Source organism: Alligator mississippiensis, chromosome 1 (genome assembly GCF_030867095.1).
Source record: "Alligator mississippiensis isolate rAllMis1 chromosome 1, rAllMis1, whole genome shotgun sequence".
In the NCBI taxonomy this organism is placed as follows: domain Eukaryota; kingdom Metazoa; phylum Chordata; order Crocodylia; family Alligatoridae; genus Alligator; species Alligator mississippiensis.
In genome coordinates, this window is record NC_081824.1 from 161,347,438 (window position 1) to 162,495,491 (window position 1,148,054).

A 1,148,054-nucleotide genomic window follows, 5' to 3' on the forward strand; every position below is an offset into this window, starting at 1 on the left:
AAGAGAAGTGGTGAACATAATTGCTCTTGAGAGGTTGTCACAGAGTGACAATGCTCCTGAACCTGCTGACGGCATATTCCAACTGGAGTGTAGATCCCTGAGCCCTCAGAAGTTTCCCTCATCGACCCAACACAGCAGGGACCAAACTGTGGTGAAGGTTAATTAGCTCAGTCTTCAATTCAGAAGGGACAGGGGAAAATGCATAAGACCCCCTTGGACTAAATGTTTGGCTGGCCACGCACCCAAGGTCCAAAAAAGGCAAAACCTTCCCATATGGCTGACAGCATCAGCAGGTTGGAGACAACAGGAGGAGAAGAAAAGTCACCTAAATGTAGATTAACATGGAATTAGAAAAAGAATGGTACTTACTGGATGGAAAATAACTTGTCAGCTGCACCACAGGAACCCAGCACTGTTGCCACAAACATTATTCTCATTTTTGAGCACAATGGCAGGCATCTCAATTATTGAATAATGAAAAAGATTATTCCAATGGAACAGATTATCCATTAGCCCTGTGGTTAGTGACTTATGCTGCCACAGGGGGATGGGCAGACACCGGGCTCTGATGCCAGTGTTGGGGTTTCATGGCTGGGCGTGGTGCATTTGTCTGCATTTGGAAGGTTATCTGTACTGCCAGTTAAGATTCAGGAGCATACAGTGAAATCCATAGACAGCTTAATCCTTGGAATTTATAGGTTTTTCTGTGTCCATTGAGTTCTATTGTGACTGCTTATGAACTGGAGATAATGGAACAACTGGTACCAGCAAATCCTATTTTGTTTGCATTTTGAAAGAGTTGCAATTAATGCCAGTGGCACATGAGCAGTACCATGATGTAGAGCGAGAGAAGGTTACTCTCAGAAGCCAACAATACCTTGGCAATTAAAGGAAAACCTAGCTCAGCAAGGTGTCTTGCCCTAGCTCTTGCTTGTGCCGGGGTGGGAAGGGCAGGGGGTCAGTTACAGTCAGAGAAAAGAAGCAACAGAAATATTTATTCCCTGGAACACTAAGGCCTCAATTCTAGGAATTGTAGACTCATCCTAGAAAATATCTATTGGGCCAGTAAAGGATGTTTCAGGGCTTTCTGTGGCCCTATGTTTTGAATTTCCTAATTGCTTGTGTTTTGGCAATGCATGCCCTGACTCGGAGTAAACTTTTCCAAAGTGCTGAAGGGCCAGATCTACAAAGAGGCGGAGGCAGAATCTAGGTACCTCACATAAAGCCTGCTCAAACCCCTAGAACATTGACTACGGTCATTCAGTGGCCAAGGGACTGCCATGTGGCTCAGGGCTGTGACCACCAGGTGGATGGAAGTACTGCTGTGTAGCCCACACAACCTAAACAAAGAGAGGGGTGTGGTAAGCCTCATCTTATTGGCTACCTTAGGCAGCTGCCTGCTCATTGTGAAGGCCACCTGACCCTCCTGCTAGGTACAGACAGTCAAAAAGCCCAAGGCTGAATCTATTCAGTCTTTGCAGGTGGGTCTAAACTGAAGCGATTAAATTGAAATGGAAATAGACATTTACCTTTGATTCAGGAAATGCAGCCACATACCTACAGTGCCGCAGGCCAGAAGCCAGGGGACACTAGAGCACACCTCTCTGGCTGTGTGTTCACTTCCTCTTCCTGGTGCCCCTGAGCTCTCTGGGATTTGTAGTCCACAATCACAGTGCTCCGCAGGGTTGCTCATCACTTCCTCTTCCTGTTTCCAGGCACCCCTGGGATTTGTAATCCACAGTTGCAGCCAGCAGTAAATTTGAGCAGGGGAAGGGGTGTTTAACGCCCCCTCTCCCTGCCTGGCCCCAGACCCCAGCTGGAGTTTGCCTGGCAAGGGGCACTCCCTCTAGTAGACTGCGCTGCATCCCCAGCTGGGCTTGCACCCCTGCCTTTCAGCCAGCCCCCACTGCTCCAGCGAGGGAGCAGAGGGGCGGGACCAGCTGTGCTTTGTGGAGCAGACAGCCCAGTCCAGCCCAGGGCTGCAAAGCAGTTTGACCCAAATCACTTAAGTCTGAAACTAGACCAGGTTTATCATAAACCAGTTTCAGCTATTTTGAAATTGGTTTATGTGCACTAAGCTTCTGTTCTGTTACAGGGTTAAACCAGTTTCTGATCACTTTAAACCGGTTTACGTGAAACTCCTGTTTCTAGCCCCAGTGACCTATATAGGCCTCAGTCGGGGCCTTGTCATATATTTACTTGCAGCAGCTGCAAGTCATTGCAATGTAGTTACATGTTAAAATGGGTAAATGTTAGGCGATAGCCCTCACCTGAAAGGGACCACCTTAAATGCCACAAGGGCACTTATCACATACTAAACTACTTGCATGTTCATCTACTTTCATTTTAACTGCATTAAGTATTACATTGAACATGTGACACCTCCCCCCACCCCACTCAGGCCTGTAGCTTCCACACTGGGGGCGGGGGCAGGACCAAGGCTAAAATTCCTATTGGCTCTGGGCCAGGGTTTAGGTGCCCAACTTCCAAGGAGCAAGTGATTCCTACTGACATTGCACCAGCAGCCACAACCCACACAAGGTACCTGAAGTAGGTGCCTGTAGTCTTCATCTCAGCCTGTGAAGTTCTCCTAGCATCTGTACTACAGCTTCTGCCCCGGCAGAGCAGCGATTCAGGTGGTGTGTCCAGCTTCCATTTTAGCTTCACGGCGATTCAGAGTGTCGCTGGTAAGCACTTAAGCTCCCCAAAGGCCTCCATTGACAGGCAGCACCCCTCTGTCTTCAAACTCACATCCACAGCATTGACTTCAGCACACAGAAGACAAGGATGCTGGAGCTTGAATCCCCTCAGAGAGACGAGGGCCTAAAACCTAGATCTCTGAGCCCCTGGGCAAGTGCTTCTGGCACTAGGCTGCTGGGTGTTACCCCACTGGCTGCTGTCAAGAATGAGTGGAGAAGTTGGTGTGCTACATGTTGAACTCAGTGGTGCTGTGACTTAGGCATGCTGGCTCAGGTGGGTGCCTCTTCTCTGAGCAGTCTGTATCCCAAGGCAGTGGAGCCCCTAAACAGACCCCTAAGCATGCAGGGGGGAGGATGAGACTGCAGATACACCTGTGCCTTGCACTGCTAATAGTAGGCACCTTCCTGCTGAGTGGCTCAGCTATTTTCATTGCCCCAGGAAGGCATCTAGGTCTTCTGATTCACTGCACAAGAAGTCTGGTGACTAACTATTGACAGGGATCATCCTCCTGGCATGGGCGTACATTTTGAGGCATTTCAGTGGCTAAGTGGAGGTGCCTACAAGGTCAGTGGAAAGGCTCCCATGGATTTCAATGAGCCTAACTTACCTGAGTAGACAGTCGGAGAGAGTTAGTATTCCATCTCCACTGCCATCAGCTAGTCTCCACGATGCTCAGCCCCAGAAAGTGTTAGTAGGAGTCAGTAAAGAAGACCATGTCCTCCAGTATCTGCTACTTCCCCAAAACCCCAGGATAAAAAAAACCAAAACCACCAGGGAGAAAAAAAAGGAATGGCCAAGCTATGAAGCCAAGAGGAAAGATACAAGAAGGGAAATGGAGTGCTGGGAGGGAAGAGGAGCTTTTGCAGGAAGAAGGCAAACAGTCTGGGCCCACCACACTTTTCTGGAGGTGGGCTGGCTGGAACTCAAACCAAATCAGATTTCAGGTGACTGCAAATGCACCTGGGAGCCATTCAACCCACTCGTTATTGCTGCCCAGACTTGCACTCAGTAAGTGGCAAAAACCAGCTCTCAAACAAAACTGCCTCAACCCAACAGCAAAGGTCACCGTGAGAAGGGATTTTATTTAACAGGAAACGTATGTGCAAAATTGACCCTTAGTCCAAGCCATCTAGATTTCTTTGTAAGCTACCTCCCATAAATTGTGGAGGATGTTAGATTCCCTTATCTTGCTGGGCTTGTAAACCATTGATCTTTAAATTATTACCTTGACCCTCAAAATTCTTGCCTAGACAGGACCAAGGCCTAAGGATTTTTTTTTTTTTTTTAAATGGCACACTTATTTGGATTATCATCAACCCTTCAGGATTCAATGAGCATCAGACACTAAAGCTGTAAATCAAAGAATTTAGCAAATCACACACTTCGTGAAATACTAAAGGCTCTAGCCATTTTTACATGGCTTTTATGCAGACAAAACTCCCCTGGAAGTCCATGAAGAGCTGGCCTGCTCCTTTTTCAGTTGTTTGGTTGTACTGAGAAAAGTCAGTATCATTACATAGGCACAAGAAAATTTGAAGCTGAAAGAAATTAGACAGCATGCAATAGTGGTGAAAAAGCTGATCAATAAACCATTGAAACCTACTTGAGGCTAGTGCAGTATACCAGACCTAGGTATGCAGGAATGTCAGCCCCTTTCTAAAGATGATGAGAACTGCAGAACGCCCCCGCCCTTCCCCCCCCTCCAGCTGTGGAAAGGGGCAACCCTGATCCAGAGCCAATTTATGAGTTTAAGACTTGTCCTACTTAATTGCAGTCTAAGGTTTCATTCTCTGACACTTGCCAAAAAGGGAGCAGAAAGCCAAGCAGTTGCATGACTCCTTAGAAGTGACTACTTTTAGCACTTATTTTAAAAGCTGAATTTTGTTTTTACAGCTATCAGTTTGTGCTCAGGCCCCCTTGGCAGCCCCTCCTCCCTCTCTTCCCCCCCACGCCTTTCACCTCTCAAAATCAACACACCTCATATTTTTACAAAAGTAAATCCTGGGCAGTTTCAAGTGCGATGACCCTCAATTACAGTTTGTTTAACATTCAGTAATTGCAATCTGGCATAGCAGAAACCAAAGACTACTGCAAGCAATGCGGCCATTTACTTTAAGGTGTAGAGTTAGACCACTGGGAAGGAGCCTGCCATTTGGTCTCACATTGCAGCAAGGGAAGTTTAGCTAAGACACTAAGAAAAACTTCCTTACTAGGAGGGTAGTAAAACACTGGAACAGGTTACCCAGAGAAGTTGTGGACTCTCCATCCTTGGAGGTTTTTAAATCCCAGCTAGATAAAGCTTTGGCTGGGATGATCTCATTGGGGATGGTCCTGCTTTGAACAGGGGTTGGACAAGATGGGCTTCTGAGGTCCCTTTCAGCCCTCATTTTCTATGATTCTATGATTTAGAAGGCATTCAACCCTAGGTCAGGTCCCAAACTTGGGCTGCCTGCATGGGACCAAGTTCCCAACCTTTTTTTTTTTTTTTTGGTTTACTCTAAATGGCGCAATACACTGTTTGGTTGTATTTGGTTTTCTCTGGTTTTCCCACAGATGGGCATTACCTGAATCCAATTTACTAGAGGGACCAAACAGGATTTTCCCTTTCTTTAGTTCCATCGACATCGACTTCGCCTTCTCATCAAGCTGAGTTTAAACACAGTCCCAGCTAAATTACTTTCTACCAGGGTTGGGCATGAGGAAATAAAGCAAGGTTACAGCTGTATTGTTTAAAAATCACAGCTGAAACTCAGGGATGTATTTAAATAGGAGTCTGAGTAGAGCAACTCTTCCAAATGTACAGCTTTTCTAACTACCAGCCCAGGATTTCAAAGTCAAACAAGGTTCTAGGGTCGATACAACAACCCTCCCAGTTAGGACTCATCTTCTAGTGACCAAGCTTATTTCATAAGCGTTTCCTCCACATGCATACTGGTCTGTTCCTCACCAGTTTACAAGAAGCTTGGAAGTATCAACTTTAGCAAGGCCAGATACATCAAACCCTAAAGAGCCCGGCCTACATCCAAGCTGTCTGGCTTTTTGACAATCAGGAGCTGAATGATATTGTATCAGCTTTTATTCAGGAACTGCATAGAGTTGAACTAGCCCAAAGGTGCAGTCACTAAGAGAAGGGGGAGAACGAGATGTTTTGCTTGCTGTTTTAAAGGGCAGCTCCATTCATCTGCCAAGAACCTCACTCAGTTCCCTGAGGTCAGCCTTTAACCCATGCCTAGACCCATCCCAGGGATTATGAGGCTGCGCTGTGCTCTCCTTTGCCTCCAGGACACAGGGGTTGTGCCCCTTGCTGTCCAGGCATCTCCACTGCAGGCCTTTCTCACCTGTTTTGTCACTACGTGGCAACCTATAAGACACCTTCCTCTAGCCCTGATCTTCAGCTACTGCTGCTACATACAACCAGCACCCTGTTTCCAACCATACCATACCTGCAGCAATCGTTGCCCCCCATATTCAGCATCTACTTCTGATTGCTGCACCTTAACCACCCTCTGACACCCCCATCTTCTTCCATTGTTCCCACCGCCAGGCCCACACACTGCCTCTCCCCCAGTCCCATTCCCCAAAATTTTATCCTTCTCTCCCCACCCTCAGCCCACAGCCAACTTTTCCTTGACCCCCCAAGCATGGTCCTTCGCTCTACCTGCTACTTTGTAGCATAGAATATAAGTGTAGAATGCAGTACTCTAAATTAAGGAAGCCCTGGGATCTGCAAGTCCTGCGGATATAACTTTGACATAAATAGGTATGAGTGACATGACCCAAGTAGTTAACTGAAATATGGACCGTGTCACATGACTTCAGGGAAATGTGCTTAAAGGGCAAACAAGTGATCACAAACAGTGAGAGAGTTTAGGATATTTTTTTAAGAATGTACGAATTGGGATTAGACCCTTAAAAGTGGACGTGAATTTGAATTTCTAGTTTTAAAACAGGCTACAACCCCCCTACCTCTGTACCCCTCCAATCCTTTGTATATCCCAAAAACTTGTGTGCCCACCTTCCTCCCACATTGCCACAGAGCTCAAGTCCTTGACAAATGCACAATCCCATAATCTATTTCCTCTCACCCTCCCCACACACAATATCAGAAACCACCTTCCCCATAACCCCAACCAACTGACCCCCAACCCCATACAAGGTCCCTGGCCTACCTTCCTCATAGTCTTCTTGCTACTCATGCTGCAAAGTTACCCTAAGCTAGCTTTACACATGCTTGTACCAGAGCCAGAGCTAATTATCCTGGGTACAGTACTGCATAAATGTGGCCCTGGTTCCAGCATTAGTGTATGCAGTGTTGGCTTGGGTTATCTCTGTGATGCTGCTTCAAGCCAACCCATGCATTGCTAGGGGAAACCCCTGGCCTGGGAGACCAGAATGGTGCATATTAACCATATGTTAATGAGCTAAATATAAAAAGGAAGCTTACAAGAAGTGGAAACTTGGACAAATGACTAGGGAGGAGTACAAGAAAATTGCTCGGGCATGCAGGGATGAAATCAGGAAGGCCAAAGGGCAATTGGAGTCGCAGCTAGTAAGGGATGTGAAGGGTAACAAGAAGGGTTTCTGCAAGTATGTCAGCAACAAGAGGAGGTTACGGGAAAGCATGGGTCCCTTACTGAATGGGGAGGCAACTTACTGACAGATGATGCGGAAAAGGCTGAGGTGCTCAATGCTTTTCTCACCTCAGTCTTTACAGGCAAGGTCAGCTTCCAGACTACTGCACCGGGCAGCATGCTATGGGAAGGAGGTGAGCAGCGACCAGTGGCAAAAGAACAGGTTAGGGACTACAGCTATCCCTCACTTAACGTCATAGTTATGTTCTTGAAAAATGAGATTTTAAGCAAAACTATCTTAAGTGAATCCAATTACATCACAATAGTTACCTACTATCAGGTGGTGGCCAAACAACGTTATAACCAAACATTGCGCGGCTTTAAACAAGTATGTTCTCTAATAGGTCAGCGATGTAATGACGAAACAATATTAAGTAGGATGATTTTAAGTGAGGAGTACCTGTATTTAGAAAAGTTGGATATGTACAAGTCCCTGGGGCCAGATGTGATGCACCTGAGGGTACTGAGGGAGCTGGCTGATGTGATTACAGAGCTGCTGACCATCATCTTTGAAAGCTCATGGCAATTGAGAGAGGTCCTGGATGACTGAAAATGGGCAAATACAGTGACCATCTTTAAGAAAGGGAAGGAGGAGGATCTGAGGATTACAGACCAATCAGCCTCACTTTGGTCCCTGGAAAAATCATGGAGCAAGTCCTCAAGGAATGTATTTCTAAACATTTGGAGGAGAAGAAGGTGATTAGGAACAGTCAGCATGGATTCACCAAGGGCAAGTCATGCCTGACCAACCTGATTGTCTTCTATGATGCGGTGACTGGCTCTACAGATGCAGGGAGACCAGCGGATGTGATATACCTTGATTTAGCAAGGCTTTTGATACAGTCTTCCACAATAGTCTTGTAAGCAAGCTACAGAAGTATGGGTTGGATGAATGGCCTGTAAGGTGGATAGAAACCTAGTTGGATCATCAGACTTAAAGAATAGTAATCAATGGCTCGATGTCTCATGGTATCAAGTGGAGTGCCCCAGGGTCAGTTGGGAGGCTGGTTTTGTTCAATATCTTCATCAACAACTTGGCAGATGGGATGGAGTGCACCCTTGGCAAGTTTGCAGACGATGTGAGCTGGGGGGAGTAGTAGATAGATGGGAGGATAGGGTTAGGGTTCAGAGAGACCTCGACAAATTGGAGGATTGGACCAAAAGAAATCCCATGCGGTTCAATAAGGACAAGTGCAAATTCCTGCACTTAGGATGGAACAATCCCATGCACCGGAACAGGTTGGGGACAGCCAGCCTAAGCAGCAGCTCTGCAGAAAAGGACCTGGGGGTTACAGTGGACAATAAGCTGAATATGAGCCAACAGTGTGCCCTTGCTGAGCCTCGTCAGCTGTGGGGCTCACAGCAGGGGCAGTATCTTTGGCTGTGGGGCTTGCAGTGGGAGCAGCAGGAAGAATGCTGCCCCTGCTCTGAGCCTTGTGAGGTCGGGTTTGTGGGGGCAGTATTCTTTCCCATGCTCCCCTGCTGCGAGCCCTGCAATTCGTGTTCCTGTGGGGCTCACAGTGGGGGCAGCACCAGGAATGTTGCCACCACTGCAAGCCCCACACTTCATGAGGTTTGTAATGACAGCAGCGTTCTCCCTGTTGCCTCCACTGTGAACCCTGCAGCCCCTATTGCAAGTCCTGCAGCTGACAATGCTCAAAGAGCAGGCAGCATTTCTGGCACTGCCCCCACTGTAAGCCCCACAGCCTATGTTGGCTGTGGGCCTCACGGCAGCAGTGTGGGGAGCACTGCCCCTGCTGTGCACCCTCCCAGCTGTGGGGCTTGCAGCCACAGGACTTGGTGCAGGAGGAACCCAGGATCATGATCCCAGGCTCCCTGTGCACTGGAGATATGGTGCAATAGGATCTAATGTGCAGTCCCACAATTGCATCTTCTTCCGTGCACATGTAGAGGGGCCTTTGCCTTCACATTAAGCTCTATTGTGCATTACAGATTTTTTTTTAAGCAAAACAGCTGTTTTCTGTAAATACAAATTCAGCTTTGTGTTTATAGTTTTTCCATAAATTCCATAAATTCAGGCTAATCCCCAGGAAAGCAATTGGTAAGAGGCAAAAAATATTGCTTTGCACATCCTCTTTTCACTGACCTTTTTAATATTATTATGTATTGCCGCCTTTGGCCATAGATTATTCAGAAATGAACATCCCTGAGTCACAATAGATAATAGAATGAATTGTTTGCAGCCTAATATATATCCAATTTAGTATTAAGAAGATTATTCCCCAATAATGGTATTTTTATCATAGTCTTTTCTTTATAGGATTGAAACTGGTTGAGAGGATCCTAGTGCCACATGGGGTTTCAGTTCCAATGACAGAAAACAGAAGACAAAAAGGATAGGTATTGTCAGTGTGTCTCCCAGCCAGCTCAGCAGTTTTCTTGAAAAAGTTTTGAGTAGGAAATTGAGTAAATGTAAGAGGTCAAAGGGGTAAAGGGGAGAAACTGATTAATAGACAGAGGTTAAAAAGAAAAGTATAACTCATAAATAATTGCTCATTCTCATATAGCCCATCTGCCCCAGAGTAAATCCAGATCCCAGGACACTCTCCTCTCCTTGGCTTTGTGGGTGGCTGGGCCTGAGTCTCTTCTGTATAGCCTCTCATCTAGCCATGGTCATTCATTGCTGCTCTCTCCAAAGTTCACTGAATTAAAATTCTATGGATTTGGAGAAACTTTGGAGAAAGCTCATTCCAATGCCCAATGGGTATAAAAGGCTGCTACTGACATGAGTGATGGGGCGTACAGATGCTCCACTGAGGTACTAAGGTGTAAGATAAGTGTTGTAGCAACGACGTATGGCACCAGAGCAAAGCCCGCAGCGGCAGCCCACCCTCACCCTGCGCATAGATCTGATGGGCACACGCCCCCCCATGCTTGCTCGGGCATGCACGCAATGGCGGGAGCTGCCCTTCCCCCTTCCCTGCACCCCCCAAATGAGCCACTCACCACTCCATCCTGTGCCCTGCACCAGCTGGGCAATGCCTGTTGGCTCCCCTTCGCTTTGGCGCCTGGGGCAGTCGCTCTGCTCACCCCCTTTGCTACACCACTGTGTAAGATGCAAGGTGCAAGGCAAAGGTCAATCACATCCAGGGGCTCCTCTTGTTCCTATCACCACAGGAAGTTCAGTATCATGTCTGCCATCCAGCACAACACTAACAAGGGAATGACAGCCACAACACGTTACATGCATTCATTTAATGTAGGCAAAGAGGGATTGCAGCAGGAGAGAAAGGGCAAAAAAAAGAAGAATGGAGGAGGGGAAGAGTAGAGCTTGGCTAATTTCCTCTTCACACCCTCTCTACATTACCATTTCCTCATGCCTACTCTGAAAGTCAAGTGGAAATCTGAAGAGGAATCACCTGCATTTTAAAGTGCAGTCTTCCTCTCAGAAGTATGTGAAAATGCCACCTTCCTACTCTGGGGACTGGGAGTCAGAGGCATGAGCTTTTATGGAAAAAGGAGAATTTGCTATGTTTATAGCACTGCCAGCCCTGAAGAACCAACCATTAGTTAAAGGAAATTGGAACAGGAAGGGGAGCTCTCACTGCATCACTGCCAGGGAGTGTCACATTCCCACACTAAGGAGAGGAGGTGAAGCTGTTGCTTTTCTTGTACAGTGTTTCCCCTTTCCTAACAAATGCCCCTCTAGGAGCGTGAACTACGTTCTTTTCTGCTGTATGCATCATCCAGATTAAACAGTACTTCAAGCAGGCTGCTGGACACCTTTCATCTTTCCTACGTGCCCATCAAAATCTATTTACATAAACCTATATTTATGTGATTATCATATATATATGATACACACATATCTGTACCTATAGAGAGCTATATTTAAAAGAAGGTTAATTGGCCTCCTAGGAACTATAAAGGACTTTTTAGATTCCTCTATGTGAGCAGTGACTGTATGACGCCTAATTACTAAGCCTGAATTATTCTTTTTCTTTGAAAAAGGAATCTCCAAGGTCCTTATTAAAACCTACAAAAATCCTAAAGAATGTGGGAATTAGAATTGATTTGTCCATGTTGATCACAAACCCAGAGCAAATAAGGATGCTGAACTCAATTCATGAAACACTAATGGGGGGGTCATCTAGGCATGGTTTAACTACATACCACAGCTGTTACAAGAATGCACAGGGATGATTGTGTTTGGTACATGGAAATTATGGCAGCTTACACATGTGAAAAAAAACAGTACTTTACTTTAAGTTCAGTGCACCGAACACAGCACATGCCCAGAAGAAGCATTGTGTTAGTTTTACCTCTTGGCTGATAATTAGTCCTGAGAAAAAAAAGGCTGAATATGATAATCAACTCATTTCCTGCAAGCAATTCTTTTAGATCCATGGTCATTGACAGAGCCTATCATGGACCTGCAAATTTTAAACATACATGTAGGCAACCCTAGTTCCTTTATTTTTCCCTTTTTTGATAACAGAGGGACTAGGCCCAACTGTGAAAACAAGCATTCTCGAACCCTAGGTGATTTGCGTAAAACTCTGGCAGAGCTGAAAGTAGAACCAATTCTCCAGTCCCTGCCGTATCCAGAAGACCATCCTCTCTCTCTGCACCTGTGGGAAATTTGTTTCCAAACCTATGATCAATCTTCTTAATTGATGTATGAAGAACTATACCATGCTCATGAAGAGTCCCCCAATGATCAGAGATCCATCTGAATAACCTGTGCAAGAAATTAATCTCTACATTATTTGAATGGGCTGAAAAATAAGCAATGTTCAAAACCACTGACATCTTTAAGGAAAGTTGGCTTCAAATAAAAAACATCCATCAGAGACCAGGGAAGCAGCTAGAAGTAAACAAAGGGCTGATAGGTGGGAAGTTTTTGCTAGGAAAGACCAATTCACAATCATTATCTGCTGCACATGTTACTAGTAGAAAGTGCGACATTTTAATAAACTCTACCAGCTGTTAAGGGCAGTTGCAGTCTACTTGAAGAACGTCAAGCTGCGTGTGGATCCTAAAAGCCCAGCTCATTTATTTTTTTTTAACTCCACCACCACCACCATAACTGCTGCCACCACTTGAGCATTACAAATCTGATTAGGACAAAGCAAGCATTGCATTGTGATTTAAAAAAAAACAATAATGCATATTAGGAAAACAAATCACCTTTGACAAAGTTGGAGAGTTCCTTCTACTGGTGTTGAATACTCCTGGCAAAAGCAGAAACACACCCTGTAATTACTTCCTAACTACTGGTGCAGTTAGTTTTCCAAGTATCAGCTCCCTTACATCTATTCTCATTAGTGTATAACTCATGCAAGAGAGACTGCCAAGTCAATAGAACTCAACGTCTGTTTTAAAACCATAAGATGAACAGAAATATGTTCATGGCTTTTCAGAGAATACTGAAATAAACACCTGAAGGGAGCTAATGAACCATTGTGCAGCACCATACAAACTCTTGTTATACCACTTGCAATCTGGCAGCAGGCTCCCCATAGATGGACTTGGAAATAGTGTCCTTCACAAAGTCCTACTTTATTGTCTCCCAATATTTTTGATGTGGAAAGCTGATTTAAACTAAAAAGTTATCAGCTGTATTCTCAAGGCAGAAGACCATGCTTCTGCAAAGACTGAAGGCAATCATTGTGTTTGAATTACAGCCAATTAAAAAAGTATTTTAATTTGAAATGTCAGGCCGTTCCTCTGACTCCTTTTAGCTCCAATGATTTATAATTATAGAATCATATTATAGAACCATAGAGAAGTAGGGCTGGAAGGGACCTCCAGAGGTCATCTAGTTCAGCCCCCTGAGGCAGCATCAGGCCTACCCAAACCTTCCTATACAAATCCATACTCAAACCTCCTTGTAAAACTACCATCAGCCCTGACAAAATACAAGACTTAACAGCCTGACCTGCCACAGGTAAAGCAGGGGAACCATGGCAGCATAGGCAACGCGTGCGTCCCGAGGCTGGGGGGGCATGGCAACCACCTGCAGGTGGTGATGGCGGTGGTCCGCAGTGGGGTGTGGCAGCAGTGAGCGGGGACCGGCCACAGGTGGCTTTGCTGACATCGGGAGCAAGGGTGGGCTGAGCGGGAACTGTCTGCAGGTGGCCCCCACAGTGTCAGCGGCGGGGGGAACAGGGGTCCCCCCTCGGCTGAACTCCGAGCCCGGAAGTGCCAGTGGCACTTTTCAGGAGTGGCCACCAGCACTTTGCCTGCCCCCCCCCCCGGCTTGTTGTCTAAGCCAAGAGCACTTGCTGTTAAGGGGGGTACCAGTGGTCTCAGGCGGTGCACGTGCACTCCCTACATGTCACCTATGCATGGCAGCCAAAATCCTGATTCTATAAAATGTTGTTAATATATGCCCAAGAGATCATAGGTAGTGGGCCATGCCCCCTACTACAAAGGAAGGCAACCCCCCCACCCCAGTCTGTACCAATCTGACCTTGGGGTAAAATGCCTTCCTCACCTCAAATATGGCAATTGGTCTGGCCCTGAGTGGAGGGGCAAGACCTCTATCCAGGAACCTCTGGCTTTAAGTCTCAGCAAGAGCATTGGCACATCCCAGTCAAAATCTAATGGCATTAGTAGGAACATTGCCAGCAGATCAAGGGAAGTGATTCTTCCTTTCTATTCAGCACTGGTGAGACCACATCTGGAGTACTGTGCCCAGTTTTGGGTCCCCCACTACAGAAAGGACATGGACAAATTGAAGAAAGTCCAATGGAGGGAAATGAAAATGGTTAGGGGGTTGGGGGACATGACTTATGAGAAGAGGCTGAGGGAACTTGGCTTTGTCTGAAGAAGAGAAGACTGAGGGGAGATTTAATAGCAGCCATCAACTACCTGAAGGGTGGTTCGAAAGAGGATGGGACTAGACTCTTCTCAGTGGTGGCAGATGACAGAACAAGGAGCAATGGTCTCAAGTTACAAGGGAAGTTTACATTAGATATTAGGAAACACTCTCTCATGTGGGGGTAGTAAAGCAGTGGAACAGGTTAGCCAGAGAGGTTGTGGACTCTCAATCCTTGGACGTTTTTGAGACCTGGCTACACAAAGCCTTAGCTGGGATGATCTAGTTGGGGCTGGTCCTGCTTTGAACAGAGGGTTGGACTAGATGAGCTCCTGAGGTTCCTTCCAACCCCAATTTTCTATGATTTTATGATTTTGTGAATGAATGGAAAGGGTTAATTACATTCTTGGCCTCAGAGACTGTGGCTGAAGACTTGATACGGTGCTAATGCAGCAGTATCATTCCTGACCCTGGTGCATGATGCAGTGCCTAGTGAAGTCAATTACTACCTTTCCATTACTTTCAACAGGCTTTGGATGAGACCTCGATTGACCAAGACGCTATACTACATGCATGCTGATGCAGAGGCCTTCATGACTGCTACATAGATAGAAGACAGGGGAGAGATTAATTTCACAGACCAGTGGTGCTCAGTCTTTTGGTTTTGTGGGTCAGATGAGTGGTGTGGGGCCAGTCTGTAAGCCAGATCAAGCTCTGTGCAACAGGATCAGGCTTTCGGGTAACTGGCACTACCCCTCCCTGCCTGCACACTGGGTTTGGGCACAAGGGGCCTGGTATTGTCCCTTCCTACCCCCACAGGATTGGGCCCCAAGGGTCTGACACCGCTCATGCATGCTGGGATTTGGCCCTGGGGCCCAGTCCCACCCCCACCCTGCCCTACTCACTGGATTGAGCACCAAATCCTGCATGCAAGGTCTGGGGCTACCCATGAGCATGGAAATTTAGCAACAGGAGAGTGGTGCCACTGTTCCTACACCACCAAATTTCTAGACCCATAGGGAGCCCTGTGGGCCAGACAAGCTGGCACCCCAGGCCAGATCTGGCCTGTGGGCTGAAGGTTGAGCACCTCTGTTATAGACTAAATCAATCGGAGATGCATATAGTTTCTCCATCCTCTATCCTGTCGAGTAGTCATTTTGCTGTTAAAGATTCAATATAAAGCTGTCTGTTCCCAGTCCATACATCTCCCCACCATTAAGCAAGCCATCTCTCCTGGCTGGGCTTTAAGTGTAGATAGGAGTGGGCTAGAACATGGGTGGGGGGTGACCCTGAACATGTGAAATTCAGACATGTCTGTATGTACTGTATGTATCATGGCATGATTACTCCTCACATTTTTTTTAAATCCTGCCCTTGTACAAACCTAAAGTATTATTGGCAAGACAGCTAAGGATCATCTTTATAGAAATGATATGGTTTTTAAATGTAGCTATGTACTTTCAAAACCAAGAAATAGATCTGGAACTCTGGCACATCTGGAATTTTCTGATTGGCTGGCAATGATGCTCAGTTATTAATCCCAGTAAATTCCTGTGCCAGACCTTTTCTCCATATAATTTCCTTTTCACAACAGCAATAAGACACAACCAAGCAGTGAAATTCTGTGGGGATTATTGCACTTCTTGTATGGCTGAAGTGACTTGGCCTTTGGCTTTATGCCTGGGCTATGCAATCTAGAAATGCACTGAAGTTTGTATGTTATTATTTGAGTATTATTGCTGAGTAAATAGATGCTCCATACCCTGGAACAGTTTCAACTGTCTTGAAAGACAATCTTTCACAATGTTCGCATTCATGTGTTGTGGCTGTAAATTATGCCCTGAGTGTTCATTTTCTCTTTCAATACATTCTCATCTCAAGGTAATTAATGGTGTCAAGTTAGCAGTGTGAAAAAACCCTGACTTTACAACCACTAGGGATTAATGAAATGATAGTCACGACAGCAGTAACAGCAATACATTGTTAGTGAGGAGTGATGTACCTTAAATGATGCCCTGAAATTATTTTAGTTTATATATTTCTTTGTAAATGTTTGGTTTTGTTAACGTTTGTTTCTGTGTTAAAAATCAAAGGTAGCAGCACTGGCAATAACAACTCATTTGCTGATGAGCTTGGGAAAAGTGAAACGCTGCTTTCCAAGAAATGTTTTCCTTCCCCCAGTGAGCACTATGCAAAATGATCTCTTAATTCAGCTTCGTTCTAATGTCTTAAATGATTCTTTGCATACTGATGGGCAAACACTTCAGCAGGTTTTTTGGGTTGGTTTTTTTTGGTGCAGCAGGAGTTAAAAGGAAGGACTAGAGCTGTCCTGAAAGAAATGTGTCCTGAGAGTGTTGAAGTATGCATTAACGGTTCTGTAGGAACAATAAAATGGGTAGGGTCAGGTTTGCTGGGCCCTTTGAACAGGCTGATTGGTGCAGAGGGAACAGAATTTGGTTGCAGGTGTCAATGTGCTACAGAATACAGTTGTGCTTTTACAGTTGGTTTACCATCTTCTAGGGGTCACAGCCACCTCTCATAAGTTAGAGCTGCTTCTTATCTGCTCTAACTTGTCTCAGGGATGGAGCAGCTTCAAAATCAGCTTAAGAAACTGTTTTCTATGTTGATCAGAACATCGTGCTGGAGAAATGTTGACCCTCTCAGGTTACAATCTCCAGTTTGGGAAATGCTGTCCTATAGATCAAAGTCCCAGTTCCTCAAAGGCATTCAGGCTCCAAACTCCCATTGCAATTATGCTTAAGTCACTTGGGGTTCCTGTACACGAGCCAGGATGTGGCTCCGATTCACTATAATTACAGCACATCAGAGCAGACTTGATTAATCGAGTTTGCTGGAGCGTGGTAATTAGTGCACTCCAGTCAGCCTCCACGTCTGGTGTATCAGCATCCCTGCACTTCAAAATGGCGGCAGGGGTGCTTTAACTAAAGCTTGTTTGACTGCCAGCTCGTTCAATTGGCATTCATCTGAAGTGAATGCCAAGACTTTAGATAAAGTGCCCCCCGCCACCATTTTGAAGTGCAGGGACGCAAGTACACAAAACCCTCTGGGCACTTTAATTAGAGTGGCTCAAAGAGCCACTCTAATTAAAGCACCCCCTCCTCCACCCCCAGAGCTCATGGAAACACGCCTGTGGAAACTGTGACCTGGCCTCATAATCACTTCACTAATTTGAAAAGTTTACTCTTACTCAAAAACAAAAAAAGAAAGAAACTGTAGACACCTGTGCTCTTGGGTATTTGGTGTATTTCATTATTTTGATTTAAGACCTTTCAATATTTGAGAATTTAATAATGTTGTTAACAGCTAGAACAAGGACCCAATATAAATATGAAAGAACCAGGGGTCAAACCATATGAGTTTCCATAATAAAAGTGCCAAATTCAAGCCTACAGTAAAGCAGGTGCAACTCCACCGAAAGCAATGAAGCTCCTATTTCGCTCCAGGACTCAGTTTGCTCAAGGACAAGATTGTACAACTGGCTGGATTACATATGGTACTGCTGGGTCAAATGCCTCCATAATAAAACTACACTTTTTGCTCCTTTGTCTGAATTTGTAATTACAGTGTAAAACAGTAGAGCGCAACCTTGAAGAAAAACCATTTCATTGTAGAATTGCTTTGTGAAGAGTCCCATGTTCAAAACATCATGCTCACCTGCCAAAGAATGTCCTAGTCAAAGTCTACCATCTCACGCGAGTCCCTAGGGGCCTTACATGAATCGATGCAATGTTCAGTTCAGCATTCTGCATAGACAGTTGCAGACGATGTTGCAGATCTGCTCTGCGCTCCGATTAGGTGCGAGCAGTTAAGGGCAATCCAAGAGAATAAGGGCTCATAATATCTTTGAAAGGCACAAAGAAGAACAGCACAACAACCCTTCTCCAGCCCTCCCCATCTCTTTTGCATGGATCTTGAGTTCAGATTTCAGCCTCTTTCTGTGTGTAGAGGCATGTAGAAATGTCCTTTTTATTGAGGCCCAGTTAATAAAAAATAAAAATAAAGTCAGGCAATTTGACTAATGCACAATCACAGCTGAAAATAATTATGGCACAAGATCATTCCATAGAAATATATACTTTTATTACCCCCATCAAATACTAAGACATGTATACTAACACATTGCTTTGTAGATAGCCAGATCTCCTTGAAAATGGCATGTATTCCCCCTCAGTATGAATTCAGTAAGGAAAATTATATAGGAAAGCAGCTAAGCTAATGCACATTCAGCATTTTAGCAAAGCAAATAAGGCCTGATCAAAGGCCTAGCAAAATCAATGGGAATCTTTCCAATGAAATCAAAGGGCTTTGGCTCAGGCCTGGAGAGAGATTTTGCCATTCAGTGTCACGGAAAGAAAACATTTCCTTTCCTTTTCCTCTGAATGTCAGTCTCCCAGCTTGTGGGATTTCCTCACTGTGCTCTCATGCCAGCCTCACATTGTTCCTTAAGTTCCATCAGGGTTTGTACCAGGCTGTGGTCCATTCCATGTGTTACTTTCATAATGTTATAAGCCTTGAGAAGAGAGAAAAAAGGAAAAGTTAGATCAGCACCTCCTAAAGTAGCCTGTATCTTCCACTTTACATCTGCTTCCTCTTAGAAAACACAATCTGGACATGGAGCTGGCTCTGGCACCTGTGCTGAAGCTCTGTTCCATCAATGTCTAAAGATCCTTTGTCTTAGTAACTCATGAAATGCTCCCTTCCAAAACTGCTATTAAGCCATTAGTTCTCATAAGATACCTCCTTTCTCCTCCCATTCATTTCCTTAGGCAAAAACATGAACGCACAGCCACTGTTTACTGGATCAGATTATTGTATTCTGACTTGACAGTGGCCGCACTAGCTGCTTCACAAGAAGGTACAAAAGATGCCAAAGCAGGCTCCTCAGGAAAGGGTGCCCAAGTTCCTTCCTAACCCCAGGTTGAGGGCTTCCCCAGAACAGAAGCAACTTTCTGTGCTCAGAAGGCATTTCTACATGCTCATTAATGTGCCATAGTTACTGTGCATTAAGTTTAGCACTTGGTTAATCAAGTACTAAATCAATGTGCAGTAACTTGCACTACTGCGCAGTAGCGCTAGCACATGGCTATTTAGTGATGCCTACTGTGCAGTAGCCTAGTATGCAGTAGTGGATTAGCACAGTTTTTGCCTGGCCTGCTACTGTACAGTGTTATTAGGGTACTGCGCAGGTAGCGTCTTGTGTAGACACACCGAGAGATTCCTAGTTTGGTTTCCCACCAGGGAGACCACATTACAAGTATTCTCTTTTAAGGAAAAAAAATCTTTTCATTGAAAAAGAGTTGAGCAGCTTCAGTTAGGATTGAAACAAATCATAAAATTATAGAGTTGGAAGAGACCCCAAGGTCATTTAGTCCAAGCCCTGCACAGATGTAAGCTGCACTATTCCTAAACCATTCTAGACGAATCCATCTTCATCTTGAAAATTTTTGGTGGAGGAGAGTCTATTGTTTTCATATGCAGCTTACTACTCTCATGTAGTTCTCAAAGTTAAGGAGTTTTAGTTCTGAGATTTCATCTAAATCTCCTTTGCTGCAGTTTAAACACACGTCCTGCTCTCTGTAGTAAGTGAGAAGAGTTGTTCTACCTTCTTTATGGCAGCCTTTTAAATATGTGAAAACTACTATTATGTCTCCCCTTAATCTCCTTTTTTCCAACCTAATAAATAGATTCCTTTCCTTACACAGATTGCATTCCAACCCCTTTCCCATCTTCATTGCTCATCCATGGATCCTCTCCAGTTTCTCTACATTCTTCTTAAAATGTGGACACAATACTCCAGCTGAGGCCTAACCAGCACTGAGAAGAGTGGTACTATTACCTTCCATGTCTTGCATGCAATACTTCTGCTCTTGCAGCCCAAAACTGCACTGGCTTTTTTGCAAGTGTATTGCATAGCTGATTCATGTCTAGTTTGTGATCCAGATCCTTCTCAGCCTGTTATTCACTGCTCTGTATGTGTATATTTTATTTTTCTTCCCACATGTAGCACCTTACATCTGTCTTTGCTGAATGTCATTGTCCAGATCTCTAAGAAGTCAAAATCCTCTTGAATTCTAACACTAACCTCTGTAGTGATGCAGGCCTGCTGAGTTTTGTGTCTGTCTAGCTCACATTTCTCCAGATTACTTATGAGAATGTCATGTGGGTCTGCGGCAAAAGCTGTATTACATTCCACAAATATCATGTTCGCCATATTTTCCTTGTCCACCACATTAGTTACACTGTCAAAGAAGGAAATCAAATTGGACTGAAAAGATTTGTTAGCGATCAGGGTTTTAAGGTTTGCTTGAGTAGCTTCCCACACACTGAAGTCAGGAGATTTGTCTAGAATCCCCCAAAGTCCTCCTTTTCCCTCCCTTTTTAAAAGATGAGATGTATTAGCTCTTCTCCAGTCCTCGGGGCCCTTGCTGTAAAATCCATGACTGAAAATATATTATTGCAAGTGATTCTGAGATTTCTTCATGGAGTCTGAAGAGCACTCTGGGTTGCATTTTGTCAGAACCTGCCTCCTTAAATTCCTCAAAATTTGTCAAAAGTGCTCTCACACATTCTTCACTTACCACTATTCGTGGCTCTCCCCCTTTGTTTATGCTGATTTTGTTACTCACGGGTTTTTTTATTTGTGAAGACTGAGACAAAGTAGTGACTGAGTCAAAAAAGTGGCTCAGCCTTCCTTTTATCTTCTGTTAGTAGCTCACCATCACCACAGTGCAGCAGATGCTGTTTCACTGATCTTTCTTTTTGGTCTACCATATTAATAGAGCCCCTTCTTGTCATCTTTAACATCCCCTGCTGGTTGTATCTTATGTTTCATACCTTTGCTTTCCTGATATGGTCCCTGCAGGTTCTTGCTGTTCCTTGGTATACCCTTCCCAGTGACTCACCCTTCATTCCAATGCCTCTATGTTTTGGGTTTTTTTAATTTGAGCTACCTAAAAAGTTCCTGGTGTACACATATTGATCTCCTAATCCATCAGAGTAGAAGAGCTGAACGTTCAAGAAGAAGCTGTACCTCCTTTAGGAACTGCAAGCTTTCCTGAACCTGTCTATCCTTTACTCCACCTGTCCAAGCGTCTTTACCTACTCTTTCCCTGAAATGGTTTAAATCTGCCCTTTTGAACTTCAGAGTCCTTGTTTTGCTATTCTATTTATTGAAATAATTAATTCTATCATATCTTTCCAAGTTTACTATCATCTTATCATTCAAAACCAATTCGTCCTTATTGGATACAGAAAATTCAAAGTAGATGATAGTTAAAGTCTCAACTTTCTCAAACAGAAGCTTGTCTTCTACAAACACTAAGAACTTGCTGTACATTCTTGGCAGAATCCTGTTTTAGTTAGCAGATGATCAAAGTGCAGAGTGATGTGACTACTGTGTAGAAGCTATTCTATAACCCCCATCTGAGCAGTGCAATGCCTCCATTGTAGAAACAGGATCATCCTGAACACATGTTCAGGCCTCTCCCTGCTCCCATAATGGCGGCACTTGTGTGCCTAGAGGAGGCAATAGAATTGATCCTACAGAATAGTTGGGTGGCTCAGAGTTAGTTTCAAGCCACACTTTGGTTATTCGCTAAATGAAATAGGATTCTACCCTTTATGGTTTGCTCTGTTATTCTTCCAACAGGTATCAGGGAAGTTAAAAAATCCTCATGGGGTGCCTATATACGTGCATCGAGGCTGCTCTGATGCAGGTTTGATTAATGGAGTAGATTTGATTTATCCAATCTGCTGGAGCATGGTAATTGCCATGCTCCAGCAGACTCCAGCGTCAAGTGTATCAGTATACCCGTGCTAAAAAATGGTGACCAGGGCGCTTTAACTAAAGCTCGTGATACGCGTGACACTCTAATTAAAATGTCCCCCCACCACACTTCCCAGAGCATGTGTATAAACACCCAGTGGTAATATCTCATAAGCTTGAACGATTTTTGATGCCTGATTGAAGACTACATTATCAAACAATCTGTGTTATTGGATAGGATGAGAAAGCAAACAGAAATAGAAAATAGGCTTCTGTTTCTAGCATCCAGCAGTAACTGCTATAACCACCCTTATTTTTGCTTTCAATTGGTTGCTTTTTCAAGTGTGTGTGTGTTTGGTTGGGGGGGGCAGAGCAAGGATTGAAAGAACAGCTCGCCAAGCAGTCAGAAAGCAAATCACAGTGTGCAGAACTCCGCTGAGTGCAAAAGAGGTTCTGAGTTATTACAGGGCCCTGGCAGCAAAAAGGGAAGTATTTATTTCAGTCCAACAGAAGAATAAAAATAGTTTCATCATTATGTGAGGAGCCCAAGGTATCTGAAATGAAATCACAAATCTTTGCGTATTCCTATTTTATCACAAGTTGGTCATGTTTTTGCTCCATTCTGTTGCTTAAATGAATTCTATTCAAATGCATTGGCCACTTACGTGGTAAAGAACTATCTCAATAATGCAGAGTAGAACGGCTGAGTGTAGGATGCCTTGCCAGGTGTATTTTGCTATTTGAAAAAGTAGCAGTATGAGCCCATGGACAGCACAGGTTGTAAACTGCCTTCTCTGTGTCAACGAACGGTGGCTGCAGACTTGGACAGAACTAGGCCATGCTACTGCCTGTGGATCTAAACATGCCAAAGCTGCCTTCCCAGTGCTAACTGGCAATAGGCATGCCTGTGTTAAAGATGTTTTTCATCACCATCGCTAATGTGAAATAATGCCACTACTGATAAATATGCCACTTTGCTTTCCTCCCAGATACCTCACCCATTTCAATGGAAAAAAAAAATCTCTTAATGTATATTCTTCAGTGCAAGAAATCATTATATTGCAGACATTCCCACTGCAGCCCTGCATTAAGGATCAAATCGCAGGTCCATTAAAGTCAATATCAAGATTACCAGCGATTTTAGCATGCCCAGGATTTGGACTGAAATAGTGTACATGGCTTTGTGTAGGCCTCTTATACTAAGCACCAGCCTGCTCTCTTAAACCTCCCAGACTAAGCAACAGAGTTGAGTCTGAGTATTTCAGTCTGTGTGGTCTTCCTTTCGACTTAAGAAACAAATCTAATTATGAAGAAACTACTGTAATTGCAAGACAGCAATATGGGGCATGGTGTCATCAGCCACCCAGTTTCTCCCTTAAGAATATAAAAACCCATTAGAAGATTGGTATGAATGTGCTTCTGTGCATGCAAATGAAAGCGCAGCACATTCATTTGTGTCTGATTTGCATTGGGACTGGATGAGGTGCCTAGCATCACAGATGCATGTAACCATATGGAAATATACCACTGCACTGCTCCACCATGATGAAAGAAGAATGCAAACAGCACTGCACTGATGTGGCATAAAGTGAAGGCCAGTATATTAGAGAAATTATTTTATTTTCTCTGATGTTTCTTGATTAAAATGGGCTGTTGCTAGAAGAGTTAAAAGAAAAAAAAAAACATATGCCTTCAGGTTTATCCTCACTTTACAGCAAATACAACATGAATGCACCATGAGTCTTTTATTGTCTGAAACCAAAAATCTCTTCACACAGAGGGCAATTTACCTGTGGTCATAGAGATGTCTGGGGTATAAGGTTTTTAGGCCATTATCTTTTCTGCTTGCCCACAGGTGTGGATTACAGTCAGAAAGGACACATTAAAGCATCTTAATGATAATTCTACATCACCCTGGGCACGTCTATATGCAAAATTAATACACCTGAATTTTTCTCACTGAACATTCAAGCACTTTAAACTGTGCTCCCGCTCATATGTGACTGTGTGCCCATCAGGAGCAACAACTGCTGCATCCCAGCCACATGTGGAGATAGGGTTGGGGGAGCTCTCCAGGCTCCCCTGGGTGCCAGCCCAGGGCTGGCAGGAGGCATGGGGGCTAGTCCCAGTCTACATGGGGTGGGGGGAAAGCTGTGCTGGCAGCTGGGCAGCTGCATCTGGGGTGCTTGGTTGAGGCCATAACAGGGAAATCACGAGCAGAACACCTGTGCTGTGGGGGCTCTACACTGAATAGAATGGCAGAGATGATTTGTCAGAGGCAAGCCAGGGGAAGAACCACAGATGAGGTTGCAGAGTGACATGTCCTCAGGAAGAATGCCCAGCACAAGAAAAAGACCCATGAGGTGCTGCCCTTTAGTATGGGTTGGTGGGCTCTGTCCTGCATTGTCATCCTGTCACTTTGGTGGGGCCATGGAGCTCTCCCAACCTATTAAAGGAGCATGTGTATGGGGACTGTGGTCAACCATTCCCTGCTGCATACATGAGTCCTTTTATTCCTCTTCCCAATCCACCTTGTGCAGCCACACAAAAGATGGGCACCATCTGGCCCCAAAAGTCACAGAACAATTGAACAGTGGGTATGGAAGGGTGGCAGCTACTATTCCAACCCAGAGGATGGGGTAGAAGTCCAGGGGGAGAGCTTGCTACAGCCCTATGCTAGAAGCTGCATCCCAGCTGTCCTTCTTCCTTACCCTCTCCACTTAACACTTCACACCAAGACACACAGTGAATTGAATTTAACCCTCCCTGAGCAGCAGTAGAAAATAACTATATAGATTGTTTTGTATACCTTTGGTCAACCAGTGCCCTAAGAGCCAATCAGACTTTCTTCTATGTTGACAGAGGACTCCCACACACCCCGGCTTTTTGTCCATAAGTGACAGAGCTGTTTCCTCTCCAGGTGTATTTTTTCTTGATAGCTCATTAATTCACCTCCATTAGTGCCAGTTTATTCAAAACATTCCAGGCTCCTCAAACTAGAGCTGTGACTCAGGTACAGCTTTTTATTTATGTATCCATTTTTGCTGAAAAAGGTCTCACCAATAATCTAATTTCCCTACTGCATTCTGCAAATAATTTGTTGGTTGTATAATAAACAAAGTGGCAGTTTCAGATGATATTCCTGAAATACAGCCTTGCCTCCCTGTAATGTTTCCATGTCCTGCTGAAAGAGCTCATAATATTCACTTCAGTGTAGAGGGTGACTACTATGCCATTTGCTTCATGTAAGCCCCTGCCGGGAGCTGTGGAAAGATGAGATGAACAGTGAAGGGTGAAGTCCCAGTAGGGTGATAGTGGTAATGGTCTGCCATAGGCTGACATGGAGGGCAGTAAAAGGGGAAACAGAGGGGAAGGGCCATGGGAACAGTGTATGTTGTTGATCAACTAGTTTAAGCCCACTGCATACATGGTGCAGAGGGGCTGCCAATCTACAGGTTGGAGTAGTAACTCTGGGGATATGCCTGAGCCCACAGGATGCATGCTGATGCAGTGACTATTACTTAGATCTCAATTCCCTTCTGCAATTCCCACAGCCTTCTTAACGCTGAGACTACACTGAGTTTGACTGGGGTTCCAGCCAGGGTGTTAGGCAGTGGCAGAATGCATTACACAGAGTAATGAAGCATTACAGGTAATAGAGCTCTTTCTCCCAAGCAGATGCAGGATGCAGCTAACACAGCTAATCACATATGAAGAAATCCAGCGCTGGTGCAGCTAGAACTTCATCAGTGTTTCACCAGTGATGGATGTAGTGGAAGGAGCCACAATTACAGTAAAACCTGTGCATGCATTACAGGTTTTACTCCATATGCCAATCATACTGCCTTCCTTTTTGATAGGGGTTTCTCATGCAGTCAGGGTAAAGAGGGATCAAACTGAGACTGTCCTTAAAAACACTGCACAGGGAGGCAAGGTGGCATAAAGTCCTTTGAAGACTACCTTCATTACTGTGAATTGTAGTACAGGGGAGACCAGACTCCCTCACCTTCACACAAGTAGGTAAGAAGTGGGTAGGCAGGTCAGGGAATGAAAGGAGCATTAGGACCCCTCTACAGGTTACATTTATACTGCAATTAACATGTTAATCACAGCCTAAATGTGAAAGATGCTACAAGTGCACCTAATTTAAAGCAACATAAAATGGCACACCAGCCACAAAAATGTTCCACATATAATACAGAACATTTTTATAGATGGTTTTTATGGAGCCTTAAAATTGATGGTATAGCATGTCCAGAGCTGCCCCCAGCTTGGTACTGACAATCAGCTGATTGCCAGCCCCAGGACCACACTGGGGTCTTTAATCTGTCCCAATGCAGTGGATGACCCTAGTCCCAGATCACAGCAGGTACACTAGGTTGTGGGCACTTGGCTTTCAACTTACTGGTGCAAAAGCCCAGGCTCCCCCTGCACTGGCAAGTAGAAAGGGTGCAACTGGGGTCTGATGCATGTGTGGCATGGTGGGAGGCATGGTTGTTGGGATAAGGGCTCAGATCCCATGGTGTCTAAATGAATGTGAGCCTTAGTGTGGCCTCCTCAGTTCACCAGTCAATCAGCTGAGCTGGTAAGACCAAGGAAGTAATCAGCTAAAATACAGTTCTATAAGAGCAGGTCATTTTTTGGCTGGAGAAAGCAGGAAGCTAGACTGGACACCATAATTCTGTCATGCATAATTCTTTCCCTGGTCTGTTTCTGGGGCAGCACAGCTATGTGCCACCTTAGACTCAGGACAATCTAGTTATAAACATGTGGAACAAATAGACTACTTTGGCTACCATCAAGTAAGATACTCTGCAAGTTTTACTGAGATTATTTTGAGGGCCATTTCTATTCAGTTTCTTAAGTATCATCAGAGAAGAGAGGGTAAAATGTGTGCATGCCCCTTAAAGCATTAGAAAAATAGGATTGGTGATTCATTCCATCTCCTGAGGAGAGAACGGCTGTATTTGCAAGTTATAAATGTCATAGGGGAAATGGCAGCCCAGATTAATTGGCACATGAGACATATGGTTCACTTTTGAATAATGAATGAGAAATGGAATTGATTACTTTCTCATCAGCTTTTTTTAATAATCAGAATTGGCCACAATTTAAATTAAATGTATCAACTAAGAATGTAACTTACCCAGACTTGCTAAGGCACACATTGTATTAAGCACTAATTTATTAGTAAAAACAGGTGGAAGTTATCAGCTATTCAACAGACATACATTGTCACTCGTTAAGCCCTACTAGATTTGTTGTTTTTTTCCCAAAATAATACAAAAACACTAGTGTCACACATATAGGCAGTAAATAATGGGTATATAAATACACAGACTCTGTACTGAATAATATAGAGCTTAAATTCCTTGAGATAAATCAATTCCTCAGGGATAAAGCCATATGAAAGATGAATGGAAATGAAGGAAATCACATAAACCTTAACCTGAAAATGCTGTGTTACTTGCTTTCAGTGACACTGGTAACATTTGCATAAACCATGTGAGAAGAGCAGAATGGTCTTACGTGCATCTGCATCTTAAAATTCAAGGAATACATAGACTGGTCAGATTCTGTTCTTAGTTATATCAGTGCATAATCACTGTCCTTAATGAACACAATAGTAATGTTCTAGGTGATCATTAAATATTTTACGCCTGATTCATCTTCCATGTAAGTCAATAATTGCAATTGTCAGCTGTGCTGGGCTTTTGTTCAGAATTTGTAACATGCTCTACAGCTTAAAATTGGAAACCGAAGCAGTGAGGGGTGAGGTGACTTGCCTCAAGTCAGACAGGAAATCAGCTGCAGATCCAAAAGAGGTAGGATCCAGCAGTTAGGGCAGTGACCTGGGCCGTGGGAGATCTGGGCTCAGTTCCCAGTTTTGGACCTGCCACAAGTCACCACCTCTTTGTTCCTCAATTCCCATTTGGGGATATAAGCTCCCAGAAAGACGTTGTGAGAATGAGTTCATTAGAGATTGTAAGGTGCTGAGTATTAGGGTGCTGGAAGCAAGCTAAGGCTGTCAGCACCAGTGCCTGAGTGCCTTCACCATAAGGCTATCCTTGCTCCCCACCCCACCTTATTCTCTGCTGGTTGTAGTCCTTTATTGAAGTACCATTCATCTGAATTTATGATGCTCTTCTGCCCCTTTTGTATTGGAATAAGAACGTTTTAGGAAATCACATCCCATTTAACAATGAAAAGAGTTCTGGAGAGAAAGGAGTGGAGTTCAGCTTAAAAATAAAACAAAACAACCAATGGCTTTGTAGCAGGCGCATATGTTGATGACTTCTCTTTGTTTGCTAAGGTACCCATTTTAGTGCAAACAGGTTGTCATAAAGGTGCAGGTCTCCCAGGTACTTCAATAGGAGCTGCACATATATGTGCAAGAGCTTAGTTTGGTTGGGCAAATCAGGGATGGAAGAATGCTGACAGTCCTTGCTAGGGCTGTGCAAAGCTTCGGTCCTTGATTTGATTTGGTGGAGATTCAGCCCGAATCTGAATCGAATCAGAGGACCCTTTAATCTCTCCGAATTGAATCAGAACCCTCCAAATCAATTCGGAGAGATTCGGAAAGATTCGGAGATTCGGCCATAGGCACAGCTTCAAATGTTTTTTCTCAGAATCAGCAGCGAATCTTCAGATTCAAATTTGGCTGAATCAAATCAGAGACAGTGATCCGAATCAACGAATTGAATCACTGTCCCCGATTCAGGCTGAATCCAAATCGAATAGGGCCCACTTTGCGCACTCCTAGTCCTTGCCCTTTGCCTAAGGGAGCTGTGACATTATTGGCATGTTGCTTAAGCTTAATTTATCCCAGAATTCCACTAACCAAAGACTCCCCCTGGACCCAAGCCTACTCTCACTGACACAAGTAATGCAGCAGTGCTCCAGATTTACATTGGTTTGAGAGAAGAAGCTGGTGCATGGCATAAGCTATCACAGCTTGCTAAGCTACACTATAGCAGCTCCTGGGTAGTGCAAGGTCCCACCTGAACACAAATCTCAGAAAGAACATTATGTGAATGAGAGTAATGAAGCTGCTGCTTCAACTTGCCTTGCAGCAAAGCATACTAATTAGGGGCCATAGCAGTTCTGCTTTGCCATAGATCTGAACAGAAAAACTTGTCTGGTGTCAGCAATGAAGACTCCTCTAGCCTAGCACAGCAAAAGACAAGGGGAAGGGCCAGATGGCGTTCTGAGGCACTGAGCACAGGAAATAAGGAGAAAGTGTTAGGCACCGGAGATAGGGAGAGAGGCTAAAGTGGGACCTCACTGCATATCATCTGTGAGGCCTAATTCTGCAGATGGTAATATCAATAACACAAAGGAATAAACAGAAAACCTCCTTGTGGAGTGGTTTGGGGCAGCACTGAAGGAAAGCACTGAAGTCAGGAGCTGGGGCTCAGACTGGGAAATGATTCACAGCCTGTATCATGCAAGGTGCTGTGGAGCAGTCCCCAGTTGCCTGCATATGCATGTATGTGCTTTTTTCTTCTTCAGCGTTTTTACAAGAACAACAACAGTAATATAATAGCAGGACAGATAAGAGCCTGGGGTAGAAGGAAGTGAATATAAACTGAGTTCAGCCTGAATCCAGCTGGAAAGGAAGAAAAGGATCAAACAGAAAGAAAGGAAGGCTCGGAATGATATATAAAAATGATGTGAATAAACAGGAGCTGCTTGTTGATGTGAAGTGTGCTCCATAATAAACCACAAGCGTTAAACCAAAGAGCTCCTGTCTTAAAACACAGGGCCCTGACCCTGCGGGAAAGGTGGGGAAAGGTCTATGACTGAGAGCAGGGAGGGTGGGGAATACAGCCTGACTATTGCACATCTCTTTCCACAGCTCCTATGCTTGCTTTTGCTTTCATGTACCCTGGTAGGATGAGGAAAGCATCTGGCCATTTTAGGGTTACTAGTTTCCCCTTTATCCTTTGCACCAACTCTGGCACGGAACACCTCAGGACATATTCAGACACGAAGAGGGAAGAACAGTATAAGGCACTGTAATATTTTTATCTCTTCAAATTTAATAGCTGTTTTCCATTCAAGGTTAGGGGGTGATTAATGGCACCTTCAAGCTACTGAATAGTAATTAACAATGACTGATATTAAAGGAAGCTTGCTCAGGAAACACAGTAAGCAACAATGACCCATTACCACGCACTGCAGTTATTGCCTGGGGAGCTGGCTCTAATAGAAAAAAATTGTGGGGGGCTGAAGAGGGAGAAATTCAGATGGAACCAGAGCTGATTGAGGGAGGGCTGCATGGACAATCCATGGAAAGTAGTGGCAGAGGGGAGGAGAAAATCCAGTTGGCAATACTGACCTGCTTCAGGGTCTCCAGGGCTTGATGAAACATGTCTTGACTACACTGCAATTTGGCCACTCTCATCATCTGGACAGCCCTCAAAGGATGGAAGCTGGGATAATAGAATCTGTGGAGAAAAGGGGAAAAAAAACCCATAGAGTCACTATCACTTCTCACCTTCACAGTCACTGCCTCAGTGGAGAGCTATTAGGGTGGGGCTGCAAAGTCATTATGAATTTTAATAAGGTACTCAGAGAAAATTAGCTGCACTATTGAGAAGCATGAAATGCTGAGGGGAGTTAACAAATTATTACTCTCTGTCTCCATGGAATGCCTTTTACATTAGCCTGTTAGAAAATTACACGAATGGGATTATTTTATACACTGCTGTTGGATGACACAATAGCATTTGCCATACATGATGTTTAAAATAAGTCTCTCAGTCAGTCTCAATACTACCAAAGTAATATTATTATTTTGAAAGAAAAGTTGAAATATGGAGCCCAATCCTGGCTGTGATGCTGTGATCTTATGGCACACAAAGCATAGGTGGCTGGCAGGGTCACATAACAGCATGGAAATTATTTATCAACATACACTTGGAGTCTGGCGAATCTGAAAACTGGCCATGAAACTCCTTGTGCGTGAAATAATTGGAAGATAATGTGTTCAGGGAAGTGTCTTTTCACAGACTTGCATAACAAGGCATCAATAGCAGGTAGAATGCATTTGCATGGACAAAGCTTTGGTTCCTCCTCACACGTGCCCGACGCCTGCTCTGGTGTGTGCTCATGAGCACATGTTGGAGCAGACTTGATTATCGATCAATCAATCTTTAGTTAAAGCACCCCCACCACCATTTTGAAGTGTGTGACACTGAACACATGAGATGCTGTGGGCACTTTAATTAGAGTGGCCACCTGCCGACTCCAGAGCACATATAAAGATGCCACAGGTTTTACACAAGCAAAATTCTCCATTAACTTACCTGGAGTTACTTCTGATTTATATTTGCATATATGATAAAACAATCATACCCCTTTGGATTTGTGATGTAAAAGTGGACATAAAAGCACACTCCTACTTAATTATAATATATTGTAAATAAGTTCCTATTTTAATGGCAACCACTTTGCAGTTCTAACATTGCAAAGTATAACTTTATTGGAAAATTGGCAAGGGTGGAGCAGATGACTCGGTAAGGATAAGTATCATATTGGATCAAATATAAATTGACTTTCTCCATTCCACCAATAATGAACACTTAAGAATATTTCAGGAAATTTCAAAACCATAACAACTGTTGGAATCAGAGACAACACAATGGCATCATTTTTAAAACAATGGGCCAGTGTCTCCTACCACTTGTACCAGGTTTCAAAGTGATGGGTACTTCAGTGGAGTTATTTCTGCTTTATATTTGTGTAGATGAAAAAAGAAGGGTGCCCAGTGTCTGGAAAGAGACTGGTTGAACACCTGATAGATAGCCTGTTATATAAACACATTGGATGACTTGAGCATGCAAGGATGGAGAGGAAATGGATCGGAAACTCATGCAGAAAGGAGATAAATCTGAAAAGGCAACACACAGTAAATATAGTCAATCTTTTGAATGGAAGGCGCTCTTATTATAAATCCCAAATAAAATACAGAAATATGAAAGGTTTTCACACAAAAAATTCTTCTGATGCCAGAAAGCTGCAGTAAAGATATACAAAGCTACATAGCTAGTTTATTTCTAAGCACATCTGGATGAGACTTGACCACATCCAACAAACCCTCCACCTGATCCAAGTCATCTACAAAAACCTATCTTGATTCTGCAAAAGCTCCATCTTTAGGGACCACAAAGGAATGTGGGATACATAGGACTGCAAGATAATCTTTGGGCCATGTTGTGGCTTGCAGACCAAAAGAGGTTGAGAACCACTTAATTAAAGCACAGTATTAGCAGTATTTGTGTCTGTCTCCAGTGAATGTGTCAGTCAAAGACTTCAGGAAACAAAAAATACAGTCTGAACATGTGCATAACCTTTTAGTTTTCAACAAGAGTGTAACTTGGGAGGGTGGGGGCCTAAGCAGGACACCAGGCTTGGACACTAGCTTACTGAGGGCACTGAAATGGAGGCCTCTTCCAGGGAGTCTGCACCATAGCAGCTATCTTGCACTGCTCCTGTTGCAACAGAAGCCAGGTGCACAGATACTGTGATGCTGCTGTAGCAGCAACAACTAAGGTACGTAGGCCATGTGACAGCAGCTACAGGAGCCAGGACATTTTTTGAATCCCCAAAACAGGTAAGGTGCCTGCCCTCCCCACATCCCCTGTTTTTGGCTCCCACCCCTTTCCAGAGCTCTGCAGCACCTCATCCCCCCCGTTCCCCAACCTACGTTCTCCAACAGAGAGTTACACTTCTGTTTTTCAGTTATGATCATTATATCTGTTGACACAGGTACAGCCATCTCCTGTTAAAAGGAAACACAATGCAACTGAAGCTGAGTGGGCTAGAGATTTGGAGTTGAGTTACTGATAAGTAGTAGTAACTTTGATAATGATGATTAAAGGAATAGATGGGATTAAGTGGCACTTACAATGGCTTTGCAAAAACTGTCAATATTGGTATATAAATTGTACATATCTTCTTATCTCTCTCTCAGCCTTTCTATATCAATATGATTGTTGCACTGATGGAAAAGCATTTGGGGCAAAATGGGGCCCACTCCAGTCAACACCTTCTCCCAGCATCCCTAGACCCAAAACTGTTCAGGGGATGCTGATCCTATTCTAGGTCATTAAAATCCTAGAGATACCTCCTGCCTAAGATGTGGCCTTAGGATAAAACTGCATGTGGTAAAACTTTGGATACAACAGCCAGAGACTGCAGGCAGTAGGAGCAGTGGCAGCAGAAGTTTGGAGGACTTCTTCCAGTTTTGACTGACCCTGAACACATTGGACACACTCATTTTCCCTGTGTCACATCACCACCTAACTCTTCTATTCCCTTCTCTTCTGCTTTGACTTTTTCACTCTTTCCCCTCTGATGTCCTCTCTGCCATCTTCTCTCCCATCTTTCTATTCAGCCAATCTCCTCCTACTGAAACCAACTCCAACATCCATAAAATTCTGGATCCAAGGGTATCTCTGTGTTATAGTCATGCCTGGGACTGTGGCTCATATTGATGCAACTCAAGCTACCTCAGAACTAGCTATCTCAGAAACTGCCACTAGATTTACACAGATTTAGCTCAACTTAGAATATGCCCCTGCATTCAAATGGATATGATGTGTCCAGCTCTTAAACTAACTGGAGTCCATGAAGATTTAAGATTATGGCATGTGTGACACCAGAGGAAGCACAAGGCCATTTTATGATGTCAGGCACATAGGAAACTTCCAGCCATAAACTAAAGCGAGTGGAATTTTAAGAGGAGATGACAGAGGAAGCAAGTGTGGATATGGGAACCCTAAGTGCATAAATATTTACAAAGCTGTTTTCCTGTGTTGATTTATGTGCTGATCTTATGCGTATGTTTAGCTGCATTTTGCAAACCTTAATAATGACACTTTGAATCTCTCTTTATTGTCATTTTCTGTGATAAATCTGTTAGCATACTGGAACATCTTTTGTGTGGGCACATCTACTGAGCAAGCTTATTACAGGAGTCAGTGCAACTTGCAGCTCTTTGGGGAGAAATAAAAGGAAGAGAATGTTTCTGGCTTCTTCCAGGATTCTCCATGCTTCAGTACTGTCAAAAACTGATATGGGGAAAAGACTAAGAAACTGTATCAGGTAGTTGGGAAGCAACATGTTGTCCCTACTAATAAGTCTGATCTAAATAAGATGATAAAATTAAGACCGGGGGGGAAGTTCAGGGAAAATCCTCTTAACCTTGGTGTTCATTGACCTGTGGGGACGCATCTTCAGCTGGTGTGGTTAGCACAGCTACACCGAAGCCTACAACCCACAGAATCATACGGTTGCAGAGATGGATGGGACAGAAGGGGATCATCTAATCCTAGCGATTCTCAAACAGAGTGCCAGGGGATACTTTGAGATCCTTTCAAGGGTGCCACAGGGTGCCACAAAATGTTAGCATTGTTAAGCGTGCAAATATGAATCACAAGATAAATTCTGATATTTTTAATAGGAATCCACAGGATTGTAACCTTTGCGATCTGTTATGGTCTTCCTGAGTTCTTTGCAACAAAAGACAAATTGCTCTATTATTTTTCTGTAGTCAAAGAACAAGTGAAAACTAAGAGCTGGCATTTTCCTAGGGATGCCTCAAGTCCAATGAGAGGTGCTTCAAGTCTAAAAAGGTTGAGGATCATTAAATTAGGTCAGCTTCTGCCCCAAGGCAAGTTAAGTATAGTTGCTGGTTTAAGCTCTTCCCAGGAAGCCTCCAGTGCAAGTGATTCCAAAATATCCTGAAGTAGCATTTTCCAGTATTTCATCATTGTAACAGTCAGAATGATTTCCACAATATACAACCTACATCTTTACAAAATAGATCTATGCCCATTTATAACTGGTAAATATTCTGAAAAATGATACTTGATTCATCTAATCTTTCATGGTTTGAGATTTTGGGATTACCAGCTCCTTTTTCAGTTTAGTCATGATTTCAGCCTTGATAGTCCTCTGCTTCAGTAGCGGACTACATGCTTTGTGAAGAAATAGTTCCTTTGCCTTTTCTATGTATATCCATTCTTAATTTTTTCAAGTGGCCCACTGTGTTTTCATATTGTAGTATGGCACAAAAATGCAAAGCATGACCCATATTAGCTATGTGTTTCCTATTTTTTAATACTGAACTACAATCAAAGCCACTCAAATTCGTCCTTTTTTTCCAAGCTAAATAATCAGAACTTTTGCATTTCCTTGTGATGTCAGCTACTGCCTGACATTAAAAAGAAAAGGCCCAAGGTATACCGCTATACTACTAAAACCAGTATAATTTCTGATGCTTCACAGTTTAAAACAGGTCAACAGAACTGCAGTATTTCCTGTAAGTCAATTTGCAGGGCTAACATGTGCACCTTTGTCTTCAGCCTGATGTAATTTAAAACTCACAAGATTTGTAAATCTTGAAATAAGGGTTTAAAATAGGAATGTTTAAAGACCCATTGATATAGTGATGATAAAAGGTGGCTCTCCACATGTTTTTAATTTGGTCTGTAAAATTTCCCAGCTCAAGTAAATATGAGAGCAGAGAAGAGATGAAGAAGCAGTTTTAGGATCTCTAGCAACAGACAGGGAGTTAAGACTGGGCTACTAGGCTGCAGGAAACATGTTGAGCAGTATAAAAAGAAGACACCCTCAGTCTTCAGACAGAAAATATTCTAGCTAAAGTTGGTGGAATTATCCATTTTAAAGCAATTATCCAACAAGTTTGACCTCACTTTCTATTCTTGACTCAATACTGATTTGAGATTATGCTGATTATTCATATACATTCACCAAATTTCACCTGTGACTTTATAAATTGTTTGCTTCCATTAATTTGCTGTTCATTGTTTGCTGCATGAGCCTGATCATCTAATTTACATGTCATTTTCCTGCTCCTTGTTTGAACTCCTGAGGCTTTTACATCAGAAATGTATTTTTAAGAAAATTTACGGATAAATGATTACTTTGTGCTAGAGTTCATGAGACATTCAGAATCCATCAACATTTCCCCAAGTGAGCCAGCAGTTATATGAGTACTCAAACAAATTATATGACCCAAGGAATAAAAGTAGAGCAAACCAACTGTATTCATTTATAAATTCATAGATTTTAGGGCCAGAAGGGACTATTATGATCATTCAATCTGACCTCCTACACAACACAGGCCATAGAATTTCACCTAGTAATTCCCACATCAAGACCAGTAACTTGAGGCTGAATGAGGTTATAAATGACACTGCTCTATTTGTTGGAAACATTAAATCTCATCTCTACTATTAAACCAGTTCTAGGGCTTTTTACATCATTTAGGTAGAACTGTGCAAGAGTCCAGAAACGATGCTAGCAGGGAATGTAGATACAGTTTCTCTACCAGTGTACTGATTAAAGTGCTACAAAAAGAGATATATTGGAGGCATGTAGGAAAATATATTTGAGGCAGGACTACAACTTTTTGCTTGGTACTGGAAATGGCAGAAGTCTACAGGCAATGTATATATCTAAGGGCACTGTATATGTATAGAACCTTTAAGGCTTCCTGTGAAAGCCCTACACAGGAATACTGACCTGACCCACATGTTTATGGTGTGTTTATGCTGGGGAGCAGGGGCTCAGGATAATCTTCCTTTTAGAGGGTTATTCTTTCTGGCTTTCTTTTTTCTTTTGACCTTAACAACATCCCATTTATCACCGATGATCAGATAAGATTAAACTAGTTCAGGACTTGACATCTCCCTTTGCACTCTCTCTTGCAGCCGTGTCATTTTGGTGCATCAGATTGAATCCTTCATCTGGGTCAGGTCTGATACATTCCAGCTGCCCTGAAATGTTTATTGTCCATTTTATTCCCCTGTCTCAGTGTCTCACTGAAACAATCAGGGCAGCAGTGCATAATTTAATGCTGGCATCACCCTTCTTGATTCTTTCCTAAACTTAACCTCAGCTGATCAGGGTTGTGCAACTGGCCCTTTCACACCAGCAGCCAAGAGTTCCCAGAGATATCTGTAAGTGAAGGTCAAAAAGGCCTTACCTAACACCTCCACCAGCTATGATTTGGCACTGAAGGGAAAATATCCTAAGAATGTTTCCCCTTGAAAATCCTTCATAAGCGAAGAAATGGTGACTTTCTGTTGTTATTATTTAGTACATAGAGACCACCACAGTGATCAGGGCCTCATGAGGCTAGTCCTCATGTACAGATAGGGCCCAATTCACATTGAATGCCTTTTACCCAACTCCAGAAATTCAAAGACACCTTACACTGATTGTAAATTTAATTTATGCTCATGTTAAGGCCTCTCTATACTAAAAGAGAGGTGTAAAGCATCTTTAGTGAAAATGAAAAGTAGAATCAGAGCTTACAGTTCAGAAATCCCTGTGCCAAATCCTCTATTTCTTTTTCAGTTTTTAGCATGACCTTAACTCAAGAAAAATCATGCTGTTCAACTGGGACTTTCACCTGAATAGGAAATGAAAAATTTGGCTCTGCCAAATTATAACTCACATTCTCCTACATCATACACATATAGATGGCACTGTCCCACTACTCCTTGTTTCAGTTATTTAACTAAAATCAGATATCCAAAGATGCTCCCAAATCATAAATATTTCACTGCCCATCTCAGGAATATTATTATTTTGTTCTCAGGTCTCTGATCATCTTGCTGTGTTTCTCAGGTTAGTAATTTGTGTCATATTAAAATGCATAACTACTCAGATGTTGGCTCTGCTACAGTCTAAATTAATACTTAACGAAATGGCAAATAGGACACAAGTGATATCTAACTGCAATTTTCACCTTGATTCCCCATCCATCCCACTCATCATTTTAAAATCCTGACACTGCAGCTGAGTTGCCCTGCTCCCCACCTGTCAGTCTGAGCTGTCCACTTTGAAAGCTTTGTCTTCTCCTGGTGTCCATCTATATTGACTGAACATGTCAAGGAAAGACAGGATGCTGATTCAGGCTGAAAGATTTTCCTCAGATAGCCCTACATGTCCTGCTTGATCCCTGATTCCTTACAGCACCCCTTCATGCCCAAACTCCTGTCTACTGGCCACCATCTTTCTGGCTGAGGACAGCAGAATGGAATTGTTCAATGGTACTCAGTTTACGCAGTGCTCGGCTTTTCATCCTTCCAGTAGATGAACAGATTGCTTCAGTCTAATAAAAATCAGGTGAGCAGGTGACAAACTGAAGGATCTCCCATGTCAGGGCACAGCATTACCATTGGGCTGGTAAGTTAGTAACTCAGCAGCCTAGCACAAATATTTCTATCAAAGACATGGGGACAAATTGCAAATGGAACATCCTGGAAGAGTGGTAGAAAATGGAGGAAAACTAGGAAAGAGAATAAAGAGAGAGAAGGGGAATGACAGAGTATAGGAAAATAAACTCTCTCTCCCCATCCCCGTAACGTGCACTGGAGACAACGTAATTTGTGACAGTAACCTTGGCATTCATTTTCTCCTCTGACAGCAAATCAATAACTGGCATCTTGCATTAAGCACCTAGACTCCACTCTTAGCATGTTGTATCCCTTCAGGGTGAAACTGCAAGACTGGCCATATGAAGAAGCAATCCTGGGCCCTTAAATTTAGGGAGTCGGTCACAGAGTTGCTTTAACTTGGCAATTCACATAGTGCCATGATTTTTTCTCTTCAGCAACAATACTCAAGAATGACTGGAAACAATTGAAACTCACTGTTTGATCCCTTATCCTGTTTGCAAGGTCAGAAGGGATCTTTCCTCTCTACAAATTCTTCTGCTCTCTACTACAAAACTGGGCCCCTGCCAATTACAATGCCAGTTCTATATATACCCAACCACCCTCAGAGTTTGCTTCAGGGAGACCATGATTGAGAGTCTCAGAGAAGGACCTGACAAATCTGGTGCAACACTATTGTCAACTTCAGTCCTCAACCCTCAATAGCTTGTGAATGTCTTCTTTTCCGATATGACCAGCTCATGTAACCTAAGAATACAGATGTCTTGTAACCACAGGGATAGAAATTAAGAGTGCTGATGAATATGGCTACATATAATGCTGAGAGTTGTGTCCTCCCTCTAGTAATGATGAAGGAAATATTTTGCATCTTTCCTATTACAGATCCCGGGAAGCTGACTGGTGCTCCATTTTTATGGTGGCACAAAGGTGGGGAAAGGCAATGTCTGTTTCTACCCTGAATCAGTTGAGTTCTTGGTGTGCACCTAATGTAGCACAACTAGGCACTGATATATTTTCAAAGTGGAACAGATCCACCCAATCTATTCCTAAATAAATATGGGACATAACAATGTCTTAGGGGATACAACAATAGGCGTGGGACATGACAATGATTGCAGAGGTCAAACAGTCAATGTAAACATGCTGTTGGCACTACAATTTATGTATAAATAACATATATATATATATATGTTTATACATATAAACATGCTGTTGGCACTATATTTTTGTATAGAATATTTTGGTTTTTTGTTCTGTGTGTTTTAAATTATACTTAATAATCCTACAGAATGTAAAAGCAAAATCAACAGAAGTAATCCCTTGTGGTCAAGGCTGATCTCTCTTATGGGTCGAGGGGTTTGTAGATTAATCGGTTGATGGCTAAGAAGGCTGGTGGCTAAGAAGCCACAGACTCTCTGGCAAACACTACAGGTGGTGGTTAAAGGGAGGGCTGGACCACAGATGTCCTTTTTCTTCCATTTCTGTTATTTTTCTGCCTCCAGGGAGAGATGATTTTCCTCAAAGTAAGATGCGTCTTCTCTCACAAGGTGTCACTGCGTAGCCTTGTCCCAGGCTAGTTTTCCCCAGTTTGTGGTGTCAATGCTGCACTTCTTAACATTTGCCTTGAGGGTGTCTTAAAGTGTTTCCTCTGGCCCTCGTATGTCCTTTGTCCTTGGCTGAGCTGGGAATATAGCAGTTGTCCTGGTATACGTACGTCAGCCATGCTCACACAATGCCCTGTCCACTGCATCTGATGTTAAATAATCGGTGCTTCCATACTGGTGGTGTTAGCATCGGTGAGGACACTGGCATTTATACAATGATCCTCCCACTTTATGCCAAGGCTCTTCCAGATGTAGCACTGGTGATGGTGTTCCAGGCTTTTCAGGTGGTCCCTGTAGGTCACCCAAGCTTCATAGCCATAGAAGCATTGGTTAGGATTACCACTGCCTGATACAGCAGGAGCTTTGTTCAAGTCCTGATGTCATGACTGTTGAACACATGATGATTGTTGAACTCTGCCAGCCTGCAGAGAGCTCTTTGCAAAAGTGGAAAATACATGGGTATCCCCATTAAAATGAAACTCCGCTTTTCTCTCCGTTAAAAGGGAAAGTCTGTGTTTTTCTCCATTTTCCTCTGGGAAATGGAAAACTCAGATCCCTCCTTATCAGCAACCTTATCACACCCCAGCCTTCATTTTGCTAAATAAGGCAAGGCTTTTAAGGCAAAGTACTTGGGGGGTGGGAGAGAGGGCAAAGAGAGAGGTTAGATGGTGTTAAAAGTAGTCACCTGATCTAATTTAGTTCACCCAGGTATGGAACATACACTTAGTTCCAGGATGATCAGGTTGGCCATTTTCAGAGCTCTCTAATTTTCCTGAACTTCTGTACATAGCCTAGCATAGCCCCAAGGTTGGGAATGCCTGATCGCTGGCCTCAGGGCTGCACTTTTCCTTCCTATTCCCCTGGCACTGGGCTATCTTTAGCCCCTTGGCCCCTTGCCCCCTCGCCCTGCAAACCAGCCAGCACCTCCTCCGCAAACTTCTATTCCGCGAGCCACTCCTGGTGCCAGTTTTATCAGCGTTTACCATGCCGAGAGCTGAGGAAGTAAGTCCTGGTGGGAGGAGGGGTGGGAGGGATGGGGGTGTAGGTTTACCAGAGGGTAGACGCGGGGGGGGGGGGGGGGGGGGGAGGGGGGGAGCTAAAAATAGCTCCTTCATCCTCAACCCCCACCCCACAGATCCTGCAAACCCCCAATCCTGTCAAACCCTCCTGGACCCCAGCAACCCCCTACAAACCCTGCCTGCTCCCCCAAGATCCTGCTTGCCCCCTGATAACACACAGATGCTGCCTGCACCTCCAATCACTCCTGCCCCCCCGATCCCCCTACAGACCCTGCTAGCCCCCCCTCCCCCAATTCCTGATCCCCCGTGCCATCTACCCCCAACCCCTCTTCCCCCCTGATTCCCCCATGGACTCTGCCTATTCCTCCTGATCCCCTTGCAGATCCCCCAGTCTCCCCAACCACCCTCACTAGCTCCCCCATCCTAACTTACTTATATCAGATGGCAATATTTAACTCAATCTAACCTCCCCAAATGTCTGTACTTAGCCCATGTGTCTTTTACCAGGCAGGCTCTCCATTCCCCTGATTATCTTACTATCCCTTTTCTGCACCTCCTCCTGTTTGAATTCTTTCTTGAACACAGGAAACAAGAGATATGGACAGTATTCCAAATGAAATCTCATTAGTGCCTTGTACAATGGCATTCATACCTCCCCTCCTGCTACTGGAAATACCTCAACTAATATATATTGTAGGATCCCATTTGTTTCTTTCAGACCTGCATCCTCCTGGTGACTTATGGTTATCCTGCGATCAGTGAATACACCCCTGATTTTCTTTTCCTGTGTCATTTCCAATTGATGAGCTCCCAGCTTGTAACAGAATTTTTTGTCATTAGTCAGTAAGTGAATCACCTTGCTCTTTGTACTAGTAAATTGTGTCCCACTTCAGCCCATTTCTATTACTCTAGCTCTCAAGGACATCTAATTCTTCCTTCATTCCAGTTGTTCCTCTGTGATATTGTGATGCCTCTCAGTTTTGTGTTATCAGCCAATTTCATTAGCACAACTCCTACTTTGTGCGCCAAGGTCACTGATGAAAATATTAGATAAGAATGCTCCCAAGACTGAATCTTGAGGAGCCCCATTAGTAACTTCCCTCCAGCCTTTCAACATAACCTGTTGTCATTTCCCTTTTAGCCTATTCCTTAGCTTCCTTACAATTCTTACATTAAATACCCATCTTCTTCATCTTAACTAATAACTTTCCATATAGGGCTACATCCAATGATTTACTGAAGTACAGATATATTAGATCTAGTACACTGAGCTCTCTGAGTTTTTCTTTCATCTTAGATGTGGCAGTATCCATTTCCAACCCTTTATTCTCATTAGCCATCCTATCTTTGTTTCCCTGAACTCTCTATTCTCTAAACTCATTGCATAACAGACTTACTCCTTCTTTCTTTGTTGTCCATGTATTTTCATTTCCTTTGCATGATCTAACTCATCTTGACTGTTGGCAATTCACACTTTATTCCTCCACTTCCTGACCTCTAAATTGTAGCTTTCTGGCCTATGAAGTCCAATATAAGTACAAAGTAAGTATATTCTATTGTAATTGTTCATTATATTATCAGAAGCATATTTTCATGTTTAGCACGTAAAACTTGTTTGGTTTAAAGATATTTATTGCTGACAGATCTGCTTCCGTATAAAAACCACTATCAGGGGGGAAATGTTTATTAGTTTTTTTGATACACAATCAAAACAAACTGAAAAATACCAAATTACATCCCCTTTGAAATTCCTGTCACAGAATAATACCAGAGAGAGAGCTTGTCCATGTAGACATTATTGATGTTCTACCCAGTCAGTGCTAATGTAATTTGCCTGAAAAAAAGTCATGAAATAGCATCTTGTTTACTCTTGCAGTATTTCTGCAATACCCTATTCTATTTTCATTACTTTATATGCTTGCCATGCTTTACAGCTTAGTTTACTTGTCATTTGTGGATGTGTCTGTGCTCATACCTTTGACTCTGAAAGCTTAACATAGCCTGGAAAGTGCTATTACATTTACATTTGTGAAAAAGATGAGAACAATTCATCATGATTCCTAAAAAAGTGAGCACAGCTCATAAAATAATTTTCCTTTTACAACATTATCATCCATCCTCTCATGCTTTCAATATGGGTAGCTTTACATAGCCCTCATGTGAAATGACTTTGTGCCATTGGATGGTCTTAGACAAATAGTACAGCATCCAGCCAATCATGGCACTAATATGTCCTTATGATGTGGCCAGAACAACTCGATGTATTTTATTATTGGCCCTACCTATATTAGGCATTTGCTGTCAGGGACTTGGAGACAAATACAACTGTTATCCAACACGCCTGAAACACAGTGCCACTGTTCAGTGTAGACAAGACCTAAACAATTTAATGGAGTCTCCAAATTATGCTGAAGCCTCAGGTCTATCCAAGAAAGAACAGTATTTTGGCTAAGCCAGTGAAAAGTATGTTACAACCCACTTCCCTTAGCATGCTGAATTTACAATATAGATGGGAACACTCTCTTTAGCTAGATATTTACACTGACCTTGTCTTGGTATCTGAGCACCACTGAAAAGCCTAAATAATAGCAAAGACTAACTTCTGAGACACAAAAAGCAAGACAGTGGCTGGCACTGCATTGGTGCACTAGGTGCACTTGCTCTAATAAAAAGTACTGCTCCATGCTAGCAGTGCTAGCCCCCCTCACAGAGAAGGGAGTGATATGATGCTGCTCCCTCATGCCCCATATTAGCTACTAGAGTTAAGTGAATGAAGAGGGGTATTCCCCCATGCACCTGTTTAACTGGAAAATTCTCTTGGTTTTGAGACAACTTACTTCACAGTCTCTCCTTAATACTCCCTGCCCATCCTAACTACTAACCTGGCACTTGTCCTTTGCCTGTGAGTTTTCCCGAGTGTGTCATTAACAACTCTGTGGGCGAATCTACACGTGCGCCCGACTGCACACTTGTTACTGTGCAATCATTTAGTACTTGATTTAGCATTTGCTTTAGCAAGTATTAAATGACTGTGCAGTAACTGCCATTATTGCACAGTCCTCGTTTCTACTGTACAGTAGCATCGGCATCATTGTTCATGCCTGCCAACACTATGTCACCATAGCTTATTGGTATGGCACTATGGTGACACAGTATCTCGTGTAGATGCACCCTGTGTAGACTGAATACTGGGGATTACAGAAGAAGCTGGAAACTGGGACCTCCCCTTTCAGATAGCAAGGATGTCACTTCATTGATATACTCTCTACCATTCAAGTAGCAGGCATCTTGTATAGTTGCAAGTACAGAGTATTCTGGTTTGGTTATTTGGCGGTCAAACTATTTAGCCTAACTTCACATTGCCATGTTAGCCTCAGGATGAGTAATCACTCCCTCCAGAAACATTTGATCATGTGGCATACTCCCACGACTCTTCTCTCTGATAGCCTCTGGTTCCCTCATTCAAGTCTTGCTCTCAAAAGCTACCAGGCTTCACGACCTAGCTGGCTTCCTACTGAAAGTCCCTCACTTTTTGGGACTTTACCTGGCACTGCACATCCCTGCAAACTACATCCCTGAAGCCCAACAGCATGTGAATTGCTTATTTTGGGTTTCACACCTAGGGTTTCACACTAAGGGGAAAGAGCCAGAATGGCGGGCAGGTTGAAATGAACAGAGTGCGCCAGAACTGGAAATCACTGGAAATCTTGAAAGCCAGAAGAAGCACAACAAAAAGTTAAGTGCAACAGTTTTCAGGTGTCGTTTAGTGGTTCTCAGCCAGGGCCGCAAAAACCTGCCAGGGGTACTGAGATGCCAGCACTGCCCCTGCTGCTGAGTGAAACTGTGCCTTGAGTTTCAGGAGGCACGTGGAGCCCAACCAAGAAGTGGCTGCAACAGAAAGGGCGCATCTGTCTGTATTACATGATACAGGCAGGCACACTGCTTCCATTGCAGTTGATTCTTACTTCTCCACACTTCGGAGTCAAACCAGGAAGAAGTGCAGCAGAAGCAGCCCTTATTTCACATAATGTAATGCAGGGAAATGCACCACTTATGCTACAGTCACTTCTTGGTTGAGCTCCATGTGAATTAAAGCAGAGACCCCCAACTTGTATAAATACAATGTCTCTGCTTTAGAGAACAAGAAAAACAAGAAGAGAATAAACTTCCTTTAGTGGAAGAAGAAATGACAGTGCATCTGTCTTTAAATCACCCAGGAATTCAAGATATTTGCCAGAACCACCAGGCTCAATTGTCTCATTAATTATAATATTATAATCTTATGGTTATTCGTGTGTTATATTTCCAGTGTGGTTTTAAAAAGGTGCTTCCAGTCATATTATTTTTATGCACTGTAATAAATAGCTTTGTTTTTGAAATGGGGTGCCACTAAATTCTGAAAAGTTATGCAGGAAAGCCTCAAGTCCAAAAAGGGCAAGAACCACTAGTCTAGTTTACGTGAAAGGCTAAAGTGGGACTAAGAATATGTGCATCATGGATGTTGACAAGGGTTGGAAGAAGACAAATGAAAAGCTGAGGACCACATAAGGTGGGAGGTGAAAGAGGGAAAGGAGGTCAGAATGCAGCCAAAATTAAATAGGGTAAAGGGTGGCTGTCCACAGAGCTGAGGAGGCTGAACCCTGCACCAGAAGTGGAAATGGAGGGACAGAGTATGTATGTGGGGGATTGAATGGGAGCAGCAGGGGGAAAAGGAAAAAGTAGGCAAAACTACATAGAAACAGAACAAGAGGTTGGTGGTTAAGCCATGATGTCTGGGGGGGGAGAGGAGGAGACTTTCCAAATCTAAAACAGGTTTGTGTTACATTTTGGGGTTCCAGTATATTCTCAACTTGTCTAAGTCAATTTGCCCACTTTTGTTTCAAATTTGTACCTAAACTTAGGCCTGCTGAACTATTTGATATCTGAATCATTATAGTCTTTTTCTTTCTAATAATATTTCAGCAATGGAGATTGTATAACACAATAATCCAGAAAGAGACTTTAGTCCATAAACAGACTATATACTATAGTCCACAGGCTACAGACTGTAATCCAGAGACAATTTTCCAGATATTCACTGTATAACTTTAATGTCTAAAACACGGGCTTGAATCAGTTAATTTTCACTGACAAAAAAGTTACTCCTGCGAACTCTGTAAAATGATCACATTCTCCATCTCAATGAAACAACACTGTCTTACTGAATAGAAACCCCTCCCTTCCTTGCATCTGAATCCTCAACTGTGATAAACTCATGCTTAAGGCAGCTGAGAAGCGAAGGAGGTAATTATAAGCTGTCCTTCTGCTCCCCTGATCCTGTGGCCAGACAGAGTATGCCACAGTGGTGGTATTAGTCCTATGCTGGCTGAAGACTGCTTGAGTCTTGTGTGCTTCCAGCCTTTCCTTGAAAAGAAATAATAAGAGAAAATAGGGTTAGATGAGGCCTCAAGAAGTCATATACTCCATGCTCCTGCCCATAGCCAGCATCAATTATACCTGTGTCATTCCTGACAGATATTTGCCTAACCTGCTCTTAAAAATCAAGGATGGAGATTCCAGAACCTCTCTAAATAATCTCTACTCCAATGCTTAACGATCTTCACAGTAAGAAAGTTTTCCCCAGCGTTTAACTTAAATCTCCCTTGTTGCAATTTAAGTCCATTACTTTTTGCCTTTTATACCCAGTGGACACAAAGAACTATTTATAACCTTCTTTGCTGTAACCTTTTGCATATTTGAAGCCTGTTATCATGTCTTCCCTCAGTCTTCTGTTCACTAGACTAAACAAAACCAATTCTTTCAATCGTTCCTCATAGGGCATATTTTCAAGACCTCTGCTCATTTTTGTTGCTCTCCTCTGGAATCTCTCTGGTTGGTCCACACGTTTCTTGACATACAGTGCCAAAGAAACTGAACCCAGGTCTCCTGCTGAGGCCTTAAAATTGATGAAGAGAGTGGAAAGTATTACTTCATATGCATTGTACTCTTGCTTATACATCCCAAAATGATGTTCAGGGTATTTTTTTGTAACAGGATGACACTGTTGGCATATATTCTGATGCATTGGACCTTTTCTGCAGTACTGCCACCTGGACAGCTTTTCTCCATTTTGATCTTGCGCAGTCAATTGTTTCTAAGTAGGATAGTACTTTGCACTTGTCTGACTTCTCCCTCTAAGTAGTGGGGAGCAGGTATCATAGCTGGTTAAATTTGTTTCACACTACCCAAGAATTCTGTTATGCTGATATCAGTTATGAATAATTATTGCTTGTGACATGTTTCCACACACTTCTTTGCCAATAGGCCTCAAGAGACATGGTGATGCTAACTTTCAGCTACCTGGTTTGTGTGTTCTGGCGTTATTCTCTGTACCTCAGTTTTTCCACCTTTAAAATGAGGATATTTTACCTACCCCTTAGAGTTGATATGTAATCTAATTTATTAATATTTGCAAAGTATTTTCAGAGCCTCTGAAGGAAGATGTTCAAAATATCAACAACACTATCAGAACATAAACTGTGATGACTGAATGAGATCAGCTATCTTTTCTGGAGAACTTAATTTACATACAGTCATTTAGTTAGAAAATGTCCTGCATGTCCATTCATTCTTCTGATAAGCTGCTCAAAAGATTTAGCAGTGAATAAACTGCTAAGCAAAATACAAATAAGAAGGCTGGGAGAAGAGGGGGAAACATCACACTTCACACAGGAAGTTATGAGAAGTTACAGACTTCAGTAATCTCTCTTCGGTTCTAAAGTGCTGTCTTAAATGCTTATTAATGCAAAGGAGAGATTTATCTAGCTAACACATGACATGTAGAAGCTGTGCAGTAGTTCAAAAGATGGAGGCACTCTTGAACTGCCTGTCTGCAATCAAAAGTTACATGTTCTACTCCTAGGTATTTTTAGAGCAGATCTATCTTAGCTGCTTATTCTGTACACATTTAATGAATGTCTCTGCCTCTTGGGAGGACAAAGGGAGAAAAAATACTTTAAAAAAAAGATTTGTTCAGTGGGAACTAGACCCATGAAATGAAGATTTTAGTTCTTATCAGGTAAAGCAGTTTTCAAAATTTCATGCTTGGCATGGTATTTCATATCAGCAAGCAGCTATGGTCAGCAAGCTATCTCTAATGACTGAAACCATCAGAAATGATAGAGATGGTAAAATATCCTAAACCATATATCCTCAAATGCTCTAAACTGGGGAGCTCCACTGATTTCAATGCTTGATGCTGGGCTGTCCAGCTTCTGAGCAGTGGGGGCCTCATGCTCTGAGGGCCACACTAGCAAGGGCCACACCACATGAGCCACACTAGGGTCCCCAGGCTGTGAACTGTGCAGACCTGCCCCCACCATTGCACTTCATGCTTGCATGAGCACCTCCCTCTACTACTGCACCATGTTCCTGCAGAGGAAAGCCCTCCTCGCATATTATGCACCCTCATGGGTCCCCCTAACTGCTGTACAGTGCAGACAGCCTCTCTCCCCGCTCCAGCACAATGTATGCGCCTGTGTGGGTACTCCCATCACTCCACTATCCCTGCACTGTGCACACACATAGCCCTGGCCTCACTCTCCACTCCCTGTGTGCTGCACTGCCCTGGCCCTGGAGTAGATGCAGGAAGTGGCAGCTGGAGAAGGAAGGGGGAACCTGAGACATAGAGGGAACAACAGTCAAGCAGAAGACTGGAGGCTGCAACTTAACCCCTCACAGGCTGCAAGTAGCCCATGGACCAGAGGCTGGCCAGCCCTGGTCTGGTGTATTGACTGCAATGATTCAATTTAATAAATTAACAAGTGCACTTAGGACATACCAATCACACGCACAAATGCAAACTATGGAACAGCTCACTAGGCTACAGTACTGCAGAAAAAGATCTAGGGCTTATAGTGGACCATAAGATGAATGTCTGCTGTTGTTCGGGGGAGGGGGTAGGAGCAAGTAGCATACTGGGTTGTATAAATAGGAGTGTTGCCTGCAAATCAAGAGAAGTGATTCTTTCACTCTGTTCAGCACTAGTGAGGTCTCACCTGGAGCATGGCATCCAGTCTGGGACACCACACTTCAAGAAAGATGTGGACAAATTGAAAAGAGTCCTATGAAGAGCAATACAAACAATCTGAAGTCTAGGAATTATGATTTACAAGTAAAGGTTGAAAAAACTTGGATCATTTAATCTGGGGAAGAGAAGACTGAAGGGGATTCAATACCAGTCTTCAAATGGTTATAAAGAGAATGGGAATAGGCTACTCTGTGGCTGCACAAAGAGTAATAGTGTGAAATTGCAACATGAGAAATTTAGGTTGGGAGGGAGGATAAGCATGAAACAGATTACCTCAAAAGCTTGTGGAATCTCCATCCTTGGAAGTTCTTAAAAGCAGGTTAGACAAACACATGTCTGCAATCATTTAGACAGGAATGAGCCTGTCTAGAGCAGGTGTTGGAACAGATGACCTCCTGAGTCCCTTCCAGCTCTATTTTTCTATGATTCTATGATTGTATCAATTTGCCACAGCTGAGGAACTGTCTTGTTGCACACAACTCACATAACATGAACTATTAACAGTGAGATAACATATGGCAGTTTAAATTTCCAGAAGAAAGCAACTCCAAAAGCATTACACTAGTGACAATATGTTAAAAGTTGTTTTTCCATTTTTGTTTAAGTGCTTTATTCTTTGTAGCATGCACAAGGAATGAATACATTGCTACTCAGAGAATATTCAGAGAATATTCATGTGCATACTGTGGATTTCATCTGGGCTCAGATCTGCCTTTTTCACATCCTAAATTCAGATTCAGGACCATTCTCTTATCTCTGAGCTTTTTTGCCAAAAGAATGATATTCTGTATTCCATGTAGCATCTGACAAGGCCTAGCTGTTACTGTAAGTATAAATGCAAACCTTACTTAGAGATGCATGACACAGGAAGATGAAGGGCAGGATCCAACAAGTATTCCACTCAGAAATCCCCCAGTATGAGCTTTGCGTAAAAATCAGCTATAGGATCGGGCCCTGAATGGGCCAAGTCTCTAAATAATAGTGATGTATTTGCATAGGCAGGATAACGAATGAATAATTCATTTGTATAAGACAGAATGCTACGAGCCTGGGGACCTGCTGAATTTATCTGTTCTGCAGGATAAAAAGGAAGAGTTTGCAGAACAGTCATTGCAAAAATCTTTGAAACCAGGGGGGTACATTATGTGAGCATGCAGCACATTGGGACTTACTTGACCTTCCATCCACCTAATGGTTGCTACTGTAGCTATCAGTACTTGCATAATTTAGGAGGCTAATGAGTTCCATGTTAAAGGCCACCTGCTAGGGATTTTTGGTTTTTGGAACTGGAGATCCTGGAGGCATCAGAAGAATAGCAGAAGCTAAGCACCTGTCAAAATCAGTCCCACCATTGCACTCTGGAAGCAGACACACAATGCCAACAAGTACAGCCATCTCTTAAGCTGCAGGTAAAGACATGGGCTGGCACACTAGCCAGGGAAAACCCAAAGGAGTCTGCAGGAAATTCTATGAGCTTACTTGAGTATGGTCTGATCCGACATCCACTGAATTCAATTTAAGTGTTATCAGTCACTTCACTGGGCAACGGAGCTGGCCCAAAGACTTCCCACTCTGTTTCCCTCACCTGGGAGGAGTAGGGTAGACTCTCCTAACAGGCAAGATGTTTGTCTGCAGAGAAACTTGAGGATATTCCTGTGGATCCTGGGCTTTCCCTGCAGAGGACTGTACTTTTGTTTTTTCCTCTGCAGAACATTTTCCATAAAAGCCCTTCTGATATTGGCTATTCTTCTCTTCCCAGATACTCTAGCACAGGGGTCAGCAGCCTTTCAGAAGTTGTATGTCAATCCTTCATTTATTCACTCTAATTTAAAGTTTCATATGCCAGTAATACATTTTAATGTTTATAAGGTCTCCCTCTATATATATATAATTAAACTATTGTTGTATGTAAAGTACATAAGGTTTTTAAAATGCTTAAGAAGCTTCATTTAAAATTAAATTAAAATGCAACCAAAATCATCTCACATGTACCATAGGTTGCAGACCCCTGCTCTAGCCTATGGGGAAAATAGGCATGACAAGGATGTTATCAGCACTGATCTGAACTAGGGGCCTTGGTTATATGGTAATTGTGGGATGCTCCTGGTGCTCTTAACACCTGGACTGCCTGCACTCTTAACACCTGGAACTACTTTTAAGCACTCCTTATGCGGCTCACAGTTAGGCCACTACAGGGCAAGATTATCTCTGATCTGTGTTACCCAGCTCATGTTACACTAAGGTGTTGCCACTCTAGGCTGTTCCCCTGGCTCTGCCTACTGCCTGCTTTTGCCCAGCACCACTGAAGCCTCCAATATGTTGGGAATCTGGCAGACCATGCAGTGATATTACCAATCTCTTTTCCCTACCACTTTGAGGCCTTTTCTGTACCACAGCAGACCTGCTTCTTCAGATGCTGTGCTTTAGAAACCAAGGATAAGGTGCATTGTCTTCTCCATCAGGTGCCTGAATGGGTAGGTTGTAATATTTTCCATAAAAAACACAAACACTGGGCTACCGTGTTTCTGTGTTAGCGACACACAGACAATTCAGCCATTAACTGAGAGGCAGGGGGGCTTGGAATCAATTCAAGAGCTGGAACCTGGAGTCTAGCTTTCCCAACAAACATAGTTGTGTGCCACTGGGCTAAAGAAGTAGTTCTGCTGGCAGAGGCCTTCTTTTACTGGGCCCATGATGCTTTACAGCTGATTTCCACAAAATTAAAGGTGGTTTACATTTCTAATCAGAGATTACAGTCATCCTGTGTGGGAGGGCTGTAGGTGAGCTGCTGTGTGCATACAGCAACACTACAATATCACAGGTCCAGCTGCTAAGCATATCATCTCCTGCCCAGAACAAAGCCCTGTCAGCTGCCCAAACCCGCTGGCATCCATGTCCCATATTTCCTATTGGCTTCCCACTGCATGTACTATCATTCTGTCTTTGAGAATGATTCACAGAAACTAACCAAACTTCATTGGGCACCTATAAGACTCTAACATGGCTAAGTTTTGCTAGAACTTCTACGGAGGCATATAAAGATGAGCTACATGCCCAGACAAGTGTTTAGGTACTTATCTGATGCCTAAGCGTGCTGGGACTTGATCTGGTAGCTGTGCTCAGACCACAGTTACTGTACATTGATAATATTGAATTCAGCATTTAAAGCCATTCTCATTAAAAAAAACATAGCCGGAGGAGAACCTGGGGGCAAGAGAAGGTGGAATTAACTTTAAAATTCAAATTAGGAACGTTTTCTATTGTGTATTTGTATGACACAGTTTCCAAAGAAATACACTTTGTTAAGGCAAAACATATTATTCTCTAATCAAATAAAGAGCAACAGTTTTTTGGGCAAGACTTTATACCCACCAAATTTCACACATGAACCATTTCCCCTATCTATGCACTTTCAAGAGGAGTTATTAGTTTGTTTTCTTTTTAAATAATAAAGAAATATTTTCACTTCAGGGATGAAAACACTCAGAAAATGGGAATCTAAAAAACAAATGGCTTAAAAACTTGCAAGGATTTAAAAGCACACATTACAGTCTGATCTGATGTAAACAAGGAGTAACTTTACTCATGCAAATGAAATTCCAAAGACATAAAGCCCGTATGGCTGTGATCTGTATCAAGTGTAGAGGGACAGTTATAATGGAAACTGCTTTACAGTCTTAACTGTAGTGGATATTGCCAGGCACTGCTACGTTATATTTTTTTTCTTTCCCACAAAAATTGTTACAAAACTTTCCTATATATATGTTTTGAATAATAATAATAAAAAGACCTGAGTCTAATCTCACACCAGTGCAAAACTGGCAGTAAATCCACTGACTGCAATGGAATTAGAATTAGACCCAAACAATGGAGATCAGGTTCAGATCTGCTTCAGACTGTGCAGTTAATTAGCAACACTAAAGCAGAAGGACCCACTAGTTTGTTTATGCAAATGATCATTTTTTTACATTGCTGTAAAGCATAAATAACACTAACTGCGCAAGTAAATTTCACAAAATATATTTTTCCTTTTAACTGCTGGTTTGAGGCATGATATAGTAGGCTATTTAAACTGTATAGTATTAATTTCTCTGTGACATTTGTTTATGAATAGAGATGAGCCAAGGGGGAAATTTTGCTGCAGGAGTATGCTGGCAAGCTACATGCTATGCTATAATAAAGGCATTGCCAGCATGGAATAAATAGGTAGGTAGATCTGAAGGTAAGCAGACACATAACCTGGCTTGTATTTACAAAGATGACTCGAGTCAGAATTACAACATGTGGCTTCAGCATGTCACAGTGGTATATACAGCAAAGCATACATAATATACTGTAAAAAGCTGTATATGGCATATACTGTAATATACTGTAATTTCATGCCCACTGTTTTAAAAATATTACTTCACAAACAACACTGCTTTTCATGTAAAGTACACAAAAACCCACCAGAGCAAGCTGTATACTGCATACACTGTAATAATATAATTTAATGGGTCACAGCAATAGTGGCAATACTATATGTTACACTCTTTCCTTTTTTTTGCATCATTTTTTTTTCTTACTACCAGCCCATCCCCTGCTAAACTTCCCACCACTCAAACCACCGACTCCACTATCTCTGATGGTTCAACTCCTGTATCTCCTTGACTGCTCAACTTCCTCATGGTTCTCCTATATAGATGAAACTTGGCAAAGAGCAACAGACAAGATTTCTAATCTCTCAAGTGATCAGAGAGCTTATCAATTTAATCATGAAACTCACACATGGAGTGGAGCAGCAAAGCAGAAAAAAAAATGTGCTGGCACCCTACACTGAACCACTTCAACCTCTGCATTCCCTGTGTCAATGCTTCTGCGGCCCGACAGCTACTACACAGCTTCTTTTACTTAAAAGATGTGATTAGCCACGCTACCCAACAAGATATCATCTATCAGAATTGGGGCACAATATCTGGAAATGATTCAGTCATCTGATTTATATGTCCCTGCTACCAGATAACCATTTCAAAATGTTGATATTAATTACCATACTGTATGCATGTTACTGTATCACATAACACTTCAGAGTATAAACACTATCTAAAATGTTATTGAAACATCATGCCTTAACTCCAGATTTACTGTTCTAAACAGATTTACCTGTTTTGGCTTTAATCAATCATTTTTGCAGAGGACAAAGGGCTGTCCACTTGTAGATATGCCAGGCTATTAGGCACGTAGCACAAGGGTATAGAAAGTGGATATTCAGATTAATCCTGAACTTCTCAGTGTGCAGGTGGCTATCCCAGCAGGCACTCAGATTTATCACACAGTCACTGGCTGGATATCACCAACCTAGGCTGGCTCTGAATTTATGATCTAAACATGAAAGTCTCCTAGGTCATCATTTCAAGTTTACACCATTAAAATATGGGGCCATGCACTGAATTTTATAAGACTTAGGGATAACTGTAAGCTTAAGTAAACACGTACCATTTCACTTCTGTCATAAATGCTCTGCTCTTAGGGCCTGCATACATAGAGACACTCAGGAAAATCAATGTGGATAATTAAAGGGGTGAAAAACCACATTCAGTCCTGATCTGGACAAGTAATTTATAATTACAGTGGCCTTAGTTTTATTTAGCTTAATACATTTCTAAAGGGAATTAAGTTAAACCAAATTAAGGTCAGAGTGTCCACAAGAGGTTTAATACAGTTTAATTTATAATTTTGGATTAATTTTTTCTGTTTGTTTGGATTTTATCCTAGGGGCAATAAAAATAAAGTCTGCAAAATCTTTTGCATAAAGTGTGGTTGGTGCTCCCTGAAAATAACAAAGGTAGTATTTCTTAGGGATGGTAGTCCAATATGTGTTTTAAATATATATTACCATATTATTTCTGTAATATGATATGCATTGCCTTCTTTCACTGCTATATTTAATTATTTTAACAGCAGATTACATTTCATTATTGAACATCAACTATAAATTCTTTTAGCAGATATAAAAATAATGCCTGCTCTCTGATTATTTACTATATTTCATTTACATCACTAACATTCAAGTCTTTAAGTATGGCAGCAACTAATTTTTGCAAGAGGAACATCTGACTACTGTGAATGAAACTGAGACCACCAACTCGTTTTATTAAATCAATGAAGAACTCAGAGATGGAATGTACATCTGGCCACTAACTAAAAACTTAAAGGTTCCCAATCCTGTCACCAAACAGAAAGCCTTGGAAATGTGGAGATGACATAAGGGACTGCAAAGTTGCCTGTGTAGTTTTCATTAAATGGAAGGAAGGTAGTTACTTCCAGGATGCCAGAGGGATGTGAAAATGACAAGTTAATAGGAAGAAAACAAATGGGGAATCCATAAATTCTATCACAGGTGTGGGGGTTCCTGTCTCGGGGAAAACAGGGATATGTTCAGATTCGAGGCAAAGGTATGTCTCTATGTCTCAGATCCATAAACTGGTGGCTCTGTATTCTGATCTGAAATATATCGAGCAGTAGATATGAATTATCAACTATTAATTAAAAATGGCAGTCTGGGCTTAATGTACTAGCAAATGCTGAGCTACTGGCAAACATAATTGGTTGCTATAGCAATTTTGTCTCAGCCTGTGCCTTAAAAATCGTATCATTAAAGGCTAAGCTGAAACTCAGTCCATTACAGAATTTGTTTTTCCCATTACCAGAAATTGCAAATTTCCCTACCCAATCTCTGTGCAGATAGTGGAAATAGCACATAACTGCACTAGAATATGGACCAGTTTTAAATATCTGATTTGAATTTTTATTGAAGATTAACCTTTCCAATATGCATTTTTTTGTTTATATCTAATATACATCACAGTCACAATGTTTCCTTCACGCTTAAGCTGAGGCAGAAATGAACATGGCAGACAAATGACAGCAGCACAAGATGTTCAAAGCAAAATACAGGAGTTAATTATTTCAAGCCTACAATCTGGGTGAAATTCCCCTGTGTGCAAAGGGCCAGCACAAGTCCCATACATCAATTAGTTCCAATTAAACCCTGTTTTAAGGGCTTAGATAGGATTTATGTAGTGCCTAAGCCCTGGGCTGCCTTTCTGCACATGAATTAATTTTATCTTTTAAAAATATACTTGTCAATATGTCATCTGAACTTTAAGGAGGTTATTAGCAAATCCAAATCCAAATGATCATACAATTAGCACCAATGCTGCTTTTGTCAACCTTACTTCAGGAAGTAACATGCCCAAAATGAACAACCATAGACAAACGTAGCTCCACTCCTGGAATCTTAAAATTTAGCCTGCCTTAAAATGAAGACAGCATCTTTTTTATTTTATTTATACTGATTTTCCTTTTTTTCCCCCCAGAGGAAGTTAATTTTCAGTGAAATTCATCCTTTAGGTCAGGTATTCCAAGAGCAGGACAAGTGCTCTCTAATGCTCCAGGACTTAGTATGTGTGATGAGTTATTCATTTAATTCACACAAATGCAAGTCTTTAAATGCATAACTTAAGCAACTGTATCTGCTCTGGTCCCTGGTTCATAAAGGCAAGTAATTCTTAGGATTCATAAATTATTAGTAACCAAAGATAGCTCAAACTCTGCCTGTTTTTTCATTTAGCTAGACATGTCAAAGGAATAAGGGAGTATGGGACCTCTGTCCATCCCCTGAGCTGAACAGGAACTTAAGTGTCTCTTAAAGGTTCAAAATATTTTCAGAACTTCCCATTTAAAAAAAAATCCTCCAGTATTTCTTTGTTTTCTCTCGTTTTAGTCAGAGCAGAAATCAGCAATCGAAGGAGAAAAGCCTATCTATCCTAAAGTACAAAATACAGGAAATCTGATGGGAAACCCTTTTCTCAAAATTTCAAACCCAAAGAAATCTGGATTTGCTTAAGCTCTGTCAACTCCAAGTTTGATAAAATGTTGACTTGTAATATGGGGCTGGCAATGAAGAATTTATACAGCTCATATCTCATTTCCTACTGTGTTCTTCCCACCCAAACCCTTCCTGATCTACCAGTGATGCCAGTCTTGATGATGCATTTGTTTTATTAGCCCAGTTTTATCTCTATGCATTCTTACATGCGGTCTCCTATGATATAGCCCCACCTTCAAGCTGTCAGCCATCATCCTTTCCTTATTCAAGTTTTACCTAAGAATTTACTACCAGCCTCCAAAGAGCATACATATAAGGTAGGGGGGAAAAAAACTTTCGAATTTCCTACCACAACTTGTTTTCAGTACGTCTGTCTTTCAGACTGCTGTTTCCTAAGTCAAGAGCTATATTATGCAAGCACTTAATTTCAAACAAGTTGTCTTTTGCCCCATTGACTTCAATGGGACCTAAGCACATTTGTAAGTGCTTTCTTGTATATTGACCCCATTTTTGTTCTGAATTGACAATGAAGAATACACTCTGCTCTCAGTTACACACATGTAAGATGCATGGACTTTAAATGAATTGAACACATCGCTCACAGCAGAATTTGTCCCTGTATTAAGAATTCATAAAGGCTGGGGGGGGGGGGGAGGGATTTTCAACAAGGTTGAGACATAGCATCATGTCTATGGGTATAATATGCACTATACTTTGTTCCTCTAACATGAAATGTGGGTAACAAAATGATTAGTTGTACTTTACATTAACTGATCTTTGTCACACTCAGCTTGCTACATATACAGCACAAGCTGCTATCATACTTGCTGCAAGGACAAATTGCACCCACAAAGAGAGCCCACTTAGTTGAAAATATGACCCTACACATGTTGGATTTTCAAACATTATTGTCAACGATTGCATTTAATGAATGCTATAGCAGCAAATGCCTATAGATTAAGAGTACAATTCTCCAAGGGCCACAGATTCTAATTTCTTTGAAAAACAGACACAATCTACACCATGAAAAATTTAATTGCACTTTAATTACCAGTTAGCTGAATAGCATGAGATATGTATGCCTTCAGTTTTTAATAGCTTCTGCCACTTCCAGCAAATTGTGGAAAGAAATAATGGGTGCCTTAAGTATTATTTTCATCTGCTTCTACCAAAATTAAAAAAAAAAGAGAGATTAGAAAATCAAAATGAAGATTCAAATTCTTCTGGATCAGTCATAATCCAGGAGGAACACTAGCAATAATGAATATGAATACACAAACACAGCTGCAGTGCTCATGTCAGCAGCAAGCTAATGTAATATTTGCCCCTTTGGTTGAGTTCTGCTACATTAAACTGATAAAAGACTCCTGGCTGAGCTGCCTCAAGGTTGCTTCTTTATTTTCTAAGGTCATGGCTTTAAGACATAAAAATATCACTCTGTATATTGCAATAGTTTCCATGCTGCCCTCATTTGGGACCTTTTAAGCATTCAGTAAGAGCATAAACTGCATAAACTACTGTATGGACAGGCAATCCTAATGCATTTTGATAAGGATATATCAGTACCCCACTGGGTTTTATTAAGAAGATACTTAACCATTCATAAACATTAGGCTGGTTTTAGTGCTGATCTAGCTGGTTTTTTATGCCTCACCCAACATATCATACCTGAGAGCACACAAAACTACACTGATCCCCCGAGGCATCTATTAGTAGATCAGAATTTCTTCTCCAACTTTCTGAGAGAAAGATGAATTTTCAAGAACTTGATTCATTGACTATATCCTCCACTGTTTATTTTTATTCCCTTCTAGTTGAGACCAGATTAACTTTTCACTTTTTAAATGTGTTTTTCTTTGAGATTATAAAAACGGCAAGGTAAAAAGTCCTAGCATCTTGGCCTGAAGGTTTGTGGTTACCTTCAACTCTGATGGAGTGCTGTTCCATAGCTGGAGGCTGGCTGATTTTGCTGTAGCAGCTGTCTCCTTAGTACCTACCCAAATTCCTCTCAGAAATCTATCAATTTTTATAGGTCCTCTGGGGAGTTGCACTGAAAGAGACTGTAATACTGTTTGTGGGTGACCCTCTTGGAAACCAACCAGATACACGGATACCAGATACAATATTAAAGTAGTGAAAGCCAAGACAACTTATCAAGGCCATTTTCTTAAATGGACAAACATCCACCAAGTGGTATAGCTATAAACTGGCTAATGTAAATTATTTGGAGAGGCAGAGTCAAAATTGCTCTCTGTAATAAACTCTCCTTTTTGGTAAGGAGACACCTCAGATTAGGAGATGGTTGGCTTCCAATGCTGTACAAATATATATACTGCACCCATTTTGCTATTACTCCTGCGATTAATAATATGTTGAGGGCATAACTGAGGCACAACCATACATTTTACCCGCAACTATAGAGCAAACTGAAGATCTTAAAGGAAAAAAGAAGTATCTTGTACTTGTCTCATTTTCTTATATCACTTATTCCAATCTACTATGACTACCACTGTAATGTCCTTTTGGAATAAGGAACAAGAATGAAAGCTAGGTTAAAGAGCAGCTAATGTCTTAAAAGCAAATACCTGCCTGTGGATAAGATACCTTTCAAGGCAGTCATTATCCAACCAGTAGATGTTGCATCTCCCCTGGAAGCAAGGAATTCTGAAACTGCATTTCACATGTACAGATGTGTTTAAAGCCCCTGAGTATACTGTAATTATCATCACAAGATAAATGGAAGAATAAAAAATCTGCTATTGTATCTGTTTTTTTCCTGACAGATTTGAAATGTTGGCACTCTTGACTTATAAATAGCAAAATATTATTGTTTTTTAAAAAAAAATGAAGCACTAGGAAGACTTGGTTCTCCAGTGTTTTGATATGCATCTCATTAGAGGTGATGGGAGGTTAATATTGGTCTTGTCTGTTTTAGAATTCTGCTCCTCTGCTCACACGTATTTTACATATACAAATGCACTTGCAGTATACTCCAGTGAAAGAAGGAACTAGAACATTTGTAGATTAAGGAATACTGTTAGGAAGCAGAGAAAGAATAACCAACGCAGTTCAAGTATTTCTTTGAGTCTTTGCATCAGAGAATAACAATAAAAATATTCTTTCTGATCTGTCTCCAGTGTCTGGGATGACTAATCACAAAAGCAGTGATATTAAATCAGTTAGCACAGTTGTAACCCAGAACAATGTGTCAAGAGTAGATGAATTTAACCTTGCAGTAGTCAAGGAAGGGAAACTAGACCCTGGGGCATGTTTGAAAAGTACATGGATAGTAATTATCTAAAAGGAGATAACCAACATGGTTTCAGAAGGGCAAGAGCCTCCCTAACTAATCTATTTGACCTTTATTGGGAGGCTAAAGACAAGGTTGATAATGGCACTGCATATAAAAGAGTTTATTTGTATTTGCAGGAGGTCAGACTGATATACAGCAAATAGAGGGGACAGAGGTCTGAAAATGGAAAAATAATACATTACAAGATGCATTAAAAATTTGTAAGAAAACATATACCCTAGAGGAACATATTAAAGTCTATGTTATCCAATGTAATGTGTAGAAGAGGCAGAAGTACAATCCAACTATAGCAGTGGTCAGCTACATTTGGTGCTCTGGCCAGAACCTGCAACCAAGCTTCCTGCCATGGCCTGCAAACCCTACACAGCCCAGTCCCCCATTCTGAGAGCTCAAGCTGCCTGCACTTACCCTCACTGCAAATACTCAGTCTCTCTGCAAGAAGAATAAGCGCAGGCACCAGAGGGCAGAAGGAAGGGCTGCTGAGGATGTTGTGGAGAGGACAGGCAGCTTGGCACAGCTACGTGCCACTTGAACCTCTGTGCTGGGTTGAGTCGGACTTTCCTGGGCCAGATCCAACCTCTTTGTGAGCTGGATTTGGCTTGGGTGCCGAAGCCTGATCTACAGCACTTTAAAAATATGAAACGGTTGCCTAAATATGAAATGAGTTTGCATGGCAATGGAAGCAGTGGTTCATAGAGCTGTCTTTCATGAGAGCAGGTGGTCTTTATAAGTTTACCTAAATCCAGGAAAATATTTTATATTTTCAGGGGTCCCAACATGCATGCAAACTTGCTTTAACATACCTATTGAGGTATTGAAGAGGACTTCTGTTCTAAAAAAAGAAGTATTGCAAGGCAGCAGATAGTACTCAGACACAGGTAGTGATGAAGACAAGTAGCAGAATGGTTGGTGGGTAAGTGGGGCATGAGTCCCAGGAGCTGCCTAAAATGGGGTGAGGGGGCAGAACAGAGTAGGGGGTGCCTTACCTGCCCACCCTCCTCACTCCTCTTCCTCCTGCACCCTTCTGGCTTCAGACTTTGGCTCCAGCAGAACAGCAGTGGTGGTGCAGAAACGTGTTAATGAGTGAAGAGCACTCTGGAAAATGTTCTGTTGAACAACAGCAGAAGCAACAGCTGGAGTTCGCTACTGCTGGGGAGAGATGTTACCCCATTTATTGTTGCCAATAAATGATGGCTTTTGGCTGCCTGACATGGGTGTCTGCAGCAAAAAAATGAGGTGACATCTCCCCTTAGCAGCAAGGAAATGCAGCTGCTGCTCCCGTACCCCACTGCTAGACCCCCCCAGAGCCAGAACCCTGCAAAGAAGATAGAGGGGGAGGAGTGGGGGAACTTTCCCTGGTGCAGTCCTGGCCAGTTAAGCCTCTGATGGTGATGGTACAAAAGAAGGACAGCGGGTACATCTACACAAGATGCTTTACTGTGAATTAGCATAGTTTACTAAGCAGTAACCATGTGCATCTACACGTGCACATGCTTACTGTGCAGTAAACCCTGTTATTTGCAAGTATATTTGCTACCTGCAAATGCAAGTAGTAAATTTACTTGTGATTACTAACTGTGCAGTAACGCTTGTGTAGACATCTGACCAGAAGCAAAATTTGCTCCCGGTCAGCTGGGCACCAGGGGGTGGGAGATTGCTTCTTGCCCCCAGGAGCTGCCTGCTGCTGGGACGGGCTCCACCACTATGTCCCCCTGCCCCAGTAGCAGGGAGCTCTAAGCCCCACTCTCCGAGATTGTGATGGGGGAGCAGGGGTGGGAGATGCTTATCACCTAGCCTAATCTCTGTGGTTGTGGTGCTAGCAGTTGCAGGGCTCTGGCTGGAAGAGCCTTATGTCTTCCACATTCTCTATAGCTCTGTCATTTCCACTGAAGAAGGGGGCTATGAAAAAGAAATGCAGACAGACGATCAGAAGTGCTGTAAGCCGTGGTTCAGTAGTGGCAGGAAGATGAACTGGCAGACCTTACATATAGAGCTATTCAATCTCTAACTAAAATAATTGTTTTTACTGGGTGTGCCTACACGTGCATTAGATCCAGGAGCAGTTTACCTGCAAGCAAACTACTTGTAAGTGCTCCTGGGCAGGCATCTGCAACAAATATAACTTTTGTCCATGACCTGAGAGAGAGTGAAACACCACACTGTACCAAAGGGGAAGCGGTACTGTTATTTCATTGCTGCCTCTAGCTTGATGCCCTAATTCTCTATGCACATAAATAGTTCCTTCTCTAAATATTAATTTATCTCATCTTTCTTTGGTTATTTATTTATAGACATCTCTGCTTTATAGATATACACACAGATCTCATGTGCCTTCCTCAACAGCATAAGATACATTGGGGTCCTGCTCTTTGATTGGCGTAGGTAAAGGAAAAATGTAGGCAAAGGTGTAGGCATATGTATGGTGATATACACATGTGCTACTATTAGGTGTGACTAGGTTTAGCAGCCTTGAGACAGATTCCTTTTATAACCTTTTTATTCACTTTGGCAAGGAATTATGAGTGGATAGACTTTGACTCCAATAGCCATTGCTAGGGATAACAACAGATCTGGCACGAGTGAATCATATCACCATTCACCCCATGTTAATTTCAATTCAACTAATGACATGTTTTAATGGGTTGCTTATGGAAGTGAAGAGCATTCTGTAAGCATTAAAATACATAGATACCCAAGCTAGGAACACAGAAAAGAAATGAACTGAAATTTATGTTAATATCCTCTGCAAGTTACATTTTCTCTTAGTTGCCAATGATCTGTATTTCCAAAAGAATAAGTTCAATCTATTAAAATGTTTATGTACTTGACTCAAGCCTAGCAGAATTGGATATATAAATACTATACATTTCTGGTCAGGAAATATATATTTACTAAGCTTTTTTTCCACTTAACACAGAAGAGAGGTACAATCAGTATCCAATTCTCTGTTCCTAATTTTCAAGTGTAAATATCAGTTTGCAGTTTTAACTGAATGCACCTTGTGCCTGATTGTGCTCCTTTTGTGTTCTCATTCCATGACAACTTGAATTCCGCTAACATAGATGTTTGCAGTAAGAACATTTCCAGGATGCACGGGTACGTTTTGGTCGAAATTTCATTTTAAGGTTCAAATACGTTCCATGGTAAGGTTCAAATCCTGCAATGAAAACCATGAATGTGGACATTCACATGGCCTCTGGGGAATCAAAGGCTAAATTTTTATATGCAGGCTGTTTGCACAAAAGTTGAATTTGGCCACACAAGGTGCAAGACAGAAGTGCATCTCCCTTATCTAACTCATGGAACTTCACAGAAAGCACCAAAAGTTAGACCAATCCTCCCAGACCAACAGACGTTAGTTATTGGGGTCAGGAGGGTGGGAGATTGAGCTCCAAGATGGAGCTGATCCAGCAAGAGAGGCTGCATGTTGGCAGCCTCTTCCCCTACCCCCCACCCCCCACCCCCAGTGCTATCTCAGGATTGGGGGGGGGAGGGGATAAAAGAGGGGAGGAAGCTTGGACTGGTATTTGCTCTGCCTCCATGGGAGACAGGTGGATTGGATCCCCCTGAGCTGAGCTCCCTCCTTCCTTTCTCCCTCCCTCCCTCCCATCCTGAGACGGCACTGGGATCATGACTGGGTTGCAGCAGCCCAGCCGCTGGACCAGACACAAGTTAATGAAGGTGCTCCACTTTGGAGCACCTTAATTTGAACCCTCATACAATAAGAGTAAATCTGCTGTGCAATTGGAGCACTCTGCAGCTGTGTTCTTCTGTTGGGACACAGCTCTGGAGTGCTTTCAAGGGGCTGATAATGTCAGAAATGCAATTTCTGTCTGTGACTATAGTCATTAGGTGTGGTATAGCATAGCTTAAAATATGAAGGACTGCCTCATAAATTGTTTTGTTGTTAATTGCTTCTTTCTTTGTACTTCTCCCCTTATCATACAAATTACACTCATTTTGCAAATCAACAGAATGCCACTTATGTTTGTTTTTAGACTAGCTTCGAGCTGACCTGTAACTTATGCTGATATACATGTCTCCAGTGAATATAGCCATAAGCTTTCTTTGGGAGGTGCATGCTTAGTCCAGGCTTCTTTTAACCCTATTTAATAAGAAACATGCATTATTGCAGAGAAGTATCATTAAAGAAACATGCTCTGTAGAACTTTGTTTTGCCTGTTTCCCCTTGAAACCAGCCAGCTAGCAGCAAGCCCTCAAGGGACCTGTTTTTCTTCCTTACATTTAAAATCTTGCCTTTTTTAAGCCACAAGGCTCCCTGAAGTACTATCCACAAAAGCATAAGCATGTGTAAAAATTGGCTGCAGACCATATGTCCATATGTAGACTAATAGTTAAGAGACTGTAGACCCTTCAAAGAACAAGACTTTGGGCTGGAGATATGGTGCTGAGACCTCACCCTGTTCTTTCTTAGTGATCCCTTAATCCTTGGTGACATACAACAATCGTTCCTGAGACTTGTGGTAAATAATTCCATGACGAGGTCCTGTGTACTAGAGGCATAGGATGTTGCCTGTTCTACAAGCTAGCCTGTTGGTTCAAAAGTAGATTAACAGCATTCCCTGGCTAAGCTCTAGAGGTAAACTAAACAGATTTGACCCGTAAACAAATTTTCTGCACATAAGAGATCTGATTCTCTTCTTACATATGCTGATTTTAAACAAGTATACCTCCAGTGACTTACTGCTTTATGGTTCATATTATTGTAACATCTAAGAGCCCTGGTCATGGATCAGGACCCCACTGTACAAACACGGAGCAAACTGGTGTTCCCTGCCTCAATGACTTTACAATGTAAGGGAAACAGGTGGATATAGAGAAAGGGGAGAACACAAGTTTAAATGAGAGAAAGTCTAGCTAAGGATTTCAACAGTCCCTCCAGCCCTAAAGTCAATAAATATTAGTAAAAATGAGAAGCTGTGCACTAGGACCAGCCTTTTCAAGTTTTTTTGGTTTACTTTTTGTTTTTTTTGTATGAATCTTGACAAAGAAGAATTTTAAGGAGAGATTTGATGGAGGATAATCAAGTAGCTTTGGAAATGTTTTGGGGAACATCTCCCAAATGTGAGGAACAGCAGAGGTGAAAGCTTAGAGGGAGTTAATTGTTCCTCCTTTATGAAATATCAGAGTAGAATTGAGCCAAAGCTTTTGTTAGTGTCACTGGCACATGAGGTATCTTTTGCCTAATAACCTTTCTTACACATTAATGAACATTTTGCATTTTGCAAATTAATGCCTCTGAAGTTATTGCCTCCATGCCTGCTAAAAATCAGGTAAAGCTCCACTGCACTCAGTGTGGTGCATAAAGTTACTCACATCTGTGACTGTTGGCAGGATCATAACACAAGTTCACTTACAGTTTACTAGAGCTGAGCAAATAATGATAAACAATTTATTTGCCAAAGTTAATTTCTTCTCTGCTCTCAAAATATCTATCTACATTTTCCCTGATGTTCTTGGTATTCATTAGATGAAAACAGTTCAGAATTCATCATTACTTGAATTCATATGAATCATTGAGGTCATAGTTTCATAGTTGGTAGAGTCAGAAGAGACCTGAGCAGATCATCAAGTCCGACCCCCTGCCATGGCAGGAAAGAATGCTGGGGTCAACGACCCCGGCAAGGTGTCTATCTAGCCTCCTTTTGAAGACCCCCAGGGTAGAAGTGAGCACCACTTCCCTTGGAAGTTGGTTCCAGATCCTAGCCGCCCTGACTGTGAAGTAGTGCCTCCTGATATCTACCCTGAATCTACTCTCGGTCAACTTATGGCCATTATTCCTCATTACTTCCGGGAGTGCTCGGGGGAACAGGGACTCTCCCATAGCCTGCTGGTCACTCTTGGCCAGTTTGTAAACGGCCACCAGATCCCCTCTCAGCCTTCTCTTGTGGAGGCTGAACAGGTTCCACTCATAGGGCCTGCCCTGCTGCCCCCTGATCATGCGGGTGGCCCTCCTCTGGACCCTCTTGATGCTGTCCACATCCCTTCTGGATTGTAGCACCCAGAACTGGATGCAGTGCTCCAACAAGTTGGTCCAAGTTGAGTTCTCTAGTTAACATTGCTCAGGTAAGATCTGCTTTACTCCCATACTGAATGAGCTTACAGTGCAAATGCCTGCATATAAAAAGCCTATGCAAAAACAGTCTCCAGACAATTGATATACAACATTGGATAATGCAGTGTGAGGGTGGGGGGGCATGTGCTGCAAGTGGCATGGGCAGCCTCTGTGTGTGGCACAGATGGATCAGGGAGGGGACAAACAGCACAATGGCAGATAGGGCAGGAAGCAGAAAGCAGAGCAGCAGATCAGGCAGGAGAAGGGGATCAGAGTGGCACGCCTGCCAAATCTGTTACATGCCTGCCAAAAAGATTGGCCCCTTCTGGTGTAATGTACTACTGACTTCAGGGTTAGCAGGACAATATACATAGCATTCTTATGACAGTGTGCACAATTCAAAAAGAGAATGATACATTCTGACATCCTAGCCCAAATTATGTGAACAAGCAGAATTCCTTCCTGGACAACCCCCTCCTAATTGCTGGAAATCTACTCCATGTACTTTCTGTGCTGCAGCTACATTAAATGCTGCCATACATGGAATATAGGATACAAAAAAAATCCACATCCTCATGTGGCTTGTGACTCAGCTACTGATTTATCTTTAGTTACAGCTAGGCACCACTATGCCTCTGCTTGTCAAGGGAGCTGTGCACAGGAATATGGGCCTACCTCACCTTACTGTAATGCTTATTACTCCAAACTTGTAAATGGTGAGGATGAAAATGAAATCTGCTTTTCAGACACATGGTTTCTGGGGAGACCCTAGAGTTTTATGAATAATAATGAATAATAATACCCATTTTCCACAGAATTCTATAGTACACTTAAAAAAACCCAAAACAAACCTGTAGATTAGTGTTTTCTAATTAATGTTATGGGCATAGTCACAGGGTGACAGGCCTGAGGGGCTGGAAACCCCTATGCCAGGGATGGAGGGGTGGCGAAAGAACACCAGAGGTCCTGGCGAGTGGCCCAAGGAGGGCTGAAACTGGAGGAGACTTACCTGCCGCAGGTACAGCAGCTGGAGACACGGAGCGGCAACCAGCACCACCCATGTAGTTTTTGAGCATGCTGTCAGTGCAGCTGGGACAGCGCAGAGACATGATGTCACCAGCCTGTGCCAGAGACCAACTACAAGAGTCCATATGGGATGGTGAAAAGGCAAGCAGCCACGTGGCAGCTGCAGGCTCCCAGATGGCACGTTCAGGCATGCAACACCTCAGCTGTACAGAGGGGACACCTGGAGGGGTGCTGCCCCTATCTTGAGGACAATGTCAGCCCAGGGGAGGAAGAGCTTAGGATCCAAGGACCCAGCAATCTACAGCAGGGGCGGGAAATTATTTTGGGCAGAGGGCCACTTACCGAGTTTTGGCAAGTCATCAAGGGCCGCCTGGGTAGCCCCACCCCTTGACAGGTGCCCTGCCCCGGTCACCAGCTTGGGATTAGAAGTACCACCCCCAAATCCCTGACCTTTGCCACCAGAAGTCCCTCCCCTTGCCCCCCAGAAATACTCCTTTCAGCAAGGGGGTTTGTCATCTGTGAACCAGAAAAATACCAAATTATATTCTAAAAATCAAACATGTACTATAAAATTCATTAATTTAATTTGAAAAAATATTTTTGTCCTTATTTACATGCGTTTGTGTTGTGTACATAGAGGTGACTGCACAATAGCTTTAAACGAAGTCTTACTCTTGTATATTGTGGGAGGGTGGGTAAAAGTTTGTGGGTATGTGGGGTGTGGGGGAGGGTGTGGGTGTTTGTGTGGGATTTGTTGGGGCTGGATAGGCATGGGGGTGGGTGGGTGGGTGTGTGTGGATTGTACAGGGGTCTGAGAGTGTGTGGAGGGAGGGTGGCTGGGGAGGGTTGTGGCTTGGGTGGAGTGGGAGGGTTTGCCCATAGCCCACCACCCCATGGCAGGCAGAGTCCCCGCCATCTGCCACCGCTGTCCTTCTCCTGCCACTTCCACATCCCCTGCCCCCCCGCTCTCTGCTCCAGCACCATGTCTCAGCTGCTCCCAGAGTCCCAGTGATGCAGACAGAAACCAGGTAGTGCCAGAGCCATGGGAGGGTGAGCAAGGGGGAGGGGAAATGGCTGCAGCAGGTGGGGGGAAGGGGAAGCAAGCAGGAGCACAGAGTGCAGCAAAAGCTGGGCAGGAGTACAAGGCCCACGCCGGTGCACCTGGGCCAGTGCCAGCAGGGTCCAGAACAGGGCGCAGGAGCATGGGGTCTAGCCCAGCAGGCATCTGTGGAGCCAGGCTGGCTCCTCCTCTCCCTGCTTGAGCAGCACAGCCTAGCTCCATACAGCCCCTGCCAGACCAGACCCCGTGCTACTGGGCAGAAACTGCTGCTCAGCACAGAGGAAAGTGCCCCTTCTAGCCCCTGCCAGGCAGTTTTAGCTGTATACGTTGCGCTAGGCTGCATGGCAGCTCCATCATCACCACTTCTGTGCTTCCCAGAGCAGCAACAGTGACCGTGTGGAGCAGCTTCAGGGCAGCTTACAAGCTGCAGTGAAGGAGCCGCACTGAAGCCTAGCGTGGTGAGGGCTCCAGGCGGCCGCACCAAAACCTGCCCAGCACCATCAAGGGGGGTGCCGCTTTCTATGTGTGGAACAGCAGTTTCAGCCCAGGTTCTGCTGCTATGGCTTAGCAACAACAGGTGAGCCTGGAGCTGGTATGGGGCTCAGTCTCAACAGTGGCAGTGTGGAACGAAATGCTGCTCAGCGCGGGGGGGAAGTGGTCCCTCCGGCTGCTGGCACTCCCTGGAGCAGCCATTTGGAGCCCACACAGGGCAGGTATTTCCCTTGGCACAGGGAGGCAGGAACAGCCCCAAGCCAGAAGCCCCTGCTGCAGAAGCCCTTGCTAGGCAGAGGCTTCTGGCTGGGTTGGGTGGGGAGTGGGGCCGGGCGGACATGATGCAACAGCTTAGTTCTGCCACCGGCTCCCCTTGGGTCCTACTGCCCCAGCTCCTGTCATCTTTGACAGGCAGCTGGGGGCAGATAAATGTTAAATTTAAAAAAATTTTTAAAGTCCTCAAGAGCCAGATAGAATGGCCTGGCAGGTTGGATATAGCCTGCGGGCCGTATTTTGCCCACCCCTGACCTACAGAGACGCGTGAGTGGGAGGAAGAGTGCAGCCTCCCAGTTTTGTGTTTCTTTTTCATATTTGTTTTTGTTTGTCATTTTGGGGGACATAATTCTTGCAAGCCTTAAAACTGCCAGGGCAAGTAGGCCAGGACCTAGAGGGCCCAAAGTAGAGGACCAGACCTGCAATGGGTCCGATTGCTGGTCCTATCAGGGTGTGCAGCCCCTGAGGGATGGACTACGGTCTAAGGACTGACTTGAACTCCAAGTAGGATTTAAGTTTGGTTTAAGCTTCATTTATAGCATGGGGACAAGAAGCAATCCTGTCCACTTTACAAGAGTCCAATAATTGCATAGTCAGTCAACCGGCCCCATCTTAGGAAAGCTGTTGACCCGGTTGGGGTCATGGGGCAGGCCTTGCTAGATAAAAGCCCAGGCCCTTAATCACAATGGGTTGTAAGGGAGGAGGAACCACAAGAAATGTCCATAAGGAGCAAGCCTAAGGGAGCTGGTAACACACAAAAAACTTCTCTCACCTCTTAAGACCAAGGCATGGTGAGCGAGCAATGGGAGCTTCCCTTGGAAGGAAACATGCGGCGGACGATAGGGCCGAGAGTCCCAAATGCCCAAGTTTGGGTCACCCGATCCCGAGTCGCTCAGGAACGGTTGTTCGGGCTTAGCTGGGTACAGGCATGTTGAATTATTTCTACAGAATTCTACTATATTTCTATAGAACATAAATGGATGATGCTAGACTTTTAAAAGGAGCTTCTGATGGAGGTAGGTTTCCAAAGTCCACTGAATTCATGTAGGATTTGAGTACCTAACTCCCTGAGGTTGCTTGAGAAATCACAGCCTTAATCCCTATTAAATTTTTCAGGATGTTTCCTTAAAGACATTGTATATTTTACACAACTTCTAGATCTAGGAAAGACAATTTGGAATGTAAAAATCCTTCCCTGATAAAGTCCTGTACACTTGTTAATGCTGGTTTCCAACACAGCAGCTACTGATGCTTCACAAAGGATCTAAAAATGTGAGCCTTGTGTTTATATTGGCTAAACAAAGAAGCATCTAGAGAAGCTGATACAAACTGTGCATTTTCATGAATCAGTCTGTTACAGGTTCCATCTGCTCCTAAATGCTTCCCAGAGAACAAACTCTGTGTCACTATATTGCATATTTCCATTGCACTATCCCAAACACACTTAAGCTGCTGACAGATTAATGCTTAGTTCACTTGTGGCATACATTCTTGGGTTCTTACACATGTTCTTATAAGGAAATGGAACTCAATAAGCACTTAATCACAAGTTGGGGTAATGTTATTGCACGGAATACAATGCTCTAACTCTGTTTCAGAAACAGATTTAGGTATCTCTCTACAAGCCATTGCTGTCACTAGCACAGCCAAGGACCCTGGAAATTGAATAGTTCTTGTAAGCCTTCGACTAAGTAAAGCCAAATCAAAATTTGCCAAAGGGTAGCTACCAGAGCTAGAAAAGTCAAGGTGAGAAAAGTTCAGAAGTCACCAGATGAACTGTTGGCTCTGTTTACCAAAATGCAATTTATTTGGCCTAAAACCACATCTGTTTTCTTCTTTAAAATATATCTGTATCATTGGACCACAACACAGTGGGTACGAACATTGTGAAAGAGTGAGTTATTGGTATAAATGCCAGCTAAAGTCTTTGTCCCGAACACTCTACACTCAGGGGGATTATCTATTCTGTAGGAAGGCACTAGCTAGAGAAATCAATATACACTGCATGTGGACAAGTGTGTGCAGTGTGAATACCTGCATTTGTACTCATGAAGAGGTGTTGATTTACTGAATATCTGTGGACCAAATCTTCAACAGTGTAAAAACAGCATTACTCTACTGAAGTCAATTGGCCACTGCTGAGGATTTGGGTCTATTGCATTAATTACAAATATTTGTTTAGCTAAAGGTATGCACAGTTTGTAGAATATTATTTTAGGGAAAGGTGAACTTTAGCAAGCTTTTATGTTACCTTTTGAGAAAATGTTCCTTCCCATTCACATAATTTTAAATGAGAGTAAAAACCAGGAAAAATCATTAACCAATTGCTGTCCAGTCTAACCTTGGGAAAAGGTATCAAACACAATAGGGTAATGATTTTTTTCTCCAACTCCGTAATCAACTGTCCTTCATGTATCAAATGAACTGTATCATTAGGCCTCTGTTCTTCCATATACTCTGCTTCAGTTGCCACAGAAATTTTCTAAAAAATGGAGCAAATTTGAGCCTGACAAAAGAGACAATCCAATAAGACACAACAAAACTGGGTGCTTGATTTCAAAATGAGGCAGGTAATGCTCCTGAGCCATGGTCACCATTGATGGAGCCTGACCTCACCGATGGCAACAAGAGTTTGATCATTGACTACAATGATCCCCACAAGGACAGCCCAGCCTGAAGAAGGAGAACATTGGGAACCTGAAAGCCATGGGGAGACCAGCACTACAGAACAGGTAAGAAACGAAAAGGTAAGAAACAATGGGCCCCTTGGGACTCGGAGCGGGGGGGCAGCAAAGGCACCAGTCGCAGGGCTCAAGTGCCTATATACTAATGCTAGGAGCATGGGGAACAAGCAGGATGAACTAGCGCTCCTGCTTGCACTAAACACCTATGACTTAGTGGGGCTAACAGAGACCTGGTGGGATTCATCCCATGACTGGGCGGTACATATTGAGGGCTATAGATTGTATAGAAAGGACAGGTCGGGGAAGAAAGGGTGGGGGGGGTTGCACTTTATGTCAGTGAGCAATATACATCAACCCTCATCAAGACAGAATCCGAGGTTGAGGAAGTAGAAGGATTGTGGGTTAGGCTACATGGGGGGCAAGGAGAAAGGGATTTGGTGGTAGGGGTCTGCTACAGACCCCCACACCAAGGGGAAGAAATAGATGCGGGGCTCCTGAGGCAACTCTCGGAGACCATAAAAGCTAAAGAGGCGGTAGTCATGGGGGACCTAAACTACCCGGACATCTGCTGGGAGACGCAGACAGCAAGGTCCCATCGCTCACGCAGGTTTCTAACTTGTGTACAGGACCTCCACCTGACACAGGAGGTGCATGGTCCCACTAGGGGGAATGCCATACTGGATCTGGTATTGGCAACGGGAGATGACATGATAGGGGACCTCCAGATCGGTAGCCATTTGGGAGACAGTGATCACCTTATAATAGAATTCAACATAAGACGGCGAGTGGGTAAGGTAACTAGTAGGGTGAAAGTGCTAGACTTTAGGAAAGCTGATCTCAATGCACTCAGGCGATTAGTCAAGGAAGCACTGCAGAGTAGGAGTTTTGATGGGATGGGAGCCCCAGAAGGGTGGCTGTGCCTAAAGGAAACGATCCTTTGGGCACAAAGCAAGACGATCCCCGAGCGAGGCAAAAGAGGGAAAGGGGCCAGGAGGCTTCCATGGCTGACCAGAGAAATCCAGGGCAGCCTAAGGGCCAAAAGGGGAGCGCATAAAAAGTGGAAACAGGGTGAGATCACTAAAGATGAATATACCTCCTCTGCTCGTGCTTGTAGGGAGGCAGTTAGGCGGGCCAAAGCTACCATGGAGCTGAGGATGGCAACCCAAGTAAAAGACAACAAGAAATTGTTTTTTAGATATATTGGGAGTAAAAGGAAGGCCCAGGGAGGAATAGGACCCCTGCTAAATGGGCAGAAACAATTGGTGACAGACAGGAGGGACAAGGCTGAACTCCTCAACGAGTTCTTTGCCTCAGTGTTCCTAAGCGAGGGGCACGACAAGTCTCTCACTGGGGTTGTAGAGAGGCAGCACCAAGGCGCCAGACTTCCATACGTAGACCCTGAGGTGGTGCAGAGTCACTTGGAAGAACTGGATGCCTTTAAGTCGGCAGGCCCGGATGGGCTCCATCCGAGGGTGCTGAAGGCACTGGCTGATGTCATTGCACAGCCACTGGCGGGAATATTTGAATGCTCGTGGTGCACGGGCCAAGTCCCGGAGGACTGGAAAAGGGCTAACGTGGTCCCCATTTTCAAAAAGGGGAGGAAGGAGGACCCGGGCAACTATAGGCCGGTCAGTCTCACCTCCATCCTTGGTAAAGTCTTTGAAAAAATTATCAAGGCTCACATTTGTGAGAGCCCGGCAGGGCAAATTATGCTGAGGGGAAACCAGCATGGGTTTGTGGCGGGCAGATCGTGCCTGACCAACCTAGTCTCTTTCTATGACCAGGTTACGAAACGCCTGGACACAGGAGGAGGGGTGGATATCGTATACTTAGACTTCAGGAAGGCCTTCGATACGGTATCCCACCCCATACTGGTGAACAAGTTAAGAGGCTGTGATGTGGATGACTACACAGTCCGGTGGGTGGCAAATTGGCTAGAGGGTCACACCCAAAGAGTCGTGGTAGATGGGTCGGTCTCGACCTGGAAGGGTGTGGGCAGTGGGGTCCCACAGGGTTCGGTCCTTGGACCGATACTCTTTAATGTCTTCATCAGCGACTTGGACGAGGGAGTCAAATGTACTCTGTCCAAGTTTGCAGATGACACAAAGCTATGGGGAGAAGTGGACATGCCGGAGGGCAGGGAACAGCTGCAGGCAGACCTGGACAGGTTGGACAAGTGGGCAGAAAACAACAGGATGCAGTTCAACAAGGAGAAATGCAAAGTGCTGCACCTAGGGAGGAAAAATGTCCAGCACACCTACAGCCTAGGGAATGACCTGCTGGGTGGCACAGAGGTGGAAAGGGATCTTGGAGTCCTAGTGGACTCCAAGATGAACATGAGCCGGCAGTGTGACGAAGCCATCAGAAAAGCCAATGGCACTTTATCGTGCATCAGCGGATGCATGACAAATAGGTCCAGGGAGGTGATACTTCCCCTCTATAGGGCGTTGGTCAGACCGCAGTTGGAGTACTGCGTGCAATTGTGGGCGCCACACTTCAAGAAGGATGCGGATAACCTGGAGAGGGTACAGCGAAGGACAACTCGTATGGTCAAGGGCCTGCAGACCAAGCCCTACGAGGAGAGACTAGAGAAACTGGACCTTTTCAGCCTCCGCAAGAGAAGGTTGAGAGGCGACCTGGTGGCTGCCTATAAGTTCATCACGGGGGCACAGAAGGGAATTGGTGAGGATTTATTCACCAAGGCGCCCCCGGGGGTTACAAGAAACAATGGCCACAAGCTAGCAGAGAGCAGATTTAGATTGGACATTAGGAAGAACTTCTTCACAGTTCGAGTGGCCAAGGTCTGGAACGGGCTCCCGAGGGAGGTGGTGCTCTCCCCTACCCTGGGGGTCTTCAAGAGGAGGTTAGATGAGCATCTAGCTGGGGTCATCTAGACCCAGCACTCTTTCCTGCTTGTGCAGGGGGTCGGACTCGATGATCTATTGAGGTCCCTTCCGACCCTAACATCTATGAATCTATGAGCCAGGATTTAACAACAGGATCTGCACCCATTTAACCTACCCATGAATCTGTTCCATGGAATTTTCCATACAGATATTAGAGAGCGGTGATAGGAAAAGTCCTTTTTACACTCTTTTAATATGGATGAAAACTGTCATATTAATATCATTTGGATGTAGGCCATTAACAGAACTAACATATGCCAGGGAAACAAAGCAATGGGTGCCACAGAGACAAAGGGTCAGGCACAATAAGAGGACCATATTCCACTGCACCAGCTAATAAGAGCTGGCAGGGTGCAAATGTTGCTCTTCCCTTCAGAGTGATGCAAAAGCTGCACTCTTCTGTCCTCCATGAGAGTAGAAAGAGGCACAGCTTTTCCTAGAGACACAAGGCCCTCTGGAGTGCAATGATCTGGTGTGACTCTATTCTGCCCCTGCTGCAGGGCAGTGATTTGAAGGCACAAAGAAACCCCTGATATTTTTAAAATCTCCAGGAGTGTAAGAAATCACATACTTCTGTTCATTTCATGGCCTCTTTTCTGTGCTTACTTCCATAAAGATAGGAGAACCAATCTCTTGCAACTTTGCACAACTTGATAGCTAATACAGACATTCTCAGAGATGTCCAGCCTTGTTAGTGCTCACCTGTACTGCAAGCATGCCAGTAAGACAATACACAGATCAACTGTGTCCAGACAGAGAGAGATAAAAGCTGGAGTCTTCGTGCAGGATGTTATCTCACTACAACTATGTCACCAGGTTTTCATCTCCAAATTTTGAAACACCAAATGGGTAGAGGTAATGTTACTCAACTTAGCTTTACATTTTTTTAATATTTCTAAAAAAATGCGAGCCCTACCAGGCAACTACAGTGCTAAGACAAGTTATCTAAGATAACATATTTCTATCTATCCTTCTCATAAAGAATGGGCAACTAATATGCTAGATGTCACTCCTGTTGTAACTTTTTATAACATATAGGAAACTGCATATTACACAGGGTGAAAGGCGTATATGATGGGCCACCTTGTCCAATACAAAGTATGGTAATTTTCCACTTACTGAGCAAGACCTTGTAAGCCTCAGCAAAATATCACAAGACATATTGTGTGCAATTGTCTGAAAGGAGTTATCACATTTTTTGTGACAAATCTTGAAAATTCCCTGAGTAACTAAAAAATTAACCTCCCCAATGGTTTTCCTTTTCCTGATTACATGTTGAGCCTTTTGTTTCTTAGTGATGTAGGATGTAATTCCATTTTTCAAAGTCTGCTAAGCAAACTATTCCACTAAGAGATTTGCTTTTCTTCTCTATTTTATGTGGTATTTTTATGTAGAAAAAACTGTTTTAGCATGCTCCTACTTGCTGGCTGTCACTTTTGCCAGTTACTGAGAGATTTCTGAAATGCTGGCCAGCCTTAAACATACATTAAATCCTCAGTGTGCCTCATCCTTGGTAACACACCTGAATTAATATGGAAATATATTCATGATGTGACTGCAATGAGCATACTTTGATTCCAGAACTTTATCTTCACTTTTGGCAGCTCGTCGACCATGTCCTCCAAGAGTGCATTAAACAGCTGGAGAAAGCTGATTTTCCTCTTAGGCATGTGTTTGCATTTGTGCATGTGTGACAGTATTGTGTTTTCTTCTCTCATTTTGGAGGGAGGACATGGGGAGGCAGATAGCAAAGGGGCGGGGGTGGGGGATGGGGAGGGAGTGAGAAATTTTTTTCTCCAGACAGGAAGTTTTATTTTTCTCTTCTCTTTTGAAGCTTTTATTTGTTTCTCTCCTTAGCTGATCTTTGCTTTCCTATGTTGTTTCTCTTCTCCCTTTATTGGTTGAGTGTGCTGGATCCTTCAGTCTTCCTCAACGATGGCTGTATTTCTTTGCTGTATTCATTTATATTTTTTCTTTGTTCACTGGTGGCTTTGCATGTTTTTCTAGAGGTGATATGATTTTTCTCTCTTTGATATTTTTATTTTGCTGAGATTTCTGTCAGGTTAGGTGCTCCTTTAGGCAGATTCTATTTTCTTTGTGGTTTTTCCTGTATGCTCTCTCTGTTTCTCTTATTGATCCTTGCAATACATTGACTTGATTATTGTCCTTGTTTAACGCTCAGGTGGATTGCTGTTTTCTACCTATGGCCATTTCCGTTGTTGCTTTCTATTTGCTTCTTTCTTCAAAGTTGAGCTGATGCTGGTGCATCTGCCTGATGATGAAATGGCAAACTGAGAAACAATTTCAACTGTAGAAATCTGGCTATATGCTCAGTGAACACCAGGAAACAAGTTACTCAGGCACCAGCAAAGATCTCAGATACAATGTTAGGTAGCAGGAGGTAGTATGTGATATCAGGCCTAAAGGGAAGAGATTTTCAGAGTGCAAAGCTTTGAAACCTGTGGTAGAGAAATGGAGACAGGGAAGGTTTGGGTGGGGAGCATGAAGATGTGCAGGGGAAAGACGCAATAAATAGCATTTATTCCTTCCTCACATCTGCATCCTTCTTGTACATCTCACCATAAATTCAGTGTTCATATCTGGTGTTGGAAGGTAAAGAAAAACTTAGGCCAGGTCAGTATCCACGTGTATCAGTGATGCAGTTAAGCTCCATGTTCTTCTACTCACATACAGGAATCCCTGACTCCATGCAGCTTTGAGTCCTTGGATAAGGGACAATTTGTTTCTCTGCTATTATGGGAATTGTGAGGAGCAACAGGGCATGAGGTTGGGGAATGCTAGAACTGTAGCATGGAGGAGATGGTCCTTCAAGTATGTGAACACTGTAAATGTGGTTAGTGTCAGTTCTTCACAGAACATCTGGTTCCCCCCTTGGAAGGGAGGGAGCCTGACAGGCATTCAGCTTTTCTATTATTTTTAGGCGTTGTTTCAGTACATGATACCACTGTAGTTCTCTCCCACCAGTGTGCCAAAGAGAAGATGGGATGGCATCACTGCATTCCACCTCTCCTTTTTCTAATTATTTTACCTCTTTTCTCAACTCTCTTTTCAAGCTGCAGTGATTTACCTTCTCCTCTTGCACTGATGCCCAGCTTTCCCTTCCTCTTATTCCAGTCCCCCACCAGGATCCTGGGCCATTTCAACTTTCACCTGCACAGCACCTCTTCCTTTAGCTTTTAGAATGGACCAACCATTTCACCTATTGACTCGGTCACTTGCTTGACCTGGCTCTTATCTGGAACTGCTCTCTTTGACTTTTTCATCTCTGAATGTCCTTCCTCTGATTATCATCTTCCCATCACTCATCCTCCTGCTGCTCATCCCATCCATTACTTTTGCCAAGACCTTTACTTTCTCCACTGCCTTTGCTTATCTTTCCTGCTCCTCTAGTCACTCTTCAAACTTCCAATCTGTCTCTCTTGCCAGCAGCATCACCTCCATTCCACAAAATATGACAGGAAAACATCTCATTTCTCCTTATTCCACCAGCTATTCTTTCTTGCTTCAACTTTGCTCTCCGTCTTCCTACACTACCACAACAGTCTTTTCTTATCACCCTCCACTTTTCCACCATCTGGGACTTTCCATTGGCCTTCACAGAATTATTGCCCAATCTCCATTCTGCACCTCCTCCTCCTTCTCTGCCCAAGTTTGTGACCACTTCTTAAAGCACCGGTGAAAGTTTGCTTCTTCTTATCTCTCCCCACAGCCCTTCTCTGACCTTACACTTGTTCACTCCAACTTTTTGGTCTCTAGTCTGCTCTCTTCTCTCGATCCCTCCTCCACTCCATCAGAAATGATACTGCTAAGTTCTCCTTCCTTGCCTACAGTGCTATCTGTCTCCTATCCACTTCTTCTTGCATCTATAAAGAGGTTAATTCACAGAAAGCTCAAAAGTCTCCTCACCTTCAATGTAATCCATAACTCCATCTTGGCCTAAATCACCTATATTGACTTCAAAAAAGCCTTCGATCTGGTTTCCCATGATCACTTCTTGGAGAAACTGGCCAATTGTCGCCTTGGGTCCTCCACGATCCACTGGCTGGAAAATTGGCTCCGTAATCAGACCCAGAGGGTAGTAATTGATGGAAGTCACTCATCATGGTGCCCTGTGACCAGTGGGGTCTCCCAAGGCTCTGTCCCTGGACCCATACTGTTCAACATCTTCATTAATGATGTGGACACTGGAGTCAGAAGCGGACTGGCCAAGTTTGCCGATGACACCAAGCTCTGGGGCAAAGCATCCACACCAGAAGACAGGCGGGTGATCCAGGATGACCTGGACAGGGTCAGCAAGTGGGCGGATGAGAACCTGATGGTGTTCAACGCCGATAAATGCAAGGTTCTCCACCTTGGGAAGAAAAACCTGCAGCATCCTTATAGGCTCGGCAGTGCTATGTTGGCTAGCACTAAGGAAGAAAGAGACTTGGGGGTCATCATTGACCACAAGATGAACATGAGCCTGCAATGCGATGCTGCGGCTAGTAAAGCGACCAAAATGCTGGCTTGCATCCATAGATGCTTCTCAAGCAAATCCCGGGACGTCATTCTCCCCTTGTACTCGGCCTTAGTGAGGCCGCAGCTGGAGTACTGCGTCCAGTTTTGGGCTCCACAATTCAAAAAGGATGTGGAGAAGCTTGAGAGAGTCCAGAGAAGAGCCACGCGCATGATCAGAGGTCAGGGAAGCAGACCCTATGATGACAGGCTGAGAGCCCTGGGGTTCTTTAGCCTGGAAAAGCACAGGCTCAGGGGTGATCTGATGGCCACCTATAAGTTTATCAGGGGTGACCACCAGTATCTGGGGGAACGTTTGTTCACCAGAGCGCCCCAAGGGATGACGACTAGGTCAAATGTTCATAAACTACTACAAGACCGTTTCAGGCTGGACATAAGGAAGAATTTCTTTACTGTCCGAGCCCCCAAGGTCTGGAACAGCCTGCCGCTAGAGATGGTTCAAGCGCCTGCATTGAACACCTTCAAGAGCAAACTGGATGCTTATCTTGCTGGGATCCTATGACCCCAGTTGACTTCCTGCCCTTTGGGCGGGGGGCTGGACTCGATGATCTTCCGAGGTCCCTTCCAGCCCTAATGTCTATGAAATCTATGAAATATTCATCCTCTACCTGCCCATTTTTCCCTTCTGACTGTTCCTTTCAACTCATTTCCTCACCCTATCTTTAGAATCACCTTCTAGTCCAAACCTTTTGGTCACAGCAGTGCCTGCCATAAACATTCCCATTCTCCTTAAGAAAACTCTTAAAAACCCACTTATTCTGTGAACTGTTCCACTTGTAATGGCCATCCTTGCCATAGCTTTTGTCTTGCAGATCATTGGTCTGCATTCTTTTTCTGTTTTTTATCTAAGCAACAGCTCACCCAAAGTCCCTAAGTGGTTCTCCCCTGGGGCCCTCCTCGCACTGTCACTGTCTGACAATCCCAGGGTCTCTATGGAGAATGGCCCACGACCCACTGGCAGGGCTGCTCAGCCAGGGGGATGTATTGGGGCAAGTGGGTGGGGAGTGGCATTGGAGAGAAAGACAGGTAAGTGAGGCCAGGGCTGGGGCTAAGATTGCAGGGCAGGATCTCGAGGCAGTAACAGTATGGGGCCAGGGCCTAGGGCAGAGCCATGATCTGCTCCCTGCATGCCCCTGCCTTTGGAACCAGTGCCCATTGCAGGGGTGTGCAGGGAACGGATCACAGCTCTGTCCTGGGCCTCAGCCCTGCACTCTCACCACCCCATGATCCCAGTCCCACCCCAACCCCCGCTCACCTGTTCCACTCCTGGATGCCTCTCCCCACCCACCCGCAACCACAGTCCATCCCCTCGGGCTGAGCGCATCTTGTCCATGCAGGTCCCAAGCTGGTCTCCATGGAGACCCCATCTGCCTGCTCCATCTGGCACACCTGGCAGTGGGTGCAGGGCAGATGGGCCCAAGGTGCCGTGGCATCAGGGCTAGGGCTTCTGGAAAGCTAAGTCTGGTCACTGTGCCACCCAGCTCTGGTGTGCACTCAGGGGCAGCGTGACTAGCCACACGTGCAATGGTCCAGGCTGCCCACAGGTCATATAAACACCACGGCCCTTGCAGAGACTATGGCTGACAGTTCAGTCCTTTCCATAATGACAATTTGGATTCTCCATAGAAGTTTTATAATGGAGATGGAGAAAAAATGAAGAGTCACGACTGTGTCAGAGAAACATGAATCTCTGAGAATCTCCATGATCTAGTTAGAGACATATTTTCTTCAAAGAAGACCAGAGAAAAGTTAGTGTCAGCTAACAGAATCAAGGTTCATACAGCTCCTGGGAGCAAGTGAATGGAAGAGTAACATGTCTTACCTGAAAGCAGGAAAGAATGAGAAGTCTGACATGCTACACACAGAGTAACCACATAATGAACCAGAAAACCCATTTTGCATACTGACCAATGACTGGTGTTGAGAAAGATGCAGATATTTTGGCATTGATAAACTAAATGGTGAAAGCCTCCTTTCACTGTCCAGTCTATGTTTGGGTGGGTTTTTTTAGTGGGATGAAACTTTATATTGAAGTTCCATAGTTTCAGAAAAAGGAGGTACACCATTTGCAGAAGTAGTGAAAATATTCCTACAAATGTGTCAGAGCCTTTAGCTAAAGGATTCATCTATCAGTCTCCATTTTAACATTGGCTTCTCTGCAGAGACTGTCAGCAAGTGTGCCAATTGCTGTCAGTGGGTGCACACTTCCACTAAAATTTAGACTTAGAATATCAACCTATTTCACACAGCCCACAACCCAGATACTAAACTGTAGATTTTCACCAGTAACCTGGGGCTATGCCTTACATCTCTAATCCTCCCAGTGGTTCTCACCCATTTGGGCTGTCCCTCTTCTTCTGTTATCCTCCTTACAGGCCCTCCCATCCTGCCTGTTTGTTTATTATTATGGCTACTAGTCAATTGCCCGTCAAGAATGATGGATTTCAAAGGAGTGTTTACATGGCTAGCACCAAAGGGTGAGTTGGGGGGGAAGGAGGGGGTGGCCATGTAAACACTCCCTCTGCCACCTCCTCCTCCAGCCTTTGCCATGGGAGCTCCCTCCCCTCACCTGCCTCTGCCTCCTCCTCTGAGTAGCAGGGCTTTCCCCTGCCTCTGTGCCTCCCCTCCCCTCCCTGCTCCCCTTCCTCCCTCCTTCCCCACTGCCTCCTCCTCCCTGCCGGCTGTTGGTAATAAAAGTTGTGGGGTGCATGTGTGCATCGGGCACCCTGTCCCACCGGGCATGGGGGGGGGTGTTGGGGTGGGCGGCGGGAGGGCACTGCCTCTGTGCAGCCTGCCCCCTCGTGCTCACCCAGCCAATCGCTGCCCTCTCAGCAGCAGTTGACAAAGAGCGTTATGGATGGACAGACACACAGACAGACAGACTAAGCCCCTTATACACACAGAATGCTGGTAAGTCCTTTAAGGCCCTAGTCAGTACTGATGCCTTTTTCATATAAACAGATGCAGCTTCTGCTGTGAGGCATTAGTCACTATTCCTTGTTATTTATTAACCCATTTACCATTTCTGGATAACAAAACAACAGCATTATTCCTAAGTGTTGGTTAAAGTCCCCATTTTGAGTTCATTCAAAAATACTCCAGCCATAATATGATTAATTATACAAAGGAATGTAACATATGCCTCTCTCAGTTATCTTGTTGCTGATTTTTTAAAATAGTATGAAAGCATATCTCCTTCATTCATATTTTACCACAAATTGCATGACTTTTAGGCATACCTTTTACTTTTTTAAATAGCATTTTCAGTGTTTTTTCTTTTAATAAACACTGGGCTCTAAATATCAGTTATAGCAGTATACTGCCACTTTCTGCAAACCGTAAGAAGTTGGCAAAGTTGGGCATTACATTCTGCTCTCTTTTCTTTCATTCTTTGAGGCTGCATTCTTTACCTTCACATTTCTGTCCCGGCCTCAGGTGAACACAAGAGATAAGATTTATGGTTGCTATAGATGTTTTATTATCAAGAAAATACCACTGACTGTTGCTCACTAAATTATTATCAATGGAATCACAAATGCTTTAGCAGTCACAACTCTCTATGGGGCCTCCCACAACCATAAGATACCCATTGGCTCTTAGACTTTAACCCTTAAGCACCGGCACCCCCTCGTGGTCCTATGCATCACTGCAGTTTGCTTTGCTGCAGTGTTCAGAGGACTGACTTTAAATAATAAGTAAAAGCAGGGTGCCTTTTTAAAGCCATGTTATGTTGTGGGGTGGGGGAAATCTTTTGCCCCTCAGCAACAAACCCTACAGAGCCTATCAGGACTGGAAATAGCATTTTATTTTTAACTGTCTAGCTGCTCCATCTCTCACATGGCTATTATAAAAAATACCCACCTCTGAGTTCAGAGCTTATTTTTATGACACATTGAATGAAGAAAAGAAAATCAATGGCATAAAAGAATCTTTCCTGTGGAACATTCTTGGAGGCTTTAAAAGAAAAGACAGACACCATGCCTTTTTCTCACATTTTATGTTCCATGGTTATGTTCAGCTTTTTACATAAACATGCTTCATGGAAAAGAAACTGTAAAAGTCACAGATTTATTAATCTGTCTTCTGACGTAGTTCACGTATTTGGAGAATCTGGCAAATTTATTTAACAATAATTCTAAATTAGGAATATCTGCTCCACATTTCATTAATACTTCACAAAAATTCAACAATCTTCTCCGACAATATTGCAAGGCCTGCCGTGATCTATGCTGTGCACAAGTGTCTTTGAAGTGTGCACATATAAATGTGCATGAATGCCAGGTTAGAAAGAGACTGTCTAGTTAAGCCTTGGCTGTGGTCTTTACAAAGAAATGAAATCACACTGGACTAACTCCTTTCCCCTCTATACCCGCAAACTCTGAGTCTCAAGAGTTGGTACATAAGATTTCTGTAGGGACTGTAGGGAAATAATCTTTTTTCTTCAACTGTGGAACTGTGGAGTCCTAAGTCTGCAATAATTCACAGTGCTGTTGCACTGAAGACAAGGGACTGTTGATATAAATAGAAGCAATGTCCATCTGAAGTCCGTGGGACTTACAGTGAACTTAAAGCTAAGCACTTGATTAATGGCTACACAGAAGAAGAAAGAACTCAGCTAACTTCAAACATGTTCTTTCTGCAACTGAATCTTACTTGTTGCATTGCAGCTTAAACCCAGAAAGGAAAAAGCAGAATTTTTCTCAGTCACCTTTCCTCTGAAATCCAACACGTGAATTTTGTGACCAAATTTTCCCTCCATTTAGTTACAGCAGAGAGCAGATTTTTATATCAGGCACTTCTGGAAATACCCATATTAGAGGCATACTTCCTACATTTGTCTATAGGCTTGAGGCAGAAAAAAACCTGGAACACGTGTGATATGGCCAAGGTTTGGGGGCCAAATTAAGTGAGTGTGTGCCTGAGTAAATGCATGAGAATCAGTCCATTTGTGAGCAGGCACGAAAACTAAGTGTCCAGGTGTTAACTGAGACATGACAAATCTGATTAAACCCCCTTGTTGATATTCTGTTATTTTTGTGGTTAGGGCTCATGAGAAATTTTGTAAGGAAGTTTATTTTTGTAAGCTGCTGAGTACTGACCATGATGTAAAGTGGTTTTCTCTTAAATGCCTGCTAACTTTTGTTAGAGCTCTTGGACAGAAATTTGTTATGGTGAGAATTTCCAGAAAACATCTGTTCAATTGTTGGCATTAGAGGATTCAGTGAAAGTATATGTTGTAGATTTCAACAAATTATAGACAATTATGGTTTAGGGCAAAATAGTCAGTAGCTTTCCATTGTGGCAGCTGTCAATTCTCCCCTACCTACTGAAAGATCTAAAAATACTCAGCAACACGTAAACAACGTTCTCTACAGAATATTATTATAATTATCTGTAACCTTAAGGTAGGTTTTGAATACATAGGTTTGATAAAATCAGTTGTATGCAGTTTAACCAGCTGTCTCTTATCAGATAGTTACATGAAATGGGCAAGTCTGAAGAATCCGTAACTACTGCAAAAAACATATACATTATAATATAGTGTATTGCACACAGCAGTGAATATTAATCCTGCTGGTTAAATGATGGGAAACCTACAATAAAAACATTATCTGAAATTAAAAACTGTTTTTGATCAGTTCTTTGGAGCCTTTTAAAGTTGTGAAAATCATTTCCCATTTATATGGACTGCTTGAATTTTCAGGTGATTCCCTATGGAGAACAGTATGAATATTTTTTCCATAGCTGAGAAAAGGAAAATAGATAGCTGTAATGGAACTGCAGGAGCAGCCAAGCAGTAGATTGATTCAACAGGAGAAATTCAATGCATCCCAAAAGATTTCCTAGGATTTGCAATCCTGCTGCTTAAGGCGCAATTTGTTGTAATGAGAAACTGAGGATTTTCTTTCAGGTGCGTCAAAGCTTGCAGTCACGGCTTGAAGGTAAAATGAGGAGAACTACAACTGAAAATCTCCTTCTTCAGGGAATGCTTTTTGGACCTACAAAGACTAAGGACAACTTCCTCAAGGTGCAAAAGAAGTCAAATTTCTCATGCAAGTAACATCTCAGTAAAAATGGCAAGCTAATGTAAAGGGTGGGGCGAAAACCCCAATCCTACTGTATTAAATGGTTTGAAAACTACAGTACACATCACTGAACAAAAGGGGAAATTTTATTAAATGAACTGATAAAGTTACACTCTCTCACTGTAATCGTTATTTTGTAAAACGCATGCAGAAACCCACTCCATGTTGATGGCCTGAAGGTAAGTATTAGCAAGTTGTGAGATAAAACATGAGGGAGGATTTTAAAAGGACATTCAAATGGGTACAATATTGAGTTGGGGTGAAATTCACCCCTCTGCACAGGTTCTGGCACAAGCCCTATGTGTTACCAAATTTCCACTTAAGTCCTATTTTGAAAGGTTCAGTGGGATCTGTGAGATGCACATGGCATGAATGCTGCCCTTAAGGAATGGGACTATTTCAAAGCACTCATGCTCTATTGCTGTAACAAGTTATATTTGTAACATGTGCTTGACTTCTCTGCTATTCTGATCATCCACAATGTATGTGAAATCTTTTGCTTCCAACTGAAGACCTCACTGATGGGTTCTATCTAAATTCATGGTTTGAGCTTCATTCATAGATAGCATGGTAAGGGAACACTACTTACTAGAAGAAGAAGAATGCATTAGGCACAGGATGTTCACATTTGCAGCAACCTGCACTGTTTTGCCTTTTGTCAAGTGCTACTGTATGCTCACATGATACAGATAATACAGAAAACAGAGGCTGCATTGAGAAGCTTATTTGCAGCTTATGCTAATATAATGAATGATATGGTGAACAGGACCTGTGCCAATAGAGAGAAATTCAGTGACTCCTGGAAAGGTTAACACGCCCAGAGCCAAAAGACCTCAATTCAGCAGGGGAACAACAAGCAAGATCAGTCTGCTTCAGGACCTTTGCTGATACACAAAAGGTTGTTGATGTCAGAAACTCCTCCAGAATCAAGCTCAGCAGCAAGCATCATGAGGGAGACAATGTCAAATATCTTTACCTTTTCAGCCTCCTCATGTCAACAGAATAAACATTAGGCTGTTCACTCTCCATTCATTCACACCTCACACACAATTAATTGCATTCATTCAGTGAACTCTACACAGTTTGACTCAGCCTCCTACACGTGTACACCTTCCCACCATCAACTTCAAGTTGGTTCTGGGTAAGATACTGGTGAGCTGATGATGAGAGAGAGAGACTCTACAAACAAGCAAACTTTTGTGACCAAAGGATGGGAATGAAGAACTGGCAGGGGCTACTGTGTGTAAATGGAGCTGCCATTATGGTTTCCATTAAAATTTCTCTTGCTCTTCTTCTGACTAAGCAAAGAGGGATTTTTATTCCATATATCCACACAGGATACTGGGAAACTGAGGTTGAAGGTTTGCACCAAATACTTTTAGGAATAACAATGATAAGCATTCATTAGGCACGTTCCAAAGCAAACAACAATCTAGCCTTTAATGAGGGGACAATCACCATGGACCAGTTGAATAAAATAGTCTCACCGCAGATCTTACCTGTATGGTTCCAGTGTCCTGTTGCCATAATGCAAAGCTTGCTCCCAAAGTCCAAGATTAATACAGGCATCCATGGCACAGTCGAGCAGTTTTAGCTGATAGATGTTTGTGTCTGGGAGACGATCAGCATTGTTATTTAGAAGAGTCTGGCATGTCACCAGAACTTGCTCCCACTCTGTTATTAACCTGAGTTAAGGAATCTTCTTCATCAAACAAAAGTACAAGCTATTAGCAGGGAACAGGAGCTGCAGGCCATTAAGATAAAAAAGCTTCCATTATTCCAGGCTCTGCTTCAACTCTTGAAGTTCTTCTTCAAAATATAAGTGGTACGTTAGGTAAATACATTATATTTACAGTTAACAAACCAACTGCTAAAGCAGGTTATATTTTCAGCAGTAAGGGGTAAAAGAAAGGTGAGAAGATGAGATATATTATTATTTTTAATATATAGCTGAAGAAAAACTCAGGTACAATTATTCTTTAGCTATTTGAAACATTACTATTTTCTTAAAACACCCTTCCTAGTTGCAGAGATTTCTTTAGTGTTCTCATGAAATTAAGACCTAGTCTGCAGATACCTAATTTTCTTTTTATTTGAAACAGTTCTGAAAAGCAAAGGTTTTTTTCTATGATATAATTGGTTGCAAGAGAAAAGTAGCACTCCATGTTTCTTGGGAAACAGAGGAAGCATTGTAATTCCACTGTGTGATTGTAATTTAAGTTTAAGGACCTCAACAATAAAGAATATTTTAATCTCCAACATGATAAGAAGCTTCTTTTGTGCATTTGAAAGGGAGGAAAAATGAAATGGGGTTTTCTTTCAAATGAATCAAATGCTCATTATTGCAAAGCACCGATCTTCATCAGGTCTTAAAGAATGTCTTTACACATGCTCTGGGATGGGGGGGAGGCACTTTAATTAGAGCAGTTATTGGAAGCCACTCTAATTAAAATGCCCACATCATCTTGTATTTGGCGTCTCACACTTCATACGGGCAGCAAAGGTGCTTTAACTGAAGCTTATTCAACAAGCTTTAGTTAAAGTGCTCTCGTCACCATTTTGAAACATGGAGACACTGAATACATGTGACACCGAGGATGCTGAAGCGTGCTAATTAGAACACTCCAGCAGACTTGATTGAGTCCGCTCCAACGTATTCTAATGAGAACGTGTTGGAGCAGGCATTGGGCACATGTATGGGTGCTCAAAGTTACTTGATCTCACTGTATGCCCATTTTTCTTTTCACTGGTGTAAATCATGAGTGACGCGATCATTAATGGACATGCATTAACGTAAACCGAATCTAAAAGCAAACATGCAAAGAAACAGGCCTGGTTTTCATATTCTTCATCTGTAAATTGGGTATTATGAACTTGATCTGGCAAAAGTCTTTAGGTACAGCCTTAACTAGCACATGAGCAGCCAACTGATGTCTCATGTACCAAAACCTGCACTAGCAGACACCATGATGTGGCATGACGTAGCATCGTGTCACATCACAGCACAACCTTTTTTGCATTTAAATGGCATTTTGTATCGAAGAATTTCCAAAGTTTTAGAGAAATTCACTTAATACCACTGGAAAATATTTTAGGGTCCAATCCAGCAAACAATTTAAACGCATCATAATTCCATGGTGGAATAAGTAGGTTTACCTAACAACAGCAACCATGCCAGCAGCAATGCCAGCTGCTCTTTTTGAACACCGCCCAAGTTGGTGTTCAGGGCTCGTGCCCTGGTCCTCTCCCTCCCTGCTCCACAGTTATGCTACTGATACTTGCCCTTATAGCATAGTTATTACTAGGTTAAATTAACAGTTTGCAAAACTTGCTTTCAAACCCTTAGATCAGAGATGCTCATTCTCCAGCCCAGGGTCCAGATCCAGCCCATGGAGCCATGCCATCCAGCCCATTGGGAATGGTGGCAGAGTTAATTGCTGCTCCCTTGCTGTCAAATTTTCAGACTGGTTAGGAATCTGGCAGGTTGGATAGCATGGCCCTGCATGCTAGTTTGGGTACATAGGACTGGGGTTGGACAGAACCAGGCTGGAGTACTGTGGATCAAGACATGGTACATGGGGCAGGGCTGGGCTGGGATAGTGCTCAATCCCATGCACCAATCCAACAAAGGATCTGGCCTGTGGACTGGTTTTATACCTCTCATCTGTCCCATAGGGCCATAAGGTCGAGTACCACTGCCTTAGATGTAAAGCATTTTACAAAGGAAAAAACTTGTTTTTATTATTAATGACAACAATGAGGGGGTATGTGAATACAGATTATCTATATAAGATTGTACCACACTGAAAGTTTAGATAAAAGGATAAATAACAAAATGGTTAAATCTAACAGCATTTTGACATGACTTCTTATACTATGTCTTCTGAGAAAAAGATTAGAATAATAATAATGTTGATGTTAATTTAATGTAGGATTACAGAAACCTTTATGAAAACTCTTCAAAGGTTACAGACAGTCATTTCAGAATTGTACCTCAGCTTTTATCTCTTGGACACATGTCACTGTATCCTTTATGGTTGATTAAGATGAACAGGAGAATGCAAGATTATTTTCACTTGACATAGTTTTTGTAGTAAGCAGAAAGCAATGACATGCTAAAGAGATTAACATTCTAGCTGATGCTCAGTATCACTTGAGATGCCTTCCTAAATCAAGATATCGTTTCGTATGTTTTGTAGCATCTGATATGAAAAGTGTAACATCCTAAATCCTCTTGGGGCCTAATTCTGGCTGGTGAGGTACATATTTGCAAGCCAGAACACCAGTAGTCAGCAGTAAGAGCACAAAGAAGAAACCTGTCCAAATTCTGCCCCAGGCTAGGAAAGTGGCCATCAACTGGCTCTGCAACTGTGAAATGATCTGAGAGAGGTAAGGCTTCTTCTTCTCCCTTATTTCCTCTGCACCCAGTTTTATCTGCCCAATTTGTGTGTACAACCCCAGATTTGGGGTTCATGCGCTCTTTCAGGGTGCTTATGCACAAACACAGAGTACTGTATTAATTACTTCCATAGCTCACATTTGGAAACTGGTCATCTTCACAACACTCAATTTTAGAAACTTATTTTTGTTGTTTTTAGTTTTGGCTGGCTGGCTGGCTGTTTTAAAGAAAGTATAACATCTGCAGAAAACTGATGGGCAAATGCCTCACTCAGCAGGGAAAGTCTCCAACTCATTATACAACTGAGTGGACAAGTGTAGCTGTCAAGGCTGCCTCTCAGATACCACAGAAGACAACGCAAGCCAATTTACAGTACTGCAACACTGGGACTCAGCAGAAGGAGAGCGGAAACATTTCGAGTGGCAAATCCCTGACAGCAAAAAACTGAGCAAACAAACAACTAAGACTGCATTTCTAAGCCAGTTCTGATACCATTGGCTAGAGCATTTTCAAACAAACAAATAATTTTTGGTTTAAGATCTTATCAATACGGTCAGAATTTAAGGCCTAAATTTTCAAAATGACCTACATTTCTGCAGGTGCAATATTGTTCCCACATTTAAATACAGACTCATTACAATGCATTGTGCTTGCATTTGTGTTACTTTGGAAAACTAGCTGCATGTGTTAGGCATCAAAATGGCTATAACTGCACATGCAAATAAACATACCCACAATTTAGCAACCACATGAAATTGCGGGCTCAAAATTGTTCCTGAATTATTGAAGGTCTGCTTCAATTCTGACTAAAATGGTATGGCCAAGGACTTACTGACTGTCCTATGCTTGAACTTCTCTTGCAACACCTGAATAATGGAGTACAGGGTATAAGCAAAGGTATACAGGGTGTACCTTTTAACCACTTCAAAAGGGAGAGAAGGGGTGATGAGTGATGACGACACTTGGGAATGGATATCAGCTGTCACTATCTAACTGTTAGTCTGCAGGATCCTGTAGCGATACAAATTAGCTCGGTGAATGGTCCTTCTGAAATCAAGCTACTATGCAAGTACTATGCCACAACTATGCCTAATATTAGGCAAAAAACATAATAACAGGCTTTGTGCTAATAAACCGACTCCCTCTGATTAGGAGGAAAAATTGTGTTTGTCAAAGGGAAGTTGGGTCATTTGGCAAATATTATTGAGACATGTTGATCTGTTGGTTTCCAAGTCAGGGCATTTCAAAAGAAACCTGTTTTTTTCAGAGCTGAAAAGGAGATCTCAAAGACTCTTGCTTTTATAGTTCCCTAGCTGGCCACAGTGCCAGAAAACAGTAAGATATCTTGGTATTATCCATGAATTAAATTCAGACCTGTTGTAACTTCACTAAAATAATGGAGTAAAACCAAGGATGAGCACGGGTTAATATACCGTACCAAAGATTTGGCTACCAAAATCTTGAGTTTTGCGTTGTTTAGCTTTGCTTGGTCAGTTTTATGTTCTTTATATAGGTACAAGGAGGCCATTATGCCTTAACACAGTTTATCAGCAAACACAATCTCATTAAGTTTGGCTTATCCATTGTTCTGAGCATTATAATTACTCAATAATCTGTCTGAAGCTCCTATTGGGCTAAAAACTCTGTTAAAATAAGTACTGTAAAAAGAGTGAGGTTACCAGCTGTTTAGAGCACTGAGGACAAACAACCTAAGTGGTTTTATGAATGGGATATGTTGTGCTGGCCTGTGATGGCAGGGAACTCAATTCAGTGAACCAAAAGTCTCCTGTACTTCTGCGTCCTATGTTCCTAAGAAGCAGGTGTTATCCATGCTTTGAAAAAAATGAAATTTAAGACAACATGATCAATAGTACAATGAAAATTATGATTTGGTTTACTTACATCTTACCTGAGCATTTAAAAAATGTGAAAAGGAAAAGGTTAATAAAACAAGGCATTTCTACCTTTAAAAGATGTAAAACTTACGAGGTAAGCACTTGGGATTATTAACAATGCCAAGGAAGTCCTGCGACCTGTTATTGAAAGGATACCTTCTGGTGATTTGAGGTTTTTCACTTTAGTTACAGCATCTCTGGATTCGTTCCACACTTGCTCCTCACCTGCCAACATGTCAGCATCCTGGTTCAATAGGAACAAAAGCAACAGACAAAAGTGTTTGATAAGGGAAAGAGAGCTGATTCTGAATATGTAGGGATGCACAAGAGGGATGAGAAAGGGTATAAAAGAGACTTTCAGGACATAGAGAATTGAGTAAGTCTATCAAAACCTTTCCTTGGAAATAAAATTCTAGATGGAAAGCTCAATTCACATTGTGATCATGCTTTCTCTGTGCTTAAATGCCTGGAATTTACTAGTGATTGAATACACTAACAGAACATTCAAGAAATCAGCTAAAATTCTTTAAACTGTGCAGTGATCGAGGGTTTGAATTCATAATGATTGCATATTCACACAAGAAACCTGTATAAGAATTACAGTCAACTGATTAAGGAACAAAACCAATAACATGCTTTAGGTTGCATATCAAAACAGCTCAGATTCCAAATACTTAGAAAGAACTGTTTAACAGCAATCTATAGATCCAGAAATATGAGCAAAAATTACTTGACTAATCATTTTCAACTAACTTCAATAATGCTAAGCTGAGCACAGACAATCTATAAGCAGGAAGAGGCTAACTTCATTCAGTATGAAATTTAGAAGGAAGGACGTAGTGAACTAGTCTACTGCTAAGAAAGTATTAACACGAATTTTCTCTAATCACAGCTCATAATCCCTGCCCTGCCAGTAGACCAACAGCAGTAGACATTTTCACCTTGTTCATTTATAACATAGGATATGGAGGCAAAATACCAAATACCTTTAAAAATCTGGCCCTTAACCTACCCATGGCTATGCCTGAAGTTTCAATCTCCACATCTGTACAACGGAAAGAGCAATATCCACCTTTGTAAAACACTTTGACACTCTCAGATGAAAGTGTTATAGAGTTGTAAAATGTTTCAGGACGAATCTTCAAATAAGATCTCAAAAGCAGCCCTCCAAGGGGGGGAGGGGTGGCGGAGGAGGATTACATAAAGAAGATGGGGTATGGAGAACTAACCAAATACTTTTGAGCGCATATACACTCAATGGGGACCACAAGACTACTGCTGTTAAGAAGACTTTAATCTGTCTCTCTCTTGTGCTACATAAATAGGGATCAATAAGGGAAGAAAAGTAATTACTGTGGATTCAGAATAACTGAAAATATTTACAGCTAGCCTGTGCTCACTTTCATGTTTGATGTTATAGCTCTGTCTTTCCATCTATCCCGCAAGATAGTTGGGCTCCTGTATTGCCCAAGAGGTGATTTAACCTAAATTGGTCTCAGCTGCCTCATAATTCTGTAACATCCTGCATTAGAAACTTACAAAGAGGGCAATGTTACCTTACAGCAATTTGCAAATGTGCTTACCATAAAATCAGTTGTATGATCAAAAGGCTGACCTGGAAATAATTTTGTTCATAGCTAAATCTGCCACCAGAAAGAAAGAAGGTCAAGTTTGGAACAAAACAGCTCATATTACAGGAGTTATTTTTAGTAATTAACAGCAGACACCTAAACTCGTAACACTTTGCACCAGATTTACACCAAAAGCATTGATATAGCCCTACTGACTTAATGGTATTGCATCATTTCAACCAATATGCTGAATTGAGTCTGTTTGGTGTTTGACAAAACTATTCTGAATATTGGGTCTGATTCTATTCACGCAACACAGTAAAACTGGAGGTGCTGCAGCAATTTACACTGCTGTAAATGAAAGGCAACTGTAGCCCACAACAGGTAAATGATTAGATGAAAGTGGATTCAGTTAAGATCTCCACAGCCACCACAGTGCAGCTCCTTAACACAATACAACATTTGGTATTGTTGTACATGGACCTGACCAGGTCCAACAAGCACAGAGCTGGATTTAAAAGTGACAGTAAGAATGGTGTGCAAATTATCACACCAGTCAACGGATGTGAAGCATCCTTAGGAGGTTTAGTTTACAAATTGCAGGATGAAGTTGGTCCAAATCATGCAGCAAGGTAGGATTTTAACTTGGACCCTCCTGTGAGCTGCTTTTCCTAGTGCACCCCTCTCTATCTGTATCTCAGCATGAGTTATAGGAACACTGGGTTGGGTTCTTAGCCCTTACATTGGTGCACTAACTGAAATAATGCAAAGGGGTTCCTTCAATTGAAGTGTTCCATGAAAGGGCCCAGGATAGTGACACAATTGCATTTTGATGGAGGAGAGGAACTGCATCCTGTCTGCCCTTTGCCCCACCAGAGCCTAGAGGGGGTGGGTATATGGCCATGTCTCTCTCCAATGTGGATGCACTGGCATGGATGCAGCTCTGAGCATGGACTTGAGGATTAAGTCACTGGTTTTGTTGGAATATTTGCTTTTATTTTTCAGGACTAGGCTCTTGAGAGATTTTCTTGAGTGAAAGCTGAGTAAAGACCTGATGATGTGTCCTTTAAGCATCTCTTCTTTCTGGAAAGTGAGTCTTTTGTTGGTGGCACTGCTGTAGTGCCAAGCATCAGACAGGATGGAGAAGTCCCATCCCTTTCCAGACAACTGTGTCTGTGGATGCTGGCTGCCCCTTCAGTAGAATAAGTCAAGTGGAGGCTGAAGAAAAACTAGAAGGTAGATGTCACTAAGAAAAACTTCAGGCTGCAGCTTAATAAGCTTTTCCAAATAAGCTGTTTCTCTCACTGACTTGGACAATGCTTTGAAAGTCATGGCCATGTGATATGACTAAGCCAGCTAAAAATACAAAGCTGCCTTGGAATAGGAATTACGAAAATAACTGAAGTGATTAATAGTTATGCCAAACTTTAATTTCATCAAAGAGCATGGCAGTAACAGTATTTAGCTTTCCATGAAGTAACCCATTCAACATGACTTTTTCTTTTAGAGCATGTTCCCAGTCAAACTTACAGGTGTGCAGAGTTGCCAGCAGTACAAAGGAATGTGTTATTTCATCTGCTGAAAAAGAGAGCCCTCCTATAGTAAAGAAAAGGCTTTTGAACAGTGATGCAGATTTAGTGACATGCACCTAATTACTTCTCCCGCTGTCAACAATGGTGTTCAACACAAGATCTTATTCTTCAAAAGAATAAACTGATTTGTGCTTTGCTTTGGAAAAAAAAAATAATTTACTGCATCACAGAGATACACAGCAATCTTCCGACAGGCAAGGCAGAAAAGTTCACAGACTCAGGCTTTGCATGCTGAGAGGCATGGTGGGGAAGTGTGAATTGATATAGGTATATGTGTGTATATGTGGGGAGGGGGGTAAAACTGGAAGGAAAACGCACTCAGTTTCACTACATGCACTTTCCCCAGCAGGCTCTATGCTAAAATATGAGCGAACGCAGACCTAACAACAGCCTGTAAATGACTGGCAACAACTCTCTGGAGTCAGAGACTGCCACTGGACATGCTAATTGAGTTCCCAACTCCAAGCTTAAAAGGGATGCACGGTCTTTGTGTTGGTTTATGCCTGGGGAACAATAATCCAGGCACCTTCTTCCCCACTCCCTCATGCATGTATATGAAATACTCACATTTAGTGCTAAGCCTGTCTACTGATAGGGTAAGAAACGAAGTTAGAATAAAAATTCTACCCTGCATTCTTCCCTCCCCGCCTTCCTTGTGGACAAACTAGCAGAGTTGTGGCTTTCCAACTGCAGATTACCTGATGTTCATGGTCTCAAGTTGGCATTCTCTAGAAATACACAAGGACTGCCTCTGTCCCCTGGACTGCCCACACAGCTGTCTGAGACACCACACTGCTACTAAGCAGTATAAACTCAGTGATCTTCCTGCAAGGTGGTATTTAAGTTGCAATAAGAGAGCTAATGATGTAATAAGCATGGCCAGATTTGCTATATTACACAGACCTATATATTTTGGAAACCTGACATCTGGAATGGCTGCTTACTTGGCACAGGCTGTGTTACTGGTGTAGAGCAGTGATTCCACCTGGGGAGTCGCAAAATCGTCTCACAGGTGTTACAGAGCCTAGCTCCCATGTGATGAGGTAAGTGCTCTCCTCCCCACATCCCTGCCCCAGCCCGGCACCTGCTTCATCCCCTGCATCCTGTGGAGAAGCAGCTGGGTGGCTGCTCCCCTGGGAACTCGTGCTGCCTGTGCCCCACCCCTGGCACCACCTGCACCTGCCACTTGCCACCTTTCTGCTTTGCTGTAGGCTGGTAGCTGCTGGCTTGTCCCCTGCTCTCCCACAAGCTAACTTGTTCCCTGCTCTTGCCCAGGGCTAGTGGGAAGGGCTGAGAGGGCAGATGGTCAACCAGATATTTATGACAAGCTGTTAGCTAGTGGGCAGCAAAGAGCAAACCTTGACTAGTCAATCAAGAAGGCAAGCATCCCCCACTGGAGGCACAGAAATGTTTCTTTGAAAGAAGTCTTTTTTTCGGAGCATGCATCTCTTTTAGCAGTTTCAGGCCCTGGGTGTCACCATTCACAAGTGTACCTACTTGTGTCTCAGAACAGGCTCCTGTGCAGACAGGCAGATGCAAATCAAAATCTAAACTAGCAGTAATGGCCAAATGAGTCCCTGCTTAACGGGCCAACTACTTCTAATGAGCCTATAAAGGGAAGGGAAAGGCCTAATCATTCAAATGCTTTGTGCTGCTTGACTTGCCGTTTTCTAAAATGCTCTGGCTGATACCTAAGGCCTCCAGGCAGGTTTACGAGATCAAAGTGCAGCACACGATACGTAACTGAACAGCTTACTGCAAAAAAACGCACCCTGTATAACAGCTAGAATCCCAAGCAGTATGATGTGCACATTCATTTTGAATGCATACCACTTTCATCAACCTGTAGCTATTTGATGCAAATATGTGAAACCAAGGTAGAGAACAGAGGAAGCAGGTGAGGGACAGTGAAGAAGCAAGCGGCATGAGATCCTGGAGGAGAAGTCATGGTGGCAGGGGCTGTGCTCACCCCCTCAGGTACATCAGCATTAATGTTAACTAAAGAAGAGAACTGGGTAGAAATAAATGAAAAAAACCAAAGCAGCAATGGAACACAAGTGAAGCAGCAGAAAAGGATGGAGGAAAGGGGGCTCATCAGTGAGGGTCTAGACTAGTGATTCTCAACCAGGTGCCACAATAATATGAAAAGTTATGGAAGGTGCCTGAACCTAAAAAGGTTGTGAATCACTGGTATAAAGGGTGAGCTAGTGGCTATCAGTTAATGAGAGATGGCTATTAACCTCTCCACTCACTATAGTGGTCCATCTAGATTAAATATCAGGAAAAACGCCTTTGTTGCTAGAACAGTGAGGCAGTGGAATGGACTGCCAAGGGAAGTTGTGAACTCTCCATCACTGATGTCCAGGAAGAGGTTGGACAGACATTGATCAGGGATGATCTAGGAGTAGCTATACCTGTGCTCTACTATGAGTATTTCCCATGCTTCTGGGCTTTGCTGGTTGCCAAATGGGACCGGGAGGGAATTTTCCCCCTTTTTGTTGCTACATATGCCAGGGGGCTTTTTAAGCCTTCCTCAGAAGTACTGGATGTTGGCTGCAGCCAAGGCTGGGAATTTTGGCTACGGTGTGTCAGTTCTCCTGCTGGGACTAAAACTCGACTAGAGGGTCTTGCTCCTCCACTCAGGGTCAGAACAATTGCCACATTTGGCGTTAGGAAGCATTTTTACCCCATGGCCAGACTGGTACAGACTGTGGGATTTTTGCCTTCCTCTGTAGCAAGAGATGTGGCCCTCCTTTTGGGTGTATTTTAACCCTGCTTTACCTGTGGCAAGTTAAGGTGTTATGTCTTACGGTTCGGTTCTGCTATGGTTGACAGTATAATTTTGCCAATAGCTTGGACAATGGATTTGTACAGGATGGTTTAAATAGAGATGGTCCTGCCTCAGGCAGGCGGTTAGACTAGATGACATCCAGACGTCCCTTCCAGCCCTGCTTTTCTCTGATTTCTTTGATTTAATCAGTGCTTTTTCTTAAGCCAGAGTTAGCTTTTGTAGTAAAACAACATGTGATATAAATTCTTTCTACATGGTCTTCATATCTTCCCAACTCATTTTGGTTACTTAAAACTCAAAGGTTCCTGTGCATAAGTACAGGTAACCCAGATGTACATAACTACGGATCTGTGCATAACTACAGATAACCCAGAGGAAAAGGCATCCACCTTCAGCTTCCTCTCTGCAAAATGAAGTTTATTTTCTACCTATGGGGACTTTTATCATCTTTAATTTTCCCTCAGCCTGAAGAAGGGTGTGTGCGCCCAAAAACTTGCAAAGAAAAATATATTTTTTTTCCGATTTCTTAGTTGGTCTAATAAAAGGTATCATCTTGGAACCAAGAGTTCTAGAGTTTTGCAATTCTAACTACAGATAATACCTTTAAAGTCCATTTGACTGTTCATTGACGACAATAAGAAGTACAGGAAAAGGAAAAAAAGATGTAATGGCATCATACAGCAGAATTTTCTTTGGGCAAAGCTCCATTTTTTTTCCTTTCCCTGCAGCAGTAATATGGCAGATGGGTTATTAGTTCTGCCTTAAAAAGGCAGAACTAATAAAATCCCATATGCATTTGCCTGTACCTATAAATCTACAGTCCATAGGTCAGAACAGAATATTGCCTGTTGTTTTTCTTCAAAATATCCTGCTTTTAAATCCAGTTATCTTCTCAAGCAACTGTGAGTCTTGAGGTTTAAGTTTGCAGATACTCATCATCAATTTAAATTTAAGAAACTTCTAAGCAGGCATGCTCAGCTATGTTCACCACGTATGGAAAATGGTTAGGAAACAATCTACTGTATATAAGACACCACTAAATGTCAACACATGCCATAAGATATCACACAGTGTCCACAGTTCGAGTCCATTAGTCACATATCACTGATAACCAAAAAGAAGGGATGGAAATGGGAAAATGTAGGGCAATATTTGATTATGATGCTGATAATAATCTGTACTGTAGTAAAGCTTAGACTCCTGAACCACTGTGTGAGGCACAACTTGGACACATAACAAAAAAGCTGCCTCAGGTATTTACAGATATCAGTCACCACAGTAAAAAGCACTTACAAGTAAGGAACACGCTCTGATTTCTTTCCTTGGGTCATCAGATTCTGCACCTTTCATGCCATCTCTGCCACTCCCTGATGCCTTAATAATTCCTGAGGGTGGTTTCCTCATGCTTGGGCCTCCCTCTTCATTTTTTCCTTTCCTCCCACTCACCATCTCCTCCTTTTCTCTCTCCTTCCCTACTCACATCCTCCTTTTTACATATCAAAGTGCTCCCTGCTCCTACACTCCCAGAATTATCATGGGATGTGTAACAGACTTTGTTGACTACAGTAATTACCGTTTTCTGCTATAACCATATTTAAAAGGCTAGATATTAAAAATTTACCCACAAAGATAGCTCAGCCTCACAAGAGAAACACAATCTACCTATTCCCTGACCAAACTTTGCAGACCAGCTAGTCAACACCATTCTACCACACCGGTCACATTTGCAAACGCATACCCTGTCTCTCACCACCACTCTACTTCCATCAGTTATCTCTCCCCGTGGAAGTGTTAACCGAGGGTTTATTCTCCCCTTCCGCATTCAGGCTACGAGCTGGGATAGGGACTAGAATTCTCTATCCCTTGATAGGTATTAAAAAGTCATTCTTTAATTCCCTTCCCCCAGATCAGGGAAGGAACTAGGGCCTGTTGTTTGTTTCCTGAAGAGAGCTGCCAAGAGTTTGCCTTCTGTCCATACACAAAAAGGGGACATCAGGGCAGGACTCTGTCCAACAAATGATCCTTTTATCTCTTCCTTTTTAATCCTGCCCCAAGGCTAGGGGTAAGTTAAGGTGCTTCTTTCACAGCTGGAAGATGCCACTGGGAGATTTTCTCTTCTTTTCTACTCCTCTCATTTCCAGATCACAGAGTTGGATGGATGGGACCTTCTGTCCCCTCTACCTACAACACAGCTTGCTCCCTTGTGCAAATACCCAGCTCCTGAAGGCCAACAAGTAGTACAAGATGTGCATGATGCTCAGCACTGTGGAAGAGGCTTCTCCAAGACGTGTGGAAAAGATGGGTCAATACCACTTGGAACTGAATCAAAACCCAAATTGAGCTATTATTTCCTATTCTCAGTACAAAAGGAAATATATCTGTGTAGTAACTGCTGGTGAATGGTTCTTTATAATGTTATAAGCCTAAATGCTATAGCCCAAAGAGATATAAGGGATTTTAATATACAGAAAATATTAGATACAATTTTTTGGCCTGTATTATGCAGGTCAGATTAGATGACCATAAATGATCCTTTCTGGACATAAAATGTATTAACACAGAATGACAAGTATATGAGATACCATCCTGTAAACCTTTTCCATGAAAGCTTTAAAAAAAATTTTAAAGGACAATTATCTAGAGTACTCCATTTTAATACTTTAATGTCAGGGATACCCCGATATCTGAAGAAGACACACAAAGCGGCCAAATATCACTTTGTAATGTGCTCAATTTCTCCTGATTTTAATGGTAACTATACATGATCATCTTTAACAAAGGTTTTCCCCAAAGTGTTCAGAACTGAGAACTCGACTGTGTCCAAAGCAAAAAAGTATATTTTGGATTTCAGTTGAAAAGTTCTCAGGGGAGCTGAGGCCCATTTAAATGAGGGCAGGACATAGTTTTCAAACAGGTCTCTGATATCTCGGTCTTTGAAAGGATAAAATAATTCCATTTTCTGGTTTAACAGACCTGGAGGCCACTGAAAGATTGTTCCCAATGAAGTCATTAGCAGTTCATTGCTCTGCATTTGTCTGCAAGAGGAATACATTAAATGGAGAAATATAAGATATTGTATTGTGTTGCTTAAAGCACATTGGGGAAGAGCTGCTGCAGAAAGAGTACAAGTTGCTAGACTAGCACTAAACTGTATTCATGCCCTGAGTACTACTGATAAGCACTCACAGCTTCATCAAAACAAAGAAAGCAGGTGCATATGGGCATGGACTTGCCAAGAGAAAAGGTGCTTGGTTTACTGAAATATCTACAGTTGTATCATACAAGATCCAAAAGAGTTAGGGGCCTCCAAATTAGACGCTGCAATGCCTAACTTTCAGGCACCTGGCCTCTGTTTCCAGAAATGTTTATGCATTTTACATTAAACAGTCACTGGACAAAAACAGGAATAAAAATAATCCCAGGAGCAGGAATGAAAACACAGAACTATTGTCTCCCAGCTGTAGCCTAGTAACCAGTAGGCTATAGAGTCTGAATCCCTTCATGTTGAGGAGGGCCTAAAACCCAGGGGTCCCATTTCCTGAGTGCTCTCCCCACTAGGCTGTTATATAAAACAACAGCAGCAACGGTGTCTCCCTGGCAATGCTTTTTAAATGAAAATGGCTGAAATCAATGTTTGCCGTTCACCAGGCAAATCCTTTTTTTGCCCTCTTCCCCTCTGAGAGCCGCTCTAATTAAAGCAGTGCTGTGTCTCATATATCGTGTCCCCACGCTTAGAAATAGGGGGCACTTGAACTAAAGTTCATTCAACAAGCTTTATTTCAAGTGCTCCCACCTCCATTTTTAAGCATGGGGATGCTGATACACAAGACACAGGAGGCTGCTGGAGCACGGTAACTGCCATGCTCCAGCAGACTCGAGTAGTGGACTAATTGAGTCTGCTCTGATGGGCTGGAATTCCAGTGCATCGGAGCAGCCTCCGTGCTCATGTATAGGTGCCCTAGGTGTAAGACACAGGAGGTGAAAGTGCCTCTTGGTACTGGTTAGGCCTCATCCAGAATAGGGGTGTTGTGAAAGGTCCAGTCTGCAGGTCGGCTACAGAGTTCAGAGCTTTCTGGCTTGTGGGGCTGCCCACAGGGCCAGAAATTTGCCAGGGACAACATTATGTGTCACAGCTCCTGGGACTGCAGCAGCTGAGAAATTTCTGGCACCATGGGGATCCCTGCAGGTTGGATGACAAAGGATGTAGAAAAGTCAGAAAGAGTCCAGAGGTGGGTGAAAAAATGATAAAGGGCCATAAGCAGAGAGACTGAAGAAAACAGCATGTTCAGCTTGTAGAAAAGACAATTAAGAGGAGGCATGATAGAAATCTTCAAATATCTGAAGGTCTATCATATGGAGGAGAGTGAACACCTTTTCTCTGTTGCTGCAGAGAGTAGGATGTCTAGCAACAGCTAGAAATTTCAGCAAAGTAGGTTTAAACTGGATATAAGGGAAAAGCTTTTTCACTGTTAAAAGGGAGACAGTGGAACAGGCTGCCCAAGGAAACTGTGGCATCTCCATCATTGGAGACTTTTAAGAAGAGGCTGGATAGGCATTGGCCAGGGATGATCCAGGAGTGGCTATGCCTGAAGTATGCTGTAAAGAGCAGGAGTCAGAAGCCAGGATCCACGAGAAGAACTCTGCAGCCCACATCAGGTGGATGCTGGAGAAGGCTCAGCTGCAGGACAATGGAACAGAGCTTCACAACCAGTTTAGCTATAAAATAAGATTAAAGGGGCTGGAATAACCACATAGGCGACTCGTGTGTGCGTGTGTGTGGGGGGGGGTATGTTCCCCCCCTGAGATTGGCCGCCACTGCTGCCTTCTGCAGGCAGTTTCTGCTTCCCCCCACACACTTCCCCACCACCAGCTTCTGCGGGTGGTTGCCACTCGCCCCTCACCATTGCCGGCTTCTGTGGGCAGTCGCTGCTCACCACTTACCACTCACAACACCCCCCGCTGCCGGCTTCTGCAGGCAGTTGCTGCTCACCACCCCACTGCCAATGCCGACACTGGTGCCCACAAATTGCATCCCCCCAGTCTCAGGAGGCACCAGTTGTTCATGAATAACTGTATAGTGGGGATAGGATGGCAAAAAGGGATGTTCTGGCTCTCCAGTTATGGGTTGTGAAGGGTGGAGTTTTTTGCTGTTCCCAAGTTGCAGAGCGGAGTGGAAGGGTTTTTTCCCCTCTGGCCTTTGCTAATTGTCCAGAAAGATTTTTCCCCGTCCTATTGCCACAGGGGTCAGGGTTTTTTTCACTTTCCTCCTAATAAGTATTAGGTGTTGGTGTTAGCCAACACTGGATCTTGACTGGGGTGTGCCAGTATTCCTGTTGGAATTAAAACCCAGAGGATCCTTGTTAGAGGGTTTTGTCCCTCCACTTAAGGTCAGACCAGTCACTACATTTGGGTTCAGAAGTTTTACCCCAGTCAGATCATCCTGAACTGTGTGGGGTTTGCCTTCTTCCGTAGCAGGAAGCCTGGTCCTCTTCTTTAACAACCCTTATAGCAGCAGGACATTGACAGTGCCCTCATCCCCCTGTTTTATCAGTGACAGGTTAGGGCATTCCTGGTGCTTTGGGATAAGGTGCCTTGTACGTGTGTGACAGGGTTGCCATATAGTTTTAGGGATGGATGGAAGAAGCACTTGTATGGGATGATTTTGCTTTGAGTAGGGATTGTAATAGATGACCCCCTGAGGTCCTTTTTAGCCTTATTTTTCTATGATTCAACGAACATTTCTGGGAAGGAAATTAAGATTCTATTTAAAGAAAACCACTAGTGAATTTGCACAAGACAACTCAATTCAACCCAATGCAATGGGAGTTAGTTAACTTTGTTTCAATAACATACTAAACTTCATAGCATTGAAGGCCAGAAGGGACCAATTATATCATCCAATCCAACCTCTTGCATATAAGGGCCTTGTTACACAGTAATTTTGGATGGCTTCTGGGTGTCTTAATACCTGGATTGTCTGCACACTAATATCTGAAACTAAATTTTAAGCACTCATTATGTGATGCAGTTATGCAACTTTAGGGCAGGACTATATCTGAGCTGTGTTACCCAGCTCATGTTATACTAAAGTATAGCCACTCTAGGCTACACCTTAGCATAAACACCCTCCCCTCCCCACTTCCCCTGCTGGCCCAAATCGGGCCCACTGCCCTCCCCCACCTTCTCCAGCACCCCAGATCATCTCTCACTGCCTCCCTCCCCCACCACTTGCTTGCGGCTGCCTGGGCCGTCTGTCCCAGGAAACAGGCAGGGAAGGGTTAACACTGATACCACTCCTGCTCTCTGAGCAGGCTCAGTCCAGAGAACAGCAGCAGCCTGGCAGTGGTGGTAAGGCAGCCAGGTTAGCCCTTCCCTGCTTGTTCCTTTGGGACAGATAGAGTGGGTAGCTATAAGGTAGGGGAAGTGGGGGAAAAACCCCAAGGGCAGCGGTGGGGTGGGCCAGGGGGGAGCTGGGGGAGTCCCAGGAGGCAGGGATCAGGGAAGAAGCCTGAACTGGGAAGGGGGGATTCTTACCTTTCAGTCCTCCAGGCCCCTGCTGGCCTGAATGTATGACTACTCCAAACTTGACCTAGCACTACCACTGATCAACATTTGTGCAGCTCACAATATAACAAGGCCCTAACAAGCGCTTAAATTTCAACCAGTTATTCCCATAGCTTGAGTTTGGTGAAAGCATGTTTCTTATAAGGTAACTTAGTTTTGATTTGAAAATATCAGAAGAAACCACCCCATGTCCCTTGGTAGTTTGTTTGGTCACCCTCATCTGTTTTTAAAAAAAAATTAAAATGCCCAGCATTTTATTTTTATGGAGGTACTTATACACTGAAATGAAGTAACCTTTCAGTATGCTTTTGATAAGCTTAACAGATTGAGTTCTTTCAATCTTTTTGTAAAAAAATATTTTTTCTAGCTATCAAATCAGTTTTATTTCCCTCTCCCACAATCTCTGCAATTTCCAACCTAAAAGAGGGGTGGGCAAAATACGGCTTGCAGGCCACATTTGGCCTGCTAGGCAATTTTATCTGGCCCACAGGCGGGCACCCAACAATTAATTGTATCCAGCCCAGCCCATAGCTACACTCCGCATCAGGCTGAGCTCTGCCTGCTCCAGCACACAACTTCTAGACAGGGCTGCTGCTGCTGCTGCAGCTACAGCCACTTGGGGAACTGCTCAGCTCCAGTGGCTCCTCCTCCTGACACTGCTGCAGCACTCTGAGCAGGAGGCAGGGAAACAGTGGTGGCCAGGGGGGAAGCTGTAGTTGGGCGGAGTGTGGAAAGCGAGGCTGGGGCCAACAGGAGCCTAGAGCATGGGGTTTGCACTGTGCAGAAGGGCAGGAGTACAGAGCCCAGGTCAGCAGGAGCGTTGGGCCCGGGCCAGCCCAGTTCCAGCATGCGGGGCTCCCTGTGACTCAAGTGCAGCTCCCAGGACTCACGCCCCACAGGAGGGAGCCCTGTGTAATGGAGCTGGCATCTTTCCCTACTTTCTGCTGCCATGTGCAGCACCTGGGACTCCGCCAGGTGTTATCCAGCTCATGTTATACTTCAGTATAGTCACTCTAGGCTACACCTTAGTATAAACAGCCTTCCCTTCCCACCTCCCCCACTGGTGGGGACCTTTTTACCCCAGGAGCCCCACACGATGGAGCCAGGTGGACTTGGACCCATTCCCTGCTTCCTGGCTGAGTCCCAGGAACTGCACGTGGTGGCAGGGAGTGGGGCCAGGCTGCTGGCTCCATCACACGGGGTTCCCCCACAGCAGTGTGCGACTCTGGCTGAGGTCTGGGAGGTGTATATGAGCTGCAGGCAGCCCTGCATGATGAAGCCAGTCTGGCCTGGTCCCATTCCCTGATGCCACATGCAGCTCCCAGGACTTGGCCAAAGCTGTGCACCACGGTGGGGCTCTGTCTGCACGGGCCATGCACAGCCCAGAAGGGGCTGTGTGCTATTGGGGGGGGGGGGGGGGCAGCATGCATACCCCACCATACCCACCCCCCCACACACACACCACACAGCCTCCCCATACCCACACATGCATCCACACCCTCACCCACACCACCCTACAAACTCCCCCCACACCCACCATCTCCCCCACAAGCCTCCCACACACCCACACTTCCCCCACAACCACCCACCTACACCCCACATACACACACCCACACTCCACCACACACACACACACACACTATCATACCCAACACCCACATGCCCCCCGCACCCATTATACAAGAATAAGACTTTATTTCGAGATATTATGCAATTGCCTCTATATACATTATGCAAACACACATAAAATAGGAAAAATATTTAAAAAATAAAATTAAAATATTTTATATTATCGTAGATGTTTGAATTTTAGTATGATTTGACATAAAACAGTCCTTGGAGCTCAGCCAGGGAGATGTAGGGCTTCCTGCCAAACCTATACAAAGAGTCTTGCTTGGCTTGAGGTTCCATTGTGACTTCTAATATCAGCCCTGCAGACTCACAGCTATTTGGCTACACTGACATGAAGCTACTCAGATGAGTCAGCCTAGCAGGGGGAAGTGACCAGCGCCTAGCATACTCTGTACTATGTCTGACAGGCTGCCCCAGCCAATATTTTGTTGATAAAACCTCAGGGCATTTATACATGTGCTCCAGGAGTGGGGAGGGTAAGGGGCGCTTTAATTAGAACGGCTTCAAGAGCCACTCCAATCAAAGTGCCCAGAGCATCTCGTGTATCAGTGTCTTTGCACTTAAAAATGGCAGTGTGGACGATTTAACTAAAGCTCATTGAACAATCTTTGTTTAAATAACCCCAGCTGCCATTTTTAATCATGGGGATGCTGACACACAGGATGCTGCAGTCTGCTGCAACATGGTAATTACCAGGCTCCAGCAGACTTGATTAAACGCTGCTCGTGCATAGGCACCCTCAGTTGCTCTTGTCAGCCAAATTAGGGATTCTGGGGTAAATGCCTTTGTGTTGACATGAGGCACTTTGAGTGCAGAGAGCAGTATATGACAGAAGGGACACAGGCTCCCGATCTATCAAACCACTTAAGCCTTCACTTAGCATGAATCATATAAGTAATCTCAGTAATACACTTAAGCAGATGCTCAATTTTAAGCATGTGACTAAGTCGCTTTGAAATCAAAGGTACGTAAGCAAATGCTTAAGCACTTTCTTGAATAGAACCTATAGTTATTCATGGCCTTAAAATTATGCCTCCACTGAAATACTTTGAAGAACTGTGCCTATTCAGACTGCACAACTGTTACTGAATATAAGTTGGCCCCCACAGGTGTAACACTGGCCAGGCACTCTGGGTAGCTGCCACACACAGAGGCAGCAGCAACTTCTAGTTGTCACCAGCATGACTGCCCAACTGCAATATTATCTGTTTTTTTCTGCACCTCCTCCACAAGATGGTTGCCCTGGTTGCCCTACCCTAGTAACACCAGTAGTAGGACCAAGAGCTTAGTATTTAATCAGTTTTAAACAGTATCATCACCATAATGAATGCATGCATTTCTCTGTCCTGAAAGCAGCATACATTCAATGATACAGTTTCTAATGCTTTTGTGTGTAAAGTATAAAGTATTATACACAAAGACAATAAGCTAGACTTCATCTATTCCATATTCAAAATTATTTGATAAATCTCACAGGCAAAGAAATGTTAGCCTTTGGAGCATTCACAAAATCTCCCGTTTATATTTCTAATGAGGCACTGGTTACACCAAGTGACTTCAGTAACCAATGCCTAATTAAAAATATCCCAAGTCACTTAGTGGCCTATCCACACATATTCAGAGTCAAATGTATGTATCTGCCTGAATTGTGCAGACCAGTTTCAAAGCTTTTTGAATTCATGCATTCAAAAAGGCTTGAATTCCGCTGGATCACATCAAAGCTTTCAGATGAACAAAGTATTTGGAGGCCTTGCCTCTAGTGTCTGACCTACTCTAGTGAGAACTTTGATACTTTACAACCTGAAAAATTACTGGGCTGCAAACAAATAAGAGGGCTATGGTCAGCTGGTGTCTTTAAAATACTGTACTGCCTCTAGTAATTATAACAAAGCACTTTCACTTCAGAGAATCATTATGTACTACTCTCAACAATTAATACCAACTACTATTGTTAGATGTTCTTCTAATCTTTAAATGAAGCTGCTAGAAACAGTCTGTAAGCAAATGAGTACTTTAAACATTTGGTTTCCTGCACCTACCAGTATACCATTATTCTGTCTCAATATTGATGACATTTCAGTCATTATTATGTAAAATAGGAAAATGGTGCGTCCTGGAGCGTGAAGAAGACATTCTCTAAAATATCATAATACCATGGAAACCACGATAATATCCTTGAACATTTCTCAGTGCCTGTATTTAATGTTTCAATAGCTAACGTGCTCCTAGCTCCTGCTGACTACCATTATTACAAGATACTGTGCAGCTCAGTCCTCAGTAAAGAGAGGGTACAATGATGCAAAACATCTGGGGACATACAGTCCAAAATTTATAACTTGGGTGCTTCAAGTTAGATATCTCAATCTATACATAAGCATTAAACAACTAATGTGGCCTGCTTTTCAGAGGTACAGAGCACCTGTACCTCTGTGAGGACTTCTATTAGAGACCCTTTGACAGTGAAGTCAAATCCATCTTTAACATAAGCAGTTGTTTCTCCCTTCAACTTCCCAGAGTTGCTAACATACAAGAATATAAGTAGTACCATATTGGCTCAGACCAATGATCCATCTAACCAGTATCCTTTCTCCAACAGTGGCAGAAGTGGATGCTTTAAAGGGAAAGCATTACCCTCCTTGGCACCCACCACTATTAGTTTAGAGATGACAAAGGAAACATCTCCAACTGTTCTATGCAATAGCTATTAATAACTATCATCCATTAAATTGTCTAGTCCCTTTTTGAACCTGGCTACGCTATGCCATCACCTACTGTGGCAATGATTTCTAGAAGTTAACTACATATTGCATAAAAAACTATATTCTCTTATTAGTTTTAAGCCTGTCTCCTACTAATTTCAATGGGTGCCCTCTAGTTCTAATATTCTGGGGCTTAGATTTCATAGATTTCAGAGACGTGAGGGTTGCAAGGGACCTTGGAAGATCTAGGGACCTAGATCCCTAGATTATCTTGCAAGGGACCTAGGGTTAAAGGATCCCAGCAAGATAAGCGTCCAAATGCTTCTTAAAGGAGTCCAGGGGAGGTCTTGCACAACCTCTGGAGGGAGTCTATTCTATGTCTTGGGAACTTGGACAGTAAAGAAGTTTTTCCTTATGTCCATCCTAAAGCGGCTTGATGAATAACAGTTCCCTGTTCACTTTGTCCACACACTTTATGATTTTATAGACATCTATCATATCCCCCCTCAGCCTTCTCCTTTGTAAACTGAAGAGCCCTAGCCTTTTTAGTCACTCCTGGTATGGCAATTGATCATTTTGGCTGCCCTTCTCTGTACCTTTTTCAATTCTACTACATCTTTTTGAGCTGTGGTGACCAGAACTGTATACAGTACTCAAGATATTGCTGCACCATGGATTTATATAATGGTATGATGATGTTTTTCATTTTGTTTTCAATTCTCTTATTAATAACACCCAACATTTTAATAGCTTTTTTGGTTATTGCTGCATGCTGAGCTAATGTTTTTAGAGCACTATCTACAATGACTCCAAGGTCTCTTTCTTTAGTCAAAACAGCTAGTTCTGTACCCAGCATTACGTATGTATGTTTGAGGTTATTTTTCCCCAGGTGCATTACTTTGTACTTGTCAACACTGAAGTTCATTTGCCATTTTTTTGCCTACTCAGTTTGGTGAGATTTTTCTGCAGCTCCTCTCTATCATTTTGGGATTTGCCTACCTGGAATAATTTGATATTATCTGCAAACTTGGAGATTTCACTGTGCACCACATTTCCAGGTCATTGATGAACATATTGAACAAAACACCCAAGCATAGATCACTGTGGAATCCCACTTCTCACTTCCCTCCATCCTGAAAAGTGACCATTTAGCTTCACCGTTTGCTTCCTATTTTTTAACTAGCTCTCACTCCTCAAAAAAATATTTTCCCCAATCCTATGGCTACTCAGTTTTTCAAAAATCTTCTGATGAGGAGCCTCATGGAAAGGTTTTTGAAAGTTGAAATATGTCAGCTTGATCCCCTTTGTCCATGTGCTTGTTAACACCTTCAAAGAACTCCAGCTGGTTGGTGAGGCAAGATTTCCCTATACAAAAACCATTCTGGCTCTTCCCCAGCAGATTATATTTGTCCATGTGACTGCTAATTTTATTCTTTATTACAGATTCTACTAACTTGCCAAGAATGAAAGTGAGACTCACTGGGTGCATCTACACATGCAATTAAGGTGCATGAATAAGCTCCAGAGTTTATTCATGTACAGCATACTGAGCCAGGTCAGAGTAGCCCTGGCTGGTAGGAATCCAGGGGTTGCTCCTCCCAGCTCAACATGCTGTGAAGGGGCTGGTTGGGGCATGAGGGTGCTTCAGTGCAGGACTAGCTAGCAGGCAGCTCCTGCACTGAAGCATCCTTGTGCCCCAGCCAGCCAGGCAGCGTCTATACATGCTCACTGCTGCGGACTTTTTTATGAATACAAAGTAAATACAAGTACTTATCTTGCTGCAAAGTAAATTAGTTTACTCCAGCCTAAAGAGGAATGCACATGTAGGTATGAGATGTTTATTGCACAGCTAGCTAGTCAACTACGCAGTAAACATCTTCCACTGATTGGCAGTTCCCAGGATCAACTCTGGAGCCCTTTTTGAAGATGGGTGTTATGTTGGAAACCCACCAGTCCTCTGGCAAAAATGCTGTCTGTAATGATAAGTTATATACTGTTTCCAACAGCTTAGAACTCTCAGGTGAATGCCATCTGGTCCTTGTGCCTTATTAGAGTTTAATTTATCGTTTTGTTCTAAAACTTCTGTTACCACTTCTGTGTGGTCTAACTCTTCAGACCTATCTAACTAGGAAGGATTGATCCAGTATGTGAATTTCCTCAACATCTTCTGTGATAAAAAGTGATGGAAAGAATGCATTCAATTTCTCTGCTATGGCTTTATCATCCCTGAGCGCACCTTTTTACAGCTTGGTTATCGAATGATCCCACCAAATTTCTAACAGACTTTCAGCTTCTGATGTATTTAAAAAAGGTTTTATGATTAGTATCTCTTGTTAGATACTCCTCAAATTCTTTTTTGGCCTGCCTTATTTTGCCTTCACACATGACCATCCATAGTTTGTGAGCTTTCTTGTCTTCCTCATTTGGGCATACCTTCCATTTTTTGAAGGATGTCTTTTTCCTTGAATGGCCTCCTTAACTCTGCTGTTAAACTGTGCTGGGGTTTTACTAGACCTCTTGGTACCCTTTTTAATTTGTGGTATGCACTATTTCTGAGCCTCCAATATGGTTTTTGGAACAGCTTCCAAACTACCTGAAGGCCTTTTACCTTTTTGACTACTCCTTTTAAAATCTTTCTGGCTTCCTCATTTTTGTGTAATTTCTCTTCCTAAAATTGTATATTGGCATGGTGGATTTTCTTGGCTTACCCTCTCCGGCTAGAATATTTAATGTGATTTATGTTATGATTGTTATTTCAAAGTGACTCCCAACAGATACCTCTTGAACAAGGTACTATGTGTTATTCAGGATTAAGTCTAGAATTGCTTTTCCTTTTGTGGGTTCCCAGACAAGTTGTTCTAGAAAGCAGGCATTTATTAGATCCAGAAATTTTATCTCTACATCTCACTCTAATTAAGTTTTTACCCAGTCTATGTGAGGGTGGTTGAAATCTCCCATTATCATTGCACCACCAGGCCTGGAATTGTCAAGAGCTGTTTCTGTTTGTACACTGGAAAAGCAGTTTCTGCCTGGGTCTGTGCAAACCCTACTGAATTTTAGGGATTTATGAACTGAAACATGCAGTTTGAATAGCAGAGGTAGGAAGAAAAACAACCCCTGAAAATTCGCTAGGAAATTAGGAGTCAGATTCTGGCCTCTGCTGTTGCCTCCATCAAGTAAAGCAGTGATTCTCAACTGGAGTGCCACGGCACTGTGGGTTTCCATGAGATCTTGTAAAGGTTGTTGCAGGGTGCTTCGCAATATTAGCACTGACTGGTATGAAAACAGCTACACAATCCGCAAGGTAAACGAGAGATTTCAAATAGGAATCTACACTGTCAAAAATATTCTGACCTGGTATGGTCTTCCAGAGTTCTCTGCAACACAAGAATTGCTTTTTTATTTCTTGTAGTAAAAAAACAATTGAAAGCTATGAGATGGTATTTTCTGAGGGGTGACTTGAATCTAACAAGGTTGAGAACAACTGAGGTGGAGGCTTCAGCAGTTTTGGAATAATTCTGTCAATATAGGGACAGCTCAAAGGTGCACATACCAACCTAACACTTCTCAGGTCACAGTTGCTGATGCAGGGATCTGCTGGGAGATGTAAACTGAATAGCTGGAGTGATTTGGTCCCTGGTAATTCTGGACTGCCAAGTCCCCCTAGCACTACTACTCTTTTAATGTACATCAAAGGTCATGCAATCCCATGGAGCAGCCCAGAGTTTTTTAAACCAACAATGGCTTAAAGCCTGTGACAGCTGAAAATTATGTCTGTGTAATAAAAGTGCTTGATGAAGGCTCTATGAAGATTAGACCAAGTGTTTTTCTGTATTTGTTTAGATATTAAGCTATATGTTGTTGTTAAGTGCCTAATTAAAGTTTAAGATGTAGTAAGGCCTTGTATAAAGTAAGGCCTAGTAAATTTAGCAAAGCCTTGAAGTAGTAAGGCCCTGTGGCATAGTTAAAATTAACCTTATCAAAGGAATGCAAGGCTTGTATTGCTATTGGTCAGTCTAAGGATAGTTGAAGTAAAAAGAATCTGAATGGCTGTACCTTATCAGCACAGCTCAGAAATGATAAATGGGCTAAAACATCCAGAAATCATTCAGAAGGAAGATACAGCTCTGTGAAAAGTATTAGTTAGCTGGATCAGTGGGCCTTAGTTAGCTGTTGACCTGGATCAGTGGGCCTGTGGATCTCGAGGAGCACAAAGACTAAACTCCAGGGTCCTTCCTGGTACCTCTCAGACAGTGCTGATCAGGGACACTTGACTTCACTGAGCTTTGTGGAAAGAGAAACTTGTTGTACATCAGGCATCAGAGGGGACTGCCGATAAGTTGCGGATGCAAATTATTCTTGTTTGTCATTGTTTGTCTTGTTACTATGCATAGTTGTGTTTTTGTTAAGTCAATAAACCTTTCTTACTTTTCTACCCCCAACCGTACTCTCAATCCTGAACCCTCCGCAGGTGGCTGGGACAAAAGCCTTTTTTGTTACCAATCCCACAGACCTGGGCTATATCTTCTATACTGCATCTCCTGGCCCTGATTAAACTGAACCATCATTACACCCCAGAACTTTCTTTTTATTCCTCCTTTCAAATGTGTTTGAAGGCCAGTTATAACACGTTATAATGCCCTTCAATTTTAGTTCACTATATTATGAATGATTTCAAAAGAAAGAAAAGACCAGCATTTTGTTTTAATCTACAAAGACTGATGTTTTCTTCAGTTGTTTTCGGGACAGAGGGAATACATCTGGATGCAAGACCCATTCTTCTGTGCCATGGGTTTTCTACATCTTCTACGTTCTACTATGTTTATTATGTCATGCCTAGTCACAAAACTCTCCAGTTTATCAAAAAGTAAAATTGCAGGCAGAAGGAAGATTCTGAGGCAGTAAAACAGGGATTAATCCATTGCTAAAATTTTATTTAAACAACCTCCATAGCAATTGGAGCAAAATATTTTGGTATTTTGTCATCAGAGCTGTTTTCAATTACTTTTCTAAAAAAGAGCCTTACGCTAACAATGTGTTTGCCTGCATTCCAATGACCTTTAATTAAATGACATATCTTTCAAAATGTATTATACTTCTACCAAAATATTTGCAGAGACAGATTGATATGTGTCTTTCCTCTGAATAAGCATTTCAACTCTGTATTTGTTTTTCCTTCAGACTGGAGCTCATCATTGTATATACGACTCCCCATATTAATTAACAGAATACAATGTGCCAGTGATTCAGTGCATGAATAGTTTCCCCCCTATTCTGAGTGGCCATGATTTCAACTATTCTTATATTAAATGATAGCTGAAATCACATCAGCGCTGTCCAGCTCATATGGATTCCTTAGGTGCCTGGGAATTATGTTTCTGCAATGTAATATTTATGGGCAATAAAACTGAAAGTAAAAACTTGACTCTGTAATAAAGGTACAGGAGGTTGGGGAAATTTCATACAGCCCCTCACTTACCAGAGAGGGTTAAAACAAAGAGCAATTCCTTTCTAAGCAATATGATGTAGCAGCACATTTGACTTAAATTATTTTGGTACGGTAGATCTAGGCAGAGGCTTGTGAGGCACCCTGCGCTACCATTAACACTTTCTAATTTAAGTCAACACAACCATTGTTTTCAGTGAAAACAATAGCTCTAACAACCCAATCCACAGAGCAATCTTGTAGAAAATAATAGGAGATCCTGCAATGGGTCAGCAATTTACACATTCCACCACTATAACTCACATGGCTGGAGTTAATTCACCTTCAGCATGCTCTGCTGCACCTTAAAAAACAGAAAGTGCCCATTTATGACTAAAAATAAAGCTTGCAAGCAAATAATTTATAACTACAGCTTTAGTTACTGCTTTGTTGTGATATTAAGTTATTGGCAAGAAACTGATATACCACCATGTTTACCATAATAATATTTCACTCCAAAGCTGTTGCCTGGAGGTTTACAACCTCAGAAGTTATAGACTTGCTGTTCAAATGGTATCAGACCTGTTAATATAGCTCTAATTTGCAACAAAGGCTCTTGGACAAACTGCCCAAAGCTTTCTGATTTACAGCCTAGTTTGGGCTTCAAAGGATCCTTAGCTACAGCAAAGGATGCTAGGAGACAGGACTATATAAATTCTTCCTTATCCCCAAAATAGAGAGAAATTCAAAGAACTTGTTAAGAACCTTGAAAGAATGGCACAACCATGAAAAGGAGCGGAGAGCAGCTATAGATGAAAAAGTATTTTTGCAAGGGAAAACAGTCCCAGTGGACAGTAACTAAGGCTTTCTTACTGAAGGAAACTTGAAAATGGTATAAAGTTTTGGTGTGAATTGACTTGAGGCTGACTCTACAGGGAGAGCCTTACTAACTTCAGAAACTGTCAAAAGGAAAGACTTTGGAGGCTGATGGGCTTTTGTTTGCCTCAACAACCTAACAGTAACAAGCAATCTGCTGTCTGTTCAATTTAACTTGTTAGAACCACTGCAATATTTCAAAAGCAGTTTCACTAGCTTCTACCCCTAAACAACCCAGCAAAGATTCATAGTACCACATATTATAATGTAATTAAATATTAAATCTGTACTAACCAAGTATGGCAGGTGTCTAGTAATGCCATCCTTCAAGGATTTTGCTGATTGAAAGTCAGCAGTAGGCACCAGGAAGGAATATGTTTTTCCCTTCATGAAGGCTACTGACTTCTGGTGGTGGAGAGCAAGGGATTCATTTTCCTCTGAGGCACTGGGCCACTGGCACCAGCTAAAGGAGAGGGTTTTGGGGTGCACTGATGTTCTTGCTGGTACTTGGAAAGCCCAAAGGTTTCTGACTAGAAGATCTTGCTTTTCTGCTCTTGGTAATAACGATTACCAAAAATTGGGGTCAAAAATAAATTTCTCCCCTGGGTCAGACTGGCTAGGGCTGGGAGGAGACAGGAGTTTGCCTTCCTCAGTAGCATAGGGCATGGGCCTTTTTTAGTATGCTCTGAGCATATATTAATCAATGCTGGTGGCAGAGCTGTACCGCTACCCAGCGTGTCCACAGGTGACAAATAGTGAAATAACCTTCATGGAAGGTTAGCTGTGAAATTAGCACGGGTAACTGATTAATAATTTGCAGACTATGCAGTGGCAGCACCATCAAGATGCGGAGAACAGATGGCAATTCTTTCCCTCCTGAAAAGCCACATATATCTTTTGACAGTGCTGTTCATGTGGCAAGTTATAATGTCACCATTATAATAAGCCTCTCCACCCCTCCAGCTATGGGTCTACAAGTCTTCAATGGGGGAGCAGGCAGAAGAAGATGCTAGAATCTCAATGACTGCAAAGGTGGATGAAGGCTGCAGCAGAATGAGATCAAGATCCCATGCTGTCAAGAACCATGTGGAAGCTGATGTGCTGCAGCTTCTCTGTGATAAAATAAATCATGAACAGGCATTGTCAATGGAAACGTTTTTTCCAGCACATTCTTCAAGTCTTTTGGCAACCAGCTAGTGACGATGGGAGCAGAACTGGGAGGTCTGGAACTCCTAGTCACAATCCGCCACAAAGGTGGCAGTTACAAGGTCATCCAGCACTTGAACGAGGTAAACAGGAGTGTGATTTGGCAACTCTAACCATGACTGAACATGTCTCTTCAGCATCCCCACATGGGGAGGAGGCTAGAAAAGGTTCTCTAAACATTGACTATCTTTTTCCTAACTAGGTAACCATGTCCAGTGGGATCACCTTTACTGAGGTTGAAGTCACCAAGACACATGTTTAATTTTGGGATCTGGAATATCAAAACTGGAAAACCCTAGTAGTGAGCTCCCAGAGTGCCGCAATTGTGGCTCGAGAACACACACAACAAAACACTGACGTTGCTGCACTTAGTGAATGGCAGATGAGCAGGTCAAAGAACAAAGAGGCAGCTATAACCTTTTCTGGAAGGGTAAACCCGAAGGAGAATGTTAGCTTTATGGAGTCAGTTTTGTTATCAAGAATGAACTCATAAACCAACTCAACAAGTTTCCTATCAGAATTAATGAGCACTTCTTGACCTTCCGTCTTAAACTGACAGGGAGTCAATATGCCACCATCAGCAGCATGCATGTCCAGTCTCTTGACCCAGCCAATAAGACCAAGGAGGAATTCTATGTCAACCTTGACCAAGTCCTTTTTGAAATTCTGGAAGGAGACAGACTCATTCTTCTCAGTGATTTCAAGTCAGAAGGGACTCGAACCTCTGGAATGGAACCATTGGCAAGGAAAGAGTGGAAAAGGTCAGTTCCAATTCATAGATTCATAGATGTTAGGGTCGGAAGGGACCTCAATAGATCATCAAGTCCAACCCCCTGCATAAGCAGGAAAGAGTGCTGGGTCTAGATGACCCCAGCTAGATGCTCATCTAACCTCCTCTTGAAGACCCCCAGGGTAGGGGAGAGCACCACCTCCCTTGGGAGCCCGTTCCAGACCTTGGCCACTCGAACTGTGAAGAAGTTCTTCCTAATGTCCAATCTAAATCTGCTCTCTGCTAGCTTGTGGCCATTATTTCTTGTAACCCCCGGGGGCGCCTTGGTGAATAAATCCTCACCAATTCCCTTCTGTGCCCCCGTGATGAACTTATAGGCAGCTACAAGGTCGCCTCTCAACCTTCTCTTGCGGAGGCTGAAAAGGTCCAGTTTCTCTAGTCTCTCCTCGTAGGGCTTGGTCTGCAGGCCCTTGACCATACGAGTTGCCCTTCGCTGTACCCTCTCCAGGTTATCCGCATCCTTCTTGAAGTGTGGCGCCCACAATTGCACGCAGTACTCCAACTGCGGTCTGACCAACGCCCTATAGAGGGGAAGTATCACCTCCCTGGACCTATTTGTCATGCATCTGCTGATGCACGATAAAGTGCCATTGGCTTTTCTGATGGCTTCGTCACACTGCCGGCTCATGTTCATCTTGGAGTCCACTAGGACTCCAAGATCCCTTTCCACCTCTGTGCCACCCAGCAGGTCATTCCCTAGGCTGTAGGGGTGCTGGACATTTTTCCTCCCTAGGTGCAGCACTTTGCATTTCTCCTTGTTGTACTGCATCCTGTTGTTTTCTGCCCACTTGTCCAGCCTATCCAGGTCTGCCTGCAGCTGTTCCCTGCCCTCCGGCATGTCCACATCTCCCCATAGCTTTGTGTCATCTGCAAACTTGGACAGAGTACATTTCACTCCCTCGTCCAAGTCACTGATGAAGACATTAAAGAGTATCGGTCCAAGGACCGAGCCCTGCGGGACCCCACTGCCCACACCCTTCCAGGTCGAGACCGACCCATCTACCACGACTCTTTGGGTGCAACCCTCTAGCCAATTTGCCACCCACCGGACTGTGCAGTCATCCACATCACAGCCTCTTAACTTGTTCACCAGTATGGGGTGGGATACCGTATCGAAGGCCTTCCTGAAGTCCAAGTATACGACATCCACCCCTCCTCCTGTGTCCAGGCGTTTCGTAACCTGGTCATAGAAAGAGACTAGGTTGGTCAGGCACGATCTGCCCGCCACAAACCCATGCTGGTTTCCCCTCCGCATAATTTGTCCTGCCGGGCTCTCACAAATGTGAGCCTTGATAATTTTTTCAAAGACTTTACCAAGGATGGAGGTGAGACTGACCGGCCTATAGTTGCCCGGGTCCTCCTTCCTCCCCTTTTTGAAAATGGGGACCACGTTAGCCCTTTTCCAGTCCTCCGGGACTTGGCCTGTGCGCCACGAGCATTCGAATATTCCTGCCAGTGGCTCTGCAATGACGTCGGCCAGTGCCTTCAGCACCCTGGGATGGAGCCCATCCGGGCCTGCCGACTTAAAGGCATCCAGTTCTTCCAAGTGACTCTGCACCACCTCAGGATCTACGCATGGAAGTCTGGCGCCTTGCTGCTGCCTCTCTACAACCCCAGTGAGAGACTTGTCGTGCCCCTCGCTTAGGAACACTGAGGCAAAGAACTCGTTGAGGAGTTCAGCCTTGTCCCCCCTGTCTGTCACCAATTGCTTCTGCCCATTTAGCAGGGGTCCTATTCCTCCCTGGGCCTTCCTTTTACTCTCTATATATCTAAAAAACAATTTCTTGTTGTCCTTTACTTGGGTTGCCATCCTCAGCTCCATGGTAGCTTTGGCCCGCCTAACTGCCTCCCTACAAGCACGAGCAGAGGAGGTATATTCATCTTTAGTGATCTCACCCTGTTTCCACTTTTTATGTGCTCCCCTTTTGGCCCTTAGGCTGCCCTGGATTTCTCTGGTCAGCCATGGAAGCCTCCTGGCCCCTTTCCCTCTTTTGCCTCACTCGGGGATCGTCTTGCTTTGTGCCCAAAGGATCGTTTCCTTTAGGCACAGCCACCCTTCTGGGGCTCCCATCCCATCAAAACTCCTACTCTGCAGTGCTTCCTTGACTAATCGCCTGAGTGCATTGAGATCAGCTTTCCTAAAGTCTAGCACTTTCACCCTACTAGTTACCTTACCCACTCGCCGTCTTATGTTGAATTCTATTATAAGGTGATCACTGTCTCCCAAATGGCTACCGATCTGGAGGTCCCCTATCATGTCATCTCCCGTTGCCAATACCAGATCCAGTATGGCATTCCCCCTAGTGGGACCATGCACCTCCTGTGTCAGGTGGAGGTCCTGTACACAAGTTAGAAACCTGCGTGAGCGATGGGACCTTGCTGTCTGCGTCTCCCAGCAGATGTCCGGGTAGTTTAGGTCCCCAATGACTACCGCCTCTTTAGCTTTTTATTTTAGCAATGGTACAAGACATCATGGCAACACCCATTACCCAAGCATCAGCACTTGATTGACTACACCATTGTTTATGCCCAGGATCACAAAGATGTCCACATCAACCAAGCTATATTAGGAGCTGACAACTGCTAGACCAATCACCAAGTCATCCAGTCCATTATGTCATTCGAACTGTCTCCTAAGTGTCATGACCCAATGATTTTGTGTGTGCTTCGGCACTGCAGAATTATTTCCCGCCACATGGAGCTTTCTTTGCACGGTGCAATTCTCAGCTGCAGAGAGAAAAACCCCAGTGCAAAGGAGTTCCCGCCGTTCGCATGTAAATTTGTGTCCCATTATTGGTTGTTTCTAAATTATTCCCACGTGGCGGCTAGCGATTGGCTTGCTAGCCGTATAAGAGGCTTGAGCAGTTTCCGCCCAAGTCGGAGATCTCCGGGAAGGACCTCATTTAGGGGGACTCCGCATCCATCTCGTGGAGAACTCTGAGCCACATGGTAGAGCCTAACAAACTCTGCGCGTGTCTCGGAGCCAACCGGTGGTTTGATCAGCTACCAAGACTCTCTCCCCGTCGCTGCACGATCCCTCAACGTACCCTACCCTGCGCGCTCGTCGAGAATCACCTTTCGGACTCTCATTTTGGTCGTTCCACGGAGCCTAGCAAACTCCGTGAGTGTGTATCCAGAGCTCTGTTCGTGTTTGTTTTGTGGAGCCTAGCAAACTCCACGTGTGTCTTTTTGTAACTGCAACTCAAGAAAGTTTTTCCTGCCTGCACCGCGACCACCTACGGTGTAAGTAAAACAATCTTTAATCAACCTCTACGCATCAGTGCCTAATTCTAGTTCGCTGTGCTGACCTTCCTTTTCCCCGGCACACGTGCCCGGGCTGCTGGCCACAGTCCCTTGGCCCTGACACTAAGCAATGGCTTCATCAGAAGCAATGTCAAAAGAAGAAGATCAACATCAAAGGACTCAAGGACCTAATTGAGCAAGACTTCTTCCACCAGTTCCTTAATGGGAAACTGACAAATTCCAAACAACAACAATGCGAGAAAGTCAGCTGCACTCAGGGTGCCTATAACTCCACCATCATCAGCACCTGTGAAGAGACACTGGATTCTCAACCAGGAAACATCCAAACTGGTTTCATGAGAATGACCGTGAGATCCAAGAGTTGATCAACCACAAGTGCAAGGCCATTTGTGCTTGGCAGAATGACATCAACTCCAAGCAAAAGAAATTCCAGCAAGCAACTCCACCAAGAAGCCACTGCAGAGGTCCAAAGAAGGACCCGTGAAATGAAGAACAGATGGTGGAAAAGACAAGGCAAAGGAGATTTAACATCTCACTGATATCTATGAAAAGTATGTTTTTTTCAGTGCACCAAAGCCACCTATGGTCCAAGCACTCAGGGACCAACCTATTTGAGCCCTAAGAATGGAGGAGACCTGACCAAGGAAAGGTCCATTGAAATGAGCATTTTGAAGACTTTTTCAAATCAAGATTCTGTTGTTGATGAGAGTGGTCAACTCCATCGCACAACACCCAGTCAGACACAATCTCGGAATCCCTCCAAACCTTGACAAGGTAAGGAAAGCCATCAAGCAAATGAAAAACAACAAGGCACCTGGAGATGAGAGAATCCCCACCAAACTCTTCAAGCAAAGGGGAGAGGAGCTCACATCACAGCTCCATGCCCTCATGTTAAGGATCTGGAATGATCAGAAAATCCCAGAGAATCTCAGGGATGCCATAATCATGACAATCTTCAAGAAAGGACACAAGTCCAACTGTAGAAATTATAGAGGGATCACCTTGCTGTGCACCACAGGGAAGATCATTGTGAGACCCCTCCTGAACCATCTCTTTCTACTTGCTGAATAGCTCCTTTGAAAATCTCAGTGCAGGTTTAGAGCATCAAGAGGCACAACTGACATAATCTTCACTGCTTGCCAGCTGCAGGAAAAGTGTCAGGAACAACATAAACCTTTCTACATGGCTTTCTTTGACCTCATGAAAGCCTCTGACCCCTGTTAATTGAGCAGCACTGTAGACGATCTTTCTAAAGTATGGATTCCCACTGAAATTCATCACCTTCCTTTGCCTGCTCGATAATGGCATGTGACTTACGGTTCTCAATAACGGATCTATCACAGATCCCTTTGAGGTTAAGGTGGGAGTTAAACAAGGCTGCACATGAATGATGTGTGCCCCTGGAGGCTGGGGGGGCAGGGCCACCACCTGCAGGTGGCAGTGGCAATGTTGGTGGCGAACAAGGACCACCTGCAGGCAGCTGCAGTGACATTGGCAGCAAGGGAGGCTGAGCAGGGACCGCCCACAGGTCCAAGCTATATTAGGCTGGCTGCACCAGTGTCGCAATGTGGCAGTGGGGGAGGGGAGCAATATTAGGCCAGCTGCGGCAGTGTTGGCAGTGAGGGGAAGGGTGGTGAGTGGCAGGTGGCGAGCAGGGACCTCCTGCAGCTACTGTCCATGCAGTTGGCGGTGAGTAACAAGCTGGGACCACCCACAGCCACCAGTGGCTGTGTCAGCAGCGGAGATGGGGGGAGGCAACAACCTCCCACAGAAGCTGGCGGTGGCTTGGTGGAAGCCAATCTCAGGGGGATATGTGCCCCCCCTACACGCCACCTATGAGGCTGCATCATTGCTCCAATACTTGTCTCGATATTCCTTACTGCAGTGCTACATCTGATAACCAACAAGCTTCCTGTCAGAGTAGAGCTAAACTACCAAATGGATGATAACCTGTTTAATCTCAGCCAACTCTAAACCAAAACCAAGACTGCCGTGACCTCAATCATCAAGCTCCAGTATGCTGTTGATACTGTAGTGTGTGCTCACTTGGAAACAGACCTTCAGGCAATTGTCAATGTCTTTACCAAGGCATTCAAGAAAATGGGAATGACTTAGCATTCAGCAGACTAAAGTCCTCCATCAACAAGCTCTTAATGAGCAGACCCCAGCTCCAGTAATTCAGGTTCACAGTGAAACTGGAGTATGTTGAATATTTCCCATTCCTCAGAAGCCATCTATCACAGAAGGCTGACATCAATAAAGAAATTAAACACCACCTCAAATGTGCAAGTGCAGCCTTTGAATGCCTGAATAAATGGGTGGTCAAAGATTGCAGCATCAGATCTGAAACCAGGCTCGTGGTTTATCAAGTAGTTGTGATCTTCACCTTACTGTACAGAATTGTACAGATATTTCTGGTATGTTGCAAGAATGCCTGGAGAAATACCATCAATTCTGTCTGTGGAAGATCCATTGAATGCAGTGGGAAGACAGCTGTACCAATGTTAGTGTCTTGTTGCAAGCAAATACCACAAGCAATGAGGCGATGATCATCTGACATCAACTTCTCTTACCCAGCCACATCATCTGGATGTCTGACTCCAAATTCTCAAAGCAAATTTTATTTTCCCAGTTCAGTCAAGGCCTACACTCAAGTAAAGGGCGAGGAAGTGCTTCAAGCATGTCCTGAAGGCCAAATTGAAAAAATGCAATATTGACACCAGCTCATGGGAAACTATCACTCAAGACTGCCCCAAATGAAGAAAGAGCCTGCTGCAAGGATTTCAGCACTTTGAAACCTTACAATGACAACAGGGGATGGAAAAATGGGAGTGGAAAACGACATACCACAGGATGAATCAAGAACCCAGAGCCAACAACTTTGCACAGAAACATGTGCCCAAGCTGCAGCAGAGTCTATTGATCCTAGATAGGTTTCATCTTGTCTCCCCTACTTTTATGTGGCATGTTATAGAGACTTCTCAGTGTTTCAAGTATTGTGACTTGTAGTTGTATATGACAGTTTGAAAGATCAATTTTAGGGATTCCTTGGGTATATGACAGTCTTTGAACCTAATGACTCAATGGTCCAAGAACCACCTTCCAGTCTTATATTCCAAAAAAATATTCTCTTTACATGATTTTACCCATCTATAACTTATTTTTTATTTGTAGCATAGGCAACAGGTCAGATTTCAACCTACTGGTTACATAGATAAAAACAAATTTATACTGCAAAGCATTTTCAGATGATCCTTTAGACTGATCACAGCTTCCATAATTTAGTCAGCTAAAAAAACGTCCGTTATATCTACTCCATTTTAATGTGTAATCTTCATGAAAAATGAATGACATTATATGGGCTGAAATAAAAGTTCATTTTAAAAGGTTTAAACTCACTAAAGTAAAAATGATTGTGGAATTATTTAAATGTTACACTTATTTGTATTCAGAACTTCTGTTTCTGGACAACGAGGACATTTTTAAGATTGATGAGAAATTAATTAAAAATGGACTTCTGTGTGGTGTCTGCTAAATTGAACCAGTTACTCAGCTCCAGTTTGGTCAACCTTTGTCTGACAGTTAGCGACTGAACTTTTACTAAATTAATTTCTCCCATCTCTTCCACGTTTCTCTTCTGTGGCTTTCTGGTTTGGTGCATCCCTTCTAAGTCTGCCCAATGGGCTTCAACAAGAAAAATAAAGTTTGTTCTCCTTGAATGGCAGATTACAGACATGTCTCAAACAATCCCAGCTTCCTTTGACCTAAGCCTGTATATTCATGAAACGGGGCATGTGAGAATGGGATGGCATTGAACTAATAGTCTGTCTTAGAGCATGGTTTTGTTTGTTTGTTTAATCTGCTGCTGCTTTATAATTTAAGGGAAACAAAAATTAGATTTGCAATTCAATTGCTTCAAGACTGTATTGGTGCATTCTGTAGATTAGTAAGGCCCCGGCAGATATTACATATAAAACATGATTAACCAGTTAATCATATCTTAAGTAGTTACCTTGTCACATGTTCATGCAATTAATGGCATGATAAGACAGGGAATAATTCACAAAGTTGTTGCACAAAATATGGCTGTGGCTAGTTCCTATGAGAACTAAAATTGAACATGTGGCTAAGCTGATCAGCTGATTTGGGCTCCCAGCCTCAGGTACACATCCAACGTACACCAGGGCAGGGAGCACCAATCAGATGACTGCCGCTCCTAGCCTCAAGGGGACACCAAAGCCCTTTACTCTGATGTGCTCCCGAGGCTGAGAGAGATTATCAGCTAATTGGTGCTCGAAGCAGGGTGCACCAGGCACCCAGCTTGCTGCTTGATGGTGGTGGCTAGAAAATGCTATTTAGAGGTTTGCTTTTGGGAATTTATTTGTAGGTAAAGTAGATATTTCATTAAAAAAAATGATCCAGGGGAATGGCAAGGATTAATTGATTTGTAAAAGCCTGTTTGTGACAAAGTTTCCTTCAAGGCCCACTGTGTCTGAAGTCAGCAGACGCATAGACTGGGAAATTGAAGACACGTACCATACTGTTCCATAACATGAGATAAGGTGACATTAGGTCACAGTGCCCAATTGCAGAGACTTTTGGTTTTCCAGTTTTGGTGGATGGAGACCAGTAAATGCCCAAATTAAGATATGTGCATATGATGGGTTTCTTGTAACAAAGGAATATGCTGACAGAACAGAATGTGGACAGTATGATGACCACAGGGGGCGCATCCAGATGAGCCTGCACATGCCTCTTGCAGTGCCTCAAACCCCTTTGAGATGCTGCAAGAGGCATGTGCAGGAACAAAAAAAAGCAAAATTAGACCCTTGATATCCTGGGGTCAAAGAATACCCCAAGGAAAAAAACTGGGTCAGGGCATGGTCTGGGACCATGCCCTGAGGCAACCAGAGGCTCAGTCCTCCAGAGAGACACTCTGGCAGCCTGCCAGAGTGTTTCTGTGGTTGGCCCTTTCCCCAGTCCTGCCTGTCCGTGCTGGGCAGGTAGCGGTGCAAGCTGCAGGGACCCAGACCTGGCTTCTGCCAGGTAAGTGGGGCGGGGCTGGGGAATGTCTCCAGAGGCTGTCTCCAGCCCCCTGCTCATTCCTCTGCTGTCTCCAGTCTCCTGGGGCTGCAGACCAGCAGGACAAGGGGCAGGAGGCTGGAGACAACCCCTGGAGATAAGCTGGAGACTTACCCTGCTCTCTCCAGACTCCTGCTCATTCTTTGCTATTGCTGGTGAGTGTGGGGGGGGGCTGGAAGAGCAAGTGGGGAGCTGGGCAAATGAACAGAGGGAGGGGGGAATGAAGGGCAGATGGGGGGAATACAGGGGGCCGGGTGAATGAATGGGAAGCAGGGGAACAAACAGGGAGCTGGGGGAACCAATGGGGGTGGGGGGAATGAGCCTCCTGCTCGTTCTCCTATTCTCTCCAGCTTCCTGCTTGTTCTCTTGCTCATCTCCAGCCTCTGGAGGCTGGAGAAGAGCAGGGGAATAAGCAGAGGGCAGGAGACCAGCATGGGGGTTGGTGGGGAGCTGTAGCCCCTGGGGGGGCCTGGGACCCTTCAGGCAGGATAGTCTATGTGCTGTGGGGGGCAGGAGACCATTGGCAACGTGTAGGGGGTGCACACAGGTGCACGTGTACCCCCCAAGCATGGCAGTGCACCCCTCTCAGAAAAGGCACTGCCCTTCCCACCCCCTCCTGCAAACCCCCCATCCCCGCATCACACACCCACCATGAGATAAAAAAAACCAAAAGCAAATATTAAAACATACAGATATTTAGGATTTATCTTATTATGATGCTAGAGACACTGGTAGGCTTCCAAATTTCTTTAACATAGTAAATATAGCAATAAAACATTTCCCATCTGATCAATTCCCCTTTCTCTCTCTCTTTTGTTCTAATTGTAAAAGAATGTGGATTTTGGGGTATTTTAAAAAGTGAATTTGGGATGCTGCTTCAGCAGGCTAGCTGACACAGGGGGCTAGTGTCCCCATATACCAAGTGGCTGGGCCTCAGAAGTTCCTGAGAGCAAGTAGACCTGAGCTGCTGGCCAGGGCAAGTTTTTATATTGCTGGGGCCAGCACAGGTGCTCTAGCTCCCCCTGGCTGCAGATCCGGGAGGAGCCACGCAGGGTTATTTTGCCCCAAGTGGCACAATATGCTCCACAACAAAGTGCATGTCTGAACATGTGCGCTGAGGCAAAAAGCTCTGGCTCACATTTGCACCACTTTTATTTGAGCTGCTGCAAGCGTACGTGCTTGCATGCGTGGACGCACCCAGGGAGACCAATCAACAATGCCCAGAGATAAAGTCATCAGTCAGAGGGATTTCAGAGCAGCAAAGGGTCCCCAAGAGGGGAATCCAAGGCCACCACTGACAGAGGGCATAGCACCAGCCTGTCTCACCCTTCCCACTGTGAAGGCAGGGGGGAGCCTTGACCTCTGAGCTCCAGGCTGCTGACAACTGACATTCAAGAAAGAACCTCAGGGTAAAGCTCACATACTGGCCAGATGTACCTTCCCTCTGTGACAGCTCTAGGACTGGTAGATATAGAATTGTTTGCATTATTCCTATCTGCTATCACTGTGTATGAATAAAGTTTGCCTATTATCGAATGAAGAGGTCATAGTCAGTCTGAGGTACTAGGTACCACCCAAAACAAAGTATCTGGGTCATAAATCCAGTGCCAAGAGCTGGTACAGAGGGAGCCCAGGATTATTAGGGTTATGAAGGGATTATGAGGATTTTGATCCCTGGCTCGCCTGGCAGTAGGGTATGACTAGGATCTGATCCCTGATCCCACAATTGCACCTCCTGTCATGCACATGTAGCATGGCAGGAGAGACAGTTGTTGGGATCACAGATCAAACTCCATTGTACATTTAACTAAATGTCAGTGGCTACAATCTGCAAAGAATTCCCTTCCCTTCATGTTTATGAGGTCTGTAGACATAAAGAGATAAGAATATCTTTCTCGTCTTAAAAATGGAGCTGAAAGAACATCCTTTTCTACTGAATGTAGAGTCTTGAGTGTGGGAAAGAAATTCTATTTTAACTCAGAGCTCATCTAAACTATAGGGCTTTGTATGTACCCTCCTTGATCTTCAGTTAGGCTAATTAAAGCACATGCTATTTTAAATGACTCACAAATTTGCCTCCCCCTTCTCCTGTCTACCCATCTGTATGTTTGTGGCCATTATTACTGCTATTATATTTACACATCAGTAATGCATAAATCACCAATCTATGTTCTACCAATTTAGACTGTGCAAACACAGAGAAAAAGGTGGTCCTTGCCTCAAACTGCACATAATCTAAGAAGCCAGAAATCAGACAAAGTATAGACTGCAAAGGATATAACATGTTAGCACATGGTCAGTATGGTGATTGTCACACACACTGTTGGTGCTGTGACTTACGGTTTTCAGTGTAAATTATATCTCCGGCATTCATTCACCTAGCCATCAATTTGGTTTGTCATTTAGTTACAAAGTACATTATATGAACCAACTGGTTGGAGAGGGAAGACTTCTGCTGCTTTGGCAGAAAAGGTGGCATACTCCATGTGGCCATTTAGGACTACCTACATTAAAGTCTCTCTTCTTATTAGCTGCATGATTATAGCACAAACAGGATGTCGTTGTCATCAGTTTACCTTTTGATGGTAGAATAAACACGACTTTACTATGCATATAATTAGTATTCTTGGGATATGGACAAATGAAACAATTAAACAAATTAAGGGGCAGGACATGCCCCTTTTGAGAGCATGTCAGCTGATCCACAGTAACTATATTGTATGTCTCTTTTATCCCAGAGTAAGAAGGAAGGAGCCACATTAGGGTAGTTTATAGCTGCTACACTGACTGATTTACCTTTCAATTCCTGTGGGATACAGCAGGCACACAAAACAGTCACAGTCACATAAATCTCTGTCTCCCTCTTTTAAATTGGCATAATTTTCATCTGTCCATACTTTTGTAAAGAGACTATTTTATCTACTGAAAATGCGAATAGGCATCACCATGACGTGACAAATTTACAGATAATAGGACTGATTTTTCAAAACCATATTCAAGGAAGCAGTCCCAAGGAAGTCAGTGAATTCTAAGGAACTCTTGTAGGTTAGGATTTTATGTACTGTGTGTCCACATAGGCAATATGATATGTGGGTTTTTTACTTTGTAAATTATGAGGATAAATTCAATTAATAGAATCTATTAGTTAGTAAAACGATTTATTTATCCCAAAAACACCTTAGCTATAGTACCCTTAGATAATACAATCAATAAAAGATAATGAACTAATACATCACAGAGCTATATTCAAATCAGACTACTCCAGAAAGCACAGAAAGGTATAGCCATAAATGAATGAAAGAGAAGCAGATCTCAAAAGTTCACCGGTATGAAACATAATAGAACACTTCTGCTCATGTAAGAGGAATGTTTTTCGGTCATTCCTTGCTGAGTGTAAGTAGCAGTATCTAACTAAACTCTGATAAAGGGAGACTTGAAGTAGGACTGCTTGCAAAACTGAGCAAAGCAACACATTTTGAAACACTTAAGAAGATTAAAATAGTGTACTAGACTATAGCCTTGCAGATTTTACCCACTGGAAATTAACTCTTTTTCAGTCTAAGAATTGGATGCATTTTTGGTAAAATGAGTTTCAGCCCCTGGGGACACTCTAAGCTCAGAGGCTTAGTACAGACTACATGATGAGTTGATGAACCAATGAAAGAACTTTCAAGATAGAGCTAAGCAGGTTTCACTGAAGAACACTTTATTGGCTAAAATGTGCAGTTTTGGTTGACCTGAAACTATTAATTGAATTTCAATTCAGCAATTAATTTCAAACACTAGAAAAAAAGTAAACGATGGAAGTGTCCAAATGGTTTGTTTTGGCATTTCTTAAATGAAACATTTTGATTTTTCACACCAAACTGACTGGCATGCACAAAACTGACGGGAAGAAAGGAGGCCCTTGCCCCTTCTACTTTATGCTCCAGTGATCAGGACATTCACTTAGAAAGTGGGGAATGTGCGGGCCGGGAGCGATCCGGGGCCCTTTTTTCACGCCGCGGGCTGTGGCCAGCAGCCTGGACACGCTGGGTCGGAGAAAGCAGGCGACACGCTAGAATTAGGCACAGACGCTTAGTGGTTGATTCAAGATTGTTTACTTTCACCATAGATGGTCGCGGTGTAGGCTGGAAAGTTTCCCAGGTAAAGCTCCGCTTAAATCCCCATTTGAGGACTCGGATAAAACTCTCACTCTCACGGAGTTGTCGAGGCTCTGTGGATCCTTTTTTGCGCGCAGGGAAGAGGGATACGTCGAGGACTGCGCTTGGCAACGGGGAGAGGCGAGAGGCTGATCAGACCCTTGTTGCCTTCTTGATATTCACGCTGGGTCCAATAGGCTCCGCAGTGCTTAGAGATCTTCATGAGACGTGAAGTCTCCTCCTCCTGATGCTCATGGAGTCCTCCAACTTGGGCGGAAACCACCCAAGCCTCTTATACGGCTAGCAAGCCAATCGCTAGCCGCCACGTGGGAATAATTTAAAAACAACCAATAATGGGGCTCGAATTTAAATACAAATGGCGGGAACTCCTTGCAACGTGTATTTCTATGCTGCAAAGAAGAAATGCACCCTGAAAAGAAAGCCTCAAACGGCGGGAAAATAATTCAGTGGTGCCAAAGCACACACAAAACAGAAATCACACCTTTGGGTTGTGACAGGGAACTGGGGTTAAAATCACCTGTTTGCTTGATTCAGGTCAACCACAACTCATGAAAGTGTCCTAACCACCAGTCAATAGGATTGACTGCTCTTGATCTCTCCTGGTAAAGCTTTGTAATACATTCCTTGAAACAGGAACTGAAACTGGGTGTTCCTTTAACCACCAGGTTATAGTCATTCTTACATTCTCTCTAGCCCAATAAATATTCAAATATTTTATACAAAGTAGAACAGCTTTCACAAGAGAGACTGAGACCCTCATCTCAGAATACTCCAGAGACTACTGGTTATTGCAATCACTTAAAATATAGGAAAATCCTGATTTAAATCCCTGGCCTGAAAAAGGTAGGTTTAAACCACTGAAGTTTAAAAGGACAATGACCACTACTTCTTCCTCCATTTTGTGAAGCTCATCCTTTGTTTTATTTGAAGTACTCAAAATCACAATGGTTTGTTTCAAATCTCTCAAAATATTTTGTTCAATTGTAAAAAATGTTTTTTGATTCAGCAAAATGAAAAGGCAAGGGTGGAGGAGTTAGGGGTATATGTAAAATGCAACTCTTGTTTTGTTTTTTGGTTTTGTCACTGAATTGGTTATTCCCACAGACCTATTTGAGAAATTTATCCTCTTTAGGAGGGACCTTGAAAAGAAGGAACTGGTGTTCGGAATGCTGGCTGAGCCAGAGGAAAATACGCCTCTTTGGGATGGTAAGAAAGGATTGACTCCACAAAACTAAGGCTTGCTTGCTGAAATGTAACAAAGAAGTAAATGAACAACCTAGGAGGACTAGGAGTTGCCTACTGGATTAAAGCATTAAAATCTGATTAATTTTACACCCTCTATTGAGTGCCATGTCAATCTTCCTGGTTAATTTGGAAGTTGACGAGAAAATCAAGGAACGCAGACAATAGATCAGGGGTGGGCAATTATTTGGGGCAAAGCACTGCTTATCCAGTTTTGGCAAGCTGTCGAGGGCCGCATGGGTAGCCCCGCCCCTTGACAGGTGCCCCACCCTGGTCACCATCTTGCGACCAATGTCCCAGGGCCAGCACTGGTGGGGCCCAGAGAAGAGCACAGGCTGGCAGGGGTCTGTGGAGCCGGACTGGGCTGCACCAGCAGGGAGAGGGGGCAGCTGGCCCTGCCAGCCGTGACCCTGTAACCCTTGCTGCCCTGCTCTGGGCGCCGCCGGCACTGGCCCTGTGCTCCTGCGCCCGCTCACTCCCAGTGCCCCCTAGCCCCACGGTACAGGCACTGGGCAGTGCTCAGCCCCAATCCCCTGCTCACTGGCAGGGAAGGAGCTAGTGCAGAGCGCAGGGAAAAGCAAGTCCTCGTTCACCCTATGGCCAGCACTCCCTGCTGCAGCTGCTTGCAGCCTGCGTGGGGCTGTCCTGAGGAGGCACAGGCACCCCCAGGCAGGCTGCGAGCAGCTGCAGTGCGGGGTGCCGGCCACAGGGCAGGGAGGGGCCACTTTTCCTGTGCTCAGCACCATCTTGTAACCCGCCCCTGCTGCCAGCCTGGGCCCCGCGCCAGCTCCGGGCTGACCCATTGGCAGCAGCGCCTGTGGCCCCCCCGCTTGCCGTGCTGGGCAGTGTTTGCTGCTGCGGCCTGCCCGGAGCTTGTGCACTGGGCACCACAGAGGCAGTGGTGGCAGCCTCACTGCAGCCTACCGTGGTGCGAGCTCCAGGCAGGCAGCAGCAGCAAACACTGCCCAGAGTGCCAAGTGGTGGGGGAGGGCCACAGCTGCTTCCACTGCAGTGCAACACTGACGGGCGAGCCCGGAGCTGGCGTGGGGCCGGGTTACAAGCTGATGCTGAGTGTTGTAGAAAAACGGCCCCTCGCCCACCCCGTGGCCGGCGCCCCGTGCTGCAACGACTTGCAGCCTGTGTGGGGCTGCCTGTGCCTGCTCAGGAAAGCCCTGCATGGGCTGCAAGTGGCTGCAGCAGGGAGTGCTGGCCGTGAGGTGGATGAGGGGCTGCTTTTCCTCATGCTCCGCACCAGCTCCTTCCCTGCCCTTCCCCCACCCCCTTACCCGAGTTCCCCAGTGCTGGTGCAGCCATGTGGTCCCAGGCCAGAAGCCCCTACTGGGGCTTCCAGCTGGGGGGGGGGAGAGCGCGGGCTTGCAGGCCCTGCTGTTGTGGGAGCCCGCTGGGCTTCCCCTGGGTCCTACTGCCCCTGGTTCCTGTCATCTTTGACAGGAACCAAGGGCAGATAAATTTTAATTTTCAAAATTTTTTTAGGGTCCCCACAGGCCGGATAGAATGGCCTTGCGGGCTGAATTCAGGCCGCGGGCTGTATTTTGCCCACCCCTGCAATAGATCAAAATGGTAATGGATTAAAAACACAAGACAAAGAAACAGCAAAGTGTTACCTAGCTGTTGTTAGCCTATGATTGGATGGTTCAAGGAATAACATATGTATAAAAATGTATGTTTTCAGGGAAACTCTGGATTTGTGAACTCTGGAATTTATCTTTTTCTGTCAGATAAAGATAAGGTTTGACCAGCCTGCTGACAGTGAATAAGGGCTATTTGGTTTAGATGCACTATTGAATCCATAGCATTGAAGTTGACAGAAGTGTCCCTGGAAGTTACAACACAGAAGACTTCAGTTCTTTTATACTATTAGTATAAACTGTCATAGTGCTCTCAACATCTAGGAAGTTGAATGACCTGTTGGGGAATTTCAAAGAATTTGGGTGACAAATAAAGAGCATGACACGAATGAAAAAGCTCAGCAAGACATAAAAGGAAAGAATAAGTTGGAAAACCATCTGAACACTGTGAAAGATATCATAATAGGACTGAGAAAAAATACTGGAAAATTGTGCATTTCTCAGGACAGGGCAGAACTTATAGCTGAAAGAATTTTATGAGTAAATAGTTTCAGAAGAATGGAGACAAAGGCTAGGGACAGAAGTTACACATAAACCAGTTTAAGTGATTAGAAACTGGTTTAAACCTGTAACAGAACATAAGTTCAGTGCACATAAACCAGTATCAAAATGGTCAAAACTGGTTTAAGATAAAACTGGTTGAATGTAATATCAGCCTTAACTGATTTGGATCAAATCAGTTTATGCAATGTCTGTCCCACACACATTCCTGGTTAAGTTAAACCACAGTCCTCCAGCATCCCAGATGATTTGCAGCCCTGGACTGCTCCAATCCAATATCACTGCTCCAGCTGGCTGAGGGACTGCAGCATCTGCCAGGCTTCCCCCTGCACCAGCAGCTTGCTTAAGCAGGGATTCCCCCACCCCTGCCCCTCTCCATTTTTCTGTGCAGGGACTGGGACTCCCCCACTGAGATTCAGGATGGACTCAGGAGAGACTGCGCCAGGCAGGGAGGACTGAGTTAGGGAACTTCTGGAGGGGCTGGATGTATTCAAATCAGCAGGTCCAGATGCTCTCCACCCCAGGGTTCTGAGGGAATTGGCAGGGGTTATTGAGGGGCCCCTGGCATGGCTTTACAAGCACTCGTGGTGCTCTGGCCAGGTGCCAGATGACTGGAAGAAGGCCAATGCAGTCTCCATTTTCAAAAAAGGGAGGAGGGAGGACCTGGGCAACTATAGGCCTGTTAGTCTTACTTTGATCCTGGGGAAGCTCTTTGAGAAGATTATCCAGGAGCATATCTGGGAAGGACTAGCAGGGGGGACGATGCTCAGGGGCAACCAGCATGGGTTCATTAGAGGCAGCTCCTGTTAGACCAACCTGATTGCTTTCTATGATCAGGTCACAAAATCATTGGATGCAGGTGTTGCAGTGGGTGTAGTCTTTCTGGACTTCAGGAAGGCCTTTGACACTGTTTCCCACCCCATTCTCGTTAAAAAGCTAGGTGACTGTGGCATTGATACCTACACAGTCAGATGGGTTGTAAATTGGCTGAGGGGCCGCACCCAGAGATTGGTGGTGGACGGGTCCCCCAGGGCTCGGTCCCTGGGCCCGCACAGTTCAATTTCTTTTTCAGCAACTTGGACGAGGGGGTGAAAAGCACCCTGTTCAAATTAATTGACGACACCAAGGTTTGAGGTGAGGTGGGCACACTAGAAGAGAGGGACAGGATATAGCTGGACCTGGACAGGTTACAGGGGTGGGCAAATGAGAATAGGATGGGATTCAATACTGACAAGTGCAGGGTACTGCACTTGGGCAGTAAGAACCTGCAGCATACCTATAGGCTGGGGAACTTCCTTCTCAAAAGCACGGTGGCTGAAAGAGATCTTGGTGTCATTATTGATTCCAAAATGAACATGGGCCGCCAATGTGAGGACACGGTCAGTAAGGCCAACCGCACCTTGTCATGCATCCACAGATGCATCACAAGCAGGGCAAAGAAGGTGATCCTCCCCCTCTAGGTGACACTGGTCAGGCTGCAGTTGGAGTAGTGCATCCAGTTCTGGGCACTGCACTTTAGATGAGATGTTGCCAGCATCGAGAGGGTTCAGAGGAGGGCCACTCGGATGATCCAGGGAAAGCAGGGCAGACCTTGTGAGGAGAGGCTATGGGACCTGAACCTGTTCAGCCTTCGCAAGAGAAGGCTGAGAGGGGACCTGTTGGCCATCTATAAACTTACCAGGGGGGACCAGCGAAGAATGGAAGTGACCCTGTTCACCCGAGCACCTCCCAGAGTAACAAGGAATAACGGCCATAAGTTGTTTGAGAGTAGGTTCAGGCTGGACATTAGAAGGCACTACTCAGCAGTCAGGGCAGCTAGGATCTGGAACCAACTTCCAAGGGAAGTGGTCCTGGCTCCTACCTTGAGGGTCTTTAAGAGGAAGCTTGACAATTACCTAGCTGGGGTCACATGAGCCCAGTATTCTCTCCTGCCCAGGGCAGGGGGTTGGACTTGAAGATCTACTTAGGTCCCTTCTGACCCTACATCTATGAATCTGTGAATCCCATGTCAGGGACCCCAGTGGACCAGCATCTGGCCATGCCCCACCATGCTAGCTAATGCAGAGAGGTATCTGTTGGGTGGGTCTCCAATTTCACTGGAACAAAGGGCAGAATGCAAGTGGCTTGCAAATGCAAATGCACCCTGAAGACAAGAAGAGCTTGAAACTAATGAAAGAGCTGATTTCTTTTGTAGGAATTGATCGGCTGATAAACTTTGTTCTGATAAGCAACCTGATGGCTGCAATCTGTCAGTCTTCAAGAAGGGACAGAGAAATGTGTTAGAAATGACCTTGTTTGCAAACAGTATGAAGAAGCAGGGAGAGGGAGATTGAAAAGCTCAGTATCATCAACAGACAACACACAAGCAGTCCTGTCCCTGCCCTCTTGCCTCAGAGTGCTAGCTGGGGGCTGACAACATTCCCCACTCCTTGAGCAGCAAGTGGCGGGGGACAGGGAGAAAGCCTGCTGCTTCCTGCCCCCCTCCAGACTGGGGACCATGCAGGCAGGGTGGGGGTTCAAACACCCCCCTACTCAGAGGTCCTGCCAGGGCCTGGCCACGCCCCCCTCAGCTCAGCAGTGTGGAAGGGAAGGGAGGGCTGCTCTAGTGCCCTCCAGCTTCTAGCCTGAGCCACTGCAAGCATGTGTCTGCATTTCTGGAATAAAAAGGGAATGCCTATTCACCTTCAAATTGGTTCAAGCTCTTCAGGTTAGACAAACTTGCAAAGATTGAATCAATTCAGGCTCTGGCTTTTTGAATGTCTTGTCCCTACCCAAGAGGTTCAAACAAATAGATTTGTATGAGGCAACCAAATCAAGATCTAATAAAAAACTTTCCTAATAGCCTGACAGACATTAGCTACAACCTTGAAGAGCTGACACACAGACGGTGTCCCCTGATATAACATCTAGGTATAAGTGGCTCTGAGAATGAAGGGTTTCTGTCTTGGAGACAACTCAGGGCAATTTTTTATGGGAAGCCTTTTAAGAAATATCAAGAACACTGGAATGGAAGCCAACGGAAGGCTTTATGCCTCCCTTAAAATAAAATAAAAAGTTAAAAAATGTGGCATGTTGTCTAGATGTTAACAGTATGCTCAGTGATGTCTTAATGAAGATTAATGAGATCAATTTATGTCAAGCTATCAAGTCTAGGAACCAGAGGCTCAGATGAAGTATTTGACTCTGTGAGTATTGAGTGTTTGAGAATCTGGGAAAACAGCCACTGGTTTCTATGCCTATTTGGATAAGATCTATTAAAGGTGTGCAGAAAATTATTTGTCAGATCTAGTCTCATCTTTGTAATAACAAGCTCTGGTTCTCTCACTATATCCTGACAGCTATACATTTGTTTTGGACTAATAGCTCCCTGGGAGCAAGACTGTCTATATTTGTATTGTTCAGAGCAGAGCACACAGTTAACAGCATATGAATAATATATAAAAACAGACATAACAACAATGATAATTAGTGCTGACTGCAGTGCCATAGGAGCTGGACATATACAAAGAAACCAGAATGTTAGCCACCAGAGCCAAAACATTGATGGAAGCAGGCTCCATCCCCCTGGCAGGAAAGGGTTTCTGCTCAAAGCATCTGCCAAAAGATTTTCGTTTCCCTGTAGATGGCTGGATCTGAAAGTAATGAGATTCTTTTCCTCTTAGATGAGTAGAAGCTTGACTCCCAGGAGAGAACTACACTCCAAGTCCTACTTTGGCTATGAATGCAAACTTGTCAAACCAAATTAATATTGGTTTCTCTGTGAAAGAGTGCCTGGACCTGAACAGACCTCTGGCACACAACTCTGAGCTCCAGTCTATTTATATGAGCCACAATATATTTTTTGTGCCCTCTGGCAACCCAAGTGAATCTCCAGGCCACTTCAACAGATTTATGCCCATTGTGACTATAGCTCATGGTAGACAATGGTCTTGGAAAAAAATCAAGAGAGCTAGGTTGTCATGGCAAGAAGAATCAAAATCCATTTGTCAAAGTCTAAAATTGACACAGCCTGTGGTCCTGGGCTTTGATCAGGAAATACTATAAAGTCCAAAGATGGAACAAACCCAAATAACCCCTACAATAGAACTTCAAGAAACCGAAGAGATGGTGCCTTTGTTGGATTAACAACTGAGATGAAAAATTGAAAACGGTTGTTCTGGCTTTCACTGTCATTTCTGGCATTAGATAAACGCTGTCCTTGGCTGCTTTGCAGTGCAACCAGAATGATAAGAATGATAAGATCCCATGCAAAGAAAGAGGGATTGCTGGATTGATTGTCCAGTTTCAGAAACTGATCCAGGCTTCATTTCACTGCCAAACAACCTTCTAGAAGGGAGAAACTATTAGTAAGTCACATAGAAAAGGAAGCACTGATACATCCCAATGACTTACTACATACTTCTATTAGCTTTGCAAATGCTCCTGATACTAATGTTGTACTGATGAGGGGGGGATGAAACACTTCACCCTAGGATCCTGAAGGAGCTCAGATCAGAAATTGGTGAACTCCTAACTGCAGTATGCAATCTATCACTAAAAACCTTGGTACCAGAGGACTGGAGGGTTGCTAATGTGACTCCTATATTTAAAAAAGGCTCTAGAGGGGATGCTGGGAACTACAGGCCAGTGAACCTAACTTCTGTTCCTGGAAAACTGGTAGAAACAATAATAATAAAAAATTTCAGCACATGAATGAACATGACAAGGCTAGGGACAGAAGTAACACATAAACCAGTTTAAGTGATTAGAAACTGGTTTAAACCTGTAACAGAACATAAGTTCAGTGCACATAAACTAGTCTCCACCTCTCTCCCCTAGGGAGGAGGCTCTTCTCAGCCAGACTGGCTGACCTGCTCCACCGGGCTTTAAACTAAGCCCATTGGGGGACGGGGGGACTACCGCCACTGCTGGCCCGCTGAGCAATCCTTGCAAAGCCAGCGGATCATGGCACTCAAGGGAGCCCACCCCAGCCCCAGCCCTGGTAAAATCTGAGGGCAAGGAAGGAGCCCCCCAGGGGGCACTTGCCTGCCTGTAAACTAATGCCAGGAGCTTGGGGAATAAGCAGGAGGAGCTCATCCTCCTGCTCAGTGCAAACAATTACGATGTCATAGGGATAACGGAGACCTGGTGGGACTCCACCCATGACTGGACCACGGGGATAGATGGCTATACCCTGTACAGGAGGGATCGTGCAGAGAAAAGGGGCGGGGGTGTAGCTTTCTATGTTAAGGAAAGCTATGCGTCCCTGCAAGCCAATATTGGTGACCAGGGTGGATGGCTGGAGACCTCTGGGTTAAAATCCGTGGGGAACAAGGCACAAGGGACACAATGTTGGGAGTCTATTACAGACCTCCCACCCAAAGTCCTGAGCTTGACCAGGAGTTTGCCCGGGAACTGGCTGAGGCAGCTTGCTCCAGGACCATGGTTGTCATGGGTGACTTCAATTACCCAGACATCTCGTGGGAGGATCGCTCAGCAAAATCTGAGCGGTCGCAGAGCTTCCTCTCATGCGTGGATGACCTCTACCTGACTCAAGAAGTCTATGGGCCAACGAGAGGCAAAGCGCTGCTCGACCTGGTACTGGCTACTGGGGATGACCTAGTCGGCGACCTAGTGATCGATGGGAAGCTGGGTGACAGCGACCACGAGCTGATCACCTTCACCATCCGCCGAAAAGCTGGCAAGTCAGTCAGCAACACAGAAGTCCTTGACTTCAGGAAAGCCGACTTTGACAAGCTCAGGAGGCTTGTCAGTGAGGCCCTAAGGGACTGTGACCACAGGGAGAGGGGAGTTCAAGAAGAGTGGTTGCTCCTCAAGGGAGCGATCCTCCATGCACAAACTAAGTCTATTCCATCTCGGAGGAAAGGCAGCAAGAGGGCACAGCAGCCCCCCTGGCTCTCCAGGGATCTAGCAGACCTCCTGAGGTTAAAAAGAAAGGCCTACAAAGGATGGGAGTCACCTCCAAGGAGGATTATTCTGCGCTGGTCTGGTCCTGTAGGGAGCAGACCAGGAAAGCCAAGGCTGCAACTGAACTCCAGCTAGCTTTGAGCATCAAGGACAATAAAAAGTCCTTTTTCAGATATGTGGGGAGCCGGAGGAAAAGCAGGGGCAACGTTGGACCCCTGCTGAACCAGATGGGGCAACTGACAACTGACGCCCAGGAAAAAGCCAACCTATTAAATAGGTACTTTGCGTCGGTCTTTCATCAGCCCCATGGGACGCCCGTGCCCGCTACAGGGCCGGGAAGTCCTGGTGAGGGTGATCCCCTGCCCTCCATTAATGCTGACTTCGTGAAGGAACATTTTGAGAAGCTGGATACCTTCAAGTCAGCCGGCCCTGACAATCTTCACCCCAGGGTACTCAAGGAGCTGGTGAACATCATAGCCCAGCCTCTAGCGCGGATCTTTGAAAACTCTTGGCGCTCTGGTGTAGTGCCTGAAGACTGGAAGAAGGCCAATGTGGTGCCTATCTTCAAGAAAGGGAGGAAAGTGGATCCGGCTAACTATAGGCCCATCAGCCTGACTTCTATCCCAGGGAAGATCTTAGAAAAGTTTATTAAAGAGGCCATCCTTAATGGACTGGCCGACGCCAACATCTTAAGGGATAGCCAGCACGGGTTTGTTGCGGATAGGTCTTGCTTGACCAATCTCATTTCCTTCTACGACCAGGTGACCCATCACCTGGACAAGGGAGATAAAATTGATGTCATATATCTTGACTTCAGAAAAGCCTTCGATCTGGTGTCCCATGATCGTCTCTTGGAGAAACTGGCCAATTGTCGCCTTGGGTCTTCCACGATCCACTGGCTGGAAAATTGGCTCCGGGATCGGACCCAGAGGGTAGTAATTGATGGAAGTCACTCATCGTGGTGTCCTGTGACCAGTGGGGTCCCCCAGGGCTCTGTCCTTGGACCCATACTGTTCAACATCTTCATTAATGATGTGGACACTGGAGTCAGAAGCGGACTGGCCAAGTTCGCAGATGACACCAAACTTTGGGGCAAAGCATCCACACCAGAAGACAGGCGGGTGATCCAGGCTGACCTGGACAGGCTCAGTAAGTGGGCGGATGATTAAATTATTTAGGCAATTAGGGCAAATTATGCTGAGGGGAAACCAGCATGGGTTTGTGGCGGGCAGATCGTGCCTGACCAACCTAGTCTCTTTCTATGACCAGGTTACGAAACGCCTGGACACAGGAGGAGGGGTGGATGTCGTATACCTGGACTTCAGGAAGGCCTTCGATACGGTATCCCACCCCATACTGGTGAACAAATTAAGAGGCTGTGATGTGGATGACTGCACAGTTCGGTGGGTGGCGAATTGGCTAGAGGGTCGCACCCAAAGAGTCGTGATAGATGGGTCGGTCTCGACCTGGAAGGGTGTGGGCAGTGGGGTCCCGCAGGGTTCGGTCCTTGGACCGATACTCTTTAATGTCTTCATCAGCGACTTGGACGTGGGAGTGAAATGTACTCTGTCCAAGTTTGCAGATGACACAAAGCTATGGGGAGAAGTGGACACGCCGGAGGGCAGGGAACAGCTGCAGGCAGACCTGGATAGGCTGGACAAGTGGGCAGAAAACAACAGGATGCAGTACAACAAGGAGAAATGCAAAGTGCTGCACCTAGGGAGGAAAAATGTCCAGCACACCTACAGCCTAGGGAATGACCTGCTGGGTGGCACGGAGGTGGAAAGGGATCTTGGAGTCCTAGTGGACTCCAAGTTGAACACGAGCCGGCAGTGTGACGAAGCCATCAGAAAAGCCAATGGCACTTTATCGTGCATCAGCAGATGCATGACAAATAGGTCCAGGGAGGTGATACTTCCCCTCTATCGGGCGTTGGTCAGACCGCAGTTGGAGTACTGCGTGCAATTCTGGGCGCCACACTTCAAGAAGGATGCGGATAACCTGGAGAGGGTACAGCGAAGGGCAACTCGTATGGTCAAGGGCCTGCAGACCAAGCCCTACGAGGAGAGACTAGAGAAACTGGACCTCTTCAGCCTCCGCAAGAGAAGGTTGAGAGGCGACCTTGTGGCTGCCTATAAGTTCATCACGGGGGCACAGAAGGGAATTGGTGAGGATTTATTCACCAAGGCGCCCCCGGGGGTTACAAGAAACAATGGCCACAAGCTAGCAGAGAGCAGATTTAGACTGGACATTAGGAAGAACTTCTTCACAGTTCGAGTGGCCAAGGTCTGGAACGGGCTCCCGAGGGAGGTGGTGCTCTCCCCTACCCTGGGGGTCTTCAAGAGGAGGTTAGACGAGTATCTAGCTGGGGTCATTTAGACCCAGCACTCTTTCCTGCTTATGCAGGGGGTCGGACTTGATGATCTATCGAGGTCCCTTCCGACCCTAACATCTATGAATCTATGAGAATCTGATGGTGTTCAACGCCGATAAATGCAAGGTTCTCCACCTTGGGAAAAAAAACCCGCAGCATCCTTATAGGCTCGGCAGTGCTGTGTTGGCTAGCACTATGGAAGAAAGAGACTTGGGGGTCATCATTGGCCACAAGATGAACATGAGCCTGCAATGCGATGCTGCGGCTAGTAAAGTGACCAAAACGCTGGCTTGCATCCATAGACGCTTCTCAAGCAAATCCCGGGACGTCATTCTCCCCCTGTACTTGGCTTTAGTGAGGCCGCAGCTGGAGTACTGCGTCCAGTTTTGGGCTCCACAATTCAAAAAGGATGTGGAGAAGCTTGAGAGAGTTCAGAGAAGAGCCACGCGCATGATCAGAGGTCAGGGAAGCAGACCCTACGATGACAGGCTGAGAGCCCTAGGGCTCTTTAGCCTGGATAAGCGCAGGCTCGGGGGTGATTTGATGGCCACCTACAAGTTTATCAGGGGTGACCACCAGTATCTGGGGGAATGTTTGTTCACCAGAGCACCCCAAGGGATAACGAGGTCGAATGGTCACAAACTACTACAAGATCGTTTCAGGCTGGACATAAGGAAGAATTTCTTTACTGTCGGAGCCCCCAAGGTCTGGAACAGCCTGCCACCGGAGGTTGTTCAAGCGCCTTCACTGAACACCTTCAAGATGAAACTGGATGCTTATCTTGCTGGGATCCTATGACCCCAGCTGACTTCCTGCCCTTTCGGCGGGGGGGCTGGACTCGATGATCTTCCGAGGTCCCTTCCAGCCCTAATGTCTATGAAATCTATGAAATCAAAATGGCCAAAACTAGTTTAAGATAAAACTGGTTGAATGTAATATCAGCATTAACTGATTTGGATCAAATCAGTTTATGCAACGTCTGTCCCAGACACATTCCTGGTTAAGTTAAACCAGAGTTCCCCAGCATCCCAGATGATTTGCAGCCCTGGACTGGACTGGACTGGACTAGGCTGGGCTGTCTGCTCCCCAGCCAGAGCAATATCACTGCTCTAGCTGGCTGAGGGACTGCAGCGTCTGTCAGGCTTCCCCCTGCACCAGCAGGCACTGGCTGCTTAAGCAGGGATCCCCACTCCTGCCCCTCTCCATTTTATTTGTGCAGGGACCGGGACTCCCCCACTGAGATTCAGGAGAGACTCCGCCAGGCCTAGGGTCAGGGAGGACTGAGTTAGGGAACTCCTGGAGGGGCTGGACATGTTCAAATCAGCAGGTCCAGACACTCTCCATCCCATGGTTCTGAGGAAATTGGCAAGGGTTATCGAGGGGCTCCTGGCACGGCTTTACGAGCACTCATGGTGCTCTGGCCAGGTGCCACATGACTGGAAGAAGGCCAATGTGGTCCCCATTTCCAAAAAAGGGAGGAGGGAGGACCTGGGCAACTATAGGCCCATTGGGTCCCCTGCGGCAGGGCAACTTTGGGTGCCTGCTTGTAGCAGGCCTTGTGATGCCTGCCACTCAAAAGGCCTGAGTAGGCAGTAGAGCCAGCCAGCAGGTGGCTTCACTCCCCAATCAGGTGTCACATGGCTAGCAGGAGACTGCCTGACTGGGGAAGAAGGCTCAGCTGCTAGCACAAGAGCAGGCTTGAGCAGTAAAGCCATGCAGCAGTTGCTGCAAGCTGTCAGAGGCAGAACATCGCCTGGTTGGAGCTGCTGCTCAGGAACATCCAGAGGACATAGTAGGAACTATGGGGATGGCGGGAGGTTCCTAGTCCCGGGGAATGATCAGAACTACACCCTGCTAGGGTTGGATGATGTGGTGGAACTGCTTCTGGCAAGGCAGCTTTTAGGAAATGCCACACCTGTGCCTCCCCAGTGAAGGACAAGTATGGGGCACCAGAAAGCCTAAGCCCAGCTGCCTTGTGGGTTACTGCACGGAGGGGAAGGTTAGGGAGCGCACCCTGACAGAAAAGCACATAGGCCCAGGCCCACTGAGTGGGGCCTAAGCCAGAGTCCAGGTAAGTCAACAGGTGCCTGAGGCTCAAGGGGTATAATGCCCCAAAGGGTCCAGGTATGTCAACAGATGCCTGAGGCCTGCATAGCTATAGGCTGAGTTAGGGGGGCCCAGGTAAGTCATCAGATGCCTGAGGTCCAGAGACCCCAATGAGGGGGGAGAGTAGAGTTATAGGGACCCAGCGGTGGTGTACAGTAGGGCCTAAGATGGTCTGAAGGGCTGCACAAGATGTTGACTAGACTAGCCACACCCAGCAGCAGTGCAGAGTAGGCCCTGAAGATGGTCCAAAGAGCTGCACAGAAGGTGACCAGTACAGTTAGAGTAGGGGGCCCCAGTGAGGGGCACAAGTTAAAGGCCCAGGCATGTCTGAAGATGCCTGAGGCCTAGTTTAGGCCAGAGCAGCCCAGCAAAGGGCTGAGACAGTAATGGAAAAATTTGATGCCATCTATGAGGCATGGGACAGTATACAGGGAGGTAAAGAGCTGTGTAGTATGCCCTTGGCATTGAGCTTTAAAATGGGAAGCCTCCTGCTTTCAAATAACCCATTTATTGTTTACATCAAGGCATGGCAGGAGAGTGTAGGCAGGCAGACTGGCCAGACAGGGAATGGGCCAGCCGGGTGCCCAGGTCTGCTAGTTACCCTGTTACATCCCCCATCAGAGACTCTTAAATAAATTAGGTAGTCATGTGATTACAGGGAACATCTAGTCCTGGATTAGAAATTGGCTCAAAGATAGAAAGCAAAAGAGTAAATATACACAGTCAGTTTTCAGGATGGAAAGAAGTAAACAGCAGGTTCCCCCAGGGAACTGTGTTGGGACCAGCACTCTTTAACATATTCATAAATGATCTGGAAAAGCGGGTGAGTAGCAAGGTGGCGATATTTGCCAATGACACAAAATTATTCAAAGTGGTAAAGACCAAGGCAGACTGTGAGGAATTACAGATGGATCTGGCAAGATTGAACAAATGGGCAACCAAATGACAGATGCAATTCAATGCAGATAAGTGTAAAGAGATACACATGGACAAAAATAATCTGAACTATATCCATACTATGATGGGCTCTACATTAGCTGTTACCACACGGAGAAGAAAACTGGGAGTCATTTAGACACTTCACTAAAATCAGTAACTCAGTACTCAGCAGCCATCAAAAAGGCAAACAAAGTGATTATTAAGAATGGAACTATATGTCACAACCCAAAGTTGTGGTTTTTTGTTTGTGTGTGCTTCGGCACTGCTAAATTATTTTCCCGCCGATTGTAGCTTTCTTTGCACAATAGAGTTCTCTGCTGCGGGAGAGAACTCTGGTGCAACGGGGGATTTCCCGCCAAATTACAGCTTCTTTGCAGGGTGCATTTCTTTGCATACTAGTGATGCACGTTGCAAAGGAGTTCCCGCCATTTGTATTTGGATTTGCGCCACGTTATTGGCCAGTTCCAAATGTAGGCACAGGTGGCGGCTAGCTATTGGCTTGCTAGCCGTACAAAAGGCTTGAGTGGTTTCTGCCTAAGTTGGAGGACTCCACGAACTTCAGGAGAGAGAGGAAAACTGGAGAGAGGCAGAACTCGCCAGGAGGAGGAGACTTCGCGCTGTGTGAAGATCTCTAAGCGCTGCGGATCCTTGCAGACCCAACGCGCCTCTCTTAAGCAGGCAAAAGAGGCTTAATAACCGAACCCACGGAGTTTTCGCTTCTAGCCTCTCCCCGTCGCCGAGCACAATCCAAAGACGTATCCCTTTCCTGTAAACCCAATTTTCGAACCCACGGAGCCTAAACAACTCCGGGGGACCAGGGAACCAAACCGGACCTGTGGAGCTTAAACAACTCCGTGGGAGCAATCGAATTTGTCGTGGTCCTCCAGCGAGGATCTAAGCGGAGCTGTGCCTGGAAACCTGTCCAGCCTACACTACCATCTTTGGGTGCAAGTAAACAATCTTTTCAATCAACCACTACGCGTTTGTGACTAATTCTAGCTCGCCACCGGTTCTCTCCGACCCCGCGTGCCTGGGCTGCTGGCCACAGCCTGCGTGCGCAAAGGCGGGCCGTGGATCGCCCCTCCCGACTCGCACTTGGCGGCGGGATCGGGGCCCAGCCCACACACTATAAACAAACAGAAAGTATCATTGTGCCCCTTTGTAAATCCATGGTGCACCCACACCCTAAATACTATGCCTGGTTTTGGTCTGCACACCTCAAAAAGGATATAGAATAACCAGAGAAGGGCACCAAAGATGAATAGTGGTATTGAGAGCTTCTATATGAAGAGACACTAAAGAGGCTAGGCCTATTTAGTTTAGAAAAGACATGCGTTTTGGGGGGAGGGGGGAGGACATGATAAGGGTGTACAAAATTACTGAATAATGAAGAGAAACTGAATAGAAGTTTATTATTTATTCACACAATACAAGAACTAGGGGTCACAAAAGGAAATTAGTAGGTAGCAAGTTTAAAACTAACAAAATAAAGTTCTTTCACATGGCGTGCAATTAAAGTGTGGAAGTCATTGCCACCAGATGTTGAAGCTGACAGTTTAGCTAGATTCAAAAAAGGGATTAAACAAAGTCTTGAAGGAAAGGGGCATCAATAGCTATTGAGCATGGGAGTTAGGGAACTTCTTAGACCTTACTGAATTAAACTATGCTGCATACAGAAAACTGCGTAACTTAGATCAATTCCATCTCAGACTTGTTTAATGTCCATACCTAGCTTTAATGCTGGAGGCTGCAAGTGAAAGAGGAACAGCAGGGAAAGAAAACCCTGGTCATACCCAGTTAAATCTCCCTTTCAGCCTTCACTCTCTGCCACTGCGTGCCATAGGATATTGGGCAAGATGGACCAATGGTCTGACCCAGTAAATTGCAATTTTTATAGTCTTTGGATTCTTGCAGTGTACTGAGATCAATAATGTAAATTACCATGTCTGTGTTCTCTTGCAAAGCTGGTTCAAAAAGTATTTCTAGTAGCAAGCATGTAAAACTGAGAAAAAAAAATGGGTGGAGTCTTAACAGAAATCCATGATATTACTTTGTGGTAAAGGGCTTAAACTTGTGTTGTGACTTGACTACTTCGGTTCTGCAATGCTCACAGAATCTTGTAAAGAGCTGCAGGCCTTTCTCCTTTGGACTTTATGTTTTAGGGTTGCAGTCTTACATCTATTACCTGAGGTGGGAAAATTTTCAATGTTATGTGTTTCATGTTTTCCCCTCTTCATACTTTGGTTTGGGGGTTTTCATCTTTTGTATTGTAACCGAAGTGGAAGTGTAAATACATTTAAATAAATAAATATGCAAGCAAATATGAACGTGTGGAAAAGTCTGGATCCCAATGTCTGCAACAAGGCTAGTAATGAGGCTCATAGCAAAGGCAACTCACAATACATTGTGTTGCATTGTCTATCTACTTAGAATACAGTTTCCTTAAGGGATAGGTGGCATCTTTCCTTATATTTTGTTGAGTACCAGCACACCAGTGATTCTACTGAAAAGCCTTTCCATGCAGTAAATAACAGCAAACATGTTGTTGGAATTCTATTTGAAGCATATGTTGTAAAGTGAGAGGGTTGATGTCAAACATGAAATGTCCAACAGGAAAACACAGGGTAAATTCTACCACTGGCTATTTACAAGCAGTTTCCATTAACCTCATTGTGGAAAATCCATCACTAGCATACACAAGGAGTCTTCCTTACTTATCCCAATGGTAAATCTGGTCCAATAAGGCTAGTCCTCTCATTTAAGTGAAAAATGTAATATATTATTATTAACTGTGATGGAAGAAACCATATCAAAACTCCCACTGACTTCAGCAGGGCCAGGAACCCACCTAGTGTCTTTATATTAATCAGATATCAGGAGTTTAACAGTTGCAAGTGACATTTTAACACAGTCATAAAATGCTTGATTATTGATGGTGACCTACTTTTCAGTGTACTTGAGCTTAGATTCAGAGTGCCCACACCCCCAAACTTTGGGTGCAACGTGAATGAATGCTAATGAAGAAGGATAAACCACTTATTGCCATTAAATTATCATAATTTCTGGTGAATTTTTAATACTGGCCAAGTGCAAAAATGACTTGCAATTCAGATGGTCTCTGACCTTGACAGCACTTTGTATTAAATAAGAGCTTTCAACAAGGAAACTAGACTAAAACATTAAATCTTGGCTCCAAATGAGAAGGACGACTCTACAAAGTGATTCTTTCTATAAGCACAAATCTCCTGGAAATGCTTGGCTGAAAACGCAGAACATTAACAATACTTTGGCTCATGACAGTGGAAAAAAAAAACAACGTTCCTCATTTAAAATGTTTGTCATCACTGTAATCCCATCTTTAATTATAATTAATGTAAGGAGCTTTTATTTGCTGCAATGGTAATACATTGTCAAGAGTTCAGCTTCTAGGAAGGAACATGTTTCTGAATTAGAGTGAAGATTGCTCTTAAATGTCTGGAACAAATAATAATGTATAAAGCTGTCAGAGCTATAATGAACTGAAAGAAGTACAACAGCAATAACTTAAATGCTGACAATCAGCAGTCATCGTGTATGTTTTCCAAAGCCTTTTTTTTTTTTTTTATTACGTTTACTGAATTGCTCTTTACATACGGCCAAAATTGATTATTTTTTTAAATAAATGTTGCCTGTGGCATTATATTTGGCAGCAAACTGTCGCCAAATAGTCTACATTCTTCTTTGCTGAACATTGAGGTCAATATAAAATACACTAATTAGCTATTTTCAAAATTCAGATGATTAAAAAGTGGCCCAAACAGATTACATAATGTAATCAGTGTGCTCTTTACATGTGTGTATATTTAGGTAAAAGTGTGATACAGACCACTGTTAACATTTATTACAGTAGTGTGCAGAAGCTCAAGTTGGAATCAGGGCCTCCCTGTAGTTGGTTTTATATAAACACATGTGAAGACAAGGATTCCATCATAATAAACTTCAGATCTAAGGCCTATATAATAAAACTTGCACAAACACTGTGGAGATTTGTGCAGTTAGAAAGCCAGGGGTTCTGCTGTTCTATTCAATTTTGAGGGAAATTCCAGGTTTGTGGAAAATAAACAAATATTCTCTTATTAAGGCGATTTAAAAAAAATCTTAAAAGCAAAAAAATTCAAATCTCCCCTCCCCCCTGAAAAAAACCAGCCATTGCTCAGAGACCTGAAACCCTAAAAAATAAGTGAATAGTGGAGGTGGCCAAAAGTGAGTTTGATCAAGTGACTCCCTAAATGTCTAGCAGCAAAATGGAGGTGTAATTTTGCACAAGCTGCCATACCTGCACCAGCCTCATCTAGCTAGCACAGGTAACAAGAGCAGTGAAGATGGAGCATGGCTTTTAGCATGTGTTAACAGAGTATAAACTCACCAGGGCCCCTGGGTACATGCTCTAGTTCAAGGGCAGGCAATTATTTAGGGTGGAGGGCCGCTTACCACGTTTTGGCAAGCTTTTGAGGGCCACGTGGGTAGCCACGCACCTTGACAGATGCCCTGCTCCCTGGTCACCATCTTGTGAGCAGAAGTCCCACCCCCTAGACCCTGATCTTTGCCACCAGAAGTCCTTCCCCTTCCCCCAGAAGTACTCCTTTCAGCAAGGGGTTTTGCCATCTTGGAACCAGAAAAATACCAAATTATATTCTGAAAAGCAAACTTCTAAAACATTCATTAATTTAATGTCAAAAAATATTTTTGTCCTGCTTTACATGTGTTTGTGTAGTGACTGCACAATAGCTTAAAATGAAGTCCTACCCTTGTATATTCTGGGGGATTCATATAGGTTTGTGGGGAGTTGTAGGTATGTGGGTATGGGGGAGGATGGGTATGGAGTTTGTGGAGGGCTGTGTGTGGGTCTGCGTGTATGGCAGTGCAAGGGGGGCTGTAGGTGTATGTGTATGGTGGGGTGTGCATGTGGGATTCACCCTATGAACACACACACACGGCCCCTGCCTACACACACACACGGCCCCTGCCTACACACAGACAGACACTCTGCCCCTGCCTGCACACACAGACACTCCTGCATACACACACACACACACACACACACACACACACACACACACACTCTGCCCCTGCCTGCACGTGCACGCACACACACACACACACACACACACACGTACTAGCGTGGCCCCATGCTCCCCAGTCCGGCAATGTAGCCAAGTGTCGCATGGTGCCGGAGCAGGGTGGGGGCACGAAGAGAATGAAACTGCTGGGGGTGGGTGGGGCTGGGCTGCTCAGTCCTGCTGAGGACTCCCCTGGGTCCTACTGCTCCTGGTTCCTATCAGCTTTGGCAGGCAGCCAGGAGCAAAAAAAAATTAATTTACTAATTTTTTAGTCCTGTGGGCCAGACAGAATGGCCTGGTGGGCTGGATCTGGCCTGCAGGCTGTATTTTGCCTGTCCCTGCTCTAGTGGGTGCTAATGCTTGTTCCTCCATGTCCTCATTGCTATTGTTACCTGTGTAACACAGGTAAGCTAGCACATACTATAAATTAACCTTTGTTTGGCCATGGAGACATAAATCTATAATTTGTCACAGGAATACATTTCACTTCATGTGGGGCTGTAAGTAGTGGGCCAAATTCATGCTGTCTTGTGTTCTGTAATTCAGTGGTGTTGTACCCATGTAATGGAAGGGTAGGGTCCAATCCTGTATTTCATCAAGTGGCCTACCTCTGAACTTTGTTACATCAGTATAGATCTCAAGTAGGTCTGCTATAATCTACCAACTGCAAATGGGCCAGATTATTAATTTAATATAAGATGTCCACCTCTAACAGAAGATATGGTTGTCTCAAGCTACACTATAACTCTCAGGTCCCTGGCAGACATTCAGTTAAAGGCATGACGAGATCTGATGCATGGGTCCAATAATTATGCCTCCTACCATACTACACATGTACGACAGGAGGAGCAATTGTGGGATTGGGGATCAGATCCCAAGCACACCCTACTGATGGTGCAGGAAGAGCCTAGGATCATAATTTTCAGGAAGAGTCTAGGATCATAATTTGCTCATAAATTATGGACTCCTCTTCAACTGGGTAGCAAGGAAGCTATGTGCCCGGTGCATCCATAGCTCAGGGTTCTAGTCAGCTGATTTGCACTCCAAGTTGTGGGAGTGCACCACTGTCCTCCCAGCTATGGGAGTGCTCTGGGGTGAAGGGCTCCAACATGCTTCCATGGTTGAGAGCAACAATCAGCTGAATGACACTCCCAGCCTTGGAAGTACAGATCAGCTGATTGGAACTGGCAACACGTTTAATAGGAGCCAGCTGAAAAGTTATTACAGATATTTTATATAACAACTTTTGCAGCTTATTTTCAGTTGTACTGCACCATTAACTGCATGAACATGTGGCCAGGTTACTACTTAAGATGTGATTAACTAGTTAATCATGTCTTAAGTGTAACGTCTGCCAGGGACCCCAGAGTATAAAATATGTAACAAATGCTTAAAATGGCATAGATACAATTAAAAACCCTACTATTCACAAGTTAGGTACCTTCAAGTGACCATAGTGTCTTTTTGTACATGGAACAGGAGAAAATATTGTATTGCAAACACAGTGGAGCAATTTACATATACTGAAAGAGGTACTCCATCATTTTGCATGCTTACAGTGCATTTGTTCAGTGGATATCAAAAGTATGAATAAAGTTAAGGAATCACCATCTCCACTTTGCAAGGGTAGAAATAAATGCAAAGAGGATAGGACAATATTTGCGAAAGTAGACTTTGACTTTAGGGTCTGATTTTCAGAAGTATTGAGCACTTAAGGCTTCTCGCAAATAAGAGAATCAGATTCCTGATGGCAGGGAAAAACTGAAGCCGCTTTTGAATTAAGTACATTGTCCAAGATAAGCTAAAAATAGAACCCAGGACCAACTGAAGACAATGTTGCTGTCCTCTTCACTGGGCCACAAAAGCCCACTGAAAGTACCACTCTTTTAAAACTCATAAATAAACAAAATTTTCACCTGTAAAGGACCACCAGATCTTGCAAAATATCTCATTCCTAAATCTTACAATTCTCAATGTTCTGACAATGAAGCATTATAAATGGAACATGAAGAAATATTGCCCTTTGAAATCAAGGGTAAAACGTCAAGGTGCAGGATTACACTGTGGTTTTACAGTAACTTGCTGTGTGCCTCCCTTGAGTGAGCTCCCCACTCTCACTGACCCAAACAGGACTAGCCAACACTCAGCATTTTACAAGTGCAATCAGCACTTTTGAGAACCAGGACCTCAAAGCACTAACACACTAACCATTTGTAAAGAGAGAGTTAAATGAAACATGGCAGCTTCCTCAGTATGTGAATTACAACAGAAAAAAAATATTGAAGAGCTTATCTCAAGGAATGATAAGGTATTGCTCAGTCAATTTTGGATTTGCATTTTTACTCATAATAATATATGTTAGGGTCTAGATTGAAATATATTGCTGTATTTATGCCACTGTCTTTAGAGTGAAATATTTCTGACCCCACAGTTCTGTGGGAAATTGCTGTTGTTTGACTGAACCATATTCTCAGGAACTTTTACCCTTGTTGACCCAGAGATACAGCAGTAGAATATTTCTTTGCAGGATATTGCACCATATGGAGACTCTTAGCATACCCATGGTAGATACCAGTAGAGGTGACATTCTTGGCTGATAAAAGAAAAATGCACCACAACTTACACACCGTTATTTTCCAAGCATTCTGGAATTTGAAAATATCTCTAAAGTAAAGAAGTGGCTAAGTCCCTGACTTCTGCTTCTGATTTTTTGATACAATACTACACTATCTCCTGGATTACTGTGGATAATTGAAAAATATTTATACTTTCAAATCAGTTATATGCATCGTATTTATAAAATCCATTTAATAAATCATGGATTCCTCAATTATTATACTTTACCATTTTGGAGTACTGTCTTTAATGTACCATACAGTAGACCATACACTCTACCACACAGAACACTGTCTAAGCTCACAATGGTGGACAACTATTTAAGAAGACAATTTATATTAGAAACGTTAGATAATATTTTAAATCAGTAACACTTAAAAAAAAAAAAAGGACAAGGAATTCATGAGTGACATCACTGTCCTTTAAATTTGTATACAATTGGAAAATAGTGGTGATAGAAAACTGGTTAGCAACTGATTTTCCAAATAATTAGAGATATGAATTCACTCTGTTAGCTTAATGACAAAGACCAATATATCGATAGTGTGCAAAAGAGACACAGGAATGAATTACAGCACCAGGACTACTACAAAAGATGACATGTAATTGAGTTAGACCTGAGCCAAGGAGGTAGGTAGTTGTCTTCCTCATTGGCAGTGAGTGCCCTCAACTCTGAGTAAAGTCAATGGGAATTGCAACAACTCAGAAGCTGGCCTTGAGGTTATTGGCATCTCCCAGGACCATGCTTTTGCTCTTTTCGTTACAATAACAAGGAAAAATTGGGGAATTTCATGCGACTGGGAAAAGCTGGCTATAATATTTAGCACTAACCTTTTCCCAGATAAATTTGCTACTAGGCAAAATTATTTTTCTCTTACAAGTTTCACTCTTAAGAGGGTCAAGAAGGACTATGATTGAACAAAGTGGTTCCATTTAGAGGGTTTGATTGTTTCTATCAGTGGGATATTTCAAACTTACATTGTAGTGGTTGTGACACACAGACACACATGGTAGAGTATAACCCACTCTTCAGACCTTGCTTCTTTACTTACTCACTAGTTTTCAACATGTTTAATGGTCCTCACCATCCCCACTGTGCTGTGTCTATCAAACTTTTAAGATTAACTTGTTCCAAGGCATAAGCTTTCATTGGTGACAGCCTATTTTGTCAGGGACTCTCCACCAATCAGCACCAAGGAGCAGGGATGCCATAAAACATCCATAAAATCAGCTCTTTGGGCAACCAAGCTGTGAAAACTTTTGGTTTTCGTTTTTTTTGGCCGTGAATTAGGTAGTTCCTTACTTATGCCTCAAGCAGTTAGGCTTTACGGTGCGACTCTTCCCTGCCTCCTGCATGACTTCAGACTAATATGGGTTAACAACTTTTCTTTAAATAAACCTTTGATGACTTTTCAGGAAGTTCATCTTTCTTAAATATCACTGTACTTACTCCAAGATGAATTCAGTGGATACAGGTCCCTAAAACAAACCTCAATGATACTTGAAAAAAATAGATTTAAAAAAGGAAGAAACATACATCTCTTCCCTTCAGACTGATTTAATAATTTTACGTTGCCATCACTTTTCATGTAGAACTCCAGCTGATGTCAAAGAGTTCTGTGCACAGATAGGATTTTAGCATCAATTTAATATGTAAATTATTCTGCTAGGATCTGTTTTTTGTGAACTGTTGGCTAGAGTGCTGTAGGATTTGTTATACATTTCAAGGATCCAGCATGACTTTAGAGGAATTATGCTCACCAGATTCCCTTTCTCTGACACCAAATATTAAGAAACTTTACATAATTGAAATGTAAACTTTGAATATCTATCTCTGCTTTATCAAATACAAATTCCTTCTTGAATCACATTATATCATTGTGCTCCTTGGAATCAGACTTTCATTCAGTTTATGTCGTATTCTTTTTTGGTCTGATGCCAAGGTACATAATGCCAGTATGGGACAGACCTAAAAGTGGCACTACACAATGAAAAAAAAATGCTGTGTATAATTAAATGAAAAAATAAACACAGCTATAGCAACAAGCACTGCCTACACGATCTCACAACACAGGGAGTGAGCCAAGGCTTTTTATCTATGTCCATGTTCAAACCGTCAGTTGTGCTGGAACCAAGCTACAGAGGTGTGTTTGGGCAAAGAAGGAATCTTGCACTTAGATCTTATTTTGGTATCGCTTAGTCACCTGCTGCTCTACAAGTAAGTTTGTAACTACAAAGTGTTCATGAAGAGAGGCTGCAGGTAGCTAAATCTATTGTGAAAAGAGTTTCATGACACTGGGATAAACTTGGCTGCCATGGCATGAGAGGTATGACTTTGGATCTTCTTCAAAAATACCATATTTTCTCACCTACAACACACCTTGGAACAAAATAAGCACCTTGTGTTTGACCAGCAGAATATAAAAATAAAAATCTTTCCTTCTAGTAAGTAACTGAATAGCAGCAGCTAGGAAGCTAACCCTGTTTGCTGTTCTGCTCCCTATGAGCCTCATGCAAATTCTGCTGGTCACCAGCAGAACTGTTCTTGCTATATTTCTCACATATAATGTGCACTGCAATTTCCAGCAGCTGGTTTTTGAGTAAGAAGGGCTGTATGCAAGAAAATAAGGTAATTTAGCATTAGTACTAAGGCGCACAACTTTACGCAAAGCTTATACAACTGGTTTCAGCTAAGGGCCCTGGCAGACGTTACAACTGTTTCAGTCTATATGCCAGTTTTCTGCAACAAAAAGAAACCAGCAAGCTGTCTGTGATAGGATAAAAATGGCTGATCAGTCCCTAAAATGGGGTATCTGCAACAAGATGAAGGAAGGGAGGAAGAAAAGAAGGGGAGAGTGCCTGAAGCCCTGACAGCTTGCCCAGCAGTAAGCTGTCAGGAAGCCGAGAGTATGCTTCCCCCTGCCTGGTCCTGCCAATCAGCAACTGGGCAGAAGATATCTCTGTACCAGACTCAGGGGGTGGTACACCCTGTCCAGCCCCTCTGATTGGCTGATCAAACTTTGTTGCACTACAAAAACAACATCTCCTTGAGCCCTAACAGCCATGATTTTCTTTTTTTGAAATCTCTTATGTGTTATATTAACTCACAAGTTCAAAGGTCCTGGAAGCTCAAACTGGTCTGATCCATGGTATCAAGGACTGAAAAACATTTTCTGTTTCTCCAAGCAATAGAGACTTTAACAAATAAGCCTTCTTATCATGTAATTGACTTTTATGCTTTTCTTTCCTTCACATTTATCTTTCCCAGAAAAATAAACAGTAGAAAGGGCAAGGACATTTGCTTCTGGATTTTGACAGTCAAACAAGTAACAAAAGATAAGCTCTTACAAAAAGGGAAGGAAGAGACTTCCAGGCCTTGAAAAAGGTCTTTTTTACTCAACCTACCTTGTTCTGTGTTTGGCATTGAAGACAGTCACATTCAAAGCAATATTGGCGCTTCAGTTGTTTCTGGCGTTCATTGCTGGGCATCAGTGACTCAATATAGCTGATGGTAAGCTGTGTGCAACAGAGAAAAAACAGCTATTATATTTTGATAAAAACTCAGCAAATGTTAGAAACACAGCTAGTTGAAATTTTGACCCAAGACTTCTTGTCAAAAACATGATTTAAGTGCACATTTTCCCACAGAAAGATGTCAATTTGACAGGAAAAAAACCAGAATTTACTACTGAGAAAATATGCAAAAACTTTTTCATATCAACATTTCCTGAACAAAATTTTAATTCTGAGAAAACTTCGGAGATTTCAACTTTTCATCCTGCTTTAGGACAAAAACATAAGCTGAAAGGTCCACATTTCTGGGGGGATAGAAATTCCAACTAAATGTAAAAGAAAAGGACATTAGCTAGTTCTGGAGTCCTGTACTCTCCAATGCTGTTGACATGAGGAGGTGACTCATCCATTGTGAAATATAGTTTCCCTATAAATGACACCAAGGATCATAAGAAAATAGGAAAGTAGAGCTGGAAGGGAACTTACAAGGTCATCTAGTCCAGCCCCCTGCTCAAGGCAGGATCATATTTGACTAAACCATTTGAGCCAAATGCCTGTCCAACCTGCTCTTGAAAATTCCCAAGTTTAAAGATTCCACAACTTCTCTTCATAGCCTGTTCCAGTGCTTGACCAGCCTCATTGTCAGAGAGCTCCTTGTAATCTCCAACCTAAATTTCCTTTCCTGCAGCTTGATGCCATTGCTCCCAGTCCTATCCCCTACAGCCCCAGAGAAAAGCCTGTCTCCATCTTCTCTGTAATCACCCTTCAGGTAAATGAAGACTGCTCTCAAACCCAGCCTCAGTCTTCTCTTCTCTAGAGTCAATAACCCTAGTTCTTTCAGCCTTTCCTCATAAGTCTTGTTTCCCAGGCCCTCTGGAAATTTTAGTGCAGAGGACAAAATTGTTTATTTGCCTGCATCCTTCTTGAAGTCGGGGCCCAAAGCTGGACGCAGGACTCCAGGTGCAGCTTTGATAGTGCTGAACAGAGTGGAAGAAGCACTTCCCTTGATTTGCAAGTGACAGCCCTATTAACTTTTTTTTTTTTTTTTTTGGGGGGGGGGGGGAGGGATTGGTTATATTCAGCTTATGGTCTAGTGCAGGGCAGAGCAAAATATGACCTGTGGGCTGGATCCGGCCGACCAGACAATTTCACGTGGCTCGCGGGGCCCCTCCGTAAGCCGAAAGAATGATCACGGGCCCTAGGTCTCGGCTGCTCCTTCGAAAGCCAGCACCTCTATGCTGGAGGTGCAGATCTAGTTAAGTAACCAACACCCCACCCCAGCCTGGCCTAACCTGCCTCCAATCCCAGGGTAGGGGGCACTGGAGACAAGAAGCCTCTGCCTGGCAGAGGTTTTTGCCTGGTGACCCTGTGGCTGTTTCCCAGCCTTCCCTAGCTCCCATTTCCATTCTCGCAGGGAGGAACTCCCATTGGGGGGAAGGTGGCTGATAGCACAGGGACCTGCATGCTATGGGATCGGGCTTCCCCCACGCACTGCAGGAGCAGGGGAGCTGTGTGCTATGGGGCTGGGTGGGACTGTCCCTTCATGTGCCACCACATGTGGCCAGGAACTCGAGTGGGAGCACAGGAGCTGCGCGTTATGAGGCCAGGTGGGGGCCCACACACTGCCACCCTGTGCAGTCAGAGACTCAGGAGACAGCGTGAAAATGTGCACTATGGGGCTGGGCTGAACTGGTCCCAAGCACTGCTGCCAAGTGTGGCTAGGGACTTGGGCATAAGCACAGGAGCTGCACAATATGGGGCCAGGAAGGGCTGGCCCCATATGCTGCCACCACATAAGGCTCTGGGGACTCCGGTGGGAGGACAGGAGCTGCATGCTATGGGGCTGGGGGCAGGGGCTGGCCCTGCTCACTGCCACGAGATGAGGCTCTGGGGACTCGCACACTCCAGGGACTCTGAGGACCCCCCCCTCCCCCATACACACCCCACACACACCTACACCCTTCCACACACCCCACACCCCCCAAACCCACACATCCACCCATCTCTACCCCCCATACCTCCCACCCTTCCGCGCACACTCACACACTTCACCCACAATGCCTACACCCTACACACCCTCCATACCCCACCGCACACAAAAGAAACACAAAAATACCCCCATTTACACTTCTGAAAATATTGCTAAGTGCTCATAAGAAAATATACAGTAATCATCACTGAAATAAAACACATTTCTAACTCCTTAAATTCTTTAATACACAGAATGAATTATATTCAACAGTGAATTCTTTTATAAAACACACTCCCATTGCATTTGTTTTAAAAGCTTTGTAGTTTAAAGTACTGTGTGGACATCCATTTATGATAGAGACACTGTTACAAGCCCACTGCCTAGCTCTAGCCCAGACCAGCACTCTTGCTTAGTTGTACACACTGTGGAATATAGGATATTTACAGACCACTCAAAAACTCTAAAGCACCCAATTAGAAATTGAGTTGCATTACTTTTGATCTTAGACACAAAATAATAGAAGTAAATTCTCACATGGTTCCAAGTTACATCAGACTGAGCTCAAAAAGAAATTACAGAAAAACCTTACCAATTTGCACTAATGACTGCAAAAAGCATCATCAGTAACAGAATGTTGCAAATTAGTGGGTACTGTAATTAAAGAAACAATTAACAAGCATAGCTAATAATGCCGTTACTTTGTTCATTTGTTATTATAACTGTAATTTGATCGTATAATACATAAGAGTTAAGTTAAATGAACATTTTTAAGGTTGCTAAGTCAAGTACTCAACATTTCCACAAGCAGGGACTTGAGAAAAAATAGTATGTGATTATGTAATTAAGGACCATAATATAATACAAATACCCAAGAAGGCCAAATAAAGATTTCACAACCAACCTGAATTTGGGTATTGCCCAACTTTTGACTTTGAAACTTAATAAACGGTCTTTCAACATAGTTTGCATCTCTTTGTATGTGTGCCTTTCTGCTTCTGCCTGTTTATAATTTTGCAGATTTAAAAAGGTAAAACCAGAAAAATCTATTGAGTTAATTCGTATTGGATCATGCATACATAAATTGGCAAAATCCATGGGGTTCAAACCTGTAGATCCACTGCACAGACCTCTGTGGCTACCAGTCCCAATCTCCCTCACCTGGCACCTCATCTATTCTCAGTGTCCCCTATCAGTTCCTTGTCCCAGCCACTTTTCTCAGCCAGTTCCAGTTCTCTCCTCATCCCCCTGGGACTTCTCTTCCCTCCCCCCCCCCCCCCACACCTACTGGTTTCCAGTTCTGCTCTTCTTGCCCAGCCAGGTCCATCTCCTCCACCAGTCTCCAGTCCTGTCTCTTACCCCAGTCTTACAACCTTCCCCGAGCAAACCCAATTCATTCCTTTTTGCTCCTCTTCTCCAGGTCTGGTTTTTGTCCACTATGCTTTTGAATTAGATAGACCTGGCTCAGATACAGTCTGAGGTATCACAGAAATCTTCTGGGAGCAACCATTTATGTGGAGTCCATCATTCATGGTCAGAAAACTGCGAAACATTTATTAGATTTTGACGCAGGTGGGTCCAAATATTTGATGGGACGTTGTCTTACACCTGAATGAAAAACTATAACCATACCTAATAAATCACCTCCTGCTTTGTTTAACTCCAGGCCCTTTTAGTTGTTTACTCCTTTTGGTTGTTGTACTCTACACAGGAGTACAAAGTGTGATGTAGATATTTTCATAATATGAACTAACTGGAAATGACCAATTTATTTCTCATAGGACAGATGGTAATAGTTGCTACCAAACTGCTCTATATTTTAACATATGACCAAGAGGCAAAAGGTGTCATACTATTAATAATCCTTTTAGTGGAGCTTTAAACTCTCATGATTCTTTTGGTAGGTAAAGGGCCTCGTCCAAGTCCCATCAAAGTCAGAGGGAATATTTCCACTCATTTCAATGGGACATGGATTGAGTCCTCAGTAAAAAGGATTTTATCATTTCCAGATTGAACAGGAAAATGTAATTACAAATTTTAAAAACATGGCCAGCCTAACAGTGACTAAGTCTATACTAATCACTTAATCAGTTAAACATAACAACCTTTTATTAAAGTCTCCCTCAGACTCATTTTAATTTTGGATCTGTTCATTAAATGCAAGGCTCATTTAACTTATACATATTTATGAAATATTCCCATTTATCATATATTGCCCAAATGTTGTTTTGCATGTAGGATTAATATTAACACATTAATTTTGCTGACCAAAGCTTTGCCACTTTATTGTATTTCTTATAAGAAACATCTTTCCCATACAACTAGAAGAATATCTTAAATATCTATTAAAAATGCAGGAAATTATTTAATAGCTACAAGATTTACTGATGGTAGACTATTCCCTGTGAAACAGAATTGCTGTCTGGGTACACTTGCACCATCAAATTCCTAATCCACTTTTCAGCTTTTGGGAGGTATGAACTCTGTTGCTCAGTAGCATCACTAGGGTAGGGCAAGAGGGGCACCAACACCAGGCACCAACTTACATGGGGTGTCAGTTTGGCCCTGTTCCCCCCAAGGAATCCTTCCCATGGGAGGTACAGAGCCAAGCAGGCACAGTCCCATGCCCAGCAGTGCATGGAGGGGGAAGGAGATGAAAAAATATCGTAGGAGGCATAGCTCTGCCCTCAGAGCTGGGAGGGGGAGGAAGGTGTACCAGGAGCAGCTTCCCAGGGAGCCCATGTCACTGCCTCTCCCCCAGCTGCAGCAGCCCAGCCCATGCTACTAGGAGGTGGGCAGCAGCAACTGCAGCTGTTGCTGAAGTGAGAAGAGCCAGGGCATACAATGCTCCCCATGCTCTCCCTCTCTCTAGTGGTCAGCATCAGCACAGTTCCCTCCCACACTTGTCAGCTCTTGCCCTGGGCACTGGCTTGTTGTGCCTCTGGTATCCCTAGCTCTGGCACGGGTAAGTTAGCTAGCTTCTCTGAGAGTCCTAGTTTCCCAGTATTTAAAATGAACAGTATACTTTCCAATCCCACCTGATTATTGTTAGCCTGAATTAATTCACAACTCTATAACATGCTACCTGAAAAGAAGTCCTTGGGTGGAAGGTTCTATAGAAACTGGAACTCAATTTATTTTTATGTATGCAAACACAGGCATGCATTTTCACTACAGAGAAGCAGGCTATCCATCTTTGGAAACTGTTGCCTCCAAGGTCACAGTATAAATATATATCTAAAAGCCTTTTCATGGTCATTGTTATACCAGGTAAAATAAATGGTGACTGAGATGTGAACTTATTGTTTTGCTACTTTAGACAACCAGCTTCTCTGCCCCAAGGAAAAATTTAAATTAGAAAACTGCAATGTGAGAAACACCAGTTAATGGGCTACAGGCCTGTTTTTGGTAACAGAGACTGCAGCTGAAAATCAATCATATTCATATCATATGCTGTTGTAGTGATAGGAATTTGGAAAGTGTAAGTAGCAGATTTAAATGACCAGCTAATGGGCTGTCTTTAAGACTTGGGTTTAACAACAGGTCAAACAATGTACAGTGGAAACAGTGAGTCTACTTTCAAGTCATTACTTAAAGGGAAAATTGATAAGTGATCTTCAGAGCAGGTTTCTCTGAAGGTTTTCAAAATGTGCCTGAATAAAAATGAACTTGATGGCCCAGTTATCCTTGAAGAATCCAGGTAAATGATTCCTGCCTTGTAATCTCTTAGTCCAACCTTTTTATACCATTTTCTTGCTCTCAAAAAAATGGAAGTAAAATGTAGGGAAAAAATCTCTACATAATGTTAGGAGTTTGACCTAAAGTAACAAAAGTAATCAAAGCTAAAGCTAACATTATTGTGAGGAGGAGGATGGTGTTATAATTAATTCAGAGTGACTGGAAGCAGACTTTAGTGTCCTGTAGCCTTATTAGACATGCAGAATAAAAATTTCACAGCTGAATTCTATCATCGTTTCCTTCTTCTTGTTATTAAACTCAATTATGCTCTGAACCATGGTAAAGATTAGGGTCAAGAGAGCACTAGGTGACCTTCTCTAACTCTTGCTTTGACAGAGAGAGATTGGAGGTTGCTCCCAAGCGTGGTCTATTTTCCCTTCACGTCTCCTTCCCCCATGGTGCTCCCATGGCATTCCACCCTGCCCGTGCCTGCATCGCTGGCTTCACAAACACCAGTCAGCTTTGCTCTGAGGATCTCTCAGCCTAATGAGCCCAGGTGCAGACCCACATCAAAATAGTTATATTGCTTCCAGTTCCAGAGCTAGTACACACAATAGCTAACTCAGGTGTCTCTGTGGTTGTCTGCTTCGCACAGTATGGACACACCCTGAAAGCACAGTGTTTTTGTGTGTTTATTCCATACCACTAAATTAGTGTAAAGCTGGTATTCTGTAACTGAGTTCTGTAACTGTTCAATCCTGAAAACCTAGGATTGAACAGCTGGTTTCCTAAGCAAAACAAAGACCAAACAATTATCAGTGTGGCCAACTCTTGCAATTTTTTGTTAAAGCACCAGCTCTCAAAATCACAAGATTATACCAGAATCTCAGCTTTCACCCGGAAAAAAAAAAATCAACAAAACTAGTACGATAATTGTGGAGGCAAGCTTGAAAATATATATATCCTAAAGGCTCAAACACCAGATAGCAAAGAAAACAATCCAAAATTTTTCAATTAATATATGTACTATTTTTCACATAGGATCTCCTGATTTTTAAATTGTTCTTATGATTTGGAAGGACCTGACAGATGTTTTTAACACTTGGAAATGTCAATACTGTTCTCAAACTTATTTGAAAGTTGTTTTTTCCTATGTGATATTAAGCTCTATTAGGTCTTCAGCAAAGATACAGCTACATCAAACACAACAGTTTTTGCCAATGGAAATTTCGACAAACAATTCCTTCCTCTTTCAATCTGCCTGATTTCTCATATCCTAAGATTCCATTTGGCTTTGGGATTCGAAGAAACTCAAAAGCTCAAAGCAAAATTTGGTCAAAACCATTGAATGTTCAATGGTTTTTTTGTAAAAAATGTGCGAAAGTAAGTTATTCTCCATGGAAGTGATAATCCATGAAATGGCCCCAGTTAGCTCAAAAATTGGAACAACACCCAAAAGAAGGGAAAAAAGGCAAGCTTGTCATTTTTGAGGTTCATCTTAGCTGACCTTTCATTTTAGCTGATCCATTCTTTTTTTTTTTTTTTTTAAACTTACTTGGTCTATCATCTAATCAAAATTATTTGTACTTTAGGGCAAGATCTCGCCTTCATTCTGATCTGTATTATATTAAACTTTAATGAAGTCTCTCCTCCTGGCTTACAATAATACTTAGGCCCACTCTGCCCTCCTCTTTATATTATGCTCAGAAAAGCATATTGTTCAGCACCACTGACTTAAATTCCGTTTTTCCATTTCCCTTTTGGTATAATGGGGATAATAATTCATGCTTGTAAATTGATTTTAGACACCTCAGATGGAAGTCACTATAAAACTGAAACATAACTTTTATTTTGATTGGTCTAACAAAAACATAAAATGCTTTTGCTTGGTATTATCTTGGCAATGGCCCCAAGCTCCCAGCAAGCTTGTTATAGATGGATAATAAAACAACAGTGTCCCTTTTACTAGTCTTGCTGTGAGTCACTATTGTCATTCTTATTTCCAATAAGGTAATTTGATTATTCACACTTCTATTTACCACACATTCTGTCTTTAAAACTAGTTTAAGACAAGATCAAGATGTTTTTCTAATCCTTACAGCCCTGCTACATGTTCAAATTAAACCTCGATAGAAACCAGCTATAGAGTTGTTATAAATTTTGAAGCACGAACTTTATAGCTGGTTGGCTCTTTTTATAGCCAAAAGAGCCATTTTTATTGTGTGCTAATTACTTTGCACTTGTGGTGGGCCTAAATTTATTACACGATTAACCAGTTAATTGTGTGATAATTAGTTTGCACTTGTGGCCAGACTTACTTTGCACGTGTGGCTGATCTAAATGTACTGCGTGATTAACCAGTTAATTGCATAATATATGCCACGAGTAGCAGGGACCTTCGAACTGTTTTAGGGTTGTTGTTGCTGCAAAATTTGAAAAACTACCTCTTGTATGATCCCACATTCATTATGCAGAAAGCAATGCTTTTATCCAGAGACAGGGCCAGATTCTATAGACCCTGACATATTTTGTACTGTCCCACTGACACTGATTCCTTATCTCAGTTATGCCAGTGTAAGTTCTGAATAATTTATAACGGGACTAAGTGAAGAAGTAATGTAACCTGCACTGTCCTTATGTGTAGGAGGTGTGTACAACAAAGACAAACTGTATAACACAAGAGGAGAGGAGTGGAAATGTAAAACTGAGAAGAATATATTAAATAATGTTGGATCCTCACTTTCTCTTACATGCTCTTGAATATTATTCTCCTTTCCCTTTTTCTCCTCTCCAAAGGTAAATGACAGATGCCAAATATCACTATTTAAACATTTATATCCATTTTTCACAAATCCATTTTAATATGTAAATACACATCTGCTGGTTCTTGGTAACTGCTCATATGCTTACTCTTATCCCTCAGTAAATGAAAACTTAAACTGCTATAACTTACCTCTCATTTTAGCAAGCATGTAATGCCATCACTATTTTCAGGTGAACCAGGGGCCACCTGCTTTATTTCACAGCCTCTTAATTACTTTCTTGCCCCAATTGCTTTTCTCCCTTTTTCAGGTCTGATTTACAAGAGAGCTCAGGTCCCATTTAGACACTGTGGCCAGACTCTCAAGAGCCACCATTTTGAGAACTGAGTTGTCTGGAAAATCTAACCACCAAAAAGGTATGCTGTATTCATTAAGTGCCCAATCCTGCAGCTGTCAAAGTCACCACAAAGGAATTGGTATAATAACTTACAATTTCCATCATATTGACCTTACCTCTGACTTTGGCCAAGAGGCTTCCCTGGGAGATATGCTCATTTACACCAATTCTTCATGTGGACCACAGATCACAGCCATAGTGCAATTTATCCATGGGCCATACAAATATATAAATCACCATTTTATTCAGCTTCTACTACTATGCCTATCCCTGCAACAGATGAGCATCTTTCATGCTTCAAAAGAGCCACCTTTGTACAAAGGAACATTTGGGCTAGGGACAGACACTGATTCAATCTGAGCCTGAACTGATTCAATCTTTGCAGGTTAGTTTAATCTGCCTAGGCTGAATCAGTTTATAACTGCACACACATCCCAGAAATGCAGGCCCATGCCTGCAGTGGCTCAGTTTAGAGGCCGAGAGGTGCTAGAGCAGCCCTCCCATCCATTCCATAGTGCTGAGCTAAGGGGGTGTAGCCAGGCCTCAGCAAGACACTCTGATTACGGAGGGATTCCCCCCACTTCAGACCAGCCCAGCAGGAAATTAATAACACAGTGTTTATCAACCCAACTCAGTGTTTATCACCCCACTAAGAAAACAACAGAGGGACATTACCAGCTACCTGTTGATTCTGCCTTTGTCCTGTCTGCTACAGTACAGACCATAGCTAGCATGTGGTCTGTTAGCTAATGCTGAGAGGTGTCTATGTAAGGCAGAGGAGACAGGGCAAACCCTGCTTAGCAGGAAGTGGGGAGGGGAGGGAGGAGGAAGGGAGAGTAGGGGGAAGCCAGACAGATGCCTGCAGCCTCTGCTGAGCTCCAGTCAGGGAGCAGATGGGAGGGGCCAGCTCTGCTGTGGAGCAGAGAGCCCCACCCAGCCCAGAGAGCATGCTGGGGGAGTCTGGCTTAACTTAAACCATGAAGGGGTCTGGGACAGACATTGCATAAACTGGTTTGAGCCAAATCAGTTAAGTCAGATATGACATTCAACCAGGTTTATTTATCTCAGACTGGTTTTAGCCATTTTCAAATTGGTTTATGTGCACTGAACATCTGTTCTGTTACAACTTTAAACCAGTTGTTCTGTTACAGGTTTAAACCAGTTTCTGATCACTTAAACTGGTTTATGTGTAATGTCTGTCCCTAGCCTTGGTGAAATTTATCTGGGGAAAAAAAATCCCCAAATAGAAAATAACGAGCTCTAGAGTTTAGAGTCTATTTGTTGCATAGTCTAAGATGTCATTCATACTTATTCTACTCTTTTTGTGTATTTTAGTAAATAGGGAAGAAGGTTCATGGTCATGAAGTTAAAAAAAGGCAAAAAAATAAAGGCATACAAATATCAACAGGAATTTTCACTGGACTAAGATCTGCAGTTGGTAACACTGGATCCCAAAAGATTTCTTTTGTCTGGAAGAAAACATGTACTGCAAAGACACTTTCCTTGATTCTCCAGTGTAATTTCATTATTACAGGTATGAAGATATTTTACCACTCAACTACCTACCTTGCAGTTTATAGAGTGGAATTTTTTTTTTTTTTTAATTACATAGATAAAGCATTAGGTATTTCTGGAAAGCTGTAATTAGGGACTGTGTGTGCCCTACAGCTGAGAAAGTTATGAAGCACAGAAGTGGACTGGATTTATACATGGTCTTGGTTCTGCAAGACGTTCATATGTGTAGAGTCCTAATAACTTTAAACAAAGCTACTCACATGTATAAAGTTATGTAAGCACCTAGCCCTTCCTTAGTAAATCAAGTTGCTGTGATCAAGTTGTTGTTACCTGGAAATATTTAATCAGTTCCAAAATAATTTTTGTAAAGTACTACAAATGCAATCTAAAAAAAGAAGTTAGGAATGCCTTAGATTAAAACATGTAAATTACCCCAAAAGGGATTTCTCTGAGTCTTTTTTTATGAAAGAGACAAAAAAAACCAACCCTGCCTTGCTGCTTTCTTTTCCAATAAAAGGTTTACTGCTACAATGTGGTTGTAGTCTGACAAATGTTTATTGTTGTGATGACTTGGTGAACATTGCATTCCACCCAGAAATATTGTAAGTGTTTCCATCAGCCGAAAGGTGTTCAAATACTAACAAAATGAAGTGCCTAGAGGAAGAATGGAGGAACAAGAATTTATCAAGATTGTGTGTGATTTATGAGAAGTAATGATTATGGGGCCCAGGCAGTGTGAAGAGATGATTCTATTTATCATCTTTGCCCTGATAGCTGTATAAGAAACAGGCATCAATATATCATCAAAATATTAAGCTGGTGGCCCTGCAGTCTGGAATTTATTTAGGGAGATACCACTGCTGCAGGTGTCTGTGATAGAAGGGAGAACAAATTAATTACCTCTTCACCAATCTGGATCTCCCGGACTGAATGAAGTAGAAGCTGGTATCCCTCAAAAACAATCACACAGTTTGGGTCACAGCTGTGGTTCAGCAAAGACATGCTGTGGAGGGGGAAAAAAAGAGAGAACATTGAAGAAAAAGTGCTGATGCTGCTGGTGCCTACTGAACCATCTGAGATTACCTCCTGAGTCACTTAGAACTACTGTATCAAGCAATTAAATTATCAAAAAGGAAAATCCCTGATAATCAACTGTTGTTGGTTAGTTAAGGAAATTAAGACTTGCTATATTTATATTCAACAATAACAGGGTCCCCACCTTAAATGATGCATTTGACCTATGTACATGATCATTTCTCCTTCTCACTGTTCGGCATGAAAAGGAGTGGTTAGCTGCCTTCCTGTAAATTCTCTATGCAAAGGGCAGGAAGAGGACGTAGGACAGGTCAAGATAGAGTGTATAGTCTGGGCCAAAAACATACAAGAGAGGTCAGGATACCCATCATATTTCTGTATCATTTCCATGTCAGCAGGGCATTGGTGACATTAAAGGTGACATCCAATGCCATCCATTGCTTAATTTGGCCTCCAATGGAATCACAGCACTTGTGAGCCAGCAAGTGCAGCAAATCAGCGTGTGGTGAGAAGAGATATACACTGGGTGCAGATAGATGTAATAATCACATCAATATGAAAGGACACAGATGCAAGCCATTATGCTGTACCTGTTAAACTTGTTTTATTCTGCAGCAATGTATTAATGGCAAAACCATTCCAGTTTTAATCCTAATTCATCAAGGGTCAAAATTAGACTGATTTAGCTCACTTGCATTGCTACAGGATCATGCAGGCATAACAGTTATAGCATCACAGTGGCTGCAGACTCCTAAGCAGCAGGCCTCCCTCCTCTTTCAAAGCAACTAAAATATACAACTGTCCATACACACAAGCACAAACACACATATGTTGTGATGGAAAGATAAGTGAGGAAACTGTAAGGACTCTCACTGCATTTTTCTCTTCTTATCCATCCCCAGTAGAGGAGTTTTTCTAGAATAATATTTCTATACATCTGGCAAAACTGTGATGTGTCACATGACTGCTACTTCCTAGTAGTCACATGACTACTAGGAAGACCTTTTTCTTTTAATACCCAGGACCGGAGTCTAACCATTTTGGTAACAGTCTACTGAACTATTCACATAAAAATTCTAGCATAGTCATGACATATGGGATGGTGGCCATAACTCCTTAGTACACCTTTCTTTGCTTACATCACCCATACAGTGTCGAAGGAAGTGAACTTTAGCCACTCAAAATGGTGGCTGCTGGCCCTGGGGGCAGGCTTTGCTAAAGCCACATTGGTTTGGTTTCTGGTCCCAGTCCAAAAACTCCTATGTATCTTGTTAAAATCAAAGGGATTTCTTGTGCCCCGGCCTACTAGCTACCACTAAGGACCAGGCGGTATGGCTTCCAGAGGGTCCAGTCTTCTCTCATTTTTTGTCTGTAATCCTTGGGCAATTGCCCAAGGCTTCTTGCTGAGGAGCTTCCTTAATGTATTCCTCTCTCATAGTCATTCACCCTGCCTGGCAGCCTTTTGTCCCAACTGGTGGTCACAGTTGGGAAAGCAGTTCTTCTGTCCATTACCCTCCTTTCAGCTGTTAAAATATAGAGTCTCTCATCTTGACCATCATCCCTTTTTACCTGGCAGACAGTGATCATTAAAAGGACTGAACACTATTATCTAAGGTTTGGGTTAACAATCAGGGCACTTTCTCTTTGCCTGCTGTCTTGTGCTGGATGGAAGATAGCGTGAACCCTAGAAAGTGTGGGATAGGCTACAGGGAAGGAGGTGGTGGAAATGCCAACATCTCAGTCAGCTTAATTCACCTAACTTTGTGGGACAGGAAGCCTCATGTAGAAAGAGGGAAAATATATTATATGCAGCAAAACAGAACAAAATACATTAATTCTAGCTGTTTACAGGTACAACAGCTATTCTGTGAGCCCTTTTAGTGACTTCAACAGGATTTTCCCCATAAAAAAGTTTTACTGTTGCTAAAAATCTCTCTACCTCCTCTGTGCAGTGCTGCACCAAATTTGGGTCCTGAAGGGAAGAACCAAAAGAAGAAAAATGGGGACAGGGGATTCCTGAAAAGTCTATGCATCTCCCTGAAATGAACTGTAAAGGCAGTATCCTCTCTTCTTTCAAATCCTTTTTAAGTTTTTCCTTTTCGTGGGGATGAAAACTATCACCACCATAGTGGGCCACACCTGCAGCTCTCAATGTGTTATGTACGCTGCACCCACACAACTTACTTCCTGTGTATCCATTTAAAAACGTTTTGTATCTTATTTGACCATAATGCAATATAAATCAATATTCTGTAATACCGCTCATTCCTACATTGTCAAATGTCTTTACTTTTTTTTTTTTTAACAGGATATCACATGGGCTGCAGCAGCATGCTGACTGAGCCACATGCAGCCCATAGGCCACAGGTTGAGAAGCACTGCTCTATAGCCTGGTGGTGAGTATACTATGCTGGGATTTTGGAGACCCCAGGTCAAGTCCTCACTTTACCTAAATCAGACTGATCTGGAATGGAAAATTCTGCTTGAACCCGTCTCCCGCATCTCAGGACAGTTCCTTAACCACCAGGGCACATAACCTCTTCTCCAGTCACAAAGCTTAGGTTTTAATTTGGAAATGAATATTTTGACATTGCATTTTCCCCAAGCTTTTGAAAAGTTAAGGATTTTTTAAATTTCCCATATCAAATATTGAGTGAAGCTCCACTTTATTACATAATTCCTCGGGTCCTTCCTCCCCTATTTTTGTCTCTAAGTTCGTCACATGTACACCTTTGCAGTACAGGGTCCCTATTCTGGGTCCTGTAGACATTAATCTAGCACGGGTGCTCAATCCCCAGCCTGCAAGCCAAATCTGGCCCCACAGAGCCATATCATCTGGCCCACAGGGCTCCCCAATTTTCCAGAAATGTGGTAGTAGGGGAGTGGTGGCACAACATTAATTCCTGTTCTACTGCTGTCAGATATCTGGACCTGTGGGCCAGATAATGTGACCCTTCATGCTAGACTGTGCCAGTGTATGGCTGGATCCAGGCACTTGGAATCAAGGCAGCACATAGTTTGATTGGGACAGCGACATGGGGTGGGATCTGGCCTGCAGACTCACTCAGCTGCTGGGCCAGAAGGTTGGACACCACTACTCTAGCACAGTGATGCTCAACCTCTGGCCAGTGGAGCCATATTATCTGGCCCACAGAGCTTCCCATGGGTGTGGAAACTTGGCTATGGGAAAACGGTGGCAATTAACACTTTCACTGCTCCCCTGCTGCCTAATTTTCAAGCTATGTCAGATAATATGACTCTGGATGTGTGGCCAGGGCCTTGGGTGCAATCTGCCATGGGGCCCAATCTGGCTTGCAGAATTGGGGCCATATGCTGGGCTGGCCCCCATGAGCTAGATTGGGCCTTGATCCTGCATGCTGTATTGAGCCCACAGACTGACCACGTCACTCATCTGGCCTGCAGGGCCAAAAAGTTGGGCACCACTGCTATAGCACAAAACATTAACAATAACGCCAAGCTTATATATAAATAAAACAAAACCAGACAGATTCTTCCTCATAGTTAAGATTATATAGAGTGTTACAGATTAAGTAAGTATGAATATCTATGGATCAGTCTTTCACTTTATTAGTTTCTTGATTACTCTTAATGTTCATATATAACATCATGGCTTAGCTTTTGAAAGGCCAGTAAGAAAAACTCTATGCTGCAAGAAGTTTTTCTTTCAAGGAAACCCTGAAACAAATTTATTTCTATGCTTACGAAGCCCTGATCACATGGTAGTGTTCATTCTGTACTCCCACCCCCACATTGTATGGGAAAGATGAGGCCTCAATACGAATCAGATGTAGATAGATGCCCTATCTAAATTATTTCAAAACTTCGTAATTAGGAGTTTTAAACACAGTTTTAAAAACTCAGCAATATCTTTTATTTTCTTATAATTTATATTTGCATTTCCTAGTTTCTGATTCAGCTGTGGTACCTGCTGCTTCAATGGCCCCTCTAGCTACCAATAAAATAAAATAATTTTTAAAAACCCTCATGGTTTTTGCCTGTGAATGAAACAGTGTCCACAGTACCTGGGATACAGGCCAACACCAACATCCTGCATCTCTCCATTACTGATGGTGAAACAGTTACATGTCACCTGTGAAAACAAGAAAAAATCCAGGATTACCAGAGTCATTTAGAAACCTCATATCCAAGTGAAAGAAACTTGCAAAATAAAATACAGGGGCATTTTGGTAATTGGATTGGAGATATTCAACCCCAACACCGGCATTCTTTCATTTTAGAGTAATCACATCTGGGATACACACTCCTGTAAAACTGCAGTCAATTAACAACAGAAATATTAGTATCCTGCAAAAATGTGGGGTTAAACATATGTGGAGGCCCTACTTTCCTGTCCAGGGGGTAGAGGGAAAAACCTACACAGAGCTTGCAAAGGTCAGCATTTAGACACTAGGGCAGATGGTAGTGGCCCTTGATGAATATAGTGGCTATTTCATTTCCTGGGTACTGCCAACGTCAAACTGCAGTTTAGAAGTAGCAATGGAGCACTAAGAATGTACCATAGCTTTGCAGTAAATAACTACCTTGACCAGGGAACTATGGCTTGGGCACATATAAATATAAAATGTGCCCAGGAGCTGAACTCTTGCATGGCATTTTTTTTTTCACAAGTGCAGAAAGGAAGGATAATGCAAAATGGGGAAGCTGAAAAACATCTCTTTTGAATTATATTCCCAAGGACAGAGAAACAAACTTTCACCCCATATCATGTACTCAATTATGCAGAGCATATTTTTCTCTTAGACACTTCTTTAAAGCGGAACTGGTTTTAGAGAAGAAAGCTCAGAAAAGTAAGACTTCCTTGCACTTACAGATAGGACCAAACCAACTTGAATTGTGAACTTTTATGGTATATCTAAATCCAAATTTGGGTCTGTATTTTGAACTGACCCACTATCATTACAACAGAAACAACCAAAAACTAGTCTCCACAAGATGAATTTCAGTTTGTTTCAGATTTCAAATCTCAAATTTTGAGCTTGCCTCCTGGCATTTTTGGAATCTGTAGTAGGAATACTTTCAAATTATTGATAAATTTGTAGGATATATCATCAATGGCATACTAATAAAACATTCCCCTTATTCTTGCAAATATTCTACTTGGAGGAGCATGATAGGCTATAATATATTATAAAGTATACAAAAAAAGTCTCTGCATCTTTTTTTCTAAATTGATTATTAATTCTCTGCTGAGAAGAAATAGTGCTAATGAGTAGCTTTGGCAGGTGTGAAAATGAAATTTGAAAGTCAGACTTTTTTCCCTACAGAATAATTGCCCACAACAACAAAGGCACACCTCTAAAGAAACACACTGAATAATATATTTTTATATCTTACCTAGAGAATTCACAAATTAATATTTAAGAGTTTGTTAACCATAAAGTGAAAAAACAAAATCTTCCTTCAGAATCTTCTCATAAAACATGACATCAAAGTTAATTTAAATGAATATATACACAGCAGGGCATGCATTTTCTTTCAAATGCTTAGACAATACTTTGATTAGTCTGTTATTTAACTCATTCAACCTTCCTGATCAGTTACAAAACACATACATCTTAATTATGGCTCTCCTACTGATATTGAATATATTACCAGACTACACTTCTGGTATTTCAAGTCCATTTTAAAGTAACAATTATATTTGTTATAAAAATATTGACTTGATTTTGCTATATAGTGACAGAATAATGTCCTTTGGATAAAAAGAAAAGATTTTCAGTTTCGGCCAACCCTTATTCTCTATATGGGATTATTAAGTAGGATAGGTTTTCCTAGCAGACCTACATTAACCCCCACTCCTAGCACATTTACAACTGCATCTCACTCATGATTATTATAAGTTATTTATATTAACTATATGGAATCTTGAACAATGCAGAAAATGTACAAAATATTATGTTTCATTGTTTCCCAGAAAGTTTCATGATCATGCTGGAGCTATGTAAAGTTTTACACAGAAAAGGAAAATGACAAATTTCATGACTCTTTCCATAAACACACGCACATTTTCACAAATATGTATGTATAAGTTATTTAGCTATTCATGCCTGCATTTTTACATGAAGGTGAATAGAGATGCTCCAAGATTCAAACATCATAAACTTTGGAGAAGTCTGAACTCTGATATGAAATGTGGTGAATCAAAGAATACTGAAGTGCAATTTTCTGGGGGGAGCAAAGATGGAACGAAAGGAATTTGTTACAAACAAGCAAGTATAGCAGTACTGTCTTTGACATGGATAGAGATGTTCAGAAGAAGAAAGAGACACTCAGTGGATAGCTGAGAATTTGCTAGTAAGCTGAGCTGTACAAAGAGATTTTTTTCAGTGCTTAGATGGAGCTGGTCCCCATTCTCCCAATATTTAAATGCTATCCAAAACACTACTTTCCCCCTTTTTACATTTTACAAATGGGGAACTGCAGTCATAGAGACTGAATGACTTGCTCAAGATCACACAAGATATTTGAGATGGAAGAGGGAACTGAGCCCAATTTTCCTGAATTCAAGGGTAACACCATAAAGGGATCACCCCTTTTCTATCTTTAAAGATAAAAACAACACAGATGATGGAGATGCAAATAGAGGGCAGAAATTTTATTACCTAGTGGGCAAATCTACACATTCATTAATGCACTGTAATTATGGTGCATTAAGTTTAGTACCTGTAATAACAGGTACTAAACTTAATGGGCTGTAATCAGCGCTACTGCGCATTAGCGTAAACAAATGCTTTTTTTGTGATACTTAGTGCATACTGGACTAATTTACTGTGCATTAGCATAGTTTTTGCCAACTGCACTAATGCACAGTAGAATTAGTACAATGGCCATTAAGTGTCTTATGTAGACATGCCCTTTATGTGCCTAAATTGCAGTTTTCCAGCTGCATAGGCTATCTTTTTTACACTCATGCACATTTTGCAGTTCTATTGCCCTCTATTACCTGTACAGTGTGGACACATAAGAATCGTCACAACTACTGTGCATGCTTGGCAGGCTACCCACTCATGGTGCAGGTAGGTGGCTATGTATGCATATGAATCTCAAGGGGAGGAAGAGGGCCCTTCCATGCTGTAGGCCCAAGAGCTGAGCAATTAGTACACTTGTCCAGGGAGACCCAAGTTCTAGGATAGAACCCAAGGCCTGCTTCTTGTTCAAGCAGTATCCAGCACACTGAGCTACACGTACACTTTAGCTTGCTGTCCTCCCCTAAGTCGTCAAAGCTCCCTCACTTGGCTGCTCAGGGTGCCAGATTCAAATGGAATACTAGAGAAGAGTTAATGATTAAGCTGTAGCATGGTAGTTAGAGCACAGTGCTGGGATATCAGAAAGATTCAGGATTAAAGACCTCCAAGTGGAGGCAGCATAAAATCCAGATCTCCTGATTCCTGTGAGTGCCTTAACTTCCCAACCATCAGGGATTAAACACGGTCCTCCTCTGCTAGTTCCTAACCCATACAAAGCTACTCATGGGTTTTTGTCCAGCTACAATTTGGTGATTTGTGCATGTACATTGGATATGCATACGCAGTGGTTTGCCTGCTCAGCCAGTGGGTAGCCTACTAAGCATGCACAATAGTTGTGTGAACAGTCATGTGTCCACACTACATGGGTAATAGTCGGTAACAAAGTAATAAAGTCTAGGCAAATACCAAAAATGCCAGAGCTGGAAAACTACCGCATAAAGGAAAAGGGTAATATACACTACAAGTAATATACACCACCTGTAATATACACTACAAGTACTAACCTTTGTCAAGCTTTGCAATTTTCTGTTATCAGAATGAAGGGAATAAAAATCTTTTGGTTTGAAAACTATTGGCAAATTCTGATTTTACGATGCACAAAATGATTATCTTATTGATAGCCGCCCAATGCCACTGGTAGGTGTCAAACAACCTAAATTGTGCCTCTTGATTTTTAGTTCCCTGTTTGTAACCTGATAATAAAGATATAAGTTGTCTATGAAAAATCTCTACATCAAAGATACCTGATATGAGAAAAAAAAACCTGTAAGGGGATCAACAAATCAAAAGGTAAAGATTAGAGCCATTAGCATCTCTCATTTAGAACCCAATGTAATATTTGCAGAAAGAGAAGATGTAGAAGACAGTGTTTGCCAACTTTAACATGCTTGGCCCTCTCAAAGAACACACAAAAATTTTATTTTTGTATTTAAAAATTATATTTAATTGAATTTATCCAGCAACTGAAAAGCCCATCTCCCTGCCACCTCAGAATTCAAAGATTTTTGCAAAGCCTAGACAATAGCTCTACTCTACTAGCTCTACTGTGTGAATCTACATACTGCTACGGGGTGACAGTTGAGCTGCCTGTCATGAGACAATATGAAGTAACTATTACTGATCAAGACCCACTGCAACACATACAAAGAAAACTCCTGCTAATTAGTATATAAGACATTATTTCTTTCAGCTTGCTTTTTCATTTATTTGGAAGCTTATGTGCATGTACACTAATGACTACTGTTTTTCACCTTTTGTGATTTTTTTTAGTCAGTCATAAGAATCCAAGCACAGCACTTTACTATGCAGTCCCTTTGAGTGTGCATCAGGAGCTCTCCTACCTCCAATTTAAACAGTGTAATGCACCCAGGGGTTCCAGCAGATAAAAGTTAAGGTAAAGGGAATAAGTATGAAGAAAGGATACCTCACAAAGTATCTGGCATAGGAGGAATTCAAATGTAGACACAGCAATTCAGCTTTTTTATCATCCCATGCGACAGTAAAATTAACTTCATTACAGGAAAATTCAAGAGACATTTCTTTAGAGTGAGAAAAACCCTTTCACATTAATTTGTGGATATGCTGATTGAACATCTTAATTTCCACATATCAGTTATACTGCCTATATCTAACTGAGGATTGACAGTGACAAAATAACAAATAGAAGATAAGTATATCTTGGATGCCTATAAGTATTTGGACGCTTATGTTGCTGGGATCCTTTGACCATAGCTGACTTCTTGCCCCTTGGGCAGGGGGCTGGACTCAATGATCTTACAAGGTTCCTTCCAGCCCCAATGTCTATGAAATCTATGAAATTTATATATATTAGGCTGGAAATGTTCACCTTCTAATATAGTGCCTGGTACTAGAAGGTTATGAACAGGACAAGAACAACTTATTATTAGAGCAGTGAAAATAAATGACAATGAAGATAATAGATGGAACTAACACATCTTGAGGAAATAAGTGCAGGAAAAACTTCCAAGTGAGGGAGGAAATCCATAGTGCATTGAGACAAAAGCAGCTGCTTTGCTGTATTCCCCTTCCCACAGAAAGCCCTTAACCTGTTGGTGTTCTGCACATCAGAGGGGTAAAGCCAGGGAAATCTTTGAGTCAGTGAGCAAACAGTTAGATGTCCAAACAGAAATCAGCCAGCAAGGTTGTAATAATCAAATCAACAGCAACTTCTTTAACATGGTAGAAACCATCTTCTTCTTGTCCAGATGTTTGCGTATGCAGTCTGTATGCAATCCCTATCGTAGGGACTGCTTGGCTCCCCTCTATGCAAGAGAGGAGCCTGGCAGCAGCACCGTACCTAAACTCCTGGCAGTCCCAGGCGAACTTTCAGTATTGAGCCCTGCTTTGCCGGAGATAATGATTATAATAATGATTATACATATAAGTTATAAATTATAATAGTCATTATTTTAACCATTTTTGGGCCCCCTTTCTGTCTGGGCCACGGGAGGCCGCCCAGTTCGCCCATGCCTGTGTACGGCTCTGCCTGGCAGATTCCTAAAGCCACCTGTCATGACTACAGAGAAAACTATGCCTTAGACCACTTCCAATTGTTCTCAAGTGAACCCCTTATGGGACATACTTGGCTTCCTACACCTCATTCTATTTATAACCAAATGGTCCAACCACTTTTAGTCTGACTCTACATGTCACCGCTGCTTGTTTCAGAACTGCGTTGCTGACCGGTACAACTCAGAGACTTGTGTGAGGTTCCCTTCAGGAGCCTGAGACAATGTAAATGCCAGTGGCACAAAAACAACACCTTCAAAACAAGTAGTACCGACCCATTAGAAAGCCTACAAGCCTGGGCATTATTTAGACTTTTGCAAGTTCCCCTCAAGTCAGCTAACTTTTTGTCCCACAGGGAGAAAAAACAGCTGGACTCTCTCACCACATCTGTGTGCATCGGTGTCAGTCTTTCCTCAGTCTCATACAAGCCTGTTCCCTTTTCTTAGGTCTTTCAATTTTTTGATGCCAGGTTTTTATCTTAGGAAGAATAAAGCACTATAGCCTGGATGAAGCCAAACAGGTAGTTTCTTTTTACTGATAGCCCGGAGTTTGTTATCTCCATTCCTCTGAATATACCTTTTCTATTGCCATCACTATTATCTTTCATACTTGGATCCTCTTACCAATGCCATTGGAAGTAGCCCCATCCTAAACATACTAAAAGGCACACAGCGTATTCATGCAAATACTAATATTTCCTACTTCAACACACCATCACATCTGCAGCTGCAGAATGTAGCCAAGTGTCTACAGATTTCAGATTTATGAGGAATGAGGAAACAACATTGGCCTTCTGCTTGGAGTGCTAAGAGAAAATTTTGGACAGATGTTCATAACATTTCTAAATCTCCACATGGGAAAATGAGTCTTCCAGAGTGCCACCAGTGACTAACACTTGAAGTTTTACAAAACAAAAGAAAATTACAGTAAAAGCTCTGTTATCTGGCATCCCCCGGGAATGGGGAATGTCGGTTAATCAAATATTCTGGTTAATCAAATGTGTACCATGTGGTTGGCGTCAGTGTGCCAGGGGACAGGGAGGGGGCCCTGTGCAGGCTGCTTTGTCCTGTGCAGATTGCTTTGCCCTGGGCCGAAGAAGTGGCAAAGAAAAACAGCTCATGGTGGCAAAACCCGGAAATGGTACTTCCGGTTTCGCTTTTGCCGCGTCCCTCAGATGCCGGTTAATAAAGTGCCAGTTAACACAACTTTTGCTGTATCTAAGTAAAATGCATTATTAGTTTATAAAATGCAGCATACAGAGAGTGGAGAATAATTTCCTGACAGCTAGTATACAATTCCTTTCATTTTAACTTTCGTAACTACAAATACTATACACTGGCCAGACAATTTACTATTTTCAACATTTGACAACATTTCCTGCAGCAGTGAATTCCACAGGTTGATTTACTATTGTGTGAAACAGCATTTCCTTTCATGTGTTGTTTATACTGTTTCCACTTAATTTTTTTCCACTTTGAAAACATACCACCTATTTAAGAGAGAGTCCTTATATTCATATAGAACCACCAATCTTTTGTAAACTGATAAAAACATTTATTTTACTTATCATTATTTGCAAACATGCTTAAACAGTGGAAAACAGGTGTTTTAATCTGTTGTGTCTTTTAGAGAGAAAACTTGAGAGACAAAGGACTCATTCCTTCATATATTGATTTCTTGCCTTGTAAAAGAATCTTTTCTTAACAGCTTCAAAGATGCATGTTGTGAAATAGTCTATATGATTTTGTGTTCCTGCAAGACCAGAAATTCCTTGGAGAGCCATGAAGATTCAGGATGTCTTGACAACATGAGAAAAATCTGTATTTGACAGGTCAGGAGATCTCAGGCTAGTGGATACACTGAGACAGATTTTGCTTTCAGTAATCCCTATCTAAATCTGGAGTTATTCCATTGAAGAACAGAAAATGCAGCCACAATTTTGATCTCATTTACAATTTATACTCCAAATTTACACTGGTGGAAACTGGGTGCATCTACATGTGCAATTAACATGTAGCAATAAAAACTCAAGCAGTTTATTGCTCCTGGGCTCAGCATTCACACATGTGCCTGGGACCACAGCAAAATGAGCTAGGGCAGACGAGCCCCAGCTGGCAAGAGGCCGGGGGGAAGGGGACAGGAAAATCAGCCTGCCAGCCCAGGACTGCTCTGTCCCAGCTCAACATGTTACGGACAGGCTGAGTGGGGCACAAGGCTGCTACAGTGCATAGGCTGCCTGCCACCTAGCCCCGCACTGAAGCACCCTTGTGCCCCAGCCAGCCCCAGTCACCCTCTACATGTTCACTTAGGCACATGTAACTATTCCACTGCAGTTTAATATTTGTCCCAGACAGGTACTAACCTACAGCAGAGTTAATTAATTTACTTCACCCTAACATGGGCAACTATGTGTAGACAGCGATGCTTTACTGTGGAGCTAATTAGTCAACTCCACAGTAAAGTGCACGTGTAGATGCACCCATTGCAAATTTAGGCAGAATTTAGCCTGTTCCATTTTGGATTTCTACTGCTATAAGGCATTAGAGATTGGAAGGGAGAAAGAATGACTGCAGCAAACACTAAAACTGGAGTGTGACAGTTTGGTAAGCTCTAACCCACAAGTGGCATGAAGGAATAGCTAATATATTTTGTTCCTTGATACATGAAAATAAAATAGTACAAATTAAAGGCAGCAACACCCTAGTAATCCCATGGTAAATTATTCCTATCACTGGCATGGATTTAATAGTAGATTCTATAAGTCAAGTATCATACTAGTATGATTTTTTTTTAGTGAACTAAACTATATTATTAATAACTAAGTAGTATAGTACTAATATTTATTAATGAATTAATAATAAGGAATTAAAACTAACCTATAAATGCTGAAATACATATCTATTTCCTAATGTGTTATATTAGTTTGTTCTAACTGCTTATTCATTGGTTAATTTGACATTATTTTACTTCATACAACAGTGGAAGATGACATTAAACACTGATTGCAATGGTCCTGATCAAATGCCTGAAGTTAAGTGCATGTTTAAGTGTTTTGCTGGATCATGACCTTTGATTCCTATCCTGTTTTAATTATGTACCAAAAAAATCCTATTTCCATCAACAGGAGCTCTGAGTGCACCAGAAATACAAGACTGAACTGTCTGCCTCATTCTAGAGGCTAAGAGATGCAAAATAACAAGGAAAACTTCTCTTGCAGTATTTTGAGCTAAGCAGTCATCAGGATATACAAGACTATTTTCAAGAAAGCTTGGTCTCAGAAATTGGAATGCATCAACTAAACTAAACACCCGTGTAAAGGGCTTCTTTATGGAACATACTACAAAAACCTGAAAGCTAGCTCAGAAGCCAATTTACCCTTGGTGCAAATGTATGCAAGTTGACTGATTTCAAAGCTCCTTTTAAAGGCATGGCTGAATTTTCAAAGCCTCCATTTCACTTTAAGAACATTACATCAAATTAGTTTCTGGTGCAACTCCATTTACTTCATGGCTGAATTAAGAGATTATCATTCATTTTGTACCCTTACATTAAAGATTAATAAAGCTCATAATTTTTCTCTCTCTCTCATACCTCCAAAGACCCTTCTTCATATCAGCGCATCAATATTTCATTACCTTCTTCACAGCAAGAATCTGCAAAAAACCTCTGGTATTTACAAGTACATCAGTTCCTCACCAGCAGGGGGAGGAAGTGATATCAGGCATTGCAGAACTAGTCTCCCATGTGGAATTGTGTCATACTAAGGCTAAGCCAACAGACCAGAGACATATGGCTGGACTTTGGCAGATGATTTAGTGCATGTGTACTTCAGACATCTTTTTCCAATACCCAGTTAAGCAGTGCAATTTTGATTGGAATGGGATGAAAACAGGTAATGTCAAATTACATCCTCTCCTCTTAACCCTACAAATATTTCTGCTATGAGCTTTGTAGTGGAAAAAAAGACAACAAAACTCCACTTCCTTTTGCACGTACAGGGTATGGTTAAGAACAAAAGGCGTGCAAAGTTAGGAGCTAGAGATATGGAGGGTATAATGGGTTTTTTTTATTGTAGCCATGTTGGTCTGAGGACATAGGCAGGCAAGGTTCTTTGGGTAGATGTGATATCTTATTAGATCAACTCAGTAGTTGGAAAAAAGTTCTTTGCAAACTTTCGGGCACAAGCACCCTTCTTCAGGCATAGGGAGTCTCTGCTGTTCGGAGATCTCCAAGAAATGAAAGAAACTGAAAGTGTGATAGTATGTCAGTGAGAATGTAAATAGGTGGAAATTAGGAAAATTACATCCTGTCCTATTTACCCAAGAAACAAAGAGTACGGAAGGGGTAGGGAGGAATAATGCCAAAGGTAAGTAAGGGAGTATCCCTTACCTTTAGCTTCCTTCATTCCTTGGAGATCTCGGAGCATCAGGGACTCCCTATGCCTGAAGAAGGGTGCTTGTGCCTGAAAGCTTTCAAGGGGTTTGGGTTGTAGCCGTGTTGGTCTAAGGACATAGGCAGACAAGGTTCCTTGGGTGAATTTGATATCTTTTATTAGACCAAAGCTTTCAAAGAACTTTTTTCCAACTACTCAGTTGGTCTAATAACAGTTATCACAGCTACCCGAGGAAGCCTGCCTGCCAAGGGTATAATGGAGCACTTATGAAGTTCTGCAGAACTTCCACAACTAATGTTTTACCAAAAAGTTCCCCTGGCAGCAATCTGTAAGGTCCATTCTAGCATAGATGAAATTTCAGCTCTAGTATCCTCCATGGAAAAAAAGCCCTCTTGCTTTCTGGATTAAAATGCATGTTAGTTCTTCCTCTGAGCTAGTGTGAAGTAACTAAACTTGACTTAGGTAGGAACAGGGCACCTATCTATCCAAAACAAATTGATTGGCCAGTGGGTCAGATTAGACTTCACAGGTATTCTGATTGTAATATTTAAATTAATTTTAATTAATGCATCCATTTTTAAATTCTATAACCAGAAAATATTGACTAAAGTAAGATTAATTATGATAAATATATTTTTCTGTTTTTGCCTAGCTGCAATTTTAGTTTTTTCTATTAGAAGCTTGTGTTCAGCAAAACACTTAAGCATATGCTTCTTAAATGCCATTAATTTCAATGACATTTTGTTTTTAGAAACAACAGTATGTCCCTATATCTGCTTCATTTTATTTTTTATTCTCAACCCCCTTCCCCAAAGAGACGAACAAAGAAGAATAAAAAAAGAATCTCCCCAAATCCAAAAACTGATGACAGAAAAAAAATAAAATATTTTCATTTCCTAGAAGCTGAAATGACCTGAATTATAAGATTAAATTTTTATTTTGAAAAACTGTATATAGAAAGGAGGGTTTTCATTCTTAGATGAACATTTCAACTTTTTATGAATATAATGGAATGTCTAGAGATAACAGTTTCCAATATGTGAATCTGAATGTGGCCCTGAGTATGCCATGACATTAATGCAGCCTAAAGACATGAGAAGGCAAGGCTAAGCGCTCTGTTTCATACAAAATGGGCACAGCCCACAGGCTCTTGGCAAATTACAAACAGTTCTCACTTGCAAAGTTTAGGTACCACAACCTTAAGAATAGACTGAAATAATTGATTTTTTCATTAAAAACACCATGTTATTATCATTTCTTCCACACTCCCTCTCACCCATTATCTGGCTATCCTACTTTCTTTCCGACACACTGTCACAATTGTTCATTTTATTATTTCTTTAGAGCAAAAGCCCCCCAAAAAGTGAAACCTATTTATAGGTTCTCTCTCACATGACATAGTTCTTTTCACATAAATCTTTATCTTCTTCTTTACCTCACAATGCAAGTGATCTCTCATCCAAATTGGGCTGTTTTCCAACGTACTGATTATTACTTTTTTAATGCAATGAGCCAGATGCATCCCTTATTTAATGCTGTCAAGTTGGGTAGACCTAAGTGGGAGATAAAATTACCCCAATATCTATTTATTTTTTCCTGGAAACCCCCAAGTGACTTTCTTTGAAGCAGAGTATATATAGCAGACGTGCCTGCCGTTCTTTTTTCAGATAATTGGCAGATCTAATACCTGCCAGAAGCAGGTCATTTTTAATTGCATTTTTAAAAGCAATATATTTTAAAATGATACAAGCTGTTCATAAAATGCTGAGGTGGAATTTCATTAATGAAGTCGTCATCCTCTTAAAATCGGTTACCTGTTGATTACCATATATCTACAAAATTCCCTTAAACCCACCTGACTCCTTTTATCACAGAGTGTCTAAGAATAGGGTCAGCAGATATGAAGATTGGCACTGTATTGTACATTCCTAGGTGTTTGTGGCAGACAGGCTAGAGATCTGCAGCCAGTGTAAAACAGCAGCTTCCAAATCCAGATGAGAGTCATCAAATGTAAGAGAGCAGGTGGCAGTCAGAAGTTTAACAGGAAGAGGTAAAAATGTGAAACAGAAGAGCTTGGTATGTATTTAATAATGAAACATTTAAAGATGCAAGGGACTGATGTAAAAAGACATCTCTGAAACAAGCAGGCTAACCTGCAAAACACGGCTTTAACGATACATCCATGCCAGAGACGGCCGAGTCCAGAGCCATCCAGTTCTAGAACCCTGTTTCATTCACTCTGATAAAAAAGAAAAATGAATGAAATTATGGCTCTGTCCACTTTGATTGCTGGATATGCCTGGCTATATCATGAACAGATGTCACCCTTGCCCCTGGATATTTTTTTCCTCCTGGGACAAAGTGCGAGTGCTTGCTGAATAAGAAATGCTAACAGTTTGTCCCATGCTATTATGAAGGACATCTGAGTGGTTGACCAGTGATATCACCACAGGGCAAGCAGGCTGATAGGTCCTTCAGGCATCCCATAATGAACCGCTTTGTCCCCAGTCATGGCCTCTTTGGAACTTGTTGCAGCCACTCTGGCCCTGATCACAGAACTCCACTGCTCAGAGACCACAGGCAACAGAAGTCCCCCCCCCCACCTATTAACTGCCTTGCATGGTGACTTACAAGCCAAATAAAATCAGCAGTCTGTATCCACTGAACCAACCAGAAACACCAAAGACCAATGAGGATCTCCATCCACCTTATCATCTGGCCCAGTGAGGCAAGTTCAGACTTCCATACCCCCACAAACCCACTCATCCTTCTTCCACCATGGCCCCTCAAGCTGAGTGCAGCACTATGAACAAATGTGGTAGCAGCTGGATCAGGGAGGAGGCAGCGGATCTCATTGCCATCTGAGATGAGACTGGGAACCAGAAGATGCTCCTGTCAAGCCACCAAAAAAGGCTATAATGGATCATGAAGGAAATTGGGCGTACACAGGGTCACATATGCCCACTATGAAGAACTGTCCTGCATCTTCTCAGTCAGTGATACAGTCATGTCCAAAAATGCAGTGGCCATGGTGGCCTGTGCTGCCCAGAAGAACAATGAAGGCGCCAACACAATCATGACTGAAGACATGCAACCCCCTTACACTAATACAGCAACCCACGCCATTCTGCCAAGCCATGCAAACTTGTTAGCCATCCTCCCAAGGTGCACAGACTCCCTGACCATCTGCCCGAGCCATACTAACTTTGAAATGGACCCAAGCTCAGACACCGAGGGCCTGGAGTTCCCAGTCCTCCTTATCATCTTTAACATGTCTTCCAGCCCTCCCCTAACAGGGAGCTGGTGCCACAGAAGACCTACAACACAACACGACAAATCCCACTTTCAAGGATGGTAAGTGGCAGCCCACTGTTATGGTTGGGTAAGGAGAGGTTGGGCAACAGGGATGGTGGTGGGTGAGGAGCTGCAGCACTCCCATTGGAGCCTCAATGGCTTGGTAGGTGGTGAACCACAGTCCAATTTCCCTGGGCCCCAGAGAATTGTAGTTTGAGTCTTTGCTGGAACCACACTGCTGCACTTTCGGACTGTCCCACCATACTTCCCCTCCCCCCCACCCTCCTCCACACACTGTCCCCTGGGTAAGTTTGGTGTGCTAACCACTCCAGTCAAAGCAGGCAGCTATTGGTACCAACATTGTTTCTGAGGGGCATCCATAATGGTCACTGAACCTTCATTGTGTTGTGCATCCCAGTTCAATTAAGCAGTGATTGATAAGTTTTAAGGTAGGTGCCTACTTAATGTCTCATGAATTTCCCTCCCAAAGACACAACAGCAGTAATGTGCAAGTATAGGGAACCACCCTGCTGTCTCTGGCCTCATGGCCAGACCTTGAGAGAAGGCATTAGGTTTTGGCTTCACACCTTCAGATGTTAGGACAATGCACCACTCCCCCCACCCCTCCTTTCCACCCCCTGCTTGTATCTTCAGTTTTTCACCAGTCAGAGGCCAGTGCCCAGAATGCTTCCAGGCAGAGAACACTCCCCCTCCCCAAAGATGGACATTGCTGACAGCTGGCTTTGGCAGCCAGGTGCTGATCAAAAAAAAAAAAAAAAAAAAAAAAAGGCTGGCAGCAGCTGTTTTTATGTCCCTCCTTCCTCCTGGGTCCAGAGAAGTTTACAGCCTTGCATAGCCCTCCTTTTGTTATCCCCCTTCCACATCCCCAGGAGCATGGCTCAGCACCTGGTTGACCATTTCCCCAAAAGCTTACATGCCCACCCTGTACGCTCCCTCCATCTGATGCTTCCTGCCTGTGCTGGAGATGACCACATGAGACTACAAGTTCAGTTGATGGTGTTTAATTGTCTACATGAGCTATTTCTATGGTTCCAACCCTCAGCCCAGAGTCTGCAGTCAGTAGGCAGGGTTCCCAATTAGTAGCAGGGGTACAGTGACTCCCTCAACCTGGAAGTCAGGCATGCCAGGGGCAAACTCTCTCTACTCCAGAAGTTCAGAGAGGTGGGAGCCCCTAAATATCCTGACATCATGTACCCTGTCCAACCAGCTGGAATGAAATAGCTATGGTGATCCACAACTGCCCAAACCATGATCAAGAAGTAGCTCTTCCAGGTGATGAATTCATAGCCATGGCATGCAAGGGGAAAGGATGGCAATGTGTGTGCCATTAACTGGCCCAAAAACAGTTGGGGAATGCCAAGCTGGCAAGCCTATTCATGACCTCCTGTGTGACAGCAAATCATATGATGCGTGGAGCTATCACCCATTGGATCATCAGACACACCTCCTGCGTTGCCCCTCCGACTGTCAACTTGCCAACATCATAAAGGTTTGCCATGGACTGCAGGCCATCTGGGGTCATGGGCTTCCACACACTGGTGGCAACGTGCTTCTCCACAGATAAGGGTGTCCACATCATCAATGTCTGCCACTGTATATGTGGGGCAAACTTGACACAAATCTCTATGAATCGTGCCACTAGGCATGAAGATGTTTGTGAGCCACTGTTTATCATCCCGGGTAGCCATGACAGTCTGTTTCCACACATCTCTGCTTGCCTCCCTGGCCCAGAAATGCTGCCCCACAGTTTGGAGCCACTTCCATATCTGTCTAGTCACAAAGTGCTGACCTGAAGCCAAAAGATATATTCAAGGTTGCAGCTGCTATTGTGCCAGACAATTGATTGTTTGGCAGCAGGCACATGTTTCTTCCCCAAAAGTACTGTTCTTTTGCTTTTAGCATGAATGGAAGTAGTCATGGTGGTCACCAGAACCTACTGATATTGCTTTTTTCACTCAGTCTTGCTTATGAGTTTGCAGTGCTGGGCCAGCAACGTCTGCAAAGCAATGACCACATACAGAGTCACAGTGGCTGGTGGTGGTAGCAGTTCCAGGTCAAAGTCAGTGGTGGCAGCATAAATGCAGCAGGAATACAGGCAGGTGATCAGGGGCACAAATCACCTGGTGAATGGCACCAAAATCCTTCTCACAAAAATTTTGCCACTCACAATTTGAATCTCCACTGGGTGCTTTTTTCAGCGCTGGAAGAATCAGGGGAACCTATGGACACTTGAACAGCACAAGGCACACTGGGATGTATGCTCTTTGGCTACCTGCTGGCAGAAGAATGGTAGCTAACAAGGGTCCTTCCACTGGCTGTTCCTCCTGGGATTCTGTCCCATAGAGGTTGCACTCAGAAGTGCACTGAAAACCATCTTGAGCCCTCTAAGAGGACTAACCGACTTCTGTAGAGAGGGTTGATGTACACAGCACATCCACTTCTCCACACATGGAACAGTGGAGAATGCGCCTTGGAGGCAGCTGTATGGACAGCAAAAATGTCAATGAGAGAGACCTTTCCAGGTGTCTACTGAAGAGCAATGACCCAGCCCAAGTACTTACAACTTAAGAGAAACAAGTCCCCTGAATGGGTCAAATCTTAAAACTGTCGCCGAAGACAACTGGACCAAGTACAGAGTTGGATTTAACCAGGTAGTAGTTCATTTCAGAAGGCTAAAAAAGGGGAATTGGGCAGAAAGAAGTGGATGGCAGTGGAAAAGAATTCTGAGAGGTAGGGAGAGCAAAAGTTCAGCCAATCACATACAGAACATGGCAATAAGACATAAAAGTAAAGATATGCAATGAAAACAGTGTTTAGATTTCTATATATAAACAAACAAAAATAAAAAGAGACACCAGGGAATTATTACTCATACACCAAGCCTTAGATTAACACCAACAGATTAAGTAAAAAAAAAAAAAAAAAAAAAAAAAAAAACAGACAATGCAAATACTATTATTACTATTTTAATATTAATAACAACAACAACAGCAATGATAATGAAGAACTTTCTACCCTCTGACCTGCCTTTTTATTTTTCCCCCACTAGGAAAGAGAATACCTCCTTTATGAAACGTTTCTTCCAGATGTCTTGGAAATATTACAAAAAGAAGGCAGAGTTAGAAAAACACCACATTAAGCTCATGGTTCAAATGTTTGTGGGTAGTGGACCAAAGTGCAGAAACTTGTGAATAATCACTGTCTGCAGGAAATACTCTAATTAAAGCAAGAATTTCTCTCTTTGCTCATCCACCCTTTGCCTTTGTACTCATTCACCACCAATGAAGCATCCTTAAAATTCAGCATTTCTGAGCTGAGCACAATTATTTCTCCTTTATAAGGAAAATTAAACCTAACATCTAGGAACATAGTCAGTCAACTTTTCAGAAATATTATTCTAGCAAGTGATAAACTTATCAAGGAAATGGTTTTAAATGAAGGGCCTAGCCTTTGAAAAAAAAAAAAAAAAAAAAAAAAAATGAATTTTCTAATTTTCTTTCCCGGCTTAGGTTTCTTGAATGCTTCCTATCCTTTCAGGCAGTTGGGGCTTAATTCTTTTCTCATTTACACTGTTTTAACTTAGCAGCAACTTCACTGCTATCACATAAGTTAAAATAGCATAAAATCTGCATTAAGGCTAGGGACAGACATTACACATAAACTGGTTTAAGTGAACAGAAACTGGTTTAAACCTGTAACAGAACAGATGTTCAGTGCACATAAACCAGTCTGAAAATGGCTGAAACTGGTTTGAGATAAACCTGATTGAATGTAATATCAGACTCATTTGATGCGTCTCAAACCAGTTTATGCAATATCTGTCCCAGACCCCTTGCTTTTTGCAGTTAAATCAGAATCCCCAAAGCATGCTGTCTCGGCTGGGCTCTCTGCTCCACAGCAGAGCCGCCGCCCCCCCCACCTCTGTTTCCTGGCTGCAGCTCCAGCAGAGTCTTGCAGGCTGCTCCCCTCCTTCCCCCTTACCACTCCCTGATAAGCAGGAATTCACCCTCCCCTATGCCTTGCTGAGAGGTTTCTGTGCATTAGCTAGCTGACCACACGCTGGTTATGGTCCATGCTGTTGCGGATGGGACAAGGGCAGAATCAACAGGTAGCTGGTAATGTCCCTCTGTTGGTTTCTTAACGGGGTGATAAACATTGAGTTAGGCATGATAAACACTATTATCAATTCCCCAATGGGCTGGGAATCCCTCCCTAATCAAAGCGTCCTGCCAGGGCCTGGCCATACCCCACCTCAGCTCAGAACTGGGGAAGGGAAGGCTGCTCTAACAACCCCAGCTTTTAGCCTGAGCTGCTGCAGGCATGTGTCTGCATGTCTGGGATGTCTGTGGAGTTACAAACTGATTTAGCCTAGCCAGGTTAGACTAACCTGCAAAGACTGAATCAATTCAGGCTCAGGCTTTTTGAATGTCTGTCCCTGGCCTAAATGAGAGAATAAGCTGCTTGACAAAAGAAGAGTCAACAGTATTCAGAATGCTGGAAGTGCGGTGATTCATTCATCATTGTGTGCGTTTCAGACGCAACAAAACCTCACTGGAGTCCAAACCCTGTAAATTTTGTGATGCTCAAAGTTTGAACCTGCATAAGGAAAAGGAATAATACACAGTACAAATATCACTGTGATTACAATCAATAAACAAACTAGCTAAGCTTGGAATTTAAGCAAACATATAAAGAAGGGACAAATCATTTATGTTGCACCAACTTTTTGCCACCCACCTTAAGATATTTTTAAAAGCTTAAAAGGGGACAGTGCTCAAACCCGTTTAAATTTGAATTTGAACATCTAAAAACTAAAGCATTCAAATTCATCAGTCCAGTAATGCCAACCATCATGATAATAGCATGATCTTTGTGATACCTGGGTTTTTAAGGGGTCTCATAATACTCTGATTTCTGTTTCCAAAACTGCAAATTTTTGTCTCCACCCAAGACAGCTATAATATCAATGGAACTGATGCTACAAGCTGCCATCAGCTAGCTGGCTCCCACATCTCAATATTTTTATTTCATAATTTAAGGCCTGATTCATGATTTTCGTATGCTCATTGTTGACAAAATTATTCTACATTTTTCAAATTCTTAGCCTTAGCCACAGTCCTGAGGAAAGGATGAGGTTATGTTATATATATCAAGCATGTGATGTCTGTGCTAGGTTTGCAAAATTAAAATGTCTTTTGATTCACTGCATTTCTCTTCTCCTCTGTGTACAGTTCTCATTAATGCACAGAACACTTCATTCCACTATCAGCAAATCTTTATCTACCATTCTTGATGCCCTTGACTTGGGTCTTTTTTCATTCTGTGCAAAACAGATCACTGCAGATAACTTAGGCAAGCAATCCAACTAAACTAATAATGACATATTGGCAGGGAGCCAAAAAACCCGAAAGCTGCCTTAAGTAGCCTCAATTTCTCTCTTTTTGGCTTGAGTCATGGGGGCAAGGAAGCATAGATGAATGTTTGGTCACACAGCTAAAGATGGGACCTATCCTTACAAAGCTCCCAGATCTGGACTCGGTTGCATATCTTGAGTTAACATCTTGAGACTCTCTTAATAGGGTCCACAACAAAGCCAACAGGAAGTCTGGATTATGATTCTGAACCTAAAACATTTTGGCAAATTCAGGGGCTGGATACTGCCTGGTGTAAGCATTCATGGGTTACAATCTTTACAATCTTTTCTCCAGTGCTTGAAGATGGATGTTTGTGCCTGAAAGCTTGCAATTAAAGATTTTTTTTTGCAAAAATCTGGTTGGTCTAATAAAAGTACCTGTACCATAAGTCCTGATTCCTTTTGCCTCTAGACCAGTGGTAGATCTTGGAGCCTCTTGCAGTAGATCTTGGAACCTCTTGGGAGTTGATCTGAGGCTGGGGTCAGGGGCTGAGTGTCTGCATGCATGTACACGTGCATCCCAGGCCAGCAGGTTAGTCTGTGCGGGAGGGAAGGGGCAGGGTCCCTGAGGTGAGGGACAGTGCTGCAGAGGCAGGAGCAGTGGTAAGCTGAGTGGGGCCTCGGCCAGATGGGACCTACCTGCTGGGGAAGCGCACCCCCAAATAATCGATCTGCCCCCCCTTCCCTTCCCACAGACTTACCTGCTGGGCTGGGAGGGGGGGGGAAGGGTGGCAGCGGCGCATGGTAGAACTTAGGTTGTTTTTAAATGCCAAAGGTGATCTACCTAAAAAAGGTAGGCACTAGACTCTAATTATAGTTCTGTATCTGAACTTCCCTGTATCCAGTGTTTTGTTTTGGTTTTTTGTTCAGATGTTATCCAAAGGTTGTAATGTTACCATTACAGTGGTTTATCCCATCTGATTTATATTAGAAACTGGTGGCTGCTTAAACACACTTAGACACTTTAAAAGTTTTGCAAACTTCTTTAAAAGACTATTTTATTTCTAAGCAGCTTACCTGCCATGAGTTCTTTTAGGCAATCTCCTTGCTCTTTGTTATTATTATCATAAATCTTTAAAAGATTTTTTTAGCCTTTTCTGATTAAAAAAGTGTTTCAGTGATTTTTTCCCCCTCATGAATGAAATCACAGAGCACAAAAGGATATGCCAGATCCATGCATGAATCACTGAAACAGACCAATCCTTTTCTGCTCTCTGATAAATAAAGGTTACATTAAGAAAGTCATGAGCTGTTTTTTTTTTAAATAATACTACCAAGACTCAACTTGGTCAAAATCCTATTAACAACAATAGGAGAGTTTATTACTTTTCAGAACTGAACAACTCCAAAATGTAGTATTTTGATATCATTTATCACAATAGCTTTTAAGGTTCTACAGAAGTGGCATTTATTCATAAGAGGGCTTAGTTACACCAAAAGTACATATTAGATTATTTTCAGTCTCTGCAATCCATTCATGGCATACAAAAATCTATCCATCATAACATATTAAATTATATCCTTGTTCTTTAGGACAATCCCATTGTGTATATATATATTTCTTCATGTGACCTGGTAAGGCAGACAAGGTTCTTTGGGTAAATCTGATATCTTTTATTAGACCAACTCAAATAGTTGGAAAAAAATTCTCCTTAGCAAGCTTTCAGGTATAAATACCCTTTATCAGTCTGAGGTTATTATGAAGGGTATTTATACTTGAAAGCTTGCTAAGGAGAATTTTTTTCCAACTATTTGAGTTGGTCTAATAAAAGATATCAGATTTACCCAAAGAACCTTGTCTGTCTATGTCCACAATCTATACCCTGTGACCTGATAACAAATCTTTAAGTGGTTATTACTGTAAACTCCAAAAGGGTGACCCAAAAGTTCTTCAAAGTTAAAAAGAAAGATCTATGCTCACCAAAATGCCACTAAACTTTCTACAAACTGAATACCTGGAAACAAAATTTCCCCATGGTTTCTTATAATAATTTGAGTAGTTAGGGTGGGTCCTTCCAGCACTTACACCAATGCTTAGCTTTACATGAGTACTTTATTGACTTCAAGAGGCAGGTGCAGAAGACAGAGCAAAGACATGACTGACTGCTCCCTGTCTACTTTGCATGACTGCACCCACTGTTATGGAAGTGGGGAAAGAAAAGTAGCACATGCTCCTGAGCCCTTGGACTCTAATCATGCCAGGTCCTCCCAGGAACCCAGTACGGGGACAGTGCAGAAGGCAGACACACGCAAGGCACTGTTTATGCAAAAAAATTACCCTTGAGAGGACTTCCTTATCTTCCTCCCAGTCTTCCAGCTTGCTGTGCGGCCTGGGATACACAGCTATTTTTGCATGCCTTGCATACTGAGAGGGCAGTTCATCAAGTGGCAAGCAACTATATAGATTAAATACAACTCATTTCCCTTCAGAAGGACTGCATTCAAATGAGAAATGGAGTGAGGTACTACTACTTCTTGTAGTACCTATAGGATGATTTGTACACAGCATAAAACCTTCAGGCAGTTTAGTAAAACTGATCAGCCCTGATCCAGGAATAAACAGTAGTGAGGTGTGCTGCAGGTTAGGAATGAGTTACATTAGCAGTGCCATGTGTGGAAACTAATGCAGGCCTAATTCTGTCAAAACAAAAAGCAATGTTTGAACTCTCAGAGTAAGAGCTGATGTTAAACATGCCTTATTTATACAAGTCAGGTGAAATTGCATCAAGAAGCTATGCAAAGAGCTATTTGCCAGACAAAACTCATTGGTATCTGTATAGGATGAATTCTGCTTGTTGGAATTTTTTTTCTTTAATGCTGTCATGTTTCTTCATGCATTCTGGCAAAAAGGATTTGTTATTTAGCAAGATGGCCTTTAGCAGAAATGTTAGTCAAGAAGCTATGCATATTGCAATCCAAGTATCCATAGTAACTGCTGGTACAAGTAATTGAACTTCACTATTTATCAGTTTCAGAATTATTCACAAATAAAACTAACTGCTACAGATTTGAATTCATAAACAATAGAACCTGCTCATTTCCTTGATTTGCATGGATAAAAATGTTTATCCTAATTAGAGCTGAGCAAATAATTTGCACCAAATACTTTTCCCTACAAATTCAGCTTCTTTTTCTGCTTGTCTGCAAGAAGATTATGAATTCTTCACACCGATTCAAAACTTCCCAGAACAGCTCTTTTGCTATATTTTAACTGTCTGTATTTTTATTCTGACAGTACTATCTTATGGTGGTGTTAAGTAGTTTACTGCAGCCTAATACCATCCCACATGTAGACAGTGATGCTTTACTTTGCAGCTAATTAGTCTACTCCACAGTAAAGTGCATGTGTAGAGATGGCCACTGATTCCACGTGTTTTCCTTTTGATTCTTATTTTCCTGAATGGATGAGCATGTTGTTGTATCTAAAGAAGGTTTAAAGAAAGCACTGGGACTTGGGCTCTCTTGTAGAACATGGAATGTTAGGAAACACAATCCTTTCCTTTCTGGCCCAAATACAGAGACTGAGAAACATAAGAATTTTCAAAATGTTTGTGGAGTTTTCTTTTAATGCTCTCAAATTCCATTTATCTGTTTACTCCTCTTAATGGAAAATTCTTGATAACAGGAGTTGTGGTACCTACAAACAGATTACAATCCACTAGGCCTCCTTTGCCTTTTTAGAGCTTCTTTCATCCAAGGTCATCAAGCACTTTAATTAGAGCTTTGCTACATGTTGCACTTCAAGCTGCTCTGTGTTAGTGTTAGCACAAATTTGGAGAAGTTGCATCTTAAGGCTAAATACCTTCTCTGACTGTCCCCCCCCACCTGCACAGCTGGAGGATTGGCCAGTAGAGGGTTGATGAGCAGGGGCCCGAATAGGGCCTAGAGCTGTGAGTTGCCACTACACAAGGCTAGTGAGCTAGGACAGGCATCTAACCTTCTGTGGGGAGTGGTCACATATTGATGGAACAAAAGGTGGATAACACAGAGCACAGATAAACCTGCTCTGGAGTAGTGCAACTTTAATCTGCCTAAAGCATGCTTAAAACTAGTTTCAGATGCTAGCGTGTAGACAATCTAGGGGTTAAGAGTTCCAGGAGCTGCGTAAAATTAATGTATAACAAGACCCTTCAAGTCTCATAACAGCCTTGTGAAGTGCAGAAGGATAAGACTAAGTCATATAGGGTGCAGGCAGAAGTGACATTTTTTGCCCAATCTGGCCACAAAAAGCAGTCTATAGTCATGAGCAAACACAAGCACGTGACTGCAGACTGCTTCAACAATGGGCGATCAGGCAATCTTTATTGCATGAGGGTTCAGATGAAGACATTCCAAGATATAGCATCTTCTGTAACTTGAGTCTTCCTGCCTGCCAGCCTCCAAGCTGTTTTGTGGAAGGGGGGGGAGAAAAGAGGAGAAGCAGAGGAAGTTTCATAGATTTCATAGACATTGGGGCTGGAAGGGACCTTGGAAGATCATCGAGTCCAGCCCCCTGCCCAAAGGGCAGGAAGTCAGCTGGGGTCATAGGATCCCAGCAAGATAAGCATCTAGTTTCATCTTGAAGGTGTTCAATGAAGGCGCTTGAACCACCTCCAGTGGCAGGCTGTTCCAGACCTTGGGGGCTCGGACAGTAAAGAAATTCTTCCTTATGTCCAGCCTGAAACGATCTTGAAGTAGTTTGTGACCATTCGACCTCATCATCCCTTGGGGCGCTCTGGTGAACAAAATGTTCCCCCAGATACTGGTGGTCACCCCTGAAACTTGTAGGTGGCCATCAGATCACCCCTGAGCCTGCGCATTTTCAGGCTAAAGAGCCCCGGGGCTCTCAGCCTGTCATCGTAGGGTCTGCTTCCCTGACCTCTGATCATGCGCGTGGCTCTTCTCTGGACTCTCTCAAGCTTCTCCACATCCTTTTTGAATTGTGGAGCCCAAAACTGGACGCAGTACTCCAGCTGCGGCCTCACTAAGGCCGAGTACAGGGGGAGAATGACGTCCCGGGATTTGCTTGAGAAGCATTTATGGATGCAAGCCAGCGTTTTGGTCGCTTTACTAGCCGCCGCATCGCACTGCAGGCTCGTGTTCATCTTGTGGGCAATGATGACCCCCAAGTCTCTTTCTTCCATAGTGCTAGCCAACACAGCACTACCGAGCCTATAAGGATGCTGCGGGTTTTTTCCCCCCCCCCAAGGTGGAGAACCTTGCATTTATCGGCGTTGAACACCATCAGATTCTCGTCCACCCACTTGCTGACCCTGTCCAGGTCATCCTGGATCACCCGCCTGTCTTCTGGTGTGGATGCTTTGCCCCAAAGTTTGGTGTCATCGGCGAACTTGGCCAGTCCGCTTCCGACTCCAGTGTCCACATCATTAATGAAGATGTTGAACAGTATGGGTCCAAGGACAGAGCCTTGGGGGACCCCAAGTTCAGTCTGAGATTCTTCCAGCCCCCAATGGAGAGTGAGATGGGTGGACTGGAGCATCCCCCTGGATGTGGGGGGCTCCAATTCACCCACCCCACCCTCCAGCACCATCTGGGGAACCCCTAGAATGAGCTCCCTCTACTCCCTTCTCCCCCCCCACTCTGAAAACAGGGACAAGCTAGAAGGGAAGAGGGGCCATTGCTACAAGAAACCAACTACAGGCTGACAGCCAGCAGCAAGATTCCCCTCCCCCTTGGAACAGAGAGTGAACTTCTATGTGGCCTGCGGGATCGTTGCAACTCAGAATGCTTCCTGCAAAGCATTCTGAGCGACAGCAGGCAGCTGCACTTCTGACTGTGCCCAAAGAGGTTGGATGTACTGTGAAGGTCACAGAATGAGTCAGTGGGCAGTCTGGAATGCAATAGAAATTTGTTTGGTGTTTTTCTTTGTATACAAAAGGCTCCATAGGATCAACAAACAGAACCTCATTAAAGACAACTTTGGTAAAAAGCAAAACCACAAAATCCACATGCAAAACTGGGGCTCTGACATTGCATTTTACTGAACCACTGACCCATGATATTCTGTGGCAGGACTGGAACACAGACAGTGGCCCCAGACAGACATTCACTTCTAGCCCTAAATTTCAGAAAACTCTTCTCTGAAATTCTTACCCATAAAAAAAATAGCCCAGGATCAGAAGCACACATGCAGAGGCAGATCCAGGGCTGGTGCACTGGTGCACTTTCACCCCACTTTGATTCCTGATCCACTCAAAGTTTAAAACCAACTGCCTGGTAGCAGCAGCAGCATTTCTAGTCAGGCAGTACTGAGGGAGTCACTTGACTTCATGGCTCATTATAATTTATCTGATCCCTTCTAAATTCTTCATTCTGTAGGTGTTAATGACCCTCTCTTCTTTTTAATGATCTTGATGTTTCACCAATCAAGCTATCCTTTGCTCTGCAGTTCTGCTGTCTGTTAGCTGCTCCTGGTAAGGAAGCTTCTATTACACAGTACTGAAGATTGCTTTTAACTCGTTAAAATGAAGTTATATTCATTTTTGCTTCTTAAACTGAATAATACAGTCCTTTGCTTCTAGCATATTAGTAAAGCTTCTAATTCATTATTAACTGGAGATGTGGGGCAAGGTGGGCATGCTGGAGGGGTGGGACAGAATCCAGCTTGATCTAGACAGGTTACAAAGGTGGGCAGATGAGAATAGGACGGAATTCAATGGAGACAAGTACAAGGTGCTGTATCTAGGCAGAAGGAACCAGCTGGGGAACACCCCATCTATAGACTGGGGAACAGCCCTCTGGTCAAAATAGTGGCAGAAAGGGATCTTGGAGTCATTGTTGACTTGAGGATGAACATGAGCCACCAATGCAAGGAAGCAGTCAGTAAGGCTAACTGCACCTTGTCGTGCATCTACAGATGCATCACAAGCAGGTCCAGGGAGGTGATCCTTCCCCTCTATGCAGCGCTGGTCAGGCCACAGTTGGAGTACTGCATCCAGTTCTGGGCACCGCACTTCAAGAGAGATGTGGCTAGCACTGAGAGGGTCCAGAGGAGAGCCACTCGCACGGTCCAAGGGTAGTGGGGGAGGCCCTACAAAGAGAAGCTAAAGAGCCTGAATCTATTCAGCCTCCACAAGAGAAGGCTGAGAGGGGATCTGGTGGCCGTTTACAAACTCACCAGGAGGGACCAGCGGAAATTGGGGGAGGGTCTGTTCCCCTGGTCACCACTGGGGGTTATTAGGAATAATGGCCACAAATTGTTAGAGAGAAGGTTTAGGCTGGATATCAGGAGACATTACTTTACAGTTAGGGCTGTCAGGCTCTGGAATGGACTCCCAAGGGAGGCGGTGCTCTCTCCTACCTTGGGGGTCTTCAAGAAGAGGCTGGACAGATATCTGGCTGGGGTGTTCCTGCCTGGGGCAGGGGGCCGGACCTGAAGATCTGTTTAGGTCCCTTCTGACCCCAAGCACTATGAAACTATGGAGAAAAATGTATTGCTTTATATATGCACCTTACCCTCTGCACCCCCATCTTCAAAATTCTAGATCTGTCCAAGTATACGTGAGTTCCAGCTCTTTACACAGGCAAGCTCTCCAGCCAAGGGATACTAGAGGCTGCTCCCTGGGCCACCCCCACTCTTAGGGGAAACCATTAATTGACAGTCTTTCCTCCCCCCTGCCTGGGAAGGGGGCAGGCCGTCAATAGGAAGCCTGCAAGGTTTTAAATTGTCATGTGGGCCCCCTAACTGGGCAGCACATGGGTGATTTAAAGCCAGAGGTGCCAGAAAGTAGGTGGGGAGACCTTCTTTTGCCCCACTTCCCAACCGCATGCGTGGTTAAATCACCATATGTGCCACCAAGCTAGACTGTGTGGGCAGAAAGCCTTCCTGAACCTGTTTCCCCACATCCCTGGCTTCCCATCACTGCCCCAGCTGCCCAGTTGGCAGTCCCTGGTCTGAGAAGCAGGCAGCTGCTCCATTCCCCTGCCAGGCCAGGCTGAGAGGGGAGTGGAGCAGTGTACAGGTGTTCGTTTTTGCAAGAATAACACTCTGACACCTGGAAGATCTCCTGTGCAAACCTCAAAGATCTTTTTCACGGAGGAGAGAAAAATTGACTGAACACTTGTATATTCCTAATTTCTAACAGGAGAGCAGCTATTTTCTTGGTCTTTACGTGGCCAGTGTTAGCGGTGTTACGCTAGTAATCATTCCATACCATTTGTCCTAAGTAATATTCTGAAATAGTTTGGCAAGTGAGATCATTTCTCCAAGCCTAGAGCCTGTGTGACAGATCACCGCTCTGGGCTGCCCTCAATGTGGCCCGCACACCTGTCCCTGGGGCAACCGCCCGCCTACTCGCCTGCCATGCCTTGGTCTTAATTAATTAGTGTTAAACAGCAGGAGGCTGCCCTTATACTGCCCCGCTGCTAGGGGGCGCTACCTGCGGCTCCATTTCTCCCCTACACTGCAGTCCACACCTCGCCGATGGAAATCGCTGTTATCTCAGTTCTCTCGCTATTCGGCCCCTTACTGTTCTCCCTGGGCCTTCCTTCCGTTAGTGCACGCTGCCTGTGGTACTAGGGCTCCCTCCGGCCCTATCTCGCTCTGTGCCCTCTTCTCTGGGGCCTTATCTACAACGCTGCCCCCTCCTGGGACTTTCTGGTGCCCAGCTTGGGCTTCCCAATGATGCGGCCCCATTTCTGGGGCTCCCAGTGCCCACCTGGGGCTTCCCAATAATTGCTGCCGCTGTCTGGGGCTCACGGTGCCCAACTTGGGCTCCAATAATTGCTGCCCCCATCTGGGGCTCACGGTGCCCAACTTGGGCTTCCCAATAATGTGGCCCCCTTTCTGGGGCTCTCCGTGCCCAACCTGGGCTTCTCCATAGTGCTGCCCCCTTTCTGGGCCCCGCACGGGGCTTCTCAGTAGCGCTCCCCTCTCCGGGGCTTGCCACGCCCACACTAGGGCTTCTTAAACACCCCTCTGGGGCTGGGGTCTATGCATCCCTTGTGATGCACCCGCTGGTGCTGGGGTCCTCACACTCTGCTGTGAGTCCCCTATGAGGCCTCCTCCAACCCCTAATAGCCTCACCCAAACCACCGGTTTAACCAATAACAAAATACAAGCCCCTGGGCTGTAACATAAATTGAAGCCGCCTGGCCACAACAACATTGCTCGAGCATCTTTGAGCTGCCATACGCTGTACCTGCGGTCAGGCTTCTTCCTGCACCCTGGCTTAGAGAGCTCCTGCCTCTCTGGCTGCTGTCAGGGAACTGCCACTGGCCTCAGCTCCTGTGCTTTATAAGGGCCAGGTCCTGCCCCTTCTAGTCAGCTGACCTTCTTTGGTTGCCCTGGCAACCCCCAGCTGGGCTCCTTATTCCTTGCTAGGGCTCTTTTCCCAGCAGTTTCTCCTCTTTAGGAACAGGGCACCTCAGTGCTCTGTGACAACCTGTCAAATCCACACTGGGCCTTCCTAATTAATGTAGATTGGCAATATTGTTTTGTGGTATTGTTAATGAAGTAAATTCACACACACACACACACACACACACACACAGCATGAAAGTGAAAGTGAGGATGAAGAGAAGGACAAAGTGAGGAATAAAAAGATTCAAAAATTGTCTACCCACAATTTTTCTATCCCACTGCTGTGGCAAGAAGGGAATTTGTTTTTAAGCAACCCAGTGGAATTCCATGAACTCTACCCTGAACATCTGCAAATCAGTATAGGATGGGGAGGTTTAATTGCTGTAAGTTTGTTTTAATACATACAGCTATTTTTTTATCTGTCAGAAGCTGTAGTAATGGAGGGTTAACAAGCCCTGGAATTTAGGCCTGGAATAGTGGGATGTGGATTTGTAACTCTTAGATCTCCTCATGTTGAAGGGGAAAGCAGGATCGACTTTTGGGACTTGGCTCTTCCCTCGCAATGCTCTGTAAACTCAGGTAGTTTAGAAAGATATTGGATGAATTCTTCTCAGACCTCCTCAGGTATAATGGTGGGCTCAGCTTATCACCAGCCCCCCCCTCACGATTCAGTGTGGTACTTAGGAAAAAGCCAAACTTGAAGCACATTTGCTGTAGCTAGATTCCCAAATTAATGACATTGGCTAAAAAAAAAAAAAAAAAAAAAAAAAAAAAAAAAAAAAAAAAAAAAATTTTTGTTTTGTTTTTTAAATTCTGTTCTTTTCTGGTCACGTAGTGTTTTAGCTTTTAAGGTTTATGTTTTCAGTCTCTTCTTTATACCCATAAGGAATAGAAAACCACATTTGTTTTCCATTTGAGAATAGAGAATCCTGTATAATCACCTGACTCTAGCAGCCAGGGCTTTGTGAAAAACTTACATATTTGGAGATTTGCAATAAAAACAGTAAGAGCTGAAAATATGGGCAGTACTCCAATTGTAATCAATAAAGGGAACTTATCTGCTTAAATATTAGGCACGTCTTTAAGATCCTTGATGAATCAGGCCATGTGTGAGTTGATGTCAAAATGTTTCTATGCAGACATCCATTATAACATTTAAAACATAATCATAACAAAAATTAAATTGTACCAGACTGACAGCATAGATTAAACTAAACCTTTTAAAATCCCTTCCTTCTTTGTACATTCACATCAGAAACATTTCAGGGGAATGAAGTCTGGAAAGCAATTTTAGTTTAAGATAAATTCATAAACAGCTGAACTCGAAATAGCTGTCACAAGCAAACCATTTTAAATAGAAATGCTTAGGGTAACCAACTAAACTGACATGTCTGAAAAGCTAAAAAGACCTCTGTAGTAATAGAAAAAATGAAGAGGTCATCACAAAGATCTTTTCCAAAATGATACTTTTCTGGTAATATTGAAAGCATGTGCAACTTCTGGCTTCAATAAGCATTATTTATGATCAAATTTAGAAGAAGAGAGTATTATTTAGTTTGGAAAATTATCACACAATGAAAAGAATTCATGCCGATTGATTTTAACTGGGAAAGTAAATATGATTTTATGTTCATGAAAAGACCGATGGTACACAATGAAATCTGTCCCCAGTGGAGTTTTTCCACTAAGTTCAACAACATCAGGATTGGGCCAGTGACATGGTTTATATCTATGGCTGTTTTCACACCAGGCCCTGTCAAGATTCTCATTTAAATTTGCATGCATGTCATCTGTTTTCTTAAGCGTTTCCTCTTTTTTTTTTTCCCCCAGGGAGTATGTGTTGAAGTTTATCAAGAGGTTGCTACCTCTTGACTTCATATCATATCTGTTTTTCCATGCATCTTAATTTTTTACCTTGAAAAATTACATATGAGCACTAGGATTCCATTCAAATGATATATTTTATGATGGGTAACAAGTGAACCATACAAACCATAGTACTATATACATCATTTTACCTACATGGACAGCCCATCTGATACATCTCTTTCAATAAAAGCACAGGCCCCACTTCTTGCTTAATCATATTGATTGGTGCCACACTGGACATATAGTAGTCAAATCAATATGGCAAGCAGTGCTCAGTAAGGTATTTTCAAGTACAAATAAAAAAGGCAAAACCATAACCTGCAGAAAGTAACTATAGTACCAATGCTAGCTCTGACTCCTAGGCATGGTCTTTAGTAAGCCTCAGATAGCAACCGCAAGAGAAAGAGTATGATCCACCCAGTTCTAAGCAACTACAACCCTCTGGTCTTGTCACCAGCAGCACTGGCATCATAGCTCCCCTACATAATAGCTTCAGGACACAGTAATGACTTTGTTGGGAATCATAAGTTTAACTAGCTGGAAACTGAGGCCGTAGATTTAAAAATAAGAATTGTATAATTTATAAAAAAAAATTTTAAATGAGTATTGTATAATTAAAATGTGTAAGGCCAGACTGAGAGTGTAAGATGTATGTTTACACGTCTCACCTTAGCAGCTAATTTGGACTCTGTTCTCATTTTAGAGAACTTAGCAACTAAAGGCCAACACCCAGCCAAGTCACAGTAGAACATGCTTAGACGAAACCGAGAAGAAACAGGTTGTGCTCTCTGACAGCGTACACAGACAGCCTCAAAGATGGGGCTATTCAGAAATTTTCTGCCAAAAGAATTTAATCAAAAAGCGCTGATTCCTAAAACCTAAAACACTTTGCAGAAACATGAATTTCAGTCAGCAACTGCCAAGTTTCCCAAAAGCATAATTCATTTCAACACTATGTATTGGAATTTCCAGATTTTTAAATTATTTGTTAGCAGGAAATATTAGTTTCACAATGGGGCATGAACTGGAAATGCTGCATTTGGGGTAGCTTTCATTGTGGCTCACTATAAAGCAAGGGCAACCATAAAGGCTAAGGCTAAGGCTAAGCTAATTGGTATCATGATATGACAGTGTTTATTAATTGATCTTGACATTTGTTGAATTCTTTTTGTCTGACAGTTACTTAAGTCCTCCTTATGCTAGGGAGTTTGATTAAATTGAGTTCAAATTAAATGTTGTCAAAAAGAAAGAAAACAAGGAGAAAAAAAATAATTGGTAATTTCAGTTGACTCATGAGAGTACTTTTTAAAAAGGGCAGTAGTATATTTGCCAAAATACTGCTGCTCATCTGAAACAGAAGCTATTTAAAACATAAAACAAAAGGACAGTAAACCTCCCTGACCTCTTACAAAACAAAATTGAGCTGATCAAGACAAAATACAGAAGATGCAGCTTAGTGGCCCTTGACCTGAAGTCCATAGTGGTTTTTCAAGTCACTTGGCTTATTTCTTGAAAGAAAAGAACAATTTTCTTCCACTCAGAATCTCTGTGCAAGTGTATTTAAGATAGCTAGCTAGCTAGCTAGATCTCTCAAACATCTGTAAATCTCTCACACTGGTATGATGTCTCTAGTGTAAAATGCACTCTCTTGGTTTCTTTGAAAATTCCTCATAAGTACCTGATGGATGATGCAATTTCTACAATCATTTTAAATATTCAAATGAATATTCATAGTTACTTTCTAAAAATATACCAGGTGCACTCACTATCTGGGTTCCTAAACTGTCTAGTTATCTGTTGATCTTGGGCCTTGCATTGGCACTTGGCACTGAATACTGCAGTATCTGAGCAACTTGCAGACCTCGATGCACAATTGGAAGTGTTGTGGTTGCATGTTGTCCCAAAATTTCTTGGGCATCTAAAGGTCCCTTATCATGTTTAAGTCTCCTAGCCAGCAGTTTCACTGTATGCAAATACATACTTACAGTCTACTGGGACCTACTGGTGTTGTGACCTACTGGCGTTCCATCAGTGTCAATCAGAACGTTATGCAAGTGCATGTGCCCTCAATTGCATACACGGAGCCTAAATGAGTATTCTGTCAAGTGCAATGTCCTTTCCATTTGGTAAGCACTCCCCAAGCAAGTGCTGTAACATGAACATAGTTATTTCTAAAGGTTACGAATGATGGGTTGAAAATGCAATTACTGCTAATATTTTCCTTACAGGCTACAGCTACGTTTTTGGGTCATTGGGAAGAAACTTTGTGTTCAGCTTAGATTTGCACAGAGCAGAAGCAGGTTAGGAAGTACATTTACCAGTGGCTACTGCTGTTCGTTTAACCTTTTGTCAGGGGGGAAAAGGGACAGTCCACCATACCTCTCTGACACATTCCTTGTGGGGCTTTGACTACTACTGACAGAACTGGCACCTTTCCTTTTCTTCCAGGGACTGCAGGCAAGTGCAATGTATATCTGAGAGCAGTGGATGAGCAGTGACCCTGTTCCTTCATAAATGCAAGGAAGCTGAATAACCATCATGTGGCCTTCTCATGCTCTTAAGTTATTTACTTGTACTCAGGACTAAATATTCAGGCACAACCACATTAATTGGTTAGTAACAACAGATACGTGAAAAGGGATTGAACACCTGTAGTCAGCCATAAAAGTATACAGGGACTGTTCCCAAGGCCTAGTGAGAGCTGGGCCCCAAATGGCCCTCACAATACACTCTTAAAGGATACATCATATGCTGCTCCTGTAGTGTCTCATCATATACCACTGGCTAGCATATGGCCATGGCTTTGCATTAAACTCAGAAGTAAGATCTAGTGCCAACAGCAGTCATACAAGTAGAAGTCAATGCACAAGCCAGTTTCCAAGAAGCAAAGGCTCCAGCATGTGATCTTGCACTCTAGCTACCAGACACAGATGAGTAAAAGCAACTCTGTAATTAGTTTGCAAGGTGACTTCATGGATCAGGAGACTGAGTATTTTAGAAGACCAAGTTTTTCTTTGCATGACATTGCTTAAGCAAACAGATAAGTGTTGAGGATGACATCCAGGGACAGTCATTTATTAGTTAACATTTTAATAATGCGAAGCAGGAAAGACCACTGACTGTATTCAGTCACAAAGCATTATTCAAATGAAGGGGAGCATATAGAATGTGCATGCAAACGTGGGCGATATAAAGTTAGGGTGCCTTGGTCACAATATAGCAGATGTTGCCTTCCTAAAATACTGTATTTTCTCCTGTACCACAAGCCCCCAAATAAAAAACACACAGCTTGTTTTTGGAAGGCAGAATCTACAAGAAAAGATTTTTCCAGAGTCATGTTTGTCTGGATGACTGTTTCCTTCTGGGAACAGAGAGTGTCCAGGAAATGTGACATCCCAGAAAGCCTGATAAGGCAGCAGGAACTTCCTGGTGTGGCTTGACAGCAACAAGGCTGGGCCCTGGACCCATGCAAGGGTAGTAGCAAAATGGTTACTTCTTTACTGTAATTATTATTTACTAGAACTTGCAGAAAGAACTATGTATTGATTTTACACCACAAAACTCATTAAGATCCTACAGACTGCATGCAGCAGGTCACTCACCTCCAGCCAGCTCAGCTGCTCTTCTGCCAAAAGTTACTGTCTCACCAGCAGCTGCGAAAGGGCAAACCCGGGGTTCTGCACCTGCTGTCTTACAGCCTCAGGGAGAAGCAAGCAACCATCTTTGGAGCCAGGAGCATCTTCCTTCCCTATTCCACCCCACTTCTACCCCAGAAAAGATAAACCAGCTTCCTTGCTTAAAATAGGCACCACAATTTTGGAGGTCTGATTTTTGAGGGAAGGGTGCCTGTGGTATGTGAGTAAATATGGTATTTTTTTAATGCAATGTAAGGAAAAAATGGGTGAAAAAGCACTCAAAGAAAAGAAAGGAAAAGATACCACATGATCTGATTGGAGCTTCTTAGTCAAGAGTTATTCTGAAATATAACCCGTTAGCAATCACTAACAGTCTTCGTGAGGGTAATTTTCAGCACTAGTACTGTTCTAATTTTCAGCACTAGTACTGAGTCTAAGGAAGTTACACAAACACTGGACTGGAACAGTTTAAGCAGGGATGATCCTGCCTTGAGCAAGGGGTTGGACTAGATGGCCTTCAGAGGTCTCATCCAGCCTTATATCTCTATGATTTCTATGAAATGACTTAACCTCTCTGTGACCCAGCACTCTTCAACTAATGAAAAGATTGCCATTGAATTCAGACTTTGGATCTGTCCATTTCTCAAGTTTTGCTATTTTTTTTTTCCTCTCAATACAAGGAGGGTAAGATCTTTCGTCATACAGCCATCGTGTGAAAGTAGAAACTCAGATCCTTACCCAGCAGTCCACAAATCTCAAAACAATGGCCATGTTATCTTTCACCATATATTTTAGGCCAAAAGCTAATGTTTCACGCTCAGGATGAAAAAACAAACATGCTAAAAGGCTAAAACACAATCTTTCTGCAAAGAATGAACACAGATATAAATTAATCTGTTCTCATGACACTTGTCAGAGTGTAATCTCATTCCCCACACCCCACTCTGGTGCTGAACAGTATATCAATAATTCATTGGGATGCAGAATTATTGCTAAGCTGTTAAAAGTAAAATCTTGTCCCTGTAGTATATAAGGTCTGCATGAGGATAACATCTATCCATTTTGAATGTGAAAACTCTTCATCAGACATAAACCCAAGCAAACAAAACAGGCTTTTCAAATATCTATGGATTGCTCATCAAAACCCACTAACTACCAGGTTTCTTTATAAATAAGGAGCTCTCATTATCCTGCGTCAGACTTGATAAACACATACCAATTTCTAAAAAGAGCATTTAATAAAAAGAGTTAACTCTATGTGAAAAAGTACTGCAGCTCTTTCTTAAACAAAATATGGTATTTCTGTGTGTGGGTATGTACCTTGCTAACAATGATGCCCTTGTGTATCTCTGCTTAACCAAATGTTATCTTCAATTAGACAGAATAGAATCACTATGTTTACCGAATGAAGTTTTACAGGGTAGCAGCAGTTTGAGTTGCAGATAAAATTACTGTGGTTTGCGCCTATTGTAAATGAAGTATTCATCAGTGAAAGATTGTTTTAACTTAATTATACTTCCATATAGAAAAAAACCCTACACATTACATTTGGTATGCTTTGAAAAAGTCCTAATTGTTGTAAGATCAATCCAATGGCTTTCCAATCAGATATGCACATGATCGCTTATTCGCAAGGCCTGACTTTGCTCTTACTTGCATCAGTATAAATCAGAAGCAAATCCACTGGCACCAGTGAGTGGCATCGAACAGATTAATGAGGTCAGAGCCAGGCAAAACATTCTATATTTTTTTGAGTAACTGCAGTTGCATTTGGAAGAACTGGTCTCACAGATCTGGAATATAAAACCTCTGTTTAAACAAGCAAAACGGTATAGCAAAAAGAGTAGAATGGGCTTCCCACATAGCCTTGTTAACATGCTTCAAATGCAATACAGAAAGACCACTTCACTGTTGAAAGAGTAACTCAGTCTTTAAGGCCCATTTAATCCTTGTGTCATGGGATGGGGTCCCCAGGGATGGCCATGATACCCCTAGGGCTTCCTGACCATGCCAATCATGCCCAATAGGCATTTCTCACCTGTCACATCTTGGTGTACTATAGTAAATAGGGAGGCTGCCCTCAACTTGTATTTTGGGCACAGTCCTGATGGATCCCACTGAACCCTCTGGGTTCCTGGACCCCTTTTGGGTCCCGCTCCAAAATGAATGCCTCTCGGAACACTCTCAGCCTCATGGGCTAGATGCGTGGCTCCAAACTGCCCCTTTACCACGTCCCAAGCCTCTCAGGTGGCATTCACATGTTGTCTATACAAGGCCTTAATTCAGCTTGGCCTCTGGTCATGGCTGGGCTCTCCGCAGACCTGTCTCCCTCTCTCTCTCGGCGCCCCTTGGCACTGGGGCCCACTCACCCCCTTTGGCACTGCGCCCACACAGGCCCTGGGGGGTCTGTGCACCCCAAATACTGCGCCCACACTGGCACTGGGGTCCCCACACTATAGTGGGCCCCCAATGAAGCCTCCTCCTTCCCCAATAGCCTCAGCCCGATTCTCCGGTTTTATAAGACAGCAGCCAAAATATAAGTCCCTGGGCTATAACATAACCCGTAAATTCAGGATGTGCTCTGCCCCTTTAAAAGAATCAAACTTCTTCCCCAGCACTAAGTGCCTTGCAGGCAAGGGTACCTGGTGAGCTCCTGGAGCCCCATTAGCCCCAAGTGCAGCATATCAGGCAGCTGCAGCGTCTCTGGGCAATTTCTCCCTGAAGACTCCTTCCCCTTTGACTGCTAGCAGGAAACTGCCTTTTTAGTCCCAGCCCTGGGGTTTATATGTGCCCAGGGTCCTGCCTCTTCTGGTCAGCTGACTGGCTGCAAGTGCAGGCTAATTCCCTCCTTAAGCCTGCTGCCACAGTAACCTGCACCTGTGGGGTTCCTGACTGACTGCTAGGGCTCCCTCCCTAGGCAGTTTCAGCCCCTAAAGGAGCACACACCTTAGTGCCCTGCGACACCTTGATCTTGCTGATAAGCAGGCCCAGAAGCATTACGGGGGGCGGTGTGCAATACCACCACCAAAGGCAGATGCTCGGCTCCATTGAAGCTCTGATTTTATCCTGCTTTGAACTACAATCCTCCAGCCCAACGTGGGCCAGAAATACAAGGACCAGCACTACAGCTAGCCCCTGCAGAGACTGAACGAGTTGAACAGACTCTGTTATCCTGCATGTAGCCAGGCACCATCTACTTTCTCTTAGGTATGATTCAGTAAGATAAAGGCAAATAACTTTTGTCTTCATTTTCTGCTACTAATCCTGACAAAGTAGCAAAAATAATTCATACTCTGATGTGTTGGCAACAGACATTTTAAGCAATAAAGACCGGATCTGAAGCCCACTGCAGTCAAGAGAAACACTCCCTGTGACTTTAAAGTGCTTTGATCCAAAAGCCTTAAAAATAAATCTGAAATCTGGAGATTGGCAGAAGGACTAAGAAAGAAAAAAAAAATCAGCCTTGTGCTTCTATTTATTTGGCAGCATAGTATATGCTGGGAGTTCCTCTCAGGCAAACATTTCCCATCCCAGGAATTTTCTTTTCATGTTCTCTTCTACTTCAACATATTCTGAAATTTCATTATAAGGTATCTTTTAAGAAATAAGGAGGATCGTTCACCAAATGTTTGTCTCTTAATTAACTGGTGTTACAGCTACTAGTGCTAAAAAGAAAATAAAACATTTTAACAAGTCCACACACCCCCAAAAAAATTCCCAAATCCTATGAGAATCCAATACTTCTTAGGCTAAACCCATTCTAGCACAATTTTAAGGCTGTATCAAAACTCTACTTTATGAATACTCTAAATATAAATATTATTTTACTTCATATTCATCACTTTCAGTATTATTCCAACTGAATGTCCATTCAAAAGAATTTAAGATCATCAGAAAGCAGGACTGAAAAGTCTCCCACTGCTTCTAGTATAATTGTCTACATTTCAGTAGGAGACAGTATATGATCTAACTGTGTACAGTGCATACTCCGGTGATTAATACCATAGGCCTTCAAACTCTTACTGTCCTATTGCAAAATCAGGTTCATCATTTTACTCAAAGGCCAGGCCCATAAATTATTTTAATCATTTATTAAAACAGAGGAAGTTCATTCCACTTCGTGCTGTTAGTTCAGTTTAACAGCAGCCTCAGCAAAACAATGAGATGTTAGTTTTAGAGATGGCTATAAGCCACAGAGTTCAGATCTGTTTCTAAACTATCCCACTGTGCCAAGGTGTTGGATCCAGGATTTTCGTTCTAGTTAGTTAACTGCACATGGAGATAACAAACTTTAGAATCCAGAAGATGAGAGAGAACTCATTTTATTAAAGACATGCTTTGAGTCTGCAAAGATAATAAGCTCTTGGGAGTTTATTAAATGAGGAAAAGTTCATTAGTTTGTAAACTAGACACACATGCAGATTGGAACAGCCATAATGAAAATGTACACTTCACCCTCCAAATAATATGCTCCAACTGGCTGGTATTAACTCCTTTGCTCTGACTGCAACTGCATTTATCATCCAAATCTCACTATAAACATGATCATCTCAGCTTCTGGCCTTTCCTTACCTGTTCACCTCACCTAGCAGTCTTTTCAGAAGCACCCCTTCCAATTCTTTGCCCCTGGGGAAGGCTTGCCATAGTTTCTTCCCAATTTCCAATTCTTTATAGTACTAAATTTCTTTCAAGAATTGGGTGGGTTGAAAATGCTGGTTAGATGGAGGGTCGTATATTGTGGCATCGCAATAGGAAATTCTCAGTGCAAAAGACAGAGTTTGAGGATTTGCTCAGTCATTGTGTGGTTATGAAATCTACCCATCAATCAAAGGCTCCAGTCCAGAAACACTTGTACTTACTTTTACCTTTATGAAACAAAAGCAGTACCACTGACCTCACTTCAATCAGATTACTCACGTGTCAATTTAAGCATATTCTTAAATAATCATGCGGAATCAGAATCTGGGGGCTCCTATACGTTTGCATGGAGTCTGCTCTGGTGTGCTGAAAATCCAGCGCATCAGAGCAGATCCGATTAATCGAGTCTGCTGGAGCATGGAAATTGACACATCCCAGCACGTCTCTGTGCTGAAAAATGGCAGCAGGGCACTTCGAAATAAAACACATTCAATAAGCTTTAGTTCAAAGCACCCCGCCGGCATTTTTTCAGCGCCGGGATGCCAATATACGTGACACATGGGTGCTTTTAATTAGCACGGCTCACTAATTGAAGCACCCAATGCTGCATCCTGCGGTACATGTAAAAATGCCCTATGTGTTTAACTCTGCAATGACCATTCAATTCCCTGTGTTCTGCGTAAGTCAATAATGGCCCTTAGCCATTCATTGTTTATGGATTTGTTACTGAGAAACAGCTAAACAGTTATTAGGTACATTAGACACCCCCCCCCCCCCAGTCAATCAGAGAGCAAAGAACTGCATAAATGGTTAAAATGTACAGTTATGGGCCAGTAACTGCAATGCGGTCCCATGCTCTGACAGGATGAAAAAATACTTGGAATTATCAAGCAAAGGAAAGTGCTCATTACTACTCTACTCCACAGTTACTCTTTCAAGAGTGGAGAAAAAAATAAGAACTTGACATTCTCTCCCCATGGCCTCATTCCTGGCTTCATATCAGAAAAAGGATATCCCCACTACCATAATTCCTCCTTCCTTTCACCATATGAGCTGAAGACCCCTTGTATGGGGCTATGAATGATTCTTAGATTCTGTACAAGTTAAGAACATAGTAACTGAAGACGTGAAATGGGTTTTTTTCTCCTTAAGAAATATACATATATCCAAAGTTAATTTTGTACTATCAGGGGAGGAACAACTTTTAAATATACTGACACAGAACAATTCAGATTATATTCACAGATATGAGAGAGTATATTGCTTTTGTATTAGAACTCAAGCTTTATAAACTATCAACATAAGATATAAGCCTGAATGTTCAGGGGTCTTTTCATTTGGAAAATATTTTTATCCTGAAATGTCCCTGATCACTTAAAACTGGATTATGCCATGTACTGATGATAGACAGCACTTTACTCCTGGAGAAGAACCACTGATATCAATGTGAAGAACACAATCTATTCTTTAAGGAACTCTGGGTAAAATTCACCACAACTTTAAATTGCAATTTGTCTCTATTTCATTTAATGATCATTTTTTTCCCAAGATTCCATTTGTGCCAGGGAGAATAACAGCAACCCAGGCCCTTAAGCTGCATATCTCCATCCGAGTTAGTGTAGGAAAAAATAACTTTTTGTACTAAAATTATTCTCTAGACCAGGGACATTCAACCTCTGGCCTGTAGGCTCCTCCCCCAGTCACTCAATCCCTTCCCTCTGGGCTAGGGACAGACATTACACATAAACTGGTTTAAAGTGATCAGAAACTGGTTTAAACCTGTAACAGAACAGACATTCTGTGCACATAAAATAGTTTCAAAATGGCCAAAACTGGTTTGAGATAAACCTGGTTGAATGTAGTATCACACTGAACTGATTTGGCTCAAACTGATTTGACTTAACTGATCTGGCCCTGAGAGAAGCAAGGCGGGTAAGTGTGCTCAGAAACCCCCATGGCTCAGCAAGGGCATTCAGGAATGCCTGAGGACTAAAAGGGGGGCGTATAACCAGTGGAAGGGAGGGGCTATCACCAAGGAGGAGTCCTCCTCCTTGGCCCGGGAGTGTAGGAGGGCTATTAGGAAGGCCAAGGCAGAGATGGAACTCAGGCTAGCATCCAGGATTAAGGACAACAAAAAGTCCTTTTTCAAGTACATTGGGAGCAAGAAAAGGGCACCAGGCAATGTAGAACCCCTGCAAGACTCAAATGGTAACCTTGTGGCTATGCCAGACAAGAAAGCTGATATTTTTAACAGTTTCTTTGCCTCTGTTTTCCTAAACAGGGACCGGGACATCCCTCCTACCAGAGGTAGGGACAATCTTGGGGATAACTCTGTCAGGCCTTGGGTCAGCGCACATGTAGTTATGGATCTTCTGGAAGGGCTGGGCATTTTTAAATCTGCAGGTCCAGATGCCCTCCACCCAAAGGTGTTGAGGGAGCTGGCAGGGGTCATTGCTGAGCCCTTGGCCCAGCTGTATGAGCATTTGTGGTCATCTGGCCAGGTGCTGGGGGATTGGAAACTAGCTAATGTGGTCCCCACTTTTAAGCAAGGGAGGAAGGAGGACCCAAATAACTGTAGGCCCATAAGCCTCACCTCGGTCCTCGGGAAGATCTTGGAGAAAATCATCAAGGAGCCAGCAGGGGAGATCATGCTCAGGGGCAACCAGCACAGGTTCATCAAAGACAGGTCCTGCCTGACCAACCTGATTGCCTTTTATGACCAGGTAACTAAATCCTTGGATGATGGTGTTGCCATGGACATAGTCTTTCTAGACTTTAAGAAGGCCTTTGACACTGTTTCTTACCCCATCCTCATCAATAAATTAAGTGACTGTGGCATTGATGCCTACACAGTTGGATGGGTAAAAAAATGGCTGATGGGGCGCACCCAGAGAGTAGTGGTGGACGGGTCATACTCAACCTGGCGAGATGTGAGCAGTGGGGTACCCCAGGGCTCAGTCCTTGGGCCCACACTGTTTAACATCTTCATCAGCAACTTGGATGAGGGGGTGGAAAGCACGCTGTCCAAGTTTGCTGATGACACTAAGATGTGGGGCGAGGTGGGCACACTTGAAGGGAGAGAGAGACTGCAAGTAGATTTAGACAGACTACAAAAGTGGGCAGATGAGAATAGGATGGGGTTCAACGTAGACAAATGCAGGGTGCTGCACCTTGGGAGAAGGAATCCACAGCATACATACAGGCTGGGGAGTTCCCTTCTTGAAAGCACAGAGGCGGAAAGGGATCTTGGAGTCATTATGAACATGAGCCGCCAATGCCAGACCGCAGCCAGCAAGGCCAGCCATACCTTGTCGTGCATCCAAAGATGCATCTCAAGCCGGTCCAGAGAGGTGATACTCCCCCTCTATGTGACTTTGGTCAGGCCGCAGTTGGAGTACTGCGTCCAGTACTGGGCGCCGCACTTTAAAAAGGATGTGGCCAGCCTGGAGAGAGTTCAGAGAAGGGCCACCCATTTGGTGAGAGGGCAGCAGGACAGGCCCTATGAGGAGAGACTGAGGGACCTGAACCTATTCAACCTCAGCAGGAGGAGGCTGAGGGGGACCTAGTGGCTGCCTACAAACTCATCAGGGGAGATCATCAGCAAATAGGCAGAGCCCTTTTCTCCCCAGCACCACCTGGGGTGACGAGGAACAATGGTAATAAGCTGATGGAGAATAGGTCTAGGTTAGAGATCAGAAGGCAATATTTTACAGTCAGGGTGGCCAGAATCTGGAACCAACTTCCTAGGGAAGTTGTCCTCGCCCCTACGTTGGGTAAATTCAAAAAGAGGTTAGATGATCACCTGTCTGGGGTCTTGTGAACCCAGCATTCATTCCTGCCTGTGGCAGGGGGTCAGGCTAGATGATCTGTTCAGGTCCCTACTGACCCTAGCTACTATGAAACTATGAAACCATTTTATGCAATGTCTGTCCCAGACCCCAGTGTTCACAGACTCTCCACACACATATACATGCTCTACAGACATGTTTTTCCTTGGTCTCAACAATTCACCTCCCTGGCCTATACTTTGTGAAGATTCCCTCAAAATACGTGGAAATCTTACCCCAGTAAGATGAAATCTACTTAGGATCACCTACAGTACACAGGGCTAGAACCCAGCCTATGAACTTCACTTCATCAACCTCCTAGGTAGTGCATGCGGGCACGTGGTATGATGGGGCCACGAGCACCATGAGCTGCCTGAACCCTGGCTACTCAAATAAGGAGAAGGGCTGGCCATCCAGAGCAAGCATCTCCCCAATGCTCTGGGTGACCTTGCTTGCCCTGGGAACGCACCCCACTTTCCCTCCACCTTTCCCCCACTGGTCCAGGGTGGCCTGCCTCTGCTTCTGGGGGATGGGGGCTTTGGAGTGAGAGAGGGAGCATGCCCACTTCCCTTTGGGCATGCTCCCACTGGTGCCAGGCTGAGGAAGAGCAAGGGCAAGGGGGTGGTGCTTCCTGATATGCATCAGCATCCCCATTGTGCTGAACTGTTTCTCGTCCTTGCCCCAGCTGGTCTTGCATCAGCAGCGCAGGCAGATAGCATATGTGGGATCATCCGCCACCTCAAAATGATCCCACACTTTACTACCCCCTCGCTTCTGGGGTGCGGGTGCAGATCATGCCTTATCCCCCTCCTCAGCAGACAGAGGCACAACAACAGGAAGAGCTGACTCAGCTCAGCCACTTGCCTCCACAACCTCAAACTCCTCCAAGGTGCTTTCTGGAGAAGGAGACCTGCCTCTAGGGGAACTCTGAGGGCTGTGGAGCACAAACTCAGATTCCCCCTCCTTCCCCTAAATTTCTCTGGCTATGGCACTGAGCTCCCCTGGTTCCAGATCAAGCTCCTCCTCTGGCACTGGAAGGCTCAGTCTGGCAACTGAAATTGGGGTGGAAGAGACTGTCATGCTGGTGCTTCTTGTCATGCTGGTGGTACTGGGGGTTATTATTGCTGGTGGTAGTGGAGGTGGGGCAGGTGTAGACACTGCTCCCACCTCCTTGCTGCCACTAGCAGCAGAAACCTCATGCCTGCTAGGGAAGAGGGTGCATCTAAGTAGGGGGGGGTGGGAGGGAAGGGAACTTGCAGCTCTCCCTTTGCCCCCTCTTGCTCCCCTGCCAGAAGACCTGGCACCTGTCATTCCAGCGTGCTTCATGCTTGGTGTGATGAAAAAAATGTGTGTATAATTTACATGTGTTGTGCTTTCCTGCATTGCTATGGATGACACACTGCCATGCAAAGCACAGCTTTCTTTTTGTTTGGGGTGAAAAAAAAACCCCAAGAATAATGAAGAGGATTTTGGGGGTAGAAATATTTTAAAGGGATTAAGAATAGGGATGGTAGGCAAGGGTAAGTGGGAAAGGGTTGGCTAATGGCTGGCTATAACTTGGTAGCAACAGACTACCTACTGCTCCCAGCCTAGACCCTTCAGATGCTGTGCTCTGCTGCTCATGCTGCAAGAGAAGGTCTCACAAAAGGCAGTGAAAGCCTTCACACACAGCCTTATATGTTGTTTCTCTGTCCTTCTCTCAGAGCACTGAGACCGGAAGGGACCTCAGGGACAGACTGCAGACACTGGCCAGCTACAGATGTCAATATCAGACCGGTCCTCCCCGCCCCTGCATCCCTTCCCCCTCCTTCTCCTGAGTTTCTGTTTCCCTGCAAGCCCACCTCCAAAACATTCCAAAACATCTAAAACATTTTGGATGGTTTCGTTTAGTTTCAAAGATGTTTTGGAGCTTTCTGTTTCATTTCGGATTTGGTGTTTCAATCGCCAAAACACCTCTGACATGAAATGGCTGCAAAAGTTTTGCACAGCCCTAAGAATCAGTACTCTTTCCTTTTTGTTCCTTTTTCTCTGTCACCACCAATGGCTAAAACAAGCACCGAGAAAAAAAAGCTAGGGTCTTAGCTGGTTTCAGTGTTAGCAGATATAGCTTCATAGATATAAATAGAGCTGTTTCTTTTTTACATGAGTATTGAATTTGACTGAGATGTTTAGCAAAATGTATATTATTCCTTGCAGTTTGGAATGTTCTTTAAACATGATCACAATAGCCATGGCAGAACTGCTCCTTATAGATTTCTACACAATTGGATAGCATGTTGGTTTATGATACTATAATGCTTATAGTATCAGCACTGTGATATATTTTTCCCTATAGTCTTGTTCACATTTAACAGATTTTTTTCTTAAATGTGAACATGAAAAAAAATATACTGTGCTTGATAGAATCTGTGCAAGTCGTTATATTACATACTTGTGGTAAATGAGAACCTAGCTAGTATTGTATGGCTGATAAAACATTAAGCTCAGGGGTTCTCAATCCCTAGCCCACAGGCCAGATCCGGTCCCCAGCACAGTGTCATCCAGCTCACAGGGCTCCTCATGGATCCAAAAATTTAGTGCTGGGGGCTTATCCAGCTGCTAAATTTCTGGATTCTTAGGGAGCTCTGGAGCCTGCACACTAGATCGGGCTTGCAGGGTGGTGACAGGTCTGATCTTGGTGTACAGGGCTGGTTGGGTGGGCAGCATGGGGTCCCAGGGCTCCTGGTCCATGGGCAGCACGGGGCCCATAATTAAATACCTAGTCATGCATGTACAGATGGTTAAGCAGAACTGATTTCTTTCTTCCCTTATATCTAGCAAAACACATTAGACAGAATGGACCGAATGTATTCCTGATGTAAGTTCAGTGAAGTCAATGAAATTATAATGGAGATAAGTTTGGATCAATATATCAAACTTAGGGTAAAATTAAGTAAACAATTTATCCACAAATGGCATTCTTAATTCCGTCACATCTACATGTCCATAAATGTCATATGCTTATACTTGAACTCTCTTATAAAGCTTATAATAAAAAACAATTCTCTCCTACTGTTTTGACCGCATCACCTCCTCTTCAAACCTCTTTGCTGGCTCCACCTCTTTCTGTATCAGAATCAAACCAAAATTCCTCACTTTCAAGGCCCTAAGCAATTCTACTCTGCTTATTGTTCTGTTTTTATTTCATTTCCCTTTGGTCCTCCCAAGCCTTCCTTCTAACTTTTTGCTTTTATCTCTTCCTCCTATGTCATCCCCTTCCTCCACAAACTCCCTTTTGGTTCTTGCTCATAGGACATGTAACCATCCTTTTTTATTCCTTGGTTTCGATAGGCATGGTCCAGCCACAGGCAAGAGGTTGGTCTAGATCAGAGCTTTTCAACTGGTGCGCCGCAGCACACCAGTGTCCCTGGTGTGCCACAAGAACTTTGGAATAATGAAAAGAAAGTTCTCCAGCCGCCTAATGCTAACAAATAAGCTGTGCTGATGAGATATTCACAGAAAACTCACGCATGTGTTGGCTGTGGGGGAAAGAGAACCAGCCAAGCAGAAGGAAATTCATCTACTGCTTGTGTGTTAGCTGTGGGGGATGCGCAGTTCACAAGCCTCTGAACAGCTGTGCCATGGAATTCTGCTGCAGTAAAATGAGTAAAAAGAGAACATAAGTATGGGGATGGGAAATGCCTGAATGGGTGTGCTGCAGAAATTTTTTATTAATGTAAGTGTGCCTTGGGCTAGAAAAGGTTGGGAAACACTGGTTGGGATGACCACTTGAGGTCTCTTCCAGCCCTACTTGTCTATGACTCTATTTCAAACTATTCTTTAGACGTGCTTCTTTGATCTTCTTGACATTCTTGTTTCCCTTTCCATTAAAACCATTTAGTAGTACAAAGTATGAATGCAGGCTATATTAGTTTTTAAGAAGAGCTGCACAGAGAACAAGAATGGCTTTATCCAGAGCATGATCTTGGCTATTAGCTTTTCTAGAGTGGAGTTCTCAGTCTGTTTTACTGGAGGACTTCTACCTTATATGGGTAAGAGAGAGGTATTTAATCATGTTATTCTGAAGTCAGGCAGAAGGCAAGATATAGTTGCACCTCATAGACTAACTAATTCAGAGATTCACTCTATAGCCAGGTAACTAGGGCAATCAGGTGGTATGTGGGAGACCCAGAGGTAACTTTCTACTTTGTGTCTGTAATGCTGTATGTAAAGGCGCACTGATACATCAGTCCAGTACCGGATCAGCACCGATTTAAAGAAAATTTTCTGTATCAGAAATCAGCCCAATGTGGCCAATAATTTGTCTGATAAATGCCTATGCATGCACGCAGCCACAGCGCAACATGTAAGCAGTGAGAAGCAGAGCCAGCAGCATGGAGAGCTGTCTGCAGCTGGTAAGTCTAGTGTGGTGGGAGAGGGGAGGAAAGGGGCATGGTGGAGGCAGATCAAGGTCCCCATGGTGAAGGAGAGTGTGGGGCAGGGGCAGGGACTGTCCAGCCAGGGTGCGGCGGGCATGGGATGGAGCTGCAGCTAATTTAGGGGGCGCGGGAAGAGAGGGGTGGACAGCTCCTGCTGCTGAGCACAGCTTGTCCAGTGCTCATTTTCTGGCTCCCACCACTCATCTGGGAGGACATGGGAGAGCGTGTGCCTCCTGATCTGTGCAAGGCAGGCTGGAGCTGGGGCTGTGCAAGGCAGTGCCATGGGGCTGTGCTTGGAAGGGGCTATGGGGGAGCTACAGCTACTTTTTGGGTGGCTGCAGCCCCACCCCCATAACTCCCTCCCAGCACTGCTGCTGCCAATCCCATGTGCAGCCCTGCCTCTCCAGGAAGAACTTGGCGCAGACCTGGCCCCAGGCCAACCTGCCTCACACAGATCAGGGGGCACACGTCCCCCACCCCTGCCATCCTGGATGAGCAGTGGGAGCAGCGGTGGGAACCAGGTGAGTCACACTCAGCAGTGGGAGACTCCCCCCCCCCTTTACATGCCCCTCCCAGATGACCCGTGGCTCTGTCCCGCACCTGCCCCAGCCCCAGCCTGCAGCTGCAGCCCACCCAGAGCCGCACAGATCCAGGGGGCACATGCCCCCCCTGCCCCCTGAACGAGCCGCTTGTGACTCTGTTCCACACCCCTCCCCACCCCGGCTGGGCAGCACCAACCCCAGCCTCACTCTCTCCCTCACCGCAGGGGCCGTGATCTGCCCCCTCAACCTCCCTTCCCTCCTTTCCTCTCTTCCATCACACCAGACTTACCAGCTGTATGCAGCTCTTCAAGCTGAAGAGCTGTATATTGGAAATCAGATTGGTATTGGCCGATATGCCTCCTTAAAAATCGGCTATCGGTATCAGCCCCAAAAATCTCTATCAGTGCACCCCTAGTTGCATGTATTTATGACATTTTCAAAGACAAATACTATTAGTAATCAGTATAATCACCCTTCTAAGACTTAATTGAATAAAAAGATGCCTGCATTATTAAAGTTCTGAGGATGGAATTGTTGGATGTGAACAAGCAAAAAAGGGAAAACTTAAATTTCACGTTATGTAAAAGGCCACAACTGGAGTTTGAAAACATTTCTCACTTAGAGCATCTGTTATCAAAGAGAAGAAAGGTTAATATGAGTCCACTTAGTGATCTGTGCCTAGTCACTGAAGACACAGCATGTGGTAAATCCATTAGTTCCAAGGATTTTAGAAAAAGTATACCTCTTCACTAGCCAACATTCTCTGCAGTACCAGCTAGCTCCCAACATCTCCCATTTACTTGGCACAATCCTATTCTGAAGGAGACTGAAATTGCTCCAGAACATATAAAGCAAAGCAAGACTAACATCTGAAGCAGCCTAAGTTGTTAAGGTAGAGAGCAGAGCCCCAGTTACACAAAGTGTAATACAATTCGTATTCAAGTGGTTGGGGATTTGAGCTACAAATCCTGTAGTGATATAAAGAAGAAAGTTAAAAGATGATTGTGACCTATCATTATCTATGTAACAGGAAAATATTTGATACTAAGTAGATCTTTAATTTAGGAACAAAAGTTATTTGATGTTTAAGTCAGTAAAGTTCAATTTCTAACACTAACAATGGCAACAGATTTTTGAGGAATGTGGGAAATTCTCTAACACTTGAACAGCTTAAATTTAGAGTGACTATAACATTCCTTTGTAATCTCCATATCTGTGAAAAAAATAAAATCTTGATATCTCTTGTCTGGCTTTAGCAACTGCCTCAAAAATAAATCTGTTAACTGCAGTAATAAATTCTGTCCTTAACATATAGGTTCCCAACCATTAAAACATTAATATCTAGTCAAATAGTTGCAAAGTCAATATTAGAATAGTTTGTGCTTTATACTAAGCAGCAGTATAGTTTCAAATTGGGCTCATGTATAGTTTCTCATGGATTAAAATCTCTCTTTGTGCATTGATTATTAAAGTTCTTTTCTCTCTTTCCTTGACCCTGATCCCCTATACTCTACTTGAAGTTATTGTCACCATTAAATGTCTAAAAATGCCACAAACTTACTTGGAAAAAATGCAATACTTATCTTTATCTAGAATGATAAATATAGTATTTCATAGAAAAAAAGTTGTCTTTAATACACTGACTTCCATATTTTCATATTTTGTTTCTTTTAAGAAAAGGAGTCAAATTCTGCCATTGGAATGTATGTACAATTCCTACTGAATTTACTGGGAGTTGTAAAGAGGTATCTTAAAATGGAATTTCATCCAGTTTATTTAACTGAATTTCTATATGTTATGCAAATATAACATTAAAGAGAATGAATCAGTGTTTTAGCTGCTGCATTCCCTGAAATGTACAGATGCTACACATATGTTTCCATATCAACTTTATTTTTACCTATACTCAAAGAGTTATTTTTCTTGAAAACCTCATCATTTTGAACCATGAAACTTATTTTTGTCAAGTGCTGAGAGATACATAAGTACTTTAGCGACATCCTTAGGAACTCTGCAACTTTAATAGTGTTTTGTTTTTTACAAAATTATAAATCCTTCTATTTGTACACGCCTTCTATCTCAAGGTTGTTAAACACTTCCTGTTTAACATACTCACCAGGCATTTTGTTCAGTGCTGTAATTTGTACAATGTACATGCAATAATGTTCAGATTAGTCTGTGTTAAAAGAACTTTCAATCCATACAGTATTCAGTTCTGGCCAAGTAGCCACAGTGATCTCAAATAAAAGCATCCATGTCTCAAATTGCTATTTCAGACTTTGATTGGATTATAAAAATATTACTTCTTTCCTTCCCTCAATTTTGCCACCTATTCACTAAGGAAGTCTTGACAAGAAGCCTAGTTACATTTTCACTAAGTATTTCAAGTTCTTATCACCTAATATTCCTTAGCATTGCTATCTCAACCCTTTCTTCCTTAGACATATATATGACTCTGGAGTTCAAGGGCACATTGCAAAACCCACAGAAGCCAATGGTAAGATTCTCATTGACTTCATGGAATTTTACACCAGGCCCTAAAATGGTAGATCCTAGACCAGTGGTTTTCAATTTGTGGTCCACGAACCTCTGGGGGTCCACAGACTATGTCTAGGGGGTCTGCAAAAAAGGACTATGATCAATCAAAAGTATGTGAATGCCCACACTTACAATTCAAAGGGGTCTGCATCTCCATTCGAAATTTCCAACAGGGTATACACCCCCATTCAAAATATTTTAGGGTCCTGTAAATGAAAACAAATTGAAAACCACAGTGCTAGAGTGAACATGGGCCCAAACAAAAACAACATATCTGAATATCCTTAAATTTTGTATAGCTTGTAACTGAAATAGTGTTTCTAATTCCCCTGTCCTAATGTGCAACTGCTCCTTTTTCTTCAAGTCCTTGGCTTTTCTTGTGCCAAATCCATCCAACAAACAAAGAGAAATTATTTCAAACTAGCAAATTGCCCATCAAGAATGACCGGGGGGGGGGCGGGGATGGAGTACTGCCACCTACCACCCCATACCACCACTGCCTCCCAGAAGTGTGGGGGGAGGGGGGTGGGGGAAGCTTACATGTGGTGCCTAGTGCCACCACCCACTGCCCCGCGCTGCCACCACCTCATGCCTGACTGAGTGCTACCCCTCCCAGTGTCCTGACCCATGCCACCCCCGCCCCCCACCACTCCTATGCCACCCCCCTGCATCTGGCCCTGTGCCACCCCTTTCCCCCCTGCTCCACATCCACCTGGCCTGCTCCAGTGGAGCCATGCTCTGCCCATCATACTTGACAGGCATTCTTGACAAAGCACTGGCTGGAGCCACGCCCCCCAAGAGTGTTATGGGCAGACAGACAGACAAAGCCCTTTATATATACAGGCAGTCCTCGACTTACAACATTTTAAGTTACATTTTGCACTTACAACGTTTATAAATTGACACCGTTTCAACTTTCTGACATCAGTTTTGACTTTACAATGCTTGATCCGATGCGACGCCACACCAGCGAACAAGTTCGCTGCATGGCCCATCTCCCTGGAGAACATCTGTTCAAACTTCCTTGGACACTTTCTTTGAGAGAACAGACAAGACTCCAGAAAAACCTGCGTCCAAGACTCCAGAGAAGACTCTAGTCAAGAACCCTTCAAAAAGTCCAACCAAGAGCCTTTCAAAAAATCCAGCAAAGTCACCTCAAAGAAGTCCTTCCAAATCAATATGACTGCTATTTACAATATAAATACATTAATGTAGCTATATTACTCATCTATAATGAGTACAAAATCTCATTATAGATCGAGTACAAAATTCTAGGATATTTTTAGTGAAAATAGGGTATCAGGCTTAGTTCAAGAACCTATCCCCCATTTATACCTTTGTTTCTTATGAGAAAATTGGTTCCGAGTTACAACATTTCAACTTAAGACGTGGTTTCTAGGAACCAAGTGTGTCGTAATTCCGAGGACTGCCTGTATAGATGATTAACAGGCAGGATGATCACAGTATTATTCAATGTGGTCTTGAAAAATTTCTCAAAGGATCTGAAACTGGAAAGTTGTCAACTCACAGAAAAGAAAAATGATAACAGAAAGAAAGGATTCAGAGGTAGACAAAAACAATAGTGCTTTAAAACCAAACCAAACCAAACCAAACCTCAATCAGCTTCTAGAATATCAAACTGCCAAACCAAGGGCAGTTCAGAATTTGAACCCACTTGACCATAATACTTCAGACAGAAGGGCAGGCAAGGGAAAAAATAAGAAAATTATTCTGGTTTCAAACCATCTTTATAAGGATCAAGGTTAGGACAGATCTGAAGAGCCGCTGCTTCAGCAAATAGAGTGAAAGAGTTAAAACATGGTTCTGATATTCTGGTACAATGAGCTCTACATAGTGATCTGGCATCTGCATGGCACAAAATACCAAATTATCATTTTCTTCTTAAAATGGGAACTGTTTTGATTAGATAGACCTCTACCTTCATGCATATTCCTCACCTCACATCTTTAGCTAAAAGAGATTCTTTTTTTACCCCATTTTGTCAGACATCTTTATCTGCAACAAATTTATTGCAAAAAAGATAATTATCCTCCAAGTTATTTCTGACATCACTGGCTTCATAAAACAACATGACTGAAACTGAAAGTACAACAGCCATAGCATCTCAGCCTCATAAAGAAGAATTACAATGCTTTCCTTAAAGTCAAAACTAGATAAAAGTAAATGTTGCTTAAGACCCCAGTTCTGTAACAAAACACACTGTTGTCATAAAGGTAGGTGTGCTCTTTAATAAGTATTAATACCTAGATAATTAACATCTATATCTGGATCTATCACTAGAATGCTCTTTCTGTACAAATACTATTAATTAAGTTTTCCTAGTAGGAGACGAGAAAGGAAGCTCCAGGCAGGAAGAGGCTATTTATAACAAAGGCTTTAACACTTTCCCCTGCAATGGGAGATGTGACTGCAGCATATGTACGCTTACTCAAGCTGGTTATAACTCGGGCATCTATATCTGTGAAGCTGCACTATCACTGACTTGGGCACTGAAATAGTCTTCCTGTGCAGGCATGTACAACCTATTCTACTGCTCCCTCCCCATTGTCAATACCTATGAAAGCTGGACAAAAAGTTAGCCTAGGCAATCCTATAAATGTGGGAGTCTCAGTTCCCAACAGCAGGGAGTGCAGACGTATCCAAAGGCAGTCCTAATCCAATAGCCTTGTCAACAGTCCTAGCTCCAGAGCATTCCCCAACATGGCATGAACAGGGTGAGTTCAAGACTTCTGGACAAGAACCCAGGTCTACTAAGAGAGCAGTGTTGATTGATACCAGGATAAATTCCTCAGACTATCTCAAGGGAGAAGAACCCTCAGACACAAAAGAATGAATTGGTTTGCCTCTGTTTCTGTACCTGAGGAGGGACTCTTGACTAATTTAGCTCACAGATTTTAGATTAAACTGATTAGGCATGTATAGCTGTTTGTGACTTAAAACAATCCTTTTCTTCCTCTGATGTTCCAACTACCATAGAAAAACATTTTGTTATAAGGAGGAATTGGTCAACCTTACTGGTTAGTATAGTTCTGCATAGTACATAGTGATAGCAGTGTAGCTTGGTCCTGGCTTGCGAGCCAGAAAATTGAGGAATTCCACCTTGAGACAGGTACAAGACAGACCCGAGGCCTTAATAAGAAGTATTCAGAAAGACAAAGAAAGGCGCAGAGGAACCGCTAGCATCGTTAGTATGAGAACTGTGCAGAATTAAAAAGTATAAATATATATATTTTTCAAACGAAGAGATTTAAAGTCAGTTCTTTCACTTCAACACCAAGTTCAGAATTCCATTTTGGCACTGCAACAACATGGTTGCAGCACACATAAAAGGAAGTTCAGGGAAATGCTTTTTGCACTGCATTGTTTGGGGTTTAGGATTTCATGATGTCATCAAATGTTGCAGGAGACTTTAGAATCCTTAATCCAATATTGGTCAGGAACACAAAGGATGAATAGATTTTCAAATACTAAATTTAAAAATCAAAAGTTACTTTTTACTATTCAGATCTACACGGTAATTACTTCAATGAATTGAGGTCTTAAATAGTCCTTGTTAACATTTTTTTAACCAATGCCTTCTGCTTTGCCATTTTTTTTCTCTTTTATTTCTAGATCTTAGCAAAACGAATATTTATTATATAGACGGGTAAGTCTATATTTATTTGTGTGGGCCAATGCAATCTATTGAACAGATTCAAAATTTTTCAACAACCAGTTATAGGCCTTCTGGTGTTAATACTTAATGGAAATTTCCCATTAGATTTAGCAGTCAGGATTACTGCTTTGGAACAAGGAAATCCTAGTTTCTTCCTCATTCCTGGGTATGGTATAATGGCAACAGTAAAGCTCCTGATACAGAGCTTTTAACATAAATTTCACTAAAAAAATGTTATGTAGAAGCTTGCATTTCTGGTGCTTTAAAGCAGAGGTGTCAAATTCATTCAGCCCCACAAAACAGATTAATGGCATAGGACCCTTACACACTGGATCCAGCGCTCATTCTGGCCAGTCTGGGACTGTGTCGCACATGGAGCCCACCTAGACCAACTGGAACAGCTGCCACATGCAGCATGCGTCCCAGACTAGCCAGAGCAAGTCCTGGGGGCAAGCACCACATGTGGCTCATTCCCCAGACTGGCTGGGCTGTATGATGCATGCAGCATGCATCCCAAACCAGCTGAAATGGGTACTGTGTGTTGCCATACATCCTGGGCCCTGTGCACGGGACTGGTCCAGTGCAATGGGTCTACTACCCCAGGGGCAGCTCCAGGGGCTGGATAAGGAGAATCCACAGGCCAGGTTCAGCCCATGGGCCATATCTTTCATACCCCTGCTTTAAAGTTTGCCTACAGTTTGTGCTCTCTCATTACAAAGTTAAGACCATAATAGTTTCCAAGATTAAACCAATTTTGATATTGCATCCCAACTTTCACAAGAAAAAGATCCATTGCAGCCTGAAATTGCCCATGCCGAGTTGCAAGAGAACGTTCTTTGGAGAACTGTGGTACCCAAACGACTTTGATTTATGATTTGGAAAAAAAACCCCAAAACAAAACAAAAAATCCGGGCTTTATCAGTTTATGAAATCTCTTCTTACTCTTTTGGTAAATTCCAAGGGGAAATACAGGCAGTGGTATTAGAATCTGTCTTCTCTCAAGAAGGCTGACAATGAAGGAAAGTTAAATTCTGCCAGGCACTCCATAAAAGCCTCTCTCTGGAAAAATGGAGATGTTTAATCATACTTTCTCCAGCTTCTCTGCTGTGCCATCGACATTTGTGCTGTTCTGTCTTCCTGAAAGCCTACAGTGGATGCTTTATTCCATTTGAGGAGCTCTTGCCGTGACACCTCTCCATAGGGAAGTCAGGTGTGATAAGCCACCATACAGAATACAGCCCTCAGTTTAAGTTTCACAGTGATTATAGAAATTACTGAGAAATACCAAATGTTGTATAAACGTGTATCAATACAAATTAAACTGAAATTAGAAGTAGTTCAACTCCAACAGAAGAAATTAATTTCACAAAAGATTAAGCAAAAGATCCAAAACACTCCAGGGTGTAACCAAAGCAGTTTTGAAAACTTGCGTGGGTAACTGTAATTCGAGCAGAAGGAAAGCTTTAAAATGTATGACCAAACTTTGACGGGTTTCTCCTCCTCATCGTAATCAGAAACCTTGTAATATGGGATACATCTTGCAGCTCTTATTCTTTCAAAATTTTAATTTACATTAAAACAGTAAGCAACTGTAAGCAATATGTCTAAAGAACATATATGGAAAAGGTTGGCCTGCTACTTACAATGGGTGAAATACAATGGAAGCTTTGCCACTGGCTTTCAATAAAGCTGGGGTTTCATTCTGTATTTGTGGGTACTACTACACAGATGGCAAGTAACTTGCTGCCACAGCTGCTACAAAATGAGGATGAAGCAACTGAGGGTGGATCCTCAATTCAGATTAAAAAAAATAAAAATAAAAAACAGACCTACATCATTTTTAGGCAATCTTACACTGAATCAGCATTGGACAAGGTAATTCATTTCTTCTGTTTCTGTTACTATGCCCAAATCTCTGATCACCCCAGACCACAGAACTTATTCTGCATGAAAACTTAAACACCTAAGCACTTCTGCAAATAATTCCTGTCATCAAACAGCTGTGGTTCAATGGCTGACACAAGAAACCCTCAAAGCACTCACTAAAACTCTATGTGCAAGAATAAAAAACCCCAACCTATTTTAATGGTTATTTTCATCATATTGTGACTGAAATAGGAAGCATGTGGAGTTCATTGCACAGATGTATTTCTATTATTACACCACATACACGCACACACACTTTTTTCTTTATTTGTCCTATTCCTCATTATGGTAACTGTTCTTCTGATAAAAGAGTTATTTCAGACATGCCAGAATCCAGGGCCAGGATAAACAGTCAGGCAGCACAGGTGGCCGCCAAGGGCAGCAAATTGAAGGGGGCGGTAAAAACAGCATGCACACATCTCACACATGCTCACTGGAGATTGCCTTGAGAGCCTGGGCATATGCAGAAATGAGCAGGGAAGCTTTGGCTCTGCTGAGCTGCTGCTCCTGAGGTGCCCACCCTCACTAGGTCTCAAGTACACTACAAGGGAGGGCGGAAAATTTCATTTGCCTACAGCAGCAAAGATCCTTGTGCTGCTCCTGCTGGAATCTCACAGATAGCTCCATTCTCTCTTTTTAAAATGTTTTACTCTAGTTCATTGCCAAGGGCCTTGCATCACGTGAGCTTTCTCTTTAAAGACTGTTCCTTCTACAGACCATCACCACTTCTCTTAGTACCTTCTCAACCAGGGGTTTTCAAACTTTTTTGGTCGGGGTACTCGGCAGCCAGTCGAGAAGCAGGGAGTCCCCTGGTGGCTGGTCGATGAACGGTGTGGGGGCCTGACAGCCAGTTGATAAGTGGGGGGGAAGTCCCCTGCGCAGCACGTGGCAGCGAAACCAGAAGTGCCAGCGGCTTCTCCGTGCTGCTGCCATGTTCCCCCTGGGGCCTTCCAAAGTACCCCCAGGGGTACACATACCCCCGGTTGAAAACCCCTGTTCTAAACTAAAGGAAACCAAAAGAGAGCAATGAGAGATTCTATTTTCTCCAGACAGCATGAACATTTCTAGTCCCCACAAAGCAAAAATCAAGGACTGAATTTAGAATCTCAGTTTTAAAAAGTAGAACATCTGTTAAGTTGAAGGGGTATTAGGAGAAGTAATATAATACTTTAATTTCTGAAACTAAAGTATTCCTCTGCCTACCTCAGAAAAAGTAATCTTTCCTAAAGCTTGGAACTGGGGTAGAAAGAGGATGTGTGGATGTTCTGATCCTTGCTGAACAGCTTAAAAGTGAAAAAGGGCCCTATTCCCAGACACACCTTTGCTTGGGAAAAATCTTGGAAAAAAGGTCCTGATCTCTGACTTTCGGATGAAGCAATCGTCACCAGATGTATCCTAGATGGCTAACTAGTGAAAGGAAACAGATCTGACTAGCTTGAGAGGAGATATTGAAAAGAGTGAAATGAAATAACAGCTTCTGTCTGATGAAGTATTAGTTTCTTCCATTTAAAAAAAAACCTAGATGGGCTTCAAAGAGGCAACCTTCACAGTTTTTCCTTTTAGCCATTTTAGCTAGTCCTACACCCAAATCACTGGTATAAATTATAACAAAGAAATAAGCCTCTCTGGCTATAACACCAACTAACCTGCTGTGGGTCTGATCATAAATAGTAGGTACCTGTCTGCACAACCAGGCCTCCCCTTACCCTGGGTCATGTTCCTCTGCAAGGCAGTGACACTGTTTGCCGCCCCCAAAGTAGCATGGGTGCCAGCTAGGAGCTTTCCTGGCCCCTGTTGCTCTGTAGCTTCTTCCATTGTAGCATCCAGGGCCAAACTGCCTGTGTAGGCTCAGGCCCTGAGCTTATATACATGCTAGACTCTGCTAGGATGGCCATCATAGAGGACATTCCGGTTTTCCATTATTCTGCCCTCTAGTAATACGAAATCCCTGAGCATGGCGGTGCACCCCCTACAAAAAGGCACTGCTGACACTGTTGGCGGTGCCTGCAGGCAGTTGCTGCTTGCCACCTCCCCCACTCCACCACTGATGCCGCTGGCGGTGTCTGAAGGTGGTCAGCAATCCCCGCTGACTGCTGCTGACACTGCTGGCGATGTCTGGGGGTGGTCGCTGACTCCTGGTCGGTGTTCGCCACCCCTCCCCACCGCTGACAATGCTGGCAGTGTCTGTGGGAGCTCCCGCCGCCACACTCCTGCCACCCCTGTGCCCCTCCACGTGTTGCTCATGATGAAACCCAACACCTTTAGAGGACATAAAGGGGTCCGGTTTTGTATCACTAGAGGACAACCGGACTGTCCTCTATGATGGCCACCCTAAGTTCTGTCCCCTTCCAGTCAGGTGACTCGGCAGCCATCACCACAGGGTGTTTATCCTGACCCTGAGGACCTACCTGCGAATGCTTAGCTGCTGTTTGCAGCTCTTAGCCCAAGCAGCTTGTCTGTCCCTTGTGTCTGCTACTTCTGGCTTTTGGCTACACCTCAGCCAGCAAGTAGTTAGCTCATTAGTTGTGAGCTTTCCCTGAGCCAGTTCACCCTGCTGCAGTGTCCTCTTAAGTCACAGAAGCCTCCCTGTTACGCATGTACACATATACTATTTCCATTGATTTCAGAAATATTACTTGTTCTACTAACATTCCCCCTTTTAATATAAGGAATCTCTCTCAGCCTAACAGAAGATTTCCAAATGGAAGGCACTCTTTAGTTCACAACCTTTGATCTTGTTGTCAGAGACACACAGGGAGGGGAAGCTTTCTCTTCAAGGTCTAGGAATGTGAAACATCTTCTTTGAATAGGCAAAGCACTCCAGACAGCATCCATCAAACCAGACTAGTCCTAGTCCTGTCTCACCATCAAGAGGAAATTCAGCTCAATACACAATAGGATGGGGAGGATTAAAACTCATAGTACCATAGGTTAGCCATTTAATTTTCTGTTGAATTTTGAGCAGGCATTTATTCATTGCAAAAGAGGAAACAAATTATGTTCCACGTCATTTCCAAGATATCTACCAACAGTAAGCCAGACTGTCTGCTATCCTGTGAAAAAAGACTGAACTAAAACAACACAGCAACCAAAATATGCCTGAACATCTGCTTAATCTCCAGTATATGTACATGCCCCATCATAGTGAAAAATTCCATTCTACAGTCATGACAACACCTCACTCCTGAGGCAACCGCATGTAGAAAGGGGGAAAGCACAAGTTTCCACTTAAGCATTGTTGCCATAGAATAGAAGCATCATTACAGAAATAATGTTAGATATCGTCACCTACCATATCAAACCACAAAAGCTTCTTGGCCAAGTACTGCAGCACTATTATGCAGTACCCACAGTCCAGTCAAGAAGACCAAAGGAAAATTCACCACTACATAGGCAGCCAGTATAAAGCAAGGCTATCTCTTCAAAATAAACTGTTTGGGATTTAGTGAGTATATGAGCTTTCTAGTTCCCTCCTTCACACAGGTGAATTTAACCCTTCATGTGAAATTAATCCATTCCAATGACCAGCATAAGTCCTATGTGTCATATAAGTTCCATTCAAACCTTATGTACACACAAATATTAAGACCTTGGTAATACTCTGAATGTCAACAGATGGGGAATAGTACAAGTGATTATTCAAATAATCCTGGAAGACTCAACCTCTTATAAAGGAATGAAACATAGCATCTAATGATATCTGGAATGAGAGACTAATACTAAATTATCATATCTCCTTTGTTATTAACACCCCCGCCAACATCACAATATTCTAAAGTGAAGATCAAACTGGCTCTTCAAACAGAGATGCTGTAGATATCCCCACTACAGCACACGGATAACTTGGGCTTATTATCTATGAATTACAGTATCTGCAGTTTATTAGAATCTCGCTTAATAAACTCGGCTATTAAAATCAAAACTCCAAAACAAATGCCAAAATCATTGTGCTCCATGCATTTTCCTTTGCATATTAGAATCTTACTTCATAAAATTAACTGCTTATTATAATCAACATCCTAAATCTGTGCATATCAGTTGCCAGTATTAGGACCAAGTCTACTTCACTTCACATTACCTGTACACATGGGTATTCACTACACAGGTAGGTTGCTAAATTTATTGTAATAAATTATCTGTTCCGGTTTCAACTGATCTTTTTTGAACATAGGTGATCAGAGCTGTGCACAGTCTTCTAAATATGGTCTCACCAATGACTCACACTTCTGCCTCCACTAAAAATACCTTACTTAACATAGGAGAGGCAAGAATTTTGAGAGATGTTATCTTTTACTGGACCAACTGTATAGTTTAGAGAGTTTAGACAAGCTTTTGGGCACAAGACATCCTTTGTCAGGTCTGGGAAAGCGAAGCTAAGTAGCAATTAGAACAATGGCATGTGTAAAACTCTGTATTAAATAAAAACAAGCAGTTAGTTTCAAGTAGTGGAGGAGGGCAGTAAAACAGAAGCAAAGAACTGGTATCGGGAGTTAACAAGAGAAAACAAGAGAAATGCAGAAAACAAGAAAAAAGCAGTAGAAAGGATCCTAATACAAGGCTATCCAACTGGCATCCTGCACCCACATGCAGTCCCAGTGGTGTTAATGTGTAGTCTACAGACACCCATCTGGCCACCAGTCCTCTCTTTGCTCCTTCTGCTATGGCAGCAGGGTTCCCTGGGTTCCCCATCTCTCTTTTAGCTTTTTATTTCCTGCCCCCACTCCTAGGCAGGAAAAGCCCAGAGAAGGGTCTGAGCTGCCAGTGGGATGGGGCCCCAGCTGCCAGGCAGCTGGGACAGAGCCTAGGTTGCATGCATGGTGAGAAGGAGGGTGGGTGCCTGTGTAGCAGAGGGGACCTCAGGAAGACCACTGCTGCAGTGTCAGGTCCAAGCTACATGTGGCCCAGGGGACTGCAACCTGCAGGGAGTGCCATCCCCCACCACCCAGAAGTTGGACAACCCTGGCCTCATAGATAGATAGATAGATAGATAGATAGATAGATAGATAGATAGATAGATAGATAGATAGAAGGCCCTGGACTCATATATATACTAGAAGGCCATTAGCCTTTTTTACAGCCACATCATGCTGACAGCTTGGACCAGTCTATGATGGGCCAGTACCGACTATTACCACCACGCAGTAGTCCCCAAATGATTGCAGAAGGTTTTAAAGGCATGTCTTTGCATTTTTTACTGTAAAGTTTCATATTCTTTCTATTATTCCAACCCACAAAATTATGATTCTGGAGGAGGATCCAATTTTGTGTCACCATTGGTAACTTGTCTCCAATGTGACACCTGCACTTTCAGCACAATTTGCTGTATTCTTTCCTTTAGCCACTGCTGGTACAGCTTACGATTCTAGCATTTATCCCCACCTTCTCCACCTTAGACTATAATTTCTTTTCTAATTTCTTCTGCTTTCTAATTTCTTTTGCTTAAATCTAGATAGATTAGGTCCACTGCATTGCATTAACTAACAAGTGAATTACCTTATGGTAGAAAGTTTGAAGTGATCTACCTTGGATAAAACCATGTTGCATTTTATTCCATTTTCTGGTTACCTCAATGCCCTTGTTTATTCTTTCTATCAATATCTGTTCTAAAGAGTCAATTTAATTCATTAGGATTCTTTATGCAGTAGAAATTGCATTTTTATAATGATATTCCCTTACTCAAAAAAAAATTATGTACACAAAAAGTACTAGATTGTCAGACATGGGAAAGAAAGACCACTCTTATCAATGGACTATGTTCCACAAACAGTGCAGCCTATGATGGCACTGTGATCAAATGGTTAGTACGGCAGTTTGGGAATCGTGTAACTTAATTTCAACCAATAACTCACTGCTCTAACTCTGGCAAATTGCATGTGCTTTTGCCACTCTGAGTAATACAATCATCCTAAATTAATGTCAACAAAACTGTTACACCGCCATTATGTATTCTCTCTTATATTTAAATCCTGAGCATACAAACCAAATTGTTAATATATAGTTAAGATTGCTGCCACAGTTGCAACAAATTGCAGCAAATCACACAAATTACATAAACAGAACATTATAAGGGAAAATGCTAAGCTTTAAAAGTATGGAAATGACCAACTAATGTAGCGTATAAATCGTCCATTACTTTTACAATTCGGCTATTCAATCAACAAAAAAATATTCACAAAAAATCTTCATTCTAACCTGTCACACATTTACAGACCCCTTAAACCTATGCATCACAAACATATATAGATAGAAAGAGTCAGTCAGCTCAGCTATTAAATGGTTTCCTTCTAGTAATATACATCTTCAAGGAGACTAATAGAGCCAGTGTCTATTCCCAGAGCCCAGAACACCAGAGCCCAGAACAGTTGCCCATGAGGAGACCAGTTTATAGTTGAGCCACTTACATGCTTAAAATATTAGCCCATAAAATAGCACATAAACCTTTACAAGGGGGCTTTACTGAAAGAAAGCCAGGCAGTAATGATAAACAATGGGAATAACTAATATTTCAGAACAGTTCTCTGATGTAGTTGACTATGCACCAGGGTGAATGTGTGCAGATGGCAACTGTGAAGGACAGGGAAAGGGAGAACCATGAGAACTGTCATTAAAATGGGCAGTTCTTTTTATTTCAAAATAATTAATTTTAGACATACAAAAACTACAAAATCCTTCTCTACCATAAAATAATCTAAAAAATATTTACAGAAGCACCTTCTTTTTCTACTTAAACCAATGGGGCATAAGAAAAATAAAACTATAATGGACACTTCACTGAAATATGAACTAAGCACTTAAAGCAAATATCTCCATAATACACACATGGAGAGATTTATCCCATGCTCATTCATCCTTGACATTTGAAAAATGTTCTTGTAGGGTACTCACCTGTATACACAGAGGATATTAATGCATATCTTCAACAGAATAAGGGAAAGGTTATACTGTATTTTTTTGCATACGACATGTACCTTTCCCCAAAATCAGCCCCCCAAAATTGGGGTATATATATTAAGCAGAGAAGCTGATTTTGTACCTGGGATACAAACACGCTGCTTTGACTCTTGCTCCACAGTGCAGCAGCTGTGGCATTACTATTCAGGAAGCTCAGGGTGTCAACTGACTTAATAGCTCACAGTTCTTTGCTTCATGGGTTTTAATGACTGTCTTTCCTTTTTAATGGTCCTGATGTTCCATTAATCAAGCTAAATTGTCTTACAGAAATTTTGCTATCTGCTAGCTACTCCTGATCTCTCTCCTCCCTTTCATAGCCCTAGAGACTCCTTAGTACCTTTCAAAATCAAAGATCCATCTATACAGACAAGTCTTCAGCAGCAGCTAGTATTACAGGTTTAGTTAAGCAGGAAAGAGAGGGTAAGCCAGCTGAAGATTAGGCTCTTTTAGGCTCTTAGCCATAATTCTAGAAAAATCTTTTTTTTCCTCTTTCTGCTTTCAAAAACAAGGTGTATATTACATTCCAGATTATGTTCTATATGAGAAAATGTGGTAAATTCATAAAGTTTATATAATGTTCCCCTTTTGTATCTTAGCAGAGATTTGGTTAATATAGTCTAAATAGAAAACTGAGGGAAAAGCAATAAAATTATGGCACATCAGGTTTTCGTACTACAACACGACAGATACCTCAGCCTAGGGACTGCCATATGATTCTTGTTCTATGAGGTGAAAGAGACCAAAATCATCACAAAGATCATAACTTCTTCAGATTTCAAGAGAGGGGGTAATGCCCTCTATCGCAGAGCACTTAGGTGCCCTGCTCCTAAGAAGGAAAAAAACTGCTAGGGAAAGAGCCCTAACAGTGAGCGACGAGCCCAGCTGCTGGTTGTCAGGGCACCCAGAGGAGGTCAGCTGACCAGAAGGGGCAGGGCCTGGCTCCCATATAAAACCCAGGGGCTGAGGCCAGGAGGGAGTTCCCTGCCAGCAGCCAGGGAGGAAGGAGCTCTCCCTGAGCAAAACTGAAAGGAGAGGCCTGACCACAGGTACAGCCCCGAGCCGGGTAAAGGATGGAGCATCCCTGGGGTGTTTGGAGTAACGTAGTTATAGCTGGGCGGCTTCAGTTTATGTTATAGCTGAGGGGCTAGCGTTTTGTTTACTGTTTAAAACCGGTGGTTTGGGTGAGGCTATTAGGGGTTGGAAGAGGCCTCATAGGGGACCCACAGCAGTGTGGGGACCCCAGCACCAGCAAGGGTGCAGCATTCCGGGTACACTGACCCCAGCCCCAGAGAGGGGGGCAGTTGACAAGCCCCATAGAGGGGGCATTGATGAGAAGCCCCAGTGCGGGTATGGTAAGCCCTAGAGAAGGGGGCCACATTTTGGAGAAGCCCTAGAGAAGGGGCAGCGATAGAAACCCCAGAGAGGGGGCAGTGAAGAGCCCCAGAGAGGGGACAGCATTGACGAGCGCCAGAGAGGGCGCAGGGTGAGACCAGGGCCGCGCAGGGCCCAGAGAGGACAAGGGGACCACATTATAACAAGGCCATGGCCAAACAACGTCAATTCCATCTGCGAGGCTTGGGGTGTGGTAAAAGGGTGGTTGGAGCCACGCATAGCCCATAAGGCTAGGGTGCCCCTGAAGCACCCATTGCAGAGCGGGACCCAGGAGGGGTCTGGGATTCCACGGGATCAGATATTATTATAACAAACCGTGTCCAAGAGGATGAAAGGCTGCCTCCCATATATTTATTTTCCATCAAAGACGTAGTCAGCGAGAAGTGAGGGTGCCCTTTGGGCCATCTTGGCACAGGAAGGGAGCCTTGGGGAGATCACGGCCATCCTGCAGGACCCCGCCCCGTGACACCCTCTACCACTCCTTACTTTCAAAAGGCAGCAAGAACTAGCACAGATACAGGATAGCATTAAACAGGTAGAAAAGGGCAGTCCAACTACTGTATTTACATATATCCAAGACAATTTTGAATTTAAGATGACCCCCCAATAATTAAATTCTATACATGGAAAATTATAAATTTGTTTTACCATATTTACTCAATATAAGACAAAGTTCTTCCCATTCAACATGGGGAGGAAAGGCCTGTCATCTTAGATTTCAGTAAGGGGGCACAGCAGCTACAGCTCTGACTCCAATTCTGATCCTGAGCCTAGGGTCAGAGTTGAAGCTGCAGCTATTGCTCTTCCCCTCCCATTGTAGCCTTTGCTCCCCTGACTTTATTCTTCCCTTCCCTTCCCTTCCCCTTGACCAGCCCCTGCTCCCTGCCCCATATATCCCCCACCTCACCATCGCTTACCTTGCCCTTGCAGGTTTGTCTTTGGCTGGGGCCCTACTCTGGCCAGAGGCAAGGTGTACAGCGCACATGCCACCTCTGGCACCAGCCTGGCCACAAAGCAGTTATTGTGGTGGTGGCAGCTCTGTGCTCCCCCCCACTACCTCTCCCCTACTCTGGTAGGACCCCAGCCAGAGCCACACCTGCAAGGGGAAGGTAAGCAATGGTGGGGAGATGGGGAGAGACACATGGGGGCAGGCAGCAAGGGAAGTGAAGCAGGGGGGACAGACTGCAAAAGACAGGTGCCACAGGGGGCAAGTATAGGAAGCAGGGAGAGGCAAGTAATGCAGAGGGACAGGTGCCTGGAGGGATGCCAGCACCATGGGGGATGCAGGCATCAGGGGGTGCAGGCAATGGAAAGAGCACAGCGGGGGCAGAGGGGCTCAGTGGTGGGGGCAACAGCTGGCAAGGGGCAGAAGTCAGGCTACTTGACTCTCCTGCTGTATGCCCCCTCTGCCTTACCATAGCTTGCCCTGCAGTAGCTGTAGAGCAGAAGTTTAAAATGACCTCCAAAAATTAGATTACTGTATAGACATGGCAAGTTATAACAAAATTATAAGTTTCCCATGTCTAGAATCTAGTTATTGGGGGGGGTCATTTTAAATTCTGAGTCATCTTGGATTCAGGTAAACGTGATCATTTTCCATATACAGAATATAGTAGTGGAAGGCCATCTTACATTCATCTCCTCAGTGCTGTGGCAGGGAAAGCAGTGGCAGGGGAAAAGGGGCCAGACTCCAGCTTTGCCCCACTAGCTCTTTCCCTCCCTGCCTGCTCCTCCTGCCACTTGCCCTGCTCCAGTAACTGCCCCCATGCCACTTTTCCCCTACCTGCACCCTTCCCCCCCATGCCACCTATACATTGTGCCTCTTGCCCCACCTGCACCTGTACATGACTGCTACCTGTCCCCTCCCTGGGCTCTGCCCACCTTACCCTTTGCCCACCCTCTTGCCTGTGCCTGACCTTTGGCTCCTACCCCTGCCCCAGTGCCTGGCTCTCCCATTCCTGCACCCCTACCTACTCACATGTTGGTGCTCTGTTCTGCTCTGCCTCCAACTCTGGGTCCATCAATGGCAATCTAATTAGATTAAAATCTAAGGGTGCTTGTCCACGTAATTGGCATTTACCCACTAAAAATGCTCCTGGTTTAATTTTCTTTACTTAGTATATGACAACTAATTAAGTAACATGGACTTGATTTACCACGCAATGGCTTATTATGCTATAACTAGTAAAATGTGCTAGGTGGTACGTCAGAACAATTTTACCCTCTTGCCCTTTCAGTACTACTTTACTGCCAGGTGGCATTTTAGGACAAGATTTGATATTTTGGTTGGTTTATTTTCTCGGGTCATGCCAGGTTGCTTTTTGGGGGGGAATTGTTGGTGGTTTTGCTTGAGAACCCACCAGAATTCTCAAGCATTCGGAGAATTTGGGGTGGGGGGAGGTTGAGTTCAATAAGCAGTGCTGCCCACCTCCCCTGCAAAGCCTCCTGCTTTTTTCTGGGTGCCTGTTGCTTGTTGCACAGGGCGCTGCTGAGTGGGGAGGGAAAGCTTTTCATGCAAAGGTCCTCAAGAGTGAGCCTGCCTGCCTCCCCCTCACAAGTCTGGATTGATATTGGGGTCTGTACTACAGACCTCCCAAAAGGGCTGTCCCCCTACCCAAGCCATGTCCCAAAGCAGTTCTGTGCCCCCCCTGCCCGCTTTTTCTGCATGCTTCTTGCACCGGGCGCTGGGTGTGGGGTACACTTAGGGGTACACAAAGGGTCTGGCTGTCTCCCCTCCTCTTCCCCCACCACCTCCCTGTGTGTTGGCATGTGGGTATCATGTACCCAGGTACCCATACTAAAGCCTGAATGGAAACATTACTACAGGAATTTTTACGTAAAACAGAAAGAATCCTGTGCCTCCTGTCTGTCATTTGTATCCTCAAATAAAAAAGCAGGATTTTTTCTGAAGAGGAGAACCAGTGTGGGGGTGGTCTGGGGTTGTTACCGAGGTTGATTAAGATTCCTTGGGTATCCCTGTGCCCAAGACAGCTTCCCCCAAAGTGGGGTTGGGGGGGTGGGGGAAGCGTGATCAGCCTACTCCAACTCCCTCACCCCCACCACCCCATGATCAACCCACAGTAGCCGGCATGAGCTAAAACCCCCACCCCTGCATAGTAGGGGCATAGTGTGGGTTGAGGTGAAGAAAGAAACAGCCCAGGCTCAATGAGAGGAATTTTCTGATCACATAGTCTATTTTCATGTCAATCTTTTAACTGCTGCATTGGCAGATCAGCCTATTTTTGTCCCCAGCAGCATTTCCCTGCCCCTCTTTGAGCACCCTCTGCTTTTTATTGTTCTGCCTGACAGTCACATTGCTGCCTCTTTCTGGGGCTGTGGGCCAGGAGTGAGGGGCACCAGCTGGGATGAAGGGGCAGGGGACTGCATGTAAGAAGTGAGATGCACCCTGTAGGGTTTGGGGGGGAGGGGGGCTGGAAGGGCAGTGGGCTGCAGGTCAGGAGTGAGGGGCACCAGCTGGGCTGTGGGGCTGCAGGTTAGCTAGGAATGAGAGGCACTGGTGGAGCTGGGGGCTTTAGGTTTGGAGTGAGGGACACAGGCAGGGCTGGGGGGGAGGGGGTGCTCTCTGCACCAACCACCAGCCCCCCATGTGCTTGTGCCACAACCCCCAGGCCACTGCAGGGAGAGGAGAGTCATGCAGTCTTGGAGAGGCTTAGGTCCTGTGATACCCCCAGCTCTAGGTTGCAATGGCCACATATAACAGTGTATGGTGCGGGATGTGCTAAACTGCTGTCTGTAGCCATTGCACCCAGCCCTGGGGTGCATCTCATTCCTCCCCATACACTGTTATATGGAGCTGTTACACCCCAGATCTAGGGCCACCCCAGCAGGAGTGAGAGGGGTGAGGGGCACTGGCAGGGCTGGGGGGCAGTGGCTTGGCTGTAAAGCATGATCATGTTTTCTGAGTGATTGCTGTATGTTGTGCCTCCTGTAGGACTGAAAAGGACCATTTCCCATCCCCTCCCTCAGATTGTTACCTTAAGATGCCTCAACAGAACCTGTAAAACAAGTTGAGTGACTCTGGCCAAATCCTGGAGTGCCGACCCTATTTACATGTTCGCTGACATCCTGCCACACTTTTAGCTTCTTTCATTTCTTGGAGTCTCAGAACAGCAGACTCCCTGTGCCTGAAGAAGGAGGCCCAAAAGCTTGCCAAGAACTTTTTTTCCAGTGACTCAGGTGGTCTAATGAAAGATACCACATCTACTCAAAGAACCTTGCCTGCCTATGCCCTTAGACCAGGCTTGCCCAACATACGGCCCGTGGGCCCGCCAAGCCGCGGTGCTGCGATGAGAAATGAAAGTAAACACTGTTTACTTTTGTTCCCACCCCTTGTCCCTCCCCTGGCCCCTCAGCAGCTTCCTAATGGCTGCTGAAGGGCTGGGGAAGGGACAAGGTTCCCACGCGCACCGCGTCAGCTTGACGTTGCCGACACAGTGAGTGTGGGAAGAGGAATAGCCACGTGCCACTTGGGACAGGATGAGCCCAGCCGGAGCAGCAGGGGCAGAGCTGCACTTTCCCCCCACCTGCGCTGGTCAGTCCCAAGCAGCACATGGCTCCCCCACCGCCTCTGCCGGCTGGTGCCGACCTGGGCAGGTCTGTTCCATCCGGAGCAGCATGCAGCTGAAGCCAGATTCCCACGTGCTGCTGGGGCTGGGAGGAGCCCGGCTGGGTTGGCACCGGCCAGCAGAAGTGGCGGCGGAGCCATGTGCCACTCGGGACTGACGGGCGCAGGCAGGGGGAAAATGCAGCTGAGCCCCTGCCGCTCCAACCGGGTTTGTCCCATCCTGAGTGGCACACAGCTCCGCCGCCGCTTCTGCTGGCTGGTGTAGACCCAGCTGGGCTCCTCCCGTCCCCAGCAGCTCATGGGAAGCCGGCTTCAGCCACATGTTGCTCCAGATGGGATGGACCCAGCCGAGTCAGCACCCGCCAGGAAAAGTGGCATGCAGCTGAAGCTGGCTTCCCACATGCTCCTGGGAATGGGAGGAGCCCAGCCAGGTCAGCACCGGCCAGTAGAAGCGGTGGCGGAGCCATACGCCACTCGGGATGGGACAAGCCTGGCTAGAGCGGTAGGGGTTCAGCTGCATTTTCCCCCTGCCTGCGCCCGTCAGTCCCTAGCGGCATACAGCTCCGCTGCCACTTCTGCTGGCTGGTGCCAATCCGCCGGGCTCCTCCCATCCCCAGTAGCACATGGGAAGCCAGCTTCACATGCATGCTGCTCCGAATGGGACAGACCCGCCTGGGTCAGCACCAGCCAGCAGAAGTGGTGGCAGAGCCGTGTGCCGCTTGGGACTGACCAGTGCAGGTAGGGGGAAAGCGCAGCTGAGCCCCTGCTCCTCTGGCTGGGCTCATCCTGAGGTTCATTTCATGTTTGTAAAATGCTTGGAGAGCCCCACGTAGATGCACTGCATGGAAATGCAAAATATATTTTGACTTATTTGGTTGGCACCTTGGGCTGAGATTTTCAAAGCTGAGTCAAAAAGCCAATTTCCATTAAAATGAATGGGATTTAGAGGGCTCCAAATCTTTTATGACAACTTTGTAACATGCCTATCTACCCTTTTTGCAAATCTCAGCCATAGTTTGGAAGCTCAGCCAAAGAACATAAGAGCTTCTGAAGATTAGAGCATAAAAAGTGCCATGCTTGGTCAGCCCAGTGGTCCATCTAGCTCAGTATCCTGTCCCGAACAGTGGCAGAGGTGGATGCTATAGAAGGAGAGTTTTGAACTGGTTATTCAGACCCATTTCATTGTCACTTCCTGCAACTTCATTGGTGTCAAAGGTCACGTGACATCACTTCCTGAAGTGATACCACTTCCTGTGAGGTCTTTGAATATGGCTCGCCGGCCCACTGGGTGATAAAAAGTTCGTGATCCGGCCCCACATTCAAAAAGTTTGGACACCCCTGCCTTAGACCACCATGTCTACAACCAAAAACCCAGACCCCTTTGAATTGCTTTGTCTGAATTAACAGTGCTCCAGTGAAGCTGCTTTTTGGAGGGGGCCCTGGATGAGGGCACCAGCGGGGCTGGAGGGCAGGGCCTGCAGGTTGAGAGTGAAGGGCAGTGACAGCGCTGGGGGGTAAAGGAGGCAGGGTGGAAGTGAGAGGCACCCCAAAGCGTGACAAGTCAATGATCACCCTCTTTTTGATTGAGCAATTTAAAAAAAAATTTTTTTTTTTAATTTTCATATAGTCAGACATGATTTTGTCATGCTGTGCTGCAGAGTCCAAGGAACCCAGGTCTGCTTTTGGGGCGGAGGGGTGGAAACTTGAAATCTGACAGTACATTGTCCTATCAGCATTTCACAGTAACCCTATCTGCATGTCAATTCCAGTTCCCCCGCAGCTTAGGTTACAGTTCTCATCAGTCTGTGCCTTGAGGCACACCTCTGAACCTGGCTTTCCAGGAGTTTGAACAGACACCAGCCCAGTTCAATAAACCATATAGTTTCCTCTTCTAGAAGCAGGCTTCTGTGATGTGACTGTACTAGGGCCAGCAATATTATTTTCTTGTTGCTTACCCTGTTAGGAATAGAGGAAGCCAAGCCCTAGCAAGCAGTCCACAGAGACAAATCTCCATTCCTGCATTACCTTCCAGTATGCCAAAGGCCTATTCCATGATTTATTACCCAGAGCTACCCAACCCATGCCACATGCACCCAATGCTATATGCTACGGTTCTCCCCCAGAATTGGCAAAAGTCTGCTTAGATGTGACTTGCACTTGGCAAGCCATGCACTTTATTTGCTCCGTTCATCAGTCAACCACCCCCACCTTTCTAAGGTCCCAGGAACATTTATTTCACTTGCAAAATTCCTTGCCAGTCCCCACTCTGCCCAGGCCTGCAGCTGTGGGGGACTCCCTACTCACAGAGAGTGGCCTGCTCTCATCATCCACTGTTTTGGGGCACCCGAGGTCACATACTAGAGTTTGCTCCCCGAATTTCAAACTGCCTGCCTCTAGTGAAGGTCAAGGAACATCTGCACCATACAGCTCCACCCGCTCCGCCCCCTACCCCTCACTACCCCTGGGACCCTTCTCACCATCTACTGTTTTGGGGCGGCCAATGCCAAGGCTACATGCTATAGTCCATGAGGCTGCAGTTTGTTCCTTTAATTCCCAGGTCCTTATTCCTGGTTCCCAGTTACTTTTTCAAACCTAATCTATACCCAATAAAAGCTTCTTATTAATGAATTATACATTATAAAGCAGGGGTGGGCAAAATGGGGCCTGCGGGCCGGATGCAGCCCACCAGGCCATTCTATCTGGCCCACGGGGCCCATAAAAAATTTAGAAAATTAATATTAATCTGCCCCTGGCTGCCTGTCATATGGCCCTCGATGGCTTGCCAAAACTCAGTAAGCAGCCCTTCACTCAAAATAACTGCCCACCTCTGTTCTAAAGAGAGAATTTCATTAGCTATGCATATTTACCAAATAATATGTAAAATAATATCCTGCATCGAACATGCCTGTGTACCACCAGTGGACTCTCCTGGACACCTCTGACCAGAGTCTTGCATATCCCAAAGTGTGGCCTGCTTGACAGCCCCATGCACACTGTAATAAGTATATGGGCTCAAATAAGGAATTTCTTTCAGGCTGGGATTAGAGATGGAAATCCTTCTTAGGCCCCCCCCAACACCATGACTCTCTGCCACCGGGGGACTTTCCCAGACATCTCTGACTAGAGTCTTGCCTGACCCAAAGTGCTGTTTGTTCATGCCGGGCTGCCAACTCACAGCCCCCCATGCACACTATACTAAGTATATGGGCTTAAATAAGGAACTGTTTTTTGGGCTGGGATGACAGCTGGAAATCCTTCCTGGGCCAGCACACATGGTCAGGGTTATCTAGGAGAGTCCCCAGGGCTAGAGGTATGGCATGAGATGGCCCTAGCTCTAGGGTGTAATAGGCACATATAACAGTGTATGGGGAGGGCTGAGATACAGCCCAGAGATGGGTGCAATGGCCACATATAACATTTCATCACAGCCCTCATCATACACTGTTATACATAGCCATTACAATCCTGGGCTGGGCACTCCTGGGTCAGTCCTGGGTCGACACAGTTGTATCTGGAGAGATGAGGAGACAGTACCATGGTCTGCTACTGTGATCGGTGTCAGTGGGAGCTGTCCTGGCAATGCAGGAACTGCCTGGGTGACCAGTGGGGTCACCCTAAAACCTGCACCCCAGCAAGGCTGACATATGAGGTGCGAAACCCCTGGTGTGCACCCCCATTGCAAAGCCCAATGGGCTGCATGGTGCCAAAGGGTGGTAAAAGGGTGCGGGGACAGTGCTGGCATGGGCAGCTTCCCTGTCACCTAGCAATGTTGGTGACTCCATTATTCCCCAAAGTCTGTGAGTGCCTAGGCAAATCTGCAAATGCAAGAGTGCCTAGCTCGACTAGAACCCTGTTTTGGGACTTTAAAATAGGCACTGTCAAAAAGTGGGGGGAGGTAGGGGAGGAGGCAAGAAAGACCTGAGAAAGACCAGGTTTGGCAATGGTTTGGTGGCCAACCAGTGTAGGGTGCACCCCCAACAACAGAGGGTTGAGCTGCTTGCAAAAAGGAATCCCCACTGGGGAGTGGATTCCCCTCAACTCTTTTGCCCTGCCCCACTGGGGTGCCTATGCCTCAAATTTTGTGGGATCTGTGCCTCGTATTTTGGGAAACCCTACATCTTATACTTTGTGAACCCTGAGCCCAAGTCTGTTGTTGATTTGTCTCTGTTATATGTGTACGTTTACCTAAAATCCCTTTGACTCCCCTCTGCTCCCCTGGCTCCCCCGCTTTTCCAGGTGCCCAGACAGGGGGGTACCATTATCTCCCAGAGTCCCCTTGCCCCCTGCATATGTGTTATATTCCACCCTGTCCTATTAAATCCATATATGGTTAAGTTCCAATTGGTCTCAGTTTTACTCTACAAGGGATAGGAGGAGAGCTACTTCCCCGCAAGTGGCTACCCCTCCCATAGCACACTAACACCTGCTAAATCCCTTCCATTGGAGACGGGGTACCTCGTCTGAGTACCACCCAAGTTACCCCTACCCTCCCAGCCCTGCCAGTCCTCTTCACTCCAGCCCTGCCCCCCCACCCCCCCGGCCTGCCAAACCAAAATCCCAGTCTAAAAAAAGGTAATTTTAATTAGCCTGAGTCTTGAAATGCCTGACCCATAACAATTTGATCTTTGCCATGAAGTACACAAAAACACAGGGAACAATTTTTTTTTGGAATCCAAAAAAGTTGTATTTTTCATTAATATGAACCTTGAATTAAATCACCAGTAAAAATTTGCAAGATTAGTCCCTGGAGTTTTGTTGAAGTATTACAGTAGAGATTCAACGGATTTCCATGGATTACCAAATGAACCCAAACAGCACCTGGTGGTGTAATAGTTGCAAAGCAGGGAAAAAAAATCACATTTTTGGGAGTAAGTCAGATCCATATTGAAAATTTAAAATGATAAAACAAACCCTCATGGAAGAAGTTCAGGAGCTAAAAATAAAACATGTTGGAGCTGTTTTAAATTACCACAATAAAAAAAATCTAAAACGATAAAATCAGCTGACAATGTGGTTACACAGATGCTATTTAGCTATCTTAATGGCAATTTTTGTCACATGGGCACAGGAAAAGTGTGATGGGGTAACAGAAGAGGTGTAGCGTGGACAAAGTGCCCTAAGGGTGCCTGTACATGGGCACCAAGATTAATTGAGTCTGTTGGAGTGAGCTAATGAATACACTCCCACAGCCTCCACATCTCATATATTCAGCATTTATGAACAAGTTTTAGTTCAAGCGCTCCCACTGCCATTTTGAAGCATGGGGACACTGATACATGAGGCACTGCGGCACTTTAATTAGAGAGGCTCTCAGAGCTCACCCCCCCCTCCACCTCCAGAGCACATGTAAAAGTGCCCTGAGTGTCTCAAACAGAAAGCAAACCACTAAAGGTTAGTTGATGCTTTTCTACATAGTTATTTAGGTTTCCTCGAACAAGCATTAAAACTGTATCTTTCCAGTTAATAAAATATCTATATACTGTATTTTATAAAAGAAAAGAAATCAATCCCACTCCATTTTCTTTAATACGCTTAACACATTTTCTTTAATATGCTTAACAAAATCTTCAGAAGAACTTTAGATCTCAGTTTAATTGTATGAGAGCCACCAAAGTCCTGGGAGAATGCTGTGTGCACAGGGGAGACACGCCTGTGCAGCTTTGGTGGAGCACGGAGGAGACCATACAATTGACCTACCCCATACCATAAAAAATTCTGGTACTGGTCCATTTGTAATTATCATCATTCACAGTGGAAGACAGTTTTACAAATGACACAAAAGAAAAACATTTCTTATAGGTTCAATCTTATATTACAGCTGCTTCTTCAACTGATGTAGGTTTGGAGCTTTGAAAGACACAGGGGAGGACTGGCTGCCAGCATCTCTCCGAGTCTCTGTTTTAAAAATATATGAGTATGCCCACTAGGAAATCTCCACTCCTTTGATTAGGCTTCTCTTCATGGGAGCTTTGCCTCCCACACTGGAAGAGTGGGAGGACAGCATTGATATCTGCAGGGTGGCATACAACATGCAGTAGGGATCTGGCTCAAGTTCTAAGTTAGGGTTTTTGTTAGTTTTACGTTCTTTTGAGGAGTCAGAATTTGGCCCATGTCTGCCATGTCCCACTGCACCCACAAGGAGAATCTCAGTGTGCATTACAATTCTCTACAGATACTTGTTCAATTCACACATATCTAGCATGACGGAATAAAAGCTGCAGTGTGCTCTTCATCAACAATTATGCAGATTACCTTCTGCTCTACCACAAATATTGATTTTTATTCATCACAGAAACTTAATGGCTTACAGGTATGAAAGAAAACCAATTCAATAACATTTTTGTTGGTTTTCTCTTAGCCAGCATATGTATGAGACAGAATAAGGCATATGAGGCCCTTAGGCAAGTCTACAGGTAAACAGATGAGAAATTTAAGAGCAAAAATGATGGTAGTAAATAGGATATAGTGTTTTTTTTCAAATTATATTAATATTCCTTGAATATGGATTTCATTTCTGTGCCTCAGAAGATGATATTTAGCATGCAGAATGAGAAGATAGGTCCAGGAATCATATTTCCAGTAGAAAATTCAAAAGAGTTGTTTAGATGTTACAGAAAGATATTACATGTTGTGCTTTTCACCAAAAAAATTGTCATGTGGAAAATTTCTCATTCAGCACCTACAGTATATTTTTATTCATATGCACTACGCAATTTCACTTTTGCACTATTTCTATAAAAATAGATGAAGCATCACTGTATGATCCTCTGACCAATATAACAATTTGCTCTGCTTGGGGAAAAAAGAAATTACCTCTTCAATCTAGACTTTTTTATTTTGCATAAAGATTGTGTGTTCATTTTCATAGATACTCTATGCAAAATGAAAAATGAAAGAAGAACCTGATCTACCCCATGAAAGGAAAGTCCAAGTGCTTGATGTGTTGGCATAGCTGTTGTTGCAGGTGACACGTTAACATCCCATGCTATGAAAGCCAAAGAATGGTTGCTAGCCAAATTATACTGGAAAACATCAGAGAATACTATTTTGAGCTGAAATTAGGTTCTTATACCAACCATGTTGAAGTGTGCTAGTCAGCTGGGTGGTTGGGAACTCTTTCTGATGTACCATGCTACCATTACAAAGCACCAGCAATCTAAACTCCACTGGGGTCCATGGAATTATTTCTAGTAATGCATATGCCGAACCCGTCCTGTGAATTTCATCGACCTTTTACTTGGGTGCCTTGACCCAACAAGCCGGGGAGCTGCCCCAACAGTTTTTGCGAGCTAGTACCTAAATATCTGTCAGCAAATACACTTAACATCTTAAGTGACATAATTCTCCGAGCCCTTAGCAGTGGGTTGTATTTTGAAGGGGATTATTCAGTCACAAAACTGCCTCTGTCCCATCCAGTGATTCCATTTGCAGCAATGGAATCCCAAGGCAGCTGGTTCAAACAGATCTCCTCTATTGTTGCACTCCTCGAAGGAGCACAGTGCAAGAAGAAGGGAGGCAAAAATCAGCATCTGGGTCTTGGCAAAATAAACAGAAAGTTGTATGGTTTAATTTGCTATCTGGTTCTTAACCCCAAAGAGAAGGCTGTGCTACTCCCCAGTTCATTCAGTCCTAATCTCTGCATTCACTGCTCCCAGTCTGGCAGTACAGTTTACAATCCATCTCAAGCTTCTTTAACTGTTGAAACCAATCTGTTTTGCTAGCCCCTCCAGCTAAGGAAAATGGTGTCTTGTATTGTCTTTATCTTTGCTCTATGTAACCATGAATGTATCTTGCTGACAGCCTTGACATTTACAACCTATAGCTTCTGAAGAAGAGCTAAGACAGTTGAAAGCTACAAGGCTCAGCTGGATGAAGTTTATTTGTCTTCTTTTTATATATTGTATTAAAATAACCAGATGGCTCGCAAAGCCTAAGACATGAATATATGACTTTACCAATCTATTAAACATATAATGTAAAGCCTCAATTTTGCTTTGAGGTCCATCAACATGGGTTACTGAACCCCAATAAATGGCTGCTGACTTAAACAGGCTTTTTCTCTAGGGCAGAGGGATTTGCCTGGACAGATTTAGTGCCACTGTGGGACACAAAGTAGCTGAAGTCTGGTCTACTAAACTCCAACTGTGACTGCAGTCCCACAACCATTCTTCAGTTCCCTCATACACCATTAGAGAGGCTCCTCACTGTTTCCTGTCTGCAGGTGAAGTCTGATAGATTTTTTCAATTGACAGTAATTATGGAATAAGAATACTCAAAGGCATCATTGCTTGGAAGGTACCATATTTTTATCACATGCCATATACCCTTTAAATAAGACATGTGCTTTGTTTTAGGAAGCCAGAATGTATAAAAAAAAGATAGGAAAAGAAAAAAAAAAGATTTTCCAGAACCATAGCTGACAGTAACAGCTGAATCATGGCTGACAGTAACTTACGTCTCATGAAGAAGGCAGAGTTTACTCTTCAGGTCACTCTTCCTAGCAGTTGATGCTTTAGTCCTTTCACAGCCACTGCCGAATTCAAAGCAGCACAGGTTTCCTTCCCCACGTCTCCCCCACAGGCATTATAGCATCCCAATGCCTCCATTCTAGCATGGAAATCAGCTTCCTCACTTACGAGAAGGGGAGAAAGGAGGACTTGGGTAACTATAGGCTAGTTAGTTTCACCTTGGTTCTTGGAAAATTATCAAGGAACACATCTGCGGGGGGTGGGGGAGCACATCTATCAAGAAAATTATCAAGGAGCACATCTGAGGGGGCCCAGCATGGGAGGTAATGCTCAGGGGCAACCAACACGGGTACAATGAGGACAGATCCTGCCTGACTAACCTTGTTTCCTTTTATGACCAGGTCACAAAGTCCTTGGATGTGGGTGTTGAGGTGGATGTCGTTTATCTGGACTTCAAGAAGGCCTCTGACACCGTTTCTCACCCCATTCTCATAAAAATCTAGGTGACTGTGGCATTGATACCTACACAGTCAGATGGGTGGCCATTTGGCTCGATGGTCGCACCCAGAGAGTGGTGGTGGACGGGTCATTTTGGACCTGGTGGGATGTGGGCAGTGGAGTCCCCCAGGCCTTGGTCCTTGGGCCTGTGCTATTCAACATCTTTATCAGCGACTTGGAGGTGGGCATGGAAAGCACGCTGTGCAAATTTGCTGATGATGCAAAGATGTGGGGAGAAGTGGGCACACTGGAGGGGAGGGACAGAATCCAACTAGATCTAGACAGGTTACAAACTTCAGTAATTAGGGGAAATGCTGCAACATAACTGAGGAAGACAAAACATAAAATAAAGGTTCAAAATGCACTAGCTCCTATCTCTTCACGCACAAACCTGGGCAGTATGTACTTTTCAGTCCACAGTTGGTTACATTGGCTGGCAATTCCCTGGATTGAGCAAACCACTCCTTAGTCTCCTTCCAGAGCTCTGGCTCTGCAGCAGGCAGGAAGCATCACCATCTCTGTGGTGAAGCTCCACCCTGGACCATCTCCAAAGGTCTCAGCTTTGCTGCTGACCCCTTAGTGGGATTGCCTCTGCCCCACAGTTCCAGCCTTTCATGTGGCAGACTCCCTCTGTCTCCACTCTCTTGGGCTTCAGACACACGGGCTTCAATGGCCTCCAGCCGGCTGCAGGGTGGTGGGCACTCGCACACACTCTGACCTTCCAGGCTCCCCTGCTCATGTCTCTGCCCCCACATTCTCAGGAAATGGTCCTTTCCAAAAACCACCAGAGTCTGGATGAGCCAGACCACCTTTCCAAAACCTTCCTCCATAGGAGGGGCACCTTCTTTTTGTCAGTCCACACCCAACCTCTCTACAACTGAATGGTTCCCCATCAGCATCAAAACAATACTCCAAGAAAAAGAACGCATTCAATGTGGATCATCGGAGTCTTAAAAGGCAAGCCATACGGGGAAAGGCTAAAGGATCTGGGACTCTTCAGCCTGAAGAAAAGAAGGCTGAGAGGGGACCTGGTAGCAGCTTACTGCTACACTAGGGGCGTACATCAAGGGCTCAGTGAGCAACTGTTCACCAGGGCACCCAGGCGGAAAACCAAAAGAAATGGCCACAAACTCCTGCAAGACCGATTCAGGCTCAACATTAGGAAACACTTCTTCATAGTTAGGGTGTCCAGACTGTGGATTAAGCTCCCTCCAGAGGTGGTACAATCACCTACCCTGGAAATCTTCAAGAGGAGACTTGAAGGGGTCACCTGACCTTGCTGGGGCCACCTGACCCCCCCCCCCCATTATCTTTCCTGCTTGGTGCAGAGGGCTGGACCCCATGATCTTCCAAGGTCCCTTCTAGCCTTACAATCTATGAATCTATAGAATGAATCTATGAATCAAAACAACCAACAGAACCACATAATTGTCACAACTATCAACTACTGTATCAAGCCTTCATACTGGCACTATCTGAAAGCAGAAGCTGGCCCTCACTTTCCAGAAACACTGAGAAAAGAAATGCAATAAAATTGATAGTGTGGTACTGGTGCTTTGGTGACATTTTCATAATAGCACAAATGTACTCAAAGCCCTTTAACTTCCAGAATCAGTGAGTGGACATGAATTTCAGTCATGCCACTTTTTTGTAGAAGCTAAATTTAATTCTAATGATGCCACTTATATATCACACTCAACATGAAATAAAAATGTAGAGTCTCTAAATAGTTGAATGAATAGCTCTGCACCCCATTCTCCATTTGTGGATTATGTTCTTGCAAAAATGATCAACTTTTATGGTGTTTTCTGAGCTTGCTCCAGTTTTAAGATGTATAAAAGAAAGGGTAAATCCTCTTTCTTATTCTTTTTAGTAGCAAAAGACTAAATGGTTCCAATTTGGGGCAAGTTAGTTTTATCTGAAAATGTGAATACATAAGGCACTGCTATTGCAGCATTAACTATCATAGTGCAAAGAGAAAATGGTAAATTTGTTCATTCTTATACCTGTCCTAAGGTGGTAATGGCAATACTGACTTTTCTTAAAATAAAAAATGTAACAAGAAGGAAGAATAATAATGCAAGTTTAAAAACATTTAAGGATACTAGGCCAAATTCAAAGCAGGGTTGAATACACCTCACTGATCTCAATGAATGGCAGGTAGATTTGTGCAGATACCTTTTATGTAACCAGTAACTTACCTGGATCACTTTAGTTTCTTTGCACAAATCTAGGAAAAAATCAGAGATCATATTTCTAGCTACTGACACATGCAAATATATACTTAAAAGGCTGGGTCACATTTTAACTTCCCTCCAGAAATACACATATAGATTTCTAATACCAAGAGTTTACTGATAGAATAAGTGAACAAAATATATTAATACCTGGCCAGACGGAAGGCTTCTTCCAAAGCAAATTTTAATAAAAACATATGTTGGGTATCTAGGTAGGTGCATGGGGGCCAGGAGTAAGGGAGGATGCATCTGCTACAACTCTGTTCCCCATACACAGAGACTTCATATGACAAGGCTAATTCAAGAGAAATTAACAATTTTCTCATTGTATATTCTATTGTTTGAATCAAGAAGCAAATCAGTTAAGGTCAAGCACAGGCCTTAATTTAAAAAAAAACCCTCTGCTATGGCATACAATGCCTTAGGCACAAGTTGATCTGAAACAAAACATTTCAGCCCAAGACCGAACTGCACTTCCATTTTCCTAACATAAAATGTTTAAAAATCCAATAAAATAGGTTCAGAAAATTTTATTCATAAAAATAATTGTCAGCAATCTCCTGATCTCTCTACCTAGAGTCTATAGCTCATTGACTTTCAATGAAGTATAGGCTCATAAATCACAGAGCACTTTTGCAAAATTTACCCAGTGGCTACCAGTCAGAATTGGCAGAGTTCAAATTATTTTTTGTTTTTCTTTCCCATCTAAAGTGCCAATCTTTCATTCTGCTGACCTTTGCACATAATCAAGTCCATCATGAACCACATTTGCTCCTGGTGTAACCTAACACACTTTCACAGAAGTTAATGTAGCTGCATCAATTTAAATCAGTAAAGGGTTTGGACCAGCAAGAACAGACCTTCACTTTCAAAGAGCAGAGGATGATGATATCTTCTCAGCCAACTTTAACCTTGATAGATGTGACTATACCCATTTATCTCATTTGTTTGTCAGAAATGTATGTACAAGAATGCTATCTGAAAAGTAAGAATGCACTTCCCCAAATTACTACACAATACAGTGAACTAATTAAAACATTTATTTCTTTTCAACAATTCAGATAATCATATTTAAGAACTCAGAACAAGCTTATATAAAGTATCTCTACTCTATAAAATGACAGATACTGTATTATTTGTGAGTAACTGGAGCCTGTCACTTTATAAAATTTTCATGCATAATGTGTCATATATTATGCATGCATGTATAGTTCAGCATAGTCAGATATAACCAAACAATTAATAAAACAAACCAAGAATGCATAATTAAAATGCTAAATCTAAGGGTTCAAAACTAAATTCTGACTAGTAGAGAATTATTCATTTGTAGGAAAAGTATCTATTTGAACGTAATCAGAGAGCAGTCACTCAAGCAACCTACAGCCTTTTTTTAAATTAAGTATTACTATTAGAAATTGATTATAGTTTTTAATAGCAATAAATCCCCATGAAATTAGTTATTACTTACCATAGCTATAGCATTAACCTTTTGAGGCAAATAAACCAATTGCTAGCTAATGCTAATGACTGATTTCAAAAGGGATTATTGCTTAATTAAATTATACTGCATACAGTGTAGTTATAAGATAGGATCGTTGTAATTCTAGCTTCATTTTAAGGTGAGAAGTCTGTATTGCAATGAACCTTGTTAATTCAAGAAACAGTGTTTAGGCAGATTAGGAGCCTTCTACTTTGTTTTTGTTATTAATGTCCAAAAGTAAAGGCACATTTCCTTTAAGTTGGAGAATACAGGTTCTAAAAAATCATTTTAACCTCTTAACTACTTTTGCTAAGCTGTTGTCCTCTACAGTACATTTGCAACATATTTAATGGAACTTGAAATCAGAGCTTCCAGCAGAACAGGACAGATGTTCATTTGCAGAATGGATCCAGTTTGTTACTCAAGATGTAAGCTTTCTACTGAGCATTTGTCAAAAAAATCTCAACTACTTGATATGCTTGAAAAATAATCATAATTTTAAATACAGTAGATAGATTATACAGGAATCTGCATTACAGAATGAAAGCACCATTACAAATGGAAATGTGTGTGTTCAATAAACATATGTGCACAGATACAATATTAGGTTGCAAAAACGATGACGGGTTTTATCAGTGTTTCAACTCCAGGAAACAAGGGAGTTGAAACTACTACAGCATACTAATTTTCCTGCCCTTCTCCTTCAAGATGGGTTTTTGTTTTTTTTAAGGTTTCTTCCTTTTCAACTAGCTCTTACAACAATTTGAGTACTTAATATTTTTTCTGTAACAGAATCCCAAACAGCCTGTACATAAAGGCATACGAACTTTTTATTTTCATAACAAAATCAAAATAAGCTTCGAAGGTTTCCATTTCAGATGGACCAAAATAGTAGAAACTCTGATTGGGAAATTTAGCAGTCTTCCTAGTAAGGAGCAGTTTCTTTCAGCCATTAATAGATCTGAACACAATTGCCAAAAGTAAAATCATAATTTGGATGTCAGACACTTCCTTGTATTTAGAGCAGTCTGATCTGATGTGTGCACTGGAGCTTATCTCTATGTTAGTTGAAACCCATAATTCATCCTAGGTTCACTGAAAAGCTCACAAAACTTTGTAGTGATCCTAGGCCAATTTTTAATCCAAAGCTTTTGCCTTATGCAATCCAGGCCAGACCAGGGGGCATGTTTGGTATAGAAAACAGTTTTACTCAGAACCAGGCAAAAGTCAGCTCAATGTGGTCTTGAAAAAAGTCAGGCATGACTTTTTTTTGGTTTGTTTGTTGTTGGGGTTTGGGGGGAGGGGGGGCGGAAGGGGACACATGAATGTGAAATTCAACACAATTTGTAAAAACTAAAAAGCAAGCCTAGTGACATCAAAACAAACAAATTGTGTAATAATCTTCCCCTTAATTAAAACCGCTGGTAGTTACGCAGTGTCCCAATTCTAAAGTTAAAAAATTTTTTTTGAAATTTCTCTCTCATTTTTGTGCATAGTTGACACAGCAGAAACTAAAACCTGAAGACTACACCTGCCCAAACACTGGGAAATTTGGATTTAGTTCTGAACTCTCTGGCTGGCTTTCCCTATTTAATGGACAGAACCCAAATTCAAAACACCTGCAAACACTGACAGGGACAAGAACTTCCCCTGTTTTGTTACCCAAATGTAGCTTGAGAACTGTTACCATTCCTCTTCCTGACAGAGGCGTGGCTGTAAAAATGGGAAGAAAGACATGTACTGAAATATTCCCCCATACACCCTTTTTTTTCTCTTCTCCTCCATGGACTGACATATTTTTCCAAGCCTTGCCAAATAAGTACTCAGACTGGAATGTGTGCTGTCACTTAAACTAGGCAAGGGAAGCAGTTTTATTAGAAAAATTCTTCCTCTTCCTCTTTAGTTTTCCACCTTGCAACTAATACTGCAACTAATACTGCAACTAATGGCCTATCCATTCTCTACATTAGAGCAGCACCACAATGGAAGCATGAAAATTTATTGATACGGTTAAGTCTGTAGTATACAGAAAGCTTCACAGAGATGGGCTCCTGCAGATGGGCACAGTGGTCTTGAGTTCTGTGGGACTAAATGTGATCCAGGGGTCTGATCACATGAAGTTCCTTGCAAAAGCAGATTTATAGATTTAAACTGTTTGGGGTGCAGTCCTAGTGTTTTATTATGTGCATGTGCTTCATCTAACACAATGGGCCTACTTTTGTACAGAAAGGGTGTGGATGAATTGAAGAGCCCAGCAGAAGGCAATGAAAATGTTTACAGGGCTGAGGCACATGACTTATGAGTAGGGCCTGGCTTAAATTGCAATGTCACATTTTTTGCAAAAATCACAAAACCAAGTGATTTTCACAAAAAATAAGATTTGCAATGAAATACTATGATATAGCTGCTTGCTGGGGAATTCCCCAGCAGGTGGCCATATCCACGGCATTTTGTTGCAACAACGGCAGCAGCAGCAGCAGCGCATCACTGGGCAGGGCCAGACGGGCAGTGGGAGGGAAGTGCTCAGAGCAGCCCCAGCAGGGCTCCTGCAGGCAGAACAGAGCTGGGGACAGGGGCGGGGACAGCAGCAGGTGAGATTGAGGGGCAGCAGGCCCCACTGGGGGCAGTTGTGGGGGCAGCGGGGAGTGAGGCCACCTGCACTCTAGCCTCCCACACTTGCCTCGCAACCTTTTATTTCCACCCCCCCTCACCTTCCCACTGGGCACTCCTGAGCCCTGCCCCCAACCTGGCACTGAAAGCCAGGCGCAGCCAGCCAGATGGCCCTAAATGTGCCCCCTCAGCCAATCAGAGGGTTGGGAGGGGAGGGCACCAGGAAAATGCCCCCACAAAGATTAGGCCATGATAGTCACAAGCTGGGCCTGCAATTTAAACCAGGCCCTACTTATAGGGAACTGGGATTATTTAGACTGAAGAAGAGAAGATTGAGGCGGGATTTAATAGCAGCTTTCAACTACCTGAAGGATGGTTCGAAAGAGGATGGAGTTGGATTGTTCTCAGTGGTGGCAGATGACAGAACAAGGAACAATGGTCTCAAATTGCAGCAAGGGAAGTTTAAGTTAGATATTAGGAAAAACTTTCTCACTAGGCAGGTAGTAAAGCACTGGAGCAGGTTACCCAGAGAGATTATGGAATCTCCATCCTTGGAGGTTTTTAAGGCCTGGATAGACAAAGCCTTGGCTGGGCTGATCTAGTTGGGGATGGTCGTGCTTTGAGCAGGGGGTTGGACTAGATGACTTCCTGAGGTCCCCTCCAGCCCTAACTTTCTATGGTTCTATCATCCTATGATTCTTGGCTGAGGTCACTAATAATAAAGAAGAATGAGTGAATGTTGCCTTCTAATGAAGAAGTTATGTTTTTGTTCTTTTTTCTTACGTTGCAATAGAACAAAAATGCAACTGATGGTAAATGCCACAATGCTGCTTGCAGCCAACTGTTGTAAAAATAGGGTGCCTCGCAGCATGTTTACAAATCCCATGTACTTACGAGGGTATGATCTTCATACAGCTTCAAATTCTTGCTCACTAACAAGAAGCAATGGCTGGAAACTGAAGCTACATGGCTTGAAATTGGAAATAAGGTACACATTTTTAACACTGAAGGTAATTCACTCTGGAGAGAAACTACCAAGGGAAGTGGTGGACTCTCTCTCTCTCTTCTCTTCAGATCATGGCTGGATGCCTTACTAGAAGAAAAGGGGTATCAGCAATACTTTACTGTGTGCCAGGTGCTCTACAATAACTGCCTCCACGCACACGTCTGCCCTGGGGTACATGAACACTAACCTGCAGTACCTAAGCTATGTTTCAGCAAGTGTTAAAGTTACCAGATTTAGCTTTCATCTACCATGGTGTACAAGTGATCCCACGGGCAGTTACTGAGAAGTAGCTGACATACGGTAAGGCCTTCTTACCTTGCAGTTTTTCCTATGTCTTCACTTCACCCATGGCTTAAGTAAATGCAAGTTATTGGGCCCAATACAGGGGTAACTGGATGAATTGGGCCCAGACAGTTGGACCAGATCCAAACTGCAGGAGCTCCTCAGGCCACATCCACAGGGCTAGCAGCAATTGCAGTGGAGTCACATTTGGGCAACAGCACAGGTCTGGGGCCAGGAGGCAGCACAGAGCCACATGCAGGCAGCAGCATGGGTCCAAGGGGCTGCTGCAGATGGTCATGTCCATTGAGGTCCAGGGACCCTTAATTTTGTGGCCAGCCATGACCCCCAACTTCCAGTAGCCCATGGGACTACCAGTGGGCCAGACAAAATGGTTCCACAGGCCAGATTCAGCATGGGCCATACATTTAACACTCCTAGGCTATACAAGTTTTTTTTTAGCTTTAAATATTGTGAAACTATGAATTGCAAATTGTGTCAAAATAAGGTGCTGTTTGGGGACCAGAAAAACAGCATGATCTATATATAGTTGATAATTAAACACAGATCTTTGCCTTTCTTTCTTTCTTACTTTAGCTTGACTCATAGCAAAACTGAACTGTTAGTTGTTTAGATTCTGAGTGCCTATTTTTTTATGATAGAATCCTATATCCACTCCTGAAACAGATGCCTGAGAGTATAGTATTTTATTCTGTGAATTTAGAAGCTTTATATATAAAGACAAGGGAAAGAAGTGTGATTGAACTAATAAGGTAAAGCAAATGCTGCATTTCAGTTCAGAGACTGAAGCCATCATAAATTCTAAAAGGTGTGTGCTTATGCTGTGTAAAGAGTTACCATCTGTGTATAAATTCCCACAGAATGGGATAATGATATACTTCAAAAAGTGCATGAATTTGAGAAAATAGGAAAGAGGAAATCTTCCTCATTTCTGAACAAGACGTTTCTTCAAATGTTTGAATGAATGGGTGCATACAGGACAAGGACTAGATCCTGCAGTCTGTGCTCAGGCAGAAATTCCCAGTGGGAATTTTGTCTGTATAAAGATTTCTGGACTGGGCCGATAATTAGGTTGCATGTGCCAAGCTGGCCCTCTGCTGAACAATGACATTTTTCCTTACACACAGCTATAGAATCACATTTGGTATTTAAAAACGTATAATTCTGAGCACTGTTTAAAACTGCCAAGTCAGCAGCAATATCTTGTTAACATCGAGGCTTGTCTAATTCTCAAAGGATAATGAGTAGGTAACGTATTGCTTCCAAAATGTGAACACATTTATTCTGGTTACTCATTCCTTACAGCTATGGCTATAGTTAAGCAAAAGCTATACTTAATATCTTAATTGTTAGACTTAAACCAGATTTAGATTTTCCAGGAAGTGACAAGGCAAGAGACCCAGAGTAAATTATATGCTTATTGGTATGCAAATACAAATGGATCCTTCTGCACATTTGTGTTTTTGTCGCATGGTTTAGGGGTTTTTTTAATGCATTTTGCTTATTAATGTAACTTAATTTAAATTAATTACTTAATTTAATTTACTTTACTTAATTAATTTTACTTAATTTACTTATTAATTTTACTCAATTTAAATTAATTTAAATTAACTTAGTTTAAATTAATTTAACTCTCTTTTAAAAGTGACAGACTGACAGGACCAGACATGCAAGCCTTCTGCTTAGTCACAGAGCAGACTCAAGCTGATTGTACACTCTTCCATGAAAGAGGATCAATCCAGATCCAGTGGGACTATATTTAGGATATCTTTTCCAGAACCTACTGAGAGTGTCAATAAAGATGCCAATTAGTGCCAATTGTGGTTATGGCTTTTGTGATTCAGACAAGATCCATAGGGAATGTATAGACACTTTGGTTTACTTTTGGCTCATTTTAGTTGGTGAAACAAGACACTAGAAATCAGGCTCTCTGGGGTATTTGACCAGAGACAAGTTAATATAGCTTCTTTTTTTTTTCTTTGTGCCTCCAAGTCTCTTTTATGCAGGCAACCATGGATTTATTGTCTGGTTTTATCTGGACCTAGAGCAAATTTATATGATAAATGGACGAAAGAGCCTTACTACTTTCTTTTTCTAATCAAGCTATTAACCATTTCTTTTGAAAACAACAGGCTTTTGATCATTGGGATAGTCAATCCAAAAGCTAAGCACACATGTTCTGGATTTTCCGTGAGGAAGTCCAGCACAACTTTTGTCAAGTTCCTGTTGTCCACCCCTGAGATTTATCATAATCCAAGAAGGTAACTAGAGAGGCATCTAGAAATCTTTCCTTACCTCTTCTTGGTGGAAGGGAAGAAAGGAGGGGAGTGTGATAAAGAGTCAAGTAAAAATGAATCAGCAGAGCTACTACTAACCTCATCTCTGTGAACCATAGCACTTGAATGCAATATCACATGGGGACTACTCAAGGATGCTGTAGGCTGGAGCACTAGCCAATGCTATTCTGAAGCAATGTGTAACTGAGTTTGCAAAAGACTTATGCCATGGACCTTTCTGCTATTTTGTTTTTCAAGAGTAGTGTTTTTGTGATGAATCATACAATGAGTAAAATTGGGTTGGCAAATGTATAAAAAGATTATAAATTGAGAAGACAGGCAGGGGGATTCAGAATCATTTGAACTTCTGAAGAGAAGCAGCTGTTGAAGGAAAAGTACCCTACAATCCACAATCACCTGAACATAGCTTGGCTGTCCAGTGACAGAAAGTGTTGGTCAGTCAGGGCAATCATTTAGGTGACTGTGATTTTGGTTGTCTAGTCCTGGTGCTTCCTCTGTTAAATTATCTATTTAATAAGCTAGAGTCTTCTTTCTTTGTAAACTTGGAAGATTACACTTGAATCCTGAACTGAGTTAACAGTATAGAAAGGGTGGTATAAGAAAATGGCGTTTGAGACATTTGTCCTGGTTTAAAACATTTTGTGTGCGTCAAACCAGGCCTCCAGGTTCATAAACACCTTTAGTCTGGGAAAGAAGAAGACAACGCTTTTTCTGTTATTTGGCTCAATGGAAGAGCACTTTGTGACCAAAACCTTTTCTAACTTCTGTCCGAACTATACAGTGGGTTCAAAAAAGATATCACCAAAAACATCTTTGCCCCTCATATATTTCCTAGACCATCATTGCTACAACAATTCTTGATTTTCTTTTGGCCAATATGTATATGCTTTTGTTTCAGACCTAGTATGTGAGGTCCTTGTGAATCATCTAGCTCAACTGCCTGCTGAGGTATGGGATGCATTATTTACAAACTGTCCCAGACAGGAACATATACTAGCCTCATCTTGAAAAATGCAAGTGAAGAAGATCCCATGACTTCCTTATGCTGCTCATTCCAAGATCTTGTGGTTCTTACACCTAGGATTTTTCTTCCGAATTTTAATCCAAATCTGCTATAACGCATGTTAAACCTACTGCTTTGTGTCCCGTGCTTTGAGTCATTCTGTGTGTGCGCATTTATTTTCTTTTTCCATAGGTATAGCAGTTTATATTTCTCTTTTTTGAAATCCACTGCACTGTCTACAGCGTAGCACTCCAGTTTATCAAGGCTCTTTTGAATTGTTATCTTATCCAAAGCTCTTCTCAGTTTTCTGTCCTCTATAGACATAATCAGGAAGCTTTCTATTTCTGCAACTAAATCATTACTAAAAATGTTAAACAACACCAGCCCCAAATAAACCTCTATGAAATTTCACTTGAGACCTGACACTGATACATTTACAGGTACCCTTTATTTGTGGTTATTCAAACAATTCTGTATCCACTAAAACCTAATCTACCTAATAGTAATTCTACTATCTAGCCTACATTTCTCTTTTACTTATGACATATTGGAATGTATCAACAGTCTTACTGAATTCCACATATATATGACATCCACTCTTGTCTACCAGACTGCCCTTGTCGACCAAGCTAGTTCTCTCATCAAAGAAACAAATCAGGTTAGTTTGGCATGATTTGTTTTTAACAAACTTGTGTTCCCTGCTAAATTATCAGCCCTTTCTCTTCCAGGTGCTTACAAATTGGTTATACTATAATTTTCAATAGTAACTTCCAAGGTATTGAAATCAGATTTGCTGTTCTAGAAATTGCCTGGGTCCTCCTTTTTCCACTTTTTAAAGATGGATACTGTCAGCTCTTTTCTAATAGTAATACTGTACTACAAAGAGCTTTTCCCCTCTGGCAGCTGAATTGCTTCAGCAGCTGGGAATATACTTGGGAATCTTTATCTTTAGGCCACCAATTTGACTGGGTAAAAATTATACAAATTCCACTGACTTCAAAAGTATTGCAAGTGTTTGCACCATGACTGAATCTGCTCCAAAAATCAATAATTATCAAAAACAGCTAGCATCTGATGGATACATGAGATAAATTTTGTTCTCAGGCCAATCCCTAAGGGATTGGTATTTCCATCAGGGAGCATTTTTGGGCATAATTTTGGGTGAAGCAATCAGTGGTAGCAGCAATCCCGCACAGTCAAGGATGATTGTATTTCTTCCATGATTGTCTTATCTGTGGGTCTGAAGATGGCTGATGGGACCTATCCGGGATCAACAGACTCTGTTGCAGCCCGGGCATGTGTTTCCATATGGGGTGGGTAGCTCTGGATTCTTGGTTTGGTCCACGAGATGCTGTTTCTGACGCTCCAATTTTTCCACCTACTGTTGTCATCGTAAGATTTCAAAGTACTGAGATCCTTGCAGCAGGCTCTTCCTCCATTTGGGGTGGTCCTGGGTGATAGTTTCCAATGAGTTGATATCAATGTTGCATTTTTTCAATTTGGCCTTGAGGACACCTTTGAAGTGCTTTCTCTGCCCTCTTCCTGAGCATACCGTGACTAAGCTGGGAGAATAGAACTTGCTTCGGGTGCCTGGAATCAGACATCTGGATGACGTGGCCAGTTCAGCAAAGTTAATGTTGGTTGATCACCCCCACAATGCTCATGGTGTTTGCTTGCAAGAAGATGATAATTTTTGAGTGTCTATCTACCCACTGGATTCAAAGGATCTTCCACATGCAGCATTGATAGTACTTTTCCAGTAACTTGAGGTGTCTCCTGTGCATTGTCTACATCTCAGCTCCATACGCTAAGGTGAGGATCATGACTGCTTGGTAAAGTGTGAGCTTGGTTTCAGATCTGATGTTGCGATCTTCAAACACCCATTTCCTCAGGTGTCCAAAGGCTGCACTTGCACATTTGTGGCAACGTTGGATTTCTTCATCGATGTCAGCCTTCTGCAAGAGATGGCTTCTGAGGTACAGGAAATACTCATCGTTCTCCACAGTCTCACTGTGAATCTGAATTACCAGAGCTGGGGTCCGCTTACTAACCAGTCAGAAATATAATCAACTCCTCCAGTGGGAACAAAGTCGTGCACTTAGGACTTGATAAGGTAGTAGAGAAGGAGCTAATTTTAAAATACAATATTTTTTAATGAAATTGCTTCACAATGTTTAAATCTTCACATATATCCTACATTTGATTTTGGGATATGAGGTTTTCTTATAGTTTGGGCGCACTGCAGACGATTGATATGACAGAAAAGTCCCTAGTATGCTGTTTTTAAAATTTCCCAGCTGAATTCAGTCCTAATTTATTCCTCTGAGTCTTCAGAGCTTCTTTTGTGTCAAAACCAATACTTCAAAGTTGTTTTACACTTCACTGATCAGCAGATGGCAATTTACCAGGTGTGCACTAAAGCTGTTGCATTCAGGTCCAATCGCACAAGGAGCTAAACAACTTAATTCCATTGGCCCCGGAGTTCTGTGGGCTCAGCACATCAGTCAGGACCCGACATGATGATTTTACCACTTAACTTAAGCTTGTCTTGCCTACACTGTAAAATCTTGCATCTTGGTGGATCTGTTGTAAAAACTTCATAGATCTCTCTGAGATTCTGAGCATCTCAGGGATGGTATTTTAAAATGTTCTCAGCAAACAAATGCATTCAACCGATTCCTGTATCACGTGACAATACATGCCTCTTGCCTACCACTGATATCAAAGGTCATTTGTCACGAGGTGAACTGTTGGCAGAGATAGGCTTCAAAAATCGCATTGATGGGACCCTCTCAAGAAAAACAAAATCATTTTACTTCCTATTTCCCTCCGGTGGTGCTTGGCAGGTATAGGCAATGAATCTGTGTGCTTAGATTTTATACTTTTTCACAACAAAAAGCAACAGTGGTTTGCGAGTAATCCAGTCAGGAAGTAACACATTATTCTCCTATGAGGCCATTCAAGGGTCTTTGATTCTTTAATAATCAAACTACTGAATTGCTTAGCAACAGTGAAAATTAAGAATCTGTGATAAACAAAACAAAACAAATCTGCATCTCCAATGACAAAACAGTGTCATGAGTATTAGCACTTTCCCAAGGGGTTAACTTATCATTTTGGTTAGTGATATGCATTGTGCATACATCTGTCTGCAAAACTTCTCACAAACCTAGCTCCAGATCTGTTTATCCAGAATGCTAAAAAAGCCTCGTATGTATGTTGGTATTCTCACCCCTCAATACATTTCCTACACACATGTCCAGGGAGCACATTAAATCAGGGATTTACACCAAAAATGTTACCATGTCTGTCTGTGCTGAAAATGTACTTGTGAAAAGTGGAACTGATTCAACAGGACAGACTACCTACCTCAGGAGACACTATCCTAAAAGCAACCTACCCTAGAAAATCCAGTAGCCTGGTGGATAAAGCTGTCCCCACAGGGTGGGAGTAATGGGTTCAGATACCCCTTGGGGTGAGTCCCTGAATGCCAGGTTATTGGGAGAAAGGGAAGTACCATCCCCATACTACCATCTTTTCCTCCATCAAAATGGTGTCCTGAATTTTCACTGAACACTTTTTATTGAAAACATCCAACGTGGGAACAGAATGCTTCACTTAGCCAAAAATGAACTCTTTTTTTCAATATTTTGTTTTGAAGAAAAACTAAAAACATGTCATTTCAATTGAAACTGAACCAAATGTTTTGGATTTTTCAGTTCAGTCACCAAACCAAATGACTGTCAGTGTCATGATTGTGGCTGTGGTTGTTCAGAACCTGCCATGCCCCTTTTTAATAGATTACTGTACAAAGACCATGAAATAGGAGCTTTAAGACAATTAGACTCAAAAGGTAGATGTACAGACTCATGGCATGGTTTAGCACTTTTTGTCCAAAAATGAAAAAAAAACTGTTGTGAGTACTAATGTCATCTATTAGTCAGCTGTGTTACAGTACCTGAACTTAGAATATTTTGTGAGTTTATTCTAAGGTGGAAATATTCAAGTGTGCTCAAAACCTAGCACAGGAAAAGAAATGAAGGAAATCCAAACTGCTTTATGAAACTATTGATTGGTAGCTTGGTGACTTGTTGTTTCTTTGTATGGTTTTGGTTAGAAAGAACCGAATCATGCAATGGACAATGAGTAGATGACCATGAAGAATAAGGGACAGATGTTTTCTTCCTCTTAGCAGACAATTACTTGTGAATAGAAGCAAGCTCTCAAAAAACATCCCAATGGACTTCAGAATTCAAATATGGCCTCTATTTCCATAATCATCCACTGAAATCAAGCTGAAGTGGCAGTATACCTTAAACACAGTGCTACAGTATTTTACTTTCCTCTGTATGATCTAAACATTTTTATATGAACAGTATGTTTATGTCTGCCTTTTGCCTCTTTTAGCTTATAGGTTACATAGGATCTACAAATGTTGCTGCCTATATAACTAGAGTGCTTTCCAAAACACTTGATATTGCTTTGCTCATTTACAAGATTGCTTTTGATATGGTGTGACCCTAGTTCTTTGAAGTTAGGATATGCTTTCCAAAGAGCAAATACATGTTTGCATTATAGCACTACAAAGTACAGCAAGAAACACAGTGTTCACACGATGAAATCCCTCCAAGTGCTGACTTTGAAATTTATCTTGTGCATGTTTTTCCACAGAAAAACATGAGAAAATTAAAGTCTGGCATAAGATCACTGGCCCATGCATGGGTTTACAGTCTTGTTGATTTTGCCGTAATGATATTTCACTTGGGTTTTATAACAAAGTCATGTAATTCTCCCAAGTGTATAAACAAGAAAACAAATCAAGGTCCATGATATGACTATTTAATATCTTTATCTGTGCAGATTATCATTTCAATACAGCTGCAATAAAGCTGTCAATCCTGCTGTCATATAACCACATTTTTTCAGACATAGGTTTGCTCCAGGCTCAAATTTGAAAAATAATATTTTTTAAAACATTATTTCTACGTGCAACAAAAAAAGCAATATCTTTGAACATTTTTTTCCACTTGGCTAAATCATAGATGGATTTGATTTATTAATTCATATTGAGGACGTAATTAATCTATAATGAAGTCTAATCAATTTTGGTGTTTAAAAAGCCTTACAACTAAAACAACAAGGATATGTACATATTTGTATCTGAGACATGATGGGAGTACAGAATGCATGTTTTGCAGACTCCTTCAGGGACCTTGCAGTACTTGAATCCATAATAATGGAGGTAGGGTTTCAAATAATTTCATTAATAAAAATAGCCATTTTTAAAAATTGTTTCAAACAAGAACCATTACAAGAAAATATCTGTTTGGACTTAAGAGGTTTTAAAATTTTTGTTCATAAGGACTTAAAGGTTGAGGTCCTATACTCAAACATATCAAATACTTCATTCCACCAACTTTCAGTGAGCCTCCAGCCCTAAGTCATATTTTAAAATTAGGTTTAAGCTACTGAGTTACTGAAACCTTTATCTTATATTCAACCCTAGTCTACCCTAAAATAATTAGCAGTTCCTCCCTCTAGAAAAGAATGATTTCCAAAATGGGGCTGACAGAACCTCCAAATGGACAGGGCACTAACATCACAGTTAAGTGTTCAGTTAGGAAATACTAAAATTAAGGCTGCCTGTGCAACTTGATTAAACTTCTTTAGCTCAATAAGTGTATGCATTACAACATAGTCTTTAATTTTACAGTCACGCTGAATTTCCTCACCTACAACACATCCCTGAATTATACAGGCACTGTATTCTTGAAAGGCAGAATGAAGAAAAATATAAGTTTTTCTTTGAAAATACTGGTAGGTAGCAGTAAGTAGACAGAAAAGCAGCTCTGCATCAGGGTGAAAAGGAAAAGTAGCCACAGCCAGCATCTAGGGAGCCCCACGTACCGCACTGAAGCTTCGCTTTCACTTCCCCCTGGCAGACATAGAAACTGCTATTACCATATTTTCTTGCATACAATGCATATGCAGATTTCCAGCAATTGAATTTTGAGACAAAGGTGCCTGTTGTATATGCAGAAATACAGCAGTACACTTGTTCTTTGAATCTTGTTTTGCCTCCAAATGCAATTTTCTATATTTTTAAAATATAAAACTGAAAGAATAAAAAACCCTACAGGGATTTCATCACATGGAAGCCTACAGACCCCTACCTGGGTCTTCCTCAGGCTTAGACTCACAGAACCAAAGTTAAGGGCATAGATACTTGTACACTTGGAGGAGTAGCTACTGCTTGGGAGGGCATAGCAACTGTCAGGCTCTAACTGTTTCACATGTATGACCCTGAAGTGATACAAGTGAGCTAAAATCACCCCTTCTTTAGCCCTTGATGCAGTAGGGTTAATGTTGAAGCAGTTTTGCTACATGTGTCTTGTTACAGCCAGGTACACATGTAACTGTTGCATGCAACAACTGAAGCACCTCAGGAGCAGCAGCTCCTGCTTCCCTTTTGAAACTGTTCCATATGTTCATTTGCCCAAGCTGAGTACCTGTAAAAAGATACAGCAAACAAGCTACTACTCAGGGCGGTGCTGCACTGTTCCTCATGGACTATTCAAATGAAAGTTCTGCACAGCCATTGCTACTCTGCCACCTTTACAAGCTTCCTATTAGTAGTTGTCAACATATTAACTTAACCAGTGACTTACAATACATACTTATATATACATGCAGTAGCATATCAGTAATAAGGCAAGGAAAAGAAGTAAATCATTTCCCTGTTCCTGGCTAATGTAAAAGAGAAATAGCCTAATCTGCTCTCACTAATAATTTTCCTTTAATAATTCATCTCAAACTCAACCTGAGAAACAGCTTTAACAAGAGAACCATGGCAAACCTGGATGAGAGCTAATGTTCATTGAAAGAACTGGCAAAAGCGGTGAGTGCCAATGGCTGACCTTCAAAACAGCAGTTTGCAAAACATATGTGCTTTCATAAAATGACATTCAGTGCTCCCAGCAATGCTGCCTCTGCTAAATTCACTCTGAACTGCTCTGCGCTGCCCCACAGTTGTGCCCCATTCCCAAACTCAAAAGGGAATGATCTCAATCGCGTGTTATTCATTATAACTTCATCAACTTCACTGATGCTTTTAATTTCCCCTAGTATAACAGTGGTCAGTATTTTTCAAGTCAGCTAGCCACCTACAAAACTTTGCTCCCTTGAACCTGTTGACTGAAAAGGCAGGAGAGCAGAGCCGTCTTGCAGAAAGACTCTAAATAAGTAGAAGAGATCATAGGACCTTTAAACAAAGGCACAGGAGATCAGGCTGACAAAGGATGACTAATCACTGAGAGGGCCTTCAAGCTTCATTGTGATATATCTTTGTTAACGGTGTATTGTATGGCTCAGTTCACCTCCTGTGTCCAGAGAAGGAGGGGTTAAGTGCCAGGGCTAGCTATGTGCAGGAGGAGACCAGATGGACCTTCACTATCAACACAGCACTGAATAGCTTTGTTTACAAATTCAGAAAAGTGAGATACTTGGCATCCAAGAGATGTCCAGGGCAGATGCACATGACAATAGGAGAGCAGGCTAGAAACAAGCAGCCAGGCAGCTCCTGGCCGGAAGAGTCAGGGGACTGAAAGAACTGGAGAAACTTCAGGGAGCTGGAGAGATGGTGTAGTACAAATATGCTACATTTTAAACACAATGCCTAACTTTAAACATAATGCTTTATTTTGGCAAATGTGCTTCTGTATCCAGTATGGCTTGCAAGTAGCTTCTGCATATAGGTTAAGGCCTGCTTAACACTTAAAACTAGCACAATGACCTGGAATTACACGAAGACAGGGGGTTACTAAAGGACACCAAGTTTACTGCAGTACCCCTGTGCTAAGCACGCAGGTGCAACATATCCCATAATAAGTTGAGCATAGCAACCTTTGAACTTCAACATCCTGTAAAAGCTTAGATATGACCTTTGGAAACTATGACGTTTGAATGAAAATGTATAAAAATCATAAGACAACCAATAGTTGCAAGATTCTTTGTTTAGGTAAGCTTTAAAAGACCCCTGAACTGTACCTCGGGGTCGACTCTGCTTTGGGTTACTTAACCCCTTTGTCGATCGATTACACAATCAATAAACTTATAATGGACCCAGCCTGAGCGTGTGACTCCCTCCTTGAGGTGTTTAAAAAAAGCCTCCAGGGGCACAAAACTAGCAATTTGTGCAACAATGGGAAAGGGAACAGCTGAATATCACTGGGGGTGCTCAGGGCTGCATGGGCTAGACTGGGGACAAAGGGACTGCTTAACCCCTTTGGATGGGACAGACAACCTCTGGCTGGGTGGTATTGGCCTCATTAAATATCTTGACTGAAAAGACTGTCTGCTGTGGTGCTTGGATTTGTGGGCTGCACTGTGGCACCCCAAAAGGAGATGGAAGTTTCTCTCTCAGGGACTGCTGAGAGCCAAGGAGAACCAGGGAGAGTGAAGGACTGAAAGGCCAGGTTCTCAAAATGGGAAGAAGCTCAGTCCTTCTCCTTGCTCTAGAAGCCAAACCTGGGCTGGATTCCAGGGGTATCAGAGACCAGACGAGGCTGCAGTGGTTTTAAGCCAGCAACCCCTGGAGGGCACTCCACAGCACTCCCAGGACATGCAAGCTGAGCCCTCAGGGTTTGTATCAGGTTTCTTGGAGGGGATGTAAAGAACACAAAACTAAACCTACGAAACCTATGAAACTAAAGCAAATCCCAGTGACCTAAGTGTTAATTTTGAACCGCTAAGCATTGCAATCCCACTTGCATTACACTGATATTGCTATAAGCTTCTCTGTAAATTTGTCATGAGCGGAGAAACATTTTTTAGTGTCCAACATATTTGATTTGCTTCCTGTAGAAATAGAGCTTAATATGGACCTGGACACTTCTAGAAAGTGCCAAATGTACATCTCTGCTCAGAGTTTCTGAAGTGATTAAGATTCAAATCAACTCTTAAAGCAGGAAGCAGGAAGGAAGTGTTTGGTTTCTATTAATAAGATTTTGAATGTTTCAGCTTCCAAGAGATGCAGAAATCACAGTGATGGGCACCAAATCACAAAGAACAGTTTAGCCACCAGCACCAGTTCTTTAGTCCTGAGTGCCAGAGGCTTCCAAAACAATGACGACAAAACACACAAGAAAGTCAAAATTCTAGCTGAACTGTTAAACAAGGGTCTGCCAAATAAACAGCACATTTGATTAGTCTTTCTTTCTTTTTCTCTCTCATTTTTTCAAGTCTTGCTCATTTGTAGGATGGAGTTTAAATACCCAAGACCAAAATATTTCCATTCAAATATTGTTAAAAATATACTAGATATTGGTTTATTTCATAATAAACAAGATCCCGGACATATAACTGGCTATTTATTTAATACAGCTGATTATGACTACTTACATGAATTCATATACAGTAGTTCATTATGCTCCTCACATCTGCCGGAAGTATCACCTGTTAGCACTGTCATAACCCAAAGTTGTGATTTTTTGTTTGTGTGCGCGCTTCGGCGCTGCTAAATTATTTCCCACCAATTTGTCGCTTTCTTTGCATGGTAGAGTTCTCTGTTGCTAGAGAGAACTCTGGTGCAGCGGGGGATTTCCCACCGGATTGCAGCTTCTTTGCAGTGTGCATCTCTTTCTTGCACCGTAATGATACACGCTGTAAAGAAGTTCCCGCCATTTGTATTAGGATCTGCGCCAAATTATTGGCCGATTCCTAATTTAGGCACACGTGGCGGCTAGCGATTGGCTTGCTAGCCGTACAAAAGGCTTGGGTAGTTTCCGCCCAAGCCGGAGGAGGGAGGAAGAGAGAGAGATTCTGCGTGAAGATCTCCAAGCGCTGTGGACCCTCGCGGACCCGGCGCGCCTCCCCTAAGCAGGCAATAGAGGCAATAGAACCGAGCCTACGGAGCTTTCGCTTCTCGCCTCTCCCCGTCGCCGAGCGCAATCCTAGACGTATCCCTTTCCTGTAGCTTCGGACCCGCGGAGCCTAGCAAACTCCGGGGAAAACTTATCAGACCCGCGGAGCCTGAATAACTCCGGGGAAATTTTTCGAACCCAACTTAACCGGACCCGCGTAGCCTAGCAAACTCCGTGGGAGCAATCGATTTGTCAGAGTCCTCCACCGAGGGTTCAAGCGGGAGCTGTGCCTGGAAACCTGTCCAGCCTACACCAATGCCATCTTTGGGTGTAAGTAAATAATCTTTTCAATCAACCATTACGCCTCCATAACTAATTCTAACTTGCGTACGCTAAACTGCCCCGCAGTTCTCTCCCACCCCGCGTGCCCGGGCTGCTGGCCACAGCCCATGTGCACCTAAGACGGGTCCGGTACGACCCCGGTTTGCTCCCGGCTTGCCCATGGCGGCCAGAATGGGATCGGAATCACCGCTGCGCATGGCAACGAGGGCGGGATCGGGGCCCGGCCCGCACAAGCACTAGTGATTTGCTTCACTCTACAAACAGGCTCTCCTTTCAGTTTTTGTCTAGTTCTCTTGAACCTTTTACAAGTTCAAAGACAAATACTGCTCATGCTTGTGCAAAGGTGGTGGTAAACGGAACAGGGCTCCATTTTATTAGTGTGCCCATGCAGTAGGAAGCCACATGGCAGCTTCTTGTACTCCCGGCGTACAAGGAGAACATAGAGATCTACACTTCTCAAAGGGGACATTGTGTGATCAGTGAGACATGGCTGGAGCAAGGTAATGCTTGGAGTTACAGGTATACACACCACATCTCACTATGTAGGTGTACCAATGGGTGATGCTCCTGTTGTACCCACTCCCACTCTAGTACTCTTTAAGCCAGTCTACCTACCTCAGCCTGCCACATGTTTCATCTCACTCTTTGCCAGCAGGTAGGTGTGGTGGTCTGATTCAACCAACAACATTAACTCTACACAACCCAAACTGCAATTGCTGGACACTGGGTGATCACTTACATTAGAAAGGCATTTTCATCTATATCTCTTTGTATGGTTGAACAAATTAAAAGGACAAACAGTTTAACACTAATGTAAGTCACTAGTTCTTTACAAAAAGCCCAGCTAAAACTAGATCTATAAGAGGATTAATTTAAATAATTAAAATTAGGTTATACACTACTGCATAAAACAGCTGTATTATATTTTTAAACACTCCTGCTCTCAAAAAGCCTCACAGTAATATGTGTTTCTCAAGCTGTCCATTTGAGCTTATTTATTTTTAAGCAAAGAGGGAGAGAAAGCAGCTGTCACTTTAAAAGGTGTCCTGCAATTACTGTACCAGAATCAACTTTCAGCAAGTAAACATAAGGCTGCCATATTCAGAGGTCTAAGGCACAAAACACAATTACCGCATCATATGACTACACACATCAATAAGATGGCACACGATTAGACAACAGTGGGGAATCCTAATGATCCCTGGTGAGGATTGTGATAGTGCAAGTCTCTCATTTTCTGCTCCATGATGTGGAGATGAAAAGTATACTGAAAAAAAAAATACAAAACTAATTACAGTTCATTTCAGTGCAGATCCTAACATCATTTTCCTGATAACAGAGCAACTTAACAAAGGACTAGACTACAGCTATCAGTCTGAGGACAAGGGATATTGTTTTTAAATATCTCACTTAAGATCACGTTGACTTTTCTGCTTTCTTAGTCTGGCTTGATTTGCATTTTTAAAGCAACATGACAGAAACAAATAACAACAAAGCATTCTCTCTTCATTCTAGGATCATTACTTTTTTTTTTTTCCTTTGAAAAGGAAAATTATTTTAAACCCCCGCCCAAAAAATATCTCACTTCTACTAGGGCTCTGGAATCTCTATGGACAAATTATTTGTAACAGAAAAATACTACAAAGAACCAAAAGGATGAAGAGAGAACATTTTGGATATTCCAATACAGCAGCACTAGATTTAACAATGGGAGATTGTGGGGTCAGCCTCGTCACAAACAGGAACATAATTCCCGACTGCATGTTGGTTGATTTCTTTGACTGCCTCTTGCAAGAATTACAAAGTCCATATACTATTCTGGCAGTTTTTGTCTGTTACTAAGTGTATGTGGCACTTAGTAACATACAAACACTGTATAATATTAGGAGGACAAGTAAGAGAGTCCTTGCTAATTAACTTATAACACAAAACAAACTTAATTATTATAGGAAAAGTTAGCAGACTTTTCATCAGATCTCTGTTATCATTGTTCACAATCCATGTTATTTTGGGGGGTTCATGGCATGTCAATTGTTCTCTTCCATTTTATTGTACCAATACGGCATATATGACAATTGTTTTCTGCCATTTTATTGTACCAATACTGCATGTGTGGCCTCATTGGGCGGCCCATATTATGCTGTATCCATTTATGCTACTGCTATTACTGGGTGCATCTACATGCAGAATTAATTCGGCTGAATAAACTCCTGCACAGTTTGCACTGGAGTTTCTTGCTCCCAGGTGCTGTGTTTACACGTGACCAGGACTGCAGCATGTTGAGTCAAGTCGTAGCAGCCCCAGCTAGCCAGGGGCCAAGGGTCAGCCTGCCAGGCTGGGGCTGCTTCAACTGGGCTCAACATGCTGCGGAGGAGCTGGCTGGGCCACAAGGGTGCTCCAGTGCAGGACTAGCCAGCAGGCAGCCTCTGCACTGAAGCACCCCATGCCCCAGCCAGCCACTTCAGCATCTACACATTGCAGTGCATTACATAACACCGAGATAGGATACTACATGTGTTTACAAGTACTAAAACTACGGCAGCATTTATTAGTTTACTGTGGCCTAATAGGGCCATGCATGGAGACACTGAGACTACTGCAGAGCTAATTAGGAAACTCCACAGTAAACATCTTGTGTAGATGCACCCACTGTATGGATTGTTATATTGGCTGTGCATATCTTCATGGTTTTATGGATATGGTTTAGCCAGAGAACTCAGGGAGTGGGTGGAACTGCTAATTATCCCTTTCTATTGCATTCTAGGGTCAAGACAAATGCTGCCCACAATAGCAGATAAAAGGAGCCTAGCAAGGCCAGAATATTCATATTTGGATCTCAGGCTTTTTGGCATTCACTGATCCCAGTTACAAGGACTGGTGGAGTCCGCAGGAAGGCCAGTCTCTAGAACTCTGGCATGGACTCTCACGCAAGGCTAGAGGTAGCCAGATGAGAGGGTAAGAATCTGTACTTGTTTCTCTATCCTGCCCCCAAACCTATGATCTATTTGCACAATTGTCATGCTATGTAATAAATCCTTTTGCTCTTTGTCTCCTTTATAGTTGCCTGTGGAAGGAGTGACTTCTGGACAGATGATATTCCAGGCTGATCCTCTCCACAGAAAGGGGGATCTATAATTTCTTCTATAACCCTAAAGTGGGGACAACTGAGAGTTGGCAGAGACCCCTCACTGCAGCTGCAAAGTCCAGCATAAGGGCAGAGAAACTGAGTTGATGAGATAAAAGGCTATTTCAGGGTAACCTTGCTCTGTTCCTGGGGGAAAGTCGCAGTGCACAGGGCTGTTACAATATTATACCCGGAATATATTGCAATTTGATGATCAATCACCATATTCTTCAGCACTCCTGACTTTCTTTCATCTCATGTTCCACAATGACAGAGAGTATTTCCCTCTCTTACCCTGTATAGTTAAGTCAGGGGTCCACCTAGCACAATTTACACTTTTACATATATTCCAGAGATAGGAAGGGGCAGTTCTGAGAGCCACTCTAACTAAAGCACTGCAGTGACTCGTGTATCAGCTTCTCTGCACTTAAAAAAGGTGGCAGGGGTGTTTGAACTAAAGCTTGTACGATGAGCTTTAGTTCAAGCACCCCTGCCATTTTTAAGTGCAGGGACACTGATACACAAGATGCAGGAAACTGCTGGAATGTGGTAATTAGCATGCTCCAGCAGACTGGATTGATTAATTAATTACAGACTTGAGTAATTACAGTTTGTCAGAGCAGCCTCCCCACTCATGTACAAGCACTCGAAGAGATTTATGTAATGGATAAGAATATTATTCACTATTATTCACTATGCCTTTCCCTTGAGTCGTTTTCCTCCATATTAATTGGAGGAACAGAAGAACAAAGGCTGGCATTCTGGATAAAACAAACACCACCAGCATTGCAGCCATATTCTTATGGCACCAGCTCTGTTGCACAGGACATGCCAGACGGATGCCTGACAACTGGGTACCAAAACAGGTCCCGTACGCTCAACTCATTGATGGTCACTGCTGCAGAGATGGACAAAAGAAGAAATTCAAGGACACCTCAAAGGCCAATCTGAAGAAATACAATATTAAAATCAATACCAGAGAGACTCAAACACTGAATCCTCCCCAATAGTGCCATGATGAATGACAAGATGGACATCAATCCTTTTGAGCAAACTCACCTCAATATGGAGGCAGATAGGTGAGAAAGACCAAGGGGAAGAGCTGTGACCCAGCATCACCAGGATATATTTTTTCCTCTGGAACTATCTGCCAAGTCTGCAGTTGAACATGTGGATCTTGGATTGGCCTTCTCAGTCATCTATGGACTCACCAATGCTTTCCTTATTCACTGGAAGACTGTCACCCTCATATCTAGGGACTGGTGACAACAATCTTAAAACATCATTTTCTTTACTTTTTTTTGACAAGAGATGTGCATTAAGCAGGATGGTTTCAACATAAGAGATCCATTTAAAGTTAGCCCAATATTCTTTCATTAACTTCACACCTCCTGTGCTTGTAAGCTTCATTATCTCATTAATTGCCACCTCACTACTAAGATCTTATCCTTTCCTTACTCTTTGAAATAGACAATTCAATAGAAGTTTGTACCTTCTGATTGCTCCTCAATGGCAGGGGGCTTCTGAGTTAGTCTGAAACATATTCTGTGTTGCCTGAACTTTATGGATCAGATCCAGCTGTAAGGGTACTTGCATCTGGGGTGCAAACCATTCTTTAAGATGATTAATTGGCCTCTTCTGCAGTGGACCAGCAAGGGGAAAAGGGATGTGACTCTCCAGCCAAATGCAGACTGCTGGAATTGCATACGCAGGCATAAGCATTTTCCCTTTCCTTGCCCTCATCTACTAGTAAATGCATCTGGCTGGACAAGAGAAGCTGACCCTAAATTTACCTAGTATTTATACTAAATTAATGAATGTGATTAACTAAACTAAGCTGTGTACAGAAAGCCATTTGTTTTGGCAACCATCACTGAGGGCACCAATGCATCTAGTCCAAAAGGATATGTGAAAACTTCTTTTTAATTTGGGGGAAGCTTTAAAAAAAATCAAATTGCAAACATTTATTTATTTAGATATTTACAAATGATATTAAACGAGCAAACATCCAATGTGCTGGGTGATCCCTGACTATCCAGAAACACCCCTGTCAAGACGATGTACAGTACTGAAGGAGCAAAGAGTATAACATTACTTTCTGTCCCACCCCCATATTATTTTTCAGTAAATTCGGTCAGAAAAAATAATTTCAAAGGATTTTTGTTTCCCCTCACCACTATCTGATGAAAACTGCCGAAGCCACATTTACAGAGAGTGGTAATCATTAAACAAAACCCATTTGCAGGAGAGCTAAAGGCATTTCCAGTACTAATATGTGATTTAAAAAATAGAAGACACTTCAGAGTGCTTAAACTACAGACAAAACCCTGTTTAATTTCAAAGGTGCCAGGGTTACTAATGCATCAGTACTTCAAAGACGGAAAAATAAATTGCTTTTTTAAAAACATTGGCAGCTCCATCCAACACTATGGGAGATACATAAGGTTTACCAAATATGAAATTTCATCTGGACAGCTTGTTTAAAAGTTTCCTTAATTTGCATGAGCGAGCATAGCAGAAAGGCATAACTTATCATCAACCACAGCTCTGCTTTGAAAATTGCTATTCAGTTGTGAAACTCAGACAATGAACCCAGGAGGCCAACTTTCCCTGTTCTGTCCCTAAGTACTGGAAAAATAAAGTGTTGTTTACATAGCTAAAGGACTTTGCTTTATTATAAAGCACAAGTTAAGAGTAATTCATTTAATATTGTTATTTAGCATCTGAATGAAGAGGGAAAAGCAGATATGTGCCCTAGGGTTCAGGGCCTCACTAGTAATATTTTTAAACTAGTAACATAACCAAAAAACTTTATACATGCTGCAGCCAAAACAGGGTTGTATTTAAAAACAATCTATATGCATCTACCTAACAATACAACGAACACAATACATCAGCCTGCCAGTGGCTACTCATGAGAAAAACCAAATTGCCACTAAAGTAAATCCCTTTTCTCTATCCATGCCCACATACAGAGCCCTTCTTGAAATCTGCAACCCTGATCTCAAATTGATAAGCAACAGATACATTGCCATACTGACATCTTTATTCCCCCAAGAAACTAATTCCAGAAGATTCACTAGTAACAAGTCAAAAGTTACCATTTTTTCATATTGAAAATCCTATTGCATTAATCATTACTTAGAAAATTAGATGCTGCATCTAAGATACTATGGTATGGTAATCTGGTTTACTAATGACATCACTCCACCAGTACAAATGGGATCTCAGTAATACATTCAGATACTGTAAGAGCATTTGAGAAAGCCAAGATGTTTGGGAGAGAAAAGGAGGGTTGCAGACACCGGAGTCCATATCCAAGAGACCTGTCCTTGGGCTCTGGCACTAAAACAAGAATGGAACAGCCCAACCAGAAAGAGGCTTTCTGAAAGGGGAACGTATGTGAGCAGAAGATGAAAAGATGGTAAGTCTATTAGAACTGTGTTGGTTCTGCTAGAAAAGTCTGGAGAATAACCATGCTACCCTGGCACGTATAGTTTAAATGAATGAATACAGAAGATTTTGTGGGGGCTAAGGGAGCAGAAGTGTTTGTCTGGCTGAGAGACACTGATTTTTCACAACAGTACCAAAATACTGGCATATAGCAAAGGCCATTCTTTGGTAAAGAGAGCTAAAACAAAGACCACTTAGTTATTTCTCTGCATTTAAGTCAGCCTGCTCACAGAGAAATGAGCTGCAAGCTAGACTCCCTGAAGGAAAACTACAGATACATCATGTTCAGAGCATCAAAGTTATTGATCCATTTACAGAACCTACTCCAGAGGGTGATATAAGGACCTAACAGTATTTAAGAACAAATATATAGATTAAAGCAAAAGAGATGTCAGCAGTCCAGAATAACTTTCTATTGATTAAAATATTTTGTCTTCCTAAGGATCTGCCTAAGTGGTGAGGGGATGGAGCCTCCACCTCTCTCCCTGTCTTATTCCCCTGTTAAATTTTCACTGAACAGAGAATTTTTCAAAAGATCCAAATGTGTCCAGGATGTCTAGTTTTACACAGCTGCTTCAAAGGGGGTGTCCTGAGGCGGAGGACTCAGCAACTCACAGGATCAGTCACTCAGATTTTAAATCCTCAGTCCTACTCCCCCGCAGCAAGGTGTCTGAGTTCTGCTAAAGACTATGTAATACTTTTTTGTGCTGGGGCCTCCCAAGAATCTGAACAAGGAACTCTGCTCCAAATATACTAAATGAAGGTGACATTGCTGTTAGTCATGAATCTAGTAAAGTAGATCGTTTTCATTAACAAGATAATTACCTAAATTACTTTATTTAAATCAGCCCTTATTATTTTGTCAGAATTAAAAGCATATGTGCACAACAAACCTCTGGTATAGGATAAATAGGAAACAACTGGGATTTTAGAAAGTGCTTTGTAATAACATAACATCTTGGAGGGTCATGTGACAGGAAGCCAAATATGCTACATATTCCATCAATAAAGCCGTGGGTACTTAGCAGAGTTTGAAAACATTCAGCAGAATAAAGCATTCAGCATAATGGGCAAATGAGATTATGGTCGGTCCACTGGTAAGGATTAATTATTTGTACATACACTGCAAGACAATTTTTTAACCATAAATATAAAACATTGTATTAGCACAGTCCAACCCTGTCAAGTTTAAGATGGGCTGGTAGGACTTCTTCTGCATCTACTATGGTCTCAGTTACATACAACCTGGAAAAAAAAACACCTATTGAAAAAAAATCTTTAAAAAAATCTTAGTGATCTCAGGTGGCTGCTTTAGTTAATATTGTTCACGTGAGACCAAATTCTGCCTTCAGACATTTCCATTCAACTCCCACTGAACTCAAAAGGCCCTCGCGTGCACCTACCTGATAGAGGCAACAACGGTCAAGGCTGAGTTCAGACTTGTGTATCTCCAAACCCTCATGATTTTCGTATTTGGATTTCATTTCATCTATGAAAATGGAGATTCTTGAAAGTTCCTGTCCACCATGGGTCAGGATGGGAATGCATAAAACAGGGAAAGTGCCAACCATGAACACTTGGGGTTTGGCAATATTGTGCCTGCTTTGTTCTCTAGTCAGCATGTGCTGCAAGAGCAATGGAAGTGTGCCACAAGATCCTCCTATGTGAAGAGCTAAATGCTCTCCTCCCCATCTGGCACACTGTTCCTACCCAAGCTACCCCAGCAGCACCTACAGCTGCTCTTTTGGGAACTGCTGCTGCCACTGTCATCTTCCTCCAGCCTTCCCTGCCCCCAGGCAGCCCCTATGCCAGTCCCTCTACCTCCCATGCTCCCAGCAGCATACTGTGCTGCAAGCAGGCAGATGGACCGGTTGAGACATACTCTGCAGCCTGGCTTGCCCCTTCACTTTTCCCACATTCCCAGAATCCACAGAAGTGGCCCTGGGGCTGGTCACCAGCATGTGAGACCCTGCAAGAGCAGCCTGAGTAGCAGAAGCTGCCGTCACCCCTTGAGGTACAGACTGAGATTGGGAAGAGGCAGACAGTGGAAAGAGCAAGGCACAGCAAGGTGAGGCCCTGCCTCGGCCACGCTTATTAAGTGGCACCAACTAGATCAGTCTTTCTCAACATTTTAGCCTCAAAGCATCCTCCAGATGTTTTCTGAATTTAGATCCAGCTCAATGGTTTTCAATTGGGGTCAGAAAGCCTGAGGCTGAATTGATTCAGTCTTTGCAGGTAAAATGCACAGATTAAATTGAAACAGAAGTGAACAGACATTTATCTTTGATTCAGGAAATGCAGCCACATGCCTGCAGTGGCTCAGGCCAGAAGTCAGGTGGTGCTAGACCACAGCTCTCTGGCAGTGTGTTCACTTCCTGTTCCTGCCACCCCTCTCTGGGATTTGCAGTCCAGAATTACAGCAGCAGAACTCTGCAGGGTTGCTCATCACTTCTTCCTGCTTCCAGGTGCCTCTGGAATTTGTAGTCCACAGTTGCAGCCAGCAGTAAGTTTGAGCAGAGGAAGTGGTGTTTATTTAACCCCCCTCCTTGAACCCAGACCCCACCTGGGGTTTGCTGTGGGGGAGCAGTCCCCCCGCTATAGACTTGGCTGCATCCCCAGCCAGGTTTGCTCCTCCACCCCCCTTTGAGCCAGTCCTCACTGCTCCAGCTAGGGAGCAGAGGGGCAGGGCCAGCCCTGCTCTGTGAAGCAGACAGCTCAGCCCAGCGCAGGGCTGGAAAGCATGCTGGGGGACTGTGATTTAACTTGAACCAGGAAGGGGTCTGGGACAGAAGTTTCATAAACTGGTTTGACCCAGATCACTTAAGTCTAATACTACATTCAACCAGGTTTATCTTAAATCAGTTCCGGCACAGGAATAGAATATGTTACATGTTTGGAATACACACGTGTATGTGTGCGCGCGCACACGCGCACGTGCGCGCACACACACACACTCTCTCTCTCTCTCTCTTTTCAGATGAAAGAGTGAAGTTTGATGCCACTTTTAATCCAGAAAAAGACATGCCCCAGGTATCAAAAGCTTGGGAAACACTATCCTAGAAAGGATGCTGGATCCACTAGAGACTGAAACGACCAAAGCCTGACAGATTACTAGCCATTTATAACATTCTCTAACAGTAACAATTAGCCCGAAGGTGGAGTTGAAAGAAGTTTGCTTGCTTGCAGAACTCCAGCCAGGACTGACCTCACCCAGATGTCACACACATGGAGAGCGTGCAATAGTAATTGGTAACGCAATGCCAATGCACATTGTGACAAACCAGAGAGAAAATGCAGTCCAAATGTAGCAAACAGGCAATGAAGATATTTGATGGCTTTAGCACTTCAGCCACATGTGGTTTCTAACAGAAATGACAGCTCATGCAGGCTGGCAGCCTTTCCCAACCTTTGAGAACTCTTCATGACACTCCTTTTAAACTAGAGGCACATAGGGCTTGAAACAAACCCCACAATAGTTACCATGCAAGTGTGCCTCCATCTCTTCCTCCAGGGATTACTTAAGTCATACAGCAAACAACAGTTTTCACATTTCTCACACTCCTTATTCTAATAAGGTATGGGCATTTTGTTGAAAGTTAGGCTTATTTTTCAGCCAGAACTACTGTGGCTTCCCCAAAACCCATCAGGCATATCTTATGGTTTGCTGTGGTACAATTTACCATGGTGAGTATCTGTTTCTTGGTTACTTTTATCTCATTCTTTTTAAACAAAGGCACCTAATATGTCCATAATTTGGGATTTGGGGATTTTTTTAAAACATGACGTTATATAAATTGTACTTAGTGGAGATAATTTAACAGGGCAAGCAACATCTGACTGAAACATCTGACTATCAGATGTTTCTGACTGTGAAAGAAACATCTGACTAAATACAAACACTGTGCTTAGCCATAAGATGCACTGATGTTTTTACATTGAAATTATAATTTCTGAGGCTAGTGTTCATGGTGACAATCTTCAGCTCTAACAACAAGAAAGCTTAGTGTAAGATATAAAAGTAATTTCTATCAGTATTTTATACAGAAAAAAAACCTGAAGGTTATCACTAACACCATGTTCACCAAGGAGGGGCAGTATAACTATATGAAAATGCCACCACAGCATTGAGATGTGTTTCTGAACTGTGACCCTAGGTATAAGTCTCCTCTTGTTAGCAACGGGCAATCTTCCAACTGGTATCAGGGGGAGAGAAGAGAAACATGTGATCTAATTCTGTGGCATCAGTCTATGGATCCTAATTAAAACAGCAGACTTTTAATGCTCCTGGAAGGAAAGGGGCCTGGAGAAAGAAGCCTCTATGAGGATTCTTAAGGAGAGATTCCATTACTTCATGCTGTCAAGGGCCATGGCTTGTAAGCCCAGAGGAACAGACCTCAGGGCCTGCCCCCTCTTCCATTAGACTTCTAGGCATCTATGAAATTTGTGGGGGATCCACAGGAAATCACAATTATTTACATAGAGGCCCCATGCTTCCCTATGGGCTCTGCCTCCTGTCTGATCCCCTGGCTTCCTGACTGTGAGATTCAGGGTTGCACTGCTCTACCAAGGGGGTCCTCAGATCTGCAGCTGCCATCAATGGAGGAGGGGGAGAAGGGGGCTGCAGCCACCCCAAAATTTGCTGGGGCTGCACTGGACTCTTCCCAGCAGGGGCTGGCCCAGGCTGTACTCAGGGCAGGTGGCAGCAGCACTGGGAGGGGTGTTATGGGGGGAGGGGCTGTAGCCACCCCAAGATTTGCTGTGGCCCCCACCCACTGCCACCACTGCCTGCCCTGAGCTCAGCCCCGGCCCAATCCTCTCCCCGCCCACACACACACACCAGGAAGAGCCCGGCACAGCCCCATCCCCTGCCTGCAGCTGCAGGCCACCCCGCCCACACCCCCCGCAGATCTGGGGGCACATATACCCCCATGCCCTCCCGGGGTGTACACAGTGGCAGGAGCCTTCCCCAACTCCCCATGACCCCCGGACAAGCCATAGCTCCACCCTGCACCCCACCCCAGCTGAGCAGCGCCTGCCTCAGCCCCAGACCCACTCCATCATGTCAGGAGCCTCCTTGATCTGCCCCCACACACCCCTTCCCTCTCCTTCCATCACAACAGATTTACCAGCTGCACGCAGCTCTCCAAGCTGCCAGGATGTGCTCCTCGCCGCCTACGTGCTGTGCTGTGGCTACACGCGTGCATGGGGATTTATCGGCCAAATTATCGGTTGCATCAGGCCGATTTCCAATACAGTCAATTTTCTTTATATCAGTGCCAATCCAATGTCAGATCAATGTACTGATGCACATCTGATTAACACAACTTAAATTACCTAAACCTGTAAGTTTCAGATTCACAGACTGAAACTGATATTCACAGATGGTGTACTTACCAGCAGAATAAGATGCACTGCACAAATGCTTGTTGTAAATTTTTTGTGTTCTAAGAGTAGATATGATTGGTGTACTAAACCGGAAGGCGGGAAATGTAGCTGTTGGTATGGATAGTATTGCTGGCTTAATTAAATACATTGCGACACTGTGAAATCAGTTGCAAAAGGTTTACTCATACTATTTCAATGTGTGATATTGTCAAATATCACATTCTTGTTATATAATGATTTTAAAAAGCAAAATATGCTTTGCACATGGCACCCCACCCAACATTCCTTCATGCCCCACCAGGGAGGCGCACCCCACAGTTTGAAAACTGCTGCTTTAAGTGGTCACCTGGCTAAATGTTCAATCAATTAATGACATGATAAAAAGAGGTATAAGCAACAAGGTTATTCCACAAAAGATATGGAATAACTTTGTAACTGCTTCCTATCATGCCATCAATTGAATGTCTGACCAGGGGCCCCTGCAGCTGAGAGCCCCATTAGCTGATTGACAGGGCTCCCAGCCATGAAGGATCCCATGCACCCCTGCAGCTAAGAGACTGCAGCTGCTGTGATCCCCCGGAGAAAACAGACAGTACACAGCTGAGGGGGCTTCCAGTTGCAGAAGCTTTCCTCTTGTCAATGCAGGGGGAGCCCAGGATCAGACTTCCACTGCACTAGCAATAAAGTGCGATGGGATCACATTGGCTATAAAGTGTGATGGGATGCACACGTGGTATGGCAGGAGGTGTGATTGTGTAGACTGCATATTAGATTCCATTGTGCCTTTACCTGCAGGTGTAGAGGGGTCCTATGTTATCTTCTCCAGGAATTCTTTGTGGAACTGGGAGAAGGGAGGGCAGTGGTATCTCTCTCAGTTTACACACCACTCATTCTTGTCCAGGTCAACTCCCTCTCCCAATACAAAGCCCAAAACAGTGAAATGGGGTCTGAAGGGAACAGGAGGATGGTGTTGCAGAGATAACAGATCAGTATTTATGCAGAAAATATGAAGTCAGTCTATGCAGTAACCCTCTCCCTCCCCATATGTGCAAAGGTGCCAGGGTGCTGGTGGAGGTAATCTGGACTGCAATTCAACTAATTCCCCAGATTAAGTCTGACACCCTTGTTATATAACCAGGGAAAAATCCCCAATTTCTTCCAGCCTAGATAATTTCTTGGTCTAATTTACTACTTATGCAAGTAAGGGCTCACAATTCCAGTGACTTCAACAGAATGCCAGCAGTTTAATTGAATTTGTGCAGTTTTGCTTTGTTCTTGGGTACAAAGAGGCTCCTATAACTTGATTATGCAGAATATTTCATATACTTAATGGCACTGCTGTTTCTCTTTTTTAAATTAATGTTCTGCCTTTGTTTTTTTTAAGAAAGTAGAGGCAACATTTGAAGATGTCCCCAAATGCGATCCATGTAGAAGACAAAGTTTTATATTCCAAAATTTTAAGGCATTACAAGGAAGAGACCACATACACCAGTTAAAAGACCCTACCATCTCTAAATCCAATGAAATTGTACTGGAAAAAAGGGCATTCTTCACATTATATGTTGCCAGAGAAAAATGTAGGAACATGAATTCAGACAGATTAGATATGTTTCAATTATGGGTAACTGTACTAGGTTATTTGAGGACATTTTGGTTATTGATGCGTATCAAACAAATATTTTCTAGTATTGCAGGTCAAATTTTAGAAGCCTTTAGCTAACTTCAGGAAAAGTCAAATGATAGTTCTATACTATCACACTGCTATACCGGGCATTAACACCATGTCAAAAGTGATAATACATTCACAGAGTGGGAGGGGGGCCGAGAAGAGATCAGCATTGAAGTCCACAGCAGTGCTTTAGTATGAATCTGATAAATACTGTACAGAAATGCCCCTTACAACACAAGTTGTCAGATAATAAGAACAGCTGAATTAAGTTACTCATTTAAGCAAAAAAACCCACTATTATTGCAGCCAATCCTGTACGTCAAGAGGCTAAAGATTTTCCAGTGCTCTGCTTTGATTCTGTTGAAGAGAGAAGCTCAACATATTTTTTTCCATTGTCCATTTGCTTTTTGAAAAAAGGAAGATTTAAAAGCATGTCTAGCTGCCTGTTTCTACACAGAAGTACTTAACTACTTGTCATCTGAGACTGAGCATGCCGAATAGTGCTGAGCCCCTTCTACTTTTCACTCCTTCAAAGGATTAAGTTTGGAGATTAGTTGCAGCATCTCTCTACTACAGACACCTGCATACAAAATAACTACAGCACTAGAAAATTCAGCCTTTACGTATAAGTTTTGTACTTTATTCTAAGGAGTAGTGCTGTAGTAACAGCAGATCTCAGATGGTGCAGGGTACAGTAGCTGCCTGAGAGCTAGTTCCTCATTTGTTTAGAGGAAGGCCATGAGTTAGGGCTGGGAGAATCAAGGTCATACAAGAGAAGGTCATTATTTTGAAGGGTACGAAACACTCCAGCATGTCACAAGCTGACCCAAAGTGGGATGTATGCTGTGAAAGCTAGCTTGAAGGATAACTCTGCTGACTTAATTTAGTGCAAATATCTTGGGTGATATTTTAGTTCATAGGGGAAGGAGCCACTTCAAGTTATGTTTTTGAATTTTATGTTAATTATAAAGTCAAAATGAAAAGTTTGAATCATTTCCCATAGCAAATTTCTTTGAAATCGATACATTCCCATGAAAATTTGACCATGCTTTTTGCAGGGCAAAAGTGTTTCCTCAGAAAAGTACTGGTGCGCTCTAGTTGTAAATATTGAATACCGGAAGCCGTACTTGCCAAGAGTTTGCAATCAACTCACAGGCTTCCCCTCCATGGGCCCGTGCCTCTGTTCCCTCTCCAATATTTTGTCTTGTCTATTTAAATTATATCTTTGAGGTAAAGACCATCTCTCACTGTGCATTAGTGCAAAACCTAAGAAAAAGGGGCCCTGTCACAAGCTTAAGATCACTAGCTATAACTATAATATAATTACCGGGAATGTAGGGATATAATTAAAAGAAATGTAAAGAAAAAGACTAACATGTCTGTACAATTTCATAAGTTTCCTCCTGACATGTCCAGTACATTGTACATTAATATCCAGGAAGTCACATCGTCTCAAAGATGAAATATTTCTAATTCCTTAATCAATTTATTTTTCCAATTTCTTCCTGGTAGACCTTTTTTAATAATGTGATTCTCACAGGGAAAACAATTTTAACAGCTCCAAATATTTGTTTGATGGATTACCTAATATAATCTTATGAACTATTCAGAGAAATTAATGGTGTTGGCTGAAATGCTGTAAAATAAATAAAACTGCAGTCATGAGCTCTGCTTTCTTCTGTCTGTTTATTTTTAAATACCTCCATCAGCATCAGTGACTTTCTCTGAGATCTTCCATATGCTTTGGTAAAACCTATTTATATAATTATTCCTTCCCCAATCCCCTCAAATTCACTTGTCTTGGGCTAATATTTTAAGCAAAACGTGGTCTTTTCTTAAACAAGAAACATTCACCTTGAAGTGAGAAACCTGAGATCTATGCTTCTCATCACTTTTCCTGTTTTCCTAGCTTTTATGCAAAAAAAACTTTGATTTTTTGAATGATGATTTTAATTAGGTCACTTGAAATACTTCAGAACTGAAGGAATACACAGATTTACAGGTAAAAGACAAATAGTGAGAAGGGACCAAATCCTGTTCATCATATATAAGTCAGTTAAAGGACCTAAAATACTGTGCTTCTACTTTAGATAATACCTCCAGACAGCCATGGTATTCACAGGACCAAGTAACTCTGGTAGAGGCTCCCAGAGTTCTCTGACTTCCATAAGGAATCACACGGCTCATTAGAAGAAAATCCATATTGTACTACGAAGGCCTCCATTGGGGAGGATAGGGACCCAAAGTACAACTTCCACATGACTGTCTGCCACAACGGACATGCAGTTTAATTGGTTTTTATTAACTGATTTGAAAAAAAAGCATTTTGGATCCGTTTTTTTTAAATGAAATACTCCAATTGGAGTTGGGACAATCAGAAATTAAGAAATCATTCTAGTTTCCCCAAGAACAAAATTTTCATAAAAAAATATTGATTTTGTTGAAAATGATTTTAACTGAAAATCCCTCAGCAGCACTACTGAAAACAAACTATAGCAGTACCAGAATTGAAATGCCATCCCTTCCCTATTCCATTTATTTTGATGAAGGCTGATTTCAAAGTCTAATTGGGCTAATTCGAATGCTTCCTTCATTATTAAGTACAGACAGTTATTTGAAATAAAGGAAAGAAATGAAAAGTACTATTAATCCAACGTCCACGCTGCAAGTAAATATCACAGGCAAAATGCAAACAGAAAAGAAGTGTATCAAATAAGAAATGCATTATAATTCTGTTTATGGAGATCTGACGAAAAGCTGAGAGTCAGATCCCAGAAATATTTATACATGCTCTTCAATTTAAAAACATGAGTAGTTCCATTGATTCAATGGGGCTAGAAATTCACCCAGCCATTGTAAATGGTATTTTTCTAACAGTAATAGTAAAGCTGAGTCTTGCATTCTGGTGCTGAGGAGAAGAGTCACCACTGAATCTTTGGGATTTTTCACATGAATGAAACTCAGGTGCTTGAGTAAAAATTTGCAAAATGCCATCTCCAATACAGTTTCATTCTACATATGCTGAATTTTCTAAACCTGTTTTCCTGCTTACCTTCATTTGTACTTACAAAAACTTTGTATTTATTCAGCAGGCCTCCCCTACTTTGGACAGCTTTACAATAACTAGAATCACATCAATATCATAGCTGTAAATAAATGATTATTCACCTGCCACAAAAGCGTTCACTTCTGCACTGCTCCAAGTAACAATTAAAGGACCAAATAAAGAAGTATAAATATTCTTAGCTGTAAAACCCCCTTTTCCTATGTAGCTTGTGCAATGTGAACATGCTCAAGATGCTTTTCCTGATTTTGTGACTCTAAATGTCATTGCCTTAAATTCTTGTACTATTTTTGTTTGTGTATCATGGTTACTAGTTATTTCTTCCAAACTCTGTTGTAATCCACAAGGCCTTGCAAGGTCAGCACTATCTGAGATTGTGCAGTTGCCATCAGCAGACTTTTGAATGCAAGGTTTGTGTTAGTTAACCTGAAGTGAACATGTCCTTCAGATGTCAGAACGCTGTGTCCGTTTCCCCATCCTTCATTTCAGAAAAGCAAATTAAAAATGCTATTACTATCTACTTTCAACAAGATAAAATAAAATCAAAGCCCCGTCTCAAAAATGCAAAGTGTTCAGTGAAACTTAGATTTTCTTCTTCTCTTCCCTATCATCTTCAAAGTTTTATCAGAACATTTTGTCTTTTAATATGTATGTCACTATTTGCTTGGATTCATTAAGCTGTCCTCCCTAGAATGATAGAGAGTTAAGTCCTTTGAGAGATATGTAACCATAGTACAGCATAATCCAGCATTCAGTAACTTCAGGCTCCACTGTATTAGTCCTTCTTTCTAAGAGAGAACTATTCCAAGGCACCTCTGTTAGACACAAGTCCAAGTCACAAAGCTTTCATCTGGAGCTCAGCTTTCCTAAGTTCAAAGGTGATTAGAATTCAGTTTTTGGTTTAGCCTTTTAGAGAAAGAAATGGGTCATGACACTTGTTTCTGACCCACATCCCAAATCAGAAAAAACTTTTTAAAGATTTAGATCCCAACTAACATGTGGCTTGGTTCAAACCAGCTGCTATTGTGCCAACACAGGTCAAGAAAGTAGAAAGTAGTTTGGATGTTAATGAATCAGCCAGGCAATCAATCAATCTCCAACCAAAACCAAGACTGGATTACATTTGGAATTTATATGGAGTTTGATCATCTGATTTTCCATCCGTAGGTATTAATTTCTGTGCACCTTACATTTCCTTCTTTTAGTCTGGATGGGGAGAGAAAAAACTATAGTGCCATGAAATTATCCCTGAAGCAGGTCTAGTTAAAAGACATCTTCAGACATCTTCAAACAAGCGTTCAAACCTCCAAACCATTTGTTTTTTGCCAACTGTCCACTTGTTTCCATAACTGACAGATTTATGTGGGAGCATTTGAATCTATACATCAATTTCTTATTGCAGCTGAGTGAGCCAGGAGATTTAAAAACAAAACAAGGAGCTTAGGCATAAACACACAATTTACAAAGTAAAGTGAAAATGAACAGATGGAAATTATTCTTCATATATACATTCCCTGCTATGCTGGTGACAAGTGACAATATTGCACAGCACTTTATTTATTAAACACAAACAGTGGCCTACATACTCTTGTATCTTCTGAGAGAATTCTAAAACTTGCTTAATGGATTCCTGCATTTCGTAATTTTCCAAGAAACTAGAAAACCAGAACAGGCAATTTAATTACTGCTGTTCTGGGAGTTTGGCAGTCTACTGAGGGGAAGCATGTACTGGGTGCCAAGCAGCTGTGCCACCTGTTATTGGAATAGGATCTTGAGATAAGGCGTGAGGATGGTGTTCAGGAGACGGACACACCAAGGAGGGTGGAGGGGGAGGCAGGAGGGGTTAAAAGAGATGCTGGGATCTGAAGCAATCGTGACAGATGCAGTACCCTATGTTAAGACTCAAACTTAGAATTTATAGATATAATGTTTTAAGCATTCGGAGGTTTCAGGACAAACAAAAGGTTTCACTTCTTCCTGTCCTCTTCCCACTACTCTTCCCTCCTCCTCCAACCAACCGCAAAATAGCTTTTCCTCAAGCCTAACACAGACTTGCCAAGTCCAAAGACAGGGTGTCTCATCTTGACCTACCTCACATGACAGAACAAAGCTCCCCTCCAGTGGAGCATCCATACTAATTTGATTTAACCTTTGGTGCTCATTTGAAAACCTGAGAAATTGACAAAGTAGTCTTTTGAAATAAGTAATATTGCATGCATCTTTCAGTAGAGTCCCACAGGACCTGAAACTGATGTTGTAAAAAGTCTGTATCTTTAAAAAAAAACACAATAAATTGTAACCGGTATAAAAATGAACAATTATAGGATTCCTGTGGTTCCTCAGTGCCAGTTCAACAGTCCATTTTAACCCATCCATTTTACATCACATACTCAACTTTATATTTGCCCACTAAAGGTTGCAAAAAGAAGCAAAGGTTGCAAAGGTCAAAACGACAAATTATTTGTTTCTTGATGCCCCTCTCAATTAGCCAAGTTGCAATGCAATTTTGTGATTAATATACTGCAGTGGGAGTAATTAAGACTGTATTGTGTGCTGTCAATATTTTAATATGAGTTCCCAAAATAATCTGAGTCCCTGTCTGCCATAAACTTGAAGGGCTTGATGTATTCACAGGAAAGGACATTTTTGTCTCCCCATTTCTCTTAATTAAAAAACTCAACACCATATGGCAAATGTGCCTTCAGTAATGGTACTTGATAGATACATACGTTCACGCTTTCCTCCTGAAAAACTTACCGAGCACATGTTGCTAGCATAGTTCAATTCTCAATATTGAAATGGAGAAAACTGAAGATGTTGCATAAAGGTTGGTCAGTATCCTCCAGTTGGAATTTTTTAAAGAAAATTCCTACCTACCCATAGCTGCAGTTCTCAGGGCAATTCTCAGGGGCAAAAAAAAAAAGCCCAGCTGCTAGGTTCTTCACTAATGAGCCTAGGCCTACGTTCTCTCTCATAGGATGGTCTAATAGGAAAGAAGCAAGTCTCTTGGAAACAGAGAAATCTTTCCAATCCTCTTATGTCTGGGATGGAAACTTAACAAGGGGTTCCCAGTAGCCCCATTCACCATATCAAAGGGGTAAAGTATGGAGTAGCTATTCTTCTAACAGCCCAGCAAACACATGTAAGCAGGAGCAGATACAGTGCCAGGAGTCCCCAACCTTGACGGGCCAAAAAGTAACAACAGTGAGCAACAAATACACAGCAAAAAACATCATGTTTTACTCTCTGTCACCTCAGTTTTAACTTTTTTAATGTCCCAAGGCTGTAAGCAATGTCAAAGGGTCCTGCAGCCCATGTTATCCACAAGCCCTTGGTTGGGGACCAGTGGTACAATAGATATTACATCCTTTAAAAGGGGGCTTTGATGCTTGACTGCAGACTGCTATCCCATGCCTCACTTATGCCTTGCTAGGCATGAGATGATGGCTCTCTACAGCTTAAAATGTTTGGACAGTGCTTGCCCTTGACACTAGTGAAATATTTCTAATCTTCTCTCTGCTCTTTTCATACTTTCCATGAGCACACTTCCACACTTTCCATATTCAGGCCCTGAATTAGTTATGGTGCTGTGACTACACATGAGACTATAGTCAAGTAGCATAAGCAGGAAATGTACAACATAATTCACACTGTCACTATAAAGACTATCAGTCCATGAAGCTGAAGATTAAGGAAAATTATCCAAAACATAAATAATTATGTAGTGCAATGTCTTTGTTTAATAGAGCCATAATCAAAAACAAATATGTATGTGGCAATTCTCTGCTGCATGGAGAAAGGAATGTTTATTTAACAACACTATTACCTATTTATCCATCTATTTTAGGTACTTATACCGTATCCAAGTGCATCACACTCTTTTAATATGTTTATTGTCATAACAAAGATTGGGAAGTACTGCTCTACTCCATATAGATGGAGGCCTGTATAAAGAACACAGAATAGTGGGTATAAAAGACACAGATCAGCAGGATTGGGTGGGACCTCAGGAAGTTATTTAGAGCAATACTCTACTCAAGGCAGGATCATCCCTAACTAAACTATCACATTCAAGTGCCTGTCTAACCTACTCTTAAAAATGTCCAAGGAAGGAGATTCCACAAGTTCTCTGGGTAGCCTGCTCCAAATCTTAACCACCCTTACAGTGAAAAAAGTTCTTCCTAATCCCCAACCTAAATAATTTCCCTTGCAGAAATTCAAGTCCATTGCTCCTTGACTATTTATGTCCCCTGTAGCCACAAAGAATAATCTATCTTGATCTTTCAATTAACCATCCTTCAGGTATTTGTAGACTGTTATCAACCCCCGCCTCAATCTTCTCTTTTTCAGACTGCCATAAATAACCCCACTTCTGTCAGCCTGGCCTCGTAAGTTACATTTCCCAAGCCTCTAATAATTTCTATTGCTCTCTTCTAATTTGTCCACATCCTTCTTGAAGTGTGGGGTCCAAAACTGGACACAGTACTTCAGGTGAAGCCTAACCCCTGTTGAATAGAGCAGAACCACATCCCTTGATTTGCAAGAGATGCTCCTATAATACAGCATGCACTGTATTTTAAAGGATTTTTTTGCAAAAAAAACAAACAAAAAAAACACACTGTTGGCTCATTTCTAGTTTATGGTCCACTGTGACCCTTAGGTTCTTTCCTGCAGTATTGCACCCTAGACAGTCCATAGTTGTAAGCAGTAGTTTCACAGTCTCCACAAGTTCACCATAACTGTTTACCCCTTATCCATAAATGTACCACTTCCACGCCTATTAAATCTCTATGCACCCTCTTGTAGCAGCATCCTTGCTGCAGAAAGTATTATGACCCTTTGGAGGAAAAGTCAGTTTTGATGATGACAAAATTGTGTAGACATGACAATCTGTTTATATTAGATGAGTATTTATGTTTATGTTGATCATAATGATCTAACCTAACTTTATGAGCATCACATGAAGAAAGGACTCTTTGTGACAAGCAAATATATTTCATTTCCTCTGTTTGTTCAGTCTAGCATGGACCGTAACTGCACACAGATATAGCCCAAAAGAGAATATACTGTACACAAAGCAGTTTTTTTTCAGAATGCAGTAGGAGTTGAAGCAGCAGCATTACAGTTCCTGCAGTTTTCTGAGTTATAATCCTGGAACACCCTGATGTTAACAGAATTAGGTCAAATTTATCTTGAAATGGGATCAGAATCAGGCCCAGATTTGCCAGAGAATTAATATTTAATCTGTTTTATCCTTTTGTCAACCCAAACATATTTTCTCCCTAAAAATCAAAAAGAAAAAACATCAATGGAAAATGGATGCAATTTGTTGCAATAATTAGCTGCATCATAACCAAGATGGACTGAAACAGTGGTATCAATTTAGTCAAAATCTGATCTTGGGGAAGAGTGTGTGTGTGTGTGTGTGTGGTGTATGGGTGAACATGCACGTGTGCCCACATGTGCAGTTCTCTCTTGAACTGTTCAGTAGGGCAGCGCGAAGCTTTGGTCCCTGATTCGATTCGGCAGAGATTCGGCCCAATTCGGTGTCCGAATCTCTGAATCCAAATCAAATCAAAAGACCCTTTAATCTCTCTGAATCGAATTGGAACCCTCCGAATCAACTAGGAGAGATTCAGAAAGATTCAGCGATTCAGACATACACACAGTTTTAGATGTTTTTCTACATACCTCAAGGTTCTAAGGCGGCACGTGAATGCTGCGATGCTGGGACTCATGGAGTGTCCCACAGGAGCATGGGGGACTCCCCAGCACTCGGCAGCAGAACTGGAAGTGGACCACAAGCGCTTCTTGTCCACTTCCAGATCTGCCGGGGAGCACACTGGGGGGCACCCCTGCGTCCTCCTAGCTCGGCAACTAGTGCTTCCTGGGTTTGGGGGGGTGCCCAGGGTCCCCTCACATCTGATCTTTAAGCCAGGGGGAATCAGGGGGGGCCCTCCCAGTGTGCTTGGCCCCTTCTCTACTTCTGGTCCACTTCCGGGTTTTCCACCAAGCACATGCCATGTGCCCCCCACCCCAGTGTGCTCCTGTGGGATGCTCCATCCACTCCAGCATCGCAGCATTCATGAGCCATGCCTGGTACCTCGAGGTATGTAGAAAAAGCATTTAAAGCTGTGTCTATGGCCAAATTGCTGATTCTCCAAATCAGCATCAAATCTTTAGATTCAGATTTGGCTGAATTGAATCAGGGACAGTGATCCGATTCAGGCTGAATCTGAATCTAATATGGCCTGTTTTGCACACCCCTACTGTTCAGGTGGGTCTGAGGATGAAATTTTGCATATCTAATGCAAGTCAGGGTATTTCACATTGACCAAAAAAGTGATCAGTTCCAAGTTTTTCCTTTAATTCATTTCTCTTTAAAGACCCTTTAGAGGAGCTTTCTTTGGACTCTATAATGAAGGTGGGTTATTTGTTTCCACAAAGGCAGCAAGATGAATCAATTATATTATTCATTTTGCATGAGACTGATTATTGATCCATGCTGAGTTATTGTTGAATTATTTATTAAAAAGGTTATTAGAAATGGCAAACTGTCACTAGACCTTGTTGTTTTTCTAGCCCATTCATGTGTTCTGCGAAAAAACAGAAGTTACATTTAGCATTTCACACTTAAGAGTTGTACTTAGGTTGGAAAATATGGAAAGGAAACAAATTAAGATGACTTTGTGGACATTTATTTGTCAAGTTTTCTGTATAAAAAAAAATAAGTGCCTATACATTTTAAGTCTAAAACATAAATCTACCTCATTACATTCTTGTAGATAAAAAAAAAAATACTATTGACAATAATTCATTTTAACTAAATTTCCAAGGAACTGAGCAAATAAACCATAGCATAACTATGGCTGGGTGACTAGGGTATGAGCATTAAGGCACTGACTCTGGGGAAGGGGGTGCTGGAATGGAGGAAAGAGGGACAGAGTGTGTTGCTGGGCTCCGCACAGGCTCACTAAGGAGTTACCCACTCCCAGGGATGGAAACCAGAGGCAACAGCCCCCTGGCAGCCTCACTCCCCATTCCCTCAACTGTCCAGCCACCAGCTACTGTGTTAACCCTCTCCCGACCACCGCCCTTCTCACATGTATATCAGTGGCAGCTGTGACAGGGTTAAACTGGGAACTGATGCAGCACTAGTGTGCAGCAGGGGAGTGAGGCTGAGGAGGGGCCTCAGTCCTTGCTCCCCATGGTGACAGCCTCCAGTCTCTGGGTAAGCCTATGCAGCACCAGTTAAGAATCTGCCAACTCCTCCACCCCCACCCCATTCTGCCCAGGGTGCAGATACACCTAGTTGCATCTCTGCTCCCATACATCAGAGCCAGATTTCAAACCAACTTTGTTTGTGGAGCCCTTTTGAAATTCTGGCTCTGAATGATACAGTGAGGACTGTCAGATGCTGAGCATCTATGGAACACAGCCCTTTTCAAGCATCTCAGTGGAAGCTGACCTTTCAAGAAAGTTCATCCCTAAATGCTGGTTCTGAGCACTTGAGAATCTGGCCCTTACTACCCAGGGGTAGATAGGAACACACTGCATCCTGCAGGATCTCTGACGATGTACATTCTGCTATGCTTTGCGGAGTTCAACACAATGAACAGTCCAACACTTTAAAAAAATAACCTGGCAAGACAAGGACTTAGATTGGAGGCTGATTCCTGGTGGCCTGATTCTCCACTGCCTTGTGCTTTGTGTACTATTATATTTTCTCACATACACACACATCCCAAAATATAATGTGCACCTTATTTTTGAAAAGCAGAAAGTATTGTTTTTAGGGCTGTCAAATGTTTTAAAAAATTAATTGCAATTAATTGTGAGATTAAAAAATTAGTTGTGATTAATTGGAATTTCAATTGCACAGTTAAACAACAATAGAATCCCATTTTTATAAATATTTTTGAATTTTTTTCTATATTTTCAAAAAAATTGATGTCAATTATAACAGAATACAAACTGTACAGTACCCACGGACCCCTGGCCCTGCCTGTGCCCCTCACTTCCGACCTGAAGTCCCCTCCCCACCCCCGTCCAGGCTGCTGTCTCTAACCCCAAAATCTGGCCCACGTGGAGCTTGGCTGGCATGGGGACCGTGGTGCTGTAGCCAGCGGGGACCTTGGCTGAGGGAGAGAGGGGCAGGAGGGCAGGTCAGGGCACTTACCCCAGGCAGCCTCAGCAGTGGTGGGCAGGTGGCAAGGAAGCCCAATGGGGGCAGGTGGCAGTACTAGCCTGAAGCTCTTGCTGGGTGCGGGGGAAAAGTGGCCCCTACCCCTCACCACTGCTGGGTCCCTCCTGCTGAAGCCGCCCAGAGGGCGGCCCAGAGGCAATGGTGATGGCAGTAGAGAGGTGCCGCAGTGCAGCCCAGGCATGGGCTCCAAAACCATGTGCATGATTAACACATTAAAAAAAAATGTGTTAACTGGTATTTACATTAATCACACACATTAACACAGATTAATTGACAGCCCTAATTTTTTTCCTCAGAATTATGGCTGCAGAGAGCAAAGACAGAGCCTAACCTTCAGCTGACTCACTCATACTCCATACTACTTCTGACAATCTGCAATCTAGCGCTATTATGTGTTCATTTTAGTTAACCTAGAACACAAGGTTGTCTGTCTTGTGAAGAAGCTAATCCTGTACAGACCATTTACTTTTTCCTTGCAAAATAAATGCAATCAATGAGAAGTATTCATGGGATACATGATCTTAACCATACACTGGATGATCATTCATTGCCAAGACAAGAACATAGTATTTGTACAAATCTGAGAAAGAAATGCTTTTTTTTTTGTAAAAACAGATGTACTTCTCTGTCCCTGCTTTTTAAACAAAATGGGTAGTTTCCATGATCTGTTTATGTATTAAATCCCAGTTTATTCACTCATTTTCCAACTCTATATCTTGCTTGAAACTATCTATAATCACAAGGCTGTTCTATATTTCTATTTCCAACACTTTGAAGATCTTTTGATCCACAGGTTTTGATCACAATAATATTTCCATTGAGAAGAGGCACAAATGTGATTTGGGAGACATACAGGTAAGGAAATTACAGAATCAGCAGCTTTGATCTCGTTTTTTCAGTACACCACAAAACTAGGCATAAAAAACTGCTAAGAGTTCTAATACATGTATAGCTCATGAACTGTTCAGGCACTGTAAGCTTTGAGCGTTGTCTTTGCTAGGGCCCACAGCTGAATGAGCTATGACGAGAAATGAAAAACACGAAGAGGACAAATAAATCAGGATGCAAGACACTATGGGATAAACATTCATAACAATCAAGATTCCCCTAGAGTCCAAACAAATCAAATGCATCATTTGGAACTATAACAAACACAAAATGATTTGCAAACTAAAAGGTGAACTTAGCAAGGGCAATAATGCATAACGTCCTTAAGTCACAAAATCTATTGACGCCATAGCTTTATCTGTAAACCCGCTGCTCTCAATACATGTGCTTAACCTCTTCTGCCTTCTGCCACATAGATTATTCTATATGCAAAATAGGCAGAACACAATATTACTGGCTGCGAGTACTGGTTTTTTTTAACCGACACATCCTGGATTTCTGTCTTTTGTTGACAGACTTTTCATTACTGAATGTAAACAGGTGAAAACAAAGAACTAGATTCCACCCTGCTGAGGTTTATGCTGACTTCAGCTAAGGCAGTGTTGTAGTGGCAACATCTATTGGGGAATAAGATTGCCGCAGTACAAATTAACCATTACCTTCCCTATACCAGGTTGGCTGGGGGGGGGGAGGAGGGGAGGGAGGGGAATGTCTAAATGTCTAAAATGCCAATAATAGTAGGCAGTTGGAAGAAGTAGCATTAAAATGCCCTGCTTAGCTTAAGGAAATCTAAGGCTGTAAACAGACATCTCATTTAAGGCAGTCCTGATTGATCTGAGTCAAAATCCAGAACAAAAATGCAGCACAGCCTTTTACACGAATAGTCCTTCTAAGGTTCATTGCTGCACTTCTGCCAGTAGCTGGCCAAGGAAAGCACACAGCCTAACAGATTTGTCCCTGGAATGGTTGGCAATTAACTTATAGGCAACATTTTGTTTGTGGGGGTGGAGGGAGGGAAAGATGGGGGAGAGAAAATTTTATCTCCCATATTTTACAGGTACTTAAGGAGGGACAATGGACTGGTACATGTGTAGGCTCCCAGGACAAAAGGCCTTCTCTTGGGAGAAATGCTATATTTGTTTACACACCAAGAGACAGCAGCAGCAACATTAGACTCTGCCCTCCCTCAGGCAAAGCAGCCATAGAACAGACAGAGCCTCGCTTGCATGAAGAACCAAAGCCCCTTGGGCTAGCTCTCACTGACTGGATTCTCCTCCACCAAATCAGGAGTAACTTTGCGTTGTTGCACTGGTCTAAGTGAGAGAAGAGTCAGACTCTGCAACTCTGACTCCAAAAACCAAGGGTCACCATATTTCCAGTATCGAAAAAGAGGATACCTGTGGGGTGAAGAGGGGGAGGGGGAGGAGAGAGGGATGGGATATATGATTGTGGGGGGCAGGCAATGATAGAGGCGTGCCCTGCCTCTGCCCCTCACTCCTAAACCTTAGCTACAGCCCTGCCCAGCTGTCTCCTGACTGGAGTACCCCGCTCCCCAGCCCTGCTAGTGCCCCTCACTCCTGACCTGTAGCCCCCTGCCCTCCCAGCCTGGCTGGTGCCCCTCACTCCCAACCCGCAGCCCCAGCCCACCCCCAGCCCTGCCAGTGGCCCTCGCTCCCGACCTGCAGCCCCCTGCTCCCTCCAACCCTGCTGCCCATGCAGCTTGCACACACACCCATGCACACTCTCTCTCTGTCTCCATCTCTCTGTCTCTCTTACCTGTGAGCAGGTGCCCCCAGCAGCCAATTACCTTGTCCCACTGCTCCTAGCCCCAAGCAGCAAAACTGGAAGTGCCTGGGAAAAGCAGAGGCAGAGCAAAAACCCAGACATTTGCTTACATTTTAAAAACCCACCCGGACAGGGAAACGGGGCCAAAAAAGAGGACATATCTGGGAAAACCTGGATGTATGATAACCGTACCAAAATCTGTGGGATATAATAGGGCCATGCAAAACAGCACCAATTCCATTTCAACTTTCGTTTCGACAGAACAGCGTTTCATTTCAAATTTCATTTCGATTTGAAACCGCTATTCTGTTCTGTTTTGTCAAAACAGTGATGCTGTTTCAAGGCTGAGGTTCGAGGTTTTGCCCATAGGTTATAATGGGGAAGCTCAAAACAGCCTCTCTCATCTCATCCGGCAGGCAGATCGGGGGCCCACAACCCCAGGAGGGTTGCAGGGGTTGTGCCAGCTCTCCCGGGGTTGCAGGTCCCTGATCTGCCTGCCAGATGAGGGAGGGAAGCCAGGTGCTGCCAGCTGCAGGTCCAGGCAGCAGTACCCGGTTTCTCTCATCTGGCAGGCAGATCAGGGGCCACAACCCTGGGAGCGCTGCGGGGGCTGCGTGATCAGGCTCAGTTCCCTTCTCCAGTCTGATTGAGCTGGGGAAGGGAACTGAGCCCAACTGCTCAGTTCCCCTCCCCAGTGCTGTGAACCATCAGGCTGGGGAAGGGAACTGAGCCACATCGCTCAGTTCCCTTCCCCAGCACTGCAATCTATCGGGCTGGGGAAGGGAACTGAGCCTGATCACTCAGTTCCCCTCCCCAGTGCTGTGATCCATTGGGCTGGATCAGGGGACTCAGCCCAGCTGAGCTGAGTTCCCCTCCCCAGCCCAATCCTAGCACTGGGTCAGGGAACTCAGCTGAGCTGAGTTTCCTTCCCTAGCCTAATCAATCACAGCACTGAGGAGAGGAACTGAGTGATCGGGCTGAGTTCCCGTCCCCAGCCCAATCAACTGCAGTGCTGGGAAGGGGAACTCAGCTTAACTGGGCTGAGTTCCCTTCCCCAGCCCGATCCTAGTGCTGGGGAGGGGAACTCAGCCTGGCTGCTTTGAAAATCAAAATGTTTTGAAACTTTCCAAACGTTTCGACTGCCCTCATTGTGTTTTGAGGCTGTTTCAAAGCCCTTCATTTTGATTTCACTGTTCCAAGCTTGAAATGAGTTGAAACAGTGTCGAAACGAATCAGCCGGCAAAATTTTACACAGCCCTAGGATATAACAACGAATCATACCTCCTGCTCCAAAGCTACAAGTGCAAAACAATCAAACCCAAATATAAAGATCTGACCCTGTTTTGTTGCACTTTCAATATACTCTGTGCTGTCTATAGAAGGACAAATACAATTTAACCAATGGAAGAAGCAAAATGTAGGGCATTTTTAGAAACTATCCATTTTATAGTAAAACGCTCACTTTCTAAGGGGCATGCAAATGTTGCTAACACAATTCCATTAAAAGTGACCCACTTCTATTTATATCAAAAGTAAATATTCTTTATTTTAACAAGCAGGAGGAAGTAAGTCTGGAAGAGCTGCCTGGCAACCACAGCGTCAGGGTCCACTGGTGTAAACACTTTCCATTAGCAACAAATGCGCCTTCCTGCAGTAGTTTTGCTGACATTGGTAAAACTGAGGGAGGTTTTTAGCCATGTCAGTCTGAAGCAGAGGCACAGTTAGCACCCTGAGCAAACCTGAAGCACAGGATGCGGGGGAGGGGAAGGGGGAGAGTGCAAGATGGACATGGGTTCAGGGAGTCAGAGGAGGGGAGTACAGGAGTCTTACTTATGCCTGACTCCTGCTGCTGCTGCAACAACTGCCACAGCACAGTTTGCCAACCCCAGCTGTTGCTCTGTAGCGTGGTAGCTATGCACCCAGCTGCTACTGCAAAAGCAATGCTGTAGATCTGCTTTTGCTGCCAGGGTACAGGCTCTGCAAGGGCGTTGGGCAATTCTGGTGGCTCTATTAAGTTGGTGCTGCTAGTTATGTTACCGGTCTGAAGTTATGGAAAAGGCAATGTAGTGTGGTACCTTATAGATAGGGTGACCATATGTCCTGGTTTAGCAGGGACAGTCCCAATTTCAGAGGCCAGTCCTGGCCAGCTATTGAGAGTTATAACGGGTGTCTCAGAAATGCAAGGCACAGTATGGCTGAGAGTTGGAGCGGCATGGAGCATCTTGCAGGTGGGCAGGCAGGCACTGCTGCCTGCCCACCACATCACCTCACGCCCACCAACTTGTGAGAGGACACGAGAGGGGTCAGTGTCCCAGATGAATGGATTCAGGGAGCGGGCTCAGCTACCCTAGATTTCCTTATGGTTAGCCTACATATAGACAATTTCAGAGGCATAAACTTTTGAAAGCAATAGCATACCACCTCAAACAGAAACCACTAATTCAAATACAAAGGCTAGGGAAAGGGGAAGAAAGGAAGGGAGCACTGCTGAGAAAGTCAAAGGTAGTAAACAAAGTAGTAAAACACACAGAGGTGTCAAAACTAGCCAATGTAATGGGAAAAGAATCCATAGTCTCTGTTCAGACCATACTTAACGCAATCCAGTCTGTGGATGATTTTTTATTCTGTGATTACACATTCAAGATCCTTTTTAAAAGTTTTTCTGCTTAAGAACAGCTACTTGGAGGTCAGCAATTGAATGTCCAAGGAGATTAAAGTATTCTACCACAGGTTTGTGTCTTTCTGGAACTAATGCCGGCTGGGTGTCACTGGTGGAACTGGTTAGTAGGGGTATGCAAAACAGGCCGTATTTAATTGGGATTTGGCCCAAATTGGGGGACAATGATTCGATTAATTGATTTGGATCACTGTCCCGATTCAATTCAGCAGAATCGGAATTTGAAGATTCAATGCTGATTCAGGGAATCAGTGATTCGGTTATAGGCACAGATTTAAATGTTTTTTCTACATACCTCAAGGTACCAGGCACAGCTCGTGAATGCTGCAATGGTCGGGTGGATGGAGTGTGTCACAGAAATGCGGGGCACACTCCCTGGCAGATCCAGAAGTGAACTGGAAATGCTTCTGGTCCACTTCTGGGTCTGCTGCCAAGCATGCTGGGGACCCCCCCCCCACGCTCCTGTGGGACATTCCATGCACCCCAGCATCTCAGCACTCACAAGCCACCTGGTACTTTGAGATATGTAGAAAAAACATTTAAAGCTGTGTCTATGTCTGAATCATCGAACCTTTCCGAATCTCTCTGAATCGATTTGGGGGGTTCCAATTCGATTCGGAGAGATTAAAGGGTCTCTTGATTTGATTCGGATTTTGTCAGGGCTTTTTTTTTTTTTTTTGAAGGTGGAAGGTGAGTAACTCACAAGTCACACACAGGAGTCAAAGCAGCAAGTATAACTTTTATTGCTAGTTATTACAAGATAGTTTAAAGCTAGCAATTCCATACCAAGCCTACAAAGCTACTAGCGTGTCGGACTGGAGGAAAGGCACTCTCCACCCTGTCCTAAGTCATTACCTGACTTGTCTCGGGAACCCCACCCTAATTCCAGGGTGGCGAGACTGTTTCTTGTTATTGGGTTCTCAGATTTGTCCTTTCTGAAGTGATTTCACTCAGGGCCTAGTTTTTATAACCTTTATACCTTTACTCCCTTCTATTCCCTTTGGATTTTTCAATTACACAAAAGCTTTTAGCCTTATCACCTTTTATGGGTTAGAGCAAAGCTTTGTCGCACGCTGCAAGCAGGGTTACTTTGGGCCATGTCGCAGTTCCTTTTTCCAGAGCCGTTAGTTCCAGGACTTTCCAGAGCCGTTAGGTCATGCAAGAGCAGTCTTCCTTTTTAATATCAGCAGGTTAGCAGATGCATTAAGTCATTGTTTCATGGCTTTTGGCTTTCACAAAGCTGACCCCACCCCCTTCAGGATGCCAGATTAGCCTTCTCCCAGAACTCTTTTTGGGACAGGCCTTACAATCCCTCCCTAACCGGTCGCATCTGAATGTACTCGGGCTGATTAAAAGTACTCAGGGTTACATAACCATCAACGTAATTTATCAGGCTCTAAACTTGCCCATATAATCTTTGAGCATAGCAGGTAAGCATACACATAAGGCAGCACAAAATAACAATGCACAGTAAAATGATAACTACTGGATGTAGCACAAAGTTTATTACCCCAGTTCAGGTGGGGCTATAACCCAAGAAAATGTCATACTAATGGTGTCCAGACACTGATTTTAACTTGGCGGTTTACTTTAAGAGTTTTTCCTTTTCATAGATTCATAGATTCACAGATGTTAGGGTCGGAAGGGACCTCAATAGATCATCGAGTCCGACACCCTGCATAGGCAGGAAAGAGTGCTGGGTCTAGATGACCCTAGCTAGATGCTCATCTAACCTCCTCTTGAAGACCCCCAGGGTAGGGGAGAGCACCACCTCCCTTGGGAGCCCGTTCCAGACCTTGGCCACTCGAACTGTGAAGAAGTTCTTCCTAATGTCCAGTCTAAATCTGCTCTCTGCTAGCTTGTGGCCATTATTTCTTGTAACCCCTGGGGGCGCCTTGGTGAATAAATACTCACCAATTCCCTTCTGTGCCCCCGTGATGAACTTATAGGCAGCCACAAGGTCGACTCTCAACCTTCTCTTGCGGAGGCTGAAAAGGTCCAGTTTCTCTAGTCTCTCCTCGTAGGGCTTGGTCTGCAGGCCCTTAAGCATACGAGTGGCCCTTCTCTGGACCCTCTCCAGGTTATCCACATCCCTCTTGAATTGCGGGCCCAGAATTGCACGCAGTACTCCAACTGTGGTCTGACCAGCGCCCGATAGAGGGGAAGTATCACCTCCTTGGATCTATTCGTCATGCATCTGCTGATGCACAATAAAGTGCCATTGGCTTTTCTGATGGCATCGTCACACTGCCGACTCATGTTCATCTTAGAGTCCACTAGGACTCCAAGATCCCTTTCCACTTCCGTGCCACCCAGCAGGTCATTCCCTAGGCTGTAGGTGTGCTGGACATTTTTCCTCCCTAGGTGCAGCACTTTGCATTTCTCCTTGTTGAACTGCATTCTGTTGTTTTCTGCCCACGTGTCCAACCTGTCCAGGTCTGCTTGCAGCTGTTCCCTGCCCTCCGGCGTGTCCACATCTCCTCACAGCTTTGTGTCATCTGCAAACTTGGACAGAGTACATTTCACTCCCTCATCCAAGTCACTGATGAAGACATTAAAGAGTATCGGTCCAAGGACCGAGCCCTGCGGGACCCCACTGCCCACACCCTTCCAGGTCGAAGCTGACCCATCCACCATGACTCTCTGGGTGCGACCCTCCAGCCAATTCGCCACCCACTGGACTGTGTAGTCATCCGAGTCACAGCCTCTTAACTTGTTCACCAGTGTGGGGTGGGATACCGTATCAAAGGCCTTCCTGAAGTCTAAGTATACGACATCCATATGTCGTACGACATTTGTCCATACGACATTTTGATGTATTATGTGCAAGCTTGCTTGTTTTTTCTTATTCAAGGCAGTAGCATAACTGCTAATCATCTTTTTTAACTCCCCCAATTTTTGATAGACAGCCTTTCAAGAAAGGCCCAAAGACATTGTCCAATTTACTGGGAAAATTTTGGCTAAACTTAACGAATACAAATAGGTAGGTTGTGCATAAATTTGTTTTTCACTTTTTACAGCAGTAGCATTGCAATGGCACTCTCTAACAGGGGCCCGGGAGACATTTTCGTCGTTTTAGGTTACTGGGGTTACTAAAGCAACACATAGACACTCAATAGCATTGTTTACTACTACCGTGGTTTGGCTAAAGATTTCATTTAACACACAATCACTTACACTTTTTTGATGCAGACAACAAGGGTGTATTATGAAATTTTGTTGGTAACACATCCATTTATGGCGGCCCCATTGTTCGCATTTTCTGGGATTTAGGAATTTTCCAGTTTGAGTTATTCATTTAGCAGGGAATCTGGGAGCTTAAACCTTTTCTGCCAGAACTATAGGGATTGGAACATAGTTATACAGGGGCCAGGTTTTGTTTTTCACCTCTACCAATCTTACATGAATGTATTTTCTTAAAGGCTTGTTGATTCCTGAGGAGATGACCTTTGTGAAAAGGGGTTTACATTCAGGACACCATTCTGCATAGGAACTGGATATGACTGCTGGGTTTTCTGACTTGATTCAAAGCACCTGTCTTTCGTATTGGTGTAATACGAAAGTTTGCACGGTGACACAAGATACAACAGAGCCTGTCTTATTGGCCAAGTTCTGCATCCTTTTTACCACTGAATGCAGAATGGCGTGCAGTTGCTTGAGTAGTTGCATTGCCACCATTATAGTTTTAACATGATTTTTTTTATATTTCGTGTTAGCTACAATCTGACCTGTTAATGCCTGGCAGGTGAGTTGTCTTATTCTAGCAAGCTTATTACGCACTACTTCTATATTTATTTGGTTAAGTGCCACTTTGGCAGTTCCTACTGAACCCAGTAGGAACTACCTTGTAGTGGAATGTAACGTTCTCCTTTGGGCTCGATACGTGCACTTCATGGTGGGTGGCACTCCGCAGCTGTGCTCCCTTTGACCTCGTTGTGCTGATTTAGACACACCAATGTGCTCCATATGGACTGCTGATGGTATTTGCCATCTGCCAGGTTTGGAGGTCACTGGAATTTCAGGCGTGCAACAGAAACACTTCAGAGATATACCCTTGGCAAGCCATGGGGGGCAAGAGGCATTGGGCCATGTAGCCTTAGGAGGCTGCACACTGGAGGTTAGTTTTTAGAAGCCGGGGAAGCAAGGTGCGCCCCAGGTTTAGCTTAGTCCCATCAGCAGTCACACTCAGGCTTTTATGGTGTTTTTTGGAAAACAGCTTTTTGATTAACAGGGACCCAAGATTTATTTGTGGGGGTCCCTACCAATACCGTGTTGCCCTGTTTTCAAGCCAAGACCAAACTTTTTGTTCCCTTCTTTGACTTGGTTGGGAAGTGAATTTTACTTTTTCCTAAAGAGGGTCGGGACTGATTTTGATTTTTTTTGTTTCAGGCCCGATTCCACCTCCTTTTCCCACTGGAAACGCAGGGGTCAGCCCATCATCTGGGCAAAAGGGCTAGTTCCACACTCTTCCCCTCGCGTTTGCGAGACCCTTAATACCCAAGGAATTTGCTGGACCTAGCTCTTTCCAAAAATCTTTTGTGCTATTTTGAGTTCCCTTTTTAACTTTTGGTTTAAACGTTTTATCTTTTTCTGGCCTTGCGGATGGTAGGGAATGATGAACTGATGTTTTACCCTGGCATTCTCGCACCATCATCCTACTGCCGCATTTTTGAAGTGGGACTCGTTATCCATCTAAACGGCATGGTTTTCCAAAATGGGCCTTTATTTCTTTCAAGACTCAAACTACCGTTTTCTCAGTTGCCTTTGTAGTAGACCATATTTTTGGCCAGCCTGTAGCTACATCTATGGCCACTAACATATACCTTTTTCCTTTACTCACTTTTAAGGGTTCTGCAAATTGATCTGCCACTCCTTTCCTGGCTTTAGGGCTCAAATGTCTACTTGTCATTGTTCCATGGCTTCTGGGTTCTGCAAAGCTGACCCCCGCTCTGGGATGCCAGATTAGCCTCCTCCCAGAACCCTCTTCAGGAGTGGCCTTACAGATTTGAGATTTGGTCGCTGAATTGGGCTGAATCTCCACCGAATCAAATCACTGACCGAAGCTTCGCACAGGCCTGCTGGTTAGGTCAGTAAGCATTAAGTGACTAGAATTTCTGGAGCTTAGGTTGGGCAGTTGGACCCCTGCACCAGCCTCTGGAAATGCCAACCATTCAGAAAGTGGAGATTCAGCTTGTGTAAGAGGAAGCCTTTGTTCACACAGAGCCAGGACAGAACCATTGCTATCATACTATAATCTCTTCTCCTGGACCCTGGATTCCTGGGAAATGAGAGAATTTGCAGAATGCTGCTGCACTCGGGAGAAACCAAGCCATCAGGATACTCCTTTGGAGCAATGTGCAGTTAGGATCTTCTAAGACAGGGTGGGCAAAATACAGCCCATGGGCTGCATCCAGCCCACCAACAGATCCAATTCAGCCCGTGAGTGGACAGCCACCAACTCACTGGATCTGGCCAGTGGGCAGGAGGGGGCTCTGGCTGCTGCATGTTGCTGGGTGGGCAGCAGGCATTGCTTCCACCCAGCAGCATCAGGCATCACCTTGGATCTGGGCAGGGCTTCTGCTTCAGCAGGCAGGCAGCGATGTCAGCTGTAGATTAGTGTGGCAGTGCACAGGGTGTCTCTGCCACTTTAAGGGCCTGGAGCTGGCAGCCTCCCGGTGCCTGATTAGGGCAGCCATTTTGAGGCTTAGGCTGCATATTTAAACAAGGCAGTTTGGCTGCAGGAGGCAGGCAGCAACATCGCCTGGCCGTAGGGCTGCTGTGAATGACCCGGAGGTAAGGGGGAGCTGCAAGGGGTTGGCAGGAGGCTCCTGGTCCTGGGCATGACCTGAAACTGCACCCTGCCGGGAGTGGGTGGTCTGGTGAGGCTCTCAGTGGCGTGGGAGCCCCCAGGAAATGCCAGGTCAGTTACTACCCCGGTGAAAGGCGGGTCGGGGCACCTTAACCCCTAGCTCCCACCACCACCGGGTGGGTCACCCATGTGTTTGTTGGAGGGCCTAAAGGGCCAGTGTTGTGAGGGGCCCAGAGAGGGTGGACCCCGAGAGCGGGAGTGATGTGGGTGTGGTGCTGCGGTTGCCCCTGAGAGGACGGGGAGTAGTGGCACGGTGAGGCCCAGAGACAGAGTGAGCGGCTAGAGAGACCCAGCCCGAAGGGGAGAGTGCCCTCGACTGGCCCAAGCTGGGGCCAGGACCAGAGAGGGTCAAAAGGGCCAGGGGCCCACCGCGAGGGACGTCCATGAGCCGGGGGCCTGGGGTCCCGTCTGGCCTGGAGGTGGGCCAGGGCCAGGTAGCCGAAGGTTCCGGGGGAACCACACCCGAGAGGGGAACATGGCTTCGGGGGGGGCGAGGTAGCCCGGATGACGGTGGAGAGGCCGCCTGATAGGAAGGATCATAGAGGGTTCCTGTTAGGACAATTCTGGGGCCCAGTGTGGGGCCGGAGATAGTGTTAACACCGTGATGCTATCTGTGAGGCTTGGGCTGCGGTATTAGGGGAGGTCGGAGCCGCAGAGCGCCCCTTGGCATCGGGGCATTACAATGGGCAGCCTCCCGCTTAACTGACATCGATATATGAATCAATTATCATCAAAGGCATGGCGGGCGAGATAAGCAGGCGGTTGCCCAGAGACAGGTGGGCGGGCCACGAAGAGCTCGGCCCTGAGTAGGCCCCCTGTCACGGTGACAGGCGGGCGGGCCACAGAGTCCAGCCCCGGGAGGCCCCCTGTCACAATTAGGTTCAGAAGCCTGAATGCAGAATCTTCCACTGGTGTCTGAAGCTGATGTCACTGCTCTCCTGGTGCAGTGGAAGTTCCCGCCTGGAGCCCCAGCTCAGAACCTGTCAGTGGTGTCAGCTGTGGACCCAGGCAGGAGCTGCTGCTGCGCCAAGTGGGCAGCAGCATCAGCTGTGGACACCACTGGCAGGTTCTGTACTAGGGCTCCAGAACTTGCCAGCTGTGCCCACAACTGACAGAAAGAGACGGGGGGGAGAGAGAAGATAGAATAGAAGAGAGAGTGAGAAGAGGAGAGAGAAGAAACAGACAGAGAGACAGAGATGGATGTGGCCCTTGGCAGGTCCCCAAAACTCATTAAGTGGCCCTCCAGCTGAAATAACTGCCCACCCCTGCCCTGAGACCACCCCTGAGACTACTCCCAGTTGCTCTAGAGGGAAAACCAGGAGTGGGAAGGCACAAACATAGCAAACCTAATCTGCCTCTGCACCTCTATGTTAAGTATTGTCATGCAAGCCCAGATATACCTCTGGGCTTCAGTGTTTGGATTAGCATTGCTGAGGGAAAAGAGTGGTGGGAAAAATGAGCTGATTCCAAGAATCCCAGGAAAAGTCCAAAGGAGACATTGGCCTGACTCCAGGAAAGAACTACTTTGTATCTAGAGCAGTAGTTTTCAACCTGTGGTCCATGGACCCCTGGCAGGTCCGCAGATTATGTCTAAGGGGTCCATGAAAGATGACTATGATCAATCAAAAGTATGTGAATACTCACATTTACCATTTAAAGGGTCCACACCTCCATTTCAATTTCCAAAAGGATTCGCAAATTAAAACAGGTTGAAAACCACAGATTTGGGTCTGGGGCAGAATGACCCCCCTCTGGGGGTTTTGCTGTTGGAGGCACACCCTGCACTCAGAGGTTGAAAGGGGGGAAGAATGGGGCACCAAGAGGGGGCCCAGGAAGCTCACGATGTTGCCTGTTTCTCAGCAGCACCAGTAAGAGCCTATGCCACTGCAGAAGCAGCAGTCCAAGTGAGGAGAGCCCCGGCAGGTGAGACTCCACTCCCTACTCACCCCCACTCTCCAGTGGTCAGCATAATTTCCCCCCATACCTCCCCCTTACCCCAGGTGCCATAAGTGATCTCTGCACCTCTGGCTCAGTATAAATCAAGGGTGTCGGATTCTGACTAGAAGTGATTAAATCTGAACACTTAATTTATCACCAGCTTCAACGGATAATCTGACTCAAATTTTCTCTTACAAACTTTCGACATGGTGTTTTATCATTGTTGCTATCTTCACAATGTAAACTGTTTAAAGGATACTGACTCATTAAATAATTGCTATGTGTATTTGTAATCAAATATTTTCAAAAATAAAGTGACATCTGTTACAGGCCACATGTTTTTGTTGCGCATTAACTATACTTCAGGGAAAATCCAAATGGTTAGAAGATTATTCTGAATAGCTCCTCAATTGCTACACTCTTTCAGGATGACACAAGCTTCTCCAAATTGACGCAATATCACATCCACTCTAAATACACAATCTATGAGATATAAATATGGGGAATGATTACTTCCTCCTGAAAGCTTCCTAAAATAAATAATAAGGGTAACTAGACGTGATTTAATGGCTTGCTAACTTAGGCAAATTGTTGTTATGAAGAACCACTCAAGGAGTTTTGAAGCCTGAAATTAATGGTCAGCTGGCTACATACCATATCATTTTTCATTTTGCAGTTATTTCTTTCTTAGACACCTCCCTGATTGCATACAAATATAAAAGATCATAAAGGAATTGAAACTAGGTTTTTTTTAATTCATTCAAGGGTTTGAAAAATATGAATACAAGGAAAAATATTAATAAATTTTAAACCAATTATTAGGTGACTTGCAAATCTTGGTTCATTCCTCACCCCTTTGGTTAGGTTTTATCTTTGGGGCCAGATTTTGGCTTGCTCTTGCATAAGTGTGCAAGAGTGAGGAGGGTCAGGAGTCTTCAGGTCTTTGACCTTGCTCCTCCACTCAGCTGCCAAGCATGATTGCTGTCCTGTGCTTTCCTAAATGAATTTTTATCCTCCAGAATATTTGTAGATAACAAGTCTCCCAATTGCTCATGGATCCATGCAAAGGTTTAGCTGGAAGCAGATGGTTGAAACCATCCTGTTGATATCAAATTCCAGTCCTTCAGCCTGAGACTGGAAAAAATACCATGCAACTACACTGCCTGACCAGAAAATAAAAACTATAGTAAGTAGTTTTGTGTACAATTCAGCAGGTGAAATGTTTGCATAAAACATCAGATAGATACTTGCAAATAATGTTAGGCCTTGTAATACTCTGGTGGGTAAATACTGTTTAAGATCCAAATTCCTTCCCGAACTGGATCTACCTTAAACAAACCTAGAGATAATGAAAAAACAAATTTGATCCTAATGATTCTTCCAAAGCTTATCTGTTCCTGGGGTTCTTCATGCTAGTCTTCTTAGTCCCACACCTGTGATCTGTCAGCCTAGAGAGCCACTGCAACCTCCCTTATACCCCGGGTAGAATTAATGGATTTCACTTGTCACAGAGAGCCAGCAGGACTCAACTAAACATTTCATGCAGGGTCCTGTCAGCTGCTAACAAAGTGAGTCACCTGAACACCTTGCTTGTCACCATCAAACTTTTCACAGCTAATTCATGAAACGAAAGACACTGCCAAATTCATGCAATAAATTGTTCTTACTACATCTTCTGTATTGCTGGCATGTGTAGAAATAGTGCCCACACTTATCCATTTACATGTCAGCCAAGAAACTGAGAAATCTGCTCCAGTGAAGTATCTGCTTTGAATTTTGCTGAGCTTGTTTTCTACACTGGTCAAAGAGAATATGGTATTGATTTAAGTTTTGGCATTTGCTCTCCGCACTGATAGACAGTTTTGGTTAAATATAACATTTTAGTGGTTTCAAGACAATTAGATGCAGACTGCAGCATTTCTGGTCATATAAGATGTACCTGTTAAAATTAGGAGCCTGATGCACTGAGGATTGGATCCAAAGCCCAGAGCAGCCAGGGGAGGAACTCCCATTGATTTCAGTAGATGTTACATGGCGTCCTAAGAGCTCAGTACTGGAGTGCTAATCAGCAGAGCAGGAATTAATGACATGATCATCCTGCCTGGATCGATGTACAAAGCCCAGTGCGGCTCATGCACTGCCTTCACAGCAGCCAGAGAGTGCCATCCTTACTACACTTCCTCACTATCACCAGTCCCTACACAGGGCTCTAAATGGGGAAAAATTCCATACGTGGGGAAGTGAGCAACAAGTATGCCATGTACATCAGTCTTCGCCCTCCACAGAAACAAGCAGAGAATCTTCTAAAAAATGAATGCTGCCTCGGGTTTGAAGCTACATCATCTGATTTTAGTTACAGACATTCTTATGGCAAAAAGCAGAAGAGTTGCCTCTCAAACTCTGGGTACCACTGACAAACATTTAAAATTACATATTCTAAAACAAGCACACTCCAACAATCACCCAGATAGCAGCACCTTGGCAACAGCATAATAAACAGTACAGTGAACCTTACAAACAAAATCTCCGCCACAGTCATTCCAGCCATTCCCTAGCTTTCCCCATCTTCCCACTCCCCATGGTCCAAGGAGAAGAGATAAGATGAGCCTTTAGGAAAAGAAATAAAAAAAAAAAAAAAGCTGCCACACAATACAACCATCTTATCAAAGGCACAAAAACAGACAGCATGTGAATCAAGAATAATGAAATACTGCCATAAAAAACTGCATAGAGCAGTTTCACCAAGCAGCCAGCTAGATGACCTTGTCATCTTATTCCAGGCTGGGCAATCTTGTCAGTTTAAAGATTGCCAGATATTCAGAGCATTCAGCTGATCAGTACATGTTGCCAGTTTAAATTAATTCCAAAGTATAGCAATACTAGCCCATATTCTATAGTCCTCATTGACTTCAGTGGATCTTTTATCTAGGTTAAGACTGACTAAGAATTTCATAATTCAGCCCAATAGTTTGTTTGGTTTGTTTTGAATCATGGCAAATTAGAAAACAATATATGCAAAAGTTTTTTGATTTTGTATCTTAAGTTAAACAGACTCCAGCAATTACTGTAGAATCAGCACCTCAAGTCATGTCCAGCCTCACTGTTTGAAGAGTATCCACCAGTATTTTCAATAAGCTTTTATACTTAAAACAAAACCATTGGCACAATACAGAAGCATTCTCTTGGAAGCCACAAGAAATCTTTTTTCCCCTTCCTCATCTGAAATTTCCAAGGGCCCTGTTATATATGTTCATATTAAAGCTAGGTAGAAATCAGTTATAAAGTTGTTACACATTTTCAAGCACTAACTTTGTAGCCGGCTGGCTCTTTTTATAGCTGGAGAGTCACTTTTATGGTATAATAATTACTTTGCACATATGCCTGGTTGAAATCTATTGCACAATTAACCAGTTAATTGTGTAAGAATTACTTTGCACTTGTGGCCAGTCTTACTTTGCTTGTGTGGCTCGTCTAAATTTATTGCATGATTAACCAGTGATTAGTTGTGTAATATATGTGACATGTAGCAAGGGCCCAAGAAACAAGATGGGTTAACTTGTTTTTTCATTTTATTTATGAAAATTAATGTTGTATAGTACAGTACGGTACAGTACCTATATATATATATACTCCTTGCAGTGAGGGGGCCATATAATATTTTATATATACACACACACACACACACACACACACACATACACACAGGTACTCCTCACTTAACGACCTACCTGTTTAACGACCGCGCGGACTTACGACCAGCTCTCCGAGCAGTCGGTATTGTACAAAACGTATTGTGGAAACGGCAGCGCAGCGTCTCAAGCCAAGGCACACGGTATCAAGGGGCGGCTCCTCGCTTATCGACCAATTCGCTTAACGACCTAGTCACAGGAACGGAACTCGGTCGTTAAGTGAGGAGTGCCTGTATATGCAGTTCATTAAGAGTCCTAGAGATGTGGAAACTTGTTGGAATGTAAGTAACAGTACAAATTAAGTTTTGTTATCACATTAAAATAAAGTGAGTATCAAAAGATGCTAATGAGGTGGCTAAGTATCACTAAAAAGTCTCTGGTGAGGGCACAAAAAAGATTATAAACAATGTGCATGGTTTCATTTACTACTACCTTTCAACTTTTATGTTACATGCCTCTGGCTCCTCTACTCAAAATTTCTAGTGTGAATTAATTCTCTGTCAATCTGTCTTTATCAGTGACATTTAAAAATCTAATCAAATTTGAGAGCCAAATTTAGATCTGATGTAAGCGAGCATAACTCCTATTGTTATGCAGTGACAAAGCATACTGCAGTTTATTTTGTAACAAGCAAAGCTTTCCCACCAGGCTTGATTAGTAGATTAGGGAAAACACCACCATGTATCAGAACAGGCTTATTTCTATGCCCTAAATCATACAAAGTCTCCTCCATTCTCCTTGAGCTCCCTGACAATATGCCTCTGAAGAAGAAAGTGCCTCACAAAAATGCAGGCTGATGGGAGTGGTGCTTTTGTAGCATGAAAGAAGAGTCAAATCCTCTCCTATATACATGGCAGGGAGAAGAGTGAGAGGAAAAGTGGGGAAAGGGTGCTTTTGCCAAAGCCTGTCAATACTTATAGAAGTTCTGGGTATGACTGGAAACTGCATCGGACTGGAAGGCCTGGTGGCAATGTGGTAGGGCTACTTGTGCCAGGGTAGCACCTATAAAATACCACAATGTTGCAATCTCCAGAGTACGGTGAGTATAGGGAACTTCAAAAACCTAGCCTCCACTGTCTTGTGTGTACTCCTTGGTTGGAGAAAGGCTAAGGGACATCACTCTGACAGAAGCGTGCCCTTTCTGAGTCATTAGGCAGTCACACATCCTCCCCCCACCCCACCAGACTCCCCTCATCCCCCCCACATCCCCCTACCCCTGCCACACGAAAACAGTGCCAGTGACTTGGAAAGCACCGGGGGGGAATGACACCAAAATACAAGTTTGCTCAAGGTGCCATTTTCCCTAAGGCTAGCTCTTTTACCAACCCTGACGCAAGGACAACAGAATCCCATACTCATCACTTACAATCAACATTGGACCCATTATTAATGACCTCCAACTCTCTTAGCAAATTATAATAATCTCAAAATAGCCTTGGGCGTCAAGCCTGTTCTGGCTTAAAAGCAGCAGCCTAACTAAGTACCATCTCTCCAGCAACAGGCTATTTAACTCCACTTCTCACCAAGCCACCAGGCCTTGCTACAGACCTAGGCTGTATGTTTCCTGCACCCAGCCTATGTTCACATGGCTTACTTTAAGTTGTATGAATGTAGACTGGGAGTAGCATGTGCAGTTGTTTGCTGGTGCCAGGAGCCACATGAAAAAACTGGTGCAAGTAACTCAGGGTGGAACTAGCGGCCGGTAGGAGTGGGGGGGGATTAGCAGGTCTACAGAGGAAAGGAGAGATGTTGACAACTTTGGGGTGGGATTGGTAGGATTGGAGGGAGCTGGTGAGTTCACAAGAGGGGAGAGTTGCTCTGCTGGAGGTGGAGAAGGGTTGGAGGGCTAACAGCCCAGTCAGGATCGAGGGTGGGAATAGCACACACATACATGTGTTCAAGAGACTGGGTTAACCCGATCTCGATCTAAGTTAGTTCACTGCACTGGGTGAACTAACTTAGATTGGGTGCACCATTTTTGGGGTGATTTAAGCCCTCTGCATGCCTGTACAATTAGGCATTTAGATTGACCTGGCTAGGTTGATCTAAAAGTAATGCCTGTATATACCCCAGGATGCCAGATGTGCCCCCTCATTAACACAGACTACAACATCACAGGACCAAACAACACAAATTATAACAGCTGGGGTTTTTTCACCTGCACCAACGTCAGTGCCCCTCTGGTGACTACATTGGATGGACAGAGGTGATTCCTACCCGAACAAATGAACAGACACATATTCTAGAAAGACACACAAGCCTGTGGCAGAACACTTTAACAACCCTGGACGTTGCATCACTGATCTCAGAGTAGCTGTTCTTAAAAAAAACAACAAAAAAAACCCCTTTAAAAACCAACTCAAATGCAAAATTGTGGAACAATAAATCATCTACAGATTTGATTGCGTTAGCCATGGTTTCAACAGGGATGCCAGATTCTTATCCCAAACTGTCGGTCTAGTGTTCAGCATTCCTGTACTACTTGTGAATGAACACAAACCTGTTTTGGACCCATGTTCAATTTTCAAATGGACAACAAAATTCCTTCACAAAATCCATCTCATCTGTTTCTTACAGCTGATTAATATTCTGTGCATGTATAGTGCTAACCATCCTATTTAAAAATGGAAATAGCAATTATCACACAATATACATAATACACGGAAGCAATTACTGAAACTAAGAGCTAGATCTTCATTTGTCCCATAGGTTGGCCAAACAAAAATAGTGGAACCGTGACATTCATGCCCAAGTAATATTTTGATTCCCATTTCCACATTTGGAGGCTAAGGAAAACATATCCACGTAAAACATTCAAAGCAGTATCATGAGTACAACAAAAGGGTTTTAAAATATTCTGAGAAGTATGCATTGCTGGTATGATTTTTTTCTTTCAGAAAGCTGATTAGACAATCTTAATGCAACGTTCAAAATTTGAACAACAAAAATCCTCTGTATAGTTTAATGAGATCTTCAGGATGAAGAACGTTCAATTAGTTTTATGATGACGAGTTTTAGTCCCTTTAATTGCTCTTTCCTATTCCAATTAACCTCTCACATGCCAAGTCAGCCTTCTTTCTGGCATGTTCATTATCATGCCTTTAAGTCTGATCTACTTAAGCAACATAATACAATGTACAGAACACCATACATGATCCCCTGAGAAGGACATACTGTAAACTCTCTGTCTCAGGCACCTCTGCAGTATGTTCTATTGTCTAATGAGAAATCGCACATATATGCACTTCTATAAGGCACGATATGCATTTATTTTCAGTTTTTATAAGCTGTTTCATATTTTGTACAGACCATGACATAAACAAAATAGCTATTTTAGCATTTTGAATTCTTAGATTTCACAACCCAGTTACTGGCAGAAAAAAAGACTACCCAGGTGTTATACTTCAGTCTCGCACTGCAGTTGTTTAAATTTCTCTTTGACTGACTCAGTGCAGCTAAATTCTGCAGTAACTTGTCATTAACCTAATATATGGAGCATGAATTTGTCTCAAGTTGCCTTGCATTGACTGACTTTCTGAAGAAGTGCTAATTGATTCTATACACCCGTGAGGTAAGATTTGTTTTAAAAACACTCCAGAAGTTTAATGCCAGTTAGACCTAGAAGTTATAAGATAAAAGAAGGGGAATCTTGCCTGTTTACAGAGAAATGTTGAGCATAAAGGCTCTTTATAATCTTTTTCTTAATCTAAAATAGCTGACAAAGCTTCTCTTCCAGGACAATAAGCACCACTGCCCTGCAAAAGAAAAATGTTGGGGGTAAACAAGAAAGGCTCTAGATAGTTGACTCCAAGACGAACATGAGTCGTCAATGTGATGAAGTGATCAGTAAAGCTAACTGCACTTTGTCATGCATTAGAAGGTGCATCACAAATAGGTCCAGGGAGGTGATATTTCCCCTCTATGTGGCACTGGTGAGGCCACAGCTAGAGTACTGTGTCCAGGTTTGGGCGCTGTACTTTAAGGGGGATGTGGACAACCTCGAGAGGGTTCAGAGGAGGGCCACTTGTATGGTTGGGGGCCTGCAGATAAGGCCCTATAAGGGGAGATTGAGGGACCTGAATCTCTTCAGCCTTCGCAAGAGAAGGATGAGAGGTGATCTTGTGGCTGCCTACAATTTCATTGGGGGTGGGGGGAAGGCAGCAAGGGATAGGAGATGCTCTGTTTACAGGGCACCCCTTGGAGTAACTGGAAATAATGGCCACATACTGACAGAGAACAGATTCTGGTTAGACATCAGGAAGAACTTCTTCATGGTTAGGGTTGCCAGAATCTGGAACGGACTTCCAAGGGAGGTGGTGCTCTCGCCTACCTTGGGGGTCTTTAAGAGGACTCTGGACAAGCACCTGGCTGGGGTTATTTGAACCCAGTGCTCTTTCTTTCCCGGGCCAGGGGGTCGGGTTCGATGATTGGCTGAGGTCCCTTTTAACTCTAACATCTATGAAACTATGAATCAATGAATCTGTGCCTCCCATGTTCACCAGTGACAGAGTGGTGACTGTGCAGAGGTGAGGGACCAAACAAGCAGTGCAAGTCTATCTCTAAGCATATCAAAACTGCCCTAAAAGGAGCAAAAGCATTTTCAGATCAATTTTCATCAGGAATCCTGAGATAAACTATGAAATGTTAAAGCGAAGACATCCATAAAGAGCCATGTTTCAAAAATTCCTGAAAGAAGCATCAGGAGGTAGTAGCCAAAGAGGTAGAAGCAAGCCTCAAAACCTTTTCAAAGTCTTTGTCTCTTCACATGTGTGACAGGGCACTTGGCACACCAGTCATTTTAAGAGGAGAGAGGCTGATGGAGAAGCAGCCTGCAGGTGTGGCAGGGGCCATGAGAAAGTCACCTGACCAGAAGGGGGCTGGGCTTGAGCCATATAAAGCCCAGGGCCTGAGCTGGTCAGGGAGGCTAGCTGTGGGAGCCAGAGAGAGAGGAGCCCCTGGCAGCAGGGTTCCTGAGCTGGGGTGAATAGCACAGAGCACAGGACAGGCCTGGGAACACAGGTGAGCCCATAGCCTGGAAAGGCTGGCCTTGGAAGAGATAGGCCTGGGATTGAAGGTGGGGGTGAACCTGTGCCCAGGAAGGGCTCAATAGAGAGGGCCAAAGGCCTGAAGCCCAGCATGGGCAGAGGTTGAAGTGCCCAGGAATGGGTGGGTGAGACTGTAGCTTGGAGAGGCTGGCCTTGGAAGAGACAGGCCTAGAAACAGAGGTAGGTGAGCCTATAGGTCATAGAGGGGCAGAGCCTGGGGCCGAAGGCCCAAGCCCAGAGAGGGCCCAAGCTCAGAGAGAGGGCACTGTGTCAGCAGGGCCAGAAAGCTCAGCAGTCCAGAACAACAAGAGAGGTGACCACCAGCAGGGCCAAGGGAGTCCAAAGGTCTCAAGTGGCCTAAGAATGGGGCCAGGGTCTAGGGGGGACTCAAGGTCAGGGACCACAGCCAGAGACTGAGGGGGCCAAGGAGCCCATAGCCCACAAGGGGTGAGGACTAGGGCTGAGACCTCATAGTCCAGGAAGGGCATGTGTGAGCATGTCATCTGCAAGGCATAGGAGTGGGTATCGGGGAGGGTGGAGCCCATGTAATTAGCTGTTAAGGCACCTGTGGTCATGAAAGTAAGATCAGGCTCAGAAAGCCCTGGGGCAGCCTCCCTTTCCTCAGAAGTTTACAACATCAGGGCATGGTGGGCCTGATGTTGAGTTGAGCGCCCACAGGGAACCAGGTTGGCAAAGGCTGAGCGGCTAAAGGTTGAGCTGGCAAAGGCTGAGGGGGCATTGAAACCGCCCCGGGACACACACCTGCTACAATTTGCTTACCATGGCTCTTGCTAGTGCCATGGGGCAGGAGAAGGGAAGATCTCTACATATACTTTGCCTCTGCTTTTTTAACCTTGTTGTTACTCACTGACTAATTCACTTCTTATTTTAACTCCCTTGAGATTGGTGTTCATTCTGAGAAAACCTACCAGCAACTGTACCTCCCTATCAATATCTATCACCCACTGCCAGTTGTCTTCAATTAAGACTATATTTCATTAGCAAATTACAGAAACAGAGGAAGTAAGAAAGGCAGTTGTAACACAGTTACAACACATTTTCTGAAATGCTGGGAAGGTCTTGTATCTAAGTGCTGTAATAACATGTAGTAGTCCAAGTAAAAGCTTTGGTACAAGTCAGGGGCAGGCACATTTTTCAGGCGAAGGGCCACTTACTGAGTTTTGGCAAGCCATCGAGGGCCACATGACAGGCAGCCAGGGGTAGATAAATATTCATTTACTAAATTTTTTAGGGACCCCACAGGCTAGATACAATGGCCTGGCGGGCTACATCTGGCCCGTGGGCTGCATTTTGCCCACCCCTGGTATAAGTTGACTCAGCAGCAGCAACACTGTGCATTACACCTTGCCCCATGCATTCTAATGTACGTGGTGTCTCTTGGCCAACATATTTTTCATTTAAATTAGCATATGTGCTTAAGTCTGATCAATTTGAAACCAAGTGAGATGCTTCTTGTAAGTGACTGAAAGAACAGGTTCCTTAATGGGAGGAACTGAGTTTCGGCAAGTCATCAAGGGTCACATGACAGGCAGCCAGAGGCAGATAAATATTTATTTTCATATCCATCATATTGCTAACAAGTTTCTGTTTTAGATGCCAACTGCTGTTCCTAAGCATATATGAATGTGTAAGCACATATGTGTAAACTGTCTCCCTGCACCATCTTTTTTTTTCCAAATAAACAATGTTCAGTCTACCCCTCTGATAGTCAGCCTGGAAATGTTTTCTAGGTATCAATCCAAACCCAGCTAGGTGCCTATCAAAACAGCAGTGGCCACAACTGACTGGCAAGAGACCAGAGGCTGGAAACAAGATAAACAAGGATCAATGCCAGTCATTAGGGGACCTACAGGTGCCAGGACTGATTAAGGATAGGCCTTAGAGAACTGGCAGCCCCAAGTAAAAGGCAAAGACAGGGCAGGAAAAAGCCTGACACTGCAGGGCCTACACACACCTGCTGAAGTTTGACATTTGAAGGGGAAAATTAGCCTAAGAGAGCTAGCTACCCCTAAGAATTTCAGGAATTGTACATGATAGATCTTCCCAGACCTAGTAAGGCCATTAGCTGACTAACCAGGCTCTCTGGAACATAACGATATGCAATAAATAGAAATGAATTGTACACGATGAAGGGCCTGATCCAAAGGCCCTACTGGTTTGAATCAGACCCACAAAAAACATTTCTCCATAATTTATTAAAATGTTTGGAAAGGTCACAGGCTAACTCTGAGTAGGTCATAACTGGCATGCAAGTACAGGTTCATCAAATATTATAAACAGATAGTCTCGGAGTATTTTCATTATTGCATGAGAAATAGACTGGTGTTTCCACTATAAACCAATCACCATATTCAGGAGAGCTAGTACCTCCCTTCCCTATGACCCCTGCTGTTTCATGTATCCCTGTCCTTTCCTATGTAAACACCTTCAAGTTTGAAGTGTTCTTTTGGTTTCAATGAAATATGTTCAGTTTACATCAAACAAGGTCCTGAATTCTGTGGATAAGTATAGCAGCAGCTGGGTAAGAACCCAAGACATTCCCTTTCTTTTAAAGGTTAGGTTCAGCATAGGATTTTTTTTTTTTATAAGTATTTACTCTAATGCCTCTAATATTCTTTCAGGAATTCTTAACATTGTATGTATGTTTGCAACAAAGCTTTTGCATGTTTTGCCTGTCATCAATTTATGAATCCCAGATGGAAACAATTTATTCCTCTAGCACACTAATAAAAAGGCTGACCAAAATGAATTGAAATCATCTCTAATTGCTTATGAGATTAAGGAGACAAGATATTATCATTGCCTTTTCAGAAGTTTATCATATCTGGAGTGAAACACAAGCAACAGCTATGATAAACACTCACATTAAACATGGCATGGCTCATAGAGCATTTTTTTTTAAAGTGTGGACATTTTACACGCACACACACACACAATTAAATGTAATGTTTTCAGAGAGATCAAATGCAGTTTCTACTTTATACTTATATATACACTTTGGGAAGCATAGTCTGAACTTTATCCAAAGTTTGGTACTGTGTACATTTAATGTCTATCAGCATACAACTGCACTGTAAACACAACATGAAATCAAAAGGATCCTACACTTGGCTTTAAGTATGTCATTGCTTCTCTCAGCTGTACAGAGAGTAGAGAACAATTGTTTAGTTGTCATAATATTCGGAGACCTTAAGGTTTTATTTTCAGAACAGCAGTTTAGCTGTTCTTCCAGGAAGTGCCTTAGACCATGATACAAATAAGAGGTTTTAAAAATTCAGGGTCAAACTAGATAAAGTGCCTGAAAAAACACAAGCAGTTGTGCCAAACTCTTAAGATGATGTACCTATGATATTGATGCTCTCTTCTATGCTGTTGGGGGTTGCTTGCAATCAAGGCCTATTAATATTTTTTTATTAAAATGAAACGTGTGCTTGTGGGAACATAACAAAAACCAATTCACCAAGGAGATCATAATACTGATTTCTTTCTGTAGCATTTCACATGTTTTATATATAAAAGAAACACATGATGGGCCAGTATGAATGTAAATTATTTATAAATATTTACTTAAGTTGGCTGGACTACTCACAGGGTGCATCTGCTCACACCAGAGTTTATTGCTCCTGGGCACCACATTTACGTGTGTGCCCAGGACGGCAGTACGTTGAGCCAGGTTGCAGCAGCCCCAGCTGGCAGAGAGTCCAAGAAGTAAGCCTGTCAGCTCAGGGCTGCTCCAACCTGGTTTAACATGCTCCTCAGGGGCTGGTTCGGGCACAAGGGTCCTCCAGGGCAGGGCTAGCCAGCTCCCAGCCCCATCTGAGTCTACACGTGCATTGCTGCACACTAAAAAGTGCCATTGTAGGACAATACTTGGAAATGTTGAAGCATTTTGGTTTCAATATTTTTTTAATGAAATTAAATATCTGCAAATTCCCAAATCAAAATGTCTCATATTAGGGAAGCTCATCCCTGAGCTGCTCATAGCTGTAGTCAGCCACCACTTTTCCCTATAGACCAGGCTTCCCAATGGGACTTTATCAACCACAATGGATCCTGACTATAGGACTCTTGCAGTTTTTCTAGAGAGACCGCACTGCATCATGGGAAAAGTGTTCTGGCTAGGGAGCCTAGCAGGTCAAAAAGAAAGAGGGCATGAGGAGGCACCCAAACGACATCTCCCAAGAGAAACAGTGACTGCTCAGATAAAAACAAATACATGTCAAACTAATCAGAAACTAGACATCTGGACTAACCAGACATTTGACCCGAAACAAGGTATTTTGTTTTGATTTTACCCTTATGCCAGAGAAAAGAAAAAAATCAAAAGATTTGGGCACAACTGATATTTTCCTATGGGAATATCCAGCTTTATTTAAAACCACAGACAGAAAATTCCCATATTGCTCCAATCAGATTCTGTAATGAGGGTAACCATGGTTCTGGTCTTCTAAATGGGGAATGTGAGAGCCCTGCTGGAACCTCAGGTGCTACCACACCCGATTGCCTATACAAATAAAATAAAAACCATAAAGCAGAAATGTGGCAGGTATCACTGCAAAAAATCAAACATCTTCAAACCTGCTCCTGCCCTGTGGTATGGCCTCAGCTGCACCAGCACCTAGTACTAGTAGCACAACCTATTTAGATTTGGTATTTTTGGAAGTGACACTAAAGGTAAACAAACATTTATTGACTACAATACTTCTTATAACATCACCTTCCAGGAGCTTTGCTCTGGGACATGACTTTTCACTGTGGCATCTGCTGGTAAAAGAGAGAGCAAAGGGAAAAAGCTCCTGGTACACGCATAGTAGCTGGTACTATTAGGCATCTTGTTACCAACAAAACAATTGTGGTAATTCCAAGTGCTGGATGTACCTTCTTCTGCAACACTACCTTTTAAATTTGCTCCATTGCCAACTCATTTATAAAACCTCCACAGCTCATCAAACTTTTTTTGTTTTTGGCTGCTTCCTTATCAAAACTTTACAAAACTTTAATTTCAGCCTCATGAGCCCTGCAGCTGTAAATTAATTGAATAAAATTTACAAACATTATGCACTGATAAAGCACTTTAAAGGCTTTTCCCTATTCAGTTGACTTAGCTGTTTGGCATGACAGTTTTGCTTGACATGAGTTCAGAGCCTCTGGAAACCTTCCTAATCCTGCTCTCCAGGCCTTGTGCCTATTCACGGAACCATGTTAACCTAAATCCAGAAAATTAATAAATCTCAAATGGGTTTAAGCACTCCAAAATATCCCTTGATACAGCTTCCACACTCATTATAGTGCCGACATTTTTTTTTGCACTGGGAAATTCTTGCTCAAAAGACCTAAACAGAAACTGATGAAGTCCCCAAAGCTATTAACATTCAATAAAATAGCTCATTGAAGATTACTGTGGGTTGAAGCAGAAATGAGAAATTTGCTGCAGTCAATTTGCTTGTGTTTCACTGCAACATCCTAATGTCAGTTTTTAAGCAGAATCTTTTCAATACAACTTCAGGATACAATTTTTATAATTAAAAGAAGAGAGGCAAATAAAATACTTTTCCCCAATATATTAAATAAAACTCCTAAACCTACACATTTCTGCAAACTGTTCCACCTGAACCAGCAGTACAGAACTTTTTACTCAGCTACAACACCCTGGCAGAGATGGCAGACTAAAGACCATTCCTTACATGTCTTGCTGAAACAGGACTCTAGAGTTGGCTATACTATACATTAACGTTTTAGCTGAATACCAAAGGGGATTTTTTTATTTCATTTATCTGTTTAGCCTTTTGAAAGCAATTGTCAAGCAACTCCTAGGAATTATTTTTACAATGGAGTCCAGCAGATTTACGTATGTCACTACCGTTAATGCTCACTGGGTCAAACAGATGTAAATGTACAGATATGCCATATGAGGGTATGAGGTACATATTTACTTACATCCTTAAGTCAGTGAAGTTATACCATGGATAAATTTGGCCCAGTACCTCTACCCCATACAAACCTACCTTCATACATTGTCTCTGTATTATGTAGATTCATAGATTCATAGATGTTAGGGTCGGAAGGGACCTCAATAGATCATTGAGTCCGACCCCCTGCATAAGCAGGAAAGAGTGCTGGGTCTAGATGACCCCAGCTAGATACTCATCTAACCTCCTCTTGAAGACCCCCAGGGTAGGGGAGAGCACCACCTCCCTTGGGAGCCCGTTCCAGACCTTGGCCACTTGAACTGTGAAGAAGTTCTTCCTAATGTCCAATCTAAATCTGCTCTCTGCTAGCTTGTGGCCATTGTTTCTTGTAACCCCCGGGGGCGCCTTGGTGAATAAATACTCACCAATTCCCTTCTGTGCCCCCGTGATGAACTTAAAGGCAGCCACAAGGTCGCCTCTCAACCTTCTCTTGCGGAGGCTGAAAAGGTCCAGTTTCTCTAGTCTCTCCTCATAGGGCTTGGTCTGCAGGCCCTTGACCAGACGAGTTGCCCTTCTCTGGACCCTCTCCAGATTATCCGCATCCTTCTTGAAGTGTGGCGCCCACAATTGCACGCAGTACTCCAACTGCGGTCTGACCAGCGCCCTATAGAGGGGAAGTATCACCTCCTTGGACCTATTCGTCATGCATCTGCTGATGCACGATAAAGTGCCATTGGCTTTTCTGATGGCTTCGTCACACTGCCGGCTCATGTTCGTCTTGGAGTCCACTAGGACAATTAAACAATTAACATTATATTACAACAAATTTAAGTGACTTTCTATGATAGGAGATATAATTCTTTTAAATGAACAAAATGATTTCTGAAAGTATCAGGTGCTTAATGAAGGTAAGACCAGATGTTCATGGTAGTAATATACAATGAGAAAATTTCATAGAACCTTTGTGCAAGCAGCAAAAGAACATAATTCAAACAAAATTCATTACATAAATAAAATACTGGAATTTATTTAGACATAAAGCAGATGGAGAGAAGTCAAAACATTGTTAACGTTTTGGCAGACTAATCATTCTTGAGAACATCATTTACATTGCACCACTAGATAGACAGCTGTGATGATGTCATGAGACCCCCAAAAGAAATTGCCAGTATATTTTATAATCAGACCAGTAGCATGGAGTGCCAAAAAATAAAAACAAAATTACAAATCCATATATTTTAGCCTGCCATATGCAGATTTCCTGTACTTGAAATCAGACCTGAAGAAGGATTTTCAAAGACACAAAGGCACACAGAAAGCCAGTGAGATGCCTGTCATTTTTGCTTTTGAAAATCTCCCACTAATCTGTATGAATCAACTTTGTCTAAGATAGCAATTTTTGAAAGCAATAGCAAAAAACAAATCCATATAAATTTGCAATGATTAGTCAGACAGCCTCAGCTAGGAACACGTGGAACACATGGGTGAACATACTTCTGAAACAATGGGAATTAAATTCAGGACATCCGTGGAGGGAAAACCATGAAGATATCACTCTGTCTATCCCAGAGCCAATAAGATGCCTGGTGAAACACAGAGGAATTGGCAACATAGAAATAACTGATTGTGGAAAAGTTATAAAATCCAGCATTGTTTAATACAATCATTCTGATCTATGAAAACAAACAGTTCCTTGATTTCATAGATTTCTAAGGTCAGAAGGGACCTATTAGATCATCAAGTCCGACCCCCTGCTCTGGGCTGGAAAGTGCGGTGAGGTTAAGTAACCCCAGCCAGGTGCTTGCCTCTCCTTTTGAACACCTCCAAGGCAGGGGAAAGCACCGGCCCCTCTTGGAAGCCCATTTCATATTTTGGCAACCCTCAACATAAAGAGTTTTTTCTTGATGTCCAATCTAAATCTACTGTCCTTCAGTTTATGGCTGTTGTTTCTAGTAACCTCAAGGGGTGCCGTGGTAAAAAGAGTACCCCTATTGCCTGCTGATCCCCACGATGAGTTTGTAGACAGCCACGAGACCACCTCTCAGCCTTCTCCTGTTATGATACTATGATATCCCTAGTTACTGTAAGCCATCTTCTGGACTTCTTGCAAAATAATGGCAAATAGGATAATATTCAATTCTTAAACTATAATTATTAATAGGGATGCACCGATTGAGATTTTTTGGGCTGATACCAATGGCTGATTTTTAATGAGCCATATTGGCCGATACCAATCCAACTGTCAATATGCTGCTGGGCAGCTTGGAGAGCAGCATCTGGCTGGTAAGTCTGTTTTGGGGGAAGGGGGGAGAGAGGAGGGGAGAGGGGAGGGGCATATCGAGGCCCCAGAGGTAAGGGAGGGAGTGGGGCTGGGGCAAGTTCAGGCACTGCACAGCTAAGGCATGGCATGGGATGGAGCCACAAGGGAGAGCGGCTCCAACCACTGCATGCACCCTGGAAGGGTGTGGGGGGGGCATGTGTCCCCAGATCTGTGTATGGGCTGAGGGTGGGCTGCCACTGCGGGCTGGGGCGCTGCTGGGCTCTTCCTGGCAGTGGGGCTGGGCTGGGGCTGTGCTTAGGGCAGATACCAGTGGCAGTAGGAAAGGGGCTGGGGGGGGGGGGAGGACACATATCAAAAAAATTTGCCATAGTTCCCCTCCCAGTGCCACTGCCGCTTGCCCCAAGCACAGCCAGCCCAGCCTCCCGCTAGGAAGACTCTGGCACTGCCCTAGTCCCAGCCCACAGTGGTAGCCTGCCCTCGCCCCATACGCAGATCTGGGGGCACCCACCCCGATGCCTCCCAGAGTGCATTCAGTGGTGGGAGCCACTCCCCTCTGCGCTCCCCGGACAAGCCACTTGCAGCTCTGTCCCACACCCCGGCTATGCAGTGTCTGCCCCAGCTCTAGCCCCAGCCCCAGCCCCTCTTCCTCCCTCACCATGGGGGCCTCGATCTGCCCCTCCCAATCCAACCCCTTCTCTCACAACAGACTTACCAGCCGGACCTGGCTGCTCTCCATGCTGCCAGGCTGCACTCCTGGCTGTGTGTTGCGCTGCGACTGTGCGCATGCATGGGGCATTTATCATTGACATTATTGGCCACATCAGCCAAAAAAAGATGATTGCCAATACTGTCAATTTGCCTTATATTGGTGTCAATCCAATATGGGACTGATGTATCAGTGCACCTCTAATTATTATCTGTCAAGATTCAGTCCCTTAAAAATGTCCAGCTTCACCAACAGTTAGTATACTGTAAAAGTTGAGATACTAAAATCATTTCCAGTTATAAATGCAGAAGCTATTGGGAAATGTTGGAAATGTCATCACCATCATGTATCTTCTAATAAAGCATTATCATTCCTTTGCCAGGAAATAGCAAATTTGGGGGATTTCCCATGTGTCCGCACCCTGGTGGTAGAGACAACAGCCATACAGATCCAAGGTATCTTCTTATAGTATATTTTTATACTAGTATAGTATATTTTATTCATGAGATCTACCCTTCCTGTTTACCTTAATTAAGATGTTGAAAAGAACCACAAAATCCCATGCAGGAACCATAGATGACACCATTCTGTCTAGTTTGGTAGCCAGAAGACACACTGTACACCTTGGGCTCTCTGTCCTGTCCTCACCACAATGTCTGTACCACCTCATTGCTGGCGTTAGTAAGCAAAGGCTAATTCTGGGAGGCCTAAGCATTACCCTTTGGACAGGGCAGCTGTTTTTCCTCCCTTTCACAGATCCTTTGCTCAGAGCAAGGTATACCACATTACAGTAATACTAAAGGAAAATTTTGGAAGGCTTCATCTGGGAAAATATACCATGAGATAATTTTTCAGATTCACTGCTGTGACTTTGCTTTTCAAGTTCAAACATAAATGTGTTTTAAATGTTAATCTAAATCTGTTAAAAAGTGATAATCATCCTATATTGTGATGAGAGGACACTAAGGGTGAGCTGTGCATTTGGCCAGGAGCCGAAGCCAGACACCTTGAACGAAGAACACTTCCATAAATCTAGGACCAGATGTGTTATTAGCAGTTGAACAATGACTACTGCATGTACTGGGGATACATCTCTGAGAGCTATTTCCTCAGCCAGACCCACAAGTGGGAGATGAAAAATGAGAATTACTCAGAGTGATTGGCTACTTGTCTCGCATGCAAAGATCTACAGAAATAAGAAGATTCATCTAAATTATCACCTGATCACACAAATAAATAGAAGCTTCTAATTTTATAGTGGTAGAGTTGATTGAGGCGATCCAAAAATAGACTCCATTTTAAAGGATATATACCTGTACTGAAAGAAACCTTTCAAGAAGGCAAGAGCCCCCAAATCCAAAGCCTACACAATAGAAATAGAACATAAGGCATAAGATGCCGAAAAGTTATTTTAGTTAAGTCTATTTTCCCTAGTTGCCTTTAGCAGAAAGTAGAAAGAACAGTCTCTTTTCTTTGAATAAAAATGTAACATTCCTTCCAGCTTCTAAAACGTTCTTCACTTGCAATTTAAATATAGATAGAATTGAAGTAGGATGCAAGCAAGAAGCATCTTGGGGAGGGGTTACAATTTTAGTCAACGATTTATATTACAGGGGGAAAATCCACTTTCTGGCCCCATGCCCCAAGAGATAGCTTGTAAAAGCGATACTAGAAATACTTCCTAAAACTTGGTTAAAAATAGGCTTAATTTAAAAAAAAAAGAAAAGAAAAGAAGCAGCAAAGCTATTTTATAACCATAAATCCTGCCAAAGGGAATGCATATTTAAGGATCAAGTTCTATTGCTGTTCTGCTGACAGATTATTACCTATTTAATTACTGAGGTCTGTACAAATTATGAGAAGGCATGCAAATTTAATTAGGAAGTGTACCCTTTTAATGAACTAACGAATAAGTGTCATACGTAGCCAGACACTTACACATTGCTACCAGCAACACTAGGAGCTTTACTCATTAAAAAAGTTATATTTTGTTGAGACACAGTTTTACAAGGTGGTAAAAAACATGTAAAACTTAATATGTCTCAGTTATTATTTCTGTTCCTTGTTAAACCCTTCCTTACCCCAAAAACTAGAAATTGCTTCTCTTCTTCATGAACCCTTAGCAGAGGTAGAATATAAAATAATGACTTCCCTCCCTTGGCTCAAGAAGAGGCAAAGCCAATGAAGTACTGATAAAGTCAGCACTAGGAGATATTCCCGAGGTCAGGGCAAGCTCCATTAAAAGAAGGGTGCAGGGGGGAGGGAGGAGCAGGTGACAGATCTGGGCTAGGGACAGGCATTTAAAAAGCCTGAGCCTGAATTGATTTAATCTTTGCAGGTTAATCTAACCTGCCTAGGTTGAAATGGTTTGCAACTGAACAGACAATCTCTTTGGACTGAGGAAATGCAGGCACATTCCTGCAGTGGCTCAGGGTAGAAGTCGGGGGGGGGGGAGAGAAGAGCAGTCCTCCCTCGCTTCCACAGTGCTGAGCTGAGGAGAGATGTGGCCAGGCCCCAGCAGGACGCTTTGATTAGGGAGGGGTGTTAGCCCCCACCCTGCCTGCACCATCCCAGGGTTTTTCCCACTTGCTGCTCAAGGGGCGGAAGTGTTGCCAGACCCCAGCCCAGCACTCTGAGGCAAAGCGGGTGTGTGCATCGCAGTCATCTGTTGATGGTACTGAGCTTTTCAATCTCCCTCTCCCTGCTTCTTCATATTGCCTGCAAACCTGACAGGCGAGGGAGTCAGCAGGGGGCTGATAAACATTGTGTTATCAGCCAGTCAACAAAACCAAAGCCTCTCTCATTAGTTCAAACTCTTCTTAAACAGCTTTTTCCAAGGAAGGAATGGAGGGACATTACCAGATGACCTGTTGATTAGCTCCAAAAAGCCCTAAGATGACACTGTTCTGCCTGCCTGTCTCAGTGAAATTGGAGACACACACACATAGACACCTCTCAGCATTAGCTAGCATACCACATGCCTAGGGTCCATGGGGCTGGAGTTCATGCTGTGGGAGACAGGAGGGAGAGAGGCGGGAATCCCTGCTTGAGCAGCAAACAGTGGGCGGGTGGGGGGGAAGGCAGACCCTGCTGTGCCTGCAGTCTCCACTAGAGCTCTGGCTAGGGAACAGAGGGGTGGGGCCAGCCCTGCTCTCTGGAGCAGAGAGCACAGCCCAGCCCAGGGCTGCAAAGCATCTAGGATTCTGAGGGACTCTGGTTTAACTTAAACTAGGAAGGGGTCTGGGACAGAGATTTCATAAACTGGTTTGACCCAAATCAGTTAAGTTTGATACTACATTCAATCAGGTTTATCTTAAACCAGTTTTAGCCATTTTGAAGCTAGTTTATGTGCACTGAACATCTGTTCTGTTACAGATTTAAACAGCTTCTGATCACTTAAACAGGTTTGTGTGTAATGTCTGTCCCTAATCCTGGACACAAAGTGTGCCCTTAAGCAAAGCCCCAAACTGGGTCTAACACACAATGATAGCAATGTGATTTCAACTGGAATATACAATCAGATGTATTCCAATTTATGGATAGTCATCTTATTTGACCAGGCACTGCTAGCCAAGTAAGATTATGGAGTTACTTGTTACATAAAACTGTAAATATTTGAGCACTTACTTAACTTTATGGCTCAGAGTAGTTGCATCCACTTTAGCACATAAAAATAAAGAACATGCATAAACTTCTGCAGAACTCAGCCCCAAAACAGTTAAGAATGATATCAAAGCTATTTTAGTTGGTAATAGAGAACAAGCCTTTTAAAAAGTCTCCAGAGATGAAGGACAAATGCATTCATGAAAAGTACTGCGCACCACACCAATTTAATCCCCAACATAACTTCAATGAAAACAAAAATATTCCTTCAAAGATTAATTGAAACATCAGTTTCTATAGTATAATAGAAAATGCATAAAATAGCTAACAAAGCTAACTGTTTTGGACCCAAAGTAAATAAAAATATTTAATTTATCTGTTTTGGAGTCCACTGCAGAGTTTCAAGCAAAATGCAAACACTTTAACAACATCTGTTCCTACATCAGCACATTTCAGTGTGTCACAATTAGCTGCACATTTCGAATGTACAGGTGCACTGGAGCACACATATCACTTTTCACTGGTGTCACTTGCATTTCAGCATGTCAGTGTTGAATAACACCCTGAGTGTGATTTAAATTTGAATATTTATATTATTTTAGCTTTAATATATAAATATACTGATTTTAATTTTAATTTCATTAAGCAGTATTTGCAATTAGGTTTTCTTTTTTCTTAGCTAATAATGTGAAACTGGACTGGAATCTTGCTATTCTACCCATACCCTTTCCTGTCCCAATTGCTTAAACACAATCTACAAACCTTACAGTCAGAGGCTGAATTTGATGGCATTTTGGTACTATATGTTATTTCAATATATTGACACTAGCAGCAAAATTTGGCCCTAAGGCTTTAACCTGCATTAAAGTATAAAAGTAGCTCATTAAAATATTTAAAGAAATAAAATCTGAAATTTATCAAACCCTGTTCTTAACAACAGAAAATTTATTTACTTTAGCTCGGTGTTCCACATTCAGTAATCCATTTATACAGTCATACAGTGCTCTTACAGTGACTTGCTATGAAAACTATATTACCATTAGAACCTGATTGTGAGAAGGAGATCCATTATGCAGGCAAAAATAAACGTTAAAAACCACTTGGGTCACTTGTAGATGTATATAGTTCAGAGTACTGGGCACTGATTTTAAGGTCAAATTTTATTTTCTCATGAAAAAGTCAAAGCTGAGGAAGGGCTTCAGGAACATGCGGAATGAATAAGACTAGCAAACACACATGAGCATTGAAATCTTGTACCACCTAGCCATGCATATGCCTGTATATAAAAACTCTGTGCCAACCAACTGTAGACCTATTGTGTATAGCTGTAAAATACCGAAAAAACACCTGTACGAACATTAATGCACAACAGTTTCCTCAAGTGCATCTGCTCTCACCAATGTATAATACCAATTCTCACAGTGAATACTACCAACTAAAACTGCATTTCTTCCTGTGTACTTTAAAAAGATCCATATTAAACACAAACAGGTGATCTTTACCCTTGAAAAAAATTAATTTGTTTGCACTCATTTATTTGCAATATGACAGGTGCCCACATCCTAACAAATAACTGTCACATACATACTAATCAGTAGGGCTGTGCAAAGCTTCGGTAGTCAGTTCGATTCAGAGGAGAGTCGTGCCTGATTTGGCAGCCAAATCTCCAAATCTGAATCGAATTGGGAGACCAAACAAAAGCTCCAAATCAAATTGGAAGCTCCGAATCAATTCAGAAAAGATTTGGCCCAATTCAGAGATTTGGCCATAGACTAGAGGCAGCAGTCCTCAAGGATGCTGGACACAGCTGCCTCCAGCTGTTAAGTCTGTTGTGGGGGGCGGTGGAGGGGGAGAGAAAGGCATGGGGGGCAGATCAACACCCCCACAGCAAGGGATGGATTGGGGCTGGGACAAGCTGCCCACCTGGGGCGGGGGGGGGGGGGCAGGACTGCTGGAGAGGGGCTCCTGCCACTGCACGCCGCTGTGCACTGCCAGTCCAGGACGGCATGGGAGTGGGCATGCTCCCGGATCTGTGCGGGGTAGGCTGGACTGGGCTGCACTCTGGGAGGCTAGCCCCAGCTGCCCGCTGCCACACTGCACTCTGCGGGGCGGGTGGAGCCAGGACTGTGCCGGGAGAACAGCCCTGACTCCGCCCACCACACAGAGCGCAGTGGAACAGGGGGTGCAGCCACCCTAAAATTCCCCAAGGCCTGTGCCACCGGGCCAGGCCCGATCTGAGTGAATGCACCCACCCCCATGCCCTCTAGCTGCTTGGCCAGCCAGGGAGAAGCCACAGCTTGCCCAGGAGGCACAGGAAGGCTGGGCGAGCAGTGGGAGGGCACAGCCCCCACTCCCAGTGCCTTCCGCCCCCCGATCTGGAGCACAGCCTGACCCAGCCTGCCCCACGCAGATCTGAGGGCACACACTTGCTCCCATGCCCTCCCGGACTGGCGGCACGTGGTGGCGGGAGCCCACCTCCCTGAGTCCCATGCCCAGGACTGTCCCTAGGGGGAGGTGAATCGGGGTGACTGCCCCAGGCCCCATGCTTTGGGGGGGCCTGCAGATGGTCCCATACAGTTGCCAGCTCCAGCCACTCACCACCCCTCTCCCCCACTCTGCCGGCTCTGGACGCTCACCACCCCCTCCCCCGCAGGCCCCACACAGGCTGATATGCCCTGGGCCCTGCACACCCCTAGGGAAAGCTCTGCCTGTGCCCCCTCCCCCCCCAGCTGGGAAGCTTGTCCCAGCCCCAATCCCTCCCATGCAGTGGGGGCATTGATCTGCACCCCCCCACACACCCCTTCCCTCCCCCCTCTGCCCACAACAACAGACTTACCAGCTGGACACAGCTGTGTCCAGCATCCTTGAGGACTGCTGCCTCTTTAGTCTATGGCCAAATCCCCGAATTGGCACCAAATCTTCAAATCCAATTCAGCTGAATCAAATCATGACAGTGATCTGAATCACCAAATCAAATCACTGTCCCTCCAAATCCTCTGAATATGAAGCCAAAGCAAATACTTGCCACTTTGCACAGGCCTACTAATCAGCACTATTTCTACAGGATTTGCCCTGAAAGCAAACTAGTTTCTCACATTTAGAAACAGCTTCTTCATTTCTGGTTCAAAGAACATCAGCAAAGAAGCAGGATGGAGGCACTTCTAGGATGCTGATTACATAGTGGAACACATGGATGGGAAATACCTCTAGGGCCTCTATACTCCTGAGGATTGCCTTACATCACAAGACAAGAGGTTAAGTATCACATTAATCTCTGCTCGAATAGCGGTCATTATTCAGCTGTTTCTAGAGTCCAACCAAAGTATCTGAGGGGATGACCTCCTGCAGTGAATTCCACTGGAATGGAAAAGTTATTGGTTTCATTGGGACCAAAGTATGTTCTTGGGGACTAGAAATCTGACTCAATATTAACTTTTAAAATTGAATATTATTTCAATTATGAATATCATCATAAGAGGAGCTGATAAAAAAAATCAATGGAACAGTTTTCCGTTAGAAAATGTAGTATCTAGACCAAATGTTTCACATTGCCAATGAAATGTCAAGATGAAAAAGTTTAAATGGGTGGTTTTCTGTTTCATTTCAATATTATCAAAATTTGTCATCATTTTGATGTTATTGTTTTGATTCATTTAAACTATTATAGCAAACATCCATTTTATATATCTTACATATTAAGTTTCAACATTATCAAACAAAATGTTAACTCTACTATATACACCAACTGTTTCAATGTTTCTGAATTATTTACTTTTTCTTTTTTTCATTGCAGTTCCATATGAAATTTCAGTTTTTCCTTTCCAATTCAGGATGAAAAAGCATTTCAAAATGTCATAAATCTCTCATGGAAATACACTAGTTAATAGTAACTTTGGTTCCTGACAACTTACGTTGTTCTTCCATTCCTTCAGTAATAGTTAGGAGGAAGCTCTTCTCCCTTGGGGATCAATGCCAACACTTCAGGGAGCCAACTACAAAAATGAACAGCTGCATGAAATAAGTGAAATGTATGCAGGAATCTGAATTTAATGGAATTAATAATGAGGAATGAATAAGCAAGTATTGATTTGGTTCCATAATAGAGATAATTTTGTTGGTGATGTCAGTGACCCTCAAAGGATATAAGCATAAATACTCACAATAAAATTAGATCAAAACTCTGAGCCCTGCTTTCCAACAGGATCTTTTTGTTTGTTTATTTACTTGATGCTGCAAATCTGTATAACAAAATTCCTCTTAAAATCATTAATGCTATAAGAATAGCAGAGCTTGGTTATAAAGCCTGCATAATTCAGCTGTGGCATTGTGGAAGCTGTATTTGCCAACTCTTTTCTTTAACAGTTGGCAAGTATCCACTCTGAAACTTACGGAGCTGCCTCTCCTATGACTCTGGGTAGCTGTTTGTGCCATTCCATTGGTGCCAAGTAGCTTCAGACACAGTATATCCAACTTCCTAGAGCAGGGTTGGGCAATTATTTGGACTGGGGGGGGCACGGGGGGGGCACTTAGGAGTTTTGAGGAGCTGTTGTGGGCCAGAGGCGTGGGCACTGACCCAGCCCAGCAGGCTGGATGGAATCGTTTGGCAGGCTGGATCCAGACCGTGGGATGTATTTTGCCCACCCCTGACCTAGAGAATGATAAGCAACTGAGCTATGAAGGCAGACTACCCACCACTAGCCACCAGGGTTAGGATATTGCGAGTGAAAAACTATTGTATGTGTAGTTCCCTTGTACTCTAAAGATCTCCAGCTGTTCTAAGGCCCCCTTAACTGCTCCAATTCAAAAAAGGACACTGAATGGCACCAGGACATAACTGGAGGTTCAAAGCCACTATTGCATTATCTTACCCACTGAGCTGAGCCCACTATTGTTCAATAATACCTGAAAAGCTAGGCCTATAACTGAAGAAATGGGGACCCTTTATTTACGTAAGTAGCACTGTGGAATTTTGCTAGGATACTTGAAAAGTTACTTGCATGACTGTGTCTTGGATGTGTGCAGTTATTAAATAGCCTGTGATCACTGTTCTCAAATAATTTTCAGCCAAGTTCTGGCACACACCAATTTCACACCTTGAACAGGTATACAAAACACTAAAACCAGCACTGTAAGTAAGCCTTTTGTTTGGCCAGTTCCACCCATAGCTGACTGCACAGATTATTGCTGGAAGCAGGACTAAAAGAATGAGAATAATGAGACAGTAACATCTTTAAGATGCAGAGGTCTTACAATGTGCTGATAGTACATCTCTGACTTTTTTATTCCTGTCCTAAAATTTTCCAGGATTTTTGTTGCAGAACATTTACAAACCACCTGCCAGTCTCCCAACAGGTATGAATAAATCAGTAAAAAGCTGGAACATTTATAGTATCCATTCCTCCTCTCTCAGCTTCCCTGCAATGTCCACAGGCCCAAATAGAAACAATCTACTCAGTAGGAAAACAAAGTACCAATGTATACCTTTGGAAACCTGGGCCCTGATCCTGCTAACATTTACCAATGAACACAGTGCAAACTAATTATCAAGAGCAACTTCCACTTCTAAGTACTATGGCCTTTGCCAAAGAATAAATGTTTTCAGGGTCAGATAAATTGCTTTGATACTATTTAACTCAAAGTACTAGTTTGTTATTTATACAAACTAGCCAAATGCCCATCAAGAATGCTGTGGGGGTGGGGACAGAGGCCTGTGTCCGCCCCCTGCTCACACTTTGGGTCTGGCCCCTCCCCCTGCTGCAGTCTGGGCCCATTCCCTCTCCCACTTCAAGTCTGGGCCTGTTTGCCCCCTCCCCCGCCGCTTCCAGTCTGGGCCCGTTCCCCTGCTTTGGTCCTAGCGCTGATCCCCATACCCCCGTACTCTGGGTCCATCCAGCCTGCATCCACCTGCCTTCCCTCCCTGCTCCCCTACCTCCCTTCAAGCTGTTCACAGGGCCCAGTGGCAGTGCTGGTGGCGGGGCACCGTCACTGTGCCCCAACCTCCCCCTCCTGCTCCCCTCCCAGATGGCTTTTGTCAGGGCCCGGCAGTGGCAGGACAACGGTGGCAGCAAGGCAGTGGTGGCATGCTCCCCACCATCATGGCGGGCAGGGATGGAGTCTCGTGTTTGGCGCCGCCCCCACTTCTTGTCTGGTCAGGGGAGGAGGCGAACAGGACCGGGCCCATCCACCCCCACCCCTCACCCCGGGCTGTTGTTGGGGTGCAGTAGCAGGATGCTGTCACCATGCCCCCCCCCGACAACTTTTGTCGGGGCCTGGCAGCTCTGCGTCCCCATGTCCATCCCTGTCCCTTCTCATCCAGTCAGGGGAGTGGGGGAAAGAGCCTGCTCTCCCCTCCCCACCCCCTGCTGCCTGAGCTGGCCTGCTCTGCCCCCCACATCCATCCCCTGTGTCCCCGGCATCATGGCAGCACTCTGCTGCACCATCTCCTGTCCAAACATTCTTGAAGCACTCTGATTGGTTGTTTCAGTCAGCCAATCAGAGTGCGAATAAAGCATTATGGAAGGCAGACAAACTAAGGCTTTTATAATATTAGGATTAGTGAGAAAAAGCAGTTATGAATCTTCTCTCCATTAAGATTCAGTTAAATCAGAAAAGAGTGTTGTCCTTTTTAAATTAAAGCTTTCATAACATTCTTAATATACTTTATTTTTCTTCTATTTTTAGAGTTTCAAATCCTGAAGAAATAATATTGTATTATGCATTTAGTATTTTATTTATGCAACTGTGACTAGAATTGACTTTTTGACTTAAGGTCCCTTAAAGATATATTTTAGACCAGTTAGAGAAAAGAGAACACATAATTCTTAAAGATATAAAACATGAATTTTTCCAAGTTGGCAAAATCATTTTTTTTTTTTACAGATTACTAGATTATTTGCTGGTAACTGATAAATTACTATAGCTCAAGAGATCTACCATGAATTTCTATGACTATTTGCTAACCACTTATCCACATAACTAAAATGCTAATGAACGTCTGCAAATGCCACATTTTTTTAAACAAATGTACAGTGACATGTTAATTAGTCTAGCCAAAATGTGAATGTAGTATTCTGACAAAAAGGAGTCCTTGACAAAACTTCCATAGATTTTAACAGGCCAGGATTCCAGCTCTGTATTTTTCTTCATTTGAGCAAGATGGCATTTTGTGACATCCTCAGAACTGCAAAACTAATTCTAAAATACCCAAAGAGAATATTTCAAAGACCAATTCAGTTGAAATTTTGAACAGGAACATTAAACAGAAGGCAGTAAAGTCTGTGTTCTTAAAATTTTTACAATTAGAAGACGTATACTGAAAAAAAAAAAGCATAATCATTCAAAGGGAAAGCAGCAAATAAAGTTAATGTATGAAACACTATAGGAAAAATGGATGTCTTTTCATACACCTTTTCATAGAACTTGACTTGGCTAGGAATTTGTTTGAAAGTGGCTGAAAATTCAAGCAGGTGAAAGAAAATAAAACTGCAATAGCACATAAAGGGAAATTTCAGTGGGTGCTTGATAGAGCTCCCCAGAAATGCAAGAGAATAAAACATTTCTTGGGCATCTCTGAAAAAGTCTGTAACCATAGAATACAGTATACTTGGGTGATTAACATAAGGTGATTTAGCACTAAATAAATTCTAAATATTGTTATTCTCCTTCTCCTCATCTGTGACAAATACAGCCAAGCATAGATAGAAAGAACAGATTAAATTAAACTAAGGACCATTTAGCAATCCAGAAAGAAGAGAATCCAAGTGGCTAATCAATTTAAATTGGCGGGGGTTCTGAATTATACCCAAACATAAGTAAAGATGCCTCAGTCTGAAGAGTTCCATAAGACATGGCATCTTTCAAAAATGCCTATTTTTTCCATTTGATATCTTAATTCTATGTACAGAACAGTGTCAGGATACCTGAAACCTAATTGTACTTTGCTACAGAAATGTGCCATATATCTAACATACACCTGCAACAGGTTTTGGGTTTTTTTTTTGTTTGTTTGAGGGGAGGGATTGCTGAGTATTTTGATATGTTTCCTTGACCTGTTATCATTGCTCAGGAATGATTCTGATACGTGTCAGATGACTCCTATCATATATTAGTATAATATTAGTGTTACTATTACGGACAATTTGGGTCGGATGTTAAAGGCACTTTGCAAAGGTAAAGAGAGAAAAAGAAGCAGTTACCAATCTAATCTACATGCATGACGATGTAACCCCGCAAGCTGTACTAAGCTGTGTCAGCTACATGAGCCCCAAGGGAGTCTGGTGCAAAAAGAGAGATCCAAATTTTTAACAATTCGTATAGAGTGGAAACTGTACAATTTCACTACAAATAGAATCCCCATATTCATAGGAAAATAAAAAGCTCTATAATTACTATAGTAATGGGCAGTGAGCAATCTGTGTTTTTCATTTTCTGCTCTCAATAACGTTTTCTGTAATTTTGTTAAATATATATTTTCCAGTTTTCAGGGAAGTAAAATACAAGAACAGTGGTTTTCAACCTTTTTAGACACAAGGCACTCCTTAGGAAAATGCCACCTCTTAGCTTTCACTCATTTTTTGACCACAGAAAAATAATTGAGCAATTCTTCTGTTGCAAAGAACTCAAAAAAGACCATAATGGGTCAAGCCACATATTTCTGACCAGATGAATTCCCATTTGAAATCTCTGGGTTCTTCTGGGAATTGTGTAGGTGTTCACGCACCTAACATTGCTAATACTGCCTGGCACCTTGCAGCACCCTGAGGTACACCCTGGTTAAGAATCACTACAGAGATATTGGAAATGCTGTTTCCAGACAATGGAAGCTGGATATTCCAGACAGAAAAAAAAAGATTTTAGTCTCGTAGAACAAACAAACGTTGGCAAATAACATCAGGAAAATTAATTTTTTTATCATTCAATTTCAGGAAGTGAAAGTTGTGCAAACTATATAATGGGCATAACAAATCTGAGTTCAAAAGGATTCACAGAAAAAATTTGCAAACCAAAATAGTAATGCTTGTACGGTAAAACCAATGACGACAGATCCACAGCCTGCAAAATCCAAATGTCAGCAAGCTATTCAAAGGTAATCATCTCTTCAAAGTACCCCATGTCCTACAATCTCTTTGTTTTGCTCAGAAGTAGATGTAAACATGAACATACCTTTTTGTGTTTGCTGATTTGAAGTTTTGTATCACTGCAGCATTCAGGTAAGAAGGGGTGAAAAGAGGACACCTTCAACCCCATGGGGAAAATAGATCAATTTCTGAAACAGTAATAAAGTACCTAGAAGCAACCATCTGTTATGGACATTTAGTCATGAGGTTAATAAAACCTGTCCTCTACAGCAAAGCAAATGATTATCAACGCCATTAGAAACAAACTGCCTCCTGCACTCACTCATATTTTTAAAAGCTTCATTCTGGAGAACTGAAGCATGACAAAAGTCGTAAGATTTCAATATACCTTAAAAAAATTTTTATAGCCTTAATAATCTTCATGCCAGCAAGAAACAGAGCAGATTGTGCTGTATACCCAGCATCAGACGTATAGATTCACATACATAGTCTTTACATCCGTGCAATTTTTGTCTGCTATTGGGTTCTCAAGGCTTGAACAAGTCAAGAAATGGATTCCAGACCTCAGGGACAAGATGAAGAAATTAAGTAGAATTTGAAAGAATGATAGATGTTCCTCAATGCTCTTTTCATGATTTTGCAACAATGCTGAGATTTCTCTGCGCACAGGAGGCATGAAGGAGAAGTTCGGAACAAGAAAAATAAAGCAGGATAAAGATCCATTTGTTACACTGTAGGTGGGCCATGAAAGGAGCTTTCCAATTGGGAAATGGAGGAAGTTTAGAGGCCTCTTAGTCTCATTAAGCAATAAACTCACCAAAGTCAAGAGAGTTAAACTGGTGGGGGAAAAAAGAGGAAGTCCATTTCTGAGTTTGAGGTCAGGAACTGATTCTCCAACTTTTACCATTTAAAGCTCCATGGAGTTAGACACAGAATTGAAAGTCTGGACCCTACAGTATAAAAGTGTCATGAGCTGTCCCTGTAGCAATTTCATCCCTAAACAGCTGCACTTTCTTAAAGAAAGCCATTAGCAGGAGTTTTATAAAACCATCACAGGCTGGGTCAATATTTGATCTAGAAAAGAAACCCTTTCTGGTTTTGGATCAAACACTGAAACAAGGATAGGAGAGGAGCGATGGAGAGGCTGGCTGATCTAGAGATCTGAATCCAACTTTACTCCCTCCCTGCCCAAAACAGTAGGTGATGGACTCTATGGCAGTTGGATCCCTTGTTCAGCCAACTGTCACCATCCCAACAAAGTCAGATTCAAAATCCAGAAAGGGAGTCATTAAATAATAACACTGGGCACATCTACACATGCAATAAATGCAACTGAATAAACTCCAGCGCAATTTGAGCTAGAGTAAACTAATCCCGACATCACCATTTACACATGCATTTAAGTGAAGTAATTTACTTGGCTGTCAGTACCCATGCCTGATGGAAGATCAAGGGTAAGAACTATGGGGATGGTGGAGGTTCTTGGTCCTGGGACATGATCTAAACCTACACCCTGCTAGGGTAGGATGGTGTGGTGGGGCTGCCTGTAGCACCAGTGCTTCCCTAGTGAAAGGCAAGTATGGGGCGCCACATAGCCTCAGCTGCTACTACATGGTGGGTTACCCTGTAGCGGGGACAGGCGAGGGTCTAGACATGTTACCAGGCCTGAGACCCAAGGGGCATAAGGCCAGGAGTGCCAGTGAGGGTGGCGTAGTGGCTCCAGTGATAGGGGTATGCGAGAGAGTGTGCTGTGTAGAGTAGGGTCCACATTGGCAGGCTTGACAGATTGCGCATAGGCTGTCCTAAGTAGTGTGAGCTGTGTTTGAAGGGGCCCGAGAAGGAGGACCCATATGACCAGGAGAGGGCTAGCTGCCCAGGAACCTAGCCAGGAATTTGACCAGTCATGAAATGGCCCCCTGTCACATGGGACTATCCTATGCCAGGGTAAATTAATCCACTATATCTGAATTGCCACACACTTGTAGACAATGATGCTTTACTGCGCATGTCCACACGTTCATTAATGCACATTTAACACTTGCCTAATGAAGTACTACCTAAATGCACAGTAACTAGAGTTACTGCACAGTAGCACTGGTGAATGCCTTTTTAGTGATGCTACTGCACAGTAGCCTAAGAGTACTGCATAGTAGTGTATTAGCACTGTCCGGGCTGTGACACACTACTGCACAGTGTTATTAGGCTACTGTGCATTAAGCGTCTCATGTAGATGCACCCACTGTGTAGTAAATTAGTCTACTGTGCAATAAAGAGCACATGTAGACTCATCCATTGTGTGCTCGTTTCTGGCACATTTCAACAATTTGCACATGATGAGAATAAGAGTGATGAACCAGAAGTGAAGGGAGAGGAGGAATCAAAATTGGCCTTTGGTAGTTCCGAATTCCCTCTGATCAGTAAGGACAGATCCATAGATTGTAGAGTCAGAAGGGACCACAATGGATCATCGTGTCCGACCCCCTGCCCCTGGCAGGAAAGAGGACTGAGGTCAGATGACCTCAGCCAGGTGACTATCTAGCCTCCACTTGAAGACCTCCAAGTTAGGTGATAGTACCACCTCTCTTGGAAGCCCATTCCAGATCCTGGCCACCCTTACTGTGAAACATTTCTTCCTAATATCTAACCTAAATCCACTCTCAACTAGTTAACACCCGTTGTTCCTAGTCTCTCCCTGGGGCGCCTTAGTAAACAGTGCTTCCCCTATTCCCCATTGACCTCCCCTAATAAATTTCTAGGCGGCCACAAGATCTCCCCTCAACCGTCTCTTGTGAGGGTTGAAGAGATTCAGCTCTATCAACCTCCCCCCATAGGGCCCATCACGAAGACCACTAATCACACGAGTGGCCCTCCTCTGGACCCTCTCGAGATTCCTTGCGTCCCTCTTGAAGTATGGTGCCCAAAACTGGACACAGTACTCCAACTGCGGCCTGACCAGTGCCGCATAGAGGGGGAGCATCACCTCCTTTGATCTATTAGTCATGCACCTGCTAATGCATGACAAGGTGCGATTGGCCTTGTTGATGGCTTCGTTACACTGCTGGCTCATGTTTATCGTGGAGTCAATTATGACTCCAAGATCCCTCTCTGCCTCCGAGCTGCTGAGAAGGACACTCCCCAACCTATAGGTGTGCTGGGGGTTCCTCCTTCCCAGGTGGAGTACCTTACATTTATCTTTATTAAATTGCATCCTATTTCTCTCTGCCCATTGATCCAACCTGTCCAGGTCAGCCTGAATCTGCTCCCTGCCCTCCGATGTACTAACTTTGCCCCATAACTTGGTATCATCAGCAAACTTGGAGAGGGTGCTCTCCATGCCCTCGTCCAAATCGCTGATGAAGATATTAAATAATATTGGTCTGAGGACCAAACCCTGTGGGACCCCACTGCCTACCTCTCTCCAGGCCGAGAAGGAACCATCCACCACCACTCTCTAGGTGCGGTCCCTAAGCCAGTTGGCCACCCACCTGACCGTGTAGGCGTCCACTCCACAGTCTGCTAGCTTCCCAATGAGGATAGGGGTGCGAAACTGTGTCGAAGGCCTTCCTAAAGTCCAGGAAGATGACATCAGCCTCGGCTCCTGCATCCAGGCAGTGTGTGACCTGGTCATAGAAGGCTACAAGGTTTATCAGGCAGGATCTACCTGTGACAAACCCGTGCTGGTTTCCCCTCAGCATCGTTTCCCCTGCTGGGCCTGCACAAATGTGTTCTTTGATTATTTTCTCTAGCATTTTCCCAGGAATAGAGGTAAGACTGACTGGTCTAAAGTTACCCGGCTCATCCCTTCTCCCTTTCTTGAAAATGGGCACCACATTGGCCCTTCTCCAGTCCTCAGGGACCTGGCCGGAGCACCACAAGTGCTCAAACAGCTGTGCCAGTGGCTCAGCTATGACACTGGCCAATTCTTTCAGCAGCCATGGATGGAGATCATCCAGGCCTGCTGACTTGTACCCATCCAGCTCCTCCAGCAGCTCCTTAACTATTTCAGAACTAACCATAGGCGGATTGGTGCCATGTGGACATCTGTCAACGATCGAGGTGGGGGAATTGGCTTGGTCGGTACATAAAAATACTGAAGTGAAGAACTCATTGAAGAGCTCTGCTTTTTTCCCCGCATCAACAACCAACTGTCCTGATCTGTCCTGCAGGGGCCCTATGTTGCTCTGAGCTTTCCTTTTGCCCACTATATACCTGAAGAAAGACTTTTTATTGTCCTTGATTGTTGAAGCCAGCCTGAGCTCAAGCCCCGCCTTGGCCTGTCTAACTGATTCCCTCCAATAGCGCACCAGCGAGATATATTCCTCCTTGGTGGCTGCTCCCTGCTTCCATTGCCTATACATCTCTTTCTTTGCCCCCAGACTCTCCTGGAGTTCCCTGTTCAGCCAAGGGGGCTTTTCTGCCCCCTTACCTCCCTTCCTATGTAATGGGATAGACTCCTTTTGAGCCCCAAGGATCACTCCCTTGAGATACTTCCAACCCTCCTGGACCCCCATATGCTCTATGTTCTTGAGTTGCATCCCCTCACTAACTAGCCTTCTAAGCTTGCTAAAGTTGGACCTTCTGAAGTCCAACACCTTAGCCCCGCTAGTTATTTTACCCACCCTTCGCTGGATAGTGTAAGTACACTATGAGGCAGTGGCAATAGGTGATTTGATGACTAACTATACAGGGGCAGGAGTTTCCCAAAGCTATTGAGAGCCGCATGACATCTTACCCATAGAAGCCAGTGAACCAAGTATCACCTCAGAAGACAAAATTATAGCAAGAAAAACAGATGCCTTGCTGATCTGAGTGTATATAAAGCAGAGCAGAGTGGGACATGTTAGTCTACCTTCACCTTCACACACACTAAGGAAGTGCAAGTACTTTGGTTATCCTGACCAATTCTTACACCCCCTCCCAACCCCAGTCATGTTCTCCCTCTCCCCTGTTCTTCCCCCAAAAAAGAATGAATAGCAGAAAAAGGAACTTGCTCATTTTCCTTGAGCAGAAAAATACCCAAGATTATCCTCCATAGTGAAGCCAAATCTTATTTAAATGCAGTGGAATATGTTCTAGGATCAGAGACATTTGCACAATAACTACTGCAACCAAAAGCAGCTGGGTAGGTGTAAAGAACAAAATTTTATGTCAGCTAGTGTTGTGCTTGCATACCCCAACACACAATTTACACCATTGTGTTTACAACACTCCTTCTACAGTACAGGCTACATTTTGGTTTCAGTGAGCTAGAAGATTGTCTGGACAGACCTGATACCATGGAAGAAAGTATATGTATGAGTCTGAAGACAGAATCTGGGTTGATGTGTCAGCTTTAAGGACATATTTGCTTCATAGTTATTCTGGTACAAACCTGAAGTATTTACTGATTTTTATGGAGCTACTGCTGACTTGTACTGCTATAACAAATAGAAAAATATGATACTTAGTTGGAGTCGTGGTTTCTGTTATAAACTGTTTTCAGCATGTATAACTGTGCTCAACATATGAAAAAACTAATACATGGAGCTCTGTATGAGATCTCAGCGCAGGGGCAGATTTTTTGTTTTAAGTTTTTTACATGGTGGGGGAACAGCAAGCTTTTAACTAAATGCAGTTAGCCTGTGTTTAATTATGAATGCATAAAACAAAAAAGAAGTTACTAATCTCATATTTTATTAACCTCATGTAGCTGTAAATGGTTTCAATTTAAGAATGGGACTCTATAGTATATCCATGATGTAACCCCTTGCAGTGTGCTGAAAAACTAATGAAATACTTAGAATCTTAACCTCTGAAAAAGCACAAAGGTCCATTATATTAGCTTAAGAAATTTGATGCCTGCTGTGGAAGTGCTTATTTTAGTGAAAAACAGGTTGCCCATCTATACCCATTAAGTTATGTTCAAGCTCCAAGCTGCACTCCTGCTGATCAATGCTGTCACTATTCTGCTGTTAGAAATAATCACTGCAAATTAGTTTTCACTGTTTTTCAAATCAGTCTATAGCTTAAATAATTACATACTTCATATAATTCTAGTATATGTCCTATATTCTGGCTGTTGAGGTGGGTCCAAGGCTTCTGAGAATGTCAAAGAAAATGCTATACAGATCCAAGCCATTCTGCACTCCTGTTCCTTATTTGTAATTGGGGGGAGGGTTGTTTTGTTTTTAAAATATATTAATAGATGTTCTTAGGAAGATGACCAGTGTTCCTTAAAGGAAAATACCAGTTTTTGTTTCCTTCAACATTATAAATTATTTCAACTCTCTATTAGTACTTCAGCATTTACACTTACTGGAAATTCATAGATTTCATAGACATTAGGGCTGGAAGGGACCTCGGAAGATCATCGAGTCCAGCCCCCCGCCCAAAGGGCAGGAAGTCAGCTGGGGTCATAGGATCCCAGCAAGATAAGCATCCAGTTTCATCTTGAAGGTGTTCAATGAAGGCGCTTGAACAACCTCCAGTGGCAGGCTGTTCCAGACCTTGGGGGCTCGGACAGTAAAGAAATTCTTCCTTATGTCCAGCCTGAAACGATCTTGTAGTAGTTTGTGACCATTCGACCTCGTCATCCCTTGGGGCGCTCTAGTGAACAAACGTTCCCCCAGATACTGGTGGTCACCCCTGATAAACTTGTAGGTGGCCATCAGATCACCCCTGAGCCTGCGCTTTATCAGGCTAAAGAGCCCCAGGGCTCCTCCCCCCCTCCCCATCCCCACTCCAAAAGAAAAAAAAATCCTTCTTTCCCATTAGAGGTTTAAATTTAATCAAAGATGATCTTCAAGCATGAGATTATCTATTCTCTTTGCAGAGCTGTTCCATGTAATCTCCTTTCCATGGAAAACAGCTAGAAATCCTGATTCTTGTAGTCACTGGCAGTATTAGACACAATGTAGGTGGCAGGTAGGGGCCACAGTCCTGTTTTCCCTGCTCTTCATTAGTTAGAGAAGTGCGGTTAGTATAAAAAAGGTACAATGTGACATTGTCAAAATGAAGTAATTCGTAACATGATGTTTCCATTACCTGAGACGCTTTGTCTGCATATACCTAGCCACATATACTGATGATTTTCAGCAGTATGAGCACTAAATCTAGCCTTTATCTGCTATCATAACAGCTGTAGTCTATTACAGTTACCAGAGCTGCCTCCAGATTGTAGCCTGGTCTGAAGCCTGATGATCAAGCAGCTAATAGGTTGGAAGAAAACACATGCTGATGGAATTCAGTTGTCACTATGTTCTCAATGATTTTGCCTAGGTATAATAAGCTGGAAATGAAAGAAGAGATGAGAGAAATCATCTATACTGAGTGTAATTCACTTCTTTTTAAAACACAACTGGTAGAAATATTGACCATTGATATTAGTAATGGATGTGGTTGCTTTTACCTGACAACCAGGAGAAGAACAGATTTGTCCATTAGGTTTTAAGTTTCCATACTCCCATTACATATAATGAGGCTAAACTCTAACTGCCATACATCCAGTCCTACTTAAAGAGTCCCTTCCAGCTTATAAAAGGGAAGGGGAAGGAGAAGTACCCACAGCAAGCAGTGTGGGCTCAGTGTTTGGACTGTGCAATCCTAGCTGATTAGCTAGTTCACAGTGCAGTAAAGCAATTCCTCTCACAAACTGGTAATGATGGTATGATGGTATCTTTGCTTCCTTTACTGCCAAATCATAGCCTACCAGGAAGTCTTTATGCTGTTCACAGATGTATAGGAACCAGAAGTATACTGTTCATTGCTGAAGCATGAACTTTTTTGGAAGAAAAGGTGAGGTCACAATGACTGTGACATCAAGCAGTTACTCAGCTCTAGCAACTCATCTACTTTGTATTTGTGTCACTTGTTTTTCTAGGGCATGAAAAAAGCTATATGAATTTGTGGTTGTCCATAGGAAAACCAACTAGGATAGTTCATCCCATTAGAGGGATGGAAGAAAGACCATGGTCTTCACTTGAAATAAAAGTACTGGTCAGACAAGGAGGGTATCACAACACAACTGTTCACTCAGCACTTGTTCAGTCTCGTTTATGGGCTTGAAAATGGATAATTTGTGTGAAATCCATATTCTCCATGCAAGAGAAGAGATTGCCTGTGAGGAAAATGAAGTCAAGAAACTTGGGGGATTTTAACATTGTCCTGAGCAACAGGCTGATTACACTTTAAAGTCCTCATCTCAACACATCTTTAGACCTCTTTTTTACCGCCACACTCCAGATACACAACAATAATTTTCATTCACAAGCACTAGATTTGAGTTTGTGACTTTTAAAAATGACTTTGTACTTCAGAATAATGAATACAATACCACAGCATTCATCACCTAGCACACAAGCTGAGAGCTGGATCTGGTCAGTCATTTAGTTAATGGGATGAAATAATGAGAGTTAAACAACAACAAAAAAGCACCATAATAAACACATTAGATTAAAACAGCTTTTCATGTTTCACCAGTTTTTTCCCCCACATTTAAATTACAATTTGCATACATAAATGGTTTAATAAATGCATGTCTAGCTTGGGGCTCATGTGTAAGATAAACAATGGCTCACAAAAAATATAACAAACACACACTCCTTTGCCCCAGTGCAAAAACATGTGGCTTATCTGGATGTCATACTTTATTACCAATTTCAGTTCTGTGCTACAAACTGGTATTGTAGTAGCGTATGGGACCCTGGGTATTATGTATATATCCTTGTAAGAAAAATAATGTTGAGGTTTCCATTTGTGCTTTTAAAAATGTGTTGCAGAAATAACTGCAAATTTTCTAAGTATTCATTCCTATGTTGGTGAAAAAAAACTTTGCTTTAGGGCTGGAAGTGGCTCTACCTGCATTCCCCTCGATTAAGCCTTACTGATGTAAGTAAACACTACTGGAGTGATCAAGCACTCTACAGGATCAGGCCCTTAGAAGTCTCCCTTGAGATTCCCACTTTCTCAAGGTCTGATGCTGAAAGTTGGTGAAGATTTTAACATTCCTTGTCACAGAAACTTTTCCTTTTAATGTGTGTAGGTATTGCAGCAGTCCAAGCCTCTGTTAGCATGCTGTGGAAATACCTGAATGAACATTAACAAGCTTCTACAGTACATTCCCTTTTGGAATACAGAAGCACATAATGGCATGCCTATGAAATAAAATTAATACAACAAAGTGATTTTTAAAGGTTTTTCTTGATTTAACTTTTGGCAGTATTCCAAAATAAGGTCACAAGAAACTGTATTCATTAAATGAGTGACTGACAATACAGTAAAAGTCAATACTATAGAAAGCCTAGTCATACCATACCGACACTATAATATTGCACAGCAAGCAAAACCCCATCAGCCTACTATCCCTTAATAAGGCTGATATTGTCACATAACATCAGGCTAACCTCAGATGTGCGGGCACATCTGGAAATTATTTCAATGTATTTAAAGAAAAGTCCAATTTGATGTGTGTGTTCCCATGTATTGCATACATTTGGAAGATATATATACTAGCCATCAAATAGTATCTAAACATATACCACGTTCATTTGTCATAAAGAAACGTTTTGGTTAAAAGGGACCACAAGAAGATATGGTTAGATACCACATAGGCTTATATTAGCCAGGACAAAGAATATCTTTTGAGCTATGGTTGGAAAATTAGAAAAATATTATATATCCACAGTGTCTCTACATGAGAAACGGTTAAAAGTTCCACAATTTCTGCTTTAGTCCTATATAGTCCTTCCATTTCTTCAGGAGGGCAGGAGTACAAATTGAATGGAAAAGTTCTTTGTTTCCCAATATATAAAAAAGGGTTTGCTCCAAAAAAGATTGGTCAAGGATTTTTTTCAGGGGTTGTTCAAAATATGAACAGGATAAATTTTATCAAAAGACTTCTATATGTTGACCCCTATTCAGACAGGAAGCCAATGGACCCTAGGATCAGCTTATCCTGGATAAGTAATACAATTAAAAAACAAACAACCTGTTGATCTCTAAATTTGTTCTCCTTAGGTTTTTCCACTAATTTTCAGGTTGTGTTTTTCTTCTCTACTTTCAAGCTCATCCATCATAGGAGTACGGCATTTAGAGCTAAAACCTTCTACCCAGGTTGCAACAGGAGTAGCGGTAGCACCTGACACTTTCAGTACTATTTTGAATATGAGTATTTAGGAACCTGTCTTCATTTATATCGTGTACATGCAACTGTCAGACACTTGGGCCAGGTACAGAAGTTATACGTATTGCACGGTAGGTGCACAGAAAGCGCTCTACAGCCATAACCAACCAGACAGTCAGGGCCCACAGAGTGCTGTAAAACTGGTGAACGAACTCTAAGAGAACCCTGGATGGATGTGGTATCAGACGTCAGTGCTGCAAATTAGAGTGCCATAACAAACATCTGTACCATATCCCATCTCAACTCATGGTAGGTTGTATTCCATCAACACCTCATGGAGCACTGCGACAACCTGCTCACCCCAACTCACGAGGCCGAGGTCTAGCCTAGACCAGAGCTTCTCTCCTTTGCTCAAACGCTGGGCCAGCCCTGCCTCTGGGCTGTCACTGACAAGAGTCAGCAAAGACTCTGTCCCAAGGCCACCCAAGTCCTCCCTTTAAGTAGTATATATCCATCCACACAAAGAAAACTGTTTATTGCTGAATTTCTCTTATTGCATGTTGTCATGGGTAGAGGTGAGTAAGTGGGTCTGCTGCTATTTTGCCTCTGCTCCCAGTTAGCCTGTCTTAAGAACTGATTTATCTGCACTGACTTCTAGCAATGGACAAGTTCCCTAATAGAAGTAAAAAATGTACTTGAACCTGCCCAAAATCCACATCAGCATACCTGCACATACTAATATGCAGTATCACTACCTTCTGACCTCTCTGGGAAAATCAAATGTATATATAGAATGTAGATTGAGAGAAGCACTTACACTTCCTGTACTGAACACAGGATACGGGACCAGAAACTCATGAGTCCAGCTCACAGACACAAATTCCCAGAAACCTTGGATGCATGCAATGGCCCATAAAGAAGCAGGGAGTGTTTCTCTGTTCTCATGTCTTAAAGCTAATTTCTAATTATTCTGGTCACTTGAGTAATGGTTTAGAACCATGAGCACATGACAGAAAGCTGGTTCAGACAGTCTGTCACAGAGTTCAAGGTATGCTGCTGGGAGTCCCATAGATACGTATGTACGGCAACTAGCTTTTTTTGTTTGTTTTATTAGTTACTATTGTTCAGTTGTCACTTTTCCTGGCTATGTGAATAGTAATATCCAATGGACTTGTTAGCCTTAATGTAGTTCCCCCTTCTTAGACTCACTCAGTAATCAAAAAAAAACCAACACAAAAACATAAACCAAACAAAAAACCCAAACCCTGGGACAGCATCTATGACATTCTCTTTAGGAAAAACTCACATTCTTCAGTGGGAGGAGAGGAAACTTTTTCCCCACCTTCCCAATCTGCTGCCTGCAAAAGAAGCAGTGGTTTGATTTTCCCTTCTGAACCCAGTAGATTCCCTAAAATCTGTAAGAATTTTAGAGGCCACCAAACAAACAGGGTCACTCTCCTGAAGCCCTACTGAGTGGATGCAGTCGAGTTGTCCCATTTGCCAGCTCATGTCCCAGAAAGGATGACTTAGGATCACCAGGCATTTGGCACTGTGTCAATATTCCATCAGTTCTTTTTTAAATGCCTAATTAGCTGGCACCCTAACATTACCAGCCAATTGGAAGCATTGTGCATTTGCAAGACATGCAGCAGGCCCTCGATCCCATGGCCCAGGACAATACACTGTTTACCAAGAAACTGTTCAAGGATTTTAAAAAGCATTGAATTTAAAAATGCACTCAGGGCAATTACAGTTCCAAGTGTGTGTTTTCTGAAGCAGTCTAATAGATAGTTCAGTGAACCCTGGGAAGGAAGAGATTTTATTGTTTGTTCATTTGTTTAAGTTTATCACACAGTCCATCAGTCACATGCAAGTGTTTGAAATGCAGTAAAACTCAAATGTGAAATCGGGGTAATTTTCGCTTGATTTCAAGTAGAGCAGGATTGGGTCTTTGTATTGAACTGCTTACTCCATAAGGTACATCTTTAGCCTGCCCTTGTTTTGTCTCCTTGCAATGAATTAGAGAAATTGTGTGGGCTGGGTAGTCATTAAGAACAGTTACAAGTATGCAAAAATTCTGCAGTTTGGGGAAAGTGGGAGAGACAAGACAGCACATTCAGGGGTGAATGAAGCCAACTGAGCCTTATCAGGTGACACTGCTATACTCTATACATCTGTAAAGAAAACAGGAATGAGAGCCAGTTACTTCTGTCGGTATAAAATTAGGAAGCAAAATCTTTCCTAGAATATTTTAATAGTACTCCACCTCCACTTTCTTACTCCATCTGAAGGCTGTTGTGGGGGAATTTTTTAAAAAACAAACTATATTTCTTGTTTTCAGTACCTATAATTCATTATATTTGCTCTCACCATCCTGCATTCCCCGAAGTGATTTCAGCGGCATAATGTCCTGATGCAAAGTGTCTTGTTCAAACCAAGTTTGTGTTTGCCTGAGACTTTAGTTCTCAACTCTGAACCAACACCTTTCTGGCTTGCCTAATTCATTCAAAAAACACTTTCATGTACAGAACAAATAAAGCCTTGAATATAACATTTACATTTAGGTGTGTGGGGGAGTGTTTGCATTAAAGTCTTGGATCTGAACCTGTCATATGGTTTTGGTTCGAGCACCAGAATAGTTTTCTCATCTCTTCTTGAAGGGTTACAGCTCTGGATGATGGAAAGCAATGAGAAGAGATGATCTCTCCTTATCTCTGTCTCATACCTCCTTCGTAATCTCCTTCCTATTTTAAATGAATTCATAGTAATGCAAAGCGATCATTCGACAGTGTGTTTCCTTGTACCTCCTCACTTGTGACATCTATACTTATATTGAAATCTCCTCAAAACTTTATACAGTGCCACTTAAAGAATGGGGAAAGAAAAAGTAAAAATGAAAAAATGAAATCTAATACAATTTTGAAAGTATTATTCAGGGCTGAAAGTCATAACATGTTAGTAATAGAATCCTCTATATTGAAGTCATCCACCTTATAAGGACATAAAGTAAGGATGGGTGAGTTGGGCCCTAAATATTTGCCACCCCTTTTTTTTTTTTTTTCCGGAGTGCCATGTTCTTCATTCTCATTCAATGCAGATGGACTTTCCCTCTTCTTAACTCACTGATCAACTAACTGCCTAGTAGATCAGGACCCTTGAATTTTACAGCCTGGGTGAAGTATATGGTGTTGCCAGAATCACAGAGCATCTGCTGAAAGCCCCTGGGAATTTTGAGGTTGTGGAGGTGGCCTAAGCAGCTGAGTCCAGGTGAAGTGGGAGCAATGGCCCCAAGCCTCTGCAACAAAAATGAGTGTCCACATGCCCCAAACCACACCTTTGTGTATCCACCACTGCTTCCATTCTTCCATCCATCCATCCATCCACCCCTCCACCCACCCCCTTGCAGTGAAATCATCACCTACCCACAGACACCAAAACCCCAACAGGCACCACCATGGACCATGGACAAACTCGACCCAGCTGCCAACACCAGCCAAACCCAGGTACAGAACTGGCACTACAGGGAAATAAAGGATCTCATTGCCAACTTGTGTGAGGAGGACATCCAGCACCAGCTCCAGAGAGTCATTGAATCAGAGATGCATTGCCCAGCAGATGCAGGTGAGGGGTCACAATAGAGACTGGGAGTAATGCCTCACCAAGACCATGTTGAAAAGACACTACTATCATGGGCTTGACACTAGAAAGTGTTTTTTGGGCTGGGAGCAGCCCATGTTGTTCTACAAGGTCCTGTCCCATATCCTTGCCAAGACCAGGGCAGACACCACCCCCTATGCCCATGGGACCAGGGATATTCTGAAGGAGTCACTCGCAGGGACCCCACCAGAGGAGGACGATGCAGAGAGAGGCCCTGCAACACCATTTCTCACACAGGGACCATGGCTGCTCCAGATCAAGTCCTCTTACATGTCTCTGTGCCCCACCCAGAAGCATGGGGAGCATACCAGCCCCCCAGTACTAGCATAGCAGTTGCTCTGCTGGCAAAACCTGCAAGACCCATAGCCAGTTCTCCCAACACTTCTCCTGATGAGTCAGGCCACATGAGTGGACACCGTAAAACCTGTGATGGTAAGATCTGCCCCAGCTCCACATGACCATGAGGGGGATCCAGGTCCCGGTGGAGAGTCCCTGGGGCAGCAGGGGGAGCCAAAAGGGCAGCCGTGGCAGGAGACCCATGGCCCAGTGCCAGGGTGTGGGCATTCAAAGCCCTCAGGCCCTACTCATCAGGGAAAGGCTCCTGGTCCATTCAGGTGAGGAGGCAGCTGGCCAGGGCTTTGTGGATCCAGACAGCCTGATGTGGTTCAGGGCCAGGGCCAGGGCCATACACATGAGCAGGAGGGCTTGCCCTCTTTCCCATGCCTGGGCTTCATGTGTTCATGGTGCCAGGCCTGGTCTGTAATTGAAGTGTGATTCCATAGTCCAGCTGCCCCCCATAGGGCCTCATGAACCAGGACAGAAGGGGGTAGGCTGCGCCCCGATGAGAATTGGGGGGGAGGAGGTGCTTTCACATTTGTTTGCATATAAATACTATATAAACTAGACAGTATTAACAGTATTTATTCTATACTCACCACACAGTTAGTGCTAATCCAGATCCCACTTACTTCACTGAAGTGGACTAACTTTATAAGAAAATCATGCCATAAAGTCAGAAGTTAAATCCATCTTACATCAAACACCAATCAGAATTTTCTCTAGGGACTCCATCATATTGGATAGTTTAAAGAAATGTAATTGCTGCTATGCAATTGAAGTTATCGCATAGAAAATTATTTAAACAAGCAGCCAAATCTATGACTATAACCCGACTTAAAATATCTTTTAGATATATTCTTTGTTCTTTTCAACACAAGAAGGAATTGACTGCAGGAAACTATCATTCAGGATCCAGAAGTTTTATTTAAAAGATGTTTTACTATAGAAATTGACTGGATTATAAAATCCTTTATAAAAGTTCAGTTTCGTTCTACTCCCTGTGGTAATAATTAGAGTTTCCAAAGAGCATACTAAAAGCAAACCAACTTTTGATTATTTGGGTTTAAAAGCTTTGAGAACCTTAAAGTCAGGTGACAAAGTGAATGAAGTAACTAAAAAAATTCCAAAGAAAAGAGTTTCAGGCTCTTCAGCATCTTTGAAATAATATATGTTTATTGCAGGTGTCCTGACTTTTGGCATTGTTTTGAAAATGGCCAATTTATTGTTAAAATATCTCAGCATAAGTAGTCAGCTCAAGACAAAGGTGCTCTAAAACCTGAGCCATAGTGGTTAAGGTACACCAGTTTATGTCACCAACAACAGAGGAAGGAGTGATGCAGTAGCATAACCAGGGTGGGGGAAGGGTGGGCAAGTGGGGCAGTAGCCCCAAGCACTGATTTAGAGGGGACACTGGTCTGGTCCCCTCTACCCAGCAGTCTTTGCCACCCAGGTGCATCCCAGCCATAGGAGTCAGACAGGCGCAGCTCCATGCCTATCAGTGTATTGTGGTGGGGGGCCATGGGGCTGTGGGCACCCCAAAGGCTTCACCATGGGAGGCATAGCCTTGTCCCCCAGTGGTGAGGGAGGAAATGAACACCAGAAATATCCCCAGGGGAGCCTATGCTGCTATGGTGGCAGCAATAGCAGCTGCTGCCAAAATGATAAGAGCCCCAGCAGGTAAGCTCCTCTCCCTCCCCTGTGCCCTCCTCCCTACCCTCCAGAGATCAGCATAATTCCCCACCACACACCTTTACCCCCAGTCCTGAAAGAGCCTGCTATGATTCTGGAGTGATGTGGCTAGCATAAGATTTTATAGATTTCAGACATTAGTGGCTGGAAGGGACCTCATGAGATCGTCGAATCCGGCCCCCCACCCCCCCACACAGGCAGGAAGTCAGCTGGGATCAAGTGATCCCAGCAAGAAAAATATCCAGATTTTTTTTTGAAAGAGTCCAGGGTAGGTGCTTGCACCACCTTTGGGGGGAGTCTGTTCCAGATCCTGGACACACATACCGTCTCATTGCCTTTGGCTCCCCAGCCCCAAGGAACAGGTACACAGCTGGGTCACCAACAGTTTTCAGCATGAGCTCAAAGCAGGAAGGAGACAAAGTGCTTTTATATTTGTTTATATAAAAACAGTACAGATATTGAATGGTACAAGCATTTAACCTTTATTCACTTGAAATTCCTGCCTCTGGAGCCACAGCAAAGCATGTCTCCTGGGTCAAAGAGAAAGCTTGGATGTGGCAATGCTCAGCAGACAGGTGCAATGTGCCACAATGCTCTCCTTGGACCCTCCCCATATGTGTGAACAAAACACAACTTGGATTTTAATTGAGAAAGTTTGGATTTGGTTTAAGATTAGGGTTATGAGAAAGGCGTATGTGAGAAGAGGAGGAAAAGCCACAAAATTAAATAAATATCTCACTGTACCTGGTTGCACCAGCCAATGAGGGGCTTTTTGCTGACCCTTGGAATTTTCTTTTTTTTGTATTATAATTAATTTAGCAAAATGTCATCAAAGAGTGCTTCCACCATAAAGGAAGTTTAACTTACCAGAAGACATTCCCCTAGCCCCACATATACAGTGAGCCACCTTCATTTTCTCTTTTGATCATGTTCTCAAAGACTATTTCTCTTCATCTTTGCAAGCTAATTTTCTCATTTCAACCCCAAACATTATGCTTGCTTTCCTTATATTTAGATAGAGCGGTAGTTTTCAGTCATTCTTGATGCTAGGATTATATCATGGCAAAATAGAAACTGTACATATTGTAATTTTCCAAAAGCTTCCTGATTTTTATTTAGTTCACAAGATATGTAAGAAAGATTACAGGAGAGCAAATCTCTTAAGAGTACAGAGTACTGTTTAGACACAATGATTAAGTGCTTTGTTGATGTACATCACAGAGTTGGTAGAGATATCTCCAAGGGAAAAGGCTTTCTGAAAATCACTGAAAAAACTTAAGACTGTCACACCATAAATTCTGCCCCCATTTATCAGCTCTGAAATGGCAGGAGTGAAAACATACCTAATATAGCTGCATGGAAGTTCTTGCTACAGACCATGACCTGACCATTTGCACTTCTGAAACTTTGGTCTTCATAAACCATTGTGGTAGATTCTTACCAAAAGTATCGTAGTGATCATGTGCATCAAAATTTATTCACATATGAATGAAAGACTTGCAGTTTTGTGTTAAACAAGTAGTCCCAAACATCACCATATGGCTCTTGCATACAATTTGGAAGTTAAAGGACCAAGTACTGAACTCAATTGTAGCACTGTCAGTTCAAGGAAACTTTATTAAACTCAATGGGGATACAAAGCAGGATTTGGTCCAGTTTGTTCACAAGATAAATCTTCCTGCCACCTCAAAATGTACCATAATATTGTCTCACAACTGAAACAAGGGAAATGTTATTCAAATTGGAATCACCAAAAGTGAATTAGTTATAGTTCACTTAAGAACAACCACTGGGAGAAGATCTCACTGGGCTGTATGCGACTCTCTCAGAGTAAAATAGAAGCTTTTGTAATCTGGCATCACATCACATTGAATTAAACTGCTCTGTTTAACATTTTAAGTATGACATGCATAGCTCAAATTCTCCAGAATACGATACAAAGCATGAATTTATATTTAATTAATTTTATATTAGGCTGTCTTTCTTTTCTGGAAGCATTTAACCACGCTGTATTTACAACAGTTCTTCGATAAAAGACTGCCATGAAAAGTTACATTAAAAAAAGAAAACTGGCAAAGAAGTCTAAGAATTATTTTACTTTCAACATTAAATTACATGTTTCTTTTTTTTTTTTATGTGGAATGAAGAAAGTCAGAATGACGATAACTTTGAAACTTACTCATGCTAATTTTAACTGTTCTAAATCGTTTAATAAAAAACACTAATGTCTAGCCCTATTATGACTCTATTAGTCCATCAATCCCTTCACAAAGGCATCCAGAACAATATCCCTATTTTAAAATGGGAAAACTGAAGTACATGGACACGAGGTAGAGAGATTGCCCCCTGAAGTTCTTAACAAGCCCCTATCCTCCAACAGACTCCCAGTGGTTGCAAAGATAAAATGTAGGGCAAGGTGATACTTTAGGCTGTAAACAGATGTCACGCTTATTCTGGAAGAAAACCTTCCGTCCCAGGATGCTATCTACACACAAATCTATTGTCCTGCTGCACATCCCTCTGAACTATGTGGGATAAAACATTCTAACGCTTTCCTGAGACATAACTGCAAGCATCTGTAGGGTTATTGCAGGTCATTCCAGGGATAAGATAGTCAGACTGTGTCCTCTCACTCACCATCTATTAGCAAAGTGGCAGCAATGCAAGTTGGAAGGGCAACCCATGTAAATGATCAAGGTCAACCCCCAGGACAATTAGGTCTGCCTCAAATGAGAAGTCTATTTACAGCCTATAGAGGCTAACTGGTTTAGAGAGGCATGAATTGTCCTAGGTGACAGTTTAGTTTGTTGCATACTATAAGTCAACTTGCAGAAAGAAAAGGTTTAAAATTGAGATAAATTTAAATACAAAGGAAAAGGACAGAGGAAGAGGGCACTGCTAGGAGGCAAAAGGTGGGTTGAAAAGGACAATAATGCAAAGGTACAAAGAGACAGAGGAAAAAACCCTGGAAGAAATAAATGCCTTTCCCAAATGTTTATCTAACAATGATACTGACTTCAAAATAATGGGCTATCTGTAAGAATGGAATGTAGTTTAGGAATGTTAATCCTTCTGAGAAACTTCTGATTTGAAGGATATTTTCAAACACTTAAAATGGAAAAAAACCCTGATGCAACAGAAATCCAACACCATGAAAACTATCCCTAAACCCAGGATAGATTTGACAGCTGTTTATGACTGATGATTAAATATTTACATATTCACCATTTTAAGGATCATTTAGGCCCACAGTTTCACAGCTATACACAAAAAATGATTAACGTGTGCATATAAATCAGTTCTTTTGCATACACACACATAGCTAGTTACACACCCAGTGGGCCCCTGTGCATAAGCAAATCATTAGGGCTAGGGACAGACATGACACATAAACCAGTTTAAGTGATCAGAAACCTGTAACAGAACAGATGTTCAGTGCACATAAACCAGTTTGAAAGTGGCTGAAACTGGTTTGAGATAAACCTGGTTGAATGAAGTATCAGACTTAACTGATTTGGCTCAAACTGGTTTATGCAATGTCTGTCCCAGGCCCGTTGCTGCTTTAAGATAAACCAGACATCCCCAGCATCCTGGCATGCTCCCTGGGCTGGGCTCAGCGGGGCTCTCTGCTCCACAACAGGGATGGCCCCTCCCCTCTGCTCTCTGGATGGAGCTCTGGCAGAGACCTGAAGACACACAAGGGTCTGCCTGGCTTCCCCCTGCCCTATCCCCCAACCTCACTGGTTAAGCAGGAATTCCACCCTCCCTCTCTCTCTCCCATCTCCTACAGCACGCACCCCAGCACCATGGACCCTAGGCACATGGTATGCTAGCTAATGCTGAGAGGTGTTTCTGTGCGTCTCTCTCTCTAATTTTATTGGGACAGGCAGACAGAACAGTGACCATTTAGGCCTATTTGGAGCTAATCAACAGGCTAGCCAGTAAGCTATTTAAGAAGAGTTTGAACTAATGGAGATGGTCTATTGTTTTGCTGATGAACTGATAAACACTGTTATCCCCCTGCTGGCTTGCTCACCTGTCAGTTTGCTGCAGACAGTATAAAGATGCAGGGAATGGGAGATTGAAATTTCCATATCACCAACAGATACATGCACTGCACCCTCCCCTCCCTACTTGTCTCAGAGTGGTAGCAGAGGGCTGGGGTCTGGCAACACTCCCGCCCCTTGAGCAGCCAGCTGGGAAAAGCCTGGAACCATGCAGGCAGACCTCCCTAATCAGAGGTCCTGCGGGGGCCTGGCCACACCCCACTCAGCTCAGTACTGTTCAATGGAAGGGAGGGCTGCTCTAGAACCCCCCAGCTTCTAGCTTGAGCCACTGCAGACATGCAGAATTTCCTCAGTCCAGAGAGAATGTCTGTCCAGTTACAAACTGCTTCAGCTTAGCCAGGTTAGACTAACCTGCAAAGATTGAATCAATTCAGGCTCAGGCTTTTTGAATGTCTGTCCCTACCCTGGCACACAAGCTGGCTCAGCATAAAGGTATGTCTGCAATCATACATACCTAGATTTCAGCTGCTGTCCTTTTCTCTCTGCTTAGTGTGTAAATGTTTATTTCAACAAATATTGACAGACACAAGGCTCAGTGTTATTTGCTGAATTTAACATAAGATCTCATTATAATTCCCAGATGCAGGAGCCTCTATTTCTTACCTTCAGTAAGGGTAAGAAAGAACGATCTCAGCCTTGTTTTCCTGTTGTAGCCATGACTGTTGTCGATGTTGTTTTTCCTTTGTGATACTCAGTGAAATTAAACAAGCCTTGTGTGTCCTTGCTAAAATAAGGTCCTGCCTTATTCATCTTAAACTAGAATGATGGAGAATAGGAGGGCTGTCCTTTTTAATTTTTTTTTTTTTGCCAACAGCAGCTGTGAATTTATAACTGTCAATAAAAAACTGCTGAGGATTTTTATTTGCACATTAACAGGGTGGTTCAGTGTAAAATGGGATTCTTAATTCTTTTCACAGAGCATTAAATCATATTTAAAATGAAAAAATAAACCCTTGATAAGCTACCTACAGTTCTCCCTTCCCCCAAATCCTGTTTTTCTTGTTCTGTGTTCTTAAAGACCCCAAATGACAACCCTAATGACAAAGGAGGGGTTTTTTTTAATAGAAAATTAAAATAATAAGATCAGACTACAAATGACATGCAGTTCCCTTTCATTTATTCCAAACAGCCTAATGATCCCAAGCTAAAGATGCTTGGCTAGACTGGGATCCAAATATCATTCACCAGCAATGAAAAAGTCTTTCACTAATAACTTATTTCACTAAAGTCATGACTGTCTTTTTATTCCTCCTCCTCCTTCTCCCAACCTCATAGAACGTTAAGTCTTTTAGGGAACTCAGATGTTTTTATCTCTTGGTTAAGGGATGCCCCCACTTCTAAAGGTTTTGAAGCAGTGCTTTTCTCTGAAAATGAGAAAAAAAAAAAAGCAAATGGCAATAAAGCAAAACAACACCATCTCTCTCATGCCCTATATTGAGGCCAGTCTGTGCTAGCCTTCTCTGAAGCAAAACTATAAACAAATGGGCGGAAATAGCTTTAAACTAAAAAATATTGTAAATTAGATTGTTTGGCTGAATTATTTCATCCCATGCAAGATCTTGGTATAAACCAAGGCAGAATTCAGATGGCTGGGTTTATCTCAATCCCTTTGTGACCAGCAAAAATTACCAACACACGCTATACCTTCAGACTGTCATCTTGCTGACTACTCTTCTCTCCCCTTTCTTCTGCAGGTCCAACTTGTCTCCAGGTTGATAGGGCACAGCAGAACCTATAGTCCAGGCTGAACATCAACAGGGCCAAAAATGTGCCAGTTATCCCAAATATGTTGAAGTTGATATGGCATACCATCTTCTATTGCAATTTAAGTGCAGTATGTTTCATACAAGGCAGTAAACAGCCAGGGCAACGATAACTTTTGGAAAGAACCTGAGCTGTACGTGAACCAGTGACTAGCAATATTTTGGTAAAATGTTAGGGTAACAACAGGGAAAACTAGCTGTTCATGTCGCCAAATGGATGAATACAAACACCTGATGTCCAGCAGCTCTCCTAGCTATACAGTTGGTCCAATAAAGATATCACAAAATAGACGCATCTCTCAGACATTTTCGGGACCATCACAGCTACAGCAAACCTCCAACTCCAGTACAAGCACTACAAACAAACTCTGTTTCTTCCATTATGCATCTGCAGTTGCAGAGACACATGCTTCAGCCCTAGAATCATGAAAGAGAAAAACTACTATTGTTAGAAGGGGTTAGTGTTTTCCTCTGCCTCACTTTTGCATTTTTAACCATGCACCTTCTCTCCTTGCCACTCCTGCACCAAAACACAGTCACAGAAAACTAAAGCTGAAAGAGACCTTCAAAGGGCACCAAGCCCAACCCCTGCCAGAGGCAGGATCACCCTATCTAAATGATTATGTACCTAACCTATTAGTAAAACTACACATCAAACCTGACACAACTAAAAGGCAATACCTGCCACAGGTAAGGCAGGTGGACAAATGTGGCCAATGTCCTGTAGCTGTAAGGGTTCTTAAAATATACTTGAGAGCTCCAAGGAAGAGGGCCACACCTCCACTACAAAGGAAAAGACAAACCCCCACAGACTGTACCATAGAGTAAAATTCTTTTCTGACCCCAAATTTAGCAATTGGTCTGATTCTGAGTGGAAGGACAAGACCCTCTAGCCAGGAACCTCCAGTTTAAATCTCAGCAGGATCACTAGTACACTCCAGTCAAGATGGTGCTGGCTGCAGGCACAGCTCATAAATGCTTCCAAGGAAAGTGAAAAAGGAAAAAAAAAATCCATGATGTGTAGCAACAGGAGAGGAAAAACGTCCCTTCTTGGCCCCACGTAGCAACCATTGAAGCCCAGAAGTATAGGAAATACCTTAAGTAGAACATAGGCATAGCTACTATTAGACCATGCCTGACCACTGTTTGTCCAACCTCCTCTTGAATATATCTAATGATGGAAATTTCAAAATTTCCCTAGGCAGTCTATTTGACTACCTCACATAAAACCACTGGTCAGAAAGCTAACTGATACAATTCCCTTGCTGAGCTAACAGTAGTGCAACTACAAACCTCAGCCAGAATACTGCTGAAGGAGCAATTCACAGACCTCCCCACTGCTCTTTGAAAATTGAGAATGTTACATAGCTACTGTGGTACACTTAGCCTCGCCTCCCCCCCACCTATTCAAGATCTTGGAATGGCATCTGCTCTCAAAATCAGGTTTCAGAAATGGCAGCAATATGAAGCTATTAGACTAGCATCATTTCAATTCAATTTAATTCAGCTTATTGATGCAACAAGCCAATGAGATTAAGCAATGTGTGTTTAGCTTTTGAATCTCTTTTAGAGACAATGACAGTTTGATTGACCCATTATTACTCAACTAGTTTTTAATGAAATGCTACTACTGTACACCATTATGTCTATAACATATGCAGCTGCAAGTGATTAATTATACCCTGGAAGAACCTAATACCAGACTCTCCTATTTAAAATACATTATGGCAACTATTAATTTATTCCTCCTAATTATCAGAGTAGGGATGGCATAATGCACCCTCCTTTTCAGAACACAGTTCAAGAATTTGCTTTTCTTCTTTCCTTTTTTCTTTTTTTTTGCTTTCTATGGCTTTGTTAATGTAGAAGCATATCATAATTTATTAACTGACACTGATTTGTAATCTACACACTTCTTCCTAATTGGCATTTTCTCAGAGCAACACTATTAAATTCCACAACCTTTGAAAAGGAAGGACCTTTAGAAAAAGCAGTTGATTTAAAAGAAATAGGGGAAATCAGTCAGTCACTGTCCTTCAGATCCACGGGGAACGCTTAACATTTCAGATATTAAACAAGAACCCTGAGCCAAATAACTGTTTATAAAAGATAGTAGTCTAGGAATTTTCATCACATTTGATGCCACTTCCCATGATCTTCAGGCAATGCTTTTGCTTATATATCCCAGGATCCTCTTAACCCTTTTTGTGGTAAGACTGCACTCTGGATCCATATTCAGCTTGTGGTCCACCATAGCCCCCAGTGCCTTTTCTGCGGTACTACAGCCTATCCCCATTTTGTCTAAGGGCATTTCGTTGCTCCTTTCTAAACATAGTTCTTTGCCCTTGTCTCTACTGCATTTCATCCTATTTATTTCAGGTCATTTCCCCTATTATAAAGGTCATTTTGAATCCTAAACCTGTCATTTAGTGTGTCTGCTACCCCGATCAGTTTAGTGTCATCCACAAATGTACTAAGGTCCTGGACATATGAAACATTTGAAAACCTTTAAGCAGTGAGCAGACAGATGTAACTGCACTTCATGCGCTTTAAAAATAGCTAAAAGACCTAACAAACCGCAACTTTGAAGTGGTTTGAAATGCAGCATGACATAGGGTTGCTTGATCCTCTGGCATCCCACAATGCTCCCTTCTCCCCCTGTCCCCAGTCAATGAGTGATCTCCTGTGAACTTGGCTATGCTCAACAGTCTCTGGACCCCAAGAGCCATGCACAGGCTGGAGAGAAGCCTTCCTCATAATGCTCTCAGCTTCTAGAGCAGTGTGGGCAGAATCCAGCCCACAGGCCGGATCAGGCCATCTGTGGACTCCATTTCTCAGCAGTCCCTACCTGCGCTGTTCTGGCCAGTCTCCACAGAGACCCCAGGAGCATGACAGCTTGATATTCCCAGGCATAGGTGGAGGGAGAGAAAAAAATTGGTGAGGGCTGCAGGGCCTGCACAGCCGGGGCAGGCTGTGAGGTGGAGCCACGAGCAGCTCATCCGGGGGCTGCAGGGAAGGACTGGCAGCTCCCACCACTGCACACGCCCCCAGGAGGGCATGGGGGCGAGTGCCCTCATATCTGCACGGGGCAGGGCAGGCTGCCTCTATAAGCTGGGGCTGGGGCTATGCCAGGTTCTTCCCAGTGGAGGCTGAGCCATGCTGGACTTGAGGCAGGTAGCAATGGTGCTGAGAGAAGGAGTTGTAGGGGATATGGTAACCTTTGGGGTGGCTGCAGCCCTCCCCCCATAAACCTCTCTCAGTGCCCCAAGTACAGCACAGCCCAGCTCCCACCAGGAAGAGCCCAATGCACTTCAGCCCCAGCCCGCAGCAGCAGCCTGCCATGCCCCGCACAGATACAGGGACACAAGCCCCCATGCCTCCTGGGGTGCACTTAGAAGCAGGAGCCACGCCCCCTGGACAAGCCGCTCGTGGCTCAGTCCCATGCCCCGTCCCGCCCTGGCTGTGCAGCGCCTGCCCCTCCCTCACTGTGTGTGCACCCCTCCCTGCCCCTGCTGCAGCCACCAGAAGCTCACTGGCAGGCTGCCTTGCAGCCCTACTGCTACCCCGTGTTCGGGGGGGCTAAGGCCCGTTAGCCCTTCCCTTCCATCGCCTATATTCCGAGGGTGTCCAAGGAGACCAGCCTGAGCAGCACTGGAAAGGCATGCGGCTGGGCAGGGAGCTGCTCCGGGGCCAGGACTGGGATCTTGCAACAGTGACAGTGCGAAGCCAGAGCTCGGGCAGAGCTGCGATCCTCTGCCTTCATGCCTCTGCCCATGGAACTTGTGCTCACCCAGGGGTGTGCGGGCAGTGGATTGCAGCTCTGCTGCAGCTCCAGCCTGTGCTGTCACAATTGCAAGATCCCGGCTGTGGCCTCAGAGCAGTTTCCCACCCAGCTGCATGCCCTGCCAGCGCTACTCAGGCTGGTCTACATGGAGACCCTGGGAGTGCAGGGCTGTGTTGGTGCAGCTCTGCCACCGCTGAGGTCGCCATAAAAACCAGCCAGAGAAGCATGACCAGAGGCTGCTGGGAAATGGAGTCTGACCACTGATGGACCTGCCATTTTGCCCATCCCTGTCCTAGAACTAGGACTGCGGAGTCTGAACCCACACTGGCCATCCATCCAGCTCTCTCACTTTCCCAGCCTGAGGTGGGAAAGGAAAAGCAGAGCTGCAGGATGGAGCTGTCACTCCTTCTGGCTGGAGAGCACAGCACATCATGGCAATTGTGAAGTGCTTTCACAGGGGGCCACATCCAGGGGCTGCACATCTGTCCATCACCTGAAGTGCTGCAAATTTGAAGCACTCCAGTTGGAGCAGAATTCAGAGTACTTCAAACATATGTCTCTCTATGGCCTAAGCATGTACTCAGTTCCACTCTCCGAGTCATTAACAAAGATACTGCCAGGCCTAAGAGAAACCCCTGGGAAACTCCATTTGATATCTCTGCCAGTTAAACATTAAGCCACCAGTGACTACTATTTGAGCACAATAGTCTAGCTATTTAAGAATGCACCTACAGTAGGTTCATCTATACCATATTTCCTTAGCATACTTATAAGAATGTAATGGATGACAGTCCCACAAGCCTTACCAAAGTTGAGGTTTATCACAGCCGCTGCTCTCACCCCATCTGCAAAGCCTGTTATCTTGCTGCAGCAGGAAATCAGACTGGTTAAGTACAACTTGCCCTTGACAAACCCATATCAGCTGTTTCTTATCAGAATTATCCTCTAGGATAACTCAAATAGCTATCCTTAATAGACAGAATCTTAGAAAGATATCTTTTGATCATGCGCTACATCATCTTGTGAAGGTCAGGTGCTCCAGGCTCCAGCATGTCAGCACTCCAGCACCTTCCAAGGTAGATGTTGTGGGTTTTTTGGCACTCCAGCCAAAAAACGTTGCCTACCCCTGTTTCAGACTGACAGGGGTGTAATTCATGAGTGTGCCTTGTCTTCTCCTCTGCCCTCCCCTCCCCCCTTCTTCCTTTTTCTTTCTTTTTTTAAATATGGGCACTATTTGGTCCGTTTCAAGTCTTATGGTATTTCATGTGACCTCCATGACTTCTCAGAAATAAGAGTCAATGGCTCTGTGATTACCTTAGCCAATTCCTTGGGTACTCTAGGATTAATCTCACCTGACCCTGCTGCTCTGAAAAAATCCAGCATCTCTAAGCATGCAGACAGACATAACACTTGAACCCTTCTAAGAAAATTACTGACTGGGCACCAGTTCACAACTGTCCCTGGCCAGAAGTGCCTGCACATACATCGCTAAAGGTACCATGTAGAACCCTCAACCTTTAGGGACTGCACTGCTGTCCAAATGTCACCAGGGGTGGCAGACTGCCCAAATCATCACATCTTCCAGGGACAAGTTGCTGGGTGCTGGAGGCTGAGTTCTCTGCCCCACTTCCATCCCCCCAACAAGATCTCTGTGACTTTCAACACTTGCCACAAGTGAGCTTGGCACTGCAGAGTGCAGGCTCTCTAGCAGGGAGCACCACTTTCAAGGCAGGGTTTGAAAAGACATGGAGATCTTGGGGGGTCCGGGAGCATGCAGCCCCCTTAGCCCACAAGAAGGGGACATGCAGCATCCCCTAAGCATCCAGCAGAGTCGGCGTCCAGCAGAGTCAGACCTAGAGAGGGTGCACTGGCATGGTCACATGCCCCTTTCAGATCATGCTGTGGAAACAGCAGTCCCCAAAGCAGGTAGGAATCCCTATCCATCCTCAGTAACACCACTTCTCCCTTCCCCTCCCTTCCCTTCCCCCTCTCCCACCTGCTGCTGCCACTGTTCCCAGCTGAATGCTGGAGAGGAGGCTCCAGAGCTCCTCCTGCCCTACTTGCTTGCTCCCAGGCTGGCAGAGAACACCCAGGAGGGAGGGGTGGCAGAGAGAAGGAACCTGCCCGCCACCATAGCAGGCAGGATTCTTACCTAATTGGGGACTTTAAAACAGCCCCAGCTTCTGATCCTGTGGGGGAGTCTGCCCACCACAAAGTAGAGAAAAGCTTGGACCAGGGGGTTTGGACGACAGAGTCCTGGCTGCATGTGTTTGGCGGGGAGTAAGGAGCAGTGCAGTATAGGATACCTGGAGGACTGACTAGACGATGGGCACAGATGTCCCGTGTCCCCACATAATACTGAGCCACAGAGGATTGGCTAAAATTGTACTTGATTTTCCCACAGTCCTTTTGAAACATTCCAGGAAGTTTCAACTGGTCTAAAGTGTCATGCATGTCTAGACGTTTGGTGTTTAAAGAATATTTAGAATGCTCATATGTTACATATGTCCAAGCCTAAGTCATCTTTACGCAGCCTCCCTACTCTAGGCTGACTGCCTGTTCCCCTACCTTTGTTAACTCAGTTTGTTGTCCCAGAGTTGATCTTTTTAGTGAACATTTTGGGCCCAAAATGTTATCTAACAGCTCCCACAATGACAGTGTTGATCCAGTAAAAGACATTATCAAGTAAACCTTATTTCTTATTGTTTTGTGAAGACTTAACTAAAAAAGGCACTAAACATTTCAGCTTTCTTCACATCAAACATTAGCTAGCTTCCCCTTCCTATTTTAGTGAGGATCCTAACACCTCCCTTGGCCTTTCCCCCAACTTCTAGCACACTGAGAGAATGCTATTTTGATGTCCTTTGCTGTACCTCAATAACTTCTAATACCCACAAAATAAAAACCTACTAACAGACATACAGGTTTAACCCATCCTTTTGCATGCATCTTATGTCATAACTGAACCTAAAAATAGTATTTTAATCACAGGCTTTCCTAGTGCCTCCTACTTTCTGCAAGCAGGAAAATAAGCAACTCCTTCCCATTTAAAGTGGTGTAACACATTTGCTCTAGGGTCACAAGTTTCTCTTTCCACTAATTTATCAAATTATTCTTTTTTTAAAGGAACTTACAACCCACCGTTTCAGAAACATGAAGGATAAGCTTGTAAAGATGCTGCCCACGCAAAGTCAATTTTTCAAAGTTAGCAGAGCTGCTCAGAAATTGTCCATGAAAACATGATGATTTGTCAGATGTGAAAGGTTTTACAGAAATGTGGTGATTTCCAGGAAAACCAGCTTTGAAAGAACTGTGGAAAATCATTTTCTTAAGGCTGAAATGTTCTGCTTCAACCTTTTCAGAATGGAATGTTTTACTTTGCTTTCCATGTTCTGGAATTTTTTGTGTTTTATTTTATAGCCTAAAGTTATAAGAAATTAAAATGCAGACAAAGTATTTTGAATACTTTGATATACTTTGAGATATATATAACAAGAAAGAATGTGAGAAAGACAAAGAGGAATTATATTTCTTCAAAATTTTCACATTTTTTTAAATTATGCCTTTGAATCCAAGAGATCCCCAAATCATGAAGTTCCCTATGAAAAGAAAAAAAAAGACCTTGCCTAAAAGATTGGTGTCTGAACAGAAATGGACTGATTTTCACAGGTGCCAAATACCTGCAATTCCATTTAAAGTCAATGAGAACTGCAGCTTCAACAGTCCTGAAAATCAGCCCCACACAGCTAACTTCAGATACGCAAATTTGAATGGAGAGGTTATTTGTTACCTTCCAACCAATCTGAAAAGTATAACAGTATTGTCTTTTAAATACTATTTTGTTAGGTAATGTGTGGAAATAGCATTTTAGACATGGCATTGCTTTGTTGAGTACTGGAAGACAATCACATCAAATCGGGCCTTTTCTTTTTCTGCTTTCCTTTCCTTTTTTAAGGAGCAAGGGAGGAGATTAACCTGGAAATCTGACCCCTGGTTCCTTGGAGAGGTTAGTTTTAGTAGGTGGCATGTATATCTACTCCAAACTTGATTCAATAGGTTTACCCACCCTCTTATTTCCTTTTTCTTTCAGGCAACTTATCACACTGTGAAACAGCTCTTAGAAATGTTTAGCACTTAGAGCAGCAAGTGTAGTGTCCTAGGTAAGTGCAATCCAAAACTATTTCTGCTGGCTTTCTCCAATATCCAACCCAAATAATGCTGACTAGCAAAAAAATTCAGTGCCTGCCTCTAACTGCTTAAGGAAGTTCATTCATCCTCTGTGTGTGCGTGTGTATACAACCTCCCCCCATAATATATAAAATGGGGGGGTGTATATATATATAAGTGTGTGAGGATAACTGTGGGGGTGTATGTATATATATATATGTATGCATATATATGCATCAAATATGGAGTGTGTATACACACACGCATGCACACACACACACACAGAGGATAAATGAACTTCCTTAAGCAGTTAGAGGCAGGCACTGAAATGTTGTTGTTAATCAGCATTATTTGGTTTGAATATTGAAGGGGTGTGTGTGTATGTATGTGTGTGTGTGTGTGTGTGTGTGCGCGCTCACGTGCACATACATGAATATATATATATATATATATATTTTTTTTTTTTTTTTAAAGGGAACTGTAAATTAATGAGTCAGACCTTCATATTCATGTGTTGCTGGTTAAAAAAAAATTAAAATTTATGACATTATTCAGAAGTCCTCAAATTATTTTCAAGTTTAAAAGCTTTGCTTTTAACTGCTCAAGCATAATAATGACAACTGGCTCAGCAAACAGCTGTGTGTGTTTTGCATGGTGTTACATGCACCATGTTGTCTTGTTAATTTACAAGTGCAGGTGTTGTTGGTTGGCAGAGGAAAATTTCCTCAAGAATGTTACTTTGTATTTTACCTCTTGTGCTGGTGGGGAAGCTGCATTCAAGTCATTTAAACCATTTTATAGTTGCTTCCATCTAAAACCATATACCTGGAAGATCAGGTTAATACTAGGTTTGCACACATTTCTATTGTAAATATATTTGCCTTTGCAAACCCATTGGGATATTTTTTTGAGGAAAGGGAATATGGTGAGTTCTGCCATTTCCTCCTACGAAACATGGCTCTCACCTCAAATCCTGCCTCCTCAGGAATGATGAGTGTAATGATGCTTTATTATTTGAGAAAGCCACATGCCCCCAGAGAATTGATGTCATAAGCTATGAGTATGGCTAGCAGAGCAGATTTTATTTAAGCTTTAATGAAAGAGGTGGAAAAGAGAAGCAGAAAAAAACACCACAACAAAAGATGCTTTTGTTGCATGTTGAGATGAATCGGAGTCAAAATGTGCTCACAGTTATAATTTCTTTTAGAACTGGGAAAACTGCCAGTAAGACTAGCACGATTTTACCTTCCAGTGCCGCTCTAATTCCCATTCCTATCAAAGGAAGCTGAAAAAAATTGCCAAGTTATTGCATTAGGAAAAGCAGCTAATTTACAGGCACAGTAATTTTTCCCCCACAAAATTGTATAATGAGCTTTAAACTCACCAAATTACGGGTCTGCTTTCCTAGTGATTATACCTAATTTACACAGGAATTAATGGTGCCTGGAACCCCCTTTTCAGTAGTACCTTTGTAAGAACTGCATTTACAACACATATTTCAACAGCTCTGGAAAAGCTCTTCCAGCCCTTAGGGTTAATAATATGTTTGCGTAACTGTGTACCTGGATATATATCTACAAAATTGTTTCGTTGAGTCCAACACAGTCCTAAAACATGTGTTATGATCTAGCAAATCAATAATGTCATTTTTCAGTGGCCAGCCTGATGCATACATTTTAGAGATATCCACCTGTTTTAAAACTTCAGTCCCTGTATTTCACATTTTAAACCATTAAGCTGATATCTGCAGGTTTGGGTGCCTAAAGGATAGACACTTACGTTTATATTTAACCATTTTGGAAAAGTAGCCAAATTTTAATGTAATTAAGTAGGGAACTGTACAGACTGACTATCTGTAAAAATCAGGCTGCTTATTTAAGTACCTACATATGGATGTCAGCTTCAGCTGTCTGTCCTGAGAGCAGGTTGTGCTTTCAGATCTGTTTATGTAATACAAAACAGTGCCCATTTGTAACAAGAGACAACAAATATGGGTTGGAGGCCATGCTAAAGTTTAAAACAAAACAAAACAAAAACCAAAAAACCTCACTAAACATTGCAAAACCCATGATAAAATTCTTAAGAATTGGCAGCTTTAAGTTTGTGCTGGACAGAAACAGTTGAAATTTCTGGCTTTAGTTCAGGAGTATTCAGAGTCATGGCAAATGCACTAATTTTATTTTAGTGCAGTGACTAGTTTCCACTTACTGTTTCCATATAAGAAAAGGAAGTTGCTAAATCTAGAAGTCCAGAACATAGCATTATGCTGATCTAGCTTGCGTTTCTGCAAGACTCAGGACATGAAACTCCATAATATTTCTAGAAAACATTTCTAGTAAAGCATTGATATAGTATCCCCAACCAAGGCTCAGCATGAGAACGCAGCACCTCCTGTGACATTCACACTTCACTCCCTCAGCACCTGAAGAAAGAGCTTTATGTACAACAACTCTAATGCTAGAGTGTTACAAGGGTGATAATTCAAGGATACTGCAAAGATATCACTGAAATCCAAGACAGAATTTCAGAAGTCTGTCTTTAGAACACCAATGTGTTGGCAATAAAAGCTTAATTTAATGTAGAGAGATAAAATATGCTGTTAGAAATGTGTAAAAAAAAGATTTAGCGCAATGTACCAAACATGGGAATCTAGAGTAGCTACATACTTGGAATTAGAATAGTATTTCCTCCGATCAAAATATAGATGAAACAGCATTTTTAATATACTACCACCATCTACTGGACACTGTAGAGAATACAGTTCAGAAATAGGTAACAGCTGAGAGAAGATATCAGCGCAGCAACTCTGGTGATCAGTATTTAAAAGTGCTGTGCTTTCCCTGCATTTCTTCCTACACCCGCCCCCATTCATCTATAAACACACACTCTCCATCTCGTGTCTCCCTGAAAATCTGAAGAAAAATTCTCATGGGAGAGCCCAGGAAAGGCATGAGAATAACACCCAAAGCTACTGTATTGTCTATGCTCCATGGAAGAACCATCAATAAGGATAAATCTGAACCTGCACTGCAGACCAAAGCCAAGTGTTCTCAAGCAGTGAGACACTGTGACTGAAATAAACCCTTGGCCTGTACTTCTGACTAAAAGTTACAGGGCAGTTTCCCAGAGCTGTTTTATCACATCTCCCTCAGCCTGGGAGTCACTGGTACATTCCAGATCCAGACCCTGTAGAATGATGATACATGGATTTTATCTTAGTAGTAAGTGCTGCTCAGTACTACATTTACTCAAATACAAGATGAGGTTTTTTTCCTCCCAAACAGCATGGGAAATAAAGCTCCGCCTCTTACATTCATATACAAGGAAATCTCATTAAATACATTGTCTATCATTAAACTGCTGCCAAAAGCAGCATGTGCTCAGCAGTGGAAACCAACTGTGAAACTGATTAAATGCAGCCAACACTGACCAAGACTGAAACATGGCCCATATTGGGCACACATACTGATGTGAACCTACCACAGAGATAGGTTAGTGCAGTCTATCTAAATAAGATATAGGGCAGTGCCCATCACATTTAGTCCTCCTCAGTACCGACTCTTCTTCAAGTCATGGAGTGTGCCAGTGAATACATTTCAACTTCCTCTTTACTTCCATAGCTAAACTGTGCTTTTCCTTCCCATTTCCAATGATTCCTGTTTCTTCACCAGCCTTAAATGTCTGGCAAACATCACCTGATCCCTTAGATTTATTTTCCCTACTATAGCAGTGGAAAGGGGACAAATTCAGGCCAACTTCCAATAATTAGATTATATACTTGGAAAAATTATAACACATTTACATTTTTTCCATATATAGAATCTAATTATGGAGGGCATCTTATAGTCCAGATCATATTTGAGTAAACATGATACTATTGCCACCGCTACTGTTTGTTCAGGCTCCCTTGCAGCCAACAGTACTGAACAAAAGCAACTTTGCATGTGTATAAAGGGCCATTGAATTCAACAGGACTATTTGCCTGAGGAAAGTAAGCTTGATGTAAAAATGTTTTCAGGATTAAGATTGAGGTTTATTGAACGAACACAAATCATTAAAATAACGAGATGATAAATAGCGTATCAGTGAATGTAGAATGAATTTACCCACACAATCTAAGGAAAAATACACAAATCATTATTTTTCTTCAAGGTGATTGTTTAACAAGTTCTAGATATTGGACTGGAACAATGCATGAGCCTTTGCCAACAAACACTGAGGCTTACCCACCCTGAAGGGCTGACCAGAGCCACAGCTTTATTCCCCCATGATGGCAGATAGCAAAACTACAGGTGCTGCAGCCTCCTAACCAATGCATCAGTAGTTGATTTCATATGCTTGGATATTGCAGGAAATAAAGGGGTATTGCCTATATGGAACAAAGCAGCCCCAACCAGGGATACCCAAGTTTGCTCTGGCACTAGAAGCAGCAGCACCCAGGCTGATAAGCAGAATCCAAGCTCTGGAACTGGTTCCAGTTCTACAGTTAGCATACCAGAGCTGCCACCATGTCACATACACGCCGTGACTCCCTGATGAAGCTTAGCTCCTCCTGGACTATCTCCCATATCATAAGGGCACATTCTGACACTTGCTATTTCTTTGCCCACAGTAGCTACAACATTAGACTGGGACAGTATTTCCAGATCTGAGTGCCTCTGATCTGTTAGGTGACCATAGCAAGTCACCTCATCTCCCCATGATTCAGATTCTTCTCATGGTAAAAATGGTGGTAATGATAGCAATCACCTGTGTTAAGCACTGAGCTCTACAGGTTTTAAAGGGCCTGTGTAAGAGCTAGGTGCTGTTATTATCAGCAGCAGCAGTAAGCTACTGAAGCTTTAGTACTGATTTAAATAGAACCAGTTTTTAAACCGTCTTTAATACCCTTCTTTGGGAATATTGTTCTGCTATTAGCTACAAATGCCTATTTAAAATTCTTTCACCTCTCCTGTTTTTATTAACAATTTTTTTCTATAATTTTCTTCTCATTTTACTAACAGCCTCTTCAGTACTACCTTCAGTTATGCTTGTAGTGCTCACATCATCGTGACACTCTCCCATGGAGTTCAATCATTTTGGCCTTTCTTCAGAAATTAAATGTGCTAGATAACTAACATAATGTTACTAATATAGCCTCCCCTCTTGTACGGAAAGGTGATGAAGTGTTGGATAACATTTGGACTGGGATGACTGAAACACCGACAGTAGAGTCACTTCATGCTAAAAAGCATGCACAAGTCTAAAACACCAAGCAATTACTATTAAGCCACAAAGATTTTTTTAAGAATAATGACCATCTGGGGGGTCATGATCATGGCCACGGATGCCAACTGAGGGTCAATATGAGTGCACAGTACCTACTGTGACATTTAGCACACTTTACTCCCTCAGAGCTTTATGCATAACAACTCTAATGGCTGGGGTGTACCTGTAAATGCCTTTGCCAAGTGGAGGGGGGAGGGATTAAAATATACTATAATACAGGTTTACTCACTTCTTAGAAATAGATTTCATAGATGTCAGTGCTGGAAGGGACCTCATGAGATCACCGGGTCCAGCCCCCTGCCCAAAGGGCAGGAAGTCAGGTGGGGTTAGATGACCCCAGCAAGGTGAGCATCCAGGCATTTCTTGAATGTGTCCAGAGTAGATGCTTATACCACTTCTGGGGGGGGTCTATTCCAGACTCTGGAGACTTGGATGGTAAAGAAGTTTTTCCTTATGTCCAGTCTAAAATGGTCTTCCAGCAGTCTGTGACCACCAGACCTTGTCTTCCCTTGGGGTGCCCTGGTGAACAGATGTTCTCCCAGTTCCTGGTGCATACCATGAATATACTTATAGGCTGCCACCAAGTACCCTCTGAACCTTCTCTTCTCCACGCTGAAGAGTCCCATGCCTCTCAGCCTCTCCAAAGGCCTGCTCTCTTGACCTCTAATCATGTGCATGGCTCTCCTCTGGACTCTCTCAAGCTTCTCCATGTCCTTTCTAAAGTACGGAGCCCAGAATTGGATGCATCCTCCTGCAAGTGGGAGGATGATTTCTTGGGTCTTGCTTGAGATGCAAGCCAGAGTTTTATTTGCTTTGCTGGCTGTGGCATCTAAATGGTGGTTCACGTTCATCTTGTGATGAATCACAACCCCAAAGTCTCTTTCAGTCGTGGTGCTAGCGACTGTAGCACTGCTGAGCCTCTAAGTATGATGTGGGTTCTTTCTTCTGAGGTGGAGCATCTTGCATGTCTCTGGGTTGAATGTCATCAGATTTTGATCCGTCCACCTTGCAAGTCTGTCCAGGTCAGCCTAAATCTCCAGCCTATCCTCTAGCATGACTGCACTTCCCCATAATTTGGTGTCATCTGCAAACTTAGCCTATCTACTTCTGACACTCAAATCCATATAATTTATTAATATATTAAAGAGTACTGGTCTAAGTACTGAACCCTGCGAGACATCACTGGTCACCATGCGCCATGTTGACTCAGTTCCATCAACTATCACTCTCTCGGTCTGACCACAGAGCCAGTTCCCCAGCCATTGGACCGTAACATTGTTGAGGCTACAGTTCCTGAATTTTACCGTAAGGACATCATGGGAGATCAAGTCATTTATTTGGCTTTTTTGAAATCCAAGTAAATGACATCAACCACTCCCCGCTTGTCCAGGTGATGCATCACCTGCTCATAGAAGGAAATGAGGTTGGTCAGGCAAGACCTAACCACAACAAAGCCACGTTGGCTATCTCGCAGAATGCTACCTTCCATTAGCCTGTTGTTGATGGATTTTTTGATCATTTTTTCCAAGATCTTTCCAGGGACTGAGGTCAAACTGACTGGCCTGTAGTTCCCTGGATCTTCCTTCCTTCCTTTCTCGAAGATAGGCACCACACTGGCTCCTTTCCAATCTTCTGGAACCTCTCCTGAATGTCACGAATTCTCAAATATCCTTGCCATTGGTTGTGCTATGATGTCAGCCAACTCTTTTAGCACTCTTGGGTGCATTCTGTCCAGGCCAGCTGACTTGTGGATGTCCAGCCTCTCAAGGTGTTCCCTCACAAGATCTTCATCAATACTTGGTATATGATTGCCCTTACCCTGGTAATCCTGCATCCTGTCAGGCAGGGTGATCCCCTTGGGCTGGTGGAAAACTGACGCAAAGTAATCGTTGAGGAGATTCGCTTTTTCCTTGGTGTCAGTTGTCAGCCTCCCCATTTGGTTCAACAGGAGTCCAATGTTGCCCTTGGTTTTTTCCCAGCTTCCCACATATCTGAAAAAGGACCCTTTATTGTCCTTGATTCCTGTAGCCAGTTTGAGTTCAATTTCAGCCTTGGCTTTTCTGGTCCACTCCCTACAGGTGCGGGCCAGTGCTGTATAATCTTCCCTAGTGGTATTTCCCAACTTCCATCCCTTATGAGCTTCTCTTTTCAGATTCAGGATGTCCATGAGTTCCCTACTGAGCCAAGAGGGTCTCCCAGCCCTACAGGCTGGAATGGACTTCCTTTGAGTTGTTAGGATCGTGTCCTTAAGGAGTAACCACTCATCACAGACTCCCCTCCCTCAAGGCCTCAACAAGGATCCCCTCAGGATCTCTCAGGGCCTTGACAACCAATCTCCTGAGCTTGTGAAAGTCAACTTTCCTAAAGTCAAGGATTTCTGCACTGCTGACTGATTTGCCAGCTTTGGGATGGATAGAGAAAGTGATCAACTCATGATCACTGTCACCTAGCTTCTCTTCAATCCTCAGGTCCCTCACTAGATCATCCCCTTTGGACAGAACCAGATCCAGCAGCACCTAACCTCTTGTTGGCCCATAGACTTCTTGAGTCAGATAGAGCTCATCAATGCAAGTGAGGAAGCTTTGCAATCAATCAGATTTGGCTGAATATTCTTCCCATGAGATGTCAGGGTGGTTGAAGTCACCTATGATGACCATGCACCAAGAGCATGCAGCCTCTGCCAGTTCGTTCCAAGTTCTAAGTGAAGGGCACATTTAATTAGATGGCTATTTTTCAGACTTATAAAATCACAGTCAAATAGGGCTAGAAAGCACCTCAAGGAGTCATCTGCTCTAGGCCTCTGCTCAAGGCACAATCTAAGACCAATTTTTTGTCTAGCCTACAGTTAAAAGCTTCCAGTTATCAAGATTACACAACCTCTCTGGACATTTGGTTCCGCTGCTTTACCACTCTCATAGTTACAAAGTTATTTCTACATCTAACCTAAATCAGGCTTATTGCAATTTAAGTCCTTTATTTCTTGTTCTAGTTGCCCAGAGAACAACTGATCACTAACAACTGATCCTTTTCATAACATCTCTTTTGGAAGACTTAGCTATCTTTTGTAAACTACCTTTCTAGGTTTCAAGTTACTGAAGACCTTGTGGTTTAGCCGAGAAAGGTTTCCTGGTATTCTTCCTATAGTATGTTTGTATCAGGATAGTATCTCTTCAATGATCAACCAACTCTCTTGAACTCCTTTCCCCTCACAGAATTTCCTCCCATAGAATCCTGTCTGCCAGATCTCTGGTATATGGAAGATTACACATTTTAGAGAAATGGTAATGGGAAACAGTATTTCTCAAAAGGTGGCTGACCTGAGTCCAGCCAGGTAACCCAGTTTGACCATTACTGAAAGTTACCATCATCCACTTGCTGTTTAGTGGTCTCCACAGGATGATCTTGATAATCTCAGGCTAGGACAGAAGTAGATAAAGTCCCAACAACATCATAACTAGCATTAATAACTGCTGGCACTAGTTGGCAACTTTGGGACAGTATCTGCAAATAAGTTAATGAACAAAAGTAATGGGGACTAAATGGGGGCTTGCTGTCCAAGTCACAGTCCTTCAGACATTTTGACAAAGCAGCATAGGTAAACTTCCCCTGTTGCTACCTATGCTATTCTTGTTCTGTTCCTAACTGGGCTCTTTCTCTAGGTATGTCCATATGGCACCTTTAGCTAGCATTAAAGTTGCCCTTTCCCATTCTTCCCCCCAAACGTGAAACTACTGAGTATTAAGAATCTACTAAACAATATTAAATATGAAAAAACTCGTATCTGTTTGAAACAAGATTCAGCATTCAAACAATTAAAAACAATTACTGTTTTGGAGGACAAGGTAAAAAGGAAATGTCCAAATAATGCTAGAGAATTTTTCTAAAAACCAAAAGCTTGTTAAATTTCTGTAGCTTTATAGCTTCAAAGGCATTTAGTATTTTGTGAAGAAATTACTAAAACAAACAAACAAACAAAGTAATCCTCTGATTTTAGACTAGTAATTGAAATTTTCTGGGGGAAAAAGGAGAAAGTACCATAATGCCCGATCCTGTGCCTTTGATAAAATGTTTGTTTTCAGTGGAAGCTAAGTGAAACTAAGCATTACCATTCTCCAAACCAATCCCTCATACTACACACCCACAACCTTACTACCACGGTGGGGGTAGCCTATTACACTATTATGTAACACACTGTAAAACTATGCAATATAATATATAAAAGTTACATTGCCCAGTCCTCATATGGTATGCTCCATGTTCCAGCAGGACAACATTTTTTCTGACAATATGGAGCTCTAGCAAGAACTTACAATTTAAACTTACTAATTTCCAGGCTGTTATTTATCAGGAGCCAAAAGAAAACAAATGATCCTATAAATAATAGAGGTCAAAATTAAAAATCATACATTTGATTTAAGTATGGCAGAAATACTAGGTCAAGTGACCAAATATCCCCAAAATATCGATCGCATTTAAGAGTAAATAACAGCATTTGGTTTGCCTATGGGACCTACCTCTAAGGGAAAAGAGATTTACAGAGATATGACTGACTGAGACTACATTTAGCAACAAAACAAACAAAACAAAATTCCTTCTTCAACAAAAGGAGCTAAAAATATCTTCAGCAATGAAGGAGTTACCATGTCTGGGATATGACTGACAGGTATTAAAATAAAGGGAAGCAAAGATTAGCTGTTTTTTATTATTATTTTAATAAATTCATAATCTATCTGCTTTACTCAGATGAGACATGAATGTGATGCACTGATCCAGTGTAATCATTTTTATGGAAGTACCCTGATTAGGGTTCTTGCTGCTATATCAGAATGAATCCCTTCTCCACCAAGCAGATAGGAGCTCAAAATTAAGGTCTGAATTTTGATTGCCCTATAAAGGAGAAAATCCACAACTGCTGGAAAGAAGGGAAAACGTATTATTTCCATGCACTTCACTCTGCTGAAAGGAATACCGACGATATGCTTGGAAAAATTTAAAGTCACGTTAGTAAATGAGTTCTTTTTATACCATTTAGAGAATGAGTATTGCAAAAACAAGCAATCCCTTCAAACAAGAAACTAAACCAAATAAAAGATCATACACTGATCAAAGCTAGAATGGCTAAGACATATAGCACATGAAATTTACCATCAAAGCAAAAATGGCCATAACTTCCCATTGTTGTCAGTAGGAGCAAAACAAAGTTGCTCTCAGGAAGAGGTAGAGAAAGTATGCCTATGATCTAAATCTTATTCAGAAAAGGCAAAGGAAGCCATTTTAAAGAGGGCAATGCATTGTGAGCTTCTTTGAAGAACTTTATTCTTTTTTCATTTTATATGAGATAGTCATTGGTTAAAACCAAAAACGACCCCAGTCTACTGTTTGCAACTTAGGCATATGAGTTCTGTTTAACTGTCTACACAGTTGATTTAGACGTGGTGCTAAGTCTCACATTATGGTGTAACCAAGACAATAACTCAACTAAGGGTGTGTTGTACCAGGATATACTACCAGATCCTCAGCTCTCCTGAAGATAGTGCCTCTAAAATGAAATGATCACAGCTATGCATAACATATATCTAAGAGGTTACTAACTAGGGTGACCATATGTCCAAGTCTGGCTCAGGACAGTCCTGGCTGGGCAGTGAAAATTAAAATGAGCATCCTGGGCTTGGGGCGTGGGTTGGGGAGATAGAGCAGCATGAGCTGTGAAATAGGAAGCCCTACCAGACAGCAAAATAGCCCCAAAACAGGTTAGCTTAATTAATGGAATGACCATTAAAAAGTGGAGATGATTGTTAACACCTGTGAGGTAAAGAATGCCAGGACATTAATGGGCCGTTGACTTCCTTGAACAGTTATACCAGAGCTGCACCACACCATCCCGTGCCCGCCTCTGCCTTCAGCTGTGCCACTGACCTGAAGGACGGGCAGTGTTCCAGACTGCACATTGTCCCATACGGTCGCCCTATTACTAACAGTTTTTTTTGTAGACATTTCAGGTATCTGTATCTCTTTTGAAAGATGTTAGTAGAATATATTTAAAATATACACCATTAAATGTAACCATGTGAACAGATTTAATTAGCAAACTAAAGTATGTTTGAGTCAACCAGCACACGCTTGTTCTGTTCAAGTAAATGTTTCATCATAAAAAATTGCTAAATGTTCTGAGCTAAAAGAGCAATTGAAATCCAAAGTGCATTCAACAATTGCTTCCTCTTTTCAATCCCAGCCTGGACACATGATGCTGACTACTCTGATTAGAAGACAGACTGCCAAAGAGAACTATTGTGCCTATTAGCCTCAATAAACCCTCCCTGCACCTTGATGCAGTTGTTTGGCTTGCATATTCCAATCACCCCATGACTTATGTGAGTAGAAGTTGTAAGTTCTGGCAGGGTTGCCCAAAATGGACAGGTCAAAGTGTGGTGACCAGATGAAAGGAAGTCAGTGGGCCTCCAGAAGTGGGCTTAAGAAGCCAACAACCGAGACTCTTAAAAAAAGTTCATTTAAAGAAATGCAATGTTAGTCATTCAGGTAAAACAGCCTACTAAACCAGGGATCGGCAAACTACAGCCCAGGAAGAGGGCTGCAAATAGGTTCCATCTGGCATGGTGAAGTCTGCTGCCCTACCAGATCTCTGCTTCCCTCTCCACAGAGGGCTTGAGGACCTGCAACAAGAGCGAGGGCAGGGAAGTGGCCACTCCAGAGAATGGAGGGTTCCAGCCAGCAACCAGGCTGCTAACCCCGAACTAGTAAAAGATGGCAAAGCTTCATTCATACTCTAAGAATAGTTTGATGGTGTAGAAACGATTGGGAGTCAGCCACAATGCCCCTTATACTCAGTAAAGCTGAATCCCATCTATGGTTTGTCAGCAAGGCTCTCTGCACCACGCAATCTATCTGTTACAAACAGGCACACATCCCTCCTAAAAATCCACTTGCTTGGTTGCAGGATCTACATAGCTGAGGAAAAGGCCAGGCTCTTGCAACAATGCTCCTGCAGCAAAGCGGTGGTTCACACCTTTTTACACACCAAGACTATGAAATGAAAGATATCCAGGGCTCCCACACACGCTCATACTAACTTTGACTATAAAAAAGGCAGAATATTTGTGATCTCCAGATGGAGAACACAGCCTAAAAGCCAAGCATATATTTTTCATTTATTCCCTCTCCTTCCTAACCTATTTAAAATCTCACTGGCAAAAAATAACTCACTCTTGTGCAAACATTTTACCAAAAAAAAAACATTTAGAAGAAGCCAAGACTTGAAGGGGGTCCAAACAAGGAGAAAATATGCAGAAGCAGACCACAAAAAATAGGCAGTCCAAAAAATATAAGCCTCTGGAGGAGGCAAGATTGCTACCTCCTACATGGCAAAAAAAACAATAAATCATCATAGATTCAAATAATTCAACTACTGGTGTGACATACAAATCTGAGAGCCCCAAATAAAGAAACTAGATCACAAACATTCATCTTTGTCATACCTTGATGAAATCTGTAAGAGAGAACCTCCATGAATGAAGGAGGACAGTTGCCTGACCAGGTATGCAAGAACAATATGAATCCAAAAGAAAAGTGTTCCAGGAGGAACAACAGGACCTAAAAAAAATAAAAAGGAAAGAAAGAAAAAAAAACCATAAGAATAATGGGCTTTTTAGTAGTACTCAAAACAGCATTCCTAGTAAGCACTGAAAGGGCCTACCATGGCTACGTGAAACATCAGACCGTGTGCAATTATAAAATTCCAAACATTTGGGGAGAACACAAGTTTCAACTGTTTCTAGAAAGACTGAAAAATAAATGAAGCTGAAAGCTGACTCTTCAATTTTTCAAGATCCCTTGGCTTGCATTCAGGAAAGACTTTACACTGATGAAGAAACTACTGTGTACTCACAAAATTAAGTCATGGGCTCATGAACAAGTTACTGCAAAATACATGAAGATGGGGATTTGTGGTGTGTCAGGTGCTCTCTAGTAACTGCCTGTATGAATGCTCCAAGCCTACAGCAGATGAGAGCAAACCTGCAGAAGTTTAGCCCTCTTTCAGTGAGGCATGACCCTGGGCACACTCTTCATCTTGCAGTGCCTCAGTTTCCCTAATTTTAAAATGTAAATAATGACACATCTCCTTTATATAGTGTTTTGCAACCTATTGATGAAAATCTTTACATAAGAACTAGATACTATTGTTATCATCAATAACAACAATACTAACAATAACACTCATAACTATAATGAAAATAATGATGATAGTAATAATTATCCCATCCTATCCAGAAAGTCTCAGAGTGGTTTACAATATTATCACCAGCACCAAGTTAGAGCAGAGCTGCAGCAAAGAAGGTTCTGAGAAATCTTTTGCAAACCACATGTGGTCCTCTCACATGCTAAAGGAGCACCAAGAGTTTATACATCACATTATCTATCTGACATTTTCATGTCATGCGGTTATGATAGCTGAAGACAGATGAAGGAAAATGTCTTTGATCTGTACTCTTTCAGCCTCCTTAGTTAGTTCCCTTTATGCATGTGAGATTCTTTCACACAGTGCCAAAGGGAACAGAACTTTAAAATGTAGAAAAATGCACCTGTAATCCAAAGCAAGAGGAAACCCAAACCAAGAGCAAGGGTAGAATGAGAAACTGCTTCTTAAAAAAATCATTATATTTTCAGTCATTAGCACTTCCTTAAAGAAAGAAATTAGTGCATCTATTATATTTTTATTATTTTTAAATGCAAGCAGTACTTACCAGAAATAGGCTGACAAAAGGAGGTAACAGGTACTTACCTGCAAAAAAGTAAAAAAAAACCCATTTAAATAAGAATGCATTAAATAAACAACAATGAAATACTGGATAAAATACTAGACAATTTTAACATCTGCGTAGAATGAAATGTAAGGCTGAAATGACAAATATTTGACAGCAAAAGCCTAACTCTAAATTGGAGGTAGGGTTACATACTGTGGTGGAGCACATAGATGATAGACATGACCTCTGCTGCTACTTATTCTTTTCATGTTAATATAAATAAACAGAAGCAAATCATTTCAAATAGTTGCGTTGCTGCTCAAGTACCAGTTTTAGAAGTAGGTACACTTGTGAATCAGAACACTAATCCCCTTCTATTATTACACAAGGTAGAAGAAAGTTGCCTGAGGTGGGACTGAGCCACTAAAGCTAAATTAATACTGATCTGGCATCACAAGCAAAGAACGATAAGTTAGGCATAGAAACACTTCTCTGACCCTTTAGAAATCTTGCAGGTTTTGTGATACAATCAAAGAAAGACAAAATAATAAAGTCTTTGGTCATTCCTTTCAGGCAGCTTAAGTCTTTGTCAAAGCAAACATGAACAAGGAAGCTCTTATTTCCATTTGGTTGGCATGACTTCATAGGACTGCAGGACATTAACAATAATTTCAAACATTAGAAGACATTCTCATCTGCTGTTTCATGTTACACAAAATAACAGTTGGTGACAATCCATGATTTACTGGTGCCATCTTGAAGTTCAACAGTAAACTTTTTCAGTTGACTACCATTTCGTGAGAAAAGTAGACCAACTGTCCAGCATAGATATTTTTTTCAAGTAAACAGGAAGAAATATGTTGCTACCTTGTCTCAGGGTACCAATTTCTCCTATGCCATTAGAAAGGGTTTCTTCTTAAGCTGACCTGTACTTTTGGTACATGCACCAAGCCTAATATCCCTGGTGGGGGATCTACTGACACAAGGTAACCTAGGAGACAGTGACTACCACTTGACTGAATTCACCATCTGGCGTAGGGTGGGAAAGGGCAGTAGGGCTGAAGTGCTAGACTTCAGAAGGGCTAACTTCAGTGTGCTCAGATTAGTTAGTGAGGCACTGAAGAACAGGAGCACTGGTGAGATGGAAGTCCAGGAAGGATGGTCGTTCCTAAAGGGAGCAGTTTTACACGCACAGATGGAGACAATCCCATTGCATGCAAAAGGGGGCAAAGGGGCCAAGAAACCCTCCTGGCTGAACAGGGAAATTCAGGAAATCCTAAGGGCAAAAAAAGAGGCATACAGGCTGTGGAAGCAGGGTACTACCAACATGGAGTACACCTACTTGGCCCACACTTCCAGGGAGGCCTACTTGGCCCACACTTCCAGGCTGTGGAAGCAGGTACTACCAACATGGAGTACACCTACTTGGCCCACACTTCCAGGGAGGCAGCAAGAAAGGCCAAAGCAGAAATGGAACTTAGGCTGGCAACAAAAATTAAAGACAACAAAAAGTCCTTCTTCAGGTATATAAGGAGCAAAAAGGCGGGGCAGGGTAGCATAGGACCCCAACAGGATTAACTAGGCCAATTAGTGACAGGTAAGGTGGACACGGCTGAGCTCTTCACTGAGTTTTTTGCCTCTGTATTCCTGAACATGGATCAGGACAAATCTCCCAATTGGATTATAGGCAGGCACAAAAGGGGAACCAGCCCACCAACTGTTAGTGCTGACTTAGTGAAGGGACACTTGGAGGGGCTGGATGTATTTAAGTCAGCAGGCCCGGATGATCTTCATCCAAGGGTGCTGAAGGAATTGGCCAGTGTCATAGCAGAGCCACTGGCACAGCTGTTTGAGCACTCTTGGTGCTCAGGTCAGGTCCCAGAGGACTGGAAAAGGGCCAGTGTGTTCCCACTTTTCAAGAAGGTGAGGAAGGAGGATCTGGGTAACTACAGATCGGTTAGTATTACCTCTATCCTCAGGAAAACCTTTGAAAAAGTTATTAAGGATCACATTTGTGGGAGTCCAGCAGGGAAAACAATGCTGAAGGGCACCCAGCATGGATTCATAGCAGGTAGATCTTGCCTGACTAACCTTGTTTCTTTTTATGACCAGGTCACAAAATGTTTAGATGAAGAAATTGAGGTAGATGTCATCTACTTGGATTTTAAGAAAGCCTTCGATATGGTATCTCATCCTATTCTCACAGATAAACTGAGCAGCTGTGACATAGATTATACAGTCAGGTGGGTGGCAAATTGGCATAGGGGTCGCACCCAGAGAGTGGTGGTGGATGGGTCAGTACCAACCTAGAAAGATGTGGGCAGTGGAGTCCCACAGGGCTTGGTTCTTGGACCAGTGCTGTTCACTGTCTTCATCAGTGACTTGGATGAGGGTGTGGAAAGCACTCTGTCCAAATTCGCAGATGGTACCAAATTATGGGATAAAATTAACACACTGGAAGGTAGGGAATGAATCCAGGCAGATCTGGACAGGCTGGAAAAGTGGGCGGAACAGAATAGGATGCAGTTCAACAAGGACAAGTGCAAGGTGCTGCACCTAGGGAGAAGGAACCACCAGCACACTTACAGGCTGGGGGGATGACCTTCTCATTAGCACTGCAGTGGAAAAGGATCTTAGAGTCATTGTTGACACCAAGATGAACATGATTTGTCAACGTGATGCAGCAATCAGTAAAGCTAACCACACTGCATCATGCATTAGCAGGTGCATGACAAACAGGTACAAGGAGGTGATACTTCTCCCTCTATGCAGCATTGGTCAGGCTGCGGTTGGAATACTGAGTCCAGTTTTGCACGCCACACTCTGAGAGGGATGTGGACAACCTCGAGAGGGTTCAGAGGACGACCACTTGTATGGTTAGGAGCCTGCAGGCAAAGCCCTATGAGGAGAGATTGAGGGCCCTGGATCTCTTCAGCCTCCACAAGAGAGGGCTGAGAGGCGATCTTGTGGCTGCCTACAAATTCATCGGGGGGGAAATGGGGGGAAAGCAACATGGAATAGGAGATGCTCTGTTTACCAGGGCACCCCTTGGAGTAACTAGGAACAATGGCCACAAACAGAGAGCAGATTTAGGTTAGACATCAGAAAGAACTTCTTTACGGTAAGGGTGGCCAGAATCTGGAATGGGCTTCCAAGGGAGGCGGTGTTCTCCCCCTACCTTGGGGGTCTTTAAGAGGAGGCTAGATATGTACCTGACTGGGGTCGTCTAACACCAGCGCTCTTTCCTGCCCAGGGAAGGGTGTTGGATTCAGTGATCTGCTGAGGTCCCTTCCAACCCGAATATCTATGAATCTTTTAAACATCCTCCTGAATATCATTGTTCCTCAAAAAGCAATATAAGGCATCTTTAGCACTCCTCTTAGATGTTTCATTTTCTAAATCACCTCCATACGTATGCTTGGACATCTTTCTCTGATACTATAGGGTTGACCATTCTGGTGCCTTTGAACACCTTGTCCCATCTAGGACAGATAGCAACCCTTAAACTGAGTTTAGCATTTGGGAATATGCTGTTCTAACCACTCACCACTCTGTGCTAACAGCTTAATCATTTTCTAAAGGAGTTGTGCTAAAACTCTGGCAAACTGTCAATATTTCAACCTAGATCAGACAGGTTATTTTTTAACTGGATTCATATAGGCAATATGTAGCTCTTAAATTTGCTCCATTACCCTTTTGTCAAATTCTCTAGAGTGTATGTTTATGCACTAAATCTCTCCCAGGTAAGCACTCTGTTTGCAAATCATACATTTATAACTGAAAAAAATGTCTATTCTAGGATAAGGAAGCATCTGACATGGCTCTTTCAGCAATAATTTATGGTCACTTTCGGCTAACACTTGTCTCCCATAAATAAGTATATGAAACATTATACCCATGGTCAAAGCACAAAGATTTGACTACCTCTATTAGACCAACATAGACATTTGGTTTTGTTAGCACTGATGCAGCACAAACCACTGGTTTTCAGTTTTTAACATACTGTTATAAGAGAACTGTGCCAATTTCGTCACTGGAGGCAGCTGTGGACAACTTACATTTGTGTTTACTGAAATAACAACTCAGTACAAGGATTTCCATAATTAACTCCTTCTACTTCCCAAACTCTTAATTAAGATTAGCTTCCTATATCCATTGGACATCTTTCCACAACAGTCTTCTCAGATTACTTCTTTATCTGTTGGGACAGATGCACATGAATGAGGCCCTTATTGTGACCCATCTATCCATCTTGCTAGATTAACTTCTCTCCCTGCTAAAGTCTGCCTGGGCATCTACAATTTTGAAAAGAGGGGTGCAGATGGTTTGGTACATCACTGCATATAACAAAACAAATATTTTTCTCCAGCTAAAAAGAAACTAGAAGCTTTAATGATTCAGCAGGAGCCTAGTGCTACATTATTCAGTACAAGATCAAAGCAAAAGTAAATCCAACTTTATTGGAATGCACACTGATTTCTTAGTCTACATTTAGCTTAAAAATGGAGGAAAAGTAGGCAAAAGGTATGATTTCATCAATCCTGTAGTTATTACAGTTAAATGTACATCTCTTATTCAGATTCATAAAATAAATTCTAGTCTTCTTATGTGTCTTCACACCACAGCCCACCCTAGAAGGGTAAGGGGCCCAGGGCAAATCAGCCTGTGCAGGGCCCCCTTAACACTGTGTGGGACCATGGTACCCCCACCTGGGGAGAGGGGTGTCTTTGTGCTTCTTCCACAGCGTGGGGTGAGCCACCAGCTCTAGCCAGGCCCCACAGGAGCTAAAAACAGTCTACAGGGCTGTGAAACAGAAAACATTACCAGGAATGGCTAACAGACAGCAAGACTGCAAGAAAAAAAGATAGTTTGAATAGCAGAACATCGAGACCATTAACAAAGAAAGAGGGTCATTAACACCTGTGAAGTGAAGAGAGTTTAGCAGGAATCTGGTAGATTCAACTAACTCACTCAGTGTTGCCTGAACAGAAAGGCCACTGCTTCTCCCATGCAGTTGGTTTTCAAATCTGGGTACAGCAGGAATCAAAGCGGGGTACAGCTGCACCACTGAACACCCCCTGGATCCACCTTCGAAAGTCTGCCACTTTTTCTTTTCATTCCATCCAGGAAGAGCACGCACCAACTGCTGAAACTTCCTTAGCCTGAAAGGGTTTTTGAACCCAAAAGCTTGCTTAATAACTATTCTCCAACTATTTGGGTTGGTCTAATAAAAGATATCAAATTCACCAAAGGAACCTTGTCTGCTTATGTCCTTAGACCAACACGGCTACAACCTACACCCCTGCCATTTTTATAGCATTTTTGTTTGTTTAACATGAGCAAAGTAATTCTGGATCCTTCCTATCATAGAAAAAAGTCTCTGGTCATGCTGTTCTACCATTTGCTCTGCAAATCAAAACACATCCTTGATGTAATCCTTATCAATCCTAGCATTCCTGATTCCTCTCTCTTTTCTAGTGTAACACTGTAGGTGCTAAATATACCAGTACAGGAAAGTATCTCCCAAAAGGAATTCTGAATGTGCATAAACATGTAGACTGACTTTAAGGGAAGCCTCCCCAAATTTGCTGATGCATCCAGTCTCAAAAAATATTATGTATCCTCAATCTTTCTCCCTTTTCAAGTAGTATTAATCATTCCTTTTTTTCAATTTTTTTTTTTTTACATATTTAATTCTTCTGGATCTACATATAAGCAAATAATTTTTTCCCCTCCCATGTTGACCATTGAGCCTACTTGCTCTGTTGGTTCTCCAGCTAATAAAAATCTTCCATTCAGCTCTTCTTTCAGCCTCTGCCCTAAAGTGAAGGGAATTTTTGTAGGCATTGTCACAACCCAAGGGTGTGATTTTGTGTGTGTGCACTTCAGCACTGCTAAATTATTTCCCGCCATGAGAAGCTTTCTTTGCAGGGTGCATTTCTCAGTTGCAAAGAGAAAACCCCGGTGCAAAGGAGTTCCCGCCATTCGCATGCAAATTTGTGTCCCACTATTGGCCAGTTCTAAATTATTCCCACGTGGCGGCTAGCAATTGGCTTGCTAGCCGTATACGAGGCTTGAGCGGTTTCCGCCCAAGTTGGAGGACTCCACAACCATCAGGAGGAGGAGAACTTCACGTCTCATGAAGATCTCTAAGCGCTGTGGAGCCTAACGGACCCAGCGTGTACCTTAAGAAGGCTATAGGGGTCTGATCAACCTCTGGCCTCTCCCCGTCGCCGAACGATCCCTCGACGAACCCCTTCCCTGCGCGCAAGTTCCACGGAGCCTAGCAAACTTCGTGTGAGTGTATCCAGAACTCTGTCCGGGTTCGAGTCCTGCAGGTTTATCTTCCCGTCGCCGAAAACCCATTGCGATGTACCCTCGTGTCTTGCATCTTCACGTCGCCGAAAACCCCTTGCGACGTACTCTCGTGCCCTGCAGGTTCAAGTTTTGTTTTGTTTCCTGTCTGTAACTGCAACTCAAGCAAGTTTTCCTGCCTGCACTGCAACCATCTACGGTGTAAGTAAAATAATCTTTAATCAACCGCTACGCGTCCGTGCCTAATTCTAGTCCGCCGGCCTGCATTCCCCGACCCGCATGCCAGGGCTGCTGGCCACAGCCCTCCACGCGCCCCCGAGGGCCTCGGACCGCTCCCGGCCCACACATGGCGACGAGGATGGGGAAGGCACACTGGAGCTAGAATTAGTTAAGAACTGCCCTTGGTGCAGTGGAAAACGCCAAGTAGAAAACTTTATGGAACTGGAGGCGCATATCGCTTATCACCAGGCGGGCGGAACGGGTGAGAGGTTTATCAGCGGACGCCTTTCGCTGAAGGGAGAAGAGGGAGCTTCCGAAGACGGAGCCCCAAGAGAGAGGGAAGTGTATCTGCACCCCGCGGCATTCAGGTGTATAATGAGTGATGAGCGGGTCCTGTTCAGGCCCCTCGACACTGTGTCCATCGCCAGAGTCAACCCGGCGGGCACAGTAAACCCGACCCTCACCCAGGAGTGTGCCCGTTGCCTAAGATGTGCTCGGGAGAGTGAAGAACCGGTGCCGATTGACTGGTTCGCCCCCTTTATGCTGGTGTCTAGATTAAGGGGTCGCGAGCTTCCACCCGAGCTCCGCGAAGATCTGGAGACGGAGGAACGCACCGCGGATGAGAGGGTGGCCCCACAATATGACAAGGGGGGAGTGCTAACTGCAACTTTTCGCACTGTAACTGATCTAATGCAAAAGAATTTAAGTTTGAAAGCCCAGCTGCGTATGGCCGTTCAAGCGATCAAAGAAGCGGCTGCGAAAGAGAATCCTGAAACGCCATGACAAGATGGCGCCGAGCAAGAGGGAGACCGCGTGGAAGAACCAGAAGAGAAGGGTGGAGCTTTGGAGGAACCCGCGAGAGTTCGGCCAGCGACCCCGCCCACCGACGCAGCGTCACTTCCGGCGACCCCGCCCACCGACGCAGCGTCGCTTCCGGAGACCCGCCCACCGACGCAGCGTCGCTTCATGCCGATGGAAGGGAGAATCAAGCGGAAGAGTGCATCCTTCCCTCCTGCCTGAAGTAATAACTGCAGCAATGACTCCCGCAGCAGTAGTTCAGCCTGTAACAACAACTAACCGAATTGCTACTGCCTACTATGCTCACACCAGAACTGAACTACAGGATTTGTGCAGAGAATCAAGAATCCAACCTGAAGAAACTCTAGCTGTATGGTTGGGACGTTTGGTCGTGGAACTTGGATCCGACCTGCTAAACCAGGAAGAAGCAAGCTTCTTGGTCAGACAAGCTTTGTGGAGTAGAGGACATGTCACTGACATCGACATGGTGGCGTTTAATGTTCACTGGCCTATTCCACTGCCAGCGCTTGTTGCAGGACTGATCGGTCAGAAAGCCCATGCATGGCATGACGGACGGCCAGAACATACCGGCGCAGAACAACTTATGCTAGCGATCATCGGAGTCTCGTACTGTGCCTGGAACCCCAGAGCACGTGCGCTGGGACTGACATCACTCCAGCGAATAAGACCATGGCCTCACCGTCATCTACGAGATCCTGGAACCGTTCCAGTAACCATTCACAGCATAGATAGTTGTCTTGAGGTTTATGGGCAAAAGAACATAGTCGTCCTCCGAATTCTGCTTAACCCAATGGTGAACCAACCTGTGAGTAACCTACTTCCGTCAGTTGTCACGACTGCGTATCCTGATGGAGCCAAGATTATCCAGTGATCGGGAACGTCGACACCCGACTGAGGCTCAAGGTGCAAGACACCGCAAATCCGATCTTCCATCATTGCCACAGAGAACACCAGAGGAGCGATACATGTTTGGATTTCTCCTACAGCGTTCTGGACTCAATAAGCGGCAACTTCGGATTTTAGGGGACGCAGGCCAATGGCAACTGGCCTATGATTTAGGTTTCCATTATTTAGAAGAATCAGACGACGGCTCCTCGACGATTTCATCCAGTTGAGTGTGCAAGAGAGGGTAGTTTAAAGTAGCAAACACTTGTATTATATGTTTTAGAAATGATAGTGTAGTTCCATGGAAACTTTGTAAATATTTTGATATAAGTTAACTTATCTTTTGAGAGTTTTGTTCACAGATCCGGAATTCAGAGTGCGTGGTGAAGAGAAGCCCCAAGAAGGATAACATCATCGGAAGAAGTGAGGGCTTGACGCGTGACTTCGCCATGACACCCACTGAAGCCCTGATCATGCAGTTCTTTGTTATGAATCTGATTATGTGTATATGTATTTGTGCTGGTTATTATTTGATTCGATCCCTTGAGGACGAACTTCTCATGTTAGTGAATTTTGTGTTTACCCATTTAGTTCAACGACCCGTGGTAAGAGCTCTTGATCACCTGAGTGACGAGCGTGTGGTATAATTCAGCTGTGCCTTCAGCAAGGGGGGATGTCACAACCCAAGGGTGTGATTTTGTGTGTGTGCGCTTCGGCACTGCTCAATTATTTCCCGCCACGAGGAGCTTTCTTTGCAGGGTGCGTTTCTCAGCTGCAAAGAGAAAACCCCGGTGCAAAGGAGTTCCCGCCATTCACATGCAAATTTGTGTCCCACTATTGGCCAGTTCTAAATTATTCCCACATGGCGGCTAGCAATTGGCTTGCTAGCCGTATAAGAGGCTTGAGCAGTTTCCGCCCAAGTTGGAGGACTCCACAACCATCAGGAGGAGGAGAACTTCACGTCTCGTGAAGATCTCTAAGCGCTGCGGAGCCTAACGGACCCAGCGTGTACCTTAAGAAGGCTATAGGGGTCTGATCAACCTCTGGCCTCTCCCCGTCGCTGAACGATCCCTCGACGAACCCCTTCCCTGCGCGCAAGTTCCACGGAGCCTAGCAAACTTCGTGTGAGTGTATCCAGAGCTTTGTCCGGGTTCGAGTCCTGCAGGTTTATCTTCCCGTCGCTGAAAACCCATTGCAACGTACCCTCGTGTCTTGCATCTTCCCATCGCCGAAAACCCCTTGTGACGTACTCTCGTGCCCTGCAGGTTCGAGTTTTGTTTTGTTTCCTGTCTGTAACTGCAACTCAAGCAAGTTTTCCTGCCTGCACCACAACCATCTACGGTGTAAGTAAAATAATCTTTAATCAACCGCTAAGCGTCCGTGCCTAATTCTAGTCCGCCGGCCTGCATTCCCCGACCCGTGTGCCAGGGCTGCTGGCCACAGCCCTCCGCACACCCCCGAGGGCCTCGAACCGCTCCCAGCCCGCACAGGCATATGAATTGTAGAATGATTGGGCTCTTGCAACCCTTTTCCTTTCTCTGTTAAGAGCGTCTCTATCTCTTTGAGGACATCCCCAGACTCTTTCTTAATTAGTTTCCATCCTCCACACATCTAACAAACACATTGGTATTTTCGCCCCTCGTGCTACTATTACAAATTATATCCAAAGTCCTGACAGCCTGGCTCCCCTTACTGCCTGCTCTGTGTCAACAGCTACTTCATTAACCATTTCATAGTCACTGTCGAGTTAGGGGTTTTACAGCTATGATCTACGTGCAGATCATCCACACTCAGAGTTAGCAGAGGAGAGTATAAGTGAGGCTGACAAGGGGAACTCCACCCTGGGTCCCCACTACAAGTCTGTAGCCCCTGGGTGAGCCTATGCTGTGGCAGGTAAAGTCATGCCTGGCTCCTCTACACTTCTGCTCTCAGCACAACCCCCTCCACCCACCCCATTCGTTGTCATAAAATAACCAGTTGTGTTGCTGGGACACATGTTCTCAAATGAGGAGTTGCCAAATCGAGAAAAGTTATGGAGAGGTGCCTTGAATCTAAAATGGTTGAAAACCACTGCTCTAATACATGTGGCTTTTCTTTTACTGCCAATACCATTTGTGGGAATACAGTATGCCTGTGTCAACTTCAAAGCAATAAATGTCCCATTTATATTCAGTCTGATATATCTACCATCTTATCCTGCAACATCGTTCATCTGTGCTAGTGCTAGTGATGTAGTCGTCATCCTCTATGTCCACTCTGTGCACATCTGTCAACACTTAACAAATCTCCTGTAGTGATGTTATCCACCGCATTGTTTCTTTCTTTATTTTTTCTATACCTGTTATTGCCCCAGCTTATGCTGTTATCACACATGTGCAACAGCAATTTGTATTGTTCTTGCTTGACTGGCTTTGAGTTGGTGTGCCTCACTGTTAGAACAGTAGCAAAAAAAAACAGACTACAGAAGAAAGCTATAGAGTCTTCTCTGTTGAAGATTTACAATAAGCATCTACCATATTTACTCAAATATAAGACTACCCTGAATATAAGATGACCTCCCCCCCAAATTAGATTCTGTATAAGGAAAATGTATAAATTTGTTATAATTTTCCAAGTATAGAATATAACTATAGGAGGCCTGCTTGAATTTGTCCCCCTTCCACTAATACAGCAGGGAAAATTAATCTGGGGGGGGTTCAGGTGGCTGCCTTACCCTCTACCCCCAGTTTCTTCCCCCTCACTGTCAGACCCTGAACTCCATGAGCACACAGAAGTAAGAGGCACATTTGAAAACACTGACTTTAAAATAAACACGCCTGTAGTAATTGGTATATAGGCCAATTACTATGAGTACCCACAGACTTAGTTCATCTGGAATTGATGCATTGTACCTTTTTGAAACTGCCGCAAGTCGTAGTACAGGTACTCCACAAACACACTTTTAAGCACCACTTTTGTACCAACTTAGATATAGTACAAACTTTTTTTTTACATTTGAATCTAAGCCAAATTAGCCAAAACTAATTCCAAATCCAAGAGTGCAGAACCATAAGTGCCCCTACTACCAGCAAACATCCGCCACCCACACCTGGGGCTTCAGGTGTTTCCAAATCCTTTGGTGGGCATCCTATTTGAAGGCCCAAGCCTGGAGGCTTGGGGTTCAGAGGCCCCCAAGTTTTGCTTGCCCTCTGCCATAAGGCCCTCAGGGCAAGCAAGGGATAGTACAAATACATGGTATTAGTCCAAAGCCAAAAGACTCAAGATTCACCATACAGTTCACTGGTCTGGGTCCCAGCAGTTAAACATCATTGCAAGCCATGGTGACCCAACAGCTCGGCACTACTCAGTATGTGTATGAACTCCAGATACCCTCCAACAAAGTATCTATGTGCTAATTAGTCCCCCACTCATGGCTGGAACTGGATTACCTTGTTGTGAGTCCTGGGATGCTCCATAAATTTATATGCAGATGAGGCACAAGGCAAACTGGTCTGCCTTCACCTCAGGGAGAGCAGGGCCACACTAATCATATGCTGCAGGCTGAGAGAGGGGACAGCAGAGGGATTCTGAGTGAACTGTTTGGGACCCTGTGTGGTGATGTTTGCCAGACATTTAAGGAATTATTTAAGGTAAAGAAACAGGAATTATTGAAAATGGGAAATAAACACACAGCTCAGCTGTAGGAGTGAAGAAGAAGCTGAAATGGACTTGGGGGTCAAGACTGACCACAAGATGAACATGAGCCACCAATGTGATGTCGCAGCTGGTAAAGTGAGCAAAACTCTGGCTTGCATCCATAGATGCTGCTCAACTAAATCTCAGGATGTCATCCTCCCACTGTACTCAGCCTTGGTGAGGCCGCAGCTGGAGTACTGCATCCAATTCTGGGCTCTGCAATTTAAAAAGGATGTGGAAAAGCTTGAGAGAGTCCAGAGGAGAGCCACATGTATGATCAGAGGGCAGGAGAACAGGCCAGATGATGAGAGGCTGAGAGCCATGGGACTCTTCAGCTTGGAAAAGCGCAGGCTCAGGGGGACCTGGTGGCTGTCTATAAGTATATGAGGGATGTGCATCAGGATCTAGGGGAACGCCTGTTCACCAGAGTACCCCAAGAGGCAACAAGGTCAAACAGTCACAAACTCCTCCAAGACCATGTCAGGCTGGACATAACGAAAAACTTCTTTACTGTTTGAGCCCCCAAGGTCTGGAATAGACTCCCCCTCAGAGGTGGTGCAAGCACCTATTCTGGACTCTTTTAAGAAACATTTGAACATTTATCTTGCTGGGATCCTTTGACCCTAGCTGACTTCCTGCCCTTGGGGCAGGGGGCTGGACTCGATGATCTTCTGAGGTCCCTTCCAGCCCTAATGTCTATGAAATCTATTAAATGTATTCAGTGTAGTGGCTCATTCTGTTGGCTTAGAAATTATATTTTAAAGGTTTTCTTTTTGGGAATTGTCGTATAGGTATATGTATATGCATTAGAATGGTTCGAGATGGGCAGCAGGGGTTAATTGATTTTTAAGAGTCTGGGCACACAGTTGCACAGTTTCTCCCCAGCCTTGGAAGCAGACAGGCTGTCTAACACAACAAAGCCAACAAGCACATATAGTCTGAAAAACAGGGAGTATATACCATACTGCCCATACCATAAGATAAAGCGGCACCAGCTAACAAGGCCCCAGAGCAGGGGCAATCTGAGTCCCGGTTTTGAAGGAACAGACCACAACAGCAGGCCCCCCCCACCACAGCCAGAAGCCCCAGCCGGGGTTTCTGGGCTGGGAGCACGTGGCTGCTCCAGCGTGGGAGGCTCAGGTAAGTCGGGGGGGGGCACCCCAGGCAAGGAAGGAGCAGGGGCAGGGAGGGAAGCAGCCCCTCCCTGCCCACACCCGGTGCCAGGGGGTGGGGCACCTGTCAAGGGGCGGGGCTACCCATGCAGCCCTCGACAGCCTGCCAAAACTGGGTAAGTGGCCCTCCTCCCAAAATAATTGCCCACCCCTGGTTTAGAGCCTGAATTTGTACAGGTTGGTTTGGACAGAGCTGAACCTGCCTCAGGTAGGAGGTTGGACTCAATGACCTCCTTCTCTGTGACTCCTGTGTAGGCCCCTGCATGTTTTTAAAATGGCTGTGGGGCATTTTAACTAAACCGCATTGAGGCCTAATTACACATACACGGACTGGTGCTGTGATTGTCTTCTGATGGCTTTTAAATCATAAAACATAGTGACAACCACAACTATCCCTATAAACTAAGGAAAATCATCGTTCTTGATCTTTACATTAAAGTAAATTTAAAACATTGACAATTCCTCCCTCTTCACACCACCCCTCCTCCCCCAAGCCCCTTTGGCAAAAACAAAACACATATTTTGGGAATGAAAAAGAAAATATTACTTCAAGATTAAGTCAGCAATACATTCATTTAAAACTGGGAAATCATTCACAGAAGTTTAGAGCTGGAAGGGACCTCATGAGATAATCGAGTCCAGCCCCTCTGCTCTGGGCAGGAAAGACTGTTGGGGTCATTCAACCCTGATGGTTTTACCACTGATTATCTCACTGATCAACTTAACCTAAGTGATATTAAATACATTTTTCTGTAGCTTAAAATTAAAAATAATCCCTTTTGGTGAGAACTAAATAATACTGGAAAATGCTCCATATAAGCCAATTTTCTTAATTAATTGTCAGGAAAAATACTAGCATAGAGGTTCTCACTACATTTGTGGCTATAGACCAAACATCTAGAAGTCCCGTAGTGATATAAAGAGATTAATGAAATACACCATTCACAATATTATGACACGCTATAATTATGTCAGTGCATGCCAAAAAGGCATTTGACCACTGTGACGGACTGAGAGCTGTCCAAAGGAAACAATAACATAAATAAATGGTATGGAATTTAAAATATATGGGTACAGTATATTGCACTCTGATTGTGCTAGCAATTACGAAAAGGAACTGGAAACACATGGAACAGGAGAAAGAAAAACGACAAATGAATCTTTATAACTGACAGATCAGGTGGGGGCAAGGGAAGTTAACTGAATGTTATTCAGGCGAGGAGAAACTATCATGTAGGAGAAAAGAAATAGAGTTTTAAAATAAATGGTCATGGCCTTCATTGGAACTTAAAGAAACAAGTAACTTCAAGGCTCCTTTTAAATGCTTTGTTGAAGCTGCGGCTTTGAGGTTTACTTTTTAATAAATTTCCACCATTACTTTTTCAATCCATTGGACCACCATCAGCAGACATTAAGGACAAGATGTCTAAGGCTGTGTCCTAATAATGTGCTCAAAGCACACTGTGCTTCTCCAGTTTGTCGTCCGTGAGAGTAATCTGAAGGCTTAAGTGATAGAATTGTGCTCCTTGTAGCCCCCCCACAGCTATCTCTGCTCCACAGAGAAATGAGAGTTCAAACACATGCTTGGGCCCTATTATTTCCTATTGCTTAACTGTAGGCACCTTCCTGCTCCACACTGAAGCAAACAGAATAGCCCTTGGTCTCCCCATTCAGCATAAAGAAAATCCAGGCCACTAACCCTATAGACTGCAACTAACGCTTGGAGACAAAGCACGTAATGACTAAATGAGGGTGCTTAGAATATGATTGGGATCTGGCCCTAGAGGACTCTTTAAACACAACTCTTTAAATGGGCTACACAATGATTTTTCACTGGCAACTTAAAAGTGTACTGAAATTCAGCTTTGCTACTGCATGACAAATCCTCACCCCAAAGCTGACCTTGGAGAGATCATCAAGTGGATGGCAAAGGTGTTCTGCTCCTCCCACAAGCTCCTGAGCAGCTGTAACCCCTTTGGCTGGAACAATCTCTGCACCCGTGGAAAAGCGTTTGCTAAGAAATCACCACCAGTGATATATTTTAGACTCAGGAGGAAACACTTCAAATATTATGGCTTTTCCTATGTTTCTTTGGAAGACACTAATTCACTGTGTAGCCAGACCTAAGAGGATATCACATCTGTACCTTAATAGGAGTGCAAGGAGTAAAAGTACTTGCTGTCAGTGCACTCAGCATATTTGTCACTTGCAAAAAAAAATAAAAAAATAAAAAAAATCAGGATCTCTCTTTAAGCTGGCATTGCCAGACTGTTAACCTAACAGAGGTTGACTTTCAGACTTTTAGCTCCCTATATGCACAGGTTACCGGTGCTAACAATGTGCCTCCCTGTGAGAAAGAGATGCTTGTACTTGCATTATCATATTTATGGAGATTTCTCTGGGTTAAGGTAGGAAATAGTCCTGAAGATCTCACACTAACCTCCCATTGTATTTCAAGATTGTTTCAACCGAGGTCCACATGATTTGCCCCTTACTGAAAATCACTGAACACCCATTCCTCTGAGCCTACATAGGGTACAGAAATGTCCTTTTTCATGAAAGAGTATCTGGGGCAATTTCTAAAAGCAGAACCCTTAAAAAAGATTTAAGCCATCTCATAGCCCTAGCAGTACAAGGAAGCTCCAAGAAATTTTAATAGGCTTAATGGAAGATGAGCCTCTTCCACCTTCTCTTCCACCTAATGACTCTAGGCAGGAGAAAGAACCTAACTCTTTGAATAAGAACATAAATGCTGAGAAGAGCTAAAATCTGCTGAAGCAAATGCACTTCTGAACTCCACAGTATAGATATTATCCCCATGTGAAGACGGAATATTATTGTTTCCCCTACCAATGCTATAACTCACTGGATGCGTGCGTCTACACAAGACGCTTACTACACAGTAGCTCATTAGTATTGCTCAGGAGCGTCACAGGGCACAAACCATGATGTGATACTACTGAGCAGCAGTCACCATGAAACTGCAGAGACACTACTGCACAGCAATACCAGTTACTGTGCAGTGGGGCTGTGCAAAGCTTTGGTCACCAATTAAGTTTGATTCGAAGGAGATTTGTCCCGATTCTGAGGCCGAATCTCCGAATCCGAATCGAATCAGTGGGGACAGTGATTCCAAGCACTAAATTGAATCACTGTCCTCCGAATCGGCTGAATCTGAATCGAATACTTCCCTATTCGCGCAGGCCTACTGTGCAGTCAGCGTTTTGTGTAAATGTGGCCAGTAAGAAGCTTTATACTCAGACAACTGACTACAGCATGTAAAGGACTGGGGAGTGGTAAAGGGCTATGTAAAATAAAAAATTCCAAAATATAAACTGACTTTTCTTTCCAGGTTGCAGTAAAACAAAAAGTAAATATTCTTGAATAAAATGTTAGATCACAGAGTGAACAAAAATGAAACAAGAGAGTGATTCATACTCATATTTTTATCCCAGACCACCAGAATCAATGCTTTGCATTTAAATTGCTTCTATCCATTATCAGTAAACAACTTCCTTAGAAATCATCCGTTTTATAATGTCTGTAGTTAGGATGCAACCCTTCAAATTACAATGCATGGGGAGAGTGCCTCACCCATGTGCAGTCCTATAGACCAAACACAGACTACATTTTGTTATATTCCACTAGACTCAAAAAACTGTTATTTTAAAACAGACAATATTTTATAAAGTAAATTTCCTCTCTTCTCCTCCCTGCCCCCCCAAAATAAAAATAAAAACAAGTTATAGATTTCAAGTGGCCCCAAATGTAAATGTGTCAGTGGAATGGCATTCATTAATTCAGCAATGTGATAAGACACCTGTAACAATTCCAGCCTTCACCAACTATCGCATTTTGCTCTCAACTCGTTCACTCTGAATGATAGTTGGCCATCACACACCAATTAGAGATGCTATAAAACATATTAAGACTTAGATCATATATTGAAATATTGCTGGTCAGCAATAGTATTAATAATCGCTATTTATAGTTAGAAGGCATATCTGCAGACTGCAGTATAACAAAAGTAAACTTAATATTTATAATAAATACTGTACTTCATTTTTTTAAACAAAATTACTTGAATTGCTTACTTATAGAGCCATAACCTGTCATATATAGTTAGTTCCTCCACAGGAAAAAATAAAAAAATCTTTTGCCTAAGATCAAGAAAAAAAGAAACGGGAGAGGCCTTTTTGCTTTCAACTGTCTAAGTAATATCATCCTTCATCCACTAGGTGTGGCTTGACCTGCATCGCTCATTTTTCTTTCGGTGTTTACAGTAAAAATCTGAGATAGTGTAATTCTACATTTAACCTTTTCTTCATCTGATCTACTTTACGAGGTCTGACATACCTTTCCCATGTAGGTCCTTCATGCAAAATGACACTGGTATCAAGATAACAGTAATTACAATTAAATAGCATTTGTGATCACACTGTTTTAATCTGTTTCCAGTATCATCATGAAACAGTTATAGACTTGATTTTTTCAAGTTCTGTTCTCCAAACATCTAATAGTAAAATTCACATTAAACTTAGAATTGACATAGTTATAGTAACAGCTAGAATAATCCCTACAATAAAATTAAAAGATTCATAGCTTAGTTTTGAATATTGGCTACTACTTTATTACTTCTGCTTCCTTGCTGAATAATAATACAAGTTAAACTAAATCACTCATCCCTGTAACTCATGAGGTCTCGTTCACAGAAAATTAAAAAAAACAACCCAAAATGGCTGTTAGGCAGTAAAGCTATCATTTTACATTAAGACAGACTGCCATGATTAGCCAGCATCCAAAAGACTTCTGGAGATGGTAAGTAAAATAAGAGCGAGTTTTGCTGAATCAAAGGGGGGGGGGGGAATAGAGAGTAGTATAAACCAGTGTGAACCTCTGTAACTCTGTCCTGTGAATTGAAAAAAAGAAGAATTTGTCCAGAGATTTTTATCTACACCCTTAATCATAAATTATTACTTTTATTGCAAACTTATATCTATTTCTCAGAACTGTCTGACATCCTCTTTGTTTTTGTATACTGGAAATGAAAATATTCTTTTAAAAATCTCATCATTTTTTCCATCTTCTAGCTCTCCTTTCCCATTTTTTTAAGAAGTCCCTTAAAAGTCCCTCTAATATTTCCATTTTTCTTCCACTGTCATCCACTGTCATTGATATATTTCCTGTAGTATTTGCATGCTTTTCTACATTGGCATTCTTTTTGTTACTCCTAGCACATTCCTTGCTAGATGACAAACACAGATTATCAGTTTACATTTACATATCTTTTCATTTTGCCCATGCTCCCTCTCCTCATAGCTATATTCCATTCATTTTCAGAAAAGACATAATACAGTTTTAAAATTAACTGTGTAAAATAGAGATGTCTACAACAATAGAGTTTCAAATCATGACATGAAATGCAAACATCAGACGTGACTCTCAGACAAATCTCTGTGCTTCTAGGAAACCTTATCTTAAGTTTTTGACATTTTTAATCACCCTTTGGCACAAAATTCAATTTAACTTAACTGCATTAGAAGCAGGATTTCTAAACAAAAACATCTAATACTAGATTAACAAATGCACACTCAATGTTTGCTTCCCTGAATTCAACATATATATTTTGGAAGGGCATATAAAATTGCATCACTAAATTTAGGACCTCAAAAACTACATTTACTGTTCAAAGAAAATGGTCCCCTGCCTCTTAGATTAGTATCCATGGTGACAAAACTATCTGCCTCTGGACCAAATCCTATGCGAGTACTGAGGAGTCCGGGGGGTGGGGTGGCACCTGACATGCCAAACAGGGAGAGGCCTCTAAGGTCATTGAGTCTACATCATTATGACTTTATCAAGCTCCCTCTTAAAGCTAGTCAATTATGTTTACCCTTGATATCCCTACAGAAAAGCTGTTCTAGAACCAAATTTTCTGATTCCCAGCCTCAATGTATTCATATCCAAATTAATATCCATATGTTCTTGTGTACACATTGCCCATTAATAGCTCTTCTCGCTCCCTGATGATTACCACCTGACAAAAATCGGTTACAGACAAAAGTCATCCCCTCTCAATTGTAAATTTGCTAGGCTAAGTTCTTTCAGTCTTCCAAAGAAAGACTTCTCCTCCCCCAGCCACACCCAGTCATTCTCTGCACCTGTTCTAGTCTCCGTTCATCTTTCTTGAACATACATAACTAGAATTGTACACAGTATACCAAATAAACCATAGTCACATTAATACATTTCTCTGTCTGCTGGAAACACCCTACTCCCCCATCCTCAATACACTGCAAGATTATGTTGGACTGCTTCATGACCGCATCTTATTGATCCCATGATCAATTAATGTAGCCCCTTTCTTGTCCTCTTTTCTTTCTAAATGATGAGCCTATAGCTTCTAACAGAAATTCTTGCTATTAATCCTAAAGGCTACTGACAGACATAAAAAAAGAAAACCTGCATTTTACCGGAAGAGGCGGAGCATTAGTTCAACCTAGCTCTGCAGTGTCTAAATAGATTGGGCGGTTCAGCGGGGCTTTTTTGCCACTTTTATCTAAAACTGATTCAATCAGCTATTAGATTATATAGTTATCTATATAGATATAGATATGTATGTATCTCACAATTCTTGTACTAATCCCCATCTTTACAGCTTAATGAAAACTTCCATGAGATACCTATCAAATGCTTTACTGCAGTCTAGACAGATTAGACCAACCACAGTTCTCCTGTCCAGAGAATCAGTTATTTTACCAAATAAAGATATCAAGTTAGCAAGGCATGGATTAACATTTGTCAACTTATGTTGCATTTTATCCTGTTTTACACGTATCTCTAGGTTCCTTCAATGGTTCTTTACCTCTAAACCTTGGAAACTACTGAAGTCAAACTAATAGATCTGTAGTTGCCTGGACAGTTTTTTCCCCTTTCTGAAATACAGGTGCCAGCTTCCTGATCTCCAGTCACATGCTATGACACTGAACATAACATAATTATTAAAAATCACTACAACCAGACCTGCAATTTCATGTACTGATTTTTCAGAACCTGAGTTTATTTATCCATTGCTTCCACCTCAGCTGTAGTCGTTTCATTTCCATACCCTCATTCTATTAGTCATCCTGCTTTTTACACCCTTGTCCAACATCAAATCCTTTCATGAGACCAGAGACAAAGTAATCATTTAGTTTTAGGTCACGTCTAGCTTGATCCCAACCCTTACCCTCAGTACACAGTGGCCCCATTTCTTCTTTCCTTATTTTTTTATACAGCTAAAAAACCTTTTACACTTCCTTTACAAAATCTAATAACTTGATTATTGACAATTCTCACTCTATTCCTCATACTGCCTGACCCTAAATATATAGTTTTCCTTCGTGATCCATTCTTTTTCCCATTCCTGTAGTCCCTGTGCTTACTATAATCTTTATGGAGGTGGATATTCCAGCTGTGCCTGGAGCCTTTTTGTCTTTGGAGTCATTGGGTCTTTTGGTCCAGATGTCCTCACTACCGAAATATCTCCTCAGTTCTCAAGTTTTGTTCTTTCGAAATACATTTTTAGTTACAAACATATCCTTTATTTTGTTTGTTATTTAAACTGAATCAACTTGCAACCACTCAATGTGAATTTATCACTATAAATAGGTATGAGATGCAATTGCAGGGTCTGAAAAGCAGATCTAAAATAACATTGCCACTTGCTCATGTAGTGACTGTCTTGGGGATTATCACATACAGCAGGGTTCATAGAATCATAGAAAATGAGGGTTGGAAGGGGCCTCAAGAGGTCATCTAGTCCAATACCTTGCTCAAAAGCAGGACCATCCCCAACTAGATCATCCCAGCCAAGGCTCTGTCCAGCCAAGTCTTAAAAACCTCCAAAGGTGGAGGTTCTACAACCTTTCTGGGTAACCTGTTCCAGTGCTTTACTATAGGGCTGTGCAAAGCTTCCCTGGAGATGCCTTCCTATGTGTCCATATGTTGAAGGTATCAATATACCTTAAGTATACTTGAGGGATAAAGGGCAGCTGTGGACTTCAAGGTCCATCATATATATATTGGCATACTGGGAGGCTGTGTGTGTGCCCCTGGTAGTGCCACTCATATGCAGAGAGTCTCCAAATCTGAAACAGATGTGTGTGAGGACAAAGCAGGAGAGTGCGACAGAAACAGAAACAGTGTCATCATTGGGTATAATGTTGCGTATGGATTGTCATCTGTCTCCATAGCAGATATTGTCAGGGGCAGCTTTAGAGGCAGTACAGTGACATGGACGCATCCTGCTTTTGGAGCAAGCCACAGAGGCAGCAGTGGGGACTCTCTTTTTAAGTCCCTCCCCTACATTTTCCCCAGCCCCTCCATCTTCATCAGTAGGTCCCCTCCCTTTCCATTCCTACCATCCCCCACTTCCTGCTGCCACTGTCCCCAACTGATCTGAGGGTGGGAATTCCAGAGCTGCTCCTGTTCCCTGCCAGCCCAGGAACAAGTGCAGGGAGAGAGAACCTGCCTGCCACTGCCACTGCTACTGCTCAGCCTGGCCGCAGTGGCATTGGAGCCCCTCTCCCTCGTGAAATGAATAGGGAGGGCTGCACAGGAGCAGCTCCAGAGTTGCTGTAGTTGGGCTCACCCAGGGATAGCTGTACTGGGCTCAGCTCCTCCACCCCACACTTGCTCCTGGCTGACTCCCTCCTCCTCCCCCAACACACACACACACACACACACACACACACACACACACACACACACACACACACACACACACACACACTCCTGGGCTGGCAGGGAACACCCAGGGGGACTAGGCAGAAAGGAGGAAACCACCTGCTGCCCCTGCTGTTCCTAGCTGGAGCAAGGCAGGAGCAGCTCTGGAGCCCACCCCTCTCCGTGCTGCTAGAACAGCCAGGAACAATAGCAGTGGCACTAGAGGGTGGGGACCAGGGAAGGCAAATGGGAAAGAAGGGGACATGCTGCTGAAGATGGAGGGGAAGGGAAGGGAAGGAGTCTGCAGAAGGACAAGATTCTTACTTGATCTGGGGACTTTATAAAAGTTCCTGCAGCTGCTCCTGAGATGAAGTCTGCCTGCCCCAGTTGGGGGAGGGGGGAAGTTCAAACAAGTATGCAGCCACCCCTGTAGCCCTGGTTGCTGCTCCCACCCTTTACAAAATTCAGAATCTGGCCACAGATGTTGGTATACAGGGAGAAAGGAACTGTAACACAAAACAAATGTAATTTTGGTGTGGACTCAGTAAACTATCGCTATGACACAACATGTGCAATTATTACTGCTATTTTCTCTCTGTGGTGCCATCTGAAGGTGGTCAACTTAACTTAAAATGCATACCCAGGGGAGTCCTGACCAACAATAAAGTCCCCTCATCCTGGGGAAACTCCAGGAGAAGAGCTCGCCAAGGGTGAATGACTGTTGGTATAGACTTTACTGCAATCCCCTAAGCCATTGGTTTTCAACTTGTGGACCCCCTAGGGGTCTGCAGACTATATCTAAGGGGTCTGCAAAAGATGACTATGTTCAATCAAAAGCATGTGAATACCAACACTTACAATCCAAAGGGGTCCGCACTTCCATTTGAAATTTCCAAAGGGGTTCACAAATGAAAAAATGTTGAAAACCACTGCCCTAAACACACAAAGGTGAAGCAAGGTTCACAACATCCCAGTATATTAAACCAGTTCATGAAAATATAGGCTTATATTAATTCTTTTATCTTATACAGGGCTATGAACACACAAAGGGCTAAGTACCAGCATGGGCATCAGTACATTGCATCAGTTTTGATTGAATTCAAGTGGCTTGTAGCCAAAAAAAATACACTTTAATCCCAAGAGGTATTTCCACTGTAATCTCCACAGTCTTGTCTCTTTGCATAATTTCCAAGCACTGAAAATCAGTCAAAAAGGTACATGATTTTCCAAAATATAAGCTGGCATTATGATTTTTTTTTATTTTTTATTTTTAGAATTCCCATATTAAAATAATCAAACATGTACCGTTGTTAACATGTTGCCAGACACCGGGCTTACTGAATGCAGTGATCAAATAACTAGAAAGTGGGACATAGCAGCGAGACATTTGCTGAGCAACTCTGGACCCTGACTTAACCAAACCTGCTGTACGTTACCATTCCTTTCATGCCTTCATTCTATACAATTTTCTCATCTGGGGAGAGGATGAAGGCAGCACATCCCTGGGGAGAGGATGAAGGTTGCACAGTTGGCAGCACATCTCTGGGTGTATGGTTGGCTCACCCAGTGTTTTGCTGCTTGCCCTTGTGCATAACCCTTCATATATCTGCCACGGGTTACCCGTTTACAGTGAGAATACTAAACTTGTAAGTAAATATGAAAAAGCTCCATGCCTATTAACCTGACCTCTATAGGTCATTTCTGGCCACCTGTGTTAAAAAAAGTGATTAATTCAAACAGGAACATGTACAGAAAAGGGCTAGTAGATAGTGCAGAGACCCTGTTACCTGAGAGAAGAATAAAACAGCAAGGCTTATTTCACCTAGATCAGAGAGAGGATTTGAATGATCTCTCTAAACACACCAGGAGGATAAACACCAGGGGGGGAGAGAAGCTAAAGGACAATGACGACAGAAGATATAGGTATACATTTAGGCAGAAAATCAGAAAAAAATTATAACTACATGAGGACTGAGGTTCTGGCTCGGCCACCCACTAGGAGGAGTGGAAACAGAAAACAGAACTAGTATTACGCTGGAATCAGGCAGTTTTATGAACAAAGTATTACTCTTGGGAAAATATCTGATGCCCTTACTCCATCTCTCCAGGGGACAAAACTGTAACTTTTACACACGGGTTTGGATACTACCAGCAAGTCAGTTTTTGTTCTCTCTTACAACAAGCTTACAGGCTGTTTTAATCCTTGATCGGGAATAACACGGTAGTAGTATATAACACATACACTATGACACAGGATGACTGCTTAGATATAAACTCTATCAGACCTATTCTACTCCATGCTGGCTGCCTAGCACAGAGATGGCCAATCCACAACATTTGCATCACAAGTGGTATAGACAGCCTCTGCGTGTAGCATGTGGCAGATGAGGGAGGGAACAAAGCAGGGAGCAGAAAGCAGAACAGCAGATTGATCAGGGAGTACATAGCAGGAAGCAAAAGGAGAGCAGTAGATTGGACAAGGAGCACAGGGCAGAGAGGACAGTAGATTGGGCAAGGAGCACAGAGCAGGGAGCAGAAAGGAGGGCAGCAAATCAGGCAGGGGAAGGGGATTGGGGTGGCACTCAGAAAGGGTGCAAGACTTGTCTTGTAGCATGCTGCGAGGGAGAGGGAAGGGGCCCCAAGGAAAGCCCAGTCAGGACTGAGAGAAACTTATCCTGTGCCATGGGCATGGGGGCAGCGGCGTGCTGACAGTGGCAGCAAGAACCCCACTTTGTCAGCTCCTGCTCCGTGTAGATTGGGCATATTTCTGGCATGGGGGAGCCACCAGAAGGGGCACTAGATTGCGGGGGGAAGACACCAGGCCAGGCAACACCACCCAACACTGCGGCCAGACCCCTGGAGGACAAGGAAGGGAGCTGGCCTCAAACCCAGGAGCTCAGAGGAGCCCCCGATAATCCCGCTTGCCCCCCAATGAAGGCTACAGTGTCCAGAGGCTCTGGAGGAACTTCTCTGGACTTTGCAGCCAGAGAAGAGGAACATTGCTGAAAGGGATGGCTCCAAGAAAAGCAAGGGGTTTTTTTCTTTCTTTTTGTGGTCTTTTTTTTTTCTCCTGCTCCTGGCAGGGAGCACAGGCAAGGCCAGTCTTGACAACCCCTGTAGGGTGGGGAACAAGTAGTCTTCCCTAATTAAACCTTGACTCTTGATCACCCAGTGAGGCTCACTTCACACACTGGGAAAGTCTCATGAGTGTGAACCTGGGCTAATCAAATACTGGCATACCCGAGGACTTGCCCTCAGGTAGACAGTCTGTGGAACTGGTGAGAGTTCCAGGGAATTTTATTTGCTTCATTGACTGACTAATGAAAGGTGACGGGGCCAACTGACCAGGCTGAAGATTTTTTTTTAAATTTTATTATTGTTATTTGATCTGGTCACGGAATCTGGACAATAGAGAACCAGCACTGAAGTAGAGCCTGGATTAGCTCTAAGGGGGCCGGGACATTCACCTGATTAAATTTTTAGAAGTTTTACTGAGCAACAAAAGACAGACACCATTATTTTGGGGCAAGTGATACAATCTGTTAGACCTGGCTCAAAGATAACTCCAAGCCTAGTGGCAGGCAAGCCAGAATATGGGTCAACTTCAAACACCAGCATTGAGATAGGCCATTGTGATTCCATCCACTTGGTGTGTGGATGAGGTATAAAGCGATGTAGGAGCCCCGCAGGAAGGACTGGCCTGACGGACCCAGAGGGAGAGAGATTGGCTAGCAAACCACCTCCCAACTTAGTGATATGTAACATCTAGACATAGCAGTTGAGAAATGGGCAATCCAAGCCGAGCATCTGGACCAGGTGGGTCCAGGCCCCTCACAGCACACACCCACAAGGCACCTGGCCACCAAGGGCCACGGCCATACCCAGTGATGTGCTGACACATGCCTGCCAAAAAGGTTGGCCCCCACCGGTCTAGAGAATGGAACAGTATGATAAACCAGCTGCATAATAATACCTGGTTCCAGCAGCCTCCTCTCAGCTGACTTCTTCTCTTATTCTTTCTTTAAACTTTTACCGTGCGTTTCACTCTTCTACTTCTTGTGCTAATAAAGCATGTACAGATCCATGAATACCTTAGCAAGTATTCATAGGACTTCTCTAAATTGGCTCTACTCTTTCTCAGCAGGGAGGTCCCAGAAGGTGGTGATGGGAGAGTGCTCATCATCTTCTCAGGACCTTTGCTGTGGGGTGCCCCAGGTCTCCACTTTGTCCCCCATCCTGTTCAATGTGTATATGGGTGAAATTGTCGGGAGATTTGTAGTGAGGTGCCATCAGCATGCTGATGGCACCCATCTTTACCTCTCCTTCTTTTCTGACCCTGAACCTGCAGTCTCAGTCTTTTCCCAGTGCCTGGCTGTAGCTGGGGACTGGACGTCCGTGAACCAACTGAAACTGAAACCAGACAAGAAAGAGGCGATGGTGGTGGGCAAACCATGTGACAGGAACACCTATCATTTATGGGGATCAGTCTCCCCTTGTCACTGGGGTTTGGAGCCTTCAGGTGTTCCTGAACAGTCTGCTGTACCTGGATCTCCAGGAAGTGGTCACAGCTAGGAAAGCTTTTTACCAACTCTTCTTTCACATTTGGATCTGTCCACATTCATTCATGCTTTCATAACCTCAAGACTAGAGTCATGTAATGTGCTCTACACAGAGCTGCCTTTGAAGACCATCTAGAAGCTACAGCTGGTGGAGAATGCACTGGACTGCCTTCTGATGAGGATGGGTCACCAGAATCACAGTTCCAGGGCTCCAGAGTCTGCACTGGCTCCCATTAGCTTTCTGGGTGCAATTCAAGGTGCTAGTTTTGACCCATAAAATCTTAAGTGATCTTGGTCCTAAGGGCGGCTTTACATAGGCTCTGGGGTGGGAGTGTACTTTAGAGAGGCTCTTAAGAGCCGCTCTAATTAAAGTGTCTGCAGCATCTTGGGCAGTAGTAACCGGCAGCACACTTATAAGATGAGAAACTCCCTTCTTGAGAGCATAGAGGCAGAAAGGGATCTTGGAGTCATCATTGACTCCAAGATGAACATGGGCCAACAATGTGAGGTCATGGTCGGCAGGGCTAACCAGACCTTATCGTACATACACAGGTGCATCTCAAGTAGGGCCAAGGAGGTGATCCTCCCCCTCTACGCGACACTGGTCAGGCCACAGCTGGTGTACTGTGTCCAGTTCTGGGTGCCAGTTCTGGGCACCCCACTTCAAGAGGGATGTGGACAACATTGAGAGGGTCCAGAGGATGGCCACCCGCATGATCCGGGGACAGCAGGGCAGACCCTACAATGAGAGGCTATGGGACCTGAACCTGTTCAGCCTTCACAAGAGAAGGCTGAGGGGGGACCTGGTGACCATCTATAAACTCATTAGGGGGGACCAGAAGGGCTTGGGGGAGACCTTGTTTCCCCAGCGCCCCCTGGGATAACAAGGAATAACGGTCACAAGTTGTTGGAGAGTAGGTTTAGATTAGACATCCGTAAGAACTACTTCACAGTTAGGGTGGCTAGGATCTGGAACCAACTTCCAAGGGAAGTGGTGCTGGCTCCTACCCTGGGGGTCTTTAAGAAGCGGCTTGATGCCTACCTGGCTGGGGTCATTTGAGCCCAGTTTTCTTCCTGCCCAGGCAGGGGGTTGGACTTGAAGATCTACAAGGTCCCTTCCGACCCTACTTCTATGATTCTATGATCTTGTGTAATCAGCATCCCACGCTTCAAAATGACAGCAGAGGTGCCTTAACTAAAGCTTGTTCAGCAAGCTGCTGCCATTTTGAATCATGGGGACATTGAATACACATGACACTGAGTCTGCTGGAGTGTGCAAATGAATTGAGTCCATTCTGATGTATTCTACTTAGAACATATCAGAGCAGGTGTTGGGCATGTGTATAGGGTTTCTGTATGCCTAAGAGCCCCTACACCCTGTTGCAGATTGTAAGGTCCCATCAATACACCAAGTTCTCTTGGTGAAAACACATGGAAAGTGGCTCTCAGCAGTTGCTGCTCAGCATTGGAATTCCCTCCTTCTTGAGCCCAAGCCTGGACATCTTTCAGAAGCATTGTAAGACCTTCCTATTTGGACAAGCATTTCACAAACAAAGCTAAGCTTGGATATTGTTGGGGGGGAGGGGGTGTCTGATTTCTGCTGATATTCTATGTCCGGCTTAAGTAGCTTTGCTTTCTTGTCATTCACCTGTTTTGTAAGTCATTCTGTTCTCTTACATGTAAGCTGCCCTGTGCTTCTGTTGGGAAGGGAAGCTTATAAATCAAATAAGTAAATAAATAAATATTCTCCAGCCCAGCAAACTTACATTACACAACCTGGAAGCAAGACGTCAGCTGCACTGTCCCCACATCCATGACTACAGCACAGACACATCACTACATACCATGCAATACCATTCATTTTAATGCAATCCTGTCCTTGACCTTAGGTCCATGTTAATTGCTAAAGGATTAACATCTCACTCTCAGCAAGAAACAAGCATGCAGAGTATAATCAATCAAAAGAAAAAAAGAAATAAAACCTGTCATACACCAAATTGATTATAAGAGAAGAGGGATTAGACAAACTGTATAAAGGAAACAACACTAGCCTGGCAGTAGAAAGCTTTCAAAGAGTGGAAAAAGAGTTAAAGTAAAGCAAAAATTATTCCCTAATGCAAAGATTTTAAATAGCACTAAAGGTGGTGACACATCCCTCCTCAAGTTTTCCAAATGTTATACTAATGATGTTGAACCAAAGTAGACTCCTATTGCAAATTTTCTGTGAAAAGCCACTTACAAAACATACACAGTTCCCAGAAAACAGTGCACGTGAAATTAAAAATGTCAGAACTCCTTGTCAAATGGAAATTTCCACTCTGAATCAGCTGTACAAGACATTCAAATATAGGTATTGTGGACAGAAATGCCTCATCTGCTCTTGGCTGGCACAGTGGTATCTTGGAAGAGATTTTTTTTACTTAAGACCAAACTTTATACGGCTTCACAGATCAGTCATCACCTTGAACTGCTCCTAAAAATCAGCGATTAGACATTTCAACAAGAAGCAGACAAACGTATTCATTTTGCACTGTTCTGACCTTATAATTGAGGTTGTGGTTATTAAACACTCTACTGCATCTTACAAACATTTCTTTATTTTGCTACATATGATTACACAGTTTGTCAAGGGCTAGACAGCACCTGTTAAATACTACACATAATGAAACACAGACAAAAAACATTTGTAGTTCACAACCAACCAGAAGGTTTTTTCTTAGTCCTACAAACCCACAAACTACTAAACTTGATTAATATCTACTGGCTTCTTATCTATTAACAAATACACAGACATCTCTATTATAGAACAGAGTCTATGCTTTATGCATTCATGGAGGAACAGTGAAGAATAAGGCTGTATGAAACATGTAGACTTACAGGGGTTTGGGTTGTAGCTGTGTTGGTCTAAAGACATAGGCAGACAAGGTTCCTTGAGTGAATTTGATATCTTTTATTAGACCAACCCAAATGGTTGGAGACTTGGATACATTTTAGTTTGGGTGTTTCAAATACCCTGAGCTCCAGTTACTTCTCCAGGGAATGAGTGAGTAAGGTGGGATGGAAACCAGCTATGTTCTCTTTCACTTGCATTCACAGGTCAGGGACGCTGACCTGGTACTGGGAGTGAAGGGAAGCAATCTGCACAGGGTGGCCACTTGACACATCCCCAGAATACAGGTCATTCCCTTGATAAGAGGCAGGACCTCTCAGCCAATTAGTGGTGAGGGGTGGGACCACCCCCCTCAACCAATCAGCAGTGAGGGGTGGGGCCACTGGGCCCCTTGGCCAATCAGCAGCAAGAAGCGGGGCCACCACAACAAGACTACCTCCCTCCCTCCCTTCCTGGCTGAGAACCCTGTTCCTCCTGGCTGTGCACCACCCTACCTCTGGGCACAGTCAATAGAATCACGAGGACAAATTATTGACACGTTTCCAACAATGAATTGAAAAACAGGACACTTTGCAGTCTGTTCCTCATTTAGGACTGGACAGGGGACAAAGGGTTTAAAAACAGGATGGCCCAGTATAAAACAGGACCAATGGCCATCCTAAATCTACACCCTTTCAAGTGCTGCATTAACTTACTTCCTCCTCTTGGAGCAAAGGACAGCAGAGATGGAATTATAACCATGAATCCTCAGTTCCTTCCTCTAGCTCCTCATGGAGCAGCTCTGCATCATCCTTTACTCAGGGCTTGTCCTGAAGGCTCTGTCTGCTCCATAACTAACAAGAAAACATTTACTCCAATTTTCCATTGTTTTCTCTGACAAAAGGACAAAGCTGGGGCACTTTCACAAGCTGTAGGAGAACCATTTTTAAATCCCCCAAATCCTACACATTTCAGCATAAAAGCCATGCTACAAAGTGGTGGAGGAACAAAGCCCCTACTGCCCCTCCCTTCCTCAAAGTTTCCATATTAAAATCAACCTTTTACAATGACAATGTATTAGAAAAATGAAATCGGTGCCAATATGAACATTATACTTAGGCTACAATATGAATTAATGAGCTTGCTTTCCACCTTCATCCCACCCAAATAAATGAGCCGTGTTCTTAATAAAGTGCTTGAAAGGAAGGCTGAGAAATTTAATAATAATAAAAAAAAAAGCTCTCTGAAATTAAGTTCCTGGCAGTGCTTTAAAAAAGAAAATGTTATTACTTGGCCTTTTGCTTTTCCCCAAAGCAAATTTCAGTCCTTTGAGGATAGCTCAAACATAAAACACATAATTTATAAACCTTTTATTCTGCTATTTGCCTGGTCCAAATAAGCAACTATAATAAGCATTGCCAGTTGAGTATTTTAAAGATTCTAGTTATAGGAAGAGACAGCATTCTGCAAAAGAAGATAGTCTGAGCTGAAACTATCAAACACTGGACTTTCAGAAAAAAAGAGTAAAATGCTGAACACACTAGGTTACACATGCAGTACAAGAGAACATTAAGGCTGAAAACCCTTGATTATTGATGGAAATTTTTATCAAATAACAAGTTTTCTAATCTCCAGTCTTTTGCATATACTGTATTGAAGAAGACAAAGTAGGAAAAAAAATACTAATAGCTCATCCTAAATTACTCATTCAGCCAGAATCATAAATTGGTAGATTCTTAGCTAAATGAAGCTAGGTCATGCCCACTCCCTGCCCTAAAAAATAAGTCATTAAAATATTCTGACGCCTTAAAAATGGGGGGAAATTAAAACAAATTATACAAATCCTACTAAAATATGCAAACAGCAAGACTATTCTTTACCTTTCCAGTTTTCCCCAACACATTTGTCTTGACTGTATTTTTATAGCTTGCAGTGAAAGAATAAATGTGTGGAAATTCTGGCTCCACTGAATTTGATAGGCATTCTGCTATTGATTTCAGTGGAGACAGTGATTTCACCCTACACTAATGGACAGTTTGTGGATGCAATCAAAGAACTGAGGACTAGGTTTTGATGTCTTTACTCACAATCAGTACTTCCTCAAGGCTTGATGCCAAAATGTGACAAACACTCCAACCCTGCTCCAGTAAACAATTAAGCTGAGCTTAATTTTAAGAATATAGGTAGTCTAATAGGACCATTCAGAGAAAAATAGATCAAGCCCAAAGCACTTATCACTTTACAGGGCAGAGGAGCCCCTACTCCTCCAGTAATTGCACTGACTACTTGGGAATACCCATGGATTAAGGTACAAATTCCCATAAAGAAGGTGATCACAGTCGATCTCAATGTACAGTTCACATGGCAATGTCACAGAGTCAGTTCCATCTTCCATGGCAAAGGAGGTTGAAGTGTGTGAAAGCATATCATTAAAGGTTGCCATGCTTTTTAATCTCACCTGCAAGAACTATGTATAGGAAAAGAGCTCTTTACATTTGTGTTTATGATGCTAAGATCAGCTAGGGCCATCTTTGCTGTATTGCAGCCTACTCTCTCCTCTTGAAACAATGTCATTTGTAGCAATATAATTCAGTTCATATTGCTGCACCCATTATGCATTGTCAGTGTTCAGATAGGAGGTGATTTATTCACAAATCTGGGGGCCGGGGGACACCTAGAACTAGAGCCCAAGGTAAAGGCTTTCAGAAGGGGTTTGGTTCTTTATTTCAACAAGGACAAACAAAATAGCATGGATCCAGAGAGTTTTAGGGTGTTTGAAAGGGAGGTTCTAATTGGCTTCAATCTGTAATAAAAAAACCCTATCTTGGCTGACTAAATAATCATTTAGCCCTTAAATAATAAATACTTCAATGGGCATCTCTGGCTCATAAATGCAATGAACTTTCTAGGTCAGGTCTCAGTCAGAGGCATCTGCCACTATGCACTAGTTTCTATGGACGGTAGTCAACCATGCAGTCAGCCTGACATCTTCCACAAGAAATGAAGTTCCTTTGAAAAATAGGGACAGTGAATGAGACTATCACCATAAAGAAACAGTTTTTTATGACTAAGTACATTCTACCAGATTAGGCAGACAAACTGCAAAGCCTAGTGTGGCTCATACAGAACACAGGCAGGTAACTGAGTAAAACATTAAATAAAGGATTATCCCTATTTGTGAGGAATTCATTCCAGCAAGTAATCGAACTGAGGACCTCGATGTCAAAAGGCAATACAGGCTTCTGTTGAGCTCTAAAATCATCCACCTTTTTCTGTCAGGAGTAGGCCTAGGTGAGACCTGTAAGCAATGATGTGATGCACAAAAGATAAGAAGAAATTATTCTGAACAAGGACTAACCTTTGCCATGTTGGGATTGGTTGGCTAGAGCTTCTTAGGTCATGACACAACTCTGCAGATACTGTTAGTGAATGCTCAAAAGGATGGAAAGTAAAGTTTATCATGAGAAATGTTCCATACCAGCAAATTTCAACCAGGGTGCTGTGAGATTCTTTGAAAGGTGATACAGAAGGTGTGAGGAGATAAGCAGATACGGGCAAGCTCAGGTTCTCTCTGCCAGCACATTCCCTTGTCCCCACTGCCTGGTTCCTCTGCAAGTAGTTAAGCACTGTAATAAGTAAATACCAGCGGTGCACTGATACAGATTTTTTTTGGCCAATACCAATGGCCAATTATTAACCAGCCATATCAGCTGATACCGATCCAATTGCCGATATACAGCCTGGCAGCTCAGAGAGCAGTGTCCAGACAGTAAGTCTGTGAGGGAGAAGGGACGTGGAGGAGGGAAGGGGGATGGGGGGGCAGACCGGGGTCCCCATGTTGAGGGAGGGAGTAAGGCTGGGGCAGGCACGGGACGCAGCAGTGGGTAGCTCATCTGGGGGTCATGGGAGATGGGAATGGGGAGGAGAGGTGGCTCCCGCCTCTGTGTGCACCCTGGGGAAGGCATGGGGGGCATGTGCCCCCCAGACCTGTGCATGGGGTAAGGACAGGCTGTCCGCTACAGGCTGGAGCCAGGGGGTATGTCTGCCTCTTCCTGGTGGGAGGGCTGGGCTGGGGCAGAGTTTGGGGTGGGGGCAGGAGGCAACAGCACTGGGAGGAGGGGGCTACGGGGTGGGCTATAGCTACCCCAAAGTTTGCTGTAGTAACCCTGTACCCCCCTCCCAGCGCTGCCACCACCTGCCCCAAGTGCAGCCCCAGCCCAGCCCCCCCTGCCAGGAAGAGGCCAGCACAACCCCTGGCTCTCAGTCCACAGCAGGCAGCTTGCCCTCGCCCCATGAACATATCCGGGGGGGCACGTGCCCCCCATGCCTCCCCCAGGGTTGCACGCAGTGGTGGGGAGCTGCCCCCACCTTGGATGAGCTGCCTTCAGCTCCATTCCCTACCCCTGCCCTTCTCCCTCCCTCACCAGGGGGTCCCTCAATCTGTCCTCCTTCCCCCCCAGACTTACCGGCCAGATGCTGCTCTCCAAGCTGCCCAGCTGCATTCCTGGCCATGTGCATGCGGTATGCACATGGCATTTACCAGTGACATTATCGGCCACGTTGGCCAAAAAAAGCTGATTGCCAATAATGCCAATTTTCCTTTTATCTGATATGCTGATACAAAATGGACTGATATATTGGAGCAACTCTAATAAATGCATCATTTTTTTAAATGGGGATCCAACATAGAGTGGTGTTTTGAGTCTAACAAAGGTGCCTTGAGTCTGAAAAGGCTGGGAACCACTGGTTTAGACAGAATATAATACAAATCTCATATGCGACACTTAGGTTTTCAGCTCTTGCCTGAACCTGCTTAAAAGTCTTGTAAATCCTTATGGCCCTCATCTTTTCCCTGATTCCTTTCTGACCGCTAGTTTCACTCTCAATTACATCCTGCCTTCAATTAGACCATAAACAACTGCAGTGCAGGAACTCTCTTATAGCCTGGACAAGTCGCTGTAAAGTAATGAAGGCCAGGGTTTTACGTCAATTCATCTACTCAGTGGTAACTGCCTATGTGCAAGCTCCGGTCACAGAACAGATGAAAGGCTAGCACAGAGCAGCTCGTATCGTGAGGGCATGGGTGGATCCAGGAGGGTCAGTGGGGAGAAATGGTCACATCTACTTTTGGCCCTGTGGCACATGTACAGTGAGCTCTAGTTAGCATGACCCTGCTAGAATTGCTGCTTTGCAACAGTACCCAGGAGGTGAACACTGCCACCACTTGCCCATCTTTCCCCTGCCACCACATTTCATGCTAGACAAGGTGGTGGGGAGGTGAACAGCAGCAGCATTCATCCCCTAGGTCCCAAAGCTGCACCAAAGTGGAGGTTATAGCAAGGTCAATAAGTCAGTGAGCTGAGGGAGGTCGCTGAGCATGTGCTACACACCACATGCTGCACACACCTCCTCCAACTCCCCCTTCCCCCCCACCAACTCCAGGATCTGCTCCTGCCTGAGGGGTAAATTAATATGGCTTAGCTTCCCTTTACTGCCAGAAAACCATGCTCAAGGGCAGTTACACCAGAACAGCTGACATGATGCAAAGCCTCCCCTATCTTTAGCTCATAGTCACTTGTTAGTGTACCCCTCCCTTCACCAGATGTTTGCACAGTATCTATTACTACAAACAATAATAATGACAATCATAATCTCTGATGTCTACTAAATTAACTGTGTATATCTCATCTCCTTAGCTGCACACCAACAAGTACAGAGCTTTACACTTTCCCCCTCCCCAGGTAAAAATCCTATGATTTTCCCATTCTTGGACTGGGTCATATGTACCAATCATACTCAACCAGAAGGCCAAACTAGGTTCAGTTCCTTTGGGTGTGGTGACCACTAGTTAGCACAATGACCAGTCTGCTTTCCTACCTAAAACTTCCCATCTCCCTGGAAGTTTAGGAAGAAGGCCTAATTCCCAAGCAAGTATGTGTCTTGCAAGGTGGGCAACTAGCTCTAATCTCTGAGCAAAGGGCTTTTAGTTGCTACAGTCTTTTTGATAGTTTTATTCCTGATCTTAGAAAAACAGCTATGCAATTTTGGTTGGAGGCAGAAGGAAACATTTTCACAGGTATTTCTCCTAAAGCAGGACTGTATAACTTCCAGGCAGTGAAGGCCACATACCACATGGGCCAGAGTACCAGAGGCCTGAAGAACCCAGCTGCTGTGGCAGGAGCAACAGTGGCAAGGGTGACGGAAAGGGCTGGGAGAGAGAGTGGCAGGAGGGACGGGGTTGGAATAGTGGCAGCCAGGTGGAGCCCATGGGTTTTCAGCCCTGTCCTAAAGGAATATAACCAAACAGTATTCCTCAATTAACACACATGAACCCTTATGTGCTTCATAGCCCCAAGTAAGAAAAGCACTTAAACATGCATGGAACAGATAATGCATATACACTTGCAAATGTTGGGGCCAAGTCCTCAAGAGAAGTAGCAGTATATCATTCCATTGATATTAATGGAATTGGTGTAACTAATATACACTAGCTGACAAGTTTTGCACTTGCTTTAAAGGCACCATGCTAAAAATTATTACATTTATTGTTATATAAAATGACAACAGCATGTCAGGATTCAGTTTAGGCTACGGTTTGAAGTTCAACACCAAATCTGGGCTATCATTCAAGTTTGGTGTTGGAAGACCATTAAAATCTTGAAATCTACATGCGTCGGATTTTGATGCTAAATGGCAGGGGGCACACAGAGTTTCTCCCTTTTTGACGAAAGAAAATCTTGAGACATCAACAGCATTGAAAGCAGACTGTGTCCATTTGTGACAATGCTGTGCAGGAGGGAAAGATCAGATCTGAATGCAGCTGAACAAAAAGGGTCATATCCAAGGTGTCAATTCTAACTCATCTCCATTTCCTCACATGAGCGAGTTTGTCAGGAGGGCTGTTTTTTACCTGACAAAAGCACTAAAGTTTTTTTAACTATCCCCAAACAGTATTTTTTCAACCTCAGACAACTTCAAGAAATGGATGAATGGATTTTTTCAAATACTGCTTTAAAAAAAAGATCTAGAAGTTAAAGCCATACAGAAGACATTCAACCTATATTTTCTTTCTTTTTTAGAAAATTATACCTGTTAGAAAATGAGAGTTTTAACTTGAAATGGCATCTCAGTCTTAACTATCAGATCACATCTAGGACTCTTTAATGCAGTACAATACTATCCCTTTTCTTACAATACGTGAATATTATCATCACAATCTATATACAAAGCCTGTCAATTAAATACATATAGCTGATATTACTGAAACATTCTGTACACTCAATTTCCATCTCAATGTGATCTCTCACATGCAGAATCATGAAAAAATATACATAAAAGATCCCATCTGCGGAGCTGCCTCCAAGAGAAATGTTAAATAAAGAAATCACTGAAATCCATCTAAAGGCTTAGAGAAATCTCTCCATCCCATCAGGGAAATGTCACAGATCTGCAAGATACTCCAATGTAATACTTCTGCATACAGATTTCTGATTCATCTTGAAGTGGATTGTAACAACATACTTCTAGACAGTCCCCTACTCTATGAATCGGAGAAACAGGAGCATATAGGGCACTCCTCCTACCTCATGCAGAGAGCTGGGAAAGATCCTTCCAGATAGTTCTAGGGACCTGGCTACTACATCATTTTTGAGGGGAAACGATCTGTACAGTAAGCGTGTCCAAGTTACCAGCCTGCTAGCCTCAATCAGCAATATGTTAGCTGTGGTAAAGCAATCCCCCAGAACTATCCATTGCAACAGCCATATGGCTCCGGGGGAATGCAAGGCAGCCACCATTCCTGCTTAATTTAAGTAGCTCCCTCTGATAAGGGGCAGGATTTGCTTTTAAACCCTTAAATTATCCCATGTAATGGGATTATATTTTTCCCTGGATAAGTAACACCTAAAAGTGCTTTTATCATGAATGGGAGTTACGTTCTGTATCAAGAGCAAAAGAGAGCTCAGTGAAAATTGACAAGGTGTGCATAATCCTTGGATGAATTAGAGAAGCCACTATCCATGGGCAATTGTGTGCAAGATGGATTCCCAAGTGAAGAATCTCCTCTTGAATACTGCTACTCTTGAAGATGGAGGGGTAGAATACACAGATTATCCTCCTACAACTTTTGCATCGTTGGTATAAGATGAAACAGCTTTTTTCTTGATTTGTAGCTTATGGATCTAACACTGAGCTAAGCACATCCATAAACTGTCACTGTAGGAAAAGAAAATTGTCTTGATATGTAAAATAGCACAGTTAGCATTTTGATTTTCTTTGGAAAAATGGCCAGTTATCTGCTTTTAAGGGCGAATCATTCTAGCGTTTCTATCGCTGGAAAGGAATAGGAAGTTTACGTCACCTTTCAGTACCACCCCCAAGAGAAAACTTTAGATTCAGAAAACATTTCTTCCTTTTACAGCATCAGAAAAGTAATTCCACGTAACACTAGCTTCTGCTTTGTTTCCTAAAAGAAAGGGCAACCTGTCTCGTCAACAGTAAAAAGAAAGCACAAATAAAGAGACAAACCCTGTTTCCACTAAGGTCAATAGCAAAACACAAATTCAACAGATAGTGAAAGCCTTAAATTCTCTTTTGGAGCACAATCCTGTATTCCTCATTTCTTACAGGTTTTCCTAGGCATTCTGCCTGAGCAGGGAATGCACAATTGTTCAAGCAGGTTAACTATCATTGGGACATGAAATACAATGTCACTTCAATCCTCGGCTTTAATATAAATGGGCTTAAAGGCAAGCAAAGATATCTCTTGTGTGAAGTGTCTATATCACTGAAAAATCTTTGGGGCAGAAAGCAAGTGTGGTGACTCACTGATGGCCCTGGAAGCAGTGACTGAGATGTAAACTTAACAGTAATTTGGCTCTCTCTCTAAGAAAGGAAACTAGGGGCACATAACAAAGGCAATGGTGCATTTGGATGTGAAATCAGGACAGCTACTTGTTGGATGAGCACACATTCCTGATGTGCCTGAATCAGTACTATTCTACTCTGTATTCAACAATTCTTTCAGTATTTTCTATAGGCTTTGTATTACTATTCTCTCTATTTATCTGAATGTTACATATAAATAGAAAGCCAAAAGCTAATTAGAAGAGAAAAACCTCTAGAGAAGGAATGTAAGGTAGAAAACACTGAACTTTTTGTGAACCCGTCCTTAGCTGTGTAAATTGGTGCAGCTCCACTGACTTCAACTGAGGAGTACCAAATTATACTAGCAGAGAACTGTATTTACTGTTGAAAAATTGCTAGTGTGCATGTTTTAGTGTCCCTTCCCCTTCCTGCCCACATTTTCTTTATGCACACATATGAATTTTATAGTGGGCAATGGCTAAAGTGTTCTCTTTATCCCTCTAATAAATAAAACTTTCAGAACAGTCATGGAAAGTTTCCCCTTTGACTGCTGTGCCAATTTGCCTTAGCTTTCACCTGGAGGAGCATCTGCTTTCACAAGATGGCCAAGTAACCCAGTTTTCATATCCATGCAGTAGCTTTTAAGACTGCCAACAAGTCCATATGAAACAAGCACTAGTCCTGGAAGAAACAGGCAACTGTCTGCAATCCAGGCTGTGTGCTACATGGGAATATGACAGGGGAACAGTATTTTGCATGGGTTTAATTTAAGAATTTAATTTGAACTAAAAACAACAGAAGAAGAAAACCAACAACTTTTCAAAATGCTGTTGAAACAAATCAATCACCAAAAAGGGAAAAAAAATCAATCAATCCTAATGCCTGTATCAGAAGGACTGAATCTAATCCATCTGTCTAACAACCAATGAATTTACTGGTATAGTTTATACGGGAGCTTTCAGACACTATATATAGGAGCTTCTGCAACTTTCTTTTGTCTCTTTGTTTGGGTTTGCCCAATTAGAGTGAGACCTTCATTCAAAACCTGGATCAGATCCAGGTACAGATTTTAAAACCAATCAGTTTCTGGAGTGTTGGATTTCAAGGTCCAAGACACTATAATTATAATATTTTGCTATAGACATAATTACTGGAAATTATATTTTGCCCATTAGTTTTGAAACCATGGCCACTCGCAGCTCCTGCCATATATAAACCAAGACATGTTCAACGGTGACATCATTTGCACCTGTGAAACTTAAAGCCAGTCTTCTAAATTTGCATCCCTGTTGCAAACTAAGCAAAACTCAACAACTCTGTACTTTAAATCTGTATAATTGTTTCCCTGAATCAAGTTAATTCCCACATTCACAAATAAACAGTGCCTATGTTCCTGTGGTAGCATTAAACTTGATCACCTACTTTCTCTGTCAATAATCTTTTCAAATAGAAACAGGCAACTAGAGGAAACTAATTTTGTCCTGGTGTAATGCATATTAGAGAAATGCCAATAGAAAAGATGAATAAAATATTAAGGTGCCTTGTCTAAATAGTTTTTAGAAATACCTCTCATCAATTTAGTGAATGATGTCCTGTCCATGGGCATCTATACACATGTGTGACTGCACTACTACACCACTCTGGATCTCTAATCTGTATCCCTTGCAACTCTTGCTTAGCGGTCAAAGCTCTGATAACCCAAGATGACAATCTGTCAGACAGACAGCTGGTAGCAAGGTTGTGTGTCTGTTTTTCAGATATTTGGAATTGCCAGCTATTTGGAACTATGCCCAATCTTGTTTTACAGCAAGTTGTGTACCAGTCTGGCATCCAGCCACATTCATCATGGGAAACTGTGAAAAACTCAAAAGCAGCAAAAGATTAATTTTAATGGGAAACATTAAAAAAGTACTAGAAGTGAAATCCCCCTTTTGGGGAACTCTATCTATTTGTAAATCTCAGCAGACCAGCAGCTTATACTTGGAATAGATCAATAGCATTCCCTGAGCAGAATGGATCAGATCTTCAGCTAGACTTTACACTTTGGGTTACCACTCTTCAAAAGAGATGCAGCAAACGGTCACTAGGGCAAACGTGTCCAGCACACCTCATCCTGAGAGCAAGTGTTCGTAGTTCTTGGAGAAGTTGCATGGGCTCTGTTGGATTACTGAGGCAGGCAACTCATTACTTTCCAGTGTACAAGGGATGTAGCAGCTGCTCATTAGTGAAAGACAATCAGAGATGAAATCCTTACTTCACAGCAAGGACAAAATTCTCCGGTAGTGGAAAATAAGCTGAGCAATCCTGAGGAATGCAAACTGAAAAGTGCATTTTTTTTCTTTTCCACAGTATATAATTAAACTTGTGGAACTCTGCAGCGGACAATTATAAAATTTGAAAACACAAAAGAAATAAAAAGGATTGCACATGGTCATAGATAATAAAAACATGCACAAATGTTAGGCTAAAAAAACCCAAAACCCTAAGGAGGAATACATACCTTTTTATTTCAAGGCATAAGTCAATCATTGATGGACAGAGGGTATGTCTGCATGTGTGTAATAATGCACATGTATAAACTCTGAGCTTATCACTCTGGAATGTATTGTTCCCATGTGCATGTCTGCATGTGTGCCCACAGCACACCACATTGAGCCGGGCTGGAGCAGCCCTGGCTGGCAGGGGTCCGGGGAGTCAGCCTGCCAGCCCCGGACTGCTTCCCCCAGCTCAACACGTGTGCAGGGACTGACTGGGGCATGCGGGTGCTTCAGAGTGGGGCTAGCTGGCAGGCAGTCCCCACAGTGAAAAACCCTCAAGCTCCAGCCAGCTGCAGTGGTGCCTACATGCACGCTGCTGCAGAGTTTTTACTCCTCAGAAGGATAGTAATTGTATTCACAAATACTATCCTGCTGTGGAGTTAATTAATCTACTCTGGCCTAATAGTCCTGCATGTATAAATGTGTAACATTTACTGCACAGCTGATTAGTCAATTGTGCAGTAAACATCTTGTGTAAATGTGCCCAGCAATTAGGAAGAAACTGCCTTTATGGCCAAGTTTTTCCTTATTATTCTGTTCCTTGAACCTTCCTCAGAAGCTACTGGCACTGGTCACTCTCAGACACAGGATACACTATAAGACAGGCTGCGTCCAGACAAGCACGGCTGTGCAGTATGTGGCACCACAGATGTGCCTGCAGCGCCATATACCACACATACAGTTGTTCTCCATGCTGCAAGGGAGCAGTGGGGGGGGGGTCAAAAAAAATCCTCACAAAAAAAAGCAGAGCAGTGTACCTGGGGGCAGCGCACACTGCTCAAAACCAGAGCCGGGTCGGCAGCACAAGATGCACCACCGCTAGTTGTCCCTGGGGAACCAAATGTCCATGCACGTGTGGACGCAGCTAGGCGGTCTTTAGAGAACTAAGGGAATCCAACCTTGACTTCTCCAACTTGAGTAAGTCAATGAGAGTTTCTGATTTGACCCCAAAACATTTATACTGTAATTGAGGTCTCAGTTTATGCTAGCTTGTGCACTTGAAAACGTTTACAAATATGTGTGCACAAAAATAAAGCATACACAAACTCAAGCATACACAAATTATCATTTGCTGTGGTATAATGCATCCATCAGTGTGTATATGATACCCGCCATCAATAACTACAAATAATTTAAGCAGGTTAGACCCAATGCGCACTTCAAAACACAAACAAGAGGTTAGCAACAATCCCTTAAAGCAGAGACTGTCATCAAGCAGTGACAGGAAACAGAATGTGGATGGTTTCACTAGATTGACAAAGTAGTGAAAAGCCTAAGTGAGAACAGAACGAAAATTCGCCCCCTAATGATTATTCATGCATCAAGCAGTGTACATTGAAATTCAGTTTGAACTCAGAGGAAAGTTATTTTTAAATGAGGTGCTTGCAAGACTATACAGTTGTTCCTGAGAGTTACTACTACTTTTCAATATAATAAATTGAAAGCATACATCAGCTTTGCTGCTGGCATATTGGATAACTGTGTTCAAGTGCTGTTAAATTAACTGCCTGTGTCTGTATTTTACTGATTCCATGCACTGGCATCTGTCTGAAATGAAACTAACTTAAGATTTTCAGTTTAATATATAGAATGAAATGAAAACACATCAGAGTGACTGGGCAAAGCCTAACATAAGCATCCATTAGAATTTCGTTTCTTCGTTAATTGTCTCAGAGCTGGCCACATAAGTCTCATGACACTCTGGAATGGTCTGGGGAAGCTACCTTCTTACTGCAAAGGTAATCAGCCATGTCAGACTCCCAATGTCATTTGTGTCAATATCAAAACCCTGTACCTGCTGACATTCCCCAGTAGTGGAAGCATAAGACAAAGACTCCGGTGACTTTGTAATTAAAGTCACTTGAGGAAGTATTTTTTTTAAAGTTAGAGGTAGAGCCTCAACATTAAACCTAACTGCAGCTGCATAATTGTTGCTCTACAGGCACAGACAGAGCCGAGGTGTATGGCTCTGTAACTGTTTTTGGCAGTGGCTTCAGATTTATCGGGTCCCTCTACTATTCTATGCTTAAATAATAACCCAGGAATGGCACCATTCTGTCACAGGGATGCTCCTGGGTGTATATTCATGGATGATGAAAGAATCAGTGTAGTTGGCAGCTGCAGAATCAGACTGGAAGTGCAGCTGCACCTGTCATTCTTCCTGCAGTACTGCTAGGGCCTGGACCTCAGTCTGGGCACACAGCTGGTAGCACCACTACTTCTCATCTCTCCTCAATTCTTGTAGCTAGCTGAATCAGTTCTAGTCAGATCCTTGTAGTACATCTCATGATGATGTTAATTTTTTGAGGATATGAGGGAAGGAGTATTTATCCAACCAGTAAAAGAAGTAGCTCGCTGCTTGCTCTTCCTACACACACACACACACACACACACACACACACACCCTCCCTCTCTATCTGAGGAACTAGTTTTACAAACAGAACTTTTAGGCCATTTGTAATTCTAATTCATAGATTCATAGATGTTAGGGTCGGAAGGGACCTCAATAGATCATCGAGTCCGACCCCCTGCATTTTTCCTCCCTAGGTGCAGCACTTTGCATTTCTCCTTGTTGAACTGCATTCTGTTGTTTTCTGCCCACGTGTCCAACCTGTCCAGGTCTGCCTGCAGCTGTTCCCTGCCCTCCGGCGTGTCCACGTCTCCCCATAGCTTTGTGTCATCTGCAAACTTGGACAGAGTACATTTGACTCCCTCGTCCAAGTCACTGATGAAGACATTAAAGAGTATCGGTCCAAGGACCGAGCCCTGCGGGACCCCACTGCCCACACCCTTCCAGGTCGAAACCGACCCATCTACCACGACTCTCTGGGTGCGACCCTCCAGCCAATTCGCCACCCACCGGACTGTGTAGTCATCCAAGTCACAGCCTCTTAACTTGTTTACCAGTATGGGGTGGGATACCGTATCGAAGGCCTTCCTGAAGTCTAAGTATACGACATCCACCCCTCCTCCTGTGTCCAGGCGTTTCATAACCTGGTCATAAAAAGAGATTAGATTGGTCAGGCACGATCTGCCTGCCACGAACCCGTGCTGGTTTCCCCTCAGCATAATTTGTCCTGCTGGGCTCTCGCATATGTGAGCCTTGATAATTTTTTCAAAGACTTTGCCAAGGATGAAGGTGAGACTGACTGGCCTATAGTTGCCCGGGTCCTCCTTCCTCCCCTTCTTGAAATGCCTGACTATTCCACAGACCTTCTCAAGACTTCTTACAAAACCTATGCTGTCCTCTGCTGGAATTCAAATGCTTTCTTTTATTTCCACAAAGGTCAAAAGCATTGGGTGTAAAAGGCTTAGCTCTGGCAGTGGCCCCAGGAGTCTGGCAGGGAGGGCAGGGGTTAAACTTGCCTCCAGCTCCAGGCCCAGCCCAGTTCCCATGTGCTCCCCGGCACAGGTAACCCAAAGAGAAGCCCTCCAAAACAGCACTCAGGGTGTTGTAACACACATCAGTTTGCACATGCCATCTCCAAGAAATGTTAGGTGGTACAGTTAGCACGTGCTGTGACGAGTTGCATGTTAAGGATTAATACCCCCCTCTAAAATACAATGCATTTAGAGGGCTGGCAAACAAGGCCATGGCTAGGAGCTGCCAAGTTTGTCTGTCCTGTGCCTGCCCAGCTCTTCAGCTCTCCAGTGGCTCCCCACTCACCCATGGCTGTCCAGTTTTCCCTGGGTCTCTGTTGGTCTGGGGCCGTAGAATTCTGGATAACAGATTGTCCCCATGGGGTGAAGGGGGAGGAGCAGGGAGTAGTGCATCCTGGAATACTGGAGGACTGCAAACTGCCCCACGGAGCAAACTGGCATTACTGCAACAAGAGCTGCCTATCACCAGCTAGAGCTAATCCTCCCCCAGAGGCATCACTGAGCTGTTCAAACAATATGCAACCTGTTTTTTCCTGCCTTAACATGCAAATTCTACTGTCTTAAGGGTATTTAATGTGTGGGAAAATTAATATCTAACAACACCCTTAATGTTATTTTGGAACATTTCAGCCACTTTTAAGAACTTTTACAAGGGTTCGTATACGTGTCCAGCTGGCCATTTGAAACATTTTAAAGGAGTCTGAAACATGTTAATTGTTAAGTGTGTCCTTACCCAATTGCTTTAATGGACCAAAATAACATCCATGTTGTCTCTGTTTTCCTATAAACACTTTTTTCTCAGGTCTGGTGGCTCAGACCTGAAGTGATCCACAAGACCCACCAACTCCTGAATGCCAAATCCTGATCTCCTAACTTAAGCAAAAAGTCTGGAAACATCACCTAAGTGGGAAATGTAGTATTTAGTTCTTAATTCCTAAAAGCTATTGCAAATGTCACTTTCCTGACTGTACAGAAACACCAAACAGCCATGAACAAAAGGAGAAAATTCAGCTGCAATCATGGAGAAAATGTATATGTTGTAGAGGGTATAAAGGTGCTTTTGTTTAAACTTTTTGCTTTTTACTTCATGTAAAGAGCACAAAGGGACAACAGTAAAGTTCTCAGCAAGACATGTGGAACAGATGATTTAACTTCTGAGGAAAGTCATATTTTTGACCTAACAAAATCAGTCCTTTCACACACCTATATAACTGTTGCAAAGAAAGAAAGAATCAGGGTTAAAAAATGCTCCAAGGAGAAAAAAAATGTTCCTTTTATTATACTAAATTCAATGCAGATTAAAAGAGCACAGGTCTTTAAAATGTTGGTATTCCCTAAATGCACAGATTAATGCCTAGTGTTTAAGGGGCTCTGCATCTAGGTGAGAACAGGGACTTTCCTCTTTCAATCCTGAGATACCTGTCCTAGCACAGGTTATTAAACATATCCAGATTGTCTTTTGATATGGAACAAGATTAATACTCACTAAGGGTGTGTGAAACAGGCCATATTTGATTCGGTCCGAATTGGGGACAGTGATTCGATCTGTTGATGTGGATCACTGTCCCCAATTCGATTCAGCCAAATCTGAATCTGAAGATTCAATGCTCATTCGGCGAATCAGCGATTCAGCCACAGACACAACTTTAAATAGACACTTCTGGTCCAAAACTGGGAGCACACAGGGGGGCTCAGCAATCAGCAGTGGGGGGACCACAGGTGCCCCCCCGGACCCAGGAGGCAGCAGTTGCCGAGCCGGCAGGGCGCAAGGGGGCCCCCCCGGTGCACTCCCCGACAGACCCAGAAATGCTTCTGGACCACTTTTGGGTCTGCTGCCAAGCACGCTGGGGGCCGCCCCCCGCCCCCCATGCTAGTGTGGGACGCTCCATCCGCCCCACCACTGCTGTGCTGATGAGCTGCCTGGTACCTTGAGGTACGTAGAAAAAACATTTAAAGCTGTGTCTATGTCTGAATCTCTGAATCTTTCTGAATCTCTCCAAATCAATTTGGAAGGTTCAAATTTAATTCGAAAAAATTAAAGGGTCTCCTGATTAGATTCGGAGATTCAGCCACAGAAGCTTCACTATGGTAGGTGTTACATAGTGTCAAGTCCAGAAGAGCTTGCATTCTAAGTAGAAAAGGGTGGGAGAACAAAGAGACAAACAAGAAATGAAGTTTCACCCCAGGTCACACAAGGGATCTGTTGATAAGCCAATAGAAAAACCTTGTTTCCCTGACTCAGTTCTTTATTCTATCCACTGAAGAACCACATTGTTTCTGTCTTTCAGTCCCCAACATCTCCCCTACCTTAGAAATTCTGGTGGTTGTGTTTAGCAGGCTGATATTGCAAGGTTTCTGGTATGGAATAGGTACTAAAGAACTTCACAATTTGCCTCTGAAATCTCTGAGAACACTTAGGGACACATTTTACTAATCTGAAACTATGCGTGCTTTACTTGAAAACATAGTGAGAACTGAGTGCACAAATAGGGCACTGGGTTTTACTCCACCTTTTGCCACTTTTATTGAGACCAGATGAATGTGCAAATCTGGCTATGGATAATGTAATGCAAACTGTTCCTACAGCAAGATATCCATATTTATGATTTGAAGTGTTTTCAATTTTAAACCAATGTTAGCAGCATTTAACCCCTATATTGGATTCTCTCTGCCACACAAAAATATTTTTCCTGTTCAATGAGTTTCCTTGTTGTATTTTCACATAACCATCCCCATCATACTTTAATAGGCACCTTGCAGTTAATACATCACATGAAAGTAACCACAAATGGTCTATTCAACATACAGTACAGTCTTAGAGTCCTAAACTTCACCTGTTGCGCAGGGAGATTTCTCACTTTGCAGGGTGAATTCCAATAAATAACATAGAGGTCAGATAAAATCAAAAATACATTTCATCAGTCCTGTGTATCAAGTGAAAAAGGCTATTACTATACTATAGCTTCAATGTTACAATAGCATTTATCCATTTTGTTCTAGAAAATTATGTTTGATAGGTAGCAACAACATTCATCTATAAAGTGGGAACTTTTTCATAGTTTACACTTCATAATATGTAAAAAATATTTGACTTCAGACATCAGAAGACTACTCTGGCTGCATAAGAATGAAAGAATTAATAGCTATTTCTGTATTGCTATATTGCCTAAATTGGAAAGAGCAGAGTCTTTCAAGTTTTCTGACTGATCACAGCCAAGAAAGACATAATCATTGTCACAAAGGAAGATAAAATGGCATATAATAAAAAAATAGGAGCAGATTCTACAGTCCCAGGCAGTTTGACATTTACAAGCTTGGCCTGATTAAAGAAAATGACCTTGAAGATAATTAAGCTTACAGATTTATAAGTCTGGGACTCAGTGAAGTATGACAGTATGTTCACGTCTTCATAACAGTCTTAAATAGTCATGAAACAGAACACAGTCCCAATATTCTTTGTACCCAATTTACAGGTAAGCTATTTTATGGTTTAATGTCTCTGCTCCAAAATCTGTCTGAGAATCCATAAGGAGATTGTTTGTAGCAATCACCTTGCTCTCAGGGGAGGAGGTTTGTAGAGACAGCGGTGCCCTGGAGTTTCCAGGCCAGCACTGATTGCCTGATGGGTCATGTTAGCAGAATGGTTAAGCTCTCTCTCTCACAGTGAGAGGCCCAAGTTCAAGACTAGCTTTAGATTCATGGTAAAGATTGCCCTGCTCTCATTTGACTAAGATGTAAATACGTATCTATTAAATTGAGCTAGGGAGTCAAAAGCTGCTGGTCATGATGCTCACCACCTCACTCCCCCATGTACTATTGGCCATAGAAAGATAAGGTTTTTTTCCCCAGCTAGCTTAATGGTCTGCTAGACTTAGGTAGACCATTGACCTTGACACCTGGTAGATTCACAGATGTTAGGGTCGGAAGGGACCTCAATAGATCATCGAGTCCGACCCCCTGCATAGGAAGGAAAGAGTGCTGGGTTTAAATTACCCCAGCTAGATGCCTATCTAACCTCCTCTTGAAGACCCCACCACCTCCCTTGGGAGCCTATTCCAGACTTTGGCCACTCTAACTGTGAAGAAGTTATTCCTAATGTCCAGTCTAAATCTGCTCTCTGCTAGCTTGTGGCCATTATTTCTTGTAACCCCCGGGGGCGCCTTGGTGAGTAAAGCCTCACCAATTCCCTTCTGTGCCCCCGTGATGAACTTATAGGCAGCCACAAGGTTGCCTCTCAACCTTCTCTTGTGGAGGCTGAAGAGGTCCAGGTGCCCTAGTCTCTCCTCATAGGGCTTGGCCTGCAAGCCCTTAACCATACGAGTGGCCCTTCTCTGGACCCTCTCCAGGTTATCCACATCCCTCTTGAAGTGCGGTGCCTTAATTTGCATGCAGTACTCCAACTGCAGTCTGACCAGCGCCCGAAAGAGGGGAAGTATCACCTCCTTGGTTCTGTTCGTCATGCATCTGCTGATGCACGATAAAGTGCCGTTAGCTTTTCTGATGACTTCGTCACACTGACGACTCATATTCATCTTGGAGTCCACTAGGACTCCAAGATCCCTTTCCGCTTCCGTGCCACCAAGCAGGTCATTTCCTAGGCAGTAGGTATGCTGGACATTTTTCCTCCCTAGGTGCAGCACTTTGCATTTCTCATTGTTGAATTGCATTCTGTTGTTTTCCGCCCATATGTCCAACCTGTCCAGGTCTGCTTGTAGCTGTTCCCTGCCCTCTGGCGTGTCCACTTCTCCCCACAGTTTTGTGTCATCCGCAAACTTGGACAGCGTACACTTCACTCCCTCGTCCAAGTCGCTGATGAAGACAATGAAGAGTATCGGTCCAAGGACCAAACCCTGCAGGACCCCACTACCCACATCCTTCCAGGTCGATACCGACCCATCCACTACGACTCTCTGGGTACGACACTCTAGCCAATTCGCCACCCACCGGACCATGCAGTCATCCTAGTCACAGCCTCTTAACTTGTTCACCAGTATGGTGTGGGATACCGTATCGAAGGCCTTCCTGAAGTCTAAGTAAACAACATGTACCCCTACTCCTGCGTCCAGGTGTTTTGTAACCTGGCCATAAAAAGAGACTAGATTAGTCAGGCTTGATCTACCTGCTATGAACCCATGCTGGTTTCCCCTCAGCATAATTTTTCCTTGCTGTTTTTGAGGCCACTCCAAAAGCTGGAAGTATATAGCAGCCTGTTCTCAGTAGACAAGTACCAATTTCAGTACTGCACCAATTAATCATTCAAAAATCACAAATTACTCTACCTCCAAATTAAGTTAACTTTAAAAGTCACAAGAGTTTCTTTCTGAACTGATAAATTTGGGCTCCTTTCTTTTGACTACTGGTTTCCAAACCTTTAAGATTCTCAATTGATGTTTTACGGCCTTCTCTGCAACTAGGAGGGTTAAAAACTTTAATGAATACGGTATTTACTTGCATAATAGCCATGTTCACGTACTGAGTACTGCCTCAATAGTTTTTAAAAAGAACTTAGTTGTGTACTGGCTACACTCAAGTCTCTTAAGAAACAGGTTCAAAAGATATTTCTCTTAAAAGCTGAGTTTTGTTGGTAATTCACCCATAAGGAAAACCTGTACCACAGACTCGATTAGTTCCACCCTTATTCAGTCTCATCTGGGGAAGTACAGATGTAAATTTGAACGTGGTTACAACTTGCGTTAGGGTCCTTGGAATGGCTGTACCCTAATTTCTGGCAGCCAAATTTTGATAGAAAACATGGCTGGTACATAAGTATATTTGGTAAAAGCTGAGACTGCCATGTCTTCACATCAGTCCAGGGAACTAAGATTAAGGGAAATACTGAATGCCACAAGCCACTCAAAATCACATTGAGGAATTTGCCTTTGGATGGCCAACTGCTGGAAGTGCAGAGAATGAGCAAGGTTCATTCTCAGGAAGCACTAGGACAGTGTATATCCCCTATCTCCATGGATCCCATTTTGTTCACTCCTATGGTTCGAAACTTTGTAGGGTAAGAAGGGCCTTTCACTGGATGATCTTCACCACATTGAAGAAGATCACACAAGGCCCTATGACCTATTTAAATACCACTTAATGTGACTGCTAATGCAGAGAGCTGTAAAAAAATGTCATTGACTGCAAATCTGCTCTCCAAGTTCATGTCACAATGTTTAGGGACTCTAGGGCAAAGATATGTTTTGAGCTTCCTCAACATTGCAGCTCAATTCAAGAGTGCCAAGTTGAATTCTGCTGCCTCACATGAGAACTGTTAAGTAACTTTTATTTCCACATGTGCTGTTCCTGTTGCAACTTCCCCTCAGTTAGGATGGGCCTTCAGAGTCACACACGCAACCCAAAAGTATAAGCTTACCTGGCTTTAGCAGGGATGTGGCTAGGGTGGCTGGTGAATGCACCAATTCAACCTTTGCAATGTTCGTAGTACTCACCCCTTTCGCTGAGAAAGCTTAGGTATTGACTTGAGGTCTAAATAATTTCTGCTGGATGATACACTTCATCCTAAACTATGTCTGTCTTCAAGACAACTGAGCACTCCAAGTTCAGCAACTTATTTTAGTCTTATTTAAGCCACAGGTTAACTACTAATATAGTTGCTGTTATTTGGTGCCAAACTAAAAGTCCTTAAAGCATCTAGGAATGTTTTTTAAGTCTGCATGACATGATCTATATGTTTTTCCTTGTGGCTTTAAGTGTTCTTAAAACCTTCCTACCATTGGTATATTACAGTTTGTTTTGCCATAGTTCAAGTATTAACTTAGTACACACTTTAAAGGCAGAGAGCAATTTATTGGTCTATGTCATTGCTAGGAATCATAGGACTATTTTATGCATATCAGTTGGATAATAAACAACTGTCCTTCTGGTAGTATTTAATGCAAATGAAAAGTCATTAATTTGCTACACATTTTAAATGAGTTTCACAGAATGCTTTAAAATACAAAGTGAATTCATACTACAGTCTTCATTAAAATCCTTTATAAAAAAACATCATTCCATAGACAGTGGCAATGTAATTTACCATGAGCCATTGTTCATTTCATGACTGCATTTTTGCCTGTTGGAAATATACCCATTTAAAGAGGTGGTACAACAGCTGATGTACCAAAAACACCCCCTGGCAAACAGGGAGACGAATACTTCCAAAAGAAAAACTTTGAGTGATTCATGTTCTGTCTTGGATACATGCATTTCTACAGCCCTCCACCTGCATCATCTCAGTCCTATTAGCACTGTAATGTGAGGAAAGTCCAAACTGGAATCACAAATCAAGAATATTTTGAATTGGGCAGGGGAGGGGGGAGGCGGGGGGGAGTCTGTGCTCAGTGCCTCTCTCACTACTGAATTAAATAAAGAAATCCAGAACTGAACACTGTTCCCTTTTGTGGGAAAGGTTTAAAAGACAGAAACAAACTCAGATTGAAATTTTACTGCTCAAGCCAACATTTCATTGCAAATCATAGGTCTATTCTTTCCTGGTGTAACTCCACTGAACTTGAGAAATTAATTTGGTTTGCTAGAACTGAATCTGAAAACATTCAAAGCTTGAAGACATAGAAAGACAATCTGAGTGGCAACCTGTTTGATGGTCTGTTCCCAGTGCATGCATGCATTGGCCCATATGTAGGGAAGACTGCAAAATGGCAATCAGACCTGCAAAATGATAACCACGGTGATCGTGAGCAGAAAAATCTGGGGGTAAAGACAAGGGACAGTAAGAGAAACATAGAGGATAAAATGAAATAGGATTTTTTTTTCTAAATAAACTAAGCTCATTTGGATTTAGCAAGGAAAGGACAGTAAATTTTACCATAATAGTTACCAGAACAAAAGAAAGGTATGAGAGCTGCTATATTTGCTGAATTGGAGTTTGCTCAGGCTAAAATCCCATATCCAAATGTCCTCTGGACTTTGCAAAGGTTCAGAGGCACATCCAATTCTAAACCTTTTTGTTCAAGTCTATCTTTTCTTGTCTGCCTTTGAAGAAAGAGGTAAAAAGAATCTCAGTGGGTTTTTTTTTTGTTTTGCTTTTATGCTTTTACTTATCATACATCACTTAAAAGGGCATTTGTTAAAATCATTAACAGCCAGACTCCAGTTTAATCAACTTATGAAAGCTGTATTATATCCTTGCTAATGGGCTGCTTATTCAAAGTTAGTTTTGTTTTCCTAATTAGTCTTTCCAGGACTGATTTTTTGTTTAAATGCAGCCCTTAGCATATGGCCAGCTCATCCACAAAGCAATACAAATATCCTAGCAATACACTACGACATTGCATCACGTTGTTTATAAAGTAGTGCCTACTCTAAAACATATTTCTTTTTTTTTAATTATTCATTTAATAGAGTATACTAATAACCATAACAAGGAGGCAATGAGTTCTGCCAGGATTTATACTCCATGTCATCAAGCACATTGGATGATGCAGCAGGAGACACTATGGCCTGTAACTCACTCCACATACCAGTGGAGCATGTAACCATGAGGGGCAAGTAGTTATGGCCCATAGCCGTGTGTATTTTGATAGCCTGCTTTAAATATATATATACACACACACACACCCCACCTAAACACAAACCATATGCAATTCTTTAAAAAACAAACAAACAAACAAACAAAACAAAACTTATGTTCATAGACCAACTGAAGATCAATACAGGAACTGGTTTGGCAATCTCATTTTCTACTTAGTATTTGTGATGTATGTGTCTTGCCTTTCGCTCACTTAGGATATTAAAACTAGATTGGTCAGTTTGAGGCACTGATTTTATTTTTGCCTGTTTCATTTCTGAGCATGATGTATTCTGCTTTTTGATTCTCTTCTATCATCCCAGCTGCTCCCATTTTGGGGATCATGGCACAAGGCAGCATTAAAAACCAGAACAAACATTTTTTCACTGGAATTTTTCTTCTCCCAAGAAAACACATTCATTCACTTCAAGCGAAATTCAGAAGTGTGCATAAAACCCCAAAAGTGGGACTTAAGGATGCATGAGTCTTCTGAAGGATACCTATAAATGTCATTTATCCTAATTTCTAATTCTAGCCTTTTTATACTGTACAAAGAGTGACAACAAGGCTATTGCACATGGATGTTCTGGAAAGCAACACAATCTTTACAGTAGCTCAAGTAGGCTGCTGTAACTTAGTCCTCCAGAGCTGTCTATACTATGATTGTAGCTTTCCAGGTCTAAGAGAAGCCCAAGAGTAGAACAGTGTGTAGTTACAATGTAAAGCCATGTCTTTCCTAGGTTCTGAGTGTTGTGCTGTGTCTTTAAGAGCGAGGCGCAATTCGAAATATCACTCTTGGTGTTCTGTAAAACACCTTTTATTTTTAAAGCAAAATCTATATTTGGAACTGCAAAGAGGGAGAATAAGGAGGACAAGTCACACTGAAAGTTAATGGGAATTGTCCTCCTGAATTCTTTGGGAAGTCTTGAAAACCCCTCCCCAAATTAAAAGGACCTTTTAAATCTCTGAAAGTTAGGCACTCATTATACAATTCTTGTAAAGGGAAGGTTAATGGCATTTTCACCATATATCATAGTCCTAGCTACCTGTTTATTTACAATGTCACTGCTGCTTGAAATTAGGGACACTGGATGGAATGCTGGTACTATTGCAATATTTGGCGCAAAGATGATGATCAAGACTAAAGTCTCAGCAACAGGACATTGCAAATGATAAAAGAAAATGAAGGAGTTAAAATACACAGAGGGAATTATGTCTTGGACCATGAATTTGTTGCTGTGTAAATAGAATTCACACGGCACAACATCTGGGTATCAGAAATGGAGCTTGTTTCCACCTAGCCCAGGTAAATATAAATATATGTAGCTGAAATAGATAAATGTATGTGGCCCACATTACCATAGTAATGAATACTCTCACATGGCTCTGGGAGGTACAGAACTGCCACTAACCTAATTACACAGATGGAGAATTGAGGCACTCAGAGATTAAATGACTTGCCCAAGGTCACACAAAGTTGGTGGCTCAGCGGGGAATTTAAGCCAGGTTGTCTTTAACCTAGACTTGATGCTTCATCTACTGGACCACCCATCTCCTCAGAATTACCGACTGTGAATTCTAATGGGTGCTTTTTGTTTCATGATTTCCCACATTTATTCCTTGCATTTGAATGATCTTACTGAATATATATTCAACCTATACAAAAGACAAATGCCCTTGTGTAGATACTAGGAACCTGATTTTCCTTGAGGACCCTTTATACAACTCTACCATTATAAAGGGGGCTTAAAGTGAGTGCAAATTAAATCAATATACATGTAAACCCACTCAAAGCCTTCTTTATGGTGCCAGACATGAGTAAGAGGACATTCAATTAAATGAAAATCCAGATCAGAGCTCCATCATAGGTGCTTTGCATATTCACACTCCCAAAATAAAGTCTCTATCTGAAATAGTCTCCAAAACAGAAGTAAAAATTATTTGAATCACTATCTATGTTATGCCATGCCAAGTGACATAGAACCACAGAGTACAAGATGTAGTCTACCTGGTGAAGTACTGCTAGCTGTAAATTATAATTATTTACACTACTCCTATGATTTTAGCATATGAGGTTTTGGAGTTACTTAGGCAAGTTCCAAGGCACGGAGTAGTTAATTTGTTTGTCTGTTTGATCTTGCTAAAGTAAAAATCATCTTGGAGACCAAGAGTTAGCTCTTGATACACTGAACAAAACCAGGAACCATTTGTAATCTTTGAACTGGCAGCCCCAGCTTTGGAGTAAAGAATGACTCAACTGGAGGACAAATGACATAATCTGACCCAAAGGCACATATGTACAAGGAGGGAATGTTATCTAGTGCAGGGCTGTCCAGCTCACTTGGGTTAATGGGCCAGCCTGTGCCACAGGACTTCTTGTGGTCTGGATAACCTCTGGCAGCATTAACCTCACATAGATTCATAGATGTTAGGGTCGGAAGGGACCTCAATAGATCATCAAGTCCGACCCCCTGCATAAGCAGGAAAGAGTGCTGGGTCTAGATGACCCCAGCTAGATACTCGTCTAACCTCCTCTTGAAGACCCCCAGGGTAGGGGAGAGCACCACCTCCCTTGGGAGCCCGTTCCAGACCTTGGCCACTCGAACTGTGAAGAAGTTCTTCCTAATGTCCAGTCTAAATCTGCTCTCTGCTAGCTTGTGGCCATTGTTTCTTGTAACCCCCAGGGGCGCCTTGGTGAATAAATCCTCACCAATTCCCTTCTGTGCCCCCATGATGAACTTATAGGCAGCCACAAGGTCGCCTCTCAACCTTCTCTTGCGGAGGCTGAAAAGGTCCAGTTTCTCTAGTCTCTCCTCGTAGGGCTTGGTCTGCAGGCCCTTGACCATACGAGCTGCCCTTCTCTGGACCCTCTCCAGGTTATCCGCATCCTTCTTGAAGTGTGGCACCCAGAATTGCACGCAGTACTCCAACTGCGGTCTGACCAACGCCCTATAGAGGGGAAGTATCACCTCCCTGGACCTATTTGTCATGCATCTGCTGATGCACGATAAAGTGCCATTGGCTTTTCTGATGGCTTCGTCACACTGCCGGCTCATGTTCAACTTGGAGTCCACTAGGACTCCAAGATCCCTTTCCACCTCTGTGCCACCCAGCAGGTCATTCCCTAGGCTGTAGGTGTGCTGGACATTTTTCCTCCCTAGGTGCAGCACTTTGCATTTCTCCTTGTTGAACTGCATCCTGTTCTTTTCTGCCCACTTGTCCAGCCTATCCAGGTCTGCCTGCAGCTGTTCCCTGCCCTCCGGCGTGTCCACTTCTCCCCATAGCTTTGTGTCATCTGCAAACTTGGACAGAGTACATTTCACTCCCACGTCCAAGTCGCTGATGAAGACATTAAAGAGTATCGGTCCAAGGACCGAACCCTGCGGGACCCCACTGCCCACACCCTTCCAGGTCGAGACCGACCCATCTACCACGACTCTTTGGGTGCGACCCTCTAGCCAATTCGCCACCCACCGGACTGTGCAGTCATCCACATCACAGCCTCTTAATTTGTTCACCAGTATGGGGTGGGATACCGTATCGAAGGCCTTCCTGAAGTCCAAGTATACGACATCCACCCCTCCTCCTGTGTCCAGGCGTTTCGTAACCTGGTCATAGAAAGAGACTAGGTTGGTCAGGCACGATCTGCCCGCCACAAACCCATGCTGGTTTCCCCTCAGCATAATTTGTCCTGCCGGGCTCTCACAAATGTGAGCCTTGATAATTTTTTCAAATACTTTACCAAGGATGGAGGTGAGACTGACCGGCCTATAGTTGTCCGGGTCCTCCTTCCTCCCATTTTTGAAAATGGGGACCACGTTAGCCCTTTTCCAGTCCTCCAGGACTTGGCCTGTGCGCCACGAGCATTCGAATATTCCTGCCAGTGGCTCTGCAATGACGTCGGCCAGTGCCTTCAGCACCCTCGGATGGAGCTCATCCGGGCCTGCCGACTTAAAGGCATCCAGTTCTTCCAAGTGACTCTGCACCACCTCAGGATCTACGCATGGAAGTCTGGCGCCTTGCTGCTGCCTCTCTACAACCCCAGTGAGAGACTTGTCGTGCCCCTCGCTTAGGAAAAGGGACAGGCTCCACCAGAGGAAGGTGGGCCTTGCCCACAAGCTACCAGGTCCCAGACCACCAACCTGCCACCCATCCAGGCAGGAAGCACATCAAGGGAGCAAGCTGGTTCTACTGAGATTTGAACTCAGATCACTGGATTCAAAGTCCAGAGTGCTAACCATTACACCACAGAACCAGGTTCCTAGGCTTCCCTAGCAGAGATCTCTGACCAGAAATTCAGCAGCAAAATGACCAGAACCTAGAGGGTTAATGCCACCAGTGCTCACTCCACCACTACCAAAAGGCATTTCCAGTGGAGTCCCTAACCTAACAATTCTGCAGAGGGGCTATAGCAGTGATGTTAAGCCCTCCAGATACTTGCCCCACCAACACAGCAGCTCTGGCAGCTGAGGGTTAATGCTGCCACCACTTGCCCCACCACAGAATTTTCATCCTCATGGGCCACGATTATTGATTAACAGTTCATGGGCTGCCTGCACCCTGCACCTCTGGACACCCCGGTATAGTGGCAAGAGAAGGTACAAGTGTCCTACTCAAGTTCCACCCATGCTAGTTACTTGCTATATGGCTTGGGAAACTCATTTTGAGGACAGCTATTTCAATGGATACTGTAAATAAAAGAACGTGAATAAAACAGCATATCCACATTATTTCACTGTGGACAGAAGATTAATATTTATAACGTGGGATGAAAGCAATGTAACCTAAATCAGTAAAAATTAGATTGAAAAGCATTTTTTGTTGGCATGTTACAAATGAGGGGAAAATATAAGTAACAGCATAAATAAAGGGCATCCAGGCAGAGGGGAATTTGTCTGCTCACTGTTTCAATCAATTATTAACATTATTTTTCATGTGGTGCACAGGCTCTTCTCTTGGGCCTGATTCGGCAAAGCATGTAAGCAGGTGCCTAACTATAAACATTTAAACATTGTTACCAACCTAGAAAGAATGATTCTTCCAGTTCATCTCCCTCATGGTTTAGGATCTCAGTCAGTGCCCCCCAAATACTAAAGAGAGCTGTTGTCTGAAACTTTATTTGAGGGTCTGATCATACATGATACATATGTTCATATAAGCAGCATATATCACCTATGGAAAACTGAGTGCTCCACAGACCCAGTGCATCCGTAAACTAAAATAATGAACAACAGTGCCCCTGACAGCTCCACACAACACAGCCCACGCTTAGAAGCAGCAGCATCTTTTTTGCATGCAAAAAAGCTTTATTATATTGTTTCTTTCCACACTGCAACTGCTTCTTGTTTATGGTGTTTATAAAGGAGATGGTCACAGAGCTAAATAAAACATGTACTGTTCCTTCTTAGGTGCTGTCTTACAGAAACAATAAGCAATTAATTATTACAAACAATAGGAATTCTTGAGCATTAGAGGATTGTTTTGTTGTGGGTTTTTTTGGAATTCTGACTCCTGTCCCAAGTGCAGGGTATTTATATAAAAATTGTGTCTTCTCTCTTACCCCTCTACAGCTAATGATACTGTTACACACGACACACTAAACATTCAGGTAAGCACAAACCAAAGCAGACATCAAATAATATTGGCCTCAATCCTGCAGCCTCTATGCAAGCACAAGTCCCAGTGACATGAGTGCTGCAGAATAAAAGCAGAGGATGGAACCTGATTAGAAAGGGCTGAGTTGTTTTGTTACCACAGGGTGTAGGTTAATGTGTATTCAATAGCAAATACTACATTTTTGACTTGGTAAAGAAGATTAATTGGAAATTAGAATTGCAGTACTGGTCTAGTACATATAAAGGATAAAAAAAGAAAGAACAGTTCAGCAAACAATCTGCCAAAACAGATTACAGAGATGTATTGTATATAGATTATCCTCATCAAGAGCTCTGACAGCTGTAAGATCTTTTTGCAACAGAATATGTGAGTTAATAAATCCTCCTAAAACAGCTCATCACTGTTGTCTATATATCACATCAGCTCTCTGCTGAGGATAGATTTGAAGCATATTAGACAGCTTTTATTTTTAAAAATATCATATTGGTATACCACCAAATGTATACTTTGCGAATGTATTGGTTTATTATGATATAGGTTAATTCCAATGCTTCCCCTGATCAGTTGAAAGTGAAAAATGAGTCCCTGCCAGAAAAAAAACACTCCCTTTTTCTTGCCACTAGGATAGGAATGTTCTCTGAGACAGAATGTAGCATGGTCATAAATTGAACCATTTAAAAAACGGGCAGACGCTAGTAGAGTTCTACCTCCACTTAGGTTCTAAAAGAAACTCCACAGTCCTACACCACTAAATTCGTGTGTACCCAAATATTCCAGGTAGGGTTGGAAAGCTGGTCAACTGACTAGTTAAATATTGTCAATTAACTGGTCAATTGACTGCATATTTTTTGACCAAAGATTATTGCAATTTTACACAAAAAAAATAGATTTTTTTTGTGGTTTTCTTGACAGTCATTCATTTTTTGACACATTTCTTAATAGAAATTTTGTAGTTTTTTTCTGTGTATTATTTGGACCTATTGGTAATTGTTTACAAGTTTTCACCGATATTTGGTCAACTGACCAAACTTTATTTGACCAGTCAAATACCCAATTCTAATTCCTGGTGCATGCAATATGTATTGATAACAACTATCATCACTGAGGCCCACAGACGCATGAGCTACAGAATAACCTTTTCCTTAGCCAACCAACTGAATGAGTCAAAAAGCCTAAACTGATTCAATCTTTGCAGGTTAGTCTAACCTGGCTAGGCTAATCAGTTTTGTGACCAGGCAGACATCCCAGAAATGCAAGCAAATGCCTGCAGTGGCTCAGGCTAGAAGCCAGGGGGCGCTAGAGCAGCCCCCCTTTCCCTTGCACAATGCTGAGCTGAGGGGACATGGCCAGGGCCCGGCAGGACACTGTGATTAGGTAGGGTCGCCCCCCGACACACACACAGCTGAGCAGGGAATATTTATCACTTCTAACTCAATCAGGACTCATAGTAGAGATGATATATTTTATTAGACCAACAAGATTTTTGCAAAAAAAATTATTTAATTGCAAGCTTTAGGGCACAAACACCCTTCATCAGGCATTGGAAAAAAGATTGTAAAAGTTGTCCTGGGTAGAAATGAAACTTCATATTTCATAGGATTTTACAGAGGAGTCAATAAATGCAAAACTCCTCTGGGCAGTCATTTCATACCTGGTATGGAGCCTCTCACCTGACCGCCTGCCCAGAGGAGTTTTCCATCCAATATGGCTACAACCTGGATACCTGATCACCTCTAACTCAGAGTTTATCACCCCATTAGGAAAACAGAGGGACATAACCAACTATCTGTTGATTTTGCCTTTGTCCTGTGTGCCACAGCTTGGAAGTAGCCAGCATGTGGTCTGCTAGCTAATACAGAGAGGTGTCTGTGAGGGACGGGGAATGCCTGCTTAGCAGAGAGTGTGTGTCTGTGAGGAGGAGGGGGTGGGCAGGGAGCAGAAGCCAGGCAGGGCCTGCAGAGAGTGCTGAAGCTGCAGCCCGAGAGCAGAGTGGAGAAGCCAGTCCTGCTGTGGAGCAGAGCATCTCACCCAGCCCAGAGAGCATACCAGGATGCTGGGGGAGTCTGATCTAATTTAAATCAGCAAGGGGTCTGGAACAGACATTGCATAAACCGGTTTGAGTCATATCAGTTAAGTCTGATACTACATTAAACCAGGATTATCTCAAACTGGTTTCAGCCATTCTCAAACTGGTTTATGTGCACTGAACATCTGTTCTGTTACAGGTTTAAACCAGTTTCTGATCACTTAAATCAGTTTATGTGAAATGCCTGTCCATAGCCTAGGGGTACAACTCCTACTTTAGGAACCACTGCTCTAGGTTTCAAGCTAAAGGACTCAGGCACAGATCATCAAAGGTATTTAAGCACCTAACCAAAATCATTGGCACTTTTTTTACTCAGGTAACCAGCACAGTTGCACTTTTAGCTTACTGGCACCACCCGTTTTTCAGTTCAAATCCCTGTTAACCAGCACGAGTGGGGAATGGGATTAGACCCAGGGGCTTGAACTGAAAAACGGGTTTAAATCAGTAAAAATCAAATGATTAAAAAAAAAAAAATCAGGGAATTTATCAGTGAAAAAGAAAGTAAAAACTGACAATGCAGAACACTATAATGAATGGTGATGACAGCTGGATTTTGACTGTAAGGAGAGTAGTCTGTATATTTATCACTACATTTTATTTTATTTAAGGCAACAAATTAACATCTCAATTGTCTTTGCAATGAGATACAGTATAAAATATATCAGAATCAATATTACAGTTTTCCTTTAAGCATTCCTGAGTTGTAGTGCCTAATTTACTTTAGATATTTTGCAAACTTTGTTTTTCCGCGCACATTTTTTTCTAACTTGAATCATGTTAGGCCCCCACTGAAAACAAAGCATTTTGTCTTGGTCTGACCTATTCAAGTTAACAAATTTTAACAAACAGCAAATTCCAGACTTCAATAAAAATTATCAAAGCAAAGCCTTTTGTTGTTTCTGACATCCTCTTGAAGCCCTGGGAATTCTAGTTTTTCTGTTTATGCAGATGTCGTTAGCCTGATTTTCCAACCGAGAACAGTTGTACATGAGAGCAATCAGAAGCTAGTTTTCTATTTGGGATGTGTTGCCTTGAATGCAGCCACTAATGAATTACACATCCCAACTCTGACATAAATAGAGCCTGAGATCTAAGAAGCCATAAAGGAGATTTGATGGGCTCTAACTGCATTCGAATACTACATGAAGAACACATTCTGTTATAGTATGTACATCATATGGGTTCTATTTGCTTCCTGGTGATAAAGTGGTGACTTAAGCTGTGAAAATTACTATCATCCATCTCACCCCATGCATTCACATGCTTGGGAAGTGGAAGTGAATGAGGCACTACGTGTTTTGCAAACAAACTACTTCTGCTAAGTTGAAAGGAAAATGCTTTTATGTGTTTCACCAGAAATGATCAGAGGACATATGGGGAGGCATGCAGCTGACTCCAACCCATCAGAACTACGGTGACATTATAGCACTTAATGGAAGCTGAATCTTTCTGTGTAGAAGGCCAAATTCAGACCAGGTGTAAGCAGGTGCTCATTCTTTGAAGTCAGAGTTAGTTTCCACACAACTGAATTTGTTTCCTTAACACCAAATTTTCTCATCTCAGACTTACAGTGCAAGACATGTTCCCTTAAAACTATTTTTAGCTGTACTAGACTAATTCCTATGCCTTCATCTTCCCTCCCTGAGTGTAAGCGAAAAACTCTGTGATGCACTCTGAACTGTGCATCATATGATCAGCAATGTGAGTTCTGCTACCTATGCTCAATGAAGTACGTGAGGGTCTTGACCTGCGTCATGTAAGCAGCTTATATTAAAGAACACAGAACTGAGATACTGAATCAGATGAAAGTCCACTTCAGTTTAGAATTCTGTCTCTCAGCAGCCAAAACCCAAGGCTTTAGATCTATCAATAAACCCTACAGTACAAAGTTATGGAATAATCTAGCCACAGATAGTTTCTTACCTCCACATCAGTGCTTAGCACATGTTGTAAAACATGAGTATTTACATGTCTTATTTTAAAATTTAGTTTTAGCCCTACGATGCTTAAGTAGGGATGCTCTCCTTACTCTTATAAATGCCAAATCTTTCTTTAAACGTTGCTAAACCCAATGAGTCCCATATAACAGATAGGTAACCTGTGAATCAGTTTTAAAGTTGTTGCTATGGACAGCTCGCCTATCGCCCCAACCAGAAAGGACTGACACCTCATGTAAGTGTTTATCAGCAACTTCCACTTATTGAACAAAACACACAAACTTGCAAAATCACACAAAAGAAGACTCTTCTCCTGAATGAAGCAGGTTGCAGGTGAACCAAAAGCTTTTACGGTCCCTCTCTCGACTGACTCCAGAACCTGCTTCAGGCACTGACCTCCTTTTTTGCAATTCTACCCCCCGGGACACCCAGTCGAGCTCTTTCAGACCTTTACAGGACCACTAACTCCTTCCCAACAGGATCTGTTAATCAGAAAGCATAGGCTTGCAATACTTAAAGGAAGAAATAATTCGTGTTACAGCTGTCTTTCAGTTTCACTGAATATTATGTTGTTCTTTTATACACCTCTGTCACATCCCCTCTTCTCTGTTTCCTCTTTAAACTGAACAGTCCTGATTTTTAAGCTCACTCCCATACTTTCATTTTCTATCTCCAGAACATTTTTATTTGTTTTGCCACCAAGGCTAGGGACAGACATTCAAAAAGCCCAAGCCTGAATTGATTCACTCTTTGCAGGTTAGAAACTAAGTTGTGCAGCTTAAACTGATTAATAGCTGGACAGACATGCTCTGTTAAATTAGGAAATGCAGGCACATACCTGCAGCGGCTCAAGCCAGAAGCCGGGGAGCGCTAAAGCGTGCCTGCCAGCCACTGCCAAAGAGGAGGGAAGAGAGAGATCCTCCAAGACACTCACTCCTCTCCACTGCAGCGGAGGGGGCATGGTCAGGCACCAGTCAGGGCTAGCACACAGGGGACAGGGGAAAAAGTCCTTTCTCTGAAGCAAAGTATTGAACACAGCAATTTGCAAAGCACACAACAGGGAGCTACCAAAAATCTTCACCTAAGCTAAGATACAGCCCAGTAAAACACAGCATACACAACTTAGTCTAACTTAAAATGTAAACCAGAAAGACAAGAGTTAGTTTTACTAATCCTTACAGCCAGACATTCAGAAAGGATTTGTTTACATGTTCTGTTTTCTAAGCAGAAAAGGAGTTAAGTAAAAGTCCAGATGCAAACATCTTCAGTGTGCAAAGAGTTCAGATTCTAAACCAGAGTCCAGATTTTAATTTACAAATAATCCTTTCTTAATGGGTTTTTTTAAACAGACTGGCAATATTTGTCTGAAACACTCCACCCACTAATCAGCTATTGCTTTGGCTAGGGAGGGATTAACTGTTTACTTAAGTAATTGACTCTTTTCTCCCAAGTGAATAGAGAAGTTATGGAGGTAACAATATGAAGTGAGAATAGACGGCTAATGTTCCTGAACTGCGGTTCTACCTGAACTTACTGTGAAGCAAACCTGAATGAATGTCATTTTTTAACCAATGAGATTAGGGAAGAGCTGAGAGATCTGGGTTGAGCAGTCCTGAGAAAGGGACTCTGTAAACAGCCATGCAGTGGGACGATTTTTGAGACGATCATTATGTTCTCTTCTGATCTCTGGTTGCTTGGCTTATTAATAAAGACAAACACCAGCAAAGAATGAGTTTGGACTTTACTGACTCTGTGGACCACAGCATCAGGACAAACTCAGAAAGGAATGAATTGAGCTTACAGGGTTCAATCAAAACTCCAGATCCAAATCAATGGGGAATATTCAAAAATAAGATCTGAATTTTGCAACTTGACCACTTCTCTAGTAATGGGTATAAGAAAGAACACGCACAACTTGATCCTACAAATACTCATGCTCATACTTCATTTTACTCTTATGTGTAATGCTATTGACAGCAAGCAACTACTTATCTAAGTAAAGATAAGTACATGCATTTATAAAACCCACGCTGTAGTCAAGATAACCTTAGTGGGATGCTGGGAATAAGGGAATATATGAGACATTTTACTAGGCAAAGGTGAAAAAATGTACTGCTACTGAATTACTGATCTTTAATAGAACCCAATCATTTCCAGTTGTACCACCTATTTAAATCAATTTCTGGAAAGTTAATGAGGGAGAAAAACTAACTGGTAAAATATCTGAGAAAAAGCCCTTTCAGAGACATCTAAAAAGATGCAGAAAGAAATAATGATACAAGTTTTTAATGTGCATTTCTAAACATTTTCCACATTTATATGTGAAGTTTCACTTAACATAGTTTTCCTGGAAAATATGCCATCACCTCCTGCATGTAAAAACACACTGTGCATTCCTGCTTTAGCAATATTGATGTTAATAAAAGCTCACTGTCCTTGATCCTTTGAACTTAACATGGATCCATAGTCTATTATACAATGTTCAAAACATGTGCTGCACCTTTGTTGTTTTATATGCTCACTAAAAGCTGCAAAGATAAACAAAATCTACTCCTAAATTCATTCTCTCTTCTCCAGATAATAACTATCAATATATTAAGACACACACAGAGGCTATTTATAGCTGCCTTTTTTTAAATAATCAAAACCATTTTTCTCCTGGAACTAACCAGAGCCCATTATTTTTGCTTGTATTGAAAGTGGAATGAACAGTATATGAAGAGCAAAAATGGCTATTTTAAAAGGCATGAAAGATGTGTTGTATACTTTTAAAAAACTAACAGAGAAGTATTACATCATTTTAACAGGAACCTAAGAATGGTGAGTCTTAGATAACTGTAATCTATGCAGAGTTATGGAACCCTGAATTAAATAAGGAATCTTTAGATAAAATCATGAGTTTTAGATTATTTTGGATAGTAAGGTTACGTGAAAAACTGGTAATCAAAGAAATGTCCTAATTTATATCTAGAGAGCAAAAGCAATTTTTAAAATGGATTGAGAAATAAAAAAGCAACACTTTCAAATACCAGTGCTCTGAACTAGAACCCCTCATTTTCCTAACATATCCAGAGTAATTCTATTGGCAACAGTCATTCAAAAGAGTTATTTATTTTATTCCATTACAAGTATACTCATGAACCAGGCTCTTAAGTATGTGTCTAACTTGTATGACATTACAAGTTATGAATTAAAAGTACTTGTATGAATTACAAGTCCCATTTAAGTCATAGAAGAATAAAAATGTCCAGGTTGATCACAAAAATTGTGTTCTTCCTTAGCCCCAACTCTTCCTTAAATACTTGAACTGTCAATCCAGTCTACAATGTACTGTGAAGGGATTATCCATGCTTCAGAGCAGTGAGGGTCAGCCTTTTTGGCAGATGTGCCACAAATTAGTCCTGCACCCACCCCAAATGCCACTCTGAACTCCTTTCCCTGCCTGATCTACTGATATACTTTCTGCTTCCTGCCTTGTTGCCTCTGTGCTGATTGAGGCAGAGGGAGAAAAAATTATTTGGGGGTGCACCTACCCAGCAGGTAAGTCCTACCCAGCCGGGGTCCCACTCAGCTTACCCCTGCTCCGCCTCTGCAGCACTGTCCCTCACCACAGGGGCCTCAATCTAGCCCCCCACCCCTTCCCTCCCCCATGGACTAGGGCACACGTGTGCATGCACACAGGCACTCAGCCCCCCCACCCCGCCACAGATTGACTCCAATAAGCTCCAAGATCTACCACAAGAGGCTCAGAGATCTACCAGTGGATCGAGATCCATTGGTTGGTGAACATTGCTTTAGAGCTCCCACAGCCAAGATAGGGCCCCTGTTTGCAGATCTCTACACTGGATGCAAAGAGGTGGAACAGGACTTCTAGGCCTGCCCTGGCCAGAGCAAAGATGCAGCTATATCAGTGCGTTGCTTGGCTCCACTGAGTCCACACAGAGGGAGCTGTGAGAAATAACCTATGTGGAAGGAGCTGAATATTTTATTCCTCAGCTCCACTACAGCTTTATACATAGCAAACCCTCTTTCCTTGCCTTTTCCTCTATGAAATACGGTTTACTCTGCAGTGAGCTGGCTACATATCACAGTATGCTCCTTTCAAAAAGTGTATTTCTTCACTGGGCTTTATTCTCCCCCCCCCCCCCCAATGGGGCTGTACATTTCCATCTATTACTAGGGCAATGCTAAGGTGATAAAATCTGATAGAGAGGACAAATAGGCAGATGTAGGGTATGCCTGCACTGCTCCCACATGTATACCTTGCCTACCTGCTCCATATACAGTACACCAGCTGCAGAATTTAGGATGATCTGAGGGCTCTGCTGCTGACACTCGCAAGACTTCATCCCCAGGGTGGTCAAGAACAGCAGCAAGGAGCACCCGTAGGACACTATTCATTTCTGGGTCTGGTACATTTAGAGTAGAGTGTATATAGGAAAGAATAGCACAAGTAGTTTAAACAGAAAACAGTTCTTAGACTTTTCTTTTTCACTAATTCATGGAAATCAAGATACCTAATTGAAATGCTGGAACAGTTGTAGCATGGCACGGACTGTAATGTTAACAAAGCAGGATGCTTATGGAGTTCCTGTATTTTGTGAGATGCCAGGAGAGGAGGGAACTATGAAGAGGAGAACCACAGTCTACATCCTTTCATGATTTATTAAATGTCAGAATTGTGATGCCCTTTGCCATTTAAAAAAAATAAAATAACATGCACAATCATTTCCTGCTGCTTGTAAAGCAAGATGATTGAAAGCAAAGTACACAATTATGGTAAACTACAAAACCTGTCAGCAGAGGTCCTGAGTTGGTAATGCCAAACAAAATAGCAGATTTCCACCTGGAAAAAGAAACAAATCAGAAAGAGGGGTTGTGGGGTTCTTTTTTTTTGTTCATGTTTATAATGGGAGTAGGGGAATAACTATAGGAGTTGTTTAGCATATTTACAAGACACTACTGGAGGCATTTAGCATATTTACAAGCTGCAATGGCACAAATTACATGCCCAAGTTTAAATATTGTAAAATACATTCCTATCTTTGGCTCCTTTGATTTAAGGCATCTGTATCCACACATGTCATGATGAAATTTTCAGTGAAATCTTTTCAGTGATGAAAAACTCCATGTCTTATCAACTCTTCGTGCTTACAGAGAGCTGTCATAAACTCATGGCTGTGAATCTCACACTGGGAATTTTCTGGTCTTAAAAAAAAAAAGATGAATTAAAATGCACTTCATAATAATTTGTTTAAAAAAAAAAGTAAAAAAAGAAAAGGTCCCAAATGATAGACTGTGCTGTCACTTAGACATGCATACATCCATCTGATTCACTGCACAGTTCCTTCTGAGCACTTGTTAACCACTACTAAAATGATAACCTGGGTTACTGGAGCCACTGTGGTCACTGCTTCCTTTGTAGAGTAAGACTAAGAAGTCAATATTCTCTGCTTCCTTTGTACATCTGTGCAGGAGGTCCCTGGAAATGAATGGAAGGAAGAAGCTACAAGAAAGCTCTGGACCCATCCTCAACCTGTTAGGGTATGAAAAGGAGAATGGGTCTGGCCAAAGGTGTGCCCATAGCTGGGCCCATGGTTTGGAGGAAGTAATGATTGTTGAAAGTGAAGTTGTTGCGGGTAAGGATGAAACAGATGATCTGTGCAACATCCTGTTGCAAATCTGAGTGTACTCCATATTCTTGAGGGTATTTCAGACAGGCAGCTGTACGTTCATGATGTGGGGTGATAGTATACAGGCTGGTGACATCCATAGTTGCAAGTATGGGCTTCTCAGGGAAGTGGTTGATGTTTTGGATTCTGGTGAGGAGTCTGTGGTGTCTTGTAGAAAACTTGCTCTTTGAGTGACAAGTGGTTCCAGGATAGTTTCTATGAATGCTGACAGCTCTTCAGTGAGCAGACCATAGTTAGATACCATGAGTCTGCCAAGGCTACCTTGTTTGAGGATGTTTTGGAGCATATAGGAAGTTCCTGGGGTGGGAGTGGGGACTAAGTGGAAATAGTATTTCATGATGCCAGCATAGGAAGGATTTGATGATATTTTCCAGTTGCAGAGTGAATTCTGGCACAGGGTCCTCCCCAAGTTCTTCACAGTACAGACAGTCCTCGGACTTACGACACAATTGGTTCCTGAAAACTGCGTCTTAAGTCAAAACATTGCAACCCGGAACCAATTTTCTCATAAGAAACGATGTTATAAATGGGGGATTGGTTCCTGAACCAAGGCCCCATACCCTATTTTCACCAAAAATACCCCAGAATTTTGTACTCGATCAATTATAGATGAGTAATGTAGCTGCATTAATGTATTTATATTGTAAATAGCAATCATATTGATTTGGAAGGACTTTTTTGAGGTGAGTTTACTGGACTTTTTGAAATGCTCTTGGTTGGACTTTTTGAAGTGCTCTTGGCTGGAATCTTCTCAGGAGTCTTGGCCACAGGTTTTTCTGGAGTCTTGTCTGCTTTCTCAAAGAAAGCGTCCAAGGATGTTTGGACAGATGTTCTCCAGGGAGATGAGCGATGCAGCCAACTTGTTCGCTGATGTGGCATCACATCGGATCAAGTGTTGTAAGTGGAAACTGACGTCATAAAGCTGAAACAGGATTTCAATTTATAAACATTATAAGTGCGAAATGTTGCAACTCAAAACGTTGCAAGTTGAGGACTGCCTGTACTTGGTGTCAGAGAGTTGTCTGTCGGACACTTGAGAATGACTCTACCTTTGTCTACTGGGAATTTCTCTCACCTTCTCTCTCTGCTGTTTTTCACTATGCTATGCCTGATTCCCTGTGATGAGATGAAGAATATCTTTCATTCAAAAGCTTGCCTAATTTTATCCCAACTACACAGTTGGTCCAATAAAAGATATCATCCTACAAAATCTTTGCCCGTCACAATTTCTGGATCATCAGGCCTCAACATAACTCTTACACTATTCTATCTAAAGAAACAGTTAAAAAACTGACTCAAAATAAAATTCCTATTTTCTAGACTTGGGCTCTTTTTTCCAAGACAATAAGGAAGACAGAATCAGCCTTTCAATTGTAACTCATTTGAGTAAAATCAGAAGGAAAAAAATGTTTTAAGGCCTTAAGGTATGGAGTAATTGCTGGATAAAGTCAATGAAGGAGAATAGCAGTCCAAAGGCTAAATATGACCATGCTAAAACTGAATACAAACTTAGCCGAGACTTTTAATTCCCCCCCCACCCCCCATTTAAACAGGGCAAAAATTATGAAGAAAATCTCAAAACCACAAATCAGAGATGGTCAACTCCTAATGACTTACAGTAGGAACTGGGTATGCAACTGATATTTGCACCTTTGAAATTCCATCCCTTATACAATATGTGACAATGTTGTCAGACTAAAGCGGGTATTGATATATCTTCGTCCACCTAAACCTAACTGATGTTCAGAATTTTGGGGGCAAATGCTGCTACTGTAGGTACATGTCCAGCTACTTGATTTGGTAGACCTATATCAGACACAAATATGGTGCTGAAATTAAACATGGTTGCAAAATGAGAGTTTACATTAAAAAAAAAGTTTCTTAACTTTTGCTATGCTTGACAATACACTGTAGTTGGGCAACCAAGAAAATATCATTTTTCCATAGCTATTCCTTACACTACTTCTATTTCCCTCCCTTACACTCTCCTTCCTCCTGTGATTGTGTGCCTGTGCATGAGCATACATTTGTGTGCTGCTCCCCAGAAAAAGAAATTAAATATAAAATAAATATGTATTTCACCCATGATTATAAAATAGATTTAGACATGGCTGCAAAATGATAAGCTTGCTGATTACTAAACCAAGAACATATGAGCTTAGTTGGAATGTGTGAATGCTCCCCTTTGACATATATTAACCCTGCAAATGGAGCAGTCTGAATCAGAACTAGGTTCTGCCTGTGAGGAATACTCTACTACATCAGAGCTGTTGCCTGACTTCTCAGGATATATTGCTCAAGCTGTGCTAAATGACTATACCTGAGCACATATGTTCAACTGTCTGTATTATTTACTTTTGTAATACGTATCACTTTAGGAATGTTCCTAGTAGTTGGCTTTACTGTGTGTACACTTCATAATCAATAAATAAAAATACATTTTAACACGATTAAATGATGCTGATCTCCAAGTCTCCTCATATAGAACAATACTGTGACAGCATATGGTTTGATGGATAATTACTTAGCCTATGAGTTATTAATATGTCGTGAATTCCAAATATTTAACAATGAGTCTTCTGAATTGTGAATAATGGCCCAGAAAAATTTATCATTTATTACTGTTCCTATTCAGGAAACTGCTGCTATACATATTCTTGTTTGAACTGTGTTGTATCCTTCTTACGACTTTATAGTTTTATCTTACTACATCTGGGAGATGTTTTTAAGACTAATGGGAACGCGTTAAGTTCATTTGATTTCATCTTTGTGGTGTACAAATTGGTATGACTGTAAGTTTTCCAGTTCTCATTGATTTTTATAGTGCAACAAAGGGTATAAAATATATGCTTTGAGCTGATACAGCTAGGGGAGATCCACAAATGTGTGGGATTCATAGGTAACTTGTGCCGTTGACTCAGGACACTCTGCTTGGACTGTCCTAGGAGAGCTCTCTCCCTAGTGGCCAGACAAAAATAAAATGAAATAAAAACTACCCCAAACAACCCAAAGTTCCACCTCTCTATTCCCTCTTTTAAAGTCTCACAGGAAAGCTTCTTTGAACAAATGCTGCAACAACTGGAAAGAGTCAGTTTTGTAGAGCTTCCAGCTGAGCAACTTTGGTACTTTCAGTAAGCTCAAAATGAAGCAGCATACCTTCCAGGACTGCTGTAAATGCAATTTGGTGTGCAGGCTGCCAGGAAAAGTGACAGACTTTAAGGACTTCTCAGAATATAATGTCTGCATGGCCTGAGACCTTTCAATACTAGAGACCTCCTTGTCCCCACAGGTTCCTGTATTCTCACTGCTCTTGTCAGTTAAAGGTTCCACTGTCACCTCAAAAATGAGAGAAATTCAAATCTGTAGACATTTTGGACAGATGGAACCATTAGATCATTTGTTCTGACCTCCACATTAACAAAGGCCAGAGATTTTTTTCACCCAGTTTTTCTTCTGTACTGAACCTAGTGATAACGATTTCACTGTGCTGGCTTCTTCAGTGTGGAGCGCTGCAAGACTCACTCCCATATGCTCTCCCCACTTTTTTTTTTTTTACAAAACTGACCAGATTTTCAGATTTAAAATCAGTTTGGGCCCTTTGTGTAAAGTATCCACTGCCATCATTTATGTTTACAATTGCAAGTAACACTACGTCATTTGGCTTTTCAGTGTTGTTATATTCATTATTTATTAAATTTCAAGTAAAAAGCCTTGTACAACGTGGTAGCATAATATTATTCAGCAATCATAAGAAAACTCAAAGAATAACTTCCAGAAATTCTTTTACCATTCTTTAGATTATGAGTATAGCTATGAATTTAATTTCTAACAATATAACTATCAGAAAAGGAATGATATTGTGGGGGATTCATTTTAAAATTGATTTTAGGTTACATTCAAAATCAGCAAAAAAAATACCTCCAAAAACCCGACCCTGAATTTCACTAATAGTTTCAGTGCTCTTTGGGAACCCATTGTCCAGAATCCTCTCTATTTTACATCAGGAATGTTGCATAAAAAAGAGCAGCAAAATAGCAGACAACAAACTGAATACTAAACCGAGCCATATAGCAGCTATATCTATTTAAAAGGTAAATGGCTAACTATTATACTATAAAACCAGATCAATTATGGTTTGTGTGCACTAAACGTTAAAATCAAGAGGCCTTGATTTTACAATCAATAATTCCTTTAATAATAATCTTGTAAGACCAAGAAAACAAGGTCCAACTGACAGAAATCATTGTAGAAGGTGGTACACTTAAAACCAGCCCTAAAAACAAAATTATTGAATCTGATTCTGTACTCATATGAAAAAGTCCATTTGAGTCATTAGGATTTCTTCAAAACTTATGTGTAAAACCTTGGTTTTCTGTATTAAAATATTTAAGAACAGTTACAATTTTGCATAGTTGGTTTTTTAATTCTAATTTACACCATACTAAATACAATTAAAGCTACAAACAATAACATATTAACTCAAATAATGGCCCTGATAATAGGATGACCCCTCCCCCCACAATAACTAGATTCTATATATGGGAAATTTATAAATTTATTATAATTATTGGAAGTTTGCCTTGAGTTTGTCCCTCTCCCACAGCTACAGCAGAGAAATAAATCTGTGGGGTCAGGTAGCCCTTTTGCTCTCTGCTTCCCCGCAACTATTTCCCTTGTCAGTCCCTTCCCTCTCTCCTTACTTGCATACCCTACTCTCCCTGAGCACATAGAAGTGAGGAGCAAATTTGAAAACAAAAACCTTGAAATTAAAAATGGCTGTAGCAATTTGCATGTCACACCCACACACTTAATTCATCCAGAATTGATACAAGCTACTTAAAAAAAAAAGAAAAACTGATACAAGTTTCAGCAGAGGTACTCTATAAGCACACTTCTGAGCAGCACTTTGATACCTATTTATATACCAACTATGCATGATATTAGCCCAAAGCCAAAGGCTTGTGTTTTACCATCTAGTTCATTGGGCTGGCCCCCACCAGAGTTAACAGCATTTCAAGCCATGGTGACCCCACAACTCAGCACTGCTCAGTATGCATGTGTAGACACAACTCCAGCCAGGTGTGGTGAGGGCAGGGTGCAAGGGAGGTAGAGCCCTGTGAAAGGTCCCCACCAAACCTATGTCCACATACTGACAAAATTGACTACTGACCTCCCCATTCTTGTCTTTTTCTTTAGCGTCAAGGCATGGCAGGAGAGTGAAGAAGAGAACGGGGGCAGGGATTGGAATGGACGATAGCCTACCAGGCATACCCACCCACAATCATCTTTCCAAGAGCATCTAAACTAGTGCTGAGCCCAACATTCAATATGCTCCGAACCATGACAAGATACAACATTGTGACAGAGCAGCCCTGAAAGAAGGGTCTGCTCAGTGCCACTGTACAGCATAGTCTGAGGCCGGGGGCTGAGCTCCAGCACAGTGGAGCCCAGCAAAGGCTGGGCTCCAGACAGACTTACCTGCAGGGACACAGCGGGTGGACAGGGATCAATGAACTTCATCACCATGGTGCTTTATTAGCTCTTGTGTCATCCAGCTGACCCATCACCCAGTGGATGATATCAGCAAGCTGTGCTGCAGCAGAAAGTTTAAAAGAGGGATGGACCCAGTAGAGGAAAAATGAGCTGGAGACGGGAATGCCAGCAGGTGCCCAGTAGGCACAGGCTTTTCCCTGGGAAGGAGTGTCAGGTGGAAAAGCTAGGACGAAGAAGGGGTAGGGAACCCCAGCCAATTCAGCGAGTTGAGGGCTCGACAGAAAAGGCTCTGAAAGTGAAGACGTGTAGGCACAACTGCCAGACCTGCCTATCTGGAAGTAAGTACAGGGGGAAATATTAAGACAGGGAGGACTTAGGGTAAAGTCCCAGCCCGAGAAGCACTGGGCACTCAGCAGTGTTTCAACCTGAAATTAAGGGCAGCCCAGTTCATCCTTAGAGGCGCTTATCATTTTTGGAGATGATTACTTGTTTTGATTCTTTTTGGCATGGAGCTCCTGAGAGGCGATATCCCGCCGATGTCAGGCAAGCCATAGGATCTGATGTTGCAAACCAAGAGCAGCATGTGAACCTGGCTCATGGACAAGAGTGTAGGGGAGGCAGAGCTCCAGATGAACGGGACCTTGCACTGTGAGTAACCCCGTGGAACACCCCAAAATCACATAATTGATGCCTCCCCCTTTTTACTGTGTCAACTAAGTGTGGTGGGTGAGTGGGAGGTTTATTCCCACAGGAGGTAGATCCTTCATAGCCCCATGACAAACATAAGTAAAGTTTTAAAAACATCCCTGCCACATAAACACAGGGCTTTTTAAAACTCACATTTTATTTTAATCATTTATTTATTTTGGATACCTTTACATTACCATTCCTCTTCTTACAGTCAATTAGCAGTATGCATGTTCAGCTGTTCTAAAAATCAGGCAACAAGATGGAATTCTGAGTCCTACTAGAATCTCTCTGAACACAAACAACAGTAACAACCAGAACTTCCTTTACATGTTCTTGTAAGTTTTCTCTCTCAGGGCAGTCAATATATAACCTCTCTATAAAAAAAAAGGAAGACTCATACAATTTTCACTGAAAATTTTCAAAAAGGAAACAGTACAGCTGAATGCCCTTACGTCTCCAGGTTCTGCAACCTCCCTTGACCCTCTCATTGCTATATTGCTTACAGGCCCTCTTCCCTCCATTGCAACTTCCAAGACACCTCTCAACATCTCCCTTGTTACGGGCTGAGCTTCATCATCAGTGTTGCACCAGAAGAGGCTTTTATGCAGCTGAAATGAGGGCTTCTGTTCTAGAATGTTTGAATAATCATTGTTCTTTGACTTATTTTGAGCAAGGACCACTTTTCTAAATGCAAAGGAACAAAGAGTGGCGTGCTTGGCAGATATCCAAGTCCACAAGTAGTACTGCCAAGGGATTACCATGGTTGTTGCTTATGGTATAGAAGAGCCAATGATACAATCTTCCCAATAAAAGCTCTGGGCAACACCCTTCAACATATGGAAATATGATCCCGTTTTACTGAAACTATTGTATATAATGTAGCACTAGCTTCAAAAGAGTTTTCTGGTCTGCCTATCCAGTTCTCTGATAATGCACTTCATCTGGTCAGACTTCTTCCATACAGAAGCTACAGAGGGCCATGTGCTGCAGAGACTATGCAGAGTCAAATCATACACTATGCTCCTTCAACCAGGCAACAATCATATTAGGCAGAGATGGACTGTGGTCTACCCAGTTCACTGCAACACTTCTTTCTACTTCTGACCCTGCAGTACAATGAAGATCAGCCTACTTAGATCAGGGAAAGACAGGTCAGAGGAAAAAAAGTTACCCTGTGTGATTCTGTTCCCTAAGGGCCTGTTCCAAGTAACATAATCCTGAGCCTATTCTTCTCTGATACATGAAACTTCTGAAGGCCAGAAGGAAGGTAGTGGGGGGAGACAGGTAGCAGGGGGTAAGAGGTACGGGTCAGGCTACTTGACTCCCTGACCACCTGCCCCTCTACCATTGCTTACCCCACTGCACTGGTGTGGAAGATGAATTTAAGACTAACCTTAACAAATTTATAAATTTTCCATGTATAGAATCTAATTACTGGGGGAATCATCTTAAATTCAGAGTCATCTTGGATTTAGGTATATATGGTAACCCTTGTCTGTGACCTGAGATCTGAAAGAGAGCAGGCTCGCTGAAAGAAATAAGATTTGCAGTGTGCTTTAAGGCAATGAATAAAGGAGTCTCAAAAGAATCCCACAGCTAAGTGCTATCCCCATCTCAGATCTGACTGAATATAAGAATGGCTTACCCCAGCCAGCTATGAACATATACCCACTCACAAAGGGACTTGTGCTAAGAAGCGCTCACTCAGGACTACAGGCCCAAATCATGAAGGGATTCGTGTATTCAGTTCTTTGGTATGACAAACAAAGTCCTTTAAATAAGATCTTGAATCTTAAATAGTAAGCAGGTAATGTAGTAAATAAAAATAAAAACTTAAACTGGTATCATGGCAAAACTGAATCTGGATAACAAATAGTTGCACTTAGCTACTATAATGCCAAATTGACAAACATTTTCCATATGTTTACCAGCTCTCTAAAACAAAAAGATAGTTAAAAGTATACCATGAAAATATATCAGCACACAGCAGAGACAAACTATGAGCTGCTGTATAACAGTGATTTAGGAGAAGGGATTTGTGTTTCACACCCAGGCATGTCACATGTTTACCTAACATATGCTGCAAAAGCGCATGAACCATAATAAAAGAGGGAGGATCTCTCTCTCTCTCTCTCTCTCGTACATATGTGACTGGACAAAAGGCCAGGAAGTAAAATAGGGAACTTAAATAGCACTACCACATGCGGTGTATATATGGATGATCTGCTTAAATGAGACACATTCTGCTCTCCTCTAGGCCTACAATATTAAAGAAGGTTTGCTAATTAGTAGGAGAAATTAATAGCATGCCTTTGGGAAAAAAAAGTTTTGTATTAATATGGAAATATTTCATTCCCTACAGAGGAAAAAGTTAAATAGAAAACAAATGTATGAATACTGGTTGCATTAGTGTTGTAAGTTATAATAATTGATATGCAGGGATAGCTGTCCTAGCATATATTAGGCATTTGCTAGAATAAAGTCAGTCTTTATACTAGTAGCTCCCTTTTTTAATATAATTGCATAAGAAACACTGCTCCATTTTAAATGAATTCTAGAGTTTTTTTTAATCAAAATCTTTTTTTTTCTTTACTCTTCTTCAATTTTGATCATCTATATAAAACAAACAGCAATGATCTGAGAGCACTTCCCTCAAGGAAATTTACAAATCTAATAAAAAAACCCATAATAATTTTAAAAAGACATTAACCATTGCATTTAGCTAGCTGGAAGCCTTACTGTTTCATTGGCAGATAAGGTTCTTCAGGTGAATATGATATCTTTTATTAGACCAACTTAAATACTTAGAAATTTTTTTTATAGCCGTTTCATTGGCACATGTACTATATTAACACTTTTTTTTTAAACACAATAGGGTGCTTGCAGATATTAAAAAAGGCCAACCTCTCCCCCCCCAAACAAATGGCACTTTACTTTAAACTCGACATGTTCCTGCGCCAAGCCCCATGCATGCCCAGAAGATGCAGTGTTACTTCAACCTGGCTCGTCCAATGTCTGTAAAGATAGGGTGCTTTCATGGGGCCTTGTTAGCAATTTTCTCTGATAGCTGATTGAATCAGCTTTAGCTAAAAGCGCCAAAAAGCCTCACTGAAGTGCCTGATCTTTACAAAAGCTGCAGAACCAGGTTGAAGTGACATGCTGTTTCTTCTGGTAATGCACATGCTTGGGTTTTGTTTTGCTTTTTAAAATTTCTGCTGTGGTGGGCTTGCTGAGCTTTGCCTGGTGCTCTGGGCTTAGGAGACCGCGAATGCGATTAGTGGGGCAAACCTCACCAATCAGAGACAGGCAGGGAAGGAACCAGGAGGAGAGTCTGCTCCTCCTCTACTCTAAAGGGGTGGGGGGCAGGAGTGGACTTAATTGGGAACTGCAGTTGCAGCCCCCCTAATTGGTTCATTTTCAATCTGGGGGAGGAGCCCCAGAAGGGGATATAAGCAGCTGTGTGCAAGCATGCAGGGCAGTCGGCGAGGGACGAAGAAGAAGGAAGGGGTCCCAGGGCCAAGAAGAGGTGGGAGAGCTGCCCAGCGGGCATATCCAGCTGCCCAGAAGAGCCCGAAAGATTCCGCTGCTGGACGGAAGCAGTGGGAGTTGCAGGCATTGCTGCACAGAGGGTCTGCAAGGGACCGGGACCCTGGGAGCCACAGAAATGAGGTCAGGCTGCAGTGCAGGCATCACTGCACAGAAGGTCCGCAAAGGACTGGGATCCTGGGAGCCGCAGTGAAGCAGCTCGGGTCTTCAGTCATGACATGAGGCCAGGCACGGAAGTCAGTGCTACTGCAGGGTGAGTCACCGTGGGGTGTAAGGCCCAAGAAAAGGAGGGGCCAGGTGGTATGGGACCCATTCCCTGCAGTGGGTCCGCAAGGGCCCCAGGAACGGAGCAGTTCCCGAGCACGGGGGAGCAGCATTCAGAGCAGCACGGCCCTGGGTATGCACGAAGCAGCCCAGGCCCACAACTCCCCCTAAGAAGGATTGAGCCACTGGGATGCATGAGTGAGTCACGCTGCTCCCCTGAGGCCTGGACTGAGCCCTCCCTTAGAGAAACATTAGCCAGGCCAGGGAGCTTATGAAGCCAGGCAGCTCTTTGGGACACGCTGGTCAGTGTGGCAATGGGTCTTGCACCGGGGAGTGACACTCAGGGATGGTAGCCTCAATAAAAAGGCAGGAGAAAGAAATCCCCTAGAGGAGGGAAACCACTAGAGAACTCTTGCATCTCATATTTTGGAGTGTTTATTTATGGTTTGATACACGCTGTGCATTTTTGGAGTGTTTATTAATTGTTAACTGTGTGCATTGTATTTTAGAGTGCCATTTATTGTTATATTTACCTATTTGTATTGTTTGGGACCATTATGCTTACAGGTTTGTATTTGGGTGTGTATATAGTTATAGTCATATGCATTTATAACCTGTAAATGTTTGCTTTAGTTCACTACTTTTTTATATATATACCTATATTAAATTAGTACTTGGTTAAGACATCACTTTTTTGTCCCTCCTCTATCGAGACATGATAGGTGGGAGGGAACTGTGAGTGACTGCAGTTTCCACCCCCAGCTCGTGCATCCTGCTGGCTTTCCCCTTCTATTGGTGAGGGAGGACACTTATTTTGGAGACACCCGGGTTATAATGCAAGCAGCCATAATGTATAAGGGGTTGCTTAGCTTCTAAACAACTCAAAAATATATAGCATTAGAGACGGGTGAGCTGGCTTGGATCAAATAAGAATCCCAGGTCTGCTCTATCAAAGACTTAAATTAGAAATTCAGGAAAGTTCCAATTTTAAAAAAAATCCACAATTTTGTGCACAACTTAATCATCATTTCTTTGCAACTTAATCTTAGAACAGGACACTGAAATTACAAAATACAGAGAAAAAGAATGTTCTCATGATATTTCTGCGCACCAAAAATCAGGAAATAAAGAGAGATCTCATAAGGGAGCCCCTTCTTAGGGGACTATTTTCCTACTAGTTTGCCAAACAGCTTAGTAGAATTGTAGAAAGTTTCACTCAACATCTGCTGTGCTGTTGCTTCAAATTTAACAAACCTTTGAAGTTCACCTATAACTATTAAACGATAGAATGCATTTAAAACATGGAGCAGTGAAAAAGATTGTATACATGTTATGCACACACCATATATTTATATGCGTGTAGGATGAGCACATTATAACCTTTGTATATATTTTGACCTCTGTTCTCCATTTTAAAAAATGTACATGGCACATTTTCCTCTTCCTGTCCTTCCACTGCTCCTCTCTCCTTTTAGGCTTGCTTTTACTTTATTATTTTTTTTGTCAATCAGAGTCTGTTTCTGAAACAATTTCTCTACTGTAAGGCATGCTGGCCCATGCTTTGTTTCTTTTTTTCTAGCTATGAAAAAACAGACTTAATTCTTCTCTCATTTTCCCCCCTTTTCCATTGTTTTCTTCTTTATGTTCTTATCTTTCTTCAGCTCCTCTTTTCTCACATGGCTAAGATTTCATCTCCTTTTGTTATTAAAAAAAAAAACCAACAAACTATCTTCCTATTGTCACCTTTCCCCTAACTCTTTGCTGCCTTATCCTGATGGCCCTAAATTTCTCTTGGCCCTTTTCCTCCCTTCTTTCTTTTTCTCCTCCATTCTTTTCTCTGCTCCTTCTCTCTCCATTCCACTATCCCATTCCACTGTTTTATATTCTGCCCATCACGTTTCTCATCATTCTTAATTGAGATAAATGCAAATATCTAGCTCTTCCCTCTTAAAAAATGTTATTGTTGTCATATGCTCTAAAGCGTAGTTTACTGATCCCTAATTAACATTATGACTATAGTCCTCCCCTTTTCTCATGTAACTTCTTCAAGGAAAACTGGTTGGATTGAGAATGTTACTACATAGTGTAAACAGTACAGCAATGTGGAACAATAGTGATTATTTATGGCAGTATTTACAACATAGTGATTAGTGTATTTAATAGAAAGGCGTAGACCTAAGGTTGGCTGAAATGTTCCACAGTTTTAAAGATATTCTGCTTTGATATCAAGAATTGCAAACTATGCTACAAAATCTGAAACACTAGATTAATTACCAAATTAGAATTCCTGCTTAGGGTAAAGAGAAGACTTATTTTAGCTCAGTAGAGAATAGTCCTCAAGCTTTCCATATGGTTCATTGCTAATGAAATGTCTTTCTCAATGGACTTCTTCAGATAGGATCTCCCCTGAAAATTCTACATCATTTAGTTAACTACAGGAGTAATGTCAGATGCAATTAAGTTTACTACGTTGTCACTGGGAAGCTTCACCAGAAACTTAGGTTGGCCTGATTCACCTGATACAAATAATGCAAACTCCCATTGTACCTGTGTACCCTGGTTTACAGATACACAAAAAGATCTCTGTGGACACAACTGTCAGCTGTACTGACCTGTGGTGAATGTGCATCACATCCAGAAATTCATCCCCCAAAAAGTACAAAAAACACATAAACAGTGTAAGAGTTAATCAGACCCCATGATTTGTTGATGTGTGCTTACAGGCACACACTGACCACAGTAAAGCTCTGATTTTTCAGGTTATTCATTGATTGCCAAGAATCAAAAAGTGCAATGCAAATAAGGAATTCCTAGTCAATTAGTTCTTATCTCAGACTAGCAGTCTGTGGTAATAGGACGACATGCTGTTCTGCATAACAATGGAAAACAAACCTTTTACAGCCAGGTACCTGTCCTCAAAGGGCATAATATGTACCCTTTCCCAAGAACAGATGTAGCCAGCAACGTGATTAATGACTTTGCACATGACACAGGACTGATTTTTTCAGCTGTCAGCAATTTCAGATGGTACAGGCGGTATCTGTTCACTTATGGTACATATATGATGCTAATGTAAGTTTAGTCTTAGTCTGCATGTAGAGGGAAAGGCTGGCTTTATTTTGTTCTTTTAAAAACTACAACTGCTAGCTGTATTTAATGAAACTATTTGGATCAGTTTTAAATAACATGCCTTTCATTTGCCATATGTTAATTTAAGTTTTAACACGTGGGTTTGCACTTTATGTGATTTACAATTATTTGCCTTCCAATGTATGTTATTAAAATGAATATTCATGCAGCACTGCCAGTGGCTTTTAATATCATATCTAGCCTCATTATTAAAACCTTGTCATCACACAGCCCACCAGTGCCTCTAGCACTTGTAATTATTAGGTCTAAGCCTAAAACTGAAAGTAATAATCCCAGCACTAAACAGAAAAATAAATTCTTGGTATCAATTATCAAAGGTCACAATTTTCATCAGTAAATTAGGATTATTTAGTATCACATAGTACATCACTAATAAACTAGTCTGGACCAATCTAAACAAAGAACAAATTGCATTAACTATATTACGATTCTTATTAGACTTTTTCTTGAAATCTCCATTCATCTCGATTGTCTGCTAACGTGCACCTCTGTATGGAATCTCCCTGGGTCAAGTGGGGTGGTTTGTTTGTTTTGGGGTTCTTCTTTAATAAATTAAAAATCCAGGAAAAATGGTATTCAGCCTAGTTACCACAAGAACAACAACGGGGAATCAAGCCTCAAATAACTTGCATGTATCAGAAATGCACATGGTCCATAATATTGTCAACTATGTCATATTCCCAGTGATTCATGTTTCAAACTTCATGTTATGAAGGCAAGGGTTCTTAAAGAGCATCTGACTCCTTCAAACTATTCGAATTAACTGTACAACAAGGGGGAAGGAAGTACCCATTCCTCATTCACTGAACACTAAAGCCAGAATTTTCAGACTCTACAGGCTTCATAGAATCATAGAAGTAGGGTCGGAAGGGACCTTGTAGATCTTCAGGTCCGACCCCCTGCCTGGGCAGGAGGGAAACTGGGCACAAGTGACCCCAGCCAGGTAGGCATCGAGCCACTTCTTAAAGACCCCCAGGGTAGGAGCCAGCACCACTTCCCTTGGAAGTTGGTTCCAGATCCTAGCCGCCCTAACTGTGAAGTAGCTCCTACGAATGTCTAATCTAAACCTACTCTCCAACAACTTGTGGCCGTTATTCCTTGTTATCCCGGGGGGCGCTAGGGGAAACAAGGTTTCCCCCAAACCCTTCTGGTCCCCCCTAGTGAGTTTATAGACGGTCACCAGGTCCCCCCTCAGCCTTCTCTTGTGAAGGCTGAACAGGTTCAGGTCCTGTAGCTTCTCATTGTAGGGTCTGCCCTGCTGTCCTCGGATCATGCAGGTGGCCATCCTCTGGACCCTCTCAATGTTGTCCACATCCCTCTTGAAGTGGGGTGCCCAGAACTGGAAACAGTACTCCAGCTGTGGTCTGACCAGTGTCGTGTAGAGGGGGAGGATCACCTCCTTGGCCCTACCTGAGATGCACCTGTGGATGCACGATAAGGTCCGGTTAGCCCTGTCGACCGTGACCTCGCATTGTCGGCTCATGTTCATCTTGGAGTCAGTGATGACTCCAAGATCCGTTTCTGCCTCCGTGCTCTCAAGAAGGGAGTTTCCCATCTTATAAGTGTGTTGCCGGTTACTACTGCCCAAGTGCAGCACCCTGCACTTGTCCATATTGAAACGCATCCTGTTTTTGTTAGCACGTCCTTACAACCTATCCAGGTCTTTCTGCAGTCTTTCCCTCCCTACTAGTGTGCCCACCTCACCCCAAATTTTGGTATCAGCAGCAAATTTGAACAGGTTGCTTTTCACCCCATCATCCAAATCACTGATAAAGAAATTGAACAGCATGGGCCCAAGGACCAAGCCCTGGGGGACTCCGCTGCCCACGTCCCCCCAGGTCGAATATGACCTGTCCACCACCACCCTCTGAGTACGACCTGTCAGCCAATTAGCAATCCATCTGACCGTGTGGGCATCGATGCCACAGTCGCCTAGTTTTTTAACGAGGATGGGGTGGGAGACAGTGTCAAAGGCCTTGCTGAAGTCCAGAAAGACTACATCCACAGCGACACCTGCATCCAATGCTTTTGTGATCTGATTGTAAAAGGCAATCAGGTTGGTCTGACATGACCTTCCCCTAATGAAACTGTGCTGGTTGCCCTTGAGCATCATCCCCAATGCCGGCCCATCACAGATGTGCTCCTTGATGATCTTTACTAAGAGTTTCCCCAGGACTGAGGTAAGACTGACGGGCCTATAGTTGCCCGGGTCCTCCCTCCTCCCTTTCTTAAAGATGGGGACCACATTGGCTATCTTCCAATCATCTGGCACCTGGCCTGAGCACCATGAGCGCTCGTAAAGCTGTGCCAAGGGCCCTGCAATAACCCCTGCTAGCTTCCTCAACACCCTGGGGTGGAGAGCATCTGGACCTGCTGACTTGAACACGTCCAGCCCCTCCAGAAGCACTCTAACCCAGTCCTCTTCAACCTTAGGTCTTGAGGTGTTCCCCTTGAGTCCGTCTTGAAACACGGTGGGGGAGTCCCGGTCCCTGCACAAGAAAACGGAGGTGAAGAATTTGTTAAAGAGGTCTGCCTTCTCCTCTGGCGCAACCACCAGATTGCCCAGTGCATCTTGCAGGGGCCCCACATTTCCCAGTTCCTTCTTCATCCTTCCTATATATTTGAAAAAGGACTTTTTATTATCTTTGATCTTGGACGCTAGTCCTAGCTCTATGTCCGCCTTAGCTTTCCTAACAGCCCCCCTACAGGCCCGAGCAGTGGAAGTATACTCTTCTTTGGAGATAGCCCCCCCACTTCCACCGGGTGTATGCCGCCTTTTTGGCAACCAGGCATTCCCGGACTTCCTTGGTGAGCCAGGGAGGCTTTCGGGCACTCTTGCCCCCCATTCATCCAGAGCTGAATTTTCACGGGAAACTCAGCTCCATTTTAGGATCAAAATAAATAGCCATTTTTTTCCAAGAGTACAGGTGCACATTGAGTACTAAGACTTTGAAAACATGGTTCTTATCTACAAGGAAACTGAGTCCTTGTGAAAATCTAGCCCTGACACTGGGTTTTCTGCACTTGTAGACCTGGTCCTGAGGTCTTTTGAAAGGCTAGCACTAACTGTGCAGTGAAATAAGCTGTTACATACCACAACCTTTCTTGAAGTTCAGTTTGTAGGAGAGCTACTAAGACTCTCCACTTGTTCAAGGCTGCTGATCTCCACAGCAATGGACCATGGCTACATTTACCCTGCAGTTGAGAAGTGTGCTTGGCTAATGCTAACTATAAGCTAGCCTGCTCAGTAAGCAGCAGTAGTAAGCTGCATCAACAACGGTTGCAAAAATAAGCCCTCCCATGATTGTGGATAAAGCTTACATTGCTGCAGCTTCACTGCTACAGGTACCCAAGCTAGCCAGTTCACAGTTAGTTCAGGTAAAGCTACTACAGCTGCTCAAGAAAAGCCTGCTAGATTGGAACTGGAAGTGTGGTTTTATTTCCCCTCTTGTCCTAGTTCTCAAAATGGCTCAACTGTTTTCGGCTATGTATTTGTAAACACTCACCCTCCAGTTATGAAGGTGTCTGGAAAATTTCAGCAAAGGGAAAAGTTGCACAAATGACCAGACAGTTGAAAATGAAGTTTACAATGGAAATGCTTAGGCAACCTGAAGTACGGGTGTTCCTAAATATCACAAGATATTTGTGAGACATAAGACACACTCCAAGACATACACACTACATTAGCAACAATAATGGATCTAAAGGGTACCCCACAGCATCTCTCTTTTTGTAGACCATTAAACCCTATTCAAATTACACACTGCATGTTTTCAGAAGTGCTCCAGTTTCAAAAGTGAGCAGATGATGTGTGCTTTGAATTTTCAGCTGAATATTTTGTACATCCCTGCCATGAATGCCTTTGTTTTTTATTTCAGTCGGTTACTGTAATGGTAAACTAAGCAGATGGTATATGAGCTTTATGTGAAACATTTAATTAGGCCAGAGAAAGTACAGTAGGACCAGCTGTTTTGGCCTGCTGACCTTGCTGGAATCTAGATAACATTGAAGAAGCAATTCACATCATTGTCTTAAATCGACAACACAAAACGAAACGGAGGATTTGAGTCAGGAAAAACACAATATGTAATACAGTGTAAATGAACAAATATAAATGCAAGTAAATACATTCCACACTTTGTGGCTCACTCAAATATGCACTCAGCATTTAGGGGTGCAATGCACTATGTGAGGATTTACCCACAGCCTTCGTTTATCTTTGACTGCAGTCAACATGGCTTAAGACTCCACATACTGCATTGACTATTTATTTCTAAATGTTGCATATAAATTTTTAAGCTGAAACTATCTATCTCTACACATTAAAGGACAGATTGTAGAATTGTATTCAGACTCCCAGTAAAGGGAAGAGGTACAAGAAAGAGGCTTCCTCCTTGCCTTTGTGGTCTGTGCGGGCACTTCCTCATCAAAGAGCAACCAAGAGGAAAGGCAACAACGGAGGGTTAGGGAATAGTTAGAATCCTGGGCGGCCTTCTCCATCCTCCCCCCATCCTGCCACTGACCAACGGAGGACAGAACTTGAGGCATCACTTACAGGGTGCACGTCCAATTATTTCTCTCTCCCCAGACCTTTGGAACAAAGTCAGTGTTGTTATTTCTATCATAAAACTTGCAATGTTTACAATTTGTCTTAAAGCCCTGACTCCTGAAGTGGAGGGGCTTACTTCTCATTAGTAAGACAGACATTTCCAGGTTTGGGGTTGAAAAGCCTGAAATACTGGTAGTAAGGCAACCAAAACCTGAAGACTCAGGAACCAAGAAGCCAAGGAAAAAATCCAGAATACATCAACATCATCATCCTGCTGTTTTCCAGCGGGAATCATTCATTTTGAGGGCCTGGCTTAAAAAAAAAAGACAAATACAACTAATTCTAACCATCTTGTTAGCTCAGACATCCTTTTACTGAGCCAATAAGCCTCTACTAAGCTAAGCTTTACCTGAATTTGTTTCAAAATTATGTAAGCATCACATATTCTTGTGTACTAAAACAGTGAGTCTCTTGGTAATAATCTGTCTCTAGCAATTATAATAGTCTACATTTTCCTACTGCCTTTCATCTCACAAGAACCCCAATTCTTTCTCACCTATGGGCTCTGAACTGCAAACTCTCTCTCTCAGCCACAGTGCTGGCTAACAGCAGCATGCCTTCTGACCCACAGGTGCTCACAAAGGAACCTACAAATTCACTAAACCACAGCTGCCTCTGCATTCAATATGTAGCAAACCGTAAAAGTACAAAAATGAATGAAGAAAAGTGGAATAAAAATCTATTCTAAGAGAAACTGCTTTGTATCTGGAAACATTTTCACAGGGAAAACCAATGTGTCAACCTCAGGGCCCCACACAGTCAGCTACACCTCTCAGTTTATTCATTGTAGAAGAATGATTGTCTAATTGGCATCAGGAACACTAGGGCTAAGTACAAATAGTCAAAAAGCTCAAGGCAGAATCAATTCAATCTTCACAGGTTAGTCTAAGCTGCGTAGACTGAACTGATAAGCAAGTGAACAGACATTCACTTCTGAGTCTGAAAATGTCTGCAGTGGCCCAGGCCAGAAACTTGGGGCACTAGAGCATGCCTCCCTGCTCAGCTGGAGCAGACAGCTTAGGCCAAGGCTAGCCTATCCATCCTGCAAGGGGGTTTGCAGGGGAGGTGCAATGCATCCTGGGATACTGGGGGACTGTGAGTTAACTTGAATCTGGAAGGGATCTGAGACAGAAGTTCAATAAACTTGTATGGATGTAGTATCAGACTTAACTGATTTAGGTTAAATCAGTTTCTCTTAAATCAGTTTTGACCATTTTGAAAGTGGTTTATGTGCACTGAACTTTTGTTGTGTTACAGATTTGAACCAGTTCCCGATCACTTATACGGGTTTATGTATAATTTCTGTCCCTAAAGAATACTAAGCCACATTTTTAGCTACTGAATACATTTTTCAAAAGCATCTAAAATTACCTAGAGCTGTCTACACAGTACAAAATTTTAATGGTATAACTATGACTTGCACAGCTCCTCCTCTCCTCAGACTGCTTCCACACAAAACCTCCCACAAAAGAGAACTAACAGCAGCAATTACAATGCATCTAGAAGGGGTCAAAACTTGCTTTTACTTAAAAAAATAAAAAGAGCTTGTATGACTACATGTAATAGTTTTATTACGCATATTACATGTAATAGTCTTAGAACCATAGCCACTTAAATCAACAGAGCCAGACTCAGACCTGCTCCAACCTGCTTCAATACCAACTCCATGACAAGGACAATAACATCTCTTTGGCTATCGACTACAGCACCAAGCTTGAACACCATTCATGACCTCCAATCCCTCCTGGAAAATGACAACTATGTCAAGGTAGACTTGGGGGACAAGCTGGCTTACAGACAGCCCCACAACATCATAAGACATCTCTCCAGCAACAGACTACCTAATTCCAATTCTCACCAAGCTTTGCTCCAGACCCAGTTGCCAGCTGCACCTCCCATCAACACAGACCACATTATCACAGGATCAAGCAACACAGATTATAATGTCAAGAGGTTCATTCACCTGCTCCTCTGCCAAGCGTACCTATCCACCATCTGCTATGCACAGACAGGACAAGGGAATTTCTACCTGAAAGAATGAATGGATACCAATTTGACACTAATTCCAGAAAGACAAAAAAGCCTGTGGCAAAACACTTTAACGTCCCTGGGCACTCCATCACTGACCTCAGAGTAGCTGTGCTAAACAACAAAACTTTCAGATGTGAAACTGGGAAACAACAAATCATCCACAGACTGTTAAGAAGGGTCTCAACAGGGATCATGAATTCTTATCCCATTACCTGGACTAGTTTTTATAACCCTTATATGCCTCAGTGGGTTAACTGCGTTATTTATCCTCTTTGATCTCTTCATCTACCTTTGCCTCTCTCAGTAGTGCACCATCTCCATCGCCCTTCTTTTCCATCTCTCTATCCTTTACATTTAAATTATTGTATTCCCTTCCAGTTAGGAGCCCTGGTCTCTGCAAGTCCATAGCATCTGTGAAGTCAACTGATGCCTACAAAACGTATGCATTTCTGAATGAATTCATTTATAAGGTGCCACTTTGCCCTGCCTTTTGCCTGATTTCAGATTAACATAGCTACCTCTCTCTATGTCTAATAGTGCCAACTGGTAACACCAGCCAACACAAATCAGCTAAACCAAATTAAAAGAAATGCCCTCCTCAAACACTCCCCCTCACAAAAATGTCTGGCCAACCAAAGAAACCTTTGAAGACTTTGAGCTCTGCCAGGTAAAAGGAAAGGGGCAGGGTGAATTCCAAAAGTCAAGGTATCACCACAGAAAAACTTTGCTCAGGCATATGAACAAAGCTGTATTAGACATTTTCATTTAGTCTTTTTATTAAATAGAAGGAGTAATTATTCTTCTTTGTGCTAAAAACTGAAAAGTACTTTCTCCTTTAAAAATACTCCAGTCCCTTAATCCATGATCCATCCTTCTTTTAAGCACAGAGTGACAAAATGTGTCAGGGAAAACTATGATTTTCTATTGTTCTGTTCTATTCTATTTTCTATTGTTCTGAATGGTTCTAACTAGGGATATAATGGGAGCCCTTATCAATACAATGCATGAGTTGTATCTCCACTAAAATTATTCTATTATCTTGCCCATTTGAAATGGAAAAGCAAAAAGGACAGCATCACTCAATTTCTACTTCATTTCTCTTTTGCCATTTGCTAGATGATAACTGCAATTTACCTTATTGCGTGTAATCATGAACAACAGTGTATTGTGGTGGCATTATGGCTCTAGAGCAGGTCATTAGCAGTATACTTACATAACAAAATATTTATCACAGCTTCCTAAAGGGAAGTTGGCAGGCACAAGCTGCCTACACATATTGCCTGGAAAAATCCAGAGCCCAATTCTCAGTACAGTACTGGTTTTATTTTCACCGCTGTTTAGTGCCAGACCAGCCTTGTATACTGGGTCTGGGACATACACTGCACGCAGCACCCACTCCAGAACTCGCACTCCACTGGCACCTGCACAAGGCCAATCTGAAACCATCTCCCCCCGCATGCCATATCCAGCCCCAACTCTGGCTGGCCTAGGACCCCCACTGCATGTGGTACCTGCCCAAGAACAGCCAGAGTGGGCACCATGTGGGGTGCTTGTCCCAGACTGGCTGGAGTGGGTATCATGTACAATGCAATCCCAGGCTACCCCAAGCAGACACTGAGGATGCTGGTTCTGGCATTTGGGGCTGGGAAGGATCCATGGGCCTGATCCAGCCTCTGTGGACTAGTCCCACACTGCTCATCCAGCCTGCAGAGCCAAATGAATTTGACATCCCCATTTTATACCAAAGAAAGATCTTCCAATCATCAGCTGACTTAGAACAAGAATTCTCTAAATTCTGACTCCAAATCAAAGCCTCAAATGTTTGGAGAGAAGTTGATGCATCTGCACTCGTCATAGATTTGTCCTCTTCAAATAATTTCTGACATGTTTTATACTTTTCTCATCTAGGAGACTTCTTGCTGAGCAACTAAGAGGTTAATACAAATGTGGTGAAAACCATGATGACAGTCGTGCCATTTAAATTCCTCCAAGTGAAAAAGCATGTAACTGGTACAAAAAGTGAACTCTAGATCTGCACAAAAAAAACACAGAAAGACATTTTTGCATGTCATTAACTATGTAAATATAGGTTATTTATACAGCTTGCAGTTTCTGGTTCCTCATTATGGCTAGGTACAGACATTCAAACAGCTTGAGGCAGAAATGATTCAAGTTATGTGCTTTTCTGTAAGTGGCATAGTTTAGATCAGTAGCGAACAGAAAACATATTTCCCCTTTGGTTGGAACGTGGAAATCTTAGACCAGGTTCCACCATTTTAAACCAGTCTGTATGTATGTGCTGCAGTTCTGTTCTGGTACAGGTATAGACCAGTGTTGTGCACCAAACTTCTATTCTGTTACAGGTATAGACTGGTTTCTGATCACTTATACCTGTAAAAGTGTAATATCTGTACCTGGCCTATGTGTTTAGTACAAATAAATCACAATATATAGTATTAATGGCAAGACTGAGCTAAAAAATAGGACTATAAATCTGAACATCACCAAAAGTGAGGGACAATTACTGGGAGACCAGAAGAAAAACACCCATGCTGGAACCTTCTCCTCACCTGCCTTCTGCCTTCTCCTTCTCCTTCCTGACACCCACCTTGCTCTGTTCAAATCCATGTGAATAGCAACTGGCCCATCATTCTCAACATGCTGCTCCCATCTTGGAACCCTTCTATTACAGGGGTGCTGATCCAGCCCATGGAGCCATATCATCTCACCTGTAGGGTTCCTTGTGGATCTGGAAATTTGGTGGTGGAAGAACAGTAGCAATTAACACTGTCACTACTACCCCACTGCCAAATTTCCAAGCCCTGCAGGGTCAGAAGACAAGGTCCTGTGTGCAGCAGGGCCAGGGCTGCAGGCATGATCTGGCTCAGGGGCCAATTTGACTCCCACAGACCAGATCCAGTCTATGGGCCAAGCCCATATCACTCATCCAGACTATGGGGCTGAAAGGGAGTTGGATTTGGAATTGAACTTCAAAAAAAAAATCATTTAGAACAGCAGTGTATGGCCAACAGAACTGCTGGATCTGACCCACAGATATGAGTCTTCATTGGCATTTGGTAGCAAAGGCTTCAGCAGTGGAGGCTTCTTCCATGCCATGGTGAGAAGCAGCAGCAGTGGGCACCTACTCCGTGCCATGATAGAGAGAAGCAGTAGTGGTGGAGGTTGGGTCTTAGTACCCATCTGCTCCTGTGCCTCCGAGCAAAGCTGTGTCATTTGGGTCCTCAGCCTGAAAAGGTTGTCACCCGCAGACTCAGACCCTTGCTTTGAGTTAAAGCCTAATCTCTATATCCTGTAGAAACAGAAAACAATTAAAAACTGTAGAATCCAAATCATTCATAGGGTTAGGTCCCATAGCCCATGGGAAGAGGGGGGTTTGCAAATGGTGGTATATAAGGCCACAGCAAGCAGCTGCACAGGTCTACTCTGGTGTTCTAGCTAACTGCCATAGCTTTGACTTTGAAGAGTACTGCTTCTCCTTTGCTGTGGAGCTTGGCCTTCACTCAGCAGGCTGCTGCAAATGAAGTGGGTTGCAAACCATCCAGATACAAATGATCCAGGTTCTGATGTTTCTGATGAAACAACGTTGACTAAAAACAAGCATTCTCATTCTAGTTGCTTCAGAATTTATTTAAGAAAAGAAATAGCTTTTCTAAAATGAGATAAGAGAGCAAACGTATTAACCTCTGATGTTTTGTTCTAGGGAAAGAAGCCTTCTGTAAATCTCTGGCTGTAATAGTAATAGGTCATGTATTGAAGTTTACACGACTTAAGAGCCAGGATCTCCGCGGTTATACCACTAAACACACACAAAAAAAGAAACCACTCAACTAAACAAAAACTACACTCTAGGTATTCGGTCCCAATTTGAGACAAGGGAAATCTATTTGAGTAAGGGACTGAGCAAAAACTAAGGATGCCAGGTTTGATTCCGAGAGGGAAAAACCTGCAACAAGTTTAACAGCATATGAAATGACTTTGTGAACCAAATTAAGTAAATATGCTTCCAACTGGCCAGCAGTCAGCTTCTTGCAACTGGTGTGAAAAAAAAAAAAGAAAAAAAAAAGTATTAAAAAAGGAGAAGCTGTTCTGAAATGTGTATGCATGTTTTCTTGACACAAATAAAGAACAGATTAGGATCAGTTCAATAGTATTGAACAGATCAATACTATTTCTAAAATCTATTTCTAGATTTTTATCCATTGTCGTACACAAAAGCAATTTAGGTAGCAATTGCCTTGAATCCCTACTTCAGCATTTTCTGAGACAAGTAGATTTGTCATTCTCTCTGACAAATAACTAGTTATCTTATGGCAAATCAAGATCACTTTATAGATATTACTTAGCAAAAAACAAGAGTGCTATGGACAAGGCAAAGAGACTTTACAAAAAAATAGATATTTACACATTTTAACGTTTGATGCTAACGCACATTATCCACAATGCCTAAAAGATAGTATTAGGAGGTAAAAACAGCATCATCAATTATCAAATATCAAATTGTCTGAAGAAATCTGCACTATAGAACTTGGAAGCTTTCTTAAAACTTAAAGCAAAGAGCTTGGAAATGACACAGGAAGGCTGGCCACATGATTCACAGTCAACTCTAACTTTTAGGTAACCTTTACACATTCCACATCAGTGCATTCAATACCACTTCTACTACAATGATGCTAGGTACTTTTACCAAATGTTAACAGCATACAAAAATAGAAAATGATAGTCATTGGGTCAATGTTCTCCTGACCAGCAGATAAGATGTCAAGAGAAGTTCAAACCAGAATGTTTGCATCCAGATTCCAAACCCTTCTGCATTTTAGGATATCTGGGGTGCCTGTAGATGTGTGGGGAGGTCGCTCCAACATGCTGTAGTTACAGCACATCAGAGCAGACTTGATTATTCAAGTCTGTTGAAGCATGCTAATTAGCACACTCCAACAGCCTCCACGTCTTGTGTCGCAGCATCCCTGCACTTTAAAATGGCACTTGTGGCACATGTAAAAATATCCTTGGACGTGGGAATTTGACTCTGATCATCAGTCATCTGCAAAATTAAAAGCAGGAATTTTGAAAGCAAACTCAGACATATCAAAACTTGGAGGTACTTGGGTCTAACCTTTTAATACAGGCCCTCTTCTATTTCAATGATTTGTTCATGCAATACAATACTTGACTTCTGTTCTGTAAGCATTAGGATTTTTTCAGCTTTCAGAGACCTAAAATAAAACCTAAGGTCCCAAATCTACAGCCAGCTCCATCTACACAGACTTGTCCACATACAACCCCCAAAAAGTCAATGGAGATGGAGGCAGATGAAAAGGTCAGAGTTCACTGGAAAACTAAGACGATAAGCGGCAGCAATGGAGAACACATTCAGCACAGCCTTAGAGGATTTCCTGAAACTATTTACTGTCATTTCCCCCTCCTCTCCCCACATCCATGCCAACTAGAAAAAAGTTACTACAAGAAAAAAGCTGCCCCTTAATTCAGTGTAATGCTGTTGCTAGTGATGTTAGAGACACCTTCATGTTAGATACCTCACTTTCCATAAGCCACTTAAACCTCTATTAAATGGTTACAGTTCTTCAGGGCTGAGAAAAATTTCAGCTGTGAACTTCTTAATACCTGGATAACAGTGGAAATAAGACATAGAAAGCATCCAGTTTCTGAGACAGTTGCACTTCTCTGGTGGTTAAAGTCATTTGTCTCTTTAAACCTACCTGAGGCGTTAAATAATCATCATCTCAAAATTCACTGCATGTCATGTCAAAATATTCTGTCCTTAATCCACGTGTGTGATGCTCATTAATGTTAATCAAAGCTACATGTACTCATCAAGGGGGAGAACATATACCCTGAGACCAAGTCTGTATTACTCCATGCCAATCATCTCTTCTCCTCACAGTAAATAGAAGTCTATTATCATTGGTGCTGAACCACTGCACTGCTACATGTATGTCCACCAATTCACACTGAGATTATGTTAAGAATACTGTTCAGAATTGTTTTCTGACAGTATCATTCATGTTGGTTTTATAAGGCTTGAACAGTTGGGGCAGTGAGACCTGAGCACTAAAAGCTTATTTACTCATCACAACTTCATTATAGAACTGTGCTAAATGTCAATTTAAATGAAAATATTATTTAAATCCATCAATAAATATAATCTTATTTTAATTGTACAGCAATTTCTTTGCCCTAGCTTCAAGCTAGCTATCAGAAAAAAACTGAAGCAATTTGGAAAATATAAACAGACTATAAAATGTCTTCGCTACAGAGAACCTAAATTTCTACAGTCAGTTATACAAATGCAAACCACTATTCTTGGTACTCCCAGAGATGCATGTAACAATTTCCATTTAATTATGTAATACCATATTTACTTCACTAAAAGACTGTTTTCCCCCCTTTAACGTTGAGGGGGGAGGGGCATCATCTTAGAATCCAATATGAGGCAGTAGGGAGCAGGCAGCTGCTGCAGCTCCAGCTCTGGCCCCAAACCAAGGTTGGGGCCAGAGCTGCAGCTGCTGCCTGCCCCCCGCCACCTCTCCAACCCCTACTCTCCTCTTCTGCAGCCTCAGGCCCCCACCGCACCCAACCCCCACCATGTGCCGATTCTTCCTATCACTCCCCTGCTGCTGCACTCCTCCTTACCTTTGTTTCAGTGCCAGCAGGTTTCATCTTCACTGCAGCTTGGACCACAGAGCACAGCCCCATTTAAGATGATCCTCCAATAAGTAGATTCTGTATATGGAAAATATTTTTTTTAATTATACATTTTCCATGTAGAGAATCTAATTATATGGGGTCATCTTAAAGTCAGGGTCATCTTAGATTTGGGTAAATATGGTATGTGTCCATTTAACAGAACACTTATGAGAGATGAAGTACAAGGTCAGGAGTATTATTAACAGTAATATATCAAGAAGCTCAATTAATAACTTTTTAATATTTCAGTACATAAAACATCTGCACAGCCAATTCTGATGAACAAATAATAAAGATCTGTAGAGTGAGTTAATAATCAATGTGCACTGACCCTTACTTAGCTCCTAAGAAATATTACACTATCTGGAAGCAAAGCTGCAGTTGTGCTCAAATCTTATTACCATATTTATTTGTATTTAAAGTGTACAGACATAATTTTTCAAACTAATTTTATAAGTTAGATCTATTCCTATCAACCTGAATGATTTTTAAGATTGTAGCACAGATTGGTAGGTAAAAGTTAACAGAAAAGCCAATTAAACTCTGCCTTCCAAACACTGTGTTCCTTGATGTTAAAATACAGCTAGATCAAAACAAAATAAACAATGACTGCACCCCAGTGAATATGCAATCCCAATTTGAACTCTGATTTAGATCTGGATCTGGGTCAATGTGTATAGCCCTAGTTTTTAAGATGGGCAAAATCAAAATCTTAGATGTGATCTAGATTCCTATTACTTCATAGTTCACATCTCTGCAACTAGAAACTATATCTAAACATCCAATACAAATGAAGACAGAGCATCCCGTGATTTTCGTTGCCTTATACTAAATGTATTATAAAAAAACTACCATGGCATTGTGGCAAGCTTCAAAGATAAAGTTATGAAACAAATTTAATAAGTAAGTTTTATTCAATTCAGAAAAGTAATCCCAATGAAGTCTTGATTTACAAACTACATTTTTGTCCCTAAAATTCTCCCCTCTTGCTATCAGCACTGCAGCTCCATCTAGTATCGATAAGGCATTGGAAGCCACCTACATTTTTACCACAGCTTCAGCTAGACCAGCTTAGAGGTAGAGAATACAGTGGATAAAAAGAAATGCGCACCATGTCTATAACTAGATGGAGGTCTACCAATACTAGCAGTAATGGGAAGGTCTTGTAATATAGCAGTAAATTAGGTTGGGAGGGGGCACAACAAGCTATCAGCTACCACTCCACTGCCAAAAGTACAGGGCTCAAATTCTCCCGGAAGGCAGTTTATCTCCTCCACCTGCCTTTCACTGGCTGCTCTAAAAATGGCTCTTCAGATGCCACATGGGGAAGATGGAGCAGCATGACAAGTTGCTGCCTAGTGGGTAAGTCATGGGGCTTCCTGCCTTTCTCAACTGCATCTGACCACATGCAAGGGAGGCCAAAGATCCACAGACAGCTTATGTTCCTCTTAAGGGCTGAACTCATCTGCTGAATGAGATGGCTTTCATTATCAAGGAGTTGTCACAATACTTTCCTCATTAATAATGAGCATTTCAAACAATTTGAAATACAAGTTTTATCATATCTTAACTGATATGTAGCTCAATGGATATGTGGTCTAAGGGATGCAGGTATTCCTTTCAGCTTTCTAACTGATTTACTTTGAGGCTTTTGTAAAAGTCACCTAAACCTGCTGTGCCTCAGTTTCTTCAGCTATAAAATGGGAATAATGATACTTGACTTCTTCACTACTTGCTTTGAGAACTGTGGGTAAGAAGTGACCTATAACAGCATTTCTCAACATGGGGGGTCACAACCCAAAAGTGGGTCTAAAGAATATATGAAAGGGTCATGAACAAACTTTAAAAATGGATTCTCCTTTAAAGGAAAAACATGTAGGAAACCGTGGCTTTTCCTTTGCAGGCTGGCAGAGTTACGACCTGCAAGGGGCTGCTCAGGGCCCCTCTGACCCACACGCTGGAGGGTCAGGGCCTGGGGCAGGGAGCAGTGGGTTGGGCGAGAGAGGCACTAGGTTGGGATTGGCCATCAATGATTACAAATGGGATCCGGTACAAAAAAGGTTGAGAACTACTCTATCTATAATATAGTGTGTTAATGTTGCTACTCTTCCTCATTGGAAACTAGCTAGTATTGTTTATCATTACAAACAAATAAGGGAACGATAGTACAGGATTTCAGTTTTTTAATTGAATTCGATTTCAACTCTATTCTGCTGTTGTTGCATATTTTGTTGACAGACTCCAGTACTGTTGGCGTTAAACAATCAGGACTCCTATATACATCTGCTACGAAAAAGGTTGCCTAGCAACTGCAATCAAAGTGAATTTTGCCCTTACCATTCTACTGTAGATTAAGAGAAATCTCTCTACAATATTCGAGCACCTTACATTTCAATGCCTGTGTGTGTGTGTGTGTGTGTGTGCGCGCGCGCACGTGTATTGTTTTTTATTATTATTATTAGAGACCTGCTTTAAGTCCAGAAAATGGAACAGCCAGAGAAGATCACAATATGAAGCACAACAAGGTTTGGAGACTTGTTTGATGGGAAAAAATCTTCTTTGACAGCTCAGTGAGTTTATTTGCTAAACCCTTTTCTTCTGCCATTTCAGAGTCTATTTCTGTGGCCCCATGGGAGCTGGAAGCCATTAGCTTGAATTATGATTCCAAGTGAAAATTTCACAAGATAACAAAAAATTGTAGAGGTTTTTGAATCCTGGAGATATTGTGACACTTCTCTTTTAGAAAGGCCACAGGTTCATTATGCGTTTGGTTATTAGCAGCAATGATTTCTACTAAATTTCTTCACTAACAATATGCCATTAGCTTGTTAAATATGTAGTATGTTCAAAACATTATCTCTAAGTAAATGCTTACAGCACATATCAACACTTAAAACAGTAGCTGTACTGTAGAATATGTCAACATACAAAACAGAGAGAAGAAATCTGTGTGCCTGAGATATTAAAGATGCCATTCAACTGAAGTAATAAATCAATCAGCTGCAGAGCAAGAACACTGACTATCACTTAAGTCTTACCAAGTTCTATTTGCGGCAGTATTGCTATAGTAAAAATAAATAAATAAATAAATGATGATGTAAAAAGCCACTATATAAAGATACAGAGCCAAGAGGAGCTGGAATTTATATAAGAAAAATACCAGATATTAAAGGTATTATTTTTACCTTACTTTACATGCAGCTGTATGAGATTAATGGGCCTTGTGAGAGAGAATAAAGGAGATCCTAGTCCCAGATATAACAGGCCTCCCTATCCTTTTCTGTGGCATAAGCTATTTTAATGGTAAATCACTTCTAAAAGCCTGGGGCCCAATACTGTGAGCTCCCCCAATTCTCAATGTCACTGGGAGATGAGAGAACTCAGTACCTTGCAGAGGGCCCAACGTATTAAATACATAAGAAAGAACACTTAAGTACATGCTTAACTTTAAAGCACATCCCACGGTCCAACAACCTCAGTGGGACCTAAGTTCTTTCTTAAATGTGTTGCTGAGTACTTAAGCATGGCCTTACATGCACTGATATACCATGGCTAAGACTGAACTGCTAGCTTGAGAGCAAGCATCCAATCCATAATTTAAGGAAGTGAAGTAAGGCAGCAAAAATGTTTGTCCATGGCTGTTTTTCTAAAACTCATTTGCACCTTCTGCTCACTCTCTCTTACACAGATTGCTATTTATCCATAGCCTTTATCCTGCCTTCCCCAACAAATACAACATGACTGACCTTTCTGAATGATAGTGACCTTTCTTCAGTGAAGTCCAAAATCAAATGTAACCCTGAACAGAACAGTCAACTGTTTTCAGCTCTATTTGTCTTTGTTCAGAGGGTGAACAAATGCACAGGATAAATACTATTTTATCTTACACAAAACAAGCAGCACAATGGATACAAGATACAATTTTGTTCACTCAAGGTATTAGTAAAGAAAGTCACTACTCCCAACATTTGACTTATCACCGCACTACACTACGGTCTTAAAATATGCCACCACTGTTCCAGCTCCATCAGTGTGGGCATCAGAGGGATATTTTAGGAAAATCTAGTTGTGGGCAAGTATGGCCTTTGGCAGCAAATACAAATTAGGTACTGTGAAAGACCTGTAATAACAATATTCCTATTTTGTAGAAACATGAATGCAATAAGCAATTTTAACTGAACCCTGTTTTAAAGTCCTACCAAGGTTCTTTAAGACAGAATTAAACACGATTCACTCCCTTATACTGTATTTTCCGTCTGAAGGAATAACTCTGTAATAACTGCTAGACAGGAAATATTTATAACTATTTTTTTACAACCATCTTTGGTTCAGTGCAAGGCAGGACTCCTAGCCTATACAGATGAGGGAGGCAGAATAAAGTCAAATAGCTCAGGTTGTACTGCAATTACTGGGGAAGAAGGTGAAGTAGTTTAGGCCAAATTACTTTAGCCACTAGGTGAAAATGTAAGAAAGGAAAGATAAAGACACAGAGGAAAAAGAGCGGAACTAAGATAACTGTAGCTCTCTAGTGCTATAGCAGGTAGCACCCCTAGGAATGGCCATGCTCTAAGTGCCAAAGAACTTGGCTAGAAGTCTGAGTTGATAGGCCAGCTATTATTAAGACTGGTGGAGAGTATGAAATGAGAAAAAATAATAACAAATTCCTGATAGCAAAGGCAGCAGGAACATCCTGTAAAGATGTTTTTTGTTACTGAACCTTATTTAATTTGTTACCAGAAACATCTTTAATGTTATGCAAACTACCTTTTCTGTTCTCTTACAAAAGAACTAAAATATTATTAATTCTGAAAAAAATATTTTGGCAAGGCTGCTTTCTTTGGCAGCTAATCCCATGTGATGTCTGACTTCTGCATTCAGTCTGGATTGTGACTATGAAAATGCACCTTTGCAAGGGCATAGTGGCACAGATGTGAACAGGTGCTATGCACTTAATGTTCTGCTCTGACAATAGGTAGGCAAGGAGTGGTAGAGAATAGGCAGAGCTTTGTTTCCATGCCTGCAACATGACAGTCAGTACAGTTGGTATTGGAGGCAACGTAATTTTACTGCTGGTAAAAACCACAGCAAATTGACACACATGCAGAAGAGGAAGGGAAACCAGGGAATAAGCTCCATCTCAAAGGGCTCTCTTTGTGCAAATGTTTCCTGGGTCTCCTACCTTAAAGAGTACTATGTACTCAGAGATGTGCTAAAAGCACAATCTAACCATTTGTTTTGTGTGAAAAATGCTCTCAGACTTGAGATTCTGCCTAATGATTACTAATTTGTTTGTGAATCTGATGGGTTGAATTTCTTTCATCTTCCATCTGCATTATGTCAAGCATCACTTTGTCACTTACTAGGAAAGACAGAGGAAAAAAAACAACCACGCAACTCTAACTCATATCCAAAAACCCAAAGATGCCATCATAACAAGACTGACAATGAAAGCTGCTCCTTGTCAGTAATTCTGTTCCCTTTACACCTGACAATGTTTACTAATGAGGGCTTTTTCCTTCAGTATAACTTGATACAGCTTTGGGTATTAACTACCCCTGCTACCCATGTACTTCCATCCAAAGGAGATCTACTCTCTAATTTTTTTCCCCTATTGTGATAAAATATCTTCTAATGGCATCATGCATTATATTATTTATCCTTTTTCACAAGCAGTCCTTGAGGCATTTATACATCTCTGAACATTGGTGTGCAATTAAAATAAACTATCATCAACAATATTAACATCTAAAAGTTTCTTTTGTGGTTGGAGTAATGACAGAGCAAGTATCTTTTAAAAGGTACTTAAATGATGGATGTTTATGTTTGCAGAGTGTCTAGTACAAATGGAGGTAATTTTAGCAATGAAATTATGCTCTGCTGTCTTTCCACAATCATGGTAGCATGGAGTTCTGTAATGGCTTTTAACACTGGGCAGATTTTAGAAGGCACACCAGTTCTTTATGGTGTAACACATCTAATATTGAAGGCATGAATATAAATACATAACAAACTCTATAACCCAAATTTTTTAGGGCCTCCTCTGAAAAAAATCCTTGTAGGACTTCAATAAACATCCCACTAATAATAACTTGTGACATAAAATAAAAGGTTTTTTTTTAATTTCCTTCCAAGTGTGCATCTACTATTCCTATAGAAAAAAATATAACTCCTTTAGTAAAAATACTTAATCTGGGGTAAAATTTAAACACAAAATACACTATTTTCATCTAAAATACAATTTCCAACTTTAATTCAGGGATTAAAGAGATGTTCTCAAGAGTTTTTTAAGCACATGGGTGGTTTCTAATTCCAACTGGACTGCTCACATTTTTAAATTTATGCACCTGTTTCAGTGCTTTACTGGACTGGGGTTAACTCTTGCAAAGGGTATTATTTGGGCATATAAAACTAGTATAAATGTCAACACTGTGGCTAAGGACAGACATTCAAAAAGCCTGAGCCCAAACTGATTCAGTCTTTGCTAGTTAGTCTAACCTGCGGAGAGTGAATTGGTTTGCAGGTGGATAGACGTTTGGCACATGCCTGTAGTGGCGCAGGCCAGAGGCCCAGGGGTGCTAGAGCAGCCCTCCCTTCCTCTCTGACAGCTGGGAGCAATCCCGGCACACAGGACTGCCCGGCCCCAAAGGACAACTCTTCTCCCTCCTCCCTCTCCCCCACTGTTGCAGGGCCAGGAGGGGGTCCCTGTTTGGTGCTAGGGGGGTGCTCTTCTCCCTCCTCCTACCTGCCCTGCGGTGGGGTAGAGAAGGGGGCCTCTGTGAGGCTGCCTGGCCCCAGAGGGGTACTCTTGCCCCCACTCCTCCACCCCGCAGGGCAGAGGGAGGCTCTGTTCCATGCTGGGGGAAACTTGTCCCTCTCCTCCTCCTTCCCTGGAGCACGAAGCACAGAGCTCAGCTGGGCAGGGTGTGGGGGATGTAGGGACCCCCACACACTCCTCCTATGATGTGCAGTGCACACTGCCTGGCAACAGCAGCAGACAAGGAGGTCAGGGTGCTAGTGCCTGGTGCAGGCACACCTCTGGCCAGCATTGCGTGAGGGGAGGGAGCACATCAGGGAACACCTGCACAGGAGCCATCTGCTTCCCCTGCCTCCTGCTGTGCAGGTCCTGGCACTGTGCCGGGAGTGGAGGGAGCCCCATCCCCTGCTTCCCTGCAGAGTCCAGCACAGGGCTTCCCCACTGCAAGTGTGGAGCTGCAGGAGTGGTGCGGATCCACAATAGAGGCAGCCAGTGCTGTGCTGGGGGCAAGGAGCCTGACCAGCTGCTCCTAAACCTATGGTCCTGTGCCTTCAGCTCTACACTCGCAAAGGGGAAGCCCTGTGCTGGACTTTGCAGGAAATCAGGGAGCGGGACTCCCTCCACTCCCGGAACAGTGCTGGGACCTGCACAGCAGGGGCCGGGGGAAGCAGCTGGCTCCACTGTGGGGCTTCTCCCACTGCAGGCTCAGGGAGCAAAGCTACGATGATAAGGCAGGCTCCACTCCCTCCCCCCGTGCAACGCTGGCTGGAGCCACACTTGCGCCAAGCCCATGCACCCTGATCTCCCTGCCTGCAGCTGCTGCCAGGCAACAGGGGCTGCTCACCATGGGGGGAGTATATAGGGGTCCTTACACCCCACACACACCCACACCCTGCCCAGCTGAGCTCCTCACTCCCACTGCCCCTCTGGGGGGGGAAGAGGAGGATGGGGAAGAGTTCCCCCCAGCATGGAAAAGAGCTTCCCCCTGCTCTGTGGCTGGGCAGCATCTCATGGAGCTCACCCCCTTCCCCCCCCAGCCCCACAGCAGCAGCAGGGGAAGGAGAAGGGGAGGAGGAAGAGTCCCCATCCAGTGCCTCACAGAGTCTCCCTTCCCACCCTAGGAGGAGGAGGAAGAGCCCCCACCACAGCATGGAACACAGCCCCCTCCCACCCTGCGGGACAACCTACCCAGCATGGCCCCATTAAGGTGAAGGGGGCAGGGAGAAGGGTTAATTCCTCCCTCCATCCCTTCCCTGCAGCCAGGGTCTGCCAGCTTCAGGGGCCACCACTGCAGTCCCCTCTGCTCCCCAGCAGATGGGCTGACCCCAGCTGCAGTAGGGGAAGCAGGGAAGGAGGGAAGAATTAACCCCCTCCCTGCCCACTTCGCCTTAACAGGGCCATACGGCCAGTGTCTCTGCTAGGATCGGTCTCTGCTCTGGCTAGAGAGCAGAGGGGCAGAGGCAGCCCTGGGCTGGAGCAGAGAGCCCCACCCAGCCCAGAGAGCATGCTGGGATGCCGGTGGTGTCTAGTTTATATTAAACCAACAAGGGGCCTGGGACAGACATTGCATTTACCGGTGTGAGCCAAATCAGTTAAGTCTGATACTACATTCAACCAGGTTTATCTTAAACCAGTTTCAGCCATTTTGAAACTAGTTTACGTGCACTGAACATCTGTTCTGTTACAGATTTAAGCCAGTTTCTGATCACTTAAACTGTGTACGTATAATGTCTGTCCCTAGCCCGTAACATTACAAGTATATGTTTGTGCCTCACAACTTAACATTTCCTATTAAAGGATTAATTTGTCAGCAGTTTACTATAGTGAAAATAGATTTTTGTAGTATAGTCTCTTCCTACCTTTGTTATTTTGGTCTCATAAATAAAACAACAAAAGAAATAAAATAGCAACATCAGGAAAATGGGATTCTGCAATGAGCTTGTACTTATCATATGAAACTACTAAAATGTCTTGCTCAGTTGGAATTGTGCAAATTCCCAAATGGTTTATTGGATTATAATTTCACAACATAAATTTTTTAAATAGTTCTCCTTTCAATTTAATCCATTCAGAGGATTTTTGAGAGTAACACTCACAGGTCCTTCTGTCTGCAGAGGCCTCCTACACCTTATGTGCTATTATTTTCTTGTACTATTACAGAGTAATTATGTGTATAAAAATATCACCGAGTTTTAAAAATATTACTGGAATTTAAGAAAATATTACTGAGATTTCTGTTTCTATTATTAATTTCATATTTTTATATCAAAAGAAGATTTTCCGTCAACTTCAAATACAAGCCTTTTACTTTTCATTTTAACAACAAAGTAATGCTCTGTTGTATTTCCACACTACCAATTATTTTTCTAAAGGACCATTAATCTCCAGATTCTCTTCTGTGTCTAGGTGGTCCAAACATTTTGGCTATCAGTATAAGTTTGCATCACAGTTTATTCATCACATCCACACACACAGACTCTCAGCAGGCAAAAGAGTCCCCTACAGAAAAGCTGAGCAAAATCTAAAAACAACTTCATGGACTACAGTGAGAACTGAGCTGCACACGTGCCCTGTATCAGCTATTATGTCTTGGGGAATCTGTGTACAGATTATAAATTCTTTTTGATACTGAAAGTGGCATCTATGTCAGACTGCAGACTCCATTTTAAATGGGAGGTTCACTGCTTTCTCTGATGTCCTTTCACCTCCATGTTGGACTGAAAGTCTAGTGATTGGCAGCAAAGGAGCAAAAGCAGAGGGTCATTAACCAAGGTGCTCTCCACTAAAATGCAATTGCCCTGAGCAACAGCCTGGTTCATACCCAGAGAGCAGCTGCCTAGCAACAGTCACTTGGTAGGGGGTCTGTGAATCTCTTGGGGCTCCTTGGGAGACCTCATGACAAAAGGGACTGGAAGGTTAAAAAGGAAAAAAGGCAGGAGCCTCTTCACCTGAGTAGTTATTACCAGCTCAAGATGAAGGGATGTCCTGCAGGAGTCTGATGAGGAAAGGGAAATCCAACTTTCTTGACCTAGCGTGTTCTAGACTCCTGTAAAAGTCTGTGTGCTGGGTGTGATATCATTCACATGCACCTCTGATGAGGGGAAACTCAAAAACGCTAGAACTCAAACAAGAAAGAGTTAAACAGGTCAAAAGGTCCAGGTGCTGGCAGCTCATGGTTACAGTGCAGCAGTTTTTGTAGCCATCAGCATGAGATGAGATGATGGGCATCATTTCCAGCCACTTTTGACTTCCCTGCTACCCATGAACTGTTGGTTCAACTGCAGGTGGCAGTTAGTGGTGTCCAGAGTGAAGCTTGCTCCATATTCATGCTGCTGGAGATACAGCAGGACACTTTAGTCACCCTGCCCCTCTGTACTACCTTGAAGGCTACAAGTCTAAGAAATGGCGTTTTTAAACTACTGAGAAAGCTGACAGTCAGCAGTCATCCAAGGAGCATGCAGCAACTGGGCTGCAGCCTACCCAGAGAAGCTGAAAGTATAAAGAACCATGTATTGGGACTCAGCACAGAAATCTGGTGAGTATCACAAACTTACAGCCACAAACTCCTCCATGACCGTTTCAGGCTGGACATAAGCCTGTCTTTACTGTCCGAGCCCCCAAGGTCTGGAATAGACTGCCGCTGGAGGTGGTTCAAGCACCTACTTTGAATGCCTTCAAGACACATTTAGATATTTACCTGCTGTGATTCTATGATCCCTGCTTATTTCCTGCCCCTGGGGCGGGGGGATGGACTTGATCTTCCAGGGTCCCTTTCAGCCCTAGTGTCTATGTATCTGCCAGAAAGAGCTCAACCAGATTTGAGACAGGACTTCAAGAACAGAGGTGAATGTCACTCAGCATGAATACTAGCATTTCACCTGTTGATCCAATGGAGACAGGGTAGCAGAAGAGAGAGCTCCATCTGGTTCAGGATGCCCCTGGTCTCTTTATTGGATCCACAAGGTATCCAGGCACCTCATTCCTGGGAGGCATCTCAGCAAAGAAATTCCTGTGGAGAGTCTCTTCCCAAAATCCTCTACCAGTGGTGCATGTGTGAAGGGATAAGCTGATACTGATTTTTAGAAGACCTACACAACACAGACCATTTTGTTCCTGACTTCAGTAATACTCAGAACATATACCAGGAAAAAAGTGTATATAACTAAATTGGCAATTTAGTCAAGAGCACAACACAGCAGAGACCACTGTATGGCTATACTCCTGTCAGTGCTACAATCTACTATCCAAGAGCCACCTATGTTATCATCCCTTTGTTCTAAAATGTAAGCTCCTTTTTGATTCATTAATTTATTTTGTGTATCCAAAAAGAAAACTTTTTAGGTATCCTTCTGCAGTGGATATAATGCTGTCTAATTAATTTAGGTCATTGTTTCCCAGTAGTTTGGAGTGCAGCTTGTTTTATTAAAAACTGACATTATTTGTATGTTAAGGCAGATGAAAAATGATAATGTTAAACTTAGTGCATATGTTCAATTTATCTCAATTAAAAATACGATGGAGTCACTACAGTTAAGACCTTCTAAAATATTGAAAGGAAACACTGTTGTAATTTTCTCTGTCTGTGCAAAGTATTTAGCTTAGAGAAACAGAATTTCTGAGAAGCATCAATCTTGTTCTCAAGGGAGATGGGTAATGAAGTGAAAATAGCAGTACACTTTCAAAATAATTCTGCTAAATGCATGCCCACAAATGATACCCAGTTAAGGCTTCTAGTAAAGTACTGTCACTATGTGTATGCATAATCCCTCCAACCATATAGGAAATGACCACATTGCTGATTCAAGACACTGTTACAGAACACAACAAACAGAAAAATATACAAATGTGAACACATGCATCATTTGGTGTCATATGGTTTTGTAATCTGGGTAACATAAAATATACTGAGGAACAAAAGCAGGTGTATTCTCCTCTCCAGCCCACCACACATGCAGATAATTGGCAGAAGCTAAAGAATCACCTGCCTACCAGTGTATTGCTCCCCAGTGAGTTTTTGGGGAGTGAAAGATCTTAAAAACAATATTCTGTGATTTTGAGTCATTGTTCCACATAGTCGCTGCTGCCCACAAAATATCTTCATGGCAAAGGAAAGAGAAAGGCAAATAAGCTATTAATTGTGAATACCTGAAAGGTCTAATCATTACACGCTTTCTAATAAAGTGCATGTAGTCAAGAGAGTTAAACTGTCAGTGAAACATGCTGATCACTGAATTCAAGAAGTGTTGATGACTTAAGGAGCTGTATTTTCTCTTCCTTATTCTCATACCAGAGCTCTTGTGATTTGCCTGTGGTGTGCATTTATTCCCCTTCTTTGCAGTTTCCAGCATTTATTCTTTTCATTATTTACTCTGATCACTTAATACTATATATTTCCCTACTGGCCTTTTTTTTTTTTTTTTTTTTGAATGGTTACTCTAAAATAAATAGCAGAAAGAAGTTGGCTGAAATCTGTGGAGCTAAAGCCTTCGGTGTGTATCTAGCAATAGCAAATAAAGAGAAGTTAGTCACTTTAGTTCAGTAAATGGTATTTTTTTTGCGATGTATTGTCCCATGTGCATTGCACTGGGGTTGCAGCACATGTGCTTCTTGTGGCTAAGACTGGAGATTTGGCAAGCAGCAACTATTCAGTCCATACATGTGACTCACACAATGAGTCAAGGGAAGATAGGCAGTATAAGATCATGGGCAGATCCAGGATTAAGAAAATGTTGGTGCAACAGATGCCACCAGCACTGCCCTCAGACCATGGTGCTGTGGTGGGGGGGGTACATGGAGGCAATGCACAGCTGCAGCCTCCAGGATGGCAGGGGACACTGTAGGGGGTGGATTGTCAGGGAGCAGGGAAAGAGGGGCCACCTGTTGTTGCTGCTGTCCCCTGCAGAGCCTGGCACCCTGCGCAGATTTTTTGCAGCCTGCAGCTGGAGTGGCTCTGAGGCTCCCTCCACCTAAGTCAGAAGGGTATAGTGACATTATCTGGTAGGTCTCTCCTTCCTACACCTGGCCCCTGACTAGCCTGTTCCAGTGTTCCCCATTGACACAGGGGCCCCAGCTGTGGGAAGGTCCTGCCTGAGGTGCCAGGCTTGACAGTGGTGATGGCAGGAAAGTTCCTTCTTCCTGCCCCTGCTCTCTGCTAGTGCTCCCTCTGCCCCATGTTCTGCAGCCTCCAGGAGCAGGGGCAGGAAGAGGGAACTTCCCTGCCACTGCTGCTCTCCACACTGAGAGCATCAGCTATCGCAGCAGCTTCCCAAACCCAAAAGGGCCATACAGGGAGCAGAGACCCACCCACCACTATTGCTGCTGGCCCTGGCCAAGCTTAGCACACCACAAAATGCTCCTAGGCTGAGACAGGGAGATTGGCAGAGCCACCAGCTCATCAGCTACACAGTTGCTAGGAGGTGCGAACACACTGCCACACACCCCTGGATCTGTCCCTGTGTATGATAAACTGCATGCCACTGTGGGGAACTTCCAAGCAGTATGCCAAGGTGGAGACAGATGCTTGGCGCACTGATGCAGAATAGACTATAAAACTGCCCTGCTGATAAAAGACTGCAAAGCACATCCTTATCACAGGGTAGAGTGTTTAGAAAAGGGACTTGGCTACACAAGAAAATCAGCATGCAGTTGCACAGGTATGAATTTTCAGCAAGCTAGGTGCTCCAAGTTAATTCCCCTTATGGATAGTCTTATGGCATAGTATTTCTTCCCTCTGCTTTTAACTTGGAGGAAAATGCTGAGTAGCTAGTTGCTATAAATCTGCATCCTTCCTAACTGAGCATTAATTTTGACTGTTTATACAGGAAAGTACAAATAAAACTCCAGGCTGTTGCTCCACAAATGTCAGTAATTGAGGCTGTTTTGAAGGGAGGCCACTGAGGCAGCATGGGCACTAGCTGAATTGACTTTAACATTATTTGGAGCCTCAGTGTCAGTAAGACTCAGATCTGTTTTAAAGCCTATGAATAGAAATTGTCAAGAGACAAGAAAACTATTTCCTGCCCAGCTGTATGACATATGACCACATGCTCAATAAATTTCACCTAGAAGCAGCACTGCAGCAGAGAGGCTGAGACAGTTCAGCTCACTTGCTTCCAAAAAAAATATCAAGTAGGCAGACACAGAAACTAGTACAGTAACAAGCCATTAACAATAACAGGGCTTCAGCAGATAAATGGAGACAAAAAATGAAGCCGCAAAAACGGTGCAGTAATTGTACTCACTGACTTCAGATTCCCACAGAGCATAGAGACAGAGAATTTATTTTTCCCCTCTAGTAAAATTACTTTTTAAAGTAGCATGCATGCCAGCATACAACAGGCATAGATCAAGTACCTAACTGTGCCACCATTAACAAGGGAAAGATTAAAAGAAAAATCCACACTGACTGCAGTGCAATAAGCCTGTGACATCAAGAAATGTAGTTGCATAGGAGTCCAGTGTCAGCATGTCAGCAGCACACAAGCAGCAGTCAATCCAAGTGCTGATGTGCCAGGTTTTATTTAATAAGAAAAAAGACACTTGTCTTTTCTCTTTCAGTGAGCTAATGAAATCACTCCTGTCATTCACTGATCAGAAGTGCAGAGTATCTATCTTCTGGCTTGCCCACAGGATTGATAATGTCACTGTCACCACACATTTCACTCTCTTGCTATTGTCCTAAAAAGTTGCATTTCTTGTACTAGCTCCTTCATTCATTTTTTGATGGGGATTCCCTCCAAACAGGCATTTGCTTTTAATACTTTTCCTTAACTTCAGTGGATTTTCTTGGAAGTTTTGTCTTGAATTTGACATTTCTTGCATCGTGAATTTTGGGTCCATATACAATAGGCAGCAGATTATTTTCTTTTTCTTTCCTGGGTGTTATTGTGCATGCTGTCAAAATATGCACCATATTACATCACAGCCTGTTGTCTTGGCTGACTTTTAAACAGATGGACAGTTTTTGTTTATCTTGAATATTTGCCAAGTTAGAAAGGTGTAAAGCTTATTCCAAATGAAGCCTACATACATCCATAGAAAAATGAAAGCAGGAGTATGTATTGAACTTGGATTAGATCAGTGCTTGTAGATATCAAAGCTGGAAGAGAATAAAACTCCACAAAAAAGACTTTAAATCAACCTGAGTGTACACTTCCAAAGGATCACACAAGGTCCTCCTTTCTAAATTCCAATGAAAGACATGGAGAAAGCCAAGCTGTAGACTTAGAAAACCTAGGTAGAAAGCATTTGGTACCTTATAAAATATTTCATTCAGCAGAAAAAGATGTACTGAAGATTGTTTTTCTTTTGTATCTGTAAAAAAGAATGTGTCTGTCTTTCCTTAAGAAGGTATTTAGAGAATTTGTCAATGGCTTTGCATTTCTTAAGCTTAATGCACATTTCTTCCACTTGTCTCCAAGCAGACCAAGGCTAAGCATGGTACAAAAATAGATGTCTAGAATTCTTAAGTATAGCATTCTAACATCAGACTGTCATTCTGAGCTTCAAAATTTTTGAGGCATTGTTCAGATCACTGGGGCTGTCTCCATACATTCAGGACTTTCATGTATGCTATGGCAATGGGTAACATAAGGTAGCATGCCTTAAAAGAGAAGTGAAATAGGTAAGATGGAGTATAGGCATATCACAAAGATATCTGCTCTTAGCAAGATGAAGCCTGCACTTGTCTAGTTCATGTGAATTCAGCGAAGACACTGCGAGTTTCACTTCACATTAACTTGTTTGATGTTTATCTTTCCCCAAAATGGTAGAGAAGGTCACTGAAAAAAAGAAATTCAAGTTTTTCTATTCACTGATCAGAGCTAAAATAGATTCTTCTGGTTTTGGCCACTGGTTACAGTACAATTTAGAAACACAGTGTGGGGAAAAATGATTAAATGTTTTCTGGGAAATCTCACAGGAAAATGTTGTTCCAAATGTTTTCCCTGATCTTGCATCTTTCTAGGTTTCTCTTTCTGGAAGTGATTCCCCTTTGAGAACATAGAAAATTACATTTTTTGAGAATGCTTGTGTCCAGTAACATTTTCTCTCAACAATGGGTTAGTCTTCACTGAAAAAAGAGTCCATCTTCAAGGAAAAATTATGAAATGTAGCAATTTTATTTCAATTAAATAGATGTATTTGAAAATGCAATACCATTCAAATTTTAAATAGTTTCACCTTGGCTAAATTCAGACAGTCAAAAAGTCTAAGGCTGAATCGATTTACTCTTCGCAAATTAGTCTAAATTGAACAGATTAAACTGATGAACAAGTGAACAGACATTCACTTTTGATTCTGGAAATACAGATACATCCTGCAGTGGCCTGGGCCAGAAGCTGGGGTAAACTAAAGCATGCCTTCTTGTTCAGTGGGAGCATAGAGCTTGGGCCAAGGACAGCTCACTGACCAGGGAGGGGGGGAAGAGATGCAAAACAGCCTGGGATGCTGGAGGATTGTGAGTTAACTTGAATTTGGAGGGGATCTGGGATAGAAGTTCAATAAACCAATTTAACCTAAATCAGTTAAGTCTGATACTACATCCATCCAGGTTTATCTTAAATTGTTTTTGGCCTTTTTGAAAGGTTTATGTGCACTGAACTTCTGTTGTGTGACAGATTTGAACCAGTTTCCGATCACTTACACAGGTTTATGCGCAATTCCCATCCCTAACTCTTATGTTGATGATACTTTTTTCAATTATATAAAGTCTCATTTAAGACATCTTCTAGGTAACTGGCTATCATAAATTATAGCTGCTTTCTCAATTGCAGTTAAGGGTGCACCAATAGAGATTTTGGGGGCTGAAAGCGATAGCTGATATTTAAGGAGGCATATCAGCTGATATCAATCCAATTTCCGATACAGCTGCCTCCAGCTAGTAAGTTCATGTGGTGGAAAGGGAGGGAGGAGGGAAGGGGCGTGAGGGGATGCAGATCAATGCCCCCCCCCTCCCATGGTGAGAGAGGGGGCAGGGGCAGGCGCTGCCCAGGCAGCATGAGGGGGGAGGGGCAGAGCCATGGCCAGGGAGGGCGGCCCCCACTGCTGCTTGCACCCCAGGAGGGGGGCCAGGGCATGTGCCCCTGGATCTGCATGGGGCAGGGTGGGGCGGGCTGCAGCGGGGCTGCATGGTACTCTTCCTGGAAGGGGCTGGTCTTGGAGCAGGTGCTGGCAGTGCTGGGAGGATGCTGCACCCACCCCAAAATTTCGCAGCAGCTCAGCTCCCAGCGGCGCCACCGCCAGCCACCTAGCGCTGCTCCAGCTCAATGCCCTGCCTCCACCCATGCGCCAGGAAGAGTCGGGGCAGTGCCGGGTGGCTGGTGGCAGCAATGCTGGGAGCTGAGCTGTGGCAAAATTTGGGGTGGATTCAGCATCCTTCCAGTGCCGCTGGCACCTGTTCCAAGCCCAGCCCACACCAAGAGGAGCCCCGGCCCCAGGCTGCCCTGCACCACACAGCTCCAGGGTGCAAGCAGCGAAGGGAGCTGCCCTACCTGTGCCCACCCTGCCTGGGCAGGCCCTGCCCCCTCCCTCACTGTGGGGGGCGTTGATCTGCCCCCCATACCCCTTTCCCTTCTACCACAATGCACTGACCAGCTGGAGGCAGCTCTCCATGCTGCTGGCTCTGCTCCTTGCTGCCTGAGTGCTGCCTGAGCGCTGCGCCGCTGCTGCATACAGCACGAACATTTATTGGCCAGATTAGTGGTCCCATTGGGCTGATATTCAATACAGCAAATTTTCTTTATATCGGTACTAATCTGATATTATCAGTGCACCTCTAATTGCAGTAAAAATAAAATTACAATAAGGATACAATTACAAGTATCCTACTTAATGTTAGCTAATATCATATCGATATTTACACCCAAAAGTACCTGTACTGGTGTGCCACACATACACAGATGGAAAAATGGTTTGAATATGTATATATTTCATTGCATACTCTACCATTTTTATAAAAAGTATCTGGCTGCAAAAGGTTTTTTTTTTTAACTCTATTACAAATCATGTTTGCAGAATGCCTATAAAAGGAATCCCTAGAACTTTAAAATATCAGGTTTAAGCTCCTGAAGTCTTGTACATGAGCACACATGACTAAACTGAAGACTTGTAAGGATACTTTATTTCATATAAGGTTCACAAAGAACCAATCAAGATCTAAAAAAAAAAAAAAAATAAGTGTGGGGGGAACAAAATATTGTTCTGACCAGTGAGAAGTCCCTAGCCTAAAAAGTGCATGGAGGCTCAAAGCCCTGTTCCTTCCTCCCCCCTGCCAAACACTGCACTTCTGTCATGTTTAAGAGCACTGGAACTTTATAGTACTATAAAAAGTGCTCTAAATTACAGCATTGTAAAACATGCATACAGCATTTCTGTACGCACCCTCTCACACCAGTTTCATACTGCTGTAGCTCTACAAACTTCAATGAAGTAACTCAGTATTTAAACTGGGGTAAGCAAAAGGAGACACCTGCTTAGTTTCTACCCCAAAGAGCTTATAAAACATAACAAAATGAACCCAGATAACATACAGTGCCAAAAAGTAATAGAAAAAAAGGCAGGGGTTAAACAAATAGTTTGGGAAAACTTCACCACAAGGTGAATTCCCGTTTTTTTTCTTAACCAACTGCCTGAGCCTGCAGCTATTAAAGTCAATGACAAAACCTTCACTGAGCTGATTCATATCTGGATTATGCCTGCTTTGTGACTAAATGACTGCTAATTGCTATCTGGACTAACAAAGATTCTTCATGATTTTAGCACTTAAAAGAGAACTGGATTAGTATACCTGGAATAATTAGTTTTCTAAGACAAAAGATGTCAGACATAAGGGAAGCCTAAGAGAGAGGAAGGGAAGAGCTTGCTTTGTCCCCAGCTTCCTTCCCATTCATTTGTTCTCTCTCCTCACTGGTGACCTCCTGGTTATTTCCCTAAACTGTAATGGATAAATGAGTGTTAATGACATAATTCATATAATTATTAATTAACATTGCTCTTCTTGCTACTGCTTCTCTTTGATTTCTCAAGTTCTATAAGATAGGTGCACTGTGCATACCATAGGCAGATTAATGCATGGGCCAACTGGGTATGGCTACCAATTTGGGGCCCTGGGATCCTGATCAGCAGGGAACTGAAAGCCACAGTTTTAAACTTGACACGTTTCTGTCTCCCAGCAGGGAGGCAAAAATGGCACCAAGTTTAAAACCCCAGCTTTTGCATTTGCTTCCCTGCAGCTGGGAGCAGGGCCCCTCCCCCAATGGGGCTGGGGGGGCAGGACTGGGACCAGGCAAGCCAGGAGTGCCTCCCAGCACTGCACTGGGTGGGGGAGAGCACTGTGACTGTGAAAGCTGGCAGGAGCACTGTGGGGGGCATAGCCTGCGCAAATTCACCTTAGCCCCCCATAGCTACCCCTCCCCAGCACTGCCACCTGCACGCAGAGGCACAGTGCTGGGCTCCTGGCCTGAGCCTGCTTGTCCTGTGCATGTGTGTGGCCGCAGGGACACAGCCAGGCAGCAGCTCCCCACCAATCAGTGCAACAGGGGCTTGGTGAGAGTGAGATGGAGCCATGGGTGGCTCATGGGGGCGAGGAGGGGAGGGGACTGCCTCAGAGTGATGGAGAGTGGGGAGGGGGGGAGGCCCTGTGAGAGGAAGGTATGTGGCTGAATGCATTTGTGTGTGTGCATGTCTGTGTGCACATCTGCATCTGTATCCATTGGACTCTGTGTACGCACGTGTCTGAGCATGTGTGTGTCTGTGTTCATGGCAGAGAGCGTGTGTTTGCCTCTGTGTGTCCATGTGCAGAGAATGGAGTGGTGCATGCCCATCTGTGCACGCGCACGTGTGTGCGTATGTATATATTTATTTGGCCATAACTGAGGTGGGGTGGGGGGGGGCAGGTAGCAGGGAGAAGATGCAGGCATGTACCCACCCCTACCCCCAGCCCAGCAAGGTCCACCCAGCCTCCCCCACCAGCATCAGGAGGGGAAGAGGCCCCTCCCCCGCTGCAGGGGGCTTCCACTTTTTTGTTTGCCCAGGGCCCCAGTATACATTAATCCACCTCTAGTGTATATTAACTGTCACAATATATTGCTAGTGACTACCAAAGCTCTTTGGAACATTGGATCCAAACACTCTTATGATGGGAAATGCCGCTCTGCTAAAACAGAATGCTTTCTGAAACTGGGCCCCTGCCACACGTTACACTTAAAATGTGATTAACCAGTTAATCACATCTTAAGGTTTAACCCAGCCACATGTTAAAGCTATTAATGGTGTCATAGAGCAAGGAATCACAGGATCACAACTCCAGGCTCCCACTGCACTAGCAATACAACTTGATGGGTTATGATGCTTTATCTCACAATCACGCCTCCTACTATGCATGCGCTGCATGGCAGGAAGAGAGATTGTGGATAACACATGAGATCCTATCGGACCTTTACCTGTGCATCTCGCAGGGGCCTAGATAGATTTTCTTACTTGAAAAATTCTTAACAGTTTTCTGAAATGCAATTATTTCAATTCAAAAGAAAACTGCTTTCAACTGCTGCTTATTTTACAAATATATTTTTTATTTTTACATTATTTCATTAAGTCAGCAATTGTAAGTTACTGACATACTGACAAGTCACATTACTAGAATCAAAATATTTTATACATTTTTAAATATATGTGAATGGACTATTTAAGCTATGTTATGTCATAAAATAACATCAGTAGCAGTTGTATCATAAAATAATGTAAAACAAAAGTAATATTTTGCAGGAAGTTCTGAAACTATTTTGCATTTGTCAGAAAAACAATTTTCAAATTTCACCTGAAAGAGAAATTACACTTTCAACCTGCTCTTGGTTAAAGGAAGGGTGGGTGATATGAGAAGGGACCTTGGGCTCAAAACCCTTTATACAGTCCTCTTAGTAGGTTCAGTAGTATAACTAGGGTGGGGCAAGGGCAATACCAACCCCAGTCACCAATTTGGAAAGGGCACCAGAATAGCAGCCCCTTGGGAGTCTGCACACCAGCCACTGCAGCCAGGCAGGATACGTGGAAACAGTCCCAGCAGTAGCTGCCTCCACCATTGTGTAATACCCACCTGTGCTTGTCTTCACTCTCCCCCTCTTCCCCTGCCCCTCCTTAGCACAACAACCCATTTCCCCCACCACCACATCTCTGCCCCTAGCACAAAAATCACTAATTACTCCTCTAAGTGGGCTCTAGGATTCCTTTCAATTACTCTCTTCTACAGATGGCAGAAGACTATGAAGACTTAGGCTTCATCGACCAGCCACTGGTACAGACACACCAGCACAATCACTGGTGCAGTGGTTCTCAACCTTTTCAGACTTAAGGCATCCTTCAGAAAATGCCAGCTCTTAGCTTTCACTTGTTTGTTTGTTTTTGACTATGGAAAAATAAGAGAGCAATTCATCTGTTGCAAAGAACTTAGAAAGACCACAGCAGGTCAGAATATTTTTGACATCATCTATTCCTACTTGCAATCTCTGGGTTTATCTTGTGAATCACATATAGGCATTTGCATATCCAATAATGCTAATATTGTGAAGAACACTATGACACCCTTAAAAGGATCTCATGGTACTCTAGTTGAGCATCATTGTCTTAGTATACAAGAAAGGCAACTATTTATCCTGATGGGGTACAAAAATCTCAGGAGTGAAATTTTTTTCTCTTCTAAATTGTTTCAAATTACTAGGTTGCCTCCATGACCATAAGTCGTTTATGTCAGTCGCTCTACAACACATTTAATTGTCAGTGCTTGGTCACCTAGATACATACAGAACTTAATTTTAACAATCCAATACACCCATAGCATGTAGTTGTGCTGCTCTAAAAGACCAAGATCCAGTCTGCTTTGAAGAACCACAGGAATTTCACCTCCAGATTTTTCTTTGCTCCATAGGAAAATAAGCTGCACCAGCCCATTGTCATATACTGGCTGCATCTACACAAGACATTAACTGCGCAGTAGCATGCAGGGCAAAACCTATGCTAATACGCTACTGCCAGTAGTATTAAACTACTGTGCAGTTAACCTCACTAAAAAGCCATGTGCTGGCACTACTGGGCAGTAGTGCCAGTTACTACACACTTAGTACAGTAAAAGCTTTGTTATCTGGTATCTTCAGGGTAAGGGGATTGCTGGTTATGTAAAAATTCCGGTTATCTGAAATAACCTAGCAGAGGTTTTCAGATAACACGGAGTAGGGCAAGGTAGGGCAGCAAAACAGTAGCAGGCAGGGTGGCAGGCCCTACCTCTGCTAGGTTATTTAGGTAGCAGTAGTTTCCCCCCACGTCCAGCCAGCCGGCCCAGTTAATAGAACTTCCGATTACTTAAACGCCGGATAACAAATATTTTACTGTACTTGGTTATGCAAGTACTAAACTTAATGCACAGTAACTACAGTGCATTAATGAACATGCAGACACATCCACAGAGTACTTTCTCCAATTCTTATTGTGCCTGCTCAACTTCACTGGCAAGCATGAGGGGCAGATACAAGGCCCTATTTACCCCTTGCCCTTGCACACACACTTCCTGCCCACTTCTATAGGAGGCGTATCAGTCCTACAGAGACTCTTGTTGTCCCATGTCCCCTCCTTCCCCCAAGCTATAAACCACAACAGGGAAATAAGAGGGAACTTTACACCCTTGTATGTGCAAATTATTTTAAGATCAGAAATGACTTAGTCCCTTGATCAGACAAATCTGCCTCCAGGGTACACCATCTCAATTCTCTACAAGTACTGATGTTTGTCTAATATAATAAATCTCTCCTCTAATCCACCAGTCCATTTCTAGAATGTTGTGAAGGCAGAGGGGTGCTGGCACTGTCGGAGGGATATGGACATTCTCATTGTCATTACAGGCAGTTGTCCATTCATCTTTATCTGCCTCACTGGTTGTTGCCATTTTGCCCCTCAAAAATGTCTAATATTTCAATGTGTAAGATCTGAGAAGCATTTTCCAAGAATGACTACCATCCCATTTATCCAGCAAGGGAAAAAATGAAATAAAAGAGGATATTCCCCTCCTCCCCCTCAGGCCTGGCTGCTTCAAATCTTAAAAAAGCCCTTCCAGGAAAATGGAACCAGGATGCTAGGAAAAGAAATGTCTGCTAACCAACCCTGAAGTATCTTCTTCTTTCTCTCCCTACCAGTCAGAGAGATTCCTGCCATATTCTTTGGCCCATCACAAGTGACTGAGAGTGGAATGGAAAAAATGTTTTGTTTCTTTATGTCCAGTGGATCAATTCCAATTCCCATGAGGTCAATGGCAAAATTCCCAGTGATTTCAATAGGACCAATACATAACCTTACATCTTTAATGGCTTGAGATATGCACACCATTCACTTCCAATTTCTTTGGTCCTAGAGGACTATTAAAGTAGCAATTCCCAAGTTGAGTGCATGTGCTGGGCTTCCTCGTAGGACTTAGCAAGTTTTTCCTAAAAACCATATACAGGATCTTCTGCCACATGAAGATTTATAACTAACAGCACATCAGCTTATTATAAAGGAAACTAAATCCATCTCTCCTTCCACATTTGGGACTCAAGAGAATTCTTACATTTCTGGCACAAAGTTGGTTTGCTAAGTGCTTTAGACACTTGTCCATAATGGGGCTGCCTTTTTCTGAGCTTTTACCTCAGCAAAGAGTGATCAGTTCAGAGTTTCCACTTGCGTATCTGTTTTTTCTCACTGCTCCTCTTGTCTGGATAATTTTCAATGGATGCCCTTGCTTTTGGTCTCAAGGGAGGATACAGTTTTCTATAGATCATTTTTTTCCGCAATGCATGAAACAGAAGGTATAGCACAACCTGCAAAGCAACTCAAAAGAGCTGCAGGTACCCTTTCTCATTAAATTATAAGCTGCATTCATTTAAAATAATATTTCACCTCCTGTGCTTGCAGGTTTTAAGTTTACTGACCTTTTTTTTTAAAATTAGGAGCACACTTTCAAATACAATTTAACCAATAAGGTAACAACTCTTAAGTGTTTTATGTCACTAGTTCTGCATAAAAAACCCATTCCCTCTTGATGTTTTTGAATATACATTTTTTGTTTTCCTTGTACACACACTCTCAGCATACCCCAGGAATAGCTCCACTGCTCTCTGCCTTTAAATAAAGTTATCTTCATTATGCCTGTTCAGTCCATCTTCCCTGCATCCTGATGCAGATCAGACTTTGGAAGGCAGAAGTTAGCCTGGCCCTACCATTCCTCTGACAGCCACAACCAGGAGACAATATTCAGTGACCTCTGTCTATGCCTGCTCCTTATGTTCTCTTCTAACAGACAAGTCCCTGGGCCAGCCCTGGTGTTTGTCACCTACAATGCTATTCACTTCTATACACACACACAAGACTGACAATTAAACTCTTCCATGATGTAAGAATTTTCTAATACCCATTCGAAAGCCAAATTTATCCCTGGGACAGCATGACTGATGCCACTGAAGTTTCATTAAGGAAAAATATTTCCTGAAAGTCTTCCTTATAGGTCAGGAACAGAGAGAGAGAGGGAGGGAATGGATACTCAATAAAATGACAAGCAAGTTTTGTTTTGTTTTTATTGGAGCATATTTTTATTTAAAATGAATCTGAATGTTCAATATTTTTCACATATAGTAAAGCTGTACAGTGAAGTTACATGGAACCCTGGGATAACGAGTTTCACTCAAGCACGTAAAACTGAAAACATTAATAAACTCTGTGTCAGATTCTGACCTAGCACCAGAAAAGTGCATCATTAACTTAAATGGAGCTGCTCAGATTTTACAAGTAGCTAAAATCAAACTCTGAGGTGTTTAAAAAAAAGGGGCTATATCTGATTCACTTTTGTGAAACACAAATTCAAGATCTGTTTTTCTTTTATTCCTTTTTGACCATGGAGAGAAAAGCAGAATTCATGCTGTTTTGTGCTGGAAAGGACAGCCGGTAAGTCATTGTAGTTGAACTGCTGCCTATAAATATAGGTGGTACTAGGCCTCAGTAGACCAATAATGGGAATAATGGTAAAAGCAATGAAAAATAATGAATGAGTCTACTTTAAATATAAAAGGGTTTATTTTACAAATTATAGCCCCAGGGTACTATAAAGAAAAGCTTTATAAATTCTAATCCAGTAAAAACAGTCAATAATCATCATGATAAGTGGTTGTTCATCAATACTATGAAGTCAATTTTATTTAGCAGTTAGACATTTCTTCACCAATTGTCATATAATACTAATTCACTAGCATAGTCAGTTCTGGCAAAGGCTGTAAATAATGCAGCTGTTTAATGAATTGCCAGGCAGAGAAGTTGAGAGGATGGTATAGTGGTTTGCCATATGTTAGCCCAACTTAAGTAACTTCACAGTGTTAGAAACATGTTGGATCATAGGACCCAACATGGAAGTCCAGTCCAGCCCCTTCTCAAGGCAGGATCATCCCTGACTAAGCCATCCCTAGCCAAGTGTCTGTCCAACCCATTCTTGAGAACTTCCAAGGATGGAGATTCCACATTTTCTCTAGGTAGCCTATTCCAATGTTTGACTGCTCTCATGGTCAGAAAGTTCCTCCTAATCTCCAACCTGAATACATTTCTCTTGATGTAGCTAGAGGCCACTGCTCCTAGTCCTGTCAATTATGGTCAAAGAAAAAAGCTCATCTTCATCCCCTCTGTAATCGCTGTTCAGGTATTTGAGTACTGTTATCAAATTCCTCCCTCTGTCTTCTCTTCTCCAAGCTAAATAACCGTACGTCTTTCAACCTTTCTTACTAAAAGTCTTGCCTCCTGGGAGGCAAGTCTTGCCTCCTAGGCCTCCAATCATTTTTCTTGCTCTGTGCTGGACTCTTTCCAAACTATTCACATTCTTCTTGAAGTGCAGGGTCCCAATACTACAGGTGAGGCCTCACTAGTGCTGAACAGAGCAGAATCCCTTCCCTTGATTTGCAAGCGACACTCCAGTTAATACAACCCAATATACTGTTGGCTTTTTTGCAACAAGTGCACATTGTTGGCTCATATTCAGCTTATGGTCTACTGTAACCCCAGGTCCTTCTCTGCAGCCTAGTCATTCATTCCCTAGTCTGTGTTTGTGCATGCAATTATTCCATCCCAAGTGCAGGACTTTACACATGTCCTTGTTGTTGTTGATCTCATCTGACTGACTATGGAGCATTGCTGTAGTCTATCCAAGTCATTCTGGATCATCGCCTTACCCTCTGGAGTATGTGCAACTCCACCCAACTTGGTGTCACCCACAAATTTGATAAGCATGTGCTCAATCCTATAGTCCAAATCATTAATGAAGATATTAAACAATACCAGACCGAGGGCAGACCCCAGGAAACCCCACCTGATACCTTCTCTTAACTAGACATTTGAGCCATGGTGACTACTTGTTGAGTAAGATGATCCAGCCAGTTATGTATCCACCTTACACTACTTTGATTCAGTCTGCATTTCCTTAGCTTGTTAATAAAAATATTGTGAGAGACAATGTCAAAATACAAAAGCTAAAAATCAAGGTATATCACAACTACTGCTCTCCTCCCTTCCACTGAGCTTGTCACCTTATCATAGAAGGAAATCAGGTTGATCAGGCATGACTTGCTCTTGGTGAATCCATGGTGGCTGGTCCTGAACCTCTTGTTCTTCTCTACATGCTTCACAACAGATGCCTTGAGGACCTGCTCAATGATTTTTCTGGGTATTGAGGTAAGGGTGACTGCTTTGTAGTTTCCTGCATCCTTTTTCCCTTTCTTAAAAATTCCCTTTTTCAATCATCTGGGACCTCATCCAGCCTCCACAAGATCTCCAAGAGTGATAGCCAAAGGCTGCAAAATTACTTCAACTAATTCCTTCAGTACACTTGGGTGTATCATGTCTGGCCTTCCTGACTTGAAAGCATCTAGCTCAGGGGCAGGCAACCCCCAGCATGGATGCCAGAGCCTGGCACGTGAAGGCATTTTGCTTGGCACACACACCTTGGGGCAGACAGCAGGGAAGGTGCCAGGGCTGGGGCTGTGCTGCTACAAGAAGGATTGGGCCCTTTTTGGCTTCCCTACCATCTGCCCCGGCATGCCATCTAACAAGTTGAGGTTGTGGGTGTTTTTTGGTAGTCTACCCAAAAACATTGCTGACCCCTGATCTAGCTTCTCTAAACAATTCCTAACCTGTTCTTCCATTATTCTAGGCTGCTTGTCTACTTCCCTATATCTGCTGCCAGTTGCACTTATCATCTGATCACTGCCCTTAGATGTAATGGCCAATGTAAAAAAAGTATTAAATACTTCAGCCTTTTCTATATCATCCAAAACTAGATTGCCTTATGCATTCCATAATGCACTTATAGTTTCTCTGGTCTTCCTCTTACTTTTAATAGTAGGATCCCTTTTTATTGTCTTTTATGTTCCTTGCTCGCTACATCTCCAATTGTGACTTGGCCTTCCTAATTTTCTCCCTGTATGCCCATGCAATACTTTTCTATTCTTCCCCAATTACCACTTTTTATAGAATTCCTTTCTGAATTTTAATTCACTGAAGAGATTGCTTCCCATTCTTCTGTCACATCAAGATAGCTTGCTCCTGCATCCTTAGGAGGACCTCCTGAAAGGATGAAAGCTGTCCTGGATTCTTTTCCCTTGGACTTTCCTCCCGGGGATGCTGTGCAACACTTCTCCAAATTTGTTAAAGTCTGCTTTTTTCAAGTCCATTGTCCTTATTCTGCTGCTCCCCTTCCTTCCTCACCTTACAATCTTGAACTCATAATTTCATGGTCACTGTCATTCAAGTTACTTTCCACCTTCATACTCTCAACCAATTCTTCCCTGACTGTGAGCAGTAAATCGAGAAGATCTTCCCCCCTAGTTGGCCTGTGTAACAGGGGGGCTGCTCTGGACCGATCTCACTGTGGCCTGCCCACCTATTTCTGGGCTAACCCCCCACCTTTTTTCCCGCCACGCCTTGTTGGTAATTAATTAATGATGTAATTAAGTGGGAGGCTGCCCATTTCTTGCCCTGATGCCAGGGGGTGCTATCTGCGGCTCCGTTCCTCCCCTACACCACAGCCCAAGCCTCGCAGATGGCATCTAGATGTTATCACCATCACCGGCCCCCCACACTGGGCCCCAGAATCCTCCTAATTGAACCCCGCCTGGATTTCTCTCCTTGGGAGATCTCATCTGCCTTCATACCAGGCAGCATAGCTCCCTAAACCACTTCTCCTTCAGGCGTGGTCCCTGCCCTCCACCCAGGACCTTTGGCTCACTAGCCCTGGCCCACCTCCAGGCCAGTCGGAACCCCAGGCCCTCAGCTCTGGGCATTCCTCACAGTGGACCCCTGGCCCTTCGACCCTTTCGGTCATGGCCCCAACATTGACCAGTCAGGGGAAATCCACACAGACGTGAGTCTATGGCCTTTTCTCTCTCTCCAGGGGTCCACCCTCTAGGCCCTGTGAAGGGGTAACCCACCTGGTTTTGGGGGCTAGGGGTTAAGGCACCCCGACCCACCTTTCACCAGGGTGGTAACTGGCCTGGCATTTCCTGGGGGCTCCCACACCACTGGGAGCCCCATCAGGCCACCCACTCCTGCAGGGTGCAGTTTTAGGTCATGCCCAGGACCAGGAGCCTCCTAACCATCCCCTACAGCTCCTCCCTTACCTCCAGATGATACCAGCAGCCCTCCAGCCAGGCAATGTTGTTGCCTGCCTCCAAAAGCCAAACTGCCCTGTTTATATGGGCAGCCCAGGGCTCAAAATGGCTGCCCTCATCAGGCACCTGGCAGCTGCCAGCTCCAGGCCCTTAAAGTGGCAGGCACAAACACTGCCCTGCCACAAACTGTCTACAATCTGTATCAAAAAGTTATCCCCAAGACAATCCAGGAATTTGCTGGACTGCTTGTGCATTGCTATGTTTCCCTCCCAGCAGATGTCCCAATAATTAAATTCTCCTACAAAAACCAAGTCCTGAGATTTGGAAGATTTTATCTGTTGTTTAAAGAAGGCCTTGTTACTATAACATTTTTATGATTATTATGATTATTTTTATAACGATGTCTTGATCTGGAAGTGAAAACTTTTTAATATTGTAGCATAACGTTACTAAGCTTGAAAATAAACGGTAAAATGCACAACTGAACTGGAAAGGTACAACTCCACTGACTTCAGAGAACTTATACCTCCTTACATGGGGGTGACTATGTCCCTCAATGCAGAAAACATGGTGGTTCTCCTAAAATGATCCCAAACTAAAGGTGTGATAAGAAGAAAAACATTCAGAGTTAGAAACTCCAAATAGTAAAAATAAGCCAGGAAATACTTGCATCACAGATCACTTTGCACTGGTATAAAAAAAATGAAAGACAGCTGAGTTAGAGATAACTGTCTAGAGCACTTAGACAACTAACACATGCACCCTAAGTACCACATTTTCTCATATACCACATGCCCCCAAATAAGGCACAAACCCTGTTTTTTGGAAGGCAGTATGTTAAAAAAAGATTTTTCCAGCCTAGAGCTGCCTTTTTCATGGAGAGGCACTGCTGACAAATGGATGCTGTTTCATTCAGCCAAAAAATCTGCTGCCAATTTGTCCTTGGCTGTGAAAAGGTTAACACCAGACTCTGCTGCTCCTGTAGTTGGTTGCTGAAAGAGAAGCGGAAGCCATTTGCAGCATAGTCTCTCCATGCTTCTATTCTGGTGAAGAAAAAACAGCTTCCTCAGTTAAAACACACACCCCAATTCTGGAGAAATTAACTGTGGGAAAAGAGTGCATGTGGTATATTGCTTTACATTTATGTAGCCACAGTGCTAATCCATGACAGTGAGATTCTGTTCACACAAGAACTTGATAGTGACTTCGCTGAATGCCAACACTTTAGTTTGTGGTGGGATATAGAACCCTGAATTCTATTTGGAATGAGAAAGTTTAAAAGTTCATCAGATATTCATCCTCATTGAAGAGTTTTCCCACATTTTCTGCATTTGGAGAATGAAGCTGGGTAAAGCTGATGTTCATTTCTCCATCAGAAAGGAGAAAGATGTACATAAAGAGAAGAATTTACAGCCACTTGCTTCAGTGAATTGAACTAAGATGGTAACACACTCATCCTAAAAAATAAAAAGTGGATATGAAGGCCTTGGCTGCAGTAAGCTTATCTGTCTGTGCACACTTTGGCAGCAAGAAACATTATTTCCTTGTTCTACATGAAGTTTGACAGCAGTGAAAAGGTCTTTCCTCTGGCCAAAGGAAACACAATCATGCCACGCTCAAATCTAACCAAATGGCTCCTGTAAAGATCACCATCCTAGCCCCACACCTGGACCACATCACTTCCCTCTGTACATCCTAATACAAAATACAATACAAAATACTAACTATGTTCATCACGGGGGCACAGAAGGGAATTGGTGAGGATTTATTCACCAAGGTGCCCCCAGGGGTAACAAGAAATAATGGCCACAAGCTAGCAGACAGCAGATTTAGACTGGACATTAGGAAGAACTTCTTCACAGTTCGAGTGGCCAAGGTCTGGAATGGGGTCCCAAGGGAGGTGGTGCTCTCCCCTACCCTGAGGGTCTTCAAGAGGAGGCTGGATATGTATCTAGCTGGGGTCATCTAGACCCAGCACTCTTTCCTGCCTATGCAGGGGGTCGGACTCGATGATCTATTGAGGTCCCTTCCAACCCTAACATCTATGAATCTATTAATCCTTTCTTGGGCTCCTTCTTTGCTGTCACATCAAACTCTAGTTGCTTATCTTCACTTTAAAGCCATTCATGGTCTATCTTTTCCACACTGAAAAGAAGCAACCTACCAACAAGTACCTAAACAAACACTCCAAAGTACGTACAACTTTTCCACTGGAGAGGTTAAGAAAACAAGCCACACAATAGAGCTTAATTATATCACATAGTGTATTAGGCCCCCTCTAAACATTATACCTATTGTGCAATTACCTTGTCAATTGTACATAAATTTAGACTGGCTACATGTGTAACTATCCTGCTTTAAAAAGGTCCAACCAGCTAGAAAGTTATTGCTTGAAAATGTGTAACAACTTTATAGCTCTTTTCCGTCCAACTTTAATTTGCCTGTGCAGGCACTCTGTGGGGAGATGGCAGCTGCTACAATCACCCAGGACATTTATACATGTTTCTGCAGGAGTTGGGAGGAGGCGCTTTAATTAGAGAGGCTCAGGAGGCTTTAATTAGAACAGCTCTAATTAAAGCGCCTGGAACATTTCGTGCATCAGTGTCCCTGAGCTTCAAAATGGCAGCAGGGGCACTTTATCTGAAGCCTGGTGAACAAGTTTTTGATAAAAGTGCCCCTACTGCCATTTTGAAGCTCAGGGATGTTGATACACAAGAAGCTGGAGGCTGCTGGAGTACGGTAATTACCACGCTTTTGTATAGGTACCCCCAGGTGCCAGGAAGAACAATTACCCCCAGGGCTAGGAGATCACAGCCAATGCAGTCTCACAGCCACAGGAGTGTAAGGACTCTCCACACATCACCCTCCCTCCCCCTGCTGGAGCTAGGAGACCATAGTAGTGAACCACAGCTGACAGTGCAGCCAGGACTAAGATGGAGCTCTCAGTCCCCGCAGCTGGGAGCCCCCTCAGCAAAGAGGCCTCCAAGCCATGGGAGCCTGCTTCTTGCCGATGCAGGCAAAGCCCAGGGTTAGGCTCCCCTTACCCCAGCAATAAGGTGTGATTCAATTTAATACATGATCCTACAATCGTGCTTCTTACCATGTGCATGTGGCATGGCAGGAGGTGCAATTGTGGGGGATCATGCATTAGATTACTTTGCGCCTTTACGTTGCAAGTGTAGAGGGGGCCTGAATGTAGGGTGCTGAAATACCAGGATAATGCTAAGAATACAAAAATCTCCACAATGCACACCCCAGAAGAGGGGGCAATGTTATCATTCCTCACTAGCTGTGGGCAGGAGGGCATACTGGGAGTGCTGTCATGTCATTTGGCTTTGGTTGCAAAGCAGGCATTTACTGTGTGAGAGCTTTGGTTACAATAAATCTTGATGGAATTTTTTTTATTTCAATAAAAATATGGGGGGGGGGGGGGAAGGATGGCAACTGCCGACCGGTGGTCGGTGACCACCCGCAGACACTGCTGGCAGAGTCAGCCAGCAGCGATTGGGGACCACCTACAGATGCTGCCGGTGGCGAGGGGGGGTGGCAAGCGGCATCTGCCTGCAGGCGCCGTTGGCAGCACTTTTCACAGGGGGTACACCACCAATCTCAGGGGATGCACATGCACCTGCGTGCATCCCCTACACATCACCAATGATTTGTTACCTTGTCTGCCAGTTGTTTATTGTGCTGTGTCATGTCTAAACTTCAGATGGTAAGTTCTCAGGGGCAGAGGCCATAGCATAGCATTTTTCTTGTTCTCTCAAAACACTCTAGCATGCACATTTTGGGTATGGTAAAATTGTAATAATGTCATACAGCTGTATTGTAACATGCTAATGAGTACGTAACTGTCTTCTATACACCAAGTAACAAAGATGCCAATTTGAATTTTAAAGGAATATGTTTACCTTTAATGACACAGTCATAATACTGTATAGATAATAGTCCCTGCATTTTAATACTGTTTCAGGTAACTTGGGAGAAAACTGTTTATCACATAGTTAGTTGATAACTAATGGGGCTGCATGAATGAAATTTTTTTTCAGTAGAACATCTGAATAATTTCTGAAACAGACTATAACCTAGGTATATTCCATTGACTTTTTGCTGGCACTAATTATATTTTTAAGGCCATTCAAGAATCCCTGAAGTTTTCTATTATATGAAAAAGGAAATGTGAGGAGAGGCATTCTATAATTGTTTATCCCTCTGGTTTATTTTTTTTCTCACTGGTGTTGACTGGATTTTATTCAGTTTAATATAATTTTACTATGGCAACAGTTGCATTGCTTCATATTACACACTCAAGGATGAAACCCACAACCAACCTCCCTCCTCCTTTCCCTGCACTTTGATCTTCTTGGAGGTGGACTTAAAAGCTGCACTATTCCAGATTTTCATGCCTGTAAGAGTATACATATAAGATTTCTAGTTGATTGCAAGGATTTTTCCCACTATAATTAATCTAGTGAAAGCCTTTTGCTTTGAAAGCTCATTTGTGCTATACAATGTACAGTGGTTAGGGGGTTAATGCATGAAATGGATCACTGAGCTGAAAATAAAAACCACTGTTAAAAAATGCTACACCAGGAGAATTAGGCACAACATAATATTGTAACCACTGAGAATTCTCAACAGTAAAATAAAGCCTTGTACTCCCAGCATTTTCATTAGTTTTCCAGTAGTGCTAGACGCAGTGTGAATTACAATGAGCCAGAAACCGATGGTTGCTCCCTTTAAAGAACATGTACTGTATAGAGGGAAGTAATTTCTTCAAATCACACTGTGCTGGTTATTGGCTTGTATATGCCACTATGCATTTTAGCACTTAAAAATTATATTTTTCCCATTACTGTGTCGCACATAGCCTGCAAAACAATAAATGTTTAGCAGCTTACAAAATGAACCACATTGTAAGGTAAATATTTGCTTAAAAGTACACAGAGAACTATAAATCAGCTAAAGCAGAACTCTACAAGCAAATCTTTTGCCAGGAGAGTGTTCTTGAGTCCAGACAGGAGGTACTGTGTTTTCATTTTAACAAGCGACAGAAAAACAGAAACATAAAGATGACTAAAAGCTAGAAAGAGAAGAAAATACTGGCTGATATTAGCTCCTAATATATACAGTTGTCCTGGAGAGTGTAGGTAATTTATCAGCAGAAAAAAATGCAAGTAACTAGACTGGGTAAGATACCACAGTATAGTACATGTCACAATGATGTGACTGGATAGGCCACTGCATATAAGGGATGAATAGGCATATTTATTTCCCCTGAAATAACTATACCCAAAGATATTTTAGAACCAAGCATTTAATCAGCATTTTTAGACAAAGGCTTCAGTCACTGTGTGCTACTCCAAATCTCAGTTAAAACTCCTCAGCCCAAACACCTATTTGGAAGTCCTATGCCCAGTCCCACTGTAGAAATAGGCTTGAGGTGTTCTATTGAAATATTCAAGTCTGGATCCAAACTTTCCCATGGTTTTGAGGAAGGATCAGATCCAATGTCCTGATCAAGGATTCATTCTCTACTAAGAAATAAAATATAAGCAATAGCTTATGAGCCTGTGAGCCACTGCTCTTGTAAAATTTTTTGTCTCTGACTAATTGATATTCATTCCTAGCTGACTGAAGCTAGTTGAAAGCTGGCTGGATCAAGGACAATCTGAACAAATCAAGAAAAACCTAATACATACAGAAAGGAATCTCAAAGGCTCATTTCCAAGTGCAGCAGACAAAGTCAGACATTCTGCTCTTGGGAGGAGGTCAATGGAAATTCCCAGGACTGTTCATCAACAGTTTTAAATCATGGATATAACCCTCTCAGAACCTGGTTCTGAACCACCAGAAAGCCTGTAGAAATGCTATGGAACAGCATGTCCTTTTTCACAGGTTCAGTAGGCAAATGTTGCATCATGGACACCCTTCATTTCTATTATATCTAACAGCTTCAGTAATTGTAATCAATTCCTCCCTGACTACAGATACAGCCTGTTCCAGAAAAAGGCAAATGTGTTCTTGAAAATGGCTTACTATGGCATGGTTTTGCCAGCAGGTGATGTCACTTGTGGATAAAGTAAAACATTTAAAATATATATTGGGAAAGTCTTTTTGTGTTTGCCACAAAATTAAACAGAAGTTCTATGGTGTTTTTTAAAACTCTTCCCATAATTTTGCATATGGCACTAACATGCAAAATAATCCAAAATTTAAATTCAGATCTGGCATGTGTCTCCAAGGTGCTGAAGTGTTTGGATCTGGCGTTTTGGTGCAGGCCCATCTCTCACTATGAACTTTTTAAATCTGAGAAGTTTTCCTTCTAAGCACGGGAATACTCTATTGTGCACTGATGCTCAGATGCGTCTACATCACTTCTTAGAATCCATAAGTGATTTTGACAAATAATATTACAAACCATTTTGTGAGGTGCAGCATGACGTGCTTCTTATCGGATACAAGAATTGTGAAATCTTCACAGTTCTGTCAACATAGGTCAGCTGCACACAATAAATGCATAGTATTTTTCTGAAGTTTGAAGGTGAACTCCTGTTATTTAATAGAATATGCCAATGAAGCATACAATTAATATGCATTAAGACTTTTTCACTAATAACAATTTCCCATTGTTATTTTGTTTGTCTGTTTATTTTACAGAAACAGCAAGCTGCTTGTAAAGTAATTACATTTGAGTATTTACTGTAGAGAGATAAATATTATTCAACTAACACAATACTGCTTCTGGGTAGAAGTATTTCTTTTTTAAATGTTGTTTTCTCTTTTTTTCTAGGGCAGGGCAGGGCAGGGCAGGGCAGAGTGTGGTACTGCATTATGATCCAAGAGAACAGAACCCTATTCAAACTAGCACCTGCTCACATGAGTGTTCCTGCTATCATCAGTCAACCTCCCTGAAGGCTCGATTGTGGCCCAGTTTGCACAGATGAGGTGTATAAAGAATGGTTGGTGCCCCCAGATACCTCGGTCAGTTACTTTTACCAAAGATAGTAAAAGTACACAGGAGTAAGACAGCAGCAGAGCAGCTATTTCCATACCTTAGAATAGATGGACAAGAAGGGATGGAAAAGCCAGTAGGGCAAAAAGTGCATACCAAGTATAGACCTGGTGCAATTTTACTCCCACCCCAGAGTAGCAAAGTGCATCACAACCTGTCCCTTGGGCCATGCCAGGAGAAGGGATTTAATCATGGTCATCAGGTCATCCACTAAAGCACAAGTCCTATGTCCTGAATACAAGTACAAGGTTTCCACACATTTCTTCCAACCTGGAGGAAGTGAAGAACCAAAGATAAAGTCATGCCTGTATCACAATCAGGTTTCTGTTCAGCTGTACTCTGCTCCTTACTCAGGGCCTGTGGCAAACTGCCAGTTGCTCCCTAATATTGTGACTATGTGATTTAGGAAAATGTTGACTAGAGCCACAGGGGAAACTTAGATACAATGTAATTAAAACATCTGCAGTTTAGCCAGTACTAAAATGATTCCTAACTCTAAAAGCAGTGCCATGGGATCATTGGTGACCACTAATACGAGCTGTACCTTGGGTTTATATCCCACCTGAAAGATCAGTCAGTTCAGGTATGTAGTGTATATCAGATCTGAGTTCAAGTGAAAAGACTAGGGCTGGATTTTCCTCTGACCAGCAATGTTGCTTCTAACTCAGGTGAAAAAGCACTCATCTTCTAAAACAGTGAGGGCCAGCCTTTTGGGCACATGTGCCAGAAGTTAAGTCCCATGCCTTCCCCAAGTGCCAACCTTTCCCTGATCTACTATTGCTCCCTGCTCCCTCCCCGATTTGCTGTGCACCACACACAGAGACTGCCCACCCTACAAATTGGCTATTCCTGCTGTAATACACCAATGTATTGTGACATACGCTGCAAACTGGTGTTCCTTTCTAGCTGGAGAAGTTTCTCAAAATGTTCCCTTGCTAAAACATTCCAGGAGAGGGAGCAGTACAGGAGTTCGGCCTGCTGCTGCCCCTTCCCCTACGCTCTCTACACCTTCCCTAGGGTGGTGATCAGTCTGGGGAAGGACAGGGGAGCAGGCTGCTTCACTGCACCCAGCCCTGGGAGACTGCAATAGTGGGGCAAAGCTCTACGTACATTCCCCAGACTGGGGACCCCAGCAGGGCTACAGGTGGTGGCTTTTTTTTTATACAATTTTTTTTCCCATTATTTCATATTAAAGACAGCACCCACAGCACTACACGTGCTCCGCATGTGTTATCATGTGCTGCGTGGGTGAACGTGGTGTTTCTTCCCTATACAGCTGTCACGGCGGGGTCCTCGCGGAGGGCCGTGATCTCCTTGAGGCCCTCTCACCGCGCTACTTCGGCCCGAGGGCACCCTCCATTCTCGCCCGCCGCGTCTTTGCTCTTAAGGAAATGTAATAGGGAGGCTGCCTTGTGTTTCCTCAGGCACTTAAGCTCCTGGACCCCTCGTGGGTCTCCCCGCAAGATGGGTGCTACTCAAGCACCCCAGCCTTATGGGCTGTGCGTGGCTCCTACCAGCCCCTAATACCACGCCCCAAGCCTCGCAGATGTCATAGACGTTGTTAGGTCTGTACGCCCGCTCCCCGGGCCTCCTCTATAGTGTAGCCCACTCTGGGCTCTCTCTCTCGTGCCCAGCCTCCCGCTGGGCCTCCCCTGATGGTGCGGTCCCGCTCAGGGACCCCCTAGCGGGCCCCAGCCCTTCCCTGACCAACTGCACGGATACCCTCTCTGACCCCGGCTCACCACGATGCTACTCCCTGTCTTCTCGGGGCAACCGCAGCGCCCTGCCTCGGTCTGAGGGGTGTTGCTGCACTAGCCTGCGGCCGGGCTCGCTATGCCCGTCTCGGGCTCCTCAGTAATTGCCCCTCCAGGGCTCCTCAGTAAATCGCCCCGCTCTAGGGCTCCTCAGTAAAAATCGCCCCTCCCTGGGGCTGGGTTCAATGCTCCCCCACAAGTGATGCCCTTGCTAGCATCTGCTGCGCCCATCCTGGGCTCCCTGATCTGGCGCTCCCCTTCCTCGGGGCTCGCCGTGCCCCCATGGGGCTTCTCAATAACACGGTGTGGCGCTCCCCCTCTTTGGGGCTCGCCGTGCCCCCACGGGGCTTCCCAATCAAATCGCCCCTCTCCCTGGGGCTGGGGTCTATGTACCCCGCACGCAATCCGGGGTCTCGGTCCCCCATCTGCAACCTACCGGTTGCACCCGCGACCCACTGGCCGCGTTCCTCGCCGCCAGTTGCTCACGCACTGGCGTGCGAGCTGCGCCTTCCCTGGCGTTATGACAATAATGTGCCCTCGTGGCGCTAGGGCACCCCACACTTATGGGGTTCCTATGATTGAGGCATCCTCCAACCCCTACAGCCTCACCCAAGCCTCCGGGTGTAATAACAAAGTCAAACAAACTTAAGCCTCCTGGCTGTAACACAAACCTAAAGCCCCCTGGCTAAACCCTAGTGCCCATCCTCTCAGGGCTATCATGAGCTGTACTTGCAAGTCATGCTCCTTTCCACATCCTCACTCCCAGAGCTCCTGCCTCCCAGGCTGCTGGCAGAGAACTGCTAGCCTGGCTTCGGCCCTGGGCTTTATAAAGGCCAGGCCCTGCCCCCTTCTGGCCAGCTGCTTCTGATTAGTTGCCCCGGCAACTTGCAGCTGTGCTCATTAGGCACTGCCAGGGCTCTCTCTCCCTGGCAGTTTCTCCTCTCCAGGAGCAGAGCACCGAGGTGCCCTGCGACAACACCACTTCAAAGTCAGTACCCAAAGCCTTACACATGTGTTTGCAGATGCAGGGCTCAAGTGCCACATGGGGGAGAGCTTCTCCCCTGTTCAGCCCTTCAAAGCTGGTGCCCGCAGATCCCCCAAGAGCAGAGGGAGTAGGAAACAAAGCCCCCACTCTGCTCCGAAGACCAGGCAATCCCTGGTCTGGGGGAGAGTGGCGCAGCAGGGAGTTTTACCCCCTGCTCTCCTCCCAGACCAGTCCAAGAAGGGAAGGGAGCAGTCATACAAAGCCCCTAGAGCCCTGGACAATCCCTGCTGCTCCCCTCCCCTCCCAGACTGGAAGGACAGCCTACAAACTTTTGTTCTTGCAAGAGAGACCCCCTCAAAAGGAGACCTTCCAGGCTGTTCTCTGGAAATTCTTCTCCCGGAAGACATGTTTCCCCAGGAGAAACTGAACAAATGCTTGTACATTTGTAATTTCTACTGTGAGAAAGGCAGTTCTCCTGGTAGAAATATAATGCTTGCTACACTGAAGTCTCCCATAAGTAGTCTCATAACTTTTGATACCTCCTTGAAGACTGCCTCATCCACTTCTTCCTGACTTGGTGACCCATAATAAATCCCACCATTATATCACTGCTGTATCTTTCACCTTTTATCTTCACCAAAAACATTCTGATCTGCTACCTTCATTCTCCTGAACCAGGGAACAAACATGTGCAATTGTTGACAAACAAGGAAATGCCACCACCTTTCTTCAAATCCTGTCCTTCTGAAACAGAGCACAACCCTCAACATTGATGTTTCAGTCATAAGAGCTACTCCACAAGATCTCTGTGACACCAATCAGATCATAGTTCCTTTCACAGGTTGGGACTTCCAGCTCATATTGTTGGGTCCCTATGCTTCTTGAATTTGTGTACATACATGCGTTCCAACCTACTTGCTACTCTGTGGCTCTCTAGCCCTTTCCCAGTTGAGTTTCTTTCTCCAGTCCTTTCTTTTCTGGATTGCTTGCTCTGTTGCTCGAGTGTAGTTTTCACCATTTCACACTGAACCTAGTTTAAAGCCCTGCTTACTACTTTGGCCAAGGGTAGAGATTTTGACTGGGGTATGCCAATGCTCCTGCTGGGACTTAAAGCCAGAGGTTCCTCAGGGTCACACCAATTACCATATGTGAGATTAGGGAGGAAGTTTACTCCATGGTCAGATTGGTACAGGCTGTGGGGGTTTCTGCCTTCCTCTGTAGAGGGGAAGTGGCGGGGGGGTGGGGGGGGGGAGAGAAAGAGAGAGAGAGAATGGCCCTCTCCCTTGGAGAGCTCAAGCATATTTTAAATAACCCGCTCAGCAGCAGGACACTAGCCACCATTGTCCCTCTGCTTTACCTGTGGCAGGTTATGGCGTCATGCCTTGTTGTTGTGTCAGGGTTGACCGTGTAGTTTTGTTAAGACAATGGATTTGTATAAAATGCTTTGCATAGGGATGATAGTGCCTCAGGAAGAAGGTTGGACTAGATGAACTCTGAAGGTCCCTTCCAGGCTTACCTTTCTGTGAGTCTCTATATTAACTACATAATATGCAAAATATTCTTTCTACATTATATTTTCAATATAAGCCTTTGCCTAGGACTTAATGCTTTTTCTTCTTCTTCAAATGTTAGGAATAAACATGTGTACATTAAGGTAATCTGTTAAGAGTACTTGCTACGTTTTGCCAGGTGTTTAGTATGATTGGGGTGCTACACATTTGCATAACTTTTGCATTACCTAAACATTGAGAGAGAAGCAAGCATAAAGAGAAGCCTGTGATTTATCAAGTGGTTTTTCAGGAAGGAAAAGTAATTTTCCTTTACAAGCCATCTGTACAGTTTGCCATGTAAATAATTCTTCTGTTCAAGACAACAGAATCATATTTTACTTGTGGGTTTAACATACATAGCACATTCCCACTTCAATTCTGTTCTACCACCAGAGGACTCATTAAGAAAGAACTATCAATTAACACAACAGCTACGCTAGCAGGCAGAAGAATGAAAACACATTTATATCTAGCAAGTGATCTTTCTTATTCCTTAAATGTTTATCTAACATTACATACACCTACCGTCAAAAACATCTATATTATATTTCATATACACAAACATAGTATTATATAAATAAAAAGTTTATGGTTCTTGCTACAATGGGAAATCTAGTCACAACCAAACGCATTAAAGTCATTATGGTCAGAAAACTGTACCTTAATAAAACTCCTGAGTATTTATTTATTTGCATGAAATTCATCATAGTAGTGTTGAGGAACAAAGAAACTAAATCTTCTCTCTGTATGCAAGCCAAGTCATAACTGCTGACTTTATTCAAAAAAACAGCCCTGGACTGCATTGTTCTTTTACTTCTGCTAGCTGTGCAGATAGATCCACAAGCTAAGAGACAGTAGGCCAAGTTACATTCTTTTCTGTGCCTAATCAATAGAATTATTTACTTGAAGTCAGAGTCAAGGGATAATGTTTGAGCTGGAAAGAGTACATCTGGATTTTTGGATTTCTAGCTGGGTTGGCACTTAAAGAAAATATCTTCTTAACAAACTTGATATGAAGTAATATGTAGATAAGGAAGACTACAATTTTCAAAGAGTCACTTCTGAGAGAAAAACTTCAACTGAAAATGGCATACTATTGATATACGATAGATGCACCTTTCTTTTGTGAAGTAAGAATTTGATTCACTGCTACAAAATTCCATTATGTGCGTGTCCCCTAACCGGGTTCTTACCATTAATAAATTTCATTTTAATGACTTGTAATAGCATAGCTTGAATAACCTGGAGCAGTGCAGTCTTATTACTGCCAGCTGTGCATTACTCTGATATTGAGAGGATGTAAAAGCAGTCCAACAGATCATGAAGCCATGGAACAAAATTGAAGAATAGAAGGCCTTTCATGGAATTCTGATGCCTATTACCAATTATTATGCAGACAAACAAAACGACAAGGTCACAGACTTATTTCATAGATTCATAGATTCATAGATGTTAGGGTCGGAAGGGACCTCAATAGATCATCATTTCTGACAGATTTATCCACAGTGAGGAAATCTGGTGAGGCACCATCCCACTTACTATAAACTGGCTGTTATTAACATACATCTTTCACAAAAAACAAACACAAAAAACCAACACAGATTTTTTAAAATAATCAGGCAAAACAATGCTAGTAATCTGATAATACAATTTGCAATTTATTAAACTATGGGATTTAGGGCCTTCACCGTCCTTGGAACCATGTCAGGACCTGTGGCCTGCAAGAAATTACATGCTAGATTAATGTTCTCATTAGGAGTCTAACTATTAAAGCAGGAAGAAATGGAAGTCCTCACACAGTCATACCACTATAATGTGATTAGAATTGCAGAAATTTGCTAGAATGCCTTGCATGGCTGGAGTACTGTCATGGATAAGTAAAAAAATGTTCAGGAAAGACAGGCAAGGGAGAAGAGGAGTAGGAGTTGCATTTTATGTAAAAGAGCTCTATGACTGTCAATCAAGCTGGGTGTCAGCTGACAGATGACGTCAGCTGTCACCTCTGCCATGGGAGATTTAAAAAACCTGGCGGAAGCCAGGTGTGGGGGCGGGGAGGAGGCAGGACACTGAGCTCGTCAAGGCATTACCCGACAGAGCAGACCCCACACACAACTCTGCCCAGCCACAAATGAGCGAGGGTAGTAGTAGGCAGCCAGTCGAGACTTCCCGACTCTGGGCTCCTTGGGAAGGGGCTCGTGCCAAGTCAACACCCCTGGGTCACAGGCTAGGGATAATTGACCCCGAGACTGCAGTGGGCACCACAGACTCAGGTTCAGCATAGGGATGGAGCAGGGCCAAGGACTGGGAGTGAAGGGAAGGCTGCAACCTCAAGCCTGCATCTCAGGCAGAGGCCGATGAGGCTGAGACCCATTGGCGATGTCACGGAGCGAGGTCCTGCGGAATGGCCGTGATCTCCCCAAGGCCCCTTTCCCATGCCAAGTTGGCCCAAAGGGCACCCTCACTTCTCACCCGCCACATCTTTGATGGAGATTAAATATATGGGAGTCTGCCTTACTTTCTCTTGGACACGGGTTGCTGTAACATCTAACCCCGTGGACTCCTGGACCTCTTGTGGGTCCTGTTCTGCAAATGGGTGATTCAGGGCACCCTAGCCTTATGGGCTATGCATGGCTCCAACCACCCCTTTACCATGCCCCAAGCCTCACAGATGGAATTTATGTTGTTCAGTCACGGCCCTGTTACAAGGTGGCCCTCTTGTCTTCGCTGGGGCTCCTCAAGTGCTGCCCCCTTCTCTGGGGCTGGGGTCAGTGCACCCCAAATGCTGTGCCCTCACTGGTGCTGGCACCCTCACACTGCTGTGGGTCCCCTATGAGGCCTCCTCAAACCCCTAATAGCCTCACCCAAACCACCGGTCTTAAACAGTAAACAAAACGCAAGCCCCTCGGCTATAACATAAACTGAAGCCACCCGGCTATAACCACGTTACTCCAAACACCCCAGGGATGCTCCATCCTTTATCCGGCTCAGGCTGTACCTGCGGTCAGGCCTCTCCTCTCAGCTTTGCTCAGGGAGAGCGCCTTCCTCCCTGGCTGCCAGCAGGGAACTGTCTCTGGCCTCAGCCCCTAGGGTTTATAAGGGAGCCAGGCCCTGCCCCCTTCAGTCAGCTGACCGCTGGCAGGTGTGGGTCATTAATTACTCTAGTTGCCCTGGTGATCAACAGCTGGGCTCCTTACTCATTGCTAGGGCTCTTTCCCTAGCTGTTTCTCCTCTTTAGGAGCAGGGCACCCAGGTGCTCTGCGACAGGTGACATTTAAGAAGCCGGGGCTAGGAGCTGGCACAGCAGCACAGCGGTCCTCACAGTTGGCGAATGGACAGGGTGTAGGGGAGACAGAGCCCCAGGATCAAACCTCAATGAGCCAATGAGTATTACTGTCTCCAGGCCAGGGGCAAGAACACCACTGAACCCCTCCTTTCAGTTATAGTTCCATCAAGTCTTGGCAGGCGAGTCGGGAGCCTGGCCCAGGGAGCAGGAAGATACAGCGCAACTGAGGATGCCACATTTGGGCATGCAGGGATGAAATCAGGAAGGCCAAAGTGCAACTGGAGTTGCAGCTAGCAAGGAATGTGAAAGGTAAAAAGAAGAGATTCTACAAATATGTCATCAGCAAAAGAAAGATCAAGGCAAGTGTGGGTCTGATACAGAATAAGGGAGGCTGATATACAAAAGGCTGAAGTACTCAGTATCTTTTTCACCTCAGTCTTCACAAATAAGGTCAGCTCCCAGACCTGCATGGTGGTTTTTCCAGTCTGCATGGCCACATCCATGGGCAACTTGTATGTGGGGGTTTTTTTGTTTTGTTTTATTTTAACATTTGAGTACTGCAAAGAGCTAGTATTTAATAGCCTTGCCATTAACCTAGAAGAAAAACATTCAGTAACTACATTTTTCTGACCTATGGAAATGGTGTCCAAACTTATAAACGGGCTCTCAAGTAGTCAACAGAAAATGGCTGATATTACAGTGAAATACAGGAAGCCCAGAATTTTACCACTCTTATGAGAAAGTCTTTTTTTTGACAGAAATTAAATATAATTCAGCGGAATCTGCCCTTAAAGGAGAGGAAAATCCCCTGCAGGGCAGATAGGATTTCAGTGGTGCAGAAAACACTTTATGTGAGAATCTTGCTGAATCTAAGTACTCAGTCACATGAAACACACCACACGATGAGAAACTTTAAAATACTGTTACCTGCATAGGAAAAACATTTATTTTTTAATTATTTTACCTCAATACTAAAAAAATTTGAAGTTATTTGATAACAAGGAACATATGATATGAACTACATCTAGGGGTGAGGCAACATTTTACTGGCCTAGGCCACAGCTTACAACCCAGCTGTCCCCCCGGGCCATGAGTCTCCACCACCCCCTCAGTCCAAGCAGCTGGCTGCTAGATTCCCAACCTCTCTGCATTGCGAGAAATCTCAGACTTCGTAGCACACAACAGACTCTGCAGCAGAGATCAACACAATGCAGCTCCCTAAAACCAATCCTGCATCCCAGATCGGACCTCCATGGGCCAGACTGGGTCTCTTTGCAGGCTGTATCTAGCCCACAGGTCATAGCTTCCAATCCCTGAACTACACTAGTAAATAATGGAAATTAATGTAACGATTCATTTCTTCACTGAAAGAACCGAAATACAGCAGTGGATGGATACTTAATAGTGCTGCACATAAATGACCTAAAAGGCCCTCAGAAAAGAGAGAGTGGGATAAATTGTTTTACTAGATGTAGATGATAAAGAATTTTCCAGCAGAAATCATTTATAATTAATTGCAAATAATTACAAGACACTCCTGGATTGTGTTGACCTCATAAGAACAGGCTCTCACTAAATTTTAAAGACTCCCCATTTCCAGTTGGGCTAGAGATAATGGAAGACAGACATATAGCACCTCAGTTTTCAGATGAAACCAGAGCAGAAAAGGGGCATGGAAATCACAAGAGTGGGTGAGAGGAGACAAGGACTATCTTGTTTTAATTAACCTTAAAATATTTGCTGCAAAATCAAATCAGATATGAAGATTTGTTTCATATAGATGGATGGGATGATGGATGGAAAATAGGGGTATCAAAAATAGGGTCTGGCTCAAAGAGGTGTACAATCTGGCCCACAGTCCTGCCTGCCATGATGCGGCATGTGCACAGAAACCATCTAGCACAGGCTGCACACAGCATAGTACCAGTCTGGGGCACCCAAGCCAAACCAGCCATGTATGCTGGGTCTGGGGGCAGTCTGGATAAGGCCCATAGACTGGCCTCACATGGCAGATCCTGTGTGTAGGGCTGGTCCAGTATAGGCCAGTGTACCACAGACTAGCCCTATGCATTAGATGCCACGTGCAGGGCCGAGGCCAGCATACACTGCATACAGTATGCAGGGCTGAAGCCACCACATGTGGTGCAAGCAGCACACATGGCTGGTCCAGGGTGCATGCAGTGTATGGCATCCCTTGTGGGCTGCATCCAGAACATGGGGGCTGGTTTGTGAGCCTGGCTGTTCCTGACCGACTCCTCATCTGGTGCACAGGGCTGGATAAATTCTGACACCTCTGATATAAATTACAGGCCTTTTTCCATCATGGCATTGCCTAAGCAGCTCATGAACATAAATGAATTTACTCCCTCAACAGACTGAAGTAAGAAATCAAAACTTTAAAAGATTCAGCAACCTATCAGAATCCAAACAGGAAATCTTCAGCAGAGAGAGAAAAAAAGATTCAGGACCAGACCTGAGGAATCATTGGATCTCCTTTAAAAACCTAGCTCACTTTGGGATAGCATGCATCTTCCTTTGAGATCAATCAAGACTGCGAGAGGAAGCAAGAAAAGAGATTCAAGAATCAGATCAAGTGCAGGTGTCCAAGATAGAACATGGACAATAAAGGATCAAGTCTGTGTGTCATGCAGGAGCAGTAGAATCAGTCAACAAGCTCTGTGTGAAAAGGTCTGGGAGGAAAAATAAAAGAAGGCAGGCAGTGCAATGAGTCTGAGAAGTCAGAGTACCAGTGGCAGAAGTGCAAATTGGATCTGTTAAGGATCTACAAAACCAGCAGGAAAGGTCATGGAATCATGTCTTGGGGTTCTGGACTGCACTTGCAAATCAGCTTTGCTTTCATTCTTCCTGGTGCTAAACACCTATTATATATTTTATGATGCCAAGAAACTGTGGTTATACAAATGCTTTGCAAGTGGATGGTCAATGTCCCTGATAAGTGGGACCTCAAAGGTAATACGCCATTAAAGCGAATGAAGAAAATTCAAAGTTCTGCATACTATTGTTTTTCAATAAAAGTGCAGACACAGGAAGACTATACTACGTAGGTTTTTGTCATCAAAGCTATCTTTCTGAAATTCAAATGACAAGATTATTGTAGCTTGTTTTGGTTGGGAGGGGGTTCTGTGCAGAAAAGCTGAGATTCTAGACAAGAGAGCTGAATTACTGCAAAAAGCTAAATTCATCACCTTTCCATCCATTCCTGAGAACAAAGCTCCCTATTCCTACTTAAAGATGCACCTTAACCTGGATTCTCTTCCATGTCAGCATGTTTCATGATGCTGCCAAGCCCAAAAGCTGGCTTGTTTCAGATTTTTTGTATGCTCTATAATTTAGAGCAGCAGCAGCAGCAAGAAAATTTCATTAAATTGCCAAATCTGGCTCTGAAAATACCTCCCCCTAACTCGTTCATGTCATCAGTTGTTTCACTGCTGCTTGTGATTGAGACTTGGGTAAACGACTAGCTAATCATACACTACATATTTTTATGGACCATGCTCCATTCCCCTTTGCTGCATGCACTCCTGCAGTGCACAGAGGACAGGGACCACTGAATAAATTAAAATACCTAAAGTAATTCTGTAAACAGCTTTGTTACTAGCCCAAAAGGTTACAGAAGATGGAAACTGATAGGATACCTGATCTGAATTCAAGTTGCTGCACTACCATTGTAGCTGTACTGGATTGCTTTGCTCTATGCCCCAGTGGAACTGCAGTGAAAAATTAGCTGTTCCACATAACAAATTGCCTTGTGCTCAGCTACAGCAGGTAATGGCATTTCAAGGTGCAACTGCAGTCTGGAAGGGAGTGAGGGGAGAAAATAGAAAGAAGCTTGGCCTACCAGCCTCACAGTCTCTTTTCAGTTCATTCTCCAGACTCCAAGATAACATTTTACAATAATCTGGGCTTGCCCTCTCTTCCTTTTTATTCCTTTTGTTATTTACTCCTTTGGCAAAACAATAAAACTAAGTGAGATCTAACAATCAGCTTAATGTCATTTCTACTTCCCTACACTGCTTCTTTGTGCCTGCTTTGTTTGATAAGGGTTCACCTCATTATCATCACAGAACACAAAAGCTGCCAAGCCATACAGAGCAACTAATATGGAACATTGCCTCCAAGAAAATGGGCTACATTGTGCTAAGTGCACACTGTCCAGTAACTGTATATTGCATATAGGCATGAAGTCGAGAGGCAATATGAAGGACACATACATGGGAAGAAAACATTAGCCCACAAGAGAAGGGAAGTGATCTGAGACAACCATTTATAGTATGCAACTTTCTCCCTTTTTCTCTATGACCAACAAACACAGCTAGGCAATGAGGTGGGTAACACTGCACACTGTCATCTTCACTCTAAAATGCCCAAGGAGCAGACCTGGCTAGAAACCATGACAATTCCCCAAGTGCTCACAGCTGCATTTCAAGAGGTTCTAATACAGACCACATACGTGATGGAGATGAGTTCTTCCTGCTTTGACCAACCATGTTCCAGAAAGGCATAATTTAGCTTTGAACACACAAACCACCATCAATTAAGAGAAGTTCTACAACACAAAGAACAAGCCCTACCACTGATCCATGAATCATCTGGGAAAGTAACATTTAGTAGTGCAATCCATATGGGATGAATTAGTCTACATTTGTAACACTTGACAGGGAACTGCTGTTAATACCAACATCCTTTTTTTTATATCCTGACCTTCATTCCATCATTTACCCTTACTGGAGGCCATATTCTACAGCCCATGCTTGCAGTTCAGCTAGAATCAATGGGATTACTTGCAAAACTGAGTGCCACTCATCATGAATCTGGTCTGCAGACAGACCCTTTATCAGTTATATTCAATAATTTCCTTCATTTGCTTTTTTGCCATTTATCAGACTGGCTGTGGCTGGCTTCTGCAAGGGTGCACAGGGTAAAAAGTGTGCAAGGAAGAACTCCTTCCTTCCTTTGAATTTCATCTCCATTATCTCATTCTTCTGATGCATCCATGATCCAAAGGGAAAATCTTTTTACTTTTCTTCCTCAACTATTCATAAAAAAGAGGCTGGAAGAACAGGCCAGCTGCAGGGATATATACAGGCTGAATCTTCACAGAAGCATACACAGTGGCTATGCTTCCCAGGCACTGCCTGATGCCCTATACCTTCCTGAGCCACAGTATTACAAAGAATGTGTGGGGCTTCATCTGCTATTCAACAGCGTGCCTTACTGACAATCTAGATCTGTGTAATTAAACAACATTATTATATAACCTTAGTAGTTTTTGCAGGCTACATATATGTAATCCCCCTTTAATGTTCCTTTATAACCAATCATTGGTTGTCTACTTGCATTATGTCCTATATTACCTATATTCTTCCCACTGCTCTGCCCTGAAAACTTTTTAGCTTGATATCCCTTCTATGCGTAGTCTGGATGAGAGCATATTGTTCCAAGTAAGGTCTTAGCAGTACATCAGAGAGACAAAACATGACTTTCTTTGCCTCCCAAGAGAAACCGCTCCAGAGCCCTCACAGAAGTAAATTGACTTTTTTTTTTTCTCAGCTGCATTGTGCTAAAGATTCCCATTGAGTTTGTTATCCTCCACTACTCCCAAATGCTTTTTCTTTGTGAATGTTTTCTAGGTAAGATTTATAACTATGCGAGTAGGTTCTGATCCTCAGTTATGTAAACTTAGCACTTCTTTACATTAAACCTCATATCATTATCTGTGTTTAATAGATAATCTTTTTAATGTAGCTTCAGACATTTTAAGCTTTCCATATTTATACTGAAATGTTTCACCACATAAAGGAGCTTCTGAACATCTACATCTTTAGGTTGATCCAAGTCAGGGTCTAAACTGTCATTGCACAGTCATACACTGTACAATATAATAGGGTTGGAGTGATGATATAGAACAGGAGTCATCAACCTATAGGCAGCAGCTTGGATCTGGCCCATGAACATGGGGCCTTGGTGTCAGGAGACTTTGGCCACTCTCCCCAGGCCACTGAGGGTATAAGCAGGCCTACTGCCTGCCCAGCCCCCTAAGATTTGAGGTGGGTCATTCCAGCCTGCAGTCGATTTGCACCTTACAGACTAACTAAATCAGAGATGCACAAGCTTTTGTAAGCAGCAGTTTACATCATCAGATGATGTTATAACCATAATGGTCCAAGAGATATCGACAAGGTAAGGATTTTTTGGTGGCATCTTCTACTGAACCAACTGTTTGGCTGGGAGAGACGTTAGACAAGCTTTCAGGCACAGACTGCCTTTCCTCAGGTCACGGGTTCATTTGTGCTGAAAGCTTGTCTGTCTCACCCAACTATACAGTCAGTCCAATAAAAGATATTACTAGAAAAATCTTTGTCACAATGCTCATTTGGTGAAAATGTGTGCATGTCCTCCCTCAAAAAATAACATTTCAAGCCAACTTTGTTTATAGAAAACAAGATTTGGCCCGTGCGCATGCAATAATTATAGTCACATAACAATCTAAATCCCATTTAACTTTGTTATAATCAGTTTTAAAAAAAACTCAGTCACATTAATGATGTCTAGAAGCTTTTATGAAACTGTCTAAAGAATTATAACTTTCATATTCATTTTCAGTCTATATAAAATTGCATCTTCAGGAAAACTAATAAGGTGAATTCCCCTCTTATTTTGTCTGATTACACTTCATAATTAACAGTGTCATCAGAAAAACAGGACCCAGGGGACATGAAGGCAGTAACAGGAAGAACCATGACAGAAGAATGAGTACAGAAAGGGGGATTAAGAAATCTTTGGATACTAGCATTGCATTTTTAAGTGGGAGAGGGAAATGGGAGGATATGGAATATGAGGATAGCAATTCTTGGGGGAGAAGATAAAAGGTCAAGTGACAATAAGATGCACAGAGAGGGTAAGTGAAGGGAGGGAAATGGGAGGAGAGGGGAAAGGAGGAGAGAGGAGGGAAAAGGGTAGTGCCTGCTAGTGCTGTGCGAAACACCATAGTTTCATTTTTACGTCTGTTTCACCATTTCAAGATGACAGTGTTTTGTTTTGTCATTTCATTTAGTTTCAAAGCACTGTTCCATTTTGTTTCATCAAAATTGTTTCACTGTTTTGAGCATTTTGACGTTTCACCCATAGGTATAAAGGGGAATCATGAGAATGCCTAAAACCTTGTCATTTCTTGCCTGATTTGGATGAAAATTGAAGGGATGTTAGCCCCTTCTGAGGACATGAAGCCTGCCAAGTTTCAAGGAAATAGTTCTGGGGGTTTCTGGGAAACTGCACTTCAAACTCTTCAAAACACAACTCCTGACACTTGCCAGCTGTGGCAGCCTCCTCCCATCCAGCATGCAGATCCAGGGGCTTGTACCCCCAGGAGGAATCCAGCACAATCCGGCAGGCCTTCTGGGGGTGCGAATGCCTGGATCTGTGCCCCGAATGAGAGGAGGCTGCCTCTGCCACCTGGGACTGGAGTGGGGTTCAAGCTGCACCCAGCACTGGAGAAAAATGCTGCTGCTGCCTGTCCCCGGCAGCAGCAGCAGCCTCCTCTCAGCCAGGGTGCAGATCTGGGGGGCTCACACCCCCACGAGGGCTGCAGGGCTGTGCCAGACTGCTCCCAGGGGTGGGATCCCCCAGATCTGCGCACCGGATGAGAGGAGGCTGCCACTGCTGCCTGGGACCAGTGCTGAAGCCAAGTAAGCCTGGCTTCAAAACTCAAAACCTTTCAAAACGTTTTGAATGTCCTCATTTCATTTCAAAGCTGTTTCGAAGCCTTTTGTTTTGTTTCGATTTTGCTGTTTTGAGCTCAAAACGCGTCGAAACTGCTTTGAAACAAAACACCCGGTGAAATTTCACACAGCCCTAGTGTCTGCCTCCTCCCCACTCAGGATGCTGCAGCTATATCCCTGGGTAAGCACCATGGCTAAGATCCCCAACCAATTAAAGATTATCCAGCACCAGTGTAAAGTGATAGGACCTCAAGATTATAAAGTTTTCAGAACTAAGTTTAGAGTTTTCTCTCATGCAAAACAGAACATCCCAAGAGGACAGCCTCCCTATAACACATTTGGACATGGGCTTGGAACCAATATTGGGCATGGGCAAGCATGCACTTCAAGCAGCTTTAAAAGGGGAGGAGAAGCTGCTACTTGGGAGTGAGTTTGGCTCACTCCATCCTCTAGCTCTGCACAGTACAGGGACACTGGACCTCCTGGGCTGCCGCCACTGGTGCTGCTCCATCTCTGTGAGCCAGGAGCCTCTGCTGCTGCTGCCCAGGGCAGGTCTGAGCAGAGCAAAGGACTGGAGATGGGAGTGCTGCAAGCTTTCTTAGCATCCTCAGACTCTGCCTGCGATAACACTAGAGCTTAAAGCTGCAGGTAATGGGGGGGACACTGAGGGGAAAGTGTTGCAGCTACTGGGAGCAGGTATTCTCAGCACCATATCCACTCACTTGGCAGCAGCTGCCAAGAACCCAGCCCAGCCGAGTACCCAGCAGCAGGCAGCTCTTCCCCCCACCCCAGGCAAGAAAAGTAGTGGCCCACAGTGCAGCTGGGTTGCAAGCAGCTGATCTGCCTAAGGGGATGGGCAATTCTGATCTATAATGAGGGCCTGCAGTTCTACCCAAGTAAGCCACAGCTGGCACAAGAGACTAAAGGAACAAAGTGAACTTTCGTTATGGTGCCAGATGATAGAAGATGCACTGCATTGCGCTTATTTTCACATTATTGTCTGCAGAACCAAATGTGAGAATTTTCATGAGAACAATTTGTTGCCTCATTACTGCTCTTTTGAGCCAAATCTCACAAGAATAATCCATGTGGTTTTGATACCAGGTTTAAGTCTGGATTCAACTTTGAATCTGAACCATTATCTAATCTTAACCTGATTGAAATACAACTTCCCTGACCAATCTGCAGTTTTTGCTCTTTGTCTTTCTAAGAACTTGTCTGGTTTTGGTGACAAATTTCCTACTTTCTATTTCCTCTTCATCTCCAAAGGCCCCAAGACATCACATCCTGGGCCCTTTGAAATCTCATTTTCATGTCTGATACTCCACACAGTTTCAACTGAGAGTTCTAGTTGCTATAATGTAACTACTTAAGAAACAAAGGAGTATAAAAGGTTGTTTTTATTAGTTTGTAAATAGTGCAAACAAAATGCCAAGAGTGTATGCAACTTCACCCTAAAATGATGAAATATTTTTTAAACTTCATGGAGAAATCAAAAAGCGAAGCAAAATAATATAAGAATTAGCTTTGGAATACTTTAACAGTACATTGAACATATACATGTTATAGATACAACTATTAATAAAAATACTACTACTACTAATGTATAGCCAGAAAGGCTCAGAGCTGCTTACAAACAACCCACATACACTAAACAACATCAGACTCACCAAATGACTCTCCAAAACATAAAAACTGTATCCCACCCAATGCCCACTTCCCTGCCTATTATTCATAAAAGCAAACCCTCTGCCTAATCCCAACCATGTGGCCCAAAATTTCTATTTCACTTTCAATGTCTTTCTTGTCTGTAAGCCGCACAGGGCAGAGACTATCTTTTTTATTATATGTCAAATACACAGGATTGCCAACTGCCTTTAAAATTACAAACAGTTCATAAAAAACAAGCCTAAAAATGGAGCCATCCATAAAAAGCTAAAAAGCGCCAAGCTTGATTGTAGCTCAATGGAATGAGACCAGAGGCAAACCTGGATACACAGACAGAGCAAAGCAGTACCAACTGATCTCTCTGCAATAGCACAGCACCCTGCAAGGAGCATTCTCCCAGGGCTTTGCAGCCTGTAGGCCGCTCCCCCCTAACCACATACTACATTTACTGCTGCTCCTGTGCCTGTCTGTAACACTGCTGGGTCACAGATAGGCAAACATCAGTCCTTCTTTTGTGGTCCATGCCAGAATGGGGGAGAGGTAGGGCTGCAGGGTTAAGCAGCACAGTGCAGGGTGCTACTGGGGGTACCAGGATGTGGGTGTGAGTATGGAAGAGCCCTATGCTGGGGACAGCACAATGTAAAACCACTGCTGCAGTGAAGGAGGGTTGCAAACCTAAGACAATTTTTTTTACTGATGATCAGCAAACTTTTTACCAACAACATAACTTTTTTTTTTTAATTAGGTTGGTATTAAAACACCTGAATTTGAATCCATCCTTTGTCCAGGGTTGACACACGATTTACATTTATATTATGTAAAACATATGTCCATAAAAACACGTGTCATTAAAAGGTGATTGTTGGTAAAAAGTTGGCAATTGTCAGTAAAAAGAAAAAGAAAAAAAAAAGAAAAAGGTGTCTTGGGTTGAAAACCTGTTAATACATAATCCCTGATTGGCTATTCCATGCACAACCTACAATATAAATAGAAAGACTCTGACCTTCATTTCTTACACTGATCTCTATAATTATCATAAATGAAAGAGAATGATCTGCTTGTGAATATAACCTTTTACTACAACGTATAGCCCAAAACAAACATACTAAAATTAAGATTTTTCTCTACTAAATATTTTTACAAAGAGAAATTTGAGCTTTTCAAATTCAGGTGTCAGTGTAACAGTTTATTTGACTATAGAAATGATGGCAATCTTCATTTCCTTTTTAACTGAATTTCATTTTTCACTTAAAGCAGGAATTTGAACTCTATTTTGTATGTCAAATTATAGAGTACCCTCCTTAAATTTATATCATGTATTCTTTCAGTACAGAAAGAAATGTCTCAGATTTTAAATAAACCTATTAATTAGTTTAGGAATTTAAATAAAAGCTTTAAAGAAGAAAGTGTTTTAAAGAATTATGCAGACACTTCCATACAGTTGTTATTCAAGATTTCTATTAATTAATTAGATTGCAAATTAAACTTCATTATTATTTCTTGCTCTTTCAAATTATTTTAGGCTGGGCTACTAGTACCACCTACTATTAAGGTTGCAGGGCACTTCCCTTCCCTGTTTTCAGTCACTTATAACATTGTCAAACGTTAACAATATGAGCAGATGTTTTCTATGTGTAGCTGTCTGCCACAAACAAAACAGATTTTTCTTATTTCTTTTTTTTTTTAAATGTCAGCTGGAACAGATCAGTCATTTCTGCGAACAAAGAAAAACATTATTTTGTTCATCTTATAAAAAAAAAAAAAAAAAAAAAAGAAGAAAAACCTGGCAATTTTTTTTTTTAAATGCTCTAGTGCTTCATGCTTTAGAGCATTTTTTTGCCCTCCCCATTAAAATCTGTTCAGGTTTGGCCAAGCATTAAGCCTTTGAAAAACTGAATTTCACACCCCCTCATAAATGACTTCATGGAGCTTCATACTTAAATCTCTAAAAATTAAATCCTCACTCAATGTGTTTAACCTGCTTAGTGCTAACCAGACAGCATGCACACCATCTTCAACAAGCAATTTAGTACGCCCCAAAGGAGAGGGCCCAGAAGGACCCAGCTTATCCAGCCAGAGTTGGCCTTACACCAGAACTGGAAGTCTCTCTCTCCTATACTTGCAATGTGCTCCTGCTGGAACATAAGGAACATAATATTGAGTGCTAGAGAGACCTAAACAAATGATGAATGATGGGTTGGAGAGTATGACAGGGGATGGATTACACTGGACATGACCTGTACGTACACCCTTCCCCTAAAGCATCCACTGCTGCCACATTTAGAGACAGACCTATGTGTTGTATTCGGCAAACATAGGCCTAGGCCCACCATGAACTTCTATAAGCGCCTGTTAAAAAGAGAGGTCACTGAGAACACAACAACTGTTTGCCTGGAAAAGGTAAAAAGAAAACAGGAATGGGAGTGAGGGTTACAGGTTCAAAACAAGGGATCCAGAAGGGGCCACAGAGCACAGCAAACCAGCCAGCACCCACTGCCCCCAAAATAGTTCAAGGGAGCCTCTGGACGCTGTCTGCCCAGACACATGAGCAGAGGAGTGACAGGAAGACAGCCACACATTCACTCAAGTTCCCCCATGGTCTTGTAGTTGTCCAGCTTAGCCAGAGCCAGAAGAAATTTGACCAGAAGGCCCTAGGGGTTGGTAGGGTCATGGATGGGGAATGCATAACAAGAAAGTGCAACCGGAATCTCAGCTGGAGGTTCTGGAGGAGCTGAAAGAAAGACTGCATCACATTCAGAAACAGGCTACATGGACCATTTGTCAGACCCAGTATGGCACTTCTTATGACCTTAAGCCATCTGATACAAATGCAAAGTGGAATAAACTAGACTAGCATATGATATAAGTAAGTACGCTGGGACAAGGAATCTCAGGAGACAGCTTGTGAATGGGTATTGGAGGAAGAATGGTTGAGCAAGGAGACTGAATCTAGTAGAGAGAAGGAGTTCAAGAGCTAGTGGAAAAGGAAGCAAGCTGGCATTTGTTGATCATGAATATTGAGACTGCCTGAATAGAAAGGTTGGGAGTAGTACTGAGACTGGTAATCACTAAGGGAAATGGAATGAGACTGAGAGCAAGTTTCCTAGAAAAGCAGGGGGCATTGAGATTAAATAAGGAGCTGTAAATAAGACATATGGTAAGGGCAGCTGAATATTGCTCTGAGGATCTGGATTCCTATGTGAAGTTGGGGAAGTCACTTAAACAAAACTTTCTACCAATGGTCATTAATCATGTGTTCATATTATCTTTGCACCTGACTTCAGGCCCTGGAACCTGATCTGCAGAAGTGCCAGCTGCAACTCAAGTCAGTATGGGAGGCAGTTGGTTACAGTGCTATGTAATGTTAATGGTGTATGAGCCTCAGACTGGATGCCTGAAATTAAGAGATACTTTTATCCTTTCTCTTTCTGTACCTCAGAGATGGCATGGGAATACCATACCCTCATCTCACAGGGGCTTTGCTAATTAACAGTTGCGTAAAACTTTGGACCCATCTACATATTACACTTAAGACATGAATAACCAGTTAATCACATATTAAGTTGTCACCTTGATGCATATTCAATCAATTAATGGTGGGATAAAAGGAGGAATAAGCTACAAAGCTATTTCATAAAATATGTGCAATAATTTTGTGACTCCATCCAATCATGCTATTAACTGAATGGATGACCAGAGACCTCTGCGGCTGAGAGCCCCGTCAGCTGATTGGGGCTCCAAGCCAGTAACACATATGCATCCCAGAGCCTGGGAACTCATAGTTGACATGAACACACAGCCATGGGAACACTCCAGGCACCCCTGCAGCCAGGACACTGCAACTCACGTGGGTTTCTAGGGAAAGAGCTTGTACCTGGAGCACTCTCACTGCTAGAAACCTGCTTGAGTTACAGTTTCTTAGCCATGGAGGTCATGGAGCACCTCCGTGTCTAGAAGCCTGCATAAGCTGCAGTTTCCCTGCTGCAGGGACCCCTGGGGCAGCCCCACACTGGGAGGCCAAGTCAACTGATGGGGTTCCCAACTGCAGGAGCTTGCTACCTGCCAGTGCAGCAGAAGCCCAGGACTCTGATTCCAAGCCCCACTGTACTAGCAATAAAACATGATAGGATCTGATATTTGATCCCACAATCATGTCTCCTGCCATGTATGTGTGACATAGCAGGAAGTGCAATTATGTGGACTGTGCATCAGATCCCATTGTGCCTGTAAGAGGTGGCAGGGACCATTTATCTTGTCCAGGTCTACCAGGTCTCTGCCTCCACTGCCCTTCATTCTTTCCTGCTGTGTCTTATTGTTTAAAAAGTAGAGGACGATTAGATGCTAAGAAAAGAGCAAAAATCCGCCTGGCTCAGGGCAGTCCTCTTTGCAGGGCTCCTCCCCTCCTACACCCTGCTTCTTACCACTCAAGGTCACATGCCCAGAACTGTGGTGTTAATTCGTGAATTCTGACTTCCTCAGACAGTGACTGTCACCCAACCCTCTGTCAGGGACACCCACCATTCATACGTTCTGCAATACTCTGTTCATATCCAGCCTTTACAGGCTTCCAATCAGAGCATTTTGCTTGAAAGACCACTAGGCTTCCCAGGGCACTCAAGACTCCAAGTCCCGTTTTTCTTATGGCACTCTAGTCAGCTTCCACTTCCCCAGGGGACTCAACAATCACTTCTGCCAGACTCCCAACAGAGCACCTTCAGACTAGTTCTCCCCTTAGGGCTGACAACTGTTAGCTCACATCAAGCCTTTCTTGATCTAGTAAGGACAGCCTACCATCAGCTAATTTGCTTCCCACTAAAAGGCATCATCTTTCACTTCCTTTGTCCCAGTAACCTTCAATACCTTTGTCAATCCCCCTTGTTCAGAAAAGAACAATTAATTATCACTAACTTCATCAGTTCTCCTTTTTTATTATGCATGATCAATTTATTATCAATCAATTCATCAATCTCTCTTGATTAAAGATGACCAATCAATTATCCATAAATTCAGTAGTCTCTCTTGATCATAGGTGATCAATTAATTGTCAATAAATTCATCCAAGACATTAAATGACCCAAATCGATTTACCAATATTCTGGGGTCACTTACTTGCAACACCACCACTTGCCTGCTTCATCAAGTAAGGAGTCGGTTGGATTCCCCTTCCCTCTCCCAGTCCCACTCTCCCTTGTCCCAACCCAAGCCTTCTCTGGCTTACCAGGCACCACCACGTCTCAGTGCAGCTGCTGGGACATGGCAGCTTCACATATCCACATGGCATGCATGGCGCTCAAAGCCCACGGTGTGCTCCCCTCTCTGGGGGAAGTCTGTGTGCTGGCTCCTCTCTGATAGTCCACTGGGACTACCAGGTCCCAATGGAGGCTCATTCCCTGTGCACGTAGCCATGTACAGCTGGGATTCTACTCCCTCCCTGGGGGCTGCATATGAACCGCTTCTCCAGCTGCTCCAGCAGCCATGCAACCCCCCTGATTTTCTGAGGTAAATTTATTCTCCGACCCTGTCCCACCAATGTTTATTGCCCACAACAGGGACCGGAGCCGGCTCCCTGTTATAGTGCCCTTACCTGCATGTCTAGAGGGGTTCTTGGATAGTATAGTGATAAGCAACACAGAAAAGTTCATCAGGGAAAAATACAATTCCTTCTGCAGAGTAGGGTTTGAATAGTAGATAGCAAATAAGGCATGGTGCCACAAAAAGTAGCAATTAGATACTCATTAACTGAATTGCCCATTCTGTGCCCTGAATGGGGCAAGTGTTCTAGGGAAAAAAAAGATCATCTAGTTAAAGACCAATCCCCCATTTGTAATACTGTTCCTGTGGGAAAACTGGTTCTGTGTTATGGCGTTTTGACTTAAGACACAGTTTTCAGGAACCAATTGCGTCGTAAGTTTGAGGACTGTCTGTACAGACAACCTTATTTCTGATATTTGCTAACGTTTGGGATGCTCAACTTTGCAACCTTAACATAATTGTATGTTACACAGGCTCCTGGCAGACATTACACTTAACACACAATTAACCAGTTAAAGTGTAAACTGGCCACATATTCAGGCAATTAATGGCACAATAAAACAGAAAATAAGCCACAATTATACAAAAATCATGCAATAATACTGGAGCTAGTTTCCAATGCACCTCAAATTGAACATGTGGCTGGGTGGACCTTACCAAGGTCTCCAACTGGCCCTAATGTGGTCCTCACCAGCCCACAATCAGCTGTTTGTCAGCTGGCTCCAGGACTGCACCGGGGCTTAAAGTGGTTCTGGTGTGGTCCCTCAGCTGATCATTGGCCAGCAATCCCAATCACAGCTAATGGACACAGCAGAGCCAGTTTGAGCCCCAGTGCAGTCCTGATCCTGCTGACAATCAGCTGATTATTGGCTGGATTGGGACCATACCAAAGCTCAAGCCAGCCCCAGTTTTGCTCCCAATCATCTGATCTTGGCTGACTCTGGGGACTCACCAGAAGCAGTTTGAGCCTTGGTGTGGTCTTGATCCAGTCAACAATCAGCTGATTGTCAGTACCCATCTTTCATCTTTCCAGAGCCAGGGAAACCTGGGGTCATGATCCTAGACTTTCCCTGCACTGACAAATAGGGCATGATCAAAATCTGATCCCTTCTCTCAAAATTGTGCATTGTGCAATGAATGCCTGTCAGAGGCTTTAGACTGCAAAACAGGCAAAGGTCAGTGGCTCAGTTAAATCAACTGCAATTCAATCAAACACCTTCCTCTATAGTTAACTTACATAGAATGATTCTAGTCACTGTAAAGCATCAGTAATAAGAGGGAAATTGATCATACATTTTAAAAATTATGTTACTTTTCCTGGCCCTTTTAAAATTGCACAGTTGCATGCTAGTTGGGGCATCACTCCTTGAAATGTTCCCCACAGCACTACTGCCTCTGCTTCACTGCATACACATTGAGGCATTGTAGCTGGGGAGGGAGAGAGAAAGGCCCCTAAAGCACCGAAACTTTGGGTTTCAATGATTGAGCACTCCCCATCATCCCTTTACAGAAGAAGGCCAGTCCCATGAGCACAGCCTTAAACCAACAAATCAACAGCAAGTTAAAGGACAGATTAAGCAAAACACTTTGGCTGCTTTGAGCTGTTCTGGCAAAGCAAGACAGCTACAAACTCAACTTAACTAAACTGACTGGTGAGCTCCTGCACTACTGAATTTTTCCTTCAAGTTAAATACTTTCAAAAACAATTTCAGGTCAATACTACACCTTAATAATTGGAAACAGCACAACCATTGGCTTTCTGGCTTACAGTCAATATATGAGACTTTTAGTAACTAAAAAAATCCTGTAGACATTCCCAAACATTAAAACTCAGGCCATCTCTACACCATCTCTGAGCCACATCAAGGAGCACTGCCAAGAAGCATAATGCCTACCCAATTCCCTCTCCTGGCCCTCTCCATCTCCTATATAGCAGGAGTCAGCAATACAGAAGTCCTTGACTTCAGGAAAGCTGACTTTGACAAGCTCAGGAGGCTTGTCAGTGAGGCCCTTAGGGAACACGACCCCAAAGGGAGGGGAGCTCAGGATGAGTGGTTGCTCCTCAAAGGAGCAATCCTCAATGCACAAGCTAATGCTATTCCGTCGCAGAGGAAAGGCAGGAAAAAGATACAGCAGCCCCCCTGGCTCTCCAGGGAACTAGCAGACCTCCTGTGGCAAAAAAGAAAGGCCTACAAAGGATGGAGGATGGGATCCTCCTCCAAGGAGGAATATTCCGCACAGGTCCGGACCTGCAAGGAGCAAACCAGGAAAGCCAAGGCTGCAACAGAACTCCAACTAGCTACAAGTATCAAGGACAATAAAAAGTCCTTTTTTAAATATGTGGGGAGCCGGAGGAAAAGCAAGGGCAACACTGGACCCTTGCTAAACCAGATGGGACAACTGACAACCAATGCCCAGGAAAAAGCCAGCCTATTAAATAGGCACTTTGCATTGGTCTTTCGTCAGTCCCACAGGATGTCCCTGCCCACTATGGGACAGGGGGGCCTGGATGAGAGAGGCCTGGGTGAGGGAGATTCCCTGCCCCCCATCAATGCTGACCTCATGAAGGAACACCTTGACAGGCTGGACACCTTCAAGTCAGCCAGCCCTGACAATCTACACCCCAGGGTACTCAAGAAGCTGGCTAGCATCATAGCCCAGCCCCTGGCATGGATCTTCGAGAACTTCTGGCACTCTGGTGAAGTGCCTGAAGATTGAAAGAAGGCCAATGTGGTGCCTATCTTCAAGAAAGGGAGGAAAGCGGATCCGGCTAACTACAGGCCCATCAGCCTGACCTCTATCCCAGGGAAGGTCTTAGAAAAGATTGTTAAAGAGGCCATTCTCAACAGACTGACCGACGGCAAGTTCCTGAGGGATAGCCAGCACAGGTTTGTTGCGGGTAGGTCTTGCTTGACCAATCTTATCTCCTTTTACGACCAGGTGACCTATCACCTGGACAAAGGAGAGGAGATTGACATCATATATCTTGACTTCAAAAAAGCCTTCGATCTGGTATCCCATGATCACCTCTTGGCAAAACTGGCCAACTGAGGCCTTGGGTCCACCACGATCTACTGGCTGGGGAATTGGCTCCATGGTCAGACCCAGAGGGTGGTGGTTGATGGAAGTCAATCGTCATGGTGCCCTGTGACCAGTGGGGTCCCCCAAGGCTCTGTCCTTGGACCTATTTTGTTCAACATCTTCATTAATGATGTGGACATTAGTGTCAGAAGCGGACTGGCCAAGTTTGCTGATGATACCAAACTCTGGGGTAAAGCATCCACACCCGAGGACAGGAGGGTGGTCCAGGCAGATCTTGACAGGCTCACGAAATGGGTGGACAAGAACCTGATGGTGTTTAACACCAAAAAATGCAAGGTTCTCCACCTTGGGAGGAAAAACCTGCAGCATCCTTATAGGCTCAGCAGTGCTACGCTGGAGCACTATGGATGAAAGGAACTTGGGGGTCACGACTGACCACAAGATGAATATTAGCCTTCACTGTGATGCTGTGGCCAGTAAAGCAAGCAAAACACTGGCTTGCATCCATAGATGCTTCTCAAGTAAATCCTGGGATGTCATTCTCCCATTGTACTCAGCCTTGGTGAGGCCGCAGCTGGAGTACTGCATCTAGTTTTGGGCTCCTCAAGTCAAAAAGGATGTGGAGAAGAGGAAGTCCAGAGAAGAGCCACGCGCATGGTCAGAGGTCAGGAAAACAGACCTTACGATGAGAGGCTAAGAGCTATGGAACTCTTTAGCCTGGAAAAGTGCAGGCTCAGGGGTGATCTGATGGCCACCTGTAAGTTTATCAGGAGTGTTCACCAGGATCTGGGGGTACGATTGTTCACCAGAGCGCCCCAAGGAATGACAAGGTTGAACAGTTATAAACTACTGCAAGACCATTTCAGGCTGGATATTAGGAAGAATTTCTTCACTGTCCGAGCCCCCAAGATCTGGAAAAGCCTGCCACCGGAGATGGTTCATGCACCTACATTGAACGCCTTCAAGAGAAATTTGGATGCTTATCTTGCTGGGGTCTTATGACCCCAGCTGACTTCCTGCCACTTGGGCAGAGGGCTGGACTCAATCTTCTGAGGTCCCTTCCAGCCCTAATGTCTATGAAATCTATGACATTTCTGGGACTGGGCATGCACTCAGCCAAAACATAGAGGTACTTGCCAGGTGACATGCCTGGCGTTAGGGTAAAGGTTAGAATATACACCAATAATTTAAGAAAAAATTCCCAAGTGTTGCAAAATGAAGGAAATTCAGAGTTATCCTGACATCTACAAATGCTAAATTTTATAGCATTAGATGTCCAATTAAGAAAAACCACCAATCTTAACTCTGACCTCTGGTCATGCCACAAGGGAAAAAACTGAAAAAAACCCCCAAACCTAGTGTATTTAAAAATCACTTTAATCTAATCTGGGCTCCAAAACACTAAATAATTGGATGTTTTGCATAATGTCACTGGAGGTTTGAGCTAAGGTTGTGCACTTTTTATCTTAACATATTGGGATTTGTTTTAAATGTAAACTTAACTCCAAATGTCTTGGGTTTTTAGTGCTCATTTGGGGAATATTTTTTTCTTTTAATTTTAATATACTTACTCACAACCTTACCTCCATGTTAAAGGGGCTTTTTTGCCTTGGTTTTAAAATATATCTATCCCAATAACCAAAAAGAAAAAAATAAGGATATTTTTTCTAAATTTACTCTACAAAATAAACACCAACAGCTCCTAAGAAGTAAGGGAAAATATTTGAAATTTCTCAGACAAGAACAAATAAATCACTGTAAAGTCTTGAGGGACCTGGAAATGCAGTTTTATGATTTAACACTGACATTTATCTGAAACCATCAATTAACATTAATCTTGTTCAGCTACCACACAGCAGATCAGTTCTTAAAATTCCAGTTAGACATAACTTGGCAACACAGGGGCTCACAATAAAAGTACACAAGATAGCATCTCTGTTATTCACAGAATCACAGATTCACGGAAGTTTAGGGCTGGATAAATATACTGAGAACCAGAAAGCCTCCTATTACTCTCAGAAAAGATGATAGGTGTTCTTTGGCCATTCTTGAGGATGCTAGGCTTTTCTCAGTTTATACTTGGTTTGGTCATCTATAAGAATGTGAATGAACTGACTCTCTAAGGCTTTATTAAATGCAGAGGTGCTCACAAATGTAGGCTTCCTGCTGCAGCATGCAATAACTAAACAAATACAGTTCAACACCTTTTAAATGCTTGAGTGATGAAAAGACAAAGCAATACATTTGCAACAGTAGCCTCACTTGAGATTTACACATCTTTATACCTGGTATCTACGATAATGAACACATTTCAGTTTGATCCTTCTAATATCACCAACAGTTTGATTTGCTTGGATACTGGACTTCTATAGGTGATTTTTAAAAAGCACTTTGAAAGCACTCCTTTTTTTTTTTTTTTTTTTTTTTTTTTGAAGTGGCTCACCTGTCAGCACTTGTTAATGCATCAATGGCATATTTATTGAAACTAGGAAATCTCCAAGCACAATACTGAAAGTCTTGACTAGAGAGACTTGTTTTCCTCAATTTTTCATAACATTTTCTGTACAGCTAGGCATTGTGGTCCATTTTCACACACAGTTCCATTGAGAGTCAGTGTCCAGCAACATGATTAATCTCTAGCCTACAATGAATGTAGGAAAGTTCAAAAATCTGTGTTAGGGATGGCTAGAGTGCACTAGATAGGATAACTTAATATGCCCTCTTTCTGGGCCTTTGTTAACATCACCTCCATACTACTTTCTAGTCAGGAGGTGCTAGTGGCATGCTAATGTGATGGCTCAGTAGAAGTACTCTTCTGTGTTATGTGAGAAACCTGGGTTTGATTACTTCCCATGTTTTGTAGTTCTTGATCTTGAGCAGCCAATAGCCTACCAAAATCTCATATGAAGAGTATGTGGGGGGTTCTGGCACTTTCATGCCTAAAGCAAAGCCTTCACTTGGTTTCAGACCCAAACTGGAATCTGACCTGAATCTAAACCCAAATGCCACCCATCTCTTCAACTCATCTAGTAGTCTTAATGAGGACCAGACATACAAAGTATGAGAAAACTTAGAAGTACACTAAAATCTAACATTTGCTTAGGAATCTTCTAATAGACATTTATGCTGAAGTGCTACAATCACTATACACAAAAAACAAAGCCAGTGTTAACTTTTTCAGTTGTCAGAAGAAGCTATTTGCTGTTTTATATTATTTTGTACTACACAGCTTCCAAGTTTTATAGTGTTTTTCTGTTATTAATAAAAAGAAAATGTTTTTCCTCCTTTTTTTTTAAACTTATTGTACCTACTGTCTAATCAATTACCACCATCAAGATAAAGGCAGGGAAGGGAGGGAAAGGGGACAACATTCCCAAGGACTGTCTAATTTTCTTGGTCTCAATCACATTTGATTGTTTTTGAAAACCAGTGTGCATTTTATAGTATACTATTTACTGCACAGGGGACTTGTACACAGTCCAAAGCCAAGTATAGTACAATACATTAAAAACTGGCTTTACACCAACTAGCTCTACACAAATAATACACTGTAGTTATGGGAAATCTATCACCACCTAGGGAATCTAAAAGTAAGTAATATTGATCTTTTCCCAACTCAGTGGTCAACTCTTGAATGAACAACATCAATCAAGAAGGTCTTTATTGGCATTGAAGCAAACAGCTACCACACCCACAATAACCTTAGAATTTGACCCGGAGATCTTGCAAGTAACATGATTTCCAGTGACTTGCTTAATTGGAGCAGGCTGCGTTATGGGATTCTTGAAGGCACAGCTCCCTGTAAGATTTCTAAGTGACAGTACATAGTCAGTGGGTTGGGCTTTTTGTGTGTTTTGGGAGGGGGGGGTTGTTTTTTTGTTTGTTTGTTTGTTTGTTTACAGACACACATCTAATAAAAGGTAATAAAAAAATAAATCACTGCAATTTTTTTAGCACTGTCATAAACTGGTTGTGCTGATATTATTGTTTATTCAGTCAAAATCCACTTCTTTTTTCAGCCAGCACTTCTTTTGACTACAGGTAGAGCAGTATAATAGAGGCAGAAAAGGTGATCTTAGGTTAAGTACCAGCTTTTAAGAAATAGTGTCAACACTATTATCTTAAAACCTACTTAGAAGCTAAACAGTCAACAGGCTACAGGGCATGTGTGTAATGTGCTTCTGGTATGAAACAAAACAGAAAACCTAGTCAGATGCATAAGATGCACATAAGATATATATTCCCTACTTTAGGTTTCTGGAGGCTATCAAGTAAAGTTGATCAAAAATGTTATACTTGTTAATTGAATTTTGCAACAAAAAAATATCCGAGCACTGTGGTTCATCTATTACAAGTCAAAATGATACAAGTGAAACAATGTTCTTTGTCCTTATTGGAAAAAAGTATTTCAATAAGATCATTTAGGTATTTTTGAAATTACAGTTTTCAAAATTAGTTATATGGTAATTTAGATTTTTTCCCCCCAATTCTGGGTGAAAGGAAAAAATGAAATATTTTAATTTCCCACAAAACAGAAACACTAAATTTCAACCTCTAATCTTACAATGCAACCCCATATAGCACGTTACAATAAGCTAAAAGCTACTGGCTTCTTATCAAACAAATGCATTATTGGAAATAAGGGATTGTATAATGCATCATCCTTTCCTTATAACGTTGCCAGTAATTTTTATTTTAGGTTAAAAGTAGTCATGTTTAATTTCAATAAAAGCATTGCTTGACTTGTTTAAGTTATGCTGTTGCGCATAAAATAATTTTTAAAGCTTTTTTTTACTTTGAAAACTCGGGGTTAGTTCATACCCTGCTGACTCATGTTTGGGAGGGGGTGCAATTTGTACAGACATTTCACTCTGCAGAAGTCACTGCCATTTCCCTCCCCTTCTGGTAGACTACTCTGGGCAATTGGGAAGTTCTGGTTGGACATATGGAGAAGTTCTAATTGCTCAGACCAATATACTTCTAGTAACAGTATCCTGTAACAGATAAAAACCAGCAACAAATGCCTCAGAAGAAGGTTTAAAATCCTGTGTTAGACAGACATGAAGTAAGTTCCCCCCTGTTTTAGGCTGCATCCTGATAGGTTGATTTAAACCCTGAGGCATGGGATTTAATATCCCTCCTATGAGATTAAATTTAATTATAATATCTTATGAATATGCTTGATCTCCATATAAATAACCATCTCCTGAATCTTATTAAGTTCTTGGCCCAGCAGATTTTTGGGGGAAAGTCAGTTCTACAATTATAATAATATATTTTGTGAGTATTTCTTTTGGTCAGCTTTGAATTTGTTGCCTTTTGCTTTCATTGAATGTCCCTTTGTTCATGAGAGGAGGGAGCAGATGCTCTTGGGTTTACCTCCTCACACTTTTTCATTGTTTTGGGAGCTTTTATGGTGTTTCATTTTGTCTCCTTTTGAAGGTAACAATCCTATTTTTTTAATTCTCTCTTCACTTGAGAGTCTTTCTGCTGTCTAGTTCTTTCTCAGCACGTTCTTCAGAGCTTTCTCTAGTTCAGCAGTTGCCTTTTTTCACTTGCAGTGATCAGTTTCTTCCAGACCAGGCTGCACGAGTGGACGCTGTAAGGTTGTTACTGTGTTCTATCTATCTATTATCCACCATCCTGTCCTGTAGGAAGTCAAATATCTTGTTTGTCTTTTGACCACATAGGAGTAGAGGTTGCCCTGGAGCTACCTACAGCGATGCCAAGGTCCCTTTTTTGGGTCAATACAGTTAATATAGAGCCTTGCTATATGTCTAAATACTTTGTATATATTAATACAGAATTTCAGTTGTCACTGTGTTGCTCATTCACCTACTTTGTTTAGGTCTCTAAAATTCCCCACAGTAGTCTGGTCCAGACTAACCTAAAAAGCTGGGTGTCAATTGCAAATATTGTTGCCTCTTTACTGACACCCATGCTCTTTCCAGATCATCAATAAATATATTAAATTACATGACAGCCACTGTAGAACTATGGGTTGTCTGGATGTAACTTAAGCTGTAAGCCCTTTTCCCATTCAATCTGTCAAAGGTTTAGATTAGATTACTTCTAAAAATGAATATACTTTATTGAAAACTTATTGAACCAAGCTTGTTGCCTGTTTGAGTTACGAGGTAAGAGCAATATAGATACAAGGAAGAACAACAGCAGCAACCTCTTCCTTTGTCTTCACAAAGCAAGGAATAACTAATGAAAAATGCAAGCTAAGCCTGCACAGTAACTCTACTTGTGTAATAGCCTTATTGCATCATTTCATTCTTAAAAACTCAGCAAAAGAAATGAGCTTTTCATCAAGTCATATTGACTAACAGATTCAGGCTGTTTTGGACATCTTCCTAATAAACAGGATCTTTGTTCCTTAGGAGGTCATTTGCTTCTGAAGCTTAATTTTCCACCATAAGTCAAATTCATCTTCTTTTTTTTATGACATCTCTATAATCTCTTCAGCAATTAATTGTGATATCCCAAACTAGGGTTGTGAATTTAGGTGAGGAGTGAGCCTCAGGGACTGAAGAACTGCCAAGCAAGAATTAACATTCTGGTTTCTTGCAGATGTCCCTGGCAGGAAGAAAAAGGGGGAAATAAAGGAGAGAAATGTGATACTTCAGCACAGTAGCACAGTTGTCTGTAATGGAATGTATTTTGGATTTCTAGAAGGCCTCAATGGCTATTTAATGTTTTTCTTTACATGCTTTTCCCCTCTTTCTGATATGTGTTGCATTCGCGTAACAGCATGACTGAGTATTTTATACCTTTCCTGTTACAAAAACAAAGCAGGCAGACCCTCTGAAGAATGCTTTGTGTGCAGTTGTACACATCTCCACAAATATACCTGCTTGAATGCACACTTTTACACAGCACCATCATACCTTGTTATGTAGGAAGTAGAAAACCATATATGGTACATTTCTGTTCAAGGGATGGTAGTGATGGAGTAGTATGGATTTCTGTGCCATTTAAGGTGCTTTGTGTAAACTCTGTTGCTGTTTACAGAAAAATAAATTGGTACGTAGCACAAGGAAAGGAAAGATCTATATGCACTTCTTAAAATGACGCCTTCAAATCATGTCTTACTTGATGCATTTCCAAATGTATCTTTTTCCAGTGTTAGCCATTTTTTTGTTTTTATTCTAAATTATTCTGTACAGATTTTTAAACTTGCAGATTGATGACCTTGCTAGATTTAGTGAAAGTCTTTCTCTGAAGATTATTATATCTTTGATGGGAGAAAATAGGAAACCTATTTCAGTTAGTAACCTTATTGGCCTCATCAGCATCAAGTGATGAATTACTTGTGCAATATGATTTTTAAAAATTTATTATATTAGCGCTACTACTTTAGTCCATGCATTTCAGAATTGCTTTGAAATTAAAACTATAATGCCAAAATACATAAAAGATGAAAATATTATCAATTTTCTTCCAAAATTACCATGGCATTAAATATTAAAATTTAATTGATTTAATATTGCTAGTGTCACAATGATCCAGTATTTTGAAATGATAATTATGATGAATTCCTTTTTTTTTTCCTTTTTCCCTGAATCTGTAACAACCTTGACTCTGTTTTATATAGCTCAGGGAAGTTATTACACATTGACAGCCTCTTTTTTTTCTGTGACTGGCTGTTTTAGATCTAATTTATAAATTGCTTCTGAACTTCATATTAAAGATTTACTTGGGACAGGAGGTATTAGGTTTTCCTAGTGTTAGTCATTCCATTTGAATGCTCATCCCCCTATCAGGTTAAGAAAAGGGATTTGGCACTTTACCAGCTGTGAGCACACAGCTCATTTAGATGTGGGACAGAAGTTCCATAGACCAGTTTAACCTAAATCAGTTAAGTCTGATACTACATCCATCCAGGTCTATCTGAAACTGGTTAGGTTACAGCCATTTTGAAACCAGTTTATGTGCACTGAACTTCTGTTGTGTTACAGGTTTAAATTGGTTTCCAATCACTTAAACTGGTTTACGTACAATGTTTGTCCCTAGCATTAGTGATTTAAACTGTCTAATCCACTTTATTCTGCGATGCCCTATTATGCACCATTCTGATGACATCCTACCTACCATTCTGGCTGGAATGATCTTGTTGGGAATATTCCTGCTTTGAGAATGAGGTTAGACTAGATAACCTCCCAGGTTCCCTTCCAACTCTCACTTTCCATGATTTTACCAGGCAGGAAGAATCACAGTGAAGCCCAGAGCCAACCTATTAGATCAGCAGTGCTCATGGTTTTGGCCCTGGGGACTAGATGAATGGTGTGCGGCCAGTCTGCGGGCAAGATCAGACTCTGTGCATGGGGTTTGGGTGCCAGTGCTACATACCTGCCTCACCTGGTGAGGATCCAGCTCTGAGGACTCTGTGCTGTGCCTGCCTGGCACCTGTGTGCCAGGATCAGGCTGTTCATGCCCAATCTAGTATGCAGGACTATGGCCCACAGGGTTCCCACAGATTTGTGGGGAGTCCTGGGGGCCAGATGACACAGTGCTGGGGACTGGTTCTGGTCCACAGGCTGGGGGCTGAGTGCCAGCAGACAACCACTGATCTTTCAGATCATGATGTATGCCTGAGAGGTCCCCAGGACCTTTGTTGCACATGCCTAGGCAGCAGTATAGAGGAGTGGAGGATGCCCAGACCTTCTATCCCCACTTTAGACCTTTGAGACAGAATCCAAAATCCAGACTGAGTCCGGACGTTCAGTGCCTTGATGGCTGTAGGGTTGCCCTGCACAATTAACTATAGTTTTTACAACTGTCCTTTTAGAATGCATGTATGGTTTGAAGAAATGCAATGAAGGTCATATGTGTGAAACTAGACAACTCTCAGGAAAAAAATCTCACTTATAAGAAGATTTGGGGACTTTAAGAGGAGCAAATTACCTTTAAAAAAGACTCAGTGGGGAAACCAAGCTAGAGGAACTAGATCATTATTATTTCCATTAGCACGTGTCTTATTTTTAAACAATGCTTTAAAAAAAATCTGCAATGTACAAGAAACACCCATTCCTCATTATTTTGGTAGCCCTCGTATACGATTTGTTGTTTTGGTGTCTATGTTGTGATAGTACTTAAGAAATATAATCTATGGCAGGGGTTGGCAATGTTTTTGGGCAGAGTGCCAAAGACACCTGCAACCTCAACTTGTGAGATGTTGGCATGCCAGGGGCAGATGGCGGAAGTGTCTCTAGGGGCTTGATCCTTGTTGTGGCAGCACAACCCTGGCCCCTTCCCCACCATCTGCCCCGAGGCATGTGTGCCAAGCAAAATGCCTCTGTATGCCACGCTCTGGCACCTGTGCCAGGGGCTGCTGACCCATGCTGTAGAGTTGGACAGAATGCATCAGGTATACAAAATTTATGAAGATGTTGGGTGTGGTGGGAAAGATGTTACAGTAAAATAGAACTTATCAGAAAAGTAGAGGTTACAGCTTACTAACATACGACAGTTCATGGAGACTTGTAAACACTGCAGCAGAGGTATTAAAAGAAAGACTGAAAAGAAGATAAAGGTATCAGCTTTATATAGCTAGATGAGCAGTTTTTCCCATGGGTCAGCATGGCAGAATGCCTGGAGTACTTTCAGGCAAAGTAGGCAGGTCATTAGTGAGACAAGGCATGGGTCAACTAGTGGTGAGTTAGGCAACCTGATGGCTAGGGATGGCCTAAACAGTAAGGACCCTTAAAGGGGAAGGCTGGGGCTTTGCTTGATGTGGTAGGGGAGGACAGGCAGATGAATGTGATTTGTGGTTCATGCCATAAGCCAGAAAGATGACTTTGACAGCAGATTTTGTGAGGCAAGGGAGGGGGTTAGGAGGAGGAGTTGGGGCAGGTGTTGGTGGCTGACATCAAAAATAGGGAGAAGGGCATTGGCAGTCTGGACAGAAAGAAAAGACAAAAATCTTTGAAATGGTGCAATAGTAAAAGGTGGCCAATATAAACATGGCTTGGATGGGGAGGTGCACAGAGAATGTAGAGAAAAGTTATATGCAGGTTAGAAACTCGAGTAACTGGGAGCACCACGATGTTACCCACAGTGACAGAAAAGAAAAGTAGACGGTGAGGGAGGGAGGGAAGATCAGAAGCATAGTCTGAAACACATTGTGCTAAAGTTACTGGCTTGACATCCATGACGAACTGTCAGAAAGACAAATTAAGGTGTGGAGCTGAAAGGAGGGAAGAAGGTCTTTAACAGAGATTTAATGCACAGCTTCCCTGGCACTATAGTGAATGGGAACTAAGAGTGTTTGTGATTAAATGTTGCTGGATGTTAGTACATTATATCTGAAATTTTGCAAAATTATCCTTTGTCTCCAAAAGCTTGCTATTTAGCCAATTCCAATATTTTCCCTTTAAAATCATCCAGTGGTGTTTGTACTTTGGTACTTAATCCCTGAAGTGCATATGTTCCTTGCAGAGCATACATTAAGCTCTGAATAATTAAGACAGATTTGAGATGGTTTGTCTATGGTTTTAATTCACAAGCTTTCTTTTACATTTTGTAATGCATATGAAAGGTGCCAGTTTGGCAGTGGAAAATAATGTTTCCTATTTATCATAGACAACAGCAGGACTGGCATACTTCTCAAATGTCCTTCACAGCAAGGGGTGTCTCTTGTTTGAGTCCCAGCTTACCTCTCTTTCAGACAAATTTGGTGTCCTCTTTCTTAAAATTATTTACCCCAGAAATGCCATATCAGGAAATGATGACAGTAATATTTTTTTTCTAAGAGACTCAATCCCAATGCTTTCTACATATTTAGTTTTTGTCCTTCATTATAAGTCTTTGTTATATATAGGGACACAAATTTGTGCCTTGGAATATACAAAGGTGAGAGTGCAAGCTTCTCAAAGGTTCCTTGTGGTTGAGACACTCCTCACACACTCTTCACAATCGCATGTTTCACAGGCTCTCTCTGCCTGTCAAAAAGAGTACTTATTAATGCCAATTGTGATGGTAGTATGACGAAAAAAGTATGAAATGTTAGAAGATAGCAATGGGCAAATACTTTTCTTCCTTTATAGTTCTCTTCAGTGAGTTATGCAGGGTCCAACATGGGGCTGGTAGGTGAGTTAGTAAGGTAGCAGTGGTGGCTTGGTTTTACATCTTCATCTCCTGTATCTCCTGTGTAATTAAGCCTTGTTACTCAGTAGCTACTTGAGACAAGCGCAAATGAGCATCAGCTGGCTGGAGCTCTTCAGATAAGATGGGGTGATATTGAAGAAATAGCGAAGTTTAGATCTGCCCTTTGGTTCAAGTACCTGCCATTTGTTCCTTGGGCTTACAATAGGGGTGGGCAATTATTTCAGCTGGAGGGCTGCTTAACAAGTTTTGGCAAGCTGTCAAGGGCCAGTAGCCCTGCCTCTTGACAGTTACCCCACCCCCTATTCACCATATAGGGACCAGAAGTCCTGCTCCATAACCTCGTACCTTTGCCACCAGAAGTCCCTCCCCTTGCCCCCCAGAAATACGCCTTGTGGGAAAGGGGTTGCCATCTTAGAAACAGAAAAAAACCCAAATCATACAGTAGAAGTCAAACACCTAATATAACATATTTTATTTTTATTACAAAAAAAATTTGTCATGATTTGTGCTTGTGTACTGTATATAGAAGGGTTATCAGGAAAAGAAGATAGGGGTTTATGACCTTATGACCTAAGGTTCAATTCCAGTTCCTCACTGAGACAAACCTCTTGCAGAGAAGTAATGGTAAAAAAGTGCTGATTAATGGCTCAGTCCTGCTCTAAAGTGCAAAAAACAAAGCTATAGATCCTTAAACATATGCAAACTTATTCATAAGTAGGTTGAAGTGTGCAGGGTTAAAATAAGGGACTGATATTCTCATGGAATATTACGAGAACAACTAGAACATTCATTTTTCTATTGTTCCCTAGAATATAGACCATTTCTAGCAAACTTGCAGGCTTAGCCCTGCAATGAAGTCCTACATTTCCCATCTTCTAAGCATTACATGCTTGTTATGAGGTATTCACAACTAACAGTTACAATGCATATAGCGGGATAAATTATTGGCATTTTTCCTATTAAATGAATGCCTTACAGGAAATAAAGGATTGATATAATATACTGCAATAATATTAATTTAAGTCAGACTTATTGCTTTGTTTAATTCTCTATAAACACATATATACAAAATACTGGAAAACACAAGATTATAGCTGGCAAGAAAACCGTGCCTTATTGACTTTCTTCCGAAGATTTCCCTTCATGCAACTTATAATATTTCTTCATCCAACAGAAACAGAGTCTCTTCTCATAGTGCTACATAAGCAAAGCCTTTACATACAGACAAGAACAGATTTGAAACATATTTTGTATAAAAATAAGCCCTGCACTAATTACTGAATAGCATTCTTGTTCAAATTAGAAATAAAAGCCAAATAGAATGCATCAGATTTACAGATTCACATTAATAATTTACTTCCCAATCTCCTTATCAATTTACGGTGACTCTCCCATTGTTTTCAAAAGGGAAGTAGTAATACAAAATGCCCATGTCTATAAAGTCTTTTTTAGTGTTTTCAGAAGGGGTGCATCATCTGGCAACATACTGATTGTAAACTATCCAGCAAAAGAGAAACTAAAACCTGTAATTCACTTCAGGCCAAATCTCATTTTAAAGGATATGGTTAAAAATATTTATCACATATTTCAAGAAAGTTTGAATTAAATGAGTGTAGCCATTTTCTTGAAGGGGAATAACACTGAATTGGCACCATTTTCTTTTAATGTACTTTCCTAATTAAAACAATGTAGCAGTGACAGTTCTTCCTATACAGTCCTTGAAGGGACTGAACTCTCTCCACCTTCCATGGAGCTGCATGCCATTTTACAAGCTTGGGTCCTTAATACGTATTGTAATCTGATGCCTTTGTTAGTGTTTTGAGGAAAGAAAAGGCATTTAAGAGCAAGAAAGTGAGACCTAGTTACTGAGCATGTTCACTTCTTTACCCTTTATTCTATTCTTTGTCAACTATCACTTCCATTTAAAAAGGTTCATTACTCCAGAGTACTCTTAACAATTAGTACTTCATTGTACTGCGGATGAGGAAATTTGGCAAAATATTAATGGAAGAGATGAAGCAAAACAAACATTTAAACTTTGGTCTCTGATAAGAGGCTGTCTGTTCAGGTATGAAGAGTTTACACAAAACTGATGTGGTTCCAGAAGTGAATTGTGATCCCAGCTTTTGAGAAAACCTGAGTTTTATGCAACTAAGCCCTCTTTGCTCTTAAAACCAATTAGAAAGTCTAAGTTGCCATATCTTACTCCTAATGAAATAAATAGGTGGTTCTGGTCACAAAATCAAGATTATACTACAAATCAAGCCCCTCATTGCAGCATGTGCAAAAGACCTGGAAAACACAGTTTAAAATTTCTAATTTATGTCCCTCATACCCCTCCAGGTAGGCTGGGTTCTTGGGTAGAGTTTTACAGTAAAAAAGTGGCTGGTGACTGTACCAGAAACAATTTCTTGTACTATAAATAGGCACTCATGCCTGTGTTTTGCAGACCTCCTTTATTCTAAAGTATGACCATTCCTAGAAATTAATTAAATGTTGTTTTAATTGGCTTTTATGGTATGCAGTCTCCCATTAACATGATCTAGTCAGCCCATTTTTTTTTTTTAATGCAGAACAATTTCCACAATTCAAGGGAGCAGAGGTTTTCTTAGCACGTGCTGACCCTACTTTTTGGTTCCTCTACCAATAATGAGAACATTTGGCCTCTGGCCATACACAGCAATCGAAGTCCCGCCTAAGTCAGTAGAAAGGCATTACATTTGAGCTTCATCAGAATTGGATCAGGTCTCATTTGGGTTGTTAAGCTGCATGTGAGGTTGTGTGTATGTGTTTGTGTGGATGTGTCCAAACACCTTTGTATCTCTTTTGCACAACGTTTTTTTTTCCTCTGGGAAGTGCAACTCTTTCATATTCCTGCTGGCCTGTTAACTCTGTATAAAAATGCTGCCTTCTGAGGTTTTCATTAGAACAACTGACTCCTAAGAATCCTTTGACCCTTCAGTCTCCAGAAAATCATGTCAGACCACCTACACTGTGATAGCATTCTTCAGAACAAGTGGTTCCCTCCCACAGCTCCTCATTCTTCCAGGTATTCATGCTCTAGGGACCTGCATACATTTTGAATCAACATTTCCATCCCCACTTACAGATATAGTGGTTTCCTGCTTTTTGTTACAATATGTTATTAGCCTCAAAACATGCAGTTACAAAGCAATTGCTACAGAAAACTCACAAATTATAGTAAATTACTTCCATGTCATTTGTAGTGCTACACCTTTTGATGGGGTGGGAGTTTTTTTGTTTTGTTTTGGGTTTTTTTGCTTTTTTGATAATTTTCCACATCTTACAATATCCCCACATTAGGGTGTCTGACCATCAGAGACTGTGTGCAATAAACAAAAAAATGTTGCAACAAACCAGTGTTTGGAACACCCTGAGCAACTCAGAGCACTATTTCTCAACAGCATCCTGGGGTTCCATGAGATCCCTTTAAGCACCGGTGCTGTCAGGTGTGCAAACACCTACACATAATTCACAAGGTAAACTAAAAAATTTCAAGTAGGAATCAAGGGGCACTTGATTCAAATGCATCGGAGCAGACTTGCTTCATCAGAACACTCTAGCAGGCTGCAATGTCTCATGTATTTGAGCTTCAGTTAAAGCGTCCCCACCGCCATTTTGAAATGTGGGACACTGAATACATGAGATGCTGCAGGTGTTTTAATTAGAGCAGCTTCCAAGAGCCACTCTAATTAAAATGACCCCGCCCCGAGAGCACATGTATGGGTACCCATAGTGTTCAAAACATTCTTACCTGTTGTAGTCTTACAGAGCTCTTTGCAACAGAAGAATTTCTCTATTATTTTTCCATATTCAAAAAAACAGGTGAAAAAAGTTTTTTAAATGGGGTGCTACTAAATTCAGAAAAGTTCATAGGAAAGGAGGGCTGTAAAGGACCTCATTTAATCCAGCCCCCTGCTCAAGACAGGATCAGCCCTAACTAAACCATCCTGGTCAAGTATGTCTTAACCTGCTCTTGAAAATATCCAGAGATGGAAATTCCACAAGCTCTCTACAAAATGGAAGGATGTCTTGAGTCTGAAAAAGTTGAGAACCAATGGATTGCAGTACAGGTATAAAACCCATATGCCTAGGTCCCTGGACGCTATAATCATTTGATTCGACCAAAAAAGCACAGCTCTAGTTTTAAACACTTATGGTGTTAAATATATGTGTTTAAACACTCATAGTTATGAAGAAACTTCAAAAACTGCTAACAGAGTTGAAGTGGCACAATATCTTGCCACCACAACCTATCAGTGTGGCTCTGCTGGAGTGGTCTCAACCTGCATGTTATCATATCAAGTGTTCTCTGTGACAGTAGGTTAGGGCTGAGTTCTCCATCCTCTGGGATGGGCCCTAGCTTTCAGTAAAGGTCCCAGACTGTTTCTAAGAGTAATGTCTTGTTGAGCCAGCAACAGGCTCTTCCAACTGGCTCTGGCACTAATGCTCAAGCATGAGTGAGAACTTGATATGGAGACAAGCCCCTTTGCAAGCTACAGATCAACTTAATCTATTCATAGAAAAAGATATTGGAGAGAACTGATAAGAAACTCAAGGCAGAGAGAAAATATGAAAATTCTGTCCAACAAATGTCAATGAGTTATGACTTCTGCCCAGAGGGCCACTAAATTCATCTCAAGAGAATTAGTCTCTAGGGTGAAAGTATTTATCTGTTCTCTATATAGGCAACAAAGTACTATATACTATGGCTAGCCACACTTAATATATAAACTGCACTTCTCTTTCTGCTATGTGCTCTGATAGAAGCCCAGACCTAAAAATATGTTTAAATGACAGTGCATTTGGTATTGAAATAAGACATTCATCATTTAATTTACTTTGTGTTAAATTGAATTGAAATTCACGTGAAATTGTGTTACAGAATGCTGTGCTCTAACTTGGAAACAGTTTTGGAATACTCGTTCCCAGCGTTTCAAATGTTAACGTGGCATCACAGTTCACAGTCACAGAAAATATGGGTATGTTCTTAGTTACTTGCTATACCTATTAGTATTTAAACAATGGTAGCAATGAAGCAATTTAAAATAGGAGCATTAAGAATGGGAAATGTTGGGTTGGTCTGCATGTAAACAAAGACAAACCAATGAGAAGGAACAACAACAACCACCAGAAGTGGACGTTATATCCTCAGCTTGAGCACTGTGCTTGCTTCTACCTAATTAAGCTGTTTGTCTAATGTGCAGTCACAGCTACCTTATCCTAAAAATATAACCAAACAGAAACAGAAGTCCAGAGTATGGCACCAAAACTGATTTGGAAGCCTGAAAGGAAGATGTCTTTCTCAAAAGGAGAGAATAAAAAGTGCAAATGGTCCCAAGCAGCAGGTCTGCCCCTGAAGCCAGAAAGTAGTCTGGACTTTTCTAAAGCTTTAAGTTGCTTGGAGATGAAGTTTTTTTCATTTAGCCCAGTAGAGATAGTTTCCAGACAACAAGTTTAGTTCTGGATCCCCTGCTACATATTCCCAGTGACCTGGGTACCCTGATGCAAATTCTTGGTGTCTTTATTAAAAAGAGTCCCACTTCTGAGTAAAATACACTGACATAAATAGCAGAAACCACATTATAACAGACCTAGAGTATGTTATCTTTACCCTGACTAAACTAAGATCCAGTGATAAGACATCCAAAAGTGACAAAAATAAAGTGAGAACTAATCCTTTTTAAAGTTATTCTTCAAATATCCTCTCTTGATATCTTCACTGTTAGTATCAGTCATTAATTCCAACCCAATATACAGGCAATCAAAACTAAATAATGCTTCCTAACTCAAACATCTATAATTTTATTGGATGCTTAAAGCCAGTGTTGCTCAAACTTTTTTTGGTTAGTGTAGAAACAGCCTTTTACCTATTACTCAGCGAAGGACTGATCAGTTTTAAAGCTGAACTAGAACTGCTGACAGACATCACCTATAAATAAATCAAAGGAGTTAGACATTTTAGACTATATATTTTCTGAAGGGTAGCCCTTAAAATAAGCTCTTTCTTTAAATAAGAGTAGCTAATCTACATATATTTAGTGTAAATAGCTACAATTCAAGAGTTAGACCACTACTTAAACCCCTTAACTACAGTCCCAAGCAAGGGAGATTTTGCTAGGGAGTTTGCCTGGAAACTTTCTCTCTCCTTTCTTCACTGTAACTTGGTGAGAGGAACCGGGGAAAAAGGAAAGCAAGCAGCAGCAAACAAGCCAGCTTACAGGGGAGTTTGCCATGGAACATCTGCTTGGAAAGAGGGGCAGGAGGAGATTAAGAGAACCAGAGAAACGGCTGAAGGATGTTGCAATGCCAAAGCCACTGCCACTACCAGCTTTTCCTCCGACTGCACCTGTGAGGTGTCTGTCCAGGTAGGATTGCTCACTGTCAGAGCTTCCACGCAGGTCCTCTGTGGAGACTGAGACTTGCACGTTCCTTCCCATGACAGCCAGGTAGGGAAATGACTGCAATGTGAACAGTGCCTCCTCGTGGTGTCCCTTGGGGAGCAGGCAAGAGAGCTACAAGAGGAGGTGGCAAGGCTCCAAAGCATCTTCAACCATGAGTTGTTAATTGGTTTGATGCTGGAGGAAACCTCTAGGATTGCAGAGGAAGGACTGCCAGAGGCAGCGCTAGAGAAGGAAGAGGATGTAGATTCCCAGAAAGGTGGAAGCTGGGAGCCTGTGACCTCTGGCAGCAAGCAGAAGTCTTCATCTCCACTTGCCGTGGTTTGCCTGAAAAATGGATATGGAGCCCTAGCAAGAGAGGAGGAGGAGCATGTTCCATTGGTGGAAGAGGCCAGGTCAAGCCTCCCCAAGGTTGGGAGGCTTGAGATCACTGCCACCAATACAAAGTGACAGGTGGTGGTGGTTGGAGACTCCCTGCTGCAGGGGATGAAGGCATCCACCTGCCAGCCTGACCTGTTGTTTCGGGAGTTCTGCTGCTTGCTCAGAGCCTGGATCAGAGATATCATGGAAAGATATCTGATCCTCTAACTACTACCCATGTTGCTCATCCATGTGGGCACTAATGATACTGCCGGGGATGACCCTGAGCAGATCAAAACTGACTATAGGGGTCCAGGTGCAAGGGTGAAAGGGAGAGGGACATAGGAAGTATTCTCCTCAATCCTTCTGGTCAAGAGGAAGGACCTGGGCAGGAGTGGAGCATCCTGCAGATAGATGCATGGCTGTGCAGATGGTTTTGCCAGCAGGGCTTTGGCTTTTTCAAACATGAAATGTTGTTCCAAGAAGGACTACTAGGAAGAGACAGGATCCACCTGACAAAGATAGGGAAAAGTATTTTTGCAGACAGGCTCACTAACCTAGTGAGGAGGGCTTTAAACTAGGTTTGCCAGGGGATGGAGACCAAAGCCCTGAGAGGTAAGAGGGGAAATGAGTGTACTGGAGGAAGCACAAGCAGAAGAGTGCAATAGGGGAGGCCTTCTCATTCTTCTTCACAAAGTAGGACAAATGGCTAGTTATCTCAGGTGTCTATATACGTTGCACAGAGCCTGGGAAACAAGCAGGAAGAACTGAAAGTCCTCACACAGTCACGGAACTATGATGTGATTGAAATAACAGAGACTTGGTGGGATAGTTCACATGACCAAAGCACTGTCATGAATGGGTATAAACTATGGGAAAGACAGGCAAGGGACAGGAGGAGGAGTTGTGTTTTATATAAAAGAGCTCAATGATTGCTCAGAGCTCAAATATGAAACTGGGGAAAGGCCTGTTGAAAGGCTCTGGGTTAGGATCAGAGGGTAAAGCAACTAGGGTGATGTTGTGGTGGGTATCTGATATAAACCATCAGACCTGGAAGATGAACTAGATGAGGCTTTCTTCAAACAGTTAATAGAAGTTTCCTGATCAGAGGCCCTAGTTCTCATGGGGGACTTCAATCACCCTGATATCTGTGGGGAGAGCAATACAGCAGTGTACAGGCAATCCAGGAAGTTTTGGGAAAGTGCTGAGGATAACTTTCTGGAGCAAATGTCGGACAGACCAACTAGGGGCTGTGCTCTTCTTGACCTGCTGCTCACAAATAGGGAAGAATTGGTGGGGAATGTAGTAGTGAATGGCAACTTGGGCAGCAGCAACCATGAGATGATTGAGTTCAGGATCCTGAGGAAAAAAGGAAGGAGAGCAGCAGACCAAGGACCATGGACTTCAGAAAAGCAGACTTTGATTCACTCAGGGAACTAATGGATAGGATCCCTTGGGAGGCCAGTTTCAGGGAGAAAGGAGACCAAGAGAGCTGACTGTATTTTACAGAAACCTTACTGAGGGCAAAGGAATAAACCATCCTGTGGCGGAGCACAGGGTGCTCCTGCCACTTTAAGGGCCTGGAGCTGGCAGCCTCCAGGTGCCTGATTGCGGCAGCCATTTTGGGGCCTATATAAACTAGGCAGTTTGGCTGCAGGAGGACAGGCAGCAACATCGCCTGGCCTTAGGGCTGCTGTGAATGCCCGGAGGTAAGGGGGAGCTGCAAGGGGTTGGCAGGAGGCTCCTGGTCCTGGGCATGACCTGAAACTGCACCCTGCTGGGAGTGGGTGGTCTGGTGGGGCTCTCAGTGGCGCGGGAGCCCCCAGGAAATGCCAGGCCAGTTATCACCCAAGTGAAAGGCGGGTCGGGGCGCCTTAACCCCTAGCTCCCACCACCACCAGGTGGGTGACCCCTGAGTTGGATGAGGGCCAAGAGGGCCAGTGTTATGAGGGCCGAAAGGGCCAGTGTGTGTGAGGGGCCCAGAGAGGGCGGACCCCAAGAGTGGGAGTAAGGTGGGCAAGGTGCCGCGGTTGCTCCTAGGAGGAAGGGAGTAGTGGCACGGTGAGGCCCGAGGAGTAGAGTGGCTAGAGAGACCCAGCCCGAAGGGGAGAGTCCCCTCGACTGGCCCATGCTGGGGCCAGGACCAGTGAGGGTCAAAAGGGCCGGGGGCCCACCGCGAGGGATGCCCAAGAGCCGGGGGCCTGGGGTCCCGACTGGCCTGGAGGTGGGCCAGGGCTAGGTAGCCGAAGGTTCCGGGGGAACCACACCCGAGAGGGGAACAAGGCTTCGGGTGGGTGAGGTAGCCCAGATGACGGCGGAGTGGCCGCCTGTGTAGTGAAGATCATAGTGGGGTCTTGCATGGAGGATTCTGGGGCCCAGTGCAGGGGCCGGTGAGGAAGAACACCATGATGCCATCTGCGAGGCTTGGGCTGCGGTATTGGGGGAGGTCGGAGCCGCAGAGCGCCCCTGGGCATCGGGGCAGTCGAAGGGCAGCCTCCCGCTTAATTAACATCTTAATGGAACTTATTATCATCAAAGGCGTGGCGGGCGAGATGAGCGGGCGATTGCCCAGAGACAGGTGGACAGGCCATGAAGAGCTTGGCCCTGAGCAGGCCTGCTGTCACGGTGACAGGCGGGCGGGCCACAGAGCTCGGCCCCGGGAGGTCCCCCCTGTCACACATCCCAACACTTAGGAAAACTAGCAACTATGGCAGAAGAGGAACTTGACTTAGCAGGGAACTCTTTGGTGGCCTAAAACACAAAAAGGAAGCTTACAAGAAGTGGAAGCTTGGACAAATGACTAGGGGGGAATATAAGAGTATTGCTTGGGCATGCAGAGACGAAATCAGGAAGGCCAAAGAACAACTGGAGTTGCACCTAACAAGAGACATGAAGAATAATAACAAGAAGGGTTTCTACAAGTATGTCAGCAACAAAAGAAAGATCAGAGAAAGTATGGGTCCTTTACTGAACGGGGGAGGAAATCTAGTGACAATTGATGTGGAAAAGGATGAAGTACTCAATACCTTTTTTACCTCAGTCTTAACAGGCAAGGTCAGCTACCTGACTACTGCATCTGGGAGCACAGCTGGGGAGGCAGTGAGCAGCCAACAGTGGCAAAAGAACAGGTTAAGTACTATTTTGAAAAGCTGGACATGGGGCCAGATGCGATGCACCTGAGGGTGCTGAGGCAGCTGGCTGATGTGATTAAAGAGCTGCTGGCCACTATCTTTGAAAACTCATACCCATTGGGAGAGGTCCTAGACAATCAGAAAAGGGCAAATACAGTGCCCATCTTTGAAAAATGGAAAAAGAAGGAATTGGGAAACTACAGACTGGTCAGCCTCACCTCAGTCCCTAGAAAAATCATGAAGCGGGTCCTCAAAGAATCCACTTCTAAGCACTTGGAGGAGAAGGTGATTGTGACAGGCTCCCACGCTACTCTCCGTGGTGATGGCGTCCACATGGCCAGTCTGTGGGCAAGCTAGCCAACACCACACAGCTGGAAGGAGCGCCACCAGTTGGTCTGGCATCCAAAGGCTCTGGGCTTAAAGGAAGCCCAGAAAAGGAAACAAGAGAAGAACATGTGGGACCACCAGCAGCAGAGCAGGACACTCTTCCTGAGACTGGATGGGACCCAGCACATCTTGCCAGGGCCAGCATGCCCAGAGGGGCACTGCATGCCTGTCCCACTGTTGAAGCTCCCAGGGAGGACCTGTACATATGCTTTGTTGCCAGCAGAAAGCCAGTGGCTCTCCCCAAAGCTAAGTTCCCCAGAAAAAAAAAATGAAAGCCCCAATTGCTGACAGAGCACCGGGGACCCGACCAAGTGCCAGTTTCATTTCCGCAGCTGGTGGGATGAGTGGCCCATACCCAACACCACTCTCCAGCACCTGCAACAACCCCTGCAGGAGTATGCAGGCCAGCTAGGACTTGGAGAGGCTGGCCCAGTGGGCATTGCTAGCACCTGCTGAGGGGAGAACCTGGCACAGTGCCCCCTTCCTCCCCCCTCCCCCCCGGCACCACATGTGCCAGCCAAGTGACAACAGACCCAGAGTGCCCACTGGAGGAATGGCAGAACCGTGAGCTGCGTGCAGGTGCAGAGGGTGCACTTCACAGCATTACCATACTTGGCCAGATAGACCAGGAAACAGGCCCAGCAAGGGGCATCATTAAACTGAGAATCTGGGAGAAAAGGGTGTATCAGGCACCGAGGCACCCACATGCTGAAGGAAAAGTGCTCAGTACAGGGGCACTGTTATTCTGCTCGCTGCACCATCTGAGCTATTTTAGTTGAATTTGCCATTATGTTGTAATTTTCAAAGCGTACAGGTCTGCAGCCAGACCACCTGCAGTCATCATCGTCACCAGGCCTTAGCACAGGAGGAGAGGGCCCCATCGCCATATCTGGGCATCATCCAGGCTGATCCTAAACACCCAAGCAGAAAGGGGTGAGATGTAGGGGAGGAGGATCCCCATACTAGAATTTCCCTGGGTCCTACAGGAATCACTGAGCACCACCTCCGGAGGTAAAACCCAGTATGACAACAAGTCATGGCGGGTGAATAGACCCCATATGACATGGCCCAGGAGGCAGGGCATGCCCATCAGCTGGCATGGTGGTCATGAGCCTGTCACAGTGATTAGGAACAGTCAGCATAGATTCACAGAGGACAAGTCATGCCTGACCAATCTGATTACGTTCTATGATGAGATGACCAGCTGTAGGGATGCAGGAAGAGCAACGGATACCATATATATTAATTTTAGCAAGGCTCTTGTTGTCTCCCACAATAGCCTCACAAGCAACCTAAGAAAATAAGGGTTGCATGAATGGACTGTAAGATGGACAGAAAATTGATTGGATTCAGAGGATAGCAATCAATGGCTCGATGTCTAGCTGGCAGCCTGTATCAAGTGGAGAGCACCATGGGGCAGTCTTGGGGCTGGTTTTGTTCAATATTTTCATCAATGACCTGGAAGATGGCATAGAGTGCACCCTCAGCAAGTTTGCAGATGACACCAAGCTGGTGAGAGTAGTAGATACTTTGGAGGGTAGGGCTAGGATTAAGAGAGACCTTGATAACTTGAAAGACTGGACCAAAAAAGTCCTTAACCTCATGAGATTCAATAAGTGCAAAGTCCTGCACTTAGGACAGAACAATCCCATGCATCAGTACAGGCGAGGGACCAGGCAACTAAACAGCAGCTCTTCAGAAAAGGCCCTTAGGGGTTACAGCGGACAATAAGCTGAATATGAGCCAACAGTGTGTCCTTGTTACCAAGGCTAATGGCATACATGGCTGCATTAATATGAGCATTGCCAGCAAATTGAGGGAAGTGATTATTCCCCTCTATTCAGCACTGGTGAGGCCATATCTGGAGTACTGTATTCAGTTTTGCACCCTGGCCTTCCCCGCCAGAAAGGATGAAGACATTGGATAGAGTCCAACAGAGGGCAACAAAAACCAGAAAGGGGCTGGGGCACATGACTTGCGAGGAAAGGCTGAGGGAACTGGGCTTAGTCTTCTCTTCTTCAGACTAAATAAGAGGGGATTTAATAGCATCCTTCAAACACCTAAAGGGTAGTTAAAAGTTCCAAAGGGGATAGAGCTAGACTGTTCTCAGTGGCGGCAGGTGACACAACAAGAATCAATGGCTTCAAGTTGCAGCGAGGGAAGTTTAGGTTAGATATGAGGAAAAACTCTCTCACTAAGAGGACAGTAAAGCACTGGAATGGGTTACCCAGAGGGGTGGTGGAATCTCCATTCCCAGAGATTTTTAAGACCCAGCTAGACAAAGCCTTGACTGGGATGATCTAGTTGGGGATGACCCTGCTTTGCACAGTGGATTGAGCTATATCACTTCCTGAGGTCCCTCCCTAATTTTCTATGATTCTATAGCAAGGTAAACAGAAGTGTGTAAGCTGGCCTTAGAATAGATGTTTTTACATATTCAAGTAATGAAACTTGAACCAAACTGGCAAAATGGTCAAAAGAGAAGCAACAGAAAGGAATACATAGAAAAAGGAACTAACAGGAGGCTCTAAGGTAAGGTAGAATAGATTGTTTTATCCTTTTCCAATTTTGTGTTTAATTTTCTTGTTGCCTCCTCACTACAAGAATAAGACTAATTTTGCACATTGACTGCACATCAAGGCCAGATCCTGATCTTAGAGAAACCACTATAAATTCAAAATAACTCTGCTGCAGCTGAGTTGCTGCAGATTTACAGTGGTAAAACAGAATCTGACCTCTAATCAATATAAACTGTAATTCTTATACACTTATTTCTGTCACCACAGAACTTAACCCAAAGGGTTTCATTCACTGCATCAGGTCTATGGTTTGTGCCTGGATGGCAAGTAAATATTTGTCATACAAATTGTTTTGTTCCATGATGTAGTCAACAAACATACACTGGTTTTAATGGCCTTTTATTTAAATAAAAATCTCTTTCAGGTCTTTCACTGCTGACAAATACATTATAACCACAGCCTATAAACACAGTAGTAAGGTATCTCCCTTTACAAAGAGGAGCTGTGTCCAGAAAAGTCTTAATGGAAACTACAGAGATGATTTTAACAGCTGGTTACCAAATTATATACACAGTTCATTTGTAGTCTCTAAATATACAGGCTTCATGTTCATTCTAACTACTCAAGTGTATGAAATACTGCAAATGCAATTTCTGTTGGTACTAAACTGACCCCTGCTGGCATGATTTCTAGCCCCTGAAAATAACTGGATATTTTTAAAAGCTCTACAAGGATAGAAACATTTTTATTAGCTATTATTTTAATGGCACTCAAAAACATGCTATATGACTCCTAGTAAAAAGATCTCTTCTATCCCCAAAGAACTCTCAATTTAGTTTGATATGACTCAGGTGGGAGTAATCAGAAAAGGAAGAGAAAATGCAGGACAACAGCGGTAAGATTCCACAATTCTCAGCAAACCGAACGTAGGAAGTGACAGAATATTCCCTGCCCCAACCTGAAATTGTATAAACTCTGCACACCACAAAAAATATAGTAGGACATTCACATGGTAACTGAATATATACCAATGAAGGCCAGAGGCACTGGTCTTTATTTCCATTTGCATAAAATACAAGCCATGTCTACAGAAAAAATGCCGAAATGCAAATGAAGGATGGGATTGGAATTTAATATGCACAGTTAATATTCAAGCAGCATGTGATAGAAGAAATATAGTGATTTGACAACTTATTAGCTCTTTCAAAGAGCAACTTCAAAGATCAAAGCTTTCTAGCACCATGCTCATACCTGTGTATGCTTACCCTTGGCACAATAGGGGGTTCCTAGGCACCTCAGTATCCAACAGTCCCCCACTCTCCCTGATTATATTTTCAGTCAGAGTACAGAAAGGAGCAGTTTGTCTCTTCTTTCAAAAAGCAACTGGGGTAGGTGAGAACAGTCAAATGCACAGAGCCATGCAACATACCAATGAATTACTATATATTGTCTACATGCTTGTATAATATGCCAGCAACAATTATAAAAAGATCTAGGAAAACTGAAACATCCAAGCCATTGTAGCAGGTGTTATGTACTATTTAAGAGGGAGAAAATGGGGATATGGTCAAATCTTATACAATGGAAAATTCCAATAACTAAGACTCAAATAATCAAAATCTGTGTTGAATGTTATATACTCAACGTACAAAACACATTCATGAGTTCAGAAGAGTAGTTTTAACTAAATTCTGTTAAATTAGATAATAATAATAATAATAATAATAGTACATGAGAAGTGTTTTGGTAGCTAGGCAAGGATAAATTGTGGTTTTTGGCACCAGGTAGCGTAAGATTTGGGAATGCAGTTGGTAATTAGAGATTTTAGCACTTAGAAGAGCCTGCCTTTTTCCACTTCCTTCTGGAAAATGATGGAAATTTGAATTTTTTCAATTTCTAAAAAATGCATACAGAGATATTTATCAGCAACTGAGATCTGGACTCAACTAGCTTTCCCCAAACAAAGAAGACACACCTTGGGAGACATGTCTCTCATTCAGCTCAATTATACTACTCTTCAAAGGTAATCTCTATTTTTATTAATATATTAATTATCCATAATGACCTTATGTACTGATGGGAGTGCAGAAAATAAGGAAAACCTTTATTTACTTGTCAGAAGAAGTAAAGACCTTTAAGTAATGGAGAAATCCCTCAGGTTTCAGAGCTCAGCTGGCCCCCACCATTGGTGTTTTCCTATTTGTTTGCTGGTGGGATAAACTATCCCTCCCTCTCAGTGTAAGAAATGAAATAAAACCTCAAACACAGAGCTTTGAAGGGAGAGGTGTACTGATTGACAGACTGTCCTTTGGTCACCAACTCATCTGTCCCGCTCCACCATTTTACAGATTGTCTTGGTACCTGCACTTAACCCTCCCCCCCCCCCCAAATGTGTCCAATTTGTTTCAGCATCTGTATGCCACGAAGAAGCAGCCTGCTGCTTATTGGTGCTTGAAGGCTACTTCTCTGCCCATATTTGCTTCAATTCAAAGGACAATATTGTATCATGTACTCATTTTGGGAAATAGAATCATCAACAATCATTTGCGTAAAGCAGGGTATCAAACAGACAGCCCATGGGCCAGATCCAGCCTGTGGAGCTGTGTTGTGTTGCTCATGGAGTTTCCAAAGAGGCTGGAAATTTGGGGGCAGAGCACTTTTGAAGTCCACCACTGAAATCCAGGGTAGAGCCTCATTGGCGAGGCATGTTGGCAGCATGGGGCAAGCGACAGATGTGTTAACCCCCGTGGCTACTGCCACATCTAGATCCAGCTTGTGAGGAGTCCCATGATCCAAATCTGACCTAGGCAGTGAGGCAAGTTTGACATTTATGACTTAAAATAAAGAATGTGACTCTCCTCAAGGTTATATTAGTTTAAATAAATCACAAGTCCAACATCAATGCTTTTTCACTTTGGATAGAGCTGGTGGGAGGTAGGGGGAGGAAACCAAGCCCATAATCTAAAGGCATACTGCCTATCAAAATCTATTAGGTAAACTTAGTTCTATTCAATACTTAACAGATTAATTCAGCTTTATTTAACCAGGCCATGCACTTTTTAAAACAAAAGATAATGAGGCTATCTAGCCAATGCTAAAATTAAACATACCCAGTCATTCCTGAAGAACGTTCAGAATCCAGAACCCTTGAATTATAGCCAACTCTCCAGCGAATAGGTCTATTCAATATCATAGATAATACAGGCTGTTAATTTCAGTCCATCTTGAAAAGTTGGATACAAGCCTGCTGGTAGCAGCAAATCAGTATATACCACAGGAATCTGATGTTTCCTCAGCAAATGCTGGAGTAATTTGGCATGCAGCAGTTGTCATTTTGTTTGCAAAACATATAAGAGAAACCAATGAAGTCTCAGATTTGTATTCTGTCTTGACCAACTGCATCTACTTGTAAACTTCAACTTTGGGAGACTGGATCACCTACACAAACTAGTCTAATAATTATACAGAGACACAACGTATGCCTTGCTACCTATACCCTGTTCTGCAAATTTTTACTCGGTGAGTAAAGTTCTGATCCGCAATTCAAACTCATGAGAGTAAAGAGGAAGCCTGTGAACCTGTTCCGGGTGTAAAATACCAGCTTGCTGCCATTACTTACTAGCAATAAATTTTTCCTAGCTGCATGTCCATGAACCTCATCTCTACAAGGCAAACATTTTATATTTCTAAGCATTTGAGCGGAACAGTACATTACAAGGAAATGAATTAAGAATACTATAAAATAAGCTACTGCAGTTCAAGGAGGAAGCCAAAGTGTGAACAGACAGTGCAAAAAAACTGTATATTAAAGGTGTCGTTTCCATCTTAAAATCTTCTAGAAGCCATACTGTGCTGTCTTTTATTTATGAATGTTTGGATTATTTCCTTATGCAATTTAGCTATTCTTACTGCTTTTGTAGCTATGGAACCATCCCACATGGATTTGTCTAAGACAGAGTAAGATATTCCTTGAATTGCAGAAAAGAAATAAGTAAGTCTCTCACACAGGACTATGAGTAACCAGCCCTGAGTAGCAAAATAGTTAAAAACACAATTACTCTGAAGTATGTAAAACCAACAATATTATACACATGCCTAAATTCAGACGTGTGCTTAAGTGTCTTCCTAAATTATACAGGCCTTACACCTCAGACTGAACTTCTCATAAGTCAGATAAATATAACTCTAACCAAGGGAATTGAATCAACTTAAATCTGTCCAGACAAAACATTAATCATTCTAATAACTGTATACCAGCATATCATTCAAAATGTGTCAATAAAGTTACAGGAAAAAAGAAACGCTGATATTTCACCATTTTCTAAGTATATCCGAGTCCCATGCTAGTCCAAGTTACAGAAAGGACAGTCATCACTATAATGTTCCAACCGATGCTATTTACGAACTGTATGTATTAAATACAGTTTGCTAGCAGATTATGGAAATATTTCCCTTTGGCCCTCCTTTTGACTACTTATAAAGTAACATTGCCACACAGATTTGCAATTCAAATCTGATGTCTTGTAAGTACATTTTACAGATCATGTTCCGAGCAGTGATATGCTATGCTAGAAGTTGCACCAAAAGCTTAATTTGTCACTGGCATTTAGCCAGAAGCACTAGACCACATGTTTGGAGACCATTAGGAGTGTAAGAGGCCCACTGCATCTGGTTCTCTTTATGATATAGTTCTCACTGCTTATTTATATGTGGACTTCAGCTCAGTTTCAGATAAGGTAATTTCCTAAATGAAATGAATAAATAATGATTCTTTTACAATGTAGCAATTTTCTTTACAGATGGTGAGAAAAGTAAAAGAATGCTGCAAAACTTGGAATATTACCACATTAAAAATATGTAACCTTTTTGCTGACAAAGTTGATAAGAGCAGTACTAGCTTAGTCAACACAAATGTCCATATGTCTAGACCACAGAGTAAAACCATAATTTGCACACACAGAATGAGTAATCTATCTTATTTCCAAATGAGCAGGCACAGAAAATATCTTTGTCTAAATCAAGATCACCTTACCCACATATGTAGCCCACTGAAGTCAATGGGCTACTCAACGGCATAAAAAAGAAGGATTTTGTACTATAAGCTTTTCAACAAATTTGATCACATGAATTATTCCTAGTTCTCTTTAGAAGCTTCACCTGCAAGAACTTTTCTGTGAAAATGGTGAGACTTACTCTGAAGGTTAAAGATAATGGTTTCACCACAGTTTGAAGAAACTAGTTTTGACCTACAGGTAAAATGAGTTATGCTGATTTTAAAATTTTCATTTCTGACTCATTACTCACTGTGTCCTGCCCTTTCAAAGCCTTATACAGTTAACAGTTTTAAGAGGAACCTGGTATTAACAATTAGATGAAATTTTACCAGATAGTTACTCTGTTCCTCAAGTACTTGAATGTACTTTTTTTAAAACAAGTTTTTCAGACAGTATTCTCATTTACGAGATAAACATTTGCTTTCTGCAAAGATTCTGCAACATCCACTTAAATATAGGATCATAGGGAAATCGAGCTAGAAGCAACCTCACAATGTCATCGAGGTCCAGTGCCATAGGCAGGTGCATCCCTGACTAAATCATCCCAGCCAAGCATCTGTCAAACCCACTCTTGAAAACTTCCAAGGATGGAGATTCCACAATTTCTCTGGGTAGCCTGTTCCAACGCTTGATCATATAGTCAGAAAGTTCCTCCTAATCTCCAACCTAAATTTCCGCATTGCTACTAGTCCCATACTCTGTTCATCATTCACAACAGAGAGGAATATAAAAGGAATACGAACATAGGCCACATTAATTCATTTACACGTACAAACAAATACTTTTGTATGGAGTGGGGCTTGGAGCCACCACTAGGAAGCAGCTGCCACAGCGGCAAAGCCAGCAGAGGGGATGGGGAAGGGAAGGGAAGGCAGACGAGGCCATTCACGCCACCACTGTGACAGGAAGGAGCAGGCCCCCCAGCAGGTCAGGGCCCTAGGCATGTGCCTAGTTTGCCTATGCGTTAATCCAGCCCTGACGACCTTCCCCTCACACAGGCTACACCCCCTTCCCACTGTGCAACTAGTTCAGGGCCAGCCCATGCTTCCTTCTCTGACTCCCAGCCCCCCACTCCACACTCCAGGCCAGACCATGCCCCCTTCCCTCTGCCCAGCCATGGTGGGGCCAAGCCAAACCCCCTTCTTCCCAGGGGTCAGGCCATATCCTCTCCCCGCTTGGAACTGGGTCATGCCTCCTTTCCCAGCCTTGGGGCCAGGCTGTTACTAGGCTATGCCCCTTTCCCCTGAACAACTGGATTAGGGCCAAGCTGATCTTTCCCATCCTCTGCATGGCCAGATGGGGCCCCAGTGCACCTACTTCAGGCACTAAATTTGGTCCACCAGCCAGATCTGGCATGCGGAGGGATGGACAGTGCCCAGTCTGGCCCATCAAATGAAAAGTTTGAGCACCACTGTATTAAAGTATAGTCAATGGCCACTTTTGGAGCACTGAGGGCTAATATACCTCATTGAATAGACATACTGGTCACCAGGCAAGCTCTCTACTTGAAGAACAGAATTTAGATTTGAATTTCAAATCCAGCAGCATTAGCAACACAGCATGGCACCCAAGGCTGCTGCTGCACAAAGGGGCAGTGCCAACTTTTGGGTGCCACTACCACCACAATTGCAATCATGCGGCTGCAGCAAAAGATCATTTTTTTGCACCTCACCCTAGTTGGACAACTGGTCAAATCATGTGTCTTACAAGTATGCACCTTGTGATGAGTGCCATGAAAATCCCAAAAGAAAAATATTAAATTTTTTTTTTTGACAGTATGGTTTGATACTGTGCAATAAATAAAACCTTCAGGCACACTGAACCAATGCGGGTAAATACAAAACATCAAATAGCTGCACATTTAGCCAGCACCATTCATCCCACATACTGAATGGGACAGATGCCCTGTGGAACAAAAATAGTAGGTGATCATATAATTACAAATTGGATCAAAATTCATATGGATAAAGGCACAGAACTAAGCTTGCAGAGACCTTATAATTCAACCATTTCCTGACTTTGTAACAAGTTTAACATTCTTTTAATGTAGTTTTTTGTAAGTAATATAAATAGACCATAACAAATAAGACTTTTCCTAGAGATGATACCTGATGAAATCTTTTGAAACAAAAACAGACATTCCCTCCTGGAAGAAGGAACCCAGAAAACACAAAAGCCTTTAATTAGCTCTAAAACCAAAACCAGCATCCACCCAGAAGGCTTCCTCAGAAACAGCCTTACTGGGCTCCAGACTTCCCCAAAGCTGTGAATGTTGAAGTTGTATTAAGAGGTCTGTCTCTTCTGTCTCTGGTGAAAGAGTAGTTACAGCTCCCTTTCAATCACTCACATTGTGAGGGAAAGAGAGTCCTCCTTTCTGTGCTTTTTAAACCTATCCACAGGATATGTTGGAAACTTCTTTCCCAATAGATTCTATGGTTAGGTCTAAGAAGCATTGCTCACCCCAAGATTCCCCCTTTCCTCCTCACATTTCAAGGCACTGGTCCAGCACCTTGATGAAAGTTAACAGTCGAACAGGTTTCAATTATAAAAAGGGTGGGTGGCCAGCATCATCATTCAAACAATGTTAAAAACATATAAAATAAAGTGCTTGTTTTTACAGATATTAAACTTACACATTCTTACTGCACTGTAATACTTTTGCGGGGGGAAGGGTGGCTGCGTTCTCTCTTGAGTGCTTCCCCTTTAAGGGAGTGCTCCTATGTGCTTCTGAGCACCTGTTGAGGCTTCAGCTGTTGCAGCCTTGTCCCCTTTTTCTCTGGCTGCACCCCTAGCTTTGGTTCACTGTTTACAACTTCGGTTTCTGGTTAACAGCCCTGCCTTGGTGGCAGCCCCTCCTGAGGGTCCAGCCTCACCATGCCAGCCTCCAGGTTGGGGCTAGCTTCTTGAACCTATAGCAGGGGACCACAGCCAGGCTGCTTCATAAAACAGTCTCGCTCCCTCAGAGTATATGTTGTCCGCAGCCCCTACCTCCATCAGTGTCATCTCACCCCCAGCTCCCCTGGGTGGCTTGGGTGCCTGCCAGTCCATTTCCAGCAGCCCCTCTCTCCAGGGAGCTCTGCAGCTCTCCCCTGCAAGCAGGGGCTGCCACTTGCATGGTCAGAGACTGGGCTTATATTCCCCAAGCCCAGTCTCCTTCCAGCCATGTGACTGGGTCATCAGCACTCAGGCTGGGGACAGAAGTTGCACATAAACCAGTATAAGTGATTGGAAACCAGTTCAAATCTGTAACACAACAGAAGTGTGGTGTACATAAACCACTTTCAAGATCGCCGAAACTGGTTTAAGATAAATCTGATACTACATCCATTTGGGTTTAACTGATTTATGTCAAATCAGTTTATTGAACTTGTGTCTTAGATCCCCTCCAGATTCAAGTTAACTCACAGTCCCCCAGCATCCCAGGATACTTTCCACCTCCCCCTGCAAACTGACTTGCAAGGTGTGGGTAAACTAGCTTTAGCCTCAGGCTTTTTGTCTGTCTGTACTTGGCCTTAAGGACTAGGTGCAGCTAACTGCTTCATTAGCTGCCTGACATTTTTTATCCCTGGCTCAGTACACCTGGGCTGCTGCTTCTTGCTGTCTGCCTTGGCCTCAGGCCTTCCTAGTAACAGCAGCAGGGGTTGCCTGTTACATACACAACGAGTTAAAGTTCTATTCTTCTATTCAAAGATGGCAAATCCTATTCTACCTATATACAACCTAAGTATACAACCCAAGCTATGACCAGTTACCTAAAAGCTTAGATGCAGGTGTCAAGGTAGGTGTCATCTATTTGTTCTTCAATAAGGCCTTCAACACAGTTTCCCATCCTATTCTTATAAGCAAATTGAACAGCTGTACCATAGACGATTACACAATCACGTGGGTGGCAAATTGGCTTGAGGGCCGTACCCAAAGTGTGGTGGTAGATGGGTCGGTATTGACCTCAAAAGATGTGGGCAGTGGGATCCCCCAAGGCTCGGGACTAGGGCCAGTGTTGTTCAATATCTTCATCAGAGACTTGGATGAGGGCATGGAAAGCACTCTGTTCAAGTTCGCAGATGACACCAAACTATGGGGCAAAGCAAACATACTGTTGGGAAGAAACTGAATCCAGGTAGACCTGGACAGGTTAGAGAAGTGGGCAGAGAACAATAGGATGCAGTTTAACAAGGACAAGTTCAAGGTGCTGCACCTAGGGAGAGGGAAGCACCAGCACACCTATAAGCTGGGGGATGACCTTCTCAGCAGCACAGCGGCAGAAAGAGATCTCAGCGTCATTGTCAACTCCAAGATGAATATGAGTTGTCAATGTGATGAAGCAATTAGCAGAGCTAACCACACTTTGTCATGTATTAATAGGTGCATCACGAACAGGTGCAGGGAGGTGATGCTCCCCCTCTATGTGGCACCAGTCAGGTCGCAGCTACTGGTGCGTCCAATTCTGGGCACCGCAATTCATGAAGGATGTGGATAAACTTGAGAGGGTCCAGAGGAGGGCCACTCGTATGGTTAGAGGCTTGCAGAGAAGGCCTTATGAGGAAAGGCTGAGGGACCTGGACCTTTCTAGCCTCTGCAAGAGAAGGCTGAGGGGGGATCTTGTGGCAGTATACAGTTTCACCAGGGGGGGAGAGGGGGTGCAGCAGGGAATAGGAGATGCTCTGTTTACCAGAGCACCCCTTGAAAATACCAGAAACAATGGCCACAAGCTGATGGAGAGTAGGTTGAAGCTGGACATCAGAAAGAACTTCTTCACAGTTAGAGTTACCAGAATCTGGAACAGGCTTCCAAGGCAGGTGGTGCTCTCCCCTACCCTGGGGTCTTCAAAAGGAGACTGGACAAGCACCTGGCTGGGGTCACATGACTCCAGCACTTTTGCCTGCCACTGGCAGGGGGTCAGACTCGCTGATCCATTGAGGTCCCTTTCGACCCTAGCATCTAGGAATCTATTAATCTATTTAGGCTCTATAAAGGTAGAAAATGGGGAACTGAAAAGATGAAATCCAGATCTACAGCTGAAATTTATAACCGAGTCCTCTTATGTGGTTATTTCATAGAGATAAAATAAAGATATTTTAAAGCCTCCCCTATCACAACAAACTTTCCTATAGAGGCACCATGTTCTTAGCAAAACTAACTCTTTAGATTTAGATTAAAAAAGTATTAAAAACATGTGGTAAAGATCAATTAACCATCTAGACCAAATTCCGTGATTCAGTTACATCTGTTCTATTACTAAAATATATGGCTTTTGTCTTCTGTAAATACTCTTCAATTTAAAGGCAGTAGTAGGGAACCTATGTTAAACTCCTCATTCTCTGCTCGAAGTCTTTAACGTCATAAGCTTTTTGTTTTAACAAGAAAATCCTAATATAAAATCTGTCAAGTTGCCACAGTAACAATCAATTTGAAATCATGATGTTTATGGCCTTCTAACGTTATATTTCTGTCAAGAGAACTTAGACAAAATATAGCCAAAGAATTTAATAAAGAAACTGACAGACATAAACCCAAGATACTGTCATTTTGAGAAGACTGACAGGATTTAAATATACAGCAGCAGCCCCTGGGGTTATGGTACCAGCTCTACCTATAAAATTAAAAGATTTTGACCTTGACACCAATACTGGATGATGCCACAAGACCTAGATGGTTAGATTTTCTGAGCACTAAAGATAAATCGTGAAACAACTGAGATGACAGCCAAAGGAGTGGGGTGGAGGGAGGGACAAAAGGGAATCTGAATTCATAAAGGCAGAACAAAGACAATGCTCAAAGGAACCACAGAGGTTATAAACATAGGACTTCTTTAGATGAAAGTCAGAGCATAAAAGTTTATTATTGCCCTCTAAGATGTGCTTTTCAGCATTCAATTTCCCCAGCTTTCAAGGCAGACAAGGTTCTTTGGGTGAATCTGATATCTTTTATTAGACCAACTTAAATAGCTGGAAAACAATTATTAAGCAAGCTTTCGGGTTCAAAAACCCTTCGTCAGGCTTGGGAAGTTTCAGCAGTTAGTGTGTGCTCTTCCTGGATGGAATGAGAAGTAAAGAAGCCAGCGGCTGGGCTGGTATGCATACAAGACAGGTAGTCAGTGAAAATGTAGACTGAGGAGTCAATGGGTGAGAGAGAGGCTGGGGAGGGGGGGAAGAGAGAGAAGGGGGATACCTACACCCCAGTTTTCAAGTACATTTTGAAAGATTCAGAAAGGCATTTCTAAATGCACTGAGGCATTTGAGTTATAAATAAACGGAAGACAACCAAACTCATATTTACAAAATACACAATATGCAAAGTGAATGGTGACTGGAAAGGATATAACAAAGCAATCTGCTAGGTATCCTCATAGGTCTCATAGGAAAGCATCCAGGAACTGATCTCTGACTGATCTACACCTTCACTGCTAACACAATAATAAAATTCCTTCTCACCTTCCCGCATTTCTAATCCCCACAAGTACTTTCACTGGCTTTCTGTCCCTTTCCACGTCATCGTCAAAGGATTTATAAAGCACTCTTTAACCTGTATGTCTGCTCTTACTTTTCACTACCCATTTCTTGCACCTTATCTGCAGCACCTCTGCTCTTCTTTTCCCTACAACTGACCTCAACTCCAGTCTTACCTGTTCCTGCTCTGGTGCCCGACCCTTAAAAAAAATCTTTGCAACTAACAAAATAACTCCCACAAAGAGAGCAGCTCATGCCATCTGTTCAGCAAAATTCACACCTGCTATTTCTTTTCTTGTATTCATCTTATGTCATCATTTATCATGCATCGTATTTACTTGAATATAAGAACCCTGATTATAAGATGACCCCCCCTCCTCCTGGTAATTAGATTCTATATATGGAAAATTATACATTTGTTATCATTGTCCAGGTATAGAATCTAATTATTGGAGGTTTGCCTTGAACTTGTCCCCTTCCCACTGCTACAGCAGAGAAAATAAATTGGAGGAGTCAGGTGGCCCCTTTGCCCCCTCACCCCCTCACTTCTTTTGCCTGCAGCCCCTTCCCCCACACTATGTGTGTGTACTCCAGATACCGCCCCACAATGGATCTATGTACTAATTAGTTCCTCCACCCATAACTGGAACTGGATGTTCTTGTCAAAGGTCTTTTATATTTATATGCAGATGAGGCAGCAAGCAACTTGGTTCAGCTCCATCTCATGGAAGGCAGGGCCACACTAACCATTTGTGTAGGCTGGCGACACGTGCAAGGAGAATTGTGGCAGTGCTACATTTGGGAACCCCCAGGTAGGCAATACAACTAGCTTTAAAGTCCTTTGGCACTATCAGAATGTAAACAGCAGTTAATGAACTTGAAAGAATCACCTCTTTTGTTAGGAGCAGTACTCCTGCTCCTTTTCCTGCCTCCTCATGGATGGAGAGAGAACTCCTCAAAAAAAAAAAAATTTGTATTTATCCAAATCCAAGACGACCTCAAATTTAAGACAACCCCCCAATAATGATATTGTATACATTGGAAATTTATAAAGTTGTTACAACTTTCTATGTACAGAATCTAATTTTGAAGGGTTGCAGAGGCAAAGGGGCAGGTGGGGTGGGGGTCACCTTATCCCTGCCCCTTACCATTAGGCCTGTGCGAGTAGGCAGTTATTTGATCCGGCTTTGGATCCAGCCGCCTTGGATGCCAGGGATCCAATCTGGAGCTCCGGACCGGGTTCTCACTTTGATCCAGCCATAGGGTATAATGGGGAATCAATGAAATATCTATAACTTTGGGGGGTTTTGTCTGATTTGGATGAAACTTGCGTGGGTGGTAGCCTCTGCAGAGAGCATGAAGCCTGCCAAGTTTCAAGAAGATCAGTGCAGGGGCTTGGGGAGAACTGTACCCCAAATTCTTGAAAGCAAAAAACTCATGTCATATGTATGCATTACACCACAAGGGGGTGAAAACTACAGGGTTGGTAGCCCCTAGTGAGGCCACAAAGCCTGCCAAGTTTCAAAGAGATAGGTGCAGGGGTTTGGGGAGGGACTGCACCCAAATTTTTGGAAGTGAAACTCATGTCATGTGTGTATTACACCACAGTGGAGTGAAAACTGCAGGAGTGGTAGCCCCTGGTGAGGCCACAAAGCCTGCCAAGTTGCAAGGAGATTGGTGCAGGGGTTTGGGGGGAACTGCACCTCAAGCTGCTGACAGGCAAAACTCGTGACAAAGATGACCTGCTGTGTGTTAATGCACAGCGGGCGAAGCCAGACTTTGTGGCCTCACCAGGGGCCACCACCCCTGCAGTTTTCACCCCCGTGTTGTAACACATAGACATGACACGAGTTTTCTTTCATGATTTTGGGGTGCAGATCCCCCCAAGCCCCTACACCGATCTTCTTGAAACTTGGCAGGCTTCATGCTCCCAGCAGAGGTTACCACCCCTGCAGATTTCATCCAAATCAGACAAAAAACAACAAAGTTATAGCTATTTCATTGATTTCCCATTATATCTTATGGCCGGATCTCTGAGGCGGGTCCGAAGCTTTTCCGAAGTGCTTTGGAAGCTCTGAACCGCTTCGGAAAGCCTAACAAAGTGCTTCAGTCCAGATATGCTGCTTCAGACACCGAAGCATCTGAAGCTTCTCCGGACCCAAAGCACAGTTTGAAGCCTCGCACAGCCCTACTTACTACTTGCTTCTCCCACCACTTGCCCCTCCTGCTGCCTGCCCCCCTCAGTGCCCATGTGCCCCATGCCTTCCCCACCCCATAGTACCTGTACCCTTTGGCACCTGTTCCCCCCCACACACTAACTCCCCTCCTGCCTGCTCCCCTGGCACCTGCCTCACCCCTGCCTGGACCCGCTGCCCCATATGCCACCTCCACCATTTACCTTCCCATCCCAGCTTCGGCTCTGGCTGGGGCTCCTCTCTAGCCCACGGCAGAGCATGGAGCACATGCTGCTTCCAGCCTTTGCCTGGCCATGCAGCAGCCCTGGGGCCAAAGATGCTTCTGTCATTGTTTGTCCGGACAGGCCTAGAGGCAGCATGGCCAGAGCAGGTCCCAGCTGGAGCTGGAACTACTATGGAAAGGTAGGAGGAGGCAGGGCAGGGAGCAGAGGTGGTGGGGGATGGCAACAGGGAACGGAGGATGCAGGCAGCCAGTGGGTGTGGCTCCAAGTCTGCCCCTTCTCCTGGCTTGTATTCAAATCTAAGACAAGAGGCTTCCCCCATGTTGAATATGGGGGGGAATTTATCTTGGATTTGAGTAAATATGGTAATACGAGTTGGGATTTCAATAATGTTCTCCTGCACAGCTTCACACACCATCTCTGTGTGTGCATATTACTTCTCTTTGGCTACCTGTGTACCTGTTTGGCCCATGGATTTCTGACAGACACGTCGGTTCTGTTGTATTAAATCTGTCCTCCATGCTGTCCCACAGTACATTATAAAACAAAAAACCAAACAATTGTGAAATCAAAGGACCCCTAAAATTGGCAAGCTCCCATCTTATTTTGATCTACTTTAACTACTGATGTTCAGTCAGTTTCACCAGTTACTTAGACTTTCATGTTAAATTGAATGAAAATTGAAAGGTTAAGATAGCAAGTTTACCATGGCCTTTTAGTTGTATAAGCGACATAAACACAATGTGGTTCAGTGTCCTCTCTCTGTGGAAGTTTCAGTCTAAGCTAATGACAGACTGATCTTTATAATTTAGTGGTAGTAGAGATAGCTGGTTTAAGGTATAACAGTCCCACATCTGACCTTGCAGATAACCCAACAGGGGCATTTTTATAAGGTGAGTTAAACTGCTGTGGACCACTGAAGGTTTGGAAGAACTTGATTGACCAGAAGGAGTGTTCAACATAATACTGTTCTTAGTCTATCCCCTACTGACTAGACCAGCTATTACTAGTGGACCTATCCTTTAGCTCAAGCCATAGAGAAAGTTTCCTGCTTTTAGTTCTAGAAGCTTCAAGCTTAATCCTAACAAATGACCTGACAAGAGTTAAAAAAGCATCACCGCAGAAAGCTAGCAACACTGAAAGAGAGACTTCAGAAAAGTCCTACTCTTCACACAACCACCCAGTCTGACCCTGTTATTGCTAGTCTTATGTTATTTGGCGTTTTCCTCCTGGAGTCAGGCAATTACATGAAAATCTCAGCTTTCATTAAAAAATATGTTTTTTACTCATTGTAAGAAAATCCTGTGTGTGTGAACCTTAGACACTCAAAAACTGAAAGCAAATAAAAAGAAACAAATTCTTTAAAAACAATTAAAAACACAGGGTTTTAAGATAATCTCATAAGTTTATGAGGGGTATGATTCACGACCTCTGAGTGTTTGGCGCTTGCAATACCAAAAACTCAGGGGCCTGTATGTTGAAATAAACTCAAAAACTCTGACCTGCTGAGTCAGTAACTTCATAAAAGCATATGCTTTGATTTCCCACTGGTAAGGTCGAGGTGATGAGCAAGTGATCTCTTATCATCAGCCCAACTGCTGAGCCAAAGACATCACAAAAGCATCTTCTCTTCTCAGGTAGCTAGAGGTGCTGAGCCTGTGTTAAATTGAAAGCATGCTCCTTTTCCTAAGCCTGGGGAACACAGCTCCCATCTCATTAATAGTTGTTAAAGTGCGGATTCATTGAGTAAGAGAATCTTTGGCAAAAAATATCCTTGTATTCAAAGCTTGTTAAAACTCCGTGTCAGCTACCATATTTTCATATTAGTATTAATACAGGACTTTGAAAAAATGTAAAACAATATTAAAGTGCTAAGAATTATTTTATTACCATTTTAGTTATATTTTAACAAGTGTTTATGAATTTTATTTAAAAAATGCAGAGCAAATATCTTGCAGGGGTGTAGGTTGTAGCTGTGTTGGTCTAAGGACATAGGCAGACAAGGTTCCTTGGGTGAATTTGATATCTTTTATTAGACCAACCCAAATAGTTGGAGAATAGTTATTAAGCAAGCTTTCGAGTTCAAAAACCCTTCGTCAGGCTAAGGAAGTTTCAGCAGTTGGTGTGTGCTCTTCCTGGATGGAATGAAAAATAAAGAAGCCAGGGGCTGGGCTGGGGAGTCAGTTGCCAGGCGGATTATAATGTATCAAAAATCCAATGTCTATGTTTAGTCCATGATCTCTAGTATCCAGGAGGTTGATGAAATGGAGTTCATAGGCTTGTCTCTGGGAAGTGTTGTGTAAGTTTCCCTTGAGGATCAGGACTGAGAGATTGGAGAGAGAGTGGCCCTCCTGTGAGAAATGTGCCCCCACCGGTAATTGGGTGTTTCTGTCTTTGATAGATTTCCGGTGTGCGTTCATTCTGGTGCGCAGTTGTTGTTTGGTCTCTCCTACATATTTTCCATCAGGGCATTTGGTGCAATTATCTTGGCTTTTACAGAAGTATTATATAAACAGTGCAGCACAGTTCTGCTTATGTTGTACTCTTAATGCTTTCATATGCAGTAGTGCATTTTACTATGGATGTTTCATGAAAGAGCTTGAGTTTAGCACACACTGGGTCTGCCTAGAAAAACTTTTAAATCATTAATTTTTCATTAGAGGCAAGGGTTTGAAATGCCTATTTTATTCTAGCCAGCACAGTGACATTTAATCTTTCCTAATTCTTCCGCCATCAGATAAATTTCTTGGCAAAAAGAGATTCTTTTTCAGCTTTGAAAAGTCAAAATTTCATTTATTTTTTGGCTTGTACACACTGTTGGTCCATTATAATGAACTTTAGTGGGTTACAAAATTCTCCCTAGGATTAATTACGCTTTTAATTAAATTAAAAGATTCCTCCTTACATGACCTCTATATCAGTCCCAAGTACATATTATCTCAGACTCCTCTCATAGGACAGCAGTCTCCACATTGCAGCACTATATCGCTTTCCCTTTCTTGTGCCTGCCAAGAGACTGCTTGGAATTTAATTGCCAGCGTTATTTATGAATTAAAACCGCAGGAACATTTGTTTGTGTGACGAATATTCCATGATCTTTAATCTTTATTGTGATGGTTATTGTGGAAGAAATGAAGGCAAAACTATTTATTTTATGACAAAATTGGCTATCTTTGCTTTTAAAAAAAGTTCTTGCATGTCCAGGGATGGCTCTTGTATCTGAATGCCAAATTATAGAAGCAAGAATTTTCAGAGGCAAAATATTCATGGGAGGTAAGAACAAGCTTACCTAGATAAAAAGTAATTAGTATTTATTCCAGTGGGCATGAAAAGAAGAAACAAACTGCAGTAGAATGCTAATAATACTCAATGCTTCATATACAACAGGTTAAAAAAAAAGCCAGATTTTGTACAGTAATCTTCTTCTCTAGTGGAGGCTGAATAAATAAAAAAAAAGCTCCAAAACTAAATCTGACATGGTCTGATTAAAATGCAAAGCACACAGTGGAAAATGAAAGCTGTGAAGAACATAATGGGGTAGTTCCGTGTGAGCATGTTTGCAATACAATTCTAGATAATGTCACCTTTTCCCTTTCTGAGCCATCAGAGGAGCAGCATTGGTTTCTCATGGATGTGTCATGAAACACTAGGGGAGGGAAAATCAGTGTCATGAAACACTAGGGAAGGAGAATCAAAAAGTTGCACACTGCCAACAGATAGATTTCTGCCAGCCAACACATTTCTAGATTTCAGTATTGCTTCCAAAGAAACCTGGGGAAAAGGTCAGCTCTCCCATTCCTCTGGGCTTGGTCTGTGCTCTTCTTGTTCAGTTTTGGCCTAGCACAGTTTGATCATTTTATTTTATGAGCGTGAATAATAGGAAGGTGAGCACTGACATCTGAAATGAAAGCAACCGCCCGCTACAAACAACACAGAGCACATTCCAGTATTTCTCTGTAGAGGTTACAGCACTGCCTCAATGATAAATATGAACAGAGGGGCCATATTATTTTTCCATAAAGCAGAGAACTGGGAGTATGAAAAGATTACATCAGTGCCTCCAGGCCAGCTGCTGCATGGCCCTTCCCTAAGGTACATACCCCAGTTCAGAGATATCCCTCCCAAGGATCCCATACCATCCAGGCAGCTCCTTCTCTGCCAAATGAGCAAGAATTTGGCTTTGCTTCAGTCCTTTCCATATGCAAATTAGTAGGTTGTATGATAGGGCACTGGGATAGCACATCAGGATTGGGTACATATAATTTAAAAGTACAACAGGCATGGAAGCCAAGGGATGCAGTGCAATCCCATACTAAAAATTCACATATATTGTTGAAATAGCTTCTGCTATACCAGCAATATCACAGTGGCAGGATGAACGCCCAGACAATAAAATATTAATTTATTGTAAATAAAGTCTCTTTGTAGATTGACTGGTCTGAATCTCTCCCTGATGGAATTGCTGTGCTGGAATGTGCAGACAGGATGGGGAAAAATAACAAACTTTTTCCAGACAGAGCTCACTGTTCTGAAAATTTCACAACACAAATGCCTGAACAAAATGAGAGCACTTGTGACAAATGAAAGAGCATGTACTGGATGTTCCTAACAAGATGGTAACTAGAATTATTAGAATTATTGAGAATTTTTAATGGATGGGATCAATGGAACTGAAAATCATCAGAAAGTCTTCTACTGATAATCAAACAAGGGAAGCATTTATGGCAACTGTTGAGATAAAGCTGATCCATTTATTCTAAAAAGCAATAGATAAATGAAAGACCTTCCAAATTGTGCTGTTAGGCGGACAGTCCCTCATTTTGAAAGTTAATTTTAAGGCAGTTTTAAAATCTCTCTCCTACTGGTGAGGAGAGATTCTACAATGTGTTCGGTGATTCGTATTTTAAATCTTATTTACAATTTTTTGCAGCCTTTCCTATTTAAACTGTCAAAACTTGACAGCCCTGCATTGATCCCTTGGCACGTTCCATTACAATGACTTTATTTTGGTTACATCAAGTGGCTGATGCTTTTATTTCATGTGATGAGCACTAACATGACAGAGTGACATTTCCTCTTTATACCACTAATTACCTGTATGTTTGTCACCTGTACATTTATCATTGTAGTATCTCAGTCCCACCTGCAAAAATAAGAATCACTCTGTGCCCCCAGAGAACAAACTTCTTTTCCTCAATCGCTCTGATCCAGTACAAGGGACTAGGCCTCCATGGGTGAAGTGCTGCTGGTATTTCTGAAGTTTGTTACTATGAAAAAGCCTTCACTAAAAGAGCAGTCTGTGCCCTAAAAGTATCAGGGCTTAGAGTGACTGTAGCAACCTGCACACCCTTGTGACCTTAACTTTCCCCACCAGGCCTCAGGATTTTTCATTGAGGACCACTAAGCACAGTGTCCATGTTGACCACAAAGGCTCTGGAGGAGCAAAAAGAGAAAGGCAATTTCAGCAGGCACCAGCCTTTGAAGTTAAGGAATAGTGCCTTGAACTGGATCTCTTGAGACTAGGAACAGACGTTGTATTTGTCCTGGGACAAGTTCTGCCTTGTTTGTCCCAGACCCAAAATGTCCCGGGTTGGCATCTATACACATTGCCCTTCTAATCAAGATTTGGTGAGTAGTTAAATATACTGCCACCTTTCTGTCACTGATTCAATGTTGCAATCCCAAGACAGCCCTTCAGAAGAACTTTGTGATGTCCCAGGATAAACTGTTAGTAATTCTTATCCCAAGAACTTTTTAGGATTTATCCTGGGACACCAGACATGGATGACTGAATGAATGACACTTTGTCCCGGGATAAAATGTTTTCTCCTGGAACAAATGCAATGTCTGTTTATAGACAGAGTGGAAAAAAGGCAAATGTGCCGTTTAAAGGGGAAACCTCTCTTGTTTATGAAACAGAAGAGATTAAAGCTGCTTGGAAATTTTTTGTCAAAATGTTATCATCAAAAAAGCCTTTCAGACAAAACTAGTGTGCCATGAAACACTGATTTAAAAAAAAAATTCCATTACAGAAATTATTTTTTAAGCCAAAAAGAACTGTTGGGGTTTTTTTTGTTTTGGATTGTTTGTATTTAGTACAATATGAAGAAAGGGCGATACAGCTGCAAGGTATCATCAACACTGATGGAATAAAATTAATACTGAATCCTATACTTGTCCCTTCTAAATCTGTTATTTTTAATTTAACCTAAGGCTTTGGCAAAACATTGGCTTCAAAACCCATTTTTTAATAAAAAGCCTAACTCCAATTGTCAAGAAGGTATTCCAGCACATAAAAAAGAATTTTTAAAATTATTTTTCACTTTGCACTGTGTAAGAAGCCAGTCACTTAAAAATTACTACTTCATAATTAGTACATTATAAACATATGGAGATAGAAATAGCTCATATCCCTAATTGCTCTATGTAAACAAAGCAGTAAAAGCACAAACAAGAAAGAATCAACTACTGTGGACATGAGAGAAAATTTCTGTAAATTAATACTTTAAAAAGTTATTTGATAAGGTCATCAACATATAGATACTGATCACTTCTGAGCAGGATGTGCACTAACCCACGTATCTGAATAGACAGAGCTTGCCTGTTCCTAAAGCAAGGCCTATTTTTAGGCCCAGTATTAACCTACAACAAAAGAAATTACCTCCATCTGCCTGCTAAGATACAGAAGGTTGGAAAGGCCTATTCTCGCTTGTAACATGCTCATGAAATTCCACCCAGAAGCAGCATTCAACCATAACAAAGCCAAATTACTGAAGTTCTCATTACACTTAAGCTGGTGCAGAGTCACAGTTGATATATGAGTCAGTCACTCTCAGCATTGATTTGCAGAGACCTCTGAATCTCTCTCAGCAGAACTGTACCTTAAAGCATTTTTCTCTCACTGCCATTCATCATAACTCAAATTGTCAAGACTTATTTAAATCTCTTTGTTAAGTTAAAATATATTCAACAAATAAATCATGACATTTTAGTTATATGTCCCCTTTCCCTTAAAAAAAATTAAAAGCACAGTAAGTAAAGGTAAGAAAATAGCTGGTGCAGCTTCATAAATCTTTCACTACTGTCATAACAAGAATAGTTAAAAAAAAATACTGCAGCTATCTTTCTGAATCATGCCACTTCAGAAAAGGCTTTCCTGTGACACAGTATGTACTTTACACTTGTTGGGGGGTATCTGATAGGGCAAGTTCAAGGTATCTTTAATTAAACAGATCCATCAACCACATAAGCAGATCCAGCACTTTGTAAAGGAAGCAGAGACTAGAGCTGCAGGGGTGGCTGGATCCCTGTTCCCAGCTTCCCCTCCCCCCAGGATGGGCAGGCCATGCCATGGGAGCAGCAGCCAGAGCCTTTTTTTAAGTCCACAAACCAAGTAAGAATCTTCCCCCCTGACCTCAGCACCTACTCTCTTCTCCTCCCATGCTGCGAGGCATGTCCCATCCCCAGATCTGCTATTTTCCACCTCCTCCCATCTACAGCTGCCACTGTCCTCACTTGTCTCCAGCTGCCCAGGAAAAAAGAGGAGCTCCAGAGATGCTCCTGCCCTACTCCAGCTGGGCTGCATGGGGAGCCAAGTTTAGTCAGGGACAGCAGCAGCAGTGGCAGGGGCCAATTTCCCCCTCCCTAAGCTTATTCCCAGAATGACAAGGACACCCAGAATCAGACAGGGAGCAGGAACCTGTCTGCCACTGCTACCATTGTTATCCCTGGCTAAGTCCAGCTCCCCGTGCAACCCAGCTACAATGGACAGAAGCGGCTTTGGAGCTCCTCCTGCCTGCAGGCCAGCCAGAGACAAAAGGAACAGTGGCAGCAGCAGGTAAAGGAGGGGACATGCAACTGACCATGCCAAGGAAGGGAAAGGAGGAAACCTTATCTGCTTCAGGGACTTAAAAAACATCTGAAAGGGGGGCTGTGACTGCACCACCACACCCCATCTGGATCTGCCCCTGGTCAGTCTCTCCCCATGCACATAGACCAGGGCTAAGTACAGACAGTCAAAAAACATGAAGCTGAATTGATTCAGTCTTTGCAGGTTAGTCTAGGCTGCACAGATTAAACTGAGACCCAAGTGAATGCACATTTACCTTTGATTCAGGAAATGCAGCCACATGCCTTCAGTGGCTCAGGCCAGAAGCTGGGGGGCACTAGAGGATGGTTCTCTGGCAGACAGGCAGCATGGGCTGTGTGCTTGCTTCCTCTTCCTGCTGCCCCAAGGTCTCTGGGATTTGCAGTCCAGAATCACAGCAACAGGACTCTGCAGGGTTGCTCATCACTTCCTCTTCCTGCTTCCAGCTGCCTATGGGCCTTGTAGTCCACAGTCACAGCCAGCAGTAAGTTTAAGCAGGGGAAGGGGTGTTTAACCCCCCTCCCTGGCCCCAGACCCCAGCCAGGGTTTGCCATGGGAGAGGGGGTACTCCCCTCACTCCCCACCCCCCAGGAATTGGGCTGTAACCCCAGCAGGGCACCCCCACCTCCTTGCCAGACAGCCCTCACAGATCCAGCTAGGGAGAAGAGAGGAGGGGCCAGCCCTGCTCTCTGAAACAAACAGCACAGCACAGTCCAGGGCTGCAAAGCATGTTGGGATGTTGGGGGACTCTGATTTAACTTAAACCAGGAAGGGGTCTGGGACAGAAGTTTCATAAACCAGTTTGACCTAAATCAGTTAAGTTTGATACTACATTCAACCAGGTTTTTTTTAAACGAGTTTCAGCCATTTTGAAACTGGTTTGTATACACTGAGCTTCTGTTCCGTTACAGGTTTAACCCAGTTTCTGATCACTCAACCCAGTTTGTGTGTAATTTCTGTCCCTAGCCAGGGAGACTGTAGTGGGTGCAAGTAAACATCATGAAAGCTATAAAAGCTGTCTGCAAAAACTGTACCAAACATTCTTTTTTCTACCAGTGTTCATACTTTAGGAGGGGAAAATATTTAATGAAAAGAACAGGAGAACAACATTCTGTTTTATGAAAAATACGAACATGACAGGTAATAAGTGGTCAAACAGATTTGCTATTTAAAAGTGTATGAATTTGACCAGGAGAAAAAACTGATGAGAACTTAATAAAACCCAGTATCTTATGAAAATGGTTTTCCCATTATGAAAACCATTAATCACAACTATTTTACAGATAAAATAATATTTTAGCAAAACTACAGCATATAAACTCATCTGAATAATTAATCACATGCTAAAAAAGTTCTCCCTAGATAGGTAATAACTGTGATGTGATTTTGGTCAAAAGTCAGTTGTAAATAGGCGCACTCTCCATAGGAGGTAACGAAGCTGCTTATTCAGCATGTTTAACAAAGCTGTATGTGCCTGCACTAGGTCTTTACTGGGTAATTAAGTTTAATATGCCATGTCAAAGACCTGATGTGTGAAGCCAAACAACTGTTGGAACACTACTAAAGAAGGAAAAGCTGGTGTTATTCTTCACTTTTACCAACACAACATCCTGATAAAAAGGACCGAATAAACTTATGTCAAAACAGATTCTTGGCAAAGTTCATAATTATAGTTTATATGTAAGGTATAACAAAAATGAAAGACCTGGGCAGCTTAATAAAATACACTGTCAGGCCTCTGGCATATTCTTGTTTATAATTAACTTCACACTGAACTTTAGACACAAGGACTTTTGTTCTTTACCTCTTTTAGTGAAAGTTAGATATTCTTAAACTCCGATATAGTACAATACTTCATGGCAAAAAAAAAAAAAAAACAAAAACAGGAAAGGGTACAAATATAGATTTTTTCTGGTAGCCACAAAAAAAGGTAAGACAGAACTGGAAGACAGAACTGATTAACAATCCTTGCTTACCTCATAGTATGGATGAGTCCATTTCTTTTTCAGAAAGAAAATGTTATTCTCTTTATGAATACATCACTTTGACACAGATTTCCTCCCACACATAGTTCTATAGAGCTAACAGCTTTACTACACAAACAAAAAGCTTAACCTGCTCAGTCCCATCACAAACAACTCTACTGGACCTTGTTTTATTGAGGTTCTGGCGCAAAATTTCTTTGTCTTTAAATCCTTCCTTGGGCTTCCTTTAACCAACTACACAAACTCAATCCCAGTCTCTTTTCCATTTCCCATTTCATTGCTTAGCAAATACCAGCCTCCCTTCTGTCCCTTTTCATTTGCTGCTTGATATCTTGTTTATATAAAAGCAGCCATATATAATAAGGACCAACCCTCAATATTTTATTCAAGAAAATTGCTATAAAAAAGGGGTTTTGCTTAAGTAAGGAATTTAAGTTCATGTCCTGAAGTTGCAGTCTGTTGCATTTCTGCTGAATAGTATTATGAATGTGTATAATGCCCATGTATTAAACCAGGGGTTTTCAACTTTTTAAAATAAGTGTACCTCCAGTGGCAGGACATGGTGGGTGGTGGCATCAGGTAGGTGGCTGTGTGCATGCTTCCCCCCTGCCCGCGTCCGGCCTGCCGGGTGGCACCTGTGTGGCCTGCAGAGGGGCGCCACTGCCCTCGCCCCCCACCCCCAGCCATGCTCCTGGGAGGCGACGGCACGGGGTGGTGGGTGGCAGTGCTCTGTCCCCACCCACCTACGTGTACCTCCTAGGGCCTTCCCAAGTACCCCCGCGGTATGCGTACCCCTGGTGGACAACTCCTGTATTAAACTAAAGACAAAATTAATCATTTCAGCACAAGTGAATGTATTCAAATCCTGCCTAAAATTAACTTCTATAAGAAAATGTAAGACAAATATAACAACTGAGAATTCTCAAGATGCATGCATACCTAAACAAATTAATCATGTATTATGATAATATCACCATTATTCTCATTTGTCACACTTTTTTGTTTTCTTTTTATTACCTTCACCTGCTTCTAAATCCTTAATCCTTCAGTGCCTTGTGTCTTACATACTCACTACCATGATTATTTGGTAGCTGTTCTACGTCCACTCTGCACAAGCATCAACAACTTGACAACATGAACAGAATGGGTCAAGGACTCAATATGTAGATACTTAGGTGCGTGGGCCTGATATATTCAAGGCTCAGCACTTTGCTTTTATTATTGTTATCCCAGTGGCCAGAAAAAAAACAAACAAAAGCCCACACAACACCTTTTTAACCCACTGATTTCCACAGTTATCAATAGAAGGTTTAGGAAGCATCCTGTCATGACACCTGCATAAGAACAGGACCTGGGGGTCACAATTGACCAGTACAGTACATGAATGTGAGCCAACAGTGCAATGAAGTCACTAGCAGGGCTAACAGAACTCTGGCGTGAATCAGCAGATGTGTTGCCAACAGATCCACAGAGGTGCTTCTCCATCTCTATTCAGCATTGGTGAGGCCACAGCTGGAGTATCATGCCCAGTTTTGGGCGCTGTGTTTCCAGAAGGATGCTGATAAACTCAAGAGAGTGCAGATAAGGGCCACCCACATGATTAGGGGCCTAGAAGATAGGCCCTATGAGGAGAGACTATGGGAGCTGCATTTGTTCAGTGTGGGTAAGAGGAGGCTGCGCACTGACTTGATAGCTGCCTACAAATATGTCGGGGGAACACCAGGATTTGGGGGAGCAACTCTTCAGGAAAGCACCCCTTAGGAGGATGAGAACTAATGGTCACAAACAGAGGGACGATTTAGGCTGGACATAAGGAAGAACTTCTTCTCCATAAGGGTAACTAGAACACAGCCCCAGCAGATGTGATGCAGTTGCTATCCTTGGTGGTGTTCAAGAGGAGGCTGGATAATCACCTTGTTGAGGTAGTTTGAACTATTTAACCTCATGCCTATGGCAGGGGACTGGACTCTGTGATCTTACAGGTCCCTTCTGGTCCATTGACTCTATGACCTTTTTTCATTTAATTAAACCTGAGGCTCTAACTTTCAGGTTACAGTTATTTAACGTGGTGTCTACAAAAGAAAAAAGTCATTGGATGAAAAAGACTTTTTATGAGGTTCTCTTTGTCTTTAGGTAAAACATCATGCCACTGAAAATGTGTTGTTTAACCCTTTTCTAAATAAGTGAAATTCGATAAAAAGAAAAGCCAATCATGTCTGTTTCATAGATTCATAGATGTTAGAGTTGGAAGGGACCTCAATAGATCATCGAGTCCAACCCCCTTCATAAGCAGAAAAGAGTGCTGGGTCTAGATGACCCCAGCTAGATGCTCATCTAACCTCCTCTTGAAGACCCCCAGGGTAGGGGAGAGCACCACCTCCCTTGGGAGCCCATTCCAGACCTTGGCCACTCGAACTGTGAAGAAGTTCTTCCTAATGTCCAATCTAAATCTGCTCTCTGCTAGCTTGTGGCCATTATTTCTTGTAACCCCGGGGGCACCTTGGTGAATAAAACCTCACCAATTCCCTTCTGTGCCCCCGTGATGAACTTATAGGCAGCCACAAGGTCGCCTCTCAACCTTCTCTTGCAGAGGCTGAAAAGGTCCAGGTTCCCTAGTCTCTCCACGTAGGGCTTAGTCTGCAGGCCCTTAACCATACGAGTGGCCCTTCTCTGGACCCTCTCCAGGTTATCCGCATCCCTCTTGAAGTGCAGCGCCCAGAATTGCACACAGTACTCAAAATGATCTTCTAAAAAGTCCTCCAAGAACCTCATATGTGTAGGCACATGGCAAAACCCACCTTAATGCTCTCAACCAATGGAAGCTGGGGAGTGAGGATGCCAATCAGACCAATACAGGGCCTTGAGAAGCCAGAGCAATGAACTGCTACACCTAGCTAGAAGCCTTAACTGCCACTGACATTTCTTCCTGAACTTCTTTAAGAAGGAGAAAGATGCAGAGTAGGAATTATTACATTCGTATACATCATGGATATTATCCAGAAGAACTAACCATAGATTTATTTAACATCATTTTTCTCTAGTTGGCTTCTCTCATTCATTTCAGGTTTAAATACTGCAAAGGCACGTTAACCAATTGATTGATCCTAGCTGCAATCTTCTTACTGTCAAGCCAGCACCTCTCAGAAGCAAAAGGTAAACAGTGGAGAATTGATAATTCATAAGGATTCATCTCTTCTGTAAATAACCTGAAGGTCAGCAAGAATAACTTCTTATAATAGTCAACTGGAACCCACTGGAAATAAGTTACAAATGCTCCTGAATTAATTAGACAGTAGGCAAACAAGATATTTCAGAGAACCAAAGAGACAGTGGAGTTTAAGTGTTGGAGGTGAGTTTAGTTTAAAGGTGTGCTCCTGATGCTGTTTTAAAGGTGGAACTCACTGTTTCATACCTCACACACAGAAGCACAAGAGTAGTATCGTGTCTGTTGTCTGATAAAACAAATCAAATTTTTGCAGCTAAAACCTAACAAATCAACAGTATTTCTGAATCTGAAACCTAGTCAAATTTCACAATATGGACATGAGGACACATTGACATTTTACTCGTTTTTTACTATCAAATTGAGTGAATGGGATGAGTAAGACTGGATTTTTCTTTTAAATGCTTCTAACCCTTCTAATACTATGAACAAGGGGAATGGGGAAAGTAGTAAAAAAATATTTCCATTAAAAAGTGTATTTGAATGTCATCATCAAGTTGTTTGATTGGATAAACAGCTATTCCAGAGAAGCATAAGGAAGAGTTCTGTTACTAAGGAGAAATACATTATTTATTTTAAATAAATTAGAAAGGATACAGTTGAGCTTCTGTGTGCTAAAGAAGATTTCCCCAAGCCATTATTATTCCACTATAGCAATAAAAGAAAAAGACCTGCTCATACAACAAGAAGGAGCAAACTTTGTCTTTGCTGACTTATTTTTGCAGCATTTCTTTTAAAGGTATAAGAATCACATGAGGACTGGAAAGCTAAACATTCATTCATTTCCTGGAGAGCCCCCCTGGCTCTCCAGGGACCTAGCAGACATCCTGAGGCTAAAAAGAAAGGCCTACAAAGGATGGAGGATGGGACGCACCTCCAAGGAGGATTATTCTGCACTGGTCTGATCCTGTAGGACGTAGACCAGGAAAGCCAAGGCTGCAACTGAACTCCAACTACCTTTGAGCATCAAGGACAATAAAAAGTCCTTTTTCAGATATGTGGGGAGCCAGAGGAAAAGCAGGGGCAACGTTGGACCCCTGCTGAACCAGATGGGGCAACTGACAACTGATGCCCAGGAAAAAGTCAACCTATTAAATAGGTACTTTGCATCGGTCTTTCATCAGTCCCATGGGACGCCCATGCCCGCTACGGGACAGGGAAGTCCAGGTGAGGGTGATCCCCTGCCCTCCATTGATGCTGACTTCGTGAAGGAACATCTTGAGAAGCTGGATACCCTCAAGTCAGCCGGCCCTGACAATCTTCACCCCAGGGTACTCAAGGAGCTGGTGAGCATCATAGCCCGGCCTCTAGCACGGATCTTTGAAAACTCTTGGCGCTCTGGTGTAGTGCCCGAAGACTGGAAGAAGGCCAATGTAGTGCCTATCTTCAAGAAAGGGAGGAAAGTGGATCCGGCTAACTATAGGCCCATTAGCCTGACTTCTATCCCGGGGAAGATCTTAGAAAAGTTTATTAAAGAGGCCATCCTTAATGGACTGGTCAATGCCAACATCTTAAGGGATAGCCAGCATGGGTTTGTTGCGGGTAGGTCTTGCTTGACCAATCTCATTTCCTTCTATGACCAGGTGACCTATCACCTGGACAAGGGAGAAGAGATTGATGTCATATATCTTGACTTCAAAAAAGCCTTTGACCTGGTTTCCCATGATCACCTCTTAGAGAAACTGGCCAATTGTCGCCTTGGGTCCTCCATGATCCACTGGCTGGAAAATTGGCTCTGGGGTCGGACCCAGAGGGTAGTAATTGATGGAAGTCACTCATCATGGTGTCCTGTGACCAGTGGGGTCCCCCAAGGCTCTGTCCTTGGGCCCATACTGTTCAACATCTTCATTAATGATGTGGACACTGGAGTCAGAAGCAGACTGGCCAAGTTTGCTGATGACACCAAACTTTGGGGAAAAGCATCCACACCGGAAGACAGGCAGGTGATCCAGGCTGACCTGGACAGACTCAGCAAGTGGGCGGACGAGAACCTGATGGTGTTCAACGCTGATAAATGCAAAGTTCTCCACCTTGGGAAGAAAAACCCGCAGCATCCTTATAGGCTCGGCAGTGCTGTGTTGGCTAGCACTATGGAAGAAAGAGACTTGGGGGTCATCATTGACCACAAGATGAATATGAGCCTGCAGTGCAATGCTGCGGCTAGTAAAGCGACCAAAATGCTGGCTTGCATCCATAGATGCTTCTCAAGCAAATCCCGGGACGTCATTCTCCCTTTGTACTCAGCCTTAGTGAGGCCGCAGCTGGAGTACTGCGTCCAGTTTTGGGCTCCACAATTCAAAAAGGATGTGGAGAAGCTTGAGAGAGTCCAGAGAAGAGCCACGCGCATGATCAGAGGTCAGGGAAGCAGACCCTATGATGACAGGCTGAGAGCCCTGGGGTTCTTTAGCCTGGAAAAGCGCAGGCTCAGGGGTGATCCGATGGCCACCTATAAGTTTATCAGGGGTGACCACCAGTATCTGGGGGAACGTTTGTTCACCAGAGCGCCCCAAGGGATGACGACTAGGTCGAATGGTCATAAACTACTACAAGACCATTTCAGGCTGGACATAAGGAAGAATTTCTTTACTGTCCGAGCCCCCAAGGTCTGGAACAGCCTGCCACCGGAGGTGGTTCAAGCGCCTACATTGAACACCTTCAAGAGCAAACTGGATGCTTATCTTGCTGGGATCCTATGAACCCAGCTGACTTCCTGCCCTTTGGGCAGGGGGCTGGACTCGATGATCTTCCGAGGTCCCTTCCAGCCCTAATGTCTATGAAATCTATGAAATTTCAATAGAGATGGAATGAATGAATCTAAATTAAATTCAAGATATCAGCTGGACCCACCCCACATCACCAAGCCCATTCATAGAACCCAGGAGGAATTATTTCCAGCAAAAGTACCACTTGACAAGACTGACATCAAAGTAGAGAAGAAGATAATGGGAAAATTATGGACCTCTACAGGCTAAGGTAAGACTGATTTCTGAAGGACAGTAACTTTTGCAAAACGGAACTTGGGTTCTGAAAGCACTAAGGGCTACTTCCTGCAAACACTTAGGTGCCTTGCTGAATAGCGGAATCTATGCCTAGGCTCTTCGTACAATACAAGGGGTGAGGTGACTAAGAAGATTTACAAAAGCCATCAAATCAAACGGTGTGTGGGAGAAGAAGGGTTGGGGAGTGGGTTACGTAAGCCAGCCAATATGAATCATAGTGGATGGGACATAGTACGTGTTCTGGTGTAGTGTTACCCATGCTCCCCGACACAGAAACCTGGGAACTCCAAGTTCCAATCACTCCTCTGTTCAGACAGACTTGAAACTACACTGCTCACCTCCTAGGACATGGCTCTAACCACCATGGAATAAGGCAGTGGTGCCAAACTAAACCCCACATCCTCCATGAGTGCCACTCAGATCCCATTCCCCTGCCTGATCTGTTGCTCTGCTCTGTGCCCAATCTGCTGCTGTGTCCCCTGCTTCCTCCCTCATCTGCCAAGTGCCACACACAGAAGATAACTTTGTCACCTGTGGCACACAAGGCACAGGTTGGCCACCCCTAATATTCTCTGATGCAACTTTCTCAGAGTAATGGCACCTGAAATAGTCTATTCAGAAGCAGAACCCAGCAAGGGGTCTGAGACAGACATTGCATAAACTGGTTTGACCCAAATCAGTTAAGTCTAATACTACATTCAACCAGGTTTATCTCAAACCAGTTTCAGCCATTTTCAAACTGGTTTATGTGTACTGAACATGTTTTGTTACAGGTTTAAAGCAGCTTCTGATCACTTAAACCGGTTTATGTCTAATGTCTGTCCCTAGCCATTGTGGGCATATCTACACGTTAATTTTAATGTGTATTAGCCTATTTTAATGCATGTTAAAATATCACCAAAAAAAACACACTTTCATTAATGCACATTAAAATAGGCTAATGCACCTTTTTCCAGTTTCTCAGAATGGAGGTACTTAAATTTAATGTGCATCCGTATAAGCACATTAATGAACCTGTAGACGCTCTGTTTCTCTCTCCCTCTCAGCTCTCCCTCCAGCCAACTTCTTTTGTCTTATAGGATTAAGTTAAAGAACTACCTAAAGAGTTGTAACAGCATATACCAAGGCAATAATGGTTCGATGAATTATCGTCTCCTAAACAACAACCAACAGTAGATTATCTGCCTAAATTCACTACTGTGCAAAAGACATGGAACACTTTCTGTGTCTGTCAGAAAGTTTTTTGTTCACATCATCACTAAGGAGGGTGACATCTCCCCTCTGACCAAGCTGTATTCTAACATGGCAGAAGCACATCGGGCTGCCCATAAATCTGTTCGTTGAGAAAATGGGAGTGTTATGGCCTTTCCCCATATTCCAGTGCAACAGGACTGACCTCTGAAGATGTACACATGCTCAATGAGAGAATGGAAACTACGTGCTCTGTGACAGGGTGATAACAGGGCATCTATATTATTTTTATTTATATATATATCCTAATCTTGTATCATCTATTCTGGTGGCCCTGAGCTTATGGGCCAAACACATGGCTCCTTGCCTTCCCTACACTGTGTCCCATGCCTCACAGATGGCATTCTAATTGTCACATTCGATTCACATCACATCCAGTATATGCCCATAGCTGGGCTGGATCCCAACTGATGCCCCCAACTGGGCCACACTTAGCTGTCACATCCAATTACTCTATTATCACAACTGGTTCATTATATCTTCTTCACTACATAACTACTTCACAGTTAGGGCGGCTAGGATCTGGAACCAACTTCCAAGGGAAGTGGTGCTGGCTCCTACCCTGGGGGTCTTTAAGAAGCAGCTTGATGCCTACCTGGCTGGGGTAATTTGAGCCCAGTTTTCTTCCTGCCCAGGCAGGGGGTCGGACCTGAAGATCTGCAAGGTCCCTTCCGACCCTACTTCTATGATTCTATGATATCCAGTTCACTCTATTGTCTCATCTAGTTCGAGCCCCAAAAGGGCCATCTCATAACTCAGGTCTCCAACTAGATTGCACTCCTCAACTCTGGCCTCTCACTCATCTTGGGCCTAGCCACTCAACTCAGGTCTCCTAGCCCTACTCAGGACCCTCAGCTTCATCTACATCTACGTTCAGACTTCAGCCAGCCTGGTTCTGGTTTGCTCAGCCCTTCTCCACTTTACACTGACCTGGCTCTTCTTGCTCAGACCTATATCTACTTCACCCAGCCTGGCCCTGGTTTGCTCAGGCCTTCTCCACTTCATCCTTACCTAGCTCTATTTGCCCAGGCCTATGTCCACTGCACTCAGACCTGGCTCTGACCTGCTCAGACCTCTCTCCAGACTTAGCCCTGAACTGCTCAGGCCTCTCCATTTCCCTGCTGAGGCATCTGGACCCCCATGGCCCAGATTACCTTTTTTCCTGCCTCTCACTTTTCTGTTAGAGTGAGCTCCCTTAGCCTTTCCCCTCCACAGAGCAACCCACAAGGCAGTGGCGGCTGAGACTTTCCAGTGCCCCATCCTCACCTTTCACTGCAGAGGCTCACATGTGGCATTTCCTGGGGGCTGCCCCACCACAAGCAGTCCCACCGCACCAATGAACTCCAGCAAGGTACAATTTTCAGTCTTACCCAGGACCATCATCAGGCCTACCTGGTCTTACTATGTTCTCTCACAAGCCACCCCCAGAGATGTAACCCCTCTCTCTTTGGCTGGTGTTATCAAGCCCTCTGGCCCTGACTCCACCTCATAGTCCTCTTGGCCCTCATCCTCACTCAGACTCTCATCCATTAGTGCTACCCTTCAGATTACTCTAACTGTCATCGTCACATGGGTTCTGATGGCCTCTGCCTCTCCACAGTGGTCCCACTCCAATGGGACCTTTGGCTTCCTTGAGGCCCTGGCCCCATTACTGAGCCAGTGAGATGCCAGGCCCTCCACGGCACTGGCCACCCATCACAATGGGCCTCCTCCTTCAATCCTACTGCTGGGCCCTGACCCCCACTAGGCCAGTTGAGATGCTTGATACCAGTACAATTGGCCATCAGCTGTCCTCCATTGCTCCTTCAGCTCCTCTGGTATTGCGACCATCTTGCGGTACTCAGCCTAGGCTTATGCTCTGTCTCCACCCAGGGCCCTGCCACTCAGCTGCCTCCCTCAGCAGTCATACAAGGCCTAATTCACCCCAACTGCCAGCCTCTTAGTCTGCTGACTCCTTAACAGACTCTGTTTCACCTGCCCGGGCTCTGCATTCTGGCTAGCTCTCTTAAAATGGCAGGCACATCCAGTGCCCTGCCACAGCATCCCCAGGCAGAATTAAGAGAGTGCTTCCTTGAGGCAAGGCATGTATTTGTTGGCTAAGTTGCTGATAAGTTTTAAATATCTACTAGACAGAACAGGATCTAGGCCAAAGCATGTGCACATGCATACATACACACACATTCCATCTGTGCCTTACAAAAATTTTTTGTAGATGAAAAGCAGTGGAGGGCAAGAAGATACCCAACCACTAGATGCCTCTAACTCTAATCCTGCATTTGTCCAACATGTATACACACCATTATTCCCACACTTGGCTTATTGCCATTCTTAATGCATGTGATTCACAAAATGATGACAATTTATTTCAAGAAAAAAAAATACTATCAAGTCGTGACACAAATTCACCATATAGTAGAAGCCCAGATTTAAAGCATGCCACATTTCCAGTGAATTACAACTCTACAACCTAAAGAACCACACCAAATGCTCAGTTTGTATAGCTATATATTTCTTAGGATCATTAACAGGCAAGATGTCTTTGGTTTGAAATTTATTACCAGAGTAGTGTTATTAGCTTTTCATATATCCCGATTTTTTATTTTAAACATATAGAATACAAAGCAAAATAGAAATGAAGTGGTTTCTGTGTGACAAAGTTAATCAATCTTTCAGTGCTTTGTGATTTTATGGTCACCTGGAAAAAAAAGTAGTCTCAATACATAGTTCTAAAATGACACCAAAACTGTGACTTAAACAAATACTCCTCTGGAGACATATAGTGTTAATTAATCCCCAGTGGTGAATGTTGCTTTATTCCTATAACAAGTTAACTGAAAACTGTCAATTCAACTCTGTCATAATTAAAAAAACATTAGATGTATATCTAAAAATAGCACGCATTTCATAGTTGATTGACACTTTCTGTAATATCTGCCTACACTTAAAACCTCTTGGGATTCATCCATTATATTGAATACATTTGAAAAAAATCAAACAGAAAGTGCACTTTTCAATAGGATTTGTTTGTGATTTAGAAATAAGTTTTCAAGTGCAGACTATACTTTGATGTCTGGTATATTCAGTCCTTGAAACACACAATCTGTACAGCACATCCATATTTTATAACAAACTAGAAATTTCTAAGCAGAGGGGTTTTTTTATGAACAACAGGAAATAAACTCAATTTAGACAGTTCAGAGTGATTATTTTTAGCATGTAGTATATTAATCAGGAAAATACAGTTTCGTTTATCTGCCAGGACTCAACAGACCTGATTTCAATAAGTTATTCTTCTACAGATCTCACCTGCTTTGGTGTTATATTATCCCAGAGTGCATTCCAGACTATTCCAGGTTTGAGTTAACAAGAGACCTAACTGACAAATCTTCAGAAGTGTTAGAATCACTGACAGGAAGTAGTATAAGAACATGAGAAGTTGCAGGGAAGGGACTGAAGAAAAGATTTCAGGGCAGCTGGAAAGGTCTTAGCAGCCAGTCAGATGGAAATAACTGCAACCAATACAATTAAAAAGAGTGTTCAAGCACTTGTCATATGGAATAGAGGCCAGCATAAGAATTTTTTCACTTCTATTTCCCCTCTTTAGAAGTTGTGAGGAACTGAAAGGAGAGAAAGGTCTCTTTTAACCTTTACATTAGATATGGAGTTTGGTTTGAAGATGAATGAACATGCAAAATTTCTAATTGGTCCTTAAAATTAATCAATTAATTTCCCAATGTTTTACCCATTCTGAGCAAAAAATCTGTTTTTAATATTTTAATAGCTTAGTGTAGGGATGGTCAACCTGGGTCATACAAGTGGTATCTGCAGCCTCTATGTGGCATTCACCAGATCAAATAGGGACCATAGAACAAGGAGCAGAAAGCAGAGGAAGGAGATCAGATTGGTACTTGGGGAGGCCACAAACTTAACTTGTGGTATGCCTGCCAAAAAGATTGGTCCCTACTGGCTTAGTGCATTATTTCATGAACACCAACAAAAGCACATTTTAAAAATACTCATGTTGATGCACAAGCCAGTGGCTCACTAGAAGCCCCTCAGTGTATCTTAAAAAGCAAGCAAAGAATAATGCAAAGATTTTCTTTGGGGTTTTCCCTTATTCCATACACATTTTACTGTCCATCTAGTAAATGTCTTTTACTAGATGGATATGTAAAGAAGTATAGAATTTTTGTTGCAAATGCTTAATCACCTTAGGCTTAGCATAAGACATAGGAATAGTTAGCTTGTTACAGCATTTCCTGTAGTAATGTTGTACCAGTCAATGTAAGGACCAGATTGTAGATGGTCAAGCCTAGTGGTTAGGCCACTGGCGGGGGGGGGGGGGGGGCAGGAGCTAGAGACAGAGTCCAAGGTACTCAAACCAAGGAAGAATTTCAGGAGCAGAGTTTAAGTAACAGGCTAAATCAGATTTCTGGACTCAAGGACCAAATTACCAAAGCCAAGCAAAGTTACCAAAAACCAGAATCAAGCAGCAGAGCTGAGCCAGGTCAGAAGCCAAAAAGCACACAATCCAGAGAGGCTTACACACTTTGGCTAGGGACAGACATTACACATAAACTGGTTTAAGTGATCAGAAACTGGTTTAAATCTGTAACAGAACAGATGTTCAGTGCACATAAACCAGTTTGAAAATGACTGAAACTGGTTTGAGATGAACCTGGTTGAATGTAGTATCAGACTTAACTGATTTGGGTCAAATCGATTTATGCAATGTCTGTCCCTGTCCCCTTGATGGTTTAAGATAAACCAGACTCCCACAGCATCCAGGCATGCTCTCCAGACTGTGTGGGGCTCTCTGCTCCACAGCAGGGCTGGCCCCTCCCCTCCACTCCCAGAATGTAGCTCCAGCAGAGACTTGCAGGCATAGAGCGTTTGCCTGGCTTCTCCCTGCTAAGCAGGTATTATCCACCGCGCCACCCCCTTACGCAGACACCCCAACATTAGCTAGCATACCACATGCTGGCTACAGTCCATGCTGTGGGAGACAAAAAAGGCAGACAGGCTTTTTGGAGCTAATCAACAGGTAGCTTAATATCCTTCCTTGGAAAAAGTGTTTAAGAAGAGCAGTTTAAGACGAGCTTCATTAGTTAATGGACAGAGGCTTTGTTTTCTTAATGGGTTGATAAACACTGAGTTAGGGGTGACTCATTGCAGTTTCAGAGAGTAGGGGAACTAGGTGTCCAAGACAAGTGGTCGCTCCTTAAGAAGACGATCCTCTGAGCCCAAGGGGTGACAGTCCCAATGCAAGTCAAAGGGGGCAAGAGTGTTCAAAAGCCCCCTTGGCTTGCCAAAGGCATTCAGGAATGCCTGGAAGCCAAAAAGGAGGCGTACATCCAGTGGAAGGGAGGGGCTATCATGAAAGAGGATATCACTCCATTGCTAGAGTCTGTAGGGAGGCTGTTAGGAAGGCTAAGGCAGAGATGAAACTAGGGCTAGCAACAAGGATCAAGGACAACAAAAAGTCCTTTTTTAAATACATAGGGAGTAAAAAGAAGGCACCAGGCAATGTGGGGCCCCTGCAGGATATGCTTGGCAATCTGGTGGTTGCACCAGATGAAAAAGCAGACCTTTTTAACAAATTCTTTGCCTCCATTTTTCTGAGCGGGGACCGGGACATCTCCCCCACCAGGATTCAGGACAGACTCAGGAGAGACTCCGCCAGGCCTAGGGTCAGGGAGAACCAAGTTAGGGAACTTTTGGAGGGGCTGGACGTGTTCAAATCAGCAGGTCCAGACGCTCTCCACCCCAAGGTGCTGGGGGAATTGGTAGGGGTCATTGTGGGGCCTCTAGCACGGCTTTACGAGCATTCGTGGTGCTTTGGCCAGGTGCCAGAAGACTAGAAGAAGGCCAACATGGTCCCCGTTTTTAAAGAAGGGAGGAGGGAGGACCCAGGCAGCTATAGGCCCCTTAGTCTTACTTCAGTCCTGGGGAAGCTCTTTGAGAAAATTATCCAGGAGCACTTCTGTGAGGGACCAGCAGGGGGGATGATGCTTAAGGGCAACCAGCATGGGTTCATTAGGGGCAGGTCCTGTCAGACCAACCTGACTGCCTTCTATGATTAGGTCACAAAATCACTGAACGCAGGTGTTGTGGTGGATGTAGTCTTTCTGGACTTCAGGAAGGCCTTTGACACAGTTTCCCACCCCACTCTCATTAAAAAGCTAGGTGACTGCGGCATTGATGCCTACACAGTCAGATGTGTCACAAATTGGCTAGGGTGCTGCACCCAGAGAGTGGTGGTGGATGGGTCATATTCGACCTGGAGGGATGTGGGCAGTACAGTCCCCCAGGGCTTGGTCCTCAGGCCTGTACTGTTCAATTTCTTTATTAGTGACTTGGACAAGAGAATGAAAAGCACCCTGTTCAAATTCGCTGATGACACCAGGATTTGCGGCAAGGTGGGCATGCTAGAAGGGAGGGAAAAGATACAACTGGACCTGGACAGGTTACAGGGGTGGGCGAATATGAATAGGATGGGATTCAATACTGAGAAGTACAGGGTACTGCACTTGGGCAGAAAGAACCAGCAGCATACCTATAGGCTGGGGAACTCCCTTCTTGAAAGCACAGTGGCAGAAAGAGATCTTGGAGTCATTATCGATTCTAAAATGAATATGGGCCGCCAATGTGTGGACGCAGTCAACAAGGCTAATTGCACCTTGTCACATATCCACAGATGCATCATAAGCAGGTCCAAGGAGGTGATCCTCCCCCTCTGTGCGACACTGGTCAGGCCACAGTTGGAGTACTGTATCCAGTTCTGGGCGCTGCACTTCAGTAGGGGTGTGGCCAGCATCAAGAGGGTCCAGAGGGGGTCCACTTGCATGATCAGGGGGCAGCAGGGCAGACCCTACAAGGAAAGGCTAGGGGACCTGAACCTGTTCAGTCTCCACAAGAAAAGGCTGAGGGGGGATCTAGTGGCCATCCATAAACTTACCAGGGGGGACCAAAGGGTAATGGGCAAGACCCTGTTCCCCCGAGCACCTCCCAGAGTAACAAGGAATAACAGCCACAAGTTGATTGAGAGTAGGTTCAGGCTAGACATCAGGAGGCACTACTTCACAGTTAGGACGGCCAGGATCTGGAACCAGCTTCCAAGGGAAGTGGTGCTGGCTCCTATTTAAAAGGTGGCTTGATAATCACCTAGCTGCAGTCATATGAGTTTAAATTTACCAGGGCTCATATGAGCCTAGTATTCATTCCTGCCCAGGGCAGGGGGTTGGACTTGATGATCAGCTCAGGTCCCTTCCAACCCTACATCTATGAACATATGAGCCAGTCACAAAGAAACAAGAATGATTTTTGGAACCTGGAACATATGAACCTTGATGGACTGTGCAAATAGTGATTGCCCCGTATGGCAGTGGCCTGGTTGTGTCTCTTGGTAGTGAAGAGTTGTGTCTGCTTAAAAGAAATGCTTGCTAAGCGTCCTGTGACAGTTGAACCAGGTTTCTGTTGCTTATCTATGTATTGCAAGATGTGTTACAGCTAAGAAGTTTAGTTAGAGTTTAAAGGAAACTGTGGTAAAGTGCTTTCTAGGCTCCGTGATGTTCAGACCAGGCGTTTCCTATAATTTGTTGATGCATTATAAAATGTATGCCATAGCTAAGAGTTTAATTAAAGTTTAAAGCCTAGTTAAATCTGGCTTTGTTAGTGATGGCGCAGCTAAATTTAATCATATAAGGAAAACGCAAAGGCTTGTTCTGCTATTGGTTAATCACATAAGGAAAGTTTGCAGCGTGAAGACTGTGAGTGGCTGTGAGCCGACAGCATAGTTCAGAAGTTATAAATTTGCTAGCACATCCAGGAATCGACAGAAGGAACACACAGCGTAGTAAAGGACGCTATCACTCTGAGGAGCTGCTGACCTGGATTCTGTGGGCCAGTGGATTTTAAGGAGCCCAAAGACTGAATACCAGGGTTCTTCCCGGTACCCCCTTGGACAGCGCAGATTGGGGATGCCTGACTTCGCTGGATTTTAAGAGGCTTGTCATATACCAGGCATCAAAGGGGACTGCTGATAAGTTGCCGATTTTACTGTCATTGTTGTATTGTTATTGTATTGTTATACCTGACGTAGTTGTGTGCTTGTTAGATCAATAAACCTTTCTTACCTTTTCACTCCTGACCACTCTTTCAATCCCAAACCCTCCCTCCGCTGGTGGCTGGGACACTCCAAATGAAGGTCAGCAATCATCTCTCGTGAACTGAGGAAGTTAAACATCGACATTGCTGCCCTATTTGAAACTCTATGTGCTGGAGAAGGATATGTGAAAGAAGGCAGTGGAGGATGCATCTTCTTCTGGAGAGGAAGAGCAGAAGAGCCATGGACACATGGAGTTGGTTTTGCTATCAAAAACGAACTGGTGAACCTACGCTCAGAACTCCCAATTGGTGTCAATAAGCACCTCATGACTCTTAGTCTGAAACTCACCAAAAACCAACAGGCGACAATTGTGAGTGCATATGCCCTGACTCTCGATACCGATGAGATAATGAAGGAGAACTTCTATTCATAGCTTGACACCATCCTCTCAAATATCCCAAGGGAAGATAAGATCATCCTTCTTGGAGATTTTTAATGCCAGAGTGGGAAGAAACTTAAAATTTTGAAATGGGACCATCGGAAAAGAAGGCATTGGAAATTCAAATGCTAATGGGGTCCTTCTCCTGACAAAGTGCGCAAAACACGGACTTGTCATGACAAATACCCTGTTCCATAAAAGGAACAAGAAGTTCAAGATGTCCTGGAAACATCCTAGTTCGAAACACTGGCATTTGATCGACTATGTGATCGTTCCAACTCGCGATCATCAGGATGTCCTTATTATGATTGCAATTGGCTGAAGGGTCGTACTCAGAGGGTGGTGGTGGATGGGTCATATTCGACCTGGGGGGAAGTGGGCAGTGGAGTCCCCGAGGGCTCGGTCCTTGGGCCCACACTGTTCAATTTCTTTATCAGCGATTTGGACGACGAGGTGAAAAGCAATCTGTTTAAATTTGCTGATACCAAAATTTGGGGTGAGGTGGGCACGCTAGTAGGGAGGGAAAGACTGCAGCAAGACCTGGATAGGTTGCAAGGGTGGGCTAACAAAAACAGGATGCGTTTCAATACGGACAAGTGCAGGGTGCTGCACTTGGGCAGTAGTAACCGGCAGCACACTTATAAGATGGGAAACTAATCAGTTGCTGAGATGCTTTCATGTTTAGAGCTTCTTTCTTTTTAGCCCTCCTGTTTGAAATGTATGACTATTAAACAGAGAAGAATAGGAAAGAATTCATGGGTAACTGTATTTTCAGCACAGCCATGGTTCAGTTGTATCCAACAGTTAGAAAACAATTAGAAGATCCCACAGGTTCCTTCTGGCCTTATAGATATTTGAACCAGGTCCACTGGAACAAATGCCCCAGTGTATTACTAGGAGTTGGATAAGATTTGACTGTCTGAATCAGTCCTCAGACAAGACTAACATGTTGGGTAAACTGAGGGAAGCAACCTCAACAGTAGCTAAGGATTATATCAGTATTGCTGGCTGCCAGTCAATCACACAAAGTAATAATAGGCAACTGAAGTCCCTCTGAGGCAAAGAGTTCTAAATGCAAAAACAGACAGGTCCTGCAGGGAAAAACTCTAGGAAGAGTCAGGATCAGGAGATGGCTGTGGCAGTGTTGGGGCAAAATGATAGTTCTACCTGCTTTCAAACACATTTGCAAATAATAATTTGTTATTTCCTGAGCTACACCTATATGCTTGGCTAGCAGCTGTAGCCAAGAGCAGCTTTTTCTCATCTGCACCTTATGAAAAGATTGATTTTTTTTTATACGATCATCACTACACTCATCCATGACTGTCACATTAGGAGCAGATATGCACTTGCCTGATTTATATCGCTGAACATTGATAGAACAATAAAACTATTCTGTGCAAGTTGGCTTGGGTCATGTATTACTTTTCTCATGGCATTTCAGAGGTCAATTTGAAACTTTTTTTTACATTATAAACTGCTCTGATTGTGACTACCAGGCTGAGTTCACCCCAGCTAACATCTATTTGGTTAAAAAGAATTAAAATTATTGGCAAGCTGTTTTCCATCAAGGGCTCTCAACTCAAGCCTTCCCTTTGTCAAGGAGAGGTCCAACATGGTAACTCATCCAGGCACACTGCAAAGTTAGAATCACTTGTAAGGCCTATTTCACAGGCTGGGGCTATAACAAAGTGGTCAGATTGGGATCATTCTGGATACTATTTTTGTGCATGCCCTTCACAGTATATTTTGTGTTTTTTCTTTGGGGCAGGAGAAGGAAAGAATGTATGTATATTTTAAAGCAAATATAATTTTCTCTTGCTAGATCTATAACAAGATGATACCCTTAATCATGCACATTTCTAGCTCAGGAGACCTCCTGGCATCTGAAAAAAATCTGTTTGTCAGTTCAAGTGTCTGTTTTAAAGGTCTACACAAAATGGCTCTGTAGGCAGAGATTTATGATTATATAGGAAACGCCCAGACAATTTGATAATCAGAAAGAACATCAAAAGATGATTTGTTTTATGATCTAATAAAAATGACCCAGGCATTAAACTTCATCAGTCAGTCATCCTCAAGAGAAAAGAATTAAGGGAAAAGGGGCCAGAAGAGTCCTAGATACTCAAGGAGCCACGAGAAAGCATATACTTCTCTACATTTTCTTTCCTATGCAGCCAAGGTTTCCAAGCACTTTCAAAACATGCACCCAATTAGTTCTGTATCACACTTATTGTACAATCTTTGCTTAAATCTTTCTGCACTTTACTGGCATAAATGTTTACCCTCACGTGGCTCTACAACCAAGACTTTCAGTCACTTCTCCAATGCTGTTGAAACAGTTTCAGAGGTTTATCCGTATCCATTTATTGGAAAGGCATTTTTGACCTTATTCCAAAGATGAGATGCAAAGAATCTCTCTCTTTTGGGAGGGCGGGGGGGGGAGGGTGTTTGTGTGTTTGGGTTTTTTTGTTTTGAAAATAGGTTGCAATATGCAATGAGTGGCAAATACAAATCATACAGGAGGAGAGAGAGCAAGAAAGAAAATTCTTACAAAAAATTTAGTAAAACTTTTTAAAAAATCATGATAAAGTAACTATTCATAGTATATTTATTATTACAAGTAAAATTTAACCACATCAGATTCTATTTTTAAAAAGATATGCACTTGACAAAATTATTAAAATATTGTTTGAATATAAAAGTGCACAGTTACATTATTTAAAACTTCCACTGATCTCAATACAGAAAGCCTGTTGGGACTTGATACATGCTGGTAATGTACCATACAACATATGAAACAGAAACAGAATACAAGATGATCCCACCATTCTCTCAGAGTTTGTTTTACACATCTCCATCACCATCTAGGAAAGTGCCTCCATGGGAGCTCCACAACTTTTAGGCTGTGTGGATTTGGACAGAAGGTGGAGCTCTTCCACATGGACTTACCCAAATGCAGGAAAAATCAGCACAAGTTACTGCACTCTAGCACCACTGCAACTCCCTAAGAACAGGTTTGATGGCCACTCCCCATTACCAAATAACATCCCCTCTATCTTCTCTCCCAACTTCATTCATTATGGAATGGAGGGTAGGTATGGGAAACAGACACACAGAAATATAGTAGACCATGACCTTCACTGTTCAGGCCTTTCCCCCATGCTCTTCCGCATAAGCAAGTCAACAAAATACAACAGTCACTGGGAGCATATACATGAGATGTTTACTATGGAACTGCCTAAATTAGCTCTGCAGTAAAGTCTCAAGGTCTACACCTATGGCCCTATTAGGCTGCAGGAAAATAATAGGGCTGTACGAAACAGCACTGTTCTGTGTCTACTTCAGTTTCGAGGTTTCAATGGAACAGTGTTTCATTTTTAATTTCATTTCGAATTGAAACCACTGTTCCATTTCATGTAGTTAAAACAGTGATGCTGTTTCGACGTTTTGCCCACACGCTATAATGGGAAAGCTCGAAATAGCCTCTCTCATCTGGCAGGCAGATCAGGGGCCTGCAACCCCGGGAGGGCTGTGGGGGCTGTGCTAGTCCTCCCAGGGCTGCAGGCCTCTGATCTTCCTGCCAGATGAGGGAGGGAAGCCAGGTGCTGTTGCCTGGGACCAGGGAGCTGGGGAAGGGAACTAAGCCCAATCGCTGAGCTGGGCTGAGTTGCCTTTCCCAGCCCAAGTGTAGTGCTGGGGAGGGGAACTCAGCTCAGCTGGGCTGAGTTCCTTTCCCCAGCCCAATCACAGTGCTGGGGAGGGGAACTGAGCCCAGGCTCAGTTCCCTTCCCCTGCGCTGGGATCGGCTTCCCACAGCCCGGCCACGGGAGGCGGGGAGAGCCAGAGCTGTGCTCCGCACCCGACTGAGCCACATGGGGCTGCGGAGCCACTAGGAGCACAGGCTTGGTTCTCCCCCGTCTCTCACCACCTGCTTGCTTCGAAACTCAAAACATTTCAAAACTTCCGAAACTTTTGACTAGCCCTGTTTTGTTCCGACACTGTTTCAAAGCCCTCGTTTCAATTAAATTTCGCCATTTCGAGCTTGAAATGAGTCAAAAGTGTCAAATTGAAACAGCCAGTGAAATTTTGCACAGCCTTACTAATCAACTCCACCACAGGTTAGTGTTTGTAAATACAAGTGCTATCCTATGGTGGGGTTCTTTAGTGAACAGCAATGCACATGTAGACACTGACAGGGCTGGCTGGGGCACAAGGATGCTTCAGTGCAGAGGCTGCCTGCCGGTAAGCCATGCACTGAAGCATCCTCATGCCCTATCCAGACCCTCTGCAGCACACTGAGCTGAGTTGAAGCAGCCCTGGACTGGCAAACTGACCCCTGGACCCAATGCCACCCAGGGGTGCTCCAACCTAGCTCAACATGCTGTGGTCCCAGGCACACATTCAAACACAGCATCCAGGAGCAATAAACTCCAGCGTGATATACACCAGAGTTTATTGCTCCATGCTAATAGCACATGCAGATGCACCCACTGACTCCTACTGAACACTGTTAGTAGGCAGGGAAGGTGTCCATGCTATTCTTGTCATGACAGGCTAAGTCTTTGCCATATGCTTGTTTTATTAATTCTAAACAGGCTCCAGAAATGCTCTACTCTGTAGCCTGTAGGGAACTTGCAAAAAGAATGCGATGCTCTGAGCACATCTTTTTTGGTAGTGAGAAAGTCAGGAATCTCAGAACTGATTAAAGAATTACAGTATCATATCTGTCTGGTCTTTAATGCAGTCTACTCACAATAGAAAATCCTATTCCTTTGCCTGCTCCAGAAATAAAGTAAAAGGAGACTGCAATGTTTTAATGGTATTTAGAATACATGATGAATAATTTGCTCAATAAAAGAAATCTAAGGATGTAGCCAAAAAGCTAGGGGAACAGCAGTCCAAAAGTCAAGAAGGGAGATTTTTAATCCCTGAATTCAGATTAAACCACTGCTTTCGTACAAAGAGAAAATTAAATTCTAATGAACAAAAGGTTTTGAAAAGATCTGAGCGTTCCCTATACTTATTTCCAAATACCTAAAAATATGTTTTAAAAAGTAACCCTCCTTATTCCTTCTCAAGAAGCCATTAAAAGGAAACTTTAGCTTCGAAATCACTAACAGAGCTTCTGACCTTCATGTCATACTTATAAAGAAAAGTAACAATGTTGTCAAACTGTAATAAAAACAATTACACTGTAACATGAAAGGTCTTCCAAGGCATTATAAAGAAATGACAGTGATAAGGTATGATAGTCTTTTAATCTGTTACTTGAGGGGAGGATATGTCCTCCTTCTGACTAGCTTTTAACTGAAAAAATGATGTTCTGTATTTCATGTACTGTCTTGTTTAAATAATAATTCTGGTTTGTTTTTTTTTCAGAAAAGCCTTTAGTTCTCTATAAGTCTATTAATGAAAAACAAGAAAATGGGAAAATTTCTAAGTTTCTGATAACTGAAAATAGAAGCTGCCAAATGATAGACCTGTTCTGGAAACATAAAGGCAAGCTTGGGCAGGTAGCCCGCTATTGCCTTAACACAAAAATGGGGGAGGGAGAGGGGACCCATACCTGTCCAATAATTACCACCCATTTAAAGCTACATTTTAGGACCTGTCAGTAATCAGATTTGTCCCCCTTCAGTATGTACCATCTCAATTAAAATGTAACATGGTAACAAGTCAAATCACTTATAGAAATTAACTATACATCCAGTTAGTTTAACACAATCTACTTTAATGTGCTAACTCTTCATTGATGAAGTCCCACATCTGTTGTTATATTATTTAACCTAGGACATGCATCAGGCTGACAGACCAATAATTATCCAAGTAAATTAGATTTCTTCAAGTCGTCTGAAACTTCCTTAGTGTTGAAGGACTTCAAATTATATATGAATATGCCAGACAGCTCCTTTGCCAGTCCTATTAACACGCTATGGGTGTACATCCAGGCATGCGGGCACATGAGGTTTGTGGTGCTGCAAATCTCTTTGTGGCACTGCAAACTGCATGTGGTGAATGCTAAAATGTGCCCCACACTGCAAATTTTTAGCAAATTTTGGTCCCATGCTGCTGGGATTTCTCAGTAGCAAAACACCCAAAAAACCCAGCACAGAAAGTGGTGCACAGCATGCAAAGAGTGTGCACCAGGACAAATGTGAAGACAGGAGAGCAGGAAGCCCTGGGCTGCTCTCTCCCTTATCTCCATGCACTGTGGAGCTCCCATGCTGAGACATGCTGTGCCCCCACCAGCCACTCCACGCAGTGTGGGGCACAGCGTGCCTTGAGACAGGGGAACAGGCAGACCTGGGCTGGTTCCACTGTGAAATCCCTGCGCGGGGGCACACGGATACACGGGAGCAGCCAGCCCAGGGACACCTGTTCCCCCATCTCAAGGCACACTACTACACCCATCAGCCACTCTACTAGGTATGTTTAAGCTCCATGGTTGGCTGGGGCATAGGGCGTCTCAGCCCGGGGACTGCCTGCCAGCTAGCCCTGCACTGACATACCTTATGCCCCAGCCCTGGCCCTGCAGCACATGGAGCCCAGCTGGGAACATACAGTGAATATTTTTCAGAAAAGGCTCCTATCGGTTCCCAGCTGGCCATGGCCCAAAACAAAGGGCATGTGCAGGGGCATGCGCTGCAGCACAAAGCAGCAGCATGAATTCGTGCCGCTGCTACTTGGGTCACTGCAAGAATATGGCCTTGCTCATCCGGACGCAGCCTTTGGGGCAATTCATCATGATCTGCAGATTTAAAAACCTCTAATGTTACTGTTAACTAATATCTTCTTGAGTAATTGTTGGAATAGAAAGCATCATGAGATATGAATAACTCATATGGCTTTTCCCAAATTCAAAACAAAACAAAAAAAATCATTAAACACTTCTTTATTATTGACAATTCTAACATTTCCATCAGGAAAAGGATCAACGTCATGTTTAGGATTCCATTTGTTTCTAATATCCTTTAAAAACTCATTTTTAAATGTCCTTCAATGTCTCCACGTGTTCTTTTGCTTCCCTTATCAATTTTCAGCAAAGCCTTGGTCATGAAGAAATGCAATATTTACTGTATGTTAAGGAGCCTAAAAGCACAATAAAGTGACCATACTAACAGGGGTATTAAACATACCCAGAAGCGAGTCAGAAATAAGCAACATGTTTCAGTGTTTCAGTTAAAGTGTTTCAGATAGTTTTTCTGCTCCAACAACTGGAGTACCCCAGAGTGATTACCTTCTCCTTTCCTCGTAAGGCTCTCCAGCATCCATTCTCTCCCAGAATACTCTGGGGAATTGTGGTCAAAGGGATGCTGGAATCTCTACTCTAACCACCCAGCAGGGCTGCAATGCAGGCACATCTGCCTCAGCAAATTTTGAGAGAGTTTTGGTGGGAAGGGACTCCATGGGTGTGTCCAGATGAGCACAGATGTGCAGTATGCGACACCATAGACCCATCTGCGGCACCACACACTGCACATGCAGGCATTCTCCACGCTGCTACATTGTAGCATGGGGGGGAGAGGGGGGAGAATGATCCCAGGGTCAAAAAAAGTGGGGTGCTACACATGGTGGCAGTGTGCACCGTCCTAAACCGGAGCCATGCTCCGGGTGCCAGCCAGGCTTCGTACTGCAGCTGTAGCCCAAATAGACCCCTAGGATCCCAGGTAATGCTGCTGGGGCCAGCACAGTTGCTGGTCCCCGCTTCCCCTACCCCACCTGGGGTAACCTGTCATGCTGCAGAGAGTGCAGCACAGGCATTCCCCAGGGACAAGTAGCAGTGGCACAAGATGTGCCGCTGCTACTTGTCCCCAGGGAAACAAATGTCCATGCTCATCTAGATGCACCCTGTGTCTGTATGTTGCTGATATCTTAAACAATGCTTAAGATTCTGCCTTCATTTTTTAACCCTGAGTATAAAAACAAAAGAACTACAAGGGATCCTAATTCCTGCTTCTCAGCTGAACTCAGTGTGCTAGTTCATAGATGTGCATATGCTTAAAGGGGGAAATAACTACACCAACTAATCTGTTCTCTAGTCTTCCCATTTAAAAGCACACATACATATATTATAACATTTGTGTTACGGTCATCTGTAATTAATACACAACTTTCTATTAAGCAGCCACAACATGGGGGAAATGTTCATACTCTTTTCTTGAAAAACACATGGTGGTAAATCTTCACCTGATATAAGTGGAGATTTAATTATTTACATCAGTATTGCTATGACAATTTACACAAGCCAAGGACCTGACACAAAGTAATTATAGAGCACTACAGAATACTTGCTGCACTAGATATGGAATCTGGGTGAAGATTCTGGGGAGGACCCTGTGATTGCCCACCTCAGAACATTTTCAAATACTCACCACTCTAAAATGCCTGACCCATTTCAAGAGGGGAAAAAAGAATGCTTTTCAGAGCATTTATAAGGCACAGAAATATTAGATTCATTCAGGCAGGGATCATTTATCAGTATCCAGGCAGGTCATGAACTCCAGCTGATGCATGTTGTTCCAAGAAGGATTGCTAGGAAGAGAGGATCCAGAAAAGCATCTTTGCATACAGTCTCACTAACCTAGTTAGGAGGGCTTTAAACTAGGATCACTGGAGATGAAGACAAAAGCCCTAAGAGGTAAGCAGGGAAATGAGTGACCCAGAGGAAGCACAAGCAGGAGGGGGCAACAAGAAAGGCCTCCTCATTCTTCCTAAGGAAGTAGGGCAATCAGCTCATTACCTCAGGGTCTGTACATGAATGCACAGAGCCTGCGAAGCAAGTAGGAAGAACTGGAAGTCCCTGCATAGTCACAAAACTATGATGTGGTTTAGATTCATAGATGCTAGGGTTGGAAGGGACCTCAATACATCATCGAGTCTGACCCCCTGCATAGGCAGGAAAGAGTTCTGGGTTTAGACAGATGCTTATCTAACCTCCTCTTGAAGACCCCAGGGTAGGGGAGAGCACCACCTCCCTTGGGAGCCCATTCCAGACCTTGGCCACTCGAACTGTGAAGAAGTTCTTCCTAATGTCCAGTCTAAATCTGCTCTCTGCTAGCTTGTGGCCATTATTTCTTGTAACCCCTGGGGGTGCCTTGGTGAATAAATACTCACCAATTCCCTTCTGTGCCCCCGTGATGAACTTATAGGCAGCCACAAGGTCGCCTCTCAACCTTCTCTTGCGGAGGCCGAAGAGGTCCAGGTGCCCTTGACCATACAAGTGGCCCTTCTCTGGACCCTCTCCAGGTTATCCACATCCCTCTTGAAGTGCGGCACCCAAAACTGCACGCAGTATTCCAACTGCAGTCTGACCAGTGCCCGATAGAGGGGAAGTATCACCTCCTTGGATCTGTTCGTCATGCATCTGCTGATGCACGATAAAGTGCCATTAGCTTTTCTGATGGCATCGTCACACTGACGACTCATGTTCATCTTGGAGTCCACTAGAACTCCAAGATCCCTTTCCGCTTCCGTTCCACCAAGCAGGTCATTTCCTAGGCAGTAGGTATGCTGGACATTTTTCCTCCCTAGGTGCAGCACTTTGCATTTCTCCTTGTTGAATTGCATTCTGTTGTTTCCTGCCCATTTGTCCAACCTGTCCAGGTCTGCTTGTAGTTGTTCCCTGCACTCCAGCGTGTCCACTTCTCCCCACAGTTTTGTGTCATCCGCAAACTTGGACAGAGTACACTTCACTCCCTCGTCCAAGTCGCTGATGAAGACATTAAAGAGTATCAGTCCTAGGACCGAGCCCTGAGGGACCCCACTGCCCACACCCTTCCAGGTCGATACCGACCCATCCACTACGACTCTCTGGGTGCGACCCTCTAGCCAATTTGCCACCACTACATTTGACTGTGTAGTCATCCAAGTCACAGCCTCTTAACTTGTTCACCAGTATGGGGTGGGATACCGTATCGAAGGCCTTCCTGAAGTCTAAGTAAACAACGTCAACCCCTACTCCTGTGTCCAGGCATTTTGTAACCTGGTCATAAAAAGAGACTAGATTAGTCAGGCATGATCTACCTGCTACGAACCTGTGCTGGTTTCCCCTCAGCATAATTTTTCCTGCTGGGCTCTCGCAAATGTGAGCCTTGATAATTTTTTCAAAGACTTTGCCAAGGATGGAGGTAAGACTGACTGACCCTATAGTTGCCCGGGTCCTCCTTCCTCCCCTTCTTGAAAATGGGGACCACATTGGCCCTTTTCCAGTCCTCCGGGACCTGGCCCATGCGCCACGAGTGTTCAAATACTCCCGCCAGTGGCTGTGCAATGACTTCAGCCAGTGCCTTCAGTACCCTCGGATGGAGCTCATCTGGGCCTGCCGACTTAAACGCATCCAGTTCCTCCAAGTGACTCTGCACCACCTCAGGGTCTACGCATGGTAGTCTGGTGCCTTGCTGCTGTCTCTACAATCCCAATGAGAGCCTTGTCCTGCCCCTCACTTAGGAACACTGAGGCAAAGAACTCATTGAGGAGTTCAGCCTTGTCCCCCCTGTCCGTCACCAATTGCTTCTGCCCATTTAGTAGGGGTCCTATTCCACCCTGGGCCTTCCTTTTACTCCCTATATATCTAAAAAACAATTTCTTGTCATCCTTAACTTGGGATGCCATCCTCAGCTCCATGGTAGCTTTGGCGCATCTAACTACCTCCTGGTTGGAATAACAGAGATTGGTGGGATAGCTTGCATGACTGGAGCACTTTCATGGATGGATATAAACTGTTCAGGAAGGAAAGGTGGAGAAGAGGAGGAGGAGTTGCACTTTATGTAAAAGAGCTCTATGACTGCTCAGAGCTCCAGTGTGAAACTGAAGATAAGCCTGTTGAAAGCCTCTGGCTTAGGGTCAGAGGGGATCAACAAGAGTGTCTGTAATAGACCACCAGACCAGGAAGATGAGGTGGCTGAGGCTTTCTTCAAACAGCTAGCAGAAATTCCCCAATCACAGGCCCTGGGTCTCATGGGTACTTCAATCACCCTGACATCTAGGGAGGGTAATGCATCAGTGCAGAGGCAATCCAAGAAATTTGGGAGAGTGCTGGGGGTGACTATCTGGTGCAAGTGTTGGACAGGCCAATGAGGGGCGGTAATCTTCTTTACCTGGTGCTCACAAACAGGGAAGAATTGGTGAGGAAGGTATAAGCGGATGGCAACTTGGGCAGCAGCAACCACAAGATGACTGAGTTCAGGATCCTGAGAAAAGGAAGGAAGGAAAGCAGCAGAGCATGGACCTCACACTTCAGAAAAGCAGATTTTGACTTGCTTCGGGAATTGCTGGGCAGAATCTCCTAAGAGGCCAGTCTGAGGGGGAAAGCCCAGGAGAGCTGACTGTACTTTAAAGAAACCTACTATGGGCACAGGAACAAACCATCCCAATAAGCAGGAAGACTAGCAAGTATGGCAGAATACCATGTTAGCTTAGCAGAGAACTCATCAGTGAGCTAAAACACAAAAAGGAAGCTTTACAAGATGTAGAAGCATCGACAAACAATTAGGGAGGAGTATGACAGTATTGCCTGGGCATGCAGGAATGAAATTCAGGAAAGTGCAGTTAGAGTTGCAGCTAACAAGTTATGTGAAGGGTAACAAGAAGGGTTTGCACAAGTATGTCAGCAACAAAAGGAAGGTCAAGGAAAGTGTGGGTCCCTTACTGAATGGCAGAGGCAACCTAGTGGCAGATGACGTATACAAGGCTGAAGTACTCAGTGTCTTTTTTACATCCATCTTCATAGGCAAGGTCAGCTCCCAGACTACTGCACCTGACTACACAGTTTGGGGAGGAGATGAGCAACTAACAGTGGTGAAAGAACAGGTTAGGGACTGTTTAGAAAAGCTGGATGCATACAAGTCCATGGGACCAGATGTGTTACACCCAAGGGTGCTGAGGAAGTTGGCAGATGGGATTGTAGAGCCACTGGCCAATATTTTTGAAAATTCAAAGAGGTCCTGGATGATTGGAAAAGGGCAAATACAGTGCCCATCTGTAAGAAAGGGGAAAAATATCACAGAGCAGATCCCCAAGGAATCCGTTTCTAAGCACTTGGAGAAGAAGGTGATGAGCAGCAGTCAGCATAGATTCATCAAGTCATGCCTGACCAACCTAACTGCCCTCTATGATGAGATGACTGGCTCTGTGGGAGAGCAGTGGATGTGTCATACCTTGACTTTAGCAAGACTTTTGATACAGTCTCCCATAGCGTTCTTGCAAGCAAGTTAAGGAAATGCAGGTTGGATGAATGGACCATAAGGTAGATAGAAAACTCGCTGGATCATCAGGCTCAAAGGGTAATATTATCAATGGCTTGATGTCTAGCTGGCAGGTGGTATCAAATGGCAAGCTCCAGGGGTTGGTCCTGGGGCCAGTTTTCTTCACTATCTTCATCAAAGACCTGGAAGTTGGCATGGAGTGCACCCTTAGCAAGTTTTCAGATGACACCAAGCTGCGGGGGAATAATAGATATGCTAGAGAGTACGGCTAGGACCTAAACAAGTTGGAGGACTAGACCAAAATAAATCTCATGAGGTTCAATAAGGGCCTACACTTAGGACAGAACAATACCATGCACCGGAATAAGCTGGGGACCAGCTGGCTAAACACCAGCTCTGCAGAAAAGGTTCTGTGAGTTAAAATAAGCTGAACATGAGCCAACAGTGTTCCCTTCTTGAAAAGAAAGCTAATGGCATACAGGTGTTGCCAGCAGATGGAGGGAAGTGATTATGCACTTCTATTTGACAGTGGTGAGGCCACATCTGGAGTACTTTGTCCAGTTTTGGGCCCCCAAGTACAGAAAGGATGTGAACAAATTGAAGAAAGTGCAGTGGAGAGCAATGAAAATGGTTAGAGGGCTGCGGCACATGACTTCTGAGGAGAGCCTGAAGGAACTGGGCTTATTTAGTCTGGAGAAAAGAAGACTAAGAGGGGATTTAACAGCAGCCTTCAAATACCTGAAGGGTGGTTCCAAAAAGGATGAAGCTAAATTGTTCTCAGTGGTGGCAGATGACAAAATAAGGAGCCATGGTCTCAAGTTGCAGCAAGGGATGTTTAGGTTAGATATTAAGAAAAACCTGCTCACTAGGAGGGTGGCAAAGCACTGGAACAGGTTACCCAGAGTGGTTGTGGAATCTCCATCCTTGAAACCTGTCTAGCCTGGTTCCTAAAACCAGGCAAGACAAAGCCTTTGCTGGGATGATCTAGTTGGGGATGGCCCTGCTATGAGCAGGGTTTTTACTAGATGACCTCCTGAGGTCCCTTCCAACCCTAATTTTCTAGGATTCTATGATAAGCTCTCAAATCTTCCCTTTAGATTGGTGGCAAAAGTTTACCTAAGGCTCTGAAGAGCCCTTTCCAATACCTGAATGAAAAACAACAGCTGCTATATGCACAAGTAATCAGCTAAGTACTAGGATCCTGATTTGCAAAAGAGAACTCAGCATCCAACAGTTCCCACTAAGAACAAAGGAAGAAAATTACCATTTTATTTAGGAACTGGTGTAATAATTGGGGTCTAGCACTCCTACACCACTGCAATTTCAACTACTGGCAAGTAAACAAAATGTGCCTGTTCTCTACAAGAATAAAAGTTAGATGAGGAAGGTGTAAAAGTGATAGAAAAACTGAAATGGTTCATTAAAAAGGTTTACTGATACAATCAAAGGACTACCATGTCTGGTAAACAAGGAAGAAAGGGACTAGAAATCAATGAGCCAAAACCAGTGTGTCAGACATTAACTTTATTTGGTGAACACAGTAACAACAGGAAGAGCTATTCCACTCATCTGCCATTTTCAGGTGGATGGATTTAGAGGGAACAAAGGGCTGACGATGAGATATTCTTGGGTGAAAATAAAGGCCTAAAGCTTTCATTTGTATGCTTGAAGAATTGCCGCAGCATTGTGACATCCAAGATTCAATAAACCAATGTGCAGACAAGGTCTGCCTATATCTTTAGACCAACATGGCTACAACCCCATAAACCAATGAGTAGAGTACACCTAACTATCACTGCCGCATCATTGAGGATGTCAGCCTAAGACTTGTCAGATGGCACCCTGGTTCTCTTTCCTATGTGTTCTTTCCATCTTCTGCTACCTTCATCTCCTTTCCCTCCTCTTCCATCCTTTCTCTCTCTCAGCTTTTTACCTGATGCCAAGTCCAACAGTACTGTTCAAAACAAGCAGAACATAAGGAGACAGCATATCCAGCTCTTCCCAATATAACAGAGACAAGTAAAAGACAGGGATCTGATCAGCCTGGTCTTCTTACAAACTGGATTGAGGAAGTGAGCCAATGTCCAGTGTAACAACTGTCCTGACCCACTTTTCCGCTCAGAGCATAGAGCTGTGAAAAACTAGCACCTTGAATCCCAAGAATATCAACAAAAAGGCCTATTTCTCCCATTTTACTCTATCCCCCTTTGTACCATCTGTTTCATCAAAGGTAGGGAAATAACCAACATTCACAACCCAGAATTAAACAAGAAAACTTGCTTGCCTTTCCATAAAGAATGTGTATTTGACAAAGTGAGAGACTTAACCCCATATGCATCCATATGGGTTGATGAGTGGAAAGGATTAAGATTTGATTATATTTGTTCTGTATAGCCACTTGAGTTCAGTTGCAAAATACTCTACATGTTGTTTTGTTCTTTTTCTTTCACGTATTTTAATCAATACTTCCAAATTTCACATAAGTCTCCTACTATGTTTACCATGGTAACCAGGCAGGTCAAGGTCACTGTACTCAACACCCTGAGCAACCTTTAACTGTTTCAGGCTGTACCAAATCTAATATTGCAATGATACTTGTATTAATCACTTAAAAGTAATGTTAATTTGACTGTGTGGGTCTATTTATTCCACTGAAATTAACTCAATAGTGCCTAACTGGGAAACAAAGACTTTTTTAACGTGGCTAAAACAAGGGTTTTATAGTGGTTAATCCCCCAGTGATGGCTCTGTGTTCACCTGTGTTTGTGTGTGGAGCTTGGAAACTTAGTTTGCTTGTGTTTTGTTCTCTTCTTTAAAAAGAAAAAACAAAAAACCACACACAGCATATTTCTTTATCACAGGAGAGAAAAATACTTGAGCCCAAACACGCAAGAGTTTACTCTGCCTGGGTCTAGGTGAAGCAAACAAAACACTCGCTTAAACAACAATAGGAAAAGAATTAAAAATTGCTGCATTTCAACAACTTATTAACATGATTACATCACACTACACTAATCCAGTGAATCTTAGTTTATATAATTTTAACAGACCATTAGAGGTGCCAGAGCTTTGAAGTGAATTAGTTAGTCTCACCCCATTCACAGAGGTTGATTGTTTAGAAACAGAACAAGAAAAAACAAAGCTCTTCTTAACAAAGCAGTTACTGGAAGGATTCTTTAAATATTGGTTATATTATTCAGAACAACCCAAATTGGCTTGCAAGAGGTGGAGACAATCCCTCTTTAATAAAGGCAAAATGAGCTTGACAACTAATCTTTCAAATGGATTGTATTTCATCAAAAAAGTGAGCGTCATCATTATCATCCCTTTGAAGAAAGCCAAGAAGTCTGCCAACTTTTAACTCTCATGCATTGTAATCTGCTACATCCGGATTTCCAAATTTAATCCCATCCCTGTAATTATCCAATAGTCAAAACTAGCCTTGCTGACAAAGCTGAAGCTGCACTAAAAATACCAATTACAATAATTTTGTATTGAAATTCTTTTTCCTGTGTTTTCTAATAGCATAATGGAGAAAGCTCAGGGGAACACTGAATAAAATAAATAGAATAAGAGTGTGACAATAGCCGCAGACCCAGTTCAGGCCTAGCTTGACACATGATAGTCATTTCTTGTTTTCTGTTCCCCCAGAGATACACAGCTTGTTTAGCTTCCTTTGAAATCAATGGAAAATCTTCAATGGCTCTAATTTAAAAAGGAAGGAACATACCAACAGTTTTGTCCTTCCAGGTCCCAAACTAAAAGATAACAGACCCTGTTCTTTTAATTTTATAAATATGTTCTGTTTGCAGCAACACTTTCCTGCTGCCCATAAAATACAATTCTTATTTAACTTTTTTAAAACGTTTAAGTGCAGTGCAACTCCTATCACCAGGCCGAATTTAACTCACATGACTCAAAAGCAAACCACATGGAATCCGTGGGAGAAAAAAACAAAGATAAAGAGATAAACCTTCATAGTAGCATGCAACACACTGGATCCACCATTTGTTCTGTGAAAAAGATGGCTTGTTTAAGAAGTGTTCCCTGGAAAACTATTTTCTTAAGGTACTTTAGAAATCTTATTGAAGAAAGACATTATAATACACAGAAATCATTATTACCAAACACTTGATACTCTATGTTTATCAAATCAATGAATCATTGAAAAATATCTTTTAAACAAGCTTGAGTATTTCTTTTACCCAAACTAGCTTATTAACATATTCAGATTCTGGGTTCACGTATTTCAACTTCAAAAGAGGGGGTTTTTTGTCCAACCCTGCTAGTTTTTTCAGCTCCAATATTAATTTGATCTTCTGATTAATCAAAATACTGTTTTATCCAGGTGCATTCAGGAACTCGTGAAGAAGCAGAAATGAATGAACCTTCCATTTTGAAAGGATTTCATTCAAACTATAGCAGTAAGGTTCAAAGCCTACGTAGTTAAACTACTGTTTTTTCTCCCAATTAGTAGTCCAAAGAGCAGAAATTCATATATTGGAATCTAAATTAATTCAAGTTATCACTAAATGGGATTGTCTCAAATTAGAAGATGTAATTGCTTTTACAACCCTACTAGATACAGTAATAGGAGAATATCTGAATTCACTTTCCCTGGAAAAGCTCACCAGTATAAAAATGGATATAATCAAATTCTGTTTACTAGTTGGTCTTATAGTCCATTTGAATCGTTTTACAGTGAGCTATCTGCATTTTATGTCTCCTTATAAAAGTCTATGGACTTTCTCTAAATATTTAAAACTCAGAACCACGAACTACTCTGAATACAAATGCATCATCATCAATTACACAAACACATTCGGGCAACATTCCAGTGTCAGAATAAAGCTGCAGATTCTCCTGTTTTTGCTTTCATTTCTCTCAAAGTGTGGATCAGTGAAAGCTCCCTTGGTAACAGGACACATAGCAGCAGTGATTTGTGCAGTTAATCAAGGACAGACTTCTCAAGAGTGCTAGAGCTGCCTTTTACATCTCACTGGAATTCCAAGCATGTCCTACTCTCCTATAAAAATATCCAAACAACTAGAATATATGAGGACATATTAGAAACTGAAATGCTATTTGTTGTACAGTGATCTAATTACCATAAGGATGCATCAGGACAGAAACAATGATTATTTGAGATTTGTTCCCGAGATTTGGTTTTAAAAGTAGCTTGCATCTTAACTTCCTAAATAAAGGACTAGGTTTACGAGGTGGAGTGCTCTCTAAACCCACTAAGAGAAAGGACAGTACCAAGTAATGAGAATTCAAGGCTTGATCTAATGCCTCCCTGCCTATGCATGTTCTCACCTGCAGAATCTCAGCTAGATTCAGGTCCAGAGATGTATGCACTCTTTCATGTGCTCCGACAGCCATATAGACCACATGTGAGTTTATAAAGATGCAGTTTAATTATTTTATAAAGGTATTCTACTACATTATTGCCACACTAAAGCTAACACATCAAGCAATTCTGACTCCATTTACCTATCTTTTGCATAAAGGCACATTCCAGGACAAACTCAATTGTTATGCAAAACAACAACTACTGAGAGCTTATTATAATGTAAGATTACAGTGAAAAATTAATTAGTAACACTATCATAATAGCAATGCTAATTAAATCATCCTAAACCTAGCCTATAGCAATAATGTATGAATAATGCTATTAGTGTTAACAATTAGTCTGTGGTGCATCTCACATTCTTCGTATTCATTCACAATGCTTAAGACGGTTAAAACATAATGACTTCCAGATTAGATGGACCAGCCAAAGTACATACACTGTCTTTTTAAGAGTTCCTAACCTGTAAAACAGTAACCTGTGGGACCAAGCTGCCAAGCTATCACCAACATATATCAGATCAAGTTTGTGTCCTCCGCTTGATCTAAGCTCAGAAGCAGCATACTCAAGTCTTCTTCCTGCTCCATTAAATCACTGTGTTTGTCACTGATTCAGCAGTGCAGGATTCAAAACCTTAGAATCAAGTTCTGCTAGCTGCTGAGCATCCACAAAATCTACTGAAGGCAGCAGGGTGCTCAGAGCAAGTTATTAGGCCCTGGGTAGGAGGACACATTTTAGAGGCAGAGCACTTTCAGCCCAGCTTGGATACCTGTTGTGTAAGTTGAAGGTTGAAAGCAAAAGCCAGAGACATCACTCTGACCTCCCAGAACTCAGAGGAAAAATTCTGACCTGGTTTATATACTGTGACAGTGCAATTAAGCCCAGGATTTGGCTAATAGTAGAAGATAAATACAACTTTCTGGTTAATTTTATAAACAGTTTTCTGTGAGAATCTACTTTTGATATTTATATAATTTTTCAGAAAAATACATGGTTTTCCATTCAAGTTAAATGGAATTTTATAGTCTGAGGGCTATCCTAGGCTGGAGAGGCAATTTTCTAATGTATGTTGTGGTTACAGTTGACGAAGAGAAGCAAGAGAGGCTATTTACACTTTAAAAAGGAAAAATGAACTTTATAACCTTTAAGAATTTCATGCTTAGATCTTTTATGGGATTTTTTTCAATACTCAGCTTTCATTGAAACAATAAACTAAGAGCCACCATACCCCTTTATCCTAAATCCCACTATTTATCATTGTATGCATTTAATCAGTAACATTTGTTTGCATGAGTTGAAACAGTCATCTGCCCTCCAACTCTGATAGCTCTGGGCAATTTTAATCCTAAAAACTGAAGGGAAAATTATGCACTGAAATATACTGAGGGTTTCTCATTTGTTGACTGATAAAATTAAACATAGTAGTACTGTAATTATAGTCTGGTCTGGGAAATTTTTATCAGCCAAGTTAGCACTCAGTGCAGTCATGACTTTGTTATAGCATATTAATGCTTCACAAACAAAGAAGGAACAAAGATCTTTTCCTCTGCCTGACATGGACTACATGTGATTTGAAACAAATGAACAATTTTAAAAGTTTGGTTGTATTTGTAACTCAGTTGGTAAACTAGGTTTTCAATGAACCAGATAAGTAATTCATTACTACAAGGAATCTTGCAGATTAATTTCAATAAAATTATAAAATAAATTCCTGAGCCCTCAATTTATGAATTCTATTGTTCTATCTATATTTTAGGTCCTTGCAATCAAGCCCACGAAGGTAACATGAGAAAACTTTGCAGCAGTTAATTGAGCAAGTTACGTACAAAGGACGTGTCATTAAAAAATTATTCTTTAGAGTTTTTTTTCCAAGCATGCGGAACCACTGATACTATATGCCTTAAGGATACCAGCACTAACCTAATATTACTATAATTAACTCCTAGCCTAAGCATAGGAGAAAGAGGCAAAGGAATGCTAACTGTTGGACAGGGTTGCTAACTGTCTATAAATTTATGGTCACTCCATAAAAAAACACCTTAAAAGGCCCTGTCTGTAAATACATCGCAGGATTGTTGGTTGTAGCCATGATGGTCTAAGGCAGGAGTGGGCAAAACAAGGCCCACAAGGCCATTCTGTCTGGCCCATGGGGCCCCTAGACATTTTTTTTTTTAATATTTATTTGCCTCTGGCTAGAGTCAAAAGTGACAGGAGACAGGGGCAGTAGGACCCAATGGAAGCCACAGGAGGCCCCCAGAAGAGCAGGGCCCACCCTGCCCTGTCCGTGCCAGCCGAAGAAACCATGAGGCTGTTCCCAACTGTGCCGGAGCAGGAACCTCAGGTAAGAGGGGTCAGGGGGCACGCTGGTCCCTGTCTGGCCACAGGGCTGGGGCGGGGGGCTGGGAGCAAGGGGGCACATGGGAGCCAGAGCTGGAGGGGCCCAGAGCAGGGTGGCTCCCCTCTCTCCCATGTTCCAGGCCATATCCCCACTGACTTGTGCCACCCCCAGTGGCTCCAGGAGCCCCCCACACTGCCCCCCAAGCCTGACAGGCCCTTCCCTGGCAGCCCCCGGCCTCCTGGCAGCAGCAGGAGCTGCCGGAGTGCAAACGCTGCCATGAGGCTCGGGGCAGCAAGTACCCAGCTGGCTCCCCACTTGCAACCCTTCCTGCAAACCCCACAGCCACACCCTCCTCCAGACACAATCACACATCCCACATATACCACACACCCATACACACATCCACAGCTCCCCCCAAACCCCACATCCACTCACCCACCCACCCATACCCCTCAACACTGCTGCACACCCCACACACTATACAAGAGTAAGACTACATTTTGAGCTATTATGCAATCACTTCTACATATAAAGCATAAACACACAGGTATCAGGACACAGATATATTTTTTAATTGAACTAATACATAATATTATGGGTATTTGATTTTTAGTATATAATTTGGTTTTTTTCCCTGGCTCTAAGATAGCAAAAACCCTCTTCTCCAAACGAGTACTTCCAGGGGCAAGGGAAGGGACTTCTGGTGGCAAGGTTCAGAGGCCAGGGGCGGGGCTTCCAGTCCCAAGATGGCGACTGGGGCAGGGCACCTGTCAAGGGGCGGGGTTACCCATGCTGCCCTTGACAGCTTGCCAAAACTTGCTAAACGGCCCTCCGCCCAAAATAACTGCCTGCCCCTGGTCTAAGGACATAGGCAGGGAAGGTTCTTTGAGTAGATGTGATATCTTTTATTAAACCAACTAAATAGTTGGGAAAAATGTTCTTTGCAAGCTTTTGGGCACAAATACCCTTCTTCAGCCATTAGGAGACTACTGGTTTTTATGTGATCTCCAAGGTAAATAAGAGCTTCTTCTGTAAAAATAGAGTCATCACAGCTTGAAGCACCATGTCAAGAAAAAAGCTGGAACAGTGTTAAAAAGAAGATGGAGCACACTATCGTCACACCTCCTGTCTAAGCGGGAGCACAGCACCCTCTGCATACTGAGCCTTTGTGAGTGCTTTGCTGCTCCCGGGAGCCTCCTACACTCCTTCCCCCTCTCAAATCATGTGACACCAAAGATACAGGGAGGGTAACAGTGTAGCTGAGCCAAAGCTGCAGGCAGGGAGGGGGAAAGGCAGTGGGTGGAGGAAGCTGCAGGGTGCAATCTGCGGTGTGGGTTGATTAGGATAACCCCTGTGCAGGGGCAACAGGGTGTAAAACAACTGCTGTAGTCATACAGGACTGCCAACCCAAGCTTTTTTAATTTTTATTTATTTATTTATTTTTTAACGGCAGTAAAAACATCAATAAAAATGTTTTCCTGTCTGTAAGAAATGTTCAGATTGTCAGGAAAAAATAATTTCTTGGGTTGGCAACCCTGCTGCTGGGACAAGATAATTTTTTAAACATCATTATTGCAAACCTCTCTTATATTTCTCAACGTATTGCAGAAATCATGACAAGGATCATTGAGACTACAGATAGATCACTGTTATGTCTGACTACGATTTTAAACAACACACACATTGTTTCCCCCCCACCAATGTCAACAGTTAAGATTTCATAGACATTAGGGTTGGAAGGGACCTCGAAAGATCAACGAGTCAAGCCCCCTGCCCCAGGGGCAGGAAGCCAGCAGGGGTCATAGGATCCCAGCAAGATAAACATCCAAATTTCTCTTGAAGGCATTCAAAAGTAGGTGCTTGAACCACCTCTGGTGGCAGTCTGTTCCAGACTTTGGGGGCTCAAACAGTAAAGAAGTTCTTACTTATGTCCAGCCTGAAATGGTCTTGGAGGAGTTTATGACCATTTGACCTTGTCATCCCTTGGGGTGCTCTGGTGAACAGATATTCCCCCAGATCCTGGTGAGTACCCTTTATAAACTTATAGGCAGCCATCAGATCACCCCTGAGCCCCATAGCTCTCAGCCTCTCATCATAAGGTCTGTTTTCCTGACCCCTGATCATGCGCGTGGCTCTTCTCTGGACTCTCTCAAGCTTCTCCACATCCTTTTTGAATTGTGGAGCCCAAAACTGGATGCAGTACTCCAGCTGTGGCCTCACCAAGGCCAAGTACAACGGGAGAATGACGTCCCAGGATTTGCTTGAGAAGCATCTATGGATGCAAGCCAGTGTTTTGGTCGCTTTACTAGCAGCAGCATCTCATTGAAGGCTCATGTTCATCTTGTGGTCAATCATGACCCCCAAGTCCCTTTCATCCGTAGTGCTAGCCAGCGTAGCACTACCGAGCCTATAAGCATGCTGCTGGTTTTTCTTCCCAAGGTGGAGAACCTTGCATCTTTCAGCGTTAAACACCATCAGGTTCTCATCTGCCCATTTTCTGAGCCTGTCAAGGTAAGGCTGGATCGCCCTCCTGTCTTCAGGTGTGGATGCTTTACCCCAGAGTTTGGTGTCGTCGGCGAACTTGGCCAGTCCACTTCTGACTCCAATGTCCACATCATTAATGAAGATGTTGAACAATATAGATCCAAGGACAGAGCCTTGGGGGACCCAAGGTCACAGGGCAGCATGGTCACAGGGCACCATGACAATTGTCTTCTGTCAGCCACCACCCTCTGGGTCTGACCACGGAGCCAATTCCCCAGTCAGAAGATTGTGGTGGACCCAAGGCTGCAGTTGGTCAGTTTTGCCAAGATGTGATCATGGGATACCACATCGAAGGCTTTAAGACAATTAACATTATTTTTCTCTGATGCAAAGGGTGATGCACAGCAAATGTTCACTGAAAAGACGGCATATTCTGAGGGAAACCCTGTCAACTTTATCTACCTGCTTTATTTCATATAAATATAATCAGGACAAATCATTAAATGAAACCCAAGAAAAGTCCTAATTACCAGTGATAGCAGACACAAATTAATTGCCGAGTTATCTTTAACTAATTCAACATTTCTTACATAATCCAATTTAAATTAAATATTGACACTGGAAGAGATGCACAGAAATATAGAATGTGGCACTGGTTTACCAGTGCCTGCCACTTGATACCTCACAAATCTGAGAGAGATAAATACTAAATAGTAGTACCTACTTGTTCCAGAGGAAGACAACCCTCCTCTTTCCCTCCATCCATGCCAATATGCAATCTAAGATAATCCTCTCCCAGCCCTATGTTGAAAATCAGATGTCAGCACATCACTCTGATTATTAGCCATCTATTCTCATGTCTATTCCCATACCAAAAAAATGAAGTTCAGAGCAAGTCTGCTAGAATGTATAGCAGACTACACATGATCAGTTAAGCCATTCAATATGGGATCTACACTCTGCTCCTCTGTTTCCTCTCCCAACCTCAGAAACTTCCCTTCTGCCTCTTACAGTACAAATAACCCCTGATCCTCCAGCCTTTGGGAACTCATAATCATGGGTAGAACTGACAGAATTGGGCCCTTACTCAGAATGCTCTCAATGAAAGCTGCTACTTTGGTTTCATTTCCATCAAAGATCTCTCACTGTTCCCAGTGCTCAAACTAGGAACTTCACCATTAAAGAATCCACTTATGCCACGGTCACACCAAGCTGTACATAATTCTGTATTTCATGGTAGAAGAACATTAGAAGACACTGTGTGGTTCCAGTTGTAAACATTTGGAACTTCTAAATCAGGAGAGACTAAGAGCTGATCCACAGACCAGATCCAATTCATGTAGCCATGTCACCTTGCCCACGGGGATCCCCACGGGCGTGGAAATTTGGCAGTGGCAGAAATGGCAGTGTTAACTGTCACAGCTCCGGAGTCACAAGAATTAATGCTGCTGGTGTTTGTCCAAACTTCTGGACCCATGGGGAGCCCCAAAGGCCACACAACACAGCTCTACATGCCAGTTTGGGTCTGCAGACCCACCCCGCGCATTGGATCATGGATCAAGCCTATAGACCTACCCCAGGCCACAGGGCTCCCCAAAGGATTAGAAAATGCTGTTCTGAATGATTATGACCAGATGCTCCCCCATTGCCTGCTTCCATTCTTTTTTCTTTTGCTTTCTCTTCCACTCCTGATAATAAGAAGTCAAGCTGTAAGCATACCCAAATTAGGTATTTCTAGGGCACCTACCATATTATTTAAATCAGAGGTGTCAAATATATGGCCCATAAGCCAGATCTAGCCCACAGAGCCCCCCCAGCCCAGGTGCTGCCCTTGGGTCTGATCAAAGCCAAAAGGGGCATGGTACGCACCCACGGCATGGGGCCAGTCTGCAGGCCAGATCAGACCCACGGACCTCCTCCCCTTCCTCCTCCCCCAGCATACCTGATCCAGGGGCTACTCCAGTCAGTCTGGGACCTGCACTGCATGAGGCACAGTCCAACTGGAGTGGCAGCTGCACTACACATAGTGTCTGCCCCTGCCAGATGGTGCCACATGCCAGAATCCATTCTGCAATGCATGCCACACACAACATCATTCCAGCTGGCCTGAGATCTGAATCAGGTATGGTAGGTGAGGAGGAAGGGTAGACGGGGTCCATGGGCCTGATCCAACCAGCAGAATGCCCCTGTGCCATTCAACTGGCCCACAGGGCCAGATGAGTTTAACACTCCTGATTAATGTGCAGCATAATTACTAGGAATCATATGCCACTGTTCACAACAGATTCTGCTCTTCAATGTGGGCAGGTTCAGCAGCCTACCTTACTTTCACTGTCTTTTTTTTGGTGCTATGCCTTCGTTAATGAAGAAAGTTTTACAAAAGGCAGCCTAGCAACAGCCTCTGGAAGTAGCCATACTTGTGTTCCGTCTCATTCCTAGTAGTATGACATCCCATCGTTAAGGACTTTTGACTGAGAACATGCCCCTGACTTCCAAGAGCTTGGGCCACTGTTAGCTCCTTTGTCTAACTGGAGCTGCAGCAGTCTCCATGGGTTCCAATATTGCAATGTCCCACTGTTATCAGAACACATAATTAAAGTACACTGGTATGGTAATTTAAGATTCATCTGATGTTTTATACATTTGTATTATTGGAGAGAGTACATCTCTCTGATGTTGTCTCTGTGGGCCAGTAACAGACACTGCAGTTCTCACATATTCACTTGCCTTTGGCTTTGTGATGCACAGTTTACATTACAATTCATTATCCACTGGTACAGTCCAAAAAAGCAGTGCCTATTATGAGACATCAGCAAAACAACCCAAATTCAGCTACTTCACAAAACATGTAAGCACTGCAAACACCAACTGTTAATTACATGTGCGCTCCTACTCTTGAGGAGCACACAGGAAGTACCTCTTAGTTTGCGGTTTCTATATTCTTTTAATTTTGAGCACTGCTCAGATAATACCAAGATAATCATTAGATAAATGATAGAAAGCATCCTCATAGAAATTTTCACTGTAAAAGTTACAAGGCCAACCAAGTGAAATTATTTTCCAAAACTACAGTCAGCCCATAGGTATGGTTTTAATCATTTGTGATTAACACCTGCTAAGATAATGGGAAGTATCTAGCTATCATCTTTACTGGATCATCTCCATATGACAATCTTAAAAAGAAAAGTGTTTGACGATTTAGAGGCAGACACTAGGACATGAAAATGGGTCAAATTCTTCGCAGTTATCTTAGTAACATTAGTTACCTTAGCATAAATCCAAACTTGTTTCCCTGACTTCAGTAGAGTTACTCTGGATTTATACCAAAAAGAGAGGAAGTTTTCATTCCATACATCATCTCAAGCAAACAGACTAACACAGAAAGGCCAAGCTCTTGAGTTATTACACTGGGCCCCTGCTATACTTTTGCTATCAGAAAAGTTGGAACTAATAAAAAAAATTAGCAAGTTCAAGCTTTTGTTATACCTGAAAAGTTGGCTAAATGATAGGCAACCTGCCATAAAGTGGGAAGTAGCTGAAATAAGAAAAAAACCCTCATGTCATGAAGTCAACAGTTATGTTGATGGAAATGTCATTGGCAGAAAACCTCTACAGAAAAGTTAACAGCACTATTATAGTCTCTTTAGGGATCTTCTTCAAGTAGATCTCTTTTTTTTTTTTTTCTAAACGTGGATACAGCTCTCTTTTTTCATACATCAGAAATCACATGTTCATCACACGGAGTACTAAAAGTGAAATCTGGTGCAAGAAGAAACTAATGGATACTAATCAAAGCATATTTTTGGACTCATTCAGTTTCAAATATTTCCAAAATTATGTTAGTTAAATCCCTGGATATCTCTTGAGGCAAAAAAAAAAAAAAAAAGAGAGAGAGAAAATGTAGAAGGCCAAGGACAAAAGTAAGAGAAATTATAAACAGAAAAGAAATGCTGGCACAAAAGCAGCAGAGGAGTTTCTCTTTATGGATTTTTAACTAGGACCCTAATAAACTAAAAGCAAATGCAACTTTCAAAACATTAGAATATAAAGTACAAATGCACACAACTTTGTGTGATCTTGTTCTGGCAAGATCTTGATTTAATGGAGCCTCAGCAAAGCTCAATAAATGAATACAAAGATAACAGCCAAATTTGGCACACGTAAACATTATGTTATTCTGCATAATCCCTGTGTAGAAGAGGAGGCTGCTGCCTTGGAGAGAAAATATCCATCTCCTCATTCCTGCCCCTACCACATCTCCTTCCCCAATATCAGTTCCCTGGAGAGTCTAAATCCACAAATTATCTTTCACAGGGGCAGAAGAAAGAATGCCAATGACATGCTGCTCCTCTGCAACTACACACAATATTGTAACACACATCTTAGTCTTTTCCATTTTGCAGAAGCAGACCAGTTGCATCAGGCCTTCCATGATTTTGTAATGCACAAAAGCATCCATTGCTGCCTTTCTCTGAAAGTCAATGGAAGCTTTGCTGTTAATTTCAATGGACGCTGGAAAGAAATGGGGAGACAAAAGTCCTATGCTTGTAACTATAGGCAAAACGTAAAGCTGACAGCACATTAGAAATTAATCAGGTTTTTTAAAATCCCTATAGCTTTTCAGTAGCAAACTAGAAATAATACTGCCATTGAATTTACACACACAAATTTTCCTTAACTGAGGTTTTTCCTGAAGATGACTGCTACAAAGCCTTACTGAACAAATTGTATACCTTTACATTCAGAAATTAAAAATGTTCTTATTTAATCCTACCACCCTCAGTATGTTATAAATGCCATGGCAGCTGTCATGAGAAAATGTTTCCCCCACGCGCGCCCATGCCAGAACACACACAACTAGTACATTTAGTACATTTAGGAAGCTCTGATAAAGCCCGCCAAAAAAACACTCCAGAACTTGTCCATACATTAATATGGGCCAAGCAAAGTTCAGCTTTATAAAGAGACCTTTATAAACTGACCAAGCAAAAAGCTTTATAAACTGACCAAGCAAAGTTCAGCTTTATAAAGAGATATTATTCATGGTCCTAAAGGGACCTACCTGGGTTGGAGGACCAGATACATGGAGCTTGCTGTCAGAATATGGATGCATATTTGAATATGCAAGCGCTTACTACAGGAGCCAGAATTTGGACAGTCAAAATTTAGTTACAAGCATTAAATAAGTCTAGTTGATATTTATTATTTAATTAAAAGCATATAGTAAGAATGGTACAAACTGTAACTTTTTTTTTTTTAATTAAGGATTCAATACTATATGACACAATGAGAAGTTGTTTGTTCGGTGTATCAAGAGGGTCTCCTTGCAAGATTAATCCTGAAATGTCTCTGAAACTTTGTCAAAGTCACAGCTCTTGTTTGGAAACTCTTCTCTGAAATGCACGCAGCAAATGGACAAAAAAGAAAAAGGGTGTTCAGGCTTCTAGTAATGGGAATTTATAAGATTTTTCCTTTTGTTTAAAATTGTTCCCTCATGCTAACAGAATAAAATTGCCACATTAAGGTTAAACATTAATAAAACATTTTTAAAGGATTATAAAGCCTTATGGTTCAGGGATTATATCAATCTCCAGAGATCAACACAAAAAACTTTCAGAGATGGATTATCTCACATCTGCCTACTACACCATAGTGTGAATGTAACTGCACTAGCCTTAAACTAACAGCAGACTAGCTGCAGCACAGAGCTCTATACAGCCTATTTCACCCTACCTGTCAGGTGGGTTTTGCAACCTGTGCCAAGGTCTAGGCAGCTACAAGGCTGCCAGTGGTACCCAAGTTTACACCTAATTCATCAAAGCACACTTACCCAGGCTGGGAACAGCCATTACACATAAACAAGTTTAAGTGATCAGAAACTGGTTTAAACCTGTAACAGAACATAAGTTCAGCACACATAAACCAGTCTCAAAATGGCTGAAACTGGTTTAAGATAAACCTGGTTGAATGTAGTATCGGACTTAACTGATTTGGGTCAAACCGGTTTATGCAATGTCTGTCCCAGACCCCTTCCTGGTTTAAGTTAAACCAGAGTTCCTCAGCATCCCAGATGCTTTGCAGCCCTGGGCTGGGCTGTCTGCCCCAGAGAGTAGACCTGGCCCTGCCCCTCTGCTCCCTAGCTAGAGTTCCGGTGGAGACTGCAGGCACAGCAGGATCTGCCTGGCTTCCCCTTCCCCCACCCTTCCTCACCACTTGCTGCTCAAGCAGGGATCCTCCATCCCTTCCTGCCTCCCTCCCATCTCCCACAACACGGACCCCAACCCCACAGACCCTAGGCATGTGGTATGCCAGCTAATGCTGCGAGGTGTCTGTGTTTCCAATTTCACTGGGACAGGCAGACAGAACAGTGTCCACTTAGGGCTTTTTGGAGCTAATCAACAGGTCAACTTCATTTCTTCCTTGAGAAAAGCTGTTTAAGAGCTTGAAATAATGAGAGAGGCTTTTGTTTTGTTGATGGGCTGCTAAATGCTGTGTTATCAGCTCCCTGGTGGCTCTCACCTGTCAGGTTTGCACAGTATGAAGAAGCAGGGAGAGGGAGATTGAAAAGCTCAGTATCAACAGATGCATGCACTGCACACCTTCTTTGCCTCAGAGTGCTAGCCCGGGACTGGGGTCTGACAACATTCCCAATCCTTGAGCAGCAAGCAGAGAAAAGCCTGGGATGGTGCAGGCCAGGGTTGGGGCTTAAACCTCCCCCAGTCAGAGGTCCTGCTGGGGTCTGGGCATGCCTTCCCTCAGGGGTGACGTGTAGGGGGGTGCATGCAGGTGCATGTGCACCCCTTGAGCATGGCGGTGCCTACAAAAAGGTGCTGCCAGTGTCAGTGGTGCCTGCAGGTGGTCGCCGCTTGCCACCCGACTGCCAACACCACTGGTGGCATCTGCGGACAGTCCGCAATCCTCACTGGCCACCACCACCACTGTTGGTGGCAGCTGCGTGCAGTCACCGACCTTTGGTAGGCACTCGCCACCCCTCCCCCCCACCACCAGCAGCGCTGGTGGCATCTGCAGGAGCTCCCCTGCTTACTGCTGCTGTGCTCCCAACCACCACTACCATGCTCCCGCCACCACCATGCCCCCCCAGCCACCGAAGGCACGTGTCGTTCATGCCTCCCCTCAGCTCAGCACTGAGGAAGGGAAGGGTACCTGCATTTCCTCAGTCCAAAGGAAATGCAAACGGATTAAATCTAGGAAGATTAGACTAACCTGTAAAGACTGAATCAATTCAGGTTCAGACTTTTTGAATGTCTGTCCCTAGCCTCAGGGTCAGAACTTTGGATTAGTTGAACCGTTGGACTGAGACAGTATGCACTATTTCTTTCCTTTCTCTGGGTGGTCACAGTTTTGCCTTGTTAATGTAAAGGATGTATGTTGTTCTGAGAATTAAAGATTGACACCACAGCACAGAATATATTTCAACTGCTAAGCTGTGTCCCATATCTAAAATACATTCAACCACAAGCTTCCATAAGCACACCTGTGCTTCAAGCGCCCCGTGCATAGTCCCTGCCACCCTCTCCAGATGTATCACTGCAAGTGTACAGTGTGAGGAAATTAAAATGAAATGTGTCACAGCAGGTGTAAACAATGATGCCATTAAACACAGTACAAAAGGGCAATTAAACCACTTAAAAGGCCAACTGCATCATGTCTACAAGCACCCCTGGTCAACTCTCCAGCCAGGATGGGCAACAGGGGGAAGCATTGATCTGAGGCTCTGTTACCCACTACCCTCCATGGGAGTGGAGCAGACTGTCAGTGCCGAAGCACAGGGAGCATCAGCACCCCAAGTGCCAAGAGCCCCAGTGCCTAGAGTTCGTGGAAAAAGGGTGTCCTGAGTGCTAAAGCCCTAGGGAGCATCCAAATGCTGAGAGCCCCAGCACACAGGGCATGCAGGAAGATGGGAGGCAGGTAGAGCAGCCAGGCTGCTGGGAGAAGGTGCATGGAGGGGGGAAGGCAAGGGGGAGAGCACTGCATCTTGGGTGCTAGAGGACCAACAACCTGTACAGATGTACGATGGCACAAAATGGTACAAAACAATGCCAGCTCCCTGCACATAATGTTTTTTCATGATTAGGAGTGTTTTATCCTACCTGCATACCTGCACAGTAGCTTTTTAAAAAATTTCAAATGCTACATCTGTCCAAACCCTCAGAGTACTTCTTGATCATGAGCCAAATTACATATGCAAAGAAGTCTGAACTGTCTCTTCTGTGGGTCACCTTTATTAAAACAAAACTCCAAACCCAAAAATGGAAGTCTTCTATAAATGGCACTGCAAGACATATCAGGTATAACCTGTTTTATTCAGTCTTTTTTCACTCGACTAATGAAATCACAATTGCACCTTCTCATACAAGGCAAAGTGATTTCCTTTGTGCCAGCTTGACATGGAACTTGACGACGTTCTCGCAAAACTCCTCAATCCAGCATTTCCAATTGCTGTTACCACCACCATTAATTCAGCTGAACCACTGCTAACAATACTGGGAGTGCTAGCATATACAAAAATCTAGGCGAGCAAAGACTTCATAGGCACCACACCATCTATCCCTGCTCAGAGAGACAGTGTTTAAGAAGCTGGTGGTCTTGTTCACATTAGCATTACTACCACGAGGGAAGCTAACTAGTGGTAACAGTGGCAAGAAGTTTAGTGTAAAAGAGCCTAGCATATATAACAAGGCCACTGACTTCAACTGTGTCACTTCTGACACCAGAATGAGGAGAGAAATAGACCTGCTGCATAATGGAAGAAACAATTCATATTTATGGCCTTGACTTTGGATGTGTTAACTTTTACAGTACTTAATGCTTTGCATTCAAAACAGATTTGACCCACTGAAAATCTTCAAATAGTATTATTAACATTAAGGATCAAACACTTACTTCCTACTAAAAATAATCAAATTGGCACCGTTCCTGTCTACCTTCACGAAGAATGAAGTGACACTAAGGGAGAGCTTTTGTTCTCGCATCACCCCGCTCTTACTCATGAGTTCTTTTCACAGAGAAGGCAATTTGTATAGTGGACAGAGCACGAGACCAACAATCAGGAAACCAAGGTTCTACTCCCAGCACTGCTGTTGACCTGCTGCATGACTGAGAAAACCACCCATCTCATGGGCAAATTCTCTTCTCAAACTTATACCAGAATAAATTGAGATTCAAATGTACTGAAGTAATTTAAGTCTCTCCGCCTCCTTTTCCCTATCTGAAGGAAAGATGTGACAATGCCTTCGAGATAAAAGATATTATAGAGAGTGTTGTTCATCATCTTCCTCATCCTGTGAGCATGATAGCCATTAATTTAAAGTCAGCCACATGAGAGGTGAACACTGAATAAAATAGATGGAGCAGGAAAAGTGATTATTTTAAGCTGAAAGTCCTATTGTCTTCCCATGACAAACATTCCTACATGGCTACCAAACTTACAAAACCTTTGCTAAGAGACATCTGAGCTCCCTCAGCAAGCATTTCTCTACAAATGTCCACTCCAGCTAACATTTACCAGCCAATCAAGTTGTGAAGCACAAAGCTTCCCCAGAAAGCTGTTCTGTCCACAGTAGCTCAGTCCACTTTATGATTTATTTTGTTCACTTTAAAAAAAAATGAACTGAAAGAAGCCAGTTCCTCCATTGAATTGCTGGCAGCAAATGCCCCCCCCCCCCCTTTTTTTTTTTTTTAGGAAGCTGTGACTGACTGGCAATGAATGGGGGAGCACTCTGGCATGCCACTGGTATTATCTGCCAACAACACATTGCTGTGAGGACATTCTGTTAAATCATCTTACCAGATGTCCTGGCATGGAAGATCAACTGCTTTCCCCTCCATTTCACATGCATCTTCATGAAGATTCCATCGTATTTCCTGGTCTTCCCTCTAGGGTACAGACCATCAACTGTGAGATCTTCATTTCGAGGGGGCTGCACTGTATATTTCTCTGTGAAATTGCCTCCAGTTTCCTTTAAATGTAGTCTGTACTCAAGACTACTCAATTTGAACTACAGGAATCTTTCATTCTTGACTTTGTTAAATCTTGGGGTAACAGAGAGAGTCCAGAGTGACCATGGTTGCAATTTAAATTACATTTCATTTTGACAGAATGGTTATGATTTGATACTATTTTCTGGTACAATATGCTATCATTCCTATAAGCAACTATTGTAGCCAAAAGATTAAGAACACCGGTGTGGAAAAATTTCTCCCCTGCTGTAAATCATTGAAACAATAATTGGAAATTAAAAAAATATATATTGTATGTAGAAGACCAAACAAACTAGCACTTTATTTAAAAAATATGGATTCTATTTGGTATACTGTATGAAGAGCAGTCCTGGGGGAGTGCTTCACACACTGCTTTTTAGATTACTGCTACTATATTTTTTCCAGGCTTAGTTAGCATTTTTACTATTTTATTAACATCAATTTATGGTATTACTTCTCTGGCTAATGCATAGTGGCTTTATCTCCCTTGGCTGTCTTGATTTAAACAAAAAATTCAGCATATAATGTAAACAAAAGTTGTATGAATCATTGCAGCATTAAGCAGCTAGTTAAAAAAAAATTACAAAATTACATGCTGTAATATTTTAAAGCATAAGCTGTTACTCATGACTACTCCTATTTAAATTTTCTTTCTACACACAACCATAGCACCCATAGTGAAACAAACAGAATGGTCTTGTGATTGGCCTTCAGGACTCAGTAAGGTGATTCAAGTTCTATTCCTGCCTCTGCTGCATGATCTTGTACATGTTACTTTACCTCTTGGTACAGGGGTAGGCAAAATAGGGCCCATGGGCAGGATCCAGCCCACAGAGGGGCTTTGTCCAGCCCGTGGTGGGTTCCTTGGTCCTGCATGACCGAGTTGCTCCTGGCTGCGGCTTGTTTTGCTGCTCCTAGGGCATACAGCATGGCTGGGGCATCTCTGTGGCAGGACTCTTTCTAGGCAGCCTGTGTGGGGGCAGCTCCTTCCACCTGTTGCTGCCATTGCCCCCAGCCCCATGGTAGCAGCGGGTACCAGTGCACACAGCCTCAACCCCATGTGCCCTGTGCCAGCTCCAGGCTTTCCTGCCCAGGCTGAGCAGTGACAGTGCGGGACAAACTGCTGCTCAACGCAGGACAAAAGCGCCCCCTCCCTCCACCACTGCAACCAGCACTTCCAGGTGTAGCCGCCCAAAGCCCGTGCAGGGCTGCCCTGCATCTACACCACATTACTGCCACCTCCGGGCTGCCCCATGCAGCAGTGGTGGGAGCGCAGAGCAGATGCAGGGCAGTTCTGCATGGGTGCCGGGCAGCTACAGCGGTAAGCACCAGCAGCTGGACGGGGAGGGCCGCTTTTGCCCTGTGCTGAGTTCCTCTCTCGCACTGCCACTGCTGAGCCTGGGCCCCAGCACCTGCTGTGGACTCACAAACCTGGGCTCAACACCACAGCAGTGCCAGGAAGAAACTGTTGCTCAGTGTGAAGGGAAAGCGGCCCCTTCTCCTTGCCACCGCCAGGCAGATTTTGGTGCAGCCACCTAGAGACCGCACCGCACCTTGCTGTCCTACCATTCAGCTCCATCACCGCCACCTGTGAGCTGCCCTGCGTGTGACAGCGCAGAGCAGCCACAAGGCAGCCCAGAGGTGGAGGTGAAGGTAAAGGAGCTGCAGGACAGCCCAGCACAGTGTGGGCTCTGGGAGGCTGCACCAAAAACTGCCTAGCAGTGGCAAGGGGGAGAGCCACTTTCCCCCTACACCAAGCAACCATTTCTGCCCAGTTGCTACTGCCACTGCTCAGCCCAGACGGATGAGCCCAGAGCCGGCACAGGGCATATGGGATCAGGGCTGTGCATGTTGCTATCTGCCACTACCATGGGGCTGGTGGCAGCAGCTGGAAGGAGCCACCCTAACCACGCTGCATGCCCAGGGTTGGCAGGACACACCACAGCCAAGCAGTACAGAGTGGGCACAGGCCATGCTGCAGCTGCGTGCTGTTGGCAGTGGCAGGGGAGGCGCCACAGGGCACACGGGCTCTGGGCTCTTGTGGGGTGACGGTAGGGACAGGGACTGACTGCCTCAGGGGGGCACATGCGGGGGCTCCCATGCACACCTCACATACTCTCAAACCCTGCTCCTGCACACCCTGCCCCACACACAATCACACACCCCAGAAACACTGCACCCACCCACACTCACACCTGCGCACCTCTGGGGGGAGCCCTGCTCACTGCTACATGCACACACTATATACACACACCCACACACACACCTCTAGCCACCCTCCCCCTCCACACACCCCATACTCTGCCACAAACCCCATACCCATCCACACATCTCCATAAATCCCCCATACCCACCCACACACATACCCCCCACACCCGATACACAAACATCCACACAGTCCCCCCACAAACCCCATACCCACACACCCATACCCCCCACACCTCTCCATACCTCCCACAATATATAAGAGTAAGCCTTCATTTTGAGCTATTATGCAATCACTTCTATATATACACAGCACAAACACACACAAATCAGAACAGAATTTTTTTTTTTTTTAAATAAAATTAAATATATATTATTACAGATGTTTGATTTTTAGTATACAATTTGGTGCTTTTTTTCAGGTTCCAAGATGGCAAACCCCCTTCCCAAAAGGATTACTTCTAGGGGCAAGGGGAGGGACTTCTGGTGGCAAAGGTCAAAGGTTGGGGCTTCTGGTCCCAAGATGGCAACCACGGGGTGAAGCCACCTTTGTCACCTTTGAATTGTCATTTCGACAATTCACCAAAACTCATTAAGCGGCCCTCCAGCCAAAATAATTGCCTTCCCCATCTTAGTACCTTAAGTTTCCCTCATGATCTGTAAAATGGGAATAATGATATTTGCCTGCTGCACAAGGGTACTTAGAGAATTTATCAATGATTCATAGATTCATAGATGTTAGAGTTGGAAGGGACCTCAATAGATCATCGAGTCCAACCCCCTTCATAGGCAGGAAAGAGTGCTGGGTCTAGATGACCCCAGCTAGATGCTCATCTAACCTCCTCTTGAAGACCCCCAGGGTAGGAGAGAGCACCACCTCCCTTGGGAGCCCATTCCAGACCTTGGCCACTCGAACTGTGAAGAAGTTCTTCCTAATGTCCAGTCTAAATCTGCTCTCTGCTAGCTTGTGGCCATTATTTCTTGTAACCCCGGGGGCACCTTGGTGAATAAAACCTCACCAATTCCCTTCTGTGCCCCCGTGATGAACTTATAGGCAGCCACAAGGTCGCCTCTCAACCTTCTCTTGCAGAGGCTGAAAAGGTCCAGGTTCCCTAGTCTCTCCACGTAGGGCTTGGTCTGCAGGCCCTTAACCATACGAGTGGCCCTTCTCTGGACCCTCTCCAGGTTATCCGCATCCCTCTTGAAGTGCAGCGCCCAGAATTGCACACAGTACTCAAAATGATCTTCTAAAAAGTCCTCCAAGAACCTCATATGTGTAGGCACATGGCAAAACCCACCTTAATGCTCTCAACCAATGGAAGCTGGGGAGTGAGGATGCCAATCAGACCAATACAGGGCCTTGAGAAGCCAGAGCAATGAACTGCTACACCTAGCTAGAAGCCTTAACTGCCACTGACATTTCTTCCTGAACTTCTTTAAGAAGGAGAAAGATGCAGAGTAGGAATTATTACATTCGTATACATCATGGATATTATCCAGAAGAACTAACCATAGATTTATTTAACATCATTTTTCTCTAGTTGGCTTCTCTCATTCATTTCAGGTTTAAATACTGCAAAGGCACGTTAACCAATTGATTGATCCTAGCTGCAATCTTCTTACTGTCAAGCCAGCACCTCTCAGAAGCAAAAGGTAAACAGTGGAGAATTGATAATTCATAAGGATTCATCTCTTCTGTAAATAACCTGAAGGTCAGCAAGAATAACTTCTTATAATAGTCAACTGGAACCCACTGGAAATAAGTTACAAATGCTCCTGAATTAATTAGACAGTAGGCAAACAAGATATTTCAGAGAACCAAAGAGACAGTGGAGTTTAAGTGTTGGAGGTGAGTTTAGTTTAAAGGTGTGCTCCTGATGCTGTTTTAAAGGTGGAACTCACTGTTTCATACCTCACACACAGAAGCACAAGAGTAGTATCGTGTCTGTTGTCTGATAAAACAAATCAAATTTTTGCAGCTAAAACCTAACAAATCAACAGTATTTCTGAATCTGAAACCTAGTCAAATTTCACAATATGGACATGAGGACACATTGACATTTTACTCGTTTTTTACTATCAAATTGAGTGAATGGGATGAGTAAGACTGGATTTTTCTTTTAAATGCTTCTAACCCTTCTAATACTATGAACAAGGGGAATGGGGAAAGTAGTAAAAAAATATTTCCATTAAAAAGTGTATTTGAATGTCATCATCAAATAAATTTTTAAACCACCCTAATCATTTTGTTGGCTATAATCATATTTTCACATTTATGTGCTATTTTGTTTGCAAATTATAAAAACAACTTTAAAAGTTTATTTTACAATCAGCTTCAAAGGTCACAAATCAAAATGAATTTACTGGTATAAGCTTAGTTCCTAATGGCCAGTTATTAATAGTCATAAATCTAATACACAATTTTGCCAGAGTTAAAGCAATAATACATGTAGTTCTGAGTTACATTTACAGACCTGTGTTAAATAAACTTGCATCTGCTTAAAATAGTTCCACTCCTTTTTCAGTCTTGCTATTTTCATACTCATGGGAAACTACCTAAACTCCTTTAAAAGGCGAACTTGGGAACAACACTTGATAAGCTGGCTGGAAGCTAAGAACCAAGGACTTAACAGTGATATTGGTATTATAGCACATTATAATTTACCTGACTCCTGAATTTTTTCCACACATGAAAGGTAAGAATGACTTTCCTCCCATTCAATAAGCCTTGATCTTCCAGTAATCACGTTCTTTTCTTCTGCTAATTGTGTGTCTACTACCCCTGGCAATTTCTCACTCCCTTCTGCAATTGTTTTTTACTGTGCTGTGCTTAGCTTATTCTAGTCACACTTGAAGAAGAATATCTTGAACTTGAAAGCTGGTCTAACTCTATCCCAACGATACATTTGGACCAACAAAAGATACCACCCTAAGAAATCCTTACCTCACATTTATGGACCATCACAGATACACCACTCTTATGCTACTATAATAGTTCCAAAACTATTCAGAGTTTCATGACCACTGAAACATGGAGGATCTAAAGTCTGTAGTGTTAGAACAGAAACTCTGCAGCAGCAGAAGCTCACCCATCTCTCTTACTTTCACAAAAAAAAGTATTTATCCTTAAATATTTTTATCCAAGTTCTCCATTCTTGGTAAAAATAGCTTTTCTTTCTCTCTGCTGAGGGTGCTGACAGAAGTGATATTTGCCCTATGATCAGTCCCTTGAAAGTGCTCTACAGCTGTGCCCTGACAGAAGTAGACAGCTCCAGAGTGCCTTAAAAGTTCCCCATTGCACAACAAATTAACCCTCATCTAATGAGGGTTCAGATGAAGATGCTCCAAAGCAGATCACCTTCATTAACTTCTGTTTGCTCCTGTGTGCGAGCTCCACCCCCAATGCTATCTGCAGGATGGGAGGGGGAGAAGGCGGGGGAGAGCACTCCAGTCTAGGGTTTACCCAGCATGCACTGGAGGGGGCAGGTGGACTGGAGCCCCACTCCTCCAATCCACCCACTCCCCGCCTCCCAGCGCAGGCTGGGTAAACCCCAGATCAGAGCTCCCTCTCCTGTCTTCTCCCCCTCCCATCTTGCAGACAGCACAGGAGCTGGGGGCAGGGCTAGGAGAGAGAGGATGCAGAACGGCAGCCTCTTTCCACTGCATCAGCTCCAAAGTGGAGCCTAATCCTCCCCTCTACCCCCCTCAACAAACGCCAAACACCTGTTGGGTTGTGGGGATTGGTATAACTCATGGTGTATTCTGTGAAGAATCTATGAATCTATGAGTTAAAGCAGGGAGCTACACATGTGTCAGCACCCTAAATCTGGATGATTTATTTTGCCTCAACATGATGGGCCTAAGATGGTGATAAGGAACATCTTGAGTGAGGGGACACGTTTCCGTACAATAATCTCCTTGGAACCAATCACTGCAACCCAAGGCTTGAAAAAATGAGGGAGTGGTGGGAAAACAAAACACATTTGTTGCGTCACCCCACCAAACAGGGACATTTACTTCAATCAGAACATAAACATGAAAATAGATGATCACAAATTAAGACATTGTGTTCCCCTCCATTGCCATCAACAGTCCTCTGAGATGGCCACATGAAAACACTGACATCATTCTCTTTGCACAGCACAAAGGCATAATGTGTGCTCAAACCCCTTCTGATTAAAAGTATCCAGCCAGACAGGAGAGGGAATATTTGTTTTCTTGTTTAATGTAAACTGGATTGTGCACACTTTCTATGGGCACTGCTATAATTTACACTAAAGAAAAAAATCCTTCCAAGTAGCCAGTGAAAAACGGTCAGAGGCTGAAGGAACTATCAAGATGCAGTTAAACATTAAGATATGAGGGTAGGAAAGGATCCTGAGAAATATCCCATTAGGAGGGAGCAGTCCTTTAAAATCCACATTCATTCCTGACTGAATTACCAGTGCACACATTAAAAGACAGACATTTCAGGCAAGCATTACAAAATCTAACTACCAGGCAGACATTCTGGTTCTGAAGTAAAAACAATACACAGACTTTCACTAATGGCAGAACACCTATTACAACTCAATAGTGATACATGAAAAATAATCAGGACTGTCCAGCTAGCAGCCTGGGGGTCACATCTGGTCTAAAATGGGTTATAGCATAGCTCCTGCCTGGATGCCACTCTTGCCGTTGCTCTGGCTGCTGCGATGGTGGTGGCTGGGAGCTCTGGTGCTGGACAGCATGGCTGGAGGCCTGGTATGTTTGCTGCCTAGGTAGCAGCAAGAGCAGCAGCGGAGGGGACTGAGTAGGATGCTTGCAATGCTCGTGTGGCAGCAATGGAGTGGGAGGAGATTTTACCCACATGGTAGTAGCAGCTGGGAAGGGGCTTGCACACCAGTGGCAAAGGGGAGCAATTGCCCACATGGCGGTGGCAGTGGCAATGACTATCACCTGCACAGCAATAGCAGCGGGTGGGAAGTAGGGAGTGATTGCCCATGCAGTGGTGAAAGCAGGAGAGCTCATATGGCAGCATCAGAGGGAGGTTGCTTGTGATGACAGGGGCCCCAGGGCGCCTGTGTGGCCCTATGTCATACAATGCAGTGGAAGCCCATAAACTGCTCGGCATGCAGCCCCTGGCCCCTCTAAAGCCAGACAGCCCTGCCTTACATCAGCAGCAGTTCAATTTTTTCATTTTCATTTGACCTTGAGGTCAAGTACAGCACAAAAAGGTTAAGTGAACAAATATTTAGTTTGATATATATTTTTTAAAAGTGTGTATGACATCCTAAATTAAAATGACTTTTTCCCTGTTTAATATTCTCTTTCCCTCAATACCATTGCAAAAAAATAGCTCACAATTTTTCTGGTTCATTCTTATTAGGATCAACTGAAGTATAAAAAAAATGCAGGAAGACATTTTACATGAAATTAGTGGTTACTAATCTACCACAAGATAAAGAGGTATTGTGTGTGTGTGTGTGTGTGTGTGTGTGTGTGTGTGTGTGTATGCATGCACACACACATAAGCGCGCGCGCGCGCGCACACACACACACACACACACACACACACACACCCCTCCTGCTGAATTCAACAGAAGGAATGAGTATGCTTCCAAAGCTAGAGTATAGGAAACAGAGGATCGCACCCACTATGAGGATATTCTCCCCCTCTTTAATCACAACTAGAGTGTTAATGCAATCCAGAAAAGTAATGGAGAATTTCTGTTCTTCAGGAAATTCCAGGAAAAAATGTTGCTTTACTTGGCACAGAACTACAATTCCCAACGGTTTTTTTTTGAGAGAGAGAAAGTTGGGGAAAAAATAAATTTCAGAGTAATCTAAATCTGTTGTTGCTTTGAATTTTTTTTCCAAATAACATCAAGTCCGGGATCCTAATCTAAGACTTCCAAATCAACTATGGGCATGTAGGCGCCTAGCTCTGCCTCAGCCCACTAGAACTGACAAAAGCTTAAAAACATGGGTATCGTGGCTAAAATAGGGTCTTAGTCAACCTGAAGAGCTTTGTGGGAGGCAAAGTTCTTAGAAGCTCAGAGAGTCCTCAACCCTAGTAGATCATAAAAACCAGGAGTTCACTCGTGCTAGAATAGCTCACACGATACAGATCCTGTGAAGGCCTCACAATTCCCAAGCAGTCCACCATCCAAGCCAGCAGAAAACTCGGCAGGGATCCAAACTTTGGTCTACCAATGCCCAAAGTTATTCACCAAAACAAAAATGTTTCTCAGGAGCCTAACTGCTAGTTTCAAGAAAATCTATTTCACTGGTAAAATCCTGACCAGCTATAGAGATCAGTCACATTTTGCCCTCATTTCAAAATATATAAATCCAGTGATTTGCGGAGTGTAACTGAGGGCAGGACCTGCCTTGGATTATAAAAATGTAAACATTTGAGATTAGGAGACTATTAAAATAGTCACCACTATTCAGTTTACATCAGTTTCAGTCACTTCTATTATCATCATACTCCTTTAAGAACATTTTGAAAGATGCAAAGTACCACATAAACACTACTGTGTGGGTCAAATTTAGACCCAATGAATGTAGGTATGACTCCACTGAAACCACCAAGTCTTAATTTGTTGTAATACTTGCACAATTACTATGAGCCTCACTGTAGTTGCTGACAGCAATGGTTCTCAACTTTGTTAGCCTCAAGGCATGCCTTGGAACACGCCAATGTTTAGCTTTCACTTATTTTTTGACTACAGAAAAATAATGGAGCAATTCTTCTGTTGCAAAGTACTCAGAAAGACCACGATCAGTCAAAATGTTATTGACACTATGGATTCCCATTTGAAATCTCTGGGTTTAACCTGTGAATCATATGTAGGTGTTCAGACACGTAACAACATTAGTATTATGCAGTACCCCATAACACACTTAAAACGATGTTGCAACGATCTAGTTGCGAATCACTGACATCAAGATTTCAGTCAAATGTTGTAAATGTTTATTTGGTTGTTTTTGTCATTACTAAAAGCACCACAATGGTATAAAACAACAGACTGGCCCTCCATCTCTTCACATGAATAGTCCCACTGCCTGCATCAAAGAACTATAACAGATGACTCTCATAAATAAGTCACGGTCAACAAATCAGAATCCAAGACTGTAATTCCACCTCAAGGTTATACTGACACCAGTAAAACACAAGCTTTCAAGATTTATCTTGACATCCAAATTTCTCAATGGAACATAGAGCCTTATCGTTTAATTAATTGTACACAATCCTCTATTTAATATTGAGGGTGAGAAATACAGAGAAACTCTATTTTAAACACTCTAGAATTTGCAGAGTGAGCAGATAGCCAAAAGGATAAAAAGCAAATCACCTGCTCACCCCAAGAGCAATGTACCTGGGAAGGGATGGGTAGCTATAGAAAGCAAGAAAACGGCAAGTACATGATAAAAGCAAGTTTACCCTTCATCACACAGAATATTTGCTATTTTCCAAACTGCATATGTAAACTTGAGCGTAAACCCCAGAGAAACACATACCTGGAGGGAAATTCTGGCCTAACTGAAGTCAATACCAAATCTCCCTTTCACTTCAGTAGGGCCAGAATTTACACTCACTGATGAGAAACAGTTCTGCCCTTGGACTGCCATGAACATGTGAATAAACCTGCAACAAATTTTCATGGAGAGCGAATATCAGACAAGAATGCTTTTTTTTAAATCTAACTTTGCAGGGGTTCTTTTGACCTGCATCAGATTGGTACTTTTCCAAAAGATAGCTGGAATTCAATCATCTCACTGCAGGACTATTTTCTCTTTTGTCTTGCTGTCTGCTTATTTTCCTTCTTGAAGTTCCAGCATCAAGCAGATTGAAACTGACCTTTGACTTGTATGCTTTGTAGCATGCAATGAAAGGATTGATTCCCCCCAAAGAGTTCAATGTTAGAATGTTAGATTGAGCACCTAGTGAACTTGAAAGGAATGTTGGATGAGGATAGGAAAACAGCATCACATCCTGAGACCATGTACCCCTAGTCTTTTTCTATTCTACAACTATGCACGCAAGTTGGCACAGCTAGTCTTTTCAAAGTTATGCTGTAGAGAAAAGGCCACAAGCCTTTCATCGAGGGCTTTACAAGGCTAAAGCCTTAATTCTTTTTACCTGCTGTAAATGAGAGTCCTCTGTTTAGTTTTCAGTAAGAACTTATTACTGGAACTCAACCAGTATGGTTGAAAATATCCTCCAGGACATATGGATACAATTCTTTTTCTCACATGAAATAAAGAAATGTATTGTAAGATATTTTTTAACATACTAGTACATGACAATATGTGCAGAGACAATGAATGCCATGAATTAATGCCAGGTAAAGCCACTGTCATAAGGGACAGCAGAGGGGGGCAAATCTTAAAAGAAATGAGTGGAATAGAAGCAAGGAAACAAATGAGTGAAAACATATCCAAATGGTCTAGGAACCACCTTAAGGTAGAAGAGCTAGAGCAGGAATGGGCAAAATACGGCCCATGGGCTGGATCCGACCCGCGAGGCCCCTAAAAAAATTTAGAAAATTAAGATTTATTTGTTCTTGGTTCCTGTCCAAGATGACAGGAACAAAGGGCAGTGGGATCCAGGGGAAGCCCCGGAGAGCCCCTGCAACAGCAGGGCCTGCCAGGCCCTGCCCCCCAGCCGGAAGCCCCACTAGGGGCTTCCGACCTGGGACCATGTGGCTGCCCCAGCGTGGGAAACTCAGGTAAGGGGGACAGATGTGGGGAAGGGCAGGGGACTAGCTGGTGCTGAGCACAGGGGAAAAGCGACCCCTCCCCCACCAGGTGGCTGGTGCTCCCTGCTGCAGCTACTCGCAGCCTGCATTGGGTTGTCCTGAGCAGGCACAGGCAACCCCACGCAGGCTGCAAGTGGCTGCAGCACAGGGCGCCAACCACGGTGCGGGGGAGGGGCCACTTTTCCCCCATGCTCAGCACCAGCTTGTAACCCACCCCCGCTGCCAGTCTGGGCCCCAAACCAGCTCCAAGCTTGCCCGTTGGGGCTGTGCCACAGTGGCAGCAGCTGCGGACCCCCTGCTTGCCAACCCGGGCAGCGTTTGCTGCTGCTGCCCAGCGCGTGAGCTCTGGGTGGGCAGCAGCAGCAAACGCTGCCTGGCATGGCAAGCAGGGGGGCTGCAGCTGCTTCTGCCATGGTGCAGCCCCTACAGGCAAGCCTGCAGCCAGCTCCCCCCTCTCCCTGCTAGTGCAGCCCAGCCCGGCTCCACAGACCCCCTGCCAACCTGTGCCCTGCTCTGGGCCCCACCAGTGTTGGCCCTGGGACATTGGTCCCAAAACATTGGGACATTGGTCCCAAGATGGTGACCAGGGGGCAGGGCATCTGTCAAGGGGCGAGGCTACCCCTCTGCAGCTTGCCACAACTTGGTAAACAGCCCTCTCCTCGAAATAATTGCCCACCCCTGAGCTAGAGATTCAGGTCTTCAGGCAGCATCCCACTATCCAGCACTGGTATTTGGTAGGGTACATCATCATTCCTACTGCAGCAATGGCAACAACTAACAGCATTAGTGGTTTGTAGCATGTTCAGTACAGTAGAAACAACAGCAGTCAGGGATGCATTACAATATTTATTGAATATAAGATAACTCTGATTAGAAGATGTCCCCCTAGTAATTAGATTCTATATATGGCAAATGTATAAATTTGTTATAATTTTCCAGGTATAGAAACTAATTATTGGAGGTTTGCCTTGAATTTGTCCCTCTCCCACTGCTACAGCAAGGAAAACAAATCTGAGACGGTCAAGTGGCCCTTTTGTCCTGTGCCCCGCCACCACTTCTTCCCCCTGCAGTCCCTTCCCCACTCCTCTTTACTATCAGACCCTGATCTCCCTAAGCACATGAAAATAAGGGGCAAATCTGAAAACACTGGCTTTGAAATAAACATGCCTATAACAATTGGCATATAGGCAAGTTACTATGGGTACCCACAGACTTAGTTCAAACAGAACTGATTCTTTTGACCTATTTTGAAACTCCTACAAGCTTAACACAGGTACTCCACAAACGCATTTTCAAGCAGAACTTTTGTACCTACTTATAAATAGTACAAACTGGGTGCATCTACACATGCATTTGATCTGGGATCAGTTTACTTAGGAGTAAACTACTCACGAGTAAATGCTCCCGGGCAGGCATTTACACATGCAGGGACGTGGAAGCAGAGTTCCTGCTCATAGCAGCAAACTGCTTGCTCTTTCTGTGGCCTTGCTCCTCCTTCTAGGCTCCTCCTGGGTGCTAGCCCAGGGGCTGGCAGGGAACACCAGGCCAGGAGACAGCTATCTCCTGGCCAGGGCTGGGACATTGCTCCCTTCTCCCAGGGGACTGCTTGCCGTCAGGACAAGGACAAAGTCCCCCTGTCCCAGCAGGAGAGAGCTCCCAGACCTGGCTCCCCAATTAGGGCAAAGGACTTGGAAAGAGCTGCAGGGGAAGAGCAGGTCCCAGGACCCTGCCCTGTCTGCCTGTAGGGCAGCTAGTAGCAAGCCCCTGGCACCCAGAATCCCTGCCCAGCCAGAGGCTCACTGCTAGCTGCCCGCCGGCAGATGGGGAAGGGGGCTGGGACCTGCCCCACCCCTGTAGCTCTTTCCAAGCCCAGTGCCTCAATCACCTGACTGGGGCACAGGGCTGGGACCTGCCCCTGACTGGGAGAGTTCCCAGCCCCCACTCTACAATCACAAGGCAGGGGCTAGAGAGCCTATTTCCCACTCAGCTCCACAAGCACCAAGCTAGGTAGGGAACAGGCTGGGGAGCCTGTTCCCCGCTCAGCGCTGCAAGTACAGAGGTGGGTGAGTTCAGAGGATCAAGCTGGGGAACTTGTTCCCTGCTCAGCTCCGCAAGCACAGAGCTGTGTGGGGAACGTGTTGGGGAGGGGAACAGGCTTGTTCCCCACCTAGCTCCTTCCCCAGCCCGGGCCAGCTCCTTCCCCAGCCCGGGCCAGCTCCTTCCCCAGCCCATTCACGATCTCAGAGCAGGGGGCTTGGAGCTCCCTGCTGCCAGGGCAAGGGGACATAGTCTCCACTCAGGCTCCAGTGACGAAGCCTGCCTCGGGGCAGCTCCCAGGGGCAAGAAGCAATCTCCTGCCCCCTGGTGGCCAGTCAGGCATCTACACGAGCACTACCGTGCAGTAACTACTTGCAAGTAAAGCTGTTACTTGCATTTGCAGGTAGCAAATTTACTCACGATTAGCGAGGTTTACTGTGCAATAAGCATATGAACATGTAGATGCATATGCTTACTGTACAGTAAACTATGCTACTTCACAGTAAAGCAAGACACGCTCACTATGCATTATATTAATCTAAATCTCATGATTTATCATACAATTCATTGGGCTGAGCCCCAGCAGAGTCAACGGCATTTTAAACCATGGTGACCTCATAGTTCATCACTACTCACTATGTATGTATACTCCAGATACCACCCACAAAGGATCCATGTGCTAGTTAGCTACCCACTCATGACTGGAACTGGTTGTTCTTTTTATGAGCCCTGGGATACTCCAAATATATATGTAGATAAGATGCAGGGCAACTTGGTACGGCTCCACCTTGTGAAGGGTGGGGCCTTACTAACTGCATGCAACAGGCCAAAAGAGGGGGCAACAGAGGTATTCTGGGTAAACTGTTTAGGGCCCCATTTGGTTATATTTGCCAGACAGTTAAGGCTGGTAAAGGAACAGGAAACATTGGAAATGGGAAAGAAAGGCACAGCTCAGCTATGGGAGTGAAGAGGAAGTTGAAATGTATTCAATGTAGTGGCGCACCTGACTTAAGAAAGAGTCAACACTGAGGTGGACTGAGTGCAATGGCCACTACCATACTTTGTATTAAGATAGGCTGCACTAACCTATTGTTGTGGTAGGTTCCCATCAGTACTATTGCCCAATATGGGCCATGTGTTTTATAGTCATGCTCAGCATTGGCTGCATTTAATCAGCTTCATATTTGGTTTCTATGACTGAGTACATACTGCTTTTGGCAGCATTAAATACATAAACAATGTATTTAATGAGGTTTCCTTGTATGTTGTCGCCGCCGAGAGCCGCGGCGCGGGGTTCGGGGCCTTAAGAGCCCTAGTCGGCGGGCGGGTACTTGTGACGCTTGGAGTGGAATCAGGTACTGACACGTTCTGATTGAACAAAAAAGGTTGTTTACTTACACTGCTCGTACAGTGCAGGCCAGAAGCTTGCTTCGATTACAGCTGTAAACAAACTTGGGTCGGGCAGAAATTACAGAGTTCGTTTGGTCGGTCTGCAAATGTGTTCGGGCCAGCAGTCGTCTTACGTCTCAGGTGGGGGTGTGCTAGGCCCCCTTGGGTTGGTGATGGGGAGTCCTTAGTGGTTGATCAGGCCGCTAAGTTCGCTCTGAAACACGCGTGGAGTTTGCTAGGCTCCACAGTGTACTCAGAGTTCTCCACAAGGTGTGTGTGGGGTTCTCCAACTTGGGCGGAAACTGCTTCAACCTCTTATACGGCTAGCAAGCCAATCACTGTCTGCCAGATAGGAATAATTTAGAACAGTCCAATAGTGGGGTACGAATTTACATAAGATTGGCGGGAACTTTTTCTAGGTCATTAATATATAGTCAACTGGGCTCTGGAGTTTTCCACTCGTGACCTACTTACATGACCTACTTACAAAATGATTGACAGACTGTGCCTTCTGTATCAAATTATGGAATCCTCCACTGTACTATAGGCATATGAACAATGGGTTCTGACATATGTGAATGTAAGAAGAATTATCAGAAAAAATAAACCTTTTCTTATATTTGAGTAAATACAGTTAAAAATCTATTAATGTATCCTAGCACACTGGATTTTAATTATGTTGGACTCATCCACATCCTCTAGTTCAGGGGTTCCCAAACTGTGGCATTTGTACTCCTGGGGGTATGCAAGACATCTTTGCGAGGTACGAGGGAGAAGTTGTGTAAAGGTGGATTTAATTTTCATTATAATAATAACAATAACTGGCATTTAAGGGGTTAAAATATAAAATGTATGCTGGTAGGGGTAAGAGGGCAGCTGGTAAATCTGGAAAGGGGTACACAATAAGAAAAAAAGTGTGGAAACCTCTGCTCTATGAAACCTCTTAATGCAATATTGAGCCAGCTGCCTCCCTCCAGCTCCTGGGAAGAGACCTTTTTTCATTTTCTTTTTTTTCTCTAAGTAATAGCGTGTCAATGCACTGAGGTCCCAGTCACAATTGGAACCTTTCGTCCCTACCACAAATGTTAATAGCTACTCTCATTACTACTTTAAGCATTGCAGCACACACAAATAATAAATAGTGGGCATTTTGGGGCCCCTGAATACTAGTCATATAAAAATAAAAAATAAAACAACTCCCTACTTCTCCACAGCTTTCCTAAAATTTAACAGACACAAAAAAAAAACACACACCAGTCAAATAACTTCACTCCACTTCTGTGAAGTCTCAGTGCAAGCAAGAAGAAATACTGTAGAAAGTTTCATTAGGATCACAAGAACATAAGGATGTATGAACTGTTGAGATAGATAAAACCACTGGCCCAATTACATCAACATCCTATAACCAGGACAGGAGATGGTGCAATAAAACCTAAAGGGGGAAATTATGGAATTATCTACTCAGAAAGAAAGCATCTTCCCAACTCCTGTCTATAAGTATATACCCTATAGCAGGGGTGTTCAAACCCTAGCCTGTGGGCCACATCTGGCCCTCAGGGCTCTCCCTGGGTCTGAAAATTTGGCAATGGAGAAGCCGTGGCGATTAACACTGCCACCCCTCTCTAACTGCCAAGTTTCCAAGCTCCGTACAACTGTATCAGGCCCTGACCAGGCTGGCCTGGAGGGACTGGGCCACATTTTCACGTGGCTGGATTGAGCCAGAGCTGCACTGTTCCTGCATGGGTTCATGCATCAGGGCCCCAGCCCCACACAGCTGAATTAGCCCCCCCTCCCCATTAGGTTGTTTCCACAGAGCTGGATTGGGCCTATTTGGGCCAGCACTTGGAGCCATCTCAGGCCCACATCTGGCCCGCGGACCAACCTGACACTGCTCATCTGGCCCACAGGCCAAAAAAGGTTGATCACCACTGACTTGTACTGTGGAACACGAGAGTTTATACACTCTTCTAGAGGGAAAAACAGAAAGTCACATATACAAACAACTGTCTCCTATCGCAGAGATTCCCAACCCCCAGGCCACAGCCTGGTACCAGGCCACAAAGGGTTGGCTGTCGGTCTGCAGGAGGGTTGGCTACCAGTTCAAAGTCCAGAAGTGACTGGCATACTGTGGGGCAGCACCCAGCCTGGGCTGGCTGCCGCTCTGCAGTATGCTGATCACTTCTGGACTGCAGTTTGCCAGTCCTCAGTTTGCCGGTCTGCAGTCACTTCCTGCCCATGCCTTGCCAGTCTGCAATCTAAAAATGTTGGGAACCGCTGTCCTATATAATTTAAATGTGGATGCTTTCATTTTCCATGTAAACAATTAATGCTTCTTTGAGTCTTAGTAGGCAGGCAGCCTCAGTCATATCTTCAGACCATAAGTTCCATGGTTGTTAGGTATCATATACAAAAAAAAGGGGGGGGGGGGGAATTTATCAGTTTTAAAATAAATTGTCCCCTTGTTCTTATATTAGAAAATAAATAGAAGTCATGCTCGTCAGAACCATTTTGCAACTAGGTTACTACCTAATATCACTTGAGAGAGAAAAGTTACCCATGATTTATACAGGAGTACACTTCAGACACAGTGGTGACTGCCAAGGTCCCCTCCAGATTCAAAAAGAGGCATTCCCAGTATTAGGAAACAAGGGATCTCCACAGACTGTGAAAATGCAGTTTTGTCCTTAGATGAAAGAGTCTGTTTCTCTAGACCTATGCAGATATACATATATTTTGTTCTATTCTTCCCCCGCTAACTGTTATGTCACATAAAGATATTCTGGTGTCTTGTGAAAGCCCTATTTATTGGCATGCATTTTACAAGGCCCATAGCAGAGGAAGAAACACTTGGCTTTATATTTTCAACACACTAGAAACAGTATATTACATATGCTGTGTCTGCAGCTTGTTCATTCTCTAAAGTAAAAGCAGCAGAGAGCTACACAAAGTTAAATGCATGTAAAAAAAATGCTTAAATAAATAATGGAAGTTCTGTTAAGATTTCAGGAAGACATATTTCATTCTGTTATCTTATCATTAATAAAGAATTATATGGTCAGCAGTAAATCAATCAAGGAAAAAAGATGGGACTTTTGGAAGATAAATATTATCTTTTTTTTTACCACAGGAATGCATTAGATCTATGACTCAGATAAAATTAGAGATATATTCTTATTACTATCTCTGAAAGTGAGAACTGAGAAAATGTAAAAAATAGCTATCCCTCTTCTCTACCTGATACAGCCAACACTATTCTTCACAGAATTTGATGGGAGGATAACAGCCACCAGCATCAGTATCATTAGAGCTTCCACTTCAAGTTTCTTAAGATGCAGAAGTCAACAACACCATTTTGAGAGGATTCCTCACAAACTATGACTTGATTTGATCTATGAAATAAATACCTTCTTAGCTCCAGACTGACTTTCAAGGATGCCAATTCAGTAAGGCAAAATTAATATTATTAGCATATTCCAAGGGAAATTCCCCTGAAAATGTTAATGTCTAAAGGTCACCAAGGGTTCCTGATGGCATTTACACATTTCATGAAGGTTTTTAAGCAATACATAAGGCTTTGTATAACCCCTTTGCATCAGAGCAAATTTTGTTCAGCATGAGAAAACTGACGTTAAGTTACCAAATTCAACTATCTAAAAAAATTCCATTGTTAGATGAAAAATAATGTCAATCATCAAACAAAAAGCCAAAAAATAGAGATACTTCTATATATTCAAACTTCATTTTAAAAGGCACTACCTTTTTATTTCAGCAAAGGAATAAAGTCTGGGGGAAGACTGACCAAACAGTGAACTGTGGGCCAAATGCAGCCTGTAAATGGTTAAATAATAGCCAACGTATATTGGCCACACTGACACAGTGGCTCTGGCTGCCACAGGCATGGGGGTTAAGCCATGACAGACAGTAGCATAATGAGGATTGGGTGACCAGAGTGCCAGCTAGAGCACAGGGTGCAAGAATGGCAGCCACCCTGGCTGCCAGCCACTCCTGGCCCTCAGGGCACAGACCCTTGTGGTTATGTCTCTGACAGCAGCATTGACTCCTTGGCTGCTGAAACCAGCACAGAAATTCTGGCAGCTGTGGCCAGAAGTCCCATGGTCTGGATCTGAACCCTACAGAAGCCCTGCAGTCCAGAGTCCCTGTTGCACATCATAGTTGAACAATTGACAGTATGTACACATAAATCTAAGCCAGGTGAGTGAGAAATCTCATGTTGGGGTACATATAAACAAATTAGTCAATCTACAAAAGGCATTCTTAAGTAAAATAATAAGTATCTTCCATTCACAGTACTTCTAGAAGAACTGTTTACCAGAACTTCCCACAACCAAAGCAAAAAAAATATGAACTAGAAAAGCCAATGGTATATAAGACGCTTCATATTTTTAAGTGATATGAGAAAACGAAACGTTCAGACTTCTACCTCTAATCATCTCATTATGTTATTTCCATGATATCAAAAATCAAAATCTGTGAAATGCAACGCTATTAAGTAACATCTTAACACTTATTAGCAAAATGACTGAATATAAAGCAAAAGTAAGATTTTACTTTTTCAGAAATATTCTGGATGGAAGAATAATAACTGCATCCTCTTTTATATCTTTTCAAGGAAAGCAATATAACTGGAAAAGAAGTTACTCATTAATCATCCTACGTCATTTCCAATGCATCCATTTTTATTAAATTACACCAAAAATGTCAGTGTTCATGTAAAAAAAAAAAAAAAGCCTTTTGTTGCAATTATTTATTTTTAATTTGAGTAACAATCCTGTCAGAAGAAAACCTGCTGTTCAATGGAGAGGGATTTGCTTAAATAATTACTGAAGTGGAATAAAATTTACTGTTTAACCTGACATTGTCATCTATCACTGCTTTCTCAAAAAGGTTTCTGTTGTACACCCACCCAAAAAATAAATCAAGAATAAAAGTAGATAATTTATGGAGTTGTCAGAAATCAGTTTTAACACTTACTTTTGCGAAGATCTGAAAAATGTCTATTGCAGGTGACAGCTGAGAAGCATCCTGGACCTCTGCTTTCAAATAAAGCTGTAATGTTTGTGCAAGGTGCCCAAGGCCCTCTTTCATTTCTTCACTTAGCTTTTCAATATCTAAAGAAAGAAATAAAGATAAACCAAAGCATAAACAAAACCTTCTGCCAACATCTTGCAGACAACCAATGGCAGCTGTGCAGTCTAGACACTTCAAACCCGAAATTTAATTGTGAAAGAGGTCAAACATATTTCACTATTTTGACAGCCACATATCATCATAAAGCAGCATTTATCAGGTTGCTATTGGCAAAATATATATGCATTATGGTAATCAAAAGATCAAAGGCCTATAGATAAAACAGATGTGTAAACAGATGTAAGATGTTAGATAAAAAATTAGTCAAGGTGAGCTTGCTACATTAAAGATATGTTTGCATGTTATCCAATAGTTTGTCTCTCCTTACATTGGGGCATATTAATATTACATTCTTCATAGGAACTGGTCGCAAAGATGTTTTATGCTGCCAGACAGAAAACCAGAGCAATTTACAGAGTACAGAGATCATGGTATATAAAGTCAAGGATAATGCACCAAAGGTTGAGCAGAACCAGAAGTAGCTTAAGTAAATATTTCTGCATATTAAATAACACAATCTAAAATAAAATACTATGCACTGGAGCATAATTATTCCTGTTTTCAAGTGTGATCTGAAATACAGAGAAACTTACTCTATTTTCAAAACAGCTGATCACCTAACCCTGCCAGTGAAGGCACTGAGAGCTGTGTATTAGGTGCCCCAAAGTCAAACAGCAAGTGCATGACAGAGCTGGGAATGGAAGCCAGGTTTCTAACTCTGTTCAGTGCCCCATGACCTCACCTGCACTTCCTTCTTCCTTATTGCTTGTTATGGTGAAAGAAACATTGTGGGAGAAAAGAAATATGAATGGGTTTAAATATCAATCAGTGTAAAAAAGGCTTACAAGAAGATTTTAAAGTGGGAGTTTATTATTATACATTACAAAACAAATTCATCACTGTCACAGTCCCACTGAAATTGCAGCCACCTACACCAGTGGTGGATTTGATCCTACTGCTTTAGTATTCAGTATCAGTGCAAAATAAAAATGACTTTCATAAGAGAGGGTAGAATCAAAACGCTTTACAAACTGCAATCATAAGACGATAGGTATATACCAATATTAGTCTCCTGTAGAATACAGTGTTGGAATAAACACCATAATACAGGTTCCCTTCCACTTCCTCCAATTCTGAAATATTTCCCAAAATGCGAAATTAACAGTCCAAGAGAAAGACAATACTCTTGCTTTCTACTGAAGCCGCTATACCTCCAACAATAGAGATGTCCTATTATCACAACTGACGACAATTGAGTCAACAAACTGCCAATGTGTTAAGAACAATGTCTCAATACACTTACTTGGGATATATTGAAACACAAACACATGCATCTTATAAAAAACAAACAAGCCTTGACCATACTAGTTACTTTCACCCTAGAGGTTTACCTTACATTCTTACCCACGTGTTGACTAAAGTCTCCTACAAAATATCTCCACATACAAAACATTTAATCCCAGGCTCACTTGCCTAGCTAGATGTATGAGTTAAGGTTCATGTTTCACTTTAAAGACCAGGCTCCTTCTCACCCACTTTGCAGTGAAGATGCAACTGAAGCACATGTTGCTGAGCTTGTGGTTAGACAGTTCTGCACCACAGTCCCACAATTCCTGAGGCCTGAATGATCTACCCCTTTTCCCTATTAACTTCCCATTCATTTGCTATGCACAAAGGAACTGCGTGTTACTTTATATGCCCCTGGTTGGTACCAAACTCTTCATTCTACATGTCCTACTCCATTTTCTAAACTGCTTATTCCAGCTCAGCCTTAAAGATGCTTGCCCAGCGTGCTGTTAGCTAGCCCTAGGAGTATATTAGGGTTCAAGTTAACCTCTGGCATAACTACAGCAAGAAGCTCAATTTTGGAAGATATCTAAATTTGTTTGACAGTATCTCAGAGACAGGTGGAGATGAGGATCAAGTTGACATTGTTCCTTGTCCTTGAGAAGGGCAAACTATGAGCAAAGTGCAATCAATGGCTCCATCACAGTTAGGGGAGCCAGTATTCTTACAATCCATGACTATTCTGTCAACATTAGTTACATGGCTTACTCATCAGTAGCAGGCAGTAATAATCTCCTCTCAATTCTCTACCAGCTGACTTAACCAATACGAAGTTGGCGAATTTGGCAACTACAGACCTGAAGCAATCTGGGGTATTCCATTTCCAGATGACAACAGTAATTTATTTTTGGACTGATATGACTTTCCTCAGTTGCAAGATCCTCACACAGCTCCATAGAAGTCTGTGTAACAGGAAGGTCTGGCCCTTTAACAGGGAGCAGACAGCCCTGGTGTAGAAGCCCAGCTGCAGATGGTTATCTAGTGAGAGAATATCCCACTAGCAGTTAAAACTCCAGAGGAGAGAGCAGAAAGTAGTGAGCTAGGGCAGTGGTTCCCAACCTTTTTAAACCGTGGACTAGCAAACCAAAGATCAGAAGTGACTGAGGACCAGAAGTGACTGCAGACTGGTCCATGCACCGGCAAACCGCAGTCCAGAAGTGACTGGCATACTGTGAAGCAGCAGCCACCCCTTTTATACTTAGTGGTCAGGAGGAAGACTGAATCCCAGCTAAGCTCACTATCAGGAATGCCCATGCAATGGTACAGAGACAGAGCTAAAGGACCTCTCCTGCTGTCCAGGGAAGGGATGAGAATTTTTCTTTGTTCATTTATTTATTTGTTTAGTGCCAAGACTGTGTTTGCATATAGGAGGACTGCCTTAGAAGATCCCAAGAGAGCAAAAGCCATCCTTCAAGGCAGAAGGCACACAAACCCACTTACAGTCTGCTTCTTTACATGGACATTCTAGAAATACTGCTGGCCATCCCAAAATTAGCTACATGATGCGACTTAAGTCTATACTTGCAGTTTTGTACAACACCAGATTTACCAGCCAACCTATAGATAACCAGCAATGACCATATCAGGTTTCCACTCTGCTACAAATGAACCCCCTTCCAAGGCTTGCTATTACTTTCCCAGATTTAGAAACTACAACTGAAACCATTAAGTTCATTAAAAAAGGAGAAAGGTTTATTAACATCTGTAGAATGAAGAGTTGAGAAGGAATCAGGAAGATTATAATGAGCCATTAAGTTAAGTGACTCGATCACTGCAGGCACCGCCAGTTTTAAACTTTGGATGAACCACAAATCAAAGGTAGGGAGGAGAGGGTGTATTTGCACCACTGCAGCTCCCCTCAATCCTCCCCTGGACACAGCTATACAAGTACAGGTTGTGTGCATCACTGCAACAGCAAGGCACCTAGTAGACCTAAAAAAAGCTAAAAACATTTCAAAAGGTCACAAGCTTCATAAATGTTCACTAGTCTGAGCATTGAATTGTTTTTTTCCTTAAAGCTTTAGTTTAAAAAAAGAACCTAGTACTGTACTTTGCTCTTACAAAATGCCAGCTGTCCCATATGATGCACATACATTTTGTGGAATGTATGTATTTATTATAAAGATATGTTTCACTTCACCTAACACTGAAATGAAACCACCTCTGGGATGGAAAGCAGAAGCCATTTAACAGCACAGTGCAAAGGGATGCTACAGCTCAGGACAGATGTGAACAAGAATACTGCATCCAACTGAAACTTCAGGGAGAGTTTAGAGAGAGAAGCAGAATGCAATTACCCAAATTGGAATTTGTCCAGGGGTATCCCAGCTTACAATTCTGGCGAAAATAATCCCATGTGATCTTTAATGGCAAATGATCAAGACCTAGGTTTTTACATCTCATCATGAGACCAAAGCAAAAATCAAAGTAACACAGAATTTGTAAATGCTTTCAGTCTATGTTCTTAGAAATTTGTTTAATTGAGCCAGATCCTGTTATAAAAGGTTTGTGGAAAGTTTTCTAAACTATTCACAGGGTTTTAGTTATGCATCTTCTACTGATTCTAGTGGAAATCAGATAAGTACCTGTAAAAACTGTTACAAATGTTCTCTTTTCTGCATACCAAGTCTTACTTTATTTAACTGGGGTAGACTTCTGGAGACATCTTACACAGAAATCAAACCTGTAAAATCTTCAGTATTTTTAAACCTGTAGGTATGAATACCATTTTAGAATACAAGAGTAGCAAAAGCAGTAGAAGACAAAAGATAACACACTTCAGGCCTCTAATCTCAGATGCAAAATATACAAGACATTGTACAGATAATATAATTGGCAGAGTATACCTTCAAAAAGGAGGAAAAGGAGGAATACATCGGCTCTAAGAAATAAAATAATATAAAGCCAAACTAGTTATCTAACACTGTGGTGTATAAACCATATAGAAAATAAAGGAAAATATTTATCCATCTAAAAAAGCTTCTCATAATATTGAAAAGTGATGGTGTGAACTAAAATTAAACAACAGTAGTGGTGCTGCTGGATCATTGTAGCTCTTGGTGGAAAACAAAAATGTCAGTAAAATATTAATCTCTGTATTGATACTTGCTTGCAGTTGTGATGTTAAACATTAGATTTCTGTGCGTCTTACATAAAGGATTGCTAAGGGGTCTTGGTCTCCAGGACCAGACAAGGAAGAAAAAAAGCTCATTGTTCTGCCTAAGAAAATGTTTGAGAAGGGCTTTGACTCCATATATCGTGACCACCACTGATGTAAAGACTTCAATTTTTACATAAATTCCATGTCAAAAACTATTCAAATATTGACAAAAACAGTGTCAACCAGGTCCAACATTTATTTTGGGGCATTTACAGTGATATTATCTACAAGCTCTTTCTGTGAGAAGACATGAAAAGCAAAAAAATCTTCAAATCAAAGTGGTTTTCATTTTGAATGTAAGTTCTCTACCAGCACTAGCAATCTTTAGGACAGTAAGTAACACAAAGTATGGCTTTCGCTTACAAGTATCTGTCATGGTTTTTGGCGTAAGAGGGGAAACAATCAGGAATTGCTTTTGCTGGACCAGTGTCTGCATCCTCTCAAATAATCCAAATCAGCAAAGCCTCCAGCCATATTCAGGTCACAAAGGTTAGCTAGCTGAACTCTGAACAACAAGCCAACCTAAAACAGGGTAGTTGTGAAAGCTGTACGACTCAAGGTCACCATGATACCTTCTGGTCAATGCACCTGTAATGGGGCCTCTACCCCATCACTGAAGGAGAGAGGGAGCTAGGAAGCAGCCCCCAAGACGAACTGATAGGGGCAGAGGGTTCTTTAATAAAAAACCCACCTGCCCAGATGCAGCCAGCACAGGACAGTCAGTGATTGACACGTCTGAGGTAGAAGTTACAGATAAGTGACCCAAGGAGGGGTTTAGAGGTATATAAACCCAGGGCCTGAGGCAAGATTGTGAGTCTGTCCCTGCAGGCTGCAAGCAGCAGAGCTCCAGGGAAGAGAGGGACCTGGCTGGCTAAGGAAGAAGGACTCCAGACTGTAGGGAAGCTGCAAGGAGGAAGCTCCTGCACCACTGAGCAGCAGAGATAAGTATTTTGGGGCTTTGGGTTGCAGTTCATTGCCATGATGTGGTGCTGACCAAAAGTCAACACTTTGGGTCAACAATCCAAACAATCCACTTCTGTTTGGAAGTGGATGCTCATCTTTTTGTGTGTGTTAAGTTGAACTGAAGGACTAGACTGTGGCTGTAGGGGAGAAAGAGAACACTGAGAAAGGTGTTAGGGGCATCCCAGGTCCTAAACCCTTTGGAGGCGGCAGGGGACACTGCTGTCAGCTGAAGGACTGTGGTGTGAGACAGAAAAGACTGAGGGTATGAGTCCAGAGCCCACGAAGGGTGAGCCTGTGGCTGAGAGGCCCAGAGCCCACAAAGGGTGAGGTTGGAGCTGGGGCCTGGGAGCCTAGAGCCCTGGGACACTGGACCTCGGGTGGAGGGTCTCAGCCAAAGTAAAACAGGTCAAGGCCAGGAGTTCTCAACCCAGACAAGGACATAAGACCTGAAGTGAATCCCCCTGCCTTTCAGAGGCAGCCTCCCTGTCTAATAAACACTAAAGCAGGGCAGGTGAGACAACGGGGTGGGATCCTGAGAGGCTAGACAGGACAAGCAAGATGGGATCCAGGTGGCCACTAGGAGGTGTCTTTGCTGCCCGAGCTCCAGACCCATTACAGTACCCCATCACATTCTCTCAGGAAAGCAGCCAGATGCTTTCTAAAAGGTGACATCTGACCAAGTTCAGTAGTTGACTGCATCTGTGCATAGAGACACTTACTTCCAAGTGGAACTCTGAAATATTTGTTGCAATGCAGTCCCCTGACTGCTGTCTGATTCAGTAGTGCCCCTTCCAACAAAAAACACCAAACTTGGGCAGAACTAAAAGAAACTAACTCCCAAGAGCAAGCTGCAAGTCCTCCCAAAACAGGCACAACAGATCAACTTGCTATCTTTAAAATGTATTTTACAATAGGGACAACACTTTTTGTGATTTCTTTTATTGGCTCAATTGTATAGTTGGGACCACTCCAAATGGAGTAAGAGTCTGCTGCAAGGATCTCCATACTTTGAAACCTTATGATGGCAACAGGAGCTGGAAAAGCAGGAATGCCAGAAACAGCATATTGCAGATCAAATCAAGAATCCGGAGCCACCCACCCTGCATGGAAACACGTCTGAGTTACAACAGAGTCTATCAATCCCAGATTGGCCCCATCAGCCATCTTTGAACCCACAGATAAGACAATCATGGAAGACAACCATCATCCACTGTGAGGGACTGCCAAAGACGACAACAGTTGAGAGAGCTATTGGAAAAAACATTTGGGCATCAGGTGCTCTGGCCAACTCCTCAGCCCTAAAAATGCTCTAATCAATGCAACAGAAAACTATAAGGTCAAAAAAGTAAGCATTTCCTTAGCGCACAATTTGACTTAAGGTCGTAATTCATTTGGGTGCTATTCCAAAAATAGCAATTTTGGCTAGTACCTCATACCTTTGAAGGAAGCTTCACTTTTGAGTTTAAGTAGATTACACAATAGATGTCCTAGAATTAAAGCTCTAGAAGCAAACACGGATGAGACAGATACATTTTATCTGTATAATTTGTTACTTTTTAAAGTAACTAATAATGAAACCAATTTTCTGAAACCAGAGATAGTGCAGACACCACTGTGCAGTTCCTGAATTTTCTTGCAAGTGAGAATTTTATCATTAGGTTGTTGTTTTTTTAAAGAAGTTCACAAACTCTGCATCATTTTACTCACTCACAGCTCAGTTCTGTAGGATGCTGAGATCCTCCTGAGATTCACTGTTCAGTCACCTCACTAGAGTAACTGGAAATGCTGTTTTTCAGGTTCTACTGGCTGACTATGCAGATTAATAATTAATTCTGTTCCACATTTTTCACCTAAACTATTGCCTTATTAATGTTCCCTTGTCTTTTTATGAAGAGAGAAGATGAATATGTTGGCAGGGACTACAACAGGAAAACAGTAAGTAATATAATAACTGTTGGCTGACATGGCAGGCAAAGCTACAAATATAAAGTTATTTAAGGTCCAGACCATGGATTCTTGCCAAATTAGAACAGTTTTAAAAAGGAAAGAAATAGGTTTGTATTAATCTAGACAGAGTTCCTTTAAATTTTTATTCTGCTGTAATGGGCTAAATTAGGACCGTGTTTTCCTTTTACCATTATGATGACAGGGATTTAGAGTTAGTCTAAGCTTGAAAGGATCAGGAATGTCTACTTTAGCAGTAGTCTAACTTCAAAACACTAGGAAGCAGAACTACTAATGAGTAGCTGAAACCTATGGAAATACAAGAATCATACTGGCATAACATTTTTTTTTCCCCACAATTGAGTTTCCAGGTTAAAAAGAAAATCTTGAGAACTTCAAACAATCTTACTTCTCCTCTCATTAGAATTTCTGTTGAATCTTTGTCCAAAAGAAACAAACTTACGACAAACTGAAATAGATAGGATGAGGGAGGAAAGGAGGGAAGAATGGAAAAAGGACAACAAATATATTTTTAAATGAGTCAAATTTCTATATACTCCTGTAGGTCATGGAATGGGCATAAGATTGTCTAGCACTAGAGATGGATAAAATCTGCACCCTGCTTTTCTACAGAAATTTCAAGAATTGCAAAAGCTTTTTTTTCAGTACATTTACACTTTGCCGTTTTTTGTTTTCCATACATACAGAATGAATTTTCAGACAAGATGCAAACAAACAAGACTGTGTGTGTGTGTGTGTGTGTGTGTGTGTGTATGTGTGTGCGCGCGCGTGTGTGTATGCGTGTGTATAAATAGCAGAAGTCGAGACACATTTATAGCAGTATGGTTGGTGATGACTTACTTGACTGAAGATCAGCCAAAGTGTAGAGCTTTTCAGAAGGACATGCTGATTCTCTAAGCTAAAGATAAAAACAAATAATAAATAGATAGTTAGATAGATAATTAGCACTTGTATGGCTCAAACTATTGCCAAAACCCAAACTGATGCTTCATGCTGTACTCCTGTGAGGTAAGTAAAAGAGTAGCAGGATCAACATTAAATCTATTTAGTTCCAAATTCATTATTTTATAATCCATCATAAAAGTACTAAATAAAATTTCTGTTATGACATTTGCCCTAATTTATTTTCCTGATTTTGGCAGCTTGTCCTTAGCAATTTACTTTTGCCTGTGTCCTGTAACTGGAAACAATTTATGAGGCAAGAAATCTTCTCACTCCATGTGATTGTAATTAATGTATGTCTAATTGACCTTTAACATTGCCAAATACACTTACCAGTGTATGAAATAATATATCAGATCATACTGCAAAGCTTTAAACCATGCCAAACACATACTGTGTATGGGAATGAGACTGACTGAGACTGGCAAAAATGGCAAAACCCTTGCTGATTTGAACCCCGCAGTCAAAAGCAGATTGACCAACCATGGGATTTAGCCCACACAAATTAACAATGGAATCACAATTTCCAAAAAACTGTAAGCTTACTAGGGATTTCAAGGGAGTTAGAAAAATTCAACAAAGTTTAAGCTAACAAGGCTCACAAAGTATGGCACTATTCATCCCAAAACAAAATATTCACCACCACTAGTCCTTCTGACAAATCTTCTGTATTTGCTTCTGCTCAAATACAGCTTGATCCTAGTTCCATTAAAGTCAATGGCAAAACTCATAGCGGTTTTACTGGTAAAGGATCATGACAAAAAAACTGCTTTGACTTCCATTTCTCAGGCAGACAAATTTTGAGGCTCCATTATATGGCCATTGCATGAGAGAAAATCCCACTGGCTTCAACAGAGGCTGCTGCCCTACAGCAGTTTCATAAACAGGTCCCTGAAGCATAATTTTGTCCATTTTCATATGTCTCAATCCTTCCTGAGTTGCTGAGAATTAATTATTGATTTTGTAATGCAAAATTCATTTCGCATTTTGTTCATCTACCCAGTCATCTCCACTTTCTAATCTTTAATTACATTAAAAATGTAGAGCGCAAGAGTGTTTTTTGTGAAACTACAGGACTGAATATATTTAACACAATGTCACTTACTAGTTTAAAAACAATCCTTCCAACAAGTCTCACAGAGTCAGGAGGAATATTAGGCTCAATGCTCTTAAGACACTTGCATTCCCGTTTGTGGTCCTGCCAATCTTCTTTCTATATTAGGGGAGAAAAGAAAAAAAAGATTTAAAAAAAAACCACCCACAACCAACAAGATCACTGTATACTTTTAGACAAACACATGCACTAATGAGACAGGGTATAGAGCAGTGGTTCCCAACCTTTTTTTGCTGTGACCCGCTGCTGGGAGCAGAGTGTGGCAGCAGCTGCCCAGGGACCGGGGAGGTCCTGGCACATGACGCGGCTCATCTTGTGTGCGGCGCTGCCAGCATTGCCCCCACAATCCTCATGTGGGTCATGACCTCAGGTTGGGAACTGCTGCTATAGAGGGAACCAGTAGTAACCTCAACATTTTGGTCATTTAACCCTCTTGGTCATCTTTCAGCCTTTTCATGACTTGCAGCAAGCTGGTGCCACACACCAAGGGAAAGCCCTTGCCATAGGAGCCAAGTTTTGTTCTGTTCCATATAGAATGTTTTATGCAATTTACTTAATGACGTAATTCGTACGCTTATGGTCAACGCAGCTTGGCCCAAGCAATAGCAATGTTGGGTCACACAACTTGACTAATGTAGCAGTTGTGGCAGAGGCAGGTGCTTGAGAGCATCTGGGGATTGGGGCAAAGGATATGAATGGGAAGTTATTGGAGTAACTAGGCAGGTGGTTACTAAGGCTGATAGCACCGCTGGGGTTTGAGGTGCTGAGAACTCCAAAGGTTCTTCACTGAAATGCAGAAAAAGCTGGTGCAGATTCTACTGAGAGAGAGGTGAATGCAGGGAGAGCGGACAAGTGCTAAAGCTAAGTGGGAAGTCTGACGGTTGGGAGCACTGGGCAGCTAGTACCCCAAGTAGTGAGAGTGAGGGAGTCTGCAGCCAATATTGGGCTCCATACCTTACAACTACTCCAGCCCCTGCTTCTCGCTCTTTCTTCCTGGCATTAATCCAGCAAGGCAAGTAGCAATAGAAACAGCACCACAGAAGTGTCTACGTACCAAAATACAGAAATGCCTGCAATCATCCCCCAGCTCAGCAAAATGCATGACAGTTCAGCTGAAGTGAGGGAATATGCAGCAGCTTTGCCAAATGTACAAGCATCACCCAAAATGTGTGGCACTTGACAGCCCTGCCTCAGGCTAGGGAAGTGCTTTTCATTTGTCCCATGAAACTCCCATTCAGGAGTTTGCTGGAATTCAAACTGCTAGTGGCATTGAGGGGAAGTGACAAAACACATGTCTCTTCTACCACTTGTGCTGTCAGCAAAATTTGGTGGGCTGCCAAAAGAATAACTAAGTATTCTAAAGCACCAGGCCCTTCTCCCCACTAAAACTGCCTCCAGCCACCCACCCTCCCCTCTGGGACAACACACATATTTAAGTGTGTTGATCCAGTTATAAAGATCAGAGTTCAAGCCTTGATGATGCATGATGGGAATATTGCTATAGTAACACATTATAAAATTTGATTTTAACTTTTAAAATAAGAAGTTACAAACACAACATCAAAGGGGTATTTAGGTTGAAAGATCAAGTACTTGAAAAACCAGATTTAAGATCACTTGGGCAACTAAAGTCAGTTCCTTTGTACATATACATCATGGTCCGATCTTTAATTACATGATCATTTACTTCATGTCAAAAATACAGGAAGTATTTTTTCACTTTTGTCCATGCCTCATAAGCTTAGAACATCTGTATTTAAGCTAACTGTAAATCATAAACTAAAGCATCGAGTTTCTTACCTAAATCAGGCTAGATTCACAACTAATGCATACCTTAGACCAATAATTCTCAACCTCATTAGACTCATGGGATCCTGCCTTAACCTCAAGGCACACCTCAGAAAATGCCAGCTCTTTGTTTTCATTGTTTTTTTGACTCAAGAAAAATAATAGAGCAATTCTTCTGTTGCAGAGAACTCAGTGAGCCCACAACAGGTCAGAATTTTTTGACGTTATGAATTCCTATTAGAAAAATTTGAAATTTGTGGGTTTCCCATGTGTATATGTTCACACACCTATTAATATTGTGTGGCACCCTGTAGCACCCTTAAAAGGATCTCACAGCACCCCAGGATGGCATCCTGGCTAGGAATATATGTCTTTGGCAATAGCAAGATACTGAATATCTGGCTCTACAGATACTGAGAACATATACTGCATTCTGAATCAGGGTTTAATCATCTCAGACTGTTTGTTTGCTGAGTTTGGGATACTGTAGTCAAAACAAAGATAGAGGATTGGTCAAAACCAATTTTAGGAAAGGCAAAGAAACTTCTTGTCTGTTCAAACCAGATGGTAAATAGGTATATAGGCATCTCTGAACATCCATTTTGGAGCAGATTTCAACATGAGCAGAGCCACAGCACTTACTTCTGCTTGTATGTGTCCATCTCATCCACTAAAGTGGGCAGGCATCCTATGTCTTGGCCACTGGGACAATATGTATTAATATTTTGAGGTTCAGTATTGCAAATACTCAAAATTCTATCAATTAAATCTACTAGTACAAGGCAAAGACTTTACAAAGAGAGCATATTATTACTTCGAAAAGAAGTACTACAATTGCTTGTTGAAGATTCTTATATTTAAAAAGCCATCTCTTCAGTATCACACTATTGCTTTAGGCAATGGTTCTCAATATGTTTAGACTCAAGACACCCCTCCACAAGTTTTCAGAATTTAGCAATACCTCATTTAAAAAACTAATATAACTGTACTATAAATATTATTATATAAACATTATATTATGAATACATGTGTTATTAATTCATTCTATTACTATAATATAAAATGTAATATTAATAGTCACCCCTTCAGATTATTCTTCCCTGGCTCTTCTGGCCACGTGCACATTTGCTTCAAGTGTGGTACCTGGACTCCTTACACATCCAGGTCACTGCTCAGGACTGAGATCCAGTGGCCAATTTCCAGCCTTAGTTATCCCAGGATAAATCTAACTTGAACAGCCTCAGGTCCAAAATGGACAGAAAGCAAGGACACTGAGCTAGCAGAGACAAGGCACTGGGCTACACTGAGTAAGTCAGAGGGGCAAGGATGGGGCAGCAGAACACATGAAGGTGCAGGTTCAGAAGTAGAAGAGAAGATGGAGACCCCCTCTCTGCCCCTAGTCTGTACCTGATGGCAGCAAGCACAGTCCCCACCACTGCAGCTACTTCTCCAAGGACTCGCACACCAGCATAGGCAGATTAATGGTTGGGCCAGCTGGGCACAAGCCCAGGGGCCTCTACCAGTTCAGGGAGGGCCCCAGGATCCTCATCACCAGGGAAGTGAAAGCCGCAGTTTTAAACTCAGAGCCCATTTTTTACTCTCAGCAGGGAGACAAAAAATGGTGCCAAGTTTAAAACTGCGGCTTTCACATTTGCTTCCCTAGGAGCTGGAAGCGGAGCCCCTCCACCAATGGGGTTGGGGGATGGGAGGGAGGGAGGCAGGGCCAGGCCAGGAGAGCCATGCCATGCCTGGGGGAGAAAAAGAGAGGGGAGTGAGCTGAGTGGTGCTGCACCTGGGGGGAGGGGGCCAACCTGGGCCAGGAGAGCCGTGCCCCACCTGGCAGGGGCGGGGAGGGGATTTGGGGCTGGGCCAAGCCAGGAGCATTGGGCCGCATCACACCTTTGCAAGCGGTGGTGCTGGGAGGGCCTTGGGGGCTATAGCCCACAAAATTAATCTTAGCTCCCCCACAGCCACCCCTCCCAGTGTGCCGCTGCCCACCCACAGAGTCACGGCATGGCACTCCCAGCCTGACCCAGCCCAGCCCAGCCCTCTGCATCTGCATGGGACAGCTGGGCAGCAGCTCCCTGCAGGTAAATGTAACAGGGGCTGTGCGGGGAGCTGGACTGAGCCACAGGTAGCTCATGGGGGGTGGGCTGCCTCTGTGTGATCGAGAGTGGAAGAGGGGGAAGTCCTGTGAGGGGAAGTGTGTCCAACTGTGCATGCGTGTGCATCTGTGTGTGCATCTGTGTCTGTCTGTCTGTGTCTGTTTAGGGCAGGGAGGGTGCGTTTGCATCTGTGTCCATGTGCAGAGAGTGAGAGTAGAGTGTGCACGCCTACATGTGTGCGTACGTTGAGCCATAGTAGGGTCAGAAAGCAGGGAGAAGACACGGGTATGTGCCCCCCAAGCCCAGCAGGGTCCACCCAGCCTCCCCCAACAGCACTAGGAGAAGAAGGGGTCCCTCTCTTCCCACTGCAGCCCAGCTCCTGTGTGGGGAGGGGGCCTCCAATTCTGTGTTTGCTCAGGGCCCCATTACACCTTAATCCTCCTCTGCCCACCAGGGTCCAGAGCCATCTGAACCCAGAGCCCCAACCACTGGCTTGCAGAGGGCATGTGAGGAGATGCAGGATAGAGCTGAGCTGAAAAGTGTGGCTCTATCTACATGCCCGCCCATCCATCCATGGCAGAGAACGCTGCTCAGAGCAACACCCTTGAGGGGGTCTCGCAGAACCCCGTTTGAAAAAAAAAAATCACTGGCCTAACTGCATCGAGTGCAAAACTAGCTTGGGGTAGGCGACAGGCATTTTGGAATTATAGTTGACAGTCTACAATTAGCTTACTTAAAAACACTCTGGGCACTCAAAAACCTGCCTACCCATGCATCCTACAACAAACAACATCCACCTATATTTCTATCTAAAACTCCTAATCAAGAGGGTCTCCAGAACTCCAGGACTACTCATTTCTGAAGAGATGCATCTTTCTTGGGAGAGGTCACAATGTCAATTTCACTTTTCTGCAGAAAAATACATTAAATTCTTCCTACATTTCAATCTCAGAAAGAAATAGGCAAGGTGAAAAAAGACACTAGCTGCCAGAACTGATAGAATAATTCCTTTGGAATTTATGAGATTTCACTATGGCAATAAGATGAAGCGACCTAGACTTGGTATTTTCCAAACTCAGAGGAAGCTAACTAGTGACAAAAGATGCAGTTGACAAGCTTAAGTGAATCTGAGGAATTTCAAGATATAGTGTCAAAAGGTAAAAGTATAATCGGAATGGAGGAACATAAAATAATATCACGGGCCAGATCCTATGGCACCTATTAGGTGCCCAATGGGTAGGTCAGGTCAGCAACCTATGGCCCAAGGGTAAAGAGCAGATCTGGTCCGTATTTTACTAACCCCCTGCTACTTCACCAGACATATTTTACGAATGACTGTAACCCCTGATTTGTACAGAGGGCTTCCACTCCTCCCAAAACACATAGCCTCTGCTCATGGTTGCTGGCAAAAATCACAGCTCCAGATTGCTGCCTGCCACACTTTTAGGTAGCATGTTTTTGGTGGAAGATGCATTTGAGGGGGCAAGAGAGCTAGCTGCCCACCACAGAAAGCAAGGAAAGCAAAGGCAGCAGCAAGAGACTGCAGCCTGCAGCAAAGGCAAGTTCCCAAGGGGTGGCCTGCCATTAGTAAAAGGTCGCTGACCCCTGGACTATGTGCCTAAACATGGCCCTATTCAACTTTGCTCAAATATCTTTTACTTTAACTGCCTTTCAGAGAAGTCCTAAGATGACAACATGATATGGAAGTAAACACATTAACATTTTTTCAAGCACCTGAGCAGGGTGGAATGGGATCACACTTGGGCTGTAAACATGTCACATTTGCCGTGGGCCTGATTGTACCAAAGTTTGACCCAGACCAAAACAGGCACGGGGAAGTCATTTACACATCACTCTTCCAAGGTGCACTGCTGCTCCTCTCCCAGTAGGTGGCTGATGATAACACATATCCTGGCTAACTTATTTGGGGAATGACCCATGATAACTCTACAGGCACAAGCCACAATGTCCCAGGAAAAAATGAACAGCATATTTTATCCCAAATAATTTGGAAGGACCTGAAGCAATGCAATGAACTTATACATCTATAGGGTCATGGGACAAAATGCTTTCTCCTGGGAGAAATGCAATGTGCCTTAGCATCTAATAGGCAGAAAAGAATCTAGTCCTAAAGGTACCTGCCCCTCTTTGCCAAAATACAACTGCTTGAAAACAACTAAGGATTTTCCCTGTTTATAAAGCTTTCTACATGCTGCTGGTTAAAAACATAGCCAAACAGGAGGAGAGCCAGTGTTGTCAAGCCCAGACACCCAAGTAATGGACTTTTCACTGTGATCACACTTTCAAAAGGCAGAGATGTAAATTCTTGTATCCTAGTCACCATCTCCCATACCTCTAAATGTTTTCAAGCACCTACCAAAAAGAGTTGCACTATCTTGTTCCAAGAAACTGCTTTGCATATGTAAAGCACGAGCTTGTCAAAACCTTACATAGGTATTTTAAGACTTTAGTGGACAATGTAAATCATGTGACAGCCTATGGCATTCTTTGCAGAAAAATGAACAAATAGATTACCAGCGTAGAGAAGTGCTACAGGATGTGTGTGAATCATCATCTGTTTGAAAAGAAAATCAGTGGGGAAGAGCTGCAGGAATTAATCTAAACAAGACTCCATTTGAACATAGGGCTGATTTTCTTTTCTTTTGGTTTCCTTTTCCCAACTTACTTCACTAAGCTTGGATCTTCTTCTTTGGTATTTCATGAAAATCTCAAAACCTAATATAAAGACTCTGTAAATACGCATACATCTAAATAAGGCATTCAGAGCAGTGTGTGAAACCACTGAACTTTATTTCGGCTATTTTTTGTAACAGGGAAAACATCTAACATAAAAAGATACAGGAGTTAAGAAGACAAGGTTCCCTGAATATGGTTTAGGATGGGGTGTGAAACTCATTTGGCCTGCAGGGCTGGATAAGTGGCATGGGGCTGGTCCACAGTCTGTACCTGGAACTGGTTCCTGGACTAAATGAATAGTGCAGGGTCAATCCACAGGCTGGATCTGGAGCACACGAACATGTCATCTGGCCCGTGGGGCTAGATATTTGGCAGCAGCAATATTAGTTGTCATTGCTCCTCCAACCATCATATTTCTGACCTGCAGGCAGCAACACAGGCCAGGTGACATAGCTCCATGATACGCATTCAGCCCATGGGGTTCTCCACAGGTCTGGAAATTCAGCAGCAGGATAAACAGCAGCTGCATTCATTGCTGTAGCTCCAAGAACAGTCACTGAAGATGGGTTCCACTGTATTTCCTGTTTGCAGAATTCCTTTTGTCTAGTTATACGAGTGTCTCAGCAAGGAGAGAATATTCAGAATTGGGAGTGGTCAGTCATTCATCGTAATTTCAGGACTTGCCAACAACAAATAACCATCTATTTTGCATTGCATGTTATAAGACGATTACAAATGCTGTAACTTTACAAACAGTGACTGACATTTGTATTTCTTTTCAAAAGCAAGATGTCAGTATTAGGTACCCAGTGATTTATTTCAGCATACCTCTCTTACACCTGCATAAAACAGTTCATTATTTTTTCATCGATATGCGAGCCTTCTCTTATATATCGTAATTATAACACCATAAGGGAACAAAATGACACCAACTCAGACACTGAAGTGAAAGTGTCACAAAGTGTCTGACAAATAAAAGTTAAGGATCTACAGAAGAGAATTATTTTTGTCCACGAGAAACAAAGTCAAACTTGTAACTGTCCAGACATCATTGTGTGTAATGTAATTATATTGGTATTTTTTATCCCGCTTAAGCTAAAATTGCTCCTTGGAGTCCACCTTTATCTGTCAATTTTTCCTCTAACATAAATGCTGCATAGAATTTAAATATGCTAAAGGTGACATCAAAATGATTAATAGCTTACCCAACCAATAAAACACTAATGAGATGAGATATACAGTATCACACAGCATTGCGTGTCACAGTCTTAAAACATCACACTAGAATGATGTTAAGATCACATCTTTTCTTTACAATTGCAGGCAAACTGAAACTGATCATGGAGTGAATTGGTTTATTTCTTTTGCTACAGGAACACTGGAATGAAGACAGACATTCAGATTTCAGAGATTGGCCAGAAAAGCTTCTGCAGCACTAGCAGAACATGATAATGTAAAACAATTCATAACCCTATCACTACACCCACAACAGTGCTGCAAATTAAGTAATCAAGCTAAACCACTGAGTCATAGTGAGACAGGCCTACAACCTAGGATGACATTTCATTATTTGTTTAGTTGGTGCATTTAGAGTCTGAGGGTGCTTGTACACGTGATGAAAATTCCCCTTTTTTGTGGTTTAACTGCATCACGCTGTACACGTTTTTTTGGGGGGGCTGGGGGGGTTCACAATTTAAATGAGTCTGTCATGTTACAAACTAAACCACATTTGCATGTAGTAGCTATTTGTACTACGTTGCATGTAGTAGCTATTTGTACCACGTTACACCTTTTGACAGCTCGTCCTGCTGCGGGAAAGGTGGGCTAAAGGCAGAAGCGGTAAGGGATCCAATCTTTTTTTTTTTTTTTTTTTTGGCAGAGTCTGCCCACGTCTCCCATGGCCAGGGGGCAAGCTACTGGCAGGCCAAGTGGCCCCTGATCTACAGGGAGCCCCATTCCTTCCCTCTGCAACGTCAGTGCCCTCTGGGCCTGCCCGAATGCTGCCCCAGCTTAGGCTCAGGGAAGAATTGGATCAGGCTGGGTGCTGAGTCCAAGCTGAGGCAGCACCTGGGCAGCGCCAGGGGGCGCTACCATCACGAAGGAAGGACCGGGGCCCCCCACAACTCAGGGGCTGCCAGCAGCTCATTCTCTGGCCACAGGAGAGGTGGGCAGACTTTGTGGAGGGGAAAAAAAAAAGAAGGATTGGGCCCCTCTCCAATTTCCCCTCCCCCCCTTCCTCCCCCAGTGGAGCCTGCTTGTGCAAGCTGTTGTTGAGCCACACAGCCCCTGAGCTGCCTGGTCCTTCCCTCCGAGACAGCAGCATCCCCCAGAGCCACCCAGGTGGGGTGCTAGCGAGCTGGGGGCTGCCCCAACTCAGAGGCAGCACCCTGCCAGATCCAACTCTTCCCTGATCCCTCCCAGGGAGCAATGCCCAGTGGGCTTCCAACAGCTGGGGCAGCCTCGGCTCACTAGCACCCTGTCTGGGCAGCCACATGGGGGTGCCGCAACCATGGAAGGAAAGACCAGGCCCCCCCTGTAGCTCAGGGGCTGTGCAGCCTGGTGGCAGTTGGCACAGGCACGCTCTGCCAGAAAGAGAAAACAAACAAACATCAAGGGGCCTGAACCTCTCCTTTGTTTTCACCGAGCTTGCTCACCTCTCCCAGAGCTGGGGAGTGAGCTGCCAGTGGGCTCTAAGCTGTGGGGAGCCCCAGTCCTCAATGGCAGCAGCCTCCCCAAGGGCCACCTGGGCAGGCAGCTAGCAGGCGGGTACTGCCCTAGCTCAGAGGCAAGCCCAAGCTGGGGCAGCATCCAGCCTGCTAGCCATCTGCCTGGGTGGCCCCAGAGGGAAGGACTGGGGACCCCACCGGCATCTCGCCCTCCCCAGCCACAGACAGGCTCCACAAAAAAAGATTAGGCCCCTTGCCATAACAGTGATGGAGACCCCTAAATTGAAATGGCAGTTTTAACCATCACAATTAAAAACACACCGTTTCAAGTTAGGGGACTAAACTCCTATCACATATACAAGCACCCTCACATTCTGGGCAAGGGTGAGTAGCACTTAGCAGGATTATATAGCCACAACCTTCGTGTCATTTTAGAGATTTTTTTCATAGTGAATTTCCTCAGATTTTTCAATAGTTGCAACATGCAACTTCAGAGCAAAGACAGCAGAGGGTGAAAATGAGGCTGTACCCAACCTTCCCCCAGACTAAGGCTAGCAGCTTACCATAGCTGCAACACAAATACGTACTTGTCACCTATGCTGTCAAGTCCACCATCCAATGAAAAATGGGGAACCCTTGGCCCATAACTGGATAAGGAGGGCCAGAATGCAGCCAGTTTAGTATGATGAGTGGGCTTAGCCTCCATCAAATGAGAAGAGCTTCTCCCCTTCCTAAGATTGCTTGGCTGCCCTCCGTTTTGCAACGATCTGTGGATCCACAGTTACTGCAGGAAATGGAGTGATGGGGAGAGTATGTTGAGCTATCTGACTTGAGAAGAGGAATACATGGAACAGAAATAAAAACAGTCATAATAATACTAATGGGTACAGAAAGCCTTAATTTTCCTTGGAGAGTAATGGTCAGAAGATTTAGAATTGTATTAGAATGGTGGTGTAATGGAGGCAGAGTGGGAGCGGCCTCCACAGGTATGCTGGAGAACTAAGCTGTACTTCAGATAGCGGAGGAGGAAGGCAAGGCTGAATTTTGCCTAGGTTGTGGATAGGACAGGAAGCAGAAGGACTAGGAAGCTATGAAGACAATGAGTGGAGGCAGAACTCTTGTTTCCGTACTGCTCTGCCTGTTTGCACCACTCATTCCCATTTCTACCCTCAAAAATCTCAACTACTCTCTCCCCAAAATGAGGGGGGAGATCTGTCAATTGTCATCCATACCACAAAGCATGTCCATTTTCTTTTCACCACACTTCTGCATACATACAGCTACTCATCCTCTAAGGCACTGATTCTCAGCCAGGGTGCTACGAGGGTCCTTGTAAGGGTGCCACAGAATGTTAGGTTTGGAACCATCTCACATGATTCATGTGATAAACCCAAAGATGGCAATAGGCATTTTGTTCTGCTCTGGTCTTTTCCATTTCTTTGCAACAGAAGAAGTGCTCTATTCACAGATTCACAGAAGTTGAGGGCTAGAAGGGACCTCGTGAGATCGTCAGGTCCAGCCCCCCTGCTCTGGGCAGGAAAGACGGCTGGAATCAAATAATCCCAGCAACGTGTGCGTCCAGTCTCCTTTTGAAGATCTCCAGGATAGGTGCCTGCACCACGCCCACTGGGAGTCTATTCCAGAGTCTGGTCATACAAACCACAAGGATTATTTTTTTGTAGTCAAAAGATGAATGAAAGCTAAGCGCTGCAATTTTCCGAAGGGTACCTTCAGTCTACAAGGTTGAGAAACACTGCTCTAAGGGCTCCTACTCCCCTCAACCTGGGCAGCCCTCAGTCCTCTACACTGCTCCCAACTCTCCCTGCCTCACCCCCAGTCTCAATACCCTGAACTGGCAACTCCCCCCACCCCAGCTGCTATAGGATAAGGTTACCTTCCCAATGAGAAGACTTCATTCTCTTTGTAGGGTGACTAACTAGAGTCTTCTCTTTCTAAAAGTCCATTTTTTTAAATATTTCTGGATGACATTTATTAAATGATATATTATAATGAAGAAACATTTGGATAATGCTTCAGCGTTTTCAGAAATAAACACTTCTGATTTTTCAGGACAAAATATTTTAATTTTGTAATTTTTATTCCATACCATATGGCAAGGATTATTTACATCAACTCCTAGGATCTTGAGGACCCTTGCAAACCTACATTTCAACAATTATTTTAATAAATCAATCAATCAATAGAAGCTAAATCTAAACAATAGATGTTTTAAATGGCTTAAAACATTTTACAATTCCATTTTTAACAGTTAAATTAAATTTTAAACTTAAAAAAAAAAAAACATTAAAAGGGGCTTAAAACTGAACTCTGATAACAGCCCATTTGGAATGGGCATTTTAAACTGAAATTTAGTTTTAATCTTTTCTTATTTCATTTGACAGAATAGTCCAGAAACTTAGTTTTTCCTAAATCACTCAAGTGTTTACTAATATACGATTGATTTTTCAACCATCAAAATTTAATCAGGTCATTCTGCAGCTAATCATAAAATATAAACCCAGGCATACAATTCACATTCCTAAAGATTTGTAATTATCAATATAAAATAGAGTCCTTCACAGCTAATTTTTAAGCATGCAAACTGCAATTTGATTCAATGCCCAGCTGTTTATTTTGTGCAGCAATTAATTCAATTAAAAGTGCACATACTAATGAATCAGTGAAATCTAGTGAAGGAAAGTAAAACCTACTGCCTTTAACCTGGCTGAGGCAATCTGTATAAAAATTTTGCAGAACATAGGACAAAAATTAAAATAAGACCAAAGGAAACACTGTCAGACAGAATAGCCCTTTAAAAGGCTAGGAAGGCATTCTTGCATGGTCTTATTCTGAGTCTATTTTACCTGGATTATTTGCCAAGACTGGCATTAAGGACCATCCCAATAAAGCGGTTTTTGTGGCCAAAGAAGTGCCTCTCTATACTCTCCTCTTCAATTTCTTCAATTGTTATAAAATAGCAATAAAATGCATCATATTTATCACTGTTTAAAAAAAAAAAAAAATCAAACCCCACACCCCAAAACAAAACAAAGCAATTTAAAAGTAGGCTACTCAAAATCTTGCCTCACCAAGTTCAATGCTAGCTTTGCTACTGACTTCAGTGGCCGCATGGTCAGGCAATATTTTTGTTTGATAAACCTGCTTTTCAAGAAAAAAAAAGTTCTTCTACACCTGGTGATATTTTTCAATTTACTAACTCTATTCCTATCATCTTCCACAGGAAATCCAATTGTGACATTATTACTGATTCATAGATTCATAGATGTTAGGGTCGGAAGGGACCTCAATAGATCATCGAGTCCAACCCCCTGCATAGGCAGGAAAGAGTGCTGGGTCTAGATGACCCCAGCTAGATGCCTATCTAACCTCCTCTTGAAGACCCCCAGGGTAGGGGAGAGCACCACCTCCCTTGGGAGCCCGTTCCAGACCTTGGCCACTCGAACTGTGAAGAAGTTCTTCCTAATGTCCAGTCTAAATTTGCACTCTGCTAGCTTGTGGCCATTATTTCTTGTAACCCCTGGGGGTGCCTTGGTGAATAAATCCTCACCAATTCCCTTCTGTGCCCCCATAATGAACTTATAGGCAGTAAGTTACTGATGCTACAGTAAACAATATATATTGGACACACATTCACAGCATAATGAATTAAAGAGACATACCTACCCAACTTCCTCCTCCATATGTTCTAACACCAAAATTGGACTTTTTTTTCTAGTCACCAAGGAAAGACTATAAGTATGTATTATAATCTGGTCACAAAAATATTATTTTGGAGATCATCAAGACCAATTAAAAAGTGAAGCTGCATGGTCTTGCATCTTGTGTAGTCATTTATACTTTTGTACAACATACTACCACTGATATAGCAACATTTCTGTGCTACCTTCCATCACACAGGTATAAATGACAATAAAATGCAAAAGAGCATGGAGAATTAACCCTATAAGTTGGACACTAGTCAGAGGAATATAGAGCCCTAAGGCACCACAAATCACTTTCAAAAGATACCCATAGTACCCATAGTTTGCCAATTCATGCTAGGAATGATTTCTTAAAACACAAATTATTTTACCACAGAACTGGTTTAGCACACTAAAATTAATGTTAAATATACAGAAACAAGTTTTTCTGACCTTGTGTACCCTAACAAGCCACTGATTTCTACTTCATTTTTTTATTTGTTTGTTTATTCTACTGACCATATAATTTTAAAATAAAAATGAATAAAAATATTTATTTTAAGGAATTTTCATTAGGCTGATATTGATGAATACAACAAAAAATTCTTACATGGAAACCAGGGGCATTCAAAGGCTAACATTAACACATAACTCTTCTCTAAACAATTCAAAGAATCATAGAAGTAGGGTCGGAAGGGACCTTGTAGATCTTCAAGTCAGACCCCCGGCCTGGGCAGGAGAGAAACTGGGCTCAAGGGACCCCAGCCAGGTAGGCATCGAGCCGCTTCTTAAAGACCCCCAGGGTAGGAGCCAGCACCACTTCCCTTGGAAGTTGGTTCCAGATACTAGCCGCCCTAACTGTGAAGTAGTTCCTACAGATGTCTAATCTGAACCTACTCTCCAACTACTTGTGGCCGTTATTCCTTGTTATCCCAGGGGGCGCTGGGGGAAACAAGGTCTCCCCCAAACCCTTCTGGTCCCCCCTAGTGAGTTTATAGATGGTCACCAGGTCCCCCCTCAGCCTTCTCTTGTGAAGGCTGAACAGGTTCAGGTCCCATAGCCTCTCATTGTAGGGTCTGCCCTGCTGTCCCCAGATCATGAAGGTGGCCCTCCTCTGGACCCTCTCAATGTTGTCCACATCCCTCTTGAAGTGGGGCGCCCAGAACTGGACATAGTATTCCAGCTGTGGCCTGACCAGTGTCGTGTAGAGGGGGAGGATCACCTCCTTGGCCCTACTCGAGATGCACCTGTGGATGCATGATAGGGTCCGGTTAGCCCTGCCAGCCATGACCTAGCACTGTCGGCCCATGTTCATCTTGGAGTCAATGATGACTCCAAGATCCCTTTCTGCCTCCGTGCTCTCAAGAAGGGAGTTTCCCATCTTATAAGTGTGTTGCTGGTTACTACTGCCCAAGTGCAGCACCCTGCACTTGTCCGTACTGAAACGCATCCTGTTTTTGTCAGCCCACCCTTGCAACCTATCCAGGTCTTTCTGCAGGCTTTCCCTCCCTACTAGTGTGCCCACCTCACCCCAGATTTTCGTATCATCAGTGAATTTGAACAGGTTGCTTTTCACCCTGTCGTCCAAATCGCTGATAAAGAAATTGAACAGCGCGGGCCCAAGGACTGGGGGACTCCGCTGCCCCCCAGGTCGAATATGACCCATCTACCACTACCCTCTGAGTACAACCCTTCAGCCAATTAGCAATCCATCTGACCGTGTAGGCATCAATGCCACAGTCACCTAGTTTTTTTAAATTCTAAAATTAGTTTTAGGCATCCATTTTGAAAGCATTACCTTAAGTCAGAGCGTTAAGAATACGTTCCACAAGCTGGATCCAGCCCACAGTAATATTGTCTGTTCTGTGTGGCTACAGAAAGGATTGGGAAAAGCAGTGATAGGGCCTGATACCAAAATCTTGGGTACAGTGCCCTTTTGGGCACATGTGTCAGTGGTGGAGGGTGAGAGATGACTCTGTTAACCCCTACTAACATGTTCGGATTTGGCTTGTGAGAAGTGCCAGGTAAATCTAATCCTCCTGGTCTAAATCAATAAGAAGAGCCAGACCAGGAGTAAGTTGCATTGCAAATATATTAGTATAGGAGTGGTCGGCCTGTGACACGAGTGCCACAAGTGGAATGGACAGCTTCTGTGGCTAAGTAAAGACAATCAAAAAGCCTGAGGCTGAATCAATTCAACCTTTGCAGGTTAGTCAGAGCTATGTAGATTGCACTGAAAAGCAAGTGAAGAGAAATTCACTTTTGATTCTGGAAATGCAACCACATGCCTGCAGTGGCCCAGACTAGAAACCAGGATGGGGGGGTGGTAGAGCACACTTCCCTGCTTGACAGGAGCAGACAACTTGGGCCAAGGCTAACTCACCCACCTTGCAAGGGGTGGGGTGGGTTTGCAGGGGAGGTACAAAGCATCCTGGGATTCTGGGGGATTGTGAATTAACTTGAATCTGGAGAGTATCTGGGACAGAAGTTCAATAAATCGATTTAAGTTAAACCAGTTAAGTCCGATACTACATCCATCCAGGTTTATCTTAAACCATTTTTGGCCATCTTGAAAGCAGTTTATGTGCACTGAACTTCTGTTGCACAGAGAAGGGAGCAGAAAGCAGAGCAGCAGACTGGACAGGCGAAGTGCAGGGTCACACTTGGGGAGGGTTCAGGGCTAATTTGTGGCATGCCTGCCAAAAACTATATGAGTAGATTCCTTCCAGGGATTGCAATGCTGATGTTGTACTGATGTTAGTGCGCCACCTGTAACTCTAAGTGTGATGCTGTCATGAATTTCATACTCCTGGTAAGATTATCCATGACAGCAAGGTTGAAAGCAAGGTTCCAAACTAATAGTGATCCAAAAATAAAAATAAAAGTCCTCAACAGTGGAGCAGGCAGATTAAACAAGAATACTTTATAGTGGTCATGTCTACATGTGCCACTGTAACGCCATTGTTAGTGCACCATCATTTAGTACTTCATTTTGGAAGTACTAAAAGATGGCACAGTAACAGCTTGTCACAGAGCACGGAGGTGCCCTGCTCCTAGAGAGGAGAAACTGCCAGGGAAAGAGCCCTAGCAGGGAATAAGGAGCCCAGCTGTGGGTTGCCAGGGCAACCAGGAGGTCAGCTGATTGAAAGGGGCAGGGCCTGGCTCCTATGTAAAGCACAGACAGGAGGCCAGAGGCAGTTCCCTGCCAGCAGCCAGAGAGGCAGGAGCTCCCTAAGCCAGGATATGGGAAGAAGCCTGACCACAGGTACAGCTTATGGCAGCTCTTGAGGCTTGAGCAATGTTGTTATAGCCAGGCGGTTTATGTTTAGGTTATAGCCAAGAGGCTCGAGTTTCTGTTTTGTTTTTTGTTTTGTTTTTTGTTTTGTTTTGTTTTTGTTGTTACACTGGTGGTTTGGGTGAGGCTATTAGGGGTTGGAGGAGGCCTCATAGGGGACCCACAGTAGCATGGGGACCCCAGCGCCAGTAGGGGCGCAGCATACGGGGTACATAGACCCCAGCCCCAGAGAGGGGGCACTGTTGAGAAGCCCCAGAGTGGGCGTGGCAAGCCCCCAGAGAGGGGGCACTGTTGAGAAGCCCCAGAGCAGGCGTGGCGAGCCCCAGAGGAGGGGGCAACACTTCAGAAGGCCCGAAGAGGGGCCTGACTGCGATAAGGCTGAGACATAGCAGCTATTCCATCGGTGAGGTGTGGACTGCAGTGTAGGGGAGGAAACAGAGCCGCAGATAGCGCCCCCTGGCAGCGGGGCAGTACAAGGGCAGCCTCCTGCTAATTAACATCAATTAATTAATTAACAGCAAGGCATGGCAGGCGAAGGTGGGCGGTTGCCCCAGGAACAGGTGTGCAGGCCACATTTTAGCCTGGACCAGATCGGCCACTTGTTACACGGCTCATACTGCACTCTGCACGCTATGCATAGTTATTTTTAGGCACTGTCACCATAGCAACGCATGACACTACAGCAACACAGGTGCAGCATCATGGGTTTTGCCTGCATATCAGGGGTGGGCAATTATGTCAGGCGGAGTTATGGCTTACTGAGTTTTGGCAGGCCATCAAGGACCGTATGACAGGCAGCCAGGGGCAGATATATATTAATTTTCTAAATTTTTTAGGGGCCCTGCGGGCTGGATAGAATGGCCTGGTGGGCTGCATCCATCCCACAGGCCACATTTTGCCCACCCCTGCTGCAGATGCTACGTCGTTGTAGTGTATTACTACGGAGATGTAGTGTCACATGTAGACGCACCCACTGGCTGCAAAAGAGGAAGAAGGCTGCAGCAGAATAGAAACCTTCAGTTGTCTAGGCTTTCCTTGCCATTGGATTAAGGTTACCTTCCTGCAAAGAATCATGTGGTTGCCGATGCACAACAGTGCACATGGGAATCTTCCCTCAATAGCAAATCTAACAGCAAGAGGCAAGTGTTGACAGATGAATATGCTAGTGATTACTGGAAGCCCCTAGTAACAGACCTACACAGATGCAATGATTGCATGATTTTCTGAAGAAATGCAACGGTAACATCAATACCTGGAAGAATCGAGCACTGAGTCATCCCTAATGGCGCCACGTTGTACAATGTGGCATCAATTTTATGAAGCAAATTCAGCTCACCGTGGAGGCTGATAGACAAGAGACAAACAAAGAGAAAGATCTGTGACCCAACATCACCAGGATCTACTCCTTCCTTCCAGAACTATTTGCCATTTCTACAGTCCAACATGCAGATCTTCAGTTGGCCTCCTCAGTTATCTATAGACTTACTCCCTATTTATTAGATCAGTGTCACACATGTATCAAAAGATGGCTTATGACAACAATTAGTTGGTGCAACAAGAGGTGCAAACAAGGTGCAAGAAGAGACAAATGTATTTAATTGTTAGTTAATGACCTGTTGATTTAATGGATTCTTAATGGATATTAGTGGATAATGGACAATGTAATAAATGCATTATTAATTGATGATGAGTATTAATGGACAATGACAACCAAACAAATGCAATACAGGCCCCACAACTAAAGGATTAAGATGACTGTTTATCTTTAGTACTTCAGTTATTTTCAAAAGTTATCTTACCTGACAGCGTTTACCACAGTATCGGGCAATTTTACACTGAGAGCACCTAAGCAGGTCTTCATTCCTGAAAAAAATAATCTGTATTCATTATTCAAGAAAATATTTTCCAAATATTTGAAGGAAAAAGGTGTCATAAAAATACAATTTGCCTAAAACACATTTTACATGTACATGAGCCGCAGCACGAAGCTAGAATGTCAGATTCTGATCCTTTAATTTAGGGATGTTGAACATACGGCCAACGGGTCAAATCTGGCCCACAGTGTCATGTCATCTGGCCCACAGACTTGACAGGAGGGACCTTCCTCTGACTAGTCTAGCAGTCTGGCAAGAGCCAGGGCACCACAGCCCCAGCATCACAACAGGAAAAAGCCTGGTACCACAGCTTTTTCCTACCACAGACAGCCAAGCAGTTGGGATGCTGGACTTCTTCCTGCTGGGTCCTAGACCAAAAGGAAGCGTGGTCTGTGGCCCCAATCCAACCTGCAGGGCCAGCCTCTCACCATTCATCCAGTACATGAACCAGTTCTACACCACTCATCTGGCCTACCAGGCCAGACAAATTTTATACCTCTGCTTTAACTGATGTGGCACGTCCTATTCTTACTGGAACCAATAGGCTTCCTCTTCAAGAGCAAGAGTATCAGACTCTAGATTAGAAGGTCTCTGTATTCCCCAGTGAGATGGTAAAACAAGAAATATTTTTCTCCACTCTGCTGTCAAAGAATTAGATTTGGCCATAAGCTCAATAAGTAGAAACCTAATTAAAGCCGCAGAAGGACAAAAGGTTTTTGGTGGCCCACTTGCAGCACACAGAGGCAATTTCAGGGGCATTTTGCAGAGGCCTCTCCCCTCACTGCTGATTGGCAGAAGGGCCCCAGTGGCCCCACCCCTCACTGCTGATTGGCAGAGGGTGCCTTCATTAGGTCTACATCACTACCACTTTTATTTTGGGTGGTTTTACAAGAAATCACAGCCAGATTTCCCAGAGATCATGGACAACACTGTTTTTCTGAAGTTTCTGCAAACCATGATATATATAGGTACATCCCCATCAATAAGATCTCAGAGATGTTCTACAAAACACTGGGCAACATAGCAGTACGTTACGTTGCAAAGCAGAACTCAAAGAACCAGGATACCAATCATTACTTGTCTTTAGCAAGATCTCTGCTGCAAATCTGCAGTTGGGATGCTGAGGTATATTTTATACTTTAACATTAACCTATCAGTGGAAATTTCTGCCTTAGAAATAGGTATCTTGTGATTAGTGTTATTATATTCCAAAGTAAAAACCCAGTGTGGATAAAATCTTGGAGACGGGGGAAAGAGGGATGCATAAAACATTTTGATTGCACTCTCACAAATTATCACCTGGCTTAATTAAGACCCTCCACTACTTTCCTGATGCACAGGAATACAACTATGAGAATTCCACTTGTAGAGAAAATACAATTAATAAGCACCTTGTAAATTATTAGATGGTCAAGAAATATTATGTACAAAATAATGCAGAAAGTAAATCATATTTTCACAAGCCAAATACCGTTCTCAGTTGCACTGAATTTAATCTAAAATAACCCCATTAAAGCAAATGGATTTACTCCTGATGTAAACCAGTGAAAACAGGGAAGACGTTGGACTCCCCTCCTCTCTACTTTAAATTCTATAGATTACAGTAGTTTTTGAAGATCCCTATTACTTGTATGCCAGTGCTGGCATAGCCCAGAAAGTTCAAAGGTTTTCATTCTCTTTGTCAGTTTAAAACAAAGATACCACATTCCCAGTCCAATTTAACGTACCTCAAGCATATGGGTACAGAAGCCTTTACAGGTGGGAGACTACAGTCAGAGCAGACCCAAGCAGGGTGCAGGTCCGAGGCAAATCAGCCCATGCAGGGCTCTGCCCCCACTCCAATCCCATTGGGCCCCGGACCCGAAGAAGCTGCTGCAGCGGTGGTGGCAGGGAGGGCAGGGATAGTGAGTGGCTGGACATGGACGCACCGCTCCACCCAGCTCCATGCCACCACTGCTCCACCCAGCTCGACAGGACCCCCCCAAAGCGCAGGGCATAGGGCGGTCGCCCCAATTCACCACCCCCCCACCCCCAGAGATGGCCCTGACAACAGCAAGCCAGATTGTAAAATCCTCCTTCTTAGAGTGTGACAGTACTCCTACTAATAAGGAAAGCCAGTCACATTTCTTACACTAATGAACTACAGTTATATACAAAGATACAATGCCAATCTGATAAATACTTAGGTTTAAAAATCATTCTACCCCTGCTTATTCCTGGGCATTTTTTATCTGCAGTGCCTTCTACCTGAAGACTAAAACTCACTTCAGTCTAACACTGGCAATGGACCTACAAGGAAGATAGTCTTTTTTTTCTTTTCTTTTCTTTTTTCTTTTTTTTAAACAGGTGAGGCAAGTGATGCAGAAAGAAAGACCAAGTGATTTAATCAAGTCTATACCACAAGGACCTGACCATATAAGATTACCTAAGATTACTATTGCCTGTACAGGGATTCCATGATGCTGCAAGCGAGCTCTCTGAACACTCACTCCCAATTTCAAAAGCACAGTGGTAACCAGCAACCTGAAGTGACAATCTATCTCCAGTGAAAGCAAAGGGAATTTTATCATTGGACTTCAGCAGCAGTTCCCAGGTTTCACTCTTCTCACTTTGCATATGGCACTTTGACACATGGTCATTCTTTGTTAATATTTACATTAGTACATAGTCAGTTATCTCCTGGCCACATACTCTTCAATCCCATTTAATGCTCACAAATTCCTTGAACATCTCATCCAAATAAGGGAAAATGGTACCAACTGGCTGCAAACATCAGCATATATATTTTTGGGTGAAGCAACTGGATCCCTGATTCTACTAATTTAACTGACAGCTAAGAATCTACAGCTGCCTACAATAAATATAGAATGCCAAAAATGAAACAGACTAAGATCTTTTATCTTGTATGTGGAATTTCCAGTTGTGAGAGAGAAATTTTGTATGACAGTCAGGAGCAGAGATATGACACTTCGTTACTGCAGCACTGTTCACTAAATGCCCAAGGGTTCCACTATTACAGCTTATGAGCTTTGTCTGTTTAGAAGTTGTATATTTATTAGAGTGACCAAACATGAATAGCAAACAGTAATAAAGTAGTGTTAAAAATATAAGCATTGTAGTTATATGGAAAAACAATGGTAAATTTAATTTATAGAAAGAGTATGAAAGGATGGTAGGCTGCAGCTTAGAGACACAAATTTAGGTCTGCATTATTATTTACACAGCGTGAAGTCAGTACTTTTAGCCACAGTATAAAGTGGTATAAAAAATGTTATCTACCTCCACCTGGATGGCTCACAGATTGAGAGGGAAAGTAAGCTAGTCAAGTGCCAATCTTAAGCCACACCATATTTTATTTGTCTATATATGTTACCCAATTAGAAAGAAAAAGGTACTTTAAAAAAGTTTGTTTTACACACATTTATAGCTAATATCTTTCATAATCACTGCACCTACAAAGTGAGGGGCCTTAGTATCATGATCTATATCGTGTAAGAAAATAGGTAATTTTTCGAATTCTTTAAATGTTACCTAAATTCTCTTTTCCCATACATAATGGTGCCAAAAAAAAAAAATAATAGCTGTTTGGAGCTGCTCCCTCCAAAGTCTCTGTCTTCAGGATTTATGGTAAGAATGAATCTTTTGAGATGGCATTTTAAATAATAGTTTTACTTTCTTTTTGGTTCATTTTAAGTACGTCATTTTTAATTTAATGAATTCAGAAATAAGAATTCACTTTTAGAGACAAGTGATGACAGTTTAGATATCTTCTCTCCGGATCTCTCTTTTCCACTCTTTATAAAAACTGTTAGATAATTTATAAAATTGTCATCAAATAATGCAGGATACATTGTTTAGCTCTAATTATATGCAACAGAAGCAACATCAGATTACATATAAAGGTTGCATCCCCACAAGCAGGAACATGCATTTCCCTGGGGACAAGCAGCAGCAGCACAATATGTGCTGCTGTTACTTGTCCCCGGGGAACCCCTATGCACACGTGCTCTGGCACACAGCACATTGCCCCAGGTGGGGATGGGGTGTCTCGGGCCAGCACCTGGGCTGGGCCTAGCAACCGTACCTGGGGTCCTTCGGGGGCTGCAGCCAAGGCGATCCTGCAGCAGGGACCCTGGCCAGCAGCTGGAGCATGGCTCTGGCTGGTCAGGCTCTGGTTTCTGGTGGTGTGCACTGCCACTATGTGCGCCACCCTGCTTGTTTTAGGCAGAGGGACATCCTTAAATTTAATGAGCAACTGAATGCACGGCCACTTTGCTGCCATGGGTTTAATGATGCAGTCCTGGGACAACCATTCAGACACACTTTTGCAATGCTCAGGAACAAATTTCGCATTTCTTAACCCGTAAACCTTTCCAGGGTTTGTTACAGAAAAATTAACATCTGAACAAGCCCACTTTGTCCCACGAAAAAATGGTTTCCCCTGGGACAAATGCAGTATCTGGTTGTATTCTTAGATTGAGTTCCTATGTTTGCACCACTCAAGTTTCTCACTGTGGCTCTATCAATACAGTCAATTTTGCTTGGCTCTAATCACAGTGTCCTGCTGGGTCCTGGCCATGCCTCCCCCCCCCCCCCCCCCCCCCCAGCTCAGCACTGTAGAAGGGAAGGGAGAGCTGCTCTAGTGCCCCCTCGCCCAGCTTTTACCCTGAGCCATTGCAGGCATGTACGAGCATTTTTTTTCAGTCCAGAGGGGATGTCTGTGGAGTTACAAAGTGATTTAGCATAGCCAGGTTAGACTAACCTGCAAAGATTGAAGCAATTCAGACTCAGGCATTTTGATTGTCTGTCCCTAGCCTATATGACTTTGGACAAGTCATGCTGTCTCTATGTGCCTCAGCTTCTTTCCTGAAAATGGAGAAGGAGCTTTGTGAGGATAAAAATATGAACAAGGCTGCAAGCCACTCAGATACCACAGACAACGTGATCCACATTATCAATCCATTGAGGACTTTATTTCTGTCATTTTTATATGGTTATGTTTTCGATTGCATAAAGAAAACACTAGGGCCAATTTCCTCCTTTTTATAAGTTCACTAACATCAGTAAAGTTACACCAGGAAAGAATTGAACAAAAGTTCAAAGAGGTACTCATACTAAATTGTTATCATGATCAATGTATTTATTATATATATAGTTCTTCTCTGGCAGATCCCTGACAAAATGGTCAATACTATGATAAATCTTACAGAGTCTGAAAGAAAAAACTTAAGAAGAACAGCAGAAAATTAGGCACAGGAAAATCCAAGTTTGTAACCGCAATGAAGTCAGACCTGGTTTCCCTTGGAGCTATTTAAGTTTAAATAAGAAACACAGACATAAAGAGGGTGTGAAGGTAGGAGAACATTACTGTATATTAATAAGCTGTAACAAGAATGTTTGTCATTACCTTCCAACTAAATCAACCACTCTTATAAAGGTTATGTTTCAAAGTAATACATAATAATTTAAACCATATATTACAATAATGTTAATGGGAGGTACAGCTGAATCCTTTGGCCTGCTTTGAAAATGTACTCATTAGGAGTGTGGGAAAAGAGTCAGAAATAATCCTTTTTTGCTACTTATGGCACCTACTGAGATGAGTAACCCCATTCCAATGTTTATACTCTACCACAATATCTACTAAAAATAGTCACTCCTCAGTCTTCTTAAATGGTGAACAAAGCCAGTAAGTCTATAAAAAACAACAGTGTGCAAGATGACAGCATCCACACCCTCATTTTCACTTAAATCAAAGCCTCCTCCAAACAGACAGTTATAGTTTCATAGTTTGTAGGGTCGGAAGGGACCTGAACAGATCATCAAGTCCGACCCCCTGCCATGGGCAGGAAAGAGTACTAGGGTCAAACGACCCCAGCAAAGTGTTCATCTAGCCTCCTCTTAACGACCCCCAGGGTAGGAGCCAGCACCACCTCTCTTGGAAGTTGGTTCCAGATCCTAGCCGCCCCGACAGTGAAGTAGCGCCTCCTGATGTCTAGCCTGAATCTACCCTCTGCCAGCTTGTGACCGTTATTTCTGGTCACTCCTGGCAGTGCTCGGGGGAACAGGGACTCCCCCAATGCCTGGTGGTCCCCTCTGACTAGTTTGTAAACAGCCACTAGATCCCCCCCATAGCCTTCTCTTGTGGAGGCTGAACAGGTTCAGGTCCCTTAGTCTCTCCTCGTAGGGCCTGCCATGCTGACCCCTGATCATGCAAGTGGCACTCCTCTGGACCCTCTCCATGTTGTCCACATCCCTTCTGAAGTGTGGCGCCCAGAACTGGATGCAGTACTCCAACTGCGGCCTGACCAGTGTCGCACAGAAGGGGAGGATCACCTCCTTGGACCTGCTCATGATGCATCTGTGGATGCATGACAAGGTACAGTTGGCCTTCCTGACCGTGTCCCCACACTGTCAGCCCATGTTCATTTTGGCATCAATAATGACTCCAAGATCCTTTTCTGCCTCTGCATTGACAAGAAGGGAGTTCCCCAGCCTGTAGGTATGCTGCTGGTTCTTCCTCCCCAGGTGCAGCACCTTACACTTGTTAGTGCTGAAACCCATCCTGTTCTCATCTGCCCACCCCTGTAACATGCCTAGGTCCGATTGCAGCCTATTCCTCCCTTCTAGTATGATGCTGAAATAAATTGTAATTCTCAGCTAAACTGGTACCACAAGTAAAAAATATATATGCCATCTTTTAAAGATAGGATGGCAAACACATGCCATTTGTGGTATATCAGGCCTTTAGGTGTGGCACAACCTAAAATTTAAAATAGCATTATCTGTGGCATACACAGAAGTTTAAATGCGTGAATTAAAGAAAAGAAAGAACTATCAAAACAATTTTCCATCCGTCAGGCTCCTAACAAGGGAAAACTACAATGCATATTTGCAGCTGGCTAGCTGTGCTCTGCACAATGTCTGGTGGTGAAAAGCATAGGTTGTATTAAAGATAGCCATCTCTGTAGCTCCAAGGCAAAAAGAAGTTGAGAGAGAAGAGTCTTAGTAGGCCCCAACCAAGGCCTTGTCTCCTTTTTTCAAATGACTCATTGACTACATTAAAGGTGCATAAACCTGTTCATTAACAACTCTTCATTCTGTTTACAGGTCATGTAAGGGAAGGGTTGGGGGAGGGGTGGAGACTGGGTAGGCCTGGCCTAACCTAGTTGCCTCATACTAAGGGAGTGGTTAGCAAATATTTGCTCATCAATTCTAAGCCAGAACATTGGGTATATAATACAAAACAGCAATATGGACAAATATCAATCAGGATAGTGTGCTGCACAAACCCATGCTGAAATTAACATAAAAAAATCCCATTTGATCTGCCTTAAAATATATTAGAAAGACATCATATGAAAAATCATAACTACAGGCTCAAACAAATAATATTTTGTAGTAGTAGTAGTGAAGAGTCAGTTAATTTTGCTACATGTACCCAGGACCAGATCGTAATTTCATATAACAAGGTGATGAGAAAGATTGAAATCTCCAATACGTCAGCACAGTTTAAATGTTCAACTGTTGGAAGTAAATGTTTTTCTTTTGCAAAAAGTCGTTTTGCTATTGGCACTGCATGGTTAAGTGTTTTTGTTTGATGCATGAATGAGAGTTCTGTGCTGACTTATAAGGAGCCAAGAATTATTGGCAGTTTCTATCATCATGCAGTATCTACACACGCTATTAAATGCGCGTGAATAGACTCTGATGCAGTTCATGCCAGAGTTTATTGCTTCCAGACACCGCATTTACACATGCGCCCAGGACCATAGCACGTTGAGCCAGGTCAGAGTAGCCTTGGCTGGCAGGGGGCCCTGGAGGCTCAACATACTGCAGAGGGGCTGGCTGGGCCACAAGGGCACTCCAGTGCGGAGATAGCTAGCAAGCAGCCCCTGCACTGAAGCACCCTCATGCCCCAGCCAACCCCATCAGCGTCTACACATGCTTTGTGGTACACTATTTGTGGCGCACTAATAAACACCACCATAGGTTAATATTTGTAAACACAAGTACTATCCTGCACTGGTGTTATTTAACACTGCTGTAGGACAGTACTTGTGTTTACAAGTACTAACCTACGGTGCTCTTTATTAGTTTACTGAGACCTAATAGGGCTGCATATGTAGATGCTGAGACTTTTTGAGCAGAGCTAATTAGGCAGTTTAGACGTGCCTACTGACTACAACATGACTAGTCTAGAGTAAGCACCAAGCTGTTTCCAAACTTTAAGTGGGACATGACCAGGAAAACATAATCGTGCGTGATTCCATACAGAGGGAAACTGCTCCTGTGCCATCAATTAACAGAAGTTGGAGACATAACACCACTTCAGATAGTCCACAGTACTTGTTTCTGTGTCAGCTCTTACTCCTTGGTGAGGGCTAATTCAGGCACAAGATCCCCAGATTTAACAGAAATAAATTGCCCCAGTTCAGCTTTTATTTACCACAAGATAAGTACGAGCACAAGAGCAGGTGAAGCATATTAAGTCCTCACCCTGTTAATTGAAGGCACATAGGCTAGGGACAGACATTTAAAAAGCCTGAGCCTGAATGGATTCAATCTTTGCAGGTTAGTCTAACCTGGCTAGGCTGAATCAGTTTGTAACCATACAGACATCCCCTCTGGACTGAAAAAAATGCAAGCACATGCCTGCAGTGGCTCAGGCTAGAAGCCATAAACCAATTTGACCCAAATCAGTTAAGTCTGATAGTACATTCAACCAGGTTTACCTCAAACCAGTTTCAGCCATTCTCAGACTGGTTTATGTGCACTGAACATCTGTTCTGTTACAAGTTTAAATCCATTTCTGATCATTGAAACCAGTATATGTGTAATGTCTGTCCCTAGTCATAGGGTTATTGTGGACTCAGGAAATAAGAGTTGCATGGAACTTGTGACCCCTCTTACAAATGCCAGGACCCCCACAGTTGTCATCCATGGATCATTTACTCCATAAGTACCTGAAGTAGAGGGCTTTTTTCGCCCATGGATGCTGGGTGAGGAGGAAGGTGCTGACGAAGAGGCTCCTGCTACTGAAAAATTGGTTGAATAGCTCTGGGCTGAGGCAAGCTCTGGAGAACTCCTAAAGTCCCCAGAGGATGTTATTTTCCCCCAAATATGCTAGGAATGAATACTGCTAAAGTTTCTCTGATCCTTCCCTACATCCCCCAAGACAACATATACAGCTATTTTGGCTTCATACATTCAAATCCCCCAGTACATAGTGGAGCAATGAAGAGATTACACACGTGTAGACTGACAGCAACAATTAATCTCTACATAGTTTAATGGCCACAAAGGGAGGCAGAGCTCTAAGTAGCAGAAGCAGTGAATTGGGAATCAATAAGAAGAGTTTAGTTCTTAGGTCAGCTCTTCCTAAAAAAGCTGCACAACAAGACTTGGTTCTGCCTCAAAAGTTCTAGCACATGGACATACAACTTACAAATCCATCACTTTTAACAAACAGGTTTAAACAGAGTCCAGATGATATCAGTGGGGCCGAGACATATTACAGGACAATTGTGGCAAGCAAGACCAGTATAATAATTTGCCACCAATATCTGTCCATTAGCATTTATGAGTCAAATAATTTCTTGCTCTTGCTAGAATTAGCTGGCTTATGAATAAAGCAGATGCATCAATAATCTGATTCACAGCTCAACAAGATAAAGAAATGGCATTGAATTCTGATGTCTATGTTATAAAGAGAAAATATAACATGAAAAACCTATCTGAATATTATCAAACATTTTGTTCACAAGGAAAATCCATCTGTATATTAACCGTGGGTATCTGCAGCCTCAAAACAAAGCATCCAATGAGAAAAACTGCAAAAAAAAAAATGTCCTCAACTTATGACTTTGAGTTGCAACGAATGTCACTTGCAACATTTATAAACTGACACCCTGTTTCGACATTCCTACGTGGGTTTTGACTTTACAGTGGCCGATACAGCTGCATACAGCTGGTAAGTCTGTTGTGGTGGAAGGGGAGGGGGAAAGAAAGGGGAGGAGGAAGGGAGGGGAATGGGGCGAGGGCAGATCAAGGCCCCTGAGGTGAGGGAGGGACTGGGGCTGGGGAAGCACTGCCCAGCCAGGGCCGGGCAGGCATGGGGAAGGAGGGGCAGCAGCTCCCACCACTGCTTGTCTAGTGGCTCATCCGACAGTTCCCACTTGTCCGGGAGGGCATGGGGAGGGGTGGGGGCATGTGCCCCTGGATCTGCAAAGGGCTGGGCAGGTGGGGCCGGGGCTATGGCAAATTTTCAGGTGGCTGCAGCCCCCCCATAACCCCCGCTCTGCTGCCCACCCTGCCCTGATCCAGGGGCACCTCCCCCATGCTCTCCCGCTGCTTGCCCAGCTGGAGCAGGGTGGGCACAGGACAAAGCCACGGCTCATCCCGGGGGTGCAGGGAGGGTGGGACAGCTCTTGCCACTGCTTGTCCAGTGACAGCACAGTAGCTCCGTCCTGTGCCTGCCCTGCCCCAGCATAGACCCTGCTCCCAGAACAACTGCTGCCCGTCCAGAATGCTGCCCAGTGCAGCCCTAGCCCCACATGCCCTGCCCCACACAGATCTGGGGCACATGCTGCCCCATGCCCGCCCAGACAAGGGGCAGGAGCAGTAGTGGGAACCACTGGATGAGCCGCCAGACAAACAGCATGCAGTGGCAGGAGCCGACGCCCCCTCCCTTCCCATGCCTCCATCCAACGAGCTAAAATGCAGTCCCACACCCTCCCGGGCCCAGCTGGGCAGTGCTTGCCCCAGCTCCGGCCCCAGCCCCAGTCCCTCTGTCACCACAGAGAGTGTTGATCTACCTCCCATGCCCCTTCCGTCCATCCCCCCCTTCCACCACAATGGGTCTACCAGCTAGACGCAGCTGTATCAAGTGTCGTAAAGGAACCAATCCTCCAGGGGAACTGATAGGCAAACTGAAAGAGCACTATGGGAAATTCAGTATAGGAAGCCAGTCTCTGATGCTGGCTCCCTACACCAGCACTTGCATGATTGGAATTGAAAAAATTTTACCCCAATCCCAAAAATCACAGACCAGATCACATTGTTCCATTAAATTAACACCTACCTTTGGTCTTATTGAAGATCTCTTGATATTTGGCATTTTTCTTAAAGGCCAAGCTCCTATTTCTAGCCCTTAGGCTTCCTGAGAAAATTTTGAAAAAAGTGATCTAAGCATACCCTGCAACCTCAAAAAACAACCAAACAAAAAAAAAACCCAAACAAAGACAAATAAAGATCTCTTCCTTTTTAACCTCAACATATTTTAGGCTTGACTTCTGATTTTTGAATTCATGGAACTGGCTGTGCTGTATCCAGCTACAGGTAAGTCTTATATTTGGTCTCCAAGTATATTACAAACACCCTCAAGAGCCAATCCTGTTCTTCCTGGCTATATTTGGACTGCATAGTACTTTGCACACTGGGGGATACAGTAAAGGAAAATGGTATGGAAAAGGAATACCAGCACAGTTATCTGGTAAAGTGGCCCTAAAATGTTTAAAATACATATATATTTACTTCTGAGTCTCACTTTTAATTCAATATTTACTCCTATCCTAACATATCATGGAAATAAAAGGAGAAACTTTTCTTCACTATTAGAAGTGAATTCATTATTTCCTTCTGGTCAAGGGGAAGGGCCCAGGCAGAAGCAGATGCTGAGGAGGAAATTTAGGCCTGGAGTCATGAAGTTGGGTGTTAAGTGGGTCAAGCTGTAAACTCTACCCAACCCCACTGGTATCAAATGATGTCAGCTACCTGAAAAGGTTTAGAGCCAAAGTGCCGTGTGCACATCAGAGAGCCGTGGACAGTGGAGTTAGGTGCAGAGCACCTATATAAGCTTCTGTGATTGACAGTTCAGTGTGTGACTGGGGCTGTCTGGTGTGTGTTTGGGTGTAACTGGACTGTCTATGGCTGTGAGGGTGTGTGAGTTGACTGGGTGAGGAGGTGCTTGAGGGAGTGTGAGGATTCATGAGAGAGAGAGATGATGAAGCGGACTTGTCAATGTGCTGTGGAGGCATACTGATTCAGACCCTGGTGTCCCACAGGGCTCCAGCCCTTCAGTTTCTCCATCTATTGTAGTCTTCACTGAGGTAGAAAGGGTTGGCTCCCCAGCCTTCTGTCCCTACCGGATGTACTTTGCACATAAGATAGCAACCCTCTGCCTCCCTTAGTAAGTATCACCCCATCCTACCTTCTCCATTCTCTTTCCTTTGTCTGTGGGTCACCCGTTTCCATAACAAGAGTGGAGGGTAAGCCACTAGCCAGCAGCGGATCAAGGGCTGAGAAGACAGAGACCAGACTCAGTGATCAGTGGCTGGAGTACAATTAACCTCTTCCCCTTTAATAAAATTCCCATCCCTTTCACCTGATTCTGGATTATTCTGTTAATAATAAGAGTTGTTAGATCAGATAAGAGTTATTACTTAGACAAGAATAGGATTATTTATAGTAGGATATGCTATTAGTATTTATAGCATGAGTGTATTTTGAACTGTTATACTTACCTGTTGCTTGTGATTTGTATGATTTTACAATAAACCATTTCTATTCATTTCAGTTTACATCCTGTGCGAGTGTTCTAATTAACCACAGCTCACTAACTGCCAGGTTAACTAGGTGGAGATTAGATACGCCCTGATTAACCTGTTAACCGGCCTGGGGTCAAAAACCAGCCCTCGCTGACCTGGACTAGATAACAACTGCTGACTGTGCACTTAATTAGTCTCAGTTAAATCCAGGGTCAACACAAAAGCATCCTGAAGATCAATGCATGACTGCACAGATGGTGTTGCCAGCAGGGCTTTGGACTCTTCCTTCAATCATGGGATAGTGTTCCAAAAAGAAGGATTACTAAGAAGAGATGGGATCCACCTGACAAAAAGACAGGGAAAACTATCTTCACTGACAGATTTGCTAACCAGTTGAGGAGGGCTTAAAACTAGATTTGATGGCAGATGGAGCTGTATGATTGCTCAGAGGTACAGTACAAAACAGGATATGTTGAAAGTCCTTGGGTTAGGATCAGAGCAGAGAGCAACAAGGGTGATGTCATGGTGGGTGTCTGCTATAGACACCCAGACAAGGAGGATGAAGATAAGGTTTTCTTCAAACAGTTAGTGGAAGTTTCCCCAATCACATGCCCTTTTTCTGACAGGAGACTTCAATCACCCTGACATCTGTTGGGAGGACAATGCAACAGTGCACAGGCAATCCAAGAAATTTGGGAGAGTGCTGGGGACAACTTCCTAGTACAAGTGTTGGACAGACCAACAAGAGACTGTGCTCTTCTTCACCAGGTGTGCAAACAGGGAAGAACTGGTGGGGAATGTAGAAGTGGATGGCAACTTGGGCAGCAGTGACCATGAGATGGTTGAGTTTGGGATCCTGAGGAAAAGAAGGAAGGAAAGCAGCAGAGCACAGACCCTGGACTTCAGAAAAGCAGCCTTCAGCTTGCTCAGGGAATTGCTGGCCAGGATCCCCTGGGAGGCCAGTCCAAGGGGGAAAGGATTCCAGGAGAGCTGGCTGTACTTTAAAGAAACCTTACTAAGGGAACAAGAAGAAACCACTCCGATGTGCAGGAAGACAGCTTGGCTTAGCAGGGAACTCTTCAGCAGAGACATCCTTGGGGGTAGGCAGCATCAGGATTTGTGGGGAGGCTGGAGACAAATCAGGGGAGCAAGCAGGGGGCTGAAGACTATTCAGGGATCCACCACTCAGCACCAGCCTCCTGATCACTCCCCCACTCAGCTCCTGCCTCCCTGATAGCTCCCCCACCAGGCTCCAGTCTTCCACACCACCCACAGCTTACCGGCAGCAGCAATCAAGGCACTCAGGGTCTCGTGGTGTGAGGTAGCGGTGCTCAGCCCTGGCCACCTGACACCTGGCAGGGTGCCATACGCTGTCAGGCAGCTCGAGGGTGCTGCAGCTGTCACCTGGGGCTTGGTGCAGCTCATGCTGAGTAGCCCTGGGCTGCCAGACAGCATGCAGTGCAATGGGGCACCCTGCCAAACTGGGCCGCACCCACATGATGCGGCAGTGGCAGTGCAGGTACCAAGCAGATGGGGCCAAGCCCTGCTGCCCCCCGCTGCACAGGGGGGGCTGTGCAATGCGGGCCCAAGTGGCCCCGACTGCTGCAGCCGGTGAGTGTAGGCTGTGCAGGGGGGCTAGAGGAAGGAGAGGGGGTTGGGGGAATGAGCAGAGGCTGGAGGACGGATCAGGGAGCTGGGGGAAGGAGCTGGGGCTGGTTAGGGGCCCCCCCATGGTCCCCTCCCCCCTCCTCCAGGTCTCTCCGCACCTCCTATTTACCTGGCATGGAGCCCAGGTCCAGGTCCTGCAGCTTGCACTACTGCTTGCCCCACATGGGCAGGCAGCATGCTTCAGCATGGAGGCAAGGGCCAACCATAGAGACACTGCTCCAGTTGTCTCAGGGCACAGTCAGGCAACCTAAACTCCAGTTGCCTCAGGGCACAGTCAGGGACCACACCCTGTCCCGCTTTTTCCTCCCCCCAGGATATTTTTTGATACCTGGATCTCCAGGTACCATATTTGCAGTATGGGGAACTTTTTTTTTTGTTCCCTGCATGCATCTTGCAGCATCTCTCAGAGGAGTTTGAGACGCTGCAAAAGGCATGTGGGCATTCGTCTGGATGTGCCCTTGAAGTCCCTTTCAACCCTAATTTTCTATGACTCTCCGATTAGAAGAAAACTGAAGGATCCAAGCCCTCAAAGGCACTGGATACCCACTGCTCACTTTAACTTCAAATGGAGTGGTGGGTATATACTCAGGATCTCAAAATATTAAGCTTTTTTACTAGAAACATGGCTACAGAAAATAAAAAAATTCTACCTTACATATAAATATGCTAACATACAATTCAATAAAATATAAAGGTGCTCCCATTACAAATAAATAAGAATGACATTAAGAGCCAAATTCTGCACTTACAAATCACGGCAACACCACAGGTAATTGTTATCAAGAACCACAACAGTGTCTGGATTTAAGACCATTTAAAATAGTCTTCAAAATCTGTACACCATTCTAAAGCTATCTTGGGACCCTTTCCTCTCAAATCAAGCCCAGCTTTTTGCTAGTGGCTCTTGCATGTAGATGAGAATTAACAAGCTAACATGCCTTCAGCAGTTTTTTCAAGGCTTAAACAGGTTAATTTCAGCCCACACAACACATTTGCTACCTTGGAATTACCTCAAAAATGAAAGCCAAATACCTAAGAAAAGGAGGATTAATTTTTTTTTTTTTAATTCTAAAGGTCATCACTTCATAGGTAGCACAGACATATGTGAAAGCTACATCTGGCAGCCATATAGGCTCATTTATTGAATAAGCTAGTGGAATCAAATGAAACAAATACGAAACAAAATGCCAGAAATTCCTCTTTTTCTTATAAAAAAGGTCATTTTTGCTTTGCTGTATTTTCACATCCAACGATTTTATTTCTCTGACCTCTAAATCAGCCATTCTTTGAAAGAAAAAATGGTTCTCCTAAGAAACGTAATTCCTGCTATTCGTGAGAACCAGGATGTAATCACCTCTTTGATTTTCAGCACAAGATAAATTAAAGCCTTTGGACTCCATGATCCCATTTCAGCCTTGTCTACACTTCACATCACCTTTTAATCTTCTCCTCTCTTTTCACACCGGTGATCTTAAGGCAAGATTCTGTTTACATAGGTGCTCCTGTGACACCTTTTACCTCCTTTTTGTTCCCGTCTCCAGATATTAAACAATTAAACTTGAGACAGGCAAGGTTCTTTGGGTAAATCTGATATCTTTTATTAGACCAACTCAAATAGTTGGAAAAATTCTTCTTTGCAAGCTTTTGGGTACAAATATCCGTAGTCAGGCTGAGGAGTGTCTGCAGTTGGTCTGTGCTCTTCCTGGATGGAATAACTATTTTATTCAGGAAGAGCATAGACCAACTGCAGGCGCTTCCTCAGCCTGATGAAGGGCACTTGTACCCGAAAGCTTTCAAAGAAGAATTTTTCCAACTATTTGAGTTGGTCTAATAAAAGATATCCAGGCTGGGCCAGATGATCTCACGAGGTCCCTTCCAGCCTAAACTTCTGTGAAACTGTGAATCGGATTTACCCAAAAAATCTTGCCTGCCTATGTCCTTAGACCGACACAGCTACAACCTATACCCCTGAATTAAACTTTAGTGCACTTCAGCTCCTTCACAGGCTCACCTGGAAAGTGATGAACAAAAAAGAAACAGCTCCCTAGGAAAGGAATATGGGAGACTAGTCTATGAAGAGGAGCAAACAGGAAATCTTTCTTTTCACTGAAAAAAGTGCAGTTCTCCTCAGAAGGTAAAGACTTAAAAAGGAAGAAGAGTTTCCAGCATACCTGCCATCCGGCAGGACTATTTTAAAATTTGCTTTCAGCAACAGAGAAAGCTCTGCTTTTCCCTCACACCTTCATTTCATCCCAGTTGTATTTCATAAAGTGACTCAGTTAAAAAAAAATGGTATCATCAGGTCCTATTGTGTTTTTACAATCAATCTACAAGTAAAACAATAATAGTCCCCCACCACTGAGAGGCATTGCAAACTCAGCCAACACTCAAACTCAGCCAGAATTCTTTCCATCTATCACATAAAGAATAATGAAAGTGGCGCAGACCAAATTTAAGCCCTCGCTTTCACCTGTGCAGACCCTCTGTGTTCAGATGATGCCCTCAGTGACATCTATTCCACTCCTTTGCTTCAGTGGGCTTAAGCAGATGTAGCTCATTGGTACTTGGTAATCAATTCTGCTGATGATGCATCAAAAGGAACAGAATTCAGTTCATTCATCTCTCTGCAGAGACCAGCACAGCTGGGAAACAGGAGTGAAATGCAGAAAATCTTATTTCTGTCAAAATCAGCAGATATGACTGATGATACAGAGAAGCAGATTCACCTACGTGCTGGCACAGAGCCCAGAGGAGACAGCTTGTTCCTCCCTTATTCAGGTTTGATCTGATTTTGTGAGGTCTTGGAAGAAGTCCCCTGGAGAGTGCTTGTAACCAACCCAATGCTCAAAATTGTCTTTAATATTAACCAGATGATGTGTGGAATCACAGAACTAAGAAACTAGAGAACATTCTTCAGATCAATTATTCTATCTGCCTGTCAGTGCTGGACTTATGCCCCACTGTACATTTTCCAATGTTTTGTTTCATGGGCCAATATGCTCCTTGGAAGACTATTCTATTCTCAACTACTTACTGATACTCAGAGTCTAAATATTCCCTTTCTTAAAAGCATGTCAATAACTTCAACAATACCACTATTTACTATCCTAAACAATTTTTCTCTTTCCATACACATACAGGTATTATGGTGACAGGCGCTCAAAAAATCTTTAATACATATAAAGTTTAACTTTGTTAGATGCATGCAGACTTTTTTTTCACTACAATCATTGCTTAACCAAGATCCTTTTAAGCTTCTATGATAAATGAAATCATCCAGCCCCCTAACCATCTTAGATTATCCTCTCCAAAATATCCTAATGCAGTGGTTTTTCAACCTTTTTTCATTTCCAGACCCCAAAACATTTTGAATGGAGGTGTGGACCCCTGTGGAAATTTCAACTGGACATGCAGACCACATACTTTTGATTGATCATAGTCATCTTTCGTGGACCCTTTATACATATTCTGCAGAGCCCCAGGAGTCTACGGACCACAGGTAGAAAAATCACTGTCCTAGGATTTTTGATTTTCTTTCTAGTAACACAGTGTGTTTGTTACAAATATCTCCAAGGTTGTTTGTGCTATATTTCTGTTCTTATCACCAAGGTTCAGAGTTTCTCTCTATTTATTTCCCTTTTTGTATTTCATCTATGTGCCAGTTTGTTCCTTTTTTAAGTTATAAGGAGCCCGATTGTGTTATTCCTTATCAAAAAATGCCATGCTGAAGTCCTCTCCATTTAAAAGACTACGTACAATTTTACTGGGTACTTCTGTCTGCCCTCTACCAACTACACCACTCGTATGTTTGCATGTTAAAGAAGAGAATATAGCTGATCAGTTTAGAAATAAAGTCAAACAATCCACTTCTAAAACACTGGTATGTCAGTAAAGTATATATATGAGAAACCTCTGGAGGTATAAATAATGTAGTATCTTCCCAGCTCTGGGATGATTTTTTTTATGAATAAACATCTGGTACACGGTATCTGACCATCATAGCTACAGGTTTCCCTCACTTTATGCTGTACATGCGTTCCTGGAAAATGACAACTCGAATTTGCGTACAGTGGGTTCCCTTTATAATGTAACAAATAGGGATTCATTCCAAAAAGTTGACTGTACTGACCCCCAGACACATTTCTACCACTTTTTACAAGACAAGTTTGGTACTCACCAACAGCAGACAGTACACACAAGCACTGGGCGGTGGTGAATGTTACCATAATGGGGATGGCAATTACAGAAACACGTGTCACAGACAAAGAGCAAGGTGTACAGACCCAAACAGGAAACTAAGATCTTCCACCACGTCAATCACATAAGAGCAAGGGTGGGCAAAATGTGGCCCAGGGGCTGGATGCAGCCTGCCAGGCCATTCTATCTAACCTGTGGGGCCCCTAAAAAATTTAGAAAATTAATATTTATCTGCTCCTGGCTACCTATCATGCAGCCCTCAATGGCTTGCCAAAACTCAGTAAGCAGCTCACTGCCCAAAATAATTGCCCGCCCTTGCATAAGAGTGAACTTACCTTGCATATAACTTGTGCGATGACACTTTTTACACGAAAAATTAAAGTGAATTTGCACATACAGAACCCACATAAAGCGAGGGAAACCTGTACTCATTAATATGCTACTTCTTTGTGACATATGGGGCACATCTACACGTGCATTTACTGCTCAGTAACTTACTATGCGTGGTAAACGTTTTTTAGGCTGGCGTCTACACGTGCACGTTAAAGCTCAGTAACACTGTGTGTGTGGACTGACTTGAGACTAAAATTAGTCTCAAGTCAGTCCGCACACACAGTGTTACTGTGCAGTAAAGTCTACATGTATGTTACTGTGCAGTACCTATTCAGGTATAAATCTGATACTTAAATTTGATACCTGCCTCATAAATGCAAGCCCAAATTGGCTTAAGTTGCTATATCTACAGCACAGTAAGGGCGTGCATGTGTAGACGTGTGCCCTTACTGCACAGTAACTGAAAATTAACCTAAATTACTGCACAGTAAATGTGCATGTGTAGCCATGCCCGTGGACATCAGTCTTTTCTTTTTTTAAATTTCACTTTAGAGAGGACAAATCTGGTTCTGATTAGCAGCAGAACCAATATGGAACAGCTTCATTGTTTTTCTGGGAATTATTTCAGACATTCACTTATGCAACTGAGTGCAGAATCTGGCCTCTCTACTTTTCATATGTTTCAGAGAATGATACTTCAGAAAATGTCCAAGAAATTTCAAAATGTATTTTTAAAGTATTTGTTAATGTTAAAGTTTGTAACAAGTGAGATTCTCATGTATACCAAGGTCAGACTTGTACTTCAAAGTTTTGCTGGCATAGTTAAGTCACCTAGGAAAAGTATAAAGATTATAACCCACTCCCCAACTCAATGCTGTCAGCAGAATCTAGTATGGACACAGCTATAAAGACAGAAGGGGGCTTCTGTCAGTTTAGCACACATCATTCAGGGAGAATATATGCTATTCTGTTGATATAATTATGACAACAGAAAAACCCCTTCCATCAGCATGTGCAGTATCTTCATTTGGAAATTCTGCCAACATTCCTTTAGCAGCAGAGGCAGTATGAGCGCAGACAGAAGTTATATTTGTTGCGTTACTGGCCACTTTTAAAGCACTTTACAGCTGTGCCATGACACACATGCACAGCTGCAGAGCACTTTAAAGTGGCCAATCATGCAACAAATGAACCCTCACCTAAAGAGTGATCAGATAAAGGCACTCCAAAGTGCAGCACCTTAGGGAGCTTGTGTTCCCTAGGGTCAATCTGTCAGCACAATCGGAGCTGGGCTGATACAGCCCAGCCCTGCCCCCAGTGCTGTCTGCAGGAAGGGAGGGAGGAGAGGGGAAAGGGAGCTGCAGGCTGGGGCTTGCTCAGCCTGAGCTGGTGGGGGCAGGGTGGATTGGAGCTGCCCTGCCTTGTGGCCCCCTTCCTGCAACCCTTCAGCTCAAGCTGAGCAAAACCCAGCCCACAGCTCCCCCTTCCTACTCCCTTACTGCAGATAGCACCAGAGCTGGAAGAGTGGGTGGGGCTGCATCAGCCTAGCCCTGATCACAGGACTGGTAAGCAGGCTCAATTCCACCCCCACTACCCAACCCAAAAGGTGAACATCTGTTGGGTCAGAGGGGAGGGGTCATTAACTCATGGCACTTTATGCAAAGCATCATATGTTAGAGTGGAGAGCTGCACATTTGTCAGTGCCCTATAGGATAGGCAAGCCCTGAAGCTGCTTTTCTTCACTCAGGCAGCACAAAGGCCTTAAAAGTAGGTGTAAATGTTAAATCTCATTTATTCAGCTCATCCAGTGTAAAGGGGCCTTATATTAAAAGGATCTAGCTCTTAATATTTGCAATTGCAGAGCTACAAATAAGAGGTATAAGGCACTTTCCAATGCAGGAGAAGATCTCTCAGTACATCCTTGGTCTACATTGGTGCCCTTCTTAAGGCTACAGATCACATAGACATAGCAATTTCTAAATTAATTTAAACCCAGTACTGGCTGCAACCTTCTCCTAAGAAACAGGGTAAATGCTTGGGGTAGCTAGTCTTGTTCTGGATTCCATGCTACCATGGTACACTGCTAGCAGCATAGATAGCAGCACCTAGCTAACCAATTTAAAGCCAGCTCAGGTATGGCCACATGAGCCATGGTTTTGACAGCAGCACAAACACCTCTGCAGAAGCACAGACTGTCAGTCTTGTGATAAATCCTTTTAGAGCAGCCACAGAAATAGGCAGTACCATGTAGTGAGATTTACTGCTTTCTTGTTGTATCGTACTCCCACTGAATTCAGTGTCCATTCCTCACGTCATCTAATGGGAAGCAAGATCAGACCATGAAGGCACATGAGAGCTGCGAAGTGTTCAGCAGCTCCATGGAGGTGGCTATCCCTTTTGTCACTGGCTAGGCCTGGCATACATTGGCCAAAACAGTGTATAGTGGTGGTTCTCCACCTTTTTAGGTTCAGGGCACCCCACCATAACTTTTTTTATTTGGCAGAACACTGGTTGAGAACCACTGTTGTGCTGCCTCAGCTTACCTCAATGTTCCTCAACTAGGCTACTGCCACAACAGTCAGGTAAAACTGCCCCATGTGCTCCAGGCACAGCAAAACCAGAAAGATTTGGCTTCTGCCTGCCTGCCCTAGGTTGATCTGATAAACCTAAAGTAGTCAGGAGCACTCACTCCTGCTGCACCCCGCTCCTCGTCTGACCCTGCATGCTCCTCCCAGAAATATAAGCACACATAAGGACAGATCTTCCTGTCCCATGCATCTCTGTTTCTGTGATACGCCGTGAAGGATCAGACCAAGAAGGATTGTGACAAGCAGATACTCCTGTCTGTTTTATCAGATAACCCTAATACCAGCAAGAGCACATACTCCTGCTTTGGTTCCACATGAGGCAGTTTCACCCAGTTGCAGTGGTGATAGCAGCAACCATGTCACTGAAACCCCCAAAAGGCTGTCACTGCAGCACCTCAGTTGAGAACCATGGTGTACACAGACTAAAAAAAAGAACAAATGAGAACACCAGTTAGCATGGTTTAATTGAAACTGACCTATGTCCTCCTTCAGAGAAATTCATGGAATACAACAGATGTGAAGTTTTACTACCCAAGTTATTTATTATATACAAACTAAAATTCAAAAGCAGTGGAAGGGGCCACTAATTTAATCTATCTATACACACACACACACACACACACACACACTACATACTTGTGCCATTATATATTTCCTATCAATAAAAGATTTCTGTGGTTTACTACAATGCTGTTAATTCTGTATGGCCTATGCTAAAGTCAATGGACTACTCATGAAGTAAGAGTTTCCAGGATCAGATTAAGAGCTGAAAGTAAATAGCAAAGAAAATCATAAATCAGTTTCACATTACTGAATTCTTACTCTTTGTACTCTGGTGACATCCAATGGCTAAAAACAAACTTAACACAAGTTTTCTCAATTTTACAGTGTTTTTCAAACTCATTTTCTCTTTTTCAAAAATCTGTTTAAAAGAAAATGAAAATAATAAACCAATTCCAAAGTAAAAGAACATCTATAAAACATTTTCAGATGCAACTGTAATTATAACCACATAATAGCTACATCTTAACCAATAGCACAAGAGGATAAATTATCTTCACATGCCTTCCCGCCCTATCCAGATATTCAAGAACATTGAATCAAGAAAGCAATAACTACGTCCTCTACGGTTTCTCACTTCACTGGATTTCCAATACTACTTAGGTCTTTAAAAATAAATTGGCCCAACTGTAAGGAGTGACTGACAGTTCTAAATCACCATCATCTTAGTAATGAGTTTTCTTCCTTTGGGAACTAAGAACTTGATTTAACAAGGTATTTAAAAAAGAAAGTTCCACTGACTTCATTCATGCAGGTGCCTAGGAACCTTAGTGAATTGGGATCCTGTGTCATAGACCAGTTTCTAATCTTTACTGTAACCCTGGCTCTAATTTTAACTGATAACTACGTACAGAATCTCTATAGCTGCTTGTTCCTAGAAAGAAAATCATACCCACATTAATCTTCATGTTGTCAGATTACTTCATCCTTAATTTTCAACAAAACCTCCCTCTTATTATGGATTCTGCATATTGTGGGAGCCACTTGTAAGATTTAAATTTTTTTTGTATGAAATATAAAAGAAAAACGGGAAACTCCAAATAACAGCTTGTAACAACTAAATACTGAGAACTTTATTGTGTTCTATTTCAATTGCAAAAAAGGATCATTTTTAAATGCGTGGGAAACAATTCTCACGGTCAAACACTTTTACCATTTCTTGCATAATTTATTTAAATAATACATCGCTTTAATAAGAAAATCAAAAATAATGAAATCTGGACTCCCTGCTTATCTTTATTTGATGGGAATGAATTCTTCTCTGGAAAAGCCAGCTGAATTCCAATTTACAGCAATTTTTTCCCCGTATCCAACTACTGATTTTCAGTCTCTTACAATAGTGTCAACACACACAGTGGGTGAGTCTTTGAAAACACCTGGTTAAAATGAAGAGGTGCTGCACAGGTACAATATCTGTCATGAGATGAGAGACTGTCATTTACTTTCCTGCTCAGTTGGCCCAATCACATCACATCACTGCACACATTTCCATTTCAAAAATTACTACTGAAATTGAAGAGGCTTCAAGAGCACACCAATGCTGCAACAAGGACTGAACAAATATGAAAAATGACAAATTGAAAGTTGAGATTATAATTTTAAATGCATTTTGCATGATTATTCATATTAAAATTGTATTTTATGTCCCAGAAAATACTATATTTACATCACCATAATTTTTCAGTTAAATCTAATCTTGTCTAAGGCCAAGAGATGTGGGCCTTTAATCATCCTACTGCAGCTTCTGCAATGGGTCATGAGAGAAATAGGATTATTTGTTTCAGTTCAACAACCATGGAATGAGACTTTGTACAGCATAGCACAAGAAAATGAAAAATATGTTATTCTCTATTAGCACAGGGTGAGGGTGAAGGAATAGTGTGATGGGCAAGTATTGGGAGCAAGCTGGAGTTTCAGCTAACCTGTGTCAACGTTGACATGGATTACAAATATCAACAGACCCAGAAGCAGAATAAAAATGTTAAAATCAACAGCAATGCCATGCTTCACAGAATCAAATGAAATACCAAACATTGTACAGTTTGAAGGACATGGGTTTCTTTTAATTTTTGTAAGTCAGCCATGCCCAGTGCTGATAGTTTGAATAGGAAGTGATGAGAAGACCCATTCATCATCCTTCATTGTGGTTGCTACCATGTAAAAGCAGCCTCAAAATTAATGAAGACTCTGAAATACTAGCTAGAATATGAAATAAAGATCCTTGCCATTCAGAGTCACATGCAGTCTCTGCTACCTGAATGCCTTTGCTAGCTGAATTCTAGTTTTTCCCTTTTAAAAACAGCTTTTCAGAAGTGGCACAGGACCAGGGGTCCCACCACCACTCCCTACTCACAGATAGAGATCTTCAGATGTAAACTCAATTGATGCTTTGATATCCTGGTGATGAGCATAATACTAAAAAACCTAAATAATTACTAGTTTTGTGGTCTTGCTCAGGTCTCTTGTCCACTTTGCTACTCTTCGTGCTAAACTCTATTGAATGCTGGGAGGATGAGCACATATCACACCATCCTGTATGCTCAACACTGGTATTCAGTACTTTGCATCTACTTCAAGGAGCTCAATTTGATACGTAAATCTTTACAAGACTAAAATATAACTGTCTGAGATCACCTATCTTCATCCAGTTTTCACACCAGTATATTGCACAAGTTCACCCAGAACCTTTGCTGAAGCCTGTGCTACTTTGACATCAATGTTAGAAGTGCCCAAGCTAGCTAGAAGAGAGCCAATGCAGGTATGTCTACCAATTTTACATGTACAACTCTGAAAAAACAGGGAAACTGTCTCAGTTCCTGTGCCTCCCCAGCAATGAGAGAAGGACTCCACCCCTACTATTTACAGCCCCAGGGACAAACAGCAACCATCTTGGTTGACAGCTATGAGTCACCAGGCCAAGTTTGCTCTATTTTACCCTGCTTCTATTCCAGCAAAGAAAATCAGTTTTCCTACTTAAGGCATACCTCCTTCCCCCAGTTTTGAAAGGATGATGGTGGGGAAGGGGTAGAAGGTGTGTGTGGTATGCAGGTAAATGCAGTAACTAGGCTGGAACAATTGATCAGTAAACATCTGTCCCCATTTGGACCTATAATCAGCATGAAGCTCTCTCAGAGGAACAAAGGCTTGAAGAGGTGTTGCAGTTAAGCTACCCTCTTAGCCATTTGAGCCATCCCCTTTTTGCTTCAAATACATTAGAGTTAGTTTGAGGAAGCTTACACAGCAGTTGCACTTTTGATATCTCTTCTGGGGATAAATGATGGCTTTAAGTCTGTAGGACTATCAGTTCATAAATTTTAGGGTCGGAAGGGACCTATTAGATCATCGAGTCCAACCCCCTGCCCTGGGCAGGAAAGAGGGCTGGGGTCAGATGACCACAGCCAGCCAGGTGTTTATATATAACACTTCATAAAAACAGACAAGCCCACATTTGCACACTATCAGCTTTTGATACCTTGACTGTCACAGTTTTGCCAGGACCTTCTAAAACCCCTTAGCTTGCTAATATTCTTTTCTAGCTACTTACATGGCCTCAATTACTGTAGTATTTGAGAGCCTCACAATCCTTAATTTATCATCACAGTACTGTCTGGTGAGGGAATGAAATTTTACTTCCATTATACAGACAAGAAATTGAAAAGATGGAGTTCTGCTATTTAAAATATTCACTTGCAAAAAAAAAGTATTGATGCAACCAAGTTGGGATTGTGGTGTTGTTGAAAAAACATATGCGCTCTGGAAAGGGGGAATTGTAAAGCATTTGGAGTAAAGGGATTTCAGTAGAAATGCCAGAGAGGAAAGGAAAACTTTGTTTCCCTGACGCAATGAAATTGTCTACCTCAAATAGTAAAGCTACTTGTATAGAGAGACCTTTCTTGGAGTCTGTCCCAGACTGTAGAACCAAAGAACAGATCAGGGTCTTAAAGGGAGAGCAAAACAACCCAGCAATCCATTTAGTTTTGGGTTGCTCTGATTTGATTAGAAAGGAGTTACACTCTGAAAGTGTGGGAAATGGGAAATGTCATTATAAGGCTCCCTGTTGGCCTTCATTGCTATCGTATCTTCTAACAGAGCCTATTTGAAAATAAGTTGTTTTGGAGCTGCTTGCTTGTTTATTTAATCTAATTACCAACCCCTTAAACTTATTCTAGTCACCCCCCAGGCATTCTGGTGTGTATACTATAATCAAAGATCCTGGTTTTCTCTGTTTAAAAATCTCAGATTCTCTGATTTTTTTAAGAGGCGTGGAGGGGTGGACCCTGCAAATTCTCTGATTAAAACCCCCAAAATCCACACCTTGCAGGCAGGGCCATCCCGCCGGGGGGGAGGGGGGTGGAAAGGTTTGTGCATCAGGGAGAACACCCCAGACCCCACAGAGCCAGGTGGAGCAGCTGTGGCGACTCAGCACTGCTGCTGGCTTCATGTCCAGCTGCTTGGCGCTCCCCCTCCCCCCGCTGTCGGATCCGGCACCTTCGACCACTTGGCACGCCCCCGCCGCCAAATCCGCCACTGGCTTCCTCGCATCTGGGGGTAGGGACCCACACAGGCCGATTTGCCCTGGGCCCTGCCCCCTGCTTGGGTTGCCTCTGCTTGCAGGGCTCTCCGTGTGCCAGCTCCAGTCATCCGGCTTCAGCTGCCACGTCAGTTCTCCAGCTAAGCTTTCTGGCTCCTCTGAGCCAGCCTTAGTAGGAAGTCTTTTCTGTACAGGCTCCCACCAATCGCCCCTGCCAGGGCAAACCTTTACTGTACACGGCTCCGTACGGTGTGGGGAATTCAATTCTGGTTCCCCCGCTGTTTCACTCTGAGCTGTTTTTGTGACAGTGTGTCCATTCCGCCCACTCAAATCAGCGCCAACACACACTCAAAGCACTCCCACGCTGGTGCCATTTGTTTTGTTTTGTTTATTTTTACCAGCTCCGCTGCCGAGGACGCCATCTTACTCTTTGATGACTCCAACGCTCTAGGTAAGTTTCTGCTCAGAGCGGACACTTCCTTCCTGCCACAGCTCATGGCAGGAGCTTCTTCCCTGCGACAGGCAGGTTAGGGTGGGCTGCAGCTGCAGGCTGGGGCTATGCCAGGCTCTTCCCAGTTGGGGCTGGGCTGGGCTGCAGTCGGGGCAGGCAGAGGCAGTGCTGGGAGGAGGGTTATGGGATGGGGGCTGCAGCCATCCCAAATATCACCATAGCCCCGCCCCCCCCACAGTACCTCCTTCTAGCACCACTGCCACCTGCCCCAAGTGCAGCCCCAGCCCAACCTCCACCCCCCGTGTCCCCCCACGCACCAGGAAGGGCCCACCACAGCCCCAGCCCCAGCCCGCAGCTGCAGCCCCTCCCCACGCCCCCACTGTGTAGATCCAGGGTCACATGATCCTCCTGTGCCCTCCTGGGCTGCAGGTAATGGTGGGAGCTGCTTCCCCTGCCCTGCACCTCTGGACAAGCCACGGCTCCATCCCACACCCACCCCACCCCGGCTGGGCAGCACCTGCCTCAGCCACTGCCCCACTCCGTCCCTCACCACGAGGGCCTTTATCTGCCCACTGCATCCCCCTTCCCTCTATCCTCCCTTTCCACCACAACAGACTTACCAGCTCCACGCAGCTCTCCAAGCTGCCAGGCTGTGCTCCTCACTGCCTGTATGCCGTACTGCAGGTACGTACATGCACAGGCATTTATTGGCCAAATTAGCTGCCACATTAGGCCAATTTCTGATGCAATCAATGTTCTTTGTATCAGTGCTAATCTGATATCAGACTGATGTATCAGTGCACCTCCAGTGTAGAGTATGCATAGAAGTCTTCTGAAGTACCGCAATTCAAAGGTCTCACTTTGCTTTTCCAATGCCCCAGTGAGTGTCTACATCTTGCAGCCATAAAGAGATGTTGAAACGACAACAGCATATAGTAGGTGGAGTTTCGTTTTCATTGTGATGCTGCTAGTCCAGATTTTCTTCAGTTTTGCTAGTTGTCCAATAGCAATGGCTATTCTTGTTTTTACTTCGTTTTTCTGATGTAGCACATTCTGTGATGGTTGCCCCAAGATATTAACAGTGTGTTACTTTTTTAGCTTCTTATCATTATTTTTTACTGACGTATCATCATTACTATTGGTTGATGTTATCATTATTTTGCTCTTCTCTGCACTAATTTCCATTCCATATTTCTTTGTAGCCTTATGCAGCCTTGCTATTATTTCCTTAAGCTCTTTTGCGGTTCCCAATATTGTGAAGGTTGTGAATTTCTTGTCCTCCAAATTACACTGTTCCAGTGAAGTTTTCTAAGGCATGTCATGATTTGTTCCAAACATAAATTAAATACACGTGATAAGAGAAGACAACCTTGGTGTATTCCTACTGATGTTGCAAACCACTCCACAATGTGGTTCTCAAGTAGGACTCCACTACTTGTATTGTTATAGAGTTCTTCTATAAAACTTACAAATGTGGGACTGATGTCGCCAGACCCTGTCAAAAACTTTTTTAAAGTCTATGAAATTATGATGGAGTTCTTGTTTGGTGGTCCCAGTACTTTCCGCACATGATTCTAAGGTTGAAGATCTGTTCTGTGGTGATTTAACCGGAGTTAATTTGTCATGTGATTGAGTGTTTTTAAAAGACTCAGCAGCCATGCCCATGTATTAAGTCACAATTGTAGAGTGTTTTCAGAGGCCAGATCACTCAGAAACTGTCACTTCTGTCTGCACCAGTCTTTCACGAGGGAGAGAAACCAAAGCCCCAATGTACCACTGGTGTTCCTTAAAAGTCCTAAACATGTTTATAAAATGTATGAGTATTAACCCAAGAATACTGGGACTATTTCCAAGTAGAACTCTCTTGCTCTTTTCATTGGATGCTGCAAATCTCTCCACTTCCTCACCTGAGCTATTGTAATGTATTACTATGCATTGTTCAAAACAGCAGCTGTGTTGCAAGCTGGGGTGGCTGCAAAGATCCCTTTGTCTGCCTGACTGGGTTGTTGCAAATGTTCTATTTGTAAAGGGCTTTACGACTCAGATGAAATTTGAGATTAGCAAGTGCCAGGTATTAACCATTCTTGTAAAACTCATTAACTGTGAAAAATGTATGTGAACATTTAAACTAAATTATGAACTAAGATTGCAAGACAGTAATTTATGTTGGTAATACCCAAGACAAAAAGTGAATTACAAACACATGTTCTGGGACTGCCTGAGAGACAAAAGGATTCTGGGTTAAGACCTTATGAACAATTAATAAAATTGCCAAAGGAAATAAAAGTTCCTTTCTCTGCTGAACTAAAAATATATAAAAAGATGACCCTCACCTAAAATGTATATCCTATAAATATATCAAATGGATTAACAAACTTATTAGTGGCAGAGATTATTATTTTAGGACACTGAAGGGAAATGTCAGGGCCATTATTTTATAATGAATGGATGGCGGACTGAATGATACTGTCACATATGAAAACATAATATAAAAAGAAAAAAAGAATTTGGAATGTATTTGGGAAATATATAAACGTAGGGGAACCCACAACACAGCAGACTTGCCTAAGGAAAAGTAGAGATAGAGCTGACTGATGCACTATTCTATTCAGTGTCCCAAGTTCACATACTGTTAAAGGATCTCAACTTTTAAAGGGCTAGGAAGAGGCTGAACTCCACTCCTATCCATTACTTACGTGAGTTTTTGTCACACAATATCTGCTGTTTTACAAGTAACTCGTTCCATATAATGAATAAAGAGTGTAATGATTAGCTAACAGGCCAACTTTTATAATTACTGTTTATGAATTAATCAATTAATCAAGTTCCCAAACAAATACTTATCAACTTAGATGTAAAAACTGATCAAGAGTATTTCCTTACAATAATGCAGAAATTATACAAATCAAAAATGTACTTAGTACTAGATCCTACATCATCTATTAGATGTCTAAAGTGGACTTGGTAGAGTAAGAGTGATGGTCGTGTAGTCGTGATGGTTCAGAAACTATGGAAGAGGCAACGATTTCTTAGGGTGGTATCTTGTATTGGACCAATTATGTAGTTGGGATAAAGTTAGGCAAACTTTCAAATGCAAGATATTCTTCCTGAGGTTCAAAACACCAGGTCTGAGGAAGACTGTCTTACATTTAAAAGCTTCTCTAACTTTATCCCAACTACACAGTTGGTCCATTAAACAATATAACCCTAAAATATCCTTGCCTCTCACATAAAGTGGACTTGGGTATATAACACTGGAAGGTGCCCTGGGCCATCAAAACCAGTCTCCTGTCTTCTTAGGTGCTTCAGAATGACCCTCTTTCAGTCCACCTGAACTTCTGTGCATGTTCCAAGTGCAGCCCCAGGGCTGGGAAAGTCCAGCTACTGGCCACAGTCCTAGGGCTCCACTTTTTCTAAGCCCACAACCCAGCACCAGGCTAGTTTTAGACCCCCCGTCCCCACCGGCTCCTTCCCCCAACTCCAAACAACCTCCCACTGCAGATCAGCCAGCCACTCCCCCAGATCCCACAAACTGTTCCTGATGCCAGTTTTACCAGCACTTGTTGACAGAGACAACCCAAGCAGGGTGCAGGGCCCGGGGCAAAATCAGCCTGTGCAGGGCCTGGCCCCTGGACGCAAGGAAGCCAGTAGCAGATTCCTGGGGGGGGGCCAGCGGCTGGACAAAGCCAGCAGCAGCATAGAATCACTGCGCCGCTCTGCCTGGCTCTACCGCCTGGGGCAGTCACCCTGATTCCACCCCCCCAGGGCAGCCCTGCTTGTTGGTGCTGAAAGCTAATAGGGTGAGGAGAAGGGTGGCTGGGATCAGGGGATGGGGGAGACAGTGTTCAGCTGGGAATGGGGGTCAGGAGATTAAAAATAGCTTTTGGTTGAGGGGAGGAGAGCCCCTCCAAATCCCAAAGCACCCCCGCAAAGCCGCCAGCCCCCACCCATCCCTGTCCCCATGCAAGAAGTTCCCCATTTCTAAAATGGAAATTATTTTTCAAGGCTCAGAATATGTACTGGCTAGGCAGAATGGAAAAGAGTTTAGATATGCCATACAGTTCCTATTAAAACTAATTAAAATTCATTCTCTGTATAGACAATCCTGCTCACACCTAAAATACTTAAAATGTTAATACAAATAAAAGTGGTTTAATAGCCATTTTCAATACAAAACTCAATAAACCGTAACAATGGAGACACCATGGCACTTCAAATAAGTTAAGTAAATACTGTCAATAAAAATTAACATGGGTCTTCATCTCCTAGAGTGATTTAACAACTCCATCTGAAAGAGGATCGGACATCTATACATATTGATACCCTTGTGAGTTTGTGACATAGATCCCTCTATCCATCATAGCAAAAGGAAAGGAAAGGTTATAGAGGTTAACAGAGACAGAGCATCTGTAATTGACTTCTGTATTTCATTCTACACTCATTGAGCTACTTGGAATGTCCTTATGAATCAATGCTTCCTTCATGTTCACGATACCGTATAGAACTACAAAGCCATGAAGTCTACCTACACAAATTCTCATTAAGATAACCTAATAATAATACCTAAATTAGTAACAGTAATAAAAAAGCAGACAAAAACTAAATTACAGCATTCTGAATGGTGGTCTTAATATAATTCAGATCTAAGATGTAGTCTCATTGCCTGCTCCTACACTTGGGAAACAGAGAGATTTTTTTTTTCTGAGCTGTACCTGGAATCACACAGAATGGGTAGTAAATAGGAGTACCGAAATTTTAACAACATAGCTTGTTATTGATGGAATACTTTAACCTCCTTGGACATCCCATCACTGAGTAGCTGTTCTTAAACAATAAAACTTTAAAAACCAACTTAAGTGTAAAATTCTGGAACAAGAAGTCATTCACAGAGCTGGGTTAAGTATGGCCTCAACAGCAATTATGGATTCTTATCCCATTAGCTGAATGAGCTTTTATAAACCCTATGTCCATCAATGTTTATCCCCTTTGATTTGTTCAACCTACCTTTACCCCTCAGAGTAATGTCTCCTCCTCTCTTCCCCCTTTCCCTATCCTTTGTTTTTAAATGATCTATTTGGTACCCCTACTCTCTACAAGTCATAGCATCTGATAAAGTAGGCTGCAGTCTGCGAAAGCTCATGCCTCTCTGAACAAGTTAGTCTTTAACAGGTGGGCAATTATTTCAGCCAGAGGGCAACTTAGGGAGTTTTGGTAAGCTGTTGTGGGACAGGTCAGCACCCCCTCCCACAACAGTTCACCAGAGTGCCTCTGCTACATGCTGGGCCTGGTGGCTGGGATGGGGCCATGGGTGACTGGGGAGTGGCATCTGGGAATGGGAAGTGGGGCCAGGGCTGGGATCATGGGGCTTGGGCTCTGCACACCCCTGCAACAGACACCAGTTCTGCGAGCAGAGGCATGTGGAGAATGGGCTATGGCTCTTCCCTGGGCCCTAGCCCCACAATGTCACCACCCCACGATCCCAGGGTCACAACAGAGGCTGGCCAAGACACGTGCAGGCAGAGCATGTGGCCAGTGGACAGGATGGGGCTGCAGGTGAGTGGGAAACCATGTCCAGGAGCAAAATGAGCAGGTGGGGCCAGGGCCAGGATCTTGGGGCAGAGCTGTGATCAGGTCCCTGCATACCCCTGCCTGAGGAACCAGCACTGCCCTAGGCCCCAGCACCATGCTTTCACCGCCCTGTGATCCTGGCCTCACTCACCCATCCCACTTCCAGATGCCACTCCTTGCCTGCCCACAGCCCCATCCCACCCTCCCAGCTGAGCGCCCAGGCAGGTCCCACCTCTATTCCTCAGTGCGGGTCAGACAGGCCAGGGGACTCAGCAGCAGGGCCAGCAGCCAGAAGGAGCTGCCACTGCTGGGGCTCCCAGGAAGTGAATTCGGTGACTTCATTGCCCCAGCTCCGCTGTGTACCCAGGGACGCCAGGACCAGCAGCACGTGCCACAGCCTGGGCTGCCCAGCACATCTGGGCTGGGCAAGACCAAGGAACTTACCATGGGCCAGACAAAATTTTGCCCACCCCTGATCTATGATAATGGTCTGCAATTTTTTCAGGCTGCAGGCTGGACTGACCCAGTTGGGGTCAGAAGCAGGCTGGCAAACTATGGCCCACCCACTGCTGCTGCTTTTCCTAGTGGCTGCACTGGGAAAATGCCCACCACTGCCGCTGCTTTTTCCCTGTGGACATATGGGGAGAGTGTCTTCAGCCAACACTTCTCCCTGCATCAGCAAAGGGCTTTGGCAACAGTTGCCACAGGGACTAGCACAGGCTTCTATAGACTCTTTCCTTGTGAAGCCACTGGAAAAAAGCAGGGGCAGTGACTAGGTCCTAGTGCCTGTCTGCCATGTAACCGCCTGCCCCTGACCCAAATGGGTCAATCTGCCTGCTGAGGTCATAGGCTGCCGACCCTTGGTCTACATGGTGCCACATTGCTCTGCCTTCTGCTTAACTTCATACTAACACAGCTATTACCTCTTTATATCCATTATGTTTGTAAAGATAATGTGATTAGTAGTCCTACCCATGATGATGTACTGTTTAACCAATAAAAATAAATAAATAGATCAGAATACAAGAGTTTGTTACAAAAATTAGAAAAATTGCTACTTTATTTCAAACCCACTGCCACCCAAAAGTCCTAAGCTATCAGCAAATACAGATCACCCATGTATGTATGTCTCTAAGCCAAGAATAGCAACTACCCGACTCTTAATTTTTGTGCAAATTATTTCTGATCCAACCTCAAAATCTGTAATTCCATCATATATAAGTACATACTGCTTTAAAAAAACATGACTGAGCTGGCCCATTCATTTGATGCAAACGCTGAGCCCTTCCCAAATAAAGGGAAAAATTTTGGAATTGAACCTTTTCGTCTCCCCCTATCCTTCTTCCCCCCAGAAGTGGGAGACAGAAAGAGAGGGTAAACAAGGCAATCGTGGCTCAAAAGTTGGATAAGTTCAGGCAATGAATAGTCCTGCACCCAACCATTCCACGTATGTACCTTCTTGAGGCAGACATACGTACTAGTGACAACTAACTACTGATTACATGCATACAGACCCACAGTCTTCTGATACCTGCACTTAAGTGCTAGCTATCTACAACATGGCCACTCCATTAGTTTTGCAGAGAAGAAGAATCAAAACCTAATGTCTTAAAACACTGTGCTCTTCCTTTTTGCTGTGCATTTTCTACCATGTGTCTATACATGCTGGCTAGCCAACCTAGAACAATAGCTTCAGTTTCAAACCTCAAAACATTTGAGCTCATTTGAATAAAATGCCTGTCTGTAAATAGGTCAATTTACACTGAAAATATTGAATAATCAGCTCAATACCTGAATTGTTGTCCATGAAAACAACAGCTTCATGAAACGAACAGCATGCAGTAATGAGATGGCCCCTTAGATTTTCCATAACAGGATGAATAAGAATAGCATCAGCATGCCCACAATTTGCACAAACTTCCTTGCAAGAATTTCCAGTTTTCAGAACTGAAAAAAGTTGCGTTAAGCCTTTCCAAAAATATGTTCTGAATGTACAAGGAACAGAAACTATAATGTGAAATCCAATTCCTCTATTGGAAGCAGCCTTCAGTAAAGTGTTGCAATATGTACTCTTCCTCCCCTAGGAAGCAAACATCTGGTTTTCAGAGTCATTCCACCTGGATACTGAATTAAGATGTGTAATTCTCCAATAGGACTCCTTAGCATCTTACTGTTTGATCAACAGTATATCAAACAGATACAGACTGTGAAAGTTTTCAACCAAATGTAGTTGGCATTTATTCTTAAAACATAAAGCATAAATGTGCCACTTGGTATCATCAAGCTATTACATACATAGGGGTGGACAGCCGCTGTTCAAGTCAACAATTTGGGGGAGTAAGGAATTGGGGGGGGTTGTTTTGTTTTGTTTTGTTTTTTTTAAAGCCGAGCAGAAAATTTCCAGATCTTTACCATGCTGATATTAGATGGAAGAGACTAAGTCAAAAAGCAGAAAACTGCAAAGGAACCTGCAGAAACAGACTTTTTTTTTTTTTTTTAACTCATTCAGGCAAAACATCTCTGCCCACTGCTGCTTGTGCACTTCAACAAACTCCCCTTTACTAATATACCCCTCACACACTCAAGTACACATACATGTGCATGTGCATGCAGTTCCACCACCCAAACTGCACCATTCACTTGAAAGGACAGCAGAGCTGCTGTCGGTATTTCTGGGCTCACATTGACTGAGCCAGCAAAACTTCTCGCAGCGTTTCTGCCGCAGTGAATTCCTTCACGGGGCCATATCTGGAAAACCATTATCTGCCCGGAACCTACCTTCTCTGCCAAGATCACCAAATATATTCTCTAACAGACACCCAGACTTAGATATACTTTAAAAATATTTTTATAGAAGGAAGTGAGTATACAGATTTTCTGCATTTGAGAGTTACAAAAGCAAACACACAAGTCATGAAAAATAGATGTGTATATAGGCTTTTCAAGCATTTTAATCAATCTCATTTATGACCTATTCCATAATGTACTTTAATATAATTTGGCATGCAAATCCTCTGTCAAAAACAGGCAAACTATATTAATATGTCCCACAGGGATCATGTACAGACCAGTGCATTCACTAATGTATATAAATGATTGCCTGAAGGTTACACAGCTGCTCCATTGTACATCTGCACTGATAAAGTGGTCATTTTAAACAGCTCCCTTTCCTACTCTGTTACAGAATACCTGTTTCTAGTTTCCTGACTTTGGATATAAGCTTCACAATCAAATGGCTTGCTGATAATGGCCTCATGTGCAATCTGCTATGAATAAAATGTGGTTGATATTGCCTTAAGAAATAGTGTCACATAAACCTGTTGAAGTACTGACAGTAGCATTTATGCAAATAATGAACACGGCAGATTAATGGATTCAGGAACTTGTTCTCTCTCTTCTGCACAAGTCACGTGGCTTTTAACAGCTGATCTCTCTCTCTCCAACATAGATCAACTCCACTACCTCTGAGCACTAATTATAGAGCAATCAAATGTTAGCTAACAGCTCTTTTTAAACCAATTACAAAGAATGAATAGCAAAAGGCTGTTTTAAATATAAAATATCACGTTAACATCATATACTTTATTGTCTATGTACATAAAGGATCATGGAGAGTGACAAATTCATCTGTAGTTTCCCTGCCCTCTCCTGCAACACCAGGGATGATTTTAACCCTTGGCATCCATGTATATAAGCTTGGAAGCCAGGGGATTGTTACACGGACCTAGTGGATAGGAGAGAAAGTCCAAATAATTTCAACTCATTTTCACGTACAGTAAAATGACCCTCATGCAATATAAGGGCTTGGCATGGTTACAGAGCTTAAAACATATTCCTTTTACAGCACTGAACCGATCAGACAATTTTAGTAAGTGTGGGATATTCACATGCTGGAGGTAAAGGAAGATTACCATAAATAGAGTAAATATTGTGTACTGTACTTTTATTTGGTTTTATCATTGGAGGAAAAGGTGTTGTGTGTATATAAATTCAAACAATATTTAAAAATGAAGCTACATTGGATGAAATTAAAATGCTATTTTGTAGTAATTTTCAATGCAGGAAGACAGTTACACCTTTGTTGTATTCTAAGCATTTGGCACAGATTACTACTTATACTTTATACTAATTTCTCTAATGTACATTTCCACTATTTAAGCCTTTCACTATAACCTCATGTCATATTCTCTTGAATTTAAAAACAACAACATCAATCCAACTTTTCCAACTGGGACCTCTGAACACTACTCCAAATATGCCAATTGAGGACCATAACCTAATCCATGGTCAGCAACCTATAACACTTGGGCCAAATCCAGCCCACAGAGCTACTGGATCTGGCCCACAGAGCTGATGTCTTGGCAGCGTTAAGCAGTGGAGGCCTCAGTGGCATTCAGAGGCAGGGGGGTTTGCTCATCCTGTGCAACAGCTGGGTGCAAGCAGTAGTAGTAGCGGCAGCAGCAATGGCCAGGTCCTAACACCAGCCTCCCTTGGACCAAAGCTGGACCATCCTGGCCTGCCACTGGAAGACAATGCCAACCACTGACCTAGTCAAATTAATCACGTTAGCAATCTTGTTGAAGTTGATGGGAATATTTGTTTAAACCCACACTAATTCAGGGTGCCTACACCGTTAATTGTTGTGCAGCATAGAGATACCCAAGACAGTTTCAAACAGGCTAGCTCGAGCATCAGAAGTGATCTAGCTGCAGCAACAAAGAGCTCCATGCAGGCTCATTTATCCTGCCACAAATACAACCACAAAGAGGTTCATGAGTCCAGACAGCCTTTGTGTTCTTAGCACCAGATAACTTGGTTTGCAGCACTAGATACCTAAGCATTTTAGAACCAGGGGGGCCCAGTTTCAACCCTGATGTTGACAACCATTTTGCTACATTTTTAACATGACAGCTCTAAATGGATTATTGGCAGCAAGAATTGAATTAGTGATCTCTATGTCTTAAAGACCCATAACTGTAAACCATACACAAGTAGCAGACTACAAAAACCTCTATGAGGAAACAAAGAGCAGTACCGGCTCCAGATGTGCTATGTGTACACATACGAGACAAGCAGGGTCATCTGTCCTCCTGCTATTGCTACTATTTATTTGCTTTTTTTCCAACACACAGATGTCCTGTTATCCTGACTGCTGTCAGGGGCTAGAAGAAGGCTGTTAACCTAACTTTACAAAGCAAAGGTGTGATTTTAACCTTCTCCCACCCCTGCCAACTGTAAAGTGTAGCAGATACTATTTAAATACTGACAGGTAATCAAGTACTGTAGAGAAAGCAAGAGAATGTTTTTGGTGCCTTTCATGAGCATAGAAATCTGGGGTATACTAAACTTGGCAGGATTTGATTTTTTGTCAGCTAAATGGTGATTTCACCTCACACTCACAGACTGACAAAAATATTTCCATTGTTAATTATCAAAATTTACAGAAAGGGGATGTAAGAAGTGGCAGCTGCCACAATGCCCAGATGGCTCCTGCTGAGCAGCTGGAGGGAGGGCAGGGGGTTGGGGTGTGTGCATATGCGTGTCAGCCCCACCTCCCCAGCTTGGTATCTGTGGAGTGCCAGCCAGCTGGGTCCTCCCTTGCAAACTTGGGCAGGAGTGAGCCACTGTTTGCAGGGGGCAGATGCCAATTCAGCAACCAGTTTCCTTGCTGGGACGTGGCAGCAACCACTGCGGAACAAAGGAAAGCAGGCACTAAGCTTGGCGGTGTTGTGTACAAGGGCTGGGTGGTGAGCTGAGAGCCTGGCAGTACAGCAACTCCCCCCACACCTGATGTGTGCTGCGCTGGAGGAGGAAGCAGATGTGTTTGTGTGTACACATCTCTGTATGTACGTGTGCACACACACACGTGTGCACCTCACTCCCCTCATTCACGCAATCCTGAACATTTAAAACCAATACAACTAAAAATAAAAGCTTAAAAATAAAAATTAATATTATCTGTCAAAACTTTTAAAAAGTAAACGTTGAATTCTGCTAAGCCCAGGTATACCACATTCAACATGAAAGAGCTCGTAGGAGACTGGCTTGAAGCACCCTATGCTGCATGGCACATTTCATTACGCACATGATCTTTATCAAGAGCCAACAAAAATCCCTAGCTGAACATAGCGTTTCAGAAGAAAAAGGGAAAAGAAAAAGCTAAAAGATAAAAGCCCTGTGGTTATACAGCTTGTCCGACAGTTCAATTTTGATGCCTGACTAATCAATCACTGGTGATGAGAGGCAGATTAAGACAGTGCCTCAGAAATGCTCATGGGCAGTCGGGGGGGGGAGGGGGGAGGGAAGGCACCAGCTGCCAATTGCCAACGGGAGGGGTGGGGGACGCCCCATTCCTCAGCAGCTGATAGCCGACTGGGGGGGAGGGGCAATCCAATCCCAGCGGCCAATTGCAAACTGGAAGCAACGGCAGCAAACCGGAAGTGTTGCTGGTGCTTCTCAGGGGGGAGGGGAGGGGGCGGTCACTCCCCGTGCCCCGCCTACACGTCTCCTATGGAAACAATGAAGAACAATGAAACCCAACAAAACTCCCTTTCAGATTAACCAGTTTGATGACCCCCCCCCAAAATGTAGGCCCTTTCAGGGCACAGGGCTCAGAATACATAATCCAGACTCAAGTCAATCTGCTACTAATTATGCAAGTATAAAGTAGAACTCGGTTGGTTAGAACCTTAAACCATTTGTCATGTTGGTTTCATTTTTATTGTAGGGGTTCAGTTTCAGCACATGCATCTTTAGTGGTTTATGCAGAAAAATAATATATTGAGACCAGTTAGAGTGATATAGAATCTTTGGGCAAGTATAGATGCATATGAAAATACATACAGAAGCTTTATGGTTAAATTTAAAAATGTCATGATATTTTGTTTCCTTCAAATTTCTGCAGAGGCTTTGGGGAAAAGGTTGAGTCACCACCTGCACTCTTCTGCCATAACCAAAACAAAAACAAACAAAAAGCCAAAAGTGGGAGGCAAATTGATTTTTTTTTTATTTTATTTATTTATTTTTTACAGACACAGAGTGATTCAGAAGTGAACTAAGCTTTGAATATGACCACATTTAAGCACCAAAAGTATCACATGAAAACCATTTCTGGATTAATAATATTCTTGTTACTCAAAGAAGGTGTAGCAGTCACCAGATTTAAACTTGGATCAGGAAATGTCTGCAATTCTCCTTTGATATTTACATACAGATCAGCCAGTTTCTTTAAAGAGCTGATCATCATCATGCATTTTGCCAAGTGGTATATTACATCTATAGCACAGCAAACTGAAAAAAAATGATAAAAGTTAAATAAAATTAAAAAACAACCTAACAAAATATTACATTTTTCCCCATATTTGAAAAGCAATTGTCCAAAGTTCCACTGGGCCATTATTTTTTTCTGCCTCCTTTACTTGTCTACACACAGCATCATCATAATTAACATTATGTAACACCCAAAACATCAAACAAGATAATGCACATTATCACACCATGCCTGTATATTTGAAGGGACTATATTATACATGGATTACAGTGTGATTACCGTGTGTATTTAATTCACATATTATATTCCTTTAATACTATGAGGTTTTCTGTGACATTTTTGTTCCCGCTCAAAAAGTATTACTCATCCATATAAACAGCAGCTGTACAAGTAGTTAATTGAGAACAGTACCCAAAAATGCAAGGCAACATTTTTATATGTTTGAGAACTTTTTCAGTGACTTGATCACTACAGGTTGACTATACATCTGTATCATTTACTTTGCTCGCATTTTATTTAAAATCTGTTAATAGGATCATTTAGTAAGAGAACTGGCATGAACATGTATTAGGGCTGTGCAAAATCTTGACAGACCTTTCGTTTTGAAGGTGTTTCAACGCATTTCAAGCTCAAAACACCGAAACTAAAATGAAACACAAGGCTTTGAAACAGCTTCAAAACTAAACGAGAGCACTCAAAACAATTAAAACATTTTGAAAAGTTTCAAAGCCAGGCTTGCAGGGAAATACAAACTAAGAAGAAGGAGGAGGAGGAAGAGGAGGGAAGGACTGCTCTGATGTGTAGCTGGCCAGTGACTGATCCTTTCCTGAGGTCCCTTCTGCTCTGGGGGAGGGACAGAGAAGGAACATAAAAGCATTGCTTGAAATGAGCTTTGTCAGCTGCGTCTTTGTCAGCTTACTGAGCTGTGTCCTCCAGCAGCATCAGGAAAGCTCTCACTTCCTACTTGCTAGTTTGTTCCTAGCAAGTGGGATCCAAACCTTTCCAAAATATTCTAATACCCTTTCCTAATCCATTCCTTTCAATGTATTCATCCCCCAAAATGCTCTTTTTGTTATTCTCTGTAAGTCTTTCTCCACATAAAAGAAATCTGTGTTTTCCCTGACAGTCTGCACTGACTCTGCAGGAAAGCACAACATATATTACAGAACATATATTTATATTCTAAGATTATAAAAGCCTTAGTCTGTCTGTTGGTCCATAATGCTTTATTCGTGCTCTGATTGGGTGACTGAAACAGCCACTGGAGCTGGCCTCACTCCCCACCTTGCTCCTTGGAGGTGGCAGCAGTAGCATGGGGGGGTGGTTGGGACACTGTGGGGGGAGGGAGGGCAGCAGGAAAAGAGGCCCATCCCTCTCCCCTTCTGTCATCACTGCCTTCAGGGCCAACACAGGCCAACACAGTGGTGGTGGGGGGAGAAGTAGGCCTGACACAAGGGAGGGAGGAGCCAGCCTACTCCCCATTCTTGACGGGCAATTGGCTAGCATTACATAAATACATACGTTACATTACAGAAACACACACAGATTTTCCAGCACACCAAACATGAGGCATGCTGGAAAGGCAGACAGCCACTCTTCTGGCCAAGGCAGAAGAGGGGCAGAGGGAGAGCTCTAATTTTCCCCTGCAAAAAACTTAGAAGACAGCCTCTTTCCAACAACTAGTAGCCATGCCTCTACTGCTGTTAATGGCACCAAGGAGATGGGAGCAGTGTTTGCATCCCCTCCAATAACACCTGCCATAATAACAACAGTCCTGAGCACCACCACCATGACAACAAGCAGCACCAGCATTACAGTCTCCTCCACCCCAATTTCAACTTCCAGTGCGAGAGTGCCAGAGGAAAAGCTGGAGCTGGATCTGAGTGCCATAGCAAGGGAAATTCTGGGGAAGGAGGGAGAATCAGCTGCATTTGTGCCCCACACCCCTCAAGTTCTCTCTAGAACCAGGTCTCCTTCCCCATAAGGCACTTTGGAGGTTGAGGTAGAGGTTGTGGAGGCAAGTGGATCAACTGAGTCCGCTTCTCCTGTTGCTGTGCCTCTGCCTGCTGAGGAGGTGGAAAAGGCAGCATCTGCACATGCACCTGCAACCCAGAAGGTGTGGTCTGGCAGATGATCTCACATATGCTACCTGCCTGCACTGCCGAGTGAAAACCAGCCGCGGCAAGGAAGCGAAATGCACGAGCACCACAGGGATGCTGATGCATCTCTGCAGGCACCACCCCTTTGCCCTTGTTCCTCTTTAACCTGGCACCAGTGGGAGCATGCCCAAAAATAAGTCCCCCTTTCGCTCCAAAGTCTCCATTCCCCCGAAGCAGAGGCAGGCCACCCTGGAACAGTGTGGGAAAGGTGGGCACACAGAGAGGCACATTCCCAAGGCAAGCGAGGTCACTTAGAAAACTGGGGAGATGCTTGATGTTGGTGGCCAGGCCTTCCCCTTTGTTGAGCAGCCAGGGTTCAGGCAGCTCATGGCCTCACCCCACTGCCCTGCTCCTTGCAGGTGGCGACGACACACTACAACCTGCCAGACATCTGACTCCCCAGGTACCTCTCCACTTTTACTTGCTACATCCCCTTTCCCTCCTACCCCAGCCTGCTCGTCAACCCAATGCCTCCATTTCCATATAAGGTGGGTAGGAGGCGCCTTATAACCACCAGCCACTACAGACACGCAGTCCTGGCTGGGGAAAGCCCAGACCCCTAAGATCTTTTGGAGGCCTGAGGCTTGCTGGTTGCAGTGGAGTTGGAAGGCTCCAGGTGAGCTCAGGTTAGCTGCCCTGGATGCCATCTGTGAGGCATGGGCTGCAGTGTAGGGAAGGTACAGAGCTATGGAATCACGCACCAGGCAGACAAGGTTCTTTAGGGCAATCTGATATTTTTTAGTAGACCAACTGAATACTTGGAGAAATATATCTTAGAAAGCTTTTGGGTTGAAAAACCCTTCATCAGGCTGAGGAAGCATCTGCAGTTGGTGTGTGTGCTCTTCCTGGATGGAAGGAATAGTAAAGAAGCCAGAGGCTGTCATGCAATGCAGGTAAGAAAGCTAAACAGTGAAAATGGAAATGGAGATGTCAGGGGGTGCACGATAGGTTGGGGTGAGAAGGGGAATGTAGCAGGTAAAAGTGGAGACATACCTGCAGTCACATGTCTGACTCATTGTAGTGTGTCATAAATCCGATGTCTCTATTGAGTCCATGAGTTTCTGTATCCAGGAAGTTGATGAAGTGCAGTTCATAGGCTCAACTGTGAAGAGTGGTTTGTAAATACCCTTTGAGGATCAGGCCTGAGAGATTGGAGACAGGTAGTTGGGTGTTCTTGTCTTTGATAGATTTTCGGTGTATGCTCATTCTGGTGCGCAGTTGTTGCTTGGTGTCTTCTACTTATTTTCCATCAGGGCATTTGGTGCCCTGATGGAGATATGTACTCGGACAATATCTCCAGTTGGCAGGTTTTGCATGTCTTGTCATGGCATGGTCTGGATCCATTCGGTGCGTTTTGGGCTGTAGGAAGTTGGCTTCTGGTGATGGAGGTTAGCGAGGTTCAGTGCTTGTTTGAATTTACAAACCACTTTTCACAGATGAGCCTATGAACTGCATTTCATCAGCCTCCAAGTTGGAGGTTCCAACATTGGAATTATATCACACTACAACCTGCCGGACATCTCACTCCCCAGGTACCTCTCCACTTTTACTCGCTACATCCCTCTTCTCTCCCACCCCAACCTGTCCCCCACCCCCTGATGACTCCATTTCCATTTTCACTGACTGACTTTCTTGCCTGCATTGCATACCAACCTCTGGCTTCTTTACTATTTCTTCCATCCAGAAAGGGTACACACACAGGTGCTTCCTCAGCCTGACAAAGGGTTATCAACTCAAAAGCTTGCTAAGATATATTTCTCCAACTATTCAGTTGGTCTAGAACCTTGTCTGCCATGTCCTTAGACTAACACAGCTACAACCTACACCCCTAGGCACCTGTCCCCAGTCAGCTAACAAGAAGGAAGCAGGGTCCTGGGCACATCTAAGCCCCAGGGCTGGGGCTGGCAGAGAGAGCTCTCCAGCAGCTGCTGGAGAAGAAGCTCCCGCAGGAAAGGAAAGAAAGGCTCTGTGACAATTTGGCTGCCTGAGATGCTACTGCTACTGTGCTGCTTACCTGTTGTCATGTAAAGTGGTGGAAAGGACTGAGGATATAGGGGAGGAGGAGCCCTCATTGGGACACACTACGATGTCATGTACAGGCCCTCAGTGCCAGTGAGGGCGAAGCAAAAGGGGCAGAGAGAGCCCAGCGACAATAGAAGGTAGAGTGAGACCAAGACCTCATTACAGGGATGATGATGATATACTATCTGAGGCATGAGGCATGGTAGGGGGTGGTTGGAGCCACGCATCTATCCCATAAGGCTTAGGGTGTCCCCTTGAGGCATCTACGTAGAGCAGGTCCCAGCAAGGGGTCCAAGAACCTACAGGGTTTAGTGGGGTCCATTAGGACTGTGACTGAGCTGAAACTTGAGGACAGCCTCCCTATCTATTATCTTTTCCAACAAGATGTGGCAGTAGGTGAGATGAGAAGGCACCTGCAGGGCAGAGCTAGCACGGTCACAGGACTCTAGAGTTATCATGGCCATCTCTAGGGGCCCTGCTCTCTGACAACGTGCAGTTTTCCAGAAACCCCTGCACCCATTTCCTTGAAAGCTGGCAGGCTTTGTGGCCTCAGCAGGGACTACCATGCCTGCCATTTTCATCCCCCTGTGCCTTCACACTCACATGCCAAGAGTTCTGCTCTGAATAGTTTAAGGTATGGTTTCCCAGAAACCCCTGCACCTATCTCCTTAAAACTTAACAGGCTTCAGGGCCTCAGAAGGGGCTACCATCCTGCTGTTTTCAGCCAAATCAGGCAAGAAATGATAAAGTTTTAGGCTTTTTCATGATTCCCCATTATAATCTATGGGCGAAACGCCGAAACATGTCAAAACAGTGTCAAAACAGCAAAATAGTTTCTGCAAAACAAAACAGAACAGTGCTTCATAACAGCAAAATGAAACACTGTCCCTTCAAAACAGCGAATCTGAAATCAAAACGAAGCATTGCTATTTTACACAGCCCTAATGTATATGCTATTTATTGACAGAGATACTGTGGTCTTCCTTCTGTAGTTGTGAGATAAGCAGCATTCTAAAAAAGCAACTGGATTTAAAGGTTTTAAATTACCATTTCAGAAATAAGTATTTTTGCTATGTAAAAGTAAACAGTGATAGCAATATGAACAAACACATGAACAAAAATCTTATGGACTAAAGGAAAGACTAACAGGTTCTCTCATAATTGGTACTACAGCAGTTATTCTGAAGAATTACTTGTGAACTTAAAATCACCTTGGAAATTATAGATGACTTGTAAAAGTGCTTGTAGTATCAAATCCATCTCCCAGGGCAAAGTGTATGGTGACCACTGTCAACTTAATCATCCAATCAAGAATCAATAAGTATGAGGTGTTAGCTCTTTAATGCTCTGTTGGACACGTTTATGTCTTTGATAACTGCCCTGCTGGAGTTTATGGATCCTGTGTGACCTCTGTCCGAACTCAATCGACTTTGTCCCTGCAAATTCTATTAGAAGTGGTTCCTGCATCACTGCCCGCAATCAAAAATGCAGAACACAACTGGAACGTTAGTCTTACACTGTATGTAAGCTCAATTAACACCAATTTTTTATTTCTAACCTCTTTTTGCAATTTTGAAACCAGACATCCCATTCTTCTCAACCCCATGAACTATAAGAGAGAGGAATTAAGGATTCAAGTTAAGCTGTACTAAAACACTAAAGATTTGAGTATATGGCAACATGTGCAATTACTTACCTGAAACTCAACAGCCATGGGTTCTTTTAGAGATAAGAGCTTTAAGGAACAATAGGTACCATTTTATTCAAATATTAATGATTCAATAAAACAACAGAGTTCACAAAAGATCTTACATTGTCCTTTTAATCCCTGTGTGAATTTATTCTTTCAGTCTATTCTGCACTTTACTTCTGGCAAAAAAATGTTTCTCTTATTAATTCCAAATTGTTAATATAAAGGAAAATTCACACCATTTGCTTATCAAAAACCTTCATTTACCAATAACTCAAGAGATCTTTTTGGATCAACCCTTCCTCAGATCTTTCAGGTTGCTTCAAGTCCTACCTCAAAGACTTCATAGCTGTTGCATTTTCAGGTAAATAACTGTATAGGCCATCACAGACTCAGTTCTTCAGTGGTTTACTAGATAGTATTAGGGTTAAAAATCTATACATATACAGAACAGTAGCATACATAAAACACTAGTTAATCTTTTGGCATCTTTTTTAAATCTCGGCCCCAAATTTCTCTAGTTTAGGATACATCTCTATCCAAAAAGCATCACTCTTACAAAAGATAATGAATGGGTACTCTCTATATTGACAAGAAATGACAAGACTGGTTGAAACAAGATGTACAACAATGAAAATGTTAACACAATTTTTCAGTCCAAACAATAAAAGATGAGTGGGAATGATTATAAGAAATACATAGCTGAGGCTACATCATCTATTTAATCTATTTGGCTAGGGACAGACATTACTCATAAACTGGTTTAAGTGATCAGAAACTGGTTTAAACCTGTAACAGAACAGATGTTCAGTGCACATAAACCAGTTTGAAAATGGCTGAAACCAGTCTGAGATAAACCTGGTTGAATGAAGTATCAGACTTAACTGATTTGGGTCAAACTGGTTTATGCAATGTCTGTCCCAGACACCTCCCTGGTTTAAGTTAAATCAGAGTCCCCCAGCATCCCAGATGCTTTGCAGCCCTGGGTGGGGCTCTGCTCCAGCCCCTGCCTTCTGCTCCCTCGCTGGAGCTCCAGCAGAGACTGCAGGTACAGCAGCATCTGCCTGGCTTCTTCCTCTTCCCCACCACCACTACCATTCCCTGCTCAAGCAGGGATTTCCCCATTCCCCTCTGCCTTACACAGACACCTCTCAGCATTAGCTAGCATACCACATGTTGGCTACAATCTGTGCTGTGGGAGACGGGACAAAAGGCAGACAAGACAGTGTTGTCTTAGGGCTTTTTGGAGCTAACCAACAGGTAGTTCGTACTGTCCCTCTGTTCCTTCCTCGGAAAAAGTTGTTTAAGAAGAGCTTGAACTAACGAGAGAAGCTTTTGGTTTTTTTGATGGGCTGTTAAATGCTGACAACTCTCTGTGTAACTCTCTGCTGTGTAACTCAATGCTCTGGTATCACCAGGAAAGGGAGGGGGAACCCCACCCTAATCAGAGCGTCCTGCTGGGGCCTGGCCATAAATCTGCCTCAGCTCAGCGATATAGAAGGGAAGGGAAGGCTGCTTTAGCCCCGGCTTCTAGCCTGAGCCACTGCAGGCATATGCCTGGATTTCTTCAGTCCAGAGGGGATGTGTATATAGTTACAAACCGGTTCAACCTAGCCAGGTTAAACTAACCTGCAAATACTGAATCAATTCAGGCTTGGGTTTTTTGAATGCGTCTCCCTAGCCATTAACTATTTATGTAGTTATATATATCCACAACCTGAAGAAAAAAACAGAACCAGAACCACACAGAAACATCTTCTCCCTAAGCCTATGCAAGACAAAGGGAATGCATCATTTGCAACCCTCCAGCTAAACACACACCATAGACATTTTTTATTACATTTAGAAAAAGGACTCAAAGTAATGAAGATAACAAGCATGTACTCAGTAGCTTTGTTTCTGTCTTATACTTTATTTTCTTGGAGAGGGGGTTAGTTTATTTTTAGGGTATGTATTTTGGTTTTAATTTAAAAAGTAAAATTAGCATTTTTATTAAATATTCTGCCTGCTCCCTGATAATTGGTAGCAATTTATTTTATATATAAAATGAATAAATACATATTATTTATTTTTCTAGGAATGAATTAGAAATCTGGATTTTTTTTTCTTGTTTAGAACTCTTGCTTCAGTTGTCTACTGGAAATGTCATTTTCTATTCATGTACTTCAGGTGATACATTATGTCAGTGATTCTCACCCTGGGGTACTGCCAGATCCTTTGAAGGGTGCCTTGATGTGTGAGGAGATAGGCAGATAAGGACGTGCTCATGCTTGCACCTGAACAATTCCCCATCCGCATTGCTCAGCCTCTTTGCAAGGAGATAAGCGCTGTAAATTAATTTTTGAAATTGGGTGCCACTCAATCCACAGATCTATGTAGGGATGCCTCAAATCCAGTAAGGGTGTCTTGAGTCTCAAAAGGTTGAGCACTACTGCACTATGTCAATAAAGAGCATTATTATTTAAGAACTGTCTGTGTGCAGATGCTTCCTCAGCCTGACAAAGGGTATTTATACCCGAAAACTTGCTAAGAAGAATTTTTCCAGCTATTTAAGTTGGTCTAATAAAACATGTCAGATTTACCCAAAGAACCTTGTCTGCCTATGTCGTTAGACCAACACAGCTACAACCTATACCACTGCAAAACACTTTAGCATTGTCCAAATGCTATACTTATGTTTTTAGTCAGTTTGTGGTCAGTTGAACTCTGAGTCGATGGGAATCCTGTAAAGGGAATTAAATTCATGCATGTGTTTGGACCAATCCAATACCCTTTTTGTACTACATAAGCCCCCGACCATTCAATTTTGTTTAAAGCAGGGGTTCTCAAACTTTCTGGTACTGCAACAAGGGGGTTGCAAACTTCTCTTCTCTCCCTAGAAGCAGTGGTGTGTAGGGCAGGGCCGCCACTGCCATCGAGCGCTGTGACGCCGTCGTGCACTGCATGCTACTTTCCTGCACCCAAGTCTGGCCAGTTGACAAGTGGGGGAGGGGGGTCCCTGGTGGCTGGCTGGCTGGACTTGGGCACAAGGAAGTGGCGCACAGTGCGCAGTGGTGGCACAGAGTGCTTGATGGCAGCAGTGGTCCTGCCCCCCACACCACCACTTCTAGGGAAGTAAGAGAATTTGCAACCCCCTTTTAAGTTGCCGGGGGCTCATGACCCAGAGTTTGAGAACGCCTGGTTTAAAGACAGATACTCCTATAAAACAATGTCTAAAAATGACACTATGTAGCTGGATATTCATTTCATCCTAGGGACTTCCACATCATTTTCGCTCTCTCTCTAGATATAGATATATAATCTAGAGAGAGACAGAGACAGAGACAGAGACAGAGAAATCTCTCTTTCTAATATACATCTACATCTTGGTCTGCACCAGGCAATTCTGGAATTAGACCCATTCATTTTGGGCATCAGATATAAACAGTGGCAGGAGTTGTGGGATGTCCTCCAAAAAAGCCTCTCAATTTCAAATTTATAATCACCATTTCATTTTAAATAGTCTAAAGAGTGATTACATGTTTAACTCTGCTTTTTCTTTATAAAAAAAAGTGTTGCTTTAATGAAAGAATTTTAGATATTTCACCCTGATTAGAAAGTTAATCATTCTGTTTGTTCTCATGAAAAGAGTTTCTTTTATTTAATGAAATTAAAAAGGATACTGGATCCAATAGAATTTATTATCCAGAAAATTACTGCAAAACCTGAAACAATCTGTGAAAGTTTCTCTTAATGAATTTCACAAATATATTCTTGAAAGGAAAATTTAAGTTTCTGGTGACAGTTGCTTTTCATTAGCTAGCTTTTCATTAGAGCTGTCCTTAAACATGGTAACGTTGCTTTTTAATGAAAAACTAAATCTGAAACAACAGTTCCCAGAGCTCAACATTTTAGAGGTGCACCAATACATCGGTTTGTTATTGGATCAGCAATCCAATCAGATAAAGCAAATTGACTGCATTGGAAATCAGCCTAATGTGGCCGATAATTTGGCCAATAAATGCCCCGTACACGCATGCAGCTGCAGCACATCGTGTAGGTGGTGAGGAACACAGCCTATCAGCTGGGAGAGCTGCATCCAGCTGGTAAGTCTATTGTGGTGGAAGGGGTGGGGGAAACGAAGGGGCACAGGAGGGCAGATCAAGGACCCTGCAGTGAGGGAGTGGGGCTAGGGCAGGCACTGCCCAGCCAGGGCAGAGTGGGCACGGGATGGAGCTCCTTTCCCCCTCCTCTTCCACCACAACAGATTTACCAGCTGGACACTGCTCTTCAACCTTCTGGGCTGGTATTAGAAATTGGATCAGTATCAGCCATCAGTAATCGGCCCCAAACATCTCTATCAGTGCACCCCTAAAAAATTTACTCTTGCAAGTGGCAAACTACTCTCATACTCAGAAAACAAAACATCCAAGAGAATTTAAATCCATGCTAGATCACCATTATTTAATATAGTCAACACAGGTGTTCAGCCCAGACTGACTAATGTACTACGAACACTTAGCTAGATACAGCCATTATTTTTCAATGTTGAACATAAATAGAAGCAGCATTTTTACTGTATCTCTAAAATGAAATATATCTGCTCAAATTGCAGATACCTGTGTTCCAGCAGAGAAGTGAATTCAGTAGCAATTGACATTAAAAATTTAATTGCAGCTTCAAAAGGAACATGATTTTAGTACCCAATCTATATTTTAGAGCTTCACTTCATTCCAAGCCATTTGAGATCTCAGCTATCCCATCGACATTTCTAGATCTTTTCAAAGATCTTTCTTTTTCATTTCACATCCCGACATCTCGATTATACCCCTGACTGTTTCATAACTTGCAATGAGCCAGTCCTCCATAAATTTATCTAATCCATTTTGAACCTGGTTAAACTATTGTCCTCCACAACATCCTGTGGCAACTAGTTTCAGTCTGTCCTCTCATACCATCATTATTCTCCCATCTGTGCTATCCCTTTTATCTCTCCACTGATTTTAAATTCTATACAGGCCCCTCTGAGGCTCTTGTTTCACAGACACTTTCAGTCCCATCAGTTATTCCTGTGCTCTGTTCATAAGAAGTTTGTAACTAGTCATTAAATATACTCAGCATAAAATTTTCTAATATGAATATCCAGCCCAAATTTGAGATTTTAAAAGTTATTTTATCTGAGTGCAATGCAATGATTTATGTTAAAAGGCTGGTGAAGCTCTTAGTCCTACTCTTGTTTAGTACTGTTTATCTACAAAGTATATGTGCTTTTATAGTATTGACCTACTACTGTAATACAGCATGGGCCACATCATAAACTCACCAAACATATAATTAGCAACTTTGTTAGCATCTTACCAGGACAAATGCAGTGACAAGCAACCAATATATGGTACTGTAACAGGCTGAGAATCTTCTTTTCCCCTTCAGTGTGTTGCACCCAAAGTTCAGAACAGTGAAAGTATTTCCCAAGGTGAATAGCTTAAGTCCAGCCCGCTTCTTATCACTACTTTCTTGGGGAGGTTCCCAACCTACTTTGTTAAATCCAATGTGACCCAATTAACTTGGATAATTTTGTGGGAACAGCGTCACAACTGAGAGGAACAAGCACACCATCTTCACTGACTTGAGTTTTAACCTGGCTTTCTACCCAGAGCACACAAGACTGCCCCAGAGAGCAGTGGGAGTCAACCTTTGTGGCAGGCATGCTGCAAACTATGCTCTGTACCCTCCCCAAGTGCCACTCTGAGCCTCCTCCTCTGCCCAATCTGCTGCTCTACTATCTGCTCTTGCCCTGAGCTCCCTGTCCAACCTGCTGATCTGCTTTCTGCTCTCTGCCCAATCTGTCACTGTTCTCCCTGCTCCCTCACTGATTTACTGTGTGCCACACACATTGTGACAAGTGTCACTTGAGGCATACATGCCACGGGTTAGCCAACCCTGCACTACAGCAGGGATGGCCAACCTGCAGTACATGTACTATAAGTGGCATAGACAGCACCTCTTTGGCATATGGCAGATCAGGAAGGATACAGGCAGCAGAGCAGCAGATAGGGCAGGGAGCAGAAAGCAGCACAACAGATCAGGCAGAGGAGAGAATCAGTGACAGTTGGGCGTGTGCGGGGCTAATCCATGGCATGTGGCATAACTGCCAAAAAGGTTGTCCCCCCCTGCCCTGGAGGCTCAGACTTGCATAATACTTTAGCTCTCCAGCCTTTTTGACCAAGTTTTTTTTTTAAGTTTCTCTTCTGGTCATATTCCCTTTTTGTACCTTTAAAACTTCATCTTGAAATCATATACTGTTGGTTTTAAAAACATGGGTTTGACCTTGCAAACACCTACACAAAATCCTCAAATGCTTTTTTATTAACTTCATCCTGCTTTTCCAGCAGATTGAAAACAAACAAACAAACAAGCAAAACAAAACAAATGCTCACAAACCTGAACAATATTCTCCCTTTTTATAACTCACCAGTTAAAACCCCAAAACTTGTCAGCAGTCTCTTAAACAGAACAGGATTAGTTTCTTGTTGTGACAGAACGGTTAGAAGATGTGTGATGTCAAATTTCCTCTTGTTTCATTAGGCAAAACAGTTTGAAGTGAAATAGCACCACAGAGTTAAAAGTGCTAAGAACCCAAAATGAAAATGATTTTTTTTTTTTAAACTGTCACACTCTGGAGTATATTAGTGATTTTTCCCATCTGGTATGCAAAAAGGTTATGTATGTCATCCATAAAGAACAAACATTTTTTAACTGGAACTGACAGTGAATTGACTTTGGCAGAAGTTAAGAAAGAATTCTTCTACGAGAAGTTCAACTCCCTTAAAAACACATACACATACAAAAGATATCTGTCAACAGAAAGAAAGAAAAGCTGGCAAAGTCTTTTTATTAAATAAATCTTTCTTACTGCAAGTATGTCTCATATGATCAGATTACTGTTGCACTATAATGTGCATGTTTTAAATTAATTCTGAAGTACCAGAACTATTTCACAGAGCCTTTTGTGATCTCATGAGTGAGTGATCAGGTACAGCTGAATGATGTAAAGCATTTTCAGTTATTCATTGCAAATGCACTGATATACACAGACATTTGTGCACAACCTTCTAAGATTCAGTGTTGAAGACAAGACAAAACACTTAAAATCCTGCCTAATGACTATTTTTTAACAGTGCATTGTGATATTTTTCAGGCCATGGGCACACTTACTATTCCACAGTACTCTGTATTAATTTTCCCAATTTTTTGACCCTCCACTTAAACATTTGTCTTCTTGCAAACAAAGCCTGATCTGATAGTTTGGAACACAGTTTATAGCCTCACATTTCAGACCATATCTCCAATCAGGGTCTTCATTTCTTCATAGCAATTTGGTTCCTCCACCACAAGTTCATCTCTCAGAAGCAGATCACTCACCAAAGTTTCAAATGCCAATGGATAGAACAAACACAAGAAATGTTATAAATTCAATACCCCTACAGTTTTAGATTAGAACCAGTTTTTATGAGGCTACAACTTCCAACACTGTAATCTGCCATTTTCATTGCACCTCACATTGCTACTAATTTCTCCAGGTAATCTTAAACAGACCACCTCCCACCAACGTACTATAAAAAGAAGAAATGAGCTGACCATAATTTGAAGATAACTTTACTTTTCAATGTTGGTTATGTTTCCTATTCTACCAGAGAAAAAACAATGAATGCTTTATTTATTTGTTGTATTTAGTGAAAACATGAAGGGCATGTCCAGCAGGCTTCTGACAATCCAAAGTCTAAACCCCAAACTTTTTTTTCCCATTTTTAATTCTCAATTTCCACTGTACTGAATAGCTGAGCTGCTACTGATTTCAAGGTGATTTAAAACTTGGTTTCAGTGGTGCAAAAAGGGCCAGATGGTCTATCCATAACATCAGGCAAAGTAATAATTTTGTTGGTTTCTGACTTTGCTGTCATTGGAATGAGCTTAGAGTTGTAGAATCATAGAAAACTAGGGTTTGGAGGGGACCTCAGGAGGTCATCTAGTCCAACCCGCTGCTCAAAGCAGGACTATCCCCAACTAGATCATTCCAGCCAGAGCTTTGTCAAGCCAGGCCTTAAAAACCTCCAGGGATGGAGATTCCACCACCTCTCTAGGTAACCCATTCCACTGCTCCATCACCCTCCTACTGAGAAAGGTTTCCTAATATACAACCTAGAATTCCCTTGCTGCGGCTTGAGACCATTGCTCCTTGTTCTGTCATCTGCCACCACTGAGAACAATTTAGCTCCATCCATTTTGTAACCATCTTTCAAGTAGTTAAAGGCAGACTCCAACCAAGCCAAATCAGCTCCTTCACCCAAGTCCAGAAGAGACAAAGGTATAGATACTTACAGGCATTACATTTAGATTGACCTAACCAGGGTTAGGTTGTTCCAAGTGCCCAATTGTGTGGGCATTCAGAGTGCTTAAATGACCCAAAAAATGGCATGCTCAATTTAAGTTGGTTTACTTCCTCAGGCAAACTAACTTAGATAGAGATTGTTAACCCGAGTTTAGGAAGGATTAACCCGATATTGCGAATGTCTGCACAAATTCACAGCACAACCTCATGGCTGGGAATGCCAGCCACTCACCACAGCCCTGGGGCTGCAGTTTCCCACCCCCTGAAACTGGCTAAGCTATTTTTAGTGCTCTGACAACCCCCAACCAGGCAATCTCCCCACGGATCTGCCAGCCTCCCCCAACAGACCCGCTAGCCCTCCTCTGAGTTACAGCAGTTTCCCTGTGTGGCTCCCAGGAGTGACAAATGGCTGCGTGAGTCACTCCCAGTCTACGTTTACATGGCTTAAAGCAAGCCACATGAACATAAATCGGCTGCAGTGAATGGCTGTACGCATCCCATCTCAAGAGCGTACTTGAAAACACTACAATGCCGGACACTACAATGCTTAGCCCCTAGACATACCTGGCTTCTCCTGACTGTGTGGTCATCTGGTGTCAGTCTGAAGAGCCCAGATGCGCACAGTACCGGGCTCCTGGTTCTCTGCCTCTGCGGCAAACGTGATGAAAGCCCTCAAACTGTGCAGTCCCCCAGTCATGGCGTCGGTGCAGGCTTTCACAGAGGTATCCAGGCCGATGCAAGCCAATCCGGACCCTTTTTTTGCCCCCATGTGCCTGGCTGCTGCCGACAAGTGTTCAGAGCGCCTGAGGGGCTCATTATCCCCTGTAGCTGATGCTTCCAGGCTCCAGGCACTGCTCTGCACACTGGCTGCTTGTTCTCCCTCAGGGCTGCAGCCCGAACCCATGTGGGGCTGGGGCTCTGATCCCTGTCTCGATCTAGGTGTGGAGCTCAGGGAATGCCTGTCACGCGCCTTTTGCCTGCCCGGTAGCACCATGGAGCTTGCCCCGGAAGCATGGACTTGCCGTTTCCCCATGAGTCCAGCTAGGAATCTGCGGACCACAGAGTATGCCAGCAGCCACCGTCCCAGTGAGTACGGGGCTCAGCGGGGCCTCTGCTACACGATGTCATAAGGTACTGAAATTTCTAAAATTCCATTTTCCCCAGTCTATCAATATAACGTAGGAATATGATTTCCTTGCCATTCCAGTTAAGAAAAACGAGTCAGTCAAATCCGTCTTCTGAGTCTCTCTCACCCATTACTCTTTCATCTCCACCCCATATATCTCATTAATAAATACACTGAAAAATACCACTGAAAAATGAGAAGCATTTCATAATTCTTCTAAAATATATACAAGAAGAAATAGCCAATTTACATTAGTTCAGGAACACCAGACTGGAAGGAACCTCTTGGGTCCTTAAATCCAGCCTCCTGCCATTTCAGACACCACATTCGCTAATTCTTCCCATAAACATCATGTAATTTCCTTGCCATCCTAATGGACATCAGTAAAACCACAAATTTAGCAAAATTAGACATGGTTGCTTCAGTGCTAATTCACTGGAAAAATGTGAACTACATGTGAAAAACTCTCTTCTTAAGCTGATTTGCCCTTCATACCTTTGTGAGCTACATCCTAACTGATTAAATTCTGTCCACAATATGCTGTTATAGTCTGTTTGAAATCAGAGACCATTCTTATCTGGCAACAGTACAGCTTTTCAGAAAAATTGTGCATCTAGTTAAATAACTTATTAGGAGTGGGTCATTGTGTTTTTCAGATGCTTCTACTTTCTTAATGTTGAGTATCACAAAACAGCCTGGGGAAACAGTAGGAAGATAAAGCAAACTATGCATTGTCAGTGTGGGAAAAAAGAAAATCAGTAAGTTCTGTCATCAAATATAAAAGCTTCTGATCTTGGCAGGATAATCTGTGAGTTACATAACTCTGGAAACAGGAAGACATCACTCTTAATTTATTCAGAAGGACAAATGTCATCTTAAAATCATATTAAAGTAGGAATAGCCCTAAATGGTATACAGAAATAATAGCTTTCATTAAGGAAGAACTATTTATCATTTCCATTGACAGTTTCTGTTATGAAGTTTGCATATAGTAACATTTCCCCCAGCTTCATTAACAAAAATAGAGCAGGTGACCATATTTCAAGAATGTGAAAAGGGAGGGTCCCAAAACTAGAGGTGCACCAATACATCGGTCCAATATCATATCAGCACCAATATAAAGAAAATTGACTATATCGGAAATCGACCTGATGCAGCTGATAATTTAGCCAATAAATGCCTGTACCTGCGCGCAGCCACAGTGCAGCACGCAGGCAGCAAGGAGCACAGACTGACAGCATGGAGAACCGTGTGCAGCTGGTAAGTCCATTGTGGTGAAAGGGGAGGGTGGAAGGAAGGGGCGTGGGGAGGGGAGGAAGATCAATACCCCCCACAATGAGGAAGCAGTGGGGCTGGGGCAGGCACTGCCCAGCTGGTGCCGGACGGGTGCAGGACAGCCACGGCTCATCCAGTGGGGGGCGGCTCCTGCTGCTGCGTGCCACTGGTCCAGGAGTGGCTCATCCAGCAATTAGTCTGCTCGTTCGGCGGCTCCTGCCACTGCTCCTGCCGCTCATCCGTGAGGTGCATTGATCTGCCCTCCCCCCATGCTCCTTTCCTCCCCCCTCCCCTTTCACCACAAGAGATTTACCAGCTGCATGCAGCTGTATCGGAAATCTGATCAGTAATCGGCTGATATGCCTCCTTAAAAATCGGCTATTGGTATTAGCCCCCAAAATTTCTATCAGTACACAACTACACAAAACTACATATATTTTTAAGCGTGCTGCTATTCTATTTTTTGACTCAGTAGTGACCCTGGTAAATTTAGTGGAATGGAAAAAATTCCAGTACTTTAGTGTTCCAAATTAGTTTATCATGAAATAATGAATAAGCATCATTAACATTCACTGTGAGCAAAAGAAAAGTATTAATAGTGCCTATACTTATTTGACATTTCTTATTTCAACCATTGTTTATCATGCTGAACATTAATTCCACTGGACTGACTGCAGAATTTATCAGAAAAGACAAAATCTACTCAGTGTAGCAACAAATCTTAAATCTTATGGCTATTAAAAAATCTGAATATTAAACTGATTAAATGAAAAAGCAGAATTCCAGGTGTCTCAAAAAGTGGGCATTGCACAAAAAGCTTAAACTGACCTAGCAAAAATCAGGAAGTGTGGTTTCCAATTGACTGACTTAATTTTTTGTCTCTAGTTAAATCCTTCAAATTCTCATTGGGTTAAGCCCAATGTTTCAATATTTGGGACAAAAACAATAAGAAATAAATGTTCAACTATCAAACATTAATGCTAAAAATGCTAATGGAAGAGTGACCAAACTTGAGATGGTGCAAAATTGACCTGAACCAGCCCCAGAAGACATACCATCTCACAGAAGCATCTGTCTGTCCCTGTTTCCCAAATATGTTGTATTTTGGCTGTTTTGTGGCAAGACTGAGATAGGAATATCCTTATTTGAAGCCTGGTTTTTAATTAAAAACCCACTCATAAAACAGATGGTAGAACTGGACAGCACAATCCATAAGCACATTTACTACTGAATAGATAATATACTGTACAATGTTTACACTTACTAGGCGCATCTACATGAGATGCTACTACGTAGTCGTTACTGTGCATTTATTTAGTGCTTGTATTAGCAAGTACTAAATAAATGCGCAGTAATCGGAGTAACTGCACAGTAACGCCAGTGAATGTCTTTTAGGTGATGCTCATGCACAGTAGCCTAATAACACTGTGCAGTAGCGCATTAGCATAGTCTGTGCTGGGACATGCTACTGCCCAGTATTTTTCAGCTACTGCACAGTCAGTGTCTCGTGTAGATGCATCCACTGTGTGTATAAAACAAGGGTTCATCTCTGTTCAGATGAGCCTTTGTCAGACAGCTATGCAAAGCATGGCAATATCTTTATGTAAAGCAGAACGCAAGGCTGCTTCAATAACTCATGTAGCATTTTATATAGAGGCTTCCCTGAAGAGCCTGCTATTAAAAGTGATTACTGTACCAAATTTAATGGGCAAAGTTCATCAAACTGCAAATTGATTAAATGGTCTGTTTCCAACATTAAGTAATATTTCCCATGTAGTATGTGGTGTTACCAGTTTATTTTTAGTTATAATAAAACTCATGGTATATAATATTATTTTAATATACTCTCAGTAGCTATAAAACAAACACAATTTGTAGCAGAACTTTGCTGACAACTTTTTTTTTAGTCCAGTGGGAATGGAGGGGGTGGGGGGCGGGACCTGGACCATGGGGAAAAAAATCAAGTCAAACTAAGCCTTGAATTTAAAGACTCTTGAAAATGAAAAGCTCAAATTTGGTTTTAAACATTCTGAAAACTAAAAAATTAAATGTTTAGTTTAGAAAACGTTGAAATCAAATGATTATTTTCCAATTTATTTATTTATTTTATTGATGAACAAAACTGTTAATCAATTTTTACCTAAAAATGGTCACCCCAAAACTGGATTTTTCAGTCAATAAATACAGTCCTCCAGAAAAAAAATACACAGCCCTCTTTTCACAGCGCAGTGTTTGGGGTGGGGGGGGGTGATATGTATAAATAATGCAGTAACACACTACAGAAAGATATGTATTTTGAAAAATGGAGAACTAACTGTAACAGTTTCATGAGTCAGAAAGCTATTAACTTTTTTCTTTTCTTCTTTGACTTCACTGAGTGCTCTACTTGCTGCAAGACCGAGTGCACGAGGTTCTGGCTTTGGCATACTATGAACGGACAACCTCCACCACATTTCAAGAACAAACTAGACCTCTGGGGACCCAAACCTGTGAAGTGCCAAATGTTCTCAGTTCCCATTGACTTCAGTGGGAGTTCAGTGTTCAATTACCTCATCGGATAAATCCAAAATATTTTCTATACTAAAAAGTTCTATAAAGAAAACCTGCAGACAGTCTAGGAAAGGTATTTAGAAATGGACATAATATTTTAGTTCTAGTATTTTATTAGTAAGCCTCCTACAGTTGGCAAGGCACTGTCTTAAAGCAAAAATTCTATGCAATGTTATTATGCATTCATTACAAATTGTAGCTAGGTTATTACCCATGATAAATTGATAACCATTCATTAACTTCTGAGAGCAACAGACAACTGGCAGGCTATTTCATGCCTCAAAGCATTTATAGCCAAAGAAAGAGGCAGATACACAACACAGGTGACTTTGCATCTGGTAAATAAAATGGATTTTAAAAAATTGTTACCTTCAGGCTATAAAATAGATCAACATTTAAATAGCTTTGTACAGATTTAAGAATTGATGCCAAATCCCTATTTGCTGAAACTTCAGTGAAGACAGCACGTAATTCCTCAGTTAAAAATAAACATTTATTGCCCTTCAGTAAGAATGAATTTCAAATGAATTTCATAATTAAAATCTAAATGAACATATGCAAAAGTGAGAATTAAATAAATAATTCACCAGCAGCCACAAGTCTAAGGGTCATAAACTAACACGTGTATAGACATTTACTATTTACAAGAGCGTGGACTGGAAGGTTAAAAAAAGAGGTGAAAATGAAAAATGAGTACGTGAACAACACAGCTGTTCTTGAATTGCAACCCCCAAAACCCTTATTCTGTCAAAACTTAAAAGGCAGCCACCTGAATAAGGAGACAGGATTTGGCCCTACCATTTATTTCTGGAGACCTGGATATCTGAAAATAGATTTCAGCTAGTTGAATATAATCATAAAACCAGCATTTGGGGCGGAGTTGGGGGGGTGGGGAAAGGTAAATTATAACTTACTAATTAGACATTACAAAAGCCTCTCCACAAAAACCAAAGCGAAGTTCCTCCATGTATTAGGCACATGAAACACTGACATTGCTGCAAGCTGCACATTCACAGCCTAAGGCAGAATTTGGCCTTTAATTACTAGACCCTCCAATAATTCAGGAATAAACCAATAAGCTATAGCCTCCAAAATCTGATATAGGTTTTTCAATATTTGGAGGAGGGGCAGGCAATTATTTCAGGCGGAGGGCTGCTTACCAAGTTGTGGCAAGCTGTCAAGGGCCGCATGGGTAGCCCTGCCCCTGGACATGTGCCCCGCCCCCTGGTCACCATCTTGGGGACCAATGTCTTGGGACCAAAGTCCCAGGGCCAGCACTGGTGAGGCCCAGAGCAGGGTGCAGGCTGGCAGGGGTCTGTGGAGCCGGGCTGGGCTGCACCAGCTGGGAAAGGGAGCAGCTGGTCCAGCTCCATACAGCCCCTGCCAGCCAGGACCCTGTACCCCAGCCACCCTGCTCTGGGCCCTGCTGGTACTGGCCCTGGGACACAGGTGCGGGCCCTACTCCCGCACCCACTCACTCCTAGTGTCCCCCCAGCACCGTGGTACAGGTGGGAGGCAGCACACAGCCCCGACCCCCTGCTCACCAGCAGGAAAGGAGCTGGGGCTGAGCCCAGGGAAGAGCGACCCCTCGCCCACCTCGTGGCTGGCGTTCCCTGCTGCAGCCGCTCGCAGCCCACGTGAGGCTGTTCTGAGCAGGCACAGGCAGCCCCATGCAGGTTGTGAGTGGTTGCAGCATGGGGCGCCACCTACGGGGTGGGTGAGGGGACGCTTTTCCCCCGCGCTCAGCACCAGCTTGTAATCCGCCCCTGCAGCCAGCTGGGGCCCCACAGTGTTTGCTGCTGCTGCCCGCCTGGAGCTCGCGTGCTGGGCAGTAGCAGCAAACACTGTCTGGCACAGCAAGTGGGGGGGCTGCAGCTGCTGCCCTCATGCGCAGCCCCAACAGCAAACCCGGAGCCGGTGTGGGGCCCAGGCTGGCAGTGGGGGCAGTTTATAAGCTGGTGCCGAGTGTGGGAGAAAAGCAGCCCCTCACCTGACCCATGGCCAGTGACCCACGCTGCAGCCACTTGCAGGCACGTGGGGCTGCCTGTGCCTGCTCAGGACAATCCTGCATGGGCTGCAAGCAGCTGCAGCAGGGAGTGCTGGCCACAGGATGGGCAAGGGGCCGCTTTTCTGCCGCGCTCACCACCAGCTAGTCCCCTTCCCTTCCCCACACCCCCCCCTTACCCGAGTTTCCCACCCTGGGTAAGCCACATGGTCCCAGGCCAGAAGCCCCTGCTGGGGCTTCTGGTTGGTGGGGTGGGGCCGGGAAGGCCCTGCTGTTTCAGGAGATCTCCAGGGCTTCCCCTGGGTCCTACTGCCCTTGGTTCCTGTCATCTTTGACAGGAACCAAGGACAGATACAGTTTAATTTTCTAAATTCTTTTGGGGGGCCCCGTGGGCCGGATAGAATGGCCTCGTGGGCCAGATGCAGCCTGCAGGCCATATTTTGCCCATCCCTGATCAGGGCTCTTCTCCCCTGCCTCGGCCCCTTTGGCACTTGTGTAAGCATCCATCTATTAACTACCAACATAACTGCTCTAAGATGCCTGAGCTGTTAGGAAAACTCTGCAACCTGTCAGTGAGATTTGCAATCCAAATCTATCAAACCAGGATCATCAGCACATCCATCTGCTTTTGCTTCCAATCCTAATTCTCTTGATTAAGCATGAGTGCACAAAGTCTCCAATGTCCCTCCCAACCTCCAAGTCTCTCTAAATCCTTTTGGATTCCAACTGTTGTTTAAAAGCTTGTGTTCTTTTACTAAAGATAGAAATTCCATTCGTTTCAATTATCATGGATTCATTTTAAATGTCTATTCTTTGGATACTTCACGACTTCAGGAAATGCATGTCTTTTATAGAGACCGTGTAAAGAAAATCAAAGGAAATCTTATTTCCTGCCAGATCTGTACTACAGGCTCTTCCTCACATCTTTTACAATTTTTTCAAAATAATGTAGGCCATGATCTTACCAAGTTGTAGATCTCCCTGAAGAAGGAATTCTGTGTACCTGTCACCCTTAAGAACCTCCTCTCTGGGATTTAAATTTTCAGTCTTACCCAGACTTTCAAAAGCCTGTTATAGACTTAGTAATTGAATTCTAATTGTGTGCCTGAATCACAGGACTATCATTCAGTGTTCCCTCTAAGCTGCACGCGTGCGCGGCTACGCACAAGTAAAAATCTTGCCGCGCACAAACTTTTTAAGGCCACAGAGGAGCTGGGCACAGAGTGCGGTGGAGACACCGGGGCTGGCATGGGACACTTACCAAAGGTAAACTCCTCACTCCTCATGCAGGGCAGGCAGTGGCTCCTACCCGAGGCAGGGTGGGGGCTGGGGCTGACACAGGCTCTGCCGGCTCCAGGGAACTGCTCTGCTCCCCCACATTGCCTTGGGGAGCAAGGAGGCACATGGCATCAGGGCTGGGGAGTGGAGTAGTTCCCTGGAGCAGGCAGAGCTCACAGAACAGTTCCCCAGAGCCAGCAGAGCCTCAAGTGGGCAGGCAGTGGCTCCTCTCCGAGGTGAGGAAGGGATGGGGGCTGGGGCCTAGCACGGGCTCCACCAGCTCCAGGGAACTGCTCCACTCCACAGTTCTGACGCCATGTGCCTCCTCACTCCCCGAGGCGATGTGGGGGAGTGGAGCAGTTCCCCGGAGCCAGTGGAGCCCGCGCCAGCTCCCAGCCCTCATCCCCGTCTCAGGAAGGAGCTGCTACCTGCCCTGCATGAGGAGTGAGAAGCTTACCTTTGGTAAGTGTCCCAAGCCAGCCCTGGTGCTTCCCTTTCAGTTCTATCAATTGACTGTGTCCAGCCCATGGCTGCCCCACAGCACTCTACTGCAGTGCTCTGGGCAGCAATTAGCATGAAGAAGGGGTGGCCAAACCCTGCCCACTCCCACCTGGACACTTACTTTGGGACGCTTACCGGCAGACCACACCGAAAGGGGGAGGCAAGATCAAAGAGGCACACTCACGGACCGAAGCAGCACGCTTACAGACTGCTACTCCTTAGAAGGAACATTGCTATCTTTTCTTCCTTGTCTTCTTCATAAGGTAATTAAAAAGCATGTCCCACAGTAGTGGGTGTATTTTGTTACATATAAGCCGTCAATGCATTGTTTATTTTTTTTAACAATATAGAAAGGTCAGCATCCCTATGCTTCACTTGGACAGAATTCCTATCTTAAATAATCTTCCCCAGAGGTAAGTCCAAGAACCTACAGAATCTGCAACCAGAGGAAGCTTCAAAAATTCTCAGGGGAAAGAAAGAAGAATGTTCACTATGCTTGGAATTTGCAGAGGATTTGCAGATGGCCCCAAGCCAGCCCCATCACATTCAGGTTTCAAAGGGAATTTATTTACTTTGTTGGGACAACACAGGGAAGTGAAGGATGATCCATTGTTTAGATGCATACTGGAGTCAAATACTATCAAATGACACTTTCAAGTTCTTGGCAGTTCTGTAGGTTTCAAATTAATAAGTGGTTCCAAGAAGATCTACTTCAAATATATATTAATATTTCAAAGCAAAAATCCTGATGCCAGGATTCTACCATATTTATCTGAATATAAGATGAGGTCGCCCGTGTCTCCCCCCGACCTCCATTCCCCACCCCCATCAGCATGGCGGGGAAAAGCCCCTCATCTTATATTCAAATACAGAAATACCTCTTCCTCAAATACATTGTCTATGTATACTGAGCAGCATGTACTCAGTAACAGAGACCATCTATGAAGTTGACTGAATACAGCCCACACTAAGCATGTCTGTAAAACACTTTTTGGCAATATTATTTTTATATAAAAATGTGTGTGTGTGTGTGTGTGTGTGTATATTACAGACACACACACCCCCCCCACCTGTCTTGTGTCCACTATGGCTCACTCTGTAAAACAGGGGTTGTCACCTGAGGGTATGTGTATCCCTGGGGGTACTTGAGAAGGCCCTAGGGGGTAGGTGCAGGTGAGTGGGGACAGAGAGCCACCACGCATGATCCCATGCTGCCACCGCTTCTAGCCAGACATGGGGGGCAAGGGAAGCTCACATGTGGCAGCTGCTATGCACCCTGCCCTGCCTGCTCCTCATCTGGTCATGCACACCCCCCCCCCAACTCCACATCCAGGAGTACACTGCTCTGTGCCCAGCCATCATGGGTACACTGACCTAAGAAGTTTGAAAACCCCTGCTGTAAAACACAAGGCCCATATTAGGCAAACATACTGATAGGAATCTACCATAAAGCTAAGTTAATGCAGCCCCCTGCAGTACCAACCCTTTTTCAGGTCATGGCGAATCACTACATTAAATACAGTTGGACTTCCTCTACAGTCCCACAGCTGAGCAATGCCTTTCGCCGCCCACCCCCAACCCCCACTTCCAATAATTCCGGTTTCATCAGCCTTAAGTATCTGGCAGACATCAAACATCTATGTGGATCTAAGGCTCTGTCACCCCCTCTCTCAGCCCACTGCATGCGACTGGTGTGGCCTTGCCCTCCATGGAGTAGAGCTGGACCAGACAGCCCTGTGCTTCATCTGCATATAAATTTTTTGGAGGGTCCCAGGACTTGTGACAAGAACACCCAGTTCTAGTTGCGAGATGGGGGCTAATTGGCACGTGGATCTTGTGCATGTTGGGGGCAGTACACGCACATACTGAGCAGTGCTGGGTTGTATGGTCACCATGGCTTGAAATGCTTGACAGCTGGGGCCCAGTCCAATGAACTACATAAAATATTATAAGTCTTTTGGTTTTAAACTAATATCATTCAAAGGTTATCCTATGTATTGGTAGTTATAAAAGTGTGTTTATGGTGCGTCTGTGCTGAAACTTGGATCAGTTTCCCAAAAAAGGTAAAATGCATCAATTCTCTGGATGAACTAAGATTGTTGGTACCCATAGAAATGTGCAAATTGTGCATATATGCAAATTACTACAGATACATTTACTCTTAAGTCAGTGGTTTTTGGTCCCTTTCATTTCAAACTAGCTTCAGCTTAAAGCCCTTTGCAGCTCCTGCTCCTCCTCCTCTTACTGTCACAGGCATCATGCTTAGGGAGAGAAAAGAGCCCAAGCAGGGTCTGACAGTAAGGATGGGGGAAGAAGTGGATATGGACTGCAGGGGGAAAAAGTTGAGGGAGAGCAGACAGCAAGGGAACCACCTGACTCCCCCACCACGTTTCCCTGCTGTATCAGTGTGAGGGGAACAAATTCAACACAAATGCCCAATAGTTAGAGTCTATACCTGAAAACAAATTATAACATTATAACAAATTTATAAATTTTCCATATACAGAATCTAATTAATCAAGGGGATGTCTCAAATTCAGGGTCGTCATAGATTAAAGTAAATATGGCACTTTGGTAGTTTTATTGTCAAAAGTACATCATACATGCTTTACTTCAGTATTCTCCAAATAACAGATTTTTCAATTAAAAATTAATGCATATAGCAACTCTATGCAAGCTGTTCATGAGGTCTTTAAAACAAGAATTACTGTAACCCATGCTCAGCATACCAGTATTTTTTTAAAGGTTTCATTACAAATCTAATTTAAGTAGTACTGGCTTATCCAGACATGAAACAAGGGACTATCCACATTAAACACTTAGCATAATTCAATCAAAATGACTGCCAAAGCAGTAAAGGCTATTAAGGGACATCACAAACCATGTCTGAGTAATATACAAACTGTCTGTACAACTAAAACAAAATGCTAGATACCTATTAGCCATAAGCAGCAAAATTAACTTCTTCAGTTAAAGAGGCTGCCAAATAAGAATACTCTTAAATAACTTACCATTATTGGGCCAGACCTATGTGTCAATCTTCTTACAATTAGCCAGTGTGATTCAAATACCGTCTTGGCCAAGAACAGTAATCTTAGAGTAGTAACACATAGAGCACTGTACTTACATTTTGGCAATAAGACTTAAATAATAGCTTTAGCACAACAACCCAAAATGTTCTGTGGTAGATAAACCTGAGCAATAACATACACTTCATCAACAAATCTATTTCTTGGATAAATGTAATATATTTCTAAACCAGAATACTTTTAAATTTCTTTTCTTGAACAGAAAATTTGCATTTATCATTGTGTGTTGAGTTTCCTACAATATTATAATTATTATTCCTACAGTCTTTCCAACCACTGCACATCAATTTCTATCAGCAAGACAGATGAACAGTGGGTAAAGTTTAAAAAAAAGTGATGGAGAGAGGCACTGACATTCCATTTTCAGAAATGACATGGTATTTCAGAGCCCAAGGGTACATCTACACTTCATAATGCAGTGCATAGTAGAGATATTCAAACTAGCATGGGTTCCAGTGATCCAGATAGATTAGTTTTCACAGTTTTATAAAAACGGGACCAATTAGCCTGGGTGGAGTACAGCACTAATACAATTGCCCCAAATCCTTTAGCAGGCTCACTCACTTACAGCTAACTCTAACTCTGCTTTGTACATTAATCAGACTTAAAACATGTCTACAAAGTCAATAGGATTTAAATTCAAAAGTCAATTAAACTCTTCTGAAAATTGTCCCATTCCTCTCTCAGAGATCTTCAGCTAGACATCCTCACAACCTGAGGTTTTGGGGATCAACATGGAGACTAGGCAAATTATACTGTACAGCTATAGATCCAAACTTAAGTCTGTACCCATGGTTTGGTTCTGATACATGTCTTTTACCAGACCTTGACTCACAGTGTGTCAAGAGAGGCCCTTAGGAAAAAGTCAGCCAGCAAAGTAAATGCACAAAAATACCTGCAAACTCCACTGCAGTCATCAAATGGGGTATGGAAGACTACCTGAGAACAGACCAGGAATAGGACAAGAAAGGTTCCTCAGATGCACTTTTCTGTGGAGCCAGTGGCCCTGATCCTCTATTAACGATGGGAAGGGGTTGCAGATGCTATTACCCATAGGATGGAATAGCAGCCATAGCATGGTCCTGTCTGTCACAAAAGAAACAACCTCTTATGGACCCAATCGATCAATTGTATTTTAAAACTGGTCAGCAATATATTGGCCTGTGTGGTAAAGCTCAGGTCTGCTTTGGACTGGGAAGAATACTGATTTTGGAGCCGTCATCATCCATCAGACATCAGTGACTACTTCTGATGACCCGTGAGGGGGACCTATTTTGGGTTATTCAGGGCCAAAGCCCCAAGTGTCCCATTCAACCCAAGACAGAAATCTAGTGATGATTGCCATGAATCCATTATCAGCCATCTGCTGACTACATGGTTTTTATAATCATTACAAGATAGCCCAGCTGTAGAGAAAAATAGCACAACAGGAAGGGGCAGCTTGAACCAGGAATGACAGGAAAGAGGAAGCAGTGCAGCAGGGAATAGATAAACTTAGATTGGAATCCTGTTGCCAAGGGAGGCAAGGTAGGGCACTTGACAATATGGCAAACTAGTTGGTCCCACTTCTAGCTCAGTTTTGGTCAGGTCTCTCTCTCCCAGTGGCCTTAAGAGGGGAACAGTGGCCTAGGTGGGCCATGAATCCCTCAAATGGCCATGATGCTGAGCCCGTTTGGTGAGCCAAGGCAGCAATGACCTCAGCTTGGGTATCCATTAAATCCCAATTTCAGATTGAAGGATTTAGGGGGCAATGGGGGAGACCTAGGGGTCTTGACCATCATCTGCCCCAAATGACCATCGGTGCTTAACAGTCATAGGAGCTGAACAGCACCATCCCTCAGCTTGGGGATTCCCGATGGGCTTAAGGGAAGGCCATGGAGGCTCCTCATTCTTGATGCACAGCCAGCTCAAATGACCATCAGTGCTTAACACCCTATGCTAGCCATCAGCACCACCTCCAGTCCAGGTGGCCTTTAACAGACATCCCTGCTGGCCAGTCCCAGCTCCAACAAGAGTTTGCCAACACTATACCATGTGGCCGATGGTCAACAGTCACCTGGAGAGAACACCCGCAGGTGGTACCCTTATTCAGAACATGAAGGCCTACACCATTTGCCCCACTCATACACCACTCCTATACCACGTGGCAGTGGTAATGGCCAACAGCCAAGGCTGCCAGAAAAAAAAGAGTTTGTGCTATAGGTACTCCCACACATTAGCAAGGCTGGGGGGCTAAGGAACTGCTCTCTAGCCAACCTCACTGAGCATGAGTTTTGGAGTCCACCCCTCGAGTCAGCCTGCAACAGGAACCACAGGCAGGTACTGGGCTCAGTTCTGCTGTGGTCATGTAACCACACCATCACCTCTTCAGGAGCAGCCTCTGTCTTAAAGTCATAGTTAGAATAAGAACACTTTTTTTTTTTCTTTCTTTTTTCGACACCTTCCATTTCAGTATTCAAAAGACTTTCTTCAGGCTGTTTCCTACTTGGAACTTTGTAAATTGGATGCAACTTATGAAAAAATTCTAACGTATCAGAATCTTCCTCTTTATGAAATTACGTACCACTGGCATAAATGATTCTAGCAAACATATGATCAAGTTCATTTTTATGGTCACTGAATGCCAATTTGATGAACATCTGAAGACTTTCTGGAGTAGAAGTTTCTGATGCAGAAGCATCTGGATTAGTAAAATTCTTATTATAAAGGGAATTAGCTTCACTTTATTGTCACTCATACCTCTATCAAACTGTATGCTATTTGATTAAAATAATCTATCTGTCTTATAGATTCATAGATGTTAGGGTCGGAAGGGACCTCAATAGATCATCGAGTCCGACCCCCTGCATAAGCAGGAAAGAGTGCTGGGTCTAAATGACCCCAGCTAGATACTCATCTAACCTCCTCTTGAAGACCCCCAGGGTAGGGGAGAGCACCACCTCCCTTGGGAGCCCGTTCCAGACCTTGGCCACTCGAACTGTGAAGAAGTTCCTCCTAATGTCCAATCTAAATCTGCTCTCTGCTAGCTTGTGGCCATTGTCTATCTTAACTATAGCTGGACTCCATAATGCAGTCAAAAAGTAGGGCATTCTTACCTTGCTGAAATGTGTGATATTTAATCAAGGTTAAATTATATTCGGGCAGTTCACTGGGCAACTGACATCATCTGACCTATAAATTTCCCAACTTGCTAACTGTTTGGGAGGAAGTATTTGTCAGCCACTCTTAGTCAAACCAAGTCAATTCAGATGAGATGGTGGACAGAACTAGGGAGCAGAAGGTGGATCTACGGAAGAGAAGGAAGTTTGTAGGTTGTCCTCCTCACTCCCTATCAATCCCTAGACACACTTCCTTTTTCCTATACAAGCCAGTGAGGATCTAACTTGCAGAAAAACAAAGAATTATTTTCAAAGAGCCTTAAGGGAGAAAACATGTTTGTTAACAGAACCAAGTCTGCCTTTTGCTCCAACTAGAGGCAGAGCATTTTGGGTAGGGTTTCCAAGGGGGCACTGAAGTCCAGCCCAGGATCAAAAGCCAGATATACATTATTGAAAAGAGAAATTCACCATATAGACTGCTGACATGTAAGGACCTAAGAAATCCCTATTACTTTCACAACACTAATATCCTGCCCATCCATCTGGAACAGCCATTCTATGCCAAATTAATTATGATTCTTCAAAGCCCATCTCAAGAACCTTCTCTTCCCTCTAACCCTTAACACTTCATCTAATAAAACAAATCAAAGTCTGCTTTTTAAGACTCCCACCATTGCACTGCTACATCATTCTCTCTGAAACCTAGAAACCGCTCCACTCTTCAGTCCCCCCTCAAGATCTTCAACCATTCCCTTCATGGTACTGCAACACAGATTGTGGACACAGAAGATAAGAGCTTTGGGATTCCAAACCTGTATATAAAATTAATATTCAATTTTCTTTATTTGATATATACTGCAAAGAATATGCCTGTTTTCTTCTTCCAGGACAACACTTTCGCCAAAAACTTTGTTTAGGTTACCATTTCACCTGTTCTCATGAACACCCTTTTTAGTGTCCTCATTTAGCCACAGAGGTCTTTTTAGAGAACCAGTTAACATTTAAAAATTCCTCCAATAAAGTTAACAGTAGTATTTCATGCTGATAGACTATAGGATCAGGAACTCTGAAATACAGAAGGTCATACACTTATTTATCCTTTAACTTCATTCAAACCCCAACTATCACACTAACATGAGAATAAACTCTCAGTTGGATGAGGCTAGTAATGAAGATAATAAACAAGAGAGTTACATTTTTTATGAACAGAGGATTACATCTTTAGCTAGTTAGTACAGGAATTACGCACTGGTGCTCAACTGATTGTTCCACTGGCTTCCATTCTATGCCCATCAGGAGACCCGTGAGTAAGATTCAAAATTTATCTCTGGTCTGTAAATAGACACTCCTGTTCAGCTGCAGAGGAGCATAACACAAAGTATTTTAGAGGCATGCAGCACAGCCCTTGAAATCAAATCAATTAGTAACAACACTTGGGCCATCTTCATGCCTTAAAACTTCTTCAATTACAAAAAAACAAAAAACAAAAACCAACCTGCCCTGCCACAGGTGGTCTAACTTACCATGCATAAGGAAATGAATAGTTTATTCATAAAAGTGAAAACACTTATGAGAACAGAAAAGATCTCTACTCTCTTTGTAGAACAGCAGTACAGTATTTCTATACAGTATTTCAGCTAAAGTGAATCTACTAGTAGCAAATCTACTACAGCTGGATGCAGCGCTATAAAATAAATCTAAGATAGAACCTGGTCATAGCTCTTGTGCTCCCTATGTGAGGTATATGGAGCCACAACTAAATCTGGGCTGCAGAGAGGAAGGAATTATCCTCCAGGCAGAAGCTGCTTGTCACTCCAGCATTAGGCAATGAAAATCTTGCCCCTCTCATGCACCTCTCCCCCAAATCCAAAGTAAATCTAACGCATCTTTTCCAAATTAGTAATTTCTATCTTCTCCTAGCATACTACCTTGTATTTGTCTCTTTGCAAAACTAATTTCAGATCATTTAATCTGATATTTTGTTTTGCAATCTGTTCATCTTCCTTCAGCCATCAAAATCAAATCAGAAGTCAGTCTAAATCTTACCATGTTTACTTGACTCTAAGGCAAAGGTTTTTCCCTCATTCATCATGGAGAAAATAAAGCCTCCACTTGTGCCAGAATAGCAAGCAAAGCAGCAAAAGCGGGAGAGGTAAGTGATGAAAAGGTAGTCAGCAGGGGGGCAAGAGATGAGGGGCAAGATGCCTGCACCCCTACCCTTGCTTTTCCCTGCCCCATTCCTGCTTTCCCCACGGCTTACTCCCATCTGTTTACCCCCACCTCTACTTTCCCCATTGCCTGCCCCCCTGCCATGCTGTTTTCATACCACAGCAGGGGGTGTGGGAAGGGGGAATTTAAGATGACCTCCCAATAATTAGATTCTAGACATGGAAAATTATAACAAATTTGTAATTTTCTATGTCTACAATCTAATAACTGGGGGATCATTTTAATTTTTAATTGCCTTGGATTTCGATAAATATGGAAATTCACTTACAGTATTTCCAGAAGTGAGCAGCCAACCTTTTTGGTAGGTGTGATAGAAATCAGCCCCGCACTTTTCCCAAGTGCCATTCCAACCTCCTTCCCCTGGCCGATCTGCTGCTTTCTTCCTTCCCTGCGCTCCTTCCCAATTTCTTGTTCTGCTTTCTGTTCCCTGCCCTATCTGCTGCTGTGCTGCCTGTCCCCTCCCTGATCTGCTATGTGCCACACAGAGGTTGCCAGTGCCACTTGTGGCACCCATGCTACATATTGGCCACCCACCCTTGATTTAGAGCAACAGAACCTAACAAAGAAGTATCTTTCTGAACTATATGCATGAACTTAAGTAGAATTTAGGAGTCATTCACAGAAACATTTTACTTTGATATTTGTTAGAGAGAGAGCTAACTGCCATAGCAGATATCATTGCCACAACAAAACTTGCTGGAAAACCTGTTAAAAATTTGAAATCTCATGTCTTTAACACAACTGCTGTGGATTCAACTGGTTTTGGAGACAATTTGTATGAGTAAAAGTATCAGGTACTTTCACATTTAAAAAAAGTCTCTAATCCAGGCTGCAGTAACCTCCTCTGGAATCACAAATCTCCTCCTATCCATGCAAAGTGCATATCTTCCTTGCCTGTCATTCTTACCAGATCTCCTACTCTTTGAACCCTTCCACTACCTCCCTTCTTTTCTATTTCACTAAGTTTAGGTTTTTTGCTTTCCCCTTTAAGGCCTTTCAAAATTCTGTCGGTCCTGTTATCTGTTCTTGTATATTATTAAGCCATACTCCCAACTCCCTCTGCTTTGCTGGTGATGGCCACATAGATATACTATCTATCTGTCTGGCATCTCTCAGAAGCACCTTCACATTTTCTTCTAGGAGCATAATGTGCTCTCCCCAAACTGGTCTGGAAAAAAAAAAAATCACTACTCTCTCCTCCCATTCAAATCCTTCCCCAAGACCTACTCCAATTGGATACTTGACTAGGTAGAATGTAAGTAGTGTTTGCTGGTGTAAATCTAACCTATTGTGTAAATGATTCAGAACAATTGTAGCTTCCTCCTAATCTATTTTTCAGATGCTTCAGGCAATGTCATCCTACTCAATGGTATACCACATGGCACACTGGAGCTCTGGCCTTCACATGTAAATGTAACATTAGTAACTAATAATAATTAACAACAAAAAAGAATAATTTTCAGCACCAGAGGAGCAAATGCCATTGTCACTATTTTTAAATAATTTATGGATTCTTTGATACAATATAAAACTTTCAGTGTATGACATGAAAACCCCCTGCTTTCTCAGGAGAAAACCGAAACTAATTTTGTCTCTGCATATTACATTAGCTAGCAGTTACCCATATTTTAATCATTTATTTTTCCCCTCACAACATTGATTTTAATTTTCATTTGTAAAATAGTAATTTGCCTTTACAGAAAATGGAGGCTGAAGATAATCTAATTCACAATCTTATTTTGGAGGTGGTATTCTTTACTACATGCAGAGAATCTTCCTGTGGTGCATATTAATATTTAAAAACTGCAGCACTAGAACATTTCACAACCATATAGAGGAAATGTAAGATCAGGTACTTATTTCAGACACACAAGGGATGATAAGCACATCTTAAATTCAGCATTACAAGAGGAAGATTACCCACCACTGATATAGTATTGCACAGTCGAGGAGCCATTTGAAATTGTAAACTATGAATGCAAAAGCAGAGCTAGATCTGACCCTTAGTGCCATTCAAAGCATGACTGAATTATGTTTTCTATCAACTTGCACCTTTCATAAGTGATCAGCATGGGGAAAAAAATGGCTCGAAGCATTTATTACTCATTTTCTTTACTTTCCTCTACACAACCCCGCAACAGCCCCCTGCAATAATGTAAGCTAGGGATAGGCAACCCCCAGGCCGGATGCCAGTGTAGCATGCGAAAAGCATTTGCTTGGCGCACATGCCTCAGGGCAAACAGTGTGGAAGAGGTTGGGACTGAGCTGCCACAACAAGAATTGGGCCCCTTGCAGCTCCTCCGCCATCTGCCCCGGCACACCAACATGTGATAAGTCAAGGTTGCAGGTGTTTTTGGCATTCTGCCCATAAACTTTGCTGACTCCCTGGGCTAAGGACAGACATTACACATAAACTGGTTTAAGTGATCGGAAAACCTGTAACAGAACAGATGTTCAGTGCACATAAACCAGTTTGAAAATGGCTGAAACCAGTTTGAGATAAACCTGGCTGAATGTAGAATCAGACTTAACTGATTTGGGTCAAACCAGTTTATGCAATGTCTTTCCCAGACCCCTTGCTGGTTTAAGATAAATCAGACTCCCCCAGCATCCTGGGACTGGGCAGGGCTCTCTGCTCCATAGCAGGGCTGGCCCCTCCCTTCTGCTCCCTGGCTGTAGCTCTGGCAAGAGTGAGGGCTGCTCCCCTCTTCCCCCTCACCACTCCCTACTAAGCAGGAATTCTCCCCTCCCCTCTGCCTTGCTGAGGACGTTTGTGTATTAGCTAGCAAACCACATGCTGGCTAGGGTCCCTGCAGAATCAACAGGAAGCTGGTAATGTCCCTCTCATATTTTTTTAATGTGGTGATAAACACTGAGTTAGGGGGTGATAAACTCTGTTATCAGTTCCCTGCTGGGCTAATTAGAGCATCCTGCCTGGCCTGACCACACCTCCCTCAGCTCACTGCCTGAGCTTTTAGCCTGATCCACTGCAGACATGTGCCTGCATGTCTGGGATGTCTGTCCAGTTACAAAACTGTTTTAGCCTACCCAGGTTAGACTAACCTGCAAAGATTGAATCAATTCAGCCTCAGGCTTTCTGAATATCTGTCCCTAGCCCTGGTGTAGGCTCTAACTTTACCAGAAGAGTTAAAGCCAGCTGTGACAACAGAAGTTGCATAAAAAAAAGCCTATAGCAGCCTTGAAATGGACAAGAAAAGAAGAAAGGAACCCCCATGTCTGCTCAGCCTTAGGGACTCTGGAGCAATGTTGAGGAATGTTGGGGAGAAAAACAGGTTCACTTCAAATGGGAAGAGAAGGGTAAAGTAGTACTTATGGTAAATTCTATGCTCCACCCCTACAAAACAGAAACAGTCCATGCAGTCAGGAGAGAAACACCTACTGAAAAGCTCCCACTCCTAATAAAAATCTAAGCAGCCACAATGCTGAAAAAGATGCTAGAGGGAGACAGACTGACGGGGTGGAATGACAAGGCAGGTTAACAGAAGAGGGGGGAACTTTGCCGTCTCCCCATAAATCTCTCCCAGAGGGAAAACTGACCCTCTGCAGAGTAAAAGGACATGGCCTTGCAAGCGGGGGAGAAGGGGGGTACTTACAGGGTAGGTCTCCTCTTTTTCTTCCTTACAGCTTAGGGTTGCCAACTCTCAATCTGTTCCGGAAGGTTTCATCACATGGTATACTGATGTTAATTACAATGCGCAGACTTTATGCCAGGAAGGCAAATGTACTTTGCTATTACATTTTAAAAACCCACTGGACTACTATATACATCAGATTCAACATTTAATATTGATTTTAATGAATACCATATCATTTATCTCCTGGGTGACTCTTAGAAGTCTCCTGCAGATTTATATCTAACTAGCCAAGTACCCATAAATAATGACTGGGGGCAGGGGAGGAGGGAGGCAGGCACAGGCTGGGATGGAGTTCTGCCACCTAAAGCCCCTTGCTGTTGCTGTTCTGCCTCTTGCAGGAACCAGTGCTGGCCTCGGTTCCCTCACCCCCTCTTGGGTCCTCAGTGTGGCTTCAGGATCATGGTGGCGCTCCCCCACACTTGGTGCACTTCAATTGGCTGTTTCCGTCAGCCAATCAGAGTGCAAATAAAGCATTACAGACAGAGACAGATAGATTTAGGCTTTTATAATATTAGAATTCCTGGAGACTCCAAAGCAACCCTGGAGGGTTGGAAACCCTATTACAGCTGGAGAGAGATGTACAAGACTACATTCATTGCTGGAAGTGGTCTTAAGCTGTCCTGTTGCTTCTTCCTTGCTCTGCTTACAGCCCTTTGCATCTTCTGCTGCACCAGCAAGAAAAACAAGGAGCATCTTTTCAAGATGCTACAAAACCTTCAGATTCCTCACTTGCCCAGCTAGACAGGAAAACAGCTCTGGTAGGCCACATAATTTGTAGGGCCCTAAAAAAAAAAAATTGTGACACACCCACATTAACTTGAGGTTCAAATAGTTTATAAACATATAACTTGTTTGGAAGATCATTTTTGGCAAATCCCAGATTAGCACAAATTAAAATAGACATGGCAACAAGAGACAAAAGCATTGTAAATCCCTCTCTTAAATATACAATTATAAAGCTAAGAGAAGTTACAGCTTGTTCCTCAGATTATCCCACCTTGGAAAGCTCAAAAATGCAATTGTTCCAACTAGTCATGTTGCTCTCTGCCATATTATCACCACAAAGCCAAAACCACTCTTTTATATTCTTCTGCTTTAGTAGAAGTTGAAAACCGAGTTGAATTTACTGAGAATTTACACTACTTTAGTAGTGTTGAAAACTATTGCTCAGTACTAAGGATATGTATAAGTGTGATCAGACTTGCTTCATAGTTTCATAGTTGGTAGGGTTGGAAGGGACCTGAGCAGATCATCAAGTCTGACCCCTGCCATGGGCAGGAAAGAATGCTGGGGTCAAACAACCCCAGCAAGGTGATCATCCAGCCCCATTTTGAAGTCCCCCAGGGTAGGAGCGACCACCACTTCCCTTGGAAGTTGGTTCCAGATCCTAGCCGCCCTGACTGTGAAGTAGTGCCTCCTGATATCTAGCTTAAAAGTTAGCATCAGCAAAATCAAACATGAAAGAGCATGACATTACATTATGCAGTTTTACTTTTGCTTATATGAAAGCTTTTAGAACTTTTTTAAATTAAATGTGTTTATTTAAACTATTATAAAAAGTTGGAAAGATGGCAAATGTCAAACTTTCATCTCCTCTTATTGTGTGCAATCTCTTTCCACACCTTGTCGCATCTTTGCCTGTCCCTTCCAGATCAGTTTTTATATTATCATCCTATCACTGCACTGGTCTACTTCAAGGTCCAATACCCTCTACCTCATCTTCCAAAATCTGTGTCACATGCCTTCTCTCATTGATACTCGGGATATGTCCCACCCATTTAATTCTCTATGTGCTCATGTTGCTCAAGACCTTTTGTGAAAGTCCACAAACTCTTGATTATGTCTTCTGCTCCATAGTCCATTCTCCTGTACTACACCAATTATTTTCCTTCACACGTTGTTTTGAAACACTTGCAGCCTTTTTCCATTTGCCTCTCTCAGCATCCAGAATTCACATCCATATAAAAGGAAAGGTTGAACCTATGTACTATACAGATGGATTTTAAACAGACTGAGATTATTTACCCAAATATTGGTTTCCCATGTTTCAACATTTTTATGCAACAAAATATAGAGAGTATCTAGAGTAGCAAAGCAGTTTTTCAAGAACGTTAAGACTAATGGGTTTCCAAAAAAACTTAGTCTTAACTAGCACCAAAAGGGTCTTTTCCTGAATCTTAACCACTCTGAAAAACTAGGACATGGATCCCACCACTTCACATGTAACTGCAAATTCTTGTAGATGTCAGAATCTTCTGTTGTTTTCCTTTGAAAAAAATGCTCTCATAGGTTATTTTAAATCTTTTGTGGACCAACGTAACTGAAATATGCCTGAAAGTAAAAAGACAAAGCAAAAGTGACTTCTTCATGCCATAATGGAGCACACTCTTTGGCCCTGGAAAAAAACAGTATGTTAGCACTAACAAGAGCGGTAGGTTTCAAACAGGACATGCTAGAAAAGAGCTTGAATTATTCTTTCCTGCCACTCAAATTCAACACAGAAGACATCCAGAGGTTTTTACCTATAAAGAGTTAAATTGCTGCAACATTACACACAGAATTAACTAAACTACAGCAGCAAAATGCTTTGAGGATAAAGACTCAATACCCAGCCACTGAACACAGCAAAAAAAGAAAAGTCTGCACTAGCTCAGAAAATAAGGAGACAGAGGATGACTATTGCCTGTGTTGCAATCTTTCTTACTTGTAATGATTTCTGTGTTACCTAATGAGAGATTTTTATTCAAGTTTCCCAGGGTTTTAAGCACATGACTGTCATTTTCAGATCTCTTAAATGCAATTTTTCCAGATTCTTCAGGCAATGCCAGACTGTTGCAAAGGTTTCTGGATATCTGTAAGCAGCTGCATCTCCTCAGGCATGGAGGGATTCCCACTGGCTGTACAGCCAAGTCAGCCAGCTCCTCTCCTGTTCCCACTCCTACAGCTGTTGATAATGGGGAGTAGGACTGGAACATGCTATGGTGTCCAGCTAAACCCAAACAGCGCTACATTAATCTGCACCAGAGCAATACAAGGGCACCTCTCTTGCGACTCACTCTTTCTTTCAGCTGCACCCAGACACCAACCCATGCTATTTAGCTATTTTACCCACAATGTTATGATTTTGTTAAACCTCTAAAGCAATTATGCTAAACCAGGGTGCCACAGCATTTTGAGGTGCCATGAGATCCTTTTAAGGGTGCTATGGGGTGCCATGCAATATTAGTACTGTTAGGAAAGCCAAAACCTACACAATTCACACAAATTTGGAAATTTTAAATAGGGATTATAGGGTCAAAAGCATTCTGATCTATTGTGGTTTTTCTCTGCAACAGAAGAATTGTTCTGTTATTTATCTGTAGTCAAACAAGTGAAATTAATTTTTTTAAATGAGGTGCTGCCAAATTCAAAGAAGTGCCTGGAGTCTAAAAAAGTTGAGAACCATTGCTTTAAATAATGCAATAAACTTGGCCAAGTTATGCTTAACATTGGATTTTTGTTAAGAAGCCACAATACTATGCTGAATTTAGGTGTAATAATCATTGAACAATTGATACCAGTGAGCAGCTAACCTAGGCTAGTTCTCACTGTCATGATTGCTCAACATAGCCAAGTTAGCTCTAAACTAGTGAGATCAGATGCTGCTAGCAGTACAGCCAAGGTAGCATGAAACCTAGTATAAACTAATCCCCTGACCATTTGCCAAGCTTCTTGGACAGGTTTGGGAGGCCATGCTGAGTTCCTGTGCTGCTAACCACATCTAACCCAGGGGGTTTAAACAGGGTGTTTAAAGCTCAGATAAGTCTTCAGGTGCTGCTTTCACAGCCATAATTGCAGTGTGGAAATCCCTTATTTATTTTGTGTGTCCCTTTGCCTTTACTTCTGTATACTGAATAGTCTCTGCACCCCCTTCTTCCCCTGCAAGGCCAAGCCATACCACACCCCCTCCCTCCACATCTGGATTGGGGCCATACCCTCTTTCCCCTACAGGGCCAAACCACGCCTCCCCACTCTGGGTTTGCCGGGGCTGCCACCCCGCCCTCCTCCACATGGCCAAATGGTGCCCATTCACTGCACTCACCCCAGGTGCCAGATCAGGACCACTGGCCAAATGAGGCCAATGGATGGAAGGAGCAATGTCCATCTGACCCACAGGGGAAAAGGCTGAGCACCACCGGTTAATAGGATCATAGGAAAGTAGGGCTGGAAGGGACCTCACAAGGTCTAGTCCAGCCCCCTGCTCAAGGCAGGATCACCCCTAACTAAAACATCCTAGCCAAGTGTCCATGTAATCTGTTTTTGAAAGTATCCAAGTACAGAGATTCCACAACTTCTCTAGGTTGCCTGTTCCAATGCCTGACCACCCTCATAGTCAGAAAGTTCCTCCTAATCTCCAAACTAAATTTCCCCTGCTGCAGCTTGAAGCCATTGCTCCTAGTCACATCTCCTACAGCCAAAGAGAAAAGCCCGTCTGTAGCCTCTCTATAATCTTCCGTCAAGTACTTGAAGACTGAGTCTTCTCTTCTCCAGGCTAAATAACCCTAGTTCTTTTAGCCTGTCTTCATAAATCTTGCTTTCCAGTCCCCTAATCATTACTATTGCCCTCGGGTTCTCCACGTCTTTCTTGAAGTGTGGAGCCCAAAACTGGACATACTGCTCCAGGTGAGGCTGTCGCAGGGCACCTCGGTGCCCCTGCTCCTATAGAGGAGAAACTGCCAGGGAGCGAGTGAGCGCGCCCTGGCCTGACATGACGAGCCCAGCTGAGGCTGGCTCAGGTAATGGGCGCAGCTGCGGGTTGCTGGAGCAACCAAGCGGAGCCAGCTGCCGGTAGGGGGCAGGGCCTGGCCCTTATAAAGCCCAGGGCTAAGGCCAGGCTGGTAGTTCTCTGCCAGCAGCCGGAGAGGCAGGAGCTCCCTCAGCCGAGAGATGGGAAGGAGCCTAAGTAGCAAGTACAGCTCATGATAGCCCTGGAGGCTTGAGCTATGATGATGAGTTATGGCCATGCGGCTTGCATTTGTGTTACAGCCTAGGGGCTTGTGGTTTTGCGTTGTGTTATTACACCCGGAGGCTTGGGTGAGGCTGTAGGGGTTGGAGGAGGCCTCAATCACAGGGACCCCAGAGAGTGTGGGGTGCCCTAGCGCCACGAGGGCGCACTATCTACATAGCGCCAGGGAAGGCGCAGCTCGCACGCCAGTGTATGAGCAACTGGTGGCGAAGAGCGCGGCCAGTAGGTCGCGGGCGCAACCTGTAGGTTGCAGACGGGGACCTAGACCCCGGATTGCGTGTGGGGGAACATAGCCCCTGTATAGCGCCAGGGAAGGCGCAGCTTGCACGCCACTGCGCGAGCAGCTGGTGGCGAGGAACGTGGCCAGTGGGTCGCAGGCGCAACCCGCAGGTTGCGGACGGGGACCGAGACCCCGGATTGCGTGTGGGGGAACATAGCCCCCGGCCCCAGGAAAGGGGCGGTATTACTGAGGAGCCCAGTGTGGGCGCGGCGAGCCCCAGAGAGGGGGAACGCCATTGTATTTTATTGAGTAGCCCAGTGGGGGCGCGGTGAGCCCCCAGAGAGGGGGAACGCCCTTGTGTATTATTGAGTAGCCCAGTGTGGGCGCGGTGAGCCCCAGAGAGGGGGAATGCCCTTGTATGTTATTGAGTAGCCCAGTGTGGGCGTGGCGAGCCCCCAGAGAAGGGGAACGCCCTTGTACGTTATTGAGTAGCCCAGTGTGGGCGCAGCGAGCCCCAGAGAGGGGGAACACCCTTGTGTATTATTGAGTAGCCTAGTGTGGGCGCACGGGCATAGCGAGCCCAGCCGCAGGCTAGTGCAGCAATCCCCCTCAGACCACGGCAGGGCGCTGCGGTTGCCCGAGAAGACAGGGAGTAGCAGCGCAGTGAGCCAGAGTCAGGGAGGGTATCCGTGCGGTTGGCCCATAGGACCGGAGGCCCGCTAGAGAGTCCCGGAGCGGAACCACACCGGCAGGGGAGGCCCAGAGTGGGCTAGATGGGAGTCCCAGCAAGAGGCTGGGCACGAGAGAGGGAGCCCAGAGTGGGCCACATTAGAGAGGAGGCCCGGGAAGCTGGCGTATAGACCGAACAACGTCCTTTACATCTGCTAGGCTTGGGGCGTGGTATCAGGGGAGGTAGGAGCCACGCATAGCCCATAAGGCTAAGGCGCTTGGGTAGCGCCCATTGTACGGGGAGACCCACGAGGGGTCCAGGAACCGACAGGCCCGAGGAAACACAAGGCAGCCTCCCTATTGCATATTACATCAAGACGTGGCGGGCGAGAATGGAGGGTGCCCTCGGGCCGGAGTAGCGCGGTGAGAGGGCCTCAAGGAGATCACGGCCCTCCGCGAGGACCCCGCCGTGACAGAGGCCTTACCAGTGTTGATCAGAAGGGAAGTATCACTTCCTTTGATTTGTGATGCTCCTGTTAATGCAACCCAGTACATTGTTGGGTTGTTTTGCAACAAGAGCGCAATTTTGGCCCAAATTCATCTTATGGTCTACTGTAATCCCCAGACCCTTCTCTGCAGTACTGCAACCAAGCCAGTCATTCCCCAGTCTGTCTGTATGCATGCATGCGATAATTCCACCCCAAGTTCAGGACATGGCACTTGTTCTTGTTGAATCTCATCTGGCTTATTATGGACCAATTTTCCAATCTATCCAGGTCATTCTGGATCCTACTAGTCTTGCCCTCCGGACTATCCATCATTCCACCCAACTTGATGTCATCCACAAATTTGCTAAGTGTGCACTCTACCCCACCACCCAAATCACTAATGAAGATGTTGAACAATATGGGAGCCAGGACAGACCCCTGAGGAATCCCACTTGATACCTCTTTCCAACTATATATTGAGCCATTGATGACTACCTTACTATATTAGATAATATATAGCAAAATACATATGATATTTAAATATCTCATCCGTTTTATATCATCTGGAAATAGATTTAAGTTATTTTTTGTTACTCATTTGTCTTAGGTCAAGATTCAGGGAAGTACATACTTATGTTCAGGTCCCACTGACTATAAGGTTTAGACTAAGGTATACACCTTATAATCAATGGGATCTGAACATAAGTATCAGTGTCATGAGGAAGGAGACACACTTTGTGAACAGTAAAACATGTAATAATATTGTTTCAATAGAAATTAAAGGTAAAAATGGCATATCTGGTTTCCATGCTTATTCTCTCTTGGTTGCTCCACATTACATTTGCCAAGTTCATAATTCAATAAATGTTTTGTCTCTAATGTCAGCCCTGGAAGCTCAACCTGATATACAAAAGTAAGATTCTATTCCTCTCTATTTATGCACCATCCTCTCTCTCAGGAGTCCATGAGACAAATCCAGCTATGTCTGCTCTTGTGCAATTCCATAACAAAGAGGGAAAGTGGTACTGTATCTGTCCCTGTATTTGGAACTTAACAATCCAATTGATCATGCTCAGAACAAACTAGAAACTCACTCTCTCCAAACATGGCATAGCCAAACCAGTGAACAGGAATAAAAGCCTAATGATATGGCTCTGATTACCCATGTTGAGGAATTGTGTTGAGAATGAACACAAAATCTTTACATTCACTTATCAGAACAGAAATACACTTTCAGATGCCTGTAAAGTTTTAGGCATTGAGTACAAAACACCACTACTAGGGGTGTACCGATAAAGATTTTCTTGGCCAATACCGATAGCTGATTATTCACCAGGCATATCAGCCAATACTGATTTAATAACCGATTTACAGGAGCACAGCTGGGTAGCATGGAGAGCAGCTCCCTGCAGGTAAGTCTGTGGATGGGAAGGGGTGTGGAGGAGGGAAGGGGCGTTGGGGGCAGACAGACTGAGGCCCCCATGGTGAGGGAAGGAGTGGGGCATGGGCAGGGACTGGGCAGAAAATGGGACCCCAGGGCCAGAGCCACATAGGACACTGGGACAGAACCACAGGCGACTTGTCCAGGGGATCAGCATCCCAGTGCTTAAATGGCAATGGGGGCACTTGAACTAAAGCTTGTCAAATGAGCTTTAGTTCAAGCACTGCCACCACCATTTTTAAGTGTGGCACGCTTTTAGGAGTGAAGCCAAGAGGGACGAGGGTGGAGGCAAGCGGCACTGCAGGCTCCAGCTTCTCTGCCCTGCTGCCTTTGCCCTGGGAGCTGCATGCTGGCTGTGCATCTCCTGCCCAGGAGGCACAACTCACTGCCCTCACTGCTGCTGGGTGGCCAAAGGACATGCAGCCTACACAGCTCCCAGGGCAAAGGCAGCAGGGCAGAGAGCCCAAGTCCACAGCAGGCCTTCCCCACCACACACAAATCTGGGGGGGAAGGGGCATATGACCCTCCAAGCCTCTCCTAGGGGATGCGCACAGTGGCAGGAAGCTGCCATCCCTCCACCCCTGCCCACTTTGCATGAGCCAATCATGGCTCCATCCCACTCCCTGCCCTGGGCCCCATTCACTGCCCTGGCTGAGCAGCACCCCCAGCCCCTGCCCCTCCCTCCCTCACTGTAGAGGCCTCGAACTGTACTGCCACGCCTCGTCCCTCCCCCACACCCCTTCCCCTCCACAGACTTACCTGCAAGACATTGATCTCCTCACTGCCCAGGTGCATTCCTGGCCACGTGCATGCTGCAGCTACACACATGCAAGCAGTGTACAGGGGCCCCGGCCAGAAGGTATATTATATTAATTGGTAACATTAATCAGCTACACCAGCCAAAAAAACCCAATAATGTTAATTTTCCTTTTTTCAGTGCCAATCTGATATGGCCCAATATATGGCACCTCTAACTATTACTAAACTGTTTGACTGAACCTAGACAGCAATCCAGGCATGCAATGATGTCTTGTGCATTTGTATTATGATATTTTCCTATATAGCCTTGAAACAGTACAAATTTATTATGATGGTCATTCAGGAAATATCTGGATGGGATACATTTACACTATCTACAGGATACTTCGGTCTTATTAATTTTATAAAAGCAAATTCCAATAAAGTACAGATAAAGGGAAAGTATCATTTTTATTTTTATCTACAATAGATAGAGAAAATAATAGAACAGGAAAAGGTCAACTTTTTTTACTGTATACTTAAAGTGTGTAGAATAGTCTAGACAAGACAGTATTATCCAATATATCAAAGAGAATTGGTTAAGAGATGTAAACAAACTTCACTTGTTCTAAAGTTAATAGTTACTTGGCTATACTAATGAAATCATAAAGTGGTGAAATCACCATGCCTGCTGGACTAAAATTAGTGAATTCTTTGGTAAAAAACAACAAAAGCAAAAATATACCCAGCTTGTCTTCAATACATAAAGAGTATGTTGAGTCAAATAAGGAGTAGGATTGAAGTGTTATAGCCAGGAAGGTCCAGAACAGGAGTAGGCAACTCCCAGCACAGGTGCCAGAATGTGGCACTTGAAGGCATTTTTGCTTGGCACACCTTGGGGTGGACGGCAGGGAAGGGGCTGGGGCTGCAATCCCACTACAAGGATCAGGCCCCTCATGGCTCACCCACCATCTGTCCCTGGCATGCCAACATCTTAAAAGTTGAGGTTGCAGGTGTTTTTGGTACTCTGCCCAAAAACATTGCTGACACTTATCAGCTTGAAAGATGCAAGGCTTTTTTGGTCGTATCTTTTATTGGACCAATATATAGTAGTGAGAGATGCCAGACAGGTAACCGAAAGCCTAACATCTTTCCTAATTATACAGTTGGCCCAATAAAATATATCACCAAAGAAAACTTGCTTCTCTTGATATACTGGAGGCAGTTCAGTCTGATGATTAGTTCAGGGGAGTAGAATGTTATTATTACATTCATTATTTCTGTGGCAGGGGGTCAGCAACCTACAGCCCCTGGGCTAGATCCAGCCTGCAAAGGGTCTGACCTGGCCCACTGAGTTCACATCTGCACTTCCCTTGCTGCAGAACGGGCAAGTTAGTGCACACATTTGGCTGCTGGAGGTGGCGAGGAAGAGAAAGTGCAAAAATTTCCAAGCCTTCAGCTACAGACAGGTCACAAGCTCCAGCCCGTGCCAGCAAAAGGCTGCAAATCCCTACCCTGCAGTCTTGGGCAAGTCACTTCTAATATTTTTTAAATATATAGTCACCGAGCAGAGAGGCCTGCAGATTTGTCTGCTTTTTTTACAGCTTCTCTATTTAGACTACTATACGAGGATGGCAACAGCAGGAATAAGCAATACTAGCAATCTATTTTATTTACATTTCCCTACATTCACTTCCCAGTTTCCACCTGAGTTTCCCCAGGAGAACAACCACTCAGAGCTCCCCCTTCCCCTTCCTGCATTCCACTGTCATCTTTACTATACCAGCACCAGCAGGAAATTTCACACACAAGAATACTTCACATGAGAGAGAATAATTCTGCATTAGCTTCCCTCTTCAGCACCGAGAAAAATATGGTGCTGAATTTGAAAAAGTAAAATTCCCACCCTACTGCTGCAAATTTAAAGCCAGTTTTCATTAAATGCTTAACATTGCCAGTATGGGTTATGGGATGACTGTCAACGTATTTCAAATGATCATACACCTTGAACTGCACTCTTTAAATTTAATGCTCTTCTACCATAGCTTCACGTTCATGACTTGTGAATGAGCATTACAGCTGCATCCAGTTTTCTCTCGTTTTGTTTCCTCATTTCTTTCCCCTACCCTGAATAATTTTTCCTCTGCAGATGATAACTACATTTGCATTTGTTGAGTGCACACTAAGAATGGGAGCTTACACATCCCAGACCTGTGACTAAGATTTTGACAATCAGTTAGTGATATCAGGTTCACAATTCCTTGGATGCTCCACTTGAGATGCTTTAAAAAGGCAAGATTTTCAGGGCTCAGCACTTTCTGAAAGTCAGGTCCCTGTTCTCACATAGTGAACCACAAATCACTAGTTGCTTCTGAAAACGTTGGCCTCCATGCTTAACATTAGACTCCGTCACACACAACAGATCTTTTGGGCTTCCGTTGAAGTCACTGCTTCCAGAACATAGCCCCAAAAATGAAAGGTCAGATCATCCCCCTCTTCCTACTGTAGATAAAGCAAGAATCTGGCTGACCACCAAAATAGTTCTACAATCCATGCGCATATTGGTTGAACCATTAGAGACAGAGACAGAGAGTCATCTACTAAGAAATCTCATTCCATCACACCAATGACAGCTGCCTAGCATTGTAGCACCTTTGGAGCCAAGCTCAGCGTGCCAATACTGGGAAAACCACTCTCAAGGTGGTGCTGCAGGTGAGAAGTACCTTACCGCGGTGGTGGGGGAGTTCTAGAAAAAAGTATTAGTTAAAGAGGGTGGGGCGAGCATTTTCCCCAGGCATCTTTTGGAGGGCACTTCTAAACCCAACTTTGCCCACTAAACTCAATTCCATTGTTGGAGGCATAGAGAACACTCTCCAGGTCCAGAAGCACTGCTACAAGTGCAGTCCTTGCCCCACTCCCAAACAAAGAATTATTCTGCATGACCAGAAGCCTACATTTCAAAAAGTAGATATTACTTTGTATCTCACTTCAAGACAGCAAAGCAGTATCGTCTACCCCCTTTGCCAAACTGTCTTACAAAATCGATTACAGCATACAATACAGACCCAGCCTCTCAAGAAACCCAGCATGTGATTACCAGTCAGAAATATTTCAAAACTAACAACATACTACAGAGAAAGGGGACACCAGGTTACCAATATCTCTGGCCTGAGCTACATACTGTAGCATCATTAGGTCCAAAGAAACCTAATCTTTACCAGTCAGATATAATAACAATAATAGGATGAGGAAGAATGTCAAGATTATTCACATACACAAGCTAGATGTACTGATACCACAAACTCACCATTGTTTTTAATTTTCAAATTGATTTTTTTTCTCTCTTTATTTCATGTTTTATATTTAATGTTCACCTAAAGATGCTGGTCCTCTGCTTCTCTACAGAACCAGTACAAAACAGACTGCCTCACAACAAGTTCCCCTGCCTTGCCGAAGTATCTGTACTCTGTCCTGGACGGGCTTGTCCAAGGTCACACAGGGAATGAGCAATGGAGCCAAGACTAGAATCTACCTGCTGCCCAGGCTACAAAACAGACATGGCATTTATCCTGGGATAAACCATTTTATCCTGGTACGCAGTACAATTGTTCACACATCCATATCCATTGCCCAGGCTGAAAAGGCTGACAGGATAAGAAGTACTAACAGTTTATCCCAGGACATCACAAAGTGGGCTTGGACAGTTATCCCAGGATTGCATCACTGAAGCAATGACAGAAAAACTGCAGTACATTCAGCCTCTCACTAAACCATGAACAGAAGGGATATGTGTATACATGCCAATCCCAGGATATTTCTGCTCTGGCACAAACACAGGTACAACTTGTTCAGGGACAAATGCAACGTCTGTTCCTAGCTTCAGTGTGTAATCTAGGAGCTCTCATGTGCCATAGCCAGTCCTCTAATCCAGCCAGCACCTCCCGTTCCAACCAAAGTCCCACTCCCACTGTATTTATACATACAAGAACACAGAATTCAACCAAACTATATGCAAGACTAATGATTTCAAGATTAGACTTTGAATTCTGATTTTACATCTAATAATCCTGGATTTAAGTGTGTTTGCCAAGATGCTACAAGAATTTTGAAAGCAATACTATTGTTTCTCTTATTTGTGTTCCTGCACTGCCATCTAGTGGACCAAAGTTGCAAAGGCAGCAAAGTAAACTACTCATTGGCTCTTACCTATATAACTCCAGGAATAAGCAATTCTTTTTTTGTCTTTGAAGTGCAAGATGCCTTGATTAAGCAAAGAGCACACAAACCAATTTTGTTGCTGTTTTTGTAAATACTAACCAAAATTTATGAAATACATTTCAGTTCTCTATCCTATTCCAGTAAATGTGCCTGGTTTTCATAAACTATGCATAAGACTCTATTTCTATAATCTTAAATCAAAGGTAACTAAAACACTTTACATATAAAATATGCATGTGCACACCCTGCTATTAAGTTTTTAAGAACTGGAGTTATTCTAAACCTACCCTAACAATATCTGGTAAGTCCTTTCCTTTGTCATGTCCTTATGACAAGGCATTTAGCAGAATTCATAGATTAGTTGGAATCGCACAGGCAGCACCATGAACGCTTTGAACTTGTAACCTCTGAGCTGTCAACCATGCACCTTAGCACCCATGCGACCCCAGCCCCCATCTGGCAAATTAAAATTATGGGAGACAATTTTAATATATACTCTTACTCCGGGGGAGTAGGACAACTGGGAAAAAAAGCTTAGTAGGTAGAATTTAACATTTCTGAATTTCAGGGGGAGGGAACAATTGTCCTTAATACTGAGTCAAATCTGCAGTAAAATGTAAGAATTTAATACTCTTATGCCTCAGGACCAAAAAACCTATTTGTGCCTTTTGGCTTAATTATAATTGCTTTAACTGGATGAAAACCAAAATACTTTTTCCAAAAAAGAAACCAGCTAGCACAGTATACACTAGTCTTAGTGTATAAACTCCAACTTGTTATATTTCATTCTCTGCATCTCGTTATACTCCATTCTTAGGGCTTCATTCTCAATCCAGCTCCTGCTGAAACTGGTCAGTCTTCTGAAACTCTGCCCCCCTTGACTATTCCCATGTTTAAAAAGCACAGAACCTGAACAATAACAGTTCTAGTTTCTAAGCCAAGTGTACTTAGGTCACTTTTAAGCTTTTATCTTTAGTATGGAAACCTTTTTTTTAAATTAACTGAGATTTTTAAAATTTAGGATCTAAGAATTTAGAATTTTTAGATCTAGAATTAAATAGATGGCTATACCTTGTACAGGAGGAATCGTATTGGGAGGAAGGGCAGGCGAGTAGCTCTCTATGTCAAGGAGCAGTACACTTCCCTACAAGCAGAGACTGGTACCAAAGGAGGGCAACTCAAGACAACTCTGAGTTAAAATATGGGGAGAATGTGGTGAAGGTGTCTATTACAGACCTCCTAACCAGAAGGAAGAGCTTGACCACAAGTTCTCTAGCGAACTGGCAGAGGCTGCACGCTCTCAGTGCATGGTCATCATGGGTGACTTCAACCACCCTGACATCTCATGGGAAGAGCACTCAGCCAAATCTGATCAGTTACAAAGCTTCCTCACTTGCATTGATGAGCTCTACTTGACTCGACAAGTCTATGGGCCAACAAGAGGTAGGGTGCTGCTGGATCTGGTTTTGGTCAAAGGGGATGATCTACTAAGCAACCTGAGGACCGAAGGGAAGCTAGGTGACAGTGATCATGAGTTGATTGCTTTCTCCATCTCTAAAGCTGGCAAATCAGTTAGCAATGCATAAATCCTCGACTTTAGGAAAGCTGATTTTCCCAAGCTCAGGAGACTGGTTGTCGAGGCCTCGAGAGATCATGACCTGACAGGGAGGGAAGGGAGTCCATGATGAGTGGTCGCGTCATAAAGACGCAATCCTAAAAGCACAAGGGAAGTCCATTCCAGGCCATAGGAAAGGGAGTAAAAGGGCTGGGAAACCCTTGGCTCAATAGGGAACTCATGGACCTCCTGAATCTGAAAATAGAAGCTCATCAGGGATGGAAGTTGGGTAATACCACTAAGAAAGATTATGCAGCACTGGCCTGCACCTGGTAGGGAGCAAACCAGAAAAAGCCAAGGCTGAAACCAAACTCAAACTGGCTATGAGAATTAAGGACAATAAAGGGTCCTTCTTCAAATACATGGGAAGGAAGGGAGGAAGGGAGATCCAGGGAACTACAGGCCAATCATTTTGACCTCAATCCCTGGGAAGATCTTGGAAAAAATTATCAAAGAATCCATCAACAACAGGCTAATGGAAGGCAGCATTCTGAGAGATAGCCAACATGGCTTTGTTGTGGGTAGGTCTTGCCTGATCAACCTTATTTCCTTCTATGACCAAGTGATGCATCACCTGGACAAGGGAGAAGAGGTTGATGTCATACATTTGAATTTCAAAAAAGTCTTTGAGTTGGTTTCCCATGATGTCCTCATGGAAAAATTGGGAAACTGTGGCCTCAACAAACTTACAGCCCGATGGTTAGAAAACTGGCTCTATGGTTGGACCCAGAGAGTGACAGTCGATGGAACCGAGTCAACATGGCACATGGTGACCAGTGGTGTTCCCCAGGGCTCAGTAATAGGACCAATGCTCTTTAATATTCCTAAATGATCTAGATTCGGGTGTCAGAAGAAAACTGACCAAGTTCACAAACTATAAGGAAGTGCGGTCACACTAGAGCAGGGGTCAGCAACCCCTGGCACACATGCCATTAGTGGCACGTGGAGACATTTTTCCTGGCACGTCGGGAGGCACGCAAAGAAATTGTGGGTTTTTTTAAGTTGCTGCTCCAGGCTCTCCTGTGCAGCCACAAGTCCCAGTGCTGCAGCCGGTACTGAGGCGGAGCCAGAAGAACGCAGGCAGGGAGGCTGCCTGTTCTCTACTGCCCCTGCCCCTTGCTCCCAGCCTGCACCCTCCAGCCTGGCTGGCCCCTGGAGGGAGCTGGCCAGGCAGGCAGATGCCCTGTCCCACCTAAGGCAGCACTGAGGTGCCGAGTGCTGGGGCTGGGCAGCTGGGACAGGGTCTGGGTGACATGGGGCGAGGCACCACAGGCAAGCCAGCCCGGTTGGGCCCTTAGGAAGGTGGGGGCTGGGTGGGAAGTGGGGGCTGCCCCAGGGCTCTGCGGGCTCAAGCTGTGGTGGGTGGACAGGCGGGGGTGCCCAGTGGCACCCGTGGTGGGACTTGGCCCAGCCCGCACAGCTCCTCAAAGATGGACCGCAGCCACCCTGCGCATGTGGGGATGCTGCCTGGCTGGGGCAGGATGCCAGGCTTGGGGGGCTTCCCTCTCCAGGATCAGCCTCCCCGCACACTGGGCACAGTACAAGCAGGGCAGAGCCATCCCTGGTGCAGGGGCCTGGCCGCAGGAGCCCCCTGGAGCCTGGGAACAGCCACTGCGGCTGCCTCAGCCTGCCCGGGTCCCAGCCTTGCCCACCCGCAGTTCCCCTCAAGGCGCCAGGGCTGGGGCAGGCACTGCACAAAGCCGCTGTGCTGCAGGCTCCTGGCTGGCTCAGCCCTGAGCATCAGCTACAGCAGCTGTTCCCAGAGCCTGGGGAACAGCCTGTGGCTACAGCTCCCACTCCTGCTGTACCCAGCACACACAGAGACCAAGCAGGAGCCCCCTGGGCCCAGCATCCTGCCCCAGCCAGGTAGTGTCCCTTTGTGGGCGGGGTGGCTGTGCCCCATCCCACAGAGCTGCGTAGGCCGGCTGGGCCCCACCTCCAGTGCTGCTGGGCCCCCCGCTGTGGCCTGAATAGCGGAGCCCAGGGGCAGCCCCCGCTCCCCACCTATCACCAGCCCTCTATTTACTGTAAAAAAAAAAAAGCAACATTAATGATTATTAATAGTATTAAATATGTAGTGCATCCTGCCATGTACCCCCTCTGCCCCAGTTTTGTTTTTGTGGTATGGCGGCACTCCGGCACCTTACAAGATAGACATTGTGGTTTTTTTGACAATCTAGCCAAAAAATGTTGCCTACCCCTGCACTAGAGGATAGGCTGCTTATCTTGCTGGGGTGATCTGGCCCCAGCTGACTTCCTGCCCTTTGGGCAGGGGGCTGGACCCGATGATCTCATGAGGTGCCTTCCAGCCCTAATGTCTATGAAATCTATTAAGTCTATTTTCATGTAGCCTTATGAATCTAGGAGCTGAGTATCATAAAAATCTAAAATTATAAGGCTGTAAGATATGACTTTTAACTGGCAGTTATTACAGCTCTTAATGCTCCAGATGCTATACATGACTTTTGATTATCTATCCCCAAAATAAATCAGGGATTAAACTAGAGAAAACAATTATAGGTCTGAAAATAAAATAGAAGATCCAGTGGTACAGCTATGAAAAGCAGGAAACTAAAGGTAGGGAAAAAAAAAATCAGGCAGCCACAGCCTTTAAAGGAAGGAAACAGAAATGCTTTGGGGTTTTCACTGCCGTGATTTGGGAGCCAAGAGGGGTTTCATTTATCCTCAGAGTCAAGATAGCCAAGATTCAAATCAATCCTTATGACTGAGTGGGGAGGGACTCGAAAGCAGGTAAGAGGAGACAATAAATTTCCAGAAAGCAACAAAAATGGGCACAAATACAATGGTGTCACCACTGCAACTTGCTTTTAAATAAATTCAAAGTAATGCTTTTGGACGAAACGTGGATGAGAAAAGACCTCAGCAAACAATGCCACGTGGCTTCCTCTGCAGAGGTTGGCAACATGTAGCCTGCAGACTGGATCTGCTCCAACAAGAGGTCCTATCTGGCATAGGGGATCAATGGCACAGAGCTGCACTTTGCTGCCCACCCCCTGCACAGTGCTTCCCTCCCTGCAGAGCCAGTTGCACCACCATGTTGGGGCTTACCCTTGTTGCAGAAGGGATGGGAATCAGTAGTGAAGGTGCGCACAGGCAGAGACTTGTGGAAGGGGCTGGGTCATACAAAGCAGCCTGTGCTGACAAAAGGTTTCTGGCCCCTGATTACATGATACACACACAATGATGGCAGGAATCTTTACAAATCTGCACTTGTGAAATTCACAATGCATGCACCATCAAGTATAAGAAATGGAATCCCTGCCCTCTGCTAAAGGCAGAATGATGGTCCTTGAACCCCACAGATGATACCAGTAAGGCAAAAGTCCTTGACTTCAAGAGGGCTGACTTCAGTGAGCTAAGAAGATTAGTAGGAGAGGCTTCAAGGAGATGGGAGTCCAAGATGGGTGGTTGCTCCTCAAGGAGACAATCCTCTGGGCTCAAAGGGAGCCAGTCTCATTGCGTACCAAGGGGGACAGGAGTGCTAAAAAGCCCCCCATGGCTCGGCAAAGGCATTCAGGAAAGCCTAAGGGCAAAAAAGGAGGCGTAGAAGCAGTGGAAGCAAGGGGCTATCACCAAAGAGGATTACACCTTCATTGCTTGTGACTGCAGGGAGGCTGTTAGGAAGGCCAAGGCAGAGATGGAGTTAGGGCTAGCGACCAGAATTAGGGATAACAAAGAGTCCTTTTTCAAATACAGAGGGAGTAAGAAGGCGGCACAGGGTAACGTAGGGCTCCTACAGGACAGGCTTGGCAATCCAGTGATTGCAGCAAACGAAAAAGCTGACCTTTTTAACGAATTCTTTGCCTCCATATTTCTGAACAGAACAGACCCAGGGGAGGCACCGCCATGCCCAGAGTAAGGGATGACCTAGTTAGGGAACTTTTGGAGGGGCTGGACGTATTTAAATCAGCAGGTCCAGATGCTCTTCACCTGAGGGTGCTGAGGGAATTGGCGGGGGTCATACTGGGGCCCCTGGCACGGCTGTATGAGCGCTTGTGGGGCTCTGGCCAGGTACCAGAGGATTGGAAAAGGGCCAACGTGGTCCCCATTTACAAGAAAGGGAGGGAGGAAGGAGGACCCTGACCATTATAGGCCAGTTAGTCTCACCTTGGTACTTGGGAAGACCTTTGAAAAAATTATCAAGGAACACATCTGCAAGGGCCCAGCAGGGGAGGTAATGCTCAGGGGCAACCAACACGGGTTCATTGAGGACAGATCCTGCCTGACTAACCTGGTTTCCTTTTAAGATCAGGTCACAAAGTCCCTGGACAAGGGCATCAAGGTGGATATCAGCTTGCTGGATTTAAGAAGGTCTTTGACACTGTATCCGACCACATTCTCTTAAAAAAAACTAGGCGACTGCGGCATTGATGCCTACGCAGTCAGATAGGTGGCAAATTGGCTGGACGGTCACACCCAGAGAGTGGTGGTGGATGGGTCATTTTCGACCTAGAGGGATGTGGACAATGGAGTCCCCCAGGGCTCAGTCCTGAGGCCTGTACTATTCATCATCTTTATCAGCGATCTGGATATGGGTGTGGAAAGCACACTGTCAAAATTCACTGACGACACGAAGACATGGGGCAAGGTAGGCATGCTGGAGGGGAGGGAGAGAATCCAGCTAGATCTAGACAAGTTACAGAGGTGGGTGGAGAAGAATAGGATGGAATTCAAAGCAGACAAGTACAAGGTGCTACATCTAGGGAGAAGGAACCAGCAACACACCTATTGGCTGTGGAACCCCCCTTCTTGTCAACACAGAAAGGGATCTTGGAGTCGTTGTTGACTCTAGGATGAATATGAGCTGCCAATGCGAGGAAGCGGTTAGTAAGGCTAATCACACCTTGTCATGCAACTACAGATGCATCACAAGCAGGTACAGGAGGTGATCCTTCCCCTATATGCGGTGTTGGTCAGGCCACAGTTGGAGTACTGCATCCAGTTCTGGGCACCGCACTTCAAGAGGGATGTGGCTAGCATTGAGAGGGTCCAGAGGAGGGCCACTTGCATGGACAAGGGGCAGCAGGTCAGGCCCTATGAAGAGAGGCTAAAGGGCCTGAATCTAGAGAAGGCTGAGAGGGGATCTGGTGGCCGTTTACAAACTCACCAGACTGGCCAGCAGAAATTGGGTGAGACTCTGCTCCCCCGGGCACCACTGGGAGTTACTAGGAATAATGGCCACAAATTATTAGAAAGAATGTTCAGCCTGGGCATCAGGAGGCATCACTTCACGGTTAGGCTCTGGAATGGACTCCTAAGAGAGGTGGTGCTCTCTCTTACCTTGGGGGTCTTCAAGAGAAAGCTGGATAGATATTTGGCTGGGGTGTTATGACCCCAGCACTTGTTCCTGCCCGGGCAGGGGGTCGGACCCGATGATCTGTTTAGGTCCCTTCCGACCCTAAGCACTATGATACTACGATATCCTGAGATCTGCATGTCACTCTGGAACTCTATGGAGGCAGAGGCACCTGACCTCAGGTACCTCAATATTATTTCATGACTTTCCCTCTTCAGACTAGATGCTATATCCCAAATCTGCACAGCCCGAAGCAGAAATACTAACAACTCTTACCTAACTGTTCACCCCGAGGCATGCATGCACCTGCCACCACCACCAAGTTGGGCCAGGTCTCTGCAGACCTCAATACAGCGGTTTGCACCTCCCGGCTGCCTGCCACAACCAGACTGGGCACTCGGCAGGCCCCTCCCACCTCCCACAGAGCCCGGGCTGCTTGTAGCAGGCAGCAGGGAAGCTGCACCAAGATCTGCAGAGTCCCGGCCTGGCTCATGGCTGGCAGCAGGTGCACGTGTGCCTCTGGGTGCATGGCAGAGGAGCTACGAGGGACCTGATCCTTGTAGCAGTGCAGCCCAGGTCCTTCTCTGCCATCCGCCCCAAGGCACGTGTGCCAAGCAAGGTGCCTTCACAGGCCATGCTCAGGCACATGCCACGGGCTGCCGACTCGTGCTGTAGACTTTAGCAAGTCTTTGGCTATTTAGGAGTGGAGTGTTAGACTTAAATAATATTTACTTGCAGTTATCTATTTAAAGTTAAGAGAGGAAGAAATGGTGATCAGCAAAAGAACCACACAGAAGAAAAGATTTTGGAATGTCGGACAAAACCGGTTAAGCTACATTGGTCAATCTTGGGACACCTTGAGCCAGCCCTGTGCTTTTGTACTGGTTAGATATGGCTTTGCTGCAGAGACCACTTTATGCTGTTGACTAAAACAGGTATATTTCTATATAAATGATTCAACGGGATAATAGGCAAATGTATATATACGTTAACCTTAAGATATCTTTATTTAGCAAGCTCCTTAAGTTCCACTAAAAATTGGGGAAGAAAGAATAGGTCCATCTCCAAAGACTTACTCACTAGCCAGGAACCCTAATTTTTGCCAGAATGCCCATCAGCAGGTTAACCAAGATCAGTGCCTTTTTTAAACTTCATCTCTGCTGCTTAGTGTTTTCCCTAACAAGCTGGCCACCTGTTAGAGATCTTTAAGACTCAGTAATTTTAAGATTATTTTCTTTCTGTATTAAAGATTGTTACTCTTTTAGATTAATGAGTATTTCATTATTTTTAATCAGCATCTTGAATTGCTATTAAAATTTACTTGAATCTGTTTCTCTGTGTCTGGTTTTACTGGGGCAGGCTTCTCAAGCCTTCTTTGGCCCCCAAACTTATCTTCTTATTAACAAGGCAGAGAAAACAAGCCTACAAGGGTGATGCTCCTTCTTTTCCGCATGCCCCAAGCCCACATCTACTGGACCTGGGACTCCTATGCTCAAAGAGGAGTGTATGATTTATCCTACAGGATTTTCCAGTTTCTTCCCCATCAGGTTTAGAAGCATAGCATACCTTCCATACACTATTACTGAGTGTAACTAAACTCAGGTCATTTTCTCTGCTACTGGTATCATTTATAACGGGGGTGGGCAAAATACGGCCTGCAGGCTTAATCTAGCCTACCAAGGGATTTTATCCAGTCTGTGGGGTCCCTCAGCCCTGCCAGGCACAGGTATGGGAGGCAGCCTGGGCTGTGACATCTGCAGCCGGTCCCGCTGCCACCAGGCGCACAGTGGGACTGGGGTGAAACAGCAGCTGGACTCAGCTTCCTGGAGGCAATGGCTCCTTCTGGCTGCCACTGCCAGCGTTGCTGCCTTTGCCAGCCCCAGCCCCACTGCCCGGGCACTCCAGCCCATCTGCCCCACACCCATCATTGGAGGTGCTGGACAGAGCAGACACACAGGCGGAGTCTCCATGGAGACCAGCCAGGGACCCATGCAGACAGAGTGTGCTCAGCTGAGTGGATGCGATGGGGCCGCAGGAAGGCAAGGAGCAGGATGGGCAGCTGGGGCCAGTGTAGCAAAACCCCCAGTTTTTCTTTTTTTTAATATTTATTTTAAAATGCATTCCCTCTCCTTTCCCCAACCATTTCTGACTTTTTCCCTCCCTCTCTATTCCCTATAGATAAGTATAAGTGAGCTTAGACTTAGGATAAGCTTTAAACATTTTTATTTTGGTAGCAAGTTTTTGGTTTTGGATATCCACCATTTTATATTGTATTATTATTAGGTTTGTATTGATTTTTACTGTTGTACATTGTATTATTATCATCATTTTTGTATTGATTTTTATGGTTTCATATGGATATTGTATGGTTTAGGCCTGTGTTTGTAAGTGAACCAAAGTCATGTCAAGTTTCCATTTTATATATCAAGTCTCCATCTTCTGTCCTCTGCCTGGGCATCCCATGTTGCAACTGTATGAGTCACATATCCCTCCCATGTAAATTGGTTCCCTGATGAATGAGTGTGATTGGGAATGATTGAAATACAATGGTAGCAGGCTTCTACTGAATGGCCTGTAATAACTGGGCCATCACCTCGCATTGATTCACCCAGGAACCATGGACCTCACCCAGGAACAGAGACAAGACCAGCATTTGAAAGACAAAAGACTCTGCAAAACCAGCAACTCTCACCATTACAAACACCCGAAACTGCACATCCCTGCATGGAGTACACATGCTCAGTACGCCAGGGGCTGACCCTTGCCTGGGCGTGCCTCCTGTCACTAGGGTCACACAAGGTATGCCCCTATAAAAAGGGGCAGTGAAGACAGACCCAGTGGGAACACCACTTCCATCTGGACCAGCACCATGCCACACCACCTATCCACCCAGAGGCCCTGCCGGCGACCCCCTTCTAGACAACACCTACTGGACAAGGACCCCTACCAGCCTGGATAGGTAAATATTACCTGCACACCTCCTCCTACAATTTGGACTGTCTCTCTCTCGGTCTCTCCTCCTGGTCTTCAGTGGACTTCAGCCCCTGCACCAAGCCTTTTTAACCCCTGCTGCCACTGTGTGTGTGGGTGCAAGGGAACCAATTTGGCATTGTGTCACCATCTCCCCTGTTCAATAAAACCACTGTCATTTGCAACCCCGAGTTGGGTCATGTTTTACTGAATCCCAGTCCCTTCCTTACCTTAAATTCCAGCCTCATTCTCTCTCAATTCCAGCCCCCACCCCTCTCCACTAGTTTCCAGATCTCCTCTCAATCCCTACTGCCTTTTCCCTGTGACTTTCTGCTGCCTTTCTCTGCTTTCCCACTGCCCCTGCTGCCTCTCAGTCTCTTATGCTGCTTTTCCTGTGATTTTCTGCTGCCCCCCTGTTTCCCACAGTCCTACTGTCTTTTCCCTGTGACTTTCTGCTGCCCTTCCCTGCTTTCCTGCCGCCCCTGCTGCCTTTCAGGCTCTCCTGCTGCTTTTTCTGTGATTTTCTGCTGTCTGTCTCTCTGTAATCCACCCCCCCCCCCCCCAGCTTCCCAGCTCCACTTAGCTGTCTTGCAGTTTGCTCCAGCAGCTGGAGCCTTGCTCTAGCTTCCAGCACCTACTATTTCTCTAGCTGCCCCGGAGCCATCCTCTGGCTCCCCACACCCAGAGCCCCTCTTTAACACCCACACTTTCCCTTAGTCCCATTTTTCCCTCTCCCCATCTACCTTTTCAGCTTCCCCATAGCTCTGGCTCCAGACCCAGCCTCTGTGCTGGCATGCTTCCCTGTTCTGCAGGCTTTGGGTGTTGACTTTTAATCAATTAAGATCAATTAACCTAAAGTTACCCCAAGCCTCAATTCTTCAGTCCAGGCCCCTCTAGTCTACCGATTCTAATCCCAGTCCCGGTGACTTTCATTTCCAGTAACTTTAACTCCCTACACTTCTGCTTTCTTACCTTAACCTTTCCCCAGGTATCCCAAGTACACCAAGCACATGCATACATACACATCACAACACCCAACTTAGAAACTCGTGTGTGTGTGTGTGTGTGTGCATAGGTGGGTAGTATGTGTGTGAATTAGTGAATACACATATATATATACATATATAAATATCAGTGTGGTATATGAATTAGTAATCCACGTATGTGTATTGGACGTGCAGGTGTTGGTAACTGATTCTGTCTAAATCTGGTGTGTGTAGCATGTATGGGCTTAAACTGGTGATAGGTGTGCATGAACCTAGACTGGTTATTTTGAACGTGTGTTGCTAGTGTAAGTGTGTGTGTGTGTGTATATATAATATATATGGCATTGTGTGCATGATATACGAATTAGTGATCTGTGTCTGACTTTTGGGGTGCATAGTTTATGTGTTTAAATTGGTGATAGGTATGCATGTGCCTAGGCTGGTTTGGATGTGTGTGCGCCTGAGCTGGTGGTATGTGTGTGTATGCACCTAACTTATTTGTGTGTTTGTATATGTGCAATTGTGTCACACCCTCCTGTCTAACAGCACAATATTGAGATCCTGAGAGTTGGCCTGACCCCTCAAGGCAACACCAGGACCATGGGATGGCGACAGTGCAACTGCGGGGCCGGGACCCAGGGCAGAGCCCCTATCTGCTTCCTGCATGTCCCTGCAACAGGCACCAGTTCCATGGGCAGGGGCTTACAGGGAGTGGTTCTCCATGGAGACTCTGCACGTCCACTCACCTGCTCCATCTGGCACCCCCAGCAGTAGGTGCAGGGCAGATGGGCCCAGGCCCAGTTGATAGGAACAATTGCCCCCCCAGGCAGCCCCTCCAGCCTACAACAGCTCACCAACACTCCCCAAGTTGCCTTCCAGCCCAAATAATTCCCTACCCCTTGTTTATATACTATACAGAATACAAGTCTTCAAGCAGCACCATCCTGAGCAAGATTTTCATTATGTTCCCGGGTTATTCCACCAGGCAGAGGGCAAAGGGTATCTGTCCTCTGCAATTTACACAATTCTGACAACAAGTGCAAAACTGAATTACAATTTCATTCCTTGACGTTGACTGCACGTTCATACGCACACATGTGTCTGTCTATCTTGGGAAATTACATCAGTTAGAACACTAACTAATGCAGTGTTTTAATCACTTAATGCAAACAAAACATGTCATGTTTAACATCCTGCTAGCTAGTTCCAATGTTATTAATGCTGACCACTTTCCCCAAACTGAAAGCATATACATACAGAGTAACTGTTCTTCAAGAACATTAACTTTATTTGAAATCTGGAAACTTCCAGTGCTTTGGAAGTCTGATATCCACAGCACTGACAGCTCAAGCATTTTCAATAGGTTTCTACTAGAACAGCAGAGACCAACCTTTCTGGCAGGCATGCCACAATGTGAGCCCTAGACCCTCCTCCAGTGTCACTCTGATCCCCTTCCCTTGTCCAATTTGCTGTTCTGCTTTCAGCTCCCTGCCCAACCTGCTACGCACCACGTACACACGCTCAATGCCACTTGTGGCACGCATGCCATGTGTAGACCACCTTTGCACTAGAACATACTCTGTCATTTCAGAAACTAACCACAAAAGAGACAGGCAGCAGAACTATGACACTGCTGTCACCCAGGACTTCCTGTCAGAGTCAGTTTGAGTAAATCTATGGTCATATAGCTAGGAGAATCCTAGTTGATGTGATGTCCAAGATACACCACCTGCTCCTACACAAGCACTACAAGAGATTTTCTGTTAAACAAGAGGAGGAGGAACATACAATAGATGCCTCGTTCACAACACACTTAAAGTATCAGCAGAGAATGGAGAAGTGTCATACTGATGAATTTTGACAAAAAGCAACTATCCAGGAACAAAGAATAATCAAGACAGGTCCTACTTCTCAAAACAGCAGGAGGCACTTCTCAGTACAGAATAAGTTAACTCTTCTTGGGAAAGCAGCATGGCTAGTTATCTTAAAGTCAACAAACTATCACCCATTAAAAAGCCTCCATTTCTCCAGCAGATTATTCTGCTATAGTCACATTATGTTACATGTCCATTCAAGCCTAGAATGCAGGTGTATTAAACTCTAGAGCTAGAACCTAGCTCACAAGGGTACCATGCCTTCCAACAGAATTTCTCAACTCTCCATACCTGATTTCCCAGTTAGAACATCTATACTGATCAAGTTTATTTTTCAGTTTCTTCAATATGACATACATTTTCAAAAACAAGTAATGATTCTGAGTGCCTTAACCTCCAAGTACTGAACCTAAGCCACCTTCAAGGGACCTAATATTCAGAGGCTGAGTACCAACACCACCACTGAAACCATTTTCAGAGGTTGAATACCAACACCACCACCATCACCACTTTGAAAAAGTCAGACCTTTAGGGTGTTCAAAGTCCCACCGTGACTCTGAAATTTCAGACCTGTCGAATTGACCCTGTCAATTTTAGGTCTTCTATAGCTGTCTTGTGATTTGAGAAAAGCAGCATGAGAGCCACTATAATCCAGTAGGCAAGGTTTGGGCCTGCCTGCACCTGGAATCAGTTGGTAAGACATGTATCAAAGTAGGGCAAGGTCTCTGTAGTGCACAGATTTATTAAGGTTCCTCTCTGAGAGGGCCTAAGTGAGCCTAAAAGTTTGGCCTTTCAGGGCAGAGAGACATTTTGATGAGGGTAATTTGGGAACCTGATCTTCCAATGAACTCAGCACATTTACCTAAAGAGGATTCCAGGGCTGAGGCCTGCATTTATAGTCTTCTAATAGACAAATAGGAACTAAGGTACTATCCAGCCTAAGCAAAAGCAGAATAATATCTACACCTTGGAAAATACCATGGCATCAATAAACTGTTTCTCAAGCCATCAAATCTACTGAGAACACCCTCCATGCCAAGGTAGTTTCCAAATTTCAGCAACCGATGATTCCAGCAACCCTAAGTCTTTCCATTGGCCTCAGGGTACGAGCAACTAGGCAATTTTTAAATGTTGCTATTATACTCAAATCCAGAAAACATTTTTTTTTAAAGAAAAACATGATAAGTATATGTAGTGAACACACAGAAATCCACAAGAAAAGATGCAAAACGACTGATATCCTTGGTTTGTAGAAGGCAGGATGGATTTGTACTTTATAGCCTAACCAAAGTAGATCCACACACACACACACACACGTATCTACTATGTTTAGGCTATAAGGTGCAAATCTATCGATTGATCAGTAGATACATATCTATCTATTAACTGATTTATTGATCGATCAATTGATATATCTATCTATCGATCTATTGATTGATCTATATCTATTGTTAGATCAATTGATTGATCAACAGATCAATTGATAGGTTTGCACCTTATAGCCTAACCATAGCAAAGTGTGTGTGTATGTGTGTGTGGGTGGGTGGGTCTACTTTGGTCAGGCCATAGGTACAAATCTACTCTGCCTTCTACACACCAAGGACGTCAGTGATTTTGTAAATTTTTTAAAAATATGCTGTATTTTAATACATACTATAAAATCGCACAAGCTTTTGCAAGCTTATTTTGGTTAGTCTACAAAGTGCAAATCTATCCTGCCTTCTACTTGACTTCAGACCAACACTGTTAACTACGCCTCTCTATCCTTTGGCGAGTGCCATACCTCGTCCCTTTTTATTACTTTATTTCTGAATCTGCCACCATCCAAATACAGGAAGGCAACATGGGGGGACCAGCATCAGGAATCCTCAGCCAGCAATGTAATTAGGGTGGAGCGACGGCAGGGTTGGCGGGGGGGGGGAGGAACGGCAGTGTGTGCCAGCTGCCCCCGTGTGTGGCAGCTCCCATGGGCATCCAGCTGCATCCTTACACCTCTGTCATCAGCACATGTATAAGCTCCAGCACAACAGGATGGGCTCCCACAGGGCCAAAGGCATCTTTCCACCCCCTGCTCCCTTACTCTCACCCTATGGATGATCTCAGGTGCCAATGGTCTGACACACCACATGCAGGGGCTGTGGCATCAGCCTCATTTGACAGCTGCTGCCCCTCCCTGGTGCTGACAGTGGCTGGGCACAGGCACTCAGGGCCAGACACAGGCATGGGAGAACCAGGCCCAGAGAGAAAGAAAGGGGGCCCGAACATGATGATAATCGGACAAAAAAAATTATTCTCTCTGGCGAAGGGGGACGGGATACTAAAAATTCACCACCAGGAAATCTAGGTATGCACTCACACACACACACACACACACAAAGGCACAGAAGTGGGCACGGGCACTCACTCAGGCCCACAGCCATGCAAACACGAGGGCACACACATGGGAATGCACACACGTGGCCACATGTAGGCACGGGCACAACCACACACACGAACTGGGCGGGTAGGCGCGCACGCAGCCCCAGAGACCTGCCGGCCGTTATGGGGGGGAGGAGCACGCCGGGCCCAGGCCCGGCCCCTCCCCCGTGCGTACGGGCGGGCTGGCGGCGGGGCCCTCCCCCCGCGGGGCGGGAGCCGGGAGCGGAGCCTCCCTCAGCCCGCCCCGGCGCGGCGCGGCTCGTACCTGCGTAGGCAGCGCTCGCAGAGGCGGCCGCGCTGGGGGCTGGCGGCGATGGCGGCGAAGGGCTGGGCGCGGTACAGCAGCTCCCCGGGCTGCAGCCGCCGCCGCGCGCGCAGCCCGCAGCCCCGGCCCGGGCTCAGCGTCTTCTCCACGCTGCGCTGCTCCATCTGCGCGCGGAGCTGTTGCCCTTCCGCGCCTCCGTCCCACGTGGCTGCTCCGTTGGCGCCGGCGGCGCCATATTTAGTGCGGGCAAGGGCCGTCCCGCCCCACCCGCTTGCTAATAAACGTGCACTACCAAAGCTGGTGCAGGCCACGCGGGTGACACGTGTGGGCCCATCGCCCCCCACTCAGCCACGGGTTGCCAAGTTGTCCTTCCCCCGGTGTCCCAGGCTAGCTAGGCTGCTGATAACAACTGCGTGGCTCTGCTTAGCCATCAGGGTCCCAAGTCTGTGAATCCTGACACTCAAGGGTTGCCCAGACTGGACCGGAATGGGCATCCACCTTCCCAGCAACTATCGAAAGCCAGCCGGGAGGTTTTAATAGGCTATTTTAAGAACTTTTTTTTTTTTTAATCTCCTGGAATAGCTTCAGTCAGCGTTGGCAGCCCTGTGACAACCCTGTGTCACTTGCCACCGTTCTTACTCTTTGCTAATAAAGCTTCGGGTGTAGATGGAAGTGACAATTTCCCCCCAGTTTGCCTCCGGAAAGCAGTTTAGAGCTGTGGCCCAACACAAGTTCAAGGCTGCAAATGGCTTCAAGAATGGCCTATCTGGTGAAAATCTGACCCCTTGTTGCATGGGGCAGGGGTTTTCAACCTGGTTTAATAAGTGTACCCCCAGCTAAAGTGTGCCCCCAGTGGCCAGACGTGGAGCGGAGGCAGCGGGGAGCGGTGGATGGTGGTGGCCGCCGCATGCAAGCTTCCTCCCACCCACATCCGACTGGCCAGGTGGTGCCTGTGCGGCCCACAGAGCAGTGCTGTCTGCAGAGCTCCCAGCTTGCAGCTATTTGCAGAAAGGGAAGGGGAAGAGAGCGGAGGGAGTTCAGTCCGGGGGGTTTCAGCCCCTCCCAGGGCACAGTGGGTATATTGGAGCCCCACCCACACCCTTCAGCACCAGCTCAGGACCCCCAAAAATGAGCTCCTTCCACTGCCTTTCCCTTCTCCCGTTCTGAAAGCAGGAGCACTGTCAGAGAGCTGGGGCTGTAGCAAGAGAGCTTTGATTTAGGATATAAATAGGTAAGGTGGACATCACTGAGTCTGAGCGGGAAAGCTGACATCACTGAGCCTGCGCAGTAAGAGTTGCCATCTGAAGGCCCCAGGAAAAGCAACTTTTTGAGCGTCTGACCTAGTTTCCCAGCTTGGGCATGTGCAGTGGTGAAAGTGTTTGTGGCAGGCCAGGTAAGTGTCTGTTCTGAGGTAAAGGTGAGCCCCGGGGTATGATTGACAGATTAATGTATCTTGTGACAAAGGGGTACAGCGAGGGACAGGACCTTTACCTCCAAGCATTGGTTGTTGAACGTGGTGTGATTGAGGCACACAAAAGCCCCAAATTCCAGCGCTGTGGGAGAGCCAGGGTGATATTCTTGTGCGTGTGGCACGTGCGTCCTGTTTGTGGTGTGGGATGGCGTGTGTGATCTGAGGTGTTCAGTGTGAGTCTATGTGGAAGAGTGATGTGTGTAATGTGAGGAGGGGGAAAAGTTGGTGTCTGAGAGAATCTGTGGGTGAAGCAGGGGTGGCACCAGCCTCTTAACTTTCAGAGTGCCTATTGGACTTGTCACTGGATTGCCCTGCCAACCTGTTTGCCAGCATTTCTGTTTGCCAATTGCTTTTGCTGTTCCTGGATTGCTGTTCCTGGATTGTTATTTCCACTGTCATCCCATGGCTGTGTGATATGTATTGGTAAAGTATCTGTGTGTGTTCTTTGTTGTTACTATTATTGCTGTTCACCCTTCTCTCTTGTAACTATTTCCTATTGTTAATTGGTTTGTTCAGTAAATCCTGTTTCTACTTTTAACTTTAACCTTGAATCCCTGTGTGTAAATCCCATACCTAACAGTCAACTTGGTAAAATCTGGGGCTGGCACATCCACCTCTGTATTAAGAGTGAGCCTGCCACTAACCTAATCCTTGCTGCCTAACAGGTCCTTTCCCAAAAGTATTTGTTCCCCTACGGTACCATTGCTATGGGAACCTGGCTGCAGATTCCCAGCCCATTAGCCTCTCCCTGGAACCAGCAAGGAATTTGTGTTTGGTCTGGTGTAATGTTGCGACTCAGAAGGCTTTGCAGAACAGGGTCTGAGTTACAGCTGGGAGCTGCAATTCTGTCTGCACCCACATCAAATATTAGCTGCTGCTGATGCTGCAGGCGGTGCCTGCCGGTGGTCACCACTCCCCTCCCCTTCGCTGCCAACACTGCTGGCAGCATCTGCAGGCAGTCGCGATCACCGCTAGCCTACTTGCCACCCCCCTCCCCCTGCTGCCAACACCGCTGTGGCTGCCTGCAGGAGTTCCCAGATCCCCGCTGCTATGCCCCTGCTGCTGCCACCACGTGCAGGCAGTCACTATGCTCCCCCAGCCTCCAGGGGCATGAATCATTCATGTCCATGTCCTTTAATCCCTACAACTCCATGTTACTTGGTATCATTGTTAATGTTCACTAATAAAGCTTTTAAATACAATGCAGTTACCATGTGTGGGCCCCCATCCTCTCCACAGCTACATGTTGCCAGATTTTTTTTCACCTCCTTTACCCCACACAAACTTAGACTTCATGATACCAATGGTGTGTCTTAATTTGCTCCAACCCACCCCAACTTCATTCCATGTAGCCACATCCCATGGCAGGGAGTCGGGGGGAGCCCCGTATACTCTTGAATCCCTAGCAGTCCATAACACAAACCAGTATTTTTAACATTCAATAATGAGAGGCATCTGAACTCCCAGGGCTGCAGGTCTGGTCCTTATACACAGGAGGCTGGCCAGATAGAAAATACAGCCCATGGATAGTTATAGACATGGTTATGGAGCTTTGCTCATTTGGATTTGGAACTTAATTGACTGATGGAGTTGGTCCAAGACAGGAATATTAAATAAATAATTGCAGTTTTTGAAAACTAGACAGTTTTAAAGGATGTTAGCAAAGTGTGGTCTGTCATGTTGTGGGTTCAGTTCACTGAGGCAGGAGCCATTTCAAAGAAAGAGGATTCTTTATTCATGCTAAAAGCATACAGTCATCAGACTGTCTCTTTCTGACTCTGTCCAACTCTTATCTTTAGCTAAATATAACTGATATCCTAGAGAAGAGCTGAGTGACAGCCTTAAAGCAGGGATGGGCAAAATATGGCCTGTATCTGGCCTGCAGGCCAACACTGGAAGCCTGAGGAGGGAGAACTGTGCCCTGTGCAGCTTGGGCTGGGCTGGGCTGGGCTGCGCAGCACAGCACATAGGTTCCTCCACTTCCCCCCACCCCACATTCATCCTTCTCCCACACAGCTTCCTGTTGGCACTGTGGCTGTACAGTCCTGACACCATGGCTGCCAGCAGCCAGGCCCTCATGGGATGGGGTGCAATGCAGTGCATTAAGTAGCCATCCCACCTGCCCACCCACCATGATGAGATGCTGCCACCTTGGGTGCAGGGGAGTGGGGGGGGGGGGAGAGAAGGGCCACAAAGGAGTCTGCACACCGTGTGGCCCAGGCCAGCCCGGACCCAGCTGCAGCAGAGCAGAGTGGCACAGGGTCACTTCCTGAGGTTCCCATAGGCAGCCAACAGGCCCAATTGCTCCCCCGCTCCAACAGCTCCCCAAAACTACATAAGTGGCCCTCCAGCCCAAGTAATTGCTTACCCCCGCCTGAAGGGCATACAGTACTCACATGGTCAGTGAAACATTCTCTGTTAATCCCTTAATTAGCCAACATGGTTTTAGAAAAATTTCCCCCCACTTTAAACAAGGCCCAATTGTCATTATTGGAGTTGTCCAGGCATAAAAAGCAGATATTGGGCATGCAAGAAGTTGGTTAGTTTTATTGATACATAAGGTAGCACAAGATCCATATATTTCTCATCACTGAAGTGCTAACAGAAGAAAAAGTGATTATATAAAGTTAAGGAATGTCAGCAAATGTGACTGTTTATAGACATAGAGCATTTTTGCTGAATTAAAAGTATCATTTTTCCGTCACTTTCTAATACAAATACATTTTTAAAGGAGATAAGGAAAAGAGAACTTTCAAATGTTAAAGACGGGGGTTATAAAACCTACTAGCACCCCATAAATTATACTTTTTCCAAATTCTATGTTATTTTCCCCATCAACAAATCTTAGAATAGAAGTAAAAATGTGAAGGGGTCCAGCCAGTTGCCCACCTTGTAATTCTTCATCCATCATTTTCACTTTCCCTTAATTACCATCACTCATTCATCCTAAACTTGCCCCTTCCAACATGTTGGAAGAAAATTTATAGAAATTGCAAGCTTGAAGCTTCAAAAATTAAGTGACCTCCTTGCTTAACAGACCTTACACTTCAACATCTGCTTAATATTTTAACAAAAGATCAAGTGATTGGGCCTAAACAACATGATTCATCTGGATCAGCTGTGTAAGAGCTATCAGGAATGTGCATGTAACAACTTAAAACTATTATTTATTTTACAAGTTCAGTTCCTCATGCTTTTAGGGGCACTGTGCTAATCTAATGAGCATAGGTGTAGAATATAAATGGAAGAGCAAAGATTCTACAATACTAGCTATATTCTTACAGTTTCTTTGGGGAAGATAATTTCTGCATAATAATGCCAAAGAACTCTAACAATTTTCAGTTTGGGATTTTGCAGCACCTTGATAACCAATTAGAGCAGGGGTGCCAAACTTATTCCATGCCATGGGCCAGAACCCGACTGCAAGGCTCCTCACAGGCCAGGTCCCTAGGCCAAGCAGCAGCTGCAGTGGAACCAGTAGCCACAGTAGGATAAGTGGCTGCTTGCTGTGGCAAGGCAGCTTAAATAACCACAGCTACAAGGCAAGCAGCAGCAGCCTCAAATTGCCACAGGGTGGGCACAGCTGTGCCAGCACAGCCTTTGCTTATCCCCTCCTGCTGCCAAAGGCCATGTTCACTGGAGCTCTGGATTCTATAGCAGCCCACACCTCCCTGCTAGCCATGCTCCCAAATTAGCTGATATACCAGGCTACTGGCAGGCCAGGGAGAGTGGTACGGTAGGCCAGGTCTGGCTCACTGACTATATGCTTGTCAGCCCTAAATTAGAGCTTTCAGTTGCTGTTAAGTAAATGAGTACGTGAGGAGGGGAAAAGCAGGAAGAGGAAAGTAAACCCCAACTCTAGGGCTAGGGACAGAAGTTGCACATAAACCGGTAAGTGATCAGAAACTTATTTAAACCTTTAACAAAACAGAAATTCAGTACACGTAAACCAGTTTCAAAATGGCTGAAACTGGTTTAAGATAAACCTGGTTGAATATAATTTCAGATTTAAATCAAAACAGTTCATGAAAATGCTGACCTAAGAGGACCGAATCCTGTGAAATGCTGAGTGTCTTGTGATTCTAAGCATTTTCCAGTCACAATAATTTCAGACAGGAATCTCCTTAACCCTGCACTTCACTCATTGATATGGTTCTTAACAATGTTTCCCCATCCTTGACCAGTAGGGGGAGCAACATGCTTTTTCCTTTTGATAAGGAAGGTAAGTGTTCTGTTGAAACAATCCTGAAACATGCTTCAGTGGAACTGCTTTTCAGGTCTAACGCATTTTGTTTTCAGTAATATTTTAGTCTTCAGAAGTTTAACGTTCAGCTACAATATGCTAAGCAAAAGTGACATTGTGTTAGCCCAAAATGTTGTTCTACAGTAAAGCCAGAGTAGATCAAGCTACAGAATTGTAAAATAGAAAAAGTAACTTTTTTTAGCATATGTAAAATTAGTTTGTTGTAGAAATTCTTGTGAATAAAAACAACTTCTTGTAATATTGCCATCTGTTAAACATTTATTGGCACCATTACTGTACTTTACTGATAATCCTTTGAGCAATCTAGTAAAAAAAATATCTCCGTTATTGGGGGTGTTTTGATGCATGTAAGAGTAGTCTATATATACTGATGACTATTTTTCTGATATAACAAGTCAGCCAGCTATCACTTCCGTATTGTGCTTGTATACTGTTCTCCTGTCCCCTCTTTTGTGCCCGAGGACTCGGGAGAGGATGATTTTTGCTTGTATAGCACATTATAGTTCTGCTACCAGAAATTAATAATAATCATAATCAACAACAAAGCAGAAACATTTATCTTTTGGGAAAATCAGCATAAAGAAAAATAGCGCTTCAGAGTGGCTTTATTACAAACAATTTGATACAGAAAGTGTAAACAGAAAGCTGTATACACAAATTGTAGAAAAGGAATCAGAAAGGAATGATACAACTTCATAATATATAATGTTGTTTGTCATATTTTTCCCCATCAAAGCATATACTAGGGGAGTAAAGTGTTCTCGGTTTTGTACATACCAGAATGCCAAAAGAGAATCTCTGCTTGCAATTTGTAAAATCCTGAAGAATTACAATCTTCAGGTTATTATTTCAGTAACTTGCAACATTGTATTTGTATCCATATTCAGTAATCAATCACAACTATTTAACATTTGATCGTATACCAAAAAGTCATACTTACTTAATTGATGAAAAGTCATTCACCTCAGTTAGGAAAGTTGGAAAGTTGGCAAGATGTTGGAATTAAAGACGATCTTTTTTTCCTCAGTAGTATGTAAAATTAATTTGATAGTCCCAATCCAATTCCTTATAGACAAATATATGCATGATGAAATTCAATGCACTTGTTGGTAGCATTAGCAAGACTAAGTGGAGTGAACTACCATCTCACTCCTACATACATCCCCCTGAAAATGCAACTGAGGCCAGGTCTACATTACAGAATTTGGATATTATATCTATGCTGATGAGAAGTATATTTAAAAAAAAAACAACCCCAAGCCCAAACTCAAGCCAGCTAGCTATACAAGTTTTCCTCGCTTTATGCTGTACGTGCGTTCCTAGAAAACAGCACATAACTTGAATTTGTATAGAGGGAACCCACTTTACAATGTAACAAACAGGGATAGACCTCAACTGTACTGAGCCACAGACCCATTTCTATCACTCTTACACAACACTTTTGGTACTCACCAACAGCAGACAACATACACAAGCACAGGGCAGTATCATTGTGGGAGTGGCAACTACAGAAACATGTTTAACAGACAATGAGTGAGGAGCACAGATCCAGAGATTATATTCTGGTGCCCATCACTCCCACAGTGCTCTGCACAAAGCAGCTGACTGTGGGCTTTCACCACACCAGTTGCAATTTACCTCACATATAACCAATTTTTGGTATAAAAGGGGTCATCACGTAAGAGTGAATTTGCACATACAGAACCCGCATAAAGCAAGGGAAACCTGTACTGGTAATATCCCTAGTATAGATACAGCTCTGTTGACAAGCAGATGCACGTGCTTATGTTGTGGAACAAGGTGGTATACCCACGTTAGCAAGGGAAATAAAAAAAACTCCTGTCAACATATGCTGTATTTATAGCAGGGGAGCTATGTTGGTTGGGGGGGGGGGAGGCTTATAAGGAGGTTCTGACTTAAGTGGGTTGAAACTCAGCTGCAGGTATTCAGTGGTTAATTGTCTGGAAGGCTGGGAGCAAGTTGAAACTGATGACTAGTTGATGAGGATAGAGCCAGAAAGGTTAAGAGCTCCAGGAACAAAAAAGTCCTTTTTCCTTGCTTAAAGGAAGACAGCATGTTTGGGTTAGGTTGGGCTTTTTATGGTGGTTGTGAAGCTTCTCTAAGAGAAGTCAAAACTGTTTTGAAAGCCTGAACTGACAGCTTGGATAGACAAACCCTTGAAATACAGTACTTCAGCCCAGGCTTAGCATTTTTGGATTGGCCTTCAGAAGCAATTTACTGTAATTCCTTTTCCAACCTAATTTCCATGGGGGTTTTTTTAACAGGATAGTACCATTGCAAACAGAAGTAGGGTCAGAATAAGGAAAAGAAGAGTGGCTAATTGCTCAAAGCTTCACACACGTGAAAAAGGGAGTTTAGGATAGCCTTTTACCTTCAGCAGCAACTTGGTTGGTATCTTCTCAAGTCACAAATTGATCTGGGGTTTCCCCAGAAATGGAGATTACTGGGTCCCAAATGCCAAATGCAGACAGGGGACCATGGATAAGTTTACATTCTCAAGACTATCTTTACATTTCAGAAGGATAGAAATTCTCCATGCTCAAATGTCCCAACAAGAGAGTCTGGAGAGTTCTTCAAAATCTGTGGAAAAAGTCTGAAAAGCAATCTGAATCTAGATTTTTCTGCATCTTGGGGAAATTATATGTCCAAGTCCAACCATCCATCATCACCTCCCAAAAGGAGATAGATTTTTTTTCTACGGAGCCTTAGGGAAGTAATGAGGTAGTATCCAAAGCCATGAGCATCAGACACACACTTCTGTTAGACTCCTTGAACATCTCAGCCTAAATTTGCTTTAAAAAAAATAGCTGCTATACATATCAACTTGGGACTGCATTGTCTTTTTAGAGTACATTTGATTATATTAGTTTGTTGATTTTTTTTTTTTAATAGGATTGAATAACCTGCTTTCCTAACTGTAAAGACAGCTGCATATTGATTGTTTAAACAAAGCTTGTAAATGATGGAATTGCAACACGTGGTAAGGAACATTCTTTTTACTTTTGTGAGTTGTCCGTTACATACATCCTATAACAATCAATTAACGTGTGACAATGCATAAGGACACAATTTTGCTTGGATCCTGCAATAAATTGTGCAGGTGCCTAATTTTGTATATGGAAGTCCATCACAGTGACCTCTATGTGCCCAAATGTTTGCAAAATGTGGGACTTTCTCTACCTATGCACTTACATTATTAGTTACAGGACTCTTTCCATGGCTTATGTTGGTCCAGATTTAAAAAGATTTAAGTGGAATTTTTGTGAAGTGTATTGGAAAAAGCAGAACAGTCTGAAGCTTCAAACTAACTTATAATAATTGCTTATACATATTTACAGGAGTGCAAGAGTGATGAAGCCATGATGGTCCCAAAATTGTGAGAAGCAAGGATTTCTTCAGGTCATATCTTTTATTTAGTCTAACTTTATCCCAACTACTTGTTTTTCCAGTAAAAGATGTCACCTGAAGAAATCCTTGCCTCCTACATATTTAGGAAACTTTAAAGGATGATGTCTATGATTATGAAACTAATCCTTTGTTCTTCTATTCCACTTCTCCTTGCCTCACAACTGTGAAAACACACATCATGAATCATGTAATTTTCCTTGGGCAGCAAAAATAAGCATGTGTAGTCAAGATTAATATATTTCTGTAGCTGACAGAAGAGTTTTAACTATACAAGAAACTTCTTTCCTGGAGTTAATTACAGTGCAGTAAAAATCATCATGTCATCTTTACAGTTTGCAGGGTACCACTTGAGTTTTATCAACAGGGTCAGCCTGTATACATGCATGTTCCTTTTCAAACATCTGTTTTTCCTACTTCAAGAAATAGTATTAAGCATTTATCCACACAGCAGACAAAAGTTGATCCTTGAGTTTTTGCATGCTGTGCCTGCTCAATCATGGAAACAAAGAGCTCTGCTCTTCTGCAATTATGGCAGAATGTCATGATTCTGAAAGGGTGTGCTGCAAAAGTGATGCAAATGTGCGCGAGAAGTTAAATGTTCTCCTCTCCTGTCTGGCACTGTGCCTGTTCCAGATACTCCAGAGTCACCTGTGGCTGCTCCTCTAGAGACTGCTGCAAAACAGGATGGATTGTTGAGCATTTGCTTACCAGTGCTCTCAAGAAATAGTAAATGAAATGTTAACACATCTATGACTTGACTACTGGTGAACTTAGATGTGTCTTGTGTCAGAGCAGTCATAGGCAACCTATGGCCCACAGAGCTATGGTTTCAGCAACAGTGTGCCTCTGCCCATGTTGCACCACAGTTGGACACCCAGGGCTTCAGTAGAGGGAAACTCCACCTGCACTGCATGGCGGTTGGGTGGTATGAACTCTGGTGGTGGAGGCTCTGTCTGCATTGTGCCATGCCACAGTCAGGTGGCAGGACGTAATAGCAGAGATGGAGATGTCCTAATGCCCGTCCATACTTGCTCCCCCACCCTTAAGTGGAAAATGTTTCGACCCTTGTGTTAGAGAATTTAAGACTAAAATAGACCACTCTTTAAAAAAAAGTTTATTTGTAGTCTTTCAAGTTATTGTATAAATGTAAATGGCCATATTCATTTTTTATAATGTATATTACGCAGTAGCACCAGTACCATATTTAGAGTCAGAATCCTAGGTGCTACGCAAACATACAACAAAAGACAGAACCTGTCCCCAGGGACATACAATTTAATTAGTATGATGTGTAATTTAAAAATGCTTACATAAAACCCTATATAAATTAAGGGCTGCAAAAAGGAAGATGCTGAATGAATTAGAAGCTTAAATATTATAGTACTGATGGTCTGTGGCTCAGGACAGAACTTGAGAAGCATTCAGTAAAACTAACTGAAGCAGGGGAACTGTTATGCTGCCTTTTTAGGAATTAAGCTATCTGGACACAGATTTCCTACTGAAGTCAAAGGGAATGAATGTCCTGATCAGAGGTTTACACCTAAAGTTTTGTGCTTATGCCACCTCATTTCCTACATTTCCTGCTGCAATTCTCTACACTGCATTTCATGGTGTATCAAAACCCTAATCCTAAATTATGTTTTTTCTTACTGCGAGTAGCTTTGCTTTCATAAAATCATAGGAAAATGATTGTTGGCTTGATAATGCATGCATAATCAAGCTATGGGGCAATGACACTGAACACACTCAAAAACCCTCCTATTACAAAAAGAGTATTTGGTCTCCTCTAGGATAAGACTATGAACTTTACTGCACTGTTAAGTTACAAAAGAGTACAATAAAAAGGTGACCGCTAGCCAATAACTTGTTTCCGCTTTTTCAGTGAGACCTGAGAGAGGGATGGATTTTATACAAAATGACCCACAAAATGTGTATGGTGGTGAGGTGGAATGGGAATGGAGTGAGACGGACACAACTTTTGTTTTATTTGTGTGTACTAAGGAAGCCTGAACATTTGGTAGATATTCTTAGAAAATAAAATTACTCCCAAAGACCCAACTTTTAGGTTTCCTATATACATCAAAGGTGGCAACACCTGTCTTTCCCCTCTCCTTTTTTCAGGTCACCTTGAAGTGCATCTCACAGCTACAGTCACATTGAAAGACCACTGTTATCAAGAAGGGATCATCTTTAGAGACTGGGATACCTCAGAGTTTACAAATATTGTGCCAATTTAAGGTGCTATAAAAATGATGCAACCAACACTAACTGTGGTGCATGTAAAATTGATTTATTTGTTAGAAGATTTACATGTCTATATAAGAATGAGAATGTATGTGTTCATGGCAGTGAGGTAAAAAAAAGAAAAAAGAGGGTCTACTTAGTCTGTCAAATCACAGAGGTGATGCTTCTCCCTGTCAAGATCTATCTTTGTCTTTTCTTGAAAAAGTGAATGGAGTTTAAGTTTGTACTACACTACACCTTTCTTCCACAAAGACAACAGGAGTTACTTTTTTGGTCTCAAATCCAAAATACATTTTTCAGGGATGCAGAATAAAGTAAATAAACAACACAGAAGGATATCAAGTTATGTACTCATCCACTACACAGCTATACAGTCTGGAACTAGTGTCAGGAAAAACCTTGCTGTTCCAAGAGATTAAGAAAAGGTTTAGCTGTGGAAATATCCACCTTTATCAGAATTAGCATCTGTCTTTAACTCAGACGCACACCATTTTGAAAACTATATTATCTTCCATTAATCACAATACATTTTAGTAGCTAGTGACAAATAACATGCAAACTTTCAAAACTAGCTCTCACTGTATAACAGTGGCTGCCAAAATCATGTCAGAACTTAAGAGGTGAGACAAGACAGCTAAACTAATTTTTCTATATCTTAAGCCTCTCAAGTCTCTCGTTAAAAATATTTCCATTCAAAGGCACTTGTAGTGGCTCAACATGTTTCTTCCATATACTTGCATCTGCAGCTGTCCTAAAGTCCATCTATTAGTTGTCTGGTTTGCAAAGAGATAGCATTGAGTGAAACTGTATTTTTAAATTCAGGGGTCACATTCTACAATGTGGTCAGCAACAGGGGTAACTCACTTTATACTGACAATGTCCTTGTCATACTTCCTATTACTTTATTACTCCATATCTTAAGTCAGCACATTCCCAGTATCAAGATGCAACAAGAAATAGGAACTTGATGAAGAGAAAAATCATGCATAAGTAATCATAATCTGCTAACTCTGTCAGCAAGAACAATTATTCATGACCACCTATCACTGCTGTAACAGAAAGAAAACTGTTTTTACTGTACACTAAACTTTATGCTAGTGATTAGTCTGTACTTTGATTCTTAATATCCAGGAGTCAGGGAAGTTTGGAATGAGAAGATCATCCCAATATATAAGAACTACTCCAGGACACAGGTAATACCACGGTATTAATGGAATAAAGGTTAAACAAAATTGTCCTTCCAGCTCTTTCAGTGCTTCAGAAGAATGGCATCAGTTAAACTAGACTGCTGCTTGACAGATAGGTCTCAGCAGAGGCAAACAACTCAGCACAGTGGTTCACTTCTTGTAACAACAGCAGGTCTCCTCTTGTATCAGGCATTGCAGTAGACAGGGTGGAGATGGAAGAATGGCCCAGCTAATGCTGAGTTTTCCTGGAGAATAAAGACCCACCAGGTATGCCTATACCAATTCTGTAGTATTTCCAGACTGCTATGAAAAACTGCCCACTCCTGTTCTGCAAGCTGAAAAAATGTAGCCCAGTCACCAAGACAGCAGTGCAGGAGTACCCCATGCCGTTCTCAAGAACATATTCAAGACAGATTCTGAGAGCATCCCAAAGCACATGCCAAGAGCAACCCTAGATTTTCTAGCAAGTGGCGTGTGCACAACAAAAGGAAGCATTTCTCTGTAGCACTGCATTCCTGTAATTGCTATGGTGGGGGTAGAAATGTATCTACTTGGTCACTAGGAGAGGTACAAGAGGCACAACTCCCCAGACATGGAGTGACAACTAACGTTTTAAACATTCCTCTTTTCCATTTAGATATGCACAAGAAACGTCCTTGACACCGCCTCACTCCATAGACACAGAAGACCAGTGACCTCATCTCTCCCAGATGCAGAGGGGAAGGGAGGAGGCAGCTGAATACAGTACATTGGAGCAAAGAAGTTAGGGGGAGATTGTATTAAGGCAGGGATGTCCACGTATTTGGCCCTGCAGGTCAGATTGAGACCACAGGAATCCTCAAGGACCAGATGATCCACCTCTGGCAGCAAGGCAGTGGCTTACTGGCATAGTTGCTGAGCTGCTGCACTGATGGGGCTTCAGAATCCAGAGGGCAAACATTGACACTTATCCCCCACTTTTCCTCTGCCACCAAGTTTAGTCACCAGTTACAACTAGAGACCCTGAATATGGTGGCAAGCATGTGGGGTGGTGGTGGAAATCATCAAGCTGCATCAGCATTCACCCCCTGGAATCTGGAGCCATGCCAACGCAATGACTAGCAGCAATGTCTACAAGTTCCACAAGCCTCCATGCTACCAGCTGAACAGCTCTTTATTAAAGACACAGGCTAAGAAGTGCATTTTAAAATCAGCTGTGGATTTTTATCTATACACATATTACACATTTAAACAAATCACACAATGGAGAAGGATTATAGGGAGGAAACAATTTTTACAGTCTACAAAACAGTCAAGGTACCAGTGAAAAATTATAATGTAAACATACTGGCAAAGTTTCTATGCACCTAGGCCTGATTTGTATGGGTACTAGACACTGGCCAACATTTTGAATTTTCAAAAGAAAAAATAATGAATTACCCCTCTTGAATCATACCTAAAGGAACACAGAACCTACATTAAAAGCAAGGTGTGTGCACGTGTGCGCACACACACAACTAATCCCAGTTGCCACATTGCTTGTTGCCATCCTCCTGTCCCGCATTAACCCTCATTCCTTTGTTTACTATTATTTTCATGCAAAGTTAGTTTTAGGCTGTAAATTTTTTTGGCCAGGGAGAAAGAAGACAGATCTTAAATTTGTAAAACTGGTAAAGACATTTTCGGTCACTGAGAAAATATTAACAATCAAGTCATCTGCTAACCAAATGCAAACTACAAAAAAATATAATATTTGGTCTGTTACATTTTTATATGTAGCAAAAACAGCATAAGTGACATCAGAGGCAGATTATGTTACATGGTGTTTACAAAAGCAGTAACCGTTGCCATTATGTTGCTGGAGAAGATTCAGAGTTTGACTTTAGTCCCATCCTCACTAGAGAAATGACTGTCAGTTCCATATTATGACATCAGTGGACAGACTGTTGTGTTTCAAGTAAATATTCCTCTGGTTTGTGCACAACACTTACCCTTAACCAATGGGATTCTGAGATTTTGGAGGTTATTCTTGTCCTTTGTATCATCATGCACTCCCTGAATAAAGAACTTGTGACTTGATGAGAAGTCTTAGAATACGAAAGATCTGTTCCTAGTATTTTTAAAGACATCATTAAACAGCAAGCTTCTATCAAACTCCAGAGACCGGTCCAGAACTTCAAAAATGCCCCTGTACTCTTCTGGGTACAAATGGCCTGTTAAAATGTTTTCTGGTATTTCTAACTGCTCTAAAACTTTATACCCATTGCCCAGGTTCCATGTGCTGAAACACAAAACAAAGTAAAAATCACAACGCGCAATTTCTTTCAGTTAGAAACAACAAAATATAAAACTCATGTTTGGGCTCACTTCATTCTTTCCCAGCTCCTAGGTGTCAATGACAAAAACTCCCCTGTGCAACACCAGTTGTCTTCTACGAATACTGAGACCAGAATCTCAGTGTTAAAAAACTGGCACATATTCCCTTCACAGGGAATTAACATCAGGCCTGAAGATACTGCAATACCAGGCCCACCCCAGGAAAACTACAGCAGCTCTAGCACCCTTCCTTTGGTGTCAAAAACACTACATTTGATTTTAGCCAAGAAGGCAAGGATAGGTTAATGTAGCCCATCTGAATAAAATACATGGTAGTGCCTATTAAGCAAAGTTCCTCCCCCCAACCGCTGACTCTTTTCAAGTCATAGTAAGCTACAACACTATACATTTTGACTTCCTTTTCACTCCCATACCTGAACTGCGTCTTTCTTACCCATTTTCAATCATTCCTGTTTCTTCACTCACCTTAAATGTCTGGCAGAAGTCAACAAACGGGGCCCCAAACAGTCCACCCACCCAGAATCCCTCTGTCATCCCCCTCTCAGCCTGCCACATACAATCACTGTGGCCCCGCCCTCCATGAGGTGAAACTGGATTAGCCTGCCCTATGATTCATCTGCATATAAGTTTTTGGAGCACCCCAGGACTTGTGACAAAAACAGCCACTTCCAGTCATGAGTGGGAGAGCTAATGAGCACTTGTATTTTTTGTGGAGGGTGTCTGGAGTACACAACATAGCTGAGCACTGCTGAATTGTGGGGTTACCATGGCTTGAAATACAGGTGACTCTGGACCCAGCCCAATGAACTACGTTGGACTTGGACTAATATCATGCAGTTTATACTACATTTAAGTAGGTAATTGCTGCTACAGTTGATCTTAGCCCACATGAGGCTGAGAAAACCAGAAGTGTGTTTATGGAGTACCTGTGCTAAAACTTGCAGGTTTCAAAAAAAGGTAATGTATCAGTCCTGAATGAATTAAGTGTATGTTGCTAAATGCAAATTGCTACAACCATGTTTACTTTCAAAGTTATTGTTTTCAGATTTGTTCCTCACTTCTATGTGTGATGGATGAGCAGGGTCTGACAGTAAGGATAGAGAGAAGGGGCTGCCAGGGGAAAAAAGTTAGGGGGAAGCACAGAGCAAAGCAGCTACCTGACTCCCAGAAATTATTCTCTCTGCTGTAGCAACAGGAAGGGGACAAATTCAAGGCAAACCTCAAATTCTGTACCCGGAAAATTATAACAAATAAGTAACTTTTCCATATATATAGAATCAAATTATTGGGGGGGAATGTCTTATAATCACAGTATATCCTTGCCAAACTTCAACTTTCCATCACTTTAACTGAGTACAGTTGTGCAAACAATGCTTGTAAACCAGGTTAGGAAAAAAAAAAGGCATCTTTTTCTATCCTGACCACTCTGAAGAACAGCTTATAGTTTTTTAATCACAGGCCCTGGTTCTCATGGGGGACTTCAATCATTCTGACATGTGCGGAGGGCAATACAGCAGTGTGCAAGCAATACACTGTTGTTGGTTGTAGCTGTGTTGGTCTAAGGACATAGGCAGACAAGGATCTTTGGGTAAACGTAATTTCTTTTATTAGATCAACTAAATAGTTGGAAAAATTGTTCTTTGCAAGCTTTTGGGCACAAACACCCTACCTTTAGCAGATTCTCTCCAATGCCTGAAGAAGGATATTTGTGCCTGAAAGTTTGCAAAGAACAATTTTTCCAGGCAATCCAGGAAGTTTTTGAGGAGTTCTGGGGACAGCTTCCTGGTACAAGTGCTGGAGCAGCCAACCAGGGGCTATGTTCTTCTTGACCCACTGCTCACAAACAGGGAAAAAATGGTGGTGAATGTACTAAAAGATGGCACCTTGGGCAGCAGTGACCACAAAATAATTGAGTTCAGGATCCTAAGGAAAGGAAGGATAGAGAGCAGCAGAGAAAGGACCCTGGACTTCAGAAATGCAGATTCTGACTCGCTCAGGGAACTCATGGGCAGGATCCCCTGGGAAGCCACTCTGAGAAGAGAAGTCCAGGAGAGCTAGCTTTACTTTCAAGAAGCCTTACTGAGAGTGCAGGAACAAACCATCCTGATGTGAAGAAAGACTAGGCAAGTATGGCAAAAGACCAGCTTGGCTTAGCAGGGAACTCTTCAGTGAACTAAATTACAATACAGGAGCTTGTGAGAAGAGGAAACTTGGATAAACAACTAGGGAGGAGTATAAGAGTATTGCTCGGGCATGCAGGGATGAAATCAGGAAGGCCAAAGCACAATTGGAGTTGCAGCTAGCAAGAGATGTGAAGGGTTTCTACAAGTATGTCAGTAACAAGAGGAAGATCAGGGAAAATGTGGGTCCCTTATTGAATGGGGGAGGCAACCTAGGTGTCAGAGGATGCAGAAAAGGCTGAAGTACTTAATGCCTTTTTCACCTTAGTCTTCATAGGCAGGATCACAATTTTGCACCTGGCAGCCCAGTTCAGGGGAGGAGGTGAGCAGTCAACAGTGGTGAAAAACAGGTTAGGAACTATTTAGAAAAGCTGGATATATACAAGTCCATGGGGCCAGACTAGATGCACCCAGGGGTGCTGAGGAAGTTGACTGATTTGACTGCAGAGCTGCTAGCCATCATCTTTGAAAACTCATGGTGATCAGGAGAGGTCCTAGATGATTGGAAAAGGGCAAACATAGTGCCCATAGTTAAGAAAGGGAAAAAGGAGGATCCAGGGAACTGCAGACTGGTCAGCCTCCACTCAGTCTCTGGAAAATCATGGAGCAGATCCTCAAGGAATCCATTTCTAAGCACTTGGAAAAGGTGAAAAGGAACAGTCAGCATGGATTCACCAAGGGCAAGTCATGCCTGACTAACTTGGCTCCTTTCTTTGATGAGATGACTGGCTCTGTGGATGTGGGGAGACCAGTGGAGGTGGATGTGATTTTAGCAAGGCTTTGGATACAGTCTCCCACTACAGCCTTACAGGCAATATAAGGAAGTATGGGCTGGATGAATGGACTGCAAGGTGGAGAGAAAACTGTCTGAAGCATTGGACTCAGAGGGTAGTAATCAACAGCTCGAGATCTACCTGACAACCAGTATCAAGTGGAGTGCCACAGGGGTCAGTCCTGGGGCTGGTTTTGTTCAACGACTTGGAAGATGCACCCTCAGCAAGTCTGCAGATGACACCAAGCTGGGGGGAGTAATAGATATGCTGGAAGGTAGGGCTAGGATTCAGAGTGACCTAGACAAATCGGAGGATTGGGCCAAAAGGAATCTCATAAGGTTCAACACGGCCAAGGGCAAAGCTCTGCCCTTAGGATGGAACAATCCCATGCACCAGTACAGGCTGCAAAAAAGGACCTAGAGGTTACAGTGGACAGTAAGCTAAATATGAGCCAGCAGTGTGCCCTTGTTGCCAAGAAGGCTAAAGGCATACTGGGCTGCATTGGGAGGAGTGCTGCCAGCAGGTCAAGGGAAGTGAATATTCCCCTCTATTTGGCAGTGACCACCTGCACACACCACTGGCAGCATCGACAGCATTTTTCACAGGGGTTGCACCGCCAAACTCAGGGGGTGCACGTGCACCTGTATGCATCCCCTACACATTACAACCTTTCTGAGCATTGGCAGACTCTCTAATTCTTGGAGGTTTTTAAGACTAGTTACAAAGCCTTGGCTAGGATGATCTAGTTGGGGACAGTCCTGGCTTGAGCAGGAGGTTGGACTAGATGACCTCCTGAGGTCCCTTCCAACTCTAATTTTCTATGATTCTATGAATACTAAATTGAACTCAGAGAGCAAAGAAATATTCCATTATAAATGCTTCAATATTTTCCCTGTTACTTGTTTGCTATAAAAAAAATAGTAAATCCAATTCTTCCTTATACTTACTTTATTATATCAATTAGTTTAGACTTCTGCTTAATAAGACACTGTTTTACCATCATGATAAAAGTTAATGAAGTAGCATCTGTCATAGCACCTGTAAATAAATTCCTTCGGGGAGTCATTCGTACTAAACATAAATGGTCATTTGTTATCTGCAAAAGGAAAGAAAGAATTAAGCTAGTAAAATCAAGGTCACTACGAAGCTTCAGTTGTCAATACAAGTATTGTTTTTCATTTATGTAGTGATTTCTGAAAGTAAAGCAACTCTAATTTAATAGAAAAAGTCTTGTCTGAAGGTGATGCTCACCTAGAAAGAGGTTGCAATAAACCCCCCCCCCCAAAAAACCAAAACAGTATTCACTAGAATAATTCACAAGCAAGGACCTCAAACTCATCTGGCCCACAGGGTGCAGGGCCAGCCTCGCATGCAGTGCATGTCCTGGGCTAGCTCCACATGCAGCATGTACCAAATGGAACATGTAGGTCAACTCTGAGGCCAACAGGCAACACCGGGGCCAGATCCAACCTGTGGGCCTAATCTTTGACACTTCTAACCTAAGGATACATGGAATTTTCCATCACTTAACATTTAAAAATACATGCTACATCTCAGATAGAAATTTAGGCTAGATGCATAAAGTATTAGACAATGTTATATGATCAGTGCTTCGCAGGATATCAGACTAATACAGGGCCAGTTCCTTGTGGTCTTATAGCAGTCTAACTCATTTAAGTTATCTGCCTGAATGTGGAAAACTAGAGTGTAACTTTTGCTAAAACTATCATGTAACCCAAGCATATAAAGTTTTTTTTTGTTAAATCAAAGATTTTTTTGCACTAGCAGCAATGCATATATATGATCCAATGGATCTTTTCAATATCTAGTTCGTAGACTTCCTGCATTTTCTCCCACCTAGGATAATGAAAAAAAAATTAGTTGTGTTCAGTTCCACTTTTATTTAGTCACAATTCTGCATTTGCCTTCTTATGTAGAGAACACATCGCATATGAGTTTTCAGTAAATCAAAGCAACATTTAAATAAAAACATTTCCAATGAAATGGGACTAGTAAATTTTCTTATTTAAACTTGTAAAACTTGCCTAAAAATATCAGACTTCTTTGCATCTAAACAAAAATCTCTAAAGAAAAAAAGTCAAAGAATTAATCTTACCTGGCTCCCTGGTCTTGGCAATCTCGGAGTTTTTGAATTAGTTAAAAATGAGGACCGAGGCTCCTGGGAAGAAGAAAAAGCTTAACAGTTAACATATCTTGACAAGACTTCATAATTTATTTTTAATAGAGGTAAACCAATGCATCGGTCCCATATTGTATCAGCACCAATATAAGGAAAATAGACATCATCGGCCATCAGCTTTTTTGGCTGATGTGGCTGATAATGTTGCAGATAAATGACCCGTGCACACGCGCAGCCGTAGCACAGCACAGAGGTGGCTAGGAGTGCAGCCGAGCAGCATCTCACTGGTAAGTCTGTTGTGAGGGAAGGGGCAGATCACAGCCCCCAGGGTGAAGGAGAGAGTGTGCCCCTGGAACTGTGCGCTGGGTGAGGGTGGGCTGCAGCTGCAGGCTGAGGCTGCACCAAGCTCTTCCTGGCAGAGGGGTTGGGCTGCGGCTGCACTCAGGGCAGGCAGTGACAGCACAGTGGGGGGGGGGGGGGGGGGGGCGGCTACAGCCACTTTAAAGTTCACTGTATTTCCTGCTCCCAGGGCTGCCGCTGCCCACCCCAGCACAGCCCAGCCCCACACTGGGAAGAACCTGGCACTGGCCCTACCTCTAGCCCACAGCGACAGCCTGCCCTTGTCCCACGCACACATCTAGAGGCACACACCCCCCATGCCCTCCTGAGGTGAGCAGCCGAGGGCCACAAGGGTAGCCTTGCCCCTTAACAGGTGCCTCCCCCCGGTCACCATCTTGAGACTGTAAGTCCTGACCCTAACCCCTGAACTTTGCCACTGGAAGTACTCCTTTTGGAAACAGGGTTTGAAATCTTGGAACTGGAAAAAAATCAATTTATATACTAAAAATCAAAGATCTACAATAACATATCTTAATTTTATTTTAAAAAAAAAAGTGTGTGATTTGTGCGTTTGCTTCTTGTATATAGAGGTGATTGCATAATAGCTTAAAATGAAGTCTTACTCCTATATATATTTGGGGGGAGGGGAGGGATGTGGGAGTATATGGGTTTTGTGGGGACTGTGGATGTGTGTGTGTGGGGGGTGTATGTGGGCTGTGGGGGACGGTGTGGGAGTGTGTATGGAATTTATGTGGGGATGAGGGGTGAGGGTAGGTAGGTATGGGGCTGTAGGTAGGTGTGTGTGTGGGGGGGGCTTGTAGGAGGTGTATTTGTGGGGATGTGTGGGTGGATATGGCATTTGTGAGGGGTCTATGGTGTGTGTGTGTGGTGAGGGTGGCTGGGAGTGGGTGTGGGGGGGGGTTGGGGTGTGCACGGGGGTGTGGGTGCATGTGCATGGGATATGTATGAGGCTCCCTTACAAAACATCCCCCCCCCCCCCTTCCCCATTGCACACAGCCCCTGCTGCCAGCAGCAGCAGGAGCTCCCTGGAGATGCATAATCCCTACAAGTCCCAGGACTGCACGTAGCTGGGCTGCCAGCTCCATTGCATGGGGCTCACATGCCCAAGCCCTGCCTCATGAAGCCAGCCTCATGATCGGCTGGGGCAGCAAGAAAGGGGCAGAGCTAGCCCAGCTCCACAGCGTGGAGCTCCCCGCCATTCCCCATGACCTGCGTGTAGCAGTGAGTGGGGCCAGGCCGCCGGCTCCATCACGAGGGGCTCTCCCCAGAGGTGTGCAGCTCAGGTGAAGAACCTGGGAACTGTGTGCAAGCCCCGTGAGATGGAGCCAGGAAGACCCCACGCCCCCACAAGCCTGGGCTCAGTGCTCCTGCCACCTCACCCTGGGCCCCTGCCGGCACCAGCACAGGCCCCCTGCCCCCGTGCAGCTCCCGCTTTGTTCTTGCCCGTCCACCACTGCTGTTACCACCACTCCTACCCCCTGCTGCCATCACTTCCCCCACCACCGCTGTGGCTTTTCCCCTGCTGCTTCCCTACCTTTCTGCCTGCCTGCCCCTCCATCCCTCCTCCCACTGCCACCACTCCCCCACCTGCGAGGCAAGGGTCAGGTGAGGGTGGGAGCACGATGTGCTGCTCCTGCATGAATGAGTGGGGCTTGGCCCCATGTAAGCACAGCAGGGGCAGCCCGGGGCCAGGCCAGATACAGTGAAGTGGTAGGCACCTGCCCAAGGGCTGAATAAAATTGCCTGGCAGGCTGGATCTGGTCCATGAGCCGTATTTTGCTCACCCCAATATAGTCTCTCAGCAGAAATCAAGTCTTGGTTACACCCAGGAAGAAGCCAGGACACTGTCATAGAAGCTGCATCTACAGCTGATTTCCAGACCAAAAAAAGATCCTAGTCTAAGTAAGTGAGGCCCATCTAATTATGTGATAAAGGGAAACACGCCAGATCAAACATTGGCCTCACCAAAAAAGAAGAGAATGTACTGGTTTTTAAGCTTAGACTATATCTGCTTCGTTCCCAGACCTGAGTAAGGGTATTTTATACCCGAAAGCTTGCCTGGTATCTCTCCTAATTATATAGCTGGTTCAGTTAAAAATATTACAAAACAAATTTTACTTCTCAGAGCAGTAAAAAGCAAGAGATAATATAGATAGCAAGCCTAAAAAATCTGGAGCAGTTGCTGAAGGTGAGAGTAAAATGTTCCGACACATCACGAAAGATTACCAGAAAAGGAACGGTGAGAGACAGAACACTGTCAAAAGGTGCTAAGGAGAGCACCATCATGCTAACTTTGGCAAAAAACTGAAATACTCATACTTAGATACCGTGACATCACACGTTACAGACAGATCTAAGGTAGTGGGAGCAGTATAGCCGTATTAGCCTGGCACTCCAACAGTACTAACATAGATATAACTTCTACTTAAGTCAGCTGATTTACAGTTCCATCAGGTATCTCTGTATAGCACTGCACTATGCAGTGCAGACATACCAATCAGGCAAAGCCTTGCTCATGCTGTTCAGGTACATCATGGTTCATTTACAATGTCCTCCTATTTATTCATTCTGGGTTTTTTCCTTCCTGCTACCTGTCATTCATTCTCCCTTGTATCTAGTATTGACTGTGGTAAATCATGAAAACATTACAGTCTAAAGAAAATGCTGACAGATCGTTAACTATGAGGCACATTCCTATAAAAGCATTTTCAATACAGAAAACAAACAAGCAGTCGTTTCAGAAGGCTGTGTACTATAAAAAGCATTTACATCAGAAAGTTAACACAGAAAACTCACCATGTGCAGGAGCTGAATTTCACATCCTGTTTGCCAAAGTACACTTAATGCTTGATACCTCCTCATTTGTTCTCCAGGTTTTGCAGTTAATACCTGGAAGAATGACAAGAATACACAAGACTAGTTCTATACCTATTTATTCCAAAATCCTTATAAAGGCAATTGGAAAAGGTTCAACTCAAATGTCATAGTTAATTGTAAGAGCCCAAGGTCAATTCTCTGTCTGAAGGTGTATTTGGTGTTCTACAAGTTGCACCACCCACTATTTTAAGCGTCTGTCCTAGAAAACAATACGAGAAAGTCTTGGTGGGTGTGTCTACAAGTGAGCTTTAATGTGCAGTAGCCTATTCTACTTTGCATTAAAACATCACAGAAAAAGCTGGTCCTGACGATCACCAGAGTACTGAGGGAATTAGCAGAGGTCATTGCGGGACCCCGGCATGGCTTTACGAGCACTCGTGGTGCTCTGGTGTGGTGCCAGAGGACTGGAAAAGGGCCAATGTGGTTCCCATTTTCAAAAAAGGGAGGAAGGAGGAAACTATAGGCCAGTTAGTCTTACCTCGATCCTGGGTAAGCTTTTTGAGAGAACTATCCTGGTGCATGTCCACGACGGGCCGGCAGAGAAGATTATGCTTAGGGGCAACCAACACAGGTTCCTTAGAGGCAGGTCCTGTCAGACCAACCTGGTGGCCTTCTATGACCAGGTTACAAAATCTTTAGATGTAGGGGTAGCAGTGGACATAGTCTTTCTGGACTTTAGGAAGGCCTTTGACACTGTCTCTCACCCAATTCTCATTAAAAAACTAGGGAGTCCTCAAACTTGTATTGTTGTTTACAAAAAAATTGTGCTGACACAGATCAAGTTATTTCATATAGAAGCTGGAGAAATTATTTTTGCCCCTCTTGTTACAAAAATATGCCGAAGAAAAACTGTAAAGCAACACAATGACAAACTGTTTTAATTTTCTGAGAAGCATCCAGTTCTCTTCACTGCCAATAAAATCTCTTGTACATACCTTGTACTCTTTCTCACTCATAATCATGTTCAGTTCTACTCTTCCACAATGGTATATTGAGCGGCACTCATATAAGGCATATATAAGCTTCCACAGCAAATTCCTTTCCTTTCCTTGTGGGATGATTCCAAAAATTTTTACAGGTACATCTGTTTTGATAATGTGCAAAAATATCTTTAAAAATTGAATACATGTACTTGCACAACCTCAACACACTACTAAGCAAGCTATAAGCACCACAAACTGAATCTATTTAAAGAGTATGGCTACTGTTCCCCACTCAAGGATGGTTTAGCATATGGCCCAAAGGCATCTAGTTGGTGACTCCTTAAATCCTTATAGAAGAGTAGACAAGGTTCCTTGGGTGAATCTGATATCTTTTATTAAACCAACCCAAATAGTTGGAGAGTAGTTATTAAGCAAGCTTTCGGGTTCAAAAACGTTTCATCAGGCTAAGGAAGTTTCAGCAGTTGGTGTGAAGAGTAAACACTTGAGATGATATCTCTCAACAACCACTATTTTAGCTCTTACTAAATACCAAGAAACTTGAAATGACATTGATTATTATATCCAGGACGTATAATTTTCTTGAGCCTCATCTATATACAAGGGAGAGTCTCAGCATAACCTACTCCATGTCAACCAAATTAAGTAAGGCCCCAAGGTATGGACCAAATTGCTCACATGGGTCTGGATTAGGCATGGTCAATGTTGGTGGATTTATGTTAGTGTTTACCTGCTGTCCAAGGAACTGCTGAGATGTCCAATTTTTTAAAAAGTTCCACAGAGTCCATAATAGGTGGTGTGGACCACCCATGGTATCCTGGGTCCAACTTGAAGAAGTTGCAATAAACCACTTCTAATTGTCCATCTAGGTTGTTCTCTAGGGACTGAAAGCAACAGTGTAATCAGATTCTGAGTTTTTCATTTTCATCTCAACCAATTCATACACCTAACCACTTACTGAATCACTTAGAATGAAGTGATTCTCTGAGTACTGGTCAAAAATAAGATGCATCTTAATAAATACTACTCTCCTATTTAAATGTTGCATATAGGCCATCTGTCTCTGTACATCTGCCTTGCATCACATTTGATGCATCGGAAACTTCTCAATCAGATCTTTACAATGTGTTCTCCAGACAGTAACTCTTCCGTAAGGTTTCAAAAGTCACATTTAACTCAAAGAACTCTAATGATAAATTAATTGTCTTAACACTTAAGAACTCTTAATTGTTCTTAACACTCTTGTGAAGAACTTCAACTACCAATTGCTTTACTCTTGCATCTCTCTACAGCAAGGGTAAGCCTAAGCGCATAGTAGTAGCAGCCTCCACAGCAGAGAGTGCTGTGGAGGGGAAAGGACAGCAGGGCATAGCTCCATGCCAAGCATCCCTTATGCCAAACTGGACCTTGGCAGGCTAAATCAGACCTGCCTCGGGGCTGGATTAGGCCTGTGGGCCACAGGTTGCCAAGCCCTGACCTACAGACTTCTTAAAGTGAATTTTAGCCCCATTGTTACACAAGCATCTGTTTAAAGACTGATCTGTTTAAAGCCACAAATGTGAAATCTTACACAGACAAGAGACAACGACCGTCTATACCACAGAAAGAGTAAACAACATGAAAAAAAATCCCCCAGTCTTTCATTTATACCAGTGATTCTCAACCTGGGTACTGTGCTATTCTTATATGAGTGCTGTGGCATGGCACACAACATCAGCACCTAGGCATGATTCACAAGATAAACCCAGTGATTCCAAATAGGAATCCATACCAGCAAAAATATTTCAATCTGTTTTTGAGCTTTTTGCAACAGAAGAATTTCTCTATTATTTTTCTGTAGTTAAAAAATAAATGAAAGAGCTAACATTTTCTGAGGAATGCCTCAAATCTGACAAGGTTGAGAACCACCAATTTATACTTACTGGAGAGGCTACAAGAAACATTAACAGATGTTAAAAGGGTGGGGGGCAGGAAATCAAGCAGATGTGTGAGGTTATGTTAAATTCATATTTCTCTACTTGACTACAAACTTCTGAGATACAATCTCAAACCAGAAACCAGACCCATACCTGCAAACCTGGAAGAAAACTCATGTCACTTTCTAGAGCTATCACCCTGGTGCCTGCATTAAGCAATGTCCGGGTCAAGATTCCAGGACCTAGGGAAAAAACAATATTTAATGCTTTTCTTTAATGTAGGCTTCTAAAAGGACACAAGTGGCATAAATGCGCACACCCCCCCAATAAGGTAGAAACTTTTTATACCGGGGTGTCAAAGATCTGACTCAGGGAGCTGTTTCACCCAGGGGTTGGGTATACTGTTATGGAGCCTTGCTGAGGAAGGGTGGATGAGGTGAAAGCAACAGCTGAATTAATCCCCACACAACTGCTGTTTGCCCCATAATTCTGTGAAGACTTGTGTGCATGTGTGCGTGTGCGCACACACACACACGCACACACACACTTAACTTCAACTGAAATACATGTGAGCAATGTTAAGTATGCAAGTGTGCTTTTTGTAGGATACTTCTCTCTCTCTCAAATCTGGTGTTATCTTGAGTTATTCTTCAATATTCTCTTCAAGCTCTACCAGCCCGAGTGGATTTTTCAATCCAGATCTACATGCTTTCTGTTGTAGGGCTGAGCAACTTTGGAACAGGAGTGAAGACTGTATGGTTACAGTGTAAGCAAGAAGACAAATTAAAGTGAGTCTACATTCACTAGAAATGTAACAAAACAAAAGTTTTGAAATTAATGGTGTCAATCAATCAGTCAAAAAACTTCTAAAACTGAAATATTGCAATATATAACAAAAATGACAACAAACATGCCTTCTCCAAAATCCACCTTATACGGATGGTTAGGAATCCCCAAAACAGCCTTTTCTCTTATTTATAACAACAGGGATCATTCCTCCCCTCTTCTCACACTGAACATCTTGTTGAGTTAATAGTGTCATTTTCCCCACAGTTTAATGCTCTGTACTGAATTTGATTTAGGATCTTTAGAAAAGTCAAAATGTGGAAATTTTGCAATAATAACCTTCCAAAAATCCTACCCATCAAACTGTCTTTTCTTCTGTCAATTATCTGACTGCTACCCATGGGAATTTCTCTCTTCTCCAGTTTCACAGCCCTCCACAATGTTTTTAGTCATGGCCGTGCTTGCTTCTTCCTTCAGACCTGAAGGAGAATGCTTTGTATAGGTCTGTGCAGTTGGCCCAAGAAAAGATAACGCCTACAAAAATCCTGAGCCAATGACTGGTAATTCAGTGACTGCAGGCCTACAGCTTGGGACATATAGACCTGTTTTCACTAGCCACAACAAAGGGCTGATCCACAATACTAAACCAGGAAGAAAGATAACAAACTACCTTGGCTACAGAGAGCTGTAGAGCCCCACTGGCATGCTATCCCACCTGCCACGACAGATTCTGCCCGAGTGCCCTGCAGCTCAAACAAACTGAGCAAACAAACAAGGAAACCCTGTGTGAGAATTAGTACCACGGTGAAGGACTGGCGAGCAAGGATCTCCCAGCAAAACTGCAAGAATCATAGAATCCTGGAGCAACAGGGCTGTGAGGAACCTCCAGGGGCAGGATCATCTCTGTCCAAACCATCCCCTACATTATATAATCTAAACTCTATGTAAGACAACTGTCAACCCTGACACAACACAGACCTAACACCCACACCTGCCACAGGTAAAGTAGGGGAACCACGGCAGCCAACATCCTGCTTCTATGAAATGCTGTTAATGTACACTAAAGAGACCCCAAGGTAGACGGCCAGGCCCCTTACTACAGAGGAAAGCAACCCCCCCCCCAGTCCATACCAATCTGACCATGGCTTAAATTCCTTCCTGGCCCCAAAGACGGCAATTGTCTGACACGACGCGGAAAGGCAAGACCTACTCTAGCCAGGCGCCTCCGGCTTCGCTCCCAACAGGAGAGCTGCCACAGCCCCAGCTAAGTCCCCAATAAGTCTGCAGATTCCCTAAAGACTCAGCTGTCATCCTGCGGGAGCAAGTGCTGACAAAGTCTGACAACTTCATCAGGAGCAGCGCACACGTTGCCTTCCCAGCCCAAGCTGCAAAGCCCTGGCTGGGAGATGCGCTGTCCCGACTGTTGGCCCACACGCACCAAGCGAGGCTGGCGCTCCTGGGGGACCTTTCGTTGGTCCCCCATCCTCCCAATCCTGAGGCGACTCAGTGCCTCGGCCCCCTCCCCCAGGAGAGGCTCACCGGGCTCGAACTCCAGCACCACAGGCCCGGGCCGCCCTGCCGCGCCGCCCATCAGGCATCCCGCCAGGGCGCCGGCCAGAGCCGGGCAGGAGATGAACGAGCGCCGCCCCCGGGCCGCGCCAGTCCCCGCCACCAGCCCCGCCACCTCGGCCTTCGGCGGCAGCTGCAGCTCCTGCCGCAGCCCCCGGCGCGGAGCCCGGCACCCGCCCAGCACGGCCCGGCACCCCGCAGCTGGGGGCCTTAGGTGGGACAGCGTTGCCAGCATCGCCCACACGTGGGTCACCTTCCTGACGAGGCCCCCGCGCACCGCGCCTGCGCGGCCAGTGCGGGCTCCGCTTCTGCTTCTGCTTCCGCTTCCGCCGGTGGAAGAGCGGCGCTCTAGCGCGCTCTCTCTATGGTACCTCGGATCCTCTCGCCTGCACGGCTGTTCTATGGTGCTTGCCGTGAGCCGCCGGGAGCTGGCAGCACTAAAGCGCGTCGCGGAGGCTGGAGAGGGCCCCCCCTCCGCCGGGCTGGAGCCACTGAGGTGAGGGATGGAGCCGTGGTTGCGGGCGCTCGCGGTGGGGGAAGGGGTCGGCGGCTGTCGCCGGCGCAACTGGCTCCCAACGCGGCGGGTGCGGGTCGCGAGCAACCGGGGTTTTAGCGCGCGGGGCCCGGCCCGGCTCAGCTCGTGTCCCAGCGCCAGGGGCAGCGCGGCTCCGCCTGTGCCCCGCGCGCTGCTCTGCCGCCTCCGCTGTTTGCTCCCTGCCCTATGGGCCTGACCTCCTGCTCCGCTGTTTGCTCCCTGCCCTCCTTTACCCCCCCTCACTGTCTGCTGCTTTGCTTTTTACTCCCAACCCTGTGCTCCCCGCCCGCTCTGCTACTTCTCTTGCTGCTCCCCACCCGATCTGGTGCTCTGCTTTCTGCCCCTCTCTCCACCGATCTATCTGCTGCTCTGCTTTCTGCTCTCTTTCCTGCGGTCATTTATCAATATGCTGCTCTGCTTTCTGCTTCTCTGCTACCTGTCCCCTCCCGAGTCCGCCACACTCACACGTGTGGTGTCTGTGCGGCAGGTTGGTCCCCCTGACTGATTCTGCAACTGCATCTGTGCCTTGGGGGAGCTCAAAGGAGGGCTCCATATAGGGGTCTGCCCACTTGCAAAATCAGGGCTGAGTCTGGTCTCCTCATTGCCTGAAGCAGTGACTGAATGACTAGTAAACCCCTTGTGATCATGTTCTGTGTAAACAAACCAACAAACAAAAAACAGAATCTAATAAATTACCGATGCAAAATTATTCTTTGCAGATCAAGATCTCCAGTGCCCTAAAGAAAGAGCTTTGTAAACATGTATTGTAGTGTTGCAAGAGGCAAGGTTTCTTAGGGTGATACCTTTTATTGGACCGACTGTATAGGTAGGATTGAGTTAGACAAGCTCTCAAATGTAAGACCGTCTTCATCAGGTCTGATGAAAAATGTTTTACATTCAAGAGCTTGTCTATCTCAACCCAAACTATACTGTTGGTTCAATAGAAGAGATCACTCTAAGAAATCCTTGCGTCCACATTTCCGTACCATCATGCCTGCAACACCACCATAACATTGCAGTGCTGGAAAAGATGCTTTGGGTCTTTGATACCTGGATTTGTAGTGCTAAAATGGTTAAATGGCACCATAGGAACAGGATGTGTTAGAGTATGAGGAATCAGGAAGATGATCCTCCAAAACACAGATGCATTTTTCAAACATAGTAATACAGGAAATATGAGTTAATCACCCATATGCAGTCTCAATGAAAGGTTAAGGTCCTAGGGCTCATGGTCCTGTCACCAGCATGCTATAGGGTGTTAGGCAAGTGATTTAATCTCTCTGTGCTTCAGCTTGTTTACCTGGAAAAACAGGAAATAAAATATACCTGGTTCTTTACTACAAAGCAAGGACATAGAATGAGTCTCCTGGGTTATTACATCCAGCCCCTGATGATCATTATCCAAAGAGTGCAAAAAATGTTCCCTATCTTGCTCACCACAGCCACAGAACACCTTATGAAAACAAAATCAAACCCACTTTGCAGGAGGTGGCCACAGGTAAAACACAGGGAATAAAAGAGCACCAAGAATGAGTGCCCTGCCTCTTCAGCTTGATCTTTTGGTGAGAACTAAATAAATATAAAGCATTATTATTAAGTTTCAGTTTTTTCTAATATCTAGTTTTATCCAGAACCAAGCAGTGTTTATGAGGCCATGCCCTTTGCTAAATTTTGTGAGAGAGAGCAAGAGAGAAAGTAGAATCAAATTTAGCAAAGGGTTTGGTGCATGCAGCAGTCCTTCATATCACCTATTCATTTACATACTCTGCTCTTCCAGACTGTCAACTTAGTCTTCACTGTATCTTAGGGAGTAAAATTTGTTCAGCTGGGCACTGAGTGAGACCTCAGTCTATTTTTAAATGAATCTTTTGTCATCTTAATTGACTAATTAGTGAGAGAAAGAGAGAGAAAGCAGGGATAGTTTAATAATTGAATGATCATAAAGAGCCTTATTTTTTTAAAGCATGGGTGTCAAACATGTGGGCTACTGGAGAGCACCAGAAGTTGGGCCCTTTGGCCCTGTTGGGCACTGCCATTGCAGACAAGTTCCTCCCATGTTCCTCCCACCCTTGCTGGACCCTGCCCCCATTACACCCTGGCCTCACGGTCCAACCACCCCTGGACCCTGCACCCCCACTCCTGTTGCACTCTGTGCTCTGGCTGCCCCCAGATACTGCATGGAACCCAAAACTAGCAGACCCCACATGGCTGCTGCTACCATAGCGGCTAATGCAGCATCCCTCATACCCTGGGTAGGATCCAGCCTTCAAGAGGTCCCATGGCCCGGATTCAGCCTGGGGCCCCAGACAAGTTTTACACCCTGGTCCTAGTGGAGGTGTTTCCTAGATCTTCAATATAGTATTAGTTGCAAAGTTTCCTTAGAAACTATGGCTCTAGACACTGGCAATGCACAGGGGGTGCACGCGGGTGCATGTGCACCCACTGAGATTGGCGGTGCATCCCCTGAGAGCACTGTCGGTGGCGCCTGTGGGCGGTCACCACTTGCCACCCCACGCCACCACCATGCCCGCCTGCGGGAGCTTCCTGCTCACTGCCGCTGCCACCTGTGGGCAGTTGCCATGCTGCCCCAGCCGCCAGGAGCACGTGTCGTTCATAGCTCTCACATTAGAGAGACAGATACTGCATAATTTTGTATTCTGTGTGTTTTCAAATGATGCTGAAGTATTTTGCAGACTCTGCTTGCTACATGGAACGTTGAATATTATAAGTAGTTCCACTGAAAGTTCTGGTAGTCGGGGACTTGGTGGTGGCGTGGGGTGGCAAGTGGTGACCGCCCACAGGCGCCACTGACAGTGCTTCTCTCAGGGGGTGCACCGCCAATCTCAGTGGGTGCACATGCACCCGCGTGCACCCCCTGTGCATTGCCGGTGTCTAGAGCCACAGCTTAGCATGACAAGTGGACTGTAGTTCCACTGAAAGTTCTGGTAGTCGGGGACTTGTCATGCATGTTGGTATCAAACCCTAACTTTCTCCTAATGACCTTTGTAGACAAGATACTATAGCTTTTTTCATTTGAGTTTAATTTCAGTATAGCCCTTTCCTTCACTGTGTGTTGGGGTTACCTGTATGGTAAATTGTGCTCCCCTTCCAAGAGGGGAATTCTGTTGTTCTGTTCTCTTTTCACAATACCAACAGAGCTTATTTTTTAAACAGTAACTCTTTTAGCTTTCTCCTTTCTGACGTTTATAAAAGAGCAGCATTGGTTTTATGATAAGAGTTCTGCTATAAATTTTGGGAGCTTTGTAATAACTAATAATGCTGCTGCTGAAGGAAAATCATTTTTTCCCTTATGGTGAGAGGTTTACAGCACAGGTATTGCTGCCAGGCAACCTAACTGTAAGTAGGTACCCTGTTACTCAGGCTGGGAAATCAAAGGCAGCCAGACAGTATCACACCCTTTTGTGCCGTTGGCCATAGAGCCTGTTATACCTTAACCTTGTTAGTTAGGCTCTCACAGACCTTTGGCCCCAATTCTAATATTATGAACATAGATACTAAATAGAAATAATAAATAGATGTATGACTTAACCTTATTGGCATGATATTCCAATTGTATCTTTTTTTAAATAATCAGTGTATTTACTGGATTTTGTTTCAGGATGAGAGCTTGTCAGGTGTCATCTACCTGCTACATTTTCCATGGCTAAAAACTGTCTTTCTCTTCCTACAATATCTCTGAAAAACTATTGAAACCCTAGGAAAATGGTAAGTTCCTTAATTTTTCTTTTTACAAAATTAGATAAAGTACAGTTTATGTTAAATAACCAAATTGTGGTTATTGTAAAGTTGATTGTGCAACACTTCATAATACTTTATTGTGAAGACTTTTACCTCTACCAGGTAAAAATGTCTGGTGGTAGTCAGTTTCTTGCTTAATCCTGGCATACTCAGCAGAAGTGCTTGTTTTTGGTTGTTTGAAATTTGAGGTTTAATTTGATAACTAAAGTTTATAAAAGCTTAGCATGACAAGTTACTTATGGTTTATTTTTCAAACAAGATTGGAATCTCTCCAATCATTTTTAGATAGTTATTTTTAGAATTTTTTTCTTCTGCAAGTGTCAAATTAATTTGTTCCTAAATTTTATTTAGCTCTCTCTTGAAATAATTTAAGATAATTTAAAAGTATTTCAGTATTACATGTTAGGTATATTGTACTGCGTGTTGGATTTGGGCAGTGCCAAAATTGCAGTAGAGCCAAAATTGTATCAGAATGTCACATCTCCAGAACATGTATTTTGACTTCAGTCCTCCCAACACTCTTACACAAGTTTAACTTTACACACAAACTCAGTGGGACTTCTCAAATGTACACAGGTAAGTATGTGCGTCCATTTTTGGTTTTATAACCACTGCTAAATTTAAATCTTTCATTCATATCTGTCAGAGCTTATTACATCTCCAAATTACATTAAACATTAGTGCAGTTTGTTAATTTTTCTCCATAATATAGTTAGATTTTAAAAAGCAATGCATTTATTTGAAGCCTGATACTGCATAGGACAATGTTTGACCTTATTTAACGAGAGAAATTGAGAACAATACTGAAGTTCTGAGAATGAGCTACATTAGTGGTACCCAACATTTCTGGGCTGTGAGCCAGATGAATTATGCGGGGTCAACCTGTGAAGTGATCCAGCATGTAGCACAAGTCCCACATGTGCCAGATTGGGCCTGCTGCCCCTGCCCCAGCCCCGTGTGCACTGGGCCAAAAGTTAAGCACCACTGTGCTATACGAATGTCTTGATGCAGCATATTCATTTCTCAGAGAAAAAGCCTCAGGACATCTTGAGGCAGCAGTAACTGGTTTGCTTTGCCCAGCATTCCATTGGGAGATGTCAGAAGTTCAGCATTTCTGTTTTACAGGGCATTGTTCACAGGCATTGTTATAATAGTTGGCAAAGTGTAGCTTGAAGCAATAAATAATTGCCCTATAGATTTTACGTGGGTTTGTCACCTCAGAGCTTAGAAGTACACAGCTGGTCCAATAAAAGATCTCTTTCTAAGAAATCCTTATCTCTCTCAGAATCACCAGAAAGAGTTGTTTTTTGAAGATAAAAAATAATTGGTTACACAGACAAAAGAAAACAAAATGGAAATGATCTTTAACAATGTTAACTTTCAGTGTTTTGTTCCATCCATAATCTGGGAGCCAGCGAGTTTTCTAAATTGTTGTTTCTATATGGTATTTGCTCACAATATGAAAAATGTCCATCCTCCTGATGTTAGCTCTTGCTCTGATTAAGGTTTATAGACTGAAGCAATTCTAAATTATTGCCTCTTTTCACAAGCTGTTAACAGTGCAAAACTGCTTGAAGCTTAGCCCTTTTGTTTATAACATGACCAAACTCCAGTGACTGCAGAAGCAAGTCTTGAAAACCCACCTCTCCCATGTGACAATGTAGAAGGCTTCTAAGCTGGCACATTTCCTCTTGCTTTATCATTTTTGTCTTTAAATCAGTAAAAACAGCTTAGGTCAGTCTAGCTTATCAGCAGGGATCCTTTTTTTTCTGATTAAAAATTGCAAATTCTCTGATTAAAAACCCAAAATCTGTGATAAAAATTAAAGGTCCCCCACAGCGCTGCAGGTGCCCCACACTTCCCCCCCCCCCACAGCCTCAGTAGACCTCTTGATGCCCCTCACAAACCCCCCACAGACATGCAGACACAGAGGCACACACAGACACTGACACCCACCCCAGCAGGTAAGTGTGTGTGGGGGAAAGGGGTGGGGCAGGGCAGGGGAAGGGGAAGGTGCTGAGCGGGTAGATCAAGAAGAGGTGGAGCGTGCCCCTGTGCCCACTCCCAGGAGCAGGGGCATGGGGTGAGGGCAGGGGTGCCACTCTGCGGTCCACACACGTGCTGGCCAGCCTGACAGGGGGTTTTCACACAGAGGACACCACTATAACTCTGCCACTGCACCCTGCGCTACCATCCCACAGGCACCTGCATGGCTTTGTGGGCAAGTGGTGCAGGGCGCGGCAGCGGCAATGTAGTGGCAACCACTGTGTGTGGGCTGCATATGTGCTGCCCGGCCCCGGGGTGGAAAGAAGGGCTTGCATTTGCACCACTGCTTATGCCCCACGACCGGCTGCACAGCTCTGCGGTGGTGTGGGGTGACGGTGGCTATGTGCTGGTAGGGAGGAGCTTTGCAGGCAAGCACTGCCACTGCAGAGCCATGCCCTTCGCCCCTGGATCCTAGAGGTAAGTAGGGCTTAGGGGCTGTGGGACAGGGCTGGGGAAGGTGGCTGGGGGCTTCATAGTTTCATAGTAGTTGTGGGTCAGAAGGGACCTGAATAGATCATCTAGTCTAACCCCCCACCACTGGTTGGAGCACATGCTGGGATCACATGACCCCAGACAGGTGTTCATCCAACCTCTTTTTGAATTTACCCAAGGCAGGAGCGAGGACCACTTCCCTACCAAGTTGGTTCCAGATCCTAGCTACCCTGACAGTGAAATAGTGCCTCCTAATCTCTAACCTGAACCTATTCTCTAGCAGTTTCTGGCCATTGTTCCTCGTCACACCAGGTGCTGCTGGGGAGAATAGGACTCTTCCTATTTGCTGCTGATCACCCCTAACGAGTTTGTAGGCAGCCACCAAATCCCCCCTCAGCCTCCGCTTGCTGAGGCTGAACAGGTTCAGGTCCCTCAGCCTCTCCTCATAGGGCCTGCCCTTTTGCCCTCGAACCAAGTGGGTGGCCCTCCTCTGAACCCTCTCAAGGCAGGCCACATGTTTCTTAAAGTGCGGTGCCCAGAACTTGACGCAGTACTCCAGTTGAGGCCAGACCAGTGTCGCGTAGAGGGGGAGTATTACCTCTCCGGACCGGCTTGAGATGCATCTTTGGATGCACGACAAGGTGTGGTTGGCTTTGCTGGCTGTGGCCTGGCATTGGCGGCTCATGTTCATCTTGGAGTGCATAATGACTCCAAGATCCCTTTCCGCCTCTGAGCTCACAAGGGGGGAGCTCCCCAGCTTTTATGTATGCTGTGGATTTCTTCTCCCCCAGTGCAGCACCCTACATTTATCTATGTTGAACTGCATCCTGTTACCATCCACCCACTTCTGTAGTCTGTCTAAGTCTAATTGCAGCCTCTCTCTCCCTTTGAGTGTTCCTACTTCTCCCCACATCTTGATGTCATCGGCAAACTTGGACAGCATGTTTTCCACCCCCTCGTCCAAGTCGCTGATGAAGGTGTTGAACAGTGTCAGCCCCAGGACTGAGCCCTGGGGGACCCCACTGTTCACAGCACACCAGGTCAAGTATGACCCGTCCACCACCACTCTCTGGGTATGCCCCATCAGCCAATTTTTGATCCATCCAACTGTGTAGGCATCAGTGCCACAGTCATTCAAATGAATCCATGTTGATTTCCCCTGAGCGTGATCTCCCCTGCTGGCCCCTCACAGATATGCTCCTTAATGATTTTTTTCAAGGATTTTCCCCAAGACTGATGTGAGGCTTATGGGCCTATAGTTTCCTGGGTCCTCCTTCCTCCCTTTCTTATAGATGGGGACCACATTAGCTAGTTTCCAATCTCCAGGCACCTGGCCCATGGACCACGATTGCTCGTACAGCCGGGCTAGGGGCACAGCAATGACCCCTGCCAGCTCCCTCAACACCCGTGGGTGGAGGGCATCAGGGCCCACAGATCTGAAAACATCCAGCCCTTCCAGAAGATCCCTAAGTACTTCTGCGCAGACCTGAGGCCTGGCAGTGGTATCCTCAAGATTGCCCCAACCTGTGGTAGATTGCCCCTGTCCTGTTCCCTGTCCAAGAAAACTGAGGGAGCGGGGAGTGCTGCCAGCCCTAGTTGGCACACCACAGCCAGGTGCAGGGCCAGGGGGTGAGGGCAGGGGTGCCCTTTTGTGGGGGACCTTGCGGGCAAGCAATGCGGGGTGCGCATGCTGCCCAGCCAGCTGCCCAGGGCAGGGGGAGGCTCGCATGTGGCTGGCTGCACAGCTCCGTGGCCAGCTCTGCAGCAGCGGCGAGGGATGGGAGTAGGAGGGCTTGCACGTGGTGGCTGCTGACGCTTACCTGTGGGGCCATGCCAACGGAGATGGCCACTGTGTACAAAACCTCCCCACACCACCGCAGAGCCATGCCCAGAGCTGTGCGGCCGGCTGCAGGCCTCCCCGGGCAGGCGGCACACACGCCCTGCATCACTTGCCCGCAAAGCCCCCCACAGAGGGGCACCCCTGCCTTCACGCCCCGGCCCTGCACCTGGCTGCAGTGTGCCACCTAGTGTCAGCAGCACCCCCCGCTCCCTCAGCCCCCAGCCACCTTCCCTAGTCTTGCCCCACAGCCCCCAAGCCCCACTTACCTCTAGGATCCAGGGGTGAAGGGTAAGTCTGAGCCCGAGTCCAGCCTTGGCTGACTTCGATGCTCAGGCCCTTCCCTTCCACCTCTCCGTCTCCCTCTGGGTAGGGCTGGGGATTTCCTGCCCTTTCTGCAATCACTCTTGCAGGCTTGTTCCAGCCTGCAAGAGCTCTTTGTAGAAGCAGAGAATCTGCGGATTTCTCCGCTAAAGAGGGAAATCCGTGTTTTCTCAGATAAATTTCTCAGACGGAATTCATGGTTTTCTCCATGGGAAACGGAAAACCCATATCCCTGCTTATCAGTAAGGAGTGCTCACATGCTAATTGTGACTAGAAACTGCCACATTATTTGCTCTTTGAGGCTGTAGCAGGCTACAGATCTCGGGTTACAGCCCAGCTGCAGGCAGTCAGAAAGCGATTGCAGGCCTGCCCAGGAAGACTGGGCCTGCTGAGGAGGATAACTGGCTGGCCCAAAGAAAGATAAAAGCCCCCAGGGAAGAGAACTAAGGAAGGCTGTGTATGTAGAGACTACAGTATTGAGCCAGGATATTCTCTTGGGGCTGGGAAAGACCACAGGTTGTGAGAGAACCCTTTATTATTTACGTATTTGTTTGGTTGCTGATTGATGGTTTATACTGTATCCTGCAGGGCAAGTTTGCCCAGGGAAATAAAGACTGCATTATATGAACTGACAATCAGCTACAGAGGCCTTTTCAAAGCACTGGATTCATGCTGGATGTGTGTCATTAATGTGAACTCACATGAAGTAAAGTAGTATCAGGGGTACTTCACATCTGCTATTTTACTGTACACCATAGGGTTTGCCCCCTGTTCAGACCATGCTTTGGAAGCAGCAGCTTTGGACTTCTAGTCCCCAAAGTAGGTCAGAATTTTCTCCTCCTTTCCCCTTCAGTACTCAGCAGCACATCCTCTACCCTCCAACTCCCCCTTCCTGGCTTTCTGCCACTGTCCCCTATAGATCCAGGGGCAGTGCGAGCTCCAGATCTGTGCCTCCCCTGTTCAGCCCAACTGATTAGGGGCCGGGTCTCAGGTAGAGACAAAGGCCATGGTGGCAGCAGGTGAGTTCCTCCTCCCTGCCTGATCCTCCTGGGAGGGAACTTGCCTGCTGCAATCTCTGCCATTGTTCCTAGCTGAGCCTGGGTCCCCATGCAAACTGGCAGCAGTGGGGCAGGGATGGTTCTGGAGCTCCCTCTGCCCCTGGATTAGCTGGGGACAGTAGCTGTGGTGGGAGAGGATAGGAAGTGCCTCTGAGCATGCAGGGGAGGCGGGGTGCTCAAAGAAGGGCCAGGATTCTTGCTTGATTTGGGGACTTAGTTCCCCACTGCTGCTCCCATGGTGTGGTCTACCTCCTGCAGTAGGGATGTTAGAGCTGGGGTGCAGCCACCTCTGCAGAACCAGTTGCTGGTCCCGTACTACTTTTTACAAAATCCTGGATTAGCTAGCAAAAATAAAAATATGTTTTTTAAAAAAGAAATGGTAGCCACAGGTTTGTCTTTAGTAATGCTAGTAATAATGTCTGAACCATATATAAAATAATAATAATATATAATATAATAATAATAATGTCTAAACCAACTATAACTGTACAGTTGACACTAAGCAACACCATGTTTGACAGTTTCAGGAGGGACTAACAATTATCTTAACATGGACACTGTCAGTCTAAAGGCTTGGCAGGGGAGCAACCTTCTTCACTGCATGTGCTGCATCTGTTCTGTGAATACAGAAGACTTCATCATCCAGTGCTCTTAATCTGTTACCTTTCATCAGTCCTATATCACTAATATTTCCTTTCCTCCCTGAAAATATTTATATTTAGAGCTCCTTCCTTTTTATATTGTATTAAAATGGCTGTAGGCAAAAGCTGTCCTGACTAAGGGTATTCTGATGATTCAGTCCGACCTTCTCTCCTTCAGAATTCTAGAGTTACTTTGAAGATAATTCAGTCTCACCCTGCTTCCCTGTGGCTCTGTCTCCCTCCTTCCCCAGAGCCCTCTTCTAGACTTTTATCTTCAATATTCTATGGCAGCCCCATCCTGCTCAAGAACATGTCATGTTAAATATAGGAATTTATTATGCTTAGTGGTTTTTCTATAAATATGAAATCTGAGTAGACTTGTAGATATTCTTTATATGTTTGTAAAGTCTTTGAAAACAAATATCTGTCCTGAAAATGCGCGGAAGAGGAAGAAGAGATTGCAGTGTCATAATGTCTGTGTAGGCAAAATAACCTTGAAGAGTTACAGATGGTTTGCAGATCATCTTGGTAGCTTAAGTTCTGTGCTCTTCCTAGCTGTATAGTCTTTACATTAATATTATTCTCTATTTTGTCTTTTAGGTGAAGTGTACAGGTTTAGCTGACTATCAGTTCACTAGAACTGCATTCCCCCGCCCCCGCCAGCTAAATGCCATTTAGTATAGTTTGAAATTGATCTTAATTGAAAACTCAGCTTGGATTAAAATGGGATAGTTTTTAAAGAATAGTCCTTTTTATTTTTTTTAAACAGAATCTTCTTGGGGGGTTGCGTTTCCCACCACTGCTCCTGCCACTCATCTGGGAGGGCATGGGGAGTCATGTGCCCCAGAATCTGTATGGGGTGGGCTGCAGCTGCCGGCTGGGGCCAGGGGCCTCGCTGCGCTGTGCTTAGGGTGGGCAGCAGCTGGAGGTGGTTACAGGGGGAGGCCTATGGCGAAATTTGAGGTGGCTGCAGCACTCCACATAGCTTCCCTCCCAGCACCACCGCTGCCCACCCCAAGTGCAGTGCAGCACATCCCCTGGCCTCAGCCCACAGCTGCAGCCCGCCTGGACTGCCCCACGCAGATCCAGATGCACATGACCCACCCCAATGCCCTCCCAGATGAGCCACAGACTGGTGGGAGCTGCGCCCCCCCCAACCCATGCCTCCTGGACCAGCCACGGCTCCGTCCGATGCCCGCCCTGCCACGGCTGGGCAGCACCTACCCAAGCCCCAACCTCACTCCCTCCCTCACCACAGGGGGGCATTGATCTCCCCCCCTACCCTTCTACCACAACAGACTTACCAGCTGCATGCAGCTCTCCAAGCTGCTGGGCTGTGCTCTTCACTGCCTACATGCTGCAGCTACACGCACACAGGGGCATTTATCGGACAAATTCTCGGCCACATCAGGCTGACTTCCTATATGATCAGACTTTATATCGGTGCTGTGCAATATCAGACCAGTGAACCTCTAGCCAGAATACTTGTGGTCTTTTTATAAAATGAGCAGCTAATGGAGTCATTAGTAGAACCTAAAATCTCACTGTCATTGGTATTTCAGGAGTTAATGTTTTATGACTTGTCTTAATTAAATTCGTCTTAAGTTTTAAATCTTTGAATTCTCTCTTTGAAGAGAGAATCCAGACAACAGTAAAGTCAACTTTACTGCTGGAATAAGTGGTCATAGCTGTATTTACTTCAGAGGAGTTACACCTCTTTTTGCCACTGGTTAACGTTTTTTTTTAATATGTAGTTGTTCCTGTTCTTGCCTCCCCAAAAAGTTTATATAGTGGAGAAGTTCTTTCTGAGCCTGCTTAGTGTGCATTTTCCAGGGCTAAAATCTATCAGTAAGAAATATTCATTCATCTATCAGTTGTACTTCTGTGGTGACTGTTACCATTGATCTGGCTACTTTAGTCTTCCTGGTGTATTTAGCCTTGGAACAACTCTGACAAGCAGAATAGAACTGTTATCCTCGTTTAACAGATGGTAAGCTGAGTCAGAGAGGCTGATGAACTTGCCTAAGATCACATAAGGAGTCTTGGGTGGTACAGAGACTTGATATTAAATTCTCAAGTCCTAGGCAAATGCTTTAACCTATGAACCATCCACTCCTTAAAGTACTGAAACAACAAAATAATAAGCAGTTGTTTTAAATACAGTTCAGGTTAAACCTGAAGATTTAGTAATGGAAACAGCATCAGTGGCCTCAGATAAGTATAATTTCCTAAGCTTTTGAATGCAGATTTCCTCCATCACGTTGTTCTGTTTTCAGTCCTGTATTTTGTACTAGACGTGTAATCCATAGTGATTCTTCAGATAAGTCAAGGAGCCTTGAATGCTACTGACTTGCAATTTTGTTAACTTAACTAAGAAACACGTTGCAGTTGTATAGCAATGATCTTGAAGTTCAAGGTTTTTTTAGTCAGGTATTCTGGGGTAACTGCTCATCTCCCCTTTTAAGCACTCTCAAGGGACTGTATTGCATCACTTTTATGCTTCAACATATATATATTAAGTTTGTGGCAGAGATGGCAAGGAATGTAGGGATCTTTTGTCATCAATTTTGTATGCTATTCGACCCTACATCTCTTAATGTAAACCAAGGGCCAGCAACCTTTATAAGTCACAGGTCAGAACAGCCTGGTCCCATTCCAGCATGGTTTGGGTAGTTTTGGTGGTGCATCAGTAGTGGAGGGGTTTGCCTGTGCCCATGTTGGGGCTGGGCAGCTGGGAGCCGTGCCTACCCTGCAGCTTCTCCCTGCCACACCCCTCCTTCCTCTGCTCTCTGGTTGCACAGTGGACAAAATTTTAAAAGTTGAGCACAACACAAAGCTGCTTGTTGACTTTCTCCAGTGGAACATAATTTTTTTGGTTCTTTTAGCTGTATTTCCTAGTTTCAAAGAGTGTTTAAACCATGGAGCTTCCAAAACAAAAGAAAGAAAAATCATAGCTCTGTCTGTCTTTTAGCAATTGCATTTTAAAGCTGTGTTTTACTGTAGATAATAACAAGGTAATCACAAATCAATAAATTCTAAAACCAAGATTGAGGGCTAAATTATGCTGATCTTTTGAGGAGTATAAATATCAGTGTAACCAAATATAGAATTTTGGCCCAATGAAATTTAAAAATATTGTCAGGTATTTTTTAGAACACAAATTAACTAGCTGCAGCATAAGACAAGATGGAAATACTTAGATTTAATCTTTTCAAATGTACAATATTTATATAATAGTACAATAATATAATAATTATTGTCTCTTATTTGTTTTTAAATGGTTGGAAGCTATGATGATCCTTTCTTCATTGCGGGCTGCATGCAGTTTGAGCGCTCATCTAACTTGAAGTTGCCCAAACTTTCCTAAAACAATTTATAAACTATTTTAGCTCATTTAAAGCCCTACAGTAAAATGTACTGTGGTATGACTAGGGATGGTCCTGCTTTATGCAGGGGGTTGGACTAGATGATTTCCTGAGGTCCCTTTCAACTCTAATTTTCTGTGATTCTGTGATCTGTTCTTGAATTGGATGCAATTAATACGGTATAACAAAATAGTTGGGGCAAAGAACATTGGTATAGCAAAGAACATTGCTATACCTTTGCATATTTGGTTTTCCCTTTCTACTTCTGTAGTTTAAAACATCACTGTTTTAGTGTACATTTTTTTAAAAGATGTATATTTTTAGCCATATGATGATGTAGCCTTGCAGCCTTTTGCTCTCTTTGTCCTTTGAGGTGAGCAATTTTGTATTTGACAGGATAAAAAACCATTTTTTTCCTCCTCAAGGTAAAAGTGGAAGAGTAGAGTTTGTACCTTACTGGTGTTTCCACTATTGCTTTTCAAGGCTGTATAATATAGAGAAAGTTAAAACGTAAAAAAAGCAAGTGCATGTATGTGTCTCCATAGATACAAGTTAAAATGCCTATAAATGTCACTTGAGAACTGCCATATTAATACCAGAAAGTGACAAACCATTAAGCTGTGTATATGTACAGCCAGGTTATTTGTAGATGCACTGCAGTTATACCAAGCACTAATGCTTGTATAAGCTTCCTGCAGGATGTTCAGGCTTTACATGGTCTGAAAGATAGTTCTATTTAACAGTATATCTGACCAAGGAAGCAGGAAACTTTTAAGGGGGTATTTATATCTCCGATGTACTCCTTTTATGAAGGGAAATATGGCAAGCTCATGGCAGACAGTCAAGAAGTTGTTTAGTGAGGTTTTCTGGGACTAAGGATATCCAATAATGAGACTGTATATAACAAGAAGATCTTGTGTGTGCTAAACCACTAATGAGTTCATGCTGTGAAGCAACAGTTCAGGGTGGTAATTATCCCAGCTGGCAATGTAAGGTTAGATGCTGAGACTGTATACTTACAGTAATCATTTTTTTTCCTTCCCCAAAACTAAACCATTCTCAAGGTTCTCTTGAATCTTGTGCTTATAGCCCAGGGGTGGGCAGTTATTTTGGGTGGACGGCCGCTTACTGAGTTTTGGCAAGCCATCAAGGGCTGCATGACAGGCAGCCAGGGTCAGATAAGTATTAATTTTCTAAATTTTATAGGGGCCCAAAGGCCAGATAGAATGGCTTAGCGGGCTGCATCCAGCCCGCGGACCGCATTTTGCCACCCCTGTTGCCCAATACAGAGCAAAACTTTTTTTTTATCTGGAATGGTTTGACCCTCTGAGGCAATGATCACCTGAAGCACAGTACCTCCTTCTCATCTGATCTGTCCTCCCTCTCACAGATACGCAACATCTTGTGTATTTTCAGCTAGTACTATCAGCCACTACAGTTCATCATTTGTATCCAGATTTTTTGTAACAGGTCTAGTTCACAGAGGGTTTCTGAATTGTAACAGCAAGCTTTTTGCTGAAGCTTTTACTTCACAGGGTACTTCTTCCATCGGCTGGAGCACCTCAGCAATTTTTTACTGTGTGTTAAGGAACCTGAAGCTGGGAAGGATTTGGGTTCTACGGTAATGCTTTCTGCTTTGTTCCTACTTGGTTCCAAAGGGAAGTGAGTACCAGACAGGAGAAATAAATGAGATGGGGATCTGACTGACTTACAGCTAGCTGAGATTTTGAACTTGTTTGTTTATTTAAATTTGTCTTTAACCAGAAAAATATTTATATGAAGCTGAGGAGATGTAGATGACATCTTCTTAGGCCCTTTCTAGTCCTCCTTTACTACAGTATCTATATCAGTGATTCTCAGCCAGGGTGATAGGAGATCCTTTTAAGGGTGTTGCAGGCTACCACTCACTATTAGCATGCTCAGATGTGCAAATAGTTGCATGTGGTTCACAAGATAAACCTAGAGATTTCAGAGTGGAATCCAGAGTGTCAAAAACATTGTCACCTGTTGTGGTCTTTCTGAGTACTTTGCAACAGCAGAATTGTTCTACTGTTGATTTTTCCATCTTCAAAACATAAGGGAAAGCTGGCTTTTTCTGAAGGGTGCCTGGAATCTAAAAAGGTTGAGAACCACTTATCTGTATTGGAAGCCGTTTCCTTCTTGTAAGTTTTTCTCACTTCAGCTTTGTCCAGAATTCAGCTCCTTATTCCCTATCCCCAAAACCGTATTTTTATTTCCTCTCTGGGGTTCCCTGCATAAAATGAAATTAAGGATTTGTGACTGTCACCTGAAGAATAGAGGAACAGCATGGAGCAAAGATGAGATATCAGTAGGGACTTACCCAATTTGTGATTGTGTAGTTTTCATAGAAACTGGGAATTCAGGCAGGCTCCATGAAAAATAGTGTGCTTCATGAAAAGTGGCAGGCTTACTACAACCCCTCACCCCAAACTAATTAAGGGGGTGGGGGGAGGGCTGCCACCAAGATGACTGCTGTACCTACCCCTCACTGGTGATTGGCTGATAGCGCTGCCTGTTGTGTGGCCCCGCCCCTCCAACAATCAGTGGCAAGGGGGAGGGTCACATGATGGACAGCCCTTGCAACCAATCAGTGGGGGGTATGACACAGCCCCCACAACCAATTAGTAGCAAATGGTGGGGCCACTGGGGCCCCTTGGCCAATCAGAGACACAGGGGGGGCAGGCACTGCACTCAGCCTGTGAAAATGGTGGCCAGCACTAGGATCTACCCAAAAAATCAGCCAGCTGCCTCATTGAGTTAAGTAGACCTCTAGCAAGAGTGTACAATCATTTATAAAAGGTTTCTTTTCCCAGATGCCAGTATTGCCAGCTGATATATTTTTACTCTTAAAGAAAGCTTTGCTACTCTGTGACCTTTGTCAAAGATCACCAGAAGTACAGGAATGGTAGTCTTGGGGTATTTAAAAAAAAAAAAAGCAATAAACATAAAACATACATTAGACAGTAAGCTAAGCTGGAAACTTTTCGTCAGTTCATAACTGCCTTGTGCTTTCCTTACCACATAAAATAATAATAAAAGGTAAAAGATACCCAGCCAACTAATCATTAAATATATGCATGAGACTGCTGCACTAAGTTTCTCTCTTGCTACCATATCCCGAGTATTAGCAGTAGTGAAAGAAAGGAAATTCCCTCTATGATATTGCCTAGTCTGCTCCAAATTTCAATAGACCTCCCTGCAGAGAGACACTAAAGTAAATAAAATTTAGTTAATCCATCATTCAGTTGCACAGATGATTTTTTTGTTTTTGTCAATTCGTGATCACCATATGACTCAGCCTAGCCAGCTCTAGGATTAGTTGACTATAAAATATGCAATTGCTGTTGCTAGAGAATAACATGATGGAATGCAGTTCAACATAGGACTTTCAAGATTAGCTGGTCCAGTAATGTGTCTGCAAATTAAGGTCCATGGAAGAGACCAGCAAGACACTCCCACAGTGTATGAGATGCGATTAACTTTCTGATAAATTCTTCAGCAACACAGTCTATTTTAACTGTGAACTATTTTATGTTGCTTGAAGTCTGTAGGATTTCTTAAACAAAAATTTACATTAGTTATCCAAAAAATTACAAGACACTAATATTTTTAGGTTTAAAGGACAACCCCTATGAGGAAAGACTGAGGGACCTGGCCCTCTTCAGCCTCCGCAAGAGAAGGCTGAGAGGTGACCTTGTGGCTGCCTACACATTCATCAGGGATGCAGCAAGGGATCAGAGATGCTCTGTTCACCAGGGCGCCTCTAGGGGTAACAAGGAACAATGGGCACAAACTGACAGAGAGCAGATTTAGGCTGCATATCAGGAAAAACTTGTAAGGGTGGCCAAAATCTCGAATGGGCTTCCAAGGGAGGTGGTGCTCTCCCCTACCTAGGGAGTCTTTAAGAGAAGGCTGGATAGGCATCTGGCTGGGGTCGTCTGACCGCAGCAGTCTTTCCTGCCTAGGCAGGGGGTTGGACTCGATCTGTTGAGGTCCCTTCTGACCCTAGCATCTATGAATCTATGAAAATTTAGAGTATTGTAGTTCATAGAAGTTTGAGATGGAAAGGACCTTTCAGAGCATTTAGTTAATATTCCTTCCAATGCAAAATTATTCTCTGAAGTAAATATGTTAGTATTTTGTCCATTCTAGGTTTGTGTCTGAAGAGACGTAATTTATTCCAATTCTCTGTGAGCTTATTTTACATTTCACAGCCTAATGTATCTGACTAACAGGAAGCTGTCAGCTTATGGTGTTTCTCCTTTTCTTGATTTTTATTCTGCTACTTGTATATATAGAGGTTGTGTTCATGCCCTTGTATGTATGAAGACATATGTTCTCTCCAGTCTCCCCCAACATAGACATTTAGCTATATTCATAATCCTTTGCTGAAAGTTGGTTCCTCCAGCAACAAGATCACCTTTCTTGCTCTACTCTGAACTAATCTGTAAAACAGGGCTGTCCACCTGGTGTCCTGCTGAGAGTTAATTTGCAGCCCCCAGACTCCCACCAGCGGCTGTTCCCCACATTACTCCACCTGCAGCAGCAGCTGGGGTTTCTGTCCCGCCCCCAAGCTTTCATTTCTGGTTCATGTCTGAGAGGGGTGGTGCAGTACAGTGTAGCGCAGCCCATGGTCAGCTGAGAGGAGGCTAGGGAACCCATGTGCGTGGGGCGGGGAGGAGGAAAGGGGAGGCACCCATGTATTGTGCGGCCTTGGGACCCCCTGGTTCACACTTGTGCAGCCATTGGTGTATGGCCCTTGCTGGTCCGGCCTGCAGAGGGAGCATGTGGCCCCTAACCACTTAGAAGTTGGCAGCCCTGCTGTAAACCTTTCTGGGACCGTATCTCTCAGAGCTGAACACAGCCTTCCTGGTGTGGCAGACCATATCCATAAAGAGATGGTACCAATGCCTCCCATTTCATACCCATTCCCATACCCTGATTTACATAGCCAAAGGTTTCATTGGCCCATTTTTCAGCCATATAGAACACTAATTCATGTTTACTCTTTTCTCTAGAAACACTCCTGTGTCTCAGCCAGCATTATAGCTTTCTGGTTTTCTTTTCTGCTTAATAGCCTTGTTTCCGATATTTTTTTTTTCCAATTAATTAATATGAATTTTTTTCAGAAACGAATTTCAACTTCATTCTGCCTACATCTTTAAGCTTTTTGTCTTTAAATTTCTCAGTTCTCAGCTAGCATTTTCAGCTCCTTCCTGTTTAGCAACACTTCCATATATAATTAAAATGCTCTTTATACCCTCTGGCATTAATAAAGCTGTTGAGTAAGCCTGGATCCAGTATTGACCCATGTGGTTGTGTGCTCAAAAATCCATGCTTTTTCAGATGTTATTTATAATTACCCTTTGTTCACAGGTGTGAGTTTTCAGTTCCTGTATTCAGACAACTTTGCAATAAGATAAGATTTCCATAGCAGTATGAATTGCTCAACAGTTATTTTAAAATATGTTCTTATGTGCTGTATTATCTTCATCCTCTTTATCAAAATAGCATCAAGTCCATTCTTAATCAACTGGTGTCCTACTTTGATTATGAGAATGTCATGTGGGGCATCTTTGTTCACCAGCTCAGGTCTTTTCAGTGTTAGCTTTTTATTTCAGTGCAACAAAGCCTGTGAAGGGAGCACAAAAGACTACATGGGAAGAACCACAATACTTTTTGTAAATGTATTATTTGCATGCTATTACTTTTCAGTGACACAACCTGTGAAATATAGACATTCATATGTGACAAGCAACTACTATTTAATCATCAGTAATTTAATGTAATTGTTTGTATAAGGTAGTACTTGAGATTCAATCAGGAAGGGCTAAACATCCTTAGACAGTACAGGAATAAAATCCCACGGTTTGCAGAACCAATGCCCTGTCAGTGAAAATAGTGAATGGCAGGATTGGAACGTTAGTAGGGTTGGTAGCACAAAGTAAATCAAAAAGCTTCCATTTGAAAATCAAGATGTTGGCACTGTCCTAAAAGAAATTTTTGCTGCAGGAATTCTTTTTTGGCTTCTCATTTACTTATTTTGTAGCACTGCTGAGCCCTGTTGGAAGACACGGATTTTTCATGGCCAGTTTTACTGTGATAGGGAACGAGAACCACTGAGCAACAGAACTGTTAATGTGTGGTAGCTGTAGTACCCCAAAACAAAGCAAGTATAAGTTTATGATTGAAACTAGACATTAAAAGAATGAAAGGAGATTAGTATTTCTTCTGAGCTTGTTTCTTTTGTGGGGAGAAGAGCATGTCACTCACTATCAAGGGAACATTTCTCTGTAACTACAGTAATGAGAAAAACCTTGTTTAAACACATTTGTATCTTGTTTTCCGTGCACTATACATTGAGAGGAAGAAGTGTAGTTCATTGGTATGATGAAATAAGTAAAAGTCTGGATCCTCCAGAATTTCAGTCCATCCTGTTCTAGTGATTTCCTCTTTGCAGTTGGACTGTTACTTGCTTTAAAGGGGAAGGGGAGGGAGAGGTAGGGAGTAGCATTACTCCTCACTTCATAAAATATTGAGAGTTAATATTTGCAAAGTGCTTTGAAATAGTAACAAGTAAGAAAACTAAAATGTAGCTAATTTTATTAAAAATCTTTCCCTGATATTTGCTGTGTGTATTGGTTTTTTTGGCCTGACTTTTTAAAAGCAATTTCCAATTAGTAGAAAGGGTAGAACTAATCTAAATTGTTTAATTTTAAATCTAATTGCCTCTAGTTTAAAATGCATATTTGTCAGTGTTTCTAAAACTTTTTTTAAAAGCGTCTATTGCTTTGAATGAAATACTTTTATGATAAAAAGGAGGAAAAATTGTCCTGTTCTCAAAATACTATTATTACAGTTTGAGAGATGACACATTAGCTTGCTAGAATTCACTTACCAGGGCCTCAGGAACAGTTTGATTTGCCTCCCTTTGAGAGGTACTAAGGGTGAATACTCGTTGCAGCTTTTGATTTCTGGTGGGTCTTGACAAAGTTCCAGCACTGCCTTTTCTTTCTCCCACATGAAGTGTAGTCATCTCAAGGAGAAGCAATAGCTTTATATGCAGAATGCCAAATAGGATTCTAAAAAATTTAAATAGAGAGTGAGATTTGTAACTAATCAGTATTCCAGTCTTGAGCCTATAATTAGATGTGTCTGGAGAATGAAGTTGTAATAGTTATACAGACAATAACATGCAATACATTCATTTAATCAAATTAGTGCCTGCCCCTGATAATTGCATGAACATAGAATGCATAATTACTAAACAATTAATAAGTCTATAAATTCCATTCTCAGGACAAAAAGTTGGGTTTGAAAAGGAGACTGCTCTATGGTTTTGGATGGGGACATGCCACTCGAGCACCTTGGGCTACAGGTTGCACCATGCTGCACCTCCCCACCCTCCTGAGATAGGAGCAGGGGCAGGAAGGGGAAGCTGGAGGGATGGGGTACCTGGAGCCCCTAGCTGCTGCAGCCGCAACAGTTGGGGGATCTGTGGCTTAACCCCTCATGGACCACCTGTTGAATAATGCTGATTTACCTATTTATGTGCCGGAATTAGTGCATTTGACCCTGGGGATCTTCAGTATGATATTCTGTAAAAGGTATCTGAAGTTTTGTTTGAGGGGGAGCACAACATATAACATGCATTCTTACTTCATTGTGTGGCTGATCTTTCTTGTGACCCATGTAGTGACCATTCAGTCTGTGACTAACTACAGCAATTGCTTAGAAAAATAATTTTAGAAAATATTGGCTTTAAGTCTTTTCTTCCTTTCTTGTGCAATGGGAGGAGTATTCTTTTAAATTCTAGGGTTTCCTTAAGTATTAATTTTTTGCTGTCCTTGAAAAGTATAATTATTCTAAAAATAATCTGTTTTAAGATGTGCTCTGTAAAACACATTTTTCCTTTTTCTTAAAATATTGGGAAGCTTGTTTAAATTCTGTTTTAATACAAGCATGGCTAGAATTTTTTAGCTATGCTGCTTAAACACTTCAGGTAATCTTTCCCAGTGTACATTGCATTGTTGTAATAGCTTAATAACTTGGGGCAGTAGTGCAATGCTGGTAATCCCCACCCCTCCCCCCCCAAACCCCTCTCCCAAAAAACCCACAAACAAACCAAAAAACTTGATACAAGCATAGAATTACACCAAGTGCAGAACAGCTCTCTCTGATTGAGGTCTGCTCTTGCTATGATACACATTCATGAAAGTTACACATGCATAAAAAAAGGGAAAATCAATCCATGTTGCGTGGGCGGTGGGGTCAGTTTCTTATTCATGTTCCATCTGCTCCTCTTCGTACTGAGAATATGTTTAATGTTCTTTAAAAACTAAGTGATGATTTAATGTGGTAAACAGTTCTCATGTGCATCCAAATCTTGTGGCAGGGCTGTCACATTTACATATTTGAAGCAATATTGTGTCTGGCAAACATGAGTTGTCTCCCCTGCACCTTTATTCCTCACTGTGGGTTGGTTAGTTACTTATCTAGGCTTTATGCACAAAGAATATATTTATTTTGTATTTTTTTTTAAATACAGATACAAAGTTGATTTTCTGGCCAAGAATGTTTATTTTAATATTTTATCTCCTTAAAGACACTATAGTATCTTCTATTATAAGCCTCCCTACGCCTTTGTTGGGAAGGGCATCTCAAATAAATAAATACTGCCATGAAGGTCAGGGGTTTGTATTATAGGTCAGGTAATTGGAATTAGCCATAGATACATAAATCATGCCAATTATATACCCAATAGTATACTCTGTTGTCATCCAGAGCAGTACTACACACACAATTGTACCATGCAGAGAAACTTTGTCCCACTGAAGCCGTAGTGCTTCTGTTTTTTAAGGGCCTCTTGTTGTTTTGGAGGAGTATTTAACTTGGTTAGTGTAATATTCCATTTGGCTGAAATTAGACATTAGGATCTCTCTATGGCCTCATCATAAACATTCTCCCTGTTTTTATTTTTAGACCTAAGAACTGCTTTGGAGTTTAAGGAGTTCCACAAGTGACGCGCTAATGGATGACAGACAGTTTCCTACAAATGATCCCCAGATAGTCTCAAAAGACAGGCTTCAGGCTGGTGACGGGGTACAAGGTGTGGGAACTCGTTTGGCTCCTTCATCCGATGAAAATGAAAATCAATTTGGTGATGGGAATGAGGTCCTGACCAGCTGTGACAGTGCAATGGGAAGGCAGGAAAAGGTTGAGCAGGACAGTATCAATAATAATGAAAACCTGGATAGTGGACATTATTCACTGAGCAGTAAAGAAGAGGAGACTGGGAAGAGCTTTATAAGCCTCCATACAGACATCCACACAGAGCAAAAGCCTGTTCTAGAAATACAGACAGGTGGAATAAGAAGTCCAAGAAGCAAAAAAGGCTCCAGTAGGAAGTCTACAGGTACTTTCCAAAAATATGTATTTTGTTTCATTTTTAATGAAGCTCTGGTTCTGTAGTCTGAATTAATGACATTAAGATAAATATAATATGTGTTTATTTTTAATTTCAAAAGTATCTGTAAAGTAAAAATACTTATTGAAGTGATGACAATAATAAACCAGATATGAAATAAAGATGTTCCCCAGCTCCAGGAGCTCAAAATCAAAACCATTAAATACAGAATAAGCAGGATGCACCAAGGAAACAAGGGAGAACTGCTAGCATTTAATAAATAAAAGAACAGATAGCTGATTGAATTTCTTCCTGAAGTCCAAATAAAGAAAATGTTTCTTGATCATTTGAGTGTTCAGATGCAAAATTTTCATACCCCATTAAGGCATCAGCATTTGAAAACTTGGCTTGAATCACCAAATATCTTGATCTTGGATAACTACCATCAAAATTTATTTTTGTTTCCCAAACTTAATGAGTACTTTTAGTATGTACATCTTGACTAGCATGCTGTCCAGAAAATGTGTAAAGCTTCTGCCAAATTTTAGTTTGTATAATTTACTCCTGCCAGTCTAACTTTAGATCTTTAAATTGAGTGAATAAGGATAATTTTAAATATTTTTTTAATTACGAAAATGTGTCCTCCTTTAATGTACAGATTGTGTTTAATGTTGGGCCCTTCTATACATGCAGGTAAAAGCACAATGGGCTCTAACACGATCCATGCAATCATGTCTTCTGCCATGCCACATGTGCATGATAGGAGATGTGATTGTGGGATGGTGCATTAGATTCCATCAGGCCATATTGCCAGTCCAGGGGGAGCCCAGGATCACAATCCTGGGTGCTCTCTGCATCAGCTCGTATGGCTGAGCCCCATAGTTGATGTGGGCTGTGGGGCTCTCTTCAAGGGCATCTCTGGGAATGCTCATAAGCCTCATGAGTTGCGAGGCTTGCAGTGGGGAAAATGTCATCACCACAAGCCTCATGAAGTGTAGGGTTCACAGTGGCAGCAGAATTTGCCCCACAGCCAACAATGCTGCCTGCCTCCCCCTTCCCCCCCCCCCCCCCCCCCGGCCATCCCCACAGCTGATAAGGCTTAGCAGCGGTGGCAGCGTTCTCCCTGCTGTGACCCTCACAGCTGACAAGGCTCATAGTGAAGGCAGTGCCGGGAACATTGCTTTCATTGCAAGCCCTGTCTGCTAGAGAGCTGGAAGTGGGTGGTACACCCCTGTGGCTGGGAGCCCCTCAGTTGATGGGGCTTACAGCCACAGGGGAGCACTTGGTCACAGATTCAATTAATGGCATGATAGAGGGGGGCGTTGAAACTTATTATATTTGGTTTTATGACAGTTGATTTGTTTTGACACTAGTAGTATTTTGCTGGCTTGTTTCAAAGCGACTGGCTTTGATTAGAGTCATGCCTGAACTTACTTTTATATTCCTACCATTTTTTCTTCTTTGTTGTTAAACTTCTAAGGCCTAATTAGCAGAAAAATAAATGGTTAAACTGACTAGCCATGTACAGTTTCAGGAATTTGCAGTCACTTTTCCATGGTAACTGTTCAACCCCCACCCCAAAAAAACCCCCAAACTCTTAAGCCGCCATTTTGTTCTTCCATAAAGATAAGTGTTCAAGATCAAAGTTTTACAAATGTGCTGGTGGGCATGACTTTTTTGTTTGAGTTTTCAAGAATAGTTTTGCCAATATCTAGCTATGTTTTCTGGAGATGATTCTCCAAATAAAATTAGCAGGGTTGAGGATCACGGGAGCTAGGAACTATCACTGAATTCTGTGTGCATATTGATCTAGATAAGGGGTGCCAAATATGCAGTTCATAGGCCCCTGTCCCTGCCCTCTCCCTCACTGTGGGGGTGTTGATCTGCCCTCCCCCCCCATACCCTTTCCCTCTCAACTCCCCTTCCACCACACCGGACTTACCACCTGACCTGATGGATCGGATATCAGATCGGTATCGACTGATATGCCTTCTTAAATATTGGCTATCGGTATCAGGCTGCCCAAATCTCTATTGGTGCACCCCTACATAATACCTAAAATGTAAATCTTCATTTAGTAATACATCTGAAGACAAAGAAGCACCAAGTACAGGAGGGAAATAGTTCATTTTAAAAGTATGCATGCATTCAAGAGATTTGTATCAAATATAAGATCTTGCGTCAGTACAAATGCAAACCATAAATCATTGATTTTAGAATGAAGGTAACTTGAATATAATGTTTGTTTTATCAGATGAACTCTATGGCATTATCATTTTGATTTAATCTACATCTACTTGCAACTAGAAAGGAAATGTTATAATCCAGATTGAAGGCCTGTGCAAACATCAAATATGATAGCTTTAATATTTAGAACAGTAAGGGTCAGAGGGAGGTAAGATTATGATGGGCAGCTTGATAGGCTGAAATGGGTAGATAGGTGAATATATAGTGTTTTTTTCCAAGTTAAAGTGTAATAACGAGTCTCTTAAGATGCAGGTCTGCAAATTGACTGATCATCTCATATATCTAGTTCAATAATGTCATAACATCTTGAATTTTATAAAGAGTAACTTTTTACATGGTGCAGAAAACCATGGGTACATGTTTCAATTATAAATTAAATTATAAATTATTACAAATGAAAAACTTAAAGATAATGAAGGAATATTGGAGAGAATGATGAAACAATCATTTTTACAGAGTGATGGGGAGGACTAAATGGTGTTTAAAGCAGGACAGGTAAAAATTAAGTGATAAAATTATATGAATTTAAGGATGCTAGCAAATATCATTACATAGACATCAGTACCTGAGAAATAAAGAAAATATGGACAACTGCAGACCAGTCCCTTCAGGGCTCCCTGAAAATTTACCTCTGGGTTAGCTGTGGAGAATGGAGCACTGTGAGACAGTGGAGGGTGAAGAGACCTGTCCACATGTTAAATTTGTTACCAATCTACCATTTTTGTGGTGGATCAGCCACAATTTTTTTTTAGCATGACAGCAAGAATGTATGGACCGTTGCTTTATGTTGTGGTGCAGTAGCTCGTAGGTGTGACAAGTAACATCTACCTAAGCCCTAACAGCCATAACCTATGGGCATGCAGTGTAAAATTCTCTTGGCCTTTGTTTGGTGCCTTATCACCTTGCAAATTTGTGTACAAGTTGCTGGCTGCTATCTTCCCCACATCTCTTTAAGGCTTGTACCTTTTAACATTTTCTTGCACTTCATGAATTCCCAAAGTAGTTTGGTAAAATCCTGACCTTAGCAAAGTAAATGGAGGCTTTGATATTGACTTCTGTGAGGATTTTCCTATAGGTTATAAAAACAGTTGTGGGAAAATCTATATTGAACAAATTTCAAGTAGTGCATCAGTTGAGACATAAGAATGGCTAATAAGGGCATGTTATAGAGTGCTCTAAGTGAATCTCTATTAGGATTATGATATGAAAACTTGGGAAGGTCTCATGAAGGCTATATAAATAACTGTTTAGGCCAGTGGTTTTTCAACCTTTGTTGGGACTCCAAGCACCCCTCATTAGACTCAATGCACCCTTCCATAACTTTGGTGAATTGTCACCCAACTTCAAAGCTAATTTATATATTACAGATGGGGCAGACTATGCAACTTAGAGGTTGTCTAAGTAGGCCTGCACTTACCTGCTTTGCTTATCTCATCACACCTTGAGGCAGCCTTAAAAGGATATGGTGACACCCAAGACTGCCGTGGCGCCATGGCTGAGAGACTGGTTTAGGCAGGTGTAGCTTAATTTGTCAATATTTGGGTATTGCATATAAAGAAGACAAGACTTCTTTTATGTCCTCATTTCAATCAGTTCAGAGTTGTGGAGATTTCTCATGAGAGGAATCTTGTGAAGATTTCTAGACCCAGGGTGGCCATCCTGCAGCACAGGTGCGAAAAGTGGCTTGGGCAGCCTCTCTGTGCACGTTGCAGATTGGGAAGGGAGCAAATACCGCATTGACAGATGGGGCAGAAAGCAAAGCAGCAGATTGGGTAGGGGAAGAGGATTGGGGCTAATTTGTGGCATGCCTTTCGAAAAGGCTGGCCCCCACTGTTCTAGACCGTGTTTGAACATTCCCCCCACAAGACATTTGGTCTGGTGTAAGTCTTTAATTTAATCTCTTTAGGCAATGTCATACTCATCTTGAAATTCTTAACCACTAGCCTGGAAATGGGTGGTTATGGTTCTGTTTAAAACAAAAGCCCTGAATGTTTGTATTCGAATGCATACGCAAGGTCACTCAGAGACCTTTTAACTCCTTCTGGGAAGATAAGTAGGAAATCTGAGAGGTATTACATAGATTATTTGTGAAGATTATGGAGGGACAACAACAACCACAAGCAAACTGTTAATATCTCTCTTTTAACAGTTTGTTTGTGGTTGTTGTTGACCTCACATATGGAAGGATGGAACCATCTCGGGTTACTTCTTGTCTGTGTACCAAAGGGAACTTTATTTTTCAATGTGCATGGTTAAGAAAACAGGATTGTGACACACAGTTCTGTAGTGGTTAAGGACACTCAACTGCAAGAGGGCAATTCTGAGTCCTGGTCCCTGCTCACCACCAGGCTGTTTTTCAAGTCTTTAGAAATAGTTTGAATATAGTTGATCCCGGCTTCAGGAATGTTATGCAATCTCCCTTTAAGGCTATTTTCTATGATGCTGAGATTTAAGAGTCTGTCAGGTGAAATTCTTAATACATACTTTCAGCCAACAGTCTAGGTCAGGGCGGATTTGTTTTAAATCAAATCAATTTAAATAATTGGTCAGGAAGCCTCCACTTTAATTGTTTTCTACCAAAAGTGTATTCTTGTTGTTGGATGTTCATTTATTCATTGAATTTCTTGAAACTTTGCACTTTTAGAGAAAGGTAAGGGCTTGACTGCATGTATACAAACTTGCAGAGAGATGCTAGGGCTAATCGGTGCATAATCAAATTTGTTATCTCTGTTCTCCATATACTGCTGTTTAACAAGGATGTTATCTCTGGAGACAAACTCTGCCTGAAGAAAGATTTTTGTGCCCAAAAGCTTGCAAAGAACAATTTTTCCATCTATTTAGTTGATCTAATACAGGCGTTTTCGACCTCTTTTAAGGAATGTACCCCTTCTGGGTACACTTCTGGCGGAGTGGGGGGAGGGGGCCCAGTGGTGGCTGGGGGTGTAGTGGCAGCCAGATAATGAGCGGGGGGGGCTTGCAAGCGGTGGCAAGCTTCCCCCCCTGCATCCAGCTGGCCAGCCAGCACCTGTGTGGCCCGCAGAGGGGAGCCACTACCCTCGTCCTCCACCCCCCCACCCCCCGACCCGGCTTCTGGGAGGCAGCAGCACTCCTCCCCACCCAGCCATGCGTACCCTCTAGCCCCTTTCCAAGTACCCCCACTTGACAACCTCTGGTCTAATACAAAATATCACATCTACCCAAAGAACCTTGTCTGCCTATGATCTCTGGAAACACAAATCCATAGTTTGAGAACTGACACTAAGCATCAGAACAATGCTTGATGGGATCTTCTAGACAGAGCACTGAGTCCCATTGGGTATAGTGGGTTTTTTTTAACCTTTACTAATCTATAGAGGAGTCTCTGGGAACCCCATAAGATTGGGCCCCTAATGTAGTCCATGGCCTGTTGTGACCTACTTATAAAACTTCTAAAAAGGCTACATGAATATATTGTTACAAATAATATACAATTAGAAGATATAGTCCCTATTCCATGATGATATCTTTGAGCTTTAATGTATCTTAAGTTAAAACTATCTTCACATAAGTTAATTTTTTTTTAAAAGCATCTTAGCAAAAAAACCCCCAAACGATTAAATAAAAAAATCCAAGTGTTGTTTTTTTTTGGTGTTTTTTTTGTTTGTTTGTTTGTTTGTTTTTGTTTTAATTGCTTATTTTTATCCACCCTTGTCTAGGTTAGGAAAGTTTACCTTGCAGCCATTCTGCCCCACTCAAGAATGGGCCCTTTTTTCCCTCTAAACAAGCTTCTGTGTCTGTAAGTGGAGACAAACTATATGGTCTAGAAAACAGTAGCTGTTGGCTAAGAGGAGCACCCCTTGGGAAGCACACAAATTGGTTTTTTAGGTAAAGTAATGTCTAAGATGGGGTTGGCCACTGAACACAATATGCCAAGGCCAGTGATTCAATACATGTAAATCTGTTTATTATATATGTGATGATACATGTGAATCACCATATAAAATGAACAAAGTAAGAGAAAAGTTAAGTTAATAAACTATAAAAATAAACCGACAAGCCAACATTAATGACTTACTTGACAAGCTAAATTAACAACATGTCTGAACACCCAATAAAAATGTGGCAGGTGCTCTAAAAGTAAGTATGAATATAGGAGCACTATTCAAGACAGGCATTAATTTTAACACAATGCTTTTTACCACAGCAGCACTACAAACATTAAAAATGCAGCAGCCACTCTAAATTAATTATGCATAGAGGTTATCAGGTTAATAAATTGCTGTCACTACCAAATGAGGTTCTTTTAAGCAAAGTTCCTGTTTCTTTAGGTTGTGCTCTCACAATGAGAAAATGTTTTTTTACCATGGGCTGAAGTGTTATCTTGAGAGAAGATGAAAGCTGGTAATACCAAGCACTTTGGAGATTCAAGAAGGAAAATTTCTTGTCCCAGGGAATTTGCAACCTAAAGGAGCTTACCCTTACTCGTCAAGACTAGTTAATTTTGCTCTAAAGTTTGAGAGGTTGTTCTCAATTAAATATTTTTTGGATTCTAATATAAGGACCCTTACAGGATTTTTTTTTCTTTTCATCTTCCTCTTTCTGTATGACAGACAAATTTTCCCTCTTCCACAATCTGTTTATTTCTTCTTTCAACATTTTTCTGTGCAGCAGGAAAGAATCTGGGGGTTTTAGTGGACCACAAACTAAATACAAGCCTGCAGTATGGAGCTGTTGTTAAATAAATGAATAAATAAATAAATAAATCTTTTTCTGAGAGAGATTTACTAGATTGTCATATGTAAAACATGAGAGGAAAATCTCCTTTTCTACTTGGTGTTGATGAGGCCTCAGCTGATATTGTGTGATTTGCAGCACCACATTTTAATAAAGATTTAGACAAACGGAATCTAGGGGAAAAGAACAAAAATAAGAGTTTTATTGGGTCTGTTCTTTAACTGGACCTGTGTTTTTTCTAGAAGGGATAAGATTGTGGCGAGGGCATGGAAAACATTAAATTAGTTGCTCTCCAGGTCTGCTAAGGATAGGAAAAATAGTTAATCAGCTTTGTTTGAAGCAAGATTAGGTTAAATATCAGGGAAAACTCTTAATTGTAAGGAAAGATAGGCACTGAAACAGGCAACCCAAGGCAGTTGTGGAATCCATGTTATTGGAGGTTATGAAGAGCAGGTGAGACCATCTGTCAGAGATGGTCTTGCCTGTAGTTGAGAGTAGCTGAAAGTGGGGGGGGGGGTTGGACTAAATCGGTTGTGGCCAACATTTTTGGCAAGCTTGCCACAAATTAGCCCTACATCCTCCCTCTCTGCCACCCCAGTCTCCTCCTGTCCAGTCGTCTTTCTGCTCTGTGACCTATCTGATGCTCTGTTTTCTGCCCTGTCTGCTGCTGTGCTGCCTGTACCTTCCGTCATCTGCCACATGCCACATACAGAGGCTGCCTGTGTCACTTGTGGCTGCAGGTAGGCCACTAGGGCTGTGCAAAATGCCTGCATTTCGTTTTGGTTTCATATTCAGCGTTTCAGAGGGACAATGATTCATTTCAGTGTTTCAAATCACTGTCCCATTTCGTTCCAACCAAAACTGTTTTAGAGCTGTTTTGGAATTTTGATGGGGTTTCAGCCATAGGCTATAATGGGGAATTGCAAAACTTCCTATAACTTTGGGGGGGGAAAGCCCCGCACTCACTGGCTCTGGCAGTGGCGACTGGGGCCTCTGAGGGCTCGTGGCAGAAACCCCCCCCCCATGCAGCGGGGATTGTCCCTCCTGCCTGGCACCTGCACTATCATGTGGGTGCAGCATGGCTCAGCAGGGTACTGCCCAGCTGCCTGGGAGCTGGGGTGGATCCATCTGTCAGCCGGAGCTCCTGGTTCGATTCCCCAGCTCTTCCCAGGAGAAGTGGCCCCCGGATCTGCCCGCAGGGTTTCAGCAGTCTGCTGCTGACAGCTGGGAAAATAGCCCAGAGCCGCCACCACCATCAGCTGGCGGCGGCAGCCTGCTGTCATCCTGCATCATCCGGGGGCCCACACCCCCCGGAAAGAGCTGGGGGGAAGATCGGGGAGCTTGATAATCAAACCGGGAACATTCCCCCAGCCCCGGTTCCAGTCCCCAGCCCTGGGATTGGAAGGGACCTCAGGGACAGATTGTTGTCACTGGCTACTAGCTACAGACGTCAATATCAGATCAGTCCCTCTTTCCCTGCAAGCCCACCTCTGAAACATCTGAATCGTTTTGGAAAATTTCCCAAACGTTTCAGGTGGCCTGTTTTGTTTCGGAGCTGTTTCAGAGCCCTGCATTTTGTTTTGGATTCAGTGTTTCAACTGTTGAAATGTCTAAATCCAAAACTAAATGAAACAGCCACCAAAATGTTGCACAGCCTTATTGGCCACCCCTGGACTAAATGAACAGGGGGTCTCTTCCAGTCCTACATTTCTGTAATTCTTTGACTGAACTTTTGAACTGCAATGAGGATTTCAAAGGGAAGTAAGCACTTTATCTTCCAGCCAGGCCAAGTAGGCTGCGTAATTAAACTTAAATGTGATTGCATTTAGCAATAGCAACAATTATTTGATTTTATTTTCAGTGGGAAATGGCTTCTCTCTAGCATCTATTTTGCAGACGCATACTATTGCGAACTTAGCTGTTTTAGGGGATGGGCACTCATATTTGCAAGTCATTCAGTGACACTCCCTATTTTAAACATCTTACATATAAAATCTGCGTATTCATGGACTTGGTTGAGTTGAAACAAATATTTGAAAATTATTAGGAATGTATGAAAACACCCTGTCAGGGGCTAATAAAACACATCAAGCCTGAATCACAAAGGTAACTGAAGGTGTGTTCAAAAAGTAGTAGCATAACTTGAGGGGAGGCGAATAACTGGAGTAGCAGCACCTTTGCTGCAGGAAGGGACCTTAAAAGTATCTGCACCCACAGTAGCAGGTGATCACACTGCTCTGATCAGCACCATGGCAGCCAGAGCTACTCTGGGTATCGTGTGGCTGCCTTGGGTGTGGAGTTGCATAGCTATCCCTATGTAAATAAGTGTAAAGCACATGGCACAGAACAATATGCTGTTAAACTGGCTGTCACTTGTGATAATGTCTGTATGACAATCTAATACAACTCGGCCACACTAAATGGACAATCATAAGAAACGACATTGTTAAATATTTAAACAAAAAGTGTAATGTTTAAATAGTCATGGAAAAACAAATATTGAGACAGAATGGAAGCTGGTGTGAAATCTGAGATGCTGCACTATGGAATCCCATAGAAATGGTGTTGCACCTCTTAGCATAGTGCTTGCAGTAAACGAGTCAGGGCAGCAGGTGCAGGAAGCATATTCACAAGATTTGGAAGCAAAAGAAAGGAGAGAGCTGGGTCAGTAGTTAGTAGAAGGGGTGATGGAGCCTGGAGGGAGAATTTTCTGAGATTAGGACACTAGCACATTTGAAAGTAGAAAAAGGGACAACTGGATAAAGCGTTGAAAGGTGAAGAAGAATAATGTGTAGTTCAGAGTCCATGTGAACAGGGTATTGTACTTCAGAGTCAGGAGGAAATAGAAAATTATGGGGAATGGATAAGCTGAAAGGTCACAGCAAGTCGCACTATTTATCACTTACAAAGGAATTGTGAGCAGCAGAGTTGTGGTGACTCTCCCCAGCCAAATAGTGGAGAACCATTTTCCTGCAAAATGATGGAGAAGGGAAATATCTGTCAACCCCCTAAAATATTTGTTATTTAAAAGCCATGACACTAATTCACCCTGTTTGTATATTGTATCCTTGTTTCCTGTCACTTCCCCAATTTTTTTGACTTGAGAGTGTAGGCTTTACAGGCATGGTCTCTCTTCTGTTTTTAAAGCACTTGACATAGTCCTACGGACAGCAGCATAATGAGGGGTGAGCGAATTTGGCACTAGCCCTGGGTCCCCACTTAAACTCAGCAAAAGATTGGCAGCTACCGCTGCTGCTGGTAACCCAGCCACTGCTGTCACTAAGGGCTGTGGTGCAGACCTTGGTACTTATGCCTTATGCCTGTGGATTCTACCATAATCTAAATAGTTACCTCTACGAATAGTAAATACATACATTGATATTTAATCACCACTAATCCCTGATACGCTTGTTTCACCTGTTTGAGCAACTCTCATCGTTTACTACAGTTGGGGAAAAAACAATAATGCATGCAACACTGTGGAAAAACAAATTAGTCAACTTTGGGTAGAAACATAACACAAGGTAATAATATTCTCACTTGCCAGAGATTTTTAAATTCTGTCACACTAAACTTTCCCCAACAGCTCACAACTCCATTTATCATGAGAGCAAATCTCTTAACTGTGGAATAGGTGATAAAGTTGTGAGTAGAGCCAAGCAAATTTTTTCATGGACAAGGATTGTTCACCAAAAATATGTGGTTTTATGGCAACCAATAGTTATCGTGGATTTGGTGAATAATTACAGTCAAAAGGAAAAATTATAACTGTTTTAGCAAAGTCCTATAATCTGGTGAAGAATGTCTTGCATTTGAAAGCTTGTCTAACATTATTCCAACCATGTGGTTCATCCAATAAAAGATATAACCCCCCCAAATCTTTGCCCCTCACATAATTCCTGAACTATCATGGCTATAGCATCACTCTAACACTACCATAATTTTCTTCTGAAATTTCAATACAAAATGGTTCATTTTTTTTTCATGTAAGGTTACAGCCATGTCCAGGACATGTATGAGAGGCAAGAATTATTTTAATCTTTTATTGGACTGACTATATAGTTGAGAGAGATGTTAGACAAACCTTTGGGCATCATTTGCTGTATTACTCAAATAGAAGATATGTTTTTTTTCTACCAATCACTATAGGGATAACAGTATTATATTTGCACACAAGAAAATCTGCTGCTGCCAGAAGCAGCACATGCTCAGTAATAGAAACCAACTGTGAAGTTGATTGAATGTGGCTCATGCTAGGCTTGTCTTACAAAACATGGCCTATATTGGGCAAATATTTTTTTATGTGGCCCTTAAAAAAAATGGGTGAGCGTTTCCTCCATAGGGAACTAGCGTCTAGTACTGCAGTACCAGGTTGGCACCAGAAGAGCCAGAGCCGGCCCTTGGAGCCAAAAATTAAATTTAATAGAAAATGTTAAAGTTCAAATGACAAAGTTCAAAGCACAAGGAAATACAGAAAGATCTGAGTGAGGCACTACATAGTAGAGCAGAGACTTTCAACCTTTTTTAATAAGTGTACCCTGGCAGCTGGACATGGGGGGAAGGATGTGGCGCGTGGCCGGATGCAGAGCAGAGGCACCAGGGATTGGCGAGTGGTGGCCACCACGTGCAAACCCTCCCACTGCCCCCCATGTCCGACTGGCCGGATGGCACCTGTGTGGCCCACAGAGGGGCGCCGCTGCCCTCACTCCACCCTGGCCCTGTTCATGGGAGGTGGCGGTGTGGGGTGGTGGGCGGCAGCACGCCATCCCTGCCCGCCCATGTGTACCCACTAGGGCCTTCCTAAAGTACCCCTGGGGGTATGTGTGCCCCTGGTTGACAGCCGCTGTAGTAGAGAATGGGGATAGGGGTGCGAGTACAGCTAAGTTATATTTGAAACACAACAGTACCACATTGTAATAGGGAGATGGTTTGGGAAACTCATACAGTTAAATAACAATATCTGGGATACAACTTCAGGGGTGGGAAAGAGTCCAGGCTTAAAAAAGTCCATGGAGGTGATTTACTTGAGCGGGGTGGGGAGTGGAGGGGAAGAGGGGGGCAGTCAGGTGGTACCCTCTGCATTGCTTTTGGCTGGCGGTCTGGTGGGATCCACATACTGGCACTGTCTTGTGATGTGTTCTACATAAATATCCCTTGACCGTTGGATGGTGTTGGACACCATGAGGCACTGCATTAGATTGGCATAGTGGTGGGATATGCAGCATTTGATTTTGGGATGCTACATTTGATTTTAGCCAAAAAGGCTGGGATACTGATGGGAACCTACTACAAGGTAAGTGCAGCCCACCTGAATAAGATTGTGCCCATTGTGATCAGTCCCTATCAGCGCCAACTCTTTTTCAACTTATGGTGAACCACCACAATGAATACATTTTGACTTCCTCTTCACTCCCACAGCTGAGCAGAGCCCTTTTTTCCCCCCATTTTCAATGATTCCCATTTCCTCAGCCTTAAATGTCTGGCAAATGACTGGTGTGACCACCATGGTGTGATCCCTCCATGGGATGGAGCTGGGCCAGGCAGCCCTGTGCCTCATCTGCATGTACATTTCTGGGGGGGTCCCAGGACTTGTGACAAGAATACCTGTTCCACTCGTGAGTGGAGGCAGGGAGTTAATTAGCACATAGGTCCTTTGTGGAAAGTATCTGAAGTACCCACACATACTGAGCAGTGCTGGGCTGGGGGGGTCACCATGGCTTCAAATGCTTGAAATGTTGTTGACTCTATTGGGGCCCAACCCAAGGAACTATGCAATAAATCATGAGCCTTTCAGCTTTAGACTAATATTCTCTACCATTTGTACTATGTGTACATAGGTACAAAAGTGCTGCTCAAAGGTATGTTTATAAGTTTAGGGAGTTCCTCTGCTGAAACTTGTAGCAGTTTGCAAAAAAATGTATAATGTATCAATTCTGGATAAACTAAGCCTGTACATACCCATATACATTTGCCTATATGCAAAATTACTACATGTATGCTTATGCATTTCAAATTAATTTCTGCTTGCTCTTTGCAGCTTCTGCCCCTCCCTCCTTATTGTCATGCATTCAGGGAGGGAACAGACCCGAGCAGGGTCTGACAGTAAGCGATGGGGGGAGGACTGCAGGGGCCAAAAGTTAAAGGGGCAAAGGGCAAGGGCACTGCCTTCTCTGCTGTAGCAGTGGGAGAGTGACAAATTCAAGACAAACCTCTGATGATTGATTCTATACCTGAACTATTATAACAAATTTATAAATTTTCCATATATAGAATCTAATTATTGGGTGATTATCTTAAATTCAGAGTAATTTTAGATTTGAGTAAATATGGTAGTTTGTGGTAGAGGAAACCATTCAAGAAGGGGGAGGGTAGTAAGAGGGAAATTGGTAGGCGTTTTTAATCATCCATGGTTGTAATAAGTTTTAAAGCCACTGCCTGTGTTAATCCAGATTTTTTTTTTACTTTCTGGTAGGGTTATGAATTTTTTTTGTAGGCCTACCTTTCTTCTGGAAGTGTTTTGTAAATTCTTGTTGAGCATGAGGATTTTGAGTTCAGAAAGGGAGTGGCTGTTCTGTTAAAGGTGTTCTCCTACTGTTGTTTGTGTCTCTCTTTTTATATTTTTTCTGTCAAGAGTTCATTCGGCTGTGTAGTTCCTGTCTGGTTTAATTTGCATACTTTCCATGAGGGCTTTTGGTGCACTGATTGATTTAGACCATGTCCTGTAATTAGATATGTAGGATCCATGAATTCTGATGGCTATATTTTGCAGGGTGTTGTTATGGCACTAGAGATTTGACAGGTTTTGCATTAATTGCTACGCAGTGTTGCACAGCAGTGTTGCATCCTATTTGGAGTCTGTTGATTGGAGGGACATTTGCTTCTGAAGAGGAATTTGGCCTGGTCTGGGGGTTGCTTGAAGGCCCAGGGTGGGCACTTAGGAATATTTTCCTCAATTTTTCCTGTTTGAAACAACTTTGAGACCAAATCTAGCTATATATAATTTAAAATGTTCTTAGGTTAAAAAAGAAAAAAAGAAAAATCAGTGTTTCAGTTAGCCACCAAGCCTACTAAGCAAATACTTTACACCTGTGTTCATGAGTCGTGGCCCTGGGACTGATATAAGTTGTCAAGTCCAGAAAGAAAGGTTAAGGACATGAGAGAATTTTGAAATGTTGGTGGCTTAGTGGTCATGAATGGAGCATGATAGATGGTGACAAATTGGGAAGCTGTGCATGGATGAAGGATATTCAAGTGACTTGCAGAAAAGCAAGGAAGAGAGCAGTAAACACCATGTTGAAAGAATGATGATTGTAAATGGGGGAACCAGTTCAGAGCTGTAAGTGTTAAGGTGATAATCTTTTTGGCTAGGGGTGTTGAACTTGTCTTCTGCCCTGGGTTGCATCTGCCCTGCCATGTTCCTTATGAGCTAAATCCAGCCCAGACCCTGGGGCAGTGGCAGCCACTGTGGCAACAGCAGTGGGCAGCCATAAAGGCAGTGCAAGCTGCAACAGGGTCATGTCCGCTGGGACCACAGGGCCCTGGATTCTGCAGCTGGTCCTGCCCCCAAATTCCCTGGCCTTTTCCAATTCAAAATTTTCCAGAAAACCCTCATCTCTGGCTTATAGTAACTTTTCTGGTTGGAAATGGTGTTTCCTGTTTTCTTGGGCTTTGCTTGTGCTTCCTGTTCTTGGAGGGCTAAACATCCACTGATGGCAGTGGGATTAAGATTGGGTTCTGAGTTAGAAGTCTTTTTGAACAAAATGTGCAAGTAACCGTTATGGAAATGACCATGAAAGCAGGCTAAACATCATAGATAGCAACATTGTAAGGCGAAAATAGAAATCTCAAATGCAACGTGTTTTTTCAAAACTCTGTGAATGCAAAAATGCCTTGGTAAGGATAAGGAAGATTCCATAAAGCATTAGAGACACTGTTGAGTATAAAAAAGTTATGCTGAAAATCCTTCCCCTTTCCTAATAGTTACTTTTGATTATTCGAAATGGAAAACAAAAATTAAACATTTAATATATTTTTCACCATTAGTGCCTTTTGTTTTTAGTTGCTTTTTAGTCATTTTACTGCTCTGGATATCATACTGGAACACAGTGCTTCAAAATTTCTGTGGCAAAAAGTTGGAGAGAAGCACCTGAATCAATAGAAATGTCTTTTATTTTTATTTCAATGAAAGCTTTTCCGTTTCTATTATAACTTTCAGCTATATTTTTATCATATGCTTTGGGATAGGAAGGGAGGAAGTTATCAAAGAAGTAATTTGTCTTAACATTGAATTTCAATTATGAACAAGTTTCCTCTACAAATGTATATGAGGGTCAAGTATATGTTGGGGGGTTAAACATCCCCTAGAAAACTGACATTTGACTACTGTTGGGACGTCATCTGCCTTCATTCTTGGCACAGTGGACTGGGAAAGAGAGTTTTTTTTTATTCAGGACTCTACCACTGACTTGCTGCTAGACTTTGGGCAAGTCCCTTTTCCTTTAAATGCCTCATTTTTCCCATTTTTTTAAAATGGTAGTAAGTACCTATTTTGAGAAGTGCTTTTGGAACCACAAAAATAGTATAATAACCTGATTACAATTTTTCTATTTAATGTTCATAAATTTAATAAGGATTGCAGCATTTGTGTGAATCGTCTGATTTACATCTCCATTCTGAGTCCTCAGTTTTAAATGCAAAATCTCCTGTAAGTTCTTTCCTATTTGTTAGGCAGTTTTTTGCTCAACAATGCTAAATTTAATATTATATCTAATACTAAATCTATGATAGGCTTTTTTAGATGGAAATTGATGGTTGAGGCAATGATGTAACTTTAAATGAAGGAAATTGAATCTCTGGGTGTTAATATTCAGATTCCTTTTGTTGAGACTCCATACCCTCAGTGTAACAATAATAGTAATTAGTGAGATATCAACTGCTTAAAACTGAGGTTTAATGGAAAATCCCTAGAACTATCCTAGTTTTTTAGGAAATAATTTTAGCATTTTGCTAAGCTCAACCCTGGAATGCAATTTATTCAAGTTTTCCTGTTCACAGCAAGTGTATATCAAGAAATATAGAGATCATATCCACTTCATATTTTTCCAAGATAAATTACTAATATACTAATTATAAACTGTTCAAGCCATTTCTTCTATAGTTTAAGAAGAAATAATCAAAAGCACTTGGCCTGAATTTAGTTGGGGTAGCAGTGAATATGGGCTATTCAAACAGTGCTCAAGCCAAGTTTAAATAAGATAATTTTCATAATGCTGTGGTGTGATCATGTTTACAGGAGATGATGATCATGTTAATGTTGGATGGTATGCTAACCACAATTTTGAGCTTGCCCACCTGGGTCTCACTGTGCATGTGTATGCATGTCTTCAAAAAATTTCAATTCATTCTAAAATAGATTTTCAATTTTTACACAAGTCCCCAAAAATTATAACTGTATGTTGCTGTATATAGTTGTGAGCTGTTTTAGAGATCTGCCATTGAGGCAGAGTTTTAATAACGCTGAAGCCATTGATTAAAAATGACTAGTTAATTGACATGTAGTTGGAATACAAAGCAAAAAGTGAGATAGGAAGTGATGTAGCGGAATTAAGGGCCACCTTAGAGATTTGAAACTGAGTGCATTGTATTTTAAGAGTAATATGAACACCAAGCAATGAATATAAGGCATAAGTGAGTGGAGCCTTAGATTTCAAAACTTAGTGTTAGGGCAAACTGATAGAATTTGAACCTACAAACTGCAAGACATGTAGCAGTACACCCCAGGTAAGTACTAAGGGGCCCTTTGGGCATCAGAACTGGGGGGGCACCAAAGGCACCATTTGGAGGGCTCAAGTGCCTTTATACTAATGCTAGGAGCATGGGGAGCAAGCAGGAAGAACTCACACTTCTGCTTGCAGGTAATAACTTTGATTTAGTGGGGCTAACGGAAACCTGGTGGGACCCTACCCATGACTGGGCGGTACACATTGAGAGCTACAGGTGGTAAAGAAGGGACAGGCTAGGGAGGAAAGGGGGTGGGGTTGCTCTCTATGTAAAGGAGCATTATACATCTACCCTAATCAAAATGGGATCAGAGGAGGAGAAAGTTAAGGCATTGTGGGTTAGGATACATGGAGGTCGAGGGGAAAGGGACTTGGTGGTGGGGGTCTGCGACAGACCACCACACCAAGAGGAAAACCTAGACTTGGAATTCATGAGGCAGCTCTCAGAGGCCTTACCATCTAGGGATGTGGTTGTCATGGGGCACCTAAACTACCCTGACATCTGCTGGGAGGAGCAGTCAGCCAAATCCAATCGTTTGCGTATGTTCTTAACCTGCGTGCAGGACCTTCACCTAACGAAGGAGGTATACAGTCCCACTAGGGGGAATGCCTTACTGCACTTGGTGTTGGCTATGGGGGAGGACCTGGTAGGGGAGCTGCAGATTTGTGGTCACCTTGGGGACAGTGACCACCAATCAGTCGAATTCACCATAAAGCATAGTGTGGGTAAGATAACTTGTAGGGTGGAAGTGCTTGACTTTAGGAAGGCTAACTTCAGCGTGTTTGGGAGTTTAGTCAGTGATGCACTGCAGGATAAGAATATTGGCAACATGGGAGTCCAGGAAGGGTGGTCATTCCTAAAGGAAGTGATCCTTCAGACACAGAGGGAGATGATCCCAGTATGAGGGAAAAGGGGGAAAAGTGCCAAAAAACTTGCTTGGCTAAACAGGAAAATCCATGGGAGCCTAAAGCAAAAAAGAAGGCATATAGGCAGTGGAAGCAGGGGGAAGCTACCAAGGAGGAGTATACCTACTTGACCCGCACTTGCAGGGAGGCAGTTAGAAAAGTCAAAGCAACTACAGAGCTGAGGCTGGCAACACAAATTAAAGACAACACAAAGTCTTTGTTTTAGGTATGTATGAAGTAAAAGGAAGGCACAGGGCAGCATAGGACCCCTACTAAACAAGAAGGAGCAATTAGTGACAGACAGGGGGAACAAGGCTGAGCTATTCAGTGAGTTTTTTGCCTCGGTGTTCTTGAACAGGGCTCAAGATAAGTCTCCTAATGGGTTCTTTGATGGGCATCAGAGGGACACAAGCCCACCGTAGATGCTGACATGGTGCATAGTCACTTGGATGGACTGGATGTGTTCAAATTAGCAGGCCCGGATGAGCTGCATCGGAGAGTATGGAAGGAATTGGCCAGTGTCATAGCAGAACCAGTGGCATGGCTGTTTGAGCGCTCGTGGTGCTTGGGTCAGGTCCCAGAGGACTGGGAAAGGTCCAATGTGGCCCCATATTTTCAAGAAGGGGAGGAAGGAGGATCGGAGTAATTACAGGCCAGTCAGTCTCACCTCCATCCTTGGAAAGGTCTTTGAAAAGATTATGAAGGATCATATCTGTGGGAGTCCAGTGGGAAAAATAATGCAGCAGGGAAATCAGCATGGATTCGTAGCAGGAAGATTATGCCTGACCAATCTGGTTTTGTTTTATGACAGGGTCACAAAATGCTTAGACGCAGGAGTAGAGGTAGATGTCGTTTTCTTGGATTTTAGCAAGGCCTTCAATATGGTATCTCATCCTATTCTCATAAATAGATTAAGAGGCTGTGACATAGATGTTTATACGGTCTGCTGGGTGGCAAATTGGCTTAGTGGTCGCACCCAGAGAGTGGTAGTAGACGGGTTGGTATCGACCTGGAAGGATGAGGGTAGTGGGGTCCTGCAAGGTTCGGTCCTTGGACCTGTACTGTTCAATATCTTCATCAGTAACTTGGATGTGGGTGTGAAGTGTACTCTGTCCAAGTTTGCGGACGATACCAAATTGTGGGGTGAAGTGCACACTCCAGAGGGTAGAAAATGATTGCAGGCAGACCTGGACAGTTTAGAAAAGTGGGCAGTGCACAATAGGATGCAGTACAACAAGAACAAGTGCTGACTGCTGCACCTAGGGTGCAAAAATATGCAGCACACCTACTGGCTGGGAAGTGATCCTCTCAGCAGCACAGGAGCAGAAAGAGATCTCAGAGTCATAGTGGACTCCAGGATGAACATGAGTCGTCAGTGTGAGGAAATCATCAGCAAAGCTAACCGCTTTTTATCATGCATCAACAGATGCATGACAAAAAGAACCAAGGAGGTGATATTTCCCCTCTATGCAGCATTGGTCAGACTGCAGTTGGAGTACTGTGTCCAGTTTTGGGCACTGTACTTCAAGAAGGATGTTGATAGACTCGAGAGGGTCCAGAGGACGACCACTTGTATGGTGAAGGGCTTACAGGATAAGCCCTATGAGGAGAGACTAATGGACCTGGACCTCTTCAGCCTCCACAAGAGAAGGCTGAGAGGTGATCTTGTGGCTGCCTACAAATTCATTAGGGGGACACAGCAAGGGATCGGAGAGGCTTTGTTCACCAGGGCGCCTCTTGGGGTAACAAGGAACAGTGGTCACAAACTGACAGGGCAGATTTAGGCTAGATATCAGGAAAAACTTCTTCATGGTAAGGGTGGCCAAAATTTGGAATGGGATTCCAAGGGAGGTGGTGCTCTCCCCTACCTTGGGGGTCTTTAAGAGAGAGCTGGATAGGCATCTGGCTGGGGTCATCTGACCCCATCACGCTTTCCTTCCTAGGCAGGGGGTCAGATTCAATGATCTGCTGAGGTCCCTTCCGAACCTAGCATCTATGAATCTATGATTATCCTTTCCATCAAAAATACAAAAATCCCCATCTTTTCATGTTGTAAGGTTCTGTTGAATGTATAGATGCCAAAATAATAAAGTGACAACCACCTCCATTCTTAAAGTTTTAACGTTTTGAGATAAAAATATCCTTATGGGTGGGTTGGAGGTGGTGTCAATATAAACAAGCATAGTAGATCTTTGTCCTCACTCCACAGCGTGGAATGAGGACAAAAATTACAAATATATCAACAGGTACAGTCGTAGCATCTATTCTCCAAACTGCTAGCAGTAGTGGAAGGTTAGACAATGGTGCTCAACCTTTTTGTCCAGTGGGCCAGACGGACAGTGCCTAGTCCTTCTGTGGGCCACATCTGGTCAGTGGACCCAATCTATCAACTGGGGCAGGTGCAGCGAGGGCCCATCTAGTTGCACGAAGGAGAAGCAGGGGCAGTCTGGCCTGATTCAGCCATGCCAGGGAAGGGAGCTTAGCCCTGCTCAAACCTGGCCCTGTGGAGGTGGGAGGGGGGCATGATCCAGCCCCATTGGGGGAGAGGGAGGTGTGGCTCAGATCTGCGGTGTGGGGGGAGAAGGGGACATTGGTCAGCCCCAATCCAGCTTTGCAGAGAGGAGGTGAGGCATGGGTTGGTCCCAGCCCAGCTCTGTAGAGGGAAGGGGGTGTAGCCTAGATCCAATCTCGTTGTGCAAGGGAGAGTCATGGCCTGGCTCTGACACACCATGTAGGGTTTAGGATTTTGGCAGTGGGGAGGTGTGGCAATGTTAATTGCCACTGCTCCTCAGCTACCAAATTTCCCAACCCCTGGGGAGCCCTGCATGCCAGATCCCAAGCCTCTGTGGGCTGCATTTGGCCCTACAGGCCAGAGGTTGAGCACCCCTGAGCTAGACTATGGCTGTTCAGTAGTGAACAGGCATTATCCATTCCATTATTTTGATATCTGAAATAAAATAGTGCATAATTTTTGCTCTGATTTGCATTTGCCAACTCAGAGTCGCAAGGATATTTTATTTTACCTGGCTGAAGAGTCCAAGACAGAAACAACAGCCTGCTGAGAAATATTTCTGAATGACTATAGTAGCAAAATTATTTATTTTGCATTTATGAAAGTATGCAACCATACCCTGGGAATTGGGGCAAACATGTTTGCCTACTGAGGAAAATGTGAAGTCTTAGCTGCTCATGCATGTCGTATCATTTTTTTTTACTAAGTCCTAGGTCCAATTATTTCAGCATAACTATTTAAAATAAACCAGATGCCGAATCAATGCCGTAGTATACAGTGCCTTTGGTGTTTGGTGTCCAAAGATTCCTGCTAATTTTTACATTGAATTTTCAACTGAAATGAATACACATACATTTTACTAGGTTATAGTGAACTTGTATTTGTGCTGAAAGTCTTATTATGGGCCACTACTATCACCCAGCAGTTGTGTAGCTAAGGCAAAGCAGAGCACCAGCCCTGGATACTGATTTAGAGGGGGTGCCAGAATGGTGGCTCTTTGAAACCTGCATAACTCATGTGTATACAGCCTGCATGGTGGCAGCAGCAGAACTCCTAAGTTCCTGGAGTAGGGCACTCTTTTGAGATAATGTAGACACAAGTTCAAATCCCTGCTCTCAGTCAAGCAGAATCTGAACTCAGATTTTTTTCTCACATTCCAGGGAAGTGCTCTGACTACCTGTTTTTTTGTTCTGTTTTTTGCAAAAAAAAAAATGTAAAGGTCTATGTTTGGATCAGGAAAATTTTTGAAATCTCAAGTCCTTTCAGGATGGCCAGTGCTTCCTTTCCACTTCTACTTAAAAACTCTGTCCTGGTGAAATCTCCATGGGTTTCTGGAGTCATAATCCTGCTTTGGACAACATAATATTAATAGACTCCACAAAGTTATGTCTAGTTTTTCTGTTTTGGAGACAGAATATATGCTTCTGGAGTGGGGCAAAAGTAGTAATGAGGGAGTCCAGAGAGCCCTCCTACTCCATAAAGGACAAGTGAAATGCTATGAAAGAAAAGGTTCTGGCTTGTATTATGAAAAAAGCGCACAAACTGCCTTCAGTTCCACCAGCCTGAATTAGAAGGAACTTGACTGATTTAATTGTGCTACTTCAGAATTATGGAGTGACTTGAGGAAAGAATTTGATCCCCCAAATTCTATCCCTGAACCCTGGTGTGTGGTTCCAGATGCAGAGAATACAAGAAGGGTTTGCAAAATGCCAGTCTTGCAAATTTAGAAGTATCCATGAGCAAAGAAGGGACACTTTGATCCCAAGTGGGTCATGGCATAGCTGTGTGCGGGATTAAACATAGCTTGTAAATAAGTGCAATAATAGGCATGCCAGAATTGCTTCATTAAAATGTCATTTTTCCATTATAGTAATTTACAAAGTGTGTTTTACACAGAACTCCTATTTTGATTTGCAAACCACCATTAGCTAGGGCAGGGGTGACCACAAGTGACATGTGCAGCTTTCTCTATGGCATGCAGCAGCAAGGAGGCAGGCAGCACAGCAGCAGACAGTGCAGGGATCAGACCACCTGGTCAATAGCGATCATCACCTGCTGGATTTCACTATCCAACGCAGGGTGTCTAGGGCTCACACCAAGGCTAAAGCCCTTGACTTCAGAAGGGCCAACTTCAATGAGCTTAGGAGACTAGTGGGGGAGGCACTAAGTGCCCAGAAGGTAGAAGAGATGGGAGCCCACGAGGGATGGTCGTACCTTAAGGGGGCGATCCTCCAGGCCCAAAGGATAACAGTCCCTGAGAGAAGCAAGGGGGGTAAGAGTGCTCAGAGACCACCTTGGCTCAGCAAGGGCATTCAGCAATGCCTGAGGACTAAAAGGGAGGTGTACTAGTGGAAGGGAGGAGCTACCACCAAGGAGGAGTACTCTTCCTCAGCCCGGGAGTGTAGGAGGGCTGTTAGGAAGGCCAAGGAAGAGATGGAACTCAGGCTAGCGTCTAGGATTAAGGACAACAAAAAGTCCTTTTTCAAGTACATTGCGAGCAAGAAGAGGGCACCAGGCAATGTAGGGCCCCTGAAAGACACAAACAGTAATCTGGTGGCCACGCCAGACAAGAAAGCTGATATTTTTAACAGCTTCTTTGCCTCTGTTTTCCTGAACAGGGACTGGGATATCCCACCTACCAGAAGTAAGGACAATCTTGGGGATAGCTCTATCAAGCCTTTAGTCAGTGCAGATGTAGTTAGGGATCTTCTGGAAGGGCTAGACACTTTTAAATCTGCAGGTCCAGATGCCCTCCACCCAAGGGTGTTGAGGGAGCTGGCAGGGGTCATTGCGGAGCCTTTGGCTCGGCTGTATGAGCATTCGTGGTCATCTGGCCAGGTGCCGGGGGATTGGAAACTGGCTAATGTGGTCCCTGTTTTTAAGAAGGGGAGTAAGGAGGACCCAAGTAATTATAAGCCTGTAAGCCTCACCTTGGTGCTCGGGAAGCTCTTGGAGAGGATCATTAAGGAGCATATCTGTGGGGGGTCTGCAGGGGAGATCATGCTCAGGGGCAATCAGCATGGGTTCACCAAAGGCAGGTCCTGCCAGACCAACCTGATTGCCTTTTACGACCAAGTAACTAAATCCTTGGATGATGGTGTCGCTGTGGACATAGTCTTTCTAGACTTTAAGAAGGGCTTTGACACTGTCTCTCACACCATCCTCATCAATAAATTAAGTGACTGCGGCATTGATGCCTGCACAGTTGTATGGGTAAAAAATTGGCTGATGGGGCGCACCCAGAGAGTAGTGGTGGACAGGTTGTGCTCAACCTGGCGAGATGTGAGCAGTGGGGTACCCTAGGGCTCGGTCCCCGGGCCCGCACTGTTTAACATCTTCATCAGCAACTTGGACGAGGGGGTGGAAAGCACGCTGTCCAAGTTTGCTGATGACACTAAGATGTGGGATGAGGTGGACACACTTGAAGGGAGAGAGAGGCTGCAACTAGATTTAGACAGACTACAAAAGTGGGCAGACGAGAATAGGATGGGGTTTAACGTAGACAAATGCAGGGTGCTGCACCTTGGGAGAAGGAATCCACAGCATACATACAGGCTGGGGAGTTCCCTTCTTGAAAGCACGGAGGCGGAAAGGGATCTCGGAGTCATTATTGACTCCAAGATGAACATGAGCCGCCAATGCCAGACCGCAGCCAGCAAGGCCAGCCATACCTTGTCATGCATCCAAAGGTGCATCTCAAGCCAGTCCAGAGAGGTGATACTCCCCCTCTATGTGACTTTGGTCAGGCCGCAGTTGGAGTACTGCGTCCAGTACTGGGCACCGCACTTCAAAAGGGATGTGGCCAGCCTGGAGAGGGTTCAGAGGAGGGCCACCCGCTTGGTGAGAGGGCAGCAGGACAGGCCCTAGGAGGAGAGACTGAAGGACCTGAACCTGTTCAGCCTCAGCAAGAGGAGGCTGAGGGGGGACCTGGCGGCTGCCTACAAGCTCATCGGGGGGATCAACAGCAAATAGGCAGAGCCCTTTTCTCCCCAGCACCACCTGGCGTGACAAGGAACAATGGTCATAAGCTGATGGAGAATAGGTTTAGTTTAGAGATCAGAAGGCAATACAGGTACTTCTCACTTAACGACCTACCTGTTTAACGACCTCGCGGACTTACGACCAGCTCTCCGAGCAGTCGGTATTGTACGAAACGTATTGTGGAAACGGCAGCGCGGCGTCTCAAGCCAAGGCACGCAGTATCAAGGGGCGGCTCCTCGCTTATCGACCAATTCGCTTAACGACCTAGTCGCAGGAACGGAACTCGGTCGTTAAGTGAGGAGTGCCTGTATTTTACAGTTAGGGTGGCCAAAATCTGGAACCAACTTCCTAGGGAAGTGGTCCTCGCCCCCTACCTTGGGCATATTCAAGAGGAGGTTGGACAATCACCTGTCTGGGGTCTTGTGAACCCAGCATTCATTCCTGCCTGTGGCAGGGGGTCAGGCTAGATGATCTGTTCATGTCCCTCCTGACCCTAGCTACTATGAAACTATGAAAGCAGAGCAGATCAGACAGAGAGCAAGAAGCAGAACACAAAAAGAGGCAGGGGAAGAGGATTGGAGTGCTTCACCGGGAAGGTGCAGGGCTTAATTTGTGGCATGCTTGCATAAAAGTTTGTTCTCTGTGGAGCTAGGGAACTCTTAATAAAAGAAGTGCAGTCTGAAGCATGAAATTTCTGTGGCAGTAAAGGTTTTGCTTCAGCCAGGAAAATACTTGGTTATGGTCATGTGACAGTTCTGAACAGAAAAAATTCTTTTGAAAACCATCTTAGTTCCGTCTCCAAAATATTCCTCAACAAATTTATTAAACCAACTTTCTGGCTGTTGGCCCACAACAGGCATGGACTAATACTGGAAAAGTACAAGCATGAATTGATACTGGAAAAGTAGTGTGAAGTTACACCCATATTTTAGCTGGCAGTGGGCCCCCTCATATAGCCACCCACAGAGATATTTATTACTCCTTGCTTGAGAATTTAAGAAGAGTTTGTAGTTCCCGTAAGTGGAACAGAGGGGTCTTCATAGGAGGCTCATGTGATACTTAAGCCCGAAATTCTATCTCTGAACCCTGATATGTGGTTCCAGATTAAGAAAAATATAAGAAGGGTTTGCAAAATGCTAGTCTTGCAAGTTTAGAAGTATCCATGATCAAAGAACAACATGGTAATAAAGGGACACTTTGAAGCACTACCCTCAAGAGTGCTGGTGCTCAGTCTCACAGAGTTAAGTGAGAGAGGGCCATAAACTGGCACAGACTGGTTTCAGACAGTTGGAGAGATTTTGAAAAGTTAAACAACCACAAGCACAGTTTACAGCCATGTATATTCAAGTTTACAGCATCTACGATGGGTACATTTTGAGTTGCTGTCTAAAAAACTTTTGAAAATGAATCAAGAATGTTTTTATTAAAAAACTAATTATTTTCCTGTACTAAAAATACACTGTACATAATCATGCAATTCCTCAGTTATTCATTGGTCTATAGTTACTTTTCTCTTATGTATAAATTGCAGCAGTCTTTATTGACGTAACTGAGATGTTATTTAACTCTAATACCAAAGTGGTTTTCTGTCTGTTTTGATTTTAAGTAGAGCTGGTCAAAACTCATAAATTGTTTCATAGGAAAGAATTGACATTTTAAAACTTGGTCATGCTATAAGTTGGAAAAAGATCACATTTTTAAATTTTCTGCAAAATGGGATTTGCAAAAGAAATTTTTGGTTTTCTAAAATTTTCATGTGAGTATTTGGAAAGTATAAGGATGTCTGATTACAGGTCAGAAAAAGATCCTTTGGCCTAGAAAAGTTCTTTCAAATGCTATTGGATGACCTTTATGATTCTAGAAATAAAATAAAAAATACAATATTTTAACTATTGTGGCAAGTTAAGATCTGTCTCTTAGTATTGTGTGTTATGCATGACTACTGATATGTCATGAAATAACATGAAAAGCATATAAACGCTATTAATTATGATTTTTTCTGAAATCAATATTTCTACTGAAAATATTATTTTGAAATGTTTTCCCCAGTAATTTTATAGAATCATAGAAAATGAGGGTTGGAAGAGACCTCAGGAGGTCATCTGGTCCAACCCTCTGCTCAAAGCAGGAACATCCCCAACTAGGTCATTCCAGCAAAGGCTTTGTCTACCCAGGTCTTAAAAACCTCCAAGGATGGAGAGTCCACAACTTCTCTAGATAGCCTGTTCCAGTGCTTTACTGCTCTCCTGGTGAGAGTTTTTCCTAACATCCAACCCAAACATCCTTTGCTACAATGAGACTATTGCTCCTTGTCAGTCATCTGCCACCACTGATAAGTCTAGCTCAGGGGTGGGCAGTTATTTTGTGTGGAGGGCCACTTAATCAGTTTTGGTGTCCTCTCGAGAGCCACATCCCTCTCACTCCTTCCCTCCCTCACCAGAGCTGTAGCATGCCCTGATTGTTTTTCTCTCTCCTTTTCTACCCCATACCCCGATCCTCTCTCCCTCTCCCCCCCTCTCTCCCCAGAGCTGTAGCATGCTGCAATCCTCTATCTCCCTCCCTCCCCATCTTCTTCCCCACCCCTCACCCAGAGCTGTAGCATGCCCCAATCCCCACCCTATACCTGGCAGCCCCATCCACACCACCACCTGCCCACCATGGCAGAAGCAGAAATTGGTGGCTGCCTACCTGTGGGCTGGATACAATTAGTTGGTGGGCCACATCCAGCCCACAAGCCATATTTTGCCCACCCCTGGTCTAGCTCCATCCTCTTTGGAACCAACTTTCAGGTAGTTGAAGGCTGTTATCAAATCCTCATAAGCCCAATTCCCTCAGCCTCTCCTCAGAAGTCATGTGCCCCAGGCTTCTAACCATTTTTGTTGTCCTCCACTAGACTTTATCCAATTTGTCCACATCCTTTGTGTAGTATGAGGCCCAAGACTGGACACAGTATTCTAGATGTGACCTCACCAGTGCCAAATAGAGGGGAAGAATCACTTCCCCTAATCTGCTGGCAACACTACTACTAATGCAGCCTGGTATGCTGTTAGGCTTCTTTGCAACAAGGGCACACTTGGCTCAAATCCAGCTTACTGTTCACAGTAACCCCCAGGTCCTTTTCTGCAGAGTTGTTGCTTAGCAATTTGGTCCCCAGCCTGTAGTGGTGCGTAGTATGGTTCATCCTAAGTGTAGGATTTGCACTTGTCCTTATTGAACCTCATGACTTTTTTTGGTCCAATCCTTCAATTTCTCTCTGAATCCTAGCCCTACCATCCAGCATATCTACTACTCCCCCCAGTTTGGTGTCATCCACAAACTTCCTGAGGGTGCACTTCATCCCATCATCTAGATAGTTGAAGAAGACATTGAACAAAACCAGCCCGAAGACCGACCCAGAGGGTGCTCTACTTGATGCTGGCTGCCAACTAAACATTGACCATTGATTACTTCCCTTAGAGCCTGATGATCTAGCCAGTTTCTATCCACCTTACAGTCTGTTCATCCAACCCGTACTTCCTTAGCTTGCTTGCAAGAATGTTGTGGAATTTATTATTATGATTTCACAACTATCTAAGTTTCACCAAACTATTATAATAAAAATTTTCTAACCAGCTCTAATTCTAAGATAGTATTTTATGAACATTGTTGGCAAGTCAACAGAGAGTATAACTATTGTAAAGTCCTTGTAAAGTGGGTAAAGTATGTCCTTGTAAAGTAACAATCCTGCCAGGTTTCTTAAAATATTTTAAGAGTTACTTTTTTAATATTAGTGAAAGGTGAATTATTTGTGGCACTGGCAAACTGAAGTTGCTAATGGGATTGTGAAGGTGTATGGTAGTTTAGACCATATTTAAACTACAGGTTTTTTTAACAAAATAGAATACTGGTATTCTGTATTGGCAAAGTATACATTGTGTAGATTCAGCCATGCCAGCAAATCTGTACTTTGCACCAGCATAGTAATATTAGTCCCGCAAGGAGAGCAAGTTTTCTACTGAAAGCACATTTACACTAGGATTTTTTTGCTGGCATGGCTACCTCAGTCGAGGACAAATTTATTGACATTGGCATAAATACATTACAAAGTTTTGGTCTTAGTCTGTGTGCCCGTCAACTCTTGACCTCTTGTTGAGGCAGCTGTGATTTGCAAGATTTTTTTAATATGCCAATTTGTCCGTTTGAAGTTACACTTGAGTGCTAATTGTTGAGATGTAGGTATCTGCTGTAGCATCATCTGTAACCCCTTTTTATTTCAGATCATCCCATAGGAGAGTGATATAAAAAGCAAAATACATCTTGTCTCTATGGATCTCTATTTCTGTTACCACTTTTCTAAATAGGCAAGATATTCAGGCAAAAGGTGACACATCTTATCTAATAAGACAAGACATTTTCTGTAGCTTTTAGACTGTTAGGCTGACCTTTTTCATGCTTGGCCCATGGTGTATTTGTTAATTTGAAAACTCTGAAGAAAATCTGTAGCTGCTTGAGTGATAGATGAAGCAAAAAAGTAAGCTTTCCATTGAAAAAGATACTTTTGTTAACTTAAATTTCATACTTAGAATATGGCAAATTCTCAGGAATTGGTTGTTTTCCTAAGGCATATACATTTGTGCATAGACTATATCTCTATAATATTTTGCAGCAAGGGGAGAATGAAATAGTTATGAGCTATTTTGCTTACAAGATTACCAAATCTCTGAAGATGTTAGTAGAATTTAACGAAGGCCTGCTTTAGTGAGTGGTGAGAGATTAACCATGGGGAACATGGGAAGTGAGGGTGAATGGGAGACTCTGTTGGTAGAAGGATATCCATGTTAAGAAATCATATTCATCTTGCTTGTGACCTCTTCTTTTTTCATTTGCAGAGATTGTAAATTATTTTTCACTCTGGGGTGAATAACTTCTTAATGCTTAAGAATCATGACTGTTTGTCAAACAGAATTTACAAGCTTTGCAGTTGCATATTATATTTTTACAAGACTTCCAAGTGACGTCGTATCTGCAGAGACCTCCACATACCTTCCAGAACTTCAGAATGTGACCTTTATAATGGGGAAGGGAATATTATCATCTGGTATTATGCCTTTACGAAGGGCCCAGCACCTCTTTAGTTGCAGTTAGGCAAGAACATGTGACACACATTAGTGTTTTTCTTTAGATAGCTTTGCATCAGAGTCAGCTCATCTGTTACACCTGACGTTAACCACATCAGATTTTTACCTGGTTTTAGGATGGTTATTCATATAGTTACTTTTTTTTGCAACCTTGTTTTCAAATATTTCTGGAAATGCAACCTGTAATATTTGTATGTCTCAACCTAAGTATTTTTCTCTTCAAAGGCACTCTTCCAGTGGAGACTACAGCAGGAAAGGAAGAGAATGTTCTTGTTGCAGCCTCAGAGACTGTGCGTGAGGAAGACACCAATAAAACAAATGCAAACTGTCAGCAAAAGGAGCAAAAGCAGATTTTGCAGTCTCTTTTCTCCCTGCTTCGAGAAGAGGTTGAGCAGATGGACTCGAGGATACTGCCCCTGTGTCTTCATCAGGTATTCCATGTGATATCGTGTTGTTATACATGATTCTTGCGCTGAGCAACACCTTTGTTTTCACTAGGAAAAAAGATATACTGTTAACACATTAGTATCCTAATGTGCACAAGCAATTTGTAGTTTAAACACAAAATTAAAGGGTCAAAGAACTTTGCTCCCCTAGGGTTTTCTTGTAACCATCTTCTACATGTTAAAACTACCAGTTGCCTGTAATGCAATTGTATTGCCTTGTATTGTCTGTAATACAGTTTTAAACTACATAAGAGCAGGGGGGCTCAATCTCTGGCCTACAGGCCAAATGCGGCCTACAGAGATGCAGCATATGGCCTGCAGGGATCCTCATGGGTTGGGAAATTTGGTGGCGGGGAGCAGTGGCAAGTAATACTGCCACCCTCCCCTGCTGCCAAATTGCCAAGCCCTGCAGGGTCACACTGGATTATGTCCCGTTTCCCCACCCCTCCTCCATATAGCTGGATTGGGGCCAGGCCATACCCCTTCCATCCCCTCGTCTACCTGCACAGCCAGATTTGGGCTGGGCTGCTTCCCAACCCCACCACACGCAGGCAGGTTAGACTTGCCTTGCCCAAGCGCCGGATTGGGCCTGCATCTCCCAAGTACCAGATCCGGTCCTCCAGCAAGATCCAGCCCATGGGGCAGACGAAGCACTGTCCATCCAGCGCAAGTGAGGGAAAAGAGTGGACACCACTGCATTAGAGCTACACCTTTTTCCATAATGTGGGCCTTGTCTTAAAGTCTGATACAGGACATGCCTGTAGCTATGTCTTTTTTTTTTGTCCGGATCATGAATTAACATCACTTTTTATAAGTAACGTGTCATAATAGTGCAAAATTCTCAAAATGTATTTACTAACTTTAATGATTTTATTGTCACAACACCTCTGCAGTATGTAGGCCAGAAGGTGCTAGTTGTTGCTGCTGTACAAGTGAAACTAAAGCACAAGGAAAATAGTGTTTTCAAAGTCACATAGGAAATCTGTAGAAGAACTTAGAATACAATACAGATTTCCTGATTTCCAGTCACATACCCTAGCCACAGATCATCCTTCCTTCCTAAGAAATGTTAAGTAACAACTAACAAAGTAATTGAATTAAGTCCCACGCAGTAGGATTGTACCTAGAGGGCCCAGTGCACCAGGATTGAGTCCTAGATGCCCAGCACTGCTCCCTTCTGTCCCCACATGTCAGGATTGGGCCCTGGGGCCTGACACTGCCCCCTACCAACCCTCATGTGCTGAGAATAGGCCCCAAGAGCCTAGCACCACACTCTACATCCCAGGATTGGGCCTTCGAATCCCAGCAGCACCTCCTTCTGCCCCCATGTGCCAGGATTGATCCTGGGCACCTGACACCACCCCCTCCTGTCTCTGCACACCATGATTGGGTCCCTTCTACTCCCCATGCACCAGGTCTGGGCCAGGGGGCCAACACTGCCTTCTCCCACTCCCCGCATACTAGGATTGCACCTTGTACCACCCCCTTCTGCCCCCCATATGCTAGGATTGGGACTAAGGGCCTGATACTGCCCCTTCCTGCCCCTCACATACCAGGATTTCACATGCCCAGCACTGCTCTCACATGGGTCCCATATTGTAAGACAGGTGTGGACTGATTAGAAAGAGTCCAATAGAGAGTGACAAAAGTGATTAAAGGTCTGGGAAGCATGGCTTATGAGCAAAGGTTGACAGAAGTAGGATTATTTCGTTTGGAGAAGAGAAGACTTGGAGGGGGTGGAGTTTAATACATTTCAAATATCTGAATGGTGTTTATAAAAAGGAGGGGTAGAGACTTTTCTGTAGCTGAATGGGACCGAACAAAGAGCAAGGGTCTCAAACTGCAGCTGGGGAAATGTAGGTTGATACTAGGAGGAACTTTGGAGAGTATTGGAACAGGCTGCCCAGAGAGGTTGTGGAATCTCTATCTTTGGACATTTTTTTAAGACTTGACTGGAATGATTTAGTCAGTGGAGATCCTGCTTAAGGAGGAGGTTGAACTAAATTTTTTGCAGGAGGTCAAATTTTTTGTCAGGCATGCCACAAGCTAAACTCTGTATCCTCCCCATGTACCACTCCAATCCCCTTCCCCAGCCCCATCTGCTGCTCTGCTTTCTGCCCAACCAGCCCCTGTTTTCCCAGCTCCCTCCTCAATCTGCCGCGTGCCACATGCAGAGGCAGCCCATGTCTCTTGTGACACGCATGCTGCAAGTTAGCTAGTTCTGGACTAGAGAACCTCCTGAGGTCCCTTCCAGCCTTACTTTCTATGATCCTAAGATAAAACCAACTGTTGTATCACAGAGAATTAAGACATTTGAGTTCAGAAATGTATGAAAACCCTTACATTAAGTATTTCATGGCTTTGTTTTATTAGGGTATTTTCTAACAATTAACTTTGATTTAGTGGGGAAAATATTCTTTCGTGTGTAACCCTAAAAACGCTTTTTAGTTTTTGAGATGATTGTAATTTGTTTTTGCCATTATATGATAGAAAATAAAAAATGCTTTTCTAAAGTTTCTGTGAACAGATTTCTTTTAGTTCCAGAAATTCTTGGGACTATCATACCAGGTAGCATCCAAGATATTCAGAATATGTCCTAAAAAGGACTGTCAGTTCTGTTTTCAAGATGCTCACCCCAAATGGATGTTGGCTAGTAGATTGGACCAAGAACAAGGAACACCAAACTAGTAAACAAAGCTATGCCACTGACTCACTGTGCATCTTGGACAAGTAATTTAAGTATATTTATAAAAGTGAGCGCTGTGATTGTGTATTGCTCCTTTTTTAGGGTGCCCAGCTTGGCACCCAGAACTTTTCAAAAGTTGCTGTGAAAAGTGAGAGCTCCAGTTAAATTACTTGAATAATGTACTGTTGGCATCTCAAACTGAACACTTTAGTAATGAGCCACTCATAATTATCGAGCATTTTTTTTGTTTTAAATGGCCTTAACTAACATGTTTACACTAATACAAAAAGAGGTCCCCCCCACAGTTGGGCAGGGGGAAAAAGGCCCTCATCTTATAATTGCATACAAAGAAACCCCATTAAATACATTGCCAAAAGCAGCATGTGCTCAGGAATGGAAACCAACCACAAAGTTAATTAAATGCAGCCAACACTGAACATGAATACAAAACACCTGCCCCCCTTTGGACAAACATGTTATGGGAACCTACCATTCCATATCATTCCAGTTTTAATATATGTGCTGCCAAAGCAGAACCTACCACAAGGATAGGTTAGTATAGCCTATCTGAATAAGATATATGGTAAGTGCAGTTCTCCTCAGCACTGCAGTCCCCCTCAGCACTGACTCTTTTTGAAGTCATGGTGAGCCACTTTACTGCGTATATTTTTACTTCCTCTTCATTCCCACAGCTGAGCTGCACCTTTATTTCCCATTTCCAATTATTTCTGTGTCTTCATCAGCCTTAAATGCCTGGCAAACATCCCAAAACAAGACCCTAAACAGAATGCCTGTTGGCCCCTCTCTCAGCCAGGCACACATGATTAGTGTGGTGAGGTGAAGCCAGACCAGACTGCCCTGCGCCTCAACTGCATATACATTTTTGGAGCATCCCAGGACTCATGACAGGAACACCTGGAATGGGGACTAATTAGCACATGGATCCCTTGTGGAAGGGGATCTGGAGTACACGCATGCTGAGCAGCACAGACCTGTGGGGTTACTGTGGCTTGAAATGCTGTTGACTCTGCTGGGGCCCAGATCAGTGAACTAGGTGGTAAATCACAAGCCTTTGGCTTTGAGCTAATATCATGCATAGTTTGTATTGCATATAAGTAGGTACCAAAGTAACAAAAAATTGCAAAAAATACAAAAACAAACAAAAAAAACAAGGTACCAAAGGGTTGCTCAGAAGTGTGTTTATGGAGTACCTGTGCTAAAACTTGCAGCAGGGTCAAAAAAAACTAGCATGCATCAATTCTGGATGAACTAAGTGCATGGCTACTATATGTAAATTGCTACAGCCATGTTTAGTTTCAAAGTTATTGTTCTGAAATATGCTCCTTCTCTGTGCTCTGGAAGAGCAGGGCCAGATAGTAAGGAGAGGGGAGATGCTGCTAGGGGAAAAAGTTGGAGGGAAGCAGACAGCAAAGGGACTACCTGCCCTCCTCATCACCTAGATTTATTTCCATGCTGTAGCAGTGGGAAGGGGACAAACTCAAGGCAAAACCTCCAATTATTAGATTCTGTACCTGGAATAGAATCTAATTATTGGGGGGGGAGGTCATTTTATAATCAGGCTCTTCTTCAAGTAAATATGGTATATTGCCACAGTGTTAAATAGCAATAATTCTAATCCTCAAGTTTATTAAAGTTTGATTATAAAGCCTTTTGAAATGGTAGAGTTCTGTATAATTGGAAAGTGTTGTTTTTATGTCTGAACTTTTTTAATGTTTCTGAGTGGTAAACAAAGCCATCTTTATTTCCAGAGTTTTACAGGAAAGTTTGCACAGCTCTTGGCCATGCTACCCTGGGTAGTACAGTTAATCCTTGTTGCATAAAACCTAAGAATTTGTATTTGCCAAAGAAACCAGGAAGGAAGGGCACATATCAGTAAATATGGGTTAGCTTTTTATACCCTCTTATTCCTTCAGTTCAGCTTCTATTGCTGTTGAAATCATCTGTGCTACTTCCATAAAACTCCAAACCACCATCTTAGAACCAGAATTGTTCTCTTAATCCATTTCTGGAAATGTACCCTTTTTCTCAGAGATCAAATATCTTGGCATGTTTTGAGGAGACAGCTTGAGTTCTCCTCCCTAGTTGCATGTACTGTAATAGAACAGCATCTTCTACAATTTTAATAGCAAGAGATTAGTCCCCTTTGGCAATTCTGAACAAACATATTCCTTTATTTGATGACTATGCAAAGGCTTAATGCAAAAATGCTTTGGCCATCAAACTGTTGTTTAGGATTTCTCTTACTGCAGCACACTTGTAATTTTGGTATTCCAAGAACCTATTGGAAGTTAGGCCTTTCATGACACATACAGTAATACGTCCATTTCAGTCGGGTCTACGTATAAAATTAATAGAATCAATATAAAAATACAACATCTGTCAGGAGGCTGATTTTTTGGCATATCCATGTTTTTGATATGGACAGCCTCTCATAGTGTAACCTATTGATCACTACTATGGGCTCCTGTGTGGTGATCTGCAGATCAGATACGTTGTTCCAGCTACCATCTCAGGAGAACTTTAACTCCAGCAGTAACTCATCCTTTTAGCTCTGGAGCGTCTCAATTCAGCCTCCCATAGTTTGGCCAAGATGGTGGTGGCCTGAAATATTCCTTCAAATAAATGTGTCTTTCTTCTTATACTGTTTGCTTCCCCCCACACCTCCCCACCACCCTACAGCATCACCTAGTAATTGTCATGGGGATGTTTCGCATTCTAAATTAGACTTTTCTTGGTATTTTTACTATTCAATAGGGAGCCCAGACATCACTAACTTATTGTATCTGGTTCCCAGGTGGTATTTTGTTTATTTTGACATAAAAAATTAACTCATACAATAGCTAAAGGCTGGCCCATGCTTAAGGTATTGTTAGGACCGAAGCTGTGCTAGCAGATTTCCTGGCCTGAATACAGCTATGCCAGAAGAAGTATGGTTTCTGTTGGTATTTGTCACATCTCAGCTAGGGTCCTGTGCTGACAACTCTATCGCCATAATGATCATGGCAGCAGCTCTATAATGTAGGCATGCCTTCCATTGTTGAACTACTGATCTCACTGAGTTTCTCTGCTTTTGTGGGGAGAGGGATGGGGGGATTGATAGAATTGTAATTTGAAGATTATGCTCATTTGATTTTGGCATAACAGTGTGAGTTAACAGGGTGAAAGTCATGTGTTGATTCCACCTGACTGTCAATACGACAGGTCAAAGAGCTTGCCATCTGGCATAATTTTGTGACTTTCTGTTCTGGATTTTAAAACAGTGGGCTTAGTAAACTGAAGACAGACAGTTAGGCGGCATCTAACCCTGTAGTGGAGCTCCTTGCAGTGGAACAACCACATAGAGGTGAAAGTTTGTAGATCATGTAGTTGTACTAAGGGTAGTGTTGCTTAGTTCCAATTGACATAATTTTATCGTGTCTTGTAATATATGTTTTTTATCTTAAAAATTCAGTCTCTGGAGTCCCGTGATTACATGAGAGATTAATTTTTTGCTTTTGTTTTTGAAACTGTAATCGCAGTATAATCCAAAACCTGAGAAGCCAAAGCACAACCCGTTTTTCTTTTAAATTTTTGCTTTCTATTTTAAGCCAGGAGTTGGCAACCTATGGCCCACGTGCTGCATCAGCCCACAAAAGGCTTGGATCTTGCCTATGATGGTCTGCATTCTACTAAGGGTGTGCAGATTCCCCAGCTATTTGATCTGGCACTTGTTTTCCTAGTGCATACCAATAACTTCTGGCCACTTCAACCAACTGCTACAGCCCATTGGAGAGCTGCTCTTCCTCACGGCAGATTCTGCTCACTATTGCTGGAAGGGAATGGTGGCCTCTGGACCATCTTGGTTGCAAGCTGCAGCCCACATTCAGAAATGGTTGCCAAATTCAGTTTCAAGCCAGCCTCAGGGTATTTTTAGGCCTGACTTGTGATTTTTCAAATTTTCAGTTTGCAGTACTGTGAAAGAGTTGTGCCTTTTGTGACAAGCTGTATTTTTAAAGTGCTTAGTCTAAAGCTTTGTCTTGTCTGAATGATCAAGGCACTAGCACTTTAAAAGAGTATTCACCAATTCTCATTTTTGTCTGTACTGTAGTGTTGCTCAAGAATGCTCCTCATCAATGTCAGTTTCCATGAACATGAGGAAGTAATACTTTATCATTCAAAAACTCTCAACCATTGGCCTATCAGTTTGTCTGAATATATGAAAAATGAGATAGTTTGCTACTTGGACACTGTCCTCAGTATTTACTGCTTCCCAGTTATTGCTTAGTTCTACAATCCAAATACTCATTTGGAAAGTCTGCTTTTAAATATATTTGTAAGTCTTAAAATAAATATACTATTTTTTTAATTATTTGTCTGTCTTCTTTAAAAACCCTTTTCTGAAATAAGAATGTGACTGTCTAATATTAAACCTGGAACACATTTGAGCAAACTAAATACAAAAATAACAAAGCACATGTTAAAATTTAAGATAATACATTTATACAAGTACACACTTATAACTGTTATAAAGAAATGGGAAATTATAATGTTGAACATGTTTTTCTTTGTTCCTGTACAGATAGCTGAGACCTATTTTCAGGAGGAGGATTGTATCCTTTTATTTATTAGAATTGCTGTGGGTCATTAATATGGAATTATTATAACCTTTGAAAGGAAAATAAACTTTTAAAGTTCGGAGATTGTGGATAAGGTTTAAGAAAAGCTGAACCAAGTCCTGATTTATCCATGAGTGGACGTGCATCATGCTTGCTAGGTTTTCTCAGCCAGCTGGAGTACAAGTTCAGTAATAAAGCCTCTTTCAAAAGCAATGAATGGTGATACTCGTGTAGAAACAAAGAAGCAAGCAAAGAAAGAACTGTTTTAAAGGTTATATCCTTTTTCAGAGTATTAGGCTTTTGGAATGTGTCTAATCTGAATAGGATACATATTCCAGTGTAAAGATATCACTGTCTTAATTGTACATCAGGGTTTATACTGTCAGTTTCTGGCTCAGGACAATGCTAACAAGTGCATAGGAGTAAGGGAGAACTCGGAGGAAAAAAATCTTTTCAAGCAAGGTAAGGTAGTATTTAACTGTCCAAATATTAGTGGTCAAAAGTCACAATGAGATAATTTTAGTGTTTTTCAAACCACAGATAGTTGGTTTTGGAACAGTTAGTTTCGGAACATGCAAGAACAGAAGCCACCCTTATCCTGTACCCAAGGAACACAAAAGATATGGGTCTTGAACTGATAATAGTGATTATATTATAAGTCAGTTTCATACTCATTATACCAAAACAGTGTGTTGTGAAGTCATACTTTAGGAAAGATATTTTTAAAAGTCTCAAAAACTGATAGTAACCTTAAGATGAAAGATAAGAATTGTGAAACCTTAAAATAGATGGATGACAATGTATTCATAGGATGCTTAAACAAAAAAGGGCAATAAACAAAAAAGGGCAAAAACCTCCCAATTAAAGAATACTTATTTAAATGACAAAATACTTTATTTTTTCCAAGCCCCAAAAACTATTCTTCTAAAAATAGAAATCTGGTCCAAGTAATATTAGGTTGTACAAAAAAAAGGAGATAAAGAATAATTTTCATAGATTTCATAGACATTTGGGCTGGAAGGGACCCTGGAGGATCATCGAGTCCAGCCCCATGCCCCAGGGGCAGGAAGTCAGCAGGGATCATAAGATCCCAGCAAGGTCAGCATCCAAATGTGTCTTGAAGGCGTTCAAAGTGGGTGCTTGAACCGCCTCCGGCGGCAGTCTATTCCAGAACTTAGGGGCTTGGACAGCGAAGAATTTCTTTCTCATGTCCAGCCTGAATTGGTCGCAGCAGAGTTTGTGACTGTTCGATCTTGTCATCCCTTGGGGGGCTCTAGTGAACAGACGTTCCTCCAGATCCTGATGAGCACCCCTGATAAATTTATAGGTGGCCACCAGATCACCCCTAAGCCTGCGCTTTTCCAGGCTGAAGAGTCCCATGGCTCTCAGCCTCTTATCATAAGGTCTGGTTTCCTGACCTCTGATCATGCGCGTGGCTCTCCTCCGCACCCTCTCAAGCTTCTCCACATCCTTTTTGAATTGTGGAACCCAAAACTGAATGCAGTACTCCAGCTGCAGCCTCACCAAGGCCGAGTACAACGGGAGAATGACATCCTGGGATTTACTTGAGAAGCATCTATGGATGCAATCCAGCATTTTGCTCACTTTACTAGCCGCAGCATCACACTGGAGGCTCATGTTCATCTTGTGGTCAATCATTGACCCCCAAGTCCCTTTCATCTGTAGTGCTAACCAGCATCACGCTGCCGAGCCTATAAGCATGCTGCAGGTTTTTCCTCCCAAGATGGAGAACCTTGCATTTTTCGGTGTTGAACACCATCAGGCTCTCATCCGCCCATTTCCTGAGCCTGTTGAGATCCGCCTGGATCACCCTCCTGTCCTCAGGTGTGGATGCTTTACCCCAGAGTTTGGTGTCATCAGCAAACTTGGCCAGTCCGCTTCTGACTCCAATGTCCGCATCATTGATGAAGATGTTAAATAGTATAGGCCCTAGGACAGAGCCTTGAGGGACCCCACTGGTCACAGCGCACCAAGATGATTGGCTCCCATCAACCACCACTCTCTGGGTCCTACCGTGGAGCCAATTCCCCAGCCAGTGGATCGTGGTGAGGTCGAGGCCTCAGTTAGCCAATTTAGCCAAGAGGTGATCATAGGATACCAGATCGAAGGCTTTTTTAAAGTCAAGATATACAATGTCAATCTCTTCCCCCTTGTCCAGGTGATATGTCACCTGGTCATAAAAGGAAATGAGATTGGTCAGGCAAGACCTACCCGCAACAAACCCATGCTGGGTATCCCTCAGGATATTGCCTTCAGCTAGTCTGTTAAGGATGGCCTCTTTGATAATCTTTTCCAAAACCTTCCCCAAGATAGAGGTCAGGCTGATGGGCCTGTAGTTAGTCAGATCTACTTTCCTCCCTTTCTTGAAGATAGGCACAACATTGGCCCTCTTCCAATCATCGGGCACTTCACCAGAGCACCAGGAGTTCTCAAAGATCTGTGCCAGAGGCTGAGCTATGATGCTCGCCAGCTCCCTGAGTACCCTTGGGTGTAACCCATCAGGGCCGGCTGACTTGAAGGTATCCAGCCTGTCAAGGTGTTCCTTCATGAGGTCAACTTCAATGGAGGGCGAGGAATCTCCCTCACCTGGGCCTCCCTGACCCATAGTGGGTAGGGCTGTCCCATGGGACTGGTGAAAAACTGACACAAAGTACCCATTTAGCAAGTTTGCTTTTTCCTGGGAGTCAGTTGTCAGTTGCCCCATCTGGTTTAGCAGGGGTCCACTGTTGCCCTTGCTTTTCCTCTGACTCCCCACATATCTAAAAAAGGACATTTTATTGTCCTTGATATTTGTAGCTAGCTTGAGTTCCATCACAGCCTTGGCTTTCCTGATTTGCTCTCTGCAGGTCCAGACCAGAGCAGAGTATTCCTCCTTGGTGGTGGTTCCAGTCCTCCATCCTTTGTAGGTCTTCCTCTTAAGACGTAGGAGGTCCGCCAGTTCCCTGGAGAGACAAGGGGGCTGCTGTGACCTTTTGCTGCCTTTCCTCCGAGACGGGATGGACTTTGCTTGCGCATCTAGGATTGCTCCCTTGAGGAGCAACCACTCGTCCTGAACTCCCCTCACCATTGGGTTGTGGCCTTTTAGGGCCTCTCTGACAAGCCTCCTTAGCTTGTCAAAGTCAGCTTTCCTGAAGTCGAGGACTTCTGTATTACTGACTGACTTGCCAGCTCTGCAGCAGATGGTGAAGGTGATCAACTTATGGTCACTGTCACCCAGCTTCCCTTGGATCATTAGGCCGCTGATTAGGTCATCCCCAGTTGCCAGTACGAGGTCAAGGAGCGCTTTACCTCTTGTCAGCCCATAGACTTCTTGCGTCGGATAGAGGTCATCCACACAGGAGAGAGAGCTTTGCTACCACTCGGATTTGGCTGAGCGCTCCTTCCATGAGATGTCTGGGTAGTTTAAGTCTCCCATGACAACCCAAAACAACATACCTTACAATTAAAACATTCTTCCAGTATGAAACATGGTGACTATAAGCCTACATGGGACTTTCCCTATACTGTTTATCATTTTATGTATTGTATCTTAATGGAGTTTCCACCTAAATGTCTCTACTCTTTTAACCTCATCTATTAAAAAAATACTTTTGTGCCTCTAATTTTTGTTCCACTTTCTATACTTTCTTTTTAGATAATATTCCTTTTTGAGATGGGAAGAAATTCAGTCCTTCTGGTGGTACCCATTCTCTTTTACATGATGACTGTACAGCAGTTTCAAATTACCCTCAGGGCCTGCGGCCCCCCCCATCTGGCACCTCAGAGACGGCCACCCAGACAGAGCCTGTGGTTCTGAGCTCCATGCAGACAGAGACTATGGTTCCAGGCTCCACGCAGATGGAGCCCCTGGCTCTCAGCTGCGGGGGCTGCCTGTTGCTTTTTCAGGCTCTGGGGCCCAGGAGCATGGCCACCTCCCCTTGTGGGGTCTACTCCCTACTGGGGTCTCTGGTGCACCAGCTGGAGGAGCTCCAGGCCACAGTCCAGAGACTGTACGCCATCAGGGACTGTGAGCAGGAGATAGACTCCTACTGCCAGGCCCTTCTCCCCCAGGAGGCAGAGGGTAGACCACGGTCTCCCTCCAGGACAAGGGAGGACTCGGGGACCTCCCTTACTGTCCAGCCCAGGGCTTGGACCAAGGTGGCGAGGGGCCCCAAGTCTCGCCGCACCAAGGCCCCTGCCCCGCTGGAGCTTTGCAACAGGTACGAACCTCTTGCAGCCCCAGCAGAGCCTGCTGAGTTGCCAGCTTCCACAGGCAACACAGATGACACTGTAGCTACCGCCCCCGCTCTCCCTAAGACCAAACGCAAAGTGTTTGTTGTGGGAGACTCCATCCTGAGGGGGACTGAGGAGGTAATCTGCCGCCCCGACCCCTTAGCCCGGGAAGTTTGCTGCTTCCCGGAAGCCCACATCTGAGACATTGCGGAGAAGATCCCTAAACTCCTCCAGCCCACTGACCACTATCCCATGCTCCTCATCCATGTGGGCACCAATGACATGGCTCGGAGTGCTCCCAGCCGGGTCATGAGGCGCTACAGGGATTTGGGTGCGGGGCTAAAGGGTGTGGGGGCATAGGTGGTGTTTCCTTTGATCCTCCCAATACTTGAGCACCCTCATGCCCTAGCCAGCCCTTCCATAGCATGTTGAGCTGGGTTGGAGCAGCCTCGGACTGGCAAGCTGACACCTCAGGCCCTCTGCCAGCCAGGGCTGCTCTGACCTGGTGCAACATGCTGCAGTCCCAGGCACATGTTCAAATGCAGTGCCTGGGAGCACTAAACTGGTGCGATATGTGCTGGAATTTATTGCTGTGAATGAATTGCACATTTAGATGTGCCCAGTGTTACTTAGAACAGGATTAAGCACTTAAATTATTTCAAAATATAAATATTTATTATAGTTAGTATAAGAGATACCAGTTTTTATACTTGTGCTTGCTGTTAGTTTGTTGAGATTGGGAGAGAATGCATCTGGTGATATATTAATGCATTATTATTCCTAATAGAAATTCTGATCCTTCCTCTGAAAAATATTACAGGTATATTGATAATCACTGGAGATAAGATATCAGATTAAATAAACCAGTGGGCATGATCTGTTAAGCCTATTGCTATAGTCCATAGTCTCTTCCTTAATGACAGATTTATAAAGGGCAAGGAATATTAATTCCATAGCATTCATAGATGTTTGGGTCGAAAGGGACCTTAGCAGATCATTGAGTCCAACCCCCTGCCCTGGGCAGGAAAGAGCGCTGGAGTCAGATGACCCCAGTCAGGTACATATCTAGCCTCCTCTTAAAGACCCCCAAGGTAGGGGAGAGCACCACCTCCCTTGGAAGCCCATTTCATATTCTGGCAACCCTTACCATAAAGTTCTTCCTGATGTCTAACCTAAATCTGCTCTCCATCAGTTTGTAGCAGTTGTTCCTAGTTACTCCAAGGGGTGCCTTGGTAAAAAGAGCATCTCTTATTCTTTGCTGCTGCCCCCCCAATGAATTTGTAGGCAGCCACAAGATCACATCTTAGCCTTCTCTTGTGGAGGCTGAAGAGATCCAGGGCCCTCAATCTCTCCTCATAGGGCTTTGCCTGCAGGCCTCTAATCATATGAGTGGCCCTCCTCTGAACCCTCTCAAAGTTGTCCACATCCTTCTTGAAGTGTGGCACCCAAAACTGGATGCAGTACTCCAATCACGGCCTGACCAATGCTGCATAGAGGGAGAAGTATCACCTCCCTGGACCTGTTTGTCATGCACCTACTAATGTACGATAAAGTGCAGTTAGCTTTACTGATTGCTGCATCACGTTGACAAATCATGTTCATCTTGGTGTCAGCAATGACTCCCAAGATCTTTTTCCACTGCTGTGCTAATGAAAAGGTCATCCCCCCAGCCTGTAAGTGTGCTGGTGATTCCTTCTCCCTAGATGCAGCACCTTGCACTTGTCCTTGTTGAACTGCATTCTGTTCTGTTCTGCTTACCTTTCCCTGTCCTGATCCACCTGGATTCATTCCCTACCCTCTAGTGTGTTAACTTTACCTTATAATTTGGTATCATCTGTGAATATGGACAGAGTGCTTTCCACACCCTCATCCAAGTCACTGATGAAGACATTGAACAGCATAGGTCCAAGAGCCAAGCCCTATGGGACTCCACTACCGATATTTTTTACAGGTCGATACCGACCCATCTACCACCACTCCCTGGATGCGACCCCTAAGCCAATTGACCATATATTCTACGTCGCAGCCACTCAGTTTATCTGTGAGAATAGGATGAGATACCATATCGAAGGCTTTCTTAAAATCTAAGTAGATGACATCTACCTCGATTCCTGCATCTAAACATTTTGTGACCTGGTCATAAAAAGAAACAAGGTTAGTCGGGCAGGATCTACCTGCTATGAATCCGTGCTGGTTGCCCTTTAGTATTGTTTTCCCTGCTTCCCAGATTCTCCGTCCTCCCCTTCTTGAAAATAGGGACCACGTTAGCCCTTTTCCAGTCCTCTGGGACCTGACCTGAGCACCAAGAGTGCTCAAACAGCTGTGCCAGTAGCTCTGCTATGACATTGGCCAATTCCTTCAGCACCCTTGGATGAAGATCATCCAGGCCTGCTGAAAACACATCCAGCCCCTTCAAGTGTCCTGTCACTAAATTGGTGCTAACAGTTGGTGGGCTGGTTTCCCTTTTGTGCCTGCCTATGATCCAATTGGGAGATTTGTCCTGATCCATGTTCAGGAATAATTGTGTTTGTTTACAGGTCATGCTATATGTAATAACAAGTACTATTTGTGTCTTTGTAGTGATTACTCTAGCATGTTGATTCGTATGAATAATGTTTTGTCTCTATATTTACTGAGAAACTGATTCACTCTGCTTTAATTTCCAATATGTTGCAGGATGTCTAAACACTTGGCTAAAAGTGCCTTAAAATAGCATATCTAAATTTACTATTTTGGTAGTGCTTCACAGGACAAGAATTAGTAGAAGATGCACAGCTTGTACTTGTACTTGCAAATACATTGATGGCCCTATGGAGCAGGAAAAAAAGAACATTACAGGGAGAAAGATAAAAATAATCAAATAAATATTTCACAGAAAATTAGGAAAAAAGTTAATGCAGTTTTCCCAAACACCTTCTTAAAGATGTTTGAAAACTTATGAAACTCCTTTTTAAGTTGAAGTAATATAATTTTAATGTCATTGGCGCTGACCACTCTTATGAAAACAAGAGTCAAATTTTGCCAACACTTATGGTTGCTCAGGAAACCACATTGTATTTCTAGATAAATATAAATATAGCTGTTGTTGCTTTTGTTCTCATTTCCCTTTCTTTCCCTTCTCTTCTTTTCCCCCCCAAAAGATAGACCATGTGGTAAAGTTTTACTTTTGGCTTTTTTCACCACTGCAGCGGTACAGATAGTAAATTAGAAACAACTCCTGCCCTGAGAAGAAAATCAAAATGTTTGAAAGTTACACACTTGTGTTTTGTTAAAAAATATGAACAACCAAACCTTTAAGCTGCTTTAAGAGTGAAGGGGGAGCTGCCACTGAAGAGTATGCATCCAGTGTTTGGCTGTAACTGTTACATTTACAGAGCTTGTAGCAATATAAATTAGCTAAATAACGGACTTTGACCTTGAATGAAACTTAGAGCTGTTTTGCTGTATAGAATCATGCAGCAGTAAAAGTTATATTGCAACAGTTTATATTGGTATCCTTTGGTGTTGATGCAATTGGTATATCTGTCTATCCCCATATACAGTTTTTGGTGAAGATGTGTTATTCAGGAAAGGGTTCATTGTCTCCAGTGCTCTTGTATTATTATTTTTAAAACTGTTGTAGTGTGCTTAGGGCTTACTGGGGTAAATTCAGCCTCATCTAAAGAGTTTAAAATTTAGGCAGGAAAAAAAAAGAACCTAAATATCTCTTGATGGTTCTTTCTTAGTGTAATAGCTCTCATCTTACATGTTTTGGTGAAGGTGATGGGTTTTTATTAAGCAGAAATAAGTAGAAATAGATTGTGTACATATCCTTGGCAACCCAGAACTAATTAAATACATTATCCTCAGTGTATCTGGGAAGAAGTAACCATGTAATAAAGGTTAATGTGGTAGATTCTCTTAGGAACTTTTTCCAGCTCTATTATTTTTATTTCGTTTATTCAGTATATTTTCCTTCATAATACAGAAATCAAGGTGCTAATCATTTAAATGCTCACATCCATTTTGGTATTTGCATATCAAGTTTCAACCATGTAATTATAGATTTAATCCTTTGAATATAGTGTCAATTATAACTAAATCTCAACATGTCCATCTCTGTCGATGTTAATTTCTCTTTAACCTTGCATTCAGATGAGAAGGCAATGAAATTCATTCAGCTTGAAAGACTATATCATGAACAGCTACTTGCAAATCTTTCTTTTATACAGGAGCAATGGGGTAAGTACAGTCTGTTCTGCAACCAGGGAGAGAAATTACCATTTGTGCAAAGCTTTCATGTCTCCAACCTAAATAACAGAACAAACATTTCCAGCCAAGCCTGTGGTAACAAAAGTAGTTTTTTTACCAGGGCCTTTTAGAGCACATCATGAGAAAATTCTTCTTTCCTCAAATTTTTCTCTTGCCTTCTTTGTGAAAAAAAGGCTCATTTGGGGGATTGTTCTTTATTTACCCAGGTTACTTTTCATACTTTGAATGATCTATGATGGTTAGGTTTTGTATTTACTTTGGATGCCTTTAAGGCATTAGTCCATATAGTCTTTGGTAAGTCCAGAGTAATTTGTTTCTCAAACTGAAAATAGTAAAACTTGCCTCGTTATAATGATATCCTTTTAATTAATGTGTGCTTCAAGATCGTAGGGCATTCATAGAATAGATTATTTTATTAATAAAAACAAAATTAGACTTGATCATGTTTTTCCATGTTAGTCTGTTTAGCTCCCATTGTTTGTCTAAAAAACTGGAAATTTGGTAACACTTTGAATAAAAATATTTGTGGTTTAATTTAGAAATGAAGTGGAAAACAGCTGTGCCTAGGACAGTTACAACACTGAGGAATTCAGCTAAAGGACTTAGCAATGAAGAGTTAGAAAAGCTTGCTAAACTTTGTACATCACATCAAGAGTAAGTATAGTACTAGTATAGTTGCTTCTTACTTTTAAGTTTGAAATTGCCCACCCCATGCCCACCTCCCTCCCCCCCTCAAAAAAAAATTGTATCCGGCTGACACAAATGGATCAAAATGAGTTCACAATTGGACCATAACAGCTGCAACACAACATCCATACACATGCTCAGTCGTTCTCCAAACTAGATACCATCTGGAGTGCTGGCGTGGCCAGGCTGGATAAATATTGCCGCAGGTGGCATCTTCTACCAAGTGCCACCAAAACAATGACAAATACATTCCACTTGCACAGTGCTTCCGCTGCCCATGAATTGAGTGCAACTCTGAATGAGCATAACTTGGGGTGAGCCACATATGGTTTTCGTTGTTGCAACACTAGATCTAGTATCAAACTTTGACCTTTCATAAGCACTTAAAAAAAAACAGCTCCTGAAGTTAAAACACCCAATAACCTTCTGGATAAATTACCTGGCTCAAGTGGAGTGCTTACACTCGCACACTCTAAATATCCTCACCTGCCATCTGCTCCTCAGTTGCAGAATACTGTGCGCCAGTCTGGCGTTGTTCACCACACACAGTTCTTTAATCTGCAGTTACATTCTACTATGTGCATTGTATTAGCAGTGTTCCTCCATCTTGTCTCCACTGCTGTGGTTATCAGTGTTAAGCACCTTTTCATCTCCACATTTGCTACTCCACCTTTACATCTCCTAATTTGCTACTATACACACAGCTTTTCAACTCACTTGCAGTTCATTTATTGCTGAGACTACCCTGGGGTACAGCATGTTGTACCAAGGTAGCATGCTGACAAGTGGAACAGTTTACAACCATGAGAAACAAGCTCCTTGTTGCCAGTCTAGAATTCACCTTCTCGATTTGACCTTCTCCGTCGTCAGTGAGTACTGCTGAATGAGTTCCAAACTGACCAACAGCAGCCACTTTTTATGGATGGGCCTGACATTACAACTCACGTTGCTGCTGCAGACGATGAAGAACATTTGTTGACAAGTGCCCTACTGAAACTTGACAGCAATTTGATGTGATTGAACGCCACCAAGGAAGCAGCTGTTACTTGCCTTGTAAAGACACACATTTGCTAGAGAGATTAAAACCCAGTATCTGTAAAGAGAAGGGAAACAGCAGTCACACCATAAATAAGTTAGAAATTAAATGAATCATGCATTACAAATATAATTTAAATAAATGGTCCACCATCACTAAATATCATCCTCAAAAATCTTATGGTGTACCTCTTGCATTTTGACCTGAAGATAAATATATTTGAGCTGTGTTAAACTGGGGGCTACCCTTTTCTAATGAGAGTATTTCCTTTCTTTGATGCTCAAGAGTTGCAGCTCAGACACCTCTACAGATCTCAACTGTGGTATCTCATATGTCAAAGAGGTGCTCTTAGCTTGATTCAAGGCCATTACAGTGCTGGTACTGACTAGTAAAACTCTATAAAGCTTCACTCTAGAAGCCAAAGTCAGGTACTGTAGATCATGAAGAGCTAGTATAATGTGACTGAAACACAGGATATTTTGCTTCATTCTGCTCAAGCGTAAGGCAGACTAGTGATGCAAATGCAAAAGCTACTTTTGCTTGTATTGATCAAGCAGGAACATGGAGCCTCCTGCTTCTTTCTGCTCTCATTCACATCATTGAAGGCATAATTCACTATGCAGAAATTTTCACGGGTTAAGATGTATAAAAAGGAAAAACACAGCTTGACTATTAAAGGCCAGTTTGAGTTTGTATGACTGACAGGAGAAACATTTTGTTGCTCATAGCCTGAGTTCCCTTGATACAGATCCAATGAGAAGCATAAACCTGAAACCCAGCTAATGCAACAGAGGCAACTACAGCCTCATGACTGTAGTGACAGCTTGCTTACTACTCCAGGATTTGAAGATAGTGACACTCCTCTCTCCAAATTCCCCTTTAAATATATCTTATTGCATGCAAGATTAAACCCATATTTTCTAGCTATAACATAGGCTTAGAATGCTCGGCTTGTTCTAATTTTTTTCCTTGAAATTTCTTCCACATGTCCTCGCTTTACTTCTACTAATTATGTAATTTGACCAAAATTAGGATTGTGTGTTGACATTACCTCTTACAATCCTGTGTTGTTGTTTTTGATCTCAAAATTCTTTAGCTGTTGAAAGATTCTTTCCTTTGATAATTGTTCCATAGTTTTCTAGGGATTGAAGCTGGTGACAATGATCTAAAGCATTTTTTTCCTTTGTTTTTCCTTTTTGAATACTCAAGCTATTTGTTTTTCAATTGAAAGCATAGATGTGTGACTATTTTCTAAAAATAATTTATTATATGTTCCTCGTGGCCCATACCAGACACTTTTTTTTTTTAAGAATAGCTCATTTCTACTTTTCATGCAAAAAATATGCAAAGGCATACTGTGAAGTTAGATGTAAAGTAATTTTTTAAGTGAAGCAAATACTCTTAAGGACTGTCCACCTGCAGTTTCCCTCTACCAGATTTTACATTTTTTAAATCAGTTAATAAAATTCTGGTTCCATTATTTTTATGTAAAAGGGCTCAAACAGAAAACATTGATTTTGCACAATAAGGTGCTGTACCAGGTCTAGGTCTCACTAAATTCAGTAGGACTTGTATATGAGTGAGATCTACAAAAATCTGTGCCAAAATAAATATCCAGGGAGGGTTAATATGTATATGTATGTATATACATTTAGTTACAGTACCTATTATTTTTAATGGTAGTCAGTAATACATTTTCAGATAAAAGTATGATTTTAAAGTTCATTTTAACTGACTTCTCAATTAGGTGCAGTAAAGTCTGTGATAATTGGCCTTTTAGTGATGGTAGCATATGATACAACTATGTACTTTAAACTATGTTAGTGCTCAGATAAAGTTTCTAAGTTGGAAATGTTCCATGCTAATATTAGAGCACACGAAAGGTATTATATGGTTTCAGCAATAGTTTTGGTGCGATTTGTTGTAAAGAACATTGCTACTAAGAGTGGTTAATTTATTCTTATTTTCTTTATTGCTGCAGGCCACTTGCCTCCACACACAAGGTAAGAAATTATATTTACCTTAACATTGCTATTGCAATTAAAGAATATCTTAATAGAAATTGTTAGTTTACTTGTATATACTTCTCGTAGAGCAATTGGGAAAATGGGTGCAGCGTGGACTTCTCAAATAATTGCAGAATTAGAGTTTAAGTCCATAGCTGCAGGAATTGTTGTTCTGTTTTTCAGCTAATAACAGCAGAAAAGTCTGAGGGAGGCAGTTGTTTTGTCCAGTTAATGGAATCAGAAGATTTACAGGAAAGAGGTGCTGCTGCTTGCGATTCAGGTGTGTTTGCTGCATACTTATATGTTTTTTACTCCTGATAGTATTGTGCAGCTGTTGTGGTAGAAGCTGCAGTATTTGGATTGGATTGTAACAGTTGCAAAAGAATAAGAATTAATTTTTGCAAATGCTGTAATTTTTCATAATAGATTAATATTCACTGAGTATTTCTATCTAACATACAGTTGTAATAGTCTTCATATTAACTAACATACTTCATACTTACTCTCTTACTTCACCCACCATAAGTTACTTTTAAATGGGTTATATAAGGTAAAAATGTATTTGTAGTATACAACACTTCATATTAGCATCAGCCTTTCAGGAAAATTCCAGATCCACTCATATATAAAATATCAGGCTAACAGAGTCTTATTATACATATTCTAAGTTGTAGCCATTACATGTAGTTAATTATTTAAATGATCCATTTCTTTTTATGATGTATAATGTACGAATTCAGAGCAAAGCTGCATTTTCCATCCCAGTGTAGAATAATAAAGTAATCCTCCTTGGAATCTTGAAGGAAAATGACTCGGCGTATTCATTTAGGTTGCTAACCAGTAACCTGTATCCTCTTAACTTCTCCTTTCTTGAGAATACCACTGCTGTGTTTGAACACCTCCGAGAAAATGTTATTATACAGGAACAGAGGGGGGGAGAGTTTGTAGCTGATTTAGCCCCAGCATATTTTTGTCCGTTGTGCATGAAAATTTTTTATTCCTTTCCAAGGGAGATGGTGACAGTTAAAAATGGTCTAAACATATATCTTTTTCTCTTTCCAGTGGTAATTGGAATCACCAAGCAGATAGCAGAAGTAGGGGGTGCAGGCACTAGGAGGTAGTAGTGACATGGAACCATTGATTTTCCACACACAAAAATTCTTCTTTCCTCCTTTCATTCAACCCCTTCCACTACTACCACCACCAAACAGACAGTTATCTTTTTTTCTCAATACTGTTTCTACCACCACCTGGGGCATTGAAGGTTATTCACAAAGATGGAGTAGAAACCAACTGTTAGGCTTTTGCCATGCATCTTGCAATCTTTGGTGTATTTCTTAAAGCCCCAGCTTCTGGAGTCAGGCTATTACTTGAGAATCTGTTTCCATTTTAAAAAGTAAGTTTCTAGTCCTAGTTGTTACAAACAGAAGCTTGAAAGCAAAGTATGTAAGCATAAAGGGTTCAGAAATCAGAGAGCAAAAGAACACCCTGGCATCTATTTTTCTTAGTCTGTCTGGGAAAAACTGTTGATTAGCTTCATCTGATTGCCTTCTAGAGGAATGCGACTGACAGTAAGGGGAGGGAAGGGAAAAGAAAGAGAGAGTGAGCGAGCAAGCTCTGGGTGGCTTGAAAATGGCCGTAGAGTAAATGACATTTAGCTGCCTGTAATGGGGGTGTACATACATAAAATCTTAGTCACATATTGCTGGTAACATTTTATACCCCAGTGGCAACATTAAAAAAAAATACATGGGTGGCCAACCTGTAGTATGTGTGCCCCAAGTGGCGTGGGCATCCTCTGTATGTGGCATGTGGCAGAAAAGGGATAAAACAGGTGGCACAGTGGCAGATAGGGCAGGAAGCAGAAAGAACAGTACATGTGGCAGGGAGCACAGGGGAGCAACCAGAAGAACAGCATAACAGACAGGGAACACAGCAGAAACCAGTGGGCAGAGGAAAGGGATTGTAGTGGTACTCTTTAAGGGTGCAGGGCTAATTTGTGGCACACCTTCCAAAAAAAAAAGTTGGTCCCCACTGATCTAAAATGTGTCAATTGGCTCGGTCATTGAAGGTTCAACACAAACGGGAATGAGATTTGTACCTCTGACGATAGTTGGTCCCAAGGAGAATTTATCCTTATCTGCCCCTAGGGATTTTGCTTAGGAAAAGCAGATTAATACTCCAGCCACAGTGAGACTGCTGGGGATGTGATGAATTGGCTTTAACTCCACTACTTAACAAAGGTTGTGAGTGGTATGCTGCTTTGCCCCCTCCCACTAATAGATTTTTTGATGCCAGGATCCTGCACTTTGGGTTCTGCCAGCAAAGTAAATTGGGGCCTGTAAATCTAATATTGTAAGAAATACACACAGAGTTGGTATATACTGTATCTATTTATTCCTTCAGCAGTTGGCCCCATGTCTTAATCTTTTCTCAATGCAACTGAAGCTAGCCAAAACCCTCTTTTCATAGATTCATAGATGTTAGGGTCGGAAGGGACCTCAATAGATCATCGAGTCCGACCCCCTGCATATGCGGGAAAGAGTGCTGGGTTTAGATGACCCCATCTAGATGCTTATCTAACCTCCTCTTGAAAACCCCCAGGGTAGGGGAGAGCACCACCTCCCTTGGGAGCCCGTTCCAGACCTTGGCCACTCGAACTGTGAAGAAGTTCTTCCTAATGTCCAATCTAAATCTGCTCTCTGCTAGCTTGTGGCCATTATTTCTTGTAACCCCTGGGGGCGCCTTAGTGAATAAATACTCACCAATTCCCTTCTGTGCCCCCGTGATGAACTTATAGGCAGCCACAAGGTCGCCTCTCAACCTTCTCTTGCGGAGGCTGAAAAGGTCCAGTTTTTCTAGTCTCTCCTCGTAGGGCTTGGTCTGCAGGCCCTTAAGCATATGAGTGGCCCTTCTCTGGACCCTCTCCAGGTTATGCGGATCCCTCTTGAATTGCGGTGCCCAGAATTGCACGCAGTACTCCAACTGCGGTCTGACCAGCGCCCGATAGAGGGGAAGTATCACCTCCTTGGACCTATTCGTCATGCATCTGCTGATGGACGATAAAGTGCCATTGGCTTTTCTGATGGCTTCGTCACACTGCCGACTCATGTTCATCTTGGAGTCCACTAGGACTCCAAGATCCCTTTCCACTTCCATGCCACCCAGCAGGTCATTCCCTAGGCTGTAGGTGTGCTGGACATTTTTCCTCCCTAGGTGCAGCACTTTGCATTTCTCCTTGTTGAACTGCATTCTTTTGTTTTCTGCCCACTTGTCTAACCTGTCCAGGTCTGCTTGCAGCTGTTCCCTGCCCTCCGGCGTGTCCACTTCTCCCCATAGCTTTGTGTCATCTGCAAACTTGGACAGAGTACATTTCACTCCCTCGTCCAAGTCGCTGATGAAGACATTAAAGAGTATCGGTCCCAGGACCGAGCCCTGTGGGACCCCACTGCCCACACCCTTCCAGGTCAAAACCGACCCATCCACCACAACTCTCTGGGTGCGACCCTCTAGCCAATTCGCCACCCACCGGACTGTGTAATCATCCAAGTCACAGCCTCTTAACTTGTTCACCAGTATGGGGTGGGATACCGTATCAGAGGCCTTCCTGAAGTCTAAGTATACGACATCCACCCCTCCTTCTGTGTCCAGGCATTTCGTAACCTGGTCATAAAAAGAGACTAGATTGGTCAGGCACGATCTGCCTGCCATGAACCCGTGCTGGTTTCCCCTCAGCATAATTTGTCCTGCCGGGCTCTCGCAAATGTGAGCCTTGATAATTTTTTCAAAGACTTTGCCAAGGATGGAGGTGAGACTGACTGGCCTATAGTTGCCCAGGTCCTCCTTCCTCCCCTTCTTGAAAATGGGGACCACATTGGCCCTTTTCCAGTCCTCCGGGACTTGGCCTGTGCGCCACGAGCGTTCAAATATTCCCGCCAGTGGCTCTGCAATGATGTCGGCCTTTTGTTAAGTCTCTCTTTAAATAAATGTCTACCTTGAGGTGCAAGAGAAACAATTCAACTCCCAGATTCCTGAACCTAGTAAAGGTCTGGTCCTAGGTGAAAAAAATTGTTTGCAAAACCTCAGCTGGCAGAATGTCACAAGGCACCACTTTAGCAAACTGCCTTGAACAAACAACAATGAACAAGATAATACTGTGACTTCCCATGAGCCACTAGAGTAATAAATATTCTCAAGGTAGCTTATAGTTTACAAAAGACCTGATGTCTTGAACAAGGTCAGAATGCAGAGAATGAAATGGGTAAGGCATATCGTGAGAACCAATGAGGCATGTAAGGCCGATTTAAACAAATTGTAATTTTGGATGCTTTGGGTTTTTTATAGAATCATAGGAAGTTAGGGTTGGAAGGGACCTCAGGAGGTCATCTAGTCCAACCCCTGCTCAAAGCAAGACCAGCCCCAACTAGATCATTCCAGCCAATCATCCCAGTTTTGGCATGCAATGTGAAAAACGATAAGTAGGCCCCGTTGTTAGAGAGCAGGTCTTCAGCACCTCTGAAAAATAATCCCCTTTAGGATTTCCTGAGTTGTGCACTCAACATTGAGCCTCTTGTTGCTTTTGAAATCCCATATTTATTCAGATATCAAGACGACCCCGAATATGACCCCTCAATAATTAGATTCTCTATATAGAAAATTTATAAATTTGTTATGATTTTCTAAGTATAGAATATAATTATGGGAGGTTTGCCTGTAATTTGTCCTGCTGCCACTGCTATAGCAGGGAAAATAAATCTGGTGGGGTCGAATCTGCCCTCATGCTCAGTGTTGGCAGCATTTAATCAGTTTCATAGTTGGTTTCCATTACTGAGCATGTGCTGCGTTTGGCAGCAGTTCAATGATAGACACTCTATTTAATGAGGTTTCCTTGTATATGAATGTAAGCTGGGGGGCTTTTTTCCCCATGGGGGAAAAAAACCTTGTCTGCATTTGGGTAAATGTGGTATTCATGGCAAGCACTAGACACTAAAAGTCCCCTGTCTCTGGTACACTTGCCACAAAGAACAGTATGAGCCTCCCAAATAGACATGCCTGTGGCCGCATCTACACATGTGACAGACTGTGTAGTTGTTACTGTACAGTCATTTAGGACTTGCTTATGCATAAATGGCATTACTGCTTGGTACTGTTGCTGCACATTTTTCCCCAGTGCTACTGCACAGTAGCAATGAGCTCATTACTACTGCTCAGTGATGTCACCGCACAGTTAGTACCTCGCAGCGCTACTGCACGATAGCAACAAGCTATTGCACAGTAGCCTGTTGCTACTGCACTGTAGTATGTCATGTAGATGCACCCACTTCCTTACAACCGTAACCTCAAAGTGCAATCTCTTAGGTAATTTAATTTCGTATCAGTTAATCTTTGGCATTGCTCTCCAGATTGTCAGCAAACATGCCTATTGTAATGTGGATGTATCTGCTGGAAAAAATAGACAGATGGTTACAACATCCTATTACTAACAGTCTGGGCTGTATTTGAACTGGTGACCTGTGCATGGAGGGCTTAGTATCCCATTACAAATTCCCTGACCTATGCAGTCTTTTGTGCTTAATTTTCAAAACCATTCCTATCTCATACCCATTTCTTCTTAATTATCCCTTTTGGGTTACCTTCTCTGCTTCCCTTTCATCTATTAACATTGTTCTGATTTTTCTTCATCTTGAAGTAGATTGTGTGGTTTTGCATATGATTTCTAATCTTACCGTCTATTTTTAGCTTGTATTTCATTAACTCCTAAAATAGTAGGATGTTCAGCAGTTGTTAACACAATCTTTTCTTGTTTTAAGATGTATAAACATGACTGTTTCTCATAATTTTTAGAAATAGACAAAGGAGGCAGTGTTTGGATCCTGTTTAGATTTAGGCTCAGATTCAGATCTCAACTCTAACTAAAGCACAATCTTAGCACTCTGATAATTTAGATTGAATGCTGCAGAATTTTTTACTTTCTCTTGGGAGTTCTTTTACATAGACCTTGTTTTGGCATTTGAATCCCAGATACTCTCTTCCATCTCTCTCAAACTGGGGGATGATGTTTGGATCTGAGGTTCCACTTAAGGCCAATCTCTGATCATATTTTTGACATTGAAAACATGCTATATCTTAAATTCCTACTCTGTTAGAAAGGTATCATTAGTAAATTACTTGCCTATAAAAGAAAACAAACCTTACTACTATTTCCTCACCAAAGTTGCTTACAAATTTGGATCTTCTTGAACTCACATTATTTGTGTAAAAGTGTTTTTCTACTTCTCTCTAACATAAAGATTAGAAGAGTTGAAATACATTTTAGAAAGCTCTCTGTTGGTATCTTAGATTGAAAAAAAAAAGAGTAGAAAAATTTGCTAAATTCAAAGTGGATTTGTTTTTATATAAAAATCATACTGGTCATCAATAAGGTTAAACAATTCTAAACATCAAACTGCACAGGAATCAAAAAAGCAACATTTTTGTGCTGTAAATGTTGTTACCTGTAATCAAATATTTTATTTAATATTTAATGAATAAGTTAAATATTCAAGGAAAAGATATTTATGAAAGTACTGTAATATCTGTCTTTTTAAACTAGAGTAAAATGCACCTAGATATTACAGTGATGAGGGTGGATTATATGCAATAAACTATCTCCTAGTTACCCCCTTCTAGTGGCATCAGAAAACAATTTTCTTCTGTAATTCTGATACTGTATCTCTTCCCCTCCCCCCAGGATACATTTAGTTCTGTGTATGAAATATGTTTGAGAAGGAAATTAGACCCTTGTTGAGTAAAACAGTTAAATATATGCTTTACTTTAACCCAGTCCCTTTTTAGCAAATAATTTAAGCATGTGCTTAACTTAGAAGTGTGTGTTTAATTTATGATGCTTTATTCTAACTGGAGTAGAACCACCTATATCAGAATTCATTTTATAGTAGTAGTGTACAATGCTGTCAAGTCTCAGTATACCTTTTTCCCACTGTGCTGATGTGTTAAATCATTTTAAAATACTGGAAGTGTCTTCCTATTGCATTTAGGTACTGAAACTTGCCCTGGCACTGGACCAAAGAAAGAAAATCACCAGAGAGAGAGAGAGATGAGTGAGAGCTCCGTGTATGAAAGCAAAACTGATAGGCTCACAGAGGCAGTGAGTCTTCCAGTAGCTGCAGGGGAGAACCACATGGAGGAGCAGCACTGCAGTGCTGATTCAACACTGGAGCCCCACACCCAGCCCACAAGGACAGTGGGCAGGCCTTGTTCTGACTGTTTATCATCTGGGGATGCCGGTAAAGATAACAACAGTTTGCAGCAGAGAGAAACACAGCTCTCTAAGGATGTGGCAAAAATAGAAGACACAGCTGAGGAGCCTGGAGTAGAACACTCTGGTGAGCCAATGGTAGACACCTTCGTTTTAACAGATGCTGATTACATGCCTCCTGATTTGATTTCTAAAGATGAAAATATACAAGCTGACAGACATTTACTCAGGTCAAAAAGCTGTGCTGGCACTACAGAAACTGCCAGTGGCCAGCTAGGAAATAGTGGATTAAACCAGCAGCAGAGACAGCCTGGAGATGATGGTGGAAAATCCCCACAGAATAGAACTGCATCAAACATTTGTGAAAACACGTGCTATGGAAGTAATAAAGTACCTGAACATACAAGTACTGCACATCCAAAAGTATGCAAAGAAAGGCAAGAAACAGCAGAGCAGGAAGAGGGGCAGGAAAAGGTAAATAATGAAGAATCAGAGGATTTCTTTGTCAGATATTTACGGAGTAGCATAAAAGACACTGAAGAATCGCTTGCAAACTTAGAAAATCAAGAGGACTTGGAAACTCTTTCCCCAGGACAAGCATCTTACAGCTCCCTGGAGGGTCTATCAGAAGACAGCTTTTCTTCACTTGATGAACTCGCAAAAAGGATAGAGATTGCAGAGGTAAACACTGAAAACTACCAAATTAAAAAAAAAAAAGATTTAAAGATCTCAGAAATTAATAATTGAGATTGTACTTACCACTATTCGTACGTAAATGTTAAATATATGTTCCTATTCTGCACCTCCTCTTCTTAAAATGAAAAAAAAATCTGTTAATTTATTTGATCACTTTTTCTTCCTTTCTGAATTAGAACCTTTTATCCAACCTCAGGAATGCTTCTTAAAAGTCTCTAGTTGTTGTTGGGTACTCAGCACCTTTGAAACTCATTGTGTATTGACTTGGAATATTTTCTCTCTATTTTCACCACAGAGAATTCTATTAGGAATGCTGAGAAATCATGGTTCACTCCTTTATAATTTTAGAGCAGGATGTTGCATACTAAACTTGATGTATGTAGATTATTTTCCTTTAACTGAATAATGGTTTCCATGTTTATTCATAACATAAAACTTGTTTCTCCTGCCCATTACCACAGGCAAGAGAGAGAGGAGAATTGCCAATATTATATATTGTGCAGCACTTAAAATCTGTTCATATGTTTTGGATGGCAAAATATTCACTACGAAGAAAATGTAATCAGTCAAATAAGAAGGGAAAACTATTGACTGAAAAAGTCTTTACCTACCTATTTTACTTATTTACTTTTAATTTTTCTAACTGCAACCAATTTGGTGGTTAAAGCAGATGTTAATTAGGATCCTCTAGGGTTGGACAAAGGACCCATCACTCTGCACATCTAGTTAGTCCACAGTGAGGTTAAACAATTCTAAATATCAAATGCTTTTTTAAATCCTTTTAAAAATAAAAGGCAAAATGTGTTACCCTTGTCCTTTTGATCTATATTTGCACAGAGTAGACTGGTAGGTTATTATATTTCTCTTATTTTCAGGTCATGTTTCCAAGCTTTTCTTTACAACCAGGAGTCTTGTTTTAATGAAAGCTCTGAGTGTTATGTTAATTGTAATCCCAGGAACCAGGTTCTTTAAGAAAGGCATGTAGTAATGTAATGTTTCAGTGTCTCTTGTTTTTATATGCATTTATCTTAGCAACACTTTTTGTGGGTAGGGAGGTACTATTTCCCCTTTCAATGACAGGAAGCTAAGGCATAGAGAGACTAAGAGAATGTCTGTATGGCCTCGCTCCTGACTCTGGAATTGCCAGTGACAAAAGAAACCCTGCTTTTGTGTTTCCATACACTCCTATGCCCTTCTGCATGATGGCAGGAAACACCAGGTATCAAGATAGAACTGCCTTCAATTAGTTTGCTGACCTTCAGTTCCAATAGCGTCTACACGTCTTAATATTACACGTGAGCCAGCCATCTGCAGAATCGGAACTGGGTTGTGGAAACATCAGCATTTGTACACGTCAAACTAACTGATTTGCATATGTAGAACTTTGTCTACAAACTTTAGGAAATTTGACTCAAAGGGAACATACCTTACTGACAATCCAACCCAAGCTCTCTAGATGTAAATGCAGGAAACCTTCTTGGTATTGGGTTCTGGGGGCCCTGGAAATTCAATATATTGAGTGGCTCATCTCAAGGGTTGGGTTTTTTTTATAGACAAGAGTTACAAGTTAATTCTGTAGCAGTTAATTGTTTTGTGCATGCTGGCTGCAATTTAAAGGCTGAAGTTTAAGTCCAGATTCTTCACCATGGGTGCAGGGGCATAGAAGCAGTGAACTAGTAAGAGAGCTTTTATGGGAATTCTTGTTTGATGCCTAATCTAACTGTCCAGCTCCCAGGGTTTGCAAATGTTGTGGCAGCACTATTAAGTTTCTGGAGAGTACCTTACTTCATTCAACAGCAGCCTTTCTGGCCAAATAAGGAGTAATGGTGGCTGGCTTCAAAGAGAGTCTTTTCTAGCCCTCCTTAGCAGAAGACCTGAGTTTGTGTAGCATACATCAGGCGTAAATGGAGGAAAGGAATCAATCTCAAAAAGATTTATAAGGTGGGATTGATAGGATCTTACATATTCTGAAATGCTTGTAAACTCTCAGCACAGCAGGGTGAATGCCAAACAGCACAGCTACCTGTGTTCTGTTTCCTTGTCCCCAAGTTGATCTTACTACTTAATGCTGGTTTGGAATTTTCCTCTCAGAAATACTGAGCATCCAAAACATCAGTAGTGGACAGCAGGTGCCACAAATGCTCGGCACCTCTGAGAAATCAACCCTCTAACTTGTAATTTTTGTTATTATTTTCTTTTTTTCTTAGCAGCGTTAAAAATAAGTTGGTACCATAACATTTTGTCACAGCACCAACTTATTTTTGCACCCAGCATAATACCTTTTCTTCTATCATTGTTGTTATTAAGACTTTCATAGTTTCATAGTAGCTAGGGTCAGGAGGGACCTGAACAGATCATCTAGCCTGACCCCCTGCCACAGGCAGGAATGAATGCTGGGCTCACAAGACCCCAGACAGGTGATCATCCAACCTCCTCTTGAATTTGCCCAAGGTAGGGGCGAGGACCACTTCCCTGGGAAGTTGGTTCCAGATTTTGGCCACCCTAATTGTAAAATATTGCCTTCTGATCTCTAACCTAAACCTATTCTCCATCAGCTTATGACTTTAAAGTTCATTTAAAATTTACAGGTGCCAGAGTGGCAATGGAAAAAAAATGAAAAAAACAAACCTTTTTAATACAGCAGATCTGTAGCAGGTCCGGTGCTGGGACAGCCAAATCACCCCCTGGTGGCTGCCTGGACCCTCCCTCTTTTTTGTCCCCTTCTGGCCTCTCAGGGTCCCACCCTGTTGTCTCGCCTGCCATACTTTGATGTTGTGATTGGATAGGGAGGCTGCCCCTAGAGGCCAGGGGTGAGTTAGGCTTTGAGTCTTAGGACCTTGTCTGGGCTGAGGCCCTTTGGTCTTGGCCTATTTTACTGTACCTCTGCCCAAGGTCTACTGTCTCAGGATCATGATCTCCCAGGTCTCATCTCTAGCCACACCCTTTGCGGGCTCCAGGCCCCTTGGCTCCTTCGTCTAATGGAAAGCCTTTGCTCCTCTGCTACAGCCTCACACAACAGTCTTGGCCTGCCACAGTCTCTATTTGAAGTGACAGGGGCTTCTGGCTCCCTGTCACTGGGTCACAAAGGGCTATGTAGATCAACCTCATCTGAGTAAAATTTGTTATGGAGTAACTCTCAGCAAAAGTAATGGAGAACTCAGATTCGTTGGAAAGGAAATGTAAAAAAACAATTCTTTCAAAGTAGGTAGCATATTTATAAACTAATGTGATAAGGGTCCATCTAGTTGATAACGTAACAAGTGGAGGTAGTGACACCCCCAGTGATTTAAATAAGTATTGAAAGCACAGAGAAAATCCTATACATGTGTGTATTTTTATGTTCTTTGTAATTTAAAGCTTTTTCTTTATTTAAACCCATGTGGAAAGCAACGCATCGTCTCTCACAATACCCCACTCTAAGTCCTTTTTTTAGGCTACATTTTTAATAGGGAATGCAGTGAAGGCTAAACACCCTTCAATTTCAAAGGCTGGTGAGAAAATGGATATTGGGGTCACCCAGTATTTGTCAAGGGAATGGTCTTTAGAAATGAACAGTAAAGTAAAAATAAAATGAGTAGACATAATTATTTTGATTAATCAAATTTAGAAAACACTGCAAAGAACTTGAACAAATTGATAGCAGACAAGTGTAAATAAGAGTGAGTCTAGCTTAAAGTAAAGATACCAGCTTCAAATAATTAGAAAAATCTGATGGAGTATGATTTTGTCTAACATTTGTTAGAGGAGGCAAAGACTGATGTGGGGGATCTCTTTTATTGGATTAACTGTATAGTTGGGAGGGATATAGACACAATTTTTGGTACCAAGTAGTTGTCTGCAAGCTTTCAGGCACTGATTATACTTCCTCTGTACTTGGTACCCAAAAGATTGTATCCTTCCAGCTATGCAGTTGGTCCAGTGAAAGATATTGCATGCAAAAAAAATCCTTGCTTCATATATTTCCTGGACAACTAAAAAAATCACCTCAATGCTACTACCATTATATTTATTGCAAGCATTATATACATTAGTTATTTCTTCAGCACCAGATCATCTCACAGTGTTTGCACAACAATTAGTAAATATTCATCTTTCCAAGCAAAACTACAATAAAGATATAAAGCCTTATACCGTGCCATCATGATGGTTCAGGCAAATAAAAGCTTAACCAATCTATATGGTATAGTATATAGTAATATATAGTAGCCTTGAAGCTCACCAATCTTGGGTTCTGGAAGAAAATCACCAGAATCAGGTTTCTAAGATCAGCCTCTTTTTAGATCAACCTTGTGCTGTTTCTGAAAGGATCAGTAGCCATGAGACTGTAGCCACTGTAACAGGAACAGAAGTAAAGGTGCCACTCAGTCCCTTATTTCACTTGTGCTTAAAGGATCAGACTAGCATAATGTAAACTGAATCAATTTGGCATAGGTTTTTGTTATAAACTTCATATTTAAGTGGCCTGTTTTTTAAAGAGGTTGGAGCTGTCACAGTGTCAATCTTCTGCCAAGTTCTTTAATAGAAAATGCATTATGAGTTGAAATTAGTCCATTTACAGAAAAGGGTGTGTGTGTATTGTGTATATATGTCTATGTGTATATATGTGTGTGTGTGTGTATGTATGTACGTATGTATGTATGTATAAATTAGTGAAAGGCTTGAAAAATATACTAGATGCATGCTAGTCAAAGGCCAGTATCAAAAATAAAATCTTTTCCATTCTAGGTCCAGCAACTGTGCCCCGTTGAGACTCTTTCTTACTCTGTATGGCTCTGATACTGTCATTTTAAGTTCAACGGAATTAGTTATTAGGGCTGTGTGAAGCTTTGGCCCCCGATTCAATTAAGAGGAGATTCAGCCCAATTCAGTGGCTGAATCTCCAAATCCAAATCGAATCAGGAGACCCTTTAATCTCTCCAAATTGAATCAGAACCCTCTGAATCGATTTGGAGAGATTTGGCAATTCAGACATAGACACAGCTTTAAATGTTTTTTTCTACATACCTCTAGGTAGCAGGTGGCTCATGAATGCTGTGATGGTGGGGTGCGTGGAGTATCCCACAGGAGCGCAGGGGGCTTCCCAGCACACTCAGCCACAGACCCGGAAGAGGACCAGAAGCACTTCCGGTCTACTACTGGGGAGCACGCTGGGGCCCTGCCCCCCCTGTGCCCCTCCAGCTTGGCAACTGGTGCGTCCTGGGTCTGGGGGGGCACCTGGTGTCCCCCCTGCGACTGATCACCAAACCAGGGAGGGTGGGGGGACCCTGCGCGCTCCCCGGCAGACCCGGAAGTGGATCAGAAGTACTTCTGGTCCACTTCTGGGTTCGCTGCCAAGCACATGGAGGGCCTCTCTGCACTCCTGTGAGACACTCCATGCATCCCAGCATTCACGAGCCACGCTGGGACCTCAAGGTATGTAGAAAAAACATTTAAAGCTGTGTCCATGGCCAGATCACTGATTCTCTGAATCAGCATCAAATCTTCAGCTTTGGATTCAGCCAAATTGAATCAGGAACAGTGATCTGAATAAATTAATCTAATCACTGTCCCTGATTCGGGCCGAATCCGTATAGAATAGGGCTCGCTTTGCACACCCCTATTAGTTATGTGTATGCATATATTACATTGTAACAGCATAGATACTTGAGTAAAAGGAACATCTTAGAAAAAAAGGGTGAGATAGCTTCTAATTATAACATGAACAGCCGTGAGTGAACCTGCCCACTAGCACTTTTTCAACGTTTTTAATAATTCATGCCTCTAAAGTATTTTTGGTAATATTGGAGAAGAGGTTTTGTCCATTTTAGAGAGGAAGTGCTAATGGCTTAACTCTGAACAGCCTTGCCATTGGCAGTTTGTTATACACTTAATGTTTTCATGTTTCTCTTTTAAATTTATATGTTAATATAAATAGAACTGTAGATCTCTGTGATATAACTGTATTAAGGAGGAAACACTGATGATAAATTATAGTTAGCTTATTTTCAGAACAGTTTTAAACCAAAATACCAAAATACTTCTTAAAACACCAAGGCCTATTGGCTAATCTCTGTTAAAAGTGCCTCCACTTTAAAAAAAAAAAAATCATCTCTATACATGTTGTAAATAACCCCAATACACAGACTAGGAAGGGGGGGAAATTAAACTTAAGTTTTCAAGGTACAGGACTTTATTTGCAGAATTATACTAAAGTGTTATGTCTACAAAGTATATGGATTGCTGGGAACTGTTGAGGGGGAAAGCATATTCTGATTAAGATAATAGTTATTTAGAATTCTTTAGTAAATGCTGATATCAACAGTTTAGAAAGGGAAATAATTTCATTAGCTAGCACTTAATTTTTTTACTTTTTTTCTTCAGTTAGCATGTTATGCTTCTATTTAAAATCCATCACCTCGGCATTTTCCTTTCAGCTGAAAGCAGTCATTGGCCACTTCTCCATGAGCAGGAACATGCACTTTGCTGTGCTTCAAAGGCTTTTGAGGTGCTGTAAAACGCACATGGCACATGTGAAAAGTGCATATTTGCAGTGCAGAGTCAAAAGTAGATACTGGGAAATCCTGGTAATCTAAAAAAATAGTTTAAAAAAAGCAGGACAGCACACGTGGCTGCAGCGTGTGCTGCCCAAAACCAAAGCTTGGCCAGCCACAGCCCCACACTTTAGCTCCTGGCCAAGGTCCATAGGCCCAGATCAACACCGCTGCAGCCCTGGGAGGCCCCCAAGACCCCAAGTAAGGCTGCTGGGGCCAGCTCAGGTGCTGGCTCCAGCCTTCCCTATTTCACCCGGGGCAATTGGCTGCATGCTGGAGCATACATGCAGGGGCGATCCCTGGGGCCAAGTAGCAGCAGCACAACTATGTGTTGCTGCTATTTGTCCTCAGGGATACACATTTGCATGCTTATGGGGAAGTACTCACTGAGTCTTACAAAGAAAGGAGAAAAGCTAAATTATTTGACAAAAAATAAATGGAAAAGCAGCAGTAGTTACAGATTCACAGATGGCCCCAAAGGTTGCAATTCGCATATTCATCTTTAACTAGACCCTACATAGTAATTGTAAGAATTCCAGTCAAATGAATTATGACGGGCAACAAAGCCATGGGAGTGAATTCAATCATATTTACTTTAAGGCCATCTTTTGTTTATTATATAACCTTGAGTTTTAAAAAATTTTAAGTTAAAGTAGTCTCCTGGTTTATGTAGGGCCTTCTTTGACTAATGGCCCTTAATATAATACACAGGGAGTAGTCACAATGGAGTCCTAGGATCATGTGTAAACCTGAGATTTCGAGACTGTGGCCCAAGGCAGGCAGATGGTATGCCATAGTGAAATTACAATTCAAATAATTGAATTCTGCCTTTCTGAATTCCTCCTACAGCTGTTATGTTCCACCTCATTTAAATGGTAGCTGAGTGATCTGTTTAAGCACATTTCTAAAAATGCTTTAGGATCTTTCTGGAGGAAAGGTAAAAGTATTAAATTGTGTTCCATTATTTCAATCAAATTATTGATTTTTAGCAGGACAGATGGATGGCATAGTGCTTATATGGCTCTTCAGGTATAGTGCAAACAACCTTTAACTATTTAATGAAAAGAAAAAAGACAGAGTGTAGTCAAGTAACTTTCAGGTGAAGGTAGCAATGCAGTGGGTGAAAATGTAGTTCGGACAAAGCGGGTGCCTATAGATGTGCGGGGACGCTGCTACAACACACTAATTACAGTGCATTGGAGCAGACTCCATTAATCGAGTCTGCTGGAATGTGCTAATTGGTTCTCTCCAGCAACCTCTTTATCTCATGTATTCAGCATCCTCACACTTCAAAATGGTCGCAAGCTTTAGTTAAAGTCCCCTCACCGCCATTTTGAAGCATGGGACACTGAATACACGAGATATTGTAGGGGCTTTAACCTCCAAAGCACATTTAAAGATGCCCGGTGTTATTTGGGTATGGTTAAGCCATTAAAATAATGGACTTGGTTTGTATGCACAAGTTCACTGCAACATACCAATTTTGTAGAAAAAAAATTGGTAATTTGGCCTTTCCCCAGTTGATCATGCAGAGGGAGTCACTCCTGTTTTAGAGCCAAACAGATATTTGGTATACTTTTAGAGCTTGCAACCCAAACAAAACTACTCAAAAACTGTCTCAAAAGCCAGCAGCCAAAAACGAAGAGCATCAACATTAAAGCAGATACCTGTGCAGTGGCACAACGCAAACTGTTCCCAGTACAGGCCAATAAAAATTAATCCAGGATCACTGGCTGGAATCCCTCTACTGAGTAGAATTTGACTCACTTATTAACACATATCTGGTAACAACCAGCCTGCCCTCTGGGCAGGTCAGCAAGCACTTGATCCTCTTTATCAAAAGCAATACATGTACAGCAATGCAAACAACCTTCAAAAACTCCCTTGTCTTAAACCGTATGCTGCTTTAGTCAGAGCAGTAAATGTCCTGCCCCTCCCAGTATCATGCTTAGACAGTTTAGAGGGGTATTGTGCTGGGTGTGATAAATTTTCATGACAGTTATGCAAGGCTAATTTAACCACGTCAGTAAAAGATCTACCCTCGATACAGTTGTGATAAGCAGCTTACAGAAAATTACTTCTGGTTCAGTTAAACTATGTAGCATTCATTTGCTAACCAGCTTCAACACTTTGGCTGTTTGTAAGCAATTGCATTTCCTGTTGTTTTATAAAATATAACAGCTCAGGATCTGAATTAATAATCAGGCTTCAGGGCATACCTCTAAGTACAAAAAAAGCATCAGAGATCAACTTTTTTTTTTCAGTTTGCAGTTGCAGTTGTAAAACTTTAGCAGTACCTCTTTTTACTTATAGTTGTTTGGTATAACAATTGTGTGACTAGCTAATGGTTACAAAATACTAGTAATAGCTGAGACATCCAAATTTAATTACCTTTTACCAGTTAAATCATTGTAAGTACATAGTGCATCATTGGTGTAGTGCATATTGGTTTATGCCATTAACCTCTTTTGGTTTTTTAAACCCAGCTCTGGGAGCATCTTGTTTTTGTTCTCTCTCTCATCTGAGCACAGCATGTTTTTGCTGTATATGGCTCTCTATTGTGAGGTCATTTTGGAAACATAAATTATGAAATAGATCACTTTTACTTTGTATAGTGTCAGTATGTTATTACATCATCTGATATTTTGATTAGATGACAAAGACTTTTCTAGTTGATGGTCCTACTAAAAGCATAATATAGCCTAGAATGTGGATTTTTGAATTTATTAATTCGGTGAAAATGAGACTGACAAAATATGCTGGGTCTTTTCCTTCATGAACAGGTAAAGGATATTTTGTTTCAGTTGCATAGACACATGTTCCTAATCTATAAAATAAATGTCTGTAACTGATTTTCAGAGTTACTAGTATATGTTCATTAGCTTTTGCTAGTGTACAGAGTAGTAGGTAAACATGTTACTAACATGTTACTTAAACTTGCTGGAGAGCTGGATATGTTTCTTGTCAGGTAAAGATGAGCTCAGAACAGAAATGAGAATGTCTAAATATGTTTTCTATTTTTAACTCCTATTAGTTTCCAGCAGAATATAACTGCCAGTACATGCACACTATAAATAGGAACACTTGCAGAAGAAATTCAGAGACATGCCTTTTAACTCCTTTGAAATTCAGTGGCCAAGGGACAGCATGGAAAACTTAAAATATTCTGCTAAAATACATTGACTGTCCCTTTAGAAATAGGAGACAGTTATACAGATGTTTCTATATTGCTCATCATTTCTTTCAGATTGGTGCAGATACAGTTCGAGCTTGCAGCAAAATGGTTTGCTGCATCACAAAGACATAAGATACTGATCAGTCTCTGACCAGTTATGTTCCCTGAAAAGCTTTTGAGAGTTATCTCTGAAAAACCCATGCGACTACAAACTCTTGTGAAACAAAAATTGCTTGATTGCTGAGATCCATTGCCTAATCTCTTTTGTTCCTTAATGTGTACAATTCATTCTTCATTGGAAGCGTAAAAATAATTTTGTTTTTTTTAAAGACAAAGTATTGTCAGTTTTTTGCTATTATGCTGTCACAGACTTTTCCAGACATATGGATCCTATGTGAATCAGCCTGCACATGCTAAGGTCAAACAGTGGTAACATCTCTCTGGATTGTGTTGGAACAAGACAGTGGTTTTCTCTTGCTGTATGTTTTTCCCTGTGTTTATTTAGAGAGAGAAATAGTTACGGTCATGCAAGCAAATACAGTATAGTAACTATAATCCATGTAGGAACAAAAAAATGCGAATGAGATTTGCAGGGTGGAGACACTATCTTGGAAAACAGTACTTTTGAAAAAGACTTCAAGGTTGCATTGGATGAGAACTCAAAATACGACGCTGGATAAAGTGATCCCTGGCTAAACAGACGAGAGGATATCAAATAGTAGGGAGACTGTATTCTGTATTTGGCACCCATGTAACTGTTTCTGGAATGGTGCATCTACTTATGAGTCCACACTTCAAACAAGAAGTTGAAAAATTAGAGAGGTTTAAAGAACTGTGAGAATGATTAGAAGACTGAAAAGCATATCTGATTATGAGAGGTTAGGAATGCAAGGAGAAAATCACGGGATGATTTGGTCAGTCTTGAAAGTACCTACATGGGCAGCAGTCTAGCAGCAAAGGCATAGCCAGATCCAGTGGCAGAAATCAGAAACTAGATAAATTCAAACTAGAAATAAAATGTACATTTTTATCAGCATGTAAAATTAATCATGTCATGCCTAAGGACCCTCCTTGAGTCACTGCACCCATTTATTAAGAACATTTGTCTGATTAGAGATTGACTGTGTCCTCCAGAAGAAGTGCAAAATGCCCCTTAGAAGCACTAATTCTTGCTTTGCAAAATCATTCTGTGCCATGTAATTAAGAGCGCATCCTTTTGTAGATGCAGCAAAACTCCCATCTGCTTGGCTCTTGCGCCAAGAAAAAAAATAAGATAATTGAACACTTTACAGAGAAGCAGTGTGTGTATGATATGTTTAGATGCTCAAACGTCTGTAAGACATTGGTTTTGAACCTTTTTTCTCAGGCTCCCTTTATGCTGCCATTCTGCTATCGCCTTACTGCTCCAGCACCCATCACGTTATGTTCTGCTGCGTTTGCTACTGTTCTTTTGCATCTCTTCACTGGCTTTATGGTATCTCCTTTATACTCATTTTAACCATAAATAAGAAAATAAGGAGAATAAGAAAATAAATAAGAAAATAAGGAGTGAAGAATATATATATATATATATATATATATATATATATATATATATATATATATATTCTTCACTCCTTATTTTCTCCCATCCCAATGGCTTTCCCTGTCATTTCTGTGCTCACCAGAAACATCATGATGCTCAGGATAAATTTGACAGCCTTTCGTGGCTTCATGGGACTACATAGCAGATAGTCTTGCAGCAGAACTGAATACTGCAAGAGGAGAATGGAGAACCTTTGGCTAGTGACCTGCTGCCCACAATACTGTCTGTGAGCTGTTTCCATAGCTAGACGCATTTTAGGGCTGCTTTTACAGAAGATGATTTTGAATTGTACAGCCCTGCTTTTTTACCCATAGAGTATGTTACAGTGAGGAACTTGAGCAGTTCCAGACTAGTCTGTTGCCTCCAAGGAAAGCCAGTCACAACACTGGAAAATGAATCTCACAGTGTAATTTCCAAGAGTAGTGTGATGGTCTGTGCCAGGGTATTGCCTTTGGAGAGACAGAAACACACTTAACTTTTATTCTTTGAAGACATCTTATACAGACCAACACTTCCAAGGGAAGTGGTGATGGCTCCTACCCTGGGGGTCTTTAAGAAGTGGCTTGATGCCTACCTGGCTGGGGTCATTTGAGCCCAGTTTTCCTCCTGCCCAGGCAGGGGGTCGGACTTGAAGATCTACAAGGTCCCTTCCGACCCTACTTCTATGATTCTGTGATTATTCCACATGAGGTGTGGCTAAACTGGTGCCAGGACTATGGTATGGTACATGATCAAAGAAAATTGATTTTGGTACTTAACTGTGGGAAAAGCTGAAGATGAATATTATTCTTCTGCTCACCCAGCAGGTGAAGGAATGATACCGCAAGTTGACACTTCCAATGTTCTTTGTATTTGAAGCTGCATACATTCAAGAAGCAATTTCATGAGAGCAGTAGTGTTACAAAAATCATAATTCCCCCTCAAAGCCAGTAATAAATGGGTTTCATGTCTGGATTTTTACCCACTGTTCTGACAATGCACCAAATGTTTCTTATAACTTCTCTTGATAGACTGCCCCAGCAGAAGGACTGGTGTCCATACTGAAGAAGAGAGATGACAGAGAAGGAAAGTCACTTGCTCAAGTTCAGCAGAAGCAGACAAAAAGAAGAGTGAGATTCCAAGAAATGGATGATACCTTGGATCAAGGTAGCATACTTCATGTTTTTTTTCTAGTGTGCAAAACAAGTCCAAACCAGTATATACGTATGAGAGAAGTGTACTAAATTAATTGTATGTACTCTGTGCTACTGTCTGCCCTGTGTTGCCTTGCTAGTGAAGGTAGTGATAGGCTGTATTAAAACTTCTAGAAATGGACAAAAATGCTCAAAGTTGTTTGTATGCCAGCACTGAGGGGAGACAGTAAACGCATTTCTGTTCTCAACTTTGGGGCTGTAGAGGACAGCTCCTCTCTTTTCTATCAGCTGCTTAGATGTCCCTCAATTTTCATTTTTAATGTTTGGCATAGAAAATCAAGTAGCTGATGTTTTAATTAAACCAACATCAGAGGGATGTAAAAGCCATGCATGTTTGCTTTTTCTTGTATCCCATGCCCACCACAATGTACCAGCCTACTCAGAAACCGTGTTTGTAGGACAGAGGGACTGGAAGGCTTGAAGTTTTACTCTTGGTTTGTGATAATCTTGGGTCAGTTTGTTTGCAGGTGAAATCTTTAAATATGTTTGATCTTTGTATAGTGGTGAGTTAAATACTTGCATAAGGAAAGTGCGTTTTACTGTCTTTCTTTGGCATAAGTTTTACTTTGGTCCATCATCATTAGCTTTATGGCAGCTTCATCACAGCAGTGACTTTAGTGGGACTTGCTCCACACTTAAGCTGGATGCAGCCCAAAAAGACTTTACTGTGTTACATAGCCAAAACTTCACTTTCTTACTCTGAGACTGTTACTGCTTGTCACCTGAGATTGAGTAATTCATATGTTACAGAACCATTTAACTGGAAAGTAGTAGAATATTTATTTGTATCTAAAATACTAATTGATGGGAAGAAATGTATCTGAGATGAGGGTGGATTATATGATAGTGGTTGCTAGTGGTGTAGGAAACTAACTCTGTCTCCTCCCTTTATGACTGAGAGTCGGGGGGTGCAAGAGAATCCTGGAGAATATGGGAATTTGCCTCCATTCCTTTTCTTTTCAATGGTGGGAATTCTCAGTACTACAGAGCTCCTGACTCCTCCGCCACCCTCCCATGTCCAGGTGAAAGTGCTTGATCCTTTGTGGGGAAGGCGTTTGTCAGATGTTTGGATCCATTAGCAAAAGACTATCTCACACTTCAAAACTGCTTGGCATGATGGACAGAAACAAGTATTGTGGGAGGAGGGCTCAATTTCCCTTTGGAGCTCCCTATGCTTAAAGCTTTGAGAGGTCAGACCCTGGCCACTACATCTATAGAAAGATGTTTCACTGCACACATAGAAAGCTTTCTCTGCATTTTTCAAGGCAAAAGAAGTGGGTTTTTACCTGTCAGTTTATTGCTTTTCAATTTAGACCCCCTAGGAGAGACTATGCAGGGCTGGGACAGGGATCTATAGATAACTTTTTTCTTTTATTCCTGTTCTTTAGAATGTGTCTCGTCTCTCATATAGACCAGAATATTTGTCTTTTAATCTGTTTAATATCTCCTTTTATATAGAGTGCCTGGAAATGCTGTCTTGCCAGGGGGTGGAGCATTAAAAGCTCATTCTGCTGGAAGTAGAAATGTTTGATTTAAATCTACTGTAAATAATGATGAGAATGTCAGGGATAGTCTAGGGATAGTCTATTGTGGGCATTTCAAACTAGCATTGAATATATTATTGACAAAGAAAATTATCCAGGCAGCAATTTAACAGATTTGGAACTGGCAATATCTTGTAGCAGAAACTGATCAGACATCATTAGAAATATGAGAAAGCTGCTCACTTTGAGCACAGTAGATATTGTGGCTGCGTCTTGTTCCACTGAAGTTAACTTTTTCAATCTACCAGAAAGTGTTAGCATGAAGTTCCTCAATATATTTTTACTTTTCGTAGGATTTTACTAGCATACTACTCTGTTATAATTCTGGCATCCAGGGGTTTTTAAACACAAACATAAGATGAGCTGAGGAAGCATAAATTATAGCAGTGGTTTTCAAACTTCTTAAAGTCATACAACCCTTTCATATAATTTCTTCTACTGTTGAACTCCTACCCCTGGCTCCTCAGGCTGTGTCTGCTGACAGAGCCAAACAACCTGGCTGAGTAATGCCAGTTGACTACAGATGACAGCAGATCTGGCCCACAGGCTGGGGGTTGAGCACTCCTGCCCTAGACTTCAGTGTGGTTCACTGGAGTAATTGAGTAGAATTTGACCCTGAAACATAAGTTTTTCATTCTGTAAATCCTAAACTGTTTAGGGCAGGGGTGTCGAACTTTCCCCAAGCTGGATCCAGACCATAGGGACTCCTCTCAGATTAGATCCAGAGGGCCAGGAGCAACTGCAGTGAGGCTACGTTCAGGCACCCACACAGAACTGTGTTTGGGCACAAGGGCTGGGTGGTTACTAACAGCAGCCTCATCCATCAAAGTCTAGGGACCCCAAATTCTGCAGTACCCTCGACTTCCAATAGTCCTCCAGATTATTGGCAGACCCTGGTTTTACACCCTTGGTTTAGGGTAAGAAATATGATTAAAGCAGACACTTGGCTTTGTCTTCTGCCTGTTGTTTAAGTAGATGGAATAAGTCAGTTTACTTTTGTTTTGATTACTCAGAATGAAGTATGAGCATCATTCATAAGAGGACTGTTGTAAATAAGAGGAATATTGTAAATAAGAGTTTGCGTGTGAGTGGATCTATTCTAGGTCTGTACAGTGTATTTTAAGGCACAAGCATAATTCTTTCATTCTAAGAATCAAATTTTCCTGGCCTCGTATCCACAGTTTACCTAGGATCCACTGAAACATTCCAACTCAAACAGCGTCTCTTTAATCCAGAGAAATTACAGGGGAAAGTACTCAAACTCCTCCTCCTCAGCCACAATTCAGCTGAATACCCAGGATTCATTTTGACAAGCATTAGTAGCTATCCAGTGAGTTACAGTATAGGTGGTAAGAGAGCAAGGGGTAACTTATCTGTAGCTCTTTTTCTTATGTGGAGTTTTACCTTCTCTCTGCAACTGTAACTATATATAAGGGCCTAACATTTGAAAAGTACTGCGTACTTGCAGCTCAGCTGAAGTCAGGTCATGATCAGTTATCATTTTATAGTATGTATTGCAATTTTTTTCCTACCCACATTTCAGCTACCACATTTATCATATAATCTTAGTTTCTGATCATTTTAGATACAATATAAATGACTGAATTTTACAGTTTAGCTAGAAAACTGATAGTGGAAGGAGGAAACAGTTCAGATCTGTTTCTGCTGCCTCTTACAGATATGTTTTAAATATTGTTTATTTCAGTGACACTTAGAGGTCCCAACCCAGGTCTTCACTGTGTTCAGCAATGTGAAAATGTATCTCCAGGAGTGGTCTTTGCATTGAAGAGCTTACAATTTAAGTAGACCAAAAAGTATATATTTCCCAACAAAGGAAAAGATATTTAAAAAATGGAACTGGGCTTTTGTTTTTGCTCTGTGTAGAAAGAGTTGTTGAAATTTTGTAAGATACTTCACTTTTATGAAGTATTTATAATTGCACAATATGTTGCAGATGACTCTTCCTTATTTATGTGTGGTAGTCATTACTGAGGACTTCTTGACATGCTAGTGTAAGAGAAGGTGGAAATGTAAACCAAAATACTTGTATCTATATAATCCCCTCAGGATACTCTATTCTAATGTAAAAATGCCTTTATTTGAGTTAGCTGTCTCACTTGGGAAGGAGTTTTAAGCTAAAATGCGAAAGTTGTTTTTATGCAGGAATAAGTGTCCATAATGGCCACAGTATATACTTACATAAAGTATACTGGTGTAACTGGTAGACATTTCCTGTATAGATAGATGCTGACTGGAAAACTTATCAGAGTATAACGAAAGACCTCTTCTCCTTGAGCTGACAGGCAGCCCTTGCACCAAAAGTAGTAACATATCCTTAATCCTTTGTGTAGGATTAAGGATCCTTCCAGCTACTGGACAGTACATTTGTTTGTAAGCACTTAAAAGTGTATTGCGTCTTGCATACAGATAAAAAGCCCCCCAAACTTCCAATTTAGAGCCAGCGAAGGTGCCCTTTTTATGTAAAAGGTTTGTAACAGAGTATTTTTTATTTGGAATGTGTCATTTTTTGCAGGAATTCTGTAAATTAATCAGATCAAGTTTTGCAGTTTAGTTTTCATTTTTGAATTTTGTATTTCCCCTTACATTTTTGCTCTTTAATTTTTATAAAACTGGACAAGTTTGAAAAAGTTACACTGGAAAAAGTAGGAGGAAACCCTGTCATTCTTTCTGTTGCTATCAGTGGATCAAGGGGAAGAAAGAGTAGGACAGAAGAAAGACAACATTTGAAAATATCTATTTGAAAAATAAATCTGAATTTTTAATTTCCTTTCAAGCTTCCCATCAAAGAATAATATGTAATTGAAGCAACACTCTTTTATGAAAAATATTTCCTGCAAAGTCTGGCTTCTCTCCCTTCCAACTGTCCCCTTCCAGCCCCCCTGTCAGAGGAACTTTCTCCAGAGAGTTTTTAACTCTGTCTCTTGCAGTCGAAGACCCTGGAATGTAAACATTATGCATAGGCTTCTCTTTACTATTTCAGGTCCTTCCCCTGCAGGACACAGCTTTCTAAGTATAAAATGACTCGGCAGATGAGATCAACAAAAGTAACAGGAAGGGCATAAAGAAAGGGCAGACAACTGTTGCAGAAATAGTCAGATAATTACACCAGTTTGGGCAAAACCTGATTATTTTACATCAAAACAGAAACACATATATTGAATGTTATGGCAATTTTATGGGTGTATTATGACTTGGGATAATGTTTTGTCACTGCTACACAGAGATCCAGCACATACTATATTTCCTGGCCCCTCATTTGATAAAGCTGACCTGAAATATCTTCTGGGATTTCATGCTGTGCATCTCAGTAGGTACAAAGCTTTCATACGGCCTTTTGTTTTACATGGTTTTTTTAATGTATTTACAGATGAAGTTGCTGGCGGCTCCTGCATTTTGCTGATCCTGCTGTGCATAGCAACAGTTTTCCTTAGCGTTGGAGGGACTGCACTGTACTGCACCTTTGGTGACATGGAATCACCTGTATGTACTGACTTTGCAGCCAACGTGGACTTTTACTATACGCAGATATTGCAACGTGTGGAGGAACTGAAACACTGGATAGCCTTCTCATAGTTGAAATGAGCAGGAACAGCACACTAAGAGCTCACCAATGGTTACTGGGGAGAGTAAACACAATTATGATTTCCAAGGTTTCTGTAACAAGTCCCACATTCGGGTGTGGCATAGCTGGTGATGTAAACCTAACCCCTAAATAGTAACTGAAAAGAACTCTAAAATAGTAATCAGGTGGTGGAAAAATCAAGTGTTAAACTGTAGCAATGTGGTGTGGGAGAAAAATAAAATGTCATTCTCTTCACCAAGTGAATATTCACTCATCATCTTTGGGAAGTGAAGAAAGAAGGAATCCTCTACACAGTCTCCCATTGCCACATGTTGTAAGCAATTTTTGCAAGCTTAGGGAAAAGACAATTTTGATTTACAGCTGTTTGCCTCCAGCTATCATGCAATAAGTCTGTGTTTTATGAAAATATGACTTTATTTTTCTTTTAAGTCTTAATGTCTGTCTCCATTTTTAATTCTCCTGGTAAGCAGCATAATTTGGGTGGAGAGAGGAGAGTGCAGTGGCATTAATAATCCTCATCCTTGTATCTTTGATTTGTGTGTTGGCTATTAATGGGATAAATCTGCAGGCACATTTTGCCAAAATCTCTAGAATTTTAGTCTCAACATTCTGTGGGCAGTTTGGAAATCTGGAGAAATTTTAAATCTTGGCCTCTTGCAGCAATCACCAAAGAGTATGACTTTTAATAAATTATTCTGACTAATAATATTAAAGAAGTTTTGATCGATTAAAAAAGGCATAGGGCTAAGATTTAGGATACCCAAATTGTCTTTCTAGCTTTGTCACCAACTGGCAGTAATGGCTCCATGCCACAGTTTGTCCCTCTGTAAATTGGGGATAATGAAGTTTGCTTTTAAGTAGAAAAATGTATTGCAATAGGTACTTGAACTTGAGTTTCCTGCATCCCAGGTGAGTGACCTAACCACTGGCCACAAAAGGTTGTCTGTATCTCTCATCCAGTGAGCATTCATTTATATAAAGTAGAATAGTTTAAACAGGGGGTGCATCCAGATAGATTGGTGCTTAGGATATTGTCATGAGATGTAGGAGACTTGGGTTTAAGTCTCTACTCCAAATCAAGCAGGAATTTGACAATACAATTACCACCTCTCAGATGAGTGCCTCAACTACTGGGCTATGTGCATATCAGCAAGTGAATAGAAAGACAGGCATCTACCCCAGACAGTTACCCTGAAGAAGTCTCCTTCCCCACTGGTTTTAGCTTGGTGTCTGAATTTTGTTCACATTCTCCAAGAACCTCTACTAGACTAGGCCCCACAGGTGAGAAGGGGCCTCTTGTCTGAGAATTCCACCTAGGCTTAGGCATGAGCTAGGACACCGACCAGCTTGGCAGTGTCAGAACTTGTGTGGGTTGGCTCTTGATGAGTTTTAGGAATTTACAGGGCTTAGGCAGCTTTTAAGATGAGGTTTGGATGATCTCCATGGTGCCTGAACATTGGATTCAGTCAGCTGAAATTGCAGGTAGACACCTAAATCCCCCTGTAGACCTAGCTTCTGGGGTTTGAGCTGCACTGGAACAGATAACAAAACTCCTATTGACTTTTGTAACACAGGATCCAGACCTTTGGCATCAAAGTCCCACTGACAGTCTGTGGGTGTTGGGAACTCAGTGCCTAAGTTTATATGAAAATGAGCCTGAAATGTTTAAATGAACATGGTGCTTTTGAAAATCTGATTTTAAAATCCCCTTATTACCACAGCAGGAGTGGATGAATTCCTGGTGTCACTGCACCTGCACTTAGACTTGAGTGAAGTTTTTCCTTAACTCCTTGTAGGACTGGGGATAGAAGAGGAGAAAGAGCAGACATGGAAGTATGTGTCCTGGAAGTTGCATAAGTAGAAAGCAGGAGATTGTTGCTGCCACTGCAACTGTGTGGTTATCTGGATGTAACAGTAAGTGGAAGCAACTCCACCGTGTCCCAGGTGTTCCAGGCCCTACTCCTGGGTTGGAAATGAGGATTCCATGTCTGTTTCCCCATCTCCCTCCTCATTCCTGCAAGCATGTTCACTTGGCTTTGCTCCCGGGGCTGAGGTTTGAGTCTCCGCATTTGTCCTATTTTTTTTAGTGTGCATTATGTGCAGGTGCAAATATTTACTATTTACATTTTAGTAATGAATTCTTGTCATTTTAATTTCTTTTCTTACCTTCACATTTGGTAGAGATGGGAACCACTGTCATGATAGTGAAAATCAAAATTGATCTTCAGGGCCCTTTGTGCTTATCTTGGCCAGAATATTGCAACTGCTTCTGCCAGTGGCATAATGGATTTAGCCAATGGTAGAGTCCTGAAGTAGGTGTTGGTAAAAATCTATTTCTGCTATATCTCAGGACACAGTGTTCTTAGGTGCTGCAATTAACTCCACCCAAGATTTTACGTGCTTACTAGTGTTGTATGATACGTTATGTCCTAGTTTAGGACTGTACCACATAAAGTAACATAAAATCAAAGGATTAAGACATAACTCAGAATATTAAAAAAATCATGCTTTTTGGCATTTACAAATTAATTGCCTCTAGCAAGCTTGAACACTTCTAATGCACTCTTATCCTTAAAGGATTATTTTTAAAGTGAAAGTTAAAATCACTTTTTTCCAGAATAAGTTGCATGTATGATTTTGTTGTTGTTCCCAGCACTGAGCCTGAGTTGAGTTATACCTTAGAAACCTTTGTTGTAGCTTTATATTAAAACTAATAATTTAAAATGTCTAGTTTAATGCAAAATGTTTTCTAAATGAAACTTGAGAATAATTTTTCTTTTCTCCCCCAAGGGCCTTTTGTTTTACAGTATTGTAATGCTGGGGTAATCTATAAAGGGTTATGGGATAGTTGCTTTTTTATCTCAACATGTTACTGGCTGGTTCAGTACACCACTTTGAGTTTATTTATTTAGTTTAGATTGATTTTAAAGAGATTCTCTTATATTCCTCTTTTTTTGTAAATTGCTGATGGAGTGTTGAAAAGCATGCGTGTTGTTGTTAAAACATTGTATTTATAATTTCTGTGTAGTTAGTGTATTTTTTGGGGTTCCTGTAACTTTACATTCAGTGTTTTAAGCCTTTTAAGTTTATTTTTAAAGTAATGATTGTTGATTTCAACTTTAAAAATTCTTGTTTTTAAGTTTTGTGCACTCTGTCACCAAAAACTGCAAGAGTTATAGCTAAAAGTATTTATTTAAAAGTATATCAGATATAGAGATAAAGGATTCTTATTCCTTAGCTTCTTTTTATTAGAAACTATTTTAAAGCCATTTTATTGTGAATTTTAAAGAGAGAAAAGGCAACACCATTTTTAAAAATCAGTTTAACTTACACTCTGTGACCAGTCCCTGTTCTGTGTGGGGTGGCTGTGTGGTGCTTTTTTGCCAGTGCAAAGCCACCCTAATGCCAGCAGAACTGGTCATAGGGGGATCACCAAGTGCAGGGAAATTCTTTAGTGGCATGGAGCCAGCATAACTTCCTCTCCACCACCCAGCTGCCTGCCACACTGCTGCTACAGTACATGTCTGGGAGTTTCAGCAATCCTTAGTTAGTGATCCTTAGTTAGTGTTATTTAAAGAAGCCCTCCAGCTGCTTCATCTTACCTTGAGGTACCAGGCTGGCACAGAAGCAACCCAAGATTGAGGGAGTGCCAAGGTCACTGCTCGGCTTCTGTGTTGAGCTGTTCAGCCCTGCACTGGAACCCAGTATCTGACCCTGAACCATATTTCTATTCACATTGCTTTGCAAAACATTGAGGGTACTGATTCTTGTTTTATGCACAGTCTTGTTAACAGAAATAGGTCACGTGCTCTAGGCTGCATCTGCAAACACTCTGGAGTTAAGTAGTAAATTTGTTATCCTTCAAACTCAGAGCATTTTACAGGGAAGGCCAGCTTGGGTCGCCATCCTGTGCATTCTGTTCTGTTTGGATTGTTGCGCAGGATCCACCTCTGTGGTGTCTGAGTGTTTAGAGCCCCACAGGCAGCCTGGTAAATCCCAGATAAACAGTCAACTTAATTCCTCTTCTGTCCAAAAATGTTTTAGCTCATATAATTACAAGAAGCAGCAAAGATTACTGTAACCAAAAGAAATCAGAGGGGAAAGAAGGTATGTTTGTCTGTGTGCTTATTTTGTGTCTTTGACAGCCTTTGGTGTATAGCCAATTTAATTTCCTCTCTCCACTCCCTGTTATTTGTCTGGGTGTACCACATAGCACTAAGGAAGAAGCAAAATAATTCTAAAACAGTCTTATGTTGTGAAACCACAGCAGTTGTCAGGAGGGCTCAAAGACTGGTGGTGTCCTCAGAACTATTGAACCTCATATCTTACACTGAGATTTCAAGATGCCAGTGTCTTTTTGGTTAAAAAGAAGTGCCCATTCCTCCTCCTACATCAGCAGTTGCTACACTCTGGTTCACGCATGTGTGTGTGTATGCACATGCACACCTATATATGTGAAGTCTTACAAATACCTTTGCTTTCAGACATCAGTGCCTAGAAGAAAAATTTATAATTCTGATTAATAAATTTTCTGTATTTTGCAATGAGCCTCTTTTCTGTGGTTAGTACTGAAGCTCTGTGAGTGCAAAACAAGCCTGAAATCTCAACAACAAAAAAATTAATTTGAAATTGGTTTTCCTACATGCTTGGGTGACATTCCACTTAATGACCAAAAGGGCTGTTACCTATACATTGAAAACATTATTGCCTAAGTCTAATATAAAAACGCCAATCTGAAGGCACCGACTCCTATTTGTAACAAATCTACTCTTAGCAACAGGAGGAAATAACTGTATTTGAGACCATCAACCAAGCTTGTAACTGAAGTACTGTAGTAAAGAATAAATAAATTAATAAAAAGTGTCCCAGAGCAAATATATGAACATTTGAGTACTGTGATTTATAAACATGTTTCAAAAAATCTGTCATAGGAAATATTTCCACTGAAAGACAGTCATCTCAAAACATCAAAACTCCACCCAAGCCTTTTTAGCATCTTGACTTAGTGTGGTTAATGTCACATGTCAGTTCTGAACCTCAGAGCACACAAGGGAGTGGCATAGTAAATATAATTTCTTGAGTCCCCAACTTAAGTGGAAAGTTGTGCCCATTTACAGTTGGGTAGGTTGGGGCAGTCTCTGTCATGAGACTTACGTGAGGTTTAAGTTCACACCTCTAGAACTTGAAGTAGCAGGATGCCTAACCTGTTCTCTTACTGCACCCCTATCCTAACCATGACTGTACATCAAGCAAGTTGTTTCATGCTATGGGGAGGGGAGGCTGGGGGGGCACATTTTGTTTTGTTTTTTAATCCAGGCATGTTTGTTTTGTAAATTCCTTGCTAGTTTTGTGTTGCTCAATGATTTTTCCCTCCTGTTGTTCCATGGATTTCTAGACTTGTCAAATGAAAAAACAATTTTGCAATACTTAGTTTCTGAACAAGACTTGTTTTTAGAACAATTTAATTTCAACCCAGCATTCTAAATGCTAACAGGCAGATTTTACTTTTTCAATGAGAGAAAAGTCAAGATTTGAAGAAATAAAAAAAAAAATCTGTCTCTGGGTTTTGAGCTTTTAGGGTTGCTGTTGTCAAGTGTTTCTTTATAGTTTTGAAAATAGAAAACTAAAAAGAGAGGGGAGATAACCAGAATATTTATGTTACTTTGTGTATTAACTCAGAGTTGGGGGCTTTTAAGAAAACACCAGAACTCACCAGACTTAACGGACGATGTCACAGATGATGCCCATGTATGATTTTCGTGTTTGTAAGCATTGTTTACTATTTTTAAAGAAATTTCAAATAATGAATGACTTGATAGCTCCAACGTGAGTAATGCTGATCTTTCACCTCTGAATTGTTGATAACTGTACAGAACCTGGCTGGCATCCACAATTGGTAAGTGACCTTTGTCCAAATGGTGGATGCTGTGAATCTGTATCATAAGACAAAATGGCCCAGCCAGGTTATGCTAATTTAACTAAAGGAGTTGCACACACACCAGGGGCACCCTTCATCCCTCCCTTCTCCCCTACAAGGTCTTTATGTGCCACCTCCACCTCCATATTTCAAGGACTTGCTGCAACCCGATGCCAGCAGCTCTGTCACCCATTCTCCCATGTAAGGGAACACCATTCTCCTTCCATGTCCTCCTCCACTTATGCCATTCTCTGCCCACATGGCATTTCTTCCTTCCCTCTATTTACCCTTCTTCTTCCCCACCGTGGCTCTCTGGGCCCCCATTTCTCCTCTTGCCCCACATGCCAGCTTTGCCCCACATGCCAGCTTTGCCCCACATGCCAGTTTTCTGCTCCTGCTCATTCTACTTGTCCCCCCTTCACCCTTGCCCCTCTTTGCCCATTTAAGGGGCTCTGCATACCCTCTCATTCCTCCCTTCTCCATCATAACCTGGAACTCCTCGCTCCTGCCTCTGTCTGATGCATATGAGTTGTGTGTACCTCCCATCTTTTCTGCCTTCCATACCCTTTTTCCTCCACCGGGGGTTCTGTGTGCTTCCTGCCCTGCTTTCTCCCTTCCTTCCCACTTATTGTATTGGTTTCTACCTGAGAGATAAGCCAGTCAGGCTTTCATTATTTCTAAATAGTACTGGAACCATGGGGCAGAGCTGACATGGGCTATATTGTTATAATCTTCTTTGATTTTCAGCAGTTCTTCCTAAATATTATTGGTTCTACCAGCTGCTTAAAACCTTGATATGAAGTACCACATGCTAATTTGGATCTTTGTATATATTTATTTTAGGCCTTAAGAGACTTGTCTTCAAATATTTTGGACTCTATAGCAAAATAATATCTACAGAAGTCTAAAGCATTTGGCTATAACAGTATGGCCCATGGAATGGATTGGGCCTGTGGCATGGGAAGCATCAGTGGCAAGCAGCTCAGCCAAGCCCATCGCCTTCTCTGCCCTGTGCCCTGCCACTGATCCCCTTCACAGCCCTCCCTCCTCTCCCCCTCTCTTTTCCCCTGTAACAGATGCTGCTTACGCTATATCTCTCTTTCTCTCTCTTTCCCTCCCTTCTCTCTGATATTGGCAGCCACCTTCCTCCCCTCTCCCTCTCTCCCTGTCTCCTCTACCAGAGGAGGATGGTGGCCTGTGATACAGCTGGGCTATAATTACCCATTCAGCTGCTCTACAAGCTTGAGAACCACTGGACTATTATCAGCTTTTTTAAACATATCAGGGTTTTAGACTACATGCAGCAGAAATCCAGGGAAGCAGCTATTCTTACTGTTGGTCATTTGGGCTATTTCCGCTTAATCAAGTTCCTGCTGATTCATTTCTGTACTGTCAGGGGCCTTAACGCCTAGTGGGCCTAGTGACCTGCCTGGGGCTTTGGCTTGTAGCCCTAACCCACCTAATGACTCCAGCTGGCCATTGACTGAACCTCCTGAACAGCTTCTCCATTTAACTCCAGCTGTGATAACAGAGTCCAGGCCAGCCAACAGCTCTGACTCAGGACTGCTTTGATGAACCTCTGTTCCTGTGCTCTGTGGCTGTCCTGGTTCCAGACCCTGCTTACCTCTCTTCTTGGACTCTGGCTTCTGGATTTTTCCCTTGGATCTGGTAACATTGCCTCTGATTTGTGGCCCCTGACCCTGCTTGGGTTTTTGGACTCTGCCCCTTTGGGTCTACTAACTTGGCTCCCAAACACCAACTCAACCCATGTTTTAGGTCAGTGGTGCTCAACCTTTTTGCTTCATGGGCTAAATGAGCAGTGCCCAGTGGGCACGATGTGGCATGTGGGGTGGGCATGGCAGAGCCTGATCCAGCCATACAGCGGGGCAGCCGGGCCCTGACCTGGCCTTCTGGGGGAAAGGGGTATGGCCTGGGCCCAACCCAACCTGGCTGGGCGCAGCTTGGTAATCTGCCAGTGGGGGAAAGGGTGGTAATATTTATTGTCACTGCTCTCCCACTGCCAACTTTCCTGACCCCTGGGGAGCCCCATGGACTGGATTCTATGTCTTCTCAGTTTGGGGATTGAGCACCCCCTGTTCTAGACTTAGGCCCTGGCTCCTTGCCACTGGGCAGGACTGCCTACAACCTAATTTATTACATGTGTTACAGTTGGAGACAAGTCAGAGGTCACTCTTTTTTATCTATTTGCTGACAAATCAAGAAAAATACAAAACAGTTAACTCTTGAGGAAAACAAAAAAGTGCCAGTAGAGAGGAGAGCACCTGCTTCATTGAACCTACTTGCTTTACATCAAGTGAAGCCTCAGCCAAAGGTCCAGTTTTGCACTGAGGTTCCTCCTGTACTTGCTTTATTCTTGATCAGGAGAGGAAAAAAATTGGTCTTACAAAATGATGTGGTTCTTACATCCATCCAAAATTTTCAAGCTCTGGCTGATATCCAGCTAAATGTCTCTCCTTCTTGGCCAAAAGTTACTGAGCTGCCATTTTAGCCCATCATTGCTTGACAGTCAATGAATTCCTCCTTTTCCATCTGGCAAGGGAGTCTTTTGAAATCCAGTTCTCAGTGGCTACACTACTGGAAAAGTATTGATTATACTTGGCGCACAAATTCAGGCAATACTTTCTCATGTCAACAATGAAGAATTTTCAGTGAGGTAATTTTCCAAAGCTGGAGGCAGTGACTGTTTCCTTCAGGATGCTTAAAATGAGCATCACTAAAGAAAACTTGTTCAATGGGACCTGGATTTTTCATATCAGGATGGTTCAGTTTGTTAAAAACTTGCTCTGTCACTTCACATCTGCAAAGTTATTTCTCTTTTAATTCAGGCTTTGCATATCTAAGAAGTCAAGCAAAATTAGTTATACCATTTTCATCTAATTAATATGGAGGAATTTATTTTCCACATCCTATGAGCTTCTTTAACAGCTAGAAAAACCATGCCTCAAATTCTTCCTGATATGTTGTTGTTGGATAAAGATCTTGTATGAAGTTGATTTTCTCCAAGAATCAACAGGACAGTGTCTTTTGCTATGGGTAACATAAGGGTTAGTCTAATTGTTTGGGACTTCCCAGTCTGCACAATCCTCAAGTTTCCACTGGGACACTCAATTCACTTTCTCCAGCTCTCAAAATAAATTCAACTTAAAACAAAATTAGAGTGTGCCTTCTAAAAAGTTCTGTGCTTTTGGTTGCTTTTAGCAGGAAGCCTACCACAAGTGTCTGAATTGATGACACTTGGTCCAAGTCCTTACCAGTAAAAAGGAATCTGAGACTGAGGGCTCAGAACAAATTCCCATAAGCTGATTGAATTTAGTGTGGTTAGAGAAAGGTTTCACACAACAGAACAATAGTTCTGAATAATTAAAGAATCTAATAGAATTTCAATAGAAGAAACTATCCAAACCTTTCAGTGTAAAAGATACCAAGACAGGTCCAAAAAAATCACAGACTGCAAACCAGTGATTCTCAACCAGGGTGGCATGAGAGCCTTCTAAGGCTGTAAAACAATATTCGTAATGTTAGGTATGCAAACACCTACACATGATTCACAAGATAAACCCAGAGGGCGCATCCACACATGCAAGCACGTGCGCTTGCAGCAGCTCAAATAGAAGTGGTGTAAATTTGAGCTGGGGCTTTTTGCCTCAGTGCATGTGCTCAGACATGCACTTTGTTGTGGAGCAAATTGTGCCACTTGGGGCAAAATAACCCTACCTGGCTCCTCCCAGATCTGCAGCCAGGGGGAGCTAGAGCTCAGAGCCAGCACCTGTGCTGTCCCCAGCAGTATAAAAAGCTGCCCTGTCCTGGCCCCAACAGTACAAAATCCTGCCCTGGCAAGTAGCTCAGGGCTACTCGCTCTCCAGAGCTTCTGGGGCTCAGCCACTTGGTACCTGGGGACACTACCCCTTCTGTAGACTGTAGACTGTCGCTCTGCTATATTTATCCATAAATAGTGTACCATCTCTGAGCCAATTCACTGGTGAATAATAGCCCTGTGACGTACCTACAATGCCTGATAAGATGGCCATTAGCAATAAGTGACTCCTCCATTATAAAACAGTACCGTTATGAAGAACAAGCCATATCAACTACTGCAGTGAGATGAAGATGAAGAAATTTATAATTTACAAAGAGCTGATTGAGCATTGTAACTTAAAGGAGCCAATGTGCCTCCTACTCATACTACAGGTTCAACTTGTCACATTGTTATCTGTGTACTACAGCCATTGGTTGCCCGTGTAGAAGAGTCAAGCATCCTTTTTTTCTGCTTACATTGCTATTTGAGTTGTGCACACAGTAGCAGCTGATAAGCCCATGACAAACCAGGCAGAATCTTAGACTACTCCTTCCTGTATTACCTTCCCAGCAAGAATCAGCAGTGATGTTCTTTAGTGGAGTCATTGCATAATTTTTTTTCATAAGTCATGCAAACAACCTTCTCCTCCAAGACTAGCTTTAATATTACCACTGCATGGGCCAGCTCAGTTCAAATGTGTGCTGAGCACCATCCCTAACCCCTTGTCCAAAGTGCTAACTCTTACTTTTTACTATTTTTTTTCACCATGGAAAAGTTATAGAGCAGTTTCTGTTGCAGAGAACTCGGAGGGTGTGTCCAGACGTGCATAGATGTTTTGGCTCCCCAGGGACAAGTAGCGGTGGTGCACCTTGCACCGCAGCTACTTGTCCCTGGGGAATGCCCCTGCCATGCACGCTTTGGCACACGGCAAGTTACTCCAGGGCCAGCAGGGGAGGCTGGAGCCAACATTGTGCTGGCTGTAGCAGCTTTACCTGGGATCCTGGGGACCTCCTGTGGCTTCAGCCACAGCAATACTGCTGGGCAGAGCCTGGTCAGCAGCCGCAACGTGGCTCCAAGTGGCCCAGCTCCACTTTTTAGCAGCGCATTCTGCCTGAGCATGTGCTGCTTTGGGGTTTTTTTCTGCAGGTTTTTTTTTTTGACCCCTGGATATCCAGGGGTCAAAAAAACCCTCAAAAAACCCATGGGGAAAAAAATGTGGAGCAACACATGCTCGGGCAGTGTGCCCTTGCAGCACCTAGAACACTGGGCTGTTTGCAGCGCCACATACTACATGACCGTGTTCATCTTGATGTGCCCAGAAAGACCACAACAGGTCAGAGTGCTTTTAAGGGAACTTCTGGAGGGACTGGACATATTTAAATCAGCTGGTCCTGACAACCTCCACCCCAGAGTGCTGAGGGAATTAGCAGAGGTCATTGCGGGACCCCTGGCATGGCTTTACTAGCACTCATGGTGCTCTGGCATGGTGCCAAAGGACTGGAAAGGGGCCAATGTAGTTCCCATTTTCAAAAAAGGAAGAAAGGAGGACCCAGGAAACTATAGGCCAGTTAGTCTTACCTCAATCCTGGGTAAGCTTTTTGAGAGAATTATTCTGGCACATGTCCCCAAGGGGCCAGCAGAGGAGATTATGCTTAGGGGCAACCAACATGGGTTCATTACAGCCAGGTCCTGTCAGACCAACCTGGTGGCCTTCTACGACCAGATCACAAGATCCTTAGACACAGGGGTGGCAGTGGACGTAGTCTTTCTGGACTTCAGGAAGGCCTTTGACACTGTCTCTCACCCCATCCTCATTAAAAAACTAGGGGACTGTGGCATTGACACATACACAGTCAGATGGGTCACTAGTTGGCTGAAGGGCCACACCCAGACAGTGGTGGTGGATGGGTCATTTTCAACCTGGAGGGATGTGGGCAGTGGGGTTCACCAGGGCTCTGTCCTCAGGCCCACACTGTTCAACATCGTCAGTGACTTGGACAAAGGGATAAAAAGCACCCCGTTCAAATCTGCAGGTGATACTAAGATGTGGGGGGAAGTGGGCACGCCAGGAGGGAGGAATAGGCTGCAATTGGACCTAGACAGGTTACAGGGGTGGGCAGATGAGAACAGGATGGGCTTCAACACTGACAAGTGCAAGGTGCTACAGCTGGGGAGGAAGAGCCAGCAGTATACCTACAGGCTGGGGAACTCCCTGGCCAGTGCAGAGGCAGAAAAGGATCTTGGAGCCATTATAGACTCCAAAATGAACATGGGCCGACAGTGTGGGGACGCAGTCAGGAAGGCCAACCACACCTTGTCATGCATCCACAGATGCATCTCAAGCAGGTCCAAGGAGGTGACCCTCCCCCTCTATGCGACACTGGTCAGGCCGCAGTTGGAGCACTGCGTCCAGTTCTGGGCGCCGCACTTCAGGAGGGATGTGGACAGCATTGAGAGGGTCCAGAGGAGGGTCACTCACTTGATCAGGGGGCAGCAGGGCAGGCCCTACAAGGAGAGACTAAGGGACCTGAACCTGTTCAGCCTCCACAAGAGAAGGCTGCGGGGGGATCTAGTGGCCTGTTACAAACTAGTCAGAGGGGACCAACAGGCATTGGGGGAGTCCCTGTTCCCTCGAGCACTACCAGGAGTGACAAGAAATAACGGTCACAAGCAGGCAGAGGGTAGATTCAGACTAGACATCAGGCGGCACTACTTCACTGTCAGGGCGGCTACAATCTGGAACCAACTTCCAAGAGAAGTGGTGCTGGCTCCTACCCTGGGGGTCTTTAAAAGGAGGCTGGATGAACACCTTGCTGGGGTCGTTTGACCCCACTACTCTTTCCTGCCATGGCAGGGGGTCGGACTTGATGATCTGCTCAGGTCCCTTCTGGCCCTACAAACTATGAAATTATGAAACACTATGTATTTTTATGTGAAATTTCTGCTTTATCTTGTCAATCATGTTTGCATACCTTTATAGTGCTAAGATTGTGTGGCACCCTGGGGCACCCTTGCAAGGATCTCAAGGTGTCTCAGGGTGCTGCAGCACTGTGGTTTAGAACTACTCCCCTAGGGGACAGCATATCTTGGCCACATTCCCTGTGTAAGAGGTTTTGGAACAAAGGGTATATAGAGAGTGAAGTCCAGAGGTGCACTTACCATCTGTATCAGCATACACAAGCTAGCTTTAACTTGCCTAGTTCAGGTTCAAATACTGATGAAGCCATGTCAGTACAGCTATACAAGTTCACACAGGGACTCTGAATGCTTATTCAGGCAGCTGGGCATGCTGAAGTCTATGATAAAGCATCTTCACTGCTATTGGTACCTAAGCTAGCTCACTTACACTGTACACAGGGTCATTTGACCTCCAGTCTCAGTATGCATGTACTCAGTGCTACCTACCTCTGAAGATGAAGTTTTGGCATTGAAATATGCAGCGCACAGAAGACAAGATTGCTGTACATGCCTAAACCAATCATATACTGCTCAAAACCATTGTATAATATGTTGCTGTTTTGCATGATCAGTACATTTTTAAATGGTTATGAAAAATCAAAAAATATGCCATAGCAGTAGTGAAAATGAGTGAAACTGCATAGGAAACAGGTGTTATCTGTCAGGCAGAAGCTGCACCAGAAACAATAATAGATAGTACTGCCTATTACTTAACAATAAAGAAAAAGAGAGAGAGAGTACATGAGTGAAAAGAAGGGAAATTGTCTTTTTTTTTTTTACTGTTGAAACCGTCAGACTAGATATATTTTTTCTGCCTCCAGGTGAAATATTCCGTAACAATTGCTCTTAATTTAATCTATAGAATGGTTATAATAATGTTTTTGAAGGTAGGTTAGTGAATGGTATATCTTCTAGTCCTTGAAGTCATGAATAATGGCTTCCTCAGTCTTTCCCAACTAAGTGTTAAGGGTATAATCCAAAACATTTTTATTTGGTCAAAATGTCCTATTGGGAAGACTTGCCCCAGGTCATAAAGTGAGTTAGTGGCAGAACCAGAATTAAAAGCCAAGCTCCTATCCTAGGCTGGTAGCTGACAGATAGTGGATGTCCCACATGGTTTTTGATTTTTCCCCTCACTGTTTCAGGCTATATTCTGGTCTTCATCCACCAGTCATTTTTCATCTCTGTTCTGGCATTCAGATACAAGTCAGGGCTTGACAGTGACTGACACTTTCTTCAGTCCACTTTGCTTAGAAGCATTGGAACAAGCATTAACTATGAATGGGAAAACTGGCATCAAAAATGAAAGAAAGCAGCCCAGAAAGAAGACGGACAGACGGAAAGAAAATCCTCGTCATCAATACCAAAAATTGCTGCTGCAAAAGATATTTTGTTAATGGTTTTTTTTTTATCTTTTGGAGAGCTACTAATGTCTAAGGCATTACACTGTTGTCAAGAGATCATAGTGAAAGACCCATATACGTGTATTAAGGCTTTTTTGAGATGCTATGCTGAAAAGGAAACATTCTGTTTTGGGCTGCTTCCACCTCTCTGCAGTATGTGGGTCAGGATCACTGAAATTCCCTTTGGAGTCTGATCTGATAAAATGCTGAACAGCTGGACATGGGGCAAGACTCCGTCCAAAACACTTTGCAGAACACAGGATTGGGCCCTCAGGGATCAAGACTCGTATAGAAAGGCTTGAAGAGTCTTCCAGTCTTGATCGTGTCAATTCTCAGCCATTCTTGTGTTAATGAGATACTGGAGGAGATGAGATGTACAGAGGTGCTGTGTAACCCAATACAATAGTGGATTTCACAGAAGGGAGCTTTAATACTTTAAGTGTTTCTTCTGAACTCTGCTGGATATGAGCAGCAATTTTGTAGAGTCTACCTAGTCTCACTATTGTCCCCTGTCTTAGAACAATTCTTTTAAATTCTAGACCGCTCTTGTTCCCGCAAAGTTTCACGTGTTCTGAGAAAGAAGTATGAAGCAGTTATGCCACAAGCTGCTGTTTTCATGATTATTTCTATTGCAGAAGAATCTATAGGTTCCAGCAAAGGATCATGACACCATTGTATTGGATACTGGGCAAACATCACTAAGATGGTCTCTGCCCCCCAGGAGAGTCCTGTCACCAGTTTCGTGGCTTCTTTAAGTACATAATGTCCAGCTCCCCTGTGACAGAGCAAGTGCACCTCATCTGAACCCGACTGGGAGAGTGACGTGACTCCTGAGGTTAACAGAGAGAGCAGCAGGAGTTCTGCAGGGAGAGGCAGCCAGATGGAACTGGTGGGAAACAGCAGAATCTCCCTAGAGACAAGCAAAGGATGTATTCTGTGGAGCCGAGGGTTAGAGGAGGCTGATGCTGCAGTTACCAGTAAAAGGGCTGGCTTGTTGACATCCCCAAATGGAGCAGCTGGACAAGAAGGGCTGGAGACAGCTAGAAGTTTCCCTGTTCGTCCTCCCTTACTCTCAGGTTCTCTTAGGTGAGAGGTTCAGCCTGACCAGACAAAATAAAGGCATTGTGTGCTTTACTTGAACCCCAAGACATTTCTGCCATAAGACAATTGCTGGGCATGGTCAACCAGTTGGAAATTTAGCACAGCTAACAAAACTCTTAAGATAACTCCTTAATGGATGCAATACATGGATCTGGGGGAATGCACAACAAGGGATATTCAATGCAATCAAAGAACTGCTGGCTGGCTTTACCACATGTTTCATCATAATATTCAGTAAATTACCCCACAGTAAAGTAGATGCATCTTTATATGGTTTAGGAGCAGTATTCATTCAAACACAGCTAGAAAGACACCAAAGGGCTGTTGCATTTATATCACGATGTCTTACAGATACTGAGCTCGAGTGGAAAATAAAGTGTTGGCTGTCAAGTGAGCTTGTCAGTAGCTCAGCTCTTACTTGCTTGACCTGAATTTTATAATAGAAACAGATCACAAACCCCTGGTGGCACTGGTGGGATCCAAAGCCTTGGGTGACCTTCTACTCATAATTCAGAGATTTTGACTGCAACTAGTGCTTTTCTTTCACTATTGAACATATACCAAGGAAACTGCTCCTAGCTGCAGACACTATCCAAATCAGCAGTTAGGCAGCCATCAACAGAAGAAGAAATAACTTTGGGAAAAAAAAATGAATATATATATTGACCATGTGCTGATAGTATTGCCAGCATCTGATACTAGACTTGAAGAAATTCAAAATGAGTGAAGAAGGGATAACACTAGCCAGAAACTAGTTAATTTTTGTCAAAACAGATGGGGCCACAGGATGCAACTTTCAAAAGACCCATGACCATATTGGCAGGACTTAAATGATCTCCACGTAGTCAAAGGTCTGTTCCTTAAAGGAAGATGCATTGTGATCCCTCAGGCACTTTGGGAAGAAACATTTTCAGAGATCCATGAAGGATACTAGGGTATAAATAAATGCCAAGCAAGAGCACAAAAGTCTGTATGGTGACCCAGACCGAGTAAGAAAATTCAAATTTTAGTAGAAGGTTGTAAGGAATGCAATAGAGACAAAAGACTGTCTCCAGAACCATTACTTCCCTCGAAGATATCAGATAGGCCTTGGCAGCAGGTAGCAACAGATTTATTTTTCTGGAAAAGACGCATATATTATTGTACTTGATTATTTTTTCAGCTATATTGACTTGGCTTTATTTATACAGACCTCACTGGCACAGGGCATCCAAAAACTGAAGTCTGTATTGGCAAGGCATGGAATTCCTGAGGTTCTCATGTTAGACAATGGACCCCACTTTACTGCTGAATTATTCCTACAATTTGCAGAGAACTTTGATTTTCAGCATTGCACTAGCAGTCCTCACTATTCTTAGAGCAATGGAGAAGATGAGAGAGCAGTACAGACTGCAAAACAGCTTGTGCATAAATTCAAAGGTCCATGCCTGGCGTTCTTGATGCATCAATCTACACCACTTGCATCTAGACTTTCTCTGACTGAGCTACTCATGGGACAATAACTTAGGACACCACTACCAATGGCACTGATGCAGCTTAACCCTAGATGACCCAATCTCTAGCTAAGAGACAAGATGCTGAACTGAAACTTCAGCAGCAAAGAACCGTCTGTAATGCACACAGAGCAAAACAACTATCAGAGCTGCTGTCAGGAGATAGTTTGGCTCAAAAGTTCTCAAATGTTTGGAACAATCCAAAATACAGCAAACCCCTGTAGATCCTACATAGTAGAGACTCCAGAAGGAGATGATCTTTATCTCTCTGGGAAAGGCCAATATATTCCACCTCTATGTAGAGGATTGTCCACCAAAAGAGACAGGGTCAGAGCCTCAAAATGAACCTCCTCCTCATGGAAGTCAACAGGAAGCCTCAATTAGAGATGAGAGCCCTAAAGAGGTTAGAACAAGGTTTGGAAAACTGCACTGACTTCTGCAGAGAATTGAATTTTAAGCATCCATTTATAGTTTTAGGTGTGTATATATATTGGTCAGTTGGTATAGGAGTAAAAATAATTTTAAGGGTTATAGTGTATTGTTAATCATTTATAATGACTTGTAATCTAATCTTGTTCTTTGTAAATACAGGGGAATATGGAGTAAACACAAAGTCCTGGTCCTCCACACCCACTGGACAGAATTAGAAGGCTGTACTAGGTGGGGTAGTAATAAAGACTGGACAGTCCCTAAAGGAGGCAGATTACAACACAAGATGGCTGTATCTCTGTTGCATTTGCACCACAGGTCCTAACTGCTCACCTCTCTAAGCTGAAGAGCTGGAGCCACAGAGCTAACAAAAGCACTGAAGATCTCTCCCAAGTAGAAAACAAAGGGAGTTTCTGCTGGGAGAGAGGAACCCTAGTGGAAAAACAGGGTTAAATTGACCAACAGTCCAAGATTTCTTGGGGCAGTCTTGAATTCCTGGTCTGTCCCAAAAGACTCCTTGAGATGAGGCTTTTAAAAAAGTGGTCCTAAATCAGTACCTGGCAGTTCCCTGCTATGTGTGCTGAGAGGAAGCAGCATGATGGCCATCACCATGTAAATGCAGCTGTACTGCTTCCAGTCTGGGAGGTGGCCTGGGACTACCTCCTGAAACAAAAGTAGCATAGGCATGTTCCCGCAACCTGCCATGGGCAGATCCAGAACTGTGCCAAGGGGTTGTGGCCACATGCCCTGCAGCCACGGCACAGGTACAGTGCGTGCTCCAGGGTGGGAAGTGCTTTCATTACAGTGGCTCTCAGGAGCAAGTGCCCGCAGTGTCTCGTGTATTCAGTGTCTCATGCTTCAAAATGGTGGCAGGGGTGCTTTAACTAAAGTTTGTTCAAAGAGCTTTAATTAAAGCACCCCTGGCACCATTTTGAAGCACAGGGATGCTAAATACATGTGACCCCGATGCTGCTGGAGAGTGCCAATCAGAATGTTCCAGCCAACGAGATTGATCGAGTCTGCTCCGATGTGTTCTAGTTGGAACGTGTCGGAGCAGGTGTTGGGTATATGTATAGGTGCGCCATGAGCTCTAGTCAGAGCCCCTGCTTTTGCACCTTCAGAGCCCAAGGGTTGAGTACTCCCACTATCCACTCTCTCGTCCTCAAGGGCATTCCCTGGGCTCTGGAGCTGTGTGAAAGTAAGGGCTCTGGCCAGAGCCCAGACCTATCAGTCTGGGGCCAGTAAAAGATTGTTTAGCCTGGGATTAACATGTAAGAATTACTGCCAGGTATTTAAGGGCTTCATTTGGCCATAGGACTCAAGCTGAGTAATATGTTTTTCTCTTGATGCCTGCTTCCTGCTTTTTCCTGCTCTGTTTCCATCCTGTTCTGGCCTTTGGCTCACTTCTGGCCTGATACTGTGAACCTAACTAAGAGAACAGGGAAGGAATCAGCTATTTTACAAGATCAATGTGCTCAGAAATGCAATATGGTATGTAATGAGCCTCTGTGTTGCTACAGTTAGAACAAAAAAGATCAGAGCGTATCAATAGCTCCAAATGCAAGTTCTCACTCTAGATTGCTGCAGCTAGATTGCTGCAGCAGCAGAGAAAGCTGGTAAGAGGCTGGCTTGTTCTGAGGGTTATATTGCTATATGCCTAAGGATGTAGTATATAAAGTATTGTCTTGCCCCCGCCTGTTAAAGTATAGTGTCCAATCTCTGTCACCTTATTTGAAGAGAACTGTAGTTAATTTGGAGAGAGGACAGCATATGTGAGCAATTACAATGATGAATGGAATATGACACAGAATATGACACATTTGGGCACAGAAGGGAATTGGTGAGTATTTATTCACCAAGGCGCCCCCAGGGGTTACAAGAAACAATGGCCACAAGCTAGCAGAGAGCAGATTTAGACTGGACATTAGGAAGAACTTCTTCACAGTTCGAGTGGCCAAGGTCTGGAACGGGCTCCCAAGGGAGGTGGTGCTTTCCCCTACCCTGGGGGTCTTCAAGAGGAGGTTAGATGAGTATCTAGCTGGGGTCATCTAGACCCAGCACTCTTTCCTGTTTATGCAGGGGGGGGTCGGACTCGATGATCTATTGAGGTCCCTTCTGACCCTAACATCTATGAATGACAAAGTGACGGTATAGCTGCGAGGGAAAACAAATGAGATGGGATAATCAGAAATTAATATAAAGCTGTCAACATAAATCAAGTTATTCTAATGTAATGTGACTGAAGAATTTGGAAAGGAAAAGAGGTTTTGTGATGAAGGCACAGGACTACAACCAAGAAGAGACAGCTGCAATTATTTGCTTTACCAAATTTTATGTATCATTTTGGGCAAGTTACTTCATCTCTCTGTTTTTGTTAATACAACTATAACAGGATAATGATTCTCTCCAAGGTAATAAATACATTTATTTTCTTATGTTTGATGTGCTTATGCTGCTGTGATTATAAATTATCACACAGTATAACCATAATTAATACATTTAAAAGGGCACCATCAACTTTAAAATTATCCTTTCATAATTAAAATGTTTATTTTCTGTTGTGTCACAAGTAACTTCTAAAATTCCCATAGATGAAAAAAAAATGGAGAAAAATTCTGAGATTCTTCAGCATAATTGTGTTGTAATTACATCAGCACTTAGTACAGCCTCGTTGCTGTGCCCTCTGGAAAAGACATGTTTAAAAATAGGGAGGTGTATTGACTCTCTCTGCCAATTTCTGCTGTGGCTTAGAAGGTATGGAAACTACATCTAATTATTTCTCACTCTTTGAAAAAACTGTGGACATCATTTTTTGATTAGGCTGGAATTTGAAGTGTTTATACTAGAACCTCCAGCAGAAAGGTGACTTGTAAAATGCACTACTTCAATAACTGTTTAGATATTTGTGTGTAGTTATTCTTCATGTGTAAGAGAGTATCATGATAGTAAAATGGGATTATTACATTTTGACACATTGATTTAACTGAGCAATTACTGTATACAGGCTCCTGGCTGGGTGTAAATATAAATTCTGAAGGCTTAGGGATGCAGAGAAGATGACACAAAGCAAAAGGCAGGCAGGACCAAAGTATAGCTCTTGGACCAAAACAAAGGACAATCCTGTATCCTTCAGTAATATAATACTTCATCTTATAGTGATCTTACTACCATGTTTGGAGCTCTTACTCTATAATATTGTAATATTATTTTTAGCCATCCTCCACCATCTTCTTAATTATCTTGACATTGCTTAATGAAAAACACACAGTCCAGAATACAATGTCTGTCTCAATCCGAACCATTATATTCCATTTCATCCTGGTACTATAGTCTTTATAGGATGTACTTCTATACTAAGCAAAAAGGCAGCAGCACTCTGATCCACTTTATGCATTTCTGTTCCTGGCAAGTTGGCAGAAATCTTTATTGCAGAAAGTTTTGGAACCTCCACATACTGTAAGGAGCGTGTTCAATAATTTGCCATTGCTTAAGTGGTGTTTATGTTCTTCTCTTCTCTGCGGTCGCCATCTTCCTAAATACATACAAAATGGGCAAGATAGTTGCTCAGTGAAATAGGTCAAAATTATCCCTCTATTAGATAACAAAATAAGTAGCTGAAATGTTTTTGCATGTTGTGACAGGGGGCCTTCTCCCAGGCCCAGTCATAGTACTGTCCTGCCCGCCCATCTTTCAGCAAGCCACCTGCCTTACTCATCTGCCACACCTTGCTGTAAGTAATTGAGATGTTAATTAGGTGGGAGGCTGGCCTTTGTGCGCCCTGATGCCAAAGGGTGGAACACACACAACTCCATCCTCCTCTTATTGTGTCCCATGCCTCACAGATGGTCTCCAGATGATTCTTACAGCTCTGGCTTATGGCTGGGCCAAGCTTAGCCCCTTGTCTGACTTCATGCATACATCCTTCCACTCTGCCCATCAGGCCTCACTCATACCACCCCTCTCACTGGGGCCTCTTGCACTCCACCCTCTCTCACCAGGCCTTTTACATACTGCTCCTCACTGAGCCACACTCAACTTGTCCTGCACCTTTGTGTGACCATGTAGGCCAGGCTTACCTACTCTTACTCCTTGCCTGGTCCTGGCACAGCCTTTCAGGCCTCTCTCACAACCCTCATCTGAATGGTGACCAGGCAATGCACTGAACACTGGGCTGACTCCGCCCCTAGCCCTTCATCAGACCACTTGATTTCCTTCCCTGATTAGGGCCAATTATTCACCCCTTAGCCTGGGCCCACATGTGGCCTCAAGCATCTGAAGACTTACCTGGGCCCAGCTGCCCTCCTCCTAGGGCTTCAACACACCCACCCCTCTCTGGGGTCCACACTCTGCCCCTATACCGGGGCCACAGGGTATTGCACCCCCACAGACTCAGGTGCCTCGGTTAGCATACCTGGCCCCGCTACTCCCGGGGTCTTATACTCCCATGGGCTTGGGTGCCTCTGCCTAGGCATGCCTGGCCTCCCTACACACAATGCCCCCTACACCAGGGCTTGGGTTCTTACACCCCCTTGGGCTCAGGTGCATTTCCCTGGGTGTACCTAGCCCCACCTGTTTGCTCATAACCCACTAAGTAGTGGGGGCTGGGGTTTTAAGGTGTCCCTACCTACCTTTCACCAGGGAGGTAACTGGCCTGGCACTTCTGGAGGACTGTCTCACCATAGCCAGCCTCACCAGACCACATTTCCCTGGCAAGGTGCAGTTTCCAATCATGCCCAGGACCAATGCAGGCCTACCTGTCCTGGTCCAATTACATGTTCTGAGACTGCTACTTCCCCCTTGGATCTCAACTACACCACTCAGTTCTCATCTGGGCTCCCCTGAGCCCCTGGTCTTCCCCTGCCTGTTCTAAGCAGAGTTGGTCTAGCCCCTATGGAGGCCCACAGTCATAAGCCCCTTCTCTGGCTGAGCCTTGCTCTTACTAGGCTCTATGCCCTTTCTCAGGGACTTGAGACCCCACTGGGCCCCCAGGAACCTCCTCCATCCCCATAGTTCCTCCCTAAACCTCTGAATGTACCTGAGAGCAGTAGATGGTGAGCTGGAAATGTTTTAATGGTAGCATCCCAACAGCAACTGCCTGCTTTGCCTGCCAGGCCCTGCTTTTATGCTGAGGCCCTGTGGCTCAGCACCAATCAGGCAACCAGCCGGTTGTTTTGTGTTTGCCTAATTGCCTCTGCAGTCACCTGCTAGCTGTCCGTGCTGCCTGTTCTGGCTCATTCAAGTGGCAGGCATCAACAGTGCACTGCCACCCACCTTCCCCCTTAAAATGGCTGCGGTGGGAGTAGAGGGTATTTTCCTGCTGCTCCCCATGCAGGCTTCTCTGCTGCTTCTCACTGCCCTCGAAGTGCCGCTGGTGTTCCGCCACACATATACATTCTTTTGGATCCATGCATGCCCTGTGTTTTTTGAATACATGTTGCTGGTACTAATTAATGAGAAATCAAAATTTGAATGCTATATCCATTCGTGTGTGTAAAACAAAATTATCATGTTATTATAGATGAATGAGCCTATCAAGTCCAATTCTCCTTAAAATTCAATGTCAGATCTTTACTACCTGAATTAATTACCCAGATATGGCTGGATAGAATTTGATTAAATACTGCTCTTCAGTATTTGACACCACTTACAAGAGATGAATGTGGGTTATGCTAGTCAGGGAATGAGAAAAGGAATCCTTTGCTTTTTTTTTTTTTTTTTAAGGCTAGCTATTAGATGAAACACAGACATTTTGGCTTTTCTCCATGATGGTATGTATGCTCCTCCCTCCCAATTTAGCTTAAAAAAATTGTTCCACATACCCTTATAAAAATAGTATTACAATGTTATAGAGTAAGAGCTCTAAACATGGTAGTAAGATCACTATAAGCTGAAGTATTGTATTACTGAAGGATACAGGACTGTCTATTGTTGATATTGGAGGCATGTCTGGTAGTGTTACATGTTGTTATGGTTGTTTAACATTTTCCTTTGCAAAGTCCTGTTTTCAGGTGCATATAAACGTTGTCAAACTTTGACTGTTTGGACTGAATTTTTGTGTGCTGGGTATCTGCTTCATGTTGACTCTTTTGAGGGTGGGTGGAGTATAAAACCTAGTAGGGGAGAGAACAGAACTAGTAATGCATAACTAAAGTGTGTGGGGTTGGAGAGACTGCATTGGAGTAGGAAGAGGAAGGGCAGGAGCTAGAGGATTTGATAGTATAGCCGGCTTACCTTTTCAGGGCTTGGGTTGAGTCCCAGGCTCGAGGGTCTGCTGTTTGATTGGTGAAGCCCACCTACCAATCAATCCGGAGGCAGCACAAGGGAAGCAATACCCCACCCTTTTCCAAAGGGAGGGGGCAAGAAGCAGCTGGACCTGAATTGGAACTGCACCAGCCAGGTCTGGAGAACTTCAGGGGTGGAGCCCCTGAATAGTATAAAAGGGGAGCATGCTTGGCACGCTGGGGAGAGATGACAAGGGACAGTGAGGAGAGAGGAGCTCTGGAGATGGCTGTCCTCGGGACCCCACTTGAGCTTCAGCGGTACACAAATAGGCACACAGGGATCAGGCTCTAGGAGCCGCTCGAGGCAGCTTGAGCCTGCAAACCCAGCAAGCAACTGGGCAGTCGGTGTGCAGGTTGGCACACAGAGAGCTGGCCCTGAGAGCAATTTGAGGCTGCTCGGGCCCCACGTGGTGTGCAGATCAGTACATGAAGAATCCACCCTGGGAGCAGCTTGTGGCTGCTCGAGCCTCACCCAGTGCACGGGTCAGCGCACAGAGGACCCACCTGGGAACAGCTCACAGCTGCTCAAGTTAGCCCTGGCCCCAGGCCAAGTGACCGGAGCTCCGCAGTACAGCTCCGTCTCTAACTAAAAGAGCCCCAGTGCTCAGAGCAGGGCCCGGGAAAGGGAAGACCCCGACTGTGAGACTGGGGAACCAGAGCCTGTAAGGGTTTGGCTCCCGTGAGAGAGAGAGCGAGTGAGCACTGGGCTGCCCAGTGTGAGGTGCCAGGCCATTCAGCAGAGCTGAAGGCACTGCTGGAGAGAGGCTCTTGTGGGATCGGCCTCCAGGGGATGAACTTTGGCTGCTTCAGACAGGAAGCATGAGTTGCTGGGGAAGCAGGCCCTGCAAGGGAGGCAGGCACGGGACAAGAGGGTCTGCCACCTCCACCCTCCATTGCAAGAGGGGCGTGTCCACATCCCAGGGCCCTAAAGGGGAGGGGCTCCAAGGAAACCCCTTGGGGAGGTACTGAGTTGTGGAATCAGAAAAAATATATGCCTTAAACTTTGATTATTTTAGTTATAAGATGACATAACCGCTTTGTGTAGAATTGCTGGCTCGGTACAGTAGAACAGATAAGGGCAAGTGTTTGTTCTTTGTAACTCTTCTGCAAATGCTTCGCTCACCGCGGCCTTGAAGGTAGAAAAAAAAAAAAGAGTATGTACAAAGTAGATTTCCAGGTGCAAGAAGGAGGTTTGTGAACTAACCCTATCTCCCCCATAATTCCCATCCTGATAACAGCAAAGAAATAATGAAGTAATATTATAGCCGCTTTTCATGCTAATTTCACTATATGATCACGTGAGTTGTAAGCGACTGTTAAAAAGTATATAAGCCTCCTGATTTTGCTCTTGGGGGGGGACCCCTTCCAAGTGCTTGGGAAATCCATGTCACTTTGGAACTCCCCCTACAGCTGTAGTTTCTTTTGAATAAAAGCTTCTGCTGACCTGACCCAAAAGTACTCTGTGTGTGTTTCCACGACAGAGTGCACTCCCTATTTTGGGTGATTGTTGCTGTGCCAAGGTCTATATAGCTATGGGTATTCTTTAAGGAAGTTTATATGGCTTATATGTTCTTAATGTGTTAATATGTATATTTGTATGTTGCTTCGTAGATCTAGGAAATATTATTATTAACTTATTTGCGTTATATAAGTTGATTCCCCGCATGTGTTGATTGTGTTGTAGCCTTAATTATCTTGGTCAATGTATTAATTATTATATATGTTGTAAGTTATATGGTTTATGTGAATTGTGGGATATTATATGTAGTGTCATATGCTAATCTTTATTGTAACTATTTCATGTTTTATCTTAAGTGTTTATTATAGTAATAAATTGTATATAGTTACACACTCGGTCTCGGCCTGACTCTGTAGAGAGGAGAGGGAGCTGGTCTAGTAGCCAGCCCCTCCATCAGCACCCTGCCTGACCCCCACCACTGTCATTGGAGGACAGGGCCTGCACCCCTGGGTGTACCCAGGCTACAATAGCAACAGAGGGACAGGTCAGAAGACCAAACCGGTCAAGCCAGTTTATGGAACTTTTGTCCTAGACCCTTTCCTGGGTTAAGTTAAATCACTCCCAGTATGCTCTGAGTCCCCTGAGCTGTGCTGTGCTTTTTCTAGTGGAGCAGGACTGACCCCGCTTCTCTGCTCCCTAGCTGGAGCAGGGGTGGGGGCATGGCCCCCTGAAGCAAAGGGGGCAGGGATGGGGTTTATCCCCCCCCTTCCACCCTTCTTCCCCTGGGGAACCCTGGCTGGGTGTGAGTGTGACTGCAGTTCCCCTAGGGGGCAGAAGGGACAGAGGGGAAAATAAACCCCCTCCCTTCCCCCTTCATCTTAGGGGGCCATGCTGGCCGGTGTTTAGCCATGGCCCTGCAGCAGTGTGTGGGGAGCAACCCTGACAAGGGCTGCTGTGCCCTGGCCAGGCAGACCCCAGCTGGGGTCCATGCCAGTGGGACAGGGGAGGGAGGGGGGAATTAAACCCCCCTCCATCTCTGTTAGCATCACGTTGCTGCTGGGGCTGGCCATGCTCCCCGCTGCTCAAGCAGAAAGGACAGGGGTGGGAAATGCCTCACAGGGTCTGCTTCCTTCTTCCCCCTCCAGAGATACTCCAATTGGGGACTGTGCAGGCCGGGGCGGGGGTTTAAACCCCTACCCAATCATACTCAGCCTGGCCACCCTGCCTCCCCAGCACAGCTTCCCTGCAGCCAAGGGCTCACTCTAGCACCTCTGGCTTCTAACCTAAGCCACTGCAGGCATGTGCCTGCATTTCCAGCAGAATTATAAGTGAATATCTATTCACTTGCACATTGGTTCAATCTACGCAGGTTAGACTAACCTGCAAAGATTGAATCAATTCAGGCTTGGGCTTTTTTGAAAGTCAGTATTTAGCCTTCATGGCTAAGTCAGTTCAGCGTGGTTCTGGGGAACCAGATTCCATTCTATCTCTATCAAGGAGTTCCTGCACAGTTCTGGACAATGTCACTAAAATCAGCTTTTGCAAATGGACACTAAATAAGTTCTTCATTAAGTTGGTACTGAAGTTACACCTGGTGACTTCTTTGTCAAAGCGCTCAGTGCTTATAGGTGCCACTGAAGTCAATGGGAATTGTGCTTTGAACACACAAAAGTGCTATTTACTGCTAAGACTCTGACAAATGCCACATGTCATGAACCAGACACCCAACATTGATGCCCGCACAGTTTGATGGGTAAAAAATTGGCCGATGAGGTGCACCCAGAGAGTAGTGGTGGACGGGCTGTACTCAACCTGGTGAGATGTGAGCAGTGGGGTACCCCAGGGCTCGGTCCCCGGGCCCGCACTGTTTAACGTCTTCATCAGTAATTTGGACGAGGGGGTGGAAAGCACGCTGTCCAAGTTTGCTGATGACACTAAGATGTGGGGCAAGGTGGACTCACTTGAAGGGAGAGAGAGGCTGCAACTAGATTTAGACAGACTACAAAAGTGGGCAGATGAGAATAGGATGGGGTTTGACGTAGACAAATGGAGGGTGCTGCACCTTGGGAGAAGGAATCCACAGCATACATACAGACTGGGGAGTTCCCTTCTTGAAAGCACAGAGGCAGAAAGGGATCTTGGAGTCATTATTGATACTCCCTCGCTATGCGACTTTGGTCAGGCCGCAGTTGGAGTACTGCGTCCAGTACTGGGTGCCGCACTTCCAAAGGGATGTGGCCAGCCTGGAGAGGATTCAGAGGAGGGCCACCCGCTTGGTGAGAGGGCAGCAGGACAGGCCCTAGGAGGAGAGAGTGAAGGACCTGAACCTGGTCAGCCTCAGCAAAAGGAGGCTGAGGGGAGACCTGGTGGCTGCCTACAAGCTCATCAGGGGGGATCAACAGCAAATAGGCAGAGCCCTTTTCTCCCCAGCACCACCTGGGGTGACAAGGAACAATGGTCATAAGATGATGGAGAATAGGTTTAGGTTAGAGATCAGAAGGCAATATTTTACAGTTAGGGTGGCCAAAATCTGGAACCAACTTCCCAGGGAAGTGGTCCTCACACCTACCTTTGGCAAATTCAAGAGGAGGAGGATCACCTGTCTGGGGTCTTGTGAACCCAGCATTCATTCCTGCCTGTGGCAGGGGGTCAGGCTAGATGATCTGTTCAGGTCCCTCCTGACCCTAGCTACTATGAAACTATGAAACATAATGGACACTTATGAGAGTCTTGGCATTAATCTTTCTCTCTTTCAGGAGATAAATATAGCTTCTCACCTCATAAGTGTGTTGTGAAGACAAATGAATCAATGTTTGTGAAATACTCAGATGTATTGCGGTGAGAGTAGCACAGAAATGTCCATGGGGAAATTCATGATTTTGTACCGAGGGAACTGTTTGGTTGATGTATGTCAAGTAAGAAGTAGGTCCACACAATGAGTAAGGAGGACAACAAAGAATATTGAGGAGCTTTCCATTTACTGAATGAGACTGGATCACCTGGAATAGTGTGTGACTGTTGTGTAATTAAAAGCAATCTCATAATGCCTGCATGTAAGGAGACCAAGTTTAAAATTGCATGAGCAACCTTAATTATGGCTTTTCATATTTTTTGAGTAATTGGCATTACAAACTAGTTTAGAGTGGGTCCATTTAATGTGCAGCTCCACCAAAATAAAAACACTGTGAAATTAGGTTGGATTTGCAAGATCTGGTTATTTAAATGTTAACATTTCAACATTTTTAGGAAAAAATGTTTTTAAATTACTTCCCTGTTCAATTTTTTTATATGACTTCTTATAATCCAAACATTCCTAATGTTGCAAAACAAGTATTTTTCCTAACTTTGCTCTGCGGAACTCTTCAAAATGTTGGGTTTTCATTCTTAATGGAAACAAAGCCAGGTTTCAAAATCCTTCATTAAACAGTACTTCTGCTTTCTACACAACTTTGGGGATAATGCTTTTAATTTTGTTTACTGAGGTGTATTTTTTTTCTTACTGTTGCACTTAAGAGACCCAGCCAGGGTTGAAATGCTCTTGTCCATGACTTGCCTACAAGCCTTAATCCTGCAAAAACTTGTCGAAGTGCATAGCTTGGCTTATATGCATAAATCTTCGCAGAATAAAGAGTCCTTTGTGATCCTCCCCTTTATTCCCTTGCTTTTTGGAACATCATGCAAACCTTGAGGGAACATCTTGGTAAGAATCATTGTACTCCCTTAAGCAGTATAATTTCCTGTATTACATTGGTTGTGCTAAGGAATGGATCCTCTTTACTTTGCAGCCACAGAAGAGCCTGACAGAATCTCACCTTTGCTGCTCTTTGGCACTTTACTTACACTGCACCCAAGTTCATTCTCTGTAAACAGGTGCTAACACCTACTTTACCTCTCAGGAGGTTTGCTTTGAAATCCTTTGTTGAAAGGCATGCCATAATAGTACAAAGTATCTCCTTGCTAGCATGTGACCTCAATGAAAAGTTTCAGTAATGTGATATTTGCTAATAAAAGAATGACTCACCAGAACTCTGTAGTCTGCCGCTGTTACTTTTCTGTTGTTTTAAAATCTGGTTACCATGGGGTACATTTATGTGCTTCCTATTTATAATATATTTAGTATCAGTAGTGTTAGAGTGATGTTGTAGCTGTGATGATCCAGGAATTATGTGAGAGGCAAGGATTTTTTTGTGGATGGTATCTTTTATTGGACCAACTGCATGGTTGGGATAGACTTAGGCAAGCTTTTGCATGCAAAACATTCTTTATCAGGTCTTGAGAAAAAATATTTGCAATCCCTCTGCTTCTGGTTTGAAAAAAATAACACCCACAAAATCCTTGCCTCTTGTATATCAATATTAAAAAGTTTCAGGACTCTTCTTATTTTTTTTATTTTTATGTCATCAACTTTGCATAATTTTTCAATTGAAGCAAATTAACACAAGAGGCTAGAATCTTGTTTTAGTAAGTCTTTAATTTATCTGCAACTCATCTTTTTCTAAGTGATTTAATTTTGTTGATGACCTAGTTCTAGTTAAAATGAAACTAGGCTATTCATTATCACTGGACTTTTGTCCTTTGGCCCTTAAAATTGTTTCAATCATTAGACTTTTAAAATTGTCTGCAGATATTAATAACAGTGTAATATTTTGCTCCTTGGTTTCCCTGAATTCCTTATCAAAGCATTTTATTTTGTACATGAGCTTAATCATTCTTTTTTTGTAATCTATCATTCATTCCCTCTTCACAGATATAGTGATATATTAAAACTGCTTTACACTCTAGATTGGCACATGCGATTGGTGTCAAAGATAGCATCATTCACAGTACAAATGGCTGTCTCCAGCATTAAGGACCAGAATATACATTGTAATTAAATGGATGAAAGCTATCTTGTTTGTTTCTGCTACACTGAGCAGAATAGGAGTTGCTTTAAGCAAATGGATGAAGGCAGAAAAGGGAGGATTATTTTGGTGAACCCTGATGGTGCTCTGTACCTGCCAGGTTGAAGACTAGACCTCAGTTGTTTCCTTCCTGCTCCGCAGGCTGTCTGTCTTGGAAAGTAACATCAGCAGTCCTTTCAGTGCTCCTCAGAAGTTCCACTGGCTTTAATGAGCTCTGAAGTGAACCTTCCCTGGATGAACAATTCTGGCTGACACTGGACCTTGAAGTGATTGTTGATAGGTGTTTTCAGCCTTTTTACACTGGGAATCTGCCCTAATTCCACCAGTCATTAGTAGAGCTGCATCAGTGTAAACTTGTTCAAATGCAGTGCCATAGGAAAAGGGGCGAGTGGGGTGACCCCCCCGGGCGCTGAAGCAAAGGGGCACCAACAGGTGCTGGCCAGCTGGAGCAGGGTGCAGGATGGAGCTGCAAGTGGCTCATTTGGAGGGGTGCAGGGATGGGGGGAGGGTGGCTCCTGCCACTGCATGCACTCCCAGGCAAGCCTGGGGGCGGGCATATGCCCCTGGATCTGTGTGCAGGGCGAGGGTGGGCTGCCACTGCGGGCTTGCCCCAGGCACCACATTTCCTTGCCACAGCACTGTTCAAATGGCTTCTAGTCTGGCAATGCCTGTCTCAGCTTTTCTTCTTTATGCTGGAAGTTTGCACTCAAGCAGCCACCTTAGTAGCTGAGCATGGATTAATAGAATGAGGGCATTTCTCCAATACAGTAGGGCCCTCCTGTGGTTTCCAAATCTTTGACTGGAATCAAAGGAGCAAACCTGAGAAGGTTGGACCTGTGGATTTGAAAAAAAAATAGAGAGGGACTCCTGGTGAGAATTCTGCCAGTGTCTATTGCAGGATCACCAATTTTGAATTGTATCACAGATGACACACATTTGATGTTTCTCTTGAGGCCACTGTTCATGGAATCATTTATTTATATGAAAATCTCATTTTTCATTAAGAAAAGCAAGTTTCTACCGCTCATGGTTGTAGAGAAAGGATTGAAAGCAAAGCTGGCATTAAACTTAAAGGTTAAAAAACTGAAGGAAAATATGCAGAACCCAGTATTTGTTGTATTTTTAATCTACTGAGTATCAGGAGCTGAGTTATGGTTTTTGAATGTTTGGGGATGGCAATATTCATTGTATGCAGCATGTTGAATGTTGATGTCTATAACACTGAACATAGAGACTTCCAAGAATGAGGTATGAAATGGGTCATCAGCAGGGTTCTGGGTTTTCCATTCCCCCTGGAAAGCAGAAAAACCTGTGGACTTCTCCTTTTCACAGAGAGAAAAAAGTAGATTTTTCATTTTAATCAAGATACCCGTGGATTTTCCAGTTTGGAAAGAGCTCTGTGCAGGCTGGCAGAGTTGCAGCCTGCAAGAGCTTCTTGCAAGAAGGGTGGCAAACCCTAAGCCCTACCCTGAGGGTGAGGAAGAGGGGTAAGGGATGGGGCCTGAGACTCTCAATCAACCCTGGCTTGGCTCAGGCTTACTTTCCATCCTGAAGCCTTTGGGGTAAGTGGGCTTGCGAGGGCTGGGGGTCAGCTGGGGGCCCCCTCCATTAGGGCTGGGGGGCAGGGGGCCACTAGTCGGGAATGGAGGGGGCTGGGAGGGCCCTATGGGTCAGATATGGGTGCAGGTGACTGCCAGGGCTGGGGTGATGGGGGCTGTGGAGGGAGCCAGCAGGGTGAGTGGAAGGCAGGGTAGGGGTATGTGGGTGGGAGCTGGGGGAGCAAGGAGATGTCCACAGGAGCTCTTAGGCCAGTGCAGGAAAACCCAGGTGGCATCTCTGAGCCTCTCTGGGGGGTGGAGATGGGTGGGCAGGGCAGGGTCTTTTGCCTGTATGTCTGGCAGTGCTGGGGAGCCTGCCGGCAAGATTGGCTGCAGGGAGGGAGGGGCACATGCCCCCCTGACTAAGGTGGTACTGGTCACTCATGGCACTGGTCATGCTGGCAGTGCTGGGAGGGTAAAGGGAACTCCACCCCAGCCCCAGTAGGAAGTGGCACCATCCCCCCGAACCATCCCCCAAAGCCAGAGATGCAGCCAGAGTAGTCTCAGCTGTGGCCCCAGCCCCCCCCCCCCCCCCCCCCCCCCCCACCAAGGGGCTGCCTAGGGACTTCTTCACAGCCCACTCCCTCCCAGCCAGGGAGCCTGTCCCAAGCCTTCCACTCTTTCACAGCTCCTGCAGGCATGCCCCAGCCTCCCCTTGCTCCACAGATCCTAGGAGCCTGTCTGCCCCCTTCCCGCTACACCTCCTACATGCTACAACTGCATAAAGTGTTGAGCAAGCTTTGGAAATGGGCATTTGGAACTAATTGACCTTAAGCTGTTGTACAAATAATAAAAAAAGACCACTAAGAAAAAAGCTGTACTTATTTACAGCTGTTTTTACCTACTTACCTGCTTTGGACTACAGGCTTAGAGTTTAAACGTGCTTTAAGTGTATTTTGTGTTTCTTCCCCCTTTGTCCTATAATAAACCTGGCTTTTGTTGGTACATTGCTTGCAAGGGAGATGTTTGTTCATTCAGAACAACCCAGTTTAAATCTAGTTGCCCCAGGTTTCTGGGTGGGGGCTTGAGCTGAACCTAAATTCATTTGAGATGCGCCCCCAAAACTTGGACCCAGCTCTTATTGCTGCCAACAGGAGCAGAACAGCAGGGGTCAGCATTGCTCAGAGCCACAAAGCAGCAGGGGGGACAACTGCAGCTGGACCCATGTCCTGGTGGGGGGAGCTGCTGCCAGGAGTCAGCAAGTCAGGGGTAGGCAGGGCCTGTGGGTCAGGAGTGAAGGGCACTGGCAGAGCTGGGGGGCCTGTGGCTCGGGAGTGAGGGGCAATGGCATGGGCAGGGGTAGGGCACTGGCATGTCAGGGCTGTTCAGTGCCACAAAGCAGTGGGGGGAACAGCTGCAGTAGGACCTGCATCCTTGTGCAGGGGGGGAGCTGCAGCTGGGAGGGAGCAAGTTGGCGGGGTAGGCAGGGAGTCAATGGCATCGGCAGGGGTGGGGGGGAGGGAGGGGGCTGTGACTTGGAAGTGAGGGGCAATGGCATATCATGGCTGCTCAGCACCACAAAGTGGGGGAGGGGAGGGAAACTACAGCTGGACCCACATCCTGGTGAGTCTGATTTTCCATGATAAAAATGGCTAAATCAAATGCCAAAATATGTAGGTATTTAAAAGTTATTTTATTATAGTGATTAAGGCAACCAGGGACCCTGGTCATCAGTGCTCCCATTAGGAGGCTTCTTCCTAGTATAATATGCCAGAATGCTCTTGATATTTGGCCTAAAATACTTCCTTTGTCTTACGCTGAAAAGGTTAGTTTTGCTCAGTCCCAAACACGAGAATTGTTTGTGGAGATGAAAGTATCACATATTCCTGAGGAGCACTCTCAGTTGGATGTGAACGTGAACTTTGTCTATGAAGCTTTAAAAGTTTCTTACACAGGATCAAAAATAATCTTTTGGTATAAATTAATCTAATTTGATAGCCCTCCCCAAAGCAAGTTGGGAAGCAGTTTCCACCACCACCTCTTCCTGGACTGATGGCTTAAAATAGAGTTAGCAATGGTATAGGGAGAGATGAGTTGAAGAGATGTCATACAGCACTGATTTACCTGCAAATGATGGGCTTTCAAAAAGCACCAAATGGAGTATAAGCAAAAAGTTTTACAGTTACTTAAGAAGGCTCTGAGACAAGAGAAGAGGCAGATACTGACCCTAGACACAACGGGATGACTCATAGCAGTCAGAGAGAGTGCCTGAAAAGTTACAGGCAAGACACATCTTGTTTAAGCAGAAGGTCAGGTTTCAAATAGCTGCGTTCTCTCATAGTTTAGTCTAGCTGTGGATATGTTTCACTTAATTATTATTTTGAGTGTTATTTTAACTGATATTCATGACACAGATCACTGCTGGCTTGAGGATGATTAGTGTTGTAGGCTATGTAAGGAAGGAAATCTTCTAAGGAGACTGGTACAGAATAAGATGCAGGCACAAGTGCTTGGTCAAAATGAAGAAAAGCACAAAGGCCCAAAAAAGTGTTGTCAAGAATCCATTGGCGATGCATAGGGGATGCAAGCAGGTGCACCCCCTGCAAAAAGACGCCACCGACACTGTCAGTGGTGCCTGCAGGCAGTCACCACTCACCCCCACCCCACCGCTGGTGGCATCTGCAGGCAGTCCACAATCACTGCTAGCCAATGCTGCCGGCGGTGTCTGTGGGAGGTCACTGACCATTGGTCAGTGCTCACCACCTCCCCCAACCACTAACTGCACTGCGGCTGGCTGCGGCAGCTCCCCACTTGCCTCCACCATGCTCCCGCTGCTGACAGTGCCACCGCCACCTGCAGGAGCTCACCGTGCCCCCCCCCCCCCCTTGCTGCTGGGGTTACGCGGCATTCATGCAAGAATCTGTTATAGGCCAGTATGTCATTGGGAAATCTTGCATATATTAAGAGCACAAAAGATTGTGACAGACTCCTTGCGGTTTCTGAGCTTCTCACTTCAGAGTGGGAGAAGTATTACTATTAGCTGGTGATCTATTGGCTTGTGCATGTGGTCATAGGGAATTTCATTGAGGGAGTTTGAGGATAAGATCCAGGCTATCTCTGTGTCAGTCCAGTACTCCCTCATTGCAGGACTGCTCCCTACTCCCCACATACTATAAAGTGAACTCTGGGCCCTGCTGAAGTCAGTGAAGACAAAACTCATGCTGAGTACTGCTGTGGGGTTTCCTCTGTAGTGATTTGAATAGTAAAACTTTAAGGCTAAGTTTTGATAGCCGAGCCTGAATTGATTCAATCTTTGCAGGTTAGTCTAACCTGCAGAGATTGAACAGATTTACAAGACATTCACTTTTGATTCTGGAAATGCAGGCACGTGCCTGCAGTGACTCAGGGTAGAAGCAGGGGGTGCTACAGCGAGCCCTCCCTTCCCTTCAGCAGCAGCCACAAGGCTGGAGGGAGGCTAACCGGGGAAGGGGGGGGATGTGGCCAGGCCCTGGCAGACCTCTGAACATGATTGTGGAGGGGTTTAAATCCCCACCCTGGCCTGCAGGGACCCCAGCGAGGGTGTGCCTGGAGGGGGAAGCAACCCTTGCCAGGTTTGGCCGTGATGCGGGGGGCATGGCCAGACCCCAGCTACGGCAACGCCTCAAGTGAAGGGAGAGCAAGGGGCAGGGTATTAAACTCCCCTGTCGCCCCTCTTGAGCACAGGCATGGGGACTGCTCAGCTATCCGCCTTGCTAGCCGCTCGCATAGCAGAGGGCATAGCCAGAGCTGACCAGTATGGCTGCCCAATCTGCCCACCGCGCCTGGGGTTGAGGTTGCAGGGCTAAGCCGGGGCAACCCGCAGATGCTGCTGAAGTGCAGAGGGTCCAGCCTGGGCTGGGTCGTGGGGGCAGGGCCCTTCCTAGCTGGCTGCGGCTTGGGCTGGGACTGCGGGAGCTGTGTGCCCAGATTGCTCCTGGCTCCCTGTGCCCAGCCCTGTCCAGGCTGTCATGGAGCTGCAGCTAGTTGGGAAGGGCCCTGGCCCTGCAGCCCAGCCCCAGGCCAGCACCTCCATGCCTGCCCCTCCATGCCTGCCCTCAGCAGTGGCCACAGCTGACCTGGTTCAGACATGGGAGAGGTGAACAGATAACAGGGCCGGCCCAGGCTGAGCTGTGAAGGCAGGGCCCTTCCCAGCTGGCTGCAGCTCCATGACAGCCTGGCCCAGCATGTATGGGCAGTGGCTGGCTGGGCAGCAGCACATAGGTGACAACACAGCAAGTGTGGGTGGGCACCTTGGCAGCTGGACTGGCTGTGCAGATCGAGTCCTTCACACCTCTGGCTGCTTGGGCCGGCTCATGTGCCCGCAGCCACTGCTGCCACGCCACCTGCACAGTGCTTGTTCCTTTGTCTGTAGCTGCCATGTGAGATGGATGAGCAGGCACTGTGCAGGGGTGTGGCAATGGGAGCTGCAGGCACATGAGCTTCCATGGTGGGTGGTTGCTGAGCTCCAGGCCCACTGGCATCTCCGAGCCAGCCCAGGGAGCCATAGGCATGAAGGACTTGTCCCGCATAGCCAGTCCAGCTGCCAAGACACCCACTTGCAGCTGCAGCAGCATCACCTCTGTCTTGCTACCCAACCAGCCACTGCCCATGAATGCTGGGCCAGGCTGTCACGGAGCCACAGGCAGCTGGGAAGGGCCCTGCCCCCACAGCTTGGCCCAGGCTGGACCTGCTATTCGCCCACCTCACCTGGGGCTGACCCGGGCTGGCTGCAGGAACTGCTGAGGGCAGGAGCGGAGGGGCTAGCCTGGGCCACAAGGGCAGGGCCCTTCCCAGCTGGCTGTGGCTCCATGATAGCCAGGCCCAGCCTGGGCGCAGGGAGCCAGGAGCAATCCAGGCGCACAGCTCCCATGGCCCCAGCCCAAGCCATAGCCAGCTGGGAAGGTCCCTGCCCACATGGCCCAGCCCATGCCAGCCCCTCTGTACCTGCCTTCAGCAGCATCTGAGGGCTGGCCCAGCTCAGCCCCCCAGCCCCAGCCTCAGCGTGTAGATAGTGGGGCCATGCCAGCTGGCTGTACCCACACCCCCACCCCTGGTGCTAGAGCTGCAAGGGCAGGGGGATCCTGACAGGGGCTGCTCCACCACAGCCAGGAAGACCCCGGCTGCGGTCCCCCAGGAAGAGAGGACAGGGAGGGGAAATAAACCCCTTCCAGACCTGCTTTATTTTAGGAGGCCATGCTGGCCACCATCTGGCCACAACCCTGCCCTTGCTCCACAAAGCAGAGGGGTGGGGCCAGCCCTGCTTTTTGGAGCAGACAACACAGCCCAACCCAGGGCTGAAAAGCGTGCTGGGATGCTGGGGGACTCTGGTTTAATTTAAATCAGGAAGGGGCCTGGTATAGAAGTTCTATAAACCTGTTTGACCCAAATCAGTTAACCAAGTTTATCTTAAACCAGTTTTGGCCATTTTGAAACTAGTTTATGTGGATTAACTTCTGTTCTGTTACAGGCTTAAACCAGTTTCTGATCACTTAAACTGGTTTATGTGTAACTTCTGCCCCCAGCCCAAATGTCTTAAGTGTTAGGTCATCAGGTCTGTGAATGGGAGACTACCTTCCAGCATAACATGTATGTTAGAAGGCTCATCCTGATATTCAGCCTAAATTTCCCCCTTCTTAAATTCAACCTTTTATACCTACTTCATATCACTTTAAGTTTAATTCCTCTTCCTCCATAGTGTTTTCAACTTTTATATACTTTGACCATTATGCTTTCCCTCCATTGTTATCATTTAGATCAATTACAGCTATTTAGTTCCTCTAATCTCTCCTGGTAAATCTTTCTCTAACTCCTCATTTTTTTATTATTGCTATTATCTAAACTCCCTCCAATTTGCCAACATCTCTCTGTAAACCTGGCTGTACCTGCATGCAATATGACAGAGTTAACTCATATCAGTGATGTATTTAAAAGGACATAAGAGCTTTACAAAATCACATAATCTCGGGGGGTGAGGGGAGTTCTGCATCAAATTGAAAATCCATCTCACTTGCTGTCCTCTATCATCCCTAGTTTGGCATTATAACCACTTACTTCTCATTCAGCTTTGGGGTTTCAAATTACTTTTGTGTCCTATGTGCCTGAGCTTTCTAAATCCCTTTGTATCTATTATTTCTCTGTCTTTGCTGGTATTTGCAACTCCTCTCATTTGTGTGCTTTTTCTCTCAAGTGGTTTCCTAACTCTCCTCCACTGCTCCTCTGTAAATAAGGCATGGAGTATCATAGGAAATTTCTTTCACTTTTGATAATTTAAAATGTCCATCACACATCTGTATCTTAATGTTCTCTACACTGCAATGCTGCTCAGGAACTTTACTGACATGAATTTGTTCCTGAGTAATATTGTTTTAAATTATTATTATTAATAATAATCACAACCATAATCATAATAATCTATATACATAAAGGGCTTAGTCTGTCTGTCTTTGTGCCTGTCTGTTCGTAACACTCTTTAAAGGCGAATAGCTTGAAAACTGTAAGAGAGAGAACATTAGTGTCTTCAGAGAAATTTCTTTGCTAAACCTTAGCATTTGTTTAGTGACCATGTCTGGATGATCCCAACTTCCAGAATTGGGAAAAAAGTCAGGGGCCAGGGCTGTTTGTAGTGAGCTCCTCCTGGGAGGGTGCCAGGAGCCTGGCACAACAGGAAGGGTAAGGGAGGGGCCAGCTGAGGAAAAGCAGGAGCTGGGCAGAGGTGTGAGGCAGTGGGCAAGCAGTGGCGGCCCTGTCCCGAGCCCCGAGCAGGGAAGGAGGCACCTAGGGTGAGCCTGGTGCAGCAGGGAGGGCAGAGGTAGGGGCCAACTGGGGAAAAGCAGGAGCTGGGCATGAGGCAGTGGGCAAGTAGCGGCAGCCCCATCCCGAGCCCCGTGCAGGAAAGAAGGTGCCTGGGGAAGGCGCCAAGGAAATCCCAGGGCATGGGCAGCTGTTGCAAGGCATGGCGCTCACCTGCTCTTGCCCTTGCCCAGCAGAGAGGCGCACAGGCAGCAGCATGGGCGGGTGTGCCTCCAGCCCGCTGGATGAGATCAAGTGCATGAAGGGATTGGTCTCTTCAAATGTTCAGCCTATTTTATTTAAGTTTTATAAATATTTAATTTACTTAAGAAGTAAAATCTACCTGTTTTTGTTATTTGAAATTCATCCGTCATTCTTGACGGGCAATTCACTAGTTATAATAATAATAATTTAACCTCATTGCATTAAGACCCAGTTGAATGATGATGAACACAAGCCTTGAAGACAAAAATCCTCTGTGAGAATGTTTAATGAAAATGATATTTTGCCTTTAGTACAGATGGCAAACCATACTGGGTATCTCTTTTCTTCTCTCATGAAAAAGGTTGACCTTTGGTCAGTAAGTTCTTTCCAGACTGCAGCTTCAAAAATAGACCTTTTAACCAATCTTTTCCTTCTTTGGACTTCTCCTGCTCTCTGCCTGAAATAATGACAACAACCCCTTGCAATCTGGACCCCAAAGACCTATGTAGGTCACAACAACACTTGCAATCCACAGATTTATGGCAGCAGTATAAAATGGTAAGCTGTCAAAACAGAGGTCAAACAAATCCACAGTGCCACCTGGTGGTTTTTCTGATGCCAGCTGTTTCTTTTTTTAATAGCGGTAATTAGTTTGTCAGGCAGAAGGCTGAATGGAGTTGCACCTTTATAATCTAACTAAATCAGAAGATGCATAGCATAAGATAGTAGAAGCAGATAGCAAAAAAGGACTAGATAAATTCATGAATGATAGCTATATTAATAGATATTGATCAGAATAGCTGGAGATGTTTCCTCTGGCCTCTCTAAACCAATAATGGTAGATGCCAGGGAGGGTATTGCATAGAGATAAATTACTCTAGATATATCCAGTTCAGTGCCCTCCCTCTAAAACATCTATTTCTGCCACTGTTGGACACAGGATATTGAGCTAAATGGACCATTAGTCTGACTTGGTATGGCACTTCTTTTCTTAAGGTCTAAGCTTTTGTAAGCAGAGGGCTTACTTCATCTATGAAAGGCCTCTGATTTAGTTAGTCTATAAGGTACAAATCTACCCAGCATTCTTCCCTTTTCCAGTGGACAGTTTCTGCAAACTTTGTGCTAATTGGTTTCACTGGGCAGATGCAGAGGAAAGTATTGGGGATATTTTGTCTAATCTCTCTAAAATGTTCTGCCAATTTAATTTATGGAAGCTAAGGATATGCCTACAGGGCATGGACAGGCTGTGCTGTACAGAGATACCTGGGTTACCTCTGGCCAGGATTGCTCCTGAACCAGTAGGATAGCTGTGTTTGCACAGGAATAATTAGTTCTGGGGGTAATTAGTTCTTCTGTAATGAGGCTATACTTCCAATTTGGGAGCTAGCATGCACAGAACTTGCTTGGGTACCTCTGCACACTGCTACCTTGGACCATGTGGACTTGCCTCCACTTAGCTTCTTCAATCCAGTGTCTTCCTCTGTATGTCTCTGTCTCCTCAGGGACCTAGTCTGGTACACCTCCCCAAACAATATTTCTGGATCTGTACCTGCAACTAAAATGTTGGTGTAACTACAGACAGTAATAATAAAGATATGTATATAATCAAAATAAAAATCAGGGAGGAAAAGTAATGTATTGTATTTTTTTTTAATTTCATTTCCCATTTTGGTTTACTCTGTGTGTGTGTGTGTGTGCGCACGCGCGCGCACACGAGCACACATGCCTGTGTACACCCATGTAGACATGGTTTAGACCAGTGATGCCCAACCTTTCCAGCCCCATGGACTGAATGAATGATGCAGGGTTGGACCATGGGCTGTATCTGGTGCATGGGATCAGTCTGTAGGCCAAATCCAATGTAGGGCTGGTACATGGTTGTGATCCAGTTTGTGGTCCTAGCATCATGTGCCAAATGAGGCCTCAGCCTCATGTGCATCGCATTTAGCCTGACATCCCAGCCCTGCCCTGTACATGCTGGATCAGGCCTGCTGCCCTGACTCTGCATGCACCGGATTAGACTCCAGCCCTACCCATACTGGATCAGGCCTGCCACCCCAGCCCTACACGCTGCCTAATCTGGCAGAAAAGCCCGCATCATCTGGCCCATTGGGCTTGGAAATTTGGTGGCAGGGGAGCAGTGGCAGTGTTAATTGCCACTGTGCCCCTGATACCAAATCTCCAGATGCTGCATCTGAGCCACAGGGCTTCAATTGAACACTCCTGGTTTAGAAGGCTATAGGTGCACACCAAGAGGTTCTAATACAGCATACACCAGTAATGTAGACAACCATTTAAATTATGCAAATAGCACAAACCATTTGCCAAATCCTATTGCTATCTATATTAAAGGCACTTCATCACTCATTTTAAGGTATGCTGTAGCTAGTTTGTTCTGAAACAACATGTCTCAACAGCTTACACTTCATTAAGGCTTTTTGGTTTGTTACTTAGAGTAATGATTGTTAACTGAGGGTATGTGTACCCCTAGGGGTACTTAAAAGTGTCATGGGGGTACACAGGGAGTACATGCATTTTTTAATTTCATTTCCTGAAGGGGAAGGGAGTGGGGCTGGGATAGGGGGAGAGGCTGCTCAGCCAGGGTGGGGCACAGAACTGAGCTGCATGGGGGGACAGCTTCCGCTGCTATGTGCACCCCAGGAGGGCATGGACCCCCAGATCTGTGCGCAGGTCGGGGCAGGCTGGGGCCAGGGCCACACTGGGCTCTTCCCAGTGGGGGCTGGACTGGGCTGTGCTCAGGGTGGGCAGTGACAGCACCAGGATAGGGGTTGGGGGGGCTACAAAGAATTTTGGGGTGGCTGCAGCCCCCACCCCTGTAGCCCCACTCCCACAGGCACCTGCAGTGAGGGAGGGAGGGAGGGAGGGAGTGGGGCTGGGGCTAGGGCAGGAGCCAGGTGCTGCCCAGCCAAGGTGGAGCACAGGACAGAGCTGCGAGTTGCTTGTTCGGGGGGCACAGGGGTGGTAGCTCCTGCTGCTGCATGCATCCTGGGAGAGCATGGCGGGGGGGGGGGGGGTCACGTGCCCCTGGATCTGCATGCAGGGCAAGGCAGGCTGGGGCTACTGTAAGCTGGGGCCAGGGCAGTGCCAGGCTGTTCCCAGCGGGGGTATTGGGCTGGACTGTGCTGGGAGCAGGGGTCAGGGGGTGGCTATGATGAATTTTGGGGTGGCTGCAGCCCCATTATAACCCTCCTCTCAGCATCACTGCTGCCTGCCCCGAGCTCAGCCCAGCCCAACCCCCCCTTTGGGAACAGCCCAGCACAGCCGTGGCCCCAGTCCGCCTATGACTTACATGCAGACCCGGAGGCACATGCCACCCTTGCACCCAGAAGGGCTACACTTGTTTAAAAAGGTTGAAGACCTTTGACTTAGAGTGATGGTAGATACAATTTATTAGTCAAGCACAGACATGTGTATGCACGCACATATCTATTCCTGTCTGTGGTGAACAACAGCCTAGGCTATGGAAAGAAAAGCACTTGGCTTCAAGGCCTGCAAGATTGGCTGACATAGGGCAATTTTCTGGCTGCCAGATGAGATCATTGTAGGTGTCTTGGATTGAAACATCTTAGCAGCATGTGTTCCAGTCCTCTGAGCTGAGCAGTGCTGAGCAACTTTGGTTCTGATCGATTTCAATGGATGCTGTGTGTGCTCAGCAACTTTCAGCATTATTGCTTGTGGCTAGGGACAGAAGTTACACGTAAACCGGTTTAAGTGATCAGAAACTGGTTTAAACTTGTAACAGAATACAAGTTCAGTGCACACAAACCAGTTTCAAAATGGCTGAAACTGGTGTAAGATAAGCCTGGTTGAATGTAGTATCAGACTTAAATGATTTAGGTCAAACCAGATTATGAAACTTCTGTCCCAAACCCTTTCCTGGTTCATGTTAAATCAGAGTCCACCAGCATCCCAGTATGGGTCTGTGCTGTCTGCTCCAGAGAGCAGGGCTGGCCCTACCCCTCTGCTCCATAACTGGAGCAAGGAGGGCTGACTCACTGGCCCCCCAGGAAAACCCCTGCTGGGTCTGGGGCCAGAGATGGGGGTTAAACTTCCCTTCCACTGAGTATAGAGCTGCCCTGCCTTGCCCTGCCCTCCCCTGCTTACTTAGTGCTGGCTATGACTGTGGTCTACAAATCCCAGAGGCAACTGGAAGCAGCAAGAGGAAGTGATGAGCAACCCTGCAGAATCTTGCTACTGTAATTCTGGACTGCAAATCCCAGAGACCTTGGTGGCAGCAGGAAGAGGAAGCAAACACAGCCCAAGCTGGCTACATGCTCAAGAGCCGTGCTCTAGTGCCCCCTGGCTTCTGGCTTGAGCCACTGCAAGCATGTGCCTGCATTTCCTGAATCAGAAGTGAATGCCTGTTTATTGGTTCAATTTTTGCAGCTTAAACTAACCTGCAAAGACTCAATCAATTCAGCCTCAGGCTTTTTGACTGTATATACTTACCTTGTGAAAGTAAAGCTCAGGACAGGTGTAACATGTAGGTGTAGCGTCCAGAGTGCTCTTTTGTATATTTGGAGAGCAGGTTATAAGATTTTAAAAAGATGATTGTGTTTTAAATGGCTCCTTTCCAATGCTGTACAGGCAGTGCAGAAAGCAAACATTTCAAAAGCACTGCAAGCCCATTGTCCAAGGTGGCTTTGCAGTCCATTATCTACTGCCTCTTTTTTATTTCCAGTTAATCTTTGCTATCTTCAGCTTCTAACCATTGCACCTGTAATTAAAATGTTGCTATAGAGAGGGCAGTGGACAGTTGTTTGCAAAGTCCACTAAGGAAAGGACTGGAAGCAATTGGCTTCAATTGCTCCAGGAAAGGTTTAGGTTGCATATTAGGAAAACCTTTCTCACAATTAGGATACTTTGGCACTGGAACCCGCCAGTGGCCATGGGACAATCACAATTAGTGGCAGTTAGAAATAAGTTCAACATCTTTCAAGAGGTGTCTAGATTGTAATGGATCCTGCCTCAGAGCAGAAAGGTGGCCTAAATCAGGGGTTGGCAACTTACTGCCCTGGGAGCCAGATGTGGCCCATGGAGCAGGGGCTTTTGTGACAGTCAGCAGTTGAGTGGCCAGGTGCTTCACCCGCGCTGTGCTGTGTCTGGGCAACGGAGAGAAACCATGGTGGGAAGAAGTGGCAGCAGTGGGTCCTAGCACTGGTCGGCCTTGGACCTGAAACTAGGTCATTCCAGTCTGCTATCACAAATTGTTGCCAACCCTGGAACTAGATGATCTCTTGAAGTCCCTTTCAGCCCTGTATTTCCATGATGATATCAAGTACTGTAAGAAAATAGGTTATTTTCCTTCAAAAAAACACTCCCCCACCAAAAAAAAAGATGAACAAAAAAACCCCAAGTGTAACAAACTCAGAACAGGGTATTTGGCATTATTAAAAGATTGGAACCGTAACAGAATAGTACGGCTACTTCTGCTGTGAATCTTGCTGACAGATACACAAAGAAATGTAGCACTCTGTCTTGAAGCTGTTTTAAGGTCTCTCACAGACTCACAGCTTGTGTCAAGGAACAGACTAAGATTTGCCCCTGTGATGACTCCTCATCCCCACAAGACTTAGCTCTTATGCTGAGCTCCATATCTGCAGCAAGAGAATCGTTGCCAACCTCAGGGGAGTCTCCCCTTGGGTCATGCAGAATTCTGGGTCCTCCTCTGGAGGATAGGCATGCTGGGAATATCAATTGCTGTGAGACCACACTTTACCACAGGCAATCATTAAGGCAACAAAATAACAAAAGGATTTATTAGATCGATAGAAAAGAATTGTACATGGAGAAGTTGACCTTAGAGTTTGTAGGCAGAGTACAGGAAGAAAAAAACTCTGATAAAATTTCTCACCCTCTTTCTGGACTACAAAGGAGTCCTTCATAGAGTCCTGTCAGTGTTTTCAGAGACAAACCTTCTGCTGACTCTGCCAGCTGAGGAATAGGATTCCTCCCACAAGGTATGGGAAAATCCAAAGACCATCCCCTACGTAACAGACATCTACTAAATATGTTCAAGTCTTCCCCTCCTCCCCCTCACCACCATCTTTACTGTATTATCTATTCTCTGGGAAGTCTCAGAATCCTCCAAAACATCCCTTTCTTCCGGGGGAATCTGACATTCCCCCAGGTAACTGCCTGTCTCCCTGGGATGTACTTGTTATCATCAGGCTAAAATTTCTTCTCATGAGCAGTTCTTATTTAGGGTGCCTATCCCAACAATTGCTCTTGTCCCCATAAAATAATTGGCCATTGACAACTACGGGTTTCACCTTCCTCTTGCTCATTAGGCATGCATGCCATGTTTTTTCTGACTTGTAAATAGCAATTAACTAGGAAGGAGTACTTTTGTCATTTGACCTTGTTATAACTTTATGATTAAGCTATCTTTCAAAATTCCAAAGAAGTTTACCTACAGCACAATATGATCCCTTCGGTTAAAAAATGGATACAAATGAATACAGGTTACTGTCAACTTTTGAAAGAGACAAAGCAGGACGGCAGCTAAACCAAACTCTGGACAGATATGTGTGCTATACTCTGAACCCCCAGCTCATTTCTGCTTTTGGGATGGATTCTTGACAGGGGCCTTTACTGCTTCACAAACACTTGTTTTATGTCATTTATTTTTGTAATGAGGACTTGGTATGCTGCCAGTGGCTTGTTTTTATTTCTCTTTTGTTTTAGTAGCTACAGACCAAATGATCTCAGTATTATATGTTCCCTCTGAAGTGGATTCTGATCTTGTTCCAACTGCTAAAGTACCTTTCACTCCATACGCTACTGTTCTGTTCTGTATTGCATACAGCATTCTTCTCAGAGAAGCCAAATTCTCAGCCTCACATCACCAGCACCAAAATGGGAAAGAAAAGCTGAACCCTCACTTCCTAACAGCAAAGGTGCTAAAAGTAAGGGGCAAGATCTGGGCTATGGGTCATTTGAAGCAGAGGTCTCTGTGGGAACACAGACTTCTTGGTGGGATTTTCAGGGAGGTACAGAAGCTCAGGAAGCAAATTCTTCTAAAGATGTCAGAGAAAGCCCTTGGCATGAGACCGGAGCTGGCTAGTGAAGGGAAGTAGAAGAAACCACAGAACTGCCTTACCACATAGGGGTGGATTTCTCACTGTCATGTTCTCATCCTTAGCTGTTGCTTGTCTGTTTATGAGATGTCTTCATTAATAAAAAGCTGTTTATGAGGCTTTGTTGTCTCTGGCAACGTCCAGTTGGGTGAGAGGGCACACAGCAATCTTCAGTTAAAATCAGAGGGGAGGGCTCCTTTTCTCTGTGGCTTTATTAAGTAAAGCTCCCCTCTGTTTCCCCTTTGATGTGGTAAGAATTTATCCTTCTGACTTCCATGTACTTTGATTCTGGGACCTCTCCCACTGACAGACAAAAACATCCATGGATTAATAATCCAGAAGAGTAAGCCAATATGCAACTTCCCAAGTAGGCGATAGAAGGCTGCTGTCAGGAAATTCGCTCTCTGTTTAAGTTCAGACAGGCCCACCAATGGGTGTGGTGCAGGGGCCTCAGAAAATGTATGGAATGGATGGAGGCCAATTTACTATTTTGACAGCAGGACACATGTTTGGTCCAGTGAACACTGCTGAAATATAAACAGGTCAGAGAAAGACCATGTAGGGAAATAATCACGGTTCTTTTCACTAAGTTGTTCCTTGTTCAGACTGTGATAGTGCCTAGAGGCTGCAGCTGAGATGAGGGTCTTTTTGTGTTAGGCACTGTACAAACACAGAGCTGCAGACAGAGGTGAAGTCAACTGCCCAAGGTTTCACAGCAGGCTAAGGGCAGAGCTGGGAAGAAGTTGTGATGTCTTTGTTCCTAGGCCATTACATTTTCAATTGTGGTTGAAATTTTCTCTTTTTTTCCATGCAAAATAAGGGGGTTGCTTACTTCATAACTTCTGTTGGACACACACATTGTACACACCAGAGGCTCCTTGCCTCTTTCCCCTCCAACCCAGCTCCTTGTACACTGACCTCCCACTGTACTCTGTCTCTGAGAGATATGTAAGCAGCTAAATAAGTCAGCTGAGAATTGTCTCCAGGCTAAATAGAGCAGCTTCACTTTGATCAACTGGAAAATGAAAGGTGGGTTTGTTTTAATTTTAGTTTGATTTTCAACTTTAAGAAACTTTCATTTTTACTTGGATTTTAAAGCATTTTTTCAACAAATGTGAGACCTTCTGTTGAAAAATAAAAAAAAACAAACAAAAAATTATAGAAGATAGTGAAGAAACTTGCTCCCCCCCACAACTTCTCTGCCAAAAAATTACTGACATTTTTTTTCAGTAATCTCTACCAGTACTTTGCCAAAGTTCATCCAAACCAAATCAAACTTTTCCATCTGAAAACAACTCTCAATAGACAATGCAAATCTTTCGAATACAGCCATCCATCTCCCTTCCTATATGCTTTGATCAGCCAGAAAATAGTTAATAATGTTGACATTTAACTTAGAATGATTATTAGAGTCATAGAAAAGTAGGTCTACAAGGGACAAGTAGGGCTGAAGGTCATCTACTCCAAAACCCTGCCGGAGACAGAATCATCTCTATCCAAACCATCCTATACAAATCCCTTCCTAAAACTGCACAGTTAACCCTTTCATACAACCACAAGGCATAGACCCTAACCCAGGGGTGGGCAATTATTTCAGGCAGAGGGCTGCTTACTGAGTTTTGGCAAGCTGTTGAAGGCCGTATGGGTATTCCCGCCCCTTGACAGGTGCCATCGGGTCGCCATCTCACCCCTTAACCCCGGACTTTTGCCACCAGCTGTCCCTCTCCTTGCCCCCAGAAATATTCCTTTCAGCAAGGGGGTTTGCCATCTCAGAACCAGAAAAATACCACATTATTTGATTATTAGAATTAATAATCAAACTTCTACAACATTCATTAATTTGATTTCAAAAAATATTTTTGTCCTGATTTACATGTGTTTGTGTAATGTACACAGAGGTGATCATACAATAGCTTAAAATTAAGTCTTACTCTTGTATACTATGAGGGGTGGGTATAGATTTGCGGGGGGCTGTGGGTGTGTGAGTATATGGGGTGTGGGGGTGTGTCGGGGGTAGGGTGGGGTGAGGGAGCATGTAGGTGTGTGTGTGGTTATGTGGGGTGTGGGTGGGTATATGGTTTGTGGGGGGTTGTGTGTGGGGGGAAGGGTGGCTGGGGGTGTGGGAGGGTGGGGTCTGCATGTATGGCAGTGCAACGGGGGTGTGGGTGCATGTGTATGGTGGGGTGTGATTGTAGGACTCACCCTATGAACACACACACACATGCGTCTGCACACACCTTCCCACTCCTGGCCCTGGGGTACCGACATAGACCCATGCTCCTGCAGTCTGGCGATGCAGCCGGGGCCATATGGTACTGGAACAGGCATGCAGGGAAATAGTGAAAGCCAGGGCAGGCAGAGGCTTCCAGTTGCGGAGGCAGGGATGGAGGGGTGGGGATGGGCTGGCCTTGCTCCTGAGTCCTGCCGACTTTCCCTGGGTCCTACTGCCCCTGGCTCTTGTCATCTTTGACAGGAAGCCAGGAGCAGATAAATATTAATTTTCTAAACTTTTTAGGTGCCTTATGGGCCAGATAGAATGGCCTGCTGGGCCAGATGCGACCGCAGGCCAAATTTTGCCCACCCATGCCCTAGCTTAACAGGTAAAGCAGGGGGATGATAACTGTTGGTGTGTGACTGCTGCAAGGGTTGTTAAAACATGCTTGAGAGATCCAAGGAAAAGGACTGCCTCCCACTACAGAGAAAGACAATGCCTCCCTCCCCGCATGGTCTGTACCAACCTGAACATGGGGCACGATTCTTTCCTGACCCCAAGTGTGGCAATCAGTTTGACCCTAAGCAGTGGGACAAGACACTCTAGCTGGGGACCTCCAGGTTTGTCTCAGCAGGAGTGGCACACCCCAGTCAGCACTGTCAGTTGTCACTGCAGCCAGCACCCAGTGCTTCTATGGAAGATGAAAAAGAAAACCCAGACACATTTAGCAACAGAAGCAGAAAAAAAATCCTTCCTGGCCCCATGTGGCAGCCAGCAAAGCCCAGAAGCATGGGAAATACCCATAGTAGAGCATAGGCATAGCTACTCCTAGACCATCCCTGACCAATACTTATCCAGCCTCTTCTTGAACACCTCCAATGAGGAGATTCTACAACTTCACTAGCCAGTCTATTCCACTGCCTCACTCTTCTAACACTGAAGAAGTTTTACTGATAGCCAATCTAAACCTACTTTGTTGCAACTTCAAGCTATTAGTCTGTGTCCTGCCTCTGCAGCAAGAGAAAAAAGATGTTTTCCCTCTTCTTAATGGCAGCCCTTCAGATATTTGAAGCCTGCTACCATGTCCCCTCTTAAGTGCCTTTTCCACAAGCTGAATCCTTCAATCTCTCCTCATATGACTTGCCCTCCAAGCCCTTTATAATTTTTTTTGCCTGCCTCTGGAACCTCTCTGACTTCTCCATGTCCTTTTTAAAATGGGAAGCCCAAAAATGTATACGATACTGTGTCAACTCTGCAGCCTCAGAAACTGGCACAAGAAGCAAGGGGGAGATCCCACTTTTATATGAAAAATCATAGGGTTTAGGGTCACAAGCCAACAAAGCCAAAGGGAGGGAACAAGTAAAAGGTAAAGAGACAGCAACACTATGGTACACCTCACCTTAATTTCCTCCCCACACCTCTGGAAGCATTCTCAAACAAGCCTTTAATCCCTAGAGCACTCAAACAGCAGCCTGCAGCTGCCCCCAAGTCTGATTCCAGCCCCTGGCTGACTGAGCCAGTGAGATCTCCAGCTCCACTGTGCACTCTTCTGTGTAGGGCTGATCAGGTTCCCTGTGCATGCTACTTTCTTTTCTCCTTACTTCAGCCTCAAGCTTCCTCTTCCTTTTTCCCTTATCCCCAGCCCCTGAGGTTTCTAGGAGTTGCAGTCCAAATTGAACATAACAGCTCTGCAGACTGCCCCCTGGTTCCACCTGCTGTTACATACATTATATTCACATTACTTTATACCCCCCTCTTATGTTGGGGGGGAGCCCTGCATCCAACTAAAGCTACACCATGTAGTCCCTAAGCCACCTGGGAATTCTCTGCACTCGCCATGGTCTACCTGGGGATTCAGGGGTGTGGACCCTCATAGGCTCTGGTAATTTTGGGGTATCCCTTGTTGTACCCAGCCTTGTTCATACCCCAGCTACTTCTTTCATTTCATAGATTTAATAGATTTCTAGGGTCGGAAGGGACTTTTAGATCATTGAGTCCAACCCCCTGGTCTGGGTAGGAAAGAGCACTGGAGTCAAGTAACCCCAGCCAGGTGCTTATCTAATCTCCTTTTAAACACCTCCAAGGTAGGGGAAAGCACTACCTCCCTTGGAAGCCCATTCTGTATTTTGGCAACCCTAACCATAACAAATTTTTTCCTGATGTCCAATCTAAATCTGCTCTCCTTCAGTTTAAGGCTGTTGTTTCTAGTAACCCGCAGGGGTGCCCTGGTACACAGAGTATCCCCTATTCCCTGCTGACCCCCCTGCTGAGCTTGTAGACAATCACAAGATCACCTCTCAGCCTTCTCTTGCAGAGACCGAAGGGATTCAGGTCCCTCAATCTGTCTTAATAGGATCTTACCTGCAGGCCCTCAACCATACAAGTAGCCCTTCTCTGAACCCTTTCCAGGTTAGTCACATCCCTCTTGAAGTGTGGTGCCCAAAACCGGATGCAGTACTCCAGCTGCAGCCTCCTCAGTACTGCATAGAGGGGAAGTATCACCTCCGTAGACCTGCTTGTGATGCACCTACTAATGCAAAATAGTGCAGTTAGCCTTACTTATTACCTCGTCACATTGGCGACTCATGTTCATTTTTGTGTTGACTATGACTCTGAGATCCCTTTCCACTGCTGTGCTACTTAGAATGGTACTTCCTAGTCTATAGGTGTATTGGTGACTCTTTTTTTCCCACCACTTTGCACTTATCTTTGTTAAACTGCATCCTATTCTGATCCTCCCACTTCCCCAGTCTGTCCAAATCCACCTGAATTCTGAACACCCTCTAGTGTTTACTATACCCCCTAGTTTGGTGCTGTCTGTGAATTTGGACAGACTGTTTTCTACACCCTCATCCAAATCACTGATGTATTGAACAGTACTGGTCCAAGGACAGAGCCTTGGGAAACACCACTGCCCACATCTCTCCAGGTAGAAACCAACTCATCCACCACCACTCTCTGGATGCATCCCATAAGCCAGTTTTCCACCCACCTGACTGAAAAAATCCACATCACAGCTACTTAGTTTATTTATAAGAATTGGGTGTGACACTGTGTCAAAAGCCTTTTTAAAATCCAAGTAAATAACATCTATCTCTACTCCTGCATCTAAGACCTTTGTGACCCGGTCATAAACAGAGACCAGGTTAGTCGGGCAGGATCTGCCTGCTATAAACCCAGGCTGGTTGCCCCTTAGCATTGTGTTACCCACTGCCCCTCCCCCCCGCCCCACACCCGCCAATGTAATCCTTAATAATTTTTTCTAAGGTCTTGCCAAGAATAGAGGTGAGGCTAACCAGTTTATAATTACCCGGGTCCTCCTTCCTCCCCTTCTTGAAAATAGGGACCACATTGGCTCTTTTCCAGTCCTCTGGGACCTGTCCTGAACACCACAAATGCTCAAACAGTTATGCCAGTGGTTTCACTATGACACCAGCCAATTCCTTTAGTACCCTTGGGGACTAAAGGACACCAGATTTCCATCAGGTCATGGATCCCGCCTATGTTTCTTGATCCAGAAGCATCCTCTGGCAGCACTGTATTGGGCCTATTGGGAGCTGTATAGGTGAGGGTTCTGTTGTGAAGCCTCTACCAACAACTTGGCTGCTGGTGAGCAGGCCCCCCTAGCTCTTTTGTCAGGCCAGGATTTCTGTCCTTTGAACACACATAGGATTTCATCTGATTATAGTGTACTACAAATGTTTGTCCGCTTGATCTGCTATACCATTAAATTTTTCTGATATAGTTACTCCAAAGACAACATCAACAGGTAGGCAAGTCTTCTGTCCAAACAACATCATGTGTGGCGTATATCCCATAAATGACTGCACAGTGCTCTAGTAGGCTGTCATGACATAAGGGAGTATCTCATCCCACTCCATCTGTCTTTGATCAGGGAGGATAACATGTCAACCAAAGTACAGTTGAATTATTTTACTAAATCATCAGATTGGGGATGATATGGTATGGTGCTGGTCTTGTTGATTTCCAAAAGGTCAAATGTATTATGAAGTAGTTGAGATTCAAAATTTCTCCCCTGGTCAGTGTGTAGGGATCAAGGTACAGCATGGTAGCACACACATCTCTCAATAAACATCTTTGCTACAGTGTGAGCCTCCTGGTCAGAGAGAGGGTATGCTTCTGTCCGCTTGGAAAAACAGTCAGCCACTAACTAAAACACTTGTTTCCACATGGTGTAATGGGTAAGGGACCTAGGATAGCCATTGCTATCATTTCCAGAGGTCATCCAGCCTGTGTAGAGGCTGTGGGGGGCCTGGGATTACTCTTCATTCCTTTTCAGCCACCACACACCTCACATAACATCCACCAGTCCTTAACAAATTTTCCAGCCTAAGCAGAAATACCAGGACTGGACCTTACAAGAGACCATCACCTTGCCTAAATGTCCCCCAGTATTGGAATCAAGCAGAGCTTGCAGAATTTTTGGTGTTTCCTTCTCTGGTACCCCAATTTGAATTAGCTCAGGTCTCTGGGCAGATTCTGGAAGTTTTCACACCAGTACTCCTTACGTAATGCTTAGCTCACACCATACTACCTTGGTACCTCTTTGGGCACAGATGGCATCGCCCTTCTTCACAGAACTCCTCCCTATCAATTTTCTTCCACCTTATTAGTTTTTGAATGTCAGCTTCTTCCTGTTGTCTTGTACACCAATCTTTCAACCTTCTGGCTTCTTCTGTATTTGGGGTTCTTCAATCCTGGCTGTCTCCACTGCTGATAGTGGCTGATTTCCCACTGCTTCAGCTTTAGGTTCAACTTCCATTATGTGAGGCCTACAGGACAAGGCATCAGCATTCTGGAGATGTCTCCCAGGGTGATGCACTATTTGGTAGCTGAACTCATAGTTTCATAGTTGGTAGGGTCAGAAGGGACCTAAGCAGATCATCTAGTCCAACCCCCTGCCATGGGCAGGAAAGAACACTGAGGTCAAATGACCCCAGCTAGGTGATTATCCAGCCCCTTTTTGAAGACCCCCAGGGTAGGAGCGAGCACCATTTCCCTTGGAAGTTGCTTCCAGATCCTAGCCACCCTGACAGTGAAGTAGAGCCTCCTGATATCTAGCTTGAATCTACTCTCAGTCAACTTATGGCCGTTATTCCTTGTTACTCCTGGTAGTGCTCGTGGGAACAAGGACTCTCCCAGGTCCCCCTTGGCCAGTTTGTAGATGGCCAACAGATCCCCTTTCAGCCTTCTCTTGTGGAGGCTGAACAGGTTCAGGTCCCATAGCCTCTCCTCGTAGGGCCTGTCTTGCTGCCACTGATCATGCGAGTGGCCCTTCTCTGGACCCTCTCGATGCTGGCCACATCTCTCCTAAAGTGCGGTGCCCAGAACTGGATGCAGTACTCCAACTGCGGCCTGACCAGTGTCGCATAGAAGGGGAGGATCACCTCCTTGGATCTCCTTATGATGCATCTGTGGATGCATGACAAGACGCGGTTAACCTTCCTGACTGCATCCCCACATTGGCAGCCCATGTTCATTTTGGAATCAATAATGACTCCAAGATCCTTTTCTGCCTCTGTGCTGATGAGAAGGGAGTTCCCCAGCCTGTAGGTATGCTGCTGGTTCTTCCTCCCCAGGTGCAGTACCCTGCACTTGTCAGTATTGAATCCCATCCTGTTCTCATCTGCCCACCCCTGTAACCTGTCGAGATCTAGTTGCAGCCTGTCCCTCTCCTCCAGCGTGCCCACTTCTCCCCACATCTTAGTGTCATCTGTGAATTTGAACAAGGCGCTTTTCACCCCCTCGTCCAAGTCACTGATTAAGATGTTGAACAGTGCAGGCCCGAGGACCAAGCCCTGGGGGACCCCACTGCCCACATCCCTCCAGGTCGAAAAAGACCCGTCCACCACCACTCTCTGGGTGCGGCCCTCCAGCCAATTTGTGACGCATCTGACTGTGTTGGCATCGATGCCAAAGTTGCCTAATTTTTTAATGAGAATAGGGTGAGAGACGGTGTTGAAGGCCTTCCTAAAGTCCAGAAAGATTACATCCACTGTGACATCTACATCCAAGGATTTTGTGACCTGGTTGTAGAAGGCCACCGGGTTGGTCTAAAAGGACCGGCCTCAAATGAGCCCATGTTGGTTGCCCCTAAGTATGATTTCCCCTGCTGGTCCCTCGCAGATGTGCTCCTGGATAATTTTCTCAAAGAGCTTCCCCAGGACCAAGGTAAGACTAATGGGCTTGTAGTTTCCTGGGTCCTCCTTCCTCCCTTTTTTGAAAATGGGGACCACATTGGCCCTTTTCCAGTCCTCTGGCACCTGTTCTAACCAGATAGCCATTTGTCCTTTGGGTTGTTGGAAATTGTGTAGCTATTGGAGAGAACTGTGGTCTGTTCTTAATGTGAAGTATCTCCCCAGGAGGAAGTGCCAAAAAAATTAGTAAAGGTCACCACAGTAATTCCCTTCTTGTAGTTGCATATTGGCACTCAGCTTTAAGGCTCACCTTGCATAGGCTAGCCCGGTGGTTTTCAACCTTTTTTCATTTGTAGACCCCTTTGGAAATATTAAATGGAGGTGCAGACCGCTTTGAATTGTAAGTGTGGGTACTCACATACTTTTGATTGATGATAGTCATCTTTCGCAGACTTCTTAGACGTAGGTTGCAGACTCTCATGGGTCTGCAGACCACCAGTTGAAAACCACTGGATTAGTACCTTTACCTGGCCTCCTCCCACTTGTGATAACACAGCTCCAATGCCAACGTGTCCAACAAGAAGGGTAACTGAGGTTTGGGATATACTAAAATAGAGGGTGACATCAACCGCCATTTTAGCTCTATAAAGACATCTTGACATTCCGTGGTCCAGATGAACTTTGCCTTATCAGAGAGCTTACGTCAGGGGCTTGCAATGGTAGCAAAATCTGTCATGAATCTTCCATAGTAGGAAGCTGAACCCAAGAAGGTGCACAGTTCTGTTACATTTTGAGGTACTGCCCAGGCCTTAATAGCCTCTACCTTCTCTGAATCTGGGCCTATCCCAGTCTGCCTACTGGTTCCACCTGCTGTTACACACATTACATTCACATTACAATACTCTACAAGTAGTGCTGCCATCCAGGCAGTTGCCACCTATTTTGTATGTCTGTTTTTGATTATTCTTCCTAAGGTGTAGTACCTTGCATTTCTCAGCATTGAACTTCAACCTGTTAGCTCCAGCCCAGCTTTCCAATCTATCAAGATTCTTTTGAATTGTGCTCCTGTCCCCCAGTGTGTTTACAATCTATCCCATAATGATTACATTTAATATCCCATTTAGACACACAGTTTAGATCATCTCTCTCGCTCAGCTATTGTCTTGTGGATCCCATCAGACACCACTACAACATTTTATGCCCATTTCCCATTTTTCTGGTTATATTTGCAACCAGAATGGTGAAATGTTTTTTGTTTTTAATTATTTTATAGCACATGAAGGATATTCTCTAGGAAATTATATCAGCTTGCTGAGTTGTTGCAAGCTGCTGTATTTCAACTTCTATTTAGAACTGCTGGGACTTTGCTTCTTTTAGCTTTCTTAAAGTTTACTTTTCTGCAAAGGCAGCCTCCATTTTGTGAGGCTTAAATCAACACATTACAGAGCATAGCTAAAGCAGTCTCTTAATGGAAGCTTGATTTTTTATTTTGTTGTTTTCCTTAATCTAAATTTAAGGTAATTTATGCTGTAGAAATGGCATATAGTTGGGGAAGTTTTGTGAACAGAGCTCACTAGAGGGAGCTTAGCTCATAGCTGAAGATAACTTCCCTCCAGCTTGGAAGCTGACATTATCCTTCACTTACCCTCTTTCTTTCTTTACATTTTGAAAAAAGTCCTTCTCTTTGTTTTCCTCACTGCAGTTCATAGATTTCATAGACATTAGGGCTGGAAGGGACCTCGGAAGATCATCGAGTCCAGCCCCCTGCCCAAAGGGCAGGAAGTCAGCTGGGTCATAGGATCCCAGCAAGATAAGCATCCAGTTTGCTCTTGAAGGTGTTCAATGTAGGCGCTTGAACCACCTCCGGTGGCAGGCTGTTCCAGACCTTGAGGGCTCGGACAGTAAAGAAATTCTTCCTTATGTCCAGCCTGAAATGGTCTTGTAGTAGTTTATGAGTTACTGTAGGGTCCCTTTTTAAAGTCATGGTGGATTCTCTATCCCTGACAATTTTAAATCAAGATTGAACTACAGTTTATTTTTTAGAAAAACAACCAAACTAAAAATTATTCAGAAAAGCCCTGTAACAGTAATTCTCAACCTTTTTAGACTTAAGGCCCCCCTAAAAAATGCCAGATATTAGCTTTTATTTATTTTTGTTTTTACAATGCAAAAATTATAGACCAATTATTCTGTTGCAAAGAACTCAGAAAGACCTACAACAGGTCAGAAAGTTTTAACACTGGATCCCTATATGAAATCTCTACATTTATCTTGTGAATTACGTGTAAACATTTGCACATCCAACAGTGTCGATATTGTGAGAAACCCTGTGGCACCCTTAAAAAGGATCTCACAACACCCTGGTTGAAAACCACTGCCTTATGGCCTATTTTATATAGGAGGAGGTGAGACAGTGATTCTTTTTGCCTGCATAGTCTATGAATTAGTCCTCTTTTCCCTGTACACACACAATCAACTATTTGTAGCAAGTGCCTAATTAGCTCAATTTTTATGTTATCTTTCTGCAAATTGAGCAGGATTTCACGAGTATAAACAAGATAAGACAGCATTGGCCAAGATTACTACATCTTTATAATAGATCCTCAGTCATGTTAAAAGTCCCTTCATGCTGCTCTGGCACTGTAAAAAATTATCACGTTTAAAGTAGGGAGAGATTATCCCTTTGTGGGTGAGTGAGTCACTCTCTCAACATGCAGCTGTTTTGAGACTATGGACCTTGCATAGTGTTTGGTATTGGGAAAGGGAATGGTCAGAGATATGACCAGAATGCATTGCATTTACAACCAGTGAAGAGGATCTTAGTATGTTTAGTAATCTGGGCACTGTTACTGTAGAATGCTAGTCCATAAAACAGGAGATCAGGTGGAAATATTAAGGATACATCAACCCTGCATATTTTTGTTTTTCCCCTTAAAATGTACATGGGCTGATGACCTCAGCTCTGGGAGGTATGGTCCATCCTGTCAACATCTGTCATGACTTCAAAGGAAACTGTTTATGTTGCAGAGAAGGAGGTGGATAACTTTGTGACTAATAACTACGATATGGGAGATTAAAGATACACTCAGTCCATTTTCCTATATGTGCATTTGTTCTTCATGCTCATACATTTTCCAGTGTTTTATCAAGAGCAGCTTTAAATGTCCAAAGCAATCTGTGGTTTCCCTTGTGTCAAAAGATTAGAAAACTCAACTGACTAGCGAGATTTTTATCTGTTACCCACAACAAGTTCTTCTTACTTTTGGCCCACTTTTCAGACATTTACTTCTTCCTTCCCTTCTCCAAGGGTGACACCCTTCAAGTCTTTGTACAATGATATCATAGTTAGTTTAACTTTTCTTTATAAGTCAGTTCCCCAGCTCCCTGGTAACTACTTCTGCTTTTCTCTGATCTCCTTCCCCTTTGTCAATATTTTTATCCAAAGGAGGTGTTAACACCACTGTTCACCAGATGGTACTAAGGGACCATTAAAGCACAATTAAACCAGAAAATAAATGTGAAATATGAAAGACACATACATCTGAACCAAAATCTAGCTTTAGTGATACAACAAATATTATCTTAGCAGTTTCTATATACAGAGAGAGAAAAACACTTAGTACAATGGTCTCAGCCAGTAACTCCAGATGGTCAACTCCACTTCCAGGTCTGACGGCCAGTCAGATAGTCTGAAAGTAGAGGGTGCATTGGTGGCTGGCACAATCCAGACAGATGTTGTTTCCTGGATGTATGACAACACACACTTAACTTTCTTGCTCCCTCCTTTTATGCTTTTCTTCAACTTCATTTCTCTGATGACTCTACTTCCAGATACTGTTGATTGGTTTCCCTGCAGTCAGCATATTGTCCTTATTTTATCCTGTCAGCATAGTCTTTTGTTCCAAAAGACCCATCACAAGCACACATCTTAATTTGGTCTTTTTCTGGTGTCTTAATCTGTAATACTTTCCAGCTTCCTCTTGAACAATTGATTTCAGATAATGACAATGCCTTTTGTTTCCCTAGTGTATGCAAAACTATATCTTCTTTTTGTCATTTTAATCAGTTCACTTTGCTAGCACCTGAAAACATTTTCCCAAATATCACTTCAACATGTATATGTGATGACTGTGCAAACCCTCCTACATCACGGCCTGGAACATTCTGCTGATCCAAATGGGATGGAAGTGTCCATGTCCTGGTCCAGGATCTACCAACAAGTTTTGTTTTCAGGGGATGCATCATTAACAACTTTAACAACATTAATATTGGTATCTAAAGTCCTAAAGCCAAACCAAGACAAACAGCAAGACAAAAGAGATAAAACAAACAAAACAACTGCTGTAGCAACTGAGCCATGGTTGAGACAGGGAAAGCACTGGGGACCCCACTGACAGTATGCAGGCCCTACTTTAAACGTGATAATTTTTTACAGTGCCAGAGCAGCATGAAGGGACTTTTAACATGACTGAGGATCTATTATAAAGATGTAGTAATCTTGGCCAATGCTGTCTTATCTTGTTTATACTTTAGGCCCATTCACCACCTTTGCCACTGGATCAAATTTTCACACTATGGTTTCTGCAAAGGAACTTGTTGAGGTGAACTCCTTCCAGTGAGACACTATTCATATTCATATTGCAATGACAATATGTGCAGTACTGCAATTCTTGGAGCGTGTCTTTTATACATTTCAAATGGTGAGAATCCTTCATATCTATCTCATTGTTTCTAATTAGCTCATTGCCACAATGATGCAATATGAGTTGGGACCCCCAACGTTTCTCTCAAGTGTGAGCTTGTGGGATACCAATACCCTTGTTTCAATTTCAGCCACATTGCTATCTTAAAGATGAGTTTTTCCTTTAGAGGGACAATTTCTCCCTCAGAATTTATGCTTTCTTTACTTCTTGCCCAACCCCAAATGATCCCATGGGTTAATCCCCATTCCATATTTGGAACCCATAATGGGGACTCTTCAGGTTGTCTTTCTGGGAGATGATCACCAAGCTCCAACCAAGTAGCTCCAACCAATGACCTTGGCTCTTTTTGGGTTAATTCTGGTCTCCAACATCCCATCATGATTCTCAAAAGATGACAATTCTGTGCCAATGCTGGTTTATACTTTTTTTCAATAGCAGTGCCTTACTCTACTTCTTCTGGCATAGTTTTCAAGAAATTCTACTAATATCATACTTTAATTCAAATGGGAGTATAGTTTTAATTGTACATCCATAATACCCTGCCATCCAGTGATGAACACAAACTTCAGGGTGTTTTCTGTCCAAGTCAATAGACATTCCTGGTGCTGTACCGGTGCTTGCCCAATCTATTAGCCCTGGTATGGCCAACCTCATAGTCTATCTTTTAAGTCTTCTGTGCTTTTCTGCATCTCACTGCAAAAACAAAATACTTTCCTTTCCATGGTTTTAGCTGTGATAAGTGAAACCATCTTCTCCAAAGGCTATCTCCCCTCATTTTTCCTGGTAACACAACTAGGTATACAACTAGACTTGCCCTGTCCACCATATATGCAGTTTCCTTCCATTTAACATCTAATCCATGCACTTTATCTTCCCATTTTTGACATATCACCCAATCATCTATATTCCATTCTGTCAGATGTTTGTTAGGCCTGAATTTCTTATCCATTCTTTTAACATTTAGGCCTAATTCTTGGGCCATCCTGACATGTATATAATTAATTTGTTGCATTAAAGCTTGTACCCATTGATCTGTTATGACCCAGGGACTAAGTAATCATGTAAGTCTGTATTGATCCACCACTGCTGTGGAAGTTGCATTTGTATGGCTGTCATAACAGAAAAGGGTGCAAACCCACAAGCTGCTGCAGCTGCTCGAAGTGCCATCAGAATTATTGGTATTTTTTCACCCCAATCCTTCCTATCACTTTTTACCATTTTTGCCAACGATTCCTTTAATGTTCTGTTGGTTCTTTCTGCTTCACCTGAACTCTGAGGGTGCCCAGCAATGTGGAACCTTTGTTTAATACCTCATGTGGAACATAGTTCTTCCATAACTTCTGCAACAAAATGAGGTCCCTGATCCAAGTCTATCTTTTTAGGTACTCCCTACCTTGAAAACACAATGTTGAACAACTGCTTTGCAGTTATGTTAGTAGTGTTATGCCTCATTGGGATGGCCTCAGTCCATTTTGAAAAAGAATCTGTTACTAATAAGTAATACTTATTTCCATTCTTAGTAGTAGGCAGGGGTCTAATGTAATCCACCTGTATCCTTGACCAAAGTTCATTAATTCTCTGATGCCTCAGTTGTACCCCTTTTTTACTAGAATCAGCATTGACCATGTCACAGGGCAAACAATTATCTACCCATCGCCTTACATCTTGCTTAACAGAGGGCCACCATCCTGTTTGAGAGACTATCTCCATAGCCTTTTCCCACCTCAGGTGCCCTTGCTCGTGTATAAACTGTATTAACTCATTTCTGACTTCTAGTGAAACTATCCACTGTCTAGCCTGAGTAGCTGGATCAATTCTCCAAATCACACCTTCACATCATCTCTACCTAGGAGGCTTTTCAAGTCTTTGTCATTTTCCTGCAATTGCTTTAAATCACTTAAGCTCACCACATCTGATTTTCTTTGAGCTTGCCTAGTAAGGACAGCCACCTGCTGGCATTTTTTCCCCTTTCTGCAGCTTCTCCCCATTAACTTTCCATGGGAAGTTCCATTCCTTTTCCAAGGCACCACTCTCCCCTGCTTTCCTTTTCCAAGGTATATTAGCTAGTACATTTAGAAAACTTGAATCTCTTTTACATATTTCTTCAGCTCCCATTTAATGATTTATTTTGCTCGCTGATGTGGTAGTGAAAAGATTAAATTGGAAAGATGTCTGTGGTATGTAAAACCTTCAAGTCTTCAAATCACAATTTACTATCCCAACTAGGATGACTAATTTTCCAATGTTAACTTGGTCCTGACTCTGTCTTCCACCTTTATTATCAAAGGACAATTCTGCCTGACTGTTGAGTAGGACCATCCATGGGAGAATGGCCAATTGAGAATGCAGGATGGCAATTGGATAACATAGTTTCTGCAGTGTTTTATGAGAGGCAAGATTTTTTGTGATATCTTTTACTGGACCAACTGTATAATAGGGAGAACAGTTGGACAAGCTTTGGATGTTTTGGTACTTGATGTCTGAAAGCTGGTCCAACAGCCCTTCCAACTATACTATTCGTCCAATAAAAAATATCACCCAAAATTCTTACCTCTTGCATACTTCTGGGATCATTACAGCTATGGCAGCACTCAAACCCTGCTATAAAATGTTTTATAGAATTAATTCTTCAAAAAAATGGTTCGCTCTGCCATCTTCAAATTCATTGTTGTTTTTTCCCCTTAACTATTGCCTTCAATACAGGAATGCATGTTGAGTATTTTGAGGAAATCTGAGTGGTTAATGTTGGTGTTATATGCTACAAGTCAGAATTGAGCTCTTCATCAGTAAGTCTGCTGGAAGTAAAATAACTTCCCTGAATCACAGCATGATCTCCCACATCTTGGGAGTTTGTAAACTTGATATAATCTGCAGAAGCAAAACTACTGCTGGGACCAAGAATGCTGTAGACCAGGGGTGTCCAACCTTTTTGAATGTGGGGCCAAATCACGAACTTTTTATCACCCAGTGGGCCGGCAAGCCACATTCAAAGATGTCACAGGAGGTGGTATCATATCAGGAAGTGATGTCAAGTGACCTTTGACACCAATTAAATTGCAGGGGTTGACATGGTGGTGCAGCAGCCGCTTGGCTACAACCGGGTTGACCTGGTGCTGGAGAAGCTGCGGGGCCAGGCCGGGGTTAACCTGGTGCCATGCCTGGGTTGACATGGTGCTGCAGGACCTGCCTGCGCAGAACTGGGTCGGCACCGGCCAGGAAAAGCAGCATTCAGCTGAAGCCGGCTTCCCATGTGCTCCTGGGGACAGGAGGAAGCCGGCCAGGTTTGCACCAGCCAGCAGAAGCGGCGGCGGAGCTGTGAGCTGCTCAGGACTGACCGGTGCAGGCTCGTCCGGTCCTGAGCGGCACATGGCTCCGCCGCCGCTTCTGCTGGCTGGTGCAGACCTGGCCGGGCTCCTCCCATCCCCAGCAGCACGTGAGAAGCGGCCCCCTCAAGGCTTTGCGCGCAGGTGGCCCGGGCCCGGAGAGCCGCAGCACCCAGGGTAGACTGGCCGAGGGAGCAGGCGCCACCTTGCTTTGGGGCAGGGCAGGGCAGGGCAGTGGGGCTGGCTTGAAGCGGGTGGGTGAGGAGGCAAGCGTGGGCCAGCAGTGCCAGCGGCCGCTGCTTGGCCTCCCGTTTGGGGCCACTCCCCTGGGCCCTGCAAGGGTAAGCAGCTACCCTCCCCTCGCTGCCGGCTGGGGCCCGCGGGCTGGCCCTGCCTGCCTCGCTGCGGCCCCACTGCCACTGCGGCTCCATGATCTGCTGCCGCGGTGACGGCTCCAAGCTCCCCCGCTGCAGCGCTGCGGCTCCACGCTCTGTTGCTGCCGCAGCAGCTCCGCACTGGCACCGCAGCTCTGCCAGCACTGTGGCTCCACACACTGCCACCGCCGCTGTGGCTCCATGCTCTGTGGTGGTGGCGGCATGGCCGCCGCTGCTTCAAGCCAAATTAAATTGCCTGGCGGGCTGCATGGCAGCCCGTGGGCTGTATGTTGGACAAGCCTGCTGTACACTTATGTAAGCTCAGTGTGATTGGTACTGCAGATAGAGCTTATTCCTAATGAAGCTTCTGAACTCCAGAGGAGCACATCTTCTGACTACTAGGATTGCAGCTACTTCTTTGCATTCTTCTTTTTTGAAGGATCTTGTCTGTTGTAAGCCGATACAGCAAGGATGGTTAACCTGCAGCATATGTGCCACAAGTAGCACGAGCAACCTCTGTATGGCACATAGCAGATTGGAGAAGAGATAAGAAATATAGCAGTTGATAGGGCAGAAAGCAGAGCAGCAGATCAAGCAGGGAGCACTGGGCAGGGAGAAGAAAACAGAACAGAAGATCATACTGTGACGGGCTAGCTGGCAGTGACCTAGCATGGCTGACTCAGGGGAGAGACCAGCGAGGGACTACGAGGAAGGAGCTTCAAAGAGCTGGCAAGAGCTGAGCCAGTGGGGCGGAAGCAGTTGCCCCAAAAGAGCCTGAAAGAGCAGGACCTGCAGGCAGCAGTTGGACCCTCAGCAGTATGGCATGTGGCCCGCAGGAGAGGCTTCCTGCTGGGCTCCAGGATCCCCTATGAGAGGCTGTGGCCAGCAGGAGGATCTGAGCAGTGACCTGAGGGGTTCCCAGCTCAGCTTCCAGCTCCTCCAATCAGAGACCAGGCAGCTTGATGTGAGGCTAGGACTCCAGGAAGGTCAAGACCCCTATCAGTACCAGCACTGTTAACTGTGTAGCAGTGTTCTTGCCCTACCACATGGGTGATCTGAGTTCAAGTCCCAGCTTTGGTGACTTGGGGTGAGTGAGCTAACAAGGAAAAATTCCTCTTGCAGTAGAAAGAAGCCATTGTGTTTTCCACCTTTCTTCCCGTCCAGGTACCTAGGCCCTATATTTCTTTGTCCTTTAACATTTTGTATTTTGTGCCTTTTTAATTTCCCCAACCAGTATTGTTTGCTCTGCTGTTTGTGTTTTAAATTTTGTTAACCCTGTCTTTTGCCAATGATTGTCAGTGTCTAACCTTTGTTGAATCCTGCCCCCTTGGGGCATTGTGGTGTCCACTATACCCCCTGATTATGCCTGTTATGTTCCCAGTATTGTTCCCTCATTAAAAGGTACATGGTTAAGTCCCCAGTGGTGGTCTGGCCCTGCTCTATAGTGGTGAGTGCCGACCATGGGGCAGTGACCACATGCAGGTGCTGCCAGCAGCGGTGGCCAGGGGCAATCGTGGACTGGTGGTGGGGTGGTGAGCAGCAACTACCCGCAGGTGCCGCCAACAGTGTTGACGGCAGCTTTTTGCAGGGGGTGCACCACCACGCACAGGTGATGCATGTGCACCCCCTACGCATCACCCTTGTGAAGAAATCCTTGCCTCTTGCATAATTTATGGACTACCATGGCTACAAAATCGCTCTTGCACTACGGTTTGGAGGGGGAAACACTTTCCAGGTTGCCTCTGGGTTAGAAAAAGCTAGGCCTTTGCTCTGTCCATTTCTTTCTGAAAGACATAAGTTGGGACCCTTTCTCAAACAAGCTTTCTAACATGGTAACATTGGGTATGAGAGACTTTAAGTAAATGAGTGGAATTTTAATTCTCTTTCTTGTGCATTAGAGAGAAGACAAAAGAAACTTTGGGAAATCTAGTCATTTTACCATAAACCATTTACTGATATACAGACTCTTTATAATATCAAATTGATTATTTCGACTCCTGCAGGTACAGTCTCTTATTCCACACAAGCCTATATTGTTGTATGAAATGCAGTGCTCCTACTTTATTTTTTCAGCCTGTATCTGCTGTAGCCCTTCAAACAGAAAAACCCAGGTTTTGAAATAACAACAACCTCTTTCTTCATCAGAAAGTGAGGCTTTTTCTAATGTAAGATAAAACCAAAGGGAGAACCTCCCTCAAAATTAAACTTGGCAGTGGATCACAGCTTACATGTCTGTCTACCTGGTATTAAAAAAAATCCAACAAAACCTCCCACTGTTTTCCCATGGAATAATTAGCTGCAATTAACTGCATTCCTGAATTAAGTAGGAAGAGAGGTGTAAGAGTGATGTTGTAGCCATGATGGTCCAGATATTATGCAAGAGGCAAGAAATTCTAAGGGCAATATCTTTTATCTGACCAACTATATAGCTGGGATAAAGTTAGACAAACAAGTTAGACAAACGTTATCCCAACCATATGGTTGCTCCAGTAAAAAACATGCTAACCTTTGACATTGAGGTTGAAGTATGCCATTTATTTCATTTTGCTCATCCTGCATTTGCCACACTTAACTACTTGAAATTTCACAGACAAAAACTCAAGCAAGCATTGAGATTTTTCCCTTTTCCTTTTCTGGCTAGTTTGAGTAAAATTTCACAAAGTATTTAAACATTTGGAGCTGTGCCAGGTAGGAGGGATCCAAAAATGAAGTTAAACCATGATACCATAAATGCTCCCAACTTCAACTGCTCCAAAAGCACAAAGCAAGATGTATTTGGTAATATCTTTTGTTGTGCTGACTACATAAATAGATATTGCCAATATTAAATGATATTGCCAAACAAATCTTGCTTTACAGCAACAAATGTTCCTTCAGTTTATTATAGAAAGCATGAGTGAGGGCCCCTGTGCTAACAACATTTTGTAAAATACAAATCTGAAAATTCTTTTCATCTTCTGTTTCTGTCCCTCTATAGTTTCATATTTTCACTAAATCCTGACCTAGAAACATTTTTGTTACTGAAAGCTGAGTTTCTCATGCAATCATTCAGTGCTAACAACTGTGTTTTTTAAATATATTGCAAACGGTGAGAGAATTGGGTAAAAAGAGAGCTGGCAACATAAGGTTGTTGAAATTCATTTAGACAGGATGAGGGTTTGGAGGCAAATCTCACTGACCCTTTCTGGTTATTCTCTTTTGATAAGAAGATAAGTCCAACTCAATTTGGCATAGAAGTTTCATGTTCCCTGCTCCAACTGTGAGTTGTGGCTGTAGGGGGTCCAGGCTCAGCAGAGGATAGCAGTGGAAGTGAGCAGGTTTCTCCTTCCATTGCCTGCTCCCAGGGTTTGAATTACACTTTGACTCTTAGCGGGAGGCAGCCAAAGAAGCTGGCAGTGTGGAAGGCAGGGAGAACTGGTGACTGGCCAAACATGACGTTGGCGGCGGCAATGCAGAGTGGTTACAACCGTCCACACCCCCCCCCCCCCCCCTTGCTATGGCACTGATTTGGAGTATTCACGGCTGCACAGGGCCCCTTGACTGTGGGACCCCCTGCAGCCACAGGTTTCGTAGGATAGGATGAGCTGGCCCTGCAGGTGGGGTTAGGGAGGGGGGAGATGCAGGACCACTCCTGCCCTACCCCTGTGCTGCAGGGATCAGTTGTGTTGGGTGTCAGGTTCAGCTGGGAACATTCAGTGCCTGATTCCAGCCAGTGGGGGACCCCTTGGTGAAGGGAAAATGGGCAGGACCAGGGGCTGGAAGGAGGAATCTGCACGCCACCACTGCTGTCCCCAAGCGAGCCTGGCACCCCATGCAGCTCCTCCCTACAGTCTCTGGCTGGAGTGGGGCAAAAGCAGCTCTGGATGTCCTCTCCCTGCCTCTAGGTCATCCAGGAACAGCAGTGTTGGCAGGGGAGGCCGGGGGTGGATCCCCCCACTTTGTGTGCCTGCTCCCTGCCTAGTTCCCTGATGTCTCCTGATGACCAGGGGGTTCCAGCCACATCTTGTCCCCATCCCCGCCATGGTCTGAAGAGTGGGTGTGCTGCACCTCTTTTAGTCAATCCTAAATCTGCTCAGATTTGCAGTTTGTAGCAACTTGTGTTTAGGCAGCATACATATTACCTAAAGTAAGCACATCACCTTCTGCCTGTGTTCTGTGAGCATTGTCTAGCCAGTGCAGGTGGCCCAGTGCAGATGTTTCAGTCTGTGCAAGTCTAACGCCCCAGGCACATATAGCATACAATGTACACTGCATCATGTGAGTTGGATTTCTTAACTGTCTCATTTTCAGGAAGGAGTGGCAGTTAAGGAAGCACACGTGGAGGAGGGGGAGATATTGCAAGGAGAGAGACTTGAAGGAACAAAGGTGCTGACTGGGGAGTCAAATGGGAAAAGAGAAAAGCTTATGGGAACAGAGGGTCTTACAAGCAATGCCAGAAACCCTGTGCAACTTGCAGGCTCCATGCAGTCTCCTGCTACCATTTGAAAACATTAATTCAAAACCCAAAGTAATGTAAGGCCAAACTTTTTTACTCACCTACAGTTCATTCTGGGGGGAAAAACCATCTATCACTTACTTCAACACAAGAACCCTTTCAAAAACTAGTCTAACCACAACTAAAACCAGTACAAAGTTTGTTAACAAAAATGTAATGCCCCATTTAATATGTGGTGCAAATTCATGCTCAGATAGCACCTGCCATCTAACAAATGCAAGGTAGTGTTTCGTCAGCAGTGTATTTTTTTGCAAAGTGTAAATTTGAGTTTCTGGGGTTTTAATATTTGGGGTTTTGAGAAAACAATAATATTTTCTTATTTTTTCCACCAAAAAGAGAAAGGACATCTTTTTCTTTTATAGCTTAATCCAAGACAACTAAAGCTCTTCCTTTGAATAAGATCAACAATACTTTGCTCATTTCTAGTGTTCATTTTTGTTATATGTTCAAATGACTTTCTGGACCCTCACAAGTGAGCAGAGTTTGTGTCTGCATCTGACAGAGCCAGAATGATTATGACTTTTAACACTTATAGGACGTGTCTACATGTTGCCCTATGGCGACGTTGTTACTGCGCTGTGCTTTGGTACTTCCTTTTGGAACCACCTGTACTGCGCTGTATGCATGGCACAGTTATTTTTAGCCACTACTTCACCATAGTGGCACTCTCCTCCATTATAGCGTGCCAGTATGGCAAAGTAGCTGCTGGTCACACGTAGACACCCATGGATGTGACATCGCTGCCCCGCGTCACTACAGCAACGTACTGTCAAGCATACATGCACCCATATTGTACTAGCGTTTAAAGACCTCTGCTAGGTTGGCACTTGTTATATTGGTAGCAGTGATCACAGTCCCTGGATGACAGTCTTCCAGTAGATAGGGTAAATCCCTATAGATGACTGAGGAGGCTGATCCAAGATTTGCATGTTGACTACAGATGTGTCAAATAGTTCTGTGAGGAAGGAACAGATCCTGATGTCCCTGCTCTAACCCGTTTACAGCCTGAGCTGATGTAGGTGAAATTAAAATGAAGATGTAGGTGAAATCAAAATTAAATGGGGGCTTGGTGCGGGTTGGAAGTAGGAAAGTGCCAAAATCTTAGGCAGTAGCAGAAATGGTTCAGAACCACGTTCTTTCCTCCACCAGATGCGAGGAGACAGGAGAAATGTGGTTTTAGCTTAACAGTGATAATGCTGCTTGCATGGGTGACTGGTGCCTTCTGAGTCGGGGGGGGGTGGGGGGGGGGCATGTGTATCCCCAGTGGCCAGTCAGCTACTGGGGAAGGTTCCCCCATGGCCAATCACACCAGCCAGGAAGCGCGAGCAGCACTCCCAGAAGTGCCAGCAGTGCTTTACTTGGCACCCCCACTCCCCAGCCAGCACTCACAGGGGGGGCACCAGCATTCCTGCCTCTCCCCCCTGCCCGTCACCTAAGCAAGGAGTGCTGCCTGTCAGGAAGTGCACCAGAGCTCTCAGGGGGGACATGTGCACCCGTGCACTGCCTACGCATTGCCACTGGTCGCTTGGTGCCCCACAGCATGCCTTAGAGCAGGGCTAGGCAACCCCTGGCACAAGTGCCAGAGCATGGCATGCAAAAGCATTTTGCTTGGCACATGTGTCTCAGAGTGGAAGATGGGGAAGGGGCCAGGCCTGCACTGCCACAAGGATTAGGCCCCTCGTGGCTCATCTGCTGTCTGCCCCGGCACGCCAACATCTTACAAATTGAGGTTGCAGTGTTTTTGGCGCTCTGTCTAAAAACGTTGCCAACCCCTGCTTTAGAGGATCTCTCCACCGCCTGGCTGAGAATCACTGAGGCACCCAGTGCTATGATGTCAGGGTTGTTGGCTGCCTCCCAGCTGCCCAGGCCAGCCTTCCTCTCCTGTCCTAACGATCAAGTTCCCTTGGTTGTTTTCCTTGCAGGCCATGGAGGTGCTTGTTGCATGCACCCCATATGCCTACAGTAATTCTGCCTGCAGGACCCTCGGCGGATGTGCAGGTAAAAGCACAGTGGGATCTGATGTGCAATCCCCACTATCATGCTTCCTGCCCTGCCACACATCTGGGATCCAGGAACAGATCCCAGCATATGTTGGCAACTTGTAGGGGGTTCACGTGGGTGCATGTGCACCCCCTGGAAGTGCCAGCCGTGAAACTGGAAGCGCTGGCGGAAGTGCACTCCTGGTTTCGCCCCTGGTGGTTCCATGCTGGGCAATTGGCTGCTGGGGGACCCCTCTCCCGGCGGCCATCTGGTGCCCCTCCAGACTTGGGAGGCACCAGACCAGTTGAGACCCCCCTCCCACCCTGATGCTGCCATCTGTGGGGAGTGGAGCCGCTGCTAGGAAGCTGCCACTGTGGTGGCAAGGCCGGTAGAGGGGAGGCAAAGGGAAGGGGGGTGGATGGGGCCATTTGTGCTGTTGCCACAGAGGGAAGGACCGGCCCCCCAGCAGCTCAGGGCCCTGATCCTGATCCTGGCTCCCCCTGCACCAGCAAACAGCTGGAAACCCCCTCAACTGACTGGTTCCCAGCAGGGGCCCAGGCCACACATGGAATTCATGGCAGGATAAGACCCAGCCACTGAGTTGTTCCACCTATTTTATGGAACGACTTGGCAGCTTACGCCTCATTTGACGCAGCCATTCACTGCTTCAGTGCACAGTGGGGGTCACAGCGCACTATCAGGGGCCCGGCGCTCTAAGTGTAACGCGTACCAGGGACCCAGGGAGCTCCCCACTGCCGCTGCTGTGGGTTGCAAGGTTGCCCCCACTGCTCCTTTTGGCTGGCTCCGGGGCGACCCTGCAAGTCCCAACCCCCCTAGGCGTGTAGTGTTTGGGGGGAGACAGCTACTGCTCCAGCGAGGGGGAGACGGGCGCATGCGCAAATGCCGCCCGCCCCAGGCTGAGGCGGCTACAGCCCCACCCCGCGAGATTGGGCTCGGGCGGGGCGGGGCGGGGCGGGGCAGAGCGGACACGTGCCCCCTCCCCCCGACAAGTGGCGCAGCAGTTGGCGCTGGGTGTGGTGGTTGCAGTCGCTGCGTCTTATCCTGCGCTGGCGCCATGGCGACTCCGCGGCCCTACGCTCTCGCCGTGTTCGGGGCCTCGGGCTTCACGGGCCAGTTCGTGGCTGAGGAGGTGGCGCGGGCGGCGGCCGCGGACGAGCTGCGGGGCGGGCTGCGCTGGGCTGTAGCCGGCCGGAGCCGCGACAAGCTGCAGCGGGTGCTGGAGCGGGCAGCCGAGCGGCTGGGTAAGCGCGGGGCGACGGGGTGGGGTGCGCCAGGCCTGCCCCCCCCCCTTATGGCAGCCCATTGGTGTTGGCGCCATGAATGTGACGGGGAGCCGGAAGGAAAGAGCTCCGGCTCCCCGCACCCCCTAGCGCTTGCTCTCCCCTCGCAGGGAAGCCAGAGCTGGCGTCGGAAGTTGGCATCATCGAGTGTGATGTGGACGACCCAGCCTCCCTCGCCGACATGGCCAAGCAGACTAGCGTCGTCCTTAACTGCGTCGGCCCCGTAAGTATGGGGGGGAGGTGAGGCGCTGGGTCGCTGCAGGCGGGTGCGGGGCGCTGCTCGTGGCACTGTCATCGTTCCTATGCCGTGACAGGTTGGAGAGATGCTGGTGGCTGGGGTGTGCTAAGAGCCTGCCGTGATTGAGGAGGCGCTCCCTTGTGCCTTAAAGGTGAAACTGGCCTGTTAGAAGCCTCCAGATCTTGGTTTTTGGCTGAAGATGATGATACCAGGCGGGGGCTGCTGCTGTTGCAATTGGGGTGGATGAGGGAGGAAATCCCTCAGTGGCCCTTGGTGGGAATTGCACAAGAAGCTGCTGGCATGCCATGCCACGTGTTAGACATGAAGGGTGTGCATTGGAGTTGCTTTTTGCACTATTTAAACCACTTTATTGCCATGACTTAACAGAAGTGCATGGGGTTTATGGCCCTTTAAAAAAGGGTACAGAACTTTAAATTAAACCTTATTAAATGAGGTATTAAATTTGAAGTGCTGCAGTTAATAGCACTTCAGAAATCTATAGCACTTTAAGGAACTTCTGTACTCTGGTCAAACATTTGCCTCTTCTACCAGTCTCCCATGGGCTTTGCTGCTGCTTGGCCCCAGGGCAGATGCGGTGCCTGTTCCCAGCAAATCGGTCCTCCCACCCCCCAAGATCATGCTTGGCTGGTGGGGAGAAGATGTTTGGACATGCTGTGGGTGGGACCCATGGGCAGGCCCATGCACACATGCATCCACAGGCACGCATGCATGTGTGCACCCATCGGCATGTGCACTTAGAGCTACCACCCACAGGCACACATGAACCCACGGACAAATACACACATACGCACAGGCACCCAGACATATGCACATCTACACCTCCCAAGGTCCTGCATGGCTGGGGACCAGTGGCTTGGAGCAGGGCCAGGTGTGAGCTGCTGCCTGACTTCCTGGCAGATGCAGGGCAATGGGGGGACATGCTTTGGGTAGGACACATGCATCTGGGCCTGGGTGAAAGCTGCTGCCTCCCAACTCTACCTTCTCCGCTGGTCTGCTGCTGTCTGTAGTCTCCTGCAGGCCCAGGAAGCTATGGAGTGTCCCCTGCTTCCTTCCTTGGAAAGTGCAGGGAGGCTCAGAAGTCCTCCCCCTCTCCCCAAACCCTGCACTTCTGTTATGTTTAAGAGCACTGTAAATTTATAGTGCTATTAAAAGTGCTCTGCATTAGTGCTGTAAAACGTGTGGAGCACTTCTGTACACACCTTAAATGAAGGCCAGTAAAAAGATGCCTTAAAGCTACTCTGCCTAATACCATTTGAGATGATGCCAAGACCTGTGAAAGATCAGTCTGCTACTTGGATTGATTGGTCTTTGTAAAGAAATAAACTATAGATTGCTCTGTATCCAAATAAACCACTGTCCCTTTGGTTTGTGGTACTGAGTGAGCTTAAAATCTAGATAGTTTGATGGCAATAGATCACAAGAGTGTTGCTGGTTATTTAAAAAAAAAAAAGTCCAAAGGAATGTCAGGTAATTTTCTGTTTTAGTTCCCCAGCAAGTCTCTCTGAGGATAATAGTCTATCTTTATGTATATCTTTTCAGATTTGAAAATAAAGTTTTCTCTCTTGTTTCTGTGAGAGATCCAAATCAATGACAGAACATAGATTATACAAGGGAATAGTTAAACTTTGCTTATTTGAAGTGCTGTCAAAACAAAGCAAACAAGCTGAAAAAGAAAGATGTGTTTACCTGCTCTAGTTACAAAGCTGTGTTTTTTGGGGGGGTTTTTTCTCTTTTTTCCTTCCAGCTCATTCACAATAGATCAAAGGTCAAAACCTAGAAATTAGATGCTGCCAATACCTGCAGCACCAAACAGATCAGGAGAGACTGCGTAGCTACCTCTCCCTTCCCCTTCTCCTTTCCCTGGCTTTACACTTATGCTAAAGTCCATTAAATTACCTTTGCTGATAATCTTAACAAAATGTATGCAGCCATGGTAGAGTATTTCATGTACAGTAAACACATGTAATCCATGATTAAATCTATTGGGTGGTAATGTCAATAAAAAATAACATCTGAAGTTACTGTGACTGTCCTGTTTAGCAATACTATTGCAGCTACAAGCTATTTTTAACAAAATAATCACCTTTCATCTTTCTTGCAGTATAGGTTTTTTGGAGAGCCTGTGGTGAAAGCTTGTGTTGAGAATGGCACAAGTTGTCTTGATATCAGTGGAGAACCTCAGGTATGTAGTGTCAGTAAATAATCTAATAGCTGCCTGAAGAGATCAGATCAGTAACTAAAGGTTGTTTGTTGAACAATTGCATTTCTTCAGTTTTTGCTGATATTCCTAAATTGCAAACATATCTTCCATTTTTCCAAGTTTTTATTTATTTTAACCCTTATCATTCCTTTTAACTCTTTGTCAAGAATCACTCTGGGAATGAAATTTAATCCCAACTCTGCTGTTTCAGAGCATTCACCAGATCAGATTTTGTGTGTTGTTTTTTACACTGTAAAATAGAATTGATGTTACTACTTTACCTATTTCACAGCACTGTTGTAAGGTTGTTAATAAAATGATGTGAATTTGTAGAACACATTATGACATATTGATATTGGATACAGTTTTCAAAACAGCTGGGAGGTTTAGGAGTCTAAATCCTGCTTTCTAGAGTTCTTCAGGCACTTGCATTCAAAATTTTAAAAGAATCTATTTTGAATATCTTCTTGTAAGCTCTCTAGAAATAAATAGTTTGCAACTTTTCTGTACAGTGGGCTAGTGGTCTAGGTTGTGTATTTGAAGCCGTTGGCCATGGAAAGGTGTTCATTTTTACTAGTTAGGATTCTGTGCAATTCTTGGAGGGAGGGAGAGCGGAGGACTGGATTGTTGGGTGTCCTCCACACCAAAAGAAGTGGACAGCCATTCAAGTTAGATCAGTTACCTACAAAGAAGATCTCCCCTCCTTCTGATCTAACTTATTGCAGAAGACCCAGTTCTCTTCAGCAAGGCAGCTGTGCAGCTCTCAGCTCCCTTGCAAACTTTTTTTTCTAGAGAGAGGCTTTTCTCCCAACACAAATGTAACAGCAAATGTTTGTGGCTCTTATCTCCCTGGAGCATCAGGTTTAACTTAATTTATCAACTCATCCTTTTGTATTTCTGAGATTATATTCAGGCTTGTGAGTGCCATAATCATAGAAGAGACCTTAATAAAAATGGAAGTCCTTCTGCTCTGTGTGTGTATTACACATTTCATTGTCTGCTGTCATACAAGAATAGGGATTTACTTCAATGGCCTTGGCCCAGACATCTCCGCTTTCCTCAGTTGATTTATAAAAGAATGCCAGCCTTTGCCTAACAGGCTACATTTTCATGACTTGTAGACAGTCTATGTAGTCTGTCCAGACCTTGGAAGATGAAGTACTAAAAGTGTTGTATAAATGTGAAGTTGTTCAACTGAAATAACTTCGCACAAGCTATTTAACTAAGTAGAAGCTAGTCGCTGTTTCCAATTTAAGAAAATAAAAAAAAAAGATATTGATATATATCTATATCAATTAAAAAAAAAATTTTTAATTGGAAAGAGTAAAGATTATATAATATATTAATAAGCTCTACAGTTTGTCTGGCTCTACCTAAGTAAGGACACTTGAAAAATTTAAGTGAAATCTTATGCTGGAGTCAAGTAGAGCACGTCATTGTATGTTTTTAAAATTAAGCAAATGAATAGTCCCCCTGACTTCAGCAGGACTATTCATGCTTAAAATGAAGCACATGATTCAGTGTCCTATTGGCCTTGAGGCTTCAACGCCTGCTTATTCGCATCTTTTTCTAAAATTGTACATTTAACTATTAGAAAGGTTAAGATCTGAAAATTCACATGTGAGAAGTATAAAAGTAGTAAGTAAAAAAAATTATATATTTTTTTTAATTTGGTAAAACATTAGTGATGGGCTTTATGCACCCAGTATTTGTTACATGAAGCAAAGTCTGCTTTATGATTACATAAGCAGGATTTCTATATATAAGCTTACATGCAAGATTGAAAGTGTATTGTTCACGAGCTCAAGTCATGCTTGCAAACCAAATACATTTGTAGTACATCTTTTATTTTTGTCTGTTGTACGTTGAATAAATAGTGGAGATCTCCAATGTTTTCCTTTCTTATGATCCTGAAGGTTCTTTAATATTCAGTATGACTTTAAACCTAAAATTTGAGTATTTTTATTAAGAAGGACACTTAAAATATTTTTCTAGAAAAGTAATGATTATGCTAAAATGTGTAAGCTATTTGATGTCACGAATTTAAAGTACAGCAAAATTATAAAGCTGTTATATTTGTAAGTGGTACTGGCCCTTAATGGCAAATAATTATCTCTGTTGGTGTAGGAGAGAGGACTGCAGGATTATACGCTGCCTTTATGTGGCTGGCCAAAATGTAACTTTACTTTCTACAGCTAAGAAACGGTTTAGATCCAGTGTTTCTGTGAAAGTTAAGTGGTTCTCTGAGTGGCTTTTCATTCAGGCTGTATATAATTTGTGCCCAAGATTGCATATTTTATGACATACAAAACCTTTTAAGTAAATACATTGCAACCTGAAGTATGCTAAATACTGCAGGTACCAACATATATGTAATGCAACTATCACATGAGACAGATATATGCAGTGTCTTATAATTATATGGAATCTTAAATAAGCAGCTTTGCATTTGAGGGCTTTACCAGCCCTGTTTTGTGTAGAGTGTAAGCCATGCTTTTAAATTGAATTGCTACTCGTATTCAGTGAAGCATGTCTTAACTCTAACAGAATTCTGAATTCTTTTTTATTCATTTTATATAGATACTGCTAATATATAATAATAAAAACTAAAACAATCATTTGAATGTTTCTGAAACTCTGAGGGTTTAGCTGTAGGAAGAAGTTGAGTACTTTGTTAGGATGAAATGCTCTTGTTTTCTAAAGTTATGCAACTTCATGCTGACAGAAAATATTTGAGAAACTATTTTAGAAAGAGTAAGTTACCTATTCTTTTAGAATTAGTAAAAGATGATAGATATTATATTGTTTCTGTTTTGTGAATTTTGAGTAAATTTTATTTTTTCTGGAGTTTTTAGATCCATAAAAACAAACCTTGTAAATAAACTTAGTATGTGAGCCTAATCCTATGTAGTATCTTGATCATAGGGGTCACTTTACTCATGTGACTAGGCTAAATGAAGTCTGGTGGAACACAGTGGGGCGCGCACACAAAATAAAATCGTTATTTAGGCCTGATTTTTAGTAACAGCAGAATAAATTTGTTTCTCTTCTGAATGAAATTCTAATGCAAAGAGGCTCCCTCTATCATGGTTAAAGCTGAAAATAAATTATGATGATGAATGTATAATTTTATACATTATTCATTCAGTATCTTTTGATTTGAATCACCAATTCAGATTATTTTGTTTAAAATGTTTATATTGAATATTTTTCAGTTTCTGGAAGGCATGTATCTGAAATATAATGACAAAGCTGCAGAAAAGGGTGTATATGTCATTGGAAGCTGTGGTTTTGACTCTATTCCAGCAGATCTGGGAATATTGTACACCAGGGACAGCTTGAAAGGTAACTTTTTCTAAGAGTTATCTTTACCTTGCTGTGTTTGGCTGAGCTTTGTGATCCTTGTTTCTCTGAAATGTTTTTCATTTTGAGAGAGAGGGGAGTAGATGTTGGAGCAAAAGTATGTCCTGTCTTTGTCAGGGTCTGGCTATTGCTATTTTGCCTTTAAGGACAAATATACTGAAAATAGGCTGAGATATCAAACTACACATGAACTGAATTTAGTTCTCACTTCCAAACAAGGGTACTGTGTCCAGCAGAACCTCATTCAGTACTGGAGCACCCGTTATGCTTATCATGGCCTTTTCATTGAAAAGGTCAACACAAGTATCTGCACAGGTGATCCCTGTGTTACTCGTCTTAAATACATGCATGCACATGTGCTGTTATAACTGCTAGTAGATTTTATTATTATTATTATTAGGTTTTTTGACATCTTGGTATGCTGTTTTCACTTTTAATAAAAATGAATCTCTAAACAAAGGTCTTGTTATTGTTACAGTCATTTTCCCATTATGTATGGGTTTTATTTCTTCATATCCACATTTTAGATTTATAACCTCTCTTCCTGGTATAATCATAAGTTTCTCTTCCCACCCTGAGATCCTTGTTATGTTTCTTATGCTATAGACATGTCACATCTATAGCCTGTTTAGCATGACAAACAGTGAGCAAGCATATGTTCACACCATCTGTACCACCATAGAACTGGCAAGTCAGACGCATACATTTAACTGTTTCAAACAGGAACTTCTCTGTAGAGCTGCACTTTGTAGTGCCACGTGTAAGGTGTGAGTAATTCAGTGTAGTGCTACAGGGGTCTCTCGGTCTCGTAGCATCCTACAGGCCCCTGCCTTTCCCCTTTTTCCTCCTACTGGCTCAAGTCTCCCTGACAGCCCACATGGAGCAAAGCTGAAGCCTGGCCAGGACCTGGGGCTGCAGCTCTGTTCACTGTGGTAAGCTCTCACAGAACTGGCTGCTGCTGCTTCAGGGGAGCAACAGTTCTGCTTGGGGACCCTGCTGTTGCTGCTCCCATAGGGACAGTGGGAACAGCTGCTACTGCAGCAGAACAACCCTGGGTCTTCCTCTAGACATCAGAGAACTGAGCCCTGCTCCACACTGCCTAACAGGCTCTTCTCTGTGTCTGAGACCTTGCTTTTGCTCCAGTCCTACAGCAGCAGCTGTCAAAGACAGACCCCTGCCACCTACAGGGGTTAAAGAGAGCTCTGCTGCTGATGGAATGGGGAAGGGGGGAAGTAGTGGAGGGGAGCAGTATTGTCAATGACAGCCTGCTATCCCCAAATCTAGCACCAGGGGAAGGGATCACTGCAGTGTTCATTGTCAGTGCTGGCCTGATGGACCCCATGTGTAGCATGATACAAACAAGCTGTAAATGTATTACATTTAACAAGTAACATCTTTATTGGATGGATCACCATTTTTTGTGGCTTATTATCAGATGATGAATTACTTAAAAGTGCAACATTACAATTTATTGCTCCATTAACATTATAATTACACTTCCATTATAACATTTGTCAAGGACTTATGTCATGGATATCTATCTTTGTATTCTATATAGGTATCCTAACTGCAATTGAAAGCTTCCTGACATTTAATACTGGACCCGAGGTTAGTGTATTTATATTTATTCCAAACACACACAAATGTTTTGTGAGGGAGCAGCTGATTGAGTTACAATTTTTTATTTTGCAAAAATGGCATTAGGATGTTTCAGACCAAGGAACAAAGCCAGCCTTTTACTATTGTCCTGAGAAATATTTTATTGGCTTAGACACATAAAATTCAATAAGGTTGGCTTGTACGGCTGGCATGTCTGGATGATGCAACACATACCAGGCCTTTTCATAAAATGTTTAACATAGCAGGGTTTGTTGTAAAGAGATGTAGAAGGGAAACATGTATATAACACATTAGAATACAGCTGTGTGGTGTTGGCACTCAATGTCTGCCTGTTTGGCTGTGTGGTTTCTTAAAGGATCTAATAGAGTATGTAATCATAGATGGAGAAATACTGAAAGTAGAATAAATAAAAAGTTGCTCTACTAGATTTAACAGCAGATCAGAATTCTAGATATTGATGTAATATTCTTTCATGATATTTGACTAGGGTTATTGTATAAATGATGGAACCTGGAAGTCAGCTGTGTATGGCCTTGCAGATCAGGACAAATTGAAGGTGCTTCGTAAGCAGATTGGACATGCACCTCTTCCAACTATTGGTGCAAAGCTTAAAAGAAGGTAAGGAAACCTGTAAGACCGAGATGGTTTTAGTTTTTGTTTTGTTTTTTTGTTTGTTGTCTTTGTATACAGTATTTATAGATGCAAAAACTTGGGAGGAATTTCAGAAATCATCTGTCCTAAGCCCCTGCACAAATCCAGGGTATGCGGGATATGTATTGTAATAAAGTTAACACATCTCTAAAAGAGAGAATGTTTCTTATCTAACAAAGTTGGAGATGTGGGGAAGAATAACAGGTTTTACTTAGGGGTTTAATACCAGTATACCTGATGTTTCAAGGTAAATAACACTGAATAAAAAATGCTTAAAAAATTAGATGACTTTACAAAACCCAGCATATCACTAGCCTCATGAAATTTTTTTAAAATTTGGATCACTGACTTAACATTCACACTACCGTGGCAAGAAACCAGAGAAAAATGTTGTACAGACGGACACATTTATTCTGAGTAAGCTACCATTGGCTGTAATTGAGTTGCATCAGTAATCCATGTGGACAGGTTTTTCAGATTATTACTTAAATCCAAGGGAGAGACAACAGCATAAAAATGGTTAAGATATAAACTCTGTTGGAGTCATTATAGTTGTCACTGCTGGCATTAGTTTTGTAGTTTGCTAAACTCGGGAATAGCTCCACAGCTGACTTTATTGAAAGCGAAGGAAAATATTACTGAATTTTTCTTGCAGAGGTCAAGTGTTTTACACTGAAGAATTAAAACAGTACTGCATTCCATTTTTGGGATCAGATGCGTCTGTTGTAAAACGAACTCAACGTTATTTGCATACGCAATTCCAGGAAACACCTGTAAGTTTGCTGTTACGTTTATAAAATAATAAATAAGGTTTTCAGTAAATGCTTCATATTGGGAAACAGTACTTCAGTTGGTACTTGTTATGATTTGCCTGGTTAGGGAGACCCCAAGAATGAGTGGAAATGCATTTTCACTCTTGTTAGGTCTGGCAACATGTTCTGTCTATTGCCCTTGGAAATCCTGGGAATTGGTGTGGTCTGAGTGCTCTAAGCAGGGGTTGTCATGGTAGGTCCTTTCTTTGTGAAAAGGCCTCCAAAAAAACCAAAATATATATCAATCACAACCTGGACTCTGCTTCTCCATTTTATGGAATAGGTGTCCATATTTTCCATGAAGTGTCCAGATGTGATTCAGGAAGGACCAGATCTTTCTTGGTAGGTCAAATCCTGGCTGCAGGACCATAGGGTCATAATTGGGCATTATGAGCAATTGCCCAATTAGATCATTTAATGGCCATCTAAAATCAGTCCATGCAGCTACCCCTGAAACAGTCGAATGGTTATCAAATTTAGATATTAATCTATGTTGTACTCCTAAAATGTTATATGAAAGAAGAATTGATCTTCAGTCAGAAGTTAGTTTATGGATTTATTTTTTAAAATGTTTTTGGTACCCACATTTGTTCCTGGTAGCCCTGCTGACAGTAGGGTTCTAGTTACCTTTTCCTTTTTCTTTTGTGTTTCCCCCAGCTTTGCTTTTTTAAGTACAGTCTTTCTCTGAGGTATGGCCCTACCTCTTGGTTCTGTGTAATGTAATAGATTATGGGAACAGTGAAATCCTGTTCCTGATTTGCACTTTGCATGTTTTGCTATATGCTTGTGAAATCTGGATATACGTATTCAGAACATCTCCAAGAAAATATACTGTGCTGACAGTATCTGGTGCTGAGCCCTTAAACCTTTTTCCAGCAGGAGATGAGTAATCTCTGAGATTTAAAACAAAATTAGTTTAATTTGTGTTGAGGCAAAAAAAAAAAAGGAATGCAGTTGAAAGAAGAAAAACAATAGTAACTTGCATGTCTGGTTTTAGGCCTCTTTTTGCATTGTTCTCCTTTTGTTTATCATATTCCTTCTTCTGCAGGTATACCACAAACTTATAATGGTTTTTTTTCTGTTTATTGTGACTATTGAAAATGCAGCATTAGTTAGAAAAGGTGGTTGGCCTTAACAATTGTTTTTGAAGTTTTTAACATCTTTTGTATTGTGCGATATCTGGATGTGAGCCTAGTAGGACAGCTTTTTGTCTTGGCAAGATACAAGTATTTTGTTTATATTTTGCACAATTATTATCTTGTGCTATTGTTTTAGGTGCAGTATGCTGCTTATGCAGCTATTGGTGGTCTGGCCTCTGTTGTTAAACTGCTGTTCGCTGGCCTTCTATTTCTTCTCCTTGTGAAGTTCAGCTTTGGAAGAAATCTCCTAGTAAAAGTAAGTGTGTTATCGTCAGACGTGTGGTTTCCTGTGTTCATGTCCCCATCTCTAATTTAATTTTGCTCTTTTTCTTTTTTAGTACCCTGAATTTTTTTCTGGAGGCCTTTTCACAAAGAAAGGACCAACACAGAAACAGGTAATTGTTGTTCCACCTTACTACAATCGCCGATTGCAGAATAATGATGAGGCACAGTCTGGATTCTGCCGTTTAGTTTTAGTTTCATTGGAAAGTGTTGTGTTCTCCATTCTTTGATCATATTTTAAAAATGAGAGCACAGTCATAGAATGCCTATTGTTTCCTTTTTTTCCATCAAGTATCAGTCAAGTCATCCACTGCTTACAAAAGCTCCACAGTATTCCAGTATCTTCAAATTAAATAAGTATGCTACCATCACAAGTCGAGATGTGTCCTGCAGATCAGTTTGTATGGTCATTTGGATGGCCAGCAGAGATGTGGGTTTTCCAGAAAATTTTGAATTGGAATATTTTCCAGAACATTTTTTTCAACAGAATTTAACTCTTTTTTCCACTGAGGTCATTGTGGCACCTCTAGTATCACTGGCACTATCTGTAGAATCACTTGCACTGCTTATTAGTTCCATTTCAGAATCAGATTGAGGCAAATCTGATTCAGAACTACTTGAACTACATTCTGTTTTGCTAAAGGATGGTTTTACCAATGAGTCTATCTATGGGTAAGGGCAGCTTATCATCACACTGCATCTTCTTCTGTAATTGTGCTTCTGACTGATTCTCCAGAAGCAAGATATTTTGACAAATAGAAACAAGTTCAGTGGTGCATTTATCTGTTATTCTATATCTCTTTTTTGCCTTGATTGAGCTGAAAGTCTTCCAGTTCATTTCACAAGAAGCTGCTGTTGGTGGAATGCTTAGGATCCTTAGAGCAATCCTAGACAACAGTTGGGTGTTACAGTATCCCTTCCACCATGTGAGAGTAGATGTATTCTCTACTGCCCACCGAATGATGTCTTTGCTCCAAAGTTTCTTTTGCGCGGTACTTGGAAATGTCTGAAATCATGGCTATTTCGTCGATGTTAGGGACATTCTTAGCTACTTCTATAATTGTATCGAGATCAGTAAATAATTCATCTTCTGACAAATGTTGTCCTCTGTGTTGAGGATCCAAAAGGTTTGATGCCAGATGAACTGGATGAGAATAAAACTCAGATTTCTTAGTGAATGTTTTACTACTTTTTTGGATAGAGGTGATGAAGGCAAAAGCTCAATTAGATTTTCATTCAGTTGTCTGAATATCTCTAGAATATTTGAAAGGCTTGGTGTATCTTCAAGTTTCTTGATAGCCACTGAAACTGATAGTACCAAATTGAATGCTCCCTGAACTCAAACCCAGAATACATTGGTGTCGAGAATCTGCTTCCAAAAGTTCACGGGAATAATAGATGACACAGTATCCCAGATTGAAGTACGCTGCAAACAGTTCTTTGTGCACAGCAAATTTATGTAAACACTTATAGCTGAGCCTCATCTAGTTTCTCCTGGCAATAAAAGTGCACTGTCCTTCCCCTGCTTCTCTTTCTGTAATTTCTTCAAAGTCTGATTAGCAATGTGATGGTTATTGAATACCTTCACAGTTGCTTTACACTTTGCCATTATTGTCTTCATTGTATTTACACTTACTATGTCTTTTGCCAGAAGATTCAACCCACGAGCAAGACAGCCCAATACTATTAAATAAGGATACTTTGCCTTTAATATTTGCCATGCAGCTTTCATGTTACTTGCATTACTAGTTACGAGGGCTTGCACCCTGGAGGGACCTGCACTTTGTCTCTTCGCTAAGTAATATGTCTATGTATTCACCTATATGACAAGATTTGGTAGCAATTGCTTTCAGAAATATTGGTTCAGGTGTTGCTAACATAATTTTCAATACAGGATTTCCTTGTATATCAGTCCATCCATCGGGCATCAGAGTCAGTGATTCTGCTTGACCAGTCCTTTGAACAACCATTGTTTGAACTCACATGCTCTTTATCTAAGAGAGAATAACATGACGGTAACTTATATGATGGTTGAGTTAGTTTGTAATGGTCCTTCCAGTATTGATTTTCATTTATGGAAAGAGGTGTACCACTTGCAAATATAGCACAAGCTAATGTTTCATCTGCTTTTTCTTGATCTTCTTTTTAAATTTTGTCCACAAAGCTTGATAAAAAAGCTTGACTGTTTTGAACAGCTACTCATGGTGGATCACATATCTGGTGACGGTGATCTTGAAAGCAAGGATCCTGCTGGTTCTTCCCCCAAGACCTGGCAGCTCAACACTTTTTTTCCATTTTTTGCAAATCTGCTATTTCACTTGAGCTATCAAGTTCCTGCATCAAAAGGGGGGAAAAGATTTTTATTTTAGCCTGGCCTCATGCATTGGAAGGAGGAGGCAGGGAGCTTGCTTTCCACCCTCCCCCCACCAGAAAGAACACTCTGCTGCTCAACTTGCTTCTCAGTTGCCCTGGGACTGCAGAGCCAAAGGGAAGTATAGTCGGGCCTCTGCCATTGGCCAGAGAACTAAGCTTGCTCTGCTGGGTTGAAATAGTTAACTATATATCTGTTAGATAATTTTAAAAATGATTGTTAAGCCTAAGCCACTTTGGGTGCTTAGTGCAAGCAGAAAAGCAGGATACAAATGTTTTGAATAAATAAATAATAGTCCAGAGTTGCATTGACAACTTTTATAATGTTTTAAAGCAATATAGATGCTAGTCTATATTGTGTTTGTTTAGCACATTCATTGGTTTACTTGCATAGGATTCCTGAAGTAGATTTTTTCTCATGATATTGTTCCATCACTTCATTGTATTGGCTTTCTGTATAAGGCTTGTACTCTTTCAGGATGGTTTCTTCATGTTATTAAATGTTTCTTCATTCTTGTGTTGTTACCATACTCTTGCCCACAATATTTACATCTACCAACTTCCTTCCTTCCTTTAGTGGCTTGAACTTCACTATAATGATGCCACATGCAAGTTGGGTTTTTTTTTTCTGTTTAGGCATTATTTTGACTACTTCAAACCAAAAGCACTAAAAAAAAGTAACAGATCTTATGCAAACACTTCCAACTTCCCCAGCTGAAGAAAAGAAATGAGACACTGCTCTGTGTGTTTTGCTTTCACTTGCAGTCTGAGATGAAATAAGAATTTTAGCTTTGGTTTTCATTTGATCTGCACAGCCAATTGGGTGAATTCATCACTTGATTTTTGGTTTGGATTATTATGCAAGTGTATTTACCCCCCTGTTTACAGATCAATAAAACATATATGTACTCTCACACATTTCCTAGGGTTAAGCACCTGGAAAACTAATTATAGCTTTGAAACTGCCAAGCTGGCCTAGTGTTGTATTGGCATCCATTCATTATTACTAATGTATTTTATGAAACAGTGAATTTTTAGAGATGGAAAATTTTCCCATGGGAAAAATAAAACACTGAAAATTTTCTGCCCCACATCTCTGATGGCTAGGACACCAGAATCACCACTTAGTGGAGAGGATAAGGGAGGAGGAGGCAAGATGGTAGGGGAACAAAACCAAAAACACCAGTAAGGATGGAAGAACTACCCCAAAGGATGTGCATTCACCAAGTAACCATATTTTTGGGTGTTTGACACAAAGCTGAGTACAGCCACCTGAGGACCACAGAGCTATGGATTATTGTAGCAAAGTTGATGCAAGACAAAAACAGTTGCAATCCTTTTACTAGATCCAACACACACTTCCAACGACAAGGAGTGACTGAAAAACTAAGGGTTAATCTGTGGTACTTTAGTACTGCCCCTGGCTGCATCCACTCTGCTTGAATGAAAAGTAGTGTAGCACTGCGTGTGCTATTAAGCTCCCCAAGACACTGAGTTTATTTGCTTATGCACAGGGGTGGAATAAGGAGGTGACCCTTCCTTCCAGTTTGGGAATGAGCAAGCATGACATCTCCCTGTGGTGAGAAATTGGATGCTTTAGAAATGAATTAACTTGTGTTTTGTATTGCAGATTGATGGGTCATCCTTTACATTTACATTTTTTGGTCAGGGCTATAGCCAGGGCCAAGATCCACAACATGGCAAACCAACTGTAAAAATCTGCACCCAGGTGAAGGGACCAGGTAAAGTTGTAATGCTATAGCCATTTTAAAGGCCAGCTGTTTCTCATGTATGCTTTTTTGTTTTCTTAAGTCATTATTTTTAGGGTTGTAAAGATTTTTTTTTTTTTTTTAATTTATAACTAGAAGCTTTGTGTCTTTTTATAAAGACAGTCGCATGGCAATCTGTGTTTTATGCGTATTAGAGGAGCAAGCGGCTGAAGTGCAGATAGAGGGCTACAAATGAAAACATGCAATGTCTATATGGAAACAATACTAATAAAATTTAAAAAACAAGTCTGTTTGCTGCACGTGCTATTGCCACCTACTTACAGGTACTTAAGATCTTTTATCTTCTTATGCAGAAAACCAGATCCCAACACTAGTTATGAAATAAGGATAATTTAAGATTGAATTAAATACCAGTCATTTCTAACAAATAATTTTTCCTTATTTAAATAAATAGTCTTAAACTGATCTTTTTGGAGATGGGGGAGAGAAATTTCTATGCTACTAAATATCCTAATTTTGCTAACAAAGAGATGATGGTTCACTTTCTGGCACTAGTGTCTTCCTTCCCAGGCTGGAACGGTCATGTCACATGTTTCAACGTATGCTTATTAGAGGTGCACCAATACATTGGTTGCATATTGGATTGGCACCAGTTAAAGGAAAATTAACGTTATTGGCTTTTTTGGCCGGTGTAGCTGATAGTGTAACTTTAAATATGTGTTCTGGCTGGGCCCCCGGACACCATGTGCAAGTGTGCAGCCACTGTGCATGTGGCCAGGAGCACAACTGGGCAGTGTGGAGAGCAGTGTCTTGCAGGTAAGTCTGGAGGGGAAGAGACAGGGGGAGACGGATTGAGCCCTGTATGGGGAGGGAGGGAGTGGGGCAGGGGCTGCTCAGCCAGGGCAGTGAATGGGACCCCGGGGCCAGGGTGGGGAGCAGGATAGAGCCATGGGCAGCTTGTCCAGGGTGTGGGGGAGGGGGAAGAGACATTGGGGGTGGGCTGTATGTGTCCCCCTAGATTTGAGTGCAGGCCAGAGGTGAGCTGCCTGCTGTGGGCTTTGAGCCAGGGGTGGGAGTGGGGCAGGCCTAGCTGTGTGGGGCTGGCAGCACTGGGAGGGGTGGCTGTGAGCATACTAAGGCAAATATTGGGGTGGCTATAGTCCCCCCACAGTAGCCCTGGCTCAGGGCACTCTGCTCTGCTGCCTTTGCCCTGGGAGACCTGAGTCACCTGTGTCCCTTGTCTGCCCTGCAGCTGGGGGCTCCCCAGGGAAAAGCAGCAGAGCAGAGTGCCCTGAGCAGGGGCAATGCTGGGGTGGGGGGGGGGGGGGGTAAAGCTAACCTAAAATGTGCCTTAACCCTCCCCCTCTTCCCATAGCCACCTCTGCCAGTGCTGCTGCCTGCCCTGTGCAGTTGAGCCCCGCCCACTCTAAGTCACTGGCATTTCCCTTGAGCCTGCAGTAGGCAGCCTGCTGCTGCCCGATGCACAAATCTGGGGGGGCTAGTGCAGCAGCGGGGAGCCCACCTCCCCTTATGCTGCCGCGCATGCGCCCCCCCCCCCCCAGTGCCCTGAATGGGCCACCCGCAGCTCTATCCATTCCTACCCTGGCCCTGGGGTCCTATTCACTGTTCTGGCTGGGCAGTGCCTGCCCCTGCCCCACTCCCTCCCTCACTGGGGGGGCCTATTTCTGTGGTTTTCCCCCCCCCCCCCCTTGCTTTCTCTCCCCCATGCCCATTCTCCTCCACAGACTTGCCTGTAGGGAGCTGCTCTCCACGTTGTCCACCTGCGCTCCTGTAAATTGGTTCCCAGATACCAATATTGGTATTGGCCAATATGGCTGGTTAATAATTGGCTATCGGTATGGGCTAAGAAAATCTTTATTGGTGCACCCCTAGTGCTTATGATTGTTAGAAGCTGGCTCTGTACTCCACTTGCACAGGCTAGTGACCAGGCAGCAGACAATCATCAGGTCCTTGTGCTTCCTGATCAACTGGATCTGGATGGAGTCTAGTCAGTGTTTTAGTTCTGGGATTCTTGGGTAGGGGTGGGCAAAATACAGCCTGTGGGCTGGATGCTGTTCACCAGGCCATTGTATCCAGCCTGTGGGGCACCTAAAAATTTTAGAAAATTAATATTTATCTGTTCCTAGCTGCCAGTCAAAGTTGATGGAGCCAGGGGCAGTAGCTCCCAGGGGGAGCTGGCCAGAGTCGGGAGAAAAGCCAGCCCAGTCTGCCCCACCCCCAACTCCCTCCCACCCTGAAGCCTCTGGCTGGAGCTGCTTTCCCTGCATGTGGCTGCTCCAGCACCACATGGCCCACAGCTGCATTGTTGGACCACTTATGCATGGTTCCACTGGTACCCCAGGAGCGGGAGGGAGGGGTGTGTGTCTGTGTGCGTGTGTAGTGGGGGAAAACACACGATGTAGGTATAGCAGAGGAAGCACATGTAGTGGGGCAAAGCAGTGTGTGTGTGTGTGTGTGTGTGTGTGTGCGCGCGTGCGCGCACACGCAGTGGGGGAAGCACACGTGTGTGGTGAGTCCCACAAGCACCCCCCACCATACACGTGCACCCCCACCCCCTCTGCACTGCCATACATGCAGACCCCCTGCAAACCTATATCCATCCCCCATGCCTCCCACAGTTTACAGGAGTAAGACTTCATTTTAAGCTTTGGTGCAATCACCTCTATGTACACTATACAAACACATGTAAATCAGGACAAAAATATTTTGAAATCAAATTAACAAACATTGTAGATGTTCACTTTTTATAATATAATTTGGTATTTTATGGCAAAGCTTACGGAAAGGAGTATTGCTGGGGGCAGGGGCTTTTGGCAACAAAGGTGAGCAGTTAGGGGGTGGGACTTCAGGTCCCAGGGTGGGGCATCTGTCAAGGGACGGGGCTACCCATGCGGCCCTTGACAACTTTCCAAAACTCAGTAAGCAGCCCTCTGTCCAAAACAATTGTCTGGCCCTGCTCTAGGGCATGCTGCTGGGGTCAGATCTCTTGCCTGACACCCTTCCTTGAACCATCAGATATAGCAGGTAAAACACCCCTGTGCTCTGAAGCCAGTGCCTCAGGACTGAGTCCTCCACAACTTCACACAGGTTGTGAACACTCTAGGCTTCTTGTTCTGTAGTGTAGCAGGAAAGCAAGGAACACAGATTTTGAAAGAAATGTCTTAAACATTTTCAGGTTTAATACCAGAGAAGCACCATCCCTTTGTCTGAGGCCATCCCTGGAGTCCATAGTTGTTCATCATATCAGTCCATCCTGCTTCCTTTCTTTTTCAGACCCTTCCTAGTTTGTGATAGTGGCTGGTCTCCTGCACACTGGTTCACCATCTCTGCCATGTGCTCCATTCAGGAAGCTCCAAACCTACTAGTGGGTTTCTGGAGAAGGATCAGTGTTCCATGGTGGTGAGCCAGTTAAGAGACAACTAGTTGCCTAGACTGCAGAATTGTTGACTTCTGAGTGATAGTCCTCTGAACAGCTCTGCCAGGCAGGGCAGTTTCTGAACCATAGCATAATAGGTTTCCTCTAAATATTCCCAGATTTGTATTTAACACACAAAACACAATAGAATTAATTTGATGTAGGCACACACCATTATGTCCGAGGAAAATCTGTGCACCTCCCTTTCAAAAAATGGCTTTTTTTATTTTTTGCAGATGCTGGTTATATTGCTACCTCAATAGCACTAGTTCAGGCAGCTGTGACGCTTCTGAGGGATGCAAGTTCTCTTCCTAAACAGTGAGTCACTGTTTCCCTTGTATGTTAATCATTTGATGCTACTCTTGCACCTTTAAATTGTGTGAACAAAAGTAATGTGTCTAAATGCATGAAGATCCAGTATGCAACAGGGGTCAACCATACCAGTATGGGTTCATCTACACATACGCTTTACTGTGGAGTAGACTAGTTTAGTTCTGCAGTAAAGTGTCAGTCTACACTCCTACAGAAAACTAGAACTCTTGGTAGAACACATGCACCAGCATTAGGGTGCAGTAAACTAATAAACTCCGCCATAGGATAGTACTGTTGGGGACAGTACCATCTTACAGCGAAGTACTTTACTGTGCCGAAATGCACGTGACTGCAGGCATACATTGTGCCTGGTCAGCCCAGCCAGGTGGGGGCCTGTTTTGCTCTGGCTCAAATTGTTGCTGTCCTGGACATGCTTATAGACATGGTGCCTGGGAGCATTTGGCTTGAACTACTCCTGGAGTTTGTTACGTATTATTAGATATGTAGATGCACCCAGTGTGTCTCAGCCTGCTGAAAGGACACTGAGAATTTTTTTCTTGATAGGGCAAATACTTGTTCAGGGAATCACTGAAAATTCAGTCCCATCATTTGAGCTTTGAGATTGGTGTAATCCATGATTTTAATGATTGAATAAAATACATATTAATGGCTTTCTAATTGCTTTGTTGTTAACAGAGGCGGTGTTTATACTCCAGGAGCAGCTTTCTCTAAAACAAAACTAATTGATCGACTCAACAAACGGGGCATCGAGTTCTCTGTTATTAGCAAGCCTGAAGTCTGAAGTCGCAAAATAATTCCAAGGAAAACTAAAATTGCATGAACTAACAGCTTCTGTGGTTTAATTCTAAGGTACCAAAAAGTATATTTGGATGTAAAATCTAAACATGACAGCTCTGTGTATATCAATAAAAAATATTTACAAATCAGTGGCATTCATAAATGCAGACAGTGTGCACTGTTGCTTATACAGGAAACAGAAATCGGTATGGTGGAACAGCTGGCTTCAATCTATCCCATGGGCAGTACCAATTCTTTTGTCTAAGGAAATTGCTGATTTGGTACCTACTTAAAAGCCAAAATACCTATTTATACATCACGAAATAGGTAACAGGCTTATGTGCGTGTTTAGGGTATGACTATTTATAGGATCTTTAAGGAATTTCCAAACCTTTCTTTCCAGCATGCAATTCTGGAGTAAGCTTCAAGTTACCCAGAAGCAGTAAAGAAACAGTGCTTTATCAGTTTGACCAAGAGCTTACAAAATAAGAACAGTCTAGATAATTATTTTAAACAGTAAAATACCTTAGCTAATCAAACTAGTGGTTGAGTACTAATAACTATTTGGGATAAAGACACTGCTTACTATGCTCTCTTTCAGTTGAAAGATGTTAATATCCTTATTTCAATATAAGACTGGCTTCCATTTCTTGTTCTTCTTAATAAACATGTCTGGTAGTTTTTAATATTAGGAAGAGCCAACTTTATTGAAAAGAAAACAACGGGTGTGTCAGTCAAAGAAAAAACAGCTATTCCTTCTGACAATAAGTTAATATAGGATCAAACTAACAACTAACTGGAGCAGGTGTACTGTTAATTGATGATGAGTCATTTCAGTAAAATAGTACATAGGAAAGCTACATGTAGGAGATGTTTCAGACAGCAGCCTTGGTCAATATTTTTTAATATGTAAAGATTAAAAATGACCAAAGCTCTCCAAAGTGTAGTTCAGGTGCTAACATAAGTTTTCTGAGTAATAACAATAAAAGGTGTGCTGCTTGGCTTTCCAAAAGGTAAATGAGATGACATTGACCATACAAAGGCTTGTAAGTATTGACTACTTATTGTAATAGTTGCATAGCTTAACCCTCCTAGTTCCATAGTAAAGATTTGCTCAAACATTTGTTCATATATTTTAATGCACTGACAAATTAGTACACTAAAATTGTAGCTTTCAGTTCATTCCCATGATTGCTGTGATTTAGCAGTTATTTCATGGTGACTTCTTGGATTTCATGAAATCCTCTTGAATCACTCACTTCAGAGTAGTTTAAAGTAGAGCTCAGAATAACTATATTAAGGCCAGTTTCTAAGACTTTGCTTTGGCTGCATGAATACAACTGACCCATAATAAAAGTTTAATATGATCAAAAATCTTTTAGAGTTGCTCCATGTTCACGTGTGGTCATAAATTCAATCCTCAATGCTTGCTGTATGCTATACTCTCTCTCTTCTTCTTAACTATAAGAGCAACATCATTTTTCAACTTGCATATGCTAGATTCAAGTTGCTCCCCAAAATCTTTTAACATACATGACTGTCTCTCTGTAAAAAGACGCAGCATCTGTAAGTTATCTTCCACCTGGAAATACCAATAAAATTCATGAGCATAACTATTAGGTTGGAAGTGCATGCCATTTTGTAGGTTTCCTACATGTGGGTCTTTTTGGTTGCTTGCTAAGGCAGCAATTGAAACATAATTCAGAGATGGCAGCAAGTAAAAGTTTGATTGTAAACTCAGTTTGGAATCACAGTTGTGATTATGGTTGTTTTAGCTTCTCAATAAAACAGCAAACATCATATAACTAACTAGGTGTCAAAAGGGAGAGAAAAGAAAACCAAGTTGGATAGCTAGATTGGTTTTTGGAAGATGATGAGCGAGTACTCATCTCACCAACTGAGCCAAGACCTCCAGTTGCATCATTCCATATAACAAATAGATCAGGTTTACTTTCCTATAATTAAGAGCACTTGTGTACACCAAGTGCACTTCTGCTGGTTCTCCATGGCTAAAGTTGGGTCTGATTTAAGTAGGTACTTGGCTGTGATATTAAAATTAATTAGTCTCTTATATTTTCACTACAAGAATAGAAAAAGCTGATTTGATCATTTGCTGGCAAGTACTGTCCTAGGTAATTACTACTTACCTTAGTAAAGTGGTTCTCAACCTTTTTAGACTCAACCCCCCCCTGGAAAATGTCAGCTTAGGTTTCACTTGATTTTTTACAACAGAAAAATAATAGAACCAGTCTTCTTTTGAAAAGAACTCAGACCCCCAACAAGCCAGAATGAGTTTAACACTGTGGATTCCTATTTGAAATCTCTGGGTTTATCTTGTGAATCACATTTGTGTGCCTAACCATGCTAAACTAACATTATTTGGCACTCTGTGGCACCCCAAAAGGGCTTTGAGGCATACTTCAAGCACAGCTTTAGCCGGAGCATGAGAAAGTAAAGTAGGGCTGGACAAGACCTCGCAAGTTGATCTGGTCCATGACTAAAACATCCTAGCCAAGCGTCAGTCTAACCTGCTTTTGAAGTTTCCAAGTGTGGAGATTCCACAACTTCTCTAGGTCACCTGTTCCAATGCTTGACCACCCTCAAAGTCAAAAAGTTCCTCAGCTTCATCTTGAGGCTGTTCCTTCCTAGGTCCACCCTCTACAAGCAGAGAAAAGCCCATCTCCATCCTCTCTATTATCTCCCTTCAGGTACTTGGAGACCTACCAAATCCCCTCACCCCCCCCCCCCCCCATCTTCTTTTTTCCCTAGTTTTTCAGACTTTTTCATAAATCTTTTCTCTGGACTCTTGCTAGACTCTTTCCAAACAGTCCATATCCTTGAAGTGTGGGGGCCAAAACTGGACAAAATATGCCAGGTGAGGCCCTACTAGGGTTGAATCGAGTGGGAGAATTGCTTACCTTAATTTGCAAGCTCCATTCCTGTGAATACAAGCCAGGATACTATTGGCTTTGCAACAAAAGCACCCTGTCACTCATTCAGCTTATGGCCCACCATAACTCCCAAGTTCTTCTCTGCAGTACTGCAGTCTAGCCTGTCATTCTCCAATCTGTATTTGTGCATGCAATTATTTCTTCCCAAGTGCAAGACTTTACATTTGTCTTTGTTGAATCTCAGCTGATTGCAGACTATTTCGCAAGTTTATCCAGGCCATTCTGGATCCTAGTCAAACTCTAGGGTGTCTGCAAGTCCACCTAACTTAGTGTCATTCAGAAATTTACTAAATGTGTACTTGATCCCATCATCCAAATCAGTAGTAGTAGTGGCCCACCAGCTTCTACATGGTGGGTTATGAAAACATGGTGTGTATATATATATATATATATATATATATATTCCAGATTGCAAAGGAACATACTTAACTTTACTTGCAGGCCTTGATATATGCAAGGTCTGTTTGCAGCCTTAATGTGTCCCAGGATAAACCATTTTATCCCAAGACAAAATGTGATCACTCAGATATTCATGTCCATTGTCCCAGGATAAATCCTAAAAAAGTTTATTGGATAAGAAGTACTAACAGTTTATCCCAGTACATTGCAAAGTGCATCCTGGGATTACCTCATTAATGGCAGAAAAGCAACAGTGCATTCAGCTGTTTACTAAATCCTGATTGGAAGAGTGAAGTGTGTACATGCCAATCCTGGGATATTTCTGGTCCAGGATAAACATGGGCACAACTTGTCTAGGGGCAGATACATCATCTATTCCTAGCCTAAGAATGCTGACAAATAAGCTCATGGAAACAGGTTTGTTCTAGTGCAAAAAGCAGGAAAGGGAATAGTTGCAAGAAATAAGAACCACGTCACCCGCAATCCTGTAGTGAAAGCTGGTGATATAAAAGGATCTTAAATCCGAAGAGGCCCAGTTCCCATTTCTTAAAAAAACACTTCAAAAATCAGACATACAGGGGGTTTGCTGTGCTTCAGTTTCAGAAATTGTCCTCTTACTACATTCATATTTTGATAGAAGACCTTAAGAGCTTTAGCAAATTCACTGTCATAGCTGGTCCGGTGACGGCACAGCTGGTCAGTTCCTTCTGATGAGAGAGGTGGTTTTGTCATCTTAATAGTCCATTTGTGAGGTGGCTTCATATTCTTATCTAAAGTGCAAGACAGAATTTTTTTAATTATATTATTACAAGCAAAGGCTGATAGAGACAAAAGTTGATTCTGCATTCTTATATTGCTGTTTAAAAATGGGAATTTCATCCCTTTGCTTTTGTCAGAGAAGAAATTCAGTGCCATGAAACTAAACTAACATTTTCTTAGAACCTCCTGGAACAGATGGTGCCTGGTGCATATACCTGAACTATAACAGAGCATGCAATTGTATGGCATTTTGCACTAACTTTCATGGTGTCCTGTGTCCCATTTCTTCAGCTGCTCCTTAAGAAAAATATTTTCTTCCCTTAGAGCTCTGTTAATATCCCTCAGAAGCTCAGTTTCTTGTTCCAGCTTCAGTAGCTTCATGTAGAGTTTGGACATTTGATTTGGTGCATCCTATTAAGAAAAATCCAGTATGCATCTAAGCAGTCTTAGTAGTCTAAGCAGAATATTATCAAAAAACCCCTTACTGTTATTGCTTCATATCTTCAAAGCCCTTTTTCACCCAGACTTGAGTTTTGGTTGGAATCATGTAACTGGAAGATTACATACACACGCAGCCTTCACCCTAGCCCAGGGGTTTTCAACCTTTTTTAAGAAGTATACCCCTTCTGGTGGCAGCAGCCAGACACAGGGGAGGGGAGGGCTTGCATGCAGCAACCGCAGCCACACCCCACTTTCCCACAGCTGGTCACACGTGGGCTGCTGATGGGCCTTGCTGTAGGAAAGTGGCATGTGGCAGTGGGTGTTGCAGGGTGGTGGATGGTGGCAGTGGTTGCCATGTGTGAGGCCCTCCCCTTGGCCTTCCACCCCACTCCTGGGAGGCAGCGACATGGGGTGGTGGGTAGCGACGCTCCATCCCCATCTGCCTGCATGTATCCTTTAGAACCTTTCAAAGTACTCCCAGGGGTACGTATACCCCCTGGTGACAAACCCCGGTCCTATACTGTCAGATGGATGGGGTTGGATGCAGCCTTCATTCTGGTATCTCTTGTGTTCCAGTAGCATGAGGTTGATCTCTTTCAAATGCTTTTAAAAAGATACATATCTGTTTTCAAGGGTGCCAAGATCAGGCTATTTGTTGCTAACAACTTTGGGTTTTTTATGCATAGTACAGAAGAGAGGAGCAGAGGCAGGAAATAAGTGGGAGGTTCAGGGAAACAGTCCCAGTTAGGGTAGAGGCCTTTGCAATAAGCCCAATTGAAGGCAGCAAGAATGTTGTGCGAGTAAGGGGAAAGGAACGGTTTCCCTTATGAAAATGAGGTGAGAAAACCTATCAGAATTAGTTTGTTAAAAAAAAAATGCAAGAAAACCCTCAGTGGGATACAAGAGCGAAAGAAGCAAGAGAGAGATTTGACAAAAATGTGCAAATATTTTGGCAGACAAATACATATTTTTCAGTGGGTACAATATTTGAAAAATTATCCAGCCAGCTCTATATTAGACTGATCACAGGGAAGATAAAGAGGCATAAAAGATTCAGATGAACTGGACTGAAATCAAAGGAAAAGGAAGAACAACAATTCCATAAGTGTCTTGCACCTTTTTATTTATTTTTTTTAAATAAGACCAGTTATTTTAAACTATAGTTTTCCTATTGGTTTTAATAATTTTTCAGGTAGGTTTTGTTTTGGCTGTAAGAACTTGGTTCTGATTATTTATAATTTAAACTATCAGGGCTTATACCATTTTTAGTACCATAATTTATAATAAACTACAATAAAGGATGACTAAGAAAATCCAAAGCATTCTATTTTTAATTTAAAAAAAAATCTGTTATAATACTTACTAGCAGGATCATATAGTTCTCTGTTAAAGGATAGTCTACAAGCAACAGCTGTTACTTATTTATTCCAAAAAGCTGTTTGGTGACAAGTTCTCCTTTGAAGTGGGGTCTGCGTCTGGACCATGCACATCTCAAAAAAGCATGTGGCCTGGGTCAAGATTCTGGTTTATGGCTAACAGGGTTAGGAAATTTGCCTTCCCTCCACCCCTTGTGCTATGCTGTACACATAGCTCACTGCCACCCAGATGAAATACTGTACATATTAGGTCCCCTTTCTGCAACCTTTAACAGCTGATATGGTCCCATTAATGTCAAGGGACTACTTTTGTGAACAACATGATGTTATCAAAAAATGTAATCGGTAATTCGGGTACACTCACCAAACTAACATCATATGCATTCAAATCTTTTGGGCTATCGACAATAATGGTGCCCTCACTTGTGACACTGCAGCCTTGGAGGGAACAGTCTAGCTCTGTGCACCCTTCTGCATTGCAGGAAAGACATAGCGTGGTTAAGACAATGTCGTCCTGTTCTCTTCACAATTGTGCTTCTATTGCATGTCAGTTGCAAGAAACAGAGGAAAATAAATGCAAATTCATTCTAAAATGATACCAAGTCTCTGTATTATAATAATAATTCTCTTTTTCCCCAATTTTTCTCCAATACATTTTTGTATAATAACATCTTACCACTTGTGTTTACTTTTTAAGTAATTGTATCAGTTAATTGTAACCCCACATTTAACAAGGAGGTATGTTAGCAATACAGCTGAAGATCTTTACATGCATGCACTGTAAGCCTACAAGCTCTAAACAGATATCCTTGAAAAGGGAGATTTCTAGAATACTGCATTTATTCATATACCACGTGCACCCTTTCTCCAAAAATCAACCCTCGGAAATTGGGATGCAGAAGTGGGGAAGCTGATTTTCTTCACCAGAATAGAAGCTGGGAGGAGTAGAAGCATGGAGAGGCGGTGCTGTAAAGTGCCTTCTGCTTCTCTCAGTGAGCACACAAGAGGGGCGGAGTCTAGTGTTAATCCTTTCACAGCTGATGACAAATCAGTAGCAGCTTTTGTTAGCGAAGTCAAACCCTCAAAGAATTAACGCTGGACTCTGCCCCTGCTGCCTGCTCACTGAGAGAGAAGCTGCAGCCATTTTCAGCATGACCCCTCCATGAGAAAGCCAGCTCTAAGCCATGGCCCTGGAAAATAATCCTTTTTTCTACATTCTGTTAAAAAACAAGGCGCACGTCTTAGTTGGGGGCGTGTGGTATGCAAAGAAATACGGGTATTGATTAGGTTTGCTTTGGCTAATACAGTTCCAGACTAGAATAGGAATACTGTATTTTTAGTCAGCACTTTTATTTTTACAGTGTTTGTATATTTAATTTTTCTTTCTATTTTTTATTGAAAGCAGTAGCTCTCATTACCTGTGAACAGTTGCTAGTTCGTGCACTCATTCCAGACTCTGCCCCACCCCAGACAGAGTGGGTTCTTGTAAGTGTCTAAATAGGACACAGATGGAATTTAGGCATCTAAATCGTAAAGGGTGGTCCAGACATCAACCTTCTTCAGGTATTGCAAAGCCATCTAGGTGCTTGCAGTCAATGCATGCCTCCATTTCACCTTGAAAGTTCCCAGGGTGCCTCGGTTTCCACATGGCTCAAAGCCTATTCCAGTCTAGCCTTTACATACCTAAACACCAGAATGTGGGCACAGGTGGGTGAGATCTCTCTGCCCCTCCTGTTGAAGTTCCACTGAAACCTGAGGCCAGAAGAAGAATAAGCAGGAGGGTGCCTGCCTGACTGCAGGAGGATTCTTGGGTTGCAATTCCTGCTCCCAGATCTATATTTTACACCAGGCTGTCATCGGTTAATAAAGGGCATCAGGGACCTGAATTCAGAACTCATGTAGGCACTCTGGGTCGCCCTTTGAAGGCAGTGAATGATCGCCGTTCATGGTAAGGGATCCTAGATGCCTGGCCCTCTCTAGATAGATTGCCCAGCTAACACTGCAGTGCCAAAATCGAGGCATCTAACAAGAGGAATCTGTCCAGAGAACTGGGAATAAATACTAAGCCATGATCAGCTATGTTTTGGGGCAGAGCGCCAAAAACACCCCAACCTTGACTTGTAAGATGTTGGCATGCCAGGGGTGTATGGTGGGGAAGCCACCACAGGGGCCAATCCTTGTTGTAGCAGTGCAGCCCCAGCCCCTTCCCCTCCATCCACCCTAAGGCGTGCATGTACCCAGTGCCAGCAACAAGCTGGGCCAGGGCTCCAAAGATCTCGGTGCAGCTGCTTGCAGCCTCCCAGCCACCTGCCATGCCAGCCCAGGCTCTGGGCAGGCCCAGGCAGCTCGCAGCCCACAACACCCAGGCTGCTCATTGCTGGTGGTGGGTACATGTGCACCTACAGGAGGATAGCAGGGAAACTGAGGGGCCTGATTCTTATGGCCGCGTAGTCTTAGCCCCTTCCCTGCCATCCACCCCAAGGCACACGTGCCAAGCTAAAGGCTTTCGCCTGCCCCACACTAGCACACCTACTGGGGGTTGCCAACCCCTGGTCTAATCTATTCTCGCCCAGATATATTTTTAGGGGTGCCACGAGCTGCTGCACAGTGGTACACTGTGAGGTGTGCAAACATGATTCACAAGATATAGCCAGAGATTTCAAACAGGAATCCATAGAGTTCAATAGATTCTGACCAGTTGTGGGCTGAGTTTTTTGCAGCAGAAAACCTGCTCTATTATTTTTCTGTAGTCAAAATACAAATGAAAACCCAGATCTGGCATTTTCCATGGGATGCCTTGCGTCTAAGGGGGGGGGCCATGAGTCTAAAAAGGTTGAGAATCACTAAGTCTATTCAATCACTTTAAAACTGGAATTCCTTACACTGAAGGATCTGCAGCTGCAGCCATGCTGGCACAGTGATGTCAGCAGGGTCCCTAGTGGACATGATTTGTGTCACCAAAAATTTTTCACCACTCCCAAAATGATAAAAATGAAGACATTTTTCTGCTAGCTGCATCTACACCAGGCATATTAGGGAGAGTGTGCGACTGACTTGGGCTTCTAGATGGCATAGGCATTCGTAGTGTAGACCAGACCTTGGCTTCCCTGCCTCTTGCTCAGATGACTGAATGTCTCTGCTCTCTGCTTTTTTCCATCCACAGACAGAGTTATAAATGCTTCTCTCCCACTCAGAAGCACAGTGAGACACTTCATGTTAAGTTTACCAGTCATGCTATAAAAACGTACGACCAGAGTACTAGAGCTGAGCTGTTTCACACAGCAATCCATGATTTAAAAGATCAGCTCTGAGCAGGTAAGGTTAACTTATACTAAAGTTACAGAGATAAACCTTAATCAAGCTTTCAGAATTGACATATGGGACTGAAGGGCCACAATACTGCAAGTTAGCAGGCCAGGCCTTGTCACAGGGAGCCTTTGCTTTTCTAAAATGCTGCTGCAGCATGATGTTTACAAGCTGCAGCCACAGAAAACAACCACAAATAAAAAAAATGCATTGCAAAGAAATACCTTGAAGGCCCCAGAGATCAACAATTAAAGCATTTTTCTGTAAATAATTCAAAAAATCGTGGGATACAGTGAAGGCTGAGAAACGTGTTCTCTCTTCTATCTTTGGATTCACATTTTTCCAGACAGGCTTGGTGTACACAGATCGTGGAAGGTCATAAAATCTGTACCTAAGGGGATAAAACATTAACAACAGATATAATTAAAAACCCAGCTCAGTCCCTGAAAAGGTCAGCTCTGTGAGCAAAGAAAGAAAATTACAGATACATTTCAAGGTCAGCTGTTCCTCCTATTGAACAAAATGCTTTGTGCAGGCTCATACCACCCACACTATGTGAAAATATTACTTCACTTTATTCATTTTTGGGGACTCTTTTGTTGACAGTAGCAGTTTGTCACCAAGTCAAAAATGCATTTGCTCATTGTTCCTGTGGATTGATGTGGGGTATGAAGCATTAGGCTACATAATACAAAATAGTCATGCATAATTAAAGCTTTTTTCATAGATTTCATAGATTTCATGTCTATGAAATCTATGAAATCTATGAAAAAAGCTTTAATTATGCATGACTATTTTGTATTATGTAGCCTAATGCTTCATACCCCACATCAATCCACAGGAACAATTTTCCCTCCCATTTACTGAGGAAATTTACCGTTGTTTGAAACAAGAGATCAGAAATATTCTTGCTAAGTACTCCTTTGCTCCTAGTATTAAAGTATCCTTTAAGAGAACAGCTGAGCACCTCCTATAATGTCTCAGGTTCAGAAGCAAATTGATCTTGCAGCTTAAAGCTAAACATATAATAGTAGCTTAGGCGTTTTGGTAGCACCTACTAGGATCACCATGAAACTGCCTTGGCTTTCACCAAAGAGTCAAGTTGAATGTGTTTGCAAAGAAAGCAGGAAACTGGTGCAGCACAGTACCCAATCTGAATCCCCCTGTCAGGGTCGTCTCTCAGCCATCTGACTCCAAGACACTGCACAATGTGAATCTGGAAATCAATCTGCCTTCCCAGCAACTCCAAAGGGTCAATGACCATATCATCCTCTTCAAAGGCTCTACAAATATAGGCAGAATGACATAACAGATTATATCTGGTGCTCTTCTTTCACCAAAAATAGAGAATGGTAACAGTGAATCATGGAACCAGGGACAGAGGGAAGGGTAACTTTTTATGCAAATACATGAACTGAAAAGTATTCTTCATAACGCTCCAATCTATAGCATGTTCCAGTCACACGGACAGAGGAGCCATGGAAGCAGATACATGGCTGCTCACACATTTATGCATGCGCACACACAGTTCTAAAGAAGAAAAAGGTGCCAGAAGTTGAAAAAAGGACTTGTTGCTATTTTTAGTCTCCTGGTAAGGCACTTCTTCCTTGCAAGAACCCATCTCCATCTGGCAAGGAAGGATGGAAGCAACTCCTCCTGGAGTCTGGTAGTGCTATGTTTTCACTCAGGCAGAGTGGGACCTTGGTAACAGTTCAGGGGACTTCAAGTTCCCAGGGACTGTTTCTTCACAGCATTGCAACCTCAGGGACATCATAACTAACAGGACTTACATGGTCTTGCCATATGGTGTTCCCTCCACCCATTCTTTTAAAACCTTTGAGCCAAATCCTGCTCTCATTCACACCCTTTGATTCCATCATTTTCCTATCTTGTTCAGTATTTTTACCCTCCGTTTCCAGCCAAACATATCAACACAGTTTCCTAAACTGGATTAGAAAAATAAAGAAGGAAAAGGGGAACTTGAACCTTCCATCACTGGAACACGGCACTACGTTTATAAGTACAATGGCCTCCTCCTGCCCTTCGAAGTTCAGAAGCTCCGTTTGTTCTTCCAGCTTCATGCAGTAAGCGAGTGACTGAAGCCAAATGTGAGCAGATCCTAAATGAATAACCTCAACAGGATCCCAAAATGGATCACTGTCTTGCTCCACATGCACGTCCTCTCCATCTAGAAAGTGCTGATAAAGTTCCTCCATTAAGAATTTCCTGTTGATGAATTTGGCCTTTGACCACACCCATACCTACAGATGCACAAGAAAGGTGACTTAATGAACCACACAAGGCATAGGATCACGGAAGCGCATGTTTTCTACACCCCTTATTTTTGGTCCTCTTTCTTGCACTCTGCAGTTTGTCTAACCTCTACATCTTTCTTAAAGTGTGGTATCTCAAACTATACATGTTATTTCACCTAAAACTTCAATAGCACCAACTAGGAAAAAATTAATATTAGGGTCTTACATGCAATGATCTTGTTAAAACATGCCTCAGAATGAGATATGCCTTTTTCAGCAGTGTCACATTGCTGATTTATATACAGTATATTCTCTGGTCCATTCAGACCCTCAGGTCTCTTTCTGCAGTTCTGCTGCTTTGCCGATTATTCTCCATGCTGTATATGTGCATTTGATTTCTGTTTCCTAAGTGCTGTATTTTATACTTTCTTGGATTTCATCCAGACTACAAACCCAGGGATTCTTATTTTGCCTCATTTAGACTTGCTAGACATCTTCATTTAACGTGTGTTTTTTCAGCGTTTTATTTTACAAGCATTAAAATTTGGAGCTGTACTCGTAACCTTATTTGTATCAAAAGCATGTATATAAGTAAGTGAAAAAAGATTGCCTGCTTTAAATACACCAACTGTAGTCTTTCAGCGTCAGCACTGACATTCACACAGTATACTTCCCTGGCGTATAAAAGGGCAATGTCCTAGCAATGATCTGAATCATTTTTATTTCAAGTGCAATTTATATTGATAGAGTAATATTTTAGCTTTTCAGGCAGAAAATTCCTATGAGACCACTTATCATAACCTTTGTTTCATCTCTAAGAGTGCCTGCTGATAACTGCCTTGGTTGCAAAAAAAAAAAAAAAGGATATTTGTGATGATACATCAAGATTGTTTGTAAAAATGCTGATGGAGTGAGTGATCAAACGGGTGGTGCTTGCCAGAGTTTCTGTCACAAAAGCTACTGTTGCAGATTCTGAAGCTTCATTTCTCACAAGAGCACTGCCTGTGAGCTCATGCCAGTTTGCACTAAAACTGCCAAGGCCAAGGCCATGTCTTCAAAATAACTGTTCTGATCATGGGTGCACCTAGAAGTTTGAAAAGCGAGGTGCAGATGGTGAGGTGCATCATCACATATAAAACGCCACATATTTTTCTCCAGTTAAAAAGAAACTAGGAAAGCCTTACTAATATTCTAGGAGCCTAGGGCTATATTATTCTGTTTAAGATCCAAGCAAAAACAAATATAGCTGTATTGGAATGCGCATTATTATTAAACAACCCACAACAAACTGGGCAAAAAATAATAAAAGATATTGTTTCAGTAGTCTTGTAGCCATTAGAATTAAATTTACATCTTTTATTCAGATTCATAAAACGAAATTTATCTTTCTCGAGTGCATCCAAACTTCACTCAGTTATTCTCATACCTGAGTTTATGATTACCGGAGTTAATGTTTCCACACTTTAAATTAGCTGTAGCTAAAAACAGTCTGCAGGGCCCTGAAATAGGAGAAGCTAACAGACAGCAAATTTGCAGGAGAAAGGATCACTTGATTAGAGAAACTTGAAGACCATTAAAAAGGAGAGAGGGTCATTAACACATGTGGAGTGAAGAAAGATTAGCAGGAATCAAGTAGATTATAATGAGCCACGAAATCAATCAACTCCTTCCGTGCTGCCTTTATAAAAATACCATTGTCGCTGCTGTGCCAGTTGGTTTTAAACTTTGGGCAGAGTAGGAACCCAAGGTGGGGAGGGGGATTAACTGCATTGCTGCAAGTATTTTAAGAAAAAACTTCCACCCAAGATAGTATTTTTCTATTGTTCAGTGCCTCAGTTGAATTTGGTTGCTGTACACCTGACTGACACAAGGGCCAGGACAGGTTAGAGCGAATGAAGACCAGAAACCTTGAGCATGTCAGTGGAAAGAGTTTGACTTCTGTCTCCTGAATCTGGGGTGAGGAAGTTACTGAGTCAATGGACAAATCATTAGTTTCTCCTTACCAAGCTCTCTGCACCAGAAATCACCTGCTAGTAAGAAGTTACGCTATCAACATCACTGCTTGGTTTTGGCAGCAGATAGACCCTCAAGGGCAGGCAGATCCCACCTGACAGTGCTGATGAATCACTAACCCCCCTAACACTCTCATTTTCACTTTTCTATTTTTGGGCTTTTGTTTGATCAGCTAGAAGTGTCATGTCTTTTTCCTTTTTAGGGTGCAAAACGTCTTATATTCAGGAGTGTATGAGCAAAAAGATCCAGGTCTTTAAAGGGACTGACACCTGGCGGCACTTTGCATTGCCACACCCAACCTGTAGGAGGCCAGCTCAGGAGAGGGTCTCACAAACCTGTATTAGGCACTAAAATTGCTTGTACAGGACATGGGGATAGGTACCTGGGAATGAGATTCAGAAGAGCCAACAGAGAGCAAAGGGACACCTTAACCAGCTGCAAGGAAATGCTGCAGGGAGACATGCATCTGAAATCCTGCCGAATTCATGGCCCAAAACTCTCTTTACTTAAGTGCCTAAGAATTTACTTATACATAGCGACCTACTGAATTTGGGGTGGCTGCCCCCGATTTTGTGATCTGAGTGAAGTACCGAGTGCCACCCGTCAGCCTTGGGGGGAGGGGGGGGACGGGGACAGGACGGACTTCCAGGGCCCCGTGGCCAATCAGAGGCATGAGGAGGCCTGCTGCACTGTGTCGGGAAAATCTCCCTCCCTTCCATCCCTCCCCCCATGCTTCAGGACGGCTTTCCACCCTGTTCTGTTTTTGCAGCCCTTAATATGTATACTGCAGCTCTCCAGTGCAGGAGGAGAGAGAACTAGTGAGGCAGGCTGATTCCAAGAAGGGCTCTGCTTCCATCTTTCAAGTTCTGCCCCTCTACTTGTCTCTCCTCTTGTGCTTGGCTCTGATTATGGGCAGTGGGGACAAACGTGCATTTCTGCAGCTGACTCAGCCAGCAGCATATGCCAATTTCCTAAGTGAAGCTGAAAAAGGAGGTGTTGGATGTAGCTGTGCAGGTCTAAAGACATAGGCAGACAAGATTCTTTAGGTAAATGTGATCTTTTTATCAGACCAATTAAATAGTTGGAAAATTGTTTTTTGCAAGGAAAACACAAAACAACAGCACTTTACCTATGCCTGAAAGTTTGCAAACAACAATTTTTACAACTATTTAGTTGATCTAATAAAAGATATCACATTTATCCAAAGAACCTTGGCTGAAAAAGGAAGCTCCAATTGCCCTCAATGACACGCGATCCTGGGCATCAGGAGTTACATCTGCAAAGGGACTCAATTTTTAGGACCCCTGTTCCTTGGCAGAATCCACAACCCTGAGACAGGGCTCCAGGCTTTATCTCTGCAGGATAGACAGAGGAAGGTGCCTAAGAGTGAAATCCATGGGAAAGTGTGTTGTGTGGGGAGGCTAAACCAGCAGTAAGTGGAAACAACTAAGGATGGAGTGAAGGGGGACAGGATTGAGAAATTTAGGGGAACATAACTAAAAGCACCTATCTCTTGCTGTGAGTACTTCGCTGCAGACAGGTGCTCAAGCTAGGCCATTGGACTCTTATCTGGGAGGTAGGAAACCTGATTTCAAATCTTCTCTCTGCCTGATTTGAAGCAGGTATCTAAATGCATCTTGTACATGATGAGAAAGTGCCCCAACTACTTGGCTTTGAGGGACTGTGGGATGAGTTTGTTCCCCCAGTTTCTCGTTTAAGATGTTCCATTTGGAAAGTTAATGAGTGACCCAATTAGATTTCTTGTGTGTGTCAGATCTGGGCAGGCAGAAGAGCTGGGAAGCTTTAGGAAAGAAATTGATTATATATTACAACTTGTACCCTTCAAAGAGTGCAGATGTTCAGGCCAGGGAAGCTGCTCCAGATCCAGAAAATGATCAGAAATGTTACAAAGTGTTCTTGTAAAAAACAAGTCAGCTAATAAAATTAGGGACAAACCCAAACCAGAATCTCTAGATGCCTGATGTCTAGAATAATAAATATCCCCAGTGTACAAGGTAAAATGATGACAAACAAACAGCTGCAATGTGTTTGGTTAAAAGGGAAACTTAGAAAGTGGAACCTCTCCTTTATTATTTAAATGCCGGGCTTTTGCCTCATTAGTTGCTATGTAGTTGGTGATCAGTTGCATCCAAGATAGTTCATCAAAGCAGGTCTTGACACAACAATGAAAGTCCTGCTTCCAATTTAATATGACTAGCACTCTCACCATTGTAAGAACTAATGATACTACAGTGCTGTTACCATGGGTGGAACCAGAATTTTGAAATGGGGAGTCCAGATGGTGAGGTGCATCATCACATTAGCACAACACATTTTTCTCCAGTTTAAAATAACCTAAAAGCTTTAGTAATTAGCTAGGGGCCTGGGGCTGTATCATTCAGTTTAAGATTGAAGCAAAAACAAATATAACCTTATTGAAATGAGTTAAAAAAAACAAATCTGCAGTACTGTGAAATAGGAGCTTCATTACCAGGAGCAACTAACAGCAGAACTGCAGAACAAAGAATAGCTTGATTGGTGGAACATCAAAACCATTAAAAAGAAGAGAGGGTTGTTAACACTCATGGAATCAAGAGTGTAGAAGGGATTGGTTAAATTACAATGAGCTGTGACATCAACTGACTTCCTCAGTGCTGCCCAACTTGAAATGCTTCTGCCACTGTCAGGCAGTTGGTGTTAAAGTTTGGATGGAGCAAGAATCAAAGGGGGGTGCAACTGCATAGCTGCACCCCCACTCCCGGATTCACCTTTGCTTCTACAGCAACAGTGAATGATCAAGAGCAAAAGCACAGCAAGACATGCCTATGAGGTTCTTGCATTGTATTTCTCTGCATTTAAACCCTGGCTAAGAAGAGAATTCAAGAACTCTTCTTAGTTCTCCATCAGCTTCTCTGTATCAGTTTGCTGAAATACAGACTAGAGCAGAAGTCTCATTATATCTAATTGTGGACTCAAATCAAAGGAAGGCTCAAAGTCTACTTGGTGAATATACAAAAGTGGTCTCTTTAATAGAGGCACACTTGCTGGTAGTTGCAGGAGTCTGTGCAGGGGAAGAACTGATTCAATGTGAACAGATCAGCTATGGGCATCTGTGTAGGTGGTGAATACATACAGCTGGGGAGCACACAGTGGCCATATATAGATGTTCAGTTTCTAAAGGGAGAATCCTCATTCTCCTGGTAGAAGCTACAAGTATAAAAACATTCACACTTTCTCCTGGACCAAAAATGGCAGTTCTGGGACAAAGATAAACTGATGCCAACTGAGAAGTTGGTCCCAGAGAGCAGGGGGAGTGAAGCTGGGGAAAAGGCTCTCATGACTGGGGTTACCCTATTCTGGTAAAGAAGCAGGGTGGGGAGCTGCTCCTGCCCTTTCATAGACTGAGATGGGAAGAGAGAAGCAGCTGTCAGCTGTTCCCTACCAGCTCCTCACCCTCCAGGGACTCCAGTGTGAGAAGTGGGCCACTACTTTGTTGTGATGCTCTATCCCACTCAGCTCCTGTGCACTTCTACAAGCAGTTCTGCAAGTCCTCTGCCTCCTTCAGAGGTCCTGGAGTGAGATGCAGGCTGGTGGCCTTGTTGGTCTGGGAGAGGACGGAAGCAGCAGTTACCACTCTTTGCCTACCAGTCTCAGGAAGAGGCAGACGGCTTTGCAGAGAAATAGTGCTGCTGGCTTCCCCTTGCTGCCTGTACTGCCCAGCTGGGTGGTGGAGGCAGTGATTTAAAAAGCTGTCAGGGCCAGGAAGTGGGCTCAGGGAGAACACCCCTAAGCCTGGTTCCTGGCCCTGTTGGCTTTTAAATGTGGCATGAGGGGCAAGGGGAAGCAGGCAGGGCCAGGGAGCAACAACAATGCCACCCCCTGCCTGAAACTGGAAGCAGAGTGGAGGAGAAGCTGCTTTACAGATCCCTGCCTACTCCCTGGACTAGGGTCCTTGGTGTGAGGAACAGGCAGGGGGCTTTACCTTGCTTCTCCCCTTCCAGACCAGTCTAGGAACAAAAGGGAGGAGTAAGTAAAGCTGACAGCCCCTTCTCCAAGCTGAGCACTGTCTGGCTTGAGGGCTTTGCCCCAGTGGTCCCTTTGCTCTGCTCCCAGAGATCAGGAGTGGAGTGGAGGAGGCTGCTTTCCACCCATTCCCTAGATCCCAATCTGCTGCTCCACTGCCCCGAGGGACTGGGAGGAGTGGAGCAGGCTCACATCTTCCCCAGATCAGGACCATCTCAGTCCAGGAAAGATCGGAAGAGCAGGGGAGAGAGGGTAGCTGCAGGCTCAACGTTTGTACTGCTCCCTCTCCTGGAAAGATTCCTAATGGTCGAAATTTCCACCAGTAGAAATGAACATCTGTTTGTGGCCAAGGTTTGATTGTAGAGACAGTAGAAAGTCACAGACACAGTGCCTGCAGAGAGGTTTTTTAAGTGTACAAATAAGAAAGAAATCAGGAGGGGCCTCCTACTTTGTACACAGAGAGCACAGCATGCAGTGGCTTACTTGACAATAATGTCATTTGTACTCTGCACCTTCCCCAGTGAACTCTTATTAGCACACAAAGCCCAGTCTCCTCACCTGCTTAGTAATTTTGTGCATCACTTTTACTATTATTTCCTTTTGCAGATCATAACCTCTGGAATCTGAAGATGCTAGATTTTTCACCTTCAATTCAAACTTGAGATCCTGTTAAGGAATAATTGTTTCTTTAAGCACATTGATATCCAAGAGCTGTACTATCTGAACTTATTAAGAATAGCAAAGTCACCATCTGTGGCAATGTAAAGAACTAATATTTTAAACTAAAGAGTTATTGTTAGTTATAATGGGCAGCATTTGTCAAATACAAGACAGAAGTTGACAAAATTCTAATAATGAGGGAATGTCTGGAAGTTCAGTCCCTCTACCCAAAGGAACTGCTGTATTTCAAATGTTAAAAAATCAGTTCACACCCTGGCCTACTCACGTGGGGTTACTGCTACTCTCTTGTGGGTTACAGGCAGCTGCTTTGTGACCTTCATTTATTATGTCACATGCAAGAATGCCAGACTAAGATGATCACAGTGATTCCTTCTAGCTTTACTATCTATGAAAACAATCCAATTATACCCAGTAGAGGGAGATCTCATACTGCTTAACTAAAACAGTGCTATTTAGAACAGTCTGTAATTATTTTCCCCTCAGTGAATCAGCAAGTGAGTTCCATTCCAGACTCTCCCTCTGCCCAACCTAATATATCACCGAGATCCTGGGTACATCTATTAGTCCCCTCTCAGCTAATGGTATCTGAGAAGAAAGCCTAATATGCAGTTTTGCCCACTCTTCCAACAACAAGAAGGTCAGGCCCTACAGAAAGTGCCAAGGCCTTCTACTTGTTGGAGGAATGGGGAGAAAAACAGTAAGCTACTCCAAGGCTAAATTTCAAACTTGCCTGGCTTTGACATTTATATGACAGTAAGCCACTGAGTATTCAGCTTAATAAATATCAGGGGCAAACTGCAAAGCTGCCTGCTGGCTGGTGACCTCAGTAATATCTAAAGGTCAGGGAGTGGCTGTGGAAAAGAAAGGCTTAGAGATAGTCCAGAGACTGATGCAAGGGGACACTGCTCTCCCTCCATGCTTATTGCAGGGAGTAAGGCAGTTCCTTTACTCACACAAGTGCTAATTACTTTTTTGGGCAAGGATGGACCAGCAGAAGGCAGTGTGGTGGATTTTCTGCTGCTCTATTTCTCCTGGGCATGAGGGCAGTATTTTGGCAGCAGGACACATTTTTTCTGGCTCTTTCTAGGATGGTTGGGAGGAGTGGGTCATGGCAGTAGGGTGTCTGGGGCTCTGTGTGGAGAAGGGCATTGATGGAGCTGGGGAGGGCCTTTTAGAAGTCACCAGGAACCCAACTCAGCCTCAGGCTATGCTATCAGGGGCAGATGATGATGAGGGCTGGTAACTCAGCATTGCAGAAACCCCCCAATCAGAAGAATAAACATGCTATCTGGCTCAATCACACTTCCCTTGGGAAACCGTTCCACCAGGGAAACAATTTTAATTTCAATGTGAATACATTTCTATCCAACCTCAATGTTCTTCTGTTCTATTTCCTCTCAGTACTCTAACCTTTACCTATTCAAATAAGACTAGACAGTTTTTCTTCCTTCTTGGTCTCTCTCCTCTCCTCCCCTCCCAAAGAGCCAACTAATCCCTTTCTTCGTCATTGCTTAGCAAAGTTGTACAGCACAATGACAATTGCTCGAATATCTTGCTTTGTTTTCTTTAATAGCTAATACTTCAAAAGGCTTTACTGAGTTCCATAATACCATTATAAAATAAGAGAGAGAAAATCCATGTGCCTCACTTCCCTCCCTGCCCATCAGGCTGGTAGGAAAATGGGAGGAAGATGAAGGAGAGGAGCACTGGCGATAAAGGTTAATGTGCTAGTTTATTACAGTGGATGGGGAAGACAGACATACACTGCTACTTACCTTTTTCAGCTCCTCACTCATCTGACTGGCTTCTGCAACCAAAGGCATCAGCTTGATATAATCGTGGAATACTGCAAGAACACTGGGGTCTGGTTTGCCATCCTTATTACTAACAGCACCTTTGAGAAAGGTAACATGAAAGGTAAAAGAAGAAACTGCAACTCATTTACTGAAGGATGGTAAAATTCTAACTAGAGCTACTCAACATGAACTGGCACAGCTTGGCAATACCACCTTGGTAACATATATTTCTACATCATGTCTATGCTATATGTTGTAAGCAGTATGAAGAGGCAGCCACTGTTCAGGGAGTAGCACTGTACCCTAACTGTATGTCTACAATCCAGTTTGAACCCTGTGGCCAGGGTATTTTTCATGGATTGCATACAAAAAAGAGAAAAAGCATCTGAAATATCTGCTGTGCTCACAGCAGCTCATTTCAGATTCCCAGAAGAACATTTATCCGCTGTAACTCCAATTTTCAGATCAAGAAGTATGAAGTATTGGGGCTGAAAGAAGATGACTTCTGCCTTGCCTTATGTACACACTATAGATACAGCACTGGACACTGCCATGGTATTCAGCAGCCATTTGGTTCTCATGCTTTTGCTAGACTGAGCTAAGTGAAGGAGTCTGGATCTACATCTGGCTTTTAAATACAAGATGTCTGGTGCATCTGGATCTGAAGCAATGGTTTAGCTTTAGCCCATCATGAAAATAAGTACAGTTTAACTATATACTAAATTGCACATTTCAGACTCCCTCATAATTTATAGGCGTTAATGTTTCAAATAGTTTAGCTTGGGAGCATTTCTTTAAAAAAGAGGTTGGTAAGACAGTAACTGATATCCTGTATTTATATCATGCCTAATGTTCACATATCTGAGTTGCAGCAGTCTATTGATCCCACATAGGCCTCACTAGCCATCTTTGGACACACACATAAGACAACCATGGAAGACAATCATCCTCAACTGAGAGAGATTGCTGAAGAAGAAAAAGATAGGGCCCAAATAAACTTCTGTAAACTATATAAAATTACTCCACTTTTCTCTGGATGGAGCCACCAGAACATACAACTGCCTTATGTTCAGTAACATACAGCAATCCAACAGTTAAAGAAGTGAAACTGGAGGAGGCGATTTATGTCTGAAGTCCTGCATTTAGAACAATTCTGAAAAGGTTTATTGGACACCTGAATTACTCTGCATCAATAGCCCAAAACAAACTTTTTGACTATGGGACTGAACCAGTTAAAGTGGTTGGTGAAATAAAATCTAGATTATGAAAAATCTCACAGCAAAAACTTTTGTGATTTCATCCTCCACACATACAATGAAACAAAGGTAATTAGCCAAGAAAGCTGGAGGGAAAAGAGAAGAGCAAACAGCTCCATTTCAGAAAAAAATTAAAAGAATGGGAAATTTTGTACCAGTGCTACCTGACTCAAAATTAGCGACAATTTACCAAAACTAGCATAGATGAATGCTGGAGAAGTTGTGAAGCAAAGGAAGAAATATTAGATCACATATGGCAATTCTGCCCACATGCAGCCTTCTTGCAAGCAAGCAAAATAGGAATAAAACATTATGGATTGCTCACTTGTCAGTCCTGACCACTCAGCAAGCAATTGTGTGTGGCCTTCTATCTGGAGTGTTTATATATTATTAAAAGTAATCTGATCTCATTTCTTAGTAACAGCTGGTGAACATTGTTCACTGGGAGGCTGTTATTTTTAAACACATACCTCACACATTTTAGAAGGAACAAGCACAGGCCTAGTGAGAAAGAAATTGGACAGTATTTAAAATAGCATGTGAAATAATTATCTGGAAGTGTGGCTGCTAATCAATCAACTTATTCAAAGAGAGTGCAAAAACTCAGAACATTTTTGTTAATAACAGTACAGTATGTACTAACTTCTATGCAGGCTTTATAAAGCAGTTCTTAGATTTTTGTTATAAATACAGAATGTATAATGTAGAACTGTATAATGTATACTGCAATATATAATGTATAATTTTCCAGTTAATTAGCTAGATAGGTAAAATGCAATTTTTTAGGTCACAGGCTGCACTGCCTGCAAAGCGCTGTCCAACTTCAGGTCCATGTTAAGTACTGAATTCTAGACAGAAAAAAAGGTAAATTTAAAAGTAGTCTGCAGATGACCTGGGGTGAAATGGAACACTGCTCACTTCACAGGAGTCTCGTAGCTCAGTACACATGCATTAACACTTACCAAGCTTATCTACGCTAAAGCCATCTGCAGCTGCCAGCTCTGACTGAAAGAAATCATAATCATATCTCAGCAAGTCTTCATTGGTGCGTTCTGCAGGAGGTCCAATGTAGAGGTAAGCACTGTTTGACCCCAAAATAATACGGTCCTGAAGAATCAAGTACATAGTGCTCATTAAACTCAGTTTTCATATTTCTTACTTCAAGTACTATGCTTTTGTCAAGGGCTTGCAAACTGCAAACTGAAAGGGAGAGCTCTGCTGTCCCATCAGTGAAGGAAAAGGACTGAAGAAATTTCCTGTTTGAAAAATGGGGGGAGTAGAGTTAAAAATCCAGTATTTGAAGGGGAGAGAGAAAGAGAGATCCTACCAAACTTCAGAATGGCAACAAACTAGCAACTGGACAGTACACCTTGGAAATCTTATCTGGAGTTACATGGTAATAGAAAGCAGGAAAAACTTGCCACTAACTCAGCCTTACATCATTTCTAGAATAATTTTCTGCTAAGCATATATATGTCATTTTGGACTGACCAGCATGCAAACGGAACAAGATAACAGCAGCTACCCTGTACTTCTGTAAGACATGCATCTAGAACCATTAGAGAACACTGGTGTAATATATGGCTTGGTAACTTTCAAGGTTAAGGAACTAATTTGGCTTACTAATGAAGAGGAACTCTTGTTTTTAAAAGAGAGTTCCTTTTAAAATAGATACCCATTTAAAATATATTTTTCCTAGAATATCGAAAGTCCAGATCTTATAGCCCTTATTCCCAGAGGTAATCCTTATTCAACATGGTATCGCCAGTACTATGTTCTAGTTCAGGGGTTCTCAATCCCTGGGTCGCAGTCTGGTGCCAGGCCACGGCAGGCTGGCTGCTCGTCTGCAGTAAAGTCAGCTGTCGGACTGGAAATGGCCACGGACTGGCAAACCATGGCCCCCCCAGAGCTGGGTGGAGAGGCTGTGGCTCCTTTTGCAGAGCCCACAGCAGCACAGGGTTTGGCCCACCCCACCTCCCAGGGGCTGGAGGCATCCTTACCTGTCTTTTGGCCAGAAATTCCAGCCGCGGTCGACTGTCACTGCCAGGCCGTGGTTTGCCGGGCCACGATTTGCTGGGTTGTGGCATAAAAGCTTTGGGAACCCCCGTTCTAGTCCATATGAGTTAAGATTGCAGGCATGAGTCCTTACTTTCCTTGAAACACCTTCTTTTTAAATGGATATCTGCCTTTTCAAGGAAACAGTGTTGGTCCTATTTACTAGATTAATCTTTCTCATCACTGTAGTTTATATAAGAATTTCTCCCCACCTATGGAACCACTTTCAGGAGAGGCAAAAGCAAAATCATTCTAAGCTGAAATCTACATCCTCAGTTTTTGTTTCATTCCCCTGGAGCACTCACCAAATGCTGCAGTTTAGTTTTCACAGTGACAGGCACCCCGTTAACAATGACTGTGCTCTTATCCCAGGGTGTTATGGCGACTTTGCCATCAGTGTTTGTAAACGTAGCTTGCTTGTCCATAATGCTGAGAGAGAAAACACTTTTTGCAATTAACAGGCCTCTTGCAAACTGTGAAAAAATATTTTTAGCAATCTCAAAGTCTAGGAAAATATTTAATATAATTCTGAATATAATGATGTTACTTATTTATCTTTCTGTCACACCTCTCATAGGCTAAGTCAACTCCAACCACTGCAACCTGAGAGATGGCCTTTTGCCCTATGACTTCTATCATAGTGGAGGGCAGGGCTTTCTTGGTGCAGAGCAAAAGATCCTGTAGGCAGGGCATTCTCTGCTGAGGGCTCCCTAACGTTGGGATTTATTTCCCTCAGCCTGGTCCAAAATAGGCCACACTTGCTGCTCTTCAAGGCATCGTGCCAAGCTCATCTCTTTTGAAGAGTTGCATGGTGACAAGACTTATGATGGCTGTGGAGATATTGATTTAGGTTCTCATGTGGTTTACTGCTGTAGGCAAAGAGGGTTGTGTGGGTCTTCTATCCTGTGTTGTGTATGGTTAATGGTAAGAGCATCTGGAGCCTGGGATAAACATCTTCATGCCTATTAAAACCTAAATAAACAGAAAGATAATCTTTTACCCTGTAAGGGTCACCAGCTAAGGCCTTGTCTAACATTTCCCACAGTTTCTAAAGTCAGTCCAAGTCTCATTCCACAAGTACGATGTGTATGTCATCTTTTGTCTACGGTTTTGTGAGCTGCATTGTCCCAAAAACCTACCATGTGATTGTCATGGATGGAGGTGCAATCACTGAGGGAGCTGGCTAATCTGCTGATGGGCCTGAACACTTTTAGCTTCTCACACTAAAATAAGCCCCAAGAGATAGACAGATCATTGCCTTTAAAATGATTAAAACATGCTTACTTTTGAGACAATTTAATAAATGAATTTGGAATTCAGTGCTTCAACTTAACATTCCCATTGTTGTTTTGTTGTCAGGAGCACTAGATGAGTTTCTTTCTAACCCAGTTGCCTTCACAACATTTCCCCTCCAATTCATCATAAGTATTGTTCTCTTTAGACCAACTAAATTCTCATAGCCCATGTATATGCAATGTAACATACATTCCTATGGTTTAAATGACACAGGCACTCAGCAGTCCTGTCCTTTACGTATGCGTACTTACCCCAGACCTTTAAGGACTATTGCATTTGAGGTTGACTGACCAACATCACTTGCACCTGAAAGAAGTAAAAATTTCTACTATCAATGTCATATGGTGAGAAACAACAATTATACTCAGCACTCAAACCACTGGACTAACCATTCCACCTCTTCTACATCAATTTGTAGAGTTTTGCTTGACAGAGACCTTTTATGTTAGCATTATGTTTGGAATATGAAAATACAAGTACTTATCCCTCTTCTCTTCATCAAGTTGTTGGACCTGATTAATGTAAAGGGCAATTCTGCATCCATAAATAATAATCAGGGCATTTTATAGTATTTGGAAATCATATCTGATCTATTCTTGTCACACAGGATGACAAGGAGGAATTTTATGGGCTTCACGCCTTATCCACAACAAAGTTTCATGAACTGCTCAATTCTTATTGAGCCAGTCTTATAAAACTGTGGCTCTGCTCAGCCACAAAAAAGAAAATACTGCCAGAAAAAAAACAGCAGGAAGAAGAAATAGCAGCAACTGAAATGAAATGACTGGATTGTTAAGTGACCAGCAGAAGAGAGACAAACGCTGGAAGTTTGGACCAAACACCAATAAAATAATTTGTAAAGCAAAAGGAGACTATTTCCAACTATTAGTTTTATGGGCTTTGATTTCTAACACATCTTACCTGCTTATTTTAACAGGTTAAGTTTCTATTGTATTTCACAATCTGATGTGCACTAAGTTGATTAAATAAAAAGAGGATATTTCTGAGAGTAGAAAAAATCAGGTTAGAACCTAAAAAACCTAAATGATTTCATAACAAGTGCGATTGAGCAACCCAATACTTAAGAGCCAGTATAAAACACAACAGCACTTCTGTTATGTTGAATATTAAGGTATAGAAAGTTGTGTTCATCTGGGCATTGTAAGTTTGTGCCATGCTTAACACCAGAAAATGAAACAAGTTAAAAAGAATACCATCCTGAATGAAGTGCTTGAGTACCCCAGAAAGCTGTGGATCTTCATTGATATTTAAGAGATAAGGGAATGTCTCCATCATCCTTCTCTCCTGATGAAGAATTCAGATACACGTTATTTAGTGCAACAGGCTGAGTCATCCCAAATGACAGCAGCTAGCAAGTATGAACGATTGCTTTATTTTTTCAAGGGAGATCATGCACACAGACTGTTTTTCAGGACAACTTGAAATTAATCTAAATACTAAACTCTCACAAGTCTAAACAATAGGCACTGTTTTGGCACACTAAAACATTCCCTGATCCTGAAACACAGTCAGGTTGGTTTATTGAAATGCCCTGATTTGTAAAGGTGAATCTATAAGAATGGATAAAAATAAAGAAAAGTAGTTTGTTTGATTTCTTCTATTACAGTTCACACTGTTATATTGTTAATGTTGCTTTGCCTTTTTATGAGTTTAAAAAGAAGCACACAATCCTTCATAAACATTGTTTGTGCAGTCCCAATCACTGGAAGTTTTTTAAAAGCAGGTTAGACAAACACTTGGATGAGATATTACAGACATGGATAACCCTGTCTTGAGCAGAGGTTGGACTAAAGTACCTCTGCTCTTGTTTTCTATGATTACTTTAATGGATTATGTTAGCTTGTGCTCTCTTATTGGTGTGGTATTTCACGTAATGCAATACTGAAACAGAATGAAGAAATTCTTTTGAAATTCCCCTCTGGCCTACTGTCTGCTAAGTGATCTGGACACAATATTTATCATTTGTATGACAGTACAAAGGCTAAGTACATTTGTCCAGTAATAAAAGTGTCCAAAGGCCCTAGCCAGGATCAGAATCCTATAGAATATTTATACTTTGGGAGAGATGAAAAGATAAGATGCAATAATTTATATACTTCTGGATACTTTGTATCTGGCCAGATCATGGATCTTCTTAGCCTCTCCCCTTCCCTGAGCTCAAAAGTAAGACTGTTTTTAAATATGTCAATTAAGATTTATTCCATTTGGGGAAAAAGTTTTAAAACGTTTATGTTAAAAGTGTTTGCTCCTAGTCACACTGTAAGAGCTAAAATTCTGTTATTTAGAAGGCTAATAGTATCAAGAAATGTTTGTTTGCTGATATTAGCTATTTCATGTTTTAATTTCAAGAGAAAAACTTCTAGCTTTGTCCCTTAAGTTTTGGAGGTGTCCTGTAAGTTCTATACTTTGCCTGGTTTCCTTTATTTGTAAAGGTTTTGTTTTCAAAAGTTATTATACCTTGTAACAATCACCTGAAAATAATATCAAGAAAACAGTTTATGTCTGTCAGCAGTAAACACAGGCAAAAGATTTCATATTAGCTATCAAGCATTGAATCGTGAAATATAGTCAACTTAAATCAAGTGAAATGTTGTCAAATTCAAGACAATAACAGCCCTGAAGTACTAGTTAGTATAAGTATTTAGAAAAATATACTGTGAACATACTGCATTTTAAAACAATACGTGTCAAAGGAAGTCAAGTGAAATGGACTGCAGTAAGCTAGTAGCTCTTTCAAAGCTTACCTGAGTAATTGCAGCATACTGCTGTTCCCATTCTTTTCGAGCTTCTTCTAACTGAGATTCCCAGGTTACCTGAATAGTTTGAGTGTGCCGTTCATTTTCAGCCAGCAAACATTGCAGCTCTTCTGGAGGGGGAGAGAGAAAAATTTCAATCAGCTACACATATACAAAACACTGATAAACTTAATTTACTCATTTTTAAACTTCCCATAGTGCCCATACAAGCAAATAATCATTACAAAGTGATCAACTCGTAAGTTACTATGTCCATATTTACAAAAGTATTGGAGTTCCAGTAGCTCTCTTGGTAACACTACAATGGGTTTAGTAAGTGAGCTTGCCTGCTGCCAGCCTTTTCCTAAAACAATACAAACAAAATCCACATTGACAAATGGGTGGGCTTTAGATGGTCTTTCTATTCTTTCTGGACCTTGCATATGTCCAACAACTTCTTTGTAACTCATTGTCACAATCTTTATAAGCAGAAGAGTGGGAGAATTATCACAAATCTTTAGGGACCTACCGAATTCGGGGCAGAATGGGGCCTGGCAGCCATTTCACAGGTGGAGTGTGTCGGCCCCCGCCCCCCACGCCTCTCACTGGTTGAGGGCCCCTGGTGGCCCTGCCCCTTACCAATAATTGGCTGCAAGGGCTGCCTGTCATACAGCCCTGCCCCTCAATGCCAGTTGCATGGCCTTGCTGCCTCTCATATGGCTTTGCCCCCTCTGGGGAGCCAGCATTTTATTTTCAGTAAGTTATTTTTTTCCCTGCAGATTTTGCGCATTTTGGTAGGTCTCTACAAATTTTGCAATATGGGATAAAGTTTTGCTTTTTTTAAGCCCTGGCTAAGGAAGCTAAGTAATAAAAAGAAGAAAAAAGAAGGCTGAGATCCTCATCTAAACTGGTTTTCAGCATTTTGTGGTTCTAAAAGGCCAAAGAATACTCACAAGCCGAAGGAAGCAGAAAGGCAAACAACAAGAATACATTTTGTTTATTTGATTATTTTTTTTAAAAATCTCATGACACACAGCTTGACTTGGGAATCTGTAAAGGTTTGAGATTGGCAGTACTGGGCTTAGTGTTTTGTAAAGTGCTATTAGCGTATCTGATGAGAGATGCAATAGACAAGAAAAATTTGATTAGCAGGGATCCAGGTCTTCTGTTTCCCATGGAAAATGGAGAAAAACGTGGATTTCCCCCTTTACCCAAGAAAAGCGTGGATTTCACATTTTAACTGAGAAACCCATGGATTTTGCACTTTTGCAAGGATCTCTCTGCAGGCTGGCAGAGTTCCAGCCTGTGAGGGGCTGGGAGGGACTAGGAGGAGGGCACCTAGGCAGATGGCACCATACACATGTATTTGTACATGGCTGCCAGGCAGCCTAGAGAGCAGCTCCTGCAGGTAAATCTGGAGTGGGGAGAATAAAGGCCCCCATAGGGAGGAAGCAAGTGAACTGGGCAGGCCTAGGGCTGCTGCCCAACCAGGGTGCATGGGGCTTGGGGCCTAGGGCCACAATGCATGGCCACAGGGCCCCAGCGGGGAGTGGGATGGGGCTGTGGGTGGCTCATGTGCACACTCCCAAGGGGCAGGGGGGGAGGGGGGGCACATGCCCCCCAGATCTATGCACGAGGAAGGGGGCGGGAGTGGGCTGCCCACTGCAGGCTCAGGCTCCCCACCCTGCTGCTCCTTCCTGGGGCCTCTGCTGCCTGGGGGGTGAGACTCGGCACTGCATGGCAGAGCAGGGCCACACAGGGAAGCTCCTTGCCTCTGTGAGCTCTGTGCTGCCCTGGTGACGTGCCCCCTGCCCATTTGACAGCAGCAGGGGTTGCGGTACGGGGTTGTGGCCCTGCTGCTGCTGTGCAAGCAGGGGATGCCTCACCAGGGCAACACGGAGCTTGCAGCAGCAAGGAGATCCCAACTCTGCCCTGCAATGCCAGGTTGCACCCACTTGGCTGCAGAGACTGTGGGGCAGGGCAGCAGGGCGGGGAGCCCAAGCCCACAGAAGGCAGCCCACACCCAGCTCCATACTGCATGAAGATCTGGGGGGCACAGGTCCCCTGGCCCCCTGGGAGTACATGCAGCAGTAGGGAGCCAGCCCTGTCCAAGCCCACACCAGACAGGCAGCAGTGAGGGGGAGCCAGATTCTGCTCCACTGCAGCAGCTGCTGCCTTCTGCAGGTGGCAGGCTGGGCTTGAGCACTGCTGCAGAGCACTGCTGCCTGTGGACCCAGGTGCCTGGCCCTGTAGCCCTGACAGCTGGGGGCCCCCTCCAGAAGTACTGAGGGGGCAAGGGGCTCAGTGGATGGGGGGTGAGGGGCACCAACAGGCCCATAGAGCTATGAAGGAGGGGGTAAGGGGCCTGGACCTGTGTTTTGTGAGCTAAGGGGGCAGGGGGAGCTCTGATTTTCCATGATAAAAAACCCAAAAATCAAATAACAAAATGTATAAGTATTTAGAATGTATTTTATTACAATGATTGAGGCACTGGTAGGCTTCCAAATTGCTTTAAAATTGTAAATATATCATGAAAACACAGTGGCCTTTCATTTTAATCATGGATTTGGGGGTTTTAATCAGAGAATTTGTGATTTTTGTTTTAGCAGAGAATTTGTGATTTATATCAGAGAAAACCAGGATTCATAGATTTAATAGATTTTAGGGTCAGAAAGGACCTATTAGATCATCGAGTCCAACCCCCTGTCCTGGGCAGGAAAGAGCACTGGGGTCAGATGACCCCAGCCAGGTGTTTATCCAAAATCTCTGCTGATTAGTTATTAGTACCTGCAAATCTATAAAACCATGTGCAGATAGGATAGCATCAAGCTCTCTTGGAGAAGTTCTCCAATTTTTTCTCTGTTAACCGTTTCATAAGAAAGACTCTTATTAGACCTACCTCCACTGCAAAAACCCCTTTTATCCCCCATGAATTTCTGACCCATTAGAAAGGGCTCAAAGTATGAGAATCTCCACTTCATCTGATATGCATTGTTTCTTTAGCTACTTTTGCTCTGTCGTACATACTTGTTTCAGCTGCTACTGCTTTTCCTGAGTTTGTAAGCCCAGCCAGTCTAGACAACAGCTTGTTATTTTCTGCTTTCAGTTCTCTTATAAGCTTCTCAGTTGGACTTGCATTTATCACTGCCTTGTTCTTAATCTTTTTTGTTCTGTCAAGTATACAAATAAAAAAGGTCAGTACATGATTACACTGTGTTACAATTTATCCTAGCCCAAAGCCCAGGGAAGCAACAAAAAATAGGTGTCTGGTACAAAAAAATGCTTGTTCCTATTAAGAAATACTCAACAGAGCTTTGGAAATTTACAAATAAAAAAAATATAACAGCACTTTGGATCTGTGCTGCTGGCACACCATTGCTTCTCCTGCTTTGGAAGCAGCAGTCCCAGCTCAGCCCTGCGTCCTTTGCCCTGAAATCCAAGCATGAATCTCTCCTAGCCCAGCAGACTCTCAGCCTCTGGCAGAGGTATAACCAGCTCAGAGAGTCAAGAACAGGAATAAGAACACATTGATCCTAAAGTCAAAAGGTTGAATTTACAGGAAATATGCTGTCATCCCCTGGAGAAGGTGCACCTACAACCCTGAAGCTGACTCTTTCCCAACTCTCAGCCCAAGGAAGAGCAGGAGGTATCTGCCACAGTACAGAGTGAATATATTGAGACACCATGGCATGCGACATATTAGATGGTAATGAAAGACGTGAATGAAGTGGTCTTGCAAGCTCTTGAAAGAGCCATCTGGGGTTAGAGAGGATGGAAAGGCTGAAACTCCCCAGAGCTTTATTCTGAAATGAGCTTTGGCCATGGACAGACATCATAGTCAACTGCTTTAAAAGGGCAAGTCGCTCCTCTGCTCTAAAGGTCACAACAGCTTTACAATGTAACTGTTATAATGAAGCCAAACTATTGAAATTGTAACCCCGCTCTATCCTATAACTAATGCCTGCCCAAACCCTTTGTCTGTTATTATTGGTGCCATCTTATTTTGCCTGTGTGTTTGGCTTCATCTTGCAGAAATGCAGACAACTGCCTTACTGGACATGAGAGGTTATTCACCAGGGTAGTCTGAAGTCAGGCAGAAGGCAGGGTAGGGCAGCACCTTACAGGCTGACTGGTTGAGAGAGATATAAACTTTCATAGGTGACAGTCTACTTTGTCAGACACACGCTGTCACCTAGGAAATCTCATACCTCTCTGAACCAGTTAGTCACTAAGGTTCTACCTTGCAGTGCCTTCTTACTGGGCATGGAAAACTACAAAGCTGTACCTCTCAGCATAGCGTAATGTTGATAAAGTCTCTTCATAACACATGTCTGCTGGACTTATGGCTGCAATCTGTAAACATATAAAAAGGTGTTAATATAGTTTAGATTTTGTATTTGAGTTGTTTTATTAATTTGGCAACCACAAAGGATATTACAGATCAAAGAACATTTAATCCAGGAAATAATCCACTGCTCTGCCCCTCCAATAGAGTCCTTAGGACATGCCTGTACCAGCTGTGGCCCTTGCTGGGTAGTGTGGCAGTGAAGCATGGCACATAGCTGCCTCTCCTAAGGTGCTGGGGATGTGTCAATGTGCTCATCCCTGGCAGAAGGCTTACAGCCTGCACTCAGTGCTCCTCTACGGACGGCTACATTCTGTTTTTATGGCAAACAATGCAAAGATTGTGTGGTCCAGAGCTGGAGCTGACATGTCCTGAGAATCTAGGACAGCAATCACACTTTTCAATGAAACAGGAAAAAAGTTTTTGTTTGTCATTTTTTACTAGAGCTGAGAAGAGACGTAGTACAGAGTACCATGTATTTTGTTTAAAATGAAAAATATGAGGCCAGTTCCTAGAAACTCTTAGTTATACTGGTAGTCCTTATACAAGCAAATACTCCCCATGCTATGATGGCAGGACTTGTATGCACAGGGTTGTAGCATCAAGCCTTAGGTCTTTTCCAATGAGGATTGAAAAATCAAAGTTGGGAGGAAATCAATTCAGTGGTAGTAAAATGTAAAATGTATCAACATTTAAAGTCCACAATTTCATGCAGACACACAGACCTTTCTCCTCCCTCCATCGAATAGCACTCCTCCCCTTTTTTTTAATTCTTCAGAAATGATACAAGGTAGAAACAGATGACAAACTTCAAAAAACAGACTTAAAATTAGTGAGAGTTCTGCCTGCACAACCTAGCTGACAGCACAGACAACAATTAATTCAGAAGAAAATGACAGACATCATTTTTCAGATACCTCTTTTCCAAAGGCCAGATACTCAACATGCAGCATACACTTTTATGCACAACCTTCCCCCAACTTGTATACCTGCAAATCCCAATGTGCTAGCAAACCCTGATGCATACAAAACCAACAGGCAAGTGTAGGAGCAATATTAAATTCCATTCTAAGAGCCTGGCTTTCAAACTTTTCAACCATATGAAGGCAAGGGCTGGCTCCAATCAAAAAGGGCTTGATGTATGTGAAGAATGAATAGTAAGCTTGAGTATTTGATTTGACAATTTTATAAAAGCAAAATAAGATACTCCATGAAGAGCTGTTGAACTGTGCATTTCCTCCACTACCCCAAGAGGAAAATCACTACTCCTGTAGATATTGTGCCAACCACATTTATCTTCTAAAAAAGAATAGTGTTTCTTGCCTTTGAGGAATCTGTTTAGCTGAACATTAGCCAGAACAAGGGGACACAAGAAAAATGTTTTCAATTCTTAAGCATCTCTGGGCCTTCAAATATGAACAGGCTACAACTGCTTTTTTTATTTGAAAATACTGACGCTATAAGGAAAGTGATTTATGCTTTTAAATACAGTACCACTTTTTGCTAGTATTCAGTGTCTTACACTTCTGCTTTAATAATTACATTTTCCCAGTTAGCGAACAGGCCACTAAGTTTACCATGATAGTCTTGCTGTTTCCTCCCAGAGCAGACCGCAGGAGTTTTGTTAGAACTGAGTCTCTGTACGGGATATGTAACACCTTCTTTCCCACAGCCATCTCAGCCAGAGCACTAAGGGGGAAAACAATAAAGAAGTGTAAGCTTGATTCTGTCAAGTGTAAAAATAGTTTAAACAAATATGACTTTCAAGAACTGTACTTGGGCAGACGCTCCAATATACTAACTCTGGGTCTCACAATTATCTGCTGAATAAAATTGATAACTAAGTTTTTCAGAAGTGATCAGTGATTTTGTATGGCTCAGTTTGAGACCCTTTAAAATGATCTGATTTTCAGAAAGTGCTGAGTAGCTACACTAAGATATCTCAAGTTCACTGCCACAAAACCGAGGTAACTCAAAATTACTAGCTGCTTATGCAAATTCTGGCTAATAGTAATAATAACAGCAATAACAACAATACCCCAAACAAACTAGACTCCAGATCATGAATTAGCCCTAGTTCTATCACAGACTCTGGGAACATGGGAAAGTCAATTTATATTCTGTGTCTCTGTTTACTTCTATACCTGTCAGATGCATTGGGAAGCTTGATTTATTAAAGTTTATGGAGTACTTTGAGATCCCTACAAAGAATACACTATTGTTAATGTAAAAAGTTGTTATATTAAACTCAGTGGGGTGCATCTACATGTGCAAATAATGTGACTGAATATACTCTGGCTCAATTTGAGCCCAAGTAAATTAATCCTGACATCATCTACACATGCATATAAGTGCAATAATTTACTGTGCTGCCAGATACCACTCGTATTTGACAGGACTATCTGGCAGCCCAGTGAATTCGTCTATTGCACCCTAATTGCCGCACACATGTAGATGGTGATGCTTTACAGTACAGCGAATTAGAATTAGTGTGCTGAGCAGTAAAGCATGTCATGTAGACACATCCAGTAGGTAGAAGATCTGAACTGAGGCAAGACTGACATTCCTGCCTCTTAAATAGATAAACTATAAGTGTGTCATTGTACACAAATGTCTCGTTTATACCTGATGACGTTGCCTAACATGGTGAGGCTTAGGTTTACATGTGTCCCTTCTCTCAGTCTATCTCCTTCGGATCCTGAAGATTTTTGTCTTTCACTTCCTGCCAAATCCACCAGATTTATAACAGATTGTTTGGTAATCTCTTCATCTAGGAAAATCTGCAAGGGATTGCAATAGGCAAAGGAAAATGCATCACAGCAATTACCCTAGAATCACAGCAGAGTATAGCAAAACAAAACTTCCATTAAATAGTCTGAGGAAACCCACTATGAAGTGTGGCATTAAGAAACACAGGATTTCTGTAAATACAGAAACTGTAAGTCTCTTGCTGAAAGAGAAAGACTCTTTGTCCTCCAATTACACAAGAGATATTTCAGAGGGCAAAGGGGTTAGGAGGATAAATGAAGTTGGCATATAAGGATCTATTCTTCTCCATATTAAATGACCAGCTTTAGCAGGGGAGAAACCATTGTGTCTGGGGAAAATACAAAGCTTAACACCAGCTTTACTTTAGGCCAAAAAAAACCCTACATTCTCATTTTTCCCTCTAGAAATGTAACTAGAAATGTAGCAAGATTACTCCGAGGAAAGCTTCTCCAGGGCAGTAATGGTTTTCCACCCCAAAAGAATCCAATATTTCTGTCCTAAGCTCTACCACAGGAAACCTGATCTCCTTCTGCAGTTTCGGATGCACATACAGTGCTCTTCATTTCTTGTCCTAAACTCTGATATTGAAGAGGTGTCATAGCTCCTCCTAAAGATGTCTACAGTACCCTGATTTTGACCTAAAGGTTGAAGGATAGAGAAAAAAAAAGACACAGTTGACTCGAGTCCAATTCTCCATCTCCCAGGAAGTCCTGCCATAGCATTGTCTCTCACTGTGCCCTTCTCTGTACAGCAATCTGTTCTGCCTCTCGGCCTGTACCCATTGGCCACCCCACACAGCTCCACCATGTTGCTTTGCCTTCCTCCCAGTAGTTCTCACCTTGTATTGGGGCCAAGAAAAGGGAAGGTGGGGCAGGTGCCTTCTCTTTTACTCCTCCCATAGTCCTACAAGTCTCCTGGTTGTGAATGCAGCCTCCACAAGGGAACTTAGAATTTCTCTCTAGCTCCTCCTCCCACTGATGTCTCCTACTCAGTGCTACTGCAGAGTTTTATCTTCCTTCACTCCAGGCAGAATGCCTGAAAGAGGAGTGAGATTTTTCAACTGGTTGTTGGTAAACACAAAAGCATTTTTTAGCTAGGGCTGGTCCTACCCTTCCCTCTCTTCATGGTAAACTCTTGCCTAAAGGCCCTGGAGAACATTCCTTTACCCCTTCATATATCTGTCAATGTGGCACCTGCCTTAAGTAGCAGGTAAATTAATTCCAATACAAATTGTATTTTATACATGGACTTTGTGATGAAAGGTGAGAGTGTGTGTGGTAATAAATAACGTTCAGGGTAATACAGAAGTAGTAGTTTCTTATTCTACTTCCATAACATTGTTTTTCACATGCAATCAACTGCTTAGGATACCAGCATGACCTTAGGGGCGCATCTACATGTGCTAATTTAAGGAGCTTTAGCCCAATTTAAGGTCCGTTAAGGGTGTATGACTACATGAGCGGTGCGCACCCTTAATGTGTCTTAAAAACAGTGATTTTAGGTTATTCATGCCTAAACTTGATACCTGTTAAAGCAAGTATCAAATTTAAAAGCGCTTAAATACATGTGTAGATGTACTAAGGCATATTTACGCTGTGTATGTCGACTGATTTGGGACTAACTTTAGTCCCAAGTTGGTCTGCACACCGCATGTGTAGACATGCACCTAAATCACCTTAATGCACATTAGGTTAATGAATAATTAGTTTAGGTGCGCGTAAAAGCATGTGTGGACATGCCTTTGTTATTCAAAGCCCTGCACTCCTATACTTCCATCTACACAGATAGGTCCGTGTAAGGAGCAACCTAGTTCACCTGTAGAACTGTGAGAAAAAAAGTCTCACCTTCACACTTTTACAACCTGCTTTGTATCTTGTAATGGAAAAAAGTGTCTTTATTATTATTATTTAGATGTATATCCTACCCTATTTATCCCAAAAGGCACATTACAATAACAGGAAAGCAATGCACCAAGGTAAGATACAAATAACAGATTTCCCAGTTGGCACCCTAAAACTTTAAAATCTCACCCCACCCCAACCTCTAATTACGCTTTGCATTTCAGAGAGAAAGAAATCTGGTAGCCTACACAAAAAGTGTGTGCGCCTGCTATTGAAGCAAACAGGCAGCACCTCTGCATATATAGGAGAGGTACCTCACCCAGTCTTATTCAAATGCTGAGAGGAAATTCTGGGGTGGAAGGGTGCAGTGGTGTAGTTGCACCCCCACTTTGATTTCTGATCCCCCCCAAAGTTTAAAATCAACTGCCTGGCTGTGGCAGCAGCATTTCTATCTATGCAGGGAGTCAACTGACTTCATGGCACATTATAATCTATCTAATTTCTTCTAAACTCTTCATTTCACAGATGTTAACAATCTTCTGTACTTTTTCAATGGTCTTATGTTCCACGAATCAAGCTATTTTCTCTTTTAAAATTCTGCTGTCTGGTAGCTGCTCCTAGTAATGTAGCTCCTATTTCACAGCCTTGCAGAGTGTTTTTCAATGTAGCTCAGGGGTCGTCAGTGATTTTGTGCCAAATGCCAAAAACCCCTGCAACCTGGACTTCAAAGATGTTGGCGTGCCAAGGGCAGATGATGGGGGACCCAGGAGAGGCTCAATCCTTGTCATGGCAGTGCAGCCCTGGCCCCTTCCCTGCTGTGGTCCCTGAGGCGTGCATGCAGCTACTGCCAGCAATGAGCTGGACCAGAGCTCTGGACATCTTATTTTGCTTAGTTCATTGCATTTTTTAATACATAACATGAGATATAGCAAATGAATGCATGTTCCAATAAAGTTATATTCGTTTCTTCATTTATCTTGAAGAACTGAACTGAATAATAAAGCCCTAGCCCCCTAGTATATTAGTAAAGCTGCTAGTTTATTTTTACCTAGAGAAAAATGTGTGCTGTGTTATATGCAATGATGCACCATACCATCTGCACCCCCTCTTCAAAATCCTAGATTTGCCCATGCGCACACTGACCACTGCAGTGTTAGATCACAATGAACTCTACCTTGTACAAATTCTGCCAGCAGGCACCTGTGGAACTGGCAGTCAGGCCAAGTCACCCAAGTCTTAGAGTAGGATTTGAACCAATGGTACCCTAATGAATCTTAACCTGCTCTCTATTCTCCAGCACAACAGAACTGTCCTGTCCACTTAATCTGTTACCAGGAACAGAAAACTACAGGAAGTCCTGTATGTATGCTGTTCTAAGCAGGAGCACACACAGCTTACTAGTTCAATGAAAAATGGGTAGATTACTCAAAGTTTAGCTTTCACATCCCACAAGGTAAAAGCATGTGTAGAGATGGTTACCATAGAGCAGCTGACGCACAGAAACGCCCCATGACTTTTAACCCCATGGTAAATTGTTCAGATGAACATTTTTAAACTGGTGAACTAAATATGCTGACTAATGGAAATATTCCCATCCCTCTCATACTGTACCTGTTTGAACTGGATGGTGATGACCATGTGAGATCGACTGCTGGTAACATTCATGCTGGTTGAAGCTGTGGTTCTTATTTTAGTTCCTTGCTCCATTAACCTCTCAATTTGTGCATAGCTGTCACAAGGCACCTGTTTCAAACCATCCACATAAAAGCCTTGTTGGTGGTCTTCTCTCACTTTAAGTCCACCACGTTTCTTAGTTTTAGACAGTAAATCAATGACCTAAGAAGAGATATTTACCACCAAAATTTGTTATTGGAAACACTTGCTAAAGACTTGCCATATATAAAAATTAATCACAGAAAAGCACGATGCAAATCTAAAACGGGGTAGTCTGGATTACTTCATGCGTATATGTTCTTCTAGAAGAAGAGTGGCTTTTTTCAGGTTAGCTTAATCCAATTTGAAAACCAAAAGCATCACTAGACATAATCTATTTGCAAAGATCAGCACGAGACAGACAACATAAAGCTGCAATGCATGAACAAGATATGGATACAGAGTTATGTCAAATTTCCTAAGTAAATAAAAGATAAGTGTTTGATTTCACCCTCTCTTACACTCTTAATCTTATATATCATTGACATACAGTACTGAGAGACACTAACTGTTTTCATGTGGAACAAGAAATTGGAAAGACTTAAGTTTGGCATTGTTAATAGTATAACCAGCTGTTGTCTAAAACAGTGCTTCTCAAACTATCTGATGTGGCAGACCGGCAATTTTTTTTCCAGTGGGCCAGGGACCGGTGCCCGGTTCAGCCGGTGGCAGCAACTGCATGTAACAGCACTACACAAATGCGCGACCGGCTGTTTCTTTCTCTTTCCTCACCTCGCACGATGTGACGTCACCTGGAGTCTTAGAACATACGAACTGTGGTGCTATGACACATCAGTGTTATGCTTCTGAAAATATATTTCTTTCTTTCCTGGCAACTCACTGCAGACTGGTGGCTGGTGGCTCGTGGACCGGCACCGGTCTGCAGACCACCGCTTTGAGAAGCACTGGTCTAAAATATGATTTAGATCTTTTCTCCTTTACTTAGACATCTTAATTTCTTCTCAACTCTATTCTTGCCATACAAGTGAATATCCTAATGCCCTACTCATACTCTATCCTCCAGTAATGCTTTCCATAATTTATATCAGACAGTCTATTATTGACACAGTCTATTATGCAGTGTTCAATAATGTTTTCAACTGAAAAATACAGCTTGTTCTCACTGAACTCCAGGGAGTTCCCCCCAACCAGTGTTCAGCCTTTGCTCTGCCACATCCTTAAGAACCCAAACATCTGCATCTCTCCGCAACTAACTATATAGCAAAGTTGAAAAATACTGTAAAATACCACAAGGGCATGCCATTGCACAACATGAAAAATTAAAACCTCTTTATCCTGTTAGACATGCCACTGTCAAGGAGTAAAATTTACAGGTCCAAAGGAACAAGTTTCCCAGTCTCAAGTGGTGGCATACCTGGATGACTTAAAAGGTTAAAGAAAATAAATTAGTAAATAAACATAAATGTAAAACATTATGATTTAAAGTCACTGAAATACAGCAACATCCTTACCTGCTCATTATAAATTTCCAGCATGCTGAAAGTAACCTGCAAAGACAAGAAGTAGATAAGACATAAAATGTTCTCTTGAATAAATTGTTTGGCATACAGTCATAGATTTCATAGACATTAGGGCTGGAAGGGACCTTGGAAGATCATCGAGTCCAGCCCCCTACCCAAAGGGCAGGAAGTCAGCTGGGGTCACAGGATCCCAGCAAGATAAGCATCCAGTTTCATCTTGAAGGTGTTCAATGAAGGTGCTTGAACAACCTCCGGTGGCAGGCTGTTCCAGACCTTGGGGGCTCGGACAGTAAAGAAATTCTTCCTTATGTCCAGCCTGAAACGATCTTGTAGTAGTTTGTGACCATTCGACCTCGTCATCCCTTGGGGCGCTTTGGTGAACAGACGTTCCCCCAGATACTGGTGGTCACCCCTGATAAACTTGTAGGTGGCCATCAGATCACCCCTGAGCCTGGCTTTTCCAGGCTAAAGAGCCCCAGTCATATGTGTGTAAAAGGAACACAAGCTGTTTGGACAAAAAGGCCATTTATCCCAAAGCAAACCAAATACTAGCATCTCTTATGTTGTTGAATATGTCAAACATAGTGGATTTGCGTGACTCCTGGATGTACACTTCTCCCTCACAACCCCATTCTCTTCCTCAATGTTTCCTAGGCTTCCTTCTCCATCTGTTCCTCTTAATTTCATTGTAATTTGCCTTAAGATGACTTCATGTCACTTCACCCATTGTAAAGTAAGATCATTGGGTGTCAATATTTCATCAATATTAACATGGTCGTGTTATGCATCCTGTATGCAGAGATAAGTAGACATTTCATTTAATAGCAAAATATTCAAGCTACACATTCATTCAGAAACTGGAAATGGAAAGATGTGTATGGATAGCTTGATTGAGTAAACACTGCTGTTGAAACCTTAACTTTTGCATACCCTACGTTTTGTGATTCTAGCTCCAGCCTTCATGTTCCATTAATGCACCTTTTTGCCTCCGATTGGTTAGTTTTGCTTTTTTTTTTTTCCAATAAGGAAGAAAAGGTTTGCCTTTTCTTAACATTAACATGGTCCAAAAGAGGCAGTGAGTTTCCACCATTGTTGCTACTCAGGGGCCCAACAGTGCTCATCCCAGGTGGGTGTCTAACAGGATGCAGAATTGCAGGAAGAATTTTCCTTTTTTATTCTTGTGAAGGATGCAGCTACAATTGCTCTCTCAGCACTCAAGAGCCACTACCTTGTGGGAGGGGTCAAGCCAGCCATGCACTGGCAGGAAGGGGAGAAGTAGCTGGAGTAACAGCAAAAGATCTTCTGCAACTATTTGGAACAAAGGTTTTGAAGCTAAGCACTACAAAGGCACTATCAGGAAGCCATTACCATATTCGCCATTATGTACATTACTGTACATCCAATAACAAAAACTAATGTTCCTGGCCACACTGCAATCTACAAAGCTCTTCTGCTTGCCTGATTGTAGAAATGATCTCAAATACCAGGGAAGAAGGTAGAAATAGAAATCCCTTTGAAGTGAAAGCATTTCATAACTGCAAAACCAAACTGCAAGATTTAGAAGCATTATTCCTACTGCCTACAAGAGATTGCATAAAGCATACAACAGTTTAGAGGACCAAAGAAATATATCTCCTTTATTTCATTACTGAAATAATTTCCCTTGCATCACATTGTAAGGGGGCATAGCTAAGATTAGAAGACCAACTACGGAATAGCTAAAAATGTAGGTAACTACCCAATGATGGAGCCATCTATGCTGAGAAGACAGTGGATGCATTTTTCAAAAAGTGCCCAAGTCATTTTGGTATTTCACAAACACTCAGTGAAAATAAAAGTTTAATTGTTTGTGTCAGATTAAGTTGAGCATCTTTCAGATATGGAAGAATGCAAATTCTATTTATTATATTTGTACATCTACCTGTTTTAGATTACCACCTCTTCAATATTGCTTTCTTGAGATTTTGCATGATCATCTCTGAAGCAATTTTTCTCCAGATCCTATAGTATTTAAAAAGGAAAAACAGCTTTTCCATTTTAAACATGAAAGCATATTTGGAAGGGTCTTGATATATGCATACATCTCACCTGGTATTGCTTGTTTTGTTCCTGATTCTGAATTGCTTTGAAGAGTTCTTCGCACATAATTGGAATTATTCCTCTGTCTGCACCACATCCAATCATAGAATAGCTTTTCCCTGAACCAGTCTGACCATATGCTAAAAGAGTAGCGTTATAACCTTGCCAGGCACTGTCCAGAACTCCTTGACCAAGGTCACAAAAGATCTCTCTCTAAAAAGAAAGATTTTTACTATTAGGGAACATAGCATTGTGCGTTGCTATCCTTTTCAATAGCCCCCTGCATTCATGTTACCTGGCCTGCATATCTGCTATCGGATCCTGTTGAAACAAGCCTGCCATCTTCATCCTTCAGAAATCCACTGTGAGACCAGTAAGCCAAGTCAAAAGTAAAAGTTTTCACGTGTCCTGGATTCTTAGGATCGCATATGCTTGTGCTGTTAGCATTCACAGAAATCACGCACTGGCTTCCTGCATCCTTCTCCCTCTGTGGCAAAATTGTAATTACAATATCAATCCGGTGGCAATTAGTCAGATTCAAAATGCACATTTTGACATAAACCCTGCAAGTCTTTAGTACAGGAAATCCCCTCTGAAGTCAACAGCAATTTTGTAATGGAGTTTGTATGAATAGGTAGAATTGCAACATAACCACATCACAGTGATTCCAACATATCCAATATGTTATATCACAAACACACAGAAGTAAAATTGCTCTGAGAATACAGTAAATATAATTTAGCTGCAGTAAAGGACTTAATGCCAAAGGAACAGATTTCAGGTGTAACTGAACCAAAACTTGCTTCTATCCCATTTTTCCTCATTCGCCCAGTTCAAACACTGTGCTAGCCATTAGGTTTGATGTAGGATGTTGGAAATTGCTTTCTTCAGCATGAGTAAAAGGCAGAATGAAACATGGTGTACTATATACAAGATCTCTCAAAAATGTCAAATTGAAGCGGCCACTACTCTTGATTTACTGCAGTGTGAATAGGTTTGGGATTTGCAACTGGAACTTTTTTCGCTCAATGGATATAAAGTTCGTATCAAGAATTAGAAATGGTAAAAATATCAAATTTCAAGGAATAAGCTCCAGCATTTTGCATCAAACTAGTTTAGATTGACGGGCTCCCCAAGTAGTTTGGTTAAAAAAGTTATCTTATCTTGACTTGGATCTGTAACAAATGGGAAACACCTGCACTGGCATAGTGTTTCACAAACAGTTAAATAAGGATTAAAATTGTTGCAAAGGCACTCAGAGCTGTCATGAACTGGACAGAGCCCTGGCTGAGTCAAAGTTTCTGTTCGAGAATTCCTGCAGATTTACTTCAGCATAACTAAAGGACTTGCCTACCAGAGGACACTTGGGAAAATTAAGGTTGATATACTTTAAGTGCTTTAAACCTCTATGTAGCTGCTTTCATTCAGAAACAAAACTGGCCTGTAATTTTTTAAGCTTAAACTTGCCTGGAGCTTTAGGAAGTGAATTCTAGACTTGTCTTTTCCCCTTTGTCGGACATTTCCCACCCCTCCTAAATTACGTCTTGAAAGAAATAACTTCCTATTATGATCTGAAGTTAACTGGCCCTTGACTAGCTTCATCGTTTACCTGGGTTTTCTGTTCATGATGGAAAAACGCAGTAAAACCTGGATGTTCTCATTTTAAGGCAAAAAACCCCAGATTTTCTCTTTTTAAGGAGAACCCCCCCCCCCCCCGATTTTCTCCTTTAAAGGAGAAAAATACAGGTTAAGGTGGGTTTCCCTTGCAGGCTGGCAGAGTTCCAGCCTGCAAGGGGCTGGAAGAGTGGGAGGAGGCTGAGGCAGGGAGCACCAGGTGCATGCACATGTACACATGGCTGCCAGGTAGCTTGAAGAGCTGCTCCTGCAGGTAAATTGGGAAGGGGGGGAATTGAGGCCCCCATAATGAGGGAGGGAGGGAGTTGGGCAGGGCTGGGGCTGCTGCCCAGCCCAGGCCGTGCTTGGGGCCTGGAGTGCCACAGGGTCAGGGCGGGGAGTGGAGCGGAGCAGAGCCGTGGTGGCTTGTCCAGGGCAGTGGGAGGGAGGGCTGACTCCCCACTGCTGTGTGCACTCCTGGGGGGGCATGTGCCCCCAATTTGTGTGGGGTGGGGGCAGTCTACCTGCTGTGGGCTCAGGCTCCCCACCCTACTGCCCTCCCCCCGCAGGCTCTGCGGCACAGCAGGCTAGACCCAGTGTGGCAGGGCAGAGTGAGACAGGGAGGCTTATGCTGCTGCTGGTAGAACCCCTGCACCACCATTGCAAGGCACCCCACCACCCTCCTGGCAGCAGTGGGGGTGGTGGCATTGAGTTGTGCCCCTCACTGCTGCTGGGCAGGCAGGGGGCACCTCACCATGGCCACCGGCCTGCGGAAGCCCGGTGGAGAAGGGTAGCAGGGTGGGAAGCCAGAGCCTGCAGCAGGCAGCCTACATCCATACCTCCCTGCCCCCACATGCTCTGCTCGTGCCACTTGTGGGGGAGTGGGAGCTGGGCTCCATGCTCCACTCAGGCTACAGCAGCTACCACCTCTCATGGGTGGCATCTGGGGCTCTGGCGTTGCTGCAGGGCTTGTGGCCCCATAGCCCTGACAGCCAGGCTCCCCTCTGGTAGAGCCAGGGGGTGGGGGCCTTTGGTTGGGAGTGAGGGGCACTAGCAGGGCCCAGCGGGCTGTGGGTGGGGATAAGAGGCAGCAGCAGGGCTGGGGAGCTGTGGCTTGGGAGTGAGAGGCAATAGCACCAACAGGGCATCACAAAGCAGTGATGGGGGACAGCAACAGCTAGACCTGCATCATGGTGAGTGAAGGGGGCAGACAGCACTCTGATTTTCCATGATAAACCCATAAATCAAACATCAAAATGTATAGATATTTAGAATTTATTTTACCATATTTTAAATCACAGATTTTGGGGGTTTTAATCACAGAATTTGCAATTTTTAAACAGAGAAAGCCAGGATTCCTTGAGTATAACTCTTGGTTTCAAAGCCTTTTGACCTCTTCCTACTCTAGTATTATAAGCACCACTATGCTCATCCCCAATATGCTTGTAATAGCACCTCACACTGTACTTAATTCTTTCATAAGAGCAGCCATACTGACAAAGGTCAAAGATGTATGGAGCCCACGATCCTGCCCCTAAAGCAAAAACAGTATCCAGCACACATCCAGACCCATGTAAAAACCAAGATTCAGTCTTTTTAACTCATTCTCAGTGCTAAAAACAACCCAGCCAACTGACTGCTTGCTTAACCATTAAAAGTGGTCATATATTCCACAAAACCTCCTTCCCCTTGTCCTCCATTAGGCCAGGTGGGGCTGCAGGAGTTACTCAGTGGCTGAGGGAAGAACCAAAGTGACCATCCTAGAAAAGCTGCTACTGTTGTGTCTGCAGGCACCTCCAACTGCAAACAGCAAAATACTTGGAGTGGGCAGCTGCCTACTCAGCATAACTGCCTTTTAAAAACTGATTTCTATCTTTGGTAGCTATGTGCATTTTATTTCTGGGGTTTTATTGCTATTATTTTGTAACTGTTCAGGCTGAATTCGCAGTTTTGTGAAGAGACAAAGAACTTGTTCAGTCTTGAATAGCATTCACATTTACAAAAGCCAAGGCTGTGTAGGTGATAGCTTTTATCTAACCCACCGTGTAGTTGGGATACACTTAGACAAGCTTTTCAGTGCAATGCCTTCTTCAGGTCACCTGGTTTTACCCAGATCACCTGAAGGCAGCAGCATTGCATTCAAAATCTTGTCTAAGTCTATCCCAACAATATAATGGGTCCAATAAGAGGTGTCACCCATAAAAATCCTTGCCTTTTGCATATTTCCTGGATCATCATACTTGCATCACTCTAATATTACCATTCACACTTGCTTCTCATGTTGATAGTTATTAAAAAAAAAAATCACCACAATTTTTAGATTGATTTTCATTGTTTCACAATAGCAGGTAACTTTTTTTGTAGTAGCATAAGTCTCTCTCTTCACCGTTTTAATAAATTAATGCTTAAAATATTTGACCAGTCAATTGACCAAGTATTTTAACTAGTCAAATACGTAACCCTACTAAAAAACCCTACTCAGTGCTGCTGTCATGCCTCAACTCTATTACAAGGATGTTCTGTCCTTTGGTACTGCTCATCTCAATCTAGTCAACTTAAAATATCACCAAATAAGTTATCTTCACCTTCTTATTATTTCTGCATGTTATCTGTTTCATACCAACTAGCTCATCTCATTTTCAATTATTTTTTGAAGATTTAAGACCCAACAACTTTCCAGTGCCTGCTTTTTGCTATAAATTCACTGTTATTCTATGAGTCTCAGAAGAGAATGGAAAGTCAAGGTTGGCAGGGATCTCAGGAGGTCATCTAGTCCAACCCCTGCTCAAAGCAGCCCCAACTAGATCATCCCAGCCAAAGGTTTGTCTAGCCAGGTCTTAAAAACCTCCAAGGACAGAGTCCACCACTTCTCTGGGTAACCTGTTCCCATGTTTTACTACCCTCATAGTGAGAAAATTCTTCCTAAGATCTAACCTAAACTTCCCTTGCTGCTACTTGAAACGATTGCTTCTTGTTCTGTCATCTACCACCACTGAGAACAGTCCAGCTCCATCCTGTTTGGAACCACCCTTCAGATAGTTGAAGGCTGCTATTAGATCCCCTCAATAATCAGCACTCATTCAGCCAGCAACACCCTCTGCTTCTCAGAGCACACACCCCAAACACACACAGTCCAGCAAACACTCAGCAAGCCACAGGCATAGGCAACTCTGGATCACTTACCTTTCCTGGGCATGATCTGATACCTGGTGCCTGGATTCTCTCCCCCCTTCCTCCTCTTGCCCCCAGCAAACTGCCTGCAAACTGCTAATCCTGTCTGCAGCCCCTATTTGCAGGTTCCCTAGTCACTGGCCTCCATGACAATCATTCTTCTATGTTCTATATACCTTCTCTGATCTCTCTTCTGTTCTGTCAGATCCCTCCTTGATATGTGCTTCTATTCTACTTGTACTGTACAGTCTCAACCAATGTGCTTGAAAGTTTCAACCATTTAAGGTAAAAAAATACATTTTTCTTGCCATAGAAATAAATTCTCCTTAATTCAAAATTACTTTATGCTTAAGGCTTTTGTGAAATGAGCAAAGGCATGGCCATGACTAAATTTGCCTGTTATTTTACTACAAATCACCACCGCACAGAAGTAACGTTATATGCTGCCAAGCCAGTACACTTTACTGGAGCTAGTTTTTAAAAAAATCTAAATCATTTAATACTTATCCAAATAATTTATTGTTGTATATTAACACATCTTTGTTGGCTTTGCTTAGAGTAAAATCAGCTTCATAGTGAAAAAAGGCGATGTAAATAACTGAAATGTATTAAAATCCTGTGAAGCAACCTTCACCACAATTTTATTAATTCAGTTCTATTTTAAGAGGTATTTAAACACTTAAAACAACATTTTAAGGACGTACAACTCAGGGTTTCCTTAAGTAGGTTTTCTTTTGCCATTTTAAAGTTCACCCCTTTAAGTTATTCACTGCGTGACTACATTTTATTTTGGTAAAGCCCTATAATCGTCTCACGTTAGAGCTTCAGAGTTTACCCTTAAAAGAAGCCTACTAAAACATAAATCTAAGTATAGTAAAATTCAGAATAATGACTACTAACCTGACTGAAAGGTCTCACCCGAACTGCCACTTTCACACTGTCAATGCTTGGCATGTTTTTTTGTTTGTTTTTTTTACTACTTCCAGAAACTCTTCCAAGGATATTCCAAAGGAGACAATTATTTAAAGTGCACACAACTGCTTCTCTAGACTACCCTGTTTTGAGAAATCAAACACACTGCCAATGACATTTTCTTTTTCAAATCTTAATTATTAATATGTTCACTCATTATGTATAAGGTATAAGTTACCTGATAAATTATTTCTTCATGTAACTGCAGTAGCTTTCACTAATTAAAAAGTTTAATTTCAAGTCCCATTCTATTGTAAAGTCTTCAAAGTTGCATCTAGATACAAATTAACATACATAAAATGTCATAAAAAATGTCCAAAAGAATTAAGGCTGACGCCTTAGGAGACCAAAATAACACTTCCAATATCTGCCTTAACAAGGAATACCTTCTTCCCTTATAATTCGTATTATTTTAGACTGTATAAGGAAATTTTTCACAACCTAGTTTTCAATAAAGTAGGTGAGAAAAAAAATCTAGTTCGTAGCTATGATCTTTGGACACTTTATGCATTTCTCTCTGCTTGAAGTAAAGGAAATCTAATTCACCTAAAGGTTTTCCTGTGCTGCAGTGCATGGGTTTTCTAATGTTACAGGATAATACATGCTTGCAGACAACTGTTCATTACTTAAGTTGTGGTAGAATTTCTCTCAATGTTATGGAAATATTTTTTCCAATTTTGGGACAAAATTCAATGTGAACAAAGCCCCTTTAAATCTGATGGACTATATATAATACATTACTATAAGCATTCAAGTACATATAGTTAGGCATGAAAAAAGTGAAACAGCTGAGGTGTGATCTAGTTTTATAAACTCAAGAGCAGCTTTTCCAAAATTTAAGACAAATACAAAAAATATTGCACAGCTTCAATACAATTGTTTACATTCCAACTTCAATACAGTACATCTTAGTCATGTATATATGGAATTAGCAGTTGTGTTGTAGTCCCAACTATTGGTGCCAACGGGTCAAACATTTTTCTAGAAATTTTAAAACAGTTGTCAGATTTTTATTTTTTATTCATTATATTAAGTAAAAACAAACCATTAAAAAACAAGTTTTGGCCTCAGATTTGAGGGGTACCAACTGCAGCAAGCCAACATTAAGATGCCCTCAAGCAATTCAGGCCACTCAACGCTTATTCCCTCAAAAAGCTAATAAACAATATGTATATTGTGAAGTATACAGTTTTATTTAACATTCCTAAAATAAGCTGTATTTACATATTATATAAATGTATGAAGTCTTAATATAAAATAGAAAAAACTGCATTGACTGAAGAAATCACACTCCATATGGAGTTACTTATTGAAGACCATTTGTTTATGAAATTTTACAATAATTTATATAAATTATTCTCTTCCAAATTAGATGATTTTGTTCTTATTTAATAATCCACACAATTCGGATGACTTTACAAACAGTGGTGTACATTACAAACTTAAAAAAACAGTTATAGCATCTTCCGGCGCACAACTGGCTTTGGAAAATTAGACAGTCTCTTTTTGTTCTTTCGAAGAGTCTTTTCTGTTGCTTCTGCGGATTCTTTCTGTTTGCCTCTTGTCCCATCCACTGAACTTCCAAAAGGAGAAATGAATTTAATCTCTACTGGTGGAGGTGACCAAGAGCTTTCTTTCCCTGTGGCTCTACAAAAAAGCAGGTTCCAAAAGGATTACGTTTTAAAGTACCCTTTTTATACAGGAAAAAAGTTTATAAACCAACCAACCCACCCACCTATGAGCATGATTCATGCTTCTTGGCACAGAAGAACAAAAGCCAAATAGCTAAATTAAAATAGATAGGACTATTTTTCCTTATACCTAGACACTGCCTCAACTACTTGTGGGCCTCTCCACACAAAGATCTTGCATTAAAATAATACATTTTAGTGTCCTGACATATGGTCCTATTTTCCAGCATTTGTAAAACATTAACAGTTACAGTTGTAACTCTCTGTTGTCCCTGAAGTACCAGGAGATGACCTCTTGAAATATTTTTTGAAAATATAAAGGCAAACTCATAGCTCCTGGTAGAGCATGGGACTAAACTATCTTTAAATGTATGACTTTACAGTTTAGAAGGGCAACTATCTTACTTAACTAAGGGGTGTTTTCATGCTCAAGTCCATTGTCATCATTGGGCTTATAAAAATGAACATAAAAATGTGACCAACCAATGAAAATTCATGACTTAGAGCCCTGGCAGATGTTACACTTAAGATGTGATCACCTCTTAAGCAATAACCTGGCCACACATTTGTGCACTAAATGGAGCAACAAAACAGGGAATAAGCTACAGAGTCATTACACAAAGTCATATACAATAACTTTGTGGATGGTTTCCCTCGCACCTTAAATTGAACACATGACTAGCACCAATCAGATCTGATTCTTAATCCCACAACTGCACTTCCTACCATGCTTATGTGCCATGGCCGGACACACGACTGTTGGGATCACGGACCGGATCTCACTGCACCTTTAACTGAACGTCTGTCAGTAGCTTTATAAGCAGAGACTTAAAATCGGAAACGTATGCATTCATGTAATGGCATGAACCAGAATTATTTCCTGAATTTGTAAAACTGAAGTCCTGCTGGTGGCAGTACAAAACTGATATTCTCTGTATACCAGCTTCAAGAAAAACATGAACCATAATTCAGCTTTTCCAAAAGAAAGAGATTCTTTTTCTTCTTCATGACACTAAATCTAGTTAAAATTAGACTGGGCAAGACTAAATACCCAATTTTCCTCTCTGACAAAAAAGCCTAACAAGTTTTAAATATGGGCCTGGATGTGTTTATTTGGCCAAAGACTAAATTTCTGCTTTTACTATTAAACACAGATAATGTGACTTTGACAACACAGTACTATTCAATGGAAACGCATTACTGTGATTCAGCCTTGAAGGCAACTAGTTTAAAGAAAAGCAGTAAGTTAGGCCACAAACAGATGTCACCAAATGAAGCAGACTGGCTCTGCCTGGATGTGTCCCGATACAACTGATCTGCTTCACAGGTCAAAACAGGTATTGCACCACAGGATCAGGCCTCTGCCACTCCTAGGGATTCAGAAGCCTAATTCTGTAGGACCACACTTGAACAACTCTGTAAATGGGGGATCCCTTGGTTTCCGGTAGGGAAATTCCCAGAGTGTGCAGGATTGGGCCCTGGAAAGCCTAGAGTGCCTGCCCAGGGCAGCTGGAGCATAGGCAGGACTATAAGAAAAGTAGCAAATTCCTTTTTGATGCAGTTTTCCAACACAAGCACAGAGAACATGTCCCAGAACAAGAACTTCTCTCTGTTCAGTCCTCCCCACTTCCTTGGATGGAGTGAACTACAGAATCCTCAAGGTTCTCTCTACACCTGAGATTTTAGCCACTATCATGAATAAGTTCAAATACTCTTAAACATAAGAAACACTTCATACTTGCTTGCTTGCTTCGTTTTTGCTTTTGCAATTCTACCTCTCTTCACCTTCTGCTTTCCCACAGATTCTGTGGATTTGGTATCTTCCTCCTCTTTAGTGGGAAGATCCTACAGTGAGGCAAAAGAAAGTATATAGGTGATTTATACTGTTTAAATCCCTCCTGCCCCTAAAAAATACTGACCAGTTGTTGGTTTTCAGCTTTCAAATCTGTTCCACACTGAAAGACTTATTCAGTAAGAATGACAGTAAAAATAAAGCTAGCATTCCTTAAAGCATTACTAGTTGTTTTCTCCTATGTAACAAAGATATATAGTACCAATGACTGAAAGCTCTAGTTTTGAAATAAGGAGTTTATCAAATTATTTTGACACAGCCCAGAACAAAGGATAAAGCCAAGACACAATTTATTCTTAGCTTAAGAATACATAGCTTAGCTTATTTGATGATTTTTAAATACAATGCTAATTTAACTTTAGGAAGGAAGGAAATTAACTCATTTTATTTATTTATTTTTAATTAACCATTATATGTTTTTACTGAATAGGGTACTGTAGCTATGACTAAAAATATGATTTAACAGAGAAAAACTCAAGAAAAGGAGTAATTTACAAACACTACTTACCAGCTCTTTCACAATCCTTGAAATAGCAGGTACATGTTTTCTCCTGGACCTCAAGTGAGGGGGTGAGAAGACAAACTGGGAAGACAATTCTGGATCTAAATCCTTGAGCTGTACAGGATCCTCTGTTTTTTCAGCTAGAATGACAAAAATACAATTAATGCACATGCAAAGATGGGGAAGTCAGAAATACAGAACAGCAAGAATGAGATTACTACCCAGTACAAAACTGTCTTTAAACAGAAAACTAAGAGTCAAGGTTCACACTAGGTCAGCATATTGGTACTTTAGATTCTAAGATGCACTTATCAGCAGTCTTGTTGCAACTTGTGAACCAAAACAAACCAATGCAGCAATTTCTGCTCCAGTATGTGGATAATCTGAATCATTAGCTCTGGTGGATGTGAACTGTCACTGTGAAATTTTTAGTGTTTTTATTGGTAATGAAGCTGATATGCAACTACTTCACTGGTAATCAAAGGGCATACAGTAGATGCAGGGCAATCACAATGAGGAGCAACATGATCTACTGCAAGGCACACTTCATGGTGCAGTCACAAGTAGGGTGAACTCACACTATAGACAGAATTTAGGAACAGCGCCATGTTACTTCACCCAGTGAAAATAAAAAGGCATCTGGCACCAATATCAGTCATTTATATGTACATAAGGAGAGTAAAAACTAAAGTCACTGCAAAAGCTCAGACTAAATTTTGTTCTACTGGGCTTAGGGCATTTCAAGTTCTCACTCTTAAGGCAGTGGTTCTCAATTTATTTATTTATTTTTATTTTTTTTTTTTAACTTGAAGCACCCCTAGAAGAGTACCAGCTTAGTTTGCATTTGTATTTTGACTCCTGAAAAACAATGGAGCAATTCTTCTGTTACAAAGCTCTCAGAAAGACCATGACAGGTCAGAATATTGTGAGTATTAGGGATTTCTCTTTGAAATCTTTGGGTTTATCTTGTGAATTATGCTGTACACCTGTCAATGCTAAAACTGAGTGCTACCCCACAGCACCCTTGGAAGGACCAAGGCACCCTAGTTGAGAATCACTGCTGTAAAGGGGTTTATAACAATTTAGCCACATACCATCTAGACACAAATCAAAAAATGAATTCCTTATTTAACTCCAAATCTTAATTTTTATATGATTAAGCTCTTTACAGGACATAGAAGCTATGCTCACAATATGTACTGGGTTGCTGATCGGCAAAAACTGCAAGCTGCAAGCATTCTTACTCTGTATCAGAAAATATTTGATGTACCTTGTGATTTCTTTGTCAGCTTTGTGAGAGGAGGAGAGAAAAAGAAGGATTTGTTTTCCTCTATGGAGAGGTTCTGATGCATGCTGATTTTACTGGATCTGGTCCTTGTGACACGACTATCACTGTCAGCTAGAGTCCTCACTGTTTCATCAAACCTTGATTTAGTTGTGTCTGCAGTTGGCAAAGGACTTCCCTCAGTTCCTTGATGCAAGACTACTTCTTCTGAAATTTCCTGCAACACTGATGGCAGTTGGCTCTTTTTGCTTGGACGTCCACGCTTTCTTGGAGTCTTGTTGGTAGCCAATACTGGCTGAACAGGTGTTTTCTCTAGAGTGGGTTCTCCAGTATCTGTTTTTTCTGCTTTAATAGTTGTAACTCTTGTTGATCTTCTTGGAGTGTCAAGCATTTTCTTGCTCTCCCCTGAATGCACGTCTTCCTGAGAAAGTAGAGATTCTGAACTTGCTGGGAAATTTAGGGCCCCTCGCCTAAAATTTCTTCTAGGAGTGACAGGGAGTTTAAGTTCTAATTGATGAAGAGATGAATTAGATGAGTCAAGCTCAGATTTTTCTAAAATCTGTGGTGTACCCATTTTTCTTCTCCTTCCTCTTCTAGCTGGCACAGGCAACTGCTGCTCACTGGGGTCCTGATCACTAATGATATTTTCAGTAAGTTGTAAACTAACTCTTTTTAATTTTCTTGTGCTTCTACTGGGACTGACTACCATTTTTAACTTGTGATCAGTTATGAGTTGCCTTCTTCCTCTATACCCTACTGAACTTTTTGAACCTCTGCCAGTCCTTCTAGAAGTAGCAGACAATTTTATTGCATCTTCAGCAAATGATGTTTCCTCATCAATCTGCTCATTAAGTTCTTGTGTGGCTTGCTTTGTTCTCCTTAACCCTCTCCTTGGAGTAGCAGCTATTTGTAGCTCCTCTGAATGGCTAGAATGAACATTTGCTGATTTTTCTAAAGTAGTCAACTTAGTTTTCCTGGAGCCTCTCCTAGGTGTAATAGGGACTGAAGCTATTCGTTCATCTTGAACTTTTTCCTTCAACTGAAGCCGAGAACTTTCAGAAGTTTCTGAAGTTCGTCTAGCACTTCTCCTGAGGATAGATAGTCCCAACAGATCTGGCTTACCTATCTTTGACAACTGTTCATCAGTTGAAGGGATACGTAGACTTTTGCTCATTCGTCCCCTTTTGCGTGTTCTAGGGGTGACAACGTACTCTACTTGTGGAACAGTGGAAGTATCTTCACTTGTTTCCTGAACAGATGTTAGTGAAGTCTTTGACTTCTGGAAACCAGTTACCTTCTTACCTATTAATGGTATACTTTCATGAATCGACTGTTCTACAACTTCAGAAGTGAATTCTTTACTTCTTGTGTCTTTGATTATATCTAATAAATTTTCAGCAATAGCAACTTTAATAGGCTCAGGCACATATGGGAGTGCTTCTGCCAGATTTTGAGACTCTTGGTCACTAGTTACAGTGGACACTGAATTCGTAACACACTCTTGGCTGTCAGTACTTCCTAGGCTACTAATACATTTGTCCTCTATTTTTCTGCTAACTGGTTCAGAAATAGTATCTAATCCTGCAGGTTCTTCTGTTTCAGCTTCCCCTTCTTCTCCTTCTAAAACTAAAGTAAAATTGTCCTGAGATAAAAGCTCTGCATCCCCTTCAGCTGCATCATTTTCATCAGTGTCTTTACTATCCAGCAAATCACAAGGGAACTGATCTTCGACAAAACCATAATTATACTGAAGTTTAAGACTGTCAGATGGATGTCGCTCATTGCCTGGAGATATTTTGGCTGCTTCTTCTGCAGCTTGTGCATGAAATGTGCCATCTTCAACAATCTGAAATAAAAATAAAGAAGATTTAATATTCATACTCAATTTCTGCAAATACTAACTTTCAGCAGATCCTGGTCAATAAACCTTTTTTTTTTAATCTATTCAACATAAAAGAAACAGGAGATTCATTAGTGTGGATAAAGTTTGCATATTTAAGGAACTAAAAATGAAATATTTCTATATTAAAACAAGTAATATAGCAGTTTTAGATGTGCCTATATAAAATTATAATGGATTTTACCAGCAAAGAGAGTCAGCTGTGTTGCTTAACAAGCATACAGAAATCCTGGAACTGCCTCCAATCTATTCTGAGACCAAATAACTAAACGTAAGCTTAAACCAAAAAAGCATATTCAGACATGCCAAAGATTTTTTGAGGGGAACAGGATGGGTTTGGTTCCAAACTTACTAGCTGGTTGTACATCTAAAATTGGACTAAAATTAGATTATGTTCAGACGGAAGGTAAAGTTGGGATCTCATCCAATTTTTTGGCTTGGTGCCTTCACTAGACAGTCTTCAATAATGGAAGGATGCACACTATCTGATGACACCATCAACATTTTAACCCATGGTAAATGGAGGAGAAATGAACAGAAGAGCAGACGGCAAAAAAGGAAGAGATAATAGGAAATCTTTGGGTTCTCAGAACAACTCCATAAAACCTAAAAACATGAAGAGGTTAGTAATGAAATGACTACAAATACAAATTATCCCATGATGATCAAATATTACGGGTTTGATCAGACAGAAAAATGGGGCAGAGTTTATGCTAACCCCGATCACTGGCTTTACAGCAATTTTTATAGCCAAAGATTGTGTTGGGCAACTCCTTGGGCCAATTCACTTTCTCCCAAGTCTTTGCAGTTCCCCATGCAGGACAATTTCTGCCTTTCCTTTTTTTAGATTTGAATTCTTGCATCTTAACAATTACAGCAACATCCAGACTGGGGGCCTCACTTGGAAGGAAACTATTCTCTAAAAAGAATTAATGGGAAGACTTGTTAACTCTTTCTCCCAAATACTGACAATACTGGTCAGCTGCATGGCAACTCCTCACATGACAACACACATTAGCATTCACTTGACAAAGACTGCTACGGATCCTCATGGCAGAAGCCTACCATTCATTAAGAATAATGAGGAGACTTAACTGAACTCAAGGAATATTGCCAATGTACAGCCTTCTACCTATTTTTAAGACTCCTCTTCTGTTTGTAACAGACTTCTTGCCCCAACTTTAAAAAAAGATACTGAGAAGACCATGAGATATGCTAAGTGGAGGTGGTGGTGATGAGAGAAGTGAGGCAATGCATTGTCCTCTCCTCATTCTCCTTTGCAAGCAGCCATAGGACCAACCTCTGCTTCCCTCAGCACATGTGCTCGATTTCTTTCCCAACAAAGTATTCTCCTCAAACAATTACCATCAGCAAGACTCCAATGACTTCCTCTAACCTGCACTCGCATCCCCACAGCTGGCAAAAACAAAAACGGTGCTTTATTATTTTTTGAATGAAATGGAAACTTTCATCCTGCATCTCTAGCACATTGCTATGGCTGGATGCTAATTTTCTGGGTGTGGAAATCCTGAATATCACTACATCCAAGTTCCTTTGTGAGCTATGCCCCCAAATGCATAGCTTATTTTTAAAATGGATTTGGGCTCCCAAGTCATTTAGACACCAGAAAATGCTTTCCAACAAACTTCAAAAATGAAGCTGTACTGCCCTCTCTTTTTAATGCTCAAGGCAAGAATCAGACATTTATTTGATTGAGGACTACTCAGCTAAGCACCTATGTTAGGAAAAAAAGAGGTCAGGAAAAAACTCCCAAGAACATACAGCCATTACTGTGATCAGGTTTCCAATGTACTCGGCACTATGGAAATGAACAGGACTACATGTTCTCTTCCCCCAGTAAAGGGCATATGTTAGGCAACTAAAAAGATTTAGAGCTTACACCGAAACACTTTGATACCAGCTACGTAAGGGTCTTAGATTTAAATGTTGCAATAACTGTTTGAAAAAGGGAAAAATAAATTCTTACATGAATTTGAGTCTCAGGAACCCTGCTAGAAGTTGTTCTTTCTTCTTGCAAGAGAACATTTTCTGCTACTGCAGCCTCCTCTGGGTTCTGGTTTTCACGCAAGTCTGTACCTTTTTCCTTTCCAAGCTGATTTTCTGAGTGAGTTCTAATGACTTCCTCTCTGTCAAGTATACCGATTGCAGCTGGAAAAAAATTGCCCGTTAATTTTTCCTTTTTAAATAAAAATGTGTGCATTTTATGAGTCTGTCATTAAATTTGCTGTATGAATACTGGGGATTTAGAAAATAAACTGGCGAGGCATTGGCAAACTAACACCTTTAGCCTGGTGGACATACAGAAAAAGGAAGCAACTGTTATTGGGATATTTGATACTCCCATACAATGCTCATATTTGCTCAGGTTTACACATAATAAAGACAAAACTGAACAGTGAGAATTCAGCACAATCCAGAAGTCTTTTAACACTCTATCACAGTTTCTGATGTTTCTCAGCACTTAAAAAAAAAAAAAAAAAAAAAAAAAAAAAAAAAAAAAAAAAAAAGCTTTTATGTCACCCAATTATTTTTTCTAACCTGAATACACCAAGCACCCTGCAGTCAACTCGAAAGGTGTTTTAGGGTTACAGGTCCCGTAGCACACTTGATGTAGTTTACAGCAAAACTGGAGAATATGAAGCAGCATGCAATGCATGTAAAAGCAAACTCCATTCAAAAGAAACTTTACAAGGGCGTCAATTTACTTAGATATCTAATTCAATAAAAAAATACTGACTGTGTCTCTTCTAAACAGACTTGACATCTATAATCTGCCTACAAATTGAGGCAAGTTTGCATTACTGTACTAGCCTAACTTTAATCTGTCAGAAGTGTTTAGCGATAGGACAAGTGGCATATTTAACCTTGACAGTTCAAATACTTGTTCCCAATTTCTACTGCTTCAGCTCAGTTGACATACCAAATATACGTACATTCATAGTTTCATAGTTGGTAAGGTCAGAAGAGACCTGAGCAAATCATCAAGTCCAACCCCTTGCCATGGCCAGGAAAGAATGCTGGGGTTAGATGACCCCAGCAAGGTGTCTATCTAGCCTCCTTTTAAAGACCCCCAGGGTAGGAGCGAGCACCATTTCCTTTGGAAGTTGGTTCCAGGTCCTAGCCGCCCTAACAGTGAAGTAGTGCCTCCTGATATCCAGCCTGAATCTGCTCTCTGTCAGCTTACGGCCACTGTTCCTTGTTATTCCCGGTAGTGCTCGGGGGAACAGGGACTCTCCCACTGTCTGCTGGTCTCCGTTGGCCAGTTTAGACAGCCACCAGATCCACTCTCAGACTCCTCTTCTGGAGGCTGAACAGGTTCAGATCCTGTAGCCTATCCTCACAGGACCTGCTCTGCTGCCCCCTGATCATGCAAGTGGCCCTCCTCTGGACCCTCTCCATGTTGTCCACATCCCTCCTGAAGTGTGGCACTCAGAACTGGATGCAGTACTCCAACTGTGGCCTGACCAGTGTCGCACAGAGGGGGAGGATCACCTCCTTGGACCTGCTCATGATGCATCTGTGGATGCATGACAAGGTGCTGTTAGCCTTTCTGACCACGTCCCCACATTGGTGGCCCATGTTCATCTTTGACTCAGTAATGACTCCAAGATCCTTTTCTGCCTCTGTACTGGCGAGAGGGGAGTTCCCCAGCCTGTAGGTATGCTGCTGGTTCTTCCTCCCCAGGTGAAATACCTTGGACTTGTCAGTGTTGAAACCCATCCTATTCTCATCTGCCCACCTCTGTAACCTGCCCAGATCTAATGGCAGCTTGTCCCTCCCTTCTAGCATGCCCACCTCCCCCCACATCTTACTGTCATCTGCGAATTTGAATAAGGTGCTTTTCACCCCCTCGTCCAAGTCACTGATGAAGATGTTGAACAGCGCAGGCCCGAGGACCAACCCCTGCGGAACCCCACTGCCCACATCCTTCCAGGTCAAAAAAGACCTGTTCACCACCACTCTCTGGGTTCGGCCCTCCAGCCAATTGGCAACCCATCTGACCATGTAGGGATCGACACCACAGTTGCCTAATTTTTTAATGAGAATGGGGTGAGAGACAGTGTCGAAGGCTTTTCTCAAGTCCAAAAAGACTACATCCTCCGCGATGCCCGTGTCCAAGGATTTAGTGACCTGATCATAGAATGCCACCAGGTTGGTCTGACAGGACCTGCCTCTGATGAACCCATGTTGGTTGCCCCTAAGCATACACTCCCCTGCTGGTCCCTCGCAGATGTGCTCCTGGATAATTTTCTCGAAGAGCTTCCCCAGGACCAAGGTAAGACTAACAGGCCTATAGTTTCCTGGGCCCTCCCTTTTCCCTTTTTTGAAAATGGGGACCACATTGGCCCTCTTCCAGTCCTCTGGCACCTCACCAGAGCACCACAAGTGTTCGTAAAGCTGTGCCAGGGGACCCACAATGGTAAGAACATTACCTGTTCTTGGTGGTTCCAAGGACTGTGAACTTATTGTAATAAACAGTTCTCTTTCTTCTGATGAAGACTGAATTTGGGGCTCCTGATTGATGGTTTCAGCTTGTGAACTGAAAAGAAACAAGTTCCATAGAAAGCTTTAGATTGGCCCTTGTATAGACATTGTCTCATTTTAAAATTCAGACATTGCAAACAAATTCAGAAGGAAAACCCAAACCTGCTACCACAAGCTATTAGCATTGGACTCCTGGCTCATCTCAACTACACGCATGCATTTAGTAACAAGATGATTCAAGTCAGTCAGTGTTATCCCTATAAAGTTATGTCTGCAGAATTATTCTTGTAACAAAAAATTTATAACAAACGATGTGGAAGTAAGATCTATACCAATAACGTTACCATAGGCAATTCAGTTTTTCTATGGACTCTGCAGGATCTTTAATGTACGTGAGCCACAAACAACAATTTTTCAGTTATAGGAAACTTGGGTGCTATTACACAAAGTATACAAATTCTCAAACACAGGAGGAATTTTCAAGTTTATGGTGTCCATTTAACAAAACACACTGGAAGAGTTAGTCAAATTGTCTTACGGGAGAGTGAATGGTTTTGTAACCACAGTACTTTGAAATCTGTGACTAGAAAGAAAGTTTGACTGCTGAACCTGCAGGATGCTTATACTACAATAAATGGGTCCATAGTCAGGAAGATGCAAGGAACCCATTAAACATTGTTTATATCATAAAAATGAAATCAAGAATAAACTTGAAGTATAAGCCAGCCCACAGATATGAATCTTTGGATACCCAAGTTACTTATTTTTATATACTTACCTTTCACTCGCTGTCAAAGGAGCAGAGGCCTCAGCAGCTTGATACGCTGATGCACCATTTTCAGGAAGGGTGGGACATTCAGTTTTCAAATTTCCCTCAAATTCTAGGAACAGAATTAATAACTGAACAAGGAGCTACTTGCTATATCCACATTTAAAAACTGTTTATTTAATTAATAATATACAGACCTGATTATGTACTTTATTAATGTTTCAAATGCAAGAGATCTAATGGAATATCTAAGCCTAGAAATGCACAAAGTCTGAAATATTACTACTACTACAAAGGAAGAAGCTTTTAGTATACACAGTATTTTCATTATAGTATAATTTGATCTCCTTTCATATTTTCATTACTACTGACTTCATTCCTTTCAAGAGAAAAAAACTGAAAGAACTGAAATATATTTTTGGGAGATTAGGGAAAAATCTTTCTCTCACTATTAAAATGCAATGCATTACTGGACGGGCAGCTGAAGAAAAATCAAGCAGCAGCATCTGCTCTTAAAATCAGATGTTAGTCTCTCGGCCTGCTTCTTCCACTTTTCTTGGACTCTGGGCATTTCTAGCTCATTTCTGTAAGTCTTTTCCCCCTTTATTATTTCAATTTCCCCATTTTACCACAGATTGTTCAATATACCCCCTCCTACCTCGTATCCCTGAATGATGATTAACTGAGTTGAAAGAGGCTGGACCTGGGTGTCCAGCAACTGTTAATATTAGCCTTTCCCAGGCACTACAGAAATGACTACAGAAACATGAGAAACATCCTTTTCCTCAAAAGATACAAGGGAAATCATATAAGGATACTTCCAGCACTGAAAAGTGCATGGAAAAGCATCATCAGTTTGTCTGATTGCAAGAAGCATGATCGAAGAGTCCAGATGACTAAACTACTTTATTAGACAGTTGGACCTGTAACATGTTTGGATTGTGGTAATGGACACAATACTTGGAAACTTCTGCTGGTCACAAAGGCAAAGAGCTGAGACACCTCAATGGGAACAACCTGTCTTCCCCATGACTGCAGAATTCTTGTAGCTCAGTCTCACATTCAAACCATCTACAGGAGGGCATTAATACTTCAATGCATAATCGTTGATGTGAAAATTGCTATTTCAAGATTAGAGGTGACATATAAATGGATGTAGAATACCATAAATGGAATGTCCTGGTACCAGAAATAGCACATCTTGCAACAGGAAAATGGAGGGGAGGGAAATGCTAGATAAAACCCATATTCTCTTTACAAATACTACTACTTTACTTTCAAACAGGTCAAAGACTTTTCTATTGAGAACTTGGCCTCTGGCAAATATGAAGCAGTTACTTAACTCTAAATACAAAATAAATTAACCTAATGAAAACCCTGTCACGCTCTAGACCACCTAGACCAGAAATATCAGTCTCCTGGCTGCAACTAAATGTGAGCCCAAAGGGCAATTTATTCATAGAATTTAAGATGCCCAAGAACAAGGGTTTATAATGTAGTCTTTTCCAAGTATCCCAAAAGTATCACTTAAAGGTATCCAAACCACCAATTTATTAGATAACAAGTTATTACACAATGAGACATACCAGTTTGTTTCTCCAACTCTGAAGAAGCTGCTTGTTCAGTCTGTGAAGGTTTGTTTTCTACCACTTCACTAATTTTTTCTTCCATTTTCTTCTGTATATCAGCAGCATCTTCAGTGGAGGAATCTGCTGGTTTCAAGGCTATAAAGATAACATCATCTTCAAAATCACCTGGTGATTTTGCATCTTGATATTCCAAAGTAGTTTGGTCTGACCTGGCAGAAAAATCACTAGTTTCTTTGCTGACTTCCATTTTCTCCAAGTCATCTCCTGTTATGTCTTCTGAGGATTCATCCAATTCAACATGATCTTCCTCATGACTGCTCGAAGTAAAGGGAGCAACTTCATCTCTGTTCTTAGACACAGTGCCCTCCATTTGAACTCCAAGACCATGTTGAGATGAAGCTATAAATTGTGTATTATCTCCTGTCACCTGTATTAAAAATAAGGCAAAAAAAATCAATTAATGATATTCAAGATTTTGCCAAGAATAAAAAACCTGCTAAACATTTGGCATTTTAGAAGTGTATCAATGTAACAGTAAGCAAGGTACTGACAATTAATAACTATTTTGAAGCCCATAATATTAACATCAGCTTTGCTTCTAAAACAGCTTGGGCCAAGTCAAGTCCACTCACTCTGTGGGGGAGGGGCAGTTGCAGGGGAGGTGCAAAGCATCCTGGGATGCTGGGGGACTATGCGTTAATTTGAATCTGAAGGGGATCTGGAACAGAAGTTCAATAAATCAATTTAACCTAAATCAGTTAAGTCTGATCCTGCACCCATCCAGGTTTATCTTAAAGCAGTTTTGGCCATTTTGAAAGCAGTTTATATGCACTGCACTTCTGATGTGTTATGGATTTGAACCAGTTTCTGATCACTTGCACAGATGTGTGTGTAAATTCTGTCCCTAGCCCAGAATTCTGATATCAGTAGACAGCATAGCGAGTGCATCATGACATCATGAAATGGCCTTCTGAGGATCCAGGCTTCTGGTGAGTGACAGGATACAGAATACCAACTATGTGAGAAGAACAGTGTTAAACAGTCTCTCCAGTAAAAGAGAGGGAATATTGAGTCTATGTCCCTACAGAACATAATAATTAAGTCAACTAGTTCCTGTGGAGTGAAACACCAATGTTATACCTTTGCAGAGCTTGTGAAAGAAGTGTCATGTCAGGCATGTCTGTTGCCTGGAGGGTGATATACAGAGACTGAGAATGGTGGAAAAGTTTAGGGAGATGCTTAATGGTAACACCCCCCCCCCCAAAAACCAGAAACAAAAAACCCCAGCAACCCCCCCTCCCATACTTTCAGGGATGAACACTCTGCAGTGATCAGCTTTATTTGCTATTTGTCCATAAGTTCCTTAAAAATCCACATGGATTTCCACTTCTAAAATACTCTGTGGAAGGAGGATGCAGGATCTCTTGAATTTAGCACGAGTTCAGTGAGATTTGATTGTGCAGGATGTACTGTCTTTTAGGGAAAGACTCCCAGTTTTTGATCAGGAAAACATGGCAGACCAAGGAGAGGAAAAAAACAAAAAATCACCCTACCCTCCACACCATTCCAAGTGTGACCATATTAAATGGGCTAGGACATAATAAATATTATTAAATATGATATATTATATAGGGAAAAGGTTATGGTGCTCATTCCAGTGCAACAGAACAAAGTCAGAATCTCTTGGGAAGTGCCCTTGATATCAAACAGTCGAAAGTACAATTGTGTTGTTGTTAAGCTGTCTAACTCTTAGCACTGTCACTGATCATATCACGTGAATATTATAAAGCCATATTTTGAAGGACAAAATCCGTTTTTTGGGACACAAGCAAACTTTTCACACAAATGAAGGACATGAATTTTGACAGGAAATGTTTTTGGGTCCAGGATGCAATTTCTAATCTCAAAACTGCAGGTACAAGCCCCTACCACAGTCAATCAGAGCATTCACTTATGCTTTGGTAAACTGAGATTTAAACACTTATTCTGACTGATTCAGAACAGGAGCTTGAACCTCTGTCTCCCTTGCATTTAATAAATGCCCTATCAACTGGGGTACTGGATGTTCTATGTTTGGGTATGTTTTATGCTCTCAACCCCTCACCTCATTCTTTTTCCAAGGTTTTCATGAGGAAGATTTTATTTTTGGCCCAATATGAACAAAAAACATGCATGCCCCCCCCAGTTCTACTCAACCTGGAGAGTATCTAACACAAGTTGAAGTTGCAGCAAAAAAGCAATCTATTGATATCACCTGTTAAACTGATACTGAAGGACAGGACTGTTAAATTCTGGGTGAATTATGTAAAGCTTAATTCCACCATCAGGTAAGTTACATCTGATAATACCCTCAACAAGTTGGCAACCATAGAAAAAGGCCAATACCTTACCGCAACTGACATAATTAAGGATGCCTCTGGATTCTATTAGCAGCACTTTTTAACTCCTAAATTCATACTGCTACTGGCAAGTAATTTATATGTACTAAGCGGTTTATAAATGATTTACTGAAAGCTTTAAACATCAAGGTGAAGTAACAGTCTAGCAAGTAATCACACCTCCTTTACCAAGGTATAGCTCAGCTTACCCCAGCTGTCCGTTTTGTAGTTGTGTTCTCTTCCAGGAAAGAAATTCTAGTTTCCTTTGCCCGTAAAGGAGGAGTTATTGATCTTCCTGGTGATACAGAAGGAGTTGCTACAGGTGTGGTGCGAAGACTGGATCTCAAAATAGATTGAGGAGTAAACCCAGGGAAACCAGAGGAAGCAGCAGATGTGGCTAAAGCTTTGGCTCTCTATAAAAATAAAAACATCTTGCTTTAACAGTAAACCGTTTTCTGATCATTGAACAGAAGACTATAAACAAAATGTCTACTCCAAACAAACTAAGGCTGGAACAGAAAGAATGAATTCTTAAATGCGTTTTTTAAAATTTAATAGATAAAGCAAAATTTAAATTATTTTTTAAATGTAATAGATACCAAATTAAGATACCCTAATGGTAACATCATGCCCATCACACCTTTCATTTCATAGGATAATTCTGGTTGTAGTTTTAATCAGTTAACAAAAATATTGCTGCATATTTGTGTACAAGAGGAACTTTTGTTCTCATGCACAAAAGATCAGGGGCATTTTTTGTAGCGTGAGGGGGGAGAGGCGGGGAAGAGCGTCAGAAAAATGAACAAACACAGACTTCCACAAGTGCACTGGTATAACATTATGAATACAAAGAAAAATGTCAAGAACTGGTCAAGTCATTATTCTACTACCAAAACAAGATAATGTTCCTTGAGTGTATTAATAGTGTGTTCACTTGCATTTGATGATGCCTATTAAAACAAATCTTTATAAAATTCAAGTATACTACTATGTTGTAAAATACCTGCAACAACTAAGGGAAGACAGATGCACTGCATTCCTCATCATGCCCGCATGATCTCTAAACAAAGAGAAAGGGCACAGTGGTCCTAAACCCCAAGGTGAAGATTACTAACACAGACACTGTAGCAAGTCCTCCAAGGACTCCCCCAAAGAGGTGTAAGGGGCAAGGTCCTTAGGACCACAGCCATAGAATATAGTGCTGCATCCCAAATGGCAGTCCAGATCTGTCAGCTGAGTTTTCACAATTTTTGATAACCGTAACATACCCCTTATTCAAAGCTATGCAGGAGGCCTTTCCATCTTTCAGGGATTGGATGAAACCAAAAATCTTAATCACTATCAGAAATGTGACACATCCTTATCTGGAATATTATACTAAGTTCTGCTCACCTTTTCTTAAAAGGATTCAGTAGAAAAATATTCCATGTGAAGAGTTAAAAGATCAGTTAAAAGAAATATAGTTCTATATTTTTCCTTTTACTATACCATATATACATACATGGCATGCGTATGTGTGATGAATGGAAAAATATTGTTTATGTATTTATCATATATGTACACACACACACAACAAAGCAATAATAGTTCAACAAGGAAGCTTACTGCAACAAGGTGTCATTGAAGGTAAGTAGTCAGGCAAGTTCACAAAAGGATTAGAGTCTTATAGCCATAAAGCTCCAAGAAAAAGACTGAGATTTACACACACAAAAACATCTAGCATTACAGTCAACAGGCAAAAACAAGAGATATGCGCTCTGCACCAAGTCAAAAGGAAAATTAACTACATGAAACATTAGAAACTTCTCTACTGATTCAGTTTATTCCATAGCTGTTACCTGTAACTGGGGAGCAAATGGACAGGCTCAACATTAAAATGTATGTTTTAATACATTTTGTTTTACAATGCTAGTTGGTAAAGCACATATTTTTATTAGATTAGCGTAACAAGCGACTGTCCTGGAGCCAGTCTAAAAATAAGCCCCATGCACTTGCCTTAGGGCCAGCCGCCCGTCTCCTCGCCTGCCATGCCTTGATGTTACTAATTATCCAGTGTTAATCAGGCAGGAGGCTGCCCATTTATCTGCCCTGATGACAAGGGCCTATGTATATGACTCTGGCCTCCCCTTATCATATCCCACGCCTTGCAGATGTTTCCTACAGCTAGCGCTAGCACTGGGACCCAAGTTCCAGAGTCTCATGTGGGACTCTCACTCCCCACCAGAGCTTGTGGTCCCAGTGCCCTCACCCTGGGTTCTCTCTTTTTACACACACACATACTCAGGGCTCCAACACTTTCTCTGGGATCAAGGCTCCAAGCCCTCTTTGGCTATCCCCTTATCTCTGGCCCTGGGAGCTTCCTTAATAGCTCCCCAAGGCTCAGGGCCCCACCCCCTGGAGCTTCACGCTGGCTCCTATATACAGCCTCAGACCTCCACCAAGAGTATGGACACTGCCACAGGTCCCTCCACCAACCTGGGCCCTGCTCCATTTCTCTTGGTGAATCTGGGCTCCCCCTGCTCCATCTCACCCACCAGGGATATGGGGCTGGGGGGTTAGGAGGTGCCCCATACTTGCCTTTCACCAGGGCAGTAATTGGCCTGGCATTTCTGAGGGACTATCCTGCCACAGACAATACCACCAGGCCACCTGTCCCTAGCAGGGCATAGTCTTCTGTCATGCCCAGGACCATGGGGCCGCCTCCTCCCCCATAGCCCCAGCTCTTACCTCCAAGATGCTGCTCTTGAGCAGCACTCCAACTAAGTGGTGTTCTCCCCAGCTGCTGGCAGCAAGCTGCCACCTCTTTGCAGTTCAAGGCTCAGCTCTTATAGAGCACAGCTAGGCCCTGCTCCCAATCAGGCAACTCTGCCTAATTGGTATTGCAGGCAGCTGCAGGCTGCCTAGCTGCCACTCAGGACCCTGCTAGTAACAGAGCACCCTGTGCTCTTTTGTTACAATTAGAAATAACCTACTGATTTACAAGACACCTTTCCTCTCTAGGTATGATTTCTAATGGCACTATATATACAAATACAATGCTTTTAGAGAGCCAGCATTTTGATGCCTATACATTTGACATTATGTATTGTGATGTTTCTCACAGTTTAAAATACTTAAAAAGAGTAGCAATTTTACATACCTTAACCACAATAGGAGTCTCCAGCAAATTTAACTCTGATGGTCTTGAAACTTTCTTGTGAGACACAGAACTCTGCGACGTTGACTGCAGTGGGCTGGAAACGATGCAAGAAGCAGCAACTCTACAGGGTGTCTGCCAATTCCTCTCAAGTGCTGGAGAATACAGAGGAACTGGACAAACCACCAAATCCAGCAATCTGTCAAGGTTTTAGATTTAAAATGTGAAAATCAAATTTGCTTTAAAGTAGTCTAATCTGATACCTTACAAGAAAGATTACCTGCTTTTCTTGTTTTGGACAATAGCTTAATAAAGCCTTATGTGGCCTTGATGATGGCTTTTAATTCTAACAACTCTTAGTTATTAGAGGTACCTCCACAGACAGCATGAAACTATATAAATCAGGTAGACCTAGGTTTTGCTTCAATTGCCATACTGTTCCTTCATCAGCTGGAAAAAGTGCACTTACAAACTTGGCAGCTGAGCCTCTGGGAATGTGAACACTCCTTTCTGAGCAAAAGCTTTGCAAGTTAAATTCCCTCTCCACAGAGAAGTGGGTAGCATTATTCACCATGCTCTTCCTGATTAGAAAATAGTTTAAGCTGAGGCAACAGGTAAAGTTCTATCAAAACTTCAGCAATTATGGCCACCTTAAAAACTTCAGCAGTAATATTATACCCTAGGCAGTGGTAGCAAGACCTTTTTATATATAAATAACAAAAAAAAAACCCATGAATGATTAAGGGTGGAGGCAAAAGTAACCTATGAAGAATTTAAAAGTGCAGCTGCACTTTGAACCATTTCAAAACTGGAGCATTTCAGCTGTAAACAGATGTGCAGCCTCTTATCATGACCCCCAGACAGAGCATTTCAACATTGCTGCAATAGCATGCTTTCTAGTCAGAGGACTTCAGCAATCAAAGGGCCTTAGGGGAGAGAGTAGGGGAAGGACAATCATATTGGCAGAGTAGAGGTAGGGCAGACAAGAGCGCTCACTGACAGTGGCTTGTTCTCCTTGCTCTCTGATATGGGGGGCAAAAGGTGGAGGGGGGAAATACAGAATAAGCAAAGACCTATGGGATGCCAGAGGACCCAGAGATCCCCTATCATGTTCCAATGGGTGGGTGAGCATATATTTTACAGGACAGCGGAACTGTTTCAAAAAAAATTAATCAATTAAAAAAGCGGTCTGAAACAAACAGGATGAAATCAGTAAGAAGTAGTGCCAACTACAACATTTAAGAAGAAACAAATCAAATGCATTAACTAGGCTGCAGTACTTCAAAAAAGGATCTGCAGATTACAGTGGATCACAAGCTAAACAAGTTAGCATAAAACTATTACATAAAATGCCAACATACTGAGATGAATCAAGAGGAATGTTAAAACATAGCCCAGAAGTGATTTTTCCACCCTATTCAAAGCTGACGAGGCCTCACCTGCAGTATTGTGTTTAATTTCAGGCACCACCCTTCATGAACATAAGGGGTGCTATCTGGGTCAGACCTATGGTCCATTTAGCCCAGTATTCAGTCTCCAAGAGTGGCCAATAATAGAGGAAGAGTATAACAATGGGGCCTGTCTTGACTGACCCATCCCCTGTCATGCCCTTGCTAGAATCAACCATTTTTGGCTTAAGGAATGAATGTCAGGATACATCCCCAATCGTTCTTTTGAATATTTAATGCATCTGTTGCAAAGATGTGGGCAAACTAAAGAAAATCAAAAGGAAAGCAACAAAAATGATTAGGAAATATAACATACATGGAAAGACTGGAAGAGATGAGAAGCCAGATGGGATTTGATAACAGTCTTCAACTACAAAAGGTTTTTAATAAAGAGAATGGCAACCAACTGTTCTCTAGTTCCACAGGGGACATGAGAAGCAGTCACACAGGTTTAAGTTACAAAGCTGATTTAGGTTAGATATCAAGAGCTTTCTAACTATGAGGGTGGTTAAACAACGAAATAATCCTAGGGAGACTGTGCAACCTTCATCATTAGAAGTTTAGGTGTGGGGTAGACAAACACGTGCTTGGGATGATGTATATTCAGAGAAAGACCTTGGTTTTACAGGAGGATACTGCATTAAGCTAGATGACTCTTCGTGCTATTCTGTCTAACATTCTATAACCAACCATCCAACATGTTATTAAGTTTTGCTAATATGACTTAACTGTGTTATACTGCCTAAACTGCAATTACATACCCAACATGTAGAGTCTTTTCCCCCCAAAAGTTACAATATAAACAGACATAACACAGACAGAAATAATTTCCCCTATTTTACAGATGGCGAACTATGTCATGGGGAGATTAATTGAATTTGCCCCACATCTCCTCCTAACATACAGCCTAGTGCCTTTGCCACAAAACAGACTTTAGTCTAGGCTCACTTCTCCTTTTAATCCATTTCCAAGGCTTGCATGCATTACCACCCTCCTTTCAATATATTCTCCCTCATGTCCATCACACCTTTATTTTGGTCTCACCCTTTATCAGGTCCTTCCCTTCTACTAAGCCCAAGTTTTCCAGCTTCACGGGTCTTGCTCCATGATGTGGAAATCAGAAAAATATTTTAATGTTTTCAACTTCTCTCATAGGGTATTCCCTACTGCCATACTGGGGCAATACAGGCATGCTCAGAGTTGCTCCAATTTCACTGATTAAGCAGAATTTTTTGAGCCTGAGGATTAAAAATTTTTTTTTCTAGCAATTATAAAACCATTTTCCTAGAAATGAATTTTAGGAATGCAGAAAGCTACACATGCAAAAAGGAATAATTATCAAAACAACTTAAAAAACTGTGAATGCTATTAACTTTACAAGACAGTACTTAAGTAAAGCTTAAGTTACTTAAATATTTAGAATGGCAAGTGCTCACGAACGTGAATCTTAATCGTATACCCGCTTAAAATTTTAATCTGAAATTCTACTTTACCTGGAACTTTTACGTGAAGACTTTGTAATTGGGGTTCCAATGAATGGTTCAGGTAATTCTGTACCAGGGAGCAGCTCAGGTGGTGGTTCTTCAGTTCTAGGACTACAGATGAAAGAGGAATTTAACTATCATCATCCACTGACAGGCCAAAAATATTTGGATTAAAGTTTATTATAGGTAGAGCTGATAGCACCAACTATGGTTAAGGTTGTCAGGCACTTTCCCCGTTGCTTAAAATTTTGCCGAACTTTAATCTTTGGGGCTGAAATGAAGCTGGTGTTCTGTGGGGAAAAAGTAGTATTTGAGCATGTATGCAAAGACTGTGCACAATAGGGCTCAATAAAGTTCATGGGAAGCTTATTTCTGGTATTTTGTAGCTGTTAAGAGTTTGACTTTGAAATCTTAACATTCCTTACACAGACTTTTTTCTCATATATAAAAGGCACGAGGCAGATAAGTGAAGGAAAACTATGGTTCTGAGAAAATAGCATAACTTTGACAAAGCTAAAAGTAACATCAAGATGTTATGCCTAATGAACTCCAAACCAGACAAAGATACATATATGCCAAAGCATGCCATTGCAAATTGCTTTGAAAACAGCTCAGATATTTCTGGTATCAAATCTGCTTGTTACTGAACTTGTCTAAAGCTTATGGGGTTTTTTTGCATGCTTGTAGCTTTAACAGCAATATCATAAGGGAACATAGGAAGTTCTTACCTATCACACTGTGAATAATTACTCTTCAATTCATTTCCTGTCCACACCTCTCCAATTTTGGACAATACATTATTGATGAAAGTTGCTCTTGTAAGCACATTTGCTGCAGTGGCTTGTTTTGCCACTGTTGATAATGGCTTGGGCCTTGAAACTAAAAATGAGGGGGAAAAAAAGAAGCCTCATATCATATATCTGAAAGAAACCTATAAAAATTCATCAGAGTTTTGAAGCAAAATTCACCTTCCCGCAAAATCGACGAAGGCAAATGGTAAGGTTTGGCCCTCTCAACAGCCAGCTTCCTCTGCACTCTGGGAAGGATCTTTCCATACTGATCCAATATAGAATTTCTGGCAACGGATCTCTCTTTCAAACGAGGATCACGGTCATTCTAATGAACAAACAACAAAAACCAAACAAGAACAAAACAAAAGAAAAAACAAACCACAAAATCAGCTACATACAAATACAAACCATTAATTTAAATACATAGAACACTCTTAAGGAACTAAGGTAACGTAAAATAATTTTAGCTCTCTACATATTAATATACACGCATCAAATGGTAGAATTTTTTTCTTCAGTCTGTATGTTGTTTATAGCAGTGGTTTCTCAACCTTTTTGTTCCAGGACCCATTTGTAAACATCAGTGGCCAGTCCCAAGCCAGTGCCCCTCACTTCTGACCCGCTGCCCTCACCCCCAGACTCCAGGCTCCCAGTGTGTGTGGGGTGGGGGTAGATGTGAGGCATGAGGGGCCCCAAGGACCCCTTGCAGGCTGCAACTCTGCCAGCCTGCAAGGGAAAAGCCAGTTTCCCACGGTTTTCTCCTTTAAAGGAGAAACCATTTTTAAAGTTTATTCATGACCCTTTCATATACTCTTGGGACCCACTTTTGGGTCACGATCAATGGGTTGAGAAACACTGGTTTATAGGCCAATACTGATGGCAAACAGTGAAAGGGTTAAACTATCAGCAATCATTAGTTAACAACAGTTTTTCCACTCAGCACCTTTCTGTTCAGAATTTCAATATTAAAAGATAAAAAATTCTTATTAAAATTAAGCTTTGCATCTCTCTAAAACAGGCCAAGTTAAAAAAACCAGTAGTTTTACTTAGAAGTGTAATGCTACTGGCTGGAACAATCCTGACAACTGTTCAGCTAAGTGTACAACTGAGTTATTTTGAAAGAAATTACTTGTTATATGAGTTATAAGAGTCTTATACATATACAGATTTAGGTGGATCTAAATAAGAGATCGACCTGTGAAACCATTGTATGAATCTGCAGTTCCATTCAGTGGTTTATGGAAGAAGCGTTCTTCAAGGATTATAAAGCACTTCGTACTGCATCTGTCATATTATATATAATCTCTATAACACAGGGGTGCTCAACCTGTGACCCATGGAGCCATAACACCTGGCCTGCAGGGCTCCCTACTGGTCAGTAAAGTTGGCAGCAGGGGAGCAGTGGCAATTAATATGGCTACCCTCCCACACTGCCAAATTCCCAAGGCTCAAGCCCCAAGCCGTGGATTGGAGCTGGGCTGTGCCGCCTCCCCACCAACTGGATCAGGGCCTGAGCCATGACTCCTCTCTACATAGCATAGTAGCCAGACCATGCCTAGCTAACTAATAAAATAGCAGGCAAGAGACAAAAGTAGGCAACACAGCATGCCTTTTATGCCACAGGAAAAGAATCTCATACCATACCCAATTCTGTGACCTAATTTCATCTCATTTTTATTTTTATGACTATACTATACACATCACATGTACATGTATACATACTACACACACACAACTACACATTATCCATGAAATTCATCTGGTAATGTCTACAACAAGAATTCTAGTTAAATCTAGTATCTGCACAAATATAATAAAAAAAGACACTCTCTTCTCTTTAGCAATAAAATTTAACATTGAATTCCTAATATAGAATGACAGAGTTTAACTGTAAGTTTGATCTAAAACTACTTTGTGGATTTGTAACCAGAAAACTTTCTAGCTGTTAAAATGCAGTTGTAATATACATTGAACAGCTACTTCCTGGCGTCAAAGAAATGGCATCAGCTCATATTAAAAATACCAGATATTAGAAATGAAGGGAGTAAGATAGTTTTACAGCAGGCTATCACATGACTTTCAGTCAAATGACACATGGTACATTTGGCCCACTCAACAGAATTTTCAAGCTTACCATGAGATTAACCTTTAATGACTGATTCAACTGTAATGCTGGGATGTAGTTGGCACGCTGGAGATGGTGGACTAACAGGAACTCATGATTCTGAACACCAGCACAGGTTTGCAAAAACTTCTCTAAACACTCCTAAAAGAAAAAAGATTATTTAAGTGTTTCTTCCAAACTACTTACTAGAGAATTTTTCTTCCTGCTCACACTTACTTGTTCAGTACTGGTGAATGGTAGTTTGAGTAAATCTTCCATTAGTCCCATCTCCTGGCAGATTTCAAACATGTGTTTTAACAGCTCTTCTATATTTAGCCTGGTGGAGTGCTGCCGCAATAGACTCCAAGCCTCTACCATGCACCTGCAATTAACGCATGCGATGTATAGAGTAATTATGACCAAATATTTTGCATGAAGTCTTGTATATCAACAGTTAACACTAATCATTCAGAAACTCTTGTTGCTATCACAATCCAACAGAATAATTAAAGATATCTTCTATAGCTTTACCTATTAAACAATAACACAGTGAGATGAAGCTGCACTTCACTGCTATTTGACATGGGTGGCTTCATCATCTGTATATATCTCAGGGCTCGTCTATGCTCTCCTTGACCCATCAGAGCTTGAATAATTTTCATATGTTGCCATGACATGGTTTTGATTGTAGCTGGATGAAACAGAAGGGTCAATGCATTCTGCAGAGGTTAGAAATAAAATTTATTATGAGCTATAAACAAATGGACATTCCTTTCATGATAAAAGGTTTAAAGCTTCCCAAGTGAAAGTCAACCTATTTCAGATGCATTTACAAGATCAGTAATTGTATATGTTCATACCTAATGTTTAAACAAATGATTGTTGCAAAATATAACAAATTGAACTGAAGATCATAATTTGAAGTCACAGGTTTAGAAAAAACAGATTTCCTCATTTTATGTCATGTTAATAAACCCATTTTGATGAGGTCACATTTCATTGATTGGTACTTCATTTGTTTACAAGTCACTGTAGAACTTCCACTTAGCTTTTAGCGACCACTCAGCTTAACCACAGCATGGAAAACCAACAAATTTAGACCTGCATTAGGTTTGAGAGCCTTTACAGCACCATGCCTCAAATCTTAATACTGAACCCACAGCTTTCAAATAAAGCATTTTGAAAACTATGTAACCATGTAACATGTTGGAAATATGCTCATATGTTTTACTGAGCAGAAACAGAATGTTTTGCTGAATCGGGTCCTAGCAGGCACTTGGAAAACTCAAACATTAGGAATAAATAGGTTGATTACATTACTGAAAGTTCCATTTAATTAAAAATTAATTATAATTAAGATTTCTGAGCACATTTGATTGTTGCTATCTGACAATTTAATTTATGCATTAACAATATGTAAAAAGTAAAGCTTCTAGCTTATATCTTACTTGATTAGTGAGATCGTAACTTTGCAAATACATACATCTTTTATGTAAAGAACATACATACCTCATAGTCATTGTGATCCAAAAGCCAAAAGCCTTGAATAAGCTTCACCAGACCCCAAGGGATAGCAAAAGCAGTTGGGAATGAGTCAATTGATGTCTCTGTTTTGTTTGGAAAGAACTGCATAATATCTAGCAGCAAATAAATTGTCTGAGTAAACATTTGATTAAGGTAAATCATTTTGTAAGAGTAAAATTTTACTCTTTAAATTCTAAAATTTAGGGATAAAGGACGGAAGTAACTTAACAGTCTTGCAATTTTGCAGTTCACTGTAACTGAAGAAAGCCAAGTTTTAAGCCCAAAGCTGCTTTGTGAATCAACATAAAAGAAAAAACAAAACAAAACCAAAACTCTTCTTTTTAGTTTTTAAGTATTGAAAAGCTGTAATAATTTTACAATTTAGTTATTTACAAATAATTTTACAAAGTTTACAATTTATAATTTAAAAACATTAAATTGGGCTAGATATCAGGAGGCGCTATTTCACTGTCAGGGCAGCTAGGATCTGGAACCAACTTTCAACAGAAGTGGTGCTGGCTCCTACCCTGGGGGTCTTTAAGAGGAGGCTGGATGAATACCTCGCTGGGGTCGTTTGACCCCAGTACTCTTTCCTGCCATGGAAGGGGGTTAGACTTGATGATCTGCTCAGGTCCCTTCCAACCCTACTAACTATGAAACATTTGGATAACCCTGGAAAGGAAGCCTTAAGGTAACAAAGCAGACAGTTGCATTACAGCTTTTGTTTTTTGATCCTACAGCAACTAGGTTCCCTGACTTCACTATATTTGATAGATTCCCCCACAAACCTGTGTTGTGGAGAAAATAAAAACTAGGTACAAATGGGAAAGATCCCACCAAGAAATAAACAAACCTAACTGAACTTGGAAAGAACTTGGGTATTACTTAATGGTTTTGTTTGCTCCTAGCCTTCTCTTTTTGACCTACTTGCCTTTTTAGTTGCATATTTCACTAAGACAACTTTGACAGGGAGCAGTGCCTAAAATCCAGAAGTGTCCTTCATACTTAGGCTAAGCAGTAAACTGAGCAGAAGGAAAGCAACTATTGCATATATCTTGGTATCCTGAAAATTAAGCATTTCTTCTATTATTCTCCCCTTTCTCTCACTGGCATTCCATCTGCCTGTGTTTTACTAGAACAGTAGCAAGCATTGTTTGTTGTGCTGGGGAATCCGTGATTTCAGCAAGAATGTGCATTTCTGCAAGTAGCATTAGGTAGCCATTACTTTTTTAGAGAAAAAAAATTCTCAAACATTTTGGTGCATCACATCAAGTTGTTACACAAATGTGTAGCAAAATTAATCATAAAAGCTTTTTATTTGAAGATAAATTTCAATCAGAGTAAAATGTTCTCTATTTAACCTTTTAAAACCAGAAATTTTTTAGCCACAAAAATATAAAAACCCCATATATTTTCTCTCCTACCTATGCTACTCTATTTATCATTAAAACTCATAATGCATATAAGGTTTAACAAACATTTTCAACAGTATTATTGCCTGATTATAACTTTAATATGTACAACACTACCGAAAGGATACAATTGCATGTTTGTAAGTTTCTTCAATATTTTCTAACAAATAGAGATCAAGCAGTGCCTGTCATGAAAAAAAGGAAAATATTGTTCACATGTTTAGTCACTCACTATATTTTGCTTTTTTTTCTCTTTAAACCCTACTTACATGTAGGCTGGCAGGGGGGTATTTTCCAGTTCCTCCTTCATCTCTTCGCCACAACTTCTCAACTGGACTGCCTAACTGGGAAAGTAGTCCATCAATCATCAAGCAATCTGAGTCCCATTTCCCTCTGCAACATGAATTTGTTAAAATAAAAACACAACGTTATAATTCTAATACCGGTTGTGAAAACTCAGATACCAATACAAAGAAAGACTAAAATGGAAATGACTATTTTAAAATCATGAGAACTAAATTTGGAACATGCATACTTCTGAATGAGTTGAAAGGGAGAAAACTCAACTGGTTCAATCTGAGACACTAAGCTAGCCAAGGAAAAATTTTAAAAAATGTTAAGTAATCCAAAAAGCTTGTATTTTAGTAGAGATCCTAAATTCTTAATACACTTGAAGCAAAATTAATTGTGGCTGTCTGGCATTTAGACTTTATTACTATTAACTCTTTTGAGGCTGTATGGTTTTTAGGCTCTCTTACTATTAACTCTTTTGCTACAGAAACTATAAAATAAAAAAGTTCCCGTAAACTGAAGTATCAAAACTAAATAACTCTACTTTTAGTGTATAAAAGAAAAACTTAACAGTAAGAAAGACTGAAACTTTTCCCCATAGGTCTATCACAATAAACATTTAAGTCTTTCAACAGAAATTCTAGATGACAATAACTCTTTGGTTTTACTTTTTTCCATATAAGAAACCCCAATTTCATGAAGCTGCACATGCATGTTAACCTGAGCAGTCATTCAGTTTTTTGGATTAAACGAGTTCCCTTCATAAAAAGAATGAACAAATACACAGAGGACCAGAAACCACAAAAACAAATAAAATAATCTTTACATATGAAAACAGCCCAAGTGCACTTAACAGAATTTGTGCCTGCATAAGGATCAGAAACTTATAACAAAAAAAAGGTGCTGATTTAAAAAGAAATCCATTTCTAATTTTACAAGCTTAGTAACATTCGAGAGTTCTTGGAGGAACCTCACCTTGACAAACGTTCAAGTTTCTGCCGATGACCAGTATAGTAACTTTGTATTAGTTGATAATTGTAAAATGGCCTAGACAATTGCATATCATCATCTACATACAACAAGAGGAAAAGTAGTTAAAAAAAACCTAATAAAATATTAAGTAAATTTAATAAAAAACAGAAAAATCTCATTTGTACATAAATGACAGTAAAGATGACAACTTTGGAATAAAATAGTTTTGACTCTTAATTTGCCAATCAGATGGCAGTAAAGACAAGGTTCATTTCATTCCTGAGTTTCATAAGCGACACATTTGACGAGAAAAACACCTGCTATTTATTCTTCAAGCAGGAAAAAATCCAAAGCATTTAAGAAGCATAACTTTTAACAGCATAAACTTACAAATACTGGCGGTTTTGGAACATGTTGCTAGAAACCCAAATACATGAATATCTAAAACCACTAAAGGAAGCTTACAAACCCCAAACACTTAAATTTGGCATATGTAAAAGTATTCCTGGATTAAAAGTGGAAGCTTATTTTGTGGCTCATTAAAAAAATAGAAATAGCTAGTTTATCTTGATCAAACTGTACTAACACTTTGTAGCCTATATTGATGAATATTTTATCAAATTATGGTTAAGAATTTTTCTTTAAGAAAATAGCGCACAGGGCAGTAACCACTTCACCTATTAGAAATGTGTGTTATGGCTTAAAACTTACCTAGACCCTCTGGAAGTAGATTGGACCTGCAAAACCAGATGACCACTTGTACATACTGAGATATAAGGCTGGTTACAGCTTGCTTGTTTGTCAAATCTGTAAAACCTATAAAGTATGCACACAATTACTGTTGCCATTCTACTTTATAATTACCAAAATTTTTTTACTACAATCCCATTGATAAAATATCACTCTCAACACTGAAAGCACTACAAGTTACTAGGGGTGCACCGATAAAGATTTTTTGGACCTATACCGAAGGCCAATTTTTAATGAGCCATATCGGCTGATACCAATCCAACTGCTGATATGCAACCTGGCAGCTTGGACAGCAGTGTCTGGCTGGTAAATCTGATGTAGAGGAAGGGGGGTAGGAGGGGTGCATATCGAGACCCCTATGGCAAGGGAGGGAGTGGGGCTGGGGCTGCCCAGCTAGGGCAGGGTGGGGCATGGGATAGAGGCAGCAGCTTGTTGGGAGGGGGGCAGATCCTCCTGCTACATGCACCCCAAGGAAGCCATGGCAGGCATGTGCCCTCCGAAACTGTGCGGGGTGAGGGCAGACTGCTGCTGTGGGCTGGGGCTGGCACCAGGCTCTTCCCAGCAGGGGGGCTGGGCCAGGGGCTACACAGTGGACTGTGGCCACCCCAGAATTCACCATAGTTCACCCCATTGTCCCCCCTGACCCCCTCCCAGTGGCACCGTCACCTGCCCTGAGCACAGCCCCAGCACTGCTCTCCCTGCCGGGAAGAGCCCAGCACCACCCCCGGCCCATTCTTGGGGTTTTCAAAACCCAGCTAGGCAAAGCTTTGGCTGAGATGATCTAGTTGGGGCTGGTCCTGCTTTGAGCAGGGGCTTAGACAAGATGACCTCCTGAGGTCTCTTCCAACCCTTACTTTCTATGATTCTATCAGCGCACCTCTACAAATTACATGTACTCTGGAACCAAAACTGGTATTCATGACAGAAAAACTAGTGTCATTATTTTAAGAAAATCTAAATCATACAATTTAGTGGGCACTTTTCTATGTTAAGCAAACAAACGTCTTTTATTATTAAGTAGTAAAGGAGTTTTATGGGAATGGTTACAAAGAAACAGATTGATGCAGCATGGAGGTACAATATTTGTATGCTATTTAAAATATAGTAGTTGCTCAAGACCTCAGAATTTGTGAAATGACAAAAGGAAGCTTGGGACTTACAAACATACCTCACCCTGGCTGCTGCAGCTTCTGCTCACCTATCCCAAGACAACTTTTGAACAGAGTATCTTGTCTAAAAATAAAACACTTTCCAGAAACACTTCAATAAGCCATAGCCCCCCACCCTCTTCATGTTCCAGCTGCATACTCATCAGCAGCTGGAACCTTAACAGATGATACAGAACATCTTTGGGCCTGGTTTATGTGGCACCTTAAATTGAACATGTGGCATGCCTGTCCCCATGCTAACAATCAGCTGACTGACTTCATCTAAAAGCATTGCTAACCTTGGCCATTTTCAAGGGGCCTAGGTGAAGCTGCAGAAGCATGGCTAAGCAGAAGGTCCCAAAGCCTTTTTTCTGAGTGACCATAGCATGAACCTTTGCAGATGTGACAACTAGCTACAGTCAGCAAAGTAAAAGGAAGCCATCCAGATGGGTAACTAAACCAGAAAATGAGATGCAATTAAACAAAGCATAAAGCCTGAAAGGAAACATAATAAGGGAAAGCCATACATTAAATAATCCCAAAACACTATATCATGACTTTATCTTAAAATATTAGTCATAGTGATTGATGTATCCAAATGTACCAGAAATTATTTTGCTATAATAGATATATTTCATTAAGATGCTTAAGTGATCTGCAGAAACAAAACAACCCTATTGATGAAGACCATAAACTAATGTAAAGAACAAACATGCCAAGGCTGAACAGCATTCCACAATGAGGAAGGAAAAAGAGATAAGAAACCCTCCCTTTTACTTCTCCAATTATATAAATCCCAACTAACTGACACCTTTCGAGTCCAAAAGAAATCTGATTCAGTCCACAGATTCATAGATGTTAGGGTCGGAAGGGACCTCAATAGATCATCGAGTCCGACCCACTGCGTAGGCAGGAAAGAGTGCTGGGTTTACATGACCCCAGCTAGATGCTCATCTAACCTCCTCTTGAAGACCCCCAGGGTAGGAGAGAGCACCACCTCCCTTGGGAGCCCGTTCCAGACCTTGGCCACTCGAACTGTGAAGAAGTTCTTCCTAATGTCCAGTCTAAATCTGCCCTCTGCTAGCTTATGGCCATTATTTCTTGTAACCCTCAGGGGCGCCTTGGTGAGTAAAGCCTCACCAATTCCCTTCTGTGCCCCCATGATGAACTTATAGGCAGCCACAAGGTCGCTTCTCAACCTTCTCTTGCAAAGGCTGAAGAGGTCCAGGTGCCCCAGTCTCTCCTTGTAGGGCTTGGTCTGCAGGCCCTTAACCATATGAGTGGCCCTTCTCTGGACCCTCTCCAGGTTATCCACATCCCTCTTGAAGTGCGGTGCCCAAAATTGCACACAGTATTCCAACTGCGGTCTGACCAGCACCCAATACAGGGGAAGTATCACTTCCTTGGATCTGTTTGTCATGCATCTGATGCACGATAAAGTGCCATTAGCTTTTCTGATTACTTCGTCACGCTGACGACTCATGTTCATCTTGGAGTCCGCTAGGACTCCAAGATCCCTTTCCGCTTCCGTTCCACCAAGCAGGTCATTTCCTAGGCAGTAGGTATGCTGGACATTTTTCCTCCCTAGGTGCAGCACTTTGCATTTCTCCTTGTTGAATTGCATTCTGTTGTTTTCACGTCCAACCTGTCCAGGTCTGCTTGTAGTTGCTCCCTGCCCTCCGGCGTGTCCACTTCTTCCCACAGTTTTGTGTCATCCATAAACTTGGATGGAGTACACTTCACTCCCTGGTCCAAGTCGCTGATGAAGACATTGAAGGGTATCGGTCCAAGGACCGAGCCCTGCGGGACCCCACTGCCCACACCGTTCCAGGTCGACACCAACACATCCACTACGACTCTCTGGGTACAACCCTCCAGCCAATTCGCCACCCACCAGACTGTGGTCCAAGTCACAGCCTCTTAACTTGTTCACCAGTATGGGGTGGGATAAATAAAACCAATCAGAAATCATTTATTAGAATATTAGAATCAGCCATCTATAAATATTGGGTATAGGATAGAGGGAAATTTGGAGAACTCAGCAAATTCAAGATCTGCTGCCAATCTGCATGCCACCCTCCTCCCACCTCTCAAGTCTTCCCTGTCCAGTAGTTAAAGACCCTTGCACCTGGCTTCCCCATGCAGGGATGCACTGCAAGATCAGATCCATGGTCTCCAAAACACGCTCCACACCCCAAAAATCAAATCCTATCTAACCACTAAAGTAACATCTGGCAGAGGCATCAGGTGCCATTCAGAGGCATATTTCAGAACAAAAAAGCATAGATTACATTTGATAACATTGTTACAAACCTTTGTCAGTCAGCTCTTGTGCTTCTGTTAGAAAGCAGTTTAAGACTGTACTAAGATTGCTCAGAAGCAACTGACAGTGCTGAAGAGATTGTATGGTTTGTGGATCAATGAAATTACATGAGCCATCGAACAGCGGAACACCTGTTAAAGGACAAATATGACGCGATTAGTCCTTACATAGATTCAAAGCAGCAAAAGCATTCCTAAGTAAATATACAACCTCAGATGAACTGATAATATATAGCTATATTAACGTGTACATTCAAATTGGAAAGATAACTCCTGCAAATTAATTGCACATTAATACTTACATATACGGTGAAATTCTTTTTTTGTGCAAATTACTTTATTCCATGTCCACTCAAGAACGAAGCGCAGGTTAGCAGCAGAACTCGGTTGTTCTTATGAAAACAAACAAACAAGACCCATGAATACAAATTCTATTAGGATAAAAAATAAAAAAGTTGACAAAAAATCAGCACACTACCTTCAGCTGTCCAGTGTTTGATGGAGCCAGTAAGAAGTCCTAAGGAACTTGTCTGGACAGCAGCTAATAGTATAGCTTCCAACTGTTGCTCCTAAAAATGTAACAAAGTAGGATAAAAACACTGTTATATTTTACCATTCAAACTATGATAAACTTGATTCTATTTATACAATGTCTCCGAGTAGCAAAATTCAATGACTACACCCAGACTAATTTCACATTGATTTTGCTAATTTGGTTAGAATCTTTTTACTGCTAGACCACGTAGCTCATTTGTTTCACTAAGGTACATCTAATTTTGCTTTCACCTTTCTAGTCACTGTTTAACTCTTGGCAGTTACAGCTATATATCTGCATTTCATCCTTGACTTATATTTACTCAAATCCAAGACACCATTCATCCCCCCCTCCCAAACGCATGTAATATGGGGAGGGGCCACTTGTCTTGGATTTGAGTACAATTGGGGGAGCAGGCAGCTACTCTAGTGCTGGCTCCTACCCCAACTTGGGGGTCAGAATTGGAGCCACCATCTGCCAAGCCCTCACCTTGCTACCTCTTCTCTTGCCCACCGCCTGCCTTCTCTCTCCCACTCCTGCCACTTATCTTCCAGCTCCAGCACCAGGTATGGAGCATGTGATGGCTCCAGCCCCAACCTGGCCATGCAGCAGCCGAGGCAGATTCTGCTGCCACCACAACTGCTGCTGCATGGCCGGGTTGGCCTGGAGCCACCACCTGTTCTATGCTCCAGGCTGGAACCAGAGCAGCAGCCAGAGGATTAAGCAGCAGCTGGAGGTGGGAGTGGGGAGGAAAGCCTGTTGGGGGCAGACAGGCAGGCAGCAGAGAGCCAGCACTGGAATGGCAGATGGGGAAGCGGGTGCCAGGGCAGTTCCTTATAAGCTACAAAAAATCCCTCTGTCAAATTTACATCTACTAGTACAACATTTAGTTTGCATCAAATTTATGTTAGTCAACCAAAATAATTTGTGGGTTGATACCAACAATATAAAGATCATTTTCTCATATTTCTAGAACAAATTTCAAACAAAACCCAGGTTATTTTTACTGATACTTAATTATACACTCACCTGACTTAAACTAGAGGGCTGTACATCAACTAGTCTTGGAGACAGCAAACCAGCTACAAGACATCTATTGTAGCTATCAGGAATGGCTTCATTTAAAGAAGGACCAGATCTCTTTAAAAAATCCAAGGTCTGAAATCATAAAAAACTGCTATTTAAGAAAGCAGTACTGTAATTACCTGATTCATAAATATTAGATTATGACAATCTGGGTATTCACAATAGAAAAAGTGATACAGAAGCCTCAGAAATCTCTACCCAAAAAGCTAAAAGTTGCATCAAGGGAATATTTTTTTAAAAACACATTTTATAGATTTGAATAAGTGTGTTGTGTTTTAGAATGGCACGCTTCAGCAGAAGTTGATACCTGAACAATTACGATTTGCAAAAGAAGTCTCAGATTAGTCCAATATGATACAAACCATTAGGAAAAGCTTGTTTGAACATCTGCCTGCCTTTGCTGCTCAAAACACAAATGCTGTGTATACTGAAAGTTTTCAGTGCGTAACTCGTGCACCAAAAATTTAGTCTACTGCAGTATATTTGTGAGGTCTTTGAAGACTGACTCCCAATTGAGTAGCTCTCAAAGTTCTGGCTTATTTTGTAAATTTCATATTTACTTGGTCAATTCACTTCGCCTAAGCCAGGGGTGGGCAATTATTTCAGGCAGAGGGCCACTTACCCAATTTTGGCAGGCTTTTGAGGGCCACATGGGTAGCCCTGCCTCTTGACAGGTGCCCCACCCCCTGGTCACCATCTTGGGACCAAAGTCCCAGGGCAAGCACCGGTGGGGCCCAAAGCAGGGCACAGGCTGGCAGGGGTCTGTGGAGCTGGGCTGAGCTGCACCAGCAGGGAGAGCGGGGAGCTGGCCCAGCTCCATAGAGCCCCTGCCGGCTGGGACCCTGCGCTCCTGCCACCCTGTTCTGGACCCAGGACACCGGTGTGGGCCCCATGCTCCTGCACCCACTCACACCCAGTGCCCCCCAGTCCCATGGTACAGGCGGCAGGCAGCACACAGCCCCAACCCCCTGCTTGCCAGCAGGGAAGAAGCTGATGCTAAGCACAGGGAAAAGTGGCCCCTAGCCCGCCCCAGGGCCGGCGCTCCCTGCTGCAGCCGCTCGCAGCCCACGCAGGGCTGTCTGGAGCAGGCACAGGCAGCCCTATGCAGGCTGCAAGCAGCTACAGTGCGGGGCGCTGGCCATGGGGCAAGCGAGGGGCCGCTTTTCCCCACTCTGCTCAGCACCACCTTGTAACCCAGCCCCGCTGCCAGCCTGGGCTCCACGCCGGCTCCGGACTTACCGGTCGGCAGCAGCAGCTGTAGCCCCCCTGCTTGCCATGCCGGGCAGTGTTGGCTGCTGCTGGCCGCCCGGAGCTCATGTGCTGGGCAGCCTGCAGGCGGTGGTGGCAAATGCTGCCCGGCTCAGCAAGCAGGGGGGCCGCAGCTGCTGTTGCCATGTATAGCCCTGACAGGCGAACCCGGAGCCAGTGTGGGGCCCAGGCTGGCAGCAGGGGTGGGTGTGGGGATGCCTATGTCTGCTTCGGACAGCCCCATGTGGGCTGCGAGTAGCTGCAGCAGGGAGCACCGGCCACGGGGCGGGGAAGCGCCTGCTTTCCTCCGCACCAGGAAGGAGGCTAGGGAAAAGCTAAAGGCGGGGAATAGTGGCCCCACGCCTGCCCCATGGCCAGAACCCCACGCTGCAGCCGCTTAGAGCTCGCATGCGGTGGGTGAGGGGCTGCTTTTCCCCCCTTCATGCTTGGATTTTCCCTGGGACACTTTTCCCCAGGCTCCTCCCCTGCCCGCTGTTTTTGACAGGAACCAAGGGAAGATAAATATTAATTTTCTTAATTTTTTAGGGGCCCCACATTTCCTCCCCAACCTATGTTAAAGTACAGAAAAGAAAATCCATGCTTAAAAGAAACTGAGTGCAAGCCTTTGTAATGAGAATAATAGTACCTTCTCCACAAACTAAAATTCAAAACCAAGGTGCACAATGAATGGCTTTGTCTTTGCCTGTTGAGATATATGAGTCATACACATTAAATATCTATCCCTGTTTCAACAGCAATCAATAGTTTCACACTACTGACTTAAATGGAAACAAGTCATTATCCTTTAACATATGAGAAAATAAATTGTCAGTTTAGATATTTTTAAGCACAAAATGCTTCCCTGCTGATAAATTTAACTCAGTACTTTATGAATGCTGCAAAACTTAATTTTTAGATTATTAATAAAGAAATATATGAAATTTACCTCTTTCTGAAACCCAGTGCAAGTCAGATGAACAACTCCAGAGTTCAATAAACAAGTAGCATCTAAGAAAACAAACCATATTTGGACTAAAATTTTCATTTTTAAGGGTCTATTACAGCAACACAAGGCAACCATTTTCATTAAAAAGTAGTGATAATGTTGGAATGCACTAAATTTAAGCAGGTACCAATGTTTCATCGGTTCTCTTACACGTTTTATTTCAAAATATTCACTTGTGTGTGAGAAATTTATCTAACACATTACTTATGTAGAACAGTTCAGATAGTAAACAAATTAAAGCCATTTCAATTCTATAACCATCATCTATTCAGAGACTGTATTACAAGCAGATTAAAAACCAAAATTCTAACACATCAAATATACGTTTCAACATTAATCATAGATTTTGGAAGTAAAATAGAAGTTTTAATAATTGTTACAAGTTACACGTGGAAAATAAGATGAACAACAAGAAACGGCTAAACAAGGAATACAAGAGGGTCAGGAGAGAGACAGTTTAAGAGAACTCATTTTATAAGATGGTTTAACCTCAACTCTGAAGCTTCCCCTATTAAAAGCTACCTGTGGTGAAATGCATACCAAAATTGTAGGTGCTTGGATTAAAAAACTGCTCAGGTGGTGGGTAAGAAGGAGGAGCTCCACGACTTAAGCTTCGTTCATGTACCAGAAGATCCAAGATGTGGTGTGGAGAAGTCATACTCACAACAGCGTCCAGTGACCATAATGCAAAATAGGGGCAATTATAAAGAAATTCCCCTGGTCTATGAGAAAGTAAATGCATATAGTTAAACTGTAAATTAATGATATACGAACATTTTGAAAGCTATTGAAAAAAAGCCAAACCAACAATGATGGTCTTACCTTAAAGAATCTGGCATCTGAGCATGATACCAACGATTTATGTCAAATATGCCCAAATAAGTAGATGGTTTGCCCTGACCATATGTGTTCACTTGCCAGCTGAAGACTGACACACTGGTATCAGGAGATATCACTGTAATAAAGATAACATGATCCAAGAATGAGTCAGAAAATACTGGTGCACAATACATTTCAGCAAAATTTGTCACGCTGCTCGTTCAACATTCCATTTTTTAAGTGGAAAACACAAAATAAAATAATTTGGCAGAATATCAGATTGTCCTAAAGATATGAAATGATATATCTTCCCATAATCCAGTTTGTTGTTCAAATTACATCAGATTTCAATAAAATCTTACACTAATTTCCCTTTCTTCTATAATTGATTTACTAAGACCTTTAACAATCTGTTAATTGTTATATTAATAAGTCTACCAACTTAACATTCAACATCTTTTCACATTACTGTGCTTTTCATTACTCTTTGAGCACTGTGCAATGCTCATTCACATGTTCTTAGAAAAGCCACTCTCCAGCTGTCTTTAAAAACAAGAAATACAGGAGGGTCAGGAGAGAGAGAGTTTAAGAGAACTCATTTTATAAATAATTACTAGCAAAGTTGGCAGTTCTGCCTATACTTAGACTTGCCTAAAACCCCATTTACAGTCACTTTTCTTGAAATAGCTCATCAGGTGATGTGAACCACTCTGATTCCAAGCAGAAAAGGCAGAGAGAGACTGTCTGCTGCACGAGTAGTCTCTGTGCATGCAGTAAATACGGAAGCAAAAAGAGATGTCCAATTAAAAATGGAGAAAGATAATAAACTAGGTTGATGATAGGTCCAGGGAACAAAGCAGAAAAATTTATAATCACTAGCAGTAGCATAACTAGGGTGAGGTGACTGGGGCAGAAAAAACCCAGATGCTGCCCAACCATGCCAGTGACATGGCAGCAGCCATAAGTGACGCTACCCTCACGTGTTGCAGCTGTCCCAGGCACCTGGCTTTGTGACTCTGATCAATAGAGAATAATCTCTCCTGACCCTGAATAGAACCCAGAATTCCTTTACTCAGCAAATACCTGTGAATCCCCACAAGAAAGCACAAGATCATAGGAAAATAGGGTTGGAAGGGACTTCATAAAGTCATCTAGTCCGGCACCCTGCTCCAGGCAGGAACATTCCTAACTAAACCATCCCAGACACATGTCCGTCTAACCCGCTCTTGAAATGTCCAGAGATGTAGATTCTACAACTTCTCTAGGTAACCTGTTTCAGTGCTTGACTGCCTGCATAATCAGAGAATTCCTCCTCATCTTCAGCCGAAATTTCCTCTGCTACAGCTTGAGGCCAATGCTTCTAGTCCTGTCCTCTACCACCACAAAGAAAAGCCCATCTCCATCCTCTCTCTAACTGCTCTTCAGGTATTTGAAGACTTATCAAATCCCCCATCTCATTTTCTCCATCCAGCATTAAAAGCATCTACCGTGGATCTCTTGCCCCTCTCTGTAACATGCACCATATTTTCTTGCATAGAACATTCCCTGGAATAGTACATCGTTCTGACTGTCAAACAAAGTAAGGAAAATATATTTTTCAATAAGAGATATGGCTGCAAACAACAAGGACAGTCTCATCTTCAGTTTACTCTCCTCCCTTTCCTGCTTAAGCAAAGCTGAAACCCTAGCTGCTCCTGCTAGTTTCCATGGGTGGATATACAACTCTAAAATGAACTAAAGAGTCTTCAGGGCTGTGAAATAGGAGGAAACAGACCAGGAGCAGATAGCAGACAACAAAATTGCCCTAAGAAAGGTTAACTTGATTAGTAGAATATCAAGACCATTAAAAAGGAAATATCATTAACACCTGTGGAATGCAGAAGAATAAGCCATTAAGTCAACTAACTCTCTCAGTTACCTGACTAGGTATGCCACAGCTGTTGCTCTGTGGAGCAGTATTACAGTAAAAGCTTTGTTATCTGGCACCCATGGGGAATGCGGGGTGCCAGATAACAAAATATGCCGGTTATCTGAGAGGCTTGAACAGGCGTCCTTGCCTGTTGGGGCCGCTGCCTTTCCTGCTGTGTCGCCACCCCTTCTGCGGGCCCCACGCAAGCTGCCATGCCCCAGGCCGCGGGGCCTCAGCAGCACAGGCTGCTTTGCCCCAGGCCATGGGGGCTCGGCGAAACCAAAAGTGCCACGGCGGGCACTTCTAGTTTTGCTTTTACCTTACAAGCCGGAATGCCGGTTACTAGAGCATGCTGGCTTGTAAAGCTGCGTTATCTGGCACCTTTACTGTATTTAAACGCTTCAAATCAAAACAGGGTGCTTCTATCCCAAGCAGAAAAATCAGCTTCCCCTCTCAATTTGGGGAAGGGTGTTGTGTGCAAGAAAATATGGTAATAACCTACTGTTACTACTACTCTAGCAGCTCCAAATGACAGGTCTATGCTGTTAATTTTAAATGTTTTCAAATCGTATTGACTACCTATTTTGAGGTCAATAACTAGCACATAATATTCCCCCTACCCCATATTTGTTAAGATACGGGTTAGCACATGCAAAAAGGTATACTGAAAGGACATGAAGGCAGCATAGTCAGGTGCTCACATACCAAGAATTATTAGAATTAAAGTTACTTGTGCAACCTTCATTCAGTCTATGAATATGCTTTATAAACAACTTTTTATATGACCAGATGCTACTTTTTCCATACGATCCTTGCTCAGTGACCCTGCAACATGAATGTCTCTTAATTTAGCTTTTGTATGGGATTTTTATGTAAAAACAGCATTACATTAAAAAAAGCCAAAAAATCTTAAAAGAAAATCTTATAGTCTGCCACATGTAGGCTTTCTAGGAAATGTTATGCAGAAAGAATATTTACGACTTAAAGCGCAATATAAGGACCCAGAATGTGATGCATGCAACTGAAAAAAAGGAGGAGCAATAAAGCTCAGTCTAACTTGGCACTCTATAAAACAAACACAGAACTAAATATATGCAACATACTAAAGAAGGAAGAAATTAGGTAGACAAAGGAATTACAGGGTAGCTTTTGCTGCCCGTCAACAAAATTCACTTCTTGTAGAAATAACATCATCTTCTCTTGCTACTATTACACATTGAAGCAAAATATTTCATACTCCTATTCAAACAAAAGCTTAGCATTTTTCTAGTAAAACTAATATAGAACATGGATTGTGTTCTATTTTTAGATTTGTCTTTAACTTAAAAGATGAGTGAATACTAGCATCTAAACCTTAGTTCAGAAATGCATAACTTCTCAAACATGGACATAACAGTGCAACAGGAAAAACCTGTGAGTGATGTCACTTTTTCAGTGCAATGCAAACATCTACTCTCTGGTCTTTGAATAAAGTAGGCAAGTTAGACTACATAGCCAAGTCAACTTTTAGGATGAGGGTACAGTATTATCCCAGAATGATGCTCATCACCTCTCACATGCTGAAACAAATATTTTTAGGATCCAACAATGAGACAATTTATTTTGGGAAAATTTTGGCTAGCATACAAAAATTCAAACCTTCATTCATGCCATCTTCTCTGTCAACATGGATTCGAAATTTTTCTATGGTCTGACAACTAAGCAATTTGGTATTGCTCGTCTGTCCTCTTAAGGAAAAGACACCACCTGTGAGGTCTAGACTGTACCTTTCTTCACAATACTCCAAGCCCTGAAAGACAAAAAAAAAAAAAAAAAAAATATATATATATATATATATATACACACACACACACACACACACACACACACACACACACACATATTATGCTTAGATATATAGAAGACCACATCTCTTACATGTCACCTAACTAAGAAACCTCAAAATACTTCTTTTAAAAGATTATCTTCAGTTATGTTACAAAAATAAGGATGTGCAATAACCTGGATCTTCAACTGTTTTGTGAGCAAAAAACACTATTTTATTAATGTATACCATTTTCATAATTCCAAAGAATATGCCATTATCTAGTTTTACAATTATTTGCTACTATTTACATTAAATGATTCAAAACAAGCTTTCCCTTTTAATTTATTTTCAAAACATTATGAACTTGAAAAGCAAAATAGAGATTTCTATATTGTCACTCATATACCCACATTTAAAGGCTTTTTAAAAAAAATGCAAAACAAAGATTTTTTTAAAAATCTAAAACAAATGGTAAGTCCTATCACCTTAACCAAATACATTTTGGGCCTGGAGAGATGACGCATTGGTATCAGTGTAGCCTACACTTATTCCACACAACAAAATAAACTACACCAGAACCTAAAGCAGCCAGACACACAGGTATGCTGGAATAGCTGCACCCAGTAGGCAACTATTATAGAGCATCACCACTAGGTGTGGAAGAGCAGAACAACCTGTTGGCCTTTGGCAAATGGCTAACCAAGTTATCCTGCAGATAGATAATACCTATTATTAGTCTAACTGTCAGAGATTTACCCCCATCTTCCAGGGGTAGGTTCTACAATTGATAGGGTGAAAATACCCTGGTTTGCTGGTTTACACATAGCTTGCGTGTTTCCTATCTAGGCCCTTTGTATGGTGTGAACAAAAACATAAGCATAGCATGTACAGAAATGCACAACTGAAAATACATAAACAGTTATGCCAGTCATATAATCAAGGAAGACACCTAAAAGCAAGTAGTACTGCATCTGTAATCATAACAAGATAATCCAGTTTATAACACATGATAATATGCAATTATGAAAAAGGTTTTACTTAGCAAAACTGGGAAGGGGGAATGATCTATTCTTTAGTTAATACTAACATGATTGGTAAGTGAGAATGAAGCTTTTCTGGCAGTAAAGGCCACACATGACAGGAGCAAATAAAGTCAGGATTTAAATTGAAGTGTTTGTATATTTTTCCAAGACAGTCCTACAATGTAACCCTGTATAAATGCAGCACAGGAGTGTAAGAAATGCACCAATTTTAAATTCCAATAAATTAATCTCTCATGTGTACATACTGCTTCCAAAATACAGTAGAGCATCAAGTACCTAAATGAACTAGGACAACTCATTCACAAAAATCAGGTCATTCAGCTTATGAAACATGCATTATGTGAACAATGGCAGATTCTAAAGCATTTTTTCTTAACAGATTCAACTTTTTAAGAAGTATTGATTTCAATTTCTTTTCTCAATTGCTAAAAATTTTTTAGCTCCATTGCTGTCACGTCTACTAAACACCATGCAATACAGCAGCAGTCCTGTGTTCAGGTAACTGAATGATTCAGATAGTGTTTGGATAACTGACCCTCTACTACATTCAGAAAGAACAGTATCAGAATAGAAATGGAGCAAGTAAAAAGGGAATAATTGCTAAAATGTTAGATTGCTGAAGTAATTTTTATGAATACAGTAAACAAGCTCAGACAACACAAAACAGGCTGCTAAGTTATGATATCCACTATGACAGCATCTAACATTGGAATACTTAACACGTTATGTATGACAGATTTGGAGCAACCTACAATGGTTTATGCCTACTATATCTTAACCAGGTCACTGTACCAGGCCATGCAGCATGGCCCTGAAGCCACCAAGTGGTCTCCACATACAGCATAGCTGTTCCAGGACTGTGCTGCTCGCAGCAGTCGCTCTGGGATGTAAGCTACCATGGGTGCTCTATGCGCCCTAGCATGTTGCCTGCAGGTCACTCGAGACCCTTGGGCAGTACTGCAGGGGACAGATGATATAGCTTTACTGGCCAGACCCTTATGATTGACACCCTTGCTTTAAGGGTCAAGAGAAAATGCATACACGCTGAACTACAACTCGGAAAACTAATCATACTTTAGATACATAGGAGAGACCTGTGACCTGTGCCTGAAATTAAAGGGAATCCGTGAAAGACTGTAAAGAAATTTTTCCAAAGGACAGTAACAGTCTTGAACAACTGTTCTGAAAACACCTTCCCTTCTTATATGCATGGCTCCTACTGTTCAGATGAATCAACAATTTTGTTTGTTTATAAGAAGGTTACCTTGAATTATTGTATTCACCATTGATCACAGTTCCCCTAAATAAATAATTGCAAGTGCTGAACCCAACAGGAGTTGAAGGTAAATGCTGTGGTACAAAGGGCCTGACAACATAGTAAGTACCTCTGTCTATAGGCAGCAAAGCTGCAAAACTACCCCAGAGAAAGAAAGACCTGATGGAAGTGCACTCTGATAAACCTGGAGCAGAAGTCATGATTGCAACTAGCCACAACTACACATTGAATAAAACAGTGTTACATATTTACCTCATACATAATTTGTCCGGATGCCAAGCGCTTTCTGTCACCAAAGGCCAGCTGCAGCAGATGTAAACTCACAACATCACCTTCACTAAAAGGAAATTAATGATAAATTTATGTAAAATTTACAAGGTTCACTTTGAATCCATCCAAAACATTTAAGATTATATTGAACACTGTGTTAAAAATCTACCACTAAAAACATTTACAGTTTACATCTAAAAATAATGCTTATCAATCTAGGACAAGTGATCATGGTTGGACAGAAGAGGAGGTAAAGTTGAAGCAAACATCTTTGCTGTGGCATTTATCCCTTACTTGACTGAATTCTGTGACTTCAATTTTAGATCAGCTCCAACAGCTTCCAATGAATTCTTACTGTAACTTTTTCCAGAACCAACATGTATCTATATAGCGCTGCTTGCAATTATTCTTTGCAGTGAAAAGTAGAGATTGGGTCCTCTCAAAATATGACCCAAAATATCTCTAATTAAAACCTAAAATCTAAGAAACTTGCTTTGATTGTATTCTGCTGGCAGAGTATAGGCTTTGAACAATTAATGACACAGTAAGTCAAAAACCCAAGCTTTGGCCCTGGACAGATATAACATTTGAAACGCTTCACACATAACTAGTACTTTAAAGGCATGAGCACTGACATGTGCAGCCCCAAAAAAATCAAATGGGCCAAACAGCAACTATTAGGAAGTACTTCAGTTTGCAGTTTCAGCTTACAGTTACATCTGCAGATTTTGAAGAGGGGTTGCTCAGTCCTCCAGTATCACAGAGTGCTCCACTCTCTGCCCCCACACCCCTTGCCTGCAGGTCACTTGGAACCTGCAGGCAAGGAGTGTGGGAGCAGAGGAGGATGAATGAGGTAAAGAGTGGGGCAGACAGTCATTAGCACTCTCCTGCATGTCCAGTAATCCCCAAGGCTGGAGAGCAGGAAATCCTGCTTAATTCTCTTCCCCCAGTCTCCCAGTTTTAGCAGGAGGCTTGGGGCTCCCAGTCTCAGTGGGTGGACATTTATCTGTTCTTGGTAATCTCTGCAGCTTGAGAGCCATGCAGGGAATTATTCTCTCCCATCCCAGGGATGTAGATAAAAATTCCTTGCACACATGACCAATGAAATTGGAAGATGGAACACCAAGCACGCAGCAAACTATTCATCGGATGTCTGATCTGCTCTCCCTCCACCACAGGGGGGAAAAACTACAGGAACAAGCAACCTCTGTGCCCATGTCTGGAGATCATGCTACTACATGAGATTCATAGATGTTAGGGTTGGAAGGGACCTCAATAGATCATCGAGTCTGACCCCCTGCATAGGCAGGAAAGTGCTGGGTCTAGATGACCCTAGCTAGATGCTTATCTAACCTCCTCCTGAAGACCCCCAGGGTAGGGGAGAGCACCACCTCCCTTGGGAGCCCGTTCCAGACCTTGGCCACTCGAACTGTGAAGAAGTTCTTCCTAATGTCCAGTCTAAATCTGCTCTCTGCTAGCTTGTGGCCATTATTTCTTGTAACCCCCGGGGGCGCCTTGGTGAATAAAAACTCACCAATTCCCTTCTGTGCCCCCGTGATGAACTTATAGGCAGCCACAAGGTCGCCTCTCAACCTTCTCTTGCAATTGAGGGTACAGCATGAACTGTCTGCAACTGAAGTACTTCCTTTTTGAAGTGCTTCACATGTTATGTCTGTCCAGGACCTCTGAGTTTAAGGAAGAATGAAAAGATAAACTGTATAACTTTGCTTAATTTCTGAAGTCTTGAACAAACTGGATATTAAAAACATATAAAAAGAACCACTAGCTCCCAGAACATTCAAATACAACAAACACAATTTTAAGATGGTAATTTAAAAAAAAAAGACAATACCACCTCCCCCCACCCCCACAATTCAAAAGGGAGAATAAGACAAGAAAAAAATGTCTATTATTGGTGTTCAGATCTTCAAATGGGATATATAAGAAGATGAGAAAGGAAGCAACAGATGCTTTTGACAATGAATAGTTTTCCAAGGAAAGTACTTCTGACATTTAAAAACCAGATTAAATAAAGTGTAAAACAATAAAGAAAAAAATAGTAAGGAGATCCTAATGTCTATCATGACCATCATGTACCCAGGATGCCTTATAAGACACCAAGGAAGGCATGTAGATTTACACATGTAACATGTTCAAATATAGATACGCATGTATAAACTCCATCATCACACCTCAACAGATGCAAGAAGTTATTAACAGCTATTTTTCTGAATCACCTTTCTTGTGTGGACTGAACAGCCCATAAGTAACAGCAGTTGCGGGGATCATTTTCAGGTTCTTGAAAAGTAACGGCATACACAGGAATCCTTCCTCCTTCTAACTGAAAGTGATACCTGAACCAGGTGAAAAAAAATTCAGGTGATGACAGCAGTGGTTCCCAAACTGCGGTCCAAAATGCTAGAGCAAGTAAGCAGTTCACAGATCGCACAATGCCCTAGGCCCACAGCCCCTCCGCCGCCCCCCCACTTCAGCTGACACTCTCCTTGCCCTTACAGAATGTGCAATGAAAGGTTAATCAGGCTGCCTGACTACCAACAAGAAGCACTGGGGGCAGACAGTGCTCCTTTAGTCCAAAAAAAAGTGAAGTCAACACCAAATTAGATTGATGTTCCTGAACTGTACCCATATTCCAAGTCATCTAATCTGCACTTCAAAAGCCATAGCATTTTCTCTTGCCAGGACTATTCTATACTTATAAGGCTTCTTCCTAATTTTAAGTAGCTGTCCAGCCAATTCAGGCAACTGAACATGATAGCAAATGAACTTAAATATGAAAAAATGTAATGTTCCTGTATTTACTCAAATCGAAGACAAGGCTCCCCCCTTTCCCCGATTCAATATGGGGAAAAAGAAACCGCATCCTGGAATTAAACACATCTGGGGCAGGTGGTTCCTGTGACTCCAACCGTGGCTTTCTCCAATCCCAGGGAAGATCACACAGTGCAGAGAGCTTCGACACTGACCCAGGGGAGATCATGAGGTGTAAGGGGGAAGGGAGAGCCTGAGTGAGACTGCACACCTGTAGGGAAGCTGCCACTGCCTTGCTGGGTCTGGAGCCACCATGTGCTCCATGACCCAGGCCAGAGCCAGGTAACAGGTGGTACAGTCACTGGGTGGAGGGGAATGGGGGCTACAAGTGTGGAGCAAGCAGAAAGGCAAGAGGCAGGCTTCTTGTTGTTTGGGATTGGGTAAATGCAACATGTATATTTGGACTAGATATACCTATCAACGTACTTCTTCTCTTTATAGTATGTACAGTTAATTTAGCAGCAAACAAGGACAGCTGAAAAGTCTTCTCCATACATGGCAGGGACCAAGTAAGCAAGTAAGATGTTAAACCACCCACAGAAATTTTACTTCCTTCTCCCTCACTATACCATAACTTTTTCCAAAAAATTCTATGAGATTTGTTTAATCTACCTTTGTGAAATGAACATCTTTCCTCAAATTTATGAGTTGAGTTCTAATAAAATTTCTAATCTAACCATTGCATTAGGATGAATGCATATTTTTCCTTTACCATATCTACTTAGAAGGCAAGGTCCATAAGAGATTCAATGCCACAACAACCTCACTTTTAGGTCCTTGTATCTCAGAGTAGAATCTAAAGCCTGAGTTAAAAAATTTAGGTTTCATATCAGTGCATGAGAGAGTCTGGCACCTCAAGGCGGTGGTGCAACACGTATACCGATTAAGGAGCTGCCTACTAGTTATGTCTCTGAAATCCCTCCCCTCTCCAGCATGTAGGAACGTTAAAGTCAGGACTGTTAAGCCGGCACCTCCAAACCTCGGGATCCCAAGCTGAAAATATGGTCTACAGGACAGATGTCTGTAAGTTATCTTTGAAAGAACTAAAATGGCTTCACTCTTACCTTTTATAAAGCCAGAGAAGGTGCCCACTTTATATATAATAGTTAAAGCTAACAGATAGATTCTTTAAGTTTATAACATCTTATAGTACACCACAGATTCATGGCTAGAGTCTCACTCTTGCTCAGGGCCATATGGATAGTCAAACGTGGGATCAGGAAAGAATTTTAATTCTCAAACTGGCCTGCATTCATTTTTCACTGCCATGTAGGTCAGGGCCCTTTTTCAGAGATCTTCTAAGAGTATTAACCAACTATTTCCTTGCTGCAGTAGCAAGGCAGCAGGGATCTCATCCCCCTTTTCATTTATGGCATATTACAGGGTCGTGTTGGTATTTTTAATTTTATGTCTGGTAGATGCATGAGAATGACTGAAGTGGCAATTTTGCCAATTATTTAGGTAAATGACTGTCTACAAATACAGAGGTCATTGTTATCATTCATTTCCACCCCCATCTGCTTAAAATTTGCTTTTTTATGGAGCATGGGGCCCATAAGAAGATACCAGGTCCTAATCAATACCTAGAAGTATTATTTATTTCTACATTAAGGGATTTAAATGAAAGAATTATGTCTTTTCAGTTGTTTTAGTGTTACCATTGTTTATTAGTGGCTCCAAAATATGCACACTTGTCGTGACGAACAATACCTGTGCTTAAATTAATTCCACTGATTCATGTAAAAAACCTTGAAGTGGTACTGTATTTTAATAGTATATTCCAAAGTGTTTGCACTCCCTCTCCCATCTTTCTATGGCCCTCAAGTCTGCATTCTCTGAGCCACTCCAAGTATTTTGCAAACACAAGGAATTTCATTTTGTATCAACCAACTCGTTTATTTTTTTAAATACAATTACCAATATAATTAACAGTAGAAGGTATAAGTGATGTTAGTCAATCATTATACAAACCAACAACTGGAGAAGTAATAGACTTTTCTATACTATATCTATAGGAGAATGTGATGTAAAATTATCTATAAAACCAGAACTCTGGACCACTATACAAGTGTCCAGTTCATAGTTGCCTCTCTTTACCCTACACTAATGGCAAATGACAATACAGAAGAAATCAGAGATCAGGGCCAAAGGAAAGTCTTCAATCTTAGTCACCACTGGAGTGTGTGGAAAATTATTTCTAAAGACAAAAGCCTGATGATGGATATTTTTTTAATCTGTCCTGCTAGTCTCATCTCAGACCTTAAGAGATATTGCTATGAAAGTCAAGTAAATCAACAGAATTGCTCTGCAAGCCTGGTGTACCTTACTGCAAGAAGGTTTTTTTAGGTTAAAAAATTAAAATTAGAAATGACGTACTTCCACAATTCATTAAATACCATTAAAACATGTAAGTAGTTCACTTTAGTTTTCCATAAACCAGTGTTCTCTCACATTAAAAGATATCTACAGGTCTGTCACCAAGACACTTCAATATGCAGATGTAGTAGGCAAGGTAACCAATTTAAAAAGCAGCCACATAAAAGCAAGAAGTCAATTCAAATCACACATCACTAAAAATCTTACTTTAGAATAAGATTTTTCCAAGTGAATACTGTATTCAAGGACTTGAACAAATGGCTTTTTCTAGTTACATTTTACTTGGTCATGTGAAATAACTTAGCTCCCCCACCTACCCCACGACAGACAAAAACAAAGGCATACTTACTCTTTCTTCAAGGTTTTCATATTCCACAGTGAAAGATAGCCATCTGAGAAACCCACAACCAGCTGGTTGCTCCTACTTATGTAACACAGGGTGGATACTGCTGTGCCTGATGGGTTCAACAGCTGGAAACAAAGATGTCTCCCTTCTCTCATCACAGCTTCTCTTATTTGTGGGATTTCAGCAGGGATCCCAGTGATCACTTCTAGGTCTACAAACACCCACACAATAATATGCATTATAAAAAGTTACAGCACTCTGCTTCTTCAAGATAGGAGTTTACCTTTATGCCAATGTATTATCCGGTTTCATTGCCCTCATCAAACCTCCAATGTCTTCAATGCTTTCAATCAGCATATATACTGTGCATTTAATTTTAAGAAAAAAGGAACTGCCAAACTGGATTAGACAAACAGTTGATTTAGGTCAGTATTAGTCTCATACATCACAGGAAAATACAAGAATTCCCATGATGGACATTTGTGAGATGATGCGTCTATAAGGAAAGTTTCTACTTAGGCCCTGTCAGCCAGTAGTTTGCTAAGGTCCCAAAACACGAAGATTTATTTATATCCTTTAGGCCAGAGGTTCCCAACCACTGGGCAGTGGCCCGGTACTTGGCTGTGAAGTGTTGGCTGCCAGGTTGTGGCACGAACCCCCTGCTCGGACCGCCGTCCGCCTAGGTAAGCAGCTTCCACCGCTGGCAGTGATATGCAGGATTAAAGCTGGGGGGGCGAGGCAGCCCCAAGACGGAGGCAGGCAGCTCTGTTTGCCCTGTCTCGCTCCTGTGCCAGTCCACAGGGAAAACAAAGGTTGGGAACCACTGCTTTAGGCTAACTGCTGAAAACAACAAATCGCCAAGAAGCTACTTTGAGCGCCATCATCAAAAAGACAGTGGATACACACAAACTTATGGAGATGCAAAAATCATTAGTACAGCCTTACTGTTTAAGCTTTATTTATTTAAAGAAAAAAAGCTCCTCTTCTTGGCTCCAGGTCTCTCTCTAGAATCATATTCTTTTTACCAAAAAGCCTTATAAAAATGGCTACCTAGTTTCATTTGTAAATTCTGATTTTGGTATTTTAGGGTCTACTTCCTTTGATATCAACAGCAAAACTCCCACCAAGCTCAATGGTACAGATTTCAGCTTCTTAAAATGATATACTAATCTAAATTTTTTAATAAAATTTTGGTTTTAGCAACCAAAATATGAGATCACACCCACTCCAGCTCAGGTGTATGTGGTGTCAGGAAGATATTTGTTTCTGTCAACAGGTGCTTTTTTTTTTTTTTTATATATATACACACAGTGTACTCCATTTAAGTGCACAGCCTCATGACTGAAAAAAAGCTACCTACTTACGTGGAGTATGCATTGATCCAAACTTAATATAAACAATCAATACTTGACTACATGGTGCTGTCAGTGCTGCAGTATTAACAACCCTGAAACAGTCTAGGCTCTTCTCATTTTCAAGCCTTCTGATAGCAGTCCCCATAATAACTATTAGAAACCTTAGATTGCTAATAATCACGGCACTGACACAACTGTATGTCCAGGGTGGCCTACTTGTGGCACACATGCCACAAGTGCCACTGGCAGTCTCTGTGTGGCACACAGCAGACCAGGGAGGGGACAGGAAGCAGTTAAAGGGAGATTTTCTACAAAATAGACAGTTACAGTTAATATGCAGTTAACCAGAATACAAATTTAGTTATAAATTTGACAGTGCAGTTGAAAGATACTCTGCACATAGGCAGAATACACTGTATTACATTTAAAATGGTGAGCATTTAATCAGTGAGAAAACTTTATTTTATTTTTCAACAAGGAAATTTAAAATAAGTTTACCTGATGCTTCTACTTCATTCTGACTACATGACAAATCATCCAGACAAAGATCCACCAGAAGGATATGTCCAACATCCGTTACCACGGCTGCCACACCAAAAAGCCATCGTAGACTCTGGTGCAAATGCTGGGTGCTCACACTGGCTCCTCCGTGATTTATTATGGGTTCTATAGCAGTTACCTAGTAGAAAACTGTGCATTAATGTTTAAGCCATTTGACAAGCTAAAGTCTTTCAATAAAAGACATTAAATTTAGCATACTAGGAATACCATTCTGTACTTAGGTTATTTAAAATTTGATGGCAAAATGTTTTCTTAGACTGTTTTAATAAAACTGATACCCGAGACTGGAGGCAGGACCAAGCATCTTCACAGCTACAAAATCCACTACTGAAGTTATCACTGCTCTCAGTCACATAAATGCTAACCCAGGTAATCTGACCTCTATCTTCTTTTCCCCTCAAAGTTATTTGCCCCTTGTTACTCAAGGGATTACCAAAAAAAAAATTAAAGTTAATTCAGATTCTTGCTAATGGAGTACTAGCAGCTGCACTTAAGAGCGCAGAAGTACAGCAAGCATCTCAGTGTATAACAACTTCCTTTAAATTCCGGTTTTGGTTTCTTTTTATTTATGTAGGTTTTTCCCTTAGTTAATGGCTACAAGCAGAAACCTTTTTTACTTTAATACATAGCCTTGCAAGAGCTGTCTTGGCTCTTAAGGCTTTATTGTTCTATAGGGGAAACTGAAAGGGCATTTCTCTCATTGCAGCATGGCCTGGTTTTCATATTTCTCAGTCACTGCCAACTCAGATTCTGGGACCATGCAGACAAAATGAAGTTTCCTCAGTTCACTGAATGTGAATGCTGTTCTTTTCTTTTGCCACCATTCAAATAAGAAAAATTTTCAAAAACGTTGTTTAATACTCTCTCAAATCAACTATTTAAGAGTATTAAACATGTATGCCAGTAAAAAATAAAAAACAAATTAATGCAAACAGCATTTCAATTGTTTAATGCAATGTGTATACACCATGATAAATTATGATGTTTCCCTATAAAAACTGAAAAATAAATATACTTGCTTCTTTTTTTTAACCCACTCTTTTGGAACAGTTAATTCTATGTATGGCCAACATATGCAGACATCATGTATTCTTCTCCTATAGCAAAGTCTTCACGCATTAACATTTTGGTATCTTGAGCTAAAAATCTTAAGGCAGTGTGAAATGGCATACTCTAATTGACTGCACCAGATATATAACTGGACACCTGAAATTGAACACCTAATCCATAATTTCAAGACTCCACTATAATATTAAAAAATTCACAGGAAATTAATTTCTGAAAACAAGAACTAAAAATGAATCCAACCATTATGTAAGGAAATGTAACATGATTTAATGCTTGGTATTACAACATACAAACTTCCCACGGTAGAACTACAAGGGCAATGAAACTACTTCTATACCCAAGTAACAATATTCACAGCAAAATGAAGGCGGACTAAATAATAATAAAAAAACAAAAGAAAAACAAAACCAACAACAACAACAAAAAATCAGTCTGGACAAAAAATTTATATTTGCTTTGCCAAGTCACTCATCACAATTTAAAACATTCCAGTCCTATTCAGGGCCTGCTTCTAGTTCTTCCTAATTTAATCTGACATGCCTGAAAGCTTTAAAGGATAGCAGAACAAAACCCATAAGTTAAACATGTTTGCAAAAGTTAAGTCTTCCTTAGATGTGCAGAAAATCGCTCCCATAAGGTGTTATTTCTCTCTGACACTGGGGTATCAATAGTCAGGTAAGCCTGACTTTGCTCCAATGTTTTCTGAACATTAACCAAAAACTATCATCTCCCATAAATCTTTAGTCTCACAATACCACTTTTTACACCAAAAAACCCTCTATAACATGATCAGTACACCCCCACTTTGTTTTCTTTCAGATCCTTTTTGATGGCTTATCACTAGCATGATACTTAGAACCCCGTACATGTTGAAGTTTAGGCAAACAAGATGCATGACCCTCTCTCAACCGCTTATCCTTACTGACTTTACCATCCCTCGGCCTATTCTTCACCCCAATTTTAAATGCAATATGTAACAAAACCATGTCAATTCTTCACCATATTAATTTACTTATTATATAGCATACTCAAAACAATCAAAGGGTAGGGGAATTCTTAGACCAGAGGTCGAACTCACCTTCCACCCTGGCTCCTTATAGTCCAGATCCAGTCTGGGGCACACGACAACAGTGAAAGCTTCAGTTCCAGCATGGGGCCCACAGCACACCTATAGCTCCTGCTGCATGTCCTGTGACAGAACCAGAGAGCTACACGGCTTGTGCCACAGCAGCAGCTCTAACTCCAGCACAAGGCACACAGCAGCAACAGCTCTAGCATGGGGCAGTGATGGGGCTGGTGGTCAAGGAGTTGGGACAGTGGTGGTGAAGTGGCTGGAGAGTGACCAGGGTTGTATTGGGCCTCACTCCCCCTTCCTGCTGCCATTTACCACATCCACTGTGGTGCCAAGCATTCTGGATTCTGTGGTAGGCCTTCCCCCACAGCTTCCAGTGGCCCGTCAGTAACCCAGCAGGCTGGACAGAACATTCCACAGGCCAGATATGGCTTGCAGGCTATATATTTAATAATCCTGTCTTAGATCAAGCTTTTAAAGGGAGGGAAGGTTTCTTGCATTTGCTCTATTGTGTGAGGAGCAATCAATCCAAGTGGCACTTATGGGTACTACTATAATATAAATCTTTACCACCACTAATTATGAAAAAAGGTGGAAAGGAGGGAAAAGAGAGGACAGAGAGTGAGAGAAGTCTCCAAAAGCTGGTAACGGAGAGGAGTCATTGTGGGGGGGGGGGGAAAAAAAGGCAAAACGGATAACACTGCTAGCAATTCTCGACACCTCAATGCTAGCAATTCTTGACACCTCAATTAGTTAAATGAGGTCCTTGCCTATATTAAGAAAAGCTGTATAACAATAATTACCTTGCTTTAGTGTAAGGGTTTGCATAAACATTACACTTGGTTACACCACAGAACATTTTCTGAATACAGACAAGGCTAAGTTAAAACATGACCAACAAAACTACCAGTGCAAAGAATGGTCACTTATATGCCAAGAGAGCTCCCCGCACTCTCTTCTACACTCTGAAAAAAGGTGGAATGCTTTATATAAAATTGAGGTTGTGTATTAAGCATTCATGTGTAGCAGGGGAAAATTTCCACCACTAGAAAGGACTCCAGGGGAGGAAGAAGTAGAAACATTCAGCTTGCAACTGTCCCCTCTCCTCTGCTCTTTGCACCTTCTTTCCTAAGACCACAGTGATCCCGGTCTGGGGAAAACATGGGGAGCAAGTTTGTGGCACTGTTTGGCCCGCTCAACTGCCAGGACCAGGAGCTGAGCAGCTGAAACAAAGCCCGTAACTGCTTCTCATGCTGGGGACTCTAGTGCGAGAAGCGGGCAGTGGGCTTGCGGTTTACAGGAGGAATGAGAGCTATGCCTTCTCCAGGTTGGGGTAACCTGCTTCTGGGAAGGAATGCGAGGCTTCCCTCATGGCTCAAACCCTCCTGGTCCCTGGGAGGAGTTAGGTTATTTTTCTCGCAAAACCGCCACTTTTAATTCAGGAGAATCAGTGTGAACATTTGTACACTTGTAGTTCCTACCAGGAGAAGGTGACTCTCCTGGCAGATGCATAATGCTCGAATTAACTGACACATTCTTAAACTTTAACAGAATGCAGAATAGATCATAACTCTGTAAATCACCAGTAAATGGTCTGTGGGCCACAAACACAAATCTGATACCCTCTAATTAACTCCACCCACTTTCTATTGTCCATCCTACAGGGTAGGCAATCTTGGAACTGACACTGATAGTGAGTTATCAGGAGGAAAGATTTTGAAGAAGAGACAGATGTCTATTTCCATCTCAGTGCCTTATCACACATTGAAAGATGCCAGAGACTATTGTAATACAGGACCCCTGGTTCCAAAATCGTGATTGGTACAGATTCTATATATGATAGCTTTCTACAGAAAATGTTGACTGAAGACCAAAAGCCCAGAAAACTATTTGAGACAGTCAGGTAGCTTGAAACAAAGACTTAACATAAGATCCCAAATGCAAATCATTTTACTTAAAAGGATGTAATTTCTGGTGTTCATCCTGTAAGCAGAAAACATGGACTTAGATTTCCAAGCCACTTCATATCTTTAGATATGAAGAGAACTAACTTGCTCATACATCTTGCCACATCCCTATTCAACATAGGGGTTTAAACCTATAGTCTCCTTCTAGCCAGGTTGATGTTTTAAGGAATGTAGATTTGATTTGCAGAAGCTCTGGAGGCTAGGATCCAGAATGACCTTAAAATACTGGAGAAATGGTCCACAGTCAGTCAAATGAAATTTAACAAGGACATGTGAAGAGTCTTGCACTTAGGACAAAACAATTGCATGCACAAACAGACTAGGAATGATCGGCTATATTACAGTACTACACAGAAGGACCTGGGGGGGGTACAGTGGACCATCAGCTAAATATGGGCCAGCAATGTGCTCTTGCTGCAAAATAAGCCAACAGCATATTGGGTTGAATCAACATGAGTGTCACTTGCAAAATCAAGGTAAGTGATGTTTTTAGGTCTACTTAGCATTGTTGAGGCCTCACCTGGAGTACTTTTGGGTACTCCACGCTTCTAGGACGTGGACAGATTGGAAAGGGTCCAGCACACGAACAAAAACGGATTAGGGGCCTGAAAGGCTAGCCACCCGACTTGTGGCATACGTACCACAGGATGGCTACCCCTGTTCTACTGTACAAGCAAAAAACTTATTTTACTCAGTGTCAATGAAGAGCTCTTTTAAACCTTCCAATACAAGCTTTGGTGTCAAGAAACAGTCAACTACACATTGAACATAAGGATAATATTCAAATTCCATAGTACAATAAAAGCTCTCTCAAAGCAATTTAAAGATACATACCCTTCCTGGAAGAACAACTGCTTTAACCACTCTTGATATTCCCAGGTCATACAGGCAAAGAACACTACCTTCTGCTTCTTCCAGTCCAACTAACAGTCCAATTCTTTTTTGCCAGGAAAACTCCTTTACCACAAGAACAGTAGGAGGGCGCTCATTTACTCCACTGAAACGATATGCAGATAGTCGCTCTCCTGTAACAGAGTTTACTACTTCCAGTTGAGGACCACATGTCAGATAAGCCAGTCCATTCCTCCCTAAGAGGAAAAGAAAAGCATGTGTAAGAATAAAGATAAACTGGAAAGATTAATTTGGAACTGTAAGCTATTAGAACATGAAGTGAAGACATGTCCTCCCCAAAATAGCTACATAGAAATGTACATACTTGCAGTGATTAATGCTCGAGTTGGAGATTCTTTTTGAATGTACTTGCTTGTGTACACATACTAAAAATTAACTTATACTTCAATACAAAAACCAAGAAAGCAACAGAGTCCACATTAGACTACATAAATGAAGTAAAAAGCATTAAAATAGTTGCATTTTAGGAAAACTGCCCTGAGCTTGGAAGAAATATTGGTAACCTGAAGGGGATGGGCCTATTTAAATAGTTAATGATTTTAAATCACTTTGATTTAAAGCAGCATGCAAAAAAATCACTATCTAAACAAGGATTTTAATCCTGTTTTATATTTGTACTTTTTTTTTTTCCAGTTGTTTTCCTAAAGAAAGGTTTTATTAACACTGGTTGAAATTAAACAGGTTTGCAGACTGGCTGGACAGCAGCTCTGCTGAAAAGGACCTGGGGGTTACAGCGGACAATACGCTGAATAGTAGCGAGTAGCGTGCCCTTGTTGCCAAGAAGGCAACGACATAATGGGCTGCATTGGTACAAGTGTTGCCAGTAGATCAAGGGAAGTGATTATTCCCCTCTGTTCATAGTTGGTATTCAGCATTGGTAAGGCCACATCCGGAGTACTGTGTTGTTTTGGGCCCCCAACTACAGAAAGAATATGGACAAATAGCAAAAAGTCCCGCAGAGGGCAACAAAAATGGTGAGGGGGCTGGAGGACATGACTTCTGAGGAAAGACTGAGGGAACCAGACTTATTTACTCTAGAGAAGACTGAGAGGGGTTTAATAGAAGCCTTTAACTACCTGAAAGGGGGGTTTGAAAGAGGATGGAGCTAGACTCTTCTCAGCGGTGGCAAATGACAGAACAAGGAACAAGGGGCTCAAGTTCCAGGAAGGGAAGTTTAAGTTGATATTAAGAAGAATTTGCTCACTAAGAGGGTAATAAAACACTGGAACAGGTTACCCAGAGAGGTGGTATAAGAAGTTCATCCTTGGAGGTTTTCAGAACCCAGCTAAGACAAAGGTTTGGCTGCGATGATCTAGTCGTGAATGGTCCTGCTTTGAGCAGGGGTTGAACTAGATGACCTCCTGAGGTCCCTTCCAACCCTAACTTTCTAAGAATAAGAAAGTTCAATATTACAGAATCATAAACAAATATAGCCTTACATTAAATTTAATATTTTTGTCAACCAGAAGGATTTTATATCCACTTGTATGAACAATTATATACCTTACCATGTGTCACAGATCCACAGGCAGAAATGCTGTATAGGATTCTTGCTCTAAAGGCTGAAGATAGGCTAGCGGGGAGGCTGTGTAGAATGTAGGCAGTGACAATTATGCCGGGGAGGGGCTCCTGGTGAGGAGAGTGGAAGGGAAATCCCCAGTTGAGGGAGCTAGCTGTGAGGGAGGGGAGGCTGACCCTGACCCCAGATTTTCACAGGCATGTTACAAAGGGCTAGGTAGTCAGAATGTAGGGTAAAGACTTGGTCAATTTCATTTTACCTTGCTCTGTTGTCATAGAATCATGGAAAGTTAGGGTTGGAAGGGACCTCAGAGTATTTGATCACTTTTTCTTCTTTTATACCATTTGTTGTTCTGTATAATAAACCCTTTGGTTTTTCCTGTTACCTCTTACCTCGGGCACTTCGGGAGAGTAAATCAATAACCTGGGCACACCCATTCAAATTAGGAGACCAATAAGCTTAAATAAAGCCAGGGTGCATCTCTCAGAGCACCCCAATACGAGATGGTTTTGGCTCCCCTTAACAATTAATGAAGATTTAGCATATTTTTTATTTAACTACATAAAACTCAAATGTGCTAAATACATAAAAAGTCAGCAAAACATGTTCTGTGTTTATAATTGATAGATTACACAAACAAAGCAACAATTGATTATTTCTTGTCACAACGGGCCAGATTTTCAAAGGTCTTAATATGTGTCTGAAGATGCAGATAGGTGTCTAGTCAGATTCTGAAAGAAAGGTTTAGGTAATTCAGCTTGCCTAAAAACTTCCAAGAAAAGCCAATCTGCATCTTTAGGTACCTATTAATAACTCTACTCATCATGCAGGGATCCGGGTTTTCCGTTTCCCACAGAAAACCAGAAAACCACGGATTTCCCCTTTTTATCAGAGAAAACGCGGATTTCTCCCTTTAGCAGAGAAACCGGCGGACTCCCTGCTTTTGCAAACATATATGCAGACTGGTTGAGCTCCAGCCTGCAAAAGCTGTTTGCAAACAGGGCAGGAAACCCCCAGCAGAGGGAGAGGGTGCGGCCTGAGGCTCTCACTCAGCCATGGCTCCGCTAGGCTCAGCTCAGCTCAGCCTCACACTTGTCCTGGAGCCCGAGGTAAGTGGGGCTTGCAGGGGTCTGGGGGCCCCTCTGGTAGGGCTGGGGGAGGAGCCAGGAGCCAGCCCCAGCCCCGCCTGAGCAGTGTGGGAGCCAGCTCATGGTGCTTCTCCTGCAGTTGCCTGCTGTTGGGAGCAGGGAGCTGCAGACTTGGCGCCCTGGCAGCAGGGAGGCCCCTCTGGCTGGGTTGTGGGTAGGGGGCAAGAGGCATGAGTAGGGAGGGGCAACTGTTGTGGGGGCAGTGAGAGGCACCAGTAGAGCTGGAGGGGGCAGGCTTTTGGGGTAGTGAAAGGCACCAACAGGGCTGGGGGGGGCATTCAGGGGGCTTTTAATTTTAATAACAGATTTGGGGGGTTTTGTCAGAGAATTTGCAGCTTTTCATCAGAGAATGTGACTTTTTATCAGAGAAAACCAGGATCCCAGGTTGCTTTACCTTCAATTTTTACTCAGACTGAGGCAGCAGCTTTTCTTTCCTTTTTTTTTTTTTTTTAAAAAAATGCTGCATAATAATGCATTAAAATGTAAACACCAGTATCTACTCCACTATACAGACTGAAAATATAAAAATACTTAATGCAGTTACATGGCATAAGGCTTAAACTAAGTTAAACTTTTAGTATCACACAGCCATTGATTCTGTATATAATTAAAAAAATAAACAAATCCCAACTTCTTATCAAGACTTATTCATCCTGAACCTAATGTACCACCATGGTGCTAAGCATGTTCTCAAAATATAGCTTAATAGTACTGTGTGTATTAAATAATCACTACTAACTATGAGTTATCCAATTTCAACATATATGGGCTAAATTTTAAAGGAAGCTAAAGTTTTACCTCCAGTAAACTTTCCCCGAAGTACAGACTCCAAAGTTATCTCATCTTCCCCGAGCGCTTGGATAGTCACTTCTGGAAACTGCAGCAGACTGCTTGTTACCTGAGCTGTTAGGTCTCGCATACTTCACTGTAAAGAAATATATTGACCAGTTGAGCCTTAGTCAGCAACTAACAAGCAGAGATTTATGAGTTATCAATGAGTACTACACTCCACATTACCTGTAAGGCCTGCTGTCATATCCAACATTCTAATATTATAAAAGCCTTTGTCTGTCACAATTCATGCACACTCTGATTGGCTGCCAAGACAGCCAATCAGAGTGCTCCAAGAGTGTTCGGCCTGCAGGTGGTGGCAGCAGATCACTGCCATGACAGCAGGGACAACAGGGACACAGGGGATGAGAGGGCCAAGGCCAGTGCTGCTGGCCTCATCCCCTGCGCCCCCTCCCTGCTCCCAGGAGGCAGCAACGATGGAGCAGACAGAGAGGAGCATGAGGCCAGCAGCACTGGCCTTTCCCTGCACCACCAGCTCCCTGGATGTAGCAGCAGCATGGAGTGCTGGGTGGCGATGCTCCATCCATGCTCCACCAACATTCATGGGGAGGGGAGATGGGGGGGGAAAGCCCCACAACAGCAGTGAGAAGGGGAGAAGTGCACCAGGCCCAGCTGACTGGCCCACAGTGTTCCCTTGTGTGTCATCAACTACAAACACGGGCATGCCTTAACAAGGGTAGCATGGTAAATCACTAAAGCTTAAAAGAACCTCTTTCAAGAACCTTATGATGGATGTTTTCATTTCAACTTTAAGAATTGCCTCCTCTCTCCCCCCACTTTATTTTACAATTTTGGCAAATATTATTTCTCTTAATTTACAGTATAACAAAAGAATGCTTCCAAAAAATCTTGACTTTACAGACTTCTAGAGAAACATCAAGTCCCCCCAAATTTACTTTGTTTTTGGCATAAATTCAGAGAAGCCTTCAGAAAGTAGATTGGTCTTATCATATCTATACGGGGGATTCCTTGAAAAGAGTAAATTTTGCTGACAAAAACTTGAACACCGGAGGTGTTCAAGAGGCTGGACAGCCAGTCAGGGATGATCTAGGCATAGTTATTCCTATATTCTACTATGGACAATTCCCATACTTCTGGGCTTTGCTAGTTGCTCCCTTTCCCCCACCTTTCTGCTACACATGCCAGCATATTTTTAAACCTCCCCAGTGGCATTGGGTGTTGGCTACAGCCAAGGCTGGGGACTCTGACTAAGGTTTGCCAACACTCCTGCTGGGAGCAAAGCTAGAGGCTCTTGCCCCTCTACTCAGGGTCAGACTGATCACCGTATTTGGGGTCAGGAATGAATTTAATACGATGGTCAGAATGGTACCGACTGCAGCAGTGTTTGCCTTTCTCTGTAGCAGGTGTGGCCCTCTACCTAGGATCTCTTGAGCATATACTGGCAACATTTCACAGAAGCAGAATATTGGCTGCTGTGCTTCCCGCTTTATTGTGGCAGCTTAAAGTGTGAGGTCTGTTTTGTGACAGTGTTGACAATAGTCTTATGTAAAGTTTAGATTATGGATTGTATAGAATCGTTTGGATAGGGATGATCCTGCCTTAAGCAGGGGGCTGGACTAGATGACCTCTACAGGTCCCTTCCAGCCCTACTTCTCTATAATTTTACAAAAAAGATGGGTATAGAGACCTGGCATGCTCTAGGTCACCAACAGACCCTGCCTGAGAAGAGTTGAGCTGCTGTGCCTATTGGCAGTACCAAAAAGCAGTAGGTGTCAAACAGAAAGCATAACACATGCAGGGTCTGGTATCAGGAACAAGACATATTTTGAAAAGAATACTGCTGGCAGCAAGGATGGTATTCAAAGGACACTGCTGTGGTAAGCCATGCTGAAAACTTTGCATCTACTGTTTCCCATGCTTGCATGTATACCAAATCATTTCAAACTGCTGGAGTTCCTAATGAGATAACAAATCTCTTGCAACAAGTTGGATTTGTTTTTAGATCTCGTTTCTTAAAATATTTTAAAATAAAATTGAATTGAATAGTTTTACCAGACTCCACAAAGAAAAAAAACACAAACCTTTTTGAAGTTTTGATATACTAACAGCTTTACTGTAACTATACCATAAATAAGTCTCAAGTCATAAATAAAGTGTATTGTAAATCCAAAAGAAGACTAAGATAAGAAACAGGCATTTGATTTAACGATTTGCTGCCTAAAATAAATTGCGGACCAGAAATATTAACCTGACAGGTTAGCAGACACTATTACTAAGAAGATTTTGGCTCTTTTTCTTTTTTTAAGATTTTTCTTTAAGATACTTGGAAGATGAAAAACAAACGGATGTAAATAAATTGGTTTTGCAATTATTTTAAAATTACTATAAAGCCCTGATTTGAATTATATTAATGATTCACAAGCTTGGGTCTGTAGACAGATAATATATAACATGGTGCCAACAAGCTTCTCCTTTCCAGCTGTTTCTGTAGGTACCTAGGCTTTTCATTGCCAAGGAGAGCCTAAAGGTCTATAAAAGCAGCCAATTACAGGCCACTGCTGCATTAGAAAGAAAAAGAAAATAGAAGCTGTCCACAGGATAGAAGATACTAACAGAAGAATGCTCAGAGGAGAAGAAACAAGGCAGCCAAGCAGCACATTCAGGAGGAAAGATGAAATCAACAACAAAGACATTATGTTCTAGGTAGTCCGAGAAATAGAAGCAATAGATTGATACTGTGAGAGAAACAAAGAAGGGGACAATTTAGCTGTGAAACCAAAGAGATAACGGAGGAACCATAAATGGTACAGGCAATTCCTTCCACCCCCCAAAAAGGTCACAAATTCCAGTTCTGAAATTAAAGACACTTTTAAAAAAGGTCTTTATTTCACAACTTATATTTGACAGCAGTTTGTGCAGCTTTACCATTTTTGATGATTAGTTGCACTTCCTATGTTACAAACTGCTTTCAGCCCACCTTGCTACTAGCTGTTCACCAACAGCAGAAAAGCTGAAATTGAAGGGTACATAGTGAAAAGCTCAAACAAGGAGCAGTAGACCAGCTTAGATGTAAATTTGAAGTTGCTCTTCAGAGCCTAAGATATCAGGGAGGAACAAAAAACCCTTTAAAAATTTTGGTTTTGGACAAGTAATTTGAAATGCACTATTTACTCACAAACTGTATTTTAAAAAGAGTAGCCACATTTAAAGATTCCTTTTGGCAATGTCCCTTAAAATTCACTGGTATGAGCAATTTTGAAAAAAGTGTATTAAAAAGCAAAGTGTAATGAAGAGGACAAAATATAGGCAGGTACCTGATCATATTAAGTAACTGATTATCTTGCATTGTAAGCAAAAAAGTGGATGACACACCAAAAAACAAGTAAGCCTACCTTTCCTACACCAAGAAAGGTCTAGTCCATCATTTCTAATAATCCACTTGTCAATTACAAAGATTCTGTGAATGCTTGAATCTTTCCTTTAAAAGGGATAGATCAGAAATAAGCAGCAGGAGAGAATACTGAAATTTTCCATACTGGAAGAGTCATCTGAGGCCTCATGAGCCAATGGAAAGCATGTGATGAATCCCACTCAGGTAAATGTACTATAGGCTCACCTTCATTTGCCATGCTTATTCGCAAATGCCAAGAACAAGTTCATGAAGAAGTTCCTCAACTTTACACAGCAAGACTGGCCATGAAAATAAAAAGGTGCATATTGCAAAGTACAAAACGTAAAGAAAAATTCTCAAGTTCATTTGCAGGAGAGCTTCTTCCCATTTAACAGACATTCCCCTAGCTCTAACACTAGCTCAGCTGAACCAGAGAAAACCGACAAATCTTCAATAGCTGGTCCTACTTTCACCACATATTTTACCTGATTCTCAGTAAACCATTGGTAGGTACAAATGGCAAAGCATCATCTGGCAACGGTTTCCTCAAGCAAACCAGGAGGCTTTTTTAAGCTTTTCCAGTACATATATAGCCTAACAGGAGTACAAATGACTGCAATAATTCACATAGAATCCACTGACCTGATTATGGGGATGTTTGCTTACCTCACTATATTGAATTATTGATTGAGTTAAATTCAATAAGGCTGCTGGGAAACAAGGAAGGAAGGTAAAACAAGGGATGAAGATAAGATGCTCTCAACAAACACTAGGCTTATTACAGGTCAGGGAGACAGTCATTGGTTACCAAGAGCTCAATCACATACAGCCAACTTTGAAAAGGGAATTCCTGATGCACACTTCATTACAAGAATTGCACAGAGAGAAAATACGCCATTCCAGATGTATTATTTTTCACTTTTACTTCCTTTTTGCAACTAAACACTCAATGTTGCAGCAATTACTGCAGCATTTGAGGAAGGCTAGAGTCACCACTGTCCTTTAATTAGCTAGGCAAAAACATGCTTAACTGATGTGATAATAGCTGCAATGGTCCAGGGAATATGTCAGAAGTGAGGCCTGTGTAGTAGGCCAATCACATAATTGGGAGGGATGTTAGACAAGCTTTGAGGCCCCCACCTCATCCAGGGAGCACAGGCACCAACAACTCGTACTTCAGGAGCAGTTCTCATACTGGTCAAAAATATGCGTCAAGCTGTTTCTCACATACAGGTTAAAAATGGGAAAAGACCAAAGGAAAGGCAATGAGAGAAGGCAGTGATTTCACTTTGGCAAATACCATGAAAGTCAGTGTTATAGATATAGATAATTATGCCATGTTTTACTTCTACAGGAAGAGTAAACATTTGAGATTTATTGCAAGTGGCAGTTCATAGGATCACACAAGTAGGACTGGACAGGACATCACACACAGGTCTCCAACTAAATCAACCCAGACAAGTATCTGTCTAACCTGCCCTTGAAAATGTCCAAGGATGGAGATATCTCATAGTTTCTCTAAGCAGCCCATCCCAATGCTTGACCATTCTCCAGTCAGCAAGTTCCTTCTAATCTCCAATCTAAATTTTCACTGCTGCAGCTTGAGGCCACTGCTCCTAGTCTGGTCCCCTACAGCCACAGAGAAAACCCCATCTCCATCTTCTCTGTAATCACCCTTCAGGTATTTGAAGACTGTTATCAAATCTCCCTTCAGTCTTCTCTTCTCCAGACCTTTCCAAACTGTCTGCATCCTTCTTGAAGTGCGAGATCCAAAACTGGACACAGTACTCCCAGCTGAGGCCTCCTCAGCGCTTTGGTTGGTTTGTTCATTCTCACCTGCATTCAGAAAACACAAATCCCGCTACAAGATCACTGAAGTTTTGGGCAAGAATGTTGGTATTTAATGTAGAAGGTAACTCCCCTATTAGAAAAGCCACCTCTAACAGAGACCTTGCTACTTAAGTGTTGCTACCACCTATAGCTTACTGAGATGCAGACGTAGTAAACACTTCTTGTAAGTTTCACTCTGATGATGAAGAGGCTCTGAACAGCAGCACTAAGAAAAAGTAGATCATCTTATGCATCTGACTGCTTGAGGATCACCAAGCAATCAGCCAACTAAGATCCTGTATCAGATGCAGTTAACAGTTCCACCTCACACCCAAGCAAAAAAAAAAAAAAAATAGCAGTCTTGCAAACACTAGGGCTTTGCAGCAGGGCTAGGCCTACAGCAGAGGAGCCTTAGTTACAAGTAAATACACAGGTGCACAAAGAGGAGTGATACCTGACTGACAGCTGTAGTGGTAGGAACCCCCTGATACAGATGTAATTATACTATCAAAAGAGCTCTCTTATTAGTCTAAGCTTAAAGTATTCTTCTGAGGATGGGAAAGTGTTACTACTCAGATACAAACAGTGTTTTCTTGTATATTCAAGTCCACACTAGGAGCATTTTGTCAGTGTAACACTGGTATTTCCACACTACCCAAGACAAGGGGGGGGGGGAGGGGCCGGTAGGCAACCTCTGTTTACAGGAACCATTAAATATACATCACCAGAGAGCACTATTATAAGCTTGATGGCAAAACACACTTAAGGCCTGCTTTTACAAGCCCTTCTCCCTTTTATAGAAGTTGGTATCACAGCTCTTCCTCCAATTCCCCCCCATGCCCCCAATGTAACACCTGCATAGTTACCACTATGATTTTGGCTAAACCACAACTCTTGGAGAAGAGAAGACTAATAGCAACAGCCTTCAACTACCTGAAGGGGGGTTCATAAGAGGATGGAGCTGGACTGTTCTCAGTGGGGGCAGATGACGGAACAAGGAGCAATGGTCTCAAGTGCAGCAAGGGATGTTTAGGTTAGATATAAGGAAAAACTCTGTCATAATGGGGGAGCAAAGCACTGGAACAGGTTACCCAGAGAGGTACCCATCCTTGGAAGTTTTTAAGACTCAGCTGGATGCAGCCTTGGCTGGGATGATATATCTGGGGACAGTGGTGCTTGGAGCACAGGATAGGACTCAGCAGTTCTGAACTTGTCTGGTACCAGGGCCCATCTGGAAATCTTCAAGAGGAGACTAGACAGTCACCTTGCTGGGGTCATCTGACCCCCCCCGTGTTATCTTTCCTGCTTGGTGCAGGGGGCTGGACCTGATGATCTTCAGAGGTCCCTTCCAGCCTTGCAGTCTATGAATCGGTCCTAGCTTAGTCCCCCTCACTCCCAACCTGCTGCTCCCTGCCCCCAGGTGTGTGGGACAGGAGGTATGTGGGGGCAAGGAGGCGCTCTCCAAGCAGCCCCTTGCAAGCTGTAACTCTGCCAGCTTCCAAGGAAAAGCCACCGCTTCCCCGTTTTATGGGGGAACCCATTTTTAAAGTTTGTTCATGACCTTTTCATATATTCTTGCGACCCACGGGGTGAGACACGCAGGACCCTCAATATCTGTGCCACTACGACCCTGGCGCGGACTCCGCCGGAGGCAACCGCCCGGAGCGCGGGGCCAGGCCGGCTTCAGGGCCGCCCCCGGCCCGCCCTGGGAACCGGCGCGCTCCGCGTTGGACTGCGGACACAGCCAGCAGCGCCGCGCCCAGACCTGCCCCCCGCCCCGCTGAGGGCCGCACCAGGCCCCAGCCCGCCTGTCGATACCTGCCGCTGTGGGCGCCACCGCGGGCCCGGCCTGCGCAGCGCGGAGTTCGGCGGCCGCTCAGGGCGGCGGCATCGGCCGCAGCGGCTCCGGCGCCCCCTAGGCCTGTCCCGGGCCTGCCCGGCCCCGCCACCGCCCGGTACGCTGCGCTAAGCTGAGCCGAGCCGCGCCCCTCCCCCCGCGCCGCCGCCGCCGCCACACGCACCTCGCGGCCTCGCTCGCGCTCTCACTCCGAGGGGGCGGGGCAGGGGATCTCGCGAGAGCGGGCGACGCCGCCGCGGGAATTTTTGAAATCCTGCCTCCGGCTCCCAGCCGGGCCTGGGAGAGCGGCAGCACCGCAGGGACTACGGCTCCCGGCATGCCTCTCTCCTTCCGCTCCCGCTCGGGGCCGCCGCGCGACATGCCGGGAGTTGTAGTTTCCGGGGATTGCACGCGTGCTGGTCCACGGGGGAGGGGAAATGGTTTCCCTCGCCCGCCTAAAGTGGGGTGCTCCCCCAGACGGGGACGGGCCTTGCAGCAAGGGCCCAGCCACGTCCCTGGCAATTCAGCCACATTCACAGTGGGGTTGGAGAAAAGAGGCGTGAGTAGGGCTACCATACCTCCAGTTTCAAAAAAGAGGATGCGGAGCCAGTAATATGATGGGAGGGCCCCCTTGGTGCCCCTCACTCCCAAGCCACAGACCACCGCCCCCCAGCCCTGCTGTTGCCTCTCACTCCCAACCCACAGCGATCCCCTCCCTGAAACCCCTCACTTCCAACCCGCAGCCTCCTAGGCCCCCATGGGTCTGTGCACCATGCTCCCAACCCACAGCCCCCTGTCCCCCTGGTGCCCCTCACTCCCATGCCACAGCCCCCCCTCCCCCAGCCCTGCCAGTGGTCCTCACTTCCAGCCCTGCCACCTATACAGCTCCCTGCTGCCCCTCTGAAGAATTCCCCCCCCCCACCCGTTGCTTCACTGGAGGGGCAGGCACCTCCCTGCCCTGCTGCAGCCCTGGCATCACACCCACCCACACCCACACACACCCCCAACCTCTGACCCCCCCCCACACACACACAACCTCTGACCCCCACCCCACCTCAGACTTACCTGCCTGCAGCTGCCAGGGCAGTGACAGGTGCATGATGCCCCAGCCTGCAATCCGTCTCCCCCTGACTCCCCCCAGCCCCAAGCAGCTCCCTGCTGAAGCAAGACAGGAAGTGCCGGGGGGAAAAACTTTGATGCTGAGCAGAGGCAGAGCACAATCCCGGACATTTCTTGATATTTTAAAAAACTGCCCAGATGGAAATGGGAGGACCCAAAAAAGAGGACATGTCCAGTAAAACCCAAATGTGTCCCTAGGCATGAGTCGCTGTGAAGCAGGGGAGAGAGGAGTGCAGACTGTGACCCCTTCCCCACTGTGGGCTGTGCCCTGGTCAGACTCAGGGCAGGCTTCCTTCTTACCTTTGCTTGACATGGGCCTTCTTGCTGTGCCAAGGGGGAAGCAAGACTTTCCCTATGCCAGAAGAAGGGCATTTGTGCCTGAAAGCTTGCAAAGAACAATTTTTCCAGCTATTTGGTCTAATAAAAGATATCACATCTACCCAAAGAACCTTGTCTGTCTATGCCCTTAGACCAACATGGCTACAACCAACAACCCTAAGGGGGAAAGCAAGGCACACCAAGACAGCTAGACACTGGGGGTTAGGAGGTGATACCCTGCCTCCCTAGGAGCCCTGGGTTAGCTGCTAGGGATGACTGGCTGGCCTCAGGGAAAGTTACAAGCTCCCAGGGAGGGTAACTGAGGGAGAGGAAGAGGTATAGAGGAGGCTGGTGTCCTGAGAGAAAAGCAGAAGTCTGGGTGGCCTCTTTCTCTAGGTTGGAGGAAAGACCTGTGGTTTTACTTGTGTCTGTTATTTGTACTTCTGTTTATGTTCTCACTTGCCTTGTTTACCATGTGGACAAGCTTTTCCCATGTAAAAAGAAAGAGCCTGGAAATGGGACCAAAGTGCTGCCTAGCTTTTGTGAGGAAGTTGGTTCCTGGGTCAGGTTAATAGAGGGGGACCACCCCCCAGTTACACCCCCCTTAAGAAGGGAGTCCACTACAGGCACATCCACTGTTTCCTTGAGACAAGTCATAAGAAAATAGGGAAGGAAGTGAGGTCACAGGTAAATAACAAAGGAGTCAAGGGAGCCTGTGGACACTGACCAGTGAGACTCTGCCCAGACGCAGGCCTGTTTAATGTGCTGAAAGACCATGGGCTTAGGTCCATCACAGAATACTATAAGCCCCTTTTAATAAGGGAGGCCACTGGGGACACATCAACTAACTCTGGGGAATAAATAAAGAGAAAACAGAAGGGGAACGAGGCCATAGGTTAATAACAAGGGGACACTGAGCAGAGCATACAGGCCACTGCCCCCCAAATGAGTTAAGGGAGGCTGTGGACACCAACCAGTGAAACTGGCTAGACACATGTCCATTTGTTATGGTCAGGGAACATAGACCTAGGCTCACCACAAAAAAATTATAAGACCCCCTTAAAAAGTGAAGTCCCTGAGAAAGCAACAAAAGGATTTCTTGGAACAAGTAAAAAAAATAGGACCAGGAATGAAGATCACGGGTTAATAACAAAGGAACTAGAAGGGGACACCGAGCAGAGAACACCAGCCAGCACCCACTGGTCCCCAAATGATTTGAGGAAGCCTGTAGACCAGGGGTGGGCAAAATGCAGCCCATGGGCCAGATGTGGCCCGCCAGGCCATTCTATCCAGCTCGTGGGGCCCCTAAAAAATTTAGAAAATTAATATTTATCTGCCCCAGCCTGCCTGTCATGCAGCCCTTGATGCCTTGCTAAAACTCAGTAAGCAGCCCTCCACCCAAAATAATTGCCTACCCCTGCTGTAGACACTGATCAGTGAAACTCTACCTGGACACAGGCCTATTTGATGTGCATTGGGAATGTGAGCCAATGCCCACTGTCGTAGGGAGAAACAAAAGGGAGGACCCCAAAGGGCAAGGGGGGAACCCCAGGAACAGGAATCTGGGGAAGAACAGGGAGGAAAAAGCAAAAGTAAAAGGGAACACTCACCTGCAGCAGGACCCGCGGCGAAGCCGGAACACCGGGAGAAGCCCATGCGAATCATCAGCCGTGCCTTCATACAGCTGCGACTGGCTGGTGACGTCAGCAACAATCACTGGTTGGCGGAAATAAAGCGGGCCACCAGCAAAGAGGTGGGGGGACGGATGCTGGGATAAGCCCCAGCAGGAGGGGTCTCCCTCAAACTCCTAACAGAGTGAACAGGGCTGGAAGTGATGTTCTCCAGCGGAGGAGGATCTGGCTGAGCTCGTTGCGAGCCAGAGGCTGCCAGCTGCAGTGAAGACAACACCGAATGAGGGGCAGGGGCTCCTGTTCAAAGACTAGAAGGACAGGATGGGAGAGCCCAGAGGGACTCTGATTCCAGTGGCCACCGTGGAGGAGGGGGAGGTGCTGAGCCACTACCCAGCACCCGACCAGGTGGGACGGTGGAGGGCCCCGGGGCAGCCAGAGAGACGCCCCTAGTGGAAGATGTGAGGCCAGGGCAGCACAAAACGCTGCAGAGCACAGACCGTGGCGGCATATCATCGATACCGCGGGTAACTGGTGGACTCGGGTTCACCGGAGGTCTTCAGGGGGCCCGAAGATATAGGAGCCAGAGCGGCAAGGGAGAGGAAGTCTGTGGAAGGCCACAGAATCCCATGACCATGTGTAGAGCCTAGGATCGCCCCATAAAAGTCTAGGGAAGCGGGTTGTGTGTGATTTGGCCTTCGGGGCTGGATGGGGGTACGGAGGGGTCCCTCAGGGTGGGTCAGGAAGGCTCTTTTCTTTTGAGTTTGTTTTTTTTGTGATCCAGTTTGCATTTCCCACTTTTTGGAGGTGTTGAGTATCAGGGCACAGGGAGGGCCCGACTGGTGTGTGAGCCTCAGGATCGGGGTTAGCATTAAGGAAAGTCAGTGGGCACGATAACCAGGGAGGAACCAGGGGCCCGGCATTCGGGAGTTGGCCACAAGAACAGCAGTGACCCGCCACAGCTGGGTATAAGGGCGAGGTAGAGGGGAGGTGGAGCCTTGCAGAAGACCGCCAGAGAGATGTCTCACCCTGGAGGGAATCTGAGTGGTACCACCCCCCACTGTATTAAGATTCAAAGTCATGGCAGGTGAGATTGGGGAGTACCACGTCAGGAGCGAACATCTATTCGAAGGGCCACCTGGGGTAACAAGGCAGACACAATCGTATATCCAGACCAAAGCTGCCTGGGACAGGCTGTTCGAGGCCAGGCGGGCACAACCAACAAGTAAAGCCGAAAGCCCCCTTAATAGTGCTGGGGGGGTGGGAAGCACTAAGTACACATGAAGGGAAAAGTACATTTCAGGGAAAGCTAGAAGCTCCCAGAGAGCAACTAAAGAAGAAAACAGGGATGGGGGTGAAGATCAAAGGTTCAAAACGAGTGCACCAAGGGAGGAACACAGAGCTAAGTACACTGAGCACTGCCCACTAGCCCTTGAAAGAGTGCAAGAAGCCAGCAGGCATTGCCCACTGCCTGGACACAGGCCTATTTGTTACATTAAGGGATCATGGACCTAGGACCACCAGGTAAAATATTAGCCTCCCTTAGACTGAAAAGACAACAACTGATCACTTGGGACAAATGATAACAAGACAGGGATGGGAGTGACAGTCAAAGGTTAATAACTAGTGTGCCAAGGGGGGAAACCGAGCACAGCGCACCAGACAGTGCCCGCTGGCCCTCAAACATGTCCAAAGACCCAGTGGCCACTGCCCAGACACAGGATACTGGGCAAGGTGGACCTATGCTCTACCCCAGGAAATGGTAGTTCTTATGTTCTAAGCCGGGGTGGGCAATTATTTTGGGCAGTGGGCCGCTTACTGAGTTTTGGCAAGCCATTGAGGGCTGCATGACAGGCAGCCCAGGGCAGATCAATATTCATTTTCTAAATTTTTTATGGGCCCCATGAGCCGGATAGAATGGCCTGGAGGGCTACATCCAGCCCCCGGGCCACATTTTGCTCACCCCTGTTCTAAGCCCTCACTGCCACTCAGCAGCTCCCCAAGAGGTGTTTTCCTGATTTCAGGGAATGCAGAGTGTGACAATTTTCTAGCTAGTGCCAAGGTGGTTGCAGCTGATGTTAGCCTCTCGCTTCCCCAAGACAGTGGTGTCTGAGCCCTGGCTTCCTGACAGAGAATCACCCACCTGTGAAACTTTCTGTGGTACTATCCCCAGCTGTTCTCCATCGACTTCCCCCCATCCACTTGCATCTCCCTGGAGAATTAACAAGAATTCTCCAACTCTTAGCACAGATGCTAAAATTAGGCTAAGCCTCTGACAAGTTAACACCTGGAGAGCTATATTTATCTCTGACCTAGCTTGATCAAACTAATGACTACAGAAGATGCATGTCTGTTTATATCTGCAATTAAATTGGTCCTTAATTTTTTTCTTTGTGTTCAAGGAGATACTGAGCATCTTCTGCAATGTGCTACTTGTTCTTAATTTTCATTGAAGCCCATAGTGAAGGCAATAGGTACTTCAGAAAATAAGGCCCACAGGTTGCTGGTTTAGCTTATACCTCCTTGGTACCTCCACTGGCAATGAGGACATTGCAGTCCTTTATTTGAAATCACTGTAAGAAAGTTAAGCTCCTTCAGGAAATAAAGACCTGTTTGCCAGTTGCTTGAGAGTTCATACTGTGTAGGCAGAAGCACTTAATTGGCTAAGTTGTGAACTGTGTCAGACTGTTCCTTCTGCCCACAGAGTGGTATTGATCAACATCTCCCTGCTGGTAAAAGCCCTCACTATAAACACAAAGAGGTCACCAAAACTGTGCTTTCAGCAGCATAGTTAATTTTGCCAAGAGGTGGGTGTAGGATAAGCTAGCAGAAAACCCTGATCTACATCAGTACAGCTGTATCCATGCTTGGAGTGCTTTGTCGCTACAAGCATATTTTTTTCATATGCCAGTAAAGCATTACTCCTGTGGACATGGCCTAGGAAAAGTAGCATGAAGGCTGCAGAGTAGTACCAGACACAACTACAATGGGTACTGGAACAATGTACCTCAGAAAATTCACCTAGAGGTTTTTTTTAGCCTGTAGGCTGGCTGAAAGGGTCTAAAAGTTGTGAGCAGGGACACTGCCTGTTGTTCAACTCCCTTGCATACGCACTCTGTGTGGAATTTGCATCAGAATACCAGAATACATTACCAATTACAGGTTTCCCTCGCTTTATGCTGTACATGTGTTCCTGAAAAATGGCACGTAACTCAAATTCACATAAAGGGAACCCACTTTACAATGTAACAAATTGGGATATGTTCCAAGGCCTTGACTGTACTGACCCCCAGACCCATTTCTACCACTTTTACAAGGCAATTTTGGTACTCACCAATAGCAGGCAGTACACACAAGCACAGGGTGGTGGTGAATGTTTAGTTGGTGTGAAGAGAGGGTGGTGAAGGCTTCATTGATGGACCAGGGAGAAGGGTATGAGATAAGTTAGCGGGATACTTAGAAGCCATAATGGGGATGGCAGCCACAGAAACACGCGTCACAGACAAAGAGCAAGGAGCACAGATCCACACAGGAGACTATATTTTGGTGCGTGTCACTCCCACAATGCACCAAACAAAGTAGCTAACTGTGGGCTTCCACCACACTGATCGCATAAGAGTGAATTTACCTCGCATGTAACAAATGTTTGGTATAAAAAAGGTGATCGCATAAGAGCGAATTTGCACATACAGAACCCGCATAAAGCGAGGGAAACCTGTATTCCCTTAAATTGGAACAACCAGCAAGGCCATGTTTCTATATGACTGTTTCAGTAATAGGAATGATAGATACCTAGCTATTAAAATAAAAGAAATGAAATCTGTATTTTAATAGAATGGCTAGAGTTGGATCTTGAAGAACAATTCATCTTCTTTTGAGAATAGAAAGTTGTCCTATGTCACTGCAAATATCCTCACAGGGTGAGAAAGAAGATTAGACAGTTTTGTACAACACACACAAAACTGACCATAACACATATGCAACAACTGAGCAGATGTAACCATAAGCATATGGCTATGCTAAGTCCCAGGTGCATGTGAAATATAGTTTTCTGTGTACCAAAAATGAACCACATCACTTTCTTACAACCCTAATGAAAGTAATTATTAGTTTGACCAGCAGGGCAAAGGAGTTCTTTCTTCAATATGCTACTTCTCCATACTTCACTGGCATCCTGGTAGGGTCAGCAACTTTTGTTTTTTCACTCTCATAACAAAGAACATTTGACACTTTTGTGAAAGAACATGATCATAGTAGGAATCATACCACAGGAGAGTGTCTTTGCTTTCAGCAGTAAACCCATTTTCAGTCTTAATCCAAAAGCGCTCTTAACCTTCTCTCAGAATCATTATACCAGTACTTCTATGACTGCATGCTTGATTTCTTCTTGCTTCACATACACACAAAAAGCTTAAATTATCAATGATCTTGCCCATTTCTTCAGGGAAATTTCTTTGGTCATGCAGTTCAGCTTCTTGTGAAGCTTTTTCATGTATTGGTGCTTTAGATGGTTCTCCTCTTGCTTTAGCTGTCTGGCTCCCTGAAGAAAGACAAGTGCTTTTTTGCTTGTCCTGAAGCAGAGGCAAGTGGCTGACCCGCCAGTTTCAAATATTTAACCCAGCCCGTAACAGTATGTTTAAATGCCAGCCTTTTTTTTTCCCTCCTGATTTACTTTGTGTTTTTCATTTCTACTTTGAATTGGGGCTAAAAGAACAGATTAATGTAAGTGATCACAAGACAGCAATTCTCATTGTCCTCTTCGCATAAAACTTGCCAAGTTAGGAACTCTAGAAGCATGGAATATTGGTTTTCAACAGATGGAAAGGGGAGGAAAAACTGATATCAATCTTTCCTCTTCACCAAGAGATTCTCTCCAAAGTTGTATGCCGCTATTAATATTAGTCTCCAATTTATTTGCAGAATAATGTAGCTCGAACCCTATTTTGAATATCAGCAATAATATTTATATATAGATCTTAAAGAGCTCTGCAATGACAGAGTCAACATCATAATGTTGGTCTTCAAAACTTCTACTTCTGGTACCACATGTCTGGATGGCTGCATTACTTTTATAATAAATGTAGTTTATGTTGGTTTGAAATAAGGAAGATATTTGAAATTAGCAGGGGAGAGGATAGTATAATAGCATAGCAGTATTTCCAAGGCAAAAACACAACAGTCTCACCTGAAGTTGTAGTGAAATCTCAAAGAGCAGATCCCTTTGTAAGTAGATACATTCCTGAGCGTGAGCCCGCTACCTGTTTTATCCCAGAAATGACTATGTGGAGTTTTGGGGGGGACCAGTTTTATTCTTCAACTCAAAAACTTAGAGAAAAACATCAGTCAGTGCCTCTAACTACCTGAGGCACAGCTTCTAGAGGGATCTAAGGTTTTTGCTTCACAAACCACCACCAAAAACCTTTCCTTCAACTAGGCAGACAAGGTTCTTTGGGTAAATCTGATATCTTTTATTAGACCAACTCAACTAGTTGGAAGAATGTTTCCAACTAGTTGAGTTGGTCTAATAAAAGATATCAGATTTACCCAAAGAACCTTGTCTGCCTATGTTCTTAGACCAACACGGCTACAACCTACACCCATTTCCTTCAACTATGGCTTTCTCAGCCCTAGGAAACTCCTTATAGAAAACTCCTGATGACTTTCCAGCACATCTACTAACTACACAAAACCAGCTGGTCCCAAGCCTACAGCCTTTAAAAGAAACAGGCTACCCTGTTACAAAAACCTGACATTCAAAAAATTACTGTAAGTAGCACTACATGGAGGTTGCACTAAGTGTTTCAAATATACCAACCATAAGGCAGCAAATATAACTTTATGCTTTGAGTGTACATCCATTACATGACATAGGCACCGACTAATTTTTGCTGGGGGCGAGGGCTAATATGATGGACGTGGAAAGTTTTATGTATTTCAGGTGACAGCCCTCTTCCCTAGGGGGGGCAGAGCAACCCTTGGGCCCCCATGTACTTAGCACCTCTGTTACATGATCAAATATTATTTTTAAAAATATTAACAAATATATATTTTAAATGATTATACAAACAGAATGTTCAGTAATATTGCTCTTTCAGTGTTACCAGGGCATTGCATGTTATTATTATGTTTACAATGATGATAATGATGATTAGTTATTTAATATTTGTATGACTAGCACTTAGGACCCTAGTCTTGGACCAGGACTCCATTGGGCTAAGCACTATACAAATGCAGAACAAAAATACAGTCTTGCCCTTGATAGCCTACAGTCCAAGACAAGAGATAGCAGATAGGTCTAGATAGAGAGAGGGAGTATAGGAAGTCAGTATGCCAGTATTGGTCAGCATGATGGGCACTGGTCTCAGCACCCCAGCAGCTTAACTGTTGCCTAGTTGTTGTAGCCATCACAACAAAGGAGAATGCTAGGGTTTGGAAGGAGCATAATGAAATAGTGTTGAGATGTTCATGGGGAGCTTCATCCACTTACAAAGGGTATTGTGAGAGAAAATGTGAAGGTGCTTGTCTGAAAATTCAGCAACTGGGTGGTGGAAGCAAGCATTACAAATGGACCACTGGTGGGTGTGGACAATTTAACAGTAAATTAAATTTGACAGATAGTCTGGCGGATGGGCTATGAAAGGCCATGAAAGTGCAGGCAAATATCTTATGTTTGATGTGATACAGTAGATTAGTGGAGAGATTCAAAGAGGTGCATAACATGAACCAGCACAGGAAAAAAAGATGGATGAATCTTCAGGATGAATATGAGCAGGGCAGAATTGAGTTTAAGGCCAGAAAAATAAAGATTACAGTAATTAAAATGCAAGATGATGATGGAATGGAAAGATGAAGAGCTCTGTTTTGGCCATGCTAAGCAGGAGGATGTCCATCCCTGGGGAGATGTGCAAATGACAGGCCAACATTTTAGTTTGGACAGAAGGAGACAGGTCTTGAATGGAGAGAGAGATCATTGAGTTGCCCACATAGATATGGCAGTTAAATTTGTGTTTGGGGGTGAGATTACCCATGATGTAAAGGGAAAAGAAAAGGAGATCATGGACAGGTCCCTCTGATTTCCCACGTGCGTCTGGAAGAAGTAGGATCATCTAAAACAGGGGTTGTCAACCTGGGGTATGCGTAGCCCTAGGGGTACTTAGAAAGGTCTTCAGGGGTACACACGGGAGAGCAAGGACAGAGTGCACCCCAGGGCACAGTACCAGCATCTCCCCCAGTACGTTCTCACACATCACCTCTTATCCAGGAGAGGAAGAGGGGCACGCCAGGCTCCGCCGGCCCCACATACCACACCACAGTGCCTCCTCGCCACCTACCCCAACTCACTCTCCTGATTGGTCACTGGGCCATTGCCTTTGGCCAATAGCCAACAGTGAGGAGGTGCCCCTCTGTGGACAGACATGGGACAGGGGGGCTTGGATGCGGTGGTGACCGCTGCCACTCACCACCCTGTGCTGCCGCTGCCTCCCAGGAGCAGGGCAGGAGGGTGGCAAGGGCAGCGGCACCTCTCTGTGGGCCACACAGGAGCCACCAAGCCAGCTGAACACAGGGTGTTGGGGGGGAGCTTGCATGTGGCAGCCACTGCTGTCACCACCCACCACCCCATGCCCCCCCCCGCATGCCACTCGATTGGGTGGTACTCAATTGGCCAGGCATGAGGCCCATCAGCAGCCTGCAGAGCTGCATGTGCGACTGGCTACGGAAAAGTGGAGTGGGGCACAGCGGTGGTGGCAGCACAGGGCGGCGGGTGGTGGCAGTGGGTGATGGCACAGGGTGGTGCGTGGCAGCTGGGGTGGTGGCGGTGGCTGCTGCATGTGAGTCCCACCTCCCCCCATCACCTGCATCCAGCCGCCGCCACCAGAAGGGGTACATAAGTTTAAAAAGGTTAAAAACCTCTAATCTAAAAGACACACTTAAGAATGATTTGAGAGATAGGAAAGGACAAAGCCATGAAAGTCAGGGAAGAATAAGATTTCAAGAAGACAAACATTTCAACACTGCTGAAGGTGACTGAAAGGTCAAAAAGGATGAGGTTGGAGTGCTAGTTCTGAGATTTGGCTAGGAGGAGGTATCTTGAGACGTTGACAAAAGGAGACCATATAGATTTGGCTAGGAGGAGGTGTCTTGAGATGCTGACAAGAGGAGACCATATAGAGTGCATGGGATGAGACCCCATCATAGGAGAGGGTCTAGGAGGGACCTGGAGGAGGGGAATTCCAGCCAGTGATTATAACCAGCACATTTAATCAGTTCCCTCAGAAATGAAAGGAAGAAGAGATTGGGGCTGGAGAAGGAAGTGGAATTATGGATGATTGTTACTAATCATTACTGAAGTAGGAAGACACTACAGTAGGGAAAGAACCAGAGAAGACCGGGAGGTTCAGTATCAAGAAGGAGATGAGAGCAAGCATGAAGGAGTTCAGGAGATGGAGTGGGCTTACTGGGGTCATGGAGGTAAGTGAAGGGATTAGAGGTCAAGGATAAGGAACTTCTGTGCCTTTAATAGGGGAGAGTTGTGATAGAGGAGAAGTTGGGGGGAATGTGAACCGGAGAAGGACAGTCATGGGGAGAAGGACAATCATGTCTTATTTTGTCAATTTTCTCTTGAAAGAATGTGGAAAGGGCCTGTGCAGAAAGAGAAGGGAAACAGGAAGAGGGAATGATTTGAAGAGTGAGACAGAGGTAGTAGGAAAGCAGCTGGGACCAAGGATTCAATTCAGCTAGAGAGGTAAAAGTTGTTTAGCTCGGAAGATGTCAGAGCTGAAGGGGGAGGAAACAGATCTGTAATAGAAGAAGGCAGCTTGGTCACAGGATTCCCACCAGAGATGCTCTGCTGCATGGGGGAGGCAGATACCCAGAATAACCCAGGACTTGGGGGTTAGCAAAGTGGATGTGGGGATAGGAGTGAAGAATGGAGAAGAGTGAGAAGAGGACAGAATTAAAAACATATTGATGAAACAGAAAGCAGGGAGGAGAAAAAAGGAGGGTATAAGAGCACTGATGGATTAGAAGTCAGAGAAAGCTGATAGGGCACAAGGAGGTGGGGGAAACAAAACTTCTTTTGTTTTGCACTGTCCTGCACAATTTCTTTTTTGTGTGTGAAAAATCCCCAAATATATCCAACATAAATTTTGAGCCAGTAATTATTTTTTTGTAACTTAAAAACAAATGTTCTTAATTATCTGCTGAAATAATTACAAGCTGGGTCCTTTGAGAAATGTAATATCTGTGTAAGTCTTTTTCATTGTACTAAAATTTCTTAGTAAAAGTGCAGAGTCTTCACACTTTCCATATTTTTTAAATTATTTGAAATCTTGTGCAGTGTAGCTTTGAAAGAATTAGGTCATTACTAGGTTAAGCTACACTAATGACTGTCACATCTAATGGGTATGATTGTGTACGCCACAAACAGGCTCGGCTCAGTAGTGCAGGTGACTGTTAAATTGAGCCATTGTGACACTGATGGTAAATCAGCCAGCCACCAGTGCTTCTCTACAATTAGTTAGATCATAACACGCTTTTGCTTGTAATGAGCTGGTGGAAGGAGGGAGCTGGAGATGGGTAAGTGTTCCCAGTCGTGGATTACAGGCTCCAATTGCCACTGCTCCATAAAACGATCCACAGCTTCAGGCTAGCCTGGATAGCACTGCTGTTTCAAAGCTGCTACTAATTAAAGCAGCACTTCTGGGAGAGCTGAAGCTGAGGAGGTGGGGTGAGGAGGAGCCCTTAAAACCTAGATATGAAGACTTGTAAGGTCTGGTCTCACTCCATCCTTACCTGTCTTTCCCATAGTGCTGATCTTGCTAGCCTTCTATATCGGTAAGTCAATATCTAATTATGGGAAATTCACCAGGGCCCTTGTGCTGTGCTATCACAGTGAAACAGCTGCAAGCGATCATCAGCATTATGGCTGCTTTGTGTTGCATCAATGTCCAAGTGAATCAGCCCATAAAAGTTAAAGCTTTACTTCAGGCAGATAACATATTTTCAAATAATTATAAATATCCAGTGGAAGCATTCTTTATGTAGCATTTCTTGTTCAGAATTCATGCATGATATTTTTAACAAGGTTTCTAAAAATTAAGTAACTTTCACGTAAAAAGGCTGTTTTGAAATTAAGGTAAGCCTGAGAGTAAATATCAGGAACATATAAAATCACTTGAGTGAGATAGTAGTTATCCCCAGGTAAAGCTTTGTGACCTAAGGAGCTACAGGGTTAAGATAGCATATAGAAGAAATCCATCTATGTAGATATGTTAGAGATGTCCAGTCAAGACATCCGCAACATTTAACTCTGCCCTTTAGCACCATAAAAAGAAAATATATTTAAAAAATTGAGCCCGTCTTTAAAACACAAGCCCTAAAACAGGGGTGGGCAAAATCCTGCCCACCAAATGATTCTATGCAGCCTGTGGCTGCTCCTCTGAAGAAGAATTGTACCCAGCCCGCAGCTGTCCTGGCTTTTGGTGCCTCTCGCCCTTCTCACTTGCCCATGCCAGCCAGCTGCAGCAGCAGCCGCTCCCCTCCCCTCCCCTCCCCTCCCCAGTGTAGCCTGCCCTGTCCTGCTTCCCAGACCCACCTGTACTTCTAAGGCAGGGGGTGCAAAGCTCCTGGCCAGGCTTCTGCCTGGTGAGGCTGTCTACACACAACTCGGACCCTGCAGCCATTTGCAGACTAGACAGCCTGGTGTAGGGGTGTGGGCTCTGGTAATGTGGTTTGCACTGTGTTCCTGTGTGCCACTTCAGGCTATGCCATGTGGGCACAACTGAAGCAGCTGGCATGGCTCCTGCCTGACCCCAATCCCCTGCCATGCAGCTGGGTTGGGCAAGAGCCTTCCCAGCTGCACCCATGTGGCCCAAAGTGGCACATGGAAACACAGTGCAGCACCGGCCCAGCCCACCTGTGGGCCAGGGACTTGGGGACAAGGTGCAGGGAGAAGGCCAGGCCTGGATAACCCGTGGCTCCCAGCCCCCTCCTCTCTCCACCCCAAGTCCCTGGCATGTGGCCAGGCCATACCAGTGCCACACTGTTTTTCCAGGTGCCACTTCAGACCAAATGGGCACAGCTGAAGTGGCTCCTGCCCAACTTGGCTGCAGGCTAGGGTGTGGGGTGGGAGAGGGAGGAGGTGCAGGTTATCTGGGCCCAGCCAGGCTGGTACTGCACTATGTTCTCCCCTTCTCCCTGCAGTCCCCTCCCCTGCTCCAAGCCCCCGACATGCAGACAGGTCAAGCAGGAGCCACTCCAGCTGCGCCCATTTGGCCCAAGGCGGCACATGGGAACATAGTGCAGCACTGGCCTAGCCATGTGCCAGATAATTGGGGCAAGGGAGGGGGTGCAGGGAGAAATGGGGAACAAAGATTAGGTTCTCCTAACCTTTGTCCACTCACCTGTGCCCTTAGATCAGGGTGGGCAATTATTTGGGCCAGAGGGCCACTTAGGGAATTTTGGTGAGCTGGTGGGGGTGAGGAGAGGGGTGGGGGGGAGGGCTGCTGACTCAGCCCACAACAGCTCACCAAAACTCCCTAAGTGCCCCTCTGCCCCAAATAATTACCCATGCCTGCTTTAAAATGTCTTTATCAGAGTCACAGTGTCACTTCATCATATCACCTTGGGGTGGAGTTACAGCTGTTTGTGTGCTTTAACTGCGCATTGCTTACCTTAAAATGTTTGGATTTCTTTGAAGGATCATTTTAACACTGCGTTTCCAAGGCAAAAGTTTGATTGTGGAAAAATATTTTTGTCTTCAAGTTATTTAATATTGACTTCTTAATATAATTCCCTTTCTGGGCATGTTTTTTCCCCTTTATTTGCTATCTATTTTTATAAAGAAATGCTTAAGAAGAATATATTTACTATATTACATTTCATTACTCATAATGCACATTAAAAGGATACACTAATTAGTACTCATGGACATCAATTATATACTTCGTGAAGCAGAATCAATATAATGGGCTTTCCATTGTTCTCCATTAGGGTAGCATTAATTTAATATAACGAACCACTGCAGAACTTAGAGAAAAGAATCAAATGATGGTAGTGACTCCACTTGCTAGAGAAATGTTCAACCATAAAAAAAAAAGAAGACAGAAGTATTCACATTTCAATGCAGGCTGAATAATGTACTTTTAGGAGATCTGGAAAATTGCTTTCTAAGGCAGCACAAAATATATTGTTCACGTTTTCAATTTTATCTAGTCAAAAAATATTATGGCTTGATTTTCAGGGCCACTGACTTCTTGCAGCTGTCATTGACATCCATGGAAGAAATAGGTAATAAGCAGATTTTAGAATAAGGACATTTGTCTAATAGAAATGCTCTCCAGAGTCTAATACTCTATTTTTAATTCAACAATTTGTTTTAAATAGCTGCAGCATACCTATACAATAATAATCAATTTTGAAAGTTCAGAAGCTCAGCCCAGACCTACCTATTCAAACATTTAAAACAGCAATGGAGCACATGCTGGAGAGAAATGGAAGTATTTATACCTTTGGTTGAATGATCAAAATGCAAATAAGCCCCAAGCAGTGTGAGCAGGAATAGATGCTATTCCATCAACTAAGAATAAAATTGCAAAGGGAGAGAAAGGATAAAGTTAGCATTGATGTATTAATTGTAGCAGGGCTTAGTAGAGTAGGTTAAAAGATGTATATCCACTTATCCATACAACTTAAGCTCGTCAAAGAGATATCTAAAGAACCTGTCAAAGATAATACTATATGTAATATTTTTAAATGGTAAATAACATTTTAAACAAATAAAAATTATGAAGGTCATGAGCTGTGCACAACTGAGCACTCCTTGGCATTTGGCCCTTGCTCAGCTTCCAGAAACTTGGATCTTTGGAGTCCTACTGACTTCAGTAGAACATCACCTAATCCAGGGGTGGCTTGGGCTTGCAAGTAAATGTCCACTGTCTCTGGTTTGCCATCAGACATGGCACTGTTTTGTGTTCATATCATAGTGGCAGAGAGGCAACTTTACATTTTGGTGCCCCGGGAGGTGGGGGGAACCAAGCACTTACCTGCTTATGCAGGGGCGGCAGTAGCAGTGGTGGCAACAGTGGCATGGGCTGCTGCTGCCTTGGTGCAAACTCTCCCCGTCATGGCCTGCAGAGGTGGACCAAGTGTCTTTGGGGCTCCCAATTTGGTGCCCCCACTGAACCAGCACCTGGGCTGCTGCCACCTCCCGCTCAGTTTATGCTACTGGTCATTCCTGCCATGATGGTCCAGGAGAAAAAAAAAAAGCAGTAAGATTTGTGCGGTGATATCTTTTATTGGACCACCTTTAAAGTTGGGAGAGATGTTAGGCAAGATATATTGTGACAGCCACACTGAAATTAGCTGTCTGCTGACTATATTTTCCCTTGTTTGTGGGTGGTGTTCTTGGGTCCCAGTGAGCCTCTCTCGGGAGTGGAGAGGGGGAGCCTGCAGATAGTGAGGCCAAGGCCCCACCTGTGCGTGTTCAGGATATCTCTAAACTACATTTTAAAATCCATATATGCTATTAATGAGGGAATTTTTTAATCTAACTTTCAAAGCACCAATTGTGCAAGAGGCTTAAATCTGAATGCTTGTTTCTCCATGATGACTTTGGTGGTTGCTATTGTTACCAAGGGATTTTTTTTTTCAAACAGTTTATGCAGCACAGTAGCAACATGCAGTGCAGTAACACTGAGAAACATGTTGCTAGGCAATGCTAGGTGCTGCCAACCAGCCATAGCTTGCAGATATTTTTAAGTGCTTTTAAACCACCAGAAACTCAGGGCTTTTCTGCACATTAACTGTGACCAAAAACTCTCAAGTCACTCTGCTTTGAGGGGAACTGTTTGTTAAGATGTTGCAAGGTTGTAAGTGAACATTTATATTTTGGATTAGGAGTGTCTTGTTTTGATACATTTTAAGTCACTTATGGTAAATTGAGATCAGAAACGTTTATTCTAAAACATTTGGGGTCTCTACACACAGGCTTGCACCAAAATAATGAAAGGGGTGAATTCAAATAAATGCAATCAATCAACAAAGCCTGGGCTGGGATGATCTAGTTGGGTCTGGTCCTGCTTTGAGCAGGGGTTGGACTAGACAACCGCCTGAGGTCCCTTCCAACCCTCATTTCTATGATTCTAAGTCAAAACTTGCTTAGAAAAACCCTAGGAAAGTGGCAAAGAGTATCAGACAGAGGGAAAAAAGACTGTCTTTATGAGGAAACTGGCTGTGTTTTGACACTGCTGTTGAAAAGTGATTTCTTAAAAATCTACAGCAGCAAGTAAGTTGGATATGGCACTTGTGTAAGCAAACACAACGGTCATTTACGTTGCTGGTGGCAATATGTTCCAGTGGAGAAGAGTACAGGATATCTATGATATTTCAACTAGGTGGCTAACTAGCCCTTGAAAATGGTTCCAGAAAGAGACGTGCCCATGTGCAGTCATATGGAGCTCCATGTCAGTGTCCCAAGCGGTGTGGAAAGTGTTGCTGAATATGAATGGTTGACACATGGCAGAACAGCAAAAACAATATCGAATGTGTCGCTTTGCAGACTGTTTGGATACTTCAAGCATAAGGAATGCTTTCTGGTCAAATGCTAACCATGTACTGAGCACCTCCAGTGATCAGTAACTGCTAAGCACCCTTCAGACGGTGATCAGCACCTTACTAGGACAAGGCTCTACAACAGTGGGGTCCAGCCCTTTGGCAGTGGTGATGCCACAAATTAGCCCTGAATAAATTAGCCTTTAACCCTCCCTTAGGTCCACTCTAATCCACTTCCCCTGCCCAATCTGCTGCTCTGCTTTCTGATTCCTGCCCTGTTCTCCCTGCCTGATCTGGTACTCTGCTTTCTACTGCTTTCTGTCCTATTTGCCACTGTGCTGCCTGTTCCCTCTCCAATCTACCACACACCACACAAAAAGGCTGCCCTCCCTTTCTGCTCCTGCTCTGCACATCCCATACCTGAATATGAAGTGATAAAGCTGCCTTAGGATTGCCTCCTGCTGCCACTCTTGGGATCTTGGTCTCCAGCATGCTTGAGAGTGATGCCAGGAGATCCAAATGAGTTAGATACTTGCTTTGCTGTCTCATTTCCAGGTCCAGCATATGCACACTAGGAGTGGATGGGAGGGGCAGGTTTCATAGTGACGTTCTCAAGCATGCTGGGGAAGGTATGTGGACATACCAAAGGTTCAATATTGTCCTCTGCCTACAGGCATCTGGACCCACATATCCAGTAAGACTGCAAGGTATTCTGGGTTGTTTCAGTCTTTCATGTTGAAGTTTCTTACACTTGGTTTCAATAAGTTCACACTTAACAAGATCATTCTAGCCTTTGCACCCAGAACTGTTTATACATGCAGTAACTGTTCTTGGAGAAGGAGCTGGAAGCCAAGTATTTCACCACTCAGCCAAGTGACCTCACCCCTGGCCAATAGTGTCATTCTTATCTGCTCTGGATCAATAAAATGTATACAAAGTTAAACACCTCCAACATAAGAAAGTGAGAGAGAAGCACATCCCTGTAGAGCCTAATGTTTAGAGCATTAACTCGGGATAGGGAAAGCAGATTCTAGACCACTTTCCCTCGGCCTGAGAGGATTTTAACCTGGAGTTCCCAATTGCTCCAGGAGCCACTCTAATTAAAGCGCTGCAGCATCTTGTGTATCAGTGTCCGCACATTTCAAAATGGCAGTAGGGGTGCTTGAACTAAAGCTCATTTGACACTGATACACGTGATGTGGGAGACTCGATTAACCAAGTCTCAATTAACCCCAAGGCTCAATTAACCAAGTCTACTCCAACACACAGTAATTACAGCGTGTTGGAGAAGGCTCCACACTCATGTACAGGCACCCAGAGGTACTAAATTTAATGCACATTAGCAAAAGAGAATTAATGAACATATAGACTCACCCACTCAGTAGTATCTTACCCCTTTGGTATCTTGCCAGCTCCTCACTGGGTAAGGTATTACTTAACTTGAATAAAGGGGACAGACTCTGTTAAATACATTTGAGCTAGGATCAGCAGTGTGTGAATCTGTTGATTTTATGCAGAACAGTGGTTGCCAACTTTGCTGATACCTCCAGAAAAATATGCTCAAAGGTCTGCACCACTAAATCAGTGAGTACAATAAGGGAATTGTTAGACTCCTGCTGGCTAGCACTTTATTCACAGAACAGCTCCAGTAACAGCTGCTCTTGCTGTATGATGGACGCTCTCTAATTTTGCAGCAATATGAAATTAACTGAGGGCTATGTGGCACCATTGACTTTTAAGCAGAATTGCCCATTGATTTTAACTGGGAAGTCTACTTAAAAATTAGTGTAGTGATACAGATCTGGCTTTTCATCATATAGACTCATAGATTTTAAGTAGAAGGTACCATTACGATAATCTTGCCTGACTTTCTGCAGGCCATAAGGTAAAACTCAGTGCATCAAGCAGTCTTACTTAAATGATACTGCACTCTACTGCTACAGGAATTACAGGATTTTGATGGCTCCTGCAGATAATCCATTGTTCAGAGTGAAAATTGCCCAGAATACAGAAGACTGTCAGGAATACTGAGATAGCAAGGTACTCCAGTCAGTGCAGTATGTCCAATGTGGACACCCAGGCTAGTTGTCAGTAGGCTTAATGTCCATGCAGAAACAACAGCTTGAATGCATACAATTGGTCTAAAATGCATTGCCTCAATCATATGGATGTGTACTGTACAAGCAGAGCGTTCACGTGTCAACAAGAGTTAGCTAAGTGTGAATCTAAAAACTCCACAAAGATGTGTTCCAAGAGACACATATTCATAGCTTACCCTTGGGCTCTGCCTTGAGATATGTGGGTACAAACCCCAACCCACGGTGTGATCAGAGGCTGTGGAGCCACTGCAAGTGCATGATTACATTATGCCCCAAACTTGTATCAGAGGGCAGACTCTGTCCTAACTGTATCAAGTTGCTCCGCAGAAAGCCCTGCTAGCACTTTGTGTCTGTGTATAGAGAGGAAGGTGCTGAATTTCCCCTTTAATCTCTCACTTTAATATTAAATATTTCACAAAGCCCTTGCCTGCATGATCTCTAATGCTATTATTGCTACTAAATTCTAGTGGCATTGCAGCTTCATTAATCATAACTGATTGCCTTTGTAGGAGGATTAGATGTAGCATTTGCTTTTAGCTGTGGTTCTTGTTAAAAACACTGTGCCAGAAAACAATGCTTGCAGAAAAATGGATCCTGGAGCTCTGTGTTTTAAGGACTACTGAGCCTAGCTGCCTTTTATTGTGTGTAACTTTTAATAAGTAAAGTCTTGTAAAGTTTTTGAGCTTCCAGTAGAAACAGGATTGACAGGTGGCACATTTGCTCCACATACAAAGGATGACAGGTATATGAACAGCAAAGGTCACACAGCATAAATTCTATCATTACTTTTGTTTAACTAGGATTTGATTCCAGAAAACATCTGCCTTGCATTGTAACTGCTGAGAGTTGCAGACATGTGTTACCTCGTCATGAGTAATAGGAGCTTAACACCAGTACATCTTTTCCATACCTATCAAGTCTTGGCAGCTCCAAAATGTGACATTTTATGCAAAGTATTCAGTAAACTAATTAGCATGTTTGCAAATAAATTGTGCGTAGACATTTGCTCAGTCTGTGGTGGCAATATTCAGACTCATAATCTTCCACGGGTGGTAGCAATGTGGGGCACACCTAGCTATTCTCTCAGAACCCTTGCGCACATTCATCCATCACCACTGAGAAGCATGCAGAGCTGCAGCTGGGGTGTGTGGGGCCTGTGTTCAGGAGAATATATTGTGGGTCCCACTGGTAGAATGTTACAGGTCTGAATACTGCCATTACAGACTCAAAATTACTTTCCTAAGATTACACAGAGGTGAAGAGGCGGCAACACAGGACCAGCTGAACTCAGCAATTTTTAATACTTTATTATCGGATAGCATGGCCAGGTGAGCAGCCAAAATGGGCACCACTTAGCTTAGCAAGCAGTATTGGTAGAAAACAGATGGACCAAGGCTCTATATGATAAGGCCTGAGACTATAAGAACCAGTCTGCTTGAGGATAATCTGTTTTGCAAAGAGCTGGTCTATGTCCTTGGGATTTATCCCCTCCATTCATACTGATGTAATTCTGGACAACTCCAAGGCCAGAGGGAGAGACAAGAAAAATTAAGATGTTTCAAGGCCCATAAACCAAGAGGGGCATAGAGATGAGGACTTGTACTGGGGCATGCCAAACATGTTGCTGGGATCTCCTGAGGAAAACAGGGACCAGAGAGTATAACAGGAGACTGAGCAGCTTGGCAGGAGGAATGATGAAAATCACAGACAAAAGGACTCCTTGTATCTTGACTGTTTTTCTGTTGCAGTAGGTATAGCTGGGCATGGGTTTTGTTCAGAGAGGGTTTAGTTGACAAGGGGCTATAGCCATGATGGTTGCTGGTAACTTGTTTATCCTAACATACTTGCAGTTCATGCTGCTGGTGACAAACACTGGAAAACTAATTAAAACTGTGGTTTGTGCACAGCTGGTATAGCTCACCAATGTCATGTGTTCTTGTCAGCTCCTTTAGTTTGGAAGAAGGATTTTAGCATTTTGGACTAGCTGCAGTGTTGATGGGGACTCCACTACCAGTCACCCACAGGGAGCAAAGCAGTAGTTCAGCTTTAAACTAACATTGAAATGGATCACGGTGGCCAGGTTCTCACTCACACACAGCCACATTTTTGTAGTTCAATATGTGAAATAAAGTGGCTGTTAGAACAGTGACTCATAGGCAGGATGGGAAAAAAAAGACCATGATTATTAATACACTGACAGGACTAAACTTGACAGGGAACTTTGGTTGGTGCCCTGATTAACAAGCATTGACATTTATTCTTGTGCCTGGACCCTTTTCTAACATTCAGGTCTGTTTTTATGACTACTAGATCTTTAAGGGACCAAATTACTCTTTTTCTTCTTGGATTTTTCAGCCATGTGAAGTAAACATTCCAGGGCTTTTGCCTATTTTTTGCTTTTATAATAGTCTGTAAAGATGAGTGCCAATAAAGCACAGATTATATTTGCCAGAGGCAACAGCTGTGTTACTTGCACTCAAAGAGGAAGAAAGAATTTTTTTTTGCATTGGTTCCTCTTTGTTGACAGCTTCTCCATTCTCTTTGGAAAGATTGTACTTGGCAGCTGGTATGGACACATGTTTTTCCCCATCTTGCATTTCATGCTTATTAACAATTGTTTGTGCAAGCCAGAATATGGACCATTTAGCCACAGTGAATTCTTTTATTAGAAAATAGTTGATTTTCCACGTGTGAAAACACAGACATGAAAAAACAGAATTTATTTAGAGTAACTACACTGATTAAAGAATGACTTCAACCCATGCAACAATTAGTTAATATACTGTCTATGCCTATGGTTAGCTTTTACACAGTTAAGGCGTTTTTATCAATTCATGTAGAATAAGAGACTAAAACTTGTGGCAGACTGAAAAAACTGTAATATGACCTATACAAGGACTCTCCACCTTACCTAGCTGGTAATGGATAAGACACAAACTATCACTGAACTATCCCTTTCTGAAAATGAGAGGGACACCTTGCATGCTTGACTTTCACAAGCCAGTTATTCCTATGGCAGCATTTCTGACATCCTTTCCTTAAAACCCAAAGCTCCAAAAAGATGGTGCGGCCTCATAAACACAGTCTGCATTCGTACCGATAATCAAAATCAATGGAGCTTTTACTATTACTGCAACATAGATGGCCATGACTGGAGGGTTAGAATTACTCATCACATTCCATTTACATATGTCAGTGCAGAAAAAGCACAAAGAGTGGAGTCCTCACCCTACTTGACTCTCATGGAGCCAGAATTTTGCTCACAGTGTCAAAAATATTATATAAGATGAAGATACCAGCAGCTGCTTCTAGTGTAATACTACCCACTAGGCTCATCTACACAAGACATTTACTGCAGTTGCCTAATTAGCTCTGCAGTAAAGTTTTAATAACTACATGTGCGTCCGTATTAGGCTGCAGAAAACCAATTAACTCCTTCACATATTAGTACTTGTAAATAAAAGTACTATCCCATGGTGGCATTCTTTAGTGTGCAGCCAGGGGCTGCTGCAACCCAGCTCAGCATGCTGCAGTCCCAGGTGCACATGAAGACACAGCACCCAGGAGCAATTAACACCGGCACAAACTGCGCTGAAGTTTATTGCTTCAAATTAATTTCACATGTAGATGTGCCCACTGAGCCAGAATTCGGTTTAATCATCCTCTCATCACATTCAGTCCAGAATGAGACAGCTGCTACATTTTGTTACATATAACAAGATCTGTTGCTAAGATATAACCATGGTTGTTCATAATGGCTAGCTGTAAAGAAGTACATGTATATGTAAGATGGGGTGGGCAAAATGGCGGATCCAGCTGTCAGCCAGACTCCATTTCCTAGCAGCCCCTGCCTGCATTGCTGCAGCCAGTTTCCATGGAGAACCCTACAGTGGTGGCACTGTGACAGCATGGGGCCAGGGTTTCCAGGGAGAACAAACCAAGCAGCACCAGCAGGATGCACGGCTGGGTGGGGAGCTGCTCCATGGCCAAGGCTAAGATCTTGCAGTGGTGACAGTGTGGTGTTGAGCTGGGGCAGAGCTACAACCCACTATCTGCATGCTCTTGTGTGGGATGTGCGGGCAGCGGATTGCAGGTCTGCCCTGTTTCTGGATCATACTGTCACTGCCACAAAATCCCGGCCCTGGAGCAGCTCCCCACCCACTCACATGCCCTACCAGGGCTGCTGGGGTTGGTCTCCATGGCTATCCTAGTGCTGCACCGTTATAGCCCCACCTCTGCTAGGGTCTCCATGGAAACCAGATGCAGAAATGTGGGCAGGGACTTCTGGGAAATGGAGCCCACCACGGGCCCAGATCCAATCTGGCCCATGGGCCATACTTTGCCTACCCCTGTGGAGGATAGCTGTGAAAACCTGAATACATACCTGAATAACATCCCTGCAATGATACTGATGAATCTGCAAGACTGTCAATATGTAGACGGGTAAAGGTTTCACATCAGTTCACAAAAGGTAGGTACAAGTCTTGGGATTTGCATGTAGAATTGTAGTAGGGAACCCTAGCCCTGTTACCAGGAAGCAGGGCGGCCCACAGCTGCAGTCATCCAGTCGAGCAGGGGTTAAGGATTGAGCCCTGCCAGCTGGTCAGGTGACTGGAAGGGAAAGGCCAGAACCATGTAAACCTCAGGCAGAGACGGCTGGTGGGGAGGCAGAGAAGGGGACCCCTGATGACTACGGAGCAGCTGCGGCAGCCTCCTTGGGAAGAACGTGACAAGCTGGGAGACAGAAAACCAATCGCATGTAAGCAGGCAGTTTGCCTCTCCTACCTTTATCTTCTTTATATGGCCACAGGGACCTATTGTTTACACTTAATGTTAAGGCAGGTGGTTTGTGGCTGAGGCTGTAGGGGGGGAGGAGGCCTCCTTAGTGCCATGGAGCACTGTGATAGAGGGCTCAAGAAGTCCTATTCATCAGGGGTGTAGCACTAGGGCCACAAGCCCAGAGTAGCTTGAAGGGAAGCTAGGAGCCTTGAAACCAGGTCTTAGTGGGTGGAATTAGGTGAATGGCTCTAACTACAGGAAGAAGGGCCAAGCTGGAGGGGGCTGAAGCCCCAACAGCCTGGTGCCACAGGGGCGCAGTGTCGAAGGGCCAGTAGGCCTGGTGACATAGAAAATATGAAATGGAGGGCCATGAGCCCAAGCAGATTAAAGAACTAGAGCCTCAAAGTCAAGCCCTGCTTAGTGGGTTTTGACTGACAGGCCTTGCTGCGTGGGGGGTGGGGGTGGGGGTAAGCCCACAGCTGCTGAGACCCCAACATAAAGAGAAAATTATAAACATCTGCAAGGTACGGGGCATGTCAAGGGGAGAATGACGTCCCGGGATTTGCTTGAGAAGCATCTATGGATGCAAGCCAGCGTTTTGGTCGCTTTACTAGCCGCAGCATCGCATTGCAGACTCATGTTCATCTTGAGGTCAATCATGACCCCCAAGTCTCTTTCTTCCATAGTGCTAGCCAGCGTAGCACTGCCGAGCCTATAAGGATGCTGCGGGTTTTTCTTCCCAAGGTGGAGAACCTTGCATTTATCGGCGTTGAACACCATCAGATTCTCGTCCGCCCACTTGCTGAGCCTGTCCAGGTCAGCTTGGATCACCCGCCTGTCTTCTGGCGTGGATGCTTTGCCCCAAAGTTTAGTGTCATCGGCAAACTTGGCCAGTCCGCTTCTGACTCCAGTGTCCACATCATTAATGAAGATGTTGAACAGTATGGGTCTAAGGACAGAGCCTTGGGGGACCCCACTGGTCACAGGACACCATGATGAGTGACTTCCATCAATTACTACCCTCTGGGTCTGACCACGGAGCCAATTTTCCAGCCAGTGGATCATGGTGGACCCAAGGCGACAATTGGCCAGTTTCACCAAGAGGTGATCATGGGATACCAGATCGAAGGCTTTTTTGAAGTCAAGATATATGACATCAATCTCTTCTCCCTTGTCCAGGTGATAGGTCACCTGGTTGTGGAAGGAAATGAGATTGGACAAGCAAGACCTACCCGCAACAAACCCATGCTGGCTATCCCTTAAGATGTTGGCGTCGGCCAGTCCATTAAGGATGGCCTCTTTAATAAACTTTTCTAAGATCTTCCCCGGGATAGAAGTCAGGCTGATGGGCCTATAGTTAGCCGGATCCACTTTCCTCCCTTTCTTGAAGATAGGCACCACATTGGCCTTCTTCCAGTCTTCGGGCAGTACACCAGAATGCCAAGAGTTTTCAAAGATCCATGCTAGAGGCTGGGCTATGATGCTCGCCAGCTCCTTGAGTACCCTGGGGTGTAGATTGTCAGGACCGGCTGACTTGAAGGTATCCAGCTTCTCAAGATGTTCCTTCACGAGGTCAGCATTAATGGAGGGCAGGGGATCACCCTCACCCGGACTTCCCTGTCCTGTAGCGGGCATGGGCATCCCATGGGACTGATGAAAGACTGACGCAAAGTACACATTTAATAGGTTGGCTTTTTCCTGGGTGTCAGTTGTCAGTTGCCCCATCTGGTTCAGCAGGGGTCCAATGTTGCCCCTGCTTTTCCTCCGGCTCCCCACATATCTGAAAAAGGACTTTTTATTGTCCTTGATGCTCGAAGCTAGTTGGAGTTCAGTTGCAGCCTTGGCTTTCCTGGTATGCTCCCTGCAGGACCGGACCAGTGCAGAATAATCCTCCTTGGAGGTGACTCCCATCCTCCATCCTTTGTAGGCCTTTCTTTTTAACCTCAGGAGGTCTGCTAGATCGCTGGAGAGCCAGGGGGGCTGCTGTGCCCTCTTGCTGCCTTTCCTCTGAGATGGAATAGACTTAGTTTGTGCATTGAGGATCGCTCCCTCGATCAACCACTCTTCTTGAACTCCCCTCTCCCTGTGGTCATGGTCCCTTAGGGCCTCACTGACAAGCCTCCTGAGCTTGTCAAAGTTGGCTTTCCTGAAGTCAAGGATTTCCATGTTGCTGACTGACTTGCCAGCTTTTCGGCAGATGGTGAAGGTGATCAGCTTGTGGTTGCTGTCACCCAGCTTCCCATCGATCACTAGGTCTCCGACTAGGTCATCCCCAGTAGCCAGTGCCAGGTCGAGCAGTGCTTTGCCTCTTGTTGGCCTATAGACTTCTTGAGTCAGGTAGAGGTCATCCACGCATGAGAGGAAGCTTTGCAACTGCTCAGATTTTGCTGAGCGATCCTCCCACGAGATGTCCGGGTAATTGAAGTCACCCATGACAACCATGGTCCTGGAGCATGCGGCCTCAGCCAGTTCTTGGGCAAACTCCTGGTCAAGCTCAGGACTTTGGGTGGGAGGTCTGTAGTAGACTCCCACCATTGTGTCCCCTGTGCCATGTTCCCCACGGTTTTTAACCCAGAGGGTCTCCAGTCATCCACCCTGGTCGCCAATATCGGCTTGCAGGGACGTGTAGCTTTCCTTAACATAGAAAGCTACACCCCCGCCCCTTTTATCTACACGATCCTTCCTGTACAGGGTATAGCCATCTATCCCCATGGTCCAGTCATGGGTAGAGTCCCACCAGGTCTCTGTTATCCCTATGACATCATAATTATTTGCATTGAGCAGGAGGATGAGCTCCTCCTGCTTATTCCCCAAGCTCCTGGCATTTGTGTACAGGCAGGCAAGTGTCCCCTGGGGGGCTCCTTCCTTGCCCACAGATTTTATCAGGGCTGGGGCAGGGGTGGGCTCCCTTAAGTGCCTTGACCTGCTGGCTTTGCAAGGATTGCTCAGTGGGCCAAAAGTGGCGGTAGTCCCCCCGTCCCCCAGTGGGCTTAGTTTAATAGTATAGATGGCTATACCCTGTACAGGAAGGATCAAGTAGACAAAAGGGGCGGGGGCTCTCCAGGGAACTAGCGGAGTTCCTGCATCTTAAAAGGAAGACCTACAAAGGATGGAGGACTGGAACCGACACCAAGGAGGAATACTCTGCTCTGGTCCAGACCTACGGAGAGCAAACCAGGAAAGCCAAGGCTGCGACAGAACTCCAGCTAGCTACAAATATCAAGGACAATAAAAAGTCCTTTTTTAGATACGTGGGGAGCCAGAGGAAAAGCAAGGGCAACACTGGATGCCTGCTAAACCAGCTGGGACAACTGACAACTGACGCCCAGGAAAAAGCAAACTTGCTAAATGGGTACTTTGCGTCAGTTTTCACCAGTCCCATGGGATACCCCTGCCCACTGTGGGACAGGGAGGACTGGGTGAGGGAGATTCCTTACCCTCCATCAAAGCTGACCTCATGAAGGAACACCTTGAGAGGCTAGATACCTTCAAGTCAGCCAGCCCTGATGGTTTACACCCAAGGGTACTCAAATTGCTGGCAGGCATCATAGCTCAGCCCCTGGCACAGATCTTTGAGAACTCCTGGAGCTCTGGTGAAATGCCCGATGATTGGAAGAAGGCCAATGTGGTGCCTATCTTCAAAAAAGAGACGAAAGTGGATCTGGCAAACTACAGACCCATCAACCTGACCTCTATCCTGGGGAAGATCTTGGAAAAGATTATCAAAGAAGCCATCCTATACAGGCTAGCTGACGGTAATATCCTGAAGGATACCCAGCATGGGTTTGTTGCGGGTAGGTCTTGCTTGACCAATCTCATTTCCTTTTATGACCAGGTGACCTATCACCTGGACAAGGGAGAAGAGATTGATGTCATATATCTTGACTTCAAAAAAGCCTTTGATCTGGTATCCCATGATCACCTCTTGGCAAAACTGGCAAACTGCAGCCTCGACCTTACCACAATCCGCTGGCTGGGGAATTGGCTCCGTGACAGGACCCAAATGGTGGTGGTTGATGGAAGTCAATTGTCATGGTGCCCTATGACCAGTGGGGTCCCTCAGGGCTCTGTCATAGGGCCCTTACTTTTTAATATCTTCATCGATGATGTAGACCATGGTGTCAGAAGCGGACTGGCCAAGTTCGCTGACAACACCAAACTCTGGGGTAAAGCATCCACACCTGAGGACAGGAGGGTGATCCAGGCAGATCTTGACAGGCTCAGCAAATGGGTGGATGAGAATCTGATGGTGTTTAACACCGAAAAATGCAAAGTTCTGCACCTTGGGAGGAAAAACCTGCAGCATGCTTATAGGTTCGGCAGTGCTACGCTGGTTAGCACTACGGATGAAAGGGACTTGGGGGTCATGATTGACCACAAGATGAACATGAGCCTTCAATGTGATGCTGCAGCTAGTAAAGCGAGCAAAATGCTGGCTTTCATCCATAGATGCTTCTCAAGCAAATCCCAGGACGTCATTCTCCCCTTGTACTCGGCCTTGGTGAGGCCGCAGCTGGAGTACTGCATCCAGTTTTGGGCTCCACAATTCAAAAAGAATGTGGAGAAGCTTGAGAGAGTGCAGAGGAGAGCCACGCGTGTGATCAGAGGTCAGGAAAACAGACAGGATAACGATGACAGGCTGAGATCTATGGGACTCTTCAGCCTGGAAAAGCGCAGGCTCAGGGGTGATCTGGTGGCCACCTATTAGTTTATCAGGGGTGTTCACCAGGATCTGGGGGAATGTCTGTTCACAAGAGCGCCCCAAGGGATGACAAGATCGAATGGTCACAAACTCCTCTGCGACTGTTTCAGGCTGGACATAAGGAAAAACTTCTTTACTGTCTGAGCCCCCAAGGTCTGGAATAGACTGATGCTGGAGGTGGTTCAAGCACCCACTTTGAATGCCTTCAAGACACTTTTGGATGTTTATCTTGCTGGGATCCTATGATCCCTGCTGACTTCCTGCCCCTGAGCAGGGGGCTGGACTCGATGATCCTCTGGGGTCCTTTCCAGCCTAAGTGTCTATGAAATCTATGAAATCTGAGAACCTTTGGGCTAGCTTTCCTTTTTAAGAACCAAGTGACATCAAGTCATGGCAGGTGAGCAAAGGGAGGGTGGAAGCTGGTTCCCAGAGGAGGAGGAAAATATAGCAGAACTTGAAGGGTGGCCCACACACTGGCCTTTAAAAATGCCACTGGAGACAGCATCCTATTACAAGAATGTGGACGTGCCCACTTAAATATTTACTTCTAAAACCCTGACTAAGAGAGCGGCAACAAACTCAGATCAGCCTCTGGCTCTTTGTGGGTAATATAGTTTAATTCAGTAATGTAACTGAGGAGCATTAGCTGGGGCAGCTGACTGCTCTATTGCAATAGACACAGCAAGAGCTGTCTCTGACCCAGGTGCCATACAGCTACATGGCTATGCCTCTGGTTTAATTTCTCAAAATCCAGCCTCTTTGTTTATTTTTTTACATACAGTGCAACTTTGCTCTAAAATTCTGTTGCTTTAAAGTTATTCTCTAAACCAGGGGTGCTCAAGCCCTTGGCCCACAGGCCAAATATGGTCCAGAGGGGACAAGAGTCAGAAACTGGTAGAGGCATGGATGCTGGAGGAGACCAGCAAAACTCGCCACAGCTTCAAGAATGGAAAGACTCCTGGGGCAGATGGCTTGCCCAAGGAGTTCTATGAGACATTTTGGGACCAGGTGGGCCCAGACCTGTTAGAGGTGTATGGGGAGAGGATGCAGGAGGGCCACCTGGGGGCAGGAATTGAACAGGGCCTCATAACCCTTCTTTACTAGAAGGGGAAGAGGCAGGACTTAAAAAAATGGAGTTCCATAATGCTCCTAAATTTTGACTGCAAACTGATGATGACCGAAGTCTTGGCTAAGCATTTTAAGTCTGTTGTAGGTGCAGTGATCCCTGAGGAGCAGTTGTGTGCAGTGCCAGGGTGATAAATTGATGGAACCCTACTACAGCTGTGAGATGTTACAATACCAATGGGAGAGAGGGCAGAACACTGCTATGCTGAACCTTGACCTAGGGAAGACCTATGACCGAGTGTCTAACTACTTCCTGGTTGAGACACTGAAGAGGATGCAGGTCTCCCGACCTTTGTCACCTGGATAAAGATGCTATACACTGAGCAGCAAAGTGCTGGTAAACAGGTTCCTGACTGCCCTGATTGTGGTAGAGTTGGGTGTCTAGCAGGGCTGCCCATTCTCCCTGATCCTTTTCCTCTGTGTGATGGAACCACTAGCCCAGTGGCTCAGGCAGAACCCTAGGATCAACTGAATGCCAATCTCCAGGAACAACAGGAAGAGACGAGGATCCTGGCTTTTATGGATGACCTCAATGTCCTATGCAGGGACATGTGGTCCATTGAAAGCGTTACAGTACACCCAGGTATATGGAGTGGCAACAAGTGTCAAGCTCAACATGAGCAAAAGCAACTGCCTGGTACTGGGTGAACTTGAGGACTTGTTGGCCCTATGAAGTCTCCATCCCTTGCAAGGAGGTAAAGATCCTTGGGGTGGAGTTAGACTCAGAGCTGACTGGACAGAGAATGTGGGAAAGGACTGAGGCCAAAGTCAAACAGAGGCTGGACTGTGGCACATGTGCCACCTGTCAATGGCAGGATGCATGGCACTCACGAGGGCAGTCTTGTTACTACCTGCTTCTGTACACTGCACTGGTCTCCCCCCACCTCAGAGGTCATCCACAGACTCCAAAGAGCCATGTGCATTTTCTTTTGGGACTCCAGATGGAAGAAAGTGGTAAGGACCACACTGTACAAAGCAAAATGGTCTGGGGGAAGAAGAATGCCAGACATGCCCTGCTGTGCCTCTGGGCCAAGTACATGAGCCAGATCTGAAAACTGGCGGTGGGGACAGAATCCAAAACAGCCTGCTTTGTAAAGTATTTTTGCAGGACACCTGCTGCGACAATGGTGGGTGTACAGGATGACCAAGTCAGGCTCAAGGACCATGGAATTGTTGTGGTTCTACAGCATCCTGGAATGTTTCTGGAACAAATACAGACTACACAATGAGGCTCCAGTGACCCTGAATAACCACCCTAAGATGCAGGAGGTGGTAAGGACAAAAGGCATTGTTTTGCCCAAGGATCTACTACGTGGCAACAGTTGCCAAGCTGTGTGGGAGTGAATCTTCCACAAGGACCTGCAGAAGGAGCACAGAGACCTGAACTGGTAGGTAGTCCACTGGGCATTACCCATGTGGGCAAAGAGAAACAGAGCTGGGTAGAAAGGCGCACCAAACTGCCCCACGCAAACCTGCTGCTGGAAAGTGGAAACAACCTGTCACCTTCTCTGGTACTGCCCATATGCCAAGGGGGTGTGGAGGAGAGTACTCTTCATGATGGTAACAGGAGTCAAGACCCTGGACAGAGAGGCAGTACCATTTGGTCACATAATCAAGCAGCAGAGGACTGCGACAGCCCACTTCAACCAGTTTGTCTCCTGCTTCAGAAATGCTCAGTGGAAGACCAAGAACCTGCTCATATACAGGTACACAAACCTATTAGTTGAGGTACTGTGTCAAAATGGGACCAAGTGAGATGTAGGGATAGTACAGGAAGTTGGTAGAAGATGCTGGGGAGGAGATGGCAGGGATAATATGGAAAGAAAAAGTCCGGCACAGACTATTCAGAGGTGGGGCAGCTGATGAATGATGATGATGACAGAGACGACCATGATGACAATGACAATTATAGCAATGAGTGAAAGGACTGAAGAATCAGGAGGTGGGGTTGCAAGGAGTGGAGGGAGAGGGGGATAGGAAGGAGATGTGAAGACAATCCTTTGTGTAACTGTGATGTCTAAAGGTGAAGGTGATAGACATGTGGGTATGGGGGCACACAGGTACTTGGTATGGTCTTTGTAATGGCAATAAGGATGGTGTAACTGTACAGGTGTGTTTTGGACTGTCGAGTGAACCATAGTGATCAAGAGACAGGTTTGTAGAGGCATAGGTATAGATATATATTTATTTTTCTCTCTCTTTATATATAGAAATTAATATTTTTGCAAAATAAAAAATATTGCATTTTACCATCCAACCACAACACAATAAGTACTGGCCACTTGGGCTAAGATCAAGGTGAGGCCTGTCCCCTGCACTCCAGACAGGCTGAGCCCTGAAAGTCTCCCCAAATACAGGGATCTTGACTGCACAATTTTGTGGCAATGAGGGATAGCTTTTGTGCTTTTCCCCTAACTTTAAAGTGGGGGGGAGAGGGGGTGGAAGAGGTGAGTGAAGAGCTATCTGATATATTTTCTCTGCTGTAGCAAAGGGAGGGGGACAAATTCAAGGCAAATCTCCAATAATTACATTCTATACCTGGTAAATTATAACAGATTTATAAATTGTCCATATATAGAATCTAATTATTGGGGGATTGTCTTACAATGGGTCATCTTCTATTCCAGTAAATATGGTAGTCTTCTCTAAAAGAAAACCCATACTCAAAAGTATGTTAGGGGATGACCTGTCTACATTAACAGCTTCCAAATTATTTCTCCTGAAGGCTTAAAATGTGAAAGTATTCATTGCAAAGGAGGAAAACCCCAATGCGTCCATTTTAAAATAGCATTTTAACACGTTGTGCTAGCTCTGTTGAAACATGAACCTGGTAGAGCAAAAGGAATGAGTAAATAGAGAGAAGTGTGTTTGCTTTCAAAATCTTTGTCTGATTATGACATGGTGCACATCTACAAGCTTGAGAGTTGGTAGTACTGAGCAGCTCCGTTTTACTTTTCTTACAGATATCTCTGAGCATTCACCACTGCCCCCCCTCCCCCACATCATAAAAACTAGAGTGGGGAGAATCTGATTAGGGTATGCTGTCCTTCACCCTGCCAGGACAGACTTGTTCCTCAGAGGGTATGCCTCTCCATTGCAGAATTGACTGGTAGCCTTGCAGGGATGAGCAGGGGGCTGTCAGCCATTGCTTAACACACCATAGGTGGGCAGGTGCTCTTTTTCCTTTCCAACACTATTTGTGGCAACCATTATTGGCATCTGACTTATTCATAGATTCATAGATGTTAGGGTCGGAAGGGACCTCAATAGATCATCAAGTCCGACCCCCTGCATAGGCAGGAAAGAGTGCTGGGTCTAGATGACCCCAGCTAGATGCATATCCAACCTCCTCTTGAAGACCCCCAGGGTAGGGGAGAGCACCACCTCCCTTGGGAGCCCATTCCAGACCTTGGCCACTCGAACTGTGAAGTTCTTCCTAATGTCCAGTCTAAATCTGCTCTCTGCTAGCTTGTGGCCATTATTTCTTGTAACCCCCGGGGGCACCTTGGTGAATAAAACCTCACCAATTCCCTTCTGTGCCCCCTTGATGAACTTATAGGCAGCCACAAGGTCGCCTCTCAACCTTCTCTTGCGGAGGCTGAAAAGGTCCAGGTTCTCTAGTCTCTCCTCATAGGGCTTGGTCTGCAGGCCCTTAACCATACGAGTGGCCCTTCTCTGGACCCTCTCCAGGTTATCTGCATCCCTCTTGAAGTGCGGTGCCCAGAATTGCATGCAGTATTCCAACTGCGGTCTGACCAGTGCTCGATAGAGGGGAAGTATCACCTCTTTGGAGCTATTCGTCATGCATCTGCTGATGCACGATAAAGTGCCATTAGCTTTTCTGATGGCTTCATCACACTGCCGATTCATGTTCATCTTGGAGTCCACTAGGACTCCAAGATCCCTTTCCACTTCCGCGCTACCCAGCAGGTCATTTCCTAGGCAGTAGGTGTGCTGGACATTTTTCCTCCCTAGGTGCAGCACTTTGCATTTCTCTTTGTTGAACTGCATTCTGTTGTTTTCTGCCCACTTGTCCAACCTGTCCAGGTCTGCTTGCAGCTGTTCCCTGCCCTCCGGCATGTCCACTTCTCCCCATAGCTTTGTGTCATCCGCAAACTTGGACAGAGTACACTTCACTCCCTCATCCAAGTCGCTGATGAAGACATTAAAGAGTGTCGGTCCAAGGACCGAACCCTGCGGGACCCCACTGCCCACACCCTTCCAGGTCGAAACCAACCCATCCACCACGACTCTCTGGGTGCAACCCTCTAGCCAATTCGCCACCCACCGGACTGTGTAGTCATCCAAGTCACAGCCTCTTAACTTGTTCACCAGTATGGGGTGGGATACCGTATCGAAGGCCTTCCTGAAGTCTAAGTATACGACATCCACCCCTCCTCCTGTGTCCAGGTGTTTTGTAACCTGGTCATAAAAAGAGACTAGATTAGTCAGGCATGATCTGGCTGCTACGAACCCATGCTGGTTTCCCCTCAGCATAATTTGTCCTGCCGGGCTCTCACAAATGTGAGCCTTGATAATTTTTTCAAAGACTTTGCCAAGGATGGAGGTGAGACTGACTGGCCTATAGTTGCCCGGGTCCTCCTTCCTC

The 1,148,054-nt window shown here is 43.2% G+C and overlaps 6 protein-coding genes and 1 non-coding gene across 13 annotated transcripts; 2 read left to right on the forward strand and 5 right to left on the reverse strand.

Annotated features, from left to right (window-relative positions):
- Nucleotides 1-18,194: 18,194 nt before the first annotated feature.
- SMYD3 (SET and MYND domain containing 3) lies at nt 18,195-782,456 on the reverse strand. 6 transcript variants are annotated; one of them, XM_059716131.1, is made up of 14 exons: nt 782,276-782,456; nt 679,216-679,279; nt 661,156-661,263; nt 659,949-660,006; nt 651,518-651,654; nt 380,702-380,739; nt 379,436-379,550; nt 170,426-170,493; nt 166,248-166,350; nt 154,919-155,029; nt 91,582-91,669; nt 86,631-86,805; nt 30,243-30,351; nt 18,195-18,646 (listed from the first exon to the last, which is right to left on the reverse strand). In XM_059716131.1, the coding sequence occupies exons 1-14, from the start codon at nt 782,437-782,439 to the stop codon at nt 18,545-18,547; spliced, it is 1,440 nt and encodes a 479-aa protein (XP_059572114.1). In that variant the 5' UTR covers nt 782,440-782,456; the 3' UTR covers nt 18,195-18,544. The 6 variants fall into 6 exon arrangements, with proteins under 6 accessions (XP_059572114.1, XP_014455496.1, XP_059572128.1 ...); XM_014600010.3 differs by lacking the exons at nt 379,436-379,550; nt 380,702-380,739 and having other exon boundaries at nt 782,276-782,454; XM_059716145.1 differs by lacking the exons at nt 379,436-379,550; nt 380,702-380,739; nt 651,518-651,654; ... (2 more) ...; nt 679,216-679,279; nt 782,276-782,456 and adding an exon at nt 594,525-594,601.
- On the reverse strand, nt 437,411-437,482 carry TRNAQ-UUG (transfer RNA glutamine (anticodon UUG)). Its single transcript has one exon. It is a non-coding gene; the product is annotated as a tRNA-Gln (tRNA).
- Nucleotides 782,457-796,047: 13,591 nt separating the features above from the next.
- Nucleotides 796,048-811,086, reverse strand: TFB2M (transcription factor B2, mitochondrial). The gene is made up of 8 exons (XM_006263141.4): nt 810,982-811,086; nt 808,527-808,615; nt 807,188-807,341; nt 806,452-806,600; nt 805,436-805,528; nt 802,256-802,318; nt 801,087-801,235; nt 796,048-797,130 (listed from the first exon to the last, which is right to left on the reverse strand). Exons 2-8 carry the CDS (start codon nt 808,548-808,550, stop codon nt 796,938-796,940), a joined length of 825 nt encoding a protein of 274 aa, XP_006263203.1. The 5' UTR covers nt 808,551-808,615; nt 810,982-811,086; the 3' UTR covers nt 796,048-796,937.
- Nucleotides 811,087-811,088: 2 nt separating this feature from the next.
- Nucleotides 811,089-913,836, forward strand: CNST (consortin, connexin sorting protein). Its single transcript, XM_006263145.4, has 12 exons — nt 811,089-811,224; nt 814,883-814,989; nt 833,729-834,161; nt 863,633-863,838; nt 871,119-871,149; nt 879,523-879,609; nt 880,179-880,293; nt 883,344-883,365; nt 883,552-883,648; nt 890,406-891,307; nt 903,623-903,758; nt 908,738-913,836. Exons 3-12 carry the CDS (start codon nt 833,777-833,779, stop codon nt 908,941-908,943), a joined length of 2,187 nt encoding a protein of 728 aa, XP_006263207.1. The 5' UTR covers nt 811,089-811,224; nt 814,883-814,989; nt 833,729-833,776; the 3' UTR covers nt 908,944-913,836.
- A 64,782-nt stretch (nt 913,837-978,618) lies between these two features.
- SCCPDH (saccharopine dehydrogenase (putative)) lies at nt 978,619-998,049 on the forward strand. The gene is made up of 12 exons (XM_006263142.4): nt 978,619-978,889; nt 979,039-979,151; nt 981,289-981,369; nt 984,603-984,732; nt 986,309-986,358; nt 986,858-986,988; nt 987,677-987,794; nt 989,109-989,228; nt 989,311-989,367; nt 993,255-993,366; nt 997,027-997,108; nt 997,799-998,049. Exons 1-12 carry the CDS (start codon nt 978,703-978,705, stop codon nt 997,902-997,904), a joined length of 1,287 nt encoding a protein of 428 aa, XP_006263204.1. The 5' UTR covers nt 978,619-978,702; the 3' UTR covers nt 997,905-998,049.
- Nucleotides 998,050-1,001,401: 3,352 nt separating this feature from the next.
- LOC102576831 (kinesin-like protein KIF28) lies at nt 1,001,402-1,040,041 on the reverse strand. The gene is made up of 21 exons (XM_019500552.2): nt 1,039,787-1,040,041; nt 1,039,501-1,039,704; nt 1,037,404-1,037,439; nt 1,035,830-1,036,054; nt 1,032,234-1,032,388; nt 1,031,186-1,031,297; nt 1,029,549-1,029,616; nt 1,028,291-1,028,433; nt 1,025,273-1,025,394; nt 1,023,722-1,023,812; nt 1,022,759-1,022,813; nt 1,021,517-1,021,640; nt 1,020,119-1,020,263; nt 1,017,880-1,017,998; nt 1,015,982-1,016,089; nt 1,009,119-1,009,393; nt 1,008,281-1,008,415; nt 1,007,357-1,007,523; nt 1,004,191-1,004,297; nt 1,002,270-1,002,420; nt 1,001,402-1,002,020 (listed from the first exon to the last, which is right to left on the reverse strand). Exons 1-21 carry the CDS (start codon nt 1,040,039-1,040,041, stop codon nt 1,001,797-1,001,799), a joined length of 3,021 nt encoding a protein of 1,006 aa, XP_019356097.2. The 3' UTR covers nt 1,001,402-1,001,796.
- Nucleotides 1,040,042-1,044,880: 4,839 nt separating this feature from the next.
- AHCTF1 (AT-hook containing transcription factor 1) lies at nt 1,044,881-1,113,366 on the reverse strand. 2 transcript variants are annotated; one of them, XM_019500578.2, is made up of 36 exons: nt 1,113,310-1,113,366; nt 1,106,053-1,106,179; nt 1,102,510-1,102,763; nt 1,097,506-1,097,686; nt 1,095,656-1,095,863; nt 1,092,339-1,092,455; nt 1,090,084-1,090,168; nt 1,087,344-1,087,494; nt 1,083,800-1,083,932; nt 1,083,518-1,083,699; nt 1,082,918-1,082,979; nt 1,080,667-1,080,795; nt 1,079,581-1,079,671; nt 1,079,405-1,079,494; nt 1,079,094-1,079,234; nt 1,075,594-1,075,698; nt 1,074,886-1,074,979; nt 1,073,889-1,074,012; nt 1,073,748-1,073,804; nt 1,072,193-1,072,339; nt 1,071,215-1,071,402; nt 1,070,921-1,071,065; nt 1,070,714-1,070,845; nt 1,068,757-1,068,904; nt 1,068,517-1,068,667; nt 1,067,798-1,067,899; nt 1,064,860-1,065,055; nt 1,061,930-1,062,133; nt 1,059,340-1,059,769; nt 1,057,763-1,057,865; nt 1,056,933-1,057,039; nt 1,054,466-1,054,647; nt 1,050,564-1,052,424; nt 1,049,300-1,049,433; nt 1,048,678-1,048,784; nt 1,044,881-1,046,895 (listed from the first exon to the last, which is right to left on the reverse strand). In XM_019500578.2, exons 2-36 carry the CDS (start codon nt 1,106,171-1,106,173, stop codon nt 1,046,703-1,046,705), a joined length of 6,855 nt encoding a protein of 2,284 aa, XP_019356123.1. In that variant the 5' UTR covers nt 1,106,174-1,106,179; nt 1,113,310-1,113,366; the 3' UTR covers nt 1,044,881-1,046,702. The 2 variants fall into 2 exon arrangements, with proteins under 2 accessions (XP_019356123.1, XP_014455529.1); XM_014600043.3 differs by lacking the exon at nt 1,113,310-1,113,366 and adding an exon at nt 1,113,107-1,113,219.
- Nucleotides 1,113,367-1,148,054: the final 34,688 nt, after the last annotated feature.

What these genes read in the sequence shown, in the direction of transcription:
- LOC102576831 (XM_019500552.2), bottom strand. Translation starts at nt 1,040,041, where the DNA reads ATGTGCATTTTGAATCTGACTAATTGCCACCGGATTGATATTGTAATT. An exon ending in ACATTACGCTATGCTGAGAG is followed by an intron (nt 1,028,434 to 1,029,548) that starts GTACAGCTTTGT and finishes TATACTTGACAG; the next exon opens with AACAAAAAAGATTAAGAACA. An exon ending in GACAGGGGGATTCAGATTGG is followed by an intron (nt 1,007,524 to 1,008,280) that starts GTACTGTGCTGC and finishes TTATCCCCTTAG; the next exon opens with GTACAGATTTTATGACCTTC.
- SCCPDH (XM_006263142.4), top strand. Translation starts at nt 978,703, where the DNA reads ATGGCGACTCCGCGGCCCTACGCTCTCGCCGTGTTCGGGGCCTCGGGC. An exon ending in GCGGGCAGCCGAGCGGCTGG is followed by an intron (nt 978,890 to 979,038) that starts GTAAGCGCGGGG and finishes CTCCCCTCGCAG; the next exon opens with GGAAGCCAGAGCTGGCGTCG. An exon ending in ATATCAGTGGAGAACCTCAG is followed by an intron (nt 981,370 to 984,602) that starts GTATGTAGTGTC and finishes AATATTTTTCAG; the next exon opens with TTTCTGGAAGGCATGTATCT.
- SMYD3 (XM_059716131.1), bottom strand. Translation starts at nt 782,439, where the DNA reads ATGGAGCAGCGCAGCGTGGAGAAGACGCTGAGCCCGGGCCGGGGCTGC. An exon ending in TTTGGCTGATCTTCAGTCAA is followed by an intron (nt 651,655 to 659,948) that starts GTAAGTCATCAC and finishes TTCTTTCTTTAG; the next exon opens with ATATTGAAAAGCTAAGTGAA. An exon ending in CTCTTACAGATTTCATCAAG is followed by an intron (nt 170,494 to 379,435) that starts GTATGACAAAGA and finishes TTGTTTTCACAG; the next exon opens with GTGACATGTAACTGTTTCAC.
- AHCTF1 (XM_019500578.2), bottom strand. Translation starts at nt 1,106,173, where the DNA reads ATGCGAGACCTAACAGCTCAGGTAACAAGCAGTCTGCTGCAGTTTCCA. An exon ending in GTTCAGTCCACACAAGAAAG is followed by an intron (nt 1,090,169 to 1,092,338) that starts GTGATTCAGAAA and finishes ATTTCCTTTTAG; the next exon opens with TGAAGGTGATGTTGTGAGTT. An exon ending in TGGATCACAATGACTATGAG is followed by an intron (nt 1,071,403 to 1,072,192) that starts GTATGTATGTTC and finishes TAACCTCTGCAG; the next exon opens with AATGCATTGACCCTTCTGTT.
- TFB2M (XM_006263141.4), bottom strand. Translation starts at nt 808,550, where the DNA reads ATGAGTTTTCTTCCAGGTTTGCAG. An exon ending in GTTTTCTTCCAGGTTTGCAG is followed by an intron (nt 807,342 to 808,526) that starts GTATGGGTCTGG and finishes TGTTGCTTTCAG; the next exon opens with TCCCTAGAGAACAACCTAGA. An exon ending in TGCCAAGACCAGGGAGCCAG is followed by an intron (nt 801,236 to 802,255) that starts GTAAGATTAATT and finishes TTCCTTTTGCAG; the next exon opens with ATAACAAATGACCATTTATG.
- CNST (XM_006263145.4), top strand. Translation starts at nt 833,777, where the DNA reads ATGGATGACAGACAGTTTCCTACAAATGATCCCCAGATAGTCTCAAAA. An exon ending in CACTTGCCTCCACACACAAG is followed by an intron (nt 883,366 to 883,551) that starts GTAAGAAATTAT and finishes TCTGTTTTTCAG; the next exon opens with CTAATAACAGCAGAAAAGTC. An exon ending in GGATGATACCTTGGATCAAG is followed by an intron (nt 903,759 to 908,737) that starts GTAGCATACTTC and finishes ATGTATTTACAG; the next exon opens with ATGAAGTTGCTGGCGGCTCC.